The sequence below is a fragment of the Ambystoma mexicanum genome, chromosome 2p (assembly GCF_040938575.1).
Source record: "Ambystoma mexicanum isolate Mex_15411 chromosome 2p, UKY_AmexF1_1, whole genome shotgun sequence".
NCBI lineage: Eukaryota > Metazoa > Chordata > Amphibia > Caudata > Ambystomatidae > Ambystoma > Ambystoma mexicanum.
In genome coordinates this window covers 605,378,801-606,532,233 of record NC_090923.1, presented here as the reverse complement: position 1 = coordinate 606,532,233, position 1,153,433 = coordinate 605,378,801, and the positions used below count along the sequence as shown (strand labels likewise).

Here is a 1,153,433-nt window from a genome sequence, read left to right as displayed (position 1 = left end):
CAATCCTGGATGAAGGCTCACATTGTCCCCGTTTACAAGACAGACGATAAAGAAGACTTTTCAAATTATAGGCCAGGTTCTCCGAAATTTTAGCAACAAAAAAAGTGATCTTTGCTTAGACTTGAGGATTGGAGCAGTGAGGGTTATATTTCTTAGATGCAAGCCAGGTTCTGTTAGGGAGTCGGCACCTTAGCTAAAGCTTTTAGTTTACATGTTTTATTCAGGAAGTTTGCTACACTTAAGAAACAACCTTTTATGTTGCATTAATTGATATAAAGACTACCTTTGACGTTGTCCCAAGAAATGTATTTATTTATTTATTGTTTGCTTGTTAGGTGCCTATACAATAGGAAAATAATGTGTCAGAGCGCCCACAGAGCAGGGTGGGAGCAAGGGTGGGAAGTACATTTAAAAACACAAAAATTAAGAGCAGTGGGGGCAAAATGATAGTGGGACGAACCTACTATGCCTTGTGAATATTCAGAATGTGCAAAATCAGCAAGGAAGAGGGCGAGTCCGAGCTCATGAGTGAGCACAGATGAAGTGCTAGAAATGTTGAGTGTTGTACAGACTGCAGCCACGGGAGGTGTAAGTGTGAATCTCCAGGGCGGATGCAAGTGCTGTGGATAGACAGAAGCTGGGGAGAATTGGTGAGGGAGGTCAGGGCCCCGAGGATGCATAAGGGTGATGGACACTGATTTAGCAACTGTGGGATTAGCAGAGGAAAGAAGGAAAGGAGGAGGAAATGAGGAAAGTCTTAAGGAGCTTTCAGAATTTGAGAAGATCCTGCTCAAGACGCAAGGGTGGGTGAGGCTATTCCATAGGAAGGAGCCCGCTGAGGAAAGTGAACAACCACCTGCCCTGTGTTTAGCAAAACGCTTTACACGCAAAGAGTTGGTGCCAGAGGAACGAAGTGGCCTATAGGGAGATTATTTAGTGAGATACATTTTAAGATAGTGTGGTCCCAGGGCCCAAACAGCCCTGTGGATGATGGAGAGGGATTTGAATTTAATCTGTGCAGCATAGTGCAGGAGAGATACAGTCCCTGGCCTCTGACGGAAAGTGAGAAAAGGTACAATTCCTTTGAGAAGGAAGAGCTGAAAGTGGGACTTCTTGGCAATGTCCTGAGTGTGATGATGGAAGGAGAGAGAGGAGTCAAAGATGACTCCAAGGTTTTTGGCTTCAGTTGATGGTGGAGAGTCCAAGGAGGAAGGCCAGAGAGAGGGGAAGAAGGAGGGAGCAGGGGTCCCAATGGGAACAATCTAAGTTTTGTAGGCATTAAGGCAGAGAACGTTCGAGGCGCACCAGGACTGGATGGCAGAAAGGCAGTCCGGGATGATTGAGGGTGCAAGAGGGCCAGCAGGGAGTGTGAAAAAGAGCTGTGTGTCATCTTCACAACACTGGATGTTGGAGGAGAAGGAGGTGATGAGCCGTGCAAGGAGAGCAAGGTAGATGTTAAAGAACCACGGTAGAGTATAGAGCCCTGGGGGGCACCACAGGTGGAGAGGGAAGTAGGTGAGGAGAAGGTGCCCAGGATGACTTGGGAAGAGCGGTTAGTGAGGAAAGAGGTCAGCCAGTCCAATGCCCGTTCCGAGATACCAATGGTATCATGGAGCCTTTGTATGAGGATGGAATGGTTGACTATGTCAAATGCAGAGGAGAGCTCGAGAAGGATAAGGACAGCTGGGGAGTTGGAGCCCAGAGATGCAAGCAGTTTTTCACAGGTGTTCAGAAGTTTCCGTGCCTCTGGATGCTTGGAATCCAGATTTATGGTCATGGAGACCATCAACAAGTACAGTGTGAGGTTTGAGTTGGGGCAAGGCCAACTTCTCAAGTGGATTCCCCAGGAAGAGGGTATTGGAAATAGGGCAGTAGCTGTCAGGGCAAGAAAGGTCAGAGGATGTTTTTTTCAGGAGTGGGCGCACAAGGGAGTGCTTAAGGGGGAGGAGGATCCAGTGACAAAACAATATGGGGCCAGTGCATTGTAAAAGGCCTGGGATGTCGAAGGGGAGGAGAAGACTGCAGATGGGTTGGCTAGTTCCCTGCAGAGCTTGAAAAGTTCAGCCATGTTATTGGATGCACTGGAGACCCGTGCATGTGTGTGGGCTCTTTTCTTTGCATGGATGGTGAGTCTGTATTGCCTTAGCCACTTCCATTCTGCCCTTTCGTTTCAGGGCCGCAAGTTTGGTGGTGGACCAGGTGTTACGCTTAGAGGCAGGTTTCAGGTGGATCCTCATTACTGGGGCAAGAATGTCAAGAGTATTGGTGATGGAAAGATGGAGGTTGCTGAGAGCAGAGTCAGAGGTAGAGTCAGAGGTGGGGACTGTGGGGGGTGAAGGTGGAGGCGAAGGCAGCTGCAATCACTTGTTTCATCGGGCGGGTGTTAGTGAACGAGGTTGATGGGACTTTTGGGGGGGCAGTCGGGGGGCCAAAGGGGCACAAGTGGGTGGAGAGGAGAGATTGGTCCGACCAGGAGAGCATGGTGGCTAGTGGGGGGAGCGTGAATAGAGTGGATACAGAGCCAGGGGAGTACAGTTGAATGTCAAAATCACCCAGGAGGAAGAGGTTAGAGGTGGATGAAAGTAAGGAAGAGCAGAAGTCAGCCCATTCAGAGATGAATAGGGTGGTGGTGCCTGGAGGCAGGTAAATGGTAGCAATGGTCAGGGTGGAGGTGGGAGAGATGACCAACTTGCAAACCAAGGAAGAATAGGGCTGGGAAGGCAAGAGGGAAGCAGGAACCCACTCAGGGGAGATTAGGGCAACCCCACCACCATTGCAGTGAGGTCGAGGCTTGGAGATGATCTTGAAGCCGCCAGGGAAGAGGGAGTCAAAGGCAGTGACTGAACTGGCATTGAACCAAGTCCTGGTAAGAGCGAGAATGTCGAGGACAATGGGCCTCATTACGAGGTTGGGGGTAGCCATGGACTCCGCCCTGGGGAATGGAGCAATTACCGGTCCATTCCAAGGTTGGCGGGACTGGTAATTCCCCATTCACCAGGGCCCTTCCCCATTCCCATTTGAGCCCCCATAGGGCTCAATGGGAAATGCGCTAATCGTTATTACCGTAAATTGCGGTACCGTTATTAGCTCCAGAGTCCCTTTGCCGGTCCCGTCCTTAACGCCTGGAAAAACCAGGCGTTAAGGGAGGACCCGCAAAGGGAACTCATAGTAGGGCGGTAAGGGATTACCACCACCGGTGCCCTTACCGGTGCCAGTAATCCCTTACCGCCTGCCTCGTAATGATGCCGAATGCCTTCAAGAAGGAGACAGATGTCAAATAAGTGTTTGTTGGCTGAGCGTCTGTTAAGAGTCGCCAGGGGGAGGAGGTCAGTGCCTTTGAAGGTTTTCTAAGGTAGAGTACAGGGACGTGGTATGCCATTCAGAGACGGGAGAGAGAGAGAGTAGACGGGGGACATGCAGGCGAAGGAAGGAAATTAATGAGAGAAGGCAGGATCGGGTCAAAGAGAAGTAGGTTGGGTTGTGGACCCTGATCCTACTTGCTGCCACTGTCAATGGAAGAGCATGTGGCAGGAGAGAGAGCAGAGATGAGATGGGGGTCCTTAGATCTGGGAAAGGGACAGAGAAGAGGATATCAGTGAAAGCCTCTTTAGAGGAAGCACTGACATAGGTGTCTGCAATGGGAAGTCCAGAGTTTGCACTCTTGCTTTTTCCTAGCAGACTTTGAGAGGGAGCGGGATAGGTGATAGTGTAGCAAGTGTAGCAGTTAGTGAATATAGAAGAAATGGAGAGAGCCATAGATCGGCAGACGTTTAGACAAGGAATGAAGGAGGAGTGGCCTAGCAGATGAAGTGGGAAAATAATAAATGCAAACCAGAGGAACAGAATTACATCAGATAAGTGTTACAAAAATGTAAGAACTAAACACACCTACATTCGATTTTAAGATAGAGGCAACAAACAATCAATGCAGATGGAGCACAGATGTAATGCTAAACACACCTAAATTCGATTTTAAAAAGCACCCCAAATTCGATTTTAAAAGCACAACTAAACTCGATTTTAAAATGGAGGCAACAACAATGCAATGCAGATGGAGCACAGATGTAATGCTAAACACACCTAAATTCGATTTTAAAAAGCACCCCAAATTCGATTTTAAAAGCACACCTAAACTCAATTTTAAAATGGAGGCAACAACAATACAGTGCAGATGGTGCATTGTAGACACTTCAGGAGAGTTGGTGTTGGAGCTCAGCCAAACTCACTTTCATGACTGTAGGAATCGTGGGTAGTCTGGGATCCAGTAACAAAGGAAGGAGTCAAGTAATTATTCAAGAGGATGGATTATAGATTTAACAGGGATTCTGAGGCCCGCTAGGCCCTCCTCGGCCCCGACAGGAGCCTTAGTTCCGGGTCTTAGTGGAAAGGAGCCGGCTTCCGCCTGCCGGCAATGGGGATTGTCTCAAGAAGAGCTGGCCTGCCAATCATAGGGGAGCAGCTTCCTTGCATATGGGTATCTCCATCAGGATAAAGGTGATGCAGCCATTTTGGAACAAACAATCTCCATACAAAATTGCCATGGCCACAATAACCTTTGGGAGATGTGAGAAACCTGAAGGTGTCTCCCTAGCTAGTCCCCAGGGATCAACCAGTCAGGTGGCCAGGACACGGCCATCGCTCTTGGATCCAAATCCTGGGGGTGGACCACTGAGGAAGGATCACCTGGATGGGGGTCCACGGGGAGTGGGACACTGACGGGTGAGAAGCGGTATCCCCTTTCCTTCAATATCTCTTACCCATCCTACCACATAGGACATTCGAAAACTCTGCCCCTCCCTTTACTAACCCGAACACTTTCGCACAACGGACTAACACCAGAGCCGTTTACCTGACATGTCCCCATACAAGGGTCAGGCAAAATCAGACAATTGATGAGAATCACACACACCTGATGGCCTTTTCCCTTCCTTATAGGGATATAAGGTGGAGAAAGAGAGCACAGTACGAGCAAGGCAGACCACACAACAAGACACCTACCCAGAATCAACAGTTCAAGAGGAGGAAAAAGGCAGCAAATATCGAGAGGCTGACGAGGAGAGACATGGCCTTGCCCTTTTTACCAAAACCCAGCAAACCCTCCACTGAGGGAATCGTAAGACCGAGGACAATAGTCCAAGTGTGCTGCAGCAGATGTCAACGGTACACAGAGCGTATAGACGCTGAAAAGCCGGAAAGCAAGGGAGACTCCTGCTTCCATGGTACCAGCCTTGACTCCAGTAAAGAGGAAAGCAAGGCGGTTCATTACAGCCGGTGAGTCAGGGGAAGAGCCAATAAGAACTGGGCTGTGGTGAATGAAAGTCACAGAGTGGCAAAGTGAGAGAAGTTGAACTATAAAATTGTAAAGGGGAGATCAGCTGCAAAAGGGGACTGGCACCATGTGGATGCTGCTCTGAGAAACTCTGGTCGATCCCCGTCTGAGTGAAACTACGTATACCAGAAGGACACAGGAGAGCTGCGAAGATAGGTCAAAGTGGTCATATAGGAGGTCAAGCAAAATCCCTGTACAGTCGAAAGCCTTTGACCTAAGAACTATAAAGAAAGCAAGGGAAATGAATCCCGTGAACATTGAAAGTAAATGTGAAGTTGGCAAGAGTGAACACGGAAGAGGGATTCTGACGAGAAGGGGCCAGGTCTAAAATCCCAAGAAACAGTGTGCAGACAAGAGTGAACCCAGTCGAGGGATGTCCACTGGAACTGTTTAAAAAAGACATTAAAATGTGTGAAGGAAGGAAAAGCCATAGTGTACCGGTAGAGGGAGACCCAGGGGTGAAGAATCTTCACCCCAAGTGAAACCAGTAAACACACTTTCATGTTATTGAAGGGAACCTTTGTTTTTTTTATTTGAATATATCAGGCCCTCAAAGGCAAGAGACTTTCAAGAGAAACGAGACTTGGCCATCGACGACCCTGATAGTTGCAAGTCGAACTGTCATCTTGTGCTGGGGAAGCTCGAGAGTGTACTGTGCTCCAAGATCCCACCTTACCCCGTGCCCAAAATGTGGGATAGGGAGACCCAAGCTTCCGCATATTTGTAAACACTTCTTTCTTTTCTTGAAAACTATCCCACACCCTTTTTGTATTCGTTGTAAGGTTTGGCAATAGGTTTCTTAGTATAGGCCCTTTTTTATTTGAAACAGCGCCACAAGGACTGCCTTATTTTCATTTGATGGTCGACGCTTACTCCCATCTTAGATTTAGATTAGGCATTTTTACAACCTGCATACAGTTTAATAAACACCCTTGGACTGTGATCACTTGTATCTGTCTTTACTGTTGCCACCATGAGTTCCTTACAGAGACAATTACCAAAATCTAGGCTCTCTTACCAATTGAGGGCATGATCGAAAACTGATATTGTGATAATTCCACCATGATTATGTATGGTAGCGAGGGGGCAGGAGATGAGATTCCAACCTACAAGAACCAGTGGAGTCAGGAAAGGAGGGAAGAGGGTGGGGGTTGACCCCCTATTATTTTCCCTATATATAAATGAGTTAATTACACAGATATTCGAATTGCGGGCAGATTGCTTCATATTTGAATGGTGAAACTAGGGCCATTCTGCTGTTCACAGTTGACAAACTAACTATAGTCCGAAGAGTTTACCTAATACATTTCATTTAGAACGTAAAGAATGTTTACTATCTAGAATTTGATTTAATTAAAATTGTAGTTAGTCTAAACCAGTGTTGTCCAACTCCAGGCACAGTTTGAGAAGATCATTGTAATGCTCATTAGATGTTGTGGTGCTAATTCCAATTGGTCGACAAGTGCTAGTCTGCAGTCGTGTGGGGACCCGACTGGTTGTGCCTTGTACGGTCACTTTTGGCTTTTGTCTTTGGTCAGGAGTTGCTGTGTTATTTAATTCGCTATCTACATCTTTAAGACCCAGGCTGTGCTGGGATTGCTGTGTGGAGCAGACGAGGAGCTGCACCCCCCATTTCAACTTTAAAATCTCGCTGGAACAGCAACGCGGCCGCAAAGTGGTTGACAGGTGGCAGTCGGCAGGCCGCAGTGCTGCCACAGCAACATATTTGACTTTATTTACAACCGGTGTCCTTGTTTGGCTTGTAAGTACATTAATTTAATTCCTTCAACTGTTACCATCGAGTGCTCCTCATAGAGGCAGGGATTTGGTTTGCCGCACCAGTGACTGTGCGTATTCTGTTTGCCATCCTCAAGAACGTTTAAGTTGGAGATTGACTGTGCGCAGCAATCGGTGGAGACCAGAGTGCGTGATTTTCTCTGTTGTGTTTTTGTAGTGTTTCAAGTAAATTGGGCATGAGGCTGTTTCTCTGCACGGTCCACCTAGTGGTGCCTATTCCCCATTGTCCGGCCCGGAGTGTTGGAAGGAGGATGGAGGATTTCCTGCCCCTAGCTCTGTCCGGGGAAGGAGAGTGGAAATAAAAAACTGAGGTTGCTGTCTGAGGGGCAGAGAGCACGGGAACCTGGTGCACCTCCCGACAAAATCCTGGTAGATGGGTGCACAGCGAATAAGGCTACCGAGGTCTACCTTGCACAATGTCCGAAAGATCTGGCTGCTTCCAGGCCAGAGGGCTACCCCATCAACGTGCAAGTACATATTGGAGCTTCAACGCCTCCACACTGAACATTCTAGAGATAGAGAGGTCGGTTGAGGTTGAGGAGACCAATACATTATTGACTGCTGAGCCAGAATGATGCCTATTTACAGACCAATACGCCGGGGTGGGGTGAATCGGGACAGTGGGTAGAACGACAACGGGGCTACCAGTCTAGACTTGAGGAAAGAAGTTTCACCAAGTACACAAGTCTACAGATTTGCTAACATAGCTGGAAAGAGCCTCCCTAAAAAACAGGACCAACCCACTCTGAAAAAGTGCTGTCAGCCTAGAGGCTTGGCTCATAACCCAGCTTTCTTGAGCCACACTTCTACTATCAGAAGACAGGTGAGTTGCCTATCTCAGTAGATGTGATCCAGGAGACTAATGCTGCCTCATTTAGTGAAGTTTCCCTCTTGGGTGTCCAGAAAGCAGAATGGAGCTTGTCTGCATGTCGTTGCCCATGGGACACATCTATAGAGGGGCGGCGGGAGCAACGGAAGGTTTCCCAGCATGTGGAGGACAGGCCGCCTGGGGGTACTACAGTAGAAAGCCTACTTCTAAAAAGGAGAGTTGATGTCCCTGAGGATCAAACGTCCTTCAATGCAAAAAGGAAGAAAATAGAACTAACAGGTGACATAGGTCTCCCGGCTGTTCCCAGGGGAATCACTCGCTTATAGCCAACACAGATCAAAATCTAACAGATCAAATGGAAATCCTCTTCACACCTGCTATCAGGTGAAGATCTTCTTCTGGACTTGGTTGCAGCCCAAGTCGAAGACCAGATACAGAGGCAACCACCTATTGATGCAGGATTAATCGCGTCCCATACATTGTCCCTAGTGACCACATTAGGGAGCAAACCACTGTGACCACTATGTTGCACACTAAGCTTGTATTCTTGGAAGTCTTTGTTACGGGCATACAGGGCAACCTCGATAGAAACAAGCAGGAAATCACCAACATACTCCATTCTATTATTTATACGGTGACTAGAGACATAAATAAAAGGCATAGTAATGTAACCCAGGGAATATTTGTTCAGAAACCAATCGAGGAACCGGCTTTGCTGCCCATTATTTTTCTAGTTAACAAAAGTGCTGCCACCTCTTAACCAAGGTGCTCTGACGGCCCTTCAAAGGACTGATCAGGTCCGGAATGCTACCTTAAATGATGCTGTGGGTTCTGAAAGAGTACTGTGTGCCAGCGAAGGCCATTTGGTTCCCATACCAAACACGCAGCCTCGAGTTATATCTTCCCCGGCCTCTATAAATAAAGACATGCAGGAGCCTGCAGGTATGGTGGCCCCTGTGGCTTTACAAAATAAGAAGAAATATGATATTTTCTCCAAACTGTCGGATGGAGCTACGATAAGTAGCAAGTCGCCCCAAAGTAAGAGGATGTGATAAACTGAGACAACTGCTGTACTAGTATTGAGGCAACTCTGACAAGGCAAGTATAAGCATGAGATACACCAATAGAAGATGTAGAAGATCCACCGACCTGACCTGACGCTCAAACCGTGATGACTATGAGCAGCCCCCCTGGTGCACCTCTCCCTCTCCCATGGTTTAAATGGCCAGGAGGGAAGAAGATCTCCAGGGAAACCCTCTGGGGAATAAAACCCTGACAGCTCCGGATGGTGGTTGGTCCTTGATGTCGTGAAGAGCTGGGCGTTGTCCTGAAGGGGTTCCCGGAGTGATAGCGTCTAATGAAGAGGTAGGAAAGCAAGCAAAATGGGTTAAGACTTGTAGGTAAGTGTAGAGCCAGGTAGGAAAGAGAGAAAGTCAGAATGTGTAGTACCCTAAACACGAACCGCCTGTGACTGCGGCGTCTATCCTACGGTATTCCGTCTCTTCAACAGGTAAGGCTACGAATACCGTGAGAATATCATGAATAGGCTGGAAGGATAGAAGTGGACTTGAAAAGGACTATGCGGGAAACACAGAGATGCCTGTTTACCTGAATGCATGTACTGCTCTTGCAGTGCTGAAAGGAGAGGGGCGTAGGCACTGAGGGCGTAGTAAGAGAAGGCACTGTGCTGCCGAACGTCATGGGCTGTTAAAGGGAAGTCATCGCTCGAATGAGCGTGATGGTCCGAGGACGGGGCTTCCGTAACCCGTAATATGGGAGTTCCAGCTCTTACCGACCTGTAAGCGTGGTCGGAGAACCGGAAGTGAGGAGGAGCTGCTCGCTGAGGTAACCGTGTTGGTGTATGGAAAGAAGCAGTATCTGGCACGGCTTGATAGGGGTTGCGGGTCTTGTTGGAAACTGAAAGAGATGGCTAGAAAGAGAGGGCAAAAATCAGTGGGTAGGTAGAAGAAATTGGAAACACAGTACAAGCAGAAAGCCGAGATCTCGAACTTACGAAGTGCTGAATCTGGAGAGTAGCAACGCATACGCGCATGGTGAAGGAACGCTGATAATCTAGTCCCTGCAGAGGGGGCGGAGCTGCCGTGCTACCTGTGCTGTGCACTGCAAAACTGGAATGTGGCTGCAGCTTCCGCCAGCCATCTTGGGAGGAATAATGGCCACAATGCGAGCCGGGACCAACAATGCCATAGAGACCATCGCCTAGCCTGCCGTGCCAGAGTCGTTTGGGAGGAGAGAGGCACGCAGTCCGTGGCGCTTCGAGGCCTTGGGTTTCGGAGGCGGCAGACGGAGTGCGAGCCCCCGGGGGATTGGGGACTGAACGTTGAAGTGCAGTCGGCATGTTTCGGGTCGGTGGTTGGGCTGTTGAGAAGTGTTGCGCGGATGGCGGATGCGATTGGTAGTGGCGGGAGTAGCGGAGCTGGGGTCGGGGTGTGAGTTGGTGGGGGGCGTTTGTTTGAGGTAGGGTAGCTGTAGGTGTGGATTGGTTGGGTGTGGTTTGTGGTAGAGTGGCTGGTGGTGTTGGATTGGGGGGGGTGGTTGTTTGTGGTTTGGTGGCTGGAGGTGCGTGTGGTAGTGTGGGTGTCGCTCGGGTTGGTCGCGGTGGGTGGGCGGCAGCACGCGGTGCCTTGCCTGAAGCGCATGTGTAGGCGTACGGGCTGGGGTCTCGCGGGTATGCGCGTCGGTCTCCGGGCTCGCTGGGTGGTGTGAGTTTGGGGTGTTGTGTCTGTTGGTGTGGATTGGTGGGGTGTGGTTGTTTGCAGTGGGATTGCGGGTGGCTGGTGTTGGATTGGTGGGGTGTGGTTGTTTGCGGTGGGGTTGTGGGTGGTTTGTGTGGAAGTGTGGCCTGTGTGTTGATTAGTGGGGATGGTGCACATCATCCTTTAGGATGGGGAAGCGCCTGCGTGGGTCCGCCCACACGTTCGATAATTAAGAAGAAGAAGAAGAGACCATCGCCTCCTGAAGGGCATGACAGAGGATTGCCTTGAAAAGAAAACTAGCAAAAGAAAAGGGTGACTCAAGCAAACTTGCTCTACACAATCCTATACGAAACCTCCTTTATTCAACTCAGCTAGGAGGTTGAGGCCGTCAATAAGAAACCTATTACCAGCGACCTCTATAGAATTGAGAAGACTCACAGGGGCTTAGGCACCAAGACAGTCTGAAATCTCTCCAGTGCCTCTAAGGGGTGAGCAGATGTCTAACTCATCCAGGCAGTCTGACATATGTATGGAGGAAGACATGGAACATTTTATAAATCTTTCCACTTATACTTCTGAGGAGGAGGATGAACCCAGGCTTGAGATGGAACCGTTATGGAGATGCAGGTCACCTGTTCAGGACACACAAAGTTACGAGCATTGTCCCAGTGAGGAAGTACACAAGGTTGCAAGTCAGCAGTGAGATCATTAAAAGGGTCATTCCAAAGGTCCATCTAGGAGTTGTATAACAAGGGTCCACTTTTGCCCTGAGGGGCTTAGTGACCATAGTATAATATATGTCACCAATACTGAGGAGCTTACAGAGGGGTCCGTGAAGGAGGCCACAATGGGTAAAGTTAAGCCCTCTCTTGGCTCCCTCTTCAAAACATTGGAAGAGAAAAGGCAATTATGCATAGAATCCGCAAATAGCACTAACACGAATAAAGGGGAACCATCAATAAAAATGAAAAAGATTCCGGCAGGCCAAACTGAATTTGAATTCGGCAAACAATAAAGTGGATTCTAAATCTGGCTCCAATGGAAAACGCTGCGTCCTTAAAAAGCCATGAAGCTTGTCCTTAGAGAGAGTGTTACTTATCAAGGATAATCTGACCCTGAACAGAGCAGATGCTATCAATTCAATCAAAAGATCACTTGTTAGTGGAGTTACCAGATGAGGATAGATTGGATAAAATAACCCTGCACCTTTCATCACCTATAAAGAAGGACATCCTGGTAAGAGACAGGGAGAAACTATTCATTTTAGGCTTTAGGTTAAGAGACTAGGACACGAAACGCACTGAGCGCCCTAAAGATATCCAGGGGTAATACAGAGAGGGGTGTTCACAGGGACGTCTGGAAATAAGCTCAAAAGATCAAAATTCCCTTCATAGAAGGTTGAAGATCATGGAAAGAGACTCACCTAGGAAGAGCAGACCGCTCTCTACATTTCGTACAGCCCGTTTTTCTGTCGATAACAACTTCAGATTGAACAAGGATCAGAAATTCCATCAAGAGACACGGCATAACCTGGATATGGATGACTGTGGATGGTTGGCAGGAAACGCTCGCCCATAGCTTGGGGCAGGAAAGGGGGGCATTGGATCTCGCAGCAGATGCCCCAAGGAGACTGTGCTGTTGGAGCACACAAGGCTTTGCGCATCTATTTGGGAAGGGAATTTCTAAGGTACACAAGTTTGACATAGTCTGTTTGCAGGAAACATGTCTGAGGTTAACACCGCTCTTGAATGGGTTTACCATATTTTTCAACCCAGTGGAAATAGGTCAAAATGGTAGGCCAATTGCGGTCCTTTTGATAGCCCTAAAAGTCTCTAAAGGTTATGAAGTTATGTAAGAAAATCACCCATCACCACTGATTCAGGCCATAATATTAAGGGTTGGTCCCTCTCCTAAGGGGCAAATTTGGATGGTTATGCTGGTAAACCTTTACTGGAATGTGGCCTCTCCAAAGGGCAAGGGGTTTATGAGAACAGTATTGACACTGATCAATGAAGCAAATGCCACCCGCCCCAACATGGAAATTCTCCTTTGTGACGACCTTAGCATTTACTGTTTCGACAGAGCATCAAATCTTAAGGAAGACTGTACACCATCAGCCTGGCCGCAAATTCTGAGAGGGCTGCTTTAGAGGCAAGAACTGGCCTTGAGAAATATACACCTAGTCAATGTGCATATTGTAGGGGATTGCCCACCATATCCAACATGGAAAAGGGGTATGGAAAAGAAGGTGTTAGACTACGTTTTTGCATTGGAAACGTTATTTATGCAACTACCCTGTTTGGGTGTCCTTGAAACTGATCGTAGTGATCATAATATCATAGAGATCATTGCTGCTATGTGGCCCGCGAAATGTTTGCTCTGGTAATTTGTCAACTTGGATGTTGAGCCGGGGAGAAATAGGCTGAGGATTCACCGGCCATTAGCCCACGCAACATCACTATCTGGTGAGGTGCAAGGTACTCTACAGGCGAAACGACCTTTTAAAGCCTTTGATGTAACAGCCCCACTAACAACAAAGTAGGGGTTTCTTCATGCCACAAATATGATGCCGAGGTGGCAAGGAAAAAAACAGTTCTAAATAAAGAACGTTGAGTAAATCGCCAAAGAAATACAGAAGAGGCCAAACGGAGCTTTAGACGTCTGAAACAAGGATTTAAGAACTGGCTTAAGTGCCATAAAGTGCCATAAATATTGGATGTTACAATTGATTTCAGATAAAATGCTGCACATATTGTCAACAAAGAACACCGCAGAGATGTGGAGGGCTATGATCGCATTGCATGCTACCCAAGAAGTATTGCATTAAACACGATTTTGGTGAATAATTTTAGGAAGAATTTTGAAGCTGTGTTTTCAGGCCCGAAACCCCAGCTACCTCAGGGGGAAACTTGTACGGTGGGCCCCTGGAAGTTTTCAACTGAACAGAGTGATATCTACGACCTGATTCAAAGAGCAAGTAATTCCAGAGCCGCCGTCCCCAATGGTTTGATAAATCCTGAAAATGGGCTGGGCAGCTGTGGCAAAGGCTCGAACAAATCAAACGGGTGAAAAGAATCCCAGCATCTTGGACCTGTTCAGTTATCGTCCCGATCTACAAGATGGGAGATTGGGCGAATCCATGTGATTACGGGCCCATCGCCCTACTAGATGTGAGTGGTAAGATATTTTGCTCACTCCTCAAAGCCCTTACTAAGTGGGCAAAATCCACGCTGCATTATGATCCGTGGCAAGCTGGGTTTATTAAGGACCTGGGGACAACAGTGAATTTGTTTCTCCTAAACATCCTTAAAACGAAAGCTAAGATGAAGAACGGGCAAGAACTCTTTGTTGCTGCAATAGACCTGGCCCAAGCCTTTGACACCAGCAACAGACATTGGTTATCATCAAAAATGGAAGCTTGGGGGTGCCTGTCGGACATAAGAGAAGCTCTAAAACTACTACACAAACAAACTTCTCTGCGTGTCAAATTGGACAGAAAAGGGCTTATGAGCGATGTAATTCCAACATTTAATGGTCTCAAGCAAGGCTGTCCATTGGCTCCTGCCATCTTCAACTTTTTCATCTCAGATGTAAACAGAGCATTTGAATCCATTAGATGCTTTCCACCCAACCTGGCGGGAGTACCAATTGGCAGGCTACTTTACGCCGACAATTTGATTCTCCTTGACCAAACCCAGGTGGGCCTCGAAAGGCAATTGGATGCTTTGGAGAACTATGTGCTTACAAATGGCCTAAAGAGCAATGTCAAAAAAATCAAGGATTCTTATCTTTGGTTGTAAAAAAAAGAAAAAATCTGCTGTACCCAAATTCTGTCATTTAAAGGGAGAAAAAATCCTGGAAGTGACTCTTCTAACATACTTGGGGTTAGGCTTGACTGACAGTGCATTTGATGCCCAAAGGGAAGCAACCTTGTGGAGCAAAACTAAGAATCTAGCTGCACAAGCCAGCATAATCCAAAAGCGATACCGTACATTTTCCCTCACTCCTTTAATTGAGTTTTATTGCCTAAAAGTGATGCCCATCCTGACATATGGCACGGAAGACTCCTTTGCACTATCAGCGGTGGTTTGGAGAAAATTGAAAGGTATATTTGGGAGTAAAGTTCTAGTTCTGCCCAACTGTGTCCCAATTCAGGTCGACATGGTCGAGTTGGGCCTTGTTTCCCTCTACTCAATCATGTTGGGTGTCCTGATCCACGTTTGGACTATTATGGTGCAACAATTGGTGCTGTGGGCTTAGGAAATCCAAGAGGGCAGAAAAGCCCACATTTGTGCCAGAATCCTGGAGAACCGTGCAGTTTTGCGCACAGCAAAATGGTCGCCTGACCTGCCACCCACCAGTGCAAAGAAATATGGTTCTGTTCAAAGCCTGTTTTTATTAATGTCAAAAATTGCTAAGATCATGGGCCCGGAACCACCAAACAAAAATCCAACTATGGTTGAGTGTTTTACTTTAAATTTACTGTAAGGATTCCCATCAAAACAATGTTAAGCAAGGATCATATACTATCAAGCAAAATCCCCTTTTTGAAATGCATTTATTCAAGACAGATCCCAAAAATGGGTGCAGTACCGGCATTTTCCACAAACCGGCGCTGGCGCTCTATAAATCCTGACATGAGAGCTGTCTTTGAGAACTGTGCAGTGAACAGAAGGGGGTCTTATGTAATTAAAAGTTCAAAAGTCATGCCTTTCCTGAGAACTCTTAACACCCCAGAGACCCACACCAGGAGGCAGGATATCACATGGCCCTGTTGATTGAGAGGGAGGGGGTTTCCCCTTGAGCCTGGAGGAGAGAGACAATAGACCCTTTCAATTGAATGGGGTATGTTAATTTTGGGTGTGGACTGTAAACAGAGCTCTGCCTGGAAGAAGAGACATGTGATCCCTGACTCACCCAGTTCCTAGGAGCGGACCAGACACTTTTTGTAAATTGAATTGAAGGTAAATATATGTATATGTATAAAAACAGGAATGTACAATTTGGAGATCCTTAAAATGGAATACGTAGCTACAATTTGAGTCTAAACTCAATTCCGTACGATGTTCTGGGACCGAACCCGACAATTTATTTATGTTGCAGACACTGGGTTTAAGCTAGAGACATGGAAATTTACTGGAATATGTGTAGAAAGGTGGTGTACATTTGTGCCATTTTGGTAAACGTCCGATATTGGTAAACCAACTAAAAACGAAAATAAGTTGTAATTTTTGAATGCAATCTCTTAGGAAGATCAGAGTTGAACAAGTCATCTGCAATATGTACATGTAATGTCAACCACTTCTGTATCTGGGAAATGTGTTTAGTTATGAAAATGATTTTCTAAGGTAAAAGCAAAGGGGAGTGTTCTTTCTGTATGCCATAAAGATGACTCACTCTGACTCACTGCTCCCTTCTCAAATCAGGTCAAAGAGAAATCCTGGACCTATCAAATCGTGAGTGGGTTGGGCAAAGAAAGTTAGCATCCACACCCATTTTCAAAAGACATAAAAAGAGCCACTGGAAGCCAGACAGGGACTTTCACTTTCCACTTACTTGCGGGACGCTTTGCCAGGAGACTCCAGACTTCAAATCCATCAATCTCCAGAGACCAGAACTTTGAACCCAGACTCCAGAACTTGTAGCAGAGAGGCCTGAATCCACAAGCTGAATCCTTTTTCAGCAGGCCTACAAATCATTTGCAAACTATTCAACAGCCAGGCGAGCTGTTTGAATTCTATGCCAAGAACTTTTGCCAGAACCGGTAGCAGACCCAGAAAGCAGTGCTGTATCCAGAGAGAACAGAGATCCAGAGAGACCAGACCCAGATCGCTGTGCGCAGAACCAGTACCCAGTGGCGAGAGAACCACAGCCAATCCCGATCCGGGACGAAGTCGCATTCCTGTCCAAAATATAGTGTGAGTACTCAGCCAGAACTGTGCAAAACCAATCTCTTACTTTAAAATAATCTAATTCAAACTATTTTAACCTATTGAGAACTGCATCATAGAAATTGTGTCCCTCCGGTTGATTCAAAGCCGCAAAACTGTCATCTGTCATTCTGAGCTTTACTTTTATTTTTAGAATCTACCTTCACGAAATCGTATGCATCTTTTGAGCCGTTTGTGCTAGAAGTGAGATTTAACTGTCATTTTAAAGCTAAGACTTTCTATTCATTATACTTTTTCCGTAATCGCGCACAAAGCACTTGGAAAAAGTGCCGCTATTTGCGATTTCACTCAAATTTCTTCAAGTGTCAAAATAGCAGCTTCTTGCTTTCCTTTGCTTAAATTCGTTTGCAACCTGCCAATTATTCATAGAGCATTGCTAAAGTGATCCTGAACTAATTTAAAGTAGCTATCACCCACTCTGAATCTCTTATAGGGAATTAAAATCATTTTTAGAATATTTTTCCCTTCTTTGCATACCACCTTTAAAGTACTTTGCCTGTGTTTAAAATCATCCTGGTTTCTCTAAGCTTGCTAGGGGGGAACTGAATTCGTATTGTACTGTGATTGTATTCCCGAAGACTATGTGTGTTACTTCCATCTCCTTACATTGCATAGGGGCGGAGTGAATTGTCAGAGAAAAAGTAATCATATTATCTCTTGTTGAAATCATATCAAATTATTTCTGTGTTGCATTCTGTCCCACCTTGCATTTCCTTGAACTATATGAAGCATTCTCTCCTACCTTAGTCCTTGTTCTTATCCATAAGTAACCAAGAACTGTGCTACTGTAGGATTACCTATTGCTGATTACTGCTCATATTCACAAGTGTGCTATCAGTTATCAATTTATTTATAAAAGTGTGATACATATATATTGTTAAATTTTTCAAATAAACCTTTTAAATTGCAAAACAAACCTACTTCTTGGCTCAGTGAGATCAGGGGGATTCAAAGAGAGGGGTGTGATACAAGGGTTCATCATCCAGATTATAACTTGTCATAAAAATACATAAATTAGGGCTTCCCTTGAGCAATCCCAGCCAAGGCACTGACTTAGTGAGAATGCTTGATTGGAGTCATTAACAGAGTGGGGACTTGTAGCCGGGGATTCTGGATTAGATCTATCACTTGTGCAGATTAATACACTGTGCTAACTGACAGAATATATAAATTCTGTTGGATCACCACGCCGTGTTACATTGTAAAAACACCCCTCATAGGAACGCTCTAAGGAAACGGTCTGTTTTGCAAAATAAAATACAAACTTCTGTAAGTCAGGAAGGAAATCAAGTTCCAGAATGACGACCTTGGTAGATATCAAAATAGCCAGAGAACACCTCTTACATAAGCTATTTGTGAGAGGTGAGTGGGCTCATCAGGACCAGGCTCTCTGGTTGCAGGCAATCGCACCCCAGATCACTGAAACAGGGTCAGATATATGGAGAGATCAGTGTCCCTTACATGTGGCCCTGAGTGAACTATATATGGCCTCTAAGGCCAAGGATGAGCACAACAAGATTGCCAGGGTAGCCGCATATTTATATTTACATATGGGAGCCATACAGGACAAATGTGCTGAAGGCCAAGATATGGTAAATAGGCAACTGATGGCATTAGAGAAGGCCCAATCTGACCTGGTCGCTTCTGAGCAGAGGCTGCAGAGGAGCCAGGAGTCCGAAAATGATAGTAGGCAGTATATTATTAAAATAAAGGAGGAAATGGATATCCTGCAACAGGAAAAGTCTGACCAGGATAACAGATTTCTGGCCTTGCAGAAGGAGTACCAAGAAGATTTGGACGCCCTACTGCAGAGCCAGAAAAAGCTGGAGCAACAACTAGACTTTAACAGGGCATGCACAGAGCAGGTAGCCACCCGGCAAATCAAACTAGACAGAGAGAAAGAGGAAAGCAATAAATTGATTTTGAAAGACCTGGATACCCAGGCAGAGTTTGATCAAGAACGCCAGAAAGCTGGTGCCTTTCAAAGGCAGAGGGACGACCTGGCAGCACAGATGCAGGCTCTTAGTCAGGAAAGGGACACCTTAGGCCAGGAAGTCTGCCAATTAAAAGAAAAAATTGAAGGAAATCACCTGGCCCTCCAGGGGCTGGGTGACCTCTAAAAAGAGCATCAGAACGTGTTAGAGCACACCAAGAGGGTGGATGATGCTCTGGCAAGAAAGGAGCAGGCCAGTAGGGATGGAACTCAGGAGGTAACCCTCCTGCAGCAAAGACTGGCCCAGTATTCCAGGACCAATCAGGAGGCACAGAGAGAGAATGAGGCTCTCTGTCAGCACAATGATAGGTTCCAGCAACAGGTAGCCATGCAGGAGAGACTGATAGAGTCTAGTAAGGCCTTAACTGAGGAACTGAAAGTGCAGGCTCTTGCATTGCAACAGGAAGCAGGGGCTAATAGAGATGAAGTTCGCTGGGAAAGGGAAACACCTGAGCATAACCTCAGGAGCCCTAGTACCAGAGGCCTTCATCTCTCCCAGTCCTTGGACTCTGCCACCCCCATGTCCCCTGGCGCACATGAGCACAGGGCCACAGGGAGGGCAAATTACTATCTGGCCAAAAGTATGGGGTTCATAGGCCAGTACCTCCCAGGAATGGATGGGCGGGCGTCCGGGTATGGGCACCCAAGCACAGTGCAATTTAGTGGGGAACCCCGGGAAAGTAGACCCACTAAGGGCATCCTAAAAGCCTCTGCCCAGTTAGGTCAGTGGGGGGGTACCCATCAAATCCTGGCAGCAAGGAGGGATCTGAAGACTCCTGTGAGCGGCCCAGGACACAGGAGACCAGGTCCCCACATTCTGCCAGTCATTCCCAGGCTCGCAGAATACGGGAGAGCCGGGAAGATCAGACGGGCACCTCTGGGAGCAGTGCTTCTGAGTCAGAGGAGGAATGGACCAGGGTTACCCGAACCAAAAAGTCCAATAAGGCAAAAAAGGTCCTTGCTTAAGGACCCCTTAAAGCAGATCAAGGCAATAAAGAGTGTCATCACCCCTTATCACAATAACGCCAAGTATTCTGTTTGGGAACACTTGGGGCTCTATGAGCAAATGATGGAGACTTTCCATTTGAAGGACAGCAGTAGCTGCATTCAGTATGTCAAATGGACATTCTCCCCAGAATACTCCAGTTTCTTTGCAGGGCTGGAGGACCAAAACCATTCAAGATAGTCCACATATAGGGCGGCCAACTTGAAACATTTTTCTGTTCACCGGAATCCCCAAGAGGCTCGCAAGGCAGCCTACAAGGCTAGACATTCCAGCATGATTATCCCATGTATATCGTATCATATGTTCAAAAACAATACTTGTAACAACAGTACATCATCCTGCAACTTTGACAATGTGTCAACATCCGCTATTTTACCTGTACCATGTAACTAAGTTCATTGCAAGTAACAGCGCCTCAATGCCCCTGGGCTGCTTGTGCGCTATATAAATGTAAATAAATAAATAAATAAATAAATAAAATAAATACAATTTGCAATGTGGGGAGGATCAGGCCCCACAACAATTTGGGCAAGAATTAAAGCGTGCCTTTGCGCAGACCACCAGAAGGGTGCACATGGACAGCAGAGAATTCATCAACACATTTTTCCATGCTCTCCCCAAATACATAATAACCCAGCTCGTGAGAGATTTTCACGAGAAAATATCTTTAGACTGGGTCCTTGAGCAAGCCACCCGCATATATGAGGTGCAGAAACCGGTGGAAAATAAGAATCAGCCCAAAAACCCCAAAACCAACTGCACCCCTGCTGCTGCCAAGGTGGCAGAGGTAAAGGTTGCCCCCGTTTTAGATTTGGAGATGGGGGGCCTAAAAACCTGCCTGGACCAAATAATTCTAAGCCCAGAATGCCCTCGGGCCAGTCACAGACAGGGAGTCGAGGAGGTAGTCCCACAAATGGGGTCCCTCGCTCCCCTGACTATGTAAGTCCCCGCTAAAAGGGAAACAGTCCAATCCTGGGTTATGTGTGGACTCCTCCGGCCCAAGGGGGGGGGGTCCAACCAAGCGCCCAACCCAGGGAACCTCCCTCCGCACTTCCCACAGGAGGGCAGAAATTCCCCAAACACTGGGCAGAACATTTTTCCCAGGTATCCATCCAATTTCCAGCCCCAAAATCATCCATCCTTCTTTCCCCACTTCCCTGAGCCCAGACAACATAATCCGGGAGAGGGGAGGCCAAGGGGGGAGGGGTACCCAAATCTTCCCAACCCAGGGTATTACCAGAGAAGGGATAGCTACCCTTCCCGGGATCAGCCCAGGGTAGAAAACAGAACCCTGTATCAGCCTGAGCGGGTTTCACAGTTAGAGCGCCAGGGCCAAAATATGGCATGGGATCTGGGTCACATACTGAGGGCTCAACAGAACCCTCAGATGAGCATGCCACCGCAGAATGCCCCAAACTCTGGGCCTGGTGCTCCAGAACAATGACGGGAGCAGCACCCCGATAACCCACCGGTTCCCAGGGAGGAGGCACAAGGGGAGGGAGGTGTAAAGCCTTGGAGGACGCTGCCTTCCCCACTTGTAAACAGCCCCTGGAAGCCCAGGAACCGGAAACAAAATCTCCTGCCCCTGAAAGTCTGCCTCCCAAGGAGCAGAGGGGGGGAAGGAGAAACAAAGTACCCAAACAGACCCACTTTGTGGAGGAGGTACAGATCTTCCAATTTGAGGGAGAGGGATCCTCAGAGGATCCTGGGAAAAGGATCTTCTCCTTCAGAGATGGGGGAACTCCTCCCGAGGAAAAATGGGTCCCAAGGGATTCCATCCCAGACTGGGTAGATGTGGGGATTGAGCTGTCGCCGCCCATCATTCTATCCCAGAACCAACAAGACCGAAAACCCCTGGTTCAAACCCATCCTGGTGACTGCCTCCAAAAAGGGGGGGGGGGCGGCCCAGAACCGCAACCAAGGGAACTCAAAAACGCATCAATAGACTGGGTAGATGTGGGGATTGAGCTGTCGCTGCCCATCATTCTATCCCAGAACCAACAAGACCGAAAACCCCTGGTTCAAACCCATCCAGGTGACTGCATCCAAAAAGGGGCGGGCGGCCCAGAACCGGAACCAGGGGAACCAAAAACCGCATCAATATCCAGTTGCAAACCTTTTCTTTCAGATTCCCATGACTCTCCACAGGATTCTGCCTAAATCTCTTCTCTAGCAATGTCCAAAACTAAAGAATTAGCCCACCAGTTGTCCAAAAATGTGCATTATCTGTGCCCCTTGAGGAGAAGGAGGGAAGATACTATGCCCCGGTACAAGTACAGGGGCAGGGTACAATTTTGGCACTGGTGGACACTGGATCCCAAGCTACCCTTCTGTCCAAAAGGGCTTTTGATTAACTAAATGCAGGAAGGGGGGAGAATTACTGTATTCCTCTCACCTCTCTTCCTGGACAACTCCAGAACTTTGACAGGAAGGAAATTCTGTCGAGGGAACTGCGCATTTGGACATCAAAATTGGGCGACACAAGGTGAAACACCCGGTCATAGTAGTGACTCCAGAGGGCACCCCTTGTTTACTAGGGAATGACCTCCTGAGAAGGTTGTCACCCCTAATAGATCCAGACTAGCCGACCAATAAAATTAAAACAGAGTGTCAACCATGTTAGTTTAAACGGCACCTGCCACATGGTTGAACAAAAATCTGACCAAGTAGAATTTCACTTCCAGAACAACCAAATTCCAGATGTGACAGTAATAGCAGTAGGACAACAGACTGGTGATGGGGGGTCCTCTCTATTTCTGAAAATCAACCTTCCTTCCAGTTTAAGGTGGTATTCCACACTGGAAGGAAATACTCTGAAATTCTTTACTAATCCACAATCAGACATTCCCACTCTGATAGTCCAGAAATATGTGAAATCTGCTCAGAGCCTGGCTGATATTCAGCAAATTGGAGAGCAGTTGTTCATCCCTGTTCAGTTAAATGATGGAAAGGACTCTGTTCTCGCCCGAGTGTGTGTGAACAACGGTAAGAGCTTCATCAGCGAAGCCATGCTCCGCCAACTCCCAAAAGATCCAGCCATTCCCGCATTCAAACTGATAGACAAATGGGAAATGGACCTGGAACACCTAATTCCAAACATCTCCTGCCAAGCAGGTGTATGCTCAAAATCTCCATTGGCAACAAGAGCATAGTCCATAATTGTTGGGTCGTGCGAGACGTCACTGCCGCCTTTTACTTAGGCAGTGACATTCTCAATCGCTTTGCCATTAGTTTGGACCTAATAAACTTCAAAGCTTGGTCCCGATTAGCGGATAATCCCATGGGCTTTGATGATCCAGAAAAAGCATTTAGGTCAGCTCAATTGCTACCTTATGCAGTTGAAATTCAGGTTAAGGAGGAAGTCACCATTCCAGAAAGGACCCGACAATTCTCCCTGGAAGTGAAAGTTAAAAGAGTACAAAAATTGAAAAACCCTGATGTTTATATTCATCTGAATGCTTTCCTCCAACAGCAAGGGTTAGGGGTAAACCCAACACCATTAGTCAACATAGAACATGACACCATTCCAATAGAGGTGGATGACAGCGACTTAAAGAGTATAACTCTAGCCGCAGGTACCATTATTGGAATGGCGGTTGATGACTGACATTTCTCCATTGATTTAGGAAATGAACTTTTAGGACCAATCCCCAAGGACTGTTTTGACAGTGACAGTGATGACAATACAACACCAGACAGGATCTTTACCCGGCATGGGGGGAAATTCCTGGTGTACACTTCTTGCCCTTATGGTAAGGAAGATGTGACTTGTGACTTCAAAGGGGATGAGGTGATTTTCCAGGTCCATGAGGGCTGCCTTTCCCACCTGAAGCCTCTGGTCCAAATTAGCACTCTGACCAGGGACTTCTCCACCCAGCTGGAGGAGGCCGATGAGATAGCAAAACCAGAAGTCTTTCCAGGATTCAGGCAGATGGTGGAAGAGAGAGTCAACCTATCTGATGCCTGTGTGACTCTGGAACAGAAGCAAAAGTTGAAACAGGTTTTCTTGGATTTCCAAGATCTCTTTGCGGTAGACTCATATGACTGCGGTCGCACCGACATCCACACAACAACAATTCCCACGGACCCTGTCATGACTCCAGTGTTTGTGAAGCAATATCGCTTGCCTCTCGCATCAATGGAGTCCCTTACTGAAATAATTAAGAACATTGAGTCCCGGGGAATAATCTGTCCAGTACACAGCACCTTCAATAATCCGGTGCTGGGAATATTGAAGCCAAACGGCCAGTGGAGACTCTATGCCGACCCTAGGGAGCTCAACAAACGGGTCCATACTTCCCGATGGCCTCTGCCCTACATTGACCAAGGGCTGGCCCAGATTCAGGGATCACAGGTATTCACTGCAATAGACCTGACCAATGGATACTGGACCGTGCCTGTCAGTAGGGAGGACCAATACAAACTGGCTTTTACCTTTGGGGGCCAGCAGTACACATGGATCCAGACTCCCTTTGGATACCTCAACTCCGGCAATTAATTCAACATTTTCCTACACAAGGCCATGCCCGACCTGGGTGCGAGGGGTAACCTGGCTTATGTAGATGATGTCCTCATTAAAAGCTCAACTGTTGAGGAACACATAGCGGAGATCCGTTATGTCCTGACCCAGTTGGGGGCCGCCGGAGCAAGACTTTCCTTCCAAAAAGCACAGTGGTGTAGAACACGTGTTAATTTCTTGGGGCATGAGATTACTCCTCAGGGTCTCTGTCCCTAGGAAAAGAAAGTGGAAGCACTCCAGAAGCTAAAGGATCCCACAACTCTGCGGGAACTAAGGAGCCTCCTTGGACTGACTAATTACAGCAGAAATGTCATTGAGGGCTAACCAGAGATCACCAGACCCCTGATTCATCTTTTGAAGGGGGGGTCAAGTGGGAATGGGGTCCAGAACAATCCGAGGCAGTAAGACAACTCAAAAGAAGCCTCTCACAAGAGCCTTGCCTAGCTTATCCTGTCAGAAACAAGGAGTTTTTCCTGGAGACCGGGTTCTCTAATACGTGCTTGACGGCAGTATTATACCAAAAGCATGACAAGGTCAATAAAGTAATCTCCTATGCGAGCAAAACTTTATCCTCTGTGGAAGAAAAATTCAACGATTGTGAGAAGGCACTCCTGGCAACGGTGTGGGCATTGAAGAATTACCGCCCGTTCATCCAGGGGGAACACATCATAGTGGAGACTCCACACCAGCCTCTGCAATACCTCCAAAGTGACAGAATCCGTGCCGGAAATGTGAGTAATTCCCGAATTACTTCCTGGATTCTGTCAATGCAAGGCTTTCCTCTGGAGGTCAGATATGGCCAAAACAAGAAGAGTCCCCTTGGGCAAGGTCTGGCTGACTTGCATGATTGTGCCAGAGAAAACTGTCTTGAGGACGAAAGTCTAAAAATCAAGGACAACATGGGGGCATACCTTAATTCCCCACACAAAGTCTTTGAAGAAGACAAGTTTGAGGGAATGCTCACTGTCTATGTGGATGGATGCTCTTACCATGTTGACAACAACGGGGAAAAAGAACTGGTGGCCGGCATAGGGAATGCATGGCTGAATGAGTCCCCAGAACCCTCCGCTGGGTACAAAAGGGATCCCCGAAGTAGTCAGGTAGCAGAGTTGATGGCTATGCATCAAGCCATCCTCACTGCTGTCCAAAATCAACTCCACAAACTGGTCATAATCACGGATTCGGATTATGTACGGAACAGATTCGTGGAGCACCTGGTTAATTGGAAAACCAGAGGCATGCTATGTGCTAACAACAAACCCTTGAAACATGGGAAGTTGATCTAAAACATTGATTATCTGGTCACCTTGAATGGGATGACCATTTATTGGAAGAAGATCAAGGGTCATTCCAAAGTAGAGGGACCAGACAAAACTGGAAATGACTTAGCTGATCAGCTGGCCAAAACCGGGGCCATCCAAGGGGATCTAATAGAAATAGAGTCCCTGTTGGGGGAAATCCAGGTCACTGCTCTCACTAGGTCCCAGACAAATGCTCACAACGATCTTTCAACTGCACAATGGAGTAAGGTGACCCCTGATGCTGATTTAATTACGGCTCAGAAGGGGGATCCAATAATTGGTAAGTTTTACCAACATATTGAGGACCCTGAGAACTTTCCCCTGACGGATACCGACTACGTTGGGAAAGAGGGCCTAAGAGTGTTGATGAAATGTCCAAAATGTTTTCGAATCCAAGACGGTTTGTTGGTAAGGAAATCCCAAGCTGGCCATGATCAGTGGGTGGTTTCTACCTCATTCCGAAGCCTGATGTTAAGTCACGCCCATGATGCGGCCACCGCCGGTCATAGGGGGTTTCATACAACACTTGAGATCTTAAGAGAGGTTGCATACTGGCCACACATGGGGCAGGACCTCGACCAATACATGAAGGGGCGTCTGGTGTGTGCACAATTTCAGCCATCATCCCTCACACACCGTGCGCCTCTCCAATAGAGGGGGATGACACTGCCATGGTCAGATTTGCAAATCGACTTCGTAGGCCCTGTGATTCGCTCGTCTAGAGGAAACAAGTACATGTTTACGGTCACATGCTTGTTTACCAAGTGGGTGGAATGTCTCCCGGCCCCAAACTGCAAGGCAGAAACAGCAGCTGCCCTGATGATTAACCACATCTTTTCCCATTTTGGTCTACCTCAAAGGATTGAGTCAGACAGAGGTAGCCATTTCACCAGCGAGGTAATGACAAAGGTGTGGGAGATACTGGAGGTCAAAAGGAAGCTACATATTGCTTACCAGCCAGCTTCTTCTGGGGCAGTAGAACGCTACAACCGGACCATTGTGAGCATATTAAAAAAGTTTGTGGCATATTCTGGCCCAAGTTGAGATATGCGATTACCTCTGGTCCTAATGGCCATCAGATCTACCCCTTCATCTGCAACCAAAATGTCACCATTTGAGTTGATGACTGGACGCAAGATGGTGCTTCCCCAGCATTTGCAATACAGGACGCAAGAGCAGACGTTGATCAATGCCTCCACAACTCATGAGTATGTGGAGAATTTGAGGAAACACCTCCAACATGCTTTTGCCTATGCTCAGCGGAATCTAGAAAGATCAGCTGATAGCATGAAAACTCACTATGATTTGAAAACCACCAGGAAGGAATATAATGTGGGAGACCGGGTCTATCTATACAATTTCCAAAGAAACCAGGCCAAACAGCAAAAATGTTTGCCTACATGGAAGGGACCGTTTGAAATTATAGACAAGATCTCCCCAGTAGCTTATAAGATCCGCATCCCCAAAGGTAGTCTGGCGGAAGGGGAAGACAAGTGGGTACTTATAAATCAGCTAAAGTGTTGCCATCCCATGCAAACTCTGCAGCAACTGGAGGAATCCTCTGGAATCCCAGATGGGGCCGCTCCAGAGTAATTCAGTTCCAACTCTAAAATATCCCGCATATAGTCTCTAAAATATCATGATTCTGTTATATCTTGTTTTTTAAAATAAGACTGCAAAATGTAGCCGGATGTATAAAATGTATATGTTCGCCACACCATTAATAGTGGTGGAAAAATGTCTAGGAATGTGTATTGCCGCTGTGCTTTATCATCCTAGGAGAGATGAAACCATGGAGACTGACCAAGGAGAATGACCCGGAGACCGGGAGCAAAGATCCGAGGGGCCCAGGGTACCGCCCAATATTCCCATCAGGACAGGCGAGGAGAACCGATCGATCCAACCGGATGGAGGAAAAGATGCTGAACTGTGCCATCTGCGGAATTGGAAGAAGATGATGCGGACATACCAGCGAGTGGATCAAAACATCCTTTGCACCCGACTCCCCCTCGACTCGAAATCAAAGCGCAGTCGGGCGGGGGTCTTGTTGGGTGTCCTGACCCACGTTTGGACTATTATGCTGCAACCATTGGTGCTGTGGGTTTAGGAAATCCAAGAGGGCGGAAAAGCCCACATTTGCGCCAGAATCCTGGAGAACCGTGCAGTTTTGCGCACAGCAAAATGGTCCCCTGACCTGCCACCTACCAGTGCAAAGAAAGATGGTTCTGTTCAAAGCCCGTTTTTATTGTCAAAAATTGCTAAGATCATGGGCCCGGAACCACCAAACAAAAATCCAACTATGGTTGAGTGTTTTACTTTAAATCTACTGTAAGGATTCCCATCAAAACAATGTTAAGCAAGGATCGTATACTATCAAGCAAAATCCCCTTTTTGAAATGCATTAATTCAAGACAGATCCCAAAAATGGGTGCAGTACCAGAATTTTCCACAAACCGGCACTGGCGCTCTATAAATCCTGACAGGAGAGCAGTCTTGCAGAACTGTGCAGTGAACAGAAGGGGGTCTTATGTAATTAAAGGTTCAAAACATTCCTTTCCTGAGAACTCTTAACACCCCAGAGACCCACAGCAGGAGGCAGGATATCACATAGCCCTGTTGATTGGGAGGGAGGGGGTTTCCCCTTGAGCCTGGAGGAGAGAGAGAATAGACCCTTTCAATTGAATGGGTATGTTAATTTTGGGTATGGACTGTAAACAGAGCTCTGCCTGGAAGAAGAGACATGTGATCCCTGACTCACCCAGTTCCTAGGGGCGGACCAGACACTTTTTGTGAATTGAATTGAAGGCAAATATATGTTTTATAAAAACACTGATAACTAATTGTAACCAGATGACAGGAATGTACAATATGGAGATCCTTAAAATGGAAATGTACCTACAATTTGAGTCTAAACTCGATTCCGTACGATGTTCTGGGACCAAACCCCACACTTTATTCATGTTGCAGACACTGGGTTTAAGCTAGACACATGGAAATTTACTGGAATATGTGTAGAAAGGCGGTGTACATTTGTGCCATTTTTGGTAAACGTCCGATATTGGTAAACCAACTAAAAACAAAAATAAGTTGTCATTTTTGAATGCAAGCTCTTAGCAAGATCAGAGTTGAACAAGAATGTACCTTAAGTCATCTGCAATCTGTACATGTAATGTCAACCACTTGTGTATCTGGGAAATGTGTTTAGTTATGAAAATGATTTTCTAAGGTAAAAGCAAAGGGGAGTGTTCTTTCTGTATACCATAAAGATGACTCACTCTGACTCACTGCTCCCTTCTCAAATCAGGTCAAAGAAAAATCCTGGACCTATCAAATCATGAGTGGGTTGGGCAAAGAAAGTTAGCATCCACACCCATTTTCAAAAGACATAAAAAGAGCCACTGGAAGCCAGACAGGGACATTCACTTTCCACTTTCTTGCGGGACGCTTTGCCGGGAGACTCCAGACTTCAAGTCCATCAATCTCCAGAGACCAGAATTTTGAACCCAGACTCCAGAACTTGTAGCAGAGAGACCTGAATCCACAAGCTGAACCCTTTTTCAGCAGGCCTCCAAATCATTTGCAAACTATTCAACAGCCGGGCAAGCTGTTTGAATTCTTTGCCAAGAACTTTTGCCAGAACCGGTAGCAGACCCAGAAAGCAGTGCTGTATCCAGAGAGACCAGAGATCCAGAGAGACCAGACCCAGATCGCTGTGCACAGAACCAGTACCCAGTGGCAAGAGAACCGCAACCAATCCTGACCCGATCCGTGATGAAGTCGCATTCCTGTCCAAAATATAGTGTGAGTACTCAGCCAGAACTGTGCAAAACCAATCTCTTAGTTTAAAATAATCTAATTCAAACTATTTTAACCTATCTATTGAGAAGTGCATCATAGAAATTGTGTCCCTCCGGTTGATTCAAAGCTGCAAAACTGTCATCTGTCATTATGAGCTTTACTTTTATTTTGAGAATCTACCTTCACGAAACCGTCCGTATCTCTTGAACCGTTTGTGCTAGAAGCGAGATTTTCATTTTAAAGATAAGATTCTGGGCTTTCCAACGAACCCAGAACCAACTTTCTATTCATTATACTTTATACTTTTTCCGTATTGCGCTCGACGCACTCGTAAAAAGTGCCGCGATTTGCGATTTGGCCCAAATTTCTTCATGTGTCAAAACAGCAGCTTCTTGCTTTCCTTTGCTGAAATTCGTTTGCAACCTGACAATCATTCATGGAGCATTGCTAAGGTGTTCCTGAACTAATTTAAAGTAGCTATCACCCACCCTGAATCTCTTATAGGGAATTAAAATCATTTTAGCATATTTTTCCCTTCTTTGCATACCACCTTTAAAGTACTTTGCCTGTGTTTAAAATCATCCCGGTTTCTCTAAGCTTGCTAGGGGATAACTGAATTCGTATTGTACTGTGATTGTATTCCTGAAGACTGTGTGTGTTACTTCCATCTCCTTACATTGCATAGGGGGGGAGTGAATTGTCAGAGAAAAAGTAATCATATTATCTCTTGTTGAAATCATATCAAATTATTTCTGTGTTGCATTCTGTCCCACCTTGCAGTTCCTTGAACCATATGAAGCATTCTCTGCTACCTTAGCCCTCTGTTCTTATTCATAAGTAACCAAGAACTGTGCTACTGTAGGATTACCTAATGCTGATTACTGCTCATATTCACAAGTGTGCTATCAATTATCAATTTATTTATAAAAGTGTGATATATACATATATTGTTTAATTTTTCAAATAAACCTTTTAAATTGCAAAACAAACCTACTTCTTGGCTCAGTGAGGTCAGGGGATTCAAAGAGAGGGGCGTGATACAAGGTTTCATCATCCAGATTATAACTTGTCATAAAAATATATAAATAAGGGCTTCCCTTGAGCAATCCCAGACAAGGCACTGACTTAGTGGGAATGCGTGATTGGAGTCATTAATAATCACAGTGTGGACAACTCTCTCTTTCTTCAGAAAATGTGGTGGAAAGCATTTGGAAGGAGGCCATGAAGCAATAGGAAAAGCAATGTCAGGTCATTCTGATTTACTGCTGAAGATATGGAGCTCATCTTGGAGAGATATTTTTGACAAGTTGGGGGAATCCGAAGAGTCTTTATGGAATAACCCTCCTCGGATTAAGAGAAAACTCTATGACCTTGATTGGATCCACTCATTGGAATATATGTCAAAGGCAAAAATCTATGGAAACAACCTCCAGGACACTAGAGCAAGGGGTTTGTTGCTAAATTCCCCTGCAGAGATAGGCGTGCTAAGTTCCTGCGGGTCAGGTTGAACCTGTGCCCAACCAAAGAAATTACAGAAGTGCGTAAACCATCAGAATCACAGAACTTCCAATGCAGACTGTAAAAATGTAACCGAGAGAGGTTATTCCAACTGACCTTGATATGCCCGGTGCTGAGGGATTTGAGGTCTAAATGGTTGGGCATATTATTTATCCAATTCCAAACGTTATCTCCAGAGGACTGGTGGTCAAGGTTAATGTTGAGTATACAAGTCTCTGTAACCTTGGCACTATTGGCTTTTTTGAAAGAACTGTTTGAGTTGTTAACGGAGAAAATTGAGAGATTTGAAGTAGCTCCCGAATAGTAGGAGCAACTTCGCAATTAATCTTTCGAGCCTCGGCTGGAAAGTTTAAACCTAAATCAAATTTCCATTTTATTTTTCTATTTTATTGAAGCTGGTTGTATTTTGGTCGATTTTTCTCTCTTCTGTTTTAATGTGATTGTTCTTGTTTACGCTACTTTATTTTATTTCTTTTTTACTTTATATACCTGTTTTGTATTGATATAGCTATAAGATTTGCCTTTTAAACCAAATGCTAAAAGGAAATAAAAAAAAAAAAATTATTCCAGAAAGTTTGGTGGAAGAGCTGTAGACCCCAAAATGAAGGTCTACAAAGTGCAAGGCATTGTTACGAGGACACTGGAGGTCTTTTGTTTGGCTTAAGCTTTATAGAACTAGCCTAAGGGCTGTACCAGGAGTTATTGGCCCTGAAGACCAAGTTAAAGGCCCGGGCATAGAAAAGGCATTTTACAAGTTCTTCAGGACCCATAACTTCCTGTACGGCCTGAGGGTATGGTTTGTAAAGTTATTATTGTTCAATTTCTTCCAGAAAAAGGCAATCTGCCAGGTGTGGTTGCTGGGGACTGGTGAATTCCCAGCAACCACATATTAGGAGGGAGGGGCAGGGCCTAGAAAAAGCTGTGCCACATCTACTAGGTGCCCCCCGACCCTAACACTTTAAGGAATTTGGGAAGGGTGCAATTGATTTCATGTGCCCGGGCCGTGTTTGTCAGGTGTGACCAGGTGAGGAGGAAGGTGGCACTGCCATGGGGGCATGCAGCCTCCACCCTAGGAAAGTAAGAAGCTGGGTGAGTGAGCAGGTGATTTAGGTGCCACTGCCACACCCATCAGGTGAGTCCCAGGCAAGCAGGAGACCCACACTGACAGCATGGCTGTTCTGCAGCACTCCCAGGTAGACAGGGTGCATTTCACTTAGAGCCATGGCCACATAGCTGTCAGTGCTGCGCTTCCGTAATGAGACAGAGCATCATGATGAAAGCCATGCAGTGCTGGCTGCATGGCTGCCAGCGTGGCATTCCTGCCATTAGAGTGGTGGGAGTGGGGAGTGGGAGAAACCAGGTTTTCACCCACTGTCTCCAGGGATCTGTCATCCAGGTTGCCAGGACACAGCATTCGCTTTTGGATCCAGTACCTGGGTGTTGACGAGTGTGGGAGGATCACCTGGATTAGGGGTCTTCGGGGAGTAGGAGTGTGACAACAGATGGTGAGACGCGGTATACCCTTCCCTATTACACCTTTGCCCTACCCCGCCAGGTAGGATATTTAGGAACTCTACCCCCCCTTTTCACAACACGAACACTTTCACATGGACAGCCCGCTATGAGAGAAAACCGACTAACATCCTAGCAGTATACCCGACGTGTCCCAATACCATGGTCAGGCTAGCTCAGGCAATTACTGACCATCACACACACCTGACTTCCATTAAGTTTCTCCACACAGATAAAAGGCAGAGCACGAGAGCACACTCTGAGTGAGGCAAAGCGCACAAGGAAACAGCAGCATCTGAGCGATAGAAGAAAGACCACAAAAAAGAAGGGGCCGCCACGAGGGAAGTTCCCTTGACCTTTTCGACAAGGAACCGTTACTTTCCAGAAACCTAAAGAATAGAAAGCGTAAGATGAGGAAACCAGTCTGAAGAATCCTGCATTGTATGTTGGAGATACCCGGGGTCCTCCTGCATCAAAAATCAAGGCAGGGAGAAGCAGCAGCCGCTGTGGTGCCGTCTTTGGCTCAAAGAACAAAGCAGCATGAGTGAAATCAATACAGCCAGTGAATTGGGGAGACTGATACAAGACTGGTCTGTGTTCAAGCCAAGGTTGCAAGCAGCAACATTGTATGGTGAGCGCTGGGGCGAGCGATGGAACGAACATTGTCAAAAAGCGTGTGATAAGAGACGCAAGTAAAGTTGAACTGCTGATGAGTGATTGAACTTTGAAAAGCTTGATACAATACCTTTGACAGAGTGGTCCGGGACCGTGTTGCTGCTCAATCGAAGGTCTCTGTAAGGTATCCAGCTGAGAAGTGGCAAAAGTGAAAGTGAGATCAAGAAGAGAATGAGTAATTGTGAATCGAAGTGGTCCTGCGATGGGTCGAGCAAAATCCCACTTACAGTTGAAAGTCTTCGATTTTGATAAAGGAGAGAAAGTTTGGAAAAGTAGAGAAATTTGGTCCAAGCCCGGAAGAGGGAGACCAATTGAAAGTTTTGTGTTAAAATGGGTCTGAGCCCAGCGGAGTGGGGTACGGGGTGAACAGAAAGTCACCCAAGAAGCTTTATATGTGAAATCCTAAGAAGAAATGAACTTTAACATTTGTCGTGTTGCATCAGGCCCTCTGAAATAAGAGACTTTGAATAGCAAAGAGACTTTGGCAGAGAAGGCCCTTATGTTGTGGTTTTGAACTGCATCCTTGTGCTAGAGAAGTCAGGGAATGTGCTAACTCGAGTGTACTGCCTTGTCCTGTGCTGAAAACGTGGGAAGAGAAGCCAAACGCTTCAATATCCTGACATATCATTTCTTGAACACTTTTTCTTTCACATAACATTGTTTCCCACACTATTTGTATTTAGAAGTAAGGAATGGCAATAGGGTTATTAGCAGAGGCCCTTTTATTTTGACATACTCGACTAGGACTGCATTATTATTATTTGATGGTCGTAGCTTGCTTCCATCTTTAGATTTAGGATCAGATAGGCGATTATCAAAATCAATTGAAATTCAATAAACAGCCTTGAACTGTGATCACTTGTGTCTGCCTCACTGTTCGATACCATGCCTTCCTTACATGAATTTGGAGAGAAGGAAGAGCAGAAGGGAGCAGGCAGGTGGCGCCATAAGTGTGGAGAGGGAGACAGAAACACAGAGACACAGAGAGGTAAGACCGGGAAATGGAGTATAGGGAGAGGAGAGAGATCAGTTGGAGGTGAAGTTAGGAGACGCTGAAGAGAACAGTAAGTCCAGTGGATGGATTGTAGTGAGAGAGAGACAAGGAGGGGGCTTGGGGTGACATAAGAGAGGAGGCTGGCGGACGCGGACACGCTGAAGAAATAGCCATTGGGAGAAGAGTGACAGAACAAGCAGACCAACCTGTTAAGTCCCTATGAAGCTCATGAGCCAGCCAAGCCTATGGCCTTAAGGACTCCATAGGGCGAGGGAGAGACCTAGAGTACTAGGGAACCCTGGCTGCAGACAAACAATCTAGTGTAAATACTGTAATGGAACAGGGCGTCTGGGCTAGGGAAGTGCAAACAAATTTAGGATTGAGGAAAGGGTGCAGGAGGCACCTGGCGTATGGAAACCCCAATTGCTTTAAGTACATTTTTTAAAAATAAAAGGTTCAAGCTTCTGAGCAGCGGTCGTGAGGTCCATTAAGCGACTTGCCTTATGCACTGATGGATTATTGTTGACATTGAAAATCATGCTTTTAAATGTATTTTGTGTGAAATAAAATGTTATGGAATAATAAATATTTCCGCACTTGCTGCTTACGTCAAGTGAAACAATTGTAAGTGGCATAACATTCCAAATGTGTTATTTTAATGGAAAAACTATTAGAGGTTAAGACAAAATGAGCATTGTGCCTTAATAATTGGCTGTGTTTAATATAAGATGGCTGTACTTATACACAACCCAAAACTGTTCACTCTGCCAATGCTTGTTATTAACAGGACTTCAGTAAAGGACATGCAGAGTGCTTATAAATCGAGTAGCTGAAGGCAACTTGGTTAAGACATTTTTATTACACCAGTAGCTGGTTTACAACTCCAGTTAAATCATTAACTCCAAGAAGGTTACTTTGGAAAAAAAATGGCAGGTCCTTCGAGAGCACAGTTTGATGGCAAAGCTTGATTAATCCACCCGAAACTATATAAAGGAACTGAAGACAGTAAGATGGAGAGTGCATTTAAAGGTCTTCCATGTAAATAAGTAAAGTCCATGTTAAATAAAGGAGGCACTAAAATCTGTTTGTTGAATCATCCTTACCCGCCCACAACATAATTGGCGACAAGGACGGGATCAGACCACTGGCCACTCGAAAAACCACAGAAGAAACGTGCAAAGAGCAACACAACCCGAGCATTTCTACAGACTCCAGACAGACCAGTGATTACATGGCCCGAGTGGGAACAACTATTCACTTCGGATGTGGACGCCGTGGGAGGGGCAGATTACGGCCCAGGCAGGAAGAAGGCCATGCTGCTGAACGCAATGGGGGTGGAAGGGCAGAGAATATTTGCTGGATGGAAGCCTGAACCAGTCGAGGATGAAGGCGATGATGTATATAACGAACCTATCAGGAAGATAGTTATGAGATTCTCCAACAGGGAAAACACTGTACTACACAAAATATGATTTTACACCACAAAGCAGGAGAATATGCAGCCGGTAGATGACTATGTCAAAAGACTCAATATGTTGCGGCACTGTGTGAGATTGGGAACAACACAGAAAATATGATCTGACACATGCTGGTAGTGCACAAAAACAGCATGAAAGTGCAAGACAAGCACATAGTAGAAAAAGAACTTCAGTTAGTTAAAGCCTTTACCAAAGCAGCAGAGCAGACCACACCCAGATGAAAAGAAATGGTGGGAAGTTCACCGAGTGCAGAAGTGCACACCCTTCAATATAGAGTAAATAGAGAAAGGCCCAGGAATGGTGGCAGAGAATAAGGAGACAGAGAAACCCCATTTAATGCCGCAGGTGTGCAAGCACCTGATGTCTTGCGAATGACAAGGCAAGGCCAGAGGCAAATAATGCACTGTTAGGCTAATTTCTGGTGGTTGGCAGAGCCGTACCTGGGGTCCGTGGACCTCCAGCTCTTGGAAGGCCCTAACTCCTTCCACATTCCAAAGAAGTAGAGGGGCCACACAAGAGCAATTAGTTAGTTACTGCTGTTTATTAGAAGAAACAAGCAGGGATAAATTTATGGAGCGTAGGTTCCAGGCAACTTCTCATCCAAGTTGGGCTCGCAGGCCCGTTTTCTACCTGTGTGATGCAAAAGTTTGTTTCAAGTGAGAAAGCTCATCCCCAAACCTATCGCCACTCCGGGTTGGTTCCCCGAGTGGTAGTTTCAGTATAGGACCATATAGTGAAACGTGTAATTGGTGGATAAGAGGTAAGGTGGTACGCTTGGTTCGTCCCTAAAAATGAAAATGATACATGGAGAGAGTTAGTGATTGGTTGTGTGGTATTGTCGTCAGTGGTTAGTGGTTAGCCCCTGTGTCCTGATTGGTCTATCAGCGAGCCCCCAAGCCTGGGACCATCCTTCTTCCTAGTCTGCGATGTACCTGGTGCTGGCAACTATGTATGACTATGTGTCAGTGAGAAACAATGGACAGGTTCTCTCACTGCCATTAGACCGCTCCTTTCCCATTGCCGCTTGTGTCTGTGTTGTTATGTTTTCTTTTACAAGAGGGGTCCTAGACATGGGACACTAGTGCTTCTTCAGTCTCCGGGGATTGGCATTGTACCAGGTCGGCCTGGTCACGTGTTAGGAGACCATGGTTGAGGCAGAATTACGGGGGTTTAATTTGTATTTTGCTTTGGATAGCCACGGCAGTGGCAGGTGCCACCTTGGTGGAGTGTGGATTGCAGCATTGCGACCTTGGCTACGGTGGCTCCAGCCAGGGGCTCTTCTGTGTGCTCAGCACCTTGTAGCTCTGTAGTTTTTACGAGCTGCTTCTGGCCTGTCGCCTCTGCTCTGAGGCCTACTTCGGCTTGGCTGTATGTTGTGGCATAATGTCCATAGGTCAAGGGGTTGTGGTGCATAGTGTGATTCCTTATGCATCGGTCCATCTATAGGGTCTTGTCTTCAGGGTTAGTAGCATGAAGCATCTGCAAGCATATACACCAACTCTTCCAGCGTCTTGCATTTCTGTGATGCGGTTGCTGGCCTATGTGGAAAATAATAATGATGCATGTCTGTGAGTGTGCGTGGTTCACTAAGTCATAACACTGAACATGTTCTTTGTGTGGATTGATGTGTGGATGGTCCAGTTGTGCGACAGTACATGTGTTTTCAGTCTGTCGTGGCTAGGTTGTCATGTCATCTCTTTTGATGGCAGCTTGGGTTGCGAAGAGTTTAGTTGAGCTGGTCTATGCGATCGTTCCCAGCTCTGTCTTGGTTCCCGCCACTTATCTTGTGCGGGATGCAGTCTGGTTTCGCAGGTGGAGTATGGGCACAGTGTATGTTGACATTGAGGCAGTGGCCAGAGGGGCAAACTTGTGTGGCCGGTTGTTCTTTAGTCGTGATGTCATCTTCCAAAGTTTAGGCGTGGCTTGTGGGAAGGGACACTGCCATTTTTCCTCTTCAGTCCCCCCTCTATTCGACTTGTCGACCACACAATTATCCACTCTTTCATCATCTCGTAGGTGCCACACCTTCGTTATTCCTGCCAGATGTCCGTAGTGGTTAACATGATCTTTGAATGACCAATACATGTATACACATCCACCCCCGGGTTTACATTAACCCATTTCCCAACATATGACTTTGGATTCCGCAGATTTTCAACTTTTATTGATGGTGAGTACAAGTCTGCTTCCACTATCTGTTGGCGTAGTCTTTCACGCTCCTTGATGATCACGTCCATGTGTAATTTGTTATCTGGAGGCATAAGGACATGCATTCCGATCATTTCGTCTGCCGTCTGTTTTGATCTTGCCATCCATGTTCTTATTCCCAGTAACAACGCCAGTGCCAGTATTATATACCCTGCTAACACCTTAAGACCATCTGCTAGCCATGATGGCATCCATGACCAGAGGTATGAGAACCAGCTTCTATCCTTTTTTGTTCCCTTAGCTTCTTCTTCCATCTTCACGTGCATCTTTGCCAATTGCGATATCGCTTCTGATAGTGTACCATTATCTTCGTCATTCGCGGGAATGAATGTGCAGCAGGAACTCCCAATCATTGTGCAAACTCCTCCTTCCATTGCTGAGGAGATCCAACACGTACCTGTTCTATAAGGCCACCATTCATATAGCTCTGAGTTCTTCTTTTATGGCGTTGAATCCATTCATCGTGGAGTTTATTGTCATCATCAGTTCCCACCTGGTTATCTGCAGCCATTTTGCATTTGTGTATGATTGTACCCCTGATTGTATTATCAACGAGAAGAACATAGCCGCTCTACTGAACAGTCCGTGAGGTGCTGGGATGTCGCTGAGAGCTGTTTCTGATTTTCCCCTGAGGTAGTTTCCGGTTTGGGGTTCGCATTGTCTTTTTATTCTTGTCAGTGTCTTGCCTGGGATGGTGTTATCCTGGGATGTATGGGCAGTTTGTCCCAGTGACCTTCTCCTCCTCCTGTTCCCTTCATCCATTTTGGGAAAGTCTTCCATTTTGATGTGTTTCTGTGCTACTACTAGGGAGGGTACATTGGCGTGTACCAGAGTACATACTCCTCCCCATGATTGTGGTAGGCTGTGATATGCTTTTGCTGCACAGGCCCAATAGTGATGCATTAGTACTGCTGTTCCTGCGCACCCCTCAGGAAGCTTTACTATTCTTTTGCATCCTTCGTTCACTCCTACAGCAATCTCTCCATCGTGTTGGTAACATAGTGTGGGGGATGTCACAGGAATTATTGTTAATGGCTCCTCTGCCTTATACAACCAGGTGAGCAGTCCTGCACTCTTTTCCCACTCCTTATAGCATTTGTCATTTTCCTCCTGTACTGTCACTACTGCAGCCTTTGCCAACGTCAGTATCTTGCTCCTTACTACTCCATCCACCCATCCATTCTTCATGTAAACGTTGCCGAAAATGAGTATCAGTGGTCTTTCCCAGCATCCAGGTTCTCCATCTATCTCTCTTGCGCTCCATTTGCATGGCAGATAGTTCAGTGTCACTTCTTATGTCTCCCCTTTTTCTTGTCATCTGTTATGTACTACAGTCCTTCTGTGAGTTGCCAATAGTTGTCAAATACAGGTAGTGTTTTGATGAAGTTATCTTTGTATGGGTATGTTAACCTTGATTTACATCTGAGCATTGCTGTTTTACCTTGGAACGTCCTTGTGTCTGAAACAGTGATAAATACAGGAGGCACTGTGCTGTGGGTGCTGGTACTTCTGTTGGAACAAATGTTCTGGAGGCACTCATGGCATACGGGATCAACGAGCAAACATAGCATCTGTCGTTTGTTGTATCTTTACCAATTTTGAACATGTGTTTATACCACATGTTGTTTGTGTGGATTCTGTGAGATATGTGTCAACCCCATTTACGTCAGTGCAAACGCTACGTTTACCTCTTCTTACCTTTTGTTCTGGGTTATCCGTACCACCTGACACAGTGTTTCTGGCAGCTGGGGTAGGGGAAGATTAGTATTGGGTGTAGCAGGTACATGCAAAGCACAATAGGCCTGCCAGACAGTGACAGTTATCAGCCAATGGTCAGAAATACCCACAACATTTTAATCACAATCATTGTGACCACTGGCATATTTGTCTTATCTATGCTGCTGTCCTGCAGCTATTGGGTCGAGATGATATAGGTTCCCGCCAGAAATTGTCTAAAATTGTTTGCGTTATTATTGTAAGTATTTGTTACTTATTTAAGCCCTGCGGATCAAATAATCATTCAATGTCCATGCAAAAAGTTCATCCCAGACCCTCCTAACCACCCTGTTTCTTAGAGCTGGTAGGGCCTCATGGAGGCATGGGTCTGACTTTACTATGAATTGAACAAAGGCGTTATAGTAAACACGTGGCTGTCTAGGTCTTGAATGGGTTGGCCTTCTAAGCCTGTGTGGTGTGACAGTGCTTCTGGGTGTTCGATGGGCGGTAACATTTAAGCCTGGGCAGTGGTTTAGTGTGCTTTTACTATACATTCATATATAACATTACATTGCGCAAGTCCTGCATGTGCAAGACAAAAGGAGACAAGCACATGCACGTGTTACACAGTGTGGTGCGTATTGAAACCCCTGACAACGTTTGTTCTTTATTAATGATTGTCAATTACTTATTTTATTGCATTCTGCATTATCCTGATAACCTCTTGATATTAAATGTCAATCAGTTGTTCAGTGGGGACAGTTTGTGTCTGCGATCTCCTAAGTATGGGGTGGGCTATGGGCTGTTACTCGTTTATATCCTTTGGGTATCTGATGCTTGTGATGTGTTGTTTTTGTCATCTGTTGTCGCTGTTGTCAATGCGTTGGCCCTGTCGCTGCTGTGGTGGAGCGAGGTTGGTGCTTTGTAGAGCTTGATGTCGTGGATATGCATCCAGATGTCGCTACCTACTAGTTTCCCAGCCCTGGGTGCTATTCTTTCCACTACATGTGGCCCGTGAACCTGAGAGTGTTCCACTTACGGATGAAACTTTTCAATAGTACACTGTCCTGTTTGATTTTCATGTTAATTGTTTCTTGTTGATCATTCTCTGACCTGCCCTGTGTCCATCGGATCTGTTGAGAGATAAAGGAGGCACTAGTAACCAGGGAAGTGACATAGTCATACATTTCTTGTCCAACTGCATCATTAGTTCCTTCGCAGTCGTACATAGCCCTTGTGGGTGGTGTTGATGGGAGGTGCGTTTGGCTCCCGGTCACCACCTCCTGGTGCATGAGGTGGTGGTCTGATCCAGGCTTATTTCGCAACTCGAACAAGGCTAGAGGAAGGCAGTACAGCCAATTCTTCTTAGTAGCCTGATGCGTTTTCACAATGGATTCTTTTAAGAGGCCATTGAGGCGTTCACAGACACCATTGACTTGTGGGTGGTACGCACAGGCAAACTTATGTTTGATCCCAAATAATGCAGTGATGTGCTGGAATAGTTCATTTGCGAAATGGGGACCGTTGTCTTATCTTAGTATTTCACAAACCCCCCACCTCGGGAACACCTCCCTCACCAGAAATTCTGCTGCCCGAAGCGCGTCGGCCTGAGAGCACAGGCCAGCCTCGATCCACCTTGAGAAAGGGCACAATACCATAATCATGTATCGGTAGCCTTGGCATTCATTAATAATATTGACGTAGTCAATGTGTAGGTATAGGTGTAGGAAGGGTCCTTCAGGCCGTGGTATTGTACATTTGATCACTCATAACGTGTGACCGGCCATAAATTGTTGGCAGGTGAGGCAATTGCGGATGAAGTTTGCTATGTGTGCATTTAATTCAGGGCAGGACCATGACTCTTTTATTTGTGCTGCAATGACCTCTTTTCCTGTATGAGTGGGGTGGTGCAGTTGGGCTAACGCTGTCTTTAGTAGGGCCAGGGGCATAACTCCTTTTCCTGTGTTATTTTGTCTCCATAGTGCATCTGTTGGAGACATTGTGCATCCTCTTTTTACCCACAATTCTTTTTCTGCCATTGGTGCTGCCGCCTGCAGCTCAATAATCTGTGTTTCTGGGAGGCGCATGTACCCTTCTTTCATTATCATCTGTCTTGCCCTCCCCCTCTCTTTTTGTTTTTCCTGAAGGTCCCACATCTCACCAAAGTATGCAGCAAACTTTGTGTGGGAGTCGGCTCCTTCATTACCCCTAGATATTGTATTTGTATGTGCCTGACATTTCACCAGTGCTAGTACATGTGGGTATGTTATGACTTCTATTTGTTCACCCAGGAGGAGAGCATGTTGCATCGGGGTACCATCTGCTCTCCTAAATCCACTTTGTAGCCATTTTATTAATCCTGAGTGTACTATTGACGTGACGTAAGCACTGTCTGAATAGACTGTTACTCTTTTTCCGTTGTTTTCTTCTAGGGCCAGTATGAGGGCCACTAACTCTGCTGATTGTGGGGGTAATTTGACACATCCCACTGGCTCGCTTGTTCTTCTTATGCCGTCACTCTGATCAATTGTGGAGGAGCCATCAAAGTACAATACATCACCCCCTTCTAGTGCATCTTCCTCTACTTTACGAGTGGATGAGTAGTACTCAATGGCATGTGTACAATCGTGAGCGTGTTCCCCCTCTGTTACCTATTCTGTTATGAAATGTGCTTGGTTAACATTGTTGCATCTCACTATGTTCAGTTCTGGTCTTGATAGTATTATCTCATATCCTGAAAAAAGTAGGTCAGGCACGCACCCTAGTTCCCTGTCAAAAATTCTTCATGCAAATAGTAACTGGGTTAAATCCCAACAACATGCAGTAGTAATAGGGTTAAATTCCATGATGCAGTAATAACAGGGTTGAATCCTAAGTGTTGCAGTTCCAATTCTTCTGTTGATTTTCTCCTCCTAGTACCTTCCTGTCTCAAACATTCTTCCGGGAGGCTGTAACCTTTTCAGGTGCTGCTAATTAGTTTCTGATTTCAGCCTCAAAGGATTCTGGTGCATGTAGTGATAACAAAGCTCAGTAATTTCAGGTGGCCAGGAACCAGCACCCCTCCAAAATACAGTTCTTACCCAAACTTGGGGGAGGGGAGAGTACCAGCATTGTGGTCCTCCAAAGTAGGCATGGTTACCCTGATGATCCTGCCTCTAGAGCCCAGAACTCATGTAGAAAAAAAGTAGGTCAGGCGTACAACCTAACCCCCAGTCAAAAATTCTTAATGCAAATAGTAACTGGGTTAAATCCCAACAACATGCAGTAGTAACAGGGTTGAATCCCATGATGCAGTAATAACAGGGTTGAATCCCATGTGTTGCAGTTCCAATTTGTCTGTTGATTTTCTCCTCCTAGTACTTTTCTGTAACCTTTTCAGATGCTGCTAATTAGTTTCTGATTTCAGTCTCAAAGGATTCTGGTACATGTAGTGATAACAAAGTTCAGTCATTTCTGGTGGCCAGGAACGAACACCCCTCCAAATCACAGTGCTTACCCAAAATTGGGTGAGGGGAGAGTACCAGCATTGTGGTCCTCCAAAGTGCGGCATGGTAACCCCGGTGCTGCTGCCTCTAGAACCCGGAACTCATGTAGAAAAAATGAAAAAAGTAGGTCACGCGCGCACCCTAGTTCCCAGTTAAAAATTCTTAATGCAAATAGTAACTGGGTTAAATCCCAACAACATGCATTAGTAACAGGTTTGAATCCCATGATGCAGTAATAACAGGGTTGAATCCCATGTGTTGCAGTTCCAATTCTTCTGTTGATTTTCACCTCTTACTACTTTCCTGTCTCAAACATTCTTCAGGGAGGCTGTAACCTTTTCAGGTGCTGCCAATTAGTTTCTGATTTCAGTCTCAAATGATTCTGGTACATGTAGTGATAACCAAGTTCAGTCATTTCAGGTGGCCAGGAACAAACACCCCTCCAAAACACAGTCCCTACCCAAAATTGGGGGAGGGGAGAGTAGCAGCATTGTGGTCCTCCAAAGATTTAACCCAGTTACTATTTGCATTAAGAATTTTTGACAGGGAACTAGGGTGTGCACCTGACCTACTTTTTTTTAATCTCATATCCTGTCGCCCTTTGTGTAGTGAGTGTACATTTTGGCTTGTGTGGATTTGCAAAGAGGGCATGCTCCACATACAGTGTTGTAGGGTATCCCATTGTTATGGATGATGACTTTTCCACGGCGAACGCCGCAGCAGCCAGGTGTTGTTCTCACGGAAGTGTCCCATCATTACTGGGTCTAGGTGTCCACTGTAGAATGCAAGAGATTTGTGTCCCATGCTTGTTTTTTGTGTGAGCACTGCTTTCATTACGGCACCATTGCAAAGTGAGAAGATGTAGAATTCTCGTTTGTAATTGGGAGTATCCAGTACTGGTGCAGTTGATATGGCCTCCTTTAATTCATTGAATGCATCAGTCATTTCTCTTGTCCATCCCAACTTTCTCCCCCCTCTTTGAGCTTCTCTGACGGCTGCCAGTAGGGATCCTATGTATGTGCTTTAGTCAAATACCCATGCTCTGCAATAATTGCACAGGCCAAGAAATTGCTGCACCTCTTGTACCGTTTGTGGCTGTGGTGTATTCATTGTTTGTGCTCTTTGTGGTGCGATGTTCTTCCCTTTGAGAGATATGATCTGCCATATGTATAGAACCTGTTCCTGGCAATATTGCCGTTTTGATTTGTCAATCTGGTACCCTTTCTCTACCAACACTGTGAGCATCTTCACAGAGTCCTTCCTGCACTCCTCTTCGGTAGTGCTGCAGATGAGAATGTCATCTACATATTGCAACACTGTGCTCTCAAACTCGACATTCCCCAGGTCCATCTGTATAACTCTGTAAAAAAGGGATGGCAACTCGCAGTATCCCTGGGGTAAGCTAGTATGTTTCCATTTTGTGTTGCGGTATGTGAAACTTGTCAAATCTTGTGATTCTGGATGTAGTGGTATTGAAAAGAATGCATTTTTTAGGTCAATGACAGTGAATCGTGATGCTGTAACGCTCACCTTGTATCCACAGGGACGCCGCTCGACTGGTCAGGGACGCTTCTGGGGACACTGCATCTTCTCAGGGGTTCGTGCTGTGCTACCAGGAGTCAGTTCTAGAAGTCAGGAGGTGGAATTTAGCTACTACTCCTCCCCTCGAGACCCACCTCCCGGTGATCCCCTTGCGGTTCCCCTTGGGACTTCTCTCACCTTGGTTCTCGTTGAGGTGCATTCTCCGTCCTGCCGTTCTGGGCAGGGGCACGTTGTCGCCGGGCACTATTCCACTGAGTTACTTCACTGGCATGGGCCTGGAGTGCAGACCGGCTGCGACTCCACTTTTTAGGTAAGTCTTTCGTATCAAAGTAAATGTCTGTAAATGTAGTTGCTCCAAATAACCTTCTCTTTCTTCCTTTCAGGAGCTGAAGGGGTGATGGTGGAAGCGAGCATATACTGGTGGCAGAGCTTGAGAAGGTAAAGGATGCACAAGCGCTGTACTGAGAGCTTCCTTGAAAGTTGTCTAACCTGTGCCGTTGTTCTTTGCAGGTCGCGGGAGGTATCCTGGAAGAAGTGGTCGACCGGGACCAGTCGCCGGTAGACGATGTTCAAGTGGCGATGGACTTCCAGAAGGGTTTGGTAAGTAAGCTTACTTGATGACTTTATTCTCGTCCTTCTTCCCAGGGATGTTGCTGGAGGAAGATAATGATGTCCAAGAAGACTTCAAATGGATGGAGGAGCTGAAGCTGGGCAGGTAAGGATGACTGTGGTTCTTCATCTTCTCTCGCCCGTGCAGGCCAAGATGTTGAGCAGGACCCGGTGAACGTCACGCTGCAAGAGCAGAATAACGCGAAGCGCGTGCCTCGAGTAGGGCGTGGTTTAAATACCCAGTAGTTATCCCAGGTGCCATCAGGGCAGTTATCCCAGGTGCCATCAGGGCGGGCCCCACCCTGGATGCTAGACTGCTGGTTGCAATTCCCCATTGGTCCTTGTGGGGGCAGCCATGTTACTCCATTGCCCATTGAAACCTGCACCTGCCATGTGAGCCTGATGCCAACAGCACCAGGACTAACTTCAAGGGACCCGAGAGGGGCAAAATAGGGCCCTTCGGGTCTAGTTAAAATACTGTGGTGAGGGCCAGAGAGTCCGAGTTCCTTGGCCTGCGACTGAGGTCGTGACAGCACTCCCCCCCCAAGGCCCCTCTCAAGGTGGCTCTCCTGTCCGGTCCCGCTTGGAGGGATGCTCTCGATGAAAACGTTGAAGCAGGGCTGGAGCAAGGAGGTACTCACTGGGCTCCCAATCCTGTCTTGTGAGCCGTATCCTTTCCAGTTCACTAAATAGTAGAGTTTTGTTCTCACATACTTGGAGTCCAGGATGTCCTTTACTTCGTATTCGGGTTCCCCATGAACAATTACGGGTCCTGGTGGAGTAGTTATTCGGGTTCCCGGCTTAACCGGCTTCAGAAGAGATACGTGGAACACCGGGTGTATCCGCATGTGAGCTGGCAGTGTCAGCTTTACAGCAGCTGGATTAATGATGGACTCAACTGGGTATGGTCCTAAAAACCGTGGGCGAAATGTCCGACTACCCCTTAGAGGTATATGTTTGGAGGCTAGCCACACCATATTCCCTACTTGGTAGTCAGGGGCTTCGGTGCAGTGCTGGTCCGCGCACCTCTTCTGGCGCGTCTTGGCTTGTTGCAGGTGTTCTTGAGCTCTCCTGAACGCCTGTGAGATGGTCGTGTGGGGGGTCATGACGGCTGGCATTTCTAGTGTCATAGGGACATCTAGCTCGGAAGTGCGAGGATGCCTTCCATATACCGTAAAGAACGGCGTTTGCCCAGTGCTGCTGTGCAACGAGGTGTTATAGGCATACTCGGCGATCCATAAAAGATCCTTCCAATCCCCCTCCACCTGGTGAAGCATGCAGCGCAAGTACTGCTTGAGAGTCTGATTCGTTCTCTCCGTTTGACCGTCTGTTTGGGGGTGATGGCTAGTGGACAATCGGATGTCTATTTGGGCCAATGAGCAACACCTTCTCCAGAAATAGGACACAAATTGGGTACCACGATCCGATATTAAAACTGAAGGGAATCCATGCAGGCGCACTATGTGCTTGAGTAAGATTCTGGCGAGACCGGATGCATTTGGCAGACCGTTGAACGGGAAGAAGTGGGCCATTTTAGAAAACAAGTCCCTGATTACCAGGATGTTGTAACCTTGACATGAAGGGAGATCGGTAATAAAGTCAAGTGATAGCGTGTGCCAGGGGGCTGGCGGAATGTCCAAAGGTTGTAAGAGTCCAGCAGGTTTTTGCTTGGAGGATTTGTTCTAGGCACAGATACCGCAGGAAGAAATGAACTCGGTTTCATCCTTACGCCATGTTGGCCACCAGTAACTTCTTTTCACCTTAGCCAAGGTTTTAGCAATTCCTGGGTGGCCTTCCATGAGGGAGTGATGCTACCCCGAAATGACCTGTTCTTGAAGCTCTTTCACCGGCACAAACAGCCGGTTTCTGTAATAAGGCAGTTGGTCCTTAATACAGTAGTGTTTCCCTCTTGAACCCCATTCTCGTAGTTGCTCCTGGGTTAAAACTTGCCGGACTTCGTATAGAAGCTCGCCCTGAGTCATGGTGGTTATGATGCCCAAGATTCCATCTCCTGGGATAATGGCCACGGGATCCGGAGGTACGTGTGCCACCTCATCGGTTCCCATGCGAGAGAGGGCATCAGCCTTGCCATTTTTAGCCCCGAGTCTGTACGTGATCACATAGTCATATTCCGCAAAAAAAAGGGCCCAGTGTAGCTGCCGAGATGATTGAGCCTTTGCATCCTTTAGATACTGGAGAATTTGGTGATCCGTTATTACGGTGATGGTGTGTCTGGCTCCCAACAGGTAGTGTCGCCAAGCCTTGAAGGCAGCCTTAATGACCAGTAAGTCTTTGTCTGTGATGGCATAATTGAGCTCCGGCGGCGAGAACTTTCGTGACCAAAAGGCCACTGGATGTAGCTGGCCAGTGTGGGAGTCCCTTTGCGATAAAACTGCACCCATTGCCATACTGGACGCATCCGTTTCCACTATATAAGGAAGGTCTGGGCGTGGATGTCACAAGATTGGAGCAGTGGTAAACTTCCCCTTGAGTTCCTGGAAGGCCTTTTCAGCTTCTTCTGTCCAACGAAACGTCTTGTTGCATTCCCTCAATAATGAAGTAATTCGGTGTACTATTTGAGAGAACCCGGGGATAAAACAGTGGTAAAAGTTCGCAAAGCCTAACATACTCTGGGCTCCCTTGATTGAATTTGGCGCTGGCCAGTTGAGGACGGCGTCAACCTTGTGAGCATCCATTCGTATGCCCTTAGGTGAAAGGACGAAGCCCAGGAACTCTACTTCCATAACATGGAACGAACACTTCTCCAGCTTGGCATAGAGGTGCTTAACATGTTCTTGTTCAGATGCCGAATACACCAGGATGTCATTGATGTAAACTAACGCACAGACATCAATGAGCTCTCTAAGAACATTGTTCATGAAGTATTGGAACGCAGTTGGGGCATTGCATAGGCCGAAAGGCATCACTTGATATTCGTATAAACTGTACTTGGTACGGAATGCCGTTTTCCATTCGTCGCCCTCTTTAATACGCACTAGATGATAGGCACCTCTAAGGTCCAACTTGGTATAAATCTGGGCTTCCTTGACCTGATCTAATAACTCCGGGATCAACGCAGTGGATAACGGTTTTTGATGGTGATTTGGTTCAATGCACGGTAGTCGATGCACGCTCTCAATTCTCCTTCTTTCTTCGGTACAAAGAATAACAGAGCCGCGGCCGATGACTTGGACGGGCAGATGAAACCATTGGCTGGGTATTGCTTCAGGTACGTTTTCAGATGCTGTTTTTCAGGTTCAGTGAGTGCGTAAATACACCCACATGGAATCCGGGCTCCGGGTAGTAGATTGATCTGGCAATCGTAGGGCCTGTGGGGTGGCACGGTATTTGCTTGCTCCTTTTGGAAAACATCTTGGAAGTCCTGGTATTGCATTGGCAGAGTGGCAACCCCTCCAAGGACACTTACAATACCCTCTCAAATGGGAGAACTAGCATGCTTCCCCTTCCATCCTTTTGGGTAGCAAGTATGCGTGCAGCCGTAAGCGAAAACCAATTTGCGAGTACACCAGTTGATCCATGGGTTATGTGCGACTAGCCACAGCTAGTCACCTTCTAGAACTGACCCCTGGCAGCACAGCACAAACCCCGTAGAAGGTGACCATCTTCGCACAGGAGAGTGAGCTTGGTGGTGCATTCGGACACAGGACCCGAGGCGATCTCAGTGCCATCAACGATGGTTACAGTCTCAGTGGTTGGCTTAGGGCAGAGTGGTAGCCCCATCTTTGCTGCCATGTCCTGATCAATATAATTCCCCACTGCTCCACTATCAATATAAGCTTCCAATGAGTGCATATTAGAGGGCTTCTGGTGGGTGATTAAGATCACGGGGAGAGCAAAATGGGAGGTCTGTAGTTGAATTTCCTCGCTCGACAATTGGATCCCTACAATTGCCGGGCTTGGCAGTTTTCCGACTCCTCACCGGAGGTCTTCTTATCTGTCGCTCCGACGGTTCTTCTTGGTGGCTTAACAAGACATTCTTTAAGGAAGTGGCTGGCTTTCCCGCAGTACAGACACAACTGCAGCTCTCTCCTCCTTTCTCGTTCGACTTTGGTCAAGGGAGGCCTGACTCCTCCTATTTGCATGGGTTCAGTGGCACCTTTGCATCCCCGTGGGGCTTGATCTTTAGGTCGCACGACTAAGGGACGGGAATCCAGCTTACTACGGTCATTTTTCCTATTCTGCAGTCGCCGATCCAGTTACACCACCAAGCTAATGAACTCGGCACAATCCCATGGTGGGTCCACAACTTGAGCCAAAACGTCTTTTAGCTCCCCTCGCAAACCCCGGTGGAACAAGGTGGTCCATTTGTCCTCTGGCCAATATGCTTCGACCACCAGTCTATTGAAAGTGGCGATGTACGCCAGCAGATCCTGACTTCCTTGACGAAGGGACAAGAGTTTGTTATCTAAAGCCTGTCCATGGTGGTGCTGTGCGAAGAGATTTTCCAGCTCCTGCTGAAAACCTCTGAAGTCCTGTAACAGGGGATCATTCCAGCTGATAAACGGCACCGACCAATCTGCTGCACTTCCACTCAGGTAGGATAAAATGAAGGCCACACGTGACTGGTCATTGGGAAATGCGCCAGGCCTGGACAGAAAATGGAGGCGACACTGATTCATGAAGGTCGCATATTGTCAGGGGTCCCCTGAGAATCGCTCCGGTGGAGATAATGGTACTGTTTCAGATAGGTTGATCTAGACCGGATTGCTCGCTGGAGTTGGCATTGAAGGGCCGACCACCGGCAACGGGGCTTGTCCGGCTTGCGATTGAAGGAGTTGTTTACCAAGGTTGTCAGTTCGTTCTTTGGCCACAATTAGTTCTCTCCGCAAGGCGTTAGTTTCTTATCAGGCTGAGTGGACCTCTGCGCGTAACTGCCCCAACAATTGGGTCAACTGGTCCAAATCTGAGGTTTCCATAGTAGGCGCCCGGATGGATTGTTAAGTACGGCTTCGTGTTCTGCAACGCTCACCTTGTATCCACAGGGAGGCCACTCGACTGGTCAGGTACGCTTCTGGGGACACTGCACCTTCTACGGGGTTTTTGCTGTGCTGCCAGGGGTCAGTTCTAGAAGACAGGAGGTAGAATTTACCTACTACTCCTTCCCTCAAGACCCACCTCCCGGTGATACCCTTGCAATTCCCCTTGGGACTTCTCTCACCTTGGTTTTCGTTAAGGTGCACTCTCCGTCCTGCCGTTCTGGGCAGGGGCACGTTGTTGCCGGCACCGTTCTGCCGAGTTACTTCACTGGCGTGGGCCTGGAGTCCAGACCGGCTGCGACTCCACTTTTTAGGTAAGTCTTTCGTATCAAAGTAAATGTCTGTAAATGTAGTTGCTCCAAATCACCTTCTCCTTCTTCCTTGCAGGTGCTGAAGGGGTGATGGTGGAAGCGAGCAGATACTGGTGGCAGAGCTCGAGAAGGTAAAGGATGCGCAAGCGCTGCGCTGAGAGCATCCTTGAAAGTTGTCTAAACTGTGCTGTTCTTTTCAGGTCGCGGGAGGAATCCTGGAAGAAGTGGTAGAAAGGGACCAGTCGCCGGTGGACGATGTTCGATTGGCGATGGCCTTCAGAAGTGTTTGGTAAGTAAGTTTACTTGATGACTTTATTCTCATCCTTCTTCCCAGGGATGTTGCTGGAGGAAGATAATGATGTCCAAGAAGACTCCGAATGGATGGAGGAGCTGAAGCTGGGCAGGTAAGGATGACTGTGGTTCTTCGTCTTCTCTCGCCTGTGCAGGCCAAGATGCTGAGCAGGACCCGATGAACGTCACGGTGCATGAGCAGAATAACGCGAAGCGTGTGCCTCGAGTCGGGCGTGGTTTAAATATCCCGCAGGTATCCCAGGTCCCTTCGAGGCAGGACCCGCCCTGGATGCTAGACTGCTGGTTGCAGTTCCCCATTGGTCCTTGTGGGGGCAGCCATGTTAGTCATTTGCCCATTGAAACCCGCACCTGCCATGTGAGCCTGATGCCAACGGTCCAGAACTGACTCCAAGGGACCCGAGAGGGGCAAAATAGGGCCCTTCGGGTCTTGTTAAAAAACTGTGGTGAGGGCCAGAGAGCCTGAGTTCCGTGGCCTGAGACTGAGGTCGTGACAGATGCTTCTGCTGATATCCCGCACAATATTGTGGCCGGGTTAGCTGCCACCGGGTACTCTGCCTCTACAATGTGGTTGAGGGGTCTCAAATCTTGTATGAAATGCCAAAACCCTTCCTTGGCCTTGCGCACAGGGTACACCGCAGTATTGCATGGTGATTCTGATGGTACCAATATACCCCTCTCTATTAAGGCACTTATTGTATCATAAATCCCTTTACAGCTTCTTTTAACGGGGGGTAATGTCTGACTTGGGTAATATTGCTCCCTTTTTTAACTTCATCTTCATTCCACCAATGCTCTTTATGCATCCTACATTATAGGGACTAGTTGTGTATCCTGCTATTTCCTCCTGTGTGCGCTTATGCTGGGTTGTATGTACATCTTCCGTGTCGTCCTCCATGTCGAACAATTCATCAGGGAGGTCTATATTGTTGTGTGTATGAGGCGTTTCTCCTATTCCCCCGTGTCCTTCCCACTGGCATAAATTACCCTTTTTTGCGCTATCACTGACCCCTCCCTTCTGCACCCCGTGAGGTCTCTGAGCCTGTTGACATATGGCGTGTGTGTTACTGACACTGTTACTGTCTGTAGTGTATCCTCCTGTCCTGCTGTGTTCCCTTCTTGTGTTCTGCATTCCCATGATGATCCAGTGCCTGTACGTGTGATGTAAAGTTTGCTCAGTCCCTCTCCATTTAGATCACCTGGTCCTCCTCATGCTTCTTCCTCACCCTCATCACTGCTGAACCCCCATGAGAATGTGAGCTTTGTGCGTGGGCGTGGGTATCGTACAGTTACCATTTCCAAATCTATATCCACGCAATTACCTGCATCTCCAGTATCCGCCCCTACCTTGCTCACTGCCCCAATTCACTACCGTGTGTACTCAACTTACTCACTGCTCCCCATTCATCTTCCTTTCCTGCTCGTTCACCTGGCCGCTCGTCCTGATTTTCTGTGTCCGCCCTTACCCTGTTTAATTCCCTCATTACTGCGTCACTCACTTCTCTTAATGCCTTCGCATCCCGATCCCTCGAGCTCTGGTCTCCCCCACCCCTTGCTAATATGCTGTCTATTATTCTGCCTTCTTCGTACTTATGTGCGCTCTGTGATATGATCTTTTTCTTCCAAAGTGTTATTTCTATGTCAGACTCCTCCCTCTCTTCCTATCTTCTCCTATTCTCTTTCTGTTCCATACGCGTTGCCCTTTCTGTGATACCCCACGAGTTCCTCCTCCCATTTTCTTCCTTCTTTCTCGTGTTGCTCTAGTTGTATTCTTTCCTTTCCCAGCTGCACCTGCCTCTCCAGTTCTTTTAGCTCAAGCTGCTTAATGAGTATGTTTCTTTTTTCTTTTAGTTCTGCTTTCTTCGCTTCCAACCTTGCTTCTTCCTCCCTCGTTGAGTTCCCTTCATCTCTTTTGCTTACCTCTTCCTTCTTTCATGTTTGTTCTACTTCTGCTCTTTCTATTGCCTTGATCGCCCCTCCTCCTTTCCGTGGTCACCCTCTGTAGCTTTAATAGCACCTGTGCTGCTATCCATTCATCTGGCCTTATTCCTGCTAACTCAAGCTGTGCTTTCCTTATGCAGTCTTCATTCACCTGTGTCCCCTCCATACCTACCGTGCCCTCTTTAAGTGATGTGTTTCAGTAATGCTCTCCCGAAGCATACGGTGGTGGGTTGTATGTAGGGTTTGAATATCCCTCCGCCGCTGTCAACTCTTGGGGCTTGGCTGATTCCTTTAATTCTCTCATCAGGTACAGACCTTCGGTCTCTTCCTCGCTCTCCTCAGTGCTGTCTGTGACACTGCTGGGAGGGGCCTGAGGCAGAGCGCACCTCTCTCCCTCACCATCCTTTTCTTCCTTTACTTCTTGCATGCTCATCAGCCCTGGGCCATATCCCTGAAACATTCTCAAAAGCTGATACATTTCTAAATGGTTTGCCAACTTCTTTCCCTTGTAACTGTTGTGGAAGTACGCTAGCAATGAATTTTGAGTTTCCTTGCAAAAACTACCATTAGACGGCCAAGCAATTTTCATTCTTTAGTATGTACCTTTAGTCCATTCTACACTGTACTTTACTATCTTATCTCTGTAGTTGGGCAAGGTTTACAAATAAACTGGAGTGGTGTTTTCAACATATGGTACCCCTGCTGGGTCCCTCCCGCATAATATGTCATTTTCAGTGTGTACCACTTTTACCTGGCCCCTAATTGGGGACTTTTGACTCTCTGCTGTCAGCAGGAAGGATACAATGTGCGTTAAAATTTTTTTAATAGCTTCAGTGTCTATTTCTCTGTTGCCTCACACTAGGCTGCCGTCCTCTGACACGCCCCTCTGTGCATCTCGGGCCCCCTTGGGCCGGTGGTGTGTGAGGACCCCGGTGACCCCACACCTGGCACGGCGTACTCTTATGCCCTTCTGGGGTAGCCGCTGCTCGGCACACCCGTGCTACCGTTTGAGCTCCTCCTCGCTTCTACTACCTCACAGCCTGCGCTGCGTAGTCCTGTGCCATCTCGCCCACACGGGTGGTACTGCTACCCGGCACACCCCCCTCGAGGAAGTGCTGGTGTTCTCTGTGTGCAGCCGCCTGCTCACCTGCTCCTTGCCCTAGCCGCTGGCCGCAGCTCCAATCTTTCATAAAAAAACGCGCGCGCTGTCCTATGCAATACACTATGGGTGACGTCACCGGCTGACACAACCTACTATGCATACACAGTTTGGACATGTGATGCGCGCCACTTTCCCCATAAGAAAACCCACAATCCCACAGCTGTCTTCCCACTACGCTTGGAGTGGAGTATCCATTAATCACCTTTCGCAATATAGTTAGTCTGCACCCGCTGTGTTGCCTCGCATGTGATACTTTCCCTCACCAGAGGACCTTAACCAGCCAACTATCTTCCACAATCTGAGAGAGACTGTAGCTACCTCCTGCGCGAATCCGTCATCTATTCACCGAGCTAAAACACATTACCTCACCCAATATGCTTATCAACACAAGAGGGAACTACCTCCGCTTTGTTTCCTACTACAACTCACGTGCCAATCACCACCAAATTTTGCGACAATGTAAAACCACCCGCTACCCTAATTACAATTCCTCCCCCCCACCCACACCATACAATATTGCTCGTTGTGTGGTCCATACTCACCTTAGGCTCACGTCTGCTGATGCCGCTTGGCTACGGACACCCCCCCAATCAGCTCGCCACTTCCCCTCTTCTGGACCGCGTCTGGACACTCGCCAACCACGGGCGGGAACATTTTGAAGTCGGTTCCCGATTACCAATCTCCGGTTGCGCAGTCTGGTTTTCTCGCAGTTCTGAGATGGTCCTACAGTCCTCCAAGGGGGCAACGGCGGAGGGGGCTACTTTGGCAGGCCGCCTTAACACAGACGATCTCGCTGGGGCCTCCAACGTGTTCGGGTAATTTCTGGTGGTCAGCAGAGCAGTTCCCGGGGTCCGTGGGGCTCCAGATCTCGGAAGGCACTAACTCCTTCCGCGTCCCAAACAAGTAAAGGGGCCACACAAGAGTAATTAGTTAGTTACTGCTGTTTATTCGAAGAAACAAGCAGGGCCAAATTTGTGGAGCCTAGGCTCCAGGCAACTTCTCGTCCGAGTCGGGCTCGCAGGCCTGTGTGATGTAACAGTTTGCGTCACGTGCGAAAGCTCATTCCCAAACCTATCGCCACTCAGGGTTGGTTTCCCGAGTGGTAGGTTCAGTATAGGACCATGTAGTGAAACGGATTATTGGTGGATAAGAGGTCAGGTGGTACGCTTGGTTCGTCCCTAGAAATTGTTACTTTGAAAATGATACATGGAGAGAGTTAGTGATTGGTTATGTGGTATTGTCGTCAGTGGTTAGCCCCCCATGTCCTGATTGGTCCATCAGCAAGCCCCCAAGCCTGGGACCATCGTCGTTCCCAGTCCACGATGTACCTGGGGCTGGCAACTATGTATGACTATGTGTCAGTGAGAAACAATGGACAGGTTCTGTTATTGCATTAGAGCGCTCCTTTCCCATTGCCGCTTGTGTCTGAGGTGTTGCAATTTTGTTGCAAGAGGGGTCCCAGACACTAGTGCTTCTTCAGTCTCCAGGGATTAGCATTGTACCAGGTCGGTTTGGTCACGTGTTAGGAGACCATGGTTGAGGCAGAATTACGGGGGTTTAAATTGTATTTTGCTTTGGATAGTCATGGCGGTGGCGGATGCCACCTTAGCGGAATGTGGATTGCAACATCGTGACCTTGGCTATGGTGGCTCCAGCCAGAGGATGTTCTGCGTGCTCAGCACCTTGTTGCTCTGTAGTTTTTATGAGCTGCTTCTGGCCTGTCGGCTCTGTTCTGAGGCCTACTTCGGCTTGGCTGTATGTTGTGGCATAATGTCCATAGGGCAAAGAGGTGTGGTGCGTAGTGTGATTCCGCATGCATCGGTCCATCTATAGGGTCTTGTCCTCAGGGTTAGTAGCATGAAGCATCTGCAAGCATATACACAGACTCTTCCAGCGTCTTGCATTTCTGCGATGCGGTTGCTGGCCTATGTGGAAAATAATAACGATGCACGTCTGTGAGAGTACGTGGTCCGCTAAGTCATAGCACTGAACGTGTTCTTCGTGTGGATTGGTGTGTGGATGGTCCAGGTGTGCCACGGCACATGTGTTTTCTGTCTGTTGTGGCTAGGTTGTCATGTCATCTCTAACAATGGCAGCTTGGGTTGCGAAGCGTTTATTTGATCGTTCCCTGCTCCGTCTTGTTTCCCGCTGCGTATCTTGTGTGGGATGCGGTCTTGTTTCACAGGTGGAGCATGGTCACAGTGTATGTTGACATTCGGGGCAGTGGCCAGAGGTGCAAACTCGTGTGGCCGGTTGTTCTTTAGTCGTGACGTAATCTTCCAAAGTTTAGGCGTGGCTTGAGGGAAGGGACACTCCCATTTTTCCTCTTCAGCACAAACTGAGAAAATTTGACATTTTGCCATGACGTGTCACTACCAAAGAAGGAAAGTGATAGACCATGAAATCAATAGAAGAAACAGCGGAAGATGAATCATATGAAAACAATAAGCCCACAATCATTATGGTGAAAAGTACGAAAGGTAGAAGAGAGAAACCTCATTACCTGATCAAGGTAGATGAGAATGAAACTAAAGTAATGGCGTATTGAGGGTCTGACTTGGCCCTATTGCCCATTCACACCTACAAAGAAATAGTAGAAAAAAAATAAGTGGAAGTTCGGAAGATGCAACACGGATGCAAAGTATTCTGAAGCGCCTCAGTACGTCTCTTGCGATCCACAAAAAGGAAATATAGAATTTAAAGGTAGACAAATGGTAAGGAGAGTGTATTTCTCAGAGGAGGGACCGGCAGTGCAGTGGTGGGATGACCAGGCGAAGTTGAACATCAAGCTGGATCCCGGCACAGAAGACCAGGTCCTCTCCACAAGAGCAGGAGGTGCATTGCTATCCAGAGAGGAGTTTTCAAGGTTTTTCTCAGAATAACTTGGAAGTATAAAGAACTATTTACATCAGATTCAGCTGTGAGAAGGAGCAGCGCCGGTCAGACACAGAGTAAGACCAGTCCCAGCTATGGCGACAGCGGCATTACAAAATCAGATCCGGAAACTTGTAAAAGAGGACACGATTGAGATGTTGGAATTGTTGGAATGGTTAAGCCCAATCATTCTGATCAAAAAGCAGAAATCCAATATTAGAATCTGCATAGATCTGTGCAGTCTCAATTTAGAGTTAATAACAGATAGCCAGACATTACCACCTATCTAGAAACTGATTCTCATGATGGAGGCCAAGTACTTCTCAAAGTTGGACATGCGTGATACATATCATAAGATTAGTCTGCACAAAGAGTTGCAGTCTGTGAAGGCGTTTATCACAGCATTTTCAGATACCTCTATAGCAGTATGCCATTCGACCTATCCTCATCCGCTTTAGTGTTCCAAGGGATGATGGACTCATTACTGCGCAACATTGGAAATGTGTCGTACTTCCTGGACAATATTTTCATTTATGCTGAAGACAAGGAGACACATGATGTTGTATTGAGAAATTTGCTGAATACATTGCAGGATGATAAGAGTTAAATTGTGATATGAGAAGTGCATAATCAAGGCAAAAGTGGTGGAATATCTGCAATACAGGATTTTGTGGGAAGGCATTAGCCCCAAGAAATAATTTGCATCAGGCGATAGTCAAGACACCAGCGCCAGCCACTAAAGAAGAATTAAGATCATTTTTTTGCCTTACAGAGTATTACGCAAAATGGTGCCATGATTCTCTGAAATGATAGTGCTGTAACGCTTACCTGACTCCCACGGAGGCGCTGGCCTGGTTCGCGCTGCTGTGACCTCTTCTAAGGTGATGCACAGGGTTTGGAAGACGGACTGGACCGGGCCCCCCAAATCTGGCTTGTCTGGCTCGCAGAAGTATCCTTCTGTAGGCGAAAATAGGGGATTAACTGTCTGCGGGGTAATGCAATCTGCCTCCCACTTTCCCCTCTCACCCTCCTCGAAACCCTTCTGTGATTCCTTGTAGCGTCTCACCTTAGGGTCTGGAAGGACGAGCTCTCCATCCTGCTTCTGATGCAGGGGCGCGTTGGTATCCAGTTACTTCACTGGATTTTCGGATTGGTGAGAACCAAACTTGCTTGGCTTCCAGGTAAGTTTTTTGATAAGAGGTTCCCCTTGTGTCCATGCATTAATGTACTAATGCTAGTGTCTTTTTCCCCATAGGGGCCGGGGTACGGAATGCCAGGAACAGGCACCGACCCGAGATGAGAGGTGAAATCCTTGTAGAAATCAGGTAAGTCTTTAATGAGCATTTTTTGGTAATGTCTTTTCATTCTCTCATTAACGCTGATGTCTCTTTTTCCCCTTAGGGGCCGGGGTCCGGAAATGCCAGGATGCGGCGCGGACCCGAAATGAAGAGGGAATGAATCAACAGGTAAGTCTTAACATGGAGATTTAGCTTTCCTTATTCCCTTCTCTCTCTCACCTTTTGTTCTGGTCTTTTTCTCCCTAGACGCTGGGGCGTGACTGCGAAACCGGATGATCGCTGCTGAACATGGAGGCGACCTGTAAAGGTGAATGGAATGCGGTGCTGCAGCGATCGACGCGATGAGCTTTTAAATAAAAGTCTTCCTTTTCAGGATTGTCGGCGAGATGTCTCCGGGATGCGGATTTAGCAGGTAAGGACTTTTCCTTCTTCTGTTCTCTTCTTCTCTTCCTTTGCAGGTGATCCAGGATGCTGGCAGGCGTGGAAGAAGTCAGGATGCAGGAGCAGACACGGTGAGCGTCCAGCTGCTAGATGCAGAACAACGCGAAGCACGTGTGGCTGTTCGGGTGGGGTTTAAATAGCCTTGGAAGAAGTTCCAGGCATGTATCCTTCCTCCAATCAGGTATGTATCCTTCCCCGACCACGCCCGGATGGTAAATTAGTCCCACAGGTAAAGTAGTTCCTTTCAGGCCTCAAGGAGGCCGGGATCCTGCAGCATGGTCTGCATCAGCTAAGTGCACCCAAGCACTCCCATAATGAGCCTGGCGCCTATGGCGCCAGGACTGATGTCTTTTATGAGCCTGCGCCATAGGCACCAGGACACTGTCCAAAGGGCCCCTATATGGGGTTGCTGGGTCCTTCCTTGGGGACTGGATGTCTGCTTTCGGGGACGCAGGGCTTGAACCGGCTCCCCGGGAGCGGGCATCATGACAGCACCCCCCCCCAAGTCCCCTCCCAAGGTTGTTCCCTCCGGGGGTTTTGGTTTGTCTGGGAAGAGTCGGTGGAATTTCCTGACTAATCGAGGTGCATGCACATGGTCGCTGGATTCCCACAACCTCTCCTGAGGTCCGTACCCCTTCCAAACAATTAGGTAGAACAGTTTTGACCTAAACATTTTTGAGTCTAAAATGTTCTTCACTTCGAATTCGGGCTCCCCATCTATTAGAATAGGTTCTGGAGGTTTGAGTAGTCGGGTTCCGGGTACCACTGGTTTCAGAAGTGACACATGAAAAACAGGGTGAATTCGCATATTAGCTGGTAAATCAAGTTTAACAGCCACTGGGTTAATTATTGCCGTAATAGAATAAGGTCCCAGATATTTTGGGTTAAAAGTTCGAGGCCCTTTGAGAGGTAAATGTCTGGTAGCTAACCACACTTGATCCCCAATCTGATACGGAGGTGCTTCACTCCGATGTAGATCAGCATTCTCCTTGTATTTTCTCTTGGCTTGTTGTAAATGCGTAGTTGCCTCTTTGAAGGCTTGGGTAATTGTAGAATGCAGATGTTCTACTGCAGGCATTCCGAGGTTCTGAGGTGAGTCAAGGTTTGAGGTTCGAGGGTGATGCCCAAACAAAGTATAAAAAGGACTGTGGCCAGTTCCAGAGTGTACCGAATTATTATATGCGTATTCGGCTATCCAAAGAATGTCTTTCCAGTTGCTTTCAGATTGCTGTAACATACACCGTAAGTACTGCTCAAGGGTCTGATTTGTCCTCTCGGTCTGACCATCGGTCTGAGGGTGGTGACTGGTCGATAATCTTACGTCGATCTGCGCCATTTGACAACATTTGTGCCAGAAGTGGGAAATGAATTGGCTTCCCCGGTCAGAGATTAGTATAGATGGGAATCCATGTAGCCGAACAATATTTTCGAGGAATTCTTTGGCTAGGACAGAAGCTGAAGGTAAACCTTTCAAAGGAATAAAGTGGGCCATTTTGGAAAACAAATCCACAATTACCAGAATAGTATTGTACCCCGAACAAGGAGGCAGGTCCGTAATAAAATCCATTGATAGGGTGTGCCAGGGTGCTGGCGGTATGTCTAGAGGTTGAAGGAGACCGGCTGGTCTTTTCTTTTGACTTTTATTTTGGGCGCAAATACCACAGGACATCACAAAAGATTTAACATCTTTTCGCCAAGAGGGCCACCAAAATTGTCGTTTCACCTTTTCCTCTGTCTTGGCAATACCGGGGTGTCCCTCTATTAATGTATCATGATAACCGGAAATAACTAGTTTGTGTAATTCCTTATGTGGCAGGAATAAGCGTCCTTCGAAATAAGGTAAATCATTATATATGGTAAAGTCTGATCCCTTTTGTATCCAATCCTGTAAGGTTGTAGGGTCCAGGAGTTGTTTCACTCTGGCTTGAATGTCTTCAAGCGTCTGTAACGAAGTCATGCCTAGAATCCTCTGTTCGGGAATTATTGGTACTGGTTCTGAGTTTGTATCAGATTCTCCCATTCCAATTCGGGATAAGGCGTCTGCTTTGCCATTCTTGCAGCCAGGTCGATAGATAATCACGAAATCAAATTCAGCGAAAAACAAAGCCCATCGGAGCTGCCGTGATGACTGAGACTTGGCGGTTTTCAAATACTGTAAATTCCGGTGATCAGTGATCACTGTGATGGTATGTCGAGCGCCAAGCAGATAATGCCGCCAGGCTTTAAAAGCGGACTTAATGGCTAACAGTTCTTTGTCCGTGATTGCATAATTAACCTCGGGTGCCGAGAATTTTCTGGACCAAAATGCTACGGGATGCAGTTGGTTGGTTTCGGGATCTCTTTGGGACAGGACAGCTCCCATGGCTAGGCTGGATGCATCAGTCTCGACGACATAAGGGAGATCTGGACGTGGGTGTTTCAATATAGGTGCAGAGGTAAACTTAGCTTTTAAATCCTGAAAGGCCTGCTCGGCTTCTTCAGACCATTCAAAACGTTTATTTTTCCTCAAGAGTGCAGTAATGGGTTGTACCACGCGTGAAAATTCCGGGATGAACCTGCGATAGAAATTGGCAAAGCCGAGCATGCTTTGAACCCCTTTTACAGAGCTAGGTGATGGCCATTTGAGGATGGCATCCACTTTTCTTGAGTCCATTCGGACTCCTTTGGGTGTCAGGATGAAACCTAGAAACTCGACTTCTGTGGTATGGAAAACACATTTCTCCAATTCAGCAAATAGTTTGTGTTGGCACAGTTTTTCAAGTACTGCCCTGACGCGTTTTCTGTGATCAGATTCCAAAGAGGAGTACCCCAGAATGTCATCGATATATACGACAACACAAACATCGATGAGTTCCCGAAGGACATCATTCATGAAGTATTGGAAGGCAGCCGGCGCGTTACACAATCCGAAAGGTACTCACCTGGTACTCGAATAATCCGTATTTAGTACGGAAGGCAGTTTTCCATTCGTCGCCTTCTTTAACTCGTACCAGGTGATAAGCCCCCCGGAGATCTAACTTGGTGTATATGCAAGCGTCCTTCACCTGGTCAAGGAGTTCAGGGATCAGAGGCAGAGGATAATGGTTTTTAACCGTTATCTGGTTCAATGCGCGGTAATCGCTACAAGTTCTAAGGTTGCCTTCTTTTTTGGGCACGAAGAACAAAGCCGAGGATGCCGGGGACTTTGACGGGCGAATAAAACCATTAGCTAGGCATTGATCCAAATATTGTCTCAAATGCAGGTTCTCAGGTTCGGTAAGGGCATACATCCTGCTACAAGGGGGTTGTGCACCGGGCACCAGATCGATTTGGCAATCGTACGATCTGTGAGGAGGTAACGTGTTGGCCTGTTCCTTTTGGAAGACGTCCTGAAAGTCTTGGTGTTCCGGAGGTACTTGTATGGAGGCAGAGGTTACAGATGCTAGATTAATCTTCAGGTTTTCTGGGTAGCAGGTTTGTGTACAATCCAGCAAGGTTATTCTCTTAGCTCACCAATCAATTTGAGGATTATGTGTCTCTAACCAAGGGATTCCAAGAATAACCTGAAACTGTGGAGCCTTGATTACATCAAACACAACACCCTCCAGATGGCCGTCGGGACCAATAAGAGTCACCTCAGTAGTGGAATGTGTTACCGGTCCGGAGGCAATTTCAGTTCCATCGACTGTGGTGATGACATCTTTGCTGGTTTTAGGACGGAGAGGGAAGTTAATCCTAGAGACCAATTCACGATCCACATAGTTTCTAATAGCCCCACTATCGATGTATGCCTTTATTGCATGCAACCGCTTAGGCTGTTCTGGATCTACGAGAACCATTGGCACAATGAAATGCGAGGTCTGAGAGTTAGTTTCCAAGCTCGGCAAGCGGACCCCTACACTTGTTGGGCGGAGTCGTTTCCCGAAACAGAGTCTTCATGGTTTTTATCAGCGGCTCCTACCGCCTTTCCGGGCGGTTTTGCCGGGCAATCTCGTAGAAAGTGTCCAGAATTCCCACAATAAAGACATAATTTTAACTGCCGCCTCCTTTCACGTTCCTTTTGAGTTAAGGGTCCTTTAACCCCTCCAATTTGCATAGGCTCAGAGACATCAACTCCCTAGGGATTAGCATGGGTCTTGACCAACACCCGGGTCTCAAACCTGGACCGATCTGCTTTTCTGTTTTGAAGTCTGTGATCCAATTGGACCACTAAGTCTATATACTCTGTGCATTCTTGGGGCGGATTTACAACTTGGGCCAAGACATCTTTAAGTTCTCCGCGTAGGCCTCGATAAAACAACGTGACTATTTTATCCTCTGGCCATCCCGTTTCCACAATTAGTCTATTAAAGGTGGCAATATAGGATAGGAGGTCCTGATTGCCCTGTCGCAGGGATAGACGTTTGTCATCCAGAACCTGCCCCTGAGAGTGTCGAGCAAATAACCTTTCCATGCTTGCTTGAAACCTTTGAAAATCACGGAGAATCGGGTCATCTTGAGTAACCAGAGGAACTGACCAATCGGCAGCGCAGCCGCTGAGATATGACAATACAAAGGCTACCTTGGTCTGATCATTAGGGAAGGCCCCAGGTCTGCATAGGAAGTGCAAACGACACTGATTCATGAATACGGCGAATCGTTTGGGGTCCCCAGCAAAGCGTTCGGGTGGGGCCAGCGGCATGTTTCCAGGTAGATTAATCTGCACAGGGTTACTGGAAACCACAGGAGCGGGGTTCCCTCCGGAACCGGGTAGAGGAGTTTGCCCAGCTTGACCTTGCAAAAGCTGTCTGGCCAGGTCATCAGTTCTTTCCTTTGATATTATTAATTCCCTCCTGAGGGAATTAGTCTCTTGACGAGTGGCATGTACTTCGGCCCGTAATTCCCCCAGTAATTGGGCCAACTGATCAGTCTCAGAACTTTGCATAGTGCCTGGGTGGGAATTTGTAGAAAGGCTTCGCGTTCTGTAATGCTCACCTGACTCCCACGGAGGCGCTGGCCTGGTTCGCGCTGCTGTGACCTCTTCTAAGGTGATGCACAGGGTTCGGAAGATGGACTGGATCGGGCCCCCCAAATCTGGCTTGTCTGGCTCGCAGAAGTATCCTTCTGTAGGCGAAAATAGGGGATTAACTGTCTGCGGGGTAATGCAATCGGCCTCCTACTTTCCCCTCTCACCCTCCTCAAAACCCTTCTGTGATTCCTCGTAGCGTCTCACCTTAGAGTCTGGACGGACGAGCTCTCCATCCTGCTTCTGATGCAGGGGCGCGTTGGTATCGTTACTTCACCGGATTTTCGGATTGGTGAGAACCAAACTTGCTTGGCTTCCAGGTAAGTTTTTTGATAAGAGGTTCCCCTTGTGTCCATGCATTAATGTACTAATGCTAGTGTCTATTTCCCCCATAGAGGCCGGGGTACGGAATGCCGGGGAACAGGCACCAACCCGAGATGAGAGGTGAAATCATTGTAGAAATCAGGTAAGTCTTTAATGAGCGTTTTTTGGTAATGTCTTTTCATTCGCTCATTAACGCTGATGTCTCTTTTTCCCCTTAGGGGCCGGGGTCCGGAAATGCCAGGATGTGGCGCGGACCCGAAATGAAGAGAGAATGAATCAACAGGTAAGTCTTAACATGGAGATTTAGCTTTCCTTATTCCCTTCTCTCTCTCACCTTTTGTTCTGGTCTTTTTCTCCCTAGGCGCTGGGGCGTGACTGCAAATCCGGATGATCGCTGTTGAACATGGAGGCGCCCTGTAAAGGTGAGTGGAATGCGGCGCTGCAGCGATCGACGCGATGAGCTTTTAAATAAAAGTCTTCCTTTTCAGGATTGTCGGCGAGATGTCTCCGGGATGCGGGTTTAGCAGGTAAGGACTTTTCCTTCTTCTGTTCTCTTCTTCTCTTCCTTTGCAGGTGATCCAGGATGCTGACAGGCGTGGCAGAAGTCAGGATGCAGGAGCAGACACGGTGAGCGTCCAGCTGCTAGATGCAGAACAACGCGAAGCACGTGTGGCTGTTCGGGTGGGGTTTAAATAGCCTTGGAAGAGGTTCCAGGTATGTATCCTTCCTCCAATCAGGTATGTATCCTTCCCCGACCACGCCCAGATGGTAAATTAGTCCCACAGGAAAAGTAGTTCCTTTCAGGCCTCAAGGAGGCCGGGATCCTGCAGCATGGTCTGCATCAGGTAAGTTCACCCAAGCACTCCCATAATGAGCCTGGCGCCTATGGCGCCGGGACTGATGTCTTTTATGAGCCTGGCACCATAGGCACCAGGACTCTGTCCAAAGGGCCCCTATATGGGGTTGCTTGGTCCTTCCTTGGGGACTGGATGTCCGCTTTCGCGGACGCAGGGCTTGAACCGGCTCCCCGGGAGCGGGCATCATGACAAGTGCCCATGACAAAACTGCTGAGGAAGGTGGTGGAGTACTTGTGGAAGACAAAGCCTAAAGAAAGATTTGAAGAAGTGAAGAAAATTATAGTCGAATCCCCATGCCTAAGACCATTCAACTCGATGTGATAGACCTATATCAGCACAGATGCCAGCGTCTGTGGGTTAGGAATGACCATTACACATAAGATAGTTGATGTGGAGTATGTGGTAGACTTTGTGTCCAAGGCACTTTCCAAGGCAGACAAAACCCACTCAACCGTAGATAAAGAATGGTAGCATGTGCATGGGCAGGGGAGTACTTCATGACCTAAGTGTGGGAAACCAAATTTCATCAGGCCACAGACCACAAGCCCTTGGTGCACATGTCAAGCCTGAGGGGCACGAAGACATCCACTTAAAGACTGGCACGCATAGCAGCAAAACTTCAAGAGTAAACATAAAAAATAATACACTTTCCGGGAAGGAAGAATTTGTAGGCTGATTGCATGTCACACCTGCCTGAACAAAATGGGCAAGTTAACATGTTTTGTCAAGATTAGTGCGTAGTGGTATCAGTTGGAGACTTGAGGAACAAGGGATTTATGGAAATTAGTGAGAGCCACTAGTTAGAGAAATCAATCAAATAAGAATCTGTGCAGAAGTTGACGAGATGTGTCAAGAATGGATGGCCAGAAGAAGGGGGGATTCCAGAAGGTCTGCAACCATACTGGAAAGTGGCAGAGGAGATACATGAAGCCAATGGCCTATTCAGGCAATGAGGAAAATCATATTATATAGAGACCATTCATAGCACTTTGGAAGCAAGATGACGAGGCCCAGGGTCAGGGAATCATACTGGCGGCCCTGCATTGACCAGGATATAAGGAACATGATGGAAAGATGCCACACGTGTCTAAACAGTGACAAAAGACTGAAAGTGAGGCAGGCACCTCTCGTCATTTTACATAGCAGTCTCCATGTGTGGAACCCTGATCTGTGCCACACATAGGTCAATTGAGTTTACTGCAGGTTTTCATTTGACCAATCCATTGCATTGACTTTATTTTTCCCAAATGTATTTTCCATCATGGACTGTATACAACTGTATATTTATTTTCCCTGCCTATGAATCTACCCACTTGTCTTTGGATATGATTTCCTTGCTGTTAATGCCAAGTTATGCCTGCATTTGCTGTGATTTGGTTTATTTCTGTGGAGTGCTTGCATGTTCTCCTGTGTTAGTATTTTGTCTTGTATTTGGTTATTGCATTGAAGCATCACCGTACTTGGTTCTAACATTATCTCCTCGCTGCATTTTGTACTTTTAAGTTATGATCCCTATGGTAGCTTGTTTTCTGGCACACTGGACATCGCCCCCTGTGTTACGAGAGAGAGAGAGAAAGAGAGAGAGAGAGAGAGAGAGAGAGAGAGAGAGTCCACCTCCCTTTCATCTCTTCCTGAGAACCTCCCCAGTAGCAGCATTCATTGCCCCTGCCTGTGTTTGCCCATCTGTCCCACACCCTGTCATTTCCATCTCCCTGCCTGTTACCAAGCCCTGGGAACAACCCAGAAACTAGGTTCTGTTCATTATGGGGCTGGGTATGGGCGGACTCTGGAGGAGCACATGTCCTAAACCCTGTGATTTGTGTCCACCACCCTTTCCGTCACCAAGCCCTGGGAACAGTCCAGAAACCAGTTCCCCTGGTTGTGTTCATCATGGTGGTGGCCACTTCCTGTCACCAAGCCTCTGTGTTCCCTAGGAACTGCCAGAATCCAGTTCCACATGTTATGTCCATCATGTGAGTGGGTGTGGGCAGGGCCCTGGAGTGGGGAAGCGACAGCAGTATAAGCATGTAGAGAGAGTTCCTGGGTCTCTTTTTCATTGCTGGCAGTGTTATGCTGACTGTGTGGGGGCAGAGAAGCTGAGGAGGCCATTTCAGCAGGTACCCTTTTCCCTGTCTGCCTTTCCATTCTCCCCCTTTTCTTCTCCTCCCCAGCCTGCTCTATTTATTCACCAGTGGGCCTCCTGGGCCTCTCTGCCCATTCTTCACCATCTTTGTGTTTCTCTCTTTCTCTTACCCCTTCTCTCTTTCTCTCTCTCTTTCCCTCTCTATGTTCTCTTTTCCCTCTATGTGTCTCTTTCTTTCTCTCCATTTCTCCCTCTCCCTGTCTTTCTCCCTCTCTCTCTTCCCCCTTCGCTCAGTCCTTACCCTCTATACCAGCCCCTTCTCTCCCTCTCCCATTATTTCCCTGTTGGCTATTTTTCTTCCCACACCTCTCTCTCCCCAGTGTCTCTTGCCCTCACTCCTCCTTCCCAGCAGCCGCCCCACTCAAACATATCCCTCTCCAACCCTTCCCCCCCTGGTGTCCCTTATCCCCCTGCATCCTATGGTACTCTCCAGGTCCCCAGGTCGCATAAATGTGGGTGTACCTAGCATGTATGCCTGCCATTGATGCTCTGCCTTCTACCTGCAGCCCAGTGCAGACAATCATTGTGTTCAGGGTAACAAACGCACTTGCCAGTAATAGGTCTACTTTTCTGACTGTAATAAATCATTCATTGGTGTTACCACTTTTCAGTGCAGCCTGCCTGTTATTGCCAGATGGTTGACCCAGTGTAGCTGCACACGCAACGCAACCTCACCAGGTCTGTTAATCCCTGGTCCAAAACTGTGGCTCTGCCTGGGCTGTCCCACACAGCCTTCCCCATTTTGGCCTGCCTCCCAAGTCCACAGTTTTTTGGTGCTGTGACTCAGATCTAGAACCGGTTCTAGGTCCCTGATCATGTGTAGAGCACCTTATCTAACTGAACTCTCCCATGTTCTGTGGCCTGCACTACTCTTCTCTTTCCATTTTCTGCCTTCAGCAACCGCCATTTCTATCCAAGTGGATTCTAATTTCCCCTTTCTCAAAATCTACTGGCACCTACCAGTCTTAGAGAAGAGGGGTACCTGCCCTCTAAGCTGCCTGCTGTACTGTGCCTGGCTTACTGTCTGCCAGATCAAGTAGTAAGGTAAGACCTGGAGCACCAGTCACACACAAGGACATTGCCAGCTTGTAGCTTGTGGGGAGGGCTCCTAGGCTTTAGAGCATGCTACTTGTTGCTTAGTTCAATTGACTAGTACCAAGGCCACTTAGTCCAAACTAATCTCCTAGACACTCACTAGGAGTGAACAAGGCTTGTAGAGAGCCCAACCTTACCCACTGACCCAGTTTGATTGTGTGCATATCCTGGTTGGGAGAGCCATGTATTTCTTTAGGACCATGAGAGTGGGCCTCTAGGGATTGTCTTTGTCTGGACCTCTCTTGTTCTAGAGTACATGACCTGCCTACCTGAATCAGAATGGTTTTTGAGGGACGGCAGGGAATTGTACCAAAACACTCATTTTGGAAGTGGACCAGTAAGTAGCTTGGCATTACCGTGCACACTTTCCTGCAACATTTTATCACCCAACCCCTTCCCTAGTTGAGCACCTGTAATTGTGTATCTGTGAGTGCCTTTGAGTAATTGTGATTGTGCTGGAGTAACCCTGGTTGACAGACTTGGATAGTAGGGACTCAATGGTGTTGATGTATGCCGTATAGTGATTTAGTATTTGGCCTGAAAAAATTGTCAAGTCATTTTATTCTTGTACGACACATTTTTGCCTGTCAAAATAAGAAATTCTGTAAGCCATGGAGTGAGCATTTCCCCCGATTCCCCTGTGGCCTTCATGGCCACACTGTATGGCCAGGATATTATCAGATGGATGCCAGTATGACATAAAAAGATCAAGCGCCAGACCCTACTGGTCTGGCACCTAGAAGACTCATTTGATGAGACTCGCCTAGCTGCGGTATGTGAGGTTCTTAAAAGAAAGAAAGGGAGCTCCGCAGTTATGCTGCAGGAGGCCTACCTGTTGTGGTCCCAAAGTGTATATGCGGCCAGCAAGAAGTGGCAGAAACAACAAGTGACTCTAGAGGAGAAGCTAGAACACCGGAATATAGAGAAGATTAAATGACCCCAGTTATAAGTGTGATCCCTGCCTGCTCCCATTGTTACTACAAGTAACTCCTTCTGCCCCAGAAGATGCCGTAGATTTTTCTGCACTTGCTCCCCCACCCAGATATTCTGCTCCATTCCCAGTCCCTGCCCCTTTGGTGTATGCCCTGCCGCGCTGGCCCATGTACTGTCTAATCCGGATGAGACTGCCCTTCAGATGGGGCACGCACCCTATGGGGGTCAGTATGTGGCTTCTACAGGCCAGCATGAATTTAGCAGGGGAGGGAGAGGAAGTAGAGGAATCATTCACCACTCACAGATGCCCACTCTGAACCCCCAGTACTGCGGCTATCAAAACCCTCAGTACAGGCCGTAGCCGGTCCCAGGCCAGTAGCCAGCCCCAGTCCGGTACCCATCCCAGTTCGGCCCACTGATGCATCTGGCCAGTGCGCCCATTGTAAGGAAAGAGGCCACTAGAAGAATAACAATTCTCAGCGGATTCAGCATGAGCAGAACTAGGCTGCAGCCCTGTCTGCGCAGGGCCAATCACAGCTGCCTTCACCATATCCACCTGGACCCTTTCAGCTCCCGGCATGCCTAGACCCCCACATCAGAATGCTGTTTCTGGCCCAGCACCCCAGCCAGGACAACATCCAGCCGGAACCCAGTCCAATGCTTCTCGTCCCCCAGCCAGTAGTAAGAGCAGACAGGGTTCCTCTTCTGGCACTGCCTTGCAACCCTGGCCCTAGCAGCCGGTTCAGAGCCCCTTCCAGTTACCTCCGGCTTTACAGGAACTGGACCCAGACAAAGTACTCCTGGCACCCCACCTCCTCCCCCAACCATCCTCTTCCCACCCAGAGGCCCCTACGTGACAGCCTAGGTGGGTAACAAGCATGCCAGATTACAGGTGGACACAGGAGCCACCTTCAGCACACTGAGGCTGTGGGAGTCCCTGGATGCCCCAGTGTCTGGCTAGACTTTTACAGCTGTAGTAATAGAGGGATTCCCATCTAAGGTGCCTGTATAATTGCGGTGCACTGCGTCCTCAGGCCTATAACAGCGCTCCCCTTGATCCTGTCGCTGCTACCCTATCCTCTTGACCGCGCTGTTGTGAATTCTGTGTCCACGGTCCATTCTCCCCAATTCACCAGTACAATATCCTGTAGCAGAACTGATAATCTTTGCACACAGCAGGCTACTCTAGGGACAATATAGACCACAGAGCTCAGGGGAAACAGAAAGGAAGACTGGGGAGCTCAAGAACAAGCTGGAAAAGGGGTGCGCACAGACAGGACTAAGTCGTCCAGGAGCGTTGCTCCTTTCCCTCATGTACATGTGAGGAATGCCCAGCCGCTTTGCTGGACTCACTCCATTTGAGATCCTGATGGCAAGATCAATTCCCCTGCCAGCTGCATCTCCACCCTCTGTGAACAGTTTGTCATTGGCATGGACTGATTCAGTTCTGACATATTTCAAACACCTTACTTCTGTCATGAGAGAGATCTACCATCAGGTCAGTGAGGCACAACCTGTGCCAGGCCAGAGAAAACTACATTCAGTGCAGGAGGGAGACCTAATGATGCTGAAGTACTTGGTCCGTGAAGCTGCAAGGTGTAAAGTCCTGGTTTCATACCACCCATACCAAAAATGTGAGGCCCTCTCCTGCTCCTGAAGTAGAACCCCCCTGTGCTGCCACTTTAAACCTGGGGCCATGTCCTTCACCTCACCCAGCCTGAAAGGTCAGGGGCTCTATGCAGTGGAACCTTGTTAAAACCAAAGGCCCAGGAAAATCAGCCCAGGCCCTGTGCTACAAAGTACATGGCACCGCAGAGCATGGACTCTATCTTTTCCCAATATCTGCCACCAACACCACTCTCTAACCATGCTGGAGTGGGAACGGTCTGTCTTCTCTCACCATGGGGAAGTGACATATGCTCGGAAGACAGCACTACTTGAACTGTGATCTATTTGAACTTTGATATTGTAGGAATATTCATTTTTGTGAAATCTTTATATTTTTGTAACATTGATATTTTTGAAACTGTGGTAACTGATCTTTTGAAATGAATATTTTGACTTAAAATGTTGTATATGGGTTATTTTGAATAATTTAAAATGTGGACCTTTTAATATTGGCATTTCTGAATGTTTGATTTTTTGGATGAATTTTTGTTTTGAATTCTGAATCTTGATTCTTGATTTCTGCATTTTAATACATGTTTGAATTCGTATTTTAGAATTTTGTTGGTTTTGGAAATTTGATCTCTCTTTGAAATTTGATATTTTTTTATTTGAATATCTATTTTTTTACATTTGTAAATGCCGATTTTCGGATAGTGTACCAAGCTCACTTTACTTTAAGTGTATTTTATTAAAATTTCTGTTCCAGCATACCAGACTTGCCTTTCATCACTTGTTATTGCACTATGCCATTGTCCCATCTTTATGTACCAGCTTTGATTTCTTTTCAACTTGCTTTCTTATGAGATCTCTACTTTTCCCTGGACCTAGTGAACTTTTCATCTGCTCCCCCGAAGGACTTGGAAGACAGAGGGACTCATCTGCACACTTTCTGTTGCAACCTGGTTTTCTTGCTTCCTGTGGGTCCCCAAAGACAATCCGTAATATCTTCCATCAGACAGTTAATGATGCTTGCTATGCTCCCTCTACTCCTCACTCCTGCAATAGCAGACTTCCAAAATAACTCTTTCCTCCAGATCTGCCAATTGGTGGCCCACAAACGCATCAGACCAACTGCTGGGTTTGTGCCCATATGCCTCCCCATCAGGGAACAGAGTTGCCATACATGTCACTGTCTCTGATATATTCCTCATCATCCCGGGAAGCCTAGTGCACACCTGGAAAAAGTGACTAACAGTGCGATACAAGGGCACCTTACCTTTGTGCTTCCAGTGGGAAGGTCAAGAAGAGGCAGAGGATGTGGGCACCACCACCAGAGGCCTGTCCATTGTGCTCAGGTCACACAAGCGTCCCCTAGTTATAAAGAAAGTGCCAAGATCTAACGTGGACTGCCCTGAAGACCCAGCACACTGGACACCACTCCCTGTGAGAATGCCCCAACTAACCTTTTGACAAAACAATCCTGCTTTCTACCTTACATTGCCTGCAGGGTATGGAAGCTACCCTTGCCCCAATGCCAGCCAACAGACACCTAGTTGGCACCTGAAGATCTCATCTGTATTTGAGGCAGCAAGGCCTACAAGCACCTCCTTGAAATCTGGAGTGGCAGCAGTGCCCTGGGCCATCTGATTCACCAAACAAAGACCTCATGGCAAGATCCAAAATGCCTGCGACCTACAACAAGCCCGAGGCATAGTGAACACCTAATCTCCTTTGACGGATGCACAGCTGTATAACTCTAGATTAATACCTCTTAGATGGGTGTCATGAGAGTAGGTTGGGCTGTGTAACGTTGCAGGCTATTCTGATGGTGGTGGTGAATGAGAATGCTGTCTCACTGGAAACACTGGCCGCCGAGCAGAGGGATTTGAGAGAATTAGCTCTCAAAAAACCTGACATGATATTGGCTTCCAATGGTGGAGTGTGTGCACTGATTGGATCAAAGCAGTGTGTATTTGTTCCAGACTCATCTGATGAAATCTTTGACCATGCCGCTCACATCACAAAAGGATAGATATATAGAAAAAACGATATTAATTCAAACATCAACAATCTGACACAATATGTAATTGTGTAGAAAAATTGTTTTACTCATAACAAATCCCAATTATATTGTAATTTTATGGAAAAACATATGCACTATAACAAACATCGTAAAACAATCTAACATGTACATAAGATCCAAAAAGGAATATTAATAAACAGACATAGAGCACATTTAAAAGTGCTGATACCAAAAGTGCGTCCATGCTTTAAAGTGCATTAAAATGTTCTTCAACAGTCATAAATGAATCCACAGTCTTTGAAGTGCATTGAGGAGTCTTCAACAGTCACACTTAAATCAACAGTCTACTAGCTGAGACAATCACAAAACTAATCATGGTATTCTGTAAGGAGCTCGAAGGAGGTTCTTAAAGCATATCCTCCTCGCTAGTTTCAACATATTTGAAGACTCAATGGCCATTGTTCTCATCAGAACTAGAAAGAGTGATAACTATAATATCCAAATATAAAGATACAACCAGAAAACTACATGTAAAACAAATGTACAATTTGTACTATTTATATTGATTTGACATTTGAATCCTTCAATCAAAAATCCTTTTGGTTGTCTCTGCTTTTCTCCCCCGATTTGAAGGATCACTTGGGGGACTCCTACCTCTGTTAGGTTTTTTCATGTTAAAGTGTTGACAGACCCCTGGTCTCTACAGGACAATGGCTCATATCCAACTCACATCCTGAAATCCGGACTCCCTAAACCAAGAACTTTACAGACTGGCCTGGATTGAGGTGGGATTCTGGTCCTCAGACCAGTTCATGAGCCCCCTTTTGGGACCAAAAGGGGGCTGTGGATATGGTGGTCGCCACATGTGAACACCTGACAGCCTTTACCTGTGTTTCACACAAACGTCACTTGAGTTTAATGTGGGTTTTAATTTTACCAATGCAATCAGTGATTTTGTATTTTCCCAAATGTATCTTCCATCTTACACTGTATGTGACTGTATATTTGTTTTCCCTGCCAATGAATCTACCCACTTGCCCCTGACTACAGTTTCTGCACTGTTTGACACGCCCCAACTGCATTTCCTGTGATTGTAGTTTATTTCTGCCAAGTGCTTGCCTGTTCTCCTGTGTTCGCATTTTGTCTGTACTTGGTTCCAACATTGCCTTCTCACTGCGATTTGTACTTTTAGAGTATGATCCAGATAGCTGCTAGTTTTCTGGCCACTGAACATTACCCACTGTTTACCCTGTGTTCCTACACTGTATGGATAGCAGGCACTGGCCTCATTAGGAGTTTGACAGTATACTGGCGATACCGGCACTTGGCCTGGTGGAATTACCACCAGATTACACTAGCTGGTACACTCAGTAAATCCCCATAGGACTCCATCAAGGGATTTGCCGGTAATACCGGCTATTTTTGCTGATAGGGTGGCAAAATTACCTCCAGCTCTTAGCTGGAGGTAATTCCAGCCATCCCACTGGCAAACTTGTAGTTGCCAGTGTGGTAACCTTCCTGTAACCGTTATTACTGGCATGTTACTACCACACTATGTCGAAAGAGAAAGTATATCAGCCTCCTATTGTAATAAATATATTAATATTGGCCTACGCCAAGCTGCTCGAAAGTTGCTTGCGAAAGAAATCCGTGTTGCAAGGTCCTGACCTTAAATCCATGTAAGCCGCCATTTTAGGTCAAACCGCCATTTTAGGATTTGTTGTGTAAAAGTCACCCTGTGAGTTAAAATGGTGGACGATGTCATTCCAGAATACAACATGGCCGTCTTGACCTCAGTACACAGCTAATGTGTAACTTGCCTGCAGGCCACTTGTTGAGGTCGTTAACTGAGACCTTGTCCTTCGTTGACCTATGTGTAGAAGGATTACTCGTGCAATGAAACTAATCCACGAGCATATGTTGAGACAATGTATTCAAATACTGAACGAAGGACATCTGTTTAACTACATTAGGGGTCATTACAACCCTGGCGTTAAGGCTGTAACAGCGCCGTAAAAGGTGTCGGCGCTGTTAAACCCTTAACGCCTGATTACGAGGTCCCTTTGCGGGACCCGACCTTAACGGCTGGTTTTGCCACCCTCTAAAGTAGGGTGCCGCAAAGGGACCACGGTGCTAATTACGGTACCGCAATTTGCGGTACCGTACTTATCGCCTTCCCCAGTCCCATTGAGCCCTATGAGGCGAAAATGGGAATGGGGAAGGGCCATGGTGAAATGGGGAAATACCGCCCCGCCAACCTTGGATTGGAGCGGTATTTCCCCCATTCCACCATGGCGGACTCGTTACAACACCGGCACCAACCATGGTGCTAATAGCACCATGGTTTAGCGCCGGGGTTGTAATGAGGGCCAAAGTATTAATGTTTAAGAAGGCCTGTATGTACAATCTTAGAATACACAGTTATTGCATAGGCTTGTTGATACATGTATTAAAGGCAAACCAGTTATATGCGGTTGTTTGAGACTTAGCACGAACCCTAGATCGGTGATGTATTAAAAGGAATATTAACCCAAAGTTGGGCTGGACATCGCGCCCACCAAGTGTATAATAAGCGAATGCATTTTAATGTACAACGTCTCTCACTGAACACACTGAACCACGCTGGAGTTCGTTGTGTTGTACTGAGGGCCGAAAGGTATCTGATTTTGCTCTGTTTTTGTAACTGGATTCAGTATAAAATAAAGTACCTTGTATGTTCCTTTGTAACCCGTGTTCGGTGTATTTCCTTTTGGGGTACTCAGCCTCGATATTTTGATTCTGTTTTCACAGTTGGCGCCCGAATAGGGACCCTCAAGATTGATACCGGATTGTTGAAGGTTGACGCACGCTATCGGACAGGGATCGGACGGTGTGACATAAGGGGCCCTTTGAACGAGACGCGACACCTCAGCAGTGCTGCACGACCCGATCCTTGGACGATAAGCGTGTGGTCCGAGCCTGCATCTTGACGAGGGTCCACTTATCGAGGCGGGCAGATTTGCCAAAATCACCATACACGAGGTAAGATTAGTTAGGTAAGATTCTCAGAAATCCGATCGGACCTCCTTAGGTTTGGTCAGGTGAGTCGTGACCCGATTCTTAATTTAACCCTAACAATTTGAATTTTGGCACATTGTATCTGCAGACACAATTATTGACCAGGTAACACCAAGAATTTGAGATATGCCTGGGAAATTGTCTACCTGCTTTAGGGCGTTATTCCGCAGTGATAGACAATTTTTGGAATTTAGCCATCCTGCACCACAGGAGGGGTCGCCGGAATGTACTATGTATTGTAAGCATGGCATTGGAAGTATAGTATTTAATGACATTTGGCACAGACAAACCAGACATGCCTCCGAACTTCAGTGGCCAATCAATGGTAGTTTTGAAATCCCACGTATTGAGTATTTAGAGTCAATTCTATTAAAGAAAAAGGCTAGATCTGCAGCATTTGATGTTTTGCAGAATTGGAAAATAGAAGCATTGCAACAACTTAAAAGTAGAGAGAAACATGCACGCCGTCATAAAACGAACGCTGAAAAAGCGTTGTTATATGATCAGGACAAAGAGTCTGAGGCGACTAAAAATATGGATAGGGCTTTCTCACTCGGAATTCAGAAAATCTATCCTTCTAAAGATCTTCATATTTCTGATGAGTTTATTGACAAAATGTTAAATGAACGAAGGCCTGGTGCCTCTGCGCCACCTCCGTATGTTGCTCTTCATGCTGCTTTGCCTCTTCCTCCTGTTATTCCTGCTCCACCTGTTGTTGTTCCCGTTGTTCTTGCTCCGCCTAATGTTCCACTTCCTCCAGCTCCCCCACCTCTTTTTATCGCACCGATTATAGTACCATCAACAGTCTACTAGCTGATACAATCACAAAACTAATCATGGTATTCTGTAGGGAGCTCGAAGGAGGTGCTTAAAGCATATCCTCCTCACTAGTTCCAACATATTTGAAGACTCAATGGCCATTGTCTCATCAGAACTAGAAAGAGTGATAACTATAATATCCAAATATAAAGATACAACCAGAAAACTACATGTAAAACAAATGTACAATTTGTACTATTTATATTGATTTGACATTTGAATCCTTCAATCAAAAATCCTTTTGATTGTCTCTGCTTTTCTCCCCCGATTTGAAGGATCACTTGGGGGACTCCTACCTCCGTTAGGTTTTTTCATGTTAAAGTGTTGACAGACCCCTGGTCTCTACAGGACAATGGCTCATATCCAACTCAGATCCTGAAATCCGGACTCCCTAAACCAAGAACATTACAGACTGGCCTGGTTGAGGTAGGATGCTGGTCCTCAAACCAGTTCATGAGCCCCCTTTTGGGACCAAAAGGGGGCTGTGGATATGGTGGTCGCCACATGTGAACACCTGACAGCCTTTACCTGTGTTTCAAACAAAAGTCACTTGAGTTTAATGTGGGTTTTAATTTTACCAATGCAATGGGTGATTTTGTATTTTCCCAAATGTATCTTCCATTTTACACTGTATGTGACTGTATATTTCTTTTCCCTGCCAATGAATCTACCCACTTGCCCCTGACTACAGTTTCTGCACTGTTTATGACACGCCCCAACTGCATTTCCTGTGATTGTAGTTTATTTCTGCCAAGTGCTTGCCTGTTCCCCTGTGTTCGCATTTTGTCTGTACTTGGTTCCAACATTGCCTTCTGACTCCGATTTGTACTTTTAGAGTATGATCCAGATAGCTGCTAGTTTTCTGGCCACTGAACATTACCCACTGTCTACCCTGTGTTCCTACACTGTATGGATAGCAGGCACTGGCCTCATTAGGAGTTTGACAGTATAATGGTGGTACCAACACTTGGCCTGGTGGAATTACCACCAGATTACACTAGCTGGTAAACTCAGTAAATCCCCATAGGACTCCATCAAGGGATTTGCCGTTAATACCGGCTATTTTTGCTGATAGGCTGGCAGAATTACCTCCAGCTGTTAGCTGGAGGTAATTCCAGCCATTTCACTGGCAAACTTGTAGTTGCCAGTGTGGTAACCTTCCTGTAACCGTTATTACTGGCATGTTACTACCACACTATGTCGAAAGAGAAAGTATATCGGCCTCCTATTGTAATAAATATATTAATATTGGCCTACGCCAAGCTGCTCGAAAGTTGCTTGCGAAAGAAATCCGTGTTGCAAGGTCCTGACCTTAAATCCATGTAAGCCGCCATTTTAGGTCAAACCGCCATTTTAGGATTTGTTGTGTAAAAGTCACCCTGTGAGTTAAAATGGTGGACGATGTCATTCCAGAATACAACATGGCCGTCTTGACCTCTGTAACTTGCCTGCAGGCCACTTGTTGAGGTCGTGAACTGAGACCTTGTTGTCCTTCGTTGACCTATGTGTAGGAGGATTACTCATGCAATTAAACTAATCCACAAGCATATGTTGAGACAATGTATTCAAATACTGAACGAAGAACATCTGTTTAACTACATTGGGGGTCGTTACAACCCTGGCGTTAAGGGTTTAACGGTGCCGTAAAAGGTGTCGGCGCCGTTAAACCCTTAACACCTGATTACGAGGTCCCTTTGCGGTACCCGACCTTAACGGCTGGTTTTGCCAGCTGTTAAAGTAGGGTGCCGCAAAAGGACCACGGTGCTAATTACGGTACCGCAATTTGCGGTACCGTACTTAGCGCCTTCCCTAGTCCCATTGAGCCCTATGGGGCGAAAATGGGAATGGGGAAGGGCCATGGTGAAATGGGGAAATACCGCCCCGCCAACCTTGGATTGGTATTAATGTTTAAGAAGGCCTGTATGGACAATCTTAGAATACACAGTTATTGCATAGGCTTTTTGATACATGTATTAAAGGCAAACCAGTTATATGCGCTTGTTTGAGACTTACAGGCCGATTCATGGAATAATTAGCGCGGCGCAAGTGGCCAAAAACGTGCGATTCGCAGTGGAATAGCGAAAATCGCAGTGCAAGTGCGAAAATCGCACGAAAAGCAGCGCACATCGATTCATGGAAGTCCGTGCGCGAGAAAACCAGCGGATGTGCGATAAAAAAGTGCGCGGCGCACGTTGGCGCACAGGCCATCTAACAGCGTGCGCCAGGTCACAGCGAAAATCGCACAGGCCACAGCAAAAATCGCACATAGCGCGGCGCACGCAACAAAAGTAGGCGGAACACGGGCGTAAAACTCGGAATGGGGAACAACTTGCCAAAACGTGGGCGTCACGGGGGAAGTACAGGGCACAAGTGCGCGGAACGCCCACACGCTCGCCTACAACACGTATTCATGGAATAGAATAGGGCAAAAAAGCGCACGCTCAAACCAGCGCACAGGCACAAACACGACCGCCACAAGAAAGCAGGCGGTAGCGTCTCTGCGGCTGTAAGAAATGTGCGCCAAAAGGTGCGCCAACAAATAGCACCTATATACTGCCCTGATGAATGTCGTATACTGTGGCCCTCCAGGACAAATGACGTGCAAAGGGGTACCCACAAACACGGACACCCGCTGTCAAAAAATACGTGTGCGTGTATACCGGGGTGCGCGGGAAGTCTCACATGCGATTTGGCCGGGTACGTGTATTTCAGGGGTGCGCGGGAAGTTCCACACGCGATTTCATCAGGGTACGTGTATTTCAGGGGTGCGCAGGAAGTTCCACACGCGATTGGCCCAGTGCGAGCAGGGTACGTGTATTTCAGGGGTGCGCGGGAAGTTCCACACGCGATTTCAGCAAGGTATGTGTATTTCAGGGGTGCGCGGGAAGTTTCACACGCGATTTCATCAGGGTACGTGTATTTCAGGGGTGCGCGGGAAGTTCCACACGCGATTGGCCCAGTGCGAGCAGGGTACGTGTATTTCAGGGGTGCGCGCGAAGTTCCACACGCAATTTCAGCAAGGTATGTGTATTTCAGGGGTGCGCGGGAAGTTCCACGCGCGATTTCATCAGGGTACGTGTATTTCAGGGGTGCGCGGGAAGTTCCACACGCGATTGGCCCAGTGCGAGCAGGGTACGTGTATTTCAGGGGTGCGCGGGAAGTTCCACACGCGCTTACAGCAAGGTATGTGTATTTCAGGGGTGCACACACGATTTCAGCAGGGTATGTGTATTTCAGGGGTTCTGGGGAGTACCACACGTGAATTGGCCGTGTAGGCCCTCCCAGGTGTACGCTCCACAACCTCCACGGACCCTGCAGGCAGCCCACACCACGGGGGACTACCCTGCACCCCTGCTCATGTCCCGCAGGCAGCCCATCCACCATGGGCATGCCCCCCAGCCAACCCACATGTCACCTTGCACTACTGATCAACAATGCATGTCTACCACCACCCCCACCCCCCTGCCACCATGGGCATCCTCCACCAGGCCCCCACTCATGTCTCCCACCACCCCCACCCCCCTGCCACCATGGCCACCCTCCACCAGGCCCCCACTCATGTCCCCCTGCACCCCCACCCCCCAGCATCCAGGGTCACCCTCCACCAGGCCCCCACCCATGTCCCCCTGCACCCCCACCCCCCAGCAGTGCAGGGGCAGCCTCCAGCAGGCCCCCACTCATGTCTCCCACCACCCCCACCCCCCAGCAGTGCAGGGGCAGCCTCCCCCAGGCCCCCACTCATGTCTCCCACCACCCCCACCCCCCAGCAGTGCAGGGGCAGCCTCCACCAGGCCCCCACTCATGTCTCCCACCACCCCCACCCCCCAGCCACCAGGGGCAGCCTCCACCAGGCCCCCACTCATGTCTACCACCACCCCCACCCCCCTGCCACCATGGGCAGCCCCCACCAGGCCCCCACTCATGTCCCCCTGCACCCCCACCCCCCAGCCACCAGGGGCAGCCTCCACCAGGCCCCCACTCATGTCTCCCACCACCCCCACCCCCCAGCAGTGCAGGGGCAGCCTCCACCAGGCCCCACTTCATGTCTCCCACCACCCCCACCCCCCTGCCACCATGGCCACCCTCCACCAGGCCCCCACTCATGTCCCCCTGCACCCCCACCCCCCAGCAGTGCAGGGGCAGCCTCCACCAGGCCCCCACTCATGTCTCCCACCACCCCCACCCCCCAGCAGTGCAGGGGCAGCCTCCACCAGGCCCCACCTCATGTCTCCCACCACCCCCACCCCCCTGCCACCATGGCCACCCTCCACCAGGCCCCCACTCATGTCCCCCTGCACCCCCACCCCCCAGCATCCAGGGTCACCCTCCACCAGGCCCCCACTCATATCTCCCACCACCCCCACCCCCCAGCAGTACAGGGGCAGCCTCCACCAGGCCCCAACTCATGACTCCCACCACCCCCACCCCCCTGCCACCATGGGCAGCCTCCACCAGGCCCCCACTCATGTCTCCCACCACTCCCACACCCCAGCCACCAGGGGCAGCCTCCAGCAGGCCCCCACTCATGTCCCCCTGCACCCCCACCCCCCAGCAGTGCAGGGGCAGCCTCCAGCAGGCCCCCACTCATGTCTCCCACCACCCCCACCCCCCAGCCACCAGGGGCAGCCTCCAGGAGGCCCCCACTCATGTCCCCCTGCACCCCCACCCCCAGCAGTGCAGAGGCAGCCTCCAGCAGTCCCCACCTCATGTCTCCCACCACCCCCACACCCCAGCCACCAGGGGCAGCCTCCAGCAGGCCCCCACTCATGTCCCCCTGCACCCCCACCCCCCAGCAGTGCAGAGGCAGCCTCCAGCAGGCCCCCACTCATGTCTCCCACCACCCCCACCCCACAGCCACCAGGGTCAGCCCCCACCAGGCCCCCACCCATGTCTCCCACCACCCCTACCCCCCAGCAGTGCAAGGGCAGCCTCCAGCAGGCCCCCACTCATGTCCCCCTGCACCCCCACCCCCCAGCATCCAGGGTCACCCTCCACCAGGCCCCCACCCATGTCCCCCTGCACCCCCACCCCCCAGCCACCAGGGGCAGCCTCCACAAGGCCCCCACTCATGTCTCCCACCACCCCCACCCCCCAGCAGTGCAGGGGCAGCCTCCACCAGGCCCCCACTCATGTCTCCCACCACCACCACCCCCACCCCCCTGCCACCATGGGCAGCCCCCACCAGGCCCCCACTCATGTCCCCCTGCACCCCCACCCCCCAGCCACCAGGGGCAGCCTCCACCAGGCCCCCACTCATGTCTCCCACCACCCCCACCCCCCCAGCAGTGCAGGGGCAGCCTCCACCAGGCCCCAACTCATGTCTCCCACCACCCCCACCCCCCTGCCACCATGGCCACCCTCCACCAGGCCCCCACTCATGTCCCCCTGCACCCCCACCCCCCAGCAGTGCAGGGGCAGCCTCCAGCAGGCCCCCACTCATGTCTCCCACCACCCCCACCCCCCAGCAGTGCAGGGGCAGCCTCCACCAGGCCCCCACTCATGTCTCCCACCACCCCCACCCCCCAGCCACCAGGGGCAGCCTCCAGCAGGCCCCCACTCATGTCCCCCTGCACCCCCACCCCCCAGCAGTGCAGGGGCAGCCTCCACCAGGCCCCCACTCATGTCTCCCACCCCCCCCACCCCCCTGCCACCATGGGCATCCTCCACCAGGCCCCAACTCATGTCTCCCACCACCCCCACCCCCCTGCCACCATGGCCACCCTCCACCAGGCCCTCACTCATGTCCCCTGCACCCCCACCCCCAGCAGTGCAGGGGCAGCCTCCACCAGACCCCCACTCATGTCTCCCACCACCCCCACCCCCCTGCCACCATGGGCAGCCCCCACCAGGCCCCCACTCATGTCCCCCTGCACCCCCACCCCCCAGCCACCAGGGGCAGCCTCCACCAGGCCCCCACTCATGTCTGCCACCACCCCCACCCCCCAGCAGTGCAGGGGCAGCCTCCAGCAGGCCCCCACTCATGTCTCCCACCACCCCCACCCCCCAGCCACCAGGGGCAGCCTCCAGCAGGCCCCCACCCATGTCTCCCACCACCCCACCCCCCAGCAGTGCAGGGGCAGCCTCCACCAGGCACCCACTCATGTCTCCCACCACCCCCACCCCCCAGCCACCAGGGGCAGCCTCCACCAGGCCCCCACTCATGTCTCCCACCACCCCCACCCCCCAGCAGTGCAGGGGCATCCTCCACCAGGCCCCAACTCATGTCTCCCACCACCCCCACCCCCCTGCCACCATGGCCACCCTCCACCAGGCCCCCACTCATGTCCCCCTGCACCCCACCCCCCAGCAGTGCAGGGGCAGCCTCCACCAGGCCCCCACTCATGTCTCCCACCCCCCCACCCCCCTGCCACCATGGGCATCCTCCAACAGGCCCCAACTCATGTCTCCCACCACCCCCACCCCCCTGCCACCATGGCCACCCTCCACCAGGCCCCCACTCATGTCCCCCTGCACCCCCACCCCCAGCAGTGCAGGGGCAGCCTCCACCAGGCCCCCACTCATGTCTCCCACTACTCCCACCCCCCTGCCACCATGGGCAGCCCCCACCAGGCCCCCACTCATGTCTGCCACCACCCCCACCCCCCAGCAGTGCAGGGGCAGCCTCCAGGAGGCCCCCACTCATGTCTCCCACCACCCCCACCCCCCAGCCACCAGGGGCAGCCTCCAGCAGGCCCCCAACCATGTCTCCCACCACCCCACCCCCAGCAGTGCAGGGGCAGCCTCCACCAGGCACCCACTCATGTCTCCCACCACCCCCACCCCACAGCCACCAGGGGTAGCCTCCACCAGGCCCCCACTCATGTCTCCCACCACCCCCACCCCCCAGCAGTGCAGGGGCATCCTCCACCAGGCCCCAACTCATGTCTCCCACCACCCCCACCCCCCTGCCACCATGGCCACCCTCCACCAGGCCCCCACTCATGTCCCCCTGCACCCCCACCCCCCAGCAGTGCAGGGGCAGCCTCCACCAGGCCCCCACTCATGTCTCCCACCACCCCACCCCCCTGCCACCATGGGCAGCCCCCACCAGGCCCCCACTCATGTCCCCCTGCACCCCCACCCCCCAGCCACCAGGGGCAGCCTCCACCAGGCCCCCACTCATGTCTCCCACCACCCCCACCCCCCAGCCACCAGGGGCAGCCTCCAGCAGGCCCCCACGCATGTCTCCCACCACCCCCACCCCCCAGCAGTGCAGGGGCAGCCTCCACCAGGCCCCCACTCATGTCTCCCACCACCCCACCCCCCAGCAGTGCAGGGGCAGCCTCCACCAGGCCCCCACTCATGTCCCCCTGCACCCCCACCCCCCTGCCACCATGGCCACCCTCCACCAGGCCCCCACTCATGTCCCTCGGCACCCCCACCCCCCAGCAGTGAAGGGGCAGCCTCCAACAGGCACCCACTCATGTCTGCCACCACCCCCACCCCCCAGCAGTGGAGGGGCAGCCTCCACCAGGCCCCCACTCATGTCTCCCACCACCCCCACCCCCCAGCCACCAGGGGCAGCCTCCAGCAGGCCCCCACTCATGCCCCCCTGCACCCCCACCCCCCAGCAGTGCAGGGGAAGCCTCCACCAGGCACCCACTCATGTCTCCCACCACCCCCACCCCCCAGCCACCAGGGGCAGCCTCCACCAGGCCCCCACTCATGTCTCCCACCACCCCCACCCCCCAGCAGTGCAGGGGCATCCTCCACCAGGCCCCAACTCATGTCTCCCACCACCCCCACCCCCCTGCCACCATGGCCACCCTCCACCAGGCCCCCACTCATGTCCCCCTGCACCCCCACCCCCCAGCAGTGCAGGGGCAGCCTCCACCAGGCCCCCACTCATGTCTCCCACCACCCCCACCCCCCTGCCACCATGGGCAGCCCCCACCAGGCCCCCACTCATGTCCCCCTGCACCCCCACCCCCCAGCCACCAGGGGCAGCCTCCACCAGGCCCCCACTCATGTCTCCCACCACCCCCACCCCCCAGCCACCAGGGGCAGCCTCCAGCAGGCCCCCACGCATGTCTCCCACCACCCCCACCCCCCAGCAGTGCAGGGGCAGCCTCCACCAGGCCCCCACTCATGTCTCCCACCACCCCCACCCCTTAGCAGTGCAGGGGCAGCCTCCACCAGGCCCCCACTCATGTCTGCCACCACCCCCACCCCCCTGCCACCATGGCCACCCTCCACCAGGCCCCCACTCATGTCCCCCTGCACCCCCACCCCCCAGCAGTGCAGGGGCAGCCTCCAGCAGGCCCCCACTCATGTCTGCCACCACCCCCACCCCCCAGCAGTGGAGGGGCAGCCTCCACCAGGCCCCCACTCATGTCTCCCACCACCCCCACCCCCCAGCCACCAGGGGCAGCCTCCAGCAGGCCCCCACTCATGCCCCCTGCACCCCCACCCCACAGCAGTGCAGGGGCAGCCTCCACCAGGCCCCCACTCATGTCTCCCACCACCCCCACCCCCCTGCCACCATGGGCATCCTCCACCAGGCCCCAACTCATGTCTCCCACCACCCCCACCCCCCTGCCACCATGGCCACCCTCCACCAGGCCCCCACTCATGTCCCCCTGCACCCCCACCCCCCAGCAGTGCAGGGGCAGCCTCCACCAGGCCCCCACTCATGTCTCCCACCACCCCCACCCCCCAGCCACCAGGGGCAGCCCCCACCAGGCCCCCACCCATGTCTCCCACCACCCCCACCCCCCAGCAGTGCAGGGGCAGCCTCCACCAGGCCCCCACTCATGTCTCCCACCACCCCCACCCCCCTGCCACCATGGGCAGCCCCCACCAGGCCCCCACTCATGTCCCCCTGCACCCCCACCCCCCAGCCACCAGGGGCAGCCTCCACCAGGCCCCCACTCATGTCTCCCACCACCCCCACCCCCAGAAGTGCAGGGGCATCCTCCACCAGGCCCCAACTCATGTCTCCCACCACCCCCACCCCCCTTACCACCATGGCCACCCTCCACCAGGCCCCCACTCATGTCCCCCTGAACCCCCACCCCCCAGCAGTGCAGGGGCAGCCTCCAGCAGGCCCCCACTCATGTCTCCCACAACCCCCACCCCCCAGCCAGCAGGGGCAGCCTCCAGCAGGCCCCCACTCATGTCTCCCACCACCCCCACCCCCCAGCAGTGGAGGGGCAGCCTCCAGCAGGCCCCCACTCATGTCTCCCACCACCCCCACCCCCCTGCCACCATGGGCAGCCCCCACCAGGTCCTCACAATCCCCAATCATGTGCGTAATGGTCAGCCTCCACAGCCAAAAAGCCCTACCAAGTAACCCATTCACCCACATGGAAATGGAAATCACATGTTACACCCCAATGTTCATGAAGCTAATGAACCCATGTCCGTCACACACAATGGTTGCAATTAAATGGGAAAACACACAACATGACATGCATGAAACCAATGAGATGATACCACACAGTGAAGTAAGGAAACAAAATTGTATTGAAAAAAATAAAGAATGCTAAAGAAAGAAAACAAACTACAATGTGAATGTGAAAAAAAAGCTGCATGTCCGTATAAAAAAACAAAACTGCAAATCAGAATCCAAAAAAAATTTGGCCAAAGTCAAATGTAAAAAAATCTCCATGCAATAAAGAACTATGTACAAAACTACCAAGGGTCCATGAGCACAACTGAACAAAGGAAACCTACTAAAAAACCTACCTAAAAATCAACTATATACAAAAAGTGGAGCAGTGTCTGTCGACTCCAAATCATAATAAGAAAGAAAGGAAACCTAAAACTAAAGAACTATATACAAAGGCGGCGGGCAAGTCCAGCGGCTCACTCCGTGTTGTCCTGGGCCAGGGCATCATCGAACTCCTGTTCAATGTCCCGGAGGCGGTCCAGTTCCATGGCCCCGAGGGTCCGCAAGGACGACGCCGTGTCCTCCTCCAACCCCCTGCGGATTGCCTCGAGGCACTCGGCCCACCTCAGGGCCCTCCGCATGGAGTTCTCCGCCCTGACCATTGTGAGCCGCGCCTCTTCTGCCCGCCGCCGCTCCGCACCTATGGCGTGGCCCAACCGCTGCCACACGGAAGACACTCTCTGTCCTGGGTCCCCCTGCCCTCCGGCCGATGCCTGCCCCTCCGATGTCGAAAGCCCCGAGCCTTCATGTCTCCCACCATGTTGCTGCTGCTGCTGCTCTGCCTCTGCCCATGCACTGCCTCCTGCTGCCTGCACATCCTCCGCCGGCTGGGGTGCAGTTGTTGATGTGGCCACCCCTGCTGGACCTCCGACTCCCGACTGTGGCAGGGATGCCTCCTCCACCAGCCTGGCCGCACCGTCAGAGGCAGCTCCACAGGGCACCCAGGTGACTGATGGGTGGGAAGATGGCACAGAGGACGACTGGCGCGTAGGGGGTCCAGTTGAGGAGGGGGTCGGAGCGAGCCCCATCAGACAGAGGAATCCGGCCTGGGTGACCTGTCCCAGCAGGCTGACGTGGTCAACGAGCCATTCGAGATGACGTGCAGTCTCTCCATGAAAAGACTGCAGGTCACCTCGCATGGCCCGTTGACGCAACGCCACACCAGCCAGGACAGGCTCAACCCGGACCTGGATGGCCACGTCCGCAGGCAGAGGAAGGCCAGTTGACGTCAGCTCATCCCCTGCCTGAAAACGGGTCTGGACGTAGGCATCCCTGCTGGTGCAAGATGATGCAGGGACAGGATCAGGGACAGGATTGCACACAGGCACCTCCGCGGCCGCCTGTGCTGCCTCCTGTTCCTGGTCCTGCACTGCACCACTAGCACCAGTGGGATCCCCACCTCCAGACCCCGTCTCTGGTGCTTGCACGGCCCCCTCCTCCACCAAACCCCCCACCAACCTGGATGACTCCGTGCCATCTTCCCCTGTTGGGCCCTGTGGGGTCCCAGCTGCCCCTTCTGCTGCCGAGGAGTCCAACTGCAACCACCGCCTCTTGGACCTCCTCCCGGCAGCTGCGGCCTGGGACGCGGCACCGGACTCCTCACTCCCCGACGAGATGACAACACGGGAGGGGAGCCGGGCCTTGCGTCTCCGGCTGGCGGTCGGATCCCCGCCGCTGTGCTCCACAGCACCTTCTCCGCCCTCTTCATCAGTTGACGCTGCAGACATGGAGAAACAAAACACAGGCATCAGGGCACTGTACAATGGACACATACACGCATGACAGTTGCACATGAGTGGCATTGGCAAACCTCAGACATGTCATCACAATCCCCAACACACATGTCATTGCAACTCGCACACATGAGCCATACCACAGCCATATCGCAACTGCCACCACCATCCCTACACATACAACAGCATCATCAGCCAAAGGGGAGCCAGACATCACATGCAACACAAGAAGTGCACCACACATGTACACACACCACCACACTTGCATGCATGTCTACACCTCTGCCAAGTGTCGCACTGTTCAGACGGGCATCCATGTCACATCTGCCAATCAGGCTTCCACATACCGCTGTCACATGCATCCATGTTGCATCACTGTTGCACCCTTGACAAATACACACACATGCACATGTACACAGTGCTCATACATGCAGCCGAAAACAACATACATGCCTGACATCACGGACATGTCTACTTACATACACATTCATCCAAACATGTGTGCACGCACAACTGCATTTGCCATGCAAGCCCACACACACAAGCACCATCCATGTCTCACACATTACAGCCCTCGCATGTGTCAGCCCCACGGCCCTGTACACCCCCACCCATACTCGACCCCATACAAACAGATGTGCAACCGGCACAATACCGAATAATCACCACACGCACTGCTCTAAATCAGGATGCATGTACACTCACCGCTCGACTCCAGACGGGTCTGCTTCTCTAGGACCTGGACGTGGAGCGCTGGGGATATGCGTTCCAGGACCCCCATCTGTTCTTCCGACAAGTGGCCCCGGCGCCCCTTGGCATCTGCTGCCTTCAAGAGGCGCCGGGCCTTGTTCAGGGTCCTGGACCTGAAGTCCTCCCAGCGCTTCCTGACATGTTGTAAGTCCCGGACTGCCACCTCCTCCGCGTTGATGGCAGTCACGATGTCAGTCCAGATCCGAGTCCGTCCTTCCTTGTCGGCGCGGGAACTTCCGAAGAGGGCATCATACTGCCCCAGGACTTGCTCCACCAGGACACCAACTTCGGTGGCACTGAAGCTGGTGCCCCTCTGCCTCTCTGGCCGGGGGTTGTCAGTGGTCCCAGATGGTGTTTGCCCCGACATGACAACCCCAGAGGCAGGAGTGGGTGGGCAACTGGGTCCTGGGGCTGGGCTGTCGAGCGATGGAATTCCAGTCGGGAGTCTTCGGTTCCAGCAGGGGTGGTCACAGCAACAGCACCCCTGGCTGATGTGCAGGCAGCAAATGGCAGTGCACGTGGGCAGCAGGCAGTCAGGCAGCAGCAGATGGCAGGTGGGAGCGTGCTCGGGGCTCTGGGGGGCAGTAGTTCGGCCTTCTGGGCAGGAGCGTGGTCTTCCGTGTGCTTACGCGTGGCCAGCTTGGTAAGGAGTGATTTGGCACGTGAAAATCCTGCACGTCAACGTGAAAACCGAGGAAAGGCCCTTAGCGCGTAAGCGCGTCAGCACGCCTACGCGAATCTATTGGACCAAAGGCCCTCAGCGCGTAAGCGCGTCTGTGACGTGACCCGCACGGGTGTTTCCCACACAGCACGTGATGACAGAGCACACGTGGAAAGACTGCACGTCAGAGTGTCATCGCGTGTAATTGGACAGCACGTCAGGGTGTCATCACGTGTAATTGGCCAAAAGTGCGCGTTCACGCGATTGGCCTATGTACGTGTATATCAGGTGTGCGCGGACACTTACACACGCAAGTACGTCAGCGCACCTGTATCCCGGTGTGCGCAGGAATTTCCACACGCTATTGGACTGGGTACTGGATTTCAGGGGTGCGCGGGTCACACGCTCGTCTACAACACGCGCAACGCATTAATTTGCACGCTAACAAAATAACAAGCTCAGACCCAGGATGAACATACCGTTCCTAGCAGCAGTGGGCGTGGCCTACCAAAGGAGGAAGAGGAGGATAGTCAGGGCCAGAATATTCGCACCCAGAACCAGCCTTTTCGGGATGCCTGATGACCAGGTGCATGGGAGGTACAGGTTTCCACCACACATCATACTGGACCTGGTGAGTGAGTGGGAGGATGACCTCACATCACCCACCCTGTGCTCCCAAGCACTCAGCCCCCTGGAGAAGGTCCTCAATGTACTGCACTTCTTAGCCACTGGATCATTTCAGCGGACAAGTGCCATTGTGGGTGGTGTATCACAGGCCACCCAGTCACGCTGCCTACACCAGGTCTTGAACATCATCACTGCACGCCCATCAGTCCGCAGGCACATATACCTGCCCAGAACCCCTGCAGAAAGGCATGCTGCCGCCCTGGATTTTTACGCTGTGGCACGATTCCCCAAAGTGCTAGGTGCCATCGACTGCACCCATGTGGCTCTACGTCCCCCCAGGGCATCTGAGCACATCTATAGGAACCGCAAGCACTGGCATTCCATCAACGTGCAGGTAGTATGAAATGCCAAGGGAATCATCACCTCAGTATATGCCAACTATCCCGGGTCAACCCACGACAGCTTCATTTACCGAATGTCCACCTTAAGCCGGGACCTAGAAGCTGGGCGGCATGGCGATACATGGCTGCTTGGTGAGTATGAATGCCACTGCACATGCATGCATGTCAGATACTGAGCAAGGTCACAACCCCACCAATGATACCAATCACCACCTCCACAGGGGACAGTGCCTACCCTCTGAGCCCCCACATGATGACGCCAATTCGGAACCCCACCACGCCACCCCAGGTAAGATATAACGCAGCCCACATTACAACCCGGGGCATAGTGGAGCGCACATTCGGAGTGCTGAAGTCACGCTTTCGCTCCCTTGACCCTTCTGGCGGGCAGCTGTTGTACGCTCCCCCAGTAGTGTGCAGGATCATAGTGGCAGCATGTGTCCTGCACAACGTTGCAACACGCCGGGGCCTGGCCGTGGACATGGTGGTGCCCCCCCATCCCCAACCACATGCACAGCCGCTGCGCATGGGAGGGGAAAGGGCACCGGGGGAGGCAGCCCGTACACAGCTAGTGGCTAATTACTTCACATAGAAATCACACCCCTGTGGAGTGCACACTGCCCTGGCACATTCCATCTGACAATCAATGATGACTCAACCTGACACTGATCCTGAATGTCTGGAGAAAGAACCGTGAAAACCATATCAGCCTGAGATTGTTCACCTGGAAGTGTCACAATGTGTGCATTCCTACCCACACAGACACCACCAATGCAGTTTTGTGAAGTTACACATTCAAGCAGCTAAAATGAATACCCACTTGCAAAATGCAACAAGAGGACAGTGCCATGTCAGCCAACCCAACCCCAGCACCGCCACACGACACACCGTGCCATGTCATGCTATTTGCAGGTAAACAAAGTAATCCCCACAACATGACACTAGTGTCACAACGTACAGTGTCCCTATTAGAAACTTGCAACACCTGAAATGCTCACAGTAATGCCGGACCAACAACAAACTTGAGCACGTACTACCATTAACATGACATCACTAATGTTAAATATTAGTAGTCTCACCACCTGGAAATGCCTGCACTCCCACCACTACCAACTATGCAGTGTTGGCGCCATGTAGAGTTGTAGGTGCACTGCTGCCAACATGGACCACATCTCCAGACTAGAGGTCCTTGTGTAGACATGAGGAAGGGACCTGCAAATTGGGAGGTAGACACAGAAGATGAGTTACACATCAATGCAACATGCAGTGTACAACACAACAGCAATATGCGCTAGGAATGTATACACAGTATTGACTACAGACTGCCCACACAGCTCATGGGAGTCCAACGTCACTGTGTAATTCACTGTCACTTGGGCACACCCTTTGCAAGCCCATGGAAACGGGAAGCAGGAGGGGTGTGTGTGACTCAAACCCAAGCATCTGAACCAAATACATTACAAGCCTGCATGTGCCCAGCCACAATGCAGCGTATGCCCACAGGAACCACGGAAGCCAACAAATCGTCCCAAAAAAATTGGGAATAAAATAAATAAAAATAAAAATAAAAAAAAATCAAAAATGGCCATTGAAGGGCCCGGGGGGGTTGGGGAGGCCACCCAGGAGGTCCGAGGACAGGATGCACACCAGAACCCACCTGCGTGGATCCTGGGAAAAAAAAACACCTCCATGGGCTCATGGCCCACACGGCTACCCTATTGTGGGAGTATCACTCCTGTCGCTATTATTACCCTGTGCAGCTGCATCCGGAGGTGGTTGCACTATGGGAGGCAGCCCACGCAAGGCCCTAGTCTGCTCCTCCATGGCTGCAAGCATGCGGGTGTGGTAGGTCTGGTTCTAGAGGATGAGTGTGCGGAGGTCCTCATGCAACAACTCACGGGATGCCCGGACCTCCGCCCTCGTTGCCTGCATCTCAGCTGAGAGCGTACGGGTGAGACGCTCCAGCTGCTGTTCTGTCCTTTGGTGTGTTGAAGCCTCAAGCTCAACAAGAGTCGTCCTGAGGTGAAGGAGCTCCTGCCTCAGGGCTTCCCTGTGGCCCTGGGACTCAATGGAGATGGCCTCCTGCAGAGTCGCCAGTGCCGCCCGCCTGTCCCTGTTGGACCCCAACATGTCCTCCCTGTGTGACTGGCAGATGGAGTCGGTTGCCTGCTCTAGTCGCTCCATCAGCCTTTCAGGGGGGACAATGGAAGTGGCCACCCTATCCATGGCCTGAGCCATCATCTCGGATGATGCTGCCTGTTGGGTTGCCATACCGTAAATGGATTGCTCCCATGCGGTATTGCCAGGTGGCGTACGGCCACCACGTCGGCGGGCACCACACCTGTCTGGGGCAAGGCGAACTGCGCCTTGCTGTGCCGGCACTGCCTGAGGCTGCAGGACTGCATTCCCCCTCTGATCTGCTGGCCCAGGAACAGGATCAGATGTCGCAGAGTGTGACCCTGCATCCGTAACCACCAAAGGCGTAGCTGCCAACACTGACATCCCCATTGAGGGTTCTGACCCTGGTGCAGGTGGGTGAGACAGAACAGAATCCCTCCCTGGAACACTCACCTGCGACGGCACGTAGGTCTCATCCGAATCAACACCTGAGTACAGCTCGGGGGAGGTGCAGCCAGAGACACCCCTTGAGAGCACGACCTGCAGCACTTGTGGGTTCTCACCCACCACACACCACGTCCCTCACTGGTGGTTGGTCGTCCCTCGGACCCCTCCTGGGTCTGCACCATCTCCACAACCCCAGCAGTATCAGGTGCGTCTTCCCCTGCAAAGACATAAAAACAAAGAAATGGAAACAGGCATTAGCACCATGGCACACAATGAGTGCTGAGAAGCAAGAGAACCAGTACTTGTTTGACACATGTCCCACATGACTAAAACCCTCCCATGCATGCACCCTCACTGCGTATGAAGGGCAGGCAAATGGCACACACTGATGACACCAAGATGGAAGATGAACACATTTTCTGCATGCTGCCTGACAGTGGCATCACACATTGGCCTGTGATTGGCAGGTGAAACACACATGCCATCACACAGATGGCATGTACCATTGCTATTGAGTCAAGGTGGAGAGGAGGGCAGCACCTATTCATTCAGTCCAGTTCCCGCATGTAATAGCTTTTCTAATTCAAACAGGTCAGATTCTTCACCTGGAGCTGCCAGTCCGAAATGGTGCAATTGCACAGGGACATGTTTGAACAAATGATATCCAGGTAACAAAGTCACTCCACTTTACCATAGCCATGTCAGACATGTGACTAGAGGACTGCGACATGCCTAGTAAAAGTGGTGGAATGCAAACAATCTGACTAAATGAACAGTGAAAAATTAAGCAACAATGTTGTGGCAAGGTGACACTTCAAGGGCAACTGGCATGCAGTTGGGCTAGATGTCTACTGTTGGCAGAAGGGATACTGCTATGGCCAAATGCAGCTGCGCAGGATGTATTGCATGAAGCACATGGCTGACCCATACGACTCAGGCGCACACACTCTCACCTGGCACACAAACAGAAGCCCTCACACACACCATGCACATGGATGACACACACATGCATGTGCACTCAACGGACAATGCCTCGTAATCAGCCAAATCTCCCACGCCTTGGATCTGTTCCTCCGTGACGTAGGTCCCAGCGACTGACTCATGTGGAGTGAGTTCCATGTCTACTACTGCAGACCCACCTCCAGTCACTAGAGTTGCGGAATGACTTGAGGCCAGCTTACTCTTTGCCCTGCGCTTTAGGTCATTCCAGCGCTTATAGCAATCATTGGCTGTGCGCCTCACGATTCCAAGGGCACTTACGATGTCTGCAACGGTCTGCCAGTGTGCCTGGCGTTGTGCAGGTGTGGTCTTGCATCCTGCAACAATGACCATCTCGTTGTCATGTGCGGACACATACTCGACAAGTGCATTCAGTTTGTCATCCGTGAAGCTGGGCTTCCTGGACGGGCCAGACTGTGTAGCCGTGTCTGGGGCATCAGCCTGTGCCGGACGAGCACTCTTCCTCTTCCGCTTGGAAGGTGGTGGTGATCCTGAGTGTCCTGCGCCGCTCTGGACACTAGGGGCAGGAGCCCTGGTGGACTCTGTATCAGGAGTGTGGGATTGCACACTCAGCATGGGAGTTGGTGCAGGCATTGGATCTAGTGTGATGGTGTCAGGGGGAATGTCAGCAGCATGGACTAGGACCGACACTGTCCGGGCTGGGTGTTTGAGGGCTGGGGTGGATGGAGCCGCAGCTGCTCCTGCAGCCTCTCCGCCCTGCCTACTTGGTGCAGCAGATGACCTTGCTGCCCCAGATGCACGTGGCATGGTGACATCAACGTGCACCAGCGCACGTGTCATAGGCCTGCTGACCTGGAAGTCAGCCATGGAGTCAGCCAGGTCTGGTGCCACAATGGGCTGGTCCAACAAGGGCTGAGCATGAATGGTGTCAGCCACATCAGCCTCAACGGGAGGGGGGGATTATGGGTGCCCTTGACTGGTCCTCCACACATGGGGGGACAGGCTCACCCTGCAAGTAACGACCACGTCCCCTACCAGATCCACCACGGCCACCACTTGTGGCTCTTCCACCTTTGTCACCCTTACGGAATCCTCGCCTCCCAGCCATGGCACTGATGTTAATGTGCGTATGGGAGTGGCTGTAAACTATTGTCCTGGGCAATTGGGGGTCAAAGGGGTTGGGTACCAGATGGTAATTGTACCCTAGTGCTCTTGCAAGGCTGATTGTAACCCCTGGGGAAAGATGACGGGGTCACACTACGCACAGGAGCCCCAAAAAAGGGAGATGACGTGCACGCAACCTCTCCTAGACCACGTGTGCAGTAAGAAAAACCTGCACTACGCTGTGGCACCCAGTAACACAAGAATGAACGTATGCGTGTCACACGCAGCCTAGAATGACCTCTGAAGGGGTAGGCGACACACGGGGCAAGCACAGATGTTAGATACGTGCGTGACTCACCGTCTGCCAGGTAAAAGAGCGTGAAAAAGGAGCGCGTTTGGTTGGCAACACCCCCGCCAAAAGAAGATTTGTACGCTGTCTGAGGAGACAGGACAACAGTAGAAGGGAACACTGTTTGAGGGAACAGGCACAGGTAAACCAGTAAAAGAGAAAAAAGAGAAAAAGCTGTCAGAGGTAACAGGGAATACGAACTTGAAACGCTGTGAAGTAAATCGCGTGTGAAACGACAAGAAGTACAGAATTCACCCACTCGCTCTCCACGAAAAGCACGTACAAGGAAATGGTGTTCTACGCGTACCTTTTATACAGGCCCACACGTCCAGCGTCACTTACGCGGCGTGTACGCGCTAGGGCCATTTCCACCAATTACACGCTTTGTCACTTATGCTTGTAGGGCCATTTCCACCAATTACACGCTTTGTCACTTCTGCGTGTAGGGCCATTTCCACCAATCACACGTGATGACACTCTGACGTGCAGTCTTTCCAAGTGTGCTCTGTCATCACGTGCTGTGTGGGAAACACCCGTGCGGGTCACTTCACAGACGCGCCTACGCGCTGAGGGCCTTTGATCCAATAGATTCGCGTATGCGTGCTGACGCGCTTACGCGCTAAGGGCCTTTCCTCGGTTTTCACGCTGACGTGCAGGATTTTCACGTGCCAAATCACTCCGTACCAAGCTGGACACGCGTAAGCACACGGAAGACCACGCTCCTGCCCAGAAGGCCGAACTACTGCCCCCCAGAGCCCCGAGCACGCTCCCATCTGCCATCTGCTGCTGCCTGACTGCCTGCTGCCCACATGCACTGCCATTTGCTGCCTGCACATCAGCCAGGGGTGCTGTTGCTGTGACCACCCCTGCTGGAACCGAAGACTCCCGACTGGAATTCCATCGCTCCACAGCCTAGCCCCAGGACCCAGTTGCCCACCCACTCCTGCCTCTGGGGTTGTCATTTCGAGGCAAACACCATCTGGGACCACTGACAACCCCCGGCCAGAGAGGCAGAGGGGCACCAGCTTCAGTGCCACCGAAGTTGGTGTCCTGGTGGAGCAAGTCCTGGGGCAGTATGATGCCCTCTTCGGAAGTTCCCACGCCGACAAGGAAGGACGGACTCGGATCTGGACTGACATCGTGACTGCCATCAACGCGGAGGGGGTGGCAGTCCGGGACTTACAACATGTCAGGAAGCGCTGGGAGGACTGTTAGGGAGAATTCTCTGTTTAGGCTGAATTTCCCTACCTAGTGAGTCCCCCAGCAGCTTTGCTGGATTTCTGGGGTTTCTTTTTTTCTCCTGCCAAGAGTGAGACTCTTTTACCCTCACTCTTGGGCATGTTGAAGTGTGTTTTCTTGGTTAAACCTTGTGTTGAATGGGCTATGGGGTCTTTTACTCCATAGGGCCTTATGTATTTTTGTGATGTGGGTTACACAGCACCCTCTGTGCCGTGACCCAGGGGTGTCCTAGGGACTCCCCAACATAGACTCCATACCCTGGGACTGACTACTGTCTCCCAGGGCATGTAAAGTCACCAAAGACTTTGCTAGTCTTGAATCCTGAACAGAACCAGTACAAACCATCATATTGTGGACGTACTGGCTGGGGCAATTCGATTGCCCCAGGGTCTGTTAGTCGAGGGGGCACGTCTCCGTCCCCCCTGATCGAGTTTTGGCTGGTGGCAGTGGAAACTACTTTTTATATTCGACCGCGAATATTTCCCTATGGGATTTCCCATTGTTTTAGGCTAACACATTTAATTATTTATTTACGGTAGCCTTAAACATACCGCCGGTTTATATATTTATTATTATAAATCCGGTTGGGATTTTTTTGCCAAAACTTGATTCTAAAATGGCGTTGGCGTTCGCCTCTGTAACTCTGACCCAAAGTGGAGCCCTTTGTTCCACTTTTGGCGGGCTTCTCCACAGAAGCCCTCCAAAGTGGTGCCACTCTGTCTGGGGTACTTAGGAGGGGTGGAGGGGGATTTAGGCACCCTGGACTGAGTTACCTTGGTAACTCAAGTCGCACTCCGTCCTGATTGGCCCAAGTGGTGAGCCGGCCGGCTCACCACTTAGCATGTTTGAGTGACAGCTAGGCTGGGTGAATGGGGGTTTGCTGCATAAAAGCAGGGCTTTGGGGACTGGAACTTTAGAAGTCGCCACAGGACCAGGAATCCGACGAGGGAAGAGCTGAGCCGACCTGCTTCGACGACACCACCCGGTGGAGCCCTGCTGAACCGTCTCACCACTTTTTCCAACGACCGAGGAGAACTCTTAACGGAGTGGCTCCTTCCCTTGACTGGTGGGGACAACCAGTTTTCACCTTCTTTCCGCTTCTCGAGGTATCTCGTGGCCGCCTTGCCCGTGCCAAGCACCCCGGCAACCGGAATACCACACTTTTACCCCTAACCGCGAAAGTCGGTACAACCCTTTAACCGGAGGACTCCGCGGCTGGTTTCTTCCCGGGCAGTGCAACGACCTTCTTCTTCTGCTCTTCAGCGAGAACTTCTTCTCCCCTGACCGACGTCGAGCCTTGCTGCCACTGCCTGGAACAACTGCCACCGCTGGAGGATCCTTTCCGCTTAAGGTACCGTGTTCCGCCTGGCTTCCCTTGCCACCGACTGTACGGGGTAGATTTAGCCCCCGGCTTTCGAACCTGGGAGTGCCTGGGACACCCTGGCTAAACTTTCTAAGCCACTCTAAACTCTTTCTAACTCTTTGCAAGACTTTGAATCCCTAATAACAGTGTGATCTTGGGCACATTTTCGCTCCGGCTACTCTAAGAGTGGGCCCTGCCTAGTGACTTTTGCTCACCTGTGACTTTGTACTTCTTTGAGCCTATTGCAAGTGTTCTGGACCTTAGAGTGGTGTGTCTAACCTATTTCTGTTTCTTTTTATCCCTTTCTTGAATCTACTAGAGTGTCATCTAACGTTAAGCACTCACCTCTGTTCGAATTATGTGGTGTTAACCTAGAGTTGTCTAGATAGGAGTAAGGGTTGAAACTGCTTTCATTATAACTGTGTTTGAAGTGTTTTTACTATATTTTGCTAGAGTGATTTCAACTTATGTGTGTTTAATAAATAAATAACTATATACTTTTGAAACCAAGCTCTGGTCAGTGTTTGCTTGTGCTATTGTATTTGAGTACCTATTGTGTATACTCTACATACTGCCTAACTCTTCTTGAGGGAAGTCTGACTGCTCAGCCACAGCTACCAGGTAAATCTGGGTGGTGCGGACTGCTACCAAGTGGGTTTACTGCTATACCTGTAGTCTTAAATCTTTTGCAGTGTTCCCTAAGGGAACTGCACAGGTTTCTGCCTAACACTGGTGTACAGCGGTGGGATTTGTATTAAGTATACATTTTAGTGTGCTTTAGATACCTTAGTGCAACTAACCACAAAGCTTAGCACTATAAAAAGTAAACATCTAACATGTCAGTTATAGAAAGCTATAGTCAAGAGTCCCTTGCAGCCAAAACTGCTGATTGTTTAAGAGTGCTCTGTAAACATAAGGACCTCCTGACTAAGGGCAAGAAAATGGAGCTGATTGAAAGATTGTTAGCTAACCAAAGTCTGGGTGAGGGTTCAGAGGAACCTACCACTCCAGCAACTGTAGATGACAGTATTGAAATTAACATGGAGCAAAATGTTGATGATTCTGAGGAAGAGTCAGAAGAGGAGGGTGAGGCTGTTGTGACTGTCCCCCCTAGGCCTTTGCCTGCTCTACCTGCTGTACCTACTGGGCCTTTACCAGGTCCCACATTTAGTCCTCAGTACTTTGAACTGGAGAAAATGAAACTAGAATTGGAGTATAAGAAACTGAATGCTCAAACTGACAAAGAACTAAGGCTAAGGGAAATGGAGCTCAAGTATGAGCTAGAAATGAAGAAATTATCTGTTGAGAATGCTTCTCTCTCTGGCTCCTCTAGAAGTTCCAGTCCTAAAAGACCCCGGATGCCTAAAGAATTGGTTGGTAAGTATGAGCCTAAGTTGGATGTGTTGGATTGGTTGTCTCTGTTTGAATATAATCATGGGCTCCAGAACATCACAGGAAATGACTTACTCACCTTAATGGAGATGGGGGAGGAGGATAGGAAAGAGTATGAGTGTGTGAAGCTAGCTTTGATAGCTAGATTTGGGAAGACCCCTTCCCAGTATCTTAAGAGGTTTAGGAGCCTCAAAAAGCATGATGGTACCCCTTGGGCTACCTGGGTGAGTGAAGGGTTGAAAAACTTAGAGGGATGGATTAAGGGTTACAAGGTGAACACTTATGAAGGTATGAAGAATTTGTTTATGTTGGAGACTATTTATGATGCCTGCTCTCCTGAGCTCAGACAACACTTGGCTGATTCCAAGGAATTAGATTCCCGGAAACTGGCTAGGGCTGCTGACTTGTGGGTTGCCAACAGGGCCACTCACAAGGATTCTGGGGTAACTCAGAAGAAGGATGGGGAGAAACAGCCAAAAACAGACTCCAAAGCGAATTCTAATAATTCCTATCCCAAAGAGGGCCCCAAACCACAAAATAACCAGGGTAAGCCACATGGGAAACCTAGTCAGGCTACTGCACCTTCTGGCCACAAGCCAGAAGGAGGTCAGAACAAGCCACCCTTCCAGAGAGCATTTGGACAATGCTATGTCTGTCAGGGTACTGACCATATCAAAGGAGATCCCAAGTGCAAGGGTAAACCTGCAGGGATCAGCACAGTCTCCTTAGCCTTCACTCCTGAGGATGAAGTACAGATGGCTAGTGCCCACTTTGAACTCTTTGCTGAAGAACCCTTGGGTCTTCAAGCAACTGTAAACTTAGAGCCTATGGGTCTGGTTAGTCCCCAGAATAGGGTTGTGTATAACTCCCTACCTGTTAACTCTAAGGTGTATTATGTGGACAGTGTTCTTGTCAATGGCCAGGATACGCCTGCCAGGAGAGACACTGGGGCCAGCAGAACAGTAGTGGATGAAAGCTTCTTTCAACCTGAGGATGTGGCCAAAGCACCCAAAGGTCCCACTAAGATGTCTGGAGGCCCTGTCCAAATGGTTCCTATTCTACCAGCCCTCATTCAGTGTAACAACATGACAGTGAGGATCCCTGTCAGTGTTCAGACTGAGGTACCTGGGAAGGTCCTGTTGGGGAATGACCTAAGAACTCTAGGAGTAGTGTCACATACCCCCAGGCCTCCCAGTATGGAGAAGCAGAACTTAACCAAATTGGCTAGAAAGGCTACCTTGAAGGACCCTTCTAAGCCTGTGGGACCCTCTACTGAGAACCCCACTACAAGCCTTGGGTTTAGTAAGTTGACCTCTGACCCAGGCACCTTTCAGGATAGTATGCTAGGAACATGGGAGCCCCAACCAAGCTCCATCCTTGTTCCCCTAGTCTCAGAGTCTCTGACTCCCCCTACTTCTGAGGAAGAGGTGGATAGACCAACTAGGCCCCTATCTGGACCTGAGAGAACTGGTAATTCTCAGTGCTGGTGGAAAACCAGAAAAGAAAAGTCTAAGGCCAAAAACCTCCAGACTGTTGGACCTTCTACTGAAGACCCCAACTCAAATCCTAATATTAGGGGGGAAACTCCTAAAATAGGTAAGGGTAGATCTAAGAGGAAGGGGAAGCAGGTACATTGCCTAACCCCAACCCCTCCAACCAAGAGGCCTAAGACCCAACCTGCTCCCACAAGAGAGGTGGTGAGGAACCTTGGAGGCCCCTCTAGATCTAAGGGAATCCTTTATAAGGACCCCTTGAAAAAGCCTAACATAGGTTCAGAAGTTGTACCAACTTCTGAGGGACTGGTCAACCAGATCCCCTATAACAAAAAGACTGATGTTCCTCAAAGGGTCTGTAGGTCCGTTAGCTTGCAAAAGAAAACCTTTGAGTTCTCCATTGAACATAGGTCAAGGTGTCACCATCAAAATGCTGATGGACTCTCTAGGATGTATATCATCGACTAGAGGTATTCGGTTCATCCAGGAGTGGATTAAATCCTCCTGTCCCTTAGTCTGGGGGGGGCGAGTGTTAGGGAGAATTCTCTGTTTAGGCTGAATTTCCCTACCTAGTGAGTCCCCCAGCAGCTTTGCTGGATTTCTGGGGTTTCTTTTTTTCTCCTGCCAAGAGTGAGACTCTTTTACCCTCACTCTTGGGCATGTTGAAGTGTGTTTTCTTGGTTAAACCTTGTGTTGAATGGGCTATGGGGTCTTTTACTCCATAGGGCCTTATGTATTTTTGTGATGTGGGTTACACAGCACCCTCTGTGCCGTGACCCAGGGGTGTCCTAGGGACTCCCCAACATAGACTCCATACCCTGGGACTGACTACTGTCTCCCAGGGCATGTAAAGTCACCAAAGACTTTGCTAGTCTTGAATCCTGAACAGAACCAGTACAAACCATCATATTGTGGACGTACTGGCTGGGGCAATTCGATTGCCCCAGGGTCTGTTAGTCGAGGGGGCACGTCTCCGTCCCCCCTGATCGAGTTTTGGCTGGTGGCAGTGGAAACTACTTTTTATATTCGACCGCGAATATTTCCCTATGGGATTTCCCATTGTTTTAGGCTAACACATTTAATTATTTATTTACGGTAGCCTTAAACATACCGCCGGTTTATATATTTATTATTATAAATCCGGTTGGGATTTTTTTGCCAAAACTTGATTCTAAAATGGCGTTGGCGTTCGCCTCTGTAACTCTGACCCAAAGTGGAGCCCTTTGTTCCACTTTTGGCGGGCTTCTCCACAGAAGCCCTCCAAAGTGGTGCCACTCTGTCTGGGGTACTTAGGAGGGGTGGAGGGGGATTTAGGCACCCTGGACTGAGTTACCTTGGTAACTCAAGTCGCACTCCGTCCTGATTGGCCCAAGTGGTGAGCCGGCCGGCTCACCACTTAGCATGTTTGAGTGACAGCTAGGCTGGGTGAATGGGGGTTTGCTGCATAAAAGCAGGGCTTTGGGGACTGGAACTTTAGAAGTCGCCACAGGACCAGGAATCCGACGAGGGAAGAGCTGAGCCGACCTGCTTCGATGACACCACCCGGTGGAGCCCTGCTGAACCGTCTCACCACTTTTTCCAACGACCGAGGAGAACTCTTAACGGAGTGGCTCCTTCCCTTGACTGGTGGGGACAACCAGTTTTCACCTTCTTTCCGCTTCTCGAGGTATCTCGTGGCCGCCTTGCCCGTGCCAAGCACCCCGGCAACCGGAATACCACACTTTTACCCCTAACCGCGAAAGTCGGTACAACCCTTTAACCGGAGGACTCCGCGGCTGGTTTCTTCCCGGGCAGTGCAACGACCTTCTTCTTCTGCTCTTCAGCGAGAACTTCTTCTCCCCTGACTGACGTCGAGCCTTGCTGCCACTGCCTGGAACAACTGCCACCGCTGGAGGATCCTTTCCGCTTAAGGTACCGTGTTCCGCCTGGCTTCCCTTGCCACCGACTGTACGGGGTAGATTTAGCCCCCGGCTTTCGAACCTGGGAGTGCCTGGGATACCCTGGCTAAACTTTCTAAGCCACTCTAAACTCTTTCTAACTCTTTGCAAGACTTTGAATCCCTAATAACAGTGTGATCTTGGGCACATTTTTGCTCCGGCTACTCTAAGAGTGGGCCCTGCCTAGTGACTTTTGCTCACCTGTGACTTTGTACTTCTTTGAGCCTATTGCAAGTGTTCTGGACCTTAGAGTGGTGTGTCTAACCTATTTCTGTTTCTTTTTATCCCTTTCTTGAATCTACTAGAGTGTCATCTAACGTTAAGCACTCACCTCTGTTCGAATTATGTGGTGTTAACCTAGAGTTGTCTAGATAGGAGTAAGGGTTGAAACTGCTTTCATTATAACTGTGTTTGAAGTGTTTTTACTATATTTTGCTAGAGTGATTTCAACTTATGTGTGTTTAATAAATAAATAACTATATACTTTTGAAACCAAGCTCTGGTCAGTGTTTGCTTGTGCTATTGTATTTGAGTACCTATTGTGTATACTTTACATACTGCCTAACTCTTCTTGAGGGAAGTCTGACTGCTCAGCCACAGCTACCAGGTAAATCTGGGTGGTGCGGACTGCTACCAAGTGGGTTTACTGCTATACCTGTAGTCTTAAATCTTTTGCAGTGTTCCCTAAGGGAACTGCACAAGTTTCTGCGTAACAAGGACTTCAAGGCCAAGGACCCTGAACAAGGCCAGGCGCCTCTTGAAGGCAGCGGATGCCAAGGGGCGCCGGGGCCACTTGTCGGAAGAACAGATGGGGGTCCTGGAACGCACATCCCCAGCGCTCCACGTCCAGGTCCTAGAGAAGCAGACCCGTCTGGAGTCGAGCGGTGAGTGTACATGCATCCTGATTGTGAGCAGTGCGTGTGGTGACTATTCGGTATTGTGCCGGTTGCACATCTGTTTGTATGGGGTCGAGTATGGGTGGGGGTGTACAGGGCCGTGGGGCTGACACATGCGAGGGCTGTAATGTGTGAGACATGGATGGTGCTTGTGTGTGTGGGCTTGCATGGCAAATGCAGTTGTGCGTGCACACATGTTTGGATGAATGTGTATGTAAGTAGACATGTCCGTGATGTCAGGCATGTATGTTGTTTTCGGCTGCATGTATGAGCACTGTGTACATGTGCATGTGTGTGTATTTGTCAAGGGTGCAACAGTGATGCAATATGGATGCATGTGACAGCGGTATGTGGAAGCCTGATTGGCAGATGTGACATGGATGCCCGTCTGAACAGTGCGACACTTGGCAGAGGTGTAGACATGCATGCAAGTGTGGTGGTGTGTGTACATGTGTGGTGCACTTCTTGTGTTGCATGTGATGTCTGGCTCCCCTTTGGCTGATGATGCTGTTGTATGTGTAGGGATGGTGGTGGCAGTTGCGATATGGCTGTGGTATGGCTCATGTGTGCGAGTTGCAATGACATGTGTGTTGGGGATTGCGATGACATGTCTGAGGTTTGCCAATGCCACTCATGCGCAACTGTCATGCGTGTATGTGTCCATTGTACAGTGCCCTGATGCCTGTGTTTTGTTTCTCCCTGTCTGCAGCGTCAACTGATGAAGAGGGCGGAGATGGTGCTGTGGAGCACAGCGGCGGGGATCCGACCGCCAGCCGGAGACGCAAGGCCCGGCTCCCCTCCCGTGTTGTCATCTCGTCGGGGAGTGAGGAGTCCGGTGCCGCATCCCAGGCCGCAGCTTCCGGGAAGAGGTCCAAGAGGCGGAGGTTGCAGTTGGACTCCTCGGCAGCAGAAGGGGCAGCTGGGACCCCACAGGGCCCAACAGGGGAAGATGGCACAGAGTCATCCAGGTTGGTGGGGGTTTTGGTGGAGGAGGGGGCCGTGCAAGCACCAGAGACGGGGTCTGGAGGTGGGGATCCCACTGGTGCTAGTGGTGCAGTGCAGGACCAGGGACAGGAGGCAGCACAGGCGGCCGCGGAGGTGCCTGTGTGCAATCCTGTCCCCGATCCTGTCCCTGCATCATCTTGCACCAGCAGGGATGCCTACGTCCAGACCCGTTTTCAGGCAGGGGATGAGCTGACGTCAACTGGCCTTCCTCTGCCTGCGGACGTGGCCATCCAGGTCCGGGTTGAGCCTGTCCTGGCTGGTGTGGTGTTGCGTAACGGGCCATGCGAGGTGACCTGCAGTCTTTTCATGGAGAGACTGCACGTCATCTCGAATGGCTCGTTGACCACGTCAGCCTGCTGGGACAGGTCACCCAGGCCGGATTCCGCTGTCTGATGGGGCTTGCTTCGACCCCCTCCTCAACTGGACCCCCTACGCGCCAGTCGTCCTCTGTGCCATCTTCCCACCCATCAGTCACCTGGGTGCCCTGTGGAGCTGCCTCTGATGGTGCGGCCAGGCTGGTGGAGGAGGCATCCCTGCCACAGTCGGGAGTCGGAGGTCCAGCAGGGGTGGCCACATCAACAACTGCACCCCAGCCGGCGGAGGATGTGCAGGCAGCAGGAGGCAGTGCACGGGCAGAGGCAGAGCAGCAGCAGCAGCAACATGGTGGGAGACATGAAGGCTCGGGGCTTTCGACATCGGAGGGGCAGGCATCGGCCGGAGGGCAGGGGGACCCAGGACAGAGAGTGTCTTCTGTGTGGCAGCGGTTGGGCCACGCCATAGGTGCGGAGCGGCGGCGGGCGGAAGAGGGGCGCTCACAATGGTCAGGGCGGAGAACTCCATGCGGAGGGCCCTGAGGCGGGCCGAGTGCCTCGAGGCAATCCGCAGGGGGTTGGAGGAGGACACGGCGTCGTCCCTGCGGACCCTCGGGGCCATGGAACTGGACCGCCTCCGGGACATCGAACAGGAGTTCGATGATGCCCTGGCCCTGGACACCACGGAGTGAGCCGCTGGACTTGCCCGCCGCCTTTGTATATAGTTCTTTAGTTTTAGGTTTCCTTTATTTCTTATTATGATTTGGAGTCGACGGACACTGCTCCACTTTTTGTATATAGTTGATTTTTAGGTAGGTTTTTTAGTAGGTTTCCTTTGTTCAGTTGGGCTCATGGACCCGTGGTAGTTTTGTACATAGTTCTTAATTGCATGGAGATTTTTTTACATTTGACTTTGGACAACATATTTTTGGATTCGGATTTCAAGTTTTGTGTTTTTATACGGACATGCAGCTTTTTTTTTCTCATTCACATTGTAGTTTGTTTTCTTTCTTTAGCATTCTTTATTTTTTCAATACAATTTTGTTTCCATACTTCACTGTGTGGTATTATCTCATTGGTTTCATGCATGTCATGTTGTGTGTTTTCCCATTCAATTGCAACCATTGTGTGTGACGGACATGGGTTCATTAGCTTCATGAACATTGGGGGTGTAACATGTGATTTCCATTTCCATGTGGGTGAATGGGTTACTTGGTAGGGCTTTTTGGCTGTGGAGGCTGACCATTACGCACATGATTGGGGATTGTGAGGACCTGGTGGGGGCTGCCCCTGGTGGCTGGGGGGTGGGGGTGGTGGGAGACATGAGTGGGGGCCTGGTGGAGGCTGCCCCTGCACTGCTGGGGGGTGGGGGTGGTGGGAGACATGATTGGGGGCCTGGTGGAGGCTGCCCCTGCACTGCTGGTGGGTGGGGGTGCAGGGGGACATGAGTGGGGGCCTGGTGGAGGGTGGCCATGGTGGCAGGGGGGTGGGGGTGGTGGGAGACATGAGTGGGGGCCTGGTGGAGGCTGCCCCTGCACTGCTGGGGGTGGGGGTGGTGGGAGACATGAGTGGGGGCCTGGTGGAGGCTGCCCCTGCACTGCTGGGGGGTGGGGGTGGTGGGAGACATGAGTGGGGGCCTGGTGGAGGCTGCCCCTGCACTGATGGGGGGTGGGGGTGCAGGGGGACATGAGTGGGGGCCTGGTGGAGGGTGACCCTGGATGCTGGGGGGTGGGGGTGGTGGGAGACATGAGTGGGGGCCTGGTGGAGGCTGCCCCTGCACTGCTGGGGGGTGGGGGTGCAGGGGGACATGAGTGGGGGCCTGGTGGAGGGTGGCCATGGTGGCAGGGGGGTGGGGGTGGTGGGAGACATGAGTGGGGGCCTGGTAGAGGGTGGCCATGGTGGCAGGGGGGTGGGGGTGGTGGGAGACATGAGTGGGGGCCTGGTGGAGGCTGCCCCTGCACTGCTGGGAGGTGGGGGTGGTGGGAGACATGGGTGGGGGCCTGGTGGAGGCTGCCCCTGGTGGCTGGGGGGTGGGGTGTGGGAGACATGAGTGGGGGCCTGGTGGAGGGTGACCCTGGATGCTGGGGGGGTGGGGGTGAGGGGACATGAGTGGGGGCCTGGTAGAGGGTGGCCATGGTGGCAGGGGGGTGGGGGTGGTGGGAGACATGAGTGGGGCCTGGTGGAGGGTGACCCTGGATACTGGGGGGTGGGGGTGGTGGGAGACATGAGTGGGGGGCTGGTGGAGGCTGCCCCTGCACTACTGGGGGGTGGGGGTGGTGGGAGACATGAGTGGGGGCCTGGTGGAGGCTGCCCCTGCACTGCTGGGGGGTGGGGGTGGTGGGAGACATGAGTGGGGGCCTGGTGGAGGGTGACCCTGGATGCTGGGGGGTGGGGGTGGTGGGAGACATGAGTGGGGGCCTGGTGGAGGCTGCCCCGGCACTGCTGGGGGGTGGGGGTGGTGGGAGACATGGGCGGGGGCCTGGTGGAGGCTGCCCCTGGATGCTGGGGGGTGGGGGTGGTGGGAGACATGACTGGGGGCCTGGTGGAGGCTGCCCCTGCACTGCTGGGGGGTGGGGGTGGTGGGAGACATGAGTGGGGGCCTGGTGGAGGCTGCCCCTGCACTGCTGGGGGGTGGGGGTGGTGGGAGACATGAGTGGGGGCCTGGTGGAGGCTGCCCCTGCACTGCTGGGGCGTGGGGGTGGTGGGGGACATGAGTGGGGGCCTGGTGGAGGCTGCCCCTGCACTGCTGGGGGGTGGGGGTGCAGGGGGAAATGAGTGGGGGCCTGGTGGAGGGTGACCCTGGATGCTGGGGGGTGGGGGTGGAGGGAGACATGAGTGGGGGCCTGGTGGAGGATGCTCCTGCACTGCTGGGGGGTGGGGGTGCAGGGGGACATGAGTGGGGGCCTGGTGGAGGGTGGCCATGGTGGCAGGGGGGTGGGTGTGGTGGGAGACATGAGTGGGGGCCTGGTGGAGGGTGGCCATGGTGGCAGGGGGGTGGGGGTGGTGGGAGACATGAGTGGGGGCCTGGTGGAGGCTGCCCCTGCACTGCTGGGGGGTGGGGGTGGTGGGAGACATGGGTGGGGGCCTGGTGGAGGCTGCCCCTGGTGGCTGGGGGGTGGGGGTGGTGGGAGACTTGAGTGGGGGCCTGGTGGAGGGTGACCCTGGATGCAGGGGGGTGGGGGTGCAGGGGGACATGAGTGGGGGCCTGGTGGAGGGTGGCCATGGTGGCAGGGGGGTGGGGGTGGTGGGAGACATGAGTGGGGGCCTGGTGGAGGGTGACCCTGGATGCTGGGGGGTGGGGGTGGTGGGAGACATGAGTGGGGGCCTGGTGGAGGCTGCCCCTGCACTGCTGGGGGGTGGGGGTGGTGGGAGACATGAGTGGGGCCCTGGTGGAGGCTGCCCCTGCACTGCTGGGGGGTGGGGGTGGTGGGAGACATGGGTGGGGGCCTGGTGGAGGCTGCCCCTGCACTGCTGGGGGGTGGGGGTGGTGGGAGACATGGGTGGGGGCCTGGTGGAGGCTGCCCCTGGTGGCTGGGGGGTGGGGGTGGTGGGAGACATGAGTGGGGGCCTGGTGGAGGCTGCCCTTGCACTGCTGGGGGGTGGGGGTGGTGGGAGACATGAGTGGGGGCCTGGTGGAGGCTGCCCCTGGATGCTGGGGGGTGGGGGTGGTGGGAGACATGAGTGGGGGCCTGGTGGAGGCTGCCCCTGCACTGCTGGGGGGTGGGGGTGGTGGGAGACATGAGTGGGGGCCTGGTGGAGGCTGCCCCTGCACTGCTGGGGGGTGGGGGTGGTGGGAGACATGAGTGGGGGCCTGGTGGAGGCTGCCCCTGCACTACTGGGGGGTGGGGGTGGTGGGAGACATGAGTGGGGGCCTGGTGGAGGCTGCCCCTGCACTGCTGGGGGGTGGGGGTGCAGGGGGACATGAGTGGGGGCCTGGTGAAGGGTGACCCTGGATGCTGGGGGGTGGGGGTGGTGGGAGACATGAGTGGGGGCCTGGTGGAGGCTGCCCCTGCACTGCTGGGGGGTGGGGGTGCAGGGAGACATGAGTGGGGGCCTGGTGGAGGGTGGCCATGGTGGCAGGGGGGTGGGGTGGTGGGAGACATGAGTGGGGGCCTGGTGGAGGCTGCCCCTGCACTGCTGGGGGGTGGGGGTGCAGGGGGACATGAGTGGGGGCCTGGTGGAGGGTGGCCATGGTGGCAGGGGGGTTATGGTGGGGGCAGACATGAGTGGGGGCCTGGTGGAGGCTGCCCCTGCACTGCTGGGGGGTGGGGGTGGTGGGCGACATGAGTGGGGGCCTGGTGGAGGCTGCCCCTGCACTGCTGGGGGGTGGGGGTGGTGGGAGACATGAGTGGGGGCCTGGTGGAGGCTGCCCCTGCACTGCTGGGGGGTGGGGGTGGTGGGAGACATGAGTGGGGGCCTGGTGGAGGCTGCCCCTGCACTGCTGGGGGTTGGGTGGTGGGAGACATGAGTGGGGGCCTGGTGGAGGCTGTCCCTGCACTGCTGGGGGGTGGGGGTGCAGGGGGACATGAGTGGGGGCCTGGTGGAGGCTGCCCCTGCACTGCTGGGGGGTGGGGTGCAGGGGGACATGAGTGGGGGCCTGGTGGAGGCTGCCCCTGCACTGCTGGTGGTTGGGGGTGTAGGGGGACATGAGTGGGGGCCTGGTGGAGGGTGGCCATGGTGGCAGGGGGGTGGGGGTGGTGGGAGACATGAGTGGGGGCCTGGTGGAGGCTGCCCCTGCACTGCTGGGGGGTGGGGTGGTGGGAGACATGAGTGGGGGCCTGGTGGAGGGTGGCCATGGTGGCAGGGGGGTGGGGGTGGTGGGAGACATGAGTGGGGGCCTGGTGGAGGCTGCCCTGCACTGCTGGGTGGTGGGGGTGCAGGGGGACATGAGTGGGGGCCTGGTGGAGGGTGGCCATGGTGGCAGGGGGGTGGGGGGTGGTGGGAGACATGAGTGAGGGCCTGGTGGAGGGTGACCCTGGATGCTGGGGGGTGGGGGTGGTGGGAGACATGAGTGGGTGCCTGGTGGAGGCTGCCCCTGCACTGCTGGGGGGTGGGGGTGGTGGGAGACATGGGTGGGGGCCTGGTGGAGGCTGCCCCTGGTGGCTGGGGGGTGGGGTGGTGGGAGACATGAGTGGGGGCCTGGTGGAGGCTGCCCCTGCACTGCTGGGGGGTGGGGGTGGTGGGAGACATGGGTGGGGGCCTGGTGGAGGCTGCCCCTGGTGGCTGGGAGGTGGGGGTGGTGGGAGACATGAGTGGGGGCCTGGTGGAGGGTGACCCTGGATGCTGGGGGGTGGGGGTGCAGGGGGACATGAGTGGGGCCTGGTGGAGGGTGGCCATGGTGGCAGGGGGGTGGGGGTGGTGGGAGACATGAGTGGGGGCCTGATGGAGGGTGACCCTGGATGCTGGGGAGTGGGGGTGGTGGGAGACATGAGTGGGGGCCTGGTGGAGGCTGCCCCTGCACTGCTAGGGGGTTGGGGTGGTGGGAGACATGAGTGGGGGCCTGGTGGAGGCTGCCCCTGCACTGCTGGGGGGGTGGGGGTGGTGGGAGACATGGGTGGGGGCCTGGTGGTAGCTGCCCCTGGTGGCTGGGGGGTGGGGTGGTGGGAGACATGAGTGGGGGCCTGGTGGAGGCTGCCCCTGCACTGCTGGGGGGTGGGGGTGGTGGGAGACATGAGTGGGGGCCTGGTGGAGGCAGCCCCTGCACTGCTGGGGGGTGCAGGGGGACATGAGTGGGGGCCTGGTGGAGGGTGGCCATGGTGGCAGGGGGGTGGGGGTGGTGGGAGACATGAGTGGGGGCCTGATGGGGGCTGCCCATGGTGGCAGGGGGGTGGGGGTGGTGGGAGAAATAAGTGGGGGCCTGGTGGGGGCTGCCCATGGTGGCACGGGGGTGGGGGTGGTGGGAGACATGCATTGTTGATCAGTAGTGCAAGGTGACATGTGGGTTGGCTGGGGGCATGCCCATGGTGGATGGGCTGCCTGCGGGACATGAGCAGGGGTGCAGGGTAGTCCCCCGTGGTGTGGGCTGCCTGCAGGGGCCGTGGAGGTTGTGGAGCGTACACCTGGGAGGACCCACACGGCCAATTCACGTGTAGTACTCCCCAGAACCCCTGAAATACACATTCCCTGCTGGTATCGCGTGTGCAACTTCCCGCGCACCCCTGAAATACACGTACCCTGCTCGCACTGGGACAATCGCTTGTGGAACTTCCCGCGCACCCCTGAAATACACATACCTTGCTGAAATCGCGTGTGGAACTTCCCGCGCACCCCTGAAATACACGTACCCTGCTCGCACTGGCCCAATCGCGTGTGGAACTTCCCGCGCACCCCTGAAATACACGTACCCTGATGAAATCGCGTGTGGAACTTCCCGCGCACCCCTGAAATACACATACCTTGCTGAAATCGCGTGTGGAACTTCCCGCGCACCCCTGAAATACACGTACTCTACTCGCACTGGGCCAATCGCGTGTGGAACTTCCCGCGCACCCCTGAAATACACGTACCCTGATGAAATCGCGTGTGGAACTTCCCGCGCACCCATGGAATACACGTACCCTGCTCGCACTGGCCCATTCGCGTGTGTAACTTCCCGCGCACCCCTGAAATACACGTACCCTGATGGAATCGCGTGTGGAACTTCCCGCACACCCATGTAATACACGTACCCTGCTCGCACTGGCCCATTCGCGTGTGGAACTTCCCACGCATCCCTGTAATGCACGTACCCTGCAGAAATCGCGTGTGGAACTTGCCGCGCACCCCTGAAATACACGCACCGTGCTGAAATCGCGTGTGGAACTTCCCACGGACCCCTGAAATTCACGTACCCTGCTGAAATCGCGTGTGGAACTTCCCGCGCACCCCTGAAATTCACGTACCCTGCTTGCACGGGGCCAGTAGCGTGTGGAACTTCCCGCGCACCCCTGTAATGCACGTACCCTGCAGAAATCGCCTGTGGAACTTCCCGCGCACCCCTGTAATGCACATACCCTGCAGAAATCGCGTGTGGAACTTGCCGCGCACCCCTGAAATACACGTACCCTGGTGAAATCGCGTGTGGAACTTCAGGCGCACCCCTGAAATTCACGTACCCTGCTTGCACGGGGCCAGTCGGTGTGGAACTTCCCGCGCACCCCTGCAATACACGTTCCCCGCTTGGCGTTTGCTGTTTGCCAGCCCGGTGAACTGGTCCAGGGTTAGCGCAGCCCTTTGCGATGATTTAGCGATTTTGATCGCTTTTCCTTGCGCGAGGGCGTTCTTGGGGGCGTTACTGGCGCTGCTGCAGGGTCGTTGCGATTCTCTGCGCCACGGCTGGTTTGGAAGCCTGAAATCCATGAATACGCTGTGCGCGGAAATCGGTTTTAGCGCACGTGCCTGGCGCAGTCAATCGCCCGCGGACACTCTGCGCCAGCCGCTTGCGACACTTTTCTGCGAAATTCTATGAATTACCCTCTTAGTACGAACCCTAGATCAGTGATGTATTAAAAGGAATATTAACCCAAAGTTGGGCTGGACATCGCGCCCACCAAGTGTATAATAAGCGAATGCATTCTAATGTACAACATCTCTCACTGAACACACTGAACCACGCTGGGGTTCATTGTGTTGTACTGAGGGCCGATAGCAATCTGATTTTGCTCTGTTTTTGTAACTGGATTCAGTATAAAATAAAGTACTTTGTATGTTCCTTTGTAACCAGTGTTCGGTGTATTTCCTTTTGGGGTACTCTGCCTCGATATTTTGATTCTGTTTTCACAGTTGGCGCCTGAATAGGGACCCTCAAGATTGATGCCGGATTGTTGAAGGTTGACGCACGCTATCGGACAGGGATCGGACGGTGTGACATAAGGGGCCCCCTGAACGAGACGCGACACCTCAGCAGTGCTGCACGACCCGGTCCTTGGACGATAAGCGTGTGGTCCGAGACGGCATCTTGACGAGGGTCCACTTATCGAGGCGGGCAGATTTGCCGAAATCACCATACACGAGGTAAGATTAGTGCGGTAAGATTCTTAGAAATCCGATCAGGCTTGGTCAGGTGAGTCGTGACCCGATTCTTAATTTAACCCTGACAATTTGAATTTTGGCGCATTGTATCTGCAGATACAATTATTGACCAGGTAACACCAAGAATTTTAGATATGCCTGAGAAATTGTCTACCTGCTTTAGGGCATTATTCCGCAGTGATAGACAATCTTTGGAATTTAGCCGTCCCGCACCACAGGAGGGGTCGCCGGCATGTACTATGTACTGTAAGCATGGCATTGGAAGTATAGTATTTAATGACATTTGGCACAGACAAACCAGACATGCCTCCGAACTTCAGTGCCCAATCAATGTTAGTTTTGAAATCCCACATATTGAGTATTTAGAGTCAATTCTATTAAAGAAAAATGCTAAATCTGCAGCATTTGATGTTTTGCAGAATTGGAAAAAGAAGCGTTGCAACAACTTAACAGTAGAGAGAAACATGCACGCAGTCATAAAATGAACGCTGAAAAAGCGCTGTTATATGATCAGGACAAACAGCCTGAGGCGACTAAAAATATGGATAGGGCTTTCTCACTCGGAATTCAGAAAATCTATCCTTCTAAAGATCTTCATATTTCTGATGAGTTTATTGACAAAATGTTAAATGAACGAAGGCCCGGTGCCTCTGCGCCACCTCTGAATGTTGCTCTTCCTGCTGCTTTGCCTCTTTCTCCTGTTATTCCTGCTCCACGTGTTGTTGTTCCCGTTGTTCTTGCTCCACCTAATGTTCCCCTTCCTCTAGCTCCCCCACCTCTTTTTATCGCACTTGTTATAGTACCTCCATCAAATATGCCTGCTCCCTCTCTTCCAAGTGGTCCTGAGCCGCTTGTAATCGATCGAGGTACAGGCACAAAGGTTGTCACTCGCAATACTGTACCGCCGGGGAAGAAACGTGAGTTAATTGCATGGGCTAAGCATTATATGGAGAAGGATGATCAAGTTAGCGTTTTTGCCACACTTTGTAATACGGATAATTTTCCTGAGAAAAATGTTTTTATTGAAGGTTTAGGGATTCAGTTATGTATAATGTGGGGAAGATTAAATAATGCGGATTTTCCGCAAGGGTTAAGGGATTTAAATACTGTAGCGCTTTCTAGAGACACTGTGGAGAAGGTAAATGAGCATGTCGAGAGGTTATTTGGGTATAGAAAGGAGTTAGAAAAGTTACAGAATGAGGATGACGAAGAGGAAAATATGTATGTACAAAAACGGTTCCTTCCGTGTCGTAAACCGATATCGGAGGAAATGCGAATTTGTAAGAAAGACGCAATTAGATGGATTTCAGACATATCGATAACTCCAGTTGAGGTATATGACACATATAGTCAATATACGCTAGAAATGCTGAGGAAAGTGATACGAGTAATGGTAGAGTACCTGCAGGATAAATGTGTAAAAAGGAAGATTAGTTGTCCCACAGAGTTATTGAGCATTTATAAGAGAGCTTTTTCACTTGACACTTCTTCGACTGCTTTAGCGCTCGACATGGCTCTGTTGCTTAGTAAGCATTCGGAGTCACCCATTTCTCAGTTGCCTATTAGAGAGGTTCCTCCGACATTTGTCCCGAAGGTTGAGGTTGCGGCCGATGCTGCACAGGGTATAGTCGCTGTGAACATTCCCGCACATTATGTATCGCAGTTCGTTCACGTCCCGTTCTCAAGACAGGAAGTGAATACTATTAGGCAATCTATTCCTGATATTAGGAGAAATCCGACAGGGTTCTATAAAGAGATAGAATCCGTTTTGCAGTCCTCAGTGTTCACCTTAGGTGACATTGATTTGTTGTTTCCTGTACTCCTGCTCGTAGATTTATGGAAACAAGTTAGAACTATTGACGATGTACCCGGGTTGGGAGATACATGGGTGAATATAACTAAACTCGATGGGGAAAGGTCAGCTGGGGAAAGACCACCTCAGGTGATATTAACTCTGCCTGATAGAATCATTGCTAAATTAAAAACCATAATTCCTGAAAAGAGAATTATTTGGGACAATCTTATGGCCTGTGTCCAAGGAAAGTCTGAGGGTGCTACCGAGTTCTTTAATCAGTTCGAACAGGTATTCTCGGATTTCAGTGGACAAAACTTAGGCACAGAGTCTGGGAAAAGATTATTTATGGACAAATTTGTATGTGGATTGCTGCCTGACATCCAGTCACAAATTATGTCTTCTGAGAGCGCTTGGCAGGCGAAATCACAATCAGAAGTACTGCACATGGCTCAGTACTACGAGAACCGTGTCAATAATGAAAAAGATAGGATTGAAAAACGGAAAGGCGATTTAAAAACTAAAGTGCTATTGCAGCAAATTGTTAGGGGCCCCAGAGGGGGTAGTTCTCAGGTTAGAGGTCAGTATGTCCCGCAGGGGAATGTGCCCTTGAGTCCTGTGAACATTAACCAGTGCGCTTATTGTCGTCGAGAGGGTCATTGGCGAGCACAATTCCCCATCCTTCAACAAAGGTCGAATAATACATTTGGTAATATGGGTAGGTGATCCAGAGGTCGCCTGGGCACCGGGGGCCCTGGTAGAGGTCAGTTTACACAGGCCCCTAAGCAACCTTTTTCGCAGGGCAATCAGACTCTGAGTGTGGACACCAGGAACATATTTGATCATCCTTCCGCTGCATATTTATCTGAAGAACTTCCTTTGATGATATTCTGTTTCGTTAGGATTGCCCGAAGCAGGGTTTGGAACCCACACCTATTCCCGTCAATCAGAAAGGTCCCTATGTTGAAATGGTGGTAGGAAATAGGAAACATCGGTTTTTGATAGACACTGGAGCACAGAAGTGTTCCATTGATCATTTGCGGGTTCCAAACATTCCACTGTCAGGGCAAACCAATGTTTCTGTAGGGTTTTCTGGTACACCAGTTGTTTGTACGGTTTCTATGCCGGTACCTATTTCTTTGGGTCCCTTTACGGACCATTGTCCATTTCTGTTGACTTCAGATTGCAGAGAGAACTTGCTGGGGTTGAATCTGTTAAAAGAATTAAATGCAGTGATGTATTGTTCTTCTCATGGAGTGCGCTTGATGATTTCACCACAGCAATTTTCTGCCTCGCAATTCTTGACTATACCTGTGCCTCCAGAATTCATTGATGTTCCAGAGAGCTTGTGGGCTGTCGACGACAATGATGGCGGTGTTTTACAGATTGAGCCTGTCAAAATAGTTTTGAAACATGGAATTGAGCTGCCACGCATTCCCCAGTATAAGATTTCGGTTGAGGGCGAGCAAACTTTGAAATGTATTGTTTCCGATTTTGTGCATCGCGGGGTGATTGAAGAAATTTCGGGAAGTTTGTGTAACAGTATGATTTTACCCGTGTACAAGAAAGGCGATAATGTAATTCCATTCCGTTTCATAATTGATTTACGTGCCATTAATAAAGTTGTGGCCCCACAATTTCCAATTGTGCTTGATGTAACGACAATCCTAACCATGATTCCAGCTACAGCTACTTACTTTAGTGTTATGGACTTAAAGAATGCGTTCTTTAGTATTCCTATACACAAGGATAGTAGATATTTGTTCACGTTCACCTTAGGGGGACGCTCGTTTACATTTGCTCGTGCACCTCAAGGGAACACAGAGAGTCCCAGCATTTATAGTAGAGCTTTGAAAGAACAACTTGATACCCTTGAATTGCCCTCTACCTGTACTTTGCTTCAGTACGTTGATGATTTGCTTCTAGCTGCTGACTCTGAGAGTGCCTGTAAGGAAGGCACTGTGTCATTACTTATTCATCTAGCTAAGCATGGTCACAAAGGTTCGCTTAATAAATTTCAATATTGTTGTCAGGAGGTTGCCTATTTAGGCTATCTCCCGACAAAGGAGGGAAGAAGATTGACACCTGAAAGAATAAAACACATTTCCGGTATGTCTGTCCCAAATACACAGAAGGAAGTTAGGGCCTTGATAAGTATGGCTTCTTACTATTGGTTGTGGATCCCGAATTTTTCACTAGTGATCAAACCGATGTTGGCTTTGACGAAGGAGGGCGTTTCTTCGCCATTGCCATGGAACGCGGTACACCAGCAGTCGTTTTACTTGCTTAAGACTGCATTATGCTCTGCACCAGTTTTGGGCACACCAAACTATGAAAAGGCCTTTGTGTTGTTTGTGCATGAATGTGATGGATGTGCTTTGGCTGTATTAACGCAGGAACATGGAGGGAAGAATAGGCCGTGCAGTTACTTTTCTTCCGCCCTTGATCCTGTAGCATGCGCTTTGCCAAGATGTTTGCGTGCTGTCGCTGCTGCTGCGCCTCTGTAAAACAGATTGAGGGAATGGTCCTAGGCCATGATCTAAACCTGATGGTGCCTCACTCTGTAGATGTTCTACTGAACCGAACTCAAATGCAACACCTCACTTCTGCACGGTTGACAAGATATGAATTGATCTTGTTTGCTCCTCACATTCAAATTAAGAGGTGTTGTGTCCTTAATCCGGCTGAACTCCTACCTTTCCCGCAAGATGCTACTTGCGGCGATGAAGTGCCACATGATTGTATATGACCGAACAAGAGACAAAGGGTAGAATTGATTTGGAAGATACTCCCTTGGATAATCCGCAAGGAGAGCTGTTTTGTGACGGCTCCTGCTTCAAACTTCCGGATGGTACATCCACAGCTGCATATGCGATCACTACATTCAGCACGGTTGTGGAAACTAAGAGAATCACGCATAATTCTGCCCAGGCCGCAGAGATTACAGCTTTGACCCGAGCTTGTGAACTTTCAGAAGGGCTTGCAGTAAATATATATACTGATAGTCAGTATGCCTTTGGGGTGGTCCACAACTTTGGGAGACTTTGGTCAGAGAGGGGGTTCCTAACTTCGCATGGCACCAAAATTCAACATGGCTCCCTAATAGTACAACTACTCTCAGCACTTGCGCTCCCTACTCAGTTAGCAGTTATAAAATGTGCAGCACATCGAAAGATTACAGATGATATATGGAAAGGGAATGCTTTCGCTGATCAGATAGCTAGTCAAACTGCTACCGATCTCCTTCTTGAGATGTATGTTTCAAGGGAATCTGTAGATGCTTATACAATAGATGAGGGTGTTGGGTCTGTATGGGATATCCAAGCTGATGCCACGTTAGAAGAATCCAAAAGGTGGGCTGAAGGCTTGTGGAAACTTGATGATGATGGTTGTTGGGTGGACATAGTAGAAGGGAAATGGCTACTCCCTGACGCATATGTCATGATGATGGTCATCATGGCCCATGGTCCTACGCATGTATGTGCCCAGAAAATGACAAAAATGTTAGATAAGGTTTGGGTAAATGAAACAATTTTGAAAATTGCCCAGCGCTATGTCCAGGAGTGCATGATTTACCTGCAACACAATGTGGGAAAGGGGACAGTAACTCCAAGGGGTCGTTTTGGGCCACCCTCTGTGCCCTTTGAAGTGATCCACTTTGATTTCATTGAAATGGAACAATGCGATAATAAGAAATATGTACTGGTGGTTAGTTGTGCTTTTAGTAAATGGGTTGAGGCTTTCCCTGTTAAAGATGCTACAGCTATGACTACTGCAAAAATCATGTTAAAAGAATACTTCCCACGGTTCGGTTTGCCAAGAGTTATCTGGTCGGAGAATGGTCCACATTTTGTCGCCGCTGTAATTCTACAGATATGTACAGCATTACGAATTGACAAATGGTTCCATTCAGCCAGCCATGCTCAGAGCACTGGACTAGTAGAAAGACACAACGGTATCATCAAGAACAAGCTCGCTAAGACGTGTGCCGGCACCAAACTAAAATGGCCGGACGCCTTACCAATCGTGTTGTTATCTATGCGCACAACCCCTCAAACTAAGACTGGGCTCTCTCCATTTGAGGTGGTAATGGGGAGACCTGCCAATATTTGGAACCTTCCTAAATGTAACTCGTTAAGGAATGTTGAAAATATACTACTTTCAGAATATTGTAGCCAATTGACCAAAAACCTGTATTTGATTTATCACCAGGTACGAGAAGCTTTACCTGTGCGATACTAGGACCCGGGCCATGGCACACGAGCTGGGAGTTGGGTGCTCCTCAAATCGTTTGAGCGCACCTCTTGCCTCACGCCTCGCTGGCGTGGCCCATTCCAAGTCCTGTTGGTCACCCAGACAGCGGTGCGGGTCGCTGGGCGAAAGAACTGGATCCACGCGTCCCACATCAAGAAACTTCCTCACCCTGTGCCACACGTTACAGAAGAAACAGAACCTCTCGCTGACACTGCAACCAATGATCCCAAAGCAGTAAGCAGCACTGAGAGTGTGTTGGATAATCTCTCTGAGCCCGGGAGTCTTTGGGAAGCTGCCATTTTGTCACTGCACTCTCCTAAAATTTTGCACCGAAAACTGCTGTTTCGAATTCAGCCCCTTCACTTGCCTCCGACACGTTGCTTCCAGCTGGAAGTGACGACATATTGTTTCCGGATCAATCAGTACCAGGAAAAGTACGATATAATCTATGACCACGAAGATAGACTTACGGCACGGTTTTGCTGTGCATTTGATAGACTTACAGCACGGTTTTGCTGTGCATCTGATAGACTTACGGCACGGTTCGGCTGTGCATTCGGAGAAGGAAAAGAGTCATCGAGGGCTTGCTTTTTGCCCAAATTTGAGAAAGGGGATTCTGTTGGCTAGGGTAGTGGAAGGACTAAGAAGTCGCTCGACCGGGAGGTCGCCAGCAACAAACTTTGGAGTATCCGTTTGAAGACTACGATGCCCGCCACCGCTACCGCTCAAATGGGAATTGTAAATAAGGGGGTGACCAACTGGGACAATGGACAAAATGCCTGGGCCCAAAAATATATTGCTGTATTCTTATAATGATATTTGGTTTTTTAATAGTCGCTGCCTTAGGATTGTGGTACCTCGAGGAAACTCACTCTTTAGAACTTTTGTTGCCTACTGAAAGTGCACGCATTGTTCCTTCTCCCTTTGTACATCTGCATACTTTATCCCCTCAGGATTCCCAGCACAGACAAAGGTACCACAATAACACTTTAATGCTTATCATGAATGCTACACATGCCATTTTTAATAAATCTAACTGTTGGGTCTGCTCACATTTACCGCAACCCGGGGATAAGGGGCTAGGATGGTATATTCATCCTTTACCATTGACAACTGCTTGCTATGCTTCTCTTAGAGCACTGTTTTTTGGCCGCTGAAATGATAGCATCTCAGGGAACTTTGATGGCACCAATTTGAATAGTTTTGAGAAATGTGTTTTGACTCCCCTGGGATGCTCGCTTTTTGTAAATAGGAGTAAACCGAATGTTGCTTCTATTAGGCCTTCTGATAAACTGGCTTGTCCTTTCCAATCTTTGATTTCCTTTAAAATGGCTCCAGTAGGCAATAAGGATGCCATGCCTCCTTCTTACATTGTTGACCATAGCCCGATTCAATTTCTTTTTGCATACAGAGGAATGGAACTCAGTCAATGGGAAATTTTCTAGGTTGTGCCAACGTTGCAAATTTGACTGGGGAGAACAGACCTTTGTATGTAGGCGAACCTGTCTACTTTGTCTGTGATAATGTAGCATTCCCATGGTTACCCAGGGATTGGCAGGGAACCTGTTATTAAGGGATCTTGTTACCTGGGGTGTTTATAGCTAGTACAAAAGAAGTTTCAAAGGCTCGTCCACGGCGGGATGAGAATGGTGACACCCCAGCACAAATCTTGGGAGATATAGCTAAATCAGTTGTGCCATTTTGGGGGCAGATAGCGAATTCAGAAGATATCAGAAAACTAGCGAGAGTACTGGAGAGAACCATCAACCGGACCACGGACATACTCTATAATATGACGTTAGAACAAAAGGCGATAAGATTAGTAGCACTTCAAAACTGGATGGCATTAGATGTCATTCTAGCTCAGCGTGGTGGAGTGTGCAAATTAGTGGGGTCCGCTTGCTGTGTTTTCGTACCAGATTCCTCCCCAACTATCTTAAAGGCAATACAGAATCTGCACGTCCTTAGTTCCGAAGTGCATGTTCCCGAGGGAAACTGGGATCTAAGCGCTTGGTTATGGGACTTCTTGCGATCTTGGGGTTGGAAGGTACTTTCGGTCTTACTAATTATTTTGGGAATCCTGTTGTTTCTTTGTTGCTGTATTCAGTGTCTACCTGGTATGTGTTTGATGCTAGGGGGCTGTTGCGCACAAGCAATAGGTTTGATAGGACATAAAGTGTATACCCCAGATAAGACTTCCAAAGAATATGTGTTGAAGGATATTTTAGCAAATGACCTAATGACAATAGATATTTCCGATAGTGATTCAGGGTGCATGGACAATGATGCATGGAGTTATTTGCAAGGAGATCCAAAGTAGTTTTTAGCACTTGGCATAGGCCAAAAGGAGGGTTTGTCGAAAGAAAAAGTATATTGTGCCTCCTATTGTAATAAATATATTAATATTGGCCTACGCCAAGCTGTTCGAAAGTCACTTGCAAAAGAAATCCGTGTTGCAAGATCCTAACCTTAAATCCGTGTAAGCCTCCATTTTAGATCAAACCGCCATTTTAGGATTCGTTGTGTAAAAGTCACCCTGTGAGTTAAAATGGTGGACGATGTCATTCCAGAATACAACATGGCCGTCCTGACCTCTGTACATAGCTAATGTGTAACTTGCCTGCAGGCCACTTGTTGAGGTCGTGAACTGAGACCTTGTCCTTCGTTGACCTATGTGTAGAAGGATTACCCGTGCCATGAAACTAATCCACAAGCATATTTTGAGACAATGTATTCAAATACTGAATGAAGAACATCTGTTTAACTACATTGTATTGATGTTTAAGAAGGCCTGCATGGAAAATCTTAGAATACACAGTTATTGCATAGGCTTGTTGATACATGTATTAAAGGCAAACCAGTTATATGCGGTTGTTTGAAACTTAGCACGAACCCTAGATTGGTGATGTATTAAAAGGAATATTAACCCAAAGTGGGGATGGACATCACGCCCACCAAGTGTGTAAAAAGCGAATATATTCTAATGTACAACGTCTCTCACTGAACACACTGAACCACGCTGGAGTTCGTTGTGTTGTACTGAGGGCCGATAGCTATCTGATTTTGCTCTGTTTTTGTAACTGGATTCAGTATAAAATAAAGTACTTTTTATGTTCCTTTGTAACCCGTGTTCGGTGTATTTCCTTTTGGGGTACTCAGCCTCGATATTTTGATTCTGTTTTCACAACTAGCCAACTTGTAATGAGGTGTGTGTGTACCTGCATTGCTATGTGGACCAGTGTTGAATTCCTGCTATTGTGTTTAGTCCACTTTGTGTCCTCTTCTCTGTGTGCTGGGTGGGGGGGTGGGGTGGGTTGTGGAAGTCCAGCCATGCTGCTGCCAGACAAAAGGGCTCAATTCCCTCCAGAAAACAGTTTGTTTCCTCACCCATTCCCAGCCAAACAGATGCCAGTTTTACAGCAGTGTATTCTGCAGCCTGGGTCTGTCCCCTTTCATCTCTTAACGAGAACTCCCTCCCCTCCTCAGTACCAGCATCTGTTGTCCTTGTCTGTGTTTGCCTACCTGTTGTCCTTGCCTGTGTTTGTCCACTGGTCCTACAACCTGTAATTTCCATCTCCCTTCCTGCCACCAATCCCTCGGAACAGCCTAGAAACTAGTTCCCCTGTTGTGTTCATCATGGGGGTGGGTGTGGGTGGCTTCTGGAGGGGCACGTGCCTTACTCCCTGTGATTCGCCCTCTCCCTTCCTGTCACCAAGTCCTGGAAACAGCCCATAAACCAGTTCCCCCTTTTGTGTCCATCATGGGTGTGAGCAGGGCTCTGGAATGGGGAGGCAACAACCCTATAAGCATGTGGAGAGAGGACCTAGGTCCTAGGGCTACCAAACAAGATGGGAAAATATAGGACAAACAATAACATAAGGCAGATGAAAGCGGCCCTGTATCATCCCCAAGCTAATGGACTGATGGAAAGAACAAATAGATTTATAAAAGGCACCAGAGATTGGAGGGCATTGAAGCTGAAAGTCATAATGCAATAACTAAATTGACAACAAATTACAGAATTTGGATTAGAAAACAAACAATCTACCCGCATGGTCCAGTGGCATATGATGAACAACGCATTGCATAATAGCGACTCACAAAAATTCTAGTTGATCTACAAACGCCACATGATAGATCTAACTGGGAAACAGAAGCTTAATCCAATCTCCAATTTGAATAGGAAGCTATATATTAGTTCCTTATATAATAAGCTTGCTCTCCCTAATGAGGACATTGCAGTGTCATATTTGGCCTACAAAAGTGAGGGTACTAACATAACAGACAAAGATATTGAGAAAGTCATCATTAGATTATGATCATCAAGGGCACCAGGGCCGGATCAAATGGATAACATTGTATTCAAAAAAATCCTAGTGTATGGGCAATGGTGCTGGAGAAATGTATAGACAAGTTATTAGAACGGGCACAATACTGTTTAGCTGGTGAAAGTCCATTCCGGTTCCCATTCATAAAAAAGGTCCTTAAAAAATACCGGCAAATTAACAGCTATTGGCCATGATTGATTCAATGGCAAAGATCTTCTCTCATTTTCCATTAAAAATAATTCATGTATGGATTAATGGTAATAACATCTTGAAGAACCATCAGTCTGGTTTTAGAAACGGTCTCAATACTTTAGCCAATTTATGGAGCCTAACTTATCTAATTTGGTTGACATTTAAAAATTATAGATGTTCCACTATTCATACATTAAATAGATTATTCCAAAACCTTCGACACTGTAAACTGGCTCAGACTCTGGTTCAAACTTCAAAAACTGCACTTTGTCAAGGCACTTTACAGTGATACCTCTTTGCAGATTAGAATTAACCAAGATGGCCAAGTGGCAGAATCTATAGAAACAAATGTTGGGTTCAAATAGTGATGCATGTTGGCACCTGTTCTGTTTCATCTTTATGTTTCAGACTTGGAGGACACCACAGGTAAATGTCAAAATGTCCCCCCAAAGTCAGCAACCAATAATTTGCTTATCATATGCAAATGATAGGACCGTCCTGGATGTGCCCCCACTGGTCTTAAGCATAGTTTTACAGTATTCAATGAATACTCAAATAATAACGAATTTCAAATTCATCTTAATAAAGCAAAGATCATGGTCATAAATACTTAAACGTTTGATACAAAAGATTTAATTGGCAGATTGAGGAAAGCATCATCGGAATTGTCAAAAGATATGTATACTTGGGAGTAGCTACTTATGACTCATTTGACTTCAAGTTTGAGGCTAATGAAATCATAGTCAAAATTAATAGAAAATTAATTAATAGAAAGTGTAATGCTGTCAAATCGTTTATATAAAAATATGTATTATTTTTATAATGTTAGCATAGTACCCAGCACTTTATATGGCTTGGAGATTCTCTTGGAGAGAGAATCAAAGTGGATTAGGGAAATATGGCGCGTGACCTTAGGACTTCTTCCTACCACACCTGTAGTAGCTATTTGCCTAGAGTGAAGTCTGTCATCGATGACCACCAGAAGTAAAGTTCGACATAGCCTATTTTTCCTCCAACTACTCAAATCATGTTCAGATCAGCACTCAATCTATTCCTATTTTCAGAAATGACTGAATCCCATAATAAATACAGGAGCTTTGGGTAACGGGCCTGAAGATATCAGTAAGTTCCATAAGGAAATAGGCTTTGAATAAAATGTTCCTAAAAACATTGGTGCTGACTGCTGAGATATTAAAAACAAAGCAGAGGTGTGGCATAGAATTAATAATATTGAATACAGAGGCGTAACCAGGATTGTGTTACAAGTAGGGCCTGAAACTAATGTAGTTGGGTACATCTCAGTGACATTAAAATGAGTAAATGCGCACACAGCGCTGCTCAGTGGGCATTTACAGGTGTTAATGACACTGCGGTGGGCCCAACGACATTAGCTTCAGGCCCCACGTTAGACAATCCTGGCTAAGCCTCATGCACTGTACAAAAACATTACATATTAAAGTGTGGGGCTTGCACCTTCTCCTTTGTATATCATTAGCTATTGAATGCTGGACCCAGTTTGCTGAGTGGGCAGCCATGGATACTATTAGTTTACAAGTAGATTAATATGCGAACGGTAGGACGGCCTTGAAACATGCACAATGTGCATATATGATGTGCATTCTTATTTCTGCTCCCAAATGTACTTTTGCGAGTTTTTATGCCAACCCTTTGTCCTCATTGGGCGTTGCCAGTAAGAGTGCAAAGTATAGTTCCAGCACCAACATACCACTTTTTTTGCACATTAGTCCATGCCAAAATTACTTAGGTGCAGTGTGTTTTCCCAGTGCACACGGTACTCGGGTCCCAGCAGTGTGGTTGGGGATGCCATAAGAGGCCACATATATGCATGGAAACATGGCACAACTAGAGCCGGTGTGGCACATGTGTTTCCATGATCCGTGACTGGTAAGTGTTTCTCAGAAACACTGAGTTATGTGTGGAGTCAGGGAACCGTGCACATACAGGTGTTTGCCCCAGGTCCGCATCAGACACCCAGGGAATGCTGAGAGTGTACTGCATGTGCTTTTTCTGGTTTACTTGATCGCTGGCCTAGTGGGATGTGGGCCACATGGGTACAGTCCAAAGGACGGACATTCTGGAGCCCTTTTAGGAGATAAATATGCATAGTTGACAGTGTACTTGGTCTGTTAGAAACGTTATGATGTTCTCCCCACCCGACACTGCTTTGCATCAAGGACATGTTTCAATAGTTTAGAGCAGTGGTCCGAAACCTGGAACTCTCTAGGTGTTTTGAAGTGACGGGTGCGAACAAGTCGGTGCTCATGGGGGTCCATTTCAAACTTATGTTGGAGGGACACCTTGCCTACAGCTAGGGAAACCAGTCTGAGGCACCCTTGGGGTGTATTTATTATAGAGATAAAGGAATGCAGCGAGGCGGTTAATAGCTGCAGATGAACACACTTGAGGCAGACAGCATCTACATGCCCATTGAAAAACTATTAAGCTCTTTGTCAATAATATACTAACAGAGTCGAAAGAACGCTGCTGGATAATGCAAGGCCAAGCAAGGCGACGGCCTGAGGTCACCAGCAAAGCCAACTGGTAACAGGAAGTTTTGCAGCAAAGATGTAATGTACTCAATTAAAACAGTATTTTGCTTTGCAATCAAATTGCCAACATAAGGGTCCTCCTCAGGGTCGAGGTCCATGTCGACTAAAAAACATTTGAAAGGCCCTGATGCCATCCCTAATAAGGAGCCCCATGATGAGGGGAATTTAGCATTGCTGGCTAGGGCTAGGGGGGCTATCAAACATCTGGAGAACCAAAGAATACACATCCCGGCTCTAAAATTTTGAAATGGTGTTAGAGAGCAAGTGGACCATGTGCTGGGTCATTCCTGCTGTCAGGGCAAAGCATTATGAAATACCAAAACCTACAAAAAAAAGCGTGGACAGTGTCAGGATGGCAGCGTGCAGAGCACAGTTGGTTCCGGGTCACCCTGGATGTCACTAATGGTGTATATATCGTTGGACACCTTTATTCCCGAGCCAATACACCCCGGGTGTCGTCCTACACTTTATCTGAATATTCAGTGCATAGACCTCCGCGGCTGATAGAATATGCAATTACTAACGGTCCCTCTGCTGCCAGCCAAGGTATAGCATGGAACGGCTAATCCACAGTCACCTTATAGCAGTTAACAGGGGTTTCCCAGGGGGCACGCGTTAGGGGGGGTGGGGCTCATAGTGATTTTGGTGCTGCACCCAGGGAAGTGAGAGGGTGCAGGGCAGAGTGCCCCTGCCAGGTATAAATTGGAGCAGGGAAGGTTGGTGTTGGGTTTTTCGCTTTCCCCCGACCAGGGGTCAAGTCCTACAAATAAAAGTGGGGGAACTCAGAGGCATTGCTAGGGGGGGCTTTGGGGGCTATAGCCAGATGCGTTTTGGTTGTAGCCCCTGGATAGTAGCTCAGGAACTACAACTAAAAGGCTAGGTAGCCCCGAGTCCCGACAGTCCCAACATTAGTGTAGCCCCAGATCTCTTCCAGACCTAGCAACACCCCTGCTCATCAACAAACGCAATGGGGAGTGACGTCACCAGAAATGAGCATATCAAGGTGAAATATGCACATTTCATTAAATTGGCTTTGCATAACCACCCAAACTACACACATCGAATGGCATTTGCCTTTTATGAAATCAACACAAACAAATCCAAGAGAGAATATTTGCTACTTATAGTGTTTTTGAAAACGTTAAAAGGTGTGCATGTTTTAAACTACAAGAAGCAATACAAATGTTTTCCCCGGAACATGCAGTAATGAAATGTGACTTTTCGCCTTTAGTTGTTTGTTATTTTTCATCAGGTTATATAGTGCAGTGGTGAAGTGTCCGGCCTGCAAACCTGACAACTGACATTTCAGCTCTGAGGTCGGCTTTAATTCATACATTCAGAGAAGACATCGAATGTTTATCATTTTACCTGGGAGGACTAAGTCCACCCTCTGAAAAAAGTGTACCCTCGACTTGAGACCTGCCCCCGAACTCCCATACCTCATAGGGTTTGTTGGTGGTGCAGCAGTTGGTGCATGGGCAGCCGGGGTGGCCTGAAGGGGTGAGTAGGATTAGGTTTTTTGTTAAAAAAAAAAATATATATATATATATATATATATATATATATATATATATATATATATATATATATTGAAAACACTTGGTTAAAGGGACGTCATGTTTTCAAGTAAAACTGAAAAACCTCAGAAATTCACCAGTTATGGTAAGCTAAGCAACCATAACTTGTGGCATCACTGTGCACTTCTAAAACTAACACCCAGGACATCAAAGAGGACATAAATGTAATTGATGACATCACTGATGACGTCACATATCTGGGCCACTTGATTTTGTTCACTGACATGTCAGGCCAGGTGGGTTTGTTCACTAACGGTCAGAAAGTTAAAATTCAAAAAGGTGCTACATATCTAGACGTTAACCTTGTTGTATGTTTTTAAAGTACCATCCTCATGGTTTGGTCTGAGCTCATGGTGCACATACATGGGAAAATAAGCTGGCCTCAAACACACAATTCATTTGTATAACTTAAGATGAACTTTAATGTTATTAACATTTTCTGGGGATGCTGTTTCTTTCTTCCTTACTTTAGTTTCTCAGTATCCTGCATATTCCTCTGATTTGTATGCATGGTGGGTCTTCATATGTATTGTTTGTACTAGCACAAGTGTGTAGTAAGTCTTGAATTGTTAGCTATATTACAGGTTTAACATTACTCAAAACTCTGATACGGTAGCATTCATTTTTTTACTATCCAAAATTAATAGATTAAAAATATTGTATTTATATGGTGCATTCTGCAGCCAATGCCTACGTTTATTTATGATTAGGTTCCTGTATTAACAACAACACTCCAATACTAAGAGGCCGATTCATGGAATAATTAGCGTGGCGCAAGTGGGCAAAAACGTGCGATTCGCAGTGCAAGTGCGAAAATCGCACTAAAAGCAGCGCACATCGATTCATGGAAGGGCGTGCACGAAAAAACCATCTGATGTGCGCTAAAAAAGTGTGCGGCACACGTTGGCGCACAGGCCATCTAACGGCGTGCGCCAGGTCACTGCGAAAATTACACAGGCCACAGCGAAAATCGCACATAGCGCGGCGCACACAACAAAAGTAGGCGGAACACGGGGCGTAACACTCGGAAGGGAAACAACTTGCCAAAATGTGGGCGTCACGAGGGAAGTACAGGGTGCAAGTGCGCGGAACGCCCACACGCTCGCCTACAACACGTATTCATGGAATCGAATAGGGCAAAACACCGGACGGTCAAACCAGCGCACAGGCACAAACACGACCGCCACAAGAAAGCAGGCGGTAGCGTCCCTGCGCCTGTAAAAAATGTGCGCCAAAAGGTGCGCCAACAAATAGCACCTATATACAGCTATGATGAATGTCCTATACTGTGGCCCTCCAGGACAAATGACGTGCAAAGGGGTACCCACAAACACGGACACCCGCTGACTGAAAAATAATGTGTGCGTGTATTTTGGGGTGCGCGGGAAGTTTCACACGCAAATTGGCTGGGTACGTGGATTCCAGGGGTGCGCGGGAAGTTTCACACGCGATTTGGCTAGGTACGTGTATTTCAGGGGTGTGCGGGAAGTTCTACACGCGATTTGGCTGGGTACGTGGATTTCAGGGGTGCGCGCGAAGTTTCACACGCGATTTGGCTGGTTACGTGGATTCCAGGGGTGCGCAGGAAGTTTCACACGCGATTTGGCTAGGTACGTGTATTTCGGTGGTGCGGGGGAATGCTACACGTGATTTGGCCATGTGGGTCCCCCCAGGTGTTCCCTCTACACCCTCCACGGCCCCTGCAGGCAGCCCACACCACAGGGTACTACCCTGCACCCCTGCTCATGTCCCACAGGCAACCCATCTACCATGGCCATGCCCACCAGCCAACCCACATTTCACCTTGCACCACTGATCACCAACACATGTCTCCCACCACCCCCACCCACCAGCAGTGCAGGGGCAGCCTCCACCAGGCCCCACTCATGTCACCCACCACCCCCACCCCCCAGCAGTGCAGGGGCAGCCTCCACCAGGCCCCCACTTATGTCACCCACCACCCCCACCCCCCAGCCACCAGGGGCAGCCTCCACCAGGCCCCCACTCATGTCTCACACCACGCCCACCCCCCAGCCACCAGGGGCAGCCCCCACCAGGCCCCCACTCATGTCCCCTATTACCCCCAACCCCCCGCAGTGCAGGGGCAGCCTCCACCAGGCCCCCACTCATGTCTCCCACCACCCCCACCCCCCAGCCACCAGGGGCACCCTCCTCCAGGTCCCCACCCATGTCTCCCACCACCCCCTACCCCCCAGCAGTCAGGGGCAGCCTCCACCAGGCCCCCACTCATGTCACCCACCACCCCACCCCCCAGCCACCAGGGGCAGCCTCCACCAGGCCCCCACTCATGTCTCCCACCACCCCCACCCCCCAGCCACCAGGGGCAGCCTCCACCAGGCCCCCACTCATATCCCCTATTACCCCCACACCCCCCGCAGTGCAGGGGCAGCCTGCACCAGGCCCCCACTCATGCCTGACACCACCCCCACCCCCCAGCCACCAGGGGCACCCTCCACCAGGCCCCCACCCATGTCTCCCACCACCCCCTACCCCCCAGCAGTCAGGGGCAGCCTCCACCAGGCCCCCACTCATGTCTCCCACCACCCCCACCCCCCAGCAGTGCAGGGGCAGCCTCCACCAGGCCCCCACTCATGTCACCCACCACCCTCACCCCCCAGCAGTGCAGGGGCAGCCTCCACCAGGCCCCCACTCATGTCACCCACCACCCCCACCCCCCAGCCACCAGGGGCAGCCTCCACCAGGCCCCCACCCATGTCTCCCACCACCCCCTACCTCCAGCAGTCAGGGGCAGCCTCCACCAGGCCCCCACTCATGTCTCCCACCACCCCCACCCCCCAGCCACCAGGGGCACCCTCCACCAGGCCCCCACCCATGTCTCCCACCACCCCCATCCCCCAGCACTGTGGGACACCTGCCAGCAGGCCCCCACTCATGTCCACTTCATGTCCCCTATTACCCCCACCCCCCGCAGTGCAGGGGCAGCCTCCACCAGGCCCCCACTCATGTCTCCCACCACCCCACCCCCCAGCCACCAGGGGCACCCTCCACCAGGCCCCCACCCATGTCTCCCACCACCCCTACCCCCCAGCACTGTGGGGCACCTGCCAGCAGGCCCCCACTCATGTCCAACTCATGTCCCCCTGCACCCCCACCCCCCAGCAGTGCAGGGGCAGCCTCCACCAGGCCCCCACTCATGTCTCCCACCACCCCCACCCCCCAGCCACCAGGGGCACCCTCCACCAGGCCCCCACCCATGTCTCCCACCACCCCCTACCCCCCAGCAGTCAGGGGCAGCCTCCACCAGGCCCCCACTCATGTCTCCCACCACCCCCACCCCCCCGCAGTGCAGGGGCTGCCTCCACCATGCCCCCACTCATGTCTCCCACCACCCCCACCCGCCAGCCACCAGGGGCAGCCTCCACCAGGCCCCCACTCATGTCTTCCACCACCCCCACCCCCCAGCCACCAGGGGCACCCTCCACCAGGCCCCCACCCATGTCTCCCACCACCCCCACCCCCCAGCCACCAGGGGCAGCCTCCACCAGGCCCCCACTCATGTCTCCCACCACCCCCACCCCCAGCCACCAGGGGCACCCTCCACCAGTCCCCCACCCATGTCTCCCACCACCATTACCCACCAGCAGTCAGTGGCAGCCTCCACCAGGCCCCCACGCATGTCTCCCCCCACCCCCAGCAGTGCAGGGGCAGCCTCCACCAGGCCCCCACTCATGTCTCCCACCACCCCCTACCCCCCAGCAGTCAGGGGCAGCCTCCACCAGGCCCCCTCTCATGTCTCACACCACCCCCACCCCCCAGCAGTGCAGGGGCAGCCTCCACCAGGCCCCCACTCATGTCACCCACCACCCTTACCCCCAGCAGTGCAGGGGCAGCCTCCACCAGGCCCCCACTCATGTCTCCCACCACCCCCACCCCCCAGCCACCAGGGGCACCCTCCACCAGGCCCCCACTCATGTCTCCCACCACCCCCACCCCCCAGCACTGTGGGGCACCTGCCAGCAGGCCCCCACTCATGTCCAACTCATGTCCCCCTGCACCCCCACCCCCCAGCAGTGTAGGGGCAGCCTCCACCAGGCCCCCACTCATGTCTCCCACAACCCCCACCCCCCAGCCACCAGGGGCACCCTCCACCAGGCCCCCACCCATGTCTCCCACCACACCCTACCCCCCAGCAGTTAGGGGCAGCCTCCACCAGGCCCCCACTCATGTCTCCCACCTCCCCCACCCCCCCCGCAGTGCAGGGGCAGCCTCCACCAGGCCCCCACTCATGTCTCCCACCACCCCCACCCCCCAGCAGTGCAGGGGCAGCCTCCACCAGGCCCCCACTCATGTCACCCACCACCCCCACCCCCCAGCCACCAGGGGCAGCCTCCACCAGGCCCCCACTCATGTCCCCTATTACCCCCACCTCCCGCAGTGCAGGGGCAGCCTCCACCAGGCCCCCACTCATGTCTCCCACCACCCCCACCCCCCAGCCACCAGGGGCACCCTCCACCAGGCCCCCACCCATGTCTCCCACCACCCCCTACACCCCAGCAGTCAGGGGCAGCCTCCACCAGGCCCCCACTCATGTCTCCCACCACCCCCACCCCCCAGCAGTGCAGGGGCAGCCTTCACCAGGCCCCCACTCATGTCACCCACTACCCCCACCCCCCAGCCACCAGGGGCAGCCTCCACCAGGCCCCCACCCATGTCTCCCACCACCCCTACCCCCCAGCAGTCAGGGGCAGCCTCCACCAGACCCCCACTCATGTTTCCCACCACTCCCACCCCCCAGCCAACAGGGGCACCCTCCACAAGGCCCCCACCCATGTCTCCCAGCACCCCCACCCCCCAGCACTGTGGGGCACCTGCCAGCAGGCCCCCACTCATGGCCATCTCATGTCCCCTGCACCACCACCCCCCAGCAGTGCAGGGGCAGCCTCCACCAGGCCCCCACTCATGTCTCCCACCACCCCCACCCTCCAGTAGTGCAGGGGCAGCCTCCACCAGGCCCCCACTCATGTCACCCACCACCCCCACCCCCCAGCCACCAGGGGCAGCCTCCACCAGGCCCCCACTCATGTCTCCCACCACCCCCAACCCCCAGCCACCAGGGGCAGCCTCCACCAGGCCCCCACTCATGTCCCCTATTACCCCCACCCCCCGCAGTGCAGGGGCAGCCTCCACCAGGCCCCCACTCATGTCTCCCACCACCCCCACCCCCCAGCCACCAGGGGCACCCTCCACCAGGCCCCCACTCATGTCACCAACCACCCCCACCCCCCAGCCGTGCAATTTGCCTGGGTACGTGTACTTCGGGGTGCGCGTGAACTTCCACACGCGATTTGCCTGGGTACGTGTACTACGGGGTGCGCGTGAAGTTCCACACGCAATTGTACGTGTACTTCTAGGTGCGTGTGAACTTCCACACGCGATTTGCCTGGGTACGTGTACTTCTGGGTGCGCGTGAACTTCCACACGCGATTGGGCCTGTGAGAGTGGGTTACATGTATTCCAGGGGTGGGCGGGAATATTTACCCGCGACTGTGCCTGTGAGAGCATGCTACGTGTATTCCTGGTGTGGGCGGGAAGATTCACACGTTCGCATACGACGTGCCGAAAAAGGGTCCAATCCTGACACACGTACGCCAGCATGAAGCAGGCGTACGTCGACCCGCGCAGCATAAAAGTACGCGCAAACAACAAACAAGCTCATACACCAGGATGAATATACCATTCCTAGCAGCAGTGGCCGTGGGTTACCAAAGGAGGAGGAGGAGGATAGTGAGGGCCCGAATTTTCACTCCCAGAACCAGCCTTTTTGGGATGCCTGATGACCAGGTGTATGCGAGGTACAGGTTTCCCCCACACATAATACTGGACCTGGTCAGTGAGTGGGAGGATGACCTCACATCACCCACCCTGTGCTCCCAAGCACTCAGCCCCCTGGAGAAGGTCCTCAATGTACTGCACTTCTTGGCCACAGGATCATTTCAGCGGACAAGTGCCATAGTGGGTGGGGTGTCCCAGGCCACGCAGTCACGCTGCCTACACCAGGTCTTGAACATCATCACTGCACGGCCATCAGTCCTTAGGCACATATACCTGCCCAGGACACCTGCAGAAAGGCAGGCTGCCACCCTCGATTTCTACGGTGTGGCACAATTTCCAAAAGTGCTAGGTGCCATTGACTGCACCCATGTGGCACTACGTCCCCCCAGGGCATCTGAGCACATCTATAGGAACCGCAAGCACTGGCATTCCATCAACGTGCAGGTAGTATGTAATGCTAAGGGAATCATCACCTCAGTATATGCCAACTATCCAGGGTCCACCCACAACAGCTTCATTTACCGAATGTCTACCCTAAACCGGGACCTAGAAGCTGGCCGGCATGGTGATACATGGCTGCTTGGTGAGTATGAATGCCACTGCACATGCATGCATGTCAGATGCAGAGTTATGTCACTACCCCACTAATGATACCCATCACCTCCGCACTAGGGGACAGTGCCTACCCTCTGAGCACCCACATGATGACGCCAATTCGGAACACCATCACGCCTCCAGAGGTAAGATACAACACAGCCCATATTGCAACCCGGGGCATAGTGGAGCGCACATTCGGAGTGCTCAAGTCACGCTTTCGCTCCCTTGACCGGTCTGGTGGGCAGCTGTTATATGCGCCCCCAGTAGTGTGCAGGATCATAGTGGCAGCATGTGTCCTGCACAATGTTGCAACACGCCGGGGCCTGGCCGTGGACATGGTGGTGCCCCCACATCCCCAACCACATGCACGCCCACTGCGCATGGGAGGGGAGAGGGCACGGGGTGAGGCAGCCCATACGCAGCTGGTGGCTAATTACTTCACATAGAAATCACACCCCAGTGGAGTGCACACAGGCCTGGCACATACCATCTGATAAGCAATGATGACTCGACCTGACAATTAAGACGAACAAAGGGACTGTCAACTGTCAGAACCATAACAGCCTGAGATTGTTCATGTGAAAGTGTCACAATTTGTGCATCCCTACCTACACAAACACCACCAATGCAGTGTCATGAAAAGACACTTCCATGCTGCAGAAATGAATACCCACTTGCAAAATACTACATGAAAACAGTGCCATGTCACCCACCCCCTCCACGGCACGGCCACACAACACGCCATGGCATGTTATGCAATGTGAGAGGAAAGAAATGAATCCCCATAACATGCCCCAAGTGTCAGCAGCTACAGTGTCCCTAATGGAAACCTGTCCACACATGAAATGCTCACAGTAATGCAGGACCTACAGCCCACATTACCAAATACTTACCAAGAATACCAATCACCTACACAACCTCCAACCTACCTTAAACATGACATTACAGACTTAAAAATTAGCTATCCTCACCACCTGATGATGACAGCCCTCCGAACACTTGCAAGTATACAGTGTTAGCGCCACGCAAGAGTGTAGGTGCACTGCTTACAACATGGACTCCAGTTCCAAGGTGGACCGCATTGTGAAGACATGAGGAATGGACCTGCAAATATGGAGGATGAGATGGATGCAGAGGCACATATCAATACACCACGCAGTGTACAATACAACAACAATATGCACTATGAATGTATACACAGTATTGACTACAGACTGCCCACACAGCTCATGGGAGTCCAATGTCACCATGTACGTCAATGTCACTTTAATTCTCAATTTCTTTTAATTTATCTTCAACATATGGGCAATCCCATTTTTGAGCTCCTCTTTTCTATACATATGTATTTTTTTGTTGTATGTTTATTTCATTAGAGTTATATTTATCTATTTTTCTACTTCTGGTTTTCTCTTTGGCTGCTTGTATCTTGCTCGAATCTGTTAACCAGAGAAATTCATGACCAATTTGTGGCCTTCTTTTCTCTCATTTTTTACAGATCTAATTCAATTGTGATTTGTTTTGGTGTGGCCGGATAGCTATTTCCTGGACTTTTTGTCAGGCTTCTGGGCCCACCCCCAATGGGTCTGAGATCATGGTAATTAGGTTTTCTCCCCTACTAGCCACTATACACGTCCCAACCCAGTGTTGGGGACCGGGTCCTTCATCAGGATCCTCAGATCACTTGTTTTTATGGTCATTATGTATGAATGATTTTGCGGCCTATATGAAAGGCTGCTTTGATGTTAGCATTACTATTTTCTCGTTTCTTTTTCTTTATTTCACTGTTTGGAGAACATACATTTTTAGTGTCTCTTTTTAATTTATAACATTTGTGTAGGTAATTTCAAGACACAGATGAATCTTCATGAATGTTTATACGGGAATGCTACATCCTGACGAAGATGGACATCATCTGTAATCCAGCTAGATGTGTTTTCCATCGAAACTACCTGGTTTAAGGCGCCATGCTCACGATACTGTTTTACGTATTTGTGGTTTATTTCGCATGTCACCTTAGTAGTTGACGTATAGCATCCCATGTTAGACTTTTTAGAGTATGGGTTTATGAATATCATTTTTGTGAAGACCTTTCAGTTTCTTGTCTATTGCAATGTTCAAACTGCTAGATTTGGAACTAACGACTTTTTTTGCTGCCACTATCAGGATCTAATCCATCTTCGAATTAATTTCGAAACCATCCTGACTATTCGGTTGACTAGGATTTTTTCCACCCGAGGGATTCCCTTCTCTCGAGTGGATTTTATCCTTCGACATTGACTTGGACTTATTTTGGACTATGGTGATTATTACCCATCTTGTAATTGGGCAGCAAGTTCCCAGCAGCTCTATTGTGATATTAGCATTTTTCTTCACATTTTGCACTTTAATTATGTTGTATAACTGTATGTCCTATATTTATACTTACTCTTATATGAGCTCTGATCTATTTAATAATCATTTTAATGTTTCTAATTAAATAAAGAAAAATAAATACATTTTTCAAAAAAAACTTGTCTATGTATTACGTGTAGTGATCTGAGGGGTTGATTGAGGGACCGCCCCGAATACTGGCGGGATTGTGTTGTTTATAGTGGACTTGTTTATATCTGCTGGCTTGATTTCTGTGCCTTGTTTCTAGTTGTTTCTCCTCTGGCCAGCGATGTAGGGGGTACCCATCTATTGTATTGCTGTTCTAAGTGCAGTGAGTTCACTGCGTGGGTTTCTTTTTCCTCTTAACCTCATTGAAAGGTTTTTTGTTTTCCGTTTTTCTCTGGAATTGGTCTTGCTTCGAGTAAGGTCTACAGGTGGCCAAATTATTTGGGATTTTCTCATATTGTAGTATTTTCTCTAATTATTGTTTATCTCTCAATTATCATTTCTTGTTGAGTTGTTTATTTTGTATTTTTTATTCTTTTTGGCTCAACATCTATTACCTTGACCATGGCTGCTTCAGACACTTACTCGTTTAGCGATGAACAACTAGCAGAAGCTATTCGTGTGCCATCTTTCTTTGAGTCATTAAACAAATCTACAGGGGAAGAATCTAATACGGGCGTTACCAGCGAAGGCATCCTTAAACTGAAAAAGAAGAAATTTAGGACCGAGATGCACGGGCACTTACTGACTGAATATCTCAAGAAAAACATTATACCACAGGGACTCCTAGTGAGGAACGAACCCTGTCTTTGTGTCGACGATTTAGAATATAAAACAGCTTTCTCTGGGGTAGGTACTAAATGGAGCCGAGACTGGATGCTATTAACCATCAACACGGCCCTCAAGAAAAGCATACTCGTCGGCAATGAAATTGATGAAGCTGAAGCCGTATTTGCCCTTGATACGACAATCCTTAATATCAAAGAAAAGCTTGACCTAATAGACAAGCATACTAAAGAGTTTATCAAACTTACTACTGCTAAAAAAATGGATAAACTCAAGAAAGACATTTCTACTTTTTCTAAGGAATCTGCCTACCCGTATCTGAGTCCTGATTATGCGGGTCCAGGCCTTTGGTATGATCTGTCTCATCCTAATCAGGGTCCGCAGCATTATAGAAAAAGTGTTACCTTTTCAGATAGTTCCTCAGACGGGAGTGGTTCATTTCCTAACCAAAATACACGCGGCCCGAGAGGTCGCCAATGGAATAGAGGCTCACGTAGAGGGAGAAGAGGACGCCAAAATTGGCCTTACCAACAATATATGCAGATGCCCATGTTTGTACCCCAAGGCCCTTATCAGGCCTTTCCTCCCCCGAACCTCCCTTTTCCTCCCGCCGAAGTAGGACCTCCGCCTGTAGAGAACATGTTTCAGACAAGGAGGAGGTCTTACCAACGTTAACTAACACATCGGCAGTTTACAACATCTCGAAACGGATACTTACCACCAACGAAACTGCAGTACTTGAGAAAGGTTTTTCTTTCATTCCTATGCGCAATCCAAGCCAGATGGACCTTGATTTGGAACTTCAGAGCTTTTTTAGAAAAATTCGGCTAAGAGACCATTTTGGCACAAACGGCTGTGATTTAGAAAACAACTATACTCCGTTCAGGCCCAAATCGACTTTTATGCCCACATCACAGATGGTCTCTAGCGAAACGATCACTTTTGAACGTGCCGTTCTTCGTGATTTCCATTCCATTTTCTCAGCACAGGCTAATCCCACTTCTAATAGATGTTATAACTTTTCTAAAAAAGAATGGTCCTGCTTGCAAGACCTTAAAAGAGACACTTCTATCATCATTAAACAGGCAGACAAAGGTGGAGGAGTGGTAGTCTGTGACGCAACTTTCTATGATTCAGAAGTACTTAGACAATTGGACAATGGGATCTTCTATCTTAAACTCAACGTGGACCCTACAGAGACTATACAAGGTGAAATCTTAGCCCTGGTCACACGGGCTAAAGATGCGGATATTCTTAGTACCAAAGAATTTTCATTTCTTACTGGTAAAGGAACACGCATACCTCTGTTCTATATCTTGTTAAAAATCCACAAGAATATATTAAATCCTCCAGGTAGACCGATAGTGTCTCTTTGTGGCTCTATCTTAGAACCTTTGGGAAAAAAAATTGATTATTTTCTCAAACCATTGGCAGCCAGTACACCGACCTATCTGGCCGATACCACCGATGCTATTGTCCATTTGGAAAATTTTCCGTTTGATCCAGACAAAAACTTGTTTATCACTCTTGATGTCGAATCCCTTTATTCGAATATCCCACAGTCAGAATCATTGCCCATTATTAAATGTTTCTTGGATCTCAGAGATGACCCGCAGTTGGTCCCAAGCGAATTCATTGTGGATCTCCTCCAAATTGCCCTGACCAAGAATTACTTTAGGTTAAAGAAAGTTTCTACCTACAAGTCAAAGGTACCGCAATGGGTGCAGCATTTGCACCCAATTACGCGACCCTTTTTATGTGGGCTTTTGAGAAGGTCTCTATCTTTGATACCTCCAATCCCTTTTTGCCATCTATTCTTTTTTATAAAAGATATATAGATGATATCATAATTGTGTGGGACAAAACGATGGGAGATCATGAAGAATTCCTGACTTGGATTAACTCATTGAATGACCATCTCAAGTTTACCATGTCGGTGGACAGTGCGTCTATCTCTATCCTGGATCGAATACTCAAACACCAGAATGGTGTTATCATTGTGGACCTTTTCCGTAAGACTACGGATCGAAATACTATCCTCCACTTTTATAGTTTTCACCCGCAGTCTTTAAGGGAAAGTATTCCATACGGTCAATTTTTGAGGGCTAGGCGGAACTGCACCAACAAGAAAGATTTTATGTCCCAATCTAACATCATAGAAAACAGACTTTCCAAGCGAGGTTATCCAGCTCACATATTGCGACAGTCCCATAAAAGGGCGAGATATCAACATCGCGAAGTCCTGTTGACTAAAAATATCTGCACCACCCAGAACCAGTCACGTATAGTCTGTGCCATGACCTACAACAACCACCATGCCAAAATCAAGAAGACTATTGCTAAGCATTGGCATTTACTTCAAATGAACATGCCCGATTTGGAACATCCCATGTATGCATTCAAAAAGGGCAGGAATTTGAAGAGCTGGCTATCTCAGGCAGATAGACTGCAGACCAGCCAGGCACCCAAAACCATCACTGAAATGTGGGGTATGGAAAGAGTTACTGGCAACTATCCCTGTGGCAATTGTTGTCAGTGCGCATCTACTACAGTGACCAACACTGTCACCATTAACCACAGAGTCTGGAAACTGAGGGATCACACTACGTGTAATTCTAAAAACGTGATTTACGTGATTATGTGTTCATGTGATAAATCGTATATAGGAAAAACCTCTAGACCTATTAAACTGAGAATCTCTGAGCACAAGTCTAGAATCAGGACTCGCAATCTTTCTTCTCCCTTAGTTGCTCATTTTGTTGAACACCAACATGACTGTGAAAACTTACGTTGGTGGTGTCTTGAAAGAGTTACGGGACCAGACCATTATGCCATAGCCACGAATTTGTCCCAAAGGGAACAGTGGTGGATATTTAACACCCAAAGCCATATACTGGGCCTGAATGCCCATGAAGAATGGCATGCGCTATTTCAATAGATCCTCTATGTCGTGACGTCTTTTGGACTCACCTTAATAGGCTTTGGTTATTCCTGGTGCCTTCGATACGGATTTCAGGCGTTATTAGCCTGTTGCATTCCATTGTTAATCATTCTAGGTGTTATGTCTACCTCTATACTGGTAGAGATCTACCACTGCACGGGGTGCATTATAACTTATTTTTTCCTTTATTTTTATTTTTCCTTTGTTGTCTTGACCCCATGGTGGAACGGGTAACGCTGGGCCGCCTGTATACCTTCAGGGGGCGTGGTTACATCCATTTGGCTCCCTTCCATTGCACGGTACGTGGCCCGAGATTATACGTGCCTTTCTGTGTCAATAGTCACGTCCACTAGAGACGTTGTAGACGGCAGTCCTGATACGCCCATTGACGTATTTAACGCCGGACAAATGCCAACAAAGGAAGTTTGGTTACCAACTTCCTGGTTTGGTGTCTATGGCCTTTGCCGCTGAGTTAAGTAACTTTGCACGGGTAGCTAGGCGGAATCTTTCACGCTTTTGGCTTTGTTTTATTTCTCATTTTCAAGATTAGGTCAAACATCTATATAGATTTACCTATATGTTGGGACCTTGTAGTACTGCTACTTAGAATATACAACAGACACACAGATCCTGTTTGGACTGATGTAAGTTCAGTTTTTTCATGAACTTTCAGGTTATGCTTCATGACTTGATTCCATACAGCGCAGTGTTGCATTCTATGTATGTGATACTTTGGGACATTACAGATGTCTTACTAGTTTGTTGTTCTGTTGTTCTTTCTATTGCCCCACAGACTTTGCCTATCCTTTAATGACATTTGGAGATTCACCCTTCTGGGGAACCTTCGGACATCCGATTCTGTACATGTAGTTGAGGTTGTTCTACACATTAAGGAATCATCTGTTGATGGTTCTTGATTGACAGATCTGGGCTTGATCAATGGTGAGCATAATGACAACTATGATGTTGGTTCTATCCTTCTTCTTTGGGTGCAGGATCTTCCTTTATTTATTTTTATGGATATCACTGCATCACTCATTCGTTTCTTTCACTTTAATTCTCAATTTATTTTAATTTATCTTCAACATATGGGCAATCCCATTTTTGGGCTCCCCTTTTCTATACGTATGTATTTTTTTTGTATGTTTATTTCATTAGAGTTATATTTATCTATTTTTCTACTTCTGGTTTTCTCTTTGGCTGCTTGTATCTTGCTCGAATCTGTTAACCAGAGAAATTCATGACCAATTTGTGGCCTTCTTTTCTCTCATTTTTTACAGATCTAATTCAATTGTGATTTGTTTTGGTGTGGCCGGATCGCTATTTCCTGGACTTTTTTGTCAGGCTTCTGGGCCCACCCCCAAAGGGTCTAAGATCATGGTAATTAGATTTTCTCCCCTGCTAGCCACTATACACGTCCCAACCCAGTGTTGGGGACCGGGTCCTTCATCGGGATCCTCAGATCACTTGTTTTTATGGTCATTATGTATGAATGATTGTGCGGCCTATATGAAAGGCTGCTTTGATGTTAGCATTACCATTTTCTCGTTTCTTTTTCTTTATTTCACTGTTTGGAGAACATACATTTTTAGTGTCTCTTTTTAATTTATAACATTTGTGTAGGTAATTTCAAGACACAGATGAATCTTCATGAATGTTTATACGGGAATGCTACGTCCTGACGAAGATGGACATCATCTGTAATCCAGCTAGATGTGTTTTCCATCGAAACTACCTGGTTTAAGGCGCCATGCTCACGATACTGTTTTACGTATTTGTAGTTTATTTCGCATGTCACCTTAGTAGTTGACGTATAGCATCCCATGTTAGACTTTTTAGAGTATAGGTTTATGAATATCATTTTTGTGAAGACCTTTCAGTTTCTTGTCTATTGCAATGTTCAAACTACTAGATTCGGAACTAACGACTTTTTTTGCTGCCACTATCAGGATCTAATCCATCTTCGAATTCATTTCGAAACCATCCTGACTATATTCGGTTGACTAGGATTTTTTCCACCCGAGGGATTCCCTTCTCTCGAGTGGATTTTATCCTTCGACATTGACTTGGACTTATTTTGGACGATGGTGATTATTACCCAGCTTGTAATTGGGCAGCAAGTTCCCAGCAGCTCTAATGTGATATTAGCATTTTTCTTCACATTTTGCACTTTATTTATGTTGTATAACTGTATGTCCTATATTTATACTTACTCTTATATGAGCTCTGATCTATTTAATAATCATTTTAATGCTTCTAATTAAATAAAGAAAAATAAATACATTTTTAAAAAAAAAACTGTCTATGTATTACGTGTAGTGATCTGAAGGGTTGATTGAGGGACCGCCCCGAATACTGGTGGGATTGTGTTGTTTATAGTGGACTTGTTTATATCCACTGGCTTGATTTCTGTGCCTTGTTTCTGGTTGTTTCCCCTCTTGCCAGCGATGTAGGGGGTTCCCATCTATTGTATTGCCGTCAATGTCACTTGGGCACACCCTTTGCAAGCCCATGGAAACGGGAAGCAGGAGGGGTGTGTGTGACAAAAACCTAAGCATCTGAACCAAATCCATGACAAGCCTGCATGTGCCCAGCCACAATGCAACGTATGCCCACGGGAGCCACACAAGGCAACACACTGTCCCAAAAAAAATAAAAAAATAAAAAAATTACAAAACAAAAAAAATAAAAAATGGCCATTAATGGGCCCAGGGGGGTTGGGGAGGCCACCCAGGAGGTCCGAGGACAGGGTGCACACCAAAACCCACCTGTGTGGATCTTGCGAAAAAAAACACCTCCATGGGCTCATGGCCTACACGGCTACCCTATTGTGGGAGTATCTCTGCTGTCGCTATTCTCACCCTCTGCAGCTGCATCCGGAGGTGGTGGCACTATGGGAGGCAGCCCACGCAAAGCCCTAGTCTGTTCCTCCATGGCTGCAAGCATGCGGGTGTGATAGGTCTTGTTCTGGAGGATGAGTGTGCAGAGGTCCCCATGCAACAACTCACGGGATGCCCGGACCTCCGCCCTAGTTGCCTGCATCTCAGCTGAGAGCTTACGGGTGAGACGCTCCAGCTGCTGTTCTGTCCTTCGGTTTGTTGAAGCCTCAAGCTCAACAAGAGTCGTCCTGAGGTGAAGGAGTTCCAGCCTCAGGGCTTCCCTGTGGCCCTGGGACTCTATGGAGATGGCTTCCTGCAAAATCGCCAGTGCCGCCCGCCTGTCCCTGTCAGACGCCAACATGTCCTCCCTGTGTGACTGGCAGATGGAGTTGGTTGCCTGCTGTAGTCGCTCCATCAGCCTTTCGGGGGGGACAATGGAAGTGGCCACCCTATCCATGGCCTGAGCCATCATCTCTGAGGATGCTGCCTGTTGGGTTGCCATACCGTAAATGGATTGCTCCCAAGCGGTATTGCAGGTGGCGTACGGCCACCACGTCGGCGGGCACCACACCTGTCTGGGGCAAGGCGAACTGCGCCTTGCTGTGCCGGCACTGCCTGAGGCTGCAGGACTGCATTCCCCCTCTGATCTGCTGGCCCAGGAACAGGATCAAATGTCGCAGAGTGTGACCCTGCATCCGTAACCACCAAAGGCGTACCTGCCAAAACTGACATCCCCATTGAGGGTTCTAACCCTGGTGCAGGTGGGTCGGACAGAACAGAATCCCTCCCAGGAACACTCACCTGTGACGGCACGTAGGTCTCATCATCCGAATCAACACCTGAGTACAGCTCGGGGGAGGTGCAGCCAGAGACACCCCTTGAGAGCACGACCTGCAGCAGTTGTGGGTTCTCACCCACCACCACACCACGTCCCTCACTGGTGGTCGGTCAGCCCTCAGACCCCTCCTGGGTCTGCACCATCTCCACAACCCCAGCAGTATCAGGTGCGTCTTCCCCTGCAAAGACATAAAAGAAAACAAATGGAAACAGGCATTAGCACTATGACACACAATGAGGGCTGAGAGGCTACAGAAACAGTACTTGATTGACACATGTCCCACATGACTAAAACACTCCCATGCATGCACCGTCACTGCGTGTGATGGGGAGGCAGATGCCACACATTGATGACACCAAGAAGGAAGATGAACACATTTGCTGCATGCTGCCTAGCAGTGCCATCACACATTGGCCAGTGATTGGCAGGTAAAATACACATGCCATCACACAGATGGAATGTACCCTAGCCATGAAGTGAAGAGGGAGAGGAGGTCACCAATTGTTCATTCAGTCCAGTTTGTTCATATGATTGATTATTTTCATTGTAATGGTTCTAATGTTTAACATACAGCTGCCAGTCAAAAATGGTCCTATTGCACAGGGACATGTCCAAACTAATCATGTCCATGAAACTGAGCCAGTCCACTGTACCATAGCCATGTCAGACATGTGACAATAGGACTGATAAATCCTGAGTAAAAGTGGTGGTATGCAAACAATCTGCCTGAATAAACAGAGGTAAATAAGCAACAGTGTAGTGGCAAGATGACACTCTAAGGGCAACTGGCGTGGTGTTGGGCTGGATGTCTAATGTTGGCCGAAGGGATGCTGCTATACCCAAATGCTGGTGCCAAGAATGTTTAGGAAGAGGCACATGGGTGAGCCGAGCCACTCAGGCACACACAACCTCCCCTGGCACCCAAACAGAAGCCCTCCCACACACAACATGCACATGGATGACACACACATGCATGTGCACTCACCGGACAATGCCTCGTAATCTGCCACTACTCCCACGCCTTGGATCTGTTCCTCCGTGACGTAGGTCCCAGCAACCTGCTCATGTGGAGTGAGTTCTATGTCGTCTGCTGGAAACCCACCTCCAGTCACTAGAGTTGCGGCATGACTTGAGGCCAGCTTATTCTTTGCCCTGCGCTTCAGGTCATTCCAGCCCTTGTAGCAATCATTAGCTGTGCGCCTCACGATTCCAAGGGCACTTATGATGTCCGCAATGGTCTGCCAGTGTGCCTGACGTTGTGCAGGTGTGGTCTTGGATCCTGCAACAATCACCATTTCGCGGTCATGTGCGGACACATACTCTACAAGTGCATTCAGTTCGGCCTCATTGAAGCTGTGCTTCCTTGATGGGCCGGACTGTGTAGCCGTGTCTGGGGCATCAGCCTCTACTGGACGAGCACTCTTCCTCTTCCGCTTGGAAGGTGGTGGGGATCCGGAGTGTCCTGCGCCGCTCTGGACACTAGGGGCAGGAGCGTGGGATTGCACACTCAGCATGGGAGTTGGTGCAGGCATTATCTCAAGTGTGATGGTGTCAGGGGGAATGTCAGCATGATGGACTTGGACCGACACTGTCCTGGCTGGGTGTGTGCGAGGTGGGGTGGCAGATGACCTAGCTGCCCCTGATCCACGTGGCCTGATGACACCAACGTTCACCGGCGGCCGTGGCCTAGACCTGCTGACCTGGAAGTCAGCCATGGAGTCACCCTGTGCCAGGTCTGGTTCCACAGTGGGCTGGTCCAACAAGGGCTGAGCATGGATGGTGTCAGCCACGGTAACCTCAACCGGGGGGGGCATGGGTGTCCCTGACTGCTCCTCCACACATGGGGGGCTAGGGGCACCCTGCAAGTCATGGACACGTCCCCTACCGGATCCACCACGGCCACCACTTGGGGCTCGGCCACCTTTGCCACCCTTACGGCTTGTTCGCCTCCCAGCCATGGCACTGATGTTATTGTGCGTATGGGAGTTGATGTGAACTATTGTCCTGGGCAATTGGGGGTCAAAGGGCTTGGGTACCAGATGGTAACCGTACCCTAGTGCTCTAGCAAGGCTGTATGTCACCCCTGGGGAAAGATGACGGGTCACGCAACACACAGGCACCCCAAAAAAGGGAAGTAAGTTGCACGCAACCCCTCCTAGACCACGTGCGTGGAAAAATAAACCTGCACTACGCTGTGGCACCCAGGAACACAAGAATGAACGTATGCGTGTCACATGCAGCCTAGAATGACCTCTGAAGGGGTACGCGACACACGGGGCAAGCACTGATGTTAGATACGTGCGCGACTCACCGTCTGCCAGGAACAAAAGCGTGAAAAATATGCGCGTGTGCGCGTTGGCAACACCCCCGCCAAAAGAAGAATTGTACGCTGTCTGAGGAGACAGGACAACAGTAGTAGGGAAGCTGTTTGAGGAAACAGGCCCAGGAAAAAGAGGAAAAGAGAAAAAACTGTCATGGGTAACAGGGAGTACGAACTGGAAACGCCGTGAAGTAAATCGCGTGTGAACCGAAAAGAAGTACAGATTTCACCCACTCGCTCTCCACGAAAAGCACGTACAAGGAAATGGCGTTCTACACATACCTTTTATACACACGTCACAGACGCGCATACGCAATGAGGCCATTTCCACCAATTACACGCTTTGACACTGGGACGTGTATCTCTTTATTTTTACACGCGCCATTCTCTACGGCTATGCGCCTGACGTCACAGCTGCGCATGGTGGCCTTTGGGCCAATGGAATCGCATATGAAGCACACGTGGTAAAACTGCACGTCCGAGTGTCATCGCGTGTAATCGGCGGGAAGTGAGCGTACACGCGATTGGCCTGGGTACGTGTATTTCTGGGGTGTGCAGGAAGTTCCACACGTTATTGGTGGAAATCCACGTGTGCTCTGTCATCACGTGTAATGAGGGAAACACCCGCGCGCCTCACGTCACAGACGCGCTCACGCGCTAAGGGCCTTTGGTCCAATGAAATCGCATATGCGTGCTGACGTGCATACGCGCTAAGGGCCTTTCCTCGATTTACACGCAGATGTGCAGGATTTTCACGTGCCAAATCACTCCGTATCAAGCTGGCCACGCGTAAGCACACGGAAGACCACGCTCCTGCCCAGAAGGCCGAACTACTGCCCCCCCAGAACCCCAAGCACGCTCCCACCTGCCATCTGCTGCTGCCTGACTGCCTGCTGCCCACGTGCCCTGCCATTTGCTGCCTGCACATCAGCCAGGGGTGCTGTTGCTGTGACCACCCCTGCTGGAACCGAAGACTCCCGACTGGGATTCCATCACTCCTCAGCCCAGCCCCATGACCCAGTTGCCCACCCACTCCTGCCTCTGGGGTTGTCATGTCGGGGTAAACACCATCTGAGACCACTGACAACCCCCGGCCAGAGAGGCAGAGAGGCACCAGCTTCAGTGCCACCGAAGTTGGTGTCCTGGTGGAGGAAGTCATGGGGAAGTATGATGCCCTCTTCGGAAGTTCCCGCGCCGACAAGGAAGGACGGACTCGGATCTGGACTGACATCGTGACTGCCATCAACGCGGAGGGGGTGGCAGTCCGCGACTTACAACATGTCAAGAAGCGCTGGGAGGACTTCAGGTCCAGGACCCTGAACAAGGCCCGGCACCTCTTGAAGGCAGCGGATGCCAAGGGGCGCCGGGCCCCCTTGTCGGAAGAACAGATGAGGGTCCTGGAACGCACATCCCCAGCGCTCCACGTCCAGGTCCTTGAGAGGCAGACCCGTCTGGAGTTGAGCGGTAAGTGTACATGCATCCTGATTGTGAGCTGTGCGTGTGTTGATTTTTCAGTAGTGTGCAGGTTGCACATCTGTTTGTATGGGGTCGAGTATGGGTGGGGGTGTACAGGGCCATGGGGCTAACACATGCGAGCGCTGGATGGTGCTTGTGTGTGTAGGCTTGCATGCCAAATGCAGTTGTGTGGGCACACATGTTTGGATGAATGTGTATGTAAGTAGACATGTCCGTGATGTGACGCATGTATGTTGTTTTCAGCTGCATGTATCAGCACTGTGTACATGTGCATGTGTGTGTATTTGACAAGGGTGCAACAGTGATGCAACATGGATGCATGTGACAGCGGTATGTGGAAGCCTGATGGGCAGATGTGACATGGATGCCCATCTGAACACTGCGACACTTGACAGAAGTGTACACATGCATGCAAGTGTGGTGGTGTGTGTACATGTGTGGTGCACTTCCTGTGTTGCATGTGATGTCTGGCTCACCTTTGCCTGCTCATGCTGTTGTATGTGTATGGATGGTGCTGCCAGTTGCAATATGGCTGTGGTATGGCTCATGTGTGCGAGTTGAAATGACATGTGTGTTGGGGATTGTGATGACATGTCTGAGGTTTGCCAATGCCACTGCCACTCATGTACAACTGTCATGTGTGTATGTGTCCATTGTACAGTGCCCTGATGCCAGTGTTTTATTTCTCCTGTCTGCAGCGTCAACTGATGAAGAGGGCGGAGAAGGTGCTGTGGAGCACAGCGGCGGGGATCCCACCGCCAGCCGGAGACGCAAGGCCTGGCTCCCCTCCCATGTTGTCATCTCGTCGGGGAGTGAGGAGTCCGGTGCTGCGTCCCAGGCCGCAGCTGCCGTGGGAGGTCCAAGAGGCGGAGGTTGGAGTTGGACTCCTCGGCAGCAGAAGGGGCAGCTAGGACCCCACAGGGCCCAACGGGGGAAGATGGCACGGAGTCATCCAGGTTGGTGGGGGGTTTGGTGGAGGAGGAGGCCGTGCAAGCAACAGAGACGGGGTCTGGAGGTGGGGATCCCACTGGTGCTAGTGGTGCAGTGCAGGACCAGGGACAGGAGGCAGTACAGGCCGCCGCGGAGGTGCCTGTGTGCAATCCTGTCCCTGATCCTGTCCCTGCATCAACTTGCACCAGCAGGGATGCCTACGTCCAGACCCGTTTTGAGGCAGGGGATGAGCTCACGTCAACTGGCCTTCCTCTGCCTGTGGACGTGTCTATCCGGGTCCGGGTTGAGCCTGTCCTGACTGGTGTGGCGTTGCGTCAACGGGCCATGCGAGGTGACCTGCAGTCTTTTCATGAGGAGACTGCACGTCATCTCGAATGGCTCGTTGACCACGTCAGCCTGCTGGGACAGGTCACCCAGGCCGGATTCCTCCGTTTGCTGGGGCTTGCTACGACCCCCTCCTCAACTGAACCCCCTACGCGCCAGTCGTCCTCCGTGCCATCTTCCCACCCATCAGTCACCTGGGTGCCCTGTGGAGCTGCCTCTGACGGTGCGGCCAGGCTGGTGGAGGAGGCATCCCTGCCACAGTCGGGAGTCGGACGTCCAGCAGGGGTGGCCACATCAACGACTGCACCCCAGCCGGCGGAGGATGTGCAGGCAGCAGGAGGCAGTGCACGGGCAGAGGCACAGCAGCAGCAGCAACGTGGCGGGAGCCATGAAGGCTCGGGGCCTTCAACATCGGAGGGGCAGGCATCGGCCGGAGGGCAGGAGGACCCAGGACAGAGTGTCTTCCGTGTGGCAGCGGTTGGGCCACGCCATAGATGCGGAGCGGCAGCGGGCGGAAGAGGCACGGCTCACAATGGTCAGGGCGGAGAACTCCATGCGGAGGGCCCTGAGGCGGGCTGAGTGCCTCGAGGCAATCCGCAGGGGTTTGGAGGTGGACACGGCGACGGCCCTGCGGACCCTCGGGCCATGGAGGAGGACCGCCTCCGGGACATTGAGCAGGAGTTCGATGATGCCCTGGCCCAGGACATCCACAAGTGAGCCGTCAAACTAGCCCGCTGCCCTTGTACATAGTTATGTAGGTAGTGTTTCATTTCTTTTGGGATTTATTTTGGACCTTTCGGACATTGGCCACATTTTTGTATATAGTTTATTTTATTAGTTAGTGTAGTTAGATAGGTTTCCTTTCTTTTGTTGGGATAATGGACCCTGGCTTGTTCCCATGTACATAGTTCAATGTTGGATTGTATTTTTCTTTCACATTTTAACCATGGAGCAATGTCTTTCTTTATTATTTCCCATTGGATTTTGTTTTGTGGACAGTGACTTTGGACACCATTACTTTGGAATTTGATTCTTGGTTTTGCTTTTTTTCACGGACATGCTTCGTTTCATTTTTGTACATTCACATTTCTGTTTCTTTATTTTTGATTCTATTTATGTTTCCTTTAATACATATTTTTTTAGTGAACTTCAATGTGTGGTATCTCATTGGTTTCATGCATTTCATGATATGGGTTTTGAGATTCACTGACACCCATTGGGTCTATGTGAGGGAAATGTGTTTGTTTCGGAACTTGCAATTGGTGTTCTGTGATGTAATTGCCAATTATGAATGGGTGGATGCAATACTCAGGTGGGTGTTTTGCATTTGGAGGCTGACCATAGGGACCAGGGATCTAGATTGTGATGACATGTTGGCTGGGGAACATGAGTTGGCAGGTGCTCCACAGTGCTGGGGGGTAGGGGGGTGGGAGACATGGGTGGGGGCCTGCTGGCAGGTGCCCCACAGTGCTGGGGGTTGGGGGGGTGGGGAACATGAGTTGGACATGGGTGGGGGCCTGCTGGCAGGTACCCCACAGTGCTGGGGGGTGGGGGTGGTGGGGAATATGAGTTGGACATGGGTGGGGGCCTGCTGGCAGGTGCCCCACAGTGCTGGGGGGTGGAGGGGGGGGTGGGGAACATGAGTTGGACATGGGTGGGGGCCTGCTGGCAGGTGCCCCACAGTGCTGGGGGTGGGGGGGTGGGAGACATGGGTGGGGGCCTGGTGGAGGGTGCCCCTGCACTGCTGGGGGGTGGGGGTGGTGGTAGACATGGGTGGGGGCCTGGTGGAGGGTGCCCCTGCACTGCTGGGGGGTGGGGGTGGTGGGAGACATGGGTGGGGGCCTGGTGGAGGGTGCCCCTGCACTGCTGGGGGGTGGGGGGTGGGAGACATGGGTGGGGGCCTGGTGGAGGGTGCCCCTGCACTGCTGGGGGGTGGGGGTGGTGGGAGACATGAGTGGGGGCCTGGTGGAATCTGCCCCTGGTGGCTGGGGGATGGGGGTGGTGGGAGACATGAGTGGGGGCTTGGTGGAGGGTGCCCCTGACTGCTGGGGGTAGGGGGTGGTGGGAGACATGGGTGGGGGCCTGGTGGAGGCTGCCCCTGGTGGCTGGGGGGTGGGGGTGGTGGTAGACATGGGTGGGGGCCTGGTGGAGGCTGCCCCACAGTGCTGGGGGTGGGGGGGGTGGGAGACATGGGTGGGGGCCTGCTGGCAGGTGCCCCACAGTGCTGGGGGATGGGGGGTGGGGGACATGAGTTGGACATGGGTGTGGGCCTGCTGGCAGGTGCCCCACAGTGCTGGGGGGTGGGGGTGCAGGGGGACATGAGTGGGGGCCTGGTGGAGGCTGTCCCTGCACTGCTGGGGGGTGGGGGTGCAGGGGGACATGAGTGGGGGCCTGGTGGAGGCTGCCCCTGCACTGCTGGGGGGTGGGGGTGCAGGGGGACATGAGTGGGGGCCTGGTGGAGGCTGCCCCTGCACTGCTGGGGGGTGGGGGGGGTGGTAGACATGGGTGGGGGCCTGGTGGAGGCTGCCCCTGGTGGCTGGGGGGTGGGGGTGATGGGGAACATGAGTTGGACATGGGCGGGGGCCTGCTGGCAGGTGCCCCACAGTGCTGGGGGTGGGGGGGGGTGGGAGACATGGGTGGGGGCCTGGTGGAGGGTGCCCCTGCACTGCTGGGGGGTGGGGGTGGTGGTAGACATGGGTGGGGGCCTGGTGGAGGGTGCCCCTGCACTGCTGGGGGGTGGGGGTGGTGGGAGACATGGGTGGGGGCCTGGTGGAGGGTGCCCCTGCACTGCAGGGGGGTGGGGGGTGGGAGACCTGGGTGGGGCCTGGTGGAGGGTGCCCCTGCACTGCTGGGGGGGTGGGGGTGGTGGGAGACATGAGTGGGGGCCTGGTGGAATCTGCCCCTGGTGGCTGGGGGATGGGGGTGGTGGGAGACATGAGTGGGGGCTTGGTGGAGGGTGCCCCTGACTGCTGGGGGTAGGGGGTGGTGGGAGACATGGGTGGGGGCCTGGTGGAGGCTGCCCCTGGTGGCTGGGGGGTGGGTTGGTGGTAGACATGGGTGGGGGCCTGGTGGAGGCTGCCCCTGCACTGCTGGGGGGTGGGTGTGCAGGGGGACATGAGTGGGGGCCTGGTGGAGGCTGCCCCTGCACTGCTGGTGGGTGGGGGTGGTGGGAGACATGAGTGGGGGCCTGGTGGAATCTGCCCCTGGTGGCTGGGGGATGGGGGTGGTGGTAGACATGTGTGGGGGCCTGGTGGAGGGTGCCCCTGCACTGCTGGGGGTTGGGGGTGGTGGGAGACATGAGTGGGGGCCTGGTGTAATCTGCCCCTGGTGGCTGGGGGATGGGGGTGGTGGTAGACATGTGTGGGGGCCTGGTGGAGGGTGCCCCTGCACTGCCGTGGGGTGGGGGTGGTGGGGAACATGAGTTGGACATGGGTGGGGGACTGCTGGCAGGTGCCCCACAGTGCTGGGGGGTGGGGGGTGGGGAACATGAGTTGGACATGGGTGGGGGCCTGCTGGCAGGTGCCCCACAGTGCTGGGGGGGTGGGGGTGGTGGGGAACATGAGTTGGACATGGGTGGGGGCCTGCTGGCAGGTGCCCCACAGTGCTGGGGGGTGGGGGGTGTGGAACATGAGTTGGTCATGGGTGGGGGCCTGCTGGCAGGTGCCCCACAGTGCTGGGGGTGGGGGGGTGGGAGACATGGGTGGGGGCCTGCTGGCAGGTGCCCCACAGTGCTGGGGGTTGGGGGGTGGGGGACATGAGTTGGACATGGGTGTGGGCCTGCTGGCAGGTGCCCCACAGTGCTGGGGGGTGGGTGTGCAGGGGGACATGAGTGGGGGCCTGGTGGAGGCTGCCCCTGCACTGCTGGGGGGTGGGGGTGCAGGGGGACATGAGTGGGGCCTGGTGGAGGCTGCCCCTGCACTGCTGGGGGGTGGGGGTGCAGGGGGACATGAGTGGGGGCCTGGTGGAGGCTGCCCCTGCACTGCTGGGGGGTGGGGGGGTGGGAGACATGGGTGGGGGCCTGGTGGAGGGTGCCCCTGGTGGCTGGGGGGTGGGGGTGATGGGGAACATGAGTTGGACATGGGCGGGGGCCTGCTGGCAGGTGCCCCACAGTGCTGGGGGGTGGGGGGGTGGGGAACATGAGTTGGACATGGGTGGGGGCCTGCTGGCAGGTGCCCCACAGTGCTGGTGGGTGGGGGATGGGAGACATGGGTGGGGGCCTGCTGGCAGGTGCCCCACAGTGCTGGGGGGTGGGGGGGACATGAGTTGGACATGGGTGGGGGCCTGCTGGCAGGTGCCCCACAGTGCTGGGGGGTGGGGGTGGTGGAGAACATGAGTTGGACATGGGTGGGGGCCTGCTGGCAGGTGCCCCACAGTGCTGGGGGGTGGGGTGGGTGGGGGACATGAGTTGGACATGGGTGGGGGCCTGCTGGCAGGTGCCCCACAGTGCTGGGGGGTGGGGGAGTGGGCGACATGGGTGGGGGCCTGCTGGCAGGTGCCCCACAGTGCTGGGGGATGGGGGGGTGGGGGACATGAGTTGGACATGGGTGGGGGCCTGCTGGCAGGTGCCCCACAGTGCTGGGGGGTGGGGTGGGTGGGGGACATGAGTTGGACATGGGTGGGGGCCTTCTGGCAGGTGCCCCACAGTGCTGGGGGGTGGGGGTGCAGGGGGACATGAGTGGGGGCCTGGGGGAGGCTGCCCCTGCACTGCTGGGGGGTGGAGTGGGGGTGCAGGGGAACATGAGTGGGGGCCTGGTGGAGGCTGCCCCTGCACTGCTGGGGGGTGGAGTGGGGGTGCAGGGGAACATGAGTGGGGGCCTGGTGGAGGGTGCCCCTGCACTGCTGGGGGGTGGGGGTGCAGGGGGGCATGAGTGGGGGCCTGGTGGAGGCTGCCCCTGCACTGCTGGGGGGTGGGGGTGCAGGGGGACATGAGTGGGGGCCCAGTGGAGGCTGCCCCTGCACTGCTGGGGGTGGGGTGGTGGGAGACATGAGTGGGGGCCTGGTGGAATCTGCCCCTGGTGGCTGGGGGTGGTGGTAGACATGAGTGGGGGCCTGGTGGAGGGTGCCCCTGACTGCTGTGGGGTAGGGGGTGGTGGGAGACATGGGTGGGGGCCTGGTGGAGGGTGCCCCTGACTGCTGGGGCGTGGGGGTGGTGGGAGACATGCATCGTTGATCAGTAGTGCAAGGTGACATGTGGGTTGGCTGGGGGCATGCCCATGGTGGATGGGCTGCCTGCGGGACATGAGCAGGGGTGCAGGGTAGTCCCCCGTGGTGTGGGCTGCCTGCAGGGGCCGTGGAGGTTGTAGAGCGAACACCTGGGAGGACCCACACAGCCAATTCACGTGTAGTACTCCCCAGAACCCCTGAAATACACGTACCCTGCTGAAATCGCATGTGGAACTTCCCGCGCACCCCTGAAATACACGTACCCTGCTGAAATCGCGTGTGGAACTTCCCGCGCACCCATGGAATACACGTACCCTGCTCGCACTGGGCCAATCGCGTGTGGAACTTCCCGCGCACCCCTGGAATACACGTGCCCTGATGGAATCGCGTGTGGAACTTCCCGCGCACACCTGAAATATACGTACCCTGCTGAAATCACGTGTGGAACTTCCCGCGCACCCCTGAAATACACGTACCCTGCTCGCACGGGGCCAATCGCGTGTGGAACTTCCCGCGCACCCCTGATGCACACGTACACAGGACAATCGCGTGTGGAACTTCCCGCGAACCACTGAAATACACGTTCCCCGCTTGGCGTTTGCTGTTTGCCAGCCCTGTGAACTGGTCCAGGGTTAGCGCAGCCCTTTGCGATTATTTGGGGATTTTGAAGGCTTTTCCTTGCGCGAGGGCGTTCTTGGGGGCGTAACTGGCGCTGCTGCAGGGTCGCTGCGCCACGCTGCGCCACGGCTGGTTTTGGATGCGAAAATCCATGAATACGCTGTGCGCGGAAATCGATTTTAGCGCACGCAGCTGGCGCAGACATTCGCACGGGCATGCTGTGCGCCAGTCGCGTGTGCCACTTTTGTGCGAATTTCTATGAATTACCCTGTAAGTTTTGTTTAGATGAGAACATTCTTTAATAGATTAAGTAGTTCATGATAGGTCTCCCGCTTACCACTGACATCGTGTTACCAACATTATAAACACAACCCCTTGTAGGGAATTTTTATCAAAATGAATTTCACATGTGATGTCATCAATGACATTTGTGATGTCATCCTTGTTGACCTGGGTGTTAGCCTTAGCAGTGCACGGTGGTGGCGTGAGTTATGGTTGCTTAGCTTACCATAACTGGCGAATTGCTGAGGTTTTTTTGGTTTTAATTGTAACCATAACATACGTTTAACCAATTTTTTTCATTGAATTTCATAGGTTTTTATTACTGCAACTTAACCATAACATCCCTTTAACAACGTTTTTTCAGTGAATTTCATGGGGTATTACCAGTGCATGCTAATTTCATACAATTCACCAATATTATACTTACCCCAATACAGCAACAATTTTGTCCAATTTACAAAGTTTCAACTTATAACTCTGCCATTTCCCACCTTTTATCATTATTTAGAAACTTCTGTACACTTTTTGCAACTTTTTTCCAGTGTTTTTGCATTTGTCGACATCCACGAACAGTGTCACTTGACCTCACGCACGCGCTGAATGCTGACGTGTCCGCGAACAGGGCAGTGTTCGTGGAAAGTTGGGAACAGCATTTTCAGCTGATCTAGGAACTTCGAAGCTCAAAAATGTACCCTTGAACACCAATTCTTACTCATTATCAATTCTTACTCATTATCCTTTAACAATCTAATACAGAGCACATACTTGGAAGAATATTAGCAAAACTGCTATTTATCTTAAAAATGGCATCAGCTATTACTTACCATCTGTCCCAGTTTATTATATGGTCACACCCAAGTCTCCTTTCGCCAAAAAGAATGTGGCACACAATTAATCGCTTTGATTTTTTAAGAGTTCAATGTGGTAAAGCCTCCAACCCAACTCGCGCACAACCCCAACCAATACCTGGTGCCACAATGGACTAGGAAGCCAGGCCGGTATGTATTAATAAGATAATTATTAATTAAAGTCAAATTGGGACAGAATACATCCAGCACCCAATACCTGGCAACACAAACAAAATAACCTTTTGTAAAGTCCCAACACAGAGATGACACTAGAATATGTAATAGTTTCCTTTTACGTCACCCACCAATACAAGCAAAGAACAGTTCAAGGCACACAATGAAAATGATTTCGAACAGGGTTATGCTTTTCTACCAGCAACTCTCACCCTCCAAACATCCACTAGGTTTGACTCCCTTGAATGGAAGGCAGTGGCAGGGAGTGGGAACGCAATGGAAAAAGAAGAAAAAAAAAAGAAAAGAAAAATCAGTTTTTGGGTAGTGCTCACAGAAACAATATGAGAGACAGAAAGCTAGTGGGAACATTTGTTTTTCAGAGCACAATGGTAAAATCAGTTTTGAATAATTTAGCACAACTGCTATGAGAAAGACTAGAAAGGAATGGGAAATGTGTTATTCTACACCTAAAAAGGACAGGCTGGGCTTTGGATATTAGTCAGCACACATTGGGAAAATCGGTTTTGGGTTGGAATCACAGATACAATGTGAGAAAGAAAATGCAAATGGAAATTCATTTTTCAGAGCATAATGGGAACACAGGGACAATTTCGTTTTGCAGCGCACAATGGGAACACAGGCACCACTGGACTTCCCACTTCAGATTTAACATGAATGAGATCAATGGGGAATTTCGATTTTTACACCCTGCGCACACACACATGGAAGCAGGGCTTTTTGGGATTAATTCCTTTGGCAAATCTTTATGACTATACCAGCACACAACACACTGGGAAAAGAATGTTGGTTTTGAATGCCAACAATACAGATCCTGTGAATTAAATGGGGGGAGTCATAGATTTACTTTGATAAATATGCTAGGGATCTGGGGATTTTTCAATGGGTAAATAACTAAAACAATACTGCAAAATATAGGGCCTACACAATCTATGGCTTTTGTGGTAGTTCTACTTACAGGAATTCTGGACTGGGTATCAGGGACTACCAGGGCACACCACAGGGACAGCTAAGGAGTCAGTCAAGGGTCTCCTGTCTTTCCTTCAGTGGATCCCAATCAGTTTATAAGTCTCCTGGATTCTGTCTCCAGTGCAGGATTAGGCCTCTCTCTGCTGGGATGCTTCTCGCCAGATTTTGGCAGCAGGTCACCTCTTGGAATTAGTGGAACATCCGAGCTCTGAGGCAAACCGGCTTAGTTATAGGGCAAATGACATTACTAACGTGTCATAATTCTCGCGAAAGGGATTAGCTAGCGTCCACTACCCACCTCCCATCTGTGATCTGATAGGACAAGGGGATGGAGGGAGTGCTTTGGGACAGCTAGTGGAGGAGAGAGCTTGATCATCTCATTTTGGTGGGCTCGGCATGCGTTGAGGACATAGAAATCTCACTACATGGCAAGTACCCTTATTCTCCAAAACTTTACATGTATGAATACATTTTCCACAACTATATTTTAAGGCCAATCGGATGAGACTAGTATGGGCTCTGCATATCCTTTCTGTGCAGAGATACAGTTTTTCTTCATTTACTCCAGAACCATATCAGTGAAAAATATGCCACTTTACGGGAGTCATATGAATCATAATTGGCATGCTTTTATCAACTTTCTACATCTCTGGTAATCACATTAAGGCCAAATCACATTTTCATTAATAACTTTAGTTGTGTTTATCCCACCAAAATCGTTTTAGCATGGTTGGAAAGGGGTTAACTGTCATCTTTAATAAAATCCTAGAATGACTGTCGTGTAATGTACATTGTCCATTGTATGCAATAAAATGTGATTCTCCCATTTAAAAGCAATGAGTAATTTCACTCCACTGTCTCTCTGGTCCCCACCTTTTTCTAAGTTTCACTTCCCCTGTTCAGGCATATGACGTCAAGAGAGGAATCTGTGTTTATATTAGCTTACCCCTTCAAGGTCTAATGGCCATGCTAATGCATTTTTTATGAGACTTGTGTCAGTCACAGGTGCTACAAAACAGACCTGTCCTCAGATGGTCTTCCCTTCATTTCAGACCTCAAAAATAATTCTTTTCTTGTATATTTAAGGAAAGGCACTGACAATGAAGGCAGCCAGGCCTGCATCTCCATGGCAACAGGGAGGCCCGGGAGTTTAGTTTCACATATGAATAAATCGCCTGCAGTTCATGGCCTTTCAGCAAACAGCCTGTAAACTCGTACATAAATGCATTTCAAATGACATAGAAGGCACAAACTTTACAATATATGCACATGATTTCTGATTGGTACATGTACAAGAGAACACCATTCCCAAGCTTGAAAGTCTGGTGAACATTTCACTAAGCATATTTTTAGTCTAGATGAGGGGAAAAAAAAATGACACGCATTTGTTTATTTTACAGTAAAATGCTTTGTTTCACAACAACTGCTTGAAACCCAATTCTAGTATTTCATTTAATATCCTGTGCTCTGCTGTTTCTGGAAATTTCAGTGTAGATCTCCATGGATTTGTCAAACATTATTTCCACGTGTCTTTCCTTCCCTTCATGAAATGCTCTATGCGCATTTTAGCATTTAGAAGATGAGGACCACTTTCATTCCTTTGGAGTCTGGTTCACTAGGCCTTATATCCAACATCATTTCTGCACAGGCCTTTCATTTTGGTGAGCCCTCATAACTGACTGGCCTCTTCATGCATGGCATACCGGGCTATTTCACCCCACAGATCCCCCGTTCTGGCTCTTTGATACTTTCACAGAGAGAAGAGCAAGGAGAGAGTGGGGTGTCCGTTTTCTTGTGGGCTGGGTTCATTCCAGGGATCTCCATTAGAGCACGTCTGCCCTTTTTCTGGTCCTGAGGGAGTGGCGCTCTGGTCTACACTCCACTCTTTTTGGATTTTAGATCTTGGTCCTGGATCCCTCCCTTTTCGGCAGCTTCACCTTCGGCTTGTAGAGGCAAGGAGTTATTTAATCTGCCGGAATAAAAGAGAGGTTAAATATTTCATACAGTACTATTTTGGTATTGATGTGCAAATTGACTAGAAAACAACAACATACAAACAAATTGTTATGCCTCACCCAAACAAAATGTTTTACATGACTATTTTTCATAATGGTTTCAAAATAAGTATAAGTTGTCCTACTCTCTGTAAATGTGTGATTATCTCCCTCCGGATTCCCATTCTTACCTTTATTCTTCAGATGGTCCCTGGGCTCTACCCTCACTGGGTTGTTCAATCAGTCATATGTTCTGTCTGTGGTGACAGCTTTTCAACTGATCGATATGGACCCATTTCTCTTCAGTCTGTTCTCCTTTAGGGATTCAGATCTTATAGGCGACAGGTGAGATTTTATCTACAATTTCAAAGGTGCCACACCAAGAGGGGAGGAGCTTCCACTCTTTGGTCTGGTTCCTTTGGCAACTGTACAAGTAGAACCAGTTTCCTACTTGGTACTCTTTCTTGGTGGTCTTTAAATTGTAGTGGGTTTTCATCCCTTCTGGTGACTTTTCTAGATTTCGCTGAGCGTAAGCAAAAGCGTGCTGATGGTGGTTTTCGTAAATTCTCAATGTACTCATGGGTCGTGGATGCATTGATCAGGGTCTGCTATTGAGTTCTGTAGAGCAGATGCTGAGGTAGTACAAGTTTTTTGTCCAGTCATGTGCTTGAATGGTGACATTTATGTAGACCTGATGGCCATCAGGACAAGCAGTAATCGGATGTCCCAACTAGGCCCAGAGTCCACCACAAACTCCTTCAGGATGCCCAGAATTGTTTTATTGTACCTCTCAATCCCCCCACTCGAGGCTAGCATTAGGCAATGTGGAGTTTCCTCTTTACCCAGAGTATCTCCCACATCTTTGTCATCACCAAAACTGGCAAAATGGCTCCTTCGGTCTGACTCAATCCTTTGCGGAAGGCCAAGAAACACAAGAAGATGTGATTGATCATGAGGACAGCAGCTGTTTCTGTCTTGCAATTTGGGGCCGGGAGACATTCAACTCACTTGGTACACAAGCATGTCACCATCAACATGTACTTGTATCCTTTAGAGGACCGAATCATGGGCCTGATGAAAACGGCTTGCAAATCCATCCAAGGCCGTGTCATTCGCCTTTTCTGTAGGGGAGCTTGGTGTGTGAGGGGACTTGGCTGAAACTGAGCACACACAAGACACCCCCTTCAAGTATTGTTCAAAGGCCTCACCCATGTGCAGCCAGTACGTGACCCCTCACAAGATTTCCAAAGTTGTATGAAACCCCCTATGATCGGCAGTAGCTGCGTCATGGGCGTGACTTAACATCAGGCTTCAGAATGGGGTAGTTACCACCCACTGGTCACATCCAGAGATGTATCTCTGTACTAACTAATAAACCGTCTTGGATTCGGAACATTTTGGAAAACTTCAGCAACACCCAGAGATCCTCTTTCCTGATATAATCAGATTCGGTCAGAGGAAAATTCACAGGGTCTTCAATATGTTGATGACATTTCCCAACAATCGGGTCCCCTTTTTGTGCTGTAATCAAATCAGCATTTGGGATGTCTTTACTCCATTGGGCAGTTGCGAGTTCATTTGAGCATGTGTTTGGGACATGGAGACAGCAGCGACCTGGATTTCCCCCAACAGGGATACAGTTTCTATGAGATCGCTGTGGATAGCTCTGGTTTTGGCAAACTGGTCAGTCAAGTAATTTCCAGTTTTGTCTAGCCTTGTTAATGATACTGGACCTCTCTGCGGCGTTTGACCTGGTGGACCATGCCATCTTGTCCACCAGGTTAATGCAGTGCGCCCATTTTTCACCCTGAGCCGCTGAATGGGTGAATTCATTTCTGTCTGACAGACAGATAATGGTTGCAAGCGAGACAGCTGAAGCTAATATCATTCCTCTGTTATTTGGAGTCCCACAGGGAGAGTGTGTGGTCCCTTTTTTCTATAACATCTTCATAATTCTGTTTTTTTTATATGCTGGAAGACAAGGGGATATTCTTTGTAAACTATGCAGATAACACACAATGTGTCATCCCCATTACATGCATAGAGATGATACATTTAACATCATCAAGGTCTACCAAGCCATTCAAAATTGGATGGTCATGAACGGCATGGCTTTGAACAGCTCTAAAATAGAGCTTATGCTAGTGGGGACCAATCCAATACTGGCTAAACTTGCTTCAGCATAGAAAGCTTTCAGTCTTGACAATTGTGTGATTGAGGTGATGATGAAAGTGAAAACACTGGGCGTCGACTTGGACAAGAATTTGTCCATGGAGGCCCATGTTAATAGTTTAGTTTCGTCATCGTCTTATTTCATCAAACTGCTCAGGCACCTTCACCCATTAATCTCTGAGAAGAACACAGAGATTCTTGCCAGAGCCATTATTGGCTCTAAACTGGATTATGGCTGCTGCCTTTTTGTGGACATTGCACAAAAGGACCTCCACCGTCTCCAGGTGATTCAGAACACAGCGGTGAGAGCAGTGAAAGAACTTGGGCGTAGATATCAAGAATCGGACGCCAGAAGAAGCCTGCATTGGCTTCCTGTGCAGGCCAGAGTATGCTTTAGCCTGATTTTCTTTACTCATAAATGCCTTAAAGGTCGAATTCCCCAATGCTTAATGGAAGTGATCAAAAGGAAACAACACATAGGTCCCTCAGGTCAAATAATACAAATGTCTTCATCATCCCTCGTTGTAAAATGGCCAAAGCCTGAAATGGAGAATTAATTGCCGCACCCCAGAGGCATGGAACTCATTACCTCCTGACATCAGAAGCATTGACTCTACAGAAGTCTTCAAAAGAAAATTGAAGACCTTATTATTCTACTAGTTCTATGCTCATTCCTTAGAACCTACCTACGATTCTTTAGCTCTTTAGTCCAAATTTTGTTCTGTAGTGTGTCTTTTATTTTTTCTGTCTGTGCCCTTAAGCCCTTGGGTACCGAGTAGAGCATTATACATTTATAAACAAACATAAACAGGAGATATTTGGAATTTTGAGTTTCCAGGCTTCTTTCCCACTTATTAATTAACTTAAATTTGGGAATTGTCTGATCTTTTGGGAGTTTCCTGAATAATGCTTCGCTGATGAAGTTTTTTCCATTATTCAGGCATACTCTGACAAGAACAGGCTCTCCCCACCCTCTTTTACCTGAAAGAGGAAAAACAGCTGTTCACCCTTTCTCTGGATGTCAGTCAAGCTTTGAGCCGGTTTCTCATCACCTTTTGTCATGGGATTTGGGTTTTCTTCAGATTGTGGATCAGTATAACATTTCAGAGTATTCCCTTCCAGTGTGGAATGCCACTTAAAACTGTGAGGAAGGTTAATTTTCAAAAGTGGAGAAGGGTTCCCATCACCAGTTTGTTCTCCTACTGAGATGACAGTGATGTCTGGGACTGGATTGTTCCTAAAGTTCAATTCGATTTGGTCAGACCGTTATTCAATCATGTGGCATGTGCCATTTAAACTCAGGTAATTAGTACTTTGTTTCAATTTGATTGGCCCGTTAGTCTGAGTCCAGAGGACCTTGTTCACATAGCCAATCAGGGGTGATACCCTCCACAGGAGGTCATTCCACAGTAGACACGGTGCACCCTCTGGAGTGACGACTATCACTGGGTGTTTCACCCTATGTCACCTAATTTTGATCTCCAGATCCGCAGTCCCCTCGACAGTAATATCATTTCTCTCAAAGTTTTGGAGTTGCCCAGAAAGAGGTGTGAGGGGAATTTGTTGACTCTCACCCTTCCTGAATTAATTTGGTCAAAGGCCTTTTTGGTTAGGAGGGTGGAAGGGATCCAGTATCTATCAGCGCTGATAATGAACATTGACCCTGTACCTTGACAGAGGCGTAAAAGCTTCCTTCCCTCTCTTCAAGGGGGCAAAGAAAATGTGCAATTTTATGCCAACTTGGCAGTCAATTTCCTTATTTTGAACTGCAACACTGTGTGATCTTGGACAGTTTTCTGTGCTGCAGTCTGGGAATCTTTAAAGAATATTTTCCACGCAGCAACAAATGGGCTGGGGAAGTCCTCTTTTCCCCCTGATTCTTTGCTGTCCCCCTTTTCCTGGTGACAGTTGCTTGAACCTGTTAGGGCCAAAATCCCTCATTTCTTTCAAAGTTATCTGGATGACATTGTTGGGGTTTAGGAATTGGGTTCAGGGTCAGTCTCCATACTTGCCCAGTCTAAAGTAGGTTCTCTTGGGACCCGTTTTTCCTTGGGAGGGATCCCTCCATCCCTAAAAGAGAAGATTTTCTTCCCTGAATCCTCCAAGGATTCATCCCCTTCTAACAGAAGACGCAGACTTCCTCCATGAACTGGGGTTTCTTTTGCCCTCGATTTCTCCTGGTTACCGTCTGTTCTCTGGTTCCAGATTTTTTGGGGTAGGAAATTTGTGTTCAGGTTCAGAGGGGTCTACGTTTTTTTTCGGGTGGGAAAGGAAGTTTCCACTTGGGCTCTGCATCGCCCGGCCCCTTAATCCCTCTCGTCTAGAACCTGTTGGTTGTCAGGGTGTTCTCTGTCTCATTGCTCCGGGCCGCCAGACCAGAGTGTTGAGCTATTCTAACAGCTGTGTTTATTTTAGGGCTCTGCTGAGCCCTCAACATGCGACCCAGGTCTTGTGTCAAACTTTGGACCTGGCGCTCCAGTTGAGTTATCCTCTATGGTTGGTATGTGGGTCTGGAGTCATACATTTGTTGCTCTCAGAAAGGGTAGCTGTCCCTTCTCCCAGAGTAGCTTAGGTATTGGGGTTTTCCCTCATAACCCTCCATCCTTGGTCTCCCTTCTCCCCGATTTTGGATCTATTGTCCTGAAAGCGGGAAGAGAGAGGAGGATTGTTCTGAAAATTGGGGTTTTGAGGGTATCTGGGAAAGAAACTTAAGTTGGAGGGTGCAGTATTTCGTTCCTTCTTGAGGGAAGTTCTGAGGGGGATTCTGAGGGGGGTTCTGAGGGAGGGTTCCTGGGCAGTACCTACCTGATTGGACCCCCCCCCTTGTGCCGGGGAAGTCCATACATACCCCAAGATGGGTCTGTCACCCTTGTATCTCGGACTGATACAGGTGGCAGGGTCAGATGGAGCATTTGCCAGGTACCATGCCTGGCTATCTCCCAATTGCGATGGATCAGAGGGTCTCCTCTGCCTCTTATTCTGCTTAATAGATAAGTATTGAGTATTTTTAGCCCCCCCATTTCTAAATCCAAAATGTGGGTATTCTTCACCTCTGCCACCTTTTCAGCAGCGGGTGTAGTTGATGGTTTGGAATTTTTGGGGTTATTTTTTTTCTCAGCTGGCTTTTGGAATTCTTAAATCCAGTTAGCCTGTTCTTTCACCCAATCCAGTGTTCTTTGCTCATGGAAGTCCCTAACCAGTTTGTTCATTATGTACTTAGGGAGTGCATGGAAATAAGTATTAATGAACTCCTGGCTATTTGCGCGCCCTCGTCTAGAGGTCTGGGCAAATGCCGCTTCAGTTCTTGCACAAACTCTCTGGGTGCCTGGTCTTGCAGGCCTCCTGTGCACAGAGAAATGTTTTTTGGTGTTCTTGATCCTCCAGTCCAGCAAAGAAGCTGGAGTATTCCAAGGAGACTGCCCATTTGACAATCTCCATGGAATTGTGATCATTTTTTATGCCAAATGACATCACCTGGTCATACAATTCCAAATGCTCCCTTATGGAGTATTTGGCATTTTAGTGATAGCGTGTCATAAAGCTTCTGATGGTTTTTATTTTTCCAAATTGGGTCTTTTACAAAAGCTCTCTTCTGTTTGGCAGCCTTCTCTTTCCACTGCACCCAAGTCCACTCGCCCTCTGACTCAGAGCTGCTACTATTTGTGGTCCACTCCCTATCCTCTTGTTGCTCCCAGCCTCCCTGAGACTGGGGTCTGGTCTCTTCTCCCCTGTGGTACCGTGGGCTCTCTGGGTCACTTCCCTTGGGCTCTCCCTTTCGCACAGGGGGAGTACTCATCTTCCTCATCCCTTCTTCCGTGTGTGGGGAAGAATTCCCCCCCTCCCTGAATGTGTGAAGGTTTTCAAGATGCTCTTTTAAGGCCTGGACTCTGATTCTTCTCTGTCTGCAAAGTGGACCAGGTAGTCCCTTTGTAACTTATGTTTCTGCTAGTCTATCTTCCTGATCTTACCATCATTTTATCTACTAGGGTATTTTTAAATCTGGATAAAGAATAAAGATGAATATCTGATAGGGACTGGCCTTCTGGCTCAGTTATACTAAGCCTGATTGAGTCCAGCTGCCTCATGTTTCCCTGTTCTTACACACTGGCAGGCATGAAGTTAGCAGCACTCTGTGCATATAATGTGGTGCGTTGGCTTGAAGCCCCTGGTAAAGAGGGTATCACCCCGTGATCGGAGGGTGCCTTGCCATATTCTAGATGTTAGAAGTGCCTCAAAGCCTGTTTGTATCAAGTAATTTCCTTCTCTAATCTCTCAGATTTATCTTTCTCAGCCCCTATTTCTTGTTGATATAAAGAGGCCTGAGTTTGAGCTCTGCTTTCAGGGCTTGAGTAGCTTCTTTTACTTTGTGTTGTGCCACCACTTGGCCACTGAGTCCCTTGATATCCTCACAAAGGGACTCATTTGCCTTCTGTGAGGCTAGTATTATCAGGGCATAATCAGACCTCTTCCTTCGCAGGAGACTAATCTGTTCTCTTTGTGCATTTCTGGCCCGTGTTGCCTGCTCTAGGTCAATCTCTGCTTGCCTCACATGTCCCATTAATTTTTCCTTTTCTATCTTTATGTCAGTCAGTTCCTGAGAACATAACTCGCTTTTCTCCCTGTCCTTCCTTAACTGGTATACTTCCAGACACAGGGCACTTTTCTCCAGACACAATTTGCTGTTCTATTCGCTGAGGCTATGTCGTTTCAGAGCCTTCAGATTCTGGCGCTCCTGGTCAAATTCTGCCTGTGAATAGACCTCCCTTGTGATCAACTGGCTATTCTCATCTTTCAGTTGTTTAATCTGAACTTGAAATGCACACATTCTCTAAGCAGGCTCTATTGTGTACCACTTTCTCACATAATTTTTGTTAGCTCTCTCTCAGATTCTCAACTCCTTCTTGCCTTTCCTCTTGGAGTGCAGAAAATTGAGATTCTCGGTCTACATTCACTCGCTGCTGTGTCACTAGCTCATCTTTTAACTGCTGAATTATGTTTTCTAATTTTAACTGTGAATTTTGTCTCTGTTGCACTTTTTCCTCAAATTGTTTTAATTCTCTCTGTGCTTGATCCACAAGCTCACATTGTACACTCTCCTGGTAGCTTTCTCCCATGATTACCATATGGAAGTACATATATGCCGTGAGCAGAGCGATTTTAATGTGCTCATCTCTGGTGGTCTGTGTGATATAAAAGTCTGTCAGGGCCTGATGTAACAGGACATTATCCTACCACATATCAACCTTTATAGAGGTAACCTCCTGTATCATTCTAGATGGCCACATTTCATTCTCCTGTTCTATCCATTCACCTTTAATAAACAACTTGGATAGAAGGTGCTTCCTGGCCATGTCAATTTGAAGGTGCTCATTATGAAATGTGTTCTGCACATACTATGTTTTCTATGCAAGGGCAAAAGCTCAACCCTTCTCCTGCTTAGTTTGTATTCACAATGACCACTCAATTATTACTTTATCTAAACACACCACCCTGAAACCCAGGGTACAGGTTTGGATGGTGCCTTCACAATGCAACACAACTTTCTATTCACTAAATGTAACAATACCTTCAATGAATAGTATGCTCTGCTGCACTGTCACGAGTGAAAGCTCTCTACCAATCATGGCATGAGGCTCCCGATTTGTCGCGGTTTATTATATGGTTACACCCAGGTCAGGGAGCTCCTTCCCCCACAAAGAATGTGGTGCACAATGAATCGCTTTGATTTTTAAAGAGTTCAATGTGGTAAGGCCTCCAACCCATCTCGCACACAACCCCAACAAATACCTGGTGCCACAATGGACTAGGAACCAGGCTGATGTGTATTAATAAGGTATTAATTTATTTAAAAGTCAAATTGAGACAAACGGATTACATACGCCAGCCATAGCCATGGCAACACAAACAAAACAACATTTTGTAAAGTACAAACAGAGAGATGACACTAGAATATGTAGTTACAATAGTTTCCTTTTACATCACCCATCAATACAAGCGACGAAAGGTTCAAGGCACACAATGAAAATGAATTCAAACAGGCTTAGCTTTCTCCCAGCAACCCTCACCCTCCAAACATCCACTAGGCTTGACTCTTTTGAACGGAAGGCATTGGCAGAGAGTGGGAACACAATGGGAAAATCAATTTTTTGGGTAGTGCTCAATATGGGAGACAGAAAGGTAATGGGAAAATTCATTTTGCAGAGTACAATGGTAAAAATCGGTTTTGAATTATTTAACTGCTATGGGAAATAATAGAAAGAAATGGGAAATTCTTTTTTCTACACCTAAAAGGGACAGGCAGGGCTTCGGGATATTAGTCAGCACACATTGGGAAAATCGGTTTTGGGTTGCAATCAAAGATTCAATGTGAGAAAGAAAATGGAAATGGAAATCTGTTTTTCAGAGCACAATGGGAACACAGGGACAATTTTGTTTTGCAGAGCACAATGGGAACACATGAACAATTTAATTTTACACCTTGCATATGCACAGGCACTACTGGACTTCCCGCTTCAGATTTAACATGAATGGGGAATTTTGTTTTTTACACCCTGCACACACACGTGGAAGCAGGGCTTTTTGGGATTAATTCCTTTGTCAAATCTTTATGACTATACCGGCTCACAACACACTGGGAAAAGATTGTTGGTTTCAAATGCCAACAATACAGATCCCAGGAATTAAATGCGGGAATTAATTGATTTACTTTGATAAATATGCTAGGGATCTTCAAAGGCAAACAGGATTTTTTCAATGGGGAAATAACTAAAACAATACGCAAAATATAGGGCCCACACAATCTATGGGTTTTTTTAGGTAGTTCTACTTACAGGAGAAGTTTGGACTGGGCATCGGGGAGCATCAGGGCACACTGCTGGGACAGCCAAGCGGTCAGTCAAGGGTCTCCTCTCTTTCCTTCAAGGGGTCCCAATCAGCTTCTATGTCTCATGGTTCCTGTCTCCACTGCAAGATTAGGCCTCTCTCTGCTGGGATGTTCCTCCCCAGATTTCGGTAGCAGGTCACCTCTTGGAATTTGTGATACATACCAGCTCTGAGGCACACCGGCGTAGTTATATGACAAATGACATCACTAACTTGTCATAATTCTCGCTAAAGGGATTGGCTAGCCTCCACTACCCACCTCCCACCTGTGTGCTGATGGGACACGGAGATGGGGGAAGTGCTCTGGGACAGCTAGGGGAGCAGAGCCCTTATCATCTCACTTTGACAGGTGGGCTTGCCATGCTCTGAGGACATAGAAATCTCATTACCTGGCAAGTACCCTTAATCTCCAAAACTTTACATGTATGAATACATTTTTGAACACTATATTTAAGGCGAATCAGATGAGACTTATATGGACTCCACACGTCCTTTCTGTGCAGAGAACGTTTTTCTTCATTTACTCCGGAACTATATCTATCAGTGAAAAATATGGCACTTTACAGAGGTCGTATGAATCATGATCGGAATGCTTTTATCAACTTTTTACATCTCTGGTAATCACGGTAAGGCCCAAAACACATTTTCATTAATAACTTTAGTTGTGTTGATCCCACCAAAACCATATTAGCATGGTTAGAAGGGGTGAGCTGTCATCTTTAATGAAATCATAGAATGACTGTTGTGTGATGTACATGGCCCATTTTATGCAATAAAATGTGATTCTCCCATTTAAAAGCAATGAACAATTTCACTCTTCTGGCTCTCTGTCTGGCACCCACCTTTTTTTTTAAAGTTTCAGTTCCCCTGTTCAGGCATAGGACGTAAAGAGAGGGATGGGCTTATATTAGCTTACCCCTTCAAGGTCTAATGGCCATGCTTATCTATGAGATCACAAGTGCTGCAGAACAGACATGTCCATATCTGGTCTTCCCCGCATTTCAGATCTCAAAAGTAATTCTTTTTTTGTATATTTAAGGAAAGGCACTGACAATGAAGGCAGTCAGGCCTGCATCTCCATGGCAACAGGGATGTGAGGGAGGTTAGGTTCACATATGAAGAAATCACCAGCAGCTCATGGCCTTTCAGCAAACAGCCTGTAGACGCATGCCTAAATTAATTTTAAATGACATAGAAGGCACACAATGTACAATGTGTGCATATGATTTCTGAATGGTACATGAAAACACCATTCCCAACCTTGAAAGTCTAGTGAACATTTTGCAAAGCATATTTTTAATCTAGATGAGGGAAAAGAAATTACATGCATTTGTTTATTTTAAAGTAAAATGCTTTGTTTTACTGCGGGTGGCTTCAACCCCAATTCTGGTATTTCATTTAATATCCTGTGCACGGCTGTTTCTGGAAATATCAGTGCAGCTATGCATGGATTTGTCAAACATTATTTCCACGTGCCTTTCCTTCCCTTCTTGAAATGCAGTGTGTTAATTTTAGCATCTAGAAGTTGAGGCCCACTTTCGTTCCTTTTGAGTCAGGTTCACTAGGCCTTATGTCCAACATCATTTGTGCGCAGGCCTTTCATTTTTGTGAGCACTCATAACTGACTCTGGCCTCTTTATTCGTGGCATCTGGGGCTATTTTACCCCACACATCCCTGCTCCCCAAGTGCCACTACCACCAACAGCTGGAGGACCTACACAACAAAATAAGCGCTGTACTAGACAATGATGAGGACCAAGAAGATGAGGTAGAGGAAGCGCCTACCTCTAGCACCCAGAGAGAATCACGGGTGTGGCAGTTCTTCACAACTGTTGGGAATGTACCAAAGGCTAAAGCTGCCAAAGTGAAATGTGCTGAGTGCAACTGCACTCAGTCCCAGACTACCTGGACAGCACTCCTACGGGACCACCTCCATGCACCGCCAGACCAAATCAAAACACTGCAATGCTCTCAGTAAGGTTGTTCCTTTCTTCACAAGTAGTAGGCTGTCTGCCTCCACCTCATCTTCCTCAACTAATATTGTAACCACACGGCCTACTTCTGTGGAACGCAAAATCCCACCATCCAAGCAATAAAAGAGGCTGTTGATCCATATATTTTGAATACAACAGTCCTCTGTATATACTGCAACACACCACTCACTCTGCAGGGGGGAGCAATTTTGAAGTTCTTGTGAAGCAGTAATCAAGGAGCATGAGAAACACTCCCCTACCTTAGATGTAACACACGTACAACATCGTCTGCTGTCCACCTGCCCCCCCATATTAGAGCTTGGTGACTATTCCCTCATTTCCCGCCCCACCTTCCGTTTTAACCTCTCCTGCAACAAAAAAAGAATAATAAAAAAAAACATAAAAAAGGTTCCTTTAGGAACCACCTTTAACAGTTAAAAAATAGAGCTAAAGAAAATGATTGTATAGACGCCATCTACTTTACATTTCTCAGCTAAGTACATAGACTCATTAACATTTTCCAACATTTCCATTAGCATTTTGTGTTATACTAATGGGAATAATGTGGTGTTCACCCCCCCGTTCCAGCTACTGGAATGGGTGACAACGGCCCAGCAGACCAAGTTATCGGCCTGAGCGAAGCCAGGGTGGATAACGAGGGGTCGGACCGTTATTCCCCGTTCCAGCCCCTGCAAATGGGGGATGAAGGCCATTACCACCCCGGGTTGCCAAAGCAGTAAACCGGGGTGCTGAAAAAAATGTGTTTCTCCCTACACAGAGACACGCGCGGCCTGTGGGAAGGATAGGAAAGAACACCCTTTTCCAAGATGGCCACCATGGAAAGGAAAGGTGGGGCTCCATACAGAGCCCCTATTCCATTTCAATGGCGACCTGCAAAAGGCGAAGTGAGAACCCTATGACCATATTAAGCTTACATATATCATGTGCCACTTAACAATCTTTTACAAATCTTTTGCATATACATTTCCCTTACTAAACAAATTGTACACCATACTCCTTTAAATGCACATATGCATTGTGCAGTGAGAGAAATGCATAAATAGCAGGGGCAGTATGGATGGGCAAGTGCTCATGAGAACCCAGGAGGGAAATGCCAAGGTGGGAACGCCACTGGGTATAACTACTGGAGCAGAGAGTCCCAATGGTAGGAAGCATCGTAACCATAACATCCCTTTTACAAAGTTTTTTCTGTCAATTTAATAGATTTCTACAAGTGAAAAGGTTTCATGGTGTTACATCACTGTATATAAGTTATTAATAATTCCTCTTTTCACATATATGAAAGAACTATAAGGCTCCTGTAAGAAACATATTTTTTGCAACACAAACTTATGTCTGTTGTTATCAGCTGGGGTGGAAATCATTATTCCAATTGTCTATGGCATAACGCTCCACCATGACCCCAGCCAAACCAAGCCACCCCTATTATTCACTGCACCTACCCTGCATCCTAGTTCAGCGTCCATTATACCATAATAATGTAACAAATTGCCAGTGTTCATGGCTTGCAGCCATAGCCAGTGTCCAAATCCATTGGGCATAGGCTTCAGCCATGCTGCATTTCCCAATAAGCAAATCAGAGTACACATTTGCATTTGCTGAGGGCCAGGCCCACTACCCAGTCAGCAAATATATATCACTAGCTTTTCACTGGTGGACATGGCCACTTTAACCCCATTAGTCGTCCCTTGTGGTCATGGCTAGATTGTCTGGGTCATGACCTTATGCAGTCTCGGGAGGATAGCTCAGCGGCAACGTGCTGCCATTGGAAGGAAGACGACACAGAGCATCACAGGTTCGATCCCTGGGTCCGTGCTTACAAACCTCTGGCTATTAAGCGCTTTATAAATAACCTAACATAACCTATCATGTCTCAAACAATCTGGCCACTGTCCATGGCCACAGGCTATACTTCATTCACCAAAGGTATATCACTATTTTTTGTACCAACATTATAACCACGATGCCTAAGGGCTGCTGAACGCTTTAAAAATGCTAATAAATAAATAACTAAACACTTGTCAAAAAATAAAACACGGACATTTGCAAAACCATGCTTTCAGGTCTTTGCCAATGCTCCTTACACGTGTTTGCTGGAAATCCGTCCACGTTCAATCTGTGAGTCACCAGCCCACGGTTTCCTCCCCGTTGCTGCCACGTCCTTTCGCTCTCCATCTCCCTCCTCCCGCCTCCCCTCCCACTCACCGCCCAGATTGGTCCCCCACATCCGTGTTTGCAGCCCTAGGCCACCGGCACCTCGACCTGCATGCCACTTTTGCTTCTGCACAGTGCAGGTGAGTGAACAAGTGACTTGATCCCTCTGGCCTTATTTTTAAAATTACATAGCGCAATCTGTGAGCACCCATCCCCCGGTTTCCTCCCCGTTGCTGCTGCATCCTCTTGCTCTCCACCTCTCTTCTCCCGCCTCCCCTCCACCCCACCGGCCCTGATTAGCCGCCTTGGTGCCTCTACCCATCCACCCCAGGGCAGCCCTTGCATCTAAGGGCCCGAAGGCAAAGTGCGGTTCCTACAGAGGCGGCTCCAGATCGTGTCTGCAGGTGTCAGCAGGGGAAGCCAGTGGCCAGCTGTCAACCAGCAACGACTAGGACCAGTACGGTAGGAGTGGCCTAGGTGGGGAGTAGAGCAATTACTCTACCCCGGAAACCTAGCCGCTTAGCAAACGTATCTAAAACAATGAATACTTTCGGCTGCCTCCCTCACCCCCACATGGTTATATCTAGCTGTGTTCAGACCTGAACTCAATTGTTCAACTGTGTTTCAAATCTAGCTGTGTTTAGTACTTCACTCAATCGTTCTGTTAGGCGTAGGCCTTTCGCCCACTATACAGGACTTGATAATCTAGCTGTGTTTAGCAATGCAGTCAATTGCTCAACAGTGTCTCAAATCTAGCTGGGTTTAGCATTGCAGTCAATTGCTCAACTGTGTCTCAAATCTAGCTGGGTTTAGCATTGCAGTCAATTGCTCAACTGTGTCTCCAAATCTAGCTGTGTTTAGCATTGCAGTCAATTGCTCAACGGTGTCTCAAATCTAGCAGTGTTTAGCATTGCAGTCAATTGTTCCGTTAGGCGTGGGGCTCTCTCCCAATATACAGGACTCTCAAAAATAGCTGTGCTTAGTGTTGTAGTCAATTGTTCAACTGTGCCTCAAATCTAGCTGTGTTCAGTATTGCAGCCAATTGCTCTGTTAGGCATAGGCCTCTCTCACTTCACAGGACTCTCAAATCTAGCTGTGTTTAGTATTGCAGTCAATTTTTCAACTGTGTCTCAAACCCAGCTGTGTTTAATAATTCACTGAACTGTTCTGTTAGGCATAGGCCTCCTTCCCACTGTACAGGACTCTCAAACATAGCTGCGCTTAGTGTTGCAGTCAATTGTTCAACTATGTCTCAAATTTAGCTGTGTCTGGTACTGCACCCATTTGCTCTGTTAGGCGTAGGCCTCTGTAGAGGAGGAGCCAAGTACCCCCACTCCACCTGCCCCGCCATACCTAAGAGAATATGGGAGGTAAAGTACCCATTGAGGAAACCATAAGTGCATCCAAGACAATATGATGGCCATTTGAACGAGATTCCTAATGAAACAAAGAAACTGGATGACCAGGATGAATGGTGACGTCATACAAGGCTGAATCGACACCCATATAGAAGGATAACCAGACCAGAGAGGCAGACGATTTATAAAGAACAAAGAAATACTGAGGATAAGTGACATCACGAGATATAGATGAAGAGACTTATGCCACAAACCTGATGAAGAAACTTAGCTAGTTTAAACGAGTACAGATGCAATGAAATGCAAGCAGCAACGTAATTATGAAGCTAGCCACATGCTTAAATAGATTAGACCGCGGCAAGTGCCAACATACACCTATATACCTCATAGATACATATGGATTAAGTAAAGAATGAATGTTTCCACTAAGCATAAAGCAGTACTGAACAATGAGGAAGGTCTCATTTCAGTGTCGCAGTTACAAAAAGCAATTGAATTAAAACAGAATATATTTCAGCTAAGGAGTTGACTGAGCCAAAAAAGCCAAGGTCTTATCAAACTGGATTTGGCTTAGATACAATTAATGTGAAAGAACAGAAGCTCCTGTTCAAGAAGGTCATGTAAAAACAAAAGACTTCCAAGGACTATTGAAGAATAAAATCAAATACACAAAAAGGCTCAATTCGTGGTGTCCAGTCACGTGATGGAAGAAAGTTGGACCGATGAGAACATCACACCTACGCACGGAAGCCGGATAATACCTATACTCCTTAAAAATTCCCAGAACAGTACAGACTCAAGGCCAACTTCAAAGTACTAATTGACACTGAACTGTTGAGGTGATGATGGATCAGATTTTTAATTGGTGAGAAGCAGGTATCAAGACAAGCTCACCCGCACATGGTTGTTCGGTCTGCATGCTGCTCACGTAGGTGGAAAATTACTGACAGAGTTAGTAACCAACCAATTGTAAGGGACCAGGTAGTTGGGGGTCCTATAGTTTATGTAGCCAACGGGATGTCGTACATTTAGTGACGTTCATAGTGGCCATTTTGAGGGGAGGGCTTAGTTGCCCCACCTGATGTTAACTATCCTATTACCTCCCTCCGTTACTCCATACAGATATAGAACCTATACTTAGTTATTCACTTAGGACCAATCACGCTTCCCAATACATTTCTGAAGTTTGCCACATAAGAGGACGTTGGTAGTGACACAGGTCTAAACATCAGTAGTGACACATTTGGTCTAGAAAAATGCTGTTTATTCTTAAATGAGTTAGAGTCAGAGTATCGAGTGATTGCTGATGTTCGTTGTACTCCCTCTTTTAAATACTTGCATTAAAACAGACAAACTTTCGCCAAACTATTTTTGTCATCTGTATTATTGTTGTATGAATAAAATCTGCATCCCCATCTATCTCCAGGATATTGCCACACATCTTAAAGGCTGGAAGCCTCCAGTTCACTTTGTAGCAGAGATTTAATGGTTAGATAAGATACCATCGGCTGTCAACATAAGTTTTTTTTGAGTCAGCAATATCACACGTCCTTTGCCATTCGGCTGACAGGACGGGAAGCTCCCCGTAGATAGTGGTTAGAATAGGAAGTAAATCCTTGCAAGGAAAGGTTTGACGGGACCCCTATTTTAAGATAGAAACCCCTCACACATCTACGAAAAGCGGCTCGAAGAGGCGGTAATGAAGGCGGTGATCCCGAGGGTCCGAAGACAAAAATCATGCAAACAGTGAGTGAATAGACCAAAGAGTGTGGCAAAGGGATGCATGCATGGTAAATAGAGGAGAGTAACGGAGGGAAGTGGGATAGAAAATTATGCAAGAGTAAGAGCGTGACATATATTTATAGGGGGAAAAAGATATTGACTTGAGCGAGGTCAAGTAATATATGAGGAAAAATAATCGGGAGGTGTAGCCACACTATGAGCATACACCCTGTGTTCCTAGATTTTAAAGAGCGCTAGCAGAAGCTTTAATTTAGAGCCCCTTTACGTGGGACATACAGAAGATGAGATTGTTTAAAGACTTTCTTAAAGGAATTAGCTTAAGTTCCATCGGAGCAGATCTAGCGGGTAAGACAAGTCTTAAAAGAAGATTGTGAGAAGTATGTACATGTGGCCGGTCAAGTCTGTCTGTTGGTTTAATGTGGTTGGAAGGTGTGATGATGTCAGAGTTGAAAAAAGAAAATCTTTTAAGTAAAAAAATAAAAAAATAACGAAGTCAAGACGCGAAAATTGATAGTTTTAAGATTAAACTTTGATGGTTGCTTTTTAGCAAGGTTAAAGTAAAAAATTGCATTTTGACGGGATTGGAGCTTGCGACAATTGGTGCTCTTTCATAGGTGTAGGTTGATTGAAGCATAAAACTGAAGGCTGTAACTAAAGCATAAGCGAAGTGGTAGCAAAGAAAAAACTAAACGTTAGAAATGGAAGAAGTTACGCCATTAGTGCATCTTTGCAAACAGCTACCAAAGCACGTGTTTAAACGTAAACAATACAGTAAAGAATGGGTTAAAGGGACCGCAGACAAAATGTTTATGCCATGGCCACAAGGTGGGTCATTATCGATAGCAGTTCTGCAGCATATGACGACATATTTGCATGCTGCATACACAGGAAAAAAGTTAGAAAAGCACCTAGCGAGTCTAGAGCTTTGGAAAAAGTATGAACATGAGAAGGAGGAGGAGCCTTCTCTAGATTGGATACTCAATATATGCAAAGAGGGGGGTGAAGAGCCTTCTGCTCTGGCTGCCCCGTCTGAAATGAAAGACGAGATTAAGAAAGATGAAAGGTTATACCCATTAAGGGAACTTAAAGCACCAACCGGATATAGCAATCCGTTATCTGAGTCACCAATGCAAAGTAGTGACGAGGGCCCAGAGAAAGACGCCCAGAAAGCTGTAACCTCCAAAGTCCAGAGGGACAGGGAGAGACGCTATAAGGAAGGAAGTGATCGAGCAAGCACATCTCTAGATATAAGGAGAGAAATAAAAAGAGATGGAAAGGAGATAAGGATCGAACTGTTGAGATAGCACTCCTACAGAATGAATGGATGGGAGGTCAGATTTTACTTAAACTCGATGGTAAAGGCATCGAAGATGTAAGACAAAGGGGAGATCAAGATGATCAAGACTGAAAAGACAAAGAAAGGGAGGAACAATTGAGAGACGAAGGAGCTAAAAGAAGAAAAGATAGACAAAGACAAAAACAGTTATATCAAGATGAGCAAGCTAAAAAGCAAGACAGCAGAAGAGCAAAGGAAACGTGATAATAAAAGGAGAACAGCCGATGAACAGGAAAGACAGAGAAAAGAATAGAAGATTAACAGGAAAGAATAAGAGAAAAGGATACAGGGACGAAGAGATGAGGAAATATGAAGGGCATATGAATGAAGGGATATGGAAAAGAAAGAGGAAGATAGAGGAAGCAAGAAAGCGCAGAGAAGTCGATGACGACATGGAATGTAAAAGAAGACAGAAAGCGCAAGATCGAGTATTTGGAAAGGGAAGTGAGAAATCCCAATCCACGGGTAGTATAGGAAGCCAGAGGAATTCTTTCCCGAGTCTGAGTCATTACCAGGTACGTCTAGAGTGAATCTAGAAGACAGATTAGACTCACAAAGCACTGTGGATACGATTGATAAAGTATACCATGAAATGCAAGCCCAGAAAGAATCACAAGGGAGAGGAAAAAAATAGCATCTCGAGAGCACTCAGTTGTATGACACGGAGAAAGCCTCCTGCAGTGCTACACATAAAGAGCTTTCTTCAGACTAACATTAAATAGAGATGATGAGGAGTTGCATGAGTTGGGGACAAGAAGTGTCAGATGAAGAAAGGGAAACCTTCCCCAGGGAAAGGAGAAGTGAGGCATGTGGTCCGGAGGGATGTTCACCTATGGATAAGGGTGTAAAATGGTCAGATTCAGAAATACCTATGTCTAGGCACCAGAACAACTGACACAGTCATACCGACATAAAGGGCAACCCCATGGTCAAAGGGGGGAGTCCCGGCCGTATGTAAGCAGGTTAAGGCCACTGCCAGGTAGATGGTGATGTGGGAATATTACCCCGGTGGTAGATAGACAAATGATGATAGATGGAAGTGAGTTTGGAGCATCACAATTCCCCTTGTTGGAAAAGGGAGTGGACAGGCCACAGTATATACCATGGCCCAGATGGACAGGGAACATTTAAAATGTAAGCTCCTGAATGTAACTTCTGGCACTGGAAAATGGATACATGAGTGAGAAAAAATGACGGGAGTGAATACATTAGCTATTGGGGATATTAAAAGGTCTTCTGATCGCCATACCTGGTGAGTGTAACGCTCACCTGATTCCCGCAGAGGCGCCGGTCTTGACTGGGTGAATGCCGTATCTTCAAAGGTGATGTGTAACACACGGTTGGCTCTTTGGGCTGGACCTCTGTGCACTGTATGTCTGACTCGAAGAGTAAGATGTCTGCAGATAGAAAATATGGGATTAATGAACTGGGGTTATTGGGTGCCTCTCTCCTCTTCCCTTTCTCTTCTCCTGTAGAACCCCAAAGGTTAACGCCCTCACCTTAGGTAAGTGATCCCCGAGCTCTCCATCTGCTTCGGGGAAGGGTGCCGTAACCAGTTTCTTCACTGGATAAGGGTGCAGGCCTCTTGACCTCAGAGGACTGCTGTCCGTCGTTAACTGCACGAACGGTAAGTTCTGGGCACTTCAAATGTCTTAAAAGTCTTTTGTAATGATATCCCTTGTTTTGCAGGGTTCCGGCGATGGCAGATGGCGGGCTGATGAGAGTTGAGGATCGAACCCGCGTGAGGAATAGAAGCGCCTGGAAGCACGTAAGTAAGCGCTTGTAGCCTGCTTCACGATGCGCACTAACTGTCCCTTTTATCTTGCAGGTACAAGTTCGGAGCTTTAGAGAAGCTGAAGGGTGCTGGAATACCCACTGGATTCGGCGTGGGAAGGAGTAATGGCACGTGAGTAATAAAGTTGCCCAATGTCTTTAAACGCACCTTCTTTTGTCTTTCAGATGCGGGATGCAGCGCCGAAGGCCTCCGGAGCGTGCGAAGAGCTGGTAAGCTTTTGTCTTTCAGATGCCGGAATGCAGTGCGAAGACCTCCGGAGCATGCGAAGAGTAGGTAAGCCTTTGTCTTTCAGATGCCGGAATGCAACGCGAGGCGTTGGTGACAACCGATGGACCAGGTAAGAGATGCGCTGCCACTGAAGACCGTAGTGCTAACCTGTTCTTTCTTTGTCTTTACAGGTGCTGCTGAAGACTGGATTCCAGGATGGTAAGCCTTTGTTCCCTTAGGCCCAGGATCAGAAGCAGAAGACACGATGAGCGTTCTGAACCTAGGGAGTGGCTCCTGCCCCACCCAACAGGAAAAGTAGTCCCAAACAGAAGAGGATCAGGGGTTCAACTGGCAGGTAAGTAAGCAGCATGGTCTGCTGCAGGTAAATCCACCCAAGCATTATGAGCCCGGCGCTTCCAGCGCTGGAACTGGGCATCTTTATGAGCCTGGTGCCACTGGCGCCAGGACAGGGTCTAAAAGGTCCCAATTGGGACTGGCTGGCACTCGGAACTGGGGTAATGGGTCTGCTTCCAAGGGAGTCGGGCAAGTCCTGATCTTTTGGAAGCAGAGATCATGACAGCACCCCCCCTCAAGGCCCCTCCCAAACCGGGCTTCTCCGGGGGTTTGGGCTTGTTAGGAAATGTTCGATGAAATCTTTTGATTAGACGAGGCGCGTGGACATATTCTGCAGGTTCCCAGGATCTTTCTTGGGGACCGTAGCCTTTCCAGTCAATCAGGTAAAATAGTTTAGATTTGGAGATCTTGGAATCCAGGATGCTTTTGACTTCAAACTCGAGTTCTCCATCAACTAGAATAGGTTTTGGAGATGTAGTTAGTCGGGTTTGAGGTTGCACGGGTTTTAATAGAGAGACGTGGAAGACCGGATGTATCTTCATGTGAGGGGGCAAGTCCAACTTGACCGCTACTGGATTTACTATGGTAGTGATGGAATAGGGACCAAGGTATCTTGGGTTGAATGTGCGTGGTCCTTTTAGAGGTAGATATTTGGTGGATAACCAGACTTGATCTCCTACTTGATATTGGGGGGCTTCCTTCCGATGTTGGTCTGCTCCTTTCTTGTATTGTTCTTTAGCCCTTTGAAGGTGAGAAACGGCTTCCTTAAAGGCTTGGGTGATTGTAGAATGCAGGTGGTCTACTGCTGGTGTTCCAAGATCTTGGAGTGGATCCAACTACGAGGTTCGAGGGTGACTACCGTATAACAGAAAAAACGGGGTCTTCCCAGTTCCCGAGTGGACAGAGTTATTGTAGGCATATTCGGCTATCCAAAGGATATCTTTCCAAGTTTTTTTCAGTTTGTTGTAGCATGCAGCGCAAATACTGTTCCAGAGTTTGATTGGTCCTCTCGGTTTGTCCGTCAGTTTGAGGGTGGTGGCTGGTCGAAAGTCTCACATCAATTTGAGCCGACCGACAGCAACTTCGCCAAAAATGAGAAATAAATTGACTACCTCGATCCGAAATTAGAACTGAAGGAAAACCGTGCAGTCGGACGATGTTTTCGAGAAATTCTCGGGCCAGAGTTGCTGCTGTTGGTAAGCCTTTGAGTGGAATGAAATGCGCCATCTTGGAGAATAGGTCCACGATTACTAGGATCGTATTGTATCCGGAGCATGGAGGTAGATCGGTGATGAAGTCCATAGAAAGCGTATGCTATGCCAAGGGCGAGGCGGGATGTCAATAGGGCGTAAGAGGCCGGCTGGTTTTTCCTTTTGACTCTTGTTTTGGGCGCATACTCCACAGGACATTATAAAGTCTCTGATATCTTTTTTCCAAGACGGCCACCAGAAGTAGCGCTTGATCTTTTCCGAGGTCTTGGTCATACCGGGATGTCCTTCCATTAAAGAATCGTGATAACAAGAGATTACCTTTTTCTGTAAATCTGTGCTGGGCAGGTATAACCGTTCTTGGAAATATAATAGGTTGTCCTTCACCGTAAAGTCCTTTCCCTGCAGATGCCAATTCTGTATGTCTGCTGGAGTTACCAGTAGCCTGGCTTTATCCTCAACTTCCTCTATGGATTGTGTGGCGATAACACCTAGAATTCTTTGTTCGGGAATGATAGGTACAGGTTTAGGATTGATCAAATGTTCTTCCACTCCCATCCGAGAAAGGGCATCAGCTTTACCGTTTTTTGTACCAGGTCGATAGGTAATTATGAAGTCAAACTCAGCAAAGAATAGTGCCCAACGGAGTTGCCTAGAGGATTGAGCTTTTGCGGTTTTCAAATATTGCATGTTTCGGTGATCTGTAATCACAGTAACGGTGTGTCGGGCCCCCAGAAGATAATGCCGCCAAGCCTTAAAGGCGGACTTGATAGCTAGAAGTTCCTTTTCAGTAATAGTGTAATTGATTTCAGGAGGTGAGAATTTGCGGGACCAAAATGCCACGGGATGCAACTGATTGGTTACTGGGTCCTTTTGTGATAGAACTGCCTCCATGGCAAGGCTCGAAGCATCAGTTTCAACGATGTAGGGGAGTTCTGGGCGAGAATGTTTTAAGATCGGTGCAGAGGTAAATCTAGTCTTCAAATCCTGGAAAGCTTTTTCCTCCTCGGTAGACCATTCAAAACGTTTGTTTTTCTTTAATAAGGCGGTGATGGGCTGGACTATTCGAGAGAATTCGGGGATAAACCTGCGGTAAAAGTTAGCGAAGCCTAACATGCTTTGAACACCTTTTACGGAGAATGGCGATGGCCATTTGAGAATTGCATCAACCTTCTTTGAATCCATACGCACTCCGCTAGGTGATAATATGAATCCCAAGAATTCAACTTCAGTCACGTTGAAAACACATTTTTCCAACTTAGCGAAAAGTTTGTGTTGCCGCAATCTCTCGAGGACCATTTTCACGTGTTTCCGATGTTCAGTTTCCGATGAAGAATAAACGAGGATGTCGTCAATGTAAACAACAACACACACATCTATGAGCTCTCTGAGGACATCGTTCATAAAATATTGAAAGGCGGCCGGGGCATTGCAAAGTCCGAAGGGCATGACCTGATATTCAAATAGCCCATACTTGGTGCAGAAGGCCGTCTTCCATTCATCGCCCTCTTTTACTCGTACCAAGTGGTAGGCTCCTCTAAGATCCAGCTTTGTATATATGCATGCTTTTCTGACTTGGTCCAGGAGTTCAGGGATCAAAGGTAACAGATATCTATTTTTAACGGTGATCTGGTTCAGGGTGCGATAATCTATACAAGTTCTAAGGTGCCCTTCTTTTTTTGGAACGAAGAACAAAGCTGAGGAAGCAGGGGACTTGGAAGGGCAAATAAACCCATTCGCTAGGTATTGATCCAGGTATTGTCGGAGGTGAAGATTCTCAGGCTCGGTGAGGGCATAAATTCTACTACAAGGAGGAGTAGATCCAGGTATCAGGTCTATCTGGCAGTCATAAGACCTATGAGGAGGTAGAGAGTTAGCCTGATCCTTCCGGAAAACATCTTGGAATTCTAGGTATTCAGGAGGTAACTGGGGAGCCTCCGAGGAAATTGCTGCCAGTGCAACACCAGGTCGAGGGTGACAAGTAGAGACACATTCTGGAAACTGAACCGTTCTTGCTCGCCAATCGATCTGAGGATTGTGCTTCTCTAACCAAGGAATTCCTAGAATAATCTGGAACTGAGGGGCCTTGATCACATCGAACACGATCTTCTCATGGTGTCCATCTTGACTTACTAGCGTCACTTCTTGGGTGGTATGCGTTACTGGTCCGGACGCTATCTCTGTACCATCCACCGTAGTAATGACGTCCTTTAAAGCCTTTGGACAAAGAGTCAAATTCATCCTCAAAACCATTTCATGATCCACATAATTGCCGATGGCACCGCTGTCGACGTAAGCTTCAATCGCATGTAATCGATCCGGATGTTCAGGGCTAATGAGGACCATAGGTATCACGAAATGCGAGGTCACGGAACTGGTTTTAACGCTCGGCAAGAGGACCTCTATTCTTGTCGGGCGAGGTTGTTTCCCTGCTCAGAGTTTGTGACCCTGGTAACTGCAGCTCCTACTGCCTTCTTGGCTGGTTTCACCGGACAGTCTCGAAGAAAGTGCCCCGAGTTTCCGCAATAGAGGCATAATTGCAGCTGTTTTCTCCTTTCCCGCTCCTTTTGTGTTAGTGGTCCTTTCAGGCCCCCTATTTGCATGGGTTCCCCGGAGTCTACTCCTTTGGTAGGAGTTGGTGGTTTGGAAAATACTCGAGCATCAAACTTGGAACTATCGGCCTTCCTGTTCTGCAGTCTGTGGTCAATTTGAACGACTAAGTCAATATAGTCCGAACAGTCTTGCGGGGGATTCACTACTTGGGCTAACACATCTTTGAGCTCTCCACGTAGACCTCTATAAAACAGCGTAATCCTTTTGTCCTCAGGCCATCGAGTTTCCACTATCAGTCTGTTGAAAGACGCAATATAAGCCAAAAGGTCTTGATTACCCTGTCGCAATGAAAGGAGCTCATTGTCCAAGGCCTGCCCCAGTGAATGTCTTGCAAACAGTTTTTCCATACTGAGCTGAAAAGCTTGAAAATCATGGAGAACCGGATCATCTTGATTAACTAGAGGGATCGACCAGTCTGCCGCATTGCCACTAAGGTACGAAAGCACGAAAGCTACCTTAGCTTGATCAGTTGGAAAGGCTGCTGGCCGGCATAAGAAGTGCAACCGGCACTGATTAATAAATACTGCAAACCTCTTTGGGTCACCAGAAAATCGTTCGGGCGGAGCCAGAGGTACATTCCCAGGTAGGTTGATCTGCACTGGGTTCGTAGAGGATGTTGAAGGAAGATTTGCCCCTGATGCGAGTAACGGAGTTTGTCCGGCTTGTGACTGTAGCAATTGTCTAGCGAGATTGTCTGTTCGCTCCTTGGAAATAATCAGTTCCCTTCTTAGAGCATTTGTTTCCTGACGGGCTGCATGCACTTCTGCTCTTAGTTCCCCAAGTAACTGGGCTAGCTGGTCGGTATCCGAGGTTTCCATAGCGCCTGGGTGGGAGTTTTGCGGTAGGCTTTGCGTTCTGTAACGCTCACCTGATTCCCGCAGAGGCGCCGGTCTTGACTGGGTGAATGCCGTATCTTCAAAGGTGATGTGTAACACACGGTTGGCTCTTTGGGCTGGACCTCTGTGCACTGTATGTCTGACTCGAAGAGTAAGATGTCTGCAGATAGAAAATATGGGATTAATGAACTGGGGTTATTGGGTGCCTCTCTCCTCTTCCCTTTCTCTTCTCCTGTAGAACCCCAAAGGTTAACGCCCTCACCTTAGGTAAGTGAACGCCGAGCTCTCCATCTGCCTCGGGGCAGGGTGCCGTAACCAGTTTCTTCACTGGATAAGGGTGCAGGCCTCTTGACCTCAGAGGACTGCTGTCCGTCGTTAACTGCACGAACGGTAAGTTCTGGGCACTTCAAATGTCTTAAAAGTCTTTTGTAATGATATCCCTTGTTTTGCAGGGTTCCGGCGATGGCGGATGGCGGGCTGATGAGAGTTGAGGATCGAACCCGCGTGAGGAATAGAAGCGCCTGGAAGCACGTAAGTAAGCGCTTGTAGCCTGCTTCACGATGCGCACTAACTGTCCCTTTTATCTTGCAGGTACAAGTTCGGAGCTTTAGAGAAGCTGAAGGGTGCTGGAATACCCACTGGATTCGGCGTGGGAAGGAGTAATGGCACGTGAGTAATAAAGTTGCCCAATGTCTTTAAACGCACCTTCTTTTGTCTTTCAGATGCGGGATGCAGCGCCAAAGGCCTCCGGAGCGTGCGAAGAGCTGGTAAGCTTTTGTCTTTCAGATGCCGGAATGCAGTGCGAAGACCTCCGGAGCATGCGAAGAGTAGGTAAGCCTTTGTCTTTCAGATGCCGGAATGCAGCGCGAGGCGTTGGTGACAGCCGATGGACCAGGTAAGAGATGCGCTGCCACTGAAGACCGTAGTGCTAACCTGTTCTTTCTTTGTCTTTACAGGTGCTGCTGAAGACTGGATTCCAGGATGGTAAGCCTTTGTTCCCTTAGGCCCAGGATCAGAAGCAGAAGACACGATGAGCGTTCTGCTGCAGAGAATGCAGAATAACGCAAAGCAAGATTCATCCATCGGGTGTGGTTTAAATAGCCTCCTGTAGTGCTTAGGTGTCTCCTTCCACAGCCACGCCTAGGTAAGAAAAGAGTTCCTGCTTTCCAGAAGAGTTCCAGTGTTCTGAACCTAGGGAGTGGCTCGTGCCCCACCCAACAGGAAAAGTAGTCCCAAACAGAAGAGGATCAGGGGTTCAACTGGCAGGTAAGTAAGCAGCATGGTCTGCTGCAGGTAAGTCCACCCATGCATTATGAGCCCGGCGCTTCCAGCGCTGGAACTGGGCATCTTTATGAGCCTGGTGCCACTGGCGCCAGGACAGGGTCCAAAAGGTCCCAAATGGGACTGGCTGGCACTCGGAACCGGGGTTATGGGTCTGCTTCCAAGGGAGTCAGGCAAGTCCTGATCTTTTGGAAGCAGAGATCATGACAGTGAGAGAGCCGATGACGTATGGACGAGGGCAGATTACCCTGGTTTGACTACAGTGAACACTGTGCACAAAGTAGTGCCGTTTAACAATTCTAGAGCAGCAATTTGGAAAGCTCTTCAAGTACTTTATCCGGACACGTCCGATATGGGAGTTATAATGACCAGAAAAATGAAGGAAAGAGAGGACCCCTTGCTTTATATTCAAAGTTTCCAAGACCCATGGGCACGAAACGCGTGAGGCTTGGGGGAAGTCTATACCCGTAGTCTATCATATATTATGCCAAGGCTGCCAAAACAGGTGCAGAAACAGCTAAAAAAATTAGCGGGGATAGAAACAAAACCATGGTCAGAAATTCCGTTGACCATTGCACATTATTGCAGATTCCTGCAGAAAAAGAATCGCAAAAGGACGATCCACGAAAAGGTGAAAAAGCAAAGTTAGTTCAGAAAAAAGTTATCTAAGTACGCCATTGAAGGGGCAATGTTAACCAACGTGGGCAGAACAAATTTTCAGCAGGCAGTACACATGCCACAAGTAAATAACCAACAACAGTTTGATCAGACAAATAACAGATATGCTCCACGAGGAAGGGGATATCGAGGGAGAGGTTGGCAAGGTAATCAAGGGTATTGGCAGAATAGTTAGGGAGGTTTTCAGAATGGGCAACAAGTTTTTCAGAATATGCAAAATGGTAATCAGAGCATGCAATATGGGCAGATGGGAAGACAACTTCTTGTATGTTGGACATGTGGAATGACAGGGCACTTAGCTCGTATGTGTAGAAGCCAAGGGATGGTACATAATGATCCATTTTCGAGACAGGGAACGCCAAATCCACCTGCATACTCACAGCAGAGCGGAAATGGATTTGTGCAAGATCAAATAATGCAGCAGCAAGCACTGAGAATGCAGCAAGGCTTGCAGTCACAACATGCACCAAGCAATCACCCTCAAGGACAGTCGCAGCAATCTCCTATGGGTTGCTATGAACACCTTCCCCTCTAACCCTTTACCACAGCTGAAAATAGCAGCCTGCCGAATGATTTCTTCCTGGCACTCACAGGGTTTACTGACCGATGTAGAGAAACAGTTTCTTATAGTGGATGGTCCAACTATGCCAACATCGTATTTCTTGCCAAAGATACACAAGTCTTTTGATACTATACCTGAAGGTCGACCAATACTCAGTGGTGGTGGTGGCATACTGGAACCTTTATCCATTTATATTAATGAATGCCTGTCTCCTTGGGTTTTCACTATACCTACTTACCTGAGAGATACTATGCATACATTACAAATACTTGAGGAACTAAAGATCAAATCTGGATTACTTTTGGTAACGCTTGATGTCAAGGCACTGTATACCTCAATAGACCATGATAAAGCAATTGCAAGTGTTGAGTACATATTCAGAGGCCATTCAAAATCATTTTTTGATCACATAGCAATGGTAAAAGAATTTCTATCTTTTGCATTATCTAACAATGTATTCATATTCAACAATGTCTATTATTAACAACTTATTGGCGTAGCAATGGGTGCGAGCTATGCCCCGGCCCTTGCAAACATCTGCATGCATCACTTTGAACAACAGTTTGCACTTGTTAACAACCCTTTTGTCCAATATATTCATTTTTGGAAGCGGTACATTAACGATGTTCTTTTGGTATGGACAGGAACAGTGGACTGTTTGAATGAGTTTGTCTCCTTTTTGAATACCAATACATGGGGTATCCAATTTACTCATGAATACAGTGGCACCAGTATTAACTTCTTAGATCTTACAATCAGCATAATCAATCATAAGCTTGTTACCAAAACATTTCGTAAAGATACAGCTGTTAATTCTGTATTGCATGCTTCTAGCTGCCATAAGAAGTCTGTCATTCGTAATATACTTAAAGGTGAATTCATAAGAGCAAGAAGGAACTGTTCAAATAATGGTGATTTTCAAGAGGAATGTCAATTCATATGTAGACAATTTTTGTCAAGAGGCTATGATAAGAATGCTGTCAAACAAGCTGAAGCATCAGTCATGGGTCTGAAGAGAACCAATCTGCTTACTCCCAAAGCCAAAATGCAAGCTCCGTACAGTAAGAAACTTCAATTTATTACAAGGTTTAATGCAGATAGTTCAGATGTGTACACCATTGTCAGAAAACACTGGCATTTACTTCAACTTGACCACGATATTATATCTTGGCTAGACCCTCAACCCAGTTTTATCTTTAGTAAAGCGGGAAATTTAAAAAGCATTCTGTCACCATCCTTCATGACTAATGAACAACCAGTAAAGACCTGGTTAGAGCAGGCAGGCAGCCACGGTTTCCACAGATGTGGGAACTGTTCGATGTGTGACTATGCACTAGTAACTAGTCAATTGACTTTGGCAAACTGGGTGTACACCGAATTAACTCCTTCATTAACTGCAGCTCTAAATTCTGTGTATATTGCATTCTATGTGTGTGTGGCAAGCGCTATATTGGCAGTACTATCAGACCACTAAAGATAAGAATACAGGAACATCTGTCCACTATCTCTAATCAGGACTCCAAATATCCATTGGCAACACATTGGCAAAGGGAACACCAACTTGATGACAAGTCCAATATCAGATTTGTGGGCATGGTGAAAGTTACGTTGCCTGAACGGGGAGGAAACCTAGTGCTGAAATTAAGACAACTGAAAGCCAGACTTATTTGCCAGTATCGCACGGTCGCACACGGTCTCAACACTGACCATGAACTATCTGTGTTCCTCTAATAGATGCTAGACTACACACAGTAATGCAAGGAACTAATCAGTTGGTATTACTTAACAATGCAAATGTACTTCGCATGCAAGGTTGTCTCTCCTGCCCGATGCAAACATTACCACTTTTTCTTATACAGAATTAATTGCTCCTTTGTCCAATTGGCATGCAGAAATGTGTTTCAACATTGCAACATTAGACTTTTGTTTTTAGGGCATAAGGGATTCAGGCTATCTTCTAGGTACATTAGAGTATGTTTGCTGTGCTCCTAAAATAGCCCAATGCAGCGGGCCAGACTTGGTCCCCCCCCCTGTCTTTCTCTCCCAAAGTCTTGTACTCTTTTTGGGCCATATATACACGACTCTGTTTTCGTGTTTAAACAAACTTGCACTAATTATTTGCACTATAGCTATCAATGGGTTCTTACTTAATTTTTTATTCTCAGGTATTACTACGTGTCCCACTATGTGTAATCTTCAGTGACTTTCCCTCCAAATTATAAATCACAATATTAAGATTTAAGGGCTTTAGGTGATCGGAGTATACACTCATAAGCCATTGGTTTTTACTGTATCGTTCGACCTTTGGTATAATATAACATCAGAACTATGAGCGCGGTACACGCGAGTAAACATACTACAACATGGCGGCTATCAAGAGCCAGCCACGCGAACGACCGCGTACGCTTCAGCTCTTGGCGAGAGCGCTGCACTGTTTATTTTTGGCGGCGTCGGCCGCGGAGCCTCGGCTCCAGTTTACATCGGTGGAGACGCTGGTAAGTGCGGGTCTTTCGCGTATGCCCCTAGACTTTACTATCAGTCCGAGGGGCTACGCATGTGACTAATCAATCCTCATTATATATCACACTACTAGCTAATTAGCCTTTCTTTTTTCTTCCCTTCTGCCCCATCCAATCATCTCTGCGCAAATCGCTTACTCACATGGCATGCAGATTTCTCCACACATCGGAAGCGTTTAATTTAGGTATGCATTGCTTCACCTACTACTTGTACGTTTGTATCATGAACTTTACAGTGCTCAATTGTATGCAATGACGAATAGTCATATTGAATGGGATCTATTTACCTTTCTCCAACAGTCGAGCCCACGTTATTTATTGATCTGGATTACCAATCATTTATTAGTAAGCACTTTTATTCTCAGTAATGCCTTTTCATATAGCAGTATTTTATGAGTGTTTTGCCTTACATGGACTTTCCCTAACTACATGCTATATTTTCCAAAAAATTCCTCAGTCTAGGCTGATTCACAAGGAAAATAAGGTAACCCCTTTTTTCAGTCAATTTATTTTTGGTATGCCCATTGAGTGGGAGAGACATTACCTCTCATGCTATTGTTAAATATTTCTTTGGACTACTAATTGATGTCAATTCGTTTTTATTTTTGTTTCTCTTCCAAACCTATTTATCTTGCAACGACTCTGGCAATTATGGATGCACTTACTATATCCTTTATTTCAAAGAATATGCAACCTGATTAATTTTTTATAACTTTATCTATGCTCTCAAATGTTGGCACATTATGTTTATCCGTTGTCTTTGTTGATTTTTGTGATTTAACATTTTGCGGGTGCTGCCACAAATGTACCCTTTGCATGGAACTGTGGTTGTTAGTATAACAATGCCAACCCTCTATGTTTTATTTTTGTTGATCCTTGCTTTGATTTGATGTTTTAGATCCTTGTATAATCATGCATAGAATCACCAGCCTCTGATGACTAGCACCTTAGCTCGAAACACGGGTCAGGCTGTTTTAAGAATTCCCCAAAGGCTGTTCAAGAATTCTCCAATTAAACTTTATGCTAATTATAGTTGAATTGTGTCTTTGTGCGCAGATATCAGGCAAACAACCTTCTGTAACACAGAACCAATGCAGCTAGGGGTTGTCAGAGGACCCATTTCACAGGCGGAAAGGGATAAGAGACGCCAACAGCAATTGTGTCTCTATTGCGGAAAGCCTGGTCATTTCCTCAAGGATTTTCCTGTTAAACCATCTCGGAAACCCATTGGGAGGTGTCAACCAGGAAAAGAAGGATAACATTTCGGAAAACTCCAGCGCCCGACAAGTTTAGAGGTCAGCTTGTCGAGCATGGAAAAAGGTTCAGTGACCTCACACTTTGTATTTCCCATCATCCTATTTAGTCAAGAGCGGTCTTCTAAAATGCATGCTGTACAAGCCTACATTGATTGCGGAGCTGTCGGTAACTATATGGATTTAAAACTGGCATCCAAGATGGGGTTTCCCCTTGTGGACAAGTACGAAGCTGAAAATGTATCGGCAGTCGACGGTACTCCCTTGGCTTCGGGTCCCGTTACACAACGCACGGATAATCTCACTATGATTTGTCAGGAGAGACATAAAGAGAGGATTACGTTCGACCTTATAAGTGCTCCACAATTCCAGATTATCCTTGGTATGCCCTGGCTCAAGAAACACAACCCAACTATAGATTGGTGGTCTAGATCTTTGACCTTTGCCGCTGAATGTGAAGACTTATGCTGTTTAAAGAATAATTTGGAGAGTCCCGGTCAAGATACAAGGATTACCGACTCTACACTTGGGCTAATCAGTGTCTTACCACCTGAGTATAAAGAATTCCAGGAGGTTTTCGAAGAAGAATTGGCGGAGGTGCTTCCCCCCACACCGGCCCTACAATTGTCAGATTGATCTTATTCCAGGGGGGCAAATTCCTTGTAATCAAATGTATTCTTTAACTGAGAAGGAAGACGCTCACCTGAAGAAATACCTAGACCAGTACTTACAAAATTGTTTCATTCGACCCTCAAAATCCCCCGCTGCCTCTCCTCTTTTTTTCGTACCCAAGAAGGAAGGAGATCTCAGGACCTGTATTGATTACCGTGCCCTAAATCAAATTACTGTTAAAAATCGTTATCCCATTCCTCTCATCTCCAATCTGTTGGATCAAATTAAAGGAGCACAAATCTTTACCAAGTTAGATCTCAGAGGCGCCTAACACCTGATTCAAATAAAGGAGGGCGATGAATGGAAAACTGCTTTTCGCACTAAGTATGGTCTTTTTGAGTACCAAGTGATGCCCTTTGGATTGTGCAATGCCCCGGCAGCATTTCAATGCTTTATGAATGATGTCTTAAGTGATCTATTGGACATTTGCGCAGTAGTTTACATGGATGACATTTTAATTTTTTCAGCAGACCCCCAGGAACACGTTAAGCATGTTACTGCAGTTCTCCAGAAACTGAGTGAAAATTCACTTTTTGTTAAATTGGAAAAATGTTCATTTCATGTTTCTGAAGTCGAATTTTTGGGCTTTGTGTTATCTTCTCAGGGAGTTAAGATGGACATTCGAAAGGTGGATGCAATACTCACTTGGCCAGCCCCTACGTCAGTAAAAGGGGTACAAAGTTTGTTGGGCTTTGCAAATTTCTATCGACGCTTTGTGGAAACTTTTTCGCAATTGGTACAACCCATCACTTCACTGCTCAGAAAGAATAAAAGAATTGAATGGACTAAGGAGGCTGATGTCGCCTTTGAGAGTTTAAAGGTCAAATTCACTGAGGCTCCAATTTTACAACATCCTCAACCTGACTTACCCTTCATTGTAGAAACCGATGCCTCAGATGTGGCGATGGGTGCTGTCTTGTCATAACGCAATCCAGAGACTCAGATTTTACATCCGGTGGCATTCTGGTCAAAGAAATTCTCTACTGCAGAACGTAATTATACTATTACTGACAAGGAGTTGTTGGCGATTAAGTGTGCATTAAAGGAATGGAGACACTAGCTGTTAGGGGCTCAACACACAATTACCATTCTCACAGACCACAGAAATCTACAGTACCTACGTTCCATCAAGGCACAATCTGCTCGACAACTGCAATGGGCCTTGTTTTTTGCCGAATGCGATTTCATCATTACTTTTCGACCTGGAGTGCGTAATGGTAAGGCTGATGCATTGTCTCGAATTGGTAAGGGAGAGGAGGCCTTTGTTTCCCCAGTTCCAACCAATATCATCACAGGAGAGTCTTGGGTTTGATGCACGTTATGGATCAATTTTTCGAAGACTTGCAGAATGAAGTAAGGAAGACTTTGACTTAGGAAGAATTGCAAACATGGGTTGATCAAGGTACTCAATTCAGTATCCAGGAGGAAATGCCTTACTACCAAGATCGTCTGTATTTACCTACTGAGGCGATTTCAAATCAAGTAATTTCCAATTACCACGGCTCCTTGATTGAGGGTCATCCAGGGGTGACCAAAACCTTGGAAAAGATCAAAAGATACTATTGGTGGCCTACTTGGTGTAAGGATGTGACTTGCTTTATTCAGACCTGTGGAAATTTTCACAAAATAAGAACTCCAAGAAAAAACCAGCAGGTCTTCTTCAACCCTTGAATGTTCCGCCAAATCCGTGGCATACCATATCCATGGACTTCATCACAGACCTACCTCCATGTGACGGTTACGACACTATCTTGGTGATTGTAGATTTATTTTCTAAAATGGCTCATTTTGTGGCATTAAAAGGACTTCCAACTGCTTCCAGTTTAGCTAAGACCTTTTTGGAAAATATTGTTAAACTACACGGTTTCCCTTCCATTGTAATTTCCGATAGAGGTAGTCAGTTGGTCTCAAGATTCTGGAGGAAACGCTGTGCCTTAGCCAAGATTGATGTACGACTATCCACAAGTCATCACCCACAGACTGATGGTCAAACGGAGCGCACAAATCAGACCTTGGAGCAGTATTTGCGTTGTATGCTTCACCAGACCGATGACTCCTGGTTGGACATTTTGTGGGTGGCAGAATATGCTTACAACAACTCAATTCATTCTTCTACAGGACTCACCCCCTTTTACACTCTCCATGGTCGACATCCTCGAACATCAGCATTCGATCCTCCAGCACCATTAGAGATGCCGGCTGTCAGGACCCTTCATGACAAGATCTTAACAGCGACAAGCAATGCTCAAGCTAGTTTAGCCACAGCAAAGAATTCGCAAAAGAAGTTCGCTGATCGACATCAAAGAGATTCCCCAAGTTTTCAAGTGGGCGACTCTGTCTGGTTATCTTCCCAAAACCTGGCATTAAAAGGTTCCAAGAAGTTTCTTCCCAGGTATTTGGGACCATTCACCATCGAGGCAGTCATTAATCCAGTGGCTATGAGATTGACACTTCCAAAGAAAATGCGAATCCACCCAGTTTTTCATGTGTCCCTATTGAAACCAGTTGAACCAGAGACTTGTTTACTTCAGGCACCAACTCCAGTAGAAATTGAAGATGATCAGCCAGAATTCGAAGTGAAAGAAATTTTGAATTCAAAGGTGGTGCGGCGCAAATTATATTACCTGGTCGATTGGAAAGGTTATGGTCCGCTAGACAGATCTTAGGAACCATTAGAGAATATTCATGCCCCTTGATTATTAAAGAAATTCCATCAAAACCACCCTACCAAACCGGGAGGAAGATCTTTGAGGGGGGAGTACTGTCATGATCACAGGCCAGTTCGTAGGTTAATAGTAGCCTTAAGGGTTAATTCCAGGCAGATAGTGGTGTTGCCCGGGGATAGACAGGTAATTTCCATTTGAATCAATAGGACTTCCTGTTTTCCTGCAATGGACGCTTCATTGCGCCATCCAGAGACTACTCTCACAGGTCTAGTCTATTTCATTATTTTCCTATATATTGCAGGTTCACCTGGAGACTCGCGCTTCGCGTCATTGACTGCTTGCAGTACTAACGCTTACCGCGGTCTCTCAGGAAGTTCCTCAGCTGTTTCCAGTCAGAGCCCTGGCCCTTTCCCGTAGTTTCTACTCATTTCTCCTTCCCCGCCTCCCTTCCATTTAGTCTAGTTCCAGCCCTTACATTTTATTCTCTTTTCCGTCGTGTTGTGAAACTTCTCCTCAGTGAATACCGGGAGGGATACTGGAACAATTCGCAAGTATTCTTTTGTGGTGTTGTTGTAATTGCGAAGGTTTAGTCTCTAGTATTCTTATGCTAGTCAGTGTTTTTTTTTTGTCGCCGTTTACGCAGCGAATTTCTAGTCACAGTTGACAGTTGTAACTGCCGGCAAGGAGAGCATGCAGCTGTTGCATTATTATCAGAGCTGCTAGTGTTTTCAAGAGGCGCTCCTCTACTCGATGAGTCAAACATATAATTGCCTGCGTGGTGTTAGTTTTTTCTTAGTGGAGCTGCCTCTGACATTTAGGCATTGTTTTCAGGCTATTGTGTATTTGCTGTTTATATTAAAATAACGAAATTTCTCCTCAGCCAAGTTGATAAATGCCATTTACCCGCACATTACTCGATAGTCAGTCCCTTATATGTATATTTTCTGAGACATTAGGTGGAGGGTTGTTACACTCACTACCGTTGGTTATTATAGGGTTATTCCTTTTCCCTTAAACTTCACTTAGGTATTTAGGATAAGGGGTCACTAGGGTTTGGGTTTTACCTCATGTTCTAGAACTCTCAAGTCATCTTACCCCCTTTAGTGTTGCTGTCTCCATTGTACCAACATTCTTCAGGACTTGCGCCCCTGTGTGAAAACAGGATGGAGAGCTCATAAAAAATAATAATCAGGTGAGCCTGGGGGTATACTTGGGGACTAAAATCCTAAACAGTCTGTTGAAAGAGAAATTCCCAAGGGGTGGATATTAAGGAAAGTTATTGTTTGATGTTTCCACAGTAATTCTCTGTTCCTTGAAGAAAGGATTGGTAAAGATCTCTCAGGGCGTTCCCGCAGAGTTCAGGTAAGCGTTACAACTGATGAGGAAATCAGAGACTTTGTGAAGACCAGTATCCATGCACCAGAGGGGACAAAGTTCCTGTATCCAAAGGATCATAAGAAATATGTGGGAAGATGGATCTATTGCAATCCAAGTAGACAGTGCATGCTCATGACGTGGAACAAAGAGGACCATGTGAAATCAGCCGGATGCCTGAAGGGAGTCATAAAAATATGGGTCCCTAAAAGGCACTTCTTCAGACCCGGATGTCTAGGAATAGAAGACGATGCAAGAGTGGTCGATAAATTGCCCAGGGAGGGTGGGGGGGGGGGGGGAGTGTAGAGGAGGAGCCAAATACCCCCACTCCACCTGCCCACCTACATTGCCTGAGACATATTAACCGAAGTATGTGACGTATACTGAACAGATAAACCAGCAAAGAAAAGATGGTGGGCTCTGTGCGGTACCCATAAGAGTGCCCATACCTAAGAGAATATGGGAGGTAAAGTACCCATTGAGGAAACCATAAGTACATCCAACACAATATGATGGCCATTTGAACCCGATTCCTAATGAAACAAAGAAACTGAATGACCAGGATGAATGGTGACGTCATACAAAGCTGAATCGACACCCATATAGAAGGATAACCCAGAGAAGCAGATGATTTATAAAGAACAAAGAAATACTGAGGATAAGCGACATCGTGAGATCAAGATGAAGAGTCTTATGCCACAAACCTGATGAAGAAACTTGGCTAGTTTAAACGTGTACAGATGCAATGAAACACAAGCAGAAAAGTGATCATGAAGCTAGCCACATGCTTAAATAGATTAGACCGCGGCAAGCACCAACAAACACCTATATACCTCATAGATACATATAGATTAAGTAAAGACTGAATGTTTCCGCTACGTATAAAGTAGTACTGAACAACGAGAAAGGCCTCATTTCAGTATAGTAGTTTTACAAAAAGCAACTGAATTAAACAGAATATATTACAGCTAAGGAGTGGACTGAGCCAAGGTCTTATCAAACTGGAATTGGCTGACATTAGCTACAATTAACGTGAAAGAACAGAAGCTCCTGTTTAAGAAGGTCAAGCAAAAACAAAAGACGTCAGAGGACTATTGAAGAATAAAATCAAATACACGAAAAGGCTCCATTCGTGGTGTCCCCTCACGTGATGGAAGAAAGATGGATCAATGATAACATCACACCTACACACGGAAGCCGGATAGTACACATACTCCTTAAAATGTCTCAGAGAACAGTACAGATTCAAGGCCAACTTCAAAGTACTAATTGACACTGAACTGTTTAGGTGATGATGGATCACATTTTTAATTGGTGGGAAGCCGGTATCAAGACAAGCTCACCCACACCTGGTTGCATGCTGCTCATGTAGGTGGAAAAATCACTGACAGAGTTAGTAGCCAACCAATTGTAAGGGACCACATAGTTGAGGTCCTATAGTTTATGTAGCCAATGGGACATTGTACATTTAGTGATGTTCATAGTGGCCATTTTGAGGTGGAGGGCTTAGTTGCCCAACCTGTACTATCCTAATACCTCTCTCCGTTACTCCATACAGATATAGAACCTATGCTTAGTTATTCACTTAGGACCAATCTCACTTCCCAATATGTTTCTGAAGTTTGCCACGTAGGATGACGTTGGTAGTGAGGCAGGTCTAAACGTCAGTAGTGACACATTTGGTCAATAAAAATGCAGTTTTTTCTTAAATGTGTTAGAGTCCGAGTATTGAGCGATTGCCGATATTCGTTGTACTCCCCGTTTTAAATACCTTCATTAAAACAGACAAACTTTTGCAAAACTATTTGTGTCATCTGTATTATTGATGTACGAATAAAATCTGCATCCCCATCTATCTCCCGGGTATTTCTACTCATCTTAAAGGGCTGGAAGCCTCCAGTTCTCCTCTCTCCCACTATACAGGACTCTCAAATCTAGCTGTGTTTAGTATTGTAGTCAATTGTTAAACTGTGTCTCAAATCTAGCTGGGTTCAGTACTGCACCCACTTGCACTGTTAGGTTTAGGCCTCCCTCCCACTATACATGACTAAAATCTAGCTGTGTTTAAGGTTGCAGCCAATTGTTCAACTGCATGCAACTATAAATCATCTACACCGCTGAAAACAAGCCCCAACATCCTGCCTACACCCTGAGTTCTATCGTTACTCACCTTAATTGAGTCCCAAACCACCCGACAGCCGAACGCCCACTACCAAAAACCCATGACAAGTGCGCCCATAGGAAACAAACCTGACCCATCGACAAGAAGGACAGACAGAACACGAGACCATCCAAGGAGATAAAGATTAAAGGAAACATCAATACCCTTCTCGCACAATACATTACAGAGGACCACTTACACTGCTATCTCTGTGAACCAAAATGCCCCGACCCAGAAAGGGACGTAGAGAAAGAGAGCAAGATCGCGCAACTATGGACACGGACACACAAAGCAAACAGGACCCAGTAGAAGCCTCAAATACAGGAAACACCCCGCCTAACGCTGTTATCACCAACACAACCTATGTAAGAGAAAAATCCCTATATCTTAAACTATACCTTGCGACAACCATGGAGCCTCGATACCTCAACAACACTGAAATCCTGAGAAACCAAGAATCCCCCGAAAACACCCAGAAAAAAGACAAGAGCACCCAAGAAGAGAGTGGGATAATTCCAACCTCCTTACCCCATACATCACAAGAACCAAGGGGCATCATCGATACCCACAACACACCAGACAAGACGACAAACCCCTGGCAACCAACAACCCAACCATTAACCTAACAGACCGATTCAACGAAGAAGAAGCCATCACTGATCTTCAACCAATCGTCATCACTGGAGAAGCACCTGAACAGCCATGCCATCAACCTAGTGGACCGCTTCAATGAAGAAGCAGCCGTCGCTGTTCTTCATCCAATCAACACCAATACAGAAATACCATGACTGAAGAACTACAAACCAATACAAGGAACACCCAATAAAACAAAACCACACCAAGAAAATCCACTGTAATTTAATAGACGCAATGTCAATGTCCAAACACTCAATTGAAATATACGATCTATCCGACAGTGGTATCGACATCCTATTTGTAACTGAAACATGGCTAGATGACAACTACAAGATCACCCTCAACAACTGCCTGCCTGGAAACTACAAATAGGAAAACTAAAAGAGAAGGGGGGGGGCGGCAATCATCCACGAGGAATCAAACTGGAAGATTCATTAAACATTGATAAATGTGAATCCTTAATACTGCGCCTATCAGTAAACCCCAAATCAAACCTGAAATTCATACCGATATACAAACCACCAACCTACAATGCAACCTTTGAAGACGCCTTCACGGAAGCAATCACCATCCTAGCCATCACGCACAACCATCTGATCATCCTCGGAGATTTCAACATCTGGTTCGATGAAGAAACCTCAACCACGCAAAAATATTTAACCGCCCAAGGAGCAACACACTCGGCAAGGCATACACTTGATGCAATCTTCGCCAATAAAGAACTCAGTACCACAGCACCCCCAATTCAAATACTCTGGAGTGACCACCTCATCATCCCAAACATAATCACAATGTCCGCCCCAATAAACAAGCAACAAGACAAACCACTTATCACCATGAAAAGAAACGGGAAAACCATCAGAAATTCCAACCTAATTGAACTCCTGGAACTTAGCAAACCACAAGCAACAATTATGGAAGAAGCTGACCTTGACAAAAAACTAACCTTAGTCCACACATGGATCGCAACAACCCTAGACGATATCGCCAGAGAAAAACCTTTTACTCCCTCACGTAAAAGAACAATGGCAAAAAGGTTCATCCCAATACTCAGCGCCATGAAAAGGAAAAACCGAAAACTAGAATTAGAATGGAGGATCAACAACAACAGTTCGAATAAACTGAACTTTCTACAACGCATCCACTCATACAAAAAGGAAATACAAAAAAGCAAAGAGAAAACACTATGATAACCGAATCTTCAAAAGCACAAACACCCAAAAAGAACTCTTCAAAATCATAAATGAAAAGAAAAAACACCGGGATGCAACAACACACCATTTCCATCAATGACCATTTCTATGCAATGACCTAGGAGACCACTTCAAAAACAAAATCATTAACATCCAACAAACCAGACCAGGCAATCACACTACAAACCCCACCTATCCTCACGAGGAACACCTGAACAAACTACAAAGCTTCCCGAAATATCAGTGGAGACTTTTGTCAAACTGGTAAGTTAAAGCAACAAATCAGGCTCTGCCGAAGACCCTTGCCCCCCGGACATATACAAATCACTTCTCAAACAAGGAACGCCAATGGAATACCATAGAAATCTCCTCAACCTTTCGACCTCAACTGGTAAAGTACCACACTCCTTCAAATCAGCATACACCAGCCCGCTACTCAAAGATACAACAGGTAACGTAGAGGACCGATCCAACTACAGACCCATTTCCAACATCCCTTACAATGCCAAAATGCTAGAAACGTACATATAAAAAACAACCCAAGAATTCATAGAAGAGCACTGCCTCCTAGACCAAGCACAAGTTGGTTTCAGACCAATGAGAGGAACAGAATCATATCTCCTTAATATGGGACGACCTAAAAGCAAATTCTGACAACAGTACTGCCCTGATACTTCTAGACCTATCCACAGCATTCGACACAGTCAACCACAACATCCTCATAACGAGACTAGAAGGACTGGGAATAACAGACACTGCCCTACTATGGATCAAATCCTTCCTAACAAACAGAACACAAAACGTATGGATGAAAACTTTCAAGTCCAACCCAAGAGACTACACATGTGGAGTACCACAAGGATCATCTTTGTCCCCGCTTTTATTCAACATCTACCTATCTCTACTAATCAAAATCATCAAAAGACACAAGAGAACTGCCTTTGCGATGTATACAAATGGATGAACTCAAACCACCTCAAATTTAACCCGGGCAAAACAGAGATAATGATCATCACAAAAAATTGAGGAGACAACTACACCCCTTAGCCAAAAGTACTCGGTACAACCCCAGTGCCATTGTTGATTGTAAAAAACGTGGCAGTCTTTATGGACAACAATCTCACTCTAGAGCCACAAGTATACGCTCTACTCATTAAATGCTTCTTTCTCCTGCAAGCAGCAAAAAGGATCCTGCCATTAGCCAACAAAACACTTACCATCATCACTCTCGTCATGTCCAGAGAAGACTATGCCAATAGCTTGTACCTGGGTATGCCTGAACGACTGCTAAAGAAAACCTACAATGCATACAAAATGCAGCAGCCAGACTCCTTCTCAAACTACCGCGAAGACAACACATCACACCCGCACTAAAAATACTACATTGGCTACCAATAAAACAACGAATAAAACTCAAATCAATGTACATCACGCAAAGAGCAATACACAACCAAGGCTTAGAATTCCTCAGAGATAAATTACGCCTACATCAGCCAACAAGAATGCTGAGATCAAGTAACGACATCTGCCTGGAACCGAAACCCGATAACAGAAGAAAACTCGGAGGATCCTCTTTCTCTCACCAGGCACGGGAAAATTGGAATGACTAACCAAAGGATAAATGGACACAAGAAACCACCTACTATTCAGGAAACTACTCAAATCCTGGCTCTTCACTGCATAACTAGAAGACCACCCACAAGAACACACACACCGCAAAAACAATGATGAATGAAGATACCGATCCCGCCTCCCAACAAGCAATCAAATACAAACAGAATCTAAGCAACGCACTCCACAACATACCATATGACAGAATGAGAGATGCCCAAAGGAGGAGGACACTGAAGACTGAATACATAGACAGACAGAGACGGAAGCACTCAGACGACTCACCCACAGCATACTGGCCCTGTACCACATCCGTAGTTCCACAAGACCAATTCAGAAATGGGTCCTCCCAACCCCTGCTCCAATAGCGAAGGAGGAGAATAGACTCATCAATCATATTATACTCCGTTCATTAGAATACAACCGGGAGTGTGCTTTGCTAAAGCCTGCAACAGTCAGACGGTCCAGAAAGGACAGTACCCTCTATTCCCACCGTTGTTAGTATAATTTAAACCGAGCAAGATGTGCCACATCCAGGATTCTCACCCCACTATCTCCACCTTCAAATCTCTGCATACCTAACTCACCCAAAAATTCACACAACCTACTCTCGCCCAACAAACCGCACGCCCTTCACTGCATCAACTACAAACTAACAACACAAACAGCACCAACTGCACACATGGTCTTGCCCGGTCCATTACTTACACCAAAGCACAGCACACTGTGTATACTGAGCTGAAGCCGCCAACAGCACACCACTTCTCTCACTCTCCTACTTCCTCTTCTTCCGACTAACCCAACCTGCACCCCTTCTGGTTTACAGATCCGCCAGAGCACCTGGGGACCAACTCCGTTGGTGACGGTGCGGGATATAAATACCTTTAACATTCAACATTTAACTTAATGCACTGACCTAGACTGTGGACCCAGCTTCCTGAAAGTTGTAGTGACAATTACTGGTGTGGATTCTAGCCAGACGGTCTTGAAAGTGATTGGTACGGACCATACTGATACGGACTATGACAGAAGCTTCATGTAAGTGAGTTTCATTAATGGCCATAGCGGCAAAGACTGCGGACACAGCTTCATGGAATTCATTGCGAGTTAACATATTGGCATGGACTGTGGTTACATCATCAGGAAAGGGATTTTACAGTGACCATACTGGCATAGATGTTGGCCAGAGCTTCATGAAAGTGATTTGCAGTAGCAATGGCGTCATGCATTGGCTGCAGCTGCATGGGTGTGAATTTTTGAATTACAATGGTAACGCTGGCATATGTCGTCCACAAAGGCATGAAAATCTTGGAAAATGCTTCTTTGTACCATTGGTGTAATGGCATCTACAGGATTTTTTCATCTTACCCCAGAGGACCAATTGATAATGGTTTAGATTTGCTCTCAGAAAACGTGCTGCAGAATGCATTATTTCAAACATTAATTTTAACATTTTGTTGGAGGCACTACCCCTCCCCTCCCAGAATCATAGAATCATTTGAGTTTATCTAAGGCTCCATCGGTTGCTTGCACTACTTCCTAGGAGGTGGTATTGGCCCTCCACTCAACACAACTCAGCTGACACTTCTGACTCTGAATCAATCGCAATGCTAGGGCCAGCTTCCGTTCAGAACAAGCCGCCTCCACCACTGTCATGTGTACAATAATGTTACTGGCCATGCAATATAGTGGCTGTTTTCTGTGAAAGCTAGGCGCTACACCCTAGTGCCATTTCCCATGCGTGGTATCCAAAATTGACGGAGGATTCTTAGTCATTGCCTATGCCTTTTCAAGGTGGCCCCCATAACTGGTCTCACAGGAAGGGGGCACATTTTGTGTTACACCACTGGGGCAGGGCATATTGATGTCAACCCCCATTGGCGCCCCCCCTTGTGGTGTGAGGATGACGTACCTTGGGAACTAAAACCTGAGCAGGCAGTGAATAATATTCTGAAAACAGTTTACTTTTTTGGAAACATAGATCACAGTTTATTGGAGCATACAGCACAAAGGGTGGGGGGGGGGGGGGAGTCCCAGCCTTAAAGCATCATTGTTCATGATCATCTATACCACAAAACTCCTAGACGCCAAAAACGTGGGGCAAAAACTCTGAATGTTCCGGTGTCCCCTTGCCACCTCCATGCAAGTTGCAAGGCACAGGACATACGCTCCAGACTGGTGCACTTAGTGCTTCTCCCTCGGGCCACTGCACATGAAGGTGAGTCTCCAGTGTCCATAAGGGATCCAATGCCTGTCGTCCGAGTTTGGCTCGAGCGCGACCATCGGGAAACCAGCCCACGGTTCAAGCCGCGGCGTACTCCTCCACGGCTAGGACTGCCCCAAACTCCGCTTGTGACAGAAATGGAACAACTGGTACAAAATAAAGCCAGGAATTTCACACTATTCCCTTCACACCCACTTACACCTTGATTTCCGCTGAAAACGTAAATATTAATACAAATTGAAGAATGCAAGCATTTGAAACCTTTTCCTTTGCCCCCCCCAACTCACACCCTGGACTATGCTAAACATTGGAACAATTAGACATAATGAAACAAAAAATTTAACACACTTTCCTTTGCACCCACTTACACCTTGAAGGCCGTCGAAAACATAAAAATGTATACAAATTGAAGTTTGCAAGCTTTTTAAACCTTTTCCTTTTCCCCGATTCACACCTTGGTCTATGCTAAAATTTGAACAATTATACAGAATGAAACAAGAATTTTAACATACTTTCCTTTGCACCCACTTACACCTCGATCTCCTCTGAAAATGTAAACATGAACACATTGAAGCAAGCAAGCCCTTGAAACAATTTCCCTTTACCCATCAAGCACCCCTCAGTCTTTGGTTGGAAAATTGGATCAATTAATATCAAACTAAGAAAGCCAACCCTTAAACTATTTACGACACCCCAATTTCCACCTTGATCCTCCGCTCAACATATATTCCCCCCCCCCGTCTTTGTCTGCCTAGATAACTCTCACCCAAGTCCCTCAAACTGTGCTCTCAACGTACACCTGGGTGCGGGTGGGTGGGCAATTCGACAGAGGACTGGAAAGAGGCCGTGCTCCAGTCCTCCTCCGTATTTGTAGACAGTCCCCAGGGAGGGCCGGAAATGGCCACCCTGGGGACGGCCCGCCCCCACTCCTGATGGAGCAGAAGGGGAGTGACACACCTAGTCCCCAGGGAAGGGGGCAGCCAGAGGGGCGCCCATGCTATGTGGGACGTCCCTCGAGTGCCCCCTGCAGGTGCTCTAACCTCCCCTTAGCAGTGTCAGCTCCCATTGGTGCCCCCCCCAACTGTCGTGTGAGGATGACGTACCTTGGGAACTAAAACCTAAACAGGCAGTGAATAATATTCTGACAACAGTTTACTTTTTAAGAAACACAGATCACAGTTTGTTGGAGCATACAACACAAAGGGGGCAGTCCCAGCCCTAAAGCATCATGGTTCATGACTATCTATACCACAAAACGCCTAGCCCCCAAAAAAGTGGGGCAAAACGTCTGAAAGTATCAGTGTCCCCTTGCCGCCTCCATGCATGTCGCAAGGCACGGGATATACGCTCCAGACTGGGGCACAGAGCGCTTCTCCCTCGGGCCACTGCACATGAAGGTGAGGAGTCTCCAGTGTCCATAAGGGATCCAATGCCTGTCGTCCGAGTTTGGCTCGAGCAGGGCCATCGGGAAACCAGCCCACGGTTCAAGCCGCGGCGTACTCCTCCCTGGCTAGGACTGCCGCAAACTGCCACCCTTTGGGGGTGCCCCCCCGCTACCTCCAATGCCCCCATGCTCCAACAACTTACCATCACACTCATTTACACCCGGCCTTCATGAGGGTCCCTAAGATGGCCGTGTGGAACAGGTTGTAACCCTTCTCCGATAGATGCACGCCGTCAGCAGTATAGTGGGAAGGTAGTGAATTTAGCAATGTGTGCCTCACAAAGCCAAAGCCATTTGCTAGCATAAACCTTTCAATGCCTTTATTGAGCCTGCGCCTAGATTTGTCCATGGCCCTCTGATTCACCCCGGCGCAATTGCAACCTGGGCACCATTTCTGACCATATCACTTCTGTCCCTGGTAATTCCTGAGCCAGTGCCCGTAGGTCCACTTGGATCTGTGCCCATAATCGTCCCATTCCCATGGTTGCGAGGTCATTGCCACCCAAAAGGACCACTAGCACCCTAGGAGCAGACCTCCATTGTAAATGCCTGTGGACTGCCGGCAATAGTGAGTGCCACAACATCCCTGATGTACCTAACCACACTATTTTATTCAGATCCATCCCTAGGTTGGAACCCAAGTGCCAGTGCCGAGCTGCGACCTCCGCCTATGTTACAAAGGAATGTCCCACAATCCATACTGTGTCATCTGTGGATAAAATGTTTCAATGAGTTAAGAGAAAAAGATTTGTGAAGAAAACATAAAATCGGCGTATCATGCAGGAATCATTCCATATCTCGGCCGCGAGCAAACCTTACACCCCCGCTGCTGGGTGCTCTACAGCCCTCTGAGGTCTTACATAAAGCTGAAATGGGTTTGACTGCCATCTACCAATCCTCATGATATCGGGTGCTGGTATGCCCTGTAAAAATGCTGCCTTGGCCGCCCCTATGCGAAAGCTGTGGGATGACCAGCCCTTTTCCTTCATCCCTAGTGCCCCCAAAGTTGTCGACAGGACCTTTCTAAACTGGTAGTTAGTCAGTGTTAATCCGCTTTGGTGCACCAGTTTTGTGCCCGGCTGTTGGGACCTCACGGTCAGGTAGCTTTTTAACAAACGCACTGGACAGCTGATGTTATGGTTGCATTGGTTGAGCTCCACCCTCTTCCCCTTCCCTGCCTGGTCTGTCTTACTTTTGCATATTCCAATTGTTAGCTTCACCCAGTCTGCCTCTGAACAGATTTGCACATCCCCCACTGCTATCGCACTGCCTGATAAATCCGCTTTACCTGCTCCCACTAGCTTGCTGATCCTAAAGGCCCCAAAAATGCCAGTGAAAATGTGGTCCTGAAGAGTGCTACCTCAAATCCATCAAAGCATATCCCTGGTAATGCCTCAAGTAGCTTATTCAACAAATTTAAGTCAACTGGCTTCCGGCGTCCTGCTTGGGCCCCTCACCCCAGCCCCATCCCTTCAAAGCCATGCAAACCCTACACCACCTTCCCCCGTTGGGTCTCCCAATCCATTCAGTTTGCAGTGGAATGCTATGGCAGCCAGGTGGGCACCTGCCCAGCTCCTGCTCTTACCGTTACTATGCGCCCATACCACGAATGCCTGTACCCGTTCCTCCAGAGAACTTCCCCTGGTGTCCTTGTTCTCAATCATGTGGATAAACTTACCATAGCCCTGCCGTTACCGGGATCTGACGCCTGGTGTGAGCGATCGCTCCCCCATTTTCCAAAGCGCCTGGTCCACATCACCAGCTGCCACCACTCGCTCCTGAAAAGGCCATCCCCTCCGCGTTTGCCTTTGGATGTGCCGCCCGGAACTTGTGCCACTGGAAACAAGAAAGAGTCAGCCGCAATATTTACCACACTCTGTACATGTCTGGCCCTGAATTCAATGTTTCTTCTCCAACACACCTCCACCAGCCTTCTGAGTAAGTTCAAAACTGCCGGGCAAGAGGCTGACTGCAGGTTGATGGCCAGAACCACAGCTTTGTTGTCGCACCAAAATTGCACCCTCCTGTTGCCCAATTCCCCGGGCCATAGCATGAGTGCCAGTACAATAGGAAATAACTCAAAAGCCATGATATTCTTGGTCCTCCCCTGCTTATGCCACTGGCCTGGCCATCTCTGGGCGCACCACTCATGGCCCAGCATCACCCCAGAGCCTTCACTCCCTGAGGCATCAGAGTATAACTGCAGTTCTTCACTGGACTACCAAGGGACCCTCCATAACATGACCCCATTGAAGTCTTTGAGAAATGCCTGCCACATGCGCAGATCTTTCAGACCAGCCCCTAAGTGGATGTGATGGTGGGCCATTGTCACCCCCGCTGTTGCCCTGGCGTGTGCGAATACCTTCCCAGCCGGGATGAACTTTGCTGCAAAATTTAGCTTCCCCAGTAGTTGCTGGACCCTCTACAAAGTTGTCCTGTCTCTTTTCAAAGTGGCCCCAATTCCAATTTCCTCAATCAATTCTTTCACTTTGTCTCGGGGCAGTCTGCAGGTGCCCTCAATGGTGTCTATCTCAATGCCCAAAAATGTCAACACCTCAGTGGGCCCCTGTGTCTTTTCTGGCACCAACGGGACACCCATTCTAGTCATCAACCCTTGAAATGAGGACAGAGCTTGTATACAATCCCCAGAACCCTCTTGCCCAATAAACAAGAAATCATCCAGATAATGGATCATGTCCCCGCTTCCTTCCACCCTGGGGGTGACCCATTCGAGAAATGTACTGAAAGCATCAAAATAAGAACAAGACACTGAGCAACCCATTGGCATGCATTTATCTATGTAAAACAGGCCCTCCCAATGAAAACCCAATAGATGAAAACTCTCTGGGTGTACCGGGAGGAGTCTAAAGGCAGATTTGATGTCTACTTTTGCCAAGAGAGCCCTCTGGTCTGTAGCAGCAACCATCAACATGGCCTGATCAAATGATGCATAGTGTACCCAACATTTGCCCTGATCCAACCAGTCATTCACTGAATCCCCTTTGGGATAGGACAGGTGGTGTATTAGTCTGAACTTACCCTTCCCTTTTTCAGGCACAATTCCTAGTGGGGAGATAACGCAGTTTGGGAGTGGGGGGGATGGAAAAAGGGCCTGCTACCCTGCCTAGCTCCACCTCCTTTTTTAAAAAATGTTTGGGTGATCACCAGTGGATGTTGTAGTGCTGAGGGGAGATTTTTCGCCATTCGTCCAGTGAAGGGACCTTCATATGGAATCCTGAATCCCTCGGAGAACACTTCCCACAGCAATTCCCTGTCCCCGGCACTCAGGTACTTCTGCAGAAATGCAAGGAGCACCCCTCTGTCCACCGGGGATGGCCCCATTGACCAAACCACTTCATTGACCCCCTTGTTGTCCTCCTCCAGCCCTAAGTCTCCCCTCCGTTTTGAAGCAGGAATTTCTTGGGTGGCTGCCTCCACACTTTGAACATTAATGATAGAAACAGCACTTGGTTCCCCATATGCAAGACCCTTTATTGAATGCCCTACATTCTTTCCCCTCCCTGAATCCCCTGTTTGCTTGGTCCCTCCCATCATGTCTCTGTTTTCCTTCCATGGCTCCCCTGTTGGCCTATTCCCCCCTCCTACTTGCCTTGGAGGGGGTGGATGAAATGGCTGCCACTCCTTCTTGGAGTCCCCTATATTCACCCATGGGCACCCTGCCCCCCTGCTTCCCAGATCATTGGGCAGGGTGGTCCTTTCCTTACCTCCTATAAACTCCATCCATGTCCTTGTGATCCCACCTCATCTCTGGTTCCTGGGCCATCCTTCTTCTAAAGGCTCTATCATAGTCTATCCAACCCGTGGTCCCATATTTTCTGTACTCCGTCGTTATTCCCTTTTTATATGTCAAAGCCTGACTATCGTTTGGGAATTTCTCCAACCAGACTGCTGCCAATAGATGAAATGCCAACTCCCAATTCTGTATGTTCTCCTCTGGTCTTACCCTCTTCTGCCTCTTTCTGTCTTCTTCCATGCTAATGTTGAAATCTGGTCCCGCATTTTCGGTCTCCAGAATGCACATTATGTCACATTGCTCCCTTTCCCATATTTTTTCTTTAAAATCCTTAGGCACGTGCCAAGCCACCCTACAAGTGGAAGTTAAGGGTGCGTATGCAGCAACCCGCTGAATGGTAGCCCCTACCCCCTCAATGGCCGGAGTGACAGTTGTTTTGGCCGCATGGACTGTCCCCACTGGTTGCTGGGCGGCCACCGGTGTAGGTGCGGTCATTGTGGGTGCTGGGCCCACCGTCCCGAACGCTGGTGTTGTGGTACTTGCCGTGCTACCCCCTGCAATTGTCCCGCAACCTCAGACCCTGAGGAGACATTACCTTTTTCCGCCAGGACTTGCAGCCCAGTACCCCTAAATACTGTCTGGCTCTGTAATGCCTGTGGTCCTGGTTGCGTGCTCCCCCCACCGTTGCTAGCTGTGGTGGGGCTCCCCACACTTCCCTTAACCCATTACTGGGTGCACCTGCAGGGGACAAAATGGGTCCCTGCAATAACTTCAACATTTCTCCCAGTGTTTCGTTAAATTTAGCGCTCATCCCTGCCATCAACTCAATAAATCGTAAAGGGGTCAACTGGGAGAGGACCCCCCCCACGTAAAGCAACCGTTGGCGCCTGCCCTTCAATGGGGGCCACTGGTTCCCCTGGTGTTAGTGGAGGGCTGATCAATGGCTGTGCTGCCCTGCTTTGCCTAGCCGCCCGTTTCTTTGGGGTCGGTGTAACTTGGACCCCCAAACCTGCTCCCACCAGCTCTATTACAGGCACCACCAATTGCGACTTACCTTGCCTGGTTCTTGGTGCCCTCTTAGGATTCGGGACACTGACCGGTGGTGACTCCGTGAGTGGGGGGGGGGGTGTCTGGAACAGCGTAAACTTGTGCTTCAACCATGCGCTGATGAGGAAGTAGCCCTGGTCCTTGGCTCAGCATTTTCTCTGCCGAGTCCTTTCCTCTGGCACGCATTTGTTCCTGGAATCATGCAAACAACCTGGCTTCCTCTTCTAATTCATTGACTGAGGTGTCCAAAACTATCTCCACCCCTGAAAACATGTCCGGTGACATGTCCGGTGACATGTCCGGTGACATGTCCGGTGACCCCGTCTGAGATATTTCTACGCAAACTTGGAGCTGGGTGAAAAAGAATAATAATTTAAATACCATACATTTCCTTACTCACGTCAAACCTCTTAACCTGATTGTTCCTGCCCCTCACTGCTTTGAATACTAACCACCCGGGGATTAAGTTATTATCCACAACTTAAACCTCCCACCCTCTTGATTCGGACTCCCTCACTTCCCCTTTCAAAACTCCCGCACCCGATGATTTTTGCAAACCTTTCTTGCTGTTGTTTTTTAACAGGAGTGCATTTCAATCCCAAAAACACCTCACCGATGTGTAAGCGCTGTACCTCCTTCACACTAAAAAGTGGTCCTTCCCAGCTGCCCTATAAACCTGTTTTTGGTACAAAATTAAAATTGTTATTCCCATATGTTGAAAAACATCTCTATAGACCACATTGCACCAAGCCCTTGCAACTTCTGCAACAATTGCGTGAGGCACACGGAGGTGCACCACACTAAACCCCAAGGTAATTACAACGCATGAAACAGTAAATTAAAACACCATAAATTCATTTGTCAGCCAGCATGGCGGCCCGCAAAGTGAAACTGCAGCTCTCGTCCCTGTGTAACAATTTTGTAGGCCCCCGCCTTTCGAAAAACAAAAAACAACCTGCTTCCTTTATAGTCAAATTGAGACCGTTCACAGGCACCTCCCAGAGTATTTGTCTCTGGCTATTAGAGTTTAGTGGGCGAACATATTGCACAGGGGGGACATGCCAATTGATTTCACCCACTACCTTGGCCTTCCGCCGGACTCGGAACTACGGCTAGACCGTTTGCGTCCCCTTTTGGACATGCGGTGCCGCCGCTAACCAGGCGTCCCTGTCCACCCGCCCTCTCCTATATGTAAGCACTTTGAAAGGCATGATGCACCGCCGCGTGGTCTGAAACATTTACAAAAATTCAGCACAATATAGACCCTGTTGTTGCCCACACCGCAGTTAAGCCATCCAATCCACAAACACGTTTTATTCGAACCATAATATTGAAACCCATTTCCTACGCCGCACTTCGTTTAAAACCCTATAACAGCGCAAACATATGCCTTCAATTTGAGATCTTGAAACCCCAACCCCCCTGGTTCAAAACATTGAACCGCATTGTCCTGTACTTGCGGGCTTGTGTCTTATTAGGCCACTAAAACTCTTGTGCGCAGGCGTATTATGAATACCAAATCCTTTCGTACATAGATTACATCATTACTATTATATTGACTTTGCCTTCCAACTTCGCACCGGACAAATAAAACACGTGTGCGTGTTTATAACATGCCCTGTCGCCTCAAACCCAACCTAACCCACTGTAGGACCCTACACGATGCGTTCGAGTTTTCCATTCCGCACCAACCCCTTTTTACCCCTTCACAAAGCATAACATGCAGCATTTAGCTTATAAAATGAAACCCCTTCACTGCACTGCGGTTCCCAAAATGTAAAATCTTGATACCGGCCGCGGTGAAATAAACATGGGCACACTTCAATAAACAAATGGAACCTAGGCCCGCCACTAAGCAAGCCCCCTTGCTGCACGAGAAAGTGCACCATATTGCCATACTGACCCACCACCATACATGTTAGACATTTCAGTGTCCTTTTTGGGTGCAAATAGATAGCCCGACAAAGTAATCAAGAACCCACCCCAATCCATTGCAAAGAACGTACACACTGCATTTGAATTTTAACTTAAAACACATTCGCCACACCAACCGCAGTTTGAACCATTCAAAAAGCACAACCTGGTGCATTGAACCGCAACGTTGAATCACTGCACCGCGGTTTCATCCAATTAAGATCACAAAGATGAACATTTATAATAAGATACTACACAAAATCGTGCTTGCATCTTCCCATAATAATTAGCTTTGGATCACCAAAGTAACGTGCAATGGAAACAGCAAACAAAATCATTATTTATAACGCTGCGATCCATGCCACCGACCAACCAATACAAAGGAGCACTACGCTGACAATGCCGCGACACGGGCGCAGAACTCCGCACGAGGGGTTGGTTATGCAAAGGTTTTGGATCATCCCAAAAACGTGGAATGACAACCCGTAAACACAACGACCTTAGCACATTTCACTAAGCGGACCATGCCGCATGCTGTCAAAAAATGAAGACATGCTGCGTTTCTAATCGCCAACCTCAATACAGCATCCCTCACGACCACCGGCCCGGGGAGCGTGCGCACGGCAACCGCATGGCGCAACATTTGCAACTAAGATCAATCTGTTCAGCGATATCGTTGAAATGCAAGTTACCGCTGAAAAGCACAAACCGGATCTTCTTATTCCAATTACTGTAGGGCACCTTCTTAATAGAAATCGCATTGTGTCTACCCAGCACTCACCCAAAACCACTGATGCCCCTCCACCACAGATGCATCTTTGTACAATTGCACACAAGGCTCGGAGGCCCAACACGATTGCCATTCGTGCATACATACATTGCAAAAGGCACACGCGCCAACCGTATGGAGCAACGTTAACAACCATCTGGGTCGCATGCCCCTCTAACAACAGACGCCTCTTTCTTCCATTGCACACGAGGTTTGGCGGCCCGGTTAAAAAAAATAAAAATTATAAATAATCGATGTTAGCGCATGCATGGTAAAACATTGAAAAATGCAAACACGGCAGCCGTATGGTGCCACATTAATCACCTAAACTCCGGACGGACCACATGCCCCCCAGATGCATCCTGGTCCATTGCACACTAGGCTCAACACGATCGATATTAGTGCAGACCTGTTAAAAACATTGACAAAGTCCCACTCCGCGACCGCGTGGCGTAGCATTGAAACCTATGCTCCATCTGGCCCGCAAGCCCATCCAAACATTGCTTCATATTGCTGCATATATTGTACACAAGGCTCAGAGGCCCGAAAATTGATAATTGCTCAACATGATCCAAACAGTGCTGCATATTAAACCAACCCTTGAACACGAAGCTCAGAGGCCCGAAACTCGCTCCTCCCCAGCCGTCTCCCTGCCGCCACCCACCCTGCAACCCAGCATGGCAACCTTTTGGCATACTGCACAAAAACCCAGACTCATTTAAAAGTGGAAAGGGTCGCTTTAATGTGACAGGCCAAAGCTTACAATTAAACGCTTACCTGGCTCCATGGCCTTACAGACTAAAGAAATATTTTAAACAACCAATTAAATAATTAAACATTTTCATTTTCCCCCCAACAATTAAATAAAGCCACTTCCTCCCTAACTATCCCTTGGACCCTACTGTCTCCTTACCCCTTTTCCAGGCGTCCCGCTTTCTCCTCAGGGCCATTACCCTCCAGGCTCAATACCTGTTCCCCCGGGGTGGCCCGCTTGTGCAAACAGCACCACCCCATCCTTTCCTGTGCCATTCCCCCATTGTGCTTCCCTCCCCCCACATCTAAAGGGGCCATGCCCCCGGCACCTGAAAAACCCTCCACCGAGGTGTTCTTTTTTCCCCACCCCTCCCTCCACCATTTTTCTTTACCTCCAACTCCTTAACCAATCTCCCAGCCAAGAGCCCAAGCCCGCCAGATAATGATTATTCCCATAAAGCTACAAGTGTACACCATTCTCTCTAAAGATCATGAATCCCTCATAGACCATTTCCTTACGGTCCCTAACCTGTACCGCCACTGACACACAAAACTTAACCATCTCTCTGTTTATCCCCTTCCTAGCCCGCTCTATCGCTCCCTCACTTCTCGCTCCCTTCCAAACTTTCCGCTGCAACAAATTAGTCCACACTACAGCTGCTTGAGGCCACATTTCACGAACCCAGACTAAATCCCTTTTCATTTTCCTCAGAAGAGCCACCCCGTATCCCTTGCCAGGTCATTCTCCCCAGCATGAATAATCAATGCCTCTGGAGCCCCATAGCGTTCCCTCAACCCAGCCAACATAGGAAGCAACTGATCCCAGCGCAGACCCCCTAACCCGTGCCATCTTACCACAACATCTTTATAGTTGCAACCCAGTTGCCTGCCAACAACCCTTTTCTCAGCTTCTTTCACCGCCCACTTAACCCTAGAATGTCCCACAAACCAGCTTTTTGACATCTGACCCGACCTCTTAGCAGCATCTGAAAAAGAAATTACAAAATCACTTACAAATCAACAACATCCTAATAAATGCAACACTCCTGCTACCTACTGAAAAATTCTATAAAGACATCCCATTTGCCCCGGTCCCTAACATACCCTTTGTATCTCCCTTACTTCCAGCGTCCCAACCTTTTCACCTACTCCTCTGAATAGCCCAGCCTGCTACCTGCAGATGCTGCACCCCTCCTAAATGAATGAGTTCCAACCTCCCAACCTTTCCCACACCACTAGTAACACCTTCCTCAGTACCCTATCCTTCCTGGCCATCTCCTTATCCCTCTCCGAAAACACCCCCGGTCCTCTCCTACCTGTCCCCCTATATTTCGCACCTTTCACCTAACATTTAAACAATACACCTAAACCCACTTAGCCCCCCTTTTTCTTCTAAACTATCACCCTCCTGCTCACCCTGGCCCCCCACCTTCCAACACCTTATTAATATGGCCCTGCGTTACCCCCCCTGCACCAGGGGCCCTAGTGCACCCCCGTCCATGCAGGCCCCTTTTCTGCCTTACTCCTCTCCACCGCTGAACCAGGGGCCAACCTGCGCCCCCGTCCATGCAGTCCATTCCATATAAATTCCTCTTCCAGCACCTTGCTTCGTTGCTCCACATTTTTCTCCCAGCTGCACCAGGGGCCCTAGTGCACCCCCGTCCATGCAGACCCATCTCATCACTTCCCCCTGCTGCACAAAAGGCGCTCCCGCACCTCCGTCCATGCAGCCTGAAGCTTACTCACCTTGTCGTGCAGCAAGCGTGAGGGCTTTGCCACCGTCGTTAATGCCTTCCAAACGACGGCCACCACCCCTTAACAATTACCACATTTACATCCCCCCTGTGGCTCTCCCCTGCCCTACCTACACGTCTTCCTCCTCACCCCTCTCCTACCCACTTTGGATCACCCCCAAAATCTCTCAAACCTTGTGCCCCCCTCTCCTTTTACGATAAACTGAGCCCGACCTACCAGCACTCCCCAACTTACCTGGCATGCGATCCTCCCCCCCTCCTCCTTGCCCTGCTCCTCGCCCTGACCCACTGTCCCCTGCCTGAAAACAATCTGTAACCGGATGCCGACTCGCACACCGGCTGCACTTTTGTTTAAATTTGCACATCCACCTCGTGCAGCCTTCTTTATTGAACGCCCAACATGCTGTTGAGGGCTGTCCTCTACCTCCTCCCTCTGCCCCCTCATGGGCGGGGCGACCAAGAAAGGGCCGGTAAGGCACAGGCAGCCCACTTGCTTTGTGCAATGTCAGGGCAGGCCTCGTCGGAGAGATCCATTGCAGCCAAAGATCCATGTCCATCTCCCCCCAGACCGTCTGACTGTCCTCCGCAATTCTTGCTCTGAATTCCTCATCGTAGCGTACCCAGGCAAATCCCCCCCAAAAAAGCCTTCCTAATTACGTCCATATATTTAAGCAGGGCCACACATCGCTCTGGGAATTTTTCACAATATACACTGGCATAAATGATAAATGCCGACATCCAATTCTCAATAGTCACCGGGACCCTTGGCCGCAAAGCCAGTTCCCTCTCTTCTTCTTTAGACCCCTGCTTTGCTCTCACTTCCCTATGGAGCAACTTAAAAACATCTACAATATCCCCCGCATGAATCTTCTCCCTGGTCGCTGCCATCAAGTGCGCCCCCAACGGTTTTGTTATACCCATGTACGGCAGTTTTTTCCCCACTTACCTTTCACTTCAACCTCCTTTTCTTTTTCAACTTGCACCTCAAGCACCAATGGCTCCACCACCTTGTCCGTTTGAACCTCCACTGAGCAAATGCTCTTCTCATCCCCCAAGGCTCCAATGGCATGTACACCAACTTCTTTCCTTACCCCTTGCAGTCCAGACCCTTCATTTCCCATCCCCCTTCTCGTGTTCCCCCTCTGCCATGCAGATGCCCATTCCCTTTCCCGCTCACCTCTTTCCACACAGCCTGTCTGGGGTCTGGCGTCCACACCGATGCTCCTCATCTCTTTTCTTAGAGGGCTCCTACTGCGGGGACAAAACATATCAGCAGACTCACCCAGCCAATAGTTCCCCCGACCACCCTGCACCTGCCTTTCCCGATCCCACCTCAAACTTCTTCTCTCCTCCCCCCTTTCCCTTACAGCCCAATAACCTTCTACCTCCCACTGGCCCACATAATCCTCCAATCCAACTTAATCACCCCTTAAATACCATTGTGGATGCAAGCTCATGCCCGAGTTGAGTTGATCTTCGTGCGAGCCCAGGGCGTCCGCCCCACCACTCCTTTGACATCTTCTCGGCGGGGCCACAGAAACCCCTGCTTGGTCCTCTTCTCTCGGGCGAGGCGTGCCGTCCTCCATCCTGAAATCCTCACCGCTAGGGGCCGTACTGCACCCTCTAGGCTCTCTTTGCGCTGACCGAGGAGGGGCAGTTCTAAAACCCTCTACCTCCACCTGCACAGTGAGGGCTGCGCAGCGCCCTCTGCCCTCACTCCCTCTACCCGGGGGGGGGGCGTTCCTCACCCCACTCTAACCTCCTCAATTGATGGGGACCTCTCCCTCCTTCTCCCACCTGCACTCTTCTGCAGGTATTTACCCCCTCTTCCCCGTCACCCCCTTCTGCGCCCCATCACCGCCCCCACCGTGGTTCCCTTGACCCACCTCTTTTTGAGCACTCCTAGCTTCCCTAGGGCTATCATTCACTCCCTCCCTCACTGGCTCTCCACCCGAAATCCTTTCTCCCCCGGACGCCCTCCTGTCTATCTCCCTCCTCATCTTCCTGCCCCTGGATTGCCAAACCTCCCCTCTCCCCGCCGCAGGGGTGCAAGCCACCACTACCGCGAGAGCCACATCAGCCGCAGCTCTACGCTGCGGCCTGCCCCCACCTACCTCCCCTTCTCCCGTTACTTCCCCTACCGCCTGTGGGTGCGATTTCTCGTCGTCACCAAAACCAGTACAAAAGGGACCCTATAAAAACTCAAACAGAAAAGAGTTGAGTAAACATTGCTTTATTAACACACAAGCATTCGCGAATGGGCCACAAGTTCAACCGTCTCGCAAAGCAAGTCGTCAAAGTGCCGCCCTTTGCCCTGCACATCGTGGTCCTTTTATACCCATGTCGCTGTATAAAGAGAAGGCCTCTTCTTTTAACAAAGGGTACATTCTTTTAACACATATGGTGACTAGTACAAACTCCAAGTGTGAGCACAACATTACATATGTTCCAATTGGGCTTTAGATGCCCTGCTAATAATTTCCAGGGCCTCCCTCAGAGCCCTAGCATCAACCAAACCCTTCTTGCTAGCTCCCTGGCCCACCATTGTGCACCAATAATCTGGTTGTGCACTAAAATATGCCCCCTGAAAATTAAGCTAGCTAAACTAGGCTCCCGAGCCAAAACCTACCCGTGGACCTATACCCAAAATGCCAAAATTGCTATCTTTGAACAGCGTAAAATTAACACCTCATAAAAACCCACCGGTAATATGTAAACCAAAATAGTATATTTGTTTATTTATTTATAATTTTTTTTTTCCATTTTACCCCCCAAATACTGCCCCCTCTTAATGCCCTCGCCCTCAGAGACCCCCCAATCCTGCTCTACAGTGCCCAGCAAAAACCATACAACCACCAGACACAAGATCCACTTGAAACAAAGATCCACTTGAACACAATGCCTCCCACACTGCCCCCTGGTGGATCGCAAGATGCACCGCACTGTAAAGCAATCAAGGAAAAAATAGAGCTGCCCCTTTAATAGTAATAATAATAATTTGGCATTTAGATACCGCTACGAACCCGGGATTCGAACATGCGTTAGCAGGCTCTGCACTGATGTCAAAGTGAGCACTCTACTCGCTGTGCCACTTGACGGGCTACGATCCCACTGACACTAGACAGCCCATGCGTCCTTAATCTTGTCTCTGTGCGAGAAAAACCCCGGACCCTGGACACAGAGCTGCAGGCTGCCAATAACGTAAACAGCAAATGCCCATAAAATGCACTCTTAAAAGAGAAAACGCTTGCAGGCAACTTTCCCAAATCCCCCGAAGAATGAACTGGCCAAGAATCCACGTTCCTAACCCCAACGCTCTACACCACCCCCTCCTCCCAATTAGAAACGGTCGAAACGTTTGCTCCACAACCTGCAAACTTAAAAAGGAAAACCAACTGAACTACAGCAGCTCCTGTAAACACCCTGTGCTTTCCTCCCCCCAGATAAGAAAATGGGAGGTACCTTATTTACGGTACCTCTGCTATAAAAACGTATTTTTTTTATATAACTACCTACACAACAAACCTACGCGCTAAGATGCCCTATTCCTCACCTCTACTGATAACCCCTTCAAAAAGCCCAACTGAGGGAAGGCTCGGGAGCAGGCAACAGGACTGATCCAATCACCAATTCCAACCGTTGCCTGCCTCCCGAACCTTCCCTGGACCCTTAAATACCCTGAGGAGGCGCTCTGCCCCCCACGGCCACTCGCTGGCCGTGTGCAGTGCCAAAAACATCCCCGGGACTTTGCGTTCCCCCCGGGACCTTCCCTTCTACGCACTAAAGCAAGTAGCACTCAACCCTTCCGTGACCAGCAAAGCAGCCTAGCCCCACATACTTACCAATTTGAAATCAACACCTGGATGGGTCTGCCGTCACACCACCTCCTAACGACCACAGCGCACGTTGGTGAATGCAATTCGACAGAGGAGGACTGGAAAGAGGCTGTGCTCCAGTCCTCCTCCGTATTTGTAGGCAGTCCCCAGGGCGAGCCGGAAATGCCCACCATGGGGACGGCCCACCCCCAATCCTGACGCAGCCAGAGGGGCACCCAAGCCATGTGGGACGTCCCTCGAGCGACCCTGCAGGGTCTGGAACCTCCACTGACTATATCAAGACTCGCATATCCTTGTAACTGCTGCGCCCTGATACCCGTGGGTCTAGAGTGCATTATAAATGATTAAACAAACAAACATATGAGGTGTGGGGAACAGAATAAAACGTGAGAAATCAGGATGGGGCAAAGAAAATGTGGCAGGGAAACAGTTTATGAGCAATGGAAGCCTCGATAGTGGGGGGACAGTGAGTGAGCAGGGGAGTTTCCTGAAGTGCGAGTCTAAGAATGTGAGTCGAGAGGAGCGAGGTGACCAGCAGAATAGGGTTATAGGGGGAACCGAGGCATGCGGAACCCGAGAGGCGAAAAGAGGAAGTACAGGATGGCGTTGAGGAAGCAAGAGGGAACAGTAGAGAGAGCGTGTTGGGGGAGGAGGGGTTCAGGAGACAACTGCAAATGGAAAGCAAGGCAGAAAACAACCGTGTGAGAAGGGGTGGGAGCAGCCTGGTGCCTGAGGCCGGGGGAAAGTAACTGTCTAAGCAGAGGGAGGCCGGCGAGTGTCTAGTGTGGGAGAAGCTTGTGAGGGAGGGTGCAGGCGCAGCCTGCAAGGTGGGGGGAAGAGGAAGCCCGTTAGGGGAGCGAGAGGAAGGGGGAGGGTCAGGAAGTGCCGCTCTGAAGCGCGGAGGAGGCGGCGCTCACACTGCGCCACAGGCAGCACCGGGCACGGCAGACGGAGACGGTCGCTGGGCAGCGGGAGATAGCGGGCAGCCGCAGACTCGGGAGCTGGGTGTGTGCGGGGCGGGGCAGTCAGGAGGCGGCGCTGAGAGTGGCCCAAGCTCGGCTCGGGTGCCTGTGGGACGGGCTGGGCTCCAGGGCTGCTGCTGCTGGAAGCGGATCTCTCCCTCTGTGCCTTCGCCCTTTGGTCACACTGCCTCTCATCCACCCGTCTGAATAAATCCACCGGCGGCGGATCCCCCTCCTAGGGTCTCACCGGATTCACCCTCTGCGGGTCTCAGCTGGTCTCTTAGCTGCGGGTCCCGGGCACGGGTCCCTGTCCGGCAGGAAGCTGTGGGGGCCGAGGCGCAGGATGGGCTGCACGGTGAGCGCCGAGGATAAAGCCGCGGCCGAGCGGTCCAAGATGATAGACAAGAACCTGCGGGAGGACGGCGAGAAGGCAGCCCGGGAGGTCAAGCTGCTGCTGCTGGGTAAGAGGGCGCTCTGCTTCTTGGTGGCTCGGGGGTCCTAAGAGTCCGCAGGAAGCCGGGGAGAGGGGGGGGCAAACTGATGCTTGCAGGGTGTCAATCTGCTACTGGATGAAGATTTAAGTTGATGTTGGTAGGGAGCTTTCGCTGCACCAAAGGCCCGACTTGTCAAACTATCGGGCAATGTAGTAGCCCAGGAAGCGGACCAACTTCTAGGCGAAGAGGTGTACGTTGCTGATGCTAACTTGATATGGTGTGAAGGAGGCGGGGTCGCTCTCACCGGGCGGGGGCCGGGGGAGGAGAGTGCGTTGTTTGATAAGGCCTGCCTGGGTGTAGGGCTAATTGCTGCTAGTGAGTGGGCGGGGTCATCGCCTGCCGCTGGATCGGCGGAGGGCAATTAGTGCTGGCTGACAGGGGGCGCTCTGCTGCATATATGCACTGACCTGGGTGGTGCAGTAAAACAAATGCGATGCACAGTGGCTGGTAAAAGGGTATGACGGTCCATTTCCGGGTAAGTTGTGGAGCTACTGGGCGAGGACAGTGGGCACCAGGGCACTTGGAAAAGCCAGAGGGGAATTATGATGGCAGAGAGGCGTGTGCAGGACCAGTGGGACATACTGCAGCTGTGATCTACGGTGGCCTAAGAGAGACAGGGCAGCAAGAGGTAGTTGTTGGGCAAGCTGGCGGGCAGAAGCTACTCGCAGGTCACCGCGAGGGCCCACGCCCATAACTGATCAATTTTAACCTGCAAGCAGATATAAGGGGGGCAACTGATACTCAAATATCCACTCTACCCGTAATAATATCAAACGGCCACATGTTACTTTCATCTTTTACCCTCAGTGTTACTTTCATCTTTTACCCTCAGAAAGACAATCCAACCTTACTCCCTACTTTCTACTGGACACTGCTCGTGATGACCACTCGGATCCGCCTCCTCCCTCCAATGCCCTCAGTTCCCCTGCACCCACACTGCTTGCCCAGCAAGACTCAGCCCTGCGGCGCACCTAGAACCTACGCCCACGTCTGCGCTTCCAGAATCGCCTACTTTCTTTGTCTTTTCATAACTGCATTTGCCCATCCTCTCCAACACAACTGCATGGTTGTCTAGACAACATTGCCCGCACAATCATACTTATCCAACAAGCTCTCGCCGTCCCACCAGCCAAAATCCATCCATTCAGTTGCGCAAACCACACACCCTTGCCTCAGACATATGCCACTCTATTTATTTATTTATTTGTTATTTGTATGGCGCTTATACAACAAGACAGTGGTTCAAAGAGCCACAAGGCAAAGGGAAGGGAGCAAGCGAACAAATAAACAATGGAATTGACAATGAATAGATTAAAAAAAAAAAACAGTGGAAGGACTAGGCCTTGTGACATTCAGAACGTGCACGTTCTTAACAGAGAAGGGGGCAGGGGTGTAAGTGCTAATGAGTTTCCGGGGGAGGGTGGGTGGTAGTGCCAGTGGTCCCTGTTGGGGAGGCATCAGGTATGTGCATAGGAAGAGGCATCCCAAGCCAAAGAGGGAGGTCTAACGCCCATCAGGTAAGTGCAGGGCTGAGACAAGCCACCCAACTAGTAGGTGTGGGCCCAGAGGGCAGGGGGTTGGGCGGATGCTGGTGGCAAATGGGCAAATGGCCAGGACCCTATTGGACTCTTAAGGGACCGGGCTGCCAATCTCTGCAGCTGTGGGGGTGGTTAGCACGGGAGGGGGAGAACGAGGAGGAGAAGAGAAAGGTCTTGAGTTGTTTATGGAACTTGAGTATCCAGAATGTGATCCTTATCCCTTTTATCAGTCATAACATTGTTTACCCAACTACACCATACCTTCTATGAGCCCACCCAAACCACTTTAAGCTATCATGTCTTCAACAAAATCTCCTCCATGCCACCCCGTATAGGTACTGTGATCTCATCCTATGTCAACAATCCTGTTAATTCCCGCCCATCTCCATCCTGAATTACCCCACCTACTGAGCCACTTCTTTGGCACTGCCCTCTTTTTTTTGCGTCCATATTTTGCTCTCTATGGTTGTCCCTAGGTTGCCTTTTCAACTTGACCCACATCCCACCCTGTCTTCTCATCTACTAACCTAACTTATCAATTTCATAGCATTCTACATTCCAATCTCTTAAATTCAGGCACCCCAGCCCACCATGTCCAAAATGCACGCCTCACTTCTCTTCCAACATTCCAATCTCTGTGCCAACATGCCGTTCATCTGTCTGCACCTTGCCCTCTGCAGTAGTCTGCCATCCTAACCATGCCAGGTTAGTATTCACCTCCCACGTAGTCATAGAGAGTGACCATGTTACTGGGCGCCATTTTCGATGAATGGACTATCATTTTACAAATGAATGCATTCTGCGATTGATAGTCTTGGTGCAATTCAGATGAACAAAATATACTTGAGTACCTGCTATTATGTTTGTAAAATGAACGGGATGCTTGGTCTCCTTTTGATATCTTCATCACCCCTCCACACCCACATTAATGGCACATTTCCCCTGAATACTGGCATTGGCAACATCACTGCGACCAGTGTTTGGTCTCCTCCCATTGTTGGCCCTTCTCCCCCTAAAGTCTTTGGACTCTACCTGCCTTTACCTGTCAGCAGCTCCTTGACCGCTCGTTTTACCCCAATTTCCAAACACTATTTGTTTTTAGTCACTCTTTGGCACAACATAACTTCTGAGCATTAGGCCTGGACTCGTTTCTATCCAGCATTATGCGCTCCCATTTTCTACCTTCCAATCAGGGAACTCCAATGTATCCTAAACAGGATCTATCCTGCGCTCCATTGTGCTCCTAGTACTTCACCCACCCATGATATGATAGGTTATTTATAACACGCTTAATGTTAATACCTAGCGGTTTCTAAGCTCGGAGCCGGGGACTGAACCTGTCTTGCTCCGTGTCATCTTGATTCCAAGACGAGCACATTGCCCCTGAGCTATCCTCCCGGAATTGATGCAGAATCCCATCGGGCTTTCACCGCTTCAATTATAATTATACTACTTATGATCTATGCAGTATTATACCCTGCTATTTGCATACAAGGGGTGCTGCAGCTATTTGTAATCATTATCTCCTTGTCGCCCATCAGCTAATTAGATATTCCCTCCTTATTGCAATTCGACCCTCCTCACATCCCCCCCCCGTGATTTACTAGACCCCACTTGAGAGCTTAAGGGCAACCTCGCGTTTCAAAAGTTCTCTTGTTTAGCGCTGTTTTTATTGGTGACGATGGGTGCAAGACATCGCCCCCCATGTGGAAATCTATCGCAAACAGTGCTGTGGGTGGGGGCGGGCGCTTACAAGTACTGCTCTTCTCTTTTGAGGCGAGCGGGCATATCTTTAAATATAATAAAGGGCAGTCCACCGTGTGACTTGGGCGCCTCGCCCCCTCTCTACTTCATTAAACATTTGCTTCTCTTCTTGTTTGTGCAGCGGTGATCTCCCCGTGGGGGTGCTGTCCCTTTTTCTCGAAACACAAACACAGGCTTATCTCCTGTCTTTATTTGTATATTTTGAAGTCTCGCCCCCGTCCCTTCATTTCGGGGCGAGGCCATTTCCCCCCAAGGAGCCTTTATTCAGTGGCGCGACACCATTGAGCTGTCAGGGCTTCAGCCCCTCCCCCCCCCAGTCATTAGTAACGTTAAGCATTCATATGCATCATTGTTTGGGCAATTGAAATCGTGATGGGCATTTGCATGCCAGGGCAGGGGAACAGGACACAGCTCATAGTCACAGCATTACTTGACTGTGTGGTTTCAGACTCAAAGGAGAGCGTTAACTGCTTGTAACATCGACGAATAGTAACATTACAATGCATAAAGAAGTTAGATGCCCTCACACCATTAAGTTTTCCCCTCCTCCACCCTCTCTGAGGTTAGTGCCTCTCCCAACCTTTTAAGATCAACACCTCCCACCCCCAAAACGTAGGTTTTGTTGCGCCCCTGCCTTCATGTCAGTGCAACCTCTTTGATTTGGTTGTGCTTTTTTGGTCATTCTAAATCTCCCCGCGGTCTTATTGACAAGTTCCCCATTTCTTCAGTGAAAACCAAACTCCACTGCTCGGCTTTCCTACACCTGTGTACATTCCAACGATGCTTAAGTGCCAGGCCATTATACATTACGGTGTGAATTGGTTGAACATGTACGCCCTTAGCATTTAATGGTCCTTAGCACGTGGAAATCCCGCCTGTTAAACCAGCGGGGGGCAGGAGGGTCCGGTGGTAAGCAAGCACATTAATTGTCCAGGCTGGCAGAGCTCAGGCCACCCAGGGCCGGAAGCTGACCGTGCTGATGATCTGCAATAAGAGGCATTTCAATATGGCGGCCGGAACTCGCTGGAGTGACATTTGATTTTCTCTGCTTTGAAGTACCATCTAAACGCCTGTCCCAACTGTGCTGAAAGTCACTGAATTGGTTATTTGTTATGTTACTGGCTTGTCTAGCTCTCACCTTTTGGCATTTTCTTGGTCTCTAGTTTCTCTGGGAGACTTGAACGAGAGGGGAGACATGTGGAGAAGACATCCATGCTGGCACAACGTGCCCTGTCTGGGTTGGGTGTTAGTTGTGTGGTGTAGATCTCCCTTTGTATTCTATGGTTTGCTCCACCGCCTCCTCCCACCCGCTATTTGAAAATGTAGCTAAACTACAAGCCCCAGAATTCCATGAAAAAACTGGACTAAATTGCCCTCTCACGCATGGCCATGGGAAACTCGATAGCGCTGGCTTTGGTCTTTTTGGGTTATAGGACAGCCCTTTTAACGTTCTTTGATCTAAGTTACAAAGTGTGTTCTCTTTCTATTTCTATTAAACTCTACCTTGAACCTATGTCCGATGGTGATAATTTGGTGACTTCTCATTTTTTTTATGTTGTGCGCTGAGAGGGCAACAAACGACCTGTATGTTCCCTCTCTGCCTCCCACAAGTTTCAATGTGGTAGATTTGAGCTGGATGGGACTCACTCTTGCATTAAAAACGTCATAGGCGCTGGGGTGGGCAACTAAAAAAAATCAAAGAATTTAAATGCAAAGTTATTTAGAAGCAACAACTATAGTTTCAATATACTGCTTGTGATCGCTTGATGCGAAATAGCTCTTTTGTATTAAAGTAGATTAGGACCCGGCAAAGGACAATCCGATTGGCCCCCACTTGGTTGTTACCAGCCCGACAAAGCATTGCCTGCTCTGGTCCTGTGCGCCGTGTCACTCATTCTTCCTTCCCTTTCTGCGACTGACGTGTAGTCCATTCTCTCTGTTCCGTGATGGCCATTTTCCTTGTTAACTTTATTTTAAATCGCTTTTTAATGACTGCCATGTAGTCCCTTCTCCCCGATCAATGGCAGCCATTTTTTGTGCTTTCGTTTTCTGAGTTGAGAAACGGTTTCCACGCTGCATCTGAACTCGAGAAAAATACTATTAGTACAACATACTGGGGTATTAATAGCAATAGAACCCACAGATGGGGTGTGACAAATCAACTTCCGGGCACCAGGGTCCAGGGATGAATATCTGTTTCTAAACCATCAAACAACTCCACACCTCTGGTACACCAGAAGGGATCCCAACAGATTGGAAACACAAGCAAATTATAAACCTCCATGTCCAATTTTGGTAACGTGGACGGAATGACAGGCTTATCTCCAAAGGTTGTGTATCATTTGTTAGTTGCAACACTGTGAAAATATTACCCAATGATAAAAGAGACTGTCTAGTTAAGGTTGTATATGAATATCTACTTTATTATTATCATGACAAAAATACAACCCACCCTGTAAAGGAATGCAGAGGACAGACCTTTTCAAAGAAGGAAAAGGCATGCACTCTCGATACTGACAAGAGGATGGTCGGTATAGTAAATAATTGCAGCATTTCAAGGATACTTGGCTTCAGCACAAAGGGAGCAATGGGTCTTAAAATGTCTTCAGGGGCCATCGGAGAAGGACCAGGGGGACAGAACCACAATGTACCTTGTGCTTGTAGGTGCTCTTGGAGCTCGACAGGGTCGAGTAGGCTTCAGTGTTCTTCGCAGGCTTCTGTGACAGAGTTCAAGGTGGGAGACAGCTGCAGGTATTAGGTGGCAGGACACTTTGTCGAGCGAAGCTGGACAAACAGCTACAGGCTGGCCTATACAGCGGCTCGGGGTCAGGAATCATTGTCACAATGCTGGTCGGTGGTTCTGAAGCACTGGTTGAGATGTCTCGGATGACTTTAATAAGTGCCAGGCTATTATGCAAGTCTATGCAAAAAGAACGAGCATACTCATCCTTGGCACTTAAGGGGGTAAGCGACTGCAGCTTGACAACGGTTAGCATTGCAGTCGGTTGCAGCTCGAGGATCTTGACTGACTTGAAAATGTACTTTTAAGGTTGGCTTTGGTAGATGCTCGTCGAGGCGCTTCTCCCAGCTTCTTCACTTGGCTCATGTCATCCTTTTAAGGCACGCGGCCCAAAGCTGAGGAGTGTGTTGCAGGCAGCTGCCTCCTCCTTGGTTCGGGATCAGAGACTCTTTACCCATTCCTACCTAGGTAGCTTGCTGCAGAGCCTAGCATGGCACACTGTGTGCTGGCTGGGTACTGGTTCTGGAGCTGCTGGGGGGTTCTCTAGATTCAGTATCTCCCTCTGTGCCATGGGAGATGTTAAGGGGAGGGATCTTTCTTCCCACTTGGAGGTCCTGGCCTACCTTCACTGGTGGAATTTGTAAGGCAGACTGTACCTTCAGCCAGGGTCCAATGGTGAGTTCTTCCTACTGCATCTGGTGCAGCCTTTGATGCCCCTTCCAAAAGAGGGGCTCTGTCCTCCTTCCAAAAGAGGGGCTCTGTCCTCCATTAAAGCCAAACGCTCCACAGTGATTGGTGTAGGCTAAGCCTACCTTAATGAGCCTATCTTTGCTTGCCACCAACCATCTCTTGAATGTGTGAGGTCATAACCAGAGTGCCTTGCAATAGAAAAGGTAAAGGGGTGAAAACATGTAATACTAAGTCCTACCCATCTTCCTGTCTCTTGTGGATCAAAGGGTCTCTGTGGTTCCTGATTATAGCAGCAGGTCTCCCTTGAAGCTAAAGCTAGACCTGCTCTGTGGCACCTGCAAACCACATTATCGTATCTTTATAAATTGGGTGGGGGGGCCCTGCAGGGTGGACTACTTTAAACACGCAGTCCCAGACATGATGGCTCACTGTCAGTCGATACAGAGGGCAGGAGCTGGCTTCAGGTTGACACAGTTGCATATGAAAGGTTGTTGGGGTTTCCTGTCTCCTTTATCATTTACAGCTAGGCCACCTACGGGCCTGTTTGAAGTACACTCTATTTGAATGTTACTTGTTGCCACCAGATGCAGAGTCCAACAAACGGACAGGGCGGATCCATCGAGACTAGGTCAGTTAAACAGGCTGTCCATGGCAGGGGGAAGGTTTCGTCCTACCCATCTGGAGATGCATAGTGCACTCCTCCTGTCATATCCCAACTAAATATGACAGGGGGGACTGGCCTGCATTCTGTGTCCACCCAGAGTACACAGGTCTATGTGTATTTCATGCGGTGAGCATTGGAAAATGTGTGCTGATTAGCACCACACATTGAGGAGACATCCCGGTATATCGCCAGATGGGCAGGATTCTAAAGTGTTAAAGCTGGATGGTAAATCTGGAATAAGCTACATTTGGAGAGTCACAGCAGCCCAAAGGAACCAGAGTTGGAGGGGAGATCTTTCCACGTTACACAGATCAGATGGGACGGTGGGGCCAGAAGAAAGGGAAACGCGGGTTGTTGAACTAGGATAGTACCTGGTATGTCACAAAGAAGACAGGGAGGAGGGGGTTGGTAGGCCCTGACAGGGTTAATTGACTGATAACCTGTAGCTGCCACCTCTATTGCAACCGTCAGTAGGGCCAGTGTGACCCAGTGAGCAACGAGTTCAGTGCCTTCAGAAAGGACTCCTTTTGTGGAAAACTTGCCAATGCATGTGCTTGACCCTAGGCTTGAGCCACTCTTCGCTTTAGAGCATGGCATCAAATCCCAAAATATAATTGTTCAGTCTTTTTAAGGGAGCTTGTCCCTCACTGCATCATTTCTATGTGTTGCCCACATTGCCTCTTCATATCCCAGAAGTTTTTTGATGATCTCAGACCTTGCTTCTGCCAGAATTCTTGTCCAGATAATGCTTGTCCTGCTTATTTGATGTAGACTTCGTATGGCATGCTGCACAGCCTCCTCGGCTTGCAATAGAAAAGTGCCATTAATTGCCCTTGCACATATTCATGCATTCGCCGTTCTAATGCTGCATCCGTGCACGACATTTCCTTGCCAAACTCACCGCGAGAGAGGCAGCTGAGATAGTGTGACCATATTTTGAAAATAAAAAACCGGTATATGCCATGAACATAAAAGTAGGACCTTCTCCACAGCACATTCAAAGCCTGCCCTGCCTCCCTTCCCCCTCCGCATTAAAATAAATTCAATGTCCTTCTGTATATAAATTGCAGATTCGGCTGTGACAGTAAGCAGGTAAAATACAGAGGGTTTTGGTGGGGTTGTTATTACAGGCGTTGCTATTTGTATTCCCTTACCAGACTCGTGCCGCCATAAGTAAATGGAAGTGGCTGTAAACAGAAAGGTTGGCTGTTCGAGTCTACCCTGTGGTGGAAGAGATCTGGCAAAGGTGAAGCCAGCAAACTGTTAATCTCTTTATTATGTGTCAGTGTCTCCTTGTATTGTTGAATCTCAGTGGTGATGAAACCCCCCCTCTCCTAAAACCGGGACGGGGTTTTTCAATGAAAAAAGCTCTCGCGACAGGAGACAAGGGGCCCGATTCCGGGATAGTTCCAGCAAAACCGGGACGTCTGGTCACCCTCGGCTGTTGCCGAGCCCATGGTTCCCAGAATTCGCTGGCGCAGTCTCTCTGGTAACCTCCTTACTGTCTGGCTTTGAAAGGTGGGTTGTATTTGCTTCCAGCACCAGTGTTATTGTTGGAGCGAATGACTAGCGTGACCTTTCCTCGTTCCCTTTGGCTGGTGTCTCTCTGCTTGAATGGGTGATCCGCCATTGCCGGTGGATTGCACAGGTGGCTGGCAGGATCTTTCTCAGAGAGGGAGAAGTGAAGCAGCTGGTGGTAAGGAGTGCTGGCAAGCAGGGTCGGACTGGTGCAAGAAATATGCCCTGTCACACCAAAAAAAGTGAGACACCCCTCTCCTTAAAAAAGTGGCTCAGCCCTCGCCTCACGACCCTTGACCTCTGGTGACATCACCGGAAGTGATGTCATTTGACCCCACCTCAAGCTGACATCCCAGGAAGCGATGAAACACGACCTTTCACCCCTTGAGAAAACAGGAAGTGGCATCAAATCGCATTGTTCCTAAGTAGTACACTAAATTACTTTGAATCCAAACAGATGTCCAAGGCCAAATGATATGTTATTGTATAGCACTTATCTTCAGCTCTTTTTTATAGAACAAATATGCATACAATATCACCCAACCTGTGTTGGTACTCATTTATCGACCTAAGGATGAAAGGTTTTTTGAAAAAGAAAACATTTTTTTTAAAGTATTTTTTTTCCATTTTCTTTTCTTCCAAACCGGCCCAACCTGTTGGCAAGTGAGGATATCGGGGAGTAGGCTGGTATTGTGGCACCACATGGGATGGTTACCATGCCAAGTGTGCCCCATTTTACATGCGAGTTGGTTGCCTTCTAGCCACACTAAACCAGGCTGTTGTTATGCCTGAATGGCGGCGCTGTGGTTGTTGGGATACTGCTCAGACCTATGGATGGTGCACCCATCCTGATGGGCATCCCTTCGCCAGCGCACTGTCGGGTCAGGAACACATCACACTCTGTGACCGTTTTTATTCTGTTCTTTTACTTCATTGTTAGCTCGGGAGCAGCAGAGCTCTGCACTGGGTGTGGGCAGAGGTTGAAGTGTACGAAAAGAAGTAGAGGAGCTATGCTCTCTGCTGGTCTGCCCCGCTCCCCACAAACCCCATCCCTGCGACCCCTTCCACACACAATCTAACCCCCCCAAACAAACACACCTGCTATTTATGGGAATGGGCAGTGAGTGCATGAAAGTGCAAACTTAAACTTCTTCCTACACTTTTATTTTAAAACTAAACCGTTCCAGAACGGTTTCTTTTTAAAATAAAAGTATAGGAACAGTGAAACTTAACATTAAAAAAGTATGGGAGCACCGCTCCCGACCGCTCCCGCCCACTTCGACCCCTGGGTGTGGGTAACCAGCGTTTGGGCTGACCTCTTTTAACAGCATTGCTGTGCTGTGAGTTGCAGTCTGTGCATCCATTGGGATTAGTCCGTGGTCCGGTTTTGCTGAAAAGCTGATAACCCAAACAGCTTAAGTACAGTGGCGCCCAAAAAAAGTGCAATGAAGGTTCGGTAAAAATATAGATTTTTATACAATGCATTCAGCTAATTAAAAAACATTAGAAAAGCCCACACCTGTAAAAGAAACACTGAAAATGCAGACTTTTGTGAAAAGGCACCCTGGGTAGATAAGAAGAGTTGTAGACCAGGCCATAGAAATGCTGCTGTTCAAGGATGTATCTTTGAAGAAAATATTGGAGATGGGGGGGTCGGGTTAAAGTTCACGATGGTCATAAAAAGTGTACATGGGTGGACCGAGCCCCTTCACAGTACCTTTTTATTCTGGTCCTTGGCATCCGACAGTGCTGCACTGCTAGGTTCTTTTGGCACATTTGAGCCGGTGTAAAAATGTTGTCCCACTGGCAGTCACGTTGAGTCTGTTCAAAGGTGCAGGCTCCTAATGGGGTTGAGTCGGTGTTCGAGATGGTGAGACAATGGCTTCTAATGGTGCCGGGCAGCAGTGGAGTTGGTGGCACGATGATGGTTGTGCGGCATTGAGTCAATGTTGGTGAGTTGGACGAGTCGATGGCTCCCAGCAGCCGAATCGTTGGCAAGCCCATGATCTGGTTGATTCGACTTGGTCTGCTTCAAATGGTTGAGCAAGCGTCTGGATAGCTTAAAATGCTGCAAGTGGTTTGAAGGTTTATTGAGTGCAAAGCAGCAACTAGGGTCCTGTTGTGGCACGAAGTGTGTTGAGATTTCACAGGGCGGTGAAATAGGTTTCCATGCTGCATCTAGACTTCTGGGTTGCTGGGAGTCCCGATGTAGGTGCTCCAGGAGAATCTGAGTCCATCTGTTTTGCACTCCTATGTCAGGAAGCTTGGCTGGCACATACATGGGATCTGCACTCCTATGCCAGGCAGCTTGGCTGGCACCTACCTGGGATCATTCACCTCCAGTGAATAGGGTCCTGGCTCCAGAGCAGACAACAAAGAGGCCTCTATCCACAGTTCACCCTCAATGTTCCCAAGGAATGATTAAGAGGCTGAGCTCTCCTCCGCCTTGGATGCCTTCTGTCTTCATCTTTATGGTACACCCGACAGAGGTCCAGTGAACCCCTCTTTTCCTTGTTAAGTCCAAAGATGAATCCAAAAAGGCAAAATGTCACAGGGGATCAGTCCAAATCAAGCCTGCTGTAAGAGGTGCTGTCCCTGCTGTTGTAACAAGTGCTCCTTGCCTCATGATTTCATCCCCAGATTGCCTTGTCCTGCATGAAATGGGTTGAGTGCAGGAAGTGGTAGAGAACCCTAATGGAAACTAAGATGGTGGAACCACTCTACCTTCAGCCCCATGTTTGCAGACTTCAAAGGGACTCCCGTTGTCCGCATCCTGGTGTGAGTGAGTCTTTGTCTGTGCTACTTTTGAGACTCCAGTTCCCAGGAAATCTCCTGGAGAGTGTTCCTGGGCCCTGGTACGAAGGTGTTGCACTTCCTATAGGGAGGATCAAAAGACAGCATGCCAGCCATTGTTCCACATGGCTGTAGTGAAGATGTCCATGCCAAACAATGATATACATCAGCCATGTCATAGCTGCAGGCTTGTTCACAGAGCAGACACATGTGTGATCTCAAATTGTTGTGGCTGTATAATTATGCACTTACAGTTGTCACCATGTACCAACCAGGCATAGCGTATACTTAAAGATTTACATGCCACCAGCAGGGGCATAGATTTTTGGTTTTCCCAGTGGAAGTGGACCTCAACAAAAAAAAAGTAATTATAATAAGTATAGGGACTTTCATGAAATTGGCCTATCCCGAGGGTGCCGGGCCCCGGAGCATCTGCATACTCGGCGCCCCTGACCACCAGAATGACTAAGGCATACAAATATTACATTTGGAAGCAGGGGTGCAGAAAGTCAAAGTCCATGCCTGTCGGCTAGATCCTTGTGTTGCAGTAGCTTTCAGGAATGTACGTTACTATTGACCCTTCCCTGTGCCCCTGAAGGGCTGGTGCTGAGGGCACTAGGAGGCATTCTCAGCAAATGGACATGGGTGCGCTATCATTTTGGCATGGAGCATTTGTGAAAGGAGTGTGATTAGCAGACCCCCCTTTTCAGAAAACGAATTACCTGCGTTCATTTATATTAATGAAAATCAAAAAAAGCTTGCGCCCCATACCAGATGGACATTCTATAATCGGGTAGTCGATCATCCCAGGTTAGGCTATGATAGGAATTAGCAACAAGTGCTGCCTAAGGGCTCCAGTAAACTCTGCACAGTACTGCTTTCCCTTTGACCGGTATAGAACTGGGACTTCTCTTTGGAGAGCTGTCCACCTCCGTGAATATAAACCAGTTTAAATGTAAATCGTCATTGTATGTCCACTTGTTTAAGAACAACTATACATGTGGCCAGAACTGTAAAGTTTAAAAAAACTTGCAAGCACAATTGCGCTGCAAGCTATTGGTTCCCTCAGCTCCTGAGCTTCACTTGGAACTTGCATATGCGTGTCCCAAATGGCGGCAGTTGGGGGTCTTTTTCTGTGTCTTATTCCCACACTTTGGCTGTGTGATTGTGCTGGGATTGTTCCTAAAAGGCGTCCTTATCCTTTGCAGTTCATCAGGGACGTCGTTTCAGCAAAATGCCAGGGGTAGCGGAAGTGACATCACACGACCCATGACCTCTGATGACATTTCACCCCACACCAAAGTGACACCATGGGAAGCCATGGAACACGACCTTTCACCCCTTGACAAAACAGGAAGTGGCATCACATAGCATTGTTTCTAAGTACACTACGAAGATTATGGTTACAATATCGGTGCAAAGTGATATACATTTATATAAGAATTGATCACCATATGTATTATGCACAGCAGCGCGTAAAGGCCCATATTTCCAAATTATGGTGAATGCAAGCATACGTCCATGGCCAAACGATAATGATGTGTGTTATTAAATAGCGCTTACGCTTACGCGCTTCATATAGAACAAATATACATGCATATTACCCAACCTGTGATGGTACTCATTTATCAACCTCAGCAGGATGAAAGGCTGAGTTAACCTTGCCGGGAGTCAAACCTACACCCTGCAGATCACACACACATTTCAGCAGCGAGAACTCAAGCCACTGAGCTATTTTAACAGCTATAGCTATCAGAAAACCAGCTCCTCCATAAAGAAAGAGCTGCATGCCGCTGGCCACAGCTCAGGAGCCTCAATTTAATTTTAAGAAAAAAAGAAAAAAAACGTTTGCAATGTTGTGTGGGTTCTAGTGTTTTGGCCGACGTGAGCGCCGTGAGTGTGTCATGACGCTCACGTGCTCACTCAATAAAAGGGGCTCTGCTGGCGCTGCGAGGGCAGAGCAGCAGAGCCCCAGGAAGTGGCAACGCGTGTCTGTGTATTGTGTGTCTGGATTGGTTGTGGGCCTGCCACGTGGTAGTGGCCTGTTGTGTGGCGCGGCCTGAGTGCCCTCGGAGCCGCGACCGCTGAGGACTGGGGGTGACACGCTGTGGAGCCTGCGCCCGGTGCCCCCGGGCGCCATAGGGTGCATCCCTACAAGAGACAAGCCGGTTGTCCACCGACGTGTCTCTGCCTACGAGTGATCCCGACAGCATCAGTGGGCTGCCCCGGAGATCGAAGGCAGCCCACAACACTGGCGACGAAGGTGCTTCACCCCCACATGCCTGCGGAGCTCCCGCAGAGTCGGAGCGCTCTGGTCTGTGTTGCGGAGGAGAAGGGGGCGGAGCCACGAGGCCACACGTGCGGCCACAGCGTTTACCGCGTTTGCTCCGAGCGCGGGGCGGATGGTGCGGCCTCTGGCCGTGGATCCAAGTGGTGCCGCTGGTGCAGATTCCCTCCACCTGCTGGGGGGGGGGGTGCCTCAACATCTACAGCGGCGGCCGCCGGTCGAAGAACTGCCGGCGGGGCCACGTGTCGTGGCCGGCCCCCGGAACAAAGGAAGGGGGCGGAGCCTGTGAGGGCCCGTGCCAGGGACGAGTGACGGCCGCTGCAGTGCTTTGGCCACCTGCTCCACACAGTGCATCAAAGGAGTTACTCCTTTTTCGCTTACTTGATCTGTTTGCGGTCAGCACCACCCGCAATACGGTTGGAGAGGGGCATGGCCCCGGCGAGCCCAGGAGCAGCCTGTGCAAGAAAATGGGCGTGGCCCCCAGCGCAGGCAAAGCTCTAGGACAAACAGAAGGGGCAGAGCCTCATCACTGCTCGTCTTGTGGCCCAGAACTGCGGGTGAGTGGCAAACAAGGCAGCAGGGGTGGTAGAAAGTCATCCCAATTTAATCATCCTGCTGCCTGTACCTGTTTCAGTCCCGGGTAGCGGCTCCGTTCAGAATGCTCGTGTGCCAATTGGGAGGGGCATGCTGGGTAGCCCCACTGAGGTCAACTACGAGTGCAAGGGGAGGGGCCTACATCAGCAAGGACATCGAGGTGCAGCCCAGTGAACACGTTAACGGGCCGCCCCCATCTGGGCACCCTTGCCATCATCAATACCCCAGAAAGTGCGGCCCACCCACAGAGCACAAAGGCAGCACCCGAAGAAACACCAGTGGTGCGGTGACTGAACAGTTCACTACAGCCAACTGCTAGTGACATAACAGCTAGCCGGCCCAACAGTCATCATGTCGGACGAGGACAGTGAAGGCATATGTCGGGGTCAGCTGTCACCTATACCAAACTTCGATGTTTTGGGTGCGCCTGCAAGTCTGGGACACCGGTGGACAGACTGGGTGGAAAACCTGGAGCTGTACTTTGAGGCGATGGAAATCAAGGATGCAGCAAAGCGCCCGACACTCCTGTACTCGGCCGGCCAGAGGTTGTTCAAGACATTAAGGCCCAGAGATCAGTCTTACAAGGCAGCCATCACAATCCTGAACGAGTACTTCAAGCCCATGGTCAACAGGGACTATGAACGGTTCAGGATGAGGTGTGCGAGGCAGGAGGAAGAGGAAAGCCTCGATGCATTCCACGGGAAGTTGCGCGGAATTGCACTCTCCTGTGACCTGGGAAATTTCGAGGAGGACGAGATCCGGGCACAGATCATCTATGGCTGCAGCTCCAACAAACTGCGCAAGCAGGTGCTGAGGGACCCAGCGCTGACCCTCGATTGAATACTGGAGCTTGGTCGAGCACAGGAACTGGCGGAGGTGCGGGCCTCGGTCATGGACTCCTCTAGACACCACCTAAAGATGGAGGTCCCCCTGCCGCGAGGTTTAGGAGGTGGCGGATGTCGGCAGGTGGCCAGGAGGAAGAATGATGAGGAGGGGAGACTGGCCGAAGAAAGACCCCAATGCTACCATATGTCATCAGTGTGGGTGGGATCTTCCACACCCGCAGGACTGCCCGGCGATGGGACAAATCTGTGGAAGGTGCGGGAAAGGAGATCACTTCGCACGAGTGTGTCTCGCTCCAGCCCCAGCCAGCATCGTGGGGGCATCAGGGGGGAGTGAGGTGAAGGGGAGAAAGACCCCCAAGGTGGCGGCGGTCCAGGTGGCAGAGAGCCCTCGAGAAGCACTGTATGATATAGGGGAGGAGGAGTACAAAGAGAATGTATTCTGCAGCGGCGCTGGGGGCCTGTTTGACCCCGGGATTTTCTGAGTTGGAGGAGCCCGTCATAGGACCCCGTGGTGTGTGGACTTGAACACACCTGTTTTGTTTTGCAGTATTATATTATTTTGAGATCCAAGTAGCTTTAGGTTGTGCGCAGACTGGAATGCACCCAATGTTTGTTGTGTTGACGTAGGGGCACACATTTGTTGCGTGGACTAGAAGGCACCAAGTGGAATCCAGTAGAGTGGTTGATGTTTGTGGTGGGTTTTTGTAAATTTGTTTGCTTATAATAAAGGAGGGATGTTGTGTGGGGTCTAATGTTTTGGCCGACGTGAGCGCCGTGACTGTGTCATGACGCTCACGTGCTCGCTCAATAAAAGGGGCTCTGCTGGCGCTGCGAGGGCAGAGCAGCAGAGCCCCAGAAAGTGTCAACTCATGTCTGTGTATTGTGTGTCTGGACGGGTTGTGGGCCTGCCACGTGGCCGTGGCCTGTTGTGCGGCCCGAGTGCCCTCGGAACCGCGTGACACCCCCATGCTGTGGAGCCAGCAGCCTGGTGCCCCCGGGTGACGTAGGGTGCATCCCTACACGAGACACGCCGGTTGTCCACCGACCTGTCTCTGCCTTCGAGTGATCCCGATGGCATCAGTGGGCTGCCCCGGGGATCGAAAGCAGCCCACAACATGCATTTCTTTAAAAAAAAAGTGTTTAGGGGTTGCAAGGGAGACCATATGACGTCCCTGCAGTTCTTATTCCAAAACCATGGCTGTTGGTGCCCTGTGCTGGCCCCGTTTCTCAACTGTGGCTGTGCTGTTGTTGAGTTTCTTCCTTCTGTGCCCTCTGCTCGGGCTTCTACCAACTCAGTGGCTGTGCGATGGCAAGTTTCCTTGCGCGGGACCCATGCAGCCAGCGATGGCGCTTGTGAGGTTTTTGGGCCTTTCACGAAGGGCGGTAATGTGGCTATCGGGGTCCGAGTGCTGGTCCACTTTTGTGGTTGAAGGGGTCGTGCGTGACAATCTTTGTATACTCAATTCTCCGGGGGCTCTGATTGTACTCTGGTGCGGCGAGATAAGGACCTGCGAGAGAGGTAGGACGGGGGACAAACGGGGGATTTGTCATTGATATAATCATCTAAACGTCTTCTCCGACAGCTTGGCGAACGATGGATCGTCTACTGGATGGCGTACAGTTTCGCGGACACGTGTGTTTCTCCTCCGTGTGTGGAGTCAGGGGCGACAGCCCGCTCCCCCACCCCTCCCTCCTGGAAAAACAAAAGTCGACGCCCCTGTGTGGAGTGCTGCCCGAGGAAGCGCTCTAGCCACTTTTGACGGAAATGCTGCTAGCGCCCTCTGCCTTTCCCATCACGACGACCAACGTTAGCCCGAATCTCTCTTAAAGGGGCCGCCTCGTCCATTCATATGCGAGATTGAGAACAAATGTGTACTATTTTCTTGAGCGTTAGTTTTCTTCTTCATATAGACAAGAAAGTCGGTTCTTTGGAGACCTTGAACAGAAGATACACTTTAAAAACAAAATATATAAGATGACCACAAATATACATTCGCGTTGTGAAAACTAGGAACGTAATGGAATACCTGCAGCATGTCCTATTGAACAATCAGAAAGGCCCTTCCCAATCAGCGGAGTAGAGGCACAGGGGTAGGGGGTGGCTTGACCCTCTACAGCTCCTGAGAATTTAGTCAAGTATTTTATTTTCGTTTCTGGCAATCCTTTTGTTGTAGTAACGCCAATACACATTATTGTGTTAGATGTATAGGCTGTTGGTGGGGTTCAAACCTCAGGCAGCCAGGAACGAACACAGACACAAACTCTGGAGGCAACGAAGGGGAGGTTTGTCTCATTTTCCATGGACTAAGTCACGACACCAGTATGCGCGCTATTGAAGAGAAGGACGGACCCTTGCATTAACTTAAAGGAAGTAATTTGTATTGCGGCCCTCTACTAAGATGGCGGCCCGAAAGAAACCCTGGAGACTTCCACAGTGGATAAAACGTGTAAGCGGGTCAGTTTGTGGTTAAAAAGGCACCTCGAGCCCACCCCTGCACAGTGTGTTGGAGGTAGCTGACATTAAGGCTGTGTGTGTGTGGCATCCGGGGCTTATTGGTTGTTTGACTCGCCATGAGCGCAGCCACAGCCAGGGGAGCCGACTTATGAATTTCCCAGGTGGTGCCCAAATATAGGAAGTGACATCACCAGCGGATATATGACCACATTTGCACGTAGTCGCCAACTTGGTGCGAGAGGGGGAAATGGCGGGGGGGGGTGCTGAACAGGAGAAACATTGGCTAGCATCTACTGCATATACTAAAGTCAAGTAAGAAGGTGGTTTAAACCTTCAGTTGCATTCCAGTAGGCCAACACTGTGCCATAAAAAATAAAGCAGCTGTGGGTCGAAGTGCTGCTTCAGTGGCATCAAGAGAATTCCCTGTGGGGTAGTGTTGGTCATTTCCTATTGAAGTACAGCAGCCCTATTGAGAAGTTCCATTAAAATTGAAGCTGTCCAGTAGGCTGGATCAGTGCTGCCCCATAGAAGGTGTAAAAGCCTCTGTGAGAAGTGGCAGTACTGTCCCAATGATGAGAAGTGTAGTATTTTCACATTAGCTATGCCTAAGCACTTTGGGTTATTGAATAGTGCTGCTACATTCTGAGTAATTCCATCCCTTTAAATATATTAGCTCTTGTATAACCACAACAGTGTTGAGTTATTCTGATATGATGAAGATGATATCAGACTTGCTATTTAGTTCTGGTTCTCTATCATTAAATGTACTTCAGATCTTCAGAGTCTCGGGAGGATAGCTCGGGGGCAACGTGCTCGCATTGGAAGCAAGACGACATGGAGCAACACAAGTTTGATTCCCTCGGTCCGCGCAACACCGGTTCGATCCCCTTGTCTGCGCTTAGAAACCTCTGGGTATTACGTGCATTATAAATAACCAATTCAAACAAAAAAAAACATCTGCTGAGAAGTGCTGGGGCCTTGTCAATAAGACTGTAGCAGCTCAAATGAGAAGTGCTGATGTTGTCCCATCAAAAGTATACCAGCCACACTAAGATGAACTAGCATTGCCTCAACAAATGCATAGTATTACAATTAAAGAAGCCCTGTTGCCAAGAGAGGTGCACAGATGTACAAATACATCCAACCCAAAAAGATTTTTAGAAATTGAGGGACAGGCTTGCTTTGAATCTCTGCCTCTATTTCTAAAAATCGCTTTGGGTTGGGTGTACCTCTACATGCATGCACCCAGGTGCACAGACGTAAAAGTATACTCGAACCAAAGTGATTTTTAGAAATTGAGGGACAGGCTTGCTTTGTATCTGTGCCTCCATTTCTAAAAATCGCTTTGGGTTGGGTGTACTTCTACATGCGTGCACCCAGGTGCACAGACGTAAAAGTATACTCAAACCAAAGTGATTTTTAGAAATTGAGGGACAGATGCAATGCAAGAGCATTTTGCTTTGCATCTGTCCCTCAATTTCTAAAAATCGTTTTTTACCCGGGCCACCAGAGAGAGACACAGTATGGATGGAACAAAGGGCCATCCATACTGCGTCTCTTCTCTGTAGCCCGGGGAGGGGGGGCTCAGCCCCAACTTCATTCTGCGGGGGGGGTGCCCGGGCCTCAGAGCACCCGCATACTCAGCGCCCCTGGCCACAGCTGCACCTTAGGTTGTTGTTGCCGTACATTGTAGTGGGAGCGGCCATGTCAGCTGTCCACGGCGATGGTGACACGCGAGGGCTGCATGTGTGCCGTGCTGGGCTGGCAGGATGCCATGTCAATCTTAGGAGGTGCCAAAGACCCGACTTTTTTTTTTTTGCCTCCACATGGCCAGGGAGCTGTGAGGGCCAGGGTTACTCTGCTGCGTACATCCCAGCATACCCCATTCCCTTTGGGAGATGGATGCGAAACCCTGTATTATTTCCACTCACACATCTATATTTTCCCAATTTAAATACAGGAGTAAACGTTGCAAATCTCACATAAAACATTAGGCTCCTTCTAACTCCTTCACCTCGTGTCCTGTTCATTGACCTCTTAATCTGTGTGTATGTTTTGTGTTTAATATTGGCATGCTGATATGTTGGGTCCTGGCCAAGTATGACACTGACACTGTGGTAGGAGCAGGAAGCATCTTTAGGTAAGTTACTTGCACAGACATCCACCGTCATCCTCTCTGTCAACCCATCTTCTCAACTGCACATTCAAAGAACATAACATTCGCACACACAGCAGTGCATGTCAGACACTCCTAGCATTTCATGCATACATGGCAGGGTGCAGGGAAAGAGACAAACACATACCTTTTATACCATGCACATAAAGCGTGCGAGGAATACAGGCGCAGGACACCATAATCGCTGCATCTGATTCTCAATTGTAAATTGAAAATACCACATTTTGGGGCCCAGCGGCAATGGAGAATGGAGAATTTGTGCTGGCCTGAGATCAGGATGGCGTTCCATATAGTGGAGAGTGACGCCCGAGTACGCCACGGCACCCCATGTTTCATTGTGATCCCCAGGTCTAGTAGACCAACAGGCTGATGGGTCTCTGATGGATTACACCTGTACTTCGCGCCATACCCGCTGCTTGCATCTTCATGCACCCGTTGTATTTTGCAGCGTAGGGATTGAATGATCGCGTTCTCCTGCTGCAGCCCAAATGATTCCTGAACCTGAAAGCAGAGAAATTCACAGTTGGGATTTGGTGCCATAACAAGAACTCAGGTCATCAATTCTGCCTGTTGCTGCAGAATCCTCCCTGGTCTTCTGCTTTGCTTTTCTTGAACACTGACCACCAAAGGGTGATGAATTAATCGCAACGCGTGCTCAGCAGCTCCTCTGCCCCACTGCGCCATTCCAGAAAGGCATGGGGCCATCATGGGCAATGGTCCTGCAACTAGTGCCAGCCAGGCCTCCTGGACTGCTCGGCCATGTCTCCTGTGCACTGGAATACAAGCAATCGCAGGTGTGTTGGGGCAACCTGGTTCTCCGTAAAGTGAAGGCTGACTAGCGATTAAGGCACCAACTCCTGAGCACACTTCCTCCCCTTACGGTGACTCGAAGTAGAATCAGGTTTTGGTTTCTTGAAAAGTTAGATCCTGCTGCAAACATGTTTACAGCTGTTAACTCTGCGTGAAGCCCCCCCCCGTCCCCCTTCACCCCTCCACCTCCCCCAGGAGATACAAGAAGCTCCCTGGTCTAAGCTAATATACACTACTTCTCATTTTAATATGATATGTAATTAATGTCCCTTTTTCTGTCCAAAACTATTTTGCCTATGTATTTGAGAACATTCAAACAGATCCTATATGTGGAAATGTCTGAGAAAAGGCTCAAATGCATTCGTAAAACTATGCGCAGTAATCGAACGTGAACGAAGAGGTGTACCTACGACCACTACCTCACTTGAGGTGTTTCCATTTCGAGAAAGCACATTTGGTGACTTGTTATCATCGTACTGCAACCGTAAATCTCAACTGGAAATGGGCTTTATTTATTTTTCCCCTTTCTTGCTTTAGAACGACAATAACACAGATCCGTGTGATTACTGCGGGGGAAAAATACTGAAGACAAAAATGTCGAATTATAAAAAAAAGTGTGTGTGTTTTAATTGTTTTCGTTTGACATGTCAACGAAATTATATGCGGGGGAGACCCCCGTTTCCCACCATAACTCCCCTACATTATTTATTACCCATACCCACCCCCACATATAATTACTTTGAAATGTGCAGTACATAATTCTGTATTTTTGTCTCATCATTTTGTGCTGCACAGTAATGGTGCCATGCCCAATAACACACTTCTTCACTAAAAGCCCTTGCTTGCTTTACACCCATTGCTTGAAACCCAGCTTTCGAGTCTGGTATTTTGATTGGTTTCTGTTATGGATTTACCCACATATCGCTGTAAGATCCTTCTCAGTGACTGCTAAGCTCGGCCACACAACACGCATCCATTGAGTGACTTTCTGGATCTGGTTCACTGGCAGTCAGTTCTGGCCCCGGTTCAGACTGGACCGCCCATTGAAGTATTCCTTTTTCAGACTAGACCATGCTTTGGATGGGTTGAGGTTCAGCTTGAACCGCCCACTGGACAGGTTGAGGTTGAGGCAAGGCCACTAATTGAACAGGTCAAGGTTCAGTCTGGACCACTCCATTAACTAAATGTTCCCATTTCAGGCCGCTTATTGGATGGGTTGATGTTCATCTTGGACCTCCCGTTGTCCGGGTTGAGGTGCATCATGAGCCGCCCATTGGATGGGTTGGTGTTCATCTTGGACCTCCCGTTGTCCGGGTTGAGGTGCATCATGAGCCGCCCATTGGATGGGTTGATGTTCATCTTGGATCGCCCGTTGTCCGGGTTGAGGTTCACCTTGCACCGAATATCTTTGCTAGCAGAATATATGTGCCGTGGAAGGAGAGTGGAGAGGGAAGTAAAAAAAACCCGGGCCATGTTACAGAAAATGTGCATGGAATTAACACTGGGGCCTGATGTGTATGCGCGACACACTTGCCCTACTGCACGCGTGTGCCAAACTGGGCTGCCGCAGCCTTTAATCCGTCCGAGCTACACACAAGGAGTGCCGTTCGGCTGGGAAATAAGACTCTCTGCGGTTTAAGTGCTACACAAAAAAAGGATTGCCAGTCAGAACATCTCAACATGTTTTCCTACTGTATTGGCCGTAATAGTAACTTGTGCGTTTGTTGATGGGGACTATAAATCCGAGGCCGTCTCATGGGAATGGCCTGCTTGAAATGCAAGTCATGCCTGGAGAGAAAGTACCCCTCTCATTCATCAAGCGCACTATGTTGGCTGCGGTGGATATAGGCACGCGTGCCACAGGGTTATGAACGTAAACTCGTGACCCGGAAGTCAGATGATGGCACTATTTAGATCCTGTGCTTCCCTCAATCGATTCCACATGGACATTTGGTTGCCTGAAAGAATTCAGCCTAGGCGGTGGTGGGTGGGGGGAGCAGGCTGCAGCCCAGGTATTGCAGGGAGGGTGGGAGGAATCTACCCTCACACGAAGTCTAAAATGTGGAAAGGAGGCCGCTGAAAGAGTAGGGTCGACGCCACACCACCGTTCCACCCAGAACTTGGCTCCAGGCCCGAACAAAAACACCACAGTTGTTTTGAAAATAGAGGGGTTGTCTTACTTTTATATTAAAATGGAGGCATGGTTTATTTTGTATTGTTTTCAAAACAAAAGTTAATCTATTATGTATGATAAATTTTACATAGGAAAAAAAAAGTTTATAAAACCTGTTTTCCCACACGGTAAAACCAGATTAAAATTAGATATATACAAGTCTACGAAGGGTTTGAATAGGAAATGGAATTCAGTCTAGTGGCTGAATTGTCCGAATGAGGAGGGCAAGCGTCTTAGATGGGAAAATCGCCATCTCCTTGACTCCAGTTCCGTTACGTGACATAAATGACAGCACTAAAATAGGGCATGCTCTCAGTCATCCTGGCCAAATGGGCAAGAACTGCTGCCTTTCTGTAAAAGCACGAGGTCAAACATTGCCCGGAAGCAAAAAAAGCATTGTAAGACTGTTAGTGCATGCCTCCATACACATATTTAAAAAAAATGTACATAAACCAATTTACTTTATGCCGCGGGTCTGAGGTTACAGTGCTCCAGCCCCCTGCATGCATGAACAGGAATCTGGAAGTTTCCTGGTCCCTGCACATGCTTGAAAGGGGCCTGAGCGTAGGTCCAGAGATGCCCCAATCCAGTCTGCTCTGTCTGTATGTTTGAGGAGGCACGGGAGCGCCCCTTTGCACATACAGACGTGCAGTTCCCCAGCCAGCATTTCAAATGAGCCATGCGAGGCTGGGGAAACAAACGTCGCCAGCCTTGCATGGCTCGTTGAGCTTGCACGGCTGGGGAAACTTAACAGTGAAAGGGATACAAAGTTTCCCTTTCACTGTTAGGAGTACTCCCTCAGCTGATAAAAACAGCTGAGGGAGTGCTCGTATTATACTGGGCTGGATCCTCCATAATGGGTGAGAGGGGGGTCTACGACCTGGTAGGTCGACGCCCCTCACCCATTATGGACGAGCCGCCCCTGGTCATGTGGTTGAGCGAAGCTCTATTACTTCAAAAAGAAATGGTTTCTTTTTTAAGCCACTCCGACTTCATAAAGAAATTATTTCCGTTAAGGACCGAACCATAATGGAAATACATTTTTTATGAAGGCAGAGTGATACAAAAAGATTTTTAAAAAATATTTTCAGAGTCCCTGGAGCCCCTGCCCCCCCCTCCCAACTCGGACATGTGGTGGTGGGGCCCACCGCATCATGGGGGCTGCGGGCGCCCCTGTTACGCCAGTGTGCATGACACTGTGAACTTTTGTAGTGAGCACATTAGACAACAGTACTGTAGTACTAGCCATGCGTTCCTCGGTTGACGCCCAACTCTCACTTGTATGGTTACTCTGACAGGCGTGTTTGTAGTTCTCTAAAGTTGTCCACATCCCTTTGTTTCAGCACATAGGTTTTAGGCGCAAAAACATATCTTCCCGGTATCTCTTTGAACTGGGTCTGTGATTTCTGAGCAGTCTGAAAGTTAATAGCTAAGTTGAAGTTATAAACCAGATCCTGGTGTAATCCAAGTGTGACTTGCTCTAAGTTAGAGGGGAAACCACTTATGTGAGACATGGGGTCCATGCCATCTTGCCAGTAGTTTGTGTAGTAGGACCATTGCCTTGTCTCCCACTTGAAAAGTAGGTAGCCAGGCCTCCTTGTTCTATGCCTTTTCTCGCCTGCTCTGGGCTTGATGCACCTTCTCCAGATTTTCTAGGGTGTTTCGTACAGTCTGATGGTTGCTTCTCTGTCGGCTGTCAGGTCCCCTCCCATTCTACCTTCCATTTTGTCCAGTACTTCTCACAGATCCCTGCCATATACCAAATCGAATGGTGAGAACCCAGTGAAGGATTTCTCCTTTAAAAAAAAAATGGATTTCTAACAGAGCCCATTGGATTAGATCATTCCAATTCCACCCACCTTCGAAGACCAGCGTCCTTGGGAAGTGTTTCATCATTTCATTAAATCACTTCACTAGGATATCAGTGTGGGGGTAGGACATGGAGACACGGAATGTATTGATGTTCATCAATTTCTTTTTTCTTGTAATTCAGTTTCAACATGAAACTTCTTGCCTGGTCAGTAAGTATTTCAGTCGGGAGAAAACCCACTCTCGTGAATATAGGTATGAGAACCTCCATGATCGCTTTGGTGGTGTTACTTCCGAATGAGACTGCTTCGTGATATCCGGTCACATAATCGTCAATCACAAGGACATAGTGATTCCCTGATTTTGAGGGCTCCAGAGGCATGACTATGTCCATGCCAATCCTGAAGAATGGTACCTTGATGACTGATAAAGTCTGGAGTGGTGCTCGGGGTACACCGGTAGAGGTTTTCTGACCGATTGGGCAAGAGGCACTAAACGGTTTCAACTCAGCATATTCTTCTGGCCAGTAACACTGGCTAAATGGGTGTGTTCTGGATTTTCTCCCATCCAAAATGTACCTCTGTCAGATTGGAGTGGGCTAGTTCCAATACAGCCTTCCGAAGTGTTTCGGCACCAGCAGTTGATGATAGTTGGCGCCGTCTCCTCTTGGGTTAATGTTGACTCGGTAGAGGAGTTGTCCTTTGTTTCTAAAATGAGAGGTTCTTCAAGGTTCAGCTCTCATCTTTTGAGACCAGGTTCTTTGAGCCTGTTCTAAAAGTGGACCTGTTCTATGAACCTCAGCAGATTCAATGGAAGTGGATCTCGGGAGTCTTTGGAACTGGACTTCTTTGTGGGCTTCCATCATTTCTCCAAATTCTGCCTCTGCCCCTCCAGTGTCTCCAACTCCTCCATCTATGAGAGTGGGAACTTCTCGCATGTAGTGTCCAGTTGGCCCTGTTTCACAATGAAAGAAGCTTTCCCCAAGGTTCAACAGGATTACTTTTATCTCAGCTCTGAATACTTGTGGGTAGACCAGAATTTTGGAGCCACTCTTCTGTAGGTTCCCTCCGGTATCTCTATTCATTGAGAAGTGCAAACCATGGCTTCACCTCTGGGAGGGATGATTACTTCTTTGTCCCCATATAAACCACACCCGCTGCTCCCCGGATTACTCCCTCAGGGTTTCTTCTATTTTAGTCAGTCCCATTAGTCTTATCATTCTTGATGGCAGTGCGCGACCTCTGTAGTATTCTCTATAACATCTCATGATGACGCCACGTGTCACAGATGGCACAGAACACACTTCAAGCTTTACAAATATTTCAAGTATTTTATTAAGAATTCAATGCCCCCATCCCCTCTTTCTCTCGTTTAGCAAAGCACCTCATCCCTAACCCAGGCATTTATGACAGGTTAGTTGATTTTGATTGACGCCAACTGTCTAAGTTCCTCCTTGTGCTGGAGGTAAAGAACTAAAGGCAGAGAAACCCGGTGCTCCAGATAAGATTTTGAAGTGGGAGTATTTTACTACCTATTTTTTTTAAGTTGGGAGTAAAATGATTTTTTGGGTTTGAAAATGTATGTTCATTTCCCAATTAGAGTATTTTATAAGAGAGTAAAGATATGTTTTAACTGGAAAACAGAAATGTTTTTGTAATAATTATTTATTTGCAGCTAGTTATTTATGAACATTAAAAGATGCTCGTTTACTTCTTCCGATCAGCCTGTGATAACAGTAGTTTCTTTCCCTGGTACTGCTTGCACTACTGGTCCAAACATATCTTTGAAGCTCTTTTGAGGAAAGCAGAGGCCCAACGTCACATGTGTTGGTTTCCTAGTTTTTGTTGGGAGTATTTTTACTCCCTATTTTTATTTGAGGGAGTAAAAGTGCCTGATACACCCCTTATCTGTAGCGCTGGAGATATCTTTTCTGTCTTAACTCCCCCAGGGACCTCTGAGACTGTGCATACACTATCCAGTGGTTTGTAATCTAAAGGGGTATTGGAATTGTGCCTTACAGGCTCTTTTCCTGATTGCTCCCCTTTCTTCATGCATTCCTCTCCCTCTCTTTTCCTTCTCTCACTATTCTCCTCCCCCCACTCACCCACCTCTACTTTTCCAATACTCCTGTCTTCCTTCTCTTTGCCTACGAAGACTCCCACCCCTCCTAAACTTTGCCTCCAACCTTTGCTGTTCTGCTCACTATCTGACGGTACTGCTCTCTCCTACATGTTGCTGCTTTGCTGCTGTTTCTCTACTCCACGCTGCTGCTACACTCCTCCATGCTGCTGCTTATCTCCTCTGCAACTCCACCCCACCCTGTACTCAGATACCCTCCTTTCACTCGTGCAAACACTTCACATTCACTCCCTTTCTCGCCTTACCACACTCCTTACCCTCTCACTCACACTCAATGTAGTATCACTTGCACTCACTAACCAGTAACGCACCTGTTCCAGAAATCTCCTCCACATACTGCTTCTCCGTCCTTCCTCTAGGAGGTCTCTTGGTTTGCTACCTCCTCTTATGACCTTGTGTCACGACGCGTCCGTCCTGGAAACTGTGGAATCGATGGAGGAAACACTAACGGAACGGAACCATACACTACGGTCTAGTGTCCGGACTGCCGTGCCACGCCCCCTGAGGTTCAACGTTATCTACGCACCGAACAGCTACGCCGATGCGTTGCAACCCTCAGTCTCCGCTTCGGGTTAACATGCTGAAGTACCTTCCTTCGCGCTCCGTGTGAGTATTTCTCTGCCCTCCAGCTGTTTCCCCCGCTGGGGCTCTGTCTCCCTCATTCCTCCGCCTTACCTTGCTTGCTTACCTTGTTTGCCTTCCGTCCCCGCTCTATGCTTCTCTTCTCTGGTCCAGCTCTCGTTTCTCGCTTCCCTTCGTGTACGAATCCTGCTTCCACTCAGCTGCATTCACTCACCTTCCGCCTTGTTGTGCCTGGATTTTGCTTCGCTTCGCTTTGTTTGGTTCTTGGACGAGTCTATTGGGAATCACGTTCTACGCTCTCCTGCATTCCATCCCGCAGCAGTTTACCATCACGCCAGGGTTTTTTCCGGCATACGCCTTTTTCCCTGGGACTGGGGGCGGACTCCCTGAGGGTCCCACTGCCGAGCAAATCTGCGAACTGGCAAGGTGGCCTCCAGACGAGTTCGTCCCAAAACCTACAAAGAGAGAGAAGAGGGAGCTTGGAGAAACAGAAGGACGATACCTACTGAGAGCTCATCTGAGGAACAAGAATCAGGTGAGAAGGAAGAGAGGGAGGATCCTGGTATTAACCTTAACAAAGAACCCCCTAAATCTGAGAGATTGCAACGCCCAAGGATGGCCAGTTTGGAGCAATATCAGGAACTAGTCAATGCTATTCAGGGGATTACAGCCGAACTGCAGGCAGTAAGGGTCGATAATAATGCATTAAAAGCGGATAATGCTGCTCTACGCCTACAAGTTACACAAAGGGAGGAGGTACGAGATGACCTTCCTCCTATGCCCTTGCCCTGTGGCAAGTACGAAGGAAATCCCAAAGGAATGAAAGAATTTCTTGATGCCTGTCGAGTTTACTTTACCTTTCGCCCTCGAATGTTTGTATCTGACAGAGCCAAGGTCGGTTTTCTTATCTCCAATCTAGGAGGCAATGCCCTTGCTTGGGCTACTCCGTTGGTGACTAACGCCGACCCAATTCTAGCTGATTATGGAGCCTTTGTTCAACAGTTCCACACAAGATTCGAAAGACCTGAAGTACTATTCTCCTCATATGAGAACCTAGTGGATATAAAACAGGGGTCTCAAGACGTACAGACGTACTTGTCAACCTTTCAAAGAATCACAGCGGAAACAGGATGGCCAGATTCTGCCAAACAGACCCTCTTCAGACGGGGTTTACTAGATGAACTTAAAGATGAACTCTCGAGGGTCGCTAGACCAGAGACCTTCCAGGAACTGGTTACTCTGGCTCTTCAGATAGAGTACCGCATGGCCGAGAGACGCACGGAGAGACGAAGATACAAGTCTGGAATAACACCCTCCTCTTCCTTCTCCTTTGTTCCTACAGTACCTGAAAGGACCGCGCGACAAACAGAAGAACCCATGCAGGTCGGAACTGCACGAGGGCCTCTAACTGTAATAGAAAAAAAAAAGACGTAAAGACTTGAACTTATGTATGTATTGTGGTTCTGAGAAACACCTACTGCGAGATTGTCCGCATGTACCTCCCAGGAGATCGGGAAACGAAAGACCCCGACCCTGAACAGGGACAAGGAAGGGGTTCAAACAGCAGATCCCTGTATTACTAGTACACCCCAAGTACCAAATGCCTCACATCAGTTGATGGTTTTACCTGTGGTTCTAGATTGGAAAGGAGGACACTCGGTAGAATGTCTGGCCATGTTGGATTGTGGAGCGGCCGGGAACTTCATGGACGATCAATGGGCTCTAGATCATGCTATCCCCAGAAGAACGAAACCTATCCCCATCCCTGTAGAAGGGGTGGATGGTACCCCTTTGTCCTCGGGCCTTATCAGGCAGGAGACTCAAGAACTGGGAGTAAAGATGAAATTTCATCAGGAAAAGATGGTGTTCGATCTCATAAAAGCAGCGCACTTTCCTATAATCCTAGGCATCCCATGGTTAAGAAGGCATAATCCTGGCATTGACTGGACAGCCAATATAGTGGAATTCCGCTCTGAACAATGTCTTCGATCCTGCCTATCCAATAAGGAACAATTATGTCCTCAAGTGTCTACTCTCTCTGTAAGAAGTATCAACACCATTCCAAGACACTATCTAGAGTATGCTGATGTGTTTGCAGACGTTCAACCCAGACCTTTACCACCAAGTCGCAATGAGGATTGTAAGATCGATCTGGTACCGGATGCTGTAGTTCCTTTCGGACGTATGTTTCCATTGTCTCTGCCTGAAAGGGAAGCTCTAAGAGATTATTTGGACACCAATATTCAAAATGGTCTCATACAAGAATCCACCTCGTCAGCCGGAGCATCTTTATTTTTTATCCCCAAGAAAGGCACCAAGGAGCTCTGACCTTGTATTGACTATAGGGGTCTTAATAGCTTGACCATTCGGGATCGGTACCCCATGCCCTTGATCAAAGATGTAATGGAAGCAGTGCAAGGAGCCAAGTGGTTCACCAAGTTAGACCTAAGAGGAGCATATCATCTCTTGAGGGTACGAAAAGGAGACGAATGGAAGACCGCTTTCCGGACTCCCTTGGGTCATTACGAGTACAAAGTGATGCCTTTTGGGTTGGTGAATGCTCCAGCTCAATTCCAGAGATTTATGGATAAGGTTTTCTGTGATCTATTGTTCAATTCAGTAGTGGTCTATCTGGATGACATATTGGTATTTTCATCAACCCTTACACAACATCGTCAGCAGGTATCAGAGGTACTTCGAAGGCTCAGTATTCATCATCTGCTAGTCAAACCAGAAAAATGTTTGTTTGAGGCTGTTACAGTCCCTTATCTGGGATTTATCCTGTCAGAGGAAGGGTAGAAATGGATCCCAACAAGACCTCAGCCATCCAATACTGGCCCACTCCAAACTCTGTAAAAGATATACAGAGGTTCCTAGGACTGACAAATTTTTACCGTAAATTTATCCTGGGTTTTTCCAACATTGTCCTACCCATCACAGCCTTACTAAAGAAAGGCACACGATTTTCCTGGAACACAGAGGCTGAAATGGCTTTCAAACATCTCAAGGAGGCTTTCATTTCCGCACCCATCCTCAGGCAACCTGATCAAACCTTACCTTTTATTGTAGAGACAGATGCCTCACAAGGAGCGATTGGAGCTGCTCTCCTCCAAAAGAAGGAAGATAAACTGGAGCATCCTGTTGCTTATTATCCTAGGACACTCTCCCCGAGTGAAAAGAATTACTCTGTAGTAGAAAAGGAACTGTTGGCCATCAGACAGGCATGTGAGGAATGGAGACACCTTTTACAAGGAGCGAACTTCCCGTTCCAAGTACGAACTGATCACCGAAATCTTAGTGTACTCAAGAGTATGGAATGTCGGAATTCCCGCCATGCCAGGTGGGCATACTTCTTCGCTCAATATGATTTCGAACTAACCTACTTACCAGGAAAGGAGAATCACCTAGCGGATGCCCTCTCCCGAAGTTTTGGGGAAGAATCGGGTTCATACTCCGATCACGAACAGTTACTTCAAGGGAAGAAATTCATAGGAACAGTCAACACCTTTTTACAACAAGTGTTTGAGGCCCAAACAAGATCCATAGTCACACGTTTTCCATCCTTAACCAAGAAGGGTGAATACTTGTTTAAAGACGACCAGCTGTTCTTACCAAATACCGGTCTACAGTCTCAAGCACTAGCCTGGTGTCACGATCTACCCACGGCAGGACATAAGGGCCGAGCAGCCACATTACACCTACTAAAGAGAAACTTCTGGTGGCCGACAATGGTCAAGGATGTCTATGCCTACGTATCTTCTTGTCCCACGTGTGCTCAAGGTAAATACAGCACGGCCAAACCACTGGGCCTTCTCCAACAGGATACATTACCTGCGGGTCCCTGGCAGCATATATCCATGGATTTTATCGTGGACTTACCTCCTTCAGAAGGATTCACAGCCATCATGGTTGTAGTAGACTCATTTAGTAAACTTGCTCATTTTTCCTCCCTCCAGGGTACTCCATCTGCTACTAAGACTGCAGAAGTATTTCTGAAAGACGTAGTCAAACTACATGGTCTACCACATACAATAGTCTCGGATCGAGGGACTCAGTTTACCTCGAAATTTTGGTCCTCATTGTGTAAACAATTACAGATCCAAAGGGCATTGTCTTCCGGATTCCATCCCGAGAGCAATGGACAAACCGAACGACTAAACGCTACCCTGGAACAATACCTCAGATGTTACTGCAACCAGACACAGGATAACTGGAGCCAACTTCTATCCATAGCCGAGTTCTCCTATAATAATACAGCACATTCAGCGATTGGTATGAGCCCTTTCAAATGTACTTATGGATACGAACCTCGACATATCCCACAGTCAGTGATTCCAACCACTAACATACCTACTGTAGACCAATTGTTAAATACTCTCAAACAAACCCACTCGAGAGCTCAGGAAACATTAACAGCTAGCCGTCAATCCTATAAGAAATGGGCCGACAGAAAGCGACGAGCAAATCTGATCTGGAAGCCTGGAGATAAGGTTTGGTTATCCACAAAATACTTACCAAGGCGTATACGTCCAGGAAAATTCACTCCAAGGTATATTGGCCCATACATCATTGAACAGCAGATCAATCCAGTAGCTTTTCGACTTAAGCTACCCCCTTTCTTACGAAGGATCCATCCAGTGTTTCACGTGTCCCTTCTCAAGGCTTACAAAAAAGATCCATATCTAAGACCGATCAAGAAATGCATCCCAAACTTAGAAGAAAACCCCGAATATGAAGTTTCCCAAATCTTGGACTCTCGTTACAGACACGGGGTTCTCCAGTACCTCATACTTTGGAAGGGATACCCTTGGACCGAAAGGTCCTGGGAACCTGCAAGAAACCTCAGTGCACCCCGACTACTACGTCTCTTCCATAGAAACCATCCGGGGAAACCCGGAGGAGTCCAGAGGAGAAGAGGTTATACTGTCACGACGCGTCCGTCCTGGAAACTGTGGAATCGATGGAGGAAACACTAACGGAACGGAACCATACACTACGGTCTAGTGTCCGGACTGCCGTGCCACGCCCCCTGAGGTTCAACGTTATCTACGCACCGAACAGCTACGCCGATGCGTTGCAACCCTCAGTCTCCGCTTCGGGTTAACACGCTGAAGTACCTTCCTTCGCGCTCCGTGTGAGTATTTCTCTGCCCTCCAGCTGTTTCCCCCGCTGGGGCTCTGTCTCCCTCATTCCTCCGCCTTACCTTGCTTGCTTACCTTGTTTGCCTTCCGTCCCCGCTCTATGCTTCTCTTCTCTGGTCCAGCTCTCGTTTCTCGCTTCCCTTCGTGTACGAATCCTGCTTCCACTCAGCTGCATTCACTCACCTTCCGCCTTGTTGTGCCTGGATTTTGCTTCGCTTCGCTTTGTTTGGTTCTTGGACGAGTCTATTGGGAATCACGTTCTACGCTCTCCTGCATTCCATCCCGCAGCAGTTTACCATCACGCCAGGGTTTTCTCCGGCATACGCCTTTTTCCCTGGGACTGGGGGCGGACTCCCTGAGGGTCCCACTGCCGAGCAAATCTGCGAACTGGCAAGGTGGCCTCCAGACGAGTTCGTCCCAAAACCTACAAAGAGAGAGAAGAGGGAGCTTGGAGAAACAGAAGGACGATACCTACTGAGAGCTCATCTGAGGAACAAGAATCAGGTGAGAAGGAAGAGAGGGAGGATCCTGGTATTAACCTTAACAAAGAACCCCCTAAATCTGAGACCTTGCCTGAATAACCCTCAACTTCTTGCTGCCCCATGTATACTCCCACCCTTCCATCCATTAGATAACTTGCCCTGCCTAATCTGGCCCTGTCTTTCCCGCCGCTGGAGGCGTTACCAACAGCGCAAAGCATCGAGAGCGAGTTGAACTCCACCCTCTTTCTCTGTGTGGGGCCACCATGTTGCCGTGATGGTGGCCCACACTATTAAGTGTTCAGGTTTTATTAGGGGGGCTATGTGTAGCATTTCCCCAAGGGAAGCAATGTCTCTTTTGGGATTTCCTTCCCCATTTCATGTCTCTTTTCTGCTGTCTCTTGGGAGCACTCTCTGGCGCAGGGAAGTGGTTTGCCGTCTGCTTCGCATCCACGTAGCTCTTCGGCATTCTCGCTGCACTCTCATCTGCATGTCACCCCGCTGACTCTGGCAATGCAGTATTGTTGCTGTGTGGTGCGGGTGGGCTGCCCACTCTCGCGCAGCTTTCCTCTCAACCAAATTCAGAAAAGTGCTAAAAAGGGAAGTGTCCAAGCTGGCTTTTGAACTTATCACACTGTGAGCTCCTAAGAAGGACTACCCACTTTGAAGGTGGCTGGGCACGTTAGACTTCGTACCTGTAACAGCGCCTCAATGCACCCGGGTTGTATGCATGCTATACAAATGAAATAAATAAATAGATACTTATTGGACCCCCGAGTATGGCCTGACGCAGGACAAGGTTCAGGGTTGCTATTTATGCTTAGCTGCAAAGGATGTGGCAGTAAGACCCGAAGCGCCGGGCTAATACTGCCCCAGGTAATGCCCGGGGCCGTAGTTATAACGAAGCCCCCCGGTCATTACTTGCGGCGGTATTGGCCCACCACCGAGGGTCTTATTGCCATTAGTACCCCAGCCCGTTGGATCGGGGTGCTAATGGCATTTTTTTCTGTTCCAAAACATGTTTCGGAACAGAAAAAATAAAAAAAATGTTTTAAAAAATACAGCAAAAAAATGGCCGACGCCATGGAAAGGGAAAACGTATTCTGTTTTCCCTTTCCATGGCGGCCATCGGGAGCGGACGCGCTGGGAACACTTCTGTTCGCTTCCAAGACCAGAAGAAAAAAGAAGGTCGGGAGGGTGGAAGGGAGGGGACGGGGACCCGCTCCGAGTCTCCACATGGCTGGAGGTTTCCATCGTCTCCCACTGGAGACCGCGGGATAGAAGGTAAGTGGGGTGGGGAGGGAGGAGGAGGGAGGAAAGGCTTGGGGGGAAAAAAAAAAAATCTTACCTGAGTCCCCGGTGGGGGACGAAGAAAGCCTCCAGCCATGGGGAGGCTCGGAGCGGGGAATGCCCCATTTCGAGCCTCCTCATTGGCTGAGGGGCTGCCATGCCCCTCGCCGGGAACAGAGTAGCCGGCACGCACGGCGTGGACGGGAATAGCGTGTGGTATGGCTCGCAAAAGAGCCAATCACCACACAGTATTCCTGTTCAGCCGCGCATGCCGGGTACTAATGTTTTATAAACCCACTCTCCTCAATTGTCAATCCCTCTTCATCCTCCACCCCCCCCGCACCTTGAAGTGATGTCTTGCATTTGTTCTCTTTCACAAACCACAACAAATATATAAAGTAATGCGTATGAGCAATGAAATAAGTGTAAATGGAAGAAGGGAAGGTACCTAGTTTGGAAAATGCAGCTGAAGGCTAGACTGCTCTTCTGAGACTAACATGAGATCCAATCTTTTGAAATTTGTTGCCCATTTTACCATTGATTGCTTTTATATTCCTTGACCGTTGTTGCCAATGGATGGAAAATGACATGATATGATGGTTTATCTATATAGCGCCTATACACAATTAGTTTGAACGCGCTTTCAATGCTTGCCATTTGTCTAATATAGAGTTGTGCAGGTAATTTCTAAACTGTGCACCGCATACGGGAATTCTCTGGGTTTCTTAGTGTTGTATGTATCCCTCTGCTTTCGAAACAATGAAACACAGCTGTGTAGTTCATTAACCTTTGTCCTCCTAGCTCAGATTTGCGCATTTGATGTTCGGTAGTTATTCATAAAAGTCACTCAGAAGAAAGGTGGTGTAATCGTTCTGAAAACCATTGGTGTGAGAAATTTAAATTCCAGAGGCGTAATTGGTGTAATTGGGTGCAATTGATACGTGTTCACTTGCTGAAAATCAAGATGTCTTTTTTTTCTCTTTCTTCCAGTTACGCGTCTGGAAAAGAGTTAGTCTCGCTCTCTCGCTCTCTCGCTCTCTCTCTCGATCTCAGTACGCTGTCTTGAGCACAAACAGTGGCGCCCTGGCAGGGGTGTACTGGGAACCGAAAGAGGCCCTGGAAAAAGTTCTTAAAGTGGCCCCTAAACACACTTTTTCAACAAGCCCAACCCTTTCCCTATGAGAAAATGTGGAAACACCACACAAAAGAGGCCCCTTGGGAGATTGAAGTGAGCGGGTACAGTTTGAGGCAGCAGGTGCCAAGAGAGATCGCATGGATGCATTTCATTGTTCTCTGCTTCTCCAGAAATCCATAATCGATAGCATACGGGCACGCCTCACCTACTGTAGTGACGTGCACTGGACTCCAGCCAGCCATGTTTTGCTGATGACATTTTAAGAAAAATACATGCACGTGAAGAAAGAAGTCCTGGGTGACATTTTCTTTTAATGTCATGTGTTGCCATGGCACTGTGCAGGCAGGTGACTGGTGCAGCAAAGAACCAAAGGCGTCCCTTTCCTGTGGTCCCACGCAGAAGGGACCTAACGTAGCAGTTGCAGCTGAACTGTGCCTTTTATCAACTTAGGTCTGTGGACCATACTGTTTTAAAAGAATTCCCAAACCCATAAGAATCCTGTGCCCCAGAGAGACTGTCACCAAAATGCACGTAGAGAGGGCCTGGCCTTGGTGCCTGCTGCTTCTTATTGGTGCCCTTTCTATCCCAATATGGCGGCCATAGATGCATAGATGTGAGCAGTGCTGGCAATTGAAAATATTTACTCTGAGCTCCTCCTGCCTCCCCGCCCCTCCGTGAGACGGGGGTGGGGGGTGAGGAGTATGTGGGTTGGGCTGAGAGGCAGAGCCTTAGCCTAGGTCATGTGTTGTATTTTTGGTTAGTGGTGCACTCAGATGTGACACGCCAATCTAATACAGCCATTCATATTATCTCACGCCACAATTCAGTGCAAAGAACACACAGGTATTCACAAATCTAAATGTATTTAAAATAATAGTTCCGTTTCAGATAACTGGGTCTCTGACTTTACCCTGGCGATCACTACAGTAGCGTTTGCATACAAAACACTACAAAACGAAATGGTACCTGCCTGTTTGAATCTCACTACTATAAGTCCACAAAGGCATCCACTTCCAATCACAAAGTCTTCCTCTACATATTATGATCATTTGAAAGACATGCTAACATGTCTGCTTAGCATGGACTACTTAGTAAACACCCGAAGTTTCTCACTAGAACATTTCACATAATGCAAATATGGTTAAACATTTGACTCTCTCCAGTATCAAGAAAAGTATAATGCAGTAGAATTTTAAAGGGTAAAATGGCAACCAGTCTAATTGCACTCCACCAACCCCCTATGCAGGCATGAAATGGTGAATGTATTAGCTATGTAGAGGCTACTTGACAAATAGACAGTGACTGGCTCGCATTTGTGTTAAGCCATATGTGTAAAAGTTTTGTTTCCATTTGCTCATATACGTTTGATTTTCCAGGTTATGTTCTCTTTAATCTGTATGTTCTGTTCTAGTCCACATGTATCCTATGCTTTACGACTGTGTGGGGCAGTTCACCATTGGCATGTGTCTGACCTTAAAACGGGCGTTGCTTCTTTTCATGTATGGGTACATGAGTATGTTTGTGGCTTTCCTTAAATATAAATGCATTCCTTTCAATGCTAGTGCATGCACAGTGGGCCTCCTTATGATGCTTGCAGTCTCTTTTCTGGAGATTTCCATTCTTCCAGCATATGTTTTGTTGCGCCCACATCCAGTTGTTATGCTATGTTCTCCATTGAACTGCTTGATGTCCTCCCAGGCGAAAGTAATTGCCATTGCACTATGACTCACAGTGACTCCACACCAGTTCCAACCACTACTTATTTCAAATATTATTTATCTTTTAGGAAGGCAATCTCACTTTAAAGTGGCAGCTGAAATGCTTTCAGATTTAGATTTTGTTTTTTAACTGCAAAGTGGACTGGGTCTCAACTAAGCCACATCTAACGTTGATTTGTGTATATATACAACGTCTGATTTTGGGAGGACCAGAAAGTGGCCCTGTCAGGCAGGCATCATTTTGTAGGCAAACACTCAATTTGGGTGGCTTATTTGGAAGTCCTGTGCACACTAGGCATTCTGCTATGGACGGCTCAGGCTTCCTTCTCTCAACGAACAAGTCTTCACTTGGGGTAGAATCAGTCATTTATGCTGTCCTTCTCCAGCGTGTTCTCCTCATTAATCTTCAACACCCCAATCCATATCCCATCCTCCCTTGTTCTATGGGTATCCATCCCTCTAACCCCACCCCTGAGTTGTCAGAGGAATTGTTTTCCAGCCACCTGACTAGAAAAGATGGGAGGGAACTTTGTCTTTCTGAAGAAATTCTAATGGTTTATAGTGACTTTTTCGAATGGCATATTTTCGAATGCCATTTTCTAGACACATTTTTGCCGACATTTGTTTTTTCGAATGGTTTTTTTATTTTATTTTTTAAATGGAGTGGTTCCCCCAACCCGTTTTTTTTATTTTATTTTTTATTGACACTTTTTTTTTTACTAACGAAACCAAAAAAAAGATACATTTTTTTAAAAAACATTTGAAATTTTTTTTTCGCCATTTTGTTTTCGACACAATGGCATTTCGAAAATATGTTTTCGAGAATTTAACCGGATATCATACAAATTTCATTTTTATGTGCTAATTTCTAACTCATCTGTGCTACCTTGATAAAATGTATAGTTTTAGATTTTACGATTCAGGGGTGGATACTATGAGATGTTGGATGATTAAATCCAAATAATATTTGACGATTTTACACATTTTTAGCATTTTTGGACAATTCACATTGCAGCAACATATAGTTCTTTGTCAAGATTTTGAGGGAACTTACTTTTCTCTACAAACTGTCCAAATATGGTGTCAAGCAGATTTTTAATGCCGATACACCGCTTAATTTCGATTTGACACATTTTTAAGTATGCTTTTCTTTTTTTCCTTTCAAGAAATGAGTGTACAGTATGCAGATTGAATACATACAATCCCAAGTGAGACTGTCCTGAGTGACTAAAGTGATTGTTTGCAGGGTCTTGTGGGGTCTTGTTTGGGACAAGCGTGGTGCCCCCTTTTTGGTTGCAGCCATCTATATTGAGGCCCTACCCAACAGTCAGGCAAGGCCCCCATTTTAGAGCTCCACCTCTATTTGGCATCCTGCTTAAAGCATTGCCAACAGCCACAGCATTTTTACCATTTGTTTTAGTTTTGGCTATTAGGAGGCGCTACTTGTAAGCCAAAACTATTGGATTAGAGTGCAGCTAGGGAGAAATGACATATGAGGAGGGATAGTAAGCTTGTAGGCGTTTGGTTATTTACTCACCCGTTGACTGCCGCTGCCCATGCAAATTCCTATAGGCTTTCCCACCCACTTCCTGCCCCTCCCCGTCCAAAACGCATCCTCCTGCGATCTCTTTCAGCTCTGTTTTATCAAGCTTTTCCAGAGGTGCCTGCCAGTGTTTTTTTTTTTTTTTTTTAAAGCGGGCTCTGAGAGCAAATTATTAATTGGACCTGCAAACGCACTACTGATGTGATAAAAATGTCTTAACCAAGTCTGCCTTCAGCCACTCGATTTGTAAGGACTAAATGCATGTCGTTCACCGAGTCCTATTAAAAACAAGCATTGGCAAAGTCAGTCAACAGTATACATGCATCTACGATCCTGCACCTGGGAAAAGTAGTAACGAGGAATCGGCAGCAAGTGAAGCAGTTGCCGAAATGAGGAGTGTTTGAATTTTGAACTAATAAGTTAATAAAATGATAAAATGTACAGTGAACAGCGTCAGCTCCGCGTGACGGCTGCTGTCTGCAATCAAGTGGGGAAGTGTAAGGGATTTGCAGCTCAGAGCAGAATCCTGATGCTGTAGTTCCAAGTAACAAGTAACACAGCACCTGTAAGCTACCATAGACCTCTGGGTATTAAGCGCGTTATAAATAACCTATCATATAATATCCTATATGGCATTTGCCAGGCTCTGCTATCACATGCCCAGCTACATGCACAATTTTAGAGCTGTTACCATTACTGGGCAGTTATTACCACTATAGCAGGGCCTGCCAAATGCCTTTCCAATGCCTATAGAAAAGGCCAAACAGTTGGCATTACCAATTCTTGTTGCCTGGGCGGCCATACTGCGGTTGTAACTTGAGCCCTGCATGGCCTTTGAGATTAATGTTTACACATAGGAAGCATGCAGGGGCAAAGCTGCAGCACGGCGCTTCCTTTCCAAAGACCATAGTAGGGCAGAGTAGAGCGACACCGGGAGTGATTCTTTGGAAGACCGTAGCCACACATGCGTTGCTAAGAAGTATTTTGTCATCTGGAAATGTGACTTTTGGACACGTCAGACCACGAGATGACTTTAGCTGCTGTGAGTGAGACTCTTTCAAGGTTTTGCGCGGCCGCAGGACGGCAAATGCTTTATTTGCAGAAGGGGTGAAAAAACACTGTATAGCTTCCCCGGGGCATTTTGCTTTTTTTTTCAGTGGCCCCTCGCATCCCTCCTCTTCTTGCCCCGAGTCACAGACCTTTCTGGTGCTTACGTTCATTGTGAAAAACACATGGTTCTGTAGAGGGAAGTGAGCTGCAAGTGGGGCGCCTGAATCAGTCTGGGGAGGGGGGCAGAGGCGTAGCCAGGATTCTCTAACATGTTGGGCCTGAAGCTAATGTAGTGGGGCCAACAGCAGTGACGTTAAAACCTGTAAATTCCAACACTTTGCTGCTGAGTGGATAGTTACAGATTTGGCACCTCTCGGGAGGATAGCTCAGGGGCAACGTGCTCGCCTTAGAAGCAAGACGACATGGAGCAACACAGGTTTGATCCCCGGGTCTGCGCTTAGAAACCTCTGGATATTAAGCGCATTATAAATAACCTATCATATCATGTCTATGCGCCTCTGGAGGGGGGCTGGACTTTGTGTTTTTTGATGATGGTAAAAGCGAGGAAATCGTTCAGTGGAGACCTCTAGTCTCGCCCGAAGTACACCTTTGGTGTGTATCTGGCATTGCCTTAGGTTTGTTGAGGAAAAAGGAGGAGCTCTTGGGTCTGTAAGAGGATTCAATTCAACACTACAGCTAAGTCAATGCCTACTCTGGGATACTGAATGGAAACCCTTATTGATATATCTTTATGTCCAGTTCATGCGTTCTGGATGACTACCCCTATATAACACCCCTCTCTTTGAATAACCCTGACCCCACTGAGCCAAGAAGTAGTTCTGTTTTGCAAATTAAAAGGTTTATTTGAGAAGTAAAGCAATATATATCTATCACACTTTATAATAAATTAATAATTGAATATCACACTTAATCTGATATGATAAAGATTAACAACGGAGAATCTGGCACTAGCACACTTCTTTATAATCACTAAGGAGTTGACATGAAATGGATAAGATAGCACACTGGTAAATAGGGACAGAAGAATAATGTGGAAGAGAATGTTTTATAGGGTTCAAGGAAATGCAAGGTTGAATGAATGAAATGCAGTATAGAAAATACTCAATATGATTTCAACAAAACAATGTAATCACTTTTCTCTGGCAATTCACCCCCCCCTTTTATGCAATGCAAGGAAATGGAAGGAAGCACACAGTTCTCAGAAATGCAATTCAAATGTAATTCAGTTCACCCAGCAACTTAGACTACAGAAGTTGAAAACACAGGCAAAATGCTTTTAAATGTGCTGGAAATGAAGAAAAAAATATGCTAAAATGCTTTTAATTCCCTTTAGAGGTTCAGGGTGAGTGGTATCTAGTTAATATTAGTCAGGCTCACACTAGCAATGATGCAGGGATGGTTTTTATGAGGCAAACGATTTTTTTTCAGAGGAAAGCAAAAGCAGCTATCTTTTTGCAAGTGGAGAAATTTTCAAATCGCGGCAAAATTCGCGGATGCGTCTGGCGCGATTACAGAGGAACTACAAGGACTATCACTATCGTTTTGGGGTCCTAGGAAAGCCTAGGATCTCAGCTTCCAGATGAAAGTTACTGCAAGTCTCTAGCACAAACGGTCACGGAGATATGAGCGATTAAATAAAGGTCGTTTTTCAGATTTGAAATTTTAAAGTTCAAAAAGACAAGTGCAGCTTGCAACTAGAAAATGACAGGTGACAGCTATGCAAATGACAGGTGACAGTTAGGAGACAGTTCTACTTAGATTAAGATAGATTGAATTATATTATTTTAACTAGGAGATTGGTTCTGCACAGTTTTCTAGGTACTCACACTATATTCTTGAGTGAAATGGGCCTCGCCATGGATCTGGTCAGGTTTTAGACGGGACTCTGGTCGCTGCACTTCACAGTGATCTGGGTCTGCTCTCTCTCTGGATTCTGAAGATTGAGGGATTTAAAGTCTGGATCTTTCTGCACAGCTTTCTCTGGAGATTGATGGAGGTAAAGTATGGATTTTCCTGGCAGAGCTTCCAGCTGCAAATGGATTTGAAAGTCCCTATCTGTCCTGTCTCTCTGCTTTTATGTGTTTTGAAAATGGGTGTGTGTGAGCATCACTGACCCTACCTCTCTCTCAGCTTCTAATTGGTCAAACTTCCATTTGTCACTTGATTGGGGGAGCTAAGTTGTGTCAGAGTGATGTCATTTTATGGCTTGCAGAGAGGACACTCCCCTGTCAAATTGCACACAATCTATATATGATAACAAAAGACATATTTGCACAGGTAAACATTGGTTTAAAATTACATGCACACATCACATATCACAGGAGATATACCCTGTCCAAACTTTGCTCTTCCTGGGGGCTTGCATTCAGAAATGGCACATATTTCACTTTTTAACTGATTTTGCAATTCCGGACATTGACCCAAATTTACACACATGTGCGCAAGGAGTATGGACATTAGTTGATGAAGTGTCAGATTTTTCACATGCACACATTTTGAGTAATATCCTCTTTTCCGCTAAAACTCCCCTGAACATGCCACCGGTTCTAAAAACCTCTTAAAATGTGGGCAGAAAAATCACAAGAATTATGGTGTCATTTAAATAATTTTCACAAGTCCGCTCTATGAGTTATTCATCTTTTTCTAAAACCATATTCTGGCTATAGAGGTGTGTCTTTTCATGTCACATGGTACAGAAACCAGTCTTTCCAGTTTCTGGCAAGCTCAGAGACACTGCCCCTCCCAGCTTCTGCCAAGAGGAAGCTCCATTTACGACTCCCGCCAATAAAACATTTGCCTGAGTCAGGACAGGGCTTTGTTCAATTTCCTGCAGAGCCCAGGTAATTCAATCAGGGAAGTGTCATATCCCTTTTGGTGTGAGCAGCAAAAGGGCAGCTAGGCCTGGGAACACAGCTGTGACTCAAGTTTCACTCCTGATGGGGGTAGTTGCCAGGCAGAATTCAGTTCCTTAAGCCAGGTTTCAGATAAAATGTCACTTTTTGTTTCCCAGTTTAAGTCAAGACAATTTTTTTACATATGCAGCTAGAATGCTGATTCTAAGTTCAAAACTATGACATTTAAACAATTGCAACCTATGTGACACTCAAAGTAGGTCACTCATTTCTCTTAAACCTTGAGATTTTTAATGTCTTTCAGTCCAAATTTACTTAAACTGCTGAAATCCCCAGCTCAGCCAGTCTTGTTATAAACCTTCAAGTCACTTCAGAATATAACTTTACATTGGATCCACCTCTCAGTAAGTCTTTCTTTGGCCTGTTTTGGGTTCATTTATTCAGTTTTCTACAAAAAAGTAAAATCTGGTGGTTTTAAAACGCCGGCTTTTGGATAGTGGTGAGTACTGGTACTGCACCCCTTTTTGGGATTTAAGAAAATGAATTCTCCACAGTTATGGGTTTGCTTTTGGCAATCAGCATTGCCATTCCCAATGGTTTCAGACTACTGTGTGGGTAGTCCAATGGTGGTTTTAGGCAGTGTCCTTCTGTGCCCATAACATCGGCAAAAATGAGTGGCAGCCTATTCTTCATGCATTTCCCTGTGCATTTTCTGGGAAGCTCTGGCCATCATGATGTTTTCCATGTCAGTACTGCACAGTTTTGAGGTATGGCTCGGATGCATGGGTAAATACATCCCACAAGCCCCCCTCTTGCGATGGCCATTGTATTTCACGAATGGGACTCGCAAGACCTGGGATGTTTCCTCATCTTCTTCCAATAGATGGCACAGTTCAGCATCTTTTCCTCCATCCGGTACTGATCGATCGGTTCTCCTCGCCGGTCCTGATGGGAAGATTGGGCGGTACCCCAGGCCCGTTGCGTCTCTGCTCGCGGTCTCCGGATCGTCCTCCTTGGTCATTCTCCATGGTTTCATCTCTCCTAGGATGATAAAGCAAAAGCGGCAATACCTACTCATAGACGTTTTTCCACCACTGTTGAGATAGTGGGGCAGCATATGCATTTCATCATAACAAAACATTACATTCTTATTTTGAAAAAAAAACAGTATAACTAAGAGACAGTTTCATGCAAATCACAATATTTTAGAGACTAGATGTGGTATGTTTTATGGTTGGAACTGAATTAGTCTGAGACAGTGCCCGCTAGGATTCCAGAGGATTCCTCCAGTTGTTGCAGAGTGTGCCTGGGATGGCAACATTTCAACTGGTTTATGTGGACCCACTTGTCTTCCCCCGCTGCCAAAGGACCTTTGGGGATGTGGATTTTGTAGGCCACAGGGGAGATCTTGTCGATGATCTCAAGGGGTCCCTTCCACGTAGGCCAAAATTTCCGCTGTTTTGCCTGGTTTCTTTGGAAGTTGTATAGATAGACCCGGTCCCCCACCTGATATTCCTTCCTGGAAGTTTTCAGGTCATAGTGGGTCTTCATGCTATCAGCCGATCTTTCTAGATTCCGCTGAGCGTAAGCAAAAGCATGTTGGAGGTGTTTCCTCAAATTCTCCACATACTCATGAGTAGTGGAGGCATTTATCAGTGTCTGCTCTTGGGTCCTGTAGAGCAAATGCTGCGGAAGCACCATCTTGCGCCCAGTCATCAACTCAAATGGTGACATTTTGGTTGCAGATGAAGGGGTAGATCTGATGGCCATTAGGACCAGAGGTAATCGGATATCCCAACTTGGCCCAGAATCTGCCACAAACTTCTTTAATATGCTCACAATTGTCCGGTTATATCTCTCTACTGCCCCAGAAGAAGCTGGCCTGTAAGCAATATGCAACTTCCTTTTGACCCCCAGTATCTCCCACATCTTTGTCATTACTTCACTAGTGAAGTGGCTACCCCTGTCTGACTCAATCCTTTGAGGTAGACCAAAACGGGAAAAGATGTGGTTAATCATCAGGGCAGCTGCAGTTTCTGCCTTGCAATTTGGGGCTGGGAGACATTCCACCCACTTGGTAAACAAGCATGTCACAGTCAACATGTACTTATTCCCCCTAGCAGAGCGAATCACGGGGCCTACAAAGTCGATTTGTAAATCTGACCATGGCAGTGTCATCCCCCGCTTTTGGAGAGGCGCACGGTGCGTGAGGGATGATGGCTGAAATTGTGCACACACAAGACACCCCTTCAAGTATTGGACGAGGTCCTGCCCCATGTGTGGCCAGTATGCAACCTCTCTTAAGATTTCCAATGTTGTGTGAAACCCCCTATGACCGGCGGTGGCCGCATCATGGGCGTGACTTAACATCAGGCTTCGGAATGAGGTAGGAACCACCCACTGATCGTGGCCAGCTTTGGATTTCCTTACCAGCAAACCGTCTTGGATTCGGAACATTTTTGGACATTTCATCAACACTCTTAGGTCCTCTTTCCCAATGTAATCGGTATCCGTCAGGGGAAAGTTCTCAGGGTCCTCAAGGTGCTGGTAAAACTTACCAATAACTGGATCCCCCTTCTGAGCTGTAATCAAATCAGCATCAGGGGTCTCCTTACTCCATTGTGCAATTGAAAGGTCGTTGTGAGCATTTGTCTGGGACCTAGTGATAGCAGTGACCTGGATTTCCCCCAACAGGGACTCAATCTCAATTAGATCCCCTTGGATGGCCCCGGTTTTGGCCAGCTGATCAGCTAAGTCGTTTCCAGTTTTGTCTGGTCCCTCTACTTTGGAATGACCCTTGATCTTTTTCCAATAGATGGTCATCTCATTCGAGGTGACCAGATCATCAATGTTTTGGATCAACTTCCCATGTTTCAAGGGTTTGTTGTTAGCACATAACATGCCTCTGGTTTTCCAATTAACCAGGTGCTCCACGAACCCGTTCCGTACATAATCCGAATCTGTGATTATGACCAGTTCGTGGAGTTGATGCTGGACAGCAGTGAGGATGGCCTGATGCACAGCCATCAATTCTGCCACCTGACTACTTCGGGGACCAATTTTGTATCCAGCGGAGGGTTCTGGGGACTCATTCACCTATGCATTCCCTACACCGGCCACCAGTTCTTTCTCCCCGTTGTTGTCAACATGGTAAGAGCATCCATCCACATAGACAGTGGGCATTCCCTCACACTTGTCCTCTTCAAAGACTTTGTGTGGGGAATTAAGGTATGCCTCCATGTTGTCCTTGATTTTTAGACTTTCGTCCTCGAGACAGTTTTCTCTGGCACAATCATGCAAGTCAGCCAGACCTTGCGCGAGGGGACTCTTCTTGTTTTGGCCATATCTGACCTCCACAGGAAAGCCTTGCATTGACAGAATCCAGGAAGTAATTCGGGAATTACTCACATTTCCGGCCCGGATTCTATCACTTTGGAGATATTGCAGAGGCTGGTGTGGAGTCTCCACTATGATGTGTTCTCCCTGGATAAACGGGCGGTAATTCTTCAATGCCCACACCGTTGCCAGGAGTGCCTTCTCACAATCGTTGAATTTTTCCTCCACAGAGGATAAAGTTTTGCTCGCATAGGAGATTACTTTATTGACCTTGTCATGCTTTTTGTATAATACTGCCGTCAAGCACGTATTAGAGAACCCCGTCTCCAGGAAGAACTCCTTGTTTCTGACAGGGTAAGCTAGACAAGGCGCTTGTGAGAGGCTTCTTTTGAGTTGTTTTACCGCCTCGGCTTGTTCTGGACCCCATTCCCACTTGACCCCCCCCTTCAGGAGATGAATCAGGGGTCTGGTGATCTCTGCGTAGCCCTCAATGAACTTTCTGCTGTAATTAGTCAGTCCAAGGAGGCTCCTTAGTTCCCGCAGAGTTGTGGGGTCTTTCAGTTTCTGAAGTGCTTCCACTTTCTTTTCCTGGGGACAGAGACCCTGAGGAGTAATCTCATGCCCCAAGAAATTAACACGGGTTCTACACCACTGTGCTTTCTGAAAGGAAAGTTTTGCTCCGGCGGCCCTCAACTGGGTCAGAACATAACAGATCTCCGCTATATGTTCCTCCACAGATGAACTTTTGATGAGGACATCATCTACATAAGCCAGGTTACCCCTTGCACCCAGGTCGGGCATGGCCTTATGTAGGAAAATATTGAACTCATTACCGGAGTTAAGGTATCCGAAGGGCGTCCGGGTCCATGTGTACTGTTGGCCCCCAAAGGTAAAAGCCAATTTGTATTGGTCCTCCCTACTGACAGGCACAGTCCAGTATCCATTGGTCAGGTCTATTGCAGTGAATACCTGTGACCCCTGAATCTGGGCCAGCCCTTGGTCAATGTAGGGCAGAGGCCATCGGGAAGTATGGACCCGTTTGTTGAGCTCCCTGAGGTCAGCGCAGAGTCTCCACTGGCCGTTTGGCTTCAATATTCCCAGCACCGGATTATTGAAGGTGCTGTGGACTGGACGGATTATTCCCCGGGACTCAAGGTTCTTAATTATTTCAGTAAGGGACTCCATTGATGCGAGAGGCAAGCGATATTGCTTCACAAACACAGGAGTCATGCCAGGGTCCGTGGGGATTGTTGTTGTGTGGATGTCAGTGCGACCACAGTCATATGAGTCTACCGCAAAGAGATCTTGGAAATCCAAGAAAACTTGTTTCAACTTTTGCTTTTGTTCCAGAGTCACACAGGCATCAGCTAGGTTGACTCTCTCTTCCACCATCTGCCTGAAGCCTGGAAAGACTTCTGGTTTGGCTATTTCAGCGGCCTCCTCCAGCTGGGTGGAGAAGTCCCTGGTCAGAGTGCTGATTTGGACTGGAGGCTTCAGGTGGGAAAGGCAGCCCTCATGGACCTGGAAAATCACCTCATCCCTCCTGAAGTCACAAGTCACATCTTCCTTACCATAGGGGCAGGAAGTGTACACCAGGAAGTTCCCCCCATGCCGGGTAAAAATCCTGTCTGGTGTTGTGTTGTCATCACTGTCACTGTCAAAGCAGTCCTTGGGGATTGGCCCTAACAGTTCATTTCCAAGATCAATGGAGAAATGTCGGTCATCAACCGCCATTCCAATAATGGTGCCTGCGGCTAGAGTAATACTCTTTAAGTCGCTGTTATCCACCTCTATTGGAATGGTGTCATGTTCTATGTTGACTAATGGTGTTGGGTTTACCCCTAACCCTTGCTGTTGGAGAGAAGCATTTAGATGTATGTAAGCATCAGGGTTTTTCAAATGTTGTCCTCTTTTAACTTTCACTTCCAGGGAGAATTGTCGGGTCCTTTCTGTGATGGTGACTTCCTCTTTAATCTGAATTTCAACTGCATAAGGTAGCAATTGAGCTGACCTAAATGCTTTTTCTGGATCATCAAAGCCCATGGGATTATCCGCTAATCGGGACCAAGCTTTGAAGTTTATTAGGTCCAAACTAATGGCAAAGCGATTGAGAATGTCACTGCCTAAGAAAAAGGCGGCACGGACGTCTCGCACGACCCAACACTTATGGACAATGCTCTTGTTGCCAATGGAGATTTTGAGCATACACCTGCTTGGCAGGAGATGTTTGGAATTAGGTGCTTCCAGGTCCATTTCCCATTTGTCTATCAGTTTGAAGGTGGGAATGGCTGGATCTTTTGGGAGTTGGCGGAACATGGCTTCGCTGATGAAGCTCTTACCGTTGTTCACACACACTCGAGCGAGAACAGAGTCCTTCCCATCATTTAACTGGACAGGGATGAACAACTGCTCTCCAATTTGCTGAATATCAGCCAGGCTCTGAGCTGATTTCACATCTTTCTGGACTATAGGAGTGGGAGTTTCTGATTGTGGATTAGTAAAGAATTTCAGAGTGTTTCCTTCCAGCGTGGAATACCACCTTAAACTGGAGGGAAGGTTGATTTTCAGAAACAGAGAGGACCCCCCATCACCAGTCTGTTGTCCTACTGCTATTACTGTCACGTCTGGAATTTGGCTATTCTGGAAGTGAAATTCTACTTGGTCAGGTTTTTGTTCAACCATGTGACAGGTGCCGTTTAAACTAACATGGTTGACACTCTGTTTTAATTTTATTGGTCGGCTAGTCTGGGTCCAGAGGACCTTGTTTACACAATCTATTAGGGGTGACAACCTTCTTAGGAGGTCATTCCCTAGTAAACAAGGGGTACCCTCTGGAGTCACAACTATGACCGGGTGTTTCAACTTGTGTCGCCCAATTTTAATGTCCAAGTCTGCAGTCCCCTCAACGGGAATTTCCTTCCCGTCAAAGTTCTGGAGTTGTCCAGGAAGAGAGGTGAGAGGAATACGATAATTCTCTCCCCTTCCTGCATTCAGTTCGTCAAAGGCCCTTCTGGACAGAAGGGTAGCTTGAGATCCAGTGTCCACCAGTGCCAAAATTGTACCCTGCCCCTGTACTTGTACCGGGGCATAATATCTTCCCTCCTTCTCCTCAAGGGGGCACAGATAATGTACATTTTTGGACAACTGGTGGGCTAATTTTCTGGTTTTGGACATCGCTAGCGAAGAGATTTGGGCAGAATTCTGTGGAGAGCCTTGGGGATCTGAAAGAAAAATTTGGCAACTGGAGATCAGAGCCATTGTGGGTTCCCCTGGCTCCGGTTCCGGGCCGCCCCCCCCTTTTTGGAGGCAGTCACCAGGATGGGTTTGAACCAGGGGATTTTCTTGCTGTTGGTTCTGGGATGAGATGGTGGGCGGCGGTAGCTCAGTCTCCACATCTCCCCAGTCTGGATTTGCATCCCTAGGGACCCATTTTTCTTTGGGAGGAGTTCCCCCCTCTCTGAAGGAGAAGATCCTTTTCCCAGGATCCTCTGAGGATCCCTCTCCCTCAAATTGGAAGATCTGTATCTCCTCCTCAAACTGAGTCTGTTTGGGTCTTTTGTTTCTCCTACCCCCCCTCTGCTCCTTAGGAGGCAGACTTTCAGGGGCAAGAGATTTTGTTTCCGGTTCCTGGGTTTCCAGGGGCTGTTTACAAGTGAGGAAGGAAGCTTCCTCCAAGGCTTTACACCCCCCTTCCCTTTGTGCCTCCTCCCTGGGAACCGGTGAGTTATCGGGGTGCTGCCCCCGTCATTGTTCTGGGGCACCAGGTCCAGAGTTGGGTGCGTTCTGCGCCGGCATGCCCATCTGAGGGTTCTGCTGAGCCCTCAGTATGTGACCCAGATCCCGCGCCATGTTTTGAACCTGGCGCTCTAACTGGGAAACCCGCTCAGGCTGATACGGGGCCCTGTTTTCTCCCCTGGGCTGATCCCGGGAAGGGTAGCTATCCCTTCTTTGGTAGTACCCCTGGTTGGGAAGATTTGGGTACCCCTCCACCCTTGGCCTCCCCTCTCCCGGATTAGGTTGTCTGGGCTCAGGGAATTGGGGAAAGAAGGATGGATGATTTTGGGGTTGGAAATTGGGTGGATACCTGGGGAAAAAGTTCTGCCCAGCATTTGGAGAATTTCTGCCCTCCTGTGGGAAGTTGGGAGGGAAGTTCCCTGGGTTAGGTGCTTGGCTGGATCCCCCCCCTTGGGCTGGAGGAGTCCACACATAACCCAGGATGGGTCGATTTCCCTTGTAACGGGGACTTACATAATCAGGAGAGCGAGGGACCCCATTTGTGGGGCTGGCTCCCTGTCTGTGACTGGCCCGAGGACCTTCTGGGCCTAGCATTATTAGGTGCAGGTAGGTTTTTAGGCCCCCCCATCTCCAACTCTAAAACGATGGTGACCTTTACCTCTGCCACCTTGGCAGCAGCAGGGGTGCTGTTGGCTTTGGGGTTTTTCTGAGCATTATTTTTGCTATCTACCGGTTTCTGCACCTCATAGATCCGGGTAGCCTGTTCAAGGACCCAGTCTAAAGATCTTTTCTCGTGAAAATCCCTCACGAGCTGGGTCATTATGTATTTGGGCAAGGCATGAAAAAATGTATTTATGAATTCTCTACTGTCTGTGCGCACCCTTCTGGTGGTCTGCGCAAAAGCACGTTTCAGTTCTTGCACAAATTCTTGTGGGGCCTGATCCTCCCCACATTGCAAATTGTAGGCTGCCTTGCGAGCCTCTTGAGGATTTCTATGAATGGAAAAATGTTCCAAGATGGCCGCCTTATAGGTGGACCATCTTAAATGATTTTGGTCCTCCAGCCCCGCAAAGAAACTGGAGTATTCCGGGGAGAAGGTCCACTTTACATATTGAATACAGCTTTGGCTGTCCTTCAAATGGAAAGTCTCCATCATTTGCTCAAACAACTCTAAGTGCTCCCAAACAGAATACTTAGCGTTCTTATGGTAAGGCGTGATGACGCTCCTGATCGCCTTAATCTGCTTTAAGGGGTCCTTAAGCAAGGCCCTTTTTGCCTTATTGGCCTTTTTGGTTCGGGTAACCCTGGTCCATCCATCCTCTGACTCAGAGGCACTGCTCCCAGAGGTTCCCGTCAGATCTTCCAGGTTTTCCCGGATTCTGCGAGCCTGGGAATGGCTGGCAGAATGTGGGGACCTGGTCTCCTGTTTCCTGTGGTGCTCAGAGGAGTCCTCAGATCCCTCCTTGCTGCCAGGATTTTCTGGGTACCCCCCCCACTGACCTAACTGGGCAGAGGTTTTCAGGATGCCCTTAAGGGGCCTACTCTCCTGGGGTTCCCCACTGAACTGTACTGTACTTGGGTGCCCATACCCGGATGCCCACTCCTCCATTCCTGAGTGGTGCTGGCCTATGAGCCCCATACTTTTAGCTGGATAGTAATCTGCCATCCCTTTGGCCCTGTGCTCATGTGCGCCAGGGAACATGGGGGTGGTAGAGTCCAGGGACTGAGAGGTATGAGGGCCTCTGGTACTAGGGCTCCTGAGGTTATGCTCCGGAGTTTCCCTTTCCCAGCGAACCTCATCTCTATCCGCCCCTGCTCCCTGTTGCAATGCAAGAGCCTGCATTTGTGCCTTCAGTTCCTCAGTTAAGGCCTTACTGGACTCTATCAGTCTCTCCTGCATCGCTACCTGTTGTTGGAGCCTATCATTGTGTTGACAGAGGGCCTCATTTTCCCTCTGTGCTTCCTGGTTGGTCCTGGAGAACTGGGCCAGTCTTTGCTGCAGGAGGTTTACCTCCTGAGTCCCATCCCTACCGGCCTGCTCCTTTCTTGCCAGAGCATCTTCCACCCTTCTGGTGTGCTCTACCAAGTTCTGGTTTTCTTTTTGGAGGTCACCCAGCCCCTGGAGGGCCAGGTGATTTTCTTCAATTTCCTTTTTTAAGTGGCAGACTTCCTGGCCTAAAGTGTCTCTTTCCTGACTGAGAGCCTGCATCTGTGCTGCCAGGTCGTCCCTCTGCCTTTGAAGGGCACCAGCTTTCCGGCGCTCTTCATCAAACTCTGCCTGGGTATCCAGGTCTTTCAGAATCAGTTTATTGCTTTCTGCCTTTTCCCTATCTAGGTGGCCTTGCAGGGTGACTACCTGCTCAGCACATACCCTGTTGAAGTCCAGTTGTTGCTCCAGCTTTTTCTGGCTTTGCAGTAGGGAGTCCAAACCTTCTTGGTGTTCCTTCTGCAAGGCCCAAAATCTGGTATCCTGTTCTGACTTTTCCTTTTGCAGCACATCCATATCCTCCTTTATTTTAGTGATGTACTGTCTGGTCTCATTTTCTGACTCCTGGCTTCTGTGCAGCCTTTGCTCAGAAGAGTCCAGATCAGATTGGGCCTTCTCTAACGCCATCTGTTGCCTTTTTGCCAGATCATGGCCTTCAACACATTTATTCTGTATGGCTCCCATATATAAATATAAATATGCCGCTATCCTAACAATCTTGTCGTGTTCATCTTTGGCCTTAGGAGCCATATATAGTTCACTCAGGGCCACATGTAATGGACCCTGATCTCTCCATAAGTCTGACCCTGTTTCAGTGGCCTGTCGCGTGATGGCCTGCAACCAGGCCTCCTGGCCCTGCTCAGCGCATTCACCTCTCACAAATAACTTATGTAAGAAGTGCTCTCTGGCTATTTTCATGTCTACTAAGGTCGTCATTCTAGAGATTGGTCTCTGTCCTGACTTACAGAAGTTTGTATTTTATTTTTGCAAAACAGACCTTTTCCTAAGAGCGTTCCTATGAGGAGTGCTTTACAGCGTAACACAGCGTGGTGATCCGACCGGATATGTGTATCTGGTCAGCTGGCACGCTGTATTAATCTGCACAAATGGTAGATCTAACCCAAACGTCCGGCACGAGCCCCCAATTTGTAAGAGGATTCAATTCAGCACTACAGCCAAGTCAACGCCTAGTCTAGAATACTGAATGAAAACCCTTATTGATATATCTTTATGTCCAGTTCATGCGTTCTGGATGACTACCCCTATATAACACCCCTCTCTTGGAATCCTCCTGACCCCACTGAGCCAAGAAGTAGTTCTGTTTTGCAAATTAAAAGGTTTATTTGAGAAGTAAAGCAATATATATCTATCACACTTTATAATAAATTAATAATTGAATATCAGACTTAATCTGATATGATAAAGATTAACAACGGAGAATCTGGCACTAGCACACTTCTTTATAATCACTAAGGAGTTGACATGAAATGGATAAGATAGCACACTGGTAAATAGGGACAGAAGAATAATGTGGAAGAGAATGTTTTATAGGGTTCAAGGAAATGCAAGGTTGAATGAATAAAATGCAGTATAGAAAATACTCAATATGATTTCAACAAAACAATGTAATCACTTTTCTCTGGCAATTCACCCCCCCTTTTATGCAATGCAAGGAAATGGAAGGAAGCACACAGTTCTCAGAAATGCAATTCAAATGTAATTCAGTTCACCCAGCAACTTAGACTACAGAAGTTGAAAACACAGGCAAAATGCTTTTAAATGTGCTGGAAATGAAGAAAAAAATATGCTAAAATGCTTTTAATTCCCTTTAGAGGTTCAGGGTGAGTGGTATCTAGTTAATATTAGTCAGGCTCACACTAGCAATGATGCAGGGATGGTTTTTATGAGGCAAACGATTTTTTTTCAGAGGAAAGCAAAAGCAGCTATCTTTTTGCAAGTGGAGACATTTTCAAATCGCGGCAAAATTCGCGGATGCGTCTGGCGCGATTACAGAGGAACTACAAGGACTATCACTATCGTTTTGGGGTCCTAGGAAAGCCTAGGATCTCAGCTTCCAGATGAAAGTTACTGCAAGTCCCTAGCACAAACGGTCACGGAGATATGAGCGATTAAATAAAGGTCGTTTTTCAGATTTTAAAGTTCAAAAAGACAAGTGCAGCTTGCAACTAGAAAATGACAGGTGACAGCTATGCAAATGACAGGTGACAGTTAGGAGACAGTTCTACTTAGATTAAGCTAGATTGAATTATATTATTTTAACTAGGAGATTGGTTCTGCACAGTTTTCTAGGTACTCACACTATATTCTTGAGTGAAATGGGCCTCGCCATGGATCTGGTCAGGTTTTAGACGGGACTCTGGTCTCTGCACTTCACAGTGATCTGGGTCTGCTCTCTCTCTGGATTCTGAAGATTGAGGGATTTAAAGTCTGGATCTTTCTGCACAGCTTTCTCTGGAGATTGATGGAGGTAAAGTATGGATTTTCCCGGCAGAGCTTCCAGCTGCAAATGGATTTGAAAGTCCCTATCTGTCCTGTCTCTCTGCTTTTATGTGTTTTGAAAATGGGTGTGTGTGAGCATCACTGACCCTACCTCTCTCTCAGCTTCTAATTGGTCAAACTTCCATTTCTCACTTGATTGGGGGAGCGAAGTTGTGTCAGAGTGATGTCATTTTATGGCTTGCAGAGAGGACACTCCCCTGTCAAATTGCACACAATCTATATATGATAACAAAAGACATATTTGCACAGGTAAACATTGGTTTAAAATTACATGCACACATCACATATCACAGGAGATATACCCTGTCCAAACTTTGCTCTTCCTGGGGGCTTGCATTCAGAAATGGCACATATTTCACTTTTTAACTGATTTTGCAATTCCGGACATTGACCCAAATTTACACACATGTGCGCAAGGAGTATGGACATTAGTTGATGAAGTGTCAGATTTTTCACATGCACACATTTTGAGTAATATCCTCTTTTCCGCTAAAACTCCCCTGAACATGCCACCGGTTCTAAAAACCTCTTAAAATGTGGGCAGAAAAATCACAAGAATTATGGTGTCATTTAAATAATTTTCACAAGTCCGCTCTATGAGTTATTCATCTTTTTCTAAAACCATATTCTGGCTATAGAGGTGTGTCTTTTCATGTCACATGGTACAGAAACCAGTCTTTCCAGTTTCTGGCAAGCTCAGAGACCCTGCCCCTCCCAGCTTCTGCCAAGAGGAAGCTCCATTTACGACTCCTGCCAATAAAACATTTGCCTGAGTCAGGACAGGGCTTTGTTCAATTTCCTGCAGAGCCCAGGTAATTCAATCAGGGAAGTGTCATATCCCTTTTGGTGTGAGCAGCAAAAGGGCAGCTAGGCCTGGGAACACAGCTGTGACTCAAGTTTCACTCCTGATGGGGGTAGTTGCCAGGCAGAATTCAGTTCCTTAAGCCAGGTTTCAGATAAAATGTCACTTTTTGTTTCCCAGTTTAAGTCAAGACAATTTTTTTACATATGCAGCTAGAATGCTGATTCTAAATTCAAAACTATGACATTTAAACAATTGCAACCTATGTGACACTCAAAGTAGGTCAGTCATTTCTCTTAAACCTTGAGATTTTTAATGTCTTTCAGTCCAAATTTACTTAAACTGCTGAAATCTCCAGCTCAGCCAGTCTTGTTATAAACCTTCAAGTCACTTCAGAATATAACTTTACATTGGATCCACCTCTCAGTAAGTCTTTCTTTGGCCTGTTTTGGGTTCATTTATTCAGTTTTCTACAAAAAAGTAAAATCTGGTGGTTTTAAAACGCCGGCTTTTGGATAGTGGTGAGTACTGGTACTGCACCCCTTTTTGGGATTTAAGAAAATGAATTCTCCACAGTTATGGGTTTGCTTTTGGCAATCAGCATTGCCATTCCCAATGGGTCAGACTACTGTGTGGGTAGTCCAATGGTGTTTTTAGGCAGTGTCCTTCTGTGCCCATAACATCGGCAAAAATGAGTGGCAGCCTATTATTCATGCATTTCCCTGTGCATTTTCTGGGAAGCTCTGGCCATCATGATGTTTTCCATGTCAGTACTGCACAGTTTTGAGGTATGGCTCGGATGCATGGGTAAATACATCCCACACCTCGCACCCAGGTCGGGCATGGCCTTATGTAGGAAAATGTTAAACTCATTACCGGAGTTAAGGTATCCGAAGGGAGTCCGGGTCCATGTGTACTGCTGGCCCCCAAAGGTAAAAGCCAGCTTGTATTGGTCCTCCCTACTGACAGGCACAGTCCAGTATCCATTGGTCAGGTCTATTGCAGTGAATACCTGTGACCCCTGAATCTGGGCCAGCCCTTGGTCAATGTGGGGCAGAGGCCATCGGGAAGTATGGACCCGTTTGTTGAGCTCCCTGAGGTCGGCGCAGAGTCTCCACTGGCCGTTTGGCTTTAATATTCCCAGCACCGGATTATTGAAGGTGTTGTGGACGGGACGGATTATTCCCCGGGACTCAATGTTCTTAATTATTTCAGTAAGGGACTCCATTGATGCGAGAGGCAAGCGATATTGCTTCACAAACACAGGAGTCATGCCAGGGTCCGTGGGGATTGTTGTTGTGTGGATGTCAGTGCGACCACAGTCATATGAGTCTACCGCAAAGAGATCTTGGAAATCCAAGAAAACTTGTTTCAACTTTTGCTTTTGTTCCAGAGTCACACAAGCATCAGCTAGGTTGACTCTCTCTTCCACCATCTGCCTGAAGCCTGGAAAGACTTCTGGTTTGGCTATCTCCGCGGCCTCCTCCAGCTGGGTGTAGAAGTCCCTGGTCAGAGTGCTGATTTGGACTGGAGGCTTCAGGTGGGAAAGGCAGCCCTCATGGACATGGAAAATCACCTCATCCCTCCTGAAGTCACAAGTCACATCTTCCTTACCATAGGGGCAGGAAGTGTACACCAGGAAGTTCCCCCCCGTGCCGGGTAAAAATCCTGTCTGGTGTTGTATTGTCATCACTGTCACTGTCAAAGCAGTCCTTGGGGATTGGCCCTAACAGTTCATTACCTAAATCTATGGAAAAATGTCGGTCATCAACCGCCATTCCAATAATGGTGCCTGCGGCTAGAGTAATACTCTTTAAGTCGCTGTTATCCACCTCTATTGGAATGGTGTCATGTTCTATGTTGACTAATGGTGTTGGGTTTACCCCCTACCCTTGCTGTTGGAGAGAAGCGTTTAGATGTATGTAAGCATCAGGGTATTGCAAATATTGTCCTCTTTTAGCTTTTACTTCCAGGGAGAATTGTCGGGTCCTTTCTGGGATGGTGACTTCCTCTTTGATCTGAATTTCAACTGCATAAGGTAGCAATTGAGCTGACCTAAATGCTTTTTCTGGATCATCAAAGCCCATGGGATTATCCGCTAATCGGGACCAAGCTTTGAAGTTTATTAGGTCCAAACTAATGGCAAAGCGATTGAGAATGTCACTGCCTAAGTAAAAGGCGGCAGTGACGTCTCGCACGACCCAACAATTATGGACTATGCTCTTGTTGCCAATGGAGATTTTGAGCATACACCTGCTTGGCAGGAGATGTTTGGAATTAGGCGCTTCCAGGTCCATTTCCCATTTGTCTATCAGTTTGAATGTGGGAATGGCTGGATCTTTTGGGAGTTGGCAGAACATGGCTTCGCTGATGAAGCTCTTACCGTTGTTCACACACACTCGAGCGAGAACAGAGTCCTTCCCATCATTTAACTGGACAGGGATGAACAACTGCTCTCCAATTTGCTGAATATCAGCCAGGCTCTGAGCTGATTTCACATCTTTCTGGACTATAGGAGTGGGAGTTTCTGATTGTGGATTAGTAAAGAATTTCAGGGTGTTTCCTTCCAGTGTGGAATACCACCTTAAACTGGAAGGAAGGTTGATTTTCAGAAATGGAGAGGACCCCCCATCACCAGTCTGTTGTCCTACTGCTATTACTGTCACGTCTGGAATTTGGCTATTCTGGAAGTGGAATTCTACTTGGTCAGATTTTTGTTCAACCATGTGGCATGTGCCGTTTAAACTAACATGGTTGACACTCTGTTTTAATTTTATGGGTCGGCTAGTCTGGGTCCAGAGGACCTTGTTTACACAATCTATTAGGGGTGACAACCTTCTCAGGAGGTCATTCCCTAGTAAACAAGGGGTGCCCTCTGGAGTCACAAGAATGACCGGGTGTTTCAACTTGTGTCGCCCAATTTTAATGTCCAAGTCTGCAGTCCCCTCAACGGGAATTTCCTTCCCGTCAAAGTTCTGCAGTTGTCCAGGAAGAGGGGTGAGAGGAATTTGGTAATTCCCTCCCCTTCCTACATTCAGTTCATCAAAGGCCCTTCTGGACAGAAGGGTAGCTTGAGATCCCGTGTCCACCAGCGCTGAAATCGTACCCTGCCCCTGTACTTGTACCGGGGCATAGTATCTTCCCTCCTTCTCCTCAAGGGGGCACAGATAATGCACATTTTTGGACAACTGGTGGGCTAACTTTCTGGTTTTGGACATTTCAAGAGAAGAAATTTGGGCAGACTTCTGTGGAGAGTCTTGGGAATCTGAAAAAAAAATTTGCAACTGGAGATCAGAGCCATTGTGGGTTCCCCTGGCTCCGGTTCCGGGCCGCCCCCCCCCCTTTTTGGAGGCAGTCACCAGGATGGGTTTGAACCAGGGGATTTTCTTGCTGTTGGTTCTGGGATGAGATGGTGGGCGGCGGTAGCTCAGTCTCCACATCTCCCCAGTCTGGATTTGCATCCCTAGGGACCCATTTTTCTTTGGGAGGAGTTCCCCCCTCTCTGAAGGAGAAGATCCTTTTACCAGGATCCTCTGAGGATCCCTCTCCATCAAATTGGAAGATCTGTACCTCCTCCTCAAACTGAGTCTGTTTGGGTCTTTTGTTTCTCCTACCCCCCTCTGCTCCTTAGGAGGCAGACTTTCAGGGGCAAGAGATTTTGTTTCCGGTTCCTGGGTTTCCAGGGCTGTTTACAAGTGAGGATGGAAGCTTCCTCCAAGGCTTTACACCCCCCTTCCCTTTGTGCCTCCTCCCTGGGAACCGGTGAGTTATCGGGGTGCTGCCCCCGTCATTGTTCTGGGGCACCAGGTCCAGAGTTGGGTGCGTGCTGCGCCGGCATGCCGATCTGAGGGTTCTGCTGAGCCCTCAGTATGTGACCCAGATCCCGCGCCATGTTTTGAACCTGGCGCTCTAACTGGGAAACCCGCTCAGGCTGATACGGGGCCCTGTTTTCTCCCTGGGCTGATCCCGGGAAGGGTAGCTATCCCTTCTTTGGTAGTACCCCTGGTTGGGAAGATTTTGGTACCCCTCCACCCTTGGCCTCCCCTCTCCCGGATTAGGTTGTCTGGGCTCAGGGAATTGGGGAAAGAAGGATGGATGATTTTGAGGCTGGAAATTGGGTGGATACCTGGGAAAAAAGTTCTGCCCAGGATTTGGAGAATTTCTGCCCTCCTGTGGGAAGTTGGGAGGGAAGTTCCCTGGGTTAGGTGCTTGGCTGGATCCCCCCAGGTCTTCTGTGTCCCGTGAAGTCTCCCGATATGTGTTATGCTATCACTACTGAGCTTCTCTGACCCAATGGCCAGCGGTGTAATCTGGGAACTTCCATTCTCGTCATGGTGCAAAGTACCTTCATTGCCTGCATTTCCTAACCTATTATTGGAAGTTCTCGGGCCTTTCACACAGTTTACCACCACCAAGGATAGACTGCCCTCGCCTGCCAAGGTCCTCTCGAATAGTCCTGTTGAAATATTTATTTTCCCCCTCCAACATCAGTTTATTTTTCTTCTCCAGGCCATCCCAGTATTAATGTAGACAGGGCCCCTCTTAATTAGGTGGAAATGCATAACATGCCTTATCAAACAGCATAAAAGTGATGGATTGAATATTTAATCAGTCAACCGATGGCCCCACATTCTGTCATTTTTCAGCCTTCCTGTGCCATTGCAGAAGGGGGAGAACCATATGCCAGTTAGGCGTTTACACTCTTAGAAAGGGGAAGTCCCACCCGAGCCGCTGGGCCGCATCCCCCCTGCATGGGATCTTCAGCACCACAGACGGGATTCATCCGTACGGGTTGTCAGTGAGGTGGAGTTTGAGATTCTATGCACAGCGAGCAGGGGACACACATGTGGGCTTGTGAGCTCCACTCAAGCTGACGGAAAATACCAAAAAGTGATGGGCGCAATGCCTAGAAACAATCCTGAATGCTGGTAGCTACACTCCGGTGTGTTTCATTCCATCATTTTTAGTCTGTTGGTGCCATTTCAGATGTGAAATTCATATGCAAATCAGGCTACCGCCTAAATTGTTTAATTCTCTGAAAACCTGCATGCATTCCCCGTCCATGCCCTCTCCCGGTCATTTAATGCCAATGTTGTTTCAGTGTGTTCCTTGCAAGTGCATGGTACGCATTAGAATGTGGACATCCGTAATCTGACTCTACTTGACTGGGATTAAGTAAGAATTTAGTTGAGGGGCGACAGATAAAAAATAAATAAATAAAAAAAAATACATATATATTTGTACTCTGACGAAGCTCTAGCGGCGAAACGCGTTAGTTGACTCACCAGAGTCCTATTTTTCTGTCACTTTAATGGTGCCATTTAATTAAAAATAAACGGTTATATTTTTGTGCTGCATGTGTTTCGAAATTCCCCTTTGTGGCAGTAGAACGAGAGTCTCGAACAACAAGGATTGTGAATTCATGAGCAGCTTAATTCAGCGCACTCCCGTTGATGTCCTCCATAATGCCATTGCCTTTGGCCGTGTCCCTGTACATGTTTCCCCAGTATGTTTCTTTTGGGCCTACTAGGAGGCCATGGCCACTGCACATGTACATTTCTTTCAGGCCTTTACATATCATTCGGGCCCAGTAGCCAGGGCCTTTGGTCATGGCCAGTGCGCATGACCTTCGTGCTCACTAGCCAAGGCCATATTGCACCCCAGAACATGTTTTGCCTCAATAGGTTGCCCCATACCTCATTGTACAATTCCACTGTTTTTAGTATTAATTTCACTGTGGTTATATTAGCAATGAACTATAAATAACCCACTTTCAAAAGTAACCCAGACTTCCCCTGAAATGGAGCCAACTCTTCATGCCCAAGTTGTTTTGTACTGGGCCAAATTCCATCCAGCAGTTTCTGCTGTGCGCTCGAGCCAAAAGTGGCCTTTTTTTGTCTATGGAAAAATGAATGGGGACTAGGCCGAAACTGGTTGTTTTTGTTTTCTTAACTTCTTTAATTTTTAAAGGATCTTTCCCAAAGTTTCCAGTCTGCGGGCACCCGTAAATAAAAAAATAAAAAATTCAACGAAATTTCAGTTAAATCCGCCACACGAGTCATAGGTTATTAGCAATTATCTTTTCAGATTTTCTATGTATCGACTGCTGCACTATAATATATATATCTTGTGAATCTGCTGGTAAATGCATGAAGTTAGTACAGAAAAGCAGTGGTGCTTTTAGTTTGATGCTACAAAGTGCACTGAAGGGGAGGTGGCAAAAGTGAAAGTTGTGAAGGTTTACAGTGTGCTAAGGAGAACAACCATTGGGTTGTTCTCTTTCACAGGTAAACGGATTGCATTCCATTTGCCTTTGTAAGCTCAGTGGCGGCTGGGGGATGAAGCGCATTGGCGGTGCAGCCCCTACCATTATGCATGAGCTGTCACTCATATTTCTATGCAGAGTGCGGCATTCCAAAAGTGCAGTGGATGACTGATGCTTGCCTTCTGTCTGCCGTGATGCAGCAGTTTGAGGCCTACAAGGCTTATGTCCCTGCAGCCAGCAGGTGGAGCAAGATCGCATGACCCATAGAGGGCCATCAACCGTGTCTTTTTGGACGCTCTTCTTATGCGTTTTAATGGGCCATGCTGGAAGCAGGACTCAGAGATGGGAAGTGTTACCCTCCCTGGTTCCTTCTTCCTGTTTCTGCGCGGGCCCAAGAAGAGGAGAGAAGCGGATCAAAGTGACTGTCCGAGGCATAGCCAGGATTGTCTAACAAGTGGGGCCTGAAGCTAATGTAGTTGGGCCCACCGCAGTGACATGAACATCTGCCCACACAGTGCTGCTGAGTGGGAATTTACAGATTTTGGGTGGACCTTGCCCACTCTGGCCCTTCCCTGTCTACGGCTCTGGTGACCGTACCCATCAACGTTCTTTAAGATAAGGTATGTGGACATGCATGTCATTGTTGGGTGACTGCAGGTCTGTGGACAAAAGTATGTGTGCATGCGTGAATGGGGGAGTTTGGAAGGTTGGAAATGTGATTTCCAACACATTCACAAATGTTGTACAAGAACGGTCTGGAGGGCCTACACTGTGATGAAGTTCAGACTGAAAAATAGTGGCAGGCCCCGAGATAATCACCACAGACCTGTGAGCCATATGATGCACATCAGACAGTAGATAAACTATGGAAAACGGTCTCGTTAACGGGTTAAAGGTTTAAAATTGGGAAAACCATACAATCTGTGTGAATAAATAAAAAAATTAAAAAACCAAAACGATTGCACTTGACAGATAGGAGGAAGATGAGGGTGACACGCAGCTCGTGGGTGTTCGGCTTTTTACCCACCCATTGACCGTCCATGGCCAGGCAAATACCTATGACCGTTGCCACTGACTGCACATGGCTGTGCTAATCCCTGTGGCCATTCCCACCAACTATCTGCCCCATCCTGCCTCTGAGTTCCTCTCATGCATTAACATCAAATGTTGTGCTGTAGAGGGGTTGTCAGTGTTATTTCTAAGCAGTCTTTTGAGAGTTGTAAATTGGGTAATACAATGTCTTTTCCTACTGTGCCATCAGTCACTTATGTTCTTGCACTTAGTTCCTGCTAAAAATGAGCATTGGCAAAACCAACTGTTTTGACTTTTGTATAGCAATTAAATAGGCATTTGCCAGGCTCGGACATCTTGTGCAAGGAACATGCACTGTTTCCCAGCTGTTGCCATCGTTAAGCAAGATACTATGGCCGTGTCTGGCAGATGTCTATACAAAAGCCAAAACTGTTGGTGTTGCCATTGCTTGCCTCTGACCGGAGAGCAGCCTGCACTTTGCAAGTTTGGCTTAGCCTTTCATCTATCCGAGGTCCATGAGAATCCAGCGCTGTAAAATGGGGTGGTAGTAACCGTTATTCCAGCACTTAGAAGTGGGAGGAATCAGGCATGCAGCTCTATATAAATACACAAATATGCATGGTGAACTTTGGCAGGTTCACGATACTCCCCCGGGATATTGTTGTCCTCATTTTTGGCAGGGAAGGCTTCCAGGAAAAGAGGTTTTCAGCAGCTTCCAGGAATCGTGGAACAGCTCATGGAGTCTATGCACTTGCCGGAGGTTATTCCATAGTTTCAGGCAAGCGTGGCCAGTCTTCTTTCTACCTCTGAGCCTTTCTTTTACTGTAGGTTGCTTGGTGGACAGTGCAACGTTGTGCAATGTGTAGTGATGGCCAACCACTGGCAAAACGTGGTATGGAGAGACTTCTTCCAAAGGAATGTTCCTTCAGATCGGCTGCGGAGTGCGCCTTTGCAGGAGAAAAGCAAAACAACCTGGAATGGAAGTCCCAGCGCGCATGGAGGGAGGCTCCTTGCTTTTCAGAAATGAGTGCACAGCGTGTTGTGTGCCTGTGCTTCCAACGGTTATTTCCTGCTTCTTCTTTGCCATACCTCGTTTGGATGGATTGAGGGTGGAGTCCATGAGAAGCTGGTTACATAGTGGCTGGCACCTATACCCCTCCAGGGACTTACTTTTTCGTCATGTTTGTAATCCTCGTCTCTTAAATTCCCCCTTTTTTTGTGGTCTTATCTTTTAGGCAGGGGGGGATATGTATTTTTGTTTTTATTTAACTGTAGGATAGCTCAGTCGGTTCATGCGTTAGCTACACATTTGCTTGCTGCCATTTGCAAGTTAGTGGCCAGGGTTCCAGCATGTATGTCTCGGGCCTTTCACCCTTGCAGGGTTGATAAGAGTATGGATTGTGGACCAGTTATCCGTGGACCTCACAATGATTTAGCAGGGCCCTGGCAGCAAGCTGTATTTCCTTCGTTGTTATTTTTTCACATATTTTCTGTTTACACATTATTCTGAACTTTTTAAAGCATGCACAATTGTAATCCTTTAAAATGGCATAAAACTGAATTGCGACATCAAGAAGCGATCACGAAATGAATAGAATCTGGACCCCCCCACCCCCCCCCGCTGTATAAAGCAACAATACATGATCATTATGGGACATATTCCTTGTGTATGGAAAGCACGTGACTCTGAGGGCGAGATTTGCACTGACGTCACAGAAGCACGGTGGGATTACAGCGCCCACTGAGAAGTCGCACATTCTGTGGAGCTGCAAATAGCTGCGAACGCTTCCAGAGTGGGCTCCTATTTTGCTCCACATCCAAACCTTCCGGACGACTCCATTTGAAATCTTTTGAGAAATGTGGATGCTGGGCCTGCTCTACCCTTGTACGTGCTTTCTTAGCAATTTGGACCGATCTCAGTGGAAAATTTTATTATTTGCTCTATTCATTTTTCCGTTTTTTTTTTTGTATTTCATTGAAATGCTATTATCAATATAAAAGGATTTAGCATGTCTTAAAAGGATTTTATATAGTCAAATGTACTAAAGTATTTTTTTTCTAAATGAATTGAAACTAAACATATATTTGGAACAGTGTGTTGCGGTTCTCGAAGTTGGATGCCACGGTTTATTTGTCAGTTGTGGTTGTATTACGGCAGAAGAAGCCCGTATCTTGACCTGGGAGATGTGTGCTGTCTCATAGCTAGCGCACAGGTGTGACATTGCTGTTGTTCCATGTTCTTATGACCGTGCCTGACCGAGGGTCGGAGGAAAGTGGAAGTTGTAGCGCTTCTGTCCATCTGTAATATTTCATGAAGCCATGGTGCTTGGGCGGCCTGGACTGGACCTTCCTCGCCGGCCCAATTTACAGCCAGTAGACCTGCCCCTCTGGCTCATGCTTAGCTTTGGTTTTGTTAATGTTTAATACGGTTCTATTTTAATGTGCATTTTAGTGGCTCTCAAGTGCTGAATTCTGCAATGATCTCGGTCCATTATAGGTGCAGTTAAAGGACAACCAGGGCTTTAAGTGGGCTGGGGCTAGCCGGGGTGGAGCCCTGCCATTCTCCACAAGATGGTATTGTGCCGGAGCTCCACAATGCCCACCATTATGGCCGCGCTCTGCAGTCGGAGTTCTGTACGGGGGTACCGTAGCTGTTGCTGTTGCTTGCGAGGCTTGCAGCCTCACATACCCGCCCTGATTATAAGGCGTGTCCTTTTGTGTGCTATTTGTGAGCAGCTCCTGGAGTCCCTGCTGCACACCAGCACCACCAGCCACAACAAAGGCCACGATATAGGCGAGTCTGGTACATTTTCAGGTGCTGGCCACAGCCCTTCTGGGAAAGACAAGAAGGGAAGGCGGGTTACATGGGAAAAGACAAAGCCACCTGAGGAGTGGGTGACTGCACAAATGGGGTGGTGGAGGAGCCATCTTGGCCTCTTTCTCATCCCGCACCCCATTTTGCAAAAGCCTGGAAAGCAGTATGTGGGGTGTAAAATAGGGGTCAGGCTGATCCGATCTGGAAGACTCCACGCTGTGTATGTTACCAGATTGGACCAGTCAGCCCCCTACTTCATGGTGTTGTTAAATTTTTGGGGGATGCAGCGACAAAGGGGGGCAGATGGTTGCCTGATGCAAAGAAGTCTTCACTGACTTTTTTTTAAAATCTTGAATCCGACATAGGTCAGGATATTTCATAGTGCACCGTTCAGATCAATTATTCATCTAATGCTTCCTGTGATAACCGTTCTGCATACAGTTTGTGAGTCTACTCAATCACACGTCCTGTAGCGCTTTCACCTTTTTGTGGACAATCTATATTTGCAAACCCAAAGTTGAAATGCCTATTGTTAAGACGGATTTCTGAACTCTGTCCTGGAGGCGCAGAGGTTCAGAAGGCCAGCCTAGTTTCTTGGAACAGGGTAACCTCTGGACAAGCCAGACCAATCAAGGTAGCGATCGCGGCGGTCAAGACTAGGTCTCAAGAGGAGTGAGGGTGACTGAAAGCCCGCAATGAGCACACAAAGCAAGCACACTTACAAATTACTCCAAACAGGTGTTCTATTAAAAATATATACACATTTATCACAAGGCCTTTGTAACATTGACCGTAGCGAGAAATCACAATAAAACTCCAGTAAACCAACACATACCAAACCAATACAATATATATACAAATACAAACGAGTCTAACGAGTTAGACGCACAAAATGTGTAGACCACCTAGATGGGGAGGAAAACGGGCAATGCGAATAATAATTAGACCCCGTCTGCCTTCAGAGGCACCTAACTAAAAGGAAGTCCAAGCCCTACGAAGAGTGGAGCCTTGTGCTCAAAAGTACCTGCACACGCTGGTGCCAACGGGCAAAAAGGGGAGTCTCTTCGAGGGAATCAGGAAGTTTAGTTCTGTGAACAAATGAAGATGAACAGAGCTCTGTGACTCAAGTGCAGCCTCCACTGTGGGCAGAAGCAGAGCGCGAGTACGGAAAGGCGTGCTGTTTGACACAGCGGGGGAAAAGCTATGGGCTCCTGCAGGAGGGCGACCAGTTCCTAGCTATGCTACTCACCGGTCCCCGATGCAAGCAGACCCAGGCTTCTCTGCATCCGTTTCAGTGCTGGCAGGTTCAGATAGGAGCAGGGGATGTCTCGTCGTCGGGTAGATTCCGCAGCAGCAGAAGTTGAGTTGGAGACGTCCCAAATGCAGTGAACCCGCACAGTTTGTTACCACAGCAGGGCAACGGAGCGGCCGTGTGTATTTCAGCCAAATGTACACTACTCACTTCAGACCTGGGAATGCCAAGTGTACGAATCGTGTGAGAGTGACAAGGACTCGTAATACAACACAACCTGACGGCGGTTACAGAGCAAGACTCCTGGGTAGGCTGGTCAGTCTGCTGGATGGCCCAGAGACACTTCCGAAGGCTTACGTGCAGGAGATGGTGAAGATGCCGAGAATAGTTCCCACTATTCCAAGGGTCGAAGTACCAGTACAGGCCTTTTCGTTCGATCCGAGGTACAAAGGGTTTCACAAAGCGACACCAGGGCAGAGGAGCAGTCCTTCAGCGGGTCACCAGCGTTTCCTCGGTTCAGCCTTGTGGTTGCAGGATACTTGGCTCCTGTATTCCTTTGTTCTTGAGAACTCAGGAGATCGACATGGTAGTGGCGTTTCCAGCCCCCTCTTATCCATGGTTCCCTTTGCGCCAAAACGGAGGGGACCCAATGGGAGATCCGCTCATAAAACACTCACACCACCTGTGGACCTTATCACGGACCACAGGGGTCCCAGGCATTCACACCACCCTAGACTCTCTGGCGCCCAGGATGTGTATTGGGACCAGACATCCCAGCCCCCATCCTGGAGGCACACACCAGGCCTATAGAAGCCCGCGAAAGCATCTGTGTTTCGCGGGAAAATACATGCCCAAATAAGGAAGGCCCCGGGTCGGCTCGACCTGGGGGAGGTGAAGGGGGCAAGACGGTCAGCAGACAGGACAAAGAGCCTCGTGGTCTGGCCATTTTGGGAGCCAGGCCACCATTTTGGGCTAAGCGCGAGAAACGCGCTTAAAATGCCAAAAGGAGCTCAAAAACACAAGAAACGATCGCTGCCACCAATCCCGTCCGTGATTCACTTGCACCCTTCATTTACAATCCAAAGAGAGTATTTAGGGCCTGTAGAAGACTAGAGACCCAAGAGAGCAGTAACTTAGCTTACAGTGCCCTCTTGTGCCATGTTGCGCGAAAGCTGCAACATGATAAAGAAACTACGGAAAACAACGTTTCCCGGTACTGACTTTCTTAAGGGCATGTCAGTTTCCCCGTAAGAATGGAGCGAAAGCCCAGAGGAGTGCGGCAGAAGGCTGCACTTCTCTGGCAAAGTCTAGATCATGGTGAAAACAACAGCAAAAAGTTTAAGGGTTGCCACATGGAAGGAAAATTACCCACAATTAAGAAATCTTTCCTAACCCCCATTGATACATTTAAGTGCCACTATGGTTCAGAAGATAGTTCAGTGTGTTAAGCACGTGTTACTTAGACATTTTTTACTATGCCAGATCACAGTACCAAGGTCTGACAAGACCGACTATACTTTTTCTATGTCCGAGATACAATTGTCAGCAATTTCTATGCCACTCCGATCATCTAAGTTGCCCACCCTTTCCAATTTCTCACCCCACTTAAAGAACTGCGGTAGGGTGACCAGGCGTCTCGTTTTGCCCTCTGTCCCCCCCGTCCCGAGAGTTTTTTTAATTTATAAACCATGTCCCTCTTTTGGGCAAAGGGCGGTTGACATCAATTATAATTGTAATTATTTTCACAACCCTTTCAGAATTTTGAAGTTGCAGGATTGCTCCAACCCTCAACCTTTCAGGTCACAACACTTACTGACTGTGCCACAGAGTCTGGCTTGGAAATTATCGTACAGTAAGCCATGTAATATCAATTAGTGCAAAAGCTTGTTTTTAATTAACATGCTAAGATTCACAGACAAAACTGCACAATTTAAATTATATATAATTTATAGAAAGGAGAAGTGCTGGATGGTGGGTGTGGAGGTGTGTTGGTGGGTGGGCTGCAATGGTGTAGTCCTTCTTTTATGTTGTTGGCCATCCCAGTTTTTCGTTTTGGAAATCTGGTCACCCTAACTGCGGACAACACAGCACTGGTCTCCTACTTGCCAATCTATAGGTGATTTTCCAGTCCTGATTTTTTTGTTAAAGGGACATCAAAGTTGAGAGCTATACAATTGCAGATAATATAATTTACTGAAAAACTTACACTTTAAGTCCCCACAAGTGGGAGAACAGAACACAGTCAAGCCTGGAAGAAGACCTTGAAACACATGCTGGCTGTTTTCACTTTCATTAAAATATTCCATTCATCTGAACTTACCGTGTATGCGCAGTGTGGTTGTGAAACCGTTGTATTTAAATTCCTTGTTGGTTATCCCGGGCATAGGGTCCAAATCACCACAACCGCCCACTGCATCTTCATTAGAGAAACAACCAATTGTCAACCTTGAATTAGAGGGTTAATTTTTACATAATGTGTGATGTTTTGACCCACTTTTGCTCTGCTATGCCGCATCACTCTGCTATGATGGTGCCAGAAAGAAGCAAAATGGCCGCAAAACCCTTGTGCGCGCCAAAACCTCTGAAAATCGCGCTTTGCAACGCACAAAAAGATGGCTGTCCAATCTGCACGCATGTTGTCAGTGGTGGAACAGAGCTCTCACTCCTCGAATATGTCACTGGGCTCCACAACAAGTGAAAATGGAGTACAGAAGGAAAAAGCAGTGCTTTGCTAAATGAAATCCAGAATCTCTTGCTTTAAATCCCCTTTTTCTTTGTTGCTGAAACTTCAGAATGCTGGTACAGAACACCCTCAAATATCCAAAATTCTTGCTGGGTGCTACAATTCACTTAGTTTACGAAATCATTGTGAACTTACAAAGTCCTGAAAAGCTGAGAGCATAAAGAAATTTCCATAGCAAAAGTGGCCTGTCTGTGGATCTGTCAAAAATCTCTGGGTGCAGTACCCTGGGCCACCTGAATGACAGCTGTCAGGAGCCTGCCTGATTAAACTTTAACATGTATAAACTGAAATCAAATGTTTGCAATCTTAAGAGGCCTGTTACTGATAGTAACCCGTGTTGTAATTGTTTTGACCCCATGGTTTAAAATCTTGAATAAGTATTCTAGCTGTGATTTGATACAACAAGTTTGTTTTATGTTAAGGGAAAATACAACACAATTAACAGTTAAATTAAGCCTGGCTGAAGCTACCAAACTGGAATAACAGGATTTCTCACAGAAGGAAGGTATTTCCCCCCCAGCATGAAATCGCACAAAAGCTCTAATTATGGGGTTGGGAAAGAACCCGGTCTACAGAGGCATAAGGAACAATGACCAACTGCAACTAAGGAAATGTGAGGTGTGAAGACAGTCGTGAATGGCCTCTGCCAGGAGCAAACAGGCAGGAGACTTCTTCTGGACTGCCGGGAAACAAAAAGAGGCGTACCCAAACAACCATCTGTGGCTGAACATTAACAAAGAACACATTTTGAAAAGACGGATAATTTACTGTTTTTAAAATTGTGAAGAATATAAAAGTAACAGATTTGTGAATCTAAATTTTTGGCTGCACATTTCAAGAGGCGGCAAAATCGGGTGACATGTTCTGGAAAGAAACATCAAGAAATGTGATTTTAGGCAAAATGTATTTCCGCGAGAATTATGAACCTTTATGCACTCATGCCCATGTTAAACACTCACACTTGTAAAAATTTGCTTTAAAATTGGACATTGTGTTCCTGATGAAACAGGCAAAATTCTGTGAAAAGCGGAGACAAGATCCCACAGCTATGGGGTTTTGAGGAGTAGCTGCTATGTAAAATATGTAATCTGTATATATGATTGTTATAGAGGTTGCACATATGTAAATATGGATTGTACCAAAAGTAGATTTTGTGTTCCAGGGGTTAGGGGTGGATTCTCAGCCTCATAAAATCACACCATAAAGTGACACTCTGTTTCTCTCCTCCTATCAAGGCAGAGAGTAGCCTCTGACCCAATCACCTGTCAAAAGGGACAAGCTTAGGCTAAACAGGCCCACCCACACCCCTTTTATGACATCTGTTCATAGCATAAATAGACACAGCTCACCACACATAAGGACAGACAGATTCACTCATTATCCTGATGCTGGCGGAGCACCCTGCTGCTGAACTCTACATCTTCCTTGCTCCAGACTCCAGAAGCTTGGCAAAGCAGAAACCCATTGCATAGTTAAACCATTTTCAGCTAGGCCTCCAAATTCCACAACCAGAACCCCACAAACCTAAGGGGAAGCATCATAATACAGCTGGGCTGCGCTGTACTGCTTTCCTGCTGAAATAATTATCATCAGATGCAAAAAGGGCAGATCCAGTCCTGTGCCGTGCTGTGACCAGAGGGCCTTGCAGATCTGGTCCAGTCCTGTGCCGTGCGGTGACCAGAGCGCCTTGCCAGTCCGATGAGTCCAGCCGTCTTTCTTAAACCAGATCCAATACCCTGACCACAATCTTGACGGTCCAGAATCCTGACGGTTCCATTTAAAAACATATCCAGTGAGTATCTATAGAAAGAATTGTGTCACTGGCATATTTGTTTTGCATAGTCTCAATCCATATTTTAAAACCATCCTATCTTGTATTCAGAACCTGTATTGTTAGGAGTATTTTTGAATTGTCTGAACTCTCTATCCAAACCATCTCTCTTCCTCCTGTACTAGTACTGGTAAAACTATCTTTGTGCTGATCTTTCTCATCTGAAGAATTTGAGTTTCCTCCGCAGGCAGTCATTCTGATCAAGTGGCTGTGTTCCTGTGTGGTATTTGTTTTGTTCATAGTCATCCCTAGTGTAAGAAATAACTTTTTGTCATTTTAAAAGCGCATTCTGTTTGCCATTCTTGGGCATATCTCGAAGAAAAAAAATAACCTCCTCTAAAAGGTCCATAACTCCCTCAGTTTTTTGTGCTAGAAACAGAATTTCAACGTCTGCTTGTAGCTAACATACACAGCTTTAAATTGCACCTAACCGCATTCCAAATTCATATGGTTCTCCCGTTATCGTGAATATCGCGCATGATAAGTTTGCCGCTAATTTTCGTTTAGGGAAATTCTTACACGTGTAAAACAGATTTTGATTGCTTCTGACTTGAATTTTAAGATTTCCAATTGCTTCTTGGTATTAAATCATTGCTTATGTTTGTGTGCAACTATCCAAAGCGGCTCCCATAAGAATGTATAACAATTTCAGTAATTTAGACGATATTTTGGGTTTTTATCCAGTCCATTCTAAGATAATTTTAAAAGCCATTCTGACAGCTTGACAGTCAATTCCGTTTTCTTTTGTGTTTTAAAGGGGGGGGAGTGGGATTGATATTCTGTCTGATTTCTGCCATTCCTGAATACCTGCTCTCTCCTCCTATCTCTTTACATTGCCTATTTGGGGGATTGAGGGGTGTGCAGGGGGAATCTTTAACCACAGTGCTATCCGATCTGAAACCACACACAAGTATTATTTTCTGTGCTGAATTATTTGCTCACTGTTACTCCTTGTGTATTAAATAGATTATTCCGTGTTACCTCACCCCATTGGTGAGTGTTGTATACCTATTAAGACATATTGGGATAAAATCTTAAATACATAAATAAATCTTTACCTTTGCAAACCAGCCTGATTCTTGGTTCAGTGTGACCGGGGGTGGTGGGATTCAAGGAGAAGGGCATGATATGAGTGGTATATCGTTCAGAATAAAGAACTTTTAGACAAAAATAAATAAGGATTTCAGTTGTGCACTACATGCTAGGCTATGACTTGGGTGTGTGCCGGATTGAAATCACTTACAATACCTCAAGTTAAAGCGTTGGCAAGCACTTTGTGGTTCCAGTCTTGTGCCATACAATTATTGTTGTAGTTCAATAATTGGCCTAGGATCCCCTTCTCCACAAATGTGCCTAGCCCCGTTTATTCTAAGTTAACCCATGATGATCTTATTTGTGCCATCAACCAGAGCCTACACATTAATGCACAGGACCCTACCATGCTACTCCCATCCCCCTGGTCCCGTGCATTGTGAACATTAATACCCGAGAATGCCTCTTGGCCTTAAAGAGGGAAAACCCAATAACATCCCCACGAGATTCATACCTCTGTTTCTGTACTGTCAGGCCTGTAGACATACCTTCCTTGAAATGTAGCTGAGTTAAAGGAAACAATAAAGGCACAATGCATAGTAAATAAGGTGACCAGACCTCCTAGTTTTACTGGGACTGTCCCAGAATTGGGCCCTCTATCCATCGTCCTCTCCAGAGATTTTTTGTTTGTTTGTTTTAAAGTCCCAGTTTTGGGGAAAAAGGCGAATGTCGCCAACAATTATACACTATACACATGATTTTTTCACAATTTTCCCACCCGAGGATGGGCTTGAAGCGACAACCTTCCAGGTACTATCCACGTGCATTTACTACCTGTGCCACAGAGACTGGCTGAGGAACGAGTAACTGTAGAGAGGCAATGAGGCATGTAATGTCAAATGGAGCAACAGCTCCTTTTGTTAGTAAGTGCGCACATCCACAGTTGTCTCGGGAGGATAGCTCAGTGGCAACGTGCTCGCCTTTGAAACAAGATGACAAAGCAACACAGGTTCGATCCCCCGGGTCCACGCTTAGAAACCTCTGGGTATTAAGCGCGTTATGAATACGTTTCGATGACATATTCCGGTAACAGCGCCTCGATGCCCCTGGGCTGTGTGAGCGCTTTAAAAAATGCAAATAAATAAATACAGACAAAACCTCGCAATTTTATATACAGATACTTTGGAATGGCGGGATGGGTTAAAGGGCGGGGTGGAGTGGGGTGAGGAAGGACTGGGGGTAGTCCCTCTTATGATGTTGGCTGTCCCGTTTTTTTGTCTTGGAAATCTGGTCACCCTACATACTACAGGCCCTTTTCCAGCAAATCGGACGTCGCACTTTCACTGTTCCTCATTCACACCATGTTCTGTGGAAGTTCTTAACATTGTAAAACCATGAAAACACATATCACTCCTAAATGCAACCCAAGAACATCAGAACACATGTTATTGAACTTGGTATTTTCCAAACCACTGCCATGCGCAAATGTATGCACAATACTCTCCTGGGCTTGGACTAGTAAATACAAGGGCCCTTTATGGTTCTATGAAGGGCCGTAACCGGGCTGCATCCCAGGAAGACGGATCCATCCTAGGACAGGCCTAAAGCCCTTCGTTGTTACATTTACGAAACCTAGGACAGAATTACGATCAAAGTGTCATGGGATTTCGGGGGCCCTTTAAACGGCCGTTTTGGAGGAAGCTAAATAATTGTGGATTGTGGGTCGTTGATTTTGTTTTATCCTGGTTTTATGTGTTTTTTTAAAAAAAAATGTTTACCTTTTTCTTTTTTCATCCTAGTGAATGATGGATCTGTGGTCTTTTGATTATGTTTTCATTTGATTCTTGTATTTTTGGTATCTTCATTGAAAGGTTTCTGGAACTAATACAACATTTTTTTAAAAATGATAATAGATTCTCCTTTGTCAATTGCATTTCATAATTACATAAACATTGTTTTCCCCTGACAGGTGGTCCAGGTGATGCCACCAGAACGCCACACCTTATGGGTGCCGTACAGTGGTGAGGCCCCCTCCTAATGAGCAGCTCCCCGCCAAACCCTGGGGGGAGGGGGGGGCGATACCAGGAGGCACCATTGACTTTCTGTGGAACCGTCTGCTTCCTGGCCCGGCTCCCCCTCCTGGCCCCTCCCTGTTGGACCCCCACCGGCCTGAAACTACTCAGTGAGAGGCAGACTATGCCCTCGCCAATGCACCCTACTAGCCTCAGGTCCCCCCCCCCCCCCGCAAGAGGCTACTCGATGGCCACCTGGTCCTCTCCCACCTACCCCCCAACCCCCACTCAATTTAACCCCAGAGATGGTGGGATGGAAATTTCACTATGGCTGTCGGGCTCTCGGGGGCGCAGCGGCAATCCGATGTCCCTTCTGCTCCTGCCCTCCCCTTTTTAAGCATCTATTTTGGCATTGTTGCGGGCCTTGCCGCATTCACCTTCAGCTGGCTCCCCATTAAAGCCCTGGGGCCCAAATACCCGCGCCGTTCTGGCACCTTCTGCCCCGTCCAACCTAGTGCCCCTCCCCCACCGTGGGGTGTGGACTTGATTCCGTTCTCGATGAATAGGATCGAGTCTCGGGCAAGTTCCAGTGGCCACCATCGCAGTGCGTTTGGCTTCAGGTGATTAGTACTTTCTGACGCGTAGGGTAGGCCTGTGTTACCCGCCTTCACCGCACCTCGCCCTCGAGCTGTGCCTTTTGCCTCCAGGGTGGGGATGTGCAACAGTGCTCAATTCTTAAACAACAAAATGTGGGGACTCTGACACACGCAATGTCAAGGGATATCACGGGAGAAGAACATATCCTAAAGTGAAATGTGCAAATTGCAATACATTTGTCTTTCCCATTTGAGGAAAGTGCACTGGACAAATACGCACTTGCCTTTAATAAGCCAAGAAAACAGATTTTCCTATAAGATTTGTGGCGAAGCATAAAAGGGGCACATGTTTCATACCTAAGAATCTGTAACGAATGTCCCCTATAGCAGAAGGTCAATATGAGCCATTTCTCACCTGTGTGATTAGAGGTTTGTATGGTCTAATGGCAGCCCACGACTGGGGTTCAAATCCCTGCCACGGCAATTGGAGGATGCAGTCACTTTAAAAAAATGTTAATACACATCTGGGGGGCGTAGGGTAGGGGTAGAGGGAGCGCCTTTCACCCACCTGTGCCCTAACGATTCCTTCTTTGAGATGCTTGCCACACCCAGTTGGGTGAGCAAGAGCCCTTGGCGGCTAAACCCACTATGTCTGGGGCTTTGTTCCTGGGGCTTTTTTAATGGACTGTGATTTTTTTTTGTTTTGTTTGTTCCCCCTTGGACCTCAACCATATCCAAGACTCACTGCCTGCCGCTTCTCCAGGTAGGTCGCGCTACACAGACAGCCCACCAACGTCAGCCCCTCTGGGTAGGATAGGAATGCCCAGACAGCGGGCGAAGGGCCAAAACAAAGGGTGATGCTCTTTTTCCTGGTGGGCTGCCCATGCCCTCCTGCTGTCTTCCTTGCCCAGCAGTCCAATCAGCTTTCAGCTAAAGGACAGCTACGACCAGTTCTATTGTTAGCTCCCTGGTGGCCAATTTCCTGTCCCACAATTTGCTTGTTCACTAGCACGGTAGGTGGTTTGTTTGCCACTCTGCGCCCATTACTTCCATAGACCGTATTTGCCCGACTCTATGTTTGCTCCTTGGCTGCTTGCTGCCAGTGTCTGCCCGCTGTGCTATTTGCTGTCCTATCATTTGTTACCCACTGTACATTTTTTTTCCCGGGAGTTTCGCTAGGTTTTGTCTGCACCATTGTATATTGCTTTGCACCCATCCCAGATTTTTTACTCCAAGATGTTACGGATCCTTGATTGGTTGCCTGCCCCACTGTATTAACCCTTTCCCTAGATTAATTGGTAGCCCTGTGTCCATCCTAAATGAACTGTTTACCCCAGTACATTTTGCTCCCTGCTGCACTATATCTCTCCTCCTTACATTAAGTGTTGCATTTTCGGTTGCCCTAGATAATGTTGCCTTAAAATCTACTGACCCACTACTGCGTGTATGTCTCGGGAGGATAGCTCAGAGGCAATGTGCTCTCCTTGGAAGCAAGACGACACAGAGCACCACAGGTTCGATCCCCGGGTCAGCGCTCAGAAACAGCGCTCAATAAATAACCTATCATTTCATATCAACTGTTACCCCTAGATTTACTACTGTCTTGCCCATGCTGCAGCTTTACGCATAAGACTAGATACGCTGTCTCTGATTCTTTGATTCATTACTGCACCATATGTAGGGCTGGCACCTCTTAATTTGAACCCTGGCTTTCCGCAATGTGTCCTAGTGTAATCTGTGCTAATCGTACACGCTAACATTTCAACTCCTGCGCTGATCTACTAAGCCACTCACACATGGCAATTTAATGCTATTCCCAACACATGACAAACGGAACAATGCACCCTAACACAATGGGCACACTAGATCCCTCTCTAACACTGAACATCTAGAGACTTGACCACACGCAGAACCTAGGGCGCTTCTGGTCTGCACGCATCAATGCGACAACGGATCGATCTGACATTTTCCCGCATTCCCCAGTAGCATGGCCCACCCATTTTCAGGTCTGCAAATGGCAACGGTGCGCAAATTGAATCCTAATGAAATAACTTGCAATAATGCATGGCAACATTCGCTGTGACAGTGCCACAGTATTCTGGAACCTACCGAAAGTCACGCATGGCGTGCATGGTGGGATTAGGTGGTGGCATGGACAGAAGGGGATTTATTTGAAGCCGTTCATGGCATAAGCAGCAGAATGGAATTCGTCACTAGTCACTCGCTGTACCAAAATGCGAGTCTAGCCACTAATAACACATCATGCAAGCCTGCTTTGTCATGGATCCCCATTACGTGATGGCACACCCCCTCCTGCCCCGCCCTCCTGATATGTCCCCTCTCCCTTGCACTCCCCTCCAACCCCGATCCGCCCCTTGGTACAGCATTACCTCCATGTCCCTCTTCCTCTTCCCAGCAAGCTGCTTCATAGGCAAGTACTGGGAAGAGGAAGAGTAGGCCCGGGAGTAATGAAGATTACTGGAAAGTAATCTACGTATTGAACACAAGCCCACATTCACATGCTCATTTACACTGCACCCATCCACTCACACAGCCACCCATACATCATGCACTCACACACATTGCATTATATACATATACCTTAACACACACCCTTTCCTGAACGCACGCACACACCCGTAAAAATAAGTTACCTTTTTAACAATCCATTCCTGCTCTGAGGAATTCGTCTGCAGGCAGGCCTCTCTGTCTCCCATGTTCCACTCATGCAAGAACCAGCTCTGGTGTCTGTCCTGTGCAGAGCAAGGGAGCCAGAGTGTTCAATGTCTTGTGGGGGACGAGGGGGTTTCTTTTTTTAAGTTATGCTGTCTTCAAAAAGAAATGATTTCTGTTATCGATGGAATAATTTCTTTTTGAAGTGAGTCTCACTTAAAAAAGAAATAAATGTCTTTACTTTTGGTTTCTCTCTGCCTCTGCAACCCCAAGCCAGCGGTGGCCCAGGAGTTGCAAGGGGTTACAGTTGCAACCAGGGCCGGCCTTAAGGGCAGCAGCGCCCTGGGCGAATTGGCGCCCCCCCCTCGCCCAACGTGCCCCCCTGCTCAGCAGGGGGTTGGGGGAGAAGGGAGTGGGACCAGGGTGGGCAACTTTTTTTTTTTTTTTTTTTTTTTTTTTTTTTTTTTTACCTCCTCGCTCCGGCGAGGAGGTTAAATAGGTGCCGTGTGCACCCCATTGTCATTGAATGAGCCCGCCGCCGCGGGTTCATTCAATGACAATGGGGTGCCTGCCACACCTTCTGCCACCACACTAGCTCGGGGGAGCCCTTGAAAGACTCCCCCGAGCTGGCGTGGTGGGGGGGGGGGGCAATGGTGCCTTCACTGCCTTTTCTTATGAAAAGTGCACGCGGCGGAGGGGCGCATTTCACAGTAAAAGGCCGCCTGCCATGCCTTCTCCCACAACGCCAGCTCGGGGGAGCCCGTGAAAGACTCCCCTGAGCTGGCGTGGCGGGGGCAAAAGGCGCCCTGAGGGGCGTGGCGCCCCGGGCGGTCGCCCAGCTCGCCTCCCCCCTAAGGCCGGCTCTGGTTGCAACCCCTGGGGACACCCAATTGATGTCCCTGTGCAGATCTGTGCACTAGCTAATGCCCCCACAGGGCTCAAGTCGAGGAATCATGCAAGAGGGTGGAACCAACGCCCCATCCCAGGTGTTTGATGAATTTAAACATAGCTTGCCGCCTTCACTTGGCTCACTTTGATCAGCCTGCTACCTTGGAATCCCCTTCCCTGATTTATAGTTTAGTGTGTAAACACAACAGCAGTGTGGGCCATCGCTTTTACAAGCAGTGTCCATCACTTTATGAGCTGCGTGCATTACTTTATGGTGTAATATGGGCAACAGTTCAAACCTTAAATGTGCTGATGTTCTCTTCTGAGCAGCTGCCATCTTGGAGGGAAGCTGTCTCTGAAATAGTCCTACACCATTCTGGGAGTCCTGCTGGAAATTACCCTCAGTGATCAGATGTAAGCCCTGCGGTTAGCGGCGTGAGCGGTTTGTGCAGGTGGCGTGGCACAGGTAACCCAGCCTCCTCGGGCCTCAGCCCCATCTGCCCTTCCAGAGCACATCAGTGACGTGCCGTGGTACGTCATTCCGTAATGATCTGGTGCTGTGGGGGAAGGAGAGGGAAGGGAGGGTCCAGGGGGCTGGTGTATCCTTGAAGTCTTTCTGGAGGGGCCGGGTCTCCAGCATTTAAGGGCGACCAAGGTGGGGACAGCATCCGCTCCTCCTCCGTGATCCAGCCGCTGTTCCTCGCCTCCGGGACGCCCTAGTTTTCGTTGTCCTTTATGAAGCCTTCTACTTCGGGGAATTGGTCTGAAACATGGCCTCCCCTCCAGGCACTTTTTCTTGTTGGGCATTGGGAGGCAGGCAAGTGCTTGGCCTATGGGGGCTTTGTGCTGTGCTCCACACTGCTGCCATACTCCTTGACTGACATAGGTGCCTGTGCAGGATGCCGTGCACTGCAGAAGAATTCCCCCACTGATCAGAACATTTGGGATTGCTGGTAATCTGTGCCTTGAAAGTTTGCATTTATTTTTAAAGCACTCACACAGCCTGGGGCATCAAGGCGCTGTTACAGGAATATGTCTTCATTGCGTATTTATAATGCACTTAATACCCAGAGGTTTCTAAGCGCAGACCCGGGGATCAAACCTGTGTTGCTTTGTGTCTTCTTGTTTCCAAGGCCAGCACGTTGCTGCTTGAGCTATCCTCCCAGAACGATGATCAGTTGCTGTTGACTTTTGCTAGTAAAATGCCACGCTATTTCAAGGCCGGTTTGTTTTTCCATAATTGTACACTCTAGACCTGTTGGTCTTACATAAACAGCATGTCCCATCTTTTTCCTAACAAATCTGTATTCCTAACTCCTTATCTTCTCCTCTAAACAATGCCTCATTCGATTGGCTGTTCTACACCGGTCTTACCCGCTTTCCCCGAGCCTTGTTACCAATTCTTTGGCCCCCAATAATCATTCACCCGGCCACCTTTCCTTCCTTCCATTTGATCCACACTCAAGCGTTTTTCCCCTTTCACCCAAACTTAAAAATAAAAGCCTTCATTAAGAGGATCATCATTAAACTATAACCTTACTCCAATGACCATTGCACAGTTTATATGGTGTAGGGCTTTAGCCAATCACTGGGAAAATAGGGAAAAGATCTCAGTGTATTGTTTAATGGCACAGAGTACTAAACTCCATTGGGCCATTCCCTCTGCTTAGCATTGGGCCGTTCCCTCTGCTTAGCAGTGGGCCGTTCCTTCTACTTACGCTTCCCTAAAGCGTCTTCCCATGCGATTTTTACAGCTCCACATGCAGTGCTGGGATTAAAACAAATTACGCTGCTCCCCCCTCGCCCCTCCCTGTACGTGCGGGCAGGGATGGGTAAGGGGGCGGGCTGAGAGCCGAAGCTCTAGCCCAAGTGGTGCAGCACCCTATCTCTACCAATCCTGCAACAAGCTTTTTGGGGACATAAGAATGACCACGTTTTACACTTGAAATATATCTGTGATGACCATGGAATCATTCTGATCAAGCATTACTTACCCGTAATCCTCATTACTCCAATTCCTTATCTCCCTAGTCCTGTACCAGGTTTGTCTACTCCAGACAGACCCTTCTTAAGAAAATAAGAAAATAAACTTTTGTTTTCTTTCTCGAATAAGCTTTTTCTCTTCCTAGAGGGCGGGCCATATATATCCAGTCTGGCCCCTCCTCATTCTACATGTACCAAACCTGATTTTAGTTGTAGGCCACAGTCACAGGGACGGAGGGAGGGAAGCAAACTGGGACGAGGAAGGTGAGGACTGGAGCAATAAACATTACCAGGAAGTAATCTGGGCATTACCTCCTCGTTCTATACCGTATGAGGATGTAGCAAGCACAACTTGAACCAAGATTATTCAAACACCTCAGTAATGTTAGCACATAACTACTCCAATAACGTTGAACACTAGTCCTCTACAAACCAGGCAAATTTAAGTATCCCCAACCATCAAGAGCTCGCAGTCAGCCCCTGTATCTCAACACTGCAAAGAGAACAAAACCTGCGGGATAGGCACACGTCTGTCCCACAAACTCGCGGCCCACCCACTCCCCCCCCACAGGAAACAACCATTATTAATACCCGGCAGGGGCGTGGCTTTGGTTTCCCAGCCAATAGGGAGGCTCAGAATGGGGACTTCACCACATTCCCCTGCTTCGAAACTCCTCAGAGCTGGAGGCCGCCATCGTCCCCTGTCGGATAATGGTAAGTGCCACACCCCACTGTGTCCTGCCAGCACCCTTTTCCACAACTCCTCTCCCCAACCCCACTTACCTGCACTTCTCTGTAATTCTCCTGCGGCGTGTCCCTGACCCAGCAATGGCCACCATGGAAAGGGAGAATTAACTATGTGCAGTCCCTACTCCCGTTTCATGGTGGGCATCTTGTTTGTTTATTTTTTTAATTCACGCTTGAATGGGCGCCACAGAAAGGAAGAAGGAACTATGTGTAGTCCCTTTTACCGTTCCATGGTGGCCATCTTTTTTGTTTTTTTTTCTTCATTCTTTCAGACGTCGTTCCACAGCTTCCCCAGAGAATGGGGCAGGGTACTAACAGCAATAAGCAATGATGGCAATAAGCCCCTCGCTGGGGGCAGGCCCATTTCTTGGTCTGGGGTGCAGAGGTAAATAGCCCAGGACGAGGGCACAGGAAGGGGCCCACTTGGCTGGCGGCTCTCAGTTGTCTTGTAGATGACTGCGATGCGTTGAGAATAGACAAACAAAGGGATGCATATTCCAAACGCAGAGTGTGAGATGCTCTGAAGTCGCACACCTTGTGCCCCTCATTGTTTGTGTTGACAGCCTTTCAAGTGGGGCAATATAAGAAATGTATTCCTTAAATGCTCTATGATTTAATGCAAAGAATACAGGAAGCCTCATTGGTGCTATTTGTCCCCTTTCCCACTCTCATAATGGTATTTTGAAAGAGTGCAATAAGAGTGTGCACCAGACTGTCCATTTTGGAATGATAACCGTTTATTAGAAAATAATTCATATGGTTAGTCTAGTATTGCCCCTTGCGAAATACAAGTGAGGTGGTACAAACAGAACACCTGCAACACAGAGCCAGTGGGCCCTCACCCCGGGAAGGCTGGTCACACCGTAGTGAGACAGTGCAAACAGTTTGAAACAGCATTCAGGCAAGGCCTTCCATAAGAGCAGATGACAGAAAAAACATTTACTTGGGCAGCAACAGCTGTGTTTTCACATCAGATTTCTTCTGTAAAGTACTTGAATTACAATGTAATTAAACCAGCTTCATTTATATAGCATTTATTTATTGATATTGAGGGGTTTTGGCGCGTGACACAGAGGTGTAGTTTGGGACTGATGTGTGCTAGTCGGGGGGCGCATTCTAGTGTTTCGCCCTGGACGCCAAGTTGGTTAGAAACTACCCGCGCTGGGGAAGCATTGCTGCTTCCGGTCATGCCCTGGGGCTTGTGTAAAGGCCATTGCTACGCTCAGGCCTGTAATCACGGCCCTGGGGCATTAATCGAAGCGTTAATGCCCCCCAAACCCCAGCTCACGGCGTATTAGTTAAGCGTTGACAAAAAGAAACCCCTGCTACTCTCTGCTACTCCCTGCCGGAGGGAACAGGAAGCAAGCATAACCAGACAACCGCCTGGAGCCCGGACAGGAAACACTTAGTACCCAAAAAAACAGCCCACCAAGCAGATAATAAGAAAACTGATGACGCCAGCAGGCATCACAGCCACAGAGGACCTGCAGGAAGAGAAAGAACACTTCCAGCTGAGGGGGAGAATAACAATGATCACATTTTACATTTGGAGTACGTCTGTGATAGAGTTTCAGCAAGTAATGTGAACTGGCCGCTCTTTTCATATATCCCAATATTCACCCTAACACAAATATGTCTGTAAATCGCAAGACGTAAATACCCAGTTGGACAGCTTGTACATAGGAAATGTGAGGCTTGGGCTGTTTCTGCAAGGAGCGCAAAACACGCTTGCAAGTCTTCTGAAGCCTGCTTGAGGACGAGAGCGCCTGGCTCGGGAGGTGATTTTTGGGACTGCTGCTGACCTCGGGGTTTGGGGCCTCCTGACGGAACTGCGCTCCGCCAAGACCAACTTTGCTGGAGCGCAGCTCCGTCTTGTTCCGGCCCATTTCCTACCCTATTCACATGGAAATCTGAGGCCAGAAAGGAGTCCTAGCCCGCCCTGAACATTAAAGCCACCAGCGTCATATTGAAGATGGTGGCCATCCAGGGTTACTCTTGTGGATTGCTTTAAACGTCTAGCCAAAGACTACGGGCACGTGCAGCTGACTGCCATTATCTCCCGCGACGTGCGGTTGCTGCACTGCTCTGGCAGCTGGGGCATTAGAGTCGCCACCGGCGGTGCCAGGCCCGGCCGACTTCTGTCTCTGGCACACAGGGCCGCATTTGTTTATGGCTGCCTGATAAGGCGCTATCGCCTCGACACCCTCTGTGGATGCTCCTGTTGTGCACACAAGGACCACATTGTGTGCAGAGCTGAGCACGGCGAGGTGTGCGTGGCCCGCGCGAGCCCTAAGGAGCCGAGGACGTGACCTCCATGGCTTCTGAGCGCCTCTCTGCTCGCAGTCAGTTTTTTTCCAGTGCCCACTGCTCCTGTCTTCATGCCAGCAGTGAACACTTGTGTTTTTCCGTCCTCCGCTGAGAGAACACGTGTTCTTCTGCACACTGCATTCTTTTGTCTTTTATTTTTGTTGATTGAAGTAAAAAAAAAAAAAAAATAACCTTGAAGTTCTTTGCTGTTGGGCTGAGAGCTTCCAACAACACATGAAGAGGGAATGGTTTTATTCTGTGCCAGTTCATGAAATAACTATAAAAGTCGTGCTTTTGTGCCCTGGGAGCTTAAGCCAATAACTGAGGTCACTGACTAGGGGACACACACACACACACATACACACACCCCCCCCCCCCACACACCACACACTTAAAAGGACGACCACTGACCAGCAGACACAGAATACCTGCTTCAGAGTAAGAGAAACTAGACCGGTCAAGAATGATCACAACAAAAGACGAGGGCCCCCTGCAAAATCTGGTAATTTGTACTGGAAACTAGTACCAAAACCTCTGGCAGAGCCGGGTACCATCAATGGGAGTGGGGTGGGAGGCGGAGAAGGGGGTTGGATGAGGACTAGGGGACTGTGCACCATAATCCATGTATTTACATACAAGAGGAAACCTGCTCTTTTGATCACAAAAGAGCATACAATCGATAATAAATCAGATTTGATGGAAGCAGTGAGCTTCTTACAAAGGGGCGAGTTTGAGGGACATTCTGACCAGGTTGTGGAGGGGAGTAAATAGAACAGTCACCAGGGACAATACATAAATGGACATACATAGATTAAGCACAACCAACATTGGACATTTTTAAGTGCAGGCGGGCGGTACAGATAGCTGTGCTCGGGATATGACCATGATGGGTGAAATGCTAGAGTGGAAGCAGAGAAAGTGAGGAACAGAGGTAGGTTAGAGGGGAGGGAAAGATGTTGGCTAGCAGGCAGATGAGAGGTAGGTTAAGAGGGTAACTCTGAGGTGAGGAGGTAGGCTTTCAGTTTGATTTTGAAAAAATCCATGTGGACTGTTTCTCGGATGAACAGGGGAAGAGAATTCCATGCAAGTGAAGCAAGAGAGAAAGATTGGAAGCAAAAGGAAGCACGGGGGGGGGGCGAGGAGCCAAAAGGGTAGCCGAAGAGGCAGAGCAGAGATTACGAGAAGGCTTGTAGAGATGGGTAGAGTGGTGCCTTACCACGGACCAGGAGAATACATTTCATACTATTCTGCCTTTCAACTAGGGTCTTGCATGCTGGTACTTGTGATTTAACTTTTGAATGTAAGTATGGGCCTAAATACCCCAGCATGCCAAGTGCTGCTGGCTAAGCTGTCAGGGCAAGCTGGAGGTGTGTTCCTGATACAGTAAGGCGGTACTTCTCGCTTGCATGACAGCAGTGGTGAAACGGGAGAGTGTGGTGTCTCAAGCAGCAGTTCAAGGTAACCACAAGGAGGGCCCAGCACACATCTTCAAACAACCGTTTTCTTGCATGATCTGCAGTGCAGCCATTCGGGTTCCTTCACTAGTAGGTGAATCGTGCCAGAGCCTGCAGGCGGCAGACGTTGCATCAGGCTGAAACTTCCAGGTGTGACTGGGCTGTGAGCACCGGGTGACCTCAGAAGGGGGAGGCACTTACAGAGAACAGTGTCTGGAGAGAGTGCGTGCCGTCTGTTCTCAACTGGAAAGCAGATGCTTTGAGATAATATAGGCCCTGGCTGGAGTACAACAATAAATTCACAAAGTCTTGTGTAAAAAGCACAAAGGGGAACCTACCGGTCCTGCACCCATCGGAAGATGCCGACTTTTATGTCTGGCTTCAAGTCGTGAAGCGCTAACATCAAATACATACACTAAAAACCCAGTGTGGCATTATACAGAATTACAAATGCAATTTTATTCCAATTTTACATTAATCAAAATTCACTGTATGTATTAAAATAATTTATGGTGTACAGTAATAATCCTACAACAAGCCTCATCAATCACAAGTTAATACATATATCACCAGGCTCGGGGAAACAAAAGAGGTGATGCTGGAAGGTTTAGAATTAATCTTAACCTCTGGCATTGCTCTGGCAACCCTCCAGACCATTGTTCTTCACCTGCCAAGCCATTACAGAATATGAAAGACCATATGCAAATCAGGCTTGGTCCCACCCCAAAGAGGTCAGTCCAGCACGAACTGCTTGGTCACATCCCTTCTGCACGAGGCCACAAGCATCCCCAGACGTTGGGCATCATCGGTGAAGAGTTGCTTGGGTCCCTAGGCCCAGCAGGCACGGGGCCCACATCTGGGTATACACGTCCCACTCAGGGTGTCCATAGGAAAACAAGAGGTGATGGCTGGAAGGTTTAGAATTAATCTTAACCTCTGGCATTGCTCTGGACATCCCTCCAGACCATGGTGCCAAGGCTTGGTCAATGCTGCTACGTGGGATTTTCTACTGATTAAATTTGACGGTAGGAGTGCCATGGTGTTTCAGCGGTGCTGAGGATGCCGCTTGGTCAACTGGCACCAGATAGGACCAAAGCAGGGCACCTGTGTCTGCAGTAAAGCAAGTATTGGCAAAATGAACAGTTTTTACTTTTTTATAATGAGATTGTCGGGTGCTCCCATCATATGCCCATGTCTCGCATCCTGCTAGATATCGCAAGAAATAGCCAGGTTTTGTATTCTTTTACCATCAAATGGTCAATCATATGTTCTATATTGGCATCACTTGTCTGGTACTCTCTCAAGTATTCCTTTTAGAATGGTATATACATCCTATGTTGGTATTGGCATGAAATGCAGGGTACTCTCGCCTTAAACAAGACACTTCCGCCCGGCGCTGGTAAAATGCCCACGTACTTGAATCGTTGCCAGAGATTTCCATGAAATGGACGTAACCGCATCACATGCACGTTACTTCAAACATCTATGTGCTCGCCGACTTCCTGGGATTGCCATCAAATGCACAGGTACTCGTCCCCTTGCCAGGCATTCACCTATTACCCCAAAGATTGCCATCAAATGCCCAGGTACTCGAATCATTGCCAGTGATTACTATTAAATGCACATGTACTCCTCTTGCCAGGCATTCACCTATTACCCCAAAGATTGCCATGAAATGCACAGGTACTCCTCCTCTTGCCAGGAATTGACCCCATTACCCCATACATTGCCATCAAATTACCTGGTACTTGCATCATAGCCCGGGATTGCTATTAGATGCACAGGTGCTCATCCTCTTGCCAGGCATTCACCCTATCACCCCAAGGATTGCCATCAAATGGCCAGGTATTTTTCCTTTTACCATTTAATGACCTAAACAAAACAAGGTATTTGGTGTTTTACCAAGCAAATGCCCACGTATGTTGGACCGGCATTGCCATCAAATTCCCAGCTACCAAAACCATTGCTAATAAGTGCTTTAAAATCCTGTCACATTTACTTGGATTTCCATTAAATGCACAGGTGCACCGTGCAACCCCTTGTCAGGTTTGGCCATCAAAATGCCAAGTACCAAAGTCTTTCCACGATGATTGCAAGTAAATGCCCAGCTGCATAACCGATTGTTGGCGATTGCCATGAAATTCGGTGGCGAGCCAACACAACCAGCTTCAGGCAGCCTCAATAAAGTGCTGGTGTGCAGAAATGCCCCTCTGTGCCCGTCGATAGAGAGGAGCCGGGCGTGTGCGAAAACATCAGCGTTCTGCCTGCGTCGCACCTTTGACAGCAAACGCGGATAAACCTCCAGCACTGCGATAGTGCCAATATCATAATAGCGCGAGTGGGGAGACTGGCAGGAGTCCTGCAGCCGGGAAACAGTGTGTGGGGCCTGGCACAGGAGCCCGGCTGCGGCCCACACGCTTGGGGAGGGGCTTCTTCCGCCCGGCGCTGGTCATATCCTGTTGTGACATGACTAGCCCTGAGAGGAAGCGGACATGGAGGCAACGCGCCACACCAGAACTATGCTCTGTGCCTTCGAGCACACCTTGCTGCTGCATTACCTTTGTATCTCTCTCTACTGAGCCAGACCTGATAAAAGGGAGCATGAATATTGTGCCGTGCTTTTTTGTATTCGTATTTCGTGGAACTATGTCGATTTTCGTGGAATCGTCCCACTCGGTGCTGCTGGGGATTTTGGAAATGTTGCGGCCTCTTCGCCAAACTGCATAAGACCAATGCAGTGACCCTGATCTATGGCTGCCTTCCCATTGGGGAAGACACCCACAGCCCAAAGAGTAAAATGCTGGAGGCAGACACTCCAGACAGGGCTGAGCCATGGCTCAGTGGCCGTGTCACTGTTGGAGCTGGTCGCTCCTTTCCTCCACATGCTGGGCCTTCAGTCAATAATGGCTACTGGAAGCAGTCCCTCGACCCCTACACAGGCCTTCAGTCTCCTTCATCGTACAGTCCCGCTCTCGCCTCCCAAGGTGGGCCTGCTCCATGCCTTGCGCCTCTATGGAGAGGACCGCTTCACAGGCTACATGGAACAATCAATAGGTTACGTCATCAGCACTGCCTTGCACATCACTGTGGAATAGTCCATATTCGATCGATAATGACGGTTGTATTTCTGGAGTCCCTGGATAATTCAGAAGTGTGGGGGTTGCCGACAATGCTTTTGCGCTTGTTGCCTAATCCGGGGCTTCTGAGGAAAGGGTGGTTGCTCGACTGCATTTATAGAGCTTTGACGCACAAATAACTATTCACTCCCTGCGCTATTTTTCCTTACAAGTGGTATCTTGCGTACTTTATTTTTTCTTATTTAAGCAATAATCAGTGGCACCCTTTGAGAATTGCCGCTGACCATATGTCAATGTGTAAATTAGCCTCCGAGATGAGCACTGAAATTGACTCCTTTTTGTGGAGCTGTGACCAGCCACTCTAGAATGAATATTTTCCACCGTGCAGTAACTATTACAAATTAACAATAATACAATTTCTGACTGGGAGCCATAAATTGTTGCTGAGGCCAGTTCCTCTAAAACATGGGGTAACGAGGCTGTCTCGGTCCGGGACTATCCTACCTGCAGCTCTCTTACTAATTCCAGATCCCCTCGATCCTCTGGCTCCAACTCTCTGATGATCAAACGTTTGTCCAAGCAGAGAGCCGGGGTCATCTCTCTCTTCTCAGCTGGCTCCCTCCAATGGTACAGTCTTCCTCTCTCTCTGTCTCCGTCTTGCACCGGACCACCTCAATTTCCGCAAACAACTCAAGATCTTTCTCTTCTCCTCCTCCTTCCCTCTACCCCTCCCGTGCTCGCCATCCCCTCTTTCGCTGAGATTGGCGGCCTGGCCCCTCAAGAGTCTAATATGGTCCTGGACATCCGCCCAATCGCCCCAGCACACACCAGCCCCTGCTGCACTGCCCTTTAGGCCTACACCCGCCTGTCGGGTGGTGTGCCTCTGCCCTGCACTTATCTGTTGGGCGGTAGACCTCCCTCTCCACCTGGGACGTCTTGGCCCATGCACTTACCTGCTGCCTCCCAACGGGCACCTCTGGTACCTCCTCCCCTAGGCGACCCTAATTGCACTGTTTTTCCTCTCCCCCACCCCCTTTGTTCTTTTCACTGCACTTGCACGCTCCGAATGTCACAAGGCCTAGTAGGATCACTGTTGGTTTCTATTTATTCATTGTCATTTCCATGGTTGATTTGCTCCCTTATTCCTTTACCGCTTTGAAACAATGTCTTGTATAAATCCAATAAATAAACGCTGTATCATGTTACTACAATAAAACAGAACGTTATACATTGTCCCATGTCTCTCACTCTGACACTCTCTCTTGCTCTTGTATCCCCTCCATCATGCTCTCTCTCTGATACAGTCTGCTGATTTCATGTAGCGCTATATTTACTTTCAGGATGTAGACTCAGCTGAACGATGTCAGACTTCCAGCCATCCATTCTACTCTTGTTACTTTGCAAGAGGTGCTCCAGAGTGGCAAGCAGTCACTCTGAAGTGCCGCTCTCTACCTCCCCACAGGAGTCAATTTGAGGACTCATTTTTTACAGGTTAATTTGCATTTCTACATATACTCAAATGAAATTGACCAAGCTGTAATTGATGAATATTTCTATGTTTTGGAAAGAAAATGTGGCATGGTCTTTTTATTCCTACATACCAGGGGTCTATTCGTTTCCGGTGCTGCAGGTGACCTCAGCTGGTGTGGGATTCTAATGCTGTGAAGACTGGCAGGGCATGTCACTGCCCCTACGTTAAGACCACCTCGACTGAGAGATGTAAAGCGTATAGTATCATGAGGATCCTTAGATGGGCAAATGATCTAGCCAAAGAGCTGGTCTAGAAAATGAGAAGGATATTCTGATGTGTGCAAATGAACCAGGGTCACGTGTACTGATGACATTGGGCAGGGGGCGGGATATGGATAAGAGAAGTCCAGTTCCATACCTGACGTCACTTCATTACGGGGACATGTCTTATGCAACACCTTTCATCTGGTCAGCATATCGCTGGTCCACATGTCATCCCACCATAGAGACTGCATTGGCCTCTCAAAATATGCAATCTCTTCCCTTGACCCTTCAGCCAATCCTTCTTTTCTCACTTTGTATTTTGGCCTAGGAAATTGGGCCCCTATGTCTAAGCATGGACCCTTTTCTATGCACGAGGTCTTCCTTTTATCCCACTCCCACGCAGTACTGGAAAAATAATTTATTTACTGTGGATCCAACCAGTGAGAGCTTGGGGGGGGCGGGCTCTGTTCGCATCCCCCAAAAAAACATTTGCCTTAAGAAGATTAATCATGAACATTTGGAAAATAGCCCCTAGAGAAGCATTTTCTATAATGTTGCTATAGGATAGTATAAAAGGTGCACACTTTTTAAAATAAAAAAATCTGTAATGAAATATTTCCTGCAGAATACTCGATTTCACACCCATTCTGAACAGACTTGCAAGAGGTCTTGGGATTAAGTGCCGTCCATGGTGCTAACAATCCGGGTTCGAATCCCAGCTTCGGCACAAACTAAACAATAGAACACACTAAATTCCAGTTAACCAGGGCTGCAATTGGATTTTTCTTCTTACTGGATCTAGTCAGGAGTGTTTTGCCAGAAATCTGGCTCGGCAGTCCAGCACTGACCCTCGGCCAGCCTCGCCAGCCGCCCCCCACCCCCCGAACCCTCATAGTACCAGCGCTATAACTAAGCTACGGGAGCATGCTCTGACTCTGCTTGATCACACCTGCCATTTCCCTGAACTCGACGGATTTTCTGTGCAAATAGCACAATGGCTCGTTAACAGCCGGACAGGGGAAGTGAAACCGCAGCACAAGGTCTATAACCGACCCGGACTGCGAACAGGAAATTACGCTGCCAGCTGTGGCTTTCTGCAAGTGGCGTTGATTAGAAAATGCTGAGAAACAGCGCGAGCCTACTCTGCAGGGATTCTCCTGCGACTAGGCCTTGGACCAATAACATAAGCGTGGACTAGTCCAAGCTCTGCATTGCGTCTCCCTTCACCCTCCCGCCCCCCTGTTCACGCCACTGCCTGGCGAACACTCGTTTATTTGTCGATGTCCTCCGCACCTCCCCACTTCTCCTACCACGTGTGCCTTCACTGACTTCACTTCCTGATTAGTTCCACCAGTTAGCCATTGCTCTATTGATTTCCTTTGCAAAACGCGCGTTGCTAAGGGTTGACCATATTTTGAAAATAAATAAAGCCGGGCAGGCCACAGACATAAAAGTAGGACTAGCAACCCCCAGCCCGTTCAACCTACTGGTTTATTCCTGCTGCACCCCCCACCCCCACCAGGTCTTTCCTAATTGAGTCCTCCCTCTATAACTGCATTTCCTCAGCTCGCTTGTTCATCCCACTGAATTGCCCCCCACTCCCACCAGTTGCTTAATTTGAGGATATGGTCGGCGCTGAATCGGCCCCCTCAAAAGCGTTTCGTTTGTGTGTGTGTGACGAGGAAAGTGCTATCTAGCATCGGTCCCCCTAACTGCTCACTCCAGGCCGAGCAGAAGATGCGTTGGGGTCCCCTTCTTGCTTAGAGCGGAAAACAGTCTGCTGCACCCGTGGGTGCAAATTTAATGGTGACAAAGAAATACAGCCTGGAGTTAAAGGCCACTGATTATCACAAAGCGGCCAGCCAATAGGGAGCTGAAACATTAAATCCCTACTGAAAAGCTATGCATGCTTCTTTTTCAGCAAGTGGCTGGTGCGGGGGGAACCAGTGTTAAAAAGCAACCAGGTGATGGCACTTGTATACCTGTCAATACCACAAAAGGAGGGAGTATCGACACTCTCCCGAACCACAGAAGCCGAATGGGATCGGTCCTCCCACCGTGAATGGCACGGGTGCCTGATGTTTGGAATCACAGGGAACCACATGGCAGCCAATGGTGGGGGGAAGAGGGATTAGGTAGAGGTTGTGGATAGGAAGGGGGAGTTTAGGGAAACCGGAAAGAGGGTGAGTGAAACAAAATCGGGTAGGTAAGGGGGTGTGTACGAAAGAAACAAACAAACCTTCCATTCCATACAATGTCTATCTTCAACCTGACTTAACATGACCCCTGTCTGTAATCCTGAATCCTACCAAGATTGAGACACTACCAGACATTACCCACTCTACTTATTTCCAGTACTTCTACTTGACATGCAACAAAAAAGCAGGATGAAACATGAGGGTGTGATGTGAACAGCATAAAAGCTTAGCAAGCAGCATGAAACAAACAAGGGGTTCTCCCCTTATGAATACACTTGACTCATGGCCGAAACAGGCAGTGTTGCGTGCGTAGACACATATGTAACAGCATGTTAACAACCCAACTGATAGTACAGTCGCTTTTCCCCTTCAGTGTGTGTGTGTGTTAACTTTCAAACACAACCTTAAAGATGCAGTTCTCTAGCTCTTCTCATGAACTTTAGCCAGGGCATCCCCACAATGATTCCTTAGTTATGCGGAGGATGGCAAATGGGGAATGGCTCATGTAATTACTCGTTTCAGTTCCCAAGCAACCAGATCACACAGAGTTATTTCCTAAATGTGTTTTTAGAGAAAACCGATGTAGCAGTCCGCAAGGAACAAACAGTTAAACAACTGTTGAAGGCGATCATGAACAGGGCTCGAGTTTTACTTAGGTTTTGGTCTGGGAGTCCTGTGGGACTGCCCATACACAAAGAGAAGTAGCAGAGTGATGCCAGGTCTCCCAGGCCAAAGCAGCATGGCCCGGATCGCTGCTCCCTACACTGTGTGTTGCCACTGCATCACCAGTGCTCCCACAGTCTTCTGCAAATGCTGTGCCTGCCAGTGCCGACTCTCAATAATCTGCACATTGCACGGGTGGGCGGCAGCTGATGACGACTTCCTAATTACACGCAGCTGTGCAAGCTGGGCCTCAGTCCTGCTGGGTACTGTAGTTCCCAACACTCATTGCTGCCACCTTCAGGTCCTGCAGCACCTGACCTGCCTTTTCCTGATACCTCCACCTTTCCTGACAATACCCAAGGGAATTGATGGCCGGAAGGCTGCAGCAAATACAGCTTGTGAGGAGAGTGCTGCAAAGCGCACATTTAAAGCCCCAGAATGAAAGTAATATAGAAAAGAATATATTGCTCTGTTAGAAGACTTCTGACTGGCAAAATAGGGGCAGTTGCTGGGGTCGCCCCTGAGGCTCAGGGTCGCCCCTGAAGCTCAGGGTCATGGGGGAAGCTTTCAACTAAAAGGATTGAAAGGCCCCTGACGCAGTCCCTGGCTCAATCCCAGCTGTTCTCACTGCGATGCCGGCCACCATTGTGATGTTTGGAAGCACTTGTTCCCTTTCTCCTAATTGGCTCTTTATAATTAGTTAAGCAGCTTTTAATGAACCGTGAGATTCAAAATCTCTGGGGGCTCTGAATTCTTTTCTGTTGCAACATTGGTTTTGCCATCTGAAAAATAACACACAGAACCTTCTTCACATTCAGGTCAGTTGTGTTCTGTAACGGTTTATTAAGAGGCCACACTCAACACAGGGAGAATAAAAGAACTGACACAGGGAGTTCCTTCCCTCCCCAGGCTAAATGTCACACAATAAACGGCTAATGTCAGTTATTTTATTCAGCCATATTTCAGCCTCATCTCATGCCCCTTGGATCCCTCCCCCTGAGCTACCATTGAGCCAAGAACCAGGCCAGTGCACAGGAAATGTATTTATTTTAATTATAGCCAATAGAAAGTACACTAAACTACACAAGCCACCTTCTTTGTAGCTCACAATTAGCTTCTTGTTCAACAAATCACACCAATGGGTTTTGAAAAGAGCACAAATAGCAATACTTTATCTCAATTTCAATTCAAGAAATAATTAGCACTGGTCAGTGAACAAACTCAGTTACAAATGTAGTGCTGTTAAATTTTGATTTTCCTACGTGCTTAAAAGCCTAGCAGTTTAGTTTTACAAACGTGTGCAAAGGCATATCGCAATTATTATGTCATCCACACCTTTGCTTTAAAATAAACACAGCATGATTTATCAGTTTGTTTTTCAGACCCCCCCTTACTTTGGTCGGTGTTGGGGAAGTTAGACAGAAAAATTAGGATGATTGAAGAATTTTGGATTTCAGACCCCCGTCCGCTTAAAGCACTGTGTGGGGGAAGCTGAACAGAAAAATTGCCCACTTAAATTACAGTCTATAATTTTCAGTGCACAGTGGGAATGAGCTTTAATTTCGAATTTTAACAAAAATCACCTGTAGTGTTCTGCCAAGGGGAATTAATTAAATTAATATTTTTTTGTTAAATAGGCTAAGGATCTACACAGTTTTACCCCCCCCCCCTGCCCGCTATAAAAGTAAAGGATTTAAGGCCAGCACCCCACCCTGCCTCTTTGGTTGCAAAGGGTTCAGTTCTACTTGCATAGAAAACCAAACCTCTGTTTAGGGTTCTGGAAAACCAGCTGCATGCCACAGGGCAGGGGTCTGGTCACTCCACTCTCAAGCATGGTCCAGAGTTTTTCACCATAGAGTCCAGTCAGCTTTTTGAAGCCTCTCTAGCCAGATGCAGTCTCCGTTGGTGATTCCTTGCGGCTGTCAGATTGTAAATTTCAGCAGCTCTTCCCTCCTCATAGTGCATCCACTTAATATAACAGTGATGACGCCATCAAGTTTACAATCTTGAGAAGTACCCTGCAAGAGTTCTCGCAAATAGGATTGGACAGTTACCCTGCTCTCTCCTCCCAAATCCATCCCCTCTCTAAGGATTGGCTTAGGAGTCTGGAGCAGACATTGGGCAGCTTCCATTTGCAATCCCCATTTGTTCTCGTGTCAAATTTTTGGCAAAAATGTGTTGTGTTAAAAACATTGTGATTCACTAGTAACTGCCATAATATATGTATTTCCGATTCAGTTAATCGTGGTGAATTTAATAAAACAGCCGGGCCGCACAATGTTGCACGAGCGTTTGGCAATTTGCCACTGTTTTTATAAAAAGCATAGTAGTGAGGAACATGTAATTTATTTCCCATAGTCCTAATTTTACCCTCCACCAGTTCGTCAACTTTTAACTTCAGGACATTTTCAGATCAGCCAGAAGCCCATTTTAGATGGCCATTACAGTTCCCTGAGTTGTAGGTGGATGAATTATATATCACCAAAATCACCTGGAAATTATCTAAAAAATGAAGCATACATGTGATCAGTGCGACATGTGGTTGCTGAGAAAAAGGAAGAAGTTCTAATAGCCTTTTTAAAATTAATAATAAATCATTAGGCTAATTTAAATAGGAGATCTGCTTCCTAAAAGCCATTTGTCTCTCTGGGCTAGTGTTTCTATTAGTCTCTTTGTTGTTTGAGGTGTAGGGTGCACACAGACCCCCCCGCCCCACTGCAGACATCTTGCATCCTGTCTTCTTATCTGAAGGGGACCACCTTTTGATCTGAAAATCTTCAATGTTCCTGTATTTTTTCCTTTACAGTGTTCAGCCATGATTATAGCCCCGGTGTTCACACCTCCCCTCTACATTTCTGACATCCACCAACCAGAGGATTTGGCCTGCTCAGAACTGCCCTTTCAAAGACACCAAGTCTAGGGAAAGTCTGTTTTCAAAACCATTTTCAGCAGCCACATTGTATTGCAGTTGTAAATAGCTGAGGGATGTAAAAGCCAGGCTTGCAGTGGGGAGTTCTATGTGAAGTTTGCCCACCAACAAACCAAAGGGGTCTGCCTTGGGCCTAAATGAAATCATCATGTGACCCATAGAACAAAGATTTTCTTTTCCCTTGTTGCTGGTATTTTGCATGTGAAGCATAATATACATTAAATCTACTTTACACGCACAATGTTTTTTCCTGACATATTTATGTTGGCTGCGGAACATTTTTCTCATGCCTTGATTTAACTTGCAAACACACATGCAAAGTCGTTTTGGTGTCAGTGTTTAAAAAAAATCCTGTTTTTTATGTGAAAGGGATCTTTGAATTTCTACTGCCTTTGTGAATGAAAATGCTGCTTTTCCTTTGATAATGATAGGTAGGCCTTTTTCACATGGACCTGCAGTTCCCTTGCTTTGGGGGGCATTGATTACATCCCGCATTTCAAAGCCACCTCTTTTTTGATAAAACTAGGGGAGCGCCTGTGTGCCCCAGCTGGTGGGTGAGGTTGTGATTGAATGTTGTTTCAGAACTGCCAGAATATCTGGGCCTGAAGTAATGTCCTGTTCATACGTGGTCAGTCATTCTGTGGGGGTGCTGTTTGCATGTGACGGTGACATATTGTTGAGAGCTACATAAGGGAAAGGTGTAGTCCCACAAGACGACTTACACACGTGCAGTGGTAAAAATAAAAACGATGTTACAAAAGGATAGTCTGTGTGCATGAAAACTGGAGATGTAGCAGATTGATCTCTGCATGTGGTCTAGGTCTTCCAGCCTTGGGCTGCTGCTTGAAGCTCATGGTGTGGGTGGCTACTGGCGCTGGGTGTATTTGGCGGTTTCCACCTGTGCACCTGATGTTGGTGGCAGAGCACAGCTATTGTGCAGGTGATGTCCCTCATTCTTTACGCTGCACTTTTAGTCTGCTGTGTGGGGGCGTGTGTGCTGTGGTGGCCGTTTTGTGGGCCTTGTCCTGCCTATTCCATGTCAGACTTTTGACATTTGGTGGGTGATGTAGAATGCAGCAATCTGTGGTACATTGATTGGCTGTTTTCTGGTGGTTTTCATGAGGCCATGGATTGCTTGTTGGGTCTCCTTTCCTATTGTGTGATAGTTGCCCGGCTAGAAGTGGGCCGGGCTAGAAGGAGCAGAGCCTCTGCAGTCTCCATAAAGGGTTTCTCAGACTGGGCGCTGTCGGGGCTCCCTAAAGCCCTCTAGTAGCCAGAGTCGTTCAGTCTGCTAGAAGCCATGGATTTTTTCTCTTCTGCCTAAAGCCTCTTGCGCCTGATCTGAATTCTCTAGTATTTAGAGAAAGCCTTTGGCTTATACCCACCTCTCCTTTTCTTCTTTAATTCTTGCTCCAACCCCTGCCAGGCATCAGTTTTAACTAAAGCAATGCAGGGATCAACACCCATGGGATGCAGGTGAGAGGGCGGTGATCGCTGCAAAGGGATGCATGGTGGGGTCGGCAGCACAGTTAAGGAGTGAAAGGAGAGGAGCGGGGCAGCACTTACCTAAGCTGCATGCTGGCTATTAGACCAGGCCCCCTTTAGGTCAGGCCACCCTCTCGATTTAATATCTCACTTAAAGTTCTGGCTAGTTGAATACACAGGGTTCGATACTGCAACGTTTAATTTGCATGACCCTCTGCCATGGTGTCTTCTGGTGCTGTGTTTATCCATTTACAGTCTGATAGTTGTGGTGTGGCCGCATAAAAGGTTTCTGAAGAAAAGACCAAAGGCAGTAACTTTGGCACTGCGTTCTCACATTATGGTTACGTTTAACAAATAAAGTTGGTTTACCCACCCTGTATGCTGGAATCGGCTCAGTATTCCCCCACAATTCTCAATTTTCTCAAATCTCTCAAAACATGTTTTTTTCCAACACCTGACTGAGTAATCCCATTGGATGTACAGACTGACGCACTATTAAAAGATGCCGGCTCATACACTGGCTACCCACACCTAGTACAGTGATCCGCTGCTCTCAAGCTAAGGCCGCATTTTAAACTATAAAATCGAAATAAAGTGCAAGGAACAGTTTTTAAAAGATTCTAAGGGAATTCCTGACAAAAGTGCAGCCCAACTGTGAAATCCAAAATGTGTAATACAAAAGTCCATTAACCATGTATGTGTTCCCTGCGACTGTGACATAGAATGAAACCAATCAAAATGGACTTTTGATTATGCATTTTCGAACTCAGACCTTCATCAAGACAAATGATATGTAAAACTATCACAACAAAGAAAAAAAGTTGGTGATCCCCCCCATTATGCAATATGAAAATGCAAAAGTAGTAATAACAAAACATGAGCATAACCAAATTCTATGAAATTTCATGAAACGTGTTTATCAGTAAAGAAATAATAGCCCTGTCGCTCTGCCAAAGCACAGAGGACAGATCACCTCCGTGTAAACAAATTGTTACATAAAAAGGTGACGGAATCAATAAAAAGAAGCAGAACAAAAATACAATGGTTTGAAAAAATACCCGTGTCACCCCAAGTTAAGAAAACCTGATTCATACATTTCTGAAAATAAAGCTAAAAGGGAATGCTAGATTACAAAAAATATAGCATGTCATAGTAGGGTGTCAAGGAAATTATTAAGTCAAGTTGAGTGGATTCACCCGTGGTTTAAAAACGAAGATGAACCCAAGGAGATCACAGGCAAGCTGTGTGGTCGAGTATGTTGGAAAGAACGGTAGCTGCAACGCTGGAAAACCCTCTCCCGAAGTGTGCACGCATGAATAATGACGTCATCCCGTAAAGCACAATGACATCATATGCAACGCACCTGTTCATGGAAACAGGAACTGTGATCCTTGAGACCTAAAATTCTTAATATCATACAAGAAGAGTTGTCCATGATGGATGGTATTCTTGTGAGGAATAATAAGACCCATGCTATGTTCTGTTAAACTGCTTTTGAGAAGACTCCCTGCTGCCAGCACTGGCTTTATTCTGCATCGTGGATACCAGCCATTGTAATAATAGATAAAAGACCTCATTATAGTTATATTATGTTATTTGACATTTGTATAGCACCTATTGCCATTTGTATGGCATCAAAGCGCTGTGGCAAGGCATAAAATAAGCAATGTCACATAGCAATTTGCTATGCAAATCTGTAGATTTGCTAATTAAATTGCCACTTGTGTAGCAAAGCTAGCTAGCTATTTAAGTTATCCTGTTCAATGAAAGCACAGCTCGCTCTGCATTCCTCTTTTGCCTTCAGGGCTCGTCCCACGGTCTTTTGTCTGTTCACTGCAGGCCATAGGGGCTAATTGAGAGAGAGTGCAGCAGTAATCCTCTTCTCCACTCTAAGTGCCAAAGCCCTCTGTGGGAGGGGTAGGCACTTTTTTTGTTTCAAATAATTGCAAATTAGAAGTAATCTGGCTGATACTTTTATGAAGCTAACTATATCATGTGTGGCAAAGACCAGTATGTGTTAACTTTATTTCTTTTTTAAAAGACAGTCGTGCAATTCCATTCCTTGTTACATAATGCATAATTAAAGTATTGCCATTGTAAAACATTGCATTGTCTGCATGGTAGTAAAGTGAAGTTTACCCCAGTCTCGTAGTGTCATCTATATTTAATTTTGTTCGGGAAGATGCATCTGTTTGACGAGTAAACACTTTTGAAAATGTACATTATCATATGGCCAAAAGCTTTTACTGGCAAATCTAGTTCTGTAACATGCTGGTTGCATACATCTTGTAACTGGTGCTAAACCCATGAGATGATCCCATATACCCGCTATCTTGAAAGAGAGATGCCAGCAAACTACAATATTGCAGCTAGTTTATCTGCCAACTACGCCAGCCACTTTGCTTAGTCTCTTACTTTCTTGCCATTTACATAATGAATTCACAAAGCTAACCAGAAGGTAGTGATCAATAGTTCCATCCATTCTGCATATCTACTGCACTACCATACAGCCCCCAGAGCTTGCTTAACGTTACGATAACGATTGCATTATATATTAGCACCTGTGGGAGAGAACTAGCCTAACAGTTTTCAAAGTCTTTTAATCATATTTATTTATTTGTGTCCATGTATGCAGCTAACCTTTCACATTTTACAGACACTCATTCAGGGATTGCAAAGTTTTTTCACCTACTCGCATAGTCGTGTAGATTGTATGTAGAGCGCGTCATTTGCGGGGGATGTTTGAAACTTTTAGTTAACATTTACTTTGTCTGCAGTAAATGTCAAATAAAGGTTTCACTGTGCATGGCTGGCCTCTGGGTGGCAACAGGGTGCCAAACATAAAGTGGGTTTGTGGTTACATGCACCAGCACATATACATTTGTTGTCATCCGTTACCATTGGTGGAGTTCATTTCTCTTAGGTTGAGTAGGTAAACTAGGATACTCGACCTGTAGGTCTAGTGGAATTTTAAAGAATTTGCAAGGCCTGACTCATCTCATTAATGTCTTCAATAAAACACAAAACTGCTGTATGGGTGCTCATTTTATATCTTGGGTACAAATAACCTCTGGTTATATTGAAAATAGTAGTGGAACATTGCTAATCAAATGGGTTTGTTTGTTAATCATGAAATCTTTAATTAGAAAACTCTGCTAATCAATTTTTTTAATTAATTCATGCCTTGCTTTGGGCATGAACGCTCTTTAGAAGACCGTAGTCGTTCATGTGAGGTGTGAAGAAATGATTTCTAAAATGTGTTTGTGCATTTTCTGCTGGTAGAGAGTGGCTGGGTCCGTAGCAGCAGCCCATGTGTGTGTGCATTTTCTGCTGGTAGAGAGTGGCTGGGTCTGTAGCAGCAGCCCATGTGTGTGCATTTTCTGCTGGTAGAGAGTGTCTGGGTCCGTAGCAGCAGCCCATGTGTGTGTGCATTTTCTGCTGGTAGAGAGTGGCTGGGTCCGTAGCAGCAGCCCATAGTTATCAGGTGAGGGAATGGGCGCCGTGACAAATTGTCAAGGCAGTAGGAGAGTCAGAAAGGTCAGATTATGTGAACGGCTGGTCTGAATTTTGCATGGGGGTCAGCTGTATTCTATTGGTGGTGGAGATGCGTGTTAAGGGTGTGTGTAGTCGAGTAGTGTTTATTGTAGACGTATGAAGGTGGGTGGGCAGTGCCCAGCTGGGATACTCCTATGTTCTGTTGTTATTGCAGTGCTTAATGTTCCTTTGAAGAACGACTGACACCTAGTTGGAATGGTCTTGTAGAGCTTACCATAAAGGCCTGACTGAGATGCAATCAATGGTGGTGCTATGTCCCATCTTGTCGACCCCTCCGCTGCCAATGAGTGGCAATGAAAATGCCCTTTTTGATCCTGGTCTTGGTTTTTGTCATAGTAAGTTGCCCCTGTTTAGGCCATAAGCAAGTGGGCTGGCTGGAAGTTACTGAGTACCACTACAAAGCCGAAATCCGGAAAGCAAAAAAAGCCCATTACAACTCTTGAATCCTCAACTGTGAAAACCCCAGCAAAGAACTCCACAAAATCATCTCTGAATTCACCAAACCAGCATGTACCACCACCCAATCAACCCCATCTCAGTCACTCTGCGACTCACTCTTGCTCTCCACTTCTACACCACTTCTCTCGAAAGAACAAATTCTCTAATCAACAAACTGACCCCCTTGCACCCACTACATAATCCACTAACCCTACCTGCAAAACCACTGCCGGCACCTGCAACCCACCCGACTTTCAACTCGTTCACACCAATATCAACTGACCAATTTCTCAAACTTCTCTCTGCCCGGAAACCATCCAGCTCCCTGCTAGACCCCTGCCAATCCTGAACCCTCAAAGAAATATTTGCATCTACCTGTGCAGGAGAATACGCAAGAACCATCATAAACAACTCCCTCTCCTCAGGAATTTTTCCCGACTCGTTCAAAACTGCTCATGTCAATCCTCTTCTAAAAAAACCTTCCGTCGCCCCTCTTGACCCCAAAATCTATCGCCCCCATCTCAAACACCTGGTTCCTTGCTAAGCTCATCGATCGAACCGCTTACTCCCAACTAAATGCCTTTGTCGAAGCCAACAATCTCCTAGATCCCGCTCATTCAGGTTTCAGACCCTGACACAGAACCAAAACCACCCTGATCTCAATCTGGGATGACCTTAAAAACACAGCAGACTCTGCGGGATGCGCTGCACTAATCTTTCTTGACCTCTCCACCGCCTTTGACACAATCAACCACTCAATCCTCCTTGACCGCCTCCACTCCCTAGGAATCCATGGAAATGCTCTGAAGTGGATAGCACCCTTCCTCAACAATAGGAACCAAATAACCCATCTCTCCTCCTTTGCTTCTGCTGCCCAACCAGTCAATACCAGAGTACCAGAGGAGCGTGCCTATCAGCCTTCCTGTTCAACCTCTATATGTCCACCCTCCCATGAATAATCCGCTTGCACAATATCCTGTGCTATAACTACGCCGACGACACCCAACTAATCCTAAAACTCCTTAACTCAAAACCCAGCTGCCAACCCGACCTCACTGCCTGCCTCCTTGACATTGATCACTGGATGACCACAAACCACCTCCTTTTAAGCCCCACCAAAACTGAAATCATGGTGTGTGGCAACACCAAACTTCTTCTGCACCCTCTACCCTGGCCATCATCCATGGGCAATCCCCCGACAACCTGAGTAAAAAACCTTGGATGCACTCTTGACTCTGACCTAACCCTCTCGCACCAAGTCAACAACGTCTCTTAAGTCCTGCCACTACCACCTAAAAATTTTAAGGGAACATTTTTCCATACTTTTCCTTCCCCAACAGATTTGCTGCTGTCCAATCAATTGTAATGTCAAGACTGGACTATGTTAACTCCCTCTACCTCGGAGTCCAAGCGTACCACCTGTTTAAACTACAAGGAGCACAAAATGCTGCAGCCAAACTTCTACTAGCACTTGGCCCAAGAGATCAAACCTCCCCAACTCTCAAAACTGTCCACTGGCTCCCGGTTGGATGAAGGGTGACCTTCAAAACCTTATGCATCTCTCACCGAGCAATGCATAAAACCGGATCTCAATACCTTCAGGACAACCTAAAACCCTACCATCCACCAGGCACTCTGAGATCAAGCTCTGCCCGCCTCCTAGTGACACTTAACACCAACTCAGTCAGGTTAGGTGGATCATCATTCTCAGCCTTGGCCCCCACTCTGTGGATCTCACTCCCACCCCACATTCGACTCACCGAAGACCTCATGTCTTTCTGCAAATTACTGAAGACGTGGCTCTTCCCTTAAGAATAAAAATCGACTCTTAGCACAAACAGAATAAACAACCACAATAAACATAAACCCAAGGTTGTTGAACGAAAATAACAATCCAGCATAGAGACCCGATCGAACAAACGGAAAACTAGAACGGCCAGTGTAAATAAAACAGATAAACTGAGTAGAACGAATGAAGTTGACGGAACGGATGGAGTGGACGGAACGGATGGAGTGGATGGAACCGAAGAACCGATGGAGCAAACGAAACAGATGGAACGAAGTGAACATACTGGTTGGAATGAATATAGATTGAACAAAAGGTGGAACAAAAGGAATAGATGGAATGAATGGAGGTTTAAACAGACAGAGCAGATGGGAATGGAAGAAACGGATGAAGTGGATAGAACAGATGAAGTGGATAGAACGGATGAAATAGATGGAATGGATGCAGTGAATGGAACGGATGCAGTAGATAAAACGGATGGAATGGATGAATCACATAGAGTGGATGGAACGGACGGAGTGGATGGAACGGACAGAGTGGATGGAATGGACGGAGTAGATGGAACGGATGAGTGGAGAGAACAGATGGACTAGATGGAACAGATGGAGTGGATGGAACAGACGGAGCAGAAGGAACAGACGGAGTAGATGGTAGGGATGGAACAGATAGAATGGATGAGTAGACTGAACGGATGAGACGAACGAGTAGATTGCGCAGATGGAACGGATGAGTAGATTGAGCAAATGGAACAGATGAAAAGGATGGAATAGATGGATCGAATCGAGTGGACGGAACGGATGCTGTGGATGAAATGGATCCAGTAGATGGAACAGATGGAGTTGATTAAACAAATAGAACGGATGGAACGGATGGAGCTGATGGAACGGATGGAGCGGAAGGAATGGATAGAACCGATGGAAAGGATAGAGCTAATGGAACAGATTGAGTGGACGGAACAGATGGAGTGGATTGAACACACTGTGCGGATCTAATGAATACGAAGGATGGAATGGAAAGAACACATTAAACGGATGGGAAAGATGAAATGGGTCTACGGAATGGGTGGAATAGATCATGTGGATGATGGGTTGAGTGGATGGAAAGGATGGAAGGACTAGTAGATTAAATGGATGTAACAGACGAAATGGATGAACAGACGAAGTGGAATGAATGGACACAGTAAATAAAACTGATAGAATAGATGTTACAGATGGAGTCCCCGATCTCAAGCGCTTTACCGATAACCACCATATCCCACTACCACGCTTACTCTCTCCTATACACCACCACTCAACTAGAACACAGTGATACTATGACACATTCGGTATAGCTGTTCTCATACTTACACTCATCACCCTAATTAAACACAGCTAGCACACACCGCTAGCTTAAGCGTCTCCTCAGGCCTAACACAGCCAGAAATCAGTCTGGGTGTCCACCCTCCAGAATGAACACATACAACTGACCTCTCCACCACCACACCTACCGCTAAGCAGCAGCTATCATGCAACTGCCACACCGGCTGCACACACATCCGGTGCACCCACGCACCATATGACTCTCTCCCTCTCTACTGACTTGAACTACGGTTCCCGAGGGCGTTCAACCTACCAGCGCTTTGAGGTCATACCAATGATACATAAGGTGCTATATAAATGCCAAATAACGTAACAGTAACCTCAAGAGTTGTTCAGATATAGCTTAATCAAATTACCATAGGTGCTCTAGCTAGGGCGCTCTATTAGAACTGTCGAGATTATCGAAATACACTGCATGGTACCACAAATCGTTGCCCATCAGATTTGATGTTTGGTAGAATGGAGAATGCATCTTGCATACCTCGACGATGCCGTACATGTGCCTTTACCACAGGAATGACCCAAGGAATGAGGCATGCATCAGAGGAGGGACTCCTGCCGACCGTCCGTATTCGAGCCATTGGAGACCAGGTGCTAGTGAGACCATCTGTAGCCCATGATGCTACCGCATCATATGATGCTCTGCCTTTCTCCATGGTGGGAGTAAAATGGTCTATGAACCCGGATGTGAGCAGAGCTCAAATTTAACACGATATTAAGGTTGCAGAAGATTTGATTGTTGCTTAGAAATTAAATAAGTGAATGCTGTGGGCCAGAGTTAGGCTAACCATCATGAATGGCTGCTGGTGGAGAATGGTAGTTCTAGTAAGGAGTGTGACGCAATCTCTGCGCAGCATTCCGTGCCTTCAGCATTCACTTGCGGAGATGGACTATTTGTAGTGATTCTTTAGTTCTGAGGGAATATGATGTCCTGTTGATGTACTACTGGAGTTATGTGGGAAGTGTGTTGTGTTGGAAGGTGACGTATTATCAAGGGTATTTGAAGGGAGACCTTAAGGGGTGGGACACAAGGAAAGCGTGTGATCCTGTAGGACGCACCACTTGACCAATAGAGTTGTAATAAGAGAACAAGAAAGAATTATTGTTAGTCTTTTTCGTTTAAACCTGGCTACCCCCGGGTGCGCATCAAGGCAATGAATGACACAAGCGTCCTTGTAGCGGACTTTCGTTGGCGTCTGCAATTTCTCCAGAGGACTTCTTCCAAATCTCTTACAAGGAAGTGGGTTGGGATGGAGTGGACAGATGGAGTGGCCTGGGGTAAAGATACAGTTATGGACACAGCACCAGTAAATGAAATCCGCATGAGTGCTCTGCAGAGAAGTGGGTACCAGAGGCGTGACCAGGGAGTGGCCTGGGGTGGCATGTTCTACCCTTAGAATCTGATTGGCCACCTCAGGTACCACTCCATTATCCTAAACTATGACCATTATGTGTGTGTGTGTGTGTGCCACCCCAGCATAAGTCAGTGCCCACTTGGGCCACCCCAGTCAAGAGTCTGGACAAGCCACTTGTGGATGGTTGGCCTTGTGAAACAATTTAGCATCGTCTACAGTCTGCGTTTTTGTAATTCTTTTGTTTTGTTTTCTCCACCTTGCCTAGACCGGCGAATGGAAATATTTTCACAGATTGTGTGTGGAATCTCGTGCGTTACTGTGGTTTTTCACCCAGATTGCAGAATGTTCGCGCCGGCTCTCGCCCGCTGCTGCGTCTATTCCTTTGCTCTGAAGCCTGAATGTGGTGCCCGCTGCACAGCATACCCATCCCCCCTCAGTGTGCGGGTACACAGGTGGGAGGTAGGGCCTCGCAGAATGACTGTGCTGGCAGATTCTCAGCTGGTACGGGCGAACAGAAAGAGTCACAACAGCACCAAGCCGGTGCTAGATTGCACGTTTTTGAAATGTCTACCCACTGCAGACATGCAGTCAGGCAGGCGGAGGCTTGCGGCGACAAAGAATCACTTCAGTATTTAAATGCCAAGGATAGGTCCAAGGTTGCGCAGGTCTGAAGCAGCTTTAGAGAACTCCCTACTCCTCTCTCTCCCACCCGCCGCCCCATGTACTTGAACAGCGACGCTGCCTGAAATTAATTGGCACTTGTGGAAAAAGACCTGCCTGGTGCTATGAGGAAGGGCTTTCCGCTAATGTCATGTGTAAAACCACAGCAGGCGGCAGGGCAAGTGTGGCAATGACCGCTCTGGGAACGCTAGCCACATCGAGCGGCGGCATCATGACGGCACGCAGTGTCCTTGGGTTGGGATGCTCCTCGCACCCATGGACCATTGCACAGTGATGGTAGGTTACCCCTGAGATTTGACGCGCATGTGACGAGGGCGCCCCCAGTGGTGGCTTGAGGAAGTTTTGCAGGATGGACTTAAGGTAAACATAGTTGTGGGCTATAGGAATAGTGGCTACGAAGTAGGACATGCTCGGGTCCATAGTGGAGGCTTCTGCCAGAGGGTGCTTTGATGTGGAGTGGCGGGGATTTGGGGGCATGTAAAGCTTGTGTGGTGTGGAGGCTACGTACAGATGGGTGTGGGTACTTTGCAAGACCTCAAGACTGGCGTTCTGAGCATTCTTTGCAAAAGACTGAGGTAGGGGAGTAGGAGTGTAGACATGAAAGTGCATTTCACAACAGGGCAACACTAAACTAATGGGTAGTTTAGTGACTACTTGTGTGTTCTTGGCATGAAGTGGATAGATGTAAAGTTGGGTCTGTTGAATCGAAGAAGCATTTAGTGCAAAGAATGGGCAAATCCTTTGCAGAAAGTAGATAGATGACCAATGAGGTTAGTTGCATACAAATATTTCATCAACATTTCAGCCTTTCCAGGGAGACATGAAATCGGATGTTGCTACAGTGGTGACTCCCTGCAGGAGGCCTAACCCCCCCCCCCCCTTGCCCCCCTCCTCCCCATCCCATTTTTCTGGTCATTAGATTGGCTGAGTGGGCGACAACAAGTGCCCAGGGTAGTTTGGAACAACCAAAGAGGGGGACAAACGGGATGCAATGAGTGCAGAGACAGGATTCTTATGGAGTAGTGAGGGGACCAGCGAGGAGTGACACGCTTGGTGTGTCGCCGCTTTGATGAGTGCATGCAAATGACTTTTCTTGATAGGAACTTGAACCATCTGTTGCTGTGTTGCTGAAACATGGTCCTTATCAGAGAGGTCTGAAACTGCAGATGTGGTCCCATTGGCTCCAACTGAGCCAGATAGAACTGCAAAGGTGCAACTCTGCTGCTGGAACGTGAGTCGCTAGTGGCACACGTGTCCCCGTACTTCGAGGCAATAATCGGGTCCTATAGATGATAACTATGGGTGATCCAGATGCAAACCCCAGCTTAGAGCGACCCACCCATTCGACTGAATAATATCCACACAGTGGCTGCTTATGGAAACTATAGGTATGGAGATGGTTTTAAATTGTGATGTCTATTGCAGGCCTTTAGGCGCAGTCCTTACTATGTATGAGATCACAACCTCTTCATTTGGCTTTTAATTCATGTGGTGTCTTGATTAACTAACAAAAATGTTCCCAGCAACAATACGTTACTAAACTGCTCGTCCCCCCTGCCTGAAATGTGGTCATAATGCCAATTTATTGAGTTTCTGGCTTAGCTGGGCAAAGGATAACTTCTATAGAAAGATGACCTACCTTGCTGCTTGAATTGAATCGATGGAGTGGAGAGCGATGAGTAATCACCCGCAACTGCCCTCAAGCACTTTCTATGATCCTGTGGCTTGGATTGGCCCATCTCAGCTGCTGCCCCTAAGCACTGCAGCCCGACAAAGATTTAGCAATGGAGTCCCTATGTAGAGCCGTTCTCCCTTGTGGATGCGAGCAGTCCCACATGCTTCTCCCTTTTCGCAACACTCAGCCTTGCTCTCCTCCTCCTTCTCACCCCGGAAGCACAAAACTGTCTTTCGTGCTGGAACCAGTGTGAGCGTTGTCCTTACCATGTGTCATTGGGCTAAAGCCTTGGATGCAGACATGTCCTGTGGTCTACACAAGATAGTGCAAGTAGGTACATGGCGCAAAGTCCTAGGTGCCTCCCAGACACCCGCTCCTCTGCTCGGTAGTATGAGGGTGGCTGCAGTCTGCTGTTTGAGCGTATCGCATAACCATTCTCTTGCATTGTCTTGATCAGCACCCAATACTGGAACGCAGGCTGCTGTGCTCACTCGAGGACCAGGCTCTGGAGGCAATCCTGCCCCATCGTTGAGCCACTCCTTAGTCGGAAGGCCAGTTACGTTGAACAGAGGATAGCACGGGCAACGCGCTGGTCTTGGAAGCAAGACCACGCAGAGCAACAGAATCCCTGATCCGTGCTTAGAATCCGAACTCGGGTATAGTATTAAGCGCATTATAAAAAACAATTAAATAAATAATTATCTGATATTAGGATTTCTATTGTGTGCTACTGCCATTTGCATGTTCTCGAGGGGCACTGGTGGATCTGAAAGAGGGGGGTAGGCGAGATTAGCCTGGATAGAGGGGAAAATGCAAGGTAGCTTTTGCTGTTGTTTTGATGCGTACAGTAAAGTACCACACTGAGCTCCCCTTGGCAAAAAACTAAGGTGACCACCCAATTTCGAGTGCACGAATAGTCCCTGCTCCCTAAATATTGATTTTATTTTACAGATTCTGCTCGTCCACATTGAACATAATGTTCACATCCTGGGCGACCCTTTAGTTCCAAACACCTAATCTGAGATCTTTTGTTCTTGTCCTATGGTAGACCTCTTGAGGTGCGGGTAGGGGTTTTTGAGGGAGCTGTGTATTTACCAATTTACTTGTGCCAGCATAGTGTGTATCTCTGTAGGCTGGGCATCACACCAAGAAGGCTTTACTATCCCACCAGAAGACCATGATCTTGCAATGGTAAAGAGGGAGACTGCAACTGCTCAATCTGTCTGGGATATAGCGTGGAGTTTTGTTTAGTTAATATGACTATAGTAGACCAATATTGGAACTAGGCTCTGTGTCCCTGCAGTTCCTTGAAGGTGTCCCTGCAGTGGAGCTGGACTCCCTGCAGGCGTCCCTGCAGTGGAGCTGGACTCCTTGAAGGCGTCCCTGCAGTGGAGCTGGACTCCTTGAAGGCGTGGCTGCAGTGGAGCTGGACTCCTTGAAGGCGTGGCTGCAGTGGAGCTGGACTCCTTGAATGCATCCCTGCAGTGGAGCGGGACTCCTTGAATGCGTCCCTGCAGTGGAGCGGGACTCCTTGAAGGTGACCCTGCAGTGAAGCGGGACTCCTTGAAGGGGACCCTGCAGTGGAGCTGGATTACTTGAAGGTGTGCCTGCAGTGGAGCTAGACTCCTTGAAGGTGTGGCTTCAGTTGAGCTGGACTACTTGAAGGTGTGGCTGCAGTGGAGCTGGACTACTTGAAGGTGTCCCTGCAGTGGTGCTAGACTCCTTGAAGGTGTGGCTGCTGTGGAGCAGGACTCCCTGAAGGCGTCCCTGCAGTGGAGCTGGACTCCCTGAAGGCGTCCCTGCAGTGGAGCTGGACTCCCTGAAGGCGTCCCTGCAGTGGAGCTGGACTCCCTGAAGGCGTGGCTGCAGTGGAGCTGGACTCCCTGAAGGCGTGGCTGCAGTGGAGCTGGACTCCCTGAAGGCGTGGCTGCAGTGGAGCCGAACTCCCTGAAGGCGTGGCTGCAGTGGAGCCGAACTCCCTGAAGGCGTCCCTGCAGTGGAGCCGAACTCCCTGAAGGCGTCCCTGCAGTGGAGCTGGACTCCCTGAAGGCGTCCCTGCAGTGGAGCTGGACTCCCTGAAGGCGTCCCTGCAGTGGAGCTGGACTCCCTGAAGGCGTGGCTGCAGTGGAGCCGGACTCCTTGAAGGCCTCCCTGCAGTGGAGCCGGACTCCTTGAAGGTGTCCCTGCAGTGGAGCTGGACTCCTTGAAGGCGTGGCTGCAGTGGAGATGGACTCCTTGAAGGCGTCCCTGCAGTGGAGCTGGCCTCCTTGAAGGTGTGCCTGCAGTGGAGCTAGACTCCTCGAAGGTGTGCCTGCAGTGGAGCTAGACTCCTTGAAGATGTGGCTGCAGTGGAGCCGGGTGTCCCTGCAGTGGAGCTAGACTCCTTGAAGGTGTGGCCGCAGTGGAGTTAGGTGTCCCTGCAGTGGAGCTAGACTCCTTGAAGGTGTGGCTGCAGTTGAGCTGGACTACTTGAAGGTGTCCCTGCAGTGGAACTAGACTACTTGAGGGAGTCCCTGCAGTGGAGCGGGGACTCCTTGAAGGTGTCCCTGCAGTGGGGCTATACTCCTTGAAGGTGTCCCTGCAGCGGAGCTATACTCCTTGAAGGTGTGACTGCAGAGGAGCTAGACTCCTTGAAGGTGTGGCTGCAGTGGAGCTAAGTTTCCCTGCAGTGGATCTAGAGTCCTTGAAGGTGTGGTTGCAGTGGAGCTGGACTACTTGAGGGTGTCCCTGCAGTGGAGCTGAGCTCCTTAAAGGTGTCCCTGCAGTGGAGCGGGACTCCTTGAAGATGTCCCTGCAGTGGAGATAGACTCCTTGAAGTTGTGGCTGCAGTGGAGCTAGGTATCCCTGCAGAGGAGCTTGACTCCTTGAAGGTGTGGTTGCAGTGGAGCTGGACTACTTGAGGGTGTCCCTGCAGTGGAGCGGGACTCCTTGAAGATGTCCCTGCAGTGGAGCTCGACTCCTTGAAGGTGTGGCTGCAGTGGAGCTAGGTATCCCTGCAGTGGAGCTCAACTCCTTGAAGGTGTGGCTGCAGTGGAGCTGGACTCCTTGAAGGTGTTGACGGTGGAATGTGTAGAAATCTGTGTATTCTTGAAGTACGCCCTCCGGATCAGTGGATTCTTGACTAGATGGTGTGTTTTGGGTTTATTTTTATTTTCTCACCATTTGCAGCTAGATTAAGCAAAGTCCTCGCACACAGGTAAAGGGGTATTATACATGGAAATTACCTTTGACTTGTGGCTTCACACTCCCTTCCCTAGACTCCCATTGCCGATGTGTATTGCATAGTTCCGCTATACATCGACCCTCCGTTAGATGCTTATGAGTTTAGCACTGTTCAGTGGAGGGTAAGTGGGATAGTGAGATGCGCCCTGAAGATGCTGCGCTGGAGCAATTCTTCGCCGCAGTCGGCCGGTGTGAATCCAACACGATGGAAGTGGCTTTCAACTTTTCTTTTAGAGCCCCACCTATCACCACCCTCTCTTAGATACTTAAAGGGGACTCCAGCATAAGATGTCCTCCGACCCATCCATGGAGTTGGTCCCAGCAGAGAAGTCTTGGGGCGCTTTATAGCCGGGGGGTGGCGTAGGTGCCCTTGATTGGAATTTCCCATGATTCCTGGGGCAGCTCTTGAAGTAAGCAACATTGACATTAATCACTGTCACCTAGATGGATTTCTTGCCTTGTATTTCTAAAGCTTGTGGGTTCATCAACCCGTCCACACTTGGCCGTGGGATCCGGGACATTGACGGAAGACCAAACGGCAAACCAAGCACTGAGCCTTCCAAGCCATTCCCAACTCCAGATTCATGCAGTTCCAGCGTGAGCCCTGCGCCGCAGAACCCTGCCACGCTCGCTTGCTCTGAACCCTCCATGGCGCCTGGCTTTGGTATAATCGATCTATGAGAGGCCTGGACACATCTCTTCATCTCCTTGAACGTCATTTTAATCTCGACTGCAGGTCCATGACCACATACTCCTATCCCATTTGTCCCCCATGTGGTTTTTGTCTGAGTCTTTATTAGCACGCCTACGCAACTCCTAGTACTTTGGTTCTGCTACCTAAAGATCACCCAGCTTTCATTAAGATGCTTTTCTTCATTTGGGGAATGGGTTGTTGAATAGTCCTTTACAAATCTGAGATGGGCAATAACACTGTAGCGTACATGGCACTTATGTGCGTGGGCTCGCTTGGCACCAGCACTGATGGTATCTGAGATTGGCAATACCCCCATATCGCACATGGCACGTATCTTGGTGAGCTCGATTGGCACCATCCCTGAATGTGATTGGCAATGCCACCGTAGTGCACATGGACCACATCTTGGTGAGCTTGCTTGGCACCATCACTGATTCAATCTGATTGGCAGTACCACCGTAGTGCACATGGACCAGATCTTGGTGAGCTTGCTTGGCACCATCACTGATTCAATCTGATTGGCAGTACCACCGTAGTGCGCATGGACCACATCTTTGTGAGCTTGCTTGGCACCATCACTGATTCAATCTGATTGGCAGTACCACCGTAGTGCACATGGACCACATCTTGGTGAGCTTGCTTGGCAGTAGCACTAATTGTATGAGATTGGCAGTGCCGCCATATTGTACGTGGCACATATCTTAGTGAGCTCGCTTGGCAGTAGCACTGATTGCATGAGATTGGCAATACCACCTTCGTGCACATGACGCGTGTCTCGGTGGGCTCGCTTGGCAACCACCCGGTTTTCATCCTTTCTAACGCCAAGAACTCTCCCGGCCCTGCGTGTGGTGAACTCTGTGGAGGAGGAGGCTAGCTCCGTGTCACTGGCGAGATGAGCAAGTGTGGAGTGCCTTTCTCTATTCAGTCTGGATGTGCCCAAGGGCATACCGGAATTACAAATGATGCCATTGTGTTCTTCCTCTCTAAATAAACACTACATTAGCTACAGAGCTCCCAGTGTTGGCAGGGAGCTATCTGTGCCAGCACACGACCCTGCAGGCCCTGCACCACTAGTGGGTGTTTTGCAACCAGCGTACAAGTCGAGGGTAGATGAGGGTGGTCGGCGTCAGCCCACTTTTTTTCAGAGGTTGGGTTCTCCTCCCCCCTCCCCCCACACACCCACCCTGTGTATTTTGAGGCCGGAGTAAAAACAGCTTCGTGTGCTCTATTTCATCAAATGTTAACAATGTATTCGTGTTCGCTTTGCACCGCGATCACCCGGTTCCCAGGTCGCTAAACCACTAGACCGCATGACCAGATGAAAGCGTGGAAACGACAGGTGATATGTCTCGTGCCTACTTCGCACTCCAGAGAATATTTTGCTTCCAGCACATGAGTTGAAAGGTCGCACCCCTTTTAGAATTTTCCTGCAATATTTTAAGAAGGTATCCACTCTCAGGTTACTCTTTGTTTTGACATTATAAGGCCCATTCGCCCTGTGCACTTTGCTTGATTATGCAAAGCCAATTCAATAAAATGTGCATATTTCACTTTGCATTGCAAATGTTAATGAGTTCCCCTCCGCCCTCCCTGCTGCATCCCTGGCTTTTTTAGGCCTTGTGATCTGCATGCAATAGGCAGTGTGGTGTTCCCTGTGCGCACCAGCATGTCTTGCCTGTGCTTATGTTGATCTCTTGTGCGCGGTACACACTCCAGGTCCTCACCTCAGAAGGAGCAGTACACTGGGTGTCATCATCCCCTCAACCTACACTCCGGATGCAGGCAGGAGAGACCTGCATCAAAACCTTTGCAGTGCCACCAGCATCTACTTTAGAGATCCAGCTCCATTAAAAAAATGGCGGCCGCTCCGCCAACAGCAGATGATGGGCTCTGTGCCGCACTGGCCCACCTTGCCAACCTGCGGATTGGCAGCAAAGTTGCCCTAATGAGCCTACCCTGGGGAGCCGGCAGGCGAAGCCGGCCGTCGTCAAAGACCCTCGTCCAAGGAGGTGCCCCTTACTACTGTCGACCAAGGTATGTGCCAAGTCCTGCTCTCCTTGGCAAGGGTTGCACTCATCACCCCAACTTGCTTCCTAATTACTCACATGGACATTGCAGCAAAAACTCATCTTTTCTACTCATTACCCAGGGGCTTCACATGGATGCACTCGCCCGTCTCGTTACTTTTTTGTTCTTAAAAAGAACAACAATGCTCTCATCAACGTCGTACCTTTTTGATTCTTGACCTCACTGCTAATGTAGCCCCCAATCCCATTGGGTGAGGCTTTCCCAAGAGATGCCCAGCGACCTACTGCATTAATGTTGCCCCATTTGTCGGCTGGGAACCTGCATGTCCACCTTACTGTATCTGGGTCCCAGTAGGTAGCCTCCCTCCTACAGGCTGTCATCTCGTTTACTGCACGAGTTATTTATTTATGTATTCACATTTTTAAAGCGTGCAACAGCCCTTAGGCATCGTGGCGTGGTTATGTAAAGTCTTACTGGTTACATTGGATAAGAGCTTTCATGGTTACATGGCAGGCATAGGATACAGTGCATAGTATCGCTTCGTGGTTACATAGCGATTAGAATTTCTTGACTTCCTTTCCCGAAGGTGGTTACACAGTAGAGATGCCCAGGCAACGTATGTTAGTAAAAACTGCAACTATTACATCCGGCTACTTAAAGCCATTAGACCACTATTGAGTGAGAAAAACTGGGCCACAATAGCAAGAGCGACCGTCCTGTCACGTTTGGACTATGGTAATGCCCTCCTGGCAGGAGCCAGTAAGCAAAGCATCCAAAAATTCCAGCTGGTCCAAAATAACGTGATCAGAATGGTCAAAAAGAAAGCGAGAAGCGAACACATCAGTGAAGCTAGACGGGACCTTCATTGGCTGAGAATAGAGGAACGCATACAATTTAAGTCTATGTGCCTAACTCACAAGTGTTTATATGGCAAGGCGCCAGCCTATTTGAAGTCCAAACTCACTTTTTACCACCACCCAGGGCATTAAGATCAGAAGCAAATGGGCTCATAACGCCCCAGAAACGCAAGAAGGAACTTGGCATGGGCAGAGCCTTCCCTAACCGAGCAGCCTCTAACTGGAACAAATTGCCAAAGTACCTTAGATTGGAGTCCAATCATTTGGTCTTCTGTAAAAAACTAAAAACAGAGCTTTTCAGGTAACCCCTGGCTAGGCCCAACTGAATCAGTCAAGCGGTATTTTTATGTATTTGTCCTGTCGCTTCTTCAGGCTCCATCTGGAGCTTTGTACATGTCTACATGTAAGCGCCCCGATGCCTGGGGCGGTTCGGCGCTATATAAATAAATAAATAAAATGAGGGAAGGAGGTTACATGAGGATCCTAGTCAACATTACAGGTTGGTGGGTGAGGGGTAGACTGAAGAGTTGTACTGCATAATATCTGATTTCATTCACCTAATACTTTCGTCCTATAATGATGTAATTCGAACTATATAACCAGCGCCTCGGGCTGCTGATGTAGCCCCCATGAATTCTCAATATTTTGTGTTGCATAGTATCTGATTTGGATCTACCCAATAGATTCGTCCTACGATCACGTAACTCCAACTACAACCAGCGCCTAGCACTAATCCCTTTGGGTGAGGCTTTTCTAGTAGACCCAGGTTCAATGATCGATATTTATGTACTGCATAGTCATGTAACTCGTAAGGCGTCACCTCTTGGAACTGTAACTGGTGTCTAGATGCCTTTGGGTTTTGTGCGCTGCTATAAATGAAATAAGTAAACAAATATATAAACTGGTGCAAAGCCATTTGACTCACGAAATGGGAAGAAGTGTTTCAATGGAACTATCCACATATATCAACTTGTGAACTTTTGACAAGAAAAATCTGACAGCGGGCAGAATAAACGCCCCTCCCACCCCCCCACCGCCCCATTGATTGTCACCAGGCATCTTTGGAAGCACCCCTCTGTGCTTTTTGTCACACTCTGCCCTGATCTAGCCCACAATGGAAAATGTATGAAACATTGCATTGTTCACGGTTTGACTTGCATTGCTTTTTTTAAGTCGCATAAAATTGACACTATTGAAATACCTTGCTATTATGCAGTTTTATTTAATAGTTGCTTCATGTGGAAAGAACGTGTTATTTGTATTATTCTATGGGGGATGATTTAGTGGTGCTTTTATAAGGTGCCATCCACGAGCACCAAATCGGGTGCAAATCTGATTTGTCACTGGCTTTGTGATGGAGCATAAAGGGGCAACGGCCAACAATAAAACAACACTTATTTATTTGTGCGTTTATATGGCGCCGGAGCCCGCAGGCAGCAGGACACAGAAGAGAAAAGGAAAAAGGAGAATTCGAAAGCCTAGTCAGGTGACGCAAAGGTTCAGAGTCATTCAAAAATCAGCATTTTCATACATAACAGGGATATGCTACTTTTGGCCCGATCAATGTTTTGGACTACAACTCCCAGTAGCCCTAGCCAGCTTGGTCAGTGGTGAGGGAATCACGAGAGCCACAACCGAAAGCATGCAGAGCGCAGTAGGTTGCAGCCCACAAATACATACAATGCATGGGGCCAGATGATATATAAAGTCTATATTCATACAGTGAAACCACAGATCCGCTTGGATGGCCAGTTCAGAGAGGAAAGTAAGGGTGGGCCCAGGACAAGGTGATCGGGATTCAAGGCCAAACAGTTTCCCAAAGTGAAAGCCTGTTAACCTCTTGCAAAGACTGTTCTCTGCATACTTGATGGTAACAGGAAGATAGCGCCCAAGGGAGAAGTACTTGCAGTATCCCAAGTCGTCCGCCCACCTTCTTTTTCCTGGAGGCGGCAATCCCACTCGATCAGTGAGCCTGCTGATCACAAGGGCCTTGAGGCGTTTCTGAACCTTTTGTCTAAGGTACACGCTACATGTGTTACAATAGGCTCCGTGCATGCTACAGAGAAAGCCAAAGGGCAACATGGTGTGCTTCAAGGGAGCTTTAAAAGGAAGAGTGGTGTGATTCGTGAGAGCTTGAAAAGGAAGAGTGGTGTGATTCGTGAGAGCTTGAAAAGGAAGAGTGGTGTGATTCGCGAGAGCTTTAAAAGGAAGAGTGGTGTGATTCGCGAGATCTTTAAAAGGAAGAGTGGTGTGATTCGCGAGAGCTTTAAAAGGAAGAGTGATGTGATTCTTTGGGATCTTCTAGAGGTGAAATGGTTCTTCCGCAGCTCCGAAGTGACCTGCCTACCAATCATTTGAAAGAACACAGCTTGGCACCCAAAGAATTGATGAAGGTTCTGTAAGATCCCAGCAAAAGGTTTGCCAATTCTATTTGATCTCCAAAAAGACGATCTTGTTCTGTGAGGTCTGTGGTGGCAAGAATTTTTAGGCTCTTGGGGGTGACATAGTTCCCAATTTCTTTTTGTCCAAAAGCAGCATCTACATATTGTTGTCAGCGAGGGCTGCTAAAACATCCTGCCCTTGGTTCTGGACAGAAGTGGGGTTCCTTGAGGTGTGGCATATTCTGCCACGCCGTTTCATTCTCAGGGGAGTGTTAGGCAAAGATTGCATGCAGTACCCTCTGGGGCCACTGCACACAACTATGACTACAGGTGTAAGCAAAACCAAGCTTTGGTATAAGTCTGGACCACACAGTTTTTGGTAGCAGTGGCTGAGCAGCCAGGCTTATCTCAAGAGGGAATGTGAGATTGTAATTCCAAGTATTCAGACAGACACTTACACTCAAGGTTTCTTGGTAAAGCACTTCTTAATTTATTACACAGTCAGAAAACATTCACTAAAAGGAGGCAATCAATATAAAAAAAAACTATACTACAATACTTCACACTAACCGGTTCTGAAACATGTACACTACTTTGAAGGAGGAGCATTTGAAGTAGAAGCAAAAAGGCATGAGTTAATAAAACGAATATTAGTTGCTCTTAAACAGTGCAAATAGTTTGAGTTCACCAGAGGAGTTGATTCAATGCAATAGATGGGCCAATGTCAATGGACTAGTGTCTTGTATAGGTAAAAACGGTTCTGGTAGTTAAACGGAAAAGTCTTTGCCACGGTTCTCAGAAGTAGTTCACGGAAGAAAGGTTAATATGTCGGGTCACAAGCTGAGTAGGCCTGCAAGATGCCAAAGTTTCACGCACTTTCGCAGTGAGAGGGAAGTTCTCTTGGTCGGGTTTTCACAGTACCTTAATTTGAAGAAAAAGATGCAACTGAAGACTTCTGTTCCTGGGAGTTCTTGCAGATCTCGCTGTTCCTGAGCCTCAGTCCTGATGCCCGCCAACGGCGTAGTAACAAAGGGACCAAACCAGGTTTGGCACGCAGAGACAAACTCTAGAAGGACCTTTCCACAAAGAAATGGCAAAAAAAGAAGACCGGGACCTGTTTAAACAAAGGGGGCTCAGACACGATCTTGAAAAACGATTTTTAGCTACTGGTGTTCGCGGTCGGGAAAAATCATGGTAGTTTGTTGTAAAACCACTGCCACCAGCCATTTCGATAGGAAAGGGTAGCATTTGACTGCTACATGAGTTTCTAGACATAGGGGATACTAGGTAACTCCTCCAGCACTCTATTGGAAGATAGTGTGTGCTGGGTCTAAGAATTTAAAAAGACTAGTAAAGTCAATTTAACTTTACATTCTCTGGGAAACAGTAGCTTATCCCAGAGATGGTATTTAAACATTGGGACAGCCTAAAAGGCTTCCCTGTGTCACTGCACTGAGGGTGCTGTGTGACACATATGAAAAGATGATGCCTATGGAATTGTCTAAAACTCCATAATCAAAGAATACAAGAGTAAAATGCACATCAAAATACATGAGAGAGTGGGAAAAAGGGCTCGCACTCTCTCCAAGTAAAAAAATCAAGTCCTCAAAATCCAACAAAGTTGCTGGGGGTCAACGGAATTGGCACTTTTATGAGAATTCTGCCTAACAGGGAACATATGCAATTTATCTTTTTTTTCCACACTGTACGATATGAATTGAATCAGGTGTAGGTGATTGGCTGCGTTCAAAGTCTGGATTTAGTACTTCTGAAAGTACTGGATTTTATGCAATGGCTATGGAAATGCACGCCTAACCTGCTGGGCAAGCTTAGGCGCTCCTCAGTCTCTGCCGAGATGTCCGCAGGGTATCCATTTTGTCCTGTTCAGCATTTGGTACAGGCTCACGGTGGGCTTCGCCTTCTCTATTTTGAAGCAAGTTACTATAGAATGTTCACAATTCATCCTTCTCTTGTGGGTTGCGTTTACCTGTTTTCTTTCTGTCTGTCTTACCCTCCTAACCCACAAACCCCCTCTCCAGAGAGTTGTCTAGGCCATTTCTGATCGAATTTGTTTGGGGGACTACAAGCCAGGCCTATCTGGCGAACTCCAGAACATTTCGTTTGTTTTTGCTCTTTCAGGGAAACAAAACAGCATTAAAGCTAAATAGACAAATCTAAAAGCTGTCGGTGGAAGGTCGGTGCTGCCAGTGGGGAAACTGGTTAGCGTTGCCTGGAAGCAGCACGTTTTTCTCTAGACCTTCACTCCAGTCGGTGCCAGTGTACAATTGTTTGACTCCCTTGGTGAGCTCACCAGTCTTTCTGCGGATTTCCTGGATCTTGCGTCTTCGCACCGGGCGTCTGCAGCCTGCTTGTTGGCTTCTTTTGCCAAGCCACCCCCTTTTTGAATAAGTTTGCCCACTCGCTCCATCCAAACAACCGGCACTGTTGTATGAAAAGCAGGAAATGACCTTCAGGCTGAGAACCTTCGGGAAACAGTACAGTGACTTGGGCGGGCTCAAGGGCATAGGACCTGGCTCCGTCTGCTCGTCCTCTTTCAGCCTCCACGATGAAAGCCACCCAGAAGTCGAGGTGCCTCTCTTGGCGTGGCTTTGGAAAGGGCTGCCAAGCCACTGAAGAGAAGTCAGCGGCTATATTCGGGCCTGGGTAGTCCGCCATTTCCAGCCAGTGGCGTGCCTCGGAACGATTGGTTTGCATTAGGTGCCTTACAGAATTACAATACATGAGCTGTATCACAATCTAGGTCCCTCACTGGCATAAGTCAGGCGAAACCTTTACTTTTCCACCGCAGCAGTGCCTTTGAATCCATTTAAAGTGTCTGGTCTTGGGACGATAGCTCAGGGGCAACGTGCTCACTTTGGAAGCAAGACAACACGGAGCAAAAGAGATTTGATCCCTGGGTCCGCGCTTTGAAACCTCTGGCTATTAAGCGCGTTATAAATAACCTATCTTATCAATATCATATATCTTCCCTGCAGACTGTATCTGCCCATATGCCTTGTTTTAGCAGATGAAACCTGTTTGAAGTTTAAATATCCCAAATGGTCTGCCTCTTGTCCCAGCCACTGTAACCTGTGGGTCTCCCAAAAAGGGGTCTTATCTTACTAGAAATATGTAAAGGCGCAATGAGCCACAGCAGATGTATTTGAAACAAAGCTATGCAAACCTTTGCCAATGCACCTTTTTAAACTCGTTCATTAAATTGAGGCGCATATTTTTAGTGGGGCCTTCACAGCCAGCGCTGAAAACTGCTCCATGCCAATTGGATCCTGTCGCAGAATCACTGAGAATGTAGATGGTGAACCCCTGCTGCAGAGCCACTTAAAATATCAATGCTAAACCTCTATTGCAGAGCCGTATAAAATATCCAAGCTAAAACTCTATTGCAGAGCCGTATACAATCTCGATGACAAACCTCTATTGCAGAGCCAATGAAATATCAACGCTAAACCGCTTTTGGAGAACCGCTTAATACCAATTATAAACCACTATTGCAGGGTCACTTAAAATATCAATGCTAGACTTCTATTGCATAGCCACTAAAGTGTCAATGGTAAACTTCTATTGGAGAGCAACTTAAATATGAATGCTAAACCACTATTGAAGTACCATACCACTTAAAATATCACTTCTTGGGACTTTAGACTTTGCCCCTCTTGGGATTTGCTTCCCTTGTTTCATCTCACTGCGGGATTCACTTCCCTCTCTTTGTAGAGCAGTCTTTCGATTGTACCGGGATTTTGCTAGACTCATTATGACCTCTTTGACCTATTGCACTGGCTGTCCCACGGCATGCTGGTAACTGTAGTTTCTCTCATATGGGGTTTGACCAAAGTCTCTCTTGAGTTAGCACCCGCGTGGTGCCAGTTTCCCCACTTTAACACTTGTTACAGTTCTTTCACTCAACACAGCCCGGTTCTTATCGTTTTTCCTTCGACTCACCGTCTGTGATGAACCGCTTGCCTTTTCTTCTTCATTGGAGTCAAGGTCGCTTATCTGCGTAGGCTTGCCCCATGAACTGTTGCCATCTGCTTCAAGACACTTGCGCTATTGTTCGCAGTCTTAGGCTCTCCTCCACAAAGGTTCTGCAGGTCTGGGGCGAAAAGGGCAAGGTCACTTCTCTCCTCGCCTCCCTCTTGACTCCTGCCACCTTTCTCCTTCTTTTGAACTGCCACGCCTCGTTAGCTGTGCCGTCGTGCTGTCTGCCATGCTCGTACTGTGCTCGCTGGCTCCACCTTTTTATCTCTTTTGGGAAGGGAAAGGGCAGTCGGGTGTGTGCAATTCTGATCAATTGCCTGACTTTGCCTGATTCTTATATTGGGACATGTTAGGTAAATGGCTTGGGTGTTAGTCTGTTGTCCTTTGTGTTGCATGAAAGTGTTCGTGTTGGAAAAGTGGGGGCAGTGGTTTAGAATGTCTTACGTGAGAGGAGTGGGAAAAGGTGTCAAAGGAAGTGGGATACCGCGTCTCACCCATCGGTGTCCCACTCCCTGAGGATCCCGCCCAGGTGATCCTCCCTCACTGGTACACCCCCAAGAACTGGATCCAATAGCGATGGCTGTGTCCTGGCCACCTGGATGACAAATCCCTGGGGACTAGCTAGGGAGATACCTTCAGGTTTCTTAAACCACCCATTCTTTACCAATAGTCACGCAAATCCTTCTGGCCATCCCCAGGTGCCATCTGCCCCTCTTCGCTCAATACACATGGTCCTGGGATCTCTACGACCTAGCTCGATCAATCTGTGGCATGAAACTTTGTCAGCCAGTATCAAAATGTTATAACCAAGTGTTCCTTCAGCCACCTGATTATCCGCTCCTTGCACCGACGCCTGTTAAAAATGGGCATTGTCAAAGCCCAACGGTTTTGGCTACCGTATGTATTGGGTATTAACCTAAGGTATTAAATCGTACCATTTGGCAGGAGCCTGGAAAAGGCCTATCCCATGCCTACATAAAAGCTAATGCAGCTGGCTTTTCCAGTGCCCGTTTTATTTTGTTAATATATATCCCGGTATTTAGTGTTTAAATTAGGGGTGCACCTAGGCTAAAATTTCGGTTGGTGATGGGGCTAAACCTTCAAGTTTTGGGAGAGGCGCTTGTTAAGACGGATTTCTGAACTCTGTCCTGGTGGCGCAGAAGGTCAGAAGGCCAACCTAATTACTTGGAACAGGGTAACCTCTGGACGAGCCAGACCAATCAAGGTAGCGATCGCGGCGGTCAAGACTAGGTCTCAAGAGGGGTGAGGGTGACTGAAAGCCCGCAATGAGCACACAAAGCAAGATCACTTACAAACTACTCCAAACAGTTGTTATATTAAAATATATATACATTTATTTCAAGGCCTTTAAAACAATGACCGTAGCGAGAAAATCACAATATAACGATAGTAAACCAACACATACCACATCAACACAATATATATACAAATACAACAAGTCTCAAGCGTTATATGCACGAAATGTGTAGTCCACCTAAAAGGGAGGGAAAACAGGCAGTGCGCAATAATGCTTGGACCCAGTTCGCCTTCAGAGGCACCTAACTAGATGGAAGTCCGAGCCCTGCGAAGAGTGGAGCCTTGTGCTCAAAAGTACCTGCACGCGCTGGTGCCAACGGGCAAAAGGAGAAGCTCTTCGAGGGTAATCAGGCAGTTCAGTTTAGTGCACAAAAGAAGAAGAACAAGTTACGCGACTCAAGCGCAGCCTCCACAGTGGGCAGAAGCAGAGCGCGAGTACGGAAAAGGGTTGCTGTTTGACACAGCGGGGAAAGGCAATGGGCTCCTGCAGAAGGGCGACCAGATCCTAGCTATGCTACTCACCGGTCCCCGATGCAAGCAGACCCAGGCTTCTCCGCTTCAGTTTCAGCAGCTGGCAGGTTCAGAAGAGCAGGGAACGCCTCGTCGTCGTGTTGAGTAAAAAGACGTCCCAATCGAAGAAACCCGCACAGTTTGTTACCACAGCAGGGCAACGGAGCGGGCGTGTGTATCTGAGCCAAATGTACACTACTCACTTCAGACCTGGGAACGCCAAGTGTACGAAGCGTGTGAGAGTGACAAGGACTCGAAATACTACACAACCTGGCGGCGGTTACAGAGCAAGACTCCCGTGTAAGCTGGTCAGTCAGCTGGATGGCCCAGAGACGCTTCCGAAGGCTTACTGGCAGGAGATGGTGAAGATGCCGAGAATAGCTGTTCCCGCTATTCCAAGGGTCGAAGTACCAGTACAGGCCTTCTGGTTCGATCAAAGGTGAAAAGGGTTTCACAAGACGACAGCAGTGCAGAGGAGAAGTCCTTCAGTGGGTCACCAGCGATTCCTCGGTTCAGCCTCTTGGTTGCAGGATACTTGGCTCCTGTATTCCTTCGTTCGTGAGAACTCAGGAGATCGACATGGTAGTGGTGTTTCCAGCCCCCTCTTATCCACGGTTCCCTTCGCGCCAAAACGGAGGGGACCCAATGGGAGATCCGCTCATCAACACTCACACCATTCGTGGACCAATCACGGACCACGGTGGTCCCAGGCATTCACACCACCCTAGACTCTCTGGCACCCAGGATGTGTATTGGGACCAGACATCCCAGCCCACATCCTGGAGGCACACACAAGACATGTAGAAGCCCGCGAAAGCATCCGTGTTTTGCGGGAAAGTACATGCCCAAATAATGAAGGCCCCGGGTCAGCTCGACCTGGGGAAGGTGAAGGGAGCAAGACGGTCAGCGGACAGAACAAAGGAGCCTCATGGTCTGGCCATTTTGGGAGCCAGGCCACTATTTTGGGTTAAGCGCGGAAAACGCGCTTAGAACGCCAAAAGGAGCTCAAAACACAAGAAACGATCGCTGCCACCATTCCCGTCCCTGAATCACTTGCACCGATCAGATACAATCCTAAACGAGTATCTAGGGCCTGTAGAAGGCTAGAGACCCAAGAGAGCTGTAACTTGGCTTACAGTGCCCTCTTGTGTCATGTTGCACGAAAGCCCCAACATGATAAAAGAAACTACGGGAAACAGCGTTCCCCGGTACTGACTGTCTTAAGGGCATGTCAGTTTCCCCATAAGAAAGGAGCGAAAGCCCAGAGGAGTGCGGCAGAAGGCTGCACTTCTCTGGCAAAGTCAAGAACAAGGTGAAAAACAACAGCAAAAAGTTTAGGGGTTGCCACATGGAAGGAAAATTACCTACAATTACGAAATCTTTCCTAACAGCGCTTACTTCAGAGACTGTCGGGGAGGGGCAAACTTACTTGCTTGGGGCATCTAACTTATTTACACGTTCTAATGGAACTATTCTAGTGCAGCTTCAATGTTAAAAGCAGTCAGCCTAGCTCTCTCCTTCACTAAAGAAATCACACAATTCAGAACCGCTATGAGAATGGCCTGTCTCCTAGTCCCTCTACCCGTCCAATCATTCCCCTCATATGCAAGTATTAACCCCCAATTGCCATTTAAATTCCCTAAACATGTAAGAATACGAACGCAGGTGCTAACAATGAAACGTTTTACATTAGTAATTTCCGGGCCTTTATTAATTGTGCAGCTGCGGCAACCCATTTATTTTCTGTATCTTGTTCCTGCTATGGCTCTGTAGGTCAGCCAGGTCAAGTCAACATAACCTACCATTTTTAGGGGGAGGGTTTAAAGACTGTTCTGCCCAATGGTCATTGTGCCACTGGTGCGACGAGTTCTCATGAGTTCTTTACCCGTGACCCATGGTGGACTGGGAACCAAAAGAGGCCCTGGAAATAATTTTCAGAGGCCACATGTTACACATTTTCAGCCAGCCTGACCCTTTTCCTTTGAATACATTTGTAAATAAAATAGGTTACCACACAAAAGAGGTGCAGAGGCCTACTGGAAACTCTCCAGAGTTCCCTACAGGCCAGTCCCCCCTGCCGTGACTGGTGCTTTAATCGCTGTGCTTTCCGTTCTGTGCTGCTTTGACGCTCATTGTGGGTTTCTTGCCAACACGTCACGTAAGCATCTGACCAGTGATTTTCGGAAGAGGGTACTAGCTTGTGGCGTGTTTGAGACTTGAGCAAGTGAAAAGAGGAAGGGAGGGGACGGCGACAGCTTTCTGCGGCTGGCGCTTTGTCTAATGTGTGAGTGCTCTGGACTGGAACCAACGTTTTTTCATTGTTCTGTGTGCCTTGTATTTTGTATTTATTAAGATAACAACGAGTCTTGGCAAGAGACCCTTATGGATGAGTGGGCAATTCTGTAGGCAGTTGTCTTACATTCAGGGATTTAATTGGGGTGGGGCTAGCTGGGGCCGAGCCCCGGCAGGCTCTGAAAAATGGGTCTGAGGCAGTACCTTGCATGGGCCCCCTAACGTCCCCTGGCAGCCCCGGCCGCTAGAGGACAAGACTTTTTTTCTAAAGCCTGAAGCTCTCGCTTGTGTGTGACGGCTCCAGGCTTCACAAAAAAAGCCTTTTCTCTATAATGGTGGCGCTTGCACCTGCGAGGCAACCCTTTTAATCAAGAGAAGCCTGTGGGCAGGTGCTGCCATTATGGGAGAAAAGGCAAGGTCGCTGGAAGCCGAGGCTGTTTTTTTCCGAAACTGAAGCTCCTGCTTGTTTGTAGGAGCTTCAGGCTTTAGGAAAAGCGGCCTCACCTTTTCAGCTTTAATGGTGCTGCTGCACCTCGGCAAATGCCGGGCAAAGGGTTGCACCACCATTAAGGCTAAAGCCATGTGGCTGCTGTCTCTCGCTTGTCATCCTTTTAGGTAATAGATGCATAGATCAGCACCATCTCTCCCATGGGGGAGAGTGTGCTGATCTCTACAAAGGGATGCCTGGCGGGGGTGCATGTAGCCCTTTAATCCGAGGCTTCCCAAGGGGGTGTGGCCGCCGTCAGGCACCCCCACGGTTAGGCTACGCCCCCTTCATGAGCCACAGCTTGTTTTGCCGTGCCACTTAAGGCACTGCTTACAGTAGTTGAAGAGTAGCAGCATAAGATGCATAGAAGAGAGTCAGTGGGACCACACCGAGACCCTGCACAGAATAATAATTAGAATATGGAATATTCACATAAACTAGAGAATTGTTATATGCAGTATATGCATAAGTATACAGGAGGAGGAAGAGGATGGATGCACGGGGAATGGGGACATCCCACCAGCAGGGAGGGTTAGGAGGGGGTGTCAACGCAGGGCACTGAGGTTTGGTGGGGGGGTGTAACTCAGGAGTTTTCTTAACACCCCCACTCCAATAAAGAGACATTTCCCATTCAGGACAGGAGATTAATGATTAATTGTTAACACCTGAAAAATTACCCAAGAAGGGAGGATGTTAATGTTAACGTTAAAGGACATTTGTACCGCGCACTATCACCACCGTAGTGGTCCCTTGGCGCTCTGGCGGCTCTGAAAGAGGAGGGGAGGTTGAGTTAGTGGGAGGAAGCAGGAAAAGTGCAAGAGAGCAGTGATGTGCTGCTGGCGGCCTCAGCCCGGTGGGTCTGTTGGCTGGACCTGGGGTGTTTGCGGCCGGTAGTCGTCGTGTACTGTTGTGCAAGGCTATGTGTGTTTTTGTTTTGTTGTTGCAATGTAGTGAAGTTTGTGCGGTTTGTTGTGCTGTAGGTTTTGGTTGTGTTTGGTTTGGAATTTGAGAGGTGTATGCAGAAAGGGAAATGGTTAGTAGTGTTGGTTAGTTTGCGTCTGAATTGAAGCGCTCGGCTTGCGTAGTCTCCCCTGTTGCGGCTCTGTCCTGATCTGGGTCTGACTGGCATAGAGGTTCCATACTCCTAGTCCCCGCATTTAACATGCTCTCTCCTGGCTCCCCTTATCCTCCATTTAGACTCTAGTGGCCAGTGCATCTGCTAATGACAACCTCTCTGGTAGTGGGTAGATTGCCAATGTCTCGATAATTCCACACCAACGTGGTACCTGGCGGTAGTTAAGTTACGGGGCGGCCGAGATTGTTGGTGGGATTGTCTGGGTTAGTTGACTCAGTCTCCGTGCGTGCCGCCTGTGTTCCTGTCTATCCGATGTCACCCGTCCAGCTGCCGTGGGCTTTACTCTACCCGCTCAGGGATGTCTGTGTCTTTCCGGTTTAGTTATCCTTTTTACCAGTTTCCTTTTTTTCCGGTTTAGTCTGCGGTGTTGTAGAGCCAGGTTTTTAGTGATTTCCTGAATTTTAGGTGATCTTCAGTGTTTCTTATTTCCTTTGGGATGTTGTTCCAGGTTTTTGCGGCTAAGTGGTAGAAGGAGGTGCCTCCAAGTTTTTTCTTGAGGTATGGTTTGAGTTCCAGGCGGATTTCGTTGCTCGATCGGAGGGGTCTCGTTGGTTTGTAGACTGTTATTTTCTTTTGTAGGAATTCTACTCCTTGTCCGCTGATTGCCCTGTGCGTTATGCACATTGTTTTGAAGGTGATGAGATGTTTAACTGGGAGACATTGTAGGGTTTTTAGGGCAGGAGTGATGCGATCTCTTCTGGATAGTTTGAGGAGTAGTCTTGCTGCTGCATTTCGGATCCGTTGCAGTTTCTTCAGGAGGTATTCAGATATTCCGAGGTAGAGGCTATTTGCATAGTCTATTTTAGACATGATTAGGGCGACGATAGTGAGTGTTTTGTGCGCGAAGAAGAGGAAAGGTAGAATTCTTCTTGCCGTCCGGAGGAGGAAAAAGCATTTCTTCACTGTTGCATTTATCTGTGGCTCCAGGGTTAGGTTGTTGTCCATTAGGACTCCCAGATTTTTTACTACCTTCGATGGTGTTGGTGCATTTCCCATTTCCGTAGGCCATGGGATGGTGGTTTCGTTCTCTTGGTCTTTGGATACGATCATGATTTCTGTCTTTCCTGGGTTGATTTTCAGGTTGTTGGCATCCATCCGAAGACTTCTTTTAGACAGTCGGTAAGGGTTGAATGGTCGGCATCAGTGTCTTTGATTTTGTAGATGATCTGAGTGTCATCTGCGTAGTTGTAACATGTAACGTTGTATTTTTTGAAGATTCTGATGACCGGGGTCTGGTAGATGTTGAAATATAGTGGAGATAGTGAGGATCCTTGTGGTACACCACAGTTGTTAACTCGTGGAGTGGATTTGAAAGGTTTTATCCATACTGTTTCTGTTCTGTCTGTTAGGAATGATTTGGTCCAGCGTAGTGCTGTGTCTGTTATGCCTATGTTTTCTAGTCTTTTGGTCAGGGTGTCGTGGCTAACAGTGTCAAAGGCTGCGGAGAGGTCGAGCAGAATAAGGGCTGAAGTAGTGTTTGAGTCTGCGTTAGTTTTGAGGTCGTCCCAGATGGATAGTAGTGCTGTTTCCGTTCCTCTCGCTGGTCTGAAACCGATTTGAGCTTGGTCCAGCAGGTGGTGTTTTTCTACATGTTCTTGGGTTAGTTTATATACGTAGGTTTCTAGAACTTTCGCTGGGTAGGGGATGTGAGAGATCGGCCTGTAGTTGGAAAGGTCATCTACGTCGCCACTTGTGTTTTTTAAGAGTGGCTTGATGTATGCTGATTTGAAGATCTTCGGTACAGTCCCTGTTGATGGTGATAGATTTAGAAGGTTTCTGTAGTGTTCTGCTGGCGATCCTTGTGCAAGGATTGATTTGTAGATGTCTGGGGGACATGGGTCCATGGGTGATCCTGCTTTCTTGCTTTGTTTAACCAGCATTGCAAATGCCTCTGCTGATATTTCAGGAAAGCTTCGGAGTTTGTGTTGTGGTTCCGAGTTGGGTTCGTTGGGTTGTATGTTGTGGTAGGTCGGTCGCTTTTGTATGGTTTGACGGATGTCGTTGATTTTTTTTTTGGTTATCTGCCAGGTCGTTACATAGCTTTCCTGAGGGGGTTGGGGTGTTATCACAGCCTGGTGGGTTTCTCATTTCTTCAATGATGCTAAACATTTCTTTTTGTATGTTGGTGGCATTGTTGATTCTGTCATCGTAATGTCTTTTCTTTGCCTTTTGAATTTCATTCTTGTATGCACGGATTTGTTTCTGGTATAGTGTTTTTTTTCCCTGGGTTGTATTCTTTCCTCCATTCCAATTCCATCTTTCTGTTTTCCTTTTTCATGTCGTTTAATAGTGGGGTGAACCATTTTGCCATTGCACTTTTTTTTTTAAGGGGTTAACGGTTTTTTCCGGGGTGATCTTGTCTATCGTATCTGCGATCCATTTGTTTTTTTATTAGGTTGCTTTTTATGATGTGTTTCCAGTTTCTTTTGATGGTGGTTGTGAGTTTCGGGTGTTGGATGTAGGCTTGGGTAGGCAGAGTGATCACGAATGGGATGATCAGATGGTTGATCCATAGTATTTGTAGCGGAGGTGCCGTGGTGATGAGTATTTCTTTGGTGAAAATTGCATCTAGGGTGTGACCTGCCGAGTGCGTTGCTCCTTTGATTAGTTGTCGTAGTTTCATGGTGCTGAGTTGTTCAATTAGTGAGTTTTGGGAGTTGGAGTGGCTGTCTTCGAACCAGATGTTGAAGTCCCACAGGATGATTAGGTGTTCGTGGTTGATGGCTAAGTTGGTGATGGCTTCTATGAAGTTATCGACAAATGTTGCATCATATGTTGGTGGTCTGTATACCAGGATGAATGTGAAGTTGGTTTTTGGGCTCGCTGTTAGGAGAATTACCATGGTTTTGCAGTTGAGGATGTTGAGTCGTTCGTCAGTTTTTATTTTCAGGTGTTCTTTGAATGCTTTAGCGATGCCTCCTCCTTTTTTTTTTCTGTTTATTTGTAGGCATTTGAAGTCTGTCGGAAGGCAGCTTTGGAGTGTGATTTTGTAGTTGTCGTCCAGTCATGTTTCTGTGATGAACAGGATGTCAATGCCGTTGTCGAGTAGGTCGAAGATCTCTGTGTTTTGACATGGATTTTGCGTTTATTAGATTGCAGTGAAGTTTGGAGGTGTTGTTTGGTTTGGGTTTTGTCGAGGTCGTCTTCCGCTCGGTGTTGAGGTTTCTTTCTTGGTCAGTCACTTGTTGGGCTGCAGGGTTTGGGGTGTCAGCGTCTTCGAAGAGTTCTTCTAGGTTTTGTCTTGGGTTTTTTGTGTTTTCGTCAGGTTCGTCTTCCGGGGGTTGTGGTTGTTGATTGGAAGTTCCTCTTGCTTTGGTGATGTAGGGGGTTATTGGGACAATCGTCTGTATGTTGTTTGTTTTGGTCATCCTTCTTCTACTTGCTTGTTTTTGGTTGATTGAAGTTGCTGCTTCTAATGTTGGGTTGGATTGCCGTGGTGGCCAGTTGTCTGCGAGGTATGGAGTTAGGTAGAGGGATTTTTCTCTTCTCTCAGAGTTCCTTCGGTTTGTTTTCCTGCCTGTGGGGGTCCAGTCTATGGTTGTTCTAGGTTGCTGTTCTGGCGTGTTTGTTCTTTCGTCTCTTCGTCTTTTTCTCGGAATTGGTCGTTTGCGCAGCATTGTAGGATTGAGAGTTGTTTATTCTTTGTTTTGGTTACGTCTAGTTGGTCCTGCTTTGGACCAGTTGTCTTGTGGTGTAGTGGCTGGTGAGGGGTGTCCGCTACTAGTTGGCTCCGTCTATGGGTGGTATTCCGGCTGGAGTCGATGACTCGTTCAGTCGCTGTCCTAGGAGGGAAAGGGGGGTGGTAAGGGTTATTAAGTTGGGTGTTATCGGTGGCTCTCTTTTACTGTCCGTCCCCTTGAACGCGGTTCATAGAGGTGAGCAGGCTGTGTGTGTTGGGTAGGGTATCAGCTGGTTGGAGGGTGGCTTGGACGGGCGTAGCTTGGACTTTCGCCTTGTGATGCGAAAGGCCCTAGTCGGAGTGACCCACCACCGTAATTCGCTGGTGGTTTCTGTCTCGCTCGGGAGTTTGCTAAATGTGGGAATGAGCTAGATTTGAGATACCTGTGAAGTGGGAGAGAGGCTAATCAAGTTTGAGATGCCTGTATAGTGGGAGAGAGGCCTAATAATGCAGTTGGTGATCTAACATAATGCAATTTGGGCACAGGAGCCCTGCTATCAATGCAGTTAGGGTTCACACAATACAATTTGGGCATGGAGGCCCTGCTACGTTTGAGACACCTGTGAAGTGGGAGAGAGGCCTAACAATGCAGTTTGGGATTACACAATGCAATTTGGGCACAGGGGCCCTGCTATCAATGCAGTTTGGGGCAATGGGCGGTGATTACATTGGTTTGCCTAGTGGTCAGGTATCTAGGGTAGAGTTGTACCTCTCCCCAACCCAAGCCACCCTACCTTACGGGTCCTTGTAGTTGCTGGTTGGCGGCTGGCCACTGGCTTCCCCTGCGGACACCTGCTGACACTTCCTGGAGCTGCCTCTGTTGGAGCCGCCCTTGGCCTCAGGGTCCTTAGCCGTGGGGGGCTGCCGGGCACAGGGCTGCCCTGGGAGGACCAGTGATGAAGGGCTCGAGGCCCAATCAGAGCGGGGATGGGTGGGTTGGGAGGCGGGAAGAAGCACACAAACAGGGAAATGGAGGCAGGGGAGGGGGCTGGGAGATGGGCTGCACACGGGCGCAATAATGTTGCAAGGAAAGTACAAAAGGTGCACACCTTTTAAACCTTCAAAGCTGTACTCAAATAGTTGTTGCAGTGTAAAATCCTAAGAGGCTGAGTCCCGGATATACTAAGGAGGTGCTCAAGTGGTCTTGAGGGGAAGTCTCTCGACCTTGATCCAGCCGACATGAGTTGGAATATGGCCTTAGCAACAAAAGTACATCCAAAATGCTAAAAGTCTCAAAGGGTGGAACGGGATTACCGGGATCAGAGATTTGTAGAGACATTTATGACCGGTAGCCAGCTAGGTGGCCCCTTTAAGTAGAGGAGGTGCATGATTAATGCAGTTTCGAAGCCAGGTAAAGTGGGGATGGATTGATGTTGGGAGCAAGGGATTTCCAGTGTTGGGGGACAGGGCGGGGGGTTGGGGGGAGACCGGTGACGGAACAACAGTGCGAGGTTTAAGGGAGCACTAGAGCACAGAGTGTGATGGGGAGAGTAGCCATTTTACAGGGCAGGCACTGCTCAGAGGCGGGCAAGCATCTGGCCATGCTTAAGAAGGTGAAGCTGCCTTTTTTAAATGGCTTAAAGGAGTGCCTAGAGAGTCCCCTGAGGAGGCTGCAGCATTGATCCCGCGTGCAAAGCACAAAAGGTGGAGCAGAGTTTTCGTGGAGCGGAAGATAAGGAATTGGCAAATTTTTTAGATCTTAAGGTTAAGCTTGCCAGTTGTGGGGGGTACAATTAAGTTGTTTCCGATCGCTGCCAAAGAGTACCACAGGGTGCAGGCCAAAGAGGACCACAGGGTGCAGGCCAAAGAGTACCGCAGGGTGCAGGCCAAAGAGTACCACAGGGTGCAGGCCAAGTGGGGCGAGGGTGTCTTGGGAAGGGGGTAGTAGGGGAAGAAGGAAAGGCAGGATGTTAGGAGATGGAATGTAGATGACTTGGTTTTGGGTGAATTGAGCACCTGAAAGCCACCCACTGGCAAACGACCATCAAGCAATGAATGATGCCGGAGGAGGAATGTGCTGGTGTCCGCGGCAAAGCTGTAGGGGAAGCCTAATGAGGGGTGAGCTTGCCAAGGTGAAATGTGTGAACTAGAGGGGGTTCAGGGACAGATTCTTGTGGCACTCCAGCTGCTAGGGGGTCGCAGAAGATACCCCGCAATCCTCCAGTCTGGGAGATGGAACAGGAGTGACCAGAGAAGAAGGAGGCAAATCAGGCAAGGGCAGTGCCTTGGAAGGTATGGTGTAGGAGAATTTGGAAGACGGACGAGTGGCCAATTGCTTCAAAAGCAGCGGAGAGCTTCAGGAGAATGAGGATGGAGAACGGGTGGACGTGGTAGGCACTTGTAAGGAAGGAAGCTAGACGCGTGGGTAAGTGCTGTGTCTGAAGTCGGAGCTATGAAACCTGGCTGTTGATAGCAACTGGGTTCATGCATGTCCAGGTAGGTGGTGATGTGGTTGAAAACCACATTCTCCCAGGTTTTAGAATATTGAGGGAGGAAGGGGAAACAAGCCGGTAGTTGACCTGGTTATTGGGGTGTAATGACTTTAATCTATGGGAATATGTCTGAGTTTGATTCTTTTTACAAATGAATGTCCTGCTCAAATACCCCCACCATGATAATCATACCTAAATCTGGGACAACAAACAAGATGTTTTTAATTTGACTATTCTGTTATTATTTAAAGTAAGAAATAAAGGGGGAGCCCCAAACTTCCAATACTGAGAAGTCGCCCTTCAGTATTACACACGTCTATGGGCATCTTGTCTGCAGGGAAGAAACACAAAATGCATCTTGTTTAATGAAGCACATTACATTTATTCAAATAGTTCTCCACAGGAGTCAGCCATTTTATTCCAGTTCTTCAATTTACACTTTTTAAAGAAGGGGTAGGATGGAGGCTACGTTTTACAAGATGTTGCGAAGATCCCATTGGACTGTAAAAGGTTGAAGAGATGGGAGAGCTCGGTACAGCTTGTCAGATACTCTATGCAAAGAGATCAGCGGGAGCAGGTGGATTTGAGATGGGTGCCCGTACAGAGTGGTGGTGGAAGAAAAGTGAATTGGAGCGTAGGAGTTTGGGAGAGGTGGGAGGCGGGGGTGGGAGCGGAAAAGTTATGAAGGGAAAAAAGACTAGTGAGGGTTACAGATTTGAGGGAATTTAGTAGAGAAGTACAAAGCGCAGAGAGGAAGGACTGCAGAGGAGACAATGGGTGAGGTGGCGAGCATGGATTAGAGGTTCCTGGATCACTTGCAGGGGATGCGTGGGTGCAAGAGATTAGGTTGATGAGCGAGCATGTTTAATTCTCCAGACTGGAACTTGGGTCTGGCTAGGGGTACGTCTCCAGTTCTCTTAAACATAATGAGCTGCTTACTTCTTGCATTTCCTGGCAAATTGGGTTTTGGGTTTCCTCATGGGGGTTGGATTATGAGGACCTAATGTGACTTGCACCTACCCACAGAACGGATGCCTTATCACAGTAAACACAACTTTGCTCTATCATTTATAGAAATCGAAGAGGAAGGAAATGTTGTTCATTAGTACCTGGCGAGGGTCAATCAGAATATAACAAGCATTCTGATTGGCCCTCGCCCGGTCCATACCCCATGCGGAATTCCTCAAAGCCTCAGCTTCATTCCTTCTGCGCAAGGGTGTGTGGCAGCCCCTCAGCCAATGAGGAGGCCCGGAGCAGGGTAATCCCCTCTCTGAGCCTCTGCAGGGCTGGAGGCTGCTATCCTCCCCCACCGGATATTCAGGGGAGCGTTTCGTATACTCTCAGGTTGCATGGTGGGGGTTGATCGTCAAAGGATTTCACACCAGGGGGGTAATGTCAAAAGTCTCTTTGGTCTTAGGCAGACAGATGGGAAATGAAGAGAAATACCTACTCTTCATTTGTTTTCTGTTTCCGCTTCTAACCTCCTGCAGACAAGGCACTCTGGGAGCTGACGTGGACACATACTCTGTGGCAAAATTAGGAGGGAGGGAGACCATCACCCTTACTGGACTCCTCTTTGGAGTCCAGGAGCAGGATTTCACTGGAACCTTATTGGGTTATCAGTCTTCCGAACGTCTCCTGCTACTGGGGTAAAGATAAGGATTATCAAGGAAGGGACAACGTTTTTCCCCATCCACTCTAGTGGAACATTTGGAGAGATCTGCTGTTGGAATGGTCTTCTTGCTGCAGAAACACTGGTACCTAAGTGGAAGTGGCACACCCGCCATTGTTCTCTGGCAAACATCCTGGCAGGCAAGGGCAGACCAAGGATTTACCAATCCTATAAAATCATGGACGTGGTCCTTCAACCCAGAATCAAAAGGAGCAACTTTGGGCTGTATATCTTGCTTTGAACTGCTTTCAATCTGACACAAACTTTCTTGAGTCATTTTCGAACCCCTACAGACCCAGCGGAGCAGCCTTTGACATTCTGTTCTGTATTCTCGAGCTGCTTTGACCCACCAAGTTGACTATTACCTGCCTGTTCCCCAGCGTCAATTTGATAGCTACTGCAGAACCACATCACATTGTTTGATCCAGTCAAACTACTGCAGTTGTATTACAGATTTGGCATCTTTGAGCTGTTGAGCCATAAAGAATTACACATCACTGGTTTCCAAGCTTCCTTGAAGCTTCAAACTGATTGACGCCTTTTGAAGTGCACTGTGTTTGCCTTGCTTTGACCCAACTTGATAGTCTTGCAACAGACTCTACCTGGGGTAAAGCCCCAGGAGCTCAGTTTGATGCTGCTGAGACACCAGAAGAGGGTTCATGGTATTCCACATTATTTCTGTTGCCATGGCCTGGGTCCAAGGGCCAGAGTGACGGTTCACACCCCATTCCATACCTTTTGATTTTGAACTTCGCTACAAAGATAAATGACCTTGTCTTCATACCCAGGGTGTCCCTTTCATCCACAACTTTGCATTCTATGTATTCCTTTATGGGTGTGAGGTGTAGTGTTTGCATTTTTAGTGTAAAGACTTTATTTTATAGAACCTTGATTAGACATTTCTTTTATTTTGGTATTGAATTCTTTCTTGCTGACCACATCCCTTTACAAGAGTACAGCTAGCTCTACTCTAAGACACAAAGAAGGTATACCATTCAACAGCCATTCCAAATTCTTAAAAATTCCTCTATCTGCAGGACGCTTTCCTTAGTTTACATACTCAACCTAAGAGAAATGCATTCGCCCCATTGTGACAATGAGAAAATTTCCCTATACTTTCTGTAAAATAGTGCAGTCATCATAAGCACACCTCATATTTGGCGCAGTGCTGCCACGCAAAGGCTAGCCATGCAGTGTGAAACCATTATTTGCCATTTATTGAAAACAAAGCTTTTTTGCAGTAAATGTCAAATAAAGTTTCAAACATCCCCATTCAAATGGCACTGGCCCTGTGACAAATTTCGGGAATGCTTCCCTTCTCCCCAAGGCGGAGCACTGCCGTGTGAGGCTAGGGAGATGAACCCGCACTGCAATAGCCTCCCAGGGAGTATATTGGAACAGGAGGGTGGCGTCCTACCACACAAGTTTGTTACTTTACATACACATTTACTGCAAAGATTTTGACATTTAACGTGCTTAGTATCAGTGGAGCTGTATGATTTAGCTCAAATGTGAAGGGAGCAAAAAACACATGTAGGGGGAGTTTTAGCTTATTTATTTAGCCAAAAAAGTTTCGTTTTTTGACAGGGCCTGCATATTATTTGTCTGCCTAAATAATATCCAGGCCCTGTCAAACTAAAAAATACTATGCGGAATCGAATCTGGATCCTTTTGATTTTGGTTAAATGAATAAGCTAAAACTCACCCTACATGTGTTTTTTGCTCCCTTCTCAATTGAGCTAAATCATACAGGTCCACTTATACTAAGCATGTTAAATGTCGAAATCTTTGCAGTAAATGTGTATGCAAAGTAACATAAACTTGTGTGGTAGGACGCCACCCTCCTGTTCCAATAGCTAAAAGCTCTCAAATCCTCTCACAATCCTTGAGCAGTCCCTTCTGTTATCCCCTCCCAAGGAGTATATGCAAGTGGGACCTCACCAGGAGAGACTCCCCCTTAGGGGACAAGGACTCCCGTTCCTGTGAGGAACTCCCTAAACCATTTCACTTTGATGGCATACATGGGACTATCTAATATGCCAAATGGTTTCAACTCTCGTGACTTGACTGTAGAGAACTTACAATACTCACTCTTCCAAATCAATCTTATCTGGAGCACTGACTGTAACACTCAAGTACAGGCCCAAGAAGAATACATGGGGACAATTTTGGGATGGCAAAGGAACATCGATTCTAGGCACGCACTTGACTGCCCTATTATTTAGTTAGAGATTCAGGGCCTGCATTCAACAGTGAAGAGAATAGCCTTCCTTTTTCCCCACGAACCCTTCCCTTTTTGGGTTCCAGTTGGTTATTTCAATGTCAGCTGCTGGGGAACCCTCATAGGTCATCAGGTTTAAGGTCTCATCCTTATTATTCAGGCCAATTGGTAGACGACATCCCCAGAAGCAGTCATTTTAGGGAGGTACTTTATGGGCAGCCTTCCCTTTTTAAAGACTGAATTGTGCCTGTTTGTGTGGTGGGATTTCCTAGTATGTTGGCAATGGGTTGAATAACAGGACGATTTTTTGACCCAAAGTGGAGCAAATGGGGTTCAATGACAATGATTTCTTCCTAAACGGAATCCCAGGTGAGGTACCCGGTGATCTGCTCAACTGACCATTTTTGAAACCCATGGCAAACCCTTTTAAAACTCAGGCAAGATGGCAATAAAACATGAAAAACACAACATAAATTGCTCCAAAACGGACTCTTGCATTTATGAGACACCTTCTACAACAGGAGGAGCAGCGATTTTGCATGGCATTTGGAAATCTCTTGACTGCACTTGATATGGCCTTGAAGCGCAGAGACCGTCTGAAACAACAAGCAGCGATATCCATCATGGGGATGAAAATAGTTTCTTTACACCAACCTCCTCCTTTTACTCACATGGTTATTGCCAGCTCCAGGCTGCTTAAAACTCCAAATAGTGATTCAGTACGCGCACCGCCAACATTGTTCCCCCGAACTGTACACACACTGCCCTTCAAGTGGGATCTGCTGTAGTTTATGCAAGGAACTAACTTAAGCCACGTTCCATCATCTTGCTATGGTGGCCGATCTAGTCACGTTCCATCATTTTGCTATGGTGGCCGATTTAGCCACGTCCCATCATCTTGCTATGGTGGCCGATCTAGCCACGTCCCATCATCTTGCTATGGTGGCTGATCTGTTTTTTTAAATTTAAACACCCATCCCAGTTTTGGGGAAAGGGAGGGTGATCGCTGGCAGAATAATTGATTGTGCCACAGAAACATTTATGGGAAAAGCTTCATAGCAAGGCATGAACATGTTCAGTAGCATCCAAATCCGCACAGGTTGCATCCAGTGGGGGGTGGCTGAACTACCACCCCCCCAACCCCACCTCCCAACACCCCTTTTAACACTGATGAAGTGCAGTCGTGGTAGTCCCTGTGAAATAGACGTCCTGATTTAATGTTGTAGGCTTGTCCCGCTTTACTTTTTTTTCATCTGATTACTCTCACCGTTAAAAGATGTCTTGCATCCGCTTGAGCATGAGGCCAAGTATTGAAGGGGATGACGTGTTCCTCTATGTGCTGCAGGGACTACTCGGACTCACAGATTTGAAATATCCTTATAGCCTTACAGACCGAGGAAGCGTCATTATTGTGGGAGACATACATTGGGGAAGGGTCATCCTACCACGCGCTGATTATCTCTCCTGAGGTCTATAAGGCTATAATGACATACTGGTAATAGCCACTTAGGTTTCAGAGTTGTGCTGTAACATAGAAAACGTTTAATAGTGAGTACATACTCAAGCCATGTTATTAAACTAAATGTGCTTTTATTTTGTAATATTTTAAAAACAAGGGTGTCTTTTGAAAGTTAAGTAATTTTAATTGCAAACTTGGTTGAACTTAAAAGTTTTAACATGAGCATGCATTAGGCGTAATGTAAAAGGAAACTGTTTCTCTACAAGAAAGTGAAAGCGTTTCACATGTTTTAGCTTTCTCTTTGGTGCAGTGTATGCAGTGGGGAAAAGATTCTCCCAGAGAGGGAGTGTTTTGTTAAACCAAATCATCCATGGACATTGCATTGCTGTTTCCCTATCTGCTTTTGGAGTCAGAATATTCAGAATGCAGTCAATACCAGTAGTTCTTGACTGCACTCCGAACATCCCAATTGGCTGAGAAGAGGTCAATATCGGCTTCCATACGCTAATATATGCGATGTTGTACTTTATCCCGCGGATATTTTGACATCTAACAACATTAAAATGTCCCATCCACCATGCCACCCCTTAGATTGAGGACATTGTGCATTTAGAACATAGAAGGTTGTGATCCCTTACTCCACGATTCCTTGAAATGGCAATTAATCACGAAATCTGTAAATGTTCTTTTTAGAGCCCACTTCCAGTAAAGCACTTGCTTAATGTTGTTATCTGAGGAGCGCGGTGAGTGTGTGGCCCAGAAAGCACCTTTTGTTCAATTTTGACCATGTGTTTGTTGGCCCGTGCCCAGGAGCAGGCCCTTGCGTCCCCTTCCTCCCAGCAGCCTTCCTTCCTGCAGCCCCTTCCTGGCTTCCACAGCCCATTTGCAATGGACCGCGGTCAGTAGCAAGCACCCTCCAGTGGCGGCTTGAATTTGAAATCTTGGAGGCTCCCCTGCAGCCCGGTCCCACCGCGCACCCTCTTCCTGTTTCTCCCTTCCCTCCCCCCTCCCGACCCGCCCAGATCCGCTCTCATTGGTCCACCTACACTTCATCACTGGTCCTCCCAGGGCAGCCTCTGCCCGGCGGCCCCTGTGGCTAAGGGCCCAAGGCCAAGGGCGGCTCCTACATTGGCGGCTCCGAGATGTGTCTGCAGGTGTCAGCAGGGGAAGCCAAGGAAGCCACCAGACACCGACAAAACTGTAAGTGCTGGCATGAGGGGGGGGTAGAGCAATTGCTCTACTCCAGAAATCTCCTGCCACTCTAACCTACCTTTCAATGGCCTGCAGTCTAATGTTAACCAGTACCATAGCCCAAGAGAACCACACAGATTAGCCTGCGTCAAATCTAGGCAGAAATGTGATTATTAGCATATGCCACACTTAGATGGAATCTCTAATAGCCTCCTGTGATAGTTGTATTTAGAAGTGTACCCAATAGCCTCTCTGTGAAAAAATGAATTTAGAAGTGTGCCCAATAGCCTCTCTGTGAAAAGTGAATTTAGAAGTGTACCCAATAGCTTCTCTGTGAAAAGTACATTTTAGAAGTGTACCCAATAGCCTGTATGTGAAAAGTGAATATAGAAGTGTACCCAATAGCCTCTCTGTGAAAAGTAAATTTTAGAAGTGTGCCCAATAGCATCTCTGTGAAAAGTTGAATTTTGAAGTACATTTAGAAATTTGCATTTAGAAGTTGTATTTAGATGTGTACCCAATAGCCCCTCTGTGAAGAGTGAATTTAGAAGTGTACCCAATAGCCTCTCTGTGAAGAGTGAATTTAGAAGTGTACCCAATAGCCTCTCTGTGAAAAGTGAATTTAGAAGTGTACCCAATAGCCTCTCTGTGAAAAGTTGAACTTAGAAGTGCATTTAGAAGTTGCATTTAGAAGTGTGCCCAATAGCCTCTCTGTGAAAAGTTGAACTTAGAAGTGCATTTAGAAGTGTACCCAATAGCTTCTCTGTGAAAAATAAATTTAGAAGTGTACCCAATAGCCTCTCTGTGAAAAGTGGATTTAGAAGTGTACCCAATAGCCTCTCTGTGAATGGTTGAACTTAGAAGTGCCTTTTGAAGTGTGCCCAATAGCCTCTCTGTGAAAAGATGAATTTAGAAGTGTGCCCAATAGCCTCTCTGTGAAAAGTTGAACTTAGAAGTGTACCCAGTAGCCTCTCTGTGAAAAGTTGAATGTTGAAGTACATTTAGAAAGTGGCATTTAGAAGTTGCATTTAGAAGTGTGCCCAATAGCCCCTCTGTGAAAAGTGAAGTGTACCCAATAGCCTCTCTGTGAAAAGTAAATTTAGAAGTGTACCCAATAGCCTCTCTGTGAAAAGTAAATTTAGAAGTGTACCCAATAGCCTGTATGTGAAAAGTGAATTTAGAAGTGTACCCAATAGCTTCTCTGTGAAAAGTGAATTTAGAAATGTACCAAATAGCCTCTCTGCGAAAAGTAGAATTTAGAAGTGCATTTAGAAGTTGCATTTAGAAGTGCGCCCAATAGCCTCTCTGTGATTCTAGAAGTGTGCATTTAGAAGCTGAATTTAGAAATGTGCACAATAGCCTCTCTGTGATTCTAGAAATGTGCCCAACAGCCCTGCTGAATTTAGAAGTGTGCCCAGTAGCCTCTCTGTGAATTTAGAAGTGTACTCAATAGCCTCTCTGTGAAAAGTAAATTTAGAAGTGTACCCAATAGCCTCTCTGTGAAAAGTAAATTTAGAAGTGTACCCAATAGCCTGTATGTGAAAAGTGAATTTAGAAGTGTACCCAATAGCTTCTCTGTGAAAAGTGAATTTAGAAATGTACCAAATAGCCTCTCTGCGAAAAGTTGAATTTAGAAGTGCATTTAGAAGTTGCATTTAGAAGTGCGCCCAATAGCCTCTCTGTGATTCTAGAAGTGTGCATTTAGAAGCTGAATTTAGAAATGTGCACAATAGCCTCTCTGTGATTCTAGAAATATGCCCAACAGCCCTGCTGAATTTAGAAGTGTGCCCAGTAGCCTCTCTGTGAATTTAGAAGTGTACCCAATAGCCTCTCTGTGAAAAGTAAATTTAGAAGTGTACCCAATAGCCTCTCTGTGAAAAGTAAATTTAGAAGTGTACCCAATAGCCTGTATGTGAAAAGTGCATTTAGAAGTGTATCCAATAGCTTCTCTGTGAAAAGTGAATTTAGAAATGTACCAAATAGCCTCTCTGCGAAAAGTTGAATTTAGAAGTGCATTTAGAAGTTGCATTTAGAAGTGCGCCCAATAGCCTCTCTGTGATTCTAGAAGTGTGCATTTAGAAGCTGAATTTAGAAATGTGCACAATAGCCTCTCTGTGATTCTAGAAATGTGCCCAACAGCCCTGCTGAATTTAGAAGTGTGCCCAGTAGCCTCTCTGTGAATTTAGAAGTGTGCCCAATAGCCTCTCTGTGAATTAAGAAGTATGCCCAATAGCCTCTCTGTGAAAAGTTGAATATAGAGGCGTGCCCAATAGCCTCCCTGCGAATAACCTCTCTGTGAATTTAGAAGTCTCTGATAAGGCATGTAACCCATCATATCTCACCAACACGCTTACTCTCTCCTTACATCACCACTCAACTAGAACACAGAGATACTATGACACCATTCGGTATAACTGTTCTCATATCAACATTCGCTGCTCACTCCACATCATTCTAAGTAATCACTGCTGGTTACGCACCCCCCAGCGAGGCGTTCTCCTCAGGCCTAACGCAGCCACATCTGATCTGGATAAATCCTGCCAAACAAACACATACTCCTGACCTCTCAACCACCACACCTACCGCTAGAAAGCAGCTATTACACTGTTACCGCACGAGCTGTACACATACCCGGTGCTCACACGCACTTTTTGTCTCTCTCTACTCTCTCTACTGATATGAACTTCGGTTCCCAAGGGCGTTCAACCTACCAGCGCCTTCAGACCATACCAATGGTATATAAGGTGCTATATAAATGCAAAATAACATAACATAACATAACCGCTTTAATCCCTAAACATCTTGGCAGGCAAAGCACAAAGAACAGACCCTCGTTTTGTCAAACTTGCTAGCCTCTCCATACATGGAGATTCTTCTGAATTTGTGAGGGTGGAGAACAGGGTCCGACTGGGCCACAACATTGTCTCCAGCACCAATGAAAAAGTGGCTCGCAGTTGCAAATGGCTATTTATTCCTTTAGCAGAACAGTTTGAATTGTATCCAAGGTGGAGTTTTGGGATAGAATTTGATACAAATTGTGCATTTTAAAGAATATGTATTTAGCAACACTGGTCCAGACTACTAGCTGCATAGTGAAGTAACTCCTCAAACTGGCCCACATTGGCCAAAGAAGTGGCCCAATTTGACCAGCCCACGCCAACATTTTGCGTTTTTGGTTCGGCCATGGGCCTATTGCCCTGTAGGTCAGTCCAAGCCAGGTGGAGAATGAATGCCAAGTACACGTGGGAGTAACCTGGCTGTTAAAGGCAACTCTGGCAATGGTCAACTGTTGTCATGTATATGCACAGGATGCTTTGGGGGTGCTTACTCCCCAAAGGCAGGGGGAATGATGTTGAGCCCTTGCAGCATAAAGACCCTAGGTGCCCCTGTACCTTTAGAGGCAATGCTTTACTTGCCACCCTGGCTTTGCAATACGCATCCAGTGGCGAGTACCGGGAAATATCCTGGAAATGGCTGGGAAATGGACAAAGCTTGTCAGCTGTCTGGCAAAGCTAGGGTGATCGGACGTTCCCGTTTTGCAGGGACTGTCCCAGAGATGGGTGCTCTGTCCCCCTTTCTCAAGATTATTTTTCCATTGGAAAACTCAATGGTCCCGGTTTTTGATAGGTCTTCATAGCTGGCATGCACAGTCTCACACACACAGAAGAAATGCTGCGTTTTAGGAATTAAGATAGTGGTCGTTTGTGATACATACATTATAATATGTTTTTATTCCACCAGAAACACTCAAACATCCTTATCAGACCCTCCAGCTTATAGCGATTTAGCGATCCCGCAAAATGCCGCGAAAACAGCCGTTTTGCGCAAAATGCTGCAAAAACGGCCGGTTTGCGCGAAAACGGTAGTTTTTGCACAAAAAACCTTTAAAAACAACAATAAAAAAAAAATTCTCAGGGTCCCAGATTCTCAAAACGTATCCATGCAAGAAATGAAATGCGCAAACACATCTCATCACTTGCGCCCAAAAAAAGAGCATCCCAATCCACAAGTGACACTTGAATGGGCACATTTTATTAAAATGTGCCCATTCAGGTGTCCCTTGTGGATTTTATATGTGCGCCCATTCAGATCGCCTTTTTCACCTCTGAGTAAATCAGGGGGCGTTTCTGCCAATTTAAAAGCGCATCCTAAATTTCCACGCAAGATGCACTTTTAAATGTGCAGAAATTGTAGACAACCCTACGCGCACGGGAGCTGGGGGTGCCACTGCATGACAGGGGGCCTCATTACAAGTCCGGGGGTAGCCGTGCTGGTAAGAACGGCACGGCTGGCGCCCGAGTAATTTTTTTTTCTGGCAGTCTCTCCAGCCAGATGTTGGAAAAAAGAAAATCCCCATTCCCATCGAGTCCCATTGGACTCAATGGGAATGGGGAGGACGGATGCGTCGGCACTGTGTGCAACAGTGCTGGTGCATCCGTCAAGGTCTGGGGGCTGAAAGGCACCCGCTTGCAGAACTTGTAGTTTTCTGGTCCGGAAACAACGGTAGCAGCAAGTTTACTGGTATCGTTGTTTCCAGACCGGTAACCTCATAATGACCCCCAGGGTCTTTCTTGACCCGGTCATGCATTTTTTAAGGTATATGAACTGCTGCTATGTCTCCTGCATTTCTGTTCCTCAAACAGGATAGAAATGCATTTTTTGGGTCACATTTTACAGTGAACACGCTGGGAGCTTGCAGAACACTGTCGGGAGAGTGCTTCTACTCAAGGTACTCACATTTTGACGGCAAAAAAAAAATATTAAAATCGATCGAATGGTACAATTTGACCTATTTCGCCAGTACCATTCAATCGATTTTTATAAATACCGAACTAGTGGAGCAGGGGTTGCGGGGGGGTGTCCCGCTCCTTAGGTTCAGTATTTCGGCCTTGGGGATTGCAGGGGTGTACCCGCTTTCTCAAAATTGGGGTGGGGGACTGAAAACAAAAACAAAAAATAAAATAAAAGGGAACCTGCGGCGTCGGATCCGTCCTGCGTTAGAGGGACTGATCTGACACTGCATGGTTGGAGGGGAAGCTACAGCGACCAAGCAGTTAACTAGGGGAGGGAGTGGGTTGGTGGTGAAAGGTACATTTTGGGTTGTTTGGCTGAAGTGCAAATCTATTTGCGGCAAAATTGAAAAACTGTTCTGCCAAGCCTGACATCCTGTATTCTTCCTATTAAATTAATACAAAATATACATAATAATCATACCCTGTCTCTCTTGTAGCCCTGCATTCTGCCTCTTTCCTACAATGTGGCAATCTAACACCCTCCAAATAAAATGTCCTGCAAAAATGCCGCAATAAATAAAGGTTTGTGCCGCAAAATTTGCCATTTCATGCTGCAAAATTTGCCATTTCATGGCGCAAAATCCTGGAAGGTCTGCCTTATCCTCCAAATGCTACTGAAGTGTAGTGCCATGAGAGTCACTTTCAAGAGTTAGTCCTACTTGTATGTTAGTTGCCCTGCCCCGGTTTTTAACTTTTTATGTCTGGCCACCCTAGGCAAAGCGTATACAAAAGCCAAATGTATTCGTTTTTATCGATGCTTGTTTCATTTTGTACAGAGAGGTTTAATTTGGCATGGAGGATGTAGTTTTTGCGGGAGTAGGTTATTAGCAGAGTTGGTCTAGTTTATTCAGCTTCCCATCCCAGATGTTCAGAGGGGGGAAATTTAAAGGGCCATGAAGCCAGCTGTGTCTGTTATTTGCAGGCCTAGGTTTTATGTCCTACTGCATTCACCACTTACACTTATATGTCCTGAAATGTTTGACTGCCTGAGAACTTATTTTGCACATACATCCTCCAGGCAGGGAATATGACTACTTTCCAAGCTGCAAAGGAAGGGGCAGTGGTGCTGTATGACATCACATATTTGGTTTGTTAAAAGTATTCTCTGACCTTTTTGAAACGTACATGGTGTCCTTCTGTATTTGTACACAGCAATGCAGTCTGACCAATGTTTAGACTGGAAGGGCTTGAATGTTTTTCTGAATAAGTCTGAGTGATCACACCCAAACAAATTCTGTATGGTTCAGAGGACACTCCACCCACAGATTATAATTTTTTTTTTTAACATTAATGGGTTGAACAAGTGCATTTTACGCCACCAATTTCGAAAATAAATTGTAAGGAGTCATACAAGCTCTGTGGCAGAAAACATGAAAAATTACAAAAGATAAACGATCACCAAAAGGCATTTTGCAACCCATTTTATGTAGGCTTTGCCCAGCAAAAAGCATGAGAACTGTCTGAACAATGTATGCCAGTTTTGACCTGCTTTCAAGCTTCGTTTGCCCAAAATAGATAATATGGCCTGTCAACACAATATGATGGCACTGCTCAGCTTTCATGTTAGTGCGCAAAGAAAGTAATGGCAACACTTTCCTCAACAACATAAGCCAACATTGCTTTGCAGAAGATGTTTTTGTTCTGCCAATGCCCAACAACAATATATGCCAGTACTGCAACTGTAAAACAAAGGTTTAATTGTGCTCTTTTCCCAAGTAAGGCCGTAATGTCACTCCCTCCTTCACGGCTGTCCCGTATTGTTTTCGCACGCAAGCATGCACCTTGGGCCGGGTCTTGGCAGGCAGAACTAGGGGCCTGCTGATCGAAGGAGAGAGTCCACCTTTTGCATGTACCATAGTAGGAGCTGAAGAACGAGTGTAAATAGGTCTTCTTGCAGGCCCTCCTGTGGACCTTAAGGGACTCGAGGCCTCATTACAAGTGTGGCTGTCCCTAATTATGGGTGCACCATACTGGCACTCATTTTCGGACCGCCTCACTATAACTCTGCGGACGGCGGCCGTTGCACCTGGCAGGTCTGATCTGCTGGGCGTAACGGCCCCCGCCTGCAGAGTTTTCACAGAAGCACAGTCATATGGGGCTCCATGGGAATGGGGACTAACATTTTCCCATGCCTGACGTCCCTATCAGCTGGGACTGGTGATGTCCCGGTGGCAGCAGGAAGTCGGGTGCCAGAAAAGTGTTACGAGTCCGGCGGCAACCCACCGGCAGCACCGGCAGGGTTACCTGTAATGAGGCCCTTAGTCTCTGCAGGCAGTAGGTGGCTTGGTGATTCATGGCAGTCGCCATAATGTTTACTGACTGGGAACACTCTGCATAACTGAAAGTATCGATGACTCTGCCATCTTGCCCATTCTGGAAGGGCTGGGGCTGTATAGTATTTCTCTAAACCTGAAACCTACATCTCAGTACAAAAGAAAATCTGACTGTGTGGCTGTATGGCTGTTCTCGATAACACTACTTTAAATTTAAAAGCAAATCCTATAAAAGACTGTGAACACACATTTGCTAGGTCGAATCCTAACAGTGTCACATTAAATGCAATGCATTAACTATTACATGTATACATTAAATAGCAGATACGCCACCTGTTTGGACGCAATAAGCCGAAGCATAACTCCAAAAAACATATGTTTTCGTTTCATTTTCATTAATACCATCTAAAAGAGAAAACACTTTAAATCACTAGAATGTAGTTGGATTTAATGTTCATAAAAAAGAGCATCCTAGCAGATCAAAGGGCTAATTAGTATTAATATCAATGTTTATAGCTTCTTTGCAATGCGCATATCCTATTTGTCTGTTTAACTGCTGTGGTAAAAGGACACTTGAGAACTAAACCAGGCTACAGAGTCAAAGTATCAATCATACTGTTAAAACGTACAACTTTAATCATTGTGAAACGTTTCCATAAATATGTTCTTTTTGCCTCTTTTCTTTGTTTTTTAGTTTTCAAGATAAAGATAAAATTTAGGAAAAAAAGTTTTAAAAAGTATCAAAGTGGCAATGGCACTAGTAGGCGCCAAATAATGTAATTCATAAAAAAACTGTTGTTGCTATACATTAATTAAAACTGGTCATTGATCGGGCGCAAAAGCTGTGTCTGTTGGCATGACAAAATGCATGCAGAAAAAACTTTTTACATTTTTTTTTATTTGTGTTGAGTTTATTAAACCTTGTATACAACATTCATTCTATTATAATGATACAGTATCAAAACAGCTCATACTTATAACAAAACAAGCACTATGTTAGAAAATGCATAAACAATTCATAATAATCTATTTAAATAACAAACACTGAATAGAAATACTAATAACCGAATTACACATCACAACTGATGTGAATTCCAGTAAAACTGGACTGTGCAGTAAATACAGCTAATTAAAATATTGATGCAAAATCCTTCAATAAAATGTCACACAAGAACTAATGTGCCACCCATTAATGAGACGTGTTCTAAATTCCTTCAATGAGTTTTCACCCTAAGCGATTCTGCACAATCAACTGGTATATCAGATATTAGTACCCCACAGGGGGGCTTCTAGCCTCCCAGCCAATGAGGAGGCTTGTAGTGGGGGCTTTACTATACGGTACAAGATGTTCTCTCTCCGGCTTGCCAGCTAAGTGTGCTTTCCCTGCGCCCCTGCATGCCATCCCCCACACATTCCTCCCCACTTACCTTCAGCTTCCTTATTGGTTGCCGGCACCAGGAACCCTAGTGTTCCTGGCACAGCTCCAATGTCCGAATGGTCACCTTGGAATTGGAAAAGGTACTACATGAAGCGCCTTCACCCCGATATATGGCAGCCATTGTATTATTTTTTTTTTAAGTTGTGAAACGAAGAATCCATTGTTTCACAACATAAACACTTTTAGTATCCCGGTACAATATGCCTGGATAGTAATGGCAACAAACTCCTTGCTGTGGGGCCATTACAGTGTCAGGTAATGCCCCGGGGGCTTTGTTTCGGGCCTGTAATTATTGCCTGGCGGAATTATCTGTCACAGTAGTGGCCCCCTATCTCGGGGTTTACTGCTTAAATCTCCCCAATCATCCGTCTCTGGGGAGACTTGTATCGTGGCATTCAACAATGGGATCCTTCACCCGCCTTACAGAGATAACAATGTTGGTTTTCAATTGACCGCCCTTGCTAGGGGCCCAGCACATCTAAGGTATTTCAATCGACAGCCCTTGCTACGGGCTCTGCACATCTAAGGTATTTCAATCGACAGCCCTTGCTACGGGCCCTGCACATCTAAGGTATTTCAATCGACAGCCCTTGCTACGGGCCCTGCACATCTAAGGTATTTCAATCGACAGCCCTTGCTACGGGCCCTGCACATCTAAGGTATTTCAATCGACAGCCCTTGCTACGGGCCCTGCACATCTAAGGTATTTCAATCGACAGCCCTTGCTACGGGCCCTGCACATCTAAGGTATTCAAAGTATTTCTCCTAAATCGGAGGCACGTCATTCTGATAATGTGATCTGGATATAAAGACACATATCCTAGCAGTTTGCTGATTATCTTGTTTGCGTATTTGTAATGATTATGTACTTTGTAATCTGACATTTGTTCACATTAGTTACACCAATCTCACAATGTTACTGAGGTTTTTATCAAGATGGGATTGGATATCAAATCATCATATGTTGTGTCTGTGTTGTCCAGATTTGTTAAGTAATCGTAATACAATTTATTCAAGATTTCAGAAGAACCAGCTAGACAAATGTTCCTCAAATCCTCATGTAGGGATTGTTTAATAGGGTTTAGAATCTTGTGGAATTCCATTAGTTTCTTGTGGACAACGATCAAGTCTAGTGATTGTAGTCCTAACTCAGTCCTTACAATCGCCACAGGCAAAGATTTGGGCAGCCTCAAGCATTTTTTCCATAGTAATCCCTCTATCCTATCCTGGGAATATTTTCTAGGCAAATTCAATACCTCAAGACTGTATAGTAGCAAACAAATTGTCCCATAAAGAAACACCTGTGATGGCTCTGCCCTGAAATGCCAGTATTTCTTTCCTCCTTCAAGGATACGCATGTGATGGCTTTTCCCCGCATTGCCAGCGTTCCTGCTGCCCCTCGGATGCACCTTTGATGGCTCGCTTAATGTAATAGATTGCACGTGGTGAAATGCTGGTGATCAAGGACTGGATGGACAGGAACTATCTTAAAATCAACACAGATAAAACTGAGATTGTTTATTTATCAAACCCTCAGTCCTCAAATGTTTGCATTCTGGCCAGAAGACTTTGGAATCTTTCCAGATCCCAAAGGTGAGGAAAAGAACCTAGGAGTTGTTCTTGACCGTTCCATTACACTAAAAGACAAATACATGCTGTGACTAAATCCGGTTTCTTTCAACTAAAGAAAATCAGACCTGTACTCCCACTACTTTCTTCCCCCCCCCCTCACGAGTAACAATTATGAGCTCCTTGATCCTTTGCAGATTTGACTTTACTAACAGAAGCCAACAGGCTGAATCAGTTTTGCTCCATCGTCTAGGAAGAGTGCAGAATGCAGTGGCCAGATTACTCTTGACTCTGAAAAAAGTCAATCACCGTTGCCTTGAAATCCGTACACTGGCTCCCAGTGAGAAAATGGATAGCGTTTAAAAGCATGTGCAGTGTTTTTAAGAGTTTGTTATGGTGGATAACTCTCACTTTTCAACTAAACTTAAACGCCACACGCTCCTCAAGCCCTCGGAAGCCCTTCGGAGCAATCAATTGAACAGGATCACTGTGCCAGTGCACAAGAAGTAAAGGAAAGGCGGCCGCTCCAATGTGGACTGCCCTGCCACCAGTGCTGCATAGTAAACCAAACCTGCTAACGGTTCAGAAACCCCCCAAAACCCACCTTGTCCGTCAACACTGAATTTCATGCAGATCTTCATAAATATATTGCATCAATTTCCAGCACCAAGATGCCTTCGGTGAAAGTCGCTCTATATCAAAACCCACATAACATAACACATTAGAAATACATATGTTCACTGCAGTGAATGTAAGTCTTTCTCCTATGTCTATGCTTGATTGTGTAGCGTGCAAACCCTAACGCATGGACAGTTCACCCTAGCCTACAGAATTCCACCTGGTTGAGTTACTAGCCATGGGGAGTGGCTGATTGCACTCATGGTCGAATTTCCAAATTACGGGGACACAAAAGAAAGCTTATGACAAGCAGAAGACTTTGGCAGCTATTCTGTGTCTGGAAATAAACATTCCTGAAATCATTATCGCAGCGAGAAAAACCAAAACACAACAAAAGCCAGAGTATATCAATTACGTACGATGTTCAATAACACACTCCAGCATCTGCAGTAGAGCTCCTGACAATCACGTGTACAAATAAAGGTGATGCAGGTGTAACCTCGATTGTGGTTAACCATTGTTGGTGCCACTTTAAAAGTCAGTGTACTTAATTTCTTTGTTCCGATCAAAGCCTGCAACGTGTACACTGTGCTGGAAATAATGGCCAATTTGACTTTTTAATTATATTGCTTCTAATTAACCTGGATTTGAGACTAAAGGGAACATGTATTGTCTCGTAAAAGGGAGATCGTGAGCTGGCATTCTAATCGACTTTTGTGTCAGTTGAAAAGAAAATCGAGAGAGTGTTGTTTAAGACTGCGATGCACCTTACACCATCCTTGATTGTACTCGCCTCAGTGCGTTAAGGAGTGAAATATGAAAAACAACATTCCGGTGAATTGACTCGAGGCATTACACCGGCTGGGGCATTACACCGGCTGGGGCATTACACCGGCTGGGGCATACACCTGGCTCAGGCACCTATGAAAAAGTGGCCCAAAGTTGCAAATAGCTAATCGTTTGTTTCGTAGCTGGCTGTTTGCGTAGCACCAGTGCTTTAAGTGGGATGGGAAAAATTGAGGGGGTGCACTTGTTAAGGGGTGTGGCCTAATTACTGTTGTGCTTATGCCACGCCTCTACTGAAAGCCCTCACCTCCCTAAGGGGCGAGGGCTGCTAAAAGAAGCAGAGCTGGGACGCACTGGCATTATTACCTTTGATGCGCCCAGCCCCTCCTTTTAAACAAAAGAAGGGGCTGGGCGCATCAAGAGTGTAACACCAGTGTGCCCCAGCTCACACCCAGCAGGCAGCCCTTTCATTCAAGGAGCCCTGTGGTGCAACGCTTTAACCACTGGCTCCTTGAATCAAAGTGCTGCCTGCTCCTGGTGGCTCTGTACTCTGTAACAGGAGGAGGGCTGGACTGCCAAGCAGCTCTTCTTTTGTTTTACGAGTGAACTTCCATCAGCCAGCATGAGGGGCCCAGGGGCTTGATGATGGGTGATGGCTATTTACTCAGAAACAATTTTCTGAGCAATGGGTGATGGCTATTTACTCCTGTTTCAGTGTGCAGAGCCACTCGGCAGCCCACACTGCATAGTTGCACCTGATGCTTGAAGGTGTCCGCAGCTCGTGTAACCGTGCACCCGCTATACGGGCTGCCTCAGGTGTCAGCATGGCTGGGGCGCCTTTTTTTCTGGAGATTGCCAGGGCTCGGTCCTGGCTAGCCCCGACCCACTTAAAGCACTGCGTAACACTGAGAAGTTGTTGGCCCAATGTGTTGCAAGTGGAGCATTTAAAAGAATATTTGTTCAGTAACACTGTTAAAAAATACAAGTCGCACAGTAAAATAACTTAATAGAATCTTGGGCCTGCAGTCCACTGATTGATTTGCTGCTCTATAGACCACTCCAAGCCTGGGGCCTAATGAATCAATCTTTTATTCTGTGCCTAATACAGGAGCCTGGCTGGATGCGAACGTGTGTTGCTCTGCATTGTCTTACTTCCAAGACCAACCCGTTGCCCCTAAGCTGTCCTCCCGGCCTGGCCTAATCCTTTTGGGAAACCTAAGCGTGTGTTGCTTTCCTTAGTCTTGCTTTGGAATGAGTCGGATGCTGCCTCCTCTGCCCCAGGCCCCGGGCCGGGCCGTGCAAAGTACGGCTCGATAGAGGGCTTGGGGGGTTAGGCGCGGGGTGGGGGCGAGATGGCGCGAAGAAACATGGGGAGGGGCAGCCAGTTGGCGCCACTGCCCCAGCGTTGCCAGGCTACAGCCCCTAACAACAGGCAAGGTGTGAGGGGAAACCTACAGGGGGGCTGGGCAGGGCCCGGCCCCCAGGAGAATAACAAAAGGACAGAGGGGGTAGGGGCCAAGAAGCTTTGCTGGTTGCATAGCCCACTGGGCTGCAGAAACCTCTGTGCCAGTTTCTCTTGGTTCGCTTCACTCTCGGCTGGGTTTTGGATTGGTGAAAAGACTCCTCACATCCTGTGATGCTGATAATTTATTTCATGGTGTGAGCTGTCACTGGGAACGAGTTGGCTTTCCTTGATTGGGGTCCAGGGTGTAGAGTAGGGCCATGCATCATCTTGCATTAGCTGGTGGCAAGCTGTGTCCAGTCCACTTAGTTGGAATGTGTCTGTCTGTTGGTTTGACGTGTGTCGTCGTGTTGTCATCGGTCCAGTAGCTGTGCCTGAAGCAGGTGCTTCCCCAGACGCTGCCGTTGGGTCCCTTTCTTTCCTGTTCTTTGTTGGCTTCCATCCGCCGCTTCTGCTCCCCCACTTCCACCCTGCCAACTGCGGCAGCTGCTTCTGTACGCCGGCTCCCCTTGGGCAGTAAATAAGCAGGCGCTTGTCTTCAATTGCGAGCAGTTGTTACAACATGGTGCTGGGCCCCGGCGTCCTCCAGCAGTCCTAGTCCCTGGATAGTTGTTGCGACCTGCTTCCTGCCTCCGCTGGGTGCTTGCTTGGTTGCATAATGTCATCGTGTCCATTTGGAGAGTGGGATGCTGCGAGGCGGAGTGTGTGAGTGATCTGGGAGTGACAGATGGAGAGTAGCTGGCTGGGAGTGAGGATGTGCTCAGGCCAGGCTTTAGGGCAGGGCCGACCGGGGTGTCATTAGCCAACCCCCACGCTAGCTCAGGGGAGTGTTACAGGTCTCCCTCGAGCTGGCCTGGTGGGAGAAGGAGCAGCAGGCGCCTTATTGAAATTAAATGCGCCACACTCTCTGGAGCGGAGCGCATTTAATAACAATAGGGCTCTGCAGCGCCAATTGAAAAATGTGGTATTTTGCTGCCCGGGGCGCTGCCTCAGAGGTTGGCCCTGGATGTGCTAGTGTGCTTTACTTACCCAAGATTTACCTGTTACCCACTTACCTTTTAACTGCAACATCTCCCTTTGCTACATTGGTTTCCTGGGTCCTTGGTTACCTCTCTTCTGGTTTCCTGGCTCCTGATGCCGGAAGCACTGGAGGTGCAGCCTTCCTGGCCTGGCATTGCACCTCCTTCCCTCTTCTGTGCAAGTTGGCTTCTTGTGTAGTGCTTAATCCCGGGAAGTTGGGATACTGACGTGCGAACACGTCTTCATTACCCCAGGTATACGGTTCTTGGGGGACAAGTGCCTCAGATTGTGAAAGATGTCGCACTCTTCGAGCCCAGGGAAGTCGATTCTCGGCTCTAGAGCCCAGGGCCTGATCCAAAGCTGCTCGGGCAGTTTTACCACAGAGACTGCATTGGACTGAGGGTTGGGGTCCTGTTTGAAGAGTGCTAGGGTTGAGTGGAGGATGCAAGCGTGGCATGGGGCATGTTTCACTCTCATCTATGCAATATAGGAGTACCTGTTCCCAGGTGGCTTGCTTTACTCTGCAGGGTCTTGCTCTATATTCCTGGAAATATTTTTAGAAATGGTGCAAACCTCGGTGCTGTGTCGTGTAGATGAGGACCAGGGGTGGGCAGTTGTGCAATATTTGCAGGTATGGCGAAATCTTGTGCCATCAGTTCTGCGCCATCAGTTCTGCATTCTTAATCTCTTCTGCTGGGAGGTAAAGATATGACCTAGCGTTTAAAAATGTGTGCTGTGTAAGGGAGTAATAATGAAGGCCTCACTGGACGTTGCTAAGTTGTGCATTTAAGGAGGCGCTCACTTCACCCGGTGCCAAGGGGTGGCTCTACTGAGGGTTCCAAGATGTGTAAAGGTGGGAGATTGGGTTGGGAGCCAGCTTTATAGTTCCTGCTGTGACAATTTAATCTATCAGTGGAACCCAGAGGTTTCTAAGTGCGGACCCAGGGATTGGACCCGCGTTGCTCCGTGTCGTCTTGATTCCAAGGCGAGCACGTTGCCCCTGAGCTATCCTCCCGAGCCTGGTCCGTCTGAAAGGGCACACATCTGGGTTTCTGTAGCCCGGGAAATCATGCGAAAATGACAGTGGAATTACAACATGAAATGACAGCCACAACGGCAGAGATGCCGGTGCACCTCGTCTCTGTCAGCCACTGTGCGCTCGCATAGGGGGGGTACCAATTATATGCCAAGGATTTTAAGAGGAACTGCCTATTCCACTTTTTGGGGGCGCTTTTGAAGGGCAACCAGGAATCCAAAGGCGCTATTTTAAAAATAAATAGAAGTCGCAGTTAAGGCAGAATCTGTAGACCATTTCAGCAAATTTTCTGCGTAAACCTTTAGTGGCCATGACTATTTAATACGGAAATGGACTGTGGAATACGAAGGATGACTATTGTGGCGGTTTGCGTCTCGTGGACTGTAAGCAGTTTGTGGGTGAATTACCTTGTGATGAAACGGAAAGACTGTCCCGCTCTCGATTTTGACTACACTCGAACGTATTGCTTCCAAGGTACAGAGGCGCGTCTTTGTAGGCCATAATCTTCGCTGTAGTAGAGTACTAGAGGTGTGAAGAGCTCTGAACCCTCACAGGATTCATGGTCCTCTAATCCTGGAGGTGCACCTTTCTGCATCCCTGAAGCCTGTACTGCAAGTCTTGGAGTGGAGGTGAGAGGCCCTCTATCCTTCATTAGCCAGAGCTAGAGGTGGGATATGCTGTATGCCTGACTCATTTACGGAAATTCTCTGGAGGATAGGTCAGGGGCAACGTGCTCGCCTTGGAAGAAGGACGACACCGAACAACACAGGTTCGATCCCTGTGTCTGCGCTTAGAAACCTATGGGTATTAAGCGCATTAGAAATAACCTATCGTATCATTCGCACCCCGAGGAGTCGTACTATCCAATCAGGGGGCTTGGAATGTGGGATATAGCTATAATGATATGTCTGTGTTCCTTTCCTAGCGTCTGTACCGCTTCCCCAAGCCATGCATTTTTCTGTCTGTTTCTCCTGGCCCCAATGCCTTTCCACCCCTTGGAATACTGCACCCTCCACACGTCTGCAAAGCCCAACCTAACCCATTCCCTCCACTTGCCTGTCTGCCTCTGCCTCCCAATCCACTCTAGCTCTGTGTCCTTCCCCTTCACTTCCTGCATGGACATAGAATATGAACAATGTCCATTTTTTATGTTTCCCAACCCACCATTTTGTTTTGTAGTTCTTTTTTATGGAAAATCTGCAAGTCGTGCAAACCAATAGTGCTAGGTGGCCTGTACTGGGGAGTGTGGGGATTTTCTTGAAACGGCCGTGACCCCTCACCGAGAGCCCAGGGCTTGGCTTAAGCACTTGGCTCGGGCTGGCAGATCATTACCAAGCCCTCCACAGTATAGTGTCCTAAAAGCTACATCAGTTTCTAGAGAGGAAAGGTGCTCTCGCTGTGCCACTTCTCTGGTTATCTGGTGATGGTGGGGCAGGGTATCTGAGATGTCAACCTTCATGGTCCTCCATTCTTAGTTGAAAGGTTCTGTATCCTTTACCATCAGTATTCTAAGTGAGGTGTGTTAACCAACAGCATTCAGCCATTTCATCATAGAGGATGATATATGTACCCATGTAACATTTACTGGCAGCCAGCTAATTCTAGAGAGTACAGTCTGTACCTCTATAGCTTACTAGGTCACCCAGTCCTAGAGGTAAAATACTCTACCCCTCCCAGTCTATGCGGCCACACCGACATAGAGATTAGGCATCCTATCCCTGCAACATGCATGGTCATCCAGTCCTAGAGGGTGAAGGTACTCTTTGCACGCAGCATACTAACTCATCCAGCCCTAGAGGTGAAGCTATGGTGGCAACATAGAGAAGAACTTGCACTCTGGGGGAAAGGATGGTCTTGCTCTATAAGTCCATGGATAATATATTGGAGAACCATTCCACTGCCCCGTGTACTCCTCCTTACTTAGTAAACCCGTTGGGTCGTTTCCGAGTTACTTCTCTCCTGAGACTCAATGTCTTTCCCTATGGAAGGAAGAGCTGAACCATGAACCCGGAGCCCCCTCTGTGGCGCTTCAGTCACCCCTGTATTTGAAAAATGTTACCATTAGGTACATCTCTCCAGAGTGCAAATGTGTATGGAAGCAATTCCTGTTATATGTACATTTTCTGCCGCCTAGACTGCCCTTTTGACATTTAGGAGAAGGTCCTGGTAGAAGATCATTCGTCCCCTGGAGCATCATTCTGCACTCCTGTCATGCCTCACTCTACGGAGGTAACTTAATTCCAACATTACCCTCATAGAGTTCCTCCTACCGCCCCAGCCCACCACTTCCTGTGGAAGGAATTCCCTTTGGAAAAACATCCAGCGCATCGAACCTCTTTCTGAGGTCCTAGAATGTCACATTCTATGGAAGTGGTTCTTGATTATACAATGGTCACGAGAGACGATCTTCTTAAAGTCCCAGCAGGCTTCACGCTATAGGACCAACTCCTGTTATTACAACATTCCCTAAATAGGGAGCACCACCCCATAGTCCCAACACGATTCATTCTATTGCAGCAAGTGTGTGTATGAATACATTAGGACCCCATGTCAGTTTCCTTTCTAATGCTGACCCAGTTTCCTCTGTGACCTCTCTGGTAGGGATTCACAGCTTGGGGCTGTCTCGTCCAGGGCATGGGCTATGTTCAGCCAGACAGACATGGCAGGTTCAAGGACAACCCTGGATGAGTCATTCCAGATCTGTTCAAGGATGTTGCCGGTTTTCCACCTGGCAAGGAGTACAGAACACAAGTGTTGGCACCATAGGGTGCACGTGTACTCCTCCCAGGAAGAGGCACACTAAGGCTGACTGTAAACAATGGATCAGCTCTCGACAAGAATGGGTAATAATCTACAAGATTTTGGGGCAGGTGTATAGTAACTGAGGCTTTCGGGCAGTTAAGTAGCTCACGCAGTGGAGCTGCTGTGGTGTGCGCAACGCAAGTATTGGCAGCAACCATTAATAAGATCTGAAGCCTGGAAGACTTTAACCTCACACTGGAAATGTGCTTGGAAACTTATCAATGCATAAAACTTCAGGCGTGGAGGTCTGCAGTGGAGAAATACCAGCCGCACCAAAAGCAGATTCACGCCGATGCTCTACGTGCATGAGCTGGAACAGTGCCTATGGTCAGGGTATCTTCACAGACCAAAGCTGGCAGAAGGTTTCCCTCTGCCGGGACCCCTGGTCTTCAAATGAGTTCTTATTGAGCATCAAGGCTGTTCTCCCATCCTGTGGTAATAACCCACGAGGAAAAAGTTTACTGTGTACTGTTCTACCCCTATGGATTTTTTTGAGCCCCAACTGTTCGTCACTCATGACCATAGATTGGATCCTTCGGAATGAGAGACCCACAATGGCATGGCTGGGGTCTGGAGACACTATTCTTCCCTCACTCCAAGCGGGGGTCACTACGGGGAGAGGCCATGGACCCAGAGGTATGGAGGTGAATGGCACACTCCCAATTAAAATATACCTCCTCTGGTGAGAGTCTAATGAGGGATGGGACAGGGAGCATGGTCTTCCTCGGCACGGATGATCTTCTCTGGGTCCGTGGTGAGACACTTGTGAAGCAGAATGTGGGCCACTGTACACAATCTGTCCATTTATGGCACACTAACACCTCCAGTGTTGAGGCCATGGTATCCACAATACAGCAGCATGCAATGGAAGGAAACCAGATTTATTTCTGATGGATGCCACTTGCTGATCCCATTTCTTGGCATCTAGCATTGCTGGGGTAGACCAACCCTTTATTCATGTAGCTATCCACCCTTGGATAAGTGTCTCCCCTCTAGGGCTCAATGACAGCAAATGATGAGGGCACCCCATTACAGCCCTTTAGGGCTAGCTGACCATATACTGCAGGGAGATAGAGCCTCTCAAACAAAGAGGTTAGTTGCGCGTTGGCGATATTTCGCAGCTCACCTCTAGTATTGGCTGACAGGCGACTATCCTCTAGGACTCGGACACTGGGAAACACTTGCAGGTTAAAGAGGGCGAGTAGATGCTGCATAGGTAGAGGGTCTCGCCTCTAGGATGGGAAGACCATGCATGCTTTAGGGACATGGTTCCTCAACAATAGGACTAAGTGGTCCTGTATGCTGAATTAGCATGGTACCTTATCTCTAGGAGTAGATGGCCACCTATGGTATATGTTCACAGTTAGGAAACCTTAAAGTGAGACCTAGCAATGTAAACACTGGTAGTCAAACATTTGAGAGAGCCGCAAGAGAGTAAGGAGGGCACTCTTTAGACGAGTGGTGGTGGACTTTCAAAACATACATGGAAAACGTTCTTACAGGATCTGGTGATCCAGACTGGCATTTGTGTGCATGCAAACTTTACATGGCCACAGTAACGTGGCGTTAAAATATGCCCCTCAAGGAGCACTATTTGGCTAGCTCAAGACTTTGGCGAGTCAGCACAAAGCAGTGCAGGAAGAATGTTAAACTGCCAAGATTCATACCAGACCTTTCTCAAATCATTGGATGTCGGGTGAAGAAAGGGCGATATGTGGGTAGCAAAATACACATTCACCAGTCTAACTCCACAGCACTTTACTTCTGCACACCCTCCGCACTGGAGACTGGCACTTACACCTCCCGAAGCCCAGGCCATGTAGCATTAACATTCTAGCACTTGCCCGTGGCTCACCCACGGGCTCGGACTCCCGAGCACTTACCCCCTCTTCCTTTCTGCACTTGCACGTTCTTACTACTCACAAGGCCTAGTAGGTCCTTCTCCCCTCCCTCTTCCCCCTCTGCTCTTAAATATTGTGTGGTGTTGCATTTCCCGCACTCCCTCCCTGCCCTGTGGGCGCTTTGAAACAGTATATTCTTATTGTATAAACGCCTAACAAGCAAACAATGAATACATAAATAAAAGAAATACTCTACGAGGGTTTGAGTTTGTATTGAACTATGACTTGCTCAGGCAGAGCCAACGTTTAGCCCACAATCGAGTGCAAAGTGTGTGTAGGAATACTGAGCTTGCGGCATTTCTGCCGGTAGACCCAGATGTTTGCACAATACCCACATGCAGGCCTCAGTGATGAAGTGTATACTTTAAAAAAGTAATCCCTAAACGAACTTTGGGTGATGGTGGTCTTACTATCTTCTAAGATTCATACCAGCCTATATAAAGGGTAAGCACTTTTAACAGCATAGGAAACACAATTGAGTATGGAAAGAAATTACGCTGTCACAATTATTAAATAAGTTAGTATCAGACATTGATTCATGTTAAACAGGCCCTGAAGAAGCTCCTGTTAAGATTGAAACATGCATAGGCCTTTGTGTAGTAGGGACCATTGTTCAAGGATTACAGGGATGAATTCACTGATTGTAATGATCACCCGGACCCAGAGAATTATCATATTAATATAATTTAGATAATTGTGAAAAAATATACTTTGTACTAATGGGAATCTGAATATTTGTTTTTATTGTCCCATAGTAGGCACATCTTTCATCAAAAAAGCAATTGCCAAGATATCCTTTCAAGCAGTGTTGCACTTGTGCCAGGGCAGTTTCCAATTGCAACTTATCCTTATGGATCACATGACCATCTCCATCCTTTTCTCACGGAACCATGGTAGCGTGACCTAAGGCTACCCTGATCTAGGCATTGGCCCTCTTATCGCGAGTTACCCCTTAGCATGAACGCATAGTGGGCATTAAATGCAAGGTCTTCATTAAAGAAGGAACCCCTTTCTCAGCTAGAACCCCAGTGATGCCCGTTTCAGTAGAAGCATACTTACCCAGCAGGGGCCTCGTACTGCAGACACACAAGGATGATGTTCTGTTGCCCAGCTTTGTCAATAGTACCCCAAGAGATGGGCGTGGGCTTGGTCATGTGCTTGACTCCATGATGTCCAAACTCCCTGTCCCACCTTGGCTTCTGTTATGCAAGTCTACTCGGCGTGGCCAACCAAACGCAGCTCTAGAACAACAGTCACCTGACACTCATCCGCACCTGCGCAGAAGCCACAGAAGAGTCTGTCCGTGGACCCTCAGACTTTTCACCCAACCGTTCAACGGCAGCCTTGCTCTGCTCACTTAGGAAGGAGTTGAGCTAGAGAATGAGCAGGTGGCCAAACGCAACCTGGAGGTCAATTAATCATGGGGAGGGGGGGGGGTGAAGGGTCACCATGTGACATGTCCGCTGACACTGTTAATAAATGCACGGCCTAATGACACGTGCGAAATCAAGGCGGAATGCTTGCTTAACCTTTCTCAAGCACTTACCAAGCAATTGCAATGTTTATGCAACAGTTCCCAAGCAGTGATGAGCATTCCCCTCCTGCAAGCAGTTCATTCATTCTCTAAGCGTTGAGTACACAATTTAGAAAGCATTCACTGATAGTTCATTTCACTAGTTTACATGTTTAGTGCCCAATGCAGACGTAGGTCGGGCTGAGGAAATGCTTAAACAAGGCATTTTGGGATCTGTTGGCTTGCTTAATCAATGCTTAAGAAATGTTCTTTTATTTTCACGAGGGAACGTGTGCACTGGTGTAACGAGGCTTTGTTTCCACACATCACCGTTCAAAAAAATAGTGACAGGTGCGGGACTCCTGAAAGCTGCCCCCTCGTCGCTCTCTTGGCCGTGCACACAGCATCGCCCCCCCGCCGCCCTGAACAGTCGGGTTCTGTCCGTGGCGGCCCAGCTGCTGGCCCAGTAGAATGGCTTCCTTAATCCTCGCCGGTGCTGGCCGGGCCTCACTTCCTTCATCCGGCTCGCGCGCGCGCTTCCCCTTTCTAGCTGCGAAAGAGAGAACACAGCGTCTTCCTCTTGCAGAGCGAAGGGAGTGGGAAGCGGCTATCCGTCCCCTCCAACACAATGGCCGGCGAGGGCTGGCAGAGGCCCTGCCTTGCTTTCGTATGCCAGGGCAGGCTGACCCTCTGCCTGCGGCGCAGCCTCATTACTTTGGCTTCTCTTGTGCGAGATGTTGAATTAATTCTGGCTGCGGATCCTGCTGCACTTAAAGGGCCCACCCCCATCTTTACCGGGCCTTCATGAAACATTTGCGGCCGTTCTCTCGTGCTTTCTTCTGCTTTTGATTTCAGACTCGGTTGCGTTTTCTCCTGGAGGAGTAGTGTGACTCTATTTATTTTAAACATTTTCTTGCTTGGGAGAACTACCGCTGCATGGTTCGAAACTGTAGAAAAAAGTAGGGTGACCAGAGTAAAAAACCGGGACAGGGCAGCTAAGATAAAAGTGGGACTAACTCTTGAAAGTGGCTGTCAAGGCACTACACTTAATTAGTACCCGGCACGCGCTGCGCACCGGGAATACAATGTGCGGATTGGCTCTTTTCCGAGCCATACCACATGGTATTCCCGTGTAGGTTCGTGCGTGTCGGGTACTCTGTTCCTGGCGAGGGACGTGGCAGCCCCTTAGCCAAAGAGGAGGCTCGAAACAGGGCAATCCCGCTGCGAGTCTCCCCATGGCCGGAGGCTGCCTTCGCCCCCGCCGGGGACTTGGGTATGTTTTTTTTTTTCACCACCCCCCCCCACAAACTATCCACTCCCAACCCTATCAACCCCACTTACCTTCTTTTTTCTTCTTTTCTTGGAGCGAACTCGCTGGAAACACTTCTGTTCCCAGCACGTCCGCTCCCGATGGCTGCCATGGAAAGGGAAAACGGACTGCGTTTTCCCTTTCCCGGCGGCCATTTTTCTTCCACTTTTTAAAATTATATATATATATTTCCTTCTGTTTCGAAACAGAAAAAAATGCCATTAGTACCCCGCTCTAACAGCCCAGGGTACTAATGGCAATAAGACCCTCGGCGGCGGGCCAATACCTCCCACGGTAATGCCCCTGGGGCTTTGTTAAGGCCCTCGCTATGCTCAGGCCTGTAACCACGGCCCTGGGGGCATTACCTGGGGCGGTATTGGCCCGCCGCCTCAGGTCTTATTGCCACAGTAGTGGTTGGAGGAGAAGGGATTTAAGTGTTATTGTTCAAATAAACCTATATTATAATTCATTTATCACAAACTAACACTATCTTAAGTTGTAAAATGCAGCATTTGTTCTGTGCGAGATTGTGCATTCCTGCCTGTCGGCTATAAAGACCTACTACCAAAAACTGAAACCACTGCAGTTTCCAATGGAAACATAATCTTGAGAAAGGGGACAGAGCACCAAAAACTGGGACAGTCCCGGAAAAACCTTGGCGTCTGGTCACCCTAGCAAAAAGCAGCTCCTGGGTATACCCCATTAACCAGGGACCGGGAGCTACCACTGGGGAACGAGGAGCTAGCACACAGCGTTGTGCAAACCTAACGTCCACATATGATGCCATCTTGAATTTTGTCCATTGTTCAATACCCTTTGTTTTAAATGTCCTATATGTCCTAATATTGATTGTCCCAAACACCCAGAGAAAAACTCACATGGATGCATTTGTTCTAGAGCTGGGCGAGCCCGGAGGGTCAAAACCTGGTCTCTGGTCTGACCCTCATATCAGGTCGGTGTTTGCCTATAGTCCAGCTGCCCTCTCAGTAAAAAAATAAAATAATAATCAAAATACTTCATGTGTCTAAACACTATTTACGAAAGCATCATGAAAATGCATAAGCACCCACATTCAGCTGCTAGATACATTTATGAAGCAGTGGCACATTTTCTGCGAAAAGCTCATTTGATTATGAATTAAAATGTGCTAAGCAGGTTTATTAAAATCTCACAAGTGACAAACTGTTCATTTGATCTTCTAGGGAAAAAGACTGTCGTTTCTTTGCCTGTATCAGTGCTGAGTGAATATGTGCTGCAGCTGCAGACGCTGCTCTCTGCCTTGTGAGCCAGGCTCTATAAATGCATTTGGACGCTGCATATAATATACGCTCGTCATCAGTTGGATGGCAACACATCACACCTCTGCGGGATCTAATTCCGTACTTCAAGAATAAAGGTTTCGGGTACAGCTTTCTCAAGTGTGTATAGGAGGCGCACAGCAAATTAAAGTGCACAATATTTTCAACGGATGCATTGTCACAGTGGCATTTGTCACACCAGGGTGCCAATGGTTTCTTCGTTCAGCTGGGGTAGAATCCCCATCCTAAATTTTATGTAAAGTGCACGTGCATGTTTCGGCCTTACAGCATTAAGTACCATTCAGCGCTGCAAGGGCATGCGAACTTGTAAGCCTGACGTTAATACTCTTTTCTACACTTAAGTGTATACGTTCTTTTTACTAGGTCCTTGGCAGCGGTAGCGGTGTTCATAGATTCGGGTCTATGCCATAAATCCTCACATAGGTTACGGCATAATGCTGTTTTTATGCAGTTACACCGTCTTCCTGTGTGACCGCCATCCTGGGACGAGAGATCATTTAATGCCTCCTTATACATCAATAGAGATGGTGAACCCAATATAAAAGCGGGTTCAATTGTGTTGCATATTCTATATCCTGCAGTCCTACTTCCATGTGTAAGGGTGTTGTGGGAGCTGATGCTGGGAGAACAAGATGCTCTTTAAGAACCTATTTTCAATGGGTCATCGAGTATTCGAATTCACACCCCCCCCCCCCGCAACTCTGACCCATACAAGGCTGCCTGCCATGTTTGTAGCCTATACGCCTCTGTTGATACACTCACCGCCTGCATTTTTTCTCTCAAAGCCTGCAAAAGCATTACTATATCTAGGGATATAGTAATGCCGTCTCGATCTGCCACCCCCAGCCCCCAATTTCCTTTTTCAGTCATTCGTAGTCCCAGGCAATCATGGAATTTGACCTGCTCAATTAACTCAGCAGTTTGACTGATGTGCCGCATTGGCATTTTCCTTCTGTTACCCCTCCCCCATCGCCCATCCTGGTTCCCTAGAGGTAGCTCCTGCCTAACTCGTGAGGCCCAATACCCAGGAGCTGCTTTTTGCTTATGGTCAACAAATCCTAATTTTGATCCCTGCGTGTACAATATTAAGCGCGCAGGGAGTCATTTTTGCTGGGATTCCCCGATATTTGGGGATATTGCACAAGGTGTTCCATCGAAAGCAGTCTGCAAGTTGATAAACATGACGTACAAGAACAATTTCCAGAGACATACGTATTTGTCGACCAGCAACTGCAAGTGAAAGCACTGGTCCACTGTGCTAATCCCCGTTTGGAATCCCACGTGCAAGTGGTTAATGTGCCACGATTCCTGTGTCCACTCTTCTAGTTGGGCCAGCAGTGCTCTTGCATATATCTTGCCACCTGCATTCAGTAACGATACTGGTTGGTAATTTGAGGGCTCCTCTCTTCCTCCCTTTTTATAAATGGGGGCAATTCCTGCATTTATCCATGCAGCGGGTGGCGTTCTATCGACATGTATCGCGTTAAATAGTCTAGCCCGATAAGGCGCCCATATCAAAACTCCCATCTTATACAGGTCCGCCGGGATACTGTCTGGACCTGGTGCCTTGTCATTTTTTCTGCGCCTCTATGGTCATTTTAACTTTGTTAATCGTGAAGACAAATGCGTAGCATTTCGGTCGACAAGATATTCACTGTCCCCGATCTGCTGATCATACGTTCGTGTTTCAGCATATAGACCCCAGAAATGCTCATACCATATTGGCTCTTGTATATTCCCCTGGATGAGCGTTGAATCTTCCCCCATGCCCTTGCTTATTCATTTCCCAAACTGGGTGCCGTCTTCTGATTCCCCCACTGTGACTCGAGTACCACCCCTCCTTTTTACCCAGCATCTCTTTATAAGATCTAGGCTTTTTAATGGCCTTGTTATCCTTTGCTCCCTCTGCTTTGACAGATGCAGGTAGCTGTCATTTCGCTTCACGGCAATCTTTATCAAACCACTGTGTTATTTTTGTAATGATTGCCCTGGGTTTATGGAAAATGAGGCCATTCTGGGCATCGCTTTTTCGTGAAGTTTGACATTGTTATATTCTCTGAGGCACTTTCATCTAGTGGCAGTATTCCTTCATAAATTGTTGGGATTGCCAGCTCTTTATCCAGGGTTTTCCATTTAGCAACTCGCTACTCTTCACGGTTACCTTAATATACACATTCCCCCTTTTATCGGCTTTATTCCCAGTCTGTACGCTGCCAAACACTAAAATTGTTTTGTTCTAAATATTTAGATATATTTAGATATAAATGTTGTTCGTTATTTTCTATTCGTTTAAATCACTGCATACCCTTTTTTTTCCAACCATGGCCTCTTTTCTATGACCCATCCCACAGGCTGCTGCTCCCAGTTCACGTGCCCATTTCCCTAGCTTGGTTCGCGTTTGGCCCTAAGAACCAGATCAGCCCCGGCTCTCCCAACTCTAGTTGATTCAGTTTGCCTGGGGAGCCAAAAGTAGCTCGTGGTAGATGTTGGTGTCTTGTTAACCAGGCTCTTCTAGAGCTATATAGCTCCCAGCTCCCCTCAATTTCGAACCTAACATTGTAATTCAGGCAAGCCATCAACGCATATTGTCCTATCTTTTTGTGTGCTAGAGGCTATGGTTGGAGACACAGTGAGGCATAAGACTTTAAGGGGTTAAACAGGAACTGTTGGTTGGGGCTCCAGTCATGCTGCTAGCTCAAGCCCAGGCTAGGAGGTTCTGTGCCCTAGCTCAAGCTCAGACTAGGAGGTTCTGTCTGCTAGCTCAAGCCCAGGCTAGGAGGTTCTGTCTGCTAGCTCAAGTCCAGTCTAGGAGGTTCTGTGCGCTAGCTCAGGTCCAGGCTAGGAGGTTCTGTCTGCTAGCTCAAGTCCAGGCTAGGAGGTTCTGTCTTCTAGCTCAAGCCCAGGCTAGGAGGTTCTGTCCACGGTACTAAACAAGAAATACAAGGCAGTGATGCAGATAGAAATATCAGAGTTGTGATATTTCCACTGGCCCCGCCCCCAATTCTAATGCGTTTGTAGGTTTGCCATCTATTCCGACCTAGATGTGAATAAACGTCAGCCCGTATACACGTTTTGCAACTGGCTCTTGCGTTTCAGACTGGAGTGCTTGCGTGGGCGAGGATATTTCCTCAAAATGTTGCATGTTAGCCAAGGTCAAGACCTAAGGCCCACCTTCGGGCAGCGGAGGCTATCTTCTGAAAGCCACGGATAAGGTGACCTTATCACTGGAAGCCACTATGCGAAGCAACTCCGCCTCCAAAATGTCTGATCACTGAGTGCATTGATTTTAGCCGCCTGGAGATCGATGAGGATCAAGGCAGTTTTCCTTTCTGGGGAGAAATTGTGCATTTTTTACGCTGAGTTGGAAAATGCATATAATTTGACATATTTTGTGAGCGATTAAGTTGAGAATAGCTGGATTTAACAAGTTCATTTGTCTGAGTTGCCAATCCGGGCTTGGAGTCCAGTAATTCACTCCAGAGGCCCAACACTTCAGTAACCAATCAGCACCAGAGGGCAGTCCTTAAATGCCATGCTCCTCCCACACAGCATGTGCTGCCAGGATGCTGTGCTCTCCCATTCCAGGGTGGCTGTCTGGGTCATAGGACTACACATTCGGTGTCTGCTACACGACCTGCACTAACCACACCCCCTCATCCCTGTAGCCATGTGCGAGGAGAAGCGGGGTGTGGACAGCAAGGCAGCTGGCTTCTTGATTGTCTCTTGAAAGAAATCTGCAGGGCATGTTTCGTGTGGGCAGAATCTGCCCTTCCTCTTTTGCTGATGCAAGAGGGTGCCGGCGCGCCTGGAGACTTTGCAGAGTCTGTTTATCTTGGCCCAGGCCTCTCTCCTTAACCCTTGTTTTGGAATCTCGGAGAGCTTTGTGCCCGGCTGCAGGCTTCTGAAAAGTCTGCTCTCGATGATTTCACTAGAGGAATCTGTTTAAAGAAAACGCTCGGCATCAAGAACTCTGCAGAGTATCTGTTTGAGATCTGTGCACACTCTACACACCCTGAACTCGGACATGACTGCATATGAGTAGATCTCACATCCATACCCCTGTTGGTTGTCCTCCAGGCCTGCCATAACATGACCTCATTTCTTTCCATCCAGTGACATGTTGAGTTGGAATATTAGATGGCACTAAAGCGCCACCAATAACCCAAAATTATCACAGAGAATAGCTAGGAGGGAGAAGGGATATGGGGAGGGACACATAGCTTGTCAGTGTTGCGATTCTCACCCACTTCCTGCCCGCCCCACACAATACGCAGCCTTTTGCAATCTCTTTGAGCTACCTTTTATCAAGCAGTAACATCAGACTTTGTGCTAGAATTTCCTGCTGCTTCCACCAGTATTTCCCACCAGTCTTCTTAGAATTGAGGACGTTATTGGAGCTGTTAACACACTACTGGTGAATGTAATAAAAATGTTTTAGGCAAGTGTACCTTTAGCCACTAATTTATAAGCAATATGCGGTCCTTCACTGAAGTCCTGTTAAAAATAAATCGGCAATCTCAAAGCCAACTGTTTTGGGTGTTAGGCATTTTCACACTGCTATTATATGCCCAGCCATCATTTTATAGCTGCTTCCATTAATACGCTTATTCAATGCCTACACAAAAGTCAAAACGGTTGGCATTGCAAATGGTTATTCCCTATTGATTTTATTAAACTTGGGTGCCAAGGTCATACCCTCCTTGGATGAGGTGGTTTGGACTGTTTCCTGAATATAGAGGTGAAGCTTTACATGTTTAAAAGATAAATTGTCTCTCCTAGTGTGCGTTACAGCAGGGTGTAAAATCTGAACTCGCCACTAGCCATTGGCAAGTGATAATTGACTCTTGGCAAGTAAGAAATGGTGTGTTGTGTGTAGGTATAGAATGCAGGTGACCATGTCTTTTTATGACTGGCTAGCAACTTGAATTCCCCCCCCCTGCTTTACAGGTAAAGTTTGCCTTGAAAGAGATCATTGTTTCATTTGTTAGTTTAGTTGATGTTAATGTTAAAGGTATTTATATAGCGCACCGTCACCAAAGGAATTGCTCCCAGGTGCTCTGGCGGATCTGTAAATGAGAAGGAGGGAGGGTACGTTAGTCGGGAGGAGGGGGGTAGGAGAGTGGGAGAAGTGGTGTGCTGTTGGCAGCTTCAGTTCAGTATACACAGTGCGCTGAGATTTTGGTGTGGGTAGCGGACCTGGAGAGGACACGTGTGCTGTTTGTGTTGTTGATGCAGTGTGGTAAAGTGCGTGCGGTTTGCTGACTGAGAGATGGTTGTGTGAGGTTTTGGGTGGGATGGGTATGCAGAAGTTTGGAAAGTTTGGGTTAGTGGGGTCAGTATCCTGGTTCGTGTACATCTTCTTCCATATGAGTTGTATTGCTGTGAGTGGGGGTTGTTGCTGATTTTCTTTACAAGGCCATCTGACTTTGGTGTGTGATGGCGCTTCACCCTCCCAGTTGTGTCCTAATGAGCATTATATAATGTGATAGGGTGTGTCTGTGTCTCTCCCTGTTTCCTAGCTATCTGCCGTGCTATGGGTCTGTTGGAGCTGGGAGTGGTTCAGGGTCTGGTGCTCCTGGACCTTCTGTTTAGGTCTGCTTGTGTATTTTATGTCATCTTCCTCTCTCCGCTCTCTCACAGTTGGTCGTTCGGTATGTCGTGGAGCATTTTCCTTAATTTCTATGGTTTGGTTGGTCGCTTGTGAAAGGTGGTGGGGTGCGCTCCCCGCTGTGTCTTGATAAGCTTTGTCTAGTGTGGATTGATGTGCCCGTTTCTCATCTTCTGGTGTCGGAGCAGAGGGAGAGGGTCCCTATTCCCTTCCTATTTTATCATGTCATGGTTCTGTTGTGGCTAGGGTACAGTTTCAAGTGCTGTTGATGAGTCGCCCTGGTACTTCCGTCTTGGTCTGGTTGTATGTGCAGTCTTTTGTTTCCTATCATGGCTATCTCTTGTTCAGTCGTTTGGCATGTCGTGTGGTGTCTTCCTTAGGTTCATTCCAGTCGGTTGCTTACTTGGGAACGGCATCTGTGTCTTCATTCATCGATGTTTCTGTTACGCGAATGTCCCTGTGGATGGTCTCCTAGTTATGGAGTGAAGAGACAGGATTTGAGTAGTTTCCTGAATAGTAGCTGGTTTCTTGTGTTGCGTATGATCTGACGTAGGTCGTTCCAGGTTTTTGGTGCCTGGTGAGAGAAAGAGGATGCTCCGAGTTTTCTCACCAGTTGACAGCAAACTGAGCCAGTTCCAGTGCCACCATTTTCTGCTGGTTTTCAAGAAGCCTGCGTTCCTGGTTTCCATCGCCGTCTACATTGGTACAAAAGGACAAAAACGATGGGCTGGAGTTGCCTATACAAATTGCTGCTATTTTGGTTTCTCCTAAGCTCCTATGACATCTGATGTGACCCCACGTGGATCCGGGTAACTAACCACACACCAGTAGAGCTTATGACTTTTAAACAGCTCATCTAGGGTGAGGTGGTAAGGAACAAGTGGAATCCTTTGCGGAGTCCAGACTCTCCAGGTCTGCAACATGTATCTTTGTGGTTTCACAGATTGTCTGTGTAGGGAATTACAGGTTTGCATCCGCTAAAGACATTTGCAGGTTTGTGCCCGTTTGTGATGTTATGTTTTCTAGTTAGTGTTCACATGGGGCGGCGGGGAAGCTAGTGTCCATCTGAGCATTTTAAAGGCTACTGTTTGTTAAAGGCTACTGTTTGTCTGGTAATGTTAACAAGCTAGTGTGTGTTTGGCAAGGTTCACAAGCATGTATCCCTCTTTAAATGCAGCTTAGTATCCCCATTGATGATTGTATCCTGGTATCCCCACTCCTGATGATGTATCTGGAAGTAGTACTCTGCGAATGGTAAATGCCTCTGAAGAATTGATAGCTCAGTTCCCCTATGGGGCGTTTACATTCTAGTTTCATCATCCTTGGTTCCACTTTTGATTTTCGGTTTCGTTGCATTATCTCTGGGAAGTGCAGCGTGCCTTTTCTGTGGAATCTTCGTGCTTGTAACTATTTTCATGGCCCAGTGGACAGCGCATCTGGTGGGTTTTCTCTTCAGTTTCCCTTTGGGGGTTTTAGAGTAGCCTGTGGTCCCAAGGGGCCCAGCTAATAGACATTACATGCTTGTCCCCTAAGGGACCTTAGAAATAAAGACGCAGACACCAGGGTAAATAAAATACTTATTAAATGTAAGGTGTGTGTATGTGTTTCTAGAGTTGAAAAGTCAATCCAGGGTGCCCTGGGGTTTAATAAAGAAAATAAAGCAAAACAAAGGACTGGAAGCCCTGGCAGGGGAGAAAAGAATCCTAAGGGAATTTTCAAAGTAAGGACAGTTTGAGAGTGACAGTTGGAGAAGGAGCAGTGAAAGAAAGAAGAAGCAGAGGACGGAGAGAATAGTGATCAGTGGGGCTGCACGCCTTGCCAGGGGCAACTGGGCAGCTCACGGGGGCCTTGGAGGATGACAGCCCGTCTGTGGGCCAGACCGGACGGGCCCAGGACTATTCAAGGATCCGGAGAGCGTGTGTGGCGCTGCCCAGTCTGAAGATCAAGAAAAGTCTAGTCCAGACCGTGTAAGGGGGTGGCCCAGACCAGGCTGCCCAGCTGTGCCCCAGTCAGCCCTCCTCATGGCCAGCTGGCTGGGCCTCTTCTAAAAGTCCTCCTGGGCTGCATATGTCCGCATGGCCCAGGGCGGTGACTGCAGTGGTGGCCCTATTACCAGGGGGATGCTGCCCGAACACATTCTCACAGGAGTGGCAGTAATGCAGCAGCAGCGTCCCCGCAGCTGGGGGCCGCTGTAGTGATGTGTGACGGCTCCCACACTAACGGGGCTGCCCCAAAGATTTTGGATATGCCCTGGGTGCAGCAGTGATTGCGGGTGGACCCTACTGCCTATGGGCGCACCCAGAAGAATCAAAAAGGGCCGCTGTGGCAGTGATTGCGGGTGGTCCTTTAGCATGAAGAGTGGTGGTGATGGTGGGCGGACCTCCACTCGCGCAGGGGTGACTGCTCAGAAGACTAACTGGCTACGCGGTGAGTGCGAGTAGCCCCATTGGTGCACAGGGCCACCCAGAAGAAAGCAGGGGCAAGCCCCATCTATCTTCAGGGAAAAGGCCCACTGCCAGAGCTGCAAATAGCCCTACAACCAGGCCTTCAGCATGCCAGAGCCACCAAAGACAGACTATAAGGTTCTGTGAAGGAGGTGACTGACTGAAGTAGTCTCCCCATTGTGACAGTGTTTTTTATATGTTGGATATATGTTGTAAGTCAATATATGTATGTATGTATAGTCATAAGTGCCTATTTGGTTAGTAATATAAGTTTAGTATAAATGTTATATTGGGAATTGTTTTTTTTACAGGAACTTTAAGTAGAGTCTAAGTAGGTGGCGGCTGTTATTGTGGTTATAGTAAAAGGGGGGGGGGTAGTGGGGAGGTACCCAGGCATGAGGTCGTGGCAGCCTGCCTGAGGCCGTCTGGCGAGATGGGACCACCCACAGAGGCCATCCTCTTGCCTCAAACTGCATGTGGGTAGCACGTGAGGTTAGGTAAGTTGTCTGTTGCGTCAGACTCAACCTAATGGTCGCCAAGACCCCTCCAAGTGTGGGTGATCTGATGCATCAGGTCCCCATTAAGTTGGTGCTCACGCCAGGGGAATCCTAGGATATAGGAAAGGGAAAAGTAGTGTAAGGATAAGTGTTTTTTTTATAAATGAAGAGTGGTCGCGATTGGGATATCTATAAAATGTACTCTGGTGTCTGTGTTCATTCGTAATCTAAGAACTCTGGGTGCAGCCCATCTCCTGTTAACAGTGATTTATTTGGCAAGTGCAGCACCCCTCCCTACCAGGCAGGGCTGGGGGTGGTGGTATCCATGGGGTCTGTCCTAGCCTAGGCCAGGAATGGGTGCCCTCTGGCTTGGATAAGGGCCGGATAACGGGGGCTACAGTAGGCTTTGTTTGCCTTGGACATGTTCAAAGCTGGCTTTCCTACTCTGGATGTTTTCAAGAGTACTTTCTCTTGAAAGACGGTTACACGCTGCTTTTCTAATGGGGCTTTAGGCTACCTAAAGTATGGAAGTGTGTATGTTTACTGTATGTTTCCATGGCGATTATTCTTAGTTCGTTCATAAAGTTATCAGTTAGGTAGAAATGCGTTTCCTTGTTTCTATGTAGATTATGTCCTTGTTTCATCTCCTGCAATATTTTTATTTATTTATTTAAATGCTTAGTAAAGCGCTGCAGGTGGCACATAGGAGTGTTTCCTTTGAATGTCTGGCTAGAGAACGGTGTGGCACTCTGGTAGGCTTGCTGCCTGCGAGTCTACCATGCTTTTGCTTCTGCTGGTGGATATGCTGCACATGGGGTGGGTTGGCACAGCTTTCACCTCTTTCCCTGCCTGCATCTCAGGTGAGCGAGGGGCGCTTGCACAATTTTTGCCCTTGTTGTTCCTGTTCACTTTTGTTCACTTTGTATTTAAATCTGCATGGCTGCATTGTATGTGCTGTTCATGTTTTGTGTTAATGGAGCCTGCATTGCTTCTACCTGCGCTGTACATACACTATGCGGGGATAAAGTCTGCACTGCCCGTACACCTGTTGTGGTACTCAGACATCACCCTCCAATCTTTTTCCAATTTCCTTCAAATTGTATTCTTCTTGTTATAGGAAATTTCACTTTTAAAAAAAATCTCCTATACACATTTACTGAGGGGTCTCTATATGTTTACTTTAATGGCTATTTTACTACAGTTTGTGCATGGTAACACTTTTCATTTGGGAGTTGGCAGGGTGGCAGCCACTGTGCCCCTCACAAGAGAAGCCACCCGAAATGCCCAATAGTCTTGATGAACAAAATGATCTACATTCAGTGAATTGAAAGATTCATATAAGTGAATGTCCCCATGGCCAGACTCTCGTATGGAAATTGGTCACCTGCATAATTCGGACAGGGGGTGTCCTGGAGTGGCTGCTGCACATCCATGTCCATCACCCTTCAACAATAATTGGGCTTCACTATGCGGCTACCCATTCTGCTGTCAAACATGTCCCTGGCCTCCCCTCTCGAAAGCCACGTGCATGGTAAATGGCGGTGCTGACTGGGATCAACATGTCTGAACTCCGAATAGTAATTATCTTGCTTGGCATGAGCATTTCTATATTTTTTCGCGGAAATACCACAGGGTTTGAACTAGTCGACCAATACAAAGATGACGGAGTACACAAGTAGTTTGAGCTCGGTTTACAGTTCCCAAGCTTATTTTCTTTTATTCAAGCAAATATGCTGTATCAAAAAATATATTAAACGATTCATATAACTCTATGGCCCATGCTCTTAATTAATTCGTTCACATTTATACTTTTCTCATCAACCTCTCATTCTACACTTCATTCTTTGAAAAAATGGTCTGTATATAAAAAACAGTAAAAACATCTGTTATCTCTAAATATGTTTACAATTCATTGTGAAAACATCCCCACCAATTTGGGGTATCACAGAAGTCTGTGTTCTGTTATTCCCACAGTTCTCACGTCGACACGTGTTTCAGTTGCTCTCAGCGAGCATCATGATTAATACTCTCTCTGTACAGCAACCTTCTTCAGGACAAAACAACCCATTTTTCAGGCACATATATTGACATGGGCCTCACCATCTAAAAAGATACATAAAACACTACATGAGTATTGTGTATCCCCGTCACTCCTTTTCAAGTTATTTGATTGCAAATTAATATGATGTGCTCTATAATCACTAGAACAACAACCAACTCACCTCCTATCCGATGGGGTCAGGAGGGACAGTTGGAATCTGGAGGCAAATTGTCCTCTGGTCTAAGGGGTTAGAAAATTGTATCCATTACCTAAGACTATCTCCATTTCACTTGATCGCAAAAGCCAACATTATTTTTGTAACTTTACAGATCACAAAGGGTACCCATCAATGAATCGGACCCGAGTTAAAAAGGGCTAGTTCACTTACTCAGGGTAGCAACAGCCAAACCATGTTGGTGTTTTTATATTGTTTTCAGATTCATGAACCAGAAGAAAGGTGATGAAAGAAGGGTAGCTTTGGAATTATAAGCCTTCTTTACACATATTTTGTCCATCGAACATCACGTCTCCCACGAATCCACTTTGGAAGCTGTGGCTGTGGCTGTTGCTACCCTGAGTAAGTGAACTAGCCCTTCACTCTGCTGGCCTCGGATCCAGCAGAGTGTGGCTGCAGCAGGGATTCCAAGTGTGCTAACGGGCCACACACTGAGCAGGCCTATGTGTGATGTCCACACTCTTCTGTCATGTTGAGGATCATTTCTGTTGCACCACAAACCCATTTCTATGCATCCGATGCTATCTCGAGAGGAAGCAAGCAGAGACTGGCGAAATGGCCCTGTTTCCCGTTGATGTGATGTATCTATTTTACTGCACACAATAAGACTGTAGGAGCAATTTGCAACCTATCTTTCAATCCCGTGGCGTCTAAAAGGCGTTTACTTTAATCTCGCTCCGTTTTAGCTCATTCTGTGCAAATTATGACTTCTACCCTTTGGCTTTTGCTGTAAAATTGGCACTTTTCACTGTAGAACACCTAATAACATTTTTAAGCTTGCTCTTTTTATGATGCGTGTTTTACGATGGAAATGAGAAAATTCGATTAAATAAAACCCTATCAACGCTAGAGGTCACAGGCAGATGTGAAGGCGAATAGCCAAGGTGTACGAGAAGATGGGAACAGCCAAAGGCGGCGCCAGGGCCTTCAAACTGCAGAACCAGAAGGAGGTAGAATAGAAAGGGTATGCAGAAGCAGGAACATCCCAGGAGAGGGATCAGAAAAACAGGAACAGTAAGTGCGGAGGAGATGACTATGGAGGGTGAGGGTACAAAAGAGAGGGAACGTGATGCCGGGAGTGTGGAGAGAGCGATGAGTGTGGGGGGGAAGTGGGTGGTAGGAGAGTGAGTGTAGGGAGCACGATGTCTGTGAGGCAAAGATTGAGTGTGGAAGAAATAGTGTGTGGGTAGCAAGGCATTGTGAAAGATGGAAAGTGGGTGTAAAAGAGGGCCGATGGGAAGCATGGGTATAAGAAGACAGGTAGAGGGTGGGGGAAGTAGAGCAAAAGAGTAGGGGCCGGAAGGATCATCGACTGATGGCTGGCAATGCGTGCTGCAGGAGACTCTGACACTAGATCTGGCGAGAGGACATGGCCATGGGCTTGATCCGGGCTCCTCTGAGTGCACGCAGAGTGATGCCATGTAAATGTGGGTGAGTAGAGCATGGATCATGAGTGTTCTGCATGTAGCAATGGAGATCCAGCATTGCATGCTATCGACGTGTCCGCGAGCGGCTCCTTTGTCTTACCCGGTTCCTTTTAACTTTGAAGACCTACAAATAAATGTACAGCAAATCGACCCCTGGAGCGTCTCATACAACTTTTTTAGAATATTACAGAAACTACTAGAAAAGCAGGTCTAAAGGCTAAAACCAGGTACTGTTGATGGCGGTAGGTGGAGACGGAGCAGGCGAGACTGAGAGGAGAAACAAATTGGTGCAAAGAAAAAGGCACCTTGGAAAAGCGGCAAAAGACAGAAAAGTGCACCAGCATAAAGGGTTAAATACTGTCGGATATAAGCTGGGGAATGGGCATATGAAGGTCAGGGGAGGAGAAAGCGGAGTAAAGGGAGGCCAGGTAAAGAACTGCTAAGGCAAGAGTAGGTAAATGAACCGGAGGAGGCAAGCCGTGAAACAGCACATCTTGAAGACAATGGCAGCAAGCAATGTTGCTTCAGCGAGATGGTACTCATTACTGAGCACACTGTGCTTCGTTGTAGACAGTACAAATATCTCTTACCAAAATATAAAAACAGGGAGATCATAATGGGCAGGAGAGCGCTTCCGAACCGAGGCGGTTCAGGGCTAGTGTAAGGGTTTTTGCACAACAAGGCAACATGATGGTGTGATGCTTCTCTCCTCCTTACTACTGCAGCCACACTTGCTGCGTTTATGCTTCTGAGGCGCTATGCAGGTTGCATCATAGTAGGGGGGGCTTAGTATTGCCCTGCCCAGCAACAGGTTTGCTTGACCCACACACTGGGCAACTGAGCACGCTTTTCCACTGTTCTTCCCCATCCAGGGCACTGCTAAGGGAAGCTCCTTCAGACACTTGAAGGTTTGCTGGCATGTATTGCAATGGGGAGAGAGAGGTCAGTTTCAAACCAGACATTTCCACGAGTGTCTTGTGTACCTTTTTAGAATCCGATTTATTTTTACTCTGAATAGTGGGACTGTTTTATGAGTGTGATAGAATGTTGGGGCACTGTGTTGGGCGCCATTGCGATATCCTGAGTCAAGAATGCAAGAAGCAAGATTTGAGTGGCGTGGATGTGTAGTGCAATCCATTAGCAGAGTTCTGTGGATGCATTGCACATTTCTAAGCGTGCTGCTGCCGGGATAGCCAAAACGTCGTACAGTCATTTTTGGAACCCTCTGCCTCGTTTAGATTTCGATCAGACAATGTTCTTTGCCAGGAAGACACAGAAGGTATTCTCTGTTGGAACATTGTCCGCGTTGTGTGGTTACTTGTGGTGAAGTGTTTCCCCTAAGTTGGCGCAAAGATGTTGTCGATGTGGTGAGCAATTAGGGTTCCCGCTGGCAGCTCAAACTAAAGTGCCTAATGATTTGGGGAGTCTGATTGAGTTACCAGTTGTAAGATCAGCGGGCTGTGGGCACTCCTAAGGATGCCAGTGTAAAGATAAGCACTGAACAACTTCCTTTGTGATACCCATTCGCCAGCATGCAGTAGCATGTTGGCTCAACTTTGTAGAAGACTCATCTTTACATACTTTGTATATTTTTCACAATCTCCTTTGCTGTAGTCACTAGTGGGCCAGGCCACCTTCTCACGACCCATCGTCATAACCTTTTCCACAAAGTGTGCTGGGATAGTTCTTCTGTTGCCTTCTTTAGCCTAAGCTTTCAATGCAGCCGCCAGTTCTCCAGATAATATTTTGAATAATTTGTACTCCCTATTTTTGAAGGTTGGGAGTAAAATGATTTTTTTAGGGAGTAAAAACAGTTCCCGTTCCCAATGGTAGTATTTTATAAACAAGTAAACCTATGTTCAACTGTAAAACAGAAATGTGTTTGTGAGAAACAAGTCTTTGCACCAAGTTATTCATGCATATTAAAAGATACATTTGACCTGTTCCATAATTATAGTTGTTTCTTCCTGTGGTACTGCATGAACTACGGGGTTCGAACACATTCATGGAACTGTTTGGGTGAAAGCAGGGGCAGAAGCTCATATCTGTCCATTTCCCATTTGTACTCCCTATTTTTATTTTTTGGGAGTACTTGCCTATATTTAGGGAGTAAAAGTGGCCGAAACACCCCTTATCAGTAGACACCTCTTATCAGTAGGGCTGGCTGCCGCTTACCACCTGACCCACCATTTCCGGTGCCACCAACATGGACACATTTACTAGTACCCACCCTAGCGATTCAGAAATGACCAGGGTGCATATCCAGTGTGGTATGCCCTTGAGACTGCAAGATTCTGGCTGCCACGGGTTTGGGTGCTGTTGGGACTGAATAGCAACTGAGACATTACTGAAAGATGGAATGCTTCAGCCAGGCATTGTGGCGGGTCCACAGCACCTGTGTTTGATTGGCATGATGATGATGATTATGCTGTGTGGCGTGAGTTGATATCACACTTGTGTGATACAAACATAAGATTTGCTACTTAGCTCAACCTCTCCTAGTGCTGTACTCCTTGTGTACTTACCGTTGTTTAACCAATATTGATTTACAAGACAAAAATGACTTGTCTATATCGTAATTTAATTGACACTGTGCCAGTAATGTCATTGCATCTTGTAGTTTGTTATACTCTGCAATGCCATGAAGAGCATGATTGCGGATTCCCTATCCTAGGGATTGATCAATCGCCCTGGTTACAAGTTTCTCAAAATAAATGAAAAATCTATTCAATGAGTAAGATTTACCCAGTCAATAAGCAGTCAGATTAACAAAAAAGAAATCAAGAGGTAGTCTCTGAAGAAATCAAGAGGCAGTCTCTGTTTCACACGATCTATGCAAACCTTGTACACTGCATTGTGTGTGCTTCTTAGGGACCTCTCTGTAGCCACTGGCAATGTATAGTTTCTCGAAAGGGTAATATGGGTTTTGATCGGAGCTTCTACGTATATAGACTTGTATCGCTTCTTGTGCAGTGAACCTCTTACCTGCGCCGTTTCCTTATTAAATTAGTTTAAGCTGCTTTAAAGCATTGAGGTCAGGAATTGTCTCTGGTCATTTGCTGCCACGTTTTTAGTAATTTGCATGAATCTCTTATTCTTAAATATGTATTATTAAATGAAGAGGTCACAGTATAGTGTGCTGCTGGATTTAGGATGAAACAATTTTTAGTGTTTTTTCTCTCCGCTACTGCGACACCAAATTAATGGTGGAACGTAACATGGTGTGTTGTTTGCATTATAAATGGCAAAAGACTTTCATCACGCATCAAACACTCCATATTAAGAGGTGTAGCGTGAGGAGAGAGTTTGAGCTGAGTGACCGATCGCTGAAAGATGCCTGTATTTCAGACCATGCTACCAAAAGCCTATGTGTGCATTGACAGACCAGGCGGCCACATGCAATATTTTCAAGGCCAGCTGTGCACAGTGAGAAAACACACAGTTGCTGTTGCTTTATTCAGAAGTGTAGCTAAGGTAACAGACTTGGTGGTAGCGAACAGCAGCGATGCCTGTCTCAGGAAGACCAAGCTGGTGTTGTGATGGCAACGGGTTGCCTGAGGCTACAGCACCTGAGCACCCGAGTTTCGTTGTTTGATCAGTAGTCAAGTCACCCAGGTTGAACCCCTCTTGGAACACATCCCCGGAACCTCATATCGAGGGGATTGGGTCCTCCGACGTATTCCATATCTATGACATCTGGCCTAGTAGGATCGTTGTCTGTCTTACCCCCCTATTCCCCCCTCCCCGCCTCGTCGCGCTTTGAAACACTTGTGTATAGGCGCGTTACAAATGCCATATCATATCATATCATATCATATGACAGGTAATATCCACAGCTGTGCTACTTCGGAAAATCTTTGGCGTCTGCGTCCTGCGTTGATGACGTGGATGCGCCGTCCCCGAGGACCTCCTCCGACGGTCGACGTCACCCGATGTGATAAGTAGGACGCACGACGGCCATAGCCTCAGTTCCGTTTTTTCCACGAACGTGTTCGCTTCGTGAATCTCGGTACGCCTAGACTCGTTGGAGTTGCTGTTTTCTATTCTCGGTTCGTTCAACCTGTTCGGTTGGTGTGAAGACCTGTTTGTGGCGATGTCTTTCTCATCTTCGACCCCGCGTCCGGGCTTTCAAGAACTGCGGGGACTGTGGGTCCAAGATGTCGGTCACGGACTCGCACGACGCCTGCCTCTGGTGCCTCGGGGAGGCCCACGATACGGACGACTGTGTCGACTGCCAGTCGCTCACTGCGAAGGCCTTGCGGGAACGCAAGAAGAAACTGTCGGTAGGCCGGGTGTCTAAGCCCCGGAAGTCGAGGTCTGCGGGGCTTTCGACCGATGACTCGAGGGGTGACTCTCCGTGTCGTCGTCAGAAGTCCGGTGGGTCTCCTTCCAGGAGTCGGTCTCGCCACTCCTCCGCCTCTTCTAGGCATTCCAGGAAGCGCCGGCATAGGTCGCTTTCCCCGTCCTCTTCCGAGGACTCCGCCCGTCGGCGGGTCGCTTATCCCTCCATGCAAGCGACACCGGAGGAATGGGTTTCCTTCGGGAAACAGATGCTAGCGATTCTGGAATCGCAGGACACCGGTCCATCTGCGCCTCCGAGTGGGGTCGGTCGGCACCGGTCGAGAGACACCGCCCGTATGCCTTCGGGCTTGGGTGGTCGGCACGTCTCGCGGGAGAGGTACCGGACAAGGGTAGCCGTTCTCGCCATGCCCGTTCCAGGTCCCGGTCCTCGATGCGCTCGAGACCGTGTGATCCTGTGCCGTCTTTGAAGAAGACGTCGACGTCTGTGGCGCCGAGGTCATCGACGATTTCTCTTGAGGTTCCGTCTTCGAGGGGGTCGTCTACGCTGTCGGCGCCCAGGTTGTCGAGAGACACGCTCGGAGCTCCGGCTTCGAGGACTGTGTCGAAGCCGCAGATGCTGGAGGCGTTGCAGCTGACGTCGACGCCGATTCACTCAACGTCGACGCCTTTTGGATCGACGGCGGCGCCGACTCGCTCGGCGCCTTCAATGCCTTAGAGGCGATGGTGTCGGAGGGGCCCCGTGGCGCGGGGTTTGCACCTAAAAAGGCTATGGCTAAGGTCCGGCACTGCTTTGGTCCGCAGAGGTCTTCCTCTCCCCGCCTGGAGTACATTTCAGAGGGTGATGAAGGCTCTGATGGCAGCCCGGTTCCGGTTTCGGTTCCAGATGACCTTCTCTCGGGCCATAGTCAGTTTGATGACCTGAGGTCACTGCATGATGCCAGTGGACTGGACACGTCTCCGGAGGTGGAGTTTTGTCGGCCGGAGCCTGGCACTCATGCCGATTCGTCATATCGGCGCCTTATGTCTTGGGTTACCAAGTACTTGGGTTGGTCAGCTCCCCCAGGGGAGTTCGTTCAGGATGATCTCACGGACATCCTTGATCTCGGTCCACCCACTGACCCGGTTTTGGCTTTTCATATGGCTTTGCAGAGAAGGGTGGCGGCGGCTTGGACTGCTCCGGAGAGTCTCCCGGCAGTGGGCAAGTCTTTGTCGCGAAAATACCGTCCAGCCAGTAGCGACCCCTGCTACTTGTCTAGGCACCCCACCCCGGAGAGTTTGGTGGTGCAGGCAGCTACGGCCCCGGCAAAGCAGGCGTCGTATCCTACCATCCCTCCGGATAGGGACGACAAATGTTTTGACGGTTGGCGGAAGAAAGTGTTTTCCTCTGGGGGTATGGCGCTTCAGGCAGCCAACTCCATATGTGCCTTGTCTCGTTTCACACACACTCTGTGGAACTGTGTTGCATTAGCGGCTGATCATATTCTCGAAGGGGACGAACGGGATGGTTTTCTTGCTATGGTTCAGGATGGCAAGGATGCCATGTGTGAGGCCGTTCAATCGGGTTTGGACTTGGTGGATTGTGCCAGCCGGTCCATGGCGGCGAGCACCGTAATGCGCAGGTTTGCGTGGTTGAGGAAGTCTGGGTTCGCTCCTGATGTGCAGTCCCGGCTCCTCAACATGCCCTTTGACGGTGAACACCTTTTTGGCAGCAAGGCTGACGAGAGCCTTGAAAGGTTTCGGAACCTCCGAAGCTGCAGCAAAGTGGTTGGGCGCTGCAGTTCGCCAACCTCCGCCTTTTCGTCCTAGGGGACAGCAATGGAGGGGAGGTTCCTTTCGCTATTACTCGTCCTTCAGTAAAACGAGAGGAGCTAGCAGTCAAAGAGGCCATCGTAAGAGTGCCAGAGGTGGAAACAAAGGTACTTGAGGTGCCAAGGCCGCTCGGGCAGTTGCCTCTTTGCCCTCAGGCAACGCCGCAGCCGCTACCACTCAGTCATGAGGCCGGGTCCCATGGTTCGCCGGTTGGGGGAAGGCTGGCGCAGCATCTTGCAGAGTGGCAAGCCATTACTTCGGATGTGTGGGTTCTGGAGATCATAACCCACGGCTACTGTCTTCCTTTTCGGCAGAGGCCTCACGACAATCCACCAGGGAACCTCTCTTTGAAGAGTCCAGATCCGCTCCTTGCGCAGGAAATTCAAGTCCTGCTGGAGAAAGGTGCCATAGAACTGGTGCCTGTAGCGGAGAGGAACAACAGATGGTATTCCCCTTATTTTTTGATTTCAAAGAAAGACGGGGGATTGAGACCCATCATGGACTTGCGCGGTTTGAACAAACTCCTCTGGAAGGACAAGTTCAAGATGGTGACTCTTTCTCAAGTCCTCCAGGCCCTTCAACTTCAGGACTGGTTGGTGTCTCTCGACCTCAAGGATGCTTACTTCCATGTGCCGATCCATCCCAAGCACAAGAAGTACCTGAGGTTTGCGGTTGGCGACTCGCACTTTCAGTTTCGGGTCCTGCCGTTTGGATTGACCTCCGCCCCGAGGGTTTTCACCAAGCTCATGGTGGTGGTGGCAGACGCATCTCGGGAAATGGGGGATTCACTTCTACCCCTACCTGGACGATTGGTTGATCAGGGGGAGCTCTCCCGAGCAAGTCCTGGATCATCTGTCCGTCACCTGCCACTCCCTTCACAGGCTGGGCTTCTCCCTCAATTTAAAGAAGTCCCATTTGACACCAACTCAGCGGCTCCAGTACACCGGAGCAGTGCTCGACACGTCCCTGGGGCAGTGTTTTCCTCCTCAGGTGAGGGCTCTTCACATTCAGCAGATGGTGCACAGGTTTCAGTTTGCCCAGACTCTCCCAGCGTCCGAGTTCTTGAGACTGCTCGGCCTCATGGCATCCTGCATTCTTCTGGTGCCAGAGGCTCGTCTGCGGATGAGATCTTTGCAGTGGGCACTCAAGCTCCAGTGGTCTCAGTCCTCCGGCAGGCTGTCAGACCCTGTTCAGGTGCCGCCCTCAGTAGCCCGGGACCTTCTGTGGAGGGCCGTCGAGGGCAATCTGATGAAGGGTGCCCCATTTTGGCTGCCATGGCCGGAGGTGACGATCGTGACGGACGCATCCCTCACGGGATGGGGAGCTCATGCCAACGAGTTGACAGTCAGCGGTCATTGGTCTCCGTGGGAGTCCAGACTCCATATCAATCTGTTGGAGCTGAGGGCCGTCAGGCTAGCCCTGAAGGCTTTTCTGCCGACTGTGCGTGGAAAGAGTGTCCAGATTCTAACGGACAACACGGTGGCCATGCACTACCTCAACAAAAAGGGGGGGGCAGGGTCACTTCCGCTGTGCAAGGTGGCGATGCAGCTCGTGTTCTGGGCCATCCAGCAGGAAGTTTCGATCTCGGCGGTTCATCTGGCCGGAGACGACAACGAGACGGCGGACGCTCTGAGCAGGCAGAGCTCGATCTCTCACGAGTGGGAGCTGGCTCAGGAGATTCTCCTGGAGATCTTCGCCCTTTGAGGGACCCCTCAAGTGGATCTCTTCGCCTCCAGTGTCAACCGGAAGTGCGAAAGGTTTTGCTTGCGGGAATTTCCTCCAAAAGGAGCCTTGGGAGACGCGTTCGTGGTGGAGTGGTCATTCCTACTGCTGTACGCGTTTCCTCCAGTCCCCGTCATCCCGCAAGTACTGCGGAGGTTACGGAGGTTCGGTTCCCGGATGATCCTCATTGCTCCGGCGTGGGCCCAGAGAACGTGGTACCCGGACCTTCTAGACTTGTCCATCTGCCCTCCACATCGTCTTCCCTACTGAGACGATCTGCTCTCACGGGAGGGGGGTGAGGTTCTCCATCCAGAGGTCAGATCCCTCAATCTTCACGCTTGGCTTCTGAAAGGTTGAGGTATAAGGATTGGGACCTCCCTGAAGACGTGATGGAGGTGTTGCTCTCGGCCAGGCGGCCGGCAGCTAAGTCTCTGTACTGTTGCCTTTGGAGAAAGTTTTGCGACTGGTGCAGAGTTCAGAATGTGGATCCTTTTGAATGCGACATTCCCATGGTTTTGTCTTTTTTGTTTTCTTTGGCCCACAGAGGCTTGCAAGTGGGGACCATTAAAGGTTACCTGGCGGCGCTGAACATATTCAAGCGCTAGTCTGAAGAGTATTCCTATTTTAAGATTCCTTTAATTTCACATTTTTTGAAAGGGCTCACTAATGTGTTCCCTCCGTCACCTTTTTTGGTGCCAGATTGGGATTTGTACCTTGTTCTTAAGTTTCTTATGGGTGCTCCATTTGAGCCTTTACATTCTTGCCCTTTGAGGCTGTTGACTCTGAAAACTGTGTTTTTGGTTGCGGTTACTTCCGCTCGCAGAGTGAGTGAGTTACAGGCACTTTCAGTTAAGCCACCCTTCACCGTGTTTCACAAGGACAGGGTTGTCCTTAGAGTTCGTCCTTCTTTTCTTCCGAAGGTGGTTTCGGATTTTCATTTGAGCCAGAAGGTTGTTCTTCCGGCGTTCTATCCTCCTCCACATACTGGTAAGGAAGAGGAGAGGCTCCATAGGCTTGATCCTCGGAGAGCGCTGAGCTTTTATATTTCGCGCATGTCCCGGGTCAGAGTGGACGATCAACTTTTCATTGGTTACGCTGGGAAGCGTTTAGGACAAGCTGTGACGAAACAGACTTTGTCTCGTTGGATTATTTTAGCTATCTCCGAGTGTTACCGCTTGGCGGGTAAGGACCCTCCGGCTGGCTTGCGGGCCCATTCTACCAGAGGAGTGGCTGCGTCTACTGCCCTGCAGAGGGGAGTTCCTATTCGTCACATCTGTGATGCAGCCACCTGGGCTTCAGTACATACTTTTGTACGTCACTATTCGCTTGATTCCATCAGAGGGCAAGATCTGGCCTTTGGCAAGGCAGTTCTCTATTCCGCAATTTGATTGGGCATGCTAAATTTGTATTCTAAATTCTTTCCTACCTCCTTGCTTGGTACTGCTTTGGGAGTCTGTCATAGATATGGAATACGTCGGAGGACCCAATCCCCTCGAAGAACAAGTTACTTTCTTACCTGGTAACGTTTTTTCCATGGGATGGTCCGACGACGTATTCCATATCGCTCCCTCCCTGCCTTCCCTGCTGCAGAATTTCTTTTGCGATTGCAGCTTGCGTTCCGCAAGGCCTTGTGTGTCTGACTGGCAGAAAACTGGTGGCACACGTTCTGGGAAAAAACTATAACTGAGGCTATGGGCGTTGTACGTCCTACTTATCACATCGGGTGACGTCGGCCGTCGGAGGAGGTCCTCGGGGACGGCGCATCAAAGTCATCGATGCAGGACGCAGACGCCAAAGATTTTCCGAAGCAGCACAGCTGTGGACATTACCTGTCATAGATATGGAATACGTCTTCGGACCATCCCATGGAAAGAATGTTACCAGGTAAGAAAGTAACTTGTTCTTCTCATGCCAGGCTGTTGCTGACAAGAGATTGCCTGGGGAGTTCAGAGGTGACTGATCACACTGAAAGACCATCATGGTTGTGCCATTGAAGTACCCTGAGATAGTGTGCAGGGAAAGGTGTTCTTTGTAGTAATTGTCAACCAATGAAACAGTAGAATGTGGGTTGAGTGGATACATTGGCAATTCCGACTGATCTGCAGGCATTCTGGGAAATTCTCAGCAGAAGTGGCCAAGGCTCTGGATACCCCAGGTTGGCACAAGATGCAAGGAATGCTGATTGTTAATCAAGTTGGAAGCTAGGAATAAAAATTCACTCTCCCCCTCAATTCTCCACATCACACCATTTCCTACTCACCAAGAGTTCATTATCAATCAATTCAATTACAAAGTTTTATTAGGCATAAGAACCATTAACACCAGTAAAAGACAAATATACAGCACTCCCTTTAACACATTAATTTAAGAGCATTGGAAAAAAGAAATAATACATATTAAAAACAAGTTAATACCTTCCATTTACAGTGTATGCATTCTCATCTGCCAGTGGGCCAGGCCAGGAGGACAGCTCGGGGGTGGGGGACGGGGGGACAACGCATAGCATCACAGGTTTGAATCCTGGTCCTGCGCTGCAAGATCTGGTCTCCTGCATTAAGGGCAATATAAAAGCTCCATTTCATGGATGGTGTCCCTGCCGTGCTGCGTATCCTTCATGTGACCTCTGAAACTCTTCTGTGTACCAACCTCGAGGGTGCAGGCTGGCATCAGCATTGGCTCCTCAACTCTTGGGAACATCTTCAGGTTACCTAAGAAATGTGACCTTCGGCCTCCACATTCAAAAAGCCTACTGTTGGACTTTCTACCGAACACAGCTCCCCAACCGCCTCTACCTGCAACACCCACGTGTTAAGCACCAAGACCTCCACTCCTCACAGAAGAGCTCTCAACCTCCAACATGATGGAAACGTCAGCTTTTATTCCAGAGACATGCCCATACATCCAAAGCCCAGGTGAAGCAAGGCCATTTAACAAGGTTTGAGGGCAGCGTCCTCTAGGGAAAGGCAGACTGCATGAGGCTTATGGCTAGTAACACCATGCAGTATTTTCCAGGGTGTTAATAGTCTTCTTTTTTCATTTGAGAAATTCTGCATTAGTGGTTTCTCAATGTTGAAATAAAAACCCTAGAAGATGACCACTATCTGGTGCTTCAAGGCCTTTGCCCCTTTATGGGGGTAATGGGTTTTTGAGCCAGTCCAGCTGTGAAGAGGTTTGGCTGAGGTAAGGGACCAGGGCCGGTAATGGGGCAAGAGTCTCCGGGGGAAGCAGGGATCAGTGTGTCCTCAGTCTTTGGGGAGTTGCTGGGTACCCAGAGGAATGTGGGCTGGTTGTACCGGGGGAGAAGGAAGGCAGTCGCTTGGGATGGTGGCAGGGAGAACAGACCGAGAAGTAGCAGCACCTGGAAGAACTTCAGATCCATCAGAGGGCTAAGCTTAAAAACAACAGCCACCTTTGAGGTAAGGCCGGTGGCGGAGCCCTCTGAATTGTCTAAGGGCTAATGTGATGTCAACGCCAGGGTGCTTCTACCCCTTATTGTCTTTGCATCCACATATCTCCAGATAAGTATCGAGCATTGTCGTCTCCAACACAGCATGGGCTACGCTCTAGTAAACTTTGAGCATTCTAAATGCCGGGTGGGTGGGCCATCCACTTCTCCATCACTCTCTAGCTGTGCAACAGTTTCCCTTCACGGCTACAAAATGGTGCACCTACACACATGCTCTCCAAAGCCACATTTCCCTCCCACCATTCTGTAGCCAACCTCGCCATCTTCATATCTGTGTCTCACCCCCAAAACCAGTAGAGGAATATGCAGAAATCCTTCCCCCCAACCCTCAGCATCCCCCCCTGACAGCAGATCTCCGAATTGGGCACTAACATTTTCTCTACATTGTCCTGCCACTTCAACCCACGTGACTAAACGATGTACTATTCTTATGTGCTGTATGTTATTTGGTGGGTGCCTGCGATCTCACCATCTGTAAAGTGGCATCGAGCTTACAGACCCATGCCATGTGTCTGCACCCAAGGGCAATCAAGAAGCATAAACCTAAACCAGATTGGAAGCCAATGTTGGTCTTTATTAAGGCATGGGGTCATAGTATTATAACACCAGTCAGGCTATCTAACAATCTATCGTTCCATAAATATATTCAACTTCCCCACCCCAGAATGCCGCTATTCTCTTCATCACGTTAAGAGCCAGACTCCCCTACACTCTTCACGCCCCTTTATCTAGTTATATGGCATGACCTTGGCAGAGCTCTTGATTGAGGTGAGGGTAAGGGGCGCTAAATCCAGCAATGTGTTACTTTAAGTTCAAGTCTGGGATCTAAGGGAAGAGTCCCAAATGCTCCATTTAGGGATCCACCCGTTTTCCATAATATTCCATGTGCATGTTCATGCTGCCACCTGCCTGTTAGCTGCCCAAACTAACAAGCTACTGTAAGCAAACTAACAATTGCACCCAGGGTTTCTAGGTCGCTAGTCACCGGCCACCATGCGTGTGGTAAAATGTGAGTGTTAGGTATGCCTTCCCTGTTCGTTCATGAAGATGATGCAGCCTCCCTGTGAGGTGATGAAGGTGCAGCTTCTTCTGTGTGTTAATGAAGGTGCCGTGTCCCTGTGTGGTGATGAAGATGCAGCCATCCTTGTGAGGTGATGAAGCTGCAGCTTCCCAGTGTGGTGAGGAAGATGCTGCTTCCCTGTGTGCTGATTAGGATGCAGCTTCCATGTGTGTTGGTGATGTTGAAGCTTCCCTTTGTGGTGGTGATGCAGCTTCTCTGTGTAGTGAGGAAGATGCAGCTTTTCTGTATGGTGATGAAGATGCAGTTTCTGTGTGGCGATGAAGATGCAGCTTCTGTGTGATGATGAAGATGTAGCTTTGTTGTGTGGTGATGAAGATGCTGCTTATCTGTGTGGTGATGATGCAGCTTTCCTGTGTAGTGATGATGCAGTTTCCCTGTGTGGTGATGAAGATGCAGCTTCTCTGTGTGGTGAATGTGCAGATTCTCTGTGTCGTGATGAAGACAAAGCTTCTCTGTGTGGTGATGATGCAGCTTCTCTGTATGGTGAGGGTGCATCTTCTCTGTGTGGTGGAGATTCAGCTTCTCTGTGGGGTGAAGGTGTAGCATCTCTGTGGGGGAAAGGTGCAGCTTCCCTGTGGGGTGAAGGTGCAGCTTCCCTGTGGGGTGAAGGTGCAGCTTCTCTTTGTAGTGTGTGTGTTGATGAAGATGCAGCTTCTCTGTGTGGTGATGAAGGTGCAGCTTCTCTTTGTAGTGTGTGTGCTGATGAAGGTGCAGCTTCCCTGTGTAGTGATGATGCAGATTCCCTGTGTGGTGATGATGATGCAGCTACTCTGTGGTGAAGGTGCAGCTTCTCTTTGTGGTGTGTGTTGATGAAGATGCAGCTGCCCTGTGTGGTGATGAAGATGCAGCTTCTCTGTGGTGAAGGTGCAGCTTCTCTTTGTGGTGTGTGTTGATGAAGATGCAGCTGCCCTGTGTGGTGATGAAGATGCAGCTTCTCTGTGTGGTGAAGGTGCAGCTTCTCTTTGTGGTGTGTGTGTTGATGAAGATGCAGCTTCCCTGTGGTGAAGGTGCTGCTTCTCTTTGTGGTGTGTGTGTTGATGAAGATGCAGCTGCCCTATGTGGTGGCGAAGGTGCAGCTTCTCTTTGTGATGTGTGTGTGTGTTGATGATGATGCAGCTTCCCTGTGTGGTGATGATGATGCAGCTGCCTTGTGTGGTGATGATGATGCAGCTTCTCTGTGTGGTGAAGGTGCAGCTTCTCTTTGTGGTGTGTGTGTGTTGATGAAGATGCAGCTTCCCTGTGTGGTGATGAAGATGCATATTCTCTGTGTGGTGATGAAGATGCAGCTTCTCTGTGTGGTGATGATGCCACTTCTCTGTGTGGTGATGACGATGCCGCTCCTCTGTGTGGTGCACTGCTCTGTGTTGGTGCACTGCTTGTCCATGCTGTCCCAGAGTGTGAGGCAGATTGAGGGCCGTGCGAGCGGAGCGGATGATGAGGGGTTATTTGTGAACTCCGCTGTCAGTCCCTTTTGATGACTATGGAGCAGCTGAACGCGAAGTGTTTTTACTGCTTCTGCTGGCCTTGCATCTGAGAACTCATTTAATTGCAGTGATGGTAATGCATGCTTAAGAGATCCGTGTAGCAGCCATCAGGGGAGGTCTGCGGCCGCTCCAGTAGGTCCTGAAGCTTCATTTAACTGGACGCATATAGCGATGCAAACCTCAAACGCTCTGGACTCTAACCCAGCCATGATCTAACGCGCTGTTCCATCACACCCAGAAGGCGGGGAGATGGACCAGCGCCAAGATGGTCACCAAAGCCCCTCCTGTGCATGTGAAAGGCTAACGTTGGCTGTGTTCACTCAATACAACGCAGTCCTATTTGAATTCAATACCTTAGGGTTGTACAGCTAGTCTTTCTGGATGTTTATTTTTATTATACATGTATTTTTATTTGTACCTTTTGGTTAGTGTGTTTTGTATGTTTTTGGTGTTATCATGGTATGGTGCTGTGTCAGCTGCTCACAGCAGCATGTTCCACACTTCATAGATTTTCAGTAAAGGGAGGGATTTCTCAATGACTCTGATCTTAAAGTACTGCTTGGGCACCACAACTACACTGAACCTGCTCACTGCTGAGTCTCCGAAGGATAGCTATACCCACAAGGCAGGAATTGGGCCGGAACTAAACGAAACGGCACTCCATGAAAAATTAACATATTGTCCCAAAGCTCCTCCACTATTGCAGAACTGTTTCACATATAACATTCTGTGATAGTTCATTTTTTCCCAAAATGCTCTCTGCTTTTATGCAAATAGCCAAGACCGCGTCCCTCCTGCAGGAGCCCCCTCGCTAGCTGCACTTGATTTGGCTCCTTCAGGAGAGGGGGCGCTGCTCGACCTGGGCTGGGGGTTAGCCCCACCTACATCTCGCTGACATCTGCCTTAGCCTCCCCCTGCCTGGTAGAGGTTCCCAGAACACATTGCTCTATTTCCAGGACTTGATAAGCCCCGGCTGACCTCACCTGTAACGGGCCTGCAGATCGTGCAGTTCCTCCGATCGATATTCACCCAACCCGTTCAAGCTGCCTTCACGTCATCCTGTGTCCCCAGACTGCTTTGCTTTTACCATTGAAGACCCCTCCCCCTGCCCCCCCCCCCCCCCACACACACACACAAATGACCTCCCCTCGGCCCCCTCCACCTGGATACGCGGGATAGATGTCCACTTTTGGGGGGCTCATCAGTTTCTTTGAAGTGGCCGGCATGCCCAGGCCACTCATTCACAGGGAGCTTTCTCGCAAAGGTTTTTCGGCTCCTTAACCATGATGCAAAGCTGCATAGCTTTTCTCACCCTCGGCGTGAAAGTGACGCTGCCACTCTGATCGAAGCCAGAGGCGTAGCCGGCACTGTCTAACTAGTGAGGCCTTAATTAAGCTAATGTAGTTGGGCCCACTGCAGTCACATTAACATCTGTAAAGGCCCACATGGCTCTGCTGAGTGGGCGTTTCCAGAGTTTGGGTGGACATTGCCCACCCAGGCCCTACTCTCCCTACGCCCAGCCCATAAACTGCATCGGTCACTCTGCCATTGGTATGAATGGGAGTGTTCACTCACAGTCTGAACCCAAACCCTCAGGTCTGTGTGCAGGGTGGGAGTACTGCCCTTCACCTAGGCAAGCGGGTTCCTCGAGCCTTCCTTGGCTCGTGCAGCAGTAGCAGTGGTCGAAGAGTGAAGGCTCGCGCATAGGGCAGGGAGTGGGTAGACACGCATGCAGCGTAGCACACGATCTCTTCGAATGAAGGAATGTCCTCTCGTGAGTTGCGTCGAAAATATACTACTGCTTAAAGGCGATAGACGCTGGTGCAGGTCACGTGAACTGGTGATGGAGAATGAGGTAGCTGGGAGAGTTTGTTGCACGAGGTGTGTGTCCCTTGCAGGAACGGGGCGGTGTACTTGATAGTGATCCCAAAAAATGTACACACAACAAGGTGAAGAAGTGGCATTCACTATCAAAAAGAACCCATCAAGGGATGAAATGAACACTTTAAATGTCCTTCAGATTCACGCAACACTTGCAATACAATGTCAGCGGCAAACTCAAGCTCTCTTGGGTTTCTAGCAGGACTTCACTGGTGCTTCTGCCAGCATACTTTTCCTCCTATAACAGCGACATACAGAATCCACCCTTTTCATCGTAAATACCCTCGGAAATGACAATTCTACATGCCTGGTCCCATGTCATTCCATTGCTTTAAAGGTTTGGTCTTGACATTGGTGGCAGCCTTAAGTTTATAAACTTATTATTTTGCCTGTTTGTAAAATACAAAATGGGGGTATGCAAGTCCCTGTACACCCACAGTTTCTTCTAATTTGGTATCCTCCTGTCTGTATTTTTTCAGTTCTACTAGTTTAAACATATCACCTTTGCATCGGGGCAAAGTCAAGGCTCTAGTCTTGTACTCCTCCCATCACAGTATAGAATGCATTTTTTTTGTAGAGATCGTATTGTGCTTGTTTTCACGGGAGATCCTTCCATATTTGGAGTTTTTGCCACACGGATGCGAGTGTCCTGAGTGCACCAACAGGAAGCCGGGATATTTCAGTCCTGCTTTTTTTTTACCATCGTCCCTTTGGAAGTCTTAATGCCTTTGTAATTTTCTAACAGGAAACCTGATCCCCACTCTTTATACTGCTTTTGGGGGCTGGGTGTACTGACCCACTGTCACGGTACTGTCCACTAGAATAAAGCGGCGGCACCAGGTGTTGCACAGGTTCTTTGTTAGTGGAAGAGGTGCGGGCACTGGTGTTCGTGCTGGCTCTAACCTGGGTTAAGCTCTGAAACTGGAGGTCTCGCTCTATCAGGTACAAGGCGTATCCATGCATGCATGCACGCTCAAGCCATCGTCCTATCGGTCAGCACAGTGACCAGGGCAAGCACGTCTTTTGCAGGGCACAGCATTTGAGATACTCCACTTAGCTGTTTTTAGGGAGAATTCTCTGTTTAGGCTGAATTTCCTAACCTAGTGAGTCCCCCAGCAGCTTTGCTGGATTTTTGGAGTTTATTTTTTTCTCCTGCCAAGAGTGAGACTCTTTTACCCTCACTCTTGGGCATGATTTGAGTGTGTTTCTTTGAATCTAGATGTGTTTAATGGGCTATGGGGTCTTTTACTCCATAGGGCTTCATGTGTTTTTGTGATGTGTGTTACACAGCACCCTCAGTGCAGTGACACAGGGGTGTCATAGTGACCCCCCAGTATAGACTCCATACCCTGGGACTGACTACTGTCTCCCAGGGCATGTAAAGTCACCATTGACTTTACTAGTCTTAAATTCTGAACAGAACCAGTACAAACCATCATATTGTGGACGTACTGGCTGGGGCAATTCAATTGCCCCGGGGTCTGTTAGTCGAGGGGGCACGTCTCCGTCCCCCCTGATCGAGTTTTGGCTGGTGGCAGTGGATACTACTTTTTATATTCAACCGCGGATATTTTCCTATGGGATTTCCCATTGTTTTAGGCTACCATCTTTATTTAATTATTTACGGTAGCCTCGAACATACCGCTGGTTTATTTAATTAATATTAATTCTCCGGTTGGTATTTTTTGCCAAAACTTGATTCTAAAATGGCGTTTGTGTTCTCTTCTGTGACTCCAACCCAAGGCGAGCCCTTTGTTCCACTTTTTGGCGGGCTTCTCCACAGAAGCCCTCCAAAGTGGTGCCACTCTGTCTGGGGTACATAGGAGGGGTGGAGGGGAATTTAGGCACCCTGGACTAAGTTGCCTAGGCAACTCAAGTCGCACTCCATCCTGATTGGCCCAAGTGGTGAGCCGGCCGGCTCACCACTTAGCATGTTTGAGTGACAGCTAGGCTGAGTGAATGGGGGTTTGCTGCATAAAAGCAGGGCTTTGGGGAATGGAACTTCAGAAGTTGCCAAAGGACCTAAGAATCTGACGAGGGAGAAGCTGAGCCGACCTGCCACGATACCACCACCGGTGGAGCCATGCTGGACTGCCTCACCACTTTTCCCAACGACAGAGGAGATCTTCCGCCGGAGAGTCTTCTTCCTTTGGTGGGGATAACCAGTTTCACCGTCTTTTCGCCTTCCCGACGTACCTCGTGGCCACCTTGCCTCTGCCAAGCACCCCAGCAACCGGGATACCACGTTTTACCACGACCGCGAAACAAAGGTACCACCTTTAACCGGAAGACTCAGCGGCTGGTTTCTTCCCTGGTAGTGCAACGACCTTCATCTTTCCTCCAAGTCGAGATCTTCTCTTCCCCTGGACGTCGACGCAACTTGCACCCACTACCAGGAACAACTGCCACCGCTGGAGGACCCTTCCCACTTAAGGTACCGTGTCCCACCTGGCTTCCCTTGCTACCGACTGTACTGGGTAGATTTAGTCCCCGGCTTTCGAACCTGGGTTAGCCTGGAACACCCTGGCTAAACTTTCCTAAGCCTCTCTAAACTCTTTTTGAACCCTCTGTAAGACTTTCTAAGCCTAGTGTAACTGTGTGATCTTGGGCGCATTTGTGCTCTGCTCTCTCTAAGAGTGGACCCAGCCTTTGGACTTTGGCTCACCAGTGACTTTTGCTCTTCTGACTTGCTAACAGTGTTCCTGAATCTTAGAGTGGTGTACCTTTCCATATTCTGTCTCCCCCCCCCCTTTCTCACAAACTTATCAGAGTGCAATCTAGTTAAGCGCTCACCTCTGTATGAAAATAAGTGGTGTCTTACTGGGATTTATCTGATAGGAAATAAAGGGGTGTGTATATTACAATAGTAACTGTGTTTAAAATATTTTACAATAAGAGTGCTGGAGTGTTTCAAACTGTGTGTTTTTAAATACATAATTATATTACTGGTCAGTGTTTGCTTGTATTATTGTATCTGGCTACCTATTGTGTATACTTTGCATACTGCCTAACTCTTGTTAAGGGAAGTCTGACTGCTCAGCCACAGCTACCAGGTAAATCTGGGTGGTACAGACTGCTACCAAGTGGGTTTACTGCCAACACCTGTAGTCTTAAATCTTTTGCAGTGGTCCCTAAGGGAACTGCACAGGTTTCTGCCTAACAGCTGTAGCTTGAGTCTGTTTTGGAAAGTGACTAACGATCCTAGGCAATGTCCATTGTTGGTTCTCTCCATCCAGTGTGTCCATCTCTCCATGTCTGGTTTTGCAAAGATTGAGACAGTGAGGCTTTTCTTGGACCAGGGCTTCTTTTGGAGCTGGTGACTTGGCTGCTCCTGCCATGTCAAGGGAATAGAGCGCCATTCCTTGGTCCATCTAGTCTGGTGGGTATCTAGTCATATCATCGAATGCCAAAGCATCGAATGCCTTACCATCTAAAAAAAAGCATTGAAAAAAAGCATCTAATGCAGGTTTTTTAAGGTAAAGGGTTTATTTTAATTGTATTGGGTTGTTAAAGGTTAAAGGCATGGTCTAGTAAAATTTTTTATTATCCCTACGGGTCGGCCATGTTTTTTTAAGCCTAAGTGGCTCGATTTTAGAAAACTTTCCTATGGACCTTACCCGAGTTTTCGTCCATTAAACGCACGCAAAAACAAGCACCAGGGAGCCGCCATTTTCTGATAATCCTATCTTTTCCCCCAAAACCTGCTTTTGCGGCACTAAATCAATTCCCTCGCCCCTGAGCCTGACATTATCAAAACATTTATATTCCCCGCCTCTCTCCGTGACGTTACTGTGCTGCGTAGGCAAACGCTCCCAGTCGTCTTCTGCGCGACTCCACACAGAACCCGGAAACCAACACAGATCAACTCACAACACAGTGCGCCACAATTCGGAATATGAAACTGTACTTTAAAATGAAACAGCAACACGGTACATTTGGTAAAGTACATTTATTTGACATTCAATGTTTAGAGAATATTCAGCAATTGCCATATGAACTCCGAAAGCCATTTATTTTCTTTTATCTGTATCCGCAATAACTGTTCCGTTTCATCTTGAGTCACGCGCTGTTCCTTTATGGTACACAGGGTGTTCATTTTCGTAAAAAGAATCACTTTGGAAGCACAGTGAACCGCAAGGCTGTTCCATCAACTAGGCACTAGTCCAGCCTAAAGGTTGATATGTTGCATCTAGCCACTAGTACAGCGTAAGGGCATGTGGGCCCTTGGCGATCGTCCCATAATATGGTGATCGTGCTCCAGTTGTTGACACAAAGCTGCAGGTGTCTGCTGAAGAATCCATCCGCCGGTGTCTCAAACAGATGGCAGTGGCAGAATGGGATCAAATACCTGTTATGAAAACAAAAAAATTATAATTAGTCTCGCTAGCCGAACTTCATTAATATTACTCATTTTATTTATTACGGCCGATCAGAAACTATTTGCTTGCAAGGATAGTTCAATGGAGTATGTTCGTCTCTAAAATCAATGCGAAAAGTAACGAGATAAATCGAGGCAAACACACAATGATAAACGACAGTTAGTCTACATGTGTCACGATTTGGAGAATGACTTGCAGTCACCGTAGGGGTATTGTCCAAATGCTTCGCTTTCCCACCCGAGACACCACTCTCCTCACCTGAGTCTTCAGGGTCTGGGGCTCCGACGCCGTGTCTGTGGGCAAGGTAATCCTTTTTACTCTTCGTTGTGAGTGCTCTGACACGGAAGGAAGCCGTGGTGGAACTCTGTATAGGTTACCACCTTGGCTCCACTCCCGTATGCAGGCGGGTAAGGGGAAAAAGCCCAAAGGCGGAAAAAACCCCTGAGTTGTAGTCTTGGGTTGCGATGGGAGTTGTAGTCGTCGCTGGATGGAAAGCGGAATTCTATAGCCTCGGAATCCCTGGGTAAACAACACGAAGGTTCTTCAGGAGAGGAAATGACCAGGGAGGAAGGTACGCTGGCAAGTAGCCGGTAAGCGTAAGAACGCAGAAGCAGAGGGGAAATAGGTGGAGAGGAGGAACCGCCAGGGAGACGGGGGAAGGAGGAGAAATGAAGGGAGAGAACTCCCCAGCAGGGGAAAACAGGAGCAAGCGAGGGAAAAGCACTGGAAGCGTCTCACCGTGAAAACGAAAGGAGACGGTTGCAACGCAAGGAATCATGGGAAGCAGGAAGTAAAATAGGCTGGATGAGGAACAGAGGAGAAAACACTAGACCGTAGACAGAGAAACGTGAAAGGAACGTGGTGGCCGTGTTAATGGCGGCGAAGCCGTAACAGCGGCATCCATCGCCAACCAAGAGGGTTCATGACAGTATGCCCCCTCTTACTGCCCACCCCGCCCGGCTTACCAGGATGGCACCGATGAAACCTAGCTACTAGGCGGGGCGCTTTGACAAAATGCACGGGTTCCCAAGAATCTTCAGACCTGGGATAACCTCTCCAGGAAATGAGATATTGTAAACGTCCCCGGTAGTAGCGGGAGTCACGGATCTTTGAAACTTCATACTCCTCCTGGGAGTCTCTGGGTGAAATGTCTTGCAAGGGTGTAGACCTGAAACGTGGTTCAGTATGTGACTCTTTGAGAAGGGAAGTATGAAACACCGGGTGCACCCGGCGAAGGTAGGAGGGTAGTTGAACCTTGTAAGCCACCGGGTTGATTCTTTCTAGGATGGGAAACGGACCCAGGAACCGAGGTGACAACTTGGAGGACCGGATCCACCTTGGTAGATATCTGGTCGAAAGCCAAACCTTCGTCCCTTTAGTCCAAGAGGGGTCCGTTTGGCGATGTCGATCAGCAAGGGTTTTGTAGGTCCTAAGGCTCCTCGCTAGACTGTCTCTGGCCGTCCGGTGAGCCTCAGAAATTTCCGACAAAGCCGCTTCGGCAGCAGGAGAGTTACTGGCGTGAGAAACAATGGGCCAGATGGACTTGGGATGAAGACCGTAGTTGCAGTAAAAAGGAGAGATACCTGTGGCAGAGTGTTTAGAGTTGTTATAGGTGAATTCTGCAGTGGGGAGGAGTTGTACCCAATTATCTTGGAGTTTGTTTATGTAGCATCTGAGATATTGTTCCAGAGTGGAATTGAGTCTTTCTGTCTGACCATTGGTCTGGGGATGATAGCCAGATGAAAGAGCACGGTCTATACCTAACCGGAAACATAAGGCCTTCCAGAATTTGGATATATATTGGCTGCCCCGGTCCGAAGTAATCTTATCGGGCAAGCCGTGAAGGCGGAATATATCTCTGGCAAAAACCTCGGCCATGTGATTGGCCGTAGGTAAGCCCTCTAGTGGAGAGAAATGGGCCATCTTGGTGAATGAATCTATGGTTACCATGATGCAAGAACAGGACTCTGATAAGGGTAAATCCACAATGAAGTCCGTAGACAAGTTCCCCCATGGCCTTTGTGGTATGTCAGGCTGAGTAAGGAGACCTAACGGTTTGCCTGTTGGATTCTTTGCCATAGCGCAGACTGGGCATGCTTTGATGTATGACTGGACTTCTCGTCGAAGATTGGGCCAGAAAAACGAGCGTTGTACGAGGTCAATGGTGTTTGCCTGGCCTCGATGTCCTGCAACTCGGCTGTCATGGCACCAGTAGAGAATCCTCTTGCGGAGATGTCCTGAAGGTATGTAGAGTCGGTTCTTGTAAAACCAGAGACCATCCTTGGTATGGAACTGAGACGCCAAGTCTTTGTCTTTACAATAGGGTTCAGCGTCCGAAGCCTCTTTGAGCTCCTGTAGAAAGGTGTGAAGAGGTGCCACTATGCGAGTAGACGGAAACATGGGTTCGATTGAGTGGTGGGCCGAACCAGTAACCGACTCCTTGCGCGACAAGGCGTCGGCTAGGACGTTCTGTGAGCCTGGTAAATAGGTAATGGTGAAATCGTATTGGGAAAAATAATAAGCCCATCGTGCCTGGCGAGAATTTGCACACTCGAGGGACTGCAGGACCTTGAGATTCTTATGATCCGTGCGAATGATGAAGGGAATACTGGCCCCCAATAACAGATGTCGCCATTCTTCACAGGCCAATTTCATAGCTAGTAACTCCTTTTCTAGGACAGTATAGTGAAGTTGACTGATGGTCAGAGTGCGAGAGAGGTAGGCGACTGGATGTTCTATACCTTCGGACTCCTGGAGTAAGGCAGCACCCACGGCCGCGGAAGAGGCATCGGTTTCCACGATAAACTGTTTAGTTTGATCGGCCTGGAGCAATATGGGTGCTGAGCAAAACAAAGTTTTTAGATGTCTGAAACTAGACTCTGCCGTCGATGACCACACAAAGGTTCCAGATGATTTCTTGAGAAGTGCGGTTATGGGTAGCACCATTTCGGAGAACCGGGGAATGAATCTTCTGTAAAAGTTGGTTAAACCCAAGAATCTCTGAACCTCTTTGACTGAGGTGGGAGAAGACCATTCTATAATGGCAGACACCTTGCGAGGGTCCATGGAGATACCCCGGTCAGACAAAACAAACCCCAAATAGGGAATGCTCGAGACCCCGAACTGACATTTCTCCGGTTTGGCTAGCAAACGGTTCTCCTTAAGACGAGAAAGCACTGTCCGAACATGCTCTTCGTGTTCTTCCTTGTTGACGGAAAATACAAGAATATCATCCAGGTAGATGATCACTGAAACAAATAAGAGATCTGAAAACAAGCGGTCCATAAATCTTTGGAAAACTGCGGGGGCGTTAACTAGTCCAAAGGGCATGACTCTGTATTCAAACAATCCGAAGGGTGTTCGAAAAGCCGTCTTCCATTCATCCCCCTTGGCAATGCGCAATAAATGGTATGCATTGCGAAGATCCAGCTTAGTGAAAATGTGTGCACCTTGAACTGCCTCAAGAATGTCCGTGATAAGCGGCATAGGGTAGCGGTCTCTGACAGTGACCTTGTTGAGACCTCTGTAATCAATGCACGGTCGTAATTCTTTGGAATCCCTCTTGGAGATGAAGAAAAAAGGAGCACCGGCCGGAGATTTTGATGGTTGAATGAGGCCATTGTGCAGGTTCACATCCAGGTAAGTTCGCAAGACCTCCTTCTCGGATCTGGACAAGGAAAACATACGACCGAACGGAACCAGTGCATTGGGCTCAAGATCTATAGAGCAGTCCTCAGGACGATGGGGTGGTAAAGGTGCTGGCTTGACTTCTGTGAAAACCTCTCTGAAAGCCTCACCAAGATGTGCCATATTATGGATAGTTGGGGATTCCTGACTAGAGACAGGGGTGACCTGTAGTTGAAGATAAGATTGTTGGGGAATACAATGCTTCTTGCAAAACTCAGACTCGAAACGTAGCAAATTAGATACCCAATCGATTTGTGGGTTATGTCTCCGGAGCCAAGTGATTCCCAAAATAACTGGAAAATGGGCAGCTCTAATGATGTCAAATTGAAGTTTCTCCACATGCTGGAAAATTCGAACTTCTAGCTCCTCAGTCGTCTGTGTTATGGGTCCCGAAGACAAGGGGGTTCCATCGACACCTTCCACCTTCTGGTCTTCGAGCCTGGCTAGCCTTTTGAGGCCCACCTTGTCAACCCACAAGGTATCAACGAAGTTACCAGCTGCTCCACAGTCCAAGAGTGCCAAAGTCTCTACGAACTGGTCTTGGATCATCACACTGATATTGATAACCATAAGCCTGGAATCTTCCGGTGTCTTCTTAGTGGATACGGCCAAAGAAACGTAGGGACTGGAAGTTTTGGATAACCACCGGTTTTCTGTCCCTGTTAAAACCGGGGTGATTCGTTTCCCGAACGCCGTGAAGGTAGTTCGGAACAGTCTTTGAGTAGATGTTTGTCAGACCCACAGTAGGCGCAAAGCCCTCTTTCTCTTCGTCTTCTTCTTTCTTCCATGGTGAGTGGTGCTCGGGTGGTTCCAATCTGCATAGGTTCTTCACTCTGTTTAGAAGATGGAGGAAGAGGGTTGGATGATGTCCCTGTGGTAAAGGGATTTTCTCTGTAGCGTCTTCTTTCATTGCGTCTCTCCTGGAGACGATGTTCAATCTGTAGGACTGAGGATAAAAGGTCCGAGAAAGAGGCAGGCCGGGGAGACCTGGCCAGTTCGTCCTTTATCTCCTCTTTGAGACCTCTGCGAAAAATGGCAAATTGTGCCTGTTCAGGCCAACCGGCCTCTGCCGCCAGTGTCTTAAATCTAGTTATGTAAGTAAGGAGGTCTGAGGCTCCCTGTTTGACATCCAGGAGATCCTCACAAGCAGTGTAGGTGAGTTCATGTCTTTCGAAGGATTCCCTGAGAAGAATCTTAAAACTCCCGTAGTTCTGTAGAACCGGATTCTCTCCGGTCACAAGAGGTGTAGCCCACGCTAGGGCATTGCCCACCATGTTCGAAATGAGGAAGCCCACCTTAGCCTGATCCGAAGAAAACGTACGAGGGCGGAAAGTGAAGTATATGGTGGCAGCTTCCAGGAACTCTTTAAGTTTCTTGGGTGAACCGTCGAACTTCCCCGAAGATAGGGCCATAGGTGGCAATTCTGGGGGAGGGGAAGGTTCTTTGCCCAGAACCAACTGTTTTAATACCACATTTTCCGCCTTAACAGTCTGAAGCTCTTGAGAAAGGGACTGTACGGCTTTCCATAGTTCTTGGATTTGATCCTGCAACTGTTCTGGAGTAGCCATGAGTATTTTTTGGCGTTGCAAACTGTCACGATTTGGAGAATGACTTGCAGTCACCGTAGGGGTATTGTCCAAATGCTTCGCTTTCCCACCCGAGACACCACTCTCCTCACCTGAGTCTTCAGGGTCTGGGGCTCCGACGCCGTGTCTGTGGGCAAGGTAATCCTTTTTACTCTTCGTTGTGAGTGCTCTGACACGGAAGGAAGCCGTGGTGGAACTCTGTATAGGTTACCACCTTGGCTCCACTCCCGTATGCAGGCGGGTAAGGGGAAAAAGCCCAAAGGCGGAAAAAACCCCTGAGTTGTAGTCTTGGGTTGCGATGGGAGTTGTAGTCGTCGCTGGATGGAAAGCGGAATTCTATAGCCTCGGAATCCCTGGGTAAACAACACGAAGGTTCTTCAGGAGAGGAAATGACCAGGGAGGAAGGTACGCTGGCAAGTAGCCGGTAAGCGTAAGAACGCAGAAGCAGAGGGGAAATAGGTGGAGAGGAGGAACCGCCAGGGAGACGGGGGAAGGAGGAGAAATGAAGGGAGAGAACTCCCCAGCAGGGGAAAACAGGAGCAAGCGAGGGAAAAGCACTGGAAGCGTCTCACCGTGAAAACGAAAGGAGACGGTTGCAACGCAAGGAATCATGGGAAGCAGGAAGTAAAATAGGCTGGATGAGGAACAGAGGAGAAAACACTAGACCGTAGACAGAGAAACGTGAAAGGAACGTGGTGGCCGTGTTAATGGCGGCGAAGCCGTAACAGCGGCATCCATCGCCAACCAAGAGGGTTCATGACAACATGCGTGAGGAATGATATGATATATGATATGGCATTTGTAACGCGCCTATACTCAAGTGTTTCTAAGCGTGACGAGTAGGGATGTAACGTTATAACGGTATACCGTTAAAGATACCGTGAACCACTTAATTGAACAATAATAACCATCACATTGTTTATACCGTTATACCGTTCATACCGTTAAGTGTGCTTTTCAATCTGATTTGGAAAGGCTGCAGTAAGCAATTGCTGCGCAGTCTTGGTTTTGCACTGTTGGATGTGCCGTGTGCCAAGTAGTTTCAGTTGGAGCAGTTTTTAATGCCATTCCATAAACCACACGTGCCTTACACAAAATCAATATGTTAGCAATAGGAAGAATAGATACAGTGCCAAGAAGGAGAAGGGTTTACTTTGAGGTGGCGGCTTTGGGGTTTATATATTTATAATGGATAATGTTCTCTAAACATATGGCAATGGGGGATTTCCCTGGTTCTATCATTGAATTTACATATAATAAGTCACACTGCGAAATTCACTCATCTCTGTGGGTATTCCCTGCTGCCATACCAAAGGGTAACATGTCAGTGATTACTGAACACCTTTTGGCCCGCAAGTAAACTAAAGGCTGTAACGTAAAGAGAAAGTGTGTGTGTGTGTGTGTGTGTGTGTGTGTGTGTGTGTGTGTGCACAAGCGTATACTACCATCAGCCTCCATTGATCTGTGGCATGCAGGTTATCAAGATGGCAACATGTTCATCTTCACCAGTAGCCATTGGGGAAGCAAAAAGCCTAAATGACCACTTAAGAAAAGCTATACAGTTTGCTTTGCCAGTTGCAGCAGGCCTCCACCCCACCCCCTCCTCTCCACACGTGTGTTTGTGTTTGGTGGAAGCAAGGCATTTCAGTGGAAAGTATGTTCAAAAGCCCAATTCTGGCCCTGGGTGCCTGGTTTTGTTTGTGATGATACATCTGTCAATTTATGACCTTTTTAGAAAATATTTGTTAAGATCAGTTAACTCTACCTGCTATACCGCGATAACCATGATATACCGTCATTTGGCAAGAAGGTTATCGTACCGTCATAAAACGAATACCGTGACACCCCTAGTGACGAGGCAGGTGGGGAACAAGGGCAGACAGACAACGATCCTACTAGGCCAGGTGTCTTTCTGATCGCGCATGGGGAAGGGCTATACATGGTTAGTTGAATACAAATTAAATAATAGGGCCAGCTGGTGGCAAGTGCAAGGTAAATGCTGGGAGAAGGGGCTGAAGGATACAGAGACAGTCCCGTAGTGCAGGTAGGCAGTGCAGGGAAAAGTGGCTGGTCCAAGGACCGAGATCGGTGAGACCAGTGGACCTGCATGCCCATGTGCCCACTACGAACACGTTTTACTTGCTTTTCCTAGCTCTTCATTCATTCATTTATTCATGCATCCATTCATTAAATCTTCATTCCGGTATAAAAGCGTGTAAAGATTTACTTTCATTATATTTGAAATTTCCATTGTGTCTCTTCGTTATGCAGTCTGTAAAACGGACTGTGCTCTTGACAACGATTTTTCGTATACTGAACTAAAATGAAACTCGGTCTAGTTTCTGAATTTTCTGCCTTATCGTCTCTTACGTTATTGCGCACTCCCTTCAAATGTAGTTCTTTCGGCATGGTCTCTGTCTCAAGGTCAAAAAACAATAGACCCTTATACTTCCAGTGCGACTTGTGGGCCTCATCTGGGCGCTGTCCTTCGCATTCTTTATTTGCAACATCACGTAGTATAGGCATCTGTGAGAACTTGAAGTTTAGAATCCGTCTATGTAGTGCGCCTCAATGTGCATATGCGAACTGGCTTCTCTCCCAAATGCCACGGCCCGCTTGGCTGGCGCGTTCTAAGTGCCCCAATTTTGTCCCCGTTGTCTGCGAGCTTTGCAGCCCAAATTGAGACATTTAATTTTTTGCGGAAGGTCAGGGAAAGTATAACGTACCACAGGAGTTGAGTTAAAAGTGAGATTTATTGTTTGTTTGTTTGTTTTATTATTTGCAATACGCAAGCCTCCCCTCTGTTAACAGTGCGCAGCATTTACATTTACATGAGATGAGACATGAGAAAAATATATACATACACATATGTGAGGTTAATAGATAGAATTCAAAGATGACACCCAGCTTGTTCGCCACCCATGATGGTGAAGGTAGGGGTTAGGGGTTACAGGTACACTGTACAAGAACATTTATTTACAAAAAGACAATCATATTGCAATTATTTAAACCGGGATTTGTACTTCACAATCAGATGTGCTTCGGGTAGGCATGGCACAGTCGCAATGTTCGGTGGCAATGGATCACTGCTCTGCACAGAAACGTCCAAAATTCCATATCTGTGCTTCTCTAACACAGCAACAATAAGGCCTTTCACAAAGTCGAACTGCATTTCATCATAGACTGGTTTGATCACCCATTGGTTTCTTCGTTTTGAAAACACCTTAGTGTAGCGAGGCATCCTTACTTTACCCCTAGTCCTAGATTGTTCATGTCCGACATTGCTGTTATGGGCCAAGACCGCTAGTAGAGTGCGATGTTTCATGCCCCGAAAGCTAAAATGCAAGCGCTTTGGCCTGTACTTTAGGCACATATTGTGGAACACCTTCAAATCTCCTGTGTGGCAGAATTCTGTCAGTCCTCTCAAATCTCTTGATAGAGTTTTGTCGAAAACAAACTTCTCAATGGCTTTGTGTGTCGGTGAAGATGGAATCAACCACTTCTTCTTCCATGCCTCCTCTGTGGACAAAGGGCCATGTTCACATTGGTGGAAATCTTCATTTGCTGTCCAGCGGTGAACGTTGGTACAGTGGTGCATCAGTGACCACCATTTTTCAAGTAGTATTTCCACTGACCCCTCACAGTTTTTGAGCTCCACCAAAGATGGTTGGTGATAGAATGTGACCACTGCAAAATACTTTCAAAACCATTTTTTTCCCTGCAGTCGAGATTTTCTTATTGATTGATTTAGCAAGATGCCATACGTCAAATTGATGTTTAATATGTGGGAACTGCTCTTTCATTGTCTTGGCAATTGAAACGTGTCTATCCGTGGCTATGAGGTCGATGTGCATTCCCTTTGATTGTAGATATTCCACTGATTTTATAAATCCTAGTTTCTCCATGGCCACTGACGATGTACATTGTGTTACCTGCACGACCACCGAACTCACAATTTTCTTACTATCCATGTCCTGAAAGTGGTAGGTGCAGTACTTGGCAGAAAATCCAGTGCTGTCGCACTGTCCATCGCTGGCTAGCCTGAATCGTTTGCCTTTGAATGTACTTGCTAGAGACAATTGTTCAATTTTCCAAGCATCACTAATGGCCGGAAACAGATAATCACGTTGGTATATGTAGTACAGCGCTTTAGAAATGAAATGGAGTCCCACAAACTGAAAGAAAGCCTCTAACTTTCTAAAACTGGAGCCACTAAAAAGTGATGCAGCTGCACACAGTAGATTGCCTGCTGGCAGTTTCCCCAGCATCGGTTGTGCAGACCATGAGAACCTATGATTTAATCTAAAGGCGGCATTAATTTTGACGTTACTGCCTTTTATTTGACGAGTCACATTAATCAATGGCTTCCCACATACTTTCGCTCTAATGGAATGCACACATTTCAGCATACTTATAATTTCCATCAAACAACTGTCGAATACAATGTATTTGCTCTCTTTCATTAGACTGTCATCCTGCGTCAACGTTGTTTCGGCCTGTGACGTTGTGGAGATTTCAACACATTGGAAAGTAATATCGCTGATATCAAGTTCTGATGCATCTATGGATGCTGCGGCTGGTTCATTCTCTGTCATTTCGAAATCTATTACTTCAACATTGATGGGAGAACACAACAATGTCGACAGGTTTTTTGGTGGGAAATTTTGGGCGGGTGTAGATTGTGTAAATTGATCTGCAACTACTTCAGAGCTATCTTCAATACATTCAATAACATCTTCTTGTGGTGGTGCGGTCGCACTGTAGCTATGGTCCAATGCAAATTTGCTGTAGTCTCCAAACACAGTTAATTCATGTTCTGGCCATTGGACATGAGCATCTCGAGCCTGAACACGCCTCACCTCAATTAATAGTTCCTCCATAGTGTACACGGTCTGGCAAGCCACATCTCTCATTCGCTTCACTGTCTGTGTGTGTATAGTTCTGACACCCACGGGTAACTGGAGGAGAGATTGGAAAAGGGATGTTCAGTTTAAACACAAGATGGAGTGTAGTAGAATTGACTGGAAAAAAACATAAAATAGTCCCCAGCACAAACATTTTTTTAAAGTTATGAACTGTTTGTAACTAACCTTTTTTTGTTTTTTTTTCTTTGCAACTTTTTTGACTCGACCTTCAACATCTGCACGCTGTAGCTCCGATTCATTTCCGCATGTCCTCCCTTCCTCTTGCGCTGCAACGACTATATTTTCTGTATCCGCATAGACAGCACGGAATGAGGCTCCATCGTCTCCCTGAAACATAGTACTTTCATTACTATGTATCAAAATATTGTTAGCATAAAACACACGTGAGGACGAACACACAGGTACATCTCAATAGCCAAACACGATTTAAACATTGTGTGCAACAATAAAAGGACAAGTATTCGACCAGTGATGATCTATTTCGATGGAACTGTCAGTATCCATACCTCTGGCTCTGCATGGACTGCCATGAATGGTTGTATTGGAGAGGAGGCATCCGCATCTCCCTGAAACACAGTACTTTCATTAGTATGCTTTTCAATATTGGAAACACAACACACACTTGGGGTCGACGGCACAGGTACATATAAAGAGATAACCGCAAATGATGCATTGTCCAAAAGAATCAAGGGAAATCTAAATATGATCACATTTCATCGACTTATTTCTCCGATTTATTTACATCTGCATCATCTAAATTGGATGTTGTGATTGTAGTGGAAGCTTCGTCGTCTCCCTGAAACACAGCACTTGCGTTAATAGGGAAGAAAGTATAGCAAATGGAATCACGATAATTGATCACGCATGATGGAGCTGTCATTATCCATACCTCGTGCTGCTGAAGAATATCTATGGATGTTGCAAATGTAGTGCACACTTCCGAAAGCTGTTGCGCCGATTGGTATACGCATGGTCCCGTTTCCACTTCCCCTGAAATTACTTGAATGTCAGGCTCTGCATCAAGTGCAGGGGGTGACGCTCCATCAACTGCCTGAAACATAGTACTTGCATTAGTGAGGATTACAATAGTGAAAACATAAAACACACCTGGGGTCGACAGCACAGGTACATATCAACGGCTAACCACGAATGAAACATTGTGTAGAACAATCAAACGACAAGAATTCCAGCTCTGATGATGACGCTCGATGGAGCTGTCAGTAGCCATACCTCCTGCTGTTGAAGAACATCTAGAAATGTTGTAGATGTGGCGGAAGCTTCAGCATCTCCCTGAAAGACAGTACTTGCATTAGTATGAATAACACTAATTATAACCGAAAACAAACACCAGTGGACGATAACTAAGGTGTATATCAATTGGAAAGCACTAACCAAACATTCGGTAAAATGATTACACGATAAAATAAAAATATTACTTGACATGCATAAAACAGGTCTGTAGCGGATTAGCTTAGTAAGATTACCTGATACACGCTAGAAGTGGTTGTCAAGGATGTAGAATGTTGTTGCTTCAGATTCAAGGGATAGTCAAGAAGTTGTAAAGGTAAATTAATGATTGATAATGAAATGTCAATATTAAAAATAGCCATGTAAGGCGACAGAATACTTGTAAAATGCTCCATACAGCACAGTTCCCTGTTCCCATATATATACATTGCGTTTGTGGGTTATGAAATCGAAAAAGAATTTCTGATGTTTGTTAATCTGCTTAGAATCACATGCTGTGCATAGGTCCGACATCCAGTGGTCACTGCGGAGTATTGCATTTTGTTTTTCGCAGTCGAAAAAGGGGACGTCGACAAGGCGTGTCTGAAACACTATCCCTATAGTGACGTGCTTTGTACCCACAATCCCTCACGCGTCGAGGTCCCTCAGATTGTTTTTTTCCGCCCAGCTTCTGGTCGCCTTCACGCGGAGCTCCTCGAGAGACATTGCAACTCCTCGACCTTTGGTCGTTTTTTCTCATAATATTAATAATCCCTCCCTCGACGCAGTTGTAAGCTGTTCTCCGCCGAGAAGAATCTTCGACGGAGGGTCGAGCGGAGGAAATCCTTCGGCGCTGCCGAACACGTGGCCTGGCCTCGCAGGCCATATACAGTAGGGAGAGTGGGGTCGTGGGACATCTCTGGGTCTTTTCTGAGAATGCCTTTCCCTTTCCCCTTCCTTTCCCTTGGGGTGCTTATCGCGATTTATTGCCTCGGCTATGAAGAGGACACCCTTTAGGTTTTGCCCGCTTTGCAAAGGCAAATTTACTTGGAAGGACAAGCATTCACGGTGTAACCGCTGCTTGCCCCTCGATCACAAGGAGGAAGGTTGCGCGGCTTGTCGGCTTCTTAAGCCTAAAACTCTAAAAGACCGTAGGGTTAAAAGGTGGGCGGCCTACGCGTTGTCGAAGGCCGAAGGTTCACCCGCCGCTTCTACCACCGACAGTGACGAGGAACGCGATAACACGACCTCCGCTACGGAAGTCGAAACCCCCTCTAAGGAGCGCTTGCGCGCTTCGTCGTCTGTCGCCGGCCCCGACGGGCTCGGCTCACGCCCTGCTTATGGGGATGAACACCCCGGCGACACTGACGCACACAAAGACTCACATAAGCACACAACCCACGGCCCTTCTTCGTCTAAGACGAAAAGAGCTTCGGCGCCCAAGGAGACGCAGGTTCCACCGGCGGCCTCCTCGGACCGTTCGGGTTCGAAGCCCCTCTCGCAACCGCAGCCGCGACCAGCGACTGGGCTTTCGGCAAATAAGGGCGCCACCCCCAAACCATCGGCCGGCGCGCATCAACAGAAGGCGCATACCGCCGTAGAGCGTTCGACACCCATAGCGTCGAAAACGCAAGCTTCTGCCGACAAACGAGTCGCCGACAAACGAGTCGCCGAAAGCTTGGCGAGGATCGCTGTAGCCGACGCCCAGAAGCGTACGCCGAAGAACACGTCGAGCGCTACGCATAAGTCGAAAGACACGCCGAAAAAGCCTGAAGAAAGGCAGGGACTACCCCCTTCAGTCGGGGGGTCACCCAGCACACCTGAAGGTTTTTCGGAGGGCGACGGGACACTTTCCTCGACGCTTTGGGAGAGGTCGAGCCGTTTCCAGTTAGATGACTCTATTTTTCCCCCGCCAGACCGCTCTGGGGTACCCCATGAAACCATGGAAAGACTCCACCTCTGTATGGAGAGGATGGAAAGGTTTATGAATACCCAGACCTCTCAAACTCCCAAGAGGACTAGAAAAGGGCCTCAGGAGAACCCCAGGGCCAAAAATCCGAGGCTAGTCGATCCCCAGGTGGACACAGCCTCAGACTTCCATAACGTATACGACCTCACTGGGGAGGAAGAATACTTAGAGGAGGAGGATGATTTCATGGACGATCAAGAAGGACAGAACCAGGAGGAATGTCTGGAAGACAGGCCAGACATTATAGAAGAAGGCTTCCGAGAAGACACTGAAGAAGGACCTTCGCACCCCTGGCAATCCCCATCAGTGTATTCCGACACTGATGTCCTAAACCTAAATCCTCCTGACAATTCACCGGTTAGGAACACGTCTCCAATTGACTATCAGCCCACTTTCAATGCACTGTTGCGCAGAGCAGCAGCACATTTCGAACTGGACACTGGGGAGCTCTCTCCAGAATTAGACTTTGTGGAAAAAGTAATTCAAGAGAAACCCCCGGTCAGCCAGACCATTCCCCTCCTAGCTTCAGTGAAGAGAAGAATCATCCCTTCGCTGGCCACTCCCGCATTGATCAGAGGGGTCAATCCGAGAATTGAAAAACTTTTCACTCCTTCTCCCTCAGACCCGCTCTACATTAGGGGACATTCCATTCCGGATTCCCTAGTAGTATCTAATACTAGAAAGAGGGCGGGGGTACCACTTACCACCAGTGAGGCACCCCCTGACAAGGAGGGCAAAAGGCTATATGCCCTTGCAAAGAGAGTAACTTCCTCGGCTGCCTTCTCAGCAAGAATTGCGAACAACAATTCTTTGCTTGCTAGCTATGCAGACGCGCAGTGGGCCAAACTGCGCAAGGACGCCGAGGAAGCACCGGAGCCCTTACGTACACGCCTACTTTCAACTATTGGCGAAGGAACCCAGGTGAACCAGAGCATTGTAAAAAACTCTCTGGACGCGGCAGAAACAGCGGGACATTCCCTGGTGCAGGGAATACTCCTAAAACACCATGTATGGCTGCGCAACTCAGGGTTTAAACCGGAGACACAGGCGTCTTTAATAAATAAACCTGTGGAAGACTCTAACCTCTTCGGAAAAGCGGTGGATGAAGCTCTAGAGATGGCGAAAAAAGAGTTCGATACTATCAAGACTCTTGACCAAATCTCTAAGCCCACTACCAGATGCGGCTATGGCAACAAACGCTTTTTTCGTGGCCAACGCCAACAACAACAACAAAGTCAGCATCAACAATACCCTGCCACCAATTACCAGACCAATAGTGGGCAGTACAGCCAAAGAGGACAACGCCGGGGGAAAGGGAGAGGTCGGGGATCCACCCCCAGAGGCTCCCAAGCCCCCAACAACTCCAAGTGACGCGAAGATTCGCGTCCCCTCCCATGCAACACCGGTCGGGGGCCGGATAACATCCTTTCTTCCTGCATGGGAGGAGATAACGTCAGACCGTTGGGTACTTTCCACCGTAGCCCATGGATACTGTATCGAATTCAACAGTTCCCCATCCTACAGACCCCCGAGGGGACGTCGCATGACACCGGAACATCTTGCCATCCTTCTCCAAGAAGTACAACAACTGCTGGAAAAAGGAGCCATAGAGGTCGTGCCTCTATCTCAGGTAACGGAAGGTATTTATTCAGTGTACTTCCTTGTACCCAAAAAGGATCTAACCATGCGCCCTGTATTAGATCTGCGCCCAGCGAACAAGTTTATCAAACCCCAAAAGTTTCGTATGGTAACCTTACAGGAAGTGATCCCACTGCTTTCTCAGGGAGATTACATGACAACATTGGACATGAAAGATGCATACTTTCATATTTTAATGTTGCCAGCGCACAGAAAATACCTCAGGTTCATGATAGAGGGCAAACACTACCAGTTCAAAGTGCTACCCTTCGGCATAGCATCAGCACCAAGGGTTTTCACGAAGGTGCTGGCAGTGGCAGCGGCCCACCTGCGCAGGTTGTCCATCCCAGTTTACCCTTACCTCGACGACTGGCTCATAACAGGGGATTCTTACGAAACATGCTTCTCCAATACCCAAAAGACGGTAGACCTTTTGTTCCAGTTGGGCTTCTCCATCAACGAAAAGAAGTCCAGTTTAGACCCCAGTCAAATCAAGCAATTCCTAGGGGCTCTAATTCAAACAAAGGACGGCCTCGTCTTCCCCTCCAAAGAGAGGGTCCAAAACATGCTGTTTCAAATCCCTCAATATGTGACCGGTCGAGAGGTGACGGTACGCAAAGCAATGCGCTTGCTAGGAATGATGGCGTCGTGTATTTATTTGGTACCTCACGCGCGCCTGCGCATGTGCCCAATACAAGAGTGGCTCAACAGCCAGTGGTGTCAGGCCAGCGGACTATGGGAGGATCTAGTTGTGGTCTCGCAAGCCTTGGTTCTCTCGCTACGGTGGTGGACAAAGGAAAACATGGAAAAAGGGAAACCCTTTGCCACACCCGCGGCGGAAGCCACTCTAACCACAGACGCATCCCTCACAGGATGGGGGGCGCACCTATCCCATCAGACTGCTCACGGAGTGTGGACTCCGAACGTAGCATCCAAACACATAAATCTACTGGAGCTACTAGCTGTGTTCAAGGTGCTAAGAGCCTTCCAGGAACACCTACAAGGCAAAACAGTAATGATCCTTACAGACAGCACTACAGCCATGTACTACATCAACAAGCAAGGGGGCAGCCACTCTCCAGGCCTGTCCAAACTGGCCCAGAATATATGGAAGTGGGCTCTCAAACAGGACATGTTCCTACTATCCCTACATGTACCCGGGGAACTCAATCTGCTGGCAGACAGTCTCAGCAGAGATTTCCCCCTGCCCGAAGAGTACGAATGGTGCCTGCACGAAGCCATCGTCTTCGACGTCTTCACACAATGGGGATTCCCAGAAATAGACCTGTTCGCAACCCTGGAAAACTCACAATGCCTAAGTTACGCCTCCAGGTACCCCCAGAACTAATCCAAGGGGAACGGTCTGTCGATGCAATGGTCAGGGAAATTTGTTTACGCTTTTCCCCCGACTCCCCTTCTCAACAGAGTGGTGCACAAGATGCACCAGGAACAAGTGACCATGATACTAGTGGCCCCAATGTGGGCACGACAACCATGGTTCGCTCACTTGATGGAGATGTCTCTATCCCCCCCAGTAAAACTCCCCTGCCCGTACAACATGCTGTCTCAGGACAAGGGCAGGACTCTGCATCCATGCCCCCAGAACATGAACTTAGCAGCTTGGCTCCTGAGATCATAGAGTTCGGACATCTACAACTCCCGCAAAGATGCATGGACATCCTCAGGGAAGCCAGAAAACCGAACACTCGCCACTGCTATTCTAGCAAGTGGAAAAGATTTGTCATCTGGTGCAGGAGTAAAAGCATCAACCCTATTGACTGCTCTCCCACACATGTGGTCCTATACCTGACCCACCTATTGGATTCAGGTCTAGTGTTTAACTCCATTAAAGTCCACCTAGCTGCACTTTCTGCATACACCACTTCCCAACTCAAAGTGTCGTGGTGGAGGATCCCTGTTATAAAGGCCTTCATGGAGGGAGTAAAGAGAATACACCCCCCGATAGCTGACCCAGCTCCCGGATGGGACCTTAATGTGGTACTTACCAGACTCATGGGCTCTCCATTCGAACCCATGCACAAAGCATCTCTTAAACACCTCATGCTTAAGACTGCTTTTTTAATAGCTATCACCTCCATCAGGAGAGTAAGTGAACTTCAGGCTCTTTCTATTCTAGACCCCTTCGTTACAGTTCACAAAGATAAAGTGGTTCTACGCACTCACCCTAGGTTTGCTCCGAAATTTATTTCTAAATTCCACGTAAACCAATCTATAGAACTACCAACGTTCTTTCAAAATCCTTCCAATTTGGGAGAAAGGACTCTGCACACACTAGATGTACGCAGAGCGGTCATGTTCTACATGGAAAGAACCAGACCACCGAGGAAGACTAATCAGTTCTTCGTCTCGGTGGCAGCAGGAAGAGAAGGAGATGCGGTTTCAAAATCCACTATTTCTAGATGGATTGTTCAATGCATCACTCTCTGCTATACTCTTGCTAAGAGAGAACTGCCCTTTAGGCCAAGAGCACACTCTACTCGAGGCACGGGGGCATCCATAGCATTCATTGCAAATGTTCCCCTTGAGTCCATCTGCAAAGCGGCTACCTGGAGTTCTGTGCACACCTTTACAAAACACTACTGTCTAGATAAACACTCTAGATCTGACTCCCAGGTGGGACAGGCAGTATTACGACACCTTTTCTCTACTGTTCCTTCTCATAACCCACCGCCAACTCCGGGTACTGCTCGCTAGTCTATGCACAGCATGTGATTCTAAGCAGATTAACAAACATCAGAAGAGAATGCATTACTTACCGTAAAAGCATTTCTGATGGTTGTATCTGCTTAGATTCACATGCGCTCACCCTTCCTCCCCGCTCGGATGGAAGGAACATAGACTTCCTTTATATATCTCTCTCTTTTCTGTACTCACTCACGTCTAGAAGGCTCCCTCAGGGCAGAAAAATACAAACAGAGGGACCTCGACGCGTGAGGGATTGTGGGTACAATGCACGTCACTATAGGGATAGTGTTTCAGACACGCCTTGTCGACGTCCCCTTTTTCGACTACGAAAAACAAAATGCAATACTCCGCAGTGACCACTGGATGTCGGACCTATGCACAGCATGTGAATCTAAGCAGATACAACCATCAGAAATGCTTTTACGGTAAGTAATGCATTCTCATATTGGTAAATGTCATTATTCAAAAAACGATACAATCATATCAATATCGAAATTATTACAAGGGATAGAACACCTACAATATCAATTAATCCGTTCGGATACCTACACACTACCGCAAGGCCTAAAGCTAAATCCGGACACTTGACTCACCGGTGGCGGAATGTGGACGAATAGAGTGGGAATAGCGTTTGAGCAATTTCTGTGTCGTTCGCCGTTTATTCTTCTTTGTTACCCAAGATGTTGTGTACATGTCCAAGGAAAAGTGCCGGCTGCAGATGCGGTATCGATCACCCCTCTTGTCCTGTAAGACTTGTTGGACTCTACTTTCCAGCTCATCCAGTGGATATCCGCAATGTCTGACCCATTCTCTTATTCGATCAACAGTTTTCGGGAATACATGCATTGTAGTGCCTTCAGATTTCGCATGGGTCTTCGAAGGGCAACCGCTAATCGAACAGGCAGGCATTGTTGATAAATCTGAAAAGTAAATATCGACATTATTATACAATCTTCAAGAATAAAGATTTGATACAAAAGTAAATGAATCATACAATGATCAATGCAAGGTTTGTTTTGGTCGCAGGAACTATACCAGTTCATTATGTGCGGCTTAGTATTTGCATAAGTTGCAGAAATGTATAAATGATGTGACTAAAAACTGAACATGTGACTCATCCCTTGGATGTTCTGTATTGCACGAGAAGGAAACATGCTTACATCATAGACTGGACCCCCAAAGGATGCAATTCGATGACAATTGACACAGATGAAAATAAATAGCTATATTGATAGCATAGCAATGGAAATTCAAGTCAATAGCAATGAGACCAATGAACATAGCACTATTGGGTACTCTACTCGCAAATAGATAGAAATTTAAAAATCTGCGAAATATGACTAGGATACATGGCCTTACCTTGACCAACAAACAGCAAGCAGAGCAGTATGTTGCGGGAGAATAGGTGGATGGCCACAGGTAGCGCACTGATTGGTATGCTCGAAGCGGTCACAGAATTTCACAGATAGCACGACGACGAGCAGATTAGCATAGATCTTAGTGGTTCCCAGGTAGCACGTTCAGGAGTTGACTTGCAAAGCACAAAGATGTTCTCGTGAGACATATCGAGTGGTTTTTAAAGTATTAGAAACTGGGGTATGTTTGTGAATGAATGACGTATGTATGTCGTGGTATTAGGGGGGCAGCCTGCTTGAAGGGGAGGCCTGCATGGAGACACGGGGTCTGAGGAGGCCATGTGACCGATGGCCCCTTGGCGTGGGACACCTTTTGAAGTGTACATGTAGTTTGGTACCTTGGCCTTTCGCGCCCCTGACAGCCCCCCATGCCAGCGCTCATCCACTGGCACGAACCGCCTTTGATACAGGGGGGTGGGATGGGGCACAGGAAGACTGCTGAATGGAGACACACTTATGTGGATTGCAGGGGGGCGGCCTGCCTCAGGGGAGGCCTGCCTGGAGACACGGGGTCTCAGGAGACCATGTGAACAATGGCCCCTTGGCGTGGGACACCTTTTGAAGTGTACATGTAGTTTGGCACCTTGGCCGTTTGCACCCGTCACAGCCCCCCATGCCAGCGCGCATCCACCGGCGCGAACCGCCTTTGATACAGGGGGGTGGGATGGATGGCCCTGGGGCGTGCAGATAAGGCACAGGAGGACTGCTGAATGGAGACACACTTATGTGGATTGCAGGGGGGCGGCCTGCTTCAAGGGGAGGCCTGGCTGGAGATACTGGGTCTGAGGAGGCCATGTGACCGATGGCCCCTTGGCGTGGGACACCTTTTGAAGTGTACATGTAGTTTGGCACCTTGGCCTTTCACGCCCCTGACAGGCCCCCATGCCAGCGCTCATCCACTGGCGCGAACCGCCTTTATATCAATATATAGTATATCGCCTTTATATCAATGATAGTATATCGTTGCTTATCAATAACAAATGCCACATACCAGAGATTCTTGTGAGCACAGACCCACACTTCAACCGGTGTATTATAGTGGTCAAGACCCTAAGGCCTGTATAATCCAATGGTAATTGTTAGTATAGATATATGTGTGACTTTTATAGAGACATAACCTACTGAAAGACTTTGAACAAGTGTTATTTAGTGCATGCATTAGTGAGAATATGTTATGTTAGCTTAGATAGATAGTGACCACCCTGCTTCACAGCGACCAGACCTTCACCCATTCGGAGCACAGATGTCTGACGTCCTTCCTTGAATGGAGACACACTTGATTCATTTAAAAAATCGAAACAAACGTTGTTAAAATATATGTGGTGTTTTATTTTGTATCTTATTTTCATGACACAAAAATACAAGACTTTAAAGATTATACAGGTCAGGTTGCAGCACAGCGAGAGAAAACCCCCTGTACTGACCGCTGTCACTCGGGAACGTTTCTCTAATGGCACGAACGGCACAGACGGGTATCACTCTTCGAACGCGGTGTCCAAGCCTCCCGTGGAGCCACCATGTAAAGGAACGATAGGCCACCAGCCTATACCACCTGTGAAAAGGAATGAAACAAACTGTTTTTAAATGACCAAGATAAGTTTAATAAACGTTTGTTGTCAATGACAATTCTTGTAACTAATGGCATTCTGCACGGACAAATGCTATCTAGACAATGCACACTATTGAACGACTTACATGCGTTACAATGATATGTAGATGTAATTTTGGATATAGTAGAAGAACATGAAATAGGAGTGGCATGACAAGCAGAGTATACTTACTCGTTACTCGGATTACGAGGACGAACAGTCGCGCGAAGTTCGTGCATAAGCACCATCATTATTCTCAACACGGCCCGTGTGAGGCAGGCTGCCCTGAAGTCTGGCAGCTCGGTGATGCATTGCGGTCGTGGCTCGCCTTCCGAAATGTAGGCCAGGCATCCCGAGTTATCTCGGCAGCAGCAGTTCTCGTCCTCAGTTGGCATTAGCTTGCACCGATTGCATGTGCACCAGGTGGAGACGCCGTCCATTCGACTAGGCCCAGGCTCTTCATCTGTTGATTCGTCCTGCCAACTGCCGTCCGAATCCCCATCGTTTTTGCATGCTTCCCTTTCCAGTAGTTCCTCCTCGGTATACTCGGGCTCGTACATGTAGGGCATTATTGTAGCGATTGTGTGGTAAACAGAGTAAAATAATTTACCGCGGCGAAGGTAGCTGACCAGAGCACTGAAACGAGTCACAGAATACTCAAAGTAACACAGAGAGAGGAATGGAATCGAAAATCTGCTGCTGTGTGTTGTGAAACGGTCTGTTTATACTTATTGAGGAAAGAGGCGTCCTGCCATTTCCATGGTGACACGTCATTAGCTGAAGCGCAGTGAATGTTGACACGAGACGTGCTTTGGCGTTGGGAAATGGGCGGTACGAGTCTGCTGATGACAGGCTCAGGGGCGGGGGAATTGATTTAGTGCCGCAAAAGCAGGTCAGCCAGGGCGATGGGGGGAAAAGATAGGATTATCAGAAAATGGCGGCTCCCTGGTGCTTGTTTTCGCGTGCGTTTAATGGACGAAAACTCGGGTAAGGTCCATAGGAAAGTTTTATAAAATCGAGCCACTTAGGCTTAAAAAAACATGGCCGACCCGTAGGGACAATAAACATTTTTACTAGACCATGCCTTTAAAAAAGGGGGGTTGGGGAAGGGACCACCCCATTAAAAAACAAGAAAAGAAAATGCTTTTGATGCTTTTTTTTCAACTTTTTTTTTTAGATGGATACTGGCAAAGCATCACCTTCTGGAAAGGTGTTGGAATATTGCAGTGACTAGAAGATCTTCCTTTTTATTCCTCTTGGGTTGTCTGCCTTCTGCGCTTCGGTTCTTGTTCCTAGGTTGAACCAGTTAAGGATGCAGACCCCTGGACAAATTTGGAATTTGTGGGCTTAGAAGGAAACTCTGCTTCCAAGAACAGGTTTGCATCCATTCAAACATTTGATGGCCACCCAATGAGTGCGAGTTGATGGATTTAGCATTGATGGGTTTTTTTCTCCAGCTGTGGAATCTGGATTGAATCCAGTCTCCAGGAACATTGTGGTTCTGGGAAACATAGGCCTCACTCTGAGGCAGGCAGGTGTGATGTTGCAGATGAGACCAGCGATGCGTAAGGCCATGCCCACACCTGTTCCCAAGCGACAGCAGACATATAGAATGAGAATGCTAGACTAAGGCACTACTTTGTGTATTCCACTGCCATGTAGAATGTAACACTAGTCGCATTAGAGTTTGTTTGTCACACTGCAAGGGGCTAGTTTGCCACGCTATATGGAGGGTTAGGTTGCTGAATACACAGAGAGGGAACGTAGTAAATGGTGTTATGTAAAGTTAGGTAGGGTGTATATGTATGTATGTTTGTATTACAGGGCCTGCGGTAGTGGCCACGTAGTTATGCTTAAGTTGCTCAACCCATAGGAAGAGCACTTTTTGGATGGCTTATAACTTCGCCCCCCTGGACGAATCCTCAGAAAAATGTACAGAAAAAGTATATTGCCCATTAGATTGATTATGCAAAGTTTAGTAAGGTTTCGTGTGTGGGACAAAGTTATAGGTGGGGTTTCAAAATATGTGTTTTTTCCCACAGATGCAATGGAAACAAAAACGTGCTTACGCCTACAGCCCAGAAACGGTGGACGGATTTTCACTAAATTTGCAGCCAGGATGGCGGCTCTGTCCGAAAGCATGCTTTTGTAAATTTGGTGTAAATCTGTCTAGTCGTTTTTTTTTTATAATGCCAAAATGTAGGTTAAAAAAAAGTTCATATTTGGGTTTGGTCTGCAGACTCACTTTACTATTCGGTCTGCGGACAGGCCTCCAAATGGTCCAGCAGGTGGCTTGATGTCCACCGACATCGGACGTGCCTGCTGATTGGATGGTGAAAAGCGTGAGGTGCGTCATATTTGTTGAAAACACTCACCATGTTGGATTTGTGGATAGCAGCCGTTGTCCGCAAACATTCCAGTAAAAACATATTGAAAAACAGAACATGGCTCTTGTCAAACTAATGAAACAATCTCTGGGGAGGTGAGGGCGATGAAGATGGGATATGGCCATAAAAAGCCCAAAAATAGGTGGTTTTTCATCTTCAAAATCTGCAAACTGTGATGTTCCCGAACATCTCCAATGTTCGGGGGCATCCATACATATTTTTGCATTACAGGGTTGGTGAAAAGCAGTTTTTGGATGGCGTATAACTTTGGTGCCACTCAATGAAACTGTATGCAATTCTATGATATCATTCTAGACATTAATTGGAATGGTTCTACAAAGTCTGGTGCAGTTGTGTCAAGAGGGAACACAATTAGAGGGGTGAGGGGTCCTAAAAGAGTTGAAAAGCATATAATTTGTTGCTGTTTCATGAATCTGCACACAAGACCCACATTTGAATGTTTTTGCAAAGTTTGGTGGGATTGTGGGAAGAGAGGGCAAAATTAGATGGAGTTTCACCATTTTTAGATGGGTTCTAACTTTGATGCTGTTTGATGAATGTGCACAAAAGATTTTAGAAAGATTATAGACTAACCAATTTTTCGGCAACGTCCGAATGGATTTTGTCTGCTGGGAGCTAAGTTACATGACTATTTTATGTATGTACATTTTGACACTTTTCTAAAAATAAAACATGGATGGATTTGTAGGAAGGTTGTGCAAGGAGCATTGGCAAGGACTTGAAAGCATGGTTTTGGAAATTATCTGTGGTTTATTTTGTGTAAAGTGTCATAATGTAGGTACAAAAAATAGTGATATACCTTAGGTGACTGAGGTATTGTCAGTGGCCAGATTGTCTGATAATCTGGATACTGTCCATGACCACGAGGGACTGACAATGGGGTTAAAGTGGCCATGTCCACAGGGCCTGCCTTTGTGGTGAGGTTTTGAAAATCAGGATACGTTTGAATGGGAAAAACATTTCTGCCTATGGCAAAAATCCTGTCCGTGGCTACAGCCCAAAGTACTGCATAGGATTGCATCAACAGATCGCCATGACTATCGCTGCATACACTCTGAGACAATGCTAATGAGCAGATCATTACCAAGTATGCTGAACCAGATGCACACGTGGTCACCAGGCCACCCCTTAAAATCCTTAACAACCCTTATTTGTGACCATAGTGGGACAAGATATTGGATGCCAGACTAATTTCCACAACTTTGCAGCAATGACTGGCCCACAATCCACATGCCTTGAGAAATACCCTAGAGAGTTGAATCACATGTTGGCTGACTTCTAACAATAAGTACAGCATCAAGAATAGTTTTGAAGACTGCCTCATTACGAGAACAGTTACTTATTGAATATCCCAGAACTGAGGTGAACAGGGCTCACTGTCATATTCGAAACCTAACACTTGAGGACGGAAGGGCACCTTCACAAAAGAACATCATCACCAGCAGCATGTTAATCTGTTTATACTATATGAAGCGCAGTGATTTACCCATTCTACCACCCTGCAATTACTTGACAATCATGTACTCTGATTTGATTATTGGGGCATGCAGCATGGCCGTACCCTGGTTTTGAATGGGAAGAAATATTCTGCTTGCAGCTACAGCCTGAAGTGCTGTGCCGAATTAAAACAAACCTGTGCAAGGAGCATCAGCAAGGACATGAAAGCATGGTTTTGCAAATCTGTTTTGTGTTTTATTTTTCCAAAGTGTCCAAATGTAAGCACACAGAATAGTGATATAAGTTTGGTGCATGGAAAAGGGCCGGCAAGGGTGAATGCCTACTCTGATTTACTTATTGGGGCATGGCCAAAGCTCTAGATTTAAATGGGGAACTAAATTGTGCTTGTGGCTGCAGCCCGGAGTACTGGATGCGATTGCAGCAAAGTTGCACGAGGAGCATGAACAAGGATTTGCTTTTGGAAATCTGTCCTGTGTTTTACTTTTTTTACTTTGCCGAAACTAAGTACATAAAATAGTGATATACCTTTTCTGCCATGGGCAGAGGGCTTGGCCTTCGGCAAGGACAAACTTCTACTCTGATTTGCCTATTGGGGTATGTGCTGCTGATAATGAGACGCATAAATATGTGTTGCAAAAAATAGGTTTATCAAAGGAGGTTTATAGTTATTTTATATATGTTAAAAGAGGAATTATTAATAACTTATATACAGTAATGTAACATTATGAAGCATTTTCATTTATGAAAACGTATTCAATTGACAAAAAAACTTTGTTAAAAGGATGTTATGGTTAAGATGTACCCCACCCTTGGGACTCATGTGTCCCAGCAGTTAACTAGTGGCCTCCCACCCTGGCATCCGTTGGCCTTTCCCTCCTGGGCTCCCATAAGCATTTGTCCATCCGTACTGCCCCTTTTATTTATGCACTTATGTCACTGCACAATGCATATGGACATTTATAGGAGCACTATGTACCATTTTTTGGTATAAGTATGGGAAATGAAGATGCAAAAGATTTGTAGAACATTGTTAAGTGGCAGTTGGTGGATGGAAGATTAAAATATTGATAGGCTATATGTAATGTTTTTAATAAGTGATTGGTGGATATATGTGTGAATGGTGTAAAGCAGGCAATGAGGGAGTGTTACAAACCTAACAGTAAAAAAAGTAGAAGGGCTGTCTTGTGTACTGGTATGCATGTGCAATCCGGTTTTCTAATAAGGCATGGGCTAGACAAGGGGATGCGGAGACTGTGTATAGTCATAAAGGGAATGGATTATGGTGTTTATTGTACACTAGAGAGATGAATTTCAGACAGAATTTGTTTCTGTGCTTTTCTCTAGTATACAATTGTCTATTTCCATTTGCATAGTAGAAAATCCTAATGGCAATGTTGGAGAATCTTATTGAATCTAACTACTGAAAAATGTAAAGTAGATGGAGTCTATACCCTTATTTTTTTACTTCTATTTTTTAGCTGTGAAAGGTGTTTTTTTTTGTTGGGCAGGAGAGGCCAGAAACTAGGGTGGGGAGGGAAATGAGGGAAGGGGCATCAACCACAGATTGGAGGGGCAGGTGGACAGGGGAATATGTTGTGCGTGTGTTAACTCTAAGGTAGAGGGCAGTGTTTGCCATGCTCCTTAATTACAGCTTCAAAAGAACTTCGAAATTGCTCCCCCCTGCAGAGTGGTGTTGCAGTATATACAAAGTACTGTTGTTTTCAAAAGATATGGATAAACAGCCTCTTTTATCGTTTGTAAGATTTTGTGTCCCACAGAAGTAGGCTGTGTGGTTACAGCATTGTTTGAGGAAGATGAGGTAGAGGAAGACAGCCTGCTACTTAGGAACAGCCTTTCTGAGAGCATTGCGCTGGTTTGATTTGGTGTGGCGCCGCATGTAGGTTGTCCCGTAGGAGTAATGTTCAGTTTGTCCGTGACTGAGTACACTCAGTGCATTTCACTTTGGTAGCTTTAGCCTTTCGTACATTTCCAACATTGGTAAAGAACTGCCAAACCCATGGGTCTCTCTGGATGATATGGCATTTGTAACGTGCCTATATACAAGTGTTTCAAAGCGCGACAAGGCAAGGGGGGGGGAACAGAGACTATGATCTTACTAGGCCAAGTGACATTGAGATGGAGGGGAGGGTAGGGGAGGAGAGGGGAGGGGGGGCACGAAGGGGAGGGGAGGGGAAAAATGCCAGGGGAAAGGGGAGGGGGCAGTGCTGTCCATGGGATCAAAACAATAACAAGGGGTGAGTGCGGCCAACAGGTGGCAGGTGCAAGGGTAAGTGCAGACAGCCGGTGTCCAAATGTACAGTTAGGGAGACTGTAGGGTTACAGATACAAACCCAAGTGCAAGGGTTGCCGGCCAGCAGTGCGGATGTGCAACTGGGCGGGCAGGGACCTGGCCCGAAATCTGAGGGTAGCCAGGTGACCAGTGCATTATCAGACAGGAAATCAGCAGGAGAGAGGAAGAGAGAAGGTAGACGCAAAGAGGAAGGTCTTGCGTTGCTTCCGGAACCAGAGATGGTTCTGCTTAAGTTTCATAGAGGCAGGTAGGTTGTTCCAGAGGGAGGCCCCAGCCGAAGAAAGAGATCTACCATCAAATTGTTGGAGAAGTGACTAACCCTGAGGGAGTTGGAGGTAGAGGAGAGAAGAGCTCGAGTAGGAAGGTATTTACAAAGAGAGAGTTGGAGGTATTGATGACCAAGGCCCCAGAAGGCCTTGTGAACAATGCAGAGGGTCTTGAACTTAATCCTTGCAGCCACTGGGGGCCAATGCAGAGATTTCAGTGCTGGAGAGATACGATCCCTAGCCTTGTGTCCAAGGACAAGTCTTGCAGTCCTGTTCTGGTTGAGCTGCAGAGGACAGAGAGTAGAAGCAGGCAGATTTATAAAGAGTTTGTTGCAGTAGTCCATACAAGAGAGAACCAGAGTGCTAGAGACAGTGAGCTTCTGGGGGAAGGAGAGGAAAGGAAGAATAACTCTGAGGAGGTGCAGTTGGTAGTTTGACTTCTTGGAAGCGTCAAAGATGTAAGGAGAAAAGGAGAGTGTGAAGTCGAAGATGATCCCGAGGTTCTTAGCCTCACAGCTGGGAGCAGGAAGAGGGCCAAGCGAGGCCAGCCAGAGAGTGACGGGAAAGGAGGATGCAGGTGTGGCGATGAAGAGAATCTCTGTCTTACTGGCATTAAGTCAGAGATTGTTGGCAGCACACCACTCCTGGATAGTTTACAGACAGTCAGAAATGAGAGAAAGAGAAGGGGTGGTAGAGAGGAGCTTGGAATCAAGCTAGTCTCATCCTCATAGCACTTAAAGTTGGAGCAGAGAGCAGCAATGCGGTGGGCGAGAGGTGCCAGGTATTGGTTGAACAGCCAGGGAGAGAGGTTAGACCCCTGGGGAACACCACACGTAGAGAGTGAGATAAGAGGAAAGGAAGGACCCAAGTTGAACCTGGGAGAGTCGATCAGAGAGGAACAAGGTCAGCCATGATACTCGTGTCATCACAGAGAAGATAGAGCAGGATGGCATGGTTGACCATGTCAAAGAAAGAAGAGAGATCAAGTAAGATGAGGACAGAGGGAGGATTAGAATCAAGGTTAGAGAGCAGGTCTTCACGGATGTTCAGGAGAGGAGTTTCCATGTTTCTGGCTCCTCTGAAGTCACACTGATGGTCATGGAGACAACCAACAAATTCAGTGTCAAGATAAAGCTGGAAGATGGCAAGCTTTTCCAGGAGTTTGTCCAGAAAAGAGTGATGGAGATCAGGCGATCGGTCTGCTGAGGGTTCCTTGAGAAGAAGGTGCACAAGAGTGCTTCTGGGGGAAGGGAAAGGCTCCAGTGGCGAAGGAGTCATTGCAGAAGTCAGCCAGGGCAGGAGCGAGGGTGTCAATGTGGTCCTTTATGGTTTTGGAAGAACAGGGAAGACCCTTTTTTTGACAAGACTTTCATAGATCGGACTTGTCTAGAAACCTTGTCAGGGGAGGACAGAGGAAAGGAAGAGAAAGTGGAGAGGTGGCCACAGGGGGACCGGGGGTAGAGGAGGGAGTAGAGGGAGGAGGAGAAGAGGTGTGGAGAGGAGGGTGGACAGGATGTCCTGGGTTTTAGAGATGACATGAGAAGCCAGGGCCATGCAGAGGGCATGGGAGGGGACAGGAGAGGTAGAGACTGCAGCAGAATTGACCAGCTCCTTGCAGATTTTAAAGAGTTTGATGCAGGCTTGTATGTGGGCTCTCTTCTTAGTGTTGACAGAGAGACGGTATTGCCTTTGAACCAGGCGGCAGGCCAGTTTGTCAGAGGATGTGCAGGAAGCTAGCCATTTCCTCTCAGCCACCCTGCACTTGCATTTAAGGGTGACGAGGTCAGAGTCGTACCATGAGTTGCACTTGGCTTTGGGCTTCAAGCGGATCCTCATAACGGGGCCAATAGCATCAAGAGTATCAGAGATAGAACAGTGGAGCATGGAAAGGGCTGTGGCAGGATGTGAGTCAGCCAGAGGAGGAGGAGAGAACGTGGCAGCGAAAACCTCAACTGACACACGCTTCATCGGTCGGATGACCGAGAAGGTAGGTGGCAGTGATGGGGTTGGCTTGGCCTTAGGGGTATGAGAGGGAGAGATGGGAGGAATGGAGAACTTGACCACTCCCGGAGAGAGGAGTGGTAAGAGGGATAGAGAGGGGGAGGTCTGAGGAGATCAGAACATCCAGAGTGTGCCCTGCAGAGTGAGTCAGGCCAGAGGGGAGAATAGAGAGTCATAGAGTTCGCGAAAGAGTCCAGAGGAGGGACAGAAAGCATCCAGGTAGATGTTAAAGTCTCCGAGAAGGAGGAGTTAAGTGGTCGAGGCCAGGAGGGACGAGGAGCGGTCCGCCAACTTAGAGAGGAAGGAGGTGATCTGACCAGGTGGCAGGTAGATAGTAGCCATGGTAAGAGAGGGGCCAGGAGAGCGAGAGAAAGCCTGCAGACAAGGCATTCGAAAGAGGAGTAGGCCTGCATAGGAATGACGGAGGCAGGAATCTGCTCCAGGAAGATCAAGGCTACACCCAGTCCAGAAAGGTTGGGTCTGGGCGTGGAGAGGATCTTGTAGCCATCAGGGAGGAGAGTGTCAAAGCTTGTGACGGAGCTGGCAGTGAACCATGTCTCGGTGAGACCGAGGACACCGAGATCAAGTTCTTCAGGAGGCGGCTAGAGCTAGGCACTTCTTCTACCTCATCTTCCGGGTCTTCTTGATTGTCTTTTGAAGTATTGTTCTTCTTTCGTTGTGTAGGTTTTGCTGCTGGTGGTGGTAGTGGCTCTTGGGGAGGAGGGATGTCAATAGCTGATGCCATTTTTAAGATAAATAGCAGTTTTCCTAATATTCTTTGAAGTATGTGATGTGTGCTATATTGTTACTGGGTAATGAGTAAGAATAGGTGTAGGAGCTGTGCAAGGGTAAATGTTGCGGTTCAACGTCCCTAGATGAGCAGAAAATGCCGTTCTGAACTGTTTGTGAAGCAGGGACCAGTTTGCGAACTGAGGACACGTTCGCGAACATGTCGTCATGCGGAGCGCACGTGTGTGATCACGTGACACGATCCGTAAAGTCTGCAGTGACGTCAGACATTCGCAAACATAGGTGAACACAAATAGAAGTGGAAAAAGTTGTAAAAAGTGTATAGAAGTGTTAAAAAGGATGCTCGAAGGTAAGGAATGCAGATTTTTAAGTTGAAACCTTCTAAATTGGATAGAAATTTTGCTAAATTGGGTTAAGTATGATATTAGTAAGTTAAAAACCTATGAAATTCAATTAAAAAACATTGTGAAAGGAATGTTATTGTTACAAGTAAAATTGAAAACCCCCAGAAATTCGCCAGTTATGGTAAGCTAAGCAACCACAACTCACGCCACCACTATGCAATGCTAAGACAAACAGCCAGTATATGAAAGATGACATCACAAATGTAATTGATTCGGTTTTACTTGTAACCATAATGTCCCTTTTAACAAAGTTTTTTTCATTGCATATGTATATATATATATATATATATATATTATATACAGCAACAATATAAATGACGAGACACATTATTTTCCCTTTGCATGGCCCTGCACAGCACATTGATAAGAAAGCACAGCATTGCTATATAAATAGCTTAATAAGTATTTTTTTTTTGGGTCCACAATGGTGTTCGGGCGACTGAAAGGGTCAAAGCTGAAAGGAAAGTGAGGATAGTTGAAACTGCACAAATAGGCCTTTTTCCATGCTTCCAGTTTAGATAAACAACAACTGGGTCTGTTTTGTTGCTAGCAGACAGAAATATACAGGTCGCCATCACCAGGTGCACACAGTAACGTTGCCAATAACATACGAGCAAGATACACCTACAGTGCCCCAAATGGTGAAAGTAGTCCAAAGCACGCATGAAGAACACTTTAATAGGTTCAATAAATTGAAGGCAAACGGTCTCGTACACTGGCCTCATACTACAATGAATACCTAAGCACGTTGTGACCCAATTAGATCAAACACCTGCAGACAGCAAAATGTATCAGAGGGAGTACAGGACGAACTGTCCAAGGGGAAGCAAACTGTCTGAGAAGTTGGGGCCCAGAATGGGAATGATGAGATGGGAGTAAGTTTGATAAATTCTTTGGCCAAGGCGACGTTTCGAGCTCTCCTTTCCCACCAGAAGCTAATTGGACTGTTGTGAATAAGTGTAGCACCCAAAGCCATCCATCCATTATTTTAATGATTGTCAGCAAGTTGTGGTGCAAACCAATCAGAGCATCGTCCGATGATGTCTGGAACATGACGTCTCGCATAGTGGGAGGGACGTTGGGCGGACTCCAAGATAATGATTGACCAAGTGAAAGTAAGACATGTATATAACATGTATGTGATTTTATTTTAATAGCCAATGCAACTTGTACATTTTTGAATATGATGATTTATTGTGTTAAGTTTATAACCCCTGTGCTACCAAGAAGGAGTTAAAAATGTCTGTGGACCTTCTACCAGCCAAATGCATCAATAAAGCTAGTGTATTCGGGAATTGTGGTTTGCTCCCTTATTTTAGTTGTTGTGGATTATTGGGAGCATGTTTACATGGTAGCCATGTATAACTGAAAGACTCAGGAGACCCTACACTCTGGGCTAGGATATCAATATAGTAGTTGGGCTCAGAAAAATTAGTCCAGAGGAATTCCAGTCATAATTGTAATTGTAATTTCCTGATGAAGACGTTGTAAGTGACCTCTATATGTCGAAACCGGTCGAGAAATTGGGGATCTGATCTTGCTGTACATAACATTGACCCACTCCAGGAGTAGACCACATCGGATATAACTTTAGTGGTCCTGTATATTGAATGTACTTTATAAAATCAAATCTGTCAGTAATGTTTTTTAGTAGGTCCTACCACATATGTATGGTTTTTTGGGTAGTGTTTTTATGGATTGTTGTATGTATGGTGGCTGTCTGTGGACGAATGAGTGTATGATTTATTTTCAATTGTATGAAATGTTGTTAGTCAATTCCCTTACAATGTAAATAACCTGTCTAGTACTGATTAAATCATGATTAATTTGTTTGTTCAAATGATGTATCCGGTTCAATAAAAATTCCTTTTGATACTTTGTTTACAAATTAGATTCATCTGGACTAATTATTCTGCTCTTAACTACATTGCAGCCATGACCATATATGAAAACATCCATATCCCAATTATTTTCATGCAGGGAACAACTTGCTGCTCTTTGAGTTGGTATTGGAATTACACAGGATTTCTCTTTCGGGATACCCCTTGGGCAGCTATATTCAAACTTTTTTATGTTGAGCCTCCCTTGTGTAAAAATAGTGTTGCCCAGTCCCCCAGATGCTATATCTGCTTATATTTTCTAATAAAAGCAGTCCCGCTACTCCATTTCTGAAGAAACTCACGCACCTCCTGCCCACCCTTTGGCTCTCCTAGGGGGACCAGCCCACAGTTTGAAAACCACTGTCCCAGAGGTAAGTAGACGGTACACAACTATAATTCACAGAGGCTGCTTTAAGCATTTGAGCCCATCAGTCTTTCTATGTGAAGGGACTCTGAGGTAACCGGGTGCATTTAGGGAGACCCTTCTTTCAGGGGTCTATTCAGGATGTGTCCCTGAGGTAGCATGTGATGAAGACCCGCCTGCAAAACAGGTTTGGAGCCCAGTCAGGAGAAACACAACAGAAGCACTGTTTAGGGCTTTTAACATCACGCCCCTGCACATTCGTATAATGCACACCTTGGAGTATGAACCACAATACATATGTCCCTTGACCTGATTGTACTATATCTCGAGCTCCTCAATAACCAGCTCATACTCCAGCCTAAAACCTTGACTTTTTTATAGGGGTGTCTGCAGCACAATCCTTACTAGTATGTTTTGTTAAAACTCCTTTATACTGTGTCCAGCACCACCGTAGTGGTCTTATGGCATTAAAAGCTTGCCTAGAGAATGGCATATTGTGCCCTCACCTGGGTGTGCCAGACAGTGGTGTGGAGGAAAAAGAGAAACAGAAGTATGGTTGAAACAAACCCACAAACATGTAAGGGCAAAGGGGGCAAAAGGGGAGCTTGTGGTAATAGAGTTGCTTGTGCAATCATTGGAACGGTCTCAAACAAATGTTGCGCAGAATGAAGGGAGTGAAACGATTCTGTGACGCTGAGCAGTTTTCTGTGAGGGCAGTTTCTAATGCAGTGATTTTGCGGTACTGTGATTAGTCAGCACGTGGGTGTGTGATGAGTTCTGTGCTGGAGTATGCCCTTGAAGTTGGGAGGATTTTTCACCACAAAGCTTTCAAAGGACCCTCCCAGTAAACCAGGAGGATCACCTGGGGCTGCCAAGATGCTGTATAGAAATGCCAGAACAAAGATGTCCACATAAAGGTGAACGCGGGGAACGCAAACGGGGCGATCACGGTGGCAAGAAGGGGAGCCATTCCAACTTTGCAACTTGATATCGGGTGAGATTTACTGATCAATGTTGGGTGACGTGAGACAGTGTGGTGTCTTGCTTGGGGTTAAGCTAGCATATATGTACCGATCTATACCTTGAGCTCCTTATCCAGGCTGTGTTCAATAGGCTGTGTGAACGATGATTGTGGGTGTACGACAAACAGGGTAGGTAGGGAGAGAGATCACTCAGTTTGCATGTAGTGAAAGCCTGACATCTTTGTCTGAAATGTTCTATTGATGTGAGTAGGTCTTTGGCTTCGGGGCGGTCAGGCTTTTAAGCTGTCCACTGTGCCTGGGTATCTTTCTTTGCCTGGGTGTGTGAAGACCATGCATAATGGAACAGGACAGAAGAAGCTCTTCTATTTGGTTTCTAGGCGCCAAACAGCCAGTCTCTATAGTCTTGAAAGCGTAGAGGTGTTATTTGCACATTAGAATGAAGGTGGATTTTGAAATGTCTCTATTGAGGAAAACTACTGTATCGTACTCACTGGGTTCTTGGGGCCTTCTGGGAACTGCATCATTGGGAACTGGGAGGCTTAAAGGGCAACGTGTGAGGTAGGACCACTTAGGCTGGGCTCTTCCGGGAGTTAATTCCCATAATACCAGCCTTTTCTACCCTTCTCAACCTGGGCTGCAGGTACCTTGTCCTGTTTAGAGGGCAGCATGAGGATCATATGTCCACCCGGGGTGTAGATTCTGTTTACCAGCTTGCCTATCTGGGTCTACTTTGGACGATGCTGCCCAATCTCCTGGTCTGCCTCTTACTATATTATAAATGCATCCACAATCACAAACTAAAAAGTGTGGACATTTAGGGACTCATTTTTGGATTGCAATTAACCACCGTTGTGTGAAAATGTATATTATGCAATCAGAAAGTTCTCTGTGTTCTTCAGCTAGCTGCCATGTAACACATCTGTTCACAGAGAATTGTCAAAGATCGCAAAGTGCATCTCACGGAGATGAATCAAATAATTGTCAATGGAGAAATCTCACTTGGCCTCTCTGAAGCTAGGTCCCGCCTTCCCAATAATCCTCTTCCTTCACTGCCCTCGTAGCAGGTCTACTGCCCTCCTTCAAGCCAAGAAAGAGACGTATAACCTACGCATATCCCAAACAGAATCTAACACTAAAGAGCTCTTCAAAATTCTCAAAGAATCAGAATCACCATCACCTGCCCCTAACGCTTGCACTAAGGACAGCACTTGGTGCAACAATATACAAAATGCGCTTCTGAACAAAATAACCACCCTGAAACGGAAAATCAATGATAAACAAAACTCTCTCAAAAGGCCTATCCTCAATAAAACTACGCCACGCAAAACTATCTCCCAAGAATCTCCTTTGCCTTTTAGCTTTATGCCACTTACCACTCTTGAGGTTGAAAAAATCATCGGCAATTTAAAACCCTCCAACTGCCAAGGGGACACATGCCCAGCTCCTGTTATTAAGGAATCTGCCCACGACCTTGCGCCCTTCATCACAACCTTCATCAAATCTTCCTTTCAATCGGGAATAGTCCCAAACAACCTGAAGGATGCGTGGGTTAGCCCTCTCCTAAAAAAACCTACCCTGGATCCCGAGGACCCTACCAACTATAGGCCCATCACGACTGTCCCATTTCTCCTGAAAATCCTAGACCGAGCAGCGTACCTACAGATACAAAACTACCTGGAAACTAACAACCTTCTAGGCACCAGACAATCTGGTTTCAGACCTAAGCACGGTACAGAGACAGCCCTTCTAGACCTCAAAACCTAAATTGAGGACCTCAAAGACAAAGGTAAATTAGCCCTGCTACTATTACTAGACTTATCTGCGGCCTTCGACTTGGTCAACCACCAAATCCTCTGTCATCATCTAAAAACGGCAGCCTAATTTTCTGATAATGCCACTAACTGGATCAAATCATTCTTGGATAATAGACACATGAGGGTATTCTCCCCTACCTCCTCTGCTGACCCTGTGCCAGTCCCCTGTGGGGTCCTCCAAGTATCCTGCGTATCCCCCACTCTTTACAATGTTTTCACCAAACACCTGTTCAATGTGCTTGATTATCTGGGTGTCACCTACACCAATTACGCTGATGACACCCAGATACTCATCCCTATCACGGGTGACTACACAGTAGACTCGAAAGCTTTAAATGAAGAATATCACGTCATCCAAACCTGGATGGCACAACATGAGCTCTGTCTTAACGACGATAAGACAGAACTCCTCATCCTTGGAACACAGCAAAGGCTCAAGTTGAACCCTATGTTCAACGCCTTTAATATCAATGGTAACCTCATAAAAGTCTCCAAAGATACTAAAACACTTGGTATTTACCTTGATTCTACTCTCTCCCTTCACAGACAGACTAATGCAGTAGCATCCGCCTCCGCATACACTTGCAAGCTGATCACAGCTTGTCGCCCTTTTCTCTCCTCTCAGAACTGCACCACCCTTGCTAGGACTTTGGTCATGTCCAAACTAGATTACTGTAATGCACTGTATCAAGGCACTAACCAATGCAACCTTAACAAACTCCAGATTGCACAAAATAACGCCATCCGAGCTGCCCTCAACATCCCTAGATCAGCCCATATCTCTGAAACTAGGAAGAAGCTTCACTGGTTGTCATTCACCCAAAGGATTAAACTAAAATCTCTTGCCCTGACGTACAAATGCATGAACAACCAGGCCCCGAGCTATCTATCCTCCAGGTTTACCCAGTACACCCCACCTCGTTCACTAAGGTCGTCCACCAGCCAGAGTCTTCTGATCCCAAGATTCAAGCTCCAAACAGCCGGTGGGGCCAGCTTCCCAGTTCTGGCATCCAAACTTTGGAACTCTGTACCTCTCCCCATCAGAAACTTGCCCTCCCTGTACTCCTTCAAACACAAAGCCAAACTGTGGCTAGTCTCTTCCGAAGACGAGTTGACAGCTCAATAAGCATGCCCACGAATATACTGGTTTATGAATCTGTAATGTATGTGTATTCCTATGATCAACTTGATGTTCTATTTATATGCTTTGTAATGCAATACTCCTTTGTAACCATTGTCTCAAGATACACGCCCAGTTGCCTTTGGGCCTGGTTTTGCGCTATACAAATAAATAAACATAATAAATAAACATAAACATAGCAGTAGCTATCTATATTAGCAACCTGGCACGCTGGTTTCAAAAGTTGTTTTTTCCATGGGAAAGGGATTCCACGTGAATAAGGCATAGCCAATATCCTGTCGAGGGGAAAACAAATCAAGAGGGCCACCGCCGTAGCCAATAGAAAATTGAGTAATCCCTTTTCTAGTTCCATGACTGGAGGCCAAGACAACAGTGACCAGAACCGGAGGAGAGTAGCAGGAAAATGGTGTTCGGTGGGGAGGGGAGTTGAGTTGGGTTTGGAGGGTGGGAGGAGTTAGGGTGAAGGGGCAGGGGGCCAAATGGGAGAGTGGGGGGAATATTGGGCACCGAGGAGGGTTACTGTGGGATTATGCCCAAGCTTCTGGGCACCTGATTGGTCAGCGTCTTTCCATTGCATGCTAATCGTCTCTACCACCCATTTTCAACAACTCAGCCCTGTCGTCCTACTTTGCTTTTCTCTCTTTTCTAGAGTGTGTTCCTCTTGGCTCACACAGACATTCTCGCTCTTTCTGTCCTCTTGGCATTTCTGTAAAAGGGGTGTGTGCCTCGTTTGTAAGAGGGCATAAAACAAAGGGGAAAGTACATCCTGCATGTAAGCTGCAGTTTATAGAAGTACAGGCTGTTTGTTGACTTCTGATTCTAGTAACACAGCGTTTGCGGTTTCTGCTTAAGCACACACTTTACAAAAGGACTTCACCTCTAAAAGGAAATAGCGTACTCGAAATGGGATCCATGTCATTTTGTCCCTTTTTTAAATGCAGTGTATATTTGTCCAATTATGTTCTTTTAACAAAGCATATGCTTGATCGGCAGGGGTGTTGCCAGATCTGGAAAAGATCTGGGGCTACGCTGAAGTCAGGACTGTCGGTACTCGGGGCTAGCTAGCCTTTTGGTTCTGCCCCTGAGCTTTTATTCAGGACTACAACCAAAAGATCCGGGGCTATAGCCCCCTTAGCCCCCCCAGCAACGCCTCTGCTGATCGGTACAGCATACAGAATAGTTGAATACATGACGCCAGCTATGAAAGTCCAGTTATTCTGAATAATGAAGGTGATTTAGCATTCTACAACCAAAGGAAGGTATCTCCGTGTGTATCCAATGTCAATTTCATCCAAGAACACAGGCGATCTAGAGAGTCTTTGCAAAAATAGACACCCAGTTCACTAACTCTAAGTAAACCAATCTAATACAAATCAATTTAAAGATAATGCACCTCAAATGTTCATACAAAAATGGAATAATACATACATAAAACCTTACAAACAATCAATGTTCGCATTTGTAGATACTCATAAAAACATGAAATAAATGTCCCAAAACAGCGTATATTATTTCTTTGAGTGATCTTCTAAACTACATTGATATGCTTATACTAAGCCCACCTATATTCTTACTGCCCCTGATGAATGTCTGGCACATTGGAGCCGATAGGACAGAAACTTGGATAGGTTGGGCTTTCAAGGCTTCTCTTTTTTACTTGACCTTGCATGATGTTCTCTTCTCCAGAAATTTAAGGGGAGTTAAGGTACATCGTTATCGTCGCTTGAGGCTTATGAATAGGCTTTGTATTCTGGTCTTGCACCACGTGTGAGGAGACCACGATTTTGTCCATATTGTCTTCTTATTTGGTGCTATTGGATTCAATTATCCTGGGTGTCATTGCTTTCTTCGGCCTCTGGAGACTTGGTTGCTCCATCTCACATATGCTTTCTGCATCTTTTATTGTCAATAATTGGCATCTACAAATGTTCGCTCACTTACTTAATCTAAGAGAAATATGTCCTGTGTACATTGCTTGTCCTCGTTGACTCCCTTTATAGCCTGCTGTAATGCTTTTTGAATTGTAATGTCTTCGACTAAAACATGGAGTCTGTGTGAACTGCATTCTGTGTGCGCTCAGAGCAGCAATGGACATTTTCTTCAAAGCCTCAGTGAAAGCTGCATTTTAATGTGAGCTCTGAATACTGTTTGCATTTCTTCAATCACTAGATAAACATGTTTTGTTTGCCTATACTAGTCTGCATTGCTTCAAGGACTGTTTTGAATACAGACACCAGCAAATGCACAATAATGTTGTTAGAGCCGAGAGAAAGTTTTGTACCTTAAACTCCCATGAGAAAGGGAATCGTTTACCTCTTCAGGTGACCATGGGTCATTTGGCCTATGATCCATGGGAGCTGACAAGAGGTGAACTTTGGAAAATTCCATCACGCAGTTGCGCATGGCTTAAAAATGGGGGGCATCGACGCAGGAGGACAGAGAAAGCTTCTTGGAGAAAAGTTGGGCACATCTTTTTTCCAGTCCTGTTGTGAAGATTTCTCTGGCTTCCTGGTGGAAGCTTTCCAATTAAGTCTAGGCGAGATGAAGGCGTGCTGCGCAGCTGTGCCGACGATATATATATATATATATATATATATATATATATATATATATATATATATATATATATATATATATACTTTTTGGAAATACAAAACACCTGCAGTAGCATTTTGCTGTGGCATCCTTGATCTCTGGACAACAGCTATTCTTTGTTCGTGTATGAACCTATTTCCCAGCGTCTGTCAGCTCTGCAGCTCTGGCCTCTCTCCTTAGAGCTTTTTGCTTACTATTATTCAAAGCCGACGTCCATCTTTCCAACATGGCTGCTTTACCCAAGTTAGGTTTTCTACTGTAGCAAGCTTCTATGTGACTCATCTACCTTGCGTTTCTGCATGTATACATTAACTATTCATCTGGTCATTTATCTCTTTGTATATATGATTATTTCTCACGCGTATATATGTTTAGTTTGTTTCTCAGTGACATTTTCATTCTTTAATTATTTTTATATCATTTCAGTGCATCATCGTCTCTTCTTATGACATCACTTTGCTCTTGTCAGATTTTCTTTACTGCTCCTCGATATTCAGTGGTACCTGCAAATCTCCTGCCACCACTTCAGTTTGTGGAGACATTTGGTAGGGTTGTCTGAGTGCATATTGTCTTTTATACACTCGAAGCGGTATTAGGATGCTACCAGGTGTACAGTGCCTTTGGGTTCTTTATCCAATATGATGGAGGTGAGGGGGCGGGTTCTTCCAATGACGTGTACGTTTGCTTCTCTACAGCATGCTCACTGTTGTCCTAAAGGCAGAGCTAGGCCCACCTATAAAGAGAGGTGTTAGGAAAATTGTCTCTTCTGTTCCTGCCTAGCCCTCATTGAGGCTGACCCCTCCTCATCTCCACTCAGGCACCAAAGGATGAGAAAGATGGGTTCAGTAAGCAACAGGGGCAGTGTTGCACCTGATTTGAAGTGCTTTTTGTTGGCGAGTTTGCCATAGGGCGGCAAGACGGAGTGTAGATGTTGCTCTTACACAGTTTTAGCTGCTAAAAATGTTGGGATTCAGTAAGCTATTTACTCCAGAATGAACCTGCAAGCAAGGATGATTCGGGTTCTGGTTTTGAGGACCATCGACCATGCATGGGATGTGAAGGGTGCATTAACATTTTCAGCGCTGGAGCAGTTTTGAAAAGATCACATTGTGGTAGTGATGGTGGTAGTGATGGCATCGGGAGGTGGGCACATAGCTCACACCTTACGGCATCTTACCATTTAGGATTTAGGATTGAAGGCTGCTTGAGGGATTGAGCCAATGGTCACTATTCATATAGTCATGCAGGGAGACAGTACAGTCTAGTATTCTGGCTCTGTGATTGGTGGTGGGAGCCTGAAGGAGGCAGGGGGTGGGATGCACAGGGACAAGTGTATGAGTGTAACCGGCTTAGGCTCGGCCTTGGGATGGTGAGAGATACTTGCGAAGCAGGGCTAGGCTCCGCTAAGGCTGCTCCATCAGTTTCTTCTTAGTTGCTCCTACCATTGTCCAGCTTCCCCACCATTAAGCAGTGTACCTATTGGGCAACGGGTCTACTCATATTGTAACCGCCATGCATATGGGAAGGCACTCCTAGAATTAGATGGTTTTTCACAACCGCACCCAGATCTGAGTCCACACCGTGGTGCAACAGAGACTTCCCACAGTGGCATGGATTCCTGCGCTCCCTGCTGAATCCGTGGATGGTTCTTCCTACGGTACTGCATGCTCACGCGTATTCTCCTGCACAAGGATTCTCTCCAAGTCCTTCAGGAACTGATCCCTCAACATAGTTTCTCGGAGATCAGTGAAAAGGCACTTTCCAGCCACCTGGAGAACCGTCTCCCCACCACTCCTTAATGGTTCTGTTCAGCTGCCTTTTAAGGGGCTAAAGTGTTGTCATTTTTTGAAGGTTTTGTTGAGTAAGCAATTTCTCACGGCAGCTCTGGAGGCCTGTCCTGCATTCTTGCTTGATCTTGTGCATTTATTTGACCTGCAACTCTTGCCTTTTAATTTCCAAAGATATCCCCAATCTTCCTGCACAAAGATATTCATCAACTCGTGCAAGCATTGGGCACCACTTTATCAGTTAGAGGAAGGCACCGGCGTAGAGAATAACACCCAATGGAATGCCCTCATGCTTAGACTGCAGTTTTAGGAACATGAAACACCGCTCGAATAATTAAGAGGAGATGGCACATGACACCTGCCTTTGTTAGAACAGTTAATTGTGGGCAAATGTCAATAGTTTACCGCTCTTCTTAGACTGATTGGGCGCGAAACCCTCCATAAGAGTTTCAGAGAAATGACGGGCAGCACATGCAGCGTTCATGTCTGCTTTGGCAAGTAAGGACCATCCCCATCTCTCTAGGACTTCCCAACCAGTACTTTAGGTAATGTTGTAGTTGTTTCAAGGTTAGTGGCCGTCTTGGCCACCTCTGGCTCCCTGTGCTAAGTGGTTAAATGCTCTGTGGTCGCTTTCAACAAAAAGCCTGCTACCTCCATCTTGGGCAAAGTCTTCCAGTGCTGATTGAAGTTAGTCATTCTTTATGGCCTAGGGCGATCTCCCGTGGTTGCTGAACAGGTCCCGTGCCAAATCTGCACACCCGCTAGTTGCACGCTCCGGCAGCTGACCCTGCTTATATTCTTGTACCGGGCTGCCTGGGGTTGGTTCACAGTGGCCATGTACCTGTGCACAGTACTTGAGTCATGCAAGTACACCTAGCTCGCCCCTACGTAGCGTAGTCCAAGACCAATTAGTCGAAAGTGCCCTTCCGTTATCTGCCCTTCACTATTCCGTTTCTCCGGTAACCACGCAGAAGATCCTGACATTGTGGTCCGGCATGGCGACTGAACACATTCATTTGAGTATTTTCGGCATGCAACCACAACATCAACATTCAGTAAATCATCATCAAAACACGAGTTAATGTAATGCCACCACCACACTAGTAAACGCCTCCATGTAAATTATGTCGGCCAATAAGGTCCCTTATTTTGTTTACATTTTGTGGCTGCATGTAATGAATAATGTATGCCTAATGTGTACTGCCACACCCTCCACACTGTGTCGTCTCCTTTTCCCAGTCCCTGTCGCCTTTTCCCCGAACACTTGTATACTAAATACGTCTCTTATTGTATCTGAAGTGTGCGGCCCTATCTGACACGTTTAAGTGATGCGGGACGTGCATGATAGTGATGCCATAGTGTGGGATATATGTTAGTGTGTATATTTATGTTGGTGTTTTGTGCCGCCGTGCAAATGGAAAAATCCCATTCAATGAACAGCCATTATGGAGGCCACCGCTGCTCGTCTGAGTGGTATCTTTGCATCCTTGGAATGGAAAAGGAGACTTTGGGTGGGACTCATTACAAGTACGCAAGAGAGAAGGGGTCGGACTCAAACAAACGGGGCCCCTAACACATAAATACATGGAATTTCACCTTGCACTATTATAGTAAATACTTTCAACCCAAGTGGCCTGAAAATGTGTCATTTCTTAACATGTAGATATCCTTGCTAATGCATCAGATGTTTGAAAATATCAGTCATTGAGTGAGCATAGATAAGTTTATTCTCCAAGAAAAGCTCAAACAGCCGACACGTGTTTTGACCTAAAGGTCATCTTCAGGGCTGTAAGACATGTGAAACATACATACGAATTTGTATATGCATTAAAAAATTGGCCATACCCGTTATTGCAATTATTTGGCATCAAGCAAGTCCATAAAATGTGGAAGAAATATACCACAATCATCAAAAGTACTGATTACAAGTAAGGCAGTGCTATTAGAAACGGCAGTAAAGTCAATCAATGCAACCTGTTAATCTGCATCTACATTTCCCACCTGCACACACACACCTTTCCTGTTTCTTTTGCTTGCTTGCACGCCCAAGTAGCCCCTGTACCATGAGGCGAGGCATTTCCAGTCTGCACACACACACATCTTTCTTGTCTCTTAGGCTTGTTTGCATGCCTGAAGTAGACCCCCGTACCATGAGGCGATGCTTGTCCAAGTGTGCTTCTACCACCTCCTTCTACGCTGTAACCACATGATTGATCTTGCTCTTTGTGCACTGTACCATGCACTCTCTGTACCAGCGCCTAGAAGTCTCCGGGCAATGTGTACTTCATAAATGTAAAATTAAATAAATAAATAGTGTTGGCAATTCTATTTCCACCGCGCTACAAGTTTGCTGGTAGAGAGGAAGATTTAGCACTAGCAAAAAGTTGGAGGTAAATATTCCTTCTTACTGCATATGTACTCCAGAAATGGGGTGTTACCACCACTTGTAATCCACCAAATTACCACCAACCTTTTAATGAGGCACTTTATTTTTAAATCGAAAATGCTGTCAATCTGTGTTCTTTAACATGACACGTTTCTTTTTATCTTCAAAATGTTTGACATTTTTAACTTGAATCTTCTGAGAGCACTTGGGATGTATTCACACACGCCCTCAAAAAGGGCCTTGATTTTGTCCTCGCGACAGCTTCTAGGTCCCAACTCCAGAAGGCATTTTTAATGTTCCTGCTCCATCTCTCTACATGTCGGCGAAGTCCAGTCTGACAAACATGTGCCCGGCCCAGAGATGCCACAGGACCTTGGGCAGAGCACAGGTGAAATGCCCCCAACCCCCTCACCCCCCCCACACACACGTTCTTTTTCTTAACACCCATTCAGATGTGGTCATATCATCTGGCAAAGCATCAAACACGTTTATTTAAATTATTCTGCATTAAAAAAGGAAAACACATATCATTAGAGTCTCCATGCGGGCTAATCTAGAGTGCTATTTATTTCTTTTCATCCATTGTTACTCATTGTGAGGCCCTCTAGATGTGTTGGACTTAATTCCACTCCCATGATCCTTGGACAGCCTGGTCAATGATGGAGAATCGTGGGAGTTGTAGTCGAAAACATCTGGCGACCCACCTCATGAGTAGCCAAAAGTTAAAATACATAGAATCACTTTTCCAATCTCGTACGTTTATATACTGTATTTCTAACAACTCTTTTATATATAGACACGTTTTCCACCCCCAAAATGTGTCCTACGAGTGGGCCCTGGCACCGGCTATGCAGTGTCTGATGCAGTTTGTTAGCTGCATGGCGGTGCCCTCCCAGGCCTCTGCCGTGGCAGGATGTACGTGTGTGGAGAAGACGCACGTCAAGTTTACATGTCGGTGGCCCTTGGTTTACTGGCATAAAGAGAGCGTTTCCGGTCTGTGTGGCAGCCTCTGCTACTTCCGCCACTGGGATTGTCTCGAGCAGGAAATGACTTCAACCCCTCCCCCACCCGGCAGGAAAACGATTGTTTCTTGCAGGAGTTCAGTGGCTTAATGAGGCTTTCCATTTCGATTAGTGGACGAGAGAGAGGCCTTGTGAGAGCAGAGCATGGAACATCTGCAATACCCATTATGTTAGGAATTTGACTACAACAGTAATTGTTGCTGTGAGATTTCTATTCAGTGTGGCTTTCCACATGCGCTCTTGCGCTTTTTCCTGCCCAGTCCCACTAACTTACCTCACCCTTTGGCTTTTCAGACCCGCCAGAGTGCCAGGGGACCACTCAGGTGGTGATCGTGCATTGTATAAATATCCTTTATCGTAACAGCGTACTGATATTTTGTTTTTATACTGTGTGAAGTCACCACCGTAGAGGTTTCAGAGTGCCTAGCCTTGACCGAAGGGTTCGTGCGCATTGTGCCGCCGCTAGTGGGTTGTAGTGTGGCAAGCTGAATATTTTTTTTTAATTGTTATTTTTTAACATTTAATTTTTTCTAGCTCTCTACTGCAGTTTTTGCCAGTTCACATAACGGGAAAACTCAAGTGTTATCTATTTAATAATACTATTATGTTTATCAAATGCTAGTCTATTAGTCAGTGCATGATTCAAAGCTGGGATGAAGAACCTGCAACCAGAAAGTTGATTACAGAGCAGAGCGTTGCTGCATGCTCCTAACCCACTGAGTTATCTGACCAGTTTGCAGGATGAGTTTAATGGGGAAAAATGGACCAGACACCAAAATATCCACGTTTTAATAGCAAATCATGACCTTTGCCATTAAATTGGATAGTACACATGGCCATATACTTTTGGGGGTAATTTGTTATAAATGGTGCATTTTAAAGCACACGGAGCTGTGACAATACCCAAAGCTATACTCTGCCCAGTGCACATAGTTCGCAAACTAGCTAATTTTGGCTCACTAAACTGGCCTGTCGGGCTAGACTTTTAACCCAGTCCTAACCTGACCCTTGCCTCATTTGACAACTATTTTGGCTTTCTGTTGCTTGGTCTCATAAGGCTTGTCAGAATCCAGAACACATCCCTTTTCCTCTGCATTCCTTTACAGGATATTGTATTTCGTAGTGTTGCTAGAACTGTCTCTTGTGATAATAATAAAGTAGATATTTGTAAACCACCTTGACTGGACAGTCCCTTGTTATCATTGGGTAATAATTGTATTTTCGCTGTGTTGCAACTAACCAATGATTCACGACCTTGCAGAGATAAGCCTGCTGTTTCGTCCCCCTTACCAAAATTGGACAAGGAGGTTTATAATTTGCTTGTAATTTGCTTGTCTTTCCAATCTGTTTGGATCCCTTCTGGTGTACTTGAGGTGTGGGGCTGATTGATGGTTTAGAAACTGATATTCATCCCTGGACCACTGGCGCCCCAGAGGTTGATTGTTCACAGTATGCTTTTATGTATTGAAAAAAATCAAGCCACATGACTGTTAATGCATCAATGAGGCAGGACGAAGAGGGGCAGAGGGGTTGTGTGATACCTTGCATTACCCCGTAGGCGGTGCGGTGTAGTGGTATGTACAATAAACGCTTAGCCGCAGACTGTTTTCAACGGGAAGTCATTTTGTTTTAAAAAAACGAGAAAAAAAATGTGTCCAATTATATGAATAAGTAAAGGATGAGACCCCCAGCCCTGGGATGTACCCGCCCCCCCCCCCAAAAAAAGAAAGTGTTTTGAGGGACATGTGTCTAAGTGGTTGTAGGCATGTTTGCTTTTTAATAGAGGAGATGCCCTGATTTGTGGGGGTAGCTGGGACCCTTAAGCCAGATTGTTCTGCCTTGGCTCTGCAGATGCAGTCCTCCAGGCCTTTAAACCAGTGATGCATTATTGCTGCTCTTGCTGTTTTGGGACATGATTTATGTTGAGGCATCCGCTTCTAGGGAGGTGGGGGTATTTAGGGAGATTGTGTAAGGCGTTTGTCCTGGTAGAAAGATGGTTTGCCATGTCCGCTTTTGTTACATGACATTCCACTTCTTTTGCTTTAGTGTTGCATACAATATTGCAAAATAGATTGATTTGACTTTTTTTCCGTATTTAGCCAAAGAGGTGCCTCTTTTCAGCTTCGTAAAAAAGCCAGATTCCAGGCATCGGCTGTGGGTAACAGCAGTTGCTAGGAAGCTGGCAGCCAATAAGAATGCTTGCTTTGAGAGCACTCCAGAGGCGCCACCAGGTGGGCAAGGGTGGGGGGCACGGCCACCCTTATGAAAAGGCTACCCCCCACTGCCACAGGCCCACCTGCTTATGAATGCAACTTGCCATCCCAAGATTTCCAGTGACCTCATCAGGCTAGGCTACCCTGATGAAAAATGTCTGGGGGCGCCGGCAGACTGAGAGCAAATTTGATAGTACAGAGCTTCAGTATATTGGCACAGACAGCTGAAGACGATGCCAGCGTTGGCTATCTATGAATGAATGTTATTGGTGATGGGAAGTGGCGGTCTGCTGTAACTCTGTTGCTTTTCTGCTACCTTGATTGTTTTTAGTGGGGCACTCTACAGCAGACATCCTTTGCCCGTTTCTATTTCTTTGCCTAATGTCCACGTCCCTTTTTTCTTCTCCCGCTCGTCTTCTCTCCTCAGACTAAGGTCTACTCATCCATGGCGAGGACACAATCCGCCTACATCCTGGACAAGCCTGGCACTCTGACACCACTACGAAGAACATTTGGCGCAGTATGAAATCTTTATAACTTAACCTAATATGGCTACTTGGACCTCTGACCCCTATCTAGGAGCCTCCTAAAACTATCCAGCCATCCCAAGTGAAACGGCGGCTTCTAGCATTCTTCCATTTATCTGACAATGATTCTCTTATCTGGGTCTGAATTTGGGATGCTGGGGTTCACTGTGTTGGTCTAAACCGTCGCTACACACACAAGTGTTTGTTTTGCCTTTTTTGTAATGTATAATTCGTTGTCGCGTCCTCTCCGGACTTCGTTTACTCAAGTCAGTCTTGAACACACCCATAATTCTCGTACTGGACCTTGTAATATGTTAGGATTCCAAGTTTCAGCAACGCATCAAAGGAATTGACACAAAGTGATCTAGCTACCGCGAACCAGTGGCGGGTCTCATTTTAATTGGTGCCTTTTGGCTGGAGAATTCAAGCCAAAGGAGTGGAATCTAATATTTTATAAGCAAAAGTGACTCAGTTTCCTTCACTTCAGAGCGCATCGTGTTCTTGTGCTATGAACGGGTATTTGTGACAGTCTACAGCAGTGGTCTCCAAACTATGATGCTGGCCCCTCTAGGATGGCACGAGGCTCTTAAAAAACAGAGTACGGTTGCTGCTTTTAATAGAATATATAAGCAGATATGGCATCTGGGGGTGGCAGACATTTTTACTCGAGGGGGAAGGGTCAGCATCAAAATGTTTGAATACCATGATCTACAGTGAGGTGACCGCTCGCAGGACTGCACTGTTCTCTTCAGTGTTTGCTTATGGATACACTTCTGGTCATAGTGACAGCAACTTATATTATGCCTCTGAACAGCGCAAACTCCCAGCTTTTTGCACCTGGAGCAGCCAAGCCTTTGATTAATTCAGGTTTAACGTGACCCAGAACCATTCAGGTCTCTGATCTGATCGTCTTGCCAGGACTGACCATCAGCAGTTCTACCCAATCCGCGTGCACCACTCTGCCAGACGTTGATGTCAAATCAGCACCCAGTCTCCCAAGCCTGAGGCCCGCTCCCCGGTCCTGCAGATTCTGTTGGTTTATTACCCTGGAAGTATACAACCTAATAATAGGACTGTCATCAGGAGCTTTCACTTCGTCAGCCCTGCTTGCATCATTGCTGAAGTTCACTATTGATCTGACATTAGTGAATTCCCTCTCTGCAAGTTAGTATCAAATTTTATGTTGATCATCAAGCCCTTTTTTGGAAACATTCTGGTGCCATTTTGGCTGCAAAAATAGGTGATGCGTGAGCACTCCAATCCAGCAAGCTGGTCGATATCAGTTGGCCATTAGAAGTCGCCTTCCTATTCTAGCGAACAAGGCACTATTGACATGTCTTTTATCTAGATTCCCACACAGCAGAAGACTGCTGATGCAGATGGACATTTCTGATGCATGTGTGTCTGTGTCTCCTGAAATATTGTATTGTACTTGTCATTTTTATAGCGCCGTTTTACAATTATCATAGTCTCAATGCGCTGTTAGTGGGAACGCCCTCGGAGGACCGAAGTCCAGAGTGACCGAGGTCATGGAGTATGTATGATTAGGATGTGTGAGGAACCCGAGGGCGTCCCCACTTCTTTTCCCCTAAGGAAAGGCCATCGCTTTTGGATCCCGACCCTGGGGGTGGATATGCGAGGCAGGACCACCTTGGTGGGGCAGACTTGGGGAGAAGGCGTCCTTAGGTGATATAGGGTATCTCCAATGTCCCTTTCACCACAAACCCTCCATCCTTCAAGCCTTTATAGGCTTTTGTCAGCCCTTTCCTTGTGCCCCCCCCCACCATGCCTCGAAATACCCCGATATGCTATTGGGACGAAGAAGAGGACAACTGGAGCAACACATCCTCAAGAAAACTAACAATTATCAACCCCAGCCAAGTACTGGGACGAGGAGGAGGACATTAAGAGCAAAGCAGGGCTACTTCTTTGACGGTGAGAGGTCTAGTCCTTTTTGGTATGAAAATGGAGGCGGAAGCTTTAAAAGCTGGAAGCTGGGAAGAAATGGAGGCAGTCGTGGGAGAATCCCCATGAACTGCTGGGTGCAGGCTGACCTCTGTTGTGGCGTGGTGGCATTAGAAGCACTCGAGACCCGTGGGAAAGTGCAGAGCATATGCAGCAGGAAGCGAAAGCACAATAAGCTGGAGGCCATTGGCAAGCAGTGAGAAGGAGGCCGGCGGGACCGAGGGAAACGGTTGTGTAAGGCCTGCTTTGCCGTAAAAACACTGCTGGGTGTGCGCGAGCCACCAGAAGACCGCTGGGGAGAAGACTCGAGCAACCGCACAGAGAAACGGGAGCTTCACAACCAACCGGTGAGTGAAACCAGGAAGGGGGAACACCGGGCTGGCAGGCAGCAATACAAATAATGTTACCAACATTAATCCAAATGAAAGCAAGGCATTTTGTATATTGAACCCCATGAAAGCAAGTTAAATCAGATTTGAAGGCATTTTGAATACCAAATGAAATGAAAGCGAGGCATTTTGGAATACCTCATGAAAGCAAGTTGGCAACACTCTTGCATTTTGAGAGATGTGAAAGAAAGAGTGTGAATCTTACTGAAACGTGTTTTTGAACTACATTGAAATACTGAATTGCATTTACTGAAACAAGTGCTAGCAAATCCAAGAGAGCATAAAGAGTTGTATGCATGATATGAGAAATCCAGCATTGGTCCAAGCCAAGAAAGTGCAAAGAAATATATAGAATTAGGAAACAAGCATTGGCACAAGCATTGGCACTAGCATAAGAAGGTGTACCAACTGCATGGTGGCCAAACAAGCCACAATGCAGTGTTGGGAGAGTGTGACACGTGACTGAGGCAAACCTCATTGCTGAGAAGTAGTGGACTGATGTTAATGGACAAGCAGTCAAAGAGGGGTACTGGTTGCGTGACCTGTGATGGGTGGACCGTGCGCATAGACCAAGTGTCCTCTAAATATAAGGGTTTCACTGCTGAGGAGAAACAGTGTTTGTAACATGAGTGTACTCTATACTATTAGGATTTACGGCAAGACAATATTGTAGTAACAGGGGTTGTTTCTCAATAGGATAATTTCATGAGATAATTTTTTCTCTGCTATTTCATCATCCTTGCATGGTGTACCTAGTTTACACCCCTTTCGGGTGGCAATTAAACCATTCAAAATACACTACAAAAATATTTGTATTTAGTTTATTTTAGGAGGGTATTTTTTTCCTGCCCTATATTATTTACTATCTGTTTCTCCTAATCACTGAAGGATTACAAGTATTACGAGTCCAGTTTCTGTTACTACTGAGGAGAAGCAGTGAACTTGTGAATGGCAAAGCAGTGGAGGAGGGGTACTGGTTGCGTGACCTGGGATGGGTGGACCGCGTGGTCTGACACCTGCGCCTAGACCAGGTGCCCCTGAATGGATGAGCCACTGAAACACCTAAAAAGAAGTTTGTGTTATACAAAGACCTTGTTGTGATATTGAGGTCAAGTGTTGGTTTGAAAGCTGGGAGATTTGAACTCTAGGGGAAGGGAATGGCTATGCTTGATGAACTACTTTGAACTTGGGGGTAGTGGAGTTGATCACAAGCAAAAGAGCTAGAAGAAGCTCTGAACTTCACTTTGACCACTATTCATTTTTGATGCTGACATCCCTACTCTGTATGCAGTTAGTTGTGAGGGCAAGTATAGGTTTTGGACACAGACAAATGTCTTCCTTTGGTCTTCCTGACACAGACTATCCTTAGTTTTCTTTAGGTAGGGAAATTCCACCTTAGCATAGGGCAGGTTAGGCATTAATCCACCTTGACTTTTAAGATAATAAAACTTTGTTTAAAAAACTTGAACCTGTTGTTGGACTCCTGGTGCTTTCCCAGATGCGTGTGTGCATTTGGCCAAAAAGGTTTAGCAGGGCTGTCCAGGCTCCGGTAGAGAAGCAACCCATGTGGTCAGACATGTGGATGGGTGCTGAGGAGAAGAGGTGGCGTCAGTGCTAGAGACCTGCTTTACATTCAGCATGCCCAAATTGGTTGTAAGTCTGTGCTGCATTCTGCTGTCGGAGGTATTGAGGCGTAGTCTAGTGCAGGTAGGCAGAGAATTATGTGAACAGCACAACCACATTTTGTCATAGTCCTCGCTGTATACTGATGTGTTTGGATAGCCATGCCTGCGGCCAGCGGAGTGGTGTATTATACGTACCTTGCTGCCATTTATGATGTTTTGTTGTTTGGGGGCCCGTTCAGGTACTTGGCTTCTTCTGGCACTTCTTGCAGCTGTGATAAAAACAGTTAGCAGCAGTGACAGTCTATGCTCTATTTACCTCAGGAGGTGCGCAGGTTGTGCTTCAAGATTCTTCTAGGTGGGTCGTGTGGAGAGTCTACCACGATATTGAATGCTTGCTGATCATTTTAAGGAGGTACCTTTACCAACGGTTGCCCATCCTATGGTTCAGATTTGCTCAATACCTGCCCATCCCCCCATTCCATCCAGTTCAATGCTGAGCTGGTTCTTGATTGCCTCCCTGTGGTGTTGCACAGGGGACCTTCACCTGGCCTGCTATATGGGGATATGGCCATGGCGGCCCTGCTTCCCATGAATTCCTCACAGTGCATCCCAATCTGTATGGTTGCGATGGTGGTAGCGGTGGTTCTAGCACACCACTGTGCTTCTAGCACTATTGTTGCGAGTTGTCCATTTTCCGTACATGCCTGGTTCAGTCATTCATCAACCATGTGACATTACATATATGAATGCTGTGATTCAGGTAGTAGCACTTGAGGGGAAGTAGTGTCATGATAAGTGTATGATAGTGTGTGAGATCCGGGCCGCTTCAAACACAGCCAGCACTGCCTGGGGAGTGTTCATATACTTGGGATTTTAAGTATTAGAGGGTTTTCAGGATAATGCGGTAAGTAGCCATGTTGTGTAAAGACGGCCCGCGAAGTCAACAAATTGCACAGAGGTTCTGGTGCTAGAGCAAACCAAGCACAATAATGGAAATAGACAAAGTGCAAGGCAAAACCCAGCTTTATTGACGTCGAATTAAAGCAGGAACAGCATTAAAGCATGGAAATCTCAAAGTTCTCAGCGTGCTTATCAAAAACACTTTTTATACTGCAAATGTGTCATCAACATCATCATCATCATCATCATACACTCACAATTACCAAAACCTATGGGATGAGGGGATTGGTTAAGGGGATTGACTACATATGCATTCTATAGGGTTCAACTTCTGATTGGGTAACAACAATCTGATGGTTCCTCTTGAGAACACCTCTAAATTGATAACAGTAAGAAGACATTGGGCCTCATTACGAGTCCGGCGGTAGCCGTGCCGGCAAAAACCGGCAGGCTGCCGCCAGACTTATAGTGAATTACGGCCTCCGTGATTGCCGGAATCACCGGGACATTACAACCCCGTTGACCCAGTAATTCCAGAGGCGGAATTCTGTTAATCCCCATTCCCATGGAGTCCAATAGTCCAATAGGACTCCATGGGGATGGGGACCATGGAAACACTGGAACCGTAAATAACACTGCCGGTGTTTCCATTTCTGTCTGCAGGTTGGTGGCGTTACTCCCGCCAGGTCAGACGTGGCGGGAGTGACACCACCCGCCTGCAGAACTCTTAACCTGCCGGTCCAGAGACAACGGTGGCAGCCGGTTTACGGCCACTGTTGTTTCCGACCGGCAGGCATGTAATGAGGCACATAGTCTCTACAATAGGCTATTGCTTGGCCTAATACGTACTCCGTGGCCTGCCATTAGGGGTTTTGATTGGTTGCTTTCTCCTGACCAACCTTGGACAGGTCGTCAAGACATTAGCCAGACAGGATTAGGGGAGAGAGGGAGAGACGTCCACAGACTGCTTTCCTTCCAATTAAAGAAGATACCATCCCTTATTCCAAGGCCATGAGCCAGAGTAATTTCTTTGTAGTTATCTTTGTGCTGCATCTTGTGTCTGGGAATATGTGTGAGGAGTGAGACAGATGTCCTATCTGTGTTCATTGCTTAGGAATAGACAGTGTTCTTTAACTATGAGTCACGTGTGATGAGACCGTGTTTGAAATTATTTCACCCTACAGTTATTGGGATTTTAGCTAATATAAGTGAAAGTGTTATGGTTACTTTTACCACTGGGGACACTCTTGAGTTATTTATTATGGGGTCTTCTTAGGTTTAAGATTCACTCGAACCTGGCTCGCATTGGTCGGTTGCGCTCTTCCAAACTTTAATTAGATGCAGAGTAGTCTGATGTACTGGGAACTGTTATGTCATGCCTTTTCTGCAGCGTTCTGACCTTCCCAAATTTCTCAGTAACCTTTGCTCTGTTTACCAGCTACGGCCTGAGATTGGCACAGATCTGTATTTCTGCGATTTAAGCATCTTAAATTCTTGTGAAGTCTTGAAACCTCTTATTGACTTAAAAGCGTGCTGCGGCTTCCATTTTGGAAAAGATGGCTGTCCATTACTATTACGCTTCTATGTTAGTGAGCTATATTTGCGTGTTGTTCATGTTGCATTCAGTTTATACATTGCTTATGTTAGTATTTGTCATATCTTATGGATGCCATGTTAATAATCTTCATGTATAAATGCTTATTTGACTGAGTGTGCAGTTTCTTCATGGTGAGTGCATATTTGCTTTGGATCTAATGCATGCACGTGTAATGATGTAACGTTAGCTTGGTTTTACTTGTGCCATCTTCATCTTAAATTGTGTGCCATCGTCAGTTTAAATTGTGTGCCATTTTAAGCTTAAATTGTGTCCATCTCTTGCTGTACCTGCTTGGGATATGGGTGGTACGGTTGTCTTAGTGAGTAATCCTTCTCACCTGTGCGATTTTGGGCCAGGGGAGGAGCAGTAGCTATGGATGACGTGTTTATCTGTCTCTCTCAACAATGACACTATAGAATACACAGGTGAGAGCGCATATACTAAATTATGTATTATGAAGGGGGTGGAAGGCTGTTTGAGAAAGGTGGCCAACACCAAATGTACTTCAGTAATTGGCTTCTGCAGACAGATGTGTAAAGCTGTTGGATTGCCCATCAATAGATTAGGCTGCAGAAAGTCCACTGAAGGAGATGACCTCTTCTCGTATCCTCTGTACTTATGGGTTTCTGCCACTAGGATACCATTTTCAGACACAATAAGAACCAGGTAAAAAGTGCCATTTGGGAATAGTGGTAATGATTGCTGTTGTCCCCGTCCTGTGAAGGCTGGCAGTCAGGTGTATTCTCATTCCCGTCCTCTGTGTTTCAGTAATTGAGGCCATGATGGCAGCGGGTAATCTTTTCAGGGCAGAGCATGGGGTAGTGGATCCTCTGTTTGACACTCAGTTGGATGGCATCAATTACACCAATAGTGGCCCATTATTTTGGAAGGCTTGAGCCCCCTTGTTCGGAAAGGGAAAGGGATCTCTTATTAGGGAAAGTTCGAGACCTGTGGTCTGGAAGACAGAGCCCATTGTGTGAAAGGCTCAAGGGGTTTTCTGGAAAGCCTGGGCCTACGGGTTCCGTAATGCCTGGGCATCTGTGTTGTGCTTGTATGTTATGGGAGGCTCTGGATCCTTGTTTTCTGGATGGTTCAGGTCTGGAATAGTTAGGTCCCTGTGTTGTGGGAGTCTTGGGTCGCCATGTTATGGGAGGCTCTGTGTCCCCATGTTCTGGAAAGCTGGGGCCTGAGAGGCGCAGTACAACCCCCAGTCCCTCCTGTGTTGAGAAAGGTTTGGGGCTCTGTATTGATGCAGGCTCGAGGTACCCGTGTTCTAGGACTCTTGGTCCCTGTGCTGTAGGAAACTCTGGTCGCAAAGGTTGAGGTTCCCATTTTGTAGTAGGTTTTTGTCATGGTGTGAGTCTTGGTGTCCATGTTTTCACAAATTCTGGCCGCTGCCACGTGCCACAGTCCGTTCCTTTCAGAGGCACGTTGGCGCCGTTGGGGTTGTACAGAATGGTGTTCCAAGGATGGCGGAAATGTACACTGCAATCCTGCCTTCGATGTCCCACCTGCAGCTCCCCAGACGACTCCCAGGCCCACTTTCCATCTACTACGCTGGTTAGGGCTGATGGGCGGTGCAGTCCGAAACATGTGGTGTTGAAGGCCCCTCGTGTACAGCCTCCAATAAGTACGCCACCCCCATCTCAATGACAGCCTAGTATTCCTCGCGGGGCACCTGGAACGAGGAGTATTTCCCAGAGCCTCTGTGTAAGAAAATGATTAGAACATTTGTAAGGTTTATAGCTACCTGTTCCCAAAGACACAGATGGGTTATGGAGGTATTGATCACACAAGGGCAGCAACTTAGGGGGCAGGAGTGGAAGATACGTGGGAGCTCATTGGTTCACCACTCCCTCTATCCTCCTTTCAACTTGTCAACCTACTAAACTTTGTGACTTTTGCACGGCACGATTGCTCACCCTACCCACCCCCCAAATCCCGCTAATGGATCTCGCTGTGAATCAGATTCGTCTAGCTCCTCACGTCCGGGCCGCTGCACCCACGTCCTGTGCCCTTTTAATTTGACTACGCGCAGTGGTCTGCCCAGACCCTTTTAAGTGGGGTGGTCCAATTGGGGCACTGACTTAAGCGGGGGTGGCATGAAGAACGAGCGCACACACACATAATGAACATAGTTTGGACTGATGGGGTGGCACCTGGGGTGGCCCACCAGATACCTGGGGTAGCGTGTGCCACTCCCTAGACACACCACTGCTATTCATCTGTCCAATCTCCTTTTGGTCACACATTCCCATTCCCACTTTGTGAGCATCTCCCCTCCTCCAGTTGTAGCACCTCACTCTTCTGCTCTTGCCCTCAAAATCCCCTGCATTCTTTTATTGTTATGTGCTGCATTTCAGCAAAATGGTTGCTTCCGCTTTTGTGCAGATTGCACAGCGAGTAAAGGGACAGGAAGGAAGCGCATCGCTGGTAGGAGTACAGACTATGTTTATCATGCAAGGAGATGCAGGCCGATCGAAACTGCAATGATTTTAGTGATCTTCTGAACCTTAACCGAGCTGGTTCATCTCGGAGGGTTGCCCGGGGGTGGGGGTTGTGGGGGTAGGATGAGATGAGAAGGAAGTATCTGATTAGTGCAATAAACAAAGTGTAAGTCAAAAATTATGAATGTATGCAATTTGTGTAAAAAAAAAAAAAATGGGAGAGTAGCTCAGGGGCAATGCGTTTGTCTTGGAAGCAAGACAACGCAGGCAACACAGGTTCGAATCCAGATCCCGTGCTTAGAAACCCGTTGGTGTTAAGCGCGTGGTAAGTGTACAATTATAACAATTATAATCATCAATCCAAAAAAATGAATAATTACACAAAGTGCTATAGTGGCTGAAAAGTGCATAAAAACCGAATTTGAACAAGCATTATCAAAAAACCTAGCGGAAAATGTAAAAAAAAGAATACGAAATGTCAAATAATACATCCCCATGAAACATCATCACCATTTGCAATATTTTATAATTTTCTATCAACTCTACTTTGCATAAGTAATTGCAAAGTGTTAAATTCATGTTGTAAACGTAACCATTGTCCCACAGAGACGTAGCGTGCGGTCGGTATCTCTAAGCCACGCCCACTAGCATAGTAGATCAATAAAATGCATTGCCTCGTCTTCCTCTGGACTATACTTGCTGCCACCACGTGTGTTGAAAATATAGTGAGTCAAATTGTCCAACGAACTTAATCTTCCTCAGGCAATCATTATCCCCACACATGAAACACGCGGGCTTCTAAAGGTACATTTCATGTTGATCTCCTTTTAATTCTTCTAACTAAAGTAAACGGTCCTTGCTCTGAATCAACTTTTAAAGAAAATATTTCAGTTCTAACAATTACATCATGGAGTCAGGGTGGCGCGACGTGAAATGCCTCCCTTCATAGGACAATTCACATTCAAACTGCCCTTTCCTTTCATCGATTAGATAGCACAGCGAGCTAAGCACTCAGCCCCGATATGTGTGCTGCTCTGGCAGGTTCAAATCCCGGCAGGCTCCGCTCAGCCTTTCATCCTTGCGAGGTCGATACATTGAGTACCACTCTGTGGGATAATAATGTCTTCTGTTTTTTTTAATGCTATGAGACCCATGGGTGTGTAGCGCTATATCAGAAATGCATTATTATTACTGGAGTAGAAGCAGAACAATCCAAAACACTGCTACAGAATTCCAGCAGCCGCCTCAGACACAAGTTGCCACATGGCGGCGATTAGTCGAACAAAGGCACAAAGGACATTTTAGGTCCTACATGCAGGGGGCTGAGGAAAGGGGAGCCCCACGAGCTCTGCATGCCCCAGTAAACAGTGACTGTCCAGTTCAGTTATCCTCCCACAGTACTCGCCACAATTGAGAGGGCATTATCATGGACAAGTGGGCATTTGCGATGGTAAAGGATATTGTGTTCCGCGTAACATGCCATCCAAACGAGACCAATCGGGAACACCCCCTCTGGTACCAGGAGTAAAGGCCCATCTTAAGTGTGGGAACCATTTGGTGAGATATTCATGTGCAGGATCTTCGCGGTCTCTGTGAGCCAAGCAGGGTCTAGAGCGCATCATGTTGCTTGATGGACTTTCCGGATCGTCTTCAGGGCCGGAGTGATGTGGGCTGATCCCTTCAGGCAAACGTTGAGGTGGGTTGCCTGTATAAACTCTGTGCAACTACAAATGACAAACATTCATACAACCCACCTCACCTTTTTCCTTAAGAGATCGGAGCATATCACTCCAGCACCAAAGACTCTACATTGAAGTAGTTGGAGTGGCATGACCCCTGCTATAACTAGGGCAATCTTTTCAGCCATTTGTAAAAGGGTTGGATCTCTCTAAACCTCTTCATATGGTAATTGGCCGAATTAATGACTGCAGTCACTTATGGTACAAATGGGAGTGCTGCATGGAAGGTGATTGCCACATTACGGACTGTCTACTTAGTAGCAGGAGAGGGTCCTAGTGCTGGTGACCACCTCAAGGGTGAGTAGCCCTGGTCTGGATCTATCCTACCTTCTACCAGACTCTGTCTTAGAAGGATTCAGAGTCAGACAGTCAGTTTGTGTTCATCCACTCCTTGATATTTGAGGCAGTGTCCTATGGACTGGTTGCTGTCTTTGCTTTCATGTTGTTTCCTATATAGCAGGGTATTTTGGGCATGCATAATGCTTCAACCCTTGAGATGTTTGATGATGTAGGCAGCAGGGGTCATGTAGACTTGGAAGAAGAGTGGTGACAAGCTGAACCTTGGGATGCTGAGAAACTGATCGTTGTGGATGAAGACAGGAAGGAGGCTGGTTTAACCACTTGGTAGGTTTGGTCCTAGGGCACAGGAGAAATCCAATGTATGTCAGATCCTAGGATACCCATATAATGCTTTAGGTATTATAGGAGTCTTTGGCCCACTGTGCAAAGGCTGCCAAGAGGTCAAGTAATATGATGGCGCAGACCTGGCCTACGTTGCTAGCAGTAAGGCAATCTGCTTAAGAGGGTGGGGGTGTGGTTCATCTACCCCTTAAGGCCAGAAGTTGGATTGATTTACACTTAAGAGGCTGTGTTCCTCGAGGCAATTTGAAAGTTTTCATGAGACTTTTTAGCAGCACATGGGAGACCGCAGGTTGGGCAAACCAATGGCCAGGATTTATGGGTTCACATTATTGGTGTGGTGATCGCGTTCTTGAGTTTAGGAGGAACAGTCCTTTGGGCCAGTGAGCCATTAATGAGGGAGATTGTCTTGGGTGAAACTAAGTATCCCTGGTCTTATCTTGCCTTTTGAGGCATCGCACCCTGACCGTTGCATGTCTACCAGCTCTGGTCATGTTCCAGTCTTTGGGCTAATGTTCTATTCTTGCGTGGTTCTTGCTTTGATATTACCGTGCTGTGATGCCTTTCCCTCTAAGGACCGTCTTTTAATTGTACTTGTATTGCTTTGTACTTGTATTGCCTTGTACTGCACCAATGCATTATGAAAGATGCCTTCATAGAGAATCAGGTGGAACGTACACTAACAAATGCCTTCTCGAAGGGAAAATCTAACAAGGGAGTTGGTCCAGACGGGAGGGGTTGTCGTCTGATTGGCTCTGGAGGGCTTTCTGGCATAGGATGCCATTGCATTGACACGGGGGGGGGGCGTTGATGGTAGAAGAAGCTCGTCAGTGTAACATACAGTATATAGTTTATGGAGGGGGGGGGCTAGTCAGTAGGTTTTGGTTGAAGGTAGAGAAAGACATTCAGCTACATCACGGCAGATGCAAGATGCCCATGTAGATTGAGGTGGTCATGTCTTTACTACTTCTGTCTAGCGTGCAGATGTTGACCCAAAGGAGAACACTGTGACCCAGAGGTTATCCTTTTGGAGGCTCCTGGCAGAGCACTAGAATCACCCTCAGGAACCAGTAAAACTAAACGGAGAAGACGGCCTATTTTAGTGATCTGCCTAGGATTTTCGATTGCTTGTGGTACCAGGTATTTACATTTGTATAGTTCAGCTTTTAACCGAACATGTATCAAGTCAATGGGGCATAAAACGAGCATATAAGTGTAGAAGGAGAGAGATAGGGCTCCTACAGAATGAAGTGGCAGGCAACCCCACATAACTAAAGCGATTGATGCCTTGAGTGAATTCCTACAACCGTCGTTCCTTTGAACGCACACAGCAGGCAGAAACTCCCTGTAATCACAAGTTAGTGGTTAATTTTAGGTTGTAATCCATTTTCAATCAAACTTAAGAATCTATCACTGTCATGTTTTTGTTTAGTTAGTTCCTTTTTAATTGTTGTATTTGCATCATATGAGTCAACATCTGTTTTGTTCAAGAATGCTTCATCAGGAATCTCAATTTATATGGTCTTTAACGTTGTACACTGGTTTATCAGGGCTGTGTGTGCCTGACCATGTTGTAAAACACAAGCTCATTGGCCCTCACCCGGGCCTTACCTGCCCGAAAGCGCTCGGAGCTCCGCGGCGTCCAGAGTTCTTCCCGCGCCATTTTTTTTGTTGCTTATTTTCTTAAAATCAAGCCGCAGCTTTTTTTGACTCGAAAAAAATTGCTATTAGTATCCTGGTACGGTGTGCTGGGGTACTAATGCCAATATGACCGGAGGAGGGGGACCGTTACCATCCGAGTAGTGCTCCCGGGGCTTCTAACTATGCCCCCCCCTCCCTCCTCGGGGGTCATATTGCCTAAGTAATGGTACGAGTGGCATGCATTTTTGATATAGGACTACAAATAATGCTAGTGTTTTTATGCTCATTCACCTATACGTATGATAATGCAAATGTATACTGGCCCATTTGAGTTGTATCAAATCATTGTTCCATCATTATTTATTTTGAGCTAGTATCCATATGTACTTTGCAGGGGGCCCAAATTCAAGTTGTAATCTACTTTCCAGCCATAAGTCACTTGCTATCACATGCCTACACACAGTACACTGTTTCGTACTCGCCAAGAGTCAAATATCACTAGCCAATGGCTAGTAGTGAGTGCAGATTTTACACCCTTCACAAAGCACACCATTCTTACTCGCCGGGAGTCAAGTATTAGTTGCCCGTGGCGAGTGATAATTTTGCACCCTGTATTATGTTTTGACAGTATATGTTGATTGTTTGTATTAAAGCCAACCCTGTTTCCCCATAATGGTGGTCGTTTTTCAACGCTGTGGATTTTGATCACCATAGTGACATCTTCTTTAAAGCAAGAGTCGGTTCTGCAGTTCTTGTCTGCTCTCAGTGTTCTTTCAAGGTGGAACTGTCGCTAGAGCTACACCCAAGACCTCAATTGGATCTAATCTCTTTCTCCTGATGTTGGTAAATGACTCTTGTTTATCTATTAATTTGTACATGGCAATTTTCCAGAAAAGTTTATTTGGCCTAGTATGTCTAAGAATTCTCCTAGAATGCCATTGTGCTTATTTTCTAATGATTCTTTTTCTGTCACACCAGCCGCCCTAACAAATTCTTCACTTGTGCTATGGTCTAGTTTTCTGTAAATGCAACCTTGTCCTTGGTGGAATCCTTACCTGCTAATACAGAGTTATGCTACCACAAACGCCCCGCTCCTGCATCTCCTATATTATGTTTAGTTTATGAATGTTCATATATTGCACATCCCATAACTACTTTAGGGCGCTAGATGTGAAACGGTAAAATATGACCATACAGTTAGTTTGAATAAAAACAATAGGATACTTAATAGGGGCATAAGATCTATATGTTAAAGAAGCTAACACATTCCCGCCATTGAGATGAGTCCTGCTGCAAAAAGAAGCCCAACTTGCATAACTTAGCTCACGATGAGGCAGTCTTTTTGGTGTTTACTTTTGTTGCCTTTCTGGTATTCTATTTGTGTGTGGATGAGGACATTGGATATATTTTCTTTGCAGCTCCTGTGCTAAAACCAGCACCAATCCCATGTGGGGTCCTCGGCCTGTATGCATTATTCTTTCCAATGTTCCTTTCATGTATGTGTTTGTAGAATGTCTGGGGGTGTTCCCGTTCAGTGCACTAGATTCTTATATTTTTGTTTTTACCAAACAGTAGACCAAATCGATTTTTTTCTTTTTTTTGGATTGGTGTTTTGTCTATGTTACTTCTTGGAAAGCGGATATTATCTGCCTACAATAATATGTTGCTCCCTCAGGCGCAATGCCATGCCCTCGGTCTCCAGATGTCTATTGATAGAAACTCAAGGGCTACGAGGACAACAGCGAAGAGGAGGAATACCATTGCCTCATGCCTCTGACCAATATAAATGGAGCAGAGATGCTGTTGACCATGGGAGCTGCTTGAGGGGAACCCTAGAATGACTTTACCCACTTCCATACCTCTGGGGGAACACTGTGAGTCACAGACCTTCCTGAAACATTACCATTCCACCCTGTTGAAAGCCATTTTGCAGCTTAAAAGAGTTGTTTTGTAACCGCATTCTAGAACGTCGAACCAGGTGCATCAAATATTTTATACAGGCATGCGATTAACCCTCTTCCACTGACCATGACGCCCTCCTCCATCCTTGCCACGTGCATGGGTTCCAATGGAAAAGTCCTGCACTGGTTCACCTCATAACCCCCTGACATGCACCAACTCAGTCAGATGGGTACCAACAGATCCCAGTAGCCTGCAGAGCTTCTTCCAAATGGCTCCGTCCAATCCCCTGACATCTTCGACCTCTACATGGAATCTCTGGGGGAACCTCATCAACAGCGACATCAAGATATAACAACACACAGCGGATGCAAAGATTTAACAAAAGAGCAATTTCATCAGTGTATCTCTTGACTCCAGCAGACTTCCTCTGATGAATCCGGTATTTGTGTTCTTCTTTATGCCTGGGAAACCTCTTAACAGATTATAATGGGCATATACAAATTGCATTTCCTGTTGGGCAGTTTATGGCATGCAAAAACCTGAAGCTTTAAGTTGAGCGGGTCCTTCGGGGTCCTGGATCTGGAGCTGTACTAAGCCCGCCAAGATGGAGCCCTGCGTTTCCCCGATTGGCTCTTGTTTTCTATCCATTGGTGCATTCATTTTGGCGTCTGATGTGATCAAGCTTTCAGTGAGGGGGTCGGTCCATTTTGCACAACTTTTAAAAAAAAAAAAAATAAAAAAAAAGAATACAGGTGATTTATCGCAGAACACTCAGTTGTAAACCACTTGCATGATTTGAATAGTTTTCAAAGTCCTATCCCTTTCGTCATCTTGCGAATTTACATTGTAAGCATATAAATAACTTGTTTATTCTTTCCTTTCAGACAGTGGCCATTGTTTGGAGTACTCCAAAAATAGGCCTCTTGTCATTTTGCAGAGTTCCCTGCTGCAGTTATTCTACAGGCATTTTTATTATTTTTCCGCGAGCCCCTCCTGCCAAACGCCACTGTCCTACTCACCCGTTCTCTGACTCTGGAATGGTTGTAGTACAAGATGTGGCATATGGAACCAGTGGACAAAACCTGGCGCCCGCATCACTGAAAAGTTGTGTGATCTTGGGCACATAATCTTCTCTCTGTGCCTCAGTCTGCTTATTTGGCAAAATTGTCAGTGCATACAACATTGCTCACTATCAGAACTAAGCACGTCATAAAAGCTAAAGATGGTTGGCCACTCTGTTTCTCATTGACTTGTAGAGTACATTATACAAAAGATGAGTTTCAGTCACATCTATGTGTATACTGATTTCGCACCCAGGAAAGGCAGATTGACCAATCACAATCCGCCTTTCCCAGGCGCGATTGTGCATCCAACGTCTGTGGTGAGAAAAACTCGTGGCTGCCGTCATCTGAAAAAAGGACCTAGTCCCTTTTCTGTTTTGATGGCGATGGCCATTGTTTTGTCTCTTCTTTTCCTCCGTCGGAGATAGACTTGCGGTGAGCTCATCTCCTATTGGAAGAAAAAAGAAAGAAACTATTTGCACCCTGGTAAATCCCGGGGTGCGATTAGCTTTCAAGGCTGTGGGGCGGACATGGGCTTTAACGGCCCGCAACCTTAGAGGAGGCTGGCGCGAGGTGAAATCCACATATGCCAGGGTAAGAGTTCAAAACTCTACACAAGCATACGAAGTGTTTGACGATCAGATCAAGAAACATAATTATAATTGTTCTTTTATAACGCGCTTAGTACCGGTGACCTCTAAGCACAAGACCGGGATTCACACCTGTGTTATGCGTTGTCCTGCTTCCAAGACAAACGCCTTGCCCCTGAGCTATCCTCCCAGCCTAAGAAACTACTGAATAATTACTAGTAAGTTATCCCCCACTAACCTTCTAGGGCACACTGCCTTTTGGTTGGGTTTTTGAACCCCTCCCCTTTTTTCTCCCACTTAAGGCAATATGGCAACCCGCTGCTTTTTTGACGTTTTGTCCGATGTTCATGTTGACTGCTGTTCACGTGGGAAATTATTATTCATGCGGGAAGTGAGTTTTTGAATTCTTGTGTTTTTCACTCTTTTCTGCTGCAAGTCTGCAAACATATTTGACATTCTTTGCACAATTTTTAAGAACTGGGGATTCTGTTGCATATAAACGTGTGGATGTGCCTTCTTCTGTACTGGCAATTGTGAATGTCGGCTGCAAGTTGAAATTCTGCAGCTTCTATGGCAAACTATGATTTGCCAAATGTTTCTGCAAAGAAATTCTGCGTGTTCCTTTGGAATTTCCAAGGATCGCATAGTATCCTGCAGTGGCTGGAAGCACATCCCACGTGACTCCTGCATTGCACTGCTGCCAGCATGGATCGACTTGTTAGTCTTTCGACGCGGAGGGGGGATGCTCAGAGTGCTTGTTGTTCGGCCATTCTCCATCACATATCCAAGCGCCATCGCGAGCCACTTCCCTGGGAGCGCAGCTATGCTCCCGAGTCCCAAGGGCAAGGCCTGGATTTCCGAGCGCAGCGTCCCCTTTTCAGGCTTTAAACTGCTTCTGGTTACAGATGGCCTTTGTACCCTGCCTGGGACTTGGCTCTGCCTGTGGTGAGCTCATCACACGTCGAGCCCAACCCATAGAGCGAATGCGCCGTGTGGGGAGACGCGGCGTACACAAAGAAGGGAGAGCGCGTCACTGTAAGAGAACAGCCGCAGGGAGGTAGAATGACGATCCGAGATCGTCTTAAGTGAAAGGAAGTACGTTCTGAAATGTAAACGCCCACTCTGTGCCGTCACTGGGGAAGCCTGATGGTCAGTCTAAGTATATGATTGATTGATTCTTTCTCAGCGCGATGTGGCGTCGTTTTAAGTGGCATGCGAACTCGAGCAGGAGGTGGCTGCATCTCCGTGTAGAGGAGTGGCCCAACGGGTGACGGGTATGTGTCACTGACCCTCATACAAGTCTTTCTAGTGATCACCCTCGTATCTCTTAAATAAAAGGAGGCCAGCCGTGGGTCAGTGGCACGCCAAACCTCGCCAGGCATCCCTTTGACTGGGAGATGTAGGTGTCATAACCCACGCACCCTGGGTGAGAAGGTGATGATGCCTGCATCTTTTAGCTAATGGGATGCCTGGTGGCGGTCAGCGCCAAATCTTGTCTTCTTTAATGGTGGCCCTGGCCTCCGCCAGTCATCCCTTTAAAGCGAAGCTGAGGCCAGGCTTTAGAAAAAAAGGCCTTGGCTTCTAGCAGCCCTGCCTTTTCTTCCATAATGGTGGCGCTGACAGCTGAACAATTCTTAGTTAAAGGATGCCGCCATTATGAAAGAAAAGGTCTTTTTTTTCCTAAAGCGGTAGAGCTTCAGGCTAACGAAAAAAGGCCATGGCCTCTAGAGGCCTTATCGGCTAGGGCTACTGGGGACTTTAGGGAGTCCCGGCAGCACCCTGTCTCGGACCCACTTAAAGCCCTGCCTCCAGTCTTCCCTCTCTGCCACCAAAGTCACTATAATTTTCCTCTCTTGTATGGCTGGAGCAAGGTCTGTTCTAGGGTGGTTAACTTTCACGTTTGGCCCACCCCCAATTGTTATGTATACAATTGGTGAATGACTGTTAATGCACTATAACACTCGGATAAATTCCAACGCTAATGGTTTGCCCTTAGGAAGTGATGGTCACGTTTTTTAACTGTAAACATGACCATCAAAGCTCCATGAACAAAGTATTTGCATTGGAATGAAGCTGTCTGTCACAAATATAGCAGTGCTTCAGGGCTGGGGAGGGGCGGGGTCCAGCATTCGGGAAGTGGAAGCCAGAATCCCAGGGAAGCAATGCCCTTGCAGGCAGGGTCGCTTTGAGGCCTCTTCTCACTCCATTTCTGTAGTGGCCATCCTCCCTTTCCCCAAACCGGGACGTGGTTTTTAAGTTAAGAAAACTCTGGGGAAAGGGGGACAGGTGGTCCAATTCCGGGACAGTCCCGGCAAAACCGCGACGTCTGGTCACCCGCGGCATGCAGCACACTGGCTCACAAACGAGGCGCATGGTTTGCTCGCTGTATAATGGGAGTCCCGCGGGGTGTGGTGGGGTGGCAACTATGGTGAGGGGAGAAAAGAAGTCTGGGCATTCCACAAAGATGCTCAGTGGACCAAATTCGGGACAGTCCCGCAAATACAGGACGGTTGGCCACCCACGTTCTGTGCCTTTACTAGGCTTTTATACTGAGCCAAATCATCACCTTAGTGGTTCAGTGTCTTGGCTTAATCGCAGGGTTAGCGGTCTGCCGCTCAGCCGCTAGGTTATCCTTCTTAGCCATGATATGTGTGTACAAGGTCGCTTTAATGTGATCAGCCATAAGCTTGCAAGACCATGCTAATCTGGCTTCCTGCATTTACAGTACAATGCAATACAAGGTTCTTTATCAGCATGGCTGGTTAGACAAATACTACCAACATACACAAATAGGATACATAAAATGTTACATTCTCTTTAGTAGAGAATTTCGTTCTCCCCTTTTTTCTAGAAGTCCAACTTGCTTTATGCAGGCCCGCGCCCTAGCAGAAATCTAAAAGCCCAGAGTGTGCAGCCACATTTATCCTACCCTGTCCATCCCAAGCAAACCCTTGCATCCCTGTGTCCTCAAACACGTGTGTGTATGTGTATGTGTGTGTGTATGTATGTATGTATGTATGTTTCTGCGCATCAGTCAGAGGGGAAGCGGGGGACAAGAAGTGGAATTAGTGACTGTGTTTTGAAAGGAAAGCAGCTACATACTCTATGCCTCGGGGTGCGTTTCATTGGAGCAAGAAGGGTATATAGTGGGCTTGCTGTCTCCCACGTGTCCCCATTCGTATAATTTCTGGATCTAGATGGAATCCAGGGGGTAGACAATGTTGAATGTATAGCTAACCCATTTATTCCTTTCGCACGCCGCACCTTCAAAACTTAGGCAAAGGCATAGTCACTCGCACACACATCTGCGCTCACATATAACTCAAACATCGTATGATGGGATTTAATGATATATCCAATAATTTGTTGTTTGTTACTTGCTGTACTGAATATTAGTTTAACTTTTGTTTGCGTTATTATGAAGACCTCACAGTAAATACTGTTCCTTGAAAAAGACCAAAATGGATCGAAACACGTGTCGGCAAACACAGTATGGAGTAATGAATAAAAACATTCTAAGACAATCGCAAAGCTTAGCAGCAATCATTGTATCAATTCATAGATTGACTTCAAGGCAACTACAGTGTTCATTATCAACCCAATAGGGTCACCAACATTATTTGGGAATATTAAGTGTTTTTTGGGCAAGCGCAAGTACGTGGAACCCAAACGATATTGTCACCATTACTTTAGGTCGGAGTAACCTATTGTTCCATAGACTGCAACTGGCCACTAACTGGTTGAACATCTAAATAGTTATAGTTGCGGCGCATCCAACACCTGGTTACCCCAAAATTGCACTCAAGGTATAACTCAAACACTGTTGCACAACACCTCTGCCATAAGAATGAAGCTACCTTTCATGACAAAAAGTCCTAGCTGCTTAAATAACTTCCTATTCCTCTTACACACACCCTGCTGCTTAGCACCTAGAATAACTCCTTCCGCCCATCCACATGCCATTCAGACATGGGTGGCTAGCAGGGTCTTGGCCACCCTCTCATAACTTTAATGGCCTAAATGCACACACACATAATAGTACATCCCCAATTTTCCCATGCTTTGGTCCCTCCCAGGGCGTTCAACCACCAGCACATTGGGAGCATGGTTATGGTGAAAGGCGCTATACAAATGATGAAAGGAGAGGTCCTGTGGTTGTGCTCTCAGATGCACAGACCACCGAAATATTGGTGCCTGCTATCGGGAGTCCTGAGGGTGCTGCACCCCTCCTGGCTAACTGTGGGGTAACAATAAGCTCGTTTGGGAGAGAAACCTGCAGACTTTCCTTGTCTGAAACAAGTCACTCTATGGGTGACAGGTCCATTCTTACATCAAAATCAACGGCATGTATTTGTATCCGTCCGTTTTTATTAATGGTCAACTCAAAGCTTTCAGGGGCAAAGAAAGGAAACTGAGAAAAGGATGGGGAACAGGAAAAGTGCAAAAAGGGAGGCATTGGGGGTCTCATGCTGATTACAAACAAAATGAAAAGAAAAAGAAAAGCTTTGGATCTGTGCTGTGGACAGGTGAGGGACTAGAAGCATGTCTCTGGCATAGCTCTCACTGGCGTGCCCACCTTTGTTGTGGAGGGATATCCCGAATTGGCAGTGACTAATTGGGTGCAAGGGGGGCAGTGAGAAAGGGCCATCTTCTGAAAGGAGATGGGCGGCAGACCATAGGAGCTCCTCGTAGTCACCCCTGACATAATATAGCAATGGGGAGGGGGGCGAACCCAGTGTCTCGCTGTCACAACGCACAACCATTGACGGGGTCTCCTCACATAGCCAGTACTGAAGACACACTTTTGAAATGGGGGGAGTATTTTTCTCCCTATGCTTTGAAGTTGGGATAAAAATGATTGTTTATGGAATAAAAATCTATTTCCCAGTCCCAATGAGCTATCAGTTAATATTTGACCTCTAAAACAGATGACTTTATCCGGGCACAAATCGAGGGAGCACGTGGCTGGGCGGAGTCCGCTCATTTTTATGAGGGCGGCGGACACCGTCCCACCTGTGTATATAAGGAATTTACAAAAAGCAATCATTTACTGCTGCCAATGTATGTGAAAAGCACGCCAGTTAGGATTGGAAACCCTGGTCCTGTGGTTGGGAGGCTAGACACTGAACCCCAAGGCTACAGAATCTCTAACTGTGAAACGGTAACATTGTCCATAGTGATTTTCTGCGATGCAAGACGTCTTGTCACAGTTTTGAGATATTAAAGCTGTGCACCCTTTGTACTTAGCAAGCAATATAATATGAAATCTGTTCTCTTGGCAAATGCTTATTTGTCCCGTACCACTTTCTTCAGTTGGGAAATTAAATGTCCACATTTAACTTCAGGATATGTGCACTTCGTGCATGTGACGTCACTTCCTAGTAACGTCACTTCCGGTGGCATACGTCCGAGCCCCTCCCCCACTTATTTTTTTTTTAAACTCGGGCCCTGCTTTTTGTAGTCCATACTTCATTACCCCTAATGATGTATGCCAATTGAAAGATGCATTTTTACCTGCAGGTTCCTCTTCAGGTGCGGCACAATAATACGTTAGCTCCTTCCCATGGCACTGCCTTTCTGGTACTGCTCCTCTAAATATATCCAGGATGAGTGAAGGCCGGGGGACAGTCTCTTATGTGTCTGTTTCCCATTTGTTTTGTTGAGGGCCTTTTTACTTTCCATTTTATTTCTTGGGAGTATTTGTTTGGTTTCAGAGGTGCTTTATGTGTGATGTAAAATCAAGGGGGTCTTTTAAAAAGGGTTGCGGCATAAATGTTGGGCATGTCCTAAATAACGACAGGCATGGCCTGAAGGGGGTGCTGTGCGACCCAAACTGCACACCACGGGACCCTGTAAATATATGTTACTCAGCATGGTCTCAGATGGTATTGATTGCATTTGGTGTGCATATTGCAAATTAATAGAGGTTTGATGCTATGTAAGTCTTACAACTAGTGTTGTTTGCAGTATGGCTTTCTTCCACAGAGAGTTCCTATAAATAACGTATAGATACAAAAATCCCCATGCCATGACTAGGTACTGTGATATCGCTTCCTCCACAGCCCACGCCACTAAACTCCTCAACGCAACCAAGCATGTCCTCTCCCCCCAAGACAGCCTGACCATTGCCAGAGCAGTAATTTTCTCCTGGCGAGACTATTCTAACTCCCTTTTGGCCGGCACCTCAGAACGCAACCTAAGCAAACTCCAGACCATCCAGAACAATGCCATCCGAGCTGCATTGTATCTAAACATGACCACGTCTCAGCCCACAGAAACCTACACATTGGCGTCCGGTCAGAGAAAGGATCAACTTTAAAATTCTGTCTAACTCAACGATGTCTCCAACACTGCACCACTCTATCTCTCAAGCAGGATTGCAAAGACAGCGCCTCGAGACCTACAAGAGCGATTTACTGCCACAGACTAATCACTCCATGCTTCAAAAGCAGCAGAGCTGGCTATAGCGTCCCAGTGTTGGCCGCCCGTTTGTGGAACAACCTACCCCATCACCTGCGTGCTGAGCCATGTTACTTGCCGTTCAGAAAACAAAAAAACAGCTTGTTCTGTGAAGTTTAGCCCCAGGGCAAGGTATCACTGCCTCGCGCCCTCAGATACACTAGTATTCCACTGTAACCACTGTAACTGAAACTACCACCTGTGTCTGTACTACCTCCCCTCCTACTTCTCCCATTTCCCCTCCCCCACCACCTCTATGCACACAGCGCTTTGACGTCTGTTGGATTTTGCGCTCTCTACAAATGGGAAAATAAATAAATAATAAACCGAGATTTCTGCAGCATGAACTAAACACACTGAGCTATCTTCTTATCCCTGGTGGCATTCAAACTTAACAGTATTCATTTCAACTTTGATGACTGCATGTGAACATATTCCCCAGAGAAAAAGAACACTGCTACACAATTTGTGCAATAGTGAATGCACAAAGCAGATGAAATGCAGTGACCATGCAATGCATTGTTGGATCAATTGATAGGATCCAAACATAGTTGTGGACAACAGCTGGGACAGACGTTAATAAATCCTTTGGGGCTCGTTTCTGCCTCAATACTAGATTAAGCAAGATGGCAGAACAGCGATCACAGTGTGGAAACCACAGCTGAGCTGCACCGTGAGTGCTGCCTGGAAGCCCGCTTTTTTGTAGGCCGCTAGCATCTTGTTGTAGCCTTGCTCCAGGGAAATGAGGTAAGGGCCCGAGGGGGTGGAGAACACCAGCTTGATAGCACAAGCTATCAAGCCATGTGTGCGGAATTCGATCATCTGCACGGTGGGTGTGGGCTCGCCAGATTTTTTTTTATTTGAAAGAAATTGAATGATGGTAGATGAAACTACGGGAAATGGCATGGGTGTGATCGCCCGTGATGAGCAGGAGTATCTGAGTATCATCTGCATAGTTGGTGTAGAATGTGACAAGAATTCTTGCAATCCTAGATTCTTTTTTTCCCCCTGATTGTGGCCTTGTGTTGCTTTTCAGGGACCAAGGGAAGGGTACGTGTGGGTGGGCAGTGTCTGGTGCTGTGCGAGCTTGTTTTATTTTTGTGGAATGACCCATGCTCTTTTGTCTTGGGCACTTTCTTGTAAGAAGAAAGGTCAATTGAAGTAAATTAATATGGCATTGATATACAGTGTGGAGTTTGGAAAAGCAGCAGCATGAAAGACATTTAAAACTATTTAATTTGAACATTTCCTTTGGTCTGAGTTCAGCTGCCAAATCCGCCCCCTCCACCTCCTCGGAACTACGCCCCCTCCTCCACTCCGCCCCCACCCCGAAGTTTGTGGGACCCCCTTCAGATGTTTTCCATTGCCACCACTGAGAATCCAACAGGTAGTGTCTGACAAGGTATCGTCTGCGTTTGACGTACTCGCATGCCGTCTGTCGCCTTCTCAGTGGGCACTCAAATGCACGCCTCCCTTGTTCTTATTTCCTCTTCTTTTGACGTTACCCCTTTCCAAAAGGCGGGGCGCTTTTTCTGTTCTACGTTGGGCCTATGCCTGCCCGTCCTGGCCCTTGCTCTGTCCGCAGGAAGCACTTTCAGGTGGCGAGCGCTGCCTCTCAGCCTGGAGGGCTTTTCATGCGCGAGGGAAGGCGGCTTTGAGAGGCCGCGCGAGCACCCGCTGATTAGGGGCTGCGTGGGGCTGGATTGCCCCCCTCCCCTCGAGGATTACGTCACCACTGGCAGACTCTGCCGCATTGCAATAGCCCTGCACTCTGCCTCTGGGGTCAGAGCCAAGGGCTGCGCTTAATTGCGCTCAGCACCGTAGCAAATCGGACCCGCTGCTTGCACAGGGGCAGTGCTTTGTGTCTCTGCTGGCTCGGATCTGCCCTCATTTCCACGCTTGCGTGCGCGTCATAGCTTGGAAGTGCGTCTTTATTTATGCCCTCACCTTTTGATGGTGGCTTGAAGTGTGCTCTGAAGCCACTGGCGAGGACATGCCTGGGGGTACATGGACCTGGGTGTTACACATTGCAAGAGTGGAGGGGCGAGCCACAAAAACAGTACGCGCAATTCCATACGTCTGATTCACGCCCCCAAACCGCCCACCCCTTCCCCAATTTGGTAGCATTAGTGGCACATGGCATTTTAACACATACGAAACCAAATAAAACTGTAGAATCCTTACAGGTGCAGGGAACTTAACTGTTGGAGAGCTCTGTCCAGACGCTCTGGGGCTAAATACATGCACGCCTCCTAATTTGCTTATAAAATGCACCAACATAAATGACTTCACTGAAAAGGAAGGATATTCATCAGTCAGCCTTTGATACTCAGAGGCACCATGGAAGCGACTTTCAAATAAGTTGCCATACGTAAACCAAGTGGCAGATAACTTTGTGGTGCAACATACTTAAATTGCACTATTTATGCAATATTCCCAGAGCGGCGGGGGCATTACCGACTCAGGTAATGCCCAGGGGTGCATAGTTATAGGCCCTGAGCGAAGCGAGGGCCTTAACGAAGGCACCGGGGCATTACCAGAGTCGGTAAAGCCCCCGCCGCGAGGGGCATATAGTTATTAGTACCCCGGCCCGCAAAAACTGTGTGACCGGGGCACTAAAAGCTTTATTTCTTTCCCAAAACGCTGCAGCGTTTCAGGAAGGAAAAAAAAGACGTCAAAGAAAATGGCCTCCATGGAAAGGGAAAACTGAGTCCGTTTTCCCTTTCCATGGCGGCCATTGGGAGCGACGCGCTGGAAACAGAAGCGTTTCCAGCGCGCCCGCTCCCGAAAAAAAAGAAGGTAAGTGGGGTTGGGAGGGTGGAAGGGAGGGGAAAGGAAAAAAAAAAAGGTACCTGGGTCCCCGGCAGGGGTCGATGGAAGTCTCCAGCCGTGTGGAGGCTCGGAGTGGGGATGGCCCTGCTTCGAGCCTCCTCATTGGCTGAGGGGCTGCCACGCCCCCCGCCGGGGACAAAGGCCGTGGAATCCCGACGGAAGGATTCCCGGCCTGGTAACGACTCGGCGAGGACCAATCACAATGGCTTTAATTTTGATTGCACCCTCGCCGGTTACTAATATTAGATATGGAACAACTCTATAGTCATTAGGCTTTTCAAAAAAATAACAGCATGATATATTAACTTATAAGATATGAAGTGAATCAGTTGCAGAGCTGCAGATAAAAGTGCGATTAAATGATTTGCCCAGGATCAAATGGTGATTAAATGGTGAAATCGTGATGTGGACAATTTAAGCAACTAGACACATCTTCCCAGGTTTAATTGATAGATTTGCATTTCATGAGCCTAAATCCTACTTTATTTATAGCAATGCCTTGGAAGCAAACCACATTACATAATACACTAGCCTTTCATAGTAAACTAAATATACACTATCTACATTGTCATAGAAATGGGAATATGGCTTCCGTTTTATCTCCCCATCCTGCATGCAAAGTCACAATAGCATCATGCAGATTAATGTGACCCTGACAAACCCTCCCCACCCCCCTGGGTTTTAAAGCCATAGTCATTATTTCATAAAACATTCAGCATTATGCCCCCCTCTCACCTGTGATCACTCCGCCCATTGAAATTTCTAAAGGGAGAAAAGTCCCTCCTAATGCCCCCCTCCCCCTTTCCCACCAGTGCCTAATGGCTCACATTGATGGAGAGCAACGTGAGAGCCCCTCCGCTGACTGGAGTTCCTTGGGACATTGTCCTGGCAATGGAACACCGCTCCAGTTCGGAAAGGGTAAGGTGTCCTGCTGCCAGGTAGGAATTGCTCAGCACACATCGTCCTGCCAGCGGGATACCTTTCCTGTTGGGCACCCTCAGTGAGGTGCCGAACGTGAGAGGTGTCCCACTGATAAATGTCCCAGTTTGAGAGGCAAACGAGCCTCTAGGGGGCAGCGCTGCCTTCCCGCTCGGTATGCCACTGGACCTGGAGGAGGCAAAGATTTCATGGGCAGGGCTGAGCCTGGGGGCGCTGGGATCTGGCCTGGCTCTTAGGGCCCAACACGAGCTGTGCTTGGGAAATGGCTGTGCAAAAAAGTAAGGGAGGTTTGGGGCTAGGAGAGTCAAAAAAGGGGCTGTAGGGAAGGAAAGGGTTTGGGGCAATAAGAGGCAAAAGAGGTTTAGGGGCAACAAAAGGGACAGGTGAGAAAAGGGGCAAAAGGGAGCAACACAAGGCCATAAACAGTACTGGGCACAACACAATTGGCTAAAGGGGGCTGGGACAACAAGGGACAAGAACAGGGGCAGAAGGAGGCAAGAACAGGCGCTAGGGCAACAAAAAAGGGCTTAACGGGACTGGTGGGAAACCATTGTCTAAAGAGTTTTGGGGTTACAAAAAGTCCATGTACAGAGGCTAAAGGGTGACAGGGCAATACAAGGGAGGGTCTGGGGCAACAAAATGGGGCTCAATGGGATTGGGGGTCAAGAAAAGAGGCAACACAGGCCTATGGGCAGCTACAGTGGTTATGGGGCAACAAAAGAGGCTAAATGGGGTTGGGGGTCAAGAAAAAGGGAAAGGCGGGCTGTTGCACGCCAATCGAGAGGGCAGGTCTAGTTCCCTTCAGGGCACACATTGGGGCCAGAGACATGTCAGGGAGTGACCTGGGGTGGCACGTGCTACCCCTGAAATCTGATTGGCTACTCTAGGTGCCACCCCATTTTCCTCAACTATCATCATTCTGTGTCTGTGTGCGCTTGTACCTCATGCCACCCCACTTGGGCCATCCCTGTCAAGTTTCTGGGTACGCCACTGATTGGTGCTCCTAGTGAGTGCATGCCTTGGGTCCATAAGTGAGGGTGTGGCTTGAGTTTTTTTCGGGGGCTATTTGGAGCCCGTGGTTGTGTCTCAGTCACTCTAGACCAGTGGTCTTCAAATTGTGGGGGCATCCGGGGGTTGCGAGGCTCTGTAAAACAGTAGTACAATGAGTGCTTTTAAGAGAAGATGCAAGCAAATCCTAGTACAGGGGGGGTGGCAACAATATTTTTACTCTGGGGTGGCTGAACACAAAAAGTTTGAATACCACTGCTCTAAGCAGATATTGCCAATTCTGGGGGCATATTTTGGACTGGATGAATCGAGAAGTAGAACTGTAAACTAAGCTAACGGATGCAGTGGCGAAGGAAAGCCCGTTCTGTGAATCTGGAGCCCCATTGGCAGAAGAGATGATCATGCTCCAGTCGTATTTGTTGTTACACACTTGAGACATCCCCTACCTTTGCATCCCCCTATTGGCGCATTTGAGTATGTTCCATTATTTAGGCTTGAATTCCGGGGACTGTTTGTCAGGCGGTGGCGTGGTGAGTTGGTACTAGAAAAGACTAGACACTTAACTAAGATAAAACATTGCTGGCCCCTTCTTCATCACCTGATCCTCATTTCACCATCAAAATCCGTTCCAAGTTTTGGGCCGGCTGCAGAACTTGCATTTAGAAGTGTGCAGAATGGCTGGGATTCTTTGATTGGCCCACACCGCTCCGCTCCCACATGATGTGCTTATGTACGCGAAGGCCGCTATAGCCACCATCTCCCCAGACAGAATGCGCTCTAGCTACCTGAAACCATAATAGTCATCACCTTGTGTCAGCTGTGCAGTGACCGCTGAGGGCACATTTGTGGGATCAGGCTAGTGTTGTCCAAGTGACCATTATGGTTTGCAGTGACTAGTGCAGCTTCTTGATCAGTCTCATTGGACATAATGTGCACCCATCCATGTTAATTAAAAGCTTGCCCCCCCATGTCCTCTGAGAGCTGGTACCTTCGAGGCACTGCCTCGGCCTGCTTGTGTTTGCACTGGCCTCTGATACCGAGTACAAATCCTTCGGCTTCTAAATGAATTCAGTATTTGTATTATAAATCTTGTAGTAGTGGCTGCATTTAAAAATAAATACGAGCTATGGCAAAGATATCAGTTTTGGCTTTGGTTTAGGCCTGCAAAATGTGTTTTCAAGGCACTGCCATAATGATACTGCCTTGGCATAAGATGGCAACAGCTGGCAAATGGTGTTAGCACCTGGGCATTTTGTGGCTTTTAGGTCCTGTGGATGTAACAATGAAACAAAATGCAAAAGATTGTGTCAACAAAAAAACATTGATGCAACTCTATGCGCATGAAATGTTTTTTTGTTTCTAAAGGGGTGTTTTGTAATATTTGCCATCGCATCTCTCCTAAAGGTTTTTTGGAAATGATTAAATTTATTACTGCAAAACCTGTAGCTGTTTTAGCACCGACTTTGTGCATAGTGTCTACTGTGAGAAACCCAAAGGTGTACTCCCATCTTTCACCCATGGATACTCTGCACGGGTGGCCTGGGAAAGGCCATCACTTTTGGATCCTGACCCTCAGGGTGGAGAAGCGAGGGTGCATCACCTAAGTGGAGGGTGTTTAGGGAGAGGCATGGAAATGTCCTCAGGTGAGACACAGTAGGATCCCTTTTCACGCCATGATGGAACCCTAATCCCAGAAGCTTTTGTGGGATATTGTTCTCCCATTCCCTCTGATCAAAATAACATCGGGAGAAAAGACAAACATCAAAAACCTAGAAGGAGGGTGAGAAGTAGTGAGAGGCCTTTGGGAGGTATCATCCTTTTCCTAATAACAACCAAGCCATCCCATCTCCCGTCTTTATGGGGTATTACAAAACAACTCCCCTGAATTTTTCACATATGACCACAAAAAATACTGAGATGAGGAAAAGGGAACTGAGAGCAGTGAAGACTAGTTGCTTTCACCACTTGGGTACTGGGACGAAGAAAAGGAGCAGAGCTAATTGAGAACTCACACATGCAGCCTGTTACAGGGCTTCAGGTGTAATAAAAGCCTCACCAAATGAGTGTAGAGAGGGGAATGGTGACTGTAGCAGTGGCAGAGAATTTGCAGCAGCAGAGAGGCCAAGAAGGGACCAGCAAGGCACTGTCTGTGCGCACCAGGCTTATGGTTTAGGGAAGAGAGACCTTGGAGCAGAAGGCAGGAAGCGTGAAAGGGGAGCCATGCTGGAAGGCTGACCCTTTTTCTATCGCTAAAGGTGCTCATGCTAGTGGGACCAGAAGCTGCCCCAGGAGTGCCTGAGGGGCAGGAGATGGAGCCCTCAAGCAAAGACGAGAAGGCCGGAAGATCTGTGCTGCAGGAACTTGCATCAAAGCAACCAGTGAGTTCTAGACAAACAGAAACCCAGTATGCAAGTGTTTGATGCTGCACGTAAGGATACTTTGTTACGGAGTGGTCACGTGGATTGAAAGGCACGCTGTCGTAGGTCTCCCAATTGAATCCTTACGAATAAGCAAATTTTAAAGACTTGTTAACTCATGAAAGCCGAATTAATACTTGGTTACAGAGTGGTAGCATGCTAATGAATACATGTTGTCGAAAGTCACAGAACACTGAGAACATTTAAAAGGCAAATGAGAATTGCAATACTTAACAAATTGAATGAAGAAAACAAAGTTACTTCCCTTAAAACCTTTAGATGTTACAGAGGTGCTGAACTGCAGAGAATATTCAAATCATAAAACCTGAACCATTTTGAATACTGCATGGAAGGAAACCTTTACTTACGAAGAAACCAAGAGAAGGGAATCTTTCTCAATAAAATTAAATACATCAGATGATAATTCTTAAAGTGAAGGAACTTTACATAACAAGCAACTTTCAAATATGTTATTTCTATAAAACAATTGAATACAACTACAAAGAGGCCAACTAATAATGAACTATAAAATGATTGCAGAGATCAGTGAACTTAATGTGTATTTTTTTCTCAAAGTGAAGGGAACTTTGGGAAATGAATTTTAACAAGGTGAATTTAACTGATCCACACATTTCAACCAAACCCTTTTGTGATACAAAGACCAGCAATATAAGAGAGTCCCTGTGCGACACAGATCATTAAAGAAATTGGGAAACACCCTCATATGAATACATCACTGAAATTGAGTCTTGTGGAAGGGATTCCTCCGAGATTGTTTGTTTATTTGTCTTGAGGACAGAGTATCTGGAGATTTTGTGTTTTTGAACTGGCTTTTGGAACTTGAGGAAGGGAACCCCGAGCGTATATTATTTTGAAATTCAAGGCAATCTTAAGACTCTTTATAAGAGCTGCTTTATACTTGGTGAACGGAGTTGAAGGAAAGCTACGAGCTAGCTAGCTGGCTAGCTTCAAACTGAACACTATTTTGTTGGTTACTGACATCCCTACACATGTTATAAGATTAGTTGTGAGGGCAAGTATATGTTTTGGACACACACAGATTCCTAAATTGAACTTTTGGCCTGTGACTTTCCTTAGTTTTGGTTTGGTAGGGAAATCCCAACATAGTATAGGGCAAGATGGACGTTTTTCCATCTTGACATTAAAGTTAATTAAAGGTTTTGTTTTGAACTATGAATCTGTTGTCTGTGTCCTACTCCAAGATGCCCTCACACTACACACAATAGGTCTATTTATGACCTGAAGGATGTGGAGCACAAAAGGGACTTGCATAGGGCACTGTGCCATCTAACCAGAGAACTGTGAGAAACATGAGGGCATTGTCACTTCTTTCTTCCCAACATCCTCTGCTCAGGTGGCCAGGGAAAGGCCATCACTTCTGGATCCCGATGCAGGGGGTGGAGATGTGAGGGAGGATAACCTGGGTGGAGGAGATCTGGGGAATGGATGGAAGGTGTCCTTAGGTGAGACATAGGATTGCCCGTTCCCTTTTCATAATGAACCTTCAGTCCCAGACGCCTTTATAGGGTACTGTCGACCACTCCCCTTTCCTTCCTTTCAAAATGACCCTCAGAAATAACATTATTATAAAAGGACAAGGAAGAGAGCAACTAGGAGGACCTCTCTTTAAACGGGCAAGGTAAATGCACCTTAAACTCTGTTTGTCGATTCCAAGACATATCAAACCAAGGACAAACCAGGGAGTAAACAACCGGTAATAATATACCCTATTGTTCAGTCTTTATTCCCTTCCATACACACCAACTGTCTCATCATCATATTCTGGGAAGAGGAAGAGGCAAATAGGAGTGATGCACACTTCTAGACCTTGTCATCACTTTAATACTGAGACGAGGAAGAGGACTATCGAGGAAAACCATTGCAAGGGTCAGGCATGTCCCATTAATTTGTGCAACGGTGGTCAGGCAAAGGACTTGCACCTGCAACCAATTGAGAGGCCACAGGTGCATAAAATGAGAGACCGGCAGAGAGGAAGCGGGTACATGCCTGGTGAGAAGGATGCTGCTGCGAGGTGAGGAGGGTGGAGAGGGGCCGTTGGAGAGGATGCTGTTTATTGCAGAGGGATGGGAGAGAGCTCCGATCTGAATGGGCCGTGAGCGAGTCGTTGCCCCTGCAGTCCCCTGTGCTGCGTGTTACCAGCTGGAGATGGGGAACACAGAAGACTCCAAATTGCCATGGGCCGCTACAGCAAGGTTCACAGTTGGCGAGCGCTGCTCACTGGAGCTTGCAACGTTTACCTGTGAAGCGAGTGGAAGCTGGAGAAAAGAAGGAAGATGCCCAGAGGGGTGGCCGGGCACCGGTGAGTGTGAGAAAGGGAACACTCATACCAGGGCGATCCAGGTGCAGGAATTGGGACATTTACTATTACCGATCAAACTGAAACTGAAACTTCTAAGAATGGGTTTTGTACACAGAATGGAAGAATATTGAATATTGAACAACTGCAAATTACTTTTTGAAATGCAACCACATTTATAGAATACTGAACTAAAGAGAAGATATGGAAATATTTGGAAGCGCGAGTGGAAAGCGAATGATGTGCAGTTATGAACTCAGTGAAAACCGTTAACAAGCATTTATGAACAAAGTAAAAGTCCGTAATGAGCACTTACGAATTAAGTGCAAAGCAAATGTGAAAGGCAAGTTGATGAAGTTTAATGGACAATGTGGAAGCAAGGTGGTGGAAAAGGATGAACACCCAACAATTAATTGAATACAAGTTGTGGCAAAGCCAAAAGCCTGCCGAGGACAAAACTACAGCAAACGTTGATTACTGACACAGGATGAGAGAGGGAGCCTGTGTTTGCAAACGGCCTAACAGAATCTCTGAAATACGAATTGTTTTAAGGAAAGTCTGAACTGTTTGTGAGCACAGAGATGTCCAAGGAATGGAAAACATGTGGTGCCAAAACCAGGAGACTGTTAAAATTTGATACAGGTTGACAGAGAAGATACACAAGTTCATAACCAAGTATCATGGGTCATCGTTTGCGTGACCTGTAATGGGTGACCAGTGTGGTCCGACAACTGCACTTAGACAGAGTAGCACCTACTTGGGAAAGAACTAAGGAAAGCCAAGATACAAAGTCTGTGTTGTATACTGAGTGCTCGAGTGAAAGAAATCATCTGTTTGAAAAGAGTCTAAAAGATTACAAAGTTCAACTGGAAGTGTCATTGAAATCGAGAGACTTGAACTGACTGTAGTTCTGTTGGAGGGGCTGCCTTCTTGGGGAAGGGATCCCCAAGATATATTTGAACTGTGTTGAACTTGGGGAAGGGAACCCCGACACCATTTGTAACTATGAGGATGGTTCCTAAAGTGAAATAAACGTTTGTACAGTTTGGGTGTTTTTCAGTTATGGTGGGGGCCCCAACAGAGGCTGAACATATAAACCTGACCATGGTGAAATATTTGTCGATGTATATACAATACAAAGTATTCCAAACCGGATAATGACTTGCTACTTTTTCAATAGCACAGACTGTCGAACCGGGAGGGACATTGTCCCCAAGATATCATTCAAGAGGTCATCCAGAAACTCAAAAACACACGAGAACTGGGTTTTTATGGCCTGGCTGATGTGGTCTTGAAGGCTAACCCATCTATGAGTCTAGGTATCCTGTATGTGCTTCATGACAATCATTTAGGAATCTTCTATTCCCTACACTGGGTCAAATATTATTCCTAGATATAAAAAAAAGTAGCGCAGATAACCCTGACAGTTCTAGGTCTATCACTTTATTAGATGGGACAAGCAATGTCTTGTCTTCCTTCCTCCTCCGGGATCTAGGATGATAGGGGAGTAACCAAAGCATGCTCTCGACCCAACAGACAGGATTTATAAAGGGCCTTGTTACAAATATCAATGCTTTTATGCTACATTGTATTAGGGAGGAGGCCTTGATACCAAACCCGATGCCTGTATTTGTGACCCATTAAGAGCTTACAGCAGCATTTTGCAAGGTACACCGACCCGACCTTTGGCAGAAATTATACAATCTACGGATGGCGGAGGGTCTCATTAAACTAATAATACTGCTTCATAATGTCACAAATGTCAGGATTCAGCACAATCAAAGTGTGTCCTTCACGAACACTACTCAAATTGACCATGGTGCCCAGCAAGGCTGCTTCCTTGCTCCAATGTTATTTACTGTATACCTTACAGACCTGGGGGTTAAACTGGATAAAGTCAGAAATGTTACCCCAGAAATTGTGTATAAAAACCTGGTGCAGCTATCCTGCACTGGTGTGGCTATCTTATTATCGGGGGTCAAACATCAGTGGGCTTGCAATGCTTTCTGGATTCTGAGAAGTACCGGGTAGCTCAGGGCCTGCTTATCTCTGCATAATTGGTTCATCCATGACAAGACGTTGGTGAATGGGGGAAGCAACGTATCGTCCATACCAGACTAGGATTAAATATCAGATAGAAGGGTTCTCCAAAATAGGATAGCGAAGGTTCCACCATTTATGAACACAAAGAAGAGAATTGATCATATGTATGGCTGTTTCTCCATGATCGCGCTCCGAACTGCCTACATGCAGCGATGGCTGCTGTTAATTCTTGATGAGCCCTCAAGTGTCTTTTTAGGCATGCATATGGAGACATTTATTGGGGTTGCTGTGATGTACGTCGATTGAAAAATGTGCAGTGTTGTATTTCTCTGTGCTCCACGCATGTGTAGGGAGGATCAACATGTATCTTGAAATATAATTTGCTCATAAATACTTTATGCACAAAGTATTACAAGCAATGGAGCTACAGATATCATAGATTGTGAAGGATGTATAAGTAAAATAGAATTTAATTATGCCATGCATACAAACCCTAACTGATTTCATAACGAATTTCAGAAGGGTTATTTAAGTGGGATTAGTGCAATAATTTAGTTCATGTTTCGAAGTTAGTGAGAACATTGGATTATGTAAAGCTAGTTCCCCATTTTTTGGAGGTTCAACCATGCATATCAAAATTTCCCTCAAGACTTAGCATCATTTTACATGAAATTTCATTTTAACTGGTTCCCAGCTAACAAATTTATAGGTTTACAAAAGAAACTTGCCAAATAGGAGAATAGTTTTGTTTAATAACGAATGTGGTAGAAATGCAAAAAACATGTAAATATCAAATGTATTGCCCTAGGGGAGGTTTGCAGTATGGAGTTTAGCCATTTTGTAAATCACGAAAACCTTTTAAATTCTGATGAGGTCTGAACAAGATCAATTAAAGGGTATCAAACTTCTATTATAAAGGCTATTGTACTTTTGTTAACAATTATGAAATTGATCAGCAGTTTGTAAATATTTTGATTATTGTATGGAATGAGGGCAGGTTTTTTTTTAAAATTTATTTTTACAAAACAATTCACTCAATAAAGAAACAAATACGTTAAAAAAAATGACGGCACTGCCTGGCTAATGCCTATACAAGAACCACAACTATTGTCTTTAGGGACGCTTGTTTTTATAGGACTTCATTGCAAGTAACAAATCCAAGGAGGCACAGATTACTTATAAATCCAGTGGTTAAAGGCACACTTGGCTAAGATCTTATGACACTAGGTGTTTGTTTATAGCTGCCATTAAGCTCTTACCATTCAGAAGACTTCTCAGAAAGCACACAGGTAGCTCAGAGACCCCACGGGTGTGTGTTGTGATTAGGGAGGGGAAGGTAGTGGGCGAAAATGGCCATTGGGACTAGCGTAGCCTTGGCAGGGTAAACACTTCCACAGGCTTTGTCACTCCTCACATTGTGCCTGGAGACCATGCAAATGGCAGCGTTGCGCACTATAAATCATAACACAACATCCCAAATGTCTTCAATTCCCATGACAATAGTTTTGGCTTATAGGAAGTGCGTCCAGCCTCACCTAATGGGCAAAACTAAAAGAATAAATATGGGAGTCTGGATATGGGCTGTAGTCTTACAGTCAACACACACATTATAGGCCCACAATCCTGCTTTCTCTGTTGTGGCCCTCAGGCCTATGGAAACACCACTTCAAATCTGAAAGATCATTGGTTGTGACATGTTTTCCCCCGAAAGTAACTGAAGACATGGTGTTTCACGAAGAATGTCCAAACATCTACCCAACGTCGGTTCCTGGGCCTTGCAAACTAGTTGGGGCCAATATATCTGTGGTTGTTAGCCCATGCTACAAATAAACACAGAACAAAAGGAATATTTACACGCAAAGATCCAAGTGGTGCATCCCTTAAGGAGAAGAAAATGGGAGTTGCTTAAGAATAAAAAATGGTTTGTGCAGAGAGGTGAAGGTTGTCGCAGGGTGACACGCACTTCGCAGTTCACATGGGCACTGAAAATGCAAAATTAGGCCTGGTTGATGTCATAGGGAGGCTTGCATGCTGATTAGTTGCCCGCAATGGCGCATGTGACTATACCAAGCACTTATACCCTTCTTGGTGGTGATCAATCTCTCCCCCCCCCACCCTCCCAGTGGTGTTGCTAGGTCTGGAAAAGATCATGGGCTACGCTAATGTCTGGACTGGTGGGACTCAGGGCTAGCTAACCTTTTGGTTATAGCACATGAGCTTCTATCCGGGGCTATGACCAAGAGACCCAGGGCTATAGCTCCCTCAGCCCCTGCCCCCTAGCAACGCCTCTGCCCCCTCCATGTCTGCCGGAAGCTCACTCTTTCACTCTTCACATCAACTCTGCCTGGCCCTACCACTAACCCCTGCAAGTGGATCACCATGCCTGCTGCAATATGTTCTCCCGTCCATGGGGACATCCTTTCCTGTGGCACCTACACAGCCTCTCTGGGGCCGGGCTCTTCCCCTTGGGAGTGTTGTGGTGCTCTCTTCTTGTTTGCCCTGAAGTCTGCCACCGCCTTGGGCTCCGGGTGATCCAACTTGTGTCTCTGCTCTTGGGCATATAAACTGTTTACCAGTCTGGTCCTGTGTCTATGGGCATGCTCCCATCTTTCGTTGGGCCATTGTGCAACCCGGCAGACACCCTGTTGCGAACCTGGCCACACTCGTCCCCGCTGTCATTAATCGAATATCATGGAGTGGATGGAGTCAGCACTTTTCCTCCTCTGGCCACAGCGAGGGATCCCAGTCTCCCTTCTCCCTGAATAGGGGAATGTAGGTTGTTAGACCTGTAGGTCTCGACCACTCGGGCCATGTCGGAGACACCTGGGGCAGCCTCCCATGACATCCTCCAGGAGTTAGCTCTTCCTCTCCACTCCCTTCAACTGTTCATGTCCTTCCCTTCAGCCGTCTTCTTGTTCAGACCATTGTTCATGCGTAACACAGGAGTGGCCAGTTTATACAAGGGTGCCCTGCCATGTGCCAATCCATGGCCGGAATGCTGCACATAGATCAGACATAAGGGCGATCTCATAAAAAATGGGGTTCAAGCAAAAGAAATCAAAAACACAGCAAAGTTCATACATTTTACATAAAATAAAAAGCATGTAGACAACAAAAGGTGTGCATTCGTTTCCTGTTTCATGTAGGCATTACCTGTAACTCCTGACATATGTGACTCCATTGATCCAGAGGCTGCACACTATGTCCAGGGATACCCTTGAAATGTCACCAGATCAAGTTCAATTCGCCTATTTAACAATCCAATTCCAAACAGACTAACCTAAACCTTTACACAACCATGTTTTATAGGGGCCCGGTTGTAGGGGAGAGGGTGGATAAGGACCGAGAGTGACATATACCAGATAATTGTGATGAGGCAAGTTGCTTCACGGGCTGATGACCTCGTGGAAGCACTTGGCCCACCACATTGTTCTTCAAATTGGCCACAGACCGCCTTGATGACTCCTGGTAGGCACCCTGTGCTTGGAATTGTAATGGTAATTGGTTATTTATAAGGCGCTTAATACCCAGAGGTTTCTAAGTGCAGACCTGACGATCAAACCTGTATTGCCCGCTTCGGCTTGCTTCCAAGACGAGCATGTTGCTGTTGAGCTATCCTCCCGAGACATAAAAACAGGGATCCGTAGTCGGCAAGATCCGAACCTGTGCGGGGAAACCCCAATAGATTTCAAGTCTATCGCCTTAACCGCTCAGACACAACTACCTTGGGGGCTATATGCCGCTTATAACCTGTTTCTATGGGCCCGTAACAATGTAACACCTGCAGTCTGCACTGTTGTCTTAAACTGACTGTTAGGCCAACTTTCGGGGGGAATTCCGAGCTTAAAACTGCCTCTTAACTGATCAAACGCCGAGCTGTCTGCACGCCCTATTAACATCCTTTTGAAGATGTGAAGTCTTTCCTGCCGCCTCCTCATTGGAGGAGTAATCCTGCCTCCATTCTATGGATCCTGTGCATGGACCGCCACAGGTTTCCTAGTAACCGCAGTGGCCTTGTCTGGAAGGGCTCCCTTTGTCTAGCATTGGAAATCAATTAGAAAGGTGAAGGCTGGAGCGGAGGAGTCTAGAGGCCCTTGGAAGCTGATGAAGTGGTGGGAGGCACGACCTGGTAACTAGAGCATTTCAGTTGGGCCTATGCGAAGCTTGTGTTGTGTTCATTTTAAAGGCAAGCTGCCTCTCAACCCTGGATCTTGCAGGTGTTCATCTAGAAGTCATGCTCGTTTTTTTTCCCCAGAGTGTCATAGACGTCGTTTATCCTTTTGTGTGGGCTATTGCCCAACTTGAATCTTGCAGAAATTGACTTGCCTGTCTGTTTTTGATTGACACGTAGTTACCCAAAGGCTTGCGGGACTGTTAAGGTAAGGGGAGAAATCCTCCTTGTAGCTCACCCACGTAATCTGCTGGCTTGCAAATAGTTTCTGTGTAAGGTCCTGATGTTCCAGTGCTCTCGCCTGCATCCAGCACAGCCTGAAAGGCATTTCACAAAGCACTACCGGTACACACATCACGCTGCTTCTGATCAACAACTACCGATTTGTTTTAATCCTGAGTTGACAGGGCAGCAGCCTGCAGAGGATGCACCGGGTTGTTTTCTGGTGCACATTCGTACACTCAAGCTTGTTGCTTACAACCGAGAATATTGAACGGAGTTATATTCTCTTTTGGCATTGGTGGTTCCTCAAACAGCTGAGAAGCGCCTATCCCTTCTACATTAGTGGGTTGTACTTGGTACCATTAGAGTGTTCATTGGCCCTGGTAATATGAATTCCATCTGGAACCCCAGAGCTTGAAGCTGCTTTGGTCAATACAGAATTCTAATGCTTTAAGTCTCAGGCATTTTTTAATTAATTCTGTGGACCTTTCTACACCAATATATTTTCATCTTGCTGGCGTAGGTGTGGAAGTGAAGCTGGTAGGATTGAAGTAGGACAATGAGTGCTTTAATGCGACCATTTCAAGTTGTAAGGGATATGGGAAAGACTTGCAGGGTCCCATAGGGCCCCCGTACCTTTCAGGGATGAGAAATGTAGGTATATGATGCTTTGTGTCCATCCAGACAGAGTGGGCTATCACCACTTTAACAACAGGGCTGGCAAATTGTTCCTCTCTGGTTCAGGGTAGCATTATCAATCTACCCTTTCAAAAGCAGGGCACAGGTTCATCAGGAGGATATTTGAGTGACCCCCTTGCCTGCGATACCCATTGGGTCATCCCATACCCATATCGGTTCTGCTTGGGCAAGGGTGTAAACTCAAACTGGCAGTTTTCTACGATGTGGCTGGACGGCACAAATCATGTCAATGTAGTCCAAGTCCAGCTCCAAAACCGTTCCAATCTCCAGCGGAGGCCTGTGATGGGTCACTAGTTTGTTTGGCTGCTGTGTGAAGTGGAAGTTTAGGGATGGGAAGCCGCAGTGCGTGTATAAATGCTTTTCTCCCATCTGCTTGCTATGAGCTGCAGCTGTGTTCTGCTTAGACAATGTCCTGCTTAGGCAAGATAGCCACAGGGGCTGCTGTAGCTTCTTGTTGGGTGTCCCCCAGTTCCTTGCCTGGTCTCATGCCTTTGAATGTGCTCAACTCTTCCCCTTTCACTGGCAGGAATTAACTTGCCATCTGACTTGGTAGTTTGTTGTTAACTCAGGTGGGGTCTGGGTGCCTTAGGAAGTGTTGGCTAAGTCTATACCATGCCCTGTTTTTCTCTCCACATCTCTGCACTACCTTGAACAGGTCATCCAGGCTGTTTATGACTGCCTGTATTTTGGTTGTTGATTTTTCTGACATAGCTGAAAAATAGGTTGTGCCGTATGGTGCTATTCATGACGGTGCTTCTTGGGCCTCTTGTCGCCAGTTTGGCTGTTTGAGTTGCCTTAGAGTGCCTTTGACCCAATGCTTAATCTGGGTCTTCTTTTTGACTTTCTGGTGTTGGTGTACTGGAATGTCAGACTTTAGATATGGGTTTGCCAGTCCATTGGGCAGTGCACCTGGAGGGTCGTGGAGGTTGTGCCTGTCTACCTGTCCTTGTGGACGTTTGAAGGGGGTCGATAGATTCATGAAACCACACCGGTTTTTCCCAAGACATTGTTCTTTGGTGCTGGCGGAGGAGGGATTTGGTGCCCTGGAGAGCAAGATCTGACTGGATATCTGCAGGTTTGGTGCTTGTGATCACCTTTTGGCTGTGCTGTACAGCTGTCATGGGTGGAGCCATAAATAGTACCTTGAAGCAAGCACAGCTCCTTCCTTATTCATGGCCAAGTATTCCTTGGAGGAGGGGATATTGTGTCTCCCAGATAGGAGTTCACTGTTAGGATGGGCTCAGAAGATTGGTTGAGTTAGGAGAGTAACTCTGAGGACCATCCCATCAAGAGAGGTCCCGAGAAGGATGCATCGTTCCTACCGCGCGCCCCCACTCCAGCTACACCCTGTTGGCTCATTGGATGCCTGAAGGTGTGTAATGGTCCCTCAGGCAGTTTTTGTATGTGAAGGCCTCTGCACATCCCCTGCCTCCTTCTGTGTTGGCATGCTTGAGGCAGTAGTTATTCTGTAACTCGGACTCTCTGAACCATGTCTCGACACTGTCTATTTGGCCATCTCTGATGATGGTACGCTGCATAGCAGCCATGTGGTGCATTTAGAGGGAAGATGGTTACATTGTTGTTCATGGGTGTGTGCATAGTTTAGCTTGCGTTGCAAGTGACCTGAATCTATTACAGTCCTTACTCCTCAGGAGTACTGGGCTCTCCCGACTCCTGGCGAGCACGGATGGGAGAATGCAACGGAGCCGCCCATCGCATTTTGGGACTTTGGCTCGCAGTCCCCGGAGTCCTCGCTGAAGGAGGATGTAGCCAGAGAGGCACTTCAGTGCACTGTCCACTCAAGTAGCGAAAAGTCTGGATGCAAGCTGGCGGATTTGCACACCACTTAGGTCAAACAGGAAGTGGTTTTCCAAATGAGGTCCAAGAATGCTCATTCCTCGCGTCTAGTCTGAATTGTTGTTTTTTTCCATTCCCAGAAAGTTAGAAGGCGGCCACAGAGGTAGGATAGTCACTTAATGCCCTTGTTGCACAGCCAAATTGCAAACCGCGGTCACATGATTCCAGTGGGCTCTACCTGGAGTCAGTCTGCAAGCAGTGCCTCTTGTTATGTTATGTTATTTGGCATTTATATAGCGCTCTATAGATCATTGGTATGACCTCAAAGCGCTAGTGGGTTGAACGCCCTCGGGGACCGTAGTTTCCACATGTTATATAACAAGGCTTTTATACAGCTCCCAATCACACCAGTGTTTTAAGAAGGCACTAAAAACTTGGTTATTTAACAAATACTAGTCCTATCCTGCATCCTCCCTGACTATTTACAGAAAGCTCCAGGTATCCTCCCCATCCCACCCCTTTGCATGATGTAAACCTATTCATATCTAATTATCATAATTAGGCCTGTCATCTTTCCTGCTTATCTGTATCATGGATCATCATGAATTGTAATGTAAATTCTGTTGCTTCTCCATTTGCAAATATATCAGGAATGTTACTGTTGCCGTATATTCAAGATGTCTGGAAATACGCCGCGACACCTACGGGTTTGGGCGTATAATAAATGCAATAAATAAATAAAGAAAACTACTGTCTGGAAGTTGGTGTACTATGCTCCCCTCTAAGGCAAAATATTAAGCGAGATGCAAGCAGAGACGAGGCAGGTTTGCGGGTGCATTGTGATCCAGCCAACATAGATTGTGCATCCTGAGTGTATGAAACAAAGCAATTAGAGCTATGAAGTCCTCTTTTTTAGGGGGCTGTGTGGCAGAGGACTACTGCGAACATGTGGCATTCTTTCTATGCATCCTGAGTGTAGACAATTTGGAGGGTAAACTCAAAGTTGAGCGGATTTACTTGAAGACAGTTTTAAGAACGAAACAATATAAATTAATAATTGTGCTGTGGGGCTGTGTGATGGTCTCAAGATATGCTCAAGGGAACCTCTTGGAGCGTGGTAGTCTTTTTTTCATTAGGGAATGTGATCACATTCTCACCCCAAATTCCAGAATGGCGATATTGCGACTGCCTGTCCTGGAAGGCAAGAGTAGCCGATCCAAGAATAGATTGTCTGGTGGGTGAATTTGGACAGAAACAGAGTGTAGAAGCGAGCGATAGGGCTGTGTGCACCATTCTGTATGCAATGAAAGCCTGGCACCCTACTAGTATGGACTGTTCTAGCCTGGAATTCTATTTTATGAAATTATTTAAGTTGCATTCGGATGAATCCACTAATCTCCGAATACCTCATAGAGTGAGGGCAAAGATGGCGAGGGTGATGTAGACAGGCAGTATGAACACTCTCCATTGTTAATTACATAGAGGAATACAGTGTGACTGTCCCTAACTACCTTAAGTGGTGCAACTATCCCGAGGCATACACTCAGGAGAATAGACCTGGCAGCATTGTCCAGCCATAGCATTTTATGCCGCAGTAAGGCTACCTTGCAGTGATGAGTGGGGAGGTGGTCTCAGGCGGTGCAGGCCAACAGCATAAAGCACGGTGCACCAAAAGGTTAGCTCTGGAGGGCCCCTCCGCTCTAAATGGCCATGAACATACATTTCCAGGGCAGGAATAATTTGCTGCTGTAATGGTGGCCTCCAGGATGTAGGTGTTCTGCTGAGAACATCGCTAGTAAACGTTGAGGCATTCCTGGGGTGTTGTGGACACTGAGCTGCTCTGCGGCTGTTGTTGGTCTTTCATGGGAATAAGGTTGCCTGTATACCACACCCTCCCAACCACTGCTCTGAGCTGCAGTTGCCAAGCTAAATTAGCAGGTGGAAGTGACATAACGTTGGGGAATGAGCTCAGCTTTCCGAAAAAAAAGCTGCTCTATGTACAACACTGAACAGGTTCCACTGTGTGTGGCAGTGCTGAAAGAAGCAGGACAGTCTCTGGGGCCCCAGTGGGGCGAATGGGATGGCAACACCAATTAATGTGCTCAACTCGCAGACCAGCACCTTTCCTGCAGGCAACAAAATGGCGATCCGGGCAGCTGGTACAATTGGAAACTCACAAACCCTCTTAAAAACCTGGGTGGAACCTGTCAAATGACACACTTTCTCTATCGAGGACTCGTAGAAGAGGCACGTTGCCAGCAGCAGGGGGAATGGGGGCTTGGCCCGTTCGATACACTGGGGGTGGAAGAACTGCAGGTAAAAACCGTTGATACGCACAAAGGCATTTGTTTCCAGACCAGCTTCTGAACATGGCACCTTCCACGACGGAGAGGTCAGTGTGTTGCTGTGTTGGGTGGCCTTGTAAAGTGCTTGACTGCAATTGGTATGGCCTTGAAGGGCTCTGCCAGTCTGCTTCGACATTGCATAATATGATTAAGGCGTCACAGGTGAACATGGCCCTTTTAGTCAATCTAGTGACTGTGTGCAAGACCAGTGCATGCACGGGCAGTTCATTTTGCATCTAGTTATCCTAGTGTAATTGTTGCAGCTGTAAGACTCACGTTGCAGAGACGTTTATTTTCAAGAATTCAAAGTTTTTTAAATCACGTTTTCCCTTTAGGAGAGTCCAACCAGATCCTGGGGGGTGCAGACTTCTGCATTTTTAGTGAGCGGCGCAAATAGACCCCGGTTTACTTCCAGCCGCCCCCCTTTAGACACAAACATCCACACCCCAAATGCAACATTTGCCTCCAACAAAGCAGCCCAGGCTAACTTTTAGAGTTTAACCATTTGTCAGTTAATTTGCGCTGCTGAGGTGCGAATGTCGAATTGTCAGTGGGCCGGGGTGGCCAGCTCAATATGCCGAGGTGGGGGGAGGAGGGGAAGAAAGGAAGCAGAGGTGTGGGATAGCACGCAGAGAAATGGGGGGGAGGCTGTTATGATGTTTGTGTACCGTGTGGCACCCCAATGCCTCCCAAGGCCCTCGCCAAACACTAAATGTGAAGGGGAGTTTGAATAAGCAACAGAAAACAGTACAAGTGTGTGGTGTTTTGTAAAGTGGCATTTATATAGTGCCTAACTGTCATTGTGATGGCTTCCAGGTGCGTTGGGTTTGACTTGGAATTGGGTCGACCATGGTGTTAACATTACATAAAACAGTGCTTTACATTGCACTAACACTATTGCTTTGACGGGCATGTCTGGTACTCTCGCGTCATCTTTAACACTTTGTGGTGGGTGGGGAGTACTGGGTGAGGCTCTGAAATCGCAACATCGCTTCTGGAGCAAAGGTTTTTTGTATAGCGCACAACTGTCATTGGTGCACTTCGCAGCGCTGAAGCCCTTGCCTGAGAGTGCAGGTGCTGTAGAGGCGTCTCCATGCGCTACATATCTGTCACGGCACGCTTCTTATATTACAAAGCTTGTGTACAGTGCCACGTTATGTGAGGATGTGCTTAATCTCTTAACGTTGTGGCTTTCTGCTTCCTATATGAAGGCCGAACGTGTTATTGTCTTGACTGCTCCTCTAGACTTTAAGTACTTGTATTAGCAGTTTTTAAACACACTGATACGAGGTGGCTTAGTCCGCAAATACCACGAGCCCCCATGCCATGCAGTAAAGGAATCTTTATTAGTTGCGGCATGGGCATAGTGTGGGTAACCCCACAGGACACGGGTACATACAGCGTCAACATACTTGCCAACATTCTGTGACCAAAAAGATATAGAATGTTTCAAGTTTCAAAAATAATACCTCACATAAAAATGACATCACAGGATAATACAAACATACATTGTTGGCACCACTGGAGCATTCTAAATTACACAACCCATCAAACAGCACAGCATGGATAAAATGTTCAAATGTTTAAAATGTATAATTCTGAATGGTAAGTTTACACCAAATTCAATTACCTAACTTCACAGACGGTAATCGCACAAAGCTAGTAGGCAACGTTTGCCACTGCTCTGTAGCAGCAGCCTGGGCAATACATATTTATTCCTGCAGTGCAAGATGAATAACTGAACAACATGGAGACGATACCCTCCTCAGTCTGCCACTTGCCTTCACTGGTGGTTCACCTAAGGCCTGTCCCGGCCAGAGTGCAGGGCAGAGTCATGTAGCTGTCAGGTCACTGGATTGGTCTGAGCCCATCACTCAAATTAATCAATTTCCCGTCCACCACACAGACAGACTAACTAATGTGTTGCAAGCTTTGCCCTGGGCCGGTCTCAAGCAGCCTGCCTTAGAGTCGCATAAATTACCTGCCCCTGTAAAAAAGCAGTAGCCTCTTTCAGCCAAATCTGTAGGCGGTAGGACTGCTTAAAAAGCAGTAGCCTACTGCCTAAATCAGTAGGGTTGGCAAGTATGAGTCAAGCATCCCCTCGCCACGCTCTCTCTCAGCCAGCCCTGCTCCAACTGCCATGCAAGGAACACTCGGCAGAGAACACTCGCTCCACAAGCCCTTCTCAGCCACTCGTGATGTCACGTCCATCTGTACAGAGTAGACGGGGTCTTTCTCTCCCTCTCTCTATCTCCCTCCCTCTATCTCTCTCCCCCCTCTCTATCTCCCTCTCCCTTCTCTCTCGCTCACACTCCTCTCTCTTATCTCTTCCTCCTTTACCCATCTCTCCCTTTCTCCCTCTCAGAGAAGTTAAGTGGTTTGCCCTCGATCACACATTCTGATAAAGTGGAGAAATGGGATCTAAATTCCCGTTTCCTGTTTACAGTCTACATTGTAGTGCTCCATACTGTAATGTTGTATAAAAGGATGTCTGTGTATCCCGTCCGCCTCTTTATGTTGGAGGCAGGGCGCAGTTTGGCTGAAGTCCAGGAATTGAGACCACAGGGGAGGGGCGAATTAGTTATGACGGGGAATACAATCCGTGTTTCCTTACACCGCATGCTATCCCGAGGGAGGAGGGGTATTTGGGAACTGCACTGGGCAGCCAGGAAGCTGCAGCACGGGGGATAGGCCGCTCTTCTATAAGACGGGCCAGGGAAGGTTCGGGAACACGCGTTGCTTTGAAAGAGCCTTAGCCCAAAACACATAGTGCACCTAACACATTTGCATGTTCCACTGTTTTTAAATGTGCGAATGAAAGTATCTATCTGACAGCCAGCTGCATGTGCGCCAACATTACTGATGCCCTCCAAAGATTGTAGTTCAGTCCTGGTTTAAACTTTGTATTCTGGAACTTGTGGTTTTCACTATTATAGACCCAGGACTACAAGATATGGGTGCACAGTTAAAACCAGGTCTGGACTACCGTCTCCCGAATGGAATGGAATCTATATGTTGTGCATGTGCAGCTGGCTTCTAATACTCAGTTGGGAGTGTTACATAAACACAGGGATAACCTGCAATCCCCTTGATTGATGGCTGAGCGTGTGTTATTGGCAGGGCTGAAGTAGAGGGTACACGCAGGGTGACGAAGTCCACCCATCTTTTTCAGAGGGGGGACTCGGTCCCCCCAGCTAAAATGAGAAACATTACATGTCCTCTTTGAATGTATGCATTAAAGCCGCCCTCGGGGATCAAACTGCAGTCATCCGGTTTGTAGGCTGGACACTTCACCACTGCCCTATATAACCTGATGAAGAATAGCAAACAACTAAAGATAAATTGTCCCAAGTCGGTATTGCCAGTCTCGGGGACAACATTTGTATTGGCTCTTGGAGTTTAAAACATGCACACACACACCTTTTAACGTTTTCAAAAACACTATAGAAGAATATATCCTGTCTTGGTTTTATGTGTGTGTTGATTTTATGAAAGGCAAATGCCATTCATTCTGTGCAATTTGGGTAGTTATGCAAAGCCAATTTAATGAAATGTGCATAGTTTACCTCGATTTGCAAATTTTTGGTGATGTTACATCCCATTGCATTTGGTGGTGAGTCCCCCCTACTTTAATTGTTAGGACCTGACCCCTGGTTATGGGCCTTGTCTTAAGAGCCAGGAGGTCGGAGGGCAGAAAGGAGCCACAGTGCACCCGCTGCCTCTCCTACATCCCAGCCGTGATGACAAACGTCACTTGTAGAGGACATGCAGTTCTTAACAGTAAATCACTGACCGGCTTTATATGTGCCGCTCTCGGGCGCACTAGACAGTTCTATGTAAGAACGTCTGGGACATTTTTACCCGAATGTCCTAATAATTGCTTTGGGGTCACTATAACCTCAGCAGCTTGACATCATAATGTATATATGTATGGTGATTACTGGAAACGCGTAAGCATGTTGCTTACACTTCGCCGCACTTCTCCGCACTCGCTGCAGAGATCTGTGCATAGCAAGCGGTCTTCCATCCCAGTAATAGTTCGGTAGCTTAATGGACCCACTGAAGAGGTCGATCTAAGCCTAAACTGAAATTGACAGGTGTCAAGTGTGACATGACGGACTGAGTCTTTTTATCTACGTTCATAGATACAATGAAGAACATTGTGTTGGGTAATATGGCCCAATACTAAAAGCCATTATTTAAAAACCAAGGAACCACACCGTTTGTAGTATGTGCTATTTAAACTTCTGTCAACCACCTCCAGAGCGTGAGGAAGCCACCCAGGCCTGTTTTCACTGGGGACTCTGGGACTTGTAGTTTTCTTAAATTTGAAATGGAAAATTTCGAAGGCAAAGGAATGTGACTGGATGTCCTTCTTATGTGTGCGTGGGAAGCCATGACATCTCTTCAACGCCTGCACTCTGGCTTTTCATTTCTGTGGGCAGGTATTGTGGTCCTCCCTCCGTAAAACATTAGAATACAGCAGTGTAGACCAAATCTCTTCCGCAGAAAGTGAATGGCGTGATCCCCACCCTGTTCGATTGGCAGGAAAGTACCCTCGTGGCAGTCTGATCTATAAAAGCTCTGGTTTTCCTGAAAGGTCTTTGATTGTCCACCAACCCGGGCCCAGGGGGCTGCTCCTCAGTGTATGTAGTGGTTAACTCTATTGCTTGACTGCGGTGGTTTGTCTCGACTGGTGCTTTGGCCCTCCTGAACTTTCTATGGTTTTGGAAGCAGTCCATTTTCTAGAATGTTTAATCGGGGGGGGGGGGGGGGGATTCTCAAGAGTCCAATTTCTTTGGAATTCATTTGCAAGGACAGCAATTATGTCTGCTAATTGCGAGCCTTTTTCACCAACTCGTCTTGTTTGGATGAGTGGGAACAAGAGGGCGACCTGTGCAGATCTGAGGTTTTACAGATATTCTTTCCATCTGCAAACTCCAGTCTGCCATCTTTGGCTCACAATCTCCTTTAATTACAGCATGTTGCAGTGCAGCTGCAGGCGTTCCACATAATCACCAGCGCTGCCCACCGACTGCAATGCCGAATTTAGGGCTGTTGACCCGTCGTCATGCTCCACCTTGAGCACCATACTCTCTCCTCTGCCTGCATGCCACATCCTCTGTGTGCTTCTACTGCTACAGAGTGCCTGGCCAAGGGTTCTGGCAGGCATCGGCCACCTCTGCTGAGTCACATGCGACCCGGCCCAAGGCTACTATTTTTGTTGGCAAGCAGGCGCGCACTAACATCTGCATGCCCACCATCTCGATTATTCTACCATATAAGTAATAACAGGACTGGGGTAGGTGTCCCCTCGCCCCCTCACTCTCATTGGTCCTCAATGGGGAGGGGGCTGTGGAGGCACGGTGTGCAGAAGCTGAGGAGTTCTGAAAGGAAAATGTGATGGTTCTATCGTGGGGTAAAAGATGCCTCATGAATGCGGAAGTTGATGAGCGAAGTTAGTAATGATATCTTGTACCTTAGCCTTGTGCTCTCTCGGATCAGTAACAACTCGCCGCGCGGGCCGTCCCACTGAATTTTTTGCAACATATTTATAGCCTCCATATTCCTCTTTTCTCCAGATCCCCACCCGCAACTCTTCAAATGATCTCCTTACCCCACCCTCCCTAAAAATGCCACAAAAAAGCAGTAAAATGGCTCTTAACCAAATGCAGTGAAACGGCCATGATGAGTGGGGTGAGTACCACAGGCTCTCGCACTCTATCATGCCCTCTCGGGTCGTGCACGATTTTCCTCTGTCTCACCCTTTCACTCTCTCTGCTTCTATCTCTTGCTCTTGTTCCCTCTGCAGGGTTTTCAGGTGAATCTGGACGCAAAGAGCATCTAATTTGCAGTGCTCACAGTCCGTCCGGCTGTCTGTCTTCTTCTTGCTGACAGATTGTATCCATCAGCTGCGATTTTTGGATACCGAGGCATGAGCCCCATTGCTCCATCTTCTCGGGTTGAATGTGTAGTCGTGGGTTAGGATTCTTCTTGGTCTGTGTGGACTTGTCACAGTAGGGCTGCGGTACCCCCATCCCCGATGAATGGCTTTTTTAGGGCTCAAGTCGAGGGTACACGCCGGTGGACGGCATCCGCCCACTTTTTTGAGGTCTGCCTCCTAGGGAATTATAAATTGACCACTACCTCGGGACTCGGGCTGCGGTAGCCGAGTTTGCGGGCCAGGCACTTCACCACTGCACCATACAACCTGATGAAAAATAGCCAGCATCTGCTGGGGAAATGCCACCTTTCAGGACTGCAGGTTAACGAGAAACCATTGGTATTGATTAGCCTGATTCATGGAATTATTTGCGCGCAAAACGGGGGTTTGCGCGCCATTCTGTGCGCAAATCCCTGTTTTGACGAATGGGGATTTGCGGGCAGAATGGCACGCAAATCCCCGTTTTACACGCAAATCATTCCATGAATCAGGGGACTTTAAAACATGCACACCTTTTAACGTTTTCAAAACACTATTAGAAGAAAATAGCCTCTCTTTGTTTTGTGTGTGTTGATTTTATGAAGGGCAAATGCCATTCGTCCTGTGCAATGTGTATAGTTATGCAAAGCCAATTGATTGGCATGTGCATATTTCACCTTGATATGCTAATTTCTGGTGACATCACATCCGATTGCGTATGTTAATGTTCACCACACTTTTAGGACTTGACCCATTCTTTTAATACTTGAGCATGATGGACTGCCATGAACTGTTGATGGCCCGCCTTGTTCGATACTGGAGAATTGGCGAGAATTCCCCACCTGGCAGTGTAGGTTCGGCCTTGGAGGACTCGGGAAGTAGTAGGGCCGGATTCGCACGGGATTGACGCTTTTTTGCGAGTTCTTAGTAAGCAGGTGCTGCGTCCTTGTTAAACGCCTCCCAGGCCGCAGGGTGGGACCTTTACTGCCGCCGCCGCCGCCGCCTTTTTTAACACCCGATGTCCAAGCTGCAGTTGACAGGACACACTGTTTACGATTTAAAACGCAAGGCGGGAAAAGGGAAACTACAGGATGTCCCCTCAGCCCCGTTTGAGTGTTTTTGTGGGACGGCTGGTGCGCTCTGGCGAGCACATGGCACCTCATCCTTTTACCTACGTGTGTGTGTGTGTATATTTCCTGGCATTTGGATGGCATTTATGGCGCGCAGCTGGGAACATGTGGCGCTAGGAGCCGGCTTGAGTCGAGCTCTTGCCGTGCGGGACGTCTCTGTTCTCTGGCCAAGGTCGTTCGCTCGCAGATTGCCAAATGCGCGCTGCCCTTAAGCCCGCAGCTCAAGGCCATACCTTGGGAAGCTGGCCGGGTGGCCCTGAGTCCAATCTCCAGGCTTCTCGGTGGGAGGTGACCTTTTCACGGTCGCGAGCGTTTCCGGGCATGCATTACTTTGGCTTTATGGTCGCCGTTTCAGCTCTGTAAGCCATCTTGGACGCGTTTCTGGATCACCGACTGCAGTAATATGCGTTGATGAAAAAAATGGTTTGTTATATAGAATAAGATTTTCAGCAGGTTATGTATGACCTTTTCTTTAATTAATTCAAGCCCTGCTGCTCCCTCACTTTTCTGGTGGCACGCTCTTAATCGCAAACCTCTGGTAGTTGGTACAGCACCAAAGGTTATAAAGTTAGGCTGATGCCTCCTGTACGAAGCCCATGCTGTGGCGTCATGCATGCCAGGATTGTCTAACAAGTGGGGCTTGAAGCTAATGTAGTTGGGTCCACCGCAGTGACATGAACATCTGCAAATGCCCACACAGGGCCGCTGAGTGGGCATTTACAGATTTTGGGTGGGCCTTGCCCGCTCAGGCCCTACTCTGTCTACCCCTCTGGCATGACCCCACAGACCCCTCTGCATGCGTCGCCCTGGTAATTCTTCTAGTAGGCCTAGTAAGATCGTTATTTTTACCTCCCTTAGTTCCCCCTCCTTGTCTTGTCGCGCCTAGAAACACTTGTGTACAGGCGCGTTATAAATGCCATATCCTATCATTTGGTGGGGGCTCATATGATTGCTACATATGGTGGCCCCGACTCTAATTCTATGCCTGATGGCCGCCATGGAAAGTTTGTTTAATATGTCCTTTTGCCAAAATGCCAGGGGTAGTGGAAGCAGAGTTTCCTCACATGACCTGGACTAAGCCTTAGGAAGTAATGCCACTTGACCACGATGACAATACAAGATGTCCCATCACTAATAGAAAAGAAATTGCAGTACGTGTAAAGTAAATGGAATAAGAAAGTTACAAAAGTAGGGAAAATGTGATTTTAGCCAGGATAGTGAATTGATATGCTTTGGGTACAGGTATGCTGCACCTCGGGCTTGCTCAGCAGAACCACTTTTGCGTAGGAGCACTGCCTCGAAATGCTAGCGCAGCCTCGTGCGGCTAGTAAGTCATCTAATGCCAGTTAACGCCTCACATCAGGTCTCTAATACTCAATGGTGCTCTGATATGCCAAGTGTAGCCACATATGCCCAGCTGCTATTATAGCTTCACATGCCAGGTGCAGATTCAAATGCCCACATGCTGCCATCTCATGCAGGACATTTTCTCATTTACTAGGTATTGTTCCACTGTAAAATCAGCCTTTCCTGCCCGGGGGCTGCCATCGAAGGCCAAATGCAGCCTCAAATGCCCATGTACTACATCCTTAGATTGGATAATGCGGAGAAGCCCGATATGGTCATTGTATGCAAGATCCAGCCTCAAATGTTCATGCAATGTTCAATGCATTGACTGGCACTGCAAGTGGCATTTGCAGTGCCAGTGAATGCATTGCATTACACTTTTGCATTTCCCGCTCCCCAGGGTGCCCAGCAGTATTGTCCCACATTCAGGATTGTGCCCCACCCCCACATCTATATGTCTTAATGACAGGTTTATTAGATTTGGAAAGGAAGCAATGTTGATCTAATAAATTATTTACTTTTGTGGTTCTTGTACAGCATGGACCAGTCCTGTTCATAATTCATGAGTGCCGTAGAGGCATTAGGTCAATAGCAAATGGTAGTTACTTAAGTAAATATGCTTATTTAAAATGAGGATGCTTGAGGGTCAGTCAGTGGACTATTAGAATGAGGATCACATTGCTCTCGAGAGATCCTCTTTCTGATAGTCATGCACTCGTTTTTTAATCATTAAAGCTATTTAACTTTCATGCTATGCCCAGCAGCTGCCCCGGGGATTGCAAGAAAGCTCAACGGAATAGCAAAGGAGTGGTCAGAGGCTCTGGGTCCTACGATGACGTCCATCTATTGCTGTGTGCACCTTGCTACACACGTCTGTCGATTTGACGATTCCACCCAGGGTTATTCCTTTACTTTTGCAGTGGGATGCGTCCACGCGATCCCTCTTTCTAATGATGGCTCCATCCATGCTTGTTCTATTTCTATTGATAAGGGCAACTTGCTAGTCTTAGTTCCATGGCTGAGAGATTTAGCCATGATGGCCCTGTTTCTATATTCAAACACTCTATCCGTGCTAGAGCTATTTATGTCTTCAGGATAGTATTACTGGCACGCCCTGTGTCGACGCCCATTTTCAAGTTTCGAAAAACAAACTGTAATACTCTGCAGCTTCCACTAGATGTCGGCCTATGCACAGCATGTGAATCTAAGCAGATACAAGCATCAGAAATACGATTATGGTGAGTAATGTATCCCATACGTATATTTCTGAGGCTTGTGGATCTGCTTAGATCACATGCTATGCATAGACCAACATCTAGTGGTAGTTGCAGAGTGTTACATGATCTGTTTTTGAAAAGGGACATTGACGTCATGTTAGTAATACTATCACTAGTGTGACGTCTACTGTAGCCATGGTCCTTCATCATGGTCCTTCATGCGTCGAGGTTCCTCAGATTGTTTTTTCCGCCATCGTGGTCGGTCGCTATTTGCGGAGTTCCTTTCTGGCTAACACCTTTGATTAGACAAAGTTTAATTTTAGACTTTCTATCCATCCTTCCTTAAACTGCCTGTTGTCTGCTAGACTAGTAACTGCTTCGGCGGCTTTCGACAGACCGCTCCATCGACAACGACGTTCAACTGTCTCGACAAAAGAAGACTACTGCCTACACAGGCTTCACTGGACCTCTGCCCTTCACAGTAGGGAGAGTGGGGTGAGAGGCCAGAAAAGCTGCAAGTCCTGCAAACGTTTCCACCCTAGAACCTTAAAGGACCGCCAAACCAAATGCTTGTCCACACACGACATGAAGACTGAGGCCTCCATAGACGTGGTGGGATAATCCAGCGAGTGCAGCATCAATGTCCTTATTGACGCTGAGGGTGACCGGGGTATGATGGAACCCCATGTGCGAATCCCCGGCTCCAATAAGCAGGCCACCGGCGCTGTGACGGAGACACCCACCGGCGGTTCAGGCATGCACACTTCCCACCACACAAAGCACATAGCCCACGGCCGACCGTCAACTGCGCCATCAACCTTCGAAAGCCACGCAGTGTCAAAGGAGAGGTTGTCTAAGTTCTTCCTGTCCTCTGGGCCATTGCGTTCGCTGCACAACAGGCCTCGGACACAGGTGCAGAAAGTCGTTTCAGACACTGTGACTAAAAAAGCCCTCTTGTCACGCGCCAAAGAGAATTCATCGAAAGGCCCTTTGGCATCCCTGTCCCCTCATCAAAAATGAGGGAATGTATCAGAAAACAAGTCCCTCTAAAAGGTGAAAACATCGAAAACAGCCACATTTTTCACGCCTCCAACATCCAAGCCCCCCTACCTCCCAAGATAGTGGCCCTGCTACCTCTCAAGACACCCTTGCAGGGTTCATGCAATCCAAAGTTCAGACTGCCTTACATGACACCCCTAGCCCCTCTGTCTAGCCCCTCCGTATTTCCCAAATCAACTGAGTGTACCCCAGAGAGCTTTGATCGCATTATGAGGAAAATGTCCAGCTTTGTAGACCTCATGGACAAGCACCCTGAAGAACTTTAAATATCTCCACGTCCCTACTTATAAGGGATTGGCAAGGGATTAACCATCTGCCAAAAGGCCACGTCTAGACGTTTCACAGCCCAGCACTTCCACACAGACCCAGGTCACCTCCAGTTACCATGATCCCTCTCAGGACATCTCCTTTATAGACCCCTCGGGGTCTATGGACCCTGGATTGCCGCGAGATCAAGCAGACCAAGATGACCAGGTCCAATATTATGACGACAATGATGAAATTTACGTCATTCAATCACCAGACCAGTGGCTGACTCACCAGTCGACAACCAACTTCAATATAATGAGCTCCTTCTCAAGGCTGCTCAACATTTTAAAATAGACACCCAGGAGACCCAAGTTGACAAGGACTTTGCGGAGGACATCCTGTGTGATAAGAAGTCTGTCACTCAATTTATTCCCCTCTTGCAATCCATCCAGAGGTGTATCCAGCCTTTTCTCCTCACACCATCCTCATGAGGGCAGTAAACCCTCATATCGAAAAACTATTCAGACCAGCACCTACAGACCCCCTGTACATCAGGGGTCAGCTTAAACCTGATTCCTTACTCGTTACTACTACAAGGAAAAGGACAGGCACCCCGCTGGCCTCTGTGGATGCTCCACCAGATAAACAAAGTAAAAAGATCTACACCATTGGCAGACAGGTGGTTTCCTCTGCTGTCTACCAAACTAGGATAGCCAACCATACCACCCTCCTGGCTAGCTATGGTTTCCATAAGTGGGATGAACTGGAACAAATTGAAGCAGTCCCAGAACCCCTGAAGTCTAAACTTCAGGGGTTCTGGGACTGAGGACAAGCAAGTATCCAATTGCATCTAAAGAATAACCTAGATGCCGCAGACAACGAAGGCTACACCATCGCAGAGGGCACCCTAATCAAACGCCATGCCTGGCTTAGGTTTGATGGGCATGTTGAGCAATGTGGCCTGCGTTTCTGATTTGAACCCAGACTGCCTAATGCCCTGTCCGGCAAGGCAGTGGAAGACGCCCTGAAGAGTGCTAAGGAAGAATATGACACCCTCTAATCTCTTGGTCAACTTGCCAACAAGCTGTTTGCCCAAAGGGGGTTTTCCAACGCAAGAGGATTTCGTGGGCAGGGCCTTCGATGCCCCACTGGTTACAGCCAGGGCAACTAATCTTCATCCTCGGGCACTTCACGCGGACAATCCTCCTCCTCGAATTTTCAAAGAGGCTATAAAAGGTCCAGGAGCAGAGGTAGACCCTCCTCAGCCAGAAGCTCCAACTCACCCAAACAATGGTGCCCTGCTCCATGTCCCCTCCCATGCCACTCCAGTAGGAGGTTGCATCTCACTATTCACCCACTCATGGGAGAAGATCACGTCAGACAAGTGGGTGTTGTCCACCGCGACGGGCGGGTATTGTATAGAACGTCTACAGAAGCCACCCCATCACCCACCAAAACACAGAAACATGACACATATTATTGGAGGAAGTGAAAGCCCTACTGGAGAAAGACGCCATAGAGATCGTCCCAGCAAACCAGGTAAACAATTTTATTAATTCAATGTACTTCCTTGTGCCAAAGAAAGACCTAACTATGAGCCCAGTGCTAGACCTGTGCCCAGCGAACACGTATGTCAAGACAAAATTTCACATGGCAATGCTTCAGGAGGTAAGTCCCCTCTTAAAACGGGGATTACATGGCAACATTTGCCATGAAAGATGCATAATTTCACATTTCAATGTTCCCAGCACACAGAAAGTATCTGTGCTTACAAATAGCAGGAGAACACTAAAAGTTCAACGTGCTCCCTTTTGGCATAGCCTCAGCCCCAAGGGTATTCAACAAAGTACTAGCAGTGGTAGCAGCGCACCTACACAGTCAATCCCAGTGTACCCTTATTTGGACGGCTGGCTAATAACAGGGTAGTCCAACACCCAAAGAACAATGAACCTTCTGTTCAACTGGGATTCTCCATCAATAAGAAAAAATCTAACTTGTATTCTCTTGATTGTACCTTCTATGGAAGCAGGAAGTAGAAATCCACTCCCTTCCCTTAGGGGCAAGCAATGTCAATCTTTATTTTTTATTTTTGGCTCATAGGTGGAGCTTGTGCTCCTAGCAGGTGCTTAAATGCTAGACAGAGGGGGTGAAGGCTGTTAGCAATACATGGGATGCAGCAAACAACGGTCAGTAGCCACAAAAAGGGAATAGGCAGAAGTGCAGGGCTCTGAAATGTGCAGATGACTGCACTTCTCCACAAAAGTGTTTGCTCGGTTATGCAGGCCACCTTCCAGCGCTCTCGTCCAGGGACCTCCAAGTAGGCTTGCATTGCATGCGATTGTCAAGATGTCAACTCACTTGGAGACGAAAACAACGTGCATGTGCTTTTTTTTCAATGAAATGATGTCACCAGGTTTTCGAAAAGGTTCGTTTGTGTTACATATTCCACATTTGCAGTTTTTCTTTTTTAATTCTCTCTGATATGTTCTGCTATCGCCAGTGATTCTTTCTGCCTGCATGGCCATCTCCTGTTCTTGTGGTGTTGTGCAGAGGTTTGGTACCTGTATTTGTATGTCCCCTGAATTCGAGCCTGTGTGTGTCCGTTTTTGTGTTCCATCCTATAGTCTGTGCCCCTTTTTATTTGAGCTTCAGTAGGTCTCTCCTGCATTGAGCCTGTGTGTGTGTGTCTACCCCTATGTTTCTGTCTGTTGGCGCCCCGTCTTTGAACTAGGATATATTTTCGCCTGTATTTGGTTCGGCCTTTTGTCCTCTGTGTCTTGTCTTGTGTCTCTGTCCCCTGTGTTTGACTCTGTCTGAGCCCTATGCTTCTGTGTGGCTCTGTCCAATTTGTCTCTGACCCCTGTGCTTGTGCTTCTTTGTGCTTGTGCCTCAGTCTTCGGTCCTTCTGACAGTGGCTCTGTGCTTCTGCCACCCTGTTCCCTGTGCTTGGGCCCGTACCTGTTGCCCATGTCTGTCCCCTGTGCCTCTCTGTGCCATTTCTGGGCCCGTGTCTGGGCCTGTGTCTGTTGTCCGTGTTTGGGCCATGATTCTGTGCCCTGTGTTTGGGCCCATGTTCTGTGCCCCGTGTTTGGACCCATGTTTCTTTCGTCCTGTGTTTTGAGCACCGGGCGGACCTTTATGCTGATTTGCACTGCCCTGTGTCACTCTCTTGGGCAACGGCTACCCACTGTAGCCAGACATTGAGTCCCTTAGCAAACCGTGTACCTTTCACTTGAATAGACATGTAAGCATTGAGTCCTGACGAAAACTATCTGAAATTGGGTTATGGTTGGAACTACGAAGAAAGGGAAGTGTAACACCCCATTCATTAGAGTTCAAGACATCTAATTGTTTGAAGACAGTACATTCTACTGTAGATTGCCTCGCCCAGTAGACTTTTGGCCTTCTATGATGTTTAATAGATGCTTGCATAATGTCAAATAATGGTTGACGACTATTATTTATGCAGCATTGCTGTTCTCCTGGATTACATTTCTCAATGCCAGATTGTGAATCAATTGGGAAATTCTCAGATTATCCTTATTGACCAGGAGCAGAAGTTAACATAGGGTCCATTACAGTGTTTAAACCGCCTCCAATCATGATGAAATTTGCCTCATAGTTTTGTATATGTAGTGTAAGTTTGTAGAAGAAATTGAGTCAGAATTCGAAATGTAATATGATCTGGATCTGACACAATTGCCATGCACTAATGATACCAACAAAACTCATACACCTCCATGCCAACCACAGTTTCACTTGACCTAAGTAAGAAGCACCACCCCTCGACCCGCCGACATGGTTCCCTCCATGAGCCTGACCAGACCAACGACAGACACCAGACTCCATGGTCTATCTGTCTTCTGCCAGTTCTGACATTGGATGGGACCCACCTCACTTGGTCAAACAGAGGTCCCTGCCACCCCACGCCACCTGAGTCCAAGGGAATCCACTGGGTTCCACCCTTCTAATCTACCGTACCATGCTTCTCCAACAGCCACCAGGGCCTAGTTAGCACCTCCAACCCACACTGAGCACTCCAACCCCCAAGATGCAATGTTCTTGTTTCCACTAGCAAGAAATAGGCTTCCTCTCCCCTTCTAGCAACCATCCCTCAGATCATAACAGATCCAAATGGGGGCGAGACATAAAATGCAAGAAGGTTCTCTACTTAAAACCTGTGGCCCCCACCAGCCATCGTACTACACTTAAAAAAAAAAAAAAAATCCCCCTTACATGAGCAGTGTCTCTAAGGACACATCAGGAATTATGCATGCCTAGAAGGGAGTAACGCAATCCCGGCAAGTCACAATGACTTGCATTAGGAATCGTGTGCATGCGCAGTACATTAGTTCCATATAAAGATAGGAACTAAACGAACCACTACAGTGCCACAAACACCAGCAGCGCCACTCGGACGGTATACAAAGAGCCAGAGGCCACACAGCCAGGTAAGTGCTGACCCACTATACAAGTGTTGGGTCTTGGATGCAAATCTCAGGGCCACTTGAATTTTTTCTTCCAGCCATGATTAATACCAGATGTCTAGGGGCTGCTGCTCAACCACCCAGTACCTCTCCCTGTACACTAACTTAACACTGCAATTCACAGGCACTATTCTGCACCTAAAATCTATCCCCAGTTTACATATATACCAACCACCTTCTCCGACCAATGTATATTCACTAAATATGTATGCATAGAAACCCCACCATGGGCTGCAATAAGCACAACAATGTATGTATTACAATTTCTGAGGATTGTGGAATCTGCTTAGAACACATGCTATGCATAGGCCGACATCTGGTGAAGCTGCAGAGTATTACAGTTGTTGTTTTCGAAACTCGAAAGGGATGTTGACAGGGCGTTCCAGTAATACTATCCCTAGTGTGACGTCCATGTGTCGAGGTCCCTCCGATTGTTTTTTACCACCATCATTGTCGGCTGCTAAAACGCGGAGTTCCTTTTCAGCTAGCGCCATTGATTAGCAACGTAATTAGAGCTACTCTTACTGTCCTTCATATCGCCGTTCTTCGACGATCATCTTCAACAACAGTTTCAAGGATAAACATTGTCAGACACAGAACTTGCCTCAACGACATTCCTTTGGCCTCGGAAGGCTGCTCCGAACCTCGGCCCAGACTGTCGGGAGAGTGTGGGGTGGTGAGATCTTAGGCTACTAAGAGAATGCATATTTCTTCTTTTCTCTTTCAATATTCGCCAAGCTGCTTTTCCAACCATTCATGGAAAATACACCCTTTAAATTTTGCCCAAATTGCTACAAAATATTTCCCTGGAAGGACAAGCACCGGGTGGGTGTTCAACCTCTCTCTTCCGCGGGATCACAATGAGGGCCACTGTAAAGCTTGTCAGCTTTTTAAATCCAAGACCCTAAAGGACCGAAAGACGAAACGTTGGGCCCACCACGCCATGCAGGCAGAGGCCGGCATGGACGATGAGGGAGCTTCCAGTTACTGCAGTATCACCTTCTTTTCATACAACAAAGGCGATGGGGAACCTTCAGAATCTCATGTGCTAGCCCCCGTCCCCATCAGACAGGGCGGCGGCGCTGTTACGGGGTCAACACCCGGCGGCATTAGCACACACAAATCATCCGACACAAAGCACATATCCCAAGGCCAGAAGTCGACGATAACACCATCGACATGGCTGCGCACGGTGTCAAGGGGATGGTCCAATAGCTCCCTGTCCTCTGGTCATTTGAGATCACGTTTGCCTCATGACAGGCCTCAAAGGTCTCGAGATAAATCAGACTCGGGTGCCGTGCCCAATACAGAAGCCGAAGACCATGCATCGAAAGACTTGGCTCCGGCCCTCCCATCCGCTGAAATTTGAGAATCTTCAATAACGTCAAAATTGGCAAAACACCTGCTGACTTTGAAAATGTCTCATCTGGTGCAAAAACATGTCCCTGAAACACTTCTTAAAGTTAGAACTTCGAAAAAACACACCTTGAAGGGTCACCATTCCCATACGGAGAAAGAGAGTACATCATATAAAGAGAAAGAGTGTTTACCAGGGGGAGGGTACTATGGTTGCAACTATGAAACACAAAGGGCAGCCTGCTCCACAATTACCTGCCACTTCTGTAACTATCCCAAGTCCCTCAAAGTGGTGTGCTGAGGACATTGATAGAGTAATGAGAAGCATGTCTTTTATGGCCGATTATGTTGGGGTGAAAAAGGCTACAACCCAATGTATTCCCATTCTACAATCAATACAGAGGAGAATTCAACCCTCTCTAGAAACACCAAATCAAACACGGGCAGTAAACCCTCGTATTGAGAAAATGGTTCCACCCAGCGCCCACAGAGCCTTTTTACATCAGGGGTCAATTAAAGCCAGACTCACTGGTAGTTAAGGGAGGGAACACCTCTAGCTTCATCAGAAGCACCCCCGATAAAGAGAGCAAGAAAATGTAAACTCTCGGAAGGAAAGTGGCCCCCTCAGCGGCATATCGAACAAGAATTGTCAACTACTCCACACTGCTGGCAAGTTACAACTGCCACATGTGGGAAGAGATTGAAACGTTAATGGCCTCAGCCTCAGAGCCTCTAAAGTCTTAACTGTCCCTCGCAGTAGTGGAAGGTAAGGTGGTGTCTAACTGCATCTTAAAAAATAACTTGGATGCAGCAGATAATGCTGGTAGAATCATCGCAGGAGGTACACTCATAAAGCGCCGTGCATGGTGCAAGCAGGTTTTAAATTGGGGACGCAGACAACACTCCTCATTATGCCTATTGAGCCTAATGTCTTGTTCGGCAAGGCGGTTGAGGATGCTTTAAAGAGTGCTAAGGAAGAGTATGACACGCTTAGGTCTTTAGGCCAGCTCACTAACAAACCATCAGGCAAAAGAGGCGGAAACAATTTTCGTCGCTTCAGGGGACAAAACTCGCAGAGGGGTTCTGGATACAGCCAAAATCGTGAGTCATCCTGGGGTTCCAATCAAGGACAAGCCTCTCAAGGCTTCCAAAGGGGCCAGCGAAGATCTTGCGGCCGGGGGAGATCCTCCTCTTCCACTGGTGGAGCAACTCCACCAAAGCAATGACCACCCATTTCAGGTCCCCTCCCATGCATCTCCAGTAGTAGGACGTACAACACACTTCACCCACGCATGGGAGGGAATCACCTCGGACAAGTTGGTGCTTTCAACTGTGGTGGGAGGTGATGGCATAGAGTTAATGCAGCGACCCTCCAACCATCCCTGCGTCAAAGATCTGCCACAAGGGAGAAGAAGCACATCCTTCTGGAAGAGGACTCAGTGCTGCTGTTAAAGGACGCTGTAGAAATCATCCCAGAGAACCAGGTAAAGGGTATCTATTCAACGTACTTCCTTGTGCCAAAAGATCTAACAAGGCGCCCAGTATTAAATCTGCACCCTGCAAACACCTATGTCAAGCCACATAAATTCTGCATGACAACGCTACAGGAAGTAATTCCACTGCTAAAACGGGTACTACAGGCAACCTTGAATATGATATTTTCATATTTGAATGTTCCCAGCACACAGAAAATTCTTGCGTTTCAAGATAGCAAACCAGCACTACCAATTCAAGGTGCTACCCTTCAGAATGCCATCCGCTCCAAGGGTATTCACAAAGGTACTGGCAGTGGTGGCGGTGCACCTGTTCAGGAAGGCAATCCCAGTGTACCCCTTCCTGTATGACTGGCTGATCACAGGGGAGTTACCACAAATTTGTAGGCAAAACGCACAAAGAATGATAAACCACCTTTTCCAACTAGGCTTCTCAATAAACGAGAATAAATTAAGCCTTGTACCAAATAAAACTAAACGGTTCCTAGGAGCTGTCATAAAAACCGAAGAAGGGCTAGACTTTTCATCAGTGGTCTCAGGCAAGCGGTCAGTGGGACGATCTAGTGGTCATTTCGCCAACACTAGTACAAGCCCTTTGCTGGTGGGCAAAGGAGAATCTGTTAAAGGGAACACCCTTCCACGATCCGGCGGTGCGAGCGATAGTTATAACAGACGCATCACTCTCCAGGTGGGGGGGGCACATCACCTTCATCTCACAGCACGTAGTCTGTGGACCCACATCACAGCACAGAACCATATCAACCTGCTGGATCTTCTACTAGTATTCAAAGCGCTCCAGGCCTTTGAAGCGCGGCTGATACATCAGTCGGTACAGATCCTCACAGACATTACCCCTGCAATGTTCTACATGAACAAGCATGGGGGCACATATTCTCCAAATCTGTCAAAGCTAGCACAGAAAATATGGAAATGGGCACTTAAACGGGGGATGTTCCTCACTTTCCAATATGTTCCAGGGGAACTCCACACCCTAGCGGACTCGCAAAAGCAGAGATCCACTACTGGAAGATCACGAGTGGCGGCTTGACACAAGCGTCGTAAATCTCATTTTCTCACAGTGGGGTTACCCCACATTAGACTTGTTCGCTACAAGATCCAACAAGCAATGCCCAGACTTTGTGTCCAGGTTTCCCAACCAGACTCCAAGGGGAACACCCCATGGATGAGTTGGTCAGGGAAATGTGCTTACGTTTTTCCCCCAGCTCCACTAAAGAACAAGGTGGAGAGCAAGATTCACAGGGAACAGATGACGCTTATCCTAGTTGCTTGTGGGAGAGCCAACCCAGATATCTGCATCTGCGCAGGTTGGCGATGTGCGATCCCATCAAGACCAATTTGCTATCCCAGCACGGGGGAATAATATTACACCTCAACCTCACTTAATGAACTTGGCAGCTTAGCTCCTGAAGTCCTAGAGTTTGGACATCTTAATTTACCACACAGGTGTATGGATATCCTCAAGAAGGCACGTAAACCAAACACCAGACATTGTTATTTCGACAAGTGGAGGAGATTTGTAATTTGGTGCCAGTCTAAACAAATAAACCCCATAGAATGTACTCCATCCCACATTCTTCTTTACATGCCCCACTTGCTTGACTCAGGGTTAGTTTTTAACTCTATAAAGGTTCACCTGGCGGCTTTATCAGCATACACCACCTCTCACAATAAGGGATAATGGTGGAAGGTTCCCGTCATTAAGGCATTTATGGAGGGAGTAAAAAGACTACACCCTCCTATTTCAAACCCACCGCCAGGCTGGGATCTCAATGTAGTACTTGCAAAGCTGATGGGGACCCCCCTTTGAACCTATGCACAAGTCAAGTCTTAAACACCTCACATACAAGACTGCTTTCTTGGTGGCCATAACCTCCATAAGAAGAGTCAGTGAACGTCAAGCTTTGTCAGTGCAAGATACATTCTTTGTCATCCACAAGGATACATTGGTATTAAGAACACACCCTAGGTTTTTACCTAAGTTTATTTCCAAATTTCATGTAAACCAATCCATTGAGCTACCAGCTTTCTTTCAGAACCCATTGAGCTCAGCTGAGAAAAAACTCCATCCACTAGATGTAAGGAGGGCAGTCTTTTCCTATGTAAACAAGACCAGACCGCTCAGGAAAACAGACCAACTGTTTGTCTCCATAGCACCAGACAGAGAAGGTGACTGTATTTACAAAAATGCCATCTCCAGATGGATAGTCAGATGCATACATCTCTGTTACTCTTTATCAAGCAAAACACTGCCTTTCACACCAAGACCTCACTCCACAAGAGGTACAGGAGCTACTTTGGCGTTTATCGCAAACGTCCTGCTGGACGCCATTTGCAAATCAGCTACATGGAGCTCAGTACATACAGTACATGCTTTCACTCAGCACTACTGCATTGACACTCATTCTAAAGCAGATACCCAGGTGGGGCAAACGGTTCTAAAACATCTATTTGCTGCTGGACCTTCTCTCAACCCATCACCTTCTCCTAACACTGCTCGCTAATCTATGCATAACATCTGATCTAAGCAGATTCCACAAGCCTCAGAAGGGATACATTACTCACCGTAATCGCATTTTTGATGCTTGTATCTGACTAGATGCACATCACCCCACCCTTCCACCCCTTGGAGTAGATGGTGCATAGATGGTTTATCTGAGCTTTATCTAATGCATATCTGCTTTAATACACCTGTACTCACGCTACACTTCATGTAACCTCATGTCAGAAACAAAACATTCTGAGGGACCTCGACGCGTGAAGGACAATGGGTACAGTGGACATCACACTAGGGATAGTATTCCGGCACGCCCTATCAACGTCCCTTTTTGAGTGTCGAAAACAACAACTGTAATACTCTGCGGCTTCCACTAGATGTCGGCCTATGCATAGCATGTGAATCTAAGCAGATACAAGCATCAGAGATATGATTACGGTGAGTAATGTATCCCATATAGGTGCACAGTAAAACAAGCACGATATACACAAGCCGTCCACCATATGACTATAGAGCCAATTTACAGCACACACCGGTTCAATATGAACAGCTTTTGAGTACAGGACTTAGCTGCACTCAGTCACTTTATAAAACAGGACACGATCACGTGCAAGCAGCCTCTAAAACTGGGCAAAACTAGCTAGACTGAACCGCCAATTAGTATTGACTACATGCTTGACCATCCACAGACTTATGCCAATCGGGGCAATTCACGTCCCAGCCCACCAGGATTTGCAGTGGAAGACATCCACTAGAGCCAATCACCTTGATTCACCACACCATCCAGTCCACGGACTTTAGTGCAGCAGGTAGGGCACATTGTGTCAGGTCCAGCATATCAGTATTCAACTTATAATTAACAAAGAAACAACATATATAACTTTGTTTTCCTTACTTCTCCATCTCCTTCTTCCCTCTCACCAAACCAATATAATTTGACTCAGACTGTATACTTCACACAATTACTGCAAAATGTCAATTCACAAATGAACTCTGTATACACCAATGTCACAATTAAATTACAATTGTTGCACAAATTGAAACATAATTGTAATGAATCTGCCGTGATAAAGACCCGTAGAGGTCGAAACACCTATCGACTGACCACATAGATCATTGCATCAATAAAAAACAAATCAAGTACGTGTTATAACACAAGGAATAAGCAGTCCTCCTTTTTTTATTATCTTTATGCGCAAGATCTCTGTGAACAAACAAAAACTCCCTTTATCCTTTATTGAGAAAGAGAATTTGTTTTATGTAATTTACATACATTTTTCTCCTTATCCTTTCCCCTAGCCTAGGGGATGCACCCTTTGCACATTCTTTGCACACTGCACTTTATATTCTTTTTGTGTTTTGGTCAATTGTGTATGTTGTTCACCTGTTATTTTACTATGTTGTGTGATTGCCAGCGTAATGCAGCTATACCAAAATAACTAATAATGAAATAAATCATTTTTTTATTTTACTTTACCTTCATTCCCATCTTTTGCGATTACTGCCCCGTGTTTGGGCTCATGTTTCTATTGTCCCGTGTTTGGGCCATGTTTGTGCGCCCAGTGTTTCTGTTGCCCCGTGTTTGGGCGCATGTTTGTTACCCCATGTTTTGACCCATGTTTCTGTGCCCTGTATTTGGGCCCATGTTTCTGTGCCCCGTGTTTGAGCCCATGTTTCTGTGCCCAGTGTTTGGGCCCATGTTTCTGTGCCCCGTGTTTGGGCCCATGTTTCTGTGCCCCGTGTTTGGGCCCATGTCTCTGTGCCCCGTGTTTGGGCCCATGTCTCTGTGCCCCGTGTTTGGGTCTGTGTCTCTGTGTCCCGTGCTTTGCCCTGAATATCCAATTGCACATCCTCACTTAGCCCCTTTCTCTGTCTTCTTTTCATCCTGTATTTCTCTATACTCTCTGTTTAGCCCTCTTTAGCTATCCTCTGCATTTGACACTGAGCATGTGTCAGTCCTGTATTTGTGCCTGCATTTGTCGGACCTGTATTTGGGCCTGTGTTTCTCTCTTGCCTGAGCTTACTTCTTTGTGTTGTAACGGGTTATTGAGAGGCCACCCTCAAAACAGGGAGTTCTTCCCTCCCCAATCTAGGTGTCACACAATAAACGGTTTAATGCGAGTTCTTTATTCAGCTTGATGCATCTTTATTCTGAAGCATATCATACCCCATGGATCCCCCTGACGGGTAATAGAAAATCACACAAAAATTTCACACACCACTTCCTCCGTGGCACAGAACAATAAGCTTCTCTCTACATACAAAATGTACACAATTTGGTTTGGAAAACTCCAATAGCAATATTTTACTTTATAAATATTTCAAAACAAATGATCATCAATACTGGTCCCTGAATAAAAGCACTTTACATTTGCAATGCTGTACAATTTCAGTTCTCCTACATGCTTAAAAGGCTAGCAGTAAATACCCCCCCTACTTTGAGTTGGGGAAGTCAGACTGAAATATTGGGGCGATTTAAGAATTTTGGATTTCAGAACCCCCTCCACTTAAAGGCCTGTGTTGGGAAAGCTCAACAGAAAGACTGCCCAATTAAATTACAGACAATAGTTTTCAGCACAAACTGATAATGAGCTTTGTTAATTTTGAATCTTAACAAAAATCTCCCTGTAGTGTTCTTCCAAGCAGAATTAATTAAATTAATATTTCTTTTTGTTAATTAGGCTAAGGAGCTACATAGTTTTGCCCCTCCCCACCCGCTATAAAGGGAAAGGATTTAAGGCCAGCAGATTCCCCCACAGTTTGGTTGGAAAGGGTTAAATTCTACTTACATAGAAAACCTCTGTTTAAAGTTCTGGAAAGCCAGCTGTATGCCATGGCCCTCTGGACGGACAGGGCAGGGGTCTGGTCACTCCACTCTCAAGGATGGTCTCCAGCTCTACACCATAGGACCCAGTCATGGTAATTTTAGCAGCTCTTCCCTTCTCTCATAGTGCATCTACTTTATATACCAGTGATGACACCATCAAGTTTACTATCTTGGGAGATCTCGCAACCAGGATTGGACAGTTACTCTTCTCTCTCCTCCCACATCCACCCTCTCTCTATGGATAGATTTAGGAGTATGGAGCAGACATATGTCAATTCACATTTGCAATCCCCTTTGTTTTCATGTCAATTGTTTTGCACAAATCTAGTTATGTGTCAAAAACGTTATGATTTGCTAGTAACTGCCATAATATATACATATATATATATATATATATACATATATATATATATATATATATATATATATATATATATATATATATATTTTGCTTCAGCTAATCATGGGGAATTTAATAAAACAGCCGGGTCCGCACCATGTTGCACGGCCGTTTGGCAATTTTCTGCCATTTTTACAAAAAGCAAAATGGTAAGGAACATGCATATTATTCCCCATATACCTAATTTTACATCCCACCAGTTCGCCAACTCTTAAATCCGGGAAATGTTCATAGCAGCCAGGAACACCTTTTACCTACCCATTATAATTCCCGAAGTCGCGGGTGGATGAATCTTATTTTAACAAAATCGCCTGGAAATTACCTAAATAATTACACATCAATCAAGGAACTTATGTTTGCCGAGAAAAAATCCTAAATGAAAGTCCTGTTAAATTAATAGGAAATCTTTTGTTTTTTGCAAATTGGAGCCCTCCTGTCTCCAGCGCCATTTACCTCTTCTGTCCAGTGTTTTTATTAGTCTTCGTAGACTGCAGCTCATAAATATCACCGAGATGCACCGGCCACACAGAGATCCCCCACTGCCCACATTCCAGTCACGCACCAGCTAGAGCCATTTGCTCTGCACAGAAATGAGCTTCCAGAGACACCAAGTCTGGGGAAAATCAGTTTTCACCACCTCTTAGTAGCCAGATTTTATTGCAGTTGTAAACAGCTGGGATGACAGCCAGGCTTTCAGTGGCAGAGTCCTCTGTGAAGTTTGCCCCACAGCAAAAAAAGGGCCTAAAGGAGGTTTCTCATGGAAACAATGTGGGCTTTTCTTTTCAAATGTTTGCCAGTATTTTGCATGTGAAGCATAATATACCTTACTTTTTGTCAACACACAACGTGTTTTTTCCCATGACATCTTTATATTAGCAGGGGTACATTTTATCATGTCTTGCTTTAAACTGCAAACACACTTGCAAAGCTGTTTTGGTTTCCGCGTTTCTAAATCCTGCTTTCATGTGAAAGGGTCCTTTGGATTTCTTTTGCCATTGTGAATTAAAATGCTGCTTTTCCTTTTGTAATGACAGGTAGGCCTTTTCACATAGCGCATCCTTGTCTTATGTGCAGAAAAATCCACAACCTGCCTTAATAAGCCCAGTTTCTTTGTGAAGGTCTTTCTTATTTTCTTTGAACGCTGGCAGGCCATGCTTCCCGTGGCCCTACAGTTTAGTTAATTTGGGGGCTTTGATTACACAGTGTCTCGTAAACACTGGCCACATTGTCCCTGTTTTTTGGACTTGTGTCTGCATGTCCTATGTACATGAGCCTGTGAATTCCCCCCTCTCCCTCCTGTATAATGGGCTGTGTTTGTATAACTTGTGCTTTGTGCTTGGTTACGTGTACTGAGCCTGCGTGTCTCTGACTAGGTTTGAGTCCGTACAGTATGCCCGCTCCCACTGACTTTCCCCAACCAATGTTTGGTGGTTTGATCTTGTATGTATTTTTTTGTAGTTAGTTCCCTCCAGGGGGTGGACTGACCTACAGAGAACTCTGGAGATTTGCCAGTAGGCCTCTGTACCCTCTGCCTCTTTTGTGTAGTCGGATCAGGAAATCGGACTGAACAAGACAGACAATCGCTCTGGCAAAACTTCCTGCTGGAGCGCTGTTCTTTCCCAAGACCCAGGAGCTTTCACAGATCGGTTGTGAAGCAGCATGCTCGGACGAGCAATGGCATGCAGGAGCAGCCCACGTTGTATCGAGCAGACCACTTTCAGAAGACTCAGCACTGGAGACTGAATACAGAACCTTCCAAAGCCTCTTATTCTGTAGTGTAGCTGTCCAAACTGATATTGTTTTCTTTGATTTAGTTGACAATTCAACTTTACAAATACATAAAATTCATCCTTTAGTAGTATTATATAAATTAATTAAACACACCATACATATAAAAAACAAAACAAACATACGTATCAATAAGCATTAAAATATTGACATCATTTCAGCATAATCAATCTACAATCGACAATGATAAAAAGAATAAAGAATAAGACTGTAACAAAATATTGCGTGTAAAAATAAAACTTAGCTATTTCATTTTCATTTTGCAATTCCAATAACCTTTCGCTCATACGGGAAAGCAACATCGAGAATGTGAATGGTTGCAATTCTAAATGAGATTTTACCAGATCCAACGATTTCAGCCCCTATCTCATTGTCAGATCTTTGAATGTACTCAGGTGTCATGCATTTGACAAGTTTCAAATGGTGTGGTATAAAGGCTTTGCATTTTGTGATGATATGATGAAGAGTTTCTGTATGTGATGCCTCTTTACAGAAACAACAATGGATTAATTATTTTTTGAGGAGGCCTCTTCTGACCAGAATCTTGTTCACCGGCCACAAGTTAAGTCGTAGTCTTAGAATTTACATTCTGAAAATTGGGGATGGGCATTTAACAAGATAGTCCGCCATTGTGCGAAATCGTTTGTGACCAAAAAGATTCCTATCGAAATCCTTGAGTTTTAAGCATTTTTCTTGAGTACATACCCAATCAAACTGATATAAATGTCCTGCAATTTACAGACCTTGTTTTGGTAAGCTAAGTGTTGTGGCCAATCAAAACCGCTTAGTGCAACATCCATTTTTCACTGAAAAGGTTTTCTTACTGAATCTCTAAGACATATTTCACATTTTAAATTGTGGGCGTTCTTATGTTCCCATAATGCCCTTTGTTTTTATGCAAATTGCCAGGATTGGGTTCTATGAAGAGATACGCAGCCTGATTCACAGACCGTTTCCCTATGGGATTTGTTTTGTTTGTTTGTTTTAATATTTTTAATGCGCGCCAGACCCAGGGGTATCGGGGCGCAATGAGCATCAAGAAGATTGTTCAGCTTAGGTTACAATGCTGTGCAGGAATATACATTTATACAATGTATACAACAAGTAGCTGGTGAGGAGCATGCGATGTGTACAGGATGAGAAGCAAGTAAGTAGGTTAGGGTGCCATCATAAAATGCTTCTGGGAATCAGGCCCCCTGTGTTGCATGACCTGGCATGGGACCACGCCCCTCACCCCCAGAGTCCCATTCCTACAAAGAGGAGCGGGTTCCATTTCCAGCACTGTGAGTAACCCATGCTGTTTCCAAATGTTATCATAGGAACATTTTGGGCTTGCTAAAAATGTGTCAAATGAGGCCACTTTGACCATTATTTCCAGGGCCTCTTTAGGTTCAGAAGCCACCCTTGGTTCACTGCCTCTGCCCCCTGTCTTTAGGTCCGTGGCATCATCCTCTGTGACCCTGTATTTATACTTCATGCCGGCCTGGCTGTGCCTGCGTGCTCCGGCCCGTCTTCCGCGTCCCATTTTTCTGCTAGCATTTGTGGCCGGTCTCGCTGCCCTGGTATATTTCTCGGACTCCGTTTAGATTTGTGGATTTGGCGGCTGTTGCGGTGGGAGGGCAGGGAAGTGGTTCCATGAAAGTACAAAACCGTTGAGATTGCGCCGAGTGTCTGTTATCTGGCAGGCGGGGCCGGCTGTACAGCCGAGCCCTTCGCATGGCCTCCTTGCGTCGGCTTCACACCCGCACGGTAACAAGATAAAGGCCTTGCCCGCTGTCCACGAGATTAGCGCTTGTGTTGCCCCTCGCTCGGCCAAGAGCGCAGAGAGGATGGAAGCCGCCCAGAAGATTAACCGGAGCTAATCAGCTGATGGACCGCCGATGTCATACCCTCTCTGTGATAAAAGCTGCAACGGCCTGATTGGTGATCCCTGAAATGCAAGGCCAGTGCTTTGAATCTTGTGACTAGGCTAGCAAGTGCTCGACAGGCACGCGGTCCAAGCAGGTCATAGGCGGGTGCCTGCGCCGAGTGAGGGAGAACGTTTGTAGGAGGCCTGTCCACTCAATCACGTCAAGCAGTACACCACGCGACAGCACGCAAAGTTGCCACAGCTGTAACAGGGCCGCATGCAGCCTTTTGGTGTAGCTCTAGTGGGGCTTTATTTTGGAACAGGTGGGAGTACGCGTGAAACAGCGTGATTGAATTTGGCTTGGAGGCGGGGGTGGGGGGTGAAGGACGATAGTAAGGTTTACTGACACATAAGCAAGCTGGAAGGTTGGGGAAGTGTGGAGGAATAACATTGGGTGGAGCTTGTTGAACGAACATACACAGGCACATTGGGAGGCTGGGTCAGGCAAAGCTTATCGTGGTGGGCTGTGTGAAGCAGGACTGCCCACTCTAAACCGAGAAATTGTGCCTCACTCACGGAAAAGCTCACATGTCTCAATCACGGCCACGCGTTACTGGAGTCTCACAGCAGAGAATCACTACACTGGATCAAAATATCTTTTGCTCAAGGCCAAAGAGTGGGCATCTACGAGCCACATGGAGCTTTAAGGTGTTTACCTTTCCAGCTGCTTAGTAAATGGGAAATTTGCGATTTTGTGGGTACCAGTGTGCTGCAGGGTATAGCCGGCCCAATCGCAGACCAGTAGGAGAATCAACACAACTTTTCTCAAAGGGGTTGTACAATCTTCTCCTTACCTAACTACCCCCCGGTAATATTCACTATGTGGGTATGCACATGAGGTTGGCAGGAAGGTTCTGCTGATTAAAAATGCTGATGCCAGATTGGTAACAGGGTTAGCCCAAAGCAAGCTATCTACCGTAGCCATTAATGGCATGGATGCAAAAAAGGTGTTTCTGAAAAAAGGTTATAAATAAATCTACCTACTCAGCAGGTCCTATACACACGGCTCACAGAATCTACTAGCTCACTCGCATAGGCGAGGACATTTTATGAAGGACGAGTACAATTCAAATGGTACTTTACCTTTCTGGCGATTATGGGGATGTTTGAAACTTATTTGACATTACTGCAAACAAAATGTGTTTGCAGTAAATGGCAAATACATTTCACTGTATGTGGCTGGCCTTCAGGTGACCACATTGCACCAAATATGAAGTGTACTTATAGTGAAATGCACCATTTAACAGAAAGCAGTGGCAAATATTTTGTTACACGTGACTATCGGACAAGTGAATTTCTTTTAGGTTGAGTATCTAAACCAAGGAACTCGTCCTGCTGGGCTATTCGGATTTTTAAGACTTTTCAAGGCCTGCTAAACATCTCTGGAGCACGAGGAATTTTGTCACCTCCAGTTTCCCTTTTTTGCAATGCATTAATATCCGCCTTCTTAGCGGTAGTAAACATAGGTATGCATTTCTTGGAGGCTAAGCCCTTCGAATAGGCCTTACGTTAACTCATTTGAAAGGCTTGCTTTACAAAGCAGGGAGGTGCTACATGATGCAAAGATAGCGTAGACACTCTGCTCCTCAGATTAAGTGCTTCAGACTAGAACACTGCTGCAAAGCTAGCTTGCATTTTTCCTCTCTCTCCACCAACTTCACCCTCCCCTTTCACTTTCATATTCACCAGAGCACCAGAGCACCAGGGGACCATGCAAATAGTAACAGTGCATGGCTTAAATCCCAGAAACACAGCGTAACATAACTTCTTCATGCTCAAGCATGCTCACTGAGGCTTTAAACCAGGCAACTATTTTACAGTCTTCTGCCCGAGACAGCAGAACTGCCCCTCAAGTTACACATACCTTTCGGCCTGTTACCTAAATAACAGTCCTATTGCAGGCTACTCGTGTTTTGTTGTACTTGTGGTTAAGCAGTGAAGAAACCGAGCAGTGTAAATCGCACCAGCATAGCCATGACCAAGAGTTAGGTAGTGGAGAGCACAAATGCGTTTGGGGCTCGTAGTTCCCATTTCAGCGTACATCGTGTAACAACAAATGCACTGCCCCACGAATTGGGGTATTTATTTAAACATACACCTTCGAGGAGGGGCTGTTATGAATCTCAAGTTGGGGGGGAGGATAAGGCGGGAAGAGGAAAAGAAAAAAAGGATGGAAGAAAATGACACCAAGCAAAGACATGGCGGTATACATGGTCCCATCGGTCTCCACAACCGCCGGGCATTGATCGATGGACAGCTCCTTATATTGTGGAGGTCTTCTGTAGGGATGGCATATATTTCATAGTGCTAAAGGCAGATTCTTTTACACCAGGGTGCTGGAAGAGGTTTGCACACCGTTACCGCTTTAGCACTGACTTAACAGCCCCCCTGTTAATGGTAATTTGGTGAAATCGATTCTGGCACTGAAGTCCAAGCGTGCCAAATGATTCCCCCCCCCCCCGGGGGGACACTAACGTCTTGCTAGTGACATATCTTCATTCGGCAGTGGTACCCCGGTGGGATGAGGGTGGCATGGATGACATATGTTAGTGGTTTGTGTGGCATGGCGAGGGGATGCCTATTTGAGGGAGAGGTGAGTGGAGCCAATCCGAAAGAGCGTGTTGTCTCAAGCGGAGGTACAACTATGCCCTGGCTTCAGTTGTCTCCATGACTTGCACTTTTAGGCTGTATGGCTGTTGCAATGTAAGATGCCGCCTAAGCAGTTTGCACTGTTGCATTGATGCCAGGAGCGCAATTCTTGATGATCAGTTCTTTGCAGTGTGCTGATACTGTAGCATTCGCAGCGTTGGCGGCGTGCCGTGAATGGCTACCTGCTACTGTCCCAGTGCTAGTCACTGCTGAGAAGTGTTGCTACAGTGGTGGTAAATGTATTGAAGCAGTTCCTGCCAAGTGGTCTTGCCTGATATTCAGATCGTAGAGCACTCCATGTGAGAAATTCGGGCACTGTCCCATCTAAAGTACTGGAACCCTGGTAAGAGGTGCTTCACTGTAAAAGTATTTCAACCCTACGGATAATTGCCAATACTGCCCTATAACAAGTGTATTCCTACTGGAGGGTGCAAGTACTGGCCCAATGAAGGCCTCCACCGCTGCAGAGAAGTGTAACCAGAAGTCCGAACACACCCATTCTTGCACTACCTACATGTTTAAAGCTCTCTGTAGCATTCAATGTCTTCGATAAACTGGTTATGGGGTTACGCGTGATCTGGCTTAATCCTAAATCCCAAATCCCATTAATTACAATCGCTCCACATCAAAGACGGTGAGGGCGGACATCACAAGTGTTTGTTCAGCGGGAAAGGCCTACTACCTCGCGGCACTAGGATGGACAGAGGTTATGGCCAGTGTCTGGAAGTGATCCAAGACCTATAGGCGATGCCTTAGGATCGGTCACCCCCCCAACCCCCCACCCCCACACCCGCCTGCTCTCAAAATATCGATAGAACTTTACATCTCTGAGTCAGGTGACATACAGGGCTAGTCACGTAAAAAGTGCTTGTGTCGTCGATTAATACCGATAATTAGCAGCTCATCAGTGCCTCCCTACTTAACCTGTTGGTGTCAAAACACGTTGAGTTTAACCCCTTAATTGCTAAGTGCGTCTATGTTCGTCCTGAATTCCCATACCACATTATTGTAGGCCCTGCCCACTCCCGCAATTATAACAAAAAAACTGGAACCCCACTCATTTTGAGCTGTTAAATTGTTTTCGGTTAAATTTGAAAAAAATCAGTTTTTACGGTATTGCCAATTTGAGTATTTGTGTCCTTAATCTCACATCACATTCATTGTATATTCCAAACTTGATACATCTACAAAATGAATGTCTTTACTTCTTTCTATAAGGGAAACAACAGGTTGGTAATGAAGATACCGTACTTTATGCTCTATAGTGCACATTTAATCAAAAAATTGGTAGGCCACATATATTTTATTACACATTTTAAATGTAGTTGCACTTACACGAGATTCTCAGGTAAATCACTGGTGGGCTTTAATACATCAGATAATCACACTAACTATTTTAATCCCCATCTGACAATAACAGGCAGGCTACACTGAAAAGTGGGAACACAATGAAGGCACCACCTTCTTTGTATAAATCAGGAACCTATTTATTACAGGAAGAGCAGTAAACTCATTGTCACAAGATAAATTCGACGCATTGGACAGAGGTGATTGCCTTTGCTGGGCATCGGGCACAAGGTGGGGCATTGATGGCAGGCACACTAGCTAGGCACACCCACTGGCATGGAATCCGGGGCGCGGGGAGTACCCTTGGATGCAGGGGGCAAGGGACCCCAAAGGAAAAAGGGAAGGGTTGTAGAGGGAGTTTGAGAAGGGTGCTGGTGGAGACGGGGAGGAGAGAGAGAGAGAGAGAGGGAGAGGGAGAGAGACGGACGCAGGGAGAAAGAGACGCAGGGAGAGGGGGACAGACACAGGGGGAGAAAAGGAGGGGAAGGATTGAGACAGAAGACGAGTTTACCTGTGGAAGGGGTCTCCTGAGCTCTCCTGCCTACCATCAGGACACCACCATCAGCAACCAAAGATAGACCCCCCTAGTCCTCTCTCAACAGGCTTATATAAGGTGGTTCCTTTCACCCACTCCAGCGCCAGCCCCTTACCCGGGAACACAACATGTGCAATTGTTTGTTTCTGTTGCCACAAACACGTTTGTGTGGTTTCCAGGGGAGATGGGATGCAGGGCTGGACGCATAGTTTCAGGTAATTAGAGCCCACCCACACCCATTCCCACAATAGGGGAGACTAGATTCTGTGTGATTCCCATAGGGAAGGTTAATTGTAGGGTCAGGGGAGATGAAATTATAGAGTTCAGGGCAGTTGGGCACAACAGGGAGGTTAATTGTTGGGTTTGGTATAAGTATCTTTCGAGAACCCACCCACCCCAACCCCTCTCCCCCCTCATGATGGACAAAGGTGGAATTTTTTGCAGGGCTCTGGGAGGAGGACAAAGCGGGGATGGATGTTACAGGGTAGGACACGTGGGTCAAAAAAGGTCAAGGCAGATTGTTAGCTCTGGAATTCTGGTAGCTCGGTTTGGAACAGGTTTAACTGGTTTTTTGAGTCCTTTGCCAGGGCTGGAGAATTCCACAATCCACCCCCTCCCCTCACGTACCACAGGTGCAGGGGACAGAGTGGACTGAAACCCAATGGCAGAAACTCAGCACAGGTCCACATAGCATGGCAGAGTCTCACACACACACACACACACACACACACACACACACACACACACACACACACACACACACACACACACTCACACAGAAACAAAATAAACACACAGGGGAACATGCAAGCACTTATGCATAAACAGCATAGAAACTGTAGTCAGGGGCGAATATACAGTCATATGCAGTGCAAGGTGGAAAATACATTTGGGAAACATGAAAGTCACACATCGCCATTTCCAGCATGTTTAAACGTCATTGCCATGGACACTTTGCTGAATGCCTTGTTCCTCTATGGCAGGACTACTCTGCTGGCCTTCTCACTTTAGTATATGGGTGGAGTGTTGCCACCCTTCGCAGTCTACCATACTTTAGGTGCAGAGGGGCATCTTCTCTTCATAGGGTACTAAAGAGATGTTTCTACTTGCTCAAGTGCCCATGGTTCCTCCCTGGAGTCCTTGCAAGAGCCAGCATGGTTCGCATTTTATAAATGCCCAGGCATCTATGCGTCTTTACCATACGTTTCAACACTTCTCTCTAAAGAACATCAAACCCCACTTCTGAGGCCTACCCTTGCCAGGCGCCCTTGCATTCTGTCCTTACTTTTACAGCATTACGCTTCTCCCAATCTAGCAGTCCTGCAGGTAAGCGGTGTGCCAGCCTCTTTTACTCCCTTTAAACAGACTCCAAACCAAAAAGTGTGAATGAGAAATACTGCCAATTAAAAAAACAAAAGAAATAAAACATGGCATATAGGTCTTCCACACAGCCCCACAGATAATGTTCCAATCAGGCATGAAGGAGCTTTGCTATTACTAACCGTTCTGAAGCGTAACCTCAAGGTAAACCTGCTTTTTATTTACAAAAAGTAATAGATGCAAATATGTACGGTTTACAAATATATATTTATTTCACAGTGAATATATGTACTCGCTTAAACAATAGTTGGAGTTAATTGTTTAAACACAATAATTGTACTCCCAACTTAAAGAAAATGGGAAGTCAAATTCCCACTCCCACTTCAAAAGCTCCCGTGGCATCCTGCCTGTTAGGTTGTTGCTGTACGAAATCCAACACACACAAACGCAAATGGCCCCTCTGTTTCCAGACCCTTGAGCTGCAGGCAGGATAAATCCAGTTAGGTTTTTAATACTATTCCTAGTTTCAGCCTAAATCGCTTGTATCGAAGATGCTGTGAACCGGGCAAGCATGCAACTCGTTTCTGAGGTGGGTTTCAAGTCTGCTAAACGCCCCTGGAGCGAGTACCTGTCCATCTAATAGCAGTGCCTGGCAAATGCCTAATACTTATACACAGGCCAAAAGTGTTGGCTTTGTCAATGCTTGTTTTTAACAAGACTTCAGTGAAAGACAGGCACAGTGCTTGTAAATTCACTGGCTGAAGACAGAACTGGTAAGACATTTTATTACACCCGTAGCATGTTTACAGCACCAATTAAGGAATTCACTCTGAGAAGACTGCTTTGAGAAAAACTGGCAGGCACTTCAAGTGAAAAGTTTGAAGGTAAGGCTTGATCCAAGCAAGCTCATAGAGTTCCCATGTGGCAGTGTTTTTGCACGGGAAGGGGCAGGAGCTGGGTAGGAATGACCATAGGGATTGGCATAGCCATGGACAGTCAATGGGTGGGCAAATAACCAAACACCTTCGAGCTTTGTGTCCCTCCTCAGATGCCATTTCTCCCTATATGTACTCTAATGCAATAGTTTTGGCTTACAAGTGGCTCTGCCCAGAGCCGGCATTAGGGGGGGGAGCGGGGCAACCGCTCCAGGCACCACGCACCCCAGGGCGCCATTAGCCCCCACCACGCCTGCTCGGGGAGTCTTTCAAAGGCTCCCCCGAGCTGGTTTGGTGTCAGAAGAAGTGGCAGGCCAGGCGCCTCATTGTCATTGAATGCACCCTCAGTGGCGGGCTCATTCAATGACAATGGGCTGCTGACGCACGCTATTAATATCATTACCTCCTCGCCGGAGCGAGGAGGGTAAAAAAAAGAAAATAAGTGTCCCATCCTGGACCGCCCCTTATGCCCCGCCCCCTGTTAACCCGGGGCGCGCGGGGGTAGGGGGAGCACCAATTCGCCCAGGGCGCTGTTGCCCTTAAGGCCGGCCTTGGCTCTGCCACCTAATAGCTCACACTAATGAAAAAAGAAGCAACACAGGAGATGGCTACGCCCCCTTTGTTCTTACCAGTTAAGGGAAATAATGGGCACGGCCACGGTGCAGGGCAGGATTAACATCAATCAAAACATAGGCCATGTCCTTCCCTTCAAAGCTTGAATAATCTAGGGCACAAAACTCAAATGAATACGCTGGCATAATAGTTACCTCAAGGGGCACACTCAGTCTATTTGATTTGTCATTTTTGTGCTTCCACTCAGACAGGAAAAACTCCCAGTCTTCAACTCCCTTTGGGAGAGTTCCCCTTGCTGTCTATGGCCCCTCCACAGCAGGCCTCCGCTCAGCGCTATACTCTGTTCTGCTCTCACTTTCATGTGCCATGCACCAGTCTGCTGCGACCCCCGTGTGGGTTCCTGCGAGTTCCAAGAACTCTTCTTGGGCCCTTTCTCTTGCACTAAGCCAACGATGACACTGAAGGGCGTACCTGCGACCTGAGCCCACACTGGAGTTAAACGGTGTACCCTAGTGGCACAATGAGCACTGCCAACTCGAGCCAGCCACCCCATCAGAACAAGCGGCTGTAGCCTCGCCGCACAGGTGGTTGCTCCTTGTGTTGGCTCTTCACTCTGAGTGGGATGGTGGCAGCTGGGCATTCATTCCGCTTGCTGTGCGGTGCCACGCTTGAGGCGTCATTTCACACCAAGACTTCAACAGTTTGGGTGCAAAGATCCATTCTTTCACATTCTTTATCCTGAGAAGACTCGGAGGACAAGCCAGCCCCTCTTCTACAGCCTCGGCAGCTGTAGTTCTGCACGGGTCTCCCTGTGGTAATGCCAGACCTGCCTACATTTGCGAAAGAAAAACTCCGAGGATAACGTCATTGGATGCTTTGCCCCCTTTTCTCAGAGACCCTGCCCACACGCGCAGGCCAAATTAAAAAAAAATACAAAATTCAACGTCAAATGACACCTATCTGAGCGAGATTTACACTCAATAAGTTTGTCTCTGCCCACGCCGCGATATGATTGGCCATTATCTGTCTGTTTGTAGCCAATCACATCGAGGTGTGGGCAGAGTTATTGGAAGTGGCAGAAACCCCAGAGATTCCATACTCTTCCCCGGGGATCCAGAGAAAAGCATAAAAACCCAGAGCCTCTGCGATAAACCAGGAGATTAGGCAGGTCTGGGCAATGCTCTAAATTGTCGCCCCATATAGGGGAATTCAATGAACTCCACCACAAAGCGGGCGACTTCCCGCTTTGTTTTTCTCCTTAATGGTCCTGCTAAACCCCAGCCTGGGAAAGTCCATTATCTCTCAACGCCATTAGTTGGGGGGCAGGAAGGGGGGACAAGTCCATTCTTCCCAATGATCAGCAGGTACTGGTTCTGAAGCCAAGTGCCCATGGCCATTCCATAACTAGTAGACCTGCAAGTAAACCTCATACATCTCTAATGGCTGGAGTCTGGCAGGGTATCCCCCCCCCAACCAAACATCTCGCTGCAGCCCTTTCCACCGCATTTTGGCATACCACATTTCACCACACTTTTTCACAGTATTTGTATGTGAGCTGGACAGAAGCTTGAAAATAGGGGGGATGGTGGAGTAAGGGAGGACGGTGGAACTGATGGTATTGGGGGGCTGATGCTCCATAAAAAGACTAAAAAATGCAGTGAAATGACTGTGATGGCTGCATAGACTCGTCTGGAAATCCCTGAAAATGTAAGGCCGCAGTAAGCTAGAGGGGATGTCTACTAGTTACTGTACATGATCCCATCATTACACTACCTCCACCACTGAACACTTCACATACATTTACATACAACTAGGACCGTAACCCCGACCTGGAAGAGCTCCACTTGAGCTTGGGGTTACACTAAAGTATGGTAATTTGAGCATGGTGCTTTGAAAGTTAATATTTTGGTCACTTACACATGGCAGTTCTGAAGAACTCCAGAGATTACATTTGATTTGTTATTTAGATTGCTTACCCTTACAGGGTCTGAAATTAGCCTTCAGTGAGCAGGAGTTAAAACTAGCTCCTGTGTCTCGGGTGTCACCCAGTGGGCAGGAGCTACCAGTGGGCAACCAGGAGTGAATACCCAGCGCACTGCAAATCTCACGTCCACAGGAGATGCACACTTGCCAATTATGTATGACCTATTATATTTAATTGTGTCCTAATTCTTTATTTATATTCTCAAACACTCCAAGTTAATGTCACATATGCATGTTTTTAAGGCACCAGTTGCCCTGGAGAGCCACGAGTAGCTCCTGATCACGGTTGGTTTTAAGCTAATCAGGTTCTCCTAGGGTAGAAGCAGGAGCTAACTAGGGCTTGCTCACCCTAGAGGTTAAATAAAGCCTCTTGGAGGGCGGCATGTTGGTATCTGTTTTGGCGTGTGGAACCTTTCTTTTGAGTCCATTCGTCCAGCACTGTGTTGTTGGGGTCTGCTAGTGCTGTTGTGGTGCCAAGTTGCTGTGTTTATAAATAGAGGATGTTATGATGATCACTATAATTTTTTCCCACGATTTCTGTGGTTTTGAAATGGATCTGTTCTTGGGTGATCACTGCCAGCTGTTGAGTTAAAGGTTATGTCTTATTTTGGAAGGGAGGGGCTCCTGACCCCAATCCCTACAGAATCTATTAAGAAACACCTATTCTGGGGCTTCCCGGCTGCCTCCTGGAAAGCTGGGCATCCCATAATAACACCAGACAGACCATGATCGCAGAAGCCAATCACCTCTTGCCTTCAATGTCTAGATCAGGGGAGTACAATGTGCGGCCTGTGGGATGAATGTGGCCCTTCAGGACAGTGTTGCCCGCCATAATGTCAGCCAGTCGCTAAGTCTGTCATTTCCGGTGTGGGAAGTTTCTGTGGTCCATTTTTTGTCTTTGCATCATGAAATGTGCAGTTGATTTCAGTTGCATAATGCAAATAAATATCAAAATGGGACAGGCCTTTAAAATGCTGTGCATCATGTGTTGTAGTAAACATTCATAAATAAAAAGTCCACCAAACCCATGTTTTTTCCACTCAAATCCACATACCGATTCCCCTACCCCCCCCATCCCCCGCTCATTCCTATGCTTAGTGCGGCCCACTGTATGGGATTTGTGTGGTACATTCGGCCCTCCAGTGAAATCAATTGTGCAACCCAGGTCTAGATACTAATCTTAAATATGAGGTACCCCCCTCCAAGCAGTACTGTCTGGGAAAAGCATGGCCCCCTTTGGGGAGATCTCGCCTCATGGTCACTAGAGACCTGAATAAAGAAACTGCATTTTGGATTCAAGACTGGATTTAATCCTTTGGGAAGGAGAGCACTGTTGATGTGATAAAGCAGCCAGTGAACATGGTGCACACAGACAGACCAGAGGCGTAGACACGGAAGGGCCTGAGCGGGCTAGGCCCACCCAAAATCTGTAAGTGCCCCCTCAGCAGTGCGGGCATGTACAGATGTTAATGTCCCTGCGGTGGGCCCAACTACATTAGCTTCGGGACCCACTTGTTAGACAATCCTGGCTACGCAACATGTGGTGTTCTACAGTATTGGGATGTTTAGAGTGCAGACCTGCTTTGTATTGCGGGTGGCATCCCTTTAGGTGTGGGGGCTTCCACTACAGTACACCTGCACCACTTCTGTTATACATCCTAGGACTCCACGTTGGCTTCTCCCACATAAACCTGGACTCTGGTTTCACTGCCTAAGCTGCCACTGGTGGTCGGTCATAATTTCGAGAAAAAAAATGTCGAAAGACAAAAATGTCGAAAAAATAATATCGAAAAAAAAAGTCGAATTCTTTTTGTTTTTAAATTATGTATTTATTTTGGGGTCCGGGAATAAATAAAATGGGTAAAAACAAAAAAAAAATTTAAAACGGGAGTTGGGGGGAACCCCCCCATTTTCGAATAAAAAACGTAATTAAAAAAAATTCGACTTTTTTGTTCGATATTATTTTTTTGAAAAAATGACTACAAACCGCTGCCACTACTGTTCATTGAACTGAACCTGGACTTTGTGCTCTCCAGCCGAGTCCTGCCTTGCTTTTCATGGACTGAGCTGCTACTAGCTCTCCCTGGTGCACCACTTTTTTTCCATGAACTTCTCCATCCACTTCTGTTCCTTGCCTTCGTCTACACTCTGATGTCCCATTACAAGCCTCACTCCTTTGATATAATATGATTAGTTATTTATAACACGCTTAATACCCAAAGGTTTCTAACCACGGATCCGGGGATCGAACCTGTGTTGCTCCTTGTCGTCTTGCTTCCAAGGCGAGAACGTTGCCTCTGAGCTATCCTCCCGAGACAAACCTCCCCCCGAGCTTGCTTGACCAAGCCCTTGTTTCCTGGCCCATGGTTGCCTCTCTGATGTATCTCCACCCATCTCATTCAGTGCCCTTTCAACTCCCTTTTCATCCTCTCCTTTTTACTGGTCCCACCTGTTTCCTGATTTAGAGCTGCACACTCTAAACCCATGCACCCAATTCTTTTTTTGATGCCCGGGAATCGGGATTATTTTATTGTTCCATTCCCACCCTGTCTTCTGTCCCGCACCTGTTTCCTGGCTCATCGCCTTGCCTTGTATTTCTCAGGTCATCTCGGGCCCCTCCAGTTTGCTGGCCCTTCTGCACCCCTGTGCTGCCTGGCTATCTTCAAATCCAGTTCACCGGCCCATCTCCGTGCTCCGTTTTATTGGCCCACCCCTTCCACTCTCATTTCCTGTTTTTGTGCCATGTTTTATTCACCCCATCCTTTACTTATGCCCTCCTTGCTTATTATTCTAGTCCCATGATGCTGGTGAAGCTGGGCCTGGTATAGCCAGAGGAGTGTTGCTGGTGATAACAGTCCAGTTCCACCCCGGAGTGTTGCTGGTGCCAGTGACAATAGGCCTATCAAAGCCCGGGAGCGTCATTGGTGCAGTTTAAGGACAGCCCTTGCCCTGACCCTATTGGCCACTCCGAATGCTGTGTGAACTATATTGCCAAATCCATCTCCTTGCCTAGCAGGCGAAAGCGCAATACATGCCTTTTACATTTTGATGCCTTTTTTTTTTTTTAAACGTCCACCTCCACTCTTCCTTGAAAGGCGAGTGTGAGGACTGAATCGCTCTCCACAGAATCCGAGCGTGAGGACAGATTGGATACTCTTAGCCTGTGGGCTTGGGCCCAGCCACAAACATCCCAATCCATTCCGGGTTTTCCTGCAGTCCCCGTCACTGTGATTTCAGTCAGAATGAGGCTGTGAACGCTGCTTTACGGCGTGAGTTTACGTCGCCGCAGCGCTGACTCAGAGCTTAATGATAGGGGGCAGAGGCCGCTCCGGCTGACAGGCTGCACATTAGAGGGTTGGAGAAAGATTGCAAATACACGCAGCAGGCTGTGCCATGCTAAAATTAACCCATCTTCCAAACACAAAGGATGTGTTTGGTCAGAAAAATATCTGTTTAGAGAATTACATCTGCTCGGAGCCTAGGAGGCAGGGATGCCTTAACCAGCGCAAACCCTCGAATCTGTGCCCTCTTGAGCATTGGAATCCATGCCCGCACGTTGCCTGAATATAGCTATTGTTTGGACGGAACTCGAGGCTGTGGAGCAGGGGTGTTGCTAGGTCCGGAAAAGATTATGCGTTAAGCTAAGCTGGGGCTACAACCCAAAGACCTGGGGCTATAGCCCCCTAATCCCCCCCAAGCCCCCCCTAGCAACGCCTCTGCTGTGGAGTGGCTTGGAACCAGCTGCAGGTCGGCCAGCACCTGGGGGGTGGCCAGCACCATGCCGAAGAACCACCATGTGTGTGGTTGCAGGTTGGCTTTCAACTGTCGCTGGGCCAACGCACATGGCTGAAGACAGGCCATCGCCCATTGCTGCTGGGTGGTCCTGTGGATGCCACTTGCTCTGGTAATCATAGCTGCCGGTGGACCCACAACATCTGTGGTGGCTACTTGTCAAAGCACCCATGATTGGGGGTTTGTGCACCCCAGTGGCGGCTGATTGTCAGGTTTCCATGTCAACAGAAACGCCAGATTCTGGAGTGGAGGATTGGTTGAGGATTACAGAGGCCATTGGCTGACTGGTGGGACCCCATTGTTCAAGAAGCCCAGCTGCACTTAGAAAACAATCTAGTACATGCAGTTAGTAGGAGATCACCCCTTGTTTCATGCTGAGCAAAAAGAGTGGCAGGCTTCCAGCATCAAGTCTGCACAAGGTGCCACTATTAGTCTGGGTCCTGTGATCTGATTGGCTGGTCGCATGGGGGAGACTCTACCCACCCTGGCCATGGACTTCCAACCCAGTGGGGTATCGATATGCTGCCTTAAACCACACAATGTGGCCATGTTTGGGGTGTTGATGGAGTGAGGTAACCATGTTGCGGCTCGCCATTACCTTCCATTCTTGCCTGCAAATTGGCAGAGTGATGTCCTTATGCAGCATCCGGAATTGTTGCCACTAAACCAAGCACCTCCTTAGACTGAGATTTGCTGAGGATGTGTTATATTAATGTTGAGGCACCCACCTAGGGTGCGGCTGTATGGGGCTGTTGGCAACAGCCCCATTAACAGCCTGAATGTAGGTCATATTACAGGACTGGGCGCATTGGCTCGTGGTGCCTGGGGGGGTAGTGTCGCCGTTTTCTAAGCGTACACTCTCTGACATTTGTCAGTGGTGGGAGGAGGGTTTAGGAGGTGTGACTACATTCAGCAAGCGGAAATGCTCCTGAGGTGCCATCTCCTGTCTAGGACGTCGCCTTCGTGATGGGTGGAATCACGTGAACTTGAACAGGGGGTTCCCCCTTCAAATTCGGCCCACTGTACCAATACAAATGTTTACATTCTCATTTAAACCATGAACAGCGGTATGATATGATTGGTTATTTATAACACACTTAATACCCTGAGGTTTCTAAGCGCGGACCCGGGGATCGAACCTGTGGTGCCCTGTGTCATCTTGCTTCCATGGTGAGCATGTTGTCTCTGAGCTATCCTCCCGAGACTTCCGAGCTAGTGTAATTCTCTTTTTTTAAGCTACTCAGTCTCTCTGGAAGATACTGCCAGCACGTTTTATGGTGAGCAATCGGGAAGGAGATTCGAGGTCATAGGGTAAAGGGTGGGGTGGAGGTGGCTTTCCCTTATGTGGCCAGCTTTAAGCCCCCCCAATAATAAATCTCTTCCCCTTTTTAGATCTCAAACAGCAATGCCTAGTAAGTCGCCTGTTTGCTTTCATACTATAGTGTGGGGCACAGGCAGATCCTGTTGAGACTGCTCCGAGTCCATGTTGCCCTACAAACAGATGGCCTAAGGATGTACAGTCTGTGAGTCGAGGTACCATTTTGGCACCCTCCCACCAATACCCCTTCCTCGCTTGGAATGGAGCCGGTCCGGCACAACGTGTTGTCCCATTTTGATGTTGTGTTGTGTTATCTGTCTGAAACGGCTTGCCCGTCAGCAAAATCTGTGATGTTTGGTGGACATCCCCCTCATCCTTGGCACGTGTTACTCGGCCTGCATTAGCACTGAATAGATGTCGCCCGAAATGGTTTGCAAATCCCCCCTGCCAATCAGGAGAGATCTTGTTGGCACTGCTTTGGGGGTGCATTGCTTTGCTCGTTAGCAAGCGCTCTTCTGCTATCACGGTTTTCCAGAGGTTTGTCTGGTTCCAGGCGAGAGATCTGCTCTTCTTGGGGTCGGCGGCATATCTTTTTTTTTCTTGTTTGATAAGCCTTGGATCTGCACCGTTGCGTGAAATATTCTGACTGGTTATATTCTAATTGGATGGAGCAAAGAAGGGGTGGTCCTCTGGCTTCCTTCATTCTCGAATGGATCTCTATGCAGGCCATACAGATCATAAGGAAGAACATTGGCTAACCGGCCGCTGTGAATCCTGACCGTGTCTTGGTGCAGGTGATGCAGACTGGAAGGAAGAAGATTGGACTCACTGGCTGCCATGATTCCTGACGGGTCTCTGCACAGGCATTACAAACTGAAAGCAGCAGCATCGCTACGGGTGGGGGAAGGGAGGGCTGGGGCCCCCTAAACCCCTCTTAAATCCTGCCTACACCTTTTACCCCCCACCTCAGCTGGGCTACTTTCTCTGCACTGTCTGCAGTGCTGTTTCCGCCAGCACAGCACACACACAGGGCCGCAATCAATGCTGCCGCACATCAATGAAGAGCTGTTAAGTCACCCTGCAGCCAAGAGCAGCCCCTCCAATCAGAATGTAGCACACAAAACCGCTAATGATGGGTCATTAGTGACTTAATGGTTTAGTGCCTACATTCTGATGGACGGGGAGGTGCACAAAGGTAGTTGATGTGCACAAAAGATTCTCTGCAGGAGTGCTTCTGACGTCTCACATTGCCCTTTTATAGGTGGCCCACCCTACATTTGTCCTTGCCCCCCCCTACTTTTGTCCATGGCCCCCCTACTTTTGTCTGTGCCCCCCCAATTTTTGTCTATGGCCCCCTTTGTGCCCCTCCTAAATTTGATTCCTGGCAAAGCCACTGACTGGAAGGAAGAGCATTGGCTTGCTGGCTGCCATGATGACTGGCAGGGTCTCTGTGCTGGAGCAGGCCATGCAGATGGGAAGGAAGAAGAGCGGTTCACCGGCTGTCAGGATTCCTGACGGGGTCTCTGCACTGGAGTCCCGTGAAGCGAGTGGTTCCCTGGCGGCCATGATTTCTGAGAGAATGTTGGATCATTTTCCAGCCTAACCAAAAAAATTTAACTATTTCCTAGCGGTAATGGATTGTCAACAACTCCTTTCCTGGATGCCAAATATTGCTGTTTAAAATCAATGTGCTCATTGGATTATTTCTATGTGGAAATTATGCACATGACTATATGGGTTATCATTTGTCTTCTGTATTTGGGAATACATCGCCCATGTTATTTTATTTTTTACTTTTGTTAAAAAAAATTGATTGCAATCATTTTCTTTTGATTGTACCCAATGTATGTCTAACATTGGTGTTTGACGCTTTGTTCGAAATATATTTGTGACGCTGCCCTGAGGAAGGCCATTAAGTGGCCGAAACACGTGTTGGCTGTTGCAGAAGTTTCTGAATAACAGATGAACATATAAACCTTTGTTTAAAAAGAAAAAATACAATAGTTATGGATTGTTTATTACATTTGAATATTGATCCATGTGCTACAAGGAGGGGCTCATGGGCGCAGGTAGCCTGGGTCTACCTTGATACAAACTCCTTCCCTTTAGTCTTGCCCTCCCAGTAGAGCGCAGTGACTGAACTCTTTAGTGACCTAGTATGCTCAGCTACATACGTAGAACGATTAACTGCTCTGCTGATTTTCAGTCTATATTCATGCAGGCGAGTACATCTTATTTCAGGTATATAGAGTGCTGAATTGGACATCCATGCAAACAATTTATGGTGCATAAATGAAAGTTCCAAGCTATTAGCCATCCATAAATGTTGAGTCGTCTCCTTAATTCTATCCATACATGTACAGCACCCCATAGCTTACTCGCCAAGAGTTCAATATCACTAGTCAATGGTTAATGGCGAAGACAAATTTGGTCCACGGTCAACCGAACATGACCTATTTCCTTCAGGACATACAGTCCCTGTTTATTTGCATCCTGGGACTTGCAGTCCTAGATATTTCCCATTCTAAATATAGGACTTTAAGAACCAACGTGCAAAGGAACAATGAGGACTCGACAAACACTTCCCAAATGGATTGGGCCACATTGGCGCATATAAAGTAGATGTCTGCACTGAATGCCCTATTGACCTTGCAAGCTTTGCCATGGAAGAGCTGCTGCACAGCTGCCTGTTTCTGTCGCTAGGCCAGTCCTTTGCCTATTTTTCTCCTTTTGTTGGGTAGATTCCTGTTGCAGTAACACTAGCACAGTGCCATGAAAGTGGCTCCAGCCCTTCTTTTAGCCATAGATTTTTAGGGTTGTGGAAATTACAATCAAACCTTGGCAAAGCCCACAGTTCTAGCTTTTGTGTTGGCAAGGGATAGGCGTTTTCCAGGCACTGCAATAATGGTAAATAAAATGGCAGCAACGGGAACATTGTGATTCGTGCACATAACCGTGCCGGAAAAATGCCTATGTAATACTTATACAGAAGCCAAAACCATTGACTTTGTCAATGCATGTTTTTGAAGTGAATTTAGTGCATTGAACAGCTGTAAATTCAAGTGGTTGAAGGCACACTTTGAGGCATTTTTATAAACCAGCAGCAGCACATTTACCACTGCATCTAAGGCATTAACTGTCAGCAGCCTGCTTAGAAATAACATTGGCAGTCCAATGTTTGATGATCTTGATAGAGGTAGCTGAGCGATTCCAGGAGGAAGGGTTTTGGGTGAGAAGGGGCAGGTAGTGGGAAGGAATGGCCAAGGAGGAGTAGTTGTGTGGAGAGGGGGAATGGTAGTATTGTTGAGAGTGGGGAAGTAATAGTGGTGTGGAGAGAGGAGTGTAGTAGTGGTGTGGAGCACTGTGGTGGTAAGTAAGATCAAAGGGTTACCGGAAGGAGCCAGAGGGGATAGTGGAAAGGGGAGCATTAGAGGGACAGTGGAGAGAGCGTAAGCAAGACAGGGGAGACAGCGCGTGGAGTAGGTGGAAGGAGGCAAGAAGAAGGGCAAGTGGTAGGGAGATTCAGGGAGAGGAATCTCTGGGTGGAAAAGGAACAGCGAGGGTGAATACCCGAGTATCTGAAAGGCACAACCTTGAGTCATTCCTGTGGGGAAAGCCATTAGAGTATTCCCTGTGCAAGCTTAGGTAGAAAAGTCTTTTGCCTTTCGACCATCACCAAAAGACAGATGGACGTTTGGACTGTATGGGTTACTGATCTCTAGTACCAGTCTGGAATTGAGAAATACCCCAGTTAGAGTGGGACTGCCCTTTTCTAGGTTAGGGTGAGAGGGACAGCCATTGGGCCCACTGCTGAAATGAAAATAAAAACCCCTTGAACCCTCTCTGTGTGTCAACTGCATTAGTTGACCCTGATGCCAAGTCTTTCAACTATCATATTGTAGTCAAGTATCAAAAGCTGCAGTAGAATTAACAAGGAGTCAGAAGGTTGAGTCTAATTCCAGTGAGGGATTCTCTTGGACGTCAAACCAAGCAGTTTCATTACCCCTCAGCTGAACAAAAGCCAGAATGCCATCCTCCCAATAGTGCCTAAGTTGCGACAGAGGTTTGCAGCTGCATGGTAACCAATTACTCTAATATTTTTGCAAGGAAAGCTAAATTGGGGATTGGCCTGTAGTTACTGTGTCGATCAGGATCAAGGTTGGGTCTCTTGACTAGAAGGGGGATCCGTGTCTGTATAGCATCAGTCGATTCCGGATTAGTTGATCAAGGAAGTCATAAAGGGTGCCAATTCTGTGGTGCCGTCACTGATGACCTTGGTGAGGCAGGAATTGCTAAGGCAAGGAGAAGGGTTCCTTTTGGGAACATCCGCAATCCTTTCAGATATTGTAATTGGATGAAAATCTAAGACGTCCAGGGACTTATCAGGTCAGTGATCGCCAGTGTTGGTGATGGGGGAAGAGAGAGAAAGGGGCCTTTTAATGGAGGAATGGATAGTGCCAATGGTATCTGTAAAACCATTATGGATTTGTGAAATTGGGTTTATAAGGGGTGGTAGTACATTTGTTCTCAAACAGTTTGTTGTGAATATCCTGGCACTGAAAGGGCTAAGAAGGCCACCCCCTAAGCTAATCTTTGCCACAGGCCACCTGTAGCCATTCAGAACCAGCCCTGATTGCACTCCCGTGTCGGTGTTTGTAAACTCTGCGGTCTCGTCACTGGTCTGTTGGCCTTGTGGGGCTAAAGCAGTTGTTGCTGCCATGTTTGTGAGGTTATGTCCACTCGGCTCAAAGCCACATCCACATGACAGATGATCTGGAACAGAAGCGCAAATTCGATTCAAATAGTTTCCACTTTTATTTCGTTGGCAGCGCACCCAGTGTATTTTATGTCGTTGGCAGCGCACCCAGTGTATTTTATGTCGTTGGCAGCACGCCCAGTGTATTTAACAAAGTGGCCTCCTCCCCGAGTTTTAGAGCCAGCCCGAGGATGCTTTTCCCAGAAGGCCTGTTTATTCCCTCTCCCCCTTTTTACATGTCACTCTAAAGGTGGGCTGCAGCCTAAGATTCCTGTGGCATCCCTCAGCCCTCCCTCTCCTTGCCCCCCAACCGTACCCCAAATACCGGCTGACGGGATGGGTTGCAAATTCTGCTCGGCAGACGCTGTCCTGGATTTCTGTTTCGTTTTTGTAAAAAGGCACGAGTCCACCAGACACGGAATCGGTAACAACAATTCTGCAAAATCCTCTAAACCTCATGAACTTTGATTTCAATTATACCGAACTGTAATTGTCCGGAATACATGTGCATGACATTTTGATTGAGAGATGAAATTATTGAAATCGGTCACCAGGAAATCATTAACCTTGTCTTGTGGCCTTTTCCAAACTGAAGATGTGGTGGAATATTACTGAAGACAATAGTCAGGCCCGTTGTGCACAATTGTACTACTTCCTGGCCAATGCTGTGCCAAGGACGCTTCTGTATTAAGTGGTAGTCTTCAGTCTGAGTGCATCACATTGTACTTGAAAACTATGCAGAAGCCTTTGACCTTTGATGGCGCGAGATCCCGAGCTAAAGGACGTTTTCTTAGCTGTGTGATGAGAGAGTCTTGACCTTGTGCTCCTGCCTTGCAATACCTGAACTTGTTCTCCTCTCTGTCTAGGCCTGCCCTGAATTCATAGTCTAGAACCCCATTGTCTTTTACTGAACTTATCTTTGGTTGCTGCGAGGCAGTGCGTCGATGCAGTTGGTGTTTGTAGGCCACTAACGGTTGATCTAATTGAGGAGTATGGGTGTCCAGATGTCAACTTTCCATAGCGGAGCAGCTGCCTATGGAACCTGGCATGGACGCCCTCTGTCCTGCTTGCACACTAGCCTTAATCGCTGCTAACCTGCCTGGCCAGATGCCTGTCTTTTATGCCTAAGAGTTAATGATGGGCGCTACTTGCTACTTTCTTGAATGCTCTTGGTCACTGTTTCTGTCAATGTTTACTGAACATAACTGAATGGCAATTTACAAATTAGATTGGAAGCCTTCTAGCACAAGCCTGGTTAATGAAATGGGGCACCGTGTTAGGGTCAAGACCCACCTTTTCCTCCTGTCACCAAATGCATGGCAAGAGCATGTTTTGGGTTTCCCCCTCTGCGGGCCTTTTTCTTTTTTAAAGTCCCTCATACATACATTTTGGTTATAATTCACTGAATGGCCCCAGCCTTGTACACTGCAACCAGACCCAAAGTTCGAGTGTGAATTAAGACTTAAAGTGACGGGAGAGGGGACACCATCAGACTTTGGGGCTGGCTCAAACTGACTGGCATTGGGTTGCCTTCCACCCAAGGAATGTTTTTGGGAACTAGTGTCAAATTAGCAGCACATGTTGCAATTTAGGCACATGTGGCCAGTAGGGATGTAACGGTATAACGGTATACCGTTAAAGATACCGTGAACCACTTAATTGAATAATAATAACCGTCACATTGTTTATACCGTTCATACCGTTAAGTGTGCTTTTCAATCTGATTTGGAAAGGCTGCAGTAAGCAATTGCTGTGCAGTCTTGGTTTTGCACTGTTGGATGTGCCGTCTGCCAAGTAGTTTCAGTTGTAGCAGTTTTTAATGCCATTCCATAAACCACACGTGCCTTACACAAAATCAATATGTTAGCAGAAGAATAGATACAGTGCCAAGAGGGGGGGGTGTGTACTACCATCAGCCTCCATTGATCTGTGGCATGCAGGTTATCAAGATGGCAACATGTTCATCTTCACCAGTAGCCAGTGGGGAAGCAAAAAGCCTAAATGAGAAAAGCTATTCAGTTTGCTTTGCCAGTTTCAGCAGGCCTCCACCCCCTCCTCTCCACACGTGTGTTTGTGTTTGGTGGAAGCAAGGCATTTCAGTGGAAAGTATGTTGAAAAGCCCAATTATGGCCCTGGGTGCCTGGTTTTGTTTGTGATGATACATCTGTCAATTTATGACCTTTTAGAAAATATTTGTTACGATCAGTTAACTCCACCTGCTATACCGCGATAACCATGATATACCGTCATTTGGCAAGAAGGTTATCGTACCGTCATAAAACGAATACCGTGACACCCCTACCGTGGCCAGGGACAATGTCTGAAGAATGATAGGATTTAAAGACAAAGGGCAGATTTTTATTGGTATCTGCCGGCATTGTAATGCCGTGGTTTGTGTTCTGTGGTTACCTGGGTCGGTTGCTAGTGATGGTTCTTGTCCAGCTGGACTTTACCAGAATCCCCATTTTTCTTCCGATGTTCTTGGGGTATGCGCCATTTTCTGTATGATGCTACTCTAAATGTGCAGCATGAGGACAACAGCCACTTCCCATTTCCCTCACTCATAAATTTGCGTTCCTTAAAAGCTTTGTAAGTGCAATATTCGCACTTTACACCTAAAATGACCCAGTTGACAAAGTCCAAACCTCAACAACATATGTTTCTGAAGCACATTGTTATTGTTACTGTTATTTGGCATTTATATAGCGCCCTATATATCATTGGTATGGTCTCAGGTCAGTCGAGAGAGTAGGGTAGTGTAGGGCGCTTGGGTGCACTCAATATGTGTGCAGCTAGTGCGATTTGCCTGATGGTAGCTGCCTTCTTACACACGGTGCAGTGTTAGCGATAGATCAGTCGAATGTGTGCAGTCAGGTGGTTGGTCTCTCAGACTGCATTCTGGTGGCATTAGGCTTGTGTAGGACATTTGTGTGCAGCTAGGCCGATTTTATTTCGTGGGCTATAGCTGCGTTCTAGAAGGATGTTGAGGTGTTAATGGCGTAGTGTTCGTATGTGTGCAGCTAGGCCGAAATTGATCGAGGGGTATAGATGCGCTCTATTGTGTGTTGGTACAAAGAAGAGCGTGAGCAAAGCGGTAGGAGAGGTGAGTGTCTGGAGTGGATGATTTACTCTTAGGAGCCCACTGTTCCTGGATTACATTCTGGATCTGGATGTGCCGGTAGTGGTCATACTCAAGTTTCGCGGTAGCGGCACTGCGAGGTAGATTCACAGGTAGGACCGGAGTAAGTTATGTTTTGCTCAGTCAGAGGGTCATTATTCTTAGGCTCAGCACTGTGTGTCTCAGGCCTCCATTTTCCGGGCCTTTGGTTGTGATTTATTGTGAGTTGCAGGGTAGGTCACAGCGAGGCAACGATGCTAAAGGACAGGATGGACATTTGTCGGCCGGCTGTAATTACCTTCCAATGTAATGTGTTTGAAGTCATGCCTGAGTGTGCTATACAAATGCACAGGTACAGAACCTACACCATGGAAACTATGTCAGGGAGCTGGCAGTGATGATGATGCGTGTTTGGCTGTCCCGGGCTTACCGGTTCCCTGCATACAATTACACCTGCTCCGCATGTGTCCATATCCATTTTATTAGTTTACCACGTCAATCGCCAAACAAGCATGTATGCGCTGTGGTATTGATGAGGCAAACGGATGTGTGAGGCCTAGAGAGAATGGTTTTGACTTTGCGTCTAACCGCCAACAAATGATTTTGGGATGTGTTGCCCTTACATGTTTTTTCCGTTTATCCATTTGCTTTACAAATTTCCGAAGCATGTTGCTGGAATTGTTGACCTCATTAGCATGTTTAGCAAAACAACAGGTCGTTTGTTTTCTGCATATATGCTGTGTTCTGCAAGCTACAATAAGTCCAGCTGCAATTTTCCCCAATTGACTTCTGGTCCATCTAATGTTATCTAAAGCGCACACCTGGGGACATTTTCCCCATTTTTTAAGTGTCAAATGCTGCTGGATATGTTTGCCTGACTAGCCTTGTCAGGACTTCTGGTTTGACAGTTAAATGTGATTGGATAAAAATCGCCCCCCTCACCCTCCCACCACCACCAACAGTTCTGCGCTACTGTACAAACTGCCAGGCCCAATGCTGGCACCTCCCTGTTGCAAAAGGACTGATGCCATCATGCTAGATTGGCGCTATAATAAATCAAATATAACTGGTGCAGCAAATGGACCAGTAATTATGAAAACCTGGGCTCCTATTGCTGCCTGGGGTGGTATCCTGGTGATTTTGTCCAGGCAAACATCACCCCCAACACCAACACCCTCCCGTCTGTTTCCTCACCGCCTGGCTTGGAAGGTGTTGAATGGTACACATGAGCTAGACTCCGAGTCTGCCTTTGCAGGGCCCTGGCATGGTCACTGATCTAGCAGTTGAGCTTTCTCGTGCAGAGTAGTGAAACGTACCTATTACAAGGAACCCTATTTTTTTGTCGCTACTTCTCACTTGTAGTAGTTAAACTTAATTCCCTTCTTTAACGTCTAAACAGGCGATCCACCTGAATCGGGAAGTGGCTCCCTCAGGGAACGAAAGGTTCGGAAGTGGCCTTGCTTCGTTGTGTGCGACAGGCCCTGTCATTGGTGCTTGCCAGGGCGTGGGCAGGAAGTGAGTTGACCCCTGCAGCTTGATTGCAGCAGCCATTTACAGAATCAGAGGAGGTGGTGACAACGGAGGCCGTGACAACGTAGCCGGGAGGCAATTACAATGGCAGATTGTTGAGGCAGTGGCCATCATGTAATAGGAGCGGCTTATATATGATGAAACTGTAAACACACATTTGACGGTTTTCACCGTTTTTTAAAAGAATGAAATACTGTGTTGTGAAAAAGATCGGGCATATAAATGTGAAAATGTGATGGCCATATGTAGGGAATTCGGGTTTTCTGTAAGTGGGATTACTACTTCTCTCACAGCCGTGAAAAGAGGGTTCTATTTCTTGAGGGCTTATCAGTGTTTTTGCTGACAGATTTTTTTTTTTTTTTTTTTTTTTTATTGAACTTTACTCGGTAAAAACCAAGTTTTGTCAAAATTTCACAGTAGTCTGAAGTGCCAGTATCCCTTGATGGCAATGGAATGCGGCCATGCTGCTTTGTCTATCACACCTAGCAAGGTCGCCTAGAGCAAGGCTCCACCATTAGTCACACGCCTGCTACTGTGGCAGCTCATCTTCCAAGTTTTGCTGTTTGATTTGGTCGAAAACCAGGTCGATGAGTTTGGCTAAGGCTTGGGACCACTTGTTGTTTTCACCAGAGATCAGTCTATTCCACAGATCATCTGTTCGAAAAATCCATAGATTATCGTCAAGCGCAGGGAGCTGACAGATTTATATTGGCAATTTTGTCCCAGTCCTTTCTTTATTGCTGAAGCTTTCTTTAGTAGCCCCTGGACAAGGGCATAAAACAGAAAGGTCGGCAGCTCTTTGGCTGCTGGTATGTAGCTCTCCAGCCGCAGTGGTGTGGCTCCAGTAAGGCGGCAGTTTGAGGCGTGTGCCTATTTGAGATTGGAAACGGGGTGAAAAGGTCAACCTTACAGCGCTTTTAAAGCCCAAAGCCTAAGATAGTCTGTATAAAACAAATGCATTATTATATAATCTATTTTGTATAGATTTTTTGGGTTCATGTTACAGGACAAGAAATATTTAGCAAAATAAATAGTTAATCGCAGCATTACTTAATTTTACAACTTTTTGTTTGTTCATAAATGTAGCCAACCAAAAAAAAAAGAGTTTCCGTTTTCCTGTCACTGTTTGCAATAAATGTTATTTGTTTGAGTCATTGGTGGAATTTCTTAAAGACGTTTTTACGAAAGGTTAATATGTAAAACGTACCCTACTGTAACCCAAAAAAGGGTAAGTCTATCAAAGGCAAACGTTATAATTTCTTATGTATGACAGAGTTACTGTGTAAGGGGATAGAGCAAAAAATCCTCTGATCTATTTCAGTGTAAAGGGATCTCGTGGCTTTTTAGCTCAGAGATTTTTATTGATCCGAAGCAGATCTCAATACAGAAAAGATTGGCGACGCCTGGAGTGGGCGCTCTGGTTTGTGTTTGTTGTGATTCTTTATCGACATGTTTGCACTTGTTCGCGCCTTCCATCCTTTCCAGTTTCCCTCCCATGGTTGGTGTAATTGACGTGCAGATACATACCTGTGGAGACCTTTGGTCCTGTTACTGACTCCATTAACCTTTTGTTCTAGGATACATTTCAACTGATGACTTTTTTCTGGATCCCGTCTTTTTGGGGGGAGAGGGGGATTCATTTCACCATTTCCTCAAACCTGAGGTTGCATATCTAGACTGTTGCCACGACTCAGTCTGTGGTGCCACACACACAGGCCCGGTGTACGTGCAAATGTCATGTAGCTTCTGCTTAGAGATCCCAACAAGCGCAGAGTCTCCTGCCTTTCAGAGTGAGGCCAGCTAGAGTATAAAAGACAGCAAAGAGAGCGGGATTGGCAATCTCAGGAACAAAGGACTAAAAAGAGTTTGTACCAGACCAGAGAATCAGGGATCTCACGCACTGCTAATGTGAAATAGACCAAACTGGATTGGGAGGCAGAGGGGTAAGGGTGCAGCAAGGCTCACTGCACAGGTGAATAAAGAGGTATTCAGCTGAAAAAGAGACTAGCTCTATCTGCGTGACAGAGGCATTTCAATTTGGTAATATGTCCATAGAGCAGGCATATTTCCAGTAGAGTTGTAGTGATTACAGTGCTGCCGAAAATACCGAATTCGTAAATACCGTTTCCCATAACGCCAGCACGGAGTGATCACTTAGTTTGCTTGTACGGCATTGAGAAAGGTGATTTATCGAAAGCGGACGCCCCAGACATTCTCCCAGCACCCTGCCCTCCTCTCTTCATGGTTTACTTCTTCCATTTTGTGTCGGCTGCCGACAGTTTGTAACAGCTAGTGCCATGACAAACAATCGTTAGCCCTCACACTGTCGCCACTCTTTTGGTTGTTTGACCCCAGGCTCACCCTCCCATGACTCAATATCAGTTGTTCCACACCAGGCTCCACCAGAACAAACTTCAGGTGATGTACAGCATTCGCGACAAAGCCCCCTCGCTTCCGTAGTGTGAGCTACTTTGTCGAGTTCAGTCTGAGGCTAGATCTTACACGGATACATTTTTATGTTGCCATTAGAGCAATTCCTAGGTGATACATTAGTGACTTTTAATGCAGAAGTGTGTTATTTAATGGGCCACTTTGAGGGCATTTGATTATTCACTTTATTCTGGACCAAAAGTAGTGTAAGAATTCGTGGACTTCTAAGATTTTGTAACAATCATTTGGGAGAAGAACACCTGCCAACTCCATTCTCATGAACCAATCTAGCTCGAATCACAAAAAGTTAGCAGGACAAAGTCTGACTTACCCTTTACTTGCAACAGAGAGGGCTATTGCATTCACAAAAGAAGTTGATTATAGTAAATCCAGAAGTAAGTAATGTTAGGCAGAGTGAGCCAAGGTGAATAGTCTGAGTTATTTTTCTGTGCCGCGACGTTTTCAGCATGGATGCCGGTTATGAAGAACAAATGCGGTGGGTAAGCGCGGTACGCGGCGCCTCTAGATGTTTCCACGCTAACCTGGAGGGTCCTTTCCCTCTTGCAGATGGATGAGAAGTTCCGGAGACAGAGTTCCCCCAGAGCGGCTGGGATTCAGGTAAGCGTTTGAAGCTCGTACAGTATTTAAAAATAAGCAAAGATTTGCAGAATGCCTACTAATGCCTTTTTTCTGTTCTTTTCCCTTTTCCTTAGGAAGCGGCATGCCGGGATGGGAATGACATCGCCGAAGATGCCCGCAGAACAGAAGGAGCGATGAATGATGGGCAGAAGCGCAGCAAGGTAAGGCTGTTCCTAATGGTGTTCTTGTTCTTGCAGCAGCTGAGCGCAGAAGAAAGATGCAGGCCTACTTGAGACCGATCCGAACACGGTGAGTGTCACACTGCAGGTGCAGAAAACGCAAAGCATGTTTCTCAGCCTGGGTGTGCTTTAAATAGTCTCTGGGTGTCCCAGGTGTCTCTGGGCTGAACCACTCCCAAAAGACTAGACCGCACATGCAGTTCTGGGAACCAAAATATGTGGGGGCATTCATCTTGTCCCCATCAGTGCACTACAAGTCCAATCCCCAATGTTATCCTATGGGGGAGAGTGAGTCTGGTGCCACAAGCACCAAGTCTGACTCCAAGTGGGTCTTTGGAGGGATGGAGAGGCCCTTGAGGGCCATGTAGGTGATTGTGGCCTGGCTCCAGCCTGACATCTTGGAGGGCTGGGGACACGAGGAGCAGGAATCATGACAGGCTGTGCAGGAACCTTGCGGGACACCACACTTGATGGTGCTGGGGTCGGCACAGGAGGAGTCTGAGAAGACCTTCATAGTTCTGTCTTTTAAGAATGACTCTATCAATTTGCAAGCATTATCGGAGAAGTTGGCTATTGAGGATAGATGCTAGCAGAGAGTTTTGTGGTTGACTAAATCAAATGCTGCCGACAGGTCGAGGAGTAGGAGGAGCACAGGTTTACCTGCGTCTCTGAGGTCATCAATTTGATTTTTCAGATCAAGGAGAGCCGTTTTGGTTCCATGCCGTGGCCTGAACCCTGATTGTCTAAGACCAAGGAAATGGTTGTCCTCAAGAAATTTCTGTATTTGCAGGTAGGCTGCTTTATCCAGAATTTTCAGTAGGAAGGGGACAGTAGTGATAGGCCTGTAGTTTGTGGGGATGGCAGGGTCAAGTGAGGGTTTTTTGAGGAGCGGGCATACCCAGGCTTCCTTTAGATTTTGTGGGACTTGGCCAGATTGAAAGGAGGCATTGATGAATGCTGTTATGATAGGGGCTAGTGAAGGAGCACAGTCTTTGATGACTTGTGCTGGGCATACATCCCCCTTACAATTAGAGGGTTTGATGGTTCGGAGGAGAGAAGTGACCTCTGAGACACTCACGTCTTTGAAGTCAAACTGGGGGGAGGGGTTGGGGTGCTTGGACAAGGGGTTGGTGCTTTGACTGTCAGTTATTAGCTTAGAGATCTCCTTTTGATGATTAAGTATTTTGGCTTGTAGGGTTTCAAGTGTATTGAGCATTGCAGACTGGATGGAGTTGCACCAAGATGCATCCTTCACTATAGGTGAAGGTGGGGAGGGGGGTATCTCCAATTCTCTAAATATGGAGAAGATTTCACGGCTCCCTGATTTAGCAGTGGAAATTCTGGCATTAAATGCTGTTGCTTTGGCATTAGTAATGACAGCTTTGTACAGCTTGGAGTTGGTTTTGAAGGCCAGTTGGGTGGCTTCTGTTGGGTTGTTGCGCCAGGTAGTCGGGGCCGCTCGTTTTTTCCCTCGCAACTGTAAAAGGTCCTGGGTGAACCAGGCATTGCAGTGCTTGGTTTTCTTTTCTTTCTTAAGTGAGAGAGGGGCTACCAAGTTAACGGCCTGGGAGAGGACCCTTTTGAAGTCGTAGGGACCTTGGGTTGCTGGGTGGGGTTGCTGTGGGTGAGGAGTTTGGAGCTGCGCATGAGGGCCGCTGCGAGAGGGATAGTGGGGAGTTGAGGAGCCCTGGAGGTTATGATGTTGAAGGTGATGCAATGGTGATCGGTCCACGGTAGTGGTGAGATAAGGGGGGTGGGGGGGCTGATTGAGCAGTTGTGTTGAACAACCCAGTCGAGGGAACGGCCTTTTGAGTGAGTGGGGCTAGAGATGGTCTGTGTGAATCCTAGGGTGGATAGTGTTTTGTTAAGGGCTTTGGCATGAGAGTCTTTGGGGTCGTTAAGGCCCAAGTTAAAGTCTCCAAGGAGCAGGATTATGGATGATTTCTTTGTTATCGGAAATCGAGTGGGTGAGGGCGTCTTGGAACTCATTGGAGGGGCCTGGAGGGCGGTAGATGAGGTGGATTGCTATGGTGCAGTTATGGGAGAGCTTGAGTTTCAGGAGGATGTAGTCGGAGCTCTCATCAAGGTTTTTCTGGATTGTCCCAATTGAGAGGGAATCTTTGGCGATGACGGCAACCCCTCCACCTCTGTGGGAGGAGCAGTCTTGTCTATAGATGAGGTATCCGGGAGAGATTGCTAACGCAAGGACAGGTCCTGAAACATCAGATAGCCAAGTTTCACTGAGGAATAGTAAGTCAAGGTTGTTGTGGGTGAGGAGGTCATTAATATCAAGGGAGTGAGCTGGAAGGGATCTGCAGTTCACAAGGGCATATTTGAGGAGGGCTGCAGGGGGAGGGTTGTCATAGGGGTGACTTTAGTGATAGGTATGGTTGGGGGCTTTTATCGAGGGACTGGCAGGAGAGCATTGGGGCATTGCGGTGGATGCTTTGCTAGGCGCGGGCTGGGAAGCCAAGTTGTTATCATTAGGTGCAGGCACAGTGCAGGGCAAAATAACATTGGGAGCAGACACAGTGCAGGGCAAAATAACATTAGGTGCAGGCACAGTGCAGGGCAAAATAACATTGGGTGCAGGCACAGTGCAGGGCAAAATAACATTGGATGCAGCCACAGTGCGGGGCAAAATAACATTAGGTGCAGCCACAGTGCAGGGCAAAATAACATTAGGTGCAGCCACAGTGCAGGGCAAAATAACATTAGGTGCAGCCACAGTGCGGGGCAAAATAACATTAGGTGCAGGCACAGTGCATGATGGCAGCATATCTGTGGGAACAGACCTGCAGGAGTGCCCAACGATGCTATTGTCAGATTCAGTATTTGGAGGCATTACATGGCGGTCGGCTGAGAAGGGGCATAGTCCTGGTCCTTTCCTGAGCATGTGTGAGGTGTAGGAGATGGGCTTGTCTTGGACCGGAAGTGCCTGGAAGCATTGTTGCTGGTGGACAAGGCGGAGGCAGGAGATGGGCGAGTACGGGGTTGCGGGAGCCAGAGTGAGAAGGTGTGCGCAAGGGCGTGGGATGTTTGCCGCTGGGGGTGCCGGCAGGCGGAGAGTCATATTGTGCCGGGCATTGTGGATGAAGTGCACTTAGTCTGATGTGTACTGTCCAGAGTTTGCATAGTAACCTTATCTTTTGAAACACACTGTGTATAGACGCTATATTAATAAACTATCATATCATATCATATCTCGCATTTAGCCTGACTGTGTAAGTTTGCCTGATTGTGTAAGCTGACCATATCTCGCATTTAGCCTGTCTGTGTAAGTTAGCCTGATTGTCTCAGTTAGCCATATCTTGCATTTAGCAGGACTGTGTAAGTTTAGCCGGACTGGGTAAGTTTAGCCGGACTGTGTAAGGTAACCTTATTGTGCAAGTTAGCCATATCTCGCATTTAGCCTGATTGTGTAAATTAGCCATATCTCACATTTAGCCTTATTGTGCAAGTTAGCCATATCCTGCATTTAGACAGACTGCTTTGGTAAACCATAAGCAAGGCCGGCGCTAGGCCTGCGGACCATGCGCAGCTGCAATTGGGCCCACGCCTGTTAGGGCCCCGCGCAGTGTGTGCTGCTGACTCCCTTTTCTTTCAGAAGTCCCTATGCTTGCCGCAGTCCACTCTGAGCACTTAGGGCACGTGCAGACTACCATCAATAGACCTTCCAGAGGAGGCGTGTTAGCCATCCTGCACAAACCTCATATCTCTATCACCTCCACTGAAGCACAATCCAGCACATCTCACTGCAAGTCGCTCCTAGTCAAACTCTTGCTCTCTTGCTTACCCTGTCACACAGCTTCTTACTTGTCTACAAGCCCACTTGCCAACAGTCTATGCGACTCACTAGCAGCCATTCTAGTTATCCACCCGGCACTCGCCTGACTGGGAAACTTTACCATCTGGTTCAACTTCCCTAACAACTGCATGACTCTACCACTGGTCGACAGCCTTGAGTCACTTAACCTCACCCAGCATAACAGAGGACCAACTCATACTACTACCAACACCCTCAACGCCATTTGCAGCTCCTCCGACCTCATCACCACGTCCAAACCCAAACCGCTCATCTGGACAGACCACTCTGCCATATCTTTCTCCATCCTCACACCGTCGCCACTCCCAAGCCATCCGCTACTAAGCATCCCTCCATCACTCCCAACCACAACTAGATGCTTATGCATAGAGCTCTTCGACTCCTGGCTAAACAAAACACTAATTCCCCTAACCCCCTCCATGTGTGCTCCCTTCCACGTAGTACCTACCCCAAATGGTTACCCCCCTCATGAAAACTCTAATAAGCCGCTACTGCTCCCTTGAACGAAAATGGAGAGCTTTCAGAACCCTACAAAACAAATTAGTACTCGCCCACCACCACAGAAACTACAAATCAGAGATCCAAATGGCGAAAAAAGCATGATATGATATAATATGGCAATTATAACACGCCTATACACAAGTGTTTCATAATACAATGATCCTGAACTGCTGGAGTGGCAGCAAATAGCTCCACAGAATCATCACTGAATTCCTGAACCTGCCCTGCACTGCAGCACCGACTGCCTCATAACGAACTCTCTGCAATTCTCGGTCTGAACACTTCCACAAAATAGCCCTAGACAGGAGGGCTACCATCAATGCCAAACTCTCCCTCTTGTCTATCCTCTCTGCACCCACTCTACCAGACCCTACCCCCTTCCACCCCAAGAACCCTTCCTTCTGCACCTTTAACCCTCTCTCTCTCTCTCTCTCTCTCTCTCTCTCTCTCTCTCGAGAGAGAGAGAGAGAGAGAGAGAGAGAGAGGAGTTCACAAAACTATCCACCAGCCGACCCTCCGGCTCACCTCTCGTCCCTTGTCCCGCCTCTCGCCTCAAAAAAAACTTCACAGAGATCATGGTATGCGGAAAAACCTTTCTATTCCCCCACCCGACCCCCTGGCCACCCTCACTTGGCCTCCCCCCATGACTATCACCACTGTAAAAAAAGAATGTGGCTGCACAATGGACTTGGACTTAACTCTGTCTCACCACCTCAACAATACTTCCAAGGCATGTCATTTCCACCTTAGGCTCCTGAAGCTTATCTTCCCTTAACATACCTACCCAAACAGACTGGCTGCAAGTATGTCCATTGTCATGTCCAGACTTGACTATGCAAACTCCCTTTATCTGGGTGCACCAGCCTACCAGTTAAACAAACTCCAAAGAGTACAAAACTCGGCTGCCAGATGAAGGGACCACATCTCACTGGCTCTCAGCACCCTATACTAGATCCCAATTGGATGCAGAGCCACCTTCGAATTCCTATTTCCTACTGAGCAGTGCACAAAGCAGGCCCCGAAATCCTACGAGATAAGATTACGCCTTACCACCCGACTCATACCCTTAGGTCAAGCACTGCCCTCCTCCTAGTGGTCCCGACCATCAATTCGGCCAGGATTTGAGGTTCAGCCTACTCAACCCTGGTGCCAACTTTGTGGAACTCACTGCCTCCCTGCATTAGACACAGCAAAGACTACATGGCCTTCCGGGAGGCACTTAAAACCTGGCTCTTTGCCTAAAAACACACAAAGAAAAGCAATAAACCACCCGACCTACTGACACCTACCGCCATGACTGACACCTGGCATGGTAACCTGCTGATTACAGACCCTGCCATAGTCCGTCAGGTCTGACGCTATCCAATTCCACCACCTAGAGTCTTTGCTCGGTCTTAGAACCTGAATCGTAGCAGGATTGTGACAGAAATTCGGTACCTGACAGAATATATTCTTCAACTCATCCACAAGAATTCTGTACGCTCTGATGCCTAAAGCAATCTATCACAATTAATCAGGGGTGATTGTGCTAGACCCGTAACCCAAGAACCAATAACATTCATCAACCTGCTCAAGGCTGTGCAATTATGCGCTACGCAATCAGCCAAAGAAGGCACTTGCCTGCTAATTCTACGTACCTGGTAATTGTAGAGCGGAACTAGATATCGGGGGCCATCTAGCAGCTAATCTGCTAATCACACCTACCATCGTATGAATATAACAGAACCACCCACCGGTAATCTATCTAGCAGAACTAACAACCCAAGCACTAGTAGCACTTACAAACTTACTTTATCATTGCCCTGCAGATATGCATTACATTATCAAAGCAGGAAATTGCCTCGCTTGCTAATCCTACATACCTGGAAAGTGAATTATAAAGCAAGGAACGTGCTAGCACTTATTCTTGGCTAACCCCAACTTTCAGGGAATGTCCTAGGAGAACTATCCATAGGGGATTCTATCTAGCAATTTGTCAACCGAGGATGCTGCCAGCACCTATGGAATAACAACATGGGTTTTTGGGACAGATCGGCCTGTCACCACCCGTCAGTATTCGCCAAAACAATCTGACCCATCAAGAAACAAGGAGCTACCACGCCCTCGATGGGCACTGCAAGCTGAACAGGAACAAGGTTTCCCTGGAAAACACACAGACACTATGCCTACTCTTGCCTCTGCACCAACAAATAGAATGCAGCTACACCCCTTGATCAATTTGGCCTGGCTGCACACATGCTGACACACCTCTGCCTTCACCTCAAAAGTCTTTAGAATGCAGCTATACCCCTTGAAATGTCAGCCTAGCTGCACACATAACGCCACTCTCAAGACACCAGTGCTGCCAGAATGCAGATAGCATAGTCCATTTGTCTTGCTGCACACAATCTACTAACCTTACACAACCACTGCATCACACCTAGCTCTAGTATGCAGCTTCACACCACTGATTGCACTCTGGCTCCACACATACCGAGTGCAACCAAGCACGTTGTTCCACACTACTCTCTCTACTGACCTGGACTGCGATCCCCGAGGGCGTGCAACCCACAGCGCTTTGGAATAACAATGGTAAAAGGCACTATACAAATGCAAAATAAAATAACATAGAAATGCAGGATTGTGATCCTGTTTCACAAACATGAGTTGGGCGTTGAGCTCACACATAACAATTCTGCAGTTGTTTCTCAAAATCAATGTAATGTGCATTTTGGATGTGGGTTAAAATGCACACATCTGATCTCGGTGAGAAAAACATTTGCAGATGACAGTAGGCAATGAAGAAAATGTGTGGCCCTGTATGTTAAGAGTAGGCAGGAAATGCGGAGATGTGGTAGGCGTTGTGGCCCACTGCTGCGGTCACAACAGGTTTCCTAGCAACCTCACCCCAAATCTTTCTTCAATGTTTTTCTAAAGCTGTTTCTGTAGTAAAACCTATGTTACTGTATTATGTTGGTCAGCCACAATACAGCTGGAGTAAATTCCATTAGTGATATGTGCAACTCTAATGTCAGCGTTTCCCATCTCCACATCACTTTACAAATTGTGTCCAATCTCCTTTTGTGGTATTGCACCACTATGTGAAGTATCCAAGCTATTGTGTGTTTTTTTCTTCTTTTTTTACTTTGACTGATTAATTTAAAGTGATCTTGTACTTTCTCCTGCGTTTGAACGCCTGGATCATATTCCCTTAAGTCCAGAGTATTGCAAACCGTGCATTCATTTATTTATTTTTGTTCCTTGGTCTTCTTTTTAATAGGCAGATTGGTCTCGGCAGGTATAACATGCCAAGCTTTCTGATTACTTTGCTTCTTCGTAAAAAAAAAAAAAACTTTAAATGCCAACCCAAGGAAAAGTGTATTTTAAATAAAATATCAATTAATCAAAATAATATATTACAAGCTATGTATTGCCTTTTCTTCCCATACCGTCTCATAAAGATTAAATATAATCAATCATGTACAGGATGTCAAGCTGCATGGAAGTAACATTGATAGACTTTTTAATCTCACTCCTGCGCTGATGGCCATTGTTGTTTGTCAAGGTTTGCATATATTTGTGTATTGTTTTTTTATTGAAGCCGGAACGAAGGCGGCGCTGTGCAGCGAGAGGATGCAGTAGCGGATGCAAGACAATGGCTGTAATGTTCATTGGGGCCTATGGGTATAGTTGGAAGAATTTGCTGATGGTTGCATGCTGGGGGGAAAAGTTAGGGAGGGAAACATGGGCCAAGTCTTGGCAGGAGAGGCATCTGCCAAATCAGCTTTGACTTTTCAATGCACTTAAGTTGCATATATATGGTTAGGAGAAAGTACGCACCAATAAAACTGTACTGCAAGTCCTGTCTTATGCTGAAAACGACTTTCCTTGTAGCAGGTTTCCTAGAAACTGATCATCAAGAACATATTGTTTTGTGAGGTTTGGATTTATATGTAGAAAACGAATCTAGCTCTGTTGAGCTCCTGCCAGCAGGCACAGGTAAGATGCTGCTGTTGGGGTTCTGGTGATGCTGCTGGTTTGTTGGGGGGTGGTTTTTGGTTGCACTCCGTTAGGGGGAACTCCCAGGCAAGCAGGGTGGGTTGCTAGGAGTTAGCAGACTCCGAACTCATCCAAGGCCTAACACCTTCCCCTTTCCCAAAAGGAACGCAAGTCCAGACAGGTAGCAAGTTCACCTGAGGTTTATTACAGCCAACAAACCATCAGGGAATAGCACATGGATAAAAGTCCAGGCACACTCTTGGTGAACATGGCTCGCAGGCCAGTTTTTAGGCAAATCTACATCACAGTGACATCACAACCTGGGCCCTACTCTAGCAAACCTATCCCCACTCGGGATTGGGTGTTGAGTGGTAGTCCCCCTATAGCGGTCCCTATAGACATTAGCTTACTGGCTCTCCCATGTCAGGTGTCTGGCCTGGATCAGCCTAGAAAAGTGTTACTTCTAAATTGTTTCAGTATGCGAACCCAATGATTGGTTGTTGGCCCACACTACCCACCCCTAGAGCCATGAATTGTGATTGGTCAAGCCGCTTGCCCCCAGGCCTTGGACACACGTTGGTTCTCAGCTCAGAGTGTACCTGTTCAAGGTAACATGTGCAACTATGTGTCTGCATTATACCCGTGTGTGAACCACCATCGACTATGAGAGTGCTCCTTTCCCATAGTGTAACTTCAGTCCTGGTTTTAACAATTTTGTTGCCAGCCGCAGTCTAGCTCATGAGATCTCTGCTCTTCCCAGCTGTCAATTCTTGGCTCGTCCACGTGTCCAATTCGTGGTCTCTGGACCATGTGCCCAGAGACCGCGGTTGTGAGCCTCTGGAGCTCTGAATTAGTTTGAATTTAGGAGAATTGTTCGGGTCTGCCGTGCTGGTGTTACTTCAGTTCAGGGGAAAAATGTCATTCGTAACAATGCGGCCTTGGCAATGGTCTCCTGTCACACATGGCCGGTCTCTGGTTCGTTCTGTATTCAGCTCAGCCTTAGCTTTCCGAGATCGTTGTGGCCTACTGTGACTTCCTGAGCCATAGTCTGGTTTCTACTGTATGTGCTTGTCCATAGTATCCATAGGTTAGTTGATTCCAGTGTTTCTGGGTCCCTTGAGTGTTCTTGTGCTCTATAGGGTTATGTGCATGCGGGCAACTGCAAGCGTTTACCCAATACCTTCTTTGCTTCTTGCGGTTGCTGCGTCAAGTTAATGACAAAATAATGAACGTGCAGGCAGTATGTACATGTTGCTGTCCTCTAGCTCATAGAACTGTACGCTTGTGTTCTTCGTGTATTTGGGTGCGTAATTGTGTCCCAATGTGCGGATGGGATGTGTGATTTGTGTCTACGTGGCTATGTCATGTTGTCTTAATGACTAGATGCATGCTTCTTGGCGCTTTAATCAAGACTGTCAATGGAGTTGTCTTTGGTTTCATCCTGCGGGTCTTCAGGGTTGGCTGAGAGGCTATCTTTAATTGTACTTGTCCATAAGAGGAACGGTGGGGCGTGGGGCAAGCTTGTGCGAATGGTGGCCATCTTGTCTTTGTTTTTTCTTCTGGTTCGAGTGTTTGGTGGGTGGGGGAACAGGGCCTGATTTCGACCTTTCCTCTTCATCGCTGTGTTGTATGTACCTTCTACATCCCCCAAGGATTATCAGAATGCATCCTATTGGGCCCCCTCAATCTCTCATTCTTCCTCTGACTGTTTGCAGAACCTGTGTTGCCCACACAGCTTCCTGTCGCTCTCATGATGCACATGTTTGGTTGCAGATGTCAAGTTAGGCTAGAGTTGGCTTTGCGTACTCTCGGTTTGAAAATAGGCCCTGGGCCATATTGCATGCCTGCTAATACAGTGCTCGGAATTTTGATTGGACAGGCAGGAGCTACTAGTAGCTACCACTAGGGAACCAGGAGCTAGTACATAGTCACATGAACCTAACTTCCACATAAAATGCAGACATAAACGGTATCTCTTATTCTTGACCCCCTATGGTTTAAATGTCATATAGATGTGGCCTAATGTTTGTTTAAAGATTGTCTCGAGTGCACAGAATTAATTTCATAGTTCTGTGTGTTCGGCATCAGTTGGCCTGGGGAGCCAAAAATATCTCCTGGTAACTGTTGATGTTAAGCTAAGCAGGCTCTTCTATGCTATAAGGAGCTAAATAGCTCCCAGCTCCCCTCCATGTCGCACCCTGTAATACAAGCGGATGCAGATGGGAGGAGCAGAGTTAACTATGCAGAACATTCTGCAGGTCACACACAGCCTGTGGCACAGTGAACTATCAGAATGTCTAGATATTGTATTATCATATATTGCAATTGCTGGGTGGTTCATGGAGAGTTGCCTCCACCAAGGTAATCTCCCTTATTTTTTGTTATAGGGGGGATCTGTTTCTCAAAAACGGGAGAGCAAAAATGAGCTAAATATAACAAAATAGAGAAAACAGATTACCCCACTCTCTGCCTATAAATATAGGGTAGGATGATATTCTCTATTGTACAATACAGGACATCGTTTTACCTCTGGATTCAGACTACATATCAATAATCACATGATAAACATAATGAACATTCCTGATGGACCACTCGCCACTAATAACTTATCAAAAATCAGTTTTATTCAGTATCAAAAAATACATATTTAAATATACATAAAAAATAAGAACGAATTATTCACGATTTTCAAAACACAATTAAAACATAGAATTTTCTGTGGTGGGGTTCTTAGTCGTCAATACAACAAACTACATTAAATTGTAGCAGTTCAATGTTAGACCTCAGTTGTTCTCTAGTGACTACTGTATAAGACTAGAGAACAAGCCAAGCCTCTTCTACTTTGCATGGGTGAACACCAGCAGTGCGTCTTGGCTTCTTTGGTCCAAAGCGGTCAGATGTTCTCATCGTCTGCTTGCATTCCTTAGGAGAATTTTATTTTCGGAATCCAGTTTCGTTTTCTGTCTGATGTCTTTCACTCTTTCCTCTCTGCCTAATATAAGAACAGTTTGCTTTTATATAGCGCTTGCACCTTCAGTGTTCTCACTTTGTAGCACCGTGCATGGCAGACCTTACCGTGCGTTATGTGCCCGTTGCCCTCGGAGAGGAGCGCTGGGATCCACAGCTCAGGGCCCTATCGTCCTGTTTTGCGCCGCGGGCTTCTCTGGGTGTTGGCTATCCGCTTACAGTGAGGGAGTTTATATCTGGCCCGTGTCTTCTTTGGAAAACATGTTTTTGACTTCTACGAGGAGTAGTCTGCCTTGACCTCACATTTCCAGCGAGGTCGTGCAGCCAGCGAAGGAGTCCAGATTCCCCCAGCTGTTCAATGGGTAGTGGGGACCAACAACCGTTAGTGGACCGGTTAATAAAATAAGACGGGTCAAATATGAAACTCTTAGTGACCGAAGAAAGGTTTTATAAGGCTGTTATCCGGGATTACAATTACATTTGTTAATATGGACACTAATTTTTTGACGCTGCTTGGAGCCAGGAATAATCGAGTTTGAGGCGCTATATAAAACCTGATATTATGTTGAGTGAACCCCACATTCATTGCAAGTTCATGCTGTCACAACTGCAGATTACAATATTAACTTGTCAAGTACATTCTACTAGACACGGTGGCGTCTCCAGGAATCAAATGTAGGGGGGCCCACAGACAACATGGGGGCCACCTATGAAAGGTGTGTATGCTTTTCCCAAATTGACGTGGGCAAAGTAGTCCAAAGTGTCCCGGGCAGGTAAAAATCATGCATTTATACAGCAAGCAATTCTGTTGGATATTTGTATACATCTTGATGTTAACGATATTGTCTCATCCTATATCGATATTTAAAAAATATATTGGTATGTCTCCAAAACTCGATAGATCGCCCAGCACCCACACAATATCAGTTAAGCTCACTCCTGGTTTCTGGCCTTCATGGGCAATTTGTTCAGATTTTACATTGGCTGGTAATGGACACCTGCCATTTTATGCACTTTGAAATGATAGCGCATCTGCTATAGTTGGCCTTTCTCAAGTGTGCCGTTAATACCTACGGTTCGCGATGCCTTTTTGTGCATTTTGCATCTGTCTGCGGGTGCTTTTCAGGAAGGGCTGTGCAGGTCGCAATTAGGGCTGTGGGTTCCTTTCTCAGCAGTGTCTTTGTGTGGACATTTTATAGTGCAAATGTAGCAAGAACACTGAGACTATCCAGATGTGCATGTGAACTAGAGGAGCCCAGTGTGTGTCAGTGTGCGCGCTATAACAGCTGTCAACCAGCAGCAAGATATGATCCTTCAAAGCAGTGTCTTCTGCAGTGATGGAGCCACTCTGATGTCTCGAGGTCAGTGTGTCCCTTTCAGGCCAGAAGAAAGAAACAGGCTGAGCAAAGGTCTTGCAAACGTGCAAGTGATGGCTGGAAAAATAAGGACAGCAGATTAGATCATTGAGCCCCCTGCTTTCCTCAGCAAAGCTGGGGGCTCGGCCGGGAAACCCTTGACAGGGACGAGCTACCCACCAATACCCCAATTTGAATTTCAATAATCGGCGGCAGGGCCGGCCCGAATGTTAAAAATGTTGAAATTCAAATTGGGGTCTTTTTTCACTGTTCCCTCAGGCAGGGCAGGGCTTGCCTTTTCATCTATCTGCATGCAGTAGAAATGGCAAGCCCTGGACCCTGACTGCTGACCATCACCCCTGTGCCGCTCTACTGTGTGCACCTTTATGGTGCATTCTTCACTGCATTTGCAGTGCCCAGCAGCAGCATTGCTGCCCTGTGTGTGTGCTGTGTGGGCAGACCAAAGGCAGCACCACAGAGAGAGTAGCCCAGGTAGGGGGGCGGGGAATTATCCAGCATTGCAAGAGTGGCGGGGCAGGGTGAGACACAAAAAAAAGTCCTGCTACTCCCCCCTCCCAAATGCAGTGTGCGCAATTCCATACTGACTCTTTTGTGCCCCCAAACCGCCCACCCCTCCCAAATCTACTTGTTTTGGTAACATTAGTGGCAGATGGCATTTTAACACAACAAAAGAAAGAAAACAAACTCTAGAATCATTACAAATGCAGGAAACTCATCTATTGGAGCTCTACCCAGGCTCTGGGGCAAAATACATGCATACCTCCTAATTTGCATATGGATGGCACCAACATAAATGACTTCACAGAAATGGACATCACAAGGAGCATCATCAGTCTTTGATACTTGGAGGCACCATGGAAGTGACTTTAGAATAAGTTGCCATAAGTAAGCCAAGTGGCAAATAACGTTGCCGTTCAAAATAGCTAAATTGCACTATTATTATATATGGAGCAGCTCTATAGTCATTAGGCTTTTCTTAAATAACAGCATGATATATTAACATAAGCTATGAAGTGAATCACTTACAGAGCTGCAGATAAAACACAGTGTGATTATTTGCCCAGGATCACACACTTTGGTTAAATGGTGAAATCGGGATGTGGACATCTTCCCAGGTTTAGTTGATATAGATATTTATTAATGTTTTGCTTTGCATTTCATGTACTTAAATAATACTTTATAGCAATGCCTTGGATGCAAACCATATTAAATAATAAACTAGCCTTTCATAGAAAACGAACTATACACTATATATATCTTGTCATAGAAATATGTTGAGCAATAAGAGTATGGCTTTAGTTGTATTCTCCCCATCCTGCATCAAAGTCACAATAGCATCATGTAGATTAATGTGAGCCTTGGGTTTTAAAGCCATAGAAATTTCATAAAGCATGCAACAGTATGCATCCTTCTCACTTCTGATCACTCCCTCACATTCAGATTTTTAAAGGGACAAAAGTCCCTGCTAATGCCCCCCTCCTATCAGTGCCTAATGGCTCACATTGTAATGTCCTGTTGACGCAGAGCAAAGGGAGAGCCCCTCTGCTCCCAGAGTTCCTTAGAACATTGTCCTGGCAATGGGACACCTCTCCCGTTCTGAAAGGGTAAGGTGTCCTGCTGCCAGGTCTGAGTGTGCTGAGCAGGAATTGCTCAGCACACATTGTCCTGCCAGCGGGACACTGTTCCCGTTGGTCACCCTCATTGAGGTGCCTAACGGGAGAGGTGTCCCACTGACAAATATCCCGGTCTTGGCCTCCCTGACCCCCCACCCCCTTCAGTTAACCACTGTAGGGGGGGCTAAAGGATTTCAGAGGAGGGGCCCGGACCCCCCGGCCCCCACCCTAGCAATACCATTGACTAGATAAGGGGTCTGCAACCTTTGGTCGCCAGATGCTTTGTACTACAACACCCATCACTCCTGGCCAGCATAATCAATGGTGGGGGATCATGGGAGCCATAGACCAAAACGTATAGAGAGCCACAGGTTGCAAGCCCCCCTGTACGAGACTAAACAAAGGCATAGTTCCGGGCGCCTCCAAAGGATGTAAATCGGTCTATGTGAGTGCCCTTTTGCTGAGACTCCGGACCAATGCCCAACTGGCAGCTGAGTTCTGGCAAAGGAGAAATGCTTTAGCAGGGTGCGCCCCTAGCGCCCCACCTTTTAATAATTCGTTTTTTATATAGCGCTTTAATCTAAAACGCTTTTACATAGGACATATTTACATACATTACTACACTTGAAACACTGCTGCTCCGAGTGTCCTTTTGCATCTGCCCCTCATGCCACCTGGCATGTTCCATCAGTTGCCCCAGCGTGCCACATCAATACTGCCAAATTGCATCTTCTAACCACCTTCTAAAATCCGCCTGTTAAGGCCTCCGGTTATCCTCCACTTGCTTTCCCGAAAGCCCTGCAAACACTGCTTCCGTTTGCCTTCATAGCATTTTCATTCCCCCCTGCTGCCCAGTGCCTTTAGTAGTATTAAGGTATTTATTGAGCGTGGACCGAGCCTCTGGAAGCAATGGAGCGCTTTGCAATCATAGAGGGAAGAAAACAGTGAGGGAAGCAGAGAAAAAAGGAGCGGGGAGCTAACAGGAGAGGGTGGGCAATTGGCAGCAAGGGATCTACAAGCAACCTGGGCGGGGGCCGGTGGGGAGCAGATCACCAAGTCTCAGGTCGGGTGGGGAGTGCAGCGTGTGTGGACCTAGGTGTTAAAGAGGAGCCATTTCTTTAAGAGGAGGGTCTTGAGCTCTATTACTGAACTGTAAAAGGAATGTGGCAATTCTGATGTTGACGGGAAGGATGTTCCAGAGTCTTGGAGCATAGACAGAGAAGATCTGTCTTGTGGTTCTTTCCTTCCTGCACTGTCGTCAGGGCTCAAGTCGAGGGTACACGCGGGGGGGTGGAGTCCCCCCACTTTATTCAGAGCGTGGACTCAGTCCCCCCAGCTAAAAGAGAAACCTTGGCTGTCCTCTTGGAATTTATTAATTATAGCAGACCTTGGGGATCAAACTGCAGTCGTCAGATTTGTAGGCCAGACACTTAACCCTGCACTGTATAACCTGATCAAAAATAACAAACAACTAAAGGTGAAATGTCCCAATTCGGTACTGCAAGTCTCAGCGAAAACATTTCTATTTGTTCTTGGAGTTTAAAACATGCACACATTTTAATGTTTTCAAAAACACTATCATAGGAAAATATCCTCTCTTGGTTTTGTGTGTGTGTTGAGTTTATGAAGGGCAAATGCCATTGTCCTGTTCAATTTGGGTGGTTAGGCAAAGCCAATTTCATGAAATGTGCATATTTCACCTTGATATACTAATTCCTGGTGACGTCACATCCCATTGCGTTTGCTGATGAGTCGCCCCACTTTAATTTTTAGGACTTGACCCTGACTGTCGTAAACCAATTCTGCACATTTCTATACTTCTGGTGGATCACATGCCTCCGGAGATGTTGAGTTTCTCATTGAGGTAGCTCGGGGACTTCAGGATGACAGCCTTGTAAATGATGCAACAGGATTTGAAGATGATACGTGTTTGCAGTGGGAGCAAGTGCAGTTCGATGAGGGTCGGGTGGTGTGGTTGAATTTGCAGAGTCCTTTACTAAATCTAGTTGCAGCACACAGGACACATTTCAGCAATGCCCTTTTCTGTCCACTTCACGAGCAGGTCCTACCCTGGTTCCTATGGCGACCTAGTGTTCCCAAGGCTTTGCAATGATACCGTTTTCTCCAGAGTCCTGCGAGGGTGGACTCGTTTTCAATACATTTGTGTGAACCTTTTTGAAGATAGGAGGTTACACAGGAATGGACTAAGGCAGACTTTTGCTTTAGGCCAGTTTGGCAAAATGTAACTTTTTACCCAAAATGAAGGTCTCTCAAAGCAGAACAGGTTTTCTCACAAAGGCTACATTCCTGGTCAGGGGCATCAGTGCTTGCCCGTGGATAGGCATAAGATTTAACACAGAACACATGAACGATTTGTAACCCATGGGGGTGTAATATGGGTCAGCCCATTCCTCGGTAATTCTGGGACTTGTAGTCCTGCATTTACAATGGTAAATTAAAAAGTACCACATGGTCCAACTCGGTTAGTTTTTCGTTCTAGGGTACCATTTAAATGGCTAATACATCCCGGGAGGATAGCTCAGCGGCAACGTGCTTGTCTTGGAAACAAGACGACATGAAGCAACACAGGTCCGATCCCCGGGTCTGTGCTTAAAAACCTCTTAAGGTTAAGTACGCTATTAAGTGCGTTCTAAATACCCAACTAAGAGACATATTCCTGTAAAGTACCCACGGGCTGCGTGAGTGCTTTAAAAATGCAAATAAATAAAATAAATATTACGGTTCTATGTGATTTTACTGAAACCTTTTTATTCGAGGCATTTTTTACAGAAGCAAATGTATCAAAAATATACCTATTTTTTATTTGGGGCAGGGGCATTTCTCCATGTTTTTACCCCCCCCCCCGCCCCCAACCTCCTCCCTGCCTGTTTTAACCCTTTCCCCCAGCATATATATATATATATATATATATATATATATATATATATATATATATATATATATATATATATATATATATATATATATATATATCAGAAAAGACTGTTTTCTCTGCAGTCCATGGAAAGCACTCCCCCATTCGAAAAATGTTACTCCAGGAAACCGGTGTTCTGTGTCCAAACAAAAGTTCTTTATTAGTTAAAATTGCGCAGCATATGGCTCATAAAAATTCACTAACATTGTGGTCCTCCCAAAACATATGGCCCTTGCATAGCAAAAATGACGCGTTTCACGGTTTCCTCACCGCTTGTTCATAGTTTTAAAAAACAGTATTTTTCAGTAAATTTATTAAGGTAAAAAATGCCTTGAATACGAAGTTTTCGGTAAAATCACTGAATACCGCCATTACTAGCACTGGTGCTATGAAGGCATTCCTTCAATGGCTGACGGTGACGCCAGTTTAGCAATGGGCGCACAATTCTTCGTTTTCTGTGGTAGCGGAAGCATCGACCACGGCATGTGTGAGGGGGATTTTTTAAGAGTTTCGCAACTCGCGCCAATCTGGCTCCCAGCGGCATCTCAGTCTTTCCCTTGGCCCCATGGGGGAAGGGGCGGGCCGGGCCGCACCTGCTCTTTGATTGAGGTGACACGGCCCCAGGGGGCCCCAGAAAGATGGTAGATCTGAGGAACCGGTCTGCGATTCGTGCAGAATGCACCCATGGATGCAAGAGAGGAAGCAGCGAGCTGCCAAGATAACATTCATAAGATGCTGTGCGCAGTGGATTGGAGGGAGCTGGGAGCCCAACACGGTTGGCATGGCAATCTCGTTATTTGTGACCACCCGTGAGCAATGGGATCATGACATCACTGCTATGCGTAATGGGGATGCTTGGGGGCAGACCTTCATGAAGCGGCGCACGAAGGCGGCTATTTCTAGCAGGTGCACCTGCCCGCCTCGGATTGTATAGTATCATTCTCTGGCCCAGGTGCTGAGACATGGATGCGGACCGTGCCGTGCAGGTCTGTTACAACAGGTTATGGCCGCCTGCGGTTGTGTAGCCGCGTGGGAATTTCACAAAATGCCTTGCGGCGTTTAATGTCAGAACGCGTAGCAGCTGAACACGTCCGAGCCAGTCCCTCAATGGGCCCCCTGTTTACTTATCAAGAGGAGCGAGTCCAGAAAGATTACACGGAGTTCCCGTCGTGTTTAATAGCAGCGGCTGCTCTGGTTTAGGAAAATATAGCACATCTTTGAAGTGCAGTGCTGCTTGTGTCGCCATTACGTCTTGCTGAGTTGTGTGATGGAGCGAGCTTCCCAGCCGTGCAGCCTCACTCCAGCCTAGGCCACGGCAGCCGCCCAAAACAATCCAACGGGCACTCTCCAAAAGGCTAGTGTTTAGAATACTAAAACGTCGTAGGGGGTCTTGGAGACAGCCGAGCTGACAAATGTTTACAACTTAGTTGATTTTCAGGCGAAACCAAGAAAGTGTCAATGTGTATGATGTGTGTCATCACAGGGACTACTCAGGCAGGGGTTAGTTGAGTCAAGGAATGAGGTGTAGAGCAGAGCCGCCTCATGCAGGGTTGAGTAACAGAATGGAGGTGTTGGGCAGGGCCACCTCATGCAGGGTTAAGTAACAGAATGAGGTGTAAAGCAGCGTCACCTCATGCAGGGTGTTAAGTAACAGAACAAGGTGCACAGTAGCACCCCCTCATGCAGGGTTGAGTAACAGAATGAGGTGTAGGGCATCACCACCTCGTGCAGGGTTAGCTTAAGTAACGGAATTAAGTGTAGGGCTTGGCCACCTCACGCAGGGTAAAGTAACAGAACGAGGTGTAGAGCAACGCCACCTCATGCAGGGTTAAGTAATGGAATGTATTATAAGGCAGCACCTCTTCATGCAGGGTTAAGTAACAGAACAAGGTGTACAGCAGCACCACCTCATACAGGGTTGAGTAATGGAATGAGGTTTAGGGCATCACGGCCTCATGCCAGTGTGAGTAACAGAATGGAGGTGTTTGGCAGCACCTCTTCATGCAGGGTTGAGTAATGGAATGAAGTTTAGGGCATCACTGCCTCATGCAGATTTGAGTAACAGAATGGAGGTGTAGGCCTCTTCATGCAGAGTTAAGTGACAGAATGTTGTGTAGAGCAGCGCTGTCTCAAGCAGGGTTGAGTAACAGAATGGAGGTGTAACAGCAACGCATCGCTTCATGCAGGGTTAAGTAATGGAACGAGGTGTAGAGCAGAGCCGCCTCATGCAGGGTGGAGTAACGGAATGGAGGTGCAGGGTTAAGTAATGGAACGAGGTGTAGAGTAGCGCTGTCTCATGCAGAGTTCAGTAATGGAACGAGGTGTAGAGGAGCGCTGTCTCATGCAGGGTTGAGTAATGGAACGAGGTGTAGAGGAGCACTGTCTCATGTAGGGTTGAGTAATGGAACGAGGTGTAGAGGAGCACTGTCTCATGCAGGGTTGAGTATTGGAGCGAGGTGTAGAGTAGCGCTGTCTCATGCAGGGTTGAGTAATGGAATGAGGTGTAGAGTAGCACTGTCTCATGCAGGGTTGAGTAATGGAACGAGGTGTAGAGGAGCGCTGTCTCATGCAGGGTTGAGGAATGGAACGAGGTGTAGAGGAGCACTGTCTCATGCAGGGTTGAGTAATGGAACGAGGTGTAGAGGAGCGCGGTCTCATGCAGGGTTAAGTAATGGAACGAGGTGTAGAGGAGCGCTGTCTCATGCAGGGTTAAGTAATGGAACGAGGTGTAGAGCAGAGCCGCCTCATGCAGGGTTGAGTAACGGAATGGAGGGGCAGGGTTAAGTAATGGAGCGAGGTGTAGAGCAGAGCCGCCTCATGCAGGGTTGAGTAACGGAATGGAGGTGCAGGGTTAAGTAATGGAGCGAGGTGTAGAGCAGAGCCGCCTCATGCAGGGTTGAGTAACGGAATGGAGGTGCAGGGTTAAGTAATGGAGCAAGGTGTAGAGTAGCGCTGTCTCATGCAGGGTTAAGTAATGGAACGAGGTGTAGAGCAGAGCTGCCTCATGCAGGGTTGAGTAACGGAATGGAGGTGCAGGGTTAAGTAATGGAGCGAGGTGTAGAGTAGCGCTGTCTCATGCAGGGTTGAGTAACGGAATGGAGGTGCAGGGTTAAGTAATGGAGCGAGGTGTAGAGCAGAGCCGCCTCATGCAGGGTTGAGTAACGGAATGGAGGTGCAGGGTTAAGTAATGGAGCAAGGTGTAGAGTAGCGCTGTCTCATGCAGGGTTAAGTAATGGAACGAGGTGTAGAGCAGAGCTGCCTCATGCAGGGTTGAGTAACGGAATGGAGGTGCAGGGTTAAGTAATGGAGCGAGGTGTAGAGTAGCGCTGTCTCATGCAGGGTTGAGTAACGGAATGGAGGTGCAGGGTTAAGTAATGGAGCAAGGTGTAGAGTAGCGCTGTCTCATGCAGGGTTAAGTAATGGAACGAGGTGGAGAGCAGAGCCGCCTCATGCAGGGTTGAGTAACGGAATGGAGGTGCAGGGTTAAGTAATGGAGCAAGGTGTAGAGTAGCGCTGTCTCATGCAGGGTTAAGTAATGGAGCGAGGTGTAGAGTAGCGCTGCCTCATGCAGGGTTGAGTAACGGAATGGAGGTGCAGGGTTAAGTAATGGAGCGAGGTGTAGAGTAGCGCTGTCTCATGCAGGGTTGAGTAACGGAATGGAGGTGCAGGGTTAAGTAATGGAGCAAGGTGTAGAGTAGCGCTGTCTCATGCAGGGTTAAGTAATGGAACGAGGTGGAGAGCAGAGCCGCCTCATGCAGGGTTGAGTAACGGAATGGAGGTGCAGGGTTAAGTAATGGAGCAAGGTGTAGAGTAGCGCTGTCTCATGCAGGGTTAAGTAATGGAGCGAGGTGTAGAGTAGCGCTGTCTCATGCAGGGTTGAGTAACGGAATGGAGGTGCAGGGTTAAGTAATGGAGCGAGGTGTAGAGTAGCGCTGTCTCATGCAGGGTTGAGTAACGGAATGGAGGTGCAGGGTTAAGTAATGGAGCAAGGTGTAGAGTAGCGCTGTCTCATGCAGGGTTAAGTAATGGAGCGAGGTGTAGAGTAGCGCTGTCTCATGCAGGGTTGAGTAACGGAATGGAGGTGCAGGGTTAAGTAATGGAGCGAGGTGGAGAGCAGAGCCGCCTCATGCAGGGTTGAGTAACGGAATGGAGGTGCAGGGTTAAGTAATGGAGCAAGGTGTAGAGTAGCGCTGTCTCATGCAGGGTTAAGTAATGGAGCGAGGTGTAGAGTAGCGCTGTCTCATGCAGGGTTGAGTAACGGAATGGAGGTGCAGGGTTAAGTAATGGAGCGAGGTGTAGAGTAGCGCTGTCTCATGCAGGGTTGAGTAAAGAAATGGAGGGATAGGACAGCACTTCCACATACTGTTGGAAAAAACCGATGTTGAACTGTGACCCTGGTTGATCTGAAGAGTGTTGTGTACATGTGGTGCAGTACCAAACACTAAAGGAATACATGAATAAATACAAACTAAATTAAAGTGAAAAGAGGATGCACTAGCCCATGGGGTGAGGTGTAGGGCAGCACTGCTTCATGTAGAGGGGTATGTCATCGATTGAGACCCCCTGCCCCACACCATGGGAAAGTGGGGCTGTCACTCTGTCAAAGATGGATTAATAGCTTCCAGTGGTAGTGTTGTGGTTAAGCGCTCGTGTTGGCTGCCTTCCCATGGTTTCCTGTCCCTTGATAAGCTGCAGCCACTCACCCCTTCCCGCCATTGCCTTATCTAGGATGTTGCCTGAGAATGAGGCCACAAGCTGACGCGGTAGAAGCCTTCTTCCCAAACCAAAGACAGTCCCAAAAGCTGTTCAGTGATCACAGACCTGTTCCGCCCTGCTTTCAGCTCTTTGGTGGAGGGCAGTGAATAGGCTGGGACGGGACCGACGGACCAATTGCGGCAAAACGGGGACTCCCGGCTGCTCTCCATAAGCAGCACCCCGGAACTTGTGCTGCACCTTTTAATTGGCCCGCCACAGTTGTATTTTGGGTGTCTATTTGGGCTCAAACTAAGTCCACAAGAAAAGGGCACTTTTTTGCTCGTCTGTAACCCCTCGCGAGACTTCGTTTTCAAGGCAGTTCGGCGGCGCCTGTAATCATGGCCGCATGAGTGAGATCAGACAGAACCAAGGCCTCAGCTTTGTAATGGGGGGACATTAACACATTTGTGTTGCATTCCCACATGCTGTCACAAACTGTTAGCTCATGCAGAGCAAGTGTGAAAGTGTAAGGTAATCTGCGTTTTCGGTTTTTGTGCTTAAAATTCCCAACGCCTGTAAAGAGATCAATGGCTGCAAAGTTACATTATTTTCTTAAACTGAAAACCAACAGTTGATGTCACTTATTGTATCTGTCTGTTTATGTGGAAAAGTAAATTCGCCTTGAATTCACATCTTTAATACACATTGCTGTTTGAAATACTAAGGGTAGATTTTGTCACGCATGCACATTAAATACGTGTCAAACTGGTGCACGCGAGATACTACTCTCCTTCCTGGCTGTTTGTCTCTCATTGCATTCTGGTCCATGTAGTCCCGTGTCTTCATGCTGGCAAAATAAAACCACTCATACTGTTCAATGCAGAATGATGTGATCTAAAATGCCAGAACTTAGCAAACCTCCATCCTTTATCCAGGATACCTAAATAAGCAACAGCAAAGTGTGCAGTGTGCAGCACGCACATTTGAAAACGGAGCAATCAACAAAAAAACTGGGCTCACAGCTAGGGTCACCCTTTAACCAGTCTGTGGTCCTCGGCGATCACTTCACCCAAATGCATCTTATTTTATTTGGCTACTAAAATTGAGATGCCCTAGAAGTGGATTTTGTGAAGTGTGAACTACACAAAGGCCCCACTCGTACAGGGTTTAATGGACACAAACCTGTGACCCAATACCTTGACCAGAGAGCACTGCAGCAGGTGCGTCAACCAAATGAGTTACATGGCAAATTATACTCGAATGATTTCTTCTGTGGATTGACTTAGTTGAGGATAGGTGAGCCTTGGGGATAATGCGTGAGAAATTTCATGCGGGGGGGGGGGGGGAAGGGGTTTCGCTGAGTAAAATCAAGAAGTCATGCAATGTAACCTTTTGTATAGCACAGCGCGTTCTCTTTGGGCATCCTCTTTGCAGAGGCGTAGCCCGGATTGTCTAACAAGCGGGGCCTGAAACTAATTTGGCTGGGACCACCACACAGTGACATCAACATCTGTAAATGCCGCTCTGGTCCTGCCCGGTCTACGCCTCTGCCTCTTTGCACGACAAAAGTCATGGATGCAAGGCTTTGAATTAATCATGACTGTTGTCATTGCTTTGGGCAGCCATGCCGTCAATTTGTACCTCCTCTGCCCAATGACAGAAGGGGACCAGCCAGTTGTACACCAGTCTTGGTCCTGCCACCAATGTGTGGAAGGTAAATAATGTTAGAGCAATGCTAGTGGTTATGATTAATTTAAAACCTATCCATCACTTTTAGCATTGATGGAAAGCAGACCGTCATTAAAATAGCAAACAAGGCGCGGTGTGTTGCTCACAGGCACATGCCTTTGAGTTTTCTTCCTGCAATTTCAATTCCCAGGACATCAACTGGATAGCAGATTTCAAAATGAGGTTAAACTGTCTGGGCTGGTGGCCCACAGCAGTGCTTGCTGCTTGACCCCCCCCCCCCCCCCCGACCCCCACAAATGGCTCTATTTGTTTATTTTTTCCTTTACAAAGAAAACTGGGGCGAGGTGGCCCCAGGCACTGGTGGTTCCCACTGCCTCAAAAACAAACATTGGCAAAGCCAACAGATTTTACTTTTAGAGTTTCAGAGGGTTTGGGAGTATTGGTGTCGGGACCACCTGTCCTCTGCACACCTTCTCTTAGTGTTAGCCTCTTTAGCCTGTTGCCTGGCACATGGTTTGACTTGGGAGCCACTCCTAGGTTCCCGATTGGTTAGGTACTTGGTGGGGAGACAAACCTTTGTTGGTAATGGGCGCTGGCTGGGTTTGGTAGTCCAATTGTTGAAAAGATCAGATAATAAAAGTCCTGTCCTTGAATCATGTGGGTTGTGGTTTTATTGGTGTTTAAACAGTATAGATAATATCTATTGTTCTTCTTGTGACAAATTGGTGAAGCAAATCAGTGTTGGTTGGGGCTAGTTATCCTGGTCTGGTCTAGTGCCGGCACCAGACCAGGCTAACCAGCCCCAACCAGCACTCCAACGTGGGCCACCAACCGCAAGCACAAACGGCAAGCCTGCTGCAACCTCACTTCTGCCTCGATGAAACGCGCGTCGGCTGTTTTGTTTTGTCCATCTAAGACCTAAACACAGGCCATACATGTTGGCTATGCCAATACTTGTTTTTAACACTACTTCTGATGGGAAGACCCACATACTGCTTAAGAATCAAGTGGCTAAAGTCACACTTGGTTAAGACCTTTTTATTACACCAGTGGCACATTTATAGATGCAATTAAGCCATTAACTCTTAGAACTCTGTTTTGAAATACCACTGTCACAACAGAGTTTGATGTTACTGACTGATAGAGCTAGCTCAAAGAGATCCCAGGTTGGGTTTTGGCAGGGAGAGTGAGGTTGTGGTTGGGAGAGTCTATGGGCATTAGCATTCCTAGGGTAGGTCAGTGACTGGCTAAATACCAAGACAAAACCCACAAGCTATGTGGACCTCCGCACATTCCATCTGTTTCCTATCTGTACTCCAATGCAGTAGTTCTGGCTTAAAGGTGGTGCTTTAGTGCCTCCTAATATCCAAAAGCTGCAAATGGTGTGGGCATCCCCTCGCAGCACCACCGCCCCAAAAGTGAAGGTGATTTTTTTTATTTAAAAAGCTCAGAACAGATGGTGCCTGGCAATGCTGCCTGCTAACCCCTAAACAACGATTGGTGTGGATTCCAGCCTCCCAACCAAGAAAAGGGGCCTGCCTCCCTATCCTTCAACAAAAGCCACTTTTTAAATTCGAAAAGCTTGGGGCAAGCAGCACCAGGCAATGCCACCTGACAATGACAGAAAACGTTGGTGCAGGTCTTTCCTCTCAGTGGTAGCGATGCATACTGCCCCTTCCCACAGTGCTGGCATTAATGCCTAGGATTGTGTGGCACGAACCTTCTTCTAAGCGTTTCTCTGGTGGTTTTGATCACTCTTAGTTTAGTTGAGTTGCGCATTAGTCATCGGCTTTAATAACACTTGATTTGATTTGAGCGTGGTATTTTGGACAGAGTTTTATGTTCGGGCGGCCTTTGGACACTGTCCCAGTGATCTTGTGACCTGTCCAATGCTTGTTGTATGTGTGTTGTACTGGTATGTGGACTGAGAAGCAGTGGAAAGAGGCAGTTTCAATGAAAGTAGCTAAATCTCCACACTCTTCAATGGTGCAGGCCAGAAGTCTAGACGGTATTCTGAGATGCATTGCATCCATCCACCCCTTTCACACCACACTTGTCGTTCTCACTTTCCAATGTTCTGGAAAAGGACTCATTTCTGAGAATGATGGTACTATGGTCAGAGTAGAACAGTTTTTAACTGTGGCCCTGATAGATAGGGGTGGGGGTTGCTGTGACCCTGATAGATAGGGGTGGGGGTTGCCGTCACCCAAGTGAGTGGGATGAATCAAAACATGGGGTTCAGCCAGATTGCGTTTCAATTTTCTCTCATTGGTTTATTATTTAAGCAATAAGCCCTGAACTGGGGTTGAATTATCACTTCTGGTAATGGCCCGGGACCCATAGTGTATTTAATTGCTTTTTCTATAGCGCGCCTAATAACCTACCCGAGTTTGGTTTCTAATCACTGATCCGGGATTCAAACCTCTGTTTCTCTGCGTGGTCTTGCTCCCAAGACCAGCGCGTTGCCACTGTTCTATCCTCCATTCACAGGCCTGAACAAAGCGAGGGATTTTCCACAGGCCCCGGGGCATTACCGGAAGCAGTAATACCCCCCAGCCACCTGCGAGGGGCTTATTGCTGTTAGTACTCAGGCCCGTAAAACTGGGGTACTAATGGAGTCTTTTTGTAAGTTGTGAGACGCTGTCGGTATTTCACAACTGAAAAAAAAAAAAAAAAGATGGTCGCCATGGAACGAGGAGGCGGGACTATACATAGTCCTGTCTCCCTTTCCAAAGGCGGCCATTCAAAAAAAGAAAAAAAAAGTTAATAAACAAGATGGTGCCATGGAATGGGGATAAGGAACTACACATAGTTCCTTCTCCCATTCCAGGGCGGCCATTAAAAAGTGATAAAATAAAGTAGACACAGAAAATGTCCGCCAAGGAACAGAGGGAAGGGACTACATGGAGACCCTTCTCCTTTTCCATGGCGGCCAGGTGCGTAAATGGAACGAACATAGAGGGATGTGGAACAAGTGCAGGTAAGGCTTTGTCAGGTAGGTAACGACCCGCCGAGGGCCAATGAGATAGCAGGTTACAATCCCGGGTACTAATTTGGTTTAGATGTAACTTTTTGAGGGCTGTTAGGCAGAAACCTGTGCAGTTCCCTCTGGGACCACTGCAAAAGATTTAGGACTACAGGTGTTTGGCAGTAAACCCACTTGGTAGCAGTCTGTACCACACAGATTCACTTGGTAGCTGTGGCTGAGCAGTCAGACTTCCCTCAAGAAGAGTTAGGCAGTATACAGAGTATTCACAATAGGTCAAGAGAACACAGTAGAACAAGTAAACACTGACCAGGGCTTGGTGTAAAAGAGATATAATTATTTATTTAAAACCACATCTAGAAAAATACACAGGCACTAATAGTAAGCAATTCAAAAACATGGTCACTAAAAGATATACACTCCCTTAAAAGAATATTAGACAAGTCTTAAGTAAAGCCCCACTTATTTTCAGACAGCGGTGAGCGCTTAACGTAGATGGCACTCTAATAATCAATTTTAAAAAGGGAGAGAAGAGCAGAGAACAAGTTGAAACAGATCCAAACACTTTTATCAGAACATAACAAGAGAGGAAGGCAAAGTAAAACAGTGAAGTTAGAGTTCAATAGGCTGGATCCACTTTAAGAGGATCAAAACGAAATGTGTCCAAGGTCACACGGTTGCAGTGCACAAAAGTCTTGTAACGGTTCAAAAAGCAGTTGGACCAAAGAAAGGGACCAGTTAGAGGGTCAAGGCGGCCAGCCCAGACCAGAAGGTTAAGGAGTTATTATTACCTTGTAGCAATCTTTAGAAAGGGAGGCCTGGCAGACACGGTACCTTAAAGTGGTGAGAACGCTCCAGCGGGGGCAGTTGTTCCTGGCAGCGGGTGCAATTCAGTGCTTCGTCCGGGGGAGGAGAGGATCTAGTCGTTAACGAAGACAAGAGTCCGTTGCACTGCCAGGGAAGAAACCAGCCGCTGAGTTTCTCAGGTACAAGGAGCGGTCCGGTGATTCGCGGTTCTATGGTGAGTGGCTATCCGGCTGCCGGGGTGCTTGGCACGGGCAGTTCGGCCACAAACCGGGCTGGGGTGCGAAGAAAGAAAGGAAAACTGGTTGTGCCCACCAGTCAGGGGAAGAAGCCTCTCCAGCCGGGAGATCTTCTCTGTCGTCGGGAAGTGGTGAGTCGGTTCTGCAGGGCTCCACCGGTGGTGTCGTCGTGGTAGGTCGGCTCAGCTTCTCCCTTGTCGGATTCTCAGGTCCTGTGGCGACTTCTGAAGTTCGAGTCTCCAAAGCCCTGCTTTTATGCAGAAAACCCCCATTCACTCAGCCTAGCTGTCATTCAAACATGCTAAGTGGTGAGCCGGCCGGCTCACCACTTGGGCCAATCACACAAGAGTCCGATCTGAGTTACCAGAGTAACACACCCGCTTTGGTACCCAGACAGAGTGGCACCACTTTTGGAGGCTTCTGTAGAGAAGCCCGCAAAAAAAGTGGAACAAAGGGCTCGACTTGGGTTGGAGTCACAGAAGAGAACACAAAGGCCATTTTAGAATCGAGCCTTGGCAAAAAATACCAACCGTAGAATTAATATTTATTAAATAAACCGGCGGTATGTTCGAGGCTATGAGAATTAAATAATTAAAGTTGGTAGCCTCGAACAATGGGAAAATCCCATAGGGAAATATTCGCGGTCGAATATAAAAAGTAGTTTCCACTGCCACCAGCCAAAACTCGATCAGGGGGGACGGAGACGTGCCCCCTCGACTAACAGACCCCAGGGCAATCGAATTGCCCCGACCAGTACGTCCACAATATGATGGTGTGTACTGGTTTCTGTTAATAATTTGGGACTAGTAAAGCCAATGGTGACTTTACGTGCCCTGGGAGACAGTAGTCAGTCCCAGGGAATGGAGTCTATGGTGGGGTGTCACTCTGACACCCCTGTGTTACTGCACGGAGGGTGCTGTGTAAACACACATAGGAAAAACACATGAGACCCTATGGAGTAAAGGACCCCATAGCCCATAAAACACATTAACAGTCAAAGGAACACCATAAATCATGTCCAAGAGTGGGAGAAAAAGAGTCTCACTCTTGGCAGGAGAAAAAAACAAACTCCAGAAATCCAGCAAAGCTGCTGGGGGACTCACTAGGTTAGGCAATTCAGCCTAAAGAGAGAATTCTCCCTAACAAGGGCTTTGGGAGTTTTTTCACACTATTTAGTTTTTTTTTTCATTCTCAATCCAGTATGGCGTTTTATATTGTTTTACCAGCAGTGCCACATGGTTTTAATATATAATAGTTCACATGTAAAGAAAACTATTGGAACAGTTCCCTCCAGCAGATGCTGAATAAGACCACACAGCTGTCCATGAGTAGTTGTATTCATGTGAACTATAAATGCACGCACCTTTCCTAAAAGGAAATGAAGGGAACACAAAATATGCCTATTTAAGCAGAGCATTGTTCCCCTAAAGTCCCCTTCACACCCAGGCGGGCACTAGAAGGCAGCTCAAAGCAAGGTACCCTGCATGCGTTTGATGTTTAGTAACTTAGCAGGAGCCCAAGTCAAGTGATTGCCTTAGCTGCCAAAAGGAAAGCTCTGGAGCTGTGAAAATGGTTGTAAAAAGTAGTGGGACTATCAAAAGTAAACAAATGGAGCTAATTGAACTCAAATACTGTTAGTTCCTGCTCTCTTACTCTGACTTTGGAAAGCGTACATATGCAGAAATGAGGGTGGCCTGTAAGCAGACCCCTCGACCCTTGCCAAGATCTAGATTGGCAGTGATTTCCAAATTTTGCATCAAGGAAAAGGAAATATCGCAGCACAAATATGCACATTTTACAATATTTATGCATAATTACAATAGTTAACAGGTAGCTAAACGTATTGAACGCAATTTCTAGTGCCTTTTTTGTGTGCCTCAGGGTATTTCAATATGGTTTTTCTTGTAAGTATGGTGGGGCTTGGGCCCACTGGCGCTTTGTGTGGGCATTGGATATCAGAAACTGACATGGATTTGTCAATTTTTACAAGCACAAAAGCTCTATGAGCTGGATGGTCTAGCGCATGCCTTTGCCTGCATGTCCTCTTTTGTATGCAAGTTACTTGCCGTGTGAAAATGTGACAATGCTAGCATTTATTATGTAGCCAAGCCTTAGGGTTTTATTTGGGTTCACCTAGTTTATGGGGGTAGCACTGGCATTTTCTGATGAGGCAAGGCCTCATGATGTTCTTTGGGCACAAACCGCATTAAAATGTGGAAATGCTTGCATATTATTTGGTGGTGTGAGGGGAGAAATGCGCGACGGACACAACAGTATAGTTTTCTCAATGTTTGCCATTTATTAAAATATAAAGGGTGGAGCTAAATCCTGATCTTTCCCCATCCTTAAGAGAATATCTCTACCTAGCAAACTAAAACTAAATAAAGATGACCAAGTGGCCAAACATCTCTGACCATCACACTAATACATACAACAAAAGTGTGCAAGGAATATTTGGCTGTCTTCATTTCATCAAAAGAGTGCAAAATCGTTTTTTAGAACTACTCCTTGTAACCAGAGTAGGGCTCCCTTCCCCTGGATGAAATCAGGAATACCCTTGGAAAAGTTCTGATTCAACAAAGTTCTCGTTAAGTTCAACACAAAATTTTGTTTCCATCCACTGCATCCTTCCACTTGGCAAAGTAAATGTCTCTTTCACAAACACTTGTTCATAAACCAAGGCAATTTTCTAATGAAATGTTTTTGTTAGGATAGCACAGCAACTACCTATGGTGATGCAACAGTCTGGCAAAATAATTGTTACCAATGTCTTTCCACAACACCTCTTAACCACAACCACATTTCTTCAGATCAACTGTTTCTTTCCTCGTCTAATGGCCTTCCTGGAAAAAAAACCCCTGCTACTACAGTTGAACTCTTCTGTAAGTGGCAATGTGGGTTACAGATTTCCCCAAACTGGTGTCTCAGGAAAGGAGAATTGCACCTGTGTTGCCCTTATCTATCTCTTTGTTATAGTATCAGCACTGTTGGCAATGTGGGTTACAGGCTTCCCCAAGTTGACATCTCATATATGCAGAATTGTGCCCTTTTTGCACTCTTACTTCTTTGGATAGCCTCTTGGCAATGTGGGTTACAGGTTTCCCCAAGTTGACATTTCATAAATGGAGAATTGCGCCCTTTTTGCTTTCTTATTGTACTTGCTGGCTATTCAAAATAGTCTTATGTTAGCAAATGTGCCACTCAGAGCGCCCCAGGGTTACCTTAACTTGCAGGCCATCCCACCAGCTTTGTTTGGCATCTCCGTAGTTCTACCTGCGCTGCGGCGGATCCTCTGCAGATTGGTAAACCGAATGGCAGTTCTTCCGTACCGGGCACCACCTGCACGGCCCCTCCCTTGAGTCCCGCTGGCCCTGCTGGGCCTCTTCATCCTCCAGAACCTCTAGGGAACTTGCGTCAGGAACGCATCTCCCGCACAGCTGGGCTTCTCTCCCTGCTGCTGACCACAACTATGCTTCCTGCTGCATGTACTCTGTAAAACCGCACGCTTTCTCTTCCCGCGTCAACTTCTGCTGGCGTTCGTACTCCTACTGCAGCTCTGATTTTTTCAGTGTCGTTCCTGACTGCTTCTGCCTTTGCTGCTTCTTTCCTTCTCCTCAGCGGTGGTCTATTTTCTGGTTTAAATGTCTCGCCCAGGTGCTTTGCCTTCAAACAAGTAGACCATATATTCCTTTTGGTGGCTCTTGGTCCATCCTCCTCGTTCCAATACCACAGGCATTATGGATCTTGAAGTCCATAATAGGTTTGGGTCTTTTATGTCTAGTCATTTCTATCTGATTGTTGAACTGGATGTTATCAGAGAGGTTAAGTGCATAGCAGTTACATTGGAGTTAAAGTGGTCACCAATTCCCCTTGATATGAGTCTCCTCCCATGTGATCCTCCCTTATAATACTGCCCCCAGGGTCAGGATCAGGTAGCGGCTGACTTCCCCTGGCCTCATGTGGGGCGGCCCATATTGGGAGTTTAGTGATGATCTCACTAGATTCATCACAGTGGGCCGGGAGTTGTCTTTGTTCACACCAAGTTTAAATGACAACCAGAACAAAGTGAGCTAAATGTAAATACATGCAGTAACTACTATAGTTTTTATGCTCTTTTGCACTGGACTAAATGTGCTTTTTGAAATGAAATTTCCATAAAATACGAGAGGCATATTAATATTCATATGTTTTTCTGAGATCTGAACAGGAGCCAGCTCTTTACTCATGAGTATATATTTCTTTTTTACTCACAGGTGCCGGAGAGTCTGGGAAGAGCACGATCGTCAAACAGATGAAGTAAGGAGCAATCATTCCTTTCTTGTTCTTTTTTTTTTTAATTTGAAGTTTTGTATGACACTAACATGCTGCCTTACTGCGCTGCTTCCGAGCACTTTGAGACCCTGCTGCGTGCTGCACAGCCCAAAAAAGTCTTGGTTCCCACTGCCACACCAAAAAGAAGCATGAGTGTGCCACAGGGACTCTGCAGAGCCTTTTGGCCTGGGGTTCCCCAGAGATTGACTCTGAGAAGGAGAAGGACGGCCACACTCAAATTCCCCACTCAATGGGCAAGTACCTAGGCTGCCGCGTGGACATGGGTGGGATTTGATTTGTAAGTAGCAAACTTACTCCCCCCGCCTCGTGCCTGCTTTACTGACAGCTCTCCTTACCCTGCCAGGTTCCTTTTAGAATTCCTCTGGTATTAAGAAGACAGAATCAAGTTTAGCCATCATTAGTCTCTTCTGGAAATAATATACATGTACCCCCATTCGTCTTTCCTGGCCCACAATTTCCTCCCTGCCTTAAAGGGAGTCCGGTACCCTCAATGTGTCATTATGGGACAAAGCGTTGAGAAGAGACTTGTTGATTACACAAAAAGTTAAATGTGTTGAGGTGGATCCAAGTCTGGTTTGGGTTGACTCAAGTAGAGCAATGAAAGTATTACCTATCTACAGCCCAAAAAGTACAGATAATGCTCATGTGACTGGTTACTAAGTGCATCTGCAAAGCCTAGTCTCCTGTGCTAATCTCCTGGGTAGGGCTACTATTTGGCACATGTTGAAAGCTACTTGCTCAGGTGTGCGTATGAGCCTGCAATCGGTCTGCCAACGTGCATACTAAAGAAGTTGAAATGGGTGCGTTGGGTCCTCCTACCTCAAGTAGCCGTTTCTCTGAATCAAAGTGTCTTGCCTCTCATAACCCGTAGCATCTACCTTATTATAATGAGTGGATTCTGCAGACTGCCCCTTTCCCTCATCTGCCCTTTCCCAGATCGATACGGCACAGAGCGCACCATTGTATTTGTGTTTTGTTTTTGTTATTCATCTTTTAAACTTCACACATCACTGCTGCCTGCAGTGGACTTCAAGTACCGAGCCTTGTCTGTGTATAAGCAAATTGCGACAGTGACATCCCGAGTGTGATATATGAGGTTAAAAGGAAAGGGTCCAAGGAGAGCAGGGAAGTGGTAGAGTGCAAAGTCAGGGCGTAAAAAAAAAGCATTACAGAGAGGAGCCTGCCCCAGTGTCGGACAGTAGCAGTGTGAAAAAGTGAGGTGGGACCTGTCTGCTAGAGGCCAGAGGTAGGCGAGTGGAGAGGACACCAGGTTGTTCTGCCTTCCAAGTCCCTTTTTGTGTTTCTATGACTTCCCCCTACTCTTTGATGACTTTTTCCATTTTCATGTCTTGTTATTAAACAGTATATGTGGTTTCAGGTATGTTGTGGGGTTCAAATTCCACCCCAGGATCAAATGAGCTGCCTCTAGCCATGTTGGGTTTTACAGGGCAGACATCATTTTTGCAATTTGAAGTCAAACTGGGGGCTGACAGACAAAAGGGACCATTTTATTCCCAACTGCCCCACATCAAAATGCTGATACAGAGCAAAAGAGATGGAACACAATTAAATGGGTCCTGTCCTGAAATAAGACCTACAACCTGTAAGAGGATTCAATTCAACACTACAGCTAAGTCAATGCCTAGTCTGGGATACTGAATGGAAACCCTTATTGATATATCTTTATGACCAGTTCATGAGTTCTGGATGACTACCCCTATATAACACCCCTCTCTTAGAATCCCCCTGACCACACTGAGCCAAGAATTAGTTCTGTTTTGCAAGTTTAAAAGGTTTATTTGAGAATTTAAACAATATATATATATATATATCACACTTTATAATAAATTAATATCTGATAGTACACTTAGACATATGATGTTGATCAACAATGGGTAATCTGGCACTAGCACACTTCTTTATAATCAATGATGAGTGGGTATAGGATGGATAAGATAGCAACAATACTTTTATGGTTTCAAATAGATGCAATGTGGAATGAAAATGCAGTACAGAAAATAACTTGATAGGATTTCAGCAAAAGACAATGTAAACACTTTCTTGGACAATTCACCCCCCCCTTTATGCAATGTAAGGAGATGAAGATGAGAGCACACAGTTCTTAGGAATGCAATCAAATAGAATTCAGTTCAATTCCCCCCCAGCAGCTTATACAACAGATAGGAGTTTTGAAACACAGGCAAAATGCTTTGAATATGGTGACAATGAAGTGAGAAATATGCTGAAAATGCTTTTAATTCCCTTCAGGAGGTTCAGGGTGAGTGGTATCTAGTTAATATTAGTTCAGGCTCACTCTAGCAATGATTCAGGAATGGTTCTTAGGAGGCAAACGAAATTTTAGCAGTTCAGGCAAAAGCTGCTGATTTTTACAGGTGGCTGAAATCAGGCCAAATCGCAAATCGTGGTAAAATTCGTGAGTGCGTGAATCGTGATTACGATTAAGCAAGTTGGTTCCAGGTTCTTTGGAAAGCCTAGATTCTAAGCTTTCAGAGGAAAGTTAAATCAAGTTCCTAGCACAAACGGTTACGGAGTTATGAACGATTTTGTGAAGGTTGTTTTTCGGATTTGAAATTTTAAAAGTTCAAAACGACAGGTTACAGCTTGCAGCTAGAAAATGACGGGTGACAGTTCTACTTAGGTTAAATAGATTGAATTATATTATATTAAACTAAGGGATTTGTTCTGATTTTTGCTAAGTACTCACAAGAGATTTTGGACAGGAAGGCGACTTTGTCACGGATCCGGTCACTGCGTACAGCACTTCACAGCGATCTGGTCTCCGGTTCCGAGTACAGCTCTGCTTTCTGGGTCACCGGCACTGCTCCTGGATCTTGGGTTCTGCTGGTCTGGTCTAGCACCGGTCTGCACGGCTCCTGGTCCCGCTTTCTCCGGACACAGCGCTGATCTGCACGGCTCCTGGACACTGCTACCGGTCCCGGCAATGTTCTAGGCAGGGAATTCAAACAGCTCGCCCGGCTGTTGATAGTTGGTTAGGTTTGCTGGATGCTGAGGCCTGCTGAGAAGAGTTCTCAGTCTGTGGGTTTAGGCCCTTACTTTGAGTTCTGGATCAAGTTCTTTGGAGTTTTAAAGTCTAAGTGTTGGATCTGTGCCTTCTGGATGTTGTGTTGTCCGGCAGAGCGCGTTGCAGCAAATGGATTTCAATCTCTCCACCTGGGTTTCAATGTTCCTTTTATATGTTTTGAAAGTGGGTGTGTGCGCAGCATCACTAATCCAGCCCCTCTCTCAATTTATCATTGGTCAAGCTTTCCTTTCTCTCTTGATTGGGGGAAAGAAGTGGAGTGTCAGAGCGATGGCATTATATGGCCTGCAGAAAGGACACTCCCCTATCAAATTGCACACAAATCTATATTTGATGAAAATACACATTTCTCAAATACATAGTGGTTTGTCATTGCATGTACATATTACCTATCACATGAGGTAGTCTCTGTCCCAAATCTGCTCTTCCTGAGGGCTTGCATTCAAAAATGGCAACTTATTTTCGATTTTAGTGGGTTATGCAACCTTGGTTCTTCATTAAAAGTTATACACATATACACAGGCTGTCCATACCTACTCCAGTAAATTCCCATATCTCTAGCTTAAACACAGAGTATGTGGTGTCAATAAATAGCAGGGTTTTGCCCCAGAACATCACACAAATTGGAGTTTGGGCTTGAATCGAAGGTACATTTTTTAAATTAAGGCTCTCAAAGTTATACGTTCCTGTCATTTGATTACAAAGAGTTATCAGTATTTTTATAAAATGTATTTTTACTGCAATTCAGCTCTCAGCGTTAGTCTCCTCCTCCTAGAAACTTGGGTGGGTCAGAAACCATGCCTCTGCTGGCAGGCAGGCCTTTGTTGACAGGAAACAGTCAAAATCAACATATTCTATTCAAGTGCAAGAGCCTATTGTGTGGTCGCTGGGAGGCTGAGGTCAGCAGACCAGGGGGTCACTTTGCATTTGGTTATTATGACCATGTGATATCCTGGGCTGTGGTGTGAATCTCTTGAGGTGAGAGGGTTTCCCAGGCTTCTGGCCTCTGGGAACAGCAGGTGGGTAATTTTTGATTAAAATGCAGCCTTTGAAGTCAGCTGAGTCAAATTCCTTTGTCAGCAACTGCACTCAGTTCTCCTGTCAGAGTTTAGACCGCTAGTGCCACCTTGGGGATTTTGTTGGTACTTCATTTTTGGGATCTTTCTTGGATTAATGCATTCCAAACAGGAATGGTTCTTACATGGTAGTAAATAATCCTTGCTTAACATTGTTTTGATGGGGCTCCTTACAGTAAAATGGTTATGTGGAACCCCACAAAAGGGTTGCATCTTTAAAGTGGTCCGATGAGCCACGATTTCAGCAAATTTTTGACATCAGTAACAGTGGATTTTTTTTAACAAAGATCTTTCTTTACACTGGTGGGTGGCAAGTTAGGTAACCATTTTGGTGTGCGCACAAACTGCGTGGTTCTCCTGGATTCTGGCGCACATATGGGCTTTTTGGCCATCTCGGATTTTCTAAGCCCACAGCACCAAATGTTGCAGCATGATAGCTCAAACGTGGGTCAGGACACCCAACAAACCAGAGGCTTACTTTGCAATGGATGTGTAACTTTGCAAAAGCAGAAACCACTATCGTGGAGGTGTGTGCAGCCTAAAGCAATGAGCACATGGAGACCAAATTTCCCTTGCCAGAGGAATGTGAATATATCCTGATGGAAAAGTGAACATTGATGGCATGGCACAGGAGAAATCTGCAGTGAGATGAGGTCAAATAGGTATGCATGTCTTATGCTTAAAGAAAAAAGGGTGAAATTTAAAGTATAGATTTCTGTTCATGAGGGTTGACATTTACACTGATATTCAAAGCCCCCTTGCTCCAATGGACGCCAAAGCTCTGCTCTGCACTCTATCTGAAAGACACTCTCTGATTTTTCATGGCCATAGAGGAGGCTGTATTCATGCATAAGGTGATCCATTTAATGAGCTGAACTCTGAATAATACCTGAAATTAAAATCCAGGGTGTGGTCAGCTCAGAAATACTGCTCACAGGCCTGTTGCCGAGGGAGTTCCCATGAGCATGGAGATGGGCCCACAGGCTCTGCTTTTCTCGATAAGCAAACAGATCATCCATTAGCCTTTGAGGCTGCAAGAATGTTGATGGCCTTTATTGCAGGCTTTGGTCAACACAGAAAGTAGATGTCTAGAGCTCATGTGGAGTGGAGAAATGAAACCTAATGTGCCCTTAAAGACAAAATATGCATATATGTTAGAGATTGCCATTGGTTAGATGGACGATCATATTTTGTTCATTTTCTCAGGATTCATAGATCACATGATAAGGAGACAGATATTTCTGCAACGCTGATAAAAAAAAGCCTCTCTGTTGACATAAAATATAGAAATTCGACCTTGGGACCAGGAGTTACACCTAAAATGTGTTTTCTGCTCCCCAGAAAATGTCACGAAGCAGAGATTTGGGGATGTTTATAATTTAACAAATTAGATGTCTAGATAGAACATTATGTTTTGAGAACTGATATCATTTTTGAATAAAGCAGGACAAACCCTCATTTGAACCTGCAATATCGTGCCGGGACGAGAGATGTTTCAATAAATCCAGCATCATGTTATGTACAAGTGTAAAGTAAAAATATTTGCTATGTTAAAGTTTTAATGGCAAAATTGAAATGTTGAAACATTTTTAATGCACAGGGTTGGGCTTATACCTCTCAGAATTTGGGCTTGGTAACTGAAGGGACAAATCAAGAGAAGGGGCTAGGCTTGAATAAGGGGATGGAACTGAGTTTTCCAATCAAAACATAGGACAAATGAGCTGGCATGTCATCATTTAGACGTTTTTGTGGGTTGGGTTTAAGATTCAGAAAGGGGACGCAGAATGAAAATCGGGGAGACTGCTTGAAACGACCTGGCTTGGAACTGCTGATGAGATTGTTGGGGAAAACCAGGAGAGGGCACATAGGCAAACTAGAGGGATTGGGCCTGGAGAATATCCATGACTGATGTTGGATTCCGAGTTTCCCTGTCCTGTATCTGAGCGATGATTTGAGACTTGAAGTCATTTTCCCTTTATTGATTTGGCGGGCAGTTTACAATAAATCTTTAGCATTTCATTAAACAATACAAATCATGCTCGGTCTCCCCTCAACACCACATGACGGCTACCAACTGAAAACGCACCTACGCTCACTGGCCGGTTTCTCTGCCAAACTGAAGCTGCCAACAGCACATCACAGCGCTCTTACTTTTCTCCTGCTCAACCTGACTGACAAACCCCCCCCCCACCCTCCTTGCATTGCAGATTTACCAAAGGGCCAAGAGACACGGAGGTGGAAACAGTGCGCGGTACAATAACCTTTAATATAACATAACATATCCCAATTACACAAGGTGATTTTGTTGGAATTCGAAATTAACAACATCACTTTTAGTGTGGATACAAACATAGTGTGAGGGGTCAGAAATGTGAGGTGGACAACTTTTGGATGATTTTTTAAAATACACCATTTTATTAAATCATAAATGTTATGATATGATAGGTTATTTATATCACACTTAATACCCACAGGTTTCTAAGCGCAGACCCGGGGATCGAACCTGTGGTGTTCCGTATCATCTTGCTTCCAAGGCGAGCACATTGCCCCTGAGCTTTCCTCCCGAGACTTATCAAACCCCTCATTATCCCTACACTTACACATCAAATATGTAAATAAATAAATGGCAATTCATATGAACATCAACCCTGATGTCCACAGTCTCTCTTGGTAACCTTGGTGAACCCCCTTCCCCAGGTTTCAAGGTAAACTGAGCTTCAATGTTCAACAAAAAGAAACAATGAAATCCATGTATGTAATACAGTCTTAGTTCAGTTCTTGATGTCTTCAGTGTCAATGTTTTATTAACCAATATTCCAATAACAGAACATCTTCTCTTCTTGGTGTAAAAAAGACTTTCCACTTCATTAAATGGGATTTAATGAAGTGGAAAGTAACATCAATGTGATTCCTAGCCATAATGCGTTGCCACAACTTCATTTGTCCAAGAAGAAATACCACAGTTCTTTGTTAGAACAATGCAAATACAACTTCGGTAAATGTTAATGAAATGCAATTCTTGGTCAACACTTTTTACACCTTCCTTTATAAGATTAGGAGTCAGGCTAAGTACCTTTGTCAGGATGACGTCACAGCACTTCTACTTACACAACTTCCAATTCTGAGTAACTTCTACAAGAGTTCACCATGAGAGTCTACTCCTCTATCTCATAGTATTCTACCTTCATTTGTGCTACTGAAGTCTCAAATCTACTGACAACCAAATAAACTATGACAACCTCAGTACTTTGTGACTCTAAACAGTTTTCAGTTATGACAAGATTCACTTTCAGGTACTTCAACACCTTCAAGTATACAAGGCACTCTTCCTCTGAATATTCATTTTCCAAAGGGGCAGCCTTTTTGCCTCTCTTTTCTGTCTACAACCAACAACAACCTAGAATTGCCTTTAGAACACGTGTCTCTCTTCTCCCTATTGTCTTTGGCAATGTAGGTAGTATAAACTGTAAAGAATAATTAAAAGTAGCAAGTTCTCCCTTCCTCAACCTTTCCTTTATCCCTCTGTCTACTGTTAGCTGGAATACCTACCCAGAAGCTTTGTTACAACTCTCTTGGCTTCAGGTAATGCTTGCACACTCTTGTCTTAGGCAATGTATTCTATTTGGCACACAGTAACATTTAAAGCATTCTTTGCCACTGGAAAAGGCTAGTTTCAATCTTAATTGAGGAAATACCTTTTTGGTCTTGGCTTGGGCAATGCTTTCTTTCTCCTACTTGTAATACCAATGTTTAAACACTTGACTTCCCTTGTCATGAATTGTTAACTGCTTTAATACAGATTCAGAATTCACTGTTCCTCTTAGAACCTTTTATTAGGCAAACACAACCACTTCTTTGTGTTCTTTACAAGGGTTTAAATTACAACAATGCAGTTTCACCTTGTTTTCTATTACATGAGTGAAAGGGCGAATGCTTGATCACACGCGACTGCTACAATTTAAGTGTTTCATTGACAAATACTTAACGATCACCTTTGCATCACTTGTACTCATACGCAAGTGGTTATTTAGCTCAATACTGTTGCTGTTAGTGTTCTTGCAAGGATTCAGAACGCCTGCTTCAACTCACCGGTTTCTGTGTTCCTTTCTCTGTGTGCTGCACAATTTTTACGACTCCTGGCTTCACTTGGGACCCACATCCTTCCTCGCTGAAGGCGTCTTTTCAGTCTGGTCACTCAATTAAGGACCCCTCTCGCTCGTGAGACTGACGGCTTCATGACAACTTCTTCCCACGGTCTCCAAAACGCTTCCTGCTGCACAATCTCTGTATTTAGGCTCACATGGAGAAAAGCAGCCTTCCTGCATCCCTTCCGCGGCGCAGCCTCTGCACATCAGAGTTTGGGGGAACAGGACCCTCACAGGTCAAGCAGGTGAAATCTGCTGCATCAGAGTCAGAGTCCCTTTAGTTCGCCCCCTTTTTCCTGGATTGCCAACACTGTGCCTTCTTCCTTCTGCTACTGCTCCATACACAACAGCCACAGTTCCAGCTCCTCCTGATTGCCTGCACATGAGGCAGCCTTTTGAGCCTCTCAGCTTCCCTCAGGTATGAGCTATCAGGCTTAATTGCCTGACTAATATTACAACATGACTCTTCAGCCATCTTCCTCCTCCCAGTACTTATGGGATATTGGGCTTGTCCCCAACAACAAAATCAGTTATTTTTGTTAACTTCTTGTTTTTAAGGGTAGATGTATTTCCCTTAAAGATATTTAGGGTACAGAGAGAGACAGTTTATTTAAGGCAACATTTTTAAATTCCCTTTCATTATGCCTTTGAGAGGAAGGAGGATTGTTATCCTTAATTGCCTCGAATGGCCTTTCTGTTCTTAGGTTTTGTTCAGGTTCTATTTGACATTTGTACCCAGAGCCACAGATCTTATATGTGGTTCAGATGCATCATAATGACAATAGGCCATTACCTGTTTTGGCAACTGTAAAAGGACAAATACTATGTCTCACCCCACGGGATTGCCTCACCACCGTGGGCCCTGTCTCTGTCCAGGTGATCCTCCCGCAGTACACCACACCCAAGGTCAAGACCAGGAAGCATCTGCCGTTCCCTGGCCACCTGGGAGGAGACATTAGGCAGGGGTTTAGTGAAGGATTCATCACAATAGTCTGTAAAGTAATTGGGTACTCGTATTTATTTTTGCCAACTCATAAAAACCCTAAAGGGAGGCATGGATTAAACCTGAAATGCCCTACTTCTTCCAATTCCCTTCAACCTGCCTTAAAGCAGAGGCGTTCCAAATGATCATCTGAATGCCTGGGATTGTATGCTGGGGCAGACAAGTGTCTTCCCAAATTTAAACTGAGTGGAGTCACTGATTTATACTGGAGAGAAAAGAAAAGCATTTGGGCCAGGGAGTGAGGTGGTGTGATTTGTGATCGTAATAATATTAGTTTTACTATTCTGCAATAAATATATTTCTGAGGCTTGTGGAATCTGCTTAGATCACATGCTGTGCATAGGCCGACATCTAGTGGAAGCTGCGGAGTATTACAGTTTGTTTTTCGAAAGTCGAAAATGGGCGTCGACACAGGCGTGCCAGTAATACTATCCCTAGTGTGACGTCCACTGTACCCAAGATCCCTCACGCGTGTAGGATCCTCAGATTGTTTTTTTCCGCCATACTGGTCGGAAGCATCTTGCGGAGTTCCCTGGCCTTAGCCATACTTTTGCTGTTATTATAATTATAATTCTTATTCATTCCCTTCCCCACCCCAACGTCGACGCTCAACCTCGACGACGGCTGGAGAAGTCATCGACCGTCGACTGCTGCACGACGGATCTGGGCCTCGGAAGGCCGCTGGCCTCGGCCCGGGCCTAGTAGGCCGCTGGCCTCGGCCCTTACAAGTAGGGAGAGTGGGGGGTGGTACATACTCTTCACTCTTGATATATAGTTACATTTTATATATTCCTACACTTAGCAGCCCGCTGCCTTAAGGTGCGTATGGAGGGTACCCCTTTTCAATTCTGCCCCAAGTGCAATCGCAAATACCCTTGGGTCGACAGGCACGCCACGTGCAATCTCTGCTTGCCGAGGGATCACCCCGAAGCAAACTGCAGAGCGTGTAGTAGGTTTAAACCTAAGACACTTAAGGACCGTTCGACAAAGCGTTGGGCCCACCACGCCAGGCAGGAGGCCATGGCAGCGGAGGGCGCCTTCAGCGATGGCAGCGACGCCGTACTTTCGGACGGCGAGGGCATTATGGCGTCGAAAGACAGCCGGCGAGCGCAGGTCCCCGACCTCGGAAGGTCGTCCGGCAGGGCGGCTATGGGGAAGACCCCCGGCGACGCAAGCGCTACACACCTAACACACACTAAACACACTAAGACCAACCGGACCTCGACGAAGTCGACTTCCCGGAAAGAGGCACAAAAAGAACGGTCCGACTCGGTGTCCTCTGGGCGCTCTCGATCGAGATCACCTCACGACGCAAGGCAATCATCCACTCTTGCCAAGAGTGCCTCGCTACACACATTAACGGAAGTTCGATCGTCGGGAGACGAAGACGACTTCCACCCCCAGGCCGCGCTCCAAGATACCGAGACCGCGGTTAACACCAGTGAGGCAGATAAAGTCTCTGGGGCCTCCAAGGGACAGGGAAAACACTTTTCCACGCACGGGGAGGGGGGGAAACAGCGGAAAGCACAGCCTTCCACCCCTGTAAAGCCATCCTCTCACCCTAGGCAGACAAGTAAACACAAGTCTACCCTTGAAAAGTCCCATAAATCATCACCTGCTAAAGTAATACCCTGTTCCAGGGAATGGTCCAGTGAAGACATAGACAGAGTTATGTCTAGGATGTCTTCCTTGGCTGATTTTTATGATAAGAACCCAGAACACTTTCTTTCATATAACCCTCAAGGGGCCACACCCTCAGGCTCCTCCGATCCTATCCCGCTAAGTAAAAAGCCCCGGGTCGAAAGACCTGAACCCTTCGAGGTTCAGCCTTACTCCACTCCATATTCTACTCCACTCCCCAGTTACCAGGGACAAGTTTTCCCTGAAGAGGACCAGGAGTTTGAAATTATGGAAGAACAAACCGGGACAGATTACTATGCAGAGGATGAGGACCTGGAGGAGGGAGAAGATGAGCAGGAAATTTACAGAGTAGATTCCCCAGTACAAAGCGAAGCCCCAGTTACTGACTCTCCAGTTGATAACCAGCCCCTCCTCAACGAGGTTCTCGCTCGAGCAGCGGAACACTTCCACATCGACACCCACGGTGTACAGGAGGAAAGGGACTTCGCGGAGGAGTTTGTAGGAGAGAGAACACCGGTCGCTCAGACCATCCCTATCCTCAAATCCATCCAACGAAGGATAGATCCTTCCCTGGTGAATCCTAACCTCACCAGAGCTGTCAACCCCAGAATTGAAAAGATTTTCCGGGCAGCCCAGTCTGACCCTCTGTATATAAGGGGACATCTTAAACCAGATTCCCTAGTGGTGACCAACACTAGAAAAAGGGCTGGCACGCCCTTATCTTCATCAGAAGCCCCTCCCGATAAGGAGAGCAAAAAACTTTACGGGTTTGGCAGAAAGGTAGCCTCAACGTCCGCCTACCAAGCAAGGATTGCGAATTCCACCACCCTGTTGGCTAGTTACAATTGCCATCAATGGGAAGAAGTCGCGGCGCTCATTGCCTCTGCTCCAGAACCGTTAAAGGGCCAGCTGGCTCGGATCTCAGCAGAGGGGAGAGCCGTGTCTGGTTGCATTTTAAAAGCAACTTTCGACGCCGCTGACAACGCAGGGAGATTGATAGCAGAAGGTACTGTTATCAAGAGACATGCGTGGTTACGGCAGTCGGGATTCAAGACAGAAACCCAGGCTTCTTTAATAGACAAGCCAGTGGAACCCGACCTATTGTTTGGGAAAGCGGTCGAAGACGCACTTAAAAATGCCAAAGATGAATATGAGACTCTCAAATCCCTTGGCCAGCTTACCAACAAACCCCCTAACCAGAGGGGGAACAATAATTTTCGTCGCCCACGCGGCCAAAATTCACAAAGAGGCAACTATGCCCAGGGACAGGGTACACAATGGAATAACAACCAGCAGTCTACCCAAAGTTACGGCAGGGGTAACAAGAGAGGTCGTGGAAGAGGCAGAGGCAGCCCCAACAAGGGAGGTGGCACGCCTCCACCAAAACAGTGACGCTCAGTTCAGGGTCCCTTGCCACGCAACCCCAGTAGGGGGACGCATTTCCACCTTCACCCAGGCTTGGGAAGGGATCACCTCAGACAGATGGGTGCTGTCAACAGTATCCGCAGGATATTGTATAGAACTACTGCAGCGTCCCCGGAATCATCCTCCACGACAAAGAGTGCACTCCCTAGAGCATCAAAAGATCCTTCTCGAGGAGATCGCCATTCTGCTAGAAAAGGACGCGATAGAACTCGTCCCAGGACACCAGGTAAACAAGGGTATCTATTCAACTTACTTCCTTGTGCCAAAGAAAGATTTGACAATGCGCCCAGTATTGGACTTACGGCCTGCCAACAAGTATGTCAAGCCCCAAAAATTCCATATGACCACGCTACAAGAGGTAATCCCCCTCCTAAAAAAGGGGGATTACATGGCAACCTTGGATATGAAAGATGCTTATTTTCATATTTCCATGCTCCCAGCGCACAGAAAGTACTTGCGCTTCAAGGTGGACAGTCGCCACTACCAATTCAAGGTACTGCCCTTCGGGATAGCTTCAGCACCAAGGGTATTCACCAAGGTACTGGCGGTGGCGGCTGCACACCTACGCAGGGAAGCAATCCCGGTGTACCCTTATCTGGACGACTGGCTCATAACGGGGGAAACCCCAGGAATTTGCAGGTCAAACATTCAGAGGACTATCGACCTCCTCCACGAATTAGGCTTCTCCATCAACGAGAAAAAGTCAAGTCTGGTGCCAAGCACCTCAAAACAGTTTCTAGGAGCTATCCTAGATACTCAGAAAGGATTGACCTTCCCTTCGGAAGAGAGAATTCGGAATATACTTCTGCAAATTCCGCATTATCAGTCAGGTCAACAGATAACAGTACGCAAAGCTATGCGGTTACTGGGCATGATGGCGTCATGCATTTACCTGGTCCCCCACGCGCGTCTGCGCATGCGTCCCATGCAGGAATGGTTGGCGAAACAGTGGTCTCAGGCAAGTGGTCATTGGGACGATCTAGTGGTCGTTTCGCCAACACTCGTACAAAGCCTACACTGGTGGACAAGAGAGAATCTCGCAAAGGGGAAACCCTTCTACGATCCCGAAGTACAAGCCGTGGTGACTACAGATGCATGCCTGACTGGGTGGGGAGCTCACCATCTCCACCACACAGCTCAGGGTCTCTGGTCTCACTCAGTAGCCAAGAACCACATCAATATGCTAGAGCTTCTGGCAGTATTCCGAGCGCTAAGGGCGTTCGAGCCCCATCTACTGAACTTGTCGGTGCAGATCAGGACGGACAGCACGACAGCCATGTTCTATCTGAACAAGCAAGGGGGGACTCGTTCGCCAAATCTGTCCAAGCTTGCCCAGAAAATATGGATATGGGCACTCAGACGGAACATCTTCCTGTCATCGCAACATGTTCCAGGGGAGCTCAATTCCCTAGCGGATGCTCTAAGCAGAGACTCCCTCCCAGAAGAACACGAATGGGTCCTTCACAGAGACGTAGTAGAAGATCTCTTCTCTCAGTGGGGTTTCCCCACTATAGACCTATTTGCCACAAGCGAAAACAAACAATGCCCAGGATTTGCATCCAGGTTCCCCCAGCCGGACTCCCAAGGGAATGCCCTGTGGATGAACTGGTCGGGGATGTTTGCGTACGCTTTTCCACCAACTCCTCTCATCAGGAAGGTGGTGTACAAGATGAACAAGGAATCGATGACGCTCATCCTAGTTGCTCCCATGTGGGCGAGACAACCATGGTTTCCACACCTACGCAGGATGGCGGTGTGCGAACCCATCAGACTCCCAGCCTGGTACAACCTACTGTCCCAGCAACAGGGTCAAACAGTGCATCAGGAACCCAACTCTATGAACCTAGCAGCATGGCTCCTGAAGTCATAGAGTTTGGACATCTCAAATTACCACAGAGGTGTATGGACATTCTAAAGGAGTCCAGGAAACCAAATACAAGGCACTGTTACTTTGATAAGTGGAAAAGATTCGTTATCTGGTGCCAGAATAAACAAATCAACCCGGTTGATTGCACTCCTTCCAACGTTGTGACATACATGCTCCACCTGCTGGATGCAGGGTTGGTTTTTAACTCGCTGAAAGTACACCTGGCAGCCCTCTCGGCTTACACCACATCCCATAACAAGGTCTCGTGGTGGAAAGTACCAGTGGTTAAAGCCTTCATGGAAGGAGTAAAGAGACTTCACCCTCCTATTTCGAACCCACCGCCAGGATGGGACCTCAACGTGGTGCTAGCTAAGCTCATGGGACCCCCATTCGAACCCATGCATAAAAGTAGTCTCAAACACCTGACTTATAAAACGGCCTTCTTAGTAGCCATTACCTCCATAAGAAGGGTCAGTGAAATTCAGGCTCTGTCAGTGCAGGATCCTTTCTTTACTATCCACAAGGACAAACTGGTTTTACGCACACACCCTAGGTTCTCTCCTAAATTCATATCCAAGTTCCATGTAAACCAGTCCATCGAGCTTCCGACTTTCTTCCAGAACCCGCAAAGCTCGGCTGAGGTGAAACTACACACCCTAGATGTGCGTAGGGCGGTCCTATACTATGTAAATAAAACCAGACCGCTAAGGAAAACAGATCAACTGTTTGTCTCCGTAGCTACAGGCAGAGAGGGGGATCGCGTCTCTAAGGGCGCTATCTCGAAGTGGATTATCAACTGTATACAGCTGTGTTACTCTCTTTCTGAAAAGACTCTGCCTTTTACGCCAAGGGCCCACTCTACTAGAGGCATTGGTGCCACTCTGGCTTTCATTGCAAATGTTCCCCTCGACACCATTTGCAAAGCGGCTACTTGGAGCTCTATTCACACTTTTACTCAGCATTACTGCATTGACACTCATTCCAAGACAGATACACAAGTGGGACAAGCGGTTCTAAGACACCTGTTTGCTCATGACCCTTCTCACATCCCACCTCCTTCTTCTGGTACTGCTCGCTAATCTATGCACAGCATGTGATCTAAGCAGATTCCACAAGCCTCAGAAGGGATACATTACTCACCGTAATCGTATTTCTGATGCTTGTATCTGCTTAGATTCACATGCGACCCACCCTTCCTCCCCTCCGAGAGAAGGCGCATGATTGCTTGTAGTCTTACCTTTCTGTCTATCTGCTTGGATTATCTGTACTCACGCTACTCCTCATGCTTCCTCATGTCAGAAAAAATACAATCTGAGGATCCTACACGCGTGAGGGATCTTGGGTACAGTGGACGTCACACTAGGGATAGTATTACTGGCACGCCTGTGTCGACGCCCATTTTCGACTTTCGAAAAACAAACTGTAATACTCCGCAGCTTCCACTAGATGTCGGCCTATGCACAGCATGTGAATCTAAGCAGATACAAGCATCAGAAATACGATTACGGTGAGTAATGTATCCCATTCCTTCTGTACACCGGTCTGCTTCGTGTCTTATTTGGGCCACAGGCGTGTGGGACATAGGTGGTACTATTTGAGACACAGGCAGGACTAGATTGAACTGAAATAGGAATATTGGTGTGGCAATTTTGGTTGGGCAGGGAAAGGCCTGATGTGATGTACGTTGATCTTGTGTGACTTTTTCAAACTCCTTTTCCCATGCAGTAAGCAACGAGAATGAGTATATACTCCTATGGGCAGTTTCTTACAAGGAAGAACTGAAATTAGTTGTGCGATGAGCTTAAGACCTGTTCCATCGTTCCCTGAAAACAGGGAGCCTCGTTTTCGCTTTAGGTGTTACTATAACCTGACAAGACGCCAAAGAGAGAAAGCTGGGATTGCCCAGTTGACTGGAAAAACTGGCAGAGCTTCCAGTAGAATGTGTGTAAAAAGACCTTTGATGTTGGCATTGAATTGAGCTCCCCTGCCCCTATAGCCGCACCACCCGGCAGATTTAGAACCAGCTTAACCCTACAGCTGTTCACATACATAGCAGTGATTCCTATAGCCTTGTTCCCTGGGGACACATTCAGGGTTCAACATGATGGCCCCTTTAATCAAAGGAGAGAACCGCAATACAGTGAGGGAGTCACAACGAAGAGGAATCAACTGTGAACTTGCAAATAAGGGGCGTACAAATCGAATCCCACACACCTTTTCTTACACATGTACACTGATCGACCAACACAAGACCTACTAACCCCACACACTCCTAACTTCTAAGTCTCACCCACAGCCTGGGATTACCCCTGAGATCCACCAGTTTAAAATACAATTTCAACTCCACCGTTGGCACACCTCTAGCACTGTTGCACTTAATGAAGCATACAAGAATAACACTACAAAGCAAGTCCATCCACTTACCTTATCATGTCTCCTCTTTGCTCACACCTTTGTAAAATCTTCTCTGTCCACCAAGTCATGATGGCTACACCCTTCCCTTGCACCATCAGTATACTTTCTTCCCTTTCATCTTATTACTTTTCCCTCCACAATGGTAATGACCCTTGCATGAAACAGGCTGCCTTCAAGAGGTCACCCGATGAAGGCGTGACAAGGTCAGTATCTGACAAGAGCGGAGAGAGGCCAATCGGGGTGGAAGCCAAAGCCAGCCCTACCTCAGAGGGAGAAGGTAACAGTTGGGAGGACCCCAGTTCCTTTCCCCTCCCTAAGTGCCTGTATGTGCGTCTGCTGAACCACTATGACTCACCCCATACGTCCGTATGAAGATGCTGGGCAATTCGTCTATTCTTTGCTGGCCACAACATTCATCAATGGTCTAGATGGACCTCCCGCAACATGCCGGCCCACCAGAGCCTCCAAATAGGCTGCTCCAGTCACGTGATCTGTTCAGACACTGTGGAGAGAGGGAACCACTATACGGTGCAGAAGAGTCCATGCGCGACCACCGGGAAAGCGTTACATCGCCAGCTGTCAACGATGCATGCCGTGATCAAGCAAATGTGTCAGGACTCCCTAATATGGACTGTTTCAAACCTACCATCCAGCGGCTCTGACATGAAACCAAGAGACACTCCAATACTTACCTTACACTCCCTGACACGAACAGGAACATTTTTCTAATGCAGGCTACCATTACTCCAGCACAGCGGACCAGTGAGGCAAAAAGGAGCTAGGCTTGGTCCCCTTTCATGTATTAATTCTGACATCTGTGTCACGTTCGGGGCAGGGAAGACCAGGCGGAATTGGTCCAGGGAAGAGGACGAATGTGAAAGGAGCGGGAAGGGGGAAATAAAGCTGGGAATATGAAACCGGAAGGTCTGGGCTGTTCAGGTGAGGTCAGAGGGGAAGGTGGTGGCAGACCAGGAAACCAGATGGACAGAAGACATGGACAGTCATATGGAGGGGATTTGCAAAGAAGGCGAACTATTAGTTTTTGAGAACTGGTGGTACTGTATTGTGAGTATGTCTGTCTAAGGCAGATGAGTGAAAGTGTCAGTGAAGGAGTAGAGGTGATGGGGAGAGTGAAAGGAGGGTGACTGAGTAGAAGGTGGAGTTGAGAAGAGAGAGTAGTGGAGAGGGATAGTGTGGTAATGGATAGTGTGGTAATGGCGTGCAGAAGGGAAAGTAGCATGAGAGAGTAGGAAGGAGTAACATCAAGGGGTGGAGGCAGGCTGTAAAAGGAGAGCAAGGAACAGAGGATGAAGGTGGAGTAGGGGAGAAGGTGGGTGGAGTTTGAGGGAGGTGAGTAGCAGGAGAAGGGTAGATTAATCAAGAGACAAAGAAAGGAACATCAGGGCATTGAAAGAAAGAGACGGAATCGAGGCCGAGTGTCTGGAAGACACAACTCAATAGAACTAACCCAACGATAGCGTACGTCACACCTAGGAAGTTCCAGAGGGAGGTTAGATACAAAAGCCTTTAGGCCCTCATGAATTGCAAAGCCGAAACTATATAACAATAATGTATTTCTTACATACCGCTACACACATATAGTAGGGAAATAGAGACGCCTGAGTTAGGGAGGGTCTTGCTTTCTCCAGATGAGGGAGGGTTGGCCCTTACAGCCCATTGCAATAAACTTAATACAAACCATTGAACGATCTTTGGGAGTTGATATGTGTTTAAGGTCATCTGTGAAAAAGGGCTGTTGCCCAATACGCATAGTTTTTGTACATTTTCTCCAGCTTTGAGGATATGGGTGTTTATTGTATTTTCGCTATTTTGGTCTTTGGTGTGAGTTGTCCTCCATTGAAGAAGTGGACTTTACATGTTGAGGATTGGCGCAGTCTTCGTTTTGAGAGTCCTGCACAGTGCACACTTTGCTAAAGACAAATTAAGCCTGCTTTTGGATTGCATATTGAATAGTAATAATGTCAAATCTTTGTTTTTTTGACATTGCCCTATTCTTCACATGTACCCTCCTCTTCCTTCTAGCTTTTCCTTCTGCCTTCCTACACTCACCACAATGACTTGCAACCTTCGCTACTTCTTCCCCACCCACTGAGCTGGCTCCCATCCCCCAGACAAACAACTCTTTGTGCACCCCTGTAGAGCCCTTTGACTTGCAAACTGTCAAAGAACGTCCCCTAGTAACCTGCTCCTGCTCCTTTCTCTATTCCACCTCTCCCTATCTACTGGAGTCTTATGCCAACGTGCCACTGCTATGCCACTGCTATGTCTCCTCAGGATGCTCTCTGCTGACCCCAACTCTCATGCTTTAGGCCTGTCACACCGCACCCACTATTCTTATCTGTCTACATCAGGAACTCGAGCTACCTCAAGACTTTGGATGTCTGTCAACCAGACCTGGAAGCAGTCACCCTTGTAAAACAGCCCTGACTTTGTCCCCTGCTAACCACTGCCTGTTTTTCGATCTCATCCTCCTGTATTTATTTTATTGAAGTTTTATAGCATGAATAAAACAAAACAACGCATACTTCACTACAGACGTCATCACCATCCCCAACCTCCGACTACATGCTTAGGAACAATTGCAAACAGGGCAAAATGGCATTTTCAAGCCTCTGGGACAGATTGATAATCAGACTCCACAGATTCGCCACTTCTGATTGAGAGTAAATATGCAACATACAGACCCTAAATGTCTTTCGGCTTAGAGGCCGGGTGTGCCATGGCACCATAGTCTGTCTCCAGTTCATGGCAATATAAAATATCAGAATTGAACAACAGTAAAGAGTTCTAGGTCTTATTTGTCAAAGAAGCTTTTATTTAAGGTTCTTTTTTTCACATGGAAAGTCAATCCTACAATTAATTCAGAAAACAAAGAACAAAGTCTAAACCCAATGGACAGCCAACCATTAGCAAAAGAAGATGGAAAAATCAAGAAATACTTGTAATGTCAAAAAGTACAAACCATATACTCCATCCTACCATCAGCAACTCATTCACAATCAATACTGAAATTACACAAAGCAAACACATTCTCAATGTAAGATTTCATGAATCCATTTCTTTTTATCCAGAAGTCAGGGTAGCCAATAGGATTTTCTAGTAACCTGTAGTTGGGCAGTCCCAACCGGTTTTGACGTATAAAAATTTCACAATGTCTTCATCAGGAGAACAAACACACTAAAAAATGAAAAATTAAAACAACCATCCATAAGAGAATCGTCCATTGTACATGTATACTATAAGGTACTATTTACAACATCCATACCTAACAACAATTAGTGGTAAGAGTGAAAGGGGGCTTGTGCGGGGACGGGAAAACGTGCCTTCCCACAGCCACCAGTGAACCATTGCAAACAAAAGAAGGGGTGTGCGTCCTCAAAGGAAAGAAAAGAGATGAGGGGGAACGAAGGGGCAAATGCCAGGCCATGTGTCAGTCGCCACATGGGAGATGGATGAACACCTGAGTACCCAGTAAATGATGCCAGGAAGAACTAGATCAATAGAACACATTCTGGAGATGGATTCCGACCTTGTTACACAAGTGCGAAAAGGAGAAGAAAAAAGTAAAAGGTAACTGTCGCTGCATTAGATAATAAGGGATTCTTTACCCATTGTAAAGTGGTTGTCCAAGATGGAAAGGTGGATGCAGTCCAAGGCGGAAGAGAATGCACTAGCATCTGCATGAGAATGTTGTGCCAAGATCACTGCGTCTGTCGGCGCCAGAACGTTCGAAGGATGTGGCCGCCGGGTGTGACAGATTGGAGGTGTCCTGGACTAAATTGGAAACAGAGGAGATGAAGGTGACTGGCATTGCCGTCCAATTGTGGAAAATGGTAGTGCCTAATGGCAGAGTATCATCAGTAGAGGGACATAGTATCGCCATAAGGGCTTACCAATGAAGTGAGGGATATTCCGTTAATCACAAGAAAATGGAAAAGTAGAAGACCATTATTTTTAAGTCGGTGGCATTACAGGAGAATTCTTGCTGCTGTCCACGCTGGAGAGCAAAGGAGACAAGAAGTAGGATGCCTGTGAGGATTTAAAACATGAAACTCCAGGTCGAGGCACGCAAGCTAGCGGGCTGACGGAAGTGCTTAGCTAAAGCTGGCGGAGAAGCACAGCACACTGACACGGTTCCGAACAGTAATGCTCTGATGTCTTCGTAGTGGAGTCTGGGAGCTCCACCAGGTAAACCTGTCATATGATTTGACGAAAGGTCGAAACGCACATCATGTGACCTGGTTGGTCTACGGAATGAAAGAGGGGGCCCAAGCAGCCATTTTGAATTGGGAAAGCCTTCCCAATGTTTGAACAGTCTGAGTATTTCATATTATGGGAGGGATAGACACACCCATCATGTGATCTATTCAAATGTTATCAGATTGCCATGCAGATAAATGTGGGCAATCATGAACAGTGTCTACTTAAATGCAAAAGTCAACCTGACGGCCTCCTGGGTTGGAGGGCTGTTCCTAGTGTGGACGCAGTCACCAGAACAGAAAAGGGAGGGGAAGGGGCAGAGGGGGTTGGTGGGGAAACAGTTCCCCATTATCACTGGGATGGCAGTTGGGTGTTCCTTCACTGTAAAAAGTCCTGATAAAATGGTTTATGAAATGTTCCTATTGTTGACACAATCTATAGAATAGAAATAGCATGGAAATGGCAGATGGGTTATCCCTCCAATTTATTAAGTCCTGATTTGATAGTTTTTAAATTGAACCTCCACATTTGTTCTTTGAAAGTAAGATTCCGGGCAATTTCGTCACTTTTGGTTTCTGTGGCCTTGTCGACACAGAACACAGTAAGTTCCTCAGCAGTGTGTCCTAATTCACCGAGTGTACTGCCAAAGGATGCAATACATTTTTGGTCTGTATTTTAGAACAATGTTCAGTGATTCTTAGATGAACCTGTCGGGCAGTTTTGCCTATGTAAATTTGATCACACGGACAAGTAATGACATGTATCACGTTGGAGCTTTTGCATGTCGTGAAGGATCTCAAATGCCGTGTTAGTCTGTTGGCATCAAATGATTCTACTTTTTTTGATAATTTGCATGCAGTACACGAATTGCAAGGATACTGCCTGATGACCGGTCTGTTCATTACATCTACAATGCGGTTCTAAGATGGTGCGTTCCTAGTTGCTTGAACCAACTTTTGTTTGAGACATTTTGCCTTTTTGAAGGCAAAGATGTTTTTCCATGCCATAAAAAATATCAGACCTCCACCTCCATTGCTCATATGCAGGAGGACGGCACCTTCGTCACATCGTAGCCACTCTTCTCCTGGCCAACAGCAGCAACAAGCCCAGAATCTGTCTGACGTGTTTAGGTAGCGCATACGTGTAACCCAGCAGAGCTACGATAGGAGATGGAGCCACCTCTTCACCAGCGATTCCTACAATCATCTTGAACACTTGCGCCCAGAAAGAGTGGATTTGTGGGCAAGCACAAGCCAGGTGCAAAAATGTAGTTGGGGAAGCCCCACGTATCCGGTAGGAATCTGGTGTCTCAGGGAAGAACCTATGTATGTCCACTGGGGTCAGATAAAACTGGTGCAGAAATTTGGACTGTATAAACTTGAAGTTGCTATTAATAGCCACCTTCCGTGTCTGCATACAGCAATATCTCAAAACCTTGTCCGAGATGGGGGCGCCCAGGGCGTCATCCCATTTAAACAGCGAATCCCCAGCCCACCTTGTTGCCCTCTCAGTTATGGTAGCATACAGTCTAGAGATCAGTTTAGATCCGGAACCCGTGCAGATCATCCCTTGCAGTGTAGCTGCAACCGGGAACTCACGGTGGAAGCTAGTGAACCTATCATTTAAGCCAATCCATAGTCTAATATATATATAAAAATATCTAGCGCTAATACCTCCCCCGGCCTTAAATTCATCCAGCATCAGAAACTGCCCCTGTGGAAAAAGATCCCGTCAGCATATAAGGCCCAACCTATCCATACATTGTACAAACACCTTCTCTCCTGGGAGTGGGATCCCCGGCACATGTTTTATTGGGAGGAGCTGAGAGTACAGAAGGTCTTCACGTGTTTTGCCCTCTATGCGCTTCCAGGCACTACAGGTAAGCTCGATCCATATTACGAGCCCTGGTTATTTGCTGCAGCGAGGTGGAAATAACTGCCCGCAGGAGGGAAGGGGCAACCATTCCCTTTCAATTTGCACATGTGCCCTGTCTGGAAACAAATCATACCAATGCGCCAGAAAGGACGCTTGCGCAGCCGTCCAGTAGGCCTAAAAATCATCAGGGAGAGCGAGCCCTCTTCTCTCCAAGGGCGCCACAAGCCTTCTTTCCCTGCCAGACAAAGTTTGTTATGACAGACTTCAATGATTTAAAACATTTGGTGGGAGCTAGTATGGATACATTGAGGAATGTGTACAGAAATCTGGGCAATATTACCCTTTTAATGAGAGATATACAACCAAAGAGGGACAATGTCAGATGAATCCACCTCCCCAGAAGTGGCTCAGTGCACGCTAACTTTACCCCGTAGTTCTCCTGATAAAGTACATCATGGGACCTACCTACCATCACCCCTAGATACCGAGTGTGGTCGGAATGCCACTCGAAATCAAAGTCCTCATGAAACCGCACTGTCCCGTTGCTCAAGGGGAACAACACTGACTTAGATGTGTTAATATGAAACCCAGAGAAGCGGGCAAAAACAAAAATGTCTCGATACAGGTGCCAGGTTTGTTATGGGGTCCCCAATGAACAGAATTAAATAGTCTGCATACATTGAAATCACCAGCCAATGCGTGAAAAGTTGCACCCCTCTGTCTATGTGTCGTGAACAGATCAATTCCGCAAGGGGTTCCACGGTGAGCGCAAATAGAAACAGGGATAATGGACACACCTGTCTCGTCCCCCTTCAAACCTCAATAGGGCCTGTGAGTCTACCGTTCACTCAGTCGTGCCACTGGTCGACTATACAGCAGGGAAACCATATTTCAAAAATCTTCTCCCATCCCCATGCGTCTAAGGACAGGGAAAAGATATGAACACTCAATCGAGTCAAACGCCTTCTCAGCGTCGAAGGACCCCGACCACTGAGGACTGCTGATCTAGAACTGTGAGGAAGCCAAATATTCTACAGAGTCCATATGATGTGGACCTCCCAGGAATAAAACTCAGCTTGATCGCCAGCACACATCTGGGCATTATCAGGGCAAGCCGGTTAGGCAGCGCCATTGCCAGAATTTTACTGTCCAGATTTATCAGGGAGATCGGGCGATAGACGAGCAATTCTCAGAGCTTTTCCCTGACTTCAGGAGTAGGGCAACCACAGCTTCACGCATTGACTCAAGCAACACGCCACCTCATAGCGCTTGGTGATACATACGAAGCATATGAGGAATGAGTATGTTTGCGTAAGCCTTGTACAAATCCGGGCCGGCAGCGTTCCCCACGGGGAGCACTTAATAATCTCATGGATCTCTTGTTCGTTTAACGGCCTACCCAGCCATTCTCTTTCTTCCTGCGCCACTCAGTACAACCCAACCTGGTCCAAGTATTCTTCAAGCATTCCCTGATCTAAAGTGGTCTTCGAGGAATACAAAGCCCTATAATAATCTATGAGTGCTCCCATTATCTCCTCGCCTGTCTGCAAAATTCTCCCTGTCTGGTCAGCCATCGCCTCAATGTGCGACCTAACTGTTTCAGTCCTAATCCAACGGGCCAACAAGGTCCCCGTTCTTTGACCCTTCCCGTATCTTCTCACGGCTGGACTCCTGTTAAGAAACTTGACCTCCCATTTTGCTGCATCCCAGAACAGCCGTAGTTCCTCTCAGAAACAAGCCTGCATTCCGTCATTTGTGAGGAACCCAGTTCCTGTCTCCAACTCTCACAATGAAGCTTAAGCTGTCAGCTCCACCCTTATGGCCTTAATAACACTTGTCTCTTTGTCAATGCATAGCCCCCTGATCACACACTTGAAAGCTTCCCAAAAGATGGAGTAAGAAATTACAGAACCCTGTTTTCTGGGAAGAAATGGAGCACCCCCTCCTGTATTAACTCCTGGAATACTGTATCTCACAAACTCTCATTCTTAAAATGCCAGCTCCTGCCCCCCTTCCCAGGGATAAAGAGTCACAACAACAGGTGCATGGCCGGAGAGCGTGTGTCCCAGAATCTTACACTCGGAGAACCACAAACAACAAATGTGTCAACATTTTGTGAAGCCAGAATATAGTCCAGCCTGGAAGCTGAACCATGCATCGAACACATAAATGCGTATCCCCTCTCTGAGCTGTGGCGAACCTGCCATACATCCTCCAATCCTTCATTCGCACAAGCCTGCAACAATTTGCCAGTGGCCTTAGTTGTTCCCCTGTTGGGATCCCCTGACCATTCAAGCAAGTTGCTCATGACCGCATTGTAGTCTCCAGCCCAATAAACTGCGCTCTCTGGATGTCTACTGAGTTGCTCTTCAAGGAATACTAGAGTCTCAAGAGTGTCCGTGTTAGGAACTTAATAGTTTACACAGGTGAATCCTCGCCCTTGTATGATTCCTGTGAGTACTAGAGCCCTTCCTTCAGTGTCCCTCACCACCTCTGTGCAAGGAAACCCCACTAAGCCCTTAATGACCATGCATACTCCACGAGAATATCTGAAGTAAAAGGCGAAGTACCTGTGGCAACCCAATGATTTGGCAAAGGCAGTCTCCCAAGAGGGAGGGAGGTGAGTCTCTTGTAGTAATGCAACATCCACGTGATGTCTCTGCATATATAACCAGACTTTCCTTGCTTTGGAGGGACAATTTAAACCTCTGACGTTCCACTTCCTACACATGACCCCCTTTTAGCCATCCCTGCTCCAATGAGGATTCAGTGCAGTGTGGTGGCATATAAACTGTATGCCACTGCACTCTTCTATCTTGGGCCACCTCTTGCCCATCCCATTGATTCTGGCCGTGACCCCAATCTGAGGCAGAACATGATTTGCCCCCATTTCCCTGCCCACCAGTGCCTGCCCCATAGTGGACCCTGCAGTAGTGCGCAAAGGTCATTGAACCGTGTGCCATCCGAACCAACCCAAACCATAAACTGAAACTACCCAACACCCTCTGCCCCCACCCCTGCCGACAACCCCAATATGCCAGTACTGTCCCCTCCCCCCACCCATAAAGCAACCAAAAGCCAGAGAATGGGAGCTACTCGAGGCTTAGCCACCCCCACCCGCCACAGTCACAACGTAAGCCCAGACGGCTGCTCTCCCCCTTGAAAATGCATAGATAATGCAACCACATTAGAGTACCACTTCAGTCGGGACTTCTGGGTGAGGAACTCCCATGGCCATTTCTACTCCTTGCTTGGACGGCTCCATTATCCGCAGTGTCCAAAAAGTCACTTGCCTGCTCAGGAGATTGAAAGAAAGGGGTTTTGCCATTGTGCTCAACTCATCAACGCACCAGGAACAGCAAGGCATATTTGAATCTCTTTGCCTTGCACCTTTTCTTCACTTCAATAAAGTTCATCTGCAACACCTGTTCTTTGTTAGAAAAATCAGAGAAAAGCCGAATCTGATCACCATGGTAGCTAAGGGAGGCCAGTATCCAACATCGTTGCAGTGCGCGGTCCCGATTCCGGTAGTTAACGAGCCTGACGATGATGGGCCTGGGAGGTGCACCTTGCACTGGGCCGGGATGCGATGGGCCCTTTCGATCACAAAGGCCGAGAAAAAGCCATGCTTGCCAAGTTTCTCCCGCAGCAGTGCCTCCACCATCTGTTCCATGGGCTCCCTGTCTGCAGCCTCCGGGACTCCAGCTATCCTGATGTTGTTTTGACAGGACCCGGACTCCAAGTCATCCTGCTTTTCTTGTAGCTCCTTGACAGTCTTCCTAAACTGAACCACTTCCTTAGATGTCACGGAGGACACATCCTCCACTGTGGAGAGGCGTTGTTCTGCTTCATCTAACCTGTGCCATGCCTGTATATGATTAACCTTACTAAAACTGGTCAAGGGTTCACTTTATGTCCCTGAGAGTGTCCGGCGGGGCCTCCAATCTGGGGTCAGCCATATCCTCTGCTTCCTTGCGCTGCATTCTTTGCCTGTAAGGGGGTACCATAAAGAATTTTTGATTGTGTCCTCTCATGTTTTCCCATTTTTACTCCAGCTAGTGTTTATACACAGACGTAAGCAGAGGTTGACCAGGTCAGAGCAGCACTCAGAAACCCCACCTCAGCGCCCGCTATTATTGACAAGAGTCACACGAAGGGGTCTAATGCCACCAGTAGTTCATAAACCTGATACTGATGCCCACTGCCTTGGCAGACTCTCTTGTCCTCGCCGACCACCCAGCTTATAGTAGGCTGCCGTACGTATGTAGGATGCCCCGGCCTCTAGGCAGCTAATTCAGCCATCCATGATGGGCACCCAGACCCGCCCCATGCACAGGAGTCGTACTTTTAAAGATACCCCAAGCATGTGATTCATCCAAGCTGCCCGCGATCCCACGCCACAGCAGTAGGGTGCCGAGCAGCTCTTCGCCCGATTATAGCACTCACAGCACCATGCACATGGTACCGGCACTTCACCACATTAACGGCTTTACTTAGTGTTGGTACCCGGCAAGTTGCCGCCTGCTCCTCCCTCGCAAGCCAGACTGCCTCAGTATTAGTCCTCTCTGCTCCTGGGCCAGGGATCCCTCAACAGGCTCCGAAATTTCCAAGAGGCCCACTGGGCCACTCACCAGCACCTGGTGACAATGGCAAGCTCCTACTAGCGAAACAATCCTCTTAAAGTCAGCCCCTCTGGTGCAGGGCTTGGGGTGTTCAGCTTCACTTCCCGGATGCAGGTGTCTCTCCGTGGGTGCCCGGGCTGCACCAGCTCACAGCAGGTTGCCACGTGACTTGGACCGAAACCCGAAGTGGGGGAGCTGCTCTCAGATGTCGCTGAACTTGGCGGCCAGGAGATACAGAAGCCTCGAGAAGCGGAGAGCAAGCGCCGCCCTATCCCACCGTTCCCCATGCGGCCTGCAACCAGCCGGAAGCTGTCTTCTCCTTTGCCGCCTCACATTCAGCTCCTGCTGCGCCCCCGATGTCCGATACCGCCAGCACCTGGTCTGTTCAGGAGCCTGCACCTCATTCAGCACGCTTCGTGAGACTGCGCTGCAGAGCTGCTGCCGTTTGACCAAAACGTGGGAGCACGTCACCCTCTGCCCCGGTCCAGATGTTAGTCTGTTGAGGCCTCCCGCTGGAGCCACGGCGTCCTCGCTCCTGCAGGCCACACTGCAAGCCATGGCAGCGCCTACTCTTTGGCCACAACGGGAATGGTGCAAACTAGGCAATTGGCCCCAGGCGGCTTCAGCACCCCACCAGCCCTTTCCGGGGGTGAGACAACCTGGAAGGGCAGCATTTAGTCAGGATTTAGGTCAGGTTTCTCGAGAGCTCATATCAGAGTGGCCATCTTGATGCAGCTCTCGAGTGCCCCTCCTCCCCAATCCATCAAAGTCATCTATCCCCTAATCTCGGACCCCCTTCCTTTCTCCCCTCCCCAATTTCTTCCCCCCCCCCCGGCCCCTTCACCATTGGAAGACAAGCAACTTGGAGGTCTATTCAACAGCGATCTGAGCCTCCAACTATTCATCGGTTCTACAGCCACTTCTGCAAGGATCAATCCCCTTCGTGAGTGAGATGCTCCTACTTCACCTATTATTCTACTAAAACCTAACTCACTCACTTGGACTACTACTGCATGCACCTCCTAGGTCTCACTCGCTACTCCTTTGTTCCCCTTGACAGACCCTCCGCTTAGCCACACACACCCTGTACAATCTCCCTCATTCCTTTCCCTGCTTTCCCCGCCACCTTCATGCAGCTTTTTCTCCATGTCCCTCTATAGATTCCTTCAAATGTGGTGGCCTACGTCTTCCTCTACCTTCTCCATACCCTTCAATTAGACACTCTACTCAATCTGTCTGTTCATTGCCTGCAATGTGCACCCCCTCACTTGCGCTCCTTCTCTCTCCCTGCCCCCTCACTCCCCGTGCACTGTAGCTCCTGTCCCCTTGACAGTCAAAAATCCTACCACAATTAAATCATTAAATTCCATTTAAAGCTCGACCTACTAGACTTTAAAGGAGCACCCATCCTTACCCCCAGAGCAAACCTTCTCTACCACCACTGCGCCTACCATCACCTTTGAAATACCCCTCCACTACCAACTGACTAATTACCATGTTTATTTGTTCCCCGTCTATGTTCTGTTACGGCCCCCATCAGGTCATATGGCAACTATCCACTACTGGAAAATCTTTAGCAAGGCACCTGCATGTAAGAGTGCCCAGTGTACTTGTTAAGGGGTTCTCCTCGAAATGGCAATGCAACAATACAAATAAGCTGTGAATAAATAAAAAAAGAATAAAAGCAAACTTCTCATTGTTCCTCTCCTCTTCTACCCTCTGCATCATGCACCCACGACAAGCTGTTAGAGGTGTACCCAGGTGGGACTTTGAAACAGGTCCATTGAGTAATAATGTGCACCCTTTGTCCCACAACACACAGTTCATATCTTAGCATCAGGTCAGTCAAATGAGGGAATGTCAGTGGGTGGGAAAACAGTCTAGAGATGAGCATATTCTAATCTTGCAGGGTATGCCCTCCCCTAAATCCTATCTGAGCCAGGCAGTTCTGCCACAAAGTAACAGTTGTCACAGATATATAACCTTTCATATAGCACTTCATAGCGTAGTGCTACTGCTTCCAAGGACTATAACAATTGGTGTTATAGAACCGTTTAAATGATAGTCCATTTATCAACCTTGGAAGGATGAAGGAGTCAGATTCCAACTTGTGGTTGCAGATCGTGCATACATCTGAGGCGAGTGCTCACCCTGCAGAGCTTTCTCAGTCTTGTGTGGGAAGCTCTCCCACCTACTTAATCGTAGCACTCCTGTATATGTAGCAAAGTTCTTTTTTTCAAGTTTATTCATTTGTAAAAAGTACTTGTTACTGTACACACTTAAAATAACCTTATTTTCTTGAATGTACACACTGCATTGATATTCAAGAGAACTAAATAGCGGACATCTTAAGGTACTTGACGTCAGGAGTGACTGAATTGTTCCGTCATTGTTTTCATCTTTTTTTTCTTGTGATGAAATGACTACTGCTCTGCAGTGGTACAGGGATGGGTAGTGGTTTCTAAACTCCTACTGGGTTCCACTCTACTACTAGAACAGCAGTGATTTCAGTCATAAAGGGAAAACGGGTACAACATGAATGAGTACCTCCTTTGCCTCTTAAGGTAGCATGGGGCACGGGCAGCCCACCATTGAAGCATCCCAAACAATAATACAGTAAGTACCAAAATAAAAACATGTTCAATGAATGTTCTATAAAGAAAAGACTTTAATAGTTGCTGTCCTTTTAGTTTAATTAAACACTAGCAACCCACAACTGCAGTAGTGAGATGTACTGAGAATGCAGACAGTGAGTGAAAAGGACACTCTGGGTATTGAAGAAAAGGGGTCTACAGGTAAAACTCTTGTAGAAATGTCAAACCACTTCAAGAATGTCTAAGTGGGTCTAATATGTCACTATGGCTCAAAGAACAAGGCCAGGGGGTACATACCCACTGTATATACTGTAGTGTCTTCTTTCCAGTAGATCAAGATGTTGAGCTGGCTTGATTGTATTCTAAAAAGCAATATGGTCTGGCCAGCAGCAATGGCTTGTGGCCTGAAAAAGTGTGGGGTAGGCAGTGCCAAGTCGGCATAGCTCAAAGGCTTGACAGGCCCACGATGCGGGAAAATGGAGATTCAACATTGAGCTGACTTGAATGGATCTACTTAAGTATGGCAGTTCAACGAGCAACAACAGCTCGTGGCTCAAAGAAGCTTGGATTAGGTGGCGATGTTCAGGTCGATGTACCTCGAAAGCACAGAAAGCAGCTCGAAGTTGAGAGTGTGTCAAAGGCAGTACCATTGGGACTTTGAAACGGCCTTAAGGAGTTCATAGCACTTAAAGTGGCTCAAAATTGATTGTGGAGAGCCAATGGCAGATTCTTTTGGTTGTTGAGGTGCTGTGGGGCCCTCCCCAGGTCTTTGGGCAAAGGTGGGTCTGTATTCTGCCCACCCAGCCAAGAAGGTTACCAGGAACACTTGCATGGATGACACTTCATCAGTTACCAGTGTCCTGCAGCAGTCAGTCTTTCCTCCAACAGGTTGGGTCACATGATCCCCAAAAGGGGTTAAGGAGAGGGTCTTCACCCTCCTTTTGAAGATCCTTCTCTTCACCCTATGAATGTGTCTTTGGGTAGGCTCTTACCACAGCAAGGTTCAAGTGAAATCAAGTCAACATGATTCTTCCATATGATTCACAGGGGGCAAGGGGTTTTTAACCCCTCTTTGCTACAGTGTATTGGTCCACTCCAAGCCTTCTGTAAGGGCCAATCCTCGCTATTGTAACAAGGATTATTCCTTGTGATGTCAGCTCCCATAGTGCCTTGTCTGCAGGAAGTTAGGGGGCTGTCACGAAGGAAATTGAGCCCTGACAGATGTATGGCCCCTTTTCCAAAGTGTTGGCCCTCTCCCAGCTACACTGTCCTGCCTTCTATCCCTGTCTGCCTCAAATCAAGAGGACCCTACTAACCATCTGCCTGGTGTGACTCCTCCATTGTGTTAGAGGCCCTTTTAGAGCTCCCAGTTTCCACCCAGCTCTAAAGACAATATGTCCTGGTCTCTTGGAAAGGTAACAAGGCTTTGCAGCAGATAACAAGATAGCATCCCATGCAAGCCCACCACTTGTGTGTGAAACTCATAGGCCAAGTGCAATACACAAATGTCTGCATTTCACATCAGAAACCAAGTGGATACATTGAATGATCAAACAGAGCATATATGTATATTTAACCAAAGAATTGCCACCGAGCAATAAGGACATCTAGTTAAAGGTATTTGGAAACATGGCTAGCAGTACTTTTAAAGGCAGCCCATGGCTGTTGGAATTCATTTGATTCAGGCAGGCTTTTGTAGCAAGGCACATGTTTGTAGCGTGTGGTGAACCAGAAGAAGGACTCTGACTAAGGTGTGCCATGTTAAGAAGATGTTTACTTAAATAAAAAGAAAACCCCTACCTTGCCCTACTGCCAACTAAAAGTAAGGGAGCTTGTCAAAGTCCAAAGGAAATAGCCCTTAGTCCAAATCCTATTAGCTAACTGGCCCTACCACTTAGGAATAAAAAACAGAAAACTGAGGCTGTGGCAATAGCCTCCCTTTGGCTTCTGCCTGGCCCAATCACTTCGATCCCTTTTCAGTAGGTTTTTAAAGTTCATTGATGTCTCGTAACACAGTTCACAACCTCTCTACAGGTTCTGCATGCCAAACCTTACTTTTACATTGTTCCCTCTTTCCAGGAAGAAAATGTTTTGTTAATACAATTCAACCATTTCCAATTTGGTACTTGACAAAGGTTTTGTTTTGTACTTAAGGATTGGAACCCTCTAGGTTATCTCTTTCTTAAGTTCTATTCACTGTATTTCGTGGTTCCTGGGCTTCCCAAAGCTCTCTGGTCCTGCAAGAGGCTTGTTTTCGGTAGCACGTCTGCCCGCTCAGATTTATCAGGCTCCATTAACCTTTGTGGCTTTCCCAACTTCGACTATCACTGTTCGCCCCTCTGAGCGGCATTCCCTCGTCAGAGGAGTGTTTGCTTCTTTCTTCTTTCTTCCTTCCTTGGCAACGAATGCACTTCTCGCGCAACGCTCTGCTGCATTCCGGTCTTGCATCAGTTAACAAGCCCCAGGTCCACCACCGCTTTCATGGCGTCACGCCACAAGGCGAGATAGTCCCTTTACCGTCTGTCTCTTTCTCTGTCTTTGCTTCTTTGCTGGTCAGGACTCCAGCCTTCAGGCATCTTGCGAGTGATTTGTTCACTCTCCCCACTACCGCTCCCCCCATGGCCTAGCATTGCTCTTCCCCTCCAGGACAGCTTCTCGTTTGATGCTTGCCTCTGCGTCAGTCACTCTCCTCCGTTTAAGGTTCCTCATGGTTTTTTATACGTCATCACAAACAAAAGGTGTGTTATTCTTCTTTGACTGTGGCATTCAGGTGGAATACAACATTACCTGAAGCCAAAGAGACTTAAGAAATGTCACTATTTGGTCAATCCAAAACAGGGTTAACAGTCTTTCCGGCTCCCATGTAGGCAGATGTGTTCTGGACAGGGAGTTCCTTAGAGGAATGGGGGACTTGTCCCCAAGACGGGAGCCCCTCCCAGTGAGGACCCACTTGCCCCGACCCCTAGGGAGGTTCTTGCTAAGTGAGCTCACCTACCTAGCCTAAATGGGGGTATCTCCCTTCTGGGGAGAATGGACGAATCGTCCAGATTTGTCACAAGCTGATATGTTGCCAATTCACATTGCAGCTGCTAGTGTGTCTGTGAATTGGACCCCATAGAGTATACATGGGTGTACCATACGTTTCAGCATTGAGCATTTTGAAAGTGAGTACTGTTTAGCAGAGCCCAGTTTCTGACAGAGGGGCCGTGGCGTATACAATTCCTGTAAGTCCTATCTGCTATTCTTGGGTGCCCATTAACTGATTATTGCAGCCTTGACAAATGTCCCCTTTTGGGGTGAAAATAGGCGTTTTTGTCTTCTCCTTGTGTCTCCCTGAGCCAAGTCTCTAAATCTTTGTTTCTTTTATTGCTTATTATTAGTACTCCTATTACTTGTCCCCCTTCCTCCAAATACTTGCCACTACTTATACACTGAGGGATGGGACCTGGACCACTTTCTGGCAAAAGATGAAGCCTCACTTTTTAAATTGAGCACGTAGACATGCAGCACGTGTACATATGCAACCTCGCAACTCCGATGGCCACCCTGGCATCGACCCGCCAGTATCTTTTCCATGGCGGGTGGACAGGAGGCTCCAGAGCAGTGCACTTTTCACACCCCTTTTACTCTTTTTCTTCCTTGCTGTGCAAAGCTTTTTCCTTATAACATGTTTGATATTTTTACCCTCAGGTGCACTGTGTTATTCCATTTACCAAATGTGTGGTGTGTACAGGCTTTGACAGACCAATTTCTTTGCTGGAACCACAATATCTCTGCCTGGTGTGCTTTGGGTCCTGACCATCTTTGGGGCTGCAGTTGTGTCTGCAATCTGCTGCTCTCTGTTCGGATGCACACTAGATGCTTTCACCACTGAGAGGATATCTCTGGACGACCTGCGCAGTACCGCCAGGAATTCATGGAAGCAAAACACCAGCAACAGAGGAGTAATCTTCCCTCCTCTAGACACCCAACCAGGGGACTTCTCTGTGTTAGCACAGACTAGGAGGGGTCCTAGTGATGCTTGAGTTCCTGTGGCACTCTCCAAGGATTCCTGCTTTGGGGATGATACCAGGTGCAAGCCCGAGGATCCCCCTTTGCCCTAAAGCTGGCATGTCCATCCCAAAAACTGGGGATCCCCATCGAGAGGCTAAAGCCAGACTGTTGTCTAATTAGCCCACTCTGGTGGCTAACTCTGGGCTGACACCAGAGAATCCCTGCACAGAGGCTCATACTAAGGAGGAGTTCAAGGCTCCTCGCAAAGGGTCTAAGCAGAAGAAAATATTGTCTGGGCCTTCCCAAAGAGTTCAAACAGCACATGAACAAAGTTGGCTAGGTTGCATCATAAAATGGCAAGCAAGGCACCATAAAAGCGGAAACCCAAGTCCATTTACTCAGGTAAGCAATGTCCCAAAATGGAGGCCAGGCCTATGGAAAACAGAAGGAAAGCTCTGCTTCTGTGACTTTGACATCTCTGATGCCCTCAAGTCCTTCAGATGCCGGAACGGGGAAGGTGCTGTGCCCCACTCTGTCTCACCATTGGTTCAGTGATCAGCACCAACAAGGATGTCCTTGACTCCCACGGTGGACCTATCAAAGACTTTCTCTAGATTGATTTACTCTGAATCTTGGCTCACGCAAGGCCTGTCCTGGGTCCCAACAACAGCAGCTTCAAGGGCTCAAGCACCTCCACAGCCACCTCTGCCACACGCAGAGGACTGTTTCCTGGTCTGATTATAGTCGATCATGCAGTCGCTGCCCATACAAGGTTATTTCAGGGACATCATCCAAGAGATGTTTTTGAGGCCTCCTCTGCTGGTGCAAAGGGACTAGCCAGAGTCTTGCCCATGGCTATGTGTGACGGTTGGTCTGATCTCACCTCGGGGGTCCTCTCCCACAGTGGTTTTGTGCCCACCCCCACCTACCGCAAGCCGCTGGTACAGTCTACACCAGCCCAGCTGTCAGTGCCTTAACCACCACCACTGGCTGTAGCAGACCCCGATGGTATCAGGTAATATTATCCCCACCAAAAATATTGCTGTATATATGGTCGTCGGGAACGGCCATAGGTGATATTTTTAGTGGAGATAATATTTGGGGTTTTTGGGAGCGGGTGTCTGCCGCTCCCTTTAAAATAATATGGGGGGTGCAAGGGTGTCCCCCGCAGGTTCCATGCCTTAATATCGCCGCAAAAATATGGAGATATTTTTGCGGGGATATTAACACATGGAACCACCCCGATCCAGTGGACAATCCGGACACAGATAATGACACAGAGCCTGGAAGAGGATGTTCCCTGGTCGATGAGGGCATTCCACAAGACTGACATAGGGAAATCCTGGTATAAACACCTCTCTGAGGCACTGCAGTTGAAATCAGGGATACTGTCAGGGGTGATGGCTACAAAGGGGTGTCTGATGCAAAAAGATATGCTGGCACACTCACTATGGCAGAGGCCCCACAAAACAGAGGCTGCAGGCAGAATGGAGGAATGGAGGGTTGAAGGAAGTATTGGTGTCGTGGGTAATGTGATCTTTCACCACTCGCCTTTATTTATAAAATGAAATGGGAAGGAAAGGTCCGGTAAGCCTGGCTTTTCAGGCCAGATCCTTACATTAGAAGCATAGCTCATTTTTAGGGGAGACACCATGCAAATAAGTCCTGGGGTGTGTGGGGACAGACAGTCGCTGCATGAATTATGAAATCCTTTGAGAAATCTTGTATATGCTTATAGTTAGCTGCTAATTTATCATGTTTATTGGAGGACAATTGAAACATAGGGACGAACATAACGCAACTAAACTAAACTAACATTTTTCCCGTGCTTGAGCTTAGTTTACACAAGTAAATTGCTGCTGGTAAGGGAAAGTCTCTTCCCGCCTTACCTACAAGGGGCTTTTTTCGGAGATCCCTTTGAAACTGTCATGATCCTTTTCTGCATGTACTTTGAAACTGACAGTTGTTTTCTGGGGTGATGCGAAACTGACATGAAGCAATTTTCTGGAAGCAACGAGAACATGTGGAATGACACTTATCTGGGGAAAATGTGAAACCGGCCCATGCATATCTGCTGCTGTAGCAAAATGTTTGCGCACTGTAGCAGACCTGTCCCATTATGTATTTAACTACATTTTTATTTTGTGGGACGTTCATGGGATTGATATCAGTGCTAGAAATGGACAAAATGTACTCTGGGAACTCACTACTCCCCCCCATTCACATGCGTGGTGGCATGGGGGTTGCCAGTGGTGTGGACGGTCCTCTGGCCTGATTGTCAGTGGTGTGGGCGGGACAAAGTGTTGAATGATTGCGTGCCCAGAATAAAGGATGCTGGCTGCTTTGCATAAAAACAAAGTACATTTTTGGAACATAAGAATGACCACCACGTGTCCAAACAGAGCGGCACTCCAGCAAGACCGTTTCTGCCGGAGCACAGATCTGTCTTGTTCCAACCCAATTGATCCCCTGATTGGTATATTATTTTGCAAGTATTTTATGGTGAACCAAACCCCACCACAGTGGGTTCAGGGTGCAGAGGCTTCTGTTGAATTGTGCCCTCGTCTGGGTTATTGGAGGAGGAAAGGAACATAAGTGGGTGGAGCTGGGGTGGATTGAGTGTACAGATAAAATGAAGATGGGTTATGAAGAATCTAAAAGGATACACAGCTGGCCGATGCTCTACAGGGACAAATCTAAAATGATATCCAATTCAGTTGGAGATTGTGCTCCGAAGAGCACCATTTTGATTGCAATTTTTCCAACTTTTTTTGTAGTGAGCTCTTAGGGCCAACCTGTTTGAGAGTTTACTGCCCACTAATGCTTTCTTCTATTTAACTTGTATTGTATCGTACTTGTCATTTATATAGCACCTTTTACCATTATTATAGTCTCAAAGCGCTGGTAGTGGGAACGCCCTCGGTGGGTTTTGGAGGTCATGGAGTAAGATTAGAATGCATGTGTGCATTTGGCCAAATAAGGCTTAGAAGCAGTGGCAAGGCTCTGGTAAAAATGTGTTGGCGGAAGTAGACTTCCTTTGAGCTGATGTCCTTGGGCAGCCTTCATATCTCTGCATGCAATGGCGACTGTTTGTGCTTTGTAAATAGAGTTGCTGGGAAAGAGGAAAGCCTGCCATTTTTTCTTTTTTTTTAAAGCAAGATGTGCGTCTCAGGCTTTTGATTTCAATTAAGCTGCATACCCAGCAAATTGACTATTTGTCCGGATGATGTGCTAGAAAGTTGCTCTGTGTGAGGCAGTCCAGGGCTAAGTTGCCAGGTGTGTGTGTGGCTAAATGAGCCTGATACACAGTGCTGGAAAAGGACAGAAGTTATTGGGGGAACTGTCACCGCTTTGGAGGGGCAGGGCTTTGGGAAGGAGGGGGTGGGACCAAGGGTTGTGAACCCAACCTTGACCATTTGCATAAAAGCACAGAGCATTATGGGAACATAATGTCCACAATTTTAAATGTGAAACATGTCTTATAGTGATTCAGTAAGAAACCCTTTTAAGTGAATAATGGACTCTTCTGTTTTGATTGGTCACAATATTCACCCTAATGAAGAGATGTCTGTAAATTGCAGGACATATATACCAGTTTGGGCATCTGCAACACTTTGTGAAGCTTTGGCAGTTTCTGCATGCAGTTTACAGTGCTGAGTCTTCTGATAGCTCGCAGAAGAACGGGTACTTGTGCATGCAATACTTGTGATAATACAGCTTCAAAACAGATCTGGTTGGTAGTGTTCTGTGCTGGCTCCCGGGCCTGAGGATAGGGCAGAGCTCTGTGGATTTATAGCATGCGTGAGAACCCTGCGCTTCAGTGAGCATAGGCAGCACTCCGTGCCGCGTCTTGTGAAATCGGTCTGTGCTCGTTGAGGCGCAGGATCTGGGAGAGTCATGTGCTAGACCATGGACCTGGGGAATGGAGCGGGGCTCCAGCAAGACGCTTTTTTGCCGGAGCGCCGCTCCATCTTGTGCCGGCCTATTCTCTGTGCTGCCAATACCGCCTCATTAGAAGTCTCCAATCTGCCAGATTTAACCAGGACCTTCCCGCAAAGTACCTGCCCCACTAGCCTTGTATGTGCCACTGACAGAAATTTCTCTAAGAAAGTTAACTTCTCTATTCATGAAAACCTGTTGGAAGTTGTGGCAGTTACAGATAGATTTTTCATAGATGTAGATTCTGTGTCGTTGTCGAAGGGTCACAAGCACTTTGAGATTGTTTCTTGTTCAGTACCATTTGATATATACCATATTTATGTGCATCTTAGAATGTAAACTGGCTTCACTAGCCTATGTTGATACGAGACTAGCCACGCACCTCTGGGCTGAACGCGAGCCACCCACAGCACTGTTCCCCGACCGCACTACTAGATGAATCCCCCTCCTTAATTCTGTGTTGGCGGGCGTGCATGCGGCCTCGATGTGAAGGTGTTATGGGCAGGGGTGTTGCTAGGTCTGGAAAAGACCCGGGGCTCCGCTGATGTCGGAACTGTTGGGACTGGGGGCTAGCTAGTCTTTTGGCTGTAGCTCCTGAGATTCTATCCGGGGCTACAACCAAAAGATCAGGGGCTATAGCCCCCTTTGCCCCACCCCCTAGCAACGCCCCTGGTTATGGGTAGCATTGCTATCTGAGTGCAGGCAAGATGTATTGGGGGGACCCCCATCATGCAGTGTGAGGAGGCAGCTGGATGGAAGGTCATTTGGTTGGGCAGGTTGGGTTGCAAGGAGGTGGGACTACGGAAGGGGGAGAACAGGCTTTTGAAATGTGGTTACAAGGTCTGCAGGGGAGAGCGGAGGGGTGAACGGTGGAACCAGGAGAGGAAGGGCTTCGGGGCACAGTCCTCACACCATTCAGGACAAAAGATGATGCCACCAGCGAGGGCATCAAGGAGAATAATTTGGTGAACAAGGCCATGGAAGAGGTGTTTGGCAGTTGAAGGAATTGTATAGAAGGCATTTTGAGGAGACACGCCCAGATACCTCCGGGTGTGGAGCGCTATATAAATAAATAAACAAACAAACAGATCCTGTAAACAATCTCCTTGTTTCCTATAAATATTGATGGAACCTACATAATCTTGTATAAGTTCTGATTGGTGTGTGATGGAACCTACATAATCTTGTATAAGTTCTGATTGGTGTGTGAACAGATCCTATATTTTGTGATAAGTATTTGTGAGATTTATAAGGCACAATTCTAGCTGGAAAGCAATGGATCCCTCTATATAGGGGATCCGTCCCCCTGCACAAGTAGCGTGTGGGGGAAAGCAACGGGCCTGGTATACAGGCAGAGGCGGCAGGTAGCTCTAGAGGGGCAGAAGCAGAGTTTTGTAGCGTGATCAGTGAGATATTGTTTGCAGAGTAGGATCCTCAGGTCCTATAGGGAGTCTAGAATGTGTGGGGCCAGTCTTACGTGCATTCATGAATTGTTCCAGAGACCCAATGCTTTCAGAAGAATGCCTATTTTGGTGGCATGTCCTGACCAGGGGACATAAAGGACTGACTCCTGTGGTCTCCAGAGAGGTCCATGCCAATATGTTATTTTAGTTAAGCGGCATGGCTAATGCTTTGTGATGCGGGCACCTCACAGCGTCAGAAGTAGCAGGATCCTGCAACCCAGACAGAGCCTTAGCATTTAATAATCATGATTGTGCTGACTGTGTCCTTCTGGGAAAAATGGTGCTGCTGCACTGATACAGCTGCCAGGTTGGAGCAGTGATGTAGGGGCTCCAAGGGCACTCCATGGGGAGAACATGGAAGTGGGCACCCCCAAAGAGTTTGCAGACTTTAACTACGGGGCTTGTGGGATGTTTTTACCCATGCATCCAAGCCCTACCATAAAACTGTGCAGTACTGGCATGGAAAACATCATGATGGCCAGAACTCCCCAGAGAGTGCACAGGGAAAACATGAAGAATAGGCTGCCACCCATTTTTGCCTATGTTGTGAGCACAGGAGGGCACTGCCTAAAACCACCATTGGGCTACACACACAGTAGCCTGAAACCATTGGGAATGGCAATGCTGATTGCCAAAAAGCAACTCAGAACTGTGGGGAATTTATTTTCTTAATCCCAAAAATGGTTGCATTACCAGTACTCACCACTATCAGAAAGCCGGCGTTTTAAAACCACCAGACGTTTGTGTAAAACTGAACAAATGAAACAAAACCAGACCAAGGAAAGACTTGCTAAGAGGTGGATACAATGTAAAACTATATTCTGAAATGACTTGAAGGAAGTAATTATTTAATGTATAGTATAGTAATGTATAGTAAAAATTGTCAGTTTGATTTGAATGTAGAAAACTGGGAGCTGAAACCTGGCTTAATGAAACTGAATTCTGCCTGACAACTACCCCCGACAGGAGTTGAAACTGGATCAACAGCCACTCTTCCCAGGCCTAGCTGCATCCTGCTGCCCCTTGCCAAAAGGAGTTGACACCTCTCTGATTAGATTAGGGGTGGAGCACCTGGGAACTGGAAGGGACCGAACAATGCAACTTCCTTGACTCAGGCAAATGTTATATTGGGGGCGTCGTAAAATAGCTTCCTCTTGGGAGAAACTGGGGGGCAGCTGTGCCTCTATGAACAAGCTGGCTTGGGGGAAGTGGATAAACCAGTTATTCCACCATGTGATGTGGGAAGCCACACCCCTTTTTGACCAGGGCATAATTTAAAAAAAGATGGATAACTCATAGTACGGACTTGTCAGAATTATATAAGTAATACCATTATTCTTGTGATTTTTCCGTGCACATTTTAAGAGGCGTTAGGACCCTGTGGTGTATTCTGGGGGGTTGCTAGCGGAAAATAGGGTCTTACTCCAAATGCCTGCATGTTAAAAATCTGACACTTCATCAATTAATGTCCATACTCCTTGCGCACATGTGTGTAATTTTGGGTAAATGTCCGATATTGCAAAACCAGTTAAAAAGCGCAAAATGTTGTCATTTTTGAATGCAAGCCCCCAGGAAGATCAGAGGCGGACAAGCATGGACCATAAGGAATATATAATGTGTACATGTAATTTCAACAAATTGTGTATCTGGGAAAGATGTATTTGAATCAAATATAGATGTGTGGGCAAACTGACCCGGGGAGGATCCTCTGACCCATAAACAGACCTCATCATGATGACAATCCATTTCCTTCCCCCAATCATGACCCGCCGAGCAGACAGAACCACAGCCGGACGTGTTGACTAGATCTGTGACGAGGCCTAGTTCAAATTTATATTGTGAGTACCTAGCAGAACTGTGCAGAACCAATCTCTTAGTTAAAATAATCTAATCCAAACTATTTTAATTTAAGTAGAACTGCCTCCTAGAAATCGTGTCATCTGTCATTTTTAAAGCTGCACAACTGTCACCTATCAATTCTGCAGCTGCAAGCTGTCACCTGTCATTTTGAGTTTACTTTAAATCCGAAAAACTACCTTTATTTAATCGTCCGTATCTCTGGAACCGTTTGGGCTAGGAACGAAATTTAACTTTCATCTGAAAGCTGATAATCTAGGCTTTCCAACGAACCTAGAACCGACTTCTACTCCCCACACTTTTCCCGTAATCGCAAGACACGCACTCGCGAAATTTACCGCGATTGCGATTTGGCCCGATTTCTTCATCTGTAGAAATCAGCAGCTTTTTGCTTCTCTTTGCTAAAATTCGTTTGCAATCTGCTAATCATTCATAGAGTATTGTTAAAGTGAGCCTGAACTAATATAAAGTAGCCATCACCTACCCTGAACCTCTAGAGGGAATTAAAAGCAATTTTAGCACGTTTTCACTTCCTTGCAAACCACATTAAAGTAATTCGCCTGTGTTTAAAACTCATCCCTGTTTTCCCTAAGCTTGCTGGGAGAACTGGAACTGTGTATTGCATTATAAAGTGTGATTTGTTGGGATTCTTGAAGACTGTGTGCTCTCCTTCCATTTCTTGTATTGCATAGGGGGGGAGTGAATTGTCAAAAGAAAAAGTGATCATATTACCTTTTGCTAAAATCATAACAAGTTATTTCTGTACTGCAATTTATTCCACCTTGTGTTTCCTTGAACCATATAAAGCATTCTTTCCCACCTTGTTCTTCTGTTCCTATTCATAGTTACCTCTTGCTGATTACTGCTCATATTCACAAGTGTAATATCCATTATCAATTTATTTATAGAAGTGTGATATATATATTGTTTACATTTTCAAATAAACCTTTTAATTTGCAAAACAAACCTACTTCTTGGCTCAGCGGGGTCAGGGGGATTCTAAGAGGGGGGTGTTATACAAGGGTTGTCATCCAGAGTACTGAACTGGATATAAAAATACATCAATAAGGGTTTTCCTCAGCATCCCAGGCTAGGCATTGACTTAGCTGTAGTGTTGATTGAATATCGCTTACAGGCTGCCTCTGAACGGCCTCCCCTTATGGTGGGCAGTCCTTTTCCTGTTGCATGGTAACAGCACCTCGGGGCTGTTGTCACCACTAGAAGTTTAGCGTCAGTGAAAAGTGCCCTTGAGCTGCCTGTCTAGAGACGTCATGTGTCAGTGCTTGTGCTTCACTTGGTTGGCCTAGCAGGGAGCCTTGGTGCTCTATTCTCTGCTCCTCCTTCCTGAGGGAGCAGCACACAGGGAGCAAGAGTGCACTCAGATGCTCTGTTCCTGTCTGATTCCACTCACATTCCTAGTGAGTGGTGCAACTCCAGCGGATGGCATTGGACTGGGAGGAGTTACTGGTGGTGGCAAATAGTTCTGAATTTCCCACTTCTTCTGGTCATGTTAAACGAATAAAATGTTTGGATAATCTTGTAAGCACATTAACGCCTCTCTTGATCTAGCACATAATCTTGTGTCTGGAAACTTGTTGTGGTTCTGAAGAGGACCGCCTCTTGGAACTTCTGATGACCTACGGTTCTGGCTGAAGATCCCTGCAATTTACTTGAAACACTTTGGCACTCTTTACTCAATTACAAACAATTGTGACTGTTGATTCCACTCCTACCATCACCAACAATGAGTCTCTCTTCCCACTCCCAAAGCATAAGACTCAAAAGGTGAGGAAGTGCTACCCAGTCAAACAAATCCAACACCATCAATGACATGCTCATTCCTTTGAAGGACCATAAAAGAGGAATCCCAGAGCAACCAAAAATCAAAACCGTGGCCATAAGTCATGTACCGCCAGCCTGCCTAGATGAAGCTCATCCAGCCACCTAGGACTTTACTGCTCTGCTACTCAAAGAAATAAAACTGGACATCGCAGTCCGCTCTGGAAATTATCCATGACCATCCTGGACCTGGAGAAGAATGGGCCTCATTACGACTCCGGCGGTAACAGAGCCGTAAAAACCGGCAGGTTACCTTCGGACTCGTATTACCATTCCGGCTCCATGATTCCTGGAATTACCGGGGCATTATGACCCCGGTGATTGGGAATTCCGGAGGCGGAATTGTGTAAGTCTCCATTCCGATGGAGTCCTATGGGACACCATGGGGATGGGGACAATGGAAACGCTGGTTCCGTCTATGACGGAGCCGGTGTTTCCATTTCCGCCTGCAGGCTGGTGGTGTTAAACCCGCCAGGTCAGACCTGGCGGGAGTGACACCTCCCGCCTAGAGGACTCTTAATCAGCCGGTCCGGAAAGAAAGGTGGTGGCGGTTTTACCACCACCGTTCTTTCCGGACCGGCAGGGTCGTAATGAGGCCCAATGTCTCTGCGGTTAAGAGGTGGGTGGAAGAGCACACGTTGTGTGTCCAAACATATGAACCGCAAATCAATCAAATGGAATAAACGCTTTACCATTTATTCCAGAAATTGGAATATTCTGATCATAGGTTCCACCAAAATAACTTCCGGATCTGTGGGATCTCTTCTGAAGTGTCAACGGAAAACTTTGAAAGATACATTTTGAATCTGTTTGATGAAATTCTGGTTGCGGAACCCATGGCAGACTTACATTTGCACAATGAGACGCATAGGGGATCTCGAAATTTTAATAAGAGCGTAACCTGACCCCTGATGTGCTTACTTGTGTTAATTTATTTTGCTCCTAAAAATTAATGACAGCCAGACTGAAGGGTGTGCAAGATTCATTCTGTTCCAACTTACCCAGCTCCAGCTATTTCAGGACACGGCTCCTTCTTTAATGATTAAACGAAGTAAGAGAAGGGTGATTGCATCCTGGTTAAGAGACAAGAAATGTCTGTATCTATGCAGTTTTCCATGTTGCTTCATCTTTACTTTCAACGGTCGACAGCATTAGCCTTTCAGATTAGAAGCAGAAACGATACTAGATCTCAGACAAGTCACTTGGACCATGACTCTGATACAACCTCAGTGTGGGCAGAGGACTTGTGCCCGACACCACTCTCAAAGGTGCAGGCAGCAAGTGCAGCATTGCACAGGCACATGAAATGAAGAAACTCATGGTTTTGATAGGGAACTTGAGAAAATGTGCCCTGAGGGAAAGGCCTAGCTCTTCTGCAAGTTTGACCTGTCCCGCAGCATTCCTATGGGATTTCCCTAGGGTTGCAAACTGCTGAGAGTCATGGTGAGGTTCAAGTTCCAAGATATGAGAGGATTGTTTGACTATTGGGCTCCCAAATAAGTCGTTTTGGAGGTAGGGAGTACGTTTGGTGAGTTTAGGAGAGTTGGAGGGTTTTTGGGGAGTTTGTTAGTTGTTGGTGCTGTGTTGAATCCGATAATGGACAATCAACAACTAAAGAATCCAGGTGTCTCTCAACACACCCTCTCCTTATGTTTGGACAACTCAGTCTGTGGACCAAATGGGTACTGAGTCAAAATTTTTGGTACAATCAACATACACATTTATTGAGAAAAATCTGATTAAATCTATTCATTTTAAAAACACATGACAAAACTAACATTATAAAACGTATATAGTATATTACACATCTCTAAAAAACCTCACAAGCCCTAGTGCACGAAATGGTATACTAAAAAAACATCCTTCATATACAAATCTAAAATCAATAGTGCAAAATCCAAACAATACAGTACAGCAGTTGAGTGCAAACAAAGCGGTGGTGAGCAGAACCAGGGGGCTCCTCTACTCAGGATTACCTCACAGGACCTATAAAACTGTTTTTTATGGACACAACTACCCCTTTTCTGCAACAAGGGACAAAAAACAACTCAATGTTGTTAGTAGCACTGTTCTATTTTCCAGTGCAACGAGACCTAACATTTTTAGTTCATCTGATAGTTAAGAACGAGTTATACCATGAACCTCTTCAGGGGAACCAACTGCACTTAATAACACACACTACAAAACAAGGTGCCGTAACTACACCGACAGGGTGTAGGCAACAAATTATACAACCAAGAAGTATGGAGATAAGGAGTCCAAACCGTGTCACCAAGGTATACTAAGTGTCCTTTACACGATTAGGTTCAGGCATCTTCAAAGTAGACAAAACATCTTCGATAGTTAAGACGTGAGGACAGGAGAGTTGTCTGATAGGCCCATCATGCGCTCATGGTTAGAGCATTCTTCAAAAGTTGGCAGCTCTATGCTAAGTCCAGCCAAGAACGTCGTGATATTTATACGTGGCTGGAAGACTTGTGTACGGACCGTAGCTCGCCCAAGTAAATCGATCTCTTCCCGTGACTGCCGTTCTCCTACGCCTCCAGTGCTTCCTGTAGAGTCATCACAGAATCCCAGCCTAAAGTCTCCTCACATGTGGCCAGGGAAAGGTAGACACTACCTGATCCTAACACTGGGAGTGGTGTTAGGAGGGAGGATCACATGGGAGGAGAAGCGTATCAAGGGCATGTGGTGACTCCGTCAGGAGAGACTCGGAATTCCTACGATTTCGAGGATGGGGTTCCCCTAGTGCCTGAATATTTAATGGCATATTGTCACAGTAAGGCCTCCCCTCCCGGATATTCCCATGGTACCATGTTTAAGAATCCCCATTGTAAACATGGAAATGAGGTAAATAAAAGTAAGAGAGTTAATACTACTAATTTTAGTAGTAATGATTGTTAAAACAACTAGGAACATTATGGACTTCAAGTCCCACAATGCTCCTGGTACTGAGACGAGGAAGTGGGGTCCAGAGTTATCAAAGTGTAATGTGCGGCCTAGTTGTTATGACCCACATCTCTTTAAACCTTTTAGGGCCGTTCAGGTGCATGTAATAGAGTAGCAGCGGTAGCAGCAGAGGCAGCAGAAGTGTCCTAAGCTTCAGGAAGAAGCTGAGAATGGAGTTGCTGCTATGCTGACAGCGGGACACCGAGCCGAGATCCTGGTGGAGGTCGTGATCCCTACTTTATGTAGAGGACGCGCAGCGGGAAGCAGTATTAAGGCCGGTGACCCTGAGGGAGAGAGAAGCTCCCTGCGGCCTACGAGAAGCTCCCTGCGTCCTACAACCCGCTCCAGTGTAATGTTTCCACCTGTGAGCGTTAAGGGTTGTGCAGGCTCCATTGACAGTCAGCGTGAGGAGTGGCAGTCAGGCGGGAGCAGTCAAACACTGCAGGAGACCCGACGCACGAAAAGGAGGATCCAGCGTGTCAGAAGGAGACGCCAGGAAAGATCAGTGATTTGGCCTAATGCAGGTGACCCCCTGGGCGCTTCGAAAGAGACCGTTGAGTAATTCTGAATACCGAACATTTGAATTTAAGCAAACTGGACGCAACTCTCTGAGTATGAGATGTTTAATAGGAGAATATTGTAACCCGCATTGCCAAAACCATAGAGGGACAATAATGAAACAAAGGAGATACAACTTTCCTGAAGAGGGATATCTTAAAGGGGGATATTGTAACTTAGATTGCCAAAGCCAAAGAAAGCTAAGAGTGACACCAAGGCAAGTTGAATTTAACAGTCCCATATCAAGATATGAGTTATAAACCACATTACCCACAGCCAAAAGGTTGTGTAAATGAAAGTCAGATACAGCAGGAGAAAAACAAGGCACAAGGGGGAGAGAAGTGTAATCTGCATTGCTCATGGCAAACCAACCAATGTGATAACAATTGTCCTTTTGTGTAGCATGTTGGAGAAAGAGACGTTATGCCAATGCTGTTAACAAGCCTTACCACAGAGTGCACACTGTAGCAGTAGTCAGAGTTTGTATCTTGGCCAGAGAGTAAACCAGGAAAGGGACAAATACTGCTTAGTCCTGGTAGGCGAGTGGACCAGGAAGAAGATAACTTGAAGTACTGTGAATGTGGTAGAAGGTTGAAGTGGAAATGAAGTGGCAAATCCACTACAATGTTTGATGAACTGTTGTAGAACCACCCTGACTAAGATATGGCTTCTAAAGAAGACATATGATGCAATAATAATTGATTGATCTTCAGAACATTTGCTTTGACTTCTGACTGGAGTGTGAAGAGAAAGCCTTTTTGATTTATCAAGCAGAAGGTTGTGGAACACTTAAACCATTGATTACAAGTGTGAACAACCATTTGAACTGAGACAGTCACTTTGCCAAGTGAAGGATATATTGAATGACAGGAACTTTTACCTGGAGTGGAACTTGGCTGTGAAAATAACTTTTCTGAAACTGAACTTTAGATGGAAACATCCTGAATGGATCATGGGGAAGGGGGATCCAACCCTGGACACCCGGATTCCTGATTATAACTTTTGTGTTTGAAATTATGTCATTTTGTGAAGCTAAATCACAAAATGAATCCTGTATGATTTTGTTGTGTGTATTAGTGTGAGGGACAGATATTTTGGACATTAGGTCTATTGCCTGTAGCCCTAGTTTGTCAGGGAGGGAAAGCTTTGTTAGGCTAGGGAAAGATAGGTGTTTGCCCCCCCTTATTATTTGATCAAATGTCGACTTGTCACAAGCTTATACCTATGTGTCTGTCCCACATGTCTGACCCCTCACAGTGCTCTTTGTGTTTCTTGATCCCTGCTTTATCTCTTTTTGTCTGTTCTTTTGGATCCCCTTCAAATCTGTGGTTTCTATCCTTGGTCCCTTTAAAAAACAAAAGGAAAAACGAAACACTAAAATGTTCCTCTTGTACCTTTCCCTGTTCCCTTTGTTCCACTCCAAAAATGTCAAAAACAATGTTTCCAAACACCCTTGCCTTCTTGTGTTTGTAGAGAAATATTTGTGGTTATGAACCAGAGAAATCTGACATTGTGCTCAATTACCTTCCCCACTGTTTGTTGTCTCGAGAACCGTTTCAGTGCCTAGCAATAATCCTGAAATGTGTTTAATAACTTGTTTTGTGCATTGACACCTTGGACATATGTTCTTTTATTTAGAAGCAGTGGCAGGGGAGAATATAAGGTCAGAGGTTGAGGTCAAATGGGAGCCTGAGGAGGTGGGTGGCCAGAGGTTGAGATGGAGTGTGAGGTGTGGAAGATAGTGGTTGAGGAGGAGAAGAAGATGATAGTTGAGGAGGGATAAGAGGTGGTTGGGGGGAGTGGTGGTGGCACTTAAGGTGGTGAGGCAGAGTGGTTGAGTAAGAGGATAATGGCTACCAATTTGAAGCAGGTTGCAGAGTCACTCGAGGAGTACCTGCAGAATGCCAGTGAGCACATTGACAGTAGAATTGGTGGGTAGGAAGCAGCTCTTTAGCAGCAGCAGGGAGTGGTGGCCACAGAGGCGCAAGGGCGTGAAAGAGAGAAGAAGAGGAGGAGATGGTGATTCTGCCAGAAACTGAAGAGCACCATGTGGGGAGGCAGAGATGGTCCACTAGCAGATGGCCCAGGGCGTAGAGACTGGGGCCATTTCAGAATTTCCTACATGTGTGAAGGGGGTGAGGCAGGCTCGGTATTCGTAAAGAGAGTCCTGTCAGGTCTGAGGACCTCCTGAATCATGACCTCACTGCCAATCTGTTCTTGGTTTATGGACTAGTTCAGGTGGCCAGAGGGTGTCACTGTCCGGGGGAGGCTGACAGTGTAATATGCAACCTCTGCCAGGGGACAGTGTATCGGGATAAACCAAGTAACAGTTCCTGGGGCACCTCCTCGAAGTTCATACAGTTAGGCTGTCGTATAGTGATGGGTTAAATTCGCCCAGTTGCTCCATCGACTAGCTGGGCCACTTTACCACTACTACCAGTGCAGACTCGTGTTTACGATGCTAGAATTCCAGTTGTGCTGCCATTTTGGCAGATCATGCAATGTGGTGGTGGAATGCACACTTACTTCAAGATGTCCGGCATCTATTCCTAAATCACTTCTTTTGTTTAACAACAAATAAAGATCTCAAGTAAAAAATAAGCTAAGAGGCAAGAGCATGGTACCTGTACCACATCATTTTAACAAGGACTTCGCTTCAGTTTGTTAGCTGGATGATGAGCTAGTGGTGGATGCCCTGGAGATCCACATGCTCATTGCCCCACCCTAATCTCTTTCAGATAACTGGGAAAAAGGCTATTAATAGGGAGGACATGGTGCACTGGGAAAGGGCAAAAGAAAAGCATTAGTGCCCCGATTGTTGGTAGCGCCGAATACATTGAGGAAGAGTCTTCGGTTTGTGAGTGTAGTACCAGGACTCTGAGAGAGGCTGGGCTTGCAGAGCCACATAATTGTAGGATGATTGGGTAAACTAACATTTACATTTACAGTGTACTCAAGCACTAGTGTTGGAGTCTAAGTATCCATGCCTTTACATCATGCTGCTCCATGCGCATGACTAGCTGGCAGGCACAGACATCTTCCTCATCTGAAGAATATGTTGTATGGTCTGCGAAGCACTAGGACTGATGTTTTCATCCTGCTGTATGTAGTCTCAGGTCGGGGTCTGCAACTTTCCACTCTCCATCTGTTTTGGGCTACAACTTCCAACTATGTATCATCGTACTTAATGGTCAAGGATGATGGGACTAGTAGTCCAAAACATATGAAGAGCCATAGGTTGCAGACCAATGTCTTAGGTGTTGCCTGTTCATTCTTATGAAAGTTATCTCTCAACTGTGTGTGATTAAGGTCTTCGCTGTACTCTGAGACAATAAGCCTAGCAGTGCTCAAAACATGGAACCTATCTCACTAGCCGGTGGGGAGTAGATTAGACTTTCCAATGCTAATTATACAAGTACAGCTGGCCAGTCTAACCACGCCAGAATTGCAATGGATCGTAATTACTACCCGGTTGGTTTATGTGAACATCGGCATCAACCATTTGGTCTGCAATGGGCCCACTGAATTCTCATGGGGGGACAAACACACCTAGAAAGCCACACTGGGAGGGGGAAAGGGTAGATGGTAGAGTCTGTGCCATATTCTTTGACATTTTTCCACTCTATGAAAGCTCACTTTGGTGCAGCTTGAATGAGTGTCAGTAGTTGTGCAGAAGAAATGTGCACTGGCATATGACCTTTGGCTTTCTCTTCTTGTTCCAGCCATGCATTTAAATGTCTGTTTAGTGCATCCTTACACATGGCTAGTACATACTCTTGCAAAGGACAACCTGCTGCGTTTTCTTCAACCTCACGAGCATGCTGTTTAAAAGTTACCATCTTGGAGTTAAACCGTGGGTCAGGAAAAGGTGCCAGGGGCTACTCCAAATTCTCCTTCATAACAACATTGTGTGGATCCTAGAAGGTTGGGATTGCTTATTCCAACAGATACACCTGTGGCAGTTCCTCGCTGAATGATGCAGTGTACTGGCTTGCTAGCTGGCCTCTGCAAATGGCTGCAGCAAAAAGCAAACATTGTCAATCATTTTACACTGTGCCTGGGTTAAGTAGGCACTGTGAAGTTGCTGGCTCTGGCCATTGCAGTAGTCTGTCACTGTGTTGCAGTGTTCTCGGATATGCTCCAGCATATTAAGGGTGGAATTCCACCAAGCCGGCGTTACTTTCTGCTGGTTCTGAAGGAGCTGCTAAGCCGCCTGTAATTTTCCTAACATAATTCAGGTACTATAAGAGTGTCTAAAGTGGGCGCAGATATTCTGAGACGCACTTACCATCTCATCTAGGAGGTACTGTTTTATGAAGAGGCTGACTGAAAGATGGATGACGTAGACGAAGCAAGGCACTTGCATGGTTTCGCCTCGCCTCCTAGCAGCTACGCCATTAGATCTCCTGTCAAATCCTCCCAAGCACAAGGTGGCCTGTTAGCGAAGGACATTTGGCGTCTGCTTTGCTGGGCTTTGCTAATGACGGGTATGGGTGAAGGTGACCTGGTGCCCAGCGATTGCAGTGAAATGTGTATCTTTAGCACTGGACCACACGTCCATTGTTAGGTGGACTTTCTTACCCTCACAGTAGCCCAGTGACATTCCCACTGCTTCCAGTGGGGCCATAGAGGTCTTGTAGTGTAATTCCCATAAAGTAGTGCCGTCTCAGAATTTCCCAACCGGGATCAAAAAGCCCAAGGATCCATCGGAATCCAAGTTTTACTACAAAGGAATAGGGCAAAAGCTTCATAGACGGTGGACTGTGGACTGGCGCATTGACAGGGAAAAAAGTTATCTGCCTGCTGTGGGAATTGCAGGCAGAACCTAAGAATCCAAGGCAAAGGGATAGGCTTCAACCTATCCTTTGGACTGAACTCCCATCCTCTTGAGGAGGCTCAAACGTTTGAAATGATTGTCACTTGATTGTTGAAATAAAATGGAGTGCTGCATCACATTGTGTATCATTTATATTTTACAAGCATTTCTTCTCTTGTAACTCCATCCGTGCTCACTTCAATCCGCTTTATCTACTGTGCTTTTGCTAATTTCACTTTTCACAGTGCCATGCCATGGGCCTTCCCATCCTTATACTACAAAAGGGAACAACACACCAGATGTAAATTACCAAGTTTCTGAATGTTTTCATCTCATGGTGGTCACTTTTACCATCCCTTGCATGTTTTGGTGACATTTGGGTGAAGCTTCTCTCTGTGGTGCGCGTTGTTTTCGCACAAATAAACTGTACCACAAGTTATTTGATTTCAAATTCTTTGGTTTATAGTTCAAAAAGTTTGATCAAATCTCCCAAAGGAGTACCTTTTTGTATGACACGTGTTACGGCTTCACAAGAGCCTTTTTAAAATCAGGGCATTTGTTCCATTCACATATGTCCCATTAGTGTTCGTTCATTGATAAATTAGGTCTTGGTTTTTTAAAGGGCCCGGGTTACAATCCCACCTCAAAAGTCTATACTCGTGTCTCTGCGCGTCGGCTTTCCTGATACATAACTACAAAGGTGGGGTAGTGGTTCCTCCAAACTATTTCGCACTTATGCAACATTCACATACTGAAAAACTTAAACAGGTCGCAAGGCCGAAGAAGTTGAAACCCCCCCACGAAAAAAGACCCCTTCCTTCCAGGATGAGTTGTTGGTTGGGGGATTCTTTTCATGGTTCGTTTACTTTTTTCTTATTTTGATTGTTCATAGGATGCTTCAATGAAGGTCCAATTGACTACATGAAGCAAGGGCTTTGGTTCTTAACCTAAGGGGTTACGTTGCTGGCTTTATGTACAGGCTTTGTTTGCCTTTTGTGATGACCCCACCTTAATGGTTGTGTCCCAGAAAATTCAAGGTTTAAAACATGCCATTCAAACAGCGGGCGATTCGTCAGCATCTCCATAGCCAATGGGTGTATATTTTCTACGGTCAGATCAATGTCTCCTCCACTTTGAACTGTACCCCTGCACATTGTTGGCCTGAGTGGCAGAGAACCGGTATCTAGTAGCAATTTGAATGCCTAGAAACCTGATCGTCGGAAGAGCTCCAGGGACGCATGTTAGGGGTGAAATTGCCCCATGGTCATAACTTATGCTCTAGTTGCCATATATGGCTCTAATGATTGTTATGAGTTTTTCAGGACCTCATTTCACCAGGTGGTGTGATATCAGGTGCACGAACTTATTATGGCGGGTGACTCCATTATGTATATTGAATAATCTCTTGACCGATCCAACCAAATACTTTTACCTTTGGTCCAGGGTTTAGGGTGTTGAAGGAGTCGCTCCTTCATATAGGCCTTGTGGGCATCTGCTTGAAATGCACTCCTTGTACTCCATGTTTTACATGAATGCTATTCTTGTATTGATTAACTCCCTATTGCTCAGCCCACTGCTAATTGACCTGGTAAGTAACCAGCCCCCCCCCCCCTGCAGATTACCTAACAAATTATATTACGGAGAACAGTATTGGTCACATTAAATCCCAAACCTATGGGACACCTTTAAGCCTGTCATTAGGGATAGGGTGCGTAGGATAGCATCCGAACATAAGGCCGTGGCCACTCTTTGCAGAAACACTTGCCGTGAAAATACTGACATTGGAGGCCCAGTATAGAATCGCAGGCCCGCAGAAGATTTATAGGCAGATGAGAGCAGCTAGGTCTAAATTGATGGCTTTAGATAATCTCCTTTAAACTGTGAAAATGTATAGCACCCAGTGTAATCAAGCCACTAGAATCCTAGCATGCCAGGTCAAAGCACTTCACTCGCACAAAATAATCTCGGCCCTCAAGGATGACACCGGAGACCTACACACAAGTGAATGTGATTAGATACATATTTTAGACCATTATTTCTTGTCCTTTTTCTCCAGACAGACCACATTCCCAGTCTGCTTATTTACATGGAGAAACCATTGTCATTGTTTCAAGTGAACAGCATGAATTTATTCAGGCAGATATTAAAAGTTGACAAAAAAGCAAAGGTTATTAACTCACGCTTAACAAACAAAGTCCCAGGTCTGCTTTATTTTACACAAATAATTAATTCTCATTCTTTAAATGGTTTGTCTATTCAACCACTTTCAATAGACTTGTTCAAACAATGGGTGACTCTTCCCTCTCACTGATCCTTAAGCCTCACCAAGGTAGGCTTATTGGCTTCTCTCACTGCCCAATAGCAATTTTATATTATGAAACCCAAATCTATTCCATATTTAATAATTTGCCGCTCTGGCTCCCCAACCTGGGTGACCAAGATCAAACAAGCTTCATTCAATGCCAGCAACGCCACAACCATAATAGAAGATGCCATTAATATTTTTTTATTTGTTTATCTGTATAAGGTGTCCAAAGCCTGCAGCCATCAGGGCGCCAACAAAGACAAAAAGGGACAAAGTGTATAAACGGGACTTGTAGGCACGTTAATAGTTTTAGTGGAAAAGTAAAGTTTTTAATTGTTGTCGGAAGATGTTGTATTCCTTCAGTGATCTGAGATCAGGCGGCAACGAGTTCCAGATCTTCTCAGCGACAATGGGAAAAGATCTTCCATTGCTGTTAGCCAATTTGAATTTAGGACTTTCCTCTAGTGCTTGAGTTGAAGAAAGCAACTTTCTCGCAGGTTTATAGGGAGACGCCAAACTTCTGATATACCCTGGTACTGAGCCGTATAAGGTTTTATGGATCAATGTTGCCACTTTAAACTGTAGGCGGGCTGTGATCGGGAGCCAATGGAGGTCTTGACCACATTGAGTAATGTGATATAGCCTGCCGTGAGAGACTCTCCTTTGCTGTACTCTTGGTCCACACTGAGAAAACCTTGAAAAGGACTAAGACAGGTTCTTCTTAAAGTTTTGTTTGGATCCCAATTATACATGCCCGGAACCAAAATTAGGATAAATAATCTGACTTCTAATCCACTTTATACTAGCATGGGAACTATGCAAGGATGTTCCCTGTCACCCTTAGTTTTTGCCCTACCTGTGGATCCATTGGCCCAAAGAATCAGACTACGCCGACATCCTTTACATAAAGGCCTCTGAATCGCCTCACAAAATAGCTGTTTGTTTATGATGCTATATTTTTACTTGCAACACTATCATTTATTTAACTGTGATTATGGACGAGTGTTCCCTTTTTGAGTAGTTTTCTGGTACAAAATAAGTTTGATGCATTGAAGCTTTTTAGTTTCGCTTCTTTGCAGTATATCATGCAGACATTACAGCAAAGAGACAAGCTCGTTTGGTAAATATCTTGGATAGGAACTGGCAGTTTTCGTCTAACGCCTTGTATGAAAGTAATGTCCCAGGACTGTTCTCGAAACTGTCTCGCTCTCCAGCGAAATGGAACACCCTAGAACTCTCCTGTTAAGGCTTACTAACCGCCATTAAATTGAACACTCTACAAAACCCGTCATACTTATTTAGCTTTCCCTTCTGACCCTTCCCCTGTACCTCTAGCAGTTTTAATGCAACTTTTTCATTTTATTTGGGGCAATGACATGCCGAGGGTAACCTCTAAAACCTGTGGTGGATCAGAATCGGGAGACGGACAGGCAGCATTTGGACTGTCTGTTTCTTTATTATAAATCAAAAGGCCCAAGCCTTAGATTCTCTGTCCTGCTCTATAAAGGAAAGCATAAAAGGGTGCTAATCAGGATGTCTTGCAAATTGGAAAAATGTCCAGAATCCTATGCCCCACCACTGCAAAAGAAAAACATACTTTTAACAAAAGTACACTAAGGGCCATGGCCCCCAAAGGTCAGTGGTTGGTTTCTGAACACAGCAAGCACAGTCCCAGAAAGTGCACAGAGTGTCTCTTCAATTCTTTCTCTCATTGGCACAGTTCAAGGAAGTACACTAATTGTCTCTTCCACTCTTTCTTGGGGAATACCAGCTCCCGTCCTCACTCTTAATGTTCTCCTTGTGGTCCCCTCCAAGAACACCCCCAGTAGTGTTCTCTCCACTTGGGCGGTGACTAATCCGTTCTCCGCCTTGGGGCTTTTGCTTCTCTCACCCCCACCTCGGGCTCTTGCTTCTCTCACCCCCACCTTGGGGCTCTTGCTTCTCTCACCCCCACCTTGGGCTCTTGCTTCTCTCACCACCACCTTGGGCTCTTGCTTCACTCACCTCCCCTTGTAGTCTCACTTCCCTTGCCCCGTTTTGAGGTCTCATTGGGCCTCGCCGTCCTCCTCCCGGGTTCCCTGGAGCCACTGTAACATTGATCCCCTGGTGGTGCTCCTCCCTACGGCTACCGACAGTGTTCTGCATTGAACAGCCTTCTCTTTCTGCTGGTCGTCTGCTTCTCGTGCGGCTCCCACTTCTTGATACTCTCCTGTTTCTGGTTTGTGACCAGTGAGCATTCTGTGGGCTTAGTCACAACTGATTCTGCCACATTTGGCATACACTCCCTCTTTCCTGCCACAACCCCAGGAGGAGCTGTGAGTGGTCAGAAATGAGGGGTCAGAAATGAGAGGCGGATGCAAAAGGGTATCATTCTTAACATTAGCCATTTTATTAACAGAACAGGGCTTGGATAAAGGCCTAACATTCCCTATCCTAACAAGAGTATCCCTTCCTATAAAACTAAAGCTAAAGCAGGATGACCTTGTGTCCAAACTGAATCTGACCCCCATACTAATACATTCAAACAAAATGTGCAAGGTAAATGTTTCAAAGTTCAACTCAACAGAAAAGTGCAATAACTTAAACATATAACTTCGACAAAAATACTTCTTGCATCCATGGGTTGACTCCCTTCCCCTCGATTATTTCAAGTAACTTATTCACAATGTTCTGCGTGAAAACCAGTCTCTTAAAGGCATTACAAATGTCTTTTACCTAATATTCTCCTCAAGATGAAAAAACAAATGTTCCCATCACAAGACTGATTTGGAAAAAAAGAAGTCTTGTCTAGTCTTTTCCACAGTGTTGTTTTGAATAAGGTAATGGAAAGTGTTTACTATTTTTCAGGATGGCAAAACTAATGTCTTTTGCACAACAGAGATTTAAGTATGGCAAAAGGCAAGTCTTTTCAAAGTTCCTGGTTGACAAAATGTTCAAAGGAAACAAGAACTTAGTATGAGCAAGTCTCTTGTCAACATATCAATTCAAAGTCAGTTTCCCGGTACGCTCTCCTGCCAGGAAACTCATCAACTGAAAACTCTTCCCCTGGTGTACTCTCCTGCCAGGTATCCTTGTTCAAAAAGGTTTCACTACCCGATATCTTTATCAGGCTTCTCTTCCCATTCACTTTCTCCTTAAGTAGCACACAACTGTGGTTCTTTACTAGCACACTTTTGTTTACTGCAACTATTACCTGTACCAATTTCCCCCAAACTGACATCCACTGTAAGAGGGCTGTGTTAAGCTCTGGCTTTCAACCTCTTTCAATCTCTCTTAACTTTCGGTAATGCTTGTTCCAGATTCCTCCCAACTGACCTCTTAAATCAGGAGAATTGTACCAATATTGCCTCTTTAACTCTCTTACAATCTCGTTTGACTCTTGGCAATGTTGGCTCCAGGTTTCTCCCAGCTGAAATCTCAAGACACGAGAATTGCACCATATTTGCTCTGGGTGTTCTTTTGGCAATGTCTCTTGGCTTAGGCAATGCTAGTCCCAGGTTTCCCCCAACTGACTTCATGTCAGGAGAATTGGACCACATTCACCTTTTCCATTTAGTTCTATTAGGTCAGTATTCAAAAGTACTTTAAATATGCTTCTAGCATATCCGCACATCCTGGGGACCCCTTCGCTGTTAGGCTGACTCACTGGCTCTTCGTGCAGCAGTTGAGACGTGTTTGCGAGGGGCCGGCTTCCCTTTAATGGCAGAGTCCTGCTAGCTCTCTGTGTCGGCTCTTCCAGCCTTCGGTGCCAAGACCAGCACACCAAGACCGTGTTTCCGTACACGGCTCCGCTGCGCATATCTGCTTTCTCTCGCCTAGAGCTCCTCTCCTCCGGCCCGAATGCCCCTTGCAAGCTTCTCTTCCTACAGTCCTTCATAGGATTTCCTCTGCCACCGGTCTCACTTCCTGCTCAGCTCACTCTGCAACCTGCCCTCTCCCATGTCCCATTAGCTGCAAGTGATTTGGGGATTTACCAGTCCTGCGCAGCTTAGTAGGTTTGTAACTAGACTGCACAGTATTCTCCAGATCCCATTTCCTTCACATGAACTCCTTTCTCCTCTTCCTCGAATTACAGCAACTGTGAATGTTGGAGTGGCAGCGTCAGGGGTCATTGTTATTCTGCTTGCCCTGATGAATCTGCCCTCTACTTGCAGAGTTCTGCCCACTGATTGGTCTGCTGTGAGTAAATGTCTGTGATGCTGGCTGTGGTGGGCTTTAACGCAGCTTCTTCTGTAAACTGAGGTGGGCACGACACAGACGCTTCTGTAAACTGAGGTGGGCATTGTCACGGCCCTCTGTCTCTTTAAGACGAAGACAAGGCTCGTGAGGAAGTCACATGACTCGTGACGAGAAGGTGAGGAGTTGGGGGGGAATTCGGCAGTTACGTTTAGTCAGTGAATAAAGACGACGTGTTCCATTAAGCTGGTGTGCAGTCCTTTTATTTGCAAGGCCACCCCGGCCTAACAACTGGCAACGAGGTTGTTATCCTTGCGCACCGGCATCATCCTCCACAGTGCCAGCGATCCCGCTGTGCGTGCACCATTGTCCTCCTCCATGGCGCCAGCGATCCCGCTGAGCTACGCCAGAGCGCCCATTCAAGGACACCCGATCCCAGGCCCTGATCTCCCACTAGCGGACCTGTCCAAGGTCGCGCTAAAGTGTTCCTCCTCCAGCAACACCATCACACAGGCACCCAATCCCGGGCCCTTTTACCTCAGCCACCGGACCCGATCCTGGGTTACGGTGCACTCCTCTGGCAGACAAATCTCGCACGTGGACCCGATCCCAGGTCCGACCTACTTCTTCCTACAATAGCCATTACAACACTGCTCAGGGCCTTCACTGAAGCCCATCCCAACGGCTGCAGCGACGCGCATCAACAAAAGAGCGCACAACACGAACAGAGCCAACAAAAGAGGGCGCAACTAGAAAAGAGCATGAAGCAGAGCACACGCTCTCTTCGAGCCGCGCGGCAACCCGCCAGTGGTCAAGACCTGCAGCTACTCTCCACAGGTGGGTGGCGGCTCATCTGTGTAACGTGTACTCACACCAGACTACCACCAGCAACCACACCCTATCCTTGGCTGCATTTATCACTGCCAGGTGACACACCACTGTAGTCCCCCGGAACAGCAAGCGGCAGGGCCCCTCATCCTAGGAAGAAGTGCCCCACTTACCCCGCGGACACAATGAGCTCCCCTGATCAGGATGGACAAGCCCAGCCCCCCCCCCCACCACCTGCAGCAAGATTGAACCATACAGCATGGCAAATTCCACCACCTTTCTCCCTTACACCACAAGCAGACAAGGTGCCACGCCGGTCAGAGTCGCTCGAGGACTTTAATAACTTCAATGCTGCAGTGGGAGAAGAAGCATCACAGAGGCTACGCTGCATGTTTCTCAACACGGTTGGGACAGAGGTTAAAACACTCATTAAAACAATTCCGTCGGCAGAACACCCCGACTTTGCCATGCTAATCACAGCCCTCAACAAACGGCTATTAATAGAGCCCAACAGAGATTATGAAAGATACATCTTTAACCAATGCACCCAAAGGGTTGACGAAACTGTGGATGAATTCATCACCAGGCTACGGATTAAAGGGGCACACTGTCAATTCCACGCATACTCCCTCGAAGAAGCCATCAGTTTACATGTGATTGAAGGGTGTCTCTCTCCAACACTCAAGAAACAACTGCTCAAAAAACCATTGGCCATTGAGGAGGTCAGTGAAATGGCCAGAATCCTCGAAAGAGATGACAGACAAGCAACACACATGTCTGCCTCTGTGCCCACAAAACCGGAAAAGACCGAGGTCATAGCAGTGAACTATACCAATGCCCAACACGGGGGTGACAGAAACAACAGCCCCGGCCAACAACTGACACCCCGGATGCAACGACACTGCTATCGATGTGGGATGGCCTTCCCACACACAGGTACATGCCCGGCCCTCACCCAAAAATGTGGCAACTGTGGAAGGGAAGGACATTTCCAATCAGTCTGCCTGGAAGGCAAACCCTTTCCCACATCACGAGCACCCACGATGCCTCAGTATAGGTCATACCAGAGGCCACCGCAAACAAAGCCCTACCAAATGCGACCATACCAGCAAGGACCTCGAAGGTATGTGAAGGTAGGGTAGTTGAAGAACTCTACCCGGAAGAAGAACCTCAAGAACACGAGGAACAAGACCCCGTCCCACACATCCGTGACAAATATGACTGGCTGCCTCTGCACCAAGATTACTACACCACAGTGCCATATGGCTATGACTACGGGAATGCTCAATATGACCCGTTTGCTCCAGACGACTTTAGCAACCTCATTATGGATGACACGGAAGCTGGCGAAGCACCACAGATAACAGTGGACTTTTGCGGAAAACTGCTTCGTTTCCTCATTGACTCAGGAGCCACCGTAAATATAATGTGTGAAAGAGAGTTCCTACAGATCCAAGACAAACCGAAGCTAACACAGGCGACATCCAAGATCTTCCAATGAGGCGATGATATCCCACTACACTCCGTGGGGTCCTTCAGACGTCGCCTCATCCATCAGAGCCGTGCCATGACATCAACCATCCACGTGATCAGAAGCCTGACAAAAGGGAGGTGCCTCCTAAGCTACAAAACAGCAACAGATCTGGGACCGATAGACATTCACATGCAGGAAAATGACACTATCCTCTCCATGGCTCCCACACCTGAACCAGGGAATCGCATTTGCTCCATGCAAGTCAACGCATCAACTCCCTCCACCATCACGAAGGAGACAAATCTGGCTGAATTATCACTCCTATGCACAGGGCTTGGAAAAATGAAAGGCCCACCAGTCAAACTCCACATTGACATGTCTGTTCGCCCTGTTCCCCAACACCCACGCAGAGTTGGCTTCCATCTCCAGTCAGCTGTGTCTAATGAACTCAACCAACTACTAAAGAACAACATCATTGAGCGGGCCACAGGCCCAACCCCATGGGTCTCACCTCTTGTCATAGTCCCAAAGAAGGGTGGTCGCCTATGAGTCCTTCTTCCGGTTCACCACAAACCCCTTCCAAAGTCTTCTGTACTTTTCTTCTATTTGCTCCTTTGTTTACTTCCATAAGCTCCATCACTACTTTCACTATTGGCTACTCATTTCAGCTTCTATCCACTCCCCCATCTACATAAGGAATACTATTGCCAAAGCATGACAAATAGAAACTGTATACTGCAGACCTTTGTACTAGAGCCTGAGAGATTAATCCAAATTAATCATGCCTTAAGACCAAACGTTTTGTACCTGTTCAACATAATGCTATTCAGGAGCTATAAATACTAGTACAGTGCAATCGAGAATCAGGAAACATAGTGCTGGCAATATCAATCTACCAATCTTCCTTTCCTATAGGCTCTCCCTTTTCTATTGTATCTACTATCCCTTTACCTTTCACCACCCAGTCACCCTGACCATGATTCCCATTTACCGCCACTCCCAGCTACCCCCACCTTCTTGGCCTGGCTGAGGAGAATCGAGGATGATGCCTCCTCCATCTTTGCCAGGTCTGCGCTCGACAATTCCTCTCTGAACACTGCGGCTTCTCCCAGCAGGCAACAGAGGAGGTTGCTTGTCAGTCCTACAGATGCTCCCAAAAAAAAAATTGGAAGCAGACATACTCCCAGCAAAACCGGGAAATAGGCACATAGGAGCTTGTCCCCCGGTTTTCTTCGACGCAGCTCCGTAGATCTGTTTGGAGCAGTAGTACACATAGTGCCAGAGGAAGACACTACTATTATAACTGCCTGATCTAAGTGGTGAAAATGTGCCTTTTAAATAACTAGGTGCAAATATTTGTTAATCATGAAAATATGACTGTTTTACAGTTAAAACATATTTTTACCTGCTTGATAAATACTCCCATTGGGAATGGCACTTACTTTTTTACTCCCTAAACATTATTTTTCTCCCAACGATAAAAATGAGGGAGTAAAATACTCCCACTGCAAAATCTTATCTGGCGCACTGCTTGTGGTCTAGCCATCTTGTTGTGAAAGACAGATCCAACTCCCCCTCTCCCCCAAATACTGAAACAAGGAAAAGGAAATTTAGTTTCTTAAAAAAGGGCATTTTGAAGCACAACATTATATTTTTGGTTGCAATTTTGCAGCTCATTTTATTTGAATTGAGAGTGCAAGGGCTTACTAGCATGCCGGACAGACAGCCAGGTCGAGGGGGGGAATCGGTTCAGGAGGCAGGCTGTGCTGGTTGAGGGGTTTCAGGCCTCCTGGAATAACTACTGTTGGTTTATGGCAAGGGGGCGGGGTGTTGTTCCCCTGCCACCCTCAATGCGTCATTATCTGGTACATACTGTTTTTATACTATTTATAAAATGCAATTATCCATGATGACTTCTTGCTTGATCATCATCTTTACTTTGAATTGGTATTGAATGTTACATTTTCGTTTAATAAGAGAGAGAGACAGAGACAGAGACAGAGAGAGACAGAGAGAGAGAGACTCAGCGACTCACTCTGTCTTTTTGTGTGTGTGTGTGTGTCTCCTTGGCGGACCCTGACCATTACGCTGCCCATCTATTAAACTATGAGTGAGGCTTTTTTAAAATAGTTTATACTGCAAATTAGTACCCGGCACGCGCTGCGCACCGGGAATACAATGTGTGGATTGCCTCTTATGCGAGCCATACCACACGGTATTCCCTTGCATGCCGGTGCGTCCTGCGCGTGCCGGGTACTCTGTTCCCACCGAGGGGCGTGGCAGCCCCTTATCCAATGAGGAGGCTCGAAACGGGGCAATCCCCGTTCCGAGCCTCCCCATGGCTGGAGGCTACCTTCGTCCACTGCCGGGGGCTCAGGTAAGGCTTTTCTTTTTCTTTCCCCTTTCCCTTTTCCTCCCTCCTCCCTGCCCTCCCCACCCCACTTACCTTCTATCCCTTGGTCTCTGGGGCCATCCCCGCTCCGAGCCTCCACAAGGCTGGAGGCTTCCATCATCCCCTGCCGGAGACCGCAGTACGTTTTTTTTTTTTTTTTAACCCCAACCCTCTCTATTTTATAGAAGAACTGCGTGTACATTCGATAAAAATGTGTGACTCTCAGTATTTGTGTTTGATGTTTTAGTATGATACCGGACATTCTACGCTCACCTTCACTCTCCACTGTCCTAACCTTCAAGCTTACGTCATTGTGTGGGTATCACTGTGCTTGCCTAATCTGAAGACCATAGTCCGGGCCTACGGTGCAGGTCTGAAATAGACACAAGCCATTCACTTTTTAAAATCAACAAAATGTGTAGGGATGATCAGATTTCTGCGTTTTCTGTTGTGAACCAGTTCAAGGTAAGGACCAGGTCTGTGCCATCAATTTCGAGAAATGCCTTTTTATGAGTCTATGAAAAAACAAAGCAGAAGCACTTGCTCCCAGATTAGACACTTTACATTAGTGCAAGTGCACCTATGCAGGGTTTTAGCACTATGGTCAAGTTTGCGATTGTTCAAAAACATACGCTTTCAGTGCATTTTTGCCACGTAATGCTAATACCAACCTGTGTTAGCACTATGGAAACATTGACCGGGTTCAAAAATGTTTTGAAAGAATAGGGTTTGCCATAGTGCTAATACCATGCAAAATTCACTTGCAAAGTTTCTGTTGCTTGGCAAATTTGGTGAATTTATAAAGGAAGTCAACTGTTCTGTTCTGTTAGTCACGCTGTTCGCCATTCTGTGCCACTCATACCAATCCCAAGTCCAAATGAAGGTTTGAGCCTCATCAGTGAGATGAAGTTGCCTCTCTAGGCAGACCCTGGACGCCTGGCATTGATGTGGGTTCTCTTATTCCTGGGAGGAATTTTGTCTGACTTTTTCAGGATGCACTGCCCTCATGGGCGTGATGAGACTGATTTGGAAATGCACCTAGAGCTAAAATGGGATGGAGCTCCTCCTGAGGGGGTTACACTCCATAAAACACTTGGTTTGCGCTTTTATTTGTTCTCAGTGGAGGACTTCTCATACTGGGCTGTGTGCCTGGTTGTGTTGATGTTTGAATGTGCATATTCTTTTTTTTTTTTATACGGTTTTTACAAAGATACAATCAAGACACAGAACACAAAACCAGTTCCACAATCCCCACTTCCTAACTTATTAGACATCCTATCACCCACATATACATAATCACATTCCTCTTATGGGCCACTGGGATTCTAAATTCCAACACTCCATGGGTACGAATTTCAGAGGGGTAATGTGATCAGTCAGGATCGCATTCTTTCAAACGATTTTTCAGATCTTCAAGAAATGTTACAAGAGCAAACAGAAGTGTGCGATTGGAGCCCTTAAACATACACTGCCACCAATCCTCCGCACAAGCTGTCTGAACTTCACAAATACAGAGCCGAGTGTACGTGTTCTCAATGAACGTAAGTTCGAACAAAACAGAGTTAGATATTTTAGTGTTTCTTTACAAGATTTACAAAAGCGACACTTTAACTCTGTATTAGAATTGTACAGGCTTCTACGTTCTTTGGTGTCCATCAAGTTTAGTCTGAATCTCAAGTATAAAGATCTTGTTGAAAAATCGGGAAATTGAGTCAGATACGCTAGAGAGTTCCCATAAGCTCTTGCCTCTCCCGGCACCTCTGTCATCATTCTTGCGTTACTTCTTTGTTCACAAGTTGAATTTTTGGAAGTTTTTTTTGCATGGTCAGGATTTTCAAACAGCATTTTTTGACTGATGTCGTAGAATTTTAGGATCTCAGTGCAGTACTCGTACCACATTGTCAATGTGACACAAGTCAATCCTTTTTTTAGTTTTAATAGCTCATACTGCAATACGGGTGTGGTTACATTACGTTTCCTAAAAAGATTTAATAAGTTCCAGCTCACCCTGGCATGCATTGATATGAGCCCCAATTCATATCGGATGCAGGTGGTAGGTGTTCCACGGGGCAAGTTCAGAACTCCTACCCAAAAGATGTTTTCAAGAGTGTTCCCAAGTTCATGAGAACAGCCTAGCGCATTTTCCGCACCATAGATCATGGTTGGAATTGCATTTTGTTGGTAAAAAGCAATAATCGGTTTTAATGAAAATTTTCCATATTGCCTGTTAATTATAACTGCTTGGCAAGCTAGTTGTTGGCATTTAGATTTTGCTGAGTCAGCCCATGGGGCATCATCAAGATTCAAACTTATCCTCATGCCCAGGTATCTTGTATCATATTCACACATCCATAAACTCTCGCTCGCTCTAATAATTTATGAACAGTTTTAAATGTGTTGTGCTATATAGTGGGTTTGTCACTTTGAACGTCTGTGGCATTCCACAATGTAATCATGAAATGGCCGAAAATGCAGATGGTCGTTGGATTGGTTTCATGACCGCGCATAGCTCTGCCAGTGAACTTAATGAGCAGCCCTGCTGTTTACTGATTACTGTGGATCCCACTCTGGCCGACTTCCCTGGCTTTTCCAGAACTGGGGATTATTTTAAAAGGACATCCATTTGTTGAAGTCATGTTTTCCCTTCTCGTTTAGTAGCATGACTGATGTGTATGGCATGTGGGGAATGTCTTCCATGTTCCATGCGGTGGATATGCCTCATGCGGGTATCTTTCTGCACTTGGTCACAGTGGGACGCTATGGGGGCTATTAAGAAACAGAGGGTGACTCTTTTCTTTGCCCTGTCTTTAGGATCATCCATGAAGATGGCTACTCGGAGGAAGAATGCCAGCAGTACAAGGCGGTGGTGTACAGCAACACCATCCAGTCCATCATGGCCATCATCAAAGCCATGGGAAACCTCAAGGTGGACTTCGGAGACGCAGCCAGAGCAGTACGTGCCCTTCTCATTTTCAAGAATTGCTTCTGTCCTGGAGTGATGTTGTGACGCTGGTAGAGAGCATTGGAGCTTTAAAGAATGTGGCAGCACAGAGTAGCAGCACACCAATGTGCCAGTATAGATTCTGATGAACACATTTATAGATCTCTGCCAGTCTTGGAAGTCAAATTGTACCAATTGTGTGTGGCCCCTGGTCCTGTGATTGGTAATCTGCAGCTCCACTGAGCTATGTACCAATTGTGTGTGGCACCTGGCCTTGTGAGCGGGATTCTGCAGCTCCACCAATTGTGTGTGGCTCCTGGTCCTGTGAGCGGGAATCTGCAGCTCCACTGAGCTATGTACCAATTGTGTGTGGCACCTGGCCCTGTGAGTGGGATTCTGCAGCTCCACCAATTGTGTGTGGCTCCTGGTCCTGTGAGCGGGAATCTGCAGCTCCACTGAGCTATGTACCAATTGTGTGTGACTCCTGGTCCTGTGAGCGGGAATCTGCAGCTCCACTGATATGATATAATATGATATGATATGGCATTTATAACACACCTATACACAAGTGTTTCGAGGCGCCACGAGGCAAGGGAGGGAGAACAAAGGGAGGACCGACAACGATCTTACTAGGCCAGGTGTCATTCAGATTGCACAAGTGCATGGGAAGTGGGGAAAAAAAGTGTGTGGGGGAAGGGAGATGGGAAAGTGCAGTAATGGGATAGTAGAATAAGTAAGATAAATAAAAGCGGCCAGCTGGTGGCAAGTGCAAGGTAAGTGCAAACATAAGTGATGGTAGGGGGACTGCAGGGATACAGAAAACAGTCCCCAGGTCCCGGGGTTGCCAGGGAGCCAGTGCAGGTGTGCAACTGTCGGGTCCTGGGCACGAGATCCGAAAGGGTGGCCAGGTAACCAGTGCAGTTTCAGTCAGGAATTTAGCAGGGGAGAGGGGGGGAGGGGGAGAGAAAGCAGAAACAAAGAGGAAGGTTTTGAGGTGCTTCCAGAACCATAGATGGTTCTCCTCAAGTTTCAGGGAGGCAGGAAGGCTGTTTCAGAGGGAGGCCCCTGCCAAAGAGAGAGATCTACCACCAACTTGTTGCCTGGAGAAGTGACTGACCCTGAGGGAGTTGGAGGCGGATGAGCGAAGAGCTTGAGGAGGAAGATATTTAGGAAGAGAGAGTTGAAGGTATTGCGGCCCCAGGCCCCAGAAGGCCTTGTGGACAATGCAGAGGGTTTTGAACTTAATCCTAGCTGCCACTGGGAGCCAGTGCAGAGATTTCAGTCCTGGAGAGATACGATCCCTGGGCTTGAGGCCAAGGACAAGTCTCGCAGTCCTGTTCTGGTTAAGTTGCAGAGGGCGGAGAGTAGAGGCAGGCAGATTTAGATAGAGGCTGTTACAATAGTCCAGACTAGCGAGAACCAGGGCTCTAGAGACAGTGAGCTTCTGGGGGAAGGAGAGTAAAGGAAAAATACCTCTGAGGAGGTGCAGCTGGTAGTTTGACTTCTTAGAGACGTCAGAGATGTGAGGAGAGAAGGAGAGTGTGGAGTCGAAGATGACCCTGAGGTTTTTAGCCTTGCAGGTGGGAGCAGGAAGAGGGCCAAGAGAGGCCGGCCAGAGAGCTGCAGGGAAGGAGGGAGTGGGTGTGCCGATGAGTAGAATCTCAGTATTACTGGCATTAAGGCAAAGGTCATTGGCGGCACACCACTCCTGGATAGCAGACAGCCAGAGATGAGGGAAGGAGAGGAGGAGGCCAAGGGTAGCCTGAAAATGAGCTGGGTATCATCTGCATAGCACTGAAAATTGGGGCAGAGAGTGGTGATGCGGTGGACAAGGAGTGCTAGGTATTGGTTGAACAGCCAGGGAGAGAGGTTAGAACCCTAAGGGACACCACAGGTAGAGAAAAAGATATCGGAGAGGAAGGACCCAAGTTGGACCTGGGAGGGTCGGTCGGAGAGGAAAGAAGTCAGCCACGCCAGAGCCTGACCAGTGATACCCAGGTTATCACGGAGACGGTTCAGCAGGATGGCATGGTTGACAGTGTCAAAGGCAGAAGAGCGATCAAGCAGGATGAGGACGCACAGGGTGTAAGAGTCAAGGTTGGAGAGCAGGTCTTCACGGATGTTCAGGAGAGTAGTTTCCGTGCTTCTGGCAGCTCTGAAGCCAGACTGATGGTCATGAAGACAACCAACAAATTCAGTGTGGAGATTAAGCTGGGAGATGGCCAGTTTCTCCAGGAGCTTGCCCAGGAAGGGGGTGATGGAGATTGGGTGATAGTTTGCCGGGCAGGAGTGGTCGGCAGAGGGTTTCTTGAGAGGAGGGTGCACAAGGGAGTGCTTCAGGGGGGTGGGAAGACTCCAGTGGCGAAGGAGTGCTTGCAAATATCCGCCAGTGCAGGAGCCAGGGAGTCGATTTGGTCCTTGATAGTTTCGACGAGACTTTCATAGATCGGATTTGTCTAGGAACCTTGTCTGCAGAGAAAAGGGGAAAGGCAGAGAAGGAGGAAGGGGGGTGGCTTCAGAAGGGCCAGAGGAAGAGCAGGGAATAGAGGGGGGGAGGCAATAGGAGGAGGGTGAGGACAGGATGTCCTGAGTTTTTGACTGAAGTGAGAGGCCAGTGCCGCACAGAGCTTCTGGGAGGGGACAGGAGAGGTAGAGACTGGCAGGATTGGCCAGTTCCTTGCAGATTTTAAAGAGTTCAGCTGAGTTGTTAGATGCCGCTGAGCTATGCCACTGAGCTATGTACCAATCGTGTGTGGCACCTGGTCCAGTGAGCAGGAATCTGCAGCTCTACTGAGCTATGTACCAATTGTGTGTGGCACCTGGTCCTATGAGCGGGAATCTGCAGCTCCACTGATCTATGTACCAATTGTGTGTGGCACCTGGTCCTATGAGCGGGAATCTGCAGCTCCACTGAGTTATGTACCAATTGTGTGTGGCACTTTGTCCTATGAGCAGGAATCTGCAGCTCCACAGAGCTATGTACCTATGAGCGGCAATCTGCACCTGGTCCTGTGAGTGGGAATCTGCAGCTCCAATGAGCTATGTACCAATTGTGTGTGGCACCTGGTCTTGTGCGCGGGAATCTGCAGCTGCAATGAGCTATGTACCAATTGTGTGTGGCACCTGGTCCTGTGAGCGGGAACCTGCAGCTCCACTGAGCTATGTACCAATTGTGTGGCACCTGGTCCTATGAACGGGAATCTGCAGGTCCACTGAGCTATGTATCAATTGTGTGTGGCACCTGGTGCTGTGAGCGGGAATCTGCAGCTCATCTGAGCTATGCACCAATTGTGTGTGGCACCTTGTCCTGTGACTGAGCTATGTACCATTTGTGTGTGGCACCTGGTCCTATGAGCGGGAATCTGCGCAAGGTCCAATGAGCAGGAATCTGCAGCTCCACTGAGTCATCTGATTTCCTACCAGACTCAAAAGGCTTTGTCCCTGCTGTAATCTATGAGCCATTGAGTGCAAGGGATGAGTGCCTCTTTATCTGCATATGGTCTTTCCCCTTTTTGTAATGGCTTGGCAGGCGAAGAACGATGGTCTGGAGGGTTGCCCTGAGCAATGCCAGTGGTTAAGATTAATTCTAAACTTTACAGCCATCACCACGTCAGTCCTCTGATCCATTCATTTTCCCACCTACGTCTCTATATCTGCACTTCTTTGCACTCATCTAGTGCTAGACTTGAACACCTATACACCCATCAATCCGCAGAGCCTGTGTAATCTGTTAAGTAGAACTCAATATCCCTGAGCACCTGCTGCCTTTTATTTAATGTGAGCTGGCGTAGATGTGCGTTTTGTTATGTTTTTGTGAAGGGTAATGCTCTACAGTTGTGTTATGTAGTATCTTTAAAGTGCAAAAGTCATTTCCATAGCGCTTGTCTCTGTTACATTTGCTGAAAAGTCATATTTCTCATTGCCTCTGGTGTTTGTATAGTGCTTGCATTGTGATTGAGCACGTCAACATACAATACTCTAGTCTTTAGTGGGGAATTATTGCATAAGGCCAGACAGTCACACCATCATCTAAAGCATAGCTACACAAATAGTATTGCTTCCATGGTGTGCCAAAACCTAGTGCTCTTAGACAGGATATCATTAGGCAAGATGCTAAAAGGGGGTCTAGCCTGCTTCTCTCATCATGTCACTCTGAAGTGGAAACCAATAAAATCAGTGCTGGAAATGGGAAGAATGTACAGAGGGAACATCCTTGGAAGGGTGGGCTATGAGGAGGAGGGGGCGGGGCCGTGGGGAGGAGAGGGCGGGGACGAGGGGCAATTTTCATAAAAACAAAGAGCATTTATGGGAACATACATATGTCCAGAATTGTAAATTTGAAACAGGTCTTATTGTGATTCAGTAAGAAACGCTTTTAAGTGAATAATGGGAGTTGGCCTCTGCAGTTTTAATTGGTCACACTACTCACCCTAAGAAAAAAAGGTCAAGGCTTTGGCTGTATCTGTATTCATGTACCTATGCTGACTCTACTGAAAGTGCTTGTTGAAACGTAGGTTTCTCGTGCAGTTGATAACTCGGTTCCAGGACAGATCTCGCTGATGAGAGTATCCTGTTCCGAAGCCGAATTGTCACATGTACAAGCAACCGCGCTTCATCCGGCTGTGCTACGGAAGTCTTCTGAAAGCCACCGGCTCATTAAAGCTGGAGTATTGTGGGCAAGCTCCTAGGTGTGGGGACAGGGTGGCAAGACCTGTTTTGCCAGAGCTCCACTCCGTCGTGTTCTGGCCCATTTCCTTTGCTGAATAAAATATTTACTTGATTTTCCCCTTCTAGTTGTATCTGGCCCCCTTAAGTAGTCTTCTGAAACAAACCGTAATCCACTGTTCACTAAGACCACGTCACCAATACCAAGGTACTTTAACACACAGTAAACCCTCGCTGACTAACCCCACCGGGAGGTGGACTCACCAAACAGCTCTATCTTACTGCAACAGAAAATCCATGCCCTTTTGTTGTTGTTTTCCTTAACAAAGAAAACATTAATAATAAAATATTAGCTCAATTAAGTATTGTAATCGGAGCAGTGAGACAGTGTCAGTAAGGGTTGTGGTCCATACTACAGTCTTTTCTTTACCTTTTACAGTGCAGTATTGGACCCAGGTTTTCAGAAACACAAAAGTATATGCAAACATTTGGGGCAGCTGCACAACTCCCAGGACTGAAGTTTGTGTCTGCACATTTACCCATGCAAACAGCAAAACGCACATCACAACCACGAGCAGCTCACACATGCATTTCACTCCCAGTAAAGCAAAAGACTAGTGCCCTTCCTCGGCAGCACAGATATAAAACACTACTGGAAGAACACAGACTGCCAAGCTCCTTGCTCCAAAAGTAGGTGAAAGGTAACCTCATGTTAGGAGTTACAACAGGAATGTAATGGGGAAGGAGGAAGAATGTGCCCCAGACATGCAGTGCTTTCTTTAATCTGAAATACATGGAGCACACATCCAATCAAAAACCATTAATGCAGGCTGGATCTCGCACCGGGGTTGGCCAACTTTGGCTTTCCAGATTTTTTTGGATGATAACTCCCAGGAACCCTTGCCAGCTTAGACAGTGGTGACACACCTGGGAATTGTAGCACAACACATCTGGAGAGCTGCAAGTTGCAGACCCCTGATTTTGCAGATGTTGAACAGGTTGTAGCAGTCAGCACAGGGGAAAAGGAGTATAGAGATGTGCTAGAAGAAGTTTGGCAAAGGAAGGGGCTTGGGTGCAGTGAGTGAGGGGAACTGTATGAATGCTCCATTAGCAGGGTACAATAGTATGCCTCCTGTGGCTACCAAGGATCAAATGGCAGACAAGTTTGGAGAGTGAGGAAAATTTGGAAAAGATGTGTGAATTGCCATCTGGCAAGGCTGCGACAGCCCGACATTTTGTATTCATAAAAAATGTGTTTCATTTCATCTATGAAAGGGTGATCTGCTGATCAGATCCCCCTTTCATAAGCTCCATAAAGCTCAAAAAGCATAGTATGGAATTGTGCCTTGCTGCATCAGTATCCTGATCTGCCCGTTTGATAGCTGCAGTGACAGCCACGTCTCTGAAGCAAAGCAGCTGCATTTAAGATCTGCACCCCCGTACCAAAACTGTGATGATCAGAAGTGGCCCATGCTGGTGGCAGGGTCATCTCTAAATGTAAGCGCTGCATGAGTTATGGCATGGTGCATGGCACTACTTCTGATCATTGCAGCCATTTCAAATTGATATCATGCATGTGTCAGCCCTGTAGGTCCAGTTTAGCTGTGAAAGAGTTGTATGTATTCTCCCCAGACATGCTGGATTTTGCCCTACTGGTGGAGATGTAGCCTGGGGGGATTGCCGCTCTTTGTTGCTTTGTGAGAGCGGTTAACACCCTTTCCCAGGGACAGCCAGTCCACCGGAAGCTGGCCTGGGAACAGCAATCAAAGGGCACACCCATTCACAGAAGGCTTGGGCTCACTCCAGGGTGCTGTTTATCTAAAGGCTTTTGATCCTAGTGAGACGGGACAGAATTGGTGTAGGCAATATAGCTCTGTACAGTTGGGGAAGACTTCCACCATATTGTTTCTATCTGCCTCTCACCTTCCTGTCCCCTCCACTTCCTCAAGAGCAAAGAACTTTGGGTGTGATGTCAGAAAGACAGAGTCCACTTGTTTTAAGAACAGGGACTGGGCTTTTAAGGCAGGCTAGCTTTAGTCCAATCACCTGTGGGCTTTTACCTTTAAAAGACGGGGTTTCAAACCACCATCTCTTTGAATCATCTTTGGGACTCCAACCTTTGAAGAAGATTTTGTTTGGACCCTGCTGGGTGAGCAGTCCATTCCAGGGTCCTCCTGTTGTGAGTTAAAGGCAGGTGTTCCAAGGCAGAGGTGAGCTCTGCCCCCTAACCATCTGCATTGGCCATTGCAAGGCTCGAAATCGAGATTTAATGAGCAGGAGCCAAACCCTGTTCCTGGGGGTCAGGCATCACCCTGTCGGCAGGAGCTACCGCAGGGGAACCAGGAGCTACCAGAGATGCTCCTTTAACATATTGTCCATTGTGTATGAACCATTGTGTTTAAAAGTGTATTAGATGTGTTCTAATTCTTTTTTTTATTAATATTCACAAATACTCAAAGTTAATGTCACATTTACATGTTTGGACGGCACCAGTTGGCTCCAGGAGCCTAAAATGGCTCCAGGTAGTGGTACCCAGGACATCACTGTGTTGAAGGACCCCTGCAGTTGTGTACCATCCTATGCTGTGTTAGGAGCCTGAGAACAAGGACCCATTTCATCCTGAGTCCCTGTAGTGGGACTCACAACAATCTGAGAAGTGACCTGCTGCTGGAGCAAGGCCTGCCTCTCTGCCAGCCACAGTGGTACCCAGGACCTCACTGTGTTGAAATAAACCTGCAGTTGTGTGCCTGCTGCCCCTGTTTTTTGGGTGCACGAGAAAATGACTCATCTTGTCCCTCACTAACTTGGAGCTAAAACAGCCGGGATCCTAGTGTTTTTCGTTGTTGAACTGCTTGTAGCCATGTTTCCAGAATCATTTTGACACATTTGAACCATGAGGACTGCCCATTGTTGCCTTTTGCACTTTCCCGATCTTCGCACCGCTATGAGAACTCGGATTTTGTGCTGCAGGACCACTTAGAACTGCAAAAATCTACTACTGACTAACTGCCCCCATGGTCAATTTGTAGACCCAAGGGACTGTTAAGGTCACGTTTATCCCTTTTGTACCCGAGAACATATCCCTTTTGAACATTGTGGTCTTGTATTGGCCTTTTTCCCACTGTCTCTTTGCCCAGAGTGCTGTATCTGCTATCTTTGTATATTCTGTGGTCGTTCTTGAGGGCTTTTTTTTTTTGTAGTGTGTTCTAGTTAGTTAATACTGTACATTGCATGTTTGATTAAAGTATAGATATTTTTAAAGAATCTTGTTTGGACATTCCTTTATTTTGGACTGTTACACTTTGCTGTTTGTATTGCTACTGAACCACATTCACGCCCCTCTTCACAGTATAGCCTTGCCTCTACCCATGTTACCACAAAGGCCCGAAGAAGGTATATTTCTTAACTGGAGCGATGTGGAGCGGTACATTGGCCTTTTTGTGTTGGCTCTTGGTTTTTAGAAGTGTGAAGGCTGAGTTGGGATTTTAGCCTTTACTCATACTTGTACTCATGCAGGGGAGTAGTCAGTACGTCACAAGATGATTGACTTGTCATTGTCTCGGGAGGATAGGTCAGGAGCAATGCACTAGCCTTGGAAGCAAAACGAAGCGGAGCAACACAGGTTCGATCCCCGGGTTCGCGCTTAGAAACCTCTGGAAATTAAGTATGTTATAAATAACCAATAAAAAAAATAAAAATAAACAAAGAGGTCTTAAGAGACACCAAACAAGCAGAATCTGCACCCCAGAAAATCTTTGTATTGAGTGAAACATAGCGCTCCAAGGGCAGTGTCTTGAAGGATGCACACTTGTAGTTATTAAGTATCTTGTTTATATATAGCACTTCCTGCCAGATTCCTTCCCTTTTCAAGGGCAAAGATGGAGGTGGGCAAAAGGAGTGACGATGTGGAGCGGTACATTGCGGGCACGATACTGTTTGGGGATGATTGGTAGATGTGATTGAAATTGTATCCATCTGCCGTTTAAATCTTAATGCATTTTCGCAATCCTGATCTCAACTATAAGTGTCTTTGGGTGGCACCAGGACCAAGTCCCTGCAACATGTGCAGTCCTGTGTTGCTCACTTTTCCAGGTTAACAGTGTTCTGCGGCGGTACCAGTACCCCAGATTCAACATCGTATTTAATGAGGTGGATCCCCAAGTTACACGTTTATAAACTACCTCAAATATGTTCTTCCAGTTATGCAAGTCGGATGCTTTCTCTGCATGTAGTGACCTGATGGCAAGAAGTCCTTCCTCAGCTTGCTGCCTAGCTGAAGCATTTGGTAATTGCCTGCACTTGTCTCAGAACTCTTGGTCAGTAAGCCACTTTGCAGTGAATTCAACCGTAAGAACTGGTAGCCAAGACGCAGCGCGAGGTGGTCCCCTCGACATTGATATAGGAAATGTGGAAACCGGAGGAGCATTTCGTTGCATGTTTGTCCATTCATAAAGGAACTTTTGGCTCGACAGTTAAACAATTTGAGCTGGACACCTGAATCCCGATTTCCTTAAATAATGTTTTGGAAAGCTCAATTGGCTAAGGGTTTTAATTATTCTGCATCGACTCCGCCACACCTTTAATTTTCTCTATGGAGAGATCTTTAACTTCTTTTCCTTCCCAATTAAGAGAGTTACTGCCACTTGCCGGCCTTATTTGGCCAAGAACGTTTGCCAGCTTGTGTCCCTATTCTGCAATGCCTGAAGGACATCTTGTGAATCCCTGATCACGCCACTGCACCCTAATTTTTCCTCTTTGAAGACCACACCACCCCTGGCTCCTGTGCTACCCCCACATCAGTCCTTGATACCGCCTGGGTGTGTCCCCTATGTACAGTGCACCGTTGCTCCCCAGATAAGGATGCACTTTACAAACCCCATACATGCACACATACAATTCATATGATATGTGTGTCATGTGAATAGCTGCATGCACTCTTCATAACTCTCACATTGAATCCCTTCTGCCCCAGCAGATGTTGCCTTCTGTAAATAAGACTCCTCTTCTATGGCTCTGACATGTTCCTCCCACAGTGAGCGTCCATTTGGAATTTAAGAGCACCAGCACTTTTCCCCCATCACCGTCAATAGGGTTCTAAAACTTTGGATCCCCTCTGCACCTCATCCTCATTGAGGGGCCCCTAAATCTGTCTAATGCACCAGATAACTGCTTAGTCTTGAACCATGTGTGGCATTCATTTCTTCTGGCTCCACCTCCAGCTGTAAAGCTGATGTGAATGCGACCACCCAAGACTTCCTTTAGAAAGGGGACGATGTGAGAAACCATGAGCACTTTTGCCGGTCAATTACGCTCTGACTCGGTAGTGCATGCAAATCACCTTGGACCCATTTTTTAACGTTACCCCGGATGACTCGCGCTGCAGACTTCACAAAAGTCCATCTGCAGCTTGCTCTGCTGGACTTTCAGCTTTCTTGGTCCTTCAAATAAAGATGCAAGCAACCTGTCAGTTCAAGGTAATTGCTCTGCTGTCCCACGGTCAACTGATTAGACGTGTGCCAGGGGCATCAGAACACCTGCTTTGAAGCACAGTTTTCTCCTGCTACTGGTTTCACTGGTGATGACATGTCCATTCTGGAAACATGTTCATTGTATGTACAGGAAGCCAAGAAGATGCTATGGCCCGATAATTCCTCGTGTGAAACATATTGGCAAATGTCTGTGGATGACTCGCGTAGAGGTGGTGCCCGCTTGCTTAGTGAAGATTCCTTCTCACCAATCACATTGACTGTGTGCATTAGGAATGTGCATTGTTTTGGAGGCGATTGCTTTGAAATGAAGAGTTGCAACTGACGATCAATTCAGATTGAAGCACTTCCTTTATTGACCATCTATGAAAATCACAATGTCTGATGTCTGCTCTGGAGCGCATGGCATACTTTCCCATGGTTTTAACTGTCGCTTGTGTTGTGGTGTGAAAGATACGTCATTCTTAAACCACTTGCTTTAAGGTCAATCAATGATTCATTTGCTTCTTCTGGCACTTCCAAGATGAGGTTACTGGCAGCAGGGCCTAGCGAACTCCGCAGCAGACCTCTCCTGCCTTGGTCATCTGGCAAACCCTTCACAGCAAGTGAAACCTCGAAATCCCTCATTCAGCGCACCCACCGAAGGCCCAAGTTGCTTGATTCAGTAATGTCAGAGTGGAGAGGCATCTGTGAGAACAAGGTGTCATCTCGGGAGGATAGCTCGGCGGCAACGTGCTCGCCTTGCAAGTAAGACGACGCAAGTAATGCAGGTTTCGATCCCCGGGTCTGCGCTTAGAAACCTCTGGGTATTCGGCGTGTTATAACTAATCTATCCTCATAATCTGCTGGGTCATCTGCATAAGCGGTAGATGCGGGCAGCACTGGAGGAAGTAACCTCATCGGATGACATAAGGATCCTTGATGCAGACAAGTATTAGGCACAAGTGGAACAGATGCAAAAGCACTTTACGTATGTGGGGGAGAGCGAACCAGCAAAGTGGGGGGGGGGTGCTGGTAGCAGGCAAATGTCTGTGCCGATGTAACGCGGGCAGGAACTTGCCTGTAGACAATAGAGGCAGGCATAGCAAAATGGCGCAGCAGACCTCGACCATGGAAATAACTGAATGCCCATTGCTGCTGCTCCATAGTTAAAAATACTGGTATCCTAGGGCCAGTAGAGCAAAACCGATACACCAGGGCTCCAAGGCCACACAGCAGCTCTGCAGGAGAAGTGGGGTCTTGCGCCTCTGACACCAGCACCTGCCAGACTTCACACGTCACCAGTGGTGGCCCCCCAAGAAGCCACAAGGGCACTTACAGGGATTTGGCAGTCCTTCTTATTAGAGTGAAACATCATAAATAATGAATTCCTTCCTGGCCCGTTCTTCCCGGGCGTGTGTCCTGTCGTAGCGGTTGTCCGGCCCACTTCCACTTTGGATTGGTGTGGGACAGGATAATGGGAGTTCTAGAACTGAGGTTCTGCAACCGAGAAGGCTTGCTCTTGTGCCGGAACCCCTTTTGGCCCTCATGATTCAAAGTATTAACACATCTCTACTGCAGGGAAGCCCACCTTGACCTAATCATTGTGGTTGTTGGGATGCCAAGGAACTACGTCAAAGCCAATGCCGTGCCTTGCCTACTAAGCAGCCAAGTTTCTATAGACGTTTGAGTTAAAGGGGCTGCCAATGGAGAGGCTAGGATAGGGTTGATGTGGTCTTCATTCCGAGCTGTAACCACCAGGTGAACAGCAGAATGACCAGCTTCTTTTAAAGGTCACTGGTTGGTCTTGTGAACATGGACAAGTCGTGCGAGAAAAGTGGGTCTGTCTAAGCGGGCGAGCCGGGTCTTCACGATCTAGCAAGCCTCTAGTGCTGCATGAAAGTCGGTCCTTCTCTTGGAGTGACGAAAATGAGTCTTGACAAAATTCCAAGGAGGCTCCTCTCATGCCAGAGCCGTTGGCTGCTGACGCGGTTGGATTCAGCCTTGGCATGAACAGAGCTTGCATGGATCCGCTTTAAGCTACCCCAGACTGTATTGGCAGACTGTTCAGCGGAGCCATGGCAACTTCTTTTTGCAGAATATTTGAATTTGCATAATTGCAGCCCAGTGCTTTTTTTTTTTAATCAACATGCCTCCATTTGTTGTTGAAGAGATTAATTGAGTGCATAGATTGTGCAGTCGCATAAATAACACTGTAAGTGATGTCAATTGGTTTTGATGTATGGGAATAGGTTTGTTGGCCCAGTTTCAGAATTATGTGATGGTGGTATACAAGTTTTCCAACCACTCTCACATAATTGGTGAAGTGAAAAACAATGATTCTGGAGGTCCTCCAAGGAGGGGGCGGGGTCCGTAACTTCAACAAAACGCATCGGTGGTGTGGAGCTCCTATCTTCTGATCCCCGGCCAGTTTTATTGCACCGGGCAGGTAGGGAAAAGACCATGCAAGACTAACTGGCATACATGTGCCTGCAAACCACTTCCAATGGGTTTTGCAGGCGTCATGTGATCAGGTGTGGCCGTAGTCAGACTGATGATGCATCGAACAAGGGCCTTGAGGTGCCTCAAGGAACATGGTCCACATGTCACCGGGGGGACATGAGCTTGTTTCTATGGGACATTAGTATACAAATTACTAAATTCCAGTGACATTTGTCCAACGGTCTTAGAAAATTTACTCAAAACCATTGGTGGGCCTCCTTAAGAGCCGTAACTTCCAATCTACTCCTTCACTGAAAATATGAAAATGTACCTTCAAGTGGGTGTGTCGCTTCTTGGGCCACAAAGACAGCAGAGACACGCGGTATGGTGGACCCCTTTATTTGTGTAACATCTTCACAGGCCCAGGATCCTGCTTCTGGTAGCTGCTACCGTTTCACCCTTGATCGAGCCGCACGCCCTAGAAACCTGGCATCCCAGAGTTCTTTACTAGGGTGTTGGTAGGTTCCAGTGCAGGGTTTCATTATTTCCAGAAGCTGGGGTGATAGATAAGAGAACCCCCAGACTTCTGGGGGTTCTCTGCCCTCTGTCCCAACTGACATCTTGACCCATTTCTCCCATGTTGGCTCATCCGCTGGAACCTAGGTGTTATATCGAAAGCTGACCGAAGCATGAACTCCCAAATTCAATTGCGGCTCCGCTGTGCAAATGCCCTTTGCCAATCTTCCTGCATACAAAAAGAATGCTTCAACCGGTGCAATATGCAGTTGGGTGTATATCCCTCAAATTGTAAAGCCCCACAGGAAATTGGGTAATGTCAGAAAGCCAAAGGAATCTGTCCCTGGGACAGATCATGTAACATATTCTAAAACAATTGTGTACAATACAAATATATATCTTTAATAAAGAAGGAAAACATATCTCGTGTAATATATACAAGTGTGTCAAAATACAAAACAAAGATTATATCAGGTAACCGATATGACCAAACCATATTGCAATATAAATCGACCATGGAAATACATTATATGGACAAAAACTGCACCAAATGGCTTTCATTATTGTATATAACCTGACATATGATTGGTTTGTCAGATTTAAGTTTGTTTACAAACAATATATAGTACTTTTTGGCAGTATGGGTCAAAGCCACCTCATCGCCAGCATTCATAAACACTCATCCACTACCCAGTTTTTGAGAAACTCCACTGGCACACATCGGATCCCCCGGCATCTCCTTCAAACGTCTGTGCCTTACTTTCATATGCCTGAACAGAGCCCTTTCCACTCACCCGGAAAACAAGATCTGCCATAATCACCCCAAGGACTTCCATTCAGCCCAGATGCTCTTGGAAGTGCCACCATGCAAACACTGTGGCAAAACTCCTCAGCGGCAGCTCCTTCTCTGGACAATACTTGCTCCACTCATTGGTCATGCTAATACCTTGCTACAACCCAATTAACTCCCACAAACCTGGCTCTTCCTTCAAGCATGGACTGTACCAGCTTATTTCTACACAGGATACTACGTTAAACCTTCTTTTTCCTCCGCATAGACTGTATTCCACCCCCCACTGCCCTCCCCCGCACCCCGCGCTTCTCCACACCATCTTGCTCAGAACCTGGAAGCAATTTACTTTGTGGTCTAGAAGATCCTAAATAAATGTATGTGGGTTTTGCAAAACTGCCAATACTTGTTCTACTCTCCTTAGTACAAATTAATTTGGGGCATCCAATGCCAGTGATGAGCTACAAAGCAGCCTAAAAATGTGTTTCAGTTCCAATGCTGGCATTTATTGAGACAGGCCTCGTAGTTTTTGTTGGGCACACGCAGCATGGGTCTCTTGTACTGTTGCCCTTCCCCGATCACAGGCATGGCGTGGTTAGGAATTGCGATGATGGCTGAGTGCTTTAGTCAATGGAGGACAGTTCACTTGGAGGGTAAACTCTCATCAGAACGTGTGAGGTTCTGAACTTGACATGTTGGCTCTTTAGAAAGGTGCCTCTGAAATAAGATCATAATACAAAACATACAGCACACTTTGAATTCTTTTCATGGGGGCACAATTTTGAGTTTCATGTGAAATATTTATGCATCAAAAGTTGGCCCCAGGCACTCAAATCGGTTTGTCAAAGGACTGTGTGCGTTTTTTTGTCTTTGAAAATATGATGGTGCTAGTTTGGACAAGCAGACTTTTTACAGGGAAAGTAGATATTTCAAACATTTTGTCCCCTGGTCAAGAAGTTTAAAAAAAGTATTTGACAATAGCACACTAACAGCATTGATATCAGGCACACTTGTAGAGCTGGAGGTCGCAGAGAGCAACATATTGAAATGTGTCGAAAATGTGCCCTCCCTGGTGAAAGTTTTTTACTGTGACTGTGTGAGGCTTTGTTGACCTGAACCTCAAGCTGAAGGTGCAATTTATGGTGAAAAAAATGTTTTGCAACCCGAGTCTTCGAGAGCTCGGGATCATGAGCGACACTGTGTTAGTTCTCAAATTGCACTTATACGCCTCAGATGCTCAACATTTGGATGGATAGCCTCACAGCCACCAACATGCTGCCAGAAACACCTTCGTGCAGCTCCTGCACTCCCCTGGGTACCCGCAGTGATTTCTGGGAAAGTAACTGATAGTCCTGTTCCCTTAATTAAACGGCTCTCGTCCCGCTAGTATGCGTTATATAAATTTAAATAAATAAATAAATCATAGCAGGTGCATCATGTTTGGACCAGGGGTTGCAAATGAGACCCATTTCCTCTCTATAAACAGGCTTGACCTTGATTTGCTTCTGTCAGATTTTACATTTCCTTATTAATTGTTTACTCTTTCTCGGGTCAGTGGCTGCAGTGTCACTGCTTGTGATGTTATTGGGGAGGGGACTCAAAGATTTGGGTTATGTGCTGCTCGTCATCCAGTCTTGGATATAGGTACGGCAATCCCAGAGGATTGCCGTACCTATGTACCAGTGTGCTCCCGACAGAAAGGCATCTGTAGTGGCAAGGTCAAATACAGGAAGCTGCAGTGTGCCCCTGGATGAAAGGCACCTGTAGTGGCAAGGTCAAATACAGGAAGCTGCAGTGTGCCCCTGGCTGAAAGGCATCTATGGTGGCAAGGTCAAATACAGGAAGCTGCAGTGTGCCCCTGGCAGAAAGGCATCTATAGTGGCAAGGTCAAATACAGGAAGCTGCAGTGTGCCCCTGGCTGAAAGGCATCTGTAGTGGCAAGGTTAAATACAGGACGCTGCAGTGTGCCCCTGGCGGAAAGGCATCTGTAGTGGCAAGAGCAAATACGGGAAGCTGCAGTGTGCCCCTGGCTGAAAGGCATCTGTAGTGGCAAGGGAAAATACAGGACGCTGCAGTGTGCCCCTGGCTGAAAGCCATCTGTAGTGGCAAGGTCAAATACAGGAAGCTGCAGTGGCATCTGTAGTGGCAAGGTCAAATACAGGAAGCTGCAGTGTGCCCCTGGCTGAAAGGCATCTGTAGTGGCAAGGTCAAATGCAGGAAGCTGCAGTGTGCCCCTGGCTGAAAGGCATCTGTAGTGGCAAGGTCAAATACAGGACGTTGCAGTGTGCCCCTGGCGAAAAGGCATCTGTAGTGGCAAGAGCAAATACGGGAAGCTGCAGTGTGCCCCTGGCTGAAAGGCATCTATGGTGGCAAGGTCAAATACAGGAAGCTGCAATGTGCCCCTGGCAGAAAGTCAGGCATCTATAGTGACAAGGTCAAATACAGGAAGCTGCAGTGTGCCCCTGGCAGAAAGGCATCTATAGTGACGAGGTCTGTAGTGGCAAGATCAAATACAGGACGCTGCAGTGTGCCCCTGGCGAAAAGGCATCTGTAGTGGCAAGAGCAAATACGGGAAGCTGCAGTGTGCCCCTGGCTGAAAGGCATCTATGGTGGCAAGGTCAAATACAGGAAACTGCAGTGTGCCCCTGGCAGAAAGTCAGGCATCTATAGTGACAAGGTCAAATACAGGAAGCTGCAGTGTGCCCCTGGCTGAAAGGCATCTGTAGTGGCAAGGTCAAATACAGGACGCTGCAGTGTGCCCCTGGTGAAAAGGCATCTGTAGTGGCAAGAGCAAATACGGGAAGCTGCAGTGTGCCCCTGGCTGAAAGGCATCTGTAGTGGCATGGTCAAATACAGGACGCTGCAGTGTGCCCCTGGCGAAAAGGCATCTGTAGTGGTAAGAGCAAATACGGGAAGCTGCAGTGTGCCCCTGGCTGAAAGGCATCTATAGGGTAAAGGTCAAATACAGGAAGCTGCAGTGTGCCGCTGGCAGAAAGGCATCTATGGTGGCTAGGTCAAATACAGGAAGCTGCAGTGTTCCCCTGGCTAAAAAGGCATCTATAGTGGCAAGAGCAAATACGGGAAGCTGCAGTGTGTGCTTCACTGAAAGGCATCTATAGGGTAAAGGTCAAATACAGTAAGCTGCAGTGTGCCCCTGGCAGAAAGGCATCTATAGTGGCAAGGGGAAATACAGTAAGCTGCAATGTGCCCCTGGCTGAAAGGCATCTATAGGGTAAAGGTCAAATACAGGAATCTGCAGTGTGCCCCTGGCTGAAAGGCATCTATAGGGTAAAGGTCAAATACAGGACGCTGCAGTGTTCCCCTGGCAGAAAGGCATCTGTAGTGGCAAGAGAAAATACAGGAAGCTGCAGTGAGCCCCTGGCTGAAAGGCATCTATAGGGTAAAGGTCAAATACAGGACGCTGCAGTGAGCCCCTGGCTGAAAGGCATATATAGGGTAAAGGTCAAATACAGGACGCTGCAGTGAGCCCCTGGCTGAAAGGCATCTATAGGGCAAAGGTCAAATACAGGACGCTGCAGTGTGCCCCTGGCAGAAAAGCATCTGTAGTGGCAAGAGCAAATACGGGAAGCTGCAGTGTGCCCAGGCTGAAAGGCATTGCAGTGGCAAGGTCAAATACAGGAAGCTGCAGTGTGTGCATCACTGAAAGGCATCTGTAGTGGCAAGCAATAGACAAGAGGCTGCAGTGTGCTTATTTTAGAAAGGCATCTGTAGAATGTAAGTAATGTCCCTGACTCCGTCTCAAGGCCAGGAGGAGACTCTGCAGCTTTGGAAAGGGAGGATAGCTCAGTGGCAACGTGCTCTCCTTGGAAGCAAGACGACACGAAGCAACACAGGTCCACGCTTTGAAACTTTTGGGTATTTAAGCGCGTTATGAATATGCAACTAAGACGACAACAATTCTGTAACAGCGCCTCGATGCCCCGGGCTCTGTGAGCACTATAAAAATGCAAAATAAAATAAAAAGCTGTCCTCCCAGGGCAACCTCTTACTCGAGCAGAAAGCTGCCTGGACGCTGTACAGGATGGGGCGGGGAGGCATGGAAGACAGGTATACCATTGCTCTTTGGTCAACACCCTTCCTTCCTTAGCTCCTACGTGCAAGTAATATCCACCATAGTAAACCGATGGACTTATGCAGCACTTCTGTCATGGGAAACGCCTGAATTCATTTGGTATTAAATCCTCTAAATCTGAAGGGACCAACATTCAGATGACCTAATGTGACTAGAACAACCTTCATAAAATGCTCATAGTTCGATAGATCAACCCTGTTAGACCACGTATGCCAGACGGGTGCCCATCTAGCAACATTGAAAGCCTGCACGTGGTGTGGCAAACATACAATTAAGAGAAGCTGCATCATGAGGCTTGAGAGCCCAGTTTGAGCCGCAATCCCAGCAAATGGCTTGCCACATATCTGCACAGTGTCGAGGATCCGGGGACCGTGGACCCTCGTGCTATGGAAGGGGTCATGTCTCAGGGAGTTGATTCAAAAGATCAATGTGGAGCATTGAGCGGGCAGCATCAAGGCAAGACTTTAGCCTTTACCCGGAGATGGCCGCCAGGCCATTTATTAGCGCTTGAAATCGCAGACCTGCAGGAATAAGGGAAAAGAGTGTAGTTAGAGGAGTTAACCAATGTGAGGGCCCCTGACAAAAAGGAATGCAAGTAAACCAATCAGTAGATGCAACAGAATGGAATAGGTGTGGTCCAGCCAATGAAAAGCCAGTAAAACGAAGAGGTGAAACAGTGAATCTGGAGGAGAGGCTGGTGAAGCTGTCGGAGGACACTACAGACAAACCTGGAGAAGCAGCTTTTCGTGATCCAACACCCCGAAGTGGGGGAATGAACATAGAGACCAGGGGTACTGAGAGAGAGCCTGCTGCAGAACACAGAAGAAGGGAAGTCCTATGAGGCTTGAATCACCTTGGAGAAGCTGCCCACTTTACTTTTACTTTATTTATTCTAGCGCGCCACACACCGAGAGGTCTCAGGGCGCACCTGCTGTGTCTAAGCCCTAGAGGATTTTCCTTGAACTGGACCTGCTTAGCTACACGATGGATACTGAACTGCTTGCTGATGGGAAGGGCACTAAATCCCTTATTAATGCTGCTTCCCTTATTAGAGGGAAGATCATTACCTCCCTCATTTGTGGCAGAGCACTATAGCCAGATCAGAAATAAGTGGGTCAGACAGTATCCTCCTGGCTGGGACTACAAATGGTGAGCTGGGTGCTATATCCCTGGGGAAAAGATGAGTGGCAAAGAAGCATCTCAGCGTGATACCCCCATGTCTATTTCCTGAACTAAGAAGTGGCAGGGCACTACATCTCTTTCACTGTGAGCTTAGAGAACCCGGAGAAGGCTAGCATCCCCACTAGTCTGAAACCTTCTTGCTTAGACCAACATCTGAGACGGCAGCCCCCGTTTTGTTTGAGACGCACCCTGTATTTCAGAACACCTCCCTTCTTTTTACTGAGACAAGCAAACTGGGGAGTCTTGGAGGAGCACCTCTGGAGGAGAGGGGTTATCGCTGTAGTTTTATCTAGGAATTATTGGCTTGCATTAGTGGGGGAACCATGATGCTCTATTATTTGGCCCATCCTGACACTGTTAGACTAGATTATTCAAAGAGAGAACCCCCACCTATGTTGTATATACACTCACATGTGCTAGTCGACTCAAGAAATTAAGCATTGCATCTTTTCATAGCCTTCCATTGATGCCTGATACTAATTTGTGTGGATAATAATTTTTGATACTGGGCTGAGTGGTTGTGATACAGGTTGTTGCTGCAGGTTGACAAAGCTAGTTTATTAACCTCTCTGAACACCACTCAGACACTGACCAGTCTGCCCTCTCGAGGGGCCGGACATTCTGCCCCAGCCAGAAGCTGGACAAAATTCAAATATCAGGGGAAATTGAGGATTACACACGACGGTCATGTCTCAAAGAATATTAACAGAAGATGGTCCCTGATTATGCCTTAAAAGACATGTGCAATCTGACATACTAAACAACAATGGACAATATAGAACCTCAGAAACAGAGTAAAGGGACATAAGAGCACTACAAACAAACAATGAGGTCATAACACCCTAGCCAGAGTGATCACTTTCCTCATGAGGGCCATTCCCGCACACGACTACTTTTGTTTTAATGGACGACATTTCCTACAAAACACTAGAATGGCCATTTAAAATATGAACCTATTTCCTCTTTATGCAAGACCTCGAAGAGGAGAGTCCCTACTACAACATTAACCTTTCCATGAATTGGGCAGAAAGCATAAAATTCCATAAAAAAAATATCGTACATGTATATAAAATTCACCATGGACAATTCCCAGATGAGCATATACTTTCCAGTGACCAATGCCTCTGTTGTAAGGATTACTCAGCTAGGAAGAGGTGTATACAAGACATCACAAACAGGAATACAAATCTGCACTGGGCGGGTTTCCATGTGAGCTACTCAAATGATCTGCCATATACAGTACCAATGCAGTACCTCTTCCTCATTCTCCCTTTGTCCTTCCTCTGCCCCCTTCAACTAATCCAGAATAGGACTGCAAGACTTAACCTTGGTTTCAAGCCCAAAGGCCGCATCTCTCGATCCCTAAATCCTCTGCATTGGCTCCCAGTTGCTTCTAGGATCAAGTTCAAGACCCTCTGCATCATCCATAAGGCTTTCTGGGGCCTGAAACCCTGCTACATCCAACTCCCTCTCCCAAAATACCTCCGTGCTAGATCCCTTCGGTCTTCCAGCTCCAACTCTCTCCAAATCAGACGCTTCTCTAAGCAGAGAGTGGGGGTAGATCTCTCTCCTTGATCTGGATCTCCTTAAGTTCCAGAAGCTCCCCAAGACCTTCCTTTTCTCTTCTTCCTTCACCCTCCCACTCCCCTGCCAACACCCCTGTATGCTGCAGTGACTCGTTGCCTGCTTCCCTCTGAATTCTACAGGGCGCCAGACCCCACCCAGTCCACCCCCTCATTGCACTTAGCAGGTGGACCCTGCCCCATGAACCCCATGCAATCCCATGCACTTGCCCTTCTGGCCTCCCCTTAGCACGTGCTTGTTCCACCCCCCCTTTTCACCTGCACTCTCTCCTTTGTGGGGTGGGGTGGTTAGTGAGCGGTTTTATCTTTACTTTTTCCAAAGGGCTAAATTCTGGAATTATTATTAGGGACTGCCAAGCTTAGGTGGCAAGAGTGGCACAGTCGAGAATAGACCGTATGGAATGTGAATTTGGGTGGGTAACAGACCGGGAATGTCAGTTCACAAAAAAAGCCTGGGGTAGCAGACACCTGAGACCTTAGTTGTTGCAGGAAGTTATGTCACGTGACCTTTGACCCCGATAACACAGGATGCAGTGATGATAAAATACAGTAAGTGTAAAGTTAATACGAATGTTAGTAAAGCAGGGACAAGGCAATTCTAGTGCACCATATATTAGCTAGGATGGTGAGTTCATATGCCTTCGGTACAGATATACTACACCAGAGACACTAGCAGAGCCATTTCTGGATGGGGGCACTGCCTGTGTATGCCAGTGCAGCCTCATATGGTCAGTAACTGTCCTCGTGTGCCAGTGAACGTCTCACGTTGGGTACAATCATCCTAAAATAATTAGGGTCTCTAATGATCAATGATGCTACAATGTTCCAAATGCAGCCATGCATAAAACATACTGCTATTCTCCAGCATGGGGTCTGGCATGGATTCACATGCTCATGAATATTCCCCGTCGTCAGGCTGGGAATCCTCAGTAAAGAAAAATCAGTATCAGTTTCGTTTCTGATCTGTCTTTCGTAGTAGTAACCCATCACTGATCTCTGCGTCATACTGACCACAGCCAATGACTGCCATCTCCCTAAGCCCCGCCTCTGGCAGCCATCTTCAGATTTTTACCGCACGTTCAAGTGTTGGGATCCTCGTGCTATTGCTCTCGAGCTTTAGTGCTTTTTTCGCGCTTTTTCTTAGGAAAATGTTCTCTTTTTCGGTCAAAAGAGCCTCAAGCTCCACCGTTTCTTTATCCGATCAACGGGGACCCATGTCAGATTCTTCTACACCCCTCAAGGGTGAAAATTTCGTCGAGCCACGCTTTTGGCGAACTCCAGAAGTTTCTCAGGCCCATCTCGATCATGGCCCAGGAGAAGGGAAGCTCGACGCCCGGAAAGCTGTTCAGGGTCTGCCCTGGATGCCAGCTTCAGAATGTCTTTAAGGAGGACGAACACTCCCTTTGCCTCTACTGCCTGCATGAGGACAAGACGCACGTGGAGAAGGATAGTGCGTTTTGCGGCAATATGTCGGAGCGGACCATGAAGGACCGCCATCTGCGTCTCGCCAACTGGCTGGAGGGGAAGAGCCCGTCAGGCGAGAAGAAGAAGAAGAAGAAGAAGAAGTCCGAGCGGTCTTCTAAGACATTTGAGGGCGCCCCGGCGACGGGGGTCCAACAGAAGGCCAAGCACCGCGAGTCCGCTGGCACAGGGAGCGCCGAATGGTCGGGCTCAACGGGCGCCAGGCAGGGCGCATCCTCCCCGACGCCGTCAACCACGAGCCAACGCTCTGGCTCGGGTAAGAGGAAGGCCGAGCACCCGGCGAAGCTCCTGGAGAGACCCCGGTCGAGCTCGAAGGCCCCATCGGAGGGGGAGCGAGGCGGTGACCCTCCCCCCAAGGAGAAGGCGGTGAGCGCACCTAAGGTGGTGAAAGCCTTAATCCACCCGGCCAAGGCCTCTATCGAGACAGTCGCGGCGGCCCTGGCTCAGCCTGTGGAGGCTACACCAGTAGTGGCGACCTCGGGGCCCAGAGTCTCCCTGCCACCGCGGAGGGAGTCCTCTTTCATGCCCATCGACAGGCCCCCCGTGAAACCTCCGACGGAGAAGAAAAACGGGGGGCAGGAGGTTGTCGTGGATTCGGCCTCAACCTCTGAGGAGGAGCTGATCGAAGTCTTAAGCCACGGCGTTGGCGTGGAAGAAGACCAGCCTGTCGGGAGGGACCCCGACGTAGGAGACAACGAGAACGTCGAGGGTGCCGACGGGGCTCCTGACCGCCCGTCGGACTCCCCTCAACCAGTGCCGCAAGACAACTCAGCGGCCATTTTGTTGGCTATACAGTCCTTATGCTTGGAGATAAGGACGAGATTGCCGTTACCACCAACGGAGGAACCTCTCCCGACAGGGGACCCGGAGCCAGGCCCTTCTGGGAGCCCTCCTCCTAAGAGAAGAAGGATTCATCCTCCACCTCCTTTTCAACCATCACGCCCTGCTCAGCCCTCCTCCCTGTCCACGACCCGTGGGGATGATACGGGGACTGACACGGCCGCGACGGGCACAGACGACGAGGTTTACGATGAGGATCTCCCGTCGTCACCTCCTCCCCGGGCTTCCCCGCCCGACGAGATTGGATCGCCAGGGCATCCTCGCTTTTCCAGCTCTGCCCGGAAGAGAAGAAGAAGGAAGGTTTCCTTTATCAATGGCGCGAGACCAAGAGGAAGACGGTCCTCGCTGTACCTCTACTGGACGATATCTGGGATGAGGGTCTCGCCCTCCTCAAGAACCCATCCACAACGCCTGCGAGGAAGGATCGGTACGAGAAGAAGTACCGGGTCCCGGACGCGGCCCCCTTGTGCCTTCGGGCACAGCCGACCCCGGACTCGGTCGTCTCCGCGGTGGCCAGGAAGAAAGCGGGGGGGGGGGCCTCGGCCTCTACGTCAACCTCCCCGCCGGAGGGCGAGGGAAAGAAATTGGACACGATGGGACGCAGAGTCATCTCATCGGCAGCGACGACGATTAAGGCTGCCAACGCCTTGGCTATCGTAGCCCGCTACGACAGGGAGTTGTGGTACAAAATCGCCCCCCTGCTGGACTTCTTACCAGACGACAACAGGGCGGAGGCCCTAGAGATCTTGCAGGAAGGAGAAGTGGCGTCGGACCACACCATTACGATAGCGACGGACATCGCTGACACTGGATTTTGCCAGTTGGGCAACGGCGTGTGCCTTAGACGGCGTGGATGGCTCAAGGCAACTGACTTCCGTCAGGACGTGCAGACCAGGGTCTTGGACATGCCGTTCGACGGGAGCAACCTGTTTGGGAAAACAGTGGACGATTCCCTACAAGCCATCAAGACGGACACGGAGACGGCCCGGGCTCTTGGTGTTCTCCAGCAACGACGGCCACCCTTTCGGAGCGGCGGAGGCAAGCAGGGTGCCTCCAAAGGTTCCGGCGGCGGATTTTCCGCCTATCGTCAAGCGGCCCGTTCGTCGTCGCAGGAAGCCTACAGGGGACGAGGCAAGTCGGGCGGACCCCGCCTTCGTCGCCAAGGAGGACAAGGCGGCAAAGCCTCGTCGAAGCAGGACTGAACTGGCCGTGGGGTCGGGCCCCCACTGAAGCACCCCGGTGGGAGGCCAGCTGGCGAGCTTCGTCAGCGTGTGGGAGTCCATCTCCACCCACCGTTGGGTGCTGGACGCCCTGGCCCAGGGTCACGCGCGTCCCCCCCGTGGCCAGGAAGGAACACCACATCCCTCAACTTCTCTTGGAGGTAAAGGCGATGCTCAGGAAAGGCGCCATCGAGCTCGTCCCAAAGAGGCTTCGGGGCTCTGGAGTTTACTCAAGATACTTCCTCGTGAAGAAGAAGACGGGAGGATGGGGTCCCCTCCTGGACCTACGACAACTGAACAAATTCATCAAGGCACAGAAGTTCCGGATGGTCACCCTCCAGCACGTCCTGGGCCAACTGGAGGAGGGCGATTTCCTGTCGGCGTTGGATTTGGAGGATGCCTACTTCCATATCCCCATCCTAAAGGGACACCGAAAGTTTCTCAGATTCGTGGTCCAAGGGCATCACTACCAGTTCAGAGCCCTTCCCTTCGGATTGAGGTCGGCACCCAGGGTGTTCACCAAGTGCCTCGCACCGGTGGCGGCGCGGCTGCGCCTGGAGGGGATCCACGTCTACCTCTACCTGGACGACTGGCTCATCCGAGCAAAGACAAAGGAGCTCGCCGCGGAGCACACGGCGAGGACCGCCCAACTACTCACGGACCTGGGATTCTCCATAAACTACGCCAAGTCCCACCTGGTGCCCGCTCAAGACCCACTGTTTCTGGGAGCGAAGCTCGACACAGTGGCGCTTCTGGCCTCTCCGTCGGAGGAAAGGACGAGGGCCATCTTGGGCAAGGTGCAGCGGATGCTGGTTGCGGATGCGGCCAGGGTGAGGTCCATGAAGTCCCTCCTCGGAATGATGTCCTCTTGCATTTATCACATCCGCTAGTGCAGGCTTCGGATGCGCCCGTTACAGGAGTTCCTGGACGGGACAGGATCACACTCGACGAGAGCTTCCGACGAGCAATCCGGTGGTGGGGCACCCACGCGCATCTGAAGGCGGGCATGGACTTCCAGACCCCGGGCCACCAGAAGACAGTGACCACGGATGCCTTCCTGGAAGGGTGGGGAGCGCACACCGAAAATCTGCACGCGAGGGGCCTTTGGTTGCCTACGAAGAAGTCCCTCCATATCAATGTCCTGGAACTCCGTGCAGTGTTTTGGGCCCTCAGGTCCTTCCTTCCGTCCCTCAAGGGCAAGGTGGTGAGGATCTTCACCGACAACACCACCACCATGTTCTACATCAGGAAGCAGGGCGGTACCAGATCCCCAGCCCTGTCCAAGGAGGCTCAGGATTTGTGGCATTGGGCCGTCGCCCAAGGGATGTTTCTGGTGCCGTTTCATCTGGCAGGGATAAAAAACACCATCGCCGACTCGCTCAGCAGAGAGCTGCGCTCGTGCCACGAGTGGGAACTATGACAGGATCTAGTGGACCGCCTCTTCCGACGGTGGGGCACACCCCAGATCGATCTGTTCACGACGGCGACGAACTCCAAGTGCCGGAGGTTCGCCAGCAGGTTTCCCCAGCCGAGGAGCATGGGCAATGCTTTCTCATTCCCCTGGGAGGGCCTGTTCCTATATGCATTCGCTCCATTGCCGCTGCTGATCCGGCTCATCAACCAGCTCAAGAGGTCACGGTGCAGGATGATCCTCTTCGCACCTGCGTGGCCGAGGCAGATATGGTTCCCGGACCTTCTGGACTTGTCAGCGTCCCCGTCAATCAAGCTGCCAGTGGACGCGGATCTTCTCTCCAGGGAAGGAGGCGCCATCCTCCATCACGACCCAAAGTAGCTGAACTTGCAGGCCTGGCTCCTGCAGCGTTAGAGTTTGGAGGTTACGACATACCCGCCGACTGCAGAGAGGTTCTTGCAAAGGCCAGGGCGTCCTCAACTCTTAAATGCTACAGACACAAATGGAAGAGGTTCTCTGTCTGGTGCCACGCACAGAAGATTAACCCTCTACGGATTACGGCTCCTCAAGTACTGCCGTACCTGCTGACGCTGGCCAAGGCTGGACTGGCGCACGCTTCCATCAAGATTCATCTTGCTGCGATCTCCCGATACACCAGAACCACGGGACGGACGTCTTTGTGGTCTCATCGTCTGGTGAAAGAATTCATGAAGGGACTCCCGCCGGTGAAGGCCCCAGCCCCGGCGTGGGAGCTCAACGTGGTGCTGACCAAGCTCATGGGACCTCCGTTCGAGCCTCTGCACTCAGCTCCGTTGAAGTTCTTGTCGTGGAAAACAGCGTTTCTTGTGGCCATCACCTCCGCACGACGGGTGGGAGAGATCCAGGCCCCTTCCTGCAAGCCCCCGTACTTGACTTTTCACGACATGAGGGTAGTGCTCAGGACGCACCCCTCCTTCATGCCCAAGGTGCCGTCGGACTTCCACCTCAACGAACCCTTGGTGTTGCCCGTTTTCTTCCCGTCGCCTTCGTCGCCGGCTGAAAGGACTTTGCACTCGCTGGATGTGACGAGAGCGCTGAAGTTCTACGTGGACCGCACGAAGAGTTTTCGGAAGACGTCACAACTTTTTGTGAACTTTGGACCTGTCAATCAGGGGAAGGCTCTCTCGAAGGCTTCCATTTCCAGATTGCTCTCCGGCTGTATCATGTACTGTCATCGGTTGGCAAATCGACCGCTGCTTGGCCGTCCGAGAGCCCATTCCACCAGAGCGATCGCAGCTACCACGGCGTTCCTATCTGGTGTGCCCTTGCTGGACATCTGCAGGGCTGCTACGTGGAGGCCGACGCACACCTTCACGAAATTCTACTGCGTCGATCGGGATTCCAGGGAGGAGTCCAGGGTCGGCCAAGCAGTGCTGCGCAACCTGTTCGCCTAAGGTGAGCCTGGTGAGGAGGTAAGAATTGCTTAATGAGTTTTGGATGTAATGCTTAATGTTGAGCCTTTGCCACCTCCCGTGGTTGTGCATGTGTGCACTGCTATGTATTCCTTTATTCATGAGCATGTGAATCCATGCCAGACCCCATGCTGGAGAAGGAACAAGTTACTTACCTGTAACTATTGTTCTCCAGCATGGGTCTGGCATGGATTCACATTCAAACCCTCCCACCTACCTCTCTGCGGCTCTTCACTTGGTCATACTGCCACTTCACGTGCTACCAAATCTGAAGATGGCTGCCAGAGGCGGGGCTTAGGGAGATGGCAGTCATTGGCTGTGGTCAGTATGACGCAGAGATCAGTGATTGGTTACTACTACGAAAGACAGATCAGAAACGAAACTGATACTGATTTTTCTTTACCGAGGATTCCCAGAATGACGACGGCGAATATTCATGAGCATGTGAATCCATGCCAGACCCATGCTGGAGAACAACAGTTACAGGTAAGTAACTTGTTCCTTTTATGCCATTGTATCCTCACATGCAAAATATAATCATCCATGCAAGACAAGGCTTAAAATGTCTAAATACTGCCATTGCATGCAATGGCAGCAGTGTGCAGTATGATTCCCAACAATAAAACATAATGCCCCACACCCTCACTTGTAACCCCATGGGTGTGCCCGCTATGTACAATGCTCTGTTGATTCCAGATAGGTTTCTGCTTCATAAATGTATTAAATGTGTTTCAGTTTCAACGACACTTTTTCACATGCATTTCATATCAACATTCAACATCAAATCTTTAAATATACCACTAATTGCTCCTATCCTAAGAATGATAAAAAATCATCTATATTCATGTACAATGCAAAATCGATTTTAAAAGAATTCAATGGAAAATCACCTTTAAAAACGACCTATCTTTAATCTAGCCGCAACTACAATCCATATTCTATAAAGTGTGCGATGCATAGAGGCATTTTTGGTGACTAGACAATGCTTTCGCAGAGTCCTACGCTTACTCCAAGTCGTAAACAAACCTACTCAACTTTCTCATATTTAACTCCCCTTAGCACTGACATTATGTCAACACATGTCTAGGGGTTTCCAATTTACTGGGAATATTGGCACATACGGCATGATCTATTTTTGAATTCTACTCCCCTGCCAGGCCCTGCTGCAGCTGGGACAGGTAATTAGTTTATTTGCAGCAGCAATAAAAGTCGCTGCAGTTTCATAGACCGACAAATAATCAAATATCTCTAAGGCAATAGGAATCCGTGTATCCTCTCCAATATTTCAGAGAATATGTTTAACGTCTTCAATCTCTCGTAATTCATGTTCCAATCGCAAATTCTGCACAGCCTCACTTGCCCCAGAATTGCCAAATGCAGTTTCAAATGCACAGCTAAAGCCTCATAAACCAGCTGTGGGCCAGCCTCAACTGCTCCCTGGTGTGCCCTGATGGATATGCCCTCATTCAATCATTACAGAGTACGTACTAGATGTGGCAAGGATACATTCTAAGTAGAGTTAATTATTCACTGCTTATAGTATGGGATAGTCCAGTGCAGCTTTTAGGAGTCCTGTAGAGACATTACATCAACTTAACTAAAAATGAGGATAAAATGAGGCTCGGTCTCTGAACCCTTTAAATGCGGACCTCATAGCTCTCCAGAGAGCCTCGTTGCGAGAGTGATGCCCTCACTCGTGTTTAGCCAAGTAAAACCAGACTGCTTAAGCGAACTGTGACCCAGTGGTTGCAAGAGCGGCCCCAGGCGTCGCAGAGGGGAGGTCAGAAGTACCAGCTGACCCCCCAATTAACATGAATGGAACAGACTGATAGGGCGAGCCGGCCCAGGCCGGATGACAAACTCCAGTTTATGGTGAAAGCCTGACAACCTTTAGCACGAGGAGTCCTCGTGATCACATTGAGCCTGGGACCAGGACCCAATGATCTTGGAGAGGCTGTTATATGCCGAATTCCCTATGGCAGTGATCGGTTTGAGTTTCTGGTGGAGCTGGTGTCATGCGAAAGAGCCAAGCATAATCCACTGTGTGTTGTCTGGCGCTGATTTCAAAAGAAATTCGACTTTAGCAAGCAAATGTGTATCAGAAAGAGAACTTAGTTGTACAAGGTGTCTAGGATGAACGCATACGTATAGCTCATTTGGTTAATGTGCCTGCACCAGCAGTATGTATTCAACGTGCACGTCACATATGTAACTCACACAGGCCAACTGCACATCTATTCCTTTTAAAGTTGATATAATGAGTGTAATGAACTGTCCAGAAAATTAGCCGCTCAAGCTCTCCTCCAGGCTTAAGGAACTGGGGAGCCTGAGAAGCACATGCAGCTCAGGAATGACTTAAAGATTGGTGTGGGTGAAACGGGAAGGCCTCGCGTGCCTTCTGTGAAGGGTCTGCCTTTTCTCCAGTGTGACCCCTGAACTCGGCAAAGCTGCCAAGTAGTCCCATGTCATGGGACACCTTGAGCACGTCCTTGCTTGCCAGTATTGCATGCTGGTACTTATAGTTCCATACTCATGTTATGATATGATGTCTTATACCATGCACCGCTGCCATTTGCATGTGACTTGTAAGAAAGCTCGGTGGGGTTGTTTAGTGGGGGGTTATAAAAATAAAATAAAAACGAAACTACATGTCCCAGCATGTAATGCGAAACACCAGGATTTGCTCATGTGGTCAAGCATAACATGGTCACCACTTGTCAGTTATGTTTCGGGACTGGGCGGATTTGCAGTAACTAGTTTTGGAGATGGAGAGTAAAGCTTTCCACGCAAGGGTCTGCAACCTGTGGTTTTCCAGATGTTTTGGGCTCCGATTTGCAAGATCCATCACCATTGACTATGCTGGATATTACTGATGGGAGTTGTAGTCCAAAACATCCGGAGAGCCAAAGGTTGCAGACCCCTGTTCTTCTAGGCCATTGTTTCATTGGCTTCTGGGACATCTAGCGCGTGAATCTGTCTGCCTTTGGGAAAAGGCTGTGCTTCGACTTGATGAGCTTTCTCCAGGGACTAATAATACTTGTTAATGGTGCTTAAGAGCTGCTCCAAGTGCATGTTTCCAATATACGCTATGAGTCTGCAAATAAGCCTCCATTCAGATCCTATGAATGTAAACGTATTACTAAAATAATAATTGCAGAATAAATCCGGAGCGCCTGCCCCGAGGACCGTTGGCGAGATCCACGCTTTGGCTCTTGCACCCGTGATGATGCTGTACTTTGGCTGGCTCTCCTGTACCTCCAGGGCAGGCTTGTCACTATGCCTGCCTCTGGCTCGTGATGTGGCTGTTCTTTTCCTCTCTCCTGCACAGGAGGTTCTCTGGCAGCAACACAGAGCTGCTGTTACTCAGTAACTTCGGCAGCAGCAATTGCCTCCGATCCTGGCTGCTTCTTTTGGTTACTATAGTGACGGAACGCAGGAATACCTGGCAACCTGTGCAGCCTCTGATCTCTGCACTGTATTCCAAGCTGCTCAGTGCTGTTTGCAGGAAGTAGGCCAGCTTCTTATTTGTGTAGTGTGACGAATCTAGCAACATAGTCATTGATTCTCTGGAGGGAAGCTTCTCTTATGTGGCCAAGGAAAGGCAGAACCTACCTGATTCTGATCCTGGGGGTGGTTACCTGCGGGATGACCATGTAGGGGAAGAAATATTTCGGAGAAGCAGAAAAACACTGAGTCAAAATAAACCTTCAGACGTAATTCTGAATGACACCCATTTGCCTTTTCAACAGGCCTTATTGTGATGCAGATATAAGAATTCAAGTCGTCTTGACCAACAGCTGAACAGAATACGAGTGAGAGGCAGAAAGTGCAGTGAAACGCAGCTTGTGCTGACGCTGTTGGGAAGGCCGGAGGCAAGCACACTTTGGAAGTCTGCACAGAGGCTGACGAGATTGGCATGCAGAGGGACAGAGTCAAGAGAAGCTCATTGCTTTATTGCTATAGGCAGCTGCAGCTGCTAGAATCAAAGGAAGATAAAGCGGGAGCCAAATGGATAATGGGATGCACCCCTAGTCAGTGAACAGAAGGAGAATAAGACATGGGGGAACGCCAGAGCTGCCCGTTATGCCCAAAGAGAGTGAGTGGTTTACCGGAGCGCCTTAGAGTGAGTGTTGCATATCATTAACACCGCGAGAAAACACAATTATAGTAATAGGAGGAACTGATACAAATAAGAACAGTGTTAAGAAAGGGTCAATGACCCACATCCTGGAAAGAGAGATTGATTCAAATACGAACAGTGTTAAGAAAGGGTTGGTGACCTAAAGCTTGGCAAAGGATACTGACACGAATATGACCAGTGCTATGAAAGGTTTGATGATCCAATAATGGAAAATCATTATTTCTTGGATGAAAGAACAAATGATTAGAGAGTGGAAAAACCCAGACAGGATAGTGAACCAGGCAGACAGTGAGTCTGGAACTCACACCCATGAAAGGATATAAATCCCTGGCAGGAGAGTAAACCAGGCACTGTGCAAGCCTGGGACCGCACTCAAGAAACAGAACTGTGATATCATGGCAGGAGAGTAAACTAGGAGTAAGAAGAGAAGTACGCCTGAAACCGTGTGAACGAATCCAAAAAGTGAAGGCCCATACCCCTTTTAAGAATCAGCAATAAAGTTGCAGTACCCTGGCATGAGAGTACATCAGGAGTAAAAAAGGAACAGTTAGTGGAAAAGGAAAGAACCATATCCCTTTAAAGTTAATTGAGATACAGAGTGAGATAAACTGAAGATTCAAAAGAACTGTGTTTAAAAGAGACTCAAGGGAAGGCTTATTCCCCCTGGAATCAGTGGTTGAAGTGAGCGTGCACGGTCGGGAGCGGCATTCCGCTCCTTTCTTTTCTTACTGTTAACAGTACCACTACTTTTTGCAACCATTTTCACCATTTTGTAACAGTTCTTTGTGAAGTTAAAGTACATTTCCCCACTTTACCACCTGTTGGCATTTACAGCTAAACTGAAATCTCTTACAACTCAATTGGCTGTCAGTCAGCATGGTTGCAACCCTTGAAAAATTAGTTGCACATTGCTCCCCTCCTACCTACTACTTGTTTTCGTACACTTCTAACATTGCCTTGAATAAATTGGATGGTGAAAAACAAAAGGAACAAAGGGCAAGAGTTATTTTCCTTAAAACTGTGGAAGCATAAGTGGAGAAACTCAAGGGAGAATATGTCCCTCTTGAAACTGTGAAGTGAAATATTGTATAAAGAAAGAGACACAAGGGGAGAGCCCTTTGAAACAATGGAACATTATTTGGTCTTTTTTCTGGAAGTACCAGACAAACGGTGAAAGACCAGAGGGAACGGGGGAGCCCTTCCTCTCGTGTAACTTAAAGGCATGGTCTAGTAACAAAATGTATTTAAAAAATAGATAGGCAGCATAAAAAAAAAAATACTAGCATTCTCTTTTTTTAAACTTCCTATGTAAAATTGTGAGTTATTCAAGCTCAAAATTCTCAAAAGCAAGCACATGGGTGCATCCATTTTGTGAAATGGATGCCCTCCTGTGCTGGCTTTTGCTTTTGCGGCACTAATGAAGGAAAAGCCAGCCAGCTGTAGTAAGCAAAAGCTACCGCTGGGTGGCATTCCCTTCATTAGTGCTGTACGCGGAGGACGGGGACCGGAGACCAGAGCAGGAAAGCTGCAGCTGAATCTCGGTAAGTGCTATTTATTTTTTTTTAAAAATAAGCACTAGCTGCAGCTGGAGGAGCCCGGAAAACTTAGAAATAAAACCACAGCTTTAAAAACGTTGTATTTATGTTTGCGGTCGCTTTTGAAGCGACCGCAAACATAAATACAACGTTACTGTGTTGGAAAACGCTGCGGTTTTTCTTTCCAAGTTTCTCAGGCTCCTCCGGCTCAGAGGAGCCTGAGAAACTCGGAAAGAAAAACCGCAGCGTTTTCCAACACAACCGCGTTGTGTTTCTGCCTGAATCTGCTTTCCCATTTGGGGCTCTCGGGCTCCCCGTGGGGAGCCCGTGGGGAGCCCGAGAGCCCCAAATGGGAAAGCAGATTCAGGCAGAAACAACGCAGTTGTTTTCCGCAATGCTGCGTTGTTTCTGCCTGAATCTGCTTTTCCATTTGGGGCTTTCGGGCTCCCGGGGAGCCCGAGAGCCCCAAATGGGAAAGCAGATTTAGGCAGAAACAACGCAGCATTTAGCATTTTCCATTTGGGGCTCAGCCCCAAATGGGAAATCAGCTGTAGGCAGAAACACTACGCGGCATGTAAACACAACCGCGTTGTGTTTCTGCCTGCTGTGGCTTTCACTTTGGGTCTCCGGTGCTCCCCTGATTCAGGCAGAAACACAACGCGGTTGTGTTGGAAAACGCTGCGGTTTTTCTTTCCAAGTTTCTCAGGCTCCTCCGAGCCGGAGGAGTCTGAGAAACTTGGAAAGAAAAACCACAGCGTTTTCCAACACAATAACGTTGTATTTATGTTTGCGGTCGCTTCAAAAGCGACCGCAAACATAAATACGTTTTTAAAGCTGCGGTTTTATTTCTAAGTTTTCCGGGCTCCTCCAGCCCGGAAAACTTAGAAAAAAAACCGCAGCTAGTGCTTATTTTTTTTAAAAAATAAATAGCACTTACCGAGATTCAGCTGCAGCTTTCCTGCTCTGGTCTCCGCTCCCCGTCCTCCGCGTACAGCACTAATGAAGGGAAAGCCACCCAGCGGTAGCTTTTGTTTACTACAGCTGGCTGGCTTTTCCTTCATTAGTGCCGCAAAAGCCAGCACAGGAGGGCATCCATTTCACAAAATGGATGCGCCCATGTGCTTGCTTTTGCGAATTTTGAGCTTGAATAGCTCAAAATTTTACATAGGAAGTTTTAAAAAAGAGAATGCTAGTATTTTTTTTTATGTTGCCTATCTATTTTTGAAATAAAAGTTTTTACTAGACCATGCCTTTAAAGTCCTTTGTTTTTGACGCCTTAGAGCTTTCTTTTGAACTCTGAAACAAAGCTGCAAGAGCATAGCTTTCAAAAATCCACTTGTACGCATCGTTTCGAGTTAAGCGTGTAAGGGTCGGTTTAGGGTTTTTGGACACAGGACTGAGGAGGCTCTTTGGTTTAACATCCTGACACAAACGTACATAGGGACAGGTAGGGATTCCCCAACCCCTCTTATTATTTTGACAAAAAAGGTCCTATTTCATATTAAGTTTTGTTCTAAAGTGCAGCAGACACCCTCAGCGTAGCGCCTTGTGTTTAGTTAACTCCACCTGATGGACAGTCAGTTAAAGACTGAAAGAAATTCAGATCACAAAGATGGAAAAAAACATGCCATTATTTATTTGGCACGTGTTGCAGCCCCACTTGGGCCCTTTTCTTGAAAAACAGGGCTGATCTAGCATGCGTATTTAGACAGTTTGAACAATCGCACTGTCTTGCGGTCCTGCTTAAACAAGTGGACCGAGGGAACAAGCCCTTTCAAATACGCATGCTTGCATTCATTGTCATTGTCAAGCGCCAGATCAGCCCTGTTTTTGAAAAGGGCCCAAGTGGGGCCAAAACACGTGTCAAATAAATAAAGGCATGTTTTTCCATCTTTGTGATCTGTATTTTTTTCAGTCCTTAACTGGCTGTCCATCATTTGGCGTTGAGTAAACACAAGGTGCTACTCCGCGGGTGTCTGCTGCACTTTAGATCACAACTTCATGAATTTAAGGTACGGTTATGCTTTAAGGTCACCCACCAGTAGCGACTAAGTTAAACACAACAACAATCCAGAACTTATCATTAAGCGATATACCCAATTCCAGCTATAACAAACTATTTCATATTTATTTATTTTACATTTTTAAAGCGCTCACACAGCCCACAGGCATCGAGGCGCTGTTACAGGAATTGTTTGTTTTTTGGATGCGCAATTGTTTTTTTTTTGTTTGTCTTAGGGATCGAACCTGTGTTGCTTCGTGTCGTCTTGCTTCCAAGGTGCGCACGTTGCTGCTGAGCTATCCTCCTGGGACATTTACACTTATTGCTGTGTCCGAATCTTACTCTTGATCCATTACTATAGGTTCTCTGTTTCTTTAATGTTTGCTTCAATGCCTATGTTTTGCTGCAAACCTTTGGGGTGCTGAAGATGTATATTGTCGACTTGAGTTACATAGGAAAATATTGCAAGCCCATCCAACTCCCCCACCATACGCATTTAAAATGAAGGTTTGAACTTCTAAAATCAGAACCCAAACCTAGTAGAGCCTGTCGGGCCAACCCCAAATATGTCCTGTCCACACCATTCAGCCATTGTTCCTAGTTTTCTTTGGGCCTGAAAGTAAATGTGCCAGCATTACCAGCACATTATTAATGGGTCACCCCTCTTTTCACCTGGAGTTCTATGTTGCCCTATTCTAACGAGGAGTGCCTGAGGTGTGGAGAAAGATTCTTGGCATGTGGAGTTTTAATGCAATCTGCATCGCTCAGGTGGGTACAGTGATTGTACACACACCCGTTCCATGTTGAACACCCGCAGTGGTCTAGAAGAACCTCTTACGGATGTATTACTTTGATCGATGATCGGTTTGAACATGTTCAGCTTCTTCTCTGGCGGTCCATCTACCTCGAGCTCAAGAAACGTCACGTCAAGCGCAGGGCATTGTTACAGCTTCCTCCATGCATGTAAAACTAAGTTCGAGCAGATGTGGGGTTTCCCTGGTGCCCTGGGGGCCATCTTGGACATTGATGTTGCGCGGATACCTCCCATCCTCCTCCATCCAGACTCTTGAGCTATTCAGACCCTCAGAGCTGAGAGCATAGCATCCCTTGCGAAGCATAACAAGAGCAGTGGTGGCCCGGCATGCACTCCTACTGCCACACCACAGTCCTTTGTCTCTGGCGGGGGGACAGATATTGTGCTTTATGTTCAGATGCATGTTTTTTTCTCTTGAGCATCTGACTTCTCAAATTTCCTTTTTGGATTCACAGTCTCCCTTCGAGGTCCTTTTTTTGTTTTGAGACATTTATGCCTCACAGATCAGCCTTAAACCATTCTCAAGAACATTGCACCTTGGCATCACTGGCCTGGTTGCAACCTTTTTGATTCCATGTCAAGTCGAGCTCTAAAGAATGGACTTAAGCGCTACTTATGACCTTAGGGCTTTCAACTCAGGAGCAGGCTCTGTAGCCCAATCAGGAATGTTTTGCGCGTGGGTACCCGAGGCCCGGGTGGCTGTTTCTGGCCATCAGTTCAAGCCTCGGAATATATATAAACTCTTGTCCTGAAACACTAGGGAGCAAGTTGCATGGAGCCGATTCCCTTCTGGTATGCATAGCAAAGCCGCGTGTTCAATATACTGGGTTAGCGTCGAGTCCCCTCACAGACCATCACTTCCACTCTGCCCGCTCCCAACCCCAGCCTGGCTCTTTACTTACTGTGATACTCAGGGAGGCCAACTGAGCTGTGGTTTGGACGCTCTGGTCTGCAAACACTGGAAGCACAGCAGATGCAAGACCACTAAATCATTGGCCCTCCATCCGTTGTCCTCCAAATCATGGTCTCCAATACACCTGCAGCCTTACTTTGTGCCAGCCGTGCATTATATTAGGAACAAGCCATGCTCAACCAAAGTTCTTATACCCCATGCTCAGCGGGTCCCACTTCCATGGCTTTTCTCCTGGATGGTTTGGTTTCCCCTGTCTTGGGGTAAATGGAGATATCAGGCAGATACCACCCTTCTTTTTTTTTTTTGTTATTGCAAGCAGCACCCATAGGATTTTTGGGGCCAGCCCTGGAAGTGTGTTTTTAGGCCAACCTTGGATTCAGACCTCATTTTCCATTAGGGCCATTTGAAAGTTTGGAAGTCCTAGTTGACCTCTGTGTCAAGTATCCACTTTATTTGCATGGTTCTGGATATGGTAAGGGTCTGTGGGCCTCATTACACAGTAGGCGGTAAGGGTTTACCGGTACCGGTATTTTACCGGTACCAGTAAATCCTTACCGCCTTACTATGAGGTCCCTTTGCGGGTTGGGGAATTTAACGCCTGCTTTTTGCAGGCGTTAAAAACCAACCCGCAAAGGGACCCAGGGAACTAATTATGGTACCGCAATTTGCGGTGCCGTAATTAGCGCCTTCCCCATCCCCATTATGCCCTATGGGGCAAAAATGGGAATGGGGAAGGGCAATGGTGGAAGGGGGAATTACCGCCCCACCAACCTTGGAATGGGGCGGTAATTCCCCTTTCCACCAAGGCGGTGCCGGTATTTTACCGGCATGAACCATGGCGCTAACAGCGCCATGGTTCTCCGCCTACTGTGTAATGAGGCCCTGTGACTTTTCTCTGGTGGAAAGCCAAGAAGCTCTTCCCCACTTTGTGGGAAGGGCTTTTGCACCTCATCTCTTTGGTTTGAGGGCGTGCTTGATCTCATGCTGTCCTGTGTCTAGGTGGTCCAGCACACCCATGTGCACACGAGTTGAAAACAGTTGCAAAGGACAGTGAACAAGGGCCAAACCCTGAGTGCAATCAGAGCTGGGTCCTATTCCCAAGGGGTCTCACCTGAGAGTCAGGGTTCCATCGTTGCATCCCGAGCTTCAGATCTCCATGACCATGGCTGGGATAATATCCTGGATTGCCTGGGTTTGGCCTGTGGTCCTATCAAGCAGATCTTTCAGTACTATTGCTCTTCAGTGCAATGTGCCAAAGATGGCCCTGGTGCTGTTCTACTATTTCTTTGGGGACAAAATGTGTTAATTACATAAACAGTACAAATGAGATGGAGACTCCAGGGGCAAGCTTATCCATTCCCCACGTGAGTATGAGGTAGAATTAGGTTGTGCGAACCATCTCAATAGATGGGGTTAGCCATCCATAGACCTTGTTTATTTACTGTGAATGGCCAAAGGCCCTCTCTTAATGAGGGATGCTGTTCCCTTGAACTGTTCAGGGATGTTCACTTAAGAGGTTTGGCTTGCCCGCTCAGGCATTCTTATATTCAGGGAAAGCACAGGATATTGGCTCTAACTAGTGCTGCTCAAATAACCAAACTGGGTCTGCTACGCTAAACTCCTACACCAGGGTTAGAAACCTAAAGCAGGGATGAACTGTGTCCTATTGCACTGGGGAGAAAAAAGATTTGTGTGCCAGCTGCGTGGTGAATAGTATCTGGTTAACCCGGATACCACTATGTATACTAGTCTAAGGTCAAAAACCACTTGTGCTCTGCGCTTGGCCAATACAGTTTGTGATAGTAGTCCAGATGTAAAGTATCTCAAAGTCTTCAACTGACTAATGTTCCAGTTTATTGTCTGCTATTAGGTTAACAGGAACAGCCAACATGTGTTTCAACTTAAGTCAAAGGGTAGCAGGGATGCAGGTCTGGCTGGATTCTCTGTGGGGTAAGAGGTATGTTTTGAGGATTAAGTGGAAAGTGATGGTGGAAAGGGTAGTGCGAGGCGTGGGAGGTAGTTCCTGACTGCGGGTGCCTGTTTATTTAGAATTTGTGAAAGCGCTATTTGACCGCAGGCCTCAGAGCGCTACAAAACCAACATAAATTACAGAAAAACACAAAAGCAGGATGGGCAAAATAGAGTATTAAAAAATTCAATAAAACAATCAATTCGATGTTTCAGGCAGCAGATCGAAGTCAAATTACAAGTCCGAGATTCGAGGAGCCCATGGGCAAGTATTGGGTGAAAGCATGTTTTTGTGTGCCGCTTTTAACTTGCGCAATGGAATGTGCAGGAGACTTTGGTTGGTTTGCTTGGTGTAGGATTTGTTTGTAGTGAAGGCATGGTGGGGCTTTGAGGTGGACGTGTGTGTGGTAGGTACTTTGAAGTAGAAGTGTGTGTGTTTAGGTAAGAGTGGAATGAGTCTTTCAGCTGCATTCTGCATGCTTTTCAAGAAGGTGAGGATGTTTTTGGAGTCGAGTGACTAATGCGTTTCCATAGTCCAGCTTGGTGAGAACTAGTGCCTGTGCAGCTGTACGAAAGTCGTCAAGTGATAGGATGCGTCTTATCTTGCACAGGAGGTGTAGTGGTGGGTTGAATTAGGTGTATGATCAATGGGATGAGGGCTCATTTGTGCTGGGGGTTTCAGATGAGGAGGTATTTAATTTTGGACAGGCTCAGTTTTGGGAAGTGGGGGGCCAACCGGGTGGTAATGGTGAAGAGACCGTTTTTGGGGTGTGGAGGACGGGGGCGGGGGTGGGGAAGAAATCTTGAAGTATATTTGCATCTCGTGTGCATCTGATCTTACGCGTAGTATAGCTCAGTGACAATGCGCTCGGGTTCGAATCCCGTGTCGCGTTTAGAAATCTCTTCAGTATTAAGCGCGTTATAAATAACCAATTATAATTATTGGTGAAACTGGAGGTTGTGTCTGCTAAGACTTTTTCTGAGGGATTCAGCATGTAGGTGGAACAGGAGAGGCGATAGGAATGAGACTTATGGTACCTTGTATTTGACTGGGGTGTTGATATCTGATTGCTAGGGAAGAAGTGTATCCTGTCTGTGAGGAAGGTGGTAAACCAGTTGAGAGTAGCGCAGAATTTCATGCTGCGCGATAGGAGGTCGAGGAGGGCGGTGTGGAAAGCTGCAGAGAGTTCAAGGAGGACCAGAAGGGCTCTCTGTCCTTTGTCGCTGCTGTTGTCCAGGGTTCCAGATGAGTCATTCACACTCGAGAAGTGAGCAAACACAATAGAGGTGGGGGAGAACTTGGTGCTTCACTCAACCTTCTGTGAGAGGAAGTCTAAGACTATTAGCCCCACTCCAGGTTTTTGGTGGACACTTCCATGTTTAAGTTTGGGCCTCGGTCCTTTTCATAATAAAGAAAGCAGAGGATTAAAAGGGCACTTAGAATTCATCTCCCTTATATTTTAGAGGTCGGGAAATAACATGGAAGAGAAAACAGCAATTGGATTTGTGAAAACTCCCAATGCAACAACAGGGGCCGCAGGGTGAATTCCGAGCGATGTTCAAGGCAAATAAAATGCTGTCGGCATGTTTATGCTCCTCAATTGGAAGACATGTTTTAAACCAAGTGCAATCTATGAAAGGGCTTGACATGTGACTTTTTTTGTTGCAGTTCAGTGGAATTTTCGGCACTTTAAAACTTTGAAAAGGGCTTCACTGTAGCTTTACGAGCATTTTAGAAGGCAACATCATAGCTGTTGTCCCCTTATGTGATTGTAGCTGCCCCCTTCTTTTTGTTGTCATGCGTTGTGATGTACCGTTGCGTGTTATTTGGGATTTGTCAGCCCAGTACATTGGAGTTGTGATACAGGGGTTGTGCGGAAACTGGCAAATGTTTTCACTGTCACCAGACCCTGTAGGGTTTTTATTCTACTAGACAGTGTGGCTAAAAACAAAGTAGAAATTTGAGTCACCTGTAAATGAGAAAAGCTGCAGTACTCTACACTGCAGTTCTTTTACTACCTGAAATTACTCTGCAAGCATAATGAATTAACAAATGAGCTTTTAGTGAGATGGAGTTGATAGTTTGATTTGCTTTTGTATGTTCCTTAAGGCATACATTAGGGTGACCAGATTTTTTAAAAAACGGGACAGTCCATAGACAGAGGTAGGACTACAGTAAACCTACATAGGACTCAGATAAAACTGTAGTCCTACTTCTATAGGGTGACCAGATTTTCAAAACAAAAAACCCGGACGGCCAACAACATAAAAGAGGGACTACCCCTATTGCAGCCCACCAATAACCGCCCCTCCCCCAACACGCTCCCACAACCACCCCTCAACCATATTTCCAGAACTTCTCCTTTCTATAAACACTATATAATCTCATTTGTGCAGTTGTGTCTGTGAATTGTGGCATGTTAATTCAAAACGAGCGTTTGCTATCATTGATATTACATGACTTGCTGTACAATAATTTCCAAGCCAGTCTCTATGGCACAGTCAGTAAGTGTTCTGACTTGTACCCGAGAGGTTGGGGTTTCGAGCCAAACCTCCAACTTCAAAATTCTGAAAGTGTTGTGAAAAATAATTACGGTTTTAATTACCTCCGGACGGAGGGTGATTTCCCCAGACTGGTCACCCTATACTTCTATGTCTCTGGCCTGTTGTGGAGGAGAGCAGGGAGGAAATGGGGGCGTGAATGCTTTTCACGACCCATTCACGTGTGCGCCGGGCCCGATTTTGGGATTTTCGAATCGTTCCCCAAAAAACGGGACCTTATCCACCCATCCAAACCCGAGACAGGGTTTAAAAAATAAAAAAACTCCCGGAGGGAGGGTGATTTCCCAGGACTGTCCCGGGAAAACCGGGTCGTCTGGTCCCCCTAGCGTACATTTAGTGTATGGTTGCACCCAATTGTCTCCATATTAAGCATCTTGGCACAGGACGCTGGTACCATATTAAACGCAAGTTAGTTTTTAAGGCACAAGATAGAATGGTGCTCAGAAGTGTTCAACTTTCCTTCATTGATGGCCACTCTTTAGGCATTAGCTGGATAACAGACTCATTCCTAGAACGAAACACGAATTGGGGCCTAAGCACTTTCTATTACCTGTAAGTTATGCTATATTGCATACCACTGATAATTGCATGCACTCAAGGTGCTCTAGTGGACCTGAAAGAGAATGAGTGTATTTGGGTTGTAGAAGGAAGGGAAATTCCAAGTTAGCATGTCACCAGTCTAAAATCGGAGTGTCAAGCTGGAAATAGAGAGCTCTTTTGTAGGACCAGGCCTAGAAATCGTACACAAAAGGACTTTGCACTTTACACCCTTGGGGCAAATGGCTCTTTCCTTTCGTTGAGAGGGGCTTTCCGCAGACTATAAAAAAATACTTTGGCCTGGCACTGCTCCTAGGACTGCAGGAAGTGAGCTCGGGTGTGAGGCCCTCACAGTTCATGGTAATTGCCAATTTTGTAGGTCTTGGTGTTCGGTGTTGTTGGTGGGAAGTAGGAATCCGGTCTTGGAGGGGTTGAGCTTCAAGTATGCACTGGACATCAAGACTGAATCAGAAAGAGGCAGGTTTTGAGCCTATGGATGTCCTTGATGGAGTCGATCTTGAGGTATAGCTGTGTGTCATCAGTGTATTGGTGGATGTGGATGTTGTGTGTGGCTAGGTGGGCTCCCAAAGGCTCCATGTATGATTGGACATCACTGGGGAGAAGATGCATTAGCGATCTAGAGGAGTGGATCAGAAAAAACTGTGTTTGGCGAGGTAGGACTTGAACCAGCATAGGACAAGGAAGGTTGCTGATCCCCATGCGCTGATGTAGCCTCTCCGTAAGCGCCTGGTGGTTTGTGTCGAAAGCAGCCGAGAGGTTGAGTAAAAGCAGGAGGCAGGGGTGGCCGTCATCAAGGATGTTGAGGGCGTCATTGACCACCTGTATTGTTGCCGCCTCCATGATGCATCTGGGTCTGAATCCGGATTGGTAGGTTTGGAGGAGATTGTTTGTGTCGATGTGTACCAATGTGCTTTTGTGTGGCTGCTACTTTCTCGAACATCTTACCTAGGAAGGAAAGATGGGTGGTGGAGCGGTAGTTACCTAGGTTGTAGGGATCCAGAGTGGGTTTCTATAGTAGAGGGAGGATAGGAAGGTGCCTTGAGTTGGGGAGCTTTTGAAGATCTCCAGGTAAGGAAGTCTTGAGGATGGTAAGGACAGTTTTGAGGAGGGATTTCATCTGTATAAAAAGTGGCTTTGAGGGTGGCCAGGGTTTCTACCAGCTCCTCTGTCGAGAGTGTCTTGAATGTTGTCCAGGGTGTGGAGATTTTGCAAGGATGGACATAAGGTGGGTCCGTGGATGCAGAGCTGGCATCTATGTGCTGGCGTATCTGGCTGATTTTGTCAATGAAGATGGTGTTGCTGGCAGTGGATTTTCCGATGGAGTGTGGTATGGCAGGCTAGGGTAGCAGGTTGATGCACTGCTTGACCGCTTTGAAGATGGTTGTGCTTTTGTTGTCGGCTTCTGCTGTAGTATTCTGATAGTGGGAGGCCTTGGCTGTGTTGATTAGTTGTCGGTGGGTTGCTCAGAGTTCCTTGAAGAGCGCCAGGTCAGATGCAGTCCTAGAGCAGTGCCAGGTTTTCTCTTGTTTCCCAAATTACTCTTTTGCTGAAATTGAGTTATTGCGTGTACCAGGGTGCTGACGGTTTTGGTTTTCAGCTGCATTGTTTCAGAGGCACATGTTGGTCGATGGTGGCTGAGAGGGTGGCGTTGAGTGCTTCCAAAGTTGCAGTTTGGTTAGGGGTAGTGTAGGTTGGCAAGGTCTTCTGTGAGGGCTTCCATTGAGAAGTTCTTGAAGCACCTGAAGGTTTGTCTGCTGCCTTTCTGCTCGGAGTGCTTGACTGAGGTGGAGTGCAGGATGTTGAAAGGCATGGCTAGGTGGTCGGACCAGTCAAGCGAGAGAGGAGAGCTGGGGTGGAGGGAAGACAGTGTAGTGATGATTGGGTCGAGGATGTTACGTTCCTCGTGTTGGATCTTTCATGCATTGTGTGAGACTGAGGTTGTCGAGAAGGCTGAGGAGCACTTTCTTCATCGATTTGGTGGCCTTGTGGCCTGGGAGGTTGAAGTCTCCCAGGAAGCTGTTGCTTGCATGTGTGAGGGACATGGTGGTGACCAGGTCGGTGAAGTCTCTGATGAAGGCAGTGTTGGGTTTAGGTGGTTTGTAGATGAAATGGAAGGTGGGGAGAGCTGGAAGTGGCAGGAGCGGACTTCGAACAAGCCAATGTTGTCGACATCAAGTCTGGTGCAGGGCCACAAGGTCTTGTGCATGACTGCAAGGCCTCCACCTGTCTAGTTTGCCTAGTCTCTGTGTTGGATGCTGTAGCCGTCACTGACAAGTACATCTAGGATGCGGGTGGAGGTGGGTGTCAGCCAGTTCTCGGTGATGAAGATGGCATCAAGGTTGTGTGTTGTGATGAGTTTGGTGATGCCTGCTGCATGGGTGATGGCGGAGGGGACATTGGCGAGCATCAACTTGAGGCTGATGTGGCTGCATGGCGGAGTCCATGCCTTAGAGGAGGGGTGATGTTGTTGATGTTGGCGTGGCCTGGTGATGGTGGGGATGGCCTGTGAGGATGCAGGGAGGAAAAGCAGGATGCAGGGAGGAAACGCATGCCGGCGCGTGCTAACCTGTTGTCTGAGCAGCGGTTCGGGCCCTGGGTCCTGACGGTCTGAACAGGTACAAACAGGAATTGCCCTTTTCTTTGTCTGCCCTTCAATTAGGATGCCGGGCTAGAGATGCCTTTGATCTATGAGTTAAGAGCAGGAAGGAAGAGGCAGGTATAAGGAGGAGGGTGGGGCTTAGGCCAGGTGACCTACATCCACTTGCAGCTGCTCAGCAACTGCAAAGGAAAGAGGCTGGAGGGCTGCTTCAGTAGGGAAAAAGGTTGGGAAAACAGGAATGTGCCCCAACTGTTTAAGGTGATTGACAGGTGGGCAGGGCTTATGCCAGGTGACCTGCATCCACTTGCACCTGTTCACCAGTGGCATGGCAACCACCCTGCTCTTTCATGTGACAAAAAGGGGAAGTACCCCTAAATCCCTCAATTCTCCACTTAACCCCATTTTCTGTTAAGTTTAGAATTTTAAATTAATTCTCGCAACCTTACTAATTGGAGAGTTTGTGTTTCCTGTTTTTGTCGTTTATTTGTTTTTCGTGCATACATTTGCTGTCTGACATGGAAGCTGGGCTGGGGTGCGTGCAGTTTCAGAATCATAATTTTCTGCCTGATTTGTATTTATTGTTACTCATCTATGGTGTTTTCCAGCTGAGCGAACTATCAGTAGATATGGATGGATGATGAAAGCAGTAAAACGATGAGTCAAAGAAAATAGTGCAATCTCAAATGACATTATTGCTACACTTTCAAATAAAAGTAAAATAGTATTTATTGCAAGAAAGGGAGTTTTGTCCAAAAAAAACTCCATACAATGGGAATGTGGAACACAGGATAACCTGGGATAAGATGCCTAGCAATGCTGCTTTGGTCAAGTATAATGAACAATAGCCAGGTAGTGGGGTGGGTGAGTAGTGGAGCATGTAGAGCAGACAGCACAGACCTGCCATTATGTCCAGGGGGTGGTCCCCTAGTGATACTGCTCCTGGAGGCCTTGCCACTCTTCATGTTTCCTGTTCATGCTAAAAAGCAACTTTTTTATTCTGCATTTTGCAATTTTGTATCTTCTAGATTTGAAATTCCACTTTTTGCGCATTCAGTTTTTTCCTTCTGTGCTGTAAGAAGGTACAGGAAAATAAACATCACATTTAGTTTCTTGTGCAGGCAGAATAGCAGGTCGGACTTTGAGTACCACAAGCAAAGATTGTTTTTCACAAATTAGTCAAATAAAATCGGAACAATTTGAGGTGACCTAATTCGTTGGCAGTTGGGACAATGATGAACGGAAAGTCCTTCATGGTCTTCGGTGCCAGGATTCAATTGGTAGAAGGGCCCCGGTGAGACTGCTCTCGATGACGCCTGCATCCGGGCCGGTAAAGCTCAGTCGCTTTTAGTGCCCCTGGGGGCACAAGCCTGCAGCTCTCCCGAGCTTTGCCCTTTAATTGGATTTCTGGATCACTAATTCAACCGACTTCTCGCTTCTGAGAGAGCGAATATTGCTGAACAATTCTCTTGAGCCTTGGATGATGGTGCCCTTGAATTTGAAATACCAAATGGACAAAGGTAACTGCAGGAGAGCCATCTCTTCTGTCAAGTGAAAAAATGTTGTGAAGGATTGGGAGGTGAAGATTCTTTGCTGCCTACTGCATTGATGGGCATTCTTTTTGGTTGAGGGCTCAGCGTTGGGGCCAGTTCCACAATAAAATGAGGCAATTCTAGGGCGACCACCTCAGTTGCCACCTGAATGGGTCATCGGAGGGTGCAATATTGGTCCTAAAAGATCAGCATTGTTCCCCTTCCAATGGTGGATGAGAAGCTGCAAAATGATACTTGACTTAAGGCATAAATCCATGCACTGCGACCGGTTTAGGGTCCTATCTGATTGGGTAACCCTTGGGGTATGCTTGATCACCAACGGGATTTCAAGGGCTAGTTGTTACAAGGTAGGACCATGCTTGCACAGTACCTGTGCTGTATAAAGGTACTTCATCAAAAGCAACCACCTCACCCCATGCTTGCTGGAAGAGATTAATTGGGGCAGGCAGCTTTTCAACCATTAATCCCACCACACCAATCTGGCCTCTGTGTAAGGCTATACCCACTCGTCCGCTCTGTGAAAAGGGGAAACTGGGGTGACCCAGGTCAAGTCCCCTTTCCTTCAATGTGCACAATAAGTCCCTCTTTCCATCCAATTGCTGCATTGCCTATATTGCTTCCTCTTGTGCTGTGTGCTGTCCATTTCCAGTCTGTGTTCCTTTACTTGATCCGTCATGTCTTTCTCCCTCTCCCCTGTGTCCGGCTCCTTTTGGCAGTGTCCCTGCATGCTCCTCATCAGTGGCATCCTCTTACATATGTGCCCCTCTCCACCTTGCTTCACCCAGCCCAGCACCTTGCCTTCTGTGTCTTCCCCTGCCCCACCCCACCACCGAATCCCTGTTGCAATATTCCTAAACAGCCAAATGATTTTCTGCAACATAAGTCGAGATGTGTGAAGTCGGAGAGGTGGTCGACCCAGCCGCCACATCCACATGACTGCACTTCCCGGAAGATGCCACATATCTCATAGATGCCCGCTCGCATCCGACATCACTGAAACGCTATGTGGAGATGAACACTTTAGCTCTTGCATGTAAAAGGCAAATAACTCTGAGGTTACACACAAAGGGGTCTGCCCTATCCCCTATTCTATGTATACATGCTGCCGCTGGTTGTGCTCATCCACTCTCACAGCCTCCGTTGCTACTCTTATGCTGACAACACTCAGATAATCTTTCGGCTCGACCTGTCTGGTTCTGGCACTACGTCTGAACTGCGAGGATGCTTTGTGGCCATGGCTCATAATATGTGCGAAAACTGGCTGAGGTTGAATAGGGACAAGACAGAGGTTCTGGTGGTGGGGTCCCCCTTCTGCTTTTTCCCTATGTTCTCCATCTTTTTGGCCCCCCTCGTTGGGCCTGTTTCCCACTCCAGTGGCATATGTGAAGGACCTAGGTGTTAGGCTGGCTTCCTTTCTGTCATTTCGGGCACAAATTGCCTCTGAATGCCAGTGTGGGCACTATAAGCTTAGGGTTCTATGCAAGGCGCTGTCCTTCCTCGCCAAGAGGTTACACGGTCCTGCAGTATGTTCGCTTGTGCTCAGCACAATCGACCACTGCAATTCTGTTTATTTAGCACAGCCTTTGTATGTTGTGCACCGTCTGCAGCTCTTGCAAAAGGCGGCAGCTAGGCTGGTAACTCAGTTTCCTTTTCGGATGCATATTTCCCCTTTGTTGTTACTGCACTGGCTTCCAGTTACACTTCAGTTCAAGGCCCTTTGTACAGTCCATCAGGCTTTCTACGACACAGGGGCGGAATACCTACAACCTAAATTCGGCCTTTATGTGCCTAGTCGTCCCTGCGCTTGCAAGGCCTGCTTACTATTCAAGCTCCCTGAGTTCGGCTCTCCAGTGTGTGTGGGGGGGGGGTGGGGTCGTGCTTTTTCTGTGACACAGCCTCTGCGTGCCACTCAGCATAATTTCTCCTTCCACCAAGACTTTTGTGTTCCAATGATGCTCCCCAGCTGTCTTTCCTGGCTTGCTGAAGCGCCAAGATGCCCTTCGGCCTACGATGCGCTATATAAATGTTTGTAAAATAAGAAGGGCACACTGTATAACTCCCACAGGCTCCATTTTAGGAGGGGAATTTAGAATTTTTTTAGGTGCATTTTTTGTCTAGGCCCCTCCTTAAAATTCATTCACCCCTATGTATTTCAACAAAAGATTAAAAATCATTCAAACCCAAAAGTGATGCAATGAAGCACGTGTCAAAACAATTCTGACTCGCACCAATCTGGCAGGACTAATAGCAAAAAGCAGCACTTGCTGGCCCGTCCAGGTCACAAGTAATATTGGTGTTGCAAGTATCCGCCTTGGAACACTTGTGTATTGGCGCGCTATAAATAAAATATCCTATCATATCCCTTTGACTGCCCTGCACTAGAACAAGTGTATTGATACGTCCAAAAAATGTAAAAGTGTTTCATTTGTTTTTCCCTGGGGATGGCGTATATATATATTCAAAGTTGGGCGGGGTGGGAAGGGCATTGCTTGTCTCTGTTCGCCCCCTTTATACCATCGCGCTCTGGGCCCCTCAGGGAGGGCATTGGGAATGGGGGCGGCAGTCAAACGATTAATGCATGAGGCAGTGCGTGTCAGCCCTCTGCAGCCGCGCATGCGCAGGTGCAATCCCCGGTGTCCGGTGCGACGGCCTTCTCGTCGTCCTCTCTAGAAGGCGCGCAGGAAGCTTTACGTCGAAAGCCTTACTACAGTAAAGCAAAGATTCATAGTCTGCTGTCGACATGTAAGGATTAAACCTCTGAAGGTCCGAGACAAAAATACCCTAGTCCCCGGTGCCACGTGTGCAAGTGTTCATGCTTTGGGTATTTTCATAGAATTCCTCCTTTGATAACCGGGATTGCGCACACATCAATAACAGGCAACGTGCAGCCCCCCTGAGGCCAATGTCAGTTGCCTTTCTTCTAATTGGGTGACTGCTTGCCTCCACCCAAGTGGTAGATAGGGTTCCAGGCCTTGTCTGGGATTCCAGAGCCGCCTCGTCCTGCCTTGATCTGGGTGATCTCTGCATATTGATGGCTCTGCTGACCTTGTGGCTCGTCTATATTGGGCATTCGGACCATATAACGTGATAGCCGGGCCGCCCTTAGAAGCCGCAGTCAGGGCAGCCGACTTATGAATTTCCCGGGAGGGGGGGGGGGGCCCAAATACAGGCAGTGACATCATTGGCAGTTATAGGACAGCAAATTTGCATGTAGTCGCCAACTTGGTGCAACGGCGCGCAGGGGTGTGTGGAGGCGCGCACAGCGCAGAACAGTGCAAACATTGGCTAGCATGTACTGCATATACTAAAGTCAAGTAAGAAGGAGATTTAAGCCTTCGAATTGCATTCCAGTAGGCCATCACTGCCCCTTCTCCACCCCTCTATAATCATCCAGGTTGTAGTAGCCCTCAAAAGGCAGAGCAACACAACTAGGATGGGAGAACGAAATGCTGTCCCATCCTGTTAGTGTGTCAAACGTCAGAGCAAAGACTGTGCATGTGCCTCCTATCTTGGAGCACAATCTCACTAATTTGGTGCACATCTCGCAAGTGGGAGCATGGGAATACCCTGCGTGTGTGTGGGCTGCAGACCCCGGGTCATATGCTCACTTCTTCAGTGTGAAAGTCTGGCCAAGGCTCTTTGGGCAAGCATTCAGGATGGGTCTCACACCTATAAACAGTGTGATATATTAAGTGGGCACCTCACTCCTTGGAGCATAGTATCAGCCGCTGCTGATAATCTCACAACTGAATGTACAGTTTCACTCTTGGTCATCTCAGTGACCCCATGTATATTAATGGAGTCAATCTGCCATCTGGGAAGACAATTATATTTCTTTTAAAACACTCTGAATTCTCACTCCAGTTTTCTCGATCTATTGATCCATACCATATTCATTCATTGTGTGTGCAGGGGTGATAACTTGTGTCTGAGAGAGCTCATTCTTTCATTCAGGAGAGATAAAGGGGTAACAACCCCCTGTATGTGGGATCAGGCTCATTTTGCCCCATGGCCCCTCCAGAAGGAGTGAGCAGGTTTTAAGACCCTGCTGATTCTGCTATCCGACAGGCTAGAGCCTTCTATCCCTTGCCCCATCACGGCTCCCAACTTCCTGAGCGGCAGCTTATGGACAGCAGGCAGCTGCGGACATGCCTGTTGCCAAGTGAATGTAGCCAGATCTATTTAGACACTGGGAGAGAGCCATGAATCCACATTGGTGGTGAAGAAGCACTCAACATACAGACACAATGGTATAGTGGTGCAGTCCTGCTGAGAAATGACAATTATGAGCATGTGAGCAGTAGGCTGGATCAGTGCTGCCCCATAAAAGGTGTAGAAGCCTCTGTGAGAAGTGGCAGTACTGTCCCAACAGTGAAAAATTTAGTATTTTCATATTAACTATGCTTAAGAACTTTGGGTTATTGAATAGTGCTGCTACATTCTGAGTAATTCCATCCCTTTAAATATATGAGCTCTTGTATAACCACAACAATTTTGATTTATTCTGATGATAACAGACTTGCTCAATAGTTCTGGTTCTGTATCATTAAATGTACTTCAGATCTTCAGAGTATCGGAAGGATAGGTCAGGGGCAACATGCTCGCCTTGGAAGCAAGACGACACAGAGCAACACAGGTTCAATCCCTCGGTCCGCGCAACACAGATTCGCTCCCTTGGTCCGCGCAACACAGGTTTGCTCCCGCAGTCCGCGCTTAGAAACCTCTTGGTAGTACACGCATTATAAATAACCAATTAAAATAAAAAGAAATACATCTGTTCAGAAGTGCTGGGGCCTTGTCAATAAGAGTGTAGCAGCTCAACTGAGAAGTGCTGATGTTGTCCCATCAAAAGTATAGCAGCCCCACTAAGATGAACTAGCATTGCCTCAACAAAAGCATGGTATTATCGCTGAGAAGATTCAACAATTATAGATGCCCTGTTACAGCAGAACTATCCCATTTAGAGTATAGCGAGCTAACTGAGGAGTACCAGCATTCCCCCATTTCAAATATGGCAGCTCTACTATAAAGTGCTGTCTCATACGCCTCCGCTCCCCGCCCATAGCATTCATCCTCACCACGTGCACACTCTGAGACATGCAAACAGTCCCATTTGCCCTCTCCCTGCCCCTGCTCCCTGCCCCCTCCCTCGCTTTGCATCTGTACCTCTATTTCTAAAAATCCTTCTGGATTGGGTGTACCTATACATCTGTTCACCCCTCTTGCCCATGGGGGTGCACAGATGTACAAATACACCAAACCCAAAACGATTTTTAGAAATTGAGGGACAGACTTGTTTTGCATCTGTGCCTCCATTTCTAAAAATCGTTTTGGGTTGGGTGTACCTCTACATCTGTGCACACCGGTGCACAGATGTAGAAGTATACCCAACCCAAAACGATTTTTAGAAATTGAGGGACAAATGCAAAGCAAGAGCCTCTTGCTTTGCATCTGTCCCACAATTTCTAAACATCGTTTTTCCCCGGCTTTTACCCGGGCCGCCAGAGAGAGAGACAGTATGGATGGAACAAAGGGCCATCCATACTGCGTCTCTTCTCTCCGGCCCGGAGGGGCTCAGCCCCGACTTCATTTTGCCGTAGCCCCCCCCGTACTCGGCACCCCTGGCTGCAGTGCCCTGGGCAGAAAATCAAAAATGTGGCACTCCCCCGCGCACCCATAGTCATGCAGCAGGGTTAGGGTGACCAGATAAAAAGAAAATGGGGCAGACCATAGACATAGAAGTAGGACTAAAGTAAATACTAATAAAACGGTAGTTCAACTTATATGCTGCTAGCCTGTTGCAGGGTCTTGGGGGGCAGGGATGGGGTGTGCTCACAGGCACACTCCTCTCATTGGAGGAGAGCACAGGGGAGGGGAAGGGGGGAAATGTCACACCCCCAGGCATTTCACCCCCCCCCCATTTGCACAGGAGGAGTTGCGCAGGGACCCGATTTTGGGATTTTGAAATCGAGCCCCAGCAAAAAACATGATTGTGGCCACCCACCCTTGCAAAACCCGGGACGGGGTTTGTAAAATTAAAAAACAGCTGGGACGGAGGTTGATTTCTCGGGAAAACCAGAACGTCTGGTCACCCAAGGCAGGGGACGGGGGATAGCACCTAATGTTTCAATATGCACGGCAGGCACCCTATTGTTATTAAATGCGCTCTGCTCCCGAGAGCGGAGAGAATTTTATTTCAATTGGGCGTCTGCCACGTCTTCTCCCACCACACCAGCTCGGGGGAGACCTTGAAAGACTCCACCAAGCTGTTGTGGCAGGGGGTGTCTGATGGCAGGGCTCTCGTGCAGCCGCCCGCCCTGCCCTAAGTCCGTCTCTGCATGATGGAGGTCTTTCTAGCACAGTGCCTCGGGCCCACACGTGGTATGATGTGGTAGAACATTTTGGCAGCTTTTTGATACTGGTGAAGTCAGTTCAAATAGTTTGGATGATGTGCTGATGGTAAGGCAACCATGAGAGCTTGGTTGAGTGGATCACTTCGGCAGTAGCAGGATTGGTATTCCCTAGGTTCATTTAGGTCTTGGGGCGAATGGCTAAGACGCTAGTTTCCAAGGAACGGTCTCCATCGCTGTTTTGTTTTCTTGCTCTGTTTTTGTTGTAGGCTTTTTAGCGGGCCTTCCGCATGACTCTAAATGCAAGTGTAATTGGAAATGTGCTCAAAGTGCATCTACTGGTACTGAAGAAAGACACATAAATTGACTACACACGCATATTCAGTCGCGCAGCGTGCTGAGCAGGCCACCGTAGACCGCTCGGCTCATCAATACTTGACACCATTCGCAAGAAAGCCAGCGTTCCAGTCGCCTCCGTATATGGTACAAATCTCTCCCCGCTTAAGGAGCTCATGGTTTTTCGTCTTTGTCACTCCTGTCTGATGGGTTTGTTGTGAATGCCAAACAGCCAATCTGGTTGCTCGAGGTTTGTCGATGAGGTGGGAAGAGGGTGGCATTCGTACCCATGAAGGAATATGTGCCTTAACTACAGTGCTGCCCAGGGGGGTGGGGGAGGGGAGAAGACAGTGCGTTCAAAGCCCCGAAGTTCAGAGCAAGTGGTTTAAGAGGGGAGAGAAAGGACACCTGCTCGTGGCTTCCCTCCCACTGGACGAGACCCCTTAAGCCCCTCTCCTAGATCCTTTGCTTGAATGCCTTCTGCACCACTGTTGAGTCCTTTCGAAGACTCTGCCACTGGAACTGCTAGTGGGATCCATATTTGATGTGTGCTACCTGAGCTTTACCATAGATGCCTATTGTAATCCCAGCTAGACCCTTGGTTAACCGATGATCTGCTGTGCGTTGGTTCTTTTATAACAAGTCGCCCTGTTTAAGCCTTTGCTACTGTGCTTTGCAAACGCAAACTCTTTACACGTCATCCTCCCACACCACTGCCTGCCCAAACGCGCCAGTTATGCATGATAGCCTAATTCTACTGCCAAGGCCCTGAGGTTTTACAGATCGCGGAAGACTTCTAATGTCCTGCCCTGTGGCCGCGTCTTTCTCGTTACTGAGTTTCACAGTTCGGCACCTTACAAAAGGGATTCTACAAACCTCATACCACGTGATATGCCCTGAGCTTTAATCTACAGACGAGCACAAAGTGGCTAGAACACACCTGAAGCCCACACATTATGTCTACATTCATCCGACAAGAGCACATGCGTTGAACAAACCTGCTGCCCACGCATGAGGGCATCGTGGTTAATTTCAGCCGATGAGCACAAAATCTCTAGAACCAATCTGACGACCGCCCATGCTGCCTCGTGGTTGCACTGACTGTATTCATCCGGCAAGCACAAAATGTCTACAACAAACCAGGTGCCCGCGCATGATGCCCCGTGGTATATTCAACCAACAGGCATGAAATGGCTAGAACGAACCAGATGCCCACACACGAGGCCTCGTGGTTAATTTTAACCGACAAGGAGACAACGGCTACAACAAACCCGATGACCACACGCTGCCTTGTCGTTAAACTGGCTATATTCATGCGATGAGCACACAACGGCTACAACAAACCTGATGACCACACGCTGCCTTGTCGTTAAACTGGCTATATTCATGCGATGAGCACACAACGGCTACAACAAACCTGATGACCACACGCTGCCTCGTCGTTAAACCGGCTATATTCATGCGATGAGCACACAACGGCTACAACAAACCTGATGACCACGCATGTTGTCTCGTGGTTAAACTAACAACCTTAATGACTAAGCAAGATGCAGCTTGGTACTTGTAACCAACAAGCATACAGTGGTCAGAAGAAACCTGGTGCCCAAGTATGATGTCTCCTGGTTAATTACAGCCGACGAGCACAAATTGTCTGGAACAAGCGTGAAGACAACACATGTTGGCTCATGGGTAAAGTGGTTAATTTCATTGTAAGGGCACAATTTGGCTAGAACAAACCAGATGCCAATGCACGATTCCTGTTGTTTATATCCAACTGACGAGCTTCACTAGCATGCTCTGACTTAACATTTATTCACAACTGTGGCACCTTTGGCCAGTATTGTGGTCGCTATGGTTACATGAACTCCTCCCACAGGTTGCCGTAGGGCTGAATGTTGTCCTCCAGCACTGGTGCATTCTTAATCAGCCTAACTCACCTGAGCAACCGGGCCAGGCTTGGCAATAACGTCATTCGGATGTTGTCTGCCAGTAATGATCCAAACCATTCTTCTGGAGTGATTGTGCTAACCGAATCCCAGCATGTTTCCTTTGACAAGCTTGTTGATTATACATTTATGGTTTTTGTGAAGGCTCTATGGCACTATATAAGATCATGTTGTTTCCATAGAACAAGAATACAGCACATTATGTGCACGTGGGAAGCTCTAATGCAAGGTACACAGGCAGGTTGGCAGTGGTTTTCTGACAAGGTTGCTAGAAAAAGGCAGTCTTTAGGATGTCTCAGACCTTCTGACGGTCTTATTCTCATAGTTATTGGGCAATTTTGGTGCAGGCACCTGGTCTTTTACTTGTTCTAGTCATATTCTGATGATGGTTCATTTCAAAGGACTGGCAGCAGCTTTAAGTTTGCTTCATCTCAGGAGCCGCTTATCGTAGACCTATGGGAAGACGGTCAAGAGATGTGGGGCCAGTTTGGCCCTGCAAGTTTTGTGTACAGGCAGAGCAATCTGAAGCTCAACTCATCCCACTGCAGTTTGGCACTGTGAGGCCTAGGCTTTCTTTTGTGTCCTTTGTATGATGAAATGAGTACTGCTCTGCTGGAACACAAAAATAGGTAGTCGATAAAAGTCCTACTCACATCACACTGCTACTAAACCAGCAGTGATGCCAATCATAAAAGTGAAATGGGCACAACCCAACAGGTAATACCACTTGTGGTAACTTTGGCCGAGGGCAGGATACTCTTTAAGAGGGATGTAAACTAGCAAATTAGCATCGAAAGAACCGTGCTACCAAAGTACATGGACTCAATCAATGTTCTATGAATTAGGAGACTTTAATTAAACTAAAAATACAGTACACACTAATAAAAACACTAGCTCACCCCTACGATGGAAGATGCAGAACATGCCAATTATAGAGTGAAAGAGGCACTTGGGGTGTGAAGTCGGGGTCCCAAATGTCTCTGGAACTCTTAAAACCAGGCCATGGGGACCAAACATTTACACCTTTATCATCCGCTTGACTGGCTCGATATTATCGAAAAAGGCTTCTAGGCGCTTTCAAATGGGTGAAGCCAGTATCTTGGCAGTAGAATCGGGCGCTCCCAATAGATCGAGTACGCATTGAGAGGATTGAGTCAGTTCGGCGAGGATTCAGGTAACGTGATGCAGTTTTGCAGTGGTGATCGACTCGCAGATGACTGGAGCACAGGCAAGAGATGGTCATATTGGCGGCTAGACTGCTCGAAGCAGATTGAAAAAACAGTGAGCGTAAAGGCAGTTTCCGGGGTCCAGCGGCAGCTTGAAAACACCTCAAAAGCGATAGTCTGCATGAAAGCAGTTTGAGCCTGGAAACATAGACCAGGACTGTTCCTTGGGTTTGTGGTTGCTGGGGGACCCTGTCCAGGGTTTACAGGAACATGCAGTCTCTCTTTTCTGTCCTTAGAAACAAGGAGGTTTGCCTGGGAGCACGTTCAGGGTCTGTCCCTTAAAGTGAGCAGGTTACCAGTGTTCAGACATTAGGCGTGCTTTGTAGAAACAACGGTCAACCCCAAATGGCCCTCTGCGATTGGTGAGAGTAGTATCTTCCTCCCTCCTTGGAGTATGTTTCTTCTCCTATTTGACATAGGACTTTGGGTTGACTTTATCACTGTACAGTTCGAGGTAAAACCTAGTTCTTCTGATGTCCTAAGGTGATTAAACTTAAGAGGGGTCTCACCTCTTCTATACTGAATTTGCCAAAGCGGTTTGCTCCATTTCAAGCCTTCTTCAAATCCTGACTGCTGTGACAAGGGTTTTTGCCTGATGTCCGTCTGTGCATGAACTGCAGTGAGGAGGGAGCACAAGAAATGTGAGTGGCTTAATAAGTTCCAAGATGGTGAAAACCCTCTTTGCCTTCAACTAATCTCCTGGGCAACTCTAACCCCTTCCTCTTTCCCATCTACCTACATCAGAGTCTTCAGTAATTACCACTCTGGTGTGACGCCTCCATGGTCTTGGCTGGGTGTTCCTCTGAAGTGCTTGTTCCCAGCCAACCCCGTTGGGGTATTTCCTGCCCTTTTGGGAAGAATGCCAGTCTTCCTCCAGAGAAAGGAGGGCATCTGGGGCTGGACCAAATGGTCTGTTTTGGGTGAAACTCTGCCCCACACATCTGGTACACAAAAGGCCCTAACAGTTGAATGAGTCACTAGAAACTGGGTTGCCAATCAAATGACATCGTAAGGGACTTTGGCCAGTAGAATTTTATTCTTCAATTTACCACAATATCAAGCCAAATGTGGCCTATACTTATTTATCGGTCACCCGGCCTTGGAGGTACACAGTGCATGTGTAATTTGGATCTTAGCCTTGAAGGTACACAATGATATGCAATGTGGATCAGGGTTGTCCACGGTTAAGGACAGCCCCTCGATATGAGAAATGTGGTTTGGTTCAACAAGCTGTTTTCAGGAAGACGCATATTATGCTGTTACTACCATGTTGCCACACTACAAGGCAGCCGCTCGGTGTCAGTAAACAGTCCCGGAAGAGATGCATGTTTTCACTAATCTTTCAGCCTGGAGCATAATAAAGGTGAGGTCTGATTAGCAGAACTCACTATTTGAGATACAATTACCAGCAATATTTTGCATTAAAAATAACAAAGCTTCTCCCTCGCAGAGAGCATTCTGTTACAGATGCTGGACCTTCGGGCTCACAGAGTATCACTCATATCGTGGATGCACTCGTATGTCCACTAGTACAGAGCTGGATGCAACTGCACACTATGAAGGTGACGCCAACAAGCTATAGCAGCCTCAGAAGACACAGGGATGAGCATAGACACTGATGCTGGACCGGGATCATCAGCACCAGACCTAATGTCTAGGATGTAGTTATAGGACCGATAAAACTGTACTGGATGAAGCTGGTCTCCATTAAGCAATTGCGGACCCAACAAGACACAGGGATGACCATAGCCCAATAGCCATGAACCCAAAGGGAGATCATGTCACCTTGACAGTCACTGGAAGGTCACCGGGAACTGGATCTTCCTCCATTCCACACAGACACTTCACACCTATATGCTAACTTTCTCCTCTGCACCAACAAACAATAGAATGCAGCTATTCCCCTCGATTAATTTGGCCTAGCTGCACACATGCCTATTCACCTCCAGTAGGACCTCAACAGTCTTTAGAACGCAGATATACCCCATGAGAAAATCGGGGTAGCTGCACGTATAATCCCATTCACAAACTAAAGCGCCGCCAGAATGCAGCTACTCAAGTCCAACTGGCCTTGCTGCACACATTCTACTGATCTCACACAACCACTGCACCACACCTAGCACTAGAATTCAGCTACACACCAATTAATCTGGACCTGGCTGCAGATATACTAAGTGCACCCAAGCATTACCTACTACACCACTCTCTCCACTGAGCTGGACTATGGTCCCCGAGGGCGTTCAACCCACAGCGCTTTGAAATCATACCAATGGTAAAAGGCACTATACAAATGCCCAATAGCATAACAGTATGTGTTTACTTCTTTCATGTTTGTTAATTTATAGAATAGTGCAGTAGTTCAGTTGGATTTTACTTGCAACAGAAACAAGATCTGTGTTTTAGTTTCAGGAATGGTTGTGTTTTCTTGTCGCCAATTAAAGCCAAGAAAGGCCAATAACTGCACCAATCAATCCTGATTTAGAATACCCAACTATTCAACTTTCATGGTTTTAAAGCCGATTTCGTCTTGGGAAATTATTCTTGTTAATTCTGTAGTTTCCACCCCTCCTAGTAAGCTTGGAATGCCACCATTGCCACAGCGTGCCCATAGTGGAACCCTCTAGATAGCGAGTAGATTTTACACATGCCTTCCTCTGGGCTAAACTAGCATCAGGTGTTGCTTAGACAAGTCTGCCCGCTGAATCGTTTTCCTTCAGACTCAAACAGCTGCCAGGGGTAGTAGCAAAGCCTGTGTGTCAGGGGTGTGGATTGTCCTAGCACAGAGTTCAGTTATGGGTGCAATACTGGATGAGCCTCTACTGGGCCAATGACTTTCTTGGAGAAGCCTCACCATGACTCGACCCAAGACTAGCTCCGTAAAATGGAACTAATCCGAAACTGGTCTAGAATAGAAATAAACCTCTATCTACTTTCAGACAGAAGAAACCTTAATGCAACCATCCCCACCCTTTACCTCCCATATTTACTACTGAATTGGATCCTTTTATTCTTAATATTTCCCATGGAATACCTCTGATAACGTTAGAACGCAGTATCCACGTGTTTTGCTATTTATAGACACAATTAATTTGCTGTTTCTCTGATTATAAGCATTGTAGTTGGGTAACTGTGACCAGCTGAGATATATTCTACTGGGGGGTTCTGAGTGACATTGGTCCTCATTACAAGTTTGCCGGTCCCGTAACAACGGTACTAGTAAGCTTGCCGGTACCATTGTTACCGGACTGGCAAATTATGAGTTCTGCTCGCGGGTGCCTTCCCGCCCACCAGGACTGACCTGCCGGGCAGGCCATGTCCGATGCAGCGGCACCATTCATGAATGGTGCCGGTGCATCCGCTCTCCCCATTCCCATTGAGCCCTATTGGGCTCAATGGGAATGGGCATTAATTATTACCGGCACCCGGAAATGGGGGAAATACAGGGTCCACCAGGGCTGCATTGCCCCTGCATTTCCCCATTGCCAGGCGCCGGAATAATTGGCAAGTTCGGCGGCAGCCTGCCGGTTTTTCCCATTGCCGGTGAGGCCCATTGTCTGTGATGTCACTCGGAACCCCGTGCTGAAGTGCACCCTGTTGCTCGCAACACGCATCTACAACTTTATCTTCGCTACCCCTTACTTGCCAGCTTTTCAGGGGTTTTATTGGGGGACAGGGGTTACATGAGGCACTCCTATGCAATATTGTATTGTAAATCTACCCACCCTGATGTGGTTTCGGAACTCTCCCGTTCCCCTAAAGGCTATAATACCTGGCCTGCCACTAATCCTCACCCCCTTTTGTGTGGCTCTGTCTCTCCACCACTGCAAAATATAAGATTACCTGGCATTCTGCCACTCTCCCTTCCCCGAAATCCCCGGTATGGCTTAATATACCTTCCCCACTCCAAAAAGTAAAATTCCTGGCGTCTTGTCACCCCTCATCCTCCACCACCTTGGTCAGCTTCCCTTTCCGGTGATGCCAGGACAAGTGCAGACTTGAAATCCTCGTTGCGCTTGTGAAATGGAACTTTCACTTCCCACTGGTGTGATGTAACAGCTGGGCAATACATTTTAATATGGCCCTTATTGTTGCTACTGTCTTTCAATAGCAGACACGCACAACAACTCTCTTATTAGCTTTGTTCATAGATTTGTTTTCCTACATATGTATCACATTGTCACTATCACATTTGTTATAGAACACAAACTGCTAAGCATTTGCAAATAATGAGTTCTGTACTGTAGGCCCATTCGCCGAATACTTCAACAGAGAGGTAGTGAACAAAATGTTGAACTTAAAACCAACCGTTAGTCCTACTTTTATGTTAGTTGCCCAGCCCTGTTTTTTATTTGTTTCATTTGGTCACCCTACGTTATCCGTTCAATTGGATAACCCACAGACCAGGCCCACACTGTACCTCGAGTCCCATACTCGAGGGCAGTTGGTAAACGTGTGCTTGTAGCACTGCAAAGAACAACCCTGCTCGTGACTTGACTGATGCCGAGTGTGATGTGTTATTACCGACAATAGGTCTGTGTGATATAGGTAACCTGTTGGCGTTCTGTCTGTAGTGAAGTTTCACCCGCATACACGAGAACTGCAATTGTTGGACTTCTAATCTCTGGTGGATTATGTGAAATCGATTTGAGTGGGGGCAGAATGGGGGTATGCCATGCCAAGGTAAAGTGATGACTTGGGAGCACATCCTGGCAGATGCCAGTCTGCGTGGCGGTCTTCTTTAGTGGACAGGATTTCTTCATGCCACTGGTTGCCTACACAGGTCACCAGTTCCAAAACCGGAGAAACATTGTCTCATCAGTGTTCATAAAAGCAGACTTAGAAGTTGAGGGGCACGATGATGAGCTTTCTTCCCTGATACACGTGTATCTTGTCGCACTGTGTTGGGCAGAGTTGGTTTGGGTTTGCACCCTCTGTGGAATATGCCACCCTGACACCAGCCTCACAGGTCTTTATTGGATTGTATTCTTTTACACATTATTTCAAGAAATGTCAGGAGTGCTGCGCACAGAACCCTACTGGCAAAGTTTAATGGGCAGGTATTTGTCAGTAAGATAACTCAGCGGGTTGAGCGCTCGCTGCTGCGATCTGAGCATGATCTGCAGGTCGCAGGTTTGAATCCCAGCAAGGCCAATCAGCCTTTCATCCTTCTGAGGTCGATAAATGAGTCCAAATCTCGGTTGGGTGATATTGTATGTAAATATGTGCTCTGTAAAGCACTTTGGATAAAGGCGCTATATAAATAACACATCATTATCATGATTCAGGACTGGATATGACAAATATATGACTAATTTGCATTGGTTCTGGCATCTCATTTATCCAGCAGATACTTCATTGTTATTAATATTAATAGGTTTATTATCAGATGTGCATGTAGCGCTTTATGCTCAATTTAACCTGCTTCTAAATATTATACTGATAACAGGTTGTATTTGCTACACAATGTATTGGTATCCATTGTATGATTCTTTCTGGAATTAAGGGCTGGGTCTACCATGCATAGTTATCTTTCCAGCTTAAAGAAATGATGTACTCTTAGAAGGCGCATTTCTACTTGCCCCTAACCGTTGATGACTGAGAATTTGGTCTCAGAAAGAAATGGTGTGCTTGTTATGCGCTCTGCCTCCTTATGCAATGACTGTGCACGTGCACCCCTCATTGCTCATTGCAGAAGAACGATTGAAGAGTTATGCAATGGGTCCGGCCAGTTACTTGCGATGAAGTTACTCCCATCAGTGTCTGCTCTGACAGGTCTTGGGGTGCCAGAGCTAATGCACAACGCCAGACTTTCCGTGTTAGACAGGCTCTAGAAAGTGAGACCCACAATGGCTGAAGCACGAGCCAATGCTAGCCAACCAGGGAAGGCCTTATTTGTTTTGGGCGGCCTAGAGATGGACTGGTGGGCATGGCTAGACCCTGGGAACCACACGTGTGCTGCAAATGGGTGAGACACCCGCCCAGGATTGTGAGGCTACCTTGTGCCATTGCTGGGGATTGGAGGCTGTCATTTTTGCCCGTGCAAGAACCATTCGAAAGCAGACGTGCTCCTTTGCACCCTGCATTCCTAGGACCCTAACATTATGGTAGGAACAGACCGGGCTTTGGTCAGGATTTTGGGGTGAGAGGGATGTCTTTTTTTCTATGTTTATCTTCTACTGTTCCGATGGGGATTCTTAAAAGGGTTTGCATGCAAAAAATGTAAATAGCCTGTTTTTCTTAGTTTTTGTTCAACAAATGCCCTCCAAACGAGGAGATGCTAACCCCTGAACTGCCAGGCTATTATGCAGGTCTAGGCAGAAAGGACGAGCATACTCGTCCTTGGCATTTAATTGGCATGAAAAAAGATAGGAGGTGGTCTCTGACCATGGACGAAGAAGTGAGGGACACGACTTGAGTTATGTTAAGCGTCATGATACCAGCAGCTTCAACCTTACAGCCTGTTCAGAGTTTGAAATTGTTTTTCATGCAAATTCAATATCCCCAGTGTTCCGATTGAAAATGTTGCTCCATTTAAGTGAACCATCAGTTGCGAGATGGGTCTTGTGCTGTAGCCTTATAAGTGATCCCAATGTTATTAGCTTTAAAAAATAAGGAGTTATATAAAATGATTTGAGCAGGATTACACATTTTGGTCCATTGGGGAAGCCGCGATTTGAGCCTAGTTTTACTGCTTCATATTTGGCCAATGAATACTCACGGGAAGAAAACCGTTTTTTACTTATTGTATAACATCTACTGCTGGTTGTGCACACGGTTTTCGGCAAGGAGCATTTTACCACATAAGTTGAAAAGGGAACAGACAGATTCTGCAACTTCCCTTGGATCACGTGATTGTGGTGATGTGAGGAGGTCTGGATTGGAACCGATTTCGCCTGGTTGCAATTGATGGGTCTCTTGCGCCACCAGTTTCACACAAAAACAATGAGGTTTAGAGGAAGCGAACGTATTACCATCTCTTACAACTAAAATCTATTTATTGTGCATTGCGTTATGATTGGCGCTAAGGCTGCACCGGTACGGTATTGTTGACGTTTTAGTGAAGTTCAATTGCCCTTCTTTAACACATGCGGGTGGGTCCATTTTAATAGACCAATTACGCAGTCTAACTTAAAGATATGACTTTTCTCAACACCTTATTGGCCTGGATATGGAATCCCTGTACACTAAGATCCCTCAAGTAAAGGCTTTGAGCATCCTTCATAACCATGTATGCACTGTTCAGACTTATTGGCGTAACTCTCTAGCTGTCCCTGTTCTTTCAGATAGATTGAGTCGGGCGGAATCAACTTTATATGTACAGATTGAGCCCTACAAAAAGCATATCAAGCCGAAATCTTTATTGAGATGCGATTCCCTCCGTCCCAAATCTAAGGGGAAAGTGCTGTTAAGCCAGTTTTTACATCTAAGGAGGAAGGGCACCAGCAGACAAGCTTTGGTTAAAGAGTCTTTTGCTCTGGCAGGTAAAATGACTATATGATGGAGGTTATCCCACAAGGAATGGTCAGGGAGGTTTGGCAAAGGGTGAAGAATAACGGGGATGCCGTCCTTCAACGTAGAGCATGGCATCCAACCACAAGATGGTTCCTATTATTATTATTATTATTATTGTATTTATTCAGCACGGACCTAGCTCCGAGAAGCAACAGAGCGCTTTACAGAGATCTACAACATTACAGATACATAACCGAGTGCTTTACAGAGGTGTACAACATTACAGATGCATAACTGAGCGCTTTACAGAGGTGTACAACAATACAGATACAAAACGGAGTGATTTACAGAGATCTACAACAATACAGATACAGAACGGAGTGATTTACAGAGGTGTACAACAATACAGTTCTCCAGCATGGGGTCTGGCATGGATTCACATGCTCATGAATATTCCCCGTCGTCAGGCTGGGAATCCTCGGTAAAGAAAAAACCAGTATAAGTTTCGTTTCTGATCTGTCTTTCGTAGTAACAACCAATCACTGGTCTCTGCGTCATACTGACCACAGCCAATGACTGCCCTCTACCTAAGCACCGCCTCTGGCAGCCATCTTCAGATTTTTACTGCACGTTCATGTGTTGGGATCCTCGTGCTATTGCTCTCGAGCGTTAGTGCTATTTTTTTCACGTTTTTTCTCAAAAACTTCGTTTTTTCGGTCAAAAGAGCCTCAAGCTCCACCGACTCTCCATCCGATCAACGGGGACCCGTGTCGGATTCGTCTGCGCCCCTCAAGGGTGAAGATTTCGTCGAGCTACGCTTTTGGAGGACTCCAGAAGTTTCTCAGGCCCGGTCATGGCCCAGGAGAAGGGAAGCTCGACGCCCGGAAAGCTGTTCAGGGTCTGCCGTAAATGCCAGCTGCAGAACGTCTTCAAGGAGGACGAACACTCTTTTTGTCTTTACTGCCTACATGAGGACAAGACGCACGTGGAGAAGGACTGTGCGTTTTGCGGCAACATGTCGGAGCGGACCATGAAGGACCGCCATCAACGTCTCGCCAACTGGCTGGAAGGGAAGAGCCCGTCCGGCGAGAAGAAGAGGAAATCCGAGCGGTCTTCTAAGACCTTTGAGGACGCCCCGGCGACGGGGGTCCAACATAAGGCCAAGCACCGCGAGTCCGCTGGCACCGGGAGCGCCGAACGGTCGGGCTCTACGGGCGCCAGGCTGGGCGCACCCTCCCCGGCACCAACAACCACGAGCCAACGCTCTGGGTCGGGTAAGAGGAAGGCCGAGCACCCGGCGAGGCTCCTGGAGAGGCCCCGGTCGAGCTCAAAGACGGAGGGGGAGCGAGGCAGTGTCCCCCCCCCTCAAGGATAAGGCGGTGAGCGCACCTAAGGTGGTGAAGGCCTTAATCCATCCGGCCAAGCCCTCTATCGAAACTGTCGCGGCGGCCCTTGCTCAGCCTGTGGAGGCTACACCAGTGGTGGCGACCTCGGGGCTCAGAGTCTCCCTGCCACCTCGGAGGGAGTCCTCTTTTGTGCCCATCGATAGGACCCCCGTGAAATCCCCCGTGGGGAAGAAAAAGGGGGGGGCAGGGCGTCGTCGTAGATTCGGCCTCAACCTCGGAGGAGGAGCTGGTCGAGGTCTTAAGCCACGGCCTCGGCGTGGAAGAAGACCGGCCCGTCGGGATGGATCCCGACGCAGGTGACGACGACATTGTCGAGGGTACCGACGGGGCCCCTGATCGCCCGTCGGATTCCCCTCTGCCAGCGCCGCGAGACAACTCGGCGGCCATTTTGTTGGCCATACAGTCCTTATGCTCAGAGATAAGGACGAGACTACCGTTGCCGACGGAACCTCTCCCGTCGGGGGACCCAGAACCGGGACCTTCTGGTGTTCCCCCTACCAAGAAAAGAAGGATCCCTCCGCCTCCTTTTCAGCCGTCGCGCCCCTTTCAGCCCTCCTCCCCGTCCACCCGAGGGGATGATACGGGGACTGACACGGCAGCGACGGGTACGGACGACGAGGTATACGACGAGGATGTACCGTCGTCGCCTCCCACCAGGGCTTCTCCGCCCGACGAGATTGGATCGTTCCACTCCATGATCGCCAGGGCATCCGAGCTTTTCCAACTCTGCCCTGAGGAGAAGAAGAAGGAAGGTTTCCTTTATCAGCGGCGCGAGGCCAAGAGGAAGACGGTCCTCGCAGTGCCTCTATTAGACGACATTTGGGATGAGGGCCTCACCCTCCTCAAGAACCCTTCCACGACGCCAGCTAGAAGAGACCGGTACGAGAAAAAGTACTGGGTCCCGGATACGGCCCCCCTGTGCCTCCAGGCGCAGCCTACCCCGGACTCCGTCGTCTCCGCGGCGGCCAGGAAAAAAGCGGGGGGGGGTGCGGCCTCCACATCAACTTCCCCACCGGAGGGCGAGGGAAAGAAATTGGACGCTATGGGACGCAGAGTCATCTCGTCTGCAGCGACGACGATTAAAGCGGCCAACGCCTTGGCTATCGTGGCCCGCTACGACAGGGAGCTCTGGTACAAACTGGCTCCCCTGCTGGACTTTTTGCCGGACATGCCCTTCGATGGGAACAACCTGTTTGGTAAAACAGTGGATGATTCCCTTCAGGCCATTAAAGCGGACACCGAGACGGCCCTGGCCCTTGGAGTTCTGCAACACCGACGGACGCCCTTTCGGAGCAGCGGAGGCAAGGGCGCCTCCAAAGGTTCCGGCGGCGGTTTCTCCACCTACCGTCAAGCGGCCCGCTCGTCGTCTCAGGAGGCCTACAGAGGACGAGGCAAGTCTGGCGGACCCCGCCGTCGTCGCCAAGGAGGTCAAGGCGGCAAAGCCTCGTCGAAGCAGGATTGAACCGGCCGTGGGGTCGGGCCCCCACCGAAGCACCCCGGTGGGAGGCCGGCTGGCGAGCTTTGTCAGCATGTGGGAGTCCATCTCCACCGACCGTTGGGTGCTGGACGCCTTGGCCCGGGGCCAGGCGCTCGAGTTTCAAAGAAGGTGCCCGCGCGTCCCCCCCGTGGCCAGGAAAGAACTTCACGTCCCTCAACTTCTCCTGGAGGTAAAGGCGATGTTCAGGAAGGGCGCCATCGAACTCGTCCCAAAGAGGCTTCGGGGCTCCGGAGTTTACTCGAGATACTTCCTCGTGAAGAAGAAGACGGGGGGATGGCGCCCCATCCTGGACCTGCGACGCCTGAACAAGTTCATCAAGGCGCAAAAGTTCCGGATGGTCACCCTCCAGCACGTCCTGGGTCAGCTGGAGGAAGGAGACTTCCTGTCGTCGTTGGATTTGGAGGATGCCTACTTCCATATTCCCATCCTAAAGGGGCACCGAAAATTCCTCAGGTTTGTGGTCCAAGGGCGTCATTACCAGTTCAAAGCCCTCCCCTTCGGACTACGGTCGGCACCCAGGGTGTTCACCAAGTGCCTCGCACCGGTGGCGGCGCAGCTGCGCCGTGAAGGGATCCACGTCTACCCCTACCTGGACGACTGGCTCATCCGAGCCAAGACGAGGGAGCTCGCCGTGGTTCACACGGCAAGGACCGTCCAACTTCTCACGGACTTGGGATTCTCCGTGAACTACGCCAAATCCCACCTGGTACCCGCGCAAGACGCTCTGTTTCTGGGAGCGAGGCTCAACACAGTGTCCCTTCTGGCCTCCCCGTCGGAGGAGAGGACCAGGACCATCCTGGGCAAGGTGCAGCGGATGTTGGTGGCCGACGCGGCCAAGGTGAGGTCCATCAAGTCCCTCCTCGGAATGATATCTTCCTGCATCTACCTCATTCCCATGTGCAGGCTCCGGATGCGCCCGTTGCAGGAGTTCCTGGACGCGCGCTGGATCCAAACGACGGGCAGCTTTGAGGAAAGGATCACAAGAGTTTCCGACGAGCGATCCGGTGGTGGGGCACCCGCGCGCATCTGACGGCGGACATGGACTTCCAGACCCCAGCCCACCAGGAGACAGTGACCACGGATGCCTCCCTGGAAGGGTGGGGAGCGCACACCGAAAATCTGCACGCAAGAGGCCTTTGGCTCCCGATGGAGAAATCCCTACATATCAACGTCCTGGAGCTCCGTGCAGTGTTTTGGGCCCTCAGGTCCTTCCTTCCGTCCCTCAAGGGCAAGGTGGTGAGGATCTTCACCGACAACACCACCACCATGTTTTACATCAGGAAACAGGGCGGAACCAGGTCCCCAGAACTGTCCAAGGAGGCGCAGGACCTGTGGCATTGGGCAGTCGCCCAAGGGATGTTTCTGGTGCCGTTTCATCTGGCAGGGATAAAAAACACCATCGCCGACTCACTCAGCAGGGAGCTGCGCTCGTGCCACGAGTGGGAACTACGGCAGGATCTAGTGGATCGCCTCTTCCGTCGGTGGGGCACACCCCAGATCGACCTGTTCGCGACGGCGACGAACTCCAAGTGCCGGAGGTTCGCCAGCAGGTTTCCCCAGGCGGGGAGCATGGGCAATGCTTTCTCGTTCCCCTGGGAGGGCCTGTTCCTCTACGCGTTCCCTCCTTTGCCACTGCTAATCCGGCTCGTCAACCAGCTCAAGAGGTCACGGTGCAGGATGATCCTCGTCGCACCTGCGTGGCCGAGGCAGATATGGTTCCCGGACCTTCTGGACTTGTCAGCGTCCCCGCCAATCAAGCTGCCGGTGGACGCAGATCTGCTCTCCAGGGAAGGAGGCGCCATCCTCCACCACGACCCGAAATCGCTGAACTTGCAGGCCTGGCTCCTGCTGCGCTAGAGTTTGGAGGATACGACATACCGGCCGACTGCAGAGAGGTTCTTGCAAAGGCCAGGGCGTCCTCGACTCTTAAATGCTACGGACACAAATGGAAGAGGTTTTCTGTCTGGTGCCACGCACAGAAGATTAACCCTCTACGGATTACGGCTCCCCAGGTACTGCCGTACCTGCTGACGCTGGCCAAAGCTGGACTGGCACACGCTTCCATCAAGATTCATCTTGCTGCGATCTCCCGATACACCAGAACCACGGGCCGGTCGTCCCTGAGGTCTCATCGTCTGGTGAAAGAGTTCATGAAGGGACTGTTCAGATCGTTCCCGCCGGTGAAGGCGCCGGCCCCGGCGTGGGAGCTCAACGTGGTGCTGACCAAGCTCATGGGACCTCCGTTCGAGCCTCTGCACTCGGCCCCGTTGAAGTTTCTGTCGTGGAAAACAGCGTTTCTTGTGGCCATCACCTCCGCACGACGGGTGGGAGAGATCCAGGCCCTTTCCTGCAAGGCCCCGTACTTGACTTTTCACGACACGAGGGTAGTGCTCAGGACGCACCCCTCCTTCATGCCCAAGGTACCGTCGGACTTCCATCTCAACGAACCCTTGGTGTTGCCTGTGTTCTTCCCGTCGCCTTCGTCGCCGGCTGAGAGGACTTTGCACTCGCTGGATGTGGCTAGAGCGCTGAAGTTCTACGTGGACCGCACGAAGTGTTTTTGGAAGACGTCTCAACTCTTTGTGAACTTTGGACCTGTCAATCAGGGGAAGGCTCTCTCGAAGGCTTCCATTTCCAGATGGCTCTCCGGCTGTATCATGTACTGTCATCGGTTGGCAAACCGACCACTGCCTGGCCGTCCGAGAGCCCATTCCACCAGAGCGATCGCAGCTACCACGGCGTTCCTTTCTGGTGTGCCCCTGCTGGACATATGCAGGGCTGCTACGTGGAGGTCGACGCACACCTTCACGAAATTCTACTGCGTCGATCGGGATTCCACGGAGGAGTCCAGGGTCGGCCAAGCAGTGCTGCGCAACCTGTTCGCCTGAGGTGAGCCTGGTGAGGAGGTAAGATGCTTAATGTTGAGTTTGATGTAATGCTTAATGTTGAGCCTTTGCCACCTCCCGTGGTTGTGCATGTGTGTACTGCTATGTATTCTTTATTCATGAGCATGTGAATCCATGCCAGACCCCATGCTGGAGAAGGAACAAGTTACTTACCTGTAACTGTTGTTCTCCAGCATGGGTCTGGCATGGATTCACATGCGAACCCTCCCGCCTACCCCTCTGCGGCTCTTCACTTGGTCATACTGCCACTTCACGTGCTTCCATATCTGAAGATGGCTGCCAGAGGCGGTGCTTAGGTAGAGGGCAGTCATTGGCTGTGGTCAGTATGACGCAGAGACCAGTGATTGGTTGTTACTACGAAAGACAGATCAGAAACGAAACTGATACTGGTTTTTTCTTTACCGAGGATTCCCAGCCTGACGACGGGGAATATTCATGAGCAGGTGAATCCATGCCAGACCCATGCTGGAGAACAACAGTTACAGGTAAGTAACTTGTTCCATACATATCAGAGTGCTTTACAGAGATCTACAACAATACAAATACATAACGGAGTGCTTTCCAGAGGTGTACAACAATACAGATATATATATATGAGTGCTTTACAGAGATCTACAACAATACAGATGTATAACGAGGTGCTTTACAGAGGTGTACAACATTACAGATGCATAACAGAGTGCTTTACAGAGGTGTCCAACATTACAGATGCATAACAGAGCACTTTTCAGAGGTAACAACAAAACATATATACAGTGAAGAATGGGATGGGATACAGCGGCGAGTCATGTGGCGTAATGGGCAATTTGATAGCCTAGGTGTTGAGGTGGAGAGATTCCTTAAAGAGGTGGGTCTTGAGTTCTTTTCTGAATTGTATTAAATGATAGGCTATAATTTTTCAGCACACACTGGGAAGTGAGCTTTGTTCATTTTGAATTTTAACAAAAATCACCCGGTAGTGCTCTACGAAAGGGAATTAATTAGATTAATATTTCTAGTTAAATAGGCTAAGGATCTACATAGTTTTGCCCCCCCCCCAACCCACTATAAAGGGAAAGAATTTAAGGCAAGCAGACTCCCAAGCCTTTTGGTTTCCCAGGGGGCAGTTCTACTTACATAGAAATCCTCTTTTAACATTCAGGACAGCCAACTGCATGTCAGGACCCTCTGGAAAGATAGGACAGGGGTCTGTTCACTCCAACCTCAAGGATGGCCTCCCGCTCTCCACCATAGGACCCAGTCAGCTTTTAGGCCTTCCTAGAAGTATACAGCACCACCCAAATTCACTTTCTGTAATCTTCTTTGGTGTTTCCTTGCAGCTGTCAGATGGTACGTTTCAGCATTTCTCCCCAATGGTAAATTTCAGCAGCTCTGTCCCCTCCTCATAGTGCATTCCCCCTTAAATAGAAGTGATGACACCATCAAGTTTACAATCTTGGGGGGAGTGCCATGCAAGAGTTCTCACAACTAGGATTGTACAGTTACCCTTCTCTTTACTCTCAACTCCAGCCCATCTATCTATGGTTCTTTTAAGAGTCTGGAGCAGACATGTGGCAGCTCCATTTACAATCCCCATTGGTTCTCATGTCAAATTCTTGGCAGAAATGAGTTATGTAGCAAAACGTCATAGTTTTACTAGCAACTGCCATAATATATATATTTTTTCCAATTCAGCTAATCATGGGGAATAAAATAAGACGATCGGCAGGTCCCCACCATTTTGTAGGGCCGTGTGGAAATTTTCTGCGTTTTTCACAAAAAGTCTAACCGTTAGGAACATGCAATTTATTCCCCATATTCACCATTCACCATCTCCCAAATTTGGAACATTTTCAGATCAGCCTGCTCCTGCCAAGGAAAATTGTCCTGCAGAGACAAAGTCTAAAGGACACTTGGTTTTCCACAAGTTTCAATCAAGCCGCTTTTTATTGCAGTTGTAAAATAGCTGGGGGGATGTAACCCAGGCTTTCCATGGGAGGAGTTATTTGTGACATTTGTGCCACAGCAAGCAAAGGGTTTGCCCCAGGCCTACAGAAACCTTTTCATGAACCAAAGTGGGTTTTTCTTTTCAAATGTCTGCTGGTATTTTGCATGTGAAACATAATATACATTACTTTTTGTCAACACATGCTATGTCTTTTTCCCTGACATTTTTGTGATAACATGGGTACGTTTTTCTCATTTAAACTGCAAACACACATGCAAAGCCATTTTTGTGTCCATGTTTAAAAATCCCGTTTTTCATGTGAAAGGGACCCTTGAATTTCTTCATTTTTTTAATAAAAAATGCTGCTTTTCCTTTGGTTATTACAGGTAGGCCTTTTCCACATGGCCCCTTAGTTCTGATAGTTTGAGGCTTTTGATTACACCCCACACCCTCTGGCACTTCTTACCATTGACTTCCAAAAAGCATTCGACTCTGTTCTATGGGAATACCTGTGGTAGGTGTTGGCTGGAATTTCTTTATTTTTTATTTGGTATTCATAATGCACCTATATACAACATGTTTCAATGCGGAGCAAAGACAAGAGAGGGGGGGCAGGGAAGAAGAAACAAAAATGGTCCTACTAGGCCTTGTGACATTCTGATCGTGCATGTGTAGTAACAAGAAGTGCAGAGGAAGGGGGGCAGGGGGGAGAAGTGCCGGTCAGGGCGGAAAAGGTGCATGAGAAAGCTAGTGCCAGTGGGAGGCCATGTGGATTGAGCCAGGGGAATGCAGAGAGTGCAGGGTAAGGAAGGTCCATGAGCTGAGCGTGAGGTAAGGGGCTGGAAGGGCTCAAGGGTGCAGGCCCAGCCAGGCTAGTGTTGGGGAGGGGGCCCAGAAGGGAAAGTGCAGGCTGACGGTGTGGGGGGGTGGGTCAGAGGAGACCAAGTGCAGGGGTAGACTGGAGGAGGGGGGCCTTGTGCCATGTAAGAATCTGAAGGAACCAGGCAGCTAGTCAAGAGGCAGATGGGTACATTAGCAGGGGAGGGGAAGATGGAAGTAGGAAGGGAAAAGAAATGTCTTGAGAAGCATAGGGAACTTAAGGAGATCTGGCTGAAATCTGAGAGGGGCAGGGAGGCCATTCCAGAGGGAGATACCAGAGGGGAGAGCTCTACCCCAACTCTCTGCTTGGAAAAGCATCTGATCTGCAGAGAGTTGGAGCTAGAAGACCGAAGAACTCTAGCGGGGAAGTATTTAGGGAGGGAGAGTTGGATGTAGTGGGGTCCCAGGCCCCAGAAAGCTTTGTGGATGATGCAGAGGGTCTTAATCTTGGTCCTCACAGCAACCAGGAGCCAGTGGAGAGATTTTAGGGCTGGAGAGATGCGGCCCGTGGGCTCAAGGCCAAGGATACGTCTTGCAGTCCTAGTCTGGATTAGTTGAAGGGGGATAACTTAGGCAGATTGAGGAAGAGGCTGTTGCAGTAGTCCAGCCTGGAGAGCACCAGAGCTCTGGAGACATTAGAAGGTGAAGAAAGAGAGGTGCAACTGAAAAGGGGCCTTCTTGGCAAGGTCCGTGATATGGGGAGAGAAGGAGATAGAGGAGTCGAAGTTGATACCAAGGTTTATTGCCTCACAGGAGGTTCAGGGGAGTGGGCCCATGGAGGATGGCCAGATTGTGGGAGCGAAAGAGGGATTGAGGGTCCCAATGAGAAGGCTCTCTGTCTTACTGGCATTGGCTTTGGATGGGTTTTGGGGAGCCATTTTTCCGTGGGTCCGGCTCCTGTATGCGACTCCTGACGCAGCGGTTCTGGTTAATGGGATAGCATCTAGATCCTTCCCCTTAGAGGGTAAAACCTGGCAGGGTCGCCCACTTTCCACCCTTCTGTTCACAATCACCATTAAACCACTGGCTATACATTTGCACATGGATCTATCATGGGGGGGGGGGGGGGGGGTTATTGGCCCTCTGGGCACAAGGACAGAATATCCCTCTATGCGGATGACCTGCTAATATTTTTGGGTATTTCCGTGGGTCAGCTCTCCCATTGTAACCAACTGTCTGAGAGACTACAAAGCTGTTCCCCCTAACTGCCCTTATCATATTTCATGGGAGGGTTTCAAGTACTTGTGGGGGGTTCACTTTGGTCTTGATCCAACTGAATTTCTTTCTCGTAATTTATACCCTGTCACAGATTGATTTCTCCAGGGTGTGAAGCACTGATAGTTCCTTCCTATAACACTCCTGGGGAGGGCCGCGCTATTCAAGGTGCTCATAGTGCCCAGGTATCTTTATGTCCTCTAAAATACCCTCCCTTGCGGTGCTCCAGACGGAGTTTGCCAGAGTGGCTACAGACCTGTTATGGGTTGGGAAACGACCCAGGATTGTGCTCTCTACGTTGGAGTGCTCTGTCTGGGAAGGAGGCATAGGACTATGGAACATAGTACAGTATTACTGGGCCTCCCAGATGGCAGTAATCAATGACTGGTTGCATGGGGATCCTCGCCTAAGGCTGAATGGGCATGGATGTTGGAGGTCTTGCCAATCCAAATACTGTATGGGGGTAACAGAGATCCGATCCTGCCGGAGGTAACTCCGCACATTGTGAAGGTTTGGGGTGCCGCGCTTCGGGGCCGTGGATGGGGTGGGAGGCCGTCGCTCACTCAGCCTCTATAGTGGAACTTACTCCTACCTGAAATCAATACAATCGGTGTGCTTGGAGGGTGGACTTGGTGTGGCATTCTCATTTTAAACCATATAATGGAGGAGGGGGGTCTTGGTTCCTTCCCCAACATGCGGCACAGGTATGGGCCCCTTGTGGCGCAGCGCTTCCACTACATTCACCTCACCCACGCACTGCGCGCCCAGTTGCTGACGTGGAAAGTGTCCCACCCTGCTCCCCCTTGGAAGCCAATGTTGTGTAGCAACAGATAAACAGAAGGGGTCACATAGGTCATGTATCGGCATATCCTTTTCATTGTGCGACCTGCCACATAGGGAAGGGGGAGATGGGAGCCTATCAACCCTGAGGACTGGGTGGAGGCCTTGATGTTCCCAAGTGAGGTGGCAATTTCATCCACATTTCCTCTTAATCCAGTTTTCAAATATTACACATGATGCATTATTTGCGTACGCTGCTTTACAGATGTGGACGTGCGGCTCATCCGCGGTGCCTGAGATGCGACCGGGCAGACGGTACCTTCATCCATACCATATGGGAATGACTGAGTATATGGTGCCTATGTGGAAGGGTTCTAGATAAACTAGCGAGGGTGGTGGCGGAGCCTGTGCCTATGGAACACAAGTTCTGCTCTTGGGTGTCTGGGGAAATCACTCCTTCCATCTTTTTGACACACTATTGATATCCACGGCTGCCATGTTAGTCAAAAGAAACATAACTATGATGTGGGGGAAGGCCGGATACGCCTCAATATAGTAAATGGGTTTCTGATATGGATATTTGTATGTCGTACAAAAGACGTATCTATAATGCATGGTGGTGCCCGACAAAGTTCCAGAAGATATGGCATAAGTGAGAGGAAGCCTCCTGAGGGGGCTCTCCAGTGAGACAGTGCAGGGTGGTTGTTTTTTATCTGCCTCTAATTTGATTTGTCCCTTGCCGCTTGTACATCCAAACTTTTTGTTTTGATTTATGTCAAACACAGTGCTGTTTTGGTTCTGTTGCTGTATTTTAAATCACAATAAAATGTGTTATTAAAACAAAATGGCCGCAGCTTCAAATTTGGCTGCGTAACTTCTGTCACTGTTAGTCCTCCCTTTATGCTAACATGTCCATTAGCTGCAGACTCTAGTCTTAACTACCCATGATATGGTCGCCGTGTTGACCACTGTTGGTGAGCATTTGTTTTTCTCCGTTTACATGGCAGCCGCCAGGGTTGGATTGGCCCCTCGGCCTTTCGGCCCGTGGCCGGGCCGAAATCCTTCCTGGCGAGTGGGAGCCGGTTTCTGGCCATGCAAAAATAATTTGAAAAACAAAATAATGTTTTTTTCAATTTTCTTTTTTTTTTCTTCAAAAAAGCTTTTCATCCTTCGTAGGTTGATAAACTAGTACCAACCCAGGTTGGGTGATATTGTATGCATATTTGTTCTATTAAAAAGAGCTTAAACGTAAGTGCTATACAATAACACATCATTTGGCCTGCTTGGATTCACGGTAATTTAGTGTACCTAGGGACAATGCTATTTGATACCACTTCCTGTTTTGTCAAGGGGTGAAAGGTTGTGTTTCATCACTTCCCGGGATGTCACTTTGGGGTGGGGTCAATGTCATCAGAGGTCAATGGTTGGGCCACTTTTTTGAGGAGAGGAGTGGGCCACTTTTTTTTGGGTAACTGAGCCTATTTCTTGTCCCAGTCCGACCTTGGCAGCCTCACGCATCCTCGTCTGTTCCCACGAGAATACGCAGCACAGTACATCACAGTAGGCTGTGCTTGAGGCGAGAATTTAGTTTGTTCACATATGACTTTTTGGCACTGGGTGTTGCATGTAGCAGTTGTTAGCCTATTCGCTGGCTCCTTCCTTTTTTCAAAAATTACATTGAGAATTTGAAAAGAACTGCTCTCTTTTTAGTTCCATTGGCATGCACAAGAGGTTTCTGCAGCGCGTGCAGGATCCTTGTACTCTCTTTGAAGGTGTTCGTCGGTATTTGCCACTTTTTAAATGTTTACTGCACAATGAATGAGGGAAACACATACATGTGATGCTTATTCTTGGGTGTTCAGGCTGCTTGGGCACTGTGTGTCATTTAAGTGGACTATGAGCATTTTATGAAAAAGATTTGTCTGTTCACTATCGGCGTAAAATGCATCTAGTTGCAGCATAGTAAGACAGGAGATATTAATTCCATTTTTTGTATTATATTTTTCAGAAATCCCCAAGCTCCCCATTTGTGTCAGCCTTCAGTAGACCCCTTTATTTTAAAATCCCTGAAGAAAGTCCAACTGTAGGGACAGAAATATGTAGGGCACCGCCGGCTCACCTGGATTTAATTAGTATACAAATTCAGGGGAGGGGTATGTTTTCTTTTACTGTTTTGTATCGGGTTTTTTTCTCTAAATGGTGCAGCTTTTTCAAATCTTGTTGAATTGTTTTTCACTCTTTTTTTGTTGGTATTGATCATTTGTCATGTTAGTTATTTGTATATACACACACTTTTGTGTTTCTGAGTTTGTGGGTGTGTACTTTAAGCTGTAGAATAATTGAAGGAGAGTTTGTGTGCCCATCTGGTTTGGTAATAGCACCAATCAGAACTGGGGGCAGGGATTTATTTATTGTTTTTATATAACGCCCTAAGCGCGGACCCGGGATTCTAACTTTTGTTGCGCTGACCCTGTGCTAGCCTCTGTTGACTATGTTTCTTTGCTTAGTTTAGGAAGTCCCTGGCGTTATTGCTAGTTTACATATCTGCTCCCCCCATCCCACCACCACCCTCCAGTAGTGTTGCATATACCATTTAAATGTGCCTGGTACTTTATGACTTGATGTTTGAACCCTAATATTAATGTCCGTTATCCTGGGTCGGCAAATAGTACATCACATGGCATAGTATCCTGTCCCTGTCTTTGCTTGTTCTTTGCAGAATTGCGCCTCTTTGCAGTGATGATCCTGCAAGCTTTCTGGAGCGAGCAGATACTTGATTTGGTCCTTACAAATGACCCTACACAATCTGCATCTTCATCTCACAAATACAACCGCCAAATGGCACATGCAGAATAATGTTGGAGTTCCTCTCCAGATGGACTGTCACTAGGGAGACCCCGTAAGTGATGGCACCCACTGTGGCGACAGACTCTACCGGCTGGTGACAAGCTGCCAGTCTCCGTTAACAGACACTCGAGAAGCTAGGGCCTTTAAAACGGGCACGGAACTGTTACCAGCTGATAAAATCACGCCATCACGGTCATCACTATTACCACCCGAGCCTATCACGCTTAAGCGTGGTTTTCTTTCTTGGACAGAGTAGAACGCAGGATTAAATCACCAGAGGAAGCCGGCCTTTTCATCTTTGAGATGGCCTAAGGCAGGGCTGCAGTGTGCAAATACGCCGTGTATCATCTCGTTCTGCGCTACCTTACATCTGCACTCCTTTCCATTTCTTCCTGCAGACGTCACTGATGTCAGGAGCATCAAGATTGCAGCATATACTACTCCCATAGCAGGAGAAAGCATGCGAGGGAACCACAAATGCGGGCCACGTGACTGAGCAGCTAGCGAGGTTGGATTGTGCGACACTCGCAAGAAGATCGCTTCATCGCGAGCACCGATGCGGATCCACGAACACATTCAGCAAGACTGAGTTTGCCTTGTCCTCCCTGTCTATATCCCGTGCCTGCAACCCTCTGCATCCTCTCTCCTTATGCCCTTCAAAGTGTACCCCTAGTAATCTAGCTTTCCAATCGTTTCCATCTTACTTTACCCGATCACTGTAGTGTTGCTTTAAAGCTAGGTCCACGCTGTATAAAACCTGGCACATTGATAGTGTCAAAGTTGCCTGTATCTCACTCATTAGGAGAGGCTGGGGAGTTCTGATGCTCGGGAGGGACTGGGAGGTGTGGGAGGGAGGGACCTGCACTTGATTGCCCCCCCCCTGGAGAAAATACATAGAAGGTCCCCCAGAGCTTTTTTCAGCCAAGCCTCATGAAATCGGGGAAGCATTTCTCAGTATGTGATTGAGTGACTGTATCATACCCCAGTGGAAGAAACCCAGAGAGAATTAGTCACAGGTCAACGATCAAATATATTGGGTCCAAGCAAATGATTTACTTAGCCGCAAACTCCAGTCGCAGCTCCGTGCCCAAAGCTTAAGGTGAGGAACAGCACACATCAAGTGCACAAACCCTCGGTAGGGAGCATGATCTGTAGTCACAAGGGATTCACTCTTAGAAGTGAGGCGGCAAAGCACTCGGCATGAGCATTGGGGTTCAGAGCAAGGATGGTAGAAGCTTGTAAACAAACTCACCCGTGCATACTTGTGAATGGAGGATAGCACAGGGGCAACGTGCTGGTCTAGGTTCGAATCTCGGATCTGCACTTAGAAACCGAACTCGGATATTAAGCATAAATACTTACCCATGCATACTATGGCTTAGATGCAGGATCCGAGTGCTGCCATGGCAGCATTGTCTGATCCCAACATGCTGGTAAGATAGCTCAGCGGGTTGAGCGCTCGCTGCTGCGATCTGAGCGTGATCTGTAGGTCGCAGGTTTGAATCCCGGAGAGGCCAACTCAGCCTTTCATCCTTCCGAGGTCGACGAATGAGTACCAATTTCGGTTGGGTGATATTGTATGTAAATATATGTGCTCTGTAAAGCGCTTTGGATTAAGGCGCTAAATAAACACATCATTGTCATTAACATGGCAAGAGGCACTGTCAGTTGACAGACACATGGGGAGGAGGTGAAAACCATTAAGCAATGGCCAATCAGGCATCACAATGGCCCAGCAACCAGATCGCAATTGGCCCTAGAGCACATCTAGAGGAAGAGTACCAAACTTGAAGTTGGTGTCCGGATGGTGTCCCAGCGTGAGAGCTGCATTACAGGGAGAGGTAAAGAATGAGAACTGCTGGAAAGATAGACCCTGCGGTGCCCAAGTAACTACACACCCCGAATTGACTGTGCCATCTTGGGCATAAGATGGAAGAATCGGGTTAAAGGGGAAAGGCTAGTTTGGAGAGCCTGCAAAGAGCCTGGGCCCAGTGTCTGCCACACATTGAGGACAAGAAATGGGAGAGAAGCAGCTGGAGGCTCTAGGCCACCTACTGGTGGCAGATGCAAGAATACTAGCCCAAACTAAAGACCTTTGTGGGGGATTGTGAAGCCCCAGAGTGTAGGAGTGGGGGGGGGTAAATCCTACCTGTAATATCCAGGTACGGCATAGAATTCCTACCCATAAGTACCTTCTGTAGAGAAGGTGAGGATTTCCTACACTAGGAGTTTCGAGGTGAGAGTCCTCCAGGTGAGCAATGAATACCTGGACAGTCTGCGCAAGGCAAGGAAGCGTGCCGGTGCATGACAAACACTGCACTATCCTGGGAGCACACGCCCCAGGTCCCTTTGATGTTTAGAGATTGAGTACAGGACGTTTGGCCCCTTGAAGTCGGCCCTTCCCTGAGTTTAATGTATCCCCCTCCGTCCACAGCATTCCTGGAGTCTCCTTCTTGGAGTTGTTCCCCTCTGCCTTCCCTCAAATAGACGTTCCTCCAGTCCTTGTGTATAAAGAACTGAATGTGTTGAAACAGCTCTACATGCACATCATATCTAGATACATTTGTTTTCTCTTGTATCCACCCATGACAATACGGTACGACGTCCTTTCATCGCGGGATGTTTTTTTGCAGGATTTTTTTTACCGCAAATGTTTTTTGAAAAAAAAAACACATTTTTTAGGAGGGGTTAGTAAATTATTGTTACAAAGCAGCTTCTGTAGACTTCTTAGGCTTATTAGTGAATTCTTTATTATAAGTTACATAAGCTGACAACTAGGAGAACTAGGAAAGACCACCGGGTCCCATCACCCAGGCTCATCTGACATCAGGTGGAACACTCATGCAGCATTCACACATCAACATTCCAACATGACATCACCGGGTCTCACATTCAGAAGCAAGTACTTCACAACACATCTCCTTCCTTTCCAATGACATCCACCAACGAGCACCTCACAACACATCTCCTTCCTTTCCAACATACTCCGATAAACACATCACAACACATCCCTTTCTCACCACAACCATAATTGACACAGAGAACACAATACAAAGCATTCACACCTCAAAACATCCACACCGTGCATCTTTTTAACGAGAGATGCAACTCAAAATATAACTTTAGGGACGCTATGCCAACGCTCCTTTTGAGGGACGGTATCCCTACCACTTACTTGGGAAGCTATCCCCATACTGATACTTAGTATCCCTATCTCACTCAGGAAACAACTATCCCTATATGGATCAGGGATGCTATCCCTAAACTGGTGCGGGGCGCTATCCCTACTTCACTCTGGGTGGGAAACTCTATCCCTAAACTGGTGCGGGATGCTATCCCTACTTCACTCAGGGACGCTATCCCTATACAGATGAGGGACGCTATCCCTATACAGATGAGGGACGCTATCCCTATACAGATGAGGGACGCTGTCCCTATACAGATGAGGGACGCTGTCCCTATACAAATGAGGGACGCTATCCCTATACAAATGGGGAACTCTATCCCTAAACCAATGAGGGACGCTATCCCTACTTACACACTGGATGGGGCTTCTTACTGGGTACGCTATCCCCTGTATCCCAAATGGGATGCTATCCCATCTATATACTCGGGACGCTATCCCTGTACCTCAATAATGTTGGACGCTATCCCTAAACGTACACACTAACTTCACACTGATGGGACGCTATCCCTTCTCTTACTCGGGACGCTATCCCTTTGTCTCAGTTGGGACGCTATCCCTACACTTGCCTACTGACTTCACATTGATGGAACGCTATCCCACACATTCCAACATTAGCCACGTTTTTTAACATCGGCTACTCACTTCACACATATAACATTTGACATATTCATTATAAATCTACTCAGATATATATGTGTGTGCCTAAAAGTCCACGCCGCCTTAATGCAGCCTACTTTATCTCTATGCAGATACTTTAAAAATTCTAAAAGTCCATGTTGTCTCAGACAACGTAATCCTGCAATTCCTGAAGAGATTAATTCTATCTCACTCATAACCTCTTTGTTGCACACCAGGCATACCCATCACATACGGTCTACATATTTAAGTCACACTAATTATTCAATAATGTCCATTTGTGACTGAAAATCCTCCCAAGGTTTACTCTACTTTTACTAATGTTTACGCTTTCGCACTCCCATTTATGATCTCATATGCACATACTTCTCGCACTATCGTAGTCTCACTGATAACATTTTAGTAACCTACATAACAACCATAGATTTCATAAAATCAAAGGATACATGTACATTATGGCGCTTCGTGTGAAGGATACAGGCCCATCTTGATACTTCATGTGGCAGCTTTTCTTCATGCCCGTCACTCTCTTCGTTCGGCCTGAGCCATAAATCACACGCTTCCCTCGTCTTCATTCGCTTGCCGCTACTTCTGATAGCCGCTATGTACCTCCTTCTGCGGAACGCTTCGCCCGGCTTTACAAGTGCTCCTCACACTGCTACTCCTTTCAGCCGTATGCTCACTTCTCGTTGGTCTCCCGCTGCGTACTGCTGTAAAACCTCTGATCGCTTATTGTTAGTCACCCGCTGCATACTGCTGTAAAGCCTCCTGTTTACTTTGTGATGTGAGTCTGCTTTACTCTTATGGGGCCTTGCTTTCAGCTTTTGGGGCTTAACATCACTCCCCCTTTACTTTTGCTTATGGTTGTCAGTCTATGCCCCTCTTCCTTATGCAGTTGGTTCCCCCTCCTTCTTCCCTGGGTGATGGGACTTACTTCTGGGTTTCTGGGGAGGCAGTGGTTCCTTCTCTTCTTTCGCTGCCCCCCCTCAGCAGTTTCTTCTTCTTCCACGCGTAGGTTCTTAGTTCTTCGTCACCACTGTTACAAAGCAGCTTCTGTGGACTTCTTAGGCTTATTAGTGAATTCTTTATTATAAGTTACATAAACTGACAACTAGGAGAACTAGGAGAGACCACCGGGTCCCATCACACAGGCTCAACTGACATCAGCTAGAACACTCATGCAGCATTCACACATCAACATTCCAACATGACATCACAGGGTCTCACATTCACAAGCAAGTACTTCACAACACATCTCCTTCCTTTCCAGTGACGCACATCCATTTGACATCCACCAACGAGCACTTCACAACAATTATATATATATGGGGTGTGGGTGTTTGGGAATAAATACCAATTAAAGAAAATTGGGGTTTTGGGGGGAACCCCCCAAAAAGAATTAAAAAAAAATGTAATGGGTTTTTTCGTAAAACAAATCGCGGTAACAAACCCAGCGAAAAAACATCCTGCAATGAAATGACATGGAACCGACAATACATACATACATACATACACATGATCAAAGCCCAGGAGACTTACATTCGCTCCCTCTGGACGCTAAGGATGTTTGCTTGTTTGCTAGAAAAGGCCACTGTACTTCGCTCTTGTATCTGTTCAGCGTACTTAAACCTTCTCTGGCATCCTTGTTGTTGATGGAAGTGAGCTGTTTTAAGAAGGCCAAAGCTATGCCTCAGTTGGCTTGCGCCATTTTAAAAATGCAGAATTTCAGTTTCACCGCAGATGCGAACTATTCATGTAATTCATGTGGTTACAAAGCGCCTTAAGACCTTCCTCTTGTCTAAGCTTCTTCTAGATTCATCTTGTTGTTGGTATCTTTTTCTGGGGGACATATTTTTTTTTTTGGGGTGTGGTGGTGCCTAGAGCCCTCCCGTTATTAGGGAAAAAAGGCACTGGGAAACCTACCAAAACGTCAATTAGCACGTAGTAATTTATTTTGATGAAACCACGTAGAGCGTATGGACTTTACGCTTGGTGTTCTTAGGAACAACTTCAAAGCGGAATCCAGTCCAGCTCCCCTTTCGTTCTCGGTACCATCAACTTTAATAAATTCTGAGTGGAAACCGTCCGATCCCTAGAAGTGTGTTTTTCGTAAAAGGGTGTGTGTCACACTTTCAGTGTAAAATGTGCGTGGTCACCTGGCTCTTGGCGGATCTGCAATGGAAGGAGGGTTGGGGTATGTAAGTGGGATTGAGAGGGAGAACAGCAAGAGAGCTTTGATCTGCAGTTGGCAGCTTCGGTTCAGAGAAACCGGTCAGAGCGTAGGTGCGCTTTCGGTCAGTAGCTGCCATGTGGTGTTGAGGTGTGATTTTGTATGGTATGGTTTTGTGCTGTGGAATGTGTGTGGTTTGTGGTGCAGCAGAGGTATGGTTGTGTTTTGGCTCAGAGTTTGAGGGTATACAGAATGGTGAGTTTTTAGCATGGTTAGTTAGGAGCCACACATCACCCCCTCAATCCATCTAGGTGTGGTACATTTCCTATCCCCAAAATTCCATCCAATCCCAAAACAAATTATGTTTTTAAAGTGAGATTTGCAATCTATCTATAAATTCTGCTGATGGGTCAGAATATGGAAACTGGCTAAAAGGCTTCCTGCTCGGAAGATATGTTTGGCAATTAGCGTAAACATTCAATTACCATCCCCTAGTGGTATTCAACATTGTTTACAGTGAGCCCCCCCTTCAGTAAAAATATGTTTTCCAACCGTGTTCTCCCAAGCTATATCTGCTCATATTTTCTGTTAAAAGCTGTTACGTAATCCCTGTTTCAAGAGCCTTAGCCCTCCCTCGGACATCCTTCGGGCCACCTCTAGGGGGCAGCCCCACAGTTGGAAGGCTGAGCAGACTGCCTTGCTAGTGCATGGTAGCAGCAGACAGCAATGTCAACGCTAAAGAATGCTGCGCTCCCTGCCGGAGAACCTTGCCTCGCCAGCCAGTCTGCGAATTTATAGTACTTTCAATGACTTCAATTAGCGTTCTCCTGGAGCCACAGTTTCTTAATTTATCTGGTTGATAATCACCAGTGGTGGAAATGGAAAAAATGTGGTGGGGGATCCCACAACACAAGGGCCGGGTTGGGGGAGGAGTTAGGGGCGGTGCCCAAGGGGGCCTGGTCTAGAGGGTGCGGGGCTCATAGTGGACATCCAGCAATGCTGGAATACTTAAAAAATAAAAATAAAAAAAAAACACCTGTGACGGTAGCATTGCCTTTTACCGCCGGCTTTGCCACTGGTGTGTAAGCACAATGCTCGCTACATGTACAACTGAAAGGAATCAGTTGTACATGTAGCGAGCATTGTGCATTACACACCAGTGCCAAAGCCGCGGTAAAAGGCAATGCTGCAGTGGCAGGCGCTTTTTTTCTTTTTTTCGTATTCCAGCGCGGTTCATGGGCTTGGGTGGCTGACTCTGGCCGGATCCCGAGATCCGGATCCATATCTGGTGCCGGATCTCAGATCCGCTGGGAGCCGGCCCAATGACCAGCACTGATAATCACCCAAAAACGATGTACATTTTGGGTCTACAGCGTTATTTAGAAAGCTTGTGGTGTTCAAGATTGCAATTTGCATTTGGTGCCTTTTACGGTATCGCGTCAAAGAAATGAATGGCAAAACAACAAGGCCGAACAGTTATTTTTCCTCATTATTTTAACGTAGATCTGCCTTTTACACACGCTTCTTGCCTGGTACGTGCATAATTTGTGACTATCTGGTTAAGTATTCAAGCCTCAAAATATGCACTTGCAAATAGGCGAGTGAATGCATATTGACCCTTGGAGAGCAGGAAATGTTGATCTGTGAGCATGTTGAGAACTGAGAGGGTGGAAGGATACTTAGGACTGTCTAGTATCTAGGGCCGGGAGGATAGCTCAGGGACAAGGCAACGCAGCGCAACACAGACTCGAATCCCTGTCCGCACTTAGAGACTGGTCTCGGTCTCCGGTATTAAGCACGTTATAAAAGATGAATGAATTAGTATCTTTCGGCATGATTTTCCTTATGCCTGAACACAGGGACGTCATTTAGTGGTTGCCAGGGGTCGCAACTGCAACCTCTGTGGTCTCCCTTGTTACTGCTAAAAAAAAACAAACGTATCTTTTTTAAAATGTTATTTTATTAATGCAAGCTCCTGGGCTGTTGTCAGTGCCATGTGGCTCTTTGCTTCTGGAATGGCTGCCTTTCTTGTTTAGGCCTCTTAAAAAAAAAAAAAATTAAAAAAAGAACAACAGGGTTTCCACAAGTCTAACACTTTCAGCAGTGACCGTAAGTATGAAAGAATAGGAATACCAAACAATTTGTCTTTCTGGAATTTTATACTAAAATTGCTAGACTCATTAAAGGTTTATTTCAGGCACACTTCAGGGGGTGAGTCACTGATTTAGTCTGTTCTTAAACACCTTAACTCAGCCTTTCATCCTTCTGAGGTTGATAAATCAGTACCAACACAGGTTAGGAGATATTGTATGTATATTTTTTCTATATAAATCGCTTATTCTTAAGTGGTATATAATAACACATCATTATCTTTTGACCATGGACGTCTGCTTGCATTCACAGTAATTTGGTAATATGGACATATACACACTGATCTTAACGATACATATGGCAATCCATTCTTGTATGAAATGTATATCACATTATAGTGATGTCGTAACCATTTTTTTTGTAGTGTACTTAGGAACAATGCTATGTGATGCTACTTCCTGTGTTGTCAAGGAGTGAAAGGTCGTGTTCCCTCGCTTCCCGCGATATCACTTCGGGGTGGGGTCTAATGACGCCACTTCCTGTGATGTCATCAGCGGTCATGGGTCATGCTATGTCACTTCCGCTACCCCTGGCATTTTGGTGAAATGACGTCCCTGCCTGAACATGTAGACCACTTCCATGACCAAATAGACAAATAAAATTCAGTATAGGGCCTGATGCTATGGATCTCCTAGCCGCAAATATGAACTTATTAGGGCTAATCAGCCCCAGACGCCAATGAAAGAAATGAACACATGCCATCCTTACTAGTTTACCCAGATGCTGCAGTGCTACCTGGCCCATGGACACCGGCAGGCGGTCTGGTGCCTGCAGGTATAGAAATGGTGACAAAGAATCAGAGCCCATGGAGGAGATTTAGAGATTGTAGTGTGCATATCAACCGGCCATGAGATATCGTGACTAGTGTATAACCGTACAGATGTCTGGCATGTTTTGCTTTGTGTGGTTTTATCATCTGTGGACCCGAAATGAAATCATTCAAGTAAAAAGAATTAAAATGTACATCTAACATTTTACACCATCCTCCATCTGCAGGATGATGCGCGGCAGCTGTTTGCACTGGCGTGCACCGCCGAGGAACAGGGTATCATGCCAGAGGACCTTGCCAATGTGATCAGGAGACTTTGGGCAGACAGTGGAGTCCAGGTTTGCTTCAACCGCTCCCGGGAGTATCAGCTCAACGACTCTGCTGCATAGTGAGTACTGACCTCTTTTCTTCTTTTCTTCTGTAAGTTTCCATGTTATGTTCAGAGTTCGAGGCTGGTGGATCATGTCACGGGCACCTTGGTAGGGTTGCTTGTCTGTTTATCACCCAAACCACTCGTCCGGGTGAATGGCGGTAGGAAATGGAGGTAAACTCAAAAGGTTGTAGGTCTTTGACACTGCAGTTTCATTGAAAAAGTTTTATGTTGAATATCACAGACTCTATAACAAGATTGCTGGATCAATATCCTCCTCCCTCTCCTAACAGCCGCTCCAGTGAAATCACTCCGAGCGATTCAAGCCAGTCCAGATGTTCATAGTGTGACACCTCCACTGCTGTTTCGAGTAGTAGGTAGGAGCACAACGTTGTTGGTCTGGTAGATATCAGTGTGAGAATACAAATGTCCACAATGCACTCGGGCACAATCTTGAGAACTTGGGCTTGGGCCATGTACACATCACAAGATGATTACTGAGCTGTCATCGGGGCACATGATTGCCTGTCACTTTCACGCCCAGGCTCAGTTGGTGTGGGGCACTAAACCTCTCCTTTTAAATATTCTTTTCCAGGAAGTGAATGTCTTCCAGTGTGTATATTTCGATGCTTCTAGACCTAGTACCTACACATTGTATGACATCAGATAATCTTAAACAATGTTTCCTCTTTACTGTAAGAATATATCTCTTATTTTTGTTTATAGATGTAATTAGGTGTATGGGCCGCCATGCATCTGTTGCATCAAGAGTGTTCCCATGTTGTCCCACTGGCATGACCTCAGACCCGGGAAGATAGCTCAGGGGCAACATGCCCACCTTGGAAGCAAGACGACATGGAGCACCACATGTTCTATGCTTAGAAACCTCTGGGTATTTAGCGCGTTATAAATAACTTATCATATTATTTGGAGAGACTTATATCATTTGGAGGGACCGTGCTGCCGTGCAGCATTTAGGTTTTGGCATGAGATTCCCTCTGTATCCTTGTCCATAGTGGGTCAGTTTCTGCTCATGGTTCCTTTTTTATTTATTTATTTTATTGATTGGGTATTTCTAATGCCCTATACACAATGTGTTTGTTTTGCACGATACAAAGATTTGCCACAAGAGTCTGTGTGTGTAAGCTGCTCCTGCAGCGCTTAACACCAACCAGAGAGTGTTTCTAAGTGCTGTAAGGAAGGAAAGGAGAGTCGCAGGAAGAGTTAAGGTACGAGAAAAGAAAATGAGCAGTGCCACTGACAGCCAGTATTAAGCATGTTATGGTTGGTTTATTGGTAAGTAATTTCACTTTGAATATTCTTTAAAGCACTCTAGGGGGAGAAGACGCAGGTAGGTTAGATAGCATAGTGGTGAGCGATCAGGAGAGCGTGATTTTGCAGATGTTGTCACCATCCATTAACCTAATTATGTTCCAGGAACCTCTTTAATATCTTGCCAGGTGCCCTATGCTCCCATCAGCAGTGCCTCTTCGCTGTTAGTGTGGTTACCCAGGCCCTACACATCATAGCTCTGGTCAAATCAAGGACATCTAAATATTGGATGCCTAAACCAAATAAATGTTTCAATGAAGCTCGTGGGCGCTGAAAGAGCTGTGGGAAGTTGCTGACAGCTCTGAGGGAAAACTCGCTTCAGACCACACTCCATGTAGGATACCCAGCGGGAGTAATGAAAAGGCGAACCAAGGTGGAGGCTAAATAAGGCCCCAAACCGATTGAAGGAGGGTTTCGGCATCCACTCTCCCTTCCAAAATTCCAAAAAAGGCTGCCCCCTCATACATTAGCTCCTATTCCCCTTACAAACCCACTTTCTTGTGGTGTGTCCCAGTACCTGCTGATTTGGTCATTAAAACCCTTGCGACAAAATGACTACTTTTCTGCCGGAGTACAGGGAAGAGTAGCGGCTAAACTGCTTACTCAGCCCCACCTTACTACTAAGCCAGCAGTGATCCCAATCATAAATTCCATTCCACCAGACCTACCAGGACCCCCTATTCTGACAGACTGCTCCTACCTAAAGTGAGAAGATGCAGAGCAAGAGGATCTAGCTTTCTCTGGAACGACCTCCCCACCTCCCCCCCCCCCACATCCTCCTTCCCTACGGGTGGGCAAATCCTACTGGGCCTTTCACAAAACCCTCAAAACGGCTCTTCTCCTAATCCCTCCTCTATTTCCACTTAGTCAACCACCCCCTCCACCTTGTCAACTACCCCTTGGCTCCCCACCTTGGTTTACACAAAATTACTAGTGTGCATGTAACACTTTCACTGTGCAACCTACTGTATCCCTGCCCATTTTTCGTGTCGTTCCACGTCTACCTTATTGTCCCCATTTCTGTACCTGACCGGTATGTGCAACAGCGCCAAACAAACAAAAATCGCTAAGGCTGTTATGTCAACGCCCCACTTTAAAATGTTCAAACCAGTTCCATGAAACTTTTTAATTTCTCATAAAAACACCTGTTTTTTGTTTTGTACCCATCTATACCTTTTTTTAAAAAATAATAATAATTTATACAAATTAGTTGGCCAACAACAAAACCTTTATATAGTATTTTGTACAATGATAACAGCACATATCTTATTTCAGACACAAGATCCTGACCCTGGTATTTTCCAGTGTGTTATTTGAATTCATTTTTTTCTTTTGTTGTATAAAACCTGCCCTAACTTAAGCAGTGCTGTGGTACCTGTATATAAAGGTCAACACGGTGTCTTTCGGCTGTCTCTTCACCCACTGCGATGTCACAAGTATGCAGCCTTCAACAGGACGAAATATAATTTCTAGCGTACACAGCCAAATGTGTATTGTGTCTTGTCAAGTAGTAGTCCAGCAAAATCACCATTGGGGACAAGCCTCATATTTGAAGTAATTTCCACTTAAAGGATGTAGTCCGCGCCAGCTCCCTTATAAAAGTGTTAATAGCCAGCATTCAGGAGCATTGAATAGCAGAGCCGTTCTGGGTGCAGAAGGGCAGGTCCCCGTCCATGTATTAATTGGCGAGCACAGGAGCAGATCCTGCAGTGTGTTGCTACAGCACAGGTTGCGCCTCAATGCCTCTGGGTTGTATGTGCGCTTTACAAATGAAATAAATAAATAAAGAGGAAACAGGCACAGCCTGAAAGGTAATCCTCCTTTGCCGTATGCGGTATTGCAGGCTGATGGCAGACCATACCTTCTGGAAGGTTGTGAGCTGATAACTGTAGCAACCAAAACAACTTAAGTACAATGCTTCCAATAGAAGACTGTCTAGTCAAGGTTCTATACAAAATATAGACTTTTAATCAAACAATAAAAATGCAGACGACTACTCAGAAAGCACACGAAGAACCCACCAATATAAAAAAGAAAAAAACAGAGAATATAGATTTCTGTGAAAGGGCACTCTAGGTAGGTGAGCAGGGGTGTTCAGGCAATCAGCTGCCAACAATCTCATTGTTCAAGGTATGTCCTTGACGAAAAAGCTACAGAAGGTGGGACTTAAAAGTGAATTGGTAGACAGGTTCTCTTCACGGTACCTTTACACTGGTCTTAGAATGTGTTGAGTTGGGCTTCTTGGCATTTTAGCTGCAGTCAAGCCAGTGTCGAGATGTTTGAGTCTATGCAATCCCACTGGTGGTCGGCATAGTCTGCTTGATGGTGCAGGCTCATGATGGGTCAAGTTGGCGCTCGAGACAATGTCTTCCAATAGTTTGGGGCGATAGTGTGGTCTGCGGTGTGACAATTGTTCTGCTGGGTTAAGGCAGCATTTGATATTGGTGAGTCAATGGCTTTCAGCAGATGAGTCTGTGATTGAGTCAGCTGCTTCCACAGGGTGCCAAAAGCAGCACTGCAGGTCCTCTGGTAACCCGAAAGGCACTGAGCTTGGTCAATCTGACTCGAAAATGTCACAGAGACAGGATTCCAGATGCTTTTGGGTTTCAGGACAAGGTGAGTTGTTTTCGTCTGCAATCCTACTTCAGGGAGATTGCCGGCACGTACAGGGATCCTGCAGTGCAACCAACAGAGACCTTAGTCCATAGCATTTCACCCCCACATTTCCTTGGGGATAGTTAGGGAACATAGCTCTCCCCTTCTCTTGATGCCTTCTGTCTTCAACGCCCCGGCAGAGGACTTTGGGATATACTGTATCCCCAACATAGGTCCAGGTGAATTCTTCTTGTTCTTCTGATTATCTGGAGATGACTCAAAGGAGAGGATGTCTTCGCCTTATAAGGGCAAATGTTGGTGGATTGGTCCAAAGCAAGCCTTCTGTAAGGGTTGTAATCCAGGCTGTTGTAACATGTTCCCTTTTGTCTTCCGACATCACACTTGGGTGCCTTGCCTGCACGAAATGGAGGGACATTAAGAGTCTGAGAACCGTAATAGAAATCGATATGGGGGACCCTTCTTTCAGCCCAACTCTCCTTTCTGGCTACTCTAACTCCTCCCCCTTCCCATGTCTTCTTATTTTAATGGGACTCCAATTGTCAGCACGTTGGTGTGAGAGTGGCTTTGGTTATGTCAGTGCTGCATTTGAGGCACCATTCCAGAAGAACTGAACTGATAGGGGAGGTTCCTGTGACCTTGGGGGGGAAGTGGTTGGCCTTCCTCTGAGGGGTAAGCTGGATTTTAAAGGCAGAATCTTGGCCAGGGTTCCACGTGGCAGTTGTGGAGACAGTCAGACCAGACACCAATCACACCAGTCATTCATAGCTTGGCCCTGCTCACAGAGCTGACACTAGTGTGATATCAAATTGCTATGGCTGTATAATGGTGTTCTCTTTGTACAGAAACAGGAATAGCTTATAGTTAGTGATGTGTGTGCCACCAGACTAGGGCATACAATTGTTAAGCTTGGGAACAGGTGCAGAAGATTGAAAAAGCCACCTCTACCTTCAGGAACATTGTGTTCCAACACATTTCTGGAATGCAAATGTGACATTTGAACCTGCCCTGTACCACTGCAGGTCTGCAGCCGAGGTTTCTGTGGGCTCTCAGCAAAGGCATATGTTTGCATTATAATTTTAAAACAGAAGAGGTGATGGCAGGAAGATTTAGAATTAATCTTAACCTCTGGCATTGCTCTGGGCAACCATCTAGAAATGTTCGGCCTGGTTGGGCCTCATCATGGAGCATTTATGAAAGGTGGCTCAGATTGGCAGACCTCCCTTTCAGAAACTGAATTGCCAGCATCCTTTTATTCTGCTAAAAATCCAAAAAGCCAGGGCTATCACAGCCTCATAGATAGCAATCTGTCACAACCCTTCATATGTTTTTTCCACTAGAATAAGAAAGCCCTTGGATGTCTGGATCAGTATGGCACAGAGTTATGCACTCATGCTCTCACTTCTGGCTGCTGGGTGGGGGGCAAGAATGTGTTTTCATGGTTATGGTGCAAGGAAAAGGGTATAAAGTGGGTCTCCCTCTTTAAGGTAGATCATGTCAGTATAGGGAAACTTTTATACAAATCAGGTGAAGAGGCTACCCAAACAACTACCGCTCTATCACACTGCTTGACAGCATCGGGAAGCTATTTGGTTCCTTTCTCTTGGACAGCTTCAAAGTCTGGGTTTTCCCGTCTGAAGGTTTGGACCCATTCCAAACAGGTTTTACAAAAAACCTTGGCACAACGGCCAACATATTCAGTCTTAGCATCTTTAAGGCCAAAGTCCTGGAAGGCGCACCCCATCTGTTCCTGGCCTTTATCGACCTTTCTTAAGCTTTTGACAAAGTCAAGAGACAAACTGTGGAAGAAACTCCTTAATTGGAATTGCACACACTCTCTGCTGGAACCGATAAAAGAACTGTACTCGCAGCCATCTATGAGAGTCTGACTCAACGGTACAGAACTACTTTCTACAAACATTCCAACCAGCCGCAGAGTCGAGCAAGGATGCCCACTGGCCCCGGCATTGCATAATGCTTACACAGGAGATTATCAACAGTCAGAAAAAGACGTAAAAGCCTTTCCACCTACTCTGGGCACCAAAAGGTCAGCAGGCTGCTCTATGTGGACGATATTATTCTATTTGACCAAACCAAGATCAGGCTACAGAGAAAACTGGATAACCTGCACAAATACCTAAAAAAACAACGACCTAGAAAGCAACACAGTCAAGACCAAAGTGATGCGTCTGGACAAACCATCAAAACGAAAAAAGCACGGTGCGTGGTTTCTAGCGAATTAAGTAGTCGAAACCTTCACATACTTGGGAATCACCTTCAGTAACAAAACTAGAGAACTGCCGATGCAAGAAACCTTGGTCCTTAAAAACAAAACCTTGACCAACCAAATTATCTTGATGGACAAAAAATGTGGTCGTTTGTCGCTCAAAGCGGCAATCACCTTCTATAGGGCGAAGATGCTTCCAGCACTCACTCACGGAGCAGAAGCCATGCCTATGATCCCTGAAACCATCTGGATCAAACTTGAAGGTTTTCTCTGGAGGAAACTGCTACATCTTCCATCCTCTACCCTGATGGCTCTGATCAGAAGAGAGCTCAGCCTCATCTCTCTTAAAGGAACAGTGACTCAACAGTCTGATGCTGTATAGGAAAACAAGATCTTCCAAAGAAAAAATCTACGTACTTATTCATGAGGAAATGAAGAAAGACACCAATAAAATGCACCAAGCGTGGATCGATAAAAACCAGGTGATCCTAGAAGAGATAGGAAGCACCGAAGACGAACTTTTGACAAATTATAAAGCGCTTATTTCTAGATGCTCTACATAGGTTACAAAACAGGACAAATATTCGTTCATAGACCAAATCCAATTAAAATGAAGTAATAAACTTAGATTCGCAGAGGAGGGAAGATGTGTTTTGGTTGAGGAGTGAAAAGAAGCCAGAATGGGGGCAGCATGAAGAGGGGGGGGCGTGGGGCAGATAATATACCATAGGCAAGGAGGAAGGAGGACTGGAAATGGTACTGTGCACATTGTGCATTGGGGGGGGGGGGAGTGCCTAATAAACAAATAAAGACTGTGGATTTCCACCCAAAAAAATAACAGAAGCAGCAAAGGGTTAGAACTGTGATGCTCAACTTATCTTTCTGTTAAAAACCAGATGTATCACCTGGTCACTGAGGTCTCTTCCCTGGCTCTCTACAAGACGATGCATTGACTTGAAGAGGCTATCCCTGTCCCACAACTCCTCCATCTGGGGTCAGGCCCTACGATGCCCATCCAAAATATCAACTCTGTACCAACTATCAGATGCCGAAGCTCTGGAGCCCGTAACTTGGTTGAATCCCACCCATTACGACCCTTTGGCAGTAGAACTCTGTAGCAACACGTGGTTCCTACTTGCTTGCCTTCCCTTTGGAGCCCATATTTGGTTCCTAACTCACCAATGTACTCCTTCCCCCTGGCACTGCCAATGAGCCAAACACTGAATTCTCCATTTGTAGTACAGTCCATTTTCCTGGTTGCAGTCGCCTTTGACATGGGCACATTTTACACTGCTTAATCACTGGTCAAGGAAGAGGGATCGCTTGCAGTGTCATGATCGATTAGGTGATTGACGGCTTGTACCCCAATTCTAAAGGTGTCAAAGCTTGCATTGCAATTAAGCTTAAAAGGTCTATGGTGACGGAAACTTCAGGGTTGGTGGACCAGTTCATGTAGGCTAGGTGCGTCACCTGAAATCACATCCTTTGAAATGGAAGGGGACTGTGAAGGCTTGTTTAATTTCATCTCGTTCTTCTGCTGGTGTCCCTGTTAGGTGTCTAAAGGGTGGCTCAACTAATCTCGTAGACCAAGCCTTCCACCTCATTGCCAGACCATTCCATGTCTGCATCAAAGAGGCAGCTGCCCAGCCCGAGGACGCCCCCTGTGGTGCCATCGACCCTGGGAGCCTCTTCAGACCTTTTGATGCTAGGGCTGCACAGCTCTATTTGACGATTGCTTGTATCCAATATGATGACTTCACTCCTCGTGTCCCAGGGGTTCTATAGCGCTCCTGGGTCGATCATTCTCATTTTTTAGAGGAGATGCTGCACTTCCGTCTCAATGTGCCTTTTAGCTTGTTCCTCAGCTGTCCTTCAAGGCAGGAATGTATGCCAGTTATTTCCTAGTTCCCAAGTGGGGCACTTTTTCTACAACCCATCACGTGTTTTATCACCTCCATTAGTTCATGCTGGCACTTGGACATCATCCAACACGCATGGCTGTGTAGCTGCCTTGCCATCATGGAGTTGAAATATGCATTCACACCCCGATCATCTTGAAGCACAGAATAGTTCTGTGATTGGCCATTAGCGGCCTTGGTAACCAGTCAAGGTTCAACCAAGAGTATTTCCCAAGATGCATAGTGCTGATGGCCTTGCAGCAAACACCTGGAGCAGATCCTCTTGTACCGGTCATCATGGGGTCAGTATTCGCTTGAGGAGGAAATGTCCCTGCATTTGGTGGTACTCAAACAGTTATGATCTGATGAGCATTTCTTCTGGGCTTGTGAGATCTTGCTAGGTCTTCATGATTCTTTCATTCGTTACCTGGACACGTGGCTCCTAATATGGATTCATGGTGATGCTGAATTGTACAATGGGGGCCTGCACTCTGACATTGGGGCTTACTTTTGGAACATGCTTCTAATGAGGACATGCAGGTGCAACTAGATAAAATACTATGTTGCTTAAATAGTGTTTGAAGCAGGCCTCAAAATGTGCACTCGCCATTAGCCATTGGCTAGTGATAATGGCCTCTTGGTTAGTAGTAAATGGCGTGCTATGTGTATGTGGACAATTGAGGGGGCAGGTGGCTTTGTCCGTCTAGCTAGTTACTTGCAACTTGACATTTTGACCCCTGGTTTTAGGTAAATGTTTTCTTACCGAAGAGTCAATGGTGCCAGATGACACATTATGCTGCAATCCATCACAAATAGCCAGGAAAAGGAAGAAAAGGTCAGGATAAGAAAGCATCCTGCTCTTCTGCTTTGTTTTACCCCCACTCTGCCATCTGCAATGCTCAGTAATCCAGCCTGGAAAACCTTGTTATCCAGCATTTCACCAGCCAGAATGCTTCTATTTGTGACCATGATAGGAAAATAGTGTTGGATACTAAAGCTTCTGCTATGACCCGTCAGAATTCTGTATAGCCATGCTAGCTTTGCCACAGCTGGTGCAATTGAAGAACTTTGTAAATGCTCTCAATCTCATCTGCTCTGTCAACAAACAGAAGGGGGGGACTTGGCCTTTCCGCCAGACTTGATGGCAGTCATATGGCCAAGCAGGGCCTTAAGTGGCCTATCACTGTTTGGAGCGGATCCAAAAAGGGCTCCTGGACCTGGGACATTGCTGGGACTGCTGAACTGATTTCCCTGTGCTGAGTCAATGAAAAGAACTCGAGACAATCCTGCTCTTTCTCCTAGTTATCACTGCCGTCCCATGTTTAGAGTCACATCGTCAGTTTCAGGCAACTTGTGTTATTTGTTTTGTAATATGTGCATTATGTCTGTTCAAGGTTCCTTAGCTACTGATGTTACACTAGCAAAAACGAACCATATTGAAATAATTATTCAAAGAATGTCACTTTTCTGGTCTGAGAGCAGCTGTAATATACGCTGCTTCTGCAAGGCTTTACTCTGATGCCATAGAAACCAGCAAACTTGTCATACTGGCCTTTGAGCACTCACAAGCCGCATTTAGTATTACAATCATATTGAATCTACTAGCGAGACAAAAATGGGATTATCGATCATCTTTCTAATCGCCAGGAGGATAACCTTCTCCCTTTCTCGAATTCCTGCATAATAGTTTTGCGATCCGGAGCTAAAGGAACATTATTTGTCTGTTCATGCCCAGGGATATATTCAGCTTCGTGTGTAAATTGGAATGGTGACATATAGACGATGCACGCCCCCTGATGAAGGGCATAAATTAGCGCAAAAGTCGAAAAATGTCATGTTGGTGGTGTGGGCAGAGGATTAGCTAGATTTTGGGAAGCTAGACACATACTATGCTTTTGAGTTTAACATTTATAGCAATTATGTTGAAGAAATGCATTTATACAATGTAAAAATTGTTCATGGCATTCATATGATGTAGTAATGTTTTAGAAGAGTAACTGTGGTGCATTCTACTATGTTTCAGGTATTCTTAATCTTCATAGTCCCTAATGTGCTGACGGTCCATTGTTCTTAATTGGGGTTTCTTTTTTCTCTTGTCAGAGCGAATGTGGTAAGAATGAATATTGAGCATTTGATTAATGCTGGCTGTTACATGGTTAAAACCTATATCCACATTGTTAATAAATGTGTTTGTATTTTTCCATTTTGTATGTTCTGATAGTCTTAAACGAGTGTATGTCGCGGTTCAGGAAATGCTGCTGCTCGGAAAACAAAAATTGACTGAATAATGCTTCCATTCTTTTTGGTTTACTCTTCGGCTCCTGCTTTTTAACACATTTGTCCCAGTACTTTAGGGCTCCCCTTTTATATTTCAACATCTGAGACCACGGTGAAATTTTTTAGGCTCCAACCCCAAATCATGTTTCTTGACTTGTTAGCGGCCCCTCTCTCTTGATTTCTCATCCGACGTAGAGCGCTGCAGCCAAGAGAGTAGTCTACCATGACAGAAGGAGCACCTCAACACAGCAATTAAGAGATTGTAGAACTCTGTACCAGACTGGGCTCCAGTTTGCTGGCACTTGTGCTCACTAGCATTGTAGTGTTTCTGTATTTGTAAGATGCTTCTGGATATTGTGTAGTCTTATTCTTGTATGGACACTGTAATCGTACTTAGACCACTGTAAGCCCCCCCCAAAGCATTGACATATAGTTGCAACCATAAATTGTCTGTAGAAACATGATTCTCTCAGAGGAGGTCACAGCCCCTGCAGGGGGCGATCGAGGGACATCCCACAAAGCGGGACACCCCTCTGGCTGCCCCCCTGTCTCTCCCTTTCCTCCCCCTACGGCACGTCCCCCACCACCCCGCCAGCAGGCGGGGGGGCTTGCCATCCCCAGGGTGGGCACTTCCGGCCTGCTCTGTGGACTGCAGCCTTATGCGAGGGGGACTGGACCACAGCCTCTTGCCAGTGCCCACCCTCCGGATCGTGAACCATGTTGTGTTAGGGCTGGGACTGCCCCCTGTGTTGTATGCTCCAATAAACTGGGATCTATGTTTTCCAAAGATGTAAACTGTTGTCTGGCTATTATTTATTAGCAACCCAGGTTAGGTTCTCAGGGTATGTCATTTCACAACAAAGAGGCTGGGGGTGGGCGCCAATGGGGGCTGTCACCACTATGTATTAGAGGTGCAACTAACTTGGGTACATTTCCACAAAATACTTTTGGGGCCTACTACACTGATCTCTCTGCAAATTGCAAGTCTCAATTCGAGCTGCTTTGGACACATTTCATTCATTCACGATTTTGTCAGCAATAAAAATTTGAATTATTGAGTTTTACAATTGTGACATGTGGCTTGTTCCGCCCATAAAATGGCCAAACTTGTAGCAACCACTGAGTTTCACACATAAGACTTCTCTTATTAATCATGGATCATTCTTTAACATACATTTTTCATCAGAAAACGTTTCTTTTCAGAGCTGGCTTCTGGATTTATTTGATAAGCATAACCAGTAAGGGGTGGTTAGTATTGATAGTTGGTAATTGGTTCTGTGGGATAACCCATGAAAAAACCCAATAGATGCAAGTCACTAACAGTGCACAGGACCATTTCCGATGCACTTTTATGATGCCTTTGCCCACAATATGGCACTAAAATAAACATGTTCACTCTGGCTGTGCCCATACATGTCCATGCTGGCTGCACCAAAATATGGCAGTATTCCCATATAAGAAAGTACTTATGCTTGCTTTGCTCATAATGCCAGTAATTATGCTATAAGAAATCATGTCCATGCTGGTTCTGTCAATGTATGATAGTATCCCAAAGTAAGAACCTATTCCTTTTGGCTTTGCCATTAAAAATGCCATGCCACAATATGAAAACATGTCCCCACTAAATACACCAATTTGCCAGTCTAGCCATGCAATAACACATCATGCTTGCTTTATCATAGCTGCCCAGTAAAGAATGTCATGCCAAAGAAATAGCTAGACTGTATGCACCAAAATGCCTGTCAAACCACATAGTAACAATTATCATGCTTGCTTAAAGTAAGGGCTAAGCAAAGTGCTTTATTAAAGATGTCTATTGAAAAATATCATGTCATAGTAAAAAATGCCTGGCTACACTGGGTGGGTAATAACACATCAAGCTTGCTTTAGATGCCTGCATTGCCCAGTAGCCCGGCACAAACACACAAGCACACAGTACAAACGTTCACATAACATTCACTCACTCATTCACAGCATTCACTCACACACCCATACACCCATTCGTTCATATGTGAACCCATACATCCATCATACACGCATTCCCTCATTCATTCACTCACACGCATACAAAAATACATTTTTCGTACCTTCAGCCCTGGTCGGGTTGGCTCCTTGCGCACCACCTTCCTGGCAACATACTGAGGCCCTGTGGCGCCACACTAGCAGAAACCAGGAAGGCAACATTGCTTCCTGGTTCCTGCAATTGTGGGCCCAGGCGGCGGTGTGCTTCTGCTCCACCCAAACCTGTCTGAATGTGCCAGGGGGGTGCAGGAGCACCGCTCTGCACATTCAGTGGTGCAATTCCTCAGCCTGCATCCCCAGTGGGCCATGCAAGACTGCAGAAGCAAAACGTCCCTGGCTTCCTATGGTCCATTGGACATGCACGCTGGTGAACAGAAACTGTCAAAGGGAAACCATGTTTTCCTTTGACAAAGTAAACTAGCCTACAAGTGGTCCCTCAGCCGCACAAAGCAGCTGAGGAAGCGCTCTGTGTTTACAATCGGCTGGCTTGGCTCCTCCGTAATGGGTGAGGGTAATGGAATTTCGTCGCCCCCCTCTCCCATTATGGATGGGCCGCCACTGGGGAATTTTATTATTAGTTTTTTTAAGTTTACAAACACCAGCAATATCAGTTGCATATGGTTGTAGGATGATAGTTTTGTTTTTTTGTGTTCATTGACAGTTCACATCCTACTCCCCTCAGGGTTAACCTCCAGCCCAACAATGTTTAACATCTATGAGTCCAAGTGGGTGTGTCCACGCTCACTCTGGCGCTTTCTGCAGACACCATTCGCTTGTGTGCCCAGTTGCATGCACTGCCTCCCTGGCCGAGTTCATGTAAGGCACAGTGGGGAGTGGTTAGCTTTAGAGCTCGAGTTATTACGAACCCAAGTGCGTCAGCACTCTCCACACCGCTGTAACGAGTCACTTGTTTATTAAGCAAGGTTAGGCGGAGTGCTTGCTAGCTAGCGGGATTGTTTGGCGGTAGAATGTAAGCAGAGGCTTGTTTTATTTGTAGGCCTTATCCTCGTCTGAAGTTTGTCTGACTCTTGGCCTAATTGGGAGGAGGAAGTGGGATACTTTCCGCTTGCCTGTAATGTTGTTAGTATCCGCGCCAGAAACAATATTCCCTCCAAAATGGCCTTGCTCAGCTTGTATTACTGCATACTGGCAAGTCCAATCCGCAAGCTAGACGCTTGGCACGGGCGGTACGTACAAATAAGCCGACCCACGACATATTCGGTTGATAAAGACTCCCTCTGTTGAGAGAAAGGTCTTCTTTCAAAACAAGTTGCACACAACCTCTTAACTGAGAACACTAGCTGCGGGGCCGCAAGGTGTGGGCTGCATAGGGCCTCGCGCTCGTGGGGGACCGGACTGGCAGCTCCCGCTCACTTATTAGGATAGGAGGATGTTCTAGCCTAGACACCACCTCGTATTAGGATTACCTTTCTGGGTTTCGGCTTTAGGATGCGTCAATATTGGATGGGGGATCCCTGCAGTTGATGTATGCGACTTTAAACCGACAGTGTTTCATCTCCAGCAACACTGACCGTGCACACGCACTCATTTAGGAAGTACCGTCGGAAAGTGGAAGAAGGGGCAACGCGAGGTTTCTGCCAGTTTCACTAAAGAGCTAAAAGGCGGTTAATCCTCCTCGCATCATGCTTGGGGCGGCCTATGGTGATATCTCTATTGTTAAAGGGCCAGTCTTGTATTATTTGGCTCTGTGCTGTGAGTCATGTCTCTTCTGCTAAACCAGTGAGCCTGTGCTTTCATATCATGGAGTTCTTTTTCTCCTCTGGATAAAACCCACTCAAGACAACACTACATGTAACTTTGGCAGAACCGCACACCACAAGGTCATCGCAAATATCATGTATGCCATACTCAAGATCACTTTTTTACATTACCATTAAATTGCGTAGCAAGAACGCCTTTTGCAGTGCTTAGTCGAGGGTGAACTGGTATCTGCCACTAGGCGCTAGATAAAGACGTTGGGCCTCATGACGAGGCTGGCGGTAGCCGTGCTTGTACAGGCACGGCTGCCGCCGGTATCCATTTTTATCCGGCACCAGCGAACGGGCAATTACGGGGTCATGCTGAGTTTGGTGGACCCGGTAATTGCCCATTTGCGGGTCGCAGTAATGAGGGACTCCCCATCCCCATTCGGCCCCATAGAGCTGAAAGGGAATGGGACGTCGGATGCACCGGCGCCCTTCAGAGTGGTGCCCGGGCATCCGACGTGCTGTGCTAGCGGATGCTGCTCTGCACGCCAGGTCAGACCTGGTGGGCGGACAGGCGCCCACGAGCACAGCTCGTAGTATGGCGGTCCGGGAACTACGGTACCGGCATGCTTACTGGTACCGTAGTTCCCGGACCGCCATGCTTGTAATGAGGCCCGTTGTCTTATTATCATTGTTAAACTTGATATAATGGGGAAGGGTTAGATGGAACATTGCTATTGGCAATCTGTTTGATGCGCTGAGTGGGCCCTTTAAGGAAGACCATTGCACTGTTATGTTGAAGTTGAAATATGTAAGTTTGGCTGGAGTGCAATTCCAGGTGCTGTGGGATTGCACTCGAAGGTATCGGAGGATGGGAATAGTGGGCGGCGGCAGGCTGTTATTTCTTTCGTTATGCACGTCTTCAATCATGTATTTTAGCGACAACAAATGATGATAGTGCTCAAGGAAAAGCACACGGTTTGTTGTTTGGGAGTAGCTCGCTGGCAACGCGCTCACCCCAAGTCGACGCAGAGCAACACAGGTTCGAACCAGGGGTCCGCGCTTAGAAACCTCTGGGTATTAAGCGCATTATACATGTAAAGAATATAAATGATAAAATTATAAAAACACTGGTTGTAGAGCCATTTTCACAACATTGGACACAAGGTACCTTTTTAGGTTGTATATTTACTTGATGTCAAGCATTTTTCTTAAACCTGCTCTGAACTTACATAAACCACATATTTGATGAATACAGTTTGGTAAAATATACATTTTCACTTAAACCAGTTTGGCTTGTCTGTTGACCCTTGTATGTGCCCCACCCTCCTATATAAGCTCTCTGATTTCGCCCCACCCCCTTCATATTGATTTCTACTTAAGACACTGCTCCCAAATAGCTTTTTAGCACATTCTTGCACAATTAAGTGAAGAGCAGCAAGACTACCTCATCTACCGTTACTCTTTGGGTGAGAAGAAGGGATATGGGCTTTTGCATCTGAAAGCCCCCACACAGCTCGAGATGGCTGCTGAAATCGGTATCTCTTACTCTCTCAAAAAACTGTATTGGAGTCACAAATTAATCCCTCATTCTTTTTTAGAAACGATTATGTCCACGATGTATGTATGTATGACCTTCACACACGTTTGCTCCATCAGGAACTTGCCATTTGCTCTACATTGTGCATAATTATAATCTTGTTCTTAAACACACTTCTATAGGGGTGTAGGTTTAACAGCCGGAGCTGAGAAAGTATGTGGGCAAGTGCACGAAGTGCATTCTAGGCTCGAATCTCAGCTTCACCACTTTGTGTGATCTTAGGCGAATCGTTTTCTTCCCTCTGCCCTATCATCGAATGATTTGTTCACAGTGTACGTTTTTCAAAAAAGCCTCCGTCAAGGTGTAACTCCATGTACAACGACCACACTTATATGCAGAACACGCCTCTGTCTCTTAACTTACTCGTCTCATATTGCAACTTCCCATGATCCCATCATGTATCGAAGACTCGTGTTGCTCCCTGCAATGTTATATTCTGTATCATCACTGCTGGCGTTGTCGATGCATATGGAAATTAGCGGGAGGCCTGCTTGTCTCTTAACACAGAAGTCGTTGTACATTTTAGAACTGGCCCTGACTAGGTTTGCCTTTAAACAGTGATCTAGTGCTGGTCCACTCCCCTAAAATACTCTACCGGGTCTTGCAGGCCTCATGTCCACACGGCTTTTGAGAACTTTGGCCTTAGCCCCTCTTCCTTTCCAATGCCCTCAGGCTTGCTCAACTTCCGGCCTCCTGCCCTGTCCCTCTTCCAGCACTTTCAACCTTCTATGCAATATTCATAAAAGCTCTATTGATGCCTAGGAGGAAACCTTACCAGATGGATTCCATCTACGCACCGTGCTGCGCACCTGCCGCAAAACGTGCCTGTTGTCGGGTGTGAATGATATGCGTCGAGTGGAAATGTCAAGTTTTAAGGAGGTGCTAGCCTCTAGGCACAAAAGTAACACGCCACCATGTGTTAATGCAGAGAAGTGCATGCAAACATAGCAAGTATGTACTGTTCGGCAATTTGAAAATTAGTGATAATACGGTTTGATTACAGTGGTTAAGTCAAACATGGGAAACTGACAAGGCGACATGGTTCAACAATGAACTTTATTGAGAAATTAAAGAAAACCTCCTCTAACCCTATTTCTAGGAAGGCGCTCCTACTCTACAAAACAATGAACGGGCGCTAGTCATGAAATCTTACAAATGAAAGCCGTCCTCCGTCCAAATCCATCCTAGCCCATTACCTAATCTAGCCCCGGTGAAAGGAGAGAAAAGCGATTCTAAGCTGGAGCCTATTACAGGGTTACTTCCCTCTCTTAGTAACTTAGTGGAGGCTGGTTTTCTGACCCCCACCAAAGAGTTCTTACAATCTCCTCCACTTTGGGATTCAGTGTCAAAAGTTCCAACAAAACAAATGTCTCTCAGCTTTCTTGTAGGTCAAGGCAATATCCTTGTCATGTACTCCAGACACTTTTACTGTATTCCGTATCCTAGGAAATCTCTCCTGGGTAGGGTCAGGATGGTAGTTAAAAAGAAAAAAATGAAAATTCACTCCTCGTCTTGTCTGAATGCTACACCTTCTCAGCTTCAAATAGGCCTGGAATTTGGTCAGCCCTCTTTGTTTGTCCTTTTCATCACACCTCGTGGTGTAACTGGTTTCTCAACCCCGGGTGGGTTACAGGCCTGCTCTCGCCTGTTTGGTAGCATATTTCTTTCGACCCTTTGTAAGGTACTGGTGTGGTCAGGCCTGCATGTGCTACGGGCCTGCGTGGCCATATCTGGTTACTAGCTTTGCTCAACCCCTCCTAGGGTATTCTAATGCTCAATGCTGTGTGGGCAATGGGCTTGTTTGGCTTGGTGCAGTAGCTACTACGTTCAACCCCTCCTGGAGTATTCTTATGCTAAGCCCTGTGTGGGCTATGGGCTTGTTCAGCCCTGTTCGGGGGCTTGCTTGGTTCCACTCCACCTGGGTTATTCTTATGCTTTTCCCTGGGTGAGCTTTACTCTGTGCTCTTGCTTTCCGGCTGATTCTCCTTCTTGTTGCAGGCATCCAGTGACATTTGAGTTCCTCCCTTGAAGATAAGTGATTATCCCATTGGTCCGGGTCTTTACCAGAAGGCAGTAACAAGTAAAGGTCAGAAATCAAGCCATCCATGTTGAAGGGGCCATATATATAGTTACCTTGTTCAACTCACATGTAACCCATATAATTTGAGGACTTAGAAGTAATGTAAGGTGAGATGTAATTGTAATTTGGACTTAACTTGTTCCGAGAGTGGAGCAGGATCAACCCCAGTGGGATCCCGTTTTCCCTGTCTCTTAGGGAGAGTTTTGCATAGTGGGCTCAATTCCTTAGTCCCAAGCATTGGTCCTAACCCACCTGGATGGGGGCAACACCCTTCTCAAAGGTCTCCCGCCATCCTCCCTTGTGCCCCTGAGAAGTGTCCTACACGTGGCCAAGTGCCTCATCAAAGTTCTATGCTGATAAAACCACATCACCCCGGCCCTCATCGACCTTCACTGGCTCCCACTGCATGCACACATAAACTTTAAGTCTTGCTGCATCACCTATATGGCAGTCGCTCTCAAGTGACCAAGCTACCTCGCAGCGAAACTCTGCATCTCCAGCAGACCGCGCACTAACACGTGCAGACTTGAAATCTGCCACTGCAAAAAGAAAAGGACCAGAAAACAAGCCTTCTCTGCCTACACCCAAGGCTATGCAACCCCCCCCATATCCCGGCACCATTTCGACATCCACACTGCTAGGGCAGGAGCCCCATCGCCGCTGGACTCACGCCCTGCATTTAGGCTGTGTCTGGCATAACTAGGATCGAAGGGCCACGCTTTGCCCACCTGCAGCCGTCTGCAAGCACTGACTTCTTCCGAGCTTACCCGCGCCTACATCCTGAAATCATGCTCTGCAAGTGTTTCACCTCTATCTACACGGCCGCATCCCGACCATTCTAAAATGGCCGGCATATTCGCCTGATTCATCTGGAATCGACGTGCCTACAAATCGAGCTGCTGATTGGCTCGTCTACATTATTTACTAACACCCTCCAAACCGGAGGCGGAAGCCGGCCGCATCATCCGAGGGCTGCGTTTTTAAGGGCCTGTCTGCGGCTGTCAGCGTCGGGCAGCAAGGAGCTGAGCTGCCTGTCCTTCCTGTAAGTACTCCTCGGTACTATACCGCCTCGTTACTGAAACTACTTGCACTAACGCTGTCCCAGCCGCTTAATATACGGTCGACAACATTATCTACACTGTACCGCGTGTTGTACAAGTATGTCAACAGGCACCTGTTGATACGTACTGCTATACCTATGATTGCCCGCATCTTGCCGCATGTCTCACTTGGGATGAACTGTAATGAACTCTTATACATCATTCCAAGAAACCACGCATTGTACTGTATCACGTCGCTCATACGCCTCTTATGACATACTGTCGGAGCCTTGTTGCTACTGTTACGAAGCACGCTACACGCAAGCAATCTTACTCATTAGCCCTCATTGTAGCTATCTGCATGAATGTTATTGCCATGATTTGCCTGCATGCGATTCATACCTTAACCCTTTAGAGTTGCAACACATCCTACCTCTCTGCATAGAGCGTTTTTAGCCCTTATCTTGACTTTCACATTTAGATGGACCCTGCTGTTGTTATACACAGTACCTCCTAGCCTCTGTTTGTGCTCCCGCTGCCCGCCTCCAAAATATTGTGCTCCATACCTACCGCCTTCTACCCCTATGTAGAGTCTTCAGTATTGTATGCTCTGCCTAATAACTGCCTTCAGCTCCTAATGGACTGCCTGCAAACGTTCTCCTAAGATTTTTATGTACTTCTGTTAAAAAGGTCCACAAACACCCTACTTGCATATGTCTGTGATCGTGCCTCTTTCACATTGTGTAGCTGCTCCTTTCATGGACCTGCATAGTGCATTGCCCCATCTCTGTGCCTCCGCTACCATTACCTATTAATATCACTGGTCATTGTATGACACATGTACCTAATGCGCCCCAAGCTCACTGTGCAACTGATACCACGGTTTTTGCTATGCATTTGTACACTTTGGCCCACTCAGGTCACTATGTTGTCTGCTGATATTTAAACTATGCTAGACATTTGCTTTCATCATGTCATTTTGGTCACTATATGGCTAATGCTAATTAGTCAACTCTAGGCATTTGTTTTCATTGTGCCGCTTTGGTCACTGCTACCACAGTCCCATTTAATGAGACCCAATTTTGACCCAGTGTGAACAATTTCGAAGGTAGCTTACCCAGGCATCTAGTACTACCACCATGCACAACAGTGTGCTCCGTCTACTATACTATACTCTAGCCCTATGGGCAGCCCCAGTCACCCAGTTACCCACTGCAACAACCCTCCCCCTCTGGGCCAAACCTGCTCAGCTACCTAATAGTCTGGCCCGTCTGAATTTACACCACCAGGCACTGTCCACTATGACTGTGACTTCTATAATGAGCCTTGCAGCAACCACCGTAGGCTCACATTACTCCAGTAACCATACTATCCAATACCTTAATAACCCAGCTTTGTAGCTGGAACACTTCGCCAGGAAACCCACACCTAACCAACCCTGCCCCCTCTTTCTTAGAAACAAGAGACTAGGCACTAGACTCCGCCTACAACACTCCCGCAACAACACCACCAAGCAAACCTCACACACACCACCAGGCTCACCCTCATCTACCGCTACATGCAAATCCACTACCACAGGGGCTAAATTCCCTGTGTTCAAGGGCGCCCTTATCAACGCTAGATCTCTCCCAGCAAACGCACTAGACATCGCTGACCTCATCACCACCTCTGACCTTGACTTCATCGCTATATCCGAAGCTTGGCTACATGCCTCATCTGGCCCCTCACTATCCTTGGCTTTACCGCCTGACTTCGGCATCACGCGATGTGACTGCACCACTGCCCAATCCAGAGGCGGTGGCGTGGCCTTCATCCATAAAAACTCTCTTGATCTAAGAGTGGTACCCGACTCCAAACTCGAATCTGCTGAGTCGCTGTTTGTGAAACTATCACTAACGCCTAACCAAACAGCCAACCTCCATCTTATTTATAAGACCTTTGTTGGTGAAATATCCACTCTCCTCCTTGAGAAAACTAAACTAACTCACAAACAATCATCCTAGGCGACCTTAACTTAGGTCTTGGTGACCCAAAAGATCCCGTAGCACTAGATCTGGAGAATGCTCTAACTGACCTCGGCCTCACCTTGTATATCCAAGAACCTACCCATATCAAAGGCAGGACCCTTAACTGGTTAGCCGGCTCTAACTGCAATATCAAGGTTCTCGACAACACCCCATGCTTATGGTCTGACCATCACATCATAACTTTCAACATCGAAGCAACCCTGCGAGCCCCAACCTCGATAGCCCCAGCCCTTCCCACTAGAAGTAAAAAGGACATAACTAAGGAGAAACTCCTCCCACTGTTACTCCCATCCCTCAATGCGGCCACCAACACTTGCTCTGATCCCACCTCCCTAGCAGACGCCTACAACCAAACCATGCTTACTGCTATAGACTCTATAGCACCCATCAAACTTAGGAAGGCCAAACCACAAGCACATCTTAACTCATGGTTCACCCCACAATTAAGAGCGCTCGGCAAAGCTAAACGCTGTGCGGAAAATCGTTGGAAAAGCCACCCTTCTGATGAGCATGAAGATGGCTTCCTTCTTGCCTCACTCACCTACAAAGATGCTATCATCTCTGCTAAAAAAGAGTCTCTTAATAACCGGATTCTGCAAGCTGATTCAAATACAAGAGAACTCTTCAGGATCCTAAAAGAGCTAGAAACTCCTACCTACCCCCCAGACACCTGCACTAAGATAGTAAATGGTGTGCTAACATTCAAGCAGCCTTAATGAATAAAATCTATACGGTACAATCTAAAATTAAAGTCAAGCAGGACAGTCTGAAGCTCGACAACCGCTCACTCTCCCCTGAGAGGGCCCTCCCTCTAGACACTGCTAACACCAAACCATTTGCCTTCTCACCGCTCACCGTCACTGAGGTAGAAAATATCATCCTGAGAATTAAACCATCCAACTGCCGATTTGACCCTTGCCCAGCTCCCATCATCAAGGACTCCGCACATGATCTAGCCCCATTCATTACGGCCTTCATCAACTCCTCCTTTAAAACAGGTATCGTCCCGGACAACCTTAAGGACGCTTGGGTGATCCCATTGCTCAAAAAACCATCCCTAGACCCTACCATACCTACTAACCTCCGACCTATCACCACAGTACCGTTTTTGCTTAAGATATTAGACCGCGCTGCATACCTTTAGATCCAAGACTACTTGGAATCTAACAATTTGCTAGGTCTACGACAATCGGGATTTCGTCCCAGGCACGGAACGGAAACTGCTTTAATAGACCTAAAAATCCAAATTGAGGTATTGAAGGATAAGGGTAAACTAGCAATGCTACTTCTCCTCGACCTCTCTGCCGCATTTGATCTGGTCAACCACCAGATCCTATGCAGGCACCTCCACGCTGCGGCCAACTTCTCGTCCTCTGCTGCTGCCTGGATCAAATCCTTTTTGAGCAATAGATCTATGAGGGTCTTTGCCCCATCTGCATCCGCAGACCCCTCCCCAATTCATTGTGGCATACCTCAGCGATCTTGCGTGTCACCTACACTTTATAACATTTTCACGAAACCACTCTTTGATGTGCTTAACTATCTGGGTGTCTCCTACACCAACTATGCGGACAACACAACACCCAGATACTCATTCCCATCACAGGTGATTATCTGGCTGACACCAAGGCCCTCAACAACGTCTACTTGGTCATCCAAGCCTGGATGGCCCAACACCAGTTATGTCTAAACGACGATAAGACGGAGCTCCTTATCTTAGGCACCTCGCAACGCCTGAGCAAATTAGAGCCATCCTATCAGTCATTCACCATAGACGGTAATACCATACGAGTCTCGAAAAACACCAAAACATTAGGTTTTTACCTTGACGCCACCTTATCCCTATCTCGACAAATAAATGCAGTCAGATCTGTATCTGCATACATGTGCAAACTTATTGTAGCTTGCAGACCATTTCTTACCACCCCTAACAGTGTCACACTAGCGAGAACTCTCATTATGGCCAAAATTGATTATTGTAGTGCTCTTTACCTAGGCACCAGCCAAGAGAACTTGAACAAACCTCAAACAACCCAGAACAATGCCATTCGAGCTGCCCTAAACACCCCCCGTAACCAGCACATCTCAGAATCCAGAACTAACCTAAAATGGCCACCTCTCAAGCAGAGAATCTCACTAAAAACACTTGCCCTCATGCACAAATGCTTGGCTAACAAGGCCCCCATCTACCTCTGCAGTCGGCTATCTCGCCACTCGACCTCCTGACCTCTAAGAACTGCCCAGACCCATTGCCTTTCTATCCCTAGGTTTAAACTTCAAAAAGCTGGTGGCACTAGCTTCCCTGTCCTAGCCTCTAAGTTATGGAACTCCCTCCCCACCACAATCGGATCTGAAGACTCATTCAACACATTCCAGTCCAAAACCAAATCCTGGCTCTTCGACCAGCACTAAGACATGTTCTGTGCCCTTGCCCTACATACTTGGCCCGCTGACCTCCTTACTATTCTCTGCACATCCTAGGAGTATATCCACTGTCAAGCCTTTAGCGGCACTGTAATTTTATGTATATAGAAACTTTTCTAGTAGTCTGTTAATGTAATTTTTATGTCTGTATATTTGCATTATTGTAACCTTGTACAAATTGCGCCCTGATGCCTCCGGGCCTGATGGTCTGCGCGTTATAAATAAACAAATACAAATACAAATCAGACTTACCCCACGCTCCTACAATTCAGAAAAGCACTCAAGATACACCTCTTCAAGGAGTCTCTCCTCCTCAACACCTAGGCCATCATGTTGCCACCCCCGCGTCACCTGACTCACTAGAGGCCATCTGCGCTCTCCTCCCTGCCACGATGTACAACTGTACCCCTCCTCTGTGCCCCTCTGTATCCTAGCCCCCAATGAATATCTGTTCTGGTTTTACCCCTGAAAAGCGTTCTGTTATGCACCTGTACTCCTGTACATCTCTGTAAAGCGACCCATTGTTTATCTGTATTGTTGTATACCTGTGTAAAGCACTCAGCTGCTTCTCAAAGCTAGGTTCACGCTCGATAAATGCCATAATAATAATAATATTAAAGAGTGTGGCTCCCCTTTGGGGAGAAGGGACGAATTTCCTGGATTCGTCACACACCCCTTCCCTTTGATTGAAGTCCCATTCTTCTGGGGATACACTTGGGAAATCGTCCCTATTTCCCAAACCCATGGTGGTTCAGGGATACCCTCTGGATATTCCTCCAAGGATGCCGGAGGAGAATTTCTCACAGGGATTGCTTCCTTCAGGTTTTTATTTTTATTTATTTTATATATTATTTGTACCCTGCCAAATAATAAGGCTAAAGGCATCAGGGCGCTCACAAACTTAAATACATATACACAACAAAGACACAACAGGAACCAAGCACATACCTACTTCAGATTAAGGTGGCCTACGGAGATGATGCTACTTAAAACTGATCAGGTAAATAGGTTAGTTTTCAAGTCTCGCTTAAACGGTTCCAAGGAGCAACAGCCCTGCAAGTCAGGTGGCAAGGCATTCCAAAGCTTGGGAGCTGCATAATCAAAAGCACACTATCTACCTGATACCAAGTTTCTTCTTGGCACGATCAGCAAATTGGTAAAGTTAGACTTTGATGTTCTCAGAGCAGGTAGCCACAAAATCCTATCCGATAAATATTTAAGGCTATTACCAAATAGGCACTTTTGAGTCAAGGTAAGAAGGTTATTCAGGGCTTCCACTTGCACCCAATGAAGTGCTTGCCTGGCCTGAGTGTGATCTCCTCATCCTAATCCTTTGACCACACGCACAGCATTGTTCTGAACCATCTGTAGTTTAGCTGCCCTTGCTTATTCCATGAAACAGACTACCACAATAATCTATTTTAGATCCGATAATTGCCCTTGCTATAGTCAAAACAATTTCTCTTGGCTATAAAGAGTATGATTTGCCTCAACAGTATAAGATGGTATGCTAATGTTGATACAATGTTGTTGACTCGAGTCTTGATAGACATTTCCGAGTCTAAATCAACACATAATGGGCCTCATTACACGGGAGGCGGTAAGGGTTTACCGGTACCGGTATTTTACCGGAACCGGTAAATCCTTACCGCCTTACTACGAGGTCCCTTTGCGGGTTGGGGATTTTAACGCCTGCAGGCGTTAAAAATCCAACCCGCAAAGGGACCAGGGTGCTAATTACGGTACCGCAATTTGCGGTACCGTAATTAGCGCCTTCCCCATTCCCATTATGCCCTATGGGGCAAGAATGGGGAAGGGCAATGGGGGAAGGGGGAATTACCGCCCCGCCAACCTTGGAATAGGGCGGTAATTCCCCTTTCCTCCAAGGTGGTACTGGTAAATTACCGGCATGAACCATGGCGCTAATAGCGCCATAGTTTACCGCCTACCGTGTAATGAGGCCCAAAGTTTTTACTTTATTTGTGGTGGCGATGATACAGCCTACACTGACACAGTTTTCATACTCTGGGCCTAGTCTTTTGATTTTATTGGCTGTGCCAGCTAACATAAATTCAGTTTTAGCATCATTTATGGCCAGCCCATTGTGAGCCTTCCAGTGTTGGATAAAGGAGTATACCTCATTGATGACTTCAGAGTCCATCTTATGATGCCCTGAGATGGGTATAAGGCAGTTAGTGTACATTGCATAGTTATGCCCTTGACATCCAATAATTCAAACAGTGGCTTGGTAAATATGTTGTATATGGTAGGAGGTAAGCACTACTCCTGAGGCACCCCGCAAGGCACATTGACAGCACCTACTGCTTCAGCCCCACTGAACACTCTGGCAGAGCGATCGGACAGACCCATTCAGCCACCAAGGCGAAAAATTGGTGGAATGAGACAATCTGTTGACCAGGATAGAATGATCAACTAGAGGAAAAGCTGCTGATAAACCCAGTAGCATCAGTAGAACAATGCCACCCTTGTCCATGGCTTTCAAGGTATTAGCCTTCAGGTCCAACACGGAGGTCTCAGTGACACGTGCCTGCCTAAAACCTGACTGACGGTTTTCTAAGATGTTGTGTATATTGAGATGTTCTTGGACTTGAAGATACGCAACTCTGTTTAGGATGTTCAGTAGAAAGGGTACATTAGTGATAGGTCTATAATCAGCTGTGATATTAGGATCTAAGATGGGCTTCTTAAGCATTGGAGTAATCCAGGCTTGCTTAATAAGATCTGGCATAAGTCTCTCTGAAAAAGAGCTATTAATACACTTCGGAATAAGAGGGACTGACAGCAGAGCACATGCTTTGACTAGGGTAGCTGGGCAGTAATAAGCCTTATGGGGTGGTAGGTTTAAGCAGTGCGACAATATCCAAAACCTCAGCTTCAGTCATGGGCCTAAACTCCAAGGACTCTGGCATTCCACCAGGTGGCATAACCAAAGATGCTCTGTGCTCTTACTCCCTTTCCAGGGACCCAACAATAATTGGTTGATCTGCGACCAACTTGCGTCTCTCCTTAATGTTCTCTCTGATGGTCTGTATCTTGTTAACCGTAGCTTCCTGGATAGATGCCCACCAGGATCTGTCTTTAGTCAATTGCGTTTCAAAAGGAATTGGATTTTCTAGTTCCTTTAAGATTTTAGAAATGTTTGCTGGTGTCAGATCGAGCGTTGAAAATATGCTTGTCTTAATCAGCTTTCTTAGCTTCAATAATTGTGTGCTTATACATTTTTGTTGCTTAAGTAGCATATGCCTTCCTGTTTCCGATGGTTTTGGAGTCGACTAAGACATGATGCGCTTTATGCTTGGTCAGCTTCAGGTCTTGTACCTCTGATGAATACCAAGGTTTATTGGATTTTTCCACTGGTTAGATCTGAGATTTTAATGGGGCAATTTGGTCTACAGCCTTAGACATAGCAGTTTGGTAGGCCAGAGCCAGATTGTGCGAGGTAACATAAGCATCTAAATTATGTTGCAGGGAGGCAATGAGTGGGGTTAGGGCTTTGACGGCAAGTGCACGAGAATTCCGGAAGATAATGGTGATCTTTAGTCGCTTCTTCTTCCTTAGCCATTTAGGTTGGGTAATCTCAAAATGGATAAGACTTTGATCGGACCATGGGCATAACACAACCCCTACAACAGTATTATGACTAGCTAGCTAGTCAAGTGTGTTTTCTTTTACATGGGTAGATTCCCTGACATGTTAAGTGAACCCCAGATCCGTCTGGGATATTTCAATTGATAGTGCTGTTGTATCTGCTTTGTCAGACAACCAATAATTAAAGTCACTACATTTAGAGGTGTGCTTAAGCAGTGGTATCAACCTCTTTAAAGGTTGATCATGAAAATCCAGCATGGAAGAAGGTCTGTACAGTACAGAAGGTTGACGGTTGAGGTTGGATCCATAAATATTTTAACTTGAATGATATTGCATCACACAGGAACCTGCACACCACCAAACCAACATGGAGCACCACAGGTTAGATCCCTGGGTCCGCGCTTAGAAACCTCTGGGTATTAAGCGCATTATAAGTAATCATATCATATCATGGATGTCAAGTGAGGACACTTACATTTCACAAGGTGTCCTCACTTCTCCCCAGGGAGGAGCTGGTCTGCATGAGGCTAGGGAGGTGCGACGCCTACCTAAAGGTCTCCCGAGTGGTGGTTTAATGCAGGAAGACCTCATGGGGAGGGACTCCCACTCTGAGGAAAAGGACAATCACATGTGGTACAGGCCATAGAATGTTATCACGCCCCAACATTCCCTAGCCATCCCCACTGTTCAGAACCACTATATTGAGGGCAAACCTATGTATTATTATTACTTATACGATAAAGCCAAAAGTACTGTGATGAGGAAGAACACAGGAGACATGAAGGTCATTGTGTTAATACTGGTACGGGGTAGCCCCAAGGGTGCATGAGGATTAGGTTGCTAACAGAGGTGAAGGACTTTTCAAATCTGCATGGAAAGAACTGGATACAATGTATAAAATGGAAAAAACAGATTTTCTAGTGAAGAAAGCCCAGCCGTGTCAAGCGCGGCCATCTCAAACCCTGCTGGGTCTGGTAGCAGAGGTGGAGGTGAACCAGCGCAGGAGATCCAGGCCCTGCCGAATGACCGGAAGGAAGAGGACACCAGTGAAGTGCCATGGGAGTCCTGTATAGGTTCTGCAGGAGCAAACCAAGACAGACCAAGCATGAGTGTGGAGCCGCAGAACAGACAGGAGAACAAGCGCAAAATAACAGGAGCCAGAGAGAAGACCCACATTTTCCAGGAAGTCCTGGTGATGTACCACAATCTCATACAAGATAACGGGAGGTATGGGAGATCTCTCTCTCTCTCTCTCTCTCTCTCTCTCTCTCTCTCTCTCTCTCACGCGCCCTCGGTAATGGGTAGCCTGCTACTTGGTATAACAAGACTAGGGTCTTGGACCCAAAAGCAGATACCAAGAGCATTAGAGGAAATCTTCCTCATCGCAGTGGGAAAGAGAAAACCACTGACCACCAGAGAAGGGTCTGGGACCCAAAAGCAGCTACCAATAGCATAAGGGGAAATCTTTCTCGACGCAGTGGGAAAGAGAAAACCACTTACCATCAGAGAAGGGTCTGGGACCCGAAAGGAGATACCTAGAGCATTGGAGGAAATCTTCTTTGTCACAGTGGGAAAGAGAAACCACTGACCACCAGAGAAGGGCTTGGGACCCAAAGGGAGATACTGAAAGCATAAGAGCAATCCTCCTTGTCTGGGACCGCAACAAGATTTAGGACTTTGCTAACAACAAACCAGAGTGGCAAAGTATAGTCCAGCTGAAAGCAGTCAGAAAGAACTGTACCAAACAATACCAGGAGAAGGGAGTTATTATCCTGTTACCAAACCAGAAGTTGTGTTCAAGACGCCAGGGGAAGGGAGTTATTACCCCTGGCCTTATTGAAGACTGTCTAGATCTACACCAGGAGAAGGGAGTCATTCTCGTTGTGTTCAGATGCCAGGGGAAGGGAGTTATTCCCCCTGGCCTTATTGAAAACTGTCTAGAACTACACCAGGAAAAGGGAGCCATTCTTTTGGATGTGAAATTGCATAAACAGTTGGGGAAACCCAGAAGCCAGGGGAAGAGGGTCATTCCCCTTGGCATTTTTGTTGTAAGAGAACATTCTTTTGTACACTATTCAAGAAGCAGGAGAAGGGAGCCATTCTCTTGAAGAAGGAACGTTTTGTTACTTTATCTTTTAGTTGTAGTGTGAGGGATAGAAGTAGGTTGTGACACAGGACGGTGGCAATTCATTTGACGGACATTCTGATGGACCCTTGAGTATTTGTTTTGAGGCAGGTAATACCCTCTTAAAAGATAGGGATAGTGAGGACCTTATTTGTATACACAAATGAAAGTCTATAACCAAAACCATGCCACCTTTGTGTCCGCTTTCTTCTTCGACACATTTACAGGACCTAAAGATAAGGGCAACGACCCATCTCCTTTAACACCATTCGTATCTGCTACAATAACCTTGAATCCCAAAGGAACAGCCAGAGCAAGCGATGGACCGGCAGCACTGTGAAGCCATGCCTCGGAAATGACAAGAATATCGATGCCATGAGCAAAAATGTAGTACGCAATATCCATCGCGTGTTTAACTAAAGACAATGTGGTTAGTAATACGCAGTTCATAGAATGAGTGTGTACCTGCTTTGTCCTGATGCATAAAGAGGGTGCTTGTGTATGAGTGCAATACAAATAAAATATCATCTATCATAGGAGCGACAGGGTGTTCCAGACTACACTGAGAGGAAAGTGTAGGGCTATCAGTGTCATTACCAGATTGTAACATGCTGAATCCAGAATCAAGCTGTTGGCCACCCCTGTCAGCAATATTTAAATCAGTGTTGTCAAAAGTATTTCTACCTTACCCTGACACTGGCAACTCAGCCTTGTCAATAATGTCAGATTGTTCAAGCACAATAAGGGGAGCATTCTGAGCTTATACGATCACGGTTATTAGCAACAAAAATACAATCTGTTTTAACCGTACTATTAATCTTACTCGATTCACCATTATCCACATAAGCAGCCGTATCCATCCCAAAAAATGGTGGCATTAAGAACGACAGGTAAATGCAAAGCAGGAGAAACTATATCATGGTTAGAAGTAACAGTGGAGTTAAATTCTAATGATAGGTAGCGACTAAAGATGCCTGTTGCTGAGCTAGGCTCTGCGGGAGGAGGAACATGTGGAGCAGCGTTCTGCTCTAACCTTGAGACCATTCTGTTAATTGCACCCAGAGGGTCTGCTCCAACAGCTACTGCCATGGTGTCATGGTTAAACACACCAGTATTCAAGAAGTACTTGGGCATACCTGAAATATTGAGCGAGGACATGGAAACAAGGACGCTAGTCACCACACCTGGAACGTAAAGAAATAGGCGCACGTTGCACTGGGAATTGTAGATTCATATCTCAGTAATTCAATGAATTATTCAACTCTAGTAAAATGTTATACAATTCACGCAAAGCACTGCCATGCAGAGCGTTCAATCAATCAATCGAAACTATACGGTGAGTACTCAGGGCTTATAAGCCGGGCACAAACCGGCTTGGAACGTACCGCCGCTAACGCGCCTGCTAATGTAAAAAAATAGCCGCATGTTGCGCTAGGAATTGTAGTTTCCTACTGGAGTCAGTAATTCAATGAATGAATGAACAAACGGAGAAATAGCACCCCTTGAAAAGCCGAAGCGAGGAAAAAAAGTCATCTATTTCATTCGATGCCCTCAATTCTAATTAGAGCACAATTACATTAAATGTCAAAGCAACCTCAATTCTAGTAATTGTTAAATGAAGTTCGGAGGGAATGTTGGGAAATCTGACCCTATAATTACTTCCCCATGTAGCTCTGGAACGATGGCTACACTCAGGGCAGTTGGATCTCCCCTGACCGCTAAGGTAAGCGGTACCTTAGGGTATATAAAGCTATCTTTACCATGTTGTTCGGTGGAGCTTGTCAGTATATCCCAGGTAAAAACTAATTGCAGTCTGTCTGCTGCTGCAATCAATTAGGGCAGTAGCCCAAGTTTTATTCACCCGATCCTGTTCTCGGGCTTCTTCTGTGACCTCCTCCATGGTATCCTTCTAGCCTTTGCATTCCTTTACCTCTAGCCAACCTATTTCCATGGGCTCTTCAGGTCGATTCTTGGGACACGTGCAGGCAAAATGCCCTTTCATCCCTGCATGAGAAATGGGTGGAAATGGTATGGGGATGGGTCTAGCAGGTTCCTTGGTTAATCCTCAGGGTTTTGAGGAGGTAGCGGGATGCTATTGGTCACCAGGCTACCTCTTCTTTCTTTTTATGTATAAGGGGAGGTAGAATCTCTTGACCCTTGATCGGGGAAGGATGAATATCCCTAACAGTGGTTCTAGGCTCTCTTCAGAGGATACCTGTGATTTTGGTGGAAAACTTTAAAGCTGCGGGGTGGGCTTAGGCGATCTGAATGGCCTTCTCCATGGAGTGTTGATGTTGTTTTAATACTGCTCTCTGGAGAGGGGGGCAAAGCAATGGCAAATTGCTCCAGCACCAGTACCTCTAGGATTTTGGGTATGAACTTCCTAGCCATTGGTTTACTAGATTTTGTATCCTTCTGGCTAAATCCATCGGGGGTTATGGAGGAGTAACTGGGTATTCCAGAGTTTCCTCTGAAAGAAAGACGCCATCCTTCTGCCCTTCCCCGAGAGGGCTAGTCTTTATGTCACTAAAGGGAGAAGTCCCATTCTCATTAGTAGAGAAAAAGACTTTTGGAGAGCCAATTGGAGAGCCGACGCGAATAGACGGGAGTTGACACTTTGCAGGTGGGATTTAACCCAGCATTTTTTGCCGACAAAAGACCTAAGAACAAGCAAACGCGAACAAAGGAAATAACGTAATGTGTGATATTGTAACACCTACTGCCCTGATTTCAAGAAGGTACAGGGCGTGCCAAAACACGTGTCTCAGAAAGGACCCCTCTAAGGGAGTTTAATATTACTAATCAATAAAACCAGACAAGGTTTTATACAATTGTGGCACAGTCACTGTGTGAAAGTCTTTTTCTCTCATGATTACAACAGTGCTGGGGAATATCTCTGTTTCCTTTCACGCGCACGCAACACGAAAAACCTAATGATTGTGGGTGCAGGGCACTTTCAGTTTATTTCCACCAACCCCACAGTTTGAATACCATTCTCATTAGTAACGTGTGTGACTAATCCGTGGATGTCGTCGCTTCTCCTCTAAGCGGACCCCCTCCCCATGAAGCCAGGGATGTGAGGCCACTACCCAATAGTCCCCCTGGGGGTGGTACTCAGTCATTGGCTCTCATGGAAAGGGATCTCCCCTATGGGACATGGGATGACTATTCGGCTAGAACGCGGTATACCCAGGCCATACCTCAACCTCCCTCATCCTCTTACCCAGTGCAGGGTAATATAATTCCCCATACTTCCATGTACTTAAGTAAAGTAGATAATCCACCCACTTTAAAAAGTACTGAGACAAGGACCTATGTGAGTCATGTAAGAAAACTGGAACGAAGAAGAACCCAAGTAGAGAATAATAACATCAGTACCAAGATGAAGAAGAGGCGCAGAGTAATGAAGACTCTCTATGGAACCAAAAAGAGCATTCTAGTCAATATGGACAATCTGTAACTGGAACATTGGGCCTCATCAGGGGTTGGGTGGTATCTGGGCTGTAATACCGGTCAACTTTATTAGCGTTAGCGCTCACCAGTCCGGTGGTATTACCACCGGATTATGCGTTGGGCACTAACTGTAAGTCCCCATTGGGTCTGTTAGAACAAATAGGGAATTTTCAGTGCAATTACAGCGCGCTTATACCGCCGGTGGTAATTGCACCAACAATGGGAAGTTTTTCAGCGTACATACCCCCAGCACAGAGCTGGGGATAATGCAGCCAGACTTGTGACAGAGCCAGCCCTTAAGTGCGGCGGTAATACCGTTACCGCCAGATTGAAGGGCTACCGCCCAACTCGTGATGAGGCCCATAAAAAGGGAAGGACCACTGAAGATGGTGTTCAGCCCGACCTTGGAGAGCCCTTTCCCCGACTTGAAGCAAGTTGCCGGTACGGACAGAAGAGCTGGGACCACACTATCCACGTCGGAAAACCAGACCAGCAGGGAACAGCAGCTGTGGAGATGATGGAGCAGACCAGGCGGAGAGCATAAGTCAGAAGAGATTGAGGCCTGGGACCGGGCAGAGACGAACGCAAGCTCCCTGAAGGCAGGGCGCTAACTGGTGGGGACAGAAGAAGGGCCTGGGGCTCTATAAGGAATGATGGAAGTACCCTAGAGAATTGGGCTGAGAAGAAAGCCTGGGAAATAGACAGTGAACACATAGTTGTCCCTGAAGTACAGGTCTGAGACCCGCGAGTAGAGAAGAAGAAATACAGCAGTTGCATGGACAATAGTAGTACCTGGCAGGCTAGTGCACCAGGCCTGCTTCACAATGAGCAGAGAGGCCGAGAAAGACCAGGGGAATGGATTCATTCCCTCTGGTGTTACGAGAAGCTGGAGAAAAGCCAGGGGTAAGGGAGTCCTTTCCCCTGGCATTGTGAGAAGCTTGAAAATAACCAGGGGAAGAAGTGCATACCCCCTGGTGGTGAAAAGACATTACATCTTGTGCTGCACAATAGACACCACACAGAAGGACGTTTGAACAAGATCCAGGGTGAAGCGAGTTATACCACCTGGAATAGAAGCAGAACACCTGATTGATTGATTGAGGGTTTTATATCACACACGCAACAAACCTAATCGAATCCCAGCGCAGTTGACATAACATTTTCATGTGAAAATATCATCACCAATCATGTATCAACAGTGACCTAAAATGGTTAAGAGTTTTATTTAAAAAGGTGAGTTTTCAACCCTTTTCGAAATGCAGACTGAGATTCCGCTTTCCGAAATTCCAGTGTAGGACTATTCCACAATCTGGGCCCCAAAACCAGAAATCTACAGTCTTCCCTAAAAACTCATCTTGCCATAGGGATAACAAGCAGGTGCTTCTCTTCTGATCTTAAGGGCCAAGTGGGTTGATATTGTATTAACTTGTCCCACAAATATCCTGATGCCAGGCCATTTAGACACTTGAATATAAGACCTTAATACAATCCTCCACTGCTAGCCAATAGAGGGAGTGATGAAGGCCAGAGGTTGGGGAAAATTTTGATACCCCAAAGACCTTTTGGAACTGATGGATTTGTTTAGCAGGAGCCCCAGCGTGTAAGCCATTACTATAGTCCATCTTGGAGTTCACTAGGGCTCACCACTGTGGCACAATCCTTTTCAGGCACATGAGGAAAAGCTTGTCACAGCAGCATAGATTGTGAAATACTGCTTGGACCTTTGCTGAAAGCTGCACGTCGCAAACCATGTCGCTTTGCCAAACGCTTCCCAAGTTTTTTACTTTGGACACATAGTTCAATTTAGAGCCCAAAAATGAAGGAATAGGGGGGCAGCTATTCAAATCCAGTAGATGTTTTTTTCCACAAAGTTTCACCTCGGCCTTGCTTGGATTGAGTTGCAGCCAATTAGACACCATCCATGCCCCTATTCATTCCAAACACTTACCCACCCTGACAAGGGAATATTCTACGTCGTGAAGCCTGATATACAGATGAGTATCATTAGCGTAAGATTGAAAACTGATGTTATGTTTTCTCAGAATGTCCATCAGGTGGGAGAGGTACAGATTGAACAGACAGGAGTGGTGAAAGTGCAGAGCCTTGTGGGACGCTGCAGATTTGTGGGAGAGTTTCAGACAAGAAACCCCCAGTTGCACTTGTTGTCTGTGCCCATTCAGGAAGGAAGTAAACCATTTAAGAGCACTCTCTGAAACATTTCCAGTGGTTTTCCGACACTCCAATAGAACATTGTGGTCCATAGTGGCAAAAGCTGCGGATAGGTCGAGCATTACGAGCAGGGATAGTTTACCATCATCTCCTGCTCTCAATAACTCGTCCCACCCAGCGATCAGTGCCGTTTCGATACTAAATTTAGTCTAAAACCCTGATTGTAGGGGGTCTAAAAATCCCTCTCTTTCGATATAGTCTTGCAATTGTACGGTGGCCATGTTTTCTAAAACTTTTCCAGGCCAGGGAAGACCTTCAATAAGGCGGTAGTTCTGAAGGTTGTCTGGGTCCAGGTTTGGCTTCATCAACAACATTCCCCGAGTTAAATGACGCATTTATAAAATTAGTTACAAATGGGATTAGGTCCGAGGCCATACACTTTGCTCCACATGCAGGAAGGAGAAAATGTGCGTTATTGGTAGGTTTTAGAGCTGTTCGGAGCGTAAGGATATTCTCTTCTGACGCTGGCTTAAAAACAAAAAGTGAGTAATTGGGATTCCCTCCTCTCTTCGGCATAATCCTGATGTCCGGACAATTAGGGGAGAACATTTCCTCTGATTCTCTTTGAAGTTTAATACTTTCCTGGATCATTTTGATCTTGTCCATGAAGAAAGCATTAAAGGCATTAGCCTGGTCAATCGACAATTACTTCGCAGGAAGTATATTGTTGGGACACACTAAATTAGCTATCACTCTGAAACGTTCGAGAGTGATTAGCTGCTGGTGTAAACATTCCTGCTAAGAAATTGGATTTTGCCTTAAAAATTATTTTTTTTATATTATGTTTGGGCTGCCTTTGCCATGTCGGCATATTCAGGCAATCTTGTGGAAGGGCATCTTCTCTCGAGTCCTTTGTCTATTTTCTTTAAATCTAGTAGCTAGCCAGTGTACCAAGCTTTAGAGACTCTCTTAGGAGTTTTTGTTCTTTATGAGGCATATGTGGTACACAAATTGTTCATTGAAATAAATTGAATTGAATTGATGTTTTATTTATATCGCGCTCGTAGACCAGTGTTTCAGAGCGCAACGAGGCAAGGGGGGAAAAGGGAGAACAAAAACGATCTTACTAGGCCCAGTGACATTGAGAACGTGCAAGTGCATGGAAAAGGGAAAAGGGGAAAAGTGCATGGACGGGGGAGAAGTGGAAGTGCAGAGGAGAAACTAGATGAGTAATAATAAATAAAATAATTAATAAAATAAATAATTAAATAGAGGCAATAAGCAGTAGAAGTACAGCCAGAAGTTGGCAAGTGCTGGAATTAGCAGACAAGGTATGTCAGATAAGTGCAGAAGAAAAAGGTGATTGGGGACTGTATGGGGACAGATACAGACCCCAGTGCAAGGGTGTTCTGAAGGCAGTGCAGGAGGGTGGCAGGGTGAGCAGGTACTTGGGCTCGGAGGACAGGGTGGCCAGGTGCACAGTGCCGAGAGAGCAACAGATCAGCAGGGGAGAAGCGGGGCAAAGGCAGAAGCAAAGACAAAGGTCTTGAGGTTCTTCCGGAACCGGAGATGGTTATTCTCAAGTTTCAGAGTGGCAGGGAAACTGTTCCAAGGGAGGCCCCAGCCGAAGATGGAGATCTACCCCCAGCTTGTTTCTTTGAAAAACGACTGACCCTGGGGGAGTTAGAGGTAGGGGAGTGAAGAGCTTGAGAGGGGAGGTATTTACGGAGGGATAGTAGAAGGTATATTTGGCCCCTGGCCCCAGAAATCCTTGTGGGCAATGCAGAGGGTTTTAAATGTAATCCTTGCACCCACTGGGAGCGAATGAAGGGATTTCAGAGCTGGAGAGATATGATCCCAGGGCTTGAGGCCAAGGACAAGTCTCGCAGTCCTGTTCTGGATTAGTTGTAAAGGGCGGAGAGTCGAGGCAGGTAGATTTAGAAAGAGGCTGTTACAGTAGTCCAACCTAGAGAGAATCAGAGCTTGGGAGACAGTAAGCTTCTGTGGGAATGAGAGGAAAGGCAGAGTACCTCTGAGGAGGTACAGTAGTAAGTTTGACTTTTTAGAGATGTCAGAGATGTGGGCGGAGAAGGAAAGTGTGCAGACAAAGATGACCCCGAGGTTCTTAGCCTCGCAGGTAGGAGTAGGAGGAGGGCCAAAGGAGGCCGGCCAGAGAGTGAAGGGAAAGGATGACGAAGGTCTACCGAAGAGGTGGATCTCAGTCTTGTTGGCATTTAGACAAAGAACGTTGTTGGCACATCAACCTTGACTGGCAGTTAGGCAATCAGAGATGAGACAAGGAGAGGAGGTGGCCAGAAAATAAGTTGTGTCGTCAGCATAGCAATGGACATTTGAGCAGAAAATGGCAATGCAGCGGGCGAGAGTTGCCAGGTATTGGTTGAAAAGCCAGGGCTAGAGGTTAGCCCCCTGGGGAACACCACAGGTAGAGAGAGAGATAGATGATACAAAGGACCCAAGTTGGACCAGGGAGGGTCGATTAGAGTGGAAAGAGGTCAGCCAGGCCAGAGCCTTATCGGTGATACCCAGGTTATCACGGGGATGGTTCAGCAGGGTGATATGGTTGACCGTGTCAAAGGCAGAGAAGAGATTGAGTAGGATGAGTACAGAGGGAATGTTAGAGTCAAGGTTGGAGAGCAGATCTTTAGGGATGTTCAGGAGAGCAGTTTCTGTGCTTCTGGCAGCTCTGAAGCTGGACTGGTGGCCGTTGAGAGAGGCAACAGAATCAGAATGAAGGTTAAGCTGAGAGATGGCCAGCTTTCCCAGGAGTTTGGAAAAAGGACGATAGTTGACCAGACAAGAAGGGTCAACTGTGGGTTTCTTGAGAAGAGGATGCACAAGGGAGTGCTTCAGAGGGGTGGGGAAGGATCCTGAGGGAAAGGAGAGGTTGCAGAAATCGGCAAGGGCTGGAGCGAGGGTATCAATGTGGTCTTTGATTGGTTTTAGATGAACAGGGATGAACCTGTTTTGATGAGGCTTTCATAGATCGGACTTGTCTAGCAACCTCTTCAGGGCAGAAAAGAGGGAAGGATGAGTAGGAGGGTGGGGCGGTGGCTGAAGGGGGGTCAGCAAGCGCAGGCGTCGAGTAAGAGAAGGGGAGGAGAGGGTGGACAGGATGTCCTGGATTTTATAGATAAAGTGAGACGCAAGGGCATTGCAAAGAGCCTGGGCAGCAAGAGGAGGGGTAGAGATTGTAGCAGAGTTGGCCAGCTCCTTGCAGATTTGAAAGAGTTTGGCTGAGTTGTTAGATGCGGCAGAGACACAGGCTTGAATGTGGACTCTCTTTTTGGTGAGGACAGAGAGTCGGTATTGCTTTTGGAGCAGGCGACAAGCCAGTTTGTCGAGGATGAACAAGAAGCCCTCCATTTCCTCTCAGCCACCCTACACTTGCGTCTAAGTGTAGCTAGGTTGGAGTCATACCAGGAATTGCACTTGGGTTTGAACTTCAAATGAATCCTCATGACAGGGTCAAGAGTATCAAGAGTAGTAGAAATAGAAGAGTAGAGCAGGAACAGGGCTGTGTCAGGGTGTGAGTCAGCCAGGGGTAGAGTGGGGGAGAGTAGGTGGCAGCGAAAGCCTCAACTGACACGTGCTTCATGGGCCGGATGTCCGAGAAGGTAGGTGGCAATCTTGGGGCAGGCTTGGCTTGGCTTGGGGGGAATAGAGGGAGAGAGGAGAGGAGGAAGTGATCGCTCCAGGAGAGAGGAGTGGTCAGAGAAATAGAGAGGGCTAGGCCAGATGAGATCAAGACATCCAGTGTGTGTCCTGCAGAGTGAGTCGGAGCCAGAGGGGAGAATAGAGAGGGGGTGGGAATCGCAGAGGTCACAAAAGAGCACAGATGAGGAACAGGGGGAATTTAGATGGATGTTGAGATCACCAAGGAGTAGGAGTTGAGTGGTTGAGGCCAGAAGGGAAGATGAGAGGTTTGCCCACTCAGAGAGAAATTAGGGGATTTGACCAGGGGGCCGGTAGAGAGAAGCAACAGTATGAGAGTGGCTAGGAGAGAGAGAGAGAGAGAGAGAGAGTCTGCAGACAAGTCGTTCGAAATAGGACTACGTCTGAGTGGGGATGAAAGAGGCAGGAATCCACTCGGGAAAGATCAAGGCTACACCCCTTCCAGGTCGGGTGGATCTGAGTGCGGAGAGGATCTTGTAGCCATCAGGGAGAAGAGTGTCAAAGCTTGTGACAGAGCTGGCCGTGAACCATGTCTCAGTAAGATCAAGGACATTAAGGTGAAGTTCTTCAAGGAGGTGACAGATGTCAGAGGAGTGTTTGACAGCAGAGCGTGAGTTGAGAGTGGCAAGATGAAGAAGGTTGCCAGCCTTAAAGACCTTGTGCGGAGGGGTACAAATCCGAGGTACACCCTGCGGAGGTGGGGAGGGAGCCTGAGGTGGGGCAGAGGAGGAGGGAAGAGAGTGCAAGGTAGTCAAGGAAGGAGAGGAAGGGACAGCCAGAGATGAAAGGAACTTGATGAGGCGAGGGAAGCACCTATCGAAGAGGAGGAGATTGGCCTGAGGGTCAAGGACCATGACAGTGCCATTTAGGTAGACATTAATGATGACTCTGGAGAAGTGCAGGTTATTGAAGCCCCCTCCCTGAAAAAGGCATCACATTCAGAAGGAAGGTCACAAGTGGCCAGCACATCTCTTAAATCACTACCAGGAATGTTATCTAAGTCTTTTCTTTTGTGTGTTAGATCCATGCAGTTGGTCATAGGTGAATGATTTTTATGTTTGATTAAATTAAGTGGAGAGGGGAGACACTCTCCAGGGATCGAACAGTAAAATCAGTAATCAAGGTCAGTAAGGAATGCTGATGTTTCAGAACTTTGTTTTCACCTTGGCAAAGGATTGTGAGCTGGGGAAGGGAGTCATTTCCTTGGGTAACAGTAACTTGTTTTTTCTGGAACCAGAGCCCGCTCTCCAGAAGAAGGGTGCCATTCTTCTGCACTAAGAAGACTCCCCAATCCTTTATTTTAGTCATACGTATAAGGGAAGAAAATGTGGTTCGGACACCAGCGGTGGACTTTTAATTTTCCTGGACATCCTGACAGACTCATGAGTGTTTTTGGTTGAGCCGGGAAAACCTGTATTAGAAGATAGGTAAAGTTAGGGTTTTCTCTTTATTTTTCTAACCAATAAAAGTCTATAGCCAAAAGAATGCCAACTGTGTGTCAGTCTCCTCCTGCCACAACCTTACACCTGATGAGGACAGTTGTAACTCTTCTTTTAGTAAAAGGCTAAATAACATGCTTTAAGTAAATTTCCCATTGGAATTGGGTTGCCAACCTCTCAGTTTATAAAAAAAGCTTTGTAAATCTTCACTCTTTCTATATGGTTGTAACACTCCGTGAGGGAGGGCTCGATTCCCCGGACCACTGCCTAGAAGGTCAAAACTCTCCTGATAGTGTTGGTCTGCCCTGGCCTGATTGTTAATGAGCCTGTCTGAGAGTCTCTAGAGAGGGCGGGGATGCCGGGACGTCAGTAACAATATCCCCAGTGCCATTAACTTTATGAAGTGGATTTAAAAAAGAATTTGGGCATACTGGGCCAGATCCCCTACGGATTTGCTCGTCAGGAGAGAAGCTAAAAGGGTCGTAGGGCGACTACTCTCCGCTAGCGCGTATTGTTTTTGAATGGCCAAACCTAGCAACACTGCTACCGGCCACACCGTTTTTTCACTGTTGTTTCGGACCTCGGGTGTTGCAGCCTTTCGGTGTTGCAGCTCCATTGCTCTTCATGTGTTCGTAAACCATTGGTGGTGTTGTGGTGCTCCAGTCACATCTAGCACTTCCCGTGAGCCCCCACCTGCACACAGTCACACACACACACGTGTGTATGGTTCGGGCTCCCCGGACGCTCTATCGCAGCCAGGAATGCCCCCTTTATTTATACTACACATGGCGGAGTGCAACGTCACTCTGCTGCCTGCATACGCCCTTAAAGGGGCAGCACCATAGGTGTGAATGGTGTCCTGCTAGGCGGGTCACAAGGAAAGTGGAATGCTTGCTTCTGTCTGATGACGTAGGCCGCTGCCAACTGTGCTTCGTGTATGCAGTGGCTTCTTATTTCACTTATTCTAGGATAATGATGGATATTTCCTCCACATGTCTTGTAATGTAGAAGTAGAAAGGCATTTGGTCATCTATTTGACCTATGCGCTCTTTCAATGTCTGACTTTCCTTTCAAGTTTTCGTGATGCTATTTCTCCACCATTTCTGTTTTACGGGAAATGGGTTTTAAAACGACTTTACTATGCTTCCTATTCATTCTAATGTGGCTCAAGTTTATTTGTTCTTCAGTTGGAACATTTTACTTTTAATGCACAACATTAATATTTAATACGGGTAATAGTGCGATTCTTGAAATACCAATTTATATTTGAATACTCAGTAGTATTAATGATCTATTACAAGAAAGACTTGAGGGGTCCACCCGTCCGACTGCGTGTACATAACAATTTAAATAAGACTTAGTGCCCTGCAATGTAATTCCCGGACATTAGGTGCCTGGAAAGCCCGACTCAACAGCACGAGTGAAGTAAGGGCAGTTAAGTTGGGCTGTGGTGCACATAAAGGCCGGAAGTTCCACCCCTGTGAGCAGCAGAGCAACCGTGGAGCCCGGATTGCAAGCACGTCTGTGTGTGTGCTCTGTGACAGGGGGTCTCACGGGGGCCAGAGGGGCATGCTGGCCACATACAACAAGCACTACGCCTTTTAGCACTCGTGGTGGTGGGATAACAGCCCCCAAACCCTTGTGAGAAGTTCTGATTTCCCTGCAATGCTGCATTGCTCAGGTACCAGGAGCTGGCTGAGGGAAGTAGGAGGATGCGACCTAGGACGCCTCAGACAGGGCGTTACAGAGAGAGTGGCCAGGGTATGGTGAGCAGGATAGATGGTGCTGAGCCGCCCACAGTCCGCCCCAGACAGAACTGAGGCTGCAGGCCTACGCCCAGCAGAGCAGAAAAGGAAAGGTAAATGGGAGAAAAGGGGGAAACTGTAGGGCCAGGATAGAGGGTGGAGGACAGTAATGGGAAGAGGTAGGGTGCAGACATCATGGGCCTGCCACTTGGCTCAGTCTGTCTAGAAAAAGGATTCCAAGTGGCTAACCATATAACAGTGCACAGAATTTGCTCAGAATCCTAATTCCTGATTGGCTGAGTGAAATAGAGTGCCAAAGGGGGAGCCAAGAAAGATTAGCACAGTGAAAATGTTTTCTTAAATTACTTCTTGAACTCCCGGTTGAAGCACTGCACATATGTCCACCGTATAGCAATACAGAATCAGCTCTGTTCTCTATCTTTGTCAGGGATACACTTAAAAACGATACACATGGAAACTTTGTGCGCTCATCCTGCTAGACATCTCAGGCGCTTATGACACCATCAGTCACAAGAAGATCCTTCTAAAAAGACGGGAGGATGTTGGTTTTAAAGAAACCGCTCTATGCTGAATCACCTCCTTCCTCACTGGTAGAACAGAAACCACTATCTTGGGCCCAAACAATTGCCAGCCTCACTCACTTACCTGCAGATCCACACACTCGCCTCTAATTTTCAACATCTACGTGACACCCCTACTAGACATTATCAATGAATCTGATATCCCCTGCTACATCTAGCACGGAAACCGCTCTCCTGAACATCTGTGAAGATCTGCTCTACAACCTTGACTCTAACATTCCCTCTGTCCTCATTCTCCTTGATCTCTCTTCTGCCTTCGACACGGTCAACCATACCATCCTGCTCAACCGTCTCCATGAAAACCTGAGTGTCACTGATCAGGCTCTGGCCTGGCTGACCTCTTTCCTCTCAGATCGACCCTCCCAGGTCCAACTTGTGTCCTTCCTTTCATCTATCTTCCTCTCTACCTGTGGTGTTCCCCAGGGGTCTAACCTCTCGCCCTGGCTTTTCAACCAATAACTGGCAACTCTCGCCCACTGCATTGCCACTTTCTGCTCAAATTTCCAGTGCTCGCTGACGACACTCAACTCATTTTAAGGCTGCCCTCTGTCACCTCCTCTCCCTCTCTCATCTCCGATTGCCTAACTACCATTCAAGATTGGTGTTCCGCCAATGACCTTTGTCTGAATGCCAGCAAGACGGAGATCCTCCTCATCGGCACACTTTCACCATCCTTTCCCCTCACTCTCTGTCCGGCCTCCCTTGGCCCTCCTCCTACCCCCACCTGCGAGGCTAAGAACCTCGGGCTCATCTTTGTCTGCACCCTTTCCTTCTCCGCCCACATCTCTGAGGTCTCTAAAAAGTCACCTTTCCGACTGCACCTCCTCAGAGGTACTCTGCCTTTCCTCTCCTTTCCCCAGAAGCTTATGGTATCCCAAGCTCTGGTTCTCTCTAGCTTGGACTATTGTAACAGCCTCTTTCTAAATCTACCTGCCTCTACTCTCCACACTCTGCAACTAATCCAGAACAGGACTGCAAGACTTGTCCTTGGCCTCAAGCCCTGGGATCGTATCTCTCCAGCTCTGAAATGTCACCACTGGCTCCCAGTGGATGCAAGGATTAAATTCAAAACCCTCTGCATTATCCACAAGGCTTTCTAGGGCCTGGGTCCAAAATACCTTCAGCTATCCCTCCGCAAATACCTCCCCTCTCGAGCTCTTCACTCCTCTACCTCCAACTCCCTCAGGGTCAGTCGTTTTTCAAAGAAACGAGCTGGGGGTAGATCTGTGTTCGGCTGGGGCCTCCCTCTGGAACAGCCTCCCTGCCACTCTAAAACTTGAGGGGAACCATCTCCTATTCCGGAAGCACCTCAAGACCTTCCTCTTTTCTTCTGCCTTCGCTCCCCCTCTCCCCTGCTGATCTGTTCTCTCTTGGCACTGTGCACCTGGCCACCCTCTGTCCTTCGGGCCCAGGTACCTGCTCACCCTGCCACCCTCCCGCACTGCCTCCGGGCAACCCCTTGCACTCGGGCCTGTATCTGTACCCATACAGCCCCCCCTTTTTCTTCCTGCACTTATCAGACCTACCCTGTCTGCTGCCTTAAAGCTAGCACTTGCAAATTGCTGGCAGCATTACCACTGTTTGTTGCCTTTATCATTTATTTGTTGTTATTTATCTGTTTCTCCTCTGCTTCGCACTTTCCACTTTTCCCTCCTTCCATGCACTTTTCCCCTCTCCCATTCACTTGCGCGTCCTCAATGTCACTGGGCCTAGTAAGATAGCTGTTTTGTTCTCCCCTGTTCTCCTCCCTTGCCTTCTCGCGCTCTGAAACACTTGTGTGCAAGCGCGATAGAAATAAAATATCAATCAATCAAAAACTATGCGGATGACACACAAATAATCTACAAATTTGTGAACCACCTTATACATTAAAAAACAGCTTTGCACAGGTGGATGCATGGATGACCTCTAACAGCCGAAACCTTCGTCCAAAGCTGTATCCCCAAGCTGCACATGCAATGCCGCATCTTACTTTATGTAATATTCGCCCACAGGGCAGGGCCATAATTTCTCTAATACTATCCCAACTATGCAAATAGCCTCTATCTCAGAAAACCAGATGACTTAATCTGGAAATTTCAAAGAGTTCAAAATGCAGCATCAAGACTACTTCTCAGAATGCAGCTATTTGAACCTATTGCGCCAGCATTACGTATTCTCCACTGGCTACCGAACAAAAAAAAGAGTTAATTGCAAAACCTTGTGCATCATTCATCGCACTTGCCACTTTGTTATCTAGCTGAGCAGAACATGTGCTTAAATCTTTGAAATGCTGAAGGAGATGAATGGGCTTCGGAATGGATGTGGCAGTAAAATGAATTCCTTCATTTTTTGGACCTGCGTATTTCGATGTTTTGGACTGCAATAATTTTACCCCTCGAGTTTCAAATCGAATTTAAAGACTGCTACAATTACATTCAGTGGTGAGCCCTCTTTTGTTACTGTCTTTCCAGTTCCTTTTTCGTTTAGACCATAATAAAGTTGTATTTCAAAAACCATGAAGGATCCTCCTTTTCAGTTCTGGCCATGAAGCTGTGGAACACCGTACCCAAACCTCTCCGTCTGAAAGTGAACCACCTCACTTTCAGGAAACCACTTGGAAAGAAATGAAATATAATAGCAACCACCTAAAAACTGTGCCCCGAACTTGGGCAAATTTAAAACAAGCAATTTTTGAAACTCGTGGCACTACCATCTGTGGGAAACCAATTTGACTCATGGAATGGAACCTCTGCTGCGTAACACTGGTGCACATCTTAATCTCTGCGAAATCTATTACCGAGAGCCACGAAGTGGCAACACCCTCACACCCACCATTTTCACTGCCCTTCTCTCTCAACTGAATCCTCACTAATAAAATGTTGAATCTTTGCACCTTGCACACTCCTTCAGATGACCTTCTAGGTCTAGTGTAATTAAGATTCAGACCCTGTCCATCTTCTAACAACAACCATGATGTTCATTTTAGCACTCCACAATCCGGGGGCTGACAGCTAACCTGCTCGGTATCGACCACAAAGATACAGAGATTTTCATATCAGCACACAGGTAACTGTTACGATCAACCTGCATCCATTAACACCAGACGTTTCTGCATCTGCCTTCTGAGAGGGGTCAGAAATGCAAGGAGGACAACTTTGTAAAGGTTATCCATAAGATTCCATTCTATTAACTTTAAAAGGTTGGATTAACACCTCACGATCCCTACCTTAAAGAGAATTTCCCTGCCTATTAAAATAACTAAAGGAATCTATCCCTCACACTTACACATACAACAAACATATGAAGGGAATATATAGAAATTCAAAATATAACCAAACCACAATTATGTCAAACACAAACTTAGTAACTGTTCTCCTTGTCATCTGGGTAATGTCCATTTCCCCAGATTCAAAGCAGGAATTTGTAACAGTTCAAATAGAAAAGTTCAGTTTTATAACAACATTCTGGTAATGATGTATTTCTTGCTCCAACTGTCTCTCAATGGGACTTTCCAACACTTTCAAAAGAAAATAACAAATCTTAGTTTCTCCACTTGTAACAATGAGTTCAACACAACCTCTTAAGAACCAAAAAAAGGTTCACAGTACCTTGATAGCAACAGAAATAGTTTGTCAGGATGATTCTGCATTGATTTACAAAATCATGTATTGAACTTGCCACTTCTTCTCCACAGTCTTTAACCACAGCACAGTATTTCAATATCTTTTACCTGGTCCATTCACTTGCCTGGTCTACCACTGCAAAGTCCCTTGCCCTGGTATACTCGCCTGCCAGGACTAAAAGCTTCTAACTCTACTGCAAGAACTTCTGTGGTAAAGTTCACTTCAAGCAACTTAGTAAAGTATTCTGATGACTTTCACTAACTTCAGTAATGGACATTTCTTCAGAAAAGGCATGAACCACATTGGTTTTGTTTATGCCACATGTAATGCAGATTATGCTCCTCTTCTCCTGAATACTCTTTATCAGGAGGACTGCTCTTCTGCCACAACAAAGTATTTTGGTTTTCAACAATATCAGTATCAACAACTTCATTATGGGCTACTTCTTCTGGGAAAACATAAAACACATTGATGTTGTTTGTCCCACCCTTGGGATTGCCACCTGCAAGGCTGATTATGCTCCTCTCCTGCTGAATGCTGGCCACCATTTTATCAACGAAATGCTGATACTGTCTTTTTATCACACCTGTTCCCCTTTGACTTAGACCATGCTGGTTTGGGTCTTTATAAACTATTCTCTCTTCCTCTCTGTGACAATAGGGTTCACCATTGGCCTGTTTTCTTAATTGCCCTCTTTAGGTTTTGGCAATATGGGTTGTTGGTAATGTCTTTTAATAGTGCCCTCTCTTCGCTTTGGCAATGGTGGTTTGTGTTACCTTTAAAATTAGAATTGATCCCAATGTTCTTATTCTACCACTTTAGCTGGTAAGCATCAGATTGGTATGCAAAATTATTCGTCATCTGCCATTTCAGCTTCCTTACATTAGTTCAGTATTCAATAGCCGGCTAGCAGGCGATTACAGAGCATTACCGGGTCACATACAACTAGTGAACAGTCCGCTCGCTCCAGTGCCTTCGTATCTTCTGCTTCCTCCGCTTCCTGTTTCAAGGTAAGATACTGCATTCCTGTTCCCGTGGCCAGTGCCGGTCGGGAGAGGAGCGTTCCTCGCTCCACAAGCTCTGCAGCACTAGCTTGCCACCAGAGCACATGCTACTTGGGGGGAAAGCTTTTCAAATAAACACTTCCCACTGCGTAATCTCTGCCTACAAAGTCCTTAGTGGGAAAGCTTTCTGAAACAACGCTTCCCGATGCGCAACCTCTGCATACAAGGTCCTTAGGGGGAAAGCTTTACCAAACAATGCTTCCCTCTGCACAACCTCTGAATACAAGGTCTCGAAGGGCAGATACTCTCACAAAGCCGGCATCCACTTCACACACAGTGGTGGCTCCGGTGTCTCTGCCTTCCTGCAACTTCTGCTGCCATTGCCACGTGGTGTATCGACTGTTAGTCCACCTTCTGCTTCTCCTGGTGTGACTTACTATGGCCTGCACCTAAGGGGGTGTGGGGTCTTTAATACTCACTAATCGCTCTCAGCTGTGGGTCATTAAAATCACTAGACTGCACCTTGCAGTGTGTTGCTTCCAAATCCCTCTTCCTCGTCCCAGTACTTTGAGCATTGTGGGACTTGAAGACCCCAATGTTACAATTAGCCTTTCCTATCTGCACATTATGTTTGCATTGATTTACTTCACTTCCACTATTAATCATGTTTTCAGGAGGAAATGTAAAAGGAGTCAATTGTTTTGGGATCAAAGGAGCATTGGCTCCTTAAGTTGGAATTGTCCACATTTAACTTCCTCTTGTTGACTACAAGAGTTTTGACCATTATAGATGTAGGCAACTTTATGAGGGGGAGCTCTATGCCTGATACATGATTGATTAGGACACGTTTTGCAATCCCTAAATGAATAGCTTTGGTAGCTTTAGAACAGAAAATCTCACTGACAACAAACCAGTACATATTCTGGCATCACTCTGAGGAAGACGAACACTGTGTCTCACTCAGCAGAGGAGTCCTATTTTCTTGGGGCCCTTCTCCTTCCAGGTGATCCCCCCGGCTAATACTACCCCCAGGGTAGGATCAGGAAAAGGCTGCCTTCCCCTGGTCATCTGGGAGGAGACTTTAGGTAGGGTTTCTGTGAGGACTCTGCAGGATTCATCACACTTCACGCTATCTGACTAACAGACCTTAACCTCGTTTCTTACAGAGCCAAGCGCAGCGAGGCCAACATTACGCTGCAGTGTATTTTATTGTAAAACATGACTGTGTGCTTTCTTAATTCAAGCAGTTTGATAGTTTGTGTTCTCTTTTTGATGCATGTGCAGGTCTCACAGGCAGCCAATGTTCTGTCTTTTCAAGTAAACACAAGCTCTGATTATTACCACCATACCATACCAACGTGTCTGATGTACTAACTATTGCAACTACTTAAATGAAGGAATACTCTTTGGTATATGAAGGCTCCGAGCCTGCAGTTTGATTGGCTTTGTGTGCACTGATAATGGGTACATGGTAGAGCTGGTCTGTGGAAGGAAGCCCGGAATGTGGACATATTTGAACATCTCCAGGACCATGCTTTACAGCATTGTTCAGCCTCTCTTGCATCTGAAGCCAAAGTACTGGTGAAGCTATGGATGGTAAAGTGGATCAACATAGACACCTTCCATGGGTTGGAAGGTGCAGTGTAGTCTACCCAGGGGGCGTTCGTCAGTAGCTCAATTTGCCGAAGTAGAACGTTCATCGGCCTTGGCTCAGTGGAAGGTTAAGGGTTCTTGCAGAATTTGAACAAGTGCTCATTTAGAAGGTTATGATGAGGATAGTCAAGGTGAGAGGCAGCACATTTTCATGTGATTATTTTAATTTTATTTTTTTCTGCTCCAGTACTGGATTTTAGATTCAACTGTACATGTCCTTAGATGCCACTCTTCCGACTAGCCACCATCGTTTGCCACCTAGGTAGCTGGCAGTACAGTGCACGCCCCCTGGAATCCACAACAGAGCTGAGCTTGCCTCTCATTCTTCCACGTGGCACTGCTTTGCATGCTTCTTTGCAATTCAAGTCATTAACATTAAAAAAATACATAAAACAGTGACACATCAGTGGGATTTGACTGCACGGCCATGGGTGCTCTAATTTACGAAAATCGAGCCGTTTTCGTGGCCCGTTTTCTCATTATGATAAATAAATCCATATGACACATTGGGGTGGAGGGGGTGTGAAAGCCACATATCTTCAGCGTGCAGAACACTTGTGAGAATACCGCTGATGTCACTGTTCTCCGTGAGGCGCCTATTTCCCTTGGCCTTCTGGGTAATGGAGCCGTTTACATTGTAATGAGTGTAAATCAATATTCATTACTTAATTGGAGTAAAGAGGTTTCCACACCCTCGGGCATTGCACTTACTCTAACTTGTCCCATATGACTACTTAGAGCTGGGTAAAAAAATGTACAATAACAGCACAGCCCCAGCTGCCTTTAACATGCCCCAACTTGCACCTGCCGATTCCCCAGAGGTTCCTGGTGTCTAGGGAGGGTTCTACTGACTATGGTTAGTGGCATCATTAGCTTTAATTAGTTTGAAGGCACTTGTCTGTGAAGCTCCACGTATCCAGTGCACGGTGCCTGCACCTTGTAGCGTGTCTCGGCATGTACTCACTTTGTGAATTTTATTCTGTTACAGACTTGTGTGGTGTTGAGTGGTGGAGTATTGTCTGTGTAACTTGACTGTTTCGTCCTCTGGAATGTTCACAGGTAGCCCCCTCAGGGGTAGGCAACCTGTGGCTCTCTAGACGTGTGCGACGACGACTCCCATGATACCTCACTATTAAATATACTGGCTAGGTCTGATGAGAGTTGCAGGCCAACGCATCTGGAGATGTGTAGGTTGCCCGTCTTGTTTTGTAATGTTGGTTGTCTTCTGCTTACTGTGATGGCCTGTGTTCGTTCTGGGCGGTAGTTCAGCACCTGCCTGGATGTGAGGCTAAAGTCTGATTTTATGACTGTGTTGTGACTGCTCTGTGACTGTTTCTCTATAGGTGCTTCCTCCAGAGATTGGCACATTTCTCTTCAGTTTTGGTGTTCGCCGAGTTCTTTATTGAAGTTATTTTTTTTTCTTACAGTACAGCTTTGAGACTGTGGTTGCTTTGTGCTTTGAAGCTGTTGGTGGGCATGATTCCTGCTGCTTGCTCGAGGTGTTCTGGAGTGCTCCTGTTTGTTTTGCTTTCTCCTCTCTTGCTAGCTGTGAATAGCGGCAATCTATCATGCATGATTGTAGCAGCGCAGTCTGTAAAATCATGTACTGCCTTCTGGTGACTTGGGACAAACCCATACAATTACCCTCTATCGGCCAGTGACTTACAGATTTACAAGGTTCTAAATCAGGGGACTGCAACGTTTGGCTCGACAGATGTTTTTGTCTAAAACTACTGTGATGGTGCAGGTAGGGCAGATGCAATGTCACACACCGCCTCCCAGACCTCCCAAGCAAGAGCGGAAATATAAAATCAGAAAACTCTTTCAATAAATGTTTTTATGCCTTTTGTTGGTTGAATAGCGGCCATTTTGTTTTGGAGATTATGGACAGAAGTAAAACAGAGTTCGTTTTGCCACACTTTAGGGAACTAGTTTTAATGCACTTCAGTGAACCTTAGGTTGCTGAATACACATGCATGTATAGCTGAATAGGGTACATATTAGAACATTAGTTTTGTTGAGCTTTTTGGTTACATTGAGCAAGAGTATCGCCATTTTGAGACAAGGCCCTCATTCGAAGCTGCAAAATGTATTAGTTTATTATAAGTTTTCCTTTCCACTTCTGCTTGGTAAACACCAGACAGGCAAGGAAAGGAAAGAAGGGAGGATAGGATGGTGTTAGCTGAAGCTGTGAGAATTGGCTGTTTCCAGGACTCAAAACTAGATGTGTAACAATTATTTACGTCCCAGATAATAGCAAGATGAAAACACAGAACTTTGATCACCAGTTGCACGATGATCCATGTAGAAACATTGCCAAACAAACTAAGCTAAGTTGCATACACAGTGCCCCCAATGACAAGTTAGTGCCATCACACCCTTGATAGAATGTATTGGTGAGACCAATAAAATGAGAAATTATTTTCTGCACACAGGGCCGTCAAGTTTTTTCTTAAACAGATATTCATCCCATGACTTTGTTAGTAGACTCTGTACCTGCGTTGGTAGCAGGTATCAAGACGAGAGTTGCAGAATGATCTATTGTGGCAATAACCGCTGAGTCAGCGGGCCATTACCACCTAAGCTAATGCCTGGTCCTCAAGTGACACAGTGGCCTCGGGGGCACTACCATAAGGCGGTTATTGCCATTAGTATTCCGGGGTCTACAGGCTCGGATACTGGTTTTCCCGAGTTTGCAGCTCTGGGACACTAATGGCTTATGAAACCTTTTCAAGCGGCATGTCTTTGCTGTTTGAAAAGGTTTCATTGCAGTACGCGCTGGTTCTAGGAACACTAGACTGCACATTCTGCTTCATTAGTACAGAGCAACAGGGTGCCATTTTGGGCGAAGTTGCTCCATGCTAATGAATAGGACAAAAATAAAAATAAAAAAGGCCACCTTGGAAAAGGGAGAAGGGGCTACTCCCTTTCCAAGGTTGCCTTGAAAACAGTGTACCCAGCATGCGAACGATGTTGGTGCGTCCACGGGATTACACTGAGGTAGGGCTCAGAAATGAACCAATCATCTTTCAATGTAATCCCATGGATAGGACTGCCTGGTACTAATGAAGGTTAGGGAACATACTGGGATCATTGGAGCCCAAGCATGGGAGGTGAGATACGAGTATCTGTTTTTTCTTGAAGCCAAGTTTCGATCTCTCTGTTCAAATTAGCTGCCAATTGGGTTTTCTCGGAGGGATGCAACAACCAAAGGCCACCTTAAGAAGTGCCAACCAATGGCATAAAGGGCCTCATTACGACCCAGGCGGTAAGTTACCGCCTGGGCCGTGACTTTACCACCATGGCGTAAACTACGTTTACGCCATGGTGGTTGGCGGACTTACCGCCCCATTCCGACCTTGGCGGGGCGGTAAGTCCCCAATCCCCATTTACCCTTCCCCATTCCCATTTTTGCCCCATAGGGTATAATGGGAGTGGGGAAGGCGTTAATTACGCCACCGTAAATTACGGTGGCGTAATTAACTCCATGGTCCCTTAGCGCCATGGATTTTAACACCTGCTAGAAGCAGGTGTTAAAAGCGCCATGGCGCTAAGGGACCTCGTACTCAGGCGGTAAGGGTCGGCGCTGTTAACGCTGCCGTTAACCCCTTACCGCCTGGGTCGTAATGAGGCCCAAAGACTTTTGATCACTGTCAGCATGAAACCTGCCAGCCAATCAAGCAGCAAGTTAATGATGCTGGTGGTGATGACGTTATAGTTGATGGGTTGAATTTGGGTGATTCAGAGAATAGTGGATTAGCCAATGGTAGATTCCAATGTGTAGGGTTCTATAGGATCTTGATTCAAGTAGCCAATTAATTACTCTGTTAGAATTTTATAAAATGTTTTGTTGTAAATATGTAAATTTAGTGGTTTGTTTTCTGCCTTATATTCCTTGTCCCGGTGTTGTGGGCGGGCTGAGAGAGTTCTTTGGTTTTTCTCCTGGTCGTTACTTTTGCAAAATAAAGTAAATAGAGCCGTTTTTTCCCTGCATTGGTGAACTCCATTATTTTTTGTAACTGGATTAATTTTGGTGGCACTTACACACTATCATCAGTCCGAAGGATCATGAGTGTCATAGTTCAAAACATGGGGACAGCCAAAGGTAGCCCTGAGAGGCACCTTATTATTCTGCCTCTGTTCCCTGTGCTGGTCTAGCTGCGCAGTCTCTGTTTCTGCATTGTCTAGAAAGATACCTCAGAAATTGTCTCAGGCATGAGGGCAGCCTGTAATCCTAAATTGAAATCTAGACAAAGGGCCAACTTGGCCTTTCACCCCTTCCCAAATTGATAAATGAAGTACCATTAAAATGTGATGATAATATAAACTTTAATTTCAGTGCTTAGAAGCTGTAGGAATATGCATGAAGTGCTATTTCAGAACACTCTCCATCCCCAGCCTTTTGTTAATAGCTCCTCTGTATGGCTGTGTAAGGAACTACTCTACATGTCAGGGAAGGTAAGCATTCCCGAGTTTTGTGTGTCCCAGTCCTTTGTGGTTGTCTTCTTTATAGTTGCTTTATGCTCTATTTCATCTTTTCACATACCGTGCAAACGTACCGTACGGCGGTCTTGGTCGTATTTGCCAGTTATGTGGTTATACGCTGATGGCAACTGACCTTTGTTTCTTATCCCATGATATAAACTAAATTGCCTTTTGTGTTCTTATGTGCATTCAGTGTATGTGTTTGTTTCTCTTGAAATTTGCTGGCTTGTAAGTCCTGTAGCATGACACCCATCACAGCAGTTAGGCTGCTCACACTGCCATTAACCTTGATACACTCAATGTTCCTATAGCCCTTGACCTCACTGCAGAGACTGCTATAGAAGTGCAAGTGTGGTACTTTCAGTGATTGTGGTTCTTGGGAATAGTATGGTGGGGGTGGTTCTGAAACACATGAGGAAGTAAAGAGCTGCAGTGGGTGATGGCAGGTGATTGTTTCGCCCATCGACATTAAGATGATGTGCCCACATGCTTCACTAACTGGTGGGTGGAGTTCCAGTGCTCTACAGGAACACGAGAATGCAGCTTCTCGACAGAATTAGAGCACCCTTTTGGGGCACAAAGTAACCTTTCAGTAATGTGTTTTGAATGACATTTGACAGTAAGGACTGTAATGAAGCAAGATGTGCATGCCCGTAGGCATTTTCACTTCTGTGGTACCAACTGATGGCATCATGGCATGCGCTCCTCTGACATAACATGTATAGTTGACCATTGACCTGCATGAATGAACGGCAACAAAGGGCTAAAAATGAGACAAACGCCACTTCACAACATTGAGACACCAAATTAACCCTGGAAGAAGGTGGGACTTTTATTGCATCAGTCCTCTAAGTCTTCTTTACTCAGAGCACCAGTGCAGTGGCGTGCCGGTAGACTATTTATCTAAATAGACTGAGGCTCACTTCATAGCGAACATCACCACATGCACTGTGATATGTGTATTTTCACCAGAGAAGGGCTGCCCAAGTCTGTTACCGACAATGGTGTTTAATTGATTTCAAGTGCAATGCACGACTTGCTCACAAGGAACATCTCCCACTGCAAGCCAATTCTTTACAACCGCATATAATTAAGTGGAAAGGGCAAACAACTTTATAAAGGGCAGCGTGCAACTAGGCATATCTGTGTGCACATATCCACATGACGGCATACCAGAGGCAATCAAAGCACCCAAGCTTTCCCCCCAACACCATCACGGGAGTGCCACCCTTTCAACTGAAGCAGTACCATTGAGCCTACTCGATCCTCATCCCTCTGTGGCCTCCAGCTATCATGGGTGATCCCAGGGCATCTCTCCATGACATAATAGGGAGTGGGCAAACAGTAAACCAGAAAGGAACAATATGGTGTGCGGAACCTGCACCCCACTTCTGACGTAAGAGAAGGAGACTGGATCAAGGCAGTACAACAGAAGAAACGAGGAGACCTTTTCCAGGTTCAGCTCGTGCGGTGTGGACACAGAAGGTATGAAACCTGCAGAAGGTGGCTTTGCATGGGACAAGATGGCCTTGTATAGGAGAGGAAGCACTGTTTAGGAGAGACGTTCCTGCCAGGAAGTCCCTGTGGTGAGACAAGTTATCAGTAAGGAGTCGGCTCAGTAGAAATGCTTAAGAAGCCTTCAAAGAGAGTCTTCAGATGCATTGAGAACATTAACTTTTCCACACAGCCCTCAGTGATCATTATCCCCGTGGATAATGCGGGGACAGAAGAAGGTCCAGGGTGAAGGTTCCAATGCGAGAGGCGGTAGCCAGGAAAGGGCCATGACTTTGTTGTGAACTCTTCGTCAGCAGGAAAACATTTTCCCCTGCCTCCAATCTGTCTCTGTCCCTCACTTCCTCTGCCTCCCCTCTGGCACTTCACCAATCATGTTCGCATCCCGAGCACAGCTGGCAGTACTGCCTACCTGCACTTAAAAATGTCCAATGTTCATTGCCCTAAATCTACGTATGTCCACTTATGTATTGTCCCCAATGACTGTTCTATCTACTCTCCTCCACAACCTGGTCAGAATGTCCACCAAACTGACCCCATTGTAAGAGGCTCGCTGCTTCCCATAAAATCTGATTTCTTATCTATTGTATGTTCTTTTGTGATCAAAAGTGCATAGTTCGAGCTGTATATGTGAATAAATACATATGTGTTTTGAGGGAGAGATGTTGGTAGCGACTGCTCGTGTCGTGGCTCACACTCGTGTGGCGTGACACGATTGGGCAGACCTGCTCCTAAAGGGGGTGCGAGCATGCATAATATTGTAGCCACAATTGGGGCAGGAGGCGGCAGGCAGAGGTGAGAGTGCTCAGCCCTATGCTCGACTCCTGCTATGCAGCTGCTTGTCACGCACCATCATGCTTGACATTGATAAAGATTTGCCTTACGACTCGGTGGTCCCATGCGCCATGCTGTCCTGGGTGCATGAGGGTGGGGCAGGCCCTACAATTAACCAATCTGGAAAGCCCTCTCATTATACAAAAGTAAATTCAATAATGCTAGTAATTGACCACAAAATAGCAACTCATGATTACACAACATGACCGATGTTTGCTGTGAGAGCGAGAGAGGGAAACTGCCTGGAAGAGCCTTTAGTATGAATATTTATGTTGTCACTGACATGTTATGGCAATTTTTTTTTTCTATTAATGTTATTAAATGAGCCGTTTAATACAAAGAGCTTTAAGTAGAGACATGTTAGAAAATACACAGGTGGCCTTGAAGTTGGAATTGGAAGAAGTAACGAGCTTCAGAGAAGCACAACAATGACACAAAAAACGCCTCTTCCCATCTGACTTTTTTTTAATTTTGATTCAGTTAGAGTACTAATGAATCTATCAAAAATAATGAGAAAGACAATTGAAATTCAATCTAGAACTGAAAAAAAAAGCTTTTCCGGTGCCATCAAGAGGGAAATTGACTAAAACAGTGAGCCTTAAAGAAAGAAATAAGACCATCAATGGCCAATTGATGAAGAGCTCATGAAACAGATATAACGCATGATTGAAATTAGGTGCCAGAGACCAGACAAGCCATTGCACTGTGGACCCGCTGTTATCCTGCTAATCAGGTAATGAGTAAGACCAATACTTGGGCTTTTCCTGTAATCTACCATTGCCATCAGAGTCACAAGTGCCAGTGCTTCATTCTCAGAAGAGGAAATAGATTGGGAACATTTCACATAGTTTCTTCATTTAAAATGCAGGCTCTAGAAGCTGCTTAGATCTCAGGACACAAAGAGCCTCCGCCAAGAGAACTCCACCATTTCCCACTAGTTTAGCCAGTCATGGAACACACGCCCACATCCACTGTCTATAGATAAGTGGCTCTGCAAGCACCCAAGATCTCGGTTTTTGGAGCATTCAAAATTAACCATTTAGTGGTCATACAGTTACAAACTGATAAGACTGTCCTGACACAAGGTGTTTTTGACCTTGCACTTTCTGGTCCAACAGAGCAGAATCTTGTCAGTGTATGTCTAAAAAAGTAAAGTCAAAGGAAGGAACAAGGACTGGGCAAACGGCGAGATTAAGCACGATGGGTGATGGAGAGGACGATGCAGGGCTCTACGAGAAATTAGGATATCATGACAAGTGCACTGCCTGAATTGGATCATGGCAGGAGGAGTGGAATAAACTCAGTGCTAGACAAGAAATCCCTACATGAACTAGAGTAATACGACACACACCCTCCTGCAAACAGATGCGCCACACTTGTATTTAGTGATTCAAGAACTGCTGTTTGTTATCACATACAGTTCCTCATGCCCTCTGTGGGTGACACGTGTTTCGGCAAAGCTTAAATGTCTTTATCAAACCAGGGCTATACATAACATGTCAGTGTTACACACCGTTAGATAAAACATATTTCACATCCATCGTGCATGAAAAAAATGAAAATACACAATAATACCATGTGGAGCACGTATTAGATGTGTGTTGCTTTACCTCTATCTCCCCTGCAAGTGCGACAGGGCTATTGTTTTTCAGCAGCATCTAAGGTTGCTGAGTTTTCGCATGTTCGCGCAAATCAACCCGCAGTTCACAATTTCCCCTACGCGAACTAGTCTGGGAAAGAGGGAGCCATGGTTGATGGCATCAAAAGGGACGCCAGAATCCAGTTTCCATCTTAGATCATCCTGAACATATACCAAGGTAAACGTTTGGTATCTCTCGGTCCTGAAGCCTATCTGAGTATCTCGTATGTCTTGACTCTCAAGATAGTCTCAGATATGACCCTTACCTAGAGCATGGACCAATCCCTAGAGGGCAACAAAGAAAATGTTTATTTATTCATGTATTTATATTTATATAGCGTGCAGACAGCCCAGGGGCATTGAGGCGCTGTTACTTGTAAGAGCTTAGTTACAGAGGTACAGGAATGGTAGCAGTCCTTGGTACATTATAAATACTACAGACATAATTCTATAATTACAGCTTATGCAGTTGGTCATTACATTACAGCTTATGCAATGGGTCATATGTATAGTATTCATGCTGATACGATGGACCTTATGTGAAGAGGATGGTTTTCATAGCTTTACGGAAAGCGATGAGGGAGGCCTCAACTCGGATTGTGGGAGGTAGGGCATTCCAGTGTGTGGGTGCAAAATATGGGATGCTGGAACCACCCGCTCTGGCTCTGTTTACTTGTTTGCAGCAGACAGAATGAAAATATAGAAAACTGGTTCAAAAACATAAAAACAAGCCCAATCAACTCTTTTTGCAATAGAAGTTGCAGCACTGGAAGTTACGGGAACAAGGTTTCTGTACAGTAATCCATTTATTAGCAGGGTTATATTCAGAGAGGGCCATAAATCGGGGAAGGGTCATTATCCCACACATTAATAACCCTTCCCAAGATCTTTAAGGCAATTAGCACATGGTGGAAGTAGCAGTAAATATTTTGGCATTTTGGTGGTGAAACAAATAATGTTACTTTAATAGTGAGTAAAGTAAATAGATGGAGTTAGTAAGTTAAATGTGGTTATTTTGTAATATTGTTGTGAATTATGGTTGTATTCCTAAGTTAAGCATTTAAATTGCAACTTAGTTGAACTGGAGCAGATTTAACGTGAACATGTATTAAGTGTCATATAAAAGTAAATGTTGTTTTGTATAAGAAACTGAAAGCATTTTCCAATGTTTTAGCTTTCTCTTTTGTGTGTTAAATAGCATATAACAGCAAGACAATTTCCTCTCGAAGAGTGTCTTGTTGAAAACAAATCTTGACTGAAAATTGCATTATGCTTCCCCGGTCTGCTTCTGAAGACAGAATATTTCAGAATGCAGTCAATACCAGTAGTTACCGACTGCACTCTAAACATTCCGATTGGCTCTTTATTGTATTTTCATTTGTTTTTATTGTTGTGCCATCATTTGGTGCATCATTTCTGCAAGATTGAACAATGTCTTAGTTTTGTATCCTGAGAGTGTCTGATCAGCCACCTCTAGTTAATCTGGAACCATCGCTAGGTGCACTGTCTGGGGATAAGCGGCTACAGAAGGTTGGTTTAATGTCATAAGGGTTAGATGAGCATGGAGAGTGGTCTGGGAGTGTTGGGATGGGGAAATGGTAGTTGACATCTAAATGTTGAAGAGTGTACCCCACCTGCAAAGTGCATCATCAAGGAGTAGGGAAGCAGAGTTGGGGAGCAGTTAAGAGCACTTCACAACCTTTCGAGTTGCAGCCTACTTGGACAGTCGAGACTACCCTGCGAAAGGGCGCTCCATTACAGGGCAGTCAGCCTTCTAGTTCAGGGTGAAGGTGTGGAGTCTCAACTAGAGGCTGCCAAAGAGAGGAGGAAGTTGATAAACTTGGGTAAAGAAGGGATGTGCTGGGTAAGCTAAGTACATGGGAAGCGTATTGATCCAAAGTATTGGGTGATAATAGTAGAGCTTCCTATTCTGGCACTACTTTACTTCTGGTCCTAACATGGCCATAGGGCTGTGTGGCTGAAAGCAGAGGGACATGCTTCTATGTCTTTGTTTTCCCATTTTTGCTGGGAGTATTCTTACTCCCCATTTTTTAATGGAAGCATTTGCCTATTTTTAGGGAGTAAAAGAGGCCGATACACCCCTTACCTGTAGGGCTGGTTGGGCACATGTAGATCTAACGGTAGGAGCCTGAAGACTCTAGAGCTGCAGTGGGCCTTGATGCATTTAATGAGGCGAAATGCATCTTGGGGAGGTCGTCCAAGGGAGCCTTTCCGCAGTGGGACCTTGTGAGACCCAGATCTTCTATCCCTGTGCAGAGAGTGCTGACTAGATTGAACTATATTCTGCAGGTGATGTCGCTTGAATCGCTCACCTTTTACTGCATTTTACCCATGCAGGTCAATACATAGATTGCAGTGGCGTGAAACCTTACACACAAAGCTGGTGGGAAAATATGGTAAAAGCTATCCCGTGGGGAAAGAAAAAAGTGCACCTTTAACAGATAGGAGATCTCATTAGGTCACTCAGCATGGACTCAGGTGGTAATGTTTGCATCCAGCCTGCACGCTGTCCACTCATTTCCCTGGAGTTTGTTTTGTTAGTAAATCACTCGCGCACTCAGTATATTAAAAGTTCAGTAAGTGAGTTAAACCACTCTCATTATCTACATAAATCATCTATGTGAAAGCGTGTGGGGACAAATGGCAGGCGTTTGTTTTTCTGGTAATTTGCATGAAATGAAAGAGCATTGTGGGAGCATCAGAGAGTTACCACTGAATTTTATATTTGAAACCTGTCTGTGATGATTTCGGCATGCAACCCCTCTGAGCAAGTAATGCACCCTGTAGTGTAGTGCTCATTGGTCATTGGTCACAGCTCTCACCCTAACAGTAAAATGTCTGCAAACCGTAACCCATACAGCCCCATTTTGAATGCATCCGTTTATGGATTTTTGGCTTGGACTGTTCTGCTTATGCTTCCTGAGGCGAGCTTTCAGACTAAAGACGCAGGCTTACTTCAACCAAGACATCTAGTTCCACAAACACAGCATTTTCTAAGGGCACCATGGGCAACCCAGTATAGCCTTGCTGCCAGTAAATACACTGTACGCTACCTCAACCGGTAACCCAGTTAAATAGGTAAGTGTTTGGGTGATTACCATGCGGGCCAGGACAGAGGGAGGAACCGTGCACACATCTTTGGGATCACTGCTAGTTTACCTTTGGGGTTTGATTGAGACCGTTGAGTCGGGCGGGAACATGGCCTGGAGCATAAGGCACATGTAGCCTTCTGTTGCAGAGTATTTGTTCTGCCTCTTCTCCTTCTAGCCATCCTATTTCATTTTTGGTACCTGGTGGCCGCGCATGGCGTTTATGAATGCTGACGGGTTTCCTTTCTTCGGGTGTGCATTATTTTGATCTCTGTGAGGTTTGTTGCTCTTTGATTGAATTTGGAGTTAAGATCAATTATCGGTTATCGATCAAACCCTAAAATGTACCTTGGCGATGGAGAGCTCCTTCCAGTATAGTTCACGATGCCCTCAATAGGTACGCTTTCCGTACTTATGAAAATGTATTAACTAAACACAGTTTTCTTCCAGAATTAAGTCAAGAGGCTGACAGTGGCACAGTTACCGTGCTTTTCAAGCACCATACCCCTATCCTGGAAGTAACTGCTTACCATCTGATGTGGTCTATGTCTTTTCTTTCAGTCTGTCTCTCTTTGGAAACGTGTATTCTACTGCTCTGTCCCTTTCCATGTGTAGCCTCTGTTAACTTTGGATCATTGGCTGTCTTTTTGTAGATGCTTTGTGATTGGCTTACTGCCGTGCTAAGGGCGGGTATTTGGTCTCCCACGTGTGACATGTTGATGGTTGCCTGTGTATGGCTGCCTATGTAGAATTGTTGCGTGTGCTTCTGTTATTTTTGACCTGCAGGACTCGCTGTAACACAGGCGTGTTGCTGATCACCAGGGTCACTGCCCCTTATGCTACTGCTCTGTGATTGCTTGAGCATGGTGACCGCTGGCTACATTAGTTTGTGTGTGTCTGGCTGCTCTGTTCCTCTGGGCTGAATTCAGTGGTGACCTCATGTGTTCATCTGTAAGTGTGTGCTGCTGCCAGTTTGTGACTACTGAGTGATCTGTGCCATCGCAGCAGCGGCGACACCCCCATTCTACATCTGTAGCTTATATCACGGCTGGACCTTGATCCTTGTGTGTGGTTTTTGTGTGACTGTTTAATTTCACATTGTGTGGGGCAGGCCTGTGAATGTGCATATGGTAGCTGCCCTGCAGCCGTGTATAGCTGCTATGTGCCTGCTTGCATCTGCTCCAGCACTTTGTGTGTACCCTTTGCATCCTCCTCGTGTAGCTGATGTATCATGGGTGCGTGTGCAATGCATTACTACTATGTGTGTGTGATGGTCCACTTACTGTATTTGAGCTTTGTTTGGAAAGGTCGAGCATATGACATATGTGGAAAATGAAGTTGAATGTTGAAGTTCTTTTCGCAGACACCAGTGTCTTTGCTTTATTTTTGTTTTGCTTTCCACTATTTGAAATGCTACAATTGTCACGTTTCCTTTTGGAGTATTTTACTTCCTATTTTTTTTGGAGATGGAAGTAAAAATGTAATGATGATGATGTGTTATTTATATAGCGCCTTAATCCAAAGCGCTGTACAGAGCACATATTTACATACAATATCACCCAACCGAAATTGGTACTCATTTATCGACTTCGGAAGGATGAAAGGCTGAGTTGGCCTTGCCGGGATTCGAACCTGCGACCTGCAGATCACGCTCAGATCGCAGCAGCGAGCGCTCAACCCGCTGAGCTATCTTACCGGCTGTAGGAAGTAAAACATGGCTCATTCCCCATGAGAGTATTTTATAAGCGAGTAAAATAGGTTCCAGCTGTAAAATAAATGTTTTGTAATTAGTATTTCTTTGTACAAAGGTATTCCTGAACATTAAAAAAGATAAAGTTTTACCTCTTCAGATCAGGCTGTCATAATAGAAGAACTTCTTCCTGTGGTGCTCTGTTGTAAACTGGGCCAAACATAGTCATGGAACTGTGTGGATGAGCGCAGGGAACAGGCTCCTATGTGACTTTTCCTATTTGCGTTGGGAGTATTTTTACTCTCTGGTTTTATTTTTTGGAAGTATATGCCAATTTTTAGGCAGTAAAAGTGGCTGATACACCCCTTACCTGTAGGGGCTGACCATTGTTCCCCCATATCAGGCTACCTTATCATGCTCAGCCTTGACTGTGACTGTGCCCATCTTAGTTGCAAAGCGAATAGAGCAGCCTTTGTGGGTCTGCCCAGTTCTTTGCTACTAACAAAATGGCCACTCGAAGTGGTAGGCTTGGTTTGTGCTTCGTATTCGTAGTGGTAGGATCGGTCCGTGCTTCATACTCGTAGTGGTGGGCTTGGACCGTGCTTTGTACTCGTAGTGCTAGGCTTGGTCCGTGCTTAGTACTCGTAGTGGTGGGCTTGGACCGTGCTTTGTACTCGTAGTGGTAGGCTTGGTCCGTGCTTAGTACTCGTAGTGGTGGGCTTGGACCGTGCTTCATACTCGTAGTGGTAGGCATGGTCCGTGCTTCGTACTCATAGTGGTAGGCTTGGTCGTGCTTTGTCTCTAGCGTAACCTCTACTTATGCTCCGTGGCTTTCCCCCTCCTGACTTCTCCCCACTGTCGTGTTTTCTTGCAGCTACCTAAACGATTTGGAGAGGATAGCGCGAGCGGACTACATCCCTACACAGCAGGATGTGCTGCGGACAAGGGTGAAGACCACCGGCATCGTCGAAACCCACTTCACCTTCAAGGACTTGCATTTCAAGTAGGTCTCTTGCATTTATACATGCCCGTAAGCCTTTTCCTTGTCAGATTGTTCCCGCGCATAGAAGCATTGCGCTGCAGCCTTGGCCTTGCAGGTTGCAGCAGATATAATATGCAAATAAGCACACACGAGGTAAGCATACATAACTACATGTCAGTTGTATCACAGCTTTCCAGGTAACCCAGTTTTAAAATGTGTATTACATCTCTGCTGTAGGTATTAAAGCTGTTTCGCAAGGTTGGTGAAATAGGATTATATTTCGATCCTCTGTGGCGACGGTGGGTTGGGGGAGAGGGCGGGGTGGGTGTAAGTGTATTTACTTTTGCAATTTTCAACATGCCCGATGCAAAACAAGTTGCTCTACAGCTGCAGGGATTTTAGGGATGGATAAGGGTAGGGGTTAAAGTAAAAATTGGAATGGGGTTGTGGATGGTAAATAGATAGAAAATACAAAAAAAACACAAATCAGGAAAGCATCCACAGGAACATGCAAGTTGTGTGGCAGCTTCCCAGGTAACGCAGTTTTTAAATCGGTGATAAGTCTGTCATTCGTATCTAAGTGCTTGACAACGGTTGGAGGAATCAGATTAACTTTAGATGACTTCCAGGTGATCTGTCCCTGGATACAGTGGGTTGGTTGGGTCGTGTGGTTTTTAGCTGATGATCAGAGGTCTCTGTCTTTGTTGTAGTGTGAGAGTCGGGAGATATATTTAGGTTCTACGTGCCACTAGGGTCCAAGCGTGAAACCGAGGATGTTGGCATCCATGGTTTGCTGTAGGGAGAACTGGCTAATGTGTGCAAATGTGCCTTAGGCCGTGGACCAGTCAACCTGCCGGTTACTGCAGGAGTTCACTCCTCCTATGAGTCTCTGCCTTTGGAGGTTGCCTTGCTCACGGCGCTGAGGGTCAGGTTATCGAGCATTGCAGACATTTTTAGTGGGGGCAGGGCCAGGCACCAGCCGGTGAAGGCAATTATGAGAACCAAGACTCAAGTTGTATGAAGTTGTTTGCCCAGGATCAAACATTCTGGTCAATTGGGGGGGGAAGCAGAGATTAGAACCTAGTAACTTAGCTCGTAGACCACAGCTCTTCTCTCGTATAGCTGGGACTGAAGACACAGAAAGGTCGCAGAGCTGGCATTTCCCTTTTCTACCGCACTGTGACTGGAAAGCCAGGGACTCTTAATTCTCCCCGCCGGATCCTGCCATCACATTGTTCCTCTGTGGCAGTTCTTGTTCAATGGCTCTGTGTGACCTCTGGGCCAAGCGCTACAGCGTTTGCCTTTGTGTAGTGTTATCTATCGCCCCTGGCTCTACAACTGGATGCTGTGCGGTGGCATGGCTGCATGCTGAGCCGGGAGTCACACCCTTCTGCCTGCCAAAGGGGAAAGGGCGGGATTACACGGCTCGCCGCCAGCTGAGGGCCATGTGTCTGCTCTCGAGCATGGCAATTAGCAGACTGCGGCACTGTCCTGCCGTGATGCTTGTGCTCATGGGGACATATCGTCACAGTCACCCGCCGCATGTACATTTCCCTGTGCGTGTCACTTGCACATTGTCGGGGACCGCAGCAAGAGAGGAACAATACGCAGCCTTCGGATATTAATCCTTTGCGGTCATTAGGAAAGATGGCAATTGAAATCTGTCGCTGCATTTTCGGGTGTCTTGATCTTTTCGGGTGTCTTGATCTCGGCCAGAGCATTCCCTTTCTTCATACAGGTGGAGGATCCTGAAAGGGATTCTGTATTCAGCAAATACTACAGATAAATAACACTTCTCATAGAGTCGGTGCGCAGCCAAAAGCCGCAGGAAAACAAATACCTTTATTCTGGGTGAATCCAACTGCACTGGTGTACACAGCCGCGATAAAGAAGGCCCAGGGAGAGGCGTTCACCCCTTATTTATTTAATTTATAATTTATAATTTAATGTGATTTCGTTTCAAAGACAATTTACAACACTATTAAATACACAATATTTCCCATCATCATCACAACTTACAAAGTAAAACAAACAAAGAAAAACATATCCATGACTAACCTTTTTCCTATACATGCACACACTACTAATACACATATTAAAATGCACATTAATAACATTTCCTTTAAACATTCCTAAACATTCTCAATACTTAATTTAGCAGCAACTACAATCCATATTCTGAAAAGTGCATTATGGGTAGTGGGGTTTTTTGTCGCAAGGCAATGTGCCTCTTTATGGAGTCCAGATCATGGCCATACCTGCCCAGCTCACTCCTATACAACCATCCATACTATTGGCATGGCGTCAGTACATGCCGGGGGGGGGGGGGGGTTCCAATTTGCTTGGTATTTTTCATATTCGGCATGTCCTATCTTCCAGTTGTATCCCCGGTCTCAGACCTATATCACTCAAGACAAGTAGATTCTAAGTAGTAACACAAATCTTTCTCTGCCGTGCAATTAATCACTAATCTTTGAGGAGTTGGAAACCTGTGCATGCTCTCAAATATTTCCCCGTATGCTTTTAACTTCCATAATTTCTCATAATTCATATTCCAGTATCAGGTTCTCTGCTTTACTTTCCACTGACGACATAAGGTGGTTAAATCCTGGGTCTATATAGCCTGGAGTCCAATATTGCACACAGCGTACGGCCAGATTTGACCTTTGCTAGCTGCTCCTATTTGGGCTACTAAAGGGCTCACAGCCCTAAGTACAGTGGGAATGGCTGTGGGGGAAGACCCCAGGCAGAGCCACAGTTTTGGATCAGGGAATTAACGGACCCCGGTGAGGTGTGCATTGTGTATGCGGACTGGGTCCCCACTCTGGCAATAACAGGCAGTCTACCCAAGAAAGTGAAAACACAAAAGAAGGCACCAACGTCTTGCAGAAATCAGGAACCACATTTATTACAGACAAGGAAGTAGGCTCATTGCCAGCAGAGTAAGTTAGGCACGCTATACATGAATGATTGTCTGCAGGGGGCTGCGGGCCCAAGGAGGGGTATTGATGAGAGGAATACTGGCTAGGCACACCCAGAGGAAGAGTGAGGGAGAATGAGGGAAAGTGAGCGAGGGAGAGTGTGGGTGGGGCACAGAGAGTGAGGGGCACAGCGAGCGACAGAAACCGAGAGAGAGTAAGGGGTGCAGAGAGTGACAGAGAGAGAGAGACAAACAGAGTGGTAAACAGAGATAAGCACAGGAGCAGAGGCAGGGGCAGAGGAGAGCAGGTTGGGGAGGAAGGGGCACAAGGGGATGAAAGGGAGAAGTGTACGTGCTTGGGTCTCTGTAGCGCCCGTGCCCCCATCCGCGCGCTCAATGGTATAAGAGTGAGGTGGGCGAGGGAGAGTGTGGGCGGGGCACAGAGAGTGAGGGGCACAGCGAGTGACAGAGACAGAGAGAGAGTAAGGGGTGCAGAGAGTGACAGAGAGAGAGACAAACAGAGTGGTAAACGGAGATAAACAGAGAGATAAGCACAGGAGCAGAGACGGGGGCAGAGGAGAGCAGGTTGGGGAGCAAGGAAAGGGAGAAGTGTACATGCTTAGGTCTCTGTAGCTCCCCTGCCCCTAGCCACGCGCCCAACACTGCAGACAAAAAAGAGCCCCAACACTGTTTCTCTGTCCACTTATTGCTTCAACCCTTGCAGAGCCCATCCGCAGGGTCCCAGGAGGTAGGGGGTGGGGCCATGATGAACACAGCTGTCCAAGCGACAGAAAGAGGAAGGAGGACAAGCTAGTTCCCAGGGTCCAAATGACAGGAAAAGAATGGAGATTCACAGGTGGGATGCGGGGGGGGGGCTTTAGGCTGGCACATTCAGGCACAACCCCTCTCCCCCACAGCTGTCCCAGGAAGGGGGACGAAGGAACCAAGGAAGAAGGGAGCAGGGACATGAGTTGGGCAAACATCCCAGGATAGGCCGCCTTATTCCTGACGTCTGCACTTGCACTGAATATATTCTGGGCACAACGCGTTGTACACGCTAAATATAAGAGCTGGGTATTTTTTACGGCCTTCACAAAATACATACTGTAACCCCTGGCTCGTCCCAGCACTCAACAGAGGCTCGGCCCCTACTTCGCATCCAGGCCAGAGGACCGGACCGTGAGCACAAACGCTGCAGCCGCTGTAAACCTTCTGAGGCAGGCTCTGCTTCAGCCCTGCCACGCCGCTCACCGCTCAGCAACTCATAAACACTCTGAGCTCAAAGCAGAGAAGAAAGCACCTCTGCCCGCTGCTAAACGCATAAAGCCGTACTACAATACGAAAAACCAGAGACCGCTTCAGACACGAATTACACCAATCTGTATTCTCTCACTCGCTATAAAAGGAACGGGCAGTTTGACCAATGTGTAGTAGTAAGGAGTTGGCGAGCAATTGTTGGAGATTCTTGGAAATGGAGACCAGGCAATGGAGGTAGAGATCAAAGAGAGGTGGCTGGAAGGGAGCCTGAGACGAAGGGAGCCTGAGACGAAGGGAGCAGGAGAAGAAGGGTGCGTTCTGAAGATGGTAGGAGCTAACCCCGAAAGGAGGTTGGGTGGAAGAAGCTGGAGCAGGCAAAAATAAAAGGGCATTGACGGGGAACTTGAAGAGAGCATTAAGGAGGAGGTTGGAGAGGATAAGGAAGACGTGAAATGAGGAGAAGGCATTCTCAAAGCCTGTGAATACTGAGAATGAAAGTCATGAGCATGTGGCAAAGTGTCGAGGCACTGCTGGAAAAGGAAAGCCAGGGTGTCAAGGGGGTGCATGGTAGGTACCCCTATCTGTGAGACAGGTTTGACCCAGTGAGGAGTGAAGTGAGGAAGGTCAAAACATTAAATTGGTGCTATTTGTCCCCAACCCTTTTCTCATAGGTGATTTATGTACATACCTGGAGTGGTTTAACTCACTTAATTGAATTGCTAATCTACTGAGTGAGCGAGTGATTCATTAGTTTACAGTATGCAGGCTGTATGCAAATATTTCCATCTGTTGGGAATTAAGGCAGGGCCCTAACACAGGCTGTTGCTAAGAATTGAACTGCCTAGCCTGTAGATAAACTAACATTGCCCATCTCTTGGGGGACGCTTTGGTATTTTGTCCACCAACACACAGCCTCAGCTGCACTATGGTCTGGCCTAGAGTGCAAGTACACTTTAAGCCCAAGAACCCTGGAGGATTTGATCTAGAGATCAAGGGGACTTGAATCTACAGAATGTAGAATATTACAGTGTCTGGGATCTGACCCTGTCAAGAGAAGATAGGGGACCCCTTTCAACCCAAGCCAAAGGGATACCAGGTTTATTTCCAGAGCCAGACCTGCCACAGAGGCAGTGCGTGGGAGTTGAAGTGCACACAAACTGGGACTTTGCATTCAGAGCAGGCCGGCATTCTTAAATGCCAGCGGGCCGCGTATGAAAAGGGGGCGGGCTTAAAGCACACAAGTGATCATCCTGGGTGTGGAAGAGGGACGCCTGACTAGGGAGGTAATCTCAAAGGGGAGGAGAGAGAGAGAGATGGAGAGAGGGACAGAGCCGACCTTGGTGAGCCTCTTACAATTATCTCAATAAAAACCGTTGAATTGTATTGTATCCAAGAGTTGGTGTAGTCTTGAGGCCATCTGTGACGGGAGACAGAAAAGTAGTCTGGGGAACACTTAAAATCCCCAAGAATGTGAATGATTGGGAAATGCCAGCATGTGGCGGGGTGTGATCCTTAACATAGACTTGAGAGACTTCAATTACTAAATTGGTCTTGTGGAGAACACATTGGGCCTCATTACACGGACGGCGGTAACCATGGCGCTATTAGCGCCATGGTTGCCGCCGGTATTTTACCGAGTCCGCCATGGTGAATGGCGGAATTACCGCCCTATTCCAAGGTGTGTGGGGGCGGTAATTCCCCATTCACCATGGCACTTCCCTATTCCAATGTCTGCCCCCATAGGGCTCAATGGGAATGGGGAAGGCAGTAATTACGGTACAGCAAATTGCGGTAACGTAATGACCTCCTAGGTCCCTTTGCGGGTCCGGTCCTTAACGGCTAGTAAAACCAGCCGTTAAGGTAGGGTCCCACAAAGAGACCTCGTAGTAAGGCGGTAAGGGTTTACCGGCATTGGTACCCTTACTGGTACCAATAAACCCTTACCGCCATCCGTGTAATGAGGCCCATTGTGTTGTTTTTTCATGATCCTTTCTTACTTTAGCCCAACACTGTAACCATGCCTAAACCCTTTGAACTATACCACTGTGTCTGCCTTGCTTGGCTTCTCGGCTGCTCCATGATGGGATCCAGGAGATGAGTCATTTTCCGGGGGTTCTTTTTAAAGGCTGGCTTCTCAGATTTCAATAATGACTAATGCCTCAGAATATGGGTAGGGCACTAATTGCAAACATCTACAGATAATCTATGTTCCATGCTTGACATAGTCATATAAAGCTTTTCCTTTTTCTTAGTATGAGGGTTCCTTTCCACCCCCTTTTCTGGTCCTTCACCTTCACTCCTCACAGTAATTTCACAAATTCTCATCTTAATGCTCTTCTTTTGGCGTTATACTGCTCACCTCCTTCATGAACTCTTCTAAACGCATCTGATCTTCCTCAGCCTTGGGTACCTCCTTTCAGAATCACCATTCTTCAAATGCTTCCGTCTCCTCTTGACAGTCGCTTGCCTACTCAATCCTTTTTGGCCCTTCTTTCTTGCCCATCAGCATTATGAAACTCTTTGGCTTTTTCCATCGTTTCCTTCTCTTTAGGCACGTTCTTGCCCCAGACGTGGACTTCTGCCTCCTGCTCCCAACTCAACTAGCTGTCTCTAGTCTCCTCCACCTTCTTCACCCCTTTGGGCACATTCCTCCTCATCAATAATGCCTTCTAGCGGCATCTTACATTGTGCTCATCCTTCACCCCTTTGGATATGTTCTTCGTTCCTGCCGTTTCTACGGAAACCTTTTGCTGCTAAACCAACCTCAAGGTGACTAGCCACCAGGGGCCTTTATTTGGTACAAAATGTTCATATCTAATTTTTTATATTGAATGCCCATATATCGAATGTGTTATATTGAAAACCTTTACAGTAAATGCATTTAGGGATCCAGTAACGGGTAAAATATGTTTGGGAAATGGCCCGGGTGGGTTTTTAGGGGTGGTTGGAAAGGGGAGTTTGTGGGGGCACCCCCCCCCACAAAAAAGTGCATTCACTATAAAAGTTTTCAATATAAAATATTCGAGATCTGTTCATTCAATATACAAAATTCGATATAAAGACATGATTTTGCCTTAAGACTTACTATTAAGCTAGTATGTTGGAATGTGGCAGTCCTCCCACAGGAATTTGGGGATCCAGACTCTAAGGCCTACATCAACAGTTTTGATATTATCATCATGCATCAAACCTTGTCCTTGGAACCATGGTCACTGAACTGTTACGTACATTTTCTCTAAAGCACAGAAAGAGGAAAGTCATCATGGCGCATGGGAGGCCTACATAGATCCTGCAGGAATGGAATATCCAGTCAGGCTCTGCAACGCGAATTGTCCGCCAAATTTGCAGTGTCTTTTGGCATGACCCTCTTAGATGGGAAACCGCTTAGAATCATCAATGTTTATGCCAGCTGCAAAAACACAGCAGAATTGACTTCATTTCTATCTACAATCGAGGCGGAAGCAGCCATCCCTGCAGAAGCCTAACAGGAGTTGATCATCTGTGGGGACAAGAAATGCCAAAATAGGCCCCTGGGGTGGATGAAGACTCGCATGAAAATCGGCGGCTCAGGGAATCCCTATTTTGAGCAATGGCCACTCCAAAAATGATGCCAAAGGAAAATTGTTGGGAAGTTTCTGCATGGATCTGGACTTTTTCAGCACATTACTCGATAGTGTCAGCTTCAACCTTAAAGCCTACTTAAGAAGTGAGAGGGTCGAACTCAGTAATCGGTTACATACTCCTCCAGTCCGACTCGTGGACTTCTTACTGCAATTTTGAAATCTGCCCAAGGGTTGAACGTGACCACAATGCTCTCTGCCTGTTCAGATAGCTCATGGCATATGGTGTTACAGAAGATTACACAGAGGTAGCGGCAGACATGAATGTGACAAATGAGGTTTAGAGTCAGGTGGGACCCCAGATTAGAAGAAACCCTCCCAGAATGGTTAGAGGGCACGCCAGGAATTGGGGGCCTGTCTGCACTGTTGCTTCCCATTGAAGGTAGGGCATGAACCTAAACAATAATTTGAGGCAAATGTTTCTGTACTATACTATCGACTATACATCTCCGTGCTCCCTTTTTCACATAAGGGAATAAAGAGATGGTTAGCTGAATGTGCAGAAATGTAGAGTCTGCTATAATCCACGGTCACACAAGATGGGGATAGGTAAGAGTTTTGTAAAGCGAGCAAAGCATACACAACACTGATTACAAGTAAAAAGAAAGACTGTGAGGACCGTGGTTGGCAGAAATTGCTAAAAGCAGCTAAAGAGAAAGACGCAACATCCTTGTGGAGGGAAGTGGCACAGGGTCTCAGTACACATACATCGTGTATTAAAACGCACCTGACCGAGGCAGACTGGGTTGAACATTTTTCACAAATCTTTGAGGGATTAGAAAAAGGGCATCATACCCTCACTGAAATGAATTGGGCCCAGCCTCCGCAGAGCAAATAGATATTCTAAGAAGGGGACCTTTTCTCACATTGATCAAGGCAGGACAGTCTGTACTTGATCAAACTGGTCTACCAGAAAGATCACTTTTTACTGGAGTTCGAAAATCAATCGACCATATGAAGTTCGGCAAAACCCCAGGCCTGAACAGGATCCTGACAAAGTTTTAAAAGCCCTACGGGATTGGTGGGCTAGCATTTCCAGCATTGTTCTTCCCTACCTTGTCAGCAGTGGGGTATACCCTTCATCCTGGCAGAATTCAGTTGTTGTTCCTCTGTACACAAAAGGAGCCACAAATGAGATTAAGTCCTATCTGCCCATTAACCTGATCAATATCAACTGTAACATTTTCTGAAACATAATTCATCAGCAATTAAACAGGTGGATTAATGAAAAGTAAGTTTTAGACGGTGCCCAGGATGGCTTTAGATCATGGCTTTCTGCCATCGATCGGGCTTTTGTTCTTTGCCATCTTTCGCATAAGTAGGACTTGCTTAAGAAAATGCCCCTTATGTTGCTTTTTTAGATTTGTCCTCGACCTTTGATCTAGTGGTTCGAGAGATGCTGTGGATGAAACCTGCTGTCATGCGGATAGAAAGAAGCTTGCTTGACATCATCAGGGCCCTTTATACTAAGACTACCATCCAAATAACAGGGATGTCTACTTGCCCCAATCCTTTTGGACTATATTTAAATGACTGAAATATGTGGGGGAAGCTGCAAGGAACATCCCAAATACAAATGGAAGGCCAGTGCCTATGCTTCTTTATGCTGACAACTCTGAACTCCTTACAAGGCCTCCTTATGCCCTCAAAACCCAGATACAGGCAGTTTCCTCCTATTGTACTTACAATCACCTACCTTTGAACAATAGCAGGTCAAAAGTGATGTTCTTGATCAATGCAAGCAGGGTTGGGTCAAAACCCAGTTTTATGTTAGAGAGGGGACTCACTGAAATAGCAGATAGTTTCACCTATTTAGGAGTGACATTCACATCAAACCTCTGGTGGGAGGCCCATATTGAGCTGGCTTGCAGAAAAGCCTCTAATGCTGGCTGAGCGATCATCGCGTTAACCCTTAAATACAAGGACAACTACGCAGCAGCAATTAAAAACGTCTTCTGTGTGTGAGGCGCCAGAAATGAGAGGCAGACACAAACTTATGTTATTCTCAAAGTCAGATATTTTAATAACAGAAATGGGTTGGAAAAAGACCTCTCTAGCCCTATTCTAAAAAGGATTATCCCTACCTGACTAGCTAAAACTAAGGATCTGTCTGTGTCAAGTAGTCGGGCAGTGTGTCCAAAACATTCTAAGATGACCCTCACACTAGCAACAAAAAAACAAAAGGTGTATGGAAATGTCTTTGACTTGATATTAGCAAAAAGTGTTACAAGGATAGCTCCAACACAAGGGGCTTGCAAGAAAAAGATGCTTGGATCCAGAGGGTGGTTCCCTGCCCCTGGATTTTTAGGTAGGATGGCAAAAAGTCTCTCTTTATCCAACAGATCCTTTGTGATTTTGGAACTGGGGTTCACGGTGTTCTTTTTCAAACAATAAATCCCATAATAGTCTTTCTTAAGCTTCAAACAATAAATTCCACCACAGTCTTTCTTTAGCTCTTCTAGTTATTATTGTGGATTGCCAGGAACACTCCCCTGACAGGAATCCTTCTATGGGGTTTTCAGATCCCCTGGTATACCCCCCTGAACAGTATCTTCCCACAATGTCAAACTCGTTATACAACTTCAGGTATCTGATATACTCCTGAGCCAGGAGGACTTCTGCAAAAGTTCACGAAGTGAGGGTTTTCCTTTCTCCCAACCCCCGATCCTCTTTTTCCACTGTCCGGCTTTGCTTCCCAACTGCTTGGCGTTCTCATCTCCCAAGACTTCTTATTTGTTTTACTGTTCTTTTCACTGTACAACAGTAGCATATACCCTCAGGTGCTTGGTATATTTGCCTGTGGTAGCGCTTCCTTCAACTTTCTCACACATTGGCATCTTATGCATCCAGGCTTACCTGTAGCTTGTTGTGGCACTTTCTTTTGTTTGCTTTCAAACATTCTTCTCATTGGCGTTTGAACTTGTGCTTTTCCTTGATTGCATTTAAACCAGCATTGTGCCTTTCTGTTATTTGCAACTTCATACAGTTCAAACATTCACTGGCGTGCAGGTTGTAATGCCCCAGGGTCTCCCGATGCTCTAGGCAGACTCACTGGGTCTTCTTTACGTCTCCAAATCTGCTTGCGCTTCCACTGTGCTGTTTCTTCCCCTCTAGGATTGTGCAAAAGCTATGTCAGCATCCAACGTGATTCTGCGAGCAACCACCGGTTTCCCTTGACCGCAGAGCTCTGTTTGCTTGTTCAGTTGTGTTCCCTGGAGTTTCTGCTTGGCCTTCAGCCTCTACACAGCTTTCCTTCCTTTTTGCCCCACTTTCCGTCTTGCCACACCGGTCGGTATACCTTGTGGTTAGGACCCCCAACATGGGGTCCCTCGTTCTCTCCTGCACAGCAGTAGCCCCCTTCTGCACTGCCTCTGCCATTTTTAAAGGTCCTCCTTACTTTGGTTCCATCAAAACAACTAGCCTGCACATTAGACTTCAGGCTTCTCTTGGTCTGCATAAACTCCTTCCTCCTCTTCCTCGTCTCAGTTCCTGAGGAGTTATGGGAGTTGAAGTCCAAAGATATTACTGGATGTTCAAATATTTTACATAAAGATACATCAAAACCTTAAATTGTTATATATGAGTTGTGAGTGTTTTACTCGTAAATGAGTGTTTTGACTAGAGTGATTTTGAGGGAAGGTTTACAGACTTTTACTATGAGGTGGTACTATGAGATGACAGAAAGCAATTAACATCTTTTTGTAGATTATTGCGTTTGCACTGTATTTTCTTGTCACAGAAGACTCATTGGGTCGAAAGTGTAACTAAAATCTAAATCTTTGCTCCTGTGAGTGCCACTCTAATTCCTACATCCCCTGTCAAAAATGCTTAAGCCTCCCTCATCCTCTTCACCCCTCAGGGCACTTCCTTCGGCACTCACGGCGCCAACCACATCTCTACTTTGACTCCCAAACACCTCTATTTCTTTCCCACTTTCCTCATCCCTTACCTCTGGGTTCCTTTTCCCTTGTTACTTTTATGCTCTTTCACTATCTCTTACGAACATATTGGTCTTTGCACTCTCCTGTGTCAACCCTCCAGACCACCAGCTCCAGTGTGGCCCAGCTTCTTGGATCTCTTCTCCAGCCTTGCAGGTCATTATCCAGATCAGGTCACTAGTCATGGCCTCACCGGAGTCCCTCCTCCAGCTTCCCAGGTCTTTTTCCAGATCCAGCACCTCCTGGTCTGCCCTGGTCCTTATCCACCCCCAGGTTCCCCCTGGCAGGCCTCACACAGTCTACTGGAGAACGCTAATACATACAGGGGCAGAACCTCAACTACTGAGGCCATGTAATAACGGGCCTTAACACACCATTAAACAAAAAGAGCAGGGTCAAAATTTCCTTTGGCCCGGTTCCTTTTGTCTACTCCTGGATAGAGCCGCCAGTCCCTGTCACTTGCTCAATCTCCGACTCCCTCCTCCAAGTGCGTCCAAAGGAACTCCTGTCTCCACTCTCCGTTCTCGAACTCGTATTCCAAACATCCACCCCCCCAGACCTTTTATAGGGCTTTGGCCCCACTTTCCAGCCCCTCTGTGAGAAAAGCAGGGACACGGGTGTGTTAGTTGGGATGGGGGATTTGTTGTCTGGCTCCAATGGTGATGGCTTTACAGCTCTGATGTGGGTCTTGGGATTGGCTCTTCCCATCCCTTGCACGATTGGTGCACTTGCACAAGGGGAGCTGAGTGTGAAAGCTCGGTTGGTTCTCCGGAAACGGTCATTCCTCGATTCCTATAAAGGGACGGGAGTGTCTGTGGTAATATCTGTCCCCTACTCCGAAACGGGGTCTAAGTGGGGTTCACCAGGAGGCATCCACCCCAAGAATATCTTCCTTTAGCTTGGGGGGCGTCGCCCCACTTGTTTACCCTGTTGGAGTTTTCCGACAACGAGGCAGGTCTTAATCACAGTTCACACATGTGGATTTCTGTCCGATCTGTTAAGATTGCAAAGAATTCTACCAGTAAATGGCTGTGTTGCTATCATCTGCAATATTGTACATCTGAGCACTTCCTCAGTTGAGTGTTGGGGTTTTCATAGCTTATTCGGCTAGTGCCGAATGTAGGATACATTCCACTATTTGCGGTTGCACTATGGGTGAGAAAGGGTGCAGAATGCAGTTTGTAAATGTGATTTCGTGGCATTTTCATCTCTATCCAGCCACCAGGGAACCTTCACGTCTGACACTAGGGTGAGTGAGTTGTGGGTTTTTATTTTATGTGGAACCATATGCTGTGTTAAAGATACCGTTGTTCCAGGGAACAGCCTTCCTTTATCCCTATCATGTTGGCAGATTTTCATTTATGCCAGAAAATATATCTTTATTTTTCAGACTATGCCCTTGGCTTTTGGCTTTAGCATTTCTACCGGTACCCTTCCAACCAAATTACACGACCCTCTTTGGGGTCTTGCCCCATTGGTTTCGAATCACTGCACTGACTCCCATTAGGCGCTGGGTACAGGTGGGCAAAGGGGTCAACCGCCCCCTTACTTTTGCGGCAACGGGGGCAGGAACCACTCTTTGCCCCCGTGAGAGATGTTTAAACTGTTCACCTGCTGACTGCACTCCCCGAATGAGACTGCTTGCATCGCCAGTGCTGCAGGAGACGAAACACGATTGGCTTTTAAGCCATGTGCAAAAACTGCATTGTTTCTAGTGCTGTGACTTTGATCAGCATCAGGGATCCACCAGCAGTACTGAAGTATTTAAAGTTGAATGACAGTCCACAAAGCAGAAAGCTGCAAGATAGCACAGCAGATATGACTACTGTTGCTGAGATATTATATATATATATATATATATATATATATCTCTAAATCCTTCGTATTTTTCCTAATTCCTTCTGTAAAATGCACTGTTTTCACCTGGGAAAGGGTCGAGATTTGTTGCTTGCTCATATTCACGGGGAAGTGGGAGGGGGTGGGGGAGTTCCCCCATAGTAAAAATCAAAAGCATTCACCCATGTTGACTCAAAGGCCCTCATCACGTGTTGGATGGTATCCCGGCTGGCATACCGCCCAACTTTATAAATGTTAGTGCCCACCCGTCCGGCGGTATTACCGCTGGATCACAGGTTGGACGCTAACTGTTAGGGCCCCATTGGGTCCACTGGACTCAATGGGGAATTTTCAGTACAATTACCGCGCGGTAATACCGCCAGCGGTAATTGCGCCAAAAACTGGCATTTTTCCGGCATGTTTACACCCAGCTCTGAACTGGGGGTAAATGCGCCAGACTCTAGATTGGGTGAACCCTGAAATATGGCGGTAACAAACACTGTTACCATCGCGTTTAAGGGATACTGCCCAACTCGTGATCAGGCCTAAAGAGTTGACAGACTGTGGGCCTCATCACGAGTTGGGTGGGATCCCGGCGTTATTACCATCAGGATACCGCCCGGGCTAATAGCATTACCGCCACCCGGTCCGGCGCTATTAGCGCTCGATCAAGGGTTGGGCGGTAATGGTTATTCCCCATTCCCCATTGGACCCAATGGGGCATTTGCACGATAATTTCACCCAAAAATGGGCGTTAAGTCGGTGCACCTACACCCAGCTTGGGGCTGCTGCCAGACTCCTGATTGGGCGGACTGTTAAATGCGGTGGTAATAGCATTACCGCCGCATTTAAGGGCTACCGCCCAACTCGTGATGAGGCCCTGCGTCTTAAATTCCCAGACTATCACGCTCCCTTTGGTGATTTATTTCCCATCAATCTACTTTCTTCGCCTCTTGGGAAGGAGCCCCTACTGTAATGCGTACTGTGCCCGGGGAGCGCTGCCAGCCGCAGAACCATGGCTGACGCGAAGCAATAAAAATATCTTCTTATTAACCAGCCATTGACAGATGGGGAAAGTGGTACGTTTACTCGTCTCCCACTCGTTCCCACTGCCGCTGGCCGTTGCCAAGCCTGCGGGGAGAAGGAGCTGAACAGATTGGAGGTAATCATTAACACACAAGACGACGCACCTAAGTCCTCCTACGAGCGCGCCTTTTTCTCTTCCCACAAGCACGTCCTACAAATAGGTTTGGTTTAAGGTGCAGTGAAGCTGGCAGGCTTTGATTGCAGAGAAGGCGGGCTGTTGAGTGAAGTAAAGAGAACCTGTATTGTTTCTCGAAAATTCGGTTGTTCCCTCACAACATTGTTTTGACCGGTAGTCGCCATTTTAGACACAGAAATACCCCTTCAGGTCCACCTGCTGTCAATGTGAAGCTAAGTAGGCAGTAGAAGCTTTCGTTGTATAACCTACACGAGAAATGATCTTACCTACACCACCGAATAGTGACTTTAGTGCTGATGTCAGTTTGACACAGCCCAGCTCCTTCAACTGAAGTCTTCTACGTATATCCCCAGATCAGGAATAGAAGAGGAAGTGTCTCTCACCCCCACCTGTGTGCGCCTGTCTTTGCTGCGGGAGAGTTGCATGCAATTAATAGACTTTCTCGAAAACGCTTCCAAAACAGCACATTCAACTCCCTTAAGTCCAAACGGCGTTTGTGTGTTCGTCCTTTAGCCCCATAAGGAATCATTGTAGGCTCCGCCCACTCCGCAGTTATCACAGGGACACATGTGCTACTCAGCGATGCTTAGCCTCTGGTTATATTGTTTACCATATGAACGAATCGCCGAGGACGTTGACCTGTATAGCTTTGCACAGAACCCCATGTTCGTAGGAACTATGGTGTAGCAGAGTGAAGACCTTTGCAGACCACCCAATCCACATTCACAGGTGTCTGGGTCACGTCGATTCACGTTCACAGGACGCTCCACTTCACTCATGCATAAAGACATACTTGCCAACCCTACAGATTTAGGCAGTAGGCTACTGCTTTTTAAGCAGTCCTACCGCCTACAGATTTGGGTTACAGATCCTACTGATTTTTACAGTGTGTTCTGTAATTATGAAATGATGCACAGGAGGCTGCAGATGATGTTTCTTTATTCAAACGTAAACCTGCATATTAACTCATGTAACAACAAGAGGGCAACATGCCCTTAAACTCTGGTGCAGCTGGTGTGAGTCTTTAGTCTTTATTGAGGCACAAAGGCCAGTCCAATGGAAGAGCACACAGGAGCCGATATTGCTCCGTGTCTCTGCTCCCAGCGTCTGCCTCGCGCGAAGCGCGAGAGCCGTATTTCCCCTTCCGGCCGAGATCTCGCGAGACCAGGAGGTCTTCGATATCTCTACACAGTGGCAGGTAATTTGTGACTCTAAGGCAGGCTGCAGGACAAAGCATGCACCACATTAGTCTGTCTGTACAGTTGGCTGGTAGGTGATTACTTTGATTGGGCTCAGACCAATCCACTGACCTGACAGCTACTGACTCTGTCCTGCACTCTTGCCAGTACAACCCTTAGGTGAACCACCAGTGAAGGCAAGTGGCAGAGAGTACCACAATCACACAGCATCTGCCTATCAGACTGAAGGGGATATTAGTCTCCATGTCATTCAGTGTTCATCTTGCACTGCAGGAATACATATGTATTGCCCAGGATGCTGCTAGAGTAGTGGCGAATGTTGCCTACCAACTGTGTGTGATTACCCTCTGTAAAGTTAGGTAATTTAATGTGGTGTTAACTTACCATTCAGAATGATACATTTTTAACATTTGAACATCTTTCCATGTTGTGCTGATTGAGGGGTTGTGTATTTTAGGATGCTTCAATGATGCCAACAATCTATGATTTGTATTTTACTGTGATGTCATTGCTATGCGAATTGTTTTTTAAACTTGAAACATCCTACATCTTTTTGGTCACAGAATGTTGGCAAGTATGTAAAGAACTTGAGCTAGTGATGTGTAATTTGCCTCCGAGTTCTGCGGCTTAGCTCCCGGTGCCTCTCTTGCACGTCTGGGTGTGTCGCTCTCCCGTGCATCCGGGGAAGAGCGAGATCCGCTCCATCGAGTGCCTCTGCGACAGGACAGAAAGAAAAGAAAGACCCTTTCCGCCTCTGTGAGATGTGCAGGCGCTCAGGTGCAGTCAGCCTTCACTGTCTCTACATTTAGGCATTTAGTGCTCAATTCAGAAATTAACGCCTTTAAGATTTACGTTTGAACAATGTTTGAAAACAGAAAAGTTTGAAAACAAAGGTAAGAAAAAATTTGAGAATATAAGCAATTGTAGAGTAATTAGGAGAAAGAGATCATGTGGTTTCGAGAGGCAACTCATTTCAATTTCACGAGAATTTTTTAAATGTCAGAAGGACACAAAAAAAGAGGGGTAAGTCTCCACAGGGCAATGGTAAGTAATGGAGGGTGTATCCCTATTATAATATTACAATGGAAGCATAAATACTGGATGGGACACATACAATAGACTTGAAGTGAGGACAGGATAGGATGTTATGGTGGAAGCAGGTGGGAAATAACTTTAAATGGAGCACAAAAGTATCCACTAATCTGTATTTTCCACCTCTGGAAGAAATGATTAATGCACTGCATGAGTGCAAGGAATTGAGTAGTGGCTGAAGCACCCGGTCAGCTTCACACTACAACTAAACCAGCAGTGGTCCCAGTCATAGAGGTGAAGCACACACAGCCTGACTGCTACAACTCCTTTGCCTCTTTTGACAACTTGGGCCAAGGGCAGGCTCCACTCCTCATGAGGGGAGTCAGCTGGCACAGATGCAACTCCAACAACAATAGTAAGTGGGTATCACAATTAAAAAAGTCCAACCAAGGTTCTATAAAAATATGACCTTCAAACTAACAGAAATGCACACAACTAACACAAAATGCTGTGGGTCTGCTCCCGTAATGGAAAACACAGAAAAAGACTTAGAACAAAGGGGCACTGTGTGCTGTTACACAGGGGTGCTCAGGCCAAGATTTCAGAAGCAAAATGTCAAGGTTTAGTGATGTCTCTCAAAAGGTGGAAAAGGGCACTTCGGCGTTTGGGGCTCAACAGCATCAAGCCCAGGTTTTCAGCATTGAACCGGGAATCTGGGTGCTTTTTGCGCTCAGTTTGGGAGTGGCTGCGTAAAGCTTCAACGATGCAGTGCTGTTTGGCAGCTACGTCTTGTCAGTCGAAGATGCTGCGAACTGCAGGCGGTGTCTGGCTGTACTCAAAGACTGGGCTGGCCCTTGTCTTGAGAAGTGGCGACTGGTCTTCAGCGGCGAGCGGGGTCTGCAGGCTCAACATGGAGTCTTGGCACTGCAGTGCTGGCTGATTTGAGCTTGGAGAAGCTGGTAACCCTGGAGGTGGTATTGAGTGGGGGATGCTAGAAGACACGGTAGGGACTCAGATGCTGGAACAGCAGTGCTTGGAAGTCATTGCACAATGGAGCTCTGAGGCGTGGAGACAGTTGAGCGTCTAGTTGGAAGATTAATCTGACAGTTGGCTTGCAGCAGCTTGGGCAGTGTAGAAGGTGGCCACATAGGCATCAAGGCAGTTTGGTGATGCAGGGAGAGTCGGTGGATGCTTCCTTGGTTCTGTGGTTGCTGTGGGACCCAGACCAGTGTCTGAGGGAAAGAAGAGCTTTCTTATGGGCTTTTTTCGAGAGCACTTGCAGGGTTCTGTCACCTTCAGTGATCAGGATCCTGGGTTCGAGTTGCAGTAAGCCTTGTCCAGCCAGCTGGTCATCCCAAATTAGCTCTTGCGATGGTTAGCTCTTGTTAGCTCTGTGTTCACCGCTCAAGCAGAGGACTATGGAGCAGACTGTACCACCAAAAGAGTTCCTGTGAATCCTTCTTTGAATCCAGTGTTAGGCAGAATCCTGTGCAGTTCCCTTGGGGAACACTGCAAAAAGATTAAGACTACAGGAGTAAGCCGTAAACCCAATTGGTAGCAGTCTGCACCACTCAGATTTACCTGATAGCTGTGGCAGAGCAGCCAGACTTCTCTCAAGAAGAGTAGGGCAGTATATAGAGTATACACAATAGGGCCAAATACACGGTAGAGCAAACACTGACCAGAGCTTTGTATAAAAAGTATACAATTATTTATTTAAAACACACTTTGGGCAATATACTAGCACTCTAAATCAAAAGCAAGTTAAAACACAGTCAGGTAAAGTATACACACACCTCCCTTGATAACTATCAGACAAGTCAGAGTTAAAACACCACGATTTGTTAAACAGATGTGAGCGCATAACCAGATGGCACTCCAATAGTTCAGTTAAAGGGAGAGAAAAAGGCAGAGCATAGAATAAAAACAGGTCCCAACACTTTTAGGAGTTCTCAGCAAGGGAATAAAGGCAGTATATACTGTAGAGCCAAAGTGCATAGGCTAGGCCCACTTTAAAGGGAGCAAAGCGAAATGTGCCCAGGATCACACGGTTTAAAATGCACTAAAAGTCTTTGCAGAATGTTCAAAAGAGGTTGGGGGTGATTCAAGAAGGTAAAGTTAGAAGGTCTGGGGCCAACCCAGTTAGCAAGCCAAGGATTTAAGGGTCACCTTGGGCAAACCGAAGAAAGGGAGGCCAGGCAGGACACAGTACCTTAAGAGAGAGGAAGCTCCAGCGGTGGCAGTTGTTCCTGGCAGTGGTTGCAGTTCATTGCTTCGACCAGGGGAAGAGAGGTTCTCGTCGAGGAGGAAACGTGGAGTCGTTGCACTGCACAGGGATGAAACTAGCCGCAGAGTTCGTCGATAAAAGGTGCTTTCCTTTTATTCACGGTCAAAGTGGTGAAGCTTCGCTATCCGGCCGCCGAGGTGCTTGGCACAAGCGATTCGACCAAGAGACGTCTTTGGAAGGCGAAAGGGGTGAACTGGTTGGTCCCACCAGCTCAGAGGAAGAAGACTCGTCCAGCAGAAGGTCTTCTCTTGTCGTCGGGAAAGTGGTGAGGTAGTTGCAGCAGGGCTTCACCGGTGGTGTCGTCGTTGCAGATGGCTCAGCTTCTTCCCTCTTCTGATTCTTGGGTCCTGTGGCGACTTCTGAAGTTCCAGTCCCAAAGGCCCTGCTTTTATGCAGAAAAACCCCCATTAAACAGCCTAGCTGTCACTCAAACATGCTAAGTGGTAAGCCGGGCGGCTTACCACTGGCCCAATCAGAACAGAGTGCGACTTGAGTTGCTAAGGCAACGCAGTCCAGGGTGCGAATTCCCCTCCCCACCCATCCTGTGGAACCCAGACATAGTGGCACCATTTGGAGGGCTTCTGTGGAGAAGCCTGCCAAAAAGTGGAACAAAGGGCTCGACCTTGGTCAGAGTTACAGAGACGGACACGAACGCCATTTTAGAAAAGAGTTCTGGCAAAAAGACCCAACCGTTGATTTAATATTAAATAAATAAACCGGCGGTATCTTTAACATTGCACCAAAAAGTGGTGCGTTTAAAATCAATGGGAAAATCCCATAGAGAATATTCCGGTGGAATATTTTGCGTGGTAACCACTGCCACCAGTCTGAAACTCGACAAGGGGGGGACTGGACAGTGCCTCTTGAAAACAGACCCAGTGGCAATATAATTAACCCCTTCCAGTACTTCCACAATATGATGTTTTGTACTGGTTCTGTTCACAATTTAGGGCTAGTAAAGTCAATGGTGACTTTACATGCCCTGGGAGACAGTAGTCAGTCCCAGGGTATGGAATCTATGTTTGGGGGTCATTATGACACCCCTGTGTTACTGCACTGAGGGTGCTGTGTAACACATACACAAAACAGATGATACCCTATGGAGTAAAAAGAAAACCCCATAGCCCATAAGAACACAGAGTCAACGACATACCTCACATCATGGGATTGGGAGGAAAAGAGTCTCACTCTTAGCAGGAGAAAAAATCAAACCCCAAAAATCCAGCAAAGCTGCTGGGGGACTCACTAGGTTTGGGAAATTAGCCTTATAAAAGAATTCTCCTTAACATCCAAAAATGAATTGCTTAAGGGGAAGGCTTCCCCTTTTTATAATCAAAATGCTACAGTAGATTAGTGCACAGCAAGTCTGTTACGATTCCAACCCTGGCTGCTGTGACAAGTATCCTTGATGTCATGCACAGAGTGCCTTGTCTGTAGGCATTGGGGAGGGGATGACAGGAGGTTTGATTGGCCAATCAAAAACCAAAATGGTGAAATCCCACTGTGATCTGAACCTATCCTGTGGGCTACTCCAACTCTGCCCCCTTCCTATCTTTGCCTACTTCAAAAGTACTCCAGTAATCATCACCCTTGTATCAGATGGACATTGTCCCGGCAGGGCTGTCTTTTGAATCACCGGTCCCAGGGGACCTCACAGGGAGGGTTCCTCTTCCTTGGAGGAAGGTGTCATCCTCTTCCTTGGAGAAAGGCGTCTACCCTCCTCAGCGGGGTCAACAAGAAGCTTCCTTGGTTGGAGCCATCATGATTGTTGGGGTACACCGAGAGAAGACCGGTAATACTGGAGCCTATTAGAATTAGGCGAAGCATCATAACAGTAGATGGATACAGTCCAGTGAACTGGCCAGATGTACAACCCTTCAAGGTGGCCAGCATGCTGGCAAGCAACTGATGGTGTAAAGCTTTGTGCCACCAACATTTCTCTTTAAAAATACAGGCCACTTTTGCTGCAGCCCTTCTCTTTACTCCCCTTCACAAACACACTACTACTTGTAATGCAAACTACTATACCTTGTTATTTGTACTACAGCCTAGGCATCACAAGCTGCAACAGCCAATTCCCTCCATCTCAAAGTTCACACAATAAGGACATGCTAGTGGAGGAGATCAGAAATAACCTGGAGTAAAACAAAAAAGTAGCTGCCAATTTTCATTTTAGGGCTGCTTTCATCTCTCTTGATAGTGATAGCGACTGTGATTCAACCGCGAGCCCTCGCGGCCCAGTCATTGAATCACAGCAGTTGGAAGGCATGGGAGCGCACACATTTTGGCCAGAGTCACTCACTGCTCGGTCTGCTTGGCTTTGCCTGCATGTGTTGGTGGAACAGAATGGCAAATTCCACGGCCCATAGTTACTGTTGGTCTTAATAGGATGGTGGTGTTTGAGAGGATATGATGTCGCAGGTCTCTAGACTTTCGGCTTGGGTCAGAAATTGTGGCAGTCGCTTTTCTTACTGTGATCTTTAAGACTTCAACAAATCAGTGCTGTGTCCTCAATTACTGCTCCAAGTACTTTTCTCCTGTGGTTGACCACAAGAACCAAATCTCAGCAGGTGGTCTGTTGCGATGACTGCGATTTGCATGCTACTCAGTATAGAGCCCACTCGGGTGGATCTGACTACTAATGCAGGCTTCTCCCTTGGCAGAATATACTCCGGCTGCATACAGATTGGGTGACTGTGCTGCCAGGCCACATCGGGCTGTGGACTGCGAGCATGTAACAGTGCTACATCTCAGTCTATTATTTTGTCGGCTATAATATAGCAGAATTGTTTTGGTCAATGCTACTTAGTAATGATGTTAAATTGAAATGAATTCATTCATTAATTCATCTTTTATAACGTGCTCAATACTGGAGACCAGTCTCTTAACGTGGGACCGGGATACGAGCCTCTGTTGCTCAGCGCTGTCTTGCTTCCAAGACAAATGCGTTGCCCTTGAGCTATCCTCCCGGCTATTATGAGGCTATTATTATTAAATGCTTTAATGAATAGTCTAATGTCTACTTGCCCAGCTGATGGCCTCAAGGCATTAGGATGTTATTGGGATTTATGCCACGCTCCACTGCCATTTACTTGGTCTCCTTGTTGTCAATCCCATCCCTCAATAACCAAATCAAGTTGTTCTTGCCAGGAACAACATGTTTGCATAACTATTTTCCAAGCTGGTGTTGCATCAGAAGGGTTCTGAACCCCTAGGTTTTCTGTACTATTCTGCAGCCCCTGCTCCACCAACCTTTATCCTTCTATGCTAGGCTTTGTTGCCAGTTCAGAGGATGCCAAGCTGAGCCACTTGGGGCATGTTAGACACAAAGAGGGCCCATAAAATCAAGCCATTTATTTACTGAACATTTATCAGAGGACACCTGGAGCACGCGATAGACAGCACTGTCAAGGTTGCAAAAGGCAGGTTTTTTAATATGCATTTGATGAAGTGACATGCTATTTGAAAACCAGACACCAAAAAGGCATTTCCAACACTGGTTCCTAGTGCAACATGATAATGGTCCACTCAATAAAACGCCCGTGGCCTTGTTCTGTTCACGTGGGGTCAGTTCTTCTTGATGGTGACTGCAGACATGGATGGAGGGCAGTAAGTGGCATTGTACAGGTTTGGTGACGGCCCTTTGAATCACTAACCCAGGCAGCGACTGTGATAGACGCCAAGATGATGCCAGCCTAAACACAAAGTTTGTTATGGTTAATGATTTGAAGCATAAGGTGAGGTGGAAGGTTGTATTGCTGCCCCATTGCTGCTTCGACTCCACTCTCTCTTTCTCTCCTCACATCTCAGACGTTGCCTCAGAAGAACTCTCCCCTTTCTCGCTTTCCCCTAGAAGCTCACTGTCTCCAGAGCCCTGGTTCTCTGTAGGCTGAACGACTGCAACAGCCTCTTTCTCAATATGCCTTCCTCTACTCTCTGCCCTTTGCAAATAATCCAGAACAGGACCGCAAGACTTATTCTTGGCCTCAAGCCCAGGGACCGTATCTCTCCAGCCCTGAAATCTCTCCACTGGCTCCCAGTGGCTGCAAGGATCAAAAGACCCTTTGCATTGTCCACAAGGCTTTCTGGGGCCAGGGCCCAAACTACATCCAATGCGCTCTTCCACAATGCCTTCCTTCTCGAGCCCTATGCTCAGCTACCTCCAACTCTCTAAGGGTTAGACACTTCTCCAGGCAGAGAGTGGGGGGGGGTAGACCTCTCCTCAGCAGGTGCCTCCCTCTGGAATGGCCTCCCTGCTTATCTCAAACTTAAGCCGGACTGCCTGAAGTTCCGGAAGCAGCTGAACACTTTCCTCTTCTCCTCTGCTTTCTCTCTCTCCCTCCCCTGCTGGTCTACCTGTCTGCTGTACCGACTGGTTGCTTGGCTGCCCTCAGAGTCTCACTGGATACCAGGCTCTTTCTTGATCAGTCACCCTTGCACTGCCCCCGGGCCTACCACGCACCTACGGGCTGTTCTTCTTGAACTACCCAGAGCCTCGCTGCCCTGGCTACACTTATGCAGGGCAATGCTGCCATGTTTCCCCTCTCCCTTTCCCTTTGCACTTCTCGTTCTCGCACTTACAGGATCTGAATGGCACAAAGCCTATTAAGATTGTTTGTCTTGTCCTCACCCCGTCTTCCCTCCCTTGTCTTGTTGCACCTGAAAGCGAGCCCCATTTTAAAGGGGCACACCCCTAAAATACAGGGGACCTATAATCACCAGAAACAAGAGTAAATGCACCCCTATAGGGAATCAAAAGTCATGAGGCTGTCTTGCAGGTGATGACAAGACTTTAATGTTTACAGATCATGAGGATTGGGGAAATAGAAGAGGGCTCTGCCATTTCAGGCCAGCATTCTGTCGTCATCGCTGGCTCCCAATTCCTGGAGACTCCTCCTGGGCCTGAAGCTTAAATACTCTTCAGTTGGTCACTGGATACCCACGGAGCTCCTCCAAACGTATCCCTCTTGCCATAAAAGGGATGTTGCAGACGCTCCAGTGTTGCATGGTCATGTTCCCTACTTAACATTAATGCTGTATATGCATGAATATTTTGTCACTCTTGTTTAGAATAATTTACTATGTTATAAACATTCCTACATAAACACATCTTCCCGCCATTCTCTCAACATTAACTCCATAAAATTATATTTGATGTGGTCCAATAACTTCTACAGAAAAACACTTTTCTACTACTATGTTGTGCTTGCTGAATCCTGTTTTCCCATAGTATTCTGTTGTGCCTTGAATCTTTTTATAGTCTCCATTGGCCTGTGATTGACAGGACAATTTGGTCAGCCACGTTCTCTGCTCAAGCCTGCCTGGTCTATATTTAGCACAGCTTGACTTTACCGTGTGCTTTCACATTGGATTTTTAAAACTACACAGAATAACATTTACACGTGTTTTTCAACTATATTTAGTGACTGGCCATGCCTGTGTGTGATTATTTTGCATGAAAAAAGCTTTCCCAGTGCTATAGTGCTTAGAAGTCTTGACTAATTGTAAAACGCCTGGTGGGTGCAGGAAGGCGCAAGCCAAAGGCGCTCGCTCCTCCCCAACACACCTTTGCACTTGCCACCTGTTGGCCATACTTTTACTTTATCTATTTTATTATCCCACGCACTGCACTGTTCCCTGCCTCGTCCCCCTCTGCACTTTCCTCCTTCCCATGCACTTGCACGATCTGAATGACAACTGGGGATCGATGTCTGTCTTCCCTCTGTTCCCCCTCCCTTGCCTCGTCGCGCCTTGAAACACTTGTGTATCGGCACGTTATACATGCCATATCGTATCATACCTAGAAACACTTGTGTACAGGCGTGTTATAAATGATCATATCATGCTCTTAGTCTTTGAAACTTCCAAAGAAAAAAGCCATGCGTATTGGTAACATGGCATCAGTATCGGCTAAAAACATTATCTGAGGCCAGCGGTGCACAGTCAAAATTACCCCACAAAAATTAAAAGTTCTGAAAGTAAACCATTCAAATTGACTACTATTTAAAATAACTACCCCAAAAATGAAGAAATAAAAAATAACCCAACTTCAAAAATGTAATTGGAAAAAGAAATGATCATAAAATGGATCAAGAAGGAACATGTGACTGGCCCGGGGGAGTCTGGTTTAGTTCAGGTAAGGAGGGGGAGGGGCTGAAAGCATTCGTCTGGTTATTATGGGCAACGCTTTACACATGAACATAGTTAATTGCAAATTAATGGGTGCTGAGGTGAACAGGGTAGATACAAAAAGGTTTTCCACAAGAATAGTCTTCTGTATGTTTTAGGTATAGCTTCAAGGCACACCTTGAGACCCCGCCACGCAAGTAGTGTTCCCCTATACTAATTTCTAAAGCAGCAAGAAACCAAAAACACCTTTAAAAGAAATACATACATTCAAACAAAACAATTTTTTGATGAAAAAAGGAGTGACATAATATTTGAATGATATTTTTACTTTCTTTATCTGAAATGTCTTCTGTTAGTTTTTACCTTACTTTCACTGTCAAATACGTTATTCTTTCCACTTAACATTCAATCTGTGTTATTGGCTAACACCGGGGCCATTATTCTATCCTATCCCTTTATAACAACCTGGCCAGGGAAGCTTCACAGACTTGAGGCTTATGTTTCTGAGCCCACTTAGTCCAGTGGCAGAGGAGTTAACTCATTGAGATAAGCACTCGTTTCAGAGAGCCATGTGCAAACTATTGGTGACAAGTTTGAATCCTGGGAGAAAGACGATACTTTGGGGGTTTGATCAAATAGCCGGTCAAGTGGCACAGCGAGTAGAGCGCTCGCTTTGACATCCGTGCAGAGCCTGCTAACGCAGGTTCGAATCCGGCGGGGCCAATCTCAGCCTTTCATCCTTCCGAGGTCGATAAATGAGCACCACACACCGTGGGTAATAATAAGCAGCGCTCAGATACCTGAGGGTTTGTAGCGCTATATAAAAGCCTAATTATTATTATTATTATTATTATTATTTGCAGCACAGTGAAACACAATTAGCCATACCTGTGTGGAGTTGGGGGTGCTAAGCAGTGAGAGCAGCGCTCACTCTTCTTTAAATCTTGCTCACTGTTTGGAGGGCACATCTCTCATGCAGAAGTTGCTTCTGTGCCTCGACTCCATGCCCCTGCATTCTTGGTTTCCCACCGGGAAAGATTTGCATCAGTCCTTACCCTTTCTCTGAAGAAGCTATGTTTAAGATGGCAGAATTTAGTTATTTGCCCGTAAATTACTCTGTCTCACAGTGAAATCTAATTTCTATGGTTTTGCCCCAGAATTCTCCCAAACTCATTCTTGTAGTCCACAGAAAAGTGGCCGAAGATCAGTTCATCGGACTATTAGCTCTCGCACATACAACACGCCTCCTTCACAATGGCAACCCAACAGGTATCACTGGTAACAGTACGTCACATGCACCCCATCCGCCATACTCGAGCTGTATATACACCTCCTGGAAAATCTCAAAGCAAGTGAAGAAAGGAAGTTGACCAGAATCCCCCTCCTTTTGTGTAATACCATGGGGTGTAGAACGTGGACCCTCTAAACCAACCACCTTGAATACAAACAAGAGTTCTAGGATTCCATAACTTATTAGGTAACTTCTCTCTTTGTATGTTTACTTCCTGTGCACAACTGGCTGGATGCAACTGCCCGCATTACTCTGCACTGCTCAGTTTTTCCAGTATGGTTTGTTGCTTAATTGAGACAAGCTGTCAGGATCGCATTTAGTCCTCCATTTCCGTGAAAAAAACAGCACTTTACACTTGCATCTGCAGAAGAACAGTATTCATTGTATATTGTATATTGTGTGAATGCAACACGGTGCCACCTGATGATGTTGGCAAGTGCTTGCCTTTTTTATTTCTTTGTTAGGTAAGATATTTGACTCCTACTCGCGCCTGTAATTCGCCTGTAATTCCTCCCAAATTAACCTTCGAAAATAGCACACGAAATGGAGCTCAAACAAGACTAATAACCAATATCTCCCGCGGGCAAACTTTAGGTGCGAGTTGTTCAGCTTGCATCGGTTTAGGCATCTGGTCTTTCTAGATTTATTTTTCCAATTATCAGGCCAGGGCTTCATGCCCTGAAGGAAATGGGGTGTGAAATGAAAAGACAAGGGCTGAAATACCTTGTTCTCAGCACTCAAGCTCAGGGTTTCCCCAAGTCAAGCGTGAGGAGCTCCGTGGTCTTGTATTGTCTAGGTTTTGTTTATGGTCTCACATTTATAATGAGGTAGAGCACCATGGTGGTAAAAAAAAAAATACCTAAATAGGTATTTTTCTTCCCTACCATATGTACATGTTTAAATTGAGATTATGTGTAAAGTTTATTAATGTAAACTGTATCACATTAAATACATTATTATTAGTAAAACAGACTTGTTTACAGGCAAATCTGACCGCTACCACAAGAAACTTCAGGCTACAGAGCACAGTCAGTAGGGGACGCTACAGGAACTATACATCCTGTTATATGAAGTCCTGTCATGCCCCCCCTTTAGGACGACACAGTGCATTTTGTTAAAATAGTATTCCGTCTTCTTTCCTTAATAAGGCACAGTGTGTTATGAGGTTTATTGTCTCCTCCCTTCTGCAGCAATGAGTTATAGAAAATGCACTTGGCCATGTATTGTCATGGTGGTGTGAATAATGAGCGAGTCAGTGCATTCTGGGAAGTGTAGTCAGTGGACCCTCTATACTGAAAGATGGAGCATGCTTTCTGGCATCTGGTGGGATAACCTTCTCATTTGAGGGGTCTTCCCCTGTTCATGCTTGAAATTAGATCGCCCAACTCGAACTCAGCAGCCCTCCAGATCCCTTCGAGATGTACCAAGGTTTCAGAAACGCCTCCAAAGTCACAGATTTCCAGTGCATGCTCCAGTCCTGTGGCACGATCCCACCCTCTTCTCAAACCGAAGTGTCTGTTTTGCCTCCCCCACTAATCTATTTCCATTTTATATCGATTTTCACTGTGATGAATCACAGGAATTCTCCCCTTTGTGAGGCTAGGAAGGTTATTCCGCTCTGCAATACCCTCCCTAGGGGAAAAGGCAAGTGGGACTTCACCAGGAGAGACTCTCTCTTTGGGGACAAGGACTCCCGTTCCCAGGAGGAACTCCCTTGAGACCATGCCAAAATAACATCTTTTAACCTTCCTGATAACATCTGTAATGAAGAGGCCAATATGTGTTATTGCCAACGTGAAATTGAAAACCTTCTTTTAAGCTCCAATTCTACAGAGATGACGATGCAACTGAGAAAAAGGAACAGCTACTTGTGCAGGTTAAGCCCCACAGCTATGTCAATCTAGAAAGCGGAGGAGCCTGTGGAAATAAACCAAGCCCACAAGTGTCAAAGAGCAAAATGCATTGAGAGCAGCAGAGGCGAGATGCATGACGTCCTGCAGCCAGAGAAGACTGAGAGGTGACAGGTGTGCTACCATTGGTAGCAGAAGAGTCAGGTGAGCTGGAGCCCGACACAGGTGTTAACGAAGCAAAGCCAGAGATTAAAGGGCGTGGTGGATAGGAGATCCTCATAAAAAGGCCAAAATCATTCTGCCCCGGCAGACTCGAGAGAAGCCGGTACCAGAGAGCCTAGAACACCGTCCACGATGAACAAAGAGAGGAGAAGCGGGACAGAAGACCCAAGACGATAGAGAAGAGGACAGGGAGCTGATCCTCAACAAATAAACAAGAACCCTGGTGACGTTAACCCTCAACACAAAAGGTAACAGGGATAACAGGAGACCGGGAGAATGAAGAAGAATTATTAGGATACTCATGCTTGTCACAGTTACGAGAAAACTGATATCACCCGACCTGAAAGGAAAAGAGTGAGTGATTGAGTATTGTTGGGACATTCATACTTGTCCCAGTTACAAGAAAGCTTAATATCAGAAGACCAAAAAGAGAAGTGAACGAGAACTATTATTGGAACACTCAAAGTCGTCCTAGTAATGAGAAAGATCATATAACAAGACTCGGAAGTAGAGTGAATGAGAAGCATTATTGGAATGCTCATACTTGTCACAGTCAAGAGAGATAAAACATAATGAGAGTAAAGGAGAATCGTTATTGGAATGCTCATACTTGTCACAGTCCATAGAGGGAGAGAAACTAACAAGAGTAAATAAGAATCCTTGTTGGAGTACTCCTACTAGTCGCAGTCTAGAAGGGAGTTTTGTACAGCCAGTACAAAGAGTAGTGAAAGAGAAATACTCTGAGAATAACCCAATTCATGATCATTCATACCAAGAAAGAATAAGTGAAAAACAAGAACAGGTTACAAAAGAGAAACCTGAGAATAAGTAGAACTTTGTAAAGAAACGTCCCTTCCTAGGGATGGAGATTCCTTCTGTACCGCCACCACCTCTTTCACCCTTTATGGTCACCCAATCTCTTAAAGACTGTGAAATATTCAAAAGCTAAGAAGTAACCTAGAAGGAAAAGACAATTGTTGGTTAAGTTTACCAGGCAAAGGAGAAAAGGATCAACTCTTGTAGAAGGATACATGAAAAGAAACAAAGGACCATGAGCAATTTAACAGAACTATACAAACTGATAAAAGTGATCACTAGAGACAATCTGAAGATCATTTATTGAAAAGTGGCAGAGAAACAAGTCAACCAACGTAGTCAGTTGGATGGTGGATGGTTTCAGTTAGACATTCACTGACAAGTACCTTAGTTTCGTTAGGTAGGCACGCCTTGTAGAATAGGGAAAGATAGGCTTTATTCATATTCATTAATAAACATACCAGTGAAAGGTCTATTCCGAGTCAGTCACCTTCTTCTGACCTAGCATAGCACCAATCTTTTGCCTTTCCTTCTGTACCGCCACCACCTCTTTCACCCTTTATGGTCACCCAATCTCTTATCATCATATGCTCTGATCTGGCAAATTCTTCTGCATAAGCTTCTTACAAAAGTTCAATAAACATGAGAAATGTGAGGTTGTTTCTGGCATATGATTTCTTCAAGCATCATCACTGTATAAATGTACTCCCTGTGTGGACCACGTACAGCTGAACGATGGAGCTGTCTATACCGAGAATCATTCCTCGGAATGCAAATTGCACACGTATCTGTCAAGCGCTTAATCCACTGAGCTATCTTGCTGGCTACTCTCCTCTACCCACTGATTTAAATTATCTCTTGGTGTTAGATTTAGCACTACCAGAGGTATTTTTGCATGTTTGACCCCAAAGTAGGCCATTGTGGTTTCACATGGATTGCTTATAAAACGATTCATGGGAGGAGATATGTGTTATTTCATGTGACTTTTATCAGACTAAGCTTCAATTCAGAGCTGCTGTTGGTGCAGGTAAATTGCTGCCCACTTGCCATGTCTGTTATTGGGAGAAATAATTGGTTATTTGCTTCACTGTTTATTATTTTATCAAGCATTAGCTTCTTTGTAAACCTGTTATACTGCTACACAAGTTCTTTTGCATGAAATGACAATAGCACCAGTCAGCCATTATTTAGTAGTTGGTTGGCCTTTGCTCAGCACCCATCAGCATCTGCTTTGCAGTGGATCTCAAGATTAATTAGCTCAGGTCTGTTGAATGCCTTTCAAAACCGCACACCATTATAACCCATGCCTTCTTCTCAGTAAAAAGGCTTCATGTTCAAAATTCATAAGCGTAAATATTTTAAGACCACTCAACATAATACTGAGCAGATTTCTCCCCGCGGAGACTTTGTGGGATCGATGTTGGAAAATGTAAATTGGGGACTGAGCTAATCAATTTTGTATAATCCGTTTTTTTTGTATGGCTTGGGGTTGCGACCTTGGGCTATGCAGATTTTGACCAGCATTCTCCATGATGAGGGATCGTCAGTCATAGTCCAAAACATCTAAAGAGCCACGAGTTGTAGACCCCGTTTTACTGGGACATTAATGTAGCGTGTAAAGGGCAGTACCAGGATATTGTCCCAAGTTGGGGTGTAGAGCCTGACGGGTAGGAATCCACAGGCAGTCCTCCCCCAGAGGGGGGAAGGTGGCAGGGAGTACCCCAACTCCTCTCCCTTTGCCACATGCCCCTTTTCTCCCCTCTGCACAAGTCAGAGAGCATTTCTGTGGATTTAAAATGCATCCAAAATTCACAAAAGGGATGCACTTTTAAATGCACAGAAAATGAAGGAATGCGTCTGTTTGCAAAAGGTGCAGGGGGTGCGCATTGCAGGACAAGGTCTTTCCTGAAAGGTATTTTAATCACGTTTCACAGTGACCGGTCCCTTGCAGGACTCGGTCATCATGGTGAATTTCCCTACCAGCACCCCTGTGCATGCTGGGAGCCTGTAAAACATTATGGGCCTCATTACAACTCAGGCGTTAAGGGTTAACGCCGTCGTTAACCCTTAACGCCTGATTCCGATTTTAACGGCTGCTTTTAGCAGCCGTTAAAATCCATGGCGCTAAACCGCCTTGGTGCTAATTACGCCACCGTAATTTACGGTGGCTTAATTAGCGCCTTCCCCACTCCCATTATGCCCTATGGGGCAAAAATGGGAATGGGAAGGGTAAAAGGGGAAATGGGGATTTACCGCCCCACTCACCTTGGAATGGGGCGGTAAATCCGCCATCCACCATGGTGTAAACGTAGTTTACACCATGGTGGTAAAGTTGGCGTACTTTACCGCCTGGGTCGTAATGACCCACTATGTCTGGAGCGATCTCACTACACTTATCTATTCAAGGGGGCTGGCAGGCACATCATTTGCGCTACAGTTCTGCCTCCTGGAAATGCGTAGGTAACTAACCTTTGAGGATTTCATGGAAGGTGAAAGGTTTTACTTGCCTTTTTTTAACACTTAAGACATCATTAAGAAAAAGAATAGCATAACAAAGGTGCAGTATTGCTATATTTTGCAGTCAATAGATATTGGGTGAAATATGTAAAAATGTGCCAGAATACTGTGCCCGCATCATTAAAGCATTCTACCTAATTCTAAAAAGGAACTTTGGTCTCTGCGGTCTGCATCATGTGTTAGCAAAAGCGTGTACTTCACTCTCTAAGTGCACTGACTGTGTCTCACACTGTGCAGATCACCTTTAAGGCCTTTGGAGGTGGCCAATAGCACTGCCCATTAGTTTCTCCCTGAAAATCACCTATGTTGTGAGGTGGTTCTCAGTCTCCATGTCTGTTTAGGTCCTGGTATCTTAATAGAATACCTGGTGTTTGAGTGACACAGTTGTATACCCCCTAACCCATTTCAGCGTGGGAGTTTTATTTATATTGAATGAAGGGGGATTCATATGTGAATGCGTTCAGTCCTGTTTTTGTGTCTGCAGGTATTGTCTTCCTCTCAGGACTCGGGGGACTTGGTACGGCCTGCCCAGCGGGGAACTAAAGTGTGTATGAGGTGATTTTGAGTAAAATCCTGTCACCGGTCCCCTGCCCTTGTGATAGGTGGACAGGACCATGATGAAGATATAGTGGCGGCAAGCCACTTAGCGGGAAAGAGCATTGCCCTGAAGAGTGCGTAGGGCATACTGGCCCTCCGTGCTGACGAGGTTCCCCAGAGCATTTCTGGCCGGCTTGCGCTCTACCGTGCTGACAGTAGATGAAGCACCCGGCGTGGTAGTGAGACAGCTCATCTCGGGCTGGCAGCTGCCGTGAGAGTGTGCCTCTTTCGGTAGCAGACAGACTGTACCAGACGCGAGTCTGCCTTTCCCCATTTTCCTGGGACTGGAGGTCGGAGTGGAGAACAAGCCTCCGGAGCTGGCAACCCAGTGCGGCCCGTGAGAAGTAGAAAAGTATTTTGACTGGCCTTCACAATCTGTTCGGCCCAGGTTGCATTTCCTGTTCACTGCTGTACGTATGAGAACATTGGAGAGAAAATAAAAGGAGAATATTCAGGTTGACTGGTTATTGCGTATACTACAGTTAAGTGGCCTGTTAGAGAAGGGGAGAGCTGTAGAGAGAAAGAAGGGGAAAGGTAAAAAAACTCCCAGATAGGGGGGCCCTTCGTAGGAGTTTCTCTTGCGTTTAATATGGTACGATGGGAGAGAAAGTGGTCTGTCAGTTCTCTGTCAGAACTCTGAGCTTGCGTCAGGGTCCTTTGCCAGACATTGCATATTAGTTCTTCTTTCCCCTTCCCTGGTTGTTTTCTTTTTCTCGAAACGTGAGCAGGTGGCTAATCGTGAGGGGCTCTGTATGGTACTGAGGGATCAACTGGAGGGGAGTGCGCACCTTATGAGAGGGCGTAAATGTAGACGGACATCTCTGGGAAGGGGCCCAAACTGTGAAAGCGTAGTTATTTACCTGAGGTGTTAAACCCACGTTTGCCAGTTTACCCCAGGAAGTGAATGGGGGTTTACTTATCTAATGTGTCAATCCACGATCGTCAATGTACCTCATGAAGTGAAAGATGGTTTGATTATCTAATGCGTCAATGCACGTTCGCCATTGTACCTCATGAAGTGAAAGAGGGTTTACTTACCTAATGTATCAACCTATGTGTTCCAGTGTACCTCATGAAGTGAAAGATGGTTCACCTATTTAAGTGTCAATCCATGTCCGCCAATGTACCTCCTGAAGTGAAAGAGGGCTTAATTATCTAATGTGTCAAACCAGGTTCACCAAAGTGCTTCATGAAGTGAAAGAGGGTTCACTTGTCTAATGTGTAAAAAACGACGCTCACCAATGTCTCCCATGAAGTAAAGAATGGTTATTTATCTATGGGGCAAGTCTTTGTGGCAAGTACCCCACAAGTAGTAAAAGGGCCTGCCAGGTACCATGTGAGAGTAAGCCCTCTTACCATTGCAACACTGGTGTGAACGAGTTGTGGGGTTATCATAAGTAAGGGACATATATCTTGCTCGTCAAACAGGCTGCCAGTGAAAGTAAAGTGTTAGTTTTCTAACTCGTGTATAATTATTACTAGCATATTTTCTTACTGGCTGCAAAGCAGTTGTTTACTTATCATATGTGCTGCATAATGCGCTGGGGTGCTCCCAACTAAAGGGAATCAGTTATATGTTTATTCAAATGAGACTGTAAGTAAGTCATAAGTGATCCCACTGTAAACAGTTTTGTAGTGGGATCCCATTTTGAAGGGTATTGCTATCCTCCAGTGTCATACTGGGGTAAATGAGAAGTATAACTATTGGAGGCGAATGTAAGAATATAAGAATGTTCCACAATGGTACTACAGGAGGTGATGACTGCCATATAGCTTGGGAACCCTGAGGTATTTAAATTGTTCTTTTAACTGACTATAAAAAGGAGTTGTGCTCTATCCAAATATTATCAGGCTGTGACTGTTTATTTTACCTGGTACAAACATGGGGCAGCTGGCCAGTGGGGCTGGACTGCCCACAGGGCAAGTACAGACCATCCCCCCTGGGTTCACATTCGCACATGTGTGTGGTAAGCTGTAGTATCCCTCGCCCGGGACTCCTCCAGGTAGCTACTCTGGCCATTCCCCCTTTTTCTTTGGGAGAACCACCTTACACAGCCAAATCCTGATGTGATGGTTATAGAGATGCCAAGGACTGAGAGCATATTAGCACCCAGGGCGAGGGGAGCAACCAATCGGGTTCCTTGGATCGCGGGCTAAATCCCACGATCCAAGCCTGCGTTCCGAGCAACCTGACAGCTGCTTCATCCCGGCCCCGCCATCTTCCCCCACCAAATGACCAAAACATGTGTACACATTCTCAATAGAGATGCGTTATGTTATCTTGCATTTTATAGCACCCCCTGCCATAGATTGCCATCAAAATACTTTTGCCCGTCAGAGAGGCAACAGAGAATTATGATGGAAAATTCACAGGTGGTAGAGAGGAGAAAATTAGATAGTTGGGATGAGGGCGAGATGCTCAGGAAGGCATGAGAAGGGACTGGTGGAAGGGCTATATGTACAATTGGGCCAAATGTATCATGGGACTCAACTGTATTCTATGGGGCGCAGCGCCCAAATGAGAGATAGCTCTCGGAGAAAGTTGCATGCAAAATGCTTGAATGCCCACCCAGTCGAGGCAGGCTGTCTGACCCAAGACACTTCCCTAGAATAGATTTAAATTAAATGCCTAGCCAATAGTTGGCATATTGCAGTCCTGCTAAGTGAAATCATGTTCTCTTTATTTCACAGGATGTTTGATGTTGGTGGACAGCGGTCTGAGAGGAAGAAATGGATTCATTGCTTCGAGGGGGTGACCGCCATCATCTTCTGTGTAGCTCTTAGTGCCTATGACCTTGTTCTAGCAGAAGATGAGGAGATGGTAAGGAGCAGGTGCAGGAGTGGACAAGGTCTACAGTTGTGAACATCTTTTTAAAATGTGCCTTCCTGGATTTCATCTAAAAAAGTTTGTCCCCTGTGGGCGCATGCTCATGGTTTGATATTTGTATATAGATGTTTTGATGCATGTTATAAGGGTAGTAATTCGTTAACTATCCGTTTCAGCCAATTGCTTGCTTAGAGAATTATTGGGCCATTCTATTTAAACACAGGTGTTGGGGGTTCTGACCTTGGATTATTCTACGCCAATTGGTTCTGAAATTCCTACATGACCCCTTGAATCATTCTGCTTTATCAAAATGGAACTAAACAGTGACGAGCACCTTCTCCAGAGCTGTACATGTCAGATAGGACGTCTCCAATGAGCATGGTATTTTACTGCTCGAATTCAAAGGTTGTCTTGTCATGTAATATAATTCGGACAAGATGGCTGCTCAGAGGTGAAGAATCATATGGGCACATGAAGAACCTCTAAGAGTCTATCTACTTTAAGATAATGCCGGACAGCCGTGACAATATGCCAACCCTATGGGAAAGTATAGGGGAACTTGAAGAATTTTACGATTTCCTCTTTGACCTTTTCATTCATTTCACATGAAGTTGTCCTTCCTCAGTTCGACCATTTCTGACTATGCCCATCTCTGGTGGCTTTGCAGATGCCACCAAGACCTGCGTTTGACGCCCCCAGCCAGAGTATAACAAACTGCGCGCTGGTTGTGAAACAGCACACACACAAGATTTAGTGCATAGAACCCCAAACAGGCATTGGGAGTTGTGTGATGTGGTATGGTTATCTACCATACGAGAAAAATGTCTAGAAGTTCTAACTTTTAACAACCGCAGATCTTTCAAACTTAATAACATCCCGGTGGGAAGAGCTGGAGTGTGACAGCAGGTGAGAGGAAAGTATGATGTTACAGTGCATGCCATTGGTGCATTGATGTTATTTAAATGTTATGTAAATGAGGAAGGGCGTTCTTCTTTTTTTTTTTTTGCATTTCCACACAACCCATGCTCACTGATGATTAAGACACCATCTTCCCTCCCTCTTCCAACAGTGCCTCGAGGCAATAACACAGGCAGACACAGCCAAATTCATGTAGCATGGCCACCCAAGAAGAGACACCAGAAGAGAATCGAGTGTGAATGCTTTCTTCTCGGATTCAAACACAAACAATTGAGCCTGCACCCCCCCTACAGTGTAATTCATAGGAAATACCACTTGTGAAAAACTGACCATCCTTTTATTAATCATGAAAAGTCCAAATTTAGTTCATCACGCTTTCTGCCAATGTGTGGGAATATCCCAAATATATATACATCTCATTGAACATAGCTTCATTTCATATTGTAGCACCCTCACAACACAGCCACTCCTCAAAGGACAGCACTCACAACCTATCAACACACACATTCACTGCAATCATTGTGCAAAACATAACAATGTGTGACTTGTTCGCCAAAGACCAATGTTCAATATATACTTCAATCTACTTCTCAGCGTCATACATATACCCATTGTAGAATGCAGCAAGTTGATCGCGGGGCAGGCAGTGATGGTGCAGTCGACTGGGGAGCTATAGTGGCACCCCGTCCATACAAGATTGCAATCAATCCAAAGCCAAGCATTGAAGAGGATGGGCTTGCGGCTGACTGGAACTATGCCGACGACACCCAGGTGGTCCTGAAACTGTCAGGTATCCACACACAAGACACAGTGACCGTTAATCTGGTCTATGGTTCCATCTAGATCTGGATGGCAACTAACGCTCTAGTCTTGAACAAAGACAAAACGGAGATCCTGATCATCGCCACCGGGCACCGGCTAACAAAACTTCCTGCGGACTACAAAAACTTTAGCATAGCTGGATCCACTATTCCAGTGGCCAATAGTGTCAAGACCCTAGGGGTCATATTTGACTCCGAATTATCCATGAAGCCCCAAGTAGCCTGCCTACGAACGTCCTTTGGATACATAAATAAACTTCTAGGTCACATTTGTCCTTTTCTGTCGTCCCTTGCCTCGGCACTTGTGACCTCAGGCCTGAACTATGGCAACAGTTTGCTACTGGGTCCTTGTTAGGCAAACCTAGCAGCACTCCAGGTGACCCAAAATGGGGCTGTCCGGGCTATGAGCCATCTAACCAGAAGTGATCATATCAACCAAGCAAGGAGGGAGCGCCACTGGCTCCCCGTGAAACATCGGGTCATCCACAAGGCCCTGACGCTGAGCTATAAATGCCTGAATCTCCAAGCCCTGGCATATCTCTGCAAGCATATTAAGAACTACCATCCCAGCCGTTCACTCTGATCTGCTGATAAGGCCAGCTTTCAGCAACCCAAATTTAAACTAAAAGGGTTTGGTGGCACCTCCTTTGATGTTCAGTCCCCCCAGGCTTGAAAGGCACTCCCTCCTGACCTGAGGAAGATTACTTCTTTGAATGATTTCAAGAAGAAAATAAAGACGCACCTCTTTAATATGGCATAAGGTATCCCTCAGATTCCAGTCTTTTGTCTGTCTTTTCTGTGTGCGCCCTGAGACCTACGGGGGAGTGGCGAGTTACAAAAATTAAAATAAATAAATAAACAGCCCTTGCCGGCATTGTCAGTGGTCAGGCATCATGGGAAGTGTAGTCCAAAGGCTCTGGAAAGCTGCAGGGTGCAGACCCCTACTGTGGGAAGTCCACCAGCATTCTGTTGATCCTCACCCACCAGCCCCAATCTTTGTTTTCAGACACCACTTTTTTAATTCTTAGTAGGTCGACAGTGTGTGCATGTCTTTGCCCTGAACGTTCATATGCTTCTCCAGCATGGGGTCTGGCATGGATTCACATGCTCATGAATATTCCCCGTCATCATGTGAAAACATAAAAATTGATATGAGGCTGGGAAGCCCAAAGGAAACACACCAACACAGGTTACAAAGGACATACAAGTGCTTTATTTAAAAGCTACAACAGTTACCAAAAAGTCAATTGACAAACGGATAGCTATTCGGCTCTCAGAGTAACGTAACAAACTTCAACGAGGGTTCGATGCATTAGTAGAGAGACCGTACATTGGAATACTTGGGCTTTTATATCCTTTATCCAGCCCTTGGCCAACCCCCTCACGTGTTAACCATTCTTGGGACCAGGCCTAGGGTTCCTTGCCAGGTCAATCCTATAATGTATGCATTTTGATCAGTTCCGCTGATACAGTTGTTCATTTACACATAGGTCAGTGATAGGACAAGGTCTTAGTTCGCGACCCCGACAAGTGGCCTGCAGGCATATTAATTATTCGTGTGTGCGGAGGTCACAATGGCCAGAATCTCACTCAGAATGTCATTTGTCCTCCATTTTGATGTTCAGGGTGACTTCCACTTTACAAGAGAACCTAAAATGGCGGCTAAATCCAAGATGGCGACTTACATTACTTTTTCGTTACGGTCAAGACCCTGCCGCGGAGTCTATTTACATGATATTTTAGACAACTTGGCGTAGGCCAATACACATTCAAATACTGCGATAGGAGGCATAATATCATTTCAATTCCAACAGTCAGTCTGGGAATCCTCGGTAAAGAAAAAATCAGTATCAGTTTCGTTTCTGATCTGTCTTTCTTAACCAATCACTGATCTCTGGGTCATACTGCTCCCAGCCAATGACTGCCCTCTCCCTAAGCCCCGCCTCTGGCAGCCATCCTCAGATTTTTACCGCACACTCAAGTGTTGGGAGTCCTCGTGCTAAGCTCTCGAGTTTCTTGCTGCGTTTGCACGCTTTTTCAGGAGATTTCTCATTTTTTCGGTTTAATCGAGCCTCAAGCTCTACCGTTTCTACTTCCGACAATGGGGACCCGTTTCGGAATTCTTCTACGCCCCTCAAGGGTGAAATTTTCGTCGAGTTTACACTTCTTGGAGGATTCCGGAAGATCTGCGGCCTACCTCAACGGACATGGCCCAGGACAAGGGAAGCTCGACGCCCGGATCCAAGCTGTTCAGGTGCTGCCCTAGATGCGGATTGCAAAACGTTTTCAAGGAGGACAAGCATTCGCGTTGTCTCGACTGCCTATATGAGGATAATACGCACGTGGAGAAGGACTGTGCGTTCTGCAAGAACCTTTTGGAACGGACCAAACAAGATCGTCGTTCCAGCCTCGCCGCCTGGCTGGAGAAGGGCACAGCAGGTGAGAAGGCGAAGAAAAAATCTGAGCGGGCTTCTAAGTCCTGTGAGGGCGCCCCGGCGACGGGGGCCCAACAGAAGGCCAAGCACCGCGAGTCAGCGGGCACTAGGAGTGCCGAAAGGTGGGGCTCTTCGGCTGCTAGGCAGGGCGCTATTTCCCAAGCACGTTCGACCATGAGCCTCCCCCCAAGGCGCACCTAAGGTGGTGAGGGCTTTGATCCAGCCGGCAAAGGCCTCTATCGAAGTGGTCGCTGCGACCCTGGCGAAGCCGGCTGAGACTACGCCAGTGGAAACGGCCTCTGGGCCCAGAGTATCCCTGCCACCGTGGAGGGAATCCACTTTCCAGCCCATCGTTAAGACCCCCGTGAAGTCCCCGGCAGAAAAAGAGGGGGGGGGGGCGGTGGCCATTACAGACTCGGAATCAGCCTCTGAGGAGGAGCTGGTGGAAACCGAGAAGGGCCCCAACGAGAGGTTCATAGGCCTCAACGAGAGGTTCATAGGCCTCAACGAGAGGTTCAAGAAGGTTCGATCCCAGGTGCAGTCCCTGCTGACGTGATCGAAGATAGCGACGATGACGACGAAGCGGGCCCAGTGGAGCGGCCATCCCGTCCGTCGCAGCCATTACGCGAGCCCCAGGATAGCTCGGCGGCCATTTTGTTGGCAATCCAATCCTTATGTACCGAGATAAGGACGAGATTACCACGGACCCCAACGGAGGATCCAGAACCAGGCCCGCCGGGAAGCCCTCCGAACAAGCGGAGGAGAGTCCACCCCGCTCCGCCCTTCATGCCAGCGAGACCTGTGGACCCCGCATCCCCCTCGCCGGACCCCAGAGAGGATACGGCGACGGATACAGCGACGGGGACGGACGATGACAGCAGCGGACATCCCGTCATCACCCCCCCCCCGCGGGCTTCTTCAGCCGACGAAATTGGCTCTTTCCACGCCATGATAACCAGGGCATCCGAGCTCTTCCAGCTCTGCCCTGAAGAACAAAAAAAAGGAAGGGTTTCTGTACCAACGGCGAGAGGCCAAGATTAAGACGGTCCTCGCAGTGCCTTTGCTCGACGACATCTGGGACGAGGGGCTTGCTGTCCTCAAGAACCCTTCCACGACACCTGCCAAGAGGGACAGGTACGAGAAGAAGTACCGAGTCCCCGATGCCGCCCCCTTGTGCCTCAGGGCCCAGCCCACGCCGGACTCTGTCATCTCGGCAGCGGCTAAGAAGAAGGCAGCGGGTGCGGCGGCTTCAACTTCCACTTCCCCGCCGGACAGCGAGGGCAAGAAGTTGGACTCCATGGGATGACGAGTCATCTCATCGGCAGCGACAACGATTAAGGCGGCCAATGCCTTAGCGATCGAAGCCTGCTACGACAGGGAGCTCTGGTTCAAGATAGCTCCTCTGCTGGACTTCCTACCTGACGACAAGAGGGCGGAGGCCCTAGAAATTCTGCAGGAAGGCGAGGTGGCGTCGGATCACGCCATAACGGTGGCAACGGACATTGCTGATACCGGATTTCGCCAACTGGGCAACAGAGTTTGCCTCCGACGGCGAGGATGGCTCAAGGCGACAGACTTTCGCCAGGACGTCCAGACCAGAGTGTTGGACATGCCCATCGAACGGCAACAACCTTTTTGGTAAGGCGGTGGACAAGTCTCTACAGGCCATCAAGACCGACTCAGAGACGGCCCGGGCCCTAGGGGTGCTTCAACAGCGACGGCCCTTTCGGAGCTCCGGAGGCAGACAGGGTGCCTCCAAAGGATCCAGCGGTGGCTCCTCCACTTACCGCCAGGCGGCCCGCTCCTCTTCCCAGGAGGCCTACGGAGGTTGCGGCAAGCAAGGGGGATCGCGCCGTCATCGCCAGGGAGGCCAAGGCGGCAAGGCTGCCTCCAAGCAAGACTGACCCGGCCGTGCTGTCGGGCCCCCACCGAAGCACCCCGGTCGGAGGCCGGCTGACGATGTTCGTCAGCGTGTGGGAGTCCATCTCCATCGACCGTTAGGTGTTGGACACCCTGGCCAACGGGTACTCACTGGAATTCCAAAAGAAGTGCCCTTGCATTCCTCCCGTGGCCAGGAAGGAGAAGCACGTCCCTCAACTGCTGTTGGAGTTAAGGGCGATGCTCAAGAAAGGTGCCATTGAGCTCGTCCCCAGGAGGCTCCGCGACTCCGAGTGTACTCAAGGTACTTCCTCGTCAGAAAGAAGACAGGTGGTTGGAGCCCCATCCTGGACCTGCGTCGGTTAAACAAATACATCAAGGCGCAGAAATTAAGGATGGTCACCCTCCAGCACGTGCTGGGACAGCTGGAGGAAGGCGACTTCCTATTGTCGTTGGACCTGGAGGATGCTTACTTCCACATCCCCATTCTAAAACGGCACAGGAAGTTCCTCAGGTTCGTGGTTCAGGGACGCCACTACCAATTCAGAGCCCTACCGTTCGGATTAAAGTCGGCACCCAGGGTTTTCACCAAGTGCCTGGCACCAGTGGCGGCGCGGCTGCGCCTACAGGGGATCCACGTCTACCCCTACCTGGACGACTGGCTAATCCGGGCAAGGTCAAGGGAACTCGCCGTCGAACACACGGCGAGGACCGTCCGTTTGCTCACAGAGCTGGGGTTCGCCATCAACTACCCCAAATCCCACCTAGTTCCATCGCAAGTAGCACTGTTTCTGGGAGCGAAGCTCGATACAGTGGGGTAATTGGCCTCCCCTTCAGAGGAGAGGACCAAGACCATCCTGGGCAAGGTGCGGCGCCTGTTAGCCACGGACGTGGCCAGGGTGAGGTCCATCAAGTCCCTTCTCGGGATGATGTCCTCATGCATCTATCTTGTACCCCTTTGCAGACTTCGGATGCGTCCGCTACAGGAGTTCCTCGACACCCGCTGGTTTCAGGCGACGGGCTGCTTCGAGGACAGGATCCCTCTCGACGAGGAGTTCAGTCGGGTGATCCTATGGTGGGGCACCCGTGCTCACCTCACTACAGGCACGGACTTTCAAACCGCGGCGTTTCAGGAAACGGTGACGACGGACGCCTCTCTGGAGGGTTGGGGGGCCCACACCGGAGATCTCCACGCAAGAGGCCTTTGGCTCCCGGAGGAGAGGCCTCTTCACATCAACATTCTGGAGCTCCGAGCAGTGTTCTGGGTTCTCAAGTCGTTCCTTCCATCCCTCAAGCACAAGGTGGTGAGGATCTTCACCGAACACCACCACGATGTTCTACATACGGAAGCAAGGGGGCACCAGATCCCCAGCCCTATCCAAGGAGGCCCAGGATCTGTGGCACTGGGCCGTCGCCCAGGGGATATTTCTGGTTCCCTTCCACTTGGCAGGAATAAAAAACACCATCGCCGACTCACTCAGCAGGGAGCTGCGCTCGTGCCACGAGTGGGAACTGCGCCAGGATCAAGTGGATCGGCTCTTCCAACGATGGGGCAAACCCCAGATCGACCTGTTCGCGACGGCGATGAACTCCAAGTGCCAGAGGTTCGCCAGCAGGTTCCCACAGCCGAGGAGCATGGGCGATGCTTTCTCGTTCCCCTGGGACGACCTGTTTCTATACACGTTCCCTCCGTTGCTGCTCCGCCTTATCAACCAGCTCAAGAAGTCCAGGTGCAGGATGATCGTCGTTGCACCGGCGTGGCGGAGGCAGATCTGGTTCCCGGACCTTCTGGACTTGTCAACCTCCCCACCAGTCAAGCTGCCGGCGGACGCAGATCTTCTCTCCAGAGAAGGAGGTGCCATTCTCCATCACGACCCACAGTCGCTGAACTTGCAGGCCTGGCTCCTGCAGCACTAAAGTTTTTAGGGTGCGATATACCGGCTGATTGCATAGAGGTTCTTGCAAAGGCCAAGGCGTCCTCAACTCTCAAGTGTTACGGTCATAAATGGAAGAGGTTCTCTGTCTGGTGCCGTGCACAGAAGTTTAACCCTCTGCGGATTGCGGCCCCTCAAGTACTAGCATACCTACTGTCGCTGGCCAAAGCTGGACATGTTCACGCCTCCATCAAAATACATCTGGCTGCCATCTCCCGATATATCAGGACTACGGGACGGGCGTCCTTGTGGTCTCATCTCCTGGTGAAGGAATTTATGAAGGGACTATTCCGATCATTCCCGCCGGTGAAGGCTCCTGCCCCGGCGTGGGAGCTTAATGTTGTGCTGACCAGGCTCATGGGGGCCCCATTCGAGCCTATGCATTTGGCGCCTTTGAAGTTCCTGTCATGGAAGACAGCGTTCCTTGTGGCCATCACTTCCGCACGACCAGTGGGAGAGATCCAGGCCCTATCTTGCAAGCCTCCATACTTGACTTTTCATGACACGAGGGTGGTGCTGAGGACGCACCCCTCCTTCATGCCCAAGGTGCCGTCGGACTTCCACCTCAACAAGCCCTTGGTGTTACCAGTTTTCTTCCCATCGCCTTCGACGCCAGCCGAGACGACTTTGCACTCGCTGGATGTAGCTAGAGCGCTGAAGTTCTACGTGGACCGCTTGAAGAGTTTTGGAAGACGTCACAACTGTTTGTGAACTTTGGGTCTGTGAATCAAGCGAAGGCTCTCTCGAAGACTTCCATTTCCAGATGGCTCTCCGGCTGCATCATGCACTGTCACCGGTTGGCAAAACGACCGCTGCCCGGCCGTCCGAGAGCCCATTCAACCAGAGCGATCGCTGCTAACACGGCGTTCCTGTCTGGTGTGCCCCTGCTGGACATCTGCAGGGCTGCTACGTGGAGGTCGACGCACACCTTCACAAGATTCTACTGCGTTGATCGGGACTCCAGGGAGGAGTCCAGGGTCGGCCAAGCAGTACTGCGCAACCTGTTTGCCCAAGGTGGGCCTGGTGAGGAGGTAAGAATTGCTTAATGTTGAGTATGTATGTAATGCTTAATATTGAGCCTTTGCCACCTCCCGTGGTTGTGCATGTGTATACTGCTATGTATTCTTTTATTCATTAGCATGTGAATCCATGCCAGACCCCATGCTGGAGAAGGATGGCTGCCAGAGGCGGGGCTTAGGGAGAGGGCAGTCATTGGCTGGGGGCAGTATGACCCAGAGATCAGTGATTGGTTACTACTAAGAAAGACAGATCAGAAACAAAACTGATACTGATTTTTTCTTTACCGAAGATTCCCAGCCTGACGACGGGGAATATTCATGAGCATGTGAATCCATGCCAGACCCATGCTGGAGAACAACAGTTACAGGTGTTAGGGAGAATTCTCTGTTTAGGCTGAATTTCCTAACCTAGTGAGTCCCCCAGCAGCTTTGCTGGATTTATGGAGTTTGTTTTTTGCCATCCTGCCAAGAGTGAGACTCTTTTCTCCCACTCTTGGACATGAATGTGGTTGATTCCTGTGAATGTCAATGTGTTCTATGGGCTATGGGGTCATTTACTCCATAGGGTCTCATGTGTTTTACTATGTGTGTTACACCGCACGCTCCGTGCCGTAACACTGGGGCGTCCTAGAGGACCCCCACCATAGACTCCATACCCTGGGACTGACTACTGTCTCCCAGGGCATGTAAAGTCACCATTGGCTTTACTAGACCTAAATTTACTAACGGAACTAGTACAAACCATCCTATTGTGGACGTACTAGTAGGGGTAATTTGATTTCCCCTGGGTCTGTTATTCGAGGGGGCACTGTCCCGTCCCCCTCGTCGAGTTTTGGCTGGTGGCAGTGGACACTACTTGTTATATTCGACCCTGAATATAACTCTATGGGATTCTTCCCATTGTTGGAGGCTAATACTTTTTCCCGTTAGTCTCTAACATACCGCCGGTTTATTTGTCTAAAATAAACCGGCGGTATAAATCTACCGGTCGGTATTTTCTGCCAGAACTCGGTCTTAAAAATGGCGTCTGTGTTCACCTCTGTAACTCCGAACCAAAGGTTGAGCCCTTTGTTCCACTTTTGGCGGGCTTCTGCACAGAAGCTCTCCAAAGTGGTGCCATTCTGTCCGGGTACCACAGGGGGTGTGGGAGGGGGTTTAGGCACCCTGGACTGAGTTGCCTTGCCAACTCAAGTCGCACTCTGGTGTGATTGGCCCAAGTGGTGAGCCACCCAGCTCACCACTTAGCGTGTTTTGATTGACAGCTAGGCTGAATGAATGGGGGTTTGCTGCATAAAAGCAGGGCTTTTGGGACTGGATCTTTAGAAGTCGTCACAGGACCTAAGAATCCGACGAGGGTAAAGCTGAGCCGACCTGCAACGACGACACCTCCGGTGGAGCCCTGCTGAACCGACTAACCACTTCCCAACGACAGAGGAGATCTCCCCGCTGGAGAGTCTTCTCCCCTTGACTGGTGGGAAGAACCAGTCCCTTTGCTTTTTCTTCGCTTACAGGGCGTAGTGGTCGAATTGCCCATGCTGAGCACCCCGGCAACCGGATAGCCACTAGCCCATACCGCGACCAAAAGGTGGTGCCTTGTGACGGAGCACTCTGCGGCTGGTCTCTTCCCTGGTGGTGCAACGATCTTCAACTTTCCTTCGACAACGAGATCATCTCATCTCTTGGCAAAGCCCCGACTTGCATCCACCACCAGGAACAACTGCCCCCGCCGGAGCTGTCTCTGCACTTACAAGGTACCGTGTCCACCTGGCTTCCCTTGTGACGGTTAGCGTGAGGTGTCTTAAATCATTACCTTTCCATTGGGTCGCCTCCAGACCTTCTTAACTTTTTGTTCTAAACTGGTCCAACCTTTCTGTGACAATTTGCTACAAAGACTCGAAGTGCGTTTCCACTGTGATACTTGTTGGGACATATCGCCTTGCCTCTCTCCGAGTGGGCCCGGCCTCTGAACTTTGTAATCCACAGTAGACCCTGCCTTGCGGGCCTTGCATTTGCTTCGAAAAAGTGTTGGTACCGAGTTGGTTTCATACCCTGCCTTTTCTCTCCCGTTCTAACGAATATTAGAGTGCCATCTAGGTTAAAGCATTCACCTCTGTCTGCAAATAAGTGGTGCCGTTGAACCTAGACTTGTCGAAATATTGTTAGGGGATTGATATACGTATTGTAATTGAAGTTGTTTGCCGTATTAGTGCCAGAGTGTTTTCATAGATGTGTCCTTAAAATAAATAATTATATATCTTTACACCAAAGCTCTGTTCCGTGTCTGCTTGTTCTACTGTGTAAATTGCCCTATCTTGTATACTCCACATACTGCCTAACTCTTCTTGAGGGAAGTCTGACTGCTCAGCCACAGCTACCGGGTGAACCTGTGAGGTACAGACTGCTACCAAGTGGGTTTACTGCCAAACACCTGTAAGCCTAAATCTTTTGCAGTGGTCCCAGAGGGAACTGCACAGGTTTCCGCTTAACAACAGGTAAGTAACTTGTTCCTTAGTGAATAATTGTAACACCTTCACTACTTGAGACCCTGCACTGGTAGCATTGGGTCAGACTGTCGTCTACAGTCATGTTCTAGTTTATGTAAATGTATGTCTTCTGTTTTTAAACACTGTGTTAAGTGTTGTAGACCCTTCTGTTCTCCCCTGTTAAAACAGTTTCCCTTACAAATGTTTCCTGTATGCTCTCGCTGGTGGCAGATCAATTAGTTTATCTACAAGGTAGAACACTAAGAAATATTTTTCCAAACTTATATTTTAATTGTAGCATTTGCAGGTACTGAATTGTGGCAAAGCTTTAAGAGTTTAATTAACTTACCCCAGCACAAAACATGCTGATTTGCAGTGGGGAGAGTTCCATTGGGAATTAATCCTCTTAAAAATAAATGTGGTTGTCTTAAACTTAAACTGCTCTCTTTTCTTGGATTTGACTCCACCTTTGCTAGTCACCTTTGCTAGTCAGCAAAATCCCTGCTGTACCAATTCAACAACATGTTCTGCTGCCAATTAATTGGGATCGTATATGTTTGTAGCTAAAATATTTTCAGTTGATATTTTTAGTTTCCAGATGTTACTGATCATATCCTTTAGTCCAGACTTATTCAAGAGTAGATCGCAAATGTGTGGTACAGTTTAACACAATGTTGTGCCTTCAAATCTTTCATGCAATTATTTCCATAAAACGTTGACTTTTTTCCCGCATTCATCACATGCCTTGCAGTTTCCCCACCTGTCAATCTCGTTTGTTCTGGTTAATATTTCAGGAGGGCAATATAGCCTTATAGCATGCAGCTGCAGGCTACACTGGTTTACAATTCTGGGAGCCCAAGTGACTCGTGCCATGTTAAGGGCCGTTTACAGCCAAAGTAGACTGCAGCTGCGTCCACAGCACGATGCAGTATTTCTATTTATAGAGCGCAAATCCTGCCCTGAATGCAACCGGCCACTTTACAAACTAAAATAAAATTCAAATACACAAACCATCTGTATCAAGCAAAAGTAACTAATCAAGGTATGTCTTAATCAGAGTGGGCAACCATCCTGAAATAGATTTCAGAAGGCCTAAGGGAGTCTTCTCTTTTTGCATTCACTACCAAAAATGAATGTTGGAGAGAAGCAGAACAGGAGTGCCCACCCTTTCGCACATGATGTTCCCTTTCTCCCATTAAACATCTGGTTGGGCTTAACCAGGGTAAGATCCTCCAAATCCTCATTTCTTTCCCAGCCCTCCCTCCCACATTGTTTTGCCCCCCTTTCTGTCCCTCCAAGTTCCCCATGCAATAATCGTAAAATATCAGTTTTATGGTTGAGTTGAGTTATGGAAGAAGTTGCAGAAGCAAGCTGGCCCACTGAACCGGCCGGCCGACCAAGATAACCGGTATCCTTTTTAAAGTGGAGGGCTATGTTGCCGAGAGCTGGTAGCCCATCAGAGTTGCCAAGATTATGGCATGACTGATTGGTGGTTCTATTAGGTTTACATTGTATTACTTCTTCCAGAAAGAGGCAGAATAAAAGTAGTGTTTAGTACCTTTCTCGTGGGTATCTTTTTAAAGAAGAAACAAGGCTCTTTGTTGTATGGTGTAGAAGGAAATTAGCATGACTGCTTCATACACAATAAGAAACATTTTAAGGAAAATCCTGAAATTGTCTAGTGTAGTTTAGGGATAGGTATAGTCTCTCCTTGCTATCCCTATTAGATAGGCGACGCCGCAGCATGATCTAGGGGGCGCAAGCCCGAGGGACAGGAGAGTTCTTCACGAGGGAAAACTGTAGTTTAGAAATAGGGCTTTGATTTGAAAATGTGTTGGGTTTATTCACCCCCTTTTTGTGATATAAGTTATACCGCAAGGGTGGAGGCCCCAAGTGTTGTTTTGGGGCAATACAAAATAGTTTACTTGCAATGTATCAGTATCCTACATCTGTGCAACCATTTCTGTTGTGCTCTGGGTGCCTTTAGAGTGCCATTCATATGGGTGAGACTTTCCTCCTATGCTCACTGCTTATTTGACTTACTTACTGTAAGAGGATTCAATTCAACACTACAGCTAAGTCAACGCCTAGTCTATAATACTGAATGAAAACCCTTATTGATATACTTTATGTCCAGTTCATGCGTTCTGGATGACTACCCCTATATAACACCCCTCTCTCAGAATTCCCTTGACCCCACTGAGCCAAGAAGTAGTTCTGTTTTGCAAGTTAAAAGGTTTAATTGATAATTTAAACAATATATATATATATATATATATATATATATATATATATATATATATATATATATATATCACGCTTTATAATAAATTAATAATTGAATATCACACTTAATCTGATATGATAAAGATTAACAACGGAGAATCTGGCACTAGCACACTTCTTTATAATCACTAAGGAGTTGACATGAAATGGATAACATAGCAACAATACTTTTATGGTTTCAAATGGATGCAATGTGGAATGAAATGCAGTCAAGAAAATAACTTGATAGGATTTCAGCAAAGACAATGTAATCACTTTCTTGTACAATTCACCCCCCCCCTTTTATGCAATGCAAGGAAATGGAAGGAAGGCACACAGTTCTCAGAAATGCAATTAAATGTGATTCAGTTCACCCCAGCAACTTAGACTACAGAAGTTGAAAACACAGGCCCAAATGCTTTTAAATGTGCTGGAAATGAAGAAAAAAATATGCTAAAATGCTTTTAATTCCCTCTAGAGGTTCAGGGTGAGTGGTATCTAGTTAATATTAGTCCAGGCTCACTTTAGCAAGGATCTAGGGTGTAACTAGCAGGTTAAACGAATTTTTGGCAATTTTTGGCAAGCCACGATTCTCAGCTTTCAGAGGAAAGTTACTGCAAGTCTCTAGCACAATCGGTCACGGAGATATGAGCGATTAAATAAAGGTCGTTTTTCAGATTTGAAATTTTAAAGTTCAAAAAGACAAGTGCAGCTTGCAACTAGCAAATCACAGGTGACAGCTTTACAAATGACAGTTGACAGTTAGGAGGCAGTTCTACTTAGATTAAAATAGCTTGGATTATATTATTTTAACTAAGAGATTGGTTCTGCACAGTTTTCTAGGTACTCACACTATATTCTTGAGTTAAATGGGCCTCGCCAGGGATCTGGTCAGGTTTTAGAGTGGACTCCGGTCTCTGCACTTCACAGTGATCTGGGTCAGCTCTGCTCTCTCTCTGGTTCTGGAAATTTGATAGATTTGAAGTCTCTATGTCTGCTCTCTGAAGGTTGATGGAGGTAAAGTATGGATTTTCCCGGCAGAGCTTCCAGCTGCAAATGGATTTGAAGGTCCCTATCTGTCCTGTCTGTCTGCTTTTATGTGTTTTCAAAATGGGTGTGTGTGCAGCATCACTAGACCCTACCCCTCTCCACTTATCATTGGCCAAGCTTTCATTTCTCCCCTGATTGGGGGAGCTAAATTGTGTCAGAGTGATGTCATTTTACAGCCTGCAGAAAGTCCACTCCTCCTGTCAACTTACACACAAATCTAGATTTGAACCAAATACATATTTGCAGAGGTACACATTGTTTTAAAATCATATGCACCCATCATGCATTACAGGAGGTATACCCTGTTCAAACTCTGCTCTTCCTGGGAGCTTGCATTCAGAAATGGCAATATTTTGCACTTTCTAACTGGTTTGCAATACCGGACATTACCCCAAATTTACACACATGTGCGCAAGGAGTATGGACATTAGTTGATGAAGTGTCAGATTTTTCACATGCACACATTTTGAGTAATATCCTCTTTTCCGCTAAAACCCCCCTGAACATGCCACCGGTTCTAAAAACCTCTTAAAATGTGGGCAGAAAAATCACAAGAATTATGGTATCATTTAAATAATTTTCACAAGTCCATACTATGAGTTATTAATCTTTTTAGAGTTATGTTCTGGCCCCAAAGGGGTGTGGTTTTCCTCCAGCACAAGGTTGAATTTCTGGTTTTTCCAGTTCTGCCAAGCCAGCTTGCTCTCACAGGCAGTGCCCCTCCTCTTTGCTTCAGGAGGAAGCTACTTTTACAACTGCCGCCAATAAAACATTTGCCTGGGTCAGGACAGGGCTTTGTTCAGAGCTCCTGTATTCTGTGGGGGCTCCCCTTAATTCAATTATCAGAGAGATGGCATATCCTTAGTGTGGCCAGCAAAAGGCAGATAGGCCTGGGAACACAGCTGTGACTCAAGTTTCACTCCTGATGGGGGTAGTTGCCAGGCAGAATTCAGTTCCTTAAGCCAGGTTTCAGATAAAATGTCACTTTTTGTTACCCAGTTTAAGTCAAGACATTTTTTTACATATGCAGCTAGGATGCTGATTCTAAGTTTAAAACTATGACATTTAAACAATTGCAACCTATGTGACACTCAAAGTAGGTCACTCATTTCTTTTAAACATTTAAATTTTGTAGTGTCTTTCAGTCCAAATTTACTTAAACTGCTGAAATCCACAGCTCAGCCAGTCTTGTTATAAACCTTCAAGTCACTTCAGAATATAACTTTACATTGGATCCACCTCTCAGTAAGTCTTTCTTTGGCATGTTTTGGGTTCATTTATTCAGTTTTCTACAAAAAGTAAAATCTGGTGTTGTTTTAAAACGCCGGCTTTTGGATAGTGGTGAGTACTGGTACTGCACCCCTTTTTGGGATTTAAGAAAATGAATTCCCAACAGTTATGGGTTTGCTTTTGGCAATCAGCATTGCCACTCCCAATGGTTTCAGACTACTGTGTGGGTAGTCCACTGGTGGTTTTAGGCAGTGTCCTTCTGTGCCCATAACATCGGCAAAAATGAGTGGCAGCCTATTCTTCATGCATTTCCCTGTGCATTTTCTGGGAAGCTCTGGCCATCATGATGTTTTCATGTCAGTACTGCACAGTTTTGAGGTAGGGCTCGGATGCATGGGTAAATACATCCCACAAGCCCCCCTTCTTGCGGTGGCCATCTGATCCTTCACTGGTGGGAACCGCAAGATCTGGGATGTAGTTCTCATCTTCTTCCGGTGGATGGCCAGTTCAGCATCTCTTCCTCCATCCGGTACTGGCCGATCGGTTCTCCTCGCCGGTCCTGATGGGAATATTGGGCGGTACCCCGGGCCCCTTTGTGTCATCCTCCCAGTCTCCGGATCATCCTCCTTGGTCATTCTCCATGGTTTCATCTCTCCTAGGATGATAAAGCAAAAGCGGCAATACCTACTCATAGACGTTTTTTCACCACTGTTGAGATAGTGGGGCAGCATATGCATTTCATCATAACGAAACATTACATTCTTATTTTGAAAAAAAACAGTATAACTAAGAGACAGTTTCATGCAAATCACAATATTTTAGAGACTAGATGTGGTATGTTTTATGGTTGGAACTGAATTAATCTGAGACAGTACCCGCTAGGATTCCAGAGGATTCCTCCAGTTGTTGCAGAGTGTGCCTGGGATGGCAACATTTCAACTGGTTTATGTGGACCCACTTGTCTTCCCCCGCTGCCAAAGGACCTTTGGGGATGTGGATTTTGTCGATGATCTCAAAGGGTCCCTTCCACGTAGGCAAAAATTTGCGCTGCTTTGCCTGGTTTCTTTGGAAGTTGTATAAATAGACCCGGTCCCCCACCTGATATTCCTTCCTGGAAGTCTTCAGGTCATAGTGGGTCTTCATGCTATCAGCCGATCTTTCTAGATTCCGCTGAGCGTAAGCAAAAGCATGTTGGAGGTGTTTCCTTAAATTCTCCACATACTCATGAGTAGTGGAGGCATTTATCAGTGTCTGCTCTTGGGTCCTGTAGAACAAATGCTGCGGAAGCACCATCTTGCGTCCAGTCATCAACTCAAATGGTGACATTTTGGTTGCAGATGAAGGGGTAGATCTGATGGCCATTAGGACCAGAGGTAATCGGATATCCCAACTTGGCCCAGAATCTGCCACAAACTTTTTTAAAATGCTCACAATTGTCCGGTTGTAGCGTTCCACTGCCCCAGAAGAAGCTGGCCTGTAAGCAATGTGTAGCTTTCTCTTGACCCCCAGTATCTCCCACATCTTTGTCATTACTTCACTGGTGAAGTGGCTACCCCTGTCTGACTCAATCCTTTGAGGTAGACCAAAACGGGAAAAGATGTGGTTAATCATCAGGGCAGCTGCAGTTTCTGCCTTGCAATTTGGGGCTGGGAGACATTCCACCCACTTGGTAAACAAGCATGTCACAGTCAACATGTACTTATTCCCCCTAGCAGAGCGAATCACGGGGCCTACAAATCTGACCATGGCAGTGTCATCCCACTCTTTTGGAGATGCGCACGGTGCATGAGGGATGATGGCTGAAATTGTGCACACACAAGACACCCCTTCAAGTATTGGTCGAGGTCCTGCCCCATGTGTGGCCAGTATGCAACCTCTCTTAAGATTTCCAATGTTGTGTGAAACCCCCTATAACCGGCGGTGGCCGCATCATGGGCGTGACTTAACATCAAGCTTTGGAATGAGGTAGGAACCACCCACTGATCGTGGCCAGCTTGGGATTTCCTTACCAGCAAACCGTCTTGGATCCGGAACATTTTTGGACATTTCATCAACACTCTTAGGTCCTCTTTCCCAATGTAATCGATATCCGTCAGGGGAAAGTTCTCAGGGTCCTCAACGTGTTGGTAAAACTTACCAATAATTGGATCCCCCTTCTGAGCGGTAATCAAATCAGCATCAGGGGTCTTGTGCAATTGAAAGGTCGTTGTGAGCATTTGTCTGGGACCTAGTGATAGCAGTGACCTGGATTTCCCCCAACAGGGACTCAATCTCAATTAGATCCCCTTGGATGGCCCCGGTTTTGGCCAGCTGATCAGCTAAGTCATTTCCAGTTTTGTCTGGTCCCTCTACTTTGGAATGACCCTTGATCTTTTTCCAATAGATGGTCATCTCATTCGAGGTGACCAGATCATCAATGTTTTGGATCAACTTCCCATGTTTCAAGGGTTTGTTGTTAGCACATAACATGCCTCTGGTTTTCCAATTAACCAGGTGCTCCACGAACCCGTTCCGTACATAATCCGAATCTGTGATTATGACCAGTTTGTGGAGTTGATGCTGGACAGCAGTGAGGATGGCCTGATGTACAGCCATCAATTCTGCCACCTGACTACTTCGGGGACCAATTTTGTATCCAGCGGAGGGTTCTGGGGACTCATTCACCCATGCATTCCCTACGCCAGCCACCAGTTCTTTCTCCCCATCGTTGTCAACATGGTAAGAGCATCCATCCACATAGACAGTGGGCATTCCCTCACACTTGTCCTCTTCAAAGACTTTGTGTGGGGAATTAAGGTATGCCTCCGTGTTGTCCTTGATTTTTAGACTTTCGTCCTCGAGACAGTTTTCTCTGGCACAATCATGCAAGTCAGCCAGACCTTGCGCGAGGGGACTCTTCTTGTTTTGGCCATATCTGACCTCCACAGGAAAGCCTTGCATTGATAGAATCCAGGAAGTAATTCGGGAATTACTCACATTTCCGGTCCGGATTCTATCACTTTGGAGATATTGCAGAGGCTGGTGTGGAGTCTCCACTATGATGTGTTCCCCGTGGATAAACGGGCGGTAATTCTTCAATGCCCACACCGTTGCCAGGAGTGCCTTCTCACAATCGTTGAATTTTTCCTCCACAGAGGATAAAGTTTTGCTCGCATAGGAGATTACTTTATTGACCTTGTCATGCTTTTGGTATAATACTGCCGTTAAGCACGTATTAGAGAACCCCGTCTCCAGGAAGAACTCCTTGTTTCTGACAGGGTAAGCTAGGCAGGGCGCTTGTGAGAGGCTTCTTTTGAGTTGTCTTACTGCCTCGGCTTGTTCTGGACCCCATTCCCACTTGACCCCCCCCCTTCAGGAGATGAATCAGGGGTCTGGTGATCTCTGCGTAGCCCTCAATGAACTTTCTGCTGTAATTGGTCAGTCCAAGGAGGCTCCTTAGTTCCCGCAGAGTTGTGGGGTCTTTCAGTTTCTGAAGTGCTTCCACTTTCTTTTCCTGGGGACAGAGGCCCTGAGGAGTAATCTCATGCCCCAAGAAATTAACACGGGTTCTACACCACTGTGCTTTCTGAAAGGAAAGTTTTGCTCCGGCGGCCCTCAACTGCGTCAGAACATAACGGATCTCCGCTATGTGTTCCTCCACAGATGAACTTTTGATGAGGACATCATCTACATAAGCCAGGTTACCCCTCGCACAGAGGTCGGGCATGGCCTTATGTAGAAAAATGTTGAATTCATTGCCGGAGTTGAGGTATCCGAAGGGAGTCCGGCTCCATGTATACTGCTGGCCCCCAAAGGTAAAAGCCAGCTTGTATTGGTCCTCCCTACTGACAGGCACGGTCCAGTATCCATTGGTCAGGTCTATTGCTGTGAATACCTGTGACCCCTGAATCTGGGCCAGCCCTTGGTCAATGTAGGGCAGAGGCCATCGGGAAGTATGGACCCGTTTGTTGAGCTCCCTGAGGTCAGCACAGAGTCTCCACTGGCCGTTTGGCTTCAATATTCCCAGCACCGGATTATTGAAGGTGCTGTGGACTGGACGGATTATTCCCCTGGACTCAAGGTTCTTAATTATTTCAGTAAGGGACTCCATTGATGCGAGAGGCAAGCGATATTGCTTCACAAACACAGGAGTCATGCCAGGGTCCGTGGGGATTGTTGTTGTGTGGATGTCGGTGCGGCCACAGTCATATGAGTCTACCGCAAAGAGATCTTGGAAATCCAAGAAAACTTGTTTCAACTTTTGCTTTTGTTCCAGAGTCACACAGGCGTCAGCTAGGTTGACTCTCTCTTCCACCATCTGCCTGAAGCCTGGAAAGACTTCTGGTTTGGCTATCTCCGCGGCCTCCTCCAGCTGGGTGGAGAAGTCCCTGGTCAGAGTGCTGATTTGGACTGGAGGCTTCAGGTGGGAAAGGCAGCCCTCATGGACTTGGAAAATCACCTCATCCCTCTTGAAGTCACAAGTCACATCTTCCTTACCATAAGGGCAAGAAGTGTACACCAGGAAGTTCCCCCCATGCCGGGTAAAGATCCTGTCTGGTGTTGCATTGTCATCACTGTCACTGTCAAAACGGTCCTTGGGGATTGGTCCTAACAGTTCATTTCCAAGATCAATGGAGAAATGTCGGTCATCAACCGCCATTCCAATAATGGTGCCTGCGGCTAGAGTAATACTCTTTAAGTCGCTGTTATCCACCTCTATTAGAATGGTGTCATGTTCTATGTTGACTAATGTGGGTTTACCCCCAACCCTTGCTGTTGGAGAGAAGCATTTAGATGTATGTAAGCATCAGGGTTTTTCAACTCTTGTCCCCTTTTAACTTTCACTTCCAGGGAGAATTGTCGGGTCCTTTCTGGGATGGTGACTTCCTCTTTGATCTGAATTTCAACTGCATAAGGTAGCAATTGAGCTGACCTAAATGCTTTTTCTGGATCATCAAAGCCCATGGGATTATCCGCTAATCGGGACCAAGCTTTGAAGTTTATTAGGTCCAAACTAATGGCAAAGCGATTGAGAATGTCACTGCCTAAGTAAAAGGCGGCAGGGACGTCTCGCACGACCCAACAATTGTGGACTATGCTCTTGTTGCCAATGGAGATTTTGAGCATACACCTGCTTGGCAGGAGATGTTTGGAATTAGGTGCTTCCAGGTCCATTTCCCATTTGTCTATCAGTTTGAATGTGGGAATGGCTGGATCTTTTGGGAGTTGGCGGAACATGGCTTCGCTGATGAAGCTCTTACCGTTGTTCACACACACTCGAGCGAGAACAGAGTCCTTCCCATCATTTAATTGGACAGGGATGAACAACTGCTCTCCAATTTGCTGAATATCAGCCAGGCTCTGAGCTGATTTCACATCTTCCTGGACTATAGGAGTGGGAGTTTCTGATTGTGGATTCGTATAGAATTTCAGGGTGTTTCCTTCCAGCGTGGAATACCACCTTAAACTGGAAGGAAGGTTGATTTTCAGAAATCGAGAGGACCCCCCATCACCAGTCTATTGTCCTACTGCTATTACTGTCACGTCTGGAATTTGGCTATTCTGGAAGTGAAATTCTACTTGGTCAGATTTTTGTTCAACCATGTGGCAGGTGCCATTTAAACTAACATGGTTGACACTGGCCCTCATTACGACCCTGGCGGAATTCGGAAAACGATGGCGGAAATGCAATACCGCCATCGAATAGCGCTCGGTGCGACTATGACCCGTCACCGCAAAGTACGATGCCATTAGCGACACCGTAGTGAACGCCAACGCTAACTGCACCAAGCACGCGCGCGCGCCATGCCAAACCGTAAACACCACCATGGCGCAACGGTACGCCAATTCCGACCCCAGCGGACATGTACCTAACGCCATCAAGCATGGCGGAATGCACCATTCCGCCATGGTGAGAAGTACGGCATCGCGAATCAACCGTAAACGGCCCCACTGACTGCCCGTACACCGCTCCCTGCCCACAAAGTACAACTCCCCGTAGGTGCAACGAAGCCACAATGCAACCAGTGAAATGCACAAGTCACCCATGCATGCCAACGAACAAATGAACCTCAAGAGGGGCCAATGGGAGCTGCAGGGCACAGATGGCACGAATACAGAAGCCATCCCAATGGACATGACCACAGTCCCCCACCAAGAAACGCACGCAAACACAGGCACCTGTGACCAGCAATATTCAGAAAATCACAACATTCCACCAGTCCACCTGGCTGACCGGCATCTGTCACACAAAACCCAATCCCCCGCCCCTGAGCATGACAACATTCAAACTGTCATATTGGCAGCCCCCATCCCTGACCTCACGGGCTTCGTAGGCAAACGCGCCCAGTACAGGACCACGCAACAAAACTCCGAAGCTGGAACCCAATGCAGATCCCCTCACAATACATCGCTCCCCAAATAGGAATATGCCACATCACTTGCAAAGAAGAACGCTACACGGCCCATATCAGAATAGAATTTTAATGCACATCAATATCACCAAGCCCATACAGCCATCAGGCCATGAACTCCAAAACACATTTCACCATTGTGGGCTGCATCCGCAAGAAATGACCAGCCACTACTTGTGTGACGCCCTGTTCCCTCATGGTACACAGAGCCACATTCACGTACGAAAAGGCAACATGGAAGCGCACAGAACCGCAGGGCCGTCCCAATGGGGAGGCACTAGTCCAGCTGAAAGGCCGAAATGTTGCTCCGAGCCACCAGTACTGCCTAAGGGCATGTGGCCCATTGGCGATCGTCCCATAAGATCGTAATGCTGCTCCACTGATTAACACGAAGCAGCAGGTGTCGGGAGTAAAACCCATCTGCAGGAGTGGGATACAGATGGCAGTGGCAAAAGGGGAGGAGATACCTGTCAACCAAAAGAAAAGAAACAGAATAGAATGGCCATCAGAACTACATTCGAACAACTCACTTCAATGATCACACTAGATCCACAGCCATATGCATGCAAGCCCACTCCAAAGGATCATCACCACCCCAAAACCACTTGCGAATCATAACTATCTATATCGAGGTGAAAACACCATCACAAACGAGTGTACCTGTGCATGCGTCTGTGAAAACAGAATCCTTCAGATGGGATTGGTAACGTGCATGGACACAAGTGTCTGAAGGCACGTCGAGACAGGGAGGGCTCAACAAGGCCAGATAGACGATGGTCCCACTATGGCAGCCCTGCATCACATAGCGCAGGGGGGGCGGACAGATCCCAAGAAGCCCTGTACATGGCAAACTCTGTATCAAATCACCTGCCCATGCATCCATTCATCATTCCCTCATCCCGTAATGAAAACGCCTGAATATTTACTCACATAACATTAGAAATATCCATTGAGTCTGTGCGTTATGCAGCCTGCAAAATCCACAGTGCCCCAGCACGTAATTCCAGTCTAGTGAAGTAACATGTATTTGGGAACGTCCTGCCTTATCGTCCACTACGCAATTGCGCATCCCATACTATTCATATCAATCATAGCATTCTCGCCATGGCCCCTGTCCCAAGGACATTGAACAATAGAACGTTATATTTGCAGTCAGACCTGTGGGCATCTCCTCGCCGCTATCTGAAAACCGAAAGCGCCGCCCTTCGAATTCCTCATTTGCAACATCACGTCGAAGAGGCATCTGTGGCCGTTTGAAAACACTAATTAATCCATCGAGTGCGGCTGTGTGTGAAAATGGCAACTGCCTTCACCCACGAATGGGACGCCCCGCCCGTCCTTGCAACTCGGTACAGTGATGAATGAGGGCCCACCGTTACTCGAGTACTACGTTCCACTGACCCTTCACAACTCTGTTCGCGACTGCACAGATAGTATGTGAAACAATGGGACCACAGCAGAATGAACAAATCAACCAATGTTACACGGCCATCGGGTACAAATACAAGATTGCAATAGCAAGATGCCATTCCACGAATTGCAGCGTTGTGCGCGGGATGTGCTCGGCCAAAAGGGAGAGCAGTTTGCACAGGTGGAATGAATCACCACAGGTGGAGGCCATTCAGCCTGGAAACACATAAATTGCACAGCCAGTCTCCTCCCACAACCACACCGAAATGCTACCGGCAGGACTCGCGATGTTGGCCCTGGGGGACCTGATAGCACTGCAAGTACTCCAACTCCAAGAAGAAGACGAACACCAACTACAACCGGCCGCACGGAGGAGACGCAGGAGGAGGAGGAGGCCAAGGCAGGGCCAGCAAGGGCCGCCAGCACAGCCACTACCACCACGCAGGCAGCCCGCAATCCCACGCCTCCGAGCACATCCGTTCAACCTCACTGATGAGCAGATCCACACCCTCTACCGTCTGGACCGGGACACCATAACCGCCATTGTGGACATGACACAGGCTGACCTTGTCAGCATGATAGATAGCCCAACCGCCATCCCACCCCTACTGAAGGTGGTGTCTGTACTCCACTTCCTGGCCACAGGCACCTACCAGCACACAGTCGGACAGTTGCATGGCATTTCTCAGCCACTGTTCTCACGGACACTATTGCAAGTGCTCGATGCCCTCCTGAAGCACGCAGACGACTACATCTCCCTACCACGCTCGGAGCTGGAAATTACCAACACAAAAGTGGGATTCCATGCACTTGCCGGCATACCGGGTTGCATTGGTGCCATCGACTGCACCCATGTGGAATTGGTCGTCCCACATGCCATGGAGGCCCAGTACCGCAACCGAAAACAATTTCATTCTCTGAATCTACAAATGGTGTGTGACTCCAACAGGATCATTACACATTGTTGTGCCCGATTCCCTGGATCAACCCATGATTCTATGGTCTTGAGGAACTCTACAATACCACGCTACATGGAGCGACACGCAGGGAACAGATCCTGGCTACTCGGTGAGTCTCATTTCATGCATGATGATGTGGGGTATGTGATTCGGCAATGACCTGGCAGGAAGGGGGCAGGGGGGGGTGTGCGTACGTAGCAATGGCATTCCACATCATACGTTTATCGTCCACATACAGGTGATGCTGGATATCCACTGAAGAGATGGCTCCTCACACCAGTCCGGAACCCACAGAACCAGCATGAGGAGGACTACAACCATGCCCACTCACGTACCCGTGTAGTCATAGAACAGGCATTCGGCCTACTGAAGACTCGTTTCCGCTGCCTCAGCAGGTCTGGCGGGGCACTCCTGTACCGCCATGAGAAGGTTGCAAAGATGGTGATGGCATGTGTCATGCTCCACAACATGTGCGTACGTAGAAATGTGCCCATGCCCCCTGACGCAGAACTGCAAGCACCTGAAGATGGTCATGATGAGGGTGGGGATGTGGCAGCACCTCAAGGAGTCTGCGAGGCACCGGAGGCCCGTGACATTCGTCAGCATCTCATTGATGTATGCTTCTAGCACTCACGCCTGGTGGCTGATACATGGACACGGGACTCGTGGCACTGTGTGTGTCTGGGACATGCACAATACGGACTGTACGCCTATGATGGCCTCGTACACAAAGATCAATGTCCACACATCTCATTGGTTGATCGTGCACTTTTTATGGCATATGTGATATCATGTTGTACACCCTATCGACCCGCCACCCAAGTGAGCCCAACACACCCCCTCCACCCTCCCACCTCCCCCCCGAACACCAGTGTCCAAAGATGCTCATCGTCAGTGGGCAGTCGCTATTGCAAGCCCCCTCTGCGGGTATCAGGGGCACCCCTGCCTGTGGAGCGCAGGTTCCTCCCAGATCTACGTTGGGGGCTGCCCTGGACGGAACTTGCAACGGATGATGTCTCTGCCTGCTCACGTCCATGCATGTCCCTAAGGGTTTGCGAGAGCTCAGTGAGCACACGGCGCACTGCGGCAAGTTCACCACATACGTCTTTGGACGTCGCATGCAGTTCCCCCCTCAGGCTCTCGGTGCTTCTCTCCATTTGGACTCTCAGGCTCTCGGTGCTACTCTCCATTTGTGCCCTTAGTGTCTCTGTACCTCTCTCCATTTCTGCCCTAAGTGTCTCAGTTGATGTTTCTATGTCTGCCTTAGTGCCCCCACATTCATCGGCATGGTCCTTGAGGAGCGTGGCCAGTTGCTGCTGTTGCACTATTAACTGGTCGAGGGACTGTTGCCTCTGCTGGGCCATGGCCATTTGCGGGGGTGTCACAGAGGGGCTGTTGTCCTCATGTTGCCCTGCCACAGGGCTTGTGGGGGATGGCCAGTCGTCGTCTTGTGGGTGCCCCTGCGTGGTATCCTCATGTAGTACGGGATGGGACAGACAGGGGGATTGGGACAGGTCATGGATGGATCTGACTTCGACATTCCTGTCTTCTGTGTCGGAGCATGCTGCCATCAATGGGGTGTCACCTATGGTGCTGCTGCCACCGGAGGCAGTGCCTTCTGTGGCATCCGTTGGGGGGACCTGTGGTGGTGGTGTTGTGGGCATGCTGGCTGCTGGGGTGCCTGTTGATGTTCCCTCCTCTGTGCTGCCACCTGATTTGTGCTGCTGCCGTGTCTTGATGCGTGCAGCTGAGGTGGAGGGTCTTTGGCCGTTGGTCTTGGCCCTCTTGGTAGGGGTGTCCTGCAGCTCGTCGTTTGGATCGGACCCTGTGGTGGAGTAAAGGAGGGCGAGGGTTATTGGTGGGTCTGTGGGAATTGGAATGGCATTGTATCACATGCATTGGGGTGGTACCTGAGGGTGATTTGGGTCGGGGCCTTGGAGGTGCTTCCATTTGTGTGTGGAGTGAGGGTGCAGTTGTTTGGCAGCCTGCAGTTAGGGTGTGCCTGCTGCACGTGTAGTGCGTGTTTTAGGGTTTTTTAATTATTTATGTATTTATTGTGGGTTTTAACGTGCGCTATCAGGACGATGTGTGTGGACGTTCTCCTGGACATGTGTTTCTGTTGCACTATGGGGACACATGGTGCTTCACATGGATGGACTTTGTGGTTTTGGCATTGTTTCATTAGGCCCACCTACCTGATTCTTCAGATGTCTGCACTCCTTTCTCCATCCCTCCGACTCCCTCTATGCTCTCCATTCCGATGGTGGAGGCACAGATTTCTTCCCAGGGGGTCAGCTTGATGGGTGATTCCGACCCTCCCCCGGTGGCTGTGGCAATGTTGCGGTTGGCAGAGAGTATGCTGCGGACGCGTATCCGCAGGTCGTCCCATCGCTTACGGCATTGCTGTGGGGTGCGGGGTGCGGTCCCCACCGCACTTACCCGCTGTGCCACCAGAGCCCATATGGCCTTCTTGTTTGCGAGTGCCGTCCTGGTCATTTGCGTGGAGAAGACGACGGCAGCATTCTCCTGGAGGGTCTCTGTTAGCACGGTGAGTTCCTCACGGGAGAAGTGGACCTGCCGCTTGCGGTCGCACGCTTTCTTCGCTACTTTTCCCATTTTTCTTGGTTTCGCTAGGGTGGATGACGGGTTGGGTTGTGTCTCAGGGTAGTGATTTTAGTGGTTGTGTGGTTTTAGTGGTTTTATAGGTGTACGGCGGGTTGTTTCCCGTTCCGGGCCCGTGTTTTAACTTCCGTTTCCGTATATTTCCGGTCACCGTACTTTACGGTAGGCGCACACTGCGGTGTCCGCTGTGATGGGTGGCGGTATTGCACCTAGGGCGCCGTACGGCGGCGGTGTGGGCCGTTTTGGGTTCATTTCCGCCATCGCGGACTTTGCACTTCCGCCATGCCGTGGTGCTCGTGCCCGATGGGTCGGAATGGGCCGCACTTTGCTCCTTCTTGCAATGGCGGAAACGCTATTTACGCTGTGGCGGTCCGGTCAGTCACTTTCCGCCAGGGTCGTAATGAGGGCCACTCTGTTTTAATTTTATTGGTCGGCTAGTCTGGGTCCAGAGGACCTTGTTTACGCAATCTATTAGGGGTGACAACCTTCTCAGGAGGTCATTCCCTAGTAAACAAGGGGTGCCCTCTGGGGTCACAACTATGACCGGGTGTTTCAACTTGTGTCGCCCAATTTTAATGTCCATATCTGCCGTCCCCTCGACGGGAATTTCCTTCCCGTCAAAGTTCTGCAGTTGTCCAGGAAGAGAGGTGAGAGGAATTTGGTAATTCTCTCCCCTTCCTGCATTCAGTTCATCAAAGGCCCTTCTGGACAGAAGGGTAGCTTGAGATCCCGTGTCGACCAGTGCCAAAATTGTACCCTGCCCCTGTACTTGTACCGGGGCATAGTATCTTCCCTCCTTCTCCTTAAGGGGGCACAGATAATGCACATTTTTGGACAACTGGTGGGCTAACTTTCTAGTTTTGGACATCGCTAGCGAAGAGATTTGGGCAGAATTCTGTGGAGAGCCTTGGGAATCTGAAAGAAAAAGTTGGCAACTGGAGATCAGAGCCATTGTGGGTTCCCCTGGCTCCGGTTTTAGGCCGCCCCCCCTTTTTGGAGGGAGTCACCAGGATGGGTTTGAACCAGGGGATTTTCTTGCTGTTGGTTCTGGGATGAGATGGTGGGCGGCGGTAGCTCAGTCTCCACCTCTCCCCAGTCTGGATTTGCATTCCTTGGGACCCACTTTTCTTTGGGAGGAGTTCCCCCCTCTCTGAAGGAGAAGATCATTTTCCCAGGATCCTCTGAGGATCCCTCTCCCTCAAATTGGAAGATCTGTACCTCTTCCTCAAACTGAGTCTGTTTGGGTCTTTTGTTTCTCCTCCCCCCCCTCTGCTCCTTAGGAGGCAGGCTTTCAGGGGCAAGAGATTTTGTTTCCGGTTCCTGGGTTTCCAGGGGCTGTTTACAAGTGAGGAAGGAAGCTTCCTCCAAGGCTTTACACCCCCCTTCCTCTTGTGCCTCCTCCCTGGGACCCGGTGAGTTATCAGGGTGCTGCCCCCGTCATTGTTCTGGAGTACCAGGCCCAGAGTTTGGGGCATTCTGTGCCGGCATGCCCATCTGAGGGTTCTGCTGCGCCCTCAATATTTGACCCAGATCCCGTGCCATATTTTGGACCTGGCGCTCTAACTGGGAAACCCGCTCAGGCTGATACGGGGCCCTGTTTTCTCCCCTGGGCTGATCCCGGGAAGTGTAGCTGTCCCTCCTCTGGTAATACCCCGGGTTGGGAAGATTTGGGTACCCCTCCACCCTTGGCCTCCCCTCTCCCGGATTCAGTGGTCTGGGCTCAGGGAATTGGGGAAAGAAGGATGGATGGTTTTGGGGCTGAAAGTCGGGTGGATATCTGGGGAAAAAGTTTTGCCCAGGGTTTGGTAAATTTCTGCCCTCCTGTGGAAAGTTTGGAGGGAAGTTCCCTGGGTTCGGTGCTCGGTTGGATCCCCCCCCTTGGGCTGGGGGAGTCCACACATAACCCAGGATGGGTCGATTTCCCTTGTAACGGGGACTTACATAATCAGGAGAGCGAGGGACCCCATTGGTGGGGCTGCCTCCTTGGCTCCCTGTCTGTGACTGGCCCGAGGACCTTCTGGGCCTAGCATTATTAGGTGCAGGTAGGTTTTTAGGCCCCCCCATCTCCAAATCCAAAATGGGGGTGACCTTTACCTCTGCCACCTTGGCAGCAGCAGGGGTGCTGTTGGCTTTGGGGTTTTTCTGGGCATTACTTTTGCTATCTACCGGTTTCTGCACCTCATAGATCCGGGTAGCCTGTTCAATGACCCAGTCTAAAGATCTTTTCTCGTGAAAATCCCTCACGAGCTGGGTCATTATGTATTTGGGCAAGGCATGAAAAAATGTATTAATGAATTCTCTACTGTCTGTGCGCACCCTTCTGGTGGTCTGCGCGAAAGCACGTTTCAGTTCTTGCACAAATTCTTGTGGGGCCTGATCCTCCCCACATTGCAAATTGTAGGCTGCCTTGCGAGCCTCTTGAGGATTTCTATGAATGGAAAAATGTTTCAAGATGGCCGCCTTATAGGTGGACCATCTTAAATGATTTTGGTCCTCCAGCCCCGCAAAGAAACTGGAGTATTCCGGGGAGAAGGTTCACTTTACATATTGAATACAGCTTTGGCTGTCCTTCAAATGGAAAGTCTCCATCATTTGCTCAAACAACTCTAAGTGCTCCCAAACAGAATACTTAGCGTTCTTATGGTAAGGCATGATGACGCTCCTGATCGCCTTAATCTGCTTTAAGGGGTCCTTAAGCAAGGCCCTTTTTGCCTTATTGGCCTTTTTGGTTCGGGTAACCCTTGTCCATTCATCCTCTGACTCAGAGGCACTGCTCCCAGAGGTTCCTGTCTGCTCTTCCAGGTTTTCCCGGATTCTGCGAGCCTGGGAATGGCTGGCAGAATGTGGGGACCTGGTCTCCTGTGTCCTGCGCAGTTCAGAGGAGTCTTCAGATTCCTCCTTGCTGCCAGGATTTGATGGGTACCCCCTCCACTGACCTAACTGGGCAGAGGTTTTCAGGATGCCCTTAATGGGCCTACTCTCCTGGGGTTCCCCACTAAATTGCACTGCGCTTGGGTGCCCATACCCGGATGCCCGCCCCTCCATACCTGGGTGGTACTGGCCTATGAGCCCCATACTTTTGTCTGGATAGTAGTCTGCCATCCCGGTGGCCCGGTGCTCATGTGCGCCGGGGAACATGGGGGTGGCAGAGTCTAGGGACTGAGAGGTATGAGGGCCTCTGGTACTAGGGCTCCTGAGGTTATGCTCCGGAGTTTCCCTTTCCCAGCGAACCTCATCTCTATCCGCCCCTGCTCCCTGTTGCAATGCAAGAGCCTGCATTTGTGCCTTCAGTTCCTCAGTTAAGGCCTTACTGGACTCTATCAGTCTCTCCTGCATCGCTACCTGTTGTTGGAGCCTATCATTGTGTTGACAGAGGGCCTCATTTTCCCTCTGTGCTTCCTGGTTGGTCCTGGAGAACTGGGCCAGTCTTTGCTGCAAGAGGGTTACCTCCTGAGCTGTGTCCCTATTGGCCTGCTCCTTTCTTGCTAGAGCATCCTCCACCCTTCTGGTGTGCTCTACCAAGTTCTGGTTTTCTTTTTGGAGATCACCCAGCCCCTGGAGGGCCAGGTGATTTTCTTCAATTTCCTTTTTTAAGTGGCAGACTTCCTGGCCTAAAGTGTCTCTTTCCTGACTAAGAGCCTGCATCTGTGCCGCCAGGTCGTCCCTTTGCCTTTGGAAGGCACCGGCTTTCTGGCGCTCCTGATCAAACTCTGCCTGGGTATCCAGGTCTTTCAGGATCAGTTAATTGCTCTCCTCTTTCTCTCTGTCTAGTTGGATTTGCAGGGTGGCTACCTGCTCTGTGCATGCCCTGTTGAAATTGATCTGTTGCTCCAGCTTTTTCTGGCTCTGCAGTAGGGAGTCCAAACTGTCTTGGCGTTCCTGCTGCAAAGCCAGAATTCTGGTATCCCGGTCTGTCTTTTCCTGTTGCAGGATGTCCATATCCTCTTTTATTTTAATGATGTACTGCCTACTATCATCTTCTGACTCCTGGCTCCTCTGCAGCCTCTGCTCAGAAGAGACCAGGTCAGATTGGACCTTCTCTAACGCCATCTGTCGCTTATTCGCCAGATCTTGGCTTTCAGTACATCTATCCTGCATGTCTCCCATATATAGGTACAGGTATGCCGCTATCCTAACAATCTTGTCGTGTTCATCTTTGGCCTTCGGGGCCATGTATAGTTCACTCAGGGCCACATGTAGTGGACCCTGATCTCTATATATATCTGACCCCGTTTCAGTGACCTGTTGTGTGATTGCCTGCAACCACGCATCCTGGCCCTGTTCGGTCCATTCACCTCTCACAAATAGCTTATGTAAGAGGTGCTCTCTGGCTATTTTCATGTCCACGAGTGTCGTCATTCTGGAAATTTGATTTCCTTCCTGACTTACAAGAGTTAGTATTTTATTCTTGCAAAACAGACCGTTTCCTTGGAGCGTTCCTATGAGGAGTGCTTTACAGCGTAACACAGCGTGGTGATCCGACCGGATATGTGTATCTGGTCAGCTGGCACGCTGTATTAATCTGCACAAATGGTAGATCTAACCCAAACGTCCGGCACGAGCCCCCAATTTGTAAGAGGATTCAATTCAACACTACAGCTAAGTCAACGCCTAGTCTATAATACTGAATGAAAACCCTTATTGATATACTTTATGTCCAGTTCATGCGTTCTGGATGACGACCCCTATATAACACCCCTCTCTCAGAATCCCCCTGACCCCACTGAGCCAAGAAGTAGTTCTGTTTTGCAAGTTAAAAGGTTTAATTGATAATTTAAACAATATATATATATATATATAACACTTTTTAATAAATTAATAATTGAATATCACACTTAATCTGATATGATAAAGATTAACAACGGAGAATCTGGCACTAGCACACTTCTTTATAATCACTAAGGAGTTGACATGAAATGGATAAGATAGCAACAATACTTTTATGGTTTCAAATGGATGCAATGTGGAATGAAATGCAGTCAAGAAAATAACTTGATAGGATTTCAGCAAAGACAATGTAATCACTTTCTTGTACAATTCACCCCCCCCTTTTATGCAATGGAAGGAAGGCACACAGTTCTCAGAAATGCAATTAAATGTGATTCAGTTCACCCCAGCAACTTAGACTACAGAAGTTGAAAACACAGGCCCAAATGCTTTTAAATGTGCTGGAAATGAAGAAAAAAATATGCTAAAATGCTTTTAATTCCCTCTAGAGGTTCAGGGTGAGTGGTATCTAGTTAACATTAGTCCAGGCTCACTTTAGCAAGGATCTAGGGTGTAACTAGCAGGTTAAACGAATTTTTGGCAACTGAAAGGCAAGCAGCAGCAGATTTTTACACGTGAAGAAATTTGCAAATCGCGGTAAATTCGCGAGTGCGTTTTTCACGATTGCGGCAAAACCATAGGGGGTAGGAATGCGGTTCTAGGTTCGTAGGAAAGCCATGATTCTCAGCTTTCAGAGGAAAGTTACTGCAAGTCTCTAGCACAAACGGTCACGGAGATATGAGCGATTAAATAAAGGTCGTTTTTCAGATTTGAAATTTTAAAGTTCAAAAAGACAAGTGCAGCTTGCAACTAGCAAATCACAGGTGACAGCTTTACAAATGACAGTTGACAGTTAGGAGGCAGTTCTACTTAGATTAAAATAGCTTGGATTATATTGTTTTAACTAAGAGATTCTGCACAGTTTTCTAGGTACTCACACTATATTCATGAGTTAAATGGGCCTCGCCAGGGATCTGGTCAGGTTTTAGACTGGACTCCAGTCTCTGCACTTCACAGTGATCTGGGTCAGCTCTGCTTTCTCTCTGGTTCTGGAAATTTGATAGATTTGAAGTCTCCATGTCTGCTCTCTGAAGGTTGATGGAGGTAAAGTATGGATTTTCCCGGCAGAGCTTCCAGCTGCAAATGGATTTGAAGGTCCCTATCTGTCCTGTCTGTCTGCTTTTATGTGTTTTCAAAATGGGTGTGTGTGCAGCATCACTAGACCCTACCCCTCTCCACTTATCATTGGCCAAGCTTTCATTTCTCCCCTGATTGGGGGAGCTAAGTTGTGTCAGAGTGATGTCATTTTACAGCCTGCAGAAAGTCCACTCCTCCTGTCAACTTACACACAAATCTAGATTTGAACCAAATACATATTTGCAGAGGTACATATTGTTTTAAAATCATATGCACCCATCATGCATTACAGGAGGTATACCCTGTTCAAACTCTGCTCTTCCTGGGAGCTTGCATTCAGAAATGGCAATATTTTGCACTTTTTAACTGGTTTGCAATACCGGACATTACCCCAAATTTACACACATGTGCGCAAGGAGTATGGACATTAGTTGATGAAGTGTCAGATTTTTCACATGCACACATTTTGAGTAATATCCTCTTTTCCGCTAAAACCCCCCTGAACATGCCACCGGTTCTAAAAACCTCTTAAAATGTGGGCAGAAAAATCACAAGAATTATGGTATCATTTAAATAATTTTCACAAGTCCGTACTATGAGTTATTCATCTTTTTAGAGTTATGTTCTGGCCCCAAAGGGGTGTGGTTTTCCTCCAGCACAAGGTTGAATTTCTGGTTTTTCCAGTTCTGCCAAGCCAGCTTGCTCTCACAGGCAGTGCCCCTCCTCTTTGCTTCAGGAGGAAGCTACTTTTACAACTGCCGCCAATAAAACATTTGCCTGGGTCAGGACAGGGCTTTGTTCAGAGCTCCTGTATTCTGTGGGGGCTCCCCTTAATTCAATTATCAGAGAGATGGCATATCCTTAGTGTGGCCAGCAAAAGGCAGATAGGCCTGGGAACACAGCTGTGACTCAAGTTTCACTCCTGATGGGGGTAGTTTCCAGGCAGAATTCAGTTCCTTAAGCCAGGTTTCAGATAAAATGTCACTTTTTGTTACCCAGTTTAAGTCAAGACATTTTTTTACATATGCAGCTAGGATGCTGATTCTAAGTTTAAAACTATGACATTTAAACAATTGCAACCTATGTGACACTCAAAGTAGGTCACTCATTTCTTTTAAACATTTAGATTTGTAGTGTCTTTCAGTCCAAATTTACTTAAACTGCTGAAATCCACAGCTCAGCCAGTCTTGTTATAAACCTTCAAGTCACTTCAGAATATAACTTTACATTGGATCCACCTCTCAGTAAGTCTTTCTTTGGCATGTTTTGGGTTCATTTATTCAGTTTTCTACAAAAAGTAAAATCTGGTGTTGTTTTAAAACGCCGGCTTTTGGATAGTGGTGAGTACTGGTACTGCACCCCTTTTTGGGATTTAAGAAAATGAATTCCCAACAGTTATGGGTTTGCTTTTGGCAATCAGCATTGCCACTCACAATGGTTTCAGACTACTGTGTGGGTAGTCCACTGGTGGTTTTAGGCAGTGTCCTTCTGTGCCCATAACATCGGCAAAAATGAGTGGCAGCCTATTCTTCATGCATTTCCCTGTGCATTTTCTGGGAAGCTCTGGCCATCATGATGTTTTCATGTCAGTACTGCACAGTTTTGAGGTAGGGCTCGGATGCATGGGTAAATACATCCGACATTACGGAGTCCTTACTGTGTGGCAGCCTCTTTGTTGCTACACCTCTCTCCATGAAGTGTAGCTTTGCAAATCGGTGTACCCGTACCTACCTGCCTGTTGTAGCCCCCTGTAACATGAGGTGAGGCTTTGCCAGTCTGTGTAATCGCACCTTTTTGACTCTTATGCTTTCTGATGTAGCCCCCTTGTCACATGAGGTGAAGCTTTGCCAGTCTGTGTAATCGCAACTATTTGACTTCTATGCTGTATGATGTAGCCCTCTGTAACCTGAGGTGAGGCTTTGCCAGTCTGTGGACACACATCATGTTTGTCTGTATCCTTATGCTTATTCTTGCACTTCACCAATGAACCACATACTTCTGTAACTAGCGCCTAGATGCCCGAGGGCTTTGTGCGCTGAAATAAATGCAATAATAAAGAAATAAACATTATTCCATCCGTCACAATTTGTCCTGCAGATTTCTCAGCAATCATTTACTGTCCGCAGACAACTGTAAAAAGAGGTGGCCAGCTTATATTTATAAATCAGTAAGACACTGCCTCATGACATAATATTAATGTTTAACTTGGGTGCAAGGGTGTATAATAATATGCTTGCTGCTGACAAATGTCCTTGTGATGAACAGGTGTTGGAATATACCGCGATCTAGCTGTCTTAAATTAAAAGGAAATCGTAGATCAAGAATTGCTAGATCTATGCTAGGATCATAACCTGAGCTTCGACAAACCCGCTAATTTTACTTTTGTAAATAATTATTTTGTCAGTATTGGACTGCATTTTCGTTTCTGCAGAGCCATTTTTCTTTGTAAAATGTTACATTGTGATGTAATAGTCACCATCCTCTAATTCAGTGCAAACATTATTGGAATGGGGGAATAGTACATTTTTAAAAGGAGAGCACTTCATTTTTAAGACGTTTTAGGTGGTCTTTAAAAATCCAAGATGCCTTTATTAGGTAGGTATGTCCACATCTTCTTGGCTATGCCAGACAGGCTTTCCTTCAAAGACCTGAGCATGTGAAGGTTTCCAGTGGACGCCTTCACTCCAAACAACCTGTCTAGCACTACTTCTACTTAGAGCTGGGTTATGATGATATGATATTTATAACGCGCTTAATACCCAGAGGTTTCTAAGCGCGGACCCGGGAATCAAACCTGTGGTGCTCCGTGTCGTCTTGCTTCCAAGGTGAGCATGTTGCTCTTGAGCTATCTTCCCGAAGTCTCAGGTTTGACGCAATTTGGACTTTCTGCACTGCTTCTCACTGGCTGCCCAACTTGCACTTCTGGGTCTCTCCTTGTTTACTTCGCCTTTATCCCTATTATTAGGACGATTGCCACATATTTCTTTATCACTCATTGACTGTGAGGCCTTGACCCCAGCAGTCTTTCCCAGCATACTCAGCAGTTCTCCACTGTCACCCGGGGACACGGAAGGGCATATACGTTCTGGCAGCCCTTTCAGAGCATCATGCAATGACTGTGCAGCAACCGTTCCATCCACCTAAGTAGGAATTTACCATCACAAGACTTTCTTTCTTCCACCATTAAGGTGATCCACCACAGTAGAAACTCTCTTTATGTATCATTTGAGAGTGATGTAAAATCAATTCGTATTAACCAGTATGTCACCATCTTTGAATAATTTTGGACCTCATCAAGGCACATGTGGTGTCTGTTAGATAGGAAGGTACACCTTTAAAATTCTAGCCACTAACAAGTAGAAGCCTAATCATTTGAAGTTCCCACTGAACTTCCAATCGATTTACCAAGTGTCCTGTCAGTAAAATAATCATCTTTGATAATAAATGGTGTGCGAGAACTGCATCTCATTTACACTAGGTTCCCCCTTGTGAAGCAGGCTTCAAGTCTAATGTTCATAACTTTTTTATTGTTCCACATGTGATTATTCTCCAAGTTATCTGAGAGTCTTTTTGCTTCCAAGTAATCCTTACCTTTTTCATCAGCATAATCTTTCCCCTGTTATCAGAATGCTTCTCTGCATGTATGTATTGTATTTATGAAGTGCCCCCCTAGCTGGGAAACCACATCCCCCATGTGTGCAAGTCTATAGTATAGGCACCCATTCGGTTTCAAGCAGCATGTGGGACTGGAGGAGGTTGCTGGGATGAGTAGGATGACCACCGGGTGGGGAGGGGCGCTCCTTCAGTTTAGGATGGAGGGGGCCAGTCTGATCTGCGCCAGTAACTTATTCCAGAGACAGCTTATGTAGCAGGAAAAACGACAGTGTCCTCGGTTTTTAAAATCTTTTTTTCATCTGGCAGGTCCACTTTGCCAATGGTGAGTTTCTCTTCCAGTGAGCATGGAGTTTTGGCTGTGCTGACTTTCTTCAACATAATGCATGCTTAAAGGGGTAGCCAGTTCATCTCCTTCTAGAGGATACAGAGGGGGAGGGGGTTGGGATGTGGTCAAAGCTTCTTGTGATAACGCATGCACCAGTACGCTGGGTGGTTTGCAAGCATCATGGACTCCTGTGAGGATTGATACCATCCAGGTGGCAGATGACCAGGGATTAGACAACATTTCTGAAATGTAAGCCAAGATGAAGGACTTGACTTTACGGAGGACATGAGTTGGTACCACACAGCTTTTTGTTGTTGTTGATGTTATGCGTTTTGAATAAGCAGTCACAGTCTGTAGTAAAGGCAACCTTTTTCACTGAGTTGAGACATGATTTGTTGATCTTCATTTCAGCTAATTCTCGGCATAGGCATGCAGAGGGAATAATTCAATGTATTGTATTGAGCTTTAAGAAGACACTGGGCATCCATGCTTGGATGAGGTACAGACAGTGATTCATTTCATGGATGGCACTGTTGCAATTGATCTTTTGGTAAAGCAGTGTCACATGGTTTGGTTTATTGTGATGTCTGTGTTAGCAAGAAGTTTCTCTAGAGGGTCCCTTGAAGTTGACAAAGGACAGGATGAAGCCTTGAGGACCTCTGCAGGTTCCCAGATGGTGCTGCACTCAGGTGGGGCCACTTTGGACGAGTTGGTGTCGGTGGGAAGTGAACCACTGAAGGACTAATCTGTCAAACCCAATGCCAGGGCCCAGGATGCCGAAGAGGGTTACATGGTCTATGGTATCGAAGGAGGCAGAGGGAATCAAGTTGGACTTTAGGCAGAGGTCCTCTTTTTCCATTACATGTAGGGCTTCAGAGATAACTTGGATGCTGGTGGTCTCAGTCCTGCGTCAGAGACCAAATCCAGATTGGTAGCCCTCCAGGTGATTGTGTTGCACAATGCTTTCATGCAGCTTGATCACTACATCGCATCACCCGTGTTGCTCTGGAAAGGCAAATGTGATGGGGTGATAGTTGGCCAGGTCACTCGGTTCCAGTGTGAGTGTGGGTCTCTTCAGCATGTGGAGGATCTTCCCATTTTCAGTGCATCTGGGAAGATGCATTACGTGAGGAATGCATTGAAGTTTAGGTGCGCTATGAGTGCTTCTCATGTGCTGACCTTGACAGTGGGGAAGAGGAGGACAATTTCTTTGTAGTGTGTATTAGATAGAGGGCTGCAAGAGAAGTTGATCAGGTGTTCAGGATTAACGGTACTCAATTTGGTTTACCTTGATGTGTTGCAGACTGATATGGGTGGGACTTAAGTGGCGTGTTAGGGCCTGTCAATAGCTTCCCAGGTTGAAAAATAGGTCTGCCCTTCTTGGATCCTTGCATAGTGATCGTTACGTAGTACTTTGCTTTGGCTGTGGTGATGAAGACCTTGTATGCTGAGCAAAGTGTTCTCAGCCTTCAGAACTTTACTTGTCTGCACATGGTAAACAAGTTTCTGTATGTACCAACGTGTTAGGCCTTAATGTTTGTTAAGTCAAAGTTCCAGTGGCATGTAGGGGCTGGTGGTCTAGTGTATGGTTGATTGCTCTAACCTGAGGTTCATTCTGAGACGGGTTGGACAGGAAGCCAAAGTGATGGGTGGGGGAATGGTTGCATGGTCTGTTCAGTTTAAAGGAAATGGTGCGGGGGCACTTGATAGCAGAGAGGTGGTAAATAGATATAGTGGGTTGCCTTTGTTGTGGGTTGATTCTGTGACCAGTTGTTTGATGTCCATGCTGTTGAGCAGTTTGTGTGGAATCTGTTTTTCACTGTGGCTTGGCGTCCGGACAGGTGTCAGTCTTCAAGGATGATGCTTGTAGCGTTATTAATGGATGCTGTTTTGAAGAGATCTGTGAATTCATTGTGGGAGGCTTTGTTAGGTTGAGGTGATTGTTAGATCAGGTGGAGGGTGGTTGAGCATGGGTGAGCAAGAAGCCGCAGTGAGCTGTTAGATGGATGTGGCCATGCGGGTGTGGTGTGCTCTTGGAGGATGAATGTCTGTGAGGTCTTTTGGAGGACTTAAAGTCTGCCTCCAGTCTTTCCTTCACAGCCCTTGTGTTGGAGTCTATAGCCTGAGTGGATGTATATAGTATGAGGATGGGGGTAATCCATATCTCTGTGACAAAGTGTTTCTGGGTTGTAAGTGGAAATGGGGTCGGACATGTCGGCTGCCTGTCATACTTGGGAGTGGGCATTAATGGGCATGAGGTTGCATGTGCCTTTTGGCCTTTTGGAGGCGGAGTGTAGTTCATGATGAGTGGGATGTGAAATATGGTCTTTGGATTGCAGGTATATCAAAGTGGGGTGTAGGCTGGCTGTTTGTGTGAGCGTGGGAAGGATTGAATGTAGTGTGATAAGCATGCTGCTGGCCTACCTGGATTGTGTGAATCAGCTCTTCGTGTACTTTTCAATTCCTGACAATGCAAACATCCATTGTCCTTGGCCATTGCCCGCTCTTGGCTTTTGCCCACCCTTGCCTTCGGATGATGAGGTGAGAGACACCCTGAAAGTTAAGAGAAGAAAGAAAGGGATAGGCCAGAAGAAAGAAAGTGTGTGAAAGAATTAGCAATGATTGGCTGGTAGGCAAGGCCGATGTCATGTGACCATGATGCATTTGCACCAGTTGACCAACTGCATAAGAAAAGGCGGCAAGGTAGATTGAGAGGAAAGAACGTCGCTAGCGGACAGGTGAAAATAATGACAAGGAATAGGCACATAGAATCCCCGGGCCACGCAGTTACCTTACTTGCATTTTACTTGGTAGTGTTTGGGGTCTGGCTGTACTGTTTGTGGGGGCCACAAGAGGAATTGTGTCTGCCTTGCAGCTCTTCTCTGCGGTCATTTCTCCTACTTGCACCATCTCAATCTTCTCCAGGACCTTGTCGATTAAGAGGCTGCATTTGTGGGTCCAGATTTCTGTAGAGTGATTTGCCTTGAAATCCTTATCGCCCCCCTTCCCACATTTACCAAAGAGGACACCACAGACTGAAGACTTGACTTGAAGCTGGTCTATTCAACAGGTAAAAAGCAGTAGGTAAATGAGGAATGACTAGAGCCGCTCAGCAAATCTCACACTAACCTTAATCTTACAGCCTCTTCCTCCTGAGTACCGGCTTGCAAACAAGTCTTAAATCCATTGACCTTTCTCAGTCCATCCCTAAACACAGCCAATCCATGTGCATCCTGGACATGTCTCAGGGGGAGGTACTCTCCCATTCTTTGTTTGGAAAGGTCTAACCACAATGTGGAGAGACGAGGGCCAGTTATTGTGCAATAAGTTTGCAGCTGGAGTGTCCTTCCACCCGCCCTATAGCTTTCTCTGGCCCTTTTTGCTCAGCTAGAAATCGGTGTGGTACAGTGCTCATGCTGTATGAAACGACCTTGGTTGCACATCAGGCAGTGATCGAACTTGACTTCTCTGAGAACTATTATACTCCAAACCTTATCAGGCCAGGTGCAGTGGAGCTCGTCCAAGCCCTTGCCTTTTTCAGCCAGCCCAAGACATCATTTTTAATCACAATTTAGCTCCTTCGTACACTGCAACGTTATACTAATAGACCATCGTTCAATGGTACATTAACAGGCCTGGTGAAGAAAGGTAGTCAGTGTGCCTCTGTCTCATGCATGGTGCTGTCTCCCATTAAGTGGGGATAGATCAGTTCACGTCTCTCAATGAGGCACGAGAAGATCCACTTAATTCTTCACTTGCCTCTTCCTGTGGAATATTTGGCAGGTAGACCCAACATAATCTCACTACTCTGTTGATATGCTGACATTAAAAGCAATATTAATTCTTTAGCTTGCTGCCATTTTCTTGAGATTTCATGCAGCAAACATATGTTTAGTATAGTCCTTGTTTAGCATGGGAAAAGCCCCACATTATCTTTTGTGTGGCGAAATATTGTGTCGACGAGATGGCTTGTGGCATCTTTCCTTCCCAGCCCTACAGGAAAGCACTCTACCAGCTACTCTTACTCTAAAAACAGGCACATACCCCCAACAAAAAATAGAAAGCAAAAGCCCTTTCAAGAAAGCCTACAGAATTACACCTACGAGCGTGCCTCGGCTTCCACTCACACAGCTCAACAGATATTTTCAGATTGGTGGTACCAGCAGAACAGCGCAATAGGACAGAGCTCTACATTTATTGCCTCATTGAAAGAGAAGCTTAAAGGTAAACATTTAAAGAAGTATAGATTTCGAAAAGATAGCTGTTTGTCTTCAACACTCCCCCATTAAAATCAGTTCCACCACCTTTAATATTGGCATACCTAGCTTTTCTCTGAAGTTGAGGTTTATAATATTCTTAAAAACATAAAGCCAACATCATGCAAGGGTGATGTCTGCCCTGCAGATATCATCAAGGAATCTTCAGATACATTAACTTCACTGATCACACAAATTGGGAATTCCTCTTTCCTAGTCTCCTTTGTGCCTTCATTCTTGAAAGAGGCATGGATTACACCTTTGTTAAAAAAAAAGATTTGTTGGATCCTGCTGTTGCAAGTGACCATCGTCCAAATACGAACGTTAATTTTTTTTGTTGCAAATCCTGGATCAAATAGCTTACATTCAACTTCAGGAATTTCTTGAAGCAAACAACCTTCTTGGTCAGCGTCAATCAGGCGTTCGTGCCAAGCATGGGTCATAGACAGCGCTTTTAGATCTTGAAGCTAAGATCTCCAGAATTATAAAAAATGGCCATACTGCCATTCTTATGGTACTGGACCTCTCGGCGGCCTTTGACTTGATTGACCATACTATCCTCGTCAGTAGGCTTGCCGAGGTTGCCAATTATTCCAGTAATGCATCGGCCTGGATTGAGTCCTCTTTCAGCAACTGTATTGCCAGGGTTTGTCAAGATGACTTTAATCCACTCCATTTCTGCTTCCTTGTGGTGTGCCATAAGGCCCTTGCCTCTCCCTGACACTACAACATCTATAACCGCCCCTTTTTCGATCTTTGGGATTGCCTTGGTGTCAATTACACCACTATGCTGCTGACACCCAGGTCATCCTCGAATTGTACAGAAGATCGTCAGGAATTCTGGGGGTATTAATCAGATTTATACTTCTATACAGTCGTGGATGGATATCAATTCCCTTGCCCTGAATGATAACAAGACAGAACCTCTGAACTTGGGCTCAGGTCCAATGCTGAAAAAACTGGAGTCTTGCTACAAACAATTTATAATTGCTGATTATGCAATCCCAGTGACGTCTTGTGTTAAGACGCTAGGTGCTTATTTAGATTCACAAAAATCCATGCAGAAGCACACCCTCCACCTGAGGTCTACCTATACTTATGTAATTAAATTGCTGAAATAAATCAACCCTTATCTGATAAAAACAGATCCTCGCTTGCCAGTGCCCTGGTAAACTCCAAACTGGACTACTGTAATAACCTGTTTGCAGGTATTTCTAACAACCCACAGAAACTCCAGACCATTCAAAATGTGGCAGTGAGGGAAATTCATAGCATTGGTAGGAGAGATCATGTCATCCCTGCTAGATTGGGACTCCATTGGCTGCCAGTCAAACAGCGAATCTCGCATAAGATTCTTACTTTGCCCCACAAGTGTAGATCTGGGAATGCACCTCAGTATCTTTGCACCCGACTGAAGGCTGCACCCAGTAAGAGATTACTCCTCTCCAATTGAGATAATAAGCTGTTTGAACCTCGCGTCAAACTTCAAAAATGTGGGGGCATGAGCTTTGATGCATGGGCTCTTTGTGTCTGGAAAAATTTGCTGAATCGTTTCGAGCCATCTCATGCTTGTTTGCTTTCAAAAAAGCTGCAAAAACACACTTGTTCAATCACAGGGATTACATCTCTAATCTGCATTTTGATTACATCCCCTGACTTTGATTCTTTTTGCTTTTTAGCATGCTTTAGATATTTACAATTTCCATGTTTGTATGTTATGTTTGTGTTCCCTGAGGCAGACGGGTATGTGGCGCGTTATAAGAATTAAATAATAATAGGTTATATTTTTGCTTGTAAACCAATACTCCCAATACAATTGAGAATAGCAATTCCCTTTTTTCTCCCTACAAATCATTTTACTCCCAACTTGAAAAATATGGAGTTTGGGCTCTTCTTGACTTGAGTACAATACCCCCAAAGGTTGCTGGTGCCATAAGCCATACAATGAAATCCTTGCAACATGAATCTGTCACAATTCAACATGACTTGCATATTCATCTGGTGCTGAGACTCTTTATGGACAGCATCAAAGATCCTTTCAATGAAAACACAAAAACACTTGATTGGAAACAATTTTTCAATACTTTGCCTCCTCAAATCTGAAATGTGTTTTTATTTCAAATAGAATTCGGGCAACCAAGTACATGACTTGGTGCTTTAGCAAAATGGCATGTGATCATAGGACATTGAGGTTGAATACAGAAGCGGAGCAGAGGGAACAGGACGGTGAGTAGTCAGATACTCTGAGCCAGATAGTGAGGGGCAACACCATTAATAGCTTTTTAGACTATGAGAAGCAACTTGGAAAGGGAGCAGCTGTTTATGGAGAGTAGGCATGAGCAGTAATCGAGTCTGTGAGCATGAAGATGGAGATATGAGCAGCTGAAGTGGTGGTAGTGATGAATTTATGTAGTCCGAGATCACTCTCAAGAGGGGGACCCCCCAGGGTTTTGATATTTGGGCAATGGAGCAAGAAGGTCAGGCAGGAAGGAGATAGGATGGGGAAAGTGGGGTGTTTTGGAAACCGGAGGAAAGAGGACTTCTATTTTTAAAGAGTTCAGCATGAGGCAGTGGAGAGCCATCCAGTGATGGATTGCAGTGAGACAGTTGGTAATCCATTCAGAGATGGCTGAAGTGAAGGAGGAAAAGGAGAGGAAATGTGTGGCTTTCACTAGTACCTCTTTGCTGACACCAAAGGACAAGATAATCCTTCCTGGGGCAGAGCTATACAGGGTGAAGAGCAGGGGACTGACCGATGGTTGACGCTGACCGGGACAGATGAGAGGTTAGAAGTTATCGAGTTCCTGGAGATTTGGAAGCAGCGTCCTTCCTGGTAGGAGGAGATTCAGGCGAGAGCAAATTTGTGAAACACAAGGTACTGGAGAGTGAGGCGAGAGTGGCGTGGTCGACTGTGTCAAGAGCAGTAGAGAGGTCAGGATCTCGGTGTGCTTCTAGATTGCAGCTTCAAATGTGTTATTTTCTTCAGCCCTTGCACAGATCTATTCCTGCTTTCACAGCATTAAAACATTCTTCTTTTGTGTTTATCCTCTGCTTCTATTCTTCATGAATCCCTAAAGCCCAGATTATGTGGCATTTCGAAGTCATTGTACCTCGCCACACTCTTGTTCCTGTCCCCTCATGAGGCATGAACCTCTTGCACCTGGGTTGACCTCCTCTAATAATGTATTCTGCTTATTGCCTGCTGATTAAGGCAGTATAATATGCTCTCTTGTCCTACTCCTCTGTAATTCTGTAACCTCCTCTATCTAGCTGCCTGACACCCCCAGTCCCCTTGGCTTGCTTTTTTCAAATCTTCCAGCATAGGAATCCTGGCGTGTGTGGGGCAGAATAGTTGTTTTCCGCGACTAGTTTTAAATGATCATGTCGAGTTTTGACAATGTGCAATTCCCTGCTATTTAACAGTATTTAGCTTGATTGCGCAGTTTGTATGCAAGACGTTGCTGCAGTTGTAAACACTCGTAGTTGTTATGACAGGCTTTTAATATATGTATGCAAATATCTAGTGCAATGAATTCATTAAATGAAATGGGGTATGTAGGATATAGGCCATGAAAGTCCTTGTCGGCTGTCATTTCTTCAGCTAGGCGACCTTAGCGTCAAAGCATTCATACTACAGCAGTGGCAGATGAGTGAGCTAGCTGTGCCCCTCAGGCTGTGCTGTTAATCAGCTTTTCTGCCACTCCTTAGATGCAAATTTAATGGGGCATGCCTTTCATTTTCAAATGTTATTTTAGGTTATTCGATTCTATGCAGTTCTTATGCGCACATGCATGGTCTCTTGGTGCTGTCAGATTGTCACTGCGGAATTAGTTTGGGATAACACATATTGCTTTTCATTTTCTCTGTATCAGGGGTCTACTTGTTGATTTTGCTGGAAAAAAGGTTGCATGTTCTATTGTGGAATTGATATAAAAAAGAATCATAGAGGTTGAGAGGCACACATACATAAATATATTTCTGGGGCTTATGATTCAGAAACAGGAAGTTTTGGTGCGGCTGCTTTGGCGCTAGATGTTTCGGCACGGCTCCTTTGTCGCAACCCCTCTGTCGACTTTGGCCGTGGCCAGCAGGGCGGAGGGACCTATTGATGCTGGCATGAAGAGCCAACGGAGCCACGCCAAAATGTCCTGCTCGTTCACGTCCACTTATCTCATGTCGAGCTTTGGTTTCATTTGGTCTCGGATTCACTCTCCTTTAGTCCTGAAATCAGCAGACTGTTCATGAAAAGAGGGACTAGCCACATCATGCAATACACAGTCTTCAGGACCTTGAACACTGTAATGTGGTTTATTGTCTAATAGTAATTTATATAGAGGTGTGTGTCTGTTCGGTGAATGGCGGTTTATAGGTATGTGTATGTAAGTGTATATGGGGCAGTAAGTGTGTGTGTGGGACAGTAAGTGTGTGTATGTAAATATGTGACTGAGAGCGAGAGAAGCGGTCTATGCATCAAGCTAGACATTTTGGTGCAGCTTATTTACCGCGAGTTGCCTGTGCAACTGTGGTCACGCCGAAGGGGCTCTGTGGCCACAGTGGTACAACAAAATGTCTCACGCCGCACAATTCACATTTTACATAGGCCATCATCCAGTAGTTGGTGCAGACTGTTAAATCTTATTTTTCTAATTCGAAAATAGCCATCGACCTGCGACACTATCCCCACTCTGTGTGCAGGAACCATGATCCTTCACGCATCGTCCTCAGATCTTTCTTCTGCCATCAGGGTTGGATGCAAAATACAGAGGCTCTGTAGTTAGTAGTGATTAGTCGAGTATGTTGGGGTACATCGAGGTCGAGGCTTATATTCATCGGCTTCAAGACGATCAGCGAGGGTGGCAGTGGTTGACATCACATCGAAAGATGCACCATGCCGAAAGGCGATCCCGTAGGAAGAGTGGGGAAGGCGATAAAGTCACACACTTAGCCACTTTAGAGAATGCCTTTTACGCCACAGACATTTACACTAATAAGCTCACTCGCATTCTTGCCACCCCATAGACAATACTCCATTAATATTTTTCCCATTGTGCGACACAAAGTTTCCTTGGAAGAACATGGACCCGATGTGCAAGAAGTGTCTTCCAAGTGACCATGACGACTCATGGTGTAAAGCTTGTGAGCTTTGTAAACTAAAAAGGTTTAAGGCGCTCAAATGAAATGCTGGGCAGCCTGTGCTATGCAGGTAGAGAAAACCTTAGAAGAAGACCCGCTGTAGTGGAAGAACTCTAGGCTAAGGAAGTGGGCTTTGACTTCAAGAGCGATGCTGAAGAGCCAAATGGGGGGAAACGCCAAATGTTTCTTCGCAGCTGGCCCCCAGCTCCATAGCGTCGATGTCATGACGAGCTGTGGAGACAACCCCTGTCATCCACAAGGCTGTTCATGATGAACACAGACCCAAGTCAAAACAGACGACACTCGACACAAACATACGCCCACAGAATCTGTTTTAACACCAAGGCCTAAAGCAACAGTAAAGCAGTCCACTTTAGTGCTGAGGGATAAGGCAATGGTTGAACGAAAAAAGAAAAAAAACAGGAACAATGCTAGAATCCATGCATAGACAACTCCAGTTCCAAGGTCATTTCGACTCCAAAAACACAAAACATCTATGACTTCTGGAAGGGGGGGTGGCATCTTTCATCTGCTATGCAGAAAAAAGGGTACTGCTTCTTCTTCACAGTCTGAAGGGAAATTAGAAGAGGGTTTAATTAAGAAAACAAGCCAAACACCTAAGAAGAGAAAGGGGAATACTTTATTGATGTCACGTCGGCTACAAAGGGAACGGTACATCCAGAAAAAGTTGAACAGTCCTTAGAGGAGAAAGAGGACATAATTGAGGAGTAAGATTATTCAGAGAATGAAGTTGTTATCGAGAACAAGGACAACATAGATGCACACCATCACCAAATATCGCAGAACCTCCAACTACTTCCTCATCAACTACTTCCTTATCAACCAAAGATCGAGTACTATACGCCGACCTCCTTAAGCGAGTGGCCACAATAATGAAGATTCAGACTCAAGAGTCTGAAGACGAGACATTCTTCAAAAACTGTTGTAGAAGACATTTTGAAAGAAAGAAAATCTATCTCCCAATCTATACCTCTGCTTAAAACTTTACTCAAGAGTTACCCCTTCTCTAGCTAACTCATTACAAACTAAGCCAATAAAACCTCACATAGAAAAGAGGTACACGCCAGCCCCTATGGTCCACTTTACATAAGGGGTTATTTAAAGATGGACTCACTGGTGGCTTCAACTACAAGGAAAGGAGGAGGGGCTCCTCCGTCAACCAGCGGATGTACCCCATGACAAGGAATGCAAGAAATGTATGCTTTTAGGAGGAAACTCGCAACGTCAGCAGCTCATACGCTAAGAATCTCAAATGCTGCAACCCATATGTCACGGTATAGCACGTGCCAGTGGGACGAAATGGAGCACCTTACAGATCAAGTAGTTGAACCACTCAAATCATCCATGATTACGGTAATAAGAGGGCAAACATTCAGTGAATGTGTAATTCTTAACTCACTTGGCACAGGTAGGCTGCTGGCTCTACTGTCAAGAAACACGATTGGCTTAGGGGGTCAGGTTTTAAGCCAGAGACTCAGACTATCTTACTGGACAAGCTGGTTGGAGAGGCCTGTTTATTGGATCTGCAGTTGATGAAGCTCTTGAGAAAGCTAAGAAAGAACATGAGACGATTAAAAAAATCAGTCCCAATCACCGATGAAAACTTCCAACAAAGGGGAATTTTTACCAGCAGGCGGTCCTTTCGGGCACAGCAATATAGTCAGCCAGTGGGAAATGCTAGTCATCCAAAGGGTTCAGCTACTTACTAAATCACATTTTATACAAGGTACAGTATTTTATACAGGCCAATTCCACCAACACAGAGGCAGGGCACACAGCAGAGGGCAATCCCTTGGGGGACGAGGGGGGCAGAGGTGGCAGCTGTATCTGCTAAACGACTCCTTAGTTGTGGTCTGCACCCATGTAACTCCAGTAGGAGAATGCACCCACACATGGGAGGGGATAACTTCAGACAAATGAGTGTTAAATACAGTCAAGGGGGGGTACTACATTGAGCAGCTATCAAGGTCGTGTGTTCACCTGCCGAGAGCAAGACCATTAACCGATGAACATCTAGGCTACTGCAAGAAGAGGTCCAGGCACTCCCCTTGAAGGGAACAATAGAGCAAGTGCGAAAGAAGCAGGTGAACACAGGAATGTATTCTATTTATTTTCTAGTTTCAAAAAAAGACTAATCCAAGAGGCCAGTCTTGGATCTAAGACCAGCAAACAGATATGTAAAATCCCAAAAATTCAGAATGACTACCCTGCAGGAGGACATAACCCTCCTAAAGAAAGGTAGCTATATGACCACATTAGGTATGGAAGATTCATACTGTCATATTGTAATGTTCTCAGATCATTGAAAATACCTCTGATTCAAAATTGAGAACAAGCATTTCAAATTCATAGTACTTTTGTTTTGTGATTGCGTCAGCACTGTGTCTATTCACGATTTGCTCACTGTTTTCGCAGTGCAAATGCGCCACAAAGCAGTTCCAGTCTACTTTTATCTAGACGAATAACAGGGGAGCGTGCAAAGTAGTGTCTCTCACACTCCGCAAACAGTACATTTACTCCGCTCTGGATTTCGCAATCCCTGCGAAAAAGTCAAGCCTTGTACCAAGTCAAAGAAAGATTTTTCTAGCATGGGGAATGGGTGGAGTTTAGACACTGTGACAAGGCAAGACCTGGGATCAGGCCTTGTCAAAGGAGGGAGCTCGCAACCCAACTCCCTTCTAAGGTGCCTGAGCGATGGCAGGCCCCTCCCAATCCTTCTTTACCTGCTTGTGTGGTGGCAAGAGGGCCGCAGCAAAGAGAGCAGCAGGAAAAGGCCTCGAAGAACTCGCAGAATGCCAGGACTGCAGGGTGCCCGTCTGCGCAATGCTGTTGGATGCATCATACTTCACAACACCAGTCTAGCAGAAGGTAAAAAAAAAAGTCTTCCGCGGTGGGTGGTCAGTAGAAAATATGGTAAAGGGACAGACTTTTAATACACTGCCAGCACAGATCACGAAACAGACGCATCTCTAACAGGCGGTGGTGCATACTGCCAACACCTTACTGCACATGGACGGTGGTCAAATGTACAAATTAAGAACCACATACATTGATTGGTGTTACTGCCAATCAAAATGGTACTGTGCACATTCCAAAGCAAGCTAAAGGGAAAAGGCATCCTCATGAACACAGACAACACAATAGTCACACATTTCAAACAAATGTGTGTTTGAACAGAACAGTTGGCACTGATGCGTTTAGAGAAGCATGTTCATCCTCACACAACTGTCTGGCAGACACCGTAAGCATTGTGCTAGTAACCGAATAAAGAGCGGGAACGTAACACCAAGACACTCAAACAGATGTTTGCAACATGGGGACAACCATGAATTGACATGTTTGCAACATGCGAAAACAAATAATGACAAAGTTTCACATCCAGGTACCCACAACCAGGGTCCTAAGGAAATTCACTATTCATGAGTTGGTCAGGGATATTTGCAGGCACTTTTCTTTATTGCACCAATGTGGGCTAGACAACCATGCTACTCACACCTAATCAATGTGTCTCTCTGCCAACCAATCCGACTGCATCCAATGCAAAATCTGCTCACGCAAAATCACAGACCAATAACACATCGAAACCCTCAGACAACCAATTTAGCAGCCTTGATCCTGAGGTCATAGGATGTGGACATTTACAGTTACCCACACAATGTAGGGGTATATTGTGAAAATAAAGACAACCTAACACCAGACGCTGTTATTTTATCAAGTGGGAAAGGTTTGTAATCTGGTGTAACCAAAAACGAATCAACCCAATAACCTGATCAGCAACATAGGTGGTTGTTGTGATGAATCTGGGATTTCATCCCTTATTCCTTGGGAGGAGCCACCCCATTTGAGACTAGAGAGGTTTGCCTACCAAGTAAAACCCTCCCTAGGGACTCGCTACAGCAGAGATATTGTCTGCATATATGGGAATACCAGAAGTGGATCGGACTGTCAGGTATGGAACTTCAAATAATGTAGCAAGTGCATTTGGGCAGTGCTGGCCTCTCAATGCCCTTGGCAGTTAAACGCACCCCTTTGGTATATGGCGGCAAGAATAACAGGACTATCCCCCTTGAATGGAGAAGGAGAAGCGATAAGCTGAGGCAAGCCTCCGATGTACCATTGGGAGACAGCACCACGCTGCAGAGCAGAGTTGCTGTAGCGTGGAGAAGGACCCGGATCGAGGTCCAGAGGGAGACCTGAGAGAAAACAGGAGAGAAGCCTGAGAGAACGAGAAATGTGGCCAACGGGGCAGAGTGCTGTGCGGAGTCAGCAAGACTGAGCGTAGCCAGGCACGTGGGGAGGCGTGATCATGCAGAGGAGTTGGTTGGTCTGGAGCCCAGGAAACAATGCTGAACTCGGCGAGCGAGAGAGAAACAAGTCCCCAGGTCGAACTACGCAAAGACAGAGAGAGAGAGCACCACAGAAGCAAGCGAAATAACACTCCCACTTGCATTCAGGAAAGGGCACCCAAAACCTGGGAGAACACCAGCAGTATTTGGTCGAATCCACCTCGCTGGAGCAGGACCTGCTACGGGCTGCTCACAGTATAGGGGGAGGGGGCACAGAGACCAAACGGTGAGAATGAACAAAGAGTCTAGATCCCTACAAGGTGCAGACAGGTACAGAGAAGGGGGATGGACATAAATAATAAGAGTGGTTATGGGAGACCTAAAATCCAGAGCCTTGGAACCAGGCAAACGGCTCAACGCTGCACACAAAAACTAAGAGAAAGATTGATTAATGGGTGATACCCATGCACCTATGAATCAAGTGAGAAACTGGGAACAAGCGAACCAAGGGAGGCATGAGGGCCCTATAAATCAAGTAAGGAATCATCCCAAGGGTAATCCAGAATCATGAAAGACTGGAATCTCGTGGGGAGAGACCCATGTAGTTGGTTAGAGGAGGGTTAAAGCAATATCCCTTCCTCTACGACCACTAAGAGAATTGGCTTTTTTTGGAACTTGAGAGCTTATGCTATATGCCTGAGAAAAACCTTTTCTTTATATGGAACTTTGCCAAGATGGGCACAAACTGATAATGTCGGTAGACCTGCCTCCTATCAAATAATTGTGGGAACAGAAACTAGGAGTTGTTCCTGGAAACATTGGAAGACAGCCGAGTAAAGAACACTGGGGGCAACCTTTAGGGCCCGTTTTCCCTTTTATGTTTCTTGAAATAAGAGCAGTTTAAAAGTTAGGATTTGAATAAGATGCCAAGTTCTTTGTGCCTGATTTCGTCGAGCACTCTGAGTTTAGTTTGTTTTGTAGGGAACTTGCCTATTAGCAGGAGGGTCAGTAAGGCATTTTCTTTGATTTAAATAAAGTTCCTATATTATATGTCTTTTGGTCCGAGTCTTTCTTGTGGCACGCCACATATTACCTGCCTACTGTAATTGCAGCTGTTAAACTCAGGTCTTGTATATAACTGAGGAACATCTAGGAGCATTATCAGCCTACACTATAACAAAAGATATATTGGTGGAAAGTACCAGTTGTCAAAGATTTCATGGAATCTGTCACCGAGTGGCTCCTCCTGCACCAGGGTGGGATATAAACACAGTACTCTCAAGACAAATGGCCCCCCCTTCGAACCTATACAAAATCTTTATTAAGCGGTTTCATGTTATATGACTTCTCTTATTGCAATCTCATCAATGAGAGTTAGTGAGCTGCATGCCCTGTCGGGGGCTGAACTCTTTTTAACAATCCATGAGCATAAAGTGATGCTAAGAACAGACCATAGATTTTCTCCTAAATTTATAACGAAGCTTGATGTTAACTAGTACATGGAGTTGCCAGCAAAATCCACAAAGCAAGGGAGAAAGGGCATTACAAACACTTGATGTTCGTTGGGCCATCATGTACTACCTAGACCCTACTAAGCAGCTTAGAAAAACAGATCAATATTTATAACAACGGCAGCGGGAAGAGAAGGAGACCCAGTAACTAAAGCAACCATTGCATTTAAGTGCTTACAAATGTTCTCTACTATAGCAAACAAAATGCTCATGTTTACCCCTAAAGCACATTCTACTCGGGGTACTGGAGCAGCCTTAGCTTTCACTGCTAATTTCCCATTAGAATCCATTCTAAGCAGCAACATGGGGTTCCATACACACTTTCACACAACACTATTATGTTGACACACAGACAAAAGCAGATTCTCCAATGGTCAGACATTTTTAAAAACTTGGTTGCATTTACTCCTTCAACTCTCCGACAGCCATCAAAGAATACTGCTTGCTAATCTATTCAAATCCTGTACATCTAAGCAGAGTCACAAGCCCCATAAGAAAAATATCACTTAACAGTAATTGGGCCTCATTATGACCCTGCCGGTCTGGAAAGAACGGTGGTGGTAAATCCCCCACCACCGTTCTTTCCGGACCGGCTGATTAAGAGTCCTGCAGGCGGGAGGTGTCGCTCCCGCCAGGTTTGACCTGGCGGGTTTAACACCACCCGCCTGCAGGCAGACATGGAAACACTTCCCCATTTCCATGGAGTCCTGTGCGACTCCATGGGAATGGGGATTAACAGAATTCCGCCTCCGGAATTACCGGGTCACCGGGGTTATAATGCCTCACTGATTCCGGCAATCACCAGAACCGCCGGACTCTTAATGAGGCCCATGTCTTTCTGTGGCTTAGAATGACATTATACCCAATGATTCTCCCCACGCGGGAGCAAAAGAGCATATACACTGTCACTTCCAATGATTGTCTGGCATGGCATGTCAGAAAACATGCACTCTGAGGGCGTCAATGCGTGAAAGATCATGGGAACCCACAGATGTAGAGTAGGGACAGTGTTGCAGGTATGCCCCTGTCGACATCCATTTTCAAATTCGAAAAAACAAGATGATGTAATACCCTGCACCAACAACTAGATGCCGGCCTATGCAAAGTATGTGATTCTGAGCAGATGCAAGCCACACAAAGACTGTTACTGGTAAGTAATATTTGCCTCACCATTTTCCTTTCATCATTAGGATTTGGGAGAGGATGCCCGTATCCCCACTTCTGCTTCCTTTTTTCTTTTTTCATGACTTTTTCTTTTTCGTAATACTTTTATCAGTTCAGTTTATTTGTTTGTGCATCTCACGCTATTCTTTAAACCTGCCCTTCCCTTATCCTATTTGGTCACATACAAAGCTGCATTGTGTTATTCCAGCTCAAATCCATGATTGTTTACTCAAGAAATGTAGACCAGTGTTGCTGCAGCAGTATTATTGAATTTCAGTGTGCTCTGACAATATCACTGTAAACTTTTCATGCTCCAGATGTAATTATTTGACTGTATGGCCCAAAGTCTGATGCAATTAAAGTTATCCACTTTCTTGTACCCTTTCTTCCTAGAATCGCATGCATGAAAGCATGAAACTGTTCGACAGCATCTGCAACAATAAGTGGTTCACGGACACGTCCATCATCCTCTTCCTCAACAAGAAAGATCTCTTCGAGGAGAAGATCACTCACAGCCCCCTCGCCATCTGTTTCCCAGAGTACACAGGTAGAAAGCTCTTCCACCGCTCTGGCGCGTACCCAAGCAAAGGTGCTAGTGTAGCAGATATCCACAATGACTGGTTTAAACAAAGATGTTGCTTCGAGTGACTCATCCTATTGATGGTATTGCATACTGATATGAGATCATGTGTAGATGAAGTCCTTCGTAATGTTAAAATATTTGTATTTAGCAGCCATTTGTCTTCTGGTATAATAGGGCACCCTATCATCCTAATAAGTTAATAGACCCAATACATGTTTTTTTAAAGGCTATCTGTTACATAAACATGTGCAAATTCTGTCCCAAGCCTCCTTTATTCCTCCACACACCTTTTGTACTTCAATAAGCATGTGTTCCTGTCTTTGAGGTCAGAGGGCCTATAGTAAAAGAAACATTATTGCCAAACCTTACTACTAGATACAAAAAGTGTGTGGGAAAATGTTCACAAGATGGAAAGAAGTGTTCACAAATAATACGTCCGGATAGGATACCCGGGGTCTTCCTTCCCTACGTTTTGGGCACGGGACACAGCGGGACTCCGGAGCATAGCACAAGCTCGAGCTTTCCCAGCACGAGCCGACAGTTCCACTCATCAGGATCATTGATGGTCAAGTCTCTTTTCTCTTAAGTCTCTTTCCCTCGAGAACCTGATGTATTAAAAAAAAATGAACAAATCAAAGTTCCTTTTTTAAATGGACGTTGGGACTGACTTTTCCTCCTGGATCCCCCTCTTCTGGGCTTAGATCCACAAACAGTTGCTAGCGATATCAGGACCTTCGGTGGTTAACTCTCTGGCTTCTGAGGGCCTGATAGACTTAAAATAACAAGCAAAAGTTCCTTCTCAGATTGACGATGGGTGATGGCTTTTCACCCCTGGGAACCCCTTTTCCGGGTTCAGACCCCTCTTCTTTGTCAGCATCCCTCCATCGGGGTCACTATGGCTTTCCTTGCATTCACAAATCTTAATGACTTTTTTAACAGTTTACCGTGGACATCCCTCTCTCGGGTTCACTTTTCAGGACTTTAGACTTCACCCCTTTCCATCGGCATCCCTCCATCGGGTTCACTCTTGCTAACTTTATTAAACACTCAATTTCTTCTACTTTCTTACGAGTCAGGATTCACTTCCCCTAGCTTTTCAACTTCTGGCAGCCAATGACGTTCGACTATACAGAGGATTTTTCTAGACCCTTGTGTGACCACTTTGACCTTCCGTGCCTTCTGTTATCTATAGTTCAACAAACACAGGATTAACCAGAGTCTCTCGAGTGAGCACCGACATGGTGCTGGACACCTCTGCAGCTGGCATTCCCTCAATGTTCATAGTTCTGCGTATTTTTCTTAATTTTCCATTTTGCGACTTTCATTCAACACAGTTCGGTTTCTTATCAGTTCTCCCATCGACTCACCGACTGTGATGAACAGGTTGGCTTTACTTGTATCTGGAGTCAAGGGTGGTACCACGGTAGCAGGTGTTTCCCTATGTCCTGCTTATCAGCGTGGGCATTCTTTGGGTACCCTTGAAATCTGCTGAAACACACTCTGGCTATTGTTAGTGGTTTTAAGATTCCTTCTGCAGAGGCATCGCAAGTACGGGTCGGAAAGGGCAAGATCGCTTCTCTCCTTGTCGCTCCTTCAGTTCTCGCTGTTTTCCTCCTTTTGAACTGCTGTGCTTGAATAGCTCTCTTGTCGTGCGGTTTGCCTTTCTCGTCCTGTGCTCTCGTGCTCCACCTTTTATCCCGATGAGAAAGGTAAAGGGCTGTCACGTGTATGTGATTCTGGTAATTTGCCTGACCTTGCCTGACCCTTGTATTGGGACATGTCAGGTAAATGGCTCTGGTGTTAGTCTGTTGTCTTTCGTGGTGTGCGAAAGTGTTCTTGTGAAGAAAGGGGGGGAAGGCAGTGTTTCAGAAAATCCTATGTGGTAGGATGGGGAAAAGGTGTTGTAATAAAGGGGATACCGCATCTCACCGGTCGGTGTCCCACTTCCACTCCCAGAGGACCCCTCATCCAGGTGATCCTCCTTCACTGGTCCACCCCCAGGATCCAATAGCAAAGGCTGTCTCCTGGCCACCTGAATGACAGATCCCTGGAGACTAGTTAGGGAGACACCCTCAGGTTTCTTACAGAACGGGAATACTGGGAGGCTGCGTGGCATCGCTATAAAGCACGAGAAACTCATCCCAGTGCAACTGACGAGATACTAAAGATAAAGCCATTAAAGTAGAACTGTGTAATGTAATCACCTGTTCCTATTATACCGCCCTTGGCTGGTGGCCGATAGGTCATTTTGCCACTTGGCGAGAGAAGCATAGGTTGTCAGATTGAAGGTGGAGGGAGAGGGTTGTGTTTGTTCTGGGAAGTTGTGTGTTCTGTGGCGGTTCGGGAGGAGGAGCAGGAGGTGAACACTTGAAGGACATTATGAGTATAATTTATTCAAATTATAAGGCCTCGCTTCCCCTATTGCTAAAGGGGTTTCCCTGCCTATATAAATAACGCAAAATGACCCAGCTGCCACCAGCTAAGAGCAGTATAACAGGAACAGATTCACTCTGTGCCTTTTAATCTCTGATGAGCGTACTACAGCCATTCACAAACCTTAATATTGCCTCTGTAAGACTTGTCTTACAGGGAGCCATTAAGTCTCTCCTCCAGCTTCTGATGGGATCAGCAAAACTTCCATGGCTCCTGCCCGGCGTAATTCCTCTAATTTTGTACACGCCTGAAGGTGAGCACACCCTTCCTCCATCGGTGCCTTCTGTTAAACATGCTCATCCTTCCTGATACTGCCTCAAGCCTTGCATTAAAGCAGCTGCTGCCACATACAGTGCCTTGTTGGTAGGCATCCAGAGAAGGAACTTAGAGAGGCATAGTCATACCTTCCTGTTGAACAGGGGGCAAACAACTTCTCTAATCCTTATCCCATGTGGGTGGGAGCTTTTCCTTCTCTGTGTTTCCACTTGTTTTCGTGAAAGGGAGGGTAAGATGGCAATTATGTTTTGTATTAAGTTGTTAATTTAATAAACTATGCGTGAAAGTAACCTTGTGCTGTATGAAGAGATGTGATTACTTGCTCAAGGTCACTGTGGCTGCGGTTTGGATTGCAGTTAGGCTGTCAAATAGGAATGTATATATAGGAGTGAGGGAAAGAATGAGGTGGGCTGGATTCTATGAATGTGCAATGTTGTGGAGGGACGATTAGAGGAATTCTGGAGTTTTAAGGGTGGGAAATGTATTTGACAAACAATTTTAAGATTCCCAAGGCCTCTGTTAACGGGCATTCTTTCTCTTCTCTCCCTTTTGCACTCACAGGGGCGAACAAATATGACGAGGCTGCTGGTTATATCCAGACTAAGTTTGAGGACCTTAACAAGAGGAAGGAAACAAAAGACATCTACACGCACTTCACCTGTGCCACGGACACCAAGAATATCCAGTTCGTATTTGATGCTGTCACTGATGTTATCATCAAGAATAACCTGAAGGATTGTGGCCTTTTCTAAGAAGGAAACTGCTGAACGTTCTGGGAAGGTAAGGCGTCACTGCTGCACCGAAGCGCCTCTCCAAGATGGCAGCCCAGGCAACACCACTAACCATCCCCTTTCCCTTACATAACAAGGGTAATGTGCTCACTGACTTGATTTCCCGCTCCCCACTGGGACCCAGAAGGGTAACCCAGCACTGCTAGTCTCAATAGCCCAATCCTTTCATTGCCATGGAAAGAGATGATGTCACCATTATCAAAAAATGTGTACGCGCCAGCCCAATGCAGAAAGGTACAGTGCAATGCGTAACAGTTAGTTACACTTTCTCTTTACTGATTAACTGCTCCTGTTCAAAACACACAGCAGCATCCACCCTCCACCGCGGAGTTTGTTCAGCTCTCTTATGGAGTCGTGTTTTGAATATAACTAACATTCCCTACCGTTATGTAAAAGCTTAACTTCCTTTAACAGCATGCCTGGGGGAATGTATGAGGTAGAGCATGCGTAAACTGGTATCCAGTGATATTTTTGAATAGAAAAATTACCGAAAACCGTTTTCAATTAATCCAAAATACAGAGAAAACACTGAATACTGAAGTGGAAAGAGGCACTATGACTGCACCACTGCCCCAGCACGCTTCACGTCAGCTTGGGGGCAGATCCAGTTTTCTGATGTGATCCCACTATTGTATTGCCACCTGTGCTGACAGTGTCAAATATCCCAGCAGCTGACGTTTCTCTCCCTGAAGTCCCCACATATGCCTTCCCTCAAAGTAAGAACAGATATAATCACATTAAAACCAGAGCAGCAGTGCATGCAGCACAATTTACCTCGGAAGGAACCAAGAAGATTGCAATACAGGATCCTAGAGTGAAGGGGTCAGTGGGCAGGTGAAGTATGAGAAAGAGGGCAAGCGAGAAGGAGACGATACAGTGGGAGACGGGCCAAATTATTTGAAAGGGATTCAAATTTTAAGGCCCCTATGGTTTTGTTTGCAGCCCTTTTAGAACCCCCACCCCCAAAACGTTTTCACGACGGTGCACAAGGTTGTCTCCACCATTTACTTGATCTCCTTCACCTCATGTAAACACAGCAAAGTTATTTGCCACCATGTTACTTGATCCTTTGCCCCCCACCCTACATATAGATAATCTGGGTATGGTAGCTTTTCTTCAAATCCTGCTCCCCTCCTACACATAGAAAAGAGAGCACAGTCTTCAAAGCCATATTGCTCTCTATAACATAGGTCCCCTGCCGCTATCCTCACGCTCACCCCGTACTGAACACAGAAAGAGCAACAGTGTCTGTGATCTTGGAATTCCTCCCAAACACAGAATGTTACTCTACCAGCACTTTATTTCATGTCTTATCTCGCAATTCCCAAATGTAGATCTCATCCCCTATACTCAGTTTCCACTCTCCTTCCAAGACCCTCCAGAAATTCCAATATTAGGAAACGTTTTTTTCCTCCCTTTTGAGTCTCATAACACTCTGTCCTCTCGCATATGAGGATAAGACCCTCCCTCACACGCCCATTGACAGAAAGGTATGGGAGGACTACTAATTCCCTGCCAGGTCCTGCAATGTAAGGCCTTCCTTTTGTAGTGTAAATTTAAGATTCAGATGGAGGCATGGGGTCTGTGAGCTCCCAAAGGAATCCCCTAAATCTTGAATCGCCCTGCGCAAATGTCTCAATAAGCAGCAAATACAGCATGAATTAGTGGTCTGTAGGCCCCTTGGAAAGCCTTCCGGACACAAAGGAAGAAGCCAGGTAGCTTCTGTTATGGGAGAATGGGGAGTCCTCCTGAGCGTTGTAATAGCAAAATGGAAGGAGAGACTGATGGTGTAGAGAGCAGGCAAGATTTTAGTTCCATTCCCTTACTAAGAGCCTGTGATTAGGAGTCCTCCTGGTCCTGTTTCATGAGGACGTAGTCACTAAAATGTGTGATCTTGTGGTCTTGCTGATGTAAGGAAGAGAAAGGGCTTGATGTGGTCGCTGGATTGGTGACTTGAAAGGTATGAGATGAAAAAACTAAGCTGCTGGGATCAGGTGGCTGGACGGAAAATTCAGGCAGAAGCCTGTGACGAGAAGGGTGCTGCTCTGTCAGGGTCCCAAAAGCCAGAGAATGGCTTTGTGTTCTGACAGTGAATATACGAGATGGTAGAAGGCAGGAGAGTTGGAAAGGGTCATTACTGTATGAAAATGGGTTGGCAGGCAGAGCAGCAAAAGACAACCATTCGTCCTGTGATTCTTGCATGGAAAGCACCATTGGGGCCTCAGAATCTGGACCTTTTGAATTTTATGAGGTGCAGCATCGGAGAAATGTGTTCCGATACGAAGCATCCATGACAGGAGGACCGAGAGCGGCAGAAAGTTAGGATCTGAATGCAGTGATTCATTGACATAAGGCAAACAAGATCCTGGAATGACAAAGCTCAGAAACCAGCCTAATCTTCAGCATTAAACCAACTAAGGAGCAGGGGAGTATCTCCTTCAAGGGAAGGGATCCCAGAAGAGTAGCGTCTGAACGGCACTCAGGCAAGAGGGGTGTGTCCTTAAAAGATGGTCCTCCCATGAGTCTTTCTGCTTTGATTATTCCTTTCTCTGTCCTTCTCTCTCTGGGGAAGTTGCCAGAGCACTCGCCAGGTGTGACGAAATAACTACCACTCTGCAGGAGTACAGGGATGAGTAGTGGCTATACTGCCCACTCAGCCCCACACTACTACTAAACCTGCAATGATCCCTATCATAAAGGTGAAACGGGCACAGCCCCAAGAGTATACCTCTTTCATTTTGTGGCACAGGTTGTAGGCAGGCCGTATCTTGAGTAGAGGGTGTGAGCTGATGGATTGAGGTTGGAAGCCTGTGGATGAAATGTTGGAGGGAGAAAATACCTTTGTCATTTTTCCCCCGCCCCCACCCAAACCCGCAACCCCCTACTTACCTTGCGTCGGCACACTTCTCTGTGTGCTGCCAACTCGCTGTGTCCCTGCTACGCCTGTTCCCTTTCACTTCCATAATCGGCAGGGGCCTTTTCATACATTTTATTTACTTTACTTTTTTCGGGATCGGCTGCGGGGGACACCGCTGCAACCCCCACTCACAGTATAGTGAACAAAGGTACAGGGGACACCCCCGCAGCCCTAACCACCGAATGGGTGATTTGGTCAAACTTTTCTTCAGCTGTTCGGTATTTTCGAATGGTTGAAATTCGGCCAAATATTCAGTCTTTTATTTTCAGATGATTTTGGATGATTCCTGAACTGATGACAGTAGCAATGCACATCAAAGACAAATGGCTAAAAAAAAAAAAAAGAATGTCAGATCAACGTTCTATAAGAAATATAGACTTTCAATCAAACACTAAAATGTAATCAACTAATTATTAATATTAGCAAAAACCCACCCCTGTAAAGGAAACACAGAAAATGCAGATGGGCGTAGAATGGCGCTCTGTGCCAATTAAATGCCTGAACAACCATGCTCATCTACCCAATGTGGATGTTCAATATTGTCTTTGCAAAAAAAGGTAGAAAAGAGGGGCTTAAATGTCACTATGTTCCACAAATTGGACAAGAGGTGACAGGACTACTTCACAGTTCCTTAATTCTTGTACTTGGGTGCTCAACAGCATTGAGCCAGGCTTTTCAGCACTGAACCGAGAGTTTGGGCGCTTTTAGTGCCAGGCTGCATTCAAGTTCTGGAGCGTCTGAAACAGATGCCAACAATGTGTGGCAGCAGTGTCAGCTTCTGGGTCAAAGATGCTGGGAATGGCAGGTGATGTTGGGTCAGCAGCGCTGGAATATACTTTGACCTTAGGGTCAGAGAAGCAGATACTTGTCTTCGGCTTTCAGTAATTTCTGCTGGCTTAACACACAGTGTTGGGGCCACTGCAGCGTGTTGGCTGGGACCCCAAAAAACTGGTGACCAGTTGGCAGTTTAGAATTTGGTATGCTAGAATGCTTGGCACGTCTAGGAGATGCTAAGCTTCGGCATAGCCCAAACTGAGATGCGGAGGCGGTTGGGCATTGAGGCCAACGATCACTTAGACGGTTCCCGCGCAGCAGCTTGGACAGTGTCAAAGGTTTCCAAACCAGTGTTAAGGTTGTTCGGACATTCAGGGGTAGGAGTCAGGGTCTCCAGGACAAATGAAGTCCTTCCGTTGCACTCCCATTCCAGGGAGCTTGGCTAGCACCTACAGGGGATCCTTCACCTCCAGTGAGCATGGACTTGGTTCCAGAGCAGCCAGCAAAGCAGCCTTGCACCAGCAGCAGTCACTCCCACTGATACCTGGGGATGTTTAGAGGACAGAGCTCTCCTCTCCTTTGGATGCATTCTGTCTTCACCTCTATGTCAGAGGACTTTGGAATGGACTGCATACCCAACAGAGGTTTACAGTATACCATTCTTCTCTTGATGGTCCAAAGATGAATCTAAGATTGAGGGCGTACCCTTCTTTAAAATGGCAAAATGCCACAGGGAGTCATCTAAAGCAAGCCTATTGTAAGATGACTTATCCTTGTTGTAACATGTTGCCTTTACCTTATGACATCACACTCAGAGTACCTTGCTTGCAGGTGATGGAGGGGCCAGGAAAAGGAAGAGAACCTTAAAACAAAGCGAGATGGTGGGAAACCTCTCCAGGCCTACCCTCCCTCTCCCGCCTATCTACCTACACAGTTTTGCATGCCTGCTGGCTTCAAAAAGACTCCAGTGATCAGCACTCTGTTGTGAGGCTGGCATTGTTATGTCAGTATTGATTCTGAAGCACTTTTCCCTTGAGACTTCCTATGGGAAGTTTTAATTCCCTGGGGGAGGGGGAGGCAGGTGTTATGCTTCCGGGTGGAGAATCAAAGAGCTGCAACCTGGCTATTGTTCCACAGAGTAGCTGTGGGGAGACAGCTAGACACCAATATACATTAGTCTGTTATAGTTAGGGCCTTCTCACAGAGATGACACTGTTGTAATACGAAATTGCTTTTGCTTTATTATTGTGATTCTAGCAGTCACCATGTCAAACCAGACATGGCTTTTATGCACCGATTTACGTGCCACCAGACTGACTAGATTCCACTATCATTTGAATTTAGATCACAGGTGCAGTCAGTTAAAATACTATATCTGCCACATTGTGCGGCCCAGCAGCTGTCTGGGATGCACAGTTGACCTTTGAACCTGCTCTGTGCCACTGCAGAGCTGGCGCTGTAGATGTTAGTAGACTGCACTATAATTGTGGCAATGAGCATTTTTTAAAGAGGGTGCATATTAGTAGGTCTCCCTTTCAGAAACCGAATTACTTGCACCAATTAATAAAAATAAAACAAGCTACCCTTTTTCCCACCCTCGTAGATGGCAATCCATCATACCAGTCACACTCCAATCCGGCTTTGAGCACATGGACCTACCGTATGTGAGTTTCTGACACATTTCTCTGTGGCAACTGTGAGAAGCCAGTTTCAGTATACAACATATTTCTTGAAGATCTGGTCTTGGCCAGACGACTGAGGTTGCTGAGTTATGCTACGGTCCCGGCAGATCTGTGGAGAGTGGTGATGCAGGTAGGAGGCAACTGTCTGGCCTCTCTCAATCTGATGGCCTGGCTCCTGTATTAAAATTCATGGCTCTGTCCCTTCCGCAAGATTGCCAGGTGATCCTGGCCACGGCTAGAACCCCATCCACCTTGAAATGCTACAAGAGCAAGTGGAAACATTTTCAAGTATGGTGCAAAAGCCTGCGACTGCGACCTCAGACAATCCGACCGGAGGATCTGTCGATATATCTGTTGTCTCTGGCTCAGTCTGGTTTAACGCATTCTTCCATTAAGGTGCACGTAGCTGCGATCTTCAGGTACAACCACACTGCAGGTGCCATCCCTGTGGTCTAACCAGCTGGTGAAAGAGTTTTTGCATGGGTTGTTCCGGTCTTTTCCATGTGTCCGTCGCCCAGCGCCAGCATGGGAGCTCAATGTGCTACTCGCAAGACTCCTGAAGCCACCGTTTGAGCCCATGCACCAAGCATCTATTAAAAATCTTTTCTGGAAAACAGCATTCCGGTTACCATAACTTCGGCCAGGCGAGTGGTTGAAATCCAGGCGTTTTTAGTACAACCACCCTGTTTGACATTTCACAAGGACAAAGCTGTTCTACCTACTAACCCAACATTTGTGCTGAAGGTGCCATATGCTTTCCATTTAAATCAGTAGGTGGTTTTGCCTGTTTACTTTGACACACCAACGTCTCCAGTGGAGCCAACACTGCACACGCTGGATGTGGTGGGCACCCTAAAGTACTATGTGGCGCGTACTAAGTCTTTCTGTACAACGGATCAACTGTTTGTTTCAATTGGACCTTCTGGGCCTTGGTAGGCTCTCTCAAAGTCCTCTATTGCAAGATGGATTCCTGCCTGCATCTCATTCTGTCATCAGCAAGCCAATAGACTGTTCCACCGCAGGCCCTGAGCTCACTCTAGCAGAGCAGTGGCTGCAACCACTGCTTTACTTTCTGGAATTCCGCCGCCTGATATCTGCCATGCAGCCACCTGGAGATTGGTGCATACGTTCACCAGGTTGTACTGTGTCTACAGACATTCTGCAGAAGAGTCTAGAGTCCGCCAGTCGGTTCTGCTGGGCCTTTTTGGCATGAGGTGGGTAATTCTCCAGTGGTAATTTATGCTGGGAGCTTGCCTCCGCCCATGGCTATTGTTATATACTGCTTTCTAATCTAGTCAAAGCAATGTAACAGTTTATTGAGGAATAATGACAACTCACCGATGAGGTTTAATTTAGGAGACTTTATTTCCCTTGTTTTAATCCTCTGATTATGCGCCACAGGATAAGAGTGAGTACTTACTTTTCATTAGAATTCTCTAGTGTGAACTGGTCCTTCATCAGTCTTGCCGTATTGTTCCCCTACTTATATAAATTGGGGTAGACATAAAGATCTCTGGAGCACTGTATGTAAGTCCAGATTGATGTTTAGGTTTCTCCATATGTAGCTGTGACTCCCCCGCCCCCTGTTAACATACGTTCTCCTTTGATGATTTATTTTCTGTCAGTCTCCATATAAATAAACCCCTGCCAGCACACAGGAAAGTTCAATGTATTCATTCCGTCCCTCGAAGTTCTTACCCGCAAGGATTGCCTCGCAGCAGTTTCTCTCCCTCTTAATTTTATTTATAAATAACACTGCCTCCTCACTCTGCCCCGGCTCTGTGCGTGAGCGTGTTACTGTCAAATTCCCTTTCACCGGAATTCGTTCATTTTATATTTTGTTCACATCGTTACATCTATTGTATCCCAACCGTGTCCATTACGGTTCCTTCACTTCAAAGAAAGTACATTCGTGGAACGCTCTGGATATCTTGCCTTCGACCGTCATAGCGTTCTCACTCGCGTCCTTCAATTGTGTCAGTTTCACTCGCTCGGAGACGTAGTTCATTGTTCGCCCCTCTCAGGCAGCTGACAGCATTTCTCCTCACAGCTGTTCGCTTCCTCACAGGCTCCAGGTTCTGAACACGAGCCTCCACAGTCATGATCCCGGTCTCCAATGACAACTGTTTACCAACCAAACTCTCATCAGCTTTTCAAGCAGCGTCGCTGCCCAATGTGGTAGCTCCTTTTCTGTCAGCCTAACGTGGCTGAATTAAACTGAACGGTCTTCTCATAAAAATCACTTTGGGCAGTCTGGGCTTCAATATGCCCATTCATAAGTGCCTTCTCCTGCCTCACACACTGTCTGCAACTATCACAACACGCATTAGAGGAAAGCACCCTCACCTCTTGCAGATCACTTGTCATTCCTTCTGTCATTTGTCTATCAATCCCCAGGGACCCTTCTCCTGCATTTTCCACGCACCCTTTCCTTGCCGTGATGTCCTGTGATGCTGGATTTCTCCACCTGGCTCACCTTCTCTGGATTAACCCCTTCACACAGCCTGTAAATCTATTGAAGATCCAATGATGGAAACGTAGTAAGTTACTTACCTGTAACTCCTGTTCTCCAGCATTGGTATCTTTCATAGATTCATATGCGTCTCACCCTCCTACCCCGCATTGATCGTCTTTTAGCTCTTACTGCCACTCACGTGCGCTGCCAAATTTGAAGATGTCCAACAGGGAGGTGTTCCTATTGGCTGTGGGCAGTATGACCTGAAATGACTTTGATAGAGCACAACAGTGACTAAAAGTTGTCACTTTAAGTTTAAACTGCTCTATGCTACCGAGGATTCCCAGCCTGACGACTGGAAATATTCATAGCATGTGATTTATGAAAGATACCAATTCTGGAGAAACAGAATTACAGGTAAGTAACTTATTCCTTACCGAGCGGCGTTGACAATGGCCATGCCTAGAATCCTAGAAGTTCCTAGAACCTGTACCCTAGACGTTCAGGATGAATGCACAGGTGAAGCAAGGGATGCATGGTACTCTATTGGCTCTTCCGGTGCCACACGTTGATCATAGAAACGTGGGTCGACAGTTTGTGTGGATTGACTATGACAAATGGCTTAAGAGAAAATTCTCTGTTGGAATATCATTGGGAATAATAGGTTAGTTAAGAGGAGTCGCATACGTTTCTACATACTGAGAAGGAGAGCTGTAATAGCATTCTACACACAACACAGGTGGTGTGTGGGATGTTGCAAGCTGTAGGTCAGATGGGGTGATTGGGTTTTATTGTTCTCGTGTTTCCCCCCTTTCTCTGCTATGAGTGTAGCCATATGAATGCAGTTGCTGCAGGACCATAGTGAATAGATCATCTGTACAATGATCAGTGCAGTAGACCTGTGAAGGCTGTGTAGGGGAAACATACATTGCTACTCTGCACATACAACCTAAATAAGGATGTGGCAGAATATTTCTTAAAACTGTCGGGGAGCGTTTAGATAATCTGCTGATTTGGATCGGTGACATGAATCTTTTGTAAGACGGTAGGCTAGTTAAACTGATGATGGGTCATTGGGAGTTTTATCAAGAAATCTTATTGAAATTATCGGGGTGCATAGTGCGCTTTATATGTGGTCCTCAATACTTGGGGGATCCTCCTGCTGTGTTGTACATACCACACACCAAGGAAGATTATGCCCGAGGTCTCCAACTCCAGTCCTCGAAAGCCCAATGCACACTGGGTTTTCAGGATATTCTTGACTATGTAAATAAGTGACATTGCTTAAAAATGTTGTTGTAGTTAGATTTGTTGCACATAGGCTTTTTGATTTGTTTTCCACGCAGGCCACTTTAGACGAAAACCTGTATGCCTGGTCCGGCATCGATGTGATGTCAAAAACACATAGATTTGCCTGCTCTCTCTACTACACTCTTATCATGCGAAGGACACCCCAGCAAAGCCCTGTCCCTCGCTGCCCTCCTTCCTCCCACCCAGCCCCAGTCTCACTCCCACAGCCACATCTTCTCCCTCCCACTACCTTCGCCCCCCCCCACTCTGCTCTGAAAGTGGGCAGTTTGATACTATTACTTCCTTGTTTTATTGAAGTACTTACTTTTCTCTGGGTGGCGTTCCATAGCCAGGTCCTACTTCTAGATCATGCTACCTATATTTTATCTCATCAAACCTTTATGTTGATCCCTGGGAAAGTCAGAACGTGTAAATCTAAATGATGTACTCCTTTATATTACGGTAATTTAAATATATTGTTTGTAAAGTTGAAAATGCTGAGACATGCATTGGAAATTAACTGGAGGTTCATAATCTCCCCTTTTGAAGAGCTCCGAATCCAAAAAATAGATCTGTTGATACAGGCCAGAGAAGTCTCATGGACCTAGGCTTTACCTGAGCTGCCTTCCTCTGGCATTTGTGTACTCTTTTCTGCCAATGCCGCTGATTCACAGAAAGCTCTCCGCGTAACCTTGACCCTCAATGCACCAACATGGGCATATCCCACATATATTGCACACCACTATCGGATATTGGAGTGTCCATGCACGAAACTATCAAATAAGTTCAGATCTATAACTAGAGAGGAGGCCCCCATCTGACAAATTCATCAACTTGCAATAATTCCTACGTGCATGGACCATATTGAGGCAGACCGGGCACTCTACAATGGCATGTTGTGCCAGGATCGTTATTAGTCAATTGTTTACGTGAGGATTTTTATTGAGCGCAGGTAGGGAAGTCCTATATAGAATAGTAGGGTGTCTTTGTTCAGTTGATATAGCATTTAGGTATCCCAGCACAACTGTTTACAATGAGGGATTCTGCCTTAAAGAGGGTTAGTTGTAAAACTAGTGTGCATAAGCATTTAAGCCATTTAATTTCTAAATTTACTAAATTAAATTACAATTTTTAAGCAATGTCACTTATTTACATAGTCAAGAATATCCTGAAAACCCAGTGTGCATTGGGCTTTCGAGGACTGGAGTTGGAGACCTCGGCCATAATCTTCCTTAGTGTGTGGTATGTACAACACAGCAGGAGGATCCCCCAAGTATTGAGGACCACATCTAAAGTGCACTATGCACCCCGATAATTTCAATAAGATTTCCAGATAACCTTGATGACCCTTCAATGAAACCCTTCAATGAAGAAGGGCCTGATGGGTTTTCATTGGATTGCACCCTACCTTGACATTCGGCAAGATATTAGGGCCACAATAGGGTCACAGGGATATGGCAGGGACAGAAGAGTAGTAGAGGGCGGGGAGAAGGAAGAGGAAGCAGTGGAATGTGTAAGGACGGGGAATAGGAAGTAGGGACATGGGAGAGGTAGGTGACTCAGCTTGCACAAGATGGGAGATGGTGCAAAGCAGGACATCTAAGACCAGTGAGGGTGGGACTCCATGTGTAAGTTCCCAATTTACAGCCCACCAATGCTGCCAGTACCAGCGGCCCTCTTAATCCTACCAAGGTTTCTTTTGAAGGAACAGTGGTGTTGGGATACCCTCTCCCTTCTTAAACCAATGCTTGGCTTTCATGGGAATCCTCTGCATGTACCGTTTCTCCCATAACCACTTTCCGTGAGCTGAATTTACTGCCTTGCATTAAAAGGTTGTAGCGGAGAGAGCCTCAAATTTGTCCCTCAGGAACTGAGAGTTGTTGGTGTTCCAGTTATTCCATGCGAGGCATTACTTCATAGACTTGCCGTGAGCGGGTCATGTGGCACAAGCCGTACCTAGGACTTTGTTCAAGACTAACTCGACCTGTAGCGCAATTTTCTGGTGATGCTGTTGTCGGGAAACGTGGCATTAAAAGTCAATCTTGGGATGCTCCTAAGGTATACTGGGTTCTAATCAATACCATAAATGGATCTGATTTTACACACTGATGGGTCGATATTAAAATGGAATCTAGTGTTCTAGTTAGATAACAGTTTAGTTCCCTCTAAAACCAAGAAGGTTACATCTTCATCCTTTCTCCCAAAAAACAGAGTGATTAGATTCTCTTATACCCTGTGATGAAGTGGCCACATTCACAACACAAAATGCAGAACCGGAATCTTTCCTCCTTTTTTATGAGCACATGACTCCAGGAGTGTAGCCACGGCTCAAAGTAATCGAAGATGACCGGGAGGAGGAGCAGGGGGATTATTCTGGTGAATGGGGCCACAGAGCAGGACATTGTGCTAGGTAATGTTGAAAGTCTATGGTGGGAAAGAATTGGCAGTGCTGAAATGCCAAGTGCTCCCCATACTGCTCGAGCACCCAACTGGCTGCTGAATAGTCAATGTGCTTGGGTCGATAACTCCCCCCCCCCCCCCCCCCCCCCCTTCCAGCCCTTGCAACAGGGGCTTAATGCCATATTCAAACTGTTTGTATACCGAACCCTGCTTTAAGTACAAATATTGTTTCCCTATGCCCCCACCACCCCCCACGGAGATGCCATATCTGCTTATATTTTCTATTAAAAACCACTGCTGGAGAGTGTATCTGCTCACTAGCCCTGGATGCACCATGCATGAGCAAGGAGCAGTTATTGTTCACCGACTGATTCACTGTAATCAGTCCACTTCTGAAGTGCTGTGCCAGGGCCGTCCCACATGCCACGGTAATGGACTGGTAGGTGGGGCACACAGCCACAAGAATGTTGGGGGTGTGAAGCGGCAGTTCTGGAAGGGGACCCCTTCATGTTCCATGGGAATGGAAATGTCCGCCACTCTGTCTGTGCTCTGATCCATGGGCTTGCAGGGGTTTTGGGGGTGGGGGGTGAGTGAGCAGCTGTGTCTTCTTTTTCGGCAGGCAGCTTGCTCAACCCCAGAGAGACAGGCTCCCCGGCCAGATGTTTACAAATCTGTTGACATGTTTTGCTTCCGAATAGCCCTCCCTTATTTGCTTGAATACTGATCTGATTTGAAAACCTTGGAAAGCCGAACGTTCCTTGGTTACCAGGCAACGCGCTCCCCTCGTGAACAGCGCAGCATATTCTAAAAGAAGTCAACGTCCATAAATTAGCCAGACAGTAAGGGTTTAGGAAACGCTATTGATCCACTTTGGCACAATGATATGTGGGTGGCTACTCATGCCATTGTCGTTTCTTTTGTGTTAATCAGATATTGCCGTTGGTAGCAAGTAGGCTAAACGACCAGCCATGCCACAGGAGGTTTGATGCAGACTAACCCTACTGCACATTGCCAAATCTTCCCACCAGTTATCTCATCTAAATGTTGCCGTACTGTTTTCCGATGGAAATGGGGTGGCACACACCCAGGGTGTGCTAGAGATGATGGCCAATGCTGTTCCATTTAACATTTGTGTGTTACTGTCAGTTCTGCTGCACGCATTACTCTAGGGTCCTTTTTCTCTTTTTCAGTTCCATTCCCGGTAAGGGGGTGTTTGGACGGGATTTTAGGCAATGGGTACGCGTAAATTCATCCTTCCTGGTAGTGCTTATATTCTTAAATGGGTGTCTGCAAGCTGCTTCCCAGATTTCCACGCTGACTTCGCGTAATCTCAATCCTCGTCTTTAACCTCAAAATCGCCCCATTGTACATTAGAAAGAGGTCTTTATCTGGGGAATCCTTTCTGAACCCTCGCACAGGGAGTGACTTTTGCCAGAACCCCTCACCAGACTGGATTCTGTGAAGTCCATCCTTTTGGACGATATCGCTCATATTATTGGGCAGTGCTCAAAATGTGGCTTAACTGGAAAGGATAATGACACACTTCTCAGAGTCTGTGCTGCCTTTTCAAAAAATCAGCACATGAGGGAGTTACCATCACTGTAGCACAATTCCCAATAGGACCTGAGGGGGGGGCGGCCGATGCAAAATTGCTCCAATATAAATTGAATCCGCAGGGAAGTAAACCAAGTCATGAGGCTTCTCTAAGAAAGGCCTCTTGGGGTCCTTATGCCCAGATGTAGTACAAAGCCATTCTTGAGGGGGGGGGGTCAACGGACTGTGCCCGACGACGTTGGATGTCAAGAGGGCATTGCCAACAGGCAAGCAGCATAACCGACATTTCTTCTCTATGAAAAAAACAAATGTGCAGCCATGAATAATGGGCATTAAACATTTTCCGAGCAAAAAATTGAAAGCAACGGACACATAGTACGCTACCTCCTGTGTCCGGCCACAGAGCTTCCCGGTTACGTTTGATCAGTGGCACTAGCTGTGTTCTGCCACAGTAAGGAGCTCTAATATTCTTCCAGCCTGCTGTGACGAGAAACTTCGATCTGACTTCCAGAAGATGCTTTCTGCCAAACATGATCATTTTTCAAATCAGAAGACACATAAGTAAAAATTCATTAATTCATGAAAAAAGTATATTATATTCACCATACATTATCACTCTTTGTATGACTATTGGTCTTGACTGGAGGGTTCACATGTGTGTTTCATCAGAGCAAAGCGATCGGGTTGCTATGCCAACATTACCAATCTGCAGTCTTCCTCAGGCCACGTAATGCTGTGACCAAGCCAAGCCATTTTCTGAAAAAGTGACCTACAAACAAAGTACAGATATTTGAAAGAGAAAAACTATGGGGCATGTGATTATCACCAAAAGGAAGTCTCAAACTAAACATAAGCAAGATTATATTTGCGGTTGGCAGACTATGCACGTTGGTGGGAATCAAAGATCAAATATGTAGGATCCATGATTGATATAATATGTATTTTTACCAACTGTGTACAGTTCTGATTTGACCAAATCTTGGGCTGGCACTCAGGAACCAGGTACCTCTGACCTGCCCCCTTCAACGGCACGGATTTAGCATCTGCTTTTCCCACTGACCCACTAATGAATCCCACTACCCCTTTTTTCTTACACAGCCAAGCTCAGCGAGGCCACCAAAAGTGGCAGGTGGGCACTATACAAGACCACGTACATTAAATTGCATAGTACCCAGTCAAAAGCCAAAACCTTTGTCTTTGTTAGTGCTTGTTTTCAACAGGACTCAAGTGCAGGGAACAGGTGCAAGGGCACACATCCCCATTGTGTGCATCAATCCATAGAATACAGCAGAGTTCCATGAAACACGTGTTTCAGCTGTTACACAATCTCTGACATAGCTGTTTTCTCTGCACCTGTACACACCGCATGGTTTGTATAATGTCTTCTAACTAGTGACCTCTGCTTGTTATTGAATAGTTACCTAAATTGTAATTATTGTGCACATGCAATGTAATGTTCTTTATTTTCATGTTTGCACAGACTGGTGTCTTCCAAAGGGACTTCCACCCCACAGCGCTTTGAAGCCGTAACACTGGCAGTAGGCGCTATATAAATATAAAAGTTTGTTTGAATATTGGTCTTGATTGGAAGGTTCACATGTGTTTCATCGGCACAAGCAGCTCTCCGTCATATGCCAGTACAGCAATCCCACCTTCCTCAGGTCAAGTAATGACCATATAAGAGTAATAACTGTGACCAAGCAAAGATATTCCATGAAAACGTGACATGCAAAAATATTTGAAAGAGGAAAATCTGGATCATTGCCAAAAGGAAGTTTTAAACTAAACGTTAGCAAGATTATGTGGTTGGTAGACTATGCGCCTTGGTGTAAATGTAAGAACAAACCCGTGGAATCCACGTTTGATATAATTAATATGTATTTTGCCCAGTAAGATAAGGTTCTGATTTCGACAAATCTCGGAGCTGGTCCAATATATAAATGAGAGTTTTTATGAGGAAGGCCAGCGGCTTGGTAGGGTTTTTTCTGATGGAGCACAAGCAGCAAAGAAATGCAAGTGCTCAATAGCACAGTGAGGTTGTCCAGTCCTGGGTACATGGCTGCAACAGGTCTCATCAGCCAACAACCAGGTTATGGGCACAAGGCGAATCTCTGGGTGCATAATCAGGAAAAGGAATTACGACTGCTACAGCCCTCTACACCATGGCTGTGCTCCATAGCACAGTGAGGTTGTCCAGTCCTGGGTACATGGCTGCAACAGGTCTCATCAGCCAACAACCAGGTTATGGCCACAAGGCGAAGCTCCGGGTGCATAACCAGGAAAAGGAATTACGACTGCTACAGCCCTCTGCCCCATGGCTGTAATGACATTACAGGGGGGGTCACCTCTCCACCATGGGGCTACATTCAGTTATAATCGCCCATGCAGTAGGGAGGAAAGGGGACGGGATGTAGGAGTAATTATAAGTTACTTACTGTAGTGACTAACGTACACCTAGTCCATAGTCCCCTTTCCTGCATAAGTCCCACCATCCTCTCGTAATAAAACTGGTGTTGTTAGGCAATGGTAATATTGACGACGCGTCAGTGGGGACTGAGGAGTGGCGCTGGTGGGCGGAGTCAGGGGAGCGCATGCTCCCAGAGCCGCAGCCCTGCGCGCCTCTAAATTTTAAGGGGAAGGTTTTTTCTGCTGAAAAAAGTTCTGTCTCCCGTCGCTAGCGAGGGACTCCTATGCAGTATGGAGGAAAGGGGGCTATTGACTAGGAGTACGTTAAACTATGGTGAGTAACTTATAATTTATCCCAGGAAGGTAGTGTCTTGCCTTGTATCAGTACTTGACACTATGTTTGGGAAGAGACTTCCCTTCATACAAGAGAGTCCCTTTATTAGTTTTCCCTGTTCCCAGAAGATTTGTTTCTGTGAAACGTGCCCACCTGCTAGTGACCGTGTCCTCATGCATTTTTGTTTTCCCCCATGCCACCATGCATATGTGCCCTCAGCAAGAAACTTGTGGAAAAAGGTCTGGCGGCCATGGAGGGTAAAATTTGCCTTTCCGAAAGGATACAGGATTCCATGCACTAGTGGGCCATTAGAAAGCTAGTAATGCAAGGAATTCCCATCCACCATTTGGCATTGAAAAAAAAGAATCTATCCGACCCTTCCCTGCATCGCTGAGAATCCTTGCTCTGGAGGCCTTTAGCAGAGTGACCAAGGGGCCCAGTTGCCCCCCCAAGCTTAGAGAATAATGGGCCCCAGGGGCCGTATAGGGAGGATCCCCTGACCACACCCACGTAATCTCTGTCTCGTGGCAGGAAGTTATGATATGAGCATTTCGAACAGCGTAACTTTAAGAAATCCAGATCTTGTAGAGGGGAAATGTAAATTCATGTCCCAGAAGTAATGCCAGGTCGCTCTTGTCATTACCCGTGGGCCATGCGGAGATCATACACAGGTGGGAACAATCTTGTTTTAAGGGAATTAAATCCTGAGAGGCAAAGGGAACATGTGGCATAGACCTCATTGGTGTCCCTGAGGGAACATATGAAACTGCTCATAGGTGTGGAGAGAGGCTCTTAATACCCTTACACAGATGGCACTACCACCGCTTGCAGACCCTCAAAGCAGAATGCACTCCTTCATTGGGTCTCCCTCCGCAAGCCCACCCCACTGAAACCATTAACAGATTTACTTGTCTGCAGCCCCATTTTCCCATGAACCTGCGGCAGACTAAAGCGAACCTATTTTAGCCTTACCTTAACCCAACCTCAATGTGCGCCACAAGCCCATACTCCATAGCATTCAAACCTACAGAAACCTTTGAAATGGCTACGCCACTTTTTAAATGCTTCGTCCATGCTCAGGTACTCGGATCAAACTCGGGCTAATAATTAACAATAACGAATCACATCGTCTTTCCCATTTGCCCAGGCAGGTGCAGATCATGGCTAGCGGGGAAGGTTTACAACACTGTAAAAGCCCAGAGCCTTAGGCAGCACAGCTGGCTGGGGTACGAGTTGGAGCCAGCTGTTTGGGGGAGAGGAGTGCATGGAGAGAGGAGCTTGGAGGGAAAGGCGTTCGCAGGGGATTAGAGATGAAGGGGTTTGGAGGAGTGTAGAATCTAGAGTTGGAGAAGGGTTGCAGAGGATCAGTTGGAGGGGAAGAATGGGGAATAATCAGGGGGCAGAAGGAGGCCAGAATCGGGATCAGTTTGGAGATGCATCCCATGTGGTGGGGGGAGGATTTGAGCTTCAGGGGGGTAAGGGGTGGGAGAAGAAGCCTAGGTAACAAGAGCAAATCTGGCCAGTCAGACTATGAAGGTTGAAAAGAGCAAGTTTGGGCCAAGACCGGGGAGATACCCCACTTTTAAGTGGTCAGTGCCCATAGTGGGAGGTGGTTTCAGCATATGGCGTGGTGATAAGGAGGAGTAGTGAGGTACAAAACAGACTGGAGTCAGGACCCTAGACCAGAGAGGCCCTCATGACATCCACTGCTAGGACCAGAAAGCTCTGTAGAAAAAAAAGAGTCAGAGAAGATCATCGAAGGGCGTCGTACCCTCAAGTGTTCATGGAGGACCTAGCAAACCTTGTTGGTGTAGGATGGTAACTTAAGACTGTAAGTGACTGACTGGAAAGTCTTCGCGTCACTGTGAACCGTTTTTTGTTGCTTTTCACCAAGAGTTTTTTTTCGGTCGATGTCTGTTCTCACTTAGTTTTTGCTCAGCCTCTTTGTGGATCTCCTTCGTCCGACTCTCAACTCCCACACGTATCTGGGTTTTTGTACCAGCGGGATAATACCAGCTGCACTGCTTGCAAGTGAAAAATGCAGGCAATTTTCATTTCCACCTTCATCTAAAGCCTCACTTCATATCTGATTCCGGCAGCTCTGTATGCTGCTGGTTTATCCATGTTTTGTTTTGTTTTGTACTCTCACCACCCCCATCTCAAATTTCATCTCCCCAGATGCCCACTTTTTCTTCTGTATCACCCCTAGCCACCTGCCTCCAGACGTCCTTATTTCGTGTGGGGGGAGGGTTCCATGCACACCAAGTCCACTGTCCCGACCCCATGCTTGCTCTACCCACCCAACTCTCCTTGTTCTCAGCAGCTCCTTATCTCATTGCACATGGCAGTTGACCGCACATGTCTTTCTCCACGCTCAATAGCACTGGAAGGTTTTCACTGCCTGTGTATTTAAGGCCTGCATCAGTGCACTGCCATTTTGAATTCCTGTGTATTTGTGACCCCCCTTTAGAGGAGGCCCAGCACACTTCTAAACAGTGGTTAAAGTCTACGAAAAGAAGTAGTGGAAGTATTTTCCCTGCTGGCCTACCCCAGCTCCCCACAAACCCATACTTTCTGTGACCAAAAAGATGTAGGATTTTTCAAGTTTCAAAAATAATACTTCGCATGACAATTACATGACAGGAAAATACAAAACATACATTGAGGCACCACTGGAGCATTCTAAAATACACAACCCATCACGCAGCACAACATGGAAAGATGTTAAAATGTTTCAAATATATAATTCTGAATGGTAAACTAACACCGAAATCCATTACCTGACTTCACAGGGTAATCGCACAGAGCTGGTAGGCAACGTTTGCCACTGCTCGCTAGCAGCAGCATGGGGAATACTTCTTTATTCCTGCAGAACATGATGAATAACTTAACAACTGATACCCAGATACAGCCTTATCCAAAATTTAGACTCCATGTAATCAAATGGCTGCGCACGAATGACTGTTAGCTTACCTCTAGCTACCTGCACTACTGTCTCTGCTGCATGTTTCTTACCGTGCTTCCTTCCGCCATTGTAACTATCCTGGCAGTACTTATTCTCCAACTGTTTTGTATATTATATGATTCATTGTACTTACTCTGTAACTTAAGCTTAAAGTTGTCTTGACCTCTGCTGCGCACGAATGCCCAAGGGTTTGGTGCGCAATAACAAATAAACAAACAAACAAACAAACCCTCCTCAGTCTGATATGCAGATGCTGTGTGATTGTGGTACGCTCTGCCACTTGCCTTCACAGGTGGTTCACCTAAGCCCTTCCCGGCCAGAGTGCAGGGCAAAGTCATGTAGCTGTCAAGTCACATGATTGGTCTCAGTCCATCACTCAAAGTAATAATTGACCTGCCCAGCACACAGACTAATGTGCTGCAAGCTTTGTCCTGGGCTGGTCTCAAGCAGCCTGAATTAGAGTCACATACATTACCTGCCCCTGTAAAAAGCAGTAGGATCAGTCACCCAAATCTGTAGGCGGTAGGACTGCTTAAAAAAGCAGTAGCCTACTACCTAAATCTGTAGGGTTGGCAAGTATGCAAACCCCATCCCCGCCCACTCCCACACGCAATCCAGACTCCAACAAACAAGCCTGATGTTTACGGGAAGGTTCAGTGCAGCGCACTGAAGTGCAAGTTTCAACTTTTTCCTAAACTCTTCTTATAAAACGAAGGCAAATAAAGTATAGGAACAGTACAATTTAATTTATAAAAAAGTAGAGGAGCACCGCTCCCGTCCACTTCGAGCACTGCTTCTAAACACCGGCTTGCTGGAGTTGGATAACGCAGAATGGTCTCCTCTTCGGAGTGAGGAGCTGCCAGGCCTTTGGCAGACTTCCTCTCAGCCTTAGCAGAAGTTATGCACAGGCCTGGAAGATAAATGAACAGAACTATGAGTTCTCCAGGAAATGCCTCCTTTTTGAGACCCCGGGGGCTCGTACAACCTCAAAAGTAACTAACTCTTTCCCAGAGTTATGAAGCCACCAGAGCCTGTATTTTCGTCCGTGTCATTCCTTTCCACCTCTGTCCAAGAAGTTCAATGTGGGGACTTGCCCTTCTCAAGGGGAAGCATTAACTTGGATCAGCTCTTTTTCTCGTGGTAAGATTTTGTTTTGTTTTTTTGGTACTTTTTTAATTTGTTTATTTTGTAATTTTGCTTTCATGTGCAACGCTTAACATTGGTCGTTTGGCACAATGAATCTACAGCTTCATGGCAGTGTTGGCACTTGATCAGTAATGAAGTGCCCGTTGATTGGCCACGATCTGGATTTCCTGATGTGTGCAGATGTTACTCACCAGCAACACATGGAGGAAGGAGGGTGGTGAAGGGGCATGAGTCCCCTGACCCCCAAAAGTGAGGAGCACTCCAAAAGGGTGCGTAACGTTTTGGTTGACATACATGCCTGAATGCCATCCCATTGGTTGTCCTGTAACGGTTCTCTTACTGGGTTAGTGCCACTGGGGTACAATTACCTGCAGGCAATGCATTGTTGCTTGTGGATCCCTTCCTGACACATTGCCCACCTTCTCCCTCCCCTGGTAGTGCCCCACTCCGTTGTCTCTCTGCTCGCGTCGCCATGTTGTTCCCTCTATGGTTGTAAAGCGCTCCGTCGCTTTTCGAAGCTAGGCCTGTGCGCAATAAATACCCTAATCATGATAGATACAAAATGTCCCTTCAATCGCTTTACTGGGAAAGCCGCCTGTACTACGGGACCAGTCGAAGCACCAAAGGGTGATAGAGGAAGGGGGGCAGCAGGGGTAGCTCAAAACGGACTGGGTCATACATTGAGGCATTTAAATTAAGCAAATAGTCCCATTGATTGATTTAATTGTCTGTGCATTAAGCACACTGTGGCGAACAAGCATCTCCAAAGTGCATCACAATCAAAACGTGAAACAACACCATAAACATAAAAAATCCTCAATTTCAAGCCGCAAAGTTCAGCAGGAAGGCTCGAAGTAGTGAAAGCCTACCGGTGAACATAGAGGTCGAGCTTTCGAAGGGGAACAAAGCAAAGGCTGAGTTGGGTAGGAATCCTTTTGATACGGGAAGGCTATGCCACTCTGAATCTGTTGTGACCAATCAAGATTACCAACACAAGACCCTCCCTGGCCCCCTTGCATGATATACAACCATTGGCTATTTTGTGATGCTTTGACTGCTGATCTACATGTTGACCTGTGAAAGGCATTTGGTTGGTGGATTATATTGGAGGATAATAGTATAAATTGCTATTTTTAGACAGAAAATTAGTATTGGTTGTTTTCTCTGGCCATCCAACTGATGGTCACTTGGGTGCCTTCTGGATGCATACATATTGGTTTCCTGCATGAAAGCCAAGCACCCCCTTTATCTTCCAATGCAGACCTTATTGTCCTGCTCATGAAGCTCAGGAACCCTTTCCTGCCCTTACCTTGAACTGAAGGGGTCTAATTCTGGAGCGGAATGGACAGAGTAATGGATTGTGCATTTTCCACGTGTCCCTAACCCTACTACCATTTTCAACAGTGCGGTCAGGCCATTGGAACTGGAGCCTAGGTCTAGCCAACCCTGGTCCTAGTCACAGCCTGCACCCTTGCACCTGATGGAGGGTGAGGTCCTCGTCATCCTCAAAGCCCCTCTGCCCAGGGACATGATGTGCACACTTTGTAGTGTGCCATGCCCCTCTTGCCTCTCGGTTATAGATCTGCACTCGCAGGGAAATGTACCCATTAGGGAGCGAGCTGCTGCCTGTAGACATTACTGGGAGAAAGGAGAGAACTGCATGCCCTAATTTCTCTCTGTGCTCCCAATCTAAGCTTCAACACACTGTAGGATCATGTGTGTTCTCACTGTCACCCCCTAATTTCTCTCTCCACTCTTCCTCTGCTTCCCCCACCTTTCCTCTTTCACTTCTGCTCTCATCTATTCCATTTCCCCTCCAACGCATTGAATCAGTCTGAAGGCTGTGTTCAGTGCTGCACAAGAGGTCTCCAACCTTTGTTAAAACATGTAGGATCCAAGTCTACCTATTAAAGAAACGGACACATTACTTCTAAATTGGCCTGTATGCTGTCATCCTCTCCCACTTGGATAGTAGGAATGTGATATAAATTGGGCTGTCCAAGAGATTTCGTTCAGTGACATTAATCTAAAAGATGGTTGAAAAACTGATGTTTGGTCCGGAGATCACATCAACCCAAGCTTGAAGGTCAGGAACTAGCTGCTCGAGCTAAGTCACCTTGACTTCCAAAAGGCTGTGCCACCAACATCTACAATGTAGCTCACTGCAGCGTTAAAATCCATTATGAGGAAATTTGCCAATGGAATTATAGAAGTGATTTGTGTAGGTGACCTAGGGCCTGAGAGAGTAAGGCCACCCACAATGAGCACAGAACACCTAGGGAACTAGAAGGCCTTCCCTCATTTTCTTGAGCGATTCTGAAAGCTGATATAATAATGTGACCAAGCGGATGAAGTTATCCATGCCTTTCACATCTCTCAGAGATAAAGCAACAATTTTCTTCAGTTTGAACAGAAGTGTTTGTCCTCGAAATGTTTCCTCCTTAGCTTGGCAGCATTACCCCAGCGGTGCTTCACTATGAGTAATTGGGCTTCTGCACTATGCAATACAATTTTAAAGGAAGTAAAGTGACCTTCCCCTGAGAACTATATGTGGCTTTGAATGGAAAAGACTCTGCATATGGTGAATGCTTTCTTTCATAGTGAAGATGTTTGAAAATACTGAGCCTCATCATAGGTTTGCTGGTTTCGGAAACGACGGTGGCGGTAAACCCGCCGCCACTGTTGTTTCTGTACTGGCAAACTACAAGTTCTGCAGGCGGGTGGCATTACACCCGCCAGGTCTGACCTGGCGGGCGTAATGCCAACCGCCCGCAGACGGATGCAGAAACACCGGCACCATAACCCCATGGTGCCAGTGTTTCCACTTCCCCATTCCCGTGGAGTCCTAAGGGACTCCACGAGAATGGGGATTTACAGAATTCCAGCTCCGGAATTACCGGATCACCGGGGCTATAATGCCCCAGTAATTTCCATCAAGTCCAGAGGATACTCCCCACGAGTCCAGCGGCAGCCTGCCAGTTCTACCAGCACGGCTACCGCTGGACTCGTAATGAGGCCAACTGTGTCCATCCAACTTCAAGACACATCAACCGATCTCCTGAAAAACGTTATATCAGGCGTCAGATTCCAATGCAAAACTGAAACAGCAACAATTCAAGTTCTGTTTGACGTCCTCCACATCACAAACAGTGGCATACTCTTCATCATGGTGTTTCTAGATCCTTCAGCAGCAATTGATGACGTCAACCGCTAAATACTACCACATAATTAGGGTTGAATAATGGGACACAAATGCCACTGAATAGCATATTACATATCAAATCAACATTGGTTCTCCAGATCACAATATCTAGGTCTCCACAAGGCTTCATCTCGTCTCTCGTTGATTTTCATCTTCTACATGGAGCTTTGGAGAGGTCTGCTCGCCAACCTCAGAATCAAAATCCATCAATGTGCTGATAACACTCCGCTGTATCTGGAAGTCTTTTCAGAGAAGAATGTACAGTGCTTGATATCATTTCTCACTATCATCCAGACTTGGATGTCAAGCACCTGAACCTCAACTCCATCGAAACCTAGTTTGTCTTCTTCCACGGCTATGAAAAGGCTCAGATTAAAACACAGTTTGCAGACATCAAGTTACGTGACTTCACACCCCAAGTCTCAACACCATCATATCACTCTAGTCTTCAAGCATCACATTGACAAGAACCCCAGAACTTCTGGTACCAGAGCTCATTGCTACAAAAACATTTCAACCCAGATACAGAATTTCTGTTCCAACCATGAGGAGGAGTATATATAAAGAACCAACCTCGCAGATATCTTGTTGCTCGAAAGGTCCTAAGGAATCCCATGATTGAAAGCCTTAAAGGGATCTCGTGTGTATTTAGGCATGGATGCATCACAAAGGATGAGCAATAATGAAAATCTATTGGGAAGATACTGTGCACTCTACAGGGCAGCCTCAAGTACGTTGTGCAAAGAGCAGAGATGGGCCGTGGATGCTGTCTATCACCTGAGAGTAAACAAAGTACAAGGGCCCCCTTTTTAAAGCTCTGTTGTTGACTACTGCCCGTAAAATCCCCAGTGAGGCTTCCAGTGCTCAATGAGGGTCGGCCTGTGCAGAAACAAAGGAGGGGGGAACTCGCCAGCATTTATGATGTTTTTTCTCCCTTTTACCTTAAACCTGGCCATGGTTGGGCCCACTATGTAAGGCAAATGGCACTAGAACGATGAGAGGCTACTTGAACAGATCGAATTGGCTTCAAATCTGGCCAAAGGGCACACTTTCAATCATGGGATTCCCCCTGAACATTCGAGCAATAAGATATCTTCATGCGTGGATCGCTTATATCCTCCTCTGTATATGACGAAATTCTTACCCATTGAAGGTGGGCAATAACCTGATTTGTATTTGATCTTAATCGCTGCTATCCCCATCTCGGCCCTCATTGTTATGCCAATGCGCATTTGGTGGTGACAAGCTGTTTCTGGAAAAAGCTGTTTTCTGCCGCGCCAACGCTGGAATATGAAGGATATCCCGCATAGCTCTGCCCCATACATTGCATTGGTTGGTGCCTTTGCCCTGTAAACCTAGAGCACTTCCTTAATAGGTGAGAAACTGAACTGCCTAGTCATGCCGAGCTTGCCAGTCTCTGCTCGCTTCAGATTTTCCTTCTGTTCCGCTTAGTGTCAAGACTGTAAACATCTTAATCCCAGGTCGTTATTGATTCTGTAAAGGCCCCAGAGTTCTTTGTTCCCCTTCCTAACTTGTAGACCTTTGAATTCCCCACATCTATTGCCAATTTTCACTCTACACAAATAACCTGAAGCTTGGTGAATAGTCTCCCTAAACATATTCCTGCCCTAAAATGGGCAATCCAGTTTCCCTCATCATAAGTGTGAACTTCTCCATTGATTGAAAGATAGAGTATTCGGGTGTGGTGGTCAAGGATACAGTCTGGTCAGCTCCTCTGGGGACTGTGAAACTGGCAGTAGTGTTCCATACTTCATCTCTGCCACATTTGCTACATGAAGTGATTTAATGGCCTGCGATAGTGAACTTTCAGCTCCTTTGGCCTCGACGACCTTCTACAGTATTGCTCTATCAGCCAGATCAAGGACTAGCTGGCCAGACCCAAATCCGTTGGTGATGGTCTTCCTGAAAAGCAGAGGGTGTGAAAATGTGGGTTGTCAAAGGAGGAACGGATCCTAAGACTCGACACACAGGTTGGCTCAGTAGTGCAAGCCTCTTCCTTTCAATTACAACCGATGGCATGTTCTTCCCTAAAGGAAACCACTCCATGGTGGTTAGGTCCTTGTTCAATTTGCTCCTGTACTGGGCCAAGGTACCACACGCAGAGCCGCTTGAATATCAACTACAGAGACAGCAAAGTTTAGGGCGCAGCAAGCAGACTGCATTTTTGTCTCAAAAAAAGTCAGCACTGGCTCCGAGGCTGCCGAGCTGTTGAGTTAATCTGTCACCTGTTGAATTGCTTATAATTCTCAGAACCTACCTACCTACATGCAGAACATGATCCAGAAATGCCGTAAATCCACTGCTACAATCAACATGCTCTCTGTTCTAGGGCCAAAAGGGGACCAGGACCAAAAGGGGGCAGTGGGTTCTCTGTAATTGGTCTAAGACCTGGAACAAGCTGCTGCAGGTATGTAAGAAACATCACAGTCTTCATGCAGTTCAGAATAAAACGACAAACACATTTTTAACGCTATTCTGTAAATAATATTTGCGAGACCGCCAATGTTACTGAGACACTTGTTGCAACATTTCAACTTCCCAACACAAGCAAAAAGCCTTGCCTGTGTAAATTCTGCTCAGCACGAGGTCAGATCTTGCTTATGTCATCCTGTATGACCTCCTCTGAACATGTCTAACTGCAGCATCAACAAGCAAATCAATTTGCCATGTCTATGATGCAACAACATGAGCATTGAGTAGGGTGGTGACGTATCATGCAGATCTTCATTTCTTTCTGCACCTTTGGACTTCTTTTCACATTGTCCAATATTGTGTGTGTACTCGTCCATCCTCTAGAGCCTGCTTCACCAATTCGCTGCATTTGACTACTGATGGAACACCTGCTTGACTTGCAACTTTACTCCAACTCTTGCCTGCCCTTGATATGTCCAAGTGGCGTTTATCTCCCTGAGCTGTCTTCACACCTTCTTGATGCACCCAGAATTCCCTGTCGGGGTGAGACAGAAGTGGATTTCTGCCCCACGGATTGGCTGGTGTGGATGCTCCAAAAGCGAGGGTCGGGCTGAAAGTGAAGGAGAGGTCCTGAATTCTGGCCATATTGATGGCCGGGCTTCTTCCTGAACAACCCAGGGTCTCCTAATTGACTTCCAAGTGTGAAATCGTTACTCTCTCTGAAACACCTTCGTTTTATGTAAAAAACATTCCCAGGAACCACAACGTCGACAATCCCTATAGTGTAAAGTTGTTTATAGATTGACAGGGGAGTCCATTATTTGGGGGCGAGATAGTTTAGTGTCTCTTGAGGGGTTTTCTTGCCATTGCAGTCTGCCATCGGGCTGAACTCAGAGGTCTGATTGTTTGCTTAACCATCTGAATGAGGTGTTTCTTGCATTTCTGGGTCCCATTATATAATTATTCTTGGGGTGGTGTCAAACAAATGATATTGATGGGTAGAAATGTTTAGTAGACTGACCAAACTAAGTCTGACCCCCAGAGTGGTGTTAATGTAAGTGTTGTGCATGGATGCCCCTGCATGCATCAGCGAGGCTGAACAGGATGGGTACCTTTTTCTAGTTGGCCTTTGGGTACAGGTTTTTGACTATTATGATCAAATGTCCAAGTGGTGCGGCCTGTTCGGACTAGTCTGAGGGGTTTTGGTGAGTCTTTGTAGAAAATCATAGCCAAGCAAACACTTGGTGCAGATGTACCCAATACTGTTAAACTATTTAAAAAGGGACACTGTTGGGATATTTCAGGTAGACCACAGTGTCCTGTTCATTGTGGGGTATTGGATTCAAAAGGAAGTACCTATGCACAGTTTCTAAAGAACGCATCCAGGTGATTAGGATGCTTCAGTGTCCAGATTCTGTTTGAGGATGAATACAATGGTTAGCTTTACATAAAATATCAGCCTTCATCTGTGTGTGACATTGTAACAATTATTCATTCAGTTCCTTAGTGCCTTGGGAGTGGATGTCACTTCTACAGTTGATCCTGAACAAAGCCTGCATCTAGCTATAGCTTGGTGAAACGTTGTGCCAGCTTGAATGGAGGACGCTTTCTTGTCTGATCAGAGGGCAGACTCAACTATTCCAGAGGCTCTTCTAAATGATATGATATGATAGGTTATTTATAGCGTGCTGAATACCCAGAGGTTTCTAAGCGCCGTTGCCCCTGAGCTATCCCCCCGAGATAAGAGCATGCCCATGTAGGGCTCTATAGAAAGGAGGAAGCAGGTTTTAGATGAAAATTCCTGACCATACTCTTATCAGTCAGAATCACTCTTGCCTGTGAAACTCGAAGCACTGAAAATTCACATCTTAAATATATGTTCAGGCGTTGGGTAGCGTTAAAACAGAATCTAAATGTACTTCTGATCCACTCAGGCCAGTAAGCATTGCTGGAAAGCCAGGATGAAATCATTCTGACACTGAGATACATTCAGGTGAGAGTTCGGCCGATTGCACGTCTGGATTCTGAGTCATCACTGCTTGCGGTCGATCGCGGAGCCACTACCTGTGCGCGCCAAAGTCCTGGGAACCCGGTACTGAAAGGTTTCTTTGCCTCTCACTGCACATATGCAGTGAGTTGGCTCACAGAGCAAATCTGCGATGGAGAACATGGCGGCCGTCATTGATCCACTGAAGTCTATTGATTGTGTGTGCTTTGTCCTTCTGCAGTAAAAGCTGGCACGGTGCGCTGAAATCAGTGCATTGTACAGTGATCAGAATGCTCACCCGCAGCCCGGCTTGAGGATTTTCTTTGCAGACACTAAAGCATGGGGGTTCCTGTCCACCCCCTTCCGAAAGTCATGGATTCTGAGAAAAGTGACAGCCCATTTTTTGTGCTTATCCGACCCTCGAACCCCCCCCCCTACACCCACGCCTATTAGAATGAGGGTGATGATGTCTAGTGATAATTGCCTCTTGACGAGTAAGAAATTGTGTGCTGTGTCTATTTGTAGAATTGAGGTGGCTTGAAACCTGAAATTGTGACACCTATTTTATGGTCTGTTGTGGCTGCGATAGGTGGGCATATTGGCAGGCGATATTCACCTGCTGGACACTTCTGTTCTTGCTTTATGTGAATCTGTTTAACCTTTGAACTCAGTGTTAACAAATTGAGCCGTATTTTTTTTTTTTAAAGCAGCACATTGCTGGGTGCGTTTTTGAACCATTTCTCCTATCTTATTTCTCCTTTCAGGATAAATTCAAGAGGCTCTTATCAAGAGAAGCGGGGATGAGAAACGGGATCGAACGCACCGTGTCAAGAATTCAGCTTCTTCATCCTTTTTTTTTTTAAACAGACTTATGTAATTTGGAGGCAAGTGCCAGAATGTCACTGTTCGCTACACCCTATACTCCAAGTTCCCGTCACACATTCTAATCCCCCTTTCTCCAGATGCCTGATGGTCACACCTTCTTCTTAACTATGGGAATAAGCAGTTCTATACATTTTTTACTTTTTTTTTCTCCCTTCAATCACAAGAGCCTTGCGTATACTTGTTTATTCCAGTTCGTTTTTTTCCATTGTGAGCCCATGGGCGTATCCCGAAATGTTTTTTTTTTTTTATGTAAGCTGTTTTTATTTGTCGTTTTAAAACATACAAATTTTGTATTATTTTAAAATCAATTACCACTCTGAAAGATTTTACTTGCTAGTGACAGGTTCTTAAAAAAGACATCAGCATGTTGCTCCCCTCGTACATTTGTGCAAAATCAATGCAGTTGCACACAAAATGTAAAAAAAAATAACATTCCTTAAAAAAAAATGTAATATAAAAACAAAAAAAGTTATCTTATTTACATTGCTTGAATAACAAATACTTTCTAAGAAAATGATATATATTTAAAATGTAAAGTTATAAGTGGTAATCTTGTCCTGATCCAGAATCTTCTGCAGTCAGTTTTGTGCCTTCAGGATGTCTTTCTTATGTTTATAGGGTTTATTTTTCCATACTTTTCGTTCTCGTTTTGCTGTCTTAGAATTTATGCCCACTCTCACTTTAAGTGCCACTGACCCAGTGAGAGTTACTTTGCAAAATTAAAATCACATTGGACCTACTTGCTTGCTATTACTTGCTTGTGACTATCTTCTGGACTCTCCTGTCCGACTGACTCCTGACTTTTCTGTATATTGTTGACGTTTTACATGTTAGATACCGGGCGGATTTACCCCCCCCCCCCCCCACGGAGCGACAAGGGATGGTGAGTTGCTGCCGGTTTATCTGTTGCAGTGACGCAGATTTGGATTGCCAAAGTAAGGGAAGGGCAGTTTTATCCGCTGCATGTGGTGGCAAAGAAAAAACATTTGTTTAAACTCGGGTGGCCTTCTGAAATAGGCAGCCATGGAGAAACTTCATATGATGACCTCTCCAGGAATGCTTTTGTAAAAAGTGGCATCTTTAAGTGCAAAGTGACGTCAATATCACAGTGCAACCTGTAGCCCCGGAGGGCTGGTAGCTAATTGGGTAATATCTGCTGTACGAGTTGGAATTCAAAACCCTTTGGCTTATCCAAACCATATGACCAGAGCATGTTGTCCGGGGTGGCATAAGGGGGCTATTCCTTCCGAATAGATGTGAGCTGTATTTGGCTGCATCCTAATCTTGCTGGTAGGTTTCATGAAAGCTGGCTGTGGCTCACCTCCTGCTCTCCCTGCCTGGATCTTTCAACTTGCCCCGGCTCCCCTCTGCTTAATCAGTGGCCTCCAATCGGCATTGACCTAAAACATTTCAAATCCTCTTAGAAGTTGGCTTTTTAGACAACAGTGAAAATTATGTTCTATTGTTTAAGGACAACAACATTAATCTGTACATTTTCTTAAATCTGGCAACATTCAGTTAGCCTAGACGCCTTCTTGGTTGGAAGTCTATCTTACTCTGCCACCACATCAGATGCAGCAATACTGCAACTATCCACAAGGAGCTTAACCTTCTGATTCTTAGCAACCCTGAGGGGGTTGAGAACTGAAGTGGGTGTTTCCCTGCTGAAGGCAGACTATTGCCTACAGATGCCCACATTTCTTAGCCCAACCAATGCCGATCCAGCGGTAGCGGCTGATCCCTCATTCAACTATTCCTGCAACAGGCGTTTCCGGCCTGTCCTCCATGTACCCTGAACGTCTAGTTCTCACCCATGTTACGCCTATAGAAAAAAAACAACGGTGGGACATTTCAGCCAAAGGTTGTGCTATGTTAATGAACATAAAAAAAAAAAAACTCTGCATGATTTGTAAAAAGTCTCAAGTTTCCAGTTGATTCTTGCTCAGGTTTGGTCACTTCCACCCAACACAAACCACCATCATGGCTCTTGTCGCGCGCCACCCCCAACCTTTGGGATTTTGGGAGAATGCAGAAGTAGCTATTTGGCTTGACTGGTATGCCCAGTTTCCCAGTATAGACATGAACCCATGCATTTCTCTCGAGCCAGGTCTGCTGTATTGCTCCATTGTCATGCCATGCACTGTCCAGCCCCCCAGAATGCATCGCTGGAGCATAGACTGCTGTATGTATAGTGGAATGGCCCATCTTTTCTCTTCTGTTAAGGGATGTTGTGGGGACTTTTTAGTAAATGTGGATGCAGCGTAGCTTTTATCACATGATGTTTTATGAAATTGTTCACATGGTTTGAAATAATAAAACATAGAAAGAAAATGGTCTCTGTGTTTTACTTGTCTGTTCCAGTGCTTCATTAAGAGCAGGTATGGTGTGTTGGGAATAAACGTAGATGGCATACGTTACTTTATTGTTTTCATAGGTTTCTGGTATCTGTGTGTTTTTATGGAAGATTTCTTCTGAAATAATCATGAAATGAATAACTGACCATGGAGGGCAGCGGGAAAGCAGACTAACAGGGTAGGGTGGCGTGGCTTTGCTGTTCCATGAATGTTGTTGGTGTGGCCCACAAGGGCTTGGGGATGAGCAGCCTGTGCTTCTCCTGGTGATTTGGATTATGACTCCAGTGATTCCTCAACCATTGACTGTGCTGACTAGGACTGATGGAAGTTGTCTATTCCATCTGTAGCGCTATATGTGCATTTGCCTGCAACCATACCACATTGCGGTGGAAAGGCCCTGCACGTAAAGTGAATGCATGCCACTCATGGTCGAGAAAGTAATAACGGAAGGTCCCAAAAAAGTTATTTATAACGCACCTGCACACAAGTGTTTCTAGGCGCGACAAGACAAGGTGGGGGAAAGAGAAGGAGGACAAACAACGATCTTACTAGGCCTTGTGTCATTCAGATTGCACATGGTAGGGATGGGAGTAGTGCCAAAACGGGGTGGTGGGGTGAGGAGAAATGCAGGTGACTCAATAAGTGCTGCCAGAGGGTGGCTCTTAAGTGCAAAGAGAAGGGATTGTAGGGTTACAGATGAAGACCCTTAAGTACTAAGGGAGCGCAGAGGCACTGCAAGGGCAACTGGACATGCAGGAGTCTGGGCCCGACTTCAGGAGTTGCCAGGTGACCAGTGTGCACAGCTATCAGGGACATTAGCAGGGGAGAGGAAGAGAGAAAGCGGAAGCGAAAAGGAAGGTCTTGAGTTGCTTCTGGAACCGGAGGTGGTTCTGCTCAAGTTTGAGAGAGGCAGGGAGGCTGTTCCAGAGGGAGGCCCCAGCCGAGAAAAGAGACCTGCCCCCATTCTCTGCTTGGAAAAGCGGCTGACCTTCAGACAATTGGAGGTGGATGAGCTGAGAGCTCGAGAAGGAAGATGTTTAGGAAGAAAAAGATGGCGCTAGTGATGTCCCAGGCCCCAGAAGCCTTGTGGACAATGCAAAGCGTCTTGGATTTGATCCGTGGAGTCACAGGGAGCCAGTGCAGAGATTTCAGTGGAAATTAAAGCTGCGTGCAGGGTGGACCTGTATTTCACCTTTGATATGTAGCATGAAAACATCAATGGCATGTAAAAAAAGAGTGTTGCGGGAGTAATATATCAAACATGTACTTAGCAGGATTTGTCTTTGAAGTACAGAGCAAGTAGTCATTGCTGTAGTCAAAATGTATCTTGACTGTGTTTCTAAGAAAGAAGTGTGGTGCATGGCATAATATAGAGCTGATTGCATTATAATGAAAATTCGGATTCCCACTACCTGTTGCAATAAGGAATCTCTTCCAATGTGTGTGACAGTGATGTGACATTCGCTGACACGCAGTGAAGGATGTCCCATGCATTGAGCATACTCTTGCTTATCTTCAGGTAACTTCTTTAGTGCCCTTCACTTAAATAAGCTTGAGGTGTAGACTTCATGTGTACAAGAAACTTCCTAACTTATTAAGGAGACCATATTTAGATGCGTCTAATCCCTCCATTTAGTGGGCTATTCTGTGGGCAGAGTAACTGGCCATCCTCCACAAACCATTGCAGAGTACTATGTGCATGGTCCCTTTGCACTCTACAACAAGGGTGCAGTGAAGCAGCTTTTGAACTGCATGGTTGCACGGAGCAGCACACACATACACACAGACCAATAACTCGCCCAGATTATAGAGGACATCACCAAAGCTGATGACACGAGAACTGCACAGAGATGTTTCTTGCACAGCTACCCAATGCTGTGTGGCAAGACAAGAGCCTGCATGCCTTTGCCAAAAGGGAAAGTGAAATGCATCATGTGGACTGTACTTTTATCCCTTCCTGAATCCTCTTCCCATAGTTACATCACCTAAAATTCCCGAAAGGCCCTTGGAGAAGGCAAGGTCAATTTAAGGGCAACTGGGCTTCAATTGAACCACCAGACCAAAGGAGCTGGGAATAGCCAAAGGGGAGAAGAGGCTGTTGTAGGTGGTGGGGTGGCAGTGGGTATAAAAGCCAAGCAGAGAGTCTGCATTTTGAGTTTGGGAAGCAACTGTAGGTGATGTTGGAGCTCCTGGCCATTCATGGGAGCCTGAAGCTCCAGAGTGCCCCGGAGACTCCTGGGGGTTAATACCTGCCCTGCATCCTGAGAGGACCGAGAAAGCCATTGAGACTAGTAAAGGGGAGAAGAGGCTTGTGTAAGCCTGGGAGCGGTCAAGTGCATACATCCTAGAAGGTAAGAGGCTTATGCAGGCCTGAGACTGCCGGGCCCCAGATGATCTTCCTTTTTTTTTTTTTTTTTTTAAGTTTAGTAAGATTTATTATTTTGAAAATATACATAAAACAGTAAATATCAGCACTCTCAGTGACAATCCATGAAACAAGAAATATTATATGAAAACGTTGTGGATATAACAGATTTAATCGACAATTATTGAATAACAAAGAGGGCAAGTCACTTGAGATTGATATTGGGTGAAATATGGGGATAATAGAGGAGAGGGAGAAAAAGAATGAAAAAAATGACTGATACATTCACATTGTGAAGCAAAAAGGTAAAGCATATAAACAGCAATTTCCAAAGATAAAAATGTTAATACAAAGAGCAACTAGATAAATACAAGATGTAACTGGATTAAGAATACACATCATTTAAATACTTAACAAAAATGTCCCATTTCTTATCATGTTTAAATGAAATTGAGGGTGAATTGGCATTACACTTCTCAATTCTATGAACATCACAAATATTTTTCCACCACCCTTTGATAGACATTTGTGGAAGATCTTTCCAATTCGATGTAATTAGACGAATAGCAAGAAGAATAAGTAGATAAAAAATTATCAAGGATGGGTCAAATTTTCCATCCTTAATTACTAAACCTCCCAATAAAATATGAGTTAAACTTAACAGAATGTAAACTCTAAAAATATGTTTAAGAAAACATATGATGAAAGGCTCCAGGAACTGATTTACAACAGCGATCTTCATTATATATTTTAGACAAAAAGAGTTAGTGTGTGATAAAAGCTCTATGGGTGAAGAAGTATACAGGCCGATTCATGGAATAAATGTGCGCCGAAAATCCCGGCGCAGAGGGGCCAATACGTGCGCTGCGCCGAAAATCAGCGCAAAGCGCAGGGAAACCAGCGCACGTCGATTCATGGAAGTCCGTGCGCAAGAAAAGCAGAGGACGTGCGCCGAAAAAGCGCGCGGCGCAGGCCGGCGCACAGGTCAACCAACGTCGTGCGCCACGGCCACTGCGCCATCACTCCGAGCGCAGCGCACAGCTCTAAAGTAGGCGGAACACAGGGCGGGACACTCGGAATGGGGAATAAAATGGGGCACAACACTCGGAATGGGGAAGAATGTGGGCGGCACGGGGAAAGTTCAGGAGGCAAGTGCGCGGAACGCCCACACGCTCGCATACAACACGTATTCATGGAATAGAATAGGGCAAAAAAGCGCACGCTCAAAGCAGCGCACAGGCACAAACAGGCACAAACACGACCGCCACAAGAAAGCAGGCGGTAGCGTGTCTGCGCCTGCAAGAAATGTGCGCTAAAAGGCGCGCCAACAAATAGCACCTATATACAGACATAACCAATGTACAATACTGTTGCCCTCCTGGACAAATGACGTACAAAGGGGTACCCACAAACACAGACACGCGCAGAGAGAAAAAATAAACGTGTGCGTGCATACCGGGGTGCGCGGGAAGTTGCACACGCGATATGGCAGGGAACGTGGAATCGAGGGGTGCGCGGGAAGTTGCACACGCGAAATGGCCGGGTACGTGGATTTCAGGGGCGCGCGGGAAGTCCCACACGCGATATGGCAGGGAACGTGGAATCGAGGGGTGCGCGGGAAGTTGCACACGCGAAATGGCCGGGTACGTGGATTTCAGGGGCGCGCGGGAAGTCCCACACGCGATATGGCAGGGAACGTGGAATCGAGGGGTGCGCGGGAAGTTGCACACGCGAAATGGCCGGGTACGTGGATTTCATGGGCGCGCGGGAAGTCCCACACGCGATATGGCAGGGAACGTGGAATCGAGGGGTGCGCGGGAAGTTGCACACGCGAAATGGCCGGGTACGTGGATTTCAGGGGCGCGCGGGAAGTCCCACACGCGATATGGCAGGGAACGTGGAATCGAGGGGTGCGCGGGAAGTTGCACACGCGATATGGCAGGGAACGTGGAATCGAGGGGTGCGCGGGAAGTTGCACACGCGAAATGGCCGGGTACGTGGATTTCAGGGGCGCGCGGGAAGTCCCACACGCGATATGGCAGGGAACGTGGAATCGAGGGGCGCGCGGGAAGTCCCACACGCGATATGGCAGGGAACGTGGAATCGAGGGGTGCGCGGGAAGTTGCACACGCGATATGGCAGGGAACGTGGAATCGAGGGGTGCGCGGGAAGTTGCACACGCGAAATGGCCGGGTACGTGGATTTCAGGGGCGCGCGGGAAGTCCCACACGCGATATGGCAGGGAACGTGGAATCGAGGGGTGCGCGGGAAGTTGCACACGCGAAATGGCCGGGTACGTGGATTTCAGGGGCGCGCGGGAAGTCCCACACGCGACATGGCAGGGAACGTGGAATCGAGGGGTGCGCGGGAAGTTGCACACGCGAAATGGCCGGGTACGTGGATTTCAGGGGCGCGCGGGAAGTCCCACACGCGATATGGCAGGGAACGTGGAATCGAGGGGTGCGCGGGAAGTTGCACACGCGAAATGGCCGGGTACGTGGAGTTCAGGGGCGCGCGGGAAGTCCCACACGCGATATGGCAGGGAACGTGGAATCGAGGGGTGCGCGGGAAGTTGCACACGCGAAATGGCCGGGTACGTGGATTTCAGGGGCGCGCGGGAAGTCCCACACGCGATATGGCAGGGAACGTGGAATCGAGGGGTGCGCGGGAAGTTGCACACGCGATATGGCAGGGAACGTGGATTCGAGGGGTGCGCGGGAAGTTGCACACGCGAAATGGCCGGGTACGTGGATTTCAGGGGCGCGCGGGAAGTTGCACACGCGATATGGCCGGGTACGTGGATTTCAGGGGCGCGCGGGAAGTTGCACACGCGATATGGCCGGGTACGTGGATTTCAGGGGCGCGCGGGAAGTCCCACACGCGATATGGCAGGGAACGTGGAATCGAGGGGTGCGCGGGAAGTTGCACACGCGATTTGGCTGTGTGCTCCCAGGCATTACCTGTACACCCTCCACGGCCCCTGCATGCAGCACACACCACAGGGAACTACCCTGCACACCTGCTCATGTCTCCCACCACCCCCACCCCCAGCACTGTGGGCAACCTGCCAGCAGGCCCCCACCCATGGGCAACCCATGTCTCCCACCACCCCCACCCCCAGCACTGTGGGCAACCTGCCAGCAGGCCCCCACCCATGGGCAACCCATGTCTCCCACCACCCCCACCCCCAGCACAGTGGGCAACCTGCCAGCAGGCCCCCACCCATGGGCAACCCATGTCTCCCACCACCCCCACCCCCAGCACAGTGGGCAACCTGCCAGCAGGCCCCCACCCATGGGCAACCCATGTCTCCCACCACCCCCACCCCCAGCACAGTGGCCAACCTGCCAGCAGGCCCCCACCCATGGCCAACCCATGTCTCCCACCACCCCCACCCCCAGCACAGTGGCCAACCTGCCAGCAGGCCCCCACCCATGGGCAACCCATGTCTCCCACCACCCCCACCCCCAGCACAGTGGCCAACCTGCCAGCAGGCCCCCACCCATGGGCAACCCATGTCTCCCACCACCCCCACCCCCAGCACTGTGGGCAACCTGCCAGCAGGACCCCACCCATGAGCAAGCCATGTCTCCCACCACCCCAACCCCCCATCCACCTGGGGCACCCTCCACCAGGCCCCCACCCATGTCCCCCTGGCCCCTGGTCCTGACGATACACAATAATGGCAGTAATGACCAGCATACCCAGCACAAACACCCAGGCAAGGATTGCATGCACCCACATAGTGAATGCAATCACATGACACAACCCCAAAGGCAACTAAGCAAAAGAACACATGTCTGCCACACACACATACACAATGGGTGCAAGTCAATGTCAAAACCCATATCATGGCATGTAAGAAATCAAAGAAAAAATGACACAAGTGTAAGATAAAATAAAAATGTATTAAAAAATAAAAATAAAGTTAACTCTGACAACTATCTGGGAAAGCAAATAAAAGGTCCATGTCCGGGAACAAAAATGAGAAACCAAAAAACAAAGGATAGAAAAAAGAATCGATTTTGTCCAAAGTAAACACAAGTAGAATGAAATGAAACATAAACCATTACGTCATGGTGTGACCAATATGAAAGTAAAAATAAATTATCTCACAAAAAAATATAACTATATTTACAGGATTGTTCAAGGGTCCATGAGCCCAACAGCACTAATTAAACCTAATACTAACTATCTAAAAAAATATGTACAAAGAAGTGGCCATTGTCCAAGCGGTCCAAAAAAAAATTTAAAATAAAGGAAACCTAGCACTAACTAACTAAAAAACTATATACAGAGGCAGCGGGCTAGTCCTGCGGCTCACTTGGTGATGTTGGCCAGGGCATCCTCGAACTCCATGTCTATGTCCTGGAGGCGGGACTCAGTCCTGGCCCCGAGGTCTCGCAGGGACAACCCCATGTGCTCTCCAAATTCCCTGCGAGCCTCCTCGAGGCACGCAGCCCGCCTCAATGCCTGATGCATGGAGATCTCCGCCCTGGCCATGGCGAGCCGCTCCTCTTCCGCCCGCTGCCGCTCCGCATCTATCCGCTGGCCAAACTCCTCCCACACGGAACACACCGCCATGCCAGGGTTGCCCTGCCCTCCGGCCGATGCCTGCCCCTCCGATCTTGATGGCCCTGAGCCATGATGCCTCCCACGTCGAGCCCGCTGCTGCCTGCGACGCCACTGCCTCTGCCAGCACGACGGCATCCAGGCTGATGGTAACCACCGACGCCGTCGTGCACGTGCCCTGCCCGATGATGCCGGCACATCTTCCATCTGCTGGGGTCCACTTGCTGTGTCGTCCACCCCTGCTGGACCTCCGACTCCCAACTGCGGCAGGGATGGGATCCCCACCGAGCTGGCTGCATTGGTTGGGGCAGGTCCACAGGGGGCCATGGTGGCATCTGGCCCGGAAGACGGCAAGGAGAACGACTGGTGGATAGCCTGCACAGAGGAGGAGAGGGCCGTCAGATTGGCCAACACATGCAGGAACCCCCCGAACATGGCCGATCCCAATTGGGCCACGTCGGCACGGTGCACTTCGTGATGACGTGCGTGCTCCTCCCGGGAAGCACGCACGGCATCACGAATCACAGCCGTGCGCATCGCGACCCCAATCAGGACCTGCTCCACGCGGCCAGGGGTTCCCACGGCCGCAGGTGGAGGGGAGTCAGTTGACATGGACATCCCCTCTACCTGCGGACGGGCCTGGGACGGGGCATCCCTGCTGGTGCATGGTGGTGCACTCACAGGGTCAGGGACAGCGACATGCACAGGCCCCTCCACGGTGACCTGTGCTGCCTCCTGCCCCAGGCCCTGGACTGCACCACTTGCACCAGCAGGGATGCTCCCACCAGGCCCCATGTGTGCACCAGTGTCGGCCTCCTCCTCCTCTGTGCAAACCACCAACCTGGATGGCTCCTCACCGTCTCCCGCCGTAGCAGGCCCCTGTGGGGGCTCACCCACCCCTTCCGCTGCAGCCGTGGGGGCATCCCCGCCGCCTTGCTCCACAGCGCCGTCTCCGCCCTCTTCTTCACTAGCCGCTGTGTAGAGGGAGACAAAGAACACAAGCATCAGGCTACTGTACAATGGTCCCCTAGACAGGAAGCAATAGCAGATGAGCACCCCTGTCAAAGTACACTTCCATCATGTCCCTCCACAACACATGGGTCAGTGCAGGCGAAACACACACAGTAACAGGCATGGTGCATGCCATGCACATTTCCATGCATGTCCAAATGACTATTGAAACATTCAATGAAATGTAACTCACATGCATCATGGCTCATGCATATCACATGCACACACTACACCTCAGTCACATCCATCTGGCCACAATCACACCAAACACAGGCAAAACAAGGGTAAGGTGGGTGCGTCACTGAATCTGTGCATTGTCACACACATGAGTCATGCATCCATGGCATGCACAAGTCACAGACATGCAGGTCAGGCACACAGACATGGCTACCATATATGTACCTGGCATCAGCACCCATCCTCACCCCCATCCATGTCCAGGTACAGAGACTGCCATGCTCTCATGTCCCAAATCTGCATAGTGCTCCCCATGCCGCATTTCTACACATGCAACAACCATGTGGGTCACACATCACTGGTCGCACAGGCAGTACCATGATGTCCCAGCACACATACATGCATATATGGCACATGGCACACATACAGGCAAGTATCATAGAACCAGCTCACCGCAACATGCCCTGTCTCACACAGTGATGCTTGGACACTTACCGCTCAACTCCAGACGGGTCTCCCTCTCAAGGATCTGGGCGTGGAGCGCTGGGCGTACGCGTTCCAGGACCCTCTTCTGGATGGTACTCATGTGGCCCCGGCCCCCCTCCACGAGGCGCCGGGCCTTCACAAGGGTCCTGGACCTCAAGTCCTCCCAGCGCTTCTTGATCTTCAAGACGTTGCGGGTTGCCACCCCCTCCGCGTTGATGGCAACCACACAGTCGGCCCAGATCCTCTCCCGTCCTTCCTTGCTGGCGCGGGACGATCCAAAGAGGGCATCATACTGCCCCAGGACATGCTCCACCAGGACACCAACTTCGGTGGCAGTGAAGCTGGTGCCCCTCTGCCCCTCTGGCCTGGGGTTGCCACTGGTGCCAGATGTAGAAGTGCCCGACATGGCAACCCCAGAGGCAGGTGTGGGTGGGCAACTGGGTCCTGGGGCTGGGCTGTGGAGCGATGTAATCCCAGTTGGGAGTCTTCAGTTCCAGCAGGGGTGGACACAGCAACTGGACCCCTGCAGATGGCTGATGTGCAGGCACCAAATGGCAGGGCACGGTGGCAGCAGGCAGGCAGGCAGGCAGGCAGCAGCAGATAGCACGTGGGAGGCTGCTCAGGGCACTTGGGGGGCAGTAACTCGGCCTTCGGGGCAGGAGCGTGGTGTTCCGTGTGTTTTCGGGTGGCCAGCTTGATACGGAGTGATTTGGCACGTGAAATTCCTGCACGTCAGCGTGAAATCCGAGGAAAGGCCCTTAGCGCGTAAGTGCGTCAGCACGCATACGCGATTCTATTGGACCAGAGTCCCTCATCGCGTGAGCGCGTCTGACGTGATCCGCACGGGCGTTCCCCACTCAGCACGTGAAGACGGAGCACACGTGGAAATCCTGCACGTCTGAGTGTAATCGCGTGTAATTGGCCAAAAGTGCGCGTACACGCCATTGGCCTATGTACGTGTATTTCATCGCGTGTAATTGGCCAAAAGTGCGCGTACACGCCATTGGCCTATGTACGTGTATTTCAGGGCCGCGCGGCCCCTTACACAGGCAAGTACGTCAGCGCACCTGTATGCCTGCAGCGTGGGAATATATACACGCGATTGGAGTGGGAACTCGATTCCAGGGGTGCGAGGCTCACACGCTGCCTACTACACGCGCAAGGCATTAATTTGCGCACTTTTCAATAAACAAGCCAGATGCCAGGATGAACATACCGTTCCTAGCAGCAGTGGCAGTGGGCTACCAAAGGAGGATGAGGAGGAGAGTCAGGGCCAGAATATTCACACCCAGAACCAGCCTATTCGGGATGCCTGATGACCAGGTGTATGGGAGGTACAGGTTTCCAGCACACATCATACTGGACCTGGTCAGTGAGTGGGAGGATGACCTCACATCACCCACCCTGTGCTCCCAAGCACTCAGCCCCCTGCAGAAGGTCCTGAATGTACTGCACTTCTTGGCCACTGGATCCTTTCAGCGGACAAGTGCCATAGTGGGTGGTGTGTCACAGGCCACGCAGTCACGCTGCCTACACCAGGTCTTGAACATCATCACTGCACGGCCCTCAGTCCGCAGGCACATATATCTCCCCAGGACTCATGCAGAAAGGCGGACGTGCACCCAGGAATTCTATGGTGTGGCTCAAATCCCCAAAGTGCTTGGTGCTATTGACTGCACACATGTGGCTCTACGTCCTCCCAGGGCAACAGAGCACATCTATAGAAACCGCAAGCACTGGCATTCCATCAACGTCCAAGTTGTATGCAATGGCAAGGGAATCATCACATCAGTATATGCCAACTATCCAGGGTCCACCCACGACAGCTTCATCTACAGAATGTCTACCCTATGCCGGGACCTAGAGGCTGGCCAGCATGGAGATACATGGCTGCTTGGTGAGCATGAATGCCACTCCACATGCATGCATGTCAGATACTGGGTCATGACACAACACCACTAATGATACCCATCACCACCTCCGCAGGGGACAGTGCCTACCCTATCAGCCCCCACATGATGACCCCAATCCGGAACCCCACCACGCCACCCCAGGTAAGGTACAACACAGCCCACATTGCTACACGGGGCATAGTGGAGCGCACATTCGGAGTGCTGAAGTCACGCTTTCGCTCCCTTGACCGTTCTGGCGGGCAGCTGTTATATGCTCCCCGAATAGTGTGCAGGATCATAGTGGCAGCATGTGTCCTGCACAACGTTGCAACACGCCGGGGCCTGCCCGTGGACATGGTGGTGCCCCCACATCCACAACCACATGCACGCCCGCTGCGCATGGGAGGGGAAAGGGCACGGGGGGAGGCAGCCCGTACGCAACTGGTGGCCAACTTCTTCACCTAGGAATCACAGTGCTGGCTAGTGCACACTGCTCTGGCACATGCCATCTGACAATCAATGATGACTCTACCTGACAATGTCTGCAAATTACTTGACAATGAACTGTCAGATACACATCAGCCTGAGATTGTTAACATGGAAGTGTCAATATGTGTGCACCCCTAGCTACACATACACCAGCTATGCATCACAATGCAAAGACACAACTCCATCAATCTAAAATGCATTGCCACAGGCGATTCACTACATGACAACATTGCCATGTCACCCACTCCCTTCACAGTCCCGCCACTGAGGACACCATGTCATGGTATGTGACAGCAAACAAACTGGCCATCACAACATGACACCAGTGTCACAAATAGCAGTGCCCAAAATGGAACATAGCCGCACTTGAGCAGCTAACCGCCCTGGGCCCACTACTACACACCTGTGTAAGAGTAATTTCTATCAAATTACACACCAACCCACCCTGAAGCCCACCCAAACAAGACACATTGCTTGTAATCAATGGTAGTCTCATTACCTGAATCTGCTGGTATGTCCTCACCGTCCAGGTGTACAGTGATGGCGCCATGCAAAAGTGTCAGTGCACATCTACCGACATGTAGTGTGACTCCAGAGAGTATGCCCTTGTGAAGATCTGTGTTAAATACCTGCAAAACATGAGCAACATATGTAAGTAGAGGCACATATCATACCATCATGCATAGTTAGGTGCAACAACAATGAACACTATGAATGTCTACACAGTATTGACTATGGACTGGCCAACAGCTCATGGGAGTCCAATGTCACCGTGTAATTTGCTGTCACTTGGGCACACCCTTTGCAAGCCCATGGAAAGGGAAGCAGGAGGGGTGTGGATGTCTGCTACCCAAGCATCGAAACCAAACTCAGGACAAGCCTGCATGTGCCCAGCCACAATACAGTGTATGCCCAGGTACCCACACAAGGCAACACTCTTGCAAAATAAAAATGAAAAAGAGAAAAAATGGCCATGAAAGGGCCGGCGGGGGGGGGGGGGCCACCTATGAGGTCCGAGGACAGGATGCACGCCACAATCCACCTGTGTGGATCATGGGAAAGGAAAACACCCCATAGGCTCGTGGCCCACACGGCTACTCTGTTGTGGGAGATGAGTCGCTATGGCTCTGCCCAGACCCTGCAGCTGACTCTGGAGGTGGGGGAGCTGCCTCAGATGATGGTGTGACAATGGGAGGCAGCCCACGCAAAGCACGAGTTTGCTCCTCCATGGCTGCAAGCAGGCGGGTCTGGTAGTTCTGGTTCTGGGTAATAATCATGCGGAGGTCCCCATGCAGTAACTCCCGGGATGACCTGACCTCCGCACGAGTTGCCTGCATCTCGGCCGAGAGCGTCCGTGTCAGACGCTCCAGCTGCTCCTCTGTCCTTCTATGGGATGAAGCCTCAAGCTCTAACAGGGTCGACCTGAGGTGACGGAGTTCTTCCCTCAGGGCTTCCCTGTGGCGCTGGGACTCCATGGAAAGTGATTCCCCCAGAGTCGCCAGTGCCGCCCGCCTGTCCATGTTGGACGCCAACATATCCTCCCTGTGTGCCTGGCAGATGGACTCTGTAGCCTGCTCCAGTCGCTCCATCAGCCTTTCTGGGGGGACAATGGAAGTGGCCACCCTATCCATGGCCTGTGCAATCATCTCGGATGATGCTGCCTGTTGGGTGGCCATACCGTAGATGGATTGCTCCCATACGGTATTGCCAGGTGGCATACGGCCACCACGTTGACGGGCACCACACCTGCCTGGGGCAAGGCGGACTGCGCCTTGCTGTGCCGGCAAGGCCTCAGGCTGCAGGACTGCATTCCCTCTCTGATCTGCAGCCCCAGGAACAGGATCAGAGATTGGGTGGTGTGGCCCTGCATCCGTAACCACCGGAGGCTGATCTGCCGACACTGACATCCCCATTGAGGCCAATGGCCTGGCTGCAGGTGGGTCGGACAGAGGAGATTCTCTCCCAAGAACACTCACCTGCGACTGCACATAGGTGTCATCCTCCGAGTCTACACCTGAATACTGCTCGGGGGAGGAACCCCCAGAGACACCCCTCGACAGCACGGCCTGCAGCACTTGTGGGTTTTCACCCACAAACACACCACGTCCCTCACTTGTGGTAGGTCGGCCCGGGTTGCCCTCCTGGGACGGCTCCACCACCACATCCCCAGCATCAACAAGTGCTTCGTCCCCTGCAAAGACATGAAAGAGAAAAATGGAAACAGGCATTAGCACCATGGCATGCAACAAGGGCTGATGAACAACATAGGCAGTAGTCCTACGACACATGTCCTACATGACTGGGAGTCCTCCTATGCATTCACCATCACTGGGTCTGTAGGGGAGGCTCAGGGCATACTATGTACTGATTGGACAGCAACGCCTGCTCACCTTGATGCCTAGCACTGCCATCACACATTGGGCGGTGATTGCCATGTCAAAGGCACATGCCATCACACACATGGCATGTGACATAGCCACCAAGTGAGGAGGGAGAGGAGGGCTACTTTTTTGGATTTCAACCACTCTGGTCCTGACATTGCATCGTCACATCAATTAGTATACATGTTGTACATGGATCTGCTAGTCCAAATTGGCAACGATGCACAGTGCCTTGTCTAGATCAACATAATGCAGTAAACATTGTGATTCCACCTCCCCAACACCTGTAACGGAATAATTTTGCATTCGTGAAGCACCGGTCAAGTAATGTTTGTAGGTGCAGCGGAGCACTGAGGGGTGGTGGGGCAGAAGGGGATGCCAGTCAACAATACTACTGGTGCTGGTGTCATTCATGTCACGCAAGTGCAGGGGTGGGTGGCACAATGAAGTGCAAGGGGGAGTGGCGGCTGGAAGTGCTGTACATGGTAAGTAGGACTTGACGTCAAGGGCAGATGGTGTTAGGCGCAGACAAGTGCTGGGGGGGTGGCCTATAGGGGTACAGAGACAATCATGCTGTGCTGTGGGCTCGGAGGGGACAGGGGAGGTACACACTGCCTCTGGCTCGGCAAGGTCCTTTCAGATTTCTATGTGTCCTGCAGAGTTGTCACATGCCGCAGATATGTGCCCTTGGATTGGGGATCTCATCTTGGTGAGAAGGGTGAGGCGCTATTGCCTTTGGAGCATGTGGCAGGCCAGTTTGCCAGAGGATGGCCGTGATGCAGGACATTCCCTCTCTGCCACCCGGCACCTGTGGTTTGGGTTCCCAAGATCCGAGTCATGCCAGGACTCTGCATTGGCATGGGGCTTCAGACAGGTGGTCATGACCGTGGCTAAGACATCCAGTGTACCTGACATGGAGTGGAGCATGGAGTGGGCCCTGTCAGGATGGGAGTGAGCCTAAGGGGGAGCTGGATGGGGGGGACATTTTGGCAGCATGAGCCTCGACTGACACACACTTCATGGGTCGGAATACAAAGAAGGTGTGTGACAGTGGTGAGGGTGGCTTTGCCTGTGGGGTGTTGAGGGTGAGCTGGGAGGAGAGGAGAATGTGATCACTCCAGGAGAGAGGAGTGCAGAGATGGACGGAGAGGGGAAAGTCAGATGAGATCAGAGCATCAAGAGTGTGCCCTGCAGAATGAGTAGGGACAGACGGGAGTCTAGAGGGTGAGAGGGAGTTGCTGAGGTCACAGAAAGGTCACGTGGGGGCGTCAACAGGCATGCAGGTGGATGCGTACCGCACCAAGGATGAGGAATTCTGTGTCTGGGGACATGAGTGAGGAGGAGAGGTGAGGACACTCAGAAAGGAAGTAGTACATTTGACCAGTTTTCCCAGACACAGTACGCACTGTTTGGAATGTCAAGGTGTGGTGGACAGTAACCTCACACAAGCCATTCCAGAGTGGAGTAGGTCTAAGTAGGTGTGACAGTGGCAGGAATACCCTCAGGGAAGCCAAGGGCACACACCCCCTGCACAGTGGTGGCGGGCCAAGGAGAGGGTCAAGGATGCAGACAGAGCTGGCCGTCTGACATGTTTCCATGAGACCAAGGATGTCAAGGTGCATAACCTCATGTAAGTGACAGTTATCGGAGGAATGCCTGATGCAGCCGCAGTGAAAGGAGTGTAATTGTGGAGGAGGTTGACAGCCTTGTAGGACTTACGGGGAGTGCTAGAGATCAGAGGTGCCGCATGTGTAGGAGTTGGAGTGGGAGGCGGAGAAGGTTCATGGGAGGGTGCAGGGAGGCAGTGCAGGATTGATGAGGAGAGAGGAGGGGGGACAGCAGGAGAGGTAAGGAAGTTGATGAGATGTGGGTAGCATTTCTCAAGGAGATTGAGGTTGGCCTAAGGGCCTTGGACTGAGACGCTCCCATTACCATGCACATCATTAGTGGTATCTGAGGATTGGAAGGAGGCCAGGAGTACACCCCAACGGGTCCCACCTATGATGGTGGAAGAGGAGCAAGGAGAGAGGACAGGGACCATGTGAAGGGTCTATGGGACAGGCAAAGGCATGTATGAGCAGATGTCAGTGAGAGTTAGCTTAGAGTAGGCTCAGATGCACTGGTCAGCAATAGGGTGGGTCGCATTGGAGGGCAGGCTGCCCTCATTTGACTTTTGGCAAGCAGGTGTCGTGCGTAGGGCACGATGGTCTGAACTGTAGAAGTCATGGAAGATGAACCATGAAGAGCAGCATGGAGTGTGAGGGAATGGGGCTCGAAACCAGACGGTACCAAAGGACCCAGGAAGGAGGTGGATCTCAAGGCTACATCCACATTATGACTGCATGTTGGTAGGCATATATATACAGAGGACGCATTAGCATGTGGTATCATTGCATGTCAGGCATGTGAAGATGATACTTGAATGGCTGGGGGAAAGGAGAGGAATGGTATGTAAGACATCAGATGAATAGACAGGGGAGTATGAGCAACAATTTAGTGACAAAATTACTAATCAAGGGCAACTTCCATGGTGTTGGCCCATATGTGCACTGTTGCCAGTAGGGATAGTGCTGTGGCCAGATGGTGTTGCACTGAACATACTGGATGAGGCACATGGGTGCCACTATCAACTCTGCCACACACCCCCTTGACAGGCACCCAACATGAATGCTTCACACACACAACATGCACAGGGATGATACACACATGCATGTGCACTCACCGGATGATGCCTCGTAATCAGGGAGGTCTCCCACACCTTGGAGTTGTCCCTCGGTGACGTAGGATCCAGCTACAGACTCGTGTGGTGTGAGTTCTATATCCTGTGCTGGGGACCCACCTCCAGTCACCAAGGTTGCGGCATGACTTGAGGCCAGCTTATCCTTTGCCCTGCGCTTAAGGTCATTCCAGCGCTTCTGGCAATCACTAGCTGTGCGCCTCACTACTCCAAGGGCACTTATTCTGTCAGCAATGGTCTGCCAGTGTGCCTGGCGTCTGGCATGTGTGGTCTTGGACCCTGCAACGATGACCATTTCCCTATCATGATCTGACACATACTGAACAAGTGCATTAAGTTCGGCGTCTGTGAAGCTTGGCTTCCTTGATGGGCCGGACTGTGCAGCCGTGTCTGGGGCATCAGCCTGTGCCGGACGTGCACTCTTCCTCTTGCGCTTGGAAGGGGGTGGGGATCCAGAGTGTCCTACGCCGCTGTGGACACTAGGGGCAGGAGCCGTGGTGGACTCTGTACTGGGTGTGTGTGATTGCCCACTCAGCATGGGAGTAGGTGCAGGCATTGGGGGTAGTGGGATGGGGTCAGGCCTGATCTGAGGTGCATGAACTAGGACCGACACAGTCTTGGCAGGGTGTATGAGAGGTGGGGTGGATTGAGCCACACCCTGGCTACGGGGGCCAGCAGATGACCTATCTGGCATAGATGCGCGTGCCCTGATGACACCAATGTGCACCGGTGCACGTACAGTGGACCTGCTGACCTGGATGTCAGCGATGGAATCACCCTCGGACAGGTCTGGTGCCACAATGGCCTGGTCCGACATGGGCTGATCAGGGTTGGTATCAGCCACATGACTCTCAACGGGGGGGGGGGGGGGGGGGGGGGGGCATGGGTGTCCCTGACTGTTCCTCCAGACTGGGGGGAACAGGGGCGCCCTGCAAGTCACAACCACGTCCCCTGTTGGATCCTCCACGGCCACCACGTGTGGCTCGGCCACCTTTGCCACCCTTACGGCTTGCACGCCTCCCAACCATGGCACTGATGGTATTGTGCGTATGGGAGTGGGTGTGCACAATTGTCCTGGGCAATTGGGTGTCAAAGGGGTTGGGTACCAGATGGTATTCGTACCCTAGTGCAGTGGCAAGGCTATATGACACCCCTGGGGAAAGATGACGGGTCACGCAACGCACAGGCACCCCAGAAAAGTAAAGGAAAGTGCACAATACCCCTCCTAGACCACGTGTGCTGATGGAAAACCCTGCACTACGCTGTGGCATCCAGTAACACAATGAACGTATGCGTGTCACACGCGGCCTAGATTGACCTCTGAAGGGGTAGGCTACACACGGGGCAAGCACAGATGTTAGATACGTGCGTGACTCACCGTCTGCCAGGTAAAAGAGCGTGAAAAAATAGCACTTTTGGTTGGCAACACCCCCGCCAAAAGAAGAGGTGTACGCTGTCTGAGGAGACAGGTCAACTGTAGAAGGGGACACTGTTTGAGGGAACAGGCCCAGGAAAACCAGTACAAGAGGAAAAAGAGAAAAGAGCTGTCAGAGGTAACAGGGAGTACGAACTGGAAACGCCGTGAAGTAAATCGCGTGTGAAACGACAAGAAGTACCGAATTCACCCACTCGCTCTCCACGAAAAGCACGTACAAGGAAATGGTGTTCAACACTACCTTTTATACAGGCCCACACGTACATCGTCACTTACGGCGTGTACGTGCTTGGCCCATTTTCACCAATCACACGCTTTGGCACTCCTGCGTGTAGGTATCTTTTCACCAATCACACGCTTTGTCACTCCTGCATGTGGATCCTTTTTCACCAATCACGCGCTTCGACACTCCAGCGTGTAGCTCAGTTTTCACCAATCACACGCTTTGTCAATCCTGCATGTGGATCCTTTTTCACCAATCACGCGCTTCGACACTCCTGCGTGTCCCTCACTTTTCACCAATCACACGCTTTGACACTGCACGTGCAGGTAACTATTGACGCACATATGCTGGTGACGGGTTTTCGCGCGATGAGTGGGGGGTTTTCAGGTGCACATTCACTCCCTATCAGGCTGTCCACGCGTTCTAACACGAAAGACCACGCTCCTGGCCAGGAGGCAAAATTTAAGTCCCCAAGAACCCTGAGCACGCTCCCACCTGCCATCGGCTGCTGCCTGACTGCCTGCTGGCCACGTGCCCCACAGTGCTGGTGGGTGGGGGTGGTGGGGGCCTGGTGGAGGGTGCCCCTGGTGGATGGGGGTTGGGGGTGGTGGGAGACATGGATGGGGGCCTGATGGCAGGTGCCCCTGCACTGCTGGGGGGTGGGGGTGGTGGGAGACATGGGTGGGGGCCTGGTGGAGGGTGCCCCTGGTGGATGGGGGTGCAGGGGGACATGATCAGGTGTGCAGGGTAGTCCACTGTTTTGTGGGCTGCCTGCAGGGGCCGGGGAGGGTGTACAGGGTACACCTGTGGGGGCCCACCCAGCCTATTCGCATGTGATGATTCCCACGCACCCCTGTGATACACGTACCCTGGCCAATCGCGTGTTGAACTTCCCGCTACCCCTGTAATACACGCACCCTGCCTGTTCGCGTGTGATGATTCCCGCGGACCCCTGTGATGTACGTTCCCTGGCCTATCCGTGTTCTACTTCACGCGTCCCCCTGTAATACACGTTCCCTGGCCCATCGCGTGTTGAACTTCCCGCTACCCCTGTAATACACGCACCCTGGCTGTTCGCGTGTGATAATTCCCGCGTACCCCTGTGATGCACGTTCCCTGGCCTATCGCGTGTTCTACTTCACGCGTCCCCCTGTAATACACGTTCCCTGGCCCATCGCGTGTTGAACTTCCCGCTACCCCTGTAATACACGCACCCTGGCTGTTCGCGTGTGATGATTCCCGCGTACCCCTGTGATGCACGTTCCCTGGCCTATCGCGTGTTCTACTTCACGCGTCCCCCTGTAATACACGTTCCCTGGCCCATCGCGTGTTGAACTTCCCGCTACCCCTGTAATACACGCACCCTGCCTGTTCGCGTGTGATGATTCCCGCGTACCCCTGTGATTCACGTTCCCTGCCTAGTCGCGTGTAGTACTTCCCGCGTACTCCTGATTTGGAGATTGCCCGCTTTGCTTTCCTTGTTTGCCTGCCCTGTGAAGTGGTCCGGGGTTAGCGCAGCCCTTAGCGATGATTTAGCGCTTTTGATGGCTTTTCCGTGCGCGAGGGCGTTCTTGGGGGCGTTACTGGCGCTGCTGCAGGCTCGCTGCGATTCTCTGCGCCACGGCTGTTTTGGGAGCTTGAAATCCATGAATACGCTGTGCGCGGAAATCTGTTTTAGCGCACGTGCCTGGCGCAGACTATCGCAGGCGCACGCTGTGCGCCAGCCGCGTGCGCTACTTGTGCGCTGGATTCTATGAATTAGCCTGATAGTGTTTGAGTAAGATTTGCAGAGACAGATACATTTTTAATTTTAGTCCAAATGTTATACCATAGTTGATCATCACATTGTATGCCACAGTCTTCTTCCCATTGTAGTTTCAAAGCCCACTTGGAGTTGGGGGATCTTTCTCTGAATATTTTGTACAGTCGGAGGCCTTCGCAATATCTGGAATTTCCATGAGACAAAGTCTTTTGGGATCAGGAGCAAGTACATTTAGATCATTACTATTTCTAGCATCAAGACAGGCATTTACTATATTGACATATTGATTAAGAGAGCATATGGGAAGTGAGAATTCCATTCTGCATTCGACTATTGTCAGAATGTGGCTACTTGTAAGTATCTGATGAATACATTTGAGACGTTTTCCAATCCATGATTTCTGAAAGGTTTATTATTCATGGTTATATTTCTGTTGCACTAGAGAGAAGCGAAAGCTTTTGCAGGCTTTTTAGTTTTGTGAAATATAAACACTAGTGAGTGTTATAGTTTTAGAAAAGCCCAATCTAATCCAGATCCATTGAAAAGGTACAGGACATCTTGAACATGTAAGGGGGAAACCAGCGATTTCTCAGCTACCAACCCAGCAGGAGGATTTGTGGTCTGTTCTGGAAGATACCATTCCTTGGCCTGCTTAAGAACAAAGGCTTTGTGATAATTTCTAACATTTGGGAATCCAGCCCCTCCCCACTGCATGAGAGCTTGAGTTTATTCCAGGCAATTAAGTATCCTGTTGACGTTTTTTAAAAAGTGGATGGGAGTGGATGATTGAAACATTTTTCTCTTGAATTTTGTAGGACACCAGATGCTAGTGCTGTAATTATTTGTTGATAGAAAAGCTAAAGGTAAGAATTTGTCTGTGGAGAATGACAGAAGGTGAGGCATAGTATTGTTTCTCCAAGTTACGCAACTGGGCATAGAGGTCGTCTAAATCTTTTCTTGTTTACCTCTGATTTTGGGCAGTAAAAGAAATAATATGGCCATGTAAGGCCACTTTATATGCATTCCAGTTATTGGCAGGAGAGGTGTCCTCTTTATTGATTTGGAACAAAAAAAAAAATGAAAGTCCTGGTATGATTTTGCAAAGTTGGGGTCTTGGAGTAACAAATTATTGCATCTCCATCTATTAGTTAAGTTTTGAGGTACCTCCAAATTCAGTATTGGTTATTTCGGGGGAGTGATCCGAAATTGCTAAGCATTCGATAGTGAAGTCAATTATGTAGGATGTCAATGTTTTGGCAACACAAATATAATCAACACGAGAAAAATAATAATGTGTCAGGGAGTGAAAAGTAAAATCTATATCTGTAGGGTGTCAAATCTCCACAAATCTATAACACCTGTTTCTGAAAGACAGCTTATAAATAGTATGTGTGCTTTATTACTTATAAATTGAAAAGGAGACCTTCTATCAAGGAAAGGGTCAATAATATTGTAAAAATCACCACAGGGTATCAGATTGGGAAGGTCTGCTTGTAATATCATACTTTTTAAGTCAAGCCAACATTTGTAAGCTGAGATAGTAGGTCTGTATGCATTAAGAATAGAGAAAATCTGGTTTTCAATTGTCAACTTAGTTAATACCATCTACCCTTTTTTTTTGTAAACATTTTATTGGTTTCATAACAAACAGTGCACCTAAACATGGTGCATAAACTTATTAAAAAACCCAACATCCCACCCTTTTGCCCCCCCCCCCCCATTAAGTCTCTGTAGGGGCCAAAACGTTCCTTTAGTCCACAACTGTCTCTTCTTCTCCATAATCTAGGGAGCTATCCGTATCCAATTCGTCGGGTCCCAAGCCCGTCAATGATGCAATCAGATGCTGCCATGCCATCAATGTTTCTGTTTCCTCTTCATCCCCTCCTCATGCTGCCTCCCTCCAGACCACTATTTCGGCCTCGGCCCACTGCAGAAGGTCCCTCCACCAGGCATCTACATTAGGTCTCGCCTGAGCTTTCCATCCCTTCGTTTCGCCAAAATATATGCCAGGTCTTTAAGTTTGCATACATGCTTGAGTTTGCGTGGTCTAGGGAAGCCCCCCACCATACATGCCCACAAGGAGTCTACCACCAGTTCGATCCCTTTGGTGCCCAGTCGATCTGCTATTTCCCTCCAATATCTCGCTATTTAGGGGCAAGCCCAGAACATGTGTACCATCCTAACATTTTCCACCCCACATTTCGGGCATCGTTGAGTAGCCAACCTCTCCTTTAAAATACAGTGCATTCTATTGAACCATCTGCCCGTCATTATACCGAAAGAATTCTTTTGATGAAGAGAGCAGTCGATACAACTTTTTATTTTTACAAAAGCATCGAATCTTCCTTGATACTCTGCATACTCTGCAATTTTTTCCACCTGTGACACATTCCATAAGGAAGCCTGGGCAACTGGTGGTGAATAATCCTTTCACGTACGTTTGATTTCCTGACTCTCAAGGTAAGGATGGCTGTTCACATACTCAGTTGATACATATTAGCACATTTTGGGCCTCATTACACGGATGGCGGTAAGGATTTACCGGTACCGGTAAAATACTGGTACCGGTAAATCCTTACCGCCTTACTATGAGGTCCCTTTGCGGGTTGGGGTATTTAACGCCTGCTTTTTGCGGATGTTAAAAACCAACCCGCAAAGGGACCCAGGGAGCTAATTACGGTACCACAATTTGCGGTACCATAATTAGCGCCTTCCCCATTCCCATTATGCCCTATGGGGCAAAAATGGGAATGGGGAAGGGCAATGGTGGAAGGGGGAATTACCGCCCCGTCAACAGAATGGGGCGGTAATTCCCCTTTCCGCCAAGGTGGTGCCAGTATTTTACCGGCATGAACCATGGCGCTAATAGCCGTCCATGTAATGAGGCCCTTAGTGTACGTGTATCATGTTTTTAATGCTGTACGTCCAGCTCAAGTCCTGTGCTTCAAATGCTTACGGTTACTAAAGAAAAACAATTTCACATGATATGTGATGCCATCAGTGATGTTATCGATGATGCCATTTGCGATTCCATCTTTGATGTCCTGGATGTTAGTCTGAGCAGTGCTCTGCGGGGGCACGAGTTATGGTTGCATAGCTTACCATAACTGGCACATTTATTCTTTTTCTTTTTGCGCTGCAACCAAGATTTTTTCCCTTAATTTGAAAGATTTTAATTATAGTAATTTCACCATAACGTCTCTCTAACAAAGTTTTTTTCTCTGAATATATATACATATATATGCACATGCATTCTAAGAAAAATGTATATGGCGCAGATTTACTAAGTAAGATACCTGTCGTAAGTCCAACTTACGTCTTAAATGGGTTACAACTTACATGGAGGTAAGAGACAAATTTACGAAAAAGGCTAAAGATAAAAACACAGAAAGGCGGAAGTCAAGAAAATAGTGTATGTAAAAGCGAAACTTCCATCAAAGGCGGAAGTTACACAAACATGAAAACACGTAAATTACATCAACAACACAGAAACATTAATATCTCTGACAACTAATAACTATAAATTACACCACAACAACTAAAATCACCACTAAGGCACCGAGAGGAGAATGGACACTCAATACCCAACGCACGGCCCGGAACACAGCACAGGTGAACACAATCACTGAAACATTAATTCTATTACATTGAAAAACACAAATATCCCCATGAAGGACAAACACCACCATGCCAAACACACACAGCTGCAGATCATCCAACACACCCAAGGACAACTCAACATACAGACGCTGATGCACAACATTATGCCACACGTCACAATATAAAGTAGCACAGCACCATTTAATGCCTCCCAGAACTGTAAATGTATCCCCGCAGGGATGGCATGATGCTTCTGCAGCTGCCGCAGCCCAGCCGAGGAGGAGAACACAGAGGGAGCGGGTCTTCCACACCGTTCGTCATGGATGACACAGAGGTTTACAGAAGGTTTTGTTTCCCTCTGCGTCATCATGGACATATTGCATGGGTGGGAGGCTGATTTACACCCCACCACCATGCGTTGACATGCTATCTGGCCACATGTGAAGCTCCTGGCCACCCTGAATTTCCTCACCACTGGCTCTTTCAAGAAGACCAGTGGCATCAATGTTGGCAACTCCCAGGCCACAGATTCACGTGCCCTGCACCACATAGTGGCATGCACCATATCATGCTGCCGACGCCATGGCCGCATGTCCTCAACCCAGGAGGAACAAAGACAAGTGGCACATGAAATCTATTTGGCACACCGATTCCCGAGGGTCATCAGTGTCATTGACTGCACCCATGTCGCACTATTCTCCCGTTCCTCCAGGCCAATGCGTACATATACTGGAAGCGACACAGCTGGCTCTCCATCAACACACAACTGGCATGCAATGTTGGTGGCCTCTTCATGGCTGTGTATGCAAATTTTCCAGGCTCTGTCCATGACAGACACATCTTCTGGTGCTCCAGCAGATGTGTGCAGTTGGAAGCCGGACACTACAGAGACATGTGGCTGATAGGGAAGTGCAACAAACTCCAGCCGTGTTCCACCACACACACACAGCCTCATGGGCACACACAAACATGAGCATCACAACACGTGCACCTCATCACTCTGTCCATACAAAGGCAACAACCAGGCATCCGACACCACACAGGAAGGAACACCCAATGTATACTGACACCATTCATGTCTTCCTCACACAGGTGATGCAGATTATCCATTGCGCCTCTACCGCATGACACCCTACAGGCAGCCCACCAGTACGCAACAGGAAAGGTACAACAATGTGCACAGGACTGCCAGGCCATCATTGAGTGGCCCAAAGCCAACCCTTGGTGTGTGGGTTCCTGTACAGGCCACACATCATGTGCAACATCATACATGCCTGTTTCATCCTGCATAATATCGCAGTGCATAAAGGTGTACATGCAGAACTAGTACCTGACTTCAGGCCAGAGCTATGCACTATGCCACCGACCTGGGGGGTGGCAAGTGTGTCTGCCGCACGAGTGAGGGAGTGGCTAGTCAACAGCTTCTTCACATGAGTATGCAAGTATGCATGCTGCCAGAAAGGAACATTCACTGCACACAAGACACTGTCCATGATGTAAGGATGACAAGTGCCAGACACGGCCTGCAAACTCGCTCGTTACTCATACACTCTCCATAGCGCTATCCGATTCCTAGTATTATGTCAGATGAACCCCCTACACATATTATGGAGTTTCTTAAAGAACCGTTTAGGTATCGAGTACGGGACATTTACAAAATTATGTAGCAGCCTGGGCAGTACTATCATTTTGAGCAGTGCTGTCCTCCCCATCATGGTCAGGGGCGACCACGTCCAGAATATCATACTGCGTTGGATCCCCTCTATTACTTTCTCTGTGTTATTCTTGTGTTCATCTTAAACTTTGTGATACACATTTATCCCCAGGTGTCTAAAGGTATCTATTGCCCATTCAGTCTGGAACACTGGTAGCGCATCATGAGGCATTCCTTTGTATCTCCCTCACGGGAATATCATGGATTTCTGTGGGTTTACTGTTATACCCGATATTAATGCATATCTATCTAATTCCTCTAGTATATACTGTACATTCTCCTCAGGGTATCTCAGGTACAATAGCATGTCATCCGCATACAATGATATCAGGTGTTGTCCACCTTTCGTTGTAATGTCCACCTCCCCATATTAGTGTCTGCGGTATGCTGCTAACGGCTCCAGCGCTAGAATAAACAGCATCGGGGACCAGGGGCAGCCCTGTCTGGTTCCTCTACCCAGCATCCACTTTTCGGAGACCACCGACACTCTCCGAACCCTAGCAATCTGCGCGCTATACAGTAGTTTTACCCACTGCAGGTACACCTGTCCCATCCCAAGCTTCTCAAGAACCGCTAGCAGCCAGGGCCACTTAACTGAGTCAAAAGCCTTGACTGCATCTTGTGAGATTATCGCCAGTTCCTGAGTACTTCCAGCAGCCTGGTCTATAACATGGTGCAATCTCCTAAGGTTATCAGAAATACTCCGCTGGGGGACATATCCCATTTGGTCATGGTGTATCAAAGTGCTAATGAGTGGTTTCAGTCTATTTGCCATTATCGTAGTAAGGTTCTTGCTGTCTTGATAAAACATTGACAACGGTCTGTAAGATCCGCAGTCAGTATCTATTTTGCCCGGCTTGAGGAGCAGGATGATGATTGCTTCCCTCAGAGTCTCCGGCATCCTGCCCTGTTCAAACGCTTCATTTAAAATTGCCAATAATGGTGGGAGGAGGTCTGCCATATATGCCTTATAAAATTAATTTGGGAGGCCATCGGCCCCCGGTGCCTTATTGGTGGGTAAGTTACGGATTACATATTCTAGTTCCTCCAATTCCAGTGGTGCCTCTAGCCGTTCCCTATCGGCTTCCTCGAGCCTAGGCAGGATGATATCTTCCAACACTTCGTTTATGTCCCTTTCCTCTACCTCTATTTTATCAGTATATAATTTACGATAGTATCTTTGAAAGCACTCATTCACCCCTTCTTGTGTGTTTTCTAGTATGCCATCTTCACTGCGCATCTCTCGGATCACTTGTCTAGGGGTCTCCCTTTTACACAGCCAGGCTAGTAATCTGCCTGGTTTATCTCCTTCTGCATGTTGTCCCTCTATATATATCCTATAGTTGAGGTTACCTAGTCTCTCCCAATGGGATTTACATTTTTCGGTGATGTGTCTAATCGCCTCTGTCTTTCCTGGGGAGTCCAGTTTCTCTTGCATTTTTTCTTCGATCTCCCTTTCTGTGGTTTGCAGGTCTGTCATTATGCCAGCCAGTAGCCCAGTTGACTTCGATATTGCTGCCCCCTTATCACCACCTTAAATGCTTCCCAGAATGTGCCAGCTGACTCAACGCTCCCATCATTTAGTTCGAAGTATTCCTGTACTGCTTTCCTTGGGTCTTCCCTGTACATGGTGTCTTTGAGAGCTTCGGCTCAAAGTTTCCATGTTGGTATCCTGGGCCTAGGCGGCGAGATCTGCCATGTCACCGTCAGTGGCATGTGGTCTGACAGTACTGCCGCTTTGTACTCCGCCTGCTTAATCTGCTCCACCACCGAGCTAGACGCTAGTATGTAGTCCAACCTGGTGTATAAGTCCTGTGGGGCTGTATAATGCGAGTATCCCTTGCGGTCGGGGTGTAGCTTCCTCCATATCTCTGTGAGCTGTAAATCTCGTATAAGTGTGGCCAGGGCCTTTGCTGCCGGGCTAGGCTTTGGTTTTTTTGTCATCTGATCTATCCATCTTGGGGTCTATTGTACAGTTAAAATCCCCTCCAATTATGGTAGCTCCCTCCATGTAAACAGTGGGTTACAGATTCCTGAAATAACGTGCAGTATTGTTGTTCGGGGCATAGATATTAATCAGATTAACCATTTTATTATCCACCATTCCTTTTACCAGTATCATTCTCCCGTCTTCTCTCGTTTCTTGCTGTATCAATTTAAACGGAACATGGGTGCAATTCATATAAGGACCCCCCTGGCATATGCTGAGTATGTAGCACCTATTGTGGTCCCTTTCTATTTCCTTTTCTTATTTTTTTTTATTGTAAATTGTTTTAATCAAGAAAACTTGATTTTTCAACTAATACAAAATATAAAAATTCAAAATTCAAAAATACATTTTTTTTTTACGTGAACAAAATAACATTTAAAATTACATGAATAACGTGTTAAAATAAGAGATTAAAAGAGAGGAAAAAGGAAGGAAAACCTAAGTAAAGAAAGACAAAAAATGGATCTAATCCATAAAGAAAATCATCATTCAATTACAAATCATCATACATGATCATAATATACAGCTGCAAAGTGAAACAACTATTAGTTTCGCCTCAACAAGTCTGAGGTACAAGCCAGCATCACAACTTGCTTGGAACTGTCATTGTGTCCATTAGTCTCAGACTATATAAAAAGTTCAGGATAGCATTTCTTATCGCTTGTCTTGTACAATGATACAAGTTCCATAATTCAGCACTAGTCTCAATGGTATAATCATGAAAGAAAGTTTTAAAAAACACAATTATCTGGGAAAGCAACATAGGACATTCAGTGCAAAGATGTTTTAGCGTTTCAAGGCTGGATTTGCAAAATCGACAAAGTGCTTTGTCCACTGTAATCAATTTACGTTTTAGCAGAATTTCACGTGTAGGCCAAATATTCAGACGGTAGCGCAGAAAATCCTCTCTCTGACGTGAGCTAGGAAATAGCATTAGATAATCTTCCGTTTCTCCATAGCGTTTCATGGCAAAAGGAGTGTTGGTAAATGTACGATACAGTGAGCAAGCGCTCCTTGTTTCTAGCCAATCATATTCCCATAACCGTTTTTTTGCTTTATCAGGATTTTTTACTAGGGTAATTATTGATATGCCTATTTCATGCACTTTTGTCCTCCAAGGCACTGGGAATAAGTCCATAGATAACAAAAGATATTTTGCAACAATGTTCAGTAAGCCGATGTTATTGGCAGCAAGTACACATTTTCGATAAAGTGAGCACATTTTCCATTTATAACTGGCATATAATGATAATAGTCCCAACTCGTGCCTAAGGATACATATGGGTTCAGACAACGGTAGATTTAAAACTCGTTTCCAGTAACATCCTTCTATAGTTGCCCAATAGTTGTATGGTTTTATCTTGAAGGCCTCAGTTCCATATGTAATGACAGGAATTAACTTTTGTTTGCAATAAATTATGATTGGTACTATTGAGAACTTGCAATATCTAACTTTGATTAATCTGGCTTGTAACACTTCTGTTAGGACTTTTTGTCTAACATGATGCTCATCTGCATTGCGACTCGAATTATGCGTTATGTAGGTACCCAGATAAATATACGATGAAACTGTATTTAGGGTTGTTAGTTGTAATGGCCATTGATGGGTTACACTTCTTTGTTTCGGGGTACCAAACTGTATTACTTTAGTTTTTGCTATGTTAATTGTTATGCAATTACTCGGAGTATTTGTCTAAAGCACTCAATAAAGCACGCAGGCCATTTGGGGACTTTGAGAGCAACACCATATCATCCACATACAAGAGATACTTAATTGGCATACCGTTGATCTTTGGGAAGTCTGCTACTACGGTTTCAAAACAGGGCCCTATGTCCGAAATGAACAAATTAAACATAGCCGAAGCTAACAGGCAGCCCTGTTTTAAGCCGCGAGCAGTCTCTATGGGTTCAGAAAGAAGACATTTGTTATTTAACCTGACCTGAATGGAAGTGTCTGTATGCAGGTCAATGACCCATTTTAATATGAACCAAGGGCAACCTCTATCCACTTGTTTCTTGTATAGTATCTCACATGGAATTGCATCGAACACCATGCGGAAATCAATGAAAGCCATATAAAGGGCTTGTTTTTGCTGACGTGCCTGATGGATTAAAGTATTTAGAGTAATTATATTCACTGCGGTACCCATTCCAGGGAGGAAACCCGTTTGAAACGGGTCACGTTACTCATTCACATCCAGCCAGATGTTAAATTGTTTCAAGATTAAACGGGCAAATATTTTACCAGGGCAATCAAGAAGGGCAATAGGGCGATACGCCTTTGGGTCGGCCCTATTGCCCTTCTTGAAAATTGGAACTATTATTGATTGCTTCCAGGATTTAGGTATTTTTCCCACAGTAAATATATGTTTAAATATTTGACTGAGAATGGATGTCCACTCTTGTGGATGGTCTCTTAGCATTCCATTATGAAGGCCATGAAGGCCAGTGGCTCGAGAGCGGCTAAGATTTTTAATGCAATGTAATATGTCTTCATTGTCCCACGAAAAAGAGTGGGATATCGTTGACATATGGAGATTCCAAGTGAATTCTGGAAAGGCAGAGCAGTAAAGATCTCTAAAATACATGCACCATTGTTCATTCCCTACAGCAGAGATTACAACTGCCACTTTGATGTTGCTATATTTAGGCAATTCCAAATGCCACTTGTCGATTTGGTGAGTATCTGCTTCAGCATTCGTTCACCATTTTTCTTGTAATGAAGACTCCTTTGACCTTTCAGCCAGTTTCTATAAATAATTTTCAGCATTTTTTTTTTATATCGGATCTTACATTCACAGGCTCATATCTCAAATTACGTATGCCACGCCTCAATTTAGCTTTTTCCTGCTGAATTTCTAGGTCATAAGCATGAGAGTGACTATGTCTGACACTTTTATCAGGCATTTTTTCTTGCTTGAAAATTTGCATCAGATTTATATAGTATTTAGTGGGGAGTTGTAAGATTTGACCAGAATGTGTTTGTAATGGTCAATTTCTGAATATTCCATTTAAGGCGAGTGCCATGATTAGCTTATTGTGATTGCTCACACACAATGGCGTCACTCGCATTGATTTTACCTGTGGCAAAAACTCTGCACTAACATAAATGTACTCAATGATGGCATGCTGAGTACCGCTTTTCCATGTAGACTGAGCAGGTACATCACCACTTAGTGTCATTTACCATAACAAATCCCCTTTCCTTCATAATCCTACATCTTCATGTGTATGCTCAGCATTGTTGATCGATAATATATGAAGATTTAAATCACCAAGTATAATGGCACAGACTATGCTTCTATCGGCAACTGTATTATCTAGATGCCATAATAGATACATAAAAAATAGATCTTCTGTTATGTTTCGCTTGCTCCAATATATATTGATGATAGCAATGCTCTTATTACCTCGTGTTAGTTGGACCGCTTGGAAATAGGGAGAAGGTGAAGGGTATTTCGCTGCAGAAAATCCACTAGCATGTTTGACAGCCAATAAGAGGCTGCCAGATGGACGTCCCATAGATTTTTTAATAGCATGTGTCGAGATTATTGTGTGAGAGTCCCATATCGGGGCACTCGTAAGCCATGTCTCCTGTAGCACAATGATGTCAACATCCTTTAATTCATTACTACGAGGATTCAAGAGATGACCATGACCTCTGGTGTTCCAAGAGACAAGGCTAACTCCATCTTCTATGGTCTCATATTACGACTTAGACCCAAACATACCTGGTGTTACAGTGGGTATCTGGTGGGTGATCTTTTTTTCGATATATCTTATTTGAGGTTTTTCAGGATGATAACTATTCAAATTAATATCTTTGCACAGAATAAAACCCAACTCAAACAGAGACATTCATGCCTGCCACAGTAAGTTATATACTAAACCTGATTGTACATAGATTTTAGCTTCGGATAGATCATTCTGACTAACAAATTCTACTAACTCAATGTCTGTTGTAGTCAGGTCCTTCAGGCTTGGAATCTCGGTGCAAATATTTAGTATACTTGTTCGATTAAGAACATACTTTGAGAATGTCAAGGCTCGACATTTCAGGTTTAGACAATGAGAGAGTGGTCTGCCTGCGAAATGTGAGTTCTGTGTACTCATGGGTGTTTTCTGCATACGAGTATCACTGGTCACTTGAGTTTTGTGTCGTAATTCCTGCTGTTTTTCCATCATGTGGGGACCTTGTAAGAGAGAACTCACATAGGGGAATGACAATATTGACTGCGTCTTAGTTTCATGGCCATTTGTTTCAGATTCTAATAGATACGCGTCAATAGAGGTCTTGATAAATTCTCTTAGATCTTGGGCAGGAACAGTCGATTGACTCGGGAGCTCAGTATGGGCCTCAGAGGCAAGTGTATAATTCTGTCTAGGGCATGATTGAGGTTGTAGTTGCCTTTGAGTTTCAATCTGACAGAATTTTGCATGCTCTGCATAACTAGTGGGTGTAGTAGATGTATGTGCTGTTTGTGATGTTGGATCAGTATTGAAATTATCATTCACAGCAGTAGCTGCTATAGGGTAAATGCACTCTGCTTGATTAATGACTGGCATTTGGGATGTTACAATCATAGTTGTTGTGGGCTGAACAGACTCCACTTTAGAAACAATGGTTGTTTGAGATTCAGGAGAAGATTGCAATGTATATACTTTAATAGAAGCTCTGATTTCTTCGTGAAGTTGAGCAATGATTGTCTGAACTTCGGTCCTTCCTTTCATGTTAGATGTTGGTGGGGCTGAAGATACCACCTGGTCTGGTTCACCAGTATCGACAATGATGGTTGGAAGGATTATAACTGAGGGTTGTATTCGAGACAAGATTAAGGTGTTTTCTGTGGCAGCATCCTTGCTTAATGCCACTAGATCATCAAGCGGCTTGTAATTCATCATTGGCAAGGTTGTAACAACCAGTGGTTTTATGGGTAATGACCCAGAAGGTCTCTCTAATCTAGAGCGAACCTTAAGATACTTCCATGCCCGATTTTTGCCCTGTGAGCAACAAGTTTTTTTACTCGGTTTGTTGGCTCTCTTCCGTTCTCTCTTTGAGAGTTGGGAAGTTATGGACTTATTTGTTAAGCTATTCGAAGATGGAGCAAAAAGCTCAAAGGCATTAGTTGACTTTGGGGGAATCAAATTAGTAGTTAACATCAGATCAGGCTCAGTTATCGACTGTTTAGAGTCGATGATTACAACCTGAGATTCTGTCAGATTCTGAATGTCTATTGGGTCCTGTACAGAAATGGTTTGTGCAAGCTCGGGTGCTTTATTATCTGGAGCTCATGATATTTTGGGATCGTTAGAGATCACAGTAATATCACTAGGCATCATAGGTGTTATGTGAGTGTTATTCGTTATAGTCTGAATAGTAGTTGAAACCACGAGATCCTTATTAACATATTGTTCCAATATATTTGTTTGATATGTCGTTTTGCTATCCAGGACCTCATACAGTTTCGCTATAGCCAACAGAGCATTGTTCATTGCGCTCAATGTATTATTTAGTGCCGGGGCTTCAGGGAATGAAAAGCGCTTTGAATGGGCTTTATGTATGAAGAACTCCGAATCCTGAGCTATTTCTTGGAATCTTGTGCGCCGTGGTGTGGGTGCTATAAAAGAAAGGGATTCTTCTATGATTTGATTGTAGGATTTGTCCAGCGCTAACGGTGATGGTAGATTAGGGGAATGGTTTATCAAGAGAGGAGGACTCTGGCCAGGTATGATTGTATTGTTATGTAAGGGATCTTCATGTAACTGGATCAAGTCTCCAGTGTTTGTGCAGATGTAAAGGACATCAGGTGTATGGGAGGAGGAATTATTGGACAAATCCATGGTGTCCTCGTCCACCTCACCTGCTATTCGCAGCTCCTCATGGGCTTTGCGTAGTTTCAGTTTGGCTGCTACAGAACATCGACTATGTAACATGATCTTATTTGAGGCCATGGTATCGGTTAGTTGTGGAATAACATTGGTTACTCGTTCTCTGTTGAGACCAGCATCCTTTATCGTTGGACTCGGGCTCAGCGTAACCACTGATCCTAATTGGTTAAGAGATTGTAATTCACCCGCTATACAGGCTGACTCCAGGGTTGTATCAGTGACCTCTCTTGTCCGGGATACATTCAGTGACTTCTGAGTGCTGAATGAATTGACTATAGGTGTTGGTTAAGGTCGCTGTGGGTCTATACATGTAATTACCTCAAGTGGGGTCACTTCTGAATCATGATTCATTGTTATAGGTGGTGGCTGCAATGAGCCATCAATGATTGCTTGCAACGGAATTAAAGTTTGGTCTATCTGGGCGGTCGGCATCTTTATGGAAGCATATTGTTCTAATCTTTCGGTCGGTGAATCATTGCTATAATAAGATCGAATATCAGAGGTTAAGGAGAGTGAGCGTTGCAATCTAGTGCCAGCAGAATTTGCAAAGGAGTGAAGCAGATTGCTTCGAGGGAAGCCTGGGAACAGCCGTCTGTGAATGAATCATGGCGGATGCCTCCCGTGGAATAACACGCGGCATACCAGTTTTCAAAGTAAACTTATGGAGTACCATGGTGCTCGGGTGTAACTATATGACTTTACTAGGCACAAAAATAAAAGAAACTACCAAGGTGCGCAAGGAAGCAGGGAGGCTGCCAACGCCGTACGCTAGGTCGCTAGAGAGCGAGACAGCACCACTCAGCAAACCACTCCGCAGAAGTAGTGGTTTTAATGGGAAGTTGGAAGCTGAAGGGAGGGGCTGGATCCAGGAGGGGTGGGCTGCAACAAACAGACCGAAATCAAACAAAATTACTGTATTGGCTAAACGCCAAGCATCCACAAGCCAGTATCAGCTAGCTCACATTGCTGGCATACCCGGCAAAGTCATTGGCAAAACACAGTCCAATGACAAAATCTGTGAAAGTAGCATCCCGACAAGACTCCCAACGAGACAGCACCACTCAGCAAACCACTCCGCAGAATGCGCGCGCTGAACGCACACGCATAGTGGTTTTAATGGGAAGTTGGAAGCTGAAGGGAGGGGCTGGATCCAGGAGGGGAGGGCTGCAACAAACAGACCAAAAACAAACAAAATTACTATATTGGCTAAACGCCAAGCGTCCACAAGGCAGTATCAGCTAGCTCACGTTGCTGGCATACCCGGCAAAGTCCTCGGCAAAACACAGTCCAATATCAAAATCTGTGAAAGTAGCGTCCCGACAAGACTCCCAGCGAGACAGCACCACTCAGCAAACCACTCCGCACAATGCGCGCTGAACGCGCACGCGTAGTGGTTTTAATGGGAAGTTGGAAGCTGAAGGGAGGGACTGGATCCAGGAGGGAAGGGCCAGCAAAGTCCTCGGCAAAACACAGTCCAATGACAAAATCTGTGAAAGTAGCGTCCCGACAAGACTCCCAGCGAGACAGCACCACTTAGCAAACCACTCTGCAGAACGCGCCTTTCCTTTTCAGCAGCTCTTATCTCTCTTTAGTTAAGTGGGTCTCCTGCAGCAGTGCTATGTCTATCTTGTACCTATGTAGATACATCATAACTCTATTGCGCTTGATGTAAGTGTTTAACCCGCGTACATTCCAGGTAACAAATCTAAGGTCTCCCATTTCAGCTATATCCTACTCTGCCCACCCTTCTTCCCATCCTCTTCCTGTTCAGATTTGGCTGTGATTGCAAGCGTCACTTGCTGTGCTCCTGTATTATCTTTTGTTATTCCTTTACCCACCTCTTTCCTCCCCCCAAACCAACCTCCTCTCCCAACTCCCTGTCCCACCGCGTTTCTCCCCAACAAAAACGCCCCTATCCCACCCTCCCTCAACTCCCCAAACAAATGCCTAGCTCCATCCGTGGATCTCAGGCTCCCCCGCATCTAGCCCTTTTCTATGGTTCACACCGATACTCAGAACTCAGCAGGGCGATATTATTCTACTAATATCCTAACTACTAGCCTAAGCTGCTGGGAGTGACGGCAAGCCTCTACAGATGTTCCTGTATATGCTCTATATACCGCTATTTTCCTGCTATGAAGCCTCAGTCTATAACGTCCGCTTGTCTTCTCATGGGTGGCCCACTAATGTCGACCCTCCACTATCACCCATGTCACGTTTAGCATGCCTATCCATGTCCACAGTACGATAATACACAGTTATCTATAGTATTCACTCATCTGCTTTACTCTGTGTCTGGTCATCTGCATCCACTGGGCAGTTCTGTACGTCCATCCTCGCTGTCGCTTCTTCAGGGGTGTTGAAGAAATGTGCCTTGCTTTTATGAATTACTTTCAGCTTCGCAAGGTATAGTAACATGTACTTGTATCCGGCATCTTGCAGCCTTCTTTTCACAGACATACTCCAGCCGTTGTTTCTGTACTAAAAAGGTGTAGTCTGGATAGGCAGTGATGGTTGCAGAACCCCTGTTGATCATCCCACCTTTTTGAAAATGGTCCAATATTTTCTCGCAATCTTTATAGTTCAGGATCTTGGCGATCAGCGGTCTGGGGGGAGCCCCTGGCCTTGGGCATCTGGACAGGGCCATGTGCGCTCTTTCCACCGCAAATCCCTGAGAGAGCACACCACCTCCGATTTCTTGTAGCAGCATGGTTTCTACATAGTCTGTCGGGTCCGAACCCTCCATTCCTTCCGGCAGGCCAACATTGCGGACATTGTTTCTGTGTGCCCTCCCTTCTGCCTCCTCTGCCCTATTTTCCAGATTATGCACTTGCTGACCGAGTGTCGCTACCTCTCTAGCATTGTTAGTGGTAGTATTTGTATTAGCTACCACATCTTTCTCCAGTGCCCCAGTGCGTTCCGACAGCTTTCTGACATCCTGCCGCAAGAGATTCACATCCACATGGACTGCATCTATCTTTTGTTCCAACAAGGACCTCAGTTTGGCTATGGAAGCGTCCATCCTGCTCGCCCAGGATGTTTTCAGCTCAGCAATGGCATCCAGGATCCGGTGGTCGTCTCGTATCTGGGTCCCTTCTGCTTGTACCTCTTGTTTCTTCACTTTGGCTCCCTCTGGTGTGGGGGATGCCTTGGCGAATTCCTCCAACGTGGACTGTTTGACTTTAACTTTACTCGTCTTGGACGCCATATCAGTTTTCGTCCTATACGGGCTTTGCCAGAAATTATTCTCGCAGTGCGCCTGGTCGATGGGACCAGTTTGCAAGTATATCCGTCTTCTCCCCTTCAACTCACCACGGTTCAAGCTCACCCGCTTTCAATTCTGGCTGTGTTAGTGGCCTGGGACTTGCACGTTACTCCTGCGAGACGACCGCAGGCTCTTCCGTATCGGTTTCTCTACCGTGGCTTGTGTAATCCTGGGCTCTTCTTCCTTGTGGGCGACCCAGTGCGTGGGGGTGGTTTTATTTCAGCCGCTGAACAGCCAATTCCTTGTATTTTGTATCCGTGGGGTATTGGGCAGTTAAGGGGGCGCCGCTGTGTGGGTCTGTAGGTGGTTAGGTTCACGTACACACCACACTCAGGTGGGGTTATAGCCCTCACTCACTTCTATGGGCCACCTACTTCGTTTGGAGGTTGCATGGATCAGCTGCTGCTGCCAGCTCCATTTCTAGCTACATTCAACAGCATAGGTTACGAGTGTGCACAAGGCACTTCAATGTCTCCCCCGTGTTGCAGCCTTTATATGGCCATTAGCTTGCTAGGTGCCTCCATGCGCACAATCCACTCTCAACAGTGGCCACCTTGCAGCAGGCACCCCCTTCTTCTCACTCGGGGCGTTTGCACTTTTCATTGTTAGTCATCCATTGCTATTATGTGCCCATCACGCCTTTTGTGTCTTGCTAACTCTTCCATTTCCGGGTGTCCTACAGTTCCCATTGCGCGAGTGCCTATGATCCCTTCTGTTGGTCCAGGCTGTCTTAGTACTGCAGCTCTGCTTTGAGGCCGGGATCCGTGGCTACATTGTAGCACTGATGAGCATGGGTTGGAGTGCTTCCCAGCTTACCCGCTCGCTCCGAAACACACCTCCGGGATCACTGTGTCCGGTCTTGTCGTCACTCTCAATCTATCTCAATCTATCTTGCCGAAGGTCGTTTCAGGGATCCTGCAGGTACTTTCATTACTGCTGCGCGTATAATTTGCTTAACCTGCTGCAGACCTCGTGTGCTTCATTTTGCGCGTTTGTTACTGTCGCATTTCCGCGGCACCCTCGGTTAATGGCGTGCAGCTCCCCGGGCGCCTTCAACGTAGAGCAGCTCGTAGTTCACTGTTCGGGCACTCAGCGTTCTTTCTCTGTTGTTAAGTGGCAGGCATCTTTTCCTCCGCGGCGGTCGAGTGTTTGTTTCTTGCAGCTCGTAATATCGTTGTTGCTTCACGCTGCCTTGCCACTTTGTGTCCCTGAGTGCCTTAGGGCTTCTTATTCATGCTCCTGCAATTCCGGCATAATTATAGCGTTTTTCACGCGGTTTTAGGCAGGATTGTATCCGGATCTGCAGGAGCACCATAGAAGGCACGTCTGCCTACATGACTCCTTAGCCACACCCCCTTACCCATCTACCCTTTGTGTCTGCTTCTTTATGAAGAATTTGATATTGCGTGCCTTTTCTGATCAAGATTGCAACACCATTATGTTTGCCCTCTGCTGGACTGGCTATTAGTTCACCTACCCAAATCTTTTTTAGTTTCATGGATTCTTGTAGTGATAAGTCTCCTGCAAGCATGCAATAGTAGGCTTGAATCTATTTATTGGAGCTAAAACCTTTTGTCTCCTAATCGAGTTATTGAGACCCTTAATATTTCAGGTCAGACATTTAAGAGCCATATTTTAAGCGTAAATAAGAGTGTTAGTCGCAATAGTGAATAAACCATTAAAACAACTTTACATGATAATAGCTTCACCATTAACTTGTAAGTGAGAATTAATGAGAACCTCATTAAAACCATTAGTAAATCTAGAACGGCTGCCCTCACTAATTGTATGCTAAAAAAGATCCTGAAAATGTTTCCATCTTGATGCATGACTTGTTTAAAGAGATCAAGGGAACAAGGATGATCCCTACTCATGGCGTTCCTCCATAATCGTGCCAATATTCAAGAAGGACGATAGGTCGAACCCGAGTAATTATAGGCTTATCGCCCTCTTGGACATAGTAGGCAAGATATTTGGCACTCTTATATTGAAGGCCCTCACAGACTGGAGCCTCAAGACCGGAAAGTATGATCAATGGCAGGCCGGATTCGTCAAAGGTATTGGGACCTCCTTAAACATCTTCCTGATTAATTTTATCAAATCAAGACCAAAGCAAAAGGAGAAAGGGAAGATCTACTTGGCCTCAATTGACCTCGCACAGGCATTTGATGATCGAGAGACCAAAACTCTGGAAGAAGTTAGAGGAATGGAATTGCCCTCAGGATATAAGAGAAGCCTTGATCTCGCTGTACTCAAAAACTAGCCTACAGGTCAGACTGGACCAAAGTGGCAACTTGTGAGAGCCCATAAAGACATCAAAAGGGCTAAAACAGGGGTGCATCTTAGCCCAGGCAATGTTTAACTTATTAATTGCTGACATTGTCTCTACATTCGAGAACATCAGATTGCTTTATGCGGATTATTTGATCCTGGTGGATCAAACGCAGGTGGGACTCCAAAGACAGCTGAATGCCCTGGCGGCTTATGTCAAAGCGAATGGCTTAAAAATAAACATAGCCAAACCAAGTATTCTGTCTTTGGGGGGAAGAATTGGTTAGAAGAACTCCGTTAAAACATCTTGCTTCCTAAAGGGAGAAAAAAAGTATCCACAATTACCTATTTAGGAATGTGCGTAAACAGTGCAGTGGATACCCAAAGAGAAGCCATACTAAGATCTAAGACCAGAAATTTGGCCTCTCAGGCACATCTTATACAATCTAAAGTTTTCCTTAACTCCTGTTATAGAATTCTATAGAATAAAAGTGGCGCTAATTCTGATTTACTAAGCAGAGGCTTCGTTTACACTCTCAGCATTGGTATGGTCTAAATTGAAGGGCATATTTTGGAGAACGTTCCTCTCATTGACAACATGTTTGCCTATCCAACTAATCAGAGAAGAATTGGGTCTTTCATCTTTATATTCCATCACTGTCTGGAAAACACTGGCCTTTTACCGCAAATGTTTAAGTACTCCAGAAGGTGGATTTAAGTTTTAAAGCACGCTCTACAGAACAATACTGGAGGCTTTCTAATGGCATCGAAAACAGCCGGTCTGGCGATACTACAGGGCTTGAGCTCATCTGAAGATACTCTAAAGATAAACCCAGGAAAGGTGAAACGTAAGCTATTTGACCAAGACTGGATCGCTACTCGGGAAAAGGGGAGAAAAATGAAACTCTATGGGCACCATGGTTTGGAACACAGATCCAGAGGAAAATTGCTAAAATATCTGGAAAGATACCCCAGCCGTGTACTTACAGCACAATTAATGTGCTTTCATCTGAATTTGAGTCCCACCAGAGAAATCATGGAAGTGAGAAAAGATACAAATCTGAGAAATTATGATTGCAGACTGTGCAAAGCTCAGCCGGAAACGTTGTACCACCTGACTGATTTGCCCGGCATTGAGATTGCAAAGAACTAGGTGTATAGGAAAATGTATAACGCATACTTGGACACGATCCGCAGAGGAATGGTGGGGTATTTTACTCCAAGGTGACCGAATTTCGGTATTATTGGCACTGTGATGTCGTCACTAGCTCCCTTGTCACGTGGAGAGGAACACGGGGAAGCAGGAAAGGGAGGGAAGGGATGTCCGTTTGTCTCAGGCAGTTCCTGAGTAATGTATGGAAATAAAGATGTGTTTGACGAAGTCTCCTGCGTCCGTCCCTCATTGGATTGAAGTGTCCTTAATCTAGGGCCGGAGCATGCTATAGATTTCTCAACATCTTGACACTGGCGACAAGGTGGACGAATCGACGCCACTACAGCTGTTTTCTCCCGGCGCTTCGTGCTTGTGAAACATCAAGTGTCAATCGAGGGGCAGGCCGCGGCCCTGCCAAGCCGCGACGGTAAGAGAAGGCGGGTGGGAGTGAATAGACTCCCCGCCAGCTGTAATCCTGCTCAGGATTCCGGACGAGGTACTGCGATTACCCGCCAACGGCAACGAGAAGATCTGCAGGAGGAGCGCGTCGGCTCCCTGCATCCCGTCAACGGCTTTAGCCTTGTGGGTGGAGCGAAGCAGCTCCCCACATCCTGGTGAAGCGGACACCTGTGGGTGGAGCGCATCAGCTTCCCACGCTTGAGGTAGGCCGGCGTTCCCGACGGAAGTGTGTGAGTGGAGCGCATCGGCTCCTCACACGGAAGCGTGTGGGTGGAGCGCATTGGCTCCTCACAGCTTCCCGCCAAGAAGCAGTGGCACCAGTGGGTGGAGCGCATCGGCTCCCCACGCCTAAATAAACTTTTCCACCACAAGCGGTGAGCACATGTGGGTGTAGCGCATCGGCTCCCCACGGATCAAAAAAAATATATATTTTTTTCTCTAATTCTTGTAATTCAAGACGGAAACCCACGTGGGTGGAGCACATCGGTTCCCCACGACTCTCCCTCTCTCTCAACCAACCACAACACTCTACAAGTTTCTGCACAGGCAGCAACAAGTGGGGATAAAGCAAGGCAGCTCCCCGCTCTCCTACTCACTGCAGCAAAAGGAGTGAGCGCAGAATGCCAACCACCACCTCCAAGTCAAGGACAACACAAAAATAAAAAAAGCACCATCAAATGAGAGAGCACCAAAACATCACGCCCAGGAACAGCAAGAGTCAGATATCAAGAAGAGGCATAGCTGCTGTCACCTACCACCGCAAACAGTAAGTGCACGGCTGTGAAGCATTTGTCATGCCTGATGATTCATCTGAAGAATCGCTAACTGTACAACTAACACCTGCCAGAGTAACACACACAGGCATGACGGACAGTCTCATAACACAGCTGCCCCCCAACTTTGACCTCAGTGACACCAGCACATTGGGGCCAAGGTGGAAGAAATGGTTGAGGGACTTTGAAGTGTGTCTCAAGGCAGTAGGCCCCTTGGAGGATGAAAGGAAACACAGTTTACTCACGCATGCCATAGGGTCCAACGTAAGAGACATTCTAGATGAAATTCCCGAAGATAACATAGACACCTACACCAGCTTAAAAGCGACCCTCACAGACTACTTCACGCTGCACACCAATGTGGACTATGAACAACACATTTTCCACACCACGAAACAATTGAACGGTGAGACAATGGATGTGTTTGTAATGAGACTAAGAGTCAAAATGAAACACTGTGACTTTAACAAGTATTCAAACGAGGAGGCACTTCGCTCACATATTATAGTGTGGTGTGAAAGCGGCGATTTCAGGAAACGACTATTTTAAAAGCCACGAAACCTTGAAGAGATCCTACGCCTAGCTCGATCAGATGCGGCGCTGACGGCACAGATAGAAGGTCTTGATGGCGGTCTTGATGGCATCCCCATCACCCACGGGAAGCGTGAGAATTTACATAAACTTGAGAACACCCCAAAAGGGAACACAGATCCCTTTTGTTATCGTTGCAGGCATGAATACCCACATGAAGGCACGTGCCCCGCCATGGGTCAAATTTGCTCTGCATGTGGGGGGGGGGAAATCATTATAAGGCTGTATGTTTTATATATCGTAGCAAAATGCGAGTAAGTGGAAGAAACGGACGCTCCACACCAGAAAGAGAGCCGAGACGTCCAAGTCCCAATCGCGACTCACACCACCAGAATGACTCGACACGCCGCAGGCATCGTGAAGAACCATCGGATCGAAGACAACCAAGGGCATCACAGGAATGGAGAGACAACAAGTCTGCATCCTCAGGGCGAAGGAGGCGTCCTCGAAGATACGTCAGGTGCTTGGTAGAACAATCACAATCAGACAGTATCTCTAGCGCCTCTTCAGAGGACAATCCCAGGAATTCATTGAAACCACGAAAGGGAGATCCAAGGGAGAAAGGCTGCCTATATGCACTAGGGAACCCCACCGCAAAAGATAACAGCCCCACTCTCATAATACAAGTCAACAAGGTGGCTGCTGAATTTCTGGTGGACACGGGAGCCATGGTCAACGTGGTCAGTGAGGAGGTATATAACAACATGCCAAATGCACCACGCCTGCAGCCGGCCAGAGCACTCATTTTTCCAAATGGCTCCAAGACACCCCTAGCGTGAAAAGGCTTTTTCACGGCATCATGTAGATACAAAGATCACGTAAAAGAAATACCCATGCACGTTCTAGAAGCCGCCACAGACAGTGGATGCATTCTTAGTTACAAATCTGCCGTCGACATGGGACTAATTCATGTTCTGTATAGACTCATGATGCACAAGCATCTGGATCCCACTGCAAACATTGACCGAGTTTTCCCTGCATTATTCAAAGGACTAGGAAAATTGAAAGACAGACAAATTGAACTACACATAGACAACAGCATCAAGCCTGTAGCACAGCACTACGGAGGAATTCCTATTAACATACAAAAACAGGTGGAAAACGCGCTGATTAAACTCCTAGAGGCGGACATAATTGAACCTGCAGAAGGCCCTACCCCTTGGGTGTCCCCCATAGTACCCGTACCAAAAACTGACTCCCGAGACATTCGCATTTGTGTGGACATGCGAAGACCAAATGAAGCGATTTTAAGAGAACGTCATCAATCTCCCAGGATCACGGACATGGTACATCTGCTCAATGGAGCCACAGTTTTCTCAAAACTGGACCTCAATAAGGGGTACCATCAATTAGAACTCCACAAAAGATCCAGGTACATCACCACATTTGCTACTCACATGGGTCTCTATAGATATAAAAGACTCAGCTTCGGAGTCTCTTCAGCAGCAGAAATTTTTCAGTCAGAAATTCATAACATAATCAAACACGTGCCTAATTGTTTGAACTATAGCGACGACATCTTAGTTTTTGGGCAAACTCAAGAGCAGCATGATGACACACTCATGCGGGTGTGCATGGCTCTGGAGGAAGCGCACCTCACTCGGAACAAGGATAAATGCGAATTTAGGAAAACAATACTACGATTTTTCGGTCACATCTTCTCTGAAAGTGGAATGACACCGGATCCCGAGAAGGTCAGTGCCCTCACAAACACCACACCACCAACCTCCGTCACCGATCTGCGATCATTTCTAGGCCTAGCAAGTTATTGCACAAGATACATAAAGGATTTTGCATCGGTCTGTGCACCCCTGAGAGCCCTCACCAAACTCAACGCAGAATTCAGATGGTCAGACGAGTGCCAACAAGCTTTCCAAGTCATCAAAGATCGCATTGCGGATGCCAAGAACATGGCGTATTTCGACCCACAGAGGCACACAGAATTAATTGTGGATGCAAGCCCAATTGGCCTAGGGGCCATTGTGATTCAACTTGATCGCGAAGATGGTCAAGCCACACATGTAGTATCCTATGCAAGTCGCAGCCTCTCAAAAACTGAGCATGCTTATTCACAAGCCGAAAAGGAAGGTTTGGCTGTAGTTTGGGCGTGCGAGCACTTCCACTTATTTCTCTATGGAAAACCTTTCACAATAGTCACAGACCACCAGGCATTACTGTTCATTTACGGCAACGCTCAGGCCAAAATGCCTCCCAGGATAGCTTGACGGGCCCTAAGGCTGCAAGACTACCATTTTGACATCGTCCATCGGCCGCGGTAAGAACAAAATCCAGTGGACTTCCTTTCGCGTCATCCCAGCCAAGATTGCAACCCAGACCCATCCATTGCAGACCAATACATCATGTATGTGGTCCAAGAAAATGCCCCGCAAGGTTTGGACATGGAACAAATAGCCAGAGAAACCAACTCAGACCAAGCAATACAGATCATCATGAGATGCCTCGAGACGGGTATCTGGAAAAATGCAAAGCAAATCAAAGAGAATGTAGGAGATGAAATTAAACAAGACATCACATGTCTATTGGCCGTAAAAGGGGAGCTTGCCAAAACAGAGGAATGACTGTTACTCAAGGAAACCAAATTAGTGATTCCTCAGACTTTAAGGAAAAAAGTCCTTGAGCTTGTGCACGAAGGACACTGAGGAATAATGTCCACCAAAAGGATGTTGCGACAAAGAGTATGGTTCCCTCAATTGGATACCCAAGTGGAAGAACTCCTCAAGAACTGCCCCACTTGTGTGGTCCTCAACCCTCAAACCAAACCCGAACTGCTCAGAATGACTGAATTACCTAAATGGACCTGGGAAGAAATTGCAGCAGATCACTATGGCCCATTAGAAGGAGGCGAATTTTTTCTAGTAGCCATTGATGAATAGATTCCCAGACGTGCAAATCGTACCATCTACAGCGGCATATCATACCATCCCTGCATTGGATCGGATGTTTGCCACATATGGCACTCCAGAAATATTGAAATCAGATAATGGGCCCCCATTTACAGGACAGGACTTCAGAAACTTTGCAGAATATATGGGTTTCCATCACTGAAAGGTACCACCGCTGTGGCCCCAGACAAATGGTACAGTTGAACGATTCATGGGCAACATTAAACGCACCACGCAGATAGCTCACCTGACAGGAGAACCGGTGGAAAAATTACTGTGTAAATTAATGAGAGACTATCGCAACACCCCACACAGCACCACTGGCAAATATTCGTCCAAAGTCATGTTTGGAAGAAATGTAAAAACCAGACTACCCCATATAAGTCTGGAAGAGGAAAGGTACAAAGGTGACGCTGAAATAAGACAACAGGATGCGTCACGGAAAATGGACATGAAAGAAACGGCTGACAAGAAAAGAAGGGTCGAAGAGAATGATCTAGAACCAGGAGACGTAGTCATTGCAAGACAGCCACAAAATCGCAAGAACATGGCGGACTTTAGTGAAGAACCCTTCACCATAACACAAAGGAAAGGCTCTCTCATCACGGCTGAAGGCAGTACCCATGTAATGACAAGAAACAGCTCTCACTTCAAAGGAATGCCAGGGATCGTACCTCTAGTTGAACATCACACACCAAAAGGCACATTGGAACGGGATGCACCCTATGAAGGAGACAGGGAGGATTCCGACACAGATGAGCCACGGTGGCTATCGCAGGATTCGAGTGAGAGAAATAAATGGAGGCTACAAAGGGCTCGAAGAAAACCACATCGTCTCATCGAAGAAATGCCATGATCCCAAACTTTGTTTAGTATCGGGTGGGTGTGATGTCGTCACTAGCTCCCTTGTCACGTGGAGAGGAACACGGGGCAGCAGGAAGGGGAGGGACGGGATGTGCGTTTGTCTCAGGCAGTTCCTGAGTAATGTATGGAAATAAAGATGTGTTTGATGAAGTCTCCTGCGTCCATCCCTCATTGGATTGAAGTGTCCTTAATCTAGGGCAGCAGCATGCTATAGATTTCTCAACATCTCGACAGGCACTAATATCATTCTTGAAGGAAGTGTGTGTGATAATGGAAAAAGAGCTGCAATTGTAACTTGTAAATCAGATCTTTTTATATTCTGCAATGCCGTTTTTTCTCTTAGGGTTTCTTTCTTTTCTTTCATTCTAAAGTAATAATGGATGGGGCCCCGTCCCCTAGGAAGATGAATATTTAGAACTTGATTCTCACTTTGTTTTATGTTTGATATCGGTTTTTTTATATATAGCTGTAAGGTTTAACTTTGAGAACCAAATGCTAATTAAAAAAAAAAACGAATTAATAAGGCAGAGAAAAAAGAAAAACCAAAAAGCATAAAAGATAACAAAGTAAAAATGTGTAAAAAGTGTCACTGCATCATCCGACCCCAGGGTGCGGATCCAATCAAAGATCAGAGCACTATGATGACCAATCCTACTCCACCCGAACAGCAAGTGAAAAAGGAGATGAACTCAAGAAAGACAAAAGCCAGGAGGTCAGATGCACAATGTCAAGTGCAAAAGAGGTGTAAAGGTGCATCCACAAGTAGGCAAGATGGCACACCAATACAGTAGAGTTTTCCCTCTCCAAAGGGATAGAGGTTCTTGTGATTTCCGTAAGGGAGATGGTTTAGGGTGACTGGTCCGAGAGACCGACCCAAGATGAAAGTCTGAAGAAGGAATGTAACGCGTTGTGTGGCTAGGAGTCCCAGTATCTGTTGATTCCATTTTCTGAAGCCGTATGAAGTTCTTTACGTCGTCAGGGTTTTGGAAAGTAGACCTTTTGCCACTAATAGTGACATAGTAGGTACAAGGGTGAATGAATCCATACCTTGCATTCATTTGCTTAAGCGCAGGTTGATAAGAGGACAATTCCTTCCTTCTTTGTGCTGTCATTTTAGACACATTCTGCGTCATTCCACATTAGGTGGTCCATTGCTTTGGCCTTCTGCCATATTAACTGAACTTGTGTATATTCAAATATTATAGCTTAGGTGTATTTTTCTTGAAAGGATCTGCTTTCCTAGGTACAATTCTGTGTGCCCTTTGGATATTAAAGACAATAGATGAGTGCAAATTGAGGATGCTAGGAAGAGTCTTTTTCAGGAAGAGGGTGACATTTTCTCCCTCTATTCGTTCCAGAAATTCAAAGATGCAAAGATTATTTCAGGGATTTTTATTTTCTAAATCGTCGTTTTGTTTTTGTCGTGTAAGAATACATCCTTCCATCTGAGCAACTCTTGGCAGTATCTTCGGTGTTGCTAATTCTTCTTTGAACCTCCTCCATCGTGCTTTCAAAATTGGCCCAACGCTTGTCCATCTGTTGATGTTTAGCATTCGTGAATTCCATAATTGGTTTAAGTGCTCTTCTTTCCATCAGAATGGATTCCATATTAGCCTCCAATAGTTTTTGGGCCGGTGGAGGGAAGTCGCTTTTGGGCCTTTTTAGTGTGGCTGCAACTTGTGCAGAAGATTCTTTATTAGTAGAAGATTTAGATACATCTTTTTGTGAGGCCATATTGAAAGCCAATTCTGTTGAATGAATACAAGTTTTAAGTGGCAGGCCCTCACAGATTTTAATTTGCTCCAATTATAGCTATAAAGAGGGGATACTCCTCAGCAAGCTTGAAAAAAGAAAACAGGTGGCTGGAGCTCATATAGAGTTTCCTAAAGTGTCCATTTACTCTCATAAACAGTTCCAGCTTAGTAGTAATAAGCCACTACAATATAAAAGGAAATGAGGCCACTTTGCAAATGGATTCGTTATAGTTTCCTTGAATGGTGTAATATAATATTTATCAGGTGAGAAACACTTTAGAATAAAGGCTTATATTTTCTTTTGCTGGTGATGTTCACAAAAGCCTTACCCTGAGGAAAAACTCGGGCCGCAGGCCGCGTCGAAATGTCAGAAGCGATATGGTGTCTCTGACGAGAAGTGCGGTGCACGAGAGGCCGCTGCTCTGAGCCCTCCAGACGTCTTCACAATTGTTGTCGGCATGTCGGGAGGAGCGGCTTACAGGACCTTCTTCATCTCAAATGGCGAGGCTAGCTGGCCTCGGGAGACAGAAACAGGTAAGTCTATTGCCCTTCCGGAATAAAATAGATATATCGGAGCGGGAGCTACGCTTACACCGCCGTGCCCTATATCTTCTAGAGTGAGATAAAGCATAGCCTGGCATAAGCCTAAGAGACGAGGAAGAATGAAGAAGTGCTGATGAGAGCATAAATACCTCCCGTTCGGAGTAAAATCTCAACGCTTCTAAGCATCACAAGATAAACTGTCAACTTCAATTTTTCTCATGCATTATGCTCTGAGTGATTCGTCACACAAGAGATCTGCCTCTTCCCAGTCGATTCATATATTTTGAATAACCTGTGATTACTCGCATACAAAAAAAGAAAAAATTAGACCAGCTAAGCACTTTATTTGGGGCTGTGTGCTGGGATGCTGTATTGCTTAGAAATCAAGAAGCTTGATAGCTGCTTTTAACTGGATGCTTTTGCAGGCAGAAATGACTTTTCTTTTTAAATTACCTTAATGAGACACTGATTTAAATGATAGAAATAATGTTCCTCTGATGATGTAACGTCAGTATGTGTATCCCTCCACAAAAGCCAGAGAAATTACATTGCACATATTCGTGCTATTCCAGTAATTGTTTCATGTGCCCAAACCTAAAAGAGAATTTATTATTTGAACTCTAACATGTAAGTGTTTCATTTTAAACTGCTGGGTAGAACATGTCATTAACAAGACATACAAGACACCAGACATCAAAAGCAAAGCCATTGGCTGGAAAACAAGTTTGCTGAAAATCAAAACAGATGCGTGAATTGATTTAATCAAAATGCAAGAAGGGCAATGTATGCAGGGAATATTTGCTTTGCATAATCAAGTTAATGGGCACCACATATATTTAATCATATTTTTTTTTTACTGTTAGGAAAACATTTTAAATAAATCGGGTTGAATGAGCATCATTAGAGTAAAATGTGGTATTCATTCTAGTTCACGCTTCAATGAAATATTACAGTAAAACCAAGCTTTCACTCAGTAGTCTCCATATGGCACAGTAGTCTCCATATGGCATTGTAAAGATAAAGTGTGGCTTTTCTTAGACTTCTGTATATGAAAGGCAGGCATATGCTTGGGATGTATGTCTGTGGGTATTCTATTATACTGTTGTACTAAGACGGGGGAGTATTATTTGATCAAAAAAGCTGAATACAAACCTCAGAAGTCCTTTCTTCTCCTCAGGAAGAAAAGGAAATTGGATGGGAAGATGGATGTGTGGTCTGATGGGCCATAATATGGGTGCTTTTTGTGAGCATTATGACCTACTGGAGTTATGTCCCCTCTGGCACTCTGTGTCAGGCTTTCACACACTGAAGTATGCGGACCTCTGGAGGGGAATCATTGCGGCTTTGCTGTGGGGACGGATTGCTGGGTCGGTACAACTGAAACCACAGTGAAAGCTGCAAAACTTCATCCCGTCTGGGCCTCGCTGTGCTAAATTGTCTTTTGCTGCTGGTTTGATCACATGAGTGGAGTATGAGTGGAGGGGGGTAAGTTGAGCCTCCCCTTTGTTAGTAAACTTCTTGATTCTGTGATGAGGACTTGCAGATAATACATATAAGAGAAAAAGTTGTGTACGTTTGTTTCATGCCGTGAGCTTGCCTCCTTTCTATATCATACATGCAATTGGAAATAAAGATTATGAGTTCCCGACGAGGGACAATGAGCATCTAACAAGCAAGATCATTGGTCCTCGCCTGGTCATTATCAGTCCGAGAAGGCCTTTGTATCGGTCGTAGCTGCTTCCTGCCAGCCATGAAAAGGGAGAAATGACTACGTGTAGACCCTTCTCACCGTTGCATAGCGGCCATCTTCTTTGTTTCCTTTTTTCCTTTTGGAATAGCCGCCATGGAAAGGGAAAAGGGACTACGTATATTCCCTTCATCCCGTTCTATGACAGCCATCTTTTCTTCTTTTTTTCATTTTGTTTTGCAACTTAAAAAAAGACACTATTAGTATCCCGGTCTTATGGGCTGGGGTACTAGTAGCAATATGCCCCTCGCTGGGGTGCATAACTTTGGGCTCTGGGGCATTACCTGAAGTAGTAAGGTACTCTCCTCCTTCCGCAAAAACCTTAAAACTACCCTCTTCAACTAACCATTCGCTCCCAGCTACTTGCCATGCAATGTATATATGTAATGATATCTGCGTCCAATGTAACACTTACGGACCTAAATTTCTCCAGCATGGGGTCTGGCATGGATACACATGTTCATGTATATTCCCCGTCGTCAGGCTGGGAATCCTCGGTAAAGAAAAAATCAGTATCAGTTTCGTTTCTGATCTGTCTTTCTTAGGAGTAACCAATCACTGGTCTCTGGGTCATACTGCCCCCAGCCAATGACTGCCCTCTCCCTAAGCCCCTCCACCGGCAGCCATCCTCAGATTTTTAACGTACGTTCAAGTGTTGGGAGTCCTCGTGCTATAGCTCTCGAGCTTTTACTGCGTTTTCGCGCTTTTTTCTAAGAGATTTTCTCATTTTTCGGTTAAATCCTCAAGCTGCACTGTTCTATTCCGATCAACGGGGACCTGTTTTGGAATTTTCTATGCCCCTCAAGGGTGAAGTTTTCGTTGAGTTACGCTTCTTGGAGGATTCCAGAAGATCTGAGGCCTACAATGGACATGGCCCAGGACAAGGGAAGCTCGACGCCTGGATCCAAGCTGCTCAGGAACTGCCCTGGATGCAGGTTACAGAATGTTTTCAAGGAGGACGAGCATTCGAGATGTCTCTACTGCCTTCATGTGGACAAGACGCACGTGGAGAAGGACTGTGCGTTCTGCAAGAACCTATCGGAACGGCCCATGAGGGATCGTCGTTCCCGCCTCACCAGCTGGCTGGAGAAGGGCCCAGCAGGTGAGAAGAAAAGGTCAGAGCGGTCTTCTAAGTCCTGTGAGGGCGCCCTGGCGACGGGGGCCCAACAGAAGGCTGAGCACCATGAGTCCGCGGGCACCGGGAGTGCCGAACGGTCGGGCTCTTCGACTGCCAGGCAGTGGGCGCCTTCCCTGGCACCATCAACCACGAGCTAACGCTCTGGTTCGGGTAAGATGAACTCTGAGAACCCGGGTAAGTTTCTGGAGAGGCCCCGGTCGATCTCGAAGGATTCGGCTGAGGGGGAGCGAGGCGGTGACCCTCTCCCCAAGGTGAAGGCCTCAAACGCGCCAAAGGTGGTCAAGGCCTTGATTCACCCGGCTAAGGCCTCTAACAAAGGAGTCGCGGCGGCCCTGGCGAAGTCTGGGGAGGCTACACCAGTGGAGGCGATCTCGGGGCCCAGAGTTTCCCTGCCACTGCGGAGGGAATCCTCTTTCCAGCCCATCGACAAGACCCCCGTGAAGACCCCGGTGTAAAAAGGGGGGGGGCGGTGGCCTTTACGGACACGGATTCAGCCTCTGAGGAGGAGCTGGTGGAAACCGTGAAGAATCTCAATGAGAGGGATCCCAAAGAGGCGGTCGAAGAAAGCGACGGTGGCGCCGACGAGGCCCCAGTGGAGGAGCAGCCATCCATCCCGTCGCAGCCATTGCCTGAGCCTCAGGACAACTCGGCAACCATTTTGATGGCAATCCAAACCTTATGCACTCAGATAAGGACGAGATTACCACGAACCCCGGCGGACGATCCAGAACCGGGCCTGTCGGGAAGCCCTCCGAACAAGCGGAGGAGAGTTCATCCCTCCCCACCCTTCATGCCCCACGACCGGTGGAGCCCTCATCCCCCTCACCGGACCCCAGGGATGACACGGCGACGGATACGATGACGGGGACAGATGACGATGGTGGTGACGACGGGATGGACCTTCCATCACCACTCTCTCTGACTTCCCCGCCTGATGAAATTGTTTCCTTTCATGCCATGATCGCCAGGGCATCCGAGCTCTTCCAGCTCTGCCCCGAGGAACAGAAGGAGGGTTTCCTCTATCAATGGCGAGAGTCCAAGAGAAAGACAGTCCTCGCGGTACCGTTACTCGACGAAATCTGGGACGAGGGACTTGCGATCCTGAAGAACCCGTCCACGACGCCTGCCAAGAGGGACAGGTACAAGAAGAAGTACCGGGTCCACGACACCGCCCCTTTGTGCTCAGGGCTTAACCTACGCTGGATTCAGTTGTCTTGGCAGCGGCCAAGAAGAAGGCGGCGGGGGCGACAGCCTCAACCTCTACTTCCCCACCTGACAGCGAGGGTAAGAAATTGGACGCCATGGGGCGACGGGTCATCTCATCGGCGGCGGCGACAATTAAGGCGGCCAACGCCTTAGCGATTGTGGCTTGTTACGACAGGGAGCTATGGTACAAGATAGCCCCCTACTGGACTTCCTACAAGAGGGCAGAGGCCCTGGAGATACTGCAGGAAGGTGAGGTGGCGTTGGACCCCACCATAACGGTGGCAACGGACATTGCCGACACCGGGTGTCGCCAGTTAGGCAACAGTGATTGCCTTCGACGATGAGGCTGGCTCAAGGCGTCAGACGTCCGTCAGGATGTGCAGACCAGGGTTTTGGGCATGCCGTTCGATGGCAACAACCTGTTTGGGAAAACAGTGGAAGAGTCGCTGCAGGCCATCAAGGACGACACAGAGACGGCCCGAGCCCTGGGAGTCCTTCAGCAACGACGGCCCTTTCGGAGTGCCGGAGGCAGACAGGGGGCCTCCAAGGGATCAGGCGGTGGCTCCTCTACGTACCGCCATGTAGCCCGCTCCTCATCCCAGGAGGCTTACAGAGGTCGTGGCAAGCAAGGAGGATCTCGGCGTCGTCGCCAAGGAGGCCAAGGCTGCAAGGCCGCCTCCAAGCAAGATTGAACCGGCCGTAGCGTCGGGCCCCCACCGAAGCACCCCGGTGGGAGGCCGGCTGGCGAAGTTCGTCAGCGTGTGGGAGTCCATCTCCACCGACCGTTGGGTGCTAGATGCCCAGGCCCACGGGCACACTCTCGAATTCCAAAAGAAGTGTCCCTGCATTCCTCCCGTGGCCAGGAAGGAAAATCACGTCCCTCAACTGCTGTTGGAGGTAAAGGCGATGCTCAAGAAAGGTGCCATCGAGCTCGTCCCCAAGAGGCTCCGGAGTATACTCAAGATACTTCCTTGTCAGAAAGAAGACAGGCGATGGCGCCCCATCCTGGACCTACGTCGGTTGAACAAATACATCAAGGCACAGAAGTTCAGGATGGTCACTTTCCAGCGCGTGCTGGGACAGCTGGAGGAGGGCGACTTACTATCGTCGTTGGACTTGGAGGATGCTTACTTCCACATCCCCATCCTAAAAGGACACCGAAAGTTCCTCAGATTCGTAGTCCAAGGACGCCACTACCAATTCAGAGCTCTGCCATTTGGATTGAAGTCGGCACCCAGGGTGTTCACCAAGTGCCTAGCAACAGTGGTGGCGCGGCTGTGCCTGCAGGGGATCGACATCTACCCCTACCTGGACGACTGGCTCATCCGTGCAAGGACAAGAGAACTCACCGTCGAGCACACGGCGAAGACCGTCCGCTTACTCACAGAGCTGGCTTTCTCCATCAACTACCCGAAATCCCATTTGGTTCCGTCGTGGGTGGCACTGTTTCTGGGAGCGAAGCTCGATACAGTGGAACGATTGGCGTCTCCGTCAGAGGAAAGGTCGAAGTCCATCTTAGGCAAGGTGCAGCGCCTGCTAGCCATGGACGTGACCAGGGTGAGATCCATCAAGTCCCTCCTCGGAATGATGTCCTCATGCATCTATCTAGTGTGCCTGTGCAGTCTACGGAAGCGTCCTCTACAGGAGTTCCTCGACGCCTGCTGGATGCAAGCGGCGGGCAGCTTCGAAGACAAGATCCCGCTCAATGAGGTTTTCCGTCGGGCGATTCAGTGGTGGGGCACACGTGCACACCTCACGGCGGGCACGGACTTCCAAACCCCAGCACATCAGGAGACGGTGACGACGGACGCCTCCCTGGAGGGATGGGGTCCGCACACCGGAGATCTCCACGCAAGAGGCCTTTGGCTCCCGGAGGAGAGGTCTCTCCACATCAACATCTTGGAGCTCCGCGCCGTGTTCTGGTCGCTCAAGTCGTTCCTCCTGTCCCTCAAGGGCAAGGTGGTGAGGATCTTCACCGACAACACCACCACGATGTTCTACATCCGGAAGCAGGGAGGCACCAGATCCACAGACCTATCCAAGGAGGCCCAGGATCTTTGGCACTGGGCCGTCGCCCAGGGGATGTTTCTGATTCCCTTCCATCTGGCAGGAATAAAAAACACCATCATGACTCACTCAGCAGGGAGCTGCGCTGGTGCCACGAGTGGGGACTACGCCAGGATCAAGTGGATCGGCTCTTCCAACGATGGGGCAAACCCCAGATCGACCTGTTCGCGACGGCGACAAACTCCAAGTGCCAGAGGTTCGCCAGCAGGTTTCCCCAGCCGAGGAGCATGGGCGATGCTTTCTCGTTCCCCTGGGACGGCCTGTTCCTGTATGCGTTTCCTCCGTTGCCGCTGCTGCTTCGACTCATCAGCCAGCTCAAGAGGTCCCAGTGCAGGATGATCCTCGTTGCACCAGCATGGCCGAGACAGATCTGGTTCCCGGACCTTCTGGACCTCTCAGCGTCCCCACCAGTCAAGCTGCCGATGGATGCAGATCTTCTCTCCAGAGAGGGAGGCGCCATTTTTCGTCATGACCCGGAGTCGCTGAACTTGCAGGCCTGGCTCCTGCAGCACTAGAGTTTGGAGGGTACGATATCCCGGCTGACTGCAGAGAGGTTCTTGCAAAGGCCAGGGCGTCCACAACTTTCAAGTGCTACGGACATAAGTGGAAGAGGTTCTCTGTCTGGTGCTGTGCACAGAAGATCGACCCTCTACGGATTACGGCACCTCAAGTGCTACCATACCTACTGTCACTGGCCAAAGCTGGACTAGCTCATGCTTCCATCAAGATACATCTGGCAGCGATCTCCCGATACACCAGAACTGCAGGATGGCCATCCCTGTGGTCTCATCGACTGGCGAAGGAATTTATGAAGGGACTGTTCCGATCGTTCCCGCCGGTGAAGGCTCCAGCCCCGGTGTGGGAGCTCAACGTGGTGCTGACCAGGCTCATGGGGCCACCATTCGAGCCTTTGCATTCGGCTCTGTTGAAGTTCATGTCGTGGAAGACAGCGTTCCTTGTGGCCATCACCTCCGCACAACGTGTGGGAGAGATTCAGGCCCTATACTGCAAGCCCCCATACTTGACTTTTCACGATACAAGGGTGGTACTGAGGACGCACCCCTCTTTCATGCCCGAGGTGCCGTCGGACTTCCATCTTAACGAGCCCTTGGTGTTACCAGTTTTCTTTCCGTCGCCTTCGTCGCCAGCCGAGAGGACTTTGCACTCGCTGGATGTAGCTAGAGCGCTTAAGTTCTATGTGGACCGAACAAAGAGTTTTCGGAAGACATCACAGCTGTTTGTGAACTTTGGACCTGTGAACCAAGGGAAGGCTCTCTCGAAGGCTTCCATTTCCAGATGGCTCTCCGGCTGCATCATGCACTGTCATCGGTTGGCCAACCGACCGTTGCCCGGCCGTCTGAGAGCCCATTCAACCAGAGCGATCGCAGCTACTACGGCGTTCTTGTCGGGTGTGCCCTTGCTGGACATCTGCAGGGCTGCTATGTGGAGGTCGACGCACACCTTCACGAGATTCTACTGCGTCGACCGGGATTCCAGGGAGGAGTCCAGAGTCGGCCAAGCAGTGCTGCGCAACCTGTTCGCCTGAAGGTAGGCCTGGAGAGGAGGTAAGAGTTGCTTAATGTTGAGTTTATGTAATGCTTAATGTTGAGCCTTTTGCCACCTCCCGTGGTTGTGCATGTGTGTACTGCTATGTATTCTTATATTCATGAGCATGTGAATCCATGCCAGACCCCATGCTGGAGAAGGAACAAGTTACTTACCTGTAACTGTTGTTCTCCAGCATGGGTCTGGCATGGATTCACATGCGAACCCTCCTTCCTTCCCCTCTGCGGCTCTTCACTTGGTCATAACGCCACTTTACGTGCTACCAAATCTGAGGATGGCTGCCGGGGGAGGGGCTTAAGGAGAGGGCAGTCATTGGCTGGGGGCAGTATGACCCAGAGACCAGTGATTGGTTACTACTAAGAAAGACAGATCAGGAACGAAACTGATACTGATTTTTTCTTTACCGAGGATTCCCAGCCTGACGACGGGGAATATTCATGAGCATGTGAATCCATACCAGACCCATGCTGGAGAACAACAGTTACAGGTAAGTAACTTGTTCCATATGTAACTAAGTATAAGCAACACTGTAACAAGCGCCACAATGCCTTCGGTCTGATGTGCGCTCAACAAATACAAATAAATAAATATATATATATATTTTGTGGGGGGTTTGCCAAAATCCCCCTCCCATATTATGTATTCCCTGTACCACACCCCACCGTATCCCTTATATGCCCTCCCCCCTTCCATATTTTTCGATGTTTTGTTTGGCAAAAAGTGCCACGAAAAGAAAACGGCCGATGGATGAACGCTGTAGTAAAGAAAATACAGCATATCAAAAAGGATGTTCAAAAGCACTGCCTGTGACCTGTCGAAGGTACTGCTGAGCAAGGAAAATGCAAATAAAGCCAGAAAAGCACATTGACGATGCAAAAACATAAAAATGAACCGGTCTCGAGCTCCGTCTTCACTTTATGCAAAAACATGCAGGAGAAGGGAATAGTTTCTTACCTGTAACTCCATTTCTCCAGCATTGGTATCTTTCATGGATTCACATGCTTTGAATATTCCCCGTCGTCAGGCTGGGAATCCCCGGTACATTATATAGACCCTTTCCCGTAGGAAAACTTTTTCGACGCTTATGCGTCCTATCCACCTCGTTTTGTATCATGCGTGCCCGTGCCGTCAGGACGTCATGATATAAATACAGGCCCCGCCCCCGCGCTCCCTCAGATTTCGGCCCCCAAAGTAGTGGGGGAACCGGTTTGCATGATCAGGGGAGGCAGGTGGGCGCATGTGAATCCATGAAAGATACCAATGCTGGAGAAATGGAGTTACAGGTAAGAAACTATTCCCTTCTCCAGCATTGGATCTTTCATGGATTCACATGCTTTGAATAGATTACATAGCAGTACTACCCCCAAGAGGAGGTGTGCATGCAAACCCCTATACATTCTTCGCAAAAGGCCGTTCCCTAAGATTATGTATACATCAGTAATAGTTTACATAGGGAAAAACGGACCACATACAGTCATAAATTCCACAGGATGCCACCCCGCAGCCGGGGCTTACCTTACTGGAATAGGTGTCGAAGCACCGCCTGTCCCATCCGGGTGTCTTCGGCATGTTGCTGCGACAGGCAGTAATGGCGGGTAAAGGTGTGTGTAGTCGCCCAGGTAGCCGCCATGCAGATGTCCCCTAGAGGGACTCCGGCCCACAGTGCCGTCGACGATGCCGCTGCTCTAGTTGAATGAGCTCTTGGCCGTCGTAGAAGAGGCTTCCCTGCCTTGGAATGGCAGTACGAGATGGTAGATGACACCCATCTTGAAAGTCCTTGCTTTGAAATGGCTTTTCCTCTAGCACCCAACCCATAGGCCACAAACAGCTGTCTCGTTTCTCTGAACGGTTGCGTACGATGAAGATAAAACTTGAGAGCCCTTTTTACATCCAATGTGTGTAGCATGCGCTCCGCTCCCGAGCATGGCTCCGGAAAAAACGTAGGCAACACGATAGAAGAGTGTTTATGAAACACCGAAGGAGCTTTTGGTATGAACTGTGGGTTAGTGGCTAGGACTACCTTGGTCTTGAAAAATCGTAAGTATGGTGGGTCCACCATTAGAGCCTGAACTTCTGAGATACGTCGGGCTGAAGTGATGGCCACCAGGAAGGCCAATTTCCACGACAGAAACTTCAGAGACGATGATGACATTGGCTCAAACGGAGGTTTCATAAGAGACGTTAAGATCAGATTGAGGCTCCACTCCGGTGGAAATTTCTTCTCTGGAGGGAAACTCCGAAAGAGGCCTTTAAGGAAGTGCTTAATCAGGCGGTCGCTGAACAATGGTGCCGAGTGCCGTCGACGAGTAAACCTGGAAATGGCTGCTAGGTGTACTTTTATTGACGACACCGACAGGCCCATTTGAGCTAGTAACAGCAAGTATGGAAGGAGCTGTTCCGGCCTAATCGATTGCGGGGCCAAACCTGGTTGATCCTCACACCATTGACAGAACCTTTTCCATTTGTACGCGTATGAGGCGTTTGTGGAAGGTGCTCTTGCCGCTTGCAGGATACGTCGACAGTCCTCCGGAATCGTTAGCCGACCAAATTCGGCGAAGTCAGGAGCCAGGCCGTCAACTTGAGGCTGTCCGGGTCGTGATGCCAAACGACACCCTCCTGTCGAGACAGAAGGTCGGGGGTCTTCTGGAATCTCATCGGTTCCGCCGCCGCTAAGTGTAGTAGGTCTGAAAACCACACTTGTCTGGCCCAGTATGGGGCCACCAGAATTACCCGACATGGGTACCTGAGGATCCATTGCAACGTCCTCCTGACAAGGGGAAAAGGAGGAAATGCGTACAGGAATTTGTTCGTCCATGGGAATGAGAACGCATCCCCCAGTGAGCCCTGCTGAGGCCATCTGCTTGCGTACTGATGGCATTTCTTGTTGTTCTTCGTTGCAAACAGGTCTATGGAAGGGTGTCCCCATTCCTTGAATACTTGTTGAAGTTGTTGGTCGTTCAGCACCCATTCGTGAACTTCGTTCATTTCTCTGCTGAGGGCATCGGCTTCCACGTTTTTCACTCCTTGTAGGTGAAATGCTAAGATTTGTATGTTGTGTTGAAGGGCCCAATGCCAGATTTTCTGTGCCTCTGTCGATAGGGACCTGGAACGTGTCCCTCCTTGTTTCCTCAAGTAGAACATCGTAGTGGTGTTGTCCGTCATGACACGCACCACCGAGTCCCTCAGTTGCGGAAGAAAAGACTTCAGAGCCCATCGCACTGCTCTCAGTTCTAGCAGGTTGATATGCAGGGAGGACTCCTGCAAAGACCACTGGCCTTGTACCTGTAACATATCCAGATGAGCTCCCCATCCGCTCAGCGATGCATCCGTCACCACCGTCTTTTGGAACTCTGGTTCCAGTAGAGGCATCCCTCTCGTTAGGTGAGTAGACACTTTCCACCAGCCGAGTGCTTGAACTAGTTGTTCGTCGACGACCAGTCTGTCGGACCAGCGACCTCTGCTCTGTGCCCAACGGTCCGCTAGAAATTCCTGGCAAGGCCTCATAAACAGACGGCAGTTGTTTATTAACGGAATGCAGGACGACATGGTCCCTAGCAGGGACATGTACTTGCGCACAGAGACTCTGGTACCGCCGCTCCATTCCGACGCCTTGTTTTGAAGTTTCTGAATTCTTTCGCTGGATGGTTTCACCAAGCTTGTGTGCGTATGAAACTCCGCTCCTAGAAAGACCAAGGTCCTCGAAGGCTCTACTGAGGACTTGTTGAAGTTTATTGCGAAGCCCAGTTCCTGTAAGATGGACATTGTGGCTCGTAGACTGTCTCGTGTTTGTTCCTTGGATGACCCTCTGATTAGCCAGTCGTCTAGATATGGATAGACATGATGACCATCCTTCCTTAAATGGGCCGCTATAGGGGCCAAGCACTTGGTGAACGTCCTGGGGGAGGACTTGAGCCCGAACGGGAGGACCTTGAACTGAAAATGCTTTCTCCCGACGACGAATCTTAAATATCTCCTGTGTCGTGGGCGTATTGGGATGTGAAAATAAGCATCCTGAAGGTCTAGTGAAGAGAGATAGTCCATGGGTTGCACCGATCTGATAACCTCTTGGAGTTTTAGCATTTTGAATTTTTGGCTCTTTAGCCACTTGTTGAGTACCCTCAGGTCGAGAATGGGCCTCCATTTGCCGTTTGGCTTTTTGACAACAAAGAACCTGGAATAAACTCCTTGGCCTTCCTGTGCCACAGGAACTCTCTCTACCGCCCCTTTTCGCAACATAAGCTCCGCCTCTTGTCGTAGGATTTGGAGGTGGGGCTGTGTCGAGAATAAAGGAGGAAGACGCGGAGGCTTGTCTTTGAATTGCAGCGCATGACCCATGCGAATCGTGTCTAGGACCCATCGATCTTTGGTGATGCATTTCCATCGGTCGAAGTGATGAGAGACTCGACCCCCCAGGACGTTCCGAAGGCCGTCATTGGTTGCTGGTTTGCTTGTTCTTCGTTGACGACGGACCTGAGCCTCGCCGCCTGGAGGCTTGATAGTCCCTGCTTCCACGTGCCGACTGGGACGCTCGTCTGAACCCTTGTGAAGAGTACGAGGGCCTGTTAAATCCACGGTCCCTCGAGGCTCCAAAGCGGGAGTTTCCAGAAGCACCTCTGAAAGGGCGAAAAGAGCGAAAATTTCTACCCGTTTGAAGGGCGCCGAGGGACCTAGCAGTATCCGTGTCTTCTTTCATCCCTTTCAGCGCTTCATCAACCTTTTCGCCAAACAGGTGCTCCCCTTCGCATGGCATGTCCAGGACTTTGTACTGTACTTCAGGACGGAAAGTAGTACATTTGAGCCACGCTTGTCGACGAAGCACTACTCCATGGTTGATTTGTTTGAAACCAGACTCTGCTAGGTCCACTGCGATATTAATAGCGTGGTTCGAGGCCTCCTCGCCGTCCCGCACCAGTAACATAGCTGCTTTTCGGTGTTCGTCTGGCAGGTGTTCTAGGATAGGGGCTAATTTGTGCCACATTTCCCTATCATATCGTGACACGATCGCTAAGGAATTGGCTGCTCTTACTGTCGTCGCTCCGACCGAGAGCACCTTCTTTCCAAATGCGTCCTGCCTCCTAGCCTCGCTTTCCGGTGGCGTTGAACATTTTTGCTGGACCCTGGCCTTCCTAGCTGCTGCCGCCGACACCACCGAGTCAGACAAAGGCTGTGATGTTAGACATTTTGGAGTGGACTCCGGAGCTTTAAACTTTTTCTCGATCCGTCCCTTTATGGCTGGTTCCGAGAACGGATGGCGCATCGTTTTGAGACCTTCTTGCCACACGTGGTCAAGGATTGGGATGGCAAATACCGATTTTCTCCTTTGACCCATATGGTCAAAAAGGAAACAGTCTTTCCTCTGCTCCTCAGGAATCAAGCCGAATTCGGAACACGCTTTCCCCATCATTGCATGGAAGGCTCCCACATCATCAGGGGGAGATGGCTGTGTCTGGCTCCTCGTAGACTCCAATTCTACATCCGAATTCCATGTCGGGTCCCTCGACGGTGACAGGGAGATGTCTGACCCAGAGTCATCATGTATAGAGTCGGACTCCGACAACTCACCCTCCTCCTGAGCTCGAGGACGATCTTTTACCGCCTGGGGAGCCGATGGGTGATTCGTCGACGAGCGAGCCGTACAAGTTTGCTCGTCGACGGAAGGTACAGACAGAAGTGACGATGACGTCCCAGGTTGAGGGAACTGGGTATCCAGCCGCTGTAGTAGCTTCTGAAGAGTATTAAGCACATCCAGAGACAAAACTGTCTGGGGGTTCAGCAACGTGGATGATATAGGTACCATACCCCCGCTCGCACTCGTCGCCGTCGTCGTCGACGTGGAAGGCCGTAAGCCTAAATCCAATGGCTGCAGAACCATGTCACCTTCCCCTTCCGCCGAGCAGGCCGTGTCTGGCTGCAGTAAGACCTCAGGGGGGATCGGGTCATAGACCTCAGGCAGCCAAGCCATAGACTGAGTTTCCGTCGACGAAGGAATCCCAACCGCTGCTGCTTGAACGGTAATAGGCATCGTCAATGACACCGAGGTCGACGAGGAAGTCGTCGTCGTCGAGCCTTTAGACTTCGTTGTCGATTTTGATGCCGACTTCCCGGCTGAAGCTTCTCGACTCACGGAAGACCTGGGACGGTCCCCTGAGGAGGATTTAGACAGCGCCAGCCTCTCCGTCTTAGATGATGAGGAGGAGGAGGGCTTTTTATGAGATGAGGAGGATCCAGCATGTTTCCCCTTATGCTTGTCCTCAGGGCGAATTTCTGCTGGCCGCACCTTCTTCGATGGAGGCTCCGACTTGCTCCTGGAGGCCGTGGAGCCAACTTCCGAAGCCGGGTAGGCACCCGCTCCGTCATTAAGCCAGTCGACCAGCCTTCTTTTACGGTCCTTAAGGGTTTTTTGGGAGAAACCCTGGCATATCTCACATGTATCCGCCGTGTGGTGCGGGTGGAGACAGTAGATACAGTCCATGTGGCCGTCTCCTTCATAAACCTTTTTGAGGCCACAGGTTGCACATGGGCGAAATAACGCCTTTCCAGACATAATTCTCCAGATTTGAACTTCGCTTACGCGAAACAGACAAAAAAACAATCTAGTTATCACTAGTAGTAACACGAAGATCCCACTGCTTTGAAAGACGGTTGAAATCTGAGGGAGCGCGGGGGCGGGGCCTGTATTTATATCATGACGTCCTGACGGCACGGGCACGCATGATACAAAACGAGGTGGATAGGACGCATAAGCGTCGAAAAAGTTTTCCTACGGGAAAGGGTCTATATAATGTACCGGGGATTCCCAGCCTGACGACGGGGAATATTCAAAGCATGTGAATCCATGAAAGATCCAATGCTGGAGAAAGATTCATAATATGATGTAATTTGTGCAAAATCCTCATTAAACGATAGCGGAATCCATCCGCTGTTCAAGATTAACACTTGTTACATTAAATGAGATTTGTTTTTTAAGGCACACACACAGGCCCGACGGCATACGTTGCCCCCTGCCTCCTTCGGATCTGCCATGAGTGCGGGATCCCATGCACCTGAGCCGAACATCGCCACCGAAGGAACCGACCAGCTGCTGATCTAAAGTAAGCCCAGCAGGGCTTCCCACGCTACCATAAACTACACTGCAGCTACACCATCGCCTCGCCGACCATCGCCCTAAATTAGCACTGAAGTGCTCCTTTTCTTCTACCTGCCGCTAAATCTGAAGGAGAACCAGATCACTACAGAAACACTGCAAGCGGCGCCTTTTTAAAATGTTGCCGGGTGTTTGCCCATTTGCTTACCACACTCGTACGGCCTCCAAAATGCCCTCCCGCCCAGCCAGAGAGCAAAGCCCTGCCTGACTTCCTGTTGTCCCCCTCTTTGCCATGCTGATTGGGCACCATAACTACCTAAAGAGCCAATTGGGAGCCGGCAGGCCTAGCCGCCCTCCCACATAAGACCCACACACAAGGCTCTGTTTGCAGCTGTTCGCCGGTGGAAGCCATCAGCAGGGCAACATCAACCCAGCGACCCTCACATTCACCTGCCACTCGCCACCAAGCCATTCAACCGCAATGTGACTGACTAGTATCAATTGAAAGTACTGTGAACCTTCCCCGCCTCTTGAAAGCACCGCGCATACACTGGCACACATGTGCTGTCTGCTGAGCACGCCCATTCAGCGCCTAATGCTGAATTGAGCCTGCATGCCTGTCACCGCTTACAGACCCGGGGTGAGCCAGTACCGCTGGCCCCATACACATCAGTCAGCCTCTTTACACCATACCATGACTTTACGCTGTGCCATGTTACCTAACCCCCCCTCCCCAGTCACTAACCTGCCAGATACACCAAGTCACATCACAGTATTAAGGTACACATGCGCGATCACAGTCCCATTCTGCATGTATGAGTACTGCCAGTATATAACTTTTACCTGACTACGCTAATATAAACCAAGCCAGCCCACTCCAATTCTGCAATGATAGTTAAAACCATTTCACTCCAGTTCACAGCTCCTATGTGACCTAGCCCACGATAAAGGGAATCAACTTATGTCACTGCGCCACCTAGCCTTGAGTCAAGTAGAAGCAGCCCACACTATCTGTAATAACCAAGCTATGTGATATCATATGTCCTATGTGCTATGTGAGGATTATTGTGCATATTTGAACTAGCCTAGCCCACTGTGCTATTAATTTGTACTGGCCTATGCCACTGTTATCTAGCTTTCTGTTATTGGAACTAGCCTAGTCCACTGTGCTATCTAGCCTTGCAGCAATTTTGTCTCAGCCTATTCCATTATGTTAACCAGCCCTGTGATATTCTGAATTCGCCTATTCTGCCCCGCCCGTGCCCCTGGGTGTACTTCCTTTGCCACCTAGATTATTATCCTAGCATGCCTTCCTCAGTCTACCTCTTCGCTCTAGGTACACTAATCTACTTCAACACCTCGCTGGGCCCTGCCAGCCCCTACATACGCCCACCCCCCGAATCTGACTAGCCTCACAATGGCTGCTCCGGTAACTAGACCAGAAAGTCAAGCCCAGCCACTAAACACAGAGCCAAGCCACTTCTTATACCTGCAACACAAATATCAGGAATACTAGACTTAGATCTTGACTGGCCAAACTCTTTGAACCCCTGGCCAGCCACACACCCAGCTGTAATGCTATTATTAACCACTCTACCAACCAAAATGCAATTAATTCCAACTGTTACAACTACCGCACCCCCTCCAATGTCGCCACACACCAGACTACAAGCCAAGACTCCCATATACCACCGCTCAAGGGGTCACTATTAAACTTCAGGTCCGTGGTAGCACATGCAATAGAAATTGCAGATCTCATTTTAGCTGATAAGCTAGACTTTCTCACCATATCCGAGCCCTGGCTACATACTGCAACAGGACCCATCCTCATGCTAGCCGTGCTTGATGGTTACACTATTCTCAGACAAGATAGACTTGAGTCCCGAGGAGGAGGTATCACCATTGTCAAATACAGCCTCACCATGAGACTTGCCCCTTCCCAAAACTTCCAATCCTGCAAAACGCTCTCAATAAAACTACCATTGGCTGAATCACAAACCTTAATGCTACACCTGATCTATCGACCACCTGGATTCATCAGATCATTCGAAGAGGATATCGCCTCCATATTGTCCAACAACCTCAAAAACTAATCGCAAGTTCGACTCCTTGGCGACTTCAACCTGGGTTTCAATGATCCCCTTGATAAACCCGCCTTGAACATTGCCACCATCCAAACCGAACGTGCCAAAATGTCTCCTCACCCACCCGTAATAAAGGAAGAATATTAGACTGCATAGCTGACTACAATTGTCATGCTAACATCACCTCCATCTCCCCTTTAACGTGGATAGACCATTCCCTTGTGTCATTTGCATTCTCCACCACCAGACCTCTCCCTACCACTATCCGAACTGCCCCCACCCCACCCTAACAAGAAACAAAAAAAACATGACCGCCGATAGGCTCATCCCAGCCATCCTTCCTACTCTCAACTCCCTTCATGGCAGCTCCGCTCAAACTGAGATCCAGCAAACCTAAAACTCACCTGAACAAATGGATTGCACCTTACCTCAAAGAGCTGAGACAAAAAAAAAAGAACGTGTGAGGCCGCCTGGCGCCTACACCCATCAGAAACCAATAAGACCAAACTCATCAAGATCTCCACCCTCTACAAAAAAGAAATCTACCTGGCCAAGAAAGAATCATATAACACCCGGATCTCCCAAGCTAATTCCAGTATGAAGGAGTTATTCACAATCCTCAAAGAGATTGAAACTCCTATCTCTGTGCCGGACACCTGTACCAAAGACAAAAGCTGGTGCTCCAGCATCCAAAATTGCCCTAAAAAAAGCATCCTTGAACTCGCCCACTAATTCACCGCCATCCATCATCCATCCCACCAAAGCCACACAGTCTAACCAGAAGACACCCATCACATCCAGCCCACCACCCTCTCGCTTCAAACTTTCCAAAATATCTATCCTTGAAGTTGAAAAAATCATACTTTCACTCAAACCTTCCAATTGTCAGGGTGACCCCTGTCCAGCCCAGCTCATTAAAGATGCAGCAAGGGACCTAGCCCCTTTGTCTCCAAGCTTATCAATGCTTCATTTGCACCCATCACCATCCCTGCTAGCCTTAAAGAATCTTGGGTGCTCCTCTTACTAAAAAAACAAACTCTTGACCCTTCAATACCTACTAATTACCGGCCCATTACGACCGTACCCTTTTTATTAAAAATTCTCAACAAGGTCGCCTACACACAAATCCAGAAATACCTGGAACTACACCACCTCTTAGGAGCACGCCAATCTGGCTTCCGTCCACAATACAGCACAGAGACAGCCCTCATAGACCGTAAGACCCAAGTCGATGAATTAAGGGATAAAGGGAAACCTGCCCTCCTCCTCCTGCGGTATCAGGACCACATATGGTCGCCGTAAATAATATTGCCGGGAAAATGTTGTGGCGATATTATTTGGGTGACCATATATGTGGCGATAGGGAAGTTTAAAAAAAAAAAATAAATAAAATCAATGTGCGGATGGGGAGGGGGCAGGGGGGTGTCCCCCGCATGTTCCATGCAATAATGTCGCCACAAAAAATGACAATTTTTCGGCGATATTTTTGTATGGCAATATTTTTGTGGCAACATTATTACATGGAACCCCTCCTCCTTGACCTCTCGGCTCCATTCGACCTTGTGGATCACAAGGTCCTGTGCAGCCACCTGGACTCTGCTGCTCATTCATTTCTCCAGGGAGGCCATAGTTTGGATTGAGTCTTTTCTAAGTGAAAGGACCATGCAGTATTTTCGCCTTCAGCAGCCACAGACCCCATCCCCATCACCTGCGGCATCCCTCAAGGATCATGTGTCTCTCTCACGCTATACAACATATTCACTAAGCCCATTTTCGATGATTTGGACAGTCTTGGTATCACCTACACTAACTATGCAGATGATACACAGATTCTCCTCCCACTTTCACGGGATTATGTTAAGGACTTGGCCTTCGTGAATAGGGTGCATCTCATCATCCAAGCATGGATGGCCAATCATGGTCTATGCCTGAATGATGACAAAACTGAGCTCATCATCCTAGGTACCCCCCACCAAACTCAATAAACTAGGATTCGAATACGCCTCCTTCCTAATTGATAGCAACCTGATCAAAGTGGCCAGAGAGGTGAAAACCCTCGGCTTCTATCTCGACTCGACATTTCCGTCTCCAAACAAGTTAACATGCTGGCCTCCACCACCGGCTGCACGTGCAAACTCATTAGAACTGGTAAACCCTTCCTCTCAAACAAGAGTTGCATCATCCTGGCCAGAGCGCTTATCCTGTCCTGACTTGACTACTGCAAAGGCCTCTACATTGGCTCTAATAAAGCAATCATCAGGAAAATCCAAACACTCCAAAACAACGTCCTTAGAGCGGCCCTCGGAGTGTCCAGAAGAGACCATATTTCGGAGGTCAGGCGGCAAAACAATTGGCTCTCTACCAATGACAAAATCAATCTGAAAACTGTGTCACTCACCCATAAATCCCTAAACAACGCTGCCCCCAGTTATCTCGCTGAGAGATTCCATAAAAAGACCTCCACCAGACCTTCTAGACTAGCCTATAGCAACACCCTCCTTGTCCCCAGATTTAAACTATCCAAAGTAGGTGGCAATAGCTTCCCCATTAAAGCCGCCCAGCTCTGGAACTCCATGCCTCCTACAATCAGAGAAGATCAGCCTTATCAGAACTTCAGATCCAAATGTACCATATGGCTAAAAACTTCCGATATCTAACCCTCCCTTGTGCCCACTAGCCGTAAAATATCTTCATGTCAACAGCAACGTAATGTAAAACTCTTTGTCGCCTGCTATCCTGTGACTATCCCTGTGCTCATGTGTATCATATGTATCTGTATCGTTATCACAAGTATTTAAGCACATATGTAACTGTATTGTTAATTTATCGATTGTGTAACCAAGCCATGAACCTAAATGTAACCTTTGCGCCCTGATACCCTCGGGTCTGGAGCGCTCTACAAATGAATAAACAAACAAATAAACAAACAAACAAGTGTTGCTGCACCTAACCAGGTGAGAGACGCTCCAATCAAATGTGCCAATTGAGTCAATAGTCAAACATAGAATCCGGCCCACAAGTACTAGCGCTCCTAACTTGAAATCGTATGTCCTGGGATCATAGTGGGGTTACCTTTATTAGCAATGGATTGAAAAAACCTTGTATTATAAAATGGTGATGTTAGGAGCAAAACCTATGTATTCATAGTTACTCACCCAGGTTAGTAATCACACATATTCATTAATGTTTAAATTCACCTAAAATCACAAGCACTTGTTTCCAGTTGACAAAAAGAACACAGAAAAGGAAAGAAAATATAATGAATAGTTGAGTATAGGATTTTGCAATATGCTGACGTTACATAAATCGCATTTACCCCTCTTTCACTCACACACACACATCACTTTCAATCTTTACTCTCCAAACCACACTTTCAGGCATGCTCAAATGCAGAACCACTTTCATTCACTAGCCAATACTTCATCTTATTCAGAAATTGCCTCCTTAGTCCGCTGCTCCTTCCTCCGCACTGCTGGTCTCTTGGTCCTCACCCTCAACCCTCTCTCTGGATTTGTTTTCTGTCCCTGACCAATCTGGCCCAATGCTACCACCCGGAACATGTTGATGCCAGTCAGGGTTAAAAGCAGCGGGCTAAGCCAACCCAAGCCCTGCGCAGAATAGCAATGGCAGCCTGGGAAGTTGAATGTCCTTGTTCGTGTTAGGGGGCCCTTTTCCTGGCACCCCTAAGGTAAGTCCCATAGTTGCAAGGGATTGGATCCCTCGATTAAATCATTGGTGATATAGGTTGTTCGGTGGCGTCTGTGCATGCTCACCACTATCACTCAGCATCTCTGTGCTTCTCGGTTTGCTGTGTGCGGATGCTGTAGTTGCGCTTCTCTTTCTGCCGATCTTTCTCTTTGGTGATCTTTCTCTTTGGTGGTGGATCGCAGAATACTGGAGAGCCATTGGCTCGTTGTTGGGTTTCTGCAGCTGGCGTGCACTGGTGGACAAAGGCTCTCATTCCTCAGTTTCTTTTGTTTGCTTGGCGGGTTAGTCACTAGAATAGACAGAAAAGCACTGGCAAGCCATCTTGTCAAGGAGGTATGGCATGAGGCTAAGAAACAGCCTGTCACAAAGGGAGAAGGTACAGAAATTGGGGCCCTCTTAACTGCTACCATCCACTTCAGGGCAAGAACTGGCTCTGGATTCCTCTCTGATAGGCCACCCACCCGAGGCTGAAAGGGGGCCCGTCCCCTCTTGACAAGGAAGACACCGTATTTTCATTTATTGAACATAGGTGTAGACCACAATTGTGCAATCAATTGTATATTTTTTAATTTGAATTTTTTTATTAGTGTTTGGTGTACCAGAAACCTTTCACTTGCATCCAAAAAAAAAGAAAAAATCTATTATTTCCAATGTATTTTTGTCAACGTTGTTTCATTTTCTTGATTTATAATCACATCTTCGTTACTTGCTGATTTTTATTTCTTTTTGGTATGCTTTGTTTTATAGGATTTTCAAAAACGTCCTTTTTTGTGTACAAAACATTATAAGTTAAACAATCGAACGCCTTGAGGAAGAGCTGGATCTTGAAACACGTTTTGGCGATTTTTGTCAGATTGAATCATGAAGTCATGTATTTTATTTTAAACGGGAGAATCGAACCATGAATAAATACGTTTTGACCATTATATTATCTAAGATTATTTCAGCCAAAATTTCATAAGGATAGTCCACTGTTAAAATCTAGGAAATAAGACCTCAATGTTGGCGCTCTTATTCCTGTGAGCCAGGGTATCTAATTTTGGCTTTAAGCGTGTGCAAAATGCTTACAAAGCAAAGCACAAATAATACAAATATTTTTTCAGACACACATTATAACCAGCAGTTTGTACCTAAGAAAACGAAGTTTTGAGGACATGTTCACTTGACAAAACATTGCATGTGTTAAAAAGCAGGTACATATAGAGGCATAACATTTAATTTATAATTCAGGCTTTGATTCCATGAACAGGATGCAAACAAGAAACGTTTTGACAGTAAACAAGCAAACTCTATACAATGGGGTTTTCCACAACTCTCCAAATGAATGGTTAGCAGTTAAATATTAAAATGGTATCACTTGACAGGACTCACGCAAGCTATGTACATTTGAAGATGCGGTGTTTCTCAGTGAGGTAACTTGGGGACTTCAGGATGACTGCCTTGTAGATGATGCAACAGGATTCAAAGTTGATGAGGTGAATCAGAGGCACCGGGTTTAAAAAAAAAAGCTCTTGGGTGCACAACATCAAGGAGTTTACTTCCATTTAGCCTGGAAGCCATCTTGAAAAATCGAATGTGTTCCTAGATGGTCATGTGACACGCTGCAACTCTTGTTATTAAGTCTCTTCCGGGTATCCGGCTCCGGTGCCTGCACCTAAGGGCAAAAAGCAGAAATTGTCAACTCATTGTTTGGGGCTGGTAGGAAAGGGCCTAGGGCCATAACCCCTGCTCAAACTTAGACTTTGCAAAGCTCGCCCTTCACCCAACTCCTTTAACCCACAGATGTCCTTGAACCCAAAGCTTCTCCATTCACAGCTAAGCTGTTATTACTGTGCAGGAAAAAATGACGTTCCAGTTTTGGGCCTTATCTTTTGGTTGCCTATAACCCGATTCTAGCCCAACTCAGAACTTATACCAGCTCCTTCCCAGACAGTGTTTTCCTCTTCCCCCACCTTCCTGTGCCGCGTACTCACCTACCCTCTCCCACTTGGGCTGTATTCTTCCTCCTCTCTTCACATAACTATTTCTTTTACCTCCATTGTGCCGGCTCGCGCTGGGAAAGTTCGAGCGTGTGCTGTGCTCAGGAGACCTACCATGTCCCGTGCTCAAAACGTGGGGAAGGGAGACCCTGCGCAATCACATCCTGACTTATCATTTTTGTGAACACTTCTTTCTTTCTTAACATTATCCCACACTCCCTTTTGTATTTAGTGTAAGGATTGGCACTAGTTTTTTTTTTTTGTATAGGCCCTCTTTATTTGACACAAGTCCACTAGGACTGCCTTATTATTATGTGACGGTTGAAGCTTGCTCCCATCTTAGATTTAGGTTTAGATTAGGTGTTTTTCCACCGTGCATTTCCAGTTAAATAAACACCCTTGATCTGTGATCACTTGTATCTGTCTTTACTGTTGCCACCATGAGTTTCTTACAGGGGGCACAAGCCCCTGCAGGCATGGTATCCACAGTGGTACTGCCAACATTGCTGTTGGTGCTGGTGCTTCAGTGTCCCCATGGCCATTGTTTCCTGAGTGACTACACAGGAATGAGGACTTGGTTATTCCTGTGCCTGACATCCTGGCCCTCAGGAACTGGTGTTGTCACAGTGGCACTGTGGTTTCAAGCAGTGGAACTGTGGTACCTGTTGGACGCCCACATGCCAGTGGCAAGGGGGTGTTGCTGTCCAACTGTCAAGTGTGATTATTTTGTAGTTCCATTTTCTACTCACCTCCCTCGCCAGGTGTCCCACCTGCGGCCTCTGCTGATCTGACGCCTTCTATCCCCACCATGTGCATCACACTGCTGCACTTCTCCCGTGGCATGAGTCTTATCAGTGAGGATGTTCGGCCACCTTTGGCCATGCATTGCCTGCTGTGGGATTACAGAAGCTTCCTCACCCTCAGGCGGAGGTTATCCCACCACTTGTGGCAGTCGTGGTCTGTGCGGGTGGTGGTTATAACCAGATGGCATTTTTTCTGATTTGGGTGCTGCAGCGGTGGTAGGTTGCAAACAGCTCCCCTGCATGTTGGACAATGGTGTCCGTGAGAATGTTCAGCTCTGACTCTGTGAAGCGCGGCTTGCGCTGGCGTCTCAGGAATCCTTAATGCCGTTGCTGGTGATGGTCTTGCACAGTCATGGAGTGTGGATGGGCAGTGGAACCTGACGCTTTTAAGTGGATTGTGTTTTCCAAAATGGCCCCCGTCAAGTTTCCTGTTCCAGCGATTACATTATTTCCGGTAATGTTTCCATTACTGCTATTTCCAGAGCCACTGCGGCCAGCATTGTACATGCCAGAAACGGTGCCACTGGCCGAGTGGCCTACGGTGACAAAGGTTTCTGGCCCTTTTCATTGTGATTCTGTGGTGCATGCCAGTGGCACCTTTTCCAGCATGCCGGAATGCATGCGGCCAACAGGTCGTAGTTTGCCAGTGGCTCTGTCGCTATGGGTGATGGAATCGGTGCCACCAGCATCACAGAATCGCTGCTATTCTTTTTTGGAAAATCAAGTTTTATTAAGTTTTGTGCATGTATTACAACAGTACATAGCATGTGTGAGCATAGATTAACAGAAAACCAATCGTAATACACCACCCCCCCTCCCCTCCCGTCCATCCCCCCACCCCCCTACAGTTCAAGTTCTCGTTAGTTGCTTGTCGCTTGTTTGACGGGTTCATAGAAAACATAACAATGTCATTACAAAGTGCACTTGGCGCGCCAAAGTCATGGGTCAAACTGAGAGAGATTAACGATCAGGTCACTGGGCAGTGGCCCATTGCCCCTGGGGGAAGGCTCCCGCTCTAGGCACAAAACATTAAACTGGCCGGCCATATTTGTCAAAAAAGGGGAGCCAGATTTCCTCGATATTGGACTTGGACTCGTCGAGTAGGTGTGTGACCTGTACTCCCAAATACCGGAATCCCTCCTCCTTCCTTCTAAAGGGGAGCCCATTCACAAAGGCCATCTCCGGATCCGACAGGTTCCCGCCTATAAACGCCACAGATTTTTCCAGGTTGACTTTGTACCCTGATAGCTCTCCATAGCGCGAGAGGCCCTGTAACAACCGGGGGACCGTTTGGGACGGTCTGGTGACATAGAGTAGCGCGTCATCCGCAAATAGGCAGATTTTGCATTGCATGTCTCCCATCTGTACTCCCCTAATGGCCGCATCGTTGCGGACCAAGATCGCCCATGGTTCCATTACCAATGCATAAATTAGCGGGGACAGGGGGCATCCCTGCCGTGTGCCTTCGTTTGAGGGGGAACACTCTAGATTCTGTCCCGTTTACCACCACTCTAGCCGAGGGGGAAGGGTAAAGCGCGGACATCCACCCCAGCCACCTTGGACCCATCCCCAGGGATGTGAAAACCTCCCCCATGAAAGCCCAGCTAACCCTGTCAAAGGCTTTCTCCGCATCGAGGGCCAGCAGGAGAGCGCCCTCGACTCGGACCCCCACTGTGGCAAGTATATGGAGTGTCTTCCGCAAGTTGTCGGAGCCCTACCTGTTTAGGACGAATCCCGTCTGGTCAGGGTGTATAAGGCGGGGGAGGCAGCCCTCGAGTCTAGAAGCCAAGATTCTAGCGAAGATCTTGGCATCCAGGTTAAGGAGCGAGATAGGTCTATAGGACCCGCATTCCGTCTGGTCTTTACCGGGCTTGGGTCTGACGGTGATAAGGGCTTGCAGAAACGTCAGCGGAATTGAGTCTCGGTTCCTGATCTGATTAAACAATTTGGCCAGGGGTTTCAGTAGAATCGATTGGGTCTGTTTGTAAAAGTCAGCCGTATAGCCGTACCCCCCAGGTGCCTTCCCCGCCTTCAGTCTCTTGATAGCGCCCTCCACCTCCTCCTCCGATATCTCCCCCTCGAGGGCCCCCAGATCCTCGTCAGATAGCTTAGGGAGGGGGTGTTCCGCCAGGTAGGAAGAGATATCTTCCATTGATTCGCCCGCCTGCCTGGAATAGTTTGCCGTAGTAGTCAGCAAAACACTCCGCTATTTCCTCCCAGCCCCCATGAATCCTACCCTCCCTGTCATTGCGCTGGGCAACCCCCCATTCAACCCTACAACCCCGGGCCCTTTGTGCCAAAAGAGTCCCCACCCTGTCTCCCTGTTCGTAGTATCTTTGCTTGGTGTACCGCATTTTCTTAATAACCTCCCCTATGAGAACCATGTGGAGCTCTTGTCTTTTGCCCTGCATCTCCTCCAGAATAGCTTCTCGGTCTACCCCAAGAATGCCCAGTCTGGCTCGCAGAGCACCCAATTCCGCGTCGACCAGGCCCCTCTCCTGCTTACGCCTCGAGCCCTCTGCTATGAGGAGACCCCTAAAAGTAGCTTTTGCGGCTTCCCATACCATAGACATGTCGGTCTCACCATTGTCATTCGTCTCAAAGTAGGCCGACATTTCTTGCTTCATAAAGTCCGGAAACACGGGGTCCCTAAGAAGCGTATCTCCGCACCGCCATCGGGAAGATCTTGGAGCAACGGGCAGTGACCAGTTAGCTATTAGTAGTTCATGGTCCGACCACGTTATGGCCTCCACCTTCGGCTGTTGAACCACCCCTTTCCCTTCTTCCGAAATTAGCAGGAGGTCAATTCTGGTGTAGGTACAATGTGGGGGAGAGAAGAAGGTGTAACCGTACTGACCCGGATGAGCTTTGCGCCAAACGTCCACCCAGTAATGGTCCCTCAGGAGGGTCTGCAGGGCCAGATTATCTTTGGAAGTTGCCTTGGGTGCCCCCCCTCGCAGACCACCAGTCCAGACGGGGGTCCGCTACAAGGTTAAAGTCCCCGCCCAGTATCATGGCCCCTTCTGTCCATTCATCCATGACATTAAAGATCTGAGTAAGGAACTGTACCTGACCTGAATTGGGTGCGTACAAGGTGGCCAGGGTAACGCGTTGTCACTCGCAAAATCCCTTGACCCCCAAGAATCGACCCCCAAAACCCCTCTTGGTTTCTACCCCTGTGAGATGGAACGCCCTGCCCAAGAGAATACCCACCCTTTCCTTCTTGGAGCTTGCGTGTGAGGCCCAGTAGTTGCAACCGATCTCCTTCCCCTTAATTCTCGATTCTCTTCCCCGCCTATAATGTGTTTCCTGTAGAAAAAGGACTGTTAGGTGTTGTTTGCGGACCATATTGCTGGTAAGGGACCTCTTATTTTGGGAGTTAAGGCCCTTGACGTTCAGCGTGCCTATCCTCCCCTCAATCATTATCGTCTTTTAGTTTGTGCACTTCGAACCCTCATGGCATCTACATTTCAGAGCCCGCTGACAAGCAAGTGTCTGTGATTTTAACTGGTTTTCCCCCACCCCTTTAAACCTGTAAAGAACCCTGTCCCCCCTCCCCCCCTCCCCTCTCCTTACCCATTGTGTAGGGGGTTCGTCGCCGTCACCCTTGGTGGGGTTGTAACTGGCTACGAACTGCCAGGGTCGCTGCCCCGGCCCCAGAAAAAAAAGGGGAATTCTCATTATAACGCCTTAAATCATGCCTTTCTCCATTTGTTGGCGGCCCTTCGTGATTGGTGGCAGAAAGCCGGTGGTGGTACTCTCCCTTAAATGCACACCCAAGCCTTAGCACATGTTCGGCATCCCTAGCCCCCCCCATGGGGCGTGCCGTCGGGGGAGGCCAGAGTCCCCCATCACTTCATGGTGGGGAGTTACAGAGCAACACCTCTGTGGAACCAAAGAAACAACCTTATTGCAAACAACTTCTCAACTCTGACTTAAGCCAGTTGAACAATGAACTCCCCCTAAGGTGTGAAAAAAATACATTTCATTCTGCGAGGTCCGCCTGTGCGCCGTGGGTTCGAACGGGAGTTCAAGTTGGGCCTTGCCGCGAAAAGTAAGCCTGGATTGCCATTTGTGTGATCATGTGGGGTTGCCCCGGTCCGTGGCGGGGTGTCTGGTTTTCCGGAATTTGTGTGAGCCCTTGACCTTTGACTTCCCCTGGGAGAGGTCCGGGCCCCGAGGGGCATGGTTGTGGTCTCCGCTGGCCGCAAATCGATCTCCGGATGGTCCCGCAATGTCTCCTGTGAGGTCCTCCATGGCTCTACGAATGTCTGCCTCTGTGACCAGCTGGTATCTCTGACTCTGCCACTTGAACACCAAATGGAATGGGTTCCCCCAGCGGTAACGTACCCCCTTCTCCTGCAGCCATCTGGTGATGGCGCCGCACTTTTTCCTCATCTGGAGTGTGAGGACTGAGAGGTCCTGATATATCGTCACCCTGGAGTTGCCGTGTTGAATGTCACGCAGGGTTCTCGCCCTCTCCAACACCCTGGCTTTGTCCTTATAATAGTGAAACATCGCCAGGACCGAGCGCGGGCCCCTGCCCCCACCACCAGCCCGGTGGACCCTGTCGAGCAGGAGGGCCTCGCCCGAGTCCGACCCCAGAACAATTCTGATTATTTCTTGGACTTTACTTTCCAATCCCACCGGGGTCTCTCCTTCTGTTTCCTCCAGGCCAAAGATTTGCAAGTTGTTCCTCCTTTCCCGATTTTCCATATCGTCAACTTTTAGGCGGAGATCTTCTTCGCGGCGGTGTAGTTCCTGGAATTTGGTGTCCATTTGCGCTTCCAGGACGGCCGTCGACGCCTGATTACATTTGACCCCTTCCATTCTGTCTTCTAGCGTAGAGACCTTGGCCGTGAGGTCAGCCAGTTTGGACCCCATGTCCGTCCTCATGCCTCTGATCTCCTCAAGAATCATTTGGATATTACACTGCAAGGCGTTCATGTCCGGGGGCTGTGCTGTGGGGGGGGGGGGCAGTCTCCATTTTGCGGTGTCCTGGGGTGAACTGGTATTGTGCGAGAGTTTCTCTCCAGCTCATGGGGTGTGGGGACCTAGTGGGGTATCTTCTGGAAGGGGCCTGGGGTCTTAAGTATAGATGTGACCCAAGCTCAATTTGTGGGGCACCCCCCTGGTGTCGTCAGGAGCGCAGTCTCCCGCTACCCAATCCCCGGCCGCCCAGGGTCTCTGGCCCTCACTGGTGGTCCCTCTGGGTGGTCCTGGGGGGCCTCGGGCGGCAATACCACCGCCGGGGATGGGTCGGGCCTGGTGTGGCATCCGTTGTCCTTTTGGTGCGGTAGGACCTTGGTGTCTGTGCCGTAGTTGCAGGGGGACACCGGGAGCCCAACGGAAGCCCCTTCTCACCTGATCAGAGGTTCCTCAGCCACAGGATGGAGGTGCGCCCGCAGCCAGAATCAGGGTGTGGGCCGCACGTCGCTCTGCTTAGGCCTGGTGCTAGGGGGTGCAGCCACGACAGGTGGGCCGGCCAAGAGATGTGGGGGTCCCAGGCGCGCTCCCGCATCGGCCTGAGCCTGGTTCCGGTGTCTTTTTCCGTGAGTTGCAGTCACCGGGTGCTGGGAGCGCAACGGAAGCCCCTTCCCACCTGATCAGAGGGTCTTCAACAACAGGGTGGAGGTGCGCCCATGGCTCTGCTTAGGCCTGGTGCTAGGGGGCCCTCCCCCTCGAGGGTGCAGCCACGGCAGGTGGGCCGGCAAAGAGATGTGGGGGCCCAGGCGCGCTCCCGCGTCGGCCTGAGCCTGGTTCCGGTGTCTTTTTCCACGGGTTGCGGTCACCGGGTGCAGGTCCCCCAGGGGTATCAAACGGGAATGGCCCCCAGCGATTTCGGCGAAGTGGTGGGATGCGGGGGTGTGGGGCCGCCCTTGGCCCGCTCGAAGCCGCGACGGCGCGTCAGTCTCTGTTTGGTGCTCCGGCGGGGAGAACGAAGGCGTCCTCGAAGTCCGGACCAGCTGCCGAATGTACCTCGTTGGTTCTCCTCTGTAGATTTTGCTGGCATGTAGGGTTAGAAGGCATTTAAGGCATGGTTTTTGTCTTGTTTCCCGTGGCTCTGCGGGGAGCTTAAGGTTCAGGCAGCCATCTTGCCTGCGCCCCGTGGTGGCCTCCGAATCGCTGCTATTTTACCAGCGTACTCGTAATGAGTCCCTAGCCCTTCTCACTCCATTGAATCAACTCTACAAGAGCAGTGTTGGGTAAGAAATCCTGAACCTCATAAACATCTGGGATATAGGATGGCGATTACCTTTCATCTTTTGACCTTACAGGCTATTCTTCCTATGAGGGAAACAGTGGCGGGAAAAACCTACCAGCTCTTGTGTTCCATAGATTATATGATAGAAGGAAAAGACATAATAATAGTCTCTTTGGGCTTACAGATAAATTACCTCACTAGCCTTGCCCTTTATGTTTTATCTTGTAGGGAAGGAGAGTTGAAAATATTACCCATCGAGTCGGAATGAAAGCCTTTTCTCTTAAGTTTTTCTCAGACACCAATTAAAATTAAAAGGGGCGAGGTGTTGCGAAGGTTAGTATCTGAAATGAAAGCATAGGAGAGCGTCCACCCATGAGGTCCTCAGAAAAAGGGGAAAAGATTCATTTGAAAGCCAACCTAATGGCAATGAACACCTGGAAAATGTTCATGGTCCACTAGAAAGGGAGGTGGACTATAAATTAAACAAGCACACCCCTGTGTATATAATGTAAATATTCTACTTAACATACAAAATCGTACTTGCTTTCTTTGTAATGTAATTTGTTTACTCTGGCAACTGAAACAATTATTATGTAAAAAGTATCTTAAAGGAGAGTTCCGGGACTTTTTTTTTATTGTCCCTACGGTTCGGCCATGTGTTTTTAAGCATAAATCGGTAGATCGTAGAAAACTTTCCTATGGACCATACCCGACTTTTCGTCCATTAACGCACTCGAAATCAGCCGCCATTTTCTGATAATCCTATCATTTCCCCCCCATCGACCTGGCTCACCTGCTTTTGCGGCACTAAATCAAATCCCCCGCCCCTGAAACAGACTTTATCAAAACATTCATATTCCCCGCCTCTATCCGTGACGTGACTGTGCTGCGTAGGCAAACGCGCCCATGCGTCTTCTACGCGACTCCACACAGAACCCGGAAATCAACACAGATCAGCTCACAACACAGCGCGCCACAATTCGCAATATGAAACTGTACTTTTAAATCAAACCGCAAGATTGTAAATTTGGTAAAGTACATTTATTTGACATCAAATGTTTAGAGAATATTCAGCGATTTTCATTTTTATTTGCTCACGTTCCAAAAAGTTCGTTTTGAGGCACGCGATGTTCCTTTGCTGTACACAGGGTCTTAGATCATCTCACAATACAGCGCCACAATTCGGAATATGAAACTGTGGTTTAAAAGCAAACTGCAAGATTGTACATTTGGCAAAGTACATTTATTGGACATCAAATTTTTAGAGAATATTCAGCGATTTGCATTTTTATTTGCTCTCGATCCAAAATAGTTCGTCTTGAGGCAAGCGATGTTCGTGTGCAGTACACAGGGTGTTGGTTTACGATAAAATAAGCTCTTCGGTCGCACTGATAATCGCATGGCTGTTCCAACAACGAGGCACTAGGCCACCACAGCGGTCTGTATGTTGCATCTAGCAGTTAGTACCGCGTAAGGGCATACTTGTACTTGGCGATCGTCCCACAAAATGGTCAGGGTACTAACGTTGTTCACGCGGAGAAGCAACTGGCGGTTGAAAAACCCATCCGCCGGTGTCTGGTACTCGTGACACAGACAATAATGGGTGAAGTACCTGTTTGAAAAATATAAAAAATGAAATTAGTCTCACCATCAGATCTTTATTAAAATTATTCATTTTATATATTCGGTCGGGAAATTATTTCATAGCTAGGACAGTGCAACTGGGTTTTAAACGTCAAGGGGGGGCTGTTGGATACTGGGACAGTCCCCCAGTGCAGGGGTTGACAGGGAGTGCAGGTGGAGAGTGGAAGGGCCCAGGACCGAGATCGCAGACAGTGGACCAGTTGTAGCAGGGGAGAGGGAGAGAGAAAGCAGAAGCAAAGAGGAAGGTTTTGAGGTGCTTCCGTAAAAGGAGACGGTTCTCCCCAAGATAGTGCGCGGTACAAAACAATATGCCACATAGAACGAACAAGTACAATTTAACCCGTCTTTAAAGCTACTGTATAGTAATTAAATTGCGGTATAAACTCATCTAAAGAGTTAGATTATATTTGCATTTTCCATTGTGTCTGTGCGTAGGGCAGCCCCAAAATACCACTCCTTCTATGCCGACGTTATTTCTTCTAATGAACGAACATGAAATGGCTTTTGTTTCTGAAATTATATTCATTATCGTTTCTTAAGTGGTCCCGGCCTGTCAAGGTCAAATAACAATAGAACCTTATACTGAGTCGTGGCCCATTCTGGCACCCGAGAAAAAATCAAAGCAGCTGACCTTCACTTTGAACGAGCACACATTCCTAGTTAGCTACATTCAGTGTAAGGCCATCTCACAGGACTTGAAATTTACACTCCATCTTTGCATTTTGTCTGCGTGCTTTGCAGCCCCACAGAACCATAAATACGGAGACATTCTATATTTTTTGAAAAATGATTTATATTACTGTTTGGTTTAATTTAATGCGCAAATGAACAAGGTTGTATAGATACACATATTCAATGGGCCTGCGACATGAGGAGACTCGAGAGAACAGACAATCAAATTACAATCATTTAAACCGTGATGTGTATTTCTCAATGAGTTCTTCTTTAGGTGGACATGGAACAGAGGCAATGTTGGGTGGCAATGCAGTTGTCCCCTGCACAGGTTCGTTCACAACTCCATTTATGTGCCTATCTAGGACGTCAACAATAAGTTTCTCAATAAACTCATATTGCATATCCTCAAACACTGGTTTGATCACCCATTGTTTACTTCTTTTAGTGAAGGCCTTATTGTAGCGAAGCGTCCCTAAAGTTCCGGTCATCCTACTTTGTTGACGGCCAACATTATGGTTATGTGCCAAGACCGCTAAAAGAGTCCGATTTATCATGCCCTCCATGCCAAAATGCAATCGTTTTGGCCTGTACTTTAGGCACATATTGTGGAACACCTCCAAATCTCCTGTGTGGCAGAATTCCGTGAGTCCCCTCAAAGCTTTTGTTATAGTTTTATCAAATACAATCTTTTCAATGGCTTTGTGAGTGGGTGATGAAGGAATCAACCACTTCTTCTTCCGTGCCTCCTCTGTGGACAAATGGCCATGTTCACAATTGTGGAAATGTTGGTTCGTGTTCCATCGGTGAACGTTTGTACAGTGTGGCATTACTGACCGCCATTTTTCCAGTAGAATTTCCAACGACCCTCCACATGTTTTTGAGCTCCACCAAAGATGGTTGCTGATTGACTTGGACCACTGTGAAATACCTTGCAATTCTTTTTTTTTACCTGCAGCCGACAATTTTTTATTGATTGTTTTTGCAAGATGCCAAACGTCAAATTGGTGATTTATATTTTTGTACTGTTCTCTCATTGTCTTGGCAATTGAAACGTGTCTGTCCGTGGCTATCAGGTCGATCACCATTCCCCGCGATTGTAGTTCTTGCAATGATGCTACAAAGCCAACTTTCTCCATGGCCACTGAGGATGTACTTTGTGACACCTGCACGACCACCGAACTCACAATTTTCTTACTTTCCATGTCCTGAAAGTGGTAGGTGCAGTACTTGGCTGAAAATCCTGGGCTGTCGCACTGTCCATCACCGGCTAGCCTGAAGCGTTTGCCCGCGAATGTACTTTCCATTGACATTTTTTCCATTCTCCAAGCTTCGCTGATGGCTGGAAATAGATAATCGGTTTGGTATTTGTAGAACTGAGTTTTCGCAATGAAATGGATTCCCACAAACTGAAAGAAAGACTCTAATTTTTTAAAACTTGAACCACTAAAAAGTGCAGCCGCTGCACAAAGTAGATTGCCTGCTGGCAGTTGTCCCAGCATAGGTTGTGCAGACCATGAGAAAGGATGATATTTTGTACAGGTGGCATGTATTTTAAGGTTAGTGCCTCGAATTGCACGAGTCACATTAATCAATGGCTCCCCACATACTTCCCCACCAACCGAATGCCCACATTTCATCCGAATAATAATATCAATCAAACAACTATCGAATACAATGAATTTGGCCTCTTTCCTTATACTGTCCCTCTGCATCCCAGCTGGTTCGGCCTGTAACGTTGAGGACATGTCACTCACATGAAAGGTAGAATCTCTGATATCGTCTTCCGCTATGTTCAGTGATATTGATGGTGTTTCATTGTCGTCCACTTCATTCTCTTCCATTGCAACATCTGTTCCTTCTCCGGAGATGGGTGAATAAAACAATTTCTTCAACTTTCTCGCGGTCTTAGTTTTTGCGGGTGTGGATTCTGTGAATTGATCTCCGACTGCATCCGAACTACCAGGAGGACATTCACTATCAATGGCTGGTGGTGGTATAGCTCCGTTGTCAATCACTTCATATTCTTCCCATTGGCACGATGCATCTCCAGTCTCAAGTCCCTGCCAAAAGGTTTGACAAGCAACATCTCTCGTTCGCTTCACTGTCTGTGTAGATCTAGTTCGTACACCCACTCGCAACTAGAGGACAGATTGGAAAAGGGATGTTCAGTTTAAACACAACTTACAGTATTGAACTATTAACAGTGAAAAACAACATAATATAGTGACCAGGACACTAACCTTCTTTTGCTTTCTTTTCTTTGAAACTTTCTTGCCTCGAACTTCAACATCAGGACGCTGTTGCTCCGACTCGTGTGTGCATGTCTCCACTTCCTCTTGCGCTGCAACGACTATGTTTTCCTGATAAGCACATCCATCACGCACTGACGCTCCATCGACTCCCTGAAACATAGAACTTTCATTAGTATGTATAATAATATCGAAAACACAAAATGTACTTGGGGACCAATACCCACGTACATCTCAATAGCAAAACACGAATGAACGCTTTGTGTAGAACATTCAAACGACAATTATTCACGCATTGTTGATCTAGTTAGATGGAACTGTCAAGATCCATACCTCGGGCTCCTCATAGACTTCCATTGATGATATTATTGAAGATGATGCTTCAGTGACTCCCTGAAACACAGTAATTGCATTAGTATGGTTTTATATTTTGATAAAAAGAACAGAAACTTTGTGCAGGCGTGAACGGCTCATCTAAATAGACCTGCACAAATGATCAGTTGTCTAAAATAAATAATGGATATGTCAATATGATTCGATTTGCTCGATCGTTGGAAGTGTCACCCGCCAGAGATCTGCATCAACTACTAGGGGTGATGTTCTTGTAGAAGAAGCTCCGTCATCTCCCTGAAACATAGTACTTGCGTTAATAAAGAAGGAAGTATAGCGGATGTAATCACGTCATATGATTTCGCTTGATTGAACTGTCAGTATCCATACCTCGAAATGCATAAGAACATCAAGGGACGATGTAACTGCGGTGCACACTTCTGCAAGCTGTTGCGCCGACCCGTAACTGCACGCTCCCCCTTCTTCTTGTACTAATGCTCCATCGACTCCCTGAAACATAGGACTTTCATTAGTAATGAACACAATATTGAAAAAAGAAGACACATAGGAGGGCGACGACAGAAGGACATATCAATGGCTAAAAACGAAAGAAACATTGTGTGTAACAATCACGCTACAAGAATGCAAGATCTGATGATCTCCATCAATGGAACTGTCCTGAAACGTACCTCGAGCATCTGAGTGACATCAACGGTAGTCGTCAATACGTTGGACTCCTCAGCATCTCCCTGAAAGACAGTACTTGAATTATTTTGGATAACAATAATTATAACTGAAAACAAAGACTAGAGGACGAGTACAAGGGTGTACCATTAGGTAAAATAATTACACGATAAATTAAAACTATTGATTTACATGCCTAAAACAAGTCAGTGGCAGAATAGCCAAGTAAGATTACCCGATAGGCGCTTGAAGTGGCTGATGACTGCAATAACGACACGGATGGAGAATCTTCCGCCTTCATATTGAGTGGATACATAAATGGGGAAATTATAGTTAGCTAATGCTACACACTACCGCAAGGCCGAGAGATAAATACGTAAACTTGACTCACCAGTGGAGGGATGTGGACGAATAGAGTGGGAATAGCGGTTGAGAGCAATTTTCGCCTCGCTCGCGGTGTGTTCTTCTTTATTAGCAATGATGTGGAGTACATGTCAGAGGTAAAGTGCCTGCTGCAGATGCGGTATCGATCACCCCTCTTGTCCGCAAAGACTTCTAGGACTCTACTTTCAAGCTCAGACGGTGGATATCCGCAATATCGGACCCATTCTCTTATCTGATCTATTGTCTTAGGGAAAACATGCATTATAGTACCTTCAGATTTATTATGGGTCTTCGAAGGGCAACCGCCAATGGAACAGGCAGGCATTGTGGAAAGTTCTGAAAAGTAAAGATCAACAATTCTCTATGAATACCAATGTAAACTCAGAACATGTGACTAGTTCCTTGCATGTACTGTCTTGAACGAAAAGAAATTGGACGCAAAATGATTATGGTACATGGCCTTACCTTGACGAACAAACAGTTAGATGCAGGGATCAGAGTAGTTTCTTGTCGTAGAACAGGGAGCAGTTCACAGGTTGCAAACTGAGGAGTTTCCTCGAAGTGGTCACGGAAGTTCACAGAGACGAAGAGCAGATAGCCAGCACCTTCACGGGTTGACTAGCAAAGCGCAAAGAAGTGCTCATTAGAAATATGAAGTGGGTTATAAAGAATTCGAAACAGGGGTGTGTTTGTGAATGAATGACGTGTTTAAGTCGTGGCATTATGCGGTTTGCAGGGGGGCGTCCAGCGTGAGGGGGGATGCTTGGCAGGAGACACGGGGTCTGGAGGTAGACATGGGAACAACAACCCATGCTCTAGAGACCACTTTGAAGTGTACATGGTCTTTGGCACCTCTTGGCCTTTATCGCTCCCTGACAGCTCCACTTGCCAGCGCAAGTACCCCGGTGCGAACTGCCTTTGGTAGGGCGGGGGGGTGGATTGGGACGGTGGTCGTGCAGACAAGACACAGGAAGACTCGTGAATGGAGACACACTTATGTGGATTGCAGGGGGGCGTCCAGCGTGAGGGGGATGCTTGGCAGGAGACACGGGGTCTGGAGGTAGACATGGGAACAACAACCCATGCTCTAGAGACCACTTTGAAGTGTACATGGTCTTTGGCACCTCTTGGCCTTTATCGCTCCCTGACAGCTCCACTTGCCAGCGCAAGTATCCCGGTGCGAACTGCCTTTGGTAGGGCGGGGGGGTGGATTGGGGCGGTGGTCGTGCAGACAAGACACAGGAAGACTCGTGAATGGAGACACACTTATGTGGATTGCAGGGGGGCGTCCAGCGTGAGGGGGATGCTTGGCAGGAGACACGGGGTCTGGAGGTAGACATGGGAACAACAACCCATGCTCTAGAGACCACTTTGAAGTGTACATGGTCTTTGGCACCTCTTGGCCTTTATCGCTCCCTGACAGCTCCACTTGCCAGCGCAAGTACCCCGGTGCGAACTGCCTTTGATAGGGCGGGGGGGGGTGTGGATTAGGGTGGTGGTCGTGCAGACAAGACTCGTTTGCCGCAGGGCCTCACCAAGGAGAGGCCATCTAACTGCATGTAAGAGGCTGCCTGCAGGATCTAGTACATGGAAGGCAGGGGGGTGAGTTTATTAATACCTCACCCTCCCAGGAGAATATATGGGTGCAGTTCACCCTGGAGACCCTGGATGCCTAGGCAGTTAGTCATTTCAAACTGTAGCTTCTCAAATTATTCTCTATCTCCATAAACACAACCCACCCTTGTCTAGTTCATACTTTATCTCTGCTGTGCCCATCCACATGCCATTAAGACATGGGTGACTAGCTGTGTCTTGGCCACCCTCACATAACTTTAATGGATGAAATTCGCACAGGCATAATATCACCTCCCAATTTCTACCAAATGTTGACTCTGATCCCTCTGAGGGCGTTTAACTAACAGCATGTTGGGACCATTATTATGGTGAAAGGTGCTATACAAATGACAAAATAAATAAATGAATCCCTGGAACTGTGAACATTGTTCGTTGGAAACCTTTTTGTTGGATTTGAACGTTTGAGTTGAACTTGAACATTTAAGCACTTGGAAACCTCAAGAGTCAATTCCCTTACACATTGAAGTTTAGTTGGAGTGTGAGGACCAGAATGGGATTAGGGAAACAGGACAGACCTTTTATTTGGACATCCTGACACTGGACAGCATCTTTCGTTTTGTTGAGATAGGAAAATTCCTCGTACATTAGGTATAGTGCAGCATTTTCCAAACCCTTTTTATGTTAATAAACGTTTGTAACCACAAATATGTCTCCTCAATGTGCGTGTCTCATTCCTGGATCCTCACAAGGGCTTCAGCAAAGTTTAAGTCTTACCCGATTCCATTATCAGTCAGTCATTTCGTTTATTTTGGATATAGCGACATAAAACATCCAGAATAAATGACATAAAAGTAAAAAAACATTGCAATAATACACTCTACTTTAACAAACTAATGCAATCAGCACATCCGCGGGCAAGCCTAAATACGTCACACGAAACCAAATATACAAGACTAATCAAATCTTAAAAACATCAGTAGCTAAAAGCAAAACCCTGTGAAGTATTCATTTCTGGGTCTTAACTGTCCTTCTCTACATGCAGCAGCATTTTCCATGTGTCACAAGACGATATTTCTAAAATTGATTGCCCAGATACATTTTTTTGGACCATTTCAGCTTCCCTAAAGTTAGAGCACCCACCCCCGAGTTATAGGAACCCACCAGCGGTTTACCTGGTGCACTGCAGGAAATGGAGTGCATAGACAAACATCCCTAGGGCATAGGTTCAATTGGCCAAAACCTGTATATAACCTCATTTCCTTTTAATTTTAATATATTAAACCTTAGTCATGTGATCTGCTTCCCGTGTAAATCATACGAGATCCGGTGCAAAAATGGGTGCGGCCTGCCATTTCCTTTAGCTCTGTATAGCTTTGTAAGGAGGACAACCGTTCTGCCTTTTCCCATTGGGCTTCCCACAGTGGTGGCTGATCTTGGGATGTGTTTGGCCAGTGGTGGGATGCTCAAGTGCCTGTTCATTGTGCCATGCATTATCGGGCTGCCATAATGGGGTGGCATTCTCACCCTATATAAGCACTTCCAAGGTGAATTTTTTGGACCACTGAGTGGAGCATCAGCTGGTGTATAGGTTATGGGTGATGGGGCAGGATCCTTCCACCCTCTGCAAAGTGATTTCCTCCTCTCAGCCGCACGTTGAAGGACGAGCAGAGGGAATTTCTTCATCAGAGATGCCTAGAATGATCATTGAAGCTGAGCTATTGCCAAGTGCCAACCCCAATATGGCTGTTTTGAAAGAAATGCTGCGTTTAGACAGCAGCACCTTCTGCCTACCACTGAATCAAGCTAGACCTTTGCCACTCACTTTAATGAAGGCATTATGGTGGCATTTCTAAGAAGGACCTTTGGCAACCAGAGCTCTGTGGCTTTTCGTATCAGCACCATTTTGCCAGAAGAGTTGGCGGAAGATCACCGAAGCCTCCCTCCACCAACCCTCATTGACGCCTTATATGTGCTTAATTTGGTATGGATTTTGGTTAGCAATCATTGCTGGACTCCAGGACTTGAATGGTCATACAACAAAATCTGTTAGATACCTCATGCAAATGGTATGTCAATACATGTAAGGTGCAACCTCATGGCCAGTTGATTTGTATCGTATTGCGCAACCTTGCCCAAGGGCTTACGGTGCCATCATATGCCAAATGCAGCCTTAAAAAATGCCAAAGAAACCACCACTTAATGCCTCATATGTATTGCATCTGTCTTGCATAGCTCTGTCTGGGCAGGTGAGTGTTGAGGTGTATGGTGTCCGAGTCGGTGCGATTTCACGTATAGAGTGTGCATCTTGTGAACTAGAGAATGCCCAACCAGGGTTCCATAGAGTCGATTAGAGAGATGGGGCCTGGGTGGTGGGCACTGGTGGGTCCTCTCCTTATGAACCTGTGGACTGGTTGATGTAACTTAGTAATCGTAACAAAGCACTCATGTAAAGACTTACCTGAGCCCCAGAAGATTGTGCATTACAACAATATGCATAGGAGCCCCCATCGACCTCCTGTACTAATTCCCACCAGTCAAATTCCTGAACACTTATTGCACCAACTCTCTCTGCAAAACAAGAGGTGGTGGCTGGAAGGTTTGGAATGAATCCTAAACTCTGGCATTGCTCTGGGCCACCCTCCAGACCATTGTTCTTCAACCTGCCAAGCCATTACAGAAGAGGAAAGACCATATGCAAGTGGTCATTATCCTGTATTGACTTTCATGGAATGTGGCAAAACCTGTTGATAACTATGACAAGGCAGGTATTATTACTCTTAATAGTGGTGCAAACCGAATTAACTGGGGGACCATAACATCAGTAAAGTTAACCAGTTAATTAACACTTTAGAATGAGGTATGATGTCCGATTAACAACACCTCTTCTACAATTCGGTACATGTTTCTTTATGAGAAGATAATCTCTGACATTGTGGCTAATGTCACATATAATAACAGACACAATATACCTAAGTTGATTGCAGTCAAGCAAATATAACATTGACACCAATATGACAAAGAGATCTCAATAAATCTAAGGACAGAAATTTCACGGCTCTAATTTGACGCCGAGATCTCTTGCTTCTAAAATAAGTGATAGAAAGGCTGAATATCACAGGTGGCTTAGAATACCCAGGTGGAAGGTAACAAGAGAGCGCTGGCAAGCCTTGGCGAGCTCTGTGAGATTACAAGACACGCGGTTGTTCTGGAAAATAGTGAAGGAGACTAAGCCAGGCATTCATTTAATCAATGGGGCCTCAATGGACTATCCGAGTTCACTCGTATATAGCTGAGACCATAGGACACACTACCTCACAGTACCAATATCTATTCCGGTACAAATGTTTGGCATTCTACCAGCCAGGTCCACCAGATAGAATAGGTTATTAAAAGCTTCAAGCAGACTTGCGCACCGGGGCCCGATGGACTATGCCACCTCCAACTTAAAAAGCAATCACTGTGGTAGACTAAATTACTTCACAATTTATTATCAGTTATTAAACACACAGGCCAGATTCCTTTGACTTGGACTGATAGTATAATTGCCCTGGTCTTTAAGAAGGGCAATAGAGACGACCCAATTGGATCACATCCAATGATATTATTCCCATGAACCAAACTGGTTTTATGAAGGGATGTTGTACTATTGATAACATTCTAGCCCTGGTAACCATTATGCAAACTGCCTGTGCCACTTGCAGGCAACCTGTTAACACTGCACATATAGATTTTAGTGCAGCGTTTGATACCGTTTGCAGAGAACGGCTCTGGGCTAAACATTGTTAATGGAATGTTGCCCATGGTCTCCTGTAGGGTTCTATGTTATTTCGCTGACCTATTTTTCAACGTGGGACTTTTCATCGTCAGAATTTTCATTGCCAAAAACGATGTTTTTTTTTATTCACCCCCTTACTATTATAATCATACCCCAACCCCTACAAAACACACCCCAAAATAAAAAATTGAAAAAAATGGGTTTTTGACGATGAAAATTCTGACGATGAAAGTCCCACGTTGAAAAATAGGTCGGGGAAATGCGTGTATACCTCCTGTAGGGCTCTTTCTGGGAACACCACAGACATAGTTAGGCTGGACACCGAGGGTAAAATAACAGGGCCCCTTCTAAGCTCTGCAGGATTAAAATAACTAGCTCCCACATTGTTTAACTTGTATCTGCCAGATTTAACTGAGGTGATCTACACGAAGGAAGCCATTCCCCCTAAATTAAGGAGCACACACAATGGCTCGGGTATGCCAACAACATTGTGCTGTTGGATCATACCCTTAGAGGTCTACAAAGTCAATTGAATCTCCTAAGTGCTTACTCAAATCGCAATGGATTTATGATTAACACCACTAAAACCAAGGTTATGGTCTTTTGCCTTACAAAACATCATGGTAGAGCCTGCCATAGATGGGGCCTCAATGGTGAAAGGGTAGAAGTAGCGTCACATTATCAATACCTGGGTGTGGTAGTTGACAATAAATTGGATTGGACACCACAATCTTTTGCCACTAAACATGGGGGTTATTCTATAGATGCAGTTCTCACTGTCTATAAAGCGAAGATCGTGCCCACCATGACATTGGAGTCGAAATCTGGGCTCATAACCACCGTAGGAGCTTAGAACTCCATGAAAGTAAATGTTATGTTATATTAAAGGATATTTATACCATGTAGTATGCGGATCTGAAAAATTAAGAGGGTAGGATTGATTAGTAGGGTGTAGCGGGATAAAGGTAGAGCAAGATTTGTGATGTCCTGTTAGCACTGTTCGCTGAGCATGGGTGCGATTTCCGGGTCTTTGGACTCCCATGTGCTGTTGTGCGAGGCTGTGTGGTTTGTTTTTTTGTTGCAGTGCGGTGAAGTGCTTGCTGGTTGTGGTGCAGGAGAGTGGTTGTGTTTGTTTAAGGTTTGAAAGGCGTGTGCCAAGCGTTGAAGATTTAGCAGATGGGTTAGTGGGGTTATCTCATTCTTCCGGGCATCTGGGTTTGGGTGTTTTTTGCCTTGCTGTCTGTGGGGCATACCTCTGGGGTTTATTTGCTTGTTTTTGCACGAGAAGGGTCCTATCTCTGAGGCTGTCGAGTGATCCGTGGGAAGGGACAGGTGGTGAGGGCCTCCCCCACCCAGGGTTGAGATTGCTAAGGTTATGGATTTCTCTTTGGCCGTAAGAGAGCTCTGCCTAGCATCGTCTCCCCGGGCTCATAGTACGTAGTCCCCTTCTATGAACTCTCTGGCCTCTCCGGGGTGTGTTAATGTTTAATGCTCATTTGTTTGTAGCAGCGACTATCTGTCCCTTGGGTTTAGCCTAGAGAGGGGAGTTTGCTTTGTAGGGGTAATTTCTGTTTTTTTTCTTTTTTTTCATTGATTCATTCTGGTTCTGTGGCAAAGAGCGAGGTTTTGAGAAGTTTCCTGAATTTTATGTGGTCCTTTGTATTTCGTATGTCTTTTGGAAAGGCTGTTCCAGGTTTTTGCTGCCAGGTGAGAGAAGGAGGATCCCCCTAGCTTTTTACTTGTGTAAGGTTTTGCTTCTAGGCAGATGTTGCTTGATCTGAGTGCTCTTGTCAGTTGGTAAATCATTATTTTCTTTTTTAGAAATTCCGCTCTTTGCCTTTGATCGCTCTGTGCGTTATGCACATTGTTTTGAATGTGATTCGGTGTTTGATTGGAAGCCAGTGTAACATTTTTAGCGCTGGGGTGATGTGGTCTCTTCATGATATTTTGAGGAGCATTCTGGCCACCGTGTTTTGTATACATTGCAGTTTCCTCAGTAGGTGTTCTGGCATTCCGAGGTAGAGTCTGTTGGCGTAGTCAATTCTTAACATGATGAGGGTGATGATTGTCAGTGTCTTATGGGTGAAGGACAGGAATGGTAGGATTCTTTTTACCAAGTGTAGGAGGAAAATACATTTTAAAGGCTTTATGTGAACTGCCCAGTAGCGCTGCGGTCGAGTACATATATGCTGAATATTTACATTTATTATCTCTCGAAGTCTTAGTTTACATTGGAAGCTTGTTAATGTCCTTGATAATACCAAAGTGGCCTCTGGCTACACCTATCTACATTCACAGTTGAACAATTGTACAATTTGGACAATAAATAACATTGTACACTGTTGGCTCTCGCCTAAAGCCAACTAACCTTGGGTATACCTACAGCTGATATCGGTTATCATGTAAGGCAGGTATTGTTGCGTTAAATCAAAATAAAATCTATGTTGACTTGGGATCTAAAGTAAACAGTGGTCAATTAATTGAGTACCTTGATCTACATTGTAGTAATGCCCAATATGCTTGCACGCTTCCCAACAATTTATTTTTTAATTTTGCGTGAGTATTTTAAGATTACATTTAATCTGGCTGATTCCATAGAAATCATAGGAGGTAGGAAAGGGATCACAAGGACAGCTAGAACTTGCAGGCTCTGTGGAAACCATGAAGTGGAGACCATAAGACATGTTTTAATGATGTGTGAGCCTTGAGTGTAGGAGTAGATAATACTATTTAGCCTAATACAACACGGATGTGATACATGATATTCCCGAGAATAAATGGATTTGATTTATGATGGGCAATACCGTCAGTCTTATTTATTTTTTTAACAACATTTTGGATTGTCATATTTGATGTTTTGAATGAAATCTGTTGATAAGACTGTACACTGTAAGGCTATTATTATGTGACTTCTTCTAGAGTTTAAAAGTCTTAAATGACTGTAACACACTACTAAAAAATATGCAAATCAAACTTGGTCCTACCCCAATAGGGGCAGTCCAGGCGGAACTGCTAGGTCACATCCCTTCTGCACGAGACCACAAGCATCTCCAGACATGGTTCGGCCTTATTGAGTGTCATCAGTGAGGATTAGCTTGGGTCTCTAGGCCCAGCAGGCTTGGGACCCACGTCTAGGCATACCCTTCCCACCTGGGGTGACTTATGCAAAACAAAAGAGGTGATAGCTGGAAGATTTGGAATTAATCCTAACCTCTGGCATTGCTCTGGTCCGCCCTCCAGACCATCATTCTTCTGCCTGAAAAGCCATTGCAGAAAGGGGGAAGAAATATGCAAATCAGGCTTGCATAGGGGCAGTCCAGTCAGAACTGCTAAGTCACATCCCTTCTGCACGAGACCACAAGCATCCCCAGACACTTCCCTTTTTAAAATGGCTTGTCAGGCGAAGCATGATGGTCTGGACGGTTGCCCAGAGCAATGCAAGAGGTTAAGATTTATTCTAAACCTTCCAGCCATCATATTGTTTTCCTACCATCTCTCTCTACATTTAGCACAACCCATATCCAAACAGTGCAAGGTTATTATGAAGATTGAAGCATTCAGTGAACTTCTTTGATACAGCCTTATACTGCACACCCAACCCACCCACTTTCTATCTATTGCCACTCTGACCAAGAAGGTACATCATGCTCTGCACTTGTGTGCACATTCCCTTTGTCTCACAAGACAGGGCAGGCAGGAGGGGGGGCTAGTAAGCGCAAAACACCCAATGCCTTGCCCCAGACCTTGCAGTGGGCCCTATTGACACCCCCTTTCCATATGATCTAAGACCAGATCGTGCAATTTATAACAGGGAACCAGGATTAATACAAGAGAGGCAGAGCGCATTCATTAACACTGAATTCTGACGGTATGCACGCTTTAGCGTTCATATTATTATAATGTTATAATTGTTCATTTATAATGCGCTTAATACCAAAGAGTGGTTTCCAAGCCAGGATCGAGATTCGAACCTGTGTTGCGACAAACGCGTTGTCCCTAAGCTTTCTTTCCTCCTTGGTCTGTCCACAGCATTAGGAACTGTTGATGTCATGAATATTTTGACAGTGATGTCAGGGTTGGCTATCACTGGCAGAATAGTCACCAGCAGCGGCACACTTACCTGGAGTTGGGAGGGCGAGGAGCAAAAAGGGGTTTACCTCTAATCACGGTAGCGTCCGCAGCAAAGGAGCTTTGACATTTTTAATACATTTTCCAGGATCTGAGATTGAGTTGTGACTTTCTCCAAGCCAGGAGAACCTAAGGCTGAAAGCACACTTAAGTACAAACACCCATCGGTGGTAAATTTTACCGAAACCCAAAACATTGAAAAAATACCGAAAATGTTAAGTATATATATGGTAGTGGGGTAAGGAGTTAAAATGGGTGGGGATGGGGTTGGTGTTAAAAGGAAAGAAAAACATGGAGCTTGGGGGAAACCCCCAAATAAAACCCCCCAAATAAAAAAAGAATTGGGTATGTTTTCAGTATTTTCACTTCGGTGAAATTTACCACTCTGATATTACATTCTGTAAAATCACATATGACAATACCCATCCGCAGCCACGGAAACGCTGCACAAGTGATGTCTGAATGCAGATACTTTGACAGGCAAGTGGCATAGAAAGCCCTGGCACATGGTGCCTCACTTTACTCAAAGATCACGCGATTCACAGGAAAATGATTTATTCTAATTGTATGTTTCCCTGCTCCCCAGGCCTGCGCTACAGTTTTCCTCGACTGCCCACTGTTCACTGTCAGTAACACACCGTTAGTGCCCAGCTCTGGTACCATTCCAGACATTTGCTTGGCATATCATGACCCCACCCATGGCATATCACGGCAGCCCCAGAGTTTGAATTTGGAAGTACCCAAATTAGTCTTTTATCTGCTTTAGTAACAAGTTCGAATTTAATCTTAATCTTTTATAGTGTTTTTAGCTCTGTGAATCATTTTGGGATGCCATCAGGGCCGAATATCATGTCATGTTACTTCATCCGTGTTAAATATCATGACATCACTTCGTATGATGTCACTTCCTCTGGCTCTTTGGTGAATTGCCGTTCCTGGTACTGCTGAAAAAGAAAAGTCTGCCAACTCGTGCATTATTGAACAGACAGATGTGTGCAGACTCTCAGGTTTTATAGAAACTTGCAAAGTGTCATTGTGCAATGTGCATAGTGTGTTCAATGATGCATCATTAGAACTTGCAATGCATGGTAAGTGATGTACATTGGAAGATGGCAAAGAAGCTTGCTTAGTGAATAATTTGAAAACCTGCAAAATATTTTTTAATGGGGGCACGATATGATATGATAGTCTATTTCGAGAGCGCCTATACACAATGTGTTTCAAAGCGCTTCAAGGCAAGGGAGGGAACGAGGGAAAATATAATGACATTCTTACAGGTCATGAACAGTAAGGATGTAAAATTAACTATCGTACTCGGCCTGACGACATTTCAGATAGTGCAAGAGCTAAGACAGATAAGAAAGGGAGGGGGAGAGTGGCAAAGAAATGGAAACAGAGAGGCGACTACCGTACCAGGCCTGACGACATTTCTGGTAGAGCCGGAGAAAAACAAAAGGTGAGGGAGAGGGGTTCAGAAAGGGAGGGGAGGAACAAAACAAGCGACTATCGTTCTAGGCCTGACAACATTTCAGATAGTGCTGGAGGGGAGAGGGGTGGGGTGGAAAAAAAACAAGGTGAGGGGGAGGAGACAGACGAGGTTGCTATCATACTAGGGCCAGGGACAATTCTGATAGAGTAAGTGCATTGAAGAAGTAAGGGGAGGTGAGGAGGAGATAGGAAAAGGGATAAAGGGAGAGGAGGATAGAACAGAGAGTAAGCAGTCAAAAAGAGTGGAGAAGCAAGAGGGGAGAGCGAATACAATTTCAGAAGTCAGTAGTAACACATAGGGCCCAATTACGAGTATGGCAATAAGGTAACAACGGCGCCGGTATCGCTACCGGCACCGTTGTTACCGTACCACCATACTATGAGTTCTGCTCGCGGGTGCTCTTACAGCCACCAGGTTTTACTGGGTGGCTGTACCGACACCAGTGAGCAGAACTTGATGGTAGCAACGATACCATTGAATGGGAATGGGGATTAATTTTTACCAGCGCCCAAAAAAGGGCAATTACTGGGTCCGCCAAGGTCGTAATGACCCGGTAATTGCCCTTTTCTGGACGCCGGGTAAAAATCAATACCGGCGGCAGCCTTGTCTGTACTACAGTCACGGCTAATACCATACTCGTAATGAGGCCCATAATGTTGCAAGCCAGGATACAAGATGAAGATGGGACCAGCAGGATTCAGGGGCACCATTGAGTACAAGATGCACAGGAAGTCCAGCATGAGATCTGAGAAAGGGTGATGTAACGTGAATCAATAAAGTCCATAAAAGTCAAATCCAGCATTGGCCACAAGACGGTGATGGTGAAACCAGAATGTATCAGGACAGACTCTTGCAGAAGTAGGCTCGAGGAGGTGAGGGGGAGCAGGTTAGAAGAATCAAGCAAAACAGGCAACACCTGTGTGCGAGAAGGGAGAGGGGCACATGGGAACATATGTGAGATAAGTGCCAATTGTGGCATTAGATATGACTGCCATGTGGGTTATTATGAAAAATCCTACTGTACTGGGTGGGATGTTATCGACATTTGCAAATAAGAAACTAGCAAGAAACGGCTAAATGGGGGCACTAAGAAAACAGGCCAGGTGTGGGTTAGCTCATGGGAGGGATTATGGACACTTTAGATGCGTTTTAAGTGAGACATGATGAACATGACAATAGGACTGTTCTGGGAAACGACCAAAAATACTGACAGGGTAATTCATGGAATTAATGTGCACTGAAAAGGGGAGCGCAAGCATGACAATCGCAGTGCAAGCATGCCAAAGCCGCGCACACAGCCATTTGTCATTGGAATGCGCTGTGCGTGTTTTCCCCGGGATGTGCGCCAAATCTGTGGGTTGCGCACACAGGCGCACATGTCACAGACCGTGATGCGCACAGCGAAAGCGCACAACGTGTAGTGCACACACCAAAAGGGGGTGGAACACGGGGCGGAACATGCAGAATGGGGAACAACGCATGAAAATGTGGGCGTTACGGGGGAAGTACTGCAGCTAAATCCTGGCAACGGCCACACGCGCGCTAACAACACGTATTCATGGAATCGAACAGGGGAAACCGGCGCGCCACAAAATACGCGCTAATCCGGAAACACGTACTCCAGCAGGAAGCAGGCGTAAGCGGCCCTGCGTAGCATAAAAGTGTGCGCAAAGAACAAACAAGCTCATAAGCTACGATGAATATACCGTTCCTTGCAGCAGTGGTCGTGGGACACCGCAGGAGGAAGAGGATAGCCAGGCCCTGCATTTTTTTACCCAGGACCAGCCTTTTTGGGATGCCTTATGACCAGGTCTATGGGAGGTACAGGTTTCCACAACAAATAATCCTAGAACTGGTTGCTGAGTGGGAGGATGACCTCACATCACCCACCCAGTGCTCCCAAGTACTGAGTCCCTTGGAAAAGGTGCTCAATGTAGTGCATTTCTTGGCTACTGGGTCATTCCAGCGGACAAATGCCATAGTTGGGGGCGTCTCACAGGCCACGCAGTCACACTGCCTACACTAGTTGTTGGCGATCATGACTGCACCCCCTCAGTCCGCAGGCACATATACATGCCCAGAACACCTGCTGAAAGGCAGGCCATGGTCCAGGACTTTTACGGGGTGGCACACTTCCCCAAAGTGCTAGGTGCCATTGACTGCACCCATCTGGCTCTACGTACTCCCAGGGCCACTGAGCACATCTATCGAAATCGCAAGCACTGGCATTCCATCAACGTGCATGTTGTATGTGATGCCAAGGGAATCATCACCTCAGTATATGCCAACTATCCAGGGTCCAGCCATGATAGTTTTATATTTGGATTGTCACCCCTAAACCGGGACCTGGAAGCTGGGAGGAATGGCGACACATGGCTCATTGGTCAGTACAAATGCCTCTGCACATTCATACATGTCAGACACTGAGAAATAGGAAAACCCAACTAATGACAACCATTATCACCTCCCCAGGGGACAGTGCCTACCCTCTGAGCACCTACATGATGATGCCAATACGGAACCCCACCACATCACCCGAGCTAAGATACAACACAGCCCATATTGCAACCCGGGGCATAGTGGAGCACACATTCGGAGTGCTTAAGTCACATTTTCGCTCCCATGACCGCTCTGGTGGCCAGCTGATATATGCATCCCCAGTAGTGTGCAGGATCATAGAGGCAGCATGTGTGCTGCACAATGATGCAACACGGCGGGGCGTGCCGGTGGACATGGTGGTGCCCCCACATCCACAACCACATACATGGCTGCTGTGCATGGGAGGGGAAAGGGCACATGGCGAGGCAGCCAATACCCAGCTTGTGGCAAATTTCTTCACCTAAACTACCACCACTGAGGAGTGCACACAGGCCTGGCACATACCAGCTGACAATTGATGATGATGACAAAAGGGACAGTCAACTGTCACAACCATACCACCCAGAGATTGTTTTCCTGGAAGTGCTACATTGTGTGCATCCCTAGCTACTTAAACAGACCCAATGCTCTGTCAGTAAAAGGCACACAGTCATGCAGCATGAAGGACTACCCCCTTGCAAAATAGTACACCCAAATAGTGGCATGTCACCCAACCCCTCCCTAACCCCATCTCAGCTACCCAACACACCATGGCATGGCATGATATGTGAAAGCAACCAAATGAATGCACAACACATGACACAAGTGTCACAAAGTGCATGGTCCCAAATGGAAACAGGCCAGAGACAATTCCCTCTCACTAATTAAAAATAAACAGCACACATGAACAAATACTCACCAGCAAGACAAAACATTAGTACAGGACCCAACAGTGGCAATATATGACAGTAACCAATGACAATAGTGCAAGTGTTACAACCTGACAAAGGCAGCACATCAACCCCTTCAATCTCCAGTGTGTTGCTGGTAGGAAAATGTGGCAGTGTACTCTATACAACATGAACTGCATCCACAATGGAGACAGGCTCGTTAAGACACGAAGAAGCTGCATGCAAATATGCAAAATGTCCTGTATGGAATACAATATACAAATCAACCATGCAGTGGAGAAATCATCGCCAATCCCCACTAGGGGTGTATACACAGTTTGGTCTACAAACTGCCCACACAACTTATGGGAGCACAATGCCTCTGTGTAAGTTACTGTCACTTGGTCACACCCTTGCGAGCCCATGGAAAGGGGAAGCAGGAGTGGCATTAGTGTCAGGAACCCAAGTTTCAAACCCAAACACAGGACAAGCCTGCATGTGCCCAGCTGGAACACACAGTGGATGCCTACGGGAGCCACACAAAGCAACTCACTGTAACATGGATGTACAATCTGAAAGAAAATGGTTATCAACAAAAAAGGAAATGAAAATTAAAAGAAAAAAAAAGAAAAAAATTAAAATTTAAAATACTAATTAAAATGAAAAAAATTATTAAATTCAAAAGAATTTATCATGTTGGGATAAATACGCTGTGAAACTTTATGTTCATCTTCTTGTAAAAATCACTTTGGTGATTATATACTCGTATAATAAAAAAAAAAAAAAGAAAATGAAAACATCTAAATAAACACGAAAAGAAAATGAAAATAATAAACTTAAAACATCAAAATCAAAAAAGAAAATTAAAAATAATTCTAATTATAAATTTCAAATCTGATTTTAATATGAGAAAAAAAACTGTCAAAAAGAAAAATTAAAAAAAAAATCAAAAATGGCCGTGTGTTGACCAGGAGGGGGGGCACCCAGGAGGGAGGAGGTACAGGGTGCACCCTTAGACCCACATGCGGGGATGTTGAGAAAAAAAAACCTCCATGGGCTCATGGCCTGCACGGCTACCCTATAGTGGGAGAACTGCCGTCACTGTCATCACCCTCTGGTGGTACATTAGAAGGTGTGCGTAGTATGGGAGGAAGACCACACAAAGCCCTGGCATGCTCCTTCATGGCAGCAAGCATGTGGGTCTGAAAGGTTTGGTTCTGCAGGATGATGGTCCGGAGAGCCCCATGCAGCACCTCACGGATAGCACTGACTTCTGCCTGCAAAGCCCGGATCTCCTCATGGGTTGCCTGGAGCTCAGCTGAGATTGTGCGTGTTAGCTGCACCAGCTGCAGTTCTGACCTTGTACTCTGGGACACCTCAGCTGCACCTAGAGTATCTCTGAGGGACTGGTGTTCTAACCTCAGGGCATCCCTGTGGCCCTGTGACTCCGCAGATATGGCTGTGCACAGAGTCTCCAGTTCAGCCCGTCGGTCCCTGTTGGACACCAACATGTCCTCCCTGTGTGAGCGGCACGTGGACTCTGTTGCCTGCTGCTGGAGCTCCACATGCCTTTCAGGTGGGAGAATGGAAGTTGCCACCCTATCCACGGCCTGAGCCATCATCTCACACAATGCCCCCTGTTGTGCTGCAATAGTAAACATGGAGTTCTCCCACACAGTATTGCCTGGTGGCGCACGGCCACCGCTTTGGCGTGCACCACACCTGTTTGGGCCAAGGTGATGTGCACCTTGCTGTGCTGGCACTGCCTGAGGCTGCAGAACCTCATTCCTCCTTTGATCTGCTGGCCCAGCAACAGGAGCAAATATAGTGGAGTGTGACCCTGCTTCTGTAACCACCACAGGCGGACATTCCAACACTTAATGCCTAATTGAGGGGCCTACCCCCAGTGCAGGTGGGTTGGACAGAACAGCATCCCTGCCAGAAACACTCACCTGCGATGGGACATTTGTCTCAATGTCAGATTCAGCACCTGAGCCATAGAGGTCTTTGGAGGTATACCTAGAGACACTCGTGGACAGGATGGTCTGTAGGACTAATAGATTTTCCTGCACCACCACCCCACATCCTACATTGGTGCCTGGTTGGGGCTCTGAGTATTCCTGCCCCAGCACCATCTCCTCCTCCTCAACAGCATCTAGTGCCTCATCACCTGCACAAACATAAAAAAAAGTAAAGAAAACAGGCATGAACAGCATAGCCGACAAACAGACATCACAATGTACACATTGAGTACATTAATGACACATGTCACACATGACACTAACTCTGGCATTCATGCATTGGCAATGAAGTGGAAGTGGACCCTAAAAGCAGACACTGAGGACTCCAAAATGGAAAAGCAACACATGTGCTGCAAGGTGCATAGCACCTGCATCACACATTAGCCTGTGAGTGCCACGGACAATCCAGAAACATGACACATGCCAGCACACAGATGGCACGTAGCATAGCCATGGAAGAATCGACAAGGACACCCATATGGTAGTAAATCAGTACTGTCCCCCATCCATGTGAGACGCACACATCATGAAATAGAACATGCAAAAGAGTCTGACAAATCACACGTGTCAGACGCTGCAACAAAGCCAGTGTTTACTAATTCAGTGATGGTAAGCACATGGATACATCAATGGTAGCCAAAACACAAGAGTAACAGGGGATACCAGGAATATCGAAGTACTGTGACCTGGCCTGGATTAAACATATACAAAGTTAACAAAGAAGGTCAGAGTACTGTTGTGTTCAAGTGGCGAGTCCCAGTGTAATGTACATGTCTACATAATCCTAATAGCTTCACGATGCAAAAAACATCTGTGGAACAAATGCGTCTATCAATAAACCAAACCCTAAGGTGAAACAAATTGAATTCAACCTAGTAGACGCTCAAATATAATTAAATATTTTTTATTAACATATATTGAGCAAATCACTAAAAAACTGATTTCTTAATAGTAAAAACATACATCAATTTTGGTATCAATAAATGTGTTAATCAATCCATCTATTTCATCATTGGATTGACCGGATACATTATTCCCATCAAAAACCACAACAAACCACACTACAACCACATTACATTCATACTCAAACCATTCAACAAATCATTCTATTATAACAAATATTTCATCAATAAAAACAAACATACTAAAACACAATTATACAATATCTAGTCCATTATTAGTATGAACCATAAGTTTAACACCACCGAACCAGTTTCTTGTTTATATAGTCTATTCTGACTCAGGTGAATATGACTTGAAACTGTTCACAAATAACAATACATTCCCCGACCCGACATGTTACTTTCTGTGTAATATTCAGTAACAGAAATTCTTCACGGGTACTCTGGTCCAGCGAGGTCGCGTGGAATGTAGATGGAAAAAAAAGAACATGTAAAATACACCAGCGAAACTCACCTAAATACAAACATGAAAACACAACATCAATCAGGCTAAATGCTTAAGTTTCTAGATTGATCATTACTACCACCGTGCTATAAGTGAACGGGGTGTAGAAAAAGGTTATTAACACCCTATATCTTCCTCTCACCAAGAGAAAAGCAAGTGGACCATGATCCAGAAACCTTGATAGAAACACCGTGTTAATTGGTGCATCCAAAATATTATCACCATCACCATTTTCCTGCCCACCATCACCACCACCTTGTGACACCTTCAGATATCCAGAACCACCATAGTCATGCCTCACAATGAGGTTAAACCTCCTGTGACCCAAAAAAGTTTCATAGTCAGGAAACAAGAATGTGAGAGAATGCATAAAACAGGGGTTGTTTCAGGTCAAACACTCACGAACACTCTTCTCTGACTTTGTCGGGTGATAACACAAGTGTGAATCAAACCCGGGGACAGGCAACTGCCGAAGGATGGAACAGCATGCAGTCCCTAATTGAGTGGAAGAGCCTAACCTCATAGACTCTATGTGTGAGTGGTAGCAACTTCTCGCCCACATCAATGGTAGGTCACTTGGACATGACACAAGTCAATTGTCATGTTGAACATTCAAACAGGGCTCCAAAGTGATTGTGTGCACCGCATGTGTAGGTGCACAAAAGTCAATCAGCCTGATTGATGAAATCATTCCCATAAAAAGGAAACAAATGTGGGCCATTGTTCCTATGTCTGAAGTATGGTGGATTTGGGGCAGAGCGGCACAAATATGTGTTCATCCAGCAAATGATCCCATCAATCAGGCAGAATGAACTGAAAAACAATATTAACAATGTTGTGGCATGATGCCAGTTGAAGGGCAAGTGCAGTAATCGGGTGCTCAGTGTTTGCTGTGGTCAGAAGGGATACTGTGAAAACCAAACCCAAGGGCAGGGGATGGGTTGGAGGCACCACATGGGTGACCTATAGCAGTCATGACTGCACAGCCAGACCTGGCACTCAATCAGAACACATCACCCAAGCAACATACACATGGTTTGCACACACAGGCATGGCCACTCACCGGACATTGCCTCAAGATCTGGTAGGTCTCCCACGCCTTGGATCTGATCCTCTGTGATGAATCCTCCAGCGATTGCCTCATGTTCTGTGAGTTTATCCTCCTCTGGTGGAGACTCACTGCCATTCACCAGAGTAGAGGCATAATTGGAAGCCAGCTTGTTTTTTGCTCGGCATTTGAGATCATTCCACCGCTTTGAGCAATCATCAGCTGTGCACCTCACAAATCCAAGGGAACTAATCTGGTCTACGATGCACTGCCAGTGGGCCCTACGTTGAGCAATCGTAGTCTTGCACCCTGCAGTCACCAGCATTTTGCTGCCATGAGCCGACACATAGCCCAGAAGTGTGTCTAGTTCCACATCATTGAAACTCTGCTTCTTTGATGTGCCGAAGGGGTGAGCCGTGTCTGTGGTCCCAGCCTGTTCTTCAAGAGCACGCTTCTTCCTCTTGAGAGGTGGTGCGGACCCTGAGTGGCTTACACCGTTCTGGTCGGTAGGGGCTGAAGCGCAGGTGGACTGGGCACTGGGAGCAGGCAATGGCACGATGACCAAAGGTCTCACTGCAGGCATTGGCTGCTGGGTGCTGTTGCCAGGACCAAGTGGCACAACTGCCTTGGTGTGATGGTCTGGGACCAACACTGTCCCGGCTGGGTGACTCAGAGCCGGGGTGGATTGAGCTGCAGCTGCCCCTGCAGCCTCCTCACCCTGGCTACTTGGGGCATCAGATGACATTGCTGCCCCAGATCCACGTGGCCTGGTGTTAGCAACTTTCATTGCCACACGTGGCTTTGACTTTGTGACACGGAAGTCAGCCTGTGAGTCATCCCGTGCCAGTTCTGTGACCATTCTGGGATGGGTTAACGGGGCCTGAGCTGGGATGGTGTCAGCTGTATCTCCCCCACCCATTGGGGGGGGGGCATAAGTGTCCCTGATTGGTCGTCCACACACTGGCCTCTTGGGTCACCCTGCTCATCATGGCCACATCCCCTTCCGCGGACATCTCTTGGAGGTCGGCCACCCTTGCCTCCCTTACCACTTGGTCGCCTCCCAACCATGGCACTGATGTTCTTGTGCGAATGGGAGGTGCAGTAAACAATTGTCCTGGGCAATTGGGGTGAAAGGGGCAGGGTACTAGATGGAATACGTACCCCTGTGCTCTAGCAAGGCTGTCTGTGACCCCTGGGGGAAGATGACGGGTCAAGCAATGCTCAGGCACCCCGGAAACAAAATTTAACGTGCACACGACCCCTGGTAGGCAAGGTGCATGGAATAAAGGACCCGCACTATGCTGTGACACCCAGAAACACATAAATAAGCGTACGCGTGGTACACACAGGCTACAATGACCTCTGAAGAGGTACACGACACACGCGGACAACCACAGTGGAAAAATACGTGTGCGACTCACCCTCTGCCTGGAAAAAGAAAGTGAAAAAGACATGCATGTGCGTGTTGGCAACACCCCCGCCAAAAGAAGAATTGAACACTGTCTGAGTAAACAAGGAGTACAAACTGCAACTGTTGTGAAGTAATTGCGTGTGAACCGACAAGAAATACAAAAATCACCCGCTCGCTCTCCACAAAAATCACGTGCAAGAAAATGGTGTCCTACATGTACCTTTTAACCTTGCCCACAGAAACACCTGCGCGCGTCACGTCACTTACACGCTTACGCCTTTCCTCCAATTACACGCAGTGACTCCCGGACGTGCAATTTTTGCACGTGCGGATTCACTATGCACCCGTGCTGAGAGAAACGCCTGCACGCATCATGTCACTTACGCGCTAATGGCCTTTCCTCGAATTACACACCGACGTGCTGTTTTTTCATGTGCAAAATCACTCTGTATCAAGCTGGCCACGCGACAACACATGGAAGACCACGCTCCTGCCTAGAAGGCCCTTTTCCTGCCCACCAGAGCCCCGAGCAGACTCCCACCTGCCATCTGCTGCCTGCCTGCCTGCCTGCTGGCCACGTGCCCTGCCATTTGGTGCCTGCACGTCAGCCATCTGCAGGGGTCCAGTTGCTGTGACCACCCCTGCTTTAACAGAAGACTCCCGACTGAAGTCATCGCTCCACAGCCCAGCACCAGGACCCAGTTGCCCACCCACACCTGCTTCGGGGGTTGCCATGTCGGGTGAAACACCATCAGACACCACTGGTAACCCCTAGCCAGAGAGGCAGAGGGCTGCCAGCTTCTCAGCAGGAGAGGTTGGCATCCTGGTGGAGCAAGTCCTGGTGCATTATGATGCCCTCTATGGAAGAAGACGCGCCGACAAGGATGGACGGGAGAGGATCTGGCTGGACATCGTGGTTGCCATCAATGCAGAGGGGGTTGCAACCCGTGACATACAACACGTCCATAAGCGCTGGGAGGACTTCAGGTCCAGGACCCTCAGGAAGGCCTGGTGCCTCTTGGAAGCAGCGGATGCAGTGAGGCCGGGTCCACCTTACCACCGACGACATGAGGGTCCTGGAACGCATTAACCCAGCACTTCACCGCCAAGAATCCCCGAGTGGGAGACCGGTCCGGAGTCGAGCGGCAAGTGTCCATGCGTACTTATTGGACACAGTGCATGTTGAGGTGTGCCAGGAGTGTGCAGCTTGGAGATATGTCTGAAAAGGACCATGTATGGATGTGTATGTGCAGGGACATGACCGTGCTGCATGTGAGTCCTGTCATGTGTGATGCACATCAATGGTGTATGTGTTCCAAAGCATGATGCACAACTGCATGTGAAGATGCACACATGTTACTATTTCTGGGTGTGTACTATGGCATGGTTGGGGTGCGACACATGGATGCTGGTTCCACATTCATGTATGTGCTCGGCATACATGTGCGTGTGTGTGTTTCACATGTGTGTGATAGTGATAGATCATGGATGCATGTGACACAGACATGTAGGAACCCGATTGGCAGATGTGACATACTTGCCGATGTTTGCACTGTGACAAGTGGTGGAGATGTACAGATGCATGTCTGTCTGGTGGCGTGAGTGCATGTGTTCGGCACTCCCCATGTTGCTTGTGACATCATGCCAAGCTTTGGATGTTCATTCTGGTGTGTGTATGGATGCTGCTGCCTGCTGCACGATTCCTGTCCTTTTGTGCATGTGTGTGGGTTCAAATGATATGAGTGTTGGGGAGTGTGATGCCATCTGTGAAGTTTGACACTGCCACTCATGTGCAACTGTCACGTGTGTATCTGACCATTGTACAGTGCGCTGATGCCTGTGTTCTGTCTCTCCCTGTCTGCAGCGTCGACTGATGAAGAGGGCAGAGACGGTGCTGTGGAGCACAGAGGCAGGGATCCCACCGCCAGCTGGAGACGTAAGGCCCAACTCTCCTCCCACATTGTCATCTCTTCCGGGAGTGAGGAGTCTGGTGCTGCGTCCATGGCCGCAGCTGCCGAGGGAAGGTCCAAGAGGCGGAGGTTGGAGGTGGACTCCTCGGCAGCAGTAGGGGCAGCTGAGCCCCCACAGGGGCCTATGGAGGAAGATGGCACGGCATCATCCAGGTTGGTGGGGGGTTTGGTTGAGGAGGAGGCTGTGGAAGGCCCACGCACGGGGCCTGGAGGGGGGGATTCCACTGGTGCTAGTGGTGCAGTCCAGGGGCAGGGACAGGAGGCAGCACAGGCCGCCGCAGAGGTGCCTGTGTGTAATCCTGTCCCCGATCCTGTGCCTGCATCATCCTGCACTAGCAGGGATGCCATCGTCCAGACGCGTTTCAGGGAGGGGATGCGCGAACAACAACTGGCCTTCCTCTCCCTGCAAACGTGGCAATCCGTGACCAGATTGAGCCTGTCCTAGCTGGGGTGGCGATGCGTCAACGTGGTATTCGGGATGACATGCAGAGTTCTCGTGTGGACAATGCACGTCATTTTGAATACCTCATTGACCACGTCAGCCTACTAGGACGGGTCACCAGCGCTGGGTTCCTCTGTGTGCTGGATCTTCTAGCGACCCCCTCCTCAACTGAACCCCCTATGCGCCAGTCGTCCTCTGTGCCATCTTCTTACCAAAGTATCACCTTGGCACCCTGTGGAGTTGCCCCTGACCCAGCAGCCAGGCTGGTGGAGGACACATCCCTGCCACAGTCGGGAGTCGGAGGTCCAGCAGGGGTGGCCACCCCAACAACAGGACCCCAGCAAGAGGAGGACATGCAGGCATCGACAAGCAGGGCACGAGCACGGCAGCAACAGGCTCAGGGTGGGAGCGATGATGGCTCGGGGCCTTCAAAATCACAGGGGCAGGAATTGGCCGGAGGGCAGGAGGACCCTGTATTGGGAGTGTCTTCCGTGTGGCAGCGGTTGGGCCAGCGGATAGATGCGGCGCAGCGGCGGGCGGAGGTGGCACGGCTCACTATAGTCAGGGCGGAAAACTCCATGCGCAGGGCATTGAGGTGGGCTGAGTGACTTGAGGCAACTCGCAGGGAGTTGGAGGATGGCATGACTGCATCCCTGCAAGACCTCGAGGCCAGGTAAGAGGCCTGCCTCCGGGACATCGAAGTGGAGTTCGATGATGCCCTGGCCCGGAACATCAACAAGCGAGCCGTTGGACTTGCCTGCCGCCTTTGTACATAGTTCTTTAGTGTTAGGTTTTCTTTGTTTTTTCTTTTTTTTTTTTTGAGTTAATGGACTTTGCTCCACTTCATGTATATCGTTTTTTATTCATAGACTTTTTGTAGGTTTCATTTGGTTTGGGGATCATGGACCCTTTGGACTTGGATTGTATATAGTTGAAGACTTGTACATAATTTATTTTTTAAAATTTCCCATGGGTCAATGGTTTTCTTCTTTTTGATTATTTGATTCATGTTGACATTGGCGATGGACCACTTTTCTTTTTTCATGCTATTGATTTTTGTTTTTCATTGGATTTTCTATTTTTTTGTAATAGCTTTCATTATTTATTATTTGCAAGTTTGATTTTCTTTGTTATTTTATTATGTTTTTAATACATTTTTTCGAACTTCATGATTGGTGCTGTGTACTATTATTGGCTTTGTGCATGTCTCAATGTACATTGCCTTAGTCATGTGTTTCCACTGTGTGGCTCGGTTGTGCATTTATGCATGGGCATGGTAGTTCTTTTGAGACCGTTATGGCATGGGTAATTTGGGAGTGGGGGCAGTGGATGGTCGCATGCTTGCACTGGGGGGTAAGGGGGATTTGGGTTGGCATTAGGGCCATGGGTCTGTTTTGTTAGGATATGTTTTTTGGTGGGCCATGTGTCGGGGCCTGCTGGCAGGTGCCCGTCAATAGGGGTCGTGGGAGGGTGGGGGACATGAGTCGGGACCTGTTGGCAGGTGCCCGTCAATTGGGGGGTGGTTGGGGGGTGGGGGGACATGAGTCGGGCCTGCTGGCAGGTGCCCGTCAATAGGGGTTGTGGGAGGGTGGAGGGACATGAGTCGGGACCTGCTGGCAGGTGCCCGTCAATGGGGGTGGGGGGACATGAGTCGGGGCCTGCTGGCAGGTGCCCGTTAACCGGGGGATGGTTGGGGCGTGGGGGGACATGAGTCGGGCCTGCTGGCAGGTGCCCGTCAATGGGGCTGGTGGGGAGGAGGGGGGGACATGTGTTGGTGCTCCCGAGTGCATGGTGTCATGTGGCCTGCCTGTGGGGCATGGACTGGGGTGATGGGCTGTCTGTGGGGCATGGGGAGGGGGGGGGCACACACTGCCAAATCACGTGTAAAACTCTCCGCGCACCCCTCGGAATACACGTACCCAGCCTGTGCCAGTGAAATCGCATGTAAAAGTCCATGCACTCCCCTCGGAATACACGTACCCCGCCCGCGCCAGCGAGATCGCGCGTAAAAGTCCACGCGCACCCCCGGAATACGCATGCCCCGTTCGCGCCAGGCCTATCGCATGTAAAACTCCCCGCACACCCCCGGAGTACCCGTACCCCGCTCGCGTTAGCGAAATCCCTTGTAAAAGTCCACGCGCACCCCCGGAATACACGTACCCCACTCACACCAGCAAAATCGCGTGTGAAAGATCATGCACACCCCTGGAATATGCGCAGGCAGCCCATCCACCCTCCCCATGCCCCGCAGGCAGCCCATCACCCCTGGGCATGTCCCACAGGCAGCCCATCCACCCTCCCCATGCCCCGCAGGCAGCCATCACCCCTGGGCATGCCCCACAGGCAGCCCATCCACCCTCCCCATGCCCTGCAGGCAGCCCATCACCTCTGGGCATGCCCCACAGGCAGCCCCTCCACCCTCCCCATGCCCGCAGGCAGCCCATCACCCCTGGGCATGCCCCACAGGCAGCCCACACCACGGGGGGGACTTTTTCCATGCATTTTACCTGACGCAGCAGGGTACACATATTCAGAGGGGGAGTTTTAAATGCAATTTCGCTGGCGCAAGCAGGGTACGCGTATTCCGGGGGAGCGCAGGGAGTTTTACACGCGATTTCACTGGCGCGAGCGGGGTATGCGTATTCTGAGGGGTGTGCTGGGAGTTTTACACACGATTTCACTGGCGCAAGCGGGGTATGCATATTGCAGGGGTGCGCAGGGAGTTTTACACGATATTTTGCTGGCCAGGGCGTGGTACGCGTATTCCGGGGGTGCGCAGGGAGTTTTACACGTGATTTCGCTGGGGCGAGCGGGTATGCATATTCCGGGGGTGCGCGGGGAGTTTTACACGCGATTTTGCTAGCACGAACGGAGTATGCATATTCTGAGGGGTGCATGGGGAGTTTTACATTCGATTTCACTGGCGCAAGCTGGGTACGCATATTCCAAGGGGTGCGCAGGGAGTTTTACTCGCGATTTCACTGGCGCGAGCGGGGTACACGTATTTCGAGAGGTGCACAGGGAGTTTTACTTGTGATTTTGCTGGCCTGAGTGGGGTACGCGTATTCCCGGGGTGCGCAGGGAGTTTTACACGTGATTTCGCTGGGGCGGGCGGGTACGCATATTCCGGGGGTGCGCTGGGAGTTTTACACACGATTTTGCTGGCGCAAGCAGAGTATGTGTATTCCGAGGGGTGCGCGGGGAGTTTTACATGCGATTTCGCTGGCACGAGTGGGGTACGCGTATTCCGAGGGGTGCGTGGGGACTTTTACTTGCGATTTCGCTGGCGCAAGCTGTGTACCCTATTCAAGTAGGTGCACAAGTACATTTTCATGCGTTTTGGCTGTAGTGAGCGGGGTACGCATAGTCTTTCACGCGATTACAGTGTAGCGTGCCTATTAGCTGGCCCAGGGTTAGCACGGCCCTTTGCGCCGTATTGGGGGATTCGATGGCTTTTCCTTGCGCAAGGGGCATTTTTGGGGGCGTAACTGGTGCTGCAGGATGTTCACTGCGCCACGGCTGAAAATGGCTTAGGAAATCCATGAATATGTGGTGCGCCAGAATGCTGTTTAGCGCACACGGCTGGCACACACTGGCGCACGATCCCTCTCTGCACCAGCCGCGTGTGCTGCTTCTGCGCCGAATGCTATGAATTACCCCCTTAGTGGGGTGCTCTTTCTGGAAATTGGCAAACCTTTCTAATGGGAGCCTTGTGGGAACTTGAAAAGTGTGTTAGCTGGGGCCATATGGAGGCTTGAAAAGCTAGCTGAATTGGGTATTTTAGAACATTGAAATGTATGCAAAATGGTACATCCTGGGGAATTACATCAATGTGTGGATTACAGAAATAATGGTGTGTGCTAACTGGTGCATAATGGGCTTGTAGAGAACGTGCTGGACACTGCAAAATATCCAGACTGAGCGCTTGTGCACTCTCCGTGTGCTCCAGGAAACCATGACACTTGTAAAGTGTCCTAGCTACGACATTTATTTTCCTTCTTTCGTCCTTCCATTCTGTTTGTTATTGTGTATCCGTTCTGCATTTGACTCATTGTTATGTTAGTTAAATACAATAACATATGTTACACATTACAAGAAAAAAGAAATATGCCATTTTAGGCATTGTTCGAATTTTAAATGTGCTCTCACTTGGGCATTATCGAGCGCCGGAAAGTGTGCTAGGGAATATGGGAACATGGGAACATAACGTGTGCATGATGTGGGAATATGGGAATGCAAAGTGTGTTAAGTGGGGGAATATGGGAACTCGAAGTATGCATGATAGGGGAATATGGGAATGCAAAGTGTGCATTCTGGGGGAATATGTGAATGCAAAGTGTGCTAAGTGGGGGAATATGGGAATGCAAAGTGTGCATGATGGGGGAATATGGGAATGCTAAATGGGGGAATATGGGAACATAACGTGTGCATGATGGGGGAATATAAGAATGCAAAGTGTGCATGCTGGGGGAATATGGGAATGCAAAATGTGTTAAGTGGGGGAATATGGGAACATAAAGTGCGCATGGTGGGGAAATGTGGGAATGCAAAGTGTGCTAAGTGGGGGAATATGGGAATGCAAAGTGTGCTAAGTGAGGGAATATGAGAACGCAAAGTGTGCATGATAGGGGAATATGGGAATGCAAAGTGTGCTAAGTGGGGGAATATGGGAACATAAAGTGTGCATGATGGGGGAATATGGGAATGCAAAGTGTGCTAAGTGGGGGAATATGGGAACGTAACATGTGCATGATGGGGGAATATGGGAATGCAAAGTGTGCATGCTGGGGGAATATGGGAATGCTAAGTGGGGGATTATGGGAACATAACGTGTGCATGATGGGGGAATATGAGATGCAAAGTATGCATGCTAGGGGAATATGGGAATGCAAAGTGTGCTAAGTGGGGGAATATGAGAACGCAAAGTGTGCATGATGGGAGAATATGGGAATGCAGAGTGTGCTAAGTGGGGGAATATGGGAATGCAAAGTGTGCTAAGTGGGGGAATATGAGAACGCAAAGTGTGCATGATGGGAGAATATGGGAATGCAGAGTGTGCTAAGTGGGGGAATATGGGAATGCAAAGTGTGCTAAGTGGGGGAATACGGGAACGTAACGTGTGCATGATGGGGGAATATGGGAATGCAAAGTGTGCATGCTGGGGGAATATGGGGATGCAAAGTGTGGTAAGTGGGGGAATATGGGAACGCAAAGTGTGCATGATGGGGGAATTATGGGATTACAAAGTGTTCTAAATGGGGGAATATGAGAACATAAAGTGTGCATGATGGGGGAATATGGGAATGCTAAATGGTGGAATATGGGAACGTAACGTGTGCATGATGGGGGAATATCGGAATGCAAAGTGTGCATGCTGGGGGAATATGGGAATGCAAAGTGTGCTAAGTGGGGGAATATGGGAACGCAAAGTGTGCATGATGGGGGGATATGGTAAAGCAAATTGTGCATGCTGGGGGAATATGGGAATGCAAAGTGTGCTAAGTGGGGGAATATGGGAATGCAAAGTGTGCATGATGGGGGAATATGGGAATGCAAAGTGTGCATGATGGGGGAATATGGGAATGCAAAGTGTGTTAAGTGGGGGAATATGGGAACACAAAGTGTGCATGAGGGGGAATATGGGAATGCAAAGTGTGCTAAATGGGGGAATATGTGAACGCAAAATGTGCATGATGGGGGAATATGGGAATGCAAAGTGTGCTAAATGGGGGAATATGGGAACGTAACGTGTGCATGATGGGCGAATATGGGAATGCAAAGGGCCCTAAATTGGGGGATATGGGAAGGTAACGTGTGCATGATGGGGGAATATGGGAATGCAAAGTGTGCTAAGTGGGGGAATATGGGAATGCAAAGTGTGCATGAGGGGGGAATATGGGAACGCAAATTGTGCTAAGTGGGGGAATATGGAAACGTAAAGTGTGAATGCTGGGGGAATATGAGAATGCAAAGTGTGCATGGTGGGGCATTGTGGTAATAATGTGTAAAACGTGCTAAGCGGCCATTACTGTTACTTCAAACATGTGATTTGATGTGGGTAAAGAGACTGCGCTTCAGACCTACCTCACCCCCAGTCAGCAACCTCTCACCATGCCATATATCATTATTTGGCATCTCTTCCCTCCAATGTTCAGATGGCTTTCTAATCTTCCCCTTTACTTTTTCAGAGCTTATGTGACAGAGGCCTCAGTTATTTTATTATTTAGTTTGGCTTTTTTTGGATTGACATTTACAGTGTAGGTTGTCCTGTAATGTGTATGCAGACTTTTCTGGAGGGAGGGAACAATCCAATGTTGGATAGGGAGGTTGTTTGTGGGATTGTGAGTCCTAATGGATTTTGTATTAAGTTATGATGTGTTGATAAACGTTTCCAATAAATTAAGAATAAAACAAAATAGTAGGATTTCTTTTATTATCAGTAATAATGGACGGTTTGATTCACTTTCTTTAGGTTTCTGTTAAATATTATTTTTTTCATTTTTGGCTTTCATTCCATTTGACTCCATTTGATATGTGTGCTTCTCCTGAGGAACATTTCTTTACTACTGTACTTTAATTCTAAAACGGTGGTATTGGTCATTTGTGGTATTGGTCTTCCTGAATGCTTCATGAGAAATAGGTCATCATTTTGCTCTTGCGGATCAGATAGATTTCAGCCTCTCTAATCTTTTATGAAGTGCACCTTAGATGGCAGAGCAGTTCCACGTCATTATAGATTCATATACAGCCTCCGGAAGAATATTAAGGAGGAAACGAATATTTTGCGTTCTGCTATAGATTGCAAACCTTCTGGTGACGTTAGATTAGCATTTCAAGAGATGCTGATTTGTATCCCTTATTTTATGTTTATTATTTCCTGCAGGCTGACCATCCAGGCGGACAAACATTTTATCATTTTTCCAGCTCCAGAAGTCAGCGAAAAAGAAATAAGGTGAGTGAAAGGGATAGCAACATTGGGTTAGGGGTTTCTGGTTACAGTGAGGATCAGTGTGTTAAAAATAGAAGAGGGACAAGAACGGTAAGTATCATGTGGGGTGATGCAGAGGAAAAGATTCGCATGGGGGATCCCACCTTTAAAAATAAGCACATCTAAAAGCAATGATCAAGAAAGGGTCAACTTTGTGAAAGGTCGAACTTTGACAGTCCACTTTCGGACTCAAATAATACAAAATAAAAAGTTGACCATAACTGGGTCAACTTTTGACCGGCTCTTTAGGTCGCCTCACAATTAGAAGTTGACCTCAGGAGACGGAAGCATCCATATACATGAAGCTGTGCGCCCTTATGCACACTGTGGTGAAGAGCATTTCGGCCCCACCTTTGGAGGACTGACTATGCCAAGAAATGTTCGGCCTCGTTTTGAAATGAGTAAACTTAGAGGGGTCCGTCTCTGTTTGAACCTTTGTGCAATGTTCTTCATTTCCAGTGCATAGTGTTAACACCCGGCGGTTCCGTGTTAACAATGTTTGCTTCCTCAGTGCTTCCTTGAGGAGACATTGAACGCCCATTACAATACGCTGTGCTGGGAATCTCCAGCACAGACTCCTCCTAGTACATGCTATGAATTAAAAAAAAGCAACACAACAAGTTCCGTTATGAAAACATGCACTCAAGGCCAAAGCCTCGTGAGGGTCAACAAGCAAACAACTGTGGAAATGTTGCCATGTACAATCTTGTGAAATTACTACGTCACGATGGAACCATGTGTATCTGTTTATTACTTCAGAAACCTTGCTTTTGTAGCTCACAATGCAGCTATTGGAACCGCACGGTGTTGGCTTGATCAGTAATCTTAATTTTTTTTCCGTATTTATGAACTGGGTGTGGGGGGGTTCTAATCTGAGGACTTTGAATTCGAGCAGAAGGGATGCAAAGCAACTTTCCTGATCACTCAATAGTCAACACCAAGACCCTTTGACTCAACAAGAAAGTTTGCATTTGCCTATTGGTCAGTTGTTACCAGCTGATGGATCAAGCCCTGCAGAAAAAGTGTATAAACCCATTCTGTGGTTGACATGAATAGATTCTTTGGTTGACCTGAATAGCTATGGAGAGAAACTGCGCCTGGCTTCATTACAGAGGGATGCTGCTGGAGAGAAGGGGTGCGAGAAGCCCGGAACGGTGGTCAGTGAGGCGGAAATGGAGCAGCAGTCTAGAGCAAGCTGGAAAAGCTTGGCTGTTAGAAAGCTTTCCCCATTCTTACCAACATGAAAGTGTTTTGGATTTAATTGCAAACTGGGTGTCAGCAGAGGCAGGCCTTGCAACAGCTGTACGCGTGAAAGAAATTAAGTCATAACTGTCATGTTGCAATTGACTTTGACTAGCATTGATTGAGAATTGATTACATGGTTTGGAATATTAGTTAGGCACCCTAACATCTTTTTAATTGCATTCAATGCCGAATATATTTAAGCATAGTGAATTGGGTTTCACACTTTATTACACTGTTTTTTCTAAACAGGAGCAGAGCCTTGGAATCTTATATAGCAGCGGTTTACCGTTAATTGAAAAAGGCGTATGTAACAGGTGTGTGTGGGTTTACCAGAAAGTTCCTACATTGTCGTTTGTGGCTGGAGGCCATATTTCTCATATAAATGGTTTAAACAGAGAACCTTTCATAATTATGAATTAAGTAATTTAAATTGACATTCGTGTTATAAGACAGATGGTAGAGCATTAAAAGCATCATGTATTCTCCTAAAATGGTTAGTATAGGATGACTATAGGAATTCTTTATATCAAAAACTAGCGTCACTTTTCAGAATAAAAATGAGAAAAAAGAAAGCGTGCTTTATATTTTTAGCAGCTTTACATGGCAGTCAATATTTGCGGCCAGATTTGTGATGCCAGACGGCATAAAGAAACGCAACATTTTTGAGAAGTGCTAATGAATGTTTACCTGCAAGCGATGCAGGCTTAGAATGGCTCCCAATCTTTAAATACTGACATAATTAATTGTGACTCATCTGAAGGAGAGTGCCGGTTCTAGATCCAACAAAGTCAGTCTAGAATCTCAGCCATTCACTTTCTGAGATCGAACTGTTGCATAATATGGGTTAGCAATATCGCTCCAATGTTGTTCTCATCCCACAAAATGGCCTTCATCTCCACTTGGGCTGGGCTGAACTGATTGGCGAGGGTTGGGTTTACAAACATGATATCAATCTGCTTGTTCGGGTCCAACAGACACTGGAGCAGCTGAAGCAGAAGTTGCAATACTCCAACACTGGGAGGAAGGAATGTTAGTGGGGGTGGAAAATAAGGCAAAATGCGATATGGTAGAAATGTGATTGCAGGCCATGACTTAGAGGGTTTAGGACAAGGCAGCCCAACCCAGGGCTGAGACAGAGGCGGCACATGCCTAGGCCAGTGATCACGAGGAGGCCGCATGGGCCTAGCTAGGCACGCCAGGCCTCCAAGAACAGCTGGGTCCTGGTTCATGCAAAGTGCAGAGCTGTCACTACTTTGCACAGAGTTGACAGTCAATGTACTCCCCCCAGCTGCAAGATGGTAGAAGCCATCCTCGAGCATGCCAGTCGCATGCCACCTTGGCGGGGCTGCGTGCTCCCTAAGACCAGGCCATGTCTGCAATGCCACCATTTACAACTGTGGCAACACCCTGCCACCTACTGCTGCCTCCTTCTCTACCTTCCCCTTCTCAGCAGAGCATTACCTGTGTGGCCAAGAAGGTGGTTGGCATGCAGTGGGAGTGGCCACCCATCATGCCTAGTGGAGGCAATTAATCATTTATTTTTCTGTCACCCCTTCCTCTTTGAAGATTTTATTTTTGTTTCACTCCACGTTTGAAACACTTAGATTTGACGACATTGATACTGTCCTGCATGCACTAGCCCCGGAAGAGCTGCTCTGGGGGCCCAGGTGGTATAAGAGCCAAATGTGTAAAGTCCAGGGCCCTCACCATATTGTAAAAGCTGGCTATGCCATTTAATTTAGTTTCGAAGTGAAACGTATGCACTGCACATTGGGTCATTGGGGAACACAGTGATTTGATTTGACTTGATTTATTTTCATATGTATAGCGCCTTAGACCAAAGCACTGGACATAAGATATATGTTACAATGAAAGATGCAATCAAAAAGAGAAATCTAATCAAGGGGATAGTAGATGGTTATTAAGCTGGGTTTTGCACAGAGGTAATGTAGAAATAGAGGGAAGAGAAAGATGGAGAGAGGGAGAGAGAGAGAGAGAGAGCGAGAGAGCGAGAGAGAGAGAAAGAGAAAGAAAAAAAAATAGAAAAAATCCCAAAACAATTGGAGCAAGCAGAGAAAAGGATAGATAATGGGAGGGCCAGACAAAAGAAATTGAGATTGAGCCTGGAGAATCTGATTCGGTACATGAACAGAGACAAGAGGTGTAAGGTAAGGGGGCAAGATTATTAAGGCATTTAAAAACTATACAAAGAAAATGAAACAGTAAACAGGATTCAAAGGACAGCCAACGTAAGGAAAGGAAGGCAGGATGAATTGGCTCACGTGGAGAAAGAGAGAAAAGGAGAGGAATAGAGGAATTATGTATAGAACGGAGAGGGTAACGCGTGTACGCTGGAAGGTCAAAGAGGATAGCAGAGCAATAGACTAAGCTTGAAAAGGCCAGCGAAGAGAGCAGCAGTTTAGTACCAGGAGTGGTAAGAAAAGGGCGAGCCTTCTGTGGTGGCAGCATGAACAGGAGACTGAGGATATTTGGGAAGCAAAGGAGAGAAACATAATGCCCACATTGCAGGAAGTAGGGAAGGGAGCAATAGAAGAGGAGGGAGGGGAGACAATAGTAGGAGGCGGAAGCAGAGGAGGGATAGTGAAGGCAGGACAGAAAATCACCTCCGTTTTTTAGGTGAAGAAAGTGAGAGGTCATCCAAGACAGGATGGCAAATAGACAAGCAGACAGGTTTGAATGTATTTCAGCAGAAAAGGAAGAAAGGGAAAGAAGGATCTGGGAGTCATAGGAGACTTTGAAGGAAGAATTAATAGTGGCCAGAGGGCTGCTATACAGAGCGAGCAATAGGGGGCCAAGAAAAGAACCTTGTGGTATGATAGGGGAACATTTCCTGAGCCGAGAAACAGAGAAAGAATGCGGTGATAGATAAGTTGTAAATCAGTTCAAGACTGTGCCACGAAGACCAAGATTGTGAAGAGAGGAAAGCAGAATAGAGTGATCCAGTGTGTCAAGAAGAATGTTTAGAAGAGCGAGCTGCCAAAAGGGAGTTAGTGACCACAAGGAGAGCGGTTTCATTAGACTCTACGGGTCGAAAATCCGGATTACCAAGGGGGAAGGAGAGCATTCGAGAGGACATGATGAGAGATCAGGGAGAATAATTTGTACTCAAGACGTTTTGGTAGGAAAGAGAATAGAGAGATAGGACGGAAACGATCATAGAGGGTTTTTGTAAATGGAAGAATCGAAGTGTGTTTTAAGAAAGAGGCAAAACAGCACGAGGAAAGGAGGTTTGAAATAAAGCAGTAAGGAAGGGAATGAGGAGCTAGCAAGCGGAACAAGGGGGAAGGGAAGAGGGAAACAGGGGCAGAGGGGGATTGTCCCTAGAAAGGATGCTAGAGACTGCAGAATCAGAGAGAGGATGAAATGAAGACATTATCCTGGAGGCCGGAGAAGAGGGCATGGCGAAAGAAGAGGGGGAAGAAGTAAGGGATGAACACAATAGGGGCATTTTAAAGGAGGAAAAAGTGGCGAAGTCAGGGGTGGGGGTGGGTGGGGCAGTGAAAGTAGAGAGAGTACCAGAATACAGATCAGGAGGAGAAAGGATGCGATTAGGAGTACAGAATAAGTGATGATGTTGAGAACAAAGGGAGGTAAAAAGAGTGTTGAAATATTTCTTCTTTGCTGCTAGCAAGAGTGAATTAAAGGTAGAGTGGAGACAGGAAAGAGAAACAAGGTTAGCGGACAGGTGGGTCTTATGCCAGTGGCGTTCTAGCTTGCATAGAAGCCGCCTAAGGAGTCTGAGAGAAGGGTTTATCCAGGTTTGAGAAGGGTTATGGGAGAGGAGAAAAGGAGAGGAAGTATATAGGAAGTCCAGTGTGTCTAGAAGCGTAGAGGGTAGAACAGAGACAGCAGAGTCAGGAACAAGGGAGGAAAACACTTTGAGAGGTAAGCATAGAAAAAGAGCACAGTTTAAGGACGACGGGTCGAAGGCCCGGAGATGATGATCAAGAAATGTTGAAGAGGGAAGTGGACAGCTAGTTGTGGACAGATGAAGACTGAGAAAGAGAGAAGTACATGATAGAAGCAAGGAATTGAAAGAGAAGACATGGAGGAAACAAATTGTATAGTAGAAAACATCAAATCAAGAGATGAGCAAGAGACGTGCGATGGAGGGGTAGGAATGGGGAAAAGATAAGAAAAATCGAGAATAGATAGGAGTATTGGAGTGAGAGGTGGCGAAATGAAGTTTAAAGTCGCCCTGGAGAATCAAGTGGGATTCAAGAGAAAGAAGAAAAGATAGTAAAGAGGCAAAATCATCGCAGAAAGATAAAATGGGTCCAGAGGAGGGGTAATAAATGGTTAAAAAAACCTAGTGGGTATGTATAGAAAAATATGTGAAATGATGTTCAAAAGGGAGCTCTCCTAGCCACACATAACATCCACATCCACCAATACTCTGATGACACACAGCTATGCCTCAAGATCGACTCCATCAAGGACATCCACTGACACAAAACCTGCCTCTCGCTGATCCAGTCTTGGATTTCCAGTGCATACTTGAAGCTCAACCCCTCCAAGGCCGAATTCCTACTCCTTACCAGCAACACCGAACACCCAAACATTACAGACCTGGCTATCAACCATGAACCTTGAGTACTTCACATCCAAGCTCACCTCCTATGCCTAGTCCCCCGGGTTCCACATCGACAAACACCTCTCCTTCAAGGCACACTTTGCTAAGAAAACTCAGAGAGCTTGGTATCAGCTCTCCTTTCTGCGCAAAGTCAAGCCCTTCCTCCATTTGGACAGATTTAGATCCACCATTCGTGCACTGGTCCTATCCCGGTATCCATGCACCTGGATGGGGCAATGCCAGCTACGAACGCCTCCCGTTGTTTTCTCTTGTGCCCCTGAGAAGTGCCCCTTCACTGGCTCCCACTGCACGCATGAATCACCTTCTCAAGGGTAGGTGTGCGCTCAATAAATACCTTAATAACGATAGTAATAAAAGGGTGATTGGTTGAACAGGAGAAAGAGTACCAACAGGGGAGAAAAGAATGCCCACACTCCCACCCTGCCCAGAGAGACGAGTGGTATGAGAAAAGGAAGACGAGGGAGTTAATAGAGCAGAGTTAGTGTTAAATGATGTAAACCAGGTTTCGGCTGGACAGAGAACGTGAAGATGAGGGTGAAGAAAAGTATCCAACACCATACGAGCTTCGTTGCACAAGGAACCGACATTCCAGAGTGCAACGTTTGGGGTGAGAAGAGGGTCCGTTAATGGTGGATACGAGGTTATCAGGATTACGGAATTAAGAATGGAAAGCATGAGGGGGATTGGACCAATGGACTGGAATAGTTTGAGATATATGCTATGCTGTACAAAGACTAAAGAAAGGTAAGGAGGGATAGGCCATGAATTGCAAAATGAAACTGCAATGGTTGAGAAAAAGCACCCTAGGCCTAGAAGAAATCAGATGCTCAAGATTGATTTCAGGGCATGCTGCAAAGAAATGTAAAATGGAAGAAGAGGCTCCATAGTCAGGCTAGAGGATGTAAGGGAAAGGAAAGAAAGGGATGTGAGTCATTGCACGTCAAGGCTGGTAGGCACCACTGATCCACAGCTGACAGCTGCAGACAGTGGTGCAGGGACTTTGCCTGACTTTGCCGGGCTTCGCCGGTACTAGATCTTAAGAGATCAGGTGGATTGGCTGGCGATGGTGTGGCAGGCACGGGCATGGCTCTTGTACTGCACCAAGGCGCGGCTGACCAGCGCTGGAGGGAAGAATTCCTCAGATGTACAGAGTGCTGTGCCAAGAGTAGGGGCAAAGCAGCCTGAGCTGCTGTTGAAGTGAGCCGAGTAACTCTCCCAGGCTCACCGGATCTCAAAGGGGCACTAAGCAGAAGATGAGTGAGATTGCCCCCCCTGCAGACACCACAGACATTGGTGCAGGGACTTTGCCTGATATCCACGTGCATGTTGATTTTGAAGAAGCAGGGCTGGCCAATGCAATGTGCCACCATGTTGCACAGAAATTCAAAACACACTCATGCCTTCACACACTACACCGTATTTACCACATATACTAGCATATACAACAATATACACTACAGTTTCTTTCCTTTTCACCAATTCATAATGATATATTTGGCACCATATTCTCTTTCACAGTATGCCTTTTGTTCAGACCACTCACATTTCTTTGTGGACTTCGTCTACATGTGTTTCAGTCCAGTATAGGCCACACCCCTGCCCAAAACTCTTAGGACCTTCTTCAGGACAATATATACAAACAATTGAGCAGTTCAATATCTGCTCCTGCCAAAATATATAGGGGATAGATGTCTTCAATTGTTCTACAGTTCCCAGTCACCTAAAAACAACAAACACACATATCAAAATCCAACCTCATTTCTTTATCAAGGCATATTTGAATTATGCTACACAACCCAAAATTACTCTGTTGTGCCAACTCACACTAACCTCCAGTTCTGTTGTAAAAGAGGGTATTGTAAGTGTTGGGAAAATCAATCCCTCTTGCTCGAGCGGACCCCGTCGTAATCCTCTAAACAGTCTGTATCCTTCCAATTATGATCAGTTGAATAGCGACCTATAAACCATAGGCCGAGAGTTAACATTCTGTATCCTAATCAAGACTATATCAGCCGAACTATACAAAAAAACACCAGGTCACTTATTCAACTAGAGCTCAGTGCTTTAGCAGTGCCAACCGGTCAGTATATGACATAGTTCTATACTGCAACATGTCCATCTAAAAATAAATATATCTCTTACCAGGTCCATGTTATCTAGTTTAATTACAGATTTTGCACATGTAGCAACAAAGTCACGCGCACTCGCCCATATTGGATGGTTGAATCTTGCACTGGGCTCAATGTTGTAACTACACCAACTTCATGTACTACGGGCTCACCCCTGCATCTGTATCATGACAAACCGCACCTTACAATTTGGCTGCATGATCCAATCTTAATTGCATATATACATGTATACATAAGGATATGGCTGAACTCAGTACATGCTTTTCAATCTACATTACATGTTTGCATCTCCGTATCACCACATTAGCATGGCCATATTCGGTACGTGCTATTTTAGGCAAACGAGGACCATTCCTTATGCCCCACATCCAGTGACTTCAAAGTCATTTTAATACCAGCAACTCATAGCTGCTCCTCTAGTGCAACCATCTTTCATTAGCAACACAGTGTGTGCTGTCTCACTATTCCTTGACAGTTCTAAAATGGGTCACACAATATAAATGACCTGCAACACCATTTTCCAGTTTTAACGTTTTCATCTTCGCGCCGCAAGTTCCCTTACCTACGGTATGCCGTATAAGCGTTTTTTCTCACTCCGGCTCGCTTATGTTAACTGCCGTGAACCGTCCGCCAAGTTCAAAACAGCTGCGACATTTCTCACTTTCGTAAATATTGCGTGACTCGAAAATAGAGGAAGGACTCTATTCCATAATGACTGTGAAAGTCATAGAAAGAGGACTGCAGTGGGAGAACTGTTTCTGCAGCGCCACACATCTTGCATGTGCGGAAAACATACACAGGATGACCATCATATGTTCAATTTCATGTGATAATAATGTACAATGTATTTTACACAAGTCAGTATTGCCACATATGTAATTCTTGAAGTGTGCTGCAGGTCCTGGCGAAAAAAAAACCTTCTGGATTCTCACCAATGTATTCCTTATTTTATTTTTTATTTTTATTGTCCAAACCGCAGACTTTGACTGCTGACTATCTACAGAGGCATTGTATCTTCTTAAATTCATATCTCATTACATCAAAACCCGTCAGTGACGACAGTGCACCAACTTACGGGTCAGATGTAGTAATTCCTTTCAAATTGTCTACACAGACCTCTGTCCTCTGCATCATAAGGCAGAATACAAGTTATGACTAGTCTCAGAATAATCTATTCCATTCTACGGCAATATTCATACCGGTATTCACAGAGTCAAGGGAATGGATCCATGTTTGTTCCAGTTTGTGGAGTAGACTACTCGCATCTCCTCCACGTGCTGGGACCTTTTTTGTTTGTAATACAAACCATCTAATATTATTTTCTGTGTGTTTTGCTCTCACAAAATGATTGACCTGTGGCTTGTCCTTTACCTTGTTTTTTACACAGGACCTATGTTCTGAGATCCTCGTGCGTATTTGTCTCATAGTTTTACCTATGTAAATTTGGTCACATGGGCATAAGATGATATATACCACATTTTTAATGAGGCAGTTCATATGGCCCACTTAATTTTCGTGTGTTCAAATGTATGTCGTGTCTCAGTATACGGACATGCTGCACAGTGCCCACATTTATAGTGGCCTGTCACAGGTTGTGGATCCCACTGATTTAGAACTGTTTGCTCACTTTATTTCTCTAAGTATGTATGCACCAATTTTTGCCTAAGGTTACAATTCCTTTTGAAGGCAAAAAGTGGCTTTTTTTCAAGGCTACCCTGATGTTTCACTAGGTGCCAACCCTGCATAATGCTCTTCTTGATGGCAAGTGGTTAAGCCATTCAAGTGAAGGGCGTTCAATTTTTTTACCTGCTGTTGGATGTTGTTTGGCATCGCCTGCTGTCCATTGAATCCTGACTGCTGACTGCTCCCCGTGGAAGCATTTTACCGGCTGCAATTTGCTTCTCTCTCCTGCTGTGAGAAATCCTGACAGCCCTTTCAGCGTGGCTGGCAGAAGCTCTGCCTACTCCAGGAAGTAGCAGGATAAAAGGAACATTGGTCCACCGTTGCAGTGTTAAGCCCGTTCAAGTGAAGGGCATTCAACTTTTTTACCTGCTTTGGCTGTTGTTTGGCCTCGCCTGGCGTCCATTGAATCTTGACTGCTGACTGCTCCCCGTGGAAACATTTTACCGGCTGTAATTGGCTTCTCTCTCCTGCCGTGAGAAATCCCGAGAGCCCTCTCCGCGTGGCTGTTGGAAGGTCCGTCCACTCCAGGAAGTAGCAGGATAAAAGGAACATTGGTCCGCCCTTGCAGCGTTAAACCCGTTCAAGTGAAGGGCATTAAACTTTTTTACCTGCTGTTGGCTGTTTGCTGCATTGATGCGTGTCCACTCTTGAGTCTTCGAACACTAAGCTTACAGGAGCTGTGTCTCCTGGAGGCTGTGGAGGTGGAGTGAGGCAGGGAGATCGCTGGATTCACCCATCTACCATAAGCACTCTGTGGAAAACAAACAAACCAGAAAGATTCATGCATGCGAGAGAGGTAAAACATCTCAACCGAAGACCCGTGCACAAATGCGCCGGAAACTCAAGGGAGCGAGATCTGAACCTAAACCTGAACCCGAACTCGTATTTGAGCAAACTGGACTCAGGACTGTTGTTTTGCCGGAATTTACCTCAACCACAACATTAAACTCACAAGAAAGTGGCCGCCTGGTGACTATGAGTTGCTCAATCGCTTGTGATCCTGCAATGTTGTCACTAGGGGGCGCTTCAGTCAATCTAGATAACTCAGATAATGGCTCTACTAGTGTAAAAGAACATGAATTGCATGAACTATTGGAACCGAGTGCTCAAATTCTGAGCCCAAATTTACATAGCTTGTACACTGTTGGTGATCGTATCAGTGCTTCCCAGAATTTGCAAAACATCCCTAGGGATGGCTCCTTTGATGGTATTACTGATGTTTGCAATTCATATGATTAGCATTATTACACACCTAAGCGCCTTGATAGTAACCAACCTGGGGCTTTAACTCAGGATTTATTGCCTTCACAGGTAGCACACCTTTGTGTACTTGCGTGGTGCGGTACACAAAGTATGGGGGGGTGTCTCAACTCAGCAGCTTGGGCAAATGAACCCTATCAGTCAAACTGAATACCATGCCTCTACACGCAGTCAAGTTCCATGTTTCATAAAGCCCACTCAGTGGCCTTCCAGAACCCCTGCAAAGGACACACTGCTTACGTCTCTCCCCGACACACACAGTGTGACCCAATGGTCCACCTTGTCACATGCAGTGATCCGAAGGCTCCCATTCAAGGTCTACCAAAAGAATGGCCAGCTGCTTATACGATCAGATTACGCATGAACTACAATCTAGTGATATATATATATATGAAAGAGAAATTGAAAAAATAGATGAGGTCTTCCGTGCTATTTCACCTCAATTGCATCCTGAGCTCCTTAAGGATGTTGGAGCCACAGGATTTGCAATAGTACAGGAAAGCAGGAGTGAAAGACGTGAAAGAAGGATTTGCAATAGTACAGGAAAACAGGAGTGAAAGACGGAACTCGTTGGAAATCCTAAACAAACTTTTATTTGACATATCTCACTTAAACAAAACACAGAAAGATCAAAGCATAAATAGAGAAATTGGGCCTCATTACACGGTAGGCGGTAAACCATGGCGCTATTAGCGCCATGGTTCATGCCGGTAATTTACCGGTACCACCTTGGTGGAAAGGGGAATTACCGCCCCATTCCAAGGTTGGCGGGGCGGTAATTCCCCCTTCCGCCATTGCCCTTCCCCATTCCCATTTTTGCCCCATAGGGCATAATGGGAATGGGGAAGGCGCTAATTATGGTACTGCAAATTGCGGTACCGTAATTAGCTACCTGGGTCCCTTTGCGGGTTGGTTTTTAACGCCTGCAAAAAGCAGGCGTTAAATTCCCCAACCCGCAAAGGGACCTCGTAGTAAGGCGGTAAGGATTTACCGGTACCAGTAAAATACCGGTACCGGTAAACCCTTACCGCCTACCGTGTAATGAGGCCCACTGACTCTATCAAAGACTTTAATGACATTATGAACAGGACTCCTAAACTCACTTTGAATGAAATGGTGCCTAAAAACAAATGGTAAAGTGGCCTGCACAAACGTAGGAGGCTTGATCTGAGCTCATCATCAAGCCCAAGTTGCTCTCAACTAAGAGACTCAAAAAAACGATTACAGCCAGTAGCGCAGAATGACAACAGCACACAAAAACAGGATCAAACCAGATAAAACAAAGAATCTTCTTTGACCACTGATTCCTCATCTAATGATTCATCAATAATGGAACATCCATATCAGAAAATTTGAAAAACTAAGCTTTGAACTCTGACCAAACAAGACGACTCCAAAGCATTCATCCAACAAATTGTAAAGGAGCTGCAACCCATTTTGATGTCGTCAATGGCTATTATAATCTCGCCTTTTATTAAAATCTACAAACAACTTAACGAGAACATCAAAGACTTGATGACTCTGACTGCCCTAATAAATTCTAAAGTTCTAAACTTGGAAAGCGACAATACTCTGTTCAAGTACACCTATCATGACATGAACAAAAGGATTAATGGCTCGTTGAATCTGCTAACTGAACAAAAACAATGTGGCAGCATGGATAGAAAATGATTTGCTGAAGTGGCGAAGGAAGCACTGCTTCTACTAAAGTTAAAAAGGACATTCCTGTGGAGCATCATCAGTTGACACCAACAAATGAGATTTCACAAGATGCAGCTAAACATGACATTCACATGAATTGCACTTCACACGTGGTTGCTTGGGGAACAGTAAGTTCCTGTGATGACAGGCTAACTGACATGAACCACATGGAGCGTCCGTTGGAGAAGTTAAATACAGCTGCTCCTGGGCTAGTAGAGCATAATGTGGTTAGTCACATACAAAGCAGTGAAAAGTATGTGACGGGAAAAAAAAAGACAGGTTCTACCGCTCTTATACAAACATCCCTGATTTAACATGACCCAAAGTCGTGGGCTCCTGTCACTGCAAGTCTTCAGGATATAGTTGCTGGAACAAATGCAACTCAAGACCTAACCATGATGTCTTCATTTTCTAGCGCAATGAAAAGCAGTTTGGGAAAGATAATCCAGCTACTCAGGATTTCCAGCTGCCTACTACATCAGGTATGACGGGAGACGTCAATACAGAACCTGTTCAAAGTATTACTGACGGCATTAAAATAAAAGAAACAAACTCTGAGCTATTTTCCATATTTAGCAAAGGCATTGCGAAATCTAGAACAAAGGCTTGCAAAAATGTGGAAACCAAAAAAACGAAAAATCAAAATTAAAAAAAAACAAGGTACGACCAACTCCTCAAGAAAGTTCCTACGTAATATCAAGACGTTAATTGTCACTGTTAATACTAACAACAACGTAGTGAAGGACAATAACCAACCGAAAGAACATGAAATCCTGGAAGCAAAATCCACGAAGGACGTAGTAGTCATTGATGAGGCCTCAATCGGCCCGATTGACTTATCCACTCATGAAAATGATGCCTCAAACGTTCAGGTGGCGATTTCTTCACCGAAGACTCCAGAAACCAAATCCAGTGCTAGGGATTCACGAGTTGAACCTGCTATTAAGATCAACTTGGATAAACAAGTAGACCCAAGTCTCCTAATGGCTCCACATACAAATACTAATTCGGTACCCCAAAGGGATCCAAAAACTGATTAGAGATGAGATCAAATTGGTTCCTTTAGGGAGAATAGGTACTTTGATTCGACCAGTGGTACCAGTGGTTTTGGTTCCAATGGAGCAATCTACCTCGCCATTTATTTCTTTAAGCAAAAGATGGGAAAAATTAGCATTGAAGCCTGCACTGTGACCACAAGCAAAGGCGCTGCTGCCTAAACATAAGCCCCGTCCCTCAATGAAGCAAGGGTCAATCACAATCTTACTAATGGCCCTAAGCGCTTGACACAATCTCAAGTTCCTGCAAAAAAACATGCTGAAAGACAACATGATCAGAGACAGGAGGCTCGAGGCCATGGGCTGAAAAGTCTTAACAAAGTATCAGGAAAGACTGACAAAAAATCACAGGCCCCATTTAAAATTGGCTTAGAAAGTATAGTAAGTAGTGACAATTTTATTTTGAATCGAAACAATGTATTGTGCCTACTTCATCACGTTCCTAGCTTACAAACCCGTGAATCCAATGACTTAAAAATCGTGGAATTTTTGAAAGAAACTCAAAATGATAAGGTGATTTTACACCTGAACTCAAAGATCAAATTTAACATCTTGTTGGACGCTGCTCCCACACTCATGTCACTGGGATCCGACATATATAAAATTCCAGACGATATTGACAGTAAAGGATTGGGAGAGTCTCCAAAATACATAAAAACATTCAAACAAACTTTGAAGTATAATGTGGAACAAGCTACTAGCTGTAGGGATGAGGCAACCAGCGGTTTTGCATGATCAAAAAGACGCAAGGAATCGCCTGAAGAAAGCATTCCTTGTGTAGACAACTCTTTGGAAGAATGGTGTGACAAACAACTGATCAAAATAACCTTTGCATGTGGAAATTGGACGAAAGAGGATAGTATTGATCACGAAGAATGCAAGTCCTCAAATGAACGAAATAACGACTGGATGTGGGTGGTGGAAGCTCTTTCAATGAACACTCAGAAAAATAACAACTAATGCCAGATAGATTCAAATAAGAACACAATTGTTGCTGGCTCCTGGAACACCAGAGGATTCGCACATTTATTTCAGAAAAACTCGCTAATTGGTATTGACTTAATGTGCATACAAGAATCTTGGCTCTTGGAGTGTCCCTTGTCGGTTGAATTTGAAGTTGCCTTTAATCCCGCTATAAAGAACCCAAAAGGACGACCCATGGCTGGGTTGATAACACTCATTAGGAAAAGTTCTGGTCTACGACTCATTAAAACATGTAATACATCTTCATATATACAGGTTCCAATGATCAGTACTCCAGAACAAGGAGTAATCTATGTCATCAACATATATTGCCATCATCTGTTAGCAGGGACTTTGACCTTTATTGATCAGGTTTCCGCATTGATTGACGATATATATATGAAGAAGATACAAAGTTGAGTCTTATAATCTGTGGAGATCTAAACACTAATTGTATCAATTTAAACCAAGGTAAAACTCCAAACACAGCATCTAGGTGGCGTCTTGAAATCTGCGCATGCTGAATGGGAAAATTAGAGGAGACATACCGGCAAACCACACTTGGAGCAACATGAGATCAAGTTCAGTCCTTGACTTCTTTTTTGTATCAGACAGTTTACATGAGCAAGTTACACACATGCAGGTTTTGGTGGGTCCCCACGGTGACCACAATATGAGGAAAATAACTCTCAAAATGGGAAAAGACCTAAAGGGCAGTCGGTGGAATTGCAGTGTAATTGTTGAGTCCAACAGAGTAAGGCTTTGTTTTAGTAATGACGATGTAAACTCAATCTCAAGGAAATTCTGTGAGGAACAAGATGGGGTTGAATTTGCTCAATTACTAACACAATACATGAAAAAAGTCAAGATCTAAAAAACTGCAAATTCATACCAAGACACAAATTTGACTTAGAAGTCATGAAGCGAAAAAGACTAATGTGTGGCGAAATCAGGAATCTGCACAGTGCCAATGAAACTGAGATTGCAGAGCACAAAAGAGTTGCAAAGCAAAAATATAAGAACTGGGTTAAAGCCCATAAAGCGCTAATGCTCCAGAAGGACTCAGAACTCATGATGCAAAAACTAAAAGATAAAAATTCTCGAGAATTCCGGAAGATAATTAATATGGAGGGTGCGACTCAAACAGCTTTGCAGACCAATTCCGTAACTGAAGCAGACTGGATCAAGTTGTATAGCGAGCTATACAGCAAAAAGGCAACATCAAAGAGCCTGAGTTTAATGTTTCTTGGAACCTAGAGTATGAAAAGAACGACATTCTCAAAATCATAAAGAAAGCAAGATCCTCCAGGGCTCTGGGGCCTGATGGTTTAACCAACTATACCTTGAAGGAGAACCGCGAGAAGTGGACGGTGATGTGCCAAGAACTATTTCACAGAATCAACAGCATGTGCACTATACCCCTGTCCTGGAAAAGCGCAGTTATTGTGCCTGTATTGAAAAAAGGCAATCTGGCCAATCCTAAGTCTTACAGGCCAATAGCGCTGCTAGATGTTCTTGGGAAAGTCTATTCTACATTACTACAACAAATCCTACTTAAGTGGATCACAGCATCAAAACATATCGATTTAAAACAATCTGGTTTCGTGAAGGGTGTCAGAGGCAGTTTGAACTTGATAATAAGAAATCTAATCAAAATGGTGGCAATAAGATCAGGAAGTAAAGGTGACCTGGCCTTCATAGATTTCTCACATGCATTTGACAGCATTGATAGAGAAATGCTGTGGTCCAAGATGAAACAGTGGAATTGTCCTGCCAGTCTTTGAGATTTTTATGCACCTTCGGCAGTGTATAAAAGGCCCCAATTTTCTTCCATGATGTGTCTCATTAAACTGACAATCTCTTTAATGAGACACGCCATGGAAGAAAATTAGCGGAGTAAGGAAGAAGGAACCTTTCTGGTTAAAACTCACACAAAAGTAGGGGCCTTTTATACACTGCCCAAGGTGCATAAAAATCTCAAAGTTATCAACTAGTGGCCTAGTTGATAACTTCGGACCGTCACTGTGCCGCCTGGCACAGTGACGGTCCGAAGGCCGGAACCACGCGCATTCACCCGAGTGCCGGGGACGCAGACGTGCGGCAGGCCACTGAGGGGAGGAGCCTGGCGCGGCGGTTTCGCGCCTGGTATGTGATCGGGCACAGCCGCTCTTCACTGCTGGACGGCCACAAAGTCACGGAGACTGTGGAAGGCGGACAACTACGACCTCTTCCCCCCCCCCCACCGACTCTTCTCCCAGACGGGACCGGGGACGGAACCTGATCAGCGATGTGTGCGCCTGTCGAATTGCCTGAACCTACATCACAAGGTACCCGGGGGTGAGGGGGCGGGAACATCGGGGGTGTGGCGGCCCTTGCCCTTCACCCTCACCCTTGCCGTGGCTTGCCCGGCGACACAACTTGACGAACGCTGGGGACAGTTCCTGGACCCCCTCGCTCCAGTTCCCCCCGGGGTACACACTTATGCGTCGCACGGGCTCCGTGCACGGGGCTACGTGGGAAGCTTGAAACAACACGCTGCAAGGTTGAATACGTGGGAGAGCACAGTCCATCCGTATTAACACTTCCTAGTGCACCACGACGAACAGCGAGACACAGCCATTTCTGGGTCTCATCTTCACGTGAATAGGCCATGCATTAGTGGACGTGGTGGTGCCGACTCAGCTAACACCCCAGCCGGAGGCGGTCATATATACTTCTTGCTGATATCGGGGAACGGCGCAGGTCAAGCAAATCATCCAAGACCCCAGGTGGGAAGAAGAAGGGCCCAATGGATACCTATACTAACACTCCAAGCCAAACCGCAGCTATGGACAAGCACCCGGCACCCGCTGTGTCTGAGGAAGTGGGACTGGCTGAGCACGAGGATAAGCTGGCAACGCTGGTACAGAATGGGTTCTTGGCGGTAAATGTAAAACTGGATGAAATAGTAGCAACCATAGGCTCCATGAGGGCCAGAATTGATAAAGAGAGCGCTCGAATCACAGAAACCGAGAATAGGATATCCGTCAATGAAGACACTATTGCGATCCATAGCCAAGATATATCCCAGATCAAAGAAATGGTCAGCAAATTGCAGAACAAGTGTGAAGACTTCGAATCCCGCTCGAGAAGAAACAATGTGCGAGTGGTTGGTGTGGCGGAATCCTTTGGGAAAAATCAGATGGAGAAGACACTGGAGGGACTGTTCAGATCCCTATTTGACCCCACTGCCTTTTCAGAACAATTCCTAGTTGAAAGGGCGCATAGCACGCTGGCACCGGTCCCTAAACCTGGGGCACCCCCACGTACGATCATTGATCGCCTCTTGAATTATAGGGATAGGGACACAATCCTTTGGCTGGCCAGGGAGGCTGGCACGCTACACTTCGAGGAAAGTCGGATACATATCTACCCTGATTTCTCCTCGGCAGTTCAGGCGAGCAGGCGCTCGTACAAACCGGTAAAGAAACTTTTGAAGGTGCGCCAGATCACATACGCCCTAATATTCCTGGCAAAAATGAGGATTCAGCACGCTGGGAGAGCACATTTTTTTGAAAACCCGACTGAAGCCTTGGCATACATAGAATCCTCTATACCCCTTCCTCCCAGAGGGGACAGACCTGCTCAGAACAACAGACCCCGCCCGACTGACTGAGTTGTAAGGGTTGGTCTAGGACCCTGTCTCCTGGTGGTATTACAGATGGCCTCACAATTTAAGGAAAGTGGGGTGCTGGGGAGCCGGAATTGTCGGTCATGTGAGGCAACATGTCCATCCCTGGAAGGCTCCACAAGTTACGAGGGGGATGTCGTCAAGTTGGGGATGACGATGTGGGAGGGGGAGGGGTTGAAGAGTGTTGGGCAAGTTGTTGTTGTTGCACACCCTTGCAATCTGAAGCGAGCAGTGGGTCCAATGTTGCAGACCCCTGGCCTGGCAAGGGAAGGAGGGTGATAAGTTGTTGGTTGATGGTTAAACAAGTGGTCTCTGAGGTTATGACACGACGCATATTCCATGAGAGGTAAATGAATGGGATGATGGATACTATCCGTACAATTCTTTGTAGACTTGAGGTGCGGTCTGAGAATGAAATTATTGTCCTGGAATGTTAGGGGTCTAAATAACCGGACTAAAACTAGGAAGGTGGGGAATTACATTGCCAGGCATGGTGCCCAAATTGTCATGTTGCAAGAAACACATGCTATGGATGTCAATAATGGATACATAATCCCTGGTTGGGGCAAATCGAGGTTCTATACGAATTACTCGTCTCAGTCCAGAGGGGTCATCACCTTGATACACCCCGGTCTGGGATTCAAGTTGGAAGGGCAGAAAATAGACCCCCTTGGGAGGTATGTCCTTGTTTGGGGTAAGGTCACGGGCAAACAGATCCTATTGGTCAACACGTATGGTCCTAATATCGATGACCCAACCTTTTATACCGATATATACCAGTTGATTACTTCCATTGACGTATCCACCATGGTATGGGGGGGATTTCAATGTTGCCCTTGACCCTGAGTTGGACAGGTCCAGTACGGTTTTGAGACAGCCTATTAAATCTGCCCTTACTCTGAAGCATATCTTATTTCAACTCTCACTGGAGGTGAGATAGGGGTTACACATATTATTCATCGGTGCATGATTCGCAGTCCAGAATTGATTATTGGTTTGTCTCCCCTGCGGTCATCACCGCGATGCAGACTTGTGAAATGCTGCCCCGCACACTGTCTGATCACTCCCCAGTTGCGATGGAGGTTGAATTTCGTGATTGCCCCAGACCGGCTAGAAAATGGAGAATGCCCGGGGGGCTACTGTGTGATCTGGGGGTGGTGGAGGGACTACACATTGAAATTGCGGATTTCCTAGATAGGAACATAGGGTCTGTTGATAGATATTCCACGGTATGGGAATCCTTTAAGGTGTGGATCACGGGAACCCTGTTATCTAAATCTGTGGGACTTCTTAGAGGGGTCCGCGCTGAGCTGACCCAGACTGAACTTACACTGAAAACACTAGAGGAGGCCTATACTTCTACTCGAGACAAGGCGACTCTAGCTGACATACAGACACACTTACAAGAATTTGGTAAAATGGCCTCCAGGGAGGTGCAATATATGGCTGCCCGATCCACGCCCGTAGGTACGGAGAAGGGAATAAGGCTGGCAGGACTCTGTCTAACTTACTGAAGCAGGATAGACATCACAACCGCATCACGAGCACACAGACACCACAGGGGAGGTCCTACTGGGGGAGAAGGAGATAAATGATGAGTTTACTAAATTCTATCAGCAATTATACAGTAACAGAGATACCAAAACAGATACCGAAATTAAAGCATACCTAGACACCCTGCAATTGCCTACACTCCCTGATGAGACACGGCTGGCCATGGACCAGCCGGTTACGGTGGAGGAGATCACTGAGGCGATTAAAGTCCTGGCATCTAACAAAGCTCCGGGGTCCGATGGATAGGGGCGGAATTTTACAAAGAATTCCACGAAGAGCTGGTCCCTGTGCTGCTACATGTCTGGGAAGTATCACTTCAGAGCCAAACACTGCCCCCCTCGATGAGGGAAGCCATTATAACTGTACTCCCTAAACTCCGTCGTCCCCCGCAGGATATATCGTCCTATTGGCCGCTTTCATTGATAAACACTGATGCCAAGATATTCGCAAAAGTGTTGGCCAATAGACTTCTGTCAGAGGTCCTGAGACTGGTACACCCCGACCAAAACGGCTTTGTCCCCACTAGGTCCACGGCCCTCAATCTCCGTAGACTTTTTGGTATTATGGCCCAGATTGACCAAGGGAGGAAGGCTGTGCCGATATCCTTAGATGCCGAAAAGGCCTTCGATTCCGTCTCGTGGGCCTATCTGCTGGCGGAGCTGAGGGCGTTTGGTATCGGCCCTAGTTTCATCGCATATGTGAATCTACTATACACGAACCCTGGAGCCCGAGTGCTGACCAACCACACCATCTCTGACTTATTTCTGTTGGGAAGGGGCACCAGACAAGGTTGCCCGTTCTCGGCCATACTTTTTGCGTTAACAATAGAGCCGATGGCGATTGCAGTCAGACTTAGACACTCAAACAGGGGCATAAACCTGAAAGGGGCCACCCAGCTGATATCTCTATACGCGGACGATACCCTTCTGTATGTTCGCGAGCCAGAACACAATATCGCTCCTATTATGGCGGAGATTCAGGAATTCACGGCGCACTCAGGATACTCCATAAATAAGGGGAAGTCTGAGACATTCCCTCTCACACTGGCAACCACGTCCCCCGCCTATACGTGCGGACTCATATGGGCTGCGCAATCCATTAGATACTTGGGAATAGTGGTCTCCAAGGATAAACAAACTCTATACTCGGACAATCATGAGAGTGCGCTACAAGCCCTGAGCACTAAATTACTGATGTGGGACCGCCTCCCAATCTCACTACATGGGAGAGTTGCGGTCCTCAAAATGATAGTCTTGCCCAAGCTTCTGTATTTTTTTGTTAACATCCCCATATGGCCAGGCCGGCCCTTTTTCAATAAGCTTAGATCAATAGCCACAACCTTTCTGTGGAATGGTAAAACCCCTAGGATAGGATGGGACAAATTGATTGAGCGTTATTCTGCCGGAGGCCTAACGGCACCCGATTTCGAACTATACTATGACGCTGCCCAAGCCCAATTTCCGAGGTATTGGTATGATAACTCCAGTGGATCCCCACACGTGGAGATAGAAGAACTCACCACACAACCCACAAACATACAATCCGTGATATTTGATACACGGTATAGAGATACATGTGAATTCAACCCGGTGTGCCGCACGGTGGATGCGTGGAAAGCGATATTTAAGAGACTGGGATTGGAGTGTCCCTATAACCCTGCGATTCCCCTTTGGAACTACCTTGGTATACCGCCAACTCATGATGACGGGTTGCACGAAGCATGGGACCCCAACGAGGAGATGAAACTGGGGGACCTGTTTATTGATGGAAGGTTTGCGACCCTGGAGGATATAACGAGGGCGCTCGGCAGGGGTCCGCGTAGGATGCTACAGTACTACCGTATACGATCAGCCTTTCAGAAACACTGGCCCACCTTCCCTGAAGAGCCCCCTACCCATCCTTGTGTACAATTAGTGCGGTTAGGGCGGTTTGGGGATCTCAAATTATATACTGCAGTCCAAACACACTCCCCCTCGACCAACCTGGTTAAAGTTAAGTGGGAAAGGGACCTGCAGACCCCCTTAGATGACCAAACCTGGGAGAGATACTGTTCGCTCACCAAGCGAGTGTCCCTAAACGCTGGCCTGCGCTTGATTCAGTTTAAAATTATAAATAGACTACACTATACTCCAGCCAAAATAGCGAAGTTTGCGCCGGGTGGGTCTGGTGAGTGTCCCAAATGCAAAGCAGGGGAGGCTGAGGCATTCCATATGTACTGGAGGTGTCCGATGATGGCTGGTTTCTGGAGGGAGGTGGCAGAGATGCTGGAAGAAATTACATTGATCCCCCCCGACACTTACACCGCAGAAATATTTGTTTGGTGATATAGGCAAGTGCTCTGAAAAGGTCAGGAGACTGTTCAACGTTTCATGTGCAGTAGCTAAAAAATGTATTTTACAACAATGGAAGAGCGCTGGACCACCCAGCATGAAACATTTCCTTAAATAACTGACTTATGTCAATGAAGCTGAGGAGCAGTTTGTCCTAACGCGCCCATCGGCAAGCAGACCTAAAGATATATGGGGACCCTTTCGAATGTATTTGTGCAATATTATTTCGGATGTTGATGACAATATATAACTCTGACACCTTGAGGATAAGTATGATGTACGATTTATGTGTATCTTGGTAATGTTGTGATTGTGTTGTATATCTCTATGACCCCTAATAAAAAGAGTTTAAAAAAAAGAAGATACCATGCCTCTGTAGATAGGCAGCAGTCAAAGTCTGCGGTTTGGACAATAAAAAAATAAAATAAAAAATAAAGAATTATTGGTGATAATCACATTGGTGGGAATCCAGAAGGTTGTTTTTCCCCAGGACCTGCAGCACACTTCAAGAATTACATATGTGGCAATACTGACCTTTGTAAAATAGATTGTACATTATTATCACACAGAATTGAACCTGCACCGAATCTGCTACTGGACCACTCACCGATCTCGGTCCTTGGCCCAGCCACTCTTCCCTTGCACTGCCTACCTGCACCACGGGACTGCCTCTGTATCCCACAGCCCCTTCTCCGGGCACTTACCTTGCACTTGCCACCAGCTGGCCCTATTATTTATCTTGTATTCTACGAACCTTTACTGCACTTTCCTTGCACTTGCCACCAGCTGGCCCTATTATTTATCTTGTATTCTACTAACCATGTACAGCACTTTCCCCCTCTCCCCCTCCCCCTGCACTTTCCCAGTCCCCTCTACCCTTGCACTTGCGCGGTCTGAATGACACCTGGCCTAGTAGGATCGTTGTCTGTCTCCCCGTGTTCCCCCCCGCCTCATCGCGCCTTGAAACACTTGTGTATAGGCGCGTTACAAATGCCATATCATATCATATCATATATCATATCATATCAATTGAACATATGATGGTCATCCTGTGTATGTTTTCCGCACATTTGAGATGCGAGGTGCTGCAGAAACATTTCTCCTACTGCAGTTCTCTTTCTATGACTTTCACAGTCATTACGGAATAGAGTCCTTCCTCTATTTTCGAGTCACGCAATATTTATGAGAGTGAGAAAGGTCGCAGCTGTTTTGAACTTGGCGGACCAGACACAACAGCTAACATACGCGAGCCGAAGTGAGAAAAAACGGACGTACGGCGTACCGCAGGTATGGGAACCTGCCGCGAGAATATGAAAACATTAAAACTGGAAAATGGTGTTGCGTGTTATTTATATTGTGTGACCCATTTTAGAAGTGTCAAGGAATAGTGTGCTAATGAAAGATGGTTGCACTAGAGGAGCAGCTATGAGTTGCTGGTATTATAATGACTTTGTAGTCAATGGATGTGGGGCATAAGGAATGGTCTTTGTTTGCCTAAGATAGAAAGTACCGAATATGGCCATGCTAATGTGGTGATACGGAGATGCATATATGTAATGTAGATTGAAAAGCATGTACTGAGTTCAGCCATATCCTTATGTATATATGTATATATGCAATTAAGATTGGATCATGCGGCCAAATTATAAGGTGCGCTTTGTCATGCTACAGATGCAGGGGTGAGCCCGCAGTACATGAAGTTGGTATAATTACAACATTGAGCCCAGTGCAAGATTGAACCATCCAATATGGGTGAGTGTGCGTGACTTTATTGCTACATGTGCAAAATCTGTAATTAAACTAGATAACATGGACCTGATAAGAGATATATTTATTTTTAGATGGACATGTTGCGGTATAGAACTACGTCATATTCTGACTGGTTGGCACTGCTAAAGTACTGAGCCATTCTGCCGCTCTAGTTGAAGTAAGTGACCTGATGTTTTTCTGGATAGTTCGACTGATATAGTCTTGATTAGGATACAGAATGTTAACTCTCGGCCTATGGTTTATAGGTCGCTATTCAACTTATCCTAATTGGAAGGATACAGACTGTTTTGAGGATTACGACAGGGTCCGCTCGAGCAAGAGGGGTTGATTTTCCCAACACTTACAATACCCTCCTTTACAAAAGAACTGGAGGTTAGTGTGAGTTGGCACAACAGAGTAATTTTGGGTTGTGTAGCATAATTCAAAGATGCCTTGATAAAGAAATGAGGTTGGATTGTAATATGTGTGTTTGTTGTTTTTAGGTGACTGGAAACTGTAGAACAATTGAAGACATTTATCACCTATATATTTTGGCAGGAGCAGATATTGAACTGCTCAATTGTTTGTATATATTGTCCTGAAGAAGGTCCTAAGAGTTGTGGGCAGGAGGGTTGCCTATCCTGGACTGAAACATATGTAGACGAAGTCCACAAAGAAATGTGAGTGGTCTGAAAAAAAGGCATACTGTGAAAGAGAATATGGTGCCAAATATATCATTATCCACTGCCTAGGATTCTAAGACATCCCAAATGTCCCTCAAGAATGAGTGCCTTGCTGTCGTGCCCTTCCAGTAGCTTGTCAGCACCTGCTGTTCGCTCCACTCTGGGAGCGACTAACTTTCCCTGTGAGCCCATTGTGTTGTCATCCTCTTCTGGAGCTGCTGCTGTTCTGTCTTCTGGTGTGTGTTGTGTTGTATTGTGCACCTCCTTGATTTGTGTCAGGTTTCAGGTGGTATTTCAGGAGATGTTACCCTGTGTTGTCATTGTTGTACTGTGACCATGTACCTGCCATTTATTTGGTGCAAGTTTCAGGTGGTGGTTATTTCACACGTTGGTTCCACTTGTTATTGTTTTACTGGTATCATGACCCTCACCATTGAATTACACCTGGTTTGAGGTGGTGCTAATTTGAAGAGGACTGCCCAATCACTTTGATGGTCTCCACATGCATCATGATGCTAACTTGAGAATTATGCGCATGTGCATTCCGTACGGCTGATACATCATGCCGTAAGAATGTGCACATGCCTATTCTGCATAGGTTTGTATAACCGCATGTGAGATTGACTAGACTTTATGCGTGGGTAATCACCATTTGCGGTCTCTCTCTGTGTTTCTTGCGCGTGTATGGGGATGACCCTAGGCCGTATCAACCTTTATTGAGGAGCTTTCTGCATGCTTTTCTGCTATTCCACACACCAGCATAAGTCTGGAAATAGTGTCTGGTTCACTTCATTAATGACATAATTCACCTAAGATGTTACATTTTACATAATAGTATATACAGACAAAGAATTTCAGACGTCACCAAAAGATCAATAGCGACATCAGAAGAGTCAATTCCTTGTGTCGTTTCTACCTTGTTTCTCTGCTCCCTATCCTTGTTCCTCCCCCTATGATTGTAAAGCACTGCCCATGCTCAATAAATACACTAATAATAATAATAATAATAATGCACAAGTTCTATGATTGTGGTGGGAGATCTACATGCTAAGCAGATCATTAGCCATCCATCCAGTTGCCCCTTCACCACTTCTGGGCTCCCCAGCACTTAAGGGTCTGTATCTGCAACCCTACTATCCCTTCTCTCTGCACTTATGAGATCACCCGCTGGCTGCACTTGTGAGTTAACTGCACTTCACCCTTCCCCTACCCGCTAGAACTTCTCCCGTTCCCCGAGATCTGAATGACACAAGGCCTAGTAAGATCGTTATTTTGTCCTCTCTTTGTTTCCCCTTCCTTGTCTTGTGGTGCCTAGAAACACTTGTGGACAGGCGCGTTATAAATGCCACATCATAGCCTATCATATCATGAAGTCTTAAATAGACAAATAGGCCAAAACCTTTAAAGGTTCTACCTAATGTTGTTCAATGCTTGTAATCTCTCCACCCACATGTAGCATGCACCACAAAATGTTTTTGCATAATGGCACTTTAGCAGAAACAGGTAGCATATTTGCAAAGGGGTCAGGCCTCATATGGTCAAAAAGGCAAGCCTTCCAATTTAACCATTGTGCAAAGGAGGCATCCAATTGGTGAAGCGATAAAACGGTGCTGGATCGGGATTCGAACCTGTGTTGAGCTACGTTGTCTTGCCTCCACGGCCGAGTTGCCCTTGAGTTGTCCTTCCTCCCCACATATGAACCCATGCAAAAGGTTGTTCGTAGAGCTGAGCATGCATCCCCTCGAGTTTACTCTCATTTTGCCATCGTCAGACTAGATGTCATTTCAGCTTGCTGTTGAATTGCAAGTGGCACGTGCAGTTTGTTGTGCTTAGGGTGGCCATTCCAGATGCCAGATGTTATAGCAGTGAAGGGCTAAGCCTTAGCCCCCTCATTTGTTGCAGTGGTTCCTGGGTCCCATTAGAGGGCGGGTTAGCAGGTGGTGAACATCTAGGGCTAAGAGTTTAAGCTATGCCTTTTATTGGTTACTCGTGCTTGGTACGTACAGTTCTATGTCATAATTCTGTTGGCATATCACTTTTCTGCAATGGTTCAGTTAAGCACACATTACTCTTTTCAGCAAAGCCTGCTTAGCACACATTGCCATTTTCTGTAAAGGCAGAGGCAGAACACATTGCCAGATTTCATAAAGTGCCATTTTGAACACATTACCAGTTACATTAATGTCTCATTAAACACGCATTTCCTGTGCCCCAAGATTGTTTTCACTTTCGGCACTCTACTTTTACACTCCATAGGCCTGATTAATGAAGTGTTTCTCAATGGGAAAATCGCATTACAAAACGCTTTGTGGATCAGGCCCCATGCCTGCTTCCTGTAAATACACATGCAAGCCGCAATCCTAGTATTTTTTCCATTCTCCCACCAAAAATTCCCCCATGTATTCCTACACTACCTGTCTCTCGTTGCTTCTTCGGTACCCATATAATGAGGCCAATGCTGCCGTCCCATCATTTCCTTCTATGTACATTTCTGCCTCTTGCTGTAATTCAACCTTTCTTTCTTTGCTGATCGCGCTGCGAGTTACCCATCCAAATCCTGTTCCTTCAGCACCGCCTCTCGCCTCCCCGGTCTCAATTTCGACTTCGGGAGGGGCGGAGGTTGCTGAATCTGTCTCTGGAGCGGGAGGTGCGGATGGGACAAGTGATACAGGTAGCATCTGTGAAGGGCCTTGCTGGGTGCTGGGAAATTGCACGTGTGCGGTCTGCGCTTGGGGGAGGGCTCGAGGTGTGGGTGGGGCGTGGGTTAATGCTTGCGTGAGGGGTAGTACTTGGGCTGCGGGAGGGGGTATGAGAGCTACTGGTTGGGCCAGTGCAGTCACTACTGGCGTGTTTGGTTTTGATCCTCGTTTTGGGCCTCGACCTGTATGGGTTAACAAATGTTGCATTCATTTGTCTGCTATGTGTAGTTCCCGCTGCGGGTATATTCCTTCTATGTTCATTTGCTCACGTCTCCCTTCCCGTGTTAGACTTGCCGTCCACTCCTCCTCCTCCTTTTCTTCTGCTACCTCAAGCTTCGATTTGTGCCTACGCGCATTCGATTTCTCTCTACTCTTAAGTCGCTTCCCTCCTCCAATCTTTGATAGTCTCAAAAGCTGCGGGTCCTGCTTTTTCCCTTATCAACACCCTTTCTAGGTTATTTATCCTCGCAATCTCAAAGCTACTATTAATCGGCCACTGATGGTCCTCTTGCTTTCTAGTTTGCCTATGCCAAATTTCACAAAATATTATCGCACCCACACCATATTTTGCATACATGTCATAAGCCGGCGCTCCCCCAGGCGGTGCACTTTGGACATTTTCCAAGGACTGTCTACCGCAGCGGAAAAGCCCCGCTAAAGTGGACAGTACTCCAGGCATGTTTTTAACCTTCCCCTTGGTTAACCAACCTTACTCTGGATGTTTGAATTTGCAAAATAAACACTCTACCAATAATCAGGGTTTCGTTTGAATCGGGGAATGACTCACCTGATAAAACAAGTCGCCTGTGTCCTGACGCAACCCCTCCCAACGTCGTATCTGCGCTTCTGTGGCTTCTGCCTCGTTTCGGGACCCTCGCCTCCTTTGCCCTCTGGCCCGGTATGTCGATCAGGGATCAGATGTGTGCAGATCTGCGAAGGAATCTCTCCTAACTTCTACAGGGGCGCCCCGTACACCTCTTGATCCCGGCTCGATCGTCCTGTCCTCGCCGTTCTTCCGCCTCTACTCCGTTACAACGTCTACAAAGGGGCAAGTGGGGGAGGGTCACTATTCGGGCGCCATCTTGAAAGGGGCCTTTAGGGGTCCCTCGCGATATGGAAACAAGGCAATAACCATACACGAAAGGATGCGCCAGACACGAGGTTAAAATTCCCAATGCCAGGGTTTATTGCAAGCAAAATAGTCCCAATTGGCCAATTGTGGTCTCACGCCCCGCGACGTGTATTCTCTAGACTCCGAGGGACGCAAGAGAGCGAATTACGTACATCAGTTACATATATACAAAATGCATATCCTACAATCAGTTATGACATGTTTAACACCCCCCTTTTATTGAGTCTCTTTGAACTCGGGATGATGATGGACATTTCCGACGAGTATGACAATTATGACACTTTCGATGTCTATTCTAGTAACAATGTGCAATTTAGAAAGTGCGGAGGCATCTTCTAGTTGTTGAACAGAACACAGTGCTTCTGTTCTTGGAAGCAAGCTGCACACGGGGGAAGAGTCACATTCCAAGCTTTGCTATCTATGAGGTGCTATTCGTGTCCTGGGAGCCGACACGCTCTAAAGGGTTTTGTGAAGGGGGGCCGTAAGAAGAGCATAATTCAAGCCTTTAGCTGCTTTATTCTAACATATTCTACCACAGTACGAGACTGGCTGGAAGCTGTGAAATGATTAAATGCCCTGCAGCTCTCCCTCAAGGCTACAGAGAGGGAGCGTGGGCATTCCTTTCTGGGCTGCTCATGAGGAGTTTCAACGAACTCCTCAGTCCCGCGGACTTGCCCTTTCATATTCAAACAACAATGTTAACAGTTGAGCAGAGTAAGCAGAATTCGCAAGAATTGCAAGCTGCAAAGCAGTTTAGACAGAAAGCAATGAGCAATGGTTAACAAGCAAAATGGTGATTCTTGCTACGTTTAAAATGGCCGCTTGTTGGTCAAGCATAGCAGTCTGTATTTCTATAATTCTGTGCATAAGACGGTTGGCCTTCGGCCATCAAGATAAGTCTATCATCCAAATGAAGGGTATTCACTTTTCCAGATTGACAGAGGAGAGGCCTTGATTTCTTATTCTTTGTAAACCGACTTTATTAAGTTATACATATAGAGCATGAAAAGAGGGGAGGGAAAGGAGTCAAAGGAAGACAGGTGTAATGACTCTCAAATCATAGCATGGCCTGGGTTTCCAAATGAATCGTCCATAGAGTTGATTACAAGCCTCCCACACCTCTGCCTACTCTTCCAGTGCACCCCTTCTTTCATAGGAGACCTTCTCTTTAGCTGAAAGGATAACCAATCTTTGTAGCCAGTCCTGACAGGAGGGCTTCCACAGACGCAATGTTTGTTTTTTCGCCAACGTAAGAGCTCTGTAAATCCACTTGTGTTGCGCATCTGTCAGGTCTTTTAGTTTTGATAATAAACCCAAATGCATGGAATCAGCTGTCTAGGAAATTACATTTTTTTAAATTAAATCTAAGCGACAAAGTACCTCTTCTCAATATTTTTTTTTTATATACTTTAGTTTTTATTAGCATTTGTAGATACAACAAACACATTCAGAAAACCAAACCCCCTCTGCCTCCCCAGCACCCCACCTGTCCACCCACCTACCCTGTGTTCCAAAACCTATATTTGCCTTGGGAGAATGTCAATGTTCGGTCCTTCGTCAGTACCGTGGAGATGATGCGATTTGTGGCCCTTCATCTGATGGTTAGATGCCGCTTTTCCCCAGGTCGTGGGTTCCCTGGCGTGTTGTCTCACCTTTCGGGGTCAATCCTGGCTCGTTCAGGCCGGAAGCCTGGCGTCAGAGTCAATGAACGTCCCAGCCCCAAGACTGCTGTACACCATACCAATTTGTGAGGAACGTGCTGCTTTCTTTGTTCACCATCGCAGTTAGTTTGTCCATCAAGAACATATTTTTCACTTTCAGCAGCCAGTCCTCTTTGGAGGGGGGCTCAGGGCTTTTCCACTTCTGGGCAAGGGCCACCCTGCCTACCCTCAGTATGGTTTCCCACATCCTAGGGTATCGATATAGCTCTGTTTCCTCCGGGGGGAGACCCAACAACATTGTTAAGGGATTCAATGGCAAACGTTCTTCTATTACCTCTGCCATCCAATCCCGCACTGAACCCCAGTAGTCCTGAACTTTCGGGCAGAGCCACCACATGTGTCCTCTGGTGCCAGACTGTCCGCATCCCCTCGGGCACCTGGGTGAGACCCCCGTGAACATCCTCGACAACCTCGCGGGGTCCCTGAGCCACCCCTTTAACACCTTAAAGTTATGCTCCATGTCCAAGGTAAACAAATTTCCGTGAAATGCTATCTTGAAGATTCTGGCCCAGGAGTCCTCGGAGATCTCTTCCCCTGCTAGGTTGTCCCAAAACATACGAAAGTTCCTTCTGCCTTGAAGGTCGTAGGTGTTTAAGATTTTGTACATGTTGGACACCGCCCCCTTCCTTGAGGTCCCCAGATCGAGGAGTTTCTCGAAGGGGGTCAGCTGTCTCCTCAAGTTCGGGCCCCATGACGGGTTGCAGAGGATGCCCTTCAGGCGGAGGTATTTGAAGATGGATAGCGAATCTCTTCTGAGAGCATCCCTGAGGTCCTCGTATGTTAGGAATTCCCCTTCTCTGAACAGCTGCCCCGCCCATTCCATTCCCTTATCCGACCATTCCTGAGAGTGCCGGAACCCCCTGCTTCCCAATCTAAGGGGGTGGCCCCAGAGAGAGGTCATCGGGGACGGCCAGGTGGTGAGGTGAGCAGTCTGGGGGCCCTCTCTCCAAATGTCCCAGAGGACTCCCAGGGTCGGGTGGGACCTTAAGTGTTGTGAAATCGATCTGCGAGGGGCCCACAAGAGGTCCTTCAGGGGATGGGCGTCCATATCTTCCAAGTATGTCCAATACATCCCCCTTCCCTCTTTCATATGCTCCAGTAGGACGCGCAGTTGGGTGGCACAAAAGTAGAGGTGAAAGTCCGGGAGCCCAAATCCCCCCCCCCTCCCTAGGCAGAGTCAAGGTGGTCCTTCCTATTCTTGGGGTTTTCCCCTGCCACACAAAGTCTCAAACCCCCTTTTGTAGCTCTCTAAAAGTCTAAGCAGTGATGTTGGTTGGAAGAGCCATGAAGAGAAGCTGTGGTAAAATATTCATTTTTACTGCAGTCATTCGGCCATACCACGATAGGATCATCTTGTCCCATCTCCTCAAATCTGATTTGATCTCTGCCATCATGGGGTCATAGTTAGCGACGCTCAATTCCGATATATCTCTGGTGAGGAGTACCCCCAGGTACCGTACAGCGGCCTTCTCCACTTTAATCCTGTGAAACCAGTCCAGAGGGTCTATTGTCCACATAGGGAGCAGGACAGATTTAGCGGCACTTATCTTCAGACCTGAGAAGCGACTGAACGCGGCCACCAGCGCCAGAAAGGGGGAAGTGATGCGCTAGGGTCCATCAGATATGCCAAGATGTCATCTGCAAACAGGGAAAGTTTGAATTCAACATCCCCCCTTCTGATCCCCCTGATGTCCGGGTGAGCTCTAATTGCTATTGCCAATGCCTCCATCGTGAGGACGTATATCAGGGGGGAGAGAGGGCAGCCCTGCCTTGTCCCTCGGGATAGGGGGAATGGTTCGGACATGCTCCCGTTCACCTGAACCCTTGCCGTGGGGGCCCTGTAGAGGGCGGTCACCCAGCTCATGATGTGGGGCCCGAAGCCCATCCTCTGGAGGAGGAGCCCCATGTATCGCCACTCGACCCTGTCGAAGGCCTTCTCCGAGTCCAGGGAGAGGACACATGCATTTAGCCCCGACATCTGGGCAAAGTGGAGCAGGTCTATTGTCTTGCGTATATTGTACGACCCTTGCCTTCCCATAATAAAGCCCACTTTGTCACCATGGATTAGCTTTGGCATAATTCCCTCCATCCGCCTCCCCACCACCTTGGCCAGGATCTTGACGTCAATATTAAACAGAGATATGGGGCGATATGAGGAGCATTCCGCGGGTTCCCTCCCCTCCTTGGGCAGAACTGCTATTATGGCCCCCATCATGGACTTGGGGAGGATGCCGTCCTCCAGCACAGCATTCAAGACTCTTGCGAAGAACAGGGCCAGTGTGGAGCGGAATCTTTTATAGAAATAGACGGTGAAGCTGTCATCCCCGGGGGAGGTTCCCACTTTCATCCCACCTATCACCTTATCAATCTCATCCTCTGTCACCGGGCCCTCCAACCCCTCTGCCATCTCCCCCGAGAGGGATGTTCAGGAAATCCTCTATCTGGGTATCGTCCCCATCGTATTCCGAGGAGTAGAGGGTTCTGTAGTATTGGTAAAAGGCCTCTCCTATGTGGGAGGAGTCGCGGCTGATATGCCCCTGGGTATCCCTCACCTCCTTCACCCTTCTGCTTCTCTGTACCTCCCTTAGCTTCCAGGCTAGGATTTTATCGGCTTTGTCCCCCTCTCATAGTATTTTTGTTTTACCATTAAGAGGCTCCTCTCAGTTTTGTGTAGGAGCAGATCTTTCATTTGGAGCCTGTAGTCCTCCACTGCAGCCACACGGTCATGCTCTAAAGCCTGGTCCGGGGAGCCCCCCGGATGGAGACAGGCTATTTTACCCCACAGGGCTTTCTCCTGGGCTTCCCTCTCCTTCTTTTTCATGGAGCCTATTTTTATGACGACTCCCCGTAGGGTTGCTTAAAGGCGTCCCAAAGTGTGTGCATGGCCACCTCTCCATTATCGTTAAACTCAAAAAACTCTGTTATGGAGTCGAGGACTTCCTGGGCCAGAGCCTCATCTCTTAATAGGGCGTCATTGCATTTCCAGCGCCCTCTACGTTCTTCACACCAACCCAGCGCTAAGGTGATTCGGACCATGTTGTGGTCCGACCAGGGGACTGGGTCTATCCCGTAGCCCGCTACATATGGAGTAAGGACCTCATCTACCAAGATGTGGTCTATTCTCGAAAACGAGTTATGAATAGCTGAGTAATAGGAAAAGGAGGGGGTTCCTACTCTGGGAGATGGGATCGTATCCGACAGTCCCAGGTCCCCGTTATCCCTCTGGAAGTGCTGCGCCATGACCTCATCCGTGTGTCTGAGGTACTGGGGGCCAACCCGTCTTCTGTCAATAGTTGGGTCTAGGACCATGTTAAAATCTCCCCCCACCACCAGTGGGCCCTGTAGGAACAGCCTCAATTTGTCCCCTACCTCCTCCCAGAATTGGGCCTGGCCTTCGTTAGGACTATACGCTACTGCTAGAGTCAAGGGGGATCCCTGCAAGGAACCCCGCACCATCAGGTACCGACCCTCTGGGTCTCTCTGCATGGCCTCCTTCTTGAAGTCCATGTCCCTCGCCACCAATATGGCCACCCCTCTCTTTTTGGCCTTGTGGGAGGCGTGAAAGACCTCCCCAATTCTTCCCCCTCGCATTCTAGGCTCTTTTCCCTTTGCCCAGTGTGTCTCCTGCAGAAAGAGCAGGTCCAGTTTCACCCTCCTAAACTCCCTATGGACCAGGGACCTCTTTGTGGGGGTGTTCAGCCCCTGCACGTTGAGGGTGCCCATACCCAGGGCCGGCCGGGCATCAGCCATGATCTATGTTTTCCTCTCTGTTAGCCACTGTCATCGCATCATTACTCCCTTCTTGCTCCCCTTGTTTCATCTTTTGGACACTTTCGGATCCTTCCCCCAACTGCCCCCCAAACCCTTTCCCCAACAAACAAACCCCAATTAATTCGTACTCCCCCTCCCCCCACCCCGGCGTCCAGCCAGATAGTTCCGCCATTTCTGGCATTTTGGCCAGACCACCAGCCCGCCTTCCTCGGCCAGGCAATCTTTTTGAAAACACCTATCTTCTTGAGCCCCCTCCTCCCCTCGTCCCCCCGGTTGGCCCCGCCATACTTGCTTTGCAAGGGGATTCAGGGAACTACTTAGACTGCAGTTTCTCATTTCCAGACCAACAAGTGGTCATGCCCCACTACACGCCCCCATGTTCTGAGCTCCCATGCCGTTCTCGGCTGGTATACCAGGCGTTCACCCCTCCTTTGTCGGGGAGGGTGTGTTCATCTTCCTGAATTTCCTTGGGCCAGATTTCTTCCTTCTTTCGCTCGACGGGCCCTGGCCTTTCGCTCCACCCGAGGCGGGTCCAGTTGGCCCCCTCCGAGGGGCCTGGTCCGTCACGTAGTCCTGGATGGCCCCCTTGATATCCTCTTCAGTGATCAATGTCGTCCGCTGACCCAGGTATTCGAAGGTTAGAGAGAAGGGGTAGCCCCATCTGTATCGTACCCCCTTCTCTTTTAACAGATGTGTGAGGGGGCGGTACATCCTGCGCTTGGCCAACGTATATGCGGAGAGGTCCTGAAAGATGGAGACCTGGGAGTTGTTATACGTGACTTCCTGTGCTTTTCTGGTGGCCTCCACCACCCGTGTCTTGTCGGCATAATAGTGGAACCAGACCAGAATCAATCGAGGTACACCCACACGTCCCCCGCCCTGTGCACCCGATCAAATATGAATTCAGTTGGCATCTCATCTCCAAAGAGAAGGGCAATAATGTCTCGCACCACTCGGTTGACCTCTCTCTCCGTCTCCCCCTCCGCTTCAGGAACCCCAAAGAATCTGAGATTGTTTCTCCGTTCCCTGTTTTCAAAATTGTCCATTTGTCTCGACCTCTCCTCCTCCCGTTTTTCAAGGGCGGATAGCCTCATGTCCATCTCCACCTCCAGGGTCGCTGAGGATGACTGGTTAGATTCAACCTGAAGGAGCCTGTCCTCCACTTTGTCTATTCTTTGGCCCATTTTGTCGAACTTTTGGGCAAAGTCGGAACGTATGTCTCTTATCTCCTGCAGAATGGAGGCAAAGCCCCTTTCCATTGACTCCGCCGAGGGCGCCGAGGCTTCAGACTGGGCCATTACACTGTGGTGGGGCGGGCTGAAAGCGCGGGGCCTGGGTTCTTGGTAACAGTATTTTTGCAGCTTCCTCTGCCAGCCCATCTGATTGCCCCGCTTACCGTTGAGTCTGCCTCGGTCCCGCAGAGGCCACAAAGTCACCTGGTGGGTCCGCCGATAACTCGCTCCCCCCCGGGCCTCCTGGTTGTCCGAGCGAGTGCTGTCGGGCGGGGGCCTCACACCCCGAGCAGGGGTCCCCGGGCCTTCAGGGTCCTCTGCGCACTCCAGGGAGGGGAGGGGGCGCCTCGTTCCGTCTGGGGTGGAGAGTCGATGCTCTGACCCGCCTGTGGTGTTGGTGGCGTCCCACGCGGGGACGGTCGTCGGGTACGGGGAAAGGCGGGCGGAGTCCCTCCTCCGTGGGCCCCCGGCGGTTCACGCTGCCCGATCGGGAGCCGCGGGAGGAGGTCGTCGCCGCGTCCGCAGGTGGTGGACTCGGTCCGCGGAAGGAGACAGAGTCGCTGCTCTTCAGGCCTCTCACGTGGGGCGCCAGCACGGCGCAGAAGCAGGCCTCTGGATTAGGCGGCCCACGGCTCCTCCCCCGCCCAGCTCTCCGGAGGCGGTTTTGCCGCTGAGTACCACAGCTCTGGATCTCAGCCTTCCGGGGGGCTTCCGATGTCGCTGTTTCTCTCAGTGAGGGCCCCGAGGGTTAACTGCCCGTGCCAGCTGCTTCGTTCTCCATGTGGGGGGCTTGGGGGGGGCTCAATCCCCAGTTCGACCTGGCCGCTGACTGAGCGCGGGTTTCAGGCTGCCATTGCCTGTGTGCCCCCTCGTGGCCTCCTCAATAGTTTTTAACTTTCTTACAATACCAAAACCTATGAATCATGGATCCCCACAACCGCGACATAAATGATCAGGGGGCAATTTACTTTGCCACATTGATATGAGGAGCACACATAAAGATCCACCTCCATCTCTTAGGACCATTACAGTTTCCATTCCAATCTCCCAGGGATATTTCTATATGTAATTCCTCTTCCCCTTTTATCTTACCCTTTTCAAGAACCATATCTGCTGCAGTAGGATTAAGGAGGTTATATAACGTGGCTGCAGAGGGAGTTGAGATTGATAAAAGCTGAATAATTGCAGGTGCATCATCAGTGTTAGCATTTAAGGGGGAGAAAAGGGTTTGGGGTTGTTTTACCGCGGATTAAATGTTCGAAGGAGAAATGAACGAAGATTATTTGTTCGAAATAATCTTCTGTCGTTTCTCCCCTGAACATTCCGATGTGCCCAAACCCCCACCCACACCCCTACCCACACCGCCAACAAACCTCTGCCACCCCCCACACACCCTCTGACCCCCTTACTTACCTTCAATTCTGTCTCGCTGGTCCCTGCAACGCCAGTTCCCATTCAATTCCGTGATCGGGAATCGGCGCCGCAGGGTCCTTTCCTTTTTGTTTTATTTTGTTTTTTTTCTTCTTTTTTTCGTATTAGCGGCAGGGGTTTAGTATAGTGAGCGGCAGGGGTATAGTATAGTGAGCGAGGGTTGCGGGGGACACCCCTGCAGCCTTTTTCTTTTTTTGTTGGGTCAGCAGCGGCGGTGTCCCCTGCAACGCCGGCTCACCATACTGTGTAGTATAGTGAGCGGGGTGTGGCGGCTGACACCCCTGCAGCCTTTTTATTTTGGACTGCAGGACAGCTGCGGGGGTCACGCCCGCTACCCCCACTCACAGCATAGTAAGTGGGGGTTTCGGGGACACCCAAACAGCCCCTGCTGCCCTAAACCGAATCCAAATGACCTACCCAACCAAAAGCCCAAAAGAAGGTCCAACATTTGGTGGTACCTTCTTTCGGACTTTTGGTTGGTTAGGTCATTTGGATTTGGTCATTTTGTCTGAAACCGAGAAAAACACGGAGAACAGGTCTTGAAGTTGACTATAGGGCTGTCTTTTCTTTGGGTTTAACTTATATTTAAATTTGAGGAATTTAAAATTCAACACAGTGCTCCCAGTGAAGATTTGTCCTAATCTGCATTGTCCTGCTTTTTGCCAAGCATTTCATAAAATCATATTATTATTTATTGTGATTGATTTATTCATCCAGATGCATGATGCACCAGTCATGAGATATTTAGTCTCCACCATTGTTGTTTCTAATCCATTCCTGAATTACATGCTTAATTGTAAGTGGTGCAGTGTCTATAGGTCAATTCCGTCCCATATACAGTAAGCATTCTAAATGGATTTGGTGCACAGCTGCCTTTTCAAAATTCATCCAGTTTGGAGCCTCTATTGCAAGGTCTGCTAATATAATGGCTAAGTGTACGCAAGGAGTAGACCCTATGATACAAAACTACATCCATAGAGGCAAATCCTCCCTTCTTGACTGAACTCAGAAACACTTTCAGGCCCTAATTTTCAAACTTGTTTAAAAACAAAATGTACACTTTTATTTTTATCTACTGACAATAACATTTAATTCTACAACATGTCATTTTTGACAGTGGATTAGTCAATGGCTGCCTTCTGCGCAGCACTCTGCACGGTTGTAACTGTTCCTCGCTACTGGTCAGGTTTTTCTTTGTCATACAATGCCTTATGCCCAAAGGAACATTGGTCTTCCAACATCAAAAACCTACTAGAGTAAGACAGTAGTGGTGGCATCAAAAATAGGTGTTGTAAACGTTTTTGTAAATGAAATAACATTGTTGAGTTATACAAATGTATTAGCAACTAACATGTATGTTTCAACACAAGCCAGTGATAAGTGGTCCAATGAGATACAAACCCACTCTTCTGTGCAGAGATCCAGCGATTGCATTTGATTAGTAGTGAGATGCTCCCAGGAGCTTGTACTATATACTCTCAAAATGCTAGTTACAATACACCCTCGATTCTCCATTCTCAGTAAGGAGAGTGGGAAACCTAAACACTGGGAAACCAAAAAGACTTGAAGAGTCAGACCACAAAATATTCTGATCCTGAGAAGTACCTCTGCATCCATGCTGTATTAATTATCATGATACCGGTTCTTACAGGAACCAACTCTTGCCTACATTGCTGAAAAAAGAACTTTTTGCATGAGGGAGCTTGATATAATTTGTTTTAGTATTTTGTGTTTACTATGCATCGAGGAAGGGTGCTTCTACCAGAAACACTTTATTCAATTAGCATACAGAACAGATCATTTATCTCAGAGTGATTCACATTGGTAGGGTATTTAGTTCTAATGGAAAAATAACCAGATGAGAATGGAATAGTATTTATACATTTAATTGGGTCGATACCGGTTAATAGCTAGGTTTCTGGATAAATGTTCCAGTAACATAAATTATTTGCAGATATAACATGGCAGCGAAACAGTGGGATTGAGGAGGGGACACTGATGCTGGAAGATGTCAGGTGTGTATATGGCAGGCCAAGCAGGTGTCTCTTTATAGTTGTTTTAAAGCCTTAGCCAATTGTGTTTTCTTTTTACTTCTGAGGTTAGGAGGTTCCAGTGGAATGGTGCCAGATTTGAGGAGCAGAAGCTAGAGGCAGTGCAGGGTTGGTGGGGAACAGGTAGGTTGAGGAGTGCTGGAGAACTAAGAGTGTGAGTCGAAGAGTATCGGGAGGTGGAGTTATCCAGATAAAGGTGGGGATGGCAGTCCATGAACAGACTTAATAGATGAAGAAGAGTTATTTGACGAGAGAGCAGCACTTCATGAAGTGCCACCTAGCATGACGTGGGAGGGTGGGTGGTTGTAGAGGCTGCAAATTGGAAAGCTGAGTACTTTGCGCCTCATTATAAGTTGGGTGGTGCAGTAAAATACAGCAATAATACCGTTACCACCGCATTACCGCACTGCCCAACTGCGAGTTTCGGGGTTTGTGGAGGAAAAACCACCAGCAAGAAGCTGGAGGTATTTCTGCTACCTTCCTACCAAAATCAGCCAACTCTGCTGTATTACTACCAGTGGACTTTCCGCCACTAGTAATACAGCCAAAATCCACCATGGAGTCCTATGGACTCCAATTAATGGGGATTAACACCACCTACAGCCATCCGGTAGTAATATTTCCTGACAAAGTGGTGGTAACGGTAATACAATTTGGTGGTATCTTGGCGGATTTACCACTGAGATACCACCAAACATGTGATGAAGCCCTTCGTTTAGATGAAGAAAGAGTAGAGTGGAGAAGTATGGAACTTGGCTGAGAGAAGGGTAGAGGTCAGTGTTGTGGTGTAGCATAAGGTAATGTATGGATGGATTTTCTGGATGTTTAAGAGGTTCAGTCTAGCCAGAGTGGCAGTCAAAGTGAAGAGTTGCTATAGCTTGACGTCACTGTCAAAGACGACATCAAGGTTGCAAGCCGTAGGAGAGGGCATAAGGAATGGTAGGGCAGCTGAGGCAATGGAGATTTGGAGGTCTTGAGCGTGAGGCACCAAAGAATCATCTTGTGCGAGAAGGAAAAACAGACAGATCTGCAGGAGGAAAGCTCTGGAATGAAGGATACGATCATTTTGTCAACATTTGAAAATAGGTGATAGGAGGAGAAGAAGAAGGTGAGATTAGTTTGCCAAGTGAGGAAAAGAAAAGGTTGGGAAGTAGGTGACCAAAGGCAAGAAGGTTGAGGCACCAGCGGGAGAGATAGAGTGAATGTGTAATATTTCTACAAAATCAATTCTGAAACTTCAGTTGAGTATATAATTTCAAGCACAAGACCACAAAAATGTTATCCTCTTGATGTAAGCCAAGGGACCCGAGCCGAGCTTCTATCAAAAGCGAGTGGTTTCCAGGAGTGGAGCAAGCCTTCCCTCCATCATTTGCACCGGTAGAGGGACTGCTCCGCGTTCGTTGAATATCACTGCCTGCTAGTGCCACCCTTTTTTCTAAAAGTGTCTGTACTGCAAAGACTTGAAAGACAGATCATATTGCAACCAAGCCAAAGAGGTCTGTTGATTAGCCAAGCTTGACACTAATATGGTGCTGAGAGATGTAAGGACTGTACCAGGCTGTACGGCATGAGAAGCAAAAGCGGAGTGTAGATTATACCTTCATTTCACTTCCAAGAAATGAATAATTGACATCCTGAATCAATCCCCCATTTTCATATTCTGCCAAATGTGTATCCTTTCCAGCCTCACTCATTTTTGAGACATTCCACATACTGTATCTGACCTTCTGCTGCCTTCGCTGGCCAGTATCTTTGACCTGATTCTGCTTAGTAGTCTTGAGCTCCTAGAAACCTAGAAACGCACCACCTACGACCCAAGCAACACTCACCCAATAGGTGAATTTGGGGACTTTGAACTTTGCTTTATTTCACCGTGGACTCCCGCTAGGCCTGTGCGATGCCATTGAGCTTCCATCAGATGGTACCTGCGGCAATATGCCTCTGAAATCTCTGGTGCTCCAGAGCCAAGAAACACAAAGAGCTGAAAGTGAGAACCCACCCCACATCTGGTGGCAGCGCATCCTGTGGTGCAGGCAGTCTTGCTGCACAGCCAATATATTGATTTGACTTGACCTGACATCCAAACAGGTTACCTAATGTATTTTTCGAAAGGTTCCAAAGGTACTGGCTCTGCCTATTGCCACGGACAACCTAAATGCTGCTGAGCAGAACACTGCCTGTCAACTGCCCCACTCCCCATTTGCTTCAAAACACCACAGCATGTTGTCTGCCTCGTCTGAATCTCCTGGAACTGGTCTGGACCATTTCCCTGAAGGGGTGTTGTCCCCTAATTATGTAGTGTTTGTTGGTCTTGTCGGGGGAGGAGGGTAGAAGGGGAATTTGTTGTTTGGAGCGTGGCTTATATGTTCAAGAGTTATGTATGTGTATTTTATGTTCATTTAAACTGAATAAACAGAAATTTAAAAAAAGCCTCAATCCATGCAGAACATATGCAAAAAACGTATGCAAAAAACGTAATTAATCAAGACTTTTAATATTGCGCATTAAGGGCGTGATTCATGACATTTTTGCACGGTTCAAAGTGACTTTGCACTGCAAAAATACACTTTGCACAGTTCCATGAAGCAGGGTTTGTGTCGGCAGTGAAAAGTAATTTTCCAGCAATGCAAAGTCATTTTGAACTGTGCAAATATTCCATGAATCAGGGCCTAAGAGACGCCTTGTGGCCACCTCATATCACTCAGTGCATGAGATCTGCGGAAACATACAAGCATCAACAAATGAAGCAGACAATGGAACACATGTAATTGTGGTGAAATTGAATGAATAGGAGACAGAGTCAAATTCTTTTGCACAAGAGTGAGATGCCTTAGTGTATCTCGTCGCTTGGCCCAAGAAAAAAGATGCGCCCTATTCAGGAAAGATATTCATAGATGCATGCATTCAATAGCCCTTTTTTCAACTTTCGGCAAATAAGGAAGCGTTTCTGTGCATTCCAGTGCGCATCCCACATTCACAAACAGAATGCACATTGAAATGCTAAGAAAAAAAACACACTCCCCAGCACCTGTTGAGAAGATGGTGGGCCTCATTCCGAGTAGGGCGGTAATGGTTACCACCCTACTACGAGTTCCCTTTGCGGGTCCTTCCTTAACGCCTGCTTTTAGCAGGCGTTAAGGAGGGGACCCGCAAAGGGACTCCGGGGTCAATAACGGTACCGTAATTTACGGTACCGTTATTGCCGCCTTCCCCCTTCCCATTGAGCCCTATGGGGGCTCAAATGGGAATGGGGAATGTCCCTGGTGAATGGGGAATTACTGGTCCCTCCGACCTCGGAATGGACCGGTAATTACTCCATTCACCAGGCCGGAGTTTGGAAGAGTTCGGAGGCAGCCATGCCGCAAATAGCGGCGTGGTTACCTCCGAACTCGGAATGAGGCCCGATGTTTTGACTGTCGTACTTTTCTTTGCGTGGCTGCAGTGGTTTGAACTGTTGATGTCACAGTGGCATTTCTATGCTTGAAACAGGTATTGAAATGTTTGTGTTTTTTGTGTACATTTCAAACCGACTGTCTTTATGAAATGTGCTTCCAGCACCACAATGGGTTAGTTAGTGTTGGGAGTGCACTCCTGACACTAATGTATGCAAGGGGGCTGGCCAGTGCGTCTTTTGCCCCCAAGACAATAAGGTGACCTGCCTATTTCTTAAAGTGCTACAAGTTTGAAAAGTGCCACCTCTGCGATTTTTTCACTTGTGCAAAAAGATTAATTTGGAGGCTGATGTCGTTGGAAGGGTTGTGTTATATTGTGCATACATTATTATATGTAAAATGGAGCTTGTATAGCACTTCAGCTCAAGTGTAGATTTGAAGTTTTTGGTTTATCTGCTGGCTGTGCCTCATGTCCAGGCTGTTGCATTATGACACAATAGAATGTATAAGTTGTATATAGGGAGCCCCTTGGTGACGCACAAGCAGTTACTGCAGCCTGGTTGTGGAGAGGGGCATTCTGACGAACCTCAATAAAGAAAGGCTTTAATTGTGCACAACAACACGTTCTACTTATTCATAAAACAGCTCAACATTTGTGTTTGCAGAGTGCACAATTACTGCAGGTTAGTCACTTACTATGGGCAGATAACAGGTGTTTCTTGTTTTCTGGCTCTGGGGTATTCGTTCTTGAGGTCATTTGAAGTCAATAAAGTGCTTTCAGGGTACAATGATATGGTCTTGATAAGTGATATGGGGCCTCATTACGACCCAGGTGGTAAGTTACCGCCTGGGCCGTGACTTTACCACCATGGCGTAAACTACGTTTACGCCATGGTGGTTGGCGGACTTACTGCCCCATTCCGAGTTTGGCGGGGCGGTAAGTCCCCAATCCCCATTTACCCTTCCCCATTCCCATTTTTGCCCCATAGGGCATAATGGGAGTGGGGAAGGCATTAATTACGCCACCGTAAATTACGGTGGCGTAATTAACTCCATGGTCCCTTAGCGCCATGGATTTTAACACCTGCTAAAAGCAGGTGTTAAATCCGCCATGGCGCTAAGGGACCTCGTACTCAGGCGGTAAGGGTCGGCGCTGTTTACGGCGCCGTAAACCCCTTACTGCCTGAGTTGTAATGAGGCCCATGGTCTTTTAGGGAAGGGCCAGCATAGCCACCTGGTTCTGCATTCTGTCCAATCTGCTTGCCTGTTGTGTTGAGTGGCCAGAGCACATTGTTATTGTTTACCTGTGAGCATATCAGCTCTACTTAGCATTTGTTTGTTAGAGGGTGGGTGGGGGACTTGCAAATAAAACTGCAACATACTTTTCTGGCCATTACATTAACTTGTCTTTGAAGCCGAGGTCTGAGTCTAATATAGCATCTTGATTTCAGGCTTTCTGTGAAGGGGTGCACGCTTTTCCCTGTGCCTGGGTACATTCTAATGTGTTCATATTTTCATCTGTGTCAGCCAGCATGAGGCTTTCGGATTCTTTGCTGTTGACCGTTCTCTCGTTCATTTGATGTTGCATAATAAAGTTCCTACAGTTGGTAAGGTTGACTTTGTACCCACTTTCCTTACCCTGACAAAGATGGATATGGAGGACCTCTGCGTGCATCAGGAACTCAATTTACATAATAAGCATATATAGATTTTAAAAATCAGGGGGATTAGGACTGATCTCTGGGGTACCGCATAAATGACTCTTGTGTGGATGAATAAATAACTTCTGGCCTGTTTCTCTGTTCATGGTTGTGGAGAAAGCATTGTATTCATGCCGGGTGGGGCCTCAGACACCCATCCATTCTTTTAGTCTGCCAATCAGGCTATCATGGTCTACACCCTTTTAGGGCGCTGATGGGTCAATGAGGACAAGGACTGCCAAGTGCACTGTGCGCATCACCCAAAGGATACGCCTATATGCTTTAGCATTTCTCACACTCTTGAATGGCCTTCTTTTGCAGTCATTATAGTGTTAACCCATTGACTCCTATTATAGTGATTGGCCACATTGGCTTTAATTAGAAATGAATTTTCTTTCCTCATTTGTTGATTGGTGAAACCAATTGTGGTTACATTGTCACATGGACACTTACTATTATTATGGTTTTGTTTCGTCTTTTTTGGGGGATGAATGTCTATGATACCATGCACTTCAAATGTATGTTTGATATCTTTCAATACTCTGATTGTAGACTCAATAAGTTGCCTTGAAAAAGACTGATGAGGTTGAAACACGTGTCGGCATAGTTCTTGTCTACAAATGATGGTGGAATAAACACCAACAACTTCACTTATCTTTGTTGTTTTGTACTGTTACAATATCTGCTCTTCAATCAATATTAATCCTATTGCTGCATGTACATGGAAGAATCTTGATACCTGTTAATTAGAAATGACCGAACTTATTTTACTACCCTTTCTATTATTTTTTAAAGATGTTCAGTTATTGCTAGTGAATTAAGTTGCTATATGTTCTTTCTAATGCCTTTATATCTTAACTGTACACCAACTTGCATACATTAAAGTGGTAAAACTGGCATCTACAAGAACCTCTGGAAGAGGCACGTCTACAAGTATTAGCCAAGAGGTACTTCAAGGAGATTGTCTTATCTCTGCATGCACACCATGGATTAAGACATTGTAGGAGTTCAGCAAGTTAATTCTCATTATCTAACCCTGCAGTCCAGTTTACTTAAGGCTTTGCCATGAATCCTTGCAGTTCTATAATCTCTCTGTATGCCAGGTTACCACTTAATCTAATGTTGTTACATGCACACAATACTGGCCCCTGTATCTAAGCAATATTCCCACATTACCAGTTTTCATAGAGCCCCACTGTTCAGCCATTAAGGAATGAACTCTTTAGGAGTTGCACCAGGGCAAAGCAGGAAATCCCTGTGAACATGTCAGATTTGCCTCTGCTCACTCATGCCCTATCCACAGAGCCTAAAACTGGAGAACCATGGAGATGCTGCGAGCATCTCTGAGATGTCTTCGGTCAAATCCTTGAGAATCATATTAGCATGCGAGTATCTCAAGGATTCCTGCGGTATGTGCAGATTTGTTTCAGTTTTAAGCTTTGTTAATCAGCTATAAGGAAAAAGGTGAGTGCTCAGGGCCGTTTGCTATTTGCAAACCCTCCTCCTATGTTTCAATGGCACCCTTTTTTGCCAGAAATACCTTTAGTGGGTTCCCCAGTATGTACACCAGTCTGCTTTCCATAATGTCCCAGTATTTCTGCAATGCCTGTGTCCAACAGGTTCTACTGTGCCTACCTTCCCACTTTGAACAAAATGTGGGCCTATCAGTCTGTTTTTTTACCTAAAAAGTTAGATTCTTCAACACATGCCACGATTATTGAGCAACCACCGGGCTGTGGGTTTTAGCCCCCCACCCCCACTAAGGACATCATATTATTAATTTGCACCCCCCATTAATAATTATAATTTGTTCTGCAAAGTAAACAGCCACTTGCTTTTTCAGTGTGGCCCAATCATTTTTCAGCAGATGAGTGGATAGGATTTTACTTTTAGTCCTGCATATACAATGGGCAAACCAACTGTGCCACACTATTTGTTGCGGCATTGGGATCTCCAAGATGGCATGAGGCATGTTGGCATACATGTGATTGCAATGTATAAGATAATGGAAGAGAGTTTCTACTGGCTGTTGTACAGTAACTCCTCCAAACATTTGATCTTATTTCTGATGTTGCCTCTTTCGCCTGCTCTGTTTTGCCGCCCAGGAGTAATGCTGCTCTTCTGCCCATCGCAACCATCAACGGTGTTAGGCACTTGTTTTCCATCAAGTAGACAGGAATAGCTGTTGCAGAATGTTCTAAACCATGCCTTCAACGTCAACCACCAATAGTGTGCCATCAGTTAAAAAAGAAAATAATTTGCATGATAGAACTTCTGTTTCTAGTTTTAATTGTTATAACAATTGCTATAATTGTTTTTTATAATAAGCGCGACGACAGGATTCTAACCAGTGTCTTCCAAGACAAACACGTTGCCCCTGAGCTATCCTCCCGGTTCCTCTATTCAACAGGATACAAGATGAAGGCTCCATTATGACAGCCAAAGCGATTTTTTCTTCTATTTTTACGGCCATTGATGTAAAGGCAGAGCCCTCCCACAGACAATGAAGCTGATGGGAGTCTTGCTTAGTGAATAACAACTTTCTGTACATGTCAGCGATTACATTGAGCTTCTGTCTAGCTCCTCACACTTGGAGCATTGCCTATCTTTAAGCATAGCTTGAGAATTAGGGCCATGACAGACTCTTTCCATTTCTACTGCTTCACAAGCAGACAGGAATTCCTTTTCTGCAGGTTGTTTTCATTGTAGGCCATTTTAGGTCATAACTGTTTACATAAAATGTATGGCACTGGAGCAGAGGTTCAACTCCAGGAATCAAACACAAGGAATCAGTTATTCGATCAGGCCCCAGCCAATTAGTGTGGTGGATACTCCGTCTCACAGGGTAGACAACAATGTATTTATTAAATTCACAATTTTGACCTGGGTAGGTGCATAACAGAGTGAGGAACAGACAGGTGAGTGTGATATGTTGGAGGGTGAAGAAGAGCCGGAGAGTGTGGTCAGTGAGGGATCTGCAGCTTTAGTAGGAACACGCTGGTGGATGGGAAAGAGTTGGAGGAAAGAGCAGGAGGAGAAATGGAAGAAGGCAGGAAAGCAGGGACAACGTCAGGATTGCTGAGGGGACAAGAAAATACCAGGAGGACAAACGAAAGGGGTCATCAGGAGCAGGGCGAGGAGAAGGAAGAAAGCTTAAAGAAAAACACCTGTCGGTCGGAGCACGAGGAGGGGTCAAAGAAGAACATTAAAAGAATGGAGGCAGTAGGGAAGAAGGAATGAAGAACCATCACAGTGGGGGAGTGGTCAGCTGGAAATAAAACCTTGTACCACAACATAAACGGTTCTTGTGGAGAAAAGAATCAATGTAAACTTAATTGTCATATAGTTTACAAGCATCACTTGGGAAACAATGTGCTAACTGTCCCTAGAGGAAGAACGTTTTAATGAATCAAGGACAAACAAGAGTATCCCTTCATAAATTCACCATGGAGGTGTCCCTCACAAGCCCCTGCACTTTCTCCAACCCTACCAAAGTCCTCCTGCACCCTTATTCACCTTTACCCCCCCCCCCCTGTATTTTGCCAGAATGTCTTCCAGGCCGATTCATGGAATTAATGTGCGCTGAAATTTTCGGCGCAAGCGTGCGAATCGCAGCGCAAGTGCGAAAATCGCAGCGAAACCCGCACGCAGCGATTCATGGAAGTCCGTGCATGTGTAAATCCCTGGATGTGCGCTAAAATTCTGCGTGGCATACGCTGGCGCACACGTCTCCAAACAGGGTGCGCTAAGCGCACAGCAAAAGCGCACATAGCGCAGCACACAACAAAAGTAGGCAGAACAGGGGGCGTAACACGCGGAATGGGGAACAACGCGTGAAAATGTGGGCGTCACGGGAGAAGTACAGGAGGCAAATGCGCGGAACGCCCACATGCGTGTCTACAAAACGTATTCATGGAATCGAACGGGGCTAATGCCTGAGCCAAAAAAGATGCGTTAATCTGGAAACACGTATGCCAGCAGGAAGCAGGCATACGTGGACCCGCGCAGCATAAAAGTGCACGCAAACAACAAACAAGCTCAGATGCCAAGATGAACATACCGTTCCTTGCAGCAGTGGTCGTGGGATACCGCAGGAGGAGGAGGAGGATAGTCAGGCCCAGAATTGTTACACCCAGAACCAGCCTTTTTGGGATGCCTGATGACCAGGTGTATGGGAGCTACAGGTTTCCACCTCACATAATACTCGACCTGGTGAGTGAGTGGGAGGATGACCTCACATCACCCACCCTGTGCTCCCAAGCACTCAGCCCCCTGGAGAAGGTCCTCAATGTACTGCACTTCTTGGCCACTGGATCATTTCAGCGGACAAGTTCTATAGTGGGGGGGGTGTCACAGGCCACGCAGTCACGCTGCCTACACCAGGTGTTGGCCATCATGACTGCACGCCCATCAGTCTGCAGGCACATATACCTGCCCAGAACACCTACAGAAAGGCAGGCTGCCGTCCAGGATTTCTATGGGGTGGCACAATTCCCCAAAGTGCTAGGTGCCATTGATTGCACCCATGTTGCTCTACGTCCCCCCAGGGCATCTGAGCACATCTACAGAAACCGCAAGCACTGGCATTCCATCAACGTGCAGGTAGTATGTGATGCCAAGGGAATCATCACCTCAGTTTATGCCAACTATCCAGGGTCCACCCACGACAGTTTCATTTACAGAATGTCAACCCTAACCCGGGACCTAGAAGCTGGGCGGCATGGCGATACATGGCTGCTTGGTAAGTATAAATGCCACTGCACATGCATGCATGTCAGATACTGAGTAATGTCATAACCCCACTAATGATACCCATCACCACCTCCCCAGGGGACAGTGCCTACCCTCTGAGCACCCACATGATGACGCCAATTCGGAACCCGACCACGCCACCCGAGGTAAGATACAACACAGCCCATATTTCAACCCGGGGCATAGTGGAGCGCAGATTCGGAGTGCTCAAGTCACGCTTTCGCTCCCTTGTCCATTCTGGTGGGCAGCTGTTATACGCTCCCCCAGTAGTGTGCAGGAGCATAGTGGCAGCATGTGTCCTGCACAACGTTGCAACACGCCGGGGCCTGCCGGTGGACATGGTGGTGCCCCCACATCCCCAACCACATGCACGCCCGCTGCGCATGGGAGCGGAAAGGGCACGTGGTGAGGCAGCCCGTACGCAGCTGGTGGGTAATTACTTCAGATAAAATCACACACCTGTGGAGTGCACACAGCCCTGGCACATACCAGCTGACAATCAATGATGATGACATAAGGGACAGTCAACTGTCACAACCATACAAGCCTGAGATTGGTCACCTGGAAGTGTTACATTGTGTGCATCCCTACCTACCCAAACACCACCAATGCTGTGTCATCAAAAGACATACATCTATGCTGCTAAATTCATTACCCCCTTGCTAAATACAACATGAGAACAGTGCCATGTCACCCAACCCCTCCTCAGCTCCACCACCAAACACACCATGGCATGTCATGCAATGTGAAAGCAAACAAAGCAATGCACAAGACCTGACACAAGTGTCACAAAGTACACTGTCCCTAATGGAAACTGACTACACACAATATGCTCCCAGGAATGTATAACTAACAGCACACATTACCAAATACTTACCACCAACACAATGCTGCAAAACACCATGGAAAAATGCAAAAACATGACAGTACTAAGTTCAAGTAGTGGTAGTCTTACAACCTGAATACGCCAGCACATCGACCCCTTCCAACTGTAGAGTGTTGCTGCCACGCAAATGTCTCAGTGTACTGCATACAACATGAACTGCATCTGCAAAGTAGACGGCCTTGTGAAGACATGAGGAAGGAACCTGCAAATTAGGAGGAAGACATGGATGCACAAGCACATATCAATACACCATGCAGTGTACAGTACAACAACAATGTCCACTAGGGATGTCTACACAGTATTGACTACAGACTGCCCACACAGCTCATGGGAGCCCAACACCACTGTGTAATTCACTGTCACTTGGTCACACCCTTTGCAAGCCCATGGAAACGGGAAGCATGAGGGGTGTGTGTCTCACGAACCCAAGCATCTAACCCAAACTCAGGACAAGTCTGCATGTGCCCAGCCAGAATACAGTGGATGCCCATGGGAGCCACACAAGGCAACACACTGTAAGAAAAAAAAATCAAAAATCAAACATGGCCATGTGGGAACCTGGGGGGGTGGGGGAGGCCACCCAGGAGGTTCGAGGACAGGGTGCACACCAACACCTACCTGCGTGGATGTTGCAAAAAAATAAATACCTCCTTGGGCTCATGGCCTGCACGGCTATGCCATTGTGGGAGAACTGCTGTCGCTCTGCTCATCCTCTGTTGCTGCATCAGGAGGTGGTGGGACTATGGGAGGCAGCCCACGCAAATCCCTGGTATGGTCCTCCATGGCAGCAAGCATGCGTGTCTGGAAGGTCTGATTCTGGAGGATTAAAGTGCGGAGATCCCCATGCAGCACATCACGGGTTGCCTGCATTTCTGCACGCATGGCCTCGCGTGATGCCCGGATCTCCTCACGTGTTGCATGCAGCTCAGGTGAGAGCGAACGTGTGAGCTGCTCCAGCTGCTGTTCTGCCCTTAAATTACTGGAAGCCTCAAGTTCAACCAGAGTCTGCCTAATGCTATGTAGCTCTACCCTCAGGGCTTCCCTGTGGCCCTGGGATTCTATTGATATGGATTTGCGCAGAGTCTCCAGTGCCGCCTGTCGGTCCCTGTTGGACACCAACATGTCTTCCCTGTGTGATTGGCAAATGGAGTCTGTTGCCTGCTGTTATTCCTCCACCTGCCTTTCAGGGGGGATAATGGAAGTGGCTACCCTCTCCATTGCCTGAGCCATCATTTCTACTGATGCTGCCTGTTGGGTTGCCATACCATACATGGAGTTTTCCCATACAGTATTGGTGTACAGCCACCGCGTCAACAGGCACCACACCTGTTTGGGGCAAGGCGATCTGCACCTTGCTGTGCTGGCAGTGCCTGAGGCTGCAGGACTGCATTCCCCCTCTGATCTGCTGGCCCAGGAACAGGATCAGATGCTGTGGAGTGTGACCCTGCATCCGTAACCACCAAAGGCGGACCTACCAACACTGACATCCCCATAGAGGGTTCTACCCCTGGTGCAGGTGGGTTGGACAGTACAGAATCCCTGCCAGAAACACTTACCTGTGACTGCACATGAGTCTCATCATCCGATTCAGCACCTGAATAGAGGTCTGGGGAGGTGCACCCAGAGACACCCCTGGACAGTATGGTCTGCAGTAACATTGAGTTTTCACCCACCACCACACCACATCCCCCACTGGTACCCGATCGTGCCTGAGATTCCTCCTGGGTCTGCACCATCTCCTCAACCTCAACAGCATCAAGTGCATCATCACCTGCAAAAACATGAAAGACAAGAAATGGAAACAGGTATGAGCACCATAGCACACACATAGGGCGTGACAAGCCAGAGATCCAGTACATGATTTACAAATGTCCCACATGACTATAACCTTGCCATGCATGCACTGTCAAAGAGTTGGAAGTGGAGTCAAAAAGGCAGACACTGGAGAGAGCAAGATGGAAAAGCAAAACATTTGCAGCATGTTGGGTAGCACTGGCATCACACATCAGGCTGTGAGTGGCATGTCCAATACACATACATGACACATGCCACCACACAGATGTCATGTAGCATAGCCACGTTAAATTACAAAACTACAGCAATATGTCAGTGAATGAGTACTGTCACACATCCATGTCACATCGACATGATGCGAAGATTAATGCTGAATAGTGTTGCTAAATATGCATGTGCCACACACTGAAACACATCCAGTGTCCAATAATACAGTCATTGTGGGCTGATCAATGGTTGGTCACTTTAACATTACAGGAAAAATCTGTCATGTTCCACATGCAAACAGGCCCTAATAAGAAATTTCCGCAGCCCAATACTTCATCGGCCTGAATGGCGCAATCATTAACATAACCAGGTAAAAATAGTGGCCCAGTGTGGGCTGTAAACAATGACCGAAGCATATCACATATGTTGCAATAGGGCAGAAAAATGCGTAGTAAAAATGGGAGAGTGGAAACAATCAGCCTGAATGAACACTTACAAAATCTGAACAATGTAGTTGCAAGATGACAGTTCAAGGTAAAGTGCACTAATGTGGGCCTAATTGGCAACTGTGGGCAGATGGGATACAGTCATACCCAAATCCAAGGCACGTGAATGTATGGTAGGAAGCAAACGGGTGACCCATAACACTCAGGAGTACACACCCTCACCTGGCACTCAATCAGAACCCGTCACCCAAACAAAATACACATGGATTACACACACACGCATGGGCACTCACCGGACAATGAGTCGTAATCAGGTAGATCTCCCACACCTTGGATCTGTTCCTCTGTGACGAAGGTCCCAGCAACAGACTCATGTTCAGTGAGTTTGTTGTCCTCTTGTGGAGACCCACCGCCAGTCACCAGAGTAGCAGCATGATTTGAGGCCAGCTTGTTCTTTGCACTGAGTTTCAGGTCATTCCACTGCTTGTAGCAATCATCAGCTGTGCACCTCACAAATGCAAGGGCACTTATGCGGTCCGCAATGGTCTGCCAGTGTGCCCTACGTTGACCAGGTGTGGTCTTGCACCCTGCAGTCACCAACATTTCACAGCTATGTGCCGACACATAGGTCACAAGTGAATCAAGTTCAGGGTCATTAAAGCTAGGCTTCCTTGATGTGCCGGTCTGTGTAGCTGTGTCTGGGGTCTCAGCCTGTAGTTCCAGAGCACCCTTCTTCCTCTTCTTCAAAGGTGGACCAGAGCCTGAGTGGCTTGCGCCGCTCTGGTCAGTAGGGGCAGAAGCACAGGTGGACTGGGTACTGGCAATGTGCGAATGCACAATGACCATAGGTCTTGGTGCAGGCATTGGCTGAAGTGTGATGTTGGCAGGGGCAACGTCAGTTTGATGGACCAGGACCAACACTGTCCCGGCTGGGAGACTCAGAGCTGTGGTGGATAGAGCTGCAGCTGCCCCTGCAGCCTCTCCACCCTGCCTACTTGGGGCAGCAGATGACATCGCTGCCCCTGATCCACGTTGCCTGGTGACACCAACTTGCACCGGCACACATGGCTTAGACTTGCTGACCTGGAAGTCAGCCTGGGAGTCATCCTGTGCCAGGTCAGGTGCCACAATGGGCTGGTCCAACAAGGGCTGAGCTGGGATGGTGTCAGCCACGTTTCCCTCAACCATGGGGGGGCATGGATGTCCCTGATTGGTCCTCCACACATGGGGATTTAGGGGCACCCTGCAAATCATGGCCATGTCCCCTACCACGCCCACCACGCCCACCTTTTGGAGGTCGGCCACCTTTGCCTCCCTTACCGCTTGGTCGCCTCCCAACCATGGCACTGATGTTGTTGTGCGTATGAGAGTTGCAGTAAACAATTGTCCTGGGCAATTGGGGGTGAAAGGGGTAGGGTACTAGATGGAATTCGTACCCTAGTGCTCTAGCAAGGCTGTCTGTGACCCCTGGGGGAAGATGACGGGTCACGCAATGCACAGGCATCCCAAAAACAAAAAGTAACGTGCACTCAACCCCTCGTAGACCACCTGCGTGGAAAAATGAACCTGCACTACGCTGTGCACCCAGAAACACAAAAACAAGCGTACGCGTGTTACATGCAGCCTACAATGACCTCTGAAGGAGTACGCGACACACGGGGCAAGCACAGTTGGTAAATGCGTGCGCGACTCACCGTCTGCCTGGAAAAAGAACGTGAAAAAACACACGTGTGCGCGTAGGCAACACCCCTGCCAAAAGAAGAACTGTACCCTGTCTGAGGAGACAGGACAAAAGAAGAAGTGAATGCTGTTTGAGGAAACCGGCCCAAAAAAAATAAAGAACGCTGTCAGAGGTAACAGGGAGTACGAACTTGAAACGCTGTGAAGTAATTGCGTGTGAACCGACAAGAAATACATAATTCACCCACTCGCTCTCCACGAAAAGCATGTACAAGGGAATGGGGTCCTACACGTACCTTTTAAAGCGGCCCACATGTACAGCGTCACTTACGCGTGTATGTGCTAAGGCCCTTTCCTCCAATTACACGAGCTGAAACTCGGACAGTTTTTGGACGTGGACGATGAACATGCACCCATGTTGAAGAAAATGTCTGCGCGCGTCATGTCACTTACGCGCGTACGCCCTTTCCTCGGATTACACGCATCGACATGCGGACGTGCAGTTTTTGCAGTTTTTTCACGCGCGCTGAACCACTATGCCCACGTCACGAGGGAAACGCCCGCGCGAGTCACGTCACAGAAGCGCTTACGCGCTAAGGGCCTTTGGTCCAATGAAACCGCGAACGTGTGCTGACGCGCTTACGCACGAAGGTCCTTTCCTCGAATTACATGCTGACGTGCAAGATTTTCACGTGCCAAATCACTCAGTATCAAGCTGACCACGCAACAACACACGGAAGACCACGCTCCTGCCCAGAAGGCCAAATTACTGCCCCCCAGAGCCCCGAGCACACTCCCATCTGCCATCTGCTACTGCCTGACTGCCTGCTGCCCACGTGCCCTGCTATTTGCTGCCTGCACGTCAGCCAGGGGTGCAGTTGCTGTGACCACCCCTGATGGAACCGAAGACTCCCGACTGGGATACCATCGCTCCAAGCCCAGCCCCAGGACCCAGTTGCCCACCCACTCTGGGGTTGCCATGTTGGGCACAACACCATCTGGCACCACTGGCAACCCCCAGCCAGAGAGGCAGAGGGCCACCAGCTTCAGTGCCAGGGAAGTCTGTGTCTTGGTGAAGCAAGTCCTGGGGCAGTATGATGCCCTCTTTGGAAGTTCGCGCGCCGACAATGAAGGATGGACCAGAATCTGGATGGACATCGTGACTGCCATCAACGTGGAGGGGGTGGCAGTCCGCGACTTACAACATGTCAAGAAGCGCTGGGAGGACTTTAGGTCCAGGACCCTCAACAAGGCCCGGACTTCTTGAAGGCAGCGGATTACAAGGGGCGCCGGGGCCACCTGTCCGACCACCAAATGAGGGTCCTGGAACACATATGCCCAGCGCTGCACATTCAGGTCCTTGAGAGGCAGACCCGTCTGGAGTCGAGCGGTAAGTGTACATGCAAACTGATTGGACGCTGTGCATGTGGTGGTGTGCCAGTAGTGTGCAGGTTGCACATGTGTTTTCATAGGGCAATGTAGGGATGTGTATGAACAGGGGCGGGAGGCTGCCACATGTGAGTCCACTTAGGTGTGAGACACATCGATGGTGTACGTGTTGGTAAGCATGCTGTGCAAATGCAGGTGTGGGAGCACACATGTTTGAATGTCTGTGTATGTACGTTGGCATGGTTGTGGTGTCACACATGGATGGTGGTTCCTGTATCTGCACTGTGTACATGTGCATGTGTGTGTATTTGACAAGTGTGCAACTGTGATGCAACATGGATGCACGTGACACTGATATGTAGAAGGCTGAATGCCAGATGTGACATGTATGGCGATCGCATCACTGCGACAGTTGGAGTAGATGTAGAAATGCATGTAAGTGTGATGGCGTGTGTGCATGTCTAGTGCACTCCCTGTGTTTCATGTGATATCAGGCTCACCTTCGTCTGTTCATGCTGTTGTATGTGTATGGATGTTGCTGCCTAGTGCAATATTGCTGTGGAAATGCTCATGTGTGTGAGTTGAAATGACATGTGTGTCGTGGAGTGTGATGCCATGTCTGAAGTTTGACACTGCCATGTGCAACTGTCATGTGTGTATCAGTCCATTGTACAGTGCCCTGATGTCTGTGTTTTATCTCTCTCTGTGTGCAGCGTCAACTGATGAAGAGGGCGGAGAGGGTGCTGTGGAGCACAGCGGCAGGGATCGCACCACCAGCCGGAGACGCAAGGCCCGGCTCCCCTCCCAGATTGTCATCTCGTCGGGGAGTGAGGAGTCTGGCGCCGCGTTCCAGGCCGCAGCTGCCGAGGGTAGGTCCAAGAGGCAGAGGTCGGAGGTGGACTCCTCAGCAGCAGAAGGGGCAGCTGAGACCCCACAGGGTCCAACGGAGGAAGATGGCACAGAGTCATCCAGGTTGGTAGGGGGTTTGGTGGAGGAGGAGGCTGCAGAAGGGAGACACACGGAGTCTGGAGGTGGGGATTCCACTTGTGCTAGTGGTGCAGTGCAGGGGCAGGGACAGGAGGCAACACAGGCCGCCGCCGAGGTGCCTGTGTGTAATCCTGACCCTGATCCTGCCACTGCATCATCTGGCACCAGCAGGGATGCCTACGTCCAGACCCGTTTTCAGGGAGGGGATGAGCGCACAACAACTGGCCTTCCTCTCCCTGCAGACGTGGCTATCCGGGACCGTGTTGAGCCTGTCCTGAATGGGATAGCGTTGCATCAACGGGGCATGCGAGGTGACCTGCAGTCTTTTCGTGGAGAGACTGCACGTCGTCTCGCATGCCTCTTTGACCACGTTGACCTACTGGGACGGGTCACCAGTGCTGGATTCCTCTGTGTGCTGGACCATCTTGCGATCCTCTCCTCACCTGAACCCCCTATGCGCCAGTCGTCCTCCATGCCATCTTCCCACTCATGTATCACCTGGGTACCCTGTGGAGCTGCCCCTGACCCAGCGGCCAGGCTGGTGGAGGACACAACCCTGCCACAGTCGGGAGTCGGACGTCCAGCAGGGGTGGCCACCACGACAACTGCACCCCAGCCAGAGGAGGACGTGCAGGCAGCAAGAGCCAGGGCGCAGGCACAGGCACAGCAGCAGCAACATGGTGGGAGCAATGATGGCTCGGGGCCTTCAACATCGGAGGGGCAGGCATCGGCCATAGGGCAGGAGGACCCCGGATTTCAAGTGTCTTCCATGTGGCAGCGGTTGGGCCACGCCATAGATGCGGAGCGGCAGCGGGCGGAAGAGGCATGGCTCACAATGGTCAGGGCGGTGAACTCCATGCGGAGGGCCCTGAGGCGGGCCAAGTGCCTCGAGGCAAATCGCAGGGAGTTTTAGGTGAACATGTCGTCGTCCCTGCGAACCCTCGTGGCCATGGAAGAGGACTGCCTCCAGGACATTGAGCGGGAGTTCGATGATGCCCTGGCCCGGGACATCAAAAAGTGAGCCGTCGGACTAGCCCGCTGCCATTGTAAATAGTTAGATAGTGTTAGGTTTCCTTTCTGTTTTTGTTTATTTTGGGCCGCTTGGACAATGTACCACATTTTTGTATATAGTTCTTTATTAGGTAGTGTTTTTTGTAGGTTTCATTTAATTTGTTGGGCTCATGGACCCTGGATTGGTGATTTGTATATAGTTGAACAGTGGATGTTTCTCGTTTCTATTTTAATTTCATCATGGCACAATGGATTTCATATATTTTTTTTCCCTTGGATTTGCTTTGTTGGACTGAGACTTTGCACACGTTTTCATTTGGATTTCTTTGGATTCTGATTTCATATTTTTTATTATTTTCCGGACATGCTGCATTTTATTTCTTATTCCCATTATTGAGTGTTTTTTTTCATTACATTCATGTTGTGTTCAATACATTTTTGTTTCATACTTCGATGTGTGGTATTCTCTCATTGGTTTCATGCATATCATGATATGGGTTTTCACACTCACTTGCACCCATTGTGTGTGTGTGAAGGACATGTGCTCATGTACATACTTGCCATTCGGGTTGTATCATGTAATGGCCATTTCTCTGTGGGTGGACGCAATACTTGGTTGGGTCTTTGGGCTGGGGTGGTGTAGGGTGTGATGTGGGTGGCCATGAGGCCCATGATTGAGGATCATCATGACGTGGGTGCTGGGGGACATGAGTGGGGGCCTGCTGGCAGGTGCCCCTGACTGCTGGGGGGTGGGGGTGCTGGGGGACATGTGTGGGACATGAGTGGAGGCCTGCTGGCAGGTGCCCCTGACTGCTGGGGGGTGGGGGAGCTGGGGGACATGTGTGGGACATGAGTGGAGGCCTGCTGGCATGTGCCCCTGACTGCTGGGGGGTGGGGTGCTGGGGGACATGTGTGGGACATGAGTGGGGGCCTGCTGGCAGGTGCCCCTCACTGCTGGGGGGTGGGGGTGCTGGGGGACATGAGTGGGGGCCTTCTGGCAGGTGCCTCTGACTGCTGGGGGGTGGGGGTGCTGGGGGACATGTGTGGGACATGAGTGGGGGCCTGCTGGCAGGTGCCCCTGACTGCTGGGGGTTTGGGGGTGCTCGGGGACATGTGTGGGACATGAGTGGGGGCCTGCTGGGGGATGAGGGTGCTGGGGGACATGTGTGGGACATGAGTGGGGGCCTGCTGGCAGGTGCCCCTGACTGCTGGGGGGTGGGGGTGCTGGGGGACATGAGTGGGGGCCTGCGGGCAGGTGCCCCTGACTGCTGGGGGGTGGGGGTGCTGGGGGACATGTGTGGGAAATGAGTGGGAGCCTGCTGGCAGGTGCCCCTCACTGATGGGGGTGGGGGTGCTGGGGGACATGAGTGGGGGCCTGCTGGCAGGTGCCCCTGACTGCTGGGGGGTGGGGGTGCTGGGGGACATGTGTGGGACATAAGTGGAGGCCTGCTGGCAGGTGCCCCTGACTGCTGGGGGGTGGGGGTGCTGGGGGGCATGAGTGGGGGCCTGCTGGCAGGTGCCCCTGACTGCTGGGGGGTGGGGGTGCTGGGAGACATGTGTGGGGCATGAGTGGGGGCCTGCTGGCAGGTGCCCCTCACTGCTGGGTGGGTGGGGGTGCTGGGGGACATGAGTGGGGGCCTGCTGGCAGGTGCCCCTGACTGCTGGGGGTGCTGGGGGACATGTGTGGGACATGAGTGGAGGCCTGCTGGCAGTTGCCCCTGACTGCTGGGGGGTGGGGGGGAGTGGGGGTGCTGGGGGACGTGTGGGACATGAGTGGGGGCCTGCTGGCAGGTGCCCCTGACTGCTGGGGGGTGGGGGTGCTGGGGGACATGAGTGGAGGCCTGCTGGCAGGCGCCCCTGACTGCTGGGGGTGCTGGGGGACATGTGTGGGACATGAGTGTGGGCCTGCTGGCAGGTGCCCCTGACTGCTGGGGGTTTGGGGCTGCTGGGGGACATGTGTGGGACATGAGTGGGGGCCTGCTGGGGGTGGGGGTGCTGGGGGACATGAGTGGGGGCCTGCTGGCTGGTGCCCCTCACTGCTGGGGGGTGGGGGTCCTGGGGGACATGTGTGGGACATGAGTGGAGGCCTGCTGGCAGGTGCCCCTGACTGCTGGGGGGTGGGGGTGCTGGGGGACATGAGTGGGGGCCTGCTGGCAGGTGCCCCTGACTGCTGGGGGTTGGGGGTGCTGGGGGACATGTGTGGGACATGAGTGGGGGCCTGCTGGCAGGTGCCCCTGACTGCTGGGGGCTGGGGGTGCTGGGGGACATGTGTGGGACATGAGTGGAGGCCTGCTGGCAGGTGCCCCTGACTGCTGGGGGCGGGGGTGCTGGGGGACTTGAGTTGGTGATCACTAGTGCAAGGTGACATGTGGCTTGGCTAGGGGGCATGCCCATGGTGGATGGGCTGCCTGCGGGACATGACCAGGGGTGCAGGGCAGTCCCCTGTGGTGTGGGCAGGGGCTGTGGAGGGTGTAGAGGGAACACCTGGGAGGATCCACACTGCCAATTCACATGTAGGACTCCCCGCGCACCCCTGAAATTCACGTACTCCGCTCTGACAGCAAAATCGCATGTGAAACTCCTGCGAAGCCCAGTTATTCACGTACCCCTCTCGCACAGGGCCAATCGCGTGTGAAACTTCTCGCGAACCCCAGTTATACACGTACCCCACTCGCATAGGGCCACTCACGTGTGAAACTTCCCACGCACCCCAGGAATACATGTACCCCACTCGCACAGGGCCTATCGCGTGTGAAACTTCCCGCGAAGCCCAGTTATTCACGTACCCCACTCGCACAGGGCCTATCGCATGTGAAACTTCCCTCGCACCCCAGTTATACACGTACCCCACTCGCACAGGGCCAATCGCATGTGAAACATCTCGCGAAGCCCAGTTATTCACGTACCCCACTCACACAGGGCCTATCGCATGTGAAACTTCCCTCGCACCCCAGTTATACACGTACCCCACTCGCACAGGGCCTATCGCGTGTGAAACTTCCCGCGCACCCCAGGAATGCACGTACCCCATTCGCACAGGGCATTTCACGTGTGAAACTTCCCGTGAACCCCAGTTATACACGTGCCCCACTCGCACAGGGCCACTCACGTGTGAAACTTCCCGCGCACCCCAGGAATACATGTACCCCACTCGCACAGGGCCTATCACGTGTGAAACTTCCCGCGCACCCCAGGAATACACGTACCCCACTCGCACAGGGCATTTCGCGTGTGAAACTTCCCGCGCACACCCGAAATACATGTTCCCCTCTCCAATCGCGTGTGAAATTTCCCGCGCACCCCAGAAATACACGTACCCCACTCGCACAGTGCCTATCGCGTGTGAAACTTCCTGCGCACCCCAGGAATACACGTACCCCACTCGCACAGGGCATTTCGCGTATGAAACTTCCCGCGCACCCCCGAAATACATGTTCCCCACTCCAATCGCGTGTGAAACTTCCCGCGCACCCCAGGAATACAAGTACCCCACTCGCACACGGCCTATCGCGTGTGAAACTTACCGCACACCCCGGGAATACACGTACCCCACTCCAATCATGTGTGACACTCCCCGTGCAGCGGGGTACGTGCATTCGGAGGGGTGCGCGGGGAGTTTTACAGGCGTTTTTGTGGTTGGGAGCCTGTGCGCCATGTACGGGATTTGTGCACTGTGCATGGCGCACGGGGAGGGGTTGGGGCGTAACTGGCGCTGCTGCAGGGTCGCTGCGCCACTCTGCGCCACGGCTGGTTTTGGAAGCTAAAATCCATGAAAACGCTGTGCGCGGAAATGAATTTTAGCGCACGCGGCTGGCGCAGAAATTCGCACGCACACACTGTGCGCCAGCCGCGTGCGCCACTTGTGCGCTGAATTCTGTGAATTACCCCCTTTATCTTCACAATTTGCATTTTCGAGAACATTTCCGAAAAATGCAAATCATAAACATTTTGGTGGTATAAATGGAGCAGACCGGGTACATCAGGCCTGCGAGTTAGAAAGGCATTAAGGGGTGACAAGTGTCAATAGGTGATCATGCATTTGGGCACGGCCAGGTGAGCTGGTAGTATCCCAACCACATCTGGTGGGAGCATCAGCTTCCCTAATAATAAAGAAACGTAGCCAGCAGTGGAGAGGCAGAAGACCGCTGCCCAGCGGCTCCGTAGGGTGTTTAGGAGTAGGTAGCGTCCCCAAGGTGTGTACCAGTGGAAACCAATTCTTCCACGATTTTACAGTTGCCGTGGGGTGGTAATGATGATGGCCTGGTAACCCACGCACCTCCGACAGGAGGGAAGATATCGAAGGTCACCTGAGACTGCTTCACAGAACTGAGCGCTCAGGATTGAAGCCCTGGCACAGAACTGTGAGTGACTTGTAGAATTGGAAACGTGCTTAAGCCTTTTGTTGGACTATTCTATGAACATTGTTTGAACTGGAAAGGACTTTTCAGAAACTGACCTAGAGACATTGCAGACTTTCCCTGCTACTATTGCCTTTTTTACCCTCATCACCTTTCCTGAGACCCAACCCACCTTAGCTCTCAAATTTTCCTCACTATTCAGTTGTTTTATGCACATGTATTTAATGATAAATAATCATAATAATAATAATTTAGCATTTATATAGCGCTACGAACCCTCAGGTATCTGAGTGCTGCTTGTTATTACCCACGGTGTGTGGTGCTTTTGAAATCCTCTATCTGAGTATGGACTCCAGTGTTAATCCTCATCTTATTTACTGTGCCCAGTACTTACCTACAACTCACTGTAACCCCCCCGCCCCACCGGAGAACCCCTATATACCTCTTCCCCACCATATGGCTAGCACCCACCCTCCAAGCCTCATAGCCCCAGTCTCGGTTTGAATCTGGTTGACATAAAACATTTGACCTAATCACATTTCATCGAATTTATTCAACCGTTTTTTCGGTCTAAAATACGGAGGGAGACCCCTGCAACCCCTCTCCCCATTTCCTTTCAACCTAATCTATACCCTTACCCACCCCCATATATATATTTAATAAAATTTGACCAAATGTTTTAGGTCAAAGGTTTTTAGGTAAATTATTCAAATACCCCAGTCTCCTTGATTCACTCATGCATTCACCCTCACTCACCCCATACCTCTCTCACTCATAAAACCACCCGTCCACCTAACCCACTTAAGTTATGCTAATGGGGATTTGTATAGCACCTTTCACCATTGGTATGGCCTCAATGCGCTGTAGGTTGAACGCCCTGGGGGAACGCAGCCCAGGTAAGTGTAAATGGTCAGACAAATAAATAGTGCATGTGTGCACTAGGTATGTCAGCAGACATTGAGTGCAAACCCTGTCCCCCACTGTGGGCGGCTTGTGTAAAATAGATGAGCATAGGTCCCTCGCCCCTACATTAGGTGCAAGCGGGCTACTACTGTGGCAGATGCATAGCTGCCATTTATTCCCTTTGCAGCCCCACCCTGCTTCTGCATACTCTGCAGCTCTATATGAAAACACGTGGTCTGCCTTTAATGTGTTATATGTTTATATGGAGAGTCCCAGGCATCACAATGTATTTCTTTATTACTCATTTGTTCCCCTATCTCTACCTTTGGTACCTTTAAATGTGAACAAAAAAATCGGAACAATTAATGGTATAAGCAGTGTAAGGTATTTGTTTAACCGTGTGTAATTAAAATGTTGTTGCATTGTTACTTGTTTGATCTAGTTTTACTACAGCAATATTTTGTCTGCTTGCACTTAATGCACAGATGTTTTGTAATATCTTTTTTTTTAAAACCTGTCACACACTTTGAACGCCTGTCTAGCCATCTGTGGTTTATTTTATTTACGGTTTCCGAAGGTCTGGTTGAAATATATTTCCTGGTAACCAACCCTTAGGCTTTGAAGAATTGTGCGCACTTGTCTGAGCGAATTCCAGCCCTTCGCATGCAGCAAAGCTGTCGCAACTATCCACGGTTGACAGGCATGCTAATTTTTTTGTTTCACTGTATTATTCAATATTTTGGTGGATTTTCTTACTTCAGGACTTGCCCGACTCTTCTCATTTCCTTTATTTGCACATTATTAAAACGTGTGTTTCCGCTATTTGAAACTAACAAAATTGAATGAAAATCGTCTGCTCTCTTTTCATTGTTTTTAAATAATTCCATATCTTTATTCCTAGCCTGCCTACCTTTTCCACTAGTTTATCTTTCTCCCCTAACTTACATGTGCCCTTCCTTCACTAATTCACTCTGCCCTTCACCCTCCATCTTTTCCCCTCTTCCTCCTTCACTTCCCTCCCTCCTTCACTCCATCCCTTCCTTACTTTCTAGTTTCCTTCCGACACTTCATTCCTCTATTCCTTACCTTCCCATCATCTCCCACTCTCCTTCTCCTCCCTTTGTCCTCCATCCTTCCCTCCTTCCTTACATCCCTAACCATCCTTCCTTCCCTGCCCTATTGTCCTGCTTTGCTCACCACCCCATTCTTCTGTCTTACTCTACCCTGTCTGCCGCCCTCCCTTCCTTATGCAAAGCATCATGCACCACCAAGGTCACATGAGAGGGAGGGGCAGTCGTTTTAGCTTTTTGCCGGTAATGCTCACGGCATCACAGCACTGCACAAAGCTCGGCCAACCTCCTGCCGGCCCTGAGTGGGACTAGAAGGAAAAGATAATCTTCTGTAATGTCCATACATGGTGCTTTGCTTTCCCTGATTAGCACATGCAGGGGAAGCCAGTAGAAAGTGTCCGGGGGCTATTGCCTCACACCCCTGGGCACAACATTGCATTCCAACGACCAGATGGACTCCTGGGTCGGATAATGCACAATGGAAGCAGACTGAGATGACTGGTCAGTTGTGTCAGGTGGTCTGATGACACTGGGCTGGCAATCATCCATGGCAGTTTAAATTGTTTGAAGAAGGCCATGTTTTGACTGTATGCTTTACCCTTCTAGTCCTTCTGATTGTTTAGGCCATCCTGGGAAGAGAAGGGAATCAGAGACTATACACGTTTCAAGGGAACTTTAGGAGGGGATGACCTTGCTGTTGTTTGATCTACACAGACCTCCAGAACAGCCTATTTTTGGAGCTGGACCCAAGGGGTGGAGATGGGAACTGTTTCCTCCCTCCAGGGGGAGTGCCTGGGGGCTGTCGTGGAAAATGAGCACTGTCTATTTTGGTGGATTGGTGAACAAATCATTAGTAAAAAATGAACAAGTGGACAAAACAAACCAAAGACAGTACAAGACTTTGGCGCAAGTGAGAACCCCCAGAACCCTCAGTGCAGTGTTCTCTTATACCCAAAGGAACACATGCATTTCACAGGAAGGGGAGGTCCAGACAGGGCAAGGAATCATACTGAAACAATGTTGCAAGCATGGAACACAGCCCCACTATAATATAGGTCTTTGATACCAGCAGTTAGACTGTGTTATCAGGGAGGGCAGCATAACATGATACACTTAGTGAAGTTGAATTTACTCCTCAAAGATTCACACATGCTCCGAGGCAGGCAAGAACACTTGCAGTATGATGACTTCCGTCTACTAATGCAGCTTTTCCTAAAAAAGCGGGAGCCTAAAACACGCTTACATATGTCAAAAGGGAAAACACGTCAGAAGCAAGCGATGTTACTCTTGGCGATGAACCTTCATTGCAAAATCATGTGCTGTAAAGCCTAAAGCCTCACCTCACACAGGCAAGAAACAGTGTTTAAACTTGGCAGTTTCACTAAATATTATAATGCAGCAGGATGCTAGGGGACTTCATAACATTTTCAATTCCAAACTTTCCCCCAGAATTCCCTCCTATGGGACCTTCACCCCAGTCCCAGTCCATACATCTTTAGGGGAAAAAACATCACATCAAGGCATGTCATGACTTATTATTTCTTCAGTAGCAGTAAAGCACTTGGGCAGTTTGAGAGACTTCTGAACAGGTGTTGCATACCTGATAATAGAGACACTTACAAACCATTGACAGATAGGACAGATTTTGAATTATGACTAGCGCTATGAATACAATCTGACCTTCAATCCAAGACCCAGAGGTCCAGGAAGCATCCGTACTAGTGTGATGGAGGCTTACAGTGTGAAGAATGTGGGTGACAATGTCAGTAATATTGCTTGAGGAACTAGGTGTAAATGTACAGCACTCACTTTTCACAAATGCACAGACACCTCCTTGTGATGCCAAAATGATGTCTAGAACCATATGATTCTGAAGCACCATGGTTCGTAGGCCTACTTGTTCTCAGGGTAATAGAGTAAAGGAGGATGTAGTGGCATTTGCAATATCCTCCACTAGCCATGACACTTGGGTCACAGGGTCTCTATTTATCTTAACCCCATGGGTTGGTATTAGATATACGGCCCTCGCAAAAAAGTCTTCCCACGCAGTACATCTTCTGAGATGGGACTGAGCTGGAAAGGTGGCAGTATGACACATTCTGGGCAGGAAATACACCATGTAACAAACCCCCTCCCCAATTAATTTGGTAGCCAGGGATAAGCTTTGTCCCCACAGATGAAGTAGGTTTCCGGAATATATTGTGTACCTGGACTGGTAAAATGGAAAATTAGTCAAAGTAAAATGTAACATTATTGATCGCTAAACTGGAATTGGTGAACAGATAATAATGACATTTGCTAGTTCTCATGACCAGAGGACCTGGATTGGTGTATCATACAAGATCAATTGCTGGGGATGAAAGGTGGGGTGCTGCTGGCTTAGTGCCTACTTGGTCTGAGGTGGGAAAATTCAGAATTCAGAAGTCCAAGTCGGACAGATGATAAGCACAGTGAAACTGTTGAGTAATTCTTAAAGCTTTGCACACTTTTCTAATACCTTGATCAGTAAAATAGGTACCTCGATTGCTGTCTATAGTCAAGGGCAATCCAAACCGAGGTACAAACCTTGCTAACAACATTTTTGCCACAATGACAGATTATGCTTTTCTACATGGATATTCCTCCACCCACCCAGGAAATATGTCAAGCAGAAACAAACAATAGAAAAAAACTCATGCAGGCAGGGAGCTGTATAAAGTCTGTCTGTACATGCAATAATGGACCATCCGGTACAGGACATACAGACATCCTCGTAGGGACAGCTCTCCCAATGTTCTATGTTAAACGTATGACATAATTTTCACTATAACCCTGAGCCATAGAGGCTAATCCTGGAGCCTTCCAATCTCAAAACAATAAATGTTTACCTTAATGGGCTAAGCCTTGATCTTCACGGACCAGCTAGGGGAGGAATACCTTTGGTGTCACCAAGCACCCATCTGGAGAGCACCAGAGGGAATCTACTCCTAACAATATCCGTTGAGTCCAGGTCACCTTTTCGCCTTCTGGTGCTTGATCTTGGAGGATTGCCAGACTGGAAAAGGAAGTGATTGGTGACTGCGGAACTGCAACACAAACAAGAAATTCATCAGGAGCCAGGGGCCTATTTAAGGCCGCTGAGCAAGCTGCACCATCTGCTAATGTATTTTCATGGGCTGTGAATGACTGAGAAGGATTATGTCCGTTGCATTTAATGATAGCTTCAGCTGCGAGAAGTGACAATGCATTCAATACAGCTTATACACATTTTCCATTTAATATGAGGGTGCCCGTGGAAGTTACTAATCTATCTAGGGCCAGAACACAATCATGGGTGAGAGCCACTGGTTCGGTGACCTCTGCTGATTTTGCCATAGGTAATAAATATGCTTCTAAAACAGCATAGGGGTACATGCAGAAAAACCAGAGACCAACTCTGGAGTTTCTGTGAGATGGATGCAAGACCCAACAACAAAAAGAGTGTCTCCACAGCAGACTGACAGTCGTACTGCTCCCACTTATCCAGGATTGATTGCAAAGAAGCAGGATTCAGGACTGAAGATCGATTCAAAGTTACATCAGGTGCAGAAATAAGCCTCTTTTCAAATCCGGTGAGATGGGAATTTGACACATGCTGTGTCTTCCCTTTAAGCAATAATGACAACTCAACATGAGGAACTGCAATCATGACAGGATGCCCCTGCAGTAGGGAGTCAGTCTTTTCTATCAACTGAGCAGCAGCAGGGACGGCTTGGTGACAAGCTGGGAGTCCAGTGGCTACTGGGTCTAAAGCTACACTGTTGTAGGATACAGGCTGGTGCTTATCATCGTGTAACTGAGTGAACATACCCTGAGCAAACCCGTTGTGCTCCTTGCAGAACAGCACAAAGGGCTTTCTGTAATCCTGCAAACCTAATGCTGAAGGTATTGCAAATGTTTGCTTAATGGTGACAAAGTCATCTTCTGGTTTCTGAAACCATTGCAGGGGCTTGGTGGTTGAATCATGCGTCAGGTTCTAAGGGGCTTAGCTATGGATACATATCCTGGGACCCACTGCTACAGTAGTTGACCATTCCAAGGAATCCTTTCTCATCTGATTCCTGGTCTCAGAACTAGCTTTCTGATTCACTGCAATCTGATCCTTGGACAAATGTCTTTCCCCAGCAGATTTGTCATGGCCCAGGTTGCACACACGGGGCAGACACAACTATAATTTTTCATTAGATACCTTGTGATCCTTTTCAGCAAGCACTTTACAACAGAATAAGAGTCTTCCTCACAAACTTCCCAGGAGAAGGCTAGGAGCAAATCTTCTATGTGCTACACCAGCGTCGACCCTCCTGAAAACTGAACAGAATCAAGATATTTCTTTCAAATTTAGGAGAACAGCATAGGGCTTTCTATGTATCCTATTGGAAGCCTAGTGAATGTATATTGAGTGGATTTATTGTTAAATGGAAACTAGTTCTGGCTGTCAGTATGGGCATAGGGGCATAGAGAAAAATGCTGAACACAAATCTACAACAGTGAAGTACTTAGCTGAGTTGGGAAAACAGGACAAAATGGTAGCCGGGTTAGGTACTACAGATAAAGCCGGTAACATGGCTGCATTAACTGTACGGGAATCATAAATAAAATGGAAAACCTTACCTGGCTACTTAGAGGGTAAAATCAGAGGATTGCAAGATCTGCGGGTTGGTACAATAACACCTTGTTGGAGAAGGGATTCAATTGCAGGTTGAATACCTTCTTCAGCCTGTTTGAAAATAGGATACTGAGGTACACATGACAGGGTCTTGGCTGGATTTAAAGCAATTCTAACTGGCTCAGCATTAACCATATATCTAGTGTAATTTGCATGAGTTGACCATCATTTGACTGGGACTCAGCCCAACCGTTCCTGTCACAAATTCAAAGGAGAACAGAGACACATAAGATGGCCACATCTTGGTATGCTAATAACTTTCTTTTATCTGTCAGGCACCCTTAATAAAATCTGGAACATTTCATTTCATGGTAGATGTGGTGGAGATTGGTTTGTATTCTGGGAGGATGGTGAACCAAAAAGTCTGAAATGTCCCCAATTACTGGAGTGATGCAAGAAGAACTGGGGTCCTGGGTTTCCAATTGAGGAGGTGGTGGGTGCAATACTTGAGTGTGATGTGTGTTGGCATGCAAGGGCAAAGGCCAGATGATTCACATTAATTATGGGGTTTCAAGAGTGCGATCAAGATTTGGATAATATGGACCAAGCTCCTGTTGTCAATAATGGTTAGACTCTCTCATACTAAAATGATAGTTCTGCCCAGATTCCAGATTCAAGGAATGAGATTGTTTTGGGTGGGAAAAGGTTGGTTGGCAGTTGCAATCTAATCGCAGAGGCTCCCTAGGTGCCACACTGCTTCACTCATTCCCCTGATTTGTCACCATGTCCATCCACAGCATCCTAGTGTCTTGCCCTTAGCAGGGTGTCAAGGAGCTATGGGTTATGGATTTGCTGCAATGTACAATGTCTTTTTGGCTAATGGCTGCCCTTGGAACTCGTTTTCTGTAATCAACCAAATCCTTCCAACCTCTTTGTTTGATGATAGCGCAGCAGGGTGAGGACTGACTGATATCTATATTGTGAGCACCTGCACAACCATACCTTTGGTGCCGCACATTGGGCAGCCATGTCACATTACTGTAACACATGCCAGTTAGTTAATCTATCGCATCACTTGCTAAAGAGGTGCTCACTGATGCTCCCCACAATACCAAAACATTTTGGATTGCAGCTGCATGTTCCACCACCTCATCGGGGTGGTGTGTGCACTACTCATGGCAGATGTGTGATTTACAAATACAATTACACAGCATAGTAGCTGCGTCATGAAGGGGATACCACATTTTTAATTGTGTCCTTTTTTTTAATCAATTTCCTTTGATTCTAACTGTGGCAGGTTGAGCATTTTGACTGTCTGGCCACAGAAAATGGAGCACAAGTGCTTTTGTCCCGTAGTAACGTGGAACAAAAACTTACTGAGATGTTGACGGTGAAGAGGGAAGTTCAGAATATGCCTTCCTTCCCGAAAGACCCCCCAACGGGAAGAAGCACCAAAGTCAATATGGCCGCCGATCATATGAGCTCACATCAATTCCCACTGCTCCTACAATGCACAACTACCACGAATGATACCCTCTGAGCAGGCCCTACAACCCTGCAGCAGTTCGAACTCTACCTAGAGTGGACGAAGACACACAAGAAGGAGCTGGAAACTGCTACATGAACAGAATTGACTAAAGCGCTGAGAAGCCATGCCTCAAGTCGTTAGAGACATCACAACGACATAGCTACATCAGGCATGAAGCACACATGCCATCCGCACAGTCTGGACACAGGTATACAGCTCTATGAGTCATAGGACAGTGACATATACATACTGTCTGCACATTTATTATTTTGCCATTAGGCTTGCTACAGCAACGCAGGAATGAAAGTAGCAAAGAAGAGCTTGCGTAAACGCTTGCAGATGCTTAAATAACCCCATGGTATGGCAGGAGCACATGAGGGACCTGACAGCCATGACGCACTAACCTATGGACAGTATGGAAGACGCATATAGTGGAAGCCAGACCATGGCGTAGGAAAATCTAGTAGGCCATAATCGTCTCAGAGAAACCTCAAGCCTCACCGACTGCTGTGCAAGCAGAACCACTGCAGCGGGAACAAAGCCACTGGCAAGGTCGTAATTTTGCAAATGACATTCCTTGCCCTTAACCAAAGTGACACTGGCAGCAGGAGAGGTGCGCTTTCTGACAAATACAGAATAATTCAGATCTCCTGTGCTCACAAACGTGGTCTCCAAGCACGTGATGTGGCTGAGCTGATGAGGAGCCAAGAATTGGTGGCTGGGAAGAGCCAACCATCTCACAGATCAGAGAATGGTAGCAAACAAAGTCGTCATACTCAAGCTACAGTCTGCGTTGGGAAATGGAGCGCTCTCATGGCAGTTATGGTTTACACACATTTATGCTGCATACACATAGTTGCACATGTACCATGAACAGGTGTCTAGCGGGCTGGGAACTAAGGTTGTCCCTGGCTTGGGGGCCTGTGGCTCAGCCAATTAGGAATCATGGCCCTAGGAATGGGTAGCAGGGGTCACTGACCAATCACAGGGTCCGAATACTGTAACAAATAGTATCCATTTTCAGGGATGGTCCAAGCCTAATACTTGACGCAGCCTTGTCCAATAATACCACTTCTATATAGGTTCCTATATGGGAACTATCACACAGCAACCTGTCCAGAGTAGGGTTAGATTTTGGAGAAGGGCCTAGAATGTGATGCAAATCATGACATCGCACACCATTAAAACTGACCTGCGAGCTTGAGTATGGCGAGACATGCTTGGCCTTCCCTCCATGCATGTCATCCCTGTGGTTTTGTTAGATTTAATAAACATCAGCTGCACTTTGCTATTTGTGTGGACCTTGCCTTCTTTTGGGCAGAGAAAGGAGTTAGGCCTTCCGTGAGTTTGGCATCTGCAGACTTCTAGCACGGCTCGGCTTGCCCGGGGGTCCATCGCTAACAACAGCATGAAAAACAAACACCTCAGCCATAACTTCTATAGGTCATCACTTACCACACAGTCTCCTCCTAGGCCCTGACCTGTTCCAGGGACTTCACCCTGATGGTGCTCATTGCAGTGATCTGTTTTTGTCTGCAGGTTCAAATCCCGGCAGGGCCAACTCATCCTTCCGAGGTCGATAAATGAGAACCAATTTTGAATGGGTAATAATAGTAATGTATGTAAATAATTAAAGCGCTATATAAGGAACAAATTATTATTATCTGTTGTGCTCATCCCATGATTGGGTTCCTCAGTGTCCCGCGTGTGGCATTGGTGGTTGTGCAGTGCACGCCTGTGTATCAGGTGCACCACATGCTGGTTGCGTACAGAAGAAAAAGTGAAGGGCCCAGCTTACAAAGCCCTGAATGTGCCTGCCGAGTGTCCCCATTTGCAGAGGTGCAACAAAGCCTGAGTGCTACTGACACTGGTACCCAGCCTTTTTGCTGAGGAATCTTCCCCACAGATTCTTTTTACTGCAATTGTGTTCCCATATGTTGCAGCACAAATGCAAAAAGGGATTTATCAGAGGCAATATGTCATGGGTAGAGGGTGGGGGATGGAAGAGGCAGGTCTCCACCGCATTTTGTAACAAATACATTGGAAAAACATAAATTCAAAATTATTCAACAAACACACATAGAACCAGTGATACATATTTCTTTATTTTTTGTTAAGTTATTGTGCATTTTGTTAATCGATGAAAACCTTTAGCACATAATTACAAGAAACAAAAAGAAAAACATTGTTCAATGCGCCTGTAATTTCTACATCAAAGATACCGCATTACAGAATTTCAAAATGTAAAACATTAACTAATACATCAGTTAAAACATATTTTATGAATTCAAGATAAAAGATAAACAATTCATAAAATCTGCCTGATATATTAAAAGATAAGAGACTCAAATCAAGTACTGCAATTCATATAAGAGTATCAAAACAATTCATTATGCTAGAATACAGTTATTTAAAATAACGCAAAGCCTCTTTCAAAATATAAAACGCAGAGGCCGATTTTACAGTAGATTCTGCACAATAAACACCATTCCAGAATTGATCAGATACCATAAATTCCATGTTGGGGACCAATGATGCACACCCTCTAATGCATGAATTATTCACTTTCGAGCAGCCAGTGAGGATATGCCGAGCAGATTCAAAAGAAAGGTTACACTGGTGGCACAGACTTTCCTCATATGGAGTCCCTCCTCCCCCAACAGTCTGTATATTCCCTAATATATTCCATATACATGAGTGTGCCTGCCTGCCGCTGATCTAGTGAACTGCACCTAGGACCCTGGCTGGCTGCCTGGCTGCTGCCCACACCACCCACCTGAGCCACCCACCCTGCTGTATCAGTGCTGCCAGTTATTACATTAGCAGAGCGGCACCAATGTCATGTAGGCTTAGTGCCGCGTGCTGACATGACCAGCACGAGCTCCCAGCACTGTCACCTTCCAGCTCATTATTATTCATGAAACTGCATAACCAGCACAGCAGAAGCCACTGGCATGGCTCACACTGTTCTGTGACTGACTGACAGTTAAGCAAATTAAGTTGTCAAAACTCCACTTCATAATTCACTTCAGTTAGCGACAAGTCCCTGTGCTCAGAAATAGGTCTCGGGGCTCAGACTGGCTAACACACCCACAAATTAAGCACTGGCTGTGCATCAAGATATTTTACATAAATAAGGGTGCATTAAGGTTGGCTTTTGCGAATGGATTTGGTGGTGTGCTAATATTCCCCAGCCTGTGAAGCATACATGTGAGCTGTGGTGCCAGTGTTTGCCTACTAAGTAGCCAGATGTTCAAGTCAAAGCAGGGTCACAGGGAGATCTTGAATTCCTCTGAATTCCACTTCAAAAGTGGGATCATGGGGGTTAGTTTCAGAGCATTCACCGTGGCATTTGATTTTTCATCTGTTTTCTAAAGCATCAAGTGTGGTTTATTTCCCCTTCCCCTAGTGAGATATCTCAGTTAAGCATTAATAGCAGAGGTGGCTTTGCTCAGTTTTTTCTCTTTCTTCAGTCCCACATTGGTATATATTGATTATGTTTCAGACCTTTAGTCATTTCTTGATGATTTGGCGGGGCTGGATGATATTCCCAGACACGCCTCATGAATTCACAAGATGCTTGTCGAGTCCTGTTTCATTTGCATTTTGGGACTTGTAGTACTGCTTTCCCCATTGCAAAACCAGGACTAAACTAGTATCTCCCAATTGGAATGGAGCATGTAGGCAATCTATCTATTCCTTTTAGCTGCCTTTAAAGTTGTGTGTTTGCCCTTGGCAGTAACATTGTGTTGGCACCATCATAACACAATGCAAAGCTTGGTACCTTTATTTAGCAACATAAATCAGCCTGCCGAACAGTTGTATGTCTCCTCATTTTTGCTTGTGTGAACTGTGCTGGTGCTTTCTAAATTAGAGTTGCAGTTGCACAACCTTTCCCTGTGATCACAGTCCCATGCTATAGTTCATTTTACTATGTAAGTAAAAATAGCATATCATTTTTAAACCTCATATTGTTATGTATTTCCTCAAAGATTTGTATTTCAGGATTCTGCTTGTGTGAAGGTAGCATGAACCAGTATCACACATAACGTTGCTTCTGTTCACATTCTGTTACTGGCTGCATATCTTGCGCTCCATACCACTCTTGCTTCTGTTACTGGCTGCATATCTTGCGCTCCATGCCACTGTTGCTTCTGTTACTGGCAGCATATCTTGCGCTCCATGCCACTCTTGCTTTTGTTACTGGCTGCGCTCCATGCCACTGTTGCTTCTATTACTGGCTGCATATCTTGCGCTCCATGCCACTGTTTCTTCTGTTACTGGCTGCATATCTTGCGCTCAATGCCACTCTTGCTTCTGTTACTGGCTGCATATCTTGCGCTCCATGCCACTCTTGCTTCTGCTACTGGCAGCATATCTTGCGCTCCATGCCACTGTCACTGGGCTAGGGAGTATATTGCAGAAGCGGTGGTCTCAGATGCAAAGATGAGATCTGGAACGAACAAGCATCTCATCCAATGAAAGGGGATGGGCCATTTCAGCTTTAGAAAGAAGTGGGACTGGGGATTAGGATTTCAGCCATAGAAAAGGGTCTGGGATATGAGCAACACAGGGGGCATTACTGCCAGTGGGTTCTCAGGCATGTTTGCAGCCTGCTGCGGGCAGTTAGGAAGTGCCCCGGTTGATGAGCTTCGCTCTGTTGCAAGCCATCCATGTAATCTTTGCAATGAGTTAAAGTCCCTGTTAAGTCTCTTATTCACGAGAATATACAATTGAAATGTACCCTGAACGCAGCTATGTTTTTCAACGTGTGGGTAGCTCACGTTAATTGTCTTCAAACTCTTGTCTACGGTTGTTTGCTAAGTGGAATACTCTGTCTGAAACCCGGAATCATTACTACAAACTATACAATAGCGAGAATATAGGGAGTTGTACATCTAATGGAAATGTTAGCAATTCAAACTGAGGGCTATAATAAGCCACAGGAGCCCTACTGCTATGGGCCAAAGAGATGAAGAAAACCTGAAACCTGAATGGCGGCAGAGATGTTGCAATAATATTCAACTTGCATCGCTGGATTGGGGCCTGAGGGATTGCCAGATCAAGCTACTTCACTGGGTAAATTGAACACGGGACAGGAATTATGAAAGGAACCTGACTCACTTAACATGGTTATGCCGGAAGATCAGTGAGATCTGGAAAGGGTTGTCCGAGAGAATTTACCTGGTACTGGAAACTGATGTGCTGATGAGGGCCTCATTATTTATTCTGGGTGTTGTTGGGCCGTTGACAAATTAATACGTGATTTCCCCAGGGCAAACAAAACCTGGCTATTTGGACGATGCATGCCAACAAAGAAAATGAGCCTGCGTGCTTGGGAATCAACCAAATGCCTGGCAGAGAGGATTGTATCCACAATATCTATTGTCTTTCAACTTTTGAAAGACTCATATACAAAAACAGGGTAACCTGGACATATTTCATGCAATCTGGGTCCATTCCTGGAGTTGTATGGGTGAACTGTGTACAGACTACTCTCACAATACCCATACTGCTTGACTATCACCCATTTAATTGAGTCACTCACAACATGTAACTGAATCATCATGTTACCACACACAATGGCCCAATATCAATAAAGGGGTCAATACTGCCTTTGTTTTTCTTGCCCTTCCCCCTTGAAGATCAGGATGACTTGACTTATCTATTGTTGAGCTGTTTCACTGATTGCCTATCTTTTTACCAATGTATTATTAATACATACACAACTTACATACAAACTAGAGGCTATAATTTGCGAAGTAGCAAACCTTTGGACACTTACCCAAGGCCCCTCTCCACGATATGTTAATTCCAGAGGTACCATTGTTAAGAGAATGGGGCAAGATTAAACAAGAAAGTTTTTCCTTCAAACTATTTAAAGGATTAAGATGTTCTCCTTTTCATAAGACATTTCAATATCAATTCAACCATATGTGATTTGCAAAATGTGGAGTGGATTGGTGAAACGGAAAGATTGATACACTGCTTCAGAATTAGCAAATCCCTAAAAACACTAAATGGCAATTGCAACATCCTGAACTCAGCTGAGGTAAACGAACACAGTTCTACCTCAGTTAGTGGCTTTGAATCCATGCTAGATCAAGAAGCATCCCAGACTTGCTTGGTCTATCGGAGCGTGAAATTAACGCCCACACCCTTACATACTGGCCTTAACAACAATAAGACTTGTGTATCACACAGCCTTGCTTTTGACACTTTTCCCTAAGAATAAGGGTTTTGAATTCGAGAAAACTCAACCCCTGTCCCTTAATCACTACACACACTGCACCTAGTATTACATCTCTAGTTAAGCTGTATTGGCAGATGGTTAAACCTAAGGCTAAGGAGAACATATGAAGGGAGACACGTGTTATACTACACACATGGGAACCCTCTGGCCGCCCAAACTTGGAACAAGGTATTCTATTAGACGATAGTAATGATACATTTGAAACAATGGAGAATCGAATTTAAACTTCTTCTTTCACTTAGAAAATTGTAAAAATAATAGTACAAGAAAAATCAAATGAAAAAAAGGGAAAGCGTAACCCTGCAAGAAAAAAAACTGCAACTAGCCATGCAAAAAAAAAAAATGCAACATTTCAGTGCTGGATGCAAATGATACCCTTCTAGAAAAGATACAGGAATGTATGACCTCGTTAAAAAAGCACCCACAGGAAACAAGGTGAAGAAAAACAGAAATGTCTTAGACGAAGGGATAAACGGTTGCACAAAACCTGAAAATTGTGATTTTCAAAAGATGTGGCAGCTGGGAGCAAATCATGCCCCAGAGACAGATGAAAATCAGGTCACCACAGATAACCTCTTTAAAGTAAATATGTAACTAAAGTTCTATCTAAAGAGGAAGACTCACGGATAGATCAAGCAATACATTACTTAATATGCGACCTAGAGATAAGTGCAGATGCTTCCTCTGTCAGAGACCAGTCACAAAGAAATGATGACAGGCTCATCTATAAGTCCTTAGTGATTTTTGGTCCGACACCTGAAATCTTACTGCCATATTGCAAAGAAGATATTGAGGATCCATCTACTGTGTTTACTATTTGAAGAGCTATTTCCCTTGGAGAATTTACCATTGTCTTGGGATGATAGCTCAGGGGCAACGTGCTCGCCTTGGAAGCAAGACAACACGGAGCAACACAGGTTCGATCCACGGTTCCACGCTTAGAAACCTCTGGGTATACCTATCATATCATTAAACAGAGCTTACATTTTTGTTTGGCTTTATTTAATATGGCTGCACTGCTAAAATTAGTAAATACAAAGGATATAGATAACATTGTCTTTTTACCTACATGATGTTACAAGGATTAAAGTTCACCTCTACAGCTGAGGTATAACAAATGTATCTTTAGGTCATAGAGGTGCTTCAGGGAATGGGATATGTAACTGAAAGCAGGCAGAAAAAAGTGAACATTAAAAAAGGGAACACACAGTTGCAACAACAGGACTCTGAGGAAATCATTAGATTAGGTAGATTACAAACAAGATGTTTACATGACGATTCACAACAAAGAATAGTAAAAGAGGTAACAGTTGTGTAGGAAGAACCTAGTAAGTCATATGTTGATTTGTCATTGCTACCAGAATTATTATAACCAGCTGTGGTGTGGCTACCCTAATCCAGGAAATATGACACTTCACTGCCTATCATGGAATGCTGGCAGGTCACAACAAAGTATTCATGGCTGAGGACATTTTGACATACATCTGTACTCATGAAATGATTATGTCACAGGAAACCTGGATAGTTGTGTCACCTAGAATCAATGGTTTTACGGTATGTCTAACACCCACAATAAGGAGATCCATGGGGCGTCCAGGGGTGCGGGAGGGCTACTGGGGGCAAGAAAATAATACTCTCCCCTACAATTTTTTAAAATAAATGTTTACATCTCCACATCCTTTGCTATTCTGGTTTTTGCTCAAGTGTTACATTATTAGGCTTTGGAATTATTAGTAATATATTTATATGACCCCCCCAGGTTTGCACAAAAACACTCATATAGCAGATATGTTACTTACATTACTCATGGAGTGGTTTGCCCTAAACTTTAATCGTCTTGTACTTTTGGGTAGTGCGTTTAACCCTCACTGTCCACCTAATTTAGAACATGAAAAGATGGGGAGTTGGAACTTTTGCTTGACAATATATCTATGGCAGTATTGCCACTGAAATGATCTAACAAGGAAGGTACATTTTGGGCACAATGTTTAGTCAACTGAGGTCTAATCATGCTAAACTGCCAACTATCGATTTATATCCTTGGCGCTTTAACCCGATATGGAGAATATATCTACTTTGGATTATTTATTTGCTCTCCTGAACATCTAGGAGAAACAACATATATCAACTCAGGTAATAAAATGACCTGACCAGAAACAAAGCATGAAAGCCATTACCCAATACATGCAGAATATGGAAGAGATATATTGTAGTTATGGAGACTCTTTTACATTAGAGAATAATTTTGAACATTTCTCCAATTGGATAAAAGAGAAAACATGTACTCTTGGATCTATACCGTGTACAAAGGCAAATAATGCTTGAAAACAAGATTATGAGATGAAAATGTTACATGTAAAAAGAAGAAAGATCTTAGGAATGCAATTAGATTAGTGCTGCATAAAAACCAGGAAGTTCATTCATACTTAAAACATAAAAAAACTACTGACCAAAAGATATATACATTGATTCATTCGGCATAAGAAACACAAAGTAACCTGTACTTGGCAAAAGGTGTTAAAGGTTATAGTAACAAAAGATGTAAAACAAATATTGGCATCTTATTAAAAATATGTTCAAAAAAGTGAACTCGCCCAAAATGGACTCTATAGGCGAGACAAAATGGTGTGAACAATCAAAACTTGGTTTGGAGTTCCCACGACATATAATCTTAATAGATTAGAGAAGACACCATAATAAACTTTAGAGTGCAAGTTTGTGATGTTTTTGCTGCAATCAAACTATTAATAAATTCTACGGTGCCCGGACTGGCTTGCAAACATGCGATCACGAATCAACCTGAGAAATTGGTGTTTTTCACAAAGATATGTTTAACTGTGTCATTACAACTAGCCATATATCTACTTCTTGTCAGCAATATGCCATGGTGCCTTATTTATAAAAAAGCCAATAGAGATGATCCTGTTAACTACAGAATGATTGCATTGCTAGATACATCAAATAAGTTATTTCCTCCGTATTATTAAAGGGGAAGTTCTCTCAAGACTTTTATTGGCCCAATGGATAGGGCATGTATTTTTCAGCATATATCGATCAATCAGAACAAATGTTCAAATGCATCTTACCTTTGATTTTCTGACATTTACACATGCGTAACTCACAGATCGGAAATCGGCATCTTGTGATCATTTTATATTTCTTAATTCAATGAAAAAATGTGCAATACATCCAAAGAAACATTCAGGGGCCGATTCATGGAACAAACGTGCGCCGAAAATCCATGTGCAAGCAGGCGCAAGGGAGCGCAAGCGTGAGAAACGCAGCGCACGAGCACGCGTGCGATTCAAGGAAGACGCTGCGCGTGTTTCCCGCTGTCCGTGCGCCCAATCCAGCCATGGCGCACGCAGGCATACACGGCGTGCGCTACGCGCACAGCAAAAGCGCACATAGCGCGGCGCACACAACCAAAGTGGGCGTAACAGTGGGCGTAACATGCGGAATGGGGAACAACGTGTGAAAAAGAAGGCGTAACTGGGGAAGTACTGCAGGGAACTACACGGAACGCCCACACGCACGCAAACAACCCGTATTCATGGATCCGAATACGGGAAACCCGCGCACGCCAAAAGACACGCACAGGCGTCAACGCGTCTGCCACACGAAGGCAGGCGGAAGCGTCCCCGCGCACAGCATAAAAGTGCGCGCAAACAACAAACGCGTATATACAGCTACGATGAATGCCCCATTTGTCGCAGCACTGATCGTGGATCACCGCAGGAGGAGGAGAATAGCCATGGAACACATTTTCGCACCACGGTCAAGCCTTTTTGGGATGCCTAACGACCAGGTCTATGGCAGGTATAGGTTTCCACCCCATATCATCCTAGACCTGGTCAGGGAGTGGGAAGATGACCTTACATCCCCCACCCTTTGCTCCCAAGCATTGAGCCCCTTGGAGAAGCTGCTCAATGTCCTGCATTTTTTGGCCACTGGGTCATTTCAGCGGACCACTGCCATAGTGGGGGGGTCTCACAGGCCATGCAGTCACGCTGCCTACACCAGGTACTGGCAATCATGACAGCGCGCCCCTCAGTCCGCAGGCACATATACATGCCCAGAACACCCGCAGAAAGGCAAGCCGTTGTCCTGGATTTTTTCAGGGTGGCACACTTCCCCAAAGTGCTCGGTGCCATAGATTGCACCCATGTGGCCCTACGTCCACCTAGGGCCACTGAGCACATCTACCGAAACCGCAAGCACTGGCATTCCATCAATGTACAGGTGGTATGCGATGCAAAGGGAATCATCACCTCTGTCTATGCAAACTACCCTGGCTCCACCCATGACAGTTTCATATACAGAATGTCTGCCCTGAGCCGGGCCCTGGAAGCTGGGCAGCATGGCGACACATGGCTCCTAGGTCAGTACAAATGCCCTTGCACATGCATGCAAGTCACACACAGACAAATATCCAAACCCTAATAATCTCAACTATTATCACCTCCCCAGGGGACAGTGCCTACCCTCTGAGCAACCACATGATGACGCCAATCCGGAACCCCACCACACCACCCCAGGTAAGATACAACGCCGCCCATATTGCAACCAGGGGCATAGTGGAGCGCACATTCGGAGTGCTCAAGTCACGTTTCCGCTCCCTTGACCGCTCTGGTGGGCAACTACTCTATGCACCATCATTGTGGCAGCATGTGTCCTGCACAATGTTGCAACACGGCAGGGCGTCCCGGTGGACATGGTGGTGCCCCCACATCCCCAACCACAGGCACAGGCGCTGCCCATGGGAGGGGACAGGGCACGTGGCGAGGAAGCCCGGACCCAGCTTGTGGCCACATTTTTCACCTAAACTCCCACCCCTGTGGAGTGCACACAGGCCTGGCACATACCAGGTGACAATCGATGATGACAAAGAGACAGTCAACTGTCACAACCCTACCACCCTGAGATAGTTGCCATGGAAGTGCCACATCGTCTAGAGGAAGTGCCACATCGTCTGCATCCCTAGCTACTCGAACACAAGCTATCCCGTGTGACCAAAAGGCACACATATGACATATGACATGATATGGCCTATACACAAGTATTTCAAGGTGCGATGAGGCAGGTAGGGGGGAACAAGGGAAGACAGACAACGGTACTACAGGCCAGGTGTCATTGAGATTGTGCAAGTGCAGGGGTAGGGGGAAGGGAAAAGTGCAAGGGGAAGGCGGGGGGGAGTGCAGTACAGGGGAAGTAGACCAAAAAAAAAACATAGGTCTGCTGGCGGCAACTGCAAAGGTAAGTGCAGACAAGTGCTGGGAAGGGTGGGCTGTAGGGATAGAGAGACAGTACCACAGTGCAGGGGTTGCCAGGGAGGCAGTGCAAGTGGAGAGTGGCTGGGCCAGGGACCGAGGTCGGTGAGAGTGGCCCAGTTGCAGCTCCAGTGCAGTTCCAGTGAAGAATTCTGCAAGGGAGAGGCAGAGAGAAAGCAGAAGCAAAGAGGAAGGTCTTGAGGTGCTTCCAGAACTGGAGATGGTTCCCCTCAAGTTCAAGTGAGGCAGTAAGGCTGTTCCAGAGGGAGGGCCCTGCCGCAGAGAGAGAGCTACCCCCAGCTAGTTGCTCTGAGAAGCGGATGACCCTGACATGAAAGGTGTGCATCACACACACCTGCAAAACAGGCCATGGCCATCACTGTCATGTCACTCAAACCCTCCCAAACCACAACATGACATGGCAAGCAATACCCATACACCAACACAGTAACGATAAGGTACACATTGCCATGTCCTAAATGTACATTGGCATCAGAAAATGATGCCTATCCCGGAATCAGATGAAATGACAGACCAACAAAATCTCCCACCCAAATTCTTCCAAATGCATTACAAGAGTCGTAGACGTAACATAACAATGAATGCTTGTCTACATGCACATTGTGCATTGCAAAATCAACACTGCATCTCATGTGTGCTGTGTCCTACTCATGCAACACACTGCTCAGCACACAGCACAGTGAACAGCCATTGTGTGTGATGCACACCCTGAGCATCACATCTAAATGACAGACCACATCAAACAGCAAATCAGGCATGTACAGGATCCATAATCGGTCATAGAACATGTGCTGCAGGGACACAGTGGGCACCAGAAGGCAAACAATGTACACGTGGATATGCAAGGGTGGGAGTACATGTAGTGCATCAGAGTGCAAGTGTGTGGTTCTGCAAGGACATGCACTCCACATATGCATGTGCACTCAAGTGACCATTAGTGTTCTCTACACATCACATGTGAACATTCACCATGTGTACACCCCAGCATGTCAAACCACAACTATCCCCTCGCACCTGAAAGGAAAACACAACACATGAACAGGCATTGATCAGCAGAACACAACATGTACATAGGATACCACCATTACAATGTCAGAGTTCCCATCACACTGCAGGGCAAGGCAACTATCAACAACAACCCCCCCTCCCTCACAAATGACCATGATCCACTGAACAACTGCACCTGGGTCATGGAGCCTTCAAACCTCAATTCCACCTGGCCACAGGATCACCTTTACCCTTCGTCACCATCTCCCACCTTGTGTGTAAAAAGGTGCCTGCACCCTCACAATCCACACTCAAGTCCAAAATCACAAAATCCAAGCCAGAAAAACGAACCAGAACACCCTCCAGTAGATGACTTGACATAGCAGTACCTCACAAAGGCCAAGTACTACCACAATGATGCAACAACCAACATAGCACAGTAAAACAATGTCACGACAGGATGTGAAACATGTGTGGTACATGACATAGGATGATGCACCATGAACGGATGTGTACTGTCACAGGTCCCCTGTACAGGCGCGGGAGTGTCACGAAACAACCACCCCCACCATGTCCCGGGTGCCTGCAAGGTCAAACTCACACAGGCCCCTGAGACCCTGGTGGGGAAGGAGGTTCAGGGATATGCAGTCGGGACAGGTGTTGACACACTGGATGACTGGAATGAGTGGCAGGAGAGGGGAGGAGGAATGACACATGAAACTAGGGAATGCACAAAAATGTAATACCTGCATGAACACATACACAATCCAAACAAACTTGGACATCATTGTCATGGCCTTCTGTAGTCCAGGCTCAGGAGTGGTACGAACAAACCACCCCCTCTAGGGTTTTGGTGCCTGCAAGTTCAGGGCTTACACAGGCATCCGTATCCCCAGCGGGGAAAGAGGGTCAGGGAACGTTGCTTGGATAGGTACGGGAAGCAGGAACACCGGGTAGAGGGTACAGGGTTCAAAATTGCATAGGAGTACGGGTGATTAGGGAGAAAAAACATACCAAATTGAACCACACATACATCCATGCATAAGTACACTCCCCAGCAAGCCTATGCAGAGCAGTTCGAAAGAAAAACAACAAGACACTTAGCTCTGGTTTTGAGTGCTGGCCTCCTGCCTGCGCACTCTCAGGTCCGGTTACAGGAGCACTGCAATGCTGCAAAGAGAGCCACAGTCAACAACCTGTACGTGCCAATTACACAAAAACACAACACCAAACATGCCCCATAGCAACAAACTACTCTACAAACAGACAATCTGGTGTAGATGCTTCGTACCCATGTATAACATCACCCCTGTGACGGGTCATACACAGTCAATGCAGTAAGTCAGCCGCCGGTGGGTGCGTGGCAAATGGAACACCAATGTGTCACAATTCACACAACATGCAATGTTCCCTGGGTAAGCAGACAAACCCATATAGCAAGATATGACTTCTGAGCAAGTTGCGTACCACCATGGCCGAAACAAAGTTGGCAGTGCATTTATCATAAAGTACATGGAAAAGACATGCACTGCACCCGAGTATGTCCCTTGCTGTATGTCCCTGTGAGCTGCCCCTTTCCATGTCTCGGAAGGCTACATGGTTGATACAAGTGCCTCAATGGACCTTGGTGTACCGGAGGGTATGTGCCACTGCCCCTGCATGTGTCCCAGACAACCCTACTATCAACAGCCATCAGTCCACCAACACATCTGAGCTGCATTGTGTGCTTCAACACCAATATTCATCTAAGCTCACCCTCAGTGCTGTGACTAAGCCTGCATGTGCAACTCGCCTGGTGCAAGCTTTGCTGTGTCGTGGCCCCCCTGTGCTGCTCACCTTGCCTGGAGTTCCTTGGAACATGTCAGCAGTTCTAGGATGTGGGTCTGCAATCCCTGTGCCTCTGCTTGTGCACACAGGTGCATGTGGGCACCAACAAACGTGCCCATAATTCCGTCGTCCAATGGGCCATGTCTGCTGGCAGAGGTGCTCTGGAGGCTCACCCCCCTGCAAAAAGGGCATGAAACACATGATTAATGCTTCAAAGTCATCTGTGTGTGTATCATCAGGCATCTCATTACTTGACCATGTCAGAGAGTCACATCACAAATCACACCATCAGTCCGTCTTTCACATCCAAAGTGTGGAACACTATCTACAGCATGAATTGCAACAAGCACGTGTATAGTAAAGATATGAAATATACTACACAATGCATAGCAATTAATGTACACATTAATCATGACACACCCCATCTAGCAAAAGCTGAACAGTGGACAATAACACCAAAATCATCCCCACTAGGGGTGTCAACACAAGTCACACAGCACCAGACATGCCACAGATATGACAGTCCAAAGCCCTTGTGTAAAATTCTGTAACCCCGAACCATCCTTGCAAGCCCATGGATAAGGGAGGCAGGAGTGGCATATGTGAGTCAAGGACCCCAAGCAGCAAACACATACACAAGACAAGCCTGAAGGGCTCAGCTGGAACAGACAGTGGATGCCTTCAAAAGCCACAAAGCACCGCACCGTCACATGAAAGCACAATAGACTAGCAATTTTAAACTAAATCAACTATTAACTAATTACACTAACAATGGAAAATCTACATTACCTAATTAAACTAACTATCAAACAGAAACTTAACAAACTAAACTAAACGAAAAATCAAAAATGGCCACATACGACCCGGGGTGAAGGGGAGGCACCCAGGAGGGGGGAGGTACAGGGTGCTGCTCAACATCCACATGCGATGATGCTGAGCCAAAAAAAAAAAAACCTCCATGGGCTCAACGCCTGCACAGCCCGACCTATGTGGGAGATAGATGGTCGTCCGAGTCTGGCTCATCCTTGAAAGGAGGACGTGGCACAGTAGCCTGGCAACGCCCAGCCGCAGCTTGCCCCTCGTCGGCAGCAAGTCTGCCGGACGGGTGAGCCTGGTTCTCTGTGGCGATGTGACGTAGGTCTGCATGCAGAACCTCACGTGATACACGTGCTTCCTCTTGCAAGGTAGCAGGTGTAACACGGAGTTCCTCCTGCAAGGCCTGGCTGGACAACCGCTGCACCTCCCGGCAAGCCTGTAGCTCAGCCGAGATGGTACACTCAAGCTGTGCAAACCTCTCCTCTGCCTGCTGCCTCTGGGACATCATAAGGACACCCAGAGTGGATCTGAGGGAAGCATACTCCTCCCTCAGGGCATCCATGTGCGCCTCTGCGTGAGCAGCAATTGCTTGACGCAGAGACGACATTTCAGCCTGGCGTGCCCTGTCTGAGGCCGCCATGCCCAGCCTGAGCGAGTGGGCCGTGGACCGTGCCGCCTGCTGCTGGAGAAGCACCTGCCTAGCAGGGGGGAGCACAGATCGGGCCACACGCTCCATGCTCTCAGCGATGTTCTCCATTGCTGCCCCCTGCCGTTCGGAATTGGCAGTCATGTCTTGCTCCCACTCAGTATACAGCGGTTGCGCGCGGTGACCGCGTTGCCGGGCTTGACCCCTGTGGGACCCAAGGACCGGGGGTCCTCGCTGTGTTGGCACCGCCCGCAGCTGCACGACTACATGCCCCTGTCGACGTGATGTCCCAGGCACATCAGTGACTGGTGTGGAGGGTGACCCTGCGTCCCGATCCGCCACGGGCGGAGGAACCAAGACTGTCTGATCCCTCAGTGCAGGGGTCGCAGACAGAGGAGTGTCCACATCAGAATCACTCACCCCTGACACATGGACTTGATGCTCATCCAACTCAACATGGACGTCAGAGTCGTCATCAAGGCTGGACTCATAGGCAGCCAGAGACAAGATGGACTGCAGCACTTGGGGATTATCGTGGCCTACCACCCCACGACCCCGACTAGTGCCGGGTTGATGTGGTGTTACCAACCCTGTGTCTGGCATGACAACACCATCCTCCGCCTCCATTGCGTCATCACCTGAAAAATAGAGAGAAAAAAGGTCACTACAAATGTCAGAAGCACACAACACACACACACACCGACAGCAAACGCATCCGGAGGACATGTGACACACAACATATAACCTGGTATGCATGCTGGGTCAACTTTGAATAGCTTCTGTGATCAGACCTGTTGAAAGGTGGCAGTTTCCATGGAAGTGGGTCTATGCAGTGCAGAAAATGTGTACGCCACTCACTACCTACATGTACAAGGACTCCATGGTGTGTGCCAGGAAATGTGAAGGCAGTGCAATGTCAAATTCAGACATCACGTGCATTGTGCATTCAATGTGTACCATATCTAGAAGCCAAGCACCCCTCCACCCCAGTACCAAAGCAGTGATGCCTAGCATGGTATCAAAAGGCTGACCATACACCTGTGTATTGACAGGCAGTGTTGACTGGCATCAACAGCTTAATGTGATTCAAATGACAACACTGCAAATGATGCTGGGACAGTAGGCAGGACACATGATGAAAACTCTGGAGGCCGCCCACGTGTGAAGAAGACACAACAAGAGTTGGACAGAGTCATTGGCCATTGAACAGGCTGAGCCCTGTGAGCCACACAGATTGTCAGAGCCTAAACATGTGTGCAACGCAGGACTGAGCCACAGTTGACATGGGAAGGCTGATGAGATGGCAGGCAATGTAAGTAACCAAGGACTTGTATTACAGTGATCATCCAGTCAAGGACACATAGGGGCATGCGTGCAATGCACACGGAGCATGAATGGGCACTCATGTCCCTGCGGGACATCTGACCCATGCACAGTACAAGTGAGATACCCTGCATCGAGTACTAAGGCTGTACCACACGGCATATGTCTGGCAGATTCTACGCTGGAAGTTAGCATCTACACAGGACACATGAACAAGAAAGTACACATTGGCTAGATTGAAGCCGACCAGTGCAAAGGTGGAACTGGGGTGCAGAGTGGTGGAGGAGGGGCAAGGGAGTATGCATACTTGGAGTCCCGCATGCAGGCAGAGGAGACATGCATGACGGAAGCATTGCATTACTTACTCATCAGAACCATGTACACATCACATGTAGCAGCAATCATGCACAACACATCCCACAAGTGAAACACACACGTCCTCAACAAACACGCATCAACACTCACTGGACTGCGCATCAAAGTCCAGCATCTCTCCCACTCCTTTGACCAATTCAGGTGGTATGAACTCCGCAACGAGAGCCTCATGCGGAGGGAGCTCTTCCTCCTCTGGTGCAGGCCCACCGCCAGTCACCAGAGTCAAGTTGTAATTAGAGGCACGCTTAGCCTTAGTGCTGCGTTTGATGTCATTCCAACGCTTTTTGCACTCTTGCGCCGTGCGCACCTCATGGCCGAATGAACTGACATGTTCCGCAACATGCTTCCAGTGGGTGTCACGTTGGGCAGCCGTAGTCTGACTATTGGCACCCACTAGCATGTCACGGCTGTGGCCCAGCACGTAGTCCACGAGGTCCAGTTCCTGCTTACAGAAAGGCTTCTTCCTCGACATGCAGGAGGTCGTGACTGTGTGTGGGGTCCCAGCCTGTGCTGCAGGTGCAACCTTCCTCCTCTTGGACTGTGGCGCAGACCCTGGCTGGCTAATGCCGCCCTGACCAGTATGGCCAGTGGGTTCGGTGGATTGAGCCAAGGGAGTGGCAGGTGAGGGATGACCAAAGGCCTGACTTGTGTCAGTGGCTGCTGGGTGCCCACTAATGGACCCTGCGCAGCAACATCAGCTGTGGCAGGGTCATTGACCGCAACGGTCCTGGTTGGCAGACTCACAACCGGGGTGCTGTTGGGTGCATCTGCCCCTGCACTTGCCAACACCCGGCTGTTCGGGGCAGCAGATGACATGACTGCCCCAGGGACACGTGTCTTGGTCTGAGCAGCCCGGCGTGCCCCTATGGTTTCCTCCCTGGCCTGTTGGAGATCTACCAAGGGCTCTTAAGTGCCAACACAGCCTGCGCTGGCAGACCCTGAGCCTGGGTGGCGGTGTCCACAGCTGCACCTGCAGTTACCACTACCCTTGGGCCCGTGGCAGTCAATGGAACGGACTGCCGGGTGGAATGGGTGCCAGTGCCAGATGCAGGAGCTGCATCCCCCGGAACCACAGGGGGTGGTGGTATGACTGCACCGACACATGGCACAACATTGTGCTCAAGTGGCGCACCCCTGCCTCTTTCCCCTCTGTGGTCGCCCTGGACACCCTGGAGTCCCCCTACTCCCTGGTCACCACGGCCACGTCCCGACCACGCCCGCCACGAGGAGGACGCCCAGCTGAGGCGCCCCTCACCTTTGGTGTCCTCCCAACCATGGCACAGATGTAGTAGTGCCGGCACAGATGGAGTAGTGCCAATGGGAGGTGTACACCACAATTGACCTGGGCAATTGGGATGAAGGGGGTGGGAAGCAAGATGTTAACAGCCCCCCTGCACCTGCAAGGCTGTATGTGACCCCGGTGATGTAGTGACGGGTCACGCAACGCTCAGGCACCCCAAAACTGCAGTAAAACCGTGCACGCAACCCTGCAGCCTACGTGCGTGGATTCAACCTCCCACAGCACGCGGTGGCACCCAGTAACACGAATAACGCGTACGTTTGGGACACGCAGGCTAGTATGACATCGAAAATCGGTGCGATACACAGGGGCACCCGCAGTGGGAAAAAGAGCGTGTGCGACTCACTGTCTGACTAGCGCGATGCAGAAAAACACGCGTAGCCAATACCCCCGCCAAAAGAAGAGCTACGTCCTTGATAGCTGTGAAGTTGTGATGGCGCGCGAAACAACAGGAAGCAGCAACACACGTCGGTCTCCACCAAAGGCACGTACAGCGAACTGCTGGTCCCGCTCACCTTTAACCCGTGCTGAGGGAAACGCACGCGCGCGTCACGTCACTTACGCGCATGGGCCCTTTCCTCATATTACACGCGAACGTGCAGTTTTTCACGCACGCTGAAATGCTCATGGACGCCTGTACGCGTCACGTCACAGGGGCGCTTGCGCTTGAGGGGCCTTCTGTCCAATGAAATTGCGTATGCGTGCAGACGCGCTTACGCGCTAAGGGCCTTTCCTCGAATTACACGCTGAAATGCCGAATTTTCACGTGCCAAATCACTCTGTATCAAGCTGGCCACGCGTAAGCACACGGAAGACCACGCTCCTGCCCAGAAGGCCGAACTACTGCCCCCCAGAGCCCGAGCACGTTCCCACCTGCCATCTCCTGCTGCCTGACTGCCTGCTGCCCACGTGCCCTGCCATTTTCTGCCTGCACATCAGCCAGGGGTGCTGTTGCTGTGACCACCCCTGCTGGAACCGAAGACTCCCGACTGGGATTCCATCGCTCCACAGCCCAGCCCCAGGACCCAGTTGCCCACCCACTCCTGCCTCTGGGGTTGTCATGTCGGGGCAAACACCATCTGAGACCACTGACAACCCCCGGCCAGAGAGGCAGAGGGGCACCAGCTTCAGTGCCACCGAAGTTGGTGTCCTGGTGGAGCAAGTCCTGGGCAGTATGATGCCCTCTTCGGAAGTTCCCGCGCCGACAAGGAAGGACGGACTCGGATCTGGACTGACATCATGACTGCCATCAACGCGGAGGGCGTGGCAGTCCGCGACTTCTAACATGTCAAGAAGCGCTGGGAGGACTTCAGGTCCAGGACCTTGAACAAGGCCCGGCGCCTCTTGAAGGCAGCGGATGCCAAGGGGCGCCGGGGCCACTTGTTGGAAGAACAGATGAGGGTCCTGGAACGCATATCCCCAGTGCTCCACGTCCAGGTCCTTGAGAGGCAGACCCGTCTGGAGTCGAGCGGTAAGTGTACATGCATCCTGATTGTGAGCTGTGCGTGTGGTGATTTTTCAGTAGTGTGCAGGTTGCACATCTGTTTGTATGGGGTCGAGTATGGGTGGGGGTGTACAGGGCTGTGGGGCTAACACATGCAAGGGCTGGAATGTGTGAGACATGGATGGTGCTTGTGTGTGTAGGCTTGCATGCCAAATGCAGTTGTGTGGGCACACATGTTTGGATGAATGTGTATGTAAGTAGACATGTCTGTGATGTCACGCATGTATGTTGTTTTCAGCTGCATGTATCAGCACTGTGTACATGTGCATCTGTGTGTATTTGACAAGGGTGCAACAGTGATGCAACATGGATGCATGTGACAGCGGTATGTGGAAGCCTGATCGGCAGATGTGACATGGATGCCCATCTGAACACTGCGACACTTGGCAGAGGTGTACACATGCATGCAAGTGTGGTGGTGTGGTGGTGTGTGTACATGTGGGGTGCACTTCCTGTGTTGCATGTGATGTCTGGCTCACCTTTGCCTGCTCATGCTCTTGTATGTGTATGGATGGTGCTGGCAGTTGCGTTATGGCTGTGGTATGGCTCATGTGTGCGAGTTGAAATGACATGTGTGTTGGGGATTGTGATGACATGTCTGAGGTTTGCCAATGCCACTCATGTACAACTGTCATGTGTGTATGTGTCCATTGTACAGTGCCCTGATGCCTGTGTTTTATTTCTCCCTGTCTGCAGCGTCAACTGATGAAGAGGGCGGAGAAGGTGCTGTGGAGCATAGCGGCGGGGATCTTACCGCCAGCCGGAGACGCAAGGCCCAGCTCCCCTCCCATGTTGTCATCTCGTCGGGGAGTGAGGAGTCGGGAGCCGCGTCCCAGGCCGCAGCTGCCGGGGGGAGGTCCAAGAGGCGGAGGTTTGAGTTGGACTCCTCGGCAGCAGAAGGGGCAGCTGGGACCCCACAGGGCCCAATGGGGGAAGATGGCACGGAGTCATCCAGGTTGGTGGGGGGTTTGGTGGAGGAAGAGGGTGTGCAAGCAACAGAGATGGGGTCTGGAGGTGGGGATCCCACTGGTGCTAGTGGTGCAGTGCAGGACCAGGGACAGGAGGCAGTACAGGCCGCCGCGGAGGTGCCTGTGTGCAATCCTGTCCCTGATCCTGTCCCTGCATCTTCCTCCACCAGCAGTGATGCCTACGTCCAGACCCGTTTTCAGGCAGGGGATGAGCTCATGACAACTGGCCTTCCTCTGCCTGCGGGTCCGGGTTGAGCCTGTTCTGAGTGGTGTGGCGTTGCGTCAACGGGCCATGCGAGGTGACCTGCAGTCTTTTCATGAGGAGACTGCACGTCATCTCGAATGGCTCGTTCACCACGTCAGCCTGCTGGGACAGGTCACCCAGGCCGGATTCCTCCGTATGATGGGGCTTGCTACGACCCCCTCCTCAACTGAACCCCCTACGCGCCAGTCGTCCTCCGTGCCATCTTCCCACCCATCAGTCACCTGGGTGCCCTGTGGAGCTGCCTCTGACGGTGTGGCCAGGCTGGTGGAGGAGGCATCCCTGCCACAGTCGGGAGTCGGACGTCCAGCAGGGGTGGCCACATCAAGGACTGCACCCCAGCCGGCGGAGGATGTGCAGGCAGCAGGAGGCAGTGCACGGGCAGAGGCATAGCAGCAGCAGCAACGTGGTGGGAGCCATGAAGGCTCGGGGCCTTCAACATCGGAGGGGCAGGCATCGGCCAGAGGGCAGGAGGACCCAGGACAGAGAGTGTCTTCCGTGTGGCAGCAGTTGGGCCACGCCATAGATGCGGAGCGGCAGCGGGCGGAAGAGGCACAGCTCACAATGGTCAGGGCGGAGAACTCCATGCGGAGGGCCCTGAGGCGGGCCGAGTGCCTCGAGGCAATCCGCAGGGGTTTGGAGGTGGACACGTCGATGGCCCTGCGGACCCTCGGGGCCATGGGGGAGGACCGCCTCCGGGACATTGAGCAGGAGTTCGATGATGCCCTGGCCCGGGACATCCAAAAGTGAGCCGTCAAACTAGCCTGCTGCCCTTGTACATAGTTATGTAGGTAGTGTTAGGTTTCCTTTTTTTTGGATTTATTTTGGACCTTTTGGACATTGGCCACATTTTTGTATATAGTCTATTTTATTAGTTAGTGTAGTTAGATAGGTTTCATTTCTTTTGTTGGGATAATGGACCCTGGCTTGTTCGTATGTACATAGTTCACTGTTGGATTATATTTTTCTTTCACATTTTAACCATGGAGCAATGGCTTTCAATTTTATTTCCAATTGGATTTTGTTTTGTGGACAGTGACTTTGGACACCATTACTTTGGATTATGATTTTTGCTTTTGCTTTTTTACACAGACATGCTTCTTTTCATTTTTGTACATTCCCATTTCTGTTTCTTTATTTTTGATTCTATTTATGTTTCCTTTAATACATATTTTTTTAGTGAACTTCAATGTGTAGTATCTCATTGGTTTCATGCATATCATGATATGGGTTTTGAGATTGACTGACACCCATTGGGTGTATGTGAGGGAAATGTGTTTGTTTCGGAACTTGCAATTGGTGTTCTGTCATGTAATTGCCAATTATGAGTGGGTGGATGCAATACTCGGTTGGGTGTTTTGCATTTGGAGGCTGACCATAGGGACCAGGGATCTAGATTGTGATGACATGTTGGCTGGGGAACATGAGTTGGACATGGGTGGGGGCCTGCTGGCAGGTGCCCCACAGTTCTGGGGGGGTGGGAGACATGGGTGGGGGCCTGGTGGAGGGTGACCCTGCACTGCTGGGGGGTGGGGGGTGGGGAACATGAGTTGGTCATGGGTGGGGGCCTGGTGGAGGGTGACCCTGCACTGCTGGGGGGTGGGGGTGGTGGGAGACATGGGTGGGGGCCTGGTGGAGGGTGACCCTGCACTGCTGGGGGGTGGGGGTGGTGGGAGACGTGGGTGGGGGCCTGGTGGAGGGTGACCCTGCACTGCTGGGGGGTGGGGGGGTGGGTGACATGGGTGGGGGCCTGCTGGCAGGTGCCCCACAGTGCTGGGGGTTGGGGGGGTGGGAGACGTGGGTGGGGGCCTGCTGGCAGGTGCCCCACAGTGCTGGGGGGTGGGGGGGTTTTAGACATGGGTGGGGGCCTGCTGGCAGGTGCCCCACAGTGCTGGGGGGTGGGGGTGTGGGAGACATGGGTGGGGGCCTGGTGGAGGGTGCCCCTGCACTGCTGAGGGGTGGGGGTGGGGTGGGAGACATGGGTGGGGGCCTGCTGGCAGGTGCCCCACAGTGCTGGGGGGTGGGGGTGGTGGGAGACATGGGTGGGGGCCTGGTGGAGGGTGACCCTGCACTGCTGGGGGGTGGGGGGGTGGGAGACATGGGTGGGGGCCTGCTGGCAGGTGCCCCACAGTGCTGGGTGTGGGGGGGGTGGGAGACATGGGTGGGGGCCTGGTGGAGGGTGCCCCTGGTGGCTGGGGGTGCAGGGGGACATGCGTTGGTGGGCAGTAGTGCAAGTTGACATGTGGGTTGGCTGGGGGGCATGGCCATGGTGGATGGGGTGCCTGCAGGACATGTGCAGGGTAGGCCCCTGTGGTGTGAGCCACCTGCAGGGGCCGTGGAGGGTGTAGAGGGAACACCTGGGAGGACCCACACGTGCAATTCACGTGTGGTGCTCCCCGCGCACCCCTGTAATACACGTACCCTGATGGAATCGCGTGTGGAACTTCCCGCGCACCCCTGGAATACACGTACCCTGCTGATGTTGCGTATGATACTTCCCCTGCACCCTGAAATACACGTACCCTGATGAGATCGTGTGTGGAACTTCCCGCGCACCCCTGTAATACACGTACCCTGATGGAATTGCGTGTGGAACTTCCTGTGCACCCCTGGAATACACGTACCCTGCTGATGTCGCGTGTTACACTTCCCCCGCACCCCGAAATACACGTACCCTGATGAAATCGCATGTGGTACTTCCCGCGCACCCCTGTAATACATGTAACCTGATGAAATCGCATGTGGTACTTCCCGCGCACCCCTGTAATACACGTACCCTGATGGAATCGCATGTGGAACTACCCGCGCACCCCTGGAATACACGTACCCTGCTGATGTCGCGTGTGACACTTCCCCCGCACCCTGAAATACACGTACCCTGATGAAATTGCGTGTGGTACTTCCCACGCACCCCTGAAATACACGTACCCTGGTGGAATCGCGTGTGGAACTTCCCACGCACCCCTGGAATACACGTACCCTGCTTAAATCGCGTGTGGAACTTCCCGCGCACCCCTGAAATACACGTACCCTGTGGAAATCGCGTGTGGAACTTCCCCCACACCCCGAAATACACGTACCCTGATGAAATCGCGTATGGTACTTCCTGCGCACCCCTGAAATACACGTACCCTGGTGGAATCGCGTGTGGAACTTCCCGCGCACCCCTGGAATACACGTACCCTGCTGAAATCGCGTGTGGAACTTCCCGCGCACCCCAGAAATACACGTACCCTCCGGAAATCGCGTGTGGAACTTCCCGCGCACCCCTGAAATACACGTACCCTGCGGAAATAGCGTGTGGAACTTCCCGCGCACCCCTGAAATACGCGCACTCTGCTCGCACGGGGCCAATCGCGTGTGGAACTTCCCGCGCACCCCTGAAATACACGTACCCTGCTGAAATTGCGTGTGGAACTTCCCGCGCACCCCTGAAATACACGTACCCTGCAGAAATCGCGTGTGGAACTTCCTGCGCACCCCTGAAATACGCGTACCCTGCTCGCACAGGGCCAATCGCGTGAGGAACTTCCCGCGCACCCCAGTGATACACGTAGCCCGCTTGCCGTGCTGGTACAGGGTTAGTGCAGCCCTTTGCGCTGGATTGGGGATTTTAATGGCTTTTCCCTGCGCGAGAGGCGTTCTTGGGGGCGTAACTGGCGCTGCTGCAGGGTCGCTGCGCCACTGTGCGCCACGGCTGGTTTTGGTGGCTGGAATCCATGAATACGCTGTGCGCGGAAATGGATTTTAGCGCACGTGGCTGGCGCAGGGATTCGCACGCGCACACTGTGCGCCAGCCGCGTGCGCCACTTGTGCGCTGTATTCTATGAATTACCCTTAATATCTTTTGGCTCACACAATCAGTGGAAGAACACAATGTTTAGTACAAGGCAAAGTTTGAATGTTTAGGTCGACTGTCACATTCCATGCAATCTTTCTGGTTCCGTTCCTCAATGGACAATACTTGAATTGTGAAAGTCAAAGTTATGTGGAGTAACATATAATTCAAAAGTGTTCCATGATCTATTTTCTATCAAAACACATGCCGTTCCAGTGAGGCGAAAAAAAGGTTTTGTTAGACATTGACACGAAAACGAAAGGCTGATATTGCATGTCTTCATTGAATAAATGCTGGCATGTTTGCTCCGATAATGGGCACCACAAACGTGCATACTTAGCCTGGATGACCTCTAAGAAGATACTAATCATTGTTCCATTCCTGAAGGCAAATTCCACATCTGGTTGAAAAACCCAACGATGGCAGATGATTACCATGATATGCGCAAATCTTGATGACGTAACTATGTAAAATTAGAGAAATGGGAATATACTTTAGTACCCATTGGCCAAAAAAGTAACACATTTTACTACATTGCAATACAAAATTACTTTTTCTGTATACATTCTACTTCAATTACTGTAGCAATTGTTCTCGTCAAGCACACATTTGCATACATATTATTGTAATGCCATCAATTTTTCTTACATGATTTGTGGACTTTCCATTTTAACAATTTAAAATGAAGCTCATTCTCATTGAACAGCTCTTACGAATATTAACATGATTGTTGTCCGTTCAGTTCAACTGTGACACACACCCTTTTGCCGATAATCCAGAATCTCATTAGAGACACACCAAGCCTCAATTTGCTCCAATAGTATGGACACAAACATTTTGGACTCCACATCCAATATGGCAATTGGTCTATAATTTGAGGGAGACAATCTGGAGCCTTTTTTAAAGATGGGGATCACATACAATATTTGCGATGATACAGGGGCACTCTTCAGATGCACCATATCAGAGTAGAGAATATGAAGAAGCATGGCCCATAGACCCACATACAATATTCATATAACTTAGCCCCCAACTTGACAAAATCCATTCAGACTTTACACAAACATTCAAGGTTGGGTCTATAACCTTTCTGTAAACTTTTGTCCAAATTCATCAAGCGACAACACAGTTATAACCCATCTAAAAATGTTGAGACCCCCTCTAATTTATATCTAGATTTAAAATAGTTTTTCAAACTTGTGTGTGGATTTGTCAAATGGCACCACATTTATAAGCCTTTACAATATTTTGGGACCTCCCTCTAATTTTACCCATCTTGACAGAATCCCACCAAACTTTGCAAAAAAATGTATATCTAGTTTTTAAATCATTTTGCAAACCTTTGAGCAGATTCGTCAAATGGTAAAACATTTATTAGCCTTTACAATATGTTGGGACCCCCTCTAATTTAGCCCTTTCTTGACAGCATCCCACTAAACATCGCAAAAACATTTATATCTAGATTTAAAATCGTTTTGCAAACTTGTGTGCAGATTCGTCAAATGCCACCACATTTACAAGCCTTTACAATATTTTGGGCCCCCCCTCTAATTTTGCCCCTATTGACAGAATCCCACCAACCTTTGTAGAATCTTTCATTATCACGTCTAGAATAGAATTCCACAATTTCATGCGGTTTCATTGAGTTGTGCCAAAGCTATAAGCCATCCAAGAACTGCTTTTCACTAACCCTGTAATGCAGAAATAGGCACAGATATCCCAGAACATCCGAAGTGTTCGAGAACATCACAGGACTGTCCCCCGTGCATCTGGAGTGTTTGCAAACTTCAGGGGTGAAAAACCCAATTTTTTTGGCTTCTTATGGCTATATCTCATCCCATCCTCATCACCACTTACCTACCCAGAGATTGTTTGATAGGTTTGACAAGTGCAATGTTGTGTTTTTTAATACGTTTTTACGACGATGTCCGGTGTGTCTAATGCACTGCACACTTTTCATCATCCAATCAGTGGGCGCGTCCAGTGGCTGCGGACATCACGTCGTCACCTAGGCCAATCGGGTGTTGTCCACGGACAAAACAGGGAAATGGGTCAGCGGGCTGAACCCAGATATCCAAAACATTTGTGGACCTACTTTTTTGTCATTTAAAAAAAAAAAACTACTGGATGGATTTCCACCAAATCTACAAAAGCACGCTTTCGGGACCACGCCGCCGCTCCTGCCACAAATTTGGTGAAAATTCATCCAGTGGTTTGGGCTTCAGGCGTGAGCACAATGTTTTGCCATTCAGACTATGGAGAAAATAAATTGGGACCCCCTATATCTTTGCCCCCCTTTGGTGAAACATCACCAAACTTGCCAAACAAATTCAGAGCTGCCATATACTTTTTTTTGCAAAGTTCGGTGAGGACTCGTCCAGGTGGAGTGAAGTTATAAGCTGCCCAAAAAGTGCTCTTCCTATGAGTTGAGCAACTTAACCATAACTACATGCCTGCTACCGCAGGCCGTGTAATATATATATATTTGTATATATATATTTTTTTAGAAAAAATGATCACTCAATTTATGTGTGGCAGTAAGTAATGGGATGAAAGATTGGAGTTTTTGGGTAATATTGGTATAGATATTTAATTGTAAACTTTTCTATTATGTTCCATTTTACAAATGTATTTAAATTGTATCCTTCAATAAATGTCTACTTTTGGGATACACTAAAAGTTCACTGCAATGTGAGCCTTTCTAAAAATGGAATAGCAGTATCTGTAAATTGGTTATTTTTCAAATGTATTGATTACTGTCTGTCATTACATAGACCACACGGATGGACGTCCAGACCATTACCTCTGAGGATACGACAGAGACCTTCAATATCCAACATGCACGTAAACTGATTTACTGTGTATTCAGTTGTCTAATTTTTATAACTACTACATCTATTCTATTGACCATTGTTATGAATATATACATTAAATACAACAAGCTTCATCATCGACAAGTATTCTGGAATCAACATTAAGCTCACTTCCCTTTCAAGGAATATTTTTTTAACACTAAATGTATCTGCGACAATAAGTGTTAGCAATAAGCGTTATATTTGTAGTTTTTGCAAATGTTTAACATAAATTCTCTTCTGAAACAGTTAACGGCAAACACGTTTTAAATAGCTTCAGCCTACAAACACACAGAAGGTCCTTGCCAGGTCACAGCTGTTGGGCTTGGGGTTCTGAGAGCACATACTTGATAATGTTAAAATTGCTAGGAGGAGCTGTAGAGTGGAATGTGAGACGCAGACTGCAGTTTAATTATGGCAAAGTGAATATCTGTTGAAATGTAATCTGTGTTCCAACTTGTACATATACATGCTTTGTGAATGGACAGAAAAATTAGAGTTCAGCTCAGAGGGTGTCTTTACGCTAAACTGAGTAACTAGCTCCAGCTATTAAAAAAAAACCTCTCACTTGCTGAGCATATACAATCTAATACTGTGTTCGGGTGCTTCATTATTTGCTAGACTCAACAAAATAGAGTTATTAATTATTATTATTTGCTGATATTTTATAATTGGCACCACCAGATAGGACCTCATTGCAGAAACATCCAGTTGGATTAAGCTGTCATGTTCACATAGCAGGAAAAAGGCAGGAGTCGGGGGTGGAGCAGGACAAGAAGCTTTGCTGGCAGCCACACTATCTTTTACCCAGGGGTCAAGTCCTAAAAATTAAAGTGGGGGGACTCATCAACAAACGCAATGGGATGTGACGTCACCAGAAATTAGCATATACAGTTGAAATATGCACTTTTAATTAAATTGGCTTTGCATAAACACCCAACTTGCATGGGAAAAATGGCATTTGCCTTTCATAAAATCAACACACACACAAAACCAAAAGAGGATATTTCCTTCTAATAGTGTTTTTGAAAACGTTAAAAGGTGTGCATGTTTTAAACTCCAAGAACCAATACAAATGATTTCCATGGAACTTGCAGTACCAAAATAGGACATTCCACCTTTAGTTGTTCGTTATTTTTTATCAGGTTATATAGTGCAGTGGTGAAGTGTCCCGGGCCTGCAAACCTGACAACTGTGTTTTGATCCCCGAGGTCGGCTTTAATTTATAAATTCAAAGAGGACATTCAATGTTTCTCATTTTAGCTGGGGGGGACTGAGTCCACCCTGTGAAAAAAGTGGGTGGACTCCGTCCCCCCTGCGTGTACCCTCGACTTGTGCCCTGCTTTTACCAGCCAACCTTTTTGACATACAATCTCTGCATCTGAGGATCCCCTGTCTGTGTAAAAAGAGGATTTACATTCCTGGTGAAGCACTGGAACAGAAGACTGCAGATAAAGGGGTGAGACCGTACCACAATAATATTGCATGATCTGATATATTAAGAATTAAATGTATTTTCTATACGAAGTATACTGTTAAATTACCTGTGGAGAAATACACTTAGATATGTAGTGATGTGTTCCCTGTGAAAGCATACGGTTAATGAACCATAGGGAAGCACACTTGGATATGTAGTGATGTGTTCCATGTGAGAGCATATTGTTAATGAGATATAGTGAAACATAGTTGAATATGTTAATGTTAAAGGTATTTATATTGCGCACCGTTACCAAGAAAGCATATTGGTAATGAACATGCACTTGGTGTATATAAAATTAGAAACCATAGCATGGATGAATCATGAAACGAGCCTGTAGATTGCATTGATTGTGGAACCACTGCATTTAAGGGAGACATTATTAACACAACTGTTTATTTATTTATTTATTTATTCACATTTATAAAGCGTGCAGCAGCCCAGAAGCATTGTGGCACTGTTACAAGCAGAATTACTTAGTTACATAGTACAGTGAATATTTACAGTGCAGAATGACATAGTTAGATAGTACAATGGATATTTACAGTGGGATAGCAATGAGGGAGGAGGTGAGATAGGGAAGAGTGTATTCAGAGTGTGTTCAGTTGAAGAGTGATGTTTTTAGCATCTTCCTGAAGGCTGTGAGGGAGGTCTCCGCTCTGAGAGCTGGGGTTAGGGCATTCCAAAGTTTAGGTGCTTGGTATGGGAATCCAATCCCACCTGCTTTGACCCTGTTAATGAGCGGGATGTGTAGTTGGTTATATTAGCAAGATCTTGTGGGGCATGCAGAGTTGGTTCTCACAATTGTCTCTGATAGGTATGATGGGGATGTGAGGGACAGGCATTTGTGCGTGAGAGTAAGGATTTTGACGGTTATATGATCTCTTATTGGGAGCCAGTGTGCTGCCTGCCTGGCTTGAGTGATGTGATCTCTTTTGGGAATGCTCAGGGCTGCTCTAAGAGCATTATTTTGTGTGATTTGGAGTCTTTTTATATTTTTTGCTGATGTACCTGCTAGGAGGGCATTGCAATAGTCTAATTTAGCCCCAACGGTGGCTCTAGCTATTGACAGTTTTGTTTGGATAGGTAGGGTTTAACCACATTTATAAGTTTGGTGGTGTGAGCGGAGGCCGAGGTGATGGCGCTAACTTGTCTATTCACAGATAGGGTAGAGTCTAAGTAGACCCCTAGTGTCTTGACTGAGAAAGATACGGGGATGATAGTGCTGTCTATACTGAAGTTACTATATTGCTGGCATAGTTTGGCCAAAGTCGTTTTAGATCCGTGAATGGTAATCTCAGTCTTTTCTCCATTAAGACAAAGGCCATTGGTCGCCATCCAGGCTTGGATGGTAGCATAGAGCTGATGCAAAGCTTTGGTGTCTTGATCATATGAGCCGGAGAGTAGTAGGAGTACTTGTGTATCGTCAGCATAATTAGTATATGCTATACCAAGTGCATCCAATTTATCAAAGAGTGGTTTGGTGAACAGACTGTATAGCATGGGGGCTGTGTATGAACCCTGAGGGACTCCACAGTGAATGGTGGTGGGAGCAGCACTAGCCTGGTTAGAGAACACCTTCATAGCTCTGCCTTCCAGGTATGATGTGATCCAAGAGGAGGCTTCTTTAGAGAACTTGGCAGCCTGGGTAAGATGTGATGTAAGGATTTTGTGATCCACAATATAAGATGTGGATATTAATTGTGCCGTTAGGGGACAGGGATCATTAGCAGATAAGATGTCAGTATTGCCTTCCCATGGGTGATTATTTAGTCTCAGAGATAGAGCCTCTTTGCCGATTACAGCTACTCCTCCTCCTAACCAGAGTGGTCTATCTTGTCTGAGGATGGTGTATCCAGGTGGTAGGGCTAGAGTAATGACTGGGCCAGATGCTTCATGCAGCCAAGTTTCCATTAATGTGAGTATGTCTTGGTTATGGCTAGTTAAGAGATTGTTGATTTATAGGGCGTGAGCAGGGATGGAGCGAACATTAAGTAGTGCACATTTGAGTGGGGGAGGTGGAATGCTTTTCTTGGCAGGGCGTGTGGTGGGCATGGCTGTATTGGGGATGGTTGTTAATGTGTTCGTGGTGAGGGTGGGTTTGGTGGCTGCAGTGACAGACAGAGAATGGTGAGTGAGTCTGTAGATGAGATGCCAGAGTAGTGAGAGGTGTTTGTGGGAGATGAGCAATTGCCTATTCTGAGGTTCCTGGTAGTGTTGAGTAGGGAGAGGTTAGGGTGCTGTAAGGGTAGGGTGCGGGCCCTGAGTGGTGTAAGACTTGTGGTAGGGTGGGCTGGGTGAGACATGGGGGATGAACCAGTCGCTGTTGAGGCGGGGAGGCACCAGGAAGGGACTGTGTGTGTGTACATGGCATGTGACGAGTAGGACTTGTTGGAGGTGCTAATGTGCATAGGTGGATCCCAGGAGGGGAGAGTTTGGTTGGTGAGCATTAGTAATAGAGGGGCTGTGTGGAGGTGGGCAAGGAGGGCGATACCAGAGGCTGCAATGAAGAGCCAGGTTAGTGTTATAAGACGTGTGCTCATATATGTTGAGAGGTAGGAGGTGAGTAAGAGTGAGTGGGGGTGCCTGTGAGCCTTAGGCAGCATGATCAAGGGTGGGAGGCATGCACAATAGGTGCAGTGATAAGATACAAAATGGTAGGCAGTACATAATTGGAAGGCTCTCAAAGCAGTAGTGGGGTGTGCACAATGGGTGCAGTGATAGGATACAAAGTGGAAGGCAATACAGTATTCGAAGGCTATCACTGTAGCTGTGCAGTGATGAGATACAAATGGTAGGCAGTACAATACTGGAATGGTCTCACGGTAGCAGTGGGGCGTGCACAATGGGTGCAGTGATAGGATACAAATGGAAGGCATTACACCATAGCGTATTAGTATTAGAAGGCTAACACCGTAGTGGTGCAGTGATGAGTTACAAAAAGGTAAGCAGTACAATACTGGAAGGCTCTCACAGTAGCAGTGGGGCGTGTACAATAGGTGCAGTGATGTATACAGAATGGAGGGCAATACAATATTAGAAGGCTATCACAGTAGCGGTGATAAGATACAAAATTGTAGGCTATACAATATTGGATGGATACAGTATTAGAGGGCAATCACAGAATCAATGGGGCGCGCACAGTAAGTGCAGTGATAGGGTACAAAGCTAGTGGGCGAAAACAATGTTAGTGGTGAACACAGTGTTCGTGGTGAGCACGGTACCAGTAGGGTGACACAGTAACAGTGCAATAACTAGGGTATTTAGTCGATACCGTTGTGGTGGCACTCATAATAGCAGTGGGTATAGGCAAATAAAATAGTGGTAACAATAACAGTGAGCACATGAGATTACAGCCCATGAAGTGGCATCTACAACCTTACAGTACAGGCTATCTGGGGCCTAGGCAGCATCATGTGATGTGATCTTTGTTGGCAAGGGTCACTTTGCAGAGGCCGAGTTCAATGCTGGGGGCTGATTGAGTTCGGAGCAGCGCAGTGAATCAGTCAATTGTGACAAAGTGGGGAGAATAGCAAGTGCGCATCTACGAGACACGAAGACACGAAGTTGTGCAATGGCCGTGTTCCGTGGGAAGCAAGGGCAGAGTGGTGCGGGTGGGCAGGCAATAAAGGTGATGGCCTAGTGGAGAAGCTTACCCTTCAATTCTGCAGGCTGCTGTAGCAATTTCACGTAGGTGGAGCATTGTCTATGGCCCATGGCCCCTGTGGCACGGACAGGCACTGACAGGTGATGGCCTTACATGCGGGCCTTTCCAATGCGTGGCAGGCTTCCGCCTAACAGTAGTTCTGGTCATGTGATAAGGATAATCTGATCCAATGGGGGAACGCGGCTCGTCAATACTGTTGCTAGGCGATGGTACACAAGCCAGATGCGGCAGCCATTTAACGGTTGCAGCACATGTTTTCAGGCCAAAAAATTGTGAAAATGCACAGAATGGGCAGTGGATTCTGGGTCGGGATCAAAGTTGGGGCCTGATGCCAAGACTCCACAGAGGTAGCTATGAGCAACTACAATGCCAGCCTTACCCTGTAGAACGAACTCGTGTTGTGTAGATCAACTTTGTCCTGGAGGCATTGATCGGAGGACGAAGAGGGGGCTCTTGCCCATCCTCTTGGATGAGAGCGACGATCATAATGCGGGAGGCACTGACAGGTGATGGCCTTAGATGCAGGCCTTCCCGATGCGTGGCCGGCTTCCGCCTACCGGTAGTTCCGGTCACGTGATAAGGATAATCTGACCCAATGGCGGATCGCGGCTCGGCAATACTGTTGCTCGGCGACAGTACACAAACCAGATGCGGCGCCCATTACACGGTTGCAGCACGTGTTTGCACGCCGAAGAATGGTGAAAATGCACAGAATGGGCCGCAGATTCTGGATCAGGATCAAGGTTGGTGCCTGATGCCAAGACTCCACAGAGGTAGCTATGAGCAACTACAATGCCAGCCTTACCCTGTAGAATGATCTCGTGTTGTGTAGATTAACTTTGTCCTGGAGGCATCGGTAGGAGGACGAAGAGGGGGCTCCTACCCAGCCTCTTGGTAGAGAGCGACGATCACAATGTGGGAGGCACGGACAGGTGATGGCCTGCATGCAGGCCTTTCTGATGTGTGGCCGGTTTACGCCTACCGGTAGTTCCGGTCACGTGATAAGGATAATCTGACCCAATAGGGGATCGCGGCTCGTCAATACTGTTGCTAGGCGACGGTACACAAACCAGATGGGGCGGCCATTTCATGGTTGCAGCTCGTGTTTTCAGGTGGAAAAATATTCAAAGAATGGGTGGCAGATTCTGGGTCGGGATCAAGGTTGGGGCCTGATGCCAAGGCTGCACAGAGGTAGCTATGAGCAACTACAATGGCAGCCTTACCCTGTAGTACGAACTCATGTTGTGTAGATCAACTTTGTCCTGGAGGCATCGGTCGGAGGACGAAGAGGGGGCTCCTACCCACCCTCTTGGTAGAGAGCGAAAATCACAATGCGGGAGGCATGGATAGGTGATGGCCTTACATGCAGGCCTTTCCGATGGGTGGCCAGCTTCCACCTACTGGTAGTTCCGGTCACGTGATAAGGATAATCTGATCCAATGGGGGATTGCGGCTTGTCAATACTGTTGCTAGGCGACGGTACACAAACCAGATGCGGCGCCCATTTCACGGTTGCAGCACGTGTTTTCAGGCTGAAAAATTGTGAAAATGCAAAGAATGGGTGGCAGATTCTGAGTCAGGATCAAGGTTGAGGCCTGTTGCCAAGGCTCCACAGAGGTAGCTATGAGCAACTACGATGGCAGCCTTACCCTGTAGAATGAACTTGTGTCGTGTAGATCAACTTTGTCCTGGAGGCATCGATCGGAGGACGAAGAGGGGGCTCCTGCCCACCCTCTTGGTAGAGAGCGACGATCACAATGTAAGTAGACAAAGTAACTAGACAAAGTAAGTAGAAAAAAATGATATTCAAACATTGTAAGAGGCAACAGGAGATAGAAAAACATGTGTCTTCTCCACTGGAAGGAACACCAGGCTGGGAATTAATGATTAAAAAAGTCTTGGGCTTAATTTCTTTTTCTGAAAAAATGGCATGAATACATTGCCAACAACCCTGACCTGCAATTCCCAGTAAATGCTTCTTTTGATCTGGAAACAATAGGATATTTAAGAGTAGTACAAGCCTCTAAGGGTGATCAGGTCATCAAAACCCTCTAATGGGAAATATACAAGCAATGGCAAGATTTTTCAAGACAAAAAATCATGAGAGAAGCACAGATTAAGAAACGTAAGCCAGAAACCGAAAAAGAAAAAATATGCGCATATGATCAGAAAGAGATGAAAAAAGATTGGGAAGAGGGAGATCATGAAGATAAAATGAGGATAAAGGGTGTGTATGTAGCCAAGGCTTACCCGTTAACCCTGGTACCTGAATCAAAAATGACTTTAGGAGATGAGATAGATCCATTGTTAGAATGTTTAATGGTTAAAATACCTTCGCCCCACATCCCTATCAAGTACCTAGTGACAAGGTGGTCTCTTCACCACCTAGTGCTCACAGGATTACAACCCATGACATGGAAACTGTGGAAAAAGTAGTAGGAGTATGTATTAGAAAATGGGATAGAAGGAGTGGAGCAAGCTAAAATATATGTGCTCCAGGAACGAGATACGCTTGCATTTGCAATAGTACACAGGCTGTGCAAACAAATGTGGGAATTTCAAAAAAAGATAAATGCTAGCGATGAAATGTATCCTCTGCCAGATGATTATGAGGAAATAGACTGAGCAGTCAAGGAGTATAAACTTGATGCACAGCTCTGTCCTACAATAGTGTCAGCATTTTTATTGTGGATCATAAATGCTCCATCAAAGTCTATGGTAACTCAAGTGTTCCCAATGAGAGAAGTGCCTGATAATCCAACATATCCAGTTCATGTTCCTTGGAACCATAAGAAATTACTGTCCTTTACTAAAGATTATCCAGATATTAGACAAAATCCAGAACAGTGGTACACAGACGGACAAGGTGCTTAAAACAGGTCCGCTCACATTGGGAGATATAGATCAGTTGTTTTCATGCATTCTACCAGCATATATATGGCGCCAATGCAGAATGCAAGACAGTTTAGATCCTGTAATAAAGTGGGAAGAGGTGATGGAGGATGTAGGAAAAAGGGGGAAGACTGGGGAATTGGCTAAAGGAATAATATCCCTCCCAGCACTACTGATAACACATATCCAGCTAGTGGTTCCCTTCAAGTAAATGATTTTGGATAAACTTACTTCATGCAAAGAGGAAGAAGGAGAGTCACTTGAAAAATATTTTGCACGAAAAGAAGAACCTTTTACTTTATTTAGCGGAATTAACATGGCTATGCCAGAGGGACAGAAAGCCTTTTGTTCCCATTTTGTAGAAGGAATATTGAATTATTTAAAACATGCTATACAAACCTATGAGTCTACATGGCCAACTCAAACTGCTGCCCAGATTTTGACTATGGCTAGCTATTATGCAAATCACCATGCTAAAGATAAAGCAGAGAAAGACAAGAAAATGGAGGAATTAAAAGCAAGGGCGCAAATGCAATAGTCTTTTCCAGAAAGAGGCATAGGTAATATGCACAAACCAAGGTGAACAATAATGTATAGAGGAACAAGAAGTGGTATTGCCCTGCCAAATATGGGAGCAGGTATGATAGACACCGGGTGTCATTTTTGTAAGGCTGAAGATCACTGGATAAGGTAGTGTCCTTTGCGCCAGAGAGGGCACAAACATTCTTATGGGCGAGGAACGACAAGGGGAACCTTTTTAAGAACTGAGGCTGGAAACAGCATAGTAACAAGGACTGGGACATTAGAAGTGAATAATGAACAGCGTCATAATTATTTTGACCCTAGGCAAGGTCAGCAATATTCAGTTAAGAATTATTATGAGGATAAATACAGTACCGTGAATTACACAGCATAGAGCTGGCCTGGAGAGGGAAGAAGTGGCATACATATTCATGTAGATTCAAAAGGGCCATTTGTAAAAGCTACAGTGCAAGGCAAATAGGCAACATTCCTCCTTGATACAAGGGTATCTAATAGATCAATTTCCTATAAATGAGTGCCCCATATTCCCCTCTCCGTGAAAGTAAAAACATCAGTGGGATACTCTAATAAGCCGGTCCAAAGTTCAATATCTGACGCTTTACAGTTTAGCATAGGTCCTATATCTTGCATGGCATAGCTTGGTGTCACTGATAAATGTGCTTTAAATCTGTTGGGACTGGATTTGTTAAAACATTTGCATGCTAACATTTAATGTTCGCCTGATTTGGTATATCTAACATGTAATGCAGAGTCTTTTTCAAAATGCTTTGTCACCGTTACCAATGACCTGCCACCTGAATTTAAGGGAATTGACCCTGTGGTATGGGCTACAGGATCTAATGACGTAGGATGTATGGTAGTTGATCCAGTGAAAATAAGAGTCAATCCTGGTGCCATATTGCCATGAATTCCGCAGTATAAAATACCGAAGGAGGGGCTTTAAGGAATTAAGTCTGTAATACAGGATTTTCTAGTTTTAAGTTATTTTAAAAGAATTTGTGGGTAGTCCATGCAACAGCCCAATTCTTCCTGTACAAAAACACATTTATGGGAAGCCTTATGTTCCAGCACAATGGAGACTAATAATTCACCCTGAGCAATAAATAAAATTGTAGAACCACAGTATCCAGTGGTACCAGACATGACTTTCTTATATACCATGATACCATCTTCAGCTCAGTATTTCATGGTTATAGACCTTAAAAGGCCTTTTTTTTAGCATTTCGATTCATGAAGACAGTCAATATTTATTTTCCTTCAATGTGGAGGGTTGGTACTACACCTTCCGTAGGGCCCCCAAGGTTACACTGAAATCCCACAAATGTACAGCCAAGCACTGAAAACACAGCTAGACATGTTCACATCAACTACACATAGTACACTGCTTAAATATGTTGATGATTTGTTGATAGCTGCAGATACCCTAGAGCAATGCCTGGATTGCACAGTATGTTTGTTACAGTTTTTAGCGCCAGTGGGATATAAAGTGTCTTTAAAGAAATTGCAGTTTTGAAAAACTCAGGTCACCTATTTGGGTGGCATGATGCCTACCCCCGGGGAACCAGACCAGGTCCAGCAAGCCGGAAGCAGGCATCAAGTTATTTTGAGCAAGCCCAAAAACCCCTGCTAGGGGCTGTTTGGGTGCGGTCCTGGTGCCTATGGCGCCAGGCTCATATGGAGAGTCAGTCCTGGCGCCTATGGTGCCAGGCTCATAGAGTAGAATTTACCTGATGCAGACCATGCTGCAAGCTTACCTGATGCAGACCCCGGTTCCCTTGCCATAGACTGCTGCTCAGCAAGCGAGTTTTGATGTTCTAAAATCTGCATTGTGTAACTCACCTGCATTGGGCACCCCCGATTATACTAAAACCTTTTCGTTGCTTGTGCATGCATGAAAAACAATGTTGTGCGTTATCTGTACTAACTCAACAACAAGGGGGAAAAACAGACTATGTGCATATTTTTCTTCCACATTGGACCAGTGGCAAAATCACTTCCAAATTGTTTAAGGAGTGTGGCGGCTGCAGCCATTTCTATGAAACAGGCCGATCTCATAATATTGGGCCACCAAGTTGCATTGTCTGTGCCACATGCAATTCATATTTTATTGAATAGACCTAAAACACAGTACTTGGCAATTGGCAGGTTGACTAGATATGAGCTGACCTTATTGGCACCAAATATTGTAAAAGAGCGATGTTACACTTTAAATCCTGCCACATTGCAACCCCTCCCATCGGAGGAATCAAAAGTAATGCCTCATTGTATATTAATAACATATGAGGAGATGAAGGGACGGGTAGACTTGATGGATACTCCAATTGATAAACCTGATGGTACATTGTTTGAAGATGTGTTGTGTTATAAATTACCAATTAGTACTACCACGGCAGCATATGTCATTACAACACTGAAAACCATTGTAGAATGAATACCTCAGCATTCTGCCCAGGCAGCTGAAATTAGTGCCCTTACCTGGGCTTAAGAGTTACGCTCAGGTCTTGTAGTTAACATCTTTACTGACAGTCAGTTGCATTTGGAGTGACCCAGAACTTTAACTGCTTATGGGCAGAGAGAGGATTCTTTACTTCATTGGGGACAAAGATACAGCATGGTACCTTAATTTCAAATTTATTGTATGCACTGACCCTTTGCAAGAAATTGGCTATTATTAAATGTAACACCCATAAGGCCATTGTAAATTATATAGGGAGAGGTAATGCTTTTGCTGACCAAATTGCAAAGGCAACTGCACAGTCCCCTGTATCACCTGTGTATATTACACACATGATGCAGACAGACAATATTGTATTTGATAATACCCTTGAGACTGTGTGAAACATTCAGGCTGAGGCCACTGAACAAGAGTTACAGAATTGGAAATGGCGTGGGACATGTATTGATGAGTGTTGGGTGGATTCACGGAATGAACACAGATGGAAGTTACCGAATACATATATACCCCTAATGTTGTCTCATGCCCATGGTCCATCTCATGTAGGGGCAGATGGTATGTTTAGTCTGCTGACCACAGTATGGAGTAGCTCTAAATTAAGGCAAGCAGCAATTGCATATTGTAGCAACTGTCATGTTTGTGCTGTTCACAGTATTAGTAAGGGGAAAGTGAAACAAAGGGACATTTTAGACCTGCAGAGTTCCTATTTGAAGCCCTGCAAATCAACTTTATTGAATTGTGTCTATGTCAAGGAAGGAAATATGCATTATTAGTAATATGTATGTGCAGCAATTGGGTAGAAGCCTTCCCATTAAAAGATAATACTGCTTTGAGCACTGCAAAGGTATTAGTTAAGGAATATTTACCCTGATTTGGGTTGGCACAGACAGTTTGGAATGACAACACTGTTCATTTTGTTAATACCACTAAGGACTTGGCATGTAAGGCATTCGGAATCAGGCAGAAAGTTCATACCATATACCATCCACAAGCAGCTGGAATGGTAAAGAGAATAAATTCCACTTTAAAAAATATACTGTCAAAGATCTGCGCCAGTAGCACCCTAGGATGGGTAGGTGCACTTCCGCTGGCATTGTTCTCGATGAGAAATATTGTGCATTCAGGTGTTGGATTAAATCCTTACGTAGTAATGGGCCAGCCAACTAATGTGTGGGGTGTACCAAATACCAAGCATTTTAGTACTGTACCTTACCCCTTTTTGATAGATTACTGTAAGGAGTTTACTCAAACATTATCTGTTCTTTGCAAACAAGTCACCAAATTGACAAAACCACTGGAGGGACCAGAACACAGTATCCAACCAGGAGACTGGGTTTTTGTGAAGAAACTCTGTTGAACATCTGGGATGCAACCTAGATGGAAGGGCCTGGTGCAGGTGCTACTGACCACTCAGACTGCTGTGAAGTGCAGTGGCCATAAAAGCTGGATCCACACCAGTCACGTGAAGCGTGCACCATGCACATTGATACCTGCCCTTGTGGATATTCCATTGCCCAGTAAGGAAACCCAAAAGTCCCCTCTTGGTGGTGAGATTAGTGACCATTATTATAAAAACAGTGTGCCTGAGGACATTAGTGGACCAACAGAAGAATGAAGATACAACTCGAGACCCAGGAAGCTGTAAGCGGAACTACAAACTGTGAAAAAAACAAATGTTGCTCCTGAAGAATAGCGGCCAGGTGGCGAGCCCACCATCTTTTGCACTATTTAAGGGGTGAGATAGAAAAGAAAAAAAGAGATACTCCATAACATTGCAGTATTATTGCAGCCTGTACCTTTGCCTTACCTATCACGTGGTTGGCAATATGCCATGTCAAGAGAATGGCGTTATATCACCCCATAACAGTTCATCCAAAGAGGAATCAAAAAGGTGGTACATGACCAAAACTTTTATTTATGTGATGTTGATTCTTATCACACTATGTGTTATTGGGGGTGGTTATTGGTAGAATATTTGTGTATCCAGCTGTCTCCAATACCACTACTGTCGTGCCTACATTATCAACTGTGCAAAAATATCACAGGGAGAAATCTATGGGGAAAATACGCTTGTTTCACTGCTAAATAACACACATGAAATCATCAACAGATGTAATTGTTTTATCTGTCTAAATTACCATTCTCCACCTCATGTTATGCGCTGCATATAGCTGTGGCCAGGAGAGGACCCCATTTTGCTAGCATATATGCACAAATGGGTGCATAGTATCTTAATGAGAATCTTCTTAAAAAGGAGGGTTGTGAGGGTGTCACTATGCATAATGGAGTTTTCCCATTAATGGACCTATTTCCAAGGGAATGGCAGCAATGGCTGTGTCTTATGAATGTGTCATCATACTGCAATCAAGCCTCTCAGCTGCCTTCCCATGCACCTACTCTCCATATAAGAAACAATACTGTGTTAGGCAGTGTGTGCATCTCCAGCAATGGTACAAGGGATATGGGGTTTACCTTGAATTGTAACTATACATTGCACCTGCCAGCCTAATATGAGATTTATGCTGCCTGCGGTGACAGTGAAAGATAGCCATTGGTCTCCCCCATGGCAAAAGCTTTATGTAGTACAGGATGATACTGGACCACAGGTAATGGCAGATATCCTTAAAGCAATCGTTCCATGGTTTGGCCCATCTGTTAATTCCAGAGATGTATGCAGATTGTCATGACTGCTAGAAGCCACCATAAATGAA

General features: G+C 47.4%; 1 protein-coding gene and 1 long non-coding RNA gene across 2 annotated transcripts; one reads left to right on the top strand and one right to left on the bottom strand.

The window, feature by feature from the left end:
- Positions 1–218,015: 218,015 nt before the first annotated feature.
- On the top strand, positions 218,016–929,668 carry GNAI2 (G protein subunit alpha i2). Its single transcript, XM_069644134.1, has 9 exons — positions 218,016–218,597; positions 591,652–591,694; positions 657,076–657,217; positions 742,896–743,056; positions 805,526–805,654; positions 841,058–841,187; positions 895,218–895,371; positions 898,678–898,896; positions 927,217–929,668. Exons 1-8 carry the CDS (start codon positions 218,480–218,482, stop codon positions 898,866–898,868), a joined length of 1,068 nt encoding a protein of 355 aa, XP_069500235.1. The 5' UTR covers positions 218,016–218,479; the 3' UTR covers positions 898,869–898,896; positions 927,217–929,668.
- A 68,765-nt stretch (positions 929,669–998,433) lies between these two features.
- On the bottom strand, positions 998,434–1,050,711 carry LOC138566606 (uncharacterized). The gene is made up of 3 exons (XR_011301976.1): positions 1,050,597–1,050,711; positions 1,049,736–1,049,862; positions 998,434–999,244 (listed from the first exon to the last, which is right to left on the bottom strand). It is a non-coding gene; the product is annotated as an uncharacterized lncRNA (long non-coding RNA).
- Between the last annotated feature and the right edge of the window lie 102,722 nt (positions 1,050,712–1,153,433).

Bases quoted from the DNA above. Each gene is read 5' to 3' on its own strand.
- GNAI2 (XM_069644134.1), top strand. From the start codon at position 218,480: ATGGGCTGCACGGTGAGCGCCGAGGATAAAGCCGCGGCCGAGCGGTCC. The intron at 218,598-591,651 runs GTAAGAGGGCGC...TTTTACTCACAG, and splicing joins GGTCAAGCTGCTGCTGCTGG to GTGCCGGAGAGTCTGGGAAG. The intron at 841,188-895,217 runs GTAAGGAGCAGG...CTTTCTTCCTAG, and splicing joins TAGCAGAAGATGAGGAGATG to AATCGCATGCATGAAAGCAT.